The sequence below is a fragment of the Stigmatopora argus genome, chromosome 1, assembly GCF_051989625.1.
Source record: "Stigmatopora argus isolate UIUO_Sarg chromosome 1, RoL_Sarg_1.0, whole genome shotgun sequence".
NCBI classification, from domain to species: domain Eukaryota; kingdom Metazoa; phylum Chordata; class Actinopteri; order Syngnathiformes; family Syngnathidae; genus Stigmatopora; species Stigmatopora argus.
In genome coordinates, this window is record NC_135387.1 from 19,218,036 (window position 1) to 20,348,649 (window position 1,130,614).

The window sequence follows — 1,130,614 nt, forward strand, 5'->3', positions numbered from 1 at the left end:
AACGAGATATTATTTATTTCCTTTATCACAAAGTGTCACGTTTTTTAAAACAATTCTAAAATATGAAAAAGATAGAAATTCAAATGACCCAAGATGCACAACGTATATGTTATTTTTATTGCCAAATACGTTTTTCATCTTACTCCAATAATTATTATAATTTGCCCTTTAGTGCAGCATGGCTTCATATCATCAATTCAATTGTCACATGTTTCCACTTAGTTGAGTGAAAACTGCTTTTTCTTAGAAAGGAAACACAAAGTAGATATTATAAACAATAATATTTGGGAAATTGGCAAAAAAGGGGACTTTCAACAGAGAAGACACGAGACCAACAAAACATTAGCCAATAAGCCAAATACACATTATTTTTATTCTTACATTTAATTTTGATTTTAAAAAGAAATAAGAGCAATTTGAGAGAAAAAAACTCAAATGGATTACAGTATCATCATACTCAAAACTGTGTCTGCTCCTTTTCCTTCTTGATCCTCAAACCTTCCTAGTTCACAATATAAAAGGTGTGTTTTAATGCGAGAATCTCTAAATTTGCAGTTTTGTTGTCTTTTACCTGGCTCGAGTTGTTCAGAATGCTTTTTACACAATCTGCCAGTTGATATCCAAACAAATTTGCCCTAACATGGCGCGCTTACGGAGCTGGGCCGCAGCACGGTTGCTCTCAGAGAAGTCTCGACATCTCACCGGATACGCAAGGCCGCACGCCACCACTCTGCTGATGGACAAGTGTGTAAACAGGACGTCCATTTGGCCTGAGAGGCCTCATAAGCCCCATTTGATTCAATTTGGGAGTCCATTGGTCTTCATGTTCAAGATCTGCAGGCAAATGGGGCAACAAAGTGATGCCGGCTTAATGAACGCCGGCTTCGAATAAAAACCATTAAGTATATGGACACATACTTTAACTTAAAGACATTAGACTGACTTTGAGCTATAGCTCTATAAGAAAAAAAATCACAGATCTTTGATGTTAAAACAAAAATCCAATTTTTAATTTTGATCAAGTTTCCACCCTTTGCTTTAAAAAATAAATGACAATGGCATCATTCAAAACAAATATCCCCTTCATTTTTTTCTTCCAGATTTGCATATAGCATCTCACCATTTCAAGTTTTCTATGGTCTGTTGCACTATATTCCTCAGAAATAGAAGATGTAAAATATATTTTTGGGCCGGCAATTACCACAGCTCAGCTGATCCATATGTGTGTTGTCCAAGAGGAACTGGACACACCCTTAGGCTTTCTTGATGCTCTTTTCTCCGAGTAGAGACGCACAAAAAAGGCCTCGGCAAAATAATTGTGACTTGAAAGCACTTATGTCAGATCAATAGTGTGTAACAAGGATTAAACGCTGCTTTTGCAATTTATATCTAAATGTCTTTGCCAAACATTTGATGTGTTGCTGGAATTTTTTCTTAAAACTTTGTAGCCATGCTGTTAGTGTACAAAGCGAACATTGACAGGACCATGGTTTCAGCTTCCGGAGCCACGTTGAGCAAACTTGAATACATGAATAAAATGTATGCATTTCTCCTACGGTGAGTGCCCAACCTTCTTGCTGTTCCTTGTCACATGTCCTAGGCATGACCCTGCACAGGAAATCATTTCAACCTGCTTAGCGTCCCACAGCAGACACCCCCCTTGTTTTTGGAAAAAACAGCACGGCCAAAGTTAAAATTTTTATGTAAGTATCAGGATGTATTGTGGATATGCCAGGTCATTTCTATCAAAGATGAACTATTTTAATGCCATAACTTAGATATGGCGTTACAGTACAGCTGTTGTTTGTCTCCCCTACTTGTGAATACGACCCAAAGATGTTTGCAGTCCTCCACTTGTGGCAGGACCTCAAGGGCATTTCCTTTGTTTTTGACCAAAGTCCCAGGTTTGGATGTTCTGATTCTCATTTCAACCGTGTCGCACCCGGACACTCCTGAAACAGTTGAAGCAAACAAAATGGTGAAGGCTACTGGGGCCGAAAAATGCCTTGAAACTGTGCTAGAATTTTTCAAAATACTTGGTAACAAAAGGCAACCTCAGCAGTTCCGACCAGCACTGGAAGTGAATCTGATGTGCTTGGCTACGGTTGTGCAGCCCATACCTGGGTGTATTACCCCAGTATCCGAGAGTATCCCGAAAGGACTACATTAGCCTGAGGCATGGGTTCAAATACCTTCTCCAAGTTCACAAAACACATAGACAAGCTGGATGAAAATCAACCTAGTCTGAGACTATATAGCCTGGCCCCACCCTACGCATTTTACGTTCTTTGACTAGCATCCACCTTTTTGTCCCTAGTGTCCATCTTTCTGAGCATTTAGTCATTCTGACCACCCTCCAGCTGTGGATGTCCCTTCCCCTGATCTTTGCTTTAACTTGTTTTGTCTTTTTCAACTCTAGACTCAAAACACATCTGTTTCACTGATCATATCCACCTTGGTTCTCTGTTATGAGTGCTTTCCTTTTATCGATGTGTGCTTTTGCTCACTTTAATTTGTATCACAAGTAAATTCGGTTGTAAAGTGTCCTTGAGTGCCTTGAGAGGCACTTTGAAATAAAATGCATTTTTAAGGTATTTCCTGACAGATCCTTCTCTCCAGCACTCATGAATCGGATCTTAGAATGTAAGATAAGCGTGTAACATTGCAAAGCCATGGCAAGAATTTTTCATCCAGTTGATTTGACATGAATTTTTTTTTCCAACTAGTCTGTCAAAATATTATAAATATTCCCATCAAACATTTTCGCAGAGTGAGAAAGGTTGACAGACCGCAATAAGAATAAATCTTCTCAGAATCAGACTTTAAAAATAATACTGTAGGGTACAAGAGAGAGTGAAACGATATATTCTGCTATTGCTATATTGTCCCCTGAGTTCCTCTGCAATTCCCAGCCTGACCAACAATGAGCGCGACCTGCCAGACGAGCGGAGCTGTAATCTTGTATGAACAACATCTTTATACTTGATACAAGCTGACCCATCTCTGTCCAGCCACGATGGCCCGGGGCCTTTCCTCTCACGTATACAGGGTGGCGATTCAACCTGAGGTTTGCATTAGAATAGGAGAAGGACAGCTAATTGAATTACCCGCCATGAATGCACAGAGATGATCCCATACGCAGAGCCGGGGGATTCTCTTTAGAGGCCTCCCTCACAGCCTTTACGCCGTATCCAGAAGCCGCAGAGCCAGCTGAGGCCTGATTGACAGCTGCCGACCCCTGGGTCAGCAGGTCGGAGGGATGCATTCTGGAAAGCTTGAACCGGTTTGCTGGGGGAAGTCGGGCGAACGCTGTCCTCTCTGTCACCTCGCATGCTGGCGCTCTCACGGGTTTGAGGAACCTGTGTTGACGCAAAGAAGTCACGGACTTTAAAAGGCAAAATGCTGTCTTTCCTGTTCGTTTTCAACGTTTGAGCTTCAAACAAATTAGTCCGTTGTGTGTCGGTACACACAGACTAACAAGAAACATTTACAATTTGGGAAACGGTTATCTGAAGCTAATTCATCTTGTAGAAATAAGACTCCCAAATTCAGGGTCGCTAAAACTGTGCCCAAAGGCCTTGTTCGCTTTTCAAAACAATTATATGGGCCAACTCATTCCTTGGAATAACACAAATCGCTTAAATGTGCTTATACTACAATATAAAAAAAAAAAAACTATTGGTAGGAAATGAACTGTACAATTAAAAAAACCCTCTAATTATAAAATGTTAAAATACAAAAATAGATGCATTTAATGGGCAATTGTTTATCTAATTAAAACTTCATAAACCATGCAAACTTTTTATTATCTTTCTAAACCCTTAACAATAATTCTTCATTATAAACCAGTTTAATAAACCAAATTTTAAAAATTCACATTGATACAAAGAATAGTATGAATACTACAAGAGTCATGCAGAGTATCTATTAGCTGAATTACAGGATTTGTCTCATGCCATCTTTAGATTGAATTAACCACTTTTAAATGGTTTTGTGTTTAAGCACAAATACGCCTGCTTATAGAGAGATTTTTTTCTCAATTATTGGGACATCAACGGAGGGGCCCGTGCTCGCCCCGCCACGCCACAGTCAGATAAATTTCACGACCGGCGAGCAGCATTTGTGGGATCAGTGCGTCGAGGTGATGATAAATGACCTGCAATTGTTGTTATTTGGGCCCCGGTGGAGAACAACCTTAATTGGTAAATGTATCAGGACTTTGCAAACAGGAACATTAAAAAAAAAAAACGCACATCAGTCTCTTGCCTTGGAGACCAAGCTGCGGGTACATGCCGGAAAATAAAACAAACAATCCTAACGCAGGAAGAACAAGCAGCAGCAAGCGGTCTCACTTAAACATAAATGGTCTGTTTACTACGTCAAATTTAAGACTTGATGGCAGTATGTCAATATTGTCTTGAATATATATATATATATATATATATATATATATATATATATATATATATATATATATATATATATATATATATATATATATATATATATATATATATATATATATATATATACACAAAAACAGGTGTAGGTTTAAATGAACTTGCAAAAGTAAAAGTTACGGATGAATAGCATTTAATTTAGGCCCCTCAATAAGGAGCAATTTGTCAGTGCATGATATTCAGTATAATTGAAAATACCAACTACTATATTTATTCAGTGTCTTTTCATCAAATGTTGCTATTGTTATTCATGATTAATTTTGATTCCAAATTCCACACCCATTAGCCACACCTTTTACATTCATCAGAACGACAAATATTTGCCTATGCCAATTGAATATAACATTTTCAATCTGATACACATTTGAAACACAAGCCTGAAAAATGTAAGCATTTAATGAAATAATATCGATTTACATTCACTTATAGTACTACAGAGCCACATTGTCCAAGATTAGTTGTGATGTGTGTTTTGCAAAAAATAAACATCTTTCAATTGTTTCATGTAATTACTGTTTTAATGAGTAAGTGGGGATAGTATACTAGCAGCACCAATCTACATACAATAGTGAACCAAAAAATTCCAGTGTGTTGGGAAATATCTTAATATTAAAATGTCAAAGCCTTTTGTGATTTCTCACACTGACAGAATTGAGCATAATGTTTTATTACAGACAGACAGAATGTAGGTAGGCTGGTAGTTTCCCCAATATTGCACAGCGCAACATATACATTTGTTCCACTCCAACGTGATACAGCTGTACAAGCTAAACCCCATGGGAGGTGGATATCTGGGGTCATCCTCCCAGCGGATGCTCGGGATCATCCTGCTACTGGTGGGCGCCCGAGGGCGTGGGTATGCAGATCATGACCCCCACCTCGCCACCCAACAACCAGCCAGCCTTGGGTCACAATGCCCCCTTCACCCAGAGCGAGCGTGAATAAAACTATAAGTGGATATTTTCCCGTTCATATGCTCAATGGATAACAGTGGGTTATCTGTATTTTTAACATCAGTCACTTCCACACGCGCGAGGCCGGTCTCCAAACACTTTTACACATTTGAGTGCGAACGTCATGTCTCCACCGGGGAATAACAGAACAGCATAACGAATTAGACGGAGAGCAGTTCCACCGAGAAAGAACATGTGAGAATCGTGGCTGTTTATAAAGAGGGGAAAACGCAAACGACCTTGGGGCTAAAGTGGATGGATAGAAAATAAACTGTTTGGAATGACACTGCACATTGAGCGATAGAAAACAGCTGATGAAATGTGAATGTCATCGGTTGAGGTCTTGAGAAAAACTTTGATCGGACACATCAATCTGTAACCTTATTTTACTTTTTACAGTGGACAGTATTTTCCTAAAAGGCAGCATTGCGAAGGAGTGGGAGGACCGCCTCCAAGTTCTCAGGTTCACTCGCCAACGGCCTTTCATGACTGTAAATTTATACGTGCGGATATAAATATTTGTTTAACTGGCTGTGCCTTGGCATTGACTGGCATCCAGTACTTTCTTTGTCTAAAGGATGTTTAGGAATGAACGAGGACTCCACTTATCACCCAACATCAGCAAGGATAGGCTCCAGCTCATATCTCATAGTTTTCATGTTGTGCCAGCTGGTTGCAATATACTCGTAAACAAACCTTACGTGGCATTTGACTGAAGCAGATTGATTGCAGAACTAGGTTAAATGGCTTCAAAAGCTATTTTGGCTGAGTTGTCTACTGCTGCAGTTTGAAGTGTGTTGAAAAGAAGTTGTCAGATTTGGTGAATTTTTTTTCCAAAGAAGAGGATGGATGCAGGCTGCACATGACATTAGAGAGAGAGAAAAAAACTTTACTGTAACAATTTTTTTTATATATTTGCAGATTGCAATGAATTCACCGAATAGCGGCAGACTGTCTAAAAGACTAGAAGGACCCAAAGAGGCACCAGTTCAGAAGAATTGGAATTTTCTCCCAGTTTTTTTTGTAATAATCCGAGTTTGCAAGATTAAAGCTAACAGCAAAAGTTGTTTAGTGTTGTTGAATGTTGAAAGGTACTTGTCCATGCTGCTGTGTTGGGTGGAAGTGACCTGTGTGCTCTTGATTTGAAGACCTGACAGTGAACTCTTGAAGGCAGACTGCCCACACCCCCGCCCCCAAATAGACAGCCATAGCTTGGGGGACCAATCACCCCGACTGCCCTTGCGTCTCTCCCTTTCCTTTCCTCCTGTCTTTTCCCGTCTGCCTCCTCTGAGCATCTCATGCGATTCCCATCTCTAGGGCCTTCTTGTGGACCCAGTGCTTTCAAGCTCTCCCTGTGTCACCAGATTGATTAAAACAAACACCCGGCCTATTTGGATATCTAATCCAATTGCGCTCTTTTTCTTCTCGCCGGCCCTGGAGCACGCAGAGTATTAGGTGTCCGGAGAGACACTGCTACATCCCTAGGCCCCCAACCCCTGCACCCCCTTTCTTCCCACCCTTCCATCTTATATTTCAAACACCAAAGGCCATCATATATACTGGCCGCCTAAAAAAGACATTCAAAACAACACTCTCTTTCTCTCCAGCTCTTCTGTGTAAACATTTGAATACACATCTGGAGATCTTGTTCAGTGTCACCTCGGAGATGGACAGCAATTGGTCCCCAACTTTTTTCAACCTCAATCTCAACTTCCCTTCATTGTTTTAATAAAACCTTTATTCGTTACAGACAATGTTATTTAAAACAAACTCTGTAAAGACTAAACCATTTAAGAGTCTACAGATCACGCCAGATGCATAAATTGCTAACCGTTCAGCTACCATGCCACCCAAGAAAAAAATAAAAGTCAAACTATGAATTCAAAAAATAAAACTTTGACATTGTGATCTGATCTTGGATAGTTGTTTGTGTCAATAAACAAAAAAACTGATTCAAAACTAATTTAACCTGTTTTGTTAGATATCACAAACACATCATTAAGGTGTTGAGGGCTACAGAATCTGGTACTTCAACTTTTGTTTTCTGCTGCTTTTGATGCATTTAACAGGATTCCTTAAATATTCACAACATCAGCGGCCTTAACATTTTTAATTATCTCCATTTGAAAAATGTTCATCAAGTTGAAATGCAGTTATTTCCTACAATTTTAGAGCTATACAAGCAGTTTGTAGATACACATTTGGATCCACCTAATGTGTGGAGATCATTTAAGATGCTCTAAAATATTTTTCCCCCGTTTACATATAGGAGTGCGTGAGTCAGAGATGTCCACTAGGAGACACTGTCCTCTCAGAAAATAAAGTTTTATCCTACACTGACCAGCCAGGCCTGTTCCAGTCTATTAAAATGTCACTACAGTGCACAGCTTTTCAAAAAAAGACTCTTTTAGCTCTGATAGAGCAAATGATTATTTATGGTAATTAAAAATAAAAAAAAATAAATTTGAGAAAATATTATTTCAGGCTCACACATAGCTAGGCATAATTTTGAGTGTTTATTCATCCGACCATGAAAATATGGGACGTGGGATTAAACCACTCTTCCACTGGGACGCCCCAATCAAGGGATATTTCTAGATATAAAAGACGTTTTGAGGCCCATCCCACATAAAGCTTTATTTAAAATAAATAAATAAATAGACTGTATTGCCAAATTATTAAAAGAGGAGCTAACTTTAGCCTCAGTTGTTAGTGGAGTGCTTTGCACATGTTCAATAAGTATGCATTCATTTCAAATGTATTCTTAAATTCATTTTTATGTGTAATTCTATATGAATATGATTGTATGTGCAAATATGTCAACATAATTTCGAATCACAACACCTACTGAAAGGTCACTACTATAGCACAGCTGCACACCGTCACCCCTTAGGAAGTGAATCGGGTTTTGACCTGCAATGAGGAGAATAGATAAACAACAAGACATTGAGTTACAAGCTTGTTTTGGAATTAATCAAACTCCTTAGTCAATGTAGCAAGGTAGAATATTGCTACAGCTTTGAAAGAGTATATGGCTCTGATTTAGTAACCACAAATGTGATTTTGTAAATGATAACATGATATCACATGACAAGTCTGCTGCTTACTCAGTTTACTGCTAGTATTAAGATTTAATTACATCATTTGAATCAAATAATTTAAAAAAAAGACCAAATGGCCTGCTTTTGTGACCAAAACACAGCCAAGAATCGCAAGGCAGACAAAGAGAGAGCGAGAGAGAGGAGGAGATAATGAACAGAAAGAAACACACATGTACACAGGGTGAATAACCATCATATGATCTGTTGTTGCCATGGAAACTGATCCCAGCAGTCAGCCCTTGGAAAGTGAGTCACATGAGTGGATTGAAGGAGACAGGAAACACACTGCGCATACTTGCTGTGGGACCACGCAGTATGTATTTGTCTGTGTGCGAGTGCAAAAGCCAACTTGGTACGCTGTTCTTACCATTTCTTTAATGGAATTTGAACTCAAGTCACTCTGAAAACAGAAAAAAATGAAATTTAACAGGATTTTTTTGGAGAAAAAAATAACCAATTTGGGTGACTTCCAGTGCTCATACAAAATATATATTTAGGCCCAATTGGTAACTGGTAAACCAATTAATTGACAAGCTTTTTTTTGCTGTGGGTGGACCATTGTGTGTATTGGTCATTTTGATGATTCATGAACGTGAGAGACCAAATCCTTATCATAAAAACAGTATAAAACTGCGAATATGTGAGTAATTCATTGAAAGGTTGAGAATAGGAAAAATCACATCTATGTCAGGCCAACCTGTCCATTGATAAAAATCCACGCACCACAACCATGCTTGGATCCATCTATCCATCCATCCATGATCCACCCATCTATAGATAACTTAGTTAATAAAAATGATGAAATGCAATGAATAAAGTGATGACACAACGTTACTCGTGCAACACACAAATGCATCCTGGTGTTTCGACTTTCGTTCCACCTGCAACCCGTTTTTGGAGTTTAGCCCAGCTCTTGCTGACGCGAGCACGCTGGCGGATGAGTCAAACCTGCGTCATATGGTCGTGACGAGACATAGGAGGGAATTTTCCCCCTTCTTTTTGCTCCATCTTTTCGGAGGTTTGCGCTGCACGTGGAAAGCTAAGCTCTTGACTGCCAGTTAACGCGGCACAGCGCCTCCTTTTCAATGTTCTGGTAAATGGTCCACGCGCACTTTTCGCGTGTCGCGCGCGTGGCAAGGATGCTGCACACGGACGCCGCAGCGTATCATCCATGAAGAACCTCTGCGTCGTGTCCTAACGACCCTGAAACACACCCGAGGTACGTGTTTGATTCTTGAATCTTACCTGATATATTTGCGGGTTTATTTGTCGTCGTCATGTGGCGCACACGCAAATACACACTCCATCAGACATAGCACCCCCCTCAAACCGCCCCCCTCGCAAGCCCACCTGGGAATACGTCGTCTTGGATCATTTCAATGTCTCTCCATCGCTTGGGAGAGACAGTAGGCAACCTTTGAAGCGTTTTTGTGGCTCACAAATATGACCTTGACAATCCACTATAGAGGTCGTACTGGCAGCAGATAGCCATGTCTTATTTTACCATCACATTGATTTTTTTCTTTAATTAAACACTACTTTGTATCTTGACTTAAGAGTTAACTATACTTTTTGTAACCAAGTTCCTGACTCCATTTAATTTGATTAAATATGTTTTCTTCAATGAAATGAATTTGTTATGTCAGTTTTCATCCTCTTTAAATGTTTTTCTTGCTTGCGTTTAAAAATATTAATAGCTTGTAGACTAGTGGTTCGCTAGTCACCACACAGTTGAGAGTTTTAGAATTTTAATCTCAGCTCTGGCCTTTCTGTAAGGATTTGCTTGTTCTCCCTGTGCTTGTGTGAGTTTTCTGGAGGTACTCTGGCTTCCTTCCACATGCTAAAAAAAGCATGCTATAGTGTTAGACTAGTGTAGATTCATGCCAAAAGTTAGCTAGTATGGTTTTATCAAGCTACCCCAAAGAAGAAGGCTTACTGCACTCTCTGTTGCATTGACATTAATTAGTATGTATTAATGGATTGGTCCTTTTTTTAAAGCAATGAACCACTGCTCATCTCTCCTTTTTTTACTTCTGGTACCAATGGTGAGAAACCAAAGGGTGGCTGACTATATGTGTAACACACAGATGTATCCCAACAAAGACAGGATGGATTGTTATTTCCCCCGGTAGAGAATGCACTTTACACTGACAGCTTGACTAAACAAAAGGCTGATCAGAATCTAATCCTCCTTGCAAATATAAGCATCCAACAAAACTCAATGCTGGGTTTGTTAGCATCTGTCTTTGACATCGTTGTGTTTCACAGAATGAATTTATAGCCTATTCTTTCAAAACCTGCTCTTTTCTGTGGAGCCTTACCTACGTATTAAGCTGCTCCTATCAGCCAGAGGCCCATACTTGCAACTGCGTCGCTAACGTGGCATTTGGAAGGATCAGAATATTCAAGACGGATCAAAAGAGCGATATAGTTTTATTCATGTTCTACAAAAAAATAAAAGAGTAGATGAATTTGAGAATTGAGTTTTTACTGTGTCACTTTCCCTTTGCTTGAGTGTCATCATGACAGATAACAATCACCCCGGTCCCTGCCGCAGCACGTACCCTTCCCCCAACCAGATTTTAAGCCATCTCCACAGTAGATGTCCTGTCTGTGACCGATGGCGAGAGGAGAAACAGTCGACTGCTTGGACAGCATCTCCATTTTGCAAAAAGAGTCATTGCCTAGCAACCACACTGAAAGTCCATCAGATATGGACCATAAGGGAACCCTTCAACTTGTACTGAATTGCGTTTGTTTGACAGCGAGGACGCAACTGTCGCGTGGTTTTCGTTTTTCATTGCTAATGTTCTTGCTGCATGGCTGTTCACTATTTTCCAAATTTGTAACACAATTTTTTTCAGCATGTGAAGTCCATCCAGTCTGTCAACACAGCCTTGAAAACCTGACAGTGTTGTTCTCATATATTTGTTTTTAACTTATGTCAAGTACATCCTGTCTGTTATGCCAGTTTGGAAAAAATCTTAAAGTGAGAGCTGTTGTCACATGTAGTCTTCAAAATTTGTCACTAACAGTGAGAGTCTTCTTGTCAACAGTTTTAAAATAACTCTTTCTTTCATGCAGCTAGTTTGGTAGTTTAGATAATTATTCTCCAAGAGCAGTCGGTTTGTGAGCGTTTGTTCCCTCCAAACCGCATTATGCATTGTGACTTTGATATTTATTTGAGCCTTTTGCACAGTAGGCTCATTGTCTCACAATATTTTCATGTAATGTTTAGCAGCACAGTGATGGCAGCCATGCTGAGTGTTTCTGATGACTCAAATCCTTTCATGGGGTCTTTGAGGTGGTAGAGATGAGGATGCACTCGCTCAATAATGTCTTGCTTGGGTGGTAATTTCAGTCAGCATCATAGCATTCATTTTTTTATGTACTTGCCGTCATTCATTCATTCAGTTTTTTAGTTTGGTTTTCTGCGCTTTTCTTTACCACTTTATATTAATTGCACAGCAGTGAGAAGAGAAGAATGCATAGTTAAGTCACCGAAAAGACAATCACAGTGTCCCAATAAAATTGTCCTAATTGGGTTTGTGTGCCAAATTAGTAGAATTTCATTTTTTTTCTCACTTGTTACTACAAGTGAGAAAGTCTGAGTAAAAGCCAATATTTCCAGGAATTTGTTGACTGACATGGGGGCAGACATTTTGACAATGATGGTACAATTTTAGCCAATCAAATATGAGTATGACATTTACTTGTCCTCAAGTGTATTAGTAGGTATGTGCGTGGCTATATTTGAAGTTCAAATTTCTAATATTAAGAAACCGGTAGGTGGCATGATGTCTTTTTGGTGAGGTTCTTAACGTGGCCAAAAAACTTTGCCCCTCAGTCTAATTTCATTAAACTTTATTAGGTTACGTGACTAAGAAGGAACAGGTATTAGATTTCAGGGAGCCGAAATGACTGTGCCGCAAGTTGTAACTCGAACATTAAGACATGACATGAAATAAATTAGTTAATTTGTTAAACTCCAAAAGTATAACTGACATCACATTGATTATGCCCATTGATTTTCATTGTTTTGCATGATTTTCTCCATTAAGGCAAAAGAAATGTAGAATCTGCCTACTTAAATACTTTGAGCAGCTGTCTTTTACTTTGCATTTAAATCTACTTGATGTTTGTTGTTCTTAATTTTTGCTGGGCATGAACTAAATCTTACACTTAGTTTCATATGGTTTCAAACAACTGAGTAAGGCTACCGCACATTTTTGGAGCAGTCATCACATGAATAGACACGTCCTACTGCCCATGATTTTCACATGACTTAACTTTGGAATAATAACATCTACTAGGAACCGGCACTCGTAATAAATCGGATTAGTGAAATACTTCACTCACTGCTGCTGTTGTACTACTGTTTTGTTTTGCATAACAGAGGACCATGCACTGGAATAAAGTATGTGAAATATGATGCTTTTTTTTTGTGTGTGTGTGTTTTTTCTTTTATACAATGACTACTAAAAATTTCATGATGATGATTCTGCCCATGGATCAGTGGATCTAGTTTTCTGAGTCAGCTTTTTAAATCCAGTCTTGTGCGACTAGTTAAAGGTTGGATTTGTTTAATACGGATACTGTTTGTGTTATGATATTCTCTGCATTGGATGACAGTACCACGCATCGGACTTTGGAAAGGAAAATGATGATATACTTACAACACATGCAAATGATTTGGATTATTCAAAAAGGCTAAAAAAAAGATATTGACGTTAACTTGAATATTGGTTGGTTATATGTAAATATCGCCAATTTGCTTTGCACTCGCATAAGCACAAAAACTGAAACTTTTCCAGCAAATCGGTTCTACAGATTATCTGGGAATAATCAAATGTTCAAGTGCTGTGCAATTTATTGTGTGCAAAATGCAATGACATAGCACTAATGCTACAATGATTCATTTATTGAAACAAAATTATTGGCATAACAGTCTAATTCTCTGCCTATTTGTCTTTGCAGAGGCACAAGTGTCGTACATCGCCTTAATCTCCCAGTGAGACACCTCCCAGGCTACTATATTCGTCCTAACCACCTATCCACACCCCTCTTGGAGCGAGCTGCCACGTGTGTCCTCAGCCATGCCAAACAACACCCGAGTAACCCAGCTGGAGAACAGCAGTGAACCGGTCACTGAGTCCGTGGCCAACCTGCTGTCTCTGGAGCACCCCATGGACTATAAAAGCAGTCAGATGAGCATGGGGCTCAGTCCGGGTTCTACTGCACCAGGAAGAGCCCTTCTGCCCTCTCCGGACCCCGATGCTGAGGATGGCAGGCCGGCCTGGAATAATAAACTGGAGTACATTCTAGCGCAGGTTGGCTTCTCAGTGGGCTTGGGAAATGTCTGGAGGTTTCCATACCTGTGCCAGAAGAACGGTGGAGGTAGGTGAAGCCCTTCAATAAGCTATTGCGTAGTAGCAATTCTTCAAAAAGGAAAAAAAAACTATCAATGTATTGCCTGTCTACATATGTTGCACCACCGTTCAATGTTGTTTATGGATGAGTCAAAATGACTAGTTGAATGAAAATTTAATTATTAGGCAATTTTAAGACTTATTGTTCCATTTAATCATAGACATGTCCATTAAATTCACATTCCAATGGTAAATCAGCTGTTATGAGCTCCACCTTTTCCCCCTAAATTCCCAAATTTGCCTCGGAGTACTATAACATCTTTCTTGCCGTATTTTTAACAGGGAAAAAAAGTCAAATGCCATGTTTTTCTTACTCGCCTTATGTAGGTGCCTATCTGGTGCCCTACTTCATCCTTCTGATCCTTATCGGCATCCCATTATTCTTCCTGGAGCTTGCGGTGGGTCAGAGGATCCGACGCGGGAGCATTGGCGTATGGAACTACATGTACCCCCAACTGGGCGGCATTGGTGTTTCTAGTTTGATGGTAACTACATATATCAAAAAACGCACTACACATTTTTGTATTCCTGGACTTTTGGTGAGGCTGGAATGGATTTAAGTCATTTGCATTCATTGTAATAGGGAAAGCTGGTGGTCACAGTGGGAAAAAAAGATTTCATTGGGTACAAATATATGACCTTAAACAGCCTTATAGAAACAAAATACCACTAATCTCTCTCACCCAAAAACATTCACACATACAAACAAAAGACTGCAAACACAAAAATGTAATTTATCACAAACTATACCATGTACTCACAAAAACATATAAATAAACCCTGACGCGAAACCCCTGAAAAGGCTCATGCTTATCCCCTCCTACAGGCACACTCACATATAATAAAACTCCCACACACAAAATTATCACCCCAGCCCCCCCAAAAATCATGCACAAATAACACTTGTTCATGAATGCACGCCCACTCACACGCAAGCAAAAGTTCTCATATTTGCACTCCGCCCTCAAAAAAAGCTTCCATCAATGGAAAAATCTCAACCTAAAGATTTGATGAGGTTTTTTTAGATGCCATGGGAACATTTTTGAGAATGAGTTATCATTTTCCATTGTGCACAGTCTGATGAGACTCCATCCATCTTGGCTAACAGAAAGGAGGGCGACAAAGCTGAGCGGGTGCGGTGTGCGACGTGTGTCGTTGGCCAGTTATAAATAGCACCTCACCCAGGACTGCTGAGAGCAAACAGCTCAATAATTCATTGCCACTCACAACCAAACTGACGTAGGCTCAGCATTTCCACCCCATGGAGATTGAATAGAATGTTTGACATGACCACACATTTTGTTTAGATTTCTTGTTGTTATTGTTGATTTTGTTTTTTTTGCATTATACATTAATTTTCTTCCCACACCAAATACAGTATAATTTATCTTCATGTGTGTTTGTGGGATAAACAGTTGGAAGAATCATAATTTATAATTCAAGGTATTGTAGCTTCATTACCATCAAATCTGATACAACATATAAAAGACTACTATATACAGGCAAGGCGGCCTGGCGGGCAAGTGGTTAGCACGTCAGCCTCACAGTTCTGGAGTCGAGGGTTCGATCACAGGTGGATCCTCACCGTGTGGAGTTTGCATGTTCTCCCCGAGCTTGCATGGGTTTTCTGCGGGTACTCTGTTTTCCCTCCACATCGCAAAACATGCAGGGTAGGCTGGTCGAACACTCTAAATTGCCCCTCGGTATGAGTGTGAACGTGAATGGTTCTCCTTTGTCTTCTTGTGCCTTGTGATTGGCTGACCACTGATTCATGGCGTCCCCCGCCTGCTGCCTGTAGTTAACTGGGATAGGCTTCAGCACCCCCCACGACCATTGTAAGGATAGGCAATTCAGAAAATGATTGAATATACAGGCATAAATTCATGAACAAAATGTGTTGTCATATAAAAAATTATATAAATAAACAAAAACCGGAGTGACAAATTTGCCCCACCATGTATTTGCAAATGCACACTGAAGTGAGACCGATTTCTGACCACTCATACTTGGACTTTTTTTTAGTCATATTGATCCCTCATGTAATCATCTGTTCTCTGCAAATAGATAAGGTCAGGTCAGCAGATCACCTGATCTCATATTAGTTTTTTCACACTTGAAGCAAACTCTCTGCTGTCTTCTTGGTGGCAGGTTTGCGGTTTCGTGGGTCTCTACTACAACGTGATCATTGGATGGAGCATCTTCTATTTTTTCCAGTCCTTCCAGTACCCGCTTCCTTGGGCTGAATGCCCGGTCCACATCAACGGAACCCAAGCCAGTGAGTACACTAAACCCAATGGACTCATTTTCCAACATGAAAAGACACGTTATAGTACAATGAAACACTTGGTGGTAGAGCACTTTTAACGCATTCCCACCAGTGATGATGAAGGCCTTCCGTTTGAATTCTAACAGCAGAACAACGTGCCCTCTTAACTGGTCAAAGTCGAGGACACAAGCGCATGTACAGCACAGTAGTCAGAACTCTGTGAAGTTCCCACAGCCACATTTGTTTGGTTATTGCAGTCATGGAGCCAGAGTGCGAGAAGAGTTCAGCCACAACTTACTTTTGGTACCGTCAGACGCTGAACATCACTAGCAGTATCGACGACACAGGGGGCCTGAACTGGAAGATGACTCTCTGCCTGTTGGTGGCTTGGATCTTGGTGTGCTTGGCTGTCATCAAAGGCATCCAGTCATCTGGGAAGGTATTCAGCTACTACTTTACCCACGTTTACCATTCATTGTTGTTATTGCATTTTACAGAAAATCCTCCCGATTGATTAAGCAAGTTGTCGGCCCCACTCCTGATTCGTTAGAACAGTGGATATTAATGTCTTGCGGGCTTGTGCATCTATGGCAACACTGGGCAAAATGACTTCTGTGTCTCTTTCAGGTGATGTACTTCAGCTCGCTCTTCCCATACGTGGTACTCTTCTGCTTCTTGGTGAGAGGTTTGCTGCTGAAGGGAGCGGTGGATGGCATCGCACACATGTTCACCCCCAAGGTGAGAAACCAAACTGTAGGCCAGTAAATTATTGACAATGGTAATAGTACATGGACCAAGTCAGCGACTTTGAGCAAACCGACCTAATGAGTGAATGTGTATTCGTAACAGATATACAACTCTGTTTAAGTAAACAAATAAAATTGGGTGTTGTGAGTTCTTTTCACGCCCTGTAATTGAAACCAATGTTGGGTAAGTTCAGAATGGCTTGCTGACGACCATGTTTTCAAAACCCGCCAGATCGATAGACATGCTCGTTTCATTTCATATTAGGCATTCCAGTAACACATTTGTATAGAAAACATTTTAAAAAAATCAATTTTCTGTAATATACAACCATTAAGCAGCACTGTGATCTCTTCTGCCTCAGAGTTTTATGTTTGCGGCCAAAAACTGAAACGATGGTCCACTGAAGAATCAAAATTGTCCTTGCGTTAAATTGAGAGGGTGTATGATTGTTTGTCGATCAGTTTAATGTTTGTATGTTAGCCGTTATGTCTTGAGGTGCTGCAAATATGGATTGTGGTATTTTTTCCCCTCGTTTCAGCTTGAGAAAATGTTAGAGCCACAGGTGTGGCGAGAGGCGGCTACCCAGGTGTTCTTCGCACTGGGCCTCGGCTTCGGCGGTGTCATCGCCTTCTCCAGCTACAACAAGCGGGACAACAACTGTCATTTTGATGCCGCACTGGTCTCCATCATCAACTTCGTCACGTCCATCCTGGCCACGCTGGTGGTGTTTGCCGTCCTGGGCTTCAAGGCGAACATCATGAACGAGAAGTGTGTCGTGGAGTAAGTATGTCGTAGCTGGGGATTTTTTTTGTTTGCTTTTAATTTCTAGTCTTTGTTGCGCGTAGCGTATTTTTTCCTTTCTTTTAAATGTGTTTGCGTTATGCCTATTTGTTTATTTGTCACACACTTCTCGCTGTGTGCAGGAATGCAGAGAAGATTCTGGTGTATGTCAACACCAGCGTATTGAGCAAAGAACTCATTCCTCCTCACATCAATTTCTCGCACCTGTCTACGCAAGACTACATGGAAATGTATGGCGTCATTAAAACGGTGAAGGAGGACAACTTTGCCCAGCTGGACCTTGATCCTTGTATTCTGGAGGATGAACTCAACAAAGTGAGTGAGACATCAATACATCTATTTCCACAGCTCTTCTTCTCAGCCTAGCTTGATAGTTATATTAAATAAAGCTTACACAGTATTGGATGTTGGTCAAGCATGAGGCATATAAGAACAATAATTGTGCACTTTAATCAGTCCAGTAATTTAATAATTCCCAAAACTGAAAACAAACGTAGCAGCACTGCGTCCATGTTAGAAGTCACAGTGGCCCTAATTAGAAAATCTAACTAGACATGTTTTCTGACATAATCATTCAGGCCGTGCAGGGTACTGGTCTGGCCTTCATCGCCTTCACAGAAGCCATGACACACTTTCCGGCGAGCCCCCTCTGGTCCGTCATGTTTTTCTTCATGCTAATTAATTTAGGCCTGGGAAGCATGATCGGTACCATGACAGGCATCACCACCCCTATCCTTGATGCCTTCAAGATTCGCAAAGAGCTGCTGTGTGGTGAGCTTTAGCCGTTGGCTCTTTTCGGCAACTTGAAGTTGGTCAAAGTTCTGATTGTATGTTTGTGTTCCTCAGTGGTTTGCTGTATTATAGCCTTCCTGTTGGGTCTGCTGTTTGTGCAGCGCTCAGGGAACTACTTTGTCACCATGTTTGATGACTACTCTGCGGGTTTACCCCTCACGGTGGTAGTGATTCTGGAGAACATTTCTGTGGCCTGGATATATGGAACCAAAAGGTGAAAGTGATGGAAAATGGCTGAATGATCAGATTTTGGTTGTACACACGTATATGGATGTTCAAATAAGTATCATACCTGTCAACCTCTGCCGATAACTGCCCTTATAAATGATTATGATTCCCCTTACAAACCCCCAAAAAACCTTACAAACACCGTACGAGTCGTACGGTGTTTGTAAGGTTTTTTGGGGGTTTGTAAGGGGAATCATAATCATTTATAAGGGCAGTTATCGGCAGAGGTTGACAGGTATGAAGTATATCAAGGAACTTTGGTTAAAACCTTATCCAATGGATCGTATTTAAAGTATTTAATGCACCAGTATGCCCAAATTTGTAAAACACACGCACTTTTAGGAACACAGATGAAGTTTGGGCGTGGCTTTGAAAAATGAAGCATCTGAAATGGTCTCAGACAATGTCTACAACTTCCCTGTCCTCTTGCAGGTTTATGCAGGACCTGGAGGACATGCTAGGCTTCCGACCATACTCATTCTATTACTACATGTGGAGATACGTGTCACCGGCCATACTGGTGGTCCTGATCGTGGCCACTGTCATCGAGATGGCCATCAGTCCTGCGGGATACAATGCCTGGGTGGAGGCTGAGGTCAGTCCAGCATGCGTGTGCTTGAAATACACTAATACAGTAGTCCACAGAAGAGTGATGAGATGCACCAGTATTCAATGAATTGTAAATATTATTTTTTGCCCCAACCAAGTGGATCATTGGTGGTTAGGAACCAGTGCTGTCGTCGTAATTGCCAACCTCATCTGCTTACCAAGACATCTGTTTTCTTTCCATCTGTCCAGGGCTCCGAGCGTTTCCACAGCTACCCTCCTTGGGCTTCAGCCATGGCATATTCCCTTATTGTGGCCGCCATGTTGCCACTGCCCTTGGTTTTTATGGCCCGCCACTTTAACCTGTTGTCGGACGGCTCCAACAAGCTGTCTGTGTCCTATCGAAAAGGCATGATGAAGGACATGTCCAACTTGGAGGATCAGGACGAGCAGCGCTTTATTCTCGGCAAGAATCTCCGACAGGCGCCTTCCCCCGCACCATCTCAACGTGCCTACCTGGGGCCTGGCGGCACGCAGGAGATGACCGACACTAACTACGGTACCAGCACCAAGACAGGCTACCAGAATATCGGCTCGCCAGAGTCTGAGCTATAATGGGCCAACCTTGTCGTCTGGTTGAGGATGTAGTTCCGCTTTCTGCTTTTTTTTTTCATCGCACCTTTACCCATCTGGTGGATCGGGTCCAGGTACCGTATTTCTACTGCTCATTGGCTTATTTACTAAATACAAATTAGAGCTAAAGTTGCTTGCACCAATGAATGCCCATCCCTTCCCCTACACTTACACACACCCACTCTCTTTGTCACTGCCACGGTTACAAATAATGAGCAAGGCCTAAAACTTGCTGTGTTCCCCACCTGTCAAAGATGATCATCCCTTTTGGAATTTCTTTTGGGGCCCCCCAAAGTGCGTGCAAGAAGACACACATGCTCATGTGCTGTCCCTGATAGAGAAAGAGCACAATAGTTGTAATCGCTTATATTTCTTCTACATTTCAAAGTTTTTGTACAGAAGGACTTTCACTAAAATACACTACTAGAAAAGAAGAGTGGGCAATTACGGCAGAAGACAGAACATACTTTTGACCTTAACTGTTTTTAATCCAAACTTCTTTCACTTTCTCTTTATTTGTAGAGCGCTTACAAAAGAACAGTTGAGAAGAACCATTAGGATATAAACTTAGAAAATCAAGTATAAAAGTTAAGGCAATTAAAGATACATAACATATTCTTAATTAAAAAACCTCAAAACCAAAACAACTAGGAAACAAAAATAAGGGCTCATGCTTTATGCTGTGTTAAAAGCCAAGGAATAAGAAGGGGTTAAAACGTTGTACCCTAGTTTTGCACGTGGAGTCTAGGAAAGGCCTTCTTTGAGATTTGAATAAGAAAAATGAAATTTTGAGTGCGCCAGTGGAGGAAAATCAGAATAAAGGCTCACTTTTGCATATTCCAGTTAAGGGGCAAGTAGCAGCATTTCGAGGAGGGGGAGAACCTGACACAAAGACACACCTCGAGTGTAAAAACAATAATAAATAGTATTATACTTATAGTTAATGTTCTTTGTCTGTACCGAATAAAATCACACATTTGTATTAGATGTCAAATGATGCTACGCTAATCCCAACCACATCATCCATTATTTTTCTCAAAATCATTTAAAAAAAATCCAAATGACTTTTCAGAATAATAGGCACACCCGCATCGTAGTTCATGAGGTAAAAATGTAAATATTTTGACCCTCTCTCTTTTACTCATGAAGCGAATCAAAATGTGAGAAACAGCACAATTAATAAGCAAATAAGGCACAACAAACTATGATGACGATAATGAAGTTGATTATCTGGGTGGACTGGGCTCAAAGTCAAAGGTCAATTGTGACAGGTGTTTAATAAGCACACTATCCTTCGTGCAAACATATCATTGGTGCATCTGTAAGCCTTATTGGATACGTACTGTACGTATTTGACTTTTTTTCACAATGTGAAACCATTCCCTGATCAATAAATATAGAAACATATTCTCCTGGAGCAATGATAACGCACGCATTAGGTGAAATATTCCATATTATACACCCTCAGAGTCACTTTTTATTTTATTTTTTTAAACCACAGCATACATGTTTTCCATTTATTGAATGAAGCACAAGGTTTGTGGTTGATTGGGTCGATAAGGGAATTGGAGTGAGACTTTTGACTTTTGTTTGTGCGTGGCCCAGGGAACCTTCAGTGTGTAATAATAGAGCCATGTTGCCTTGGAGCGGGGGTGGGGGTGCCTTGACAACCTGCCTTAGATATCAAGTGCATCAAGGTGCGTAGTCACCTGCACATTACTTTGCTTGGCAATAGATAGATTCAGTTCAAACATTATTAACTTCTTGAAAATTATTTATAGTAATATCTTTGGTTTCTATAGCACTTTTTAAAGGGATCCAAAGGCAATGTCCAGAATAACAGAGACACCAAATTTGTAGGAACTCCCGATCCTCTCAGTCAGTCACAAACAACATTGTAGAAAACTGTCTGATCATCCACTGTTACCACTAGAACTTAATGTAAAACTTCTAAATCTTTGAAACCTCACCGCCACAATCGTAACCTTATATCTCCCAATTATCGAAACTTGCAGAACTGGCTCTCACATCTCTAAATTAAATGTTTCAAGTATTTTACAGTTTGACTTGCATTCAAGATTTTAGGAAAGATGAAATTAGGTCAAATTGTATTGTATCGGATTAAATTAAGGTTAATCCAGAAATCTTTGCCGAAACTAAAAGAAAAAAATCTTACATTTGGGAGCACTTTTAAGTGGCACTGTGTACGTACATAGCCTGTTTTTGTTACAATCCAGAACTGTAACCACAAGGTGTCTCTGTTGATCCACAAAGAGGCTTCTTTGGCCCCTCCCTTGTTCAAAAGCTATGGGCTGATCAAGTGTGCCGTTCCCTTGGCAACGATGATGCTCATTTGATGATGTTGGTGAATGAATATCAATGTTCTTAAAAAAACAAACAAACAACACGGACGTTTACAATAATATTCCACACCGAAGTAAAATCTATTTCAAAAGCAAAAGTTTTCAAATTTAAAATAAGACGCATGGAATTCCAAAGTCGAATACACCTGACACATGTCATGCTTTTACAAGCCAGTGCAGAGGAACAACATTTTAGGAATCTCTGACAAAAACGTGTCTTCTTCATGGCTAGAGATGAAGCACACTCAAACAAAAGCACATTTGCCTGAAGCACGAAGTAGGAGCAAGGTCTCACTACTTGAGTGATTAGCTCCTGCAGCTGGCAAGCTAAAAATATTCGACCAACCAGTCAGCCAGCCTGCCATGGTGAATTAGGTAAGAAAACATATAGATCTTGTCAGCTGTTCATCTTGGCCCAAGGCTAAAAGCACACTGAAGGTGTTAAATACGATCCTCTGTTTGCCTGACACAATATTCCACATATCATTCCTCCCTCCCTTTTTAATCGGCAATATAAAAAGTATCAAATTTTTCACATTTTAATTTGATTCTCGGATCAATTTCATGGCCCATGAAGGACAATCATGTTTGAAGCGTTAATCATGTTTGAAGCGTTACTGCAATCTGCTTCACATAATTCATCTCACACTGTTTTTTCCAAGTCATTCCAATGCAATGGCCATTCATTCATTCAACCTTCTGCCCGGCCTATCCTCACAGGGCTCAGAAATTATCTATGGATTTCATTTTTGTATGCTAATAGAAAACAAACAATGAATGTAGACAACACTTGTTTTCATTGTCGATGTTCCAATGTGACGCACAATTTTTTCTTTTATCTACGATGTTAGGATATGCTACCACAATTCTGCACAGTTTCCACTGTTGGCACAATTATACCGTATCGGCTAAAGTGCCAACCCCTGATTGATTGATTGATTGATTGATTGATTGAGGACTATCATAATACGTTCATCCATGCTGATGCGTACAGTTTCCAATCCAGGCTTGATTTGTCTTGTCTGTTGTGTTGTTTGTGATAAATATGTAATGCCTATCGAGCCATATCTATAGCTTCAATTGTGCTTTCGCTAAACTACACCCCCACAGACAAGGTGGTCCTTCATGGAGCGGTACTCATCGGATCCATTGAGGCTTTCCTACTGGTGCTGTTGAATTAGATGTCACATTTTATGAACTCATTGCAAGCTATTGATGGATAGACGGTAGACATCCAATTAATTTGAACAGGGAGCATTGACTGTGTGTAAAATGCTCCGTTTCAGAGACATTGACGGCACTGGACGCGCATTCCATTTTGACTGGGAGGGGCTAGCAGCGATCAAATGAGCCTAGGCAAAATGGAATGGATGTCTAGCGACATTGAGGGTGCCAAACGTGGCCGGATGATTCGCCTAAAGACGTTTTGCCAACGGACGTTTGACAGACGGACAGGTCGCCGAATGGACGTTCCACTTTAGGCCAATCATCCGAGCACCGGTGGCAAATGGGTTAATTCTGTTCAAGCTTTGGCTATAATTTCCCTTTTGCTTCCCTAAATTTTACATGAATAACCATTTTTTGTACGGACATTTTGCCAGGCAACAATAAGTCTGTACAGCAAACCCCTTCTCCATTCGCATTGACCATATTTTTATTTATTTATTTACTTATTTACTAACGCCTTACAATGTCGCAAGATACCCCCTAAACAGCTTTCTCTTATGTATGTTAGCGGGCAAGTAGCTAGCACTGGCTACGAGTAGCACTAACTGAAGCAAGATTTCAATTGAGGTCCTTAAAGGTCATGAAATGGCTGGTGGCAAAGTGGTTATTGGTATTTATACGGGTTGTGAAAGAAAATTTCCTTACACTTGCACTCTATTTTATTCCAACTCAAGTAGGAGCCTACTATTTCTAACCAATTTGGTGCAATTAATGGTGAAGGTCCTCTGAAAGTGGGGTGAAGGTCTTAGCGAAAGCAAATGTATCGACTGGGTGTTTCAGTCTTGATGTGAGCAAAGTATAGTTCTACTATTTATTTTATTTAAAATGTAAATCTTGATGTACATTCCGATGTATCTACAAAGCGTATTAGTGTATACTTGAGGTGTAAATAATAATTGTATATTTCCAACTATTTTTTTGGATGTACAGTAGTTCGTTTACTGTTGCTTCGCAGTCTGTCCGTGTGCGTGTGTGTGGGTGTGTGTGTGCGTGTGTGTGTGTGTGTGTGTGTGTGTGTGTGTGTGTGTGTGCGTGCGTTTAGGTGTGCAGTGCAGTGTCAAATCCGTGTAGGTTTTTTGTGGTGTTGATGTGGCCTGTGTTCATGGGATGTACACTCGTGGCTTGTAACTGATTAATGTCTTCGGGTTTCGCGCTGGCAAGAAACTTTGTCAGTGAAATAGAACGTTTAGATTTGCTCTCATTTTGTGGGGCAGTTCAAAATGTGCAACCCATGATAAATAGAATAAAAAATAATCGCTTTATTTTAGTGGTTATCTTTGGTGGCCTCTCTTTTAGGATTTTGATGTTTCAATGCACAACATAGACATAAGCTTCAAGACCTCTTCCGAGTATCAAATAATACACACTATTGTGGTTCCACACTCTGGTTGAATTTTCATTGATTTGTTTGTGTAGTAGTTTTTCAAATGTATTTATTGTTTCATGTTACTGTAATTTATTTTGTTTTCTAGAAATGTGTTCATTGATAGGGTTACTTTATTCCAATACCTTTTGTTTTATTTCATTATTTAAAAAGTGTATTCAAGCTGGTGTTTATTATTGATGAATTTATCAACGTACCATATCCATTTACTTTACTATGCCATTATTTATTATATTTTTGTTTATTTTAATAATGGGTCTCATTAATTTTATACAGTATGTGTTTATTTCCAATGTGGTCTTCTAATTTCAACCCCCAGTCCAAATGACACTTTTCCATATGTAAAAATGTTTTGAAATGTGTATGGAAGGAACTATTAAACCAAGTGTAAGAAACACGAGTTTCTGCTTCAGAAATGATATTTTATCTTAAAATATTTTTCATATATGTACTATAGTCGACAAGCCGCCTTGTGGTGTAGAGGTTAACTCGCCTGACTTCTGTGCGGGCAGGCACGGGCTCAATTCCCGCTGCTGGCGGTATGATAGAGAGTGTGGATGGTTGTTTGTAACTCCATGTGCCATACGATTGACTGGTGACCAGTCTAGGGTGTAGTCTGCTTTTCGCCCGAAGACAGCTGGGTTAGTCCATTAACCCCCGCATCCCTTTTGAGTATGGATGGTATAAAAGATGAATGAATGAATGAATAACTGACAAAGAAGACAAAGGGAGAAATAAACCTAACAACTATCAGGTGTCCTGGCTCATCCACCAATATGACAAACCACCAAAATGTGTCTGGTCACCATGGCAACGGCTCTGATGTCATTCACCAAGCAAGCAGGTGCTGCACAAGAAAAAAACACCCCTAAGCCGTAAATTTACAGTCAGATAATTTTATATAGTTTCTACAGACACTCTTTTTTTATAGACTAATAACACTCATCAAAATGACTAATTATATCAATCACTTGGAAATTGGAAAAGGCAGCTTGAACAGGATCCCATCGTTTGACAGTTGGGGGCTACTCAGTTCAATTAAAGTCTTGCAAGGCATAACAATCACACATTCATGTCGTCAATTAAATTCCCATCGTCACTATGTGTGGTGAAACAATCACATGTTTATGTGCTCTATAGTTCCTGAATATTATAATATCATTAGATATTAAAACATCTCAAGAGGAAAATTATTTTAATGATATATTAACTAAATCCAAGAACATGCTGGCTGGTGTTCAGCCTTCTCATTGAAGCTACTTCCTGTCATGAAAACTCCTGTGGTATTTGTTTCTCAAAAACAGCAAAAGTGTTTCTGGGTAATTTTGATGTTCCATACTGCAAATTGACTTTTAAATGGTCCATCTACCCTACAACATCACAAACGGAACAAAAGCAGTAATTGGCTTATGGTTTGTCGACAGCAGGGATATGGACAGCCTGTGTATTTGCACTAGGTCAGCACTGATAACATTCAAGTTTATTTATGTTTTATTAGCAGGTACACACCTTTTGTACTCGTTTCTTCTGAGCTGTCAATTTAATCTAATGTTCCATTGCTGTAGGCTTTCCTCAAATCAATAAAGTTCAACTCGTTCAATTGATATTAGACAACACGCAACTGCAGCTGAAGGTTCTGTATCCAAAGGTCAGGATGAGGTGCAGCTTCCTTCAAATCCACTTTTATAATTCATTTTTTAGATCAACTCTATTTGAACAAGGCATTTCACCCATGATAAAACTTATACAAACGGTTCAGACATTTTTTTTGGACAGAAAATAAGAAAAAAAGATAAGAATTGGAACTTCTTTTATGATACGTGCGCCAGGAGGTGGTGTCTTTTCGCATCATAGCATCATGGTGGATTGGACAGATTTGCGTGTCCAGCAAACATTAAAATTCCGAAAGTCTAAACAAAAAGGTTAAAAAATGTAAACAGCAAAGCCATCTACAGTGCAAATCATAATTGAGTACAACCTATTTGGAAAAGTAATATTTTTTTCAGATTTGTTATTTCCTCAAGAAGATTGAGAACATCCCAATGAATACAAAATAATAATAATAATCATAATAATCATAATAATCATAATAATCATAATAATCATAATAATCATAATAATCATAATAGTAATGATATAATAATCATCATCATCATAATCATAATCATCATAATCATCATAATCATCATAATCATCATAATCATAATCATCATAATCATCACAATCATAATAATTATAATAATCATAATATCATAATAATCATAATAATCATAATAGCCATAATCATCATAATCATCACAATCATCACAATCATAATAATTATAATAATCATAATATCTTAATAATTATAATAATCATAATAATCATAATTATCATAATAGCCATAATAACCATAATAACCATAATCATCATAATCATAATTATCATAATAATAATAATAATAATAATAATAATAATAATAATTATTATAATTGTCTATTTTGTTCTGTTGTACATGCTTTGTGTTTTTTGGGGAGTTTACAAAAAAATGAATGTAATTTTCTCAAAACCTGCCCAACTGAATCGTAAAAAGATGAGTGGATTTTGTTCACACGTAAAGTGCCATTTTCCAGGAAGACTTGCTGCGGGGGCTGAGAGACATCAGTCATATTCTCACACAGCTCTCACTCAGCTGCTGTCAGCCTTTGCAGACCGATGGTCCCGTGCCAGGCTTGTTCAGTCGAACGACGCGACAGATAGCCAAGACAAGACAGGACAGGACAGCTTGATACTCTTTAAACAGCCAACTCCCGAGCACACACAGCTGAAGGCAAACAACATGATCTGCCTGGTCACTGATTTTAGATGTTCAAGACTAAATTTAGAGACAATCATTGTTTGCAATGTTTGTCCCCCTTCTCTTTAATATACAAAAGAGTCAACTCAGTGCAAAATAAAGTCTAGAAATGCCATAGAGCATGACATACATCTTGAAAAATCACAGTGATGGAATTCACTTACTGCTAAAAGGTAACTGGTGCAATAAATATTTGTCCTAAAATAAATAAAGGTTAGAACAGTAATACAATAAAACACAGAGGGCACAGAAGGGACCAAAGTTAAATACGTGGAAATAAATTTGAGCCAGAAAGAAGGTAAATCCATTAGTGACAAACGATGACTAAAAGAAATACTAAACGAATGCGTGACTCATAAGTGTCAGTCTTGATAGAAGGATTACAGCAGCTACATTTACATGCTGTCAATATTTTGGTTAAGGTCAATATTCCACTGTGTTACAAATTTGAAATACTCTGTTTAAATGTGTGAGCACACAGGGTGACTGCTGTACTATACAAGTACATTTTTTCAAATGGCATATGAAATAAAGTAAAGGTTAGCAGCAGTTTCCTCCTTTCAGGAAAATTGGTTTGAGGCAAATGTATTTTTCACACTTATTGAGACCATTTTACTTTTTAAACTGACGACAACTGTCTAGACAAGTGTTTGTGACTTGTCTGTGGTTTCTTTCACTGAAGGCTGCAAATGAGTATACTTGGAAAAGTTTTCCCCACCTGTCAATATGGTGGAATTGCCTTTAGTTTGCAGCAAAGTGGTGACAGACAGAAGTAAAAAGACATAAAGCTGTAACGATCCTGAGGCTCCAGACCAAATGATTGAATGATCCTATTTCTATTTGTATTAAGATGTTGATTCAGGTAAAATGCCATTATTTTTTGCATTGGTGTAAGGTTATGGTTTCTAGTTAGCCTATTAGATTGTGAGAGTGTTGTTTCAGACCTCCTACTAAAACTGTCTGAATGAAGTTTGACAGCACAATGAATGCCATATTTTTGCTGTATCATTATTTACACAATGCACAAACACACGTGTAGTACTTCTGACCCCAAAGATGTTCTACCAAGCCTTAGTCCTACAATTCCATTCTCCATTCAACGCAAGCCACTTCCCTTGAGCCCAGCAGGCCCCTTTGTAACTTGATCTTGTTGTATTGATCTCACTAATCTGGTTGATGACCTGGAAATAGAACAGAGTTATCCCTCGCAGAGTATGACAGGCTTTATGTTTCCTTTCCCTGAGAAGCCCCTGGAGGTACAATTTTCCTACTTCTGTGGTGCGGTACATTAGTGTGCAGCGAGAGATCATCCGTTGTGTACAATTTCACTTGTTATTATTTATTCAGTAGAAACAATGCATCTTTTTTCATTTTCAAAAAGCCATGGTAGGAACATTTAGTAAAAGGCTCAAACAGTTAATAATTGAAATCCTCCCTATTGTTCTGTGCCGTTTGTTCCAAGTCAATTGCAATCAATGTTCCCTCTAAGCTGCGCGCGTGCGCAATTGCGCACTACTCTTGTCTTCTCTGCGCACAGCAAATCATATGGAGCGCACAAAATAAAATCCCAATTTTTTTTTAGCTGTGAGGCCGACGCGCGAACCACTCATCCGCCAGGCCACCCATTCATAGATATTAATCATAACATTTTATTATTACTAAATCATTTTGGTGTAGTAGACATGCACCTGCTTATGGCAGGTGTGATACTGGTGTGTGCCCATAGCGAACAATGATGATGTTGCTCACACCGGTACTCAGTGTGCTCAGGGAGGTTGTCTTTCTGCCCAGACAAACAAAAAAATTAGAGGGAACATTGATTGCAATCTCATCTGTGATCTAAACGAGGTCAAGATAATGGATGCATTGGATGGGAAAGGATTTTAATCAATGTCCCAAATCAATTTAAAGACTCCGTAAAGCAAAATCAAATACATAAAATATTGGAAAAATTTGGCAGACTACAGAGAACGGTGCTATTACAAAAGGGGAATCTTAATTGGGCCAAACTGTAACTTCTCGATTTTAATAATTTCAAATCTAGCAGGAGCAGACACTTATACATTCAAGAATTAATGCCTTAACACCTTTCAAGTCCAACTGTCAAGGTGCAGAGATCACAGTGGTCAAAGGATTGCGGAGGCCTTGTTAAATATTTAACAAGCTCGTGGTCTCCGTAGAACAGTTAAAGATTGTACAGTACATTATTCCTTCGTGAATAGGGTCGGCGCCTGACTGATTTCCCATCCACCTGTGGTGAAATTCGGGGGGTGGGGTGTCAGGGTTGCGCAGGCAGAATGTATGTTTGTGCATAGAGGTTGAGGGGGTTATATTATTAATGCATTAGCAATATAATGGCTCATAACTGCAAGCATGGACCCCAATCTACTGTAATGATAGGTCCAGAGACAGATGTAGACCTTTTGTAGTTCTTACCTTTTTCACAGCGAGGCCTGTTGCTTCCAAAGGGTAATCCATTACATATTAGTGCTAGCTTCTGCCAATGAAAATGCAACGTTCCTAAAAACTTTTTAGGGAACACAGTGAACACATTAAAGGCCCTTTAAAAAGAATAAAACTATATCAAATTTGTATGAAACATATGCGAAACCCAACGCCATGGTCCTGTGAAAAGATGAAAAGGTGCCCAAAAAGGGGGCTTTTGGTCGGACGGTCTTGTTCATACTCCGGCGGTGGCCCCCTTTGGCACGCCGTTTTCGGGTCGGGCTTCATGCAGACGCAGCCCCTCCGAAGAAATGGGAAACTAGTGAAGATAGCCAATGGCAGAGAAATTCTATGATGACTATTCCAAAATAAAATACAGGATGCTAAAAGAGGATGTTTAAATTTTTCAGATTTTCCGCTTGCTAACTTTTTTATCTAGAGAAAAAAAATCCCATTGAGGCCTTTCAAAACCAAACTGTCATATGTAGAAACATTCGCAAGAAGAGTTATCGCTGTGTTTGTATTATTGTATTATTTGTGTATAAGTTCTTAACCACCCTGAATCATTGTTTACCATTTTTTCTGTAGATAAAAAATGTTCCTGATATATAAGCCAACTGAAGGTCATTAATATTGATGAGCTGTTCACTTCTATTATCCATTTTAATTGATTCCTCTCAATGTGTCAGGAAGTGAACATCCAAATGGACGATGGACTATTTCAGGGACTTCAGAGGCTGGAGTTAAAAAGGAAAATGTCGGTTTATTCGACAGATGACTCGTAATGGCTGAACTCTCTCTCTCTTTCTCTCTCCCTCTGAGAGAATAAAGGCAATCTCAGCACTCGACTATAAGACTCGGCCATGAGCTCAGCAGAGGCTCTTAGGTAGTCAAGGCTCACTTGAAAGCTTTTGCATCTTTCCACATGTTTGTAAGTTGAAGAGCTTGTACGATTTTTCCCCCCTGGAGACTAATGTGATCAATGTTGAGTCAAGATCAACTTTTTTTCTGTTGATGCTGACATTCTTTGAGTACAGATATATAAAAAACTAGTAAATATAGTCTTCTAAGGATTCACCTGGTGACCAAGAAGTATCTTAAAGTCCATTACATGAGTGTGAACACAGTATATTTGTCGGATTCTAGAGTTTCCACATCCACACAGCCAGGAAGGTCCTGCATTTTGTTCCAACCAATACAGTACAGACTATTTAACCAATTATCAAATTGGTGAAAAGGTGTCCTCTATATTGGTTGGAACAAAAACTTGCATCCACTCAACCCTTAATGGAATTGGTTTGAAACAAACACCAGAACCAACGGTGGCTCTAATAAGGCTCAGAGAGCTGTATAAGTCCACTAAAAGGATGCAAATATTGACACATAAGGGTGAAGCTATACTATACTATCCTAGTGGGTGTTTATATAGTGTTACCTAAGAACTTCCAACAACAACACCTGGGCAAGTGCCTTCGCTTCAAAGATGGAGGAATTATCTCCTTGTTATCAATGTCCTGAACAAACTATCATTATAACACTAATAACAACTACAGCATATATGGTTAAATCATCTACCTTGGTTTCTTGTTGTGATTTTTTTCTCAAGGTACATTTGTAAACAGGGGTAAAAAACATTTTTATTCAACTTCTTATCGCAAAAATGTGATGACCTAGTGAAGCAACTTGTTTGCTTCATTCATATTTTTGATTTTTTTTTTCTATTCAAAGATGATTCCATTTCACCTCTGTTTTCCCCCCTCTCATATCATTAGAAATGTGCTTTTGGAAAAATTTTACATGCGTCAGACAAAATTCCACATCCAATTATCCAGATGTGCATACTTTCCTCATTCCATCGGGACCCAAAAAAGAAAAAAAATCCCTGAATGAAGAACTTGTCATCTCTTTTTCTTTTTGTCCTACTAAATTGGGATCAACAGACACAAAGACAAATCAACTTTTCCCATTGAAATGCCTGCAAATGCCATGAATCCCATTCAAGCCTCTCACAAAAGACTAACAAATTTGAATGTAACGTAATATAATACGTTATTTGTAAGTGACAATTTCCTACCTACATGTGTTGGTGCACCATTTGTGTTCAAATATCTGTTGCTATAATAAAGCCATGACACAGTTGCTTCCTCTTAGCTCATTATTGGAGTTTACCATTAAGACACACACAATGAGAAAAAAATGGATAGTGCTAAATGCCCATGCTGAATCCATCATGAAATTAAGTGACACACATACATGAAGCCAGTAGTGTCCATTAGCATTCCGCAAAGCATGCAATGCTTTTGTGGTAGTGGTGGGGGGAACATTCAGGTTCAACATTGAGCGAGGATTTTTTCTCGTGCGCCTCACAAATCGTTACATCTCCATTACCACTCACAAATACCATTGATTTCTTTCTTTTTCGACTTTGGCTCGAGTTGTTATTATTGGTCAGTGGGCTTTTTAGCGCACGGCGAGGCACTTTTGCACTTTGGATGCTTGTGGGCTTTTAAGAAGCATGTTGATATTGTCAGCCCCACTGGTATTAAACAAGTGATTGATTACAGTTTTAAGTGAAGCGGTAATTTTTGGAAGTTACCACTTGGTTGCACCTTTAATAACACTCAAACTGGTTGGTAGAATGTGATTTAAAATGGTCAATGATTTTGTCTGGAGGTGATCTACATCTGGCCGGCGACCACGTGTGTCGGTCGAAAGGTTCCCGGGCAACAAAAGGTCATTTTGCTTGTCTTTATCTACCTTGCCAGAAAATGTATCAGATGAATGTTAATATTATGTCTTCACATCCATAGTTTCAAACAGCATAATAAATCCTCTCCTCGTGAAGGCATGAATAGCCAAAATAGATTCCACAAAAAGTCAAGATGGCCCTTCTTCACATGCGGTGTCACACTGACAGAGAGAACGACACCGTGGCTCGGGCTGAGCCCCTCACCATGGAAACTGTGTTCCCTATCGTCATGACAACCGTCAACTGGGAAGAAGAGCACAAAGCCGTGAAAAGAGGGGCAAACAATGCAAGAGCGTAATCAAGGTTGACAGTTGGATCTCTCACATTTTCTTATTTTTCTGTTTGAGCTCATTTGATTTTATGAAGTACTTCAGTCATCTCTGTGCAAACATTCCAAGCAACATATGAAAACCACTCCTTTCTATAATAATTTCAATACAATCAAGGGGTTACGAGCGTGGTACTCTTAGATCTATTAAAAAAAAAGCTAACTAAGAATGATTTTGAGGTGGCCATTTGAAAATGTAAAAAATAACCTGAGTGATGGAAATAAAGTGTTGCATATGAACATTTTCTCTCTTCGTTAAATCCTTCTTGAAAATTGTGTTGTCTTCACGAGACAAATATACTATAGTAATGATTTATAATAACATATGATAGAGGTTATTTGAGTGCAGTTTTCATTTTATAAGAGACTATCAAACTAGTAGTTATTAAAGTATTAATTCTCAGTTGTACTGCTGGAGTCCCATGTTCTAAACTAATCTCCTCATCACTCTTTGTACTTTAATAAATTAACCAAGTCTCAGAGAGCTAATCATAGCACAGGATGGGACAGAGGTACGGAAAGTATTTGCAGCGCTTCACATTTTCCACATTTTGTGATGTCACAGCCATATTCCAAAAAGGAATTGTCCACAAAGACATTGGGAAAACATATTTAGATTTTTTTTCAGAAATGAGGAAATAACATAACAAAACCTGGAAAAAGAGAAACTCTGCTAATCCACAGTAAATACTGATTTGCTCTTTTCTTTCCATTTCCAAATATTAATATCAGCTCAGATAAATAAAGGCTTAAAGAATGTTGTCAGATGCATACTAAAAATTGATGCAGTGATGCTGGCCATTCAGTTTAAAAGATGACTTGGGTGCATGATTCAGACGTCAAATCAATCCATATTCTTCATCAGATTGGCAAACACTCCAGGCTTAGGTGGCAATCAAATAAACCTTGGTTGAAAGTAAAAAAAAGTGATTCAAATACAGAACGTGCCATCTTGCAGTACAAAATCTCCATTTAGCATATCTTTCTCCCTTCACTCTACATATGGTTAATGCCATTCATCTCCATTGTATGAATTTGACTGAAACACACACACAGTTGCATTAATTATACCGCCACATGTTGGGAAGAAAACAAATTACCCCTCTTTTAAACTCATTTAGTTACATTATCAAATTAATTGAGAGGAAATGTATAATTGGTGCTTAGTGGCTTTAGGTTTGAAATGAGACCAAGATTTTCCCATTTGTGTGTGTGTGTGTGTGTGTGAGCAGTAATTAGTGTTAACTGCCATTTCAAATCTCCATGGTGATGTCCTCCGTACACCTTTTATAACTTTACTGCACAATTCTACACGCACGCATACTCAAAACCACAACTAACAATCACAGATTCCGGTATTAAAACACAGGGAAAACATGATTGGACATGTAAGAGTTTTGAGATACAACTGTATTTACAGAACAAATTAAACTCCAAGGCACTACTTAAACAACATATTCAGTAGTCAAACAGTATGTGGACCAGCTGAAAAAACAACAACAATATACAGAACATTTCATTTATTAAGGAAAAAAAACGAACACTTTATTTTTAAATGCGACACTGCGCTTAAAGGGGACTATTCACTTCATATGTGCATAGAACACAAGACTATATTACACGCACACATATGCATACAACAACTGATGTGCTTCTTTGTTATTAGGAAAATAATACATTCTTCATTCATCGTACATTATAGAGCTACAAAACGAAAAAAAGCTATTTGAATAGGCCACAGTCCAACTGTGCTTATTATATAAACACTTTCTAGACATGGATTTGAATGAACTTGTAATAAACATAAGGCCACTATGGTTAACTGTGAGGAGGATTACTGTATACAATGTGTAATGTAATTGTCAATAGCAGATGGTTGCAACACAGGAAGTAAACCAATTTCGTTTCAGAACATCGTCCAGCTAGCTGCATTGCTCGGCTTGAGACATCACAGGAATGCGAGCCATATGGATGCTAAGGCTGGATTTACACAGCAAAACTAAGTGCATAATTCCGATTTAATACATATATACTTTTTTTGTCATAATTGAATTTATATACACATCTAATATAGTTTATTTAATGTTTTTTTAATGTAAGGTAATATATAATTTACATAGTTTCATGTCTTTACGCATATTCACATTTGATTTGATGGCTATGTTACAATTTGATATTTGTTATATATAACATTTTTGTTATTAACCTCTTAAAATAATTTCCACTTAATTATCCAAGTGATTCTTGAATTTCAAAATTGTTTCTAAAAAGCAAACATTCATCAAATAGTAATTTATTTTTGTATTTTCTGAAAAAATGTGCCACTTAAGAGTAAAAATGGGATTTTTCACTTGAAGCATGCAGTGTGAATCCAGCCTTTCTGTTGCTGTTTTGCACCACTTGAGTGCACATTTGGTCCCAACTCAACCATCATTGGTACTGTGAATGACGTAGGCAGATAACATTGCGCCAAATTGACAAAATGACAACAAAAGCATTCAATTCAATTCAATTTGGGTTGTCTCATGGTGAAATAATGATGAAAATCGGCTAACTTTACAAATGATGTGTAGAATACATTATTCATTAGTCCAAATTCCAAACATAAAAATAAAACAATAGTTTTATCATGGAAACGTAGTTCACAGTCACTGTTATTCTGTACAAAATCACAAGGTTTGAATTTTTACCAACATACCCACAGGCCGTTCACGGCGCAGTGAGCGGCTGTGCAATGTTGACTTCAGGACAGTATTGCATTTGATTTATTGTTTGTAGTTTGATTATCTGTTCTTAGAGACAGAGAGGAAGGTAAATCAACAATCAATCCCACAAAAACTGCATAGGTATAATGAAACTAAAAAACCTTTAAAGCAGAGGTAGCCGAAAACAAAAGTACCGGTAACACATCTATAAGACTAAATGCAAATGTTGCTACATTACTAAATAGTGACCGGCTATTACTGTATAGCATTCGATCATGCAATACGTGCTGTCCAACAGGTGTTATATACATGGTCAAAGATGAAACTCATATTCACCTTGGTATGTATGGAGAAGGGGAATCTGAAGAATTGAGTCTAGAATCCCTCAGAAAGTTGAAAATAAATAAAGACACGTTTGTACGTCCACCCTCTTATCTAAGCCAATCAGCATCAGGTCATTGTGGTCCCATCTGCTTTCGTGTAGTTTGCAGAGCCAGCCATCTTGTCTTTACAAGTTTCTGTTAGACACACAAAATAAATTATTTGAAAAAGAAAGCTAAAAATGCTATTCCATGGCAAAATAGCAATATCTGGACCTAAGGAGGATTTTACACATAACATTATCACATACTATAAGCATGAGAGAAATCAATCAATCATTTTTTTTAAATGTTACTTGAGTAAATGCATTTGTTCACTGGTACTCGATTAGACTTTTATTATGCTAACAACTTAACTTCCGTTTTTATGAGTCTTTCTTACATTTTATTTTCTTTTTTTCCCCCAAGTTGAAATATTGCAAAATTGGTTAAATGAGTTACAAAAAATAAATATATTTCATCATTTTAAAATAACTTGAAATGGTTTATTGCAAAAAATGTAATGGAAAGAGTTACACTTAAAAAGTACATTTAACATTAATATTACATTAAATAATTTTGTGGAATTTACTTTTAAGGAGAAGAAAATGGTCAGATGGCTAGTACAATAATGCCTTAGTAATTGTGTTTGTAGCACATTATCCTTAACACTAACTATGATGGGGATCACGGATGGCATGCTACGGCTCAGAATTGAATTACCCTCTCCTCCCTCTCTTGAAGATTGAGTTTTGAGATGTTGTGTTCTGCTCTCCATTGTAGAGCTTTTGTGGTGAGAGAATTATTTGACAAACGTCTGACATGGCTGCAATAAGAGCCTTCATTCTCGCGACAGTTGTGAAACCTGTGTGACAATTCACACATCTGCTGGATTTTAGGAAGGGTTTGCTCATAATAGGTCAGAAGGTTTTGAGAAAAAAAGCATCTACATGAGCTATATGAGTAGTCTCACTGGAGCCAACCTTTAGTAAGTGGCCCATTTGGATGTTATTGTTGTTTTTCCTTTGAGCTTTTATCAAGACAAAGTGCAGTTTTGCAGGAAAATGACTTGGGAGTTATTGAGTAGTTCGATTAGAGCTGGAAATATCTAGATTTTTTTGTAAATCCTGCAGACATGTGGAGCAGTGCACTTCTGGTTTAAAATTTCAGAACATGAATAATTAATTGTCTGTTTAGCTTGTGAACAATATTTAGGAATGAGTTAGTGGTTTGTGCACTCCAAATGTCCAGACCTTACACAGTTGTCCTTGCACCCCTTACTATTCTGGCAGTGGGTACGTGATTTCATTTTAACCAAACAAAAGGACACCATTTCACTAATCACAAGTGTAATTAGTAGTTGATTGCAGTCAGGTGCTGCTGTTTCAGCCAGCACCCACAGCTGCTCTTTAGGACTCCTGATTTAGACTAATCAAAATAGTGTGTGTGCCTTTAATGGAGCATATTTGCACCTCAATCATATGTGAACCATTAATGTTAATGTTTAAATCTCATTAAACTTATATCATGACAATAAAAGCATTTAATTCAATTCAATTCAGGTACGACAAGCCCTAAAGATCATATTGTATTGAAACCGCATGCAATGGTCTGGGCACTTCTAGTGTGCCTATATTTATAATTTGATGTGAAAAAGGAAGGTGATGATGAGTGAACCTCCCAGACGTTGCGCTGTGTGGAGCACTGAGTCACCATAGTGGACGCTGGCCTCTCCAGGGGTTAGAAGGAAACAGGTGGCCTCCTTCTTGGTGCGGTCTCTCCCCCGCGGACAGCGCAGGGACCATTTTTCACTGGGGGACAGCGGCTGGGTCAGGCTACAGCCTTCCTCCTCGGAAAGGGCCACATTGGCGTCGCCGTTCTGTTTGGAGTCTGACAGCAACACACACACAAAGCACATACACCGCCAGATAAATGCCAACGTTTTTAGCCACTGCCCCCGCAGGGCCTGACAAGTAGTGATTACTGCATGAGACTAGCCTTAGATCAAATTCCCTTTCCGCAACATATTCAGCACATCTCTATGAAGCATTTTGGTGTCATTTCTAATGTCTGTGCACCTGGCATGTAACATTAAGATCATACTATCTCATACCTGTCAACCTCTGCCGATAACTGCCCTTATAAATGATTATGATTCCCCTTACAAACCCCAAAAAAACCTTACAAACACCGTACGACTCGTACGGTGTTTGTAAGGTTTTTTTGGGGTTTGTAAGGGGAATCATAATCATTTATAAGGGCAGTTATCGGCAGAGGTTGACAGGTATGCTATCTTTAAGGATTGGAACCCCCATCTTTCACCATCCTTACATTGTATTTTAGGGTCTGTATAATATTTATAATGTATGATGTACAATAGTCGGTGTGCTTCAATTTTAAAGGGAAGATAACAACTTAATCAAGTCTACCTCAGAAGATATCATCTTTTTAATAAATCAAAATTCCAAAAGAATGAACGTTAGGCTGGTTGAACCCTTCGAATTATCTGTAGGTATGAACATCAATGTAGGTGGTTGTCTCTTTGTGACCTGCAACTGGTCGGCAGCCACAGCAGGGTTTACTCTACATCATGCCTATTGCCAACTAGCTCAGGCTGCAGCAACTCTGCGATCCCCGTGAGGATTAGCGGTACAGATAATGAATGTAGGATAATTTGCGAACTGCGCCTATACCATATTTACGTGAATTTTAAAAAGTCTGTGCACGTCTAACTGTAACATACTGATATCCTCTCCAATGTTTGGTTTACACCTAGTGTATGTACTTTATACTGTAAAACTTGGAAAGTGCACTCATATGCCAAGGAAAACGGCAGTCTGACCTGTTCGGTTGTCGTCGGCAGCCAGCGGACACATGTCGCTCTGAGTGCTTTCCCTGCACGAATTGCTGTCCGACTTGCCGAAGGAAGCTGAGTCGGTCTGAGCATCGGGATTGGGGTTGTGCTTTTTCTTTTTCTTGGGGAGCTTCTGCTTCGCCATGGCCAGCGAGTAGTACATCCCGAAGTTGTTAACGATAACCGGCACGGGCATGGCAATGGTTAGCACCCCTGCCAGGGCGCACAAGGCCCCCACCATCATGCCCAGCCACGTCTTCGGGTACATGTCTCCGTAACCTAGTGTGGTCATAGTGACGACGGCCCACCAGAAGCTGATGGGGATGTTCTTGAAGTGTGTGTGTTTGGCACCAGTAGGGTCTTGCGGACTGGCTCCGATCCGTTCGGCGTAGTAAATCATGGTTGCGAAGATAAGAACTCCCAGAGCCAAGAAGATAATGAGTAGCAGGAACTCATTGACGCTCGCCCTTAAGGTGTGGCCTAGGACGCGAAGACCCACAAAGTGTCGAGTGAGCTTGAAGATCCGCAGGATGCGGACGAAGCGGACCACTCGTAGGAAACCCAGGACGTCTTTGGCTGCCTTGGCCGACAGGCCGCTCAGGCCCACCTCCAAGTAGAAGGGCAGGATGGCCACAAAGTCGATGATGTTCAGCGAGTTCTTGATGAAAAGCAGCTTGTCTGGGCAGCATGCAATCCGTACCATGAACTCAAAAGTGAACCAAACCACACATATGCCCTCCACCAGGGTGAGAATGGGCTTAGTCACCATCTCCAAACGCACCTCTTCCTGTGTCACGTTGCCTACAACCACCAACTCCGTGCGGTTCTGGAGCTCATTGAATGCCTGGTGGGTCTCCAAGCAGAAGGTGGTGATGGAGACCAGGATGAAGAACAGGGATGCTAGGGCCACTCCCTGGTGAAAAAAAACATCAGATGACACTTAATCAACATTGTAACTAGTGTGTTCAACCAGCCTTCTTTTCTTGGAATGTGGGAGGAAACCGGAGTACCCTGAGAAAACGTATGCAGGGCATTGGTGAATGTGCCAAAGCCAGAGAGGAAGGTTGCAACTCATCGGGGATTGAACCATCAATCTCAGAACTGTGTAGCGGCCGTGCTAACCACTTTCACCGGATCAAATCATATTAGCAAAAAATATCTTTAAAAAATCTGTATCGTGAAATCTTTAATGTTCAATTGGGGATGCACATTTGACCAATACATCAACCATTATAGTGCCAGGTCCATCTTTACTGTATTTTTTGGACATGCTTGAAAATGAATGGCGTGTAACACATGCAAACAAAGACTAACGAAGAATTTGTCATACCGCCCTGTTTTCAATGGACAATTTTGCAGGCAGCCAGAAGATTGAATGGACGGACGCCTGTTTGTCTTTACGTCGTAGGCAGCCTGTCTTTATTGTTTACTAAAAGCCAGAACAAATTGCATCACCCTCACTAAATAAATATTCTTGCAGCTGGATAAATAAGTCTGGTGTGTATGTGCGTGTGTGTAGTCCCTGAATGTGTTTACATTGTTTAGCGACTCATCTCCCTTTTAGGATGAAACCCTACCACTGCTTTTGAGTCAAGCTCGGTAACGCGTGTGTGTGTGTGTTTGGAAATTTGTGTGCAGATTCGTGAATGTGTGTGTCTGTCTCATTGTGTCTTGGTGACACACTGTATATCCGTTTCCAACTTCACTCATGGGCAGCTCCTTAAGTGCATGGGTTCATAATATATACACACGAGGCACTATTTGCATATGAAGTCTGTTCTTTCCTGTACAAGTCCTCATATACATTAATGTGCACTAAAAGCCTTCATTGATTATTCCTATTCTGAATAATGTTTGGAGTCTTTATTAATGGAAAAAAAACTTTCCACAAACACCGTTGTGCCTGGCAGTGAGTAGAAGCTGAAGTAACTTTGTCACCGCCAAGCTCGTGCTTTTTGCTTTTGCTTTGTTGTTATGCGGCCTTTGACTGTACTGTCTAACTTATAACTATGCCTTTTCTCGCTACTGTCACAATGAAATTTCCCGAATACGGGATGAATAAAGTTATCCAATCCAATCTCCTTTCAGCTCAATGGATGAGAAGCAACCACAGAGTTATTTTAAGGGTGCAATTTCCCACTTTTTCTGAACAATACAGTCTAACAAAGTCAAATAATCTATCTTCTACTTATTCGTATCTAGATGACTGTTCAGAGGAGAAAGGCACAAATGTAGTAAATCAGTGTGCTGTCATACGCCCTCTTCAGTGCGATTGCCACAGCCATTCTAAAGCAAGTTGCTGACCATAATAAATAGGGTAAATCCTATTTACCTCACCTCACACTATACAGTCTCTGCGGTTTCATGCACACAGAAAATTAAGCACGAGCCAAAGTCTTTGATAGGAAATACAGACCTGAAGCAATTTATCAGGGACATTATGGACATGATTGGGTTAAAAGAAAATAACTATCCATAAGAGATTAAATATGAAAAACAAATTAAGTTATTTCTTTTTGTGGTGTGAGTTGTTTTTTTTTTATGTCCCCACATTTTGCAAGGCCTTGACAGTTCAACTGATATTGATGAGAAAAAGGACAGACCTAACTGAAACTGAATAAAAATATCATTGGCTTAAGTGATTAGTCAAAGTTTGTTTATCATCACGTCAGGATCAGCAATCAAGACGTCAAAATTCTTAATTCTTTCAATCACTAGTGTGTGTACACTATGTGAAAAAAAGAAGCGTATGATCACACTTGTGTGGAAACTTTAAACACATCATGAAGATTCATTAGTGTGACCACCGTGGCATGTTGTTGCCAACGAACAGACAGATACACACATAGAACTGAACAACCAGCTCTTTGTTTTGTTGGGACCGAGAATATGATGTGACCAAGGTCAATTCTATGGTACATGCTTCCATACAGTAGATACATAGCAGTGGCAGATGTACGGCCACCAACAAGAATAGCCAGCGCTAAATGTCTTTGTTATTTTAACATCATGCCATCCCCCTTCTTTGGTTTAAATGGAATACAAAGTCGTTGTTTTTCTTGGGGGATAAGTGGTCTAAAAGATAAATGCCTGAAATGTGTTCAGGTCCAGGTATGCTGACAAAGAAGGGGTGCACTAAAAGCTCGTTTCGCTCTGTGGCCATTAGCCTGCACATTAAATGCTATTTACACTCGGGTGTATCTACCGTAAAGGTGGTCCAAGAAACTCGGTCTATTCCCTGAACACTTAAAATGCTGTTGAAGGTCAGTTTATATCAGCACGTGACTACAATAAGGGAGAAATACAATGCATTTCCCTCCACATTTTAAAACAATTCTGACATGTCACACATTTCTGTGACTGCTTTGGAAATAACAAATTTGATGGCCTGACAATGAGTGCACATAAACAACCAATGGTTGACAGTCACGTTAAGCCACATTGAGACAAGCTATTGATTTGTCGCACTAAATATCACGTCTCATTAACAAACTAAAGACTGGTCACTGGCAAAACACAATAGACTGATCACCAGTCATTGTCAATGAAGATAAGATTTTACACACACTCTCCTACTGCCAGTTTCTGCATTATATTGACATTCTAAGACATTATTGGAAAGTTCATACAAACAAGCAGAGGCAATCTTAAATTCGCACCTCAGAACTGTGAGACAGATGTGCAAAGCGCTTATCCAGTGTGCCTTCTTGCTGAAAGGTGCATGGCTAAACAGCCTTGCCAGACTCCAATTTGCCCCAATTCTAACTACAGAAAAAAAAGCCTGAACATATGATGTTGCCCTCATCATGCTTCACTGTAGATAAAGTGTTCTTTTGGTGATGAACAGTGTGTCCTTTGTGCCAAAACATGTTTGGAAATGACGACTAATGAGTTCCAACTTAGTTTAAATTTTTTGCTAAACATACTAAATATCTACTTATGTACTGATTATTTAGGACTATGATCAAAATGAAACAAGGACAAGGTTATTTAGACCTATAACTGCAATAATATAGGTATGGAGTTATACTACAATGCTAGTAAATTTGCAATGATCGACAAAGTCCCCCTGAAGTATATGAACCCTACCACGGTATTATTATTATTTTTAAAATGCGAGTACTTACTTCATGCTACCCTTTTGTGTATATTCTTTGCTTATCACTGTTGTCTTTTATGAAAGGTATTGAAAAAAACAACAAAAATATATGCGCAGGAGGACAGCTTGCAAAGCTTTTTCTTTGCATTTTTCTCTATTTGTTTAACCATGTAATGAAAAGAGACTGACTGCAAAGCACAATATGAGCAGAGCATTTGATGCATTTGGCCCATCAGATGCTAGTATAAATGTACACTAGTACAATAAAAAACAAATCTAGGTGACAATAACACTCTGCAAACATCCTTTTTATTAGTTTTTGTTTTAATATCAGCTTTTTTTAAAGATATGAAACTACATTTGGTCCTTGCATGTTTAAAATATGAGATAGAGAAAATTCACATTTGATGAAAGAATGATGTACAGTGAATATTTTAAACACACGGTTTTGATCTAATGCAGAATGAATGTTGTTTAATAATTTTTGGGGAAAAAAACAACTTTTTAAAAAACTTGTAATTGTGGACATTTAATTTTCAAAATGTCCGACTCTGATCATTTGTGCTGTTATTGAGATGCAAAAGCCACATGTTGCACCTGTTCGCGCAACATGTGGGCATGGGCAAAAAAACCCCAATTTTTTTGTTCATCTTTTCGCACATTTGGGTGGTTGTACGTTGATCAAATGAATTGAAAAAAAAAGAGTTTCTTTTGGTTCATATTAATGCAGCTTAAGTCCATCTCAAAACTACCTGTTGTACGGCGAACTCACCCTGGCCGCTCTGGATGAATAGGGGTCGTCAAAAAGGGCCCAGATCTTGGGCTGCCAAACTTCGCAGCATCCCCTGGACCTTCCGGGGCACTCCTCGATGCCGAAACGCCGCGGCACGTCGCCGTCGTCGTCGGTGTTGTCGTCCGGCTCGGGGGGCTCGAAGGTCTCCAGCGCCTCCTCGGCGTCGCGGTGCTGGCGATAAGTCATCCAGCAGCAGGGCTCCACGTCCGTCTCGTCGATGCCCCAGAAGGCCAGCTCCTCCTCGAAGAGGGGCCCGCACACGTCGGCCGGGCAGTGGAGCTTGCCCGTGCGGTAGTAGTTGAGTACGTAGGCGAAGATGCCCGGGTGACGGTCGAAGAAGAGCTCCCCGCCGGCGCTGCTACTCGGCGGCGGCGGCGGCGGCGGGGAGTTGCACGACTCCTCGGAGGAGCCCACCTGCGGCTCCGGGTGGGCCAGCCAAGCCAGACGGGTGCCCGGCAAGGTGAGCAGCGTGCTCTTGTAGGTCTCGTGCCGGGTGCCACCCACGTTGATAATAATCTTATCCGAGTCCTCGCCTCTGGACATGTCCTCCTTGAGACACGATTTGGAGGGAGGCTTGTTGCCGGACTTGCGCCCTCGGTAGGACGAGACGCACACGGAGCTGATCATCGCCAAGTCGATGATGATGATGATGATGGTGGTGATGATGATGATGGTGATGGTGGTGGCGATGGTGATGCTGATGATGCTGATGACTGGCTGACTGCTTGCTTCCTTGTGTCAAAGCATCAAACGCGTCCTCATCGCAGCTCCGAAACCACTTGTTTGCCAGACGAGTGTGGATTGAGCTTTACTTTAGTCCTCCTCGCCGATGGGATCCTGCCGCCTATTCCGCATCCGGCAACTTTTCCCCGAGAGACATTCAACAGTTGGAGCAGATAAGCGCCGTGTGCCTGCTTTTTCTTTCTTTCTTTTTTTTCCAGCGGGGAAAGGCTGTTGTTGCGCTTCTTCCTCCCTCACCGACGCCAAGCCACACAGCTCCAGAACAAGGCTCAGCCTTAACCCTTTATAGGGCAAATGGCGATTTTTTTTGGCCTCATTTAAAAAAAGGACGTATACATTTTTATTATAATTTAAATCATATACTTTTTTTTAAATTATTGATTATAGATTAATCTATTTTGAAGATGTTTTCACGAATCTATTTATTAATGTGTAGAAATTAGAATGGTAAACAAACAATATTATTTTTTTATTCACAATATGGTTGAAAAAATGTTGAATGTAAAGTAAATGCATTTAAAATGATTGAAACTTAGAGAAATGTGCTTAAGTTAGGGGCCTCAATAAAACAAAATTTGGTCAGCACGTTGGCCCCACAGCTCTGGGGTCCTGGGTTCAAATCCAGGTCACGTCCACCTGTGTGGAGTTTGCATGCTCTCCCCGGGCCTGCGTGGGTTTCCTCCAGGTACTCCGGTTTCCTCCCACATTCCAAAAACATGCACGGTAGGCTGATTGGAGACTCTAAATTGCCCCTAGGTATGGGTGGGAGTGTGCATGGTTGTCCGTCTCCTTGTGCCCTGCGATCGGCTGGCCACAGATTCAGAAAATGAGATGAGTATTGCATTAATGAAGTCTGTATTTTCCAGAATTGCAATTCTTTCATAGTTTGGGCCTACAACTGCGAGAGAGAAAAACAATAACTCTCAATGTTACATGAACAGGTGCCCTTTTGTCTATTGTGCCTTATTTTACTATTACTACTTTAACGTATGATGTTTGTTCTTTGTTTCTTAGGAATTAAAAAACGTACCCGTATTTTTTCCCATTTCATTGTGCTTTATTTGTCCTAAAATTTCGGAAAACTTAGTTTGTTTTGTGCACTTCTAGGAAGCAGGTGAAATGTTAGTAGCCCACAAGATGGCAGCAGTACCTTCTATACACCCCCCTAGTCGTTCATGTCCACAAATGACTTTCCTGCACTACACTAAAAACAAAAATGAAAAAAAAAAAAACAAATTGAAGTTTTCCATTAACAAAATCAGCTGCACTTATATATTTAGCAACAGGTTTATAGCTGTGAGGCGTTTAAGGTGCACAATGAAAAAGTCTATGTGCAGTCTTATACTGCTACTTAGTGAAAAAAGAATGTGTTTCAGCGCAACTCATTTAAACAATTTTTTTATTCCGCCTAGGGTGGGACTTTAGGCCTCAAGGTCGAAGGCCACCATTTTTTAAAGGTATGGTTGGGCCAGATTATAAGATAAGAAAAAATACAAGTTTTGTGTAAATTCAAGTTGAAGGAAAATGAGGGGTATCTCTTTTTCTTATAGAGACAAAGAGAAATAAGGCAAAGCCTGTAACTGTTAAGAAAAACACACAAGTACAATCACATCTGGCTAAAGGTTTATTGCATTGAAATGTGAGAAAAAGCATAAATAATTTAAAGTTAACAAAGAGCCATGCAATGTAATTCAGTGCAAGTACTGGCTATGGAGCCATAAAAATATATATAAAATAAAAACACAAATCTTAAAAACAAAAATAGCAATACAATCAAATACTTTACTGTTAGATCTGCACCTGTCAGACATTTGCAGTATAAATTATTCAAACAACGTGGAATTGAATCCATTTGAATCTTAAAAGTTTGGCCACTATTATAATGTAATTTCACATGAGATCACACCAGGTGCAATGTTGTTTTTATGCTTCAAGGCCAATGGACCAGCAAAGGACGGTCTACGGCAAACCCCGGAAGTCATCAGGGATTGCGTGTAAACACTGATTTACTGTTTGCCCAATTTCAAGTTCTTTCCAATCCCATCCCAAACCAGCGGCCTCTTCAAGAATCGGAGCACGCCAGCAAGTCGTATTTGAGGTGACCCACGCGGTCCACCTGTCTGCGGGGGGTCATTCTCCAGTAGTAGCGGTCCCAGTAGAAGTAGATGTGACCTATGAACCAGACATGTTTCAACTTAAACAAAAGAGCCCAAAGTCTAGAACAACTTCATCATGAGTAAGAGTAAGTGGTCAGTAGGAATGTGCAACGTTGCCCAATTAATGGCATGCCACAGATGCCAATTATTTACCGTTAAACTGGAAGACGTCATCAGGCTCACTGGGAACACCGCCAAAGACAGTGTATGTGTATCGTGGGTACCCCCTGTCGACCATCTGGGCCTTCACATCGAACCTGTGTGATGACAAACAATATGAAATACACTTCCCCTTATTACATTTAAGTGACTGAATTTGAACACACCTCCAGTATTTTTCCCCACTGAAGAGCAGAACTTTGGATTTTCCCCTCTGAAGCGCACCCCCAACTTTCTTCACGCTGGCAGGTAGGCCGAGCTTCTCAATGTTGCGAGGGCCCAGAAGGTTCTGTCCAGTGTACACCCAGAATTGGCGGCCTAAAAAAAGACCGGCAAACGTTAAAGTATATTATATTTTGGATGAGTAGGTTGTGGACAAACAGTGCACACACAGAATACTTGTGGAGAGCAGTGAGTGCTAACAAATGTGCCATACAGACTGTATACTATACTTGTAATCCAAATTGACTTGTTGGCACCAAGTTTTACAATTATATTCTGCCATTATGTTTTGCACTGGGTCTTTTACTATGTGACACACTAGCTTTGCTTTTGCTCGTTATGTCACCAAGAAGCATCATCATCTTTTGACCTGGTTTGTGTGTCTTTTACAAGAAGCTCAATGAAGCGCACATACCAGAGAAAAAGTAGAGTTTCCCCGTGAAAAGATCTTCAAAGGCAGCGTCAACGACTGTCGGCAGTGCCGGCCAACGTTCAGAAACCTTCAATGGACCTTTGAGCTCGCTATCACTTTTGCTGCTGGATTTTATCCAGTAATATCTAAGGAGAAGAACACGTGCATATGAGCATATGTGACTCGTCATCTACGTAATGTGCCACAATGTTGTTTTCCTTACCCGTCACTGAAGAAATATAAATTGTTTTTAATGTTGGTAATGGTGTCAAATCTGTTCACTTGGCAAATGTCTTTGGCTGTTGGATCCACAGGATTTTGAGTAGTGGTAGTAGGTTCGGTTACAGGCATTGTGGTGGTAGTTGTGGTGTCAGGTCTGGGGGGTGTGGGATTTGGGCCTGTTCTGCGTCCTGACACAATAGAATGTATTTTTTATGAAAGCGATAATGAAACCTTTGGAATGTGAAAGGATATTGGATGGTGCTATCTTTTGTTTTACCGTAGAGATACTGAATGCCAGCCATGTCGTCTTTGTGCAGAGAGAAGTTCTCCACGTAGGTGTACATGGGGTACATGAGTGCCTGTCGAATATTGGAGTGGTCCAGACCGAGCGCGTGCCCAAATTCGTGAGCAGCCACCAGAAAGAGGCTGTAACCTGTCACAGTTCACAAATCAAAAGGTATTAGAACCCCAAAAAGTGAATTTTGAATGTACTATATCCAAATGGTTGTATGCCAGTGGTTCCTATCCTGCCACAAGAGTGAAATTGAAGCACTAAGTAGTACATATTTTGTGAGATTACTATTTCTTGAAAAAAGAAAAAGAAAAAAAACACCCATAAAGGAATTATAAAATTAAAAAGTGCTGCTTTCCCAATGAAAATATATGTGCTCTCCAGAGGTAGGCAGTTAATTGCAAGGCCTTGAGTTTAATTGTATTTTCAAGTGCACCCATTGGTCAAAACACCGTATGCTGAATCATATTGCATTTATGGAATAAGAAACATATAAATATTTCAATTTCCTTTATCTTGGGGTATCATTTTGACAAACAACCACTCTGCAATTAAAAGAAATTAACTGAGAGCGAAGATTTGTATTGTAAAAATCATACGCCTCCATTTTTTGGTCAAATCGTTAAAAAAAACCCTTTTCACCTTTTGATCAAAAGTATGCTTCATTTAATTTCTCACCTTGGTCGCGACAGAAGCCCCATTTGTTGTCGCTGTCGTAGCTGGCGGTGGTGGCGCACCACAGCTTGCCATCACCTCGGCCCTCACTCGTGCACGTGTCGTACTCCTGGCCAAGGAACGTGAACGGAAAGTGGCATGGCTCTCCCTCAGAATTTCCTCCAGAGACAGCAGTATCTGCTCATTTGGAGAAACACAAATGACAATGAAGTAAAATTAAAGAACTACAAAAAAAGAACAAATGGATTGGCATTATACACAAGAAAATCCTAATTTGACTTTTTCCAAACACGCACCTGTGGTGGGACAAAATCCATATTTCTTGTCCTGGTCGAAGTTTTCTGTGGTGGCACACCAGCGATAGCGGTCTTCACGGCCCTCTATAGTACAGCTGCTGTATTCTTTCCCCTGGAATACGAACGGAAAAACGCATGGTGCGGCGTCGGCGTTCCCTCCAAAAGTGTATAGAACTGTTGGTTTGGGAAAAAGGAAGGGGGTCATCTTGTATTCCGTTTACTATTGAATTATTTGATAACTTCATCTATCTAGCTATGTCAGACTCACGTTCACTGGGACAGAAGCCATATTTTTTGTCTTTGCTAAAATCTGCGGTGGTGGAGCACCACGGCAAATTGTCCGAGCGGCCAGCGGTGGTGCAGGTTGTGTAGGACTTGCCATCAAACCTGAAGGGGAAATGGCAAATGGCACCCTCGGCATTCCCATAGCGGGTCTTGACCACTTTTGGAAGAGAGTGCAAATTGTTACCAACCGAGTATTGTTACATTTTGTGGAAGGCAAGGCGCCAAGTACCTGCTCCTTTTCCGAGTGTCCAGTTTTCATCGTCATCAAAGTGGGCGTCCCCCTGGATCCCCTTGCCAGGAGGATACGCGTGTGCCAGAAGGCCATCTTTACCATCAAAGGGGTATGGGTCTCCGTGGTCTAGAAGATGCCATAACGTGCTGGTTAAGGTCTTCGGTATGCCAAAAATGTTCATCCATCAATTTGAATGTGTCTAACTGTGACCCGACAATGACTGGCTGTTTCACAGCTCTCATAATAGTGAAAATGCACATGATAAAACTTTAGCTAGCTCTAATTATATCAACAGATTTTTCTAATCCAATCATTATTTTTATCATTGATAATAATAAAGCCTACTTTGACACTTACCGCCTTTACCAAATGACACCATGATGTCCGCCGTCCCTTCAAAGAGGCGAGTGAACGTCAGAGGGGTGACGTCACTCCAAACCTTAAAAGCTCTGGCAAATGCATCATCGGTCACAGAGCTGTCCAAGTCTGGGGAGTAGTTTAAGATCCTTTGGAGGGAATGGTTCGATTTTTTAGTAAACAGGATTTCAACTAGCTTATGAATATTTTTCATCACGCGTAGAAACATGACATATTAAATCAGGAGACTGAGTTCCGTCAACTCACCTATAAGTAACGTCATTGTGGTCCCATTTAAGGTCTCCATCAAAGGTTTTGTAGTTGGAGACGTCAGGAAGGCCACAACGTGGCCGCTTCATAGCCTCCAGGGTTGCCGAGTCCAACTGACCTGTTTCTTCCAGACCCAAATGTTGTTGCATCTTCTTCAAGGCCTTGGAGGTGGACACGATGGACTGAAAACTACTGCGCTTTAGGGTCTCCATGTAGCCAAATTTGGTCAAGTAACTCTGAGGAAAGAATACAGCTGATGAGAGTACAGTAAAGTACAGAAGATATTGACACAGGTTAGACCTGGGTGGGTGATTTGTCCATTTTACTTTATTTGTCGATTTTTTCTTTTTATGTCTGTGCTTTGGGGTGAAAAAACAGTAGTATCCGATTACGACTTAGCACCTTTTCGAGCCCAGCCTTTTTAAAATAAATATAATATAAAATAAAATAATTGACTCTCTTACAGCTACTCAAACAAATTATGAGCAAAAGCATTTTCAGATGGTTTTCCGAATTAGTTCAGTAGTAGGCGAATGATGTGCTCAATATTTCCAAAGATTTAGTGCTGAAAACTTTGTGCTATTTTAATTCAATCTTGTTTTGTTTTGTGGAGCACTATCGTAAGTTTGATCAACATTCAAAGATCAACCTTGTTTAATGTTACACAAATGGAAATGCCTTTCAAGCAGCCACAATTGGCCAAAATCCCCAAAGAAAAACAGGCAAAGACAATATGCATTTTTGTACTGTATATATTTGCCTTTTCAGCAAGAAAAAAAATGCTAAAATTGCCCAGTCTAAGTGCCCCATGGGTAGTTTGCACTTCCACTTCCCAGCACAGCTTGTCTTTTTTACATTTATTTTTTTATTTTTCCCAAAACTCACTGATCAAAATAACATGCACCATCTGCTACTTACTTGTGCCAGCTCCATATCAGTCATGTTTTTGATGATGTCTCCTGGAAATGTGACCTGGACTGACTTGAGGGGAAGGCTCCATCCATCCCGCAAGGTGCCGAAGCCCCAGAGCAGACACACCAGCAAAGCACAGGATCTCATGGTGGAGACCGTCTCTGTCTGTGACGATGAAAATCAAGTTGAAATGTGCAATTATGTCTAGAGTCCTCTTTTTGCCTTCCCGCCGCTCTTGTGTCCTTGTTTAGATTTGTGGGGCTTTTTATGCAACTTGACGTCTTAGTCACATCACTTCATCACCGCCCTACCCAACCTCAACCCTCCCACTCCACACTTACCATGTGCTATCAGTTCAATTGCCTCTCAAGGGAATTTCCGAAATATTCTCATTTGACTTTGCAACAACAACAACATTTAAGTTTGGCATTTGTGTGGGTATTTTGAGTCCACAAATTATATAAGTAAATCCTCACAATTGAGTGCATTCATGTCACCCTATTAAAACACATTGTTTATTGAGACCTTTAATGAGATCTGGACATTTAGAACAGTTATGGTTAAAGTATGGCTGGCATACCATGAATGGGTTCTCTTGTTTTTTATACATTAATTAATAAGTTTGGTAATATTTTACTTTAGTGCTAATAATAAATATATAGTTTATATAATTGTTTTTGGATTAAATTATTAAAATTACACATATGAGATATAATATACTTTACTTCAATTTATCAAAAATAGAAATGCATTTCCTCCTTATCTAAAGTTGGATAAGGAACAGAAATAAGTTAGTATTTGAAAGAAACAAAAATCAAAGGAAAATTGTTTTCCCAACTAACCCATTTAGTTAGTTTGTTCTCATGAGGTAATGTTATGCGTTATTTCAGCCTAACACATGTCGCAATGTAATGTTACATCTCCTTCCTCTTTATTGTCATTCATTTGCAATGATGTGCTTCAACATTACTTTTTTCAACATGGCCCCTTTTCCCATTAAATAGTCTTTTTGTGATACTGCTCCAACATGAAAGCATTTTGCAACTGGAGATCGAAGGCTGAACATCTCACACTAAATGTAGACTGTACTATTCATTGAAATGTAGTAAATGGAGAACTTGAGATTTGTAAAGGAACTCCTGTAATATTGTGGAACTCTATGCAATCTTTTTTACTTGGAACATATCATGGTACATATCTACTGTTAGAAATGACCAACATTTCACTACCAACTTTCAATATGATCGGTTCACAAATGATGGAGGAGTAGAATTTAGTAGGATGTTAGTGTCCACAAGAAGAACAACATGAGGGGTGATTGTCAGTCCTTCACCCTGTAAGAAAGTGTTCCTCTACGAAGATGCAGTAATATATTTGTCCACAGAACAGACAAGTTATAGTGTTTATAGTTGAGCATATTGAGATTTCAATATCCAATGTTGTCTTCTCCATTTTAAAGTTAACGTCAGCTGAAACTTCACTAAGCTTCAAGTGACAAACAGCTTGAAATAAGCACACTTTGCACCTTGAATTGAATTGAATGCTTTTATTGTCATTATACAAGTACTATAATGAGATTTAAATCTTACTTGGGAAACGGCATCAGAGATTGAAGAGATGCAGGAAAAAAAATGTAAAAAGGTGCTTTAGAGTTCAATTGTGTAGGACTGGTTAAGTACTGTATATAATTCAATGTTCAATGTACTCAGAGTTCAATGGAGAATGCTCCAATGACTGAATTTTTATATACTAGCTCATTAATGAAGTTCATATTTTTTGTTATTCAGGTACTATTGGGCATAGTTCTCAATGAGATTTTATGAAACTGAACTATGGTAGTGCACTTGTTGCCTTACTTGGTAAAAAAAAAATGCAATGTTATAGAGAGAAGTGGTTAGATGGATGAGCTATCCTTACTCATAATTCAATTTCTTGACGCAGTTTATGATCCCCCATTATTGACACAAGGTGTGAGGCGTCATTTAGCAGCCTACATGCAACATCAGTCAGTAGCCTACTCACACCTCTGAAAAATGTCGTAATCTTACATTAGTACTTCTCCATTCTGATTGCGCATCCGAAAAACCGCTTTGATGATCTAATCCTTTGTTGTCATTCGACTTGAAGTGAAATACAGACCTTTCATTCCTGCGATGTTATTGATCTTTGTGTCTGAAAATATTAATAAACCATCATTCTCTCGTATCTAGAGTGGTCAATGGCCCATAGCAGAACACGGAAAGTTAGCAAGGAGTTTGTCACCAATCAATGTTAGGGCCAGTAGACACAAACATGTATTATATTTTTACATATCTCTGAGGATAATCAAGTATCTGACGTAAAATTAACATATACTTATTTTTGGAGTGTAGAAGGAAAGTGCAGGACCCGAGGAAAACCCACGCACGCACGCACTGTGACAAAATGCAAACTCCACACAGGAAGGCATAAATTTGGCTTCGGGCTGAACAATTTGTCTATTTAGGTTCATAGGAGGCACCGAGTGGCATCCACACAAGGCAAGGCTGCTTTAAAAACATCTGCCTCTAATTTGACGTGGCGTCAAAGCCCTAACGAATGCGGCTCCAAGTCAGCAAAGTCATCTGGATTTCGGCTTTTTAGCCCCCCAAAACAAGTCTGGGACAGAACCTTGAAAAAGACAATTTTTCTGTGGTATTCTTGCTAAAATTGGCTTCAGTCATAACACGCGTACACAAAGAGGAATAGGCGCCCACCAACGTCACGAGTGCTGGATAGTATCATGGCACCGAAATAAGTTCCTCAAAAAACATGAGGGCACAATCCATGCAATCAAGTTACACTCCAGAATACTGTTGATGATAAGGCCTTTTTTATTTGACAAAACTCTGAATTCTATTCTTTCTCCACTTTTCTTAAACCAATAGAAAATGGCAATCTTAAATAAAAACAGTTTGATCTCTTTTCTCCTTCAGGCATTTAATTGTTTTCATAAAGATTAATCTTTCAACAGTGCTTTAACTCCCCCAAAAAAACGGTACTCGGTCGTTTGGTCGCCGGTCTTTTGGTCGCCGGTCTTTTGGTCGTTGTGGTTATTGATAATTACCATTTAAATCATTGCTCAAATTCCCTAAGTACAAACTGCGAATTATTATTTAGTCATATTTAATGCCCTATTAATTATTAGGCTAAAGAAAAGCTCCAAATTTCCCGTACTTTTATTGTGTTTTGTTGGAGAACTTGTTAAGACCCTGACTGACGTCCCTTCCTAAGGGGACAACTCATGTACATACAAACTCTTATACACTCACACGTCCGCTCAATGAAACTGCTCAGGGCCATTGTTGGCTTTGATTGATGCGTAGACCGTGTTGTTTTACCTTGTTTTGTCGCCGGTCTTTTGGTCGCCGTTTTTTTGGTCACCGGTCTTTTGGTCGCCGTTGTTTGGGTCCGGGCGACCAAAAGACTGGCGACCAAAAGACCGGCGACCAAAAGACGGCGACCAAAAGACCGGCGACCAAAAGACGGCGACCAAAAGACGGCGACCAAAAGACCGGCGACCAAACGACCGCACACGAAAAAAACAGCAATGAATATCTTTCTTCATGTTTGAAAAAATATTTTGCACACCTTTTTATACAGTAATGACATTTTAAAAGTTCAACAATTTAACAGTATGAAATGAACCAAACCGCATGACAGGACTAGTCGAGTTTAGCAAGGTTTTTGTTGGTGTTGCTTCTTTCCCCACAGGAATTGAAGTCACTCATCACTTTATGAAGAAATGACTTTTTATGTGGTCAGAAAAATTGGCATCGCTGACTAGTACAAATTACCCTACTCTTCTATCAAACAACAACATAATGTAAAGCACTACAGAAAATAATCAACCCTGCTAAAGTTTATTGCCAAAGTTATTTGCCCTATTCTTTACACAAAAAACAACAAGTGCATTTGTCCGCACTGATTCTGACTTCATACTGGGATTATTTCCTATTAAGCACTGTAAAAGACCAAGGTCATTTCCTGTCTGCCAAGTGATGTGCTACTTCTTAAGCAAGCATCCTTCCTCAGCTGTGTGTTTTTTTCAAATACGTAATGTCAAATTTGTGGTGATTTACACTCATATACACACACACACACACACACACACACACACACACACACACACACCTACGCAAAGAATGACTGCGTTTGATGTTGAGCCAATATTAGCCCATTTGGTGCGTATTTCATTTGCTGACTTTGTGTTCTGGGAAATGTTTATTATCTTGTAGCTTTCCAGTATGTTGAGCCATTGCCTGGAAGTATGCTGATTTTTATGTTATTCGTTTTTGTATTACATTAAAAAAAATTCTGTATTGGATCATACCATATATTCAAAGAAAATTAATTTAATTATTTCCCACACAATTTAAAGGACTCATAATTACGTGTACATTAGCAAATATAAACACCTCTGTGAAAAAAGCCAAAATTTTGTGCACAGTAAGTCTGTCTTACAAATAGTTAACTTTATTCACTTCTGTTTAGTGTGTCGAACAAATTTTGGCTTTAAGAAAATGAACTTGAAAGTATATATTCAATTAAAAAGTCACTTTTACTGTTATTTAATCTGAAGGTCATACAACTGATCCCATCATTCGTATTATTGCAAATTTAGTGGTCAGTCCACAGCTTTTCCCGATACGAAGTAAAAAAATTTTTTTTCTTTGTTTACGCTGGTTAGGGTTTTGTGTGTAATTCCACTCACAAAAAATGGTATTCTTTGGTCAACCCTAAAGCAGCCATTAAATGAAAATATATTTGATATTATTTGTATGGCCGACATTGTGTCATGAGTCACAATTTCTCCTTTTTGACTAGAATAAATCAGTGCGCGAGACGGTTGTCATTGGGCACTGCAGAAACAAAATCGTGACTCATGTTCCTCTGTAGCAAAAAAAATGGTGATCAAAACTGAAATGTCCAATATTGCTTCGAATCATCAACAGGTATAAATCCAAGAATTACTTCATCACCTCCACATCGAATACATGGTCTTGGCTGTGGACAAATAATGTGCTTCACAAGGACAACCTGAAAAAATATATACAATATAAACCCATAAAGACTTTAGCAAGGACATCTTAGATATCGTTTATGTTAATTCAGCCATCTGTTTCCTAAAAATGTTTATAGTTGATTGCTCAAAAACATGCAAAGAATGAGAACTACGAAGAACTTGACTGGAGTCATATAAACTCATCTCATCTAATTTTCTGAACAGCTTTATCCTCACTAGGGTCACAGAAGCCTATCCCAGCTGACTTCGGGCCAGAGGCGGGGGACACCATGAATTGGTGGTTAGCCAATCGCAGGGCACGAGGAGACAAACAACCATTCACGCTCACACTCATACCTAGGAGCAATCCAGTGCCCAATCAGCCTACCATGCATGTCTTTGGAATGTGGGAGGAAACCAGAGTCCCCGGAGAAAACCCCGTAGGCCCGGGGAGAACATCCAAACTCCATACAGGTGGATCGACCTGGATTTGAACCCCTGTCCCCCACTGTGAGGCCGACGCACTAACCACTCATCCACCGGGCCGCCCTTAAACTCTTTATGTATAATAACTGCCCTCTTGATAAATGGTTATACTTCACTACTACTCCTATGGTTAATAATGAATTTAAAAAGGCCATATTGTGAACTGGGGATTGAATTATTATAAATGAATTCATCACAACAGGGTATTTTATTTTGAAAGATTGAAGTTTGACAAGCGTCTTGGGGCAGATTGTGGTCCAACTTTGAGTTACCGCTTTATTTCAAAAACATTTGGGAAACTCCTGATTTCACACACAAAAACCCCATCACCAGCAACATTACGCACACTACGACACAGACTACGACTGAAAAGTGAGCATATGGGTGTGCATGTGTGTGTGAGAGTGTGTGCAATTACCCAACGCATTGAGCCAAACCTTGAAGGCTTGAATTGAGTCCAGGAATCCAAGCATGTTGTGTGCATAGACGGCCACTGGCGTGACTTTACATTACACCTTGGACCGGTCGCAGCGAATTGCAGAGCATGTACTGTGGATAGACAACATGTTGCACTTGCCTGCCAATTTTCCTAGCTCATGTTGATAAACAATGGATGGTCATGGTTGATGTCAAGACATATAAAGACAAACAGCAATTCACACAGAAGAGCTAAAATGCTTATGCATTATGTATTATTTTTAAACCAATGATATTAAAAAAAAAGAAATACAATGCAGAAATGACACCAACTTGAATGTATCCTGGGAGACCCTGTGGCATAGTTAGAATGCAAACTTTGTTAAAGCTTCATTTAAACAGTACGTTACCACATGATTTCACTCTATTTCAAAATGTACACAGAACTATAAATAGAAGTGGGAAGCAGAGCGTGGTTTTGGCTGACAGCCACAGGGACCAAGCGCGTCTATAGAGGCGTGGGCCGTCGTTCACATCAAGTCCTGGCAGGCGCCTTGACTTAATAGTAGACCTGGCCTGTTGTTTTAGGGCCACACTTGGAAGCCCATTACTCCCAGTCGTGAGGGGGAGTCTTTCTGGGCGCGTCACCCCCACACATCCAAAAGTCAACCGCAAGCTGTGACAGAAAAACCAAGGGATCAGTCGTGGTAATTAATCATTTTACTGGGTTCGACACAGTGCAACACCTCATTCTCTCTTTTATTTTCCAAATTTCTGCCATGTAAAACCAAAAGAAAAAAAACCTGAACTTTTAGTTTTGGTGTCACTAGGTCAATTTCACATTTGTGGGTCTCTTAGATGTGTCCTTGGGACATTCATACGGCCCCAATACCATAATATATACCTGGTTAAGGTAGTCTTAAATGTGCATTTTTTAATCTTAGGTTTCATAAAGAGGAAAGAGTTCTTTAACTGGAAAGAAAATGAACTGAAATTCATTCTGATGTTGGACACATATATATTGTGTTCATTTACGCTTTGTTTTCATGCTGGTTTTTGACTGCAAAAAGTGTCTACTTGTACAAAATTCTTGCATGCCCATTGATTGAGCTGAGGAAGTGCTTTAATAGCAGTGACCTAGTATGAAGTGAGTCAATTCAGAAGGCTTTTTCAATGGCTTCATAAAATAGGGAATAAAGTACGGGAATTTCCCAGTGTTGATCAAGGACAAACAGCTGATAAAGTGGGGAAGTGAGTCAGTAACAGCACTTGTTGAGGCAGGCATTTACTGTTTGCCTCCCACTTGTGTGTGTTTGACCACTCTATTCTAAATATGTGGGCCTTACTAAGGGTATATAACCAAGATGAATGCAATGTTTCTCACCCCGGCATAAAAACACACACACGCGCTAGTACAGCATGTGTCATTTTCCTGCTTGAACCCTGGCATTAGCATTTTTGCGCTCATGCATCTGTTAATGACTCCTCTTGAGTGTCACCTCTTTGCAAAGAAAAGTGTTGTAAAATGGACTGAGCGTGTTTGCACTTGCTCAATATTTACTGGATATTTCAGAGCAGACATAAAAGGAACATGATCAAAAAGTGACTTTTAAATGTGCAGCTGACCTCTATTAATAGCAGCAGATACGTTTCGGATTTTCTCGTAAACATCTGATGCTCCTCCCAAACAACAAAAGAAGAAACTACCAGTAAACCATCGTGAAACAACTTTGAGCAAAACCTATTTTCTTCATAACCGATCCATAGCCATGGGGGTGAGAAAAATATGTTTTTGACTTTCTTAAGAATACGCTTATGTCCATAAGTAGGCAACCATTACTGCAGATTTGCTCTGCAACTAAATAATAATGAATTAAAAAACAATATACTTAAGGCTCTTTTGTAGTCCAACAATGTTTTTTTAACCACTCAGACATTGGTCAGAGAAGTTCAGGGAATTGTAAATTTCTTGTTTAAGAAAAGCCCAAAAATTCATTTTCAAAAGGACTTCAGGTAGGTGAAGAAGGAGCCACGTAATTAGTAGTTTTTTCATCTTCAGTGCTCTTTCCTTTCATTTTTCATCTTAACATGCCCATCCACGCCACCGACTACTTTGATGTACATAATGGAGTATTGTCTTGCATAAAAGTCAGTCTTTCCAATGCTTCTAAAACCTCACAGTCACACTAAGAGTTAACAACAAGTCTAAAGGTTCTGCCTTTTTACTGATTACTGCACTGACCACGTCCAAGTTAATGGCGTCTTAACTTATCAATAGTCACTGTCATGTCATCAGTCCAAAAATAGAATAGAATAAAATTCCTTTAGAAGTCACTGTAACAAACACGACAAAATTAGATTTCTTTGAGTCACTGCATAAAAAGAACATAAACATTAAAACGTCATCAATAAAAGTGAAACACACAAATTAAATGTTCATGCCAATGACATGTTTCTGATTAGTATATATTTGAAAATGAATGTTAACATCGAAGCACAACCTTGTATTATTTGGCATACTTGACCAGCAGATGGCACTGCCTAACCAAGCACTGCTAGACCAAGAGGTGCCATGCTGTCAGTCCAGACAATGGCTGGCACACAGTTTGGATTCTTGACCCTCTTTTATCATGCACGGTAACTAGATACATGCTTGTTTTACTCGGATCTGAGGTCAGATGGAGCCTAATGGAGCTGACTAGGAGACCTGGTGGACCCCGAACTGATTGCCCTCAGTAACATGTCAGGTATTGTTTGTGGTGGCCTGACGGGATATTTTGACCACTGCCATATGGTAAATGAAATTCATGGCCGACGAGGCGCTGATTTTATACCCACACTTACAAATTCATGAGCCAAAACAGATTGGTTTGAATATCTTGACATTCAAAATCAAGTCAACAGTATTTTGCCACGCATGATATTTAGTCATAAGGAGCATTGTTTCTCTGGCTGTCAAAACAAGCGGTCTGCAAATATGATTTTTTTAGTCCTCGTGGGTTTGTCATTCAGTTTGAAAAGAGTTGGTCTTTTTCTGACATGATATTTGAAGCAAAGTTTTTGAAACCTAAAGTTGCTATCATGAACTAGTTTGATGGCACCTGGATTGGCGTTGGGTCATCAGTGAATGTCAGGATCCGAACAGAGTGTAGACAAACGATCAACTAGTCCTCAGGAAATGCCAGGATACCGACTATAAAAGAATAATAATTGATGCTGTTTTAAATGTCCATAAATTACCAAACAAATGCATGTTATGATAATAGGCCAGAATTGTTTTGTTTACGTTTTTTAAATCTGTTCCAATGGTGAATATTATTATTATTATCATTATTTTTTTAATCTCACTTAATGTATGAAATTGTCAGTGTTAGCAAGGTGTTCATATTCTGCACAGGAAGTGATATGGCACACAGGCTTTCAGAACCAGTTGGCCTCTTTTTATTTTAATCATTGATTGCTTTTCCATGAAGTCACATGCAAAAACAACGCTAGTCACTCAATCCCGGATTATCTGCTTCAAAACCATTGTACAAATAGAGACGTTGGCCCACATTAAAAACAACATTTCCTATTGAAAGAAATATTGATACAAAATGTATTCTCCTTAATGTAAGTAGCTTTGCTATCTCACAATGACCTGCCTTAACCAAGAGGACATGATGGGTCCCAAGCACAGGGGACGATGATAGGGACAAGAAAATGAGAGGAAGCCACTGCGAGAATGAGGCGTAGGGGGCACAGCCCCCACCCAACCCCCCATCTCAGTCATCTGCCTGTATGAGGAGGAGGCACAGCCCCAAAGCCACGCCAAGGAAAAGTTGGATCCACCTACCAACCTATTATTATGGTTGCCAGGTTGCTCTTGGCAACCATTAACCTGATACCAGGAAGGGATTGTTAGGGGAGGGAAAGTATATGCCTTAAAACAGAGTTGCCTAGCCGAAAGCTCCACGTTTTGACCCACAGGAGGTCTCCGTCCTTCACCTGAGGTCCCCCAAAAGCATATGGTTTCTGTGGTGATAGAGAAATGTGGATGGGCAACAACGACAGGGACCAGACCAGATGCTGCCCAACAAACACACACACACACACACGCACATACACTGTTGCATTTATGATGCTTTAAAAACGAGCAGGCTGGCCAGGAACAAAACAAACCTATTACAGTTCTCCAAAGGCCTCCGAATGAAAATGGAAGTGACCTTATGTTCAGATATCTACAGTGAGAAGCGAAAAGTGCATGAGGAAGAGTAGACCCATGTGAGCCGGGCCCCGCCCGCCTAAACATTAAACCACATGAGGCAAAATGAGTGTGAGTTTGGGGCGTTCTGAGATTTGAACTTTTTTTGCTTGTGATACAAGCAAAAACAATCTCAAATGTATGCACCAGCGCAAATAAAATCAATCACCCAAGCCCGGGAGCCAAACAGTTTTGCTGCTTAGCCATCCATTAGAGATATTGTACATACATAGTGGAAGACATTATACTGCATTTCCTTTAGTGCGTGAGATTACTACAGAGACTCTGACATATTCATACGCCTGGTCAGCAAGTTTTGGTGTCTCCAACTGTTCATCCATTTAGGAAGCCCCTTTGTGTGAATTAAATGTCACACCAATCGCTTACCAAATACTACCACTTAAGCACCGAGGCAGTTCATATTCACACTTTCAATAAAAGACAATATCACCCTGTCAGATGGTTGGAGGTGATTGGACTTTAAATCCCCAAGGGGCTGCCTCGGTATAACATGAGGGTTAGAAGATGGTGGCCATTTGTAAGTGTTTGACCTCTTACATCAGCTTAAGTGTGCAATCATGGGCACCTCAAACAGGCACAGTTCTAGTTAAGGCCGGAGTGGCAGGCAAAGAAAAATCTCATCTTAACAAAAGTTGAGACCTGAATAATACAATAGAATGTCATTATAACATGTACAACAAAATTAAAGTGCCAAACCAGTCAGTGCAATGACCTTTGATTCATATAACTACCAAATACATTACCAATATACATCTACACATAAATGTAAAAAAAAAAATACAACAGCTGGTGTCATTGTGAATTTTACAACTAATTAGGAAAGTAATGCTGAATAACCTTTTCTGCACGTATGCCACAAACAGTCCCTCAAGGTATGCTAAAGCACATTGGGACAGGGCAGCTTCATTTTGGAATAAGCAGCTGTGGATTGGTGAAATTAAAAAGGAGTGGACATAACGAGGGGCAGTATGCAGGGAAAATGAACAACAGCTTCCAGTACAAACAAATTTGGTGAGGTTCCATCGTGCTGTGAGTCTGTGTGGCTAGAGCAGGTCCTGCAATACATAGTTGAATCTTTCATGGATTCAGCAGTTATTTTTAGAGCCAAGCTTAAGAATCACATACAATTTTAAGCTGTGACAGAGCTGGATATGTCAACAAGACAACAATCCAAATCACTGCTCAAAATCTGAAAAGGCATTTATGCAGAGAAAACAATACAAAATTCAGGAATAGCCCAGTCCCAGATCTGAATATTATTGAAAAACGGTGGTGTGTTTCAAAGCAGGAGATTGTTTCAAAATACCTTCAACCAAAATCCAGACACTCCTCGTATTGTATAGAAAGAGTTTAGAGGGATTTATTATTATTATTTTTTTAAAGATGATCACGCCCACCTTATCAGGCCAACTCAGCTCACCTGCTGGCACACCTGAGATGTTTAATCAGAAATCCATATAAGCCTCTTCAACACAGACACACCTAGTCAGATGGTCTTTGCTGCTACCAGTATCATCACCCAATCAATGTCAGGCCAATCCATGTGTCAAAACCTTTTCAGTCCACTGTACATTGTCCCCATTGAAAATAAGAATGGTGTTCATTTTGTGCTATTCTAGTTGTTTTCCTACTGAGTACATTTAAAAAAACAAAACACACAAAAACAAAAGCTAAACACAATTTACAGTTCATTAAGTTAGGTTAAATTGTGAATGAATTATGTTTATTGATTTCAGTTATTGGCCCAAGCAAAAAATAATAAATAACAGGGATTTTAATTCCAAATAACAGTAATGCACCGTCAAGTTGCCCCAATTAAATTAGCAAAAAGTTTGAATGAGTATAGTTCATTCAACAGAGTGTGGAGGTGACAAAAGGCCCCCCAATTGCGACGATGTGAACATTCTTGTATCCCCCACATGTACAACTTTGTGCAAAATATCATTACACTGCACAATTTTACAATGCAACACTGTTGTGCAATCAAGACCTGAAGATCGCCCGGCTCATAACTCAGCTCTCCTCGTCTGGTATTTACATTAATAATACATTCATATCAACACATCCGCACATCATCAGAGGCTGGATTTACACTGCAGGTATGAGAGTGTCTTAAGGACATACACATTTGATAAGTTCACGTGGCAATTTGAGGCAGCAAGAACGTAGAAGTTTAACAGAAATCAAAACTGGAAGCAGAAATGAAGGGATGCCATTTGTTAAATATGACCAGACCTCCAAATGAGTTGTTAACTCATTTTTTTATGGAGTATTTACAAAGTGCTGTTAAAGAAAGGAATGTTTTTTTGTACACAAGGACACATTCAAATAACTATTAAGGTTGGTTTTAATACTTACGGTTGTGTGAGGTTGAATACGCTCCCTACCCCTCTGTATGTGATCAAAGCACAACTAAAGCATATTACCCTTGCCAAGCCTTTATTGTCATCCTGTTTGTTCTTTAAAACTACAGTTCAATGAAAAGTATTTGTCCCTTACTTGAGCAAGGACAGGACTCTGAACTCACGCTGCGCTTTATTATAGCATACTGTCAAACCAATCGAGATCAGGATCAGATGAAGCAGTAGCTATGTAATGTCTGGTGTAATTATTACGTGCATCAGTAATTCCCATGTACATAAATACTGACAGAGTCGAACACAGATGTTCATTACTCAACATTTGATTGGCTAAACTACTACCAGCATTGACTAACTGTTTGCCCGGGCTAAAGGAGGCCACTTTCTGAAAATACTGGCTCTCATGACGTTTTTCTCCACTGTTGCAAATCTGAATAACGAAATTGTGTTTTGTTGTAATTGTAAATAGTTAGCCAGCTAACTGCGTAGGGGTGTGAAGCTTTCACCTCAGTAACCCACACCTCTCTGTGGATAAGTGTGGGTGTTGAAACATTAAGATCTTCCACGTGTTTGTGTTTTTTGCCTTGATGCATAGCTCAATTGCGCCAAATAAATTGTGCAGTGTTAATCCAGCCTTAAACAGAGGAAGAATCTTCACTGGTGGTTTTTTTCTTCATTTACATCACCTTTCAGATTTCACTCCAAAAATTGCAGCAAAAATTAAGTAAACAGCTTCAAGTTAAATGTCTGTTAAACTAGGGAATATCAAATTTGAGTCCACCTGCTGGATTTTAGGATGGTCTAAATATGATCAAAATTGTGCTCTATGATTTTCAATTTGTTGGCCAAACTGCTAAGAAAGCACCTGATAACTCCTGCCTAGATTAGGCTAATTGAAGTTTGAATGTGATTCTGTCAGACCAATAAAATCAATATACATTTTCCAATTGACACCAGTTCTTTTTTGTTTTTGTTGACTAACATTGTGCTTTTAATAGAGCAAAAGAGGGAATAATTAAATTATTTAATCTTGAAAAAAGTTATTTTTCATATAATGTCCAAACTTTATTTACTTTAAAGACGAGTCATTTCACTTTTTTTTTCTTGTAAAGAGACAAAGTTTGACTCCCATTGACATATAGGGGTACATGAAGATAATTGTTGAATTAGTCAAATTTAGGATGTGGTCTATAGAAAAAGGTCTCCCTGTATGTGGTCAGCAGACCTTAAAAGTTTGAGAACCACTGCCTAACTACTCTTCATCCTGACGCTAAATCACCATTGTAAAATAATTAAATTATTGCCAGTTTAAAGACCTTTTCAAAATATTTGTTAACGTCAGCACCAGAGTACTTCCAAGTGGCAGAAAGCTGTTGTCAGATATCAGTTTCACTGTCTAAAGAGCACATCTATGGCGTTTCATCAAGCAGCAGAAAAGTTACGTCATTACTGAGCCTTTTAATAATTAGGACCACTTTCTCAAAATTGTCCAATTCTTATTTTGAATGAGCCTAAATGTGAATCATGACTACACTTGCATTTCCCTTTTAAGCAGTTAACTTCACAAAACAACTTTATCAACCGCACTTTTCATATTTCAACAAGGATGTTAAAAAAAGGAGGCTAAAATCATCCATCAAGCCATTTACCTTGTTTTCTCAATTACACTGCTTTGGTCAAAAGACATGCAACGGCTTGTCAATGGAAAATCGCTTGCGCTTCTGCCACCTGGAGGTATCTATGACGTTACGGTCAAAAGGTTTAGTTCAGTTCGCTCCTCCTGAGTAATGCCCAATCCATTTGCTGTGTTTCGGAAGGACCGTGTCAGTCACTTCCCCCAAGCAGCTAAGAGGAATTGGCGCCCCTCATTGGACCACAATCAGAACCGTGGTTCTTGTGCTTTGAAGGTTAATTCCCAAATGGCTTAAGTCCTGGTGCTAAATGGAATTCTGCTCCATTAAGGGCGGGTGTTCTTTTAGCTGCAGGGGTTCACTCGGCTGCAGGGCGTCAGGCTTTTGGGTTTCCACCTGCGGAGACCCGGGGGGTGACTCCCTCCCCGGATCAGGATTGACACTGTGCCACTTCCTGTCACTGGGCTGAATCTCCAGAGCCGGCGTGTCCTTGCAGCAAAAATATTGCCGCCAGATCTTGTAGAATGCCGTGCGGAATTTCTTGATGCGGAAGGCGTAGACGATGGGGTTGACAGCAGAGTTGCCGTGGGTGAGCAGTATGGCGATGTAGAGGAGTACCATGGGTGTCTGGCACTCGGGGCAGAAAAGCGTCACACAGTTGATGATGTGTAAGGGTAGCCAGCTGACGGCGAAGAGAAATAGCACCAGCGCCAAGGATTTGGCCAGATTGAGTTCCTTGTCGTAGTACTTGTTGGGGTCGGTGTGGCTGCCGCTCAACTTTTTGCTATTGAGCTGCTTGTGGATCATGTAGAAGATCTCAGCGTAGATGAGCAGCATGAGTAGCAGGGGTGGCAGAACCCATCCAAAAAAGTTGAAGTAGACCATGTAGTCCATGCTGATCACATTCTCGAATTGGCAGGTAATGACCAGGTCTGAGCTAATGGATCCATTCTGCTGTAGACGCCCCAGGTTGTTCCAGCCAAGCATGGGGGTGAGGCCCACCACAAAAGCCACTGTCCAACAAACCACCACGGCTGCACCTGCTCGTCTGGTTGTCACCACACTCTTGTACCTACAAGGATCCACAGAAAAGCATATACTGTATATAAGTTCAGAGATGTAAGAAAACATGAAATATAATGTACACTATGTTGACCTGGGCAGCTTGATAGAGGAGTGCTTAGCATGTTCGCCTCATAGTTCTGAGATCAAGGGTTCATTCCCAGTGGGGTCCTGCCTGTGTGCTTGTGTGGATTTTCTCCAGGTACTTCGGTTTCCTCCCACATCCAAAAAATATGAATGGTAGCCTGGTTGAACACTCCAAATTGCCCCTCAGTATGAGTGTGAGTGTGAATGGTTGTCTGTCTCTATCTGGCAGCACTCTGCACACCCCTTGTGGGAGGAAATAAGCGGTATGGAAAATAAGTGAAGGAATGAGTACTTTTATCTCCCAATGGCCACCATCTTGGCGTCGGGGAAGGCTGTATTGCTACAGAATGCTAATGTCTGTGGCAAGGCAAACACGAGAGCAGCTTTCGTATTTGTTTCAATCTTTTCTGAATTTCTAACGGTAGCGCTCAATACAATGGGGCGAAGAATACTTTGGAGGTCAACTTGCGAAGGTCAGGGGTTAAACTCTTATGCACAAAAGTATGCCCTCTCCCGTCAAAATTGGCCACCACAAACTCCACCTTCATTTATGAACCATTGGCCCATGGCTATATCGTCCCATTCGTCAAATTTATTCATGTATTCAGTGGTGCTCAATAGCCATAGGGAATTGCAGCGGAATGATGTATGGCGAAGAATGACTAGCAAGTCATGGTTTCCTCTTTCCAGTGTATGGTCTTGGTTTCCAGTGTAAGTCAAAATCACTATAAAGAGTTTTATGAAAATGGGACAGGTGCTTAAATAGCAAGAATTCCCTACACCTGAAGTATAAATCTGGCCTTAGAAGCTGTAATTCTGACATTTGTGCACAACTTGCCTGAAGCGAAAGGAAATGCTGCAATTAGGCTTGGTTTTCATGCGTTGGATTAGTATTGATTCGGTATTCACTGTATGTGTTGGGACAGACACATCTCTAAGTGAAGGGAAGAGCAAGTTATTCACACGACTAGACTGTGTACTCTGGCATTTTTTTACAGTTTTGTTGTTCTTTGTAAAACAGTATTATATTAACGTATTTTTCAGCATTGTCGTTCTGAGTCTACTGGTTATGGTTTTGCTCATATATCTTTTGTTATTTCAGATTTCAGAGAGTCGTATTATAGAACCAACATATAGAACCAAAGAAATAAAATCAATTTTGCCATCTAATTAATTAGAATAAAAGTCACTCAGAGTTCAATGTTTGTTTCACATCAATATAAAAGAACACAGTGAATATAGCCCATTTAATGCCTGTTACAACATCACTATCAAGTGCCCTCACCTGGTGGGGATCTTCACTCTCAGGTATCGGTCAATGGCGATAGCGAGGAGTGCCAGGATGGAACTTTGCGTGAGTACCAGAACCGTGCAGGCGACCAGCAGGCAGCTGTAAAAGTGCGTCTGCAGCCCGATGCTGATGGTGATAGCCAGAGGGATGACCAGCGCTCCTACAGCGATGTCAGCCAGCGCCAGCGACACAATGAAACAAAAGGTGGTGTCCCGTAAAGATTTGTTGATCTTCACCGCCCACACAACCATCACATTGCCAACCACGGACGCCACGGCGATCGCCACCTCCATGCTGATATAGAGAGACCGCGAGGACAGCAGTGCTCCACTCATCCTTCGAGAGGATGATGTCGGGGGGGACGTCGAGCCCAAGAAAAGGGGAAAAAAAGCTCTCTTGAGTTTTACGCGTGCTGGTTTTTTGATCAGTACGTCCGGGGGCAAGTGCAGAGTTTTGTGCGTCCGCTTCTGCGCTGATGCGCCTTTCTTCCACTCAGCTGCATCTCCGGCAGGAGGAGGAAAGAAGAGGAGAATAGCATCCTTTTCTCCGTGCATGCGCGTGGGGGAGGAGGCGAAGGTGTTGGGTGGGGGTTGGAGGCACTCCACGACCAAACAAAAGAGGAGCTTCAAGCAATTGCCTGATGGTCCGCCAAAACGCAGGGCACCCGACTTCCTCCTCCCAGTCTACTCTCTGCAATTGCTTCAAAATAGTAACCTAGTAGTAACAAACAAAAGCTAATGATATCAGATTTTTTTTAACTTGATTTGTACATTCCAATATAAGTCAAATGTGGCAAACTGTCAGTTTGCCTTTATTTCACATACTTCTAAACTGGTCATTTTCCATACACATTCTGTAAAATATACGCATAATAATTGACTGTATCCGGTTATGTTCTTTTAAAAATGTATAACAATCCATTTGATATTATTAATTCAATACTATAGAGTATATTTGAATACTTTTTGTGAAAGGTGCTGTTGATGTTGAAAAATGCAAACTTGACATTTGACCACATCCTTTAAACTTTAAAGGATGTGGTCAAATGTCAAGTTTGCATTTTTCAACATCAACAGCACCTTTCACAAAAAGTATTCAAACAGTAGAAACAGTAGTGTTCCCTTTAAAGTTTAAAGGGAACACTACTGTTTCTATTATTTTGACTCAATTTGTCGCAAATAAAATTGATTGAAAAAAGCAACTAACTTTTTTCTCTGTGTTACAACACTTGGGTCATATCTTCTCATATGTGTAACAAAAAAATCATTGAATTCAATTTAAAAAATCATGGATTTGGAGGAACTAAATGATCTTAACCACCTAAGATTTATCAGCATGATCCGAGCCAAGTTACTTCCTTCCTGGGACTAGACTGTGCTGTGCAGACTTGTGCAGCAATTTTGAACCTTGCACTTTTATTACTGAAATTGATAAGAGCAAAAGAAAACAAATAACTTGTCATATACATTATATTTCATTTTCGTTTTGCGGTGTTTATAGAATAAAAATTGGAATGACGATGAACAAGTTAAAGTCTCTTTTTGAAGAATGGCTTAGATTCAGCCAAACTGGGCGTTTAAGTTAAACTCCCACCATTCAGCACTTCCAGTATATTAATATCTGGTCGAAAAAATGTATAAGAAAGATTGCCTGAGTGATGGCTTGTACCTCAGAATAACTTGGATCCCTGGTATCTCAAAAAAGCAAAGTTGTTGGAGCTTCTATTTCTTCAAATAAAATGTGATTCTTCTCAAAGTCCAGTGAATCATTAAAATGTCAAATTTTGATGTGCTGAGTTGTTTTTAATTGAATTCAGCATTCAGGACAAAAGTGCCCGCGACAGGACAAAAGACAATTAAACAGTATAGGCTCTTCTATCTCATGTCATGCAGGGAGCCTTTTTTTTCTTAATCAGGAAACAGCATTTCAATGAGGCACAGAACACACCCTGAACCTTGACCTGCCAGCTACACATGTTTTGTATCGATGTCTTGTGTTAACACATTGTGGTTCCAAGTTCAATTGCACCAGAGGGTGGCAGCTTCATCCGTGACAGGGTTGCCATTACCTCCGCAAGACAAGGCGTGACCGCTGAGCGTGGACAAAGAATTCCAGGGAGGCATTCACTTATGCATTATAAAGGAGTGACGTGCAAAAGGTGTGCGTTTAGCACACTGAAAACGGAAGCAAGCACCTTAGGCCAACTTCAGAAGAACACTGAACATGACATTACTAAAATCTAGATGTTGGGTCTATGTGTACGTTTTTGTCTTAAGACATAGAAATATACATATAAATTGCTTTTACAAACAAAAGAATGTTACTTAAAATTCTACTTTGTCCCAAAAGGAACATGCATGCAGTGTCATATGAATAAAGACAATAGTAGATGTAATTAGCTGGGATAGGCTCCAGCACCCCGGCCACCCTCGTGAGGATAAGTGGTTCAGAAAATGAATGAATGAACAATATAAATCAATTGACATGCTTGGGTGTGCAAGGACACATTACATCTACACGTGTAAAGTCAAATTTCGCTTTTTCATTATTTACACATGCTTAAAATGCATTCATTTCCTTTCTATAAAACCCACAGTGATCACAAAAACGCCTTATTTTCCGCACCATAAGGCACTTTTGTGTCTTTTAGATGCGGTTTATAGTGCAGACAGTACGGTAAGTAGTTTTGCGATCCTTGGTAGGACACCACTTAACAAGGTGCTACAGACCTTTGCTAGATGAGAAAAGGTCAGTAGATGGTCCTCATATGGTAATTAATTCACAACCTTGTCTCCATTTTCACACTTGGTGTTATGACAATGCAATTGACGATGAGACAGCATGCAGTAGGAAAAAGGCTCATCTGCGTGGCCACAGCACGAGGCATGGTGGTCACGCCAAAGTGCTCTAGTGAAGGAATCCGTTGACCATACGGTCCTCCCACCGGGACTGGGACACCACTCAGCTCATGGATGATGGTCGTAACATGTGAGACGTCACTTTTAGTTCATCTTTGGGCCACGCTGTACTAAACTGCTACTATGGTAGATTATATTCAGTGGCTAAATTTAAACATCCTGGAATAGCACAACCCTCCCCCACTCACTTCAGATGTTTACTGACACATTTTCAGCACAAGAGCCTAAATATAGAAAGAGAGAAATGGGCAGGTTTCCTGTTAGAACAAATGCGGCAGTCATTCTTGTAGATAGTGTGAAGCACATATGTGGGTAGCACTCACTGACTTAAAAAACAAAAAGAGTTGTTTTTTTAAATTGATGCGTTGACAAAAGAAACACAGAGAAACATTTAAGGGGATCAATATTTCTGCAAAGTCATCTCTTTCGGTGATGGTGTCAAATGTAGTGGGTGTAGCTGTGTGGTGGAGTCTGTGGCCTGAGTTTGTTTTTCATTCGAGAGTGGACAACACCAAAATCCACCGTGGGGAATCACCTTTTAAAAATACCCTAGAAAAGTTGCCAACATGTCTCATTGGTTTACTTCCTGTCTTCATTCCGCTTGTAACCTGAACTTTTTTTTTATTCCAGATGCTTAGGAGCTTTGGAGTCACATGTATGGTTTAGTTGAGGCCAACCAAGGAGACGGGAGCTTGCTTTTCCCAAGAGACTTTCCAGATAAAATTTGGTCTCTCAAGTACATTGATCAAAATCCACAAAGTACGATAAATAAAGTAGCATTAAGTTGTGCAAAGACCAGCAAGTGAATCTGACATCTGCTTGAGATGCTGTGCTTTAAATCTAACAATTTCTGTCATCCAAATAAGCCCTTTCATCTCCTCAACTGTTTACAGAATTCAGCAGTTATTTATTTATTTTTATTTCTCTGCCCTGTTTCAGTCCAGTATGAACGCATCATAAAGCAGCCATTTTAGCCTGAAACTCTGCCTAAATGCTTGCTGTCAAGTTGAATTTTGAAGCAAAATCCTTCACACCTTCACTAATGTGCATTGCAGTCACAGGCTATCATGACACATTAAGACATGGCGATGCCAGCATATAATCCAATGTTTTATTTTCAAGGTGTAGCCATAGAATGGCAGTAGTTAAGATGTTTTACCATGGCGGTAAGACAAGGGAATGCTGTATGAACTGGTAAATCCTCAGAATTTGTCAACATGCTCTTTAATAAAAAGCTTATCATCTTCTGCCGTAGTTGGAATTATCCTCCCTTTGCTGAACCGTTGACATTTTCTCTGGGCTCCCTGAGCTGCAAGGATAAACGTGCTGCGTGGCTGATTTTGTGTGTGTGCATGCCTGTGTGTGGGTCATGATCAGGCGAGATGATGTGGAGCAGCCAGCTGGCTACGCTGACCACAACTTGGTTTTACATTTGAATTGAACAATCTGTTCCAATTCTCAAGAATCCATGTCATTATAAGGATTTTTTGCTTTCAAACGACAACTTTTACTGTCATGAAGATGCTAAGTCAGGGGTTTCAAAGTCATTTTCTCTGTGGTTCATTCTGTAGTTTCGATTTCCCCCAGAGGGCGATAATCACCTCATATAATTTTCCCTTTCTTGCATGACTAAGGATTTTTTTATTGATTTATTGTGATTATACAGCTATTTTAAGACAGATGTCTCAAACTTGCGGCCCAGGGGCCAATTTCGGCCAACGTGACAATGTTTTGCGGCTCCCCTTTGAAATCCAATTGTAGTATTAATGTTGCCCTCACGTTTTTTTTTTTGCTAGTCACAAATAAAAAAAATAAAAAACCCACTTATCTTCACTCTTTGGCTGCCCTTGATCTCAACAGACATTCAATCCATTTTAACTGGGATTATTCACTCGGCTCCAGCACCTTCTAGTTTCAATAGATTAGACGTCCCGTTGCTGTCAATGAAATTTTTTATGTGAATTTACGTTTTTTACTAACTATCACAACATAGAGTATACATATTGACCTGGGCTGGCAGTGACCCAAGTCATTTTACGATAACAACCAAGAACTCTGACTGTGATCTAGACATAGACTTGGTCACTATGCTGCCTGGATAGTCTTTGTTCTTTCTATTTTTATTTATTTTTCAACAAGATCAACTGAAGACCAAGGCACACCACTTAAACCAATAGTTTTTGATCCACCAATCCATGTTGAACAAAAATATTGAATCAATTTGCTCCGCATGCCGACAAAAAATTCAAATGGTCCATAACACAAGACTTCTCCATTCAATGTGTGATGAGTGATGAGGCTATTCATCTCATCTTGTTTCTGTTTTCCGCTTGTCCCTGGTGATAAGAGCTCAATTCTTCTTCTCGACAGCAACCGCTCTTGTTTGAAATGGCTAAAGAGTTTGTCTAACGGGGAGGGGAAGTCTGTGTCAGATTTAATAAAAGCGGGTGCTGTCTGGCTCAGAGGTCCTCCGAGACTGCCAAATAAGTTTATAGATGGGCCTGTTTTTGAAAAGACTAAGCATCGTATTAGGATTAAAGTGACTCCAAACACAGGTGAAGAAGAGGCTGGTTATATTTGGTCATTTCAAGATGATCAGAAATGAGTTGAATAATCACAACATAGCTTTCGGACATTACCACGCAAACATTCACTTCATGAAATGCGGTGGTCCCCGTATGTGAGTGGTTTGTCAGAGAGATTCGAAAGGCTTTTCCTCAAATATACTACACCACTGGTGTCAAAGTGGCGGCCCGGGGGCCAAATCTGGCCCGCCGCATCATTTTGTGCGGCCCGAGAAAGTAAATCATGAGTGCCGACTTTCTGTTTTAGGATCAAATTCAAATGGTTATAGATGTACATTACATTTCCGGATTTTCCCTTTTTTAAAATCAATCATTGCAATATTTTCAATCCAATATTATTTCTTTTGTGTTTTAGTTCAAAGTGCATTTTTGTAAGATCTAAAAATAAATATATATATATTTTCCATTTTCCACTTTAATATTGAACATAATTAAAAAATATATTTTGTTTCCATTTGAAATTAAAAACATGATTAAAAGAAATTTTCCATTACTAAGAAAAAAAAGCTCAAATAAACATTGCTTTAGATCCATAAAAACTGACTATTTAGGGCTTTTGATCCAGTTATTTTAATCCATTTTTTAAAATTAAATATTAGATTTAAAATGGTCCGGCCCACATGAAATGGAGTTGACGTTAATGCGGCCCGCGAACCAACCCGAGTTTGACACCCCTGTACTACACAGTGCATTTTATGCCGTCTGGCATCTTCAGATAAAAGCTGCTTCAAAGAAAAATCCAAAAATGCAAAACTCAAGCAATGTTATTCATGCAATGCAGTACTTTGAGGAGCGCAATGACCTCTGAAGTAGAGAGACTAAAAAGCATCTGCACACAAGGCAGCTTCTTTATGTTTAGATTACATTAGCGATTCATTTGTTTTAAGGACAACAATATCCAAACTCTAGATAGTGAAGTTTGATTAACTCATTTATTTTAAGTCGCACTTTTTGCACGGTAAAGACAGTAATTAATGACATAGTCTGTGCATTTTAATAAAGTAATTTGGCTAACTCTAAGTGTCTTGATAATGTATTTCACCGTCAGAAATTTTGTATTAAAAATGTAATTATGAGAGTTGTTATTTATACTACTAAACAAGAGTAACCTACAGTATGACAATTTGCTGACGTTTTACTTTCCCAAACTGGTTGCTTCATAGGAAAAGGTCATTCAAACAATTTAGTTTACTACAGCACAAATTCCTCACCAAGTTAAGTTATTCCAGGTCTACAACTTTTGCTCCTATTCCTGAAAAGATCAACCAAAACCCATATGAGTAAAGACTAGGTCAATGGGGGAAAAAGCTCAAAGATGGGGCCACTTTCTGCCTTGAGACAGATAAAGAGAAATGGTAGGAGCAATAAAAGAGAAAAGTGAGAGATGGAGGAAGAGCAGGGAACGAGCGAGTAACGATAAAGGACAGAAAGCTGGACAGGAGAGAAATGGGGCGGGAGGGAGAGAGAAAACGAAAGGGCAGAGGATGTGCAATAAAGACAGCGCATTAAAAAGAAAGAGCACAACCAGAAAAAATTTGAAAGAACGAGACTGCATCAGGGATAAAGAAGCTTTCTCCTTTATTCATCATATTTCCAGCGCTTATAGTGATTAGTGGTATTGATGCTATGAATAGACTGAATAATTTTTTATTGCAGATGTGGAAGTATGTGAAAAGTGGGTCAAATGATGGAACAGATTCAAAGTGCTCCTTTCTGAGAGACTTTACTGTTGTTTGACTATGGATCAAAGTCTACTATTTACCATAAATCTAGACTATAAGTTTCACCCCAAAATTGTGGTAACTCTACAAGATATTTTGAACCCTCACATGCTGGGTTGTCACATTCAAAATGGCTTGTTACAAGAGCTGCATTGCACAAAACTTAGGATAACAAATTTTCTATAATACTCACACCCTACAATGCAGGTACATATCGACATGTTGTGAGGTTCTGACGTGTTTACTACGCAAATTGCTCCATCATGCCATTAGATGTTTACGACCAATTTATGAAAATGGGTGCTTAGGTTTTCACATGTCTTTAATAGTGGTAAAAACAACAAATGGAAAGTCTGTGAATTCTTTGTTGTTCATCTACCACATCCCACTTGGGAATCCATGTTTCTGTGGCAACAGACATTTATGTGGGAACTTAAATGTTTTTTTTTAATCCCCTGTGGCAAAAACATGACTATTAGTTATGTGAATAAATACTTCTACTTGCTGTGCTCAAATAATACAATACTTGGGAAGCAATAAGATCCACTGAGATTTTTTTTTTTACAAATTGATTGTTTTCTTTCATTTAGAATAGTAGTTGCCCGGTGGGTTCTGACTTTCCTGTGTGAGGTTTGCACGTTCGCCCTGGGTTTGTATTGCTTTCTCCGGGTATTCTGGTTTCCTCCCACATTCAAAAATATTCATGGATTGCTGATTGACCAGTTCAAATTGTCATTTTTTATTTTTTACTTTTCCCATGGCATTGACACAGACATGCTTCCTTATGGATGCTGGACCTTATTGGTGTCACCCCGAAGAAATGGGTCTGCAACACCCCCAAGCCACTCTTGCCACTAAATACCAATCATTGCCAATTCTGCTGAAAAACAGGACATGCTTAAAGCTGACATGGTACAAGAAACAGCTATTGGCATCTTCCAAAACTGTTAGAATATTTATGTGTAGGAATCAATTCCGTCAGACACAACAGAGCGGTTGTGCATGACTTGGTGATGATCTTGTGGCCAAAGTAATCAGCATTTCACATTGCGTTTCAGGTAGAAAAAGCCCCTTGTTTACTTTTGTCCAAAGTGTTTCAGTGTCACGAAGGTAAAGTATAGTCAGTGGATGGCAGAGCAATAGTATTGATGTAGTAACAAATGACGTGATGTGCAGCTAACAAAACATTGACTTAGATGTTTAATTTCACACTTAATGGGTGAGCAGACAGTACAAACACAAATATTTGGATAGAACCTATTAAAAAGTCAATTTTACAAATGCATTCTGATGTTCTATTTATAAGATAAATCCTGATTGGTTGAATTAGAATGACAATTTTAAAATATTGCGAAATCGGTGGTCCGCAAACACTACACTGGTATTCCATTTCATTTTCTCGAGCCACACTTTAAAGATTCTCATCCCGTTTCTATTTCATTCATTGAATCCCAGTTTAAAGTGTTCTTGTTGTAAACATTCATGAATAATCCAAGTAAGGTCAAGGTTCTCTATCAATTTGTTTTAAAAGAAGCCTCTGGAGCGTCGTAGCTATTAACCAAGGGCAGAATGTCACGATCTTGCTTCTATGCATACTAATGACGAACAGTAGATAACCTGTGAAAAGAAATCCAATGCGATAAGACACAGTGGCAGCAGGTTTTAACCCCCATTTTTGGAGTGATGAAATAATGTGGATATTTGAATACAGACTTTCAAATCAGAATTTACTACTAATGTCAGCTCCTTAATGGAAACATTTACTTGCAGTATATGCAAAGTAATCCACAGCTCTCAATTAGTTTCTCATAAAAAAATATAACCTGGAAAGTGTGTCGATGTAAGCCAGCCGGAAGAATGTGGAATGTCCTGGTGAAATGTTCATGAACGAGCAAATCAAGCATCCTGGGTGTTTTATGTCTATGCCAGTGTAAAGCAGACAGCAAGCAGCCTTCTTAAAACAACTTTATGAGGCACAGTTGGCAGATTCAGCACAGAACATTTGGAACTGGACCAGTAGGGGAAAGGAGGATTTACTGAGTTGTCCCAGATATTTTCTGTCTTTTTATTTCCGGCTGATTGTGCAGCTAAGCCAATTTTTGTGCTGGGGCATTCCCACTCACAAAGACAGGTTTTGAAGCTCGTGCCAGAAAAAAAAGGCCTTAACGATTAGGTGTGGGTTAACAGGATCAAACCTTTACTTGGTTTCGTTCAGACAATTAGCCACCGAGATTTTCTTTGTGCTGCTTATTGATTCATTTTTTCACAGTTTTGACAGCCCTACTAAACATGTGTAGGAGCTTTCATTTTCCAGAATTTTTGTCATTTTTTTAAACTTTATTCTAACTACCCTAATCAATCTGATTCAGCATGACAACTGCGACAGTAAAGTTCAGAGGCTGCATTTGCTCGTGCCTACACATTTGCTGTTGTGCGATTATCATTTTGGTGTGCCTCCTTCCTGCACTAAAGGATGTTGGTCAGTCAGATATCGATTTGAGCAACATTAGATGCAATCCAATAGCTACGTAATATCACGGCCACCATGTCATCAGCTGACTATTTTGAGAACGCTGCGAGCGCGCATTAATAATTCATATCACCATATGCATTCCAATGAGATGTTGGATTAAATGTATCCTTCCAGAAATAGCAACCGCACATCATTTTCCGTATTGAAATATTGAACTTCAAGGGGGAAAGGAGGATCCACTACAGCAGGGGTGTCAGACTCGAGTTGGTTCGCGGGCCGCCTTAACGTCAAGTTGATTTCACGTGGGCCGGACCATTTAAGATATATTTAGATTTTTTTTTAATAAATGGATTAAAAGAACTGGATTAAAAGCCCTGAATATTCAGTTTTTTATAATAGATCTAAAACAACGTTTATTTTAGCTTTTTTTCATATATTTTTAGATTTTACAAAATGATTTTTGAACTAAAAACAGAAAAAATGGATAAAAAAATTACAATTATTGATTTAAAAGGGGGAAAATCAAGAAGTGTAATATGCATCTATACTCTTCATTTTAATTTGATCCTAAAACAGAAAGTCGGCACGCATAATTTACTTTCCCGGGCCACACAAAATGATGCGGCGGGCCAGATTTGGCCCCCGGGCCGCCACTTTGACAGGTATGCACTTAAGTGTTAGAAGTAGTTCATTCTGAGTTATGTCTCTATAAAGTGCCAGTTGACCCGCGACTGTTCTGGAGTGAATTTTGCCTCTGGCCCAAAATCAACTCGGATTGAATTGATCATATCAGGATTTGGAGGTTTACTATTGAAGCTGTGAACTTTTTATTAGAAAAAAAGACCCAGTAGTCTGTTGTCAAAATTAAAAATGTGGCCCCGGAGCAAAAAAGCCTTTCCACCCCTCTGTTAACTTGAAATGACACACAGTCACAGTGGGTGTAATCTAGAAAAGGCCCCACAGCGAAAAAGCCGCGAATGATGTTGGTCCATTACGGCTGTTACGTTTCTCTGCAGTAGATGCACACGCATTCACTTTGTCGGTAAGGTGACCATCCCAGCTGTTTGTGACAAAGCTGAGGCTAGAAAACCTTTCTGTGGTGCATTGTATAAGTCAAAGAAAGGTCTTTTTGGGGGGTCTTGGGAAGTCTGTTCCCCAAAAGAATGAAATAATTAAATAATTGTGGCCAATATATTTAGTATTGTTTAAAATTCCTTGTCAAAATATATCTTTTTGCGATAACCTTTCACTTGGATACCATGTGAACAATTTGTATGTATATAGATTTTTGTCCCTAAAGAATGAGTTTTGTCCTCTCATAAAAATTGTGTTGTTTTAGGAAGGCAGGAGTACGACGTTCTTATAATCATGGTATTTTACAGTTCCATCAGCCTACTATGATTGTTTTGGGAATGTGGGAGGAAACCAGAGTACCCAGAGAAAACTAATAAGAACAACAATAAGAGGAAGAGCCGAAGAAAACTCTTCACGAGGACAGCAATCCGAAATAAATAACATGAAAACAGAATTAATATTTTCTGTCTCGTACTACACTATGACTGCAAATTGATCAGCGGCAAAGTTACGAGTGACCATTGAGGTAGCAGAAGAATGCAGTAGATCATTAAGACCATGGTGGAGAAATAATTAATCTGGAACAGAAAGCTGAGAATAGCAGCAAAGTAGATAAAGAAAAATGAAATATTCATTGTAAACTAGCTTCTCTTTTGTTCAGTGCTTCTCTTCCCGCACTCTGCCACTTGATCTTTGCTGCAGTTTTTCCTTCTTTTTTTTTCGGTGTTTCTAAAAAAAAAATTACATTAAGAGGACTTCCTCTTGATAGCCGGCAAACCATGTAATTCATTATTTATCAGATTTGTCCCGCAGACGTACTTACTCGGTTGGCCTCTGTGGTACAACAAAAGTGGTGATTTGATTCATATGTTTTTTTTCTCCTCACATACTTTTTACTAATGTCATCAATAACCTATATTTGCCATAGCTTCAGAGTCAAAACTGATAGAGAGGAAAGTAATCTCATTTCCTTGGAAAATATTTTCGAAAAACACAAAAATACGTCCCACGTTAAATTGTCAAGAGGCAATTGTTTGATGAGGCAGTGGTTTTAATTTCAAGTCTTGCTGGGGATGACTTATCTCAAAAGTTTCTTCAGGAGTTTTTTTTTAAGAATGAGCTGTCTGTACCTTTGCATACGAGGTCTATCAAAAGAGGACTCGCTAAAGTCTTCAGATATCATGCTCAAAATTGCGGGCCATTTTCTCCATTTGCCTTGAAACTGCCATTTTTGTCCACTTTGAGAAAACTTCTCATAGGAAATTGGTTCAAATGAGTCCCAATTGGAAGAAGGTAAATTAGACAGATGGACGACACTAAATTGCCAAATTTCTTCGGTTCTTTCTTTTATCAGAGCCATTTAATGTGGACGGAGAAAAGTGTCATGAATTGATCATTCCAATATATGTCCATTTCTCAGAGGATGTGCATACCAGTTCATCACAGAAAAAAATACCTGCGCAAAGAAGAGAACAAAGCACAAGATATATATGGATACTCTTTGATATATCATTGGGGGGCTGCCTGCCAGAAATCTGTATAAAGCACTCCTGACAAAAGACAGACTTAATAGTATATCAATGTCGGTTAAAATGACGTCCAGAGTAGTCAGGTGTATTGATTAGACGACCTCAATCAAAATGATGAGTGTTTATAATTAATTTTTTTGGCATATCAAATAAGAGGCTTGTTTGAAATTTGAGGTACTACTGAGCGACAGGGCGGCGCAACTCTTCCAATGTTGTCATATGTTCCGGAAAGCAGTTTAATACCTCTGACATCACGGCGTCCCGGTGACTACCGAAGCAAGCCGAGCCAAGCACAGCTGTGGCGAGCCAAATTGACCCCATGCAGTGGCGCGCAGATTTTTATTACACGTGGAAATCTGTGCCCATTGGCACAAGATAAATAACTCGCATGCAAAAAAGCACTGTTTAAATACAGCTCGGCTCAGGCATGGAAGACTGAACATTGTTCAATTTTAATTTAGACCCAGAATGCCTCAGTAGGGAGCAACTTGGCTCAGGTGTTGGTGCATTGGCCTCTGAATTAAAAGGTTGCACATTGGATCCGATTCTCCGCTTCAAAAGGAAAGTGAAGCCACCATCGCAACAAATGACATTGCCAAAAAGAGAATGTGACTTTAAAATTGAAAAACCACACTGATTGGACAAAACCTGTCGTATGACATTCGATCATCCAAACATTCTTTGTCTGTGTTCCAGATATTCCCTGTTTTGTAGGCTCTATCCCAATACACCTTAGTACAGTCTAAACAGAATAGAATGTCTCTCAATGTATCTACTAATCTCCCTTTTAGTGTATTTCATGAATAACTATTCATCTCTTTTCCCTAACAGTCATTTTTGTGTGCCAAAATTTTTAATTTAGAGACAACGTTTAACACCACCATCTTCAATAATCCATGACTTGACATTGTTAAATCAGACATCTTTTTTTTTTTTTAATGTTTTACTTTGTCAAAAATTCACAAATAAACACCTTTTACTACATCTTATTTTTCATCTTGTCACAATTATGCAAATTAGGATGAATTTACCTAAACAGAATCTGTCAAAGTTAAAGCATTAAGGCTTATAATAATGATTATAAACAATTCTCTTTCTGAGACATTTTGATAATTACACCTTTACTCACTTTTTGTTCCTGCAGTGTAGATCCGGCCAACAGTGAAAGCAATCAACTCTTTTTCCCATAGAGCAAAATTCAATGTTAGGCCTTGTATAAGATTCGCAGATGCTAAAAAGTAGTGGTGAGACAACAGCTGGCACATGGATAAATGTAAACAGCACCAATCACTTAATTCCCAGACGAAGAAGACGGGAAGTTACGTGCCACCTGTGAAAGCCAGAGTGCCGGCTGTTCATTTCAATGATTAATGCACTACATAGTTGCGACGAAAATTATACAGAATGACCTAGATGTCTGTGATTGCATCTCCATTTAAATCCCAAAAATATGAAACACTTGTTTTCTAAAATGAATACCATATCAAATAAATGTGATTTTTTTTCTCCAAATCATATGCATGTCACTGTGCATAATGGAAAATGTATTTACCCTAGACAACACATTAGGATTCTGCTCCACCTCATTGGGCATTCAGAGATGCACTCTTGCAGTCATTACAAGACAAACACTCCTCGGAAGAGTAGCAACAGGGACAACGTTTTTTTCCAATGATAAATAACCTTGGACTGATGAATAGCACGGCTTTCTGAAACTTTATTGTGATGATAACAATCAGCATTTCCTTTGTTGAAAGTTTTATTTCAGTTTTTGGAGGAAAAAGCTAATTCAAAACTGGTGAATGATGCTTCCACATGCATAGGTTTGTGGTCAAATCATGGGTCGCTTGCAAAATACATTATTACAATATAAAAGTGAACTATAGGGTTTCCGGGTGTGAATATGTACACAGGGATCACAAAGACAAAGCCCAGCTAGTTATCCTCACTATTGGAAATTGCTTTTTGTGTGCATTTAGTGCTCTAGGAAGCCTCGGCACTTAAGCCATTGAGCCGCAAAGCAGCAATTTGCTGTGCGGCTGAGCTTTTTCAGTTCATGAAATCAAATTAAGTTATTTGACTAGAAGCTTCAGTAATGATAATGATACATCAACAAATAATAATGGTGATTTTTAAGTGTTGGGCATTTTGGAATTTTGTTCTACATTCGAAATAACAAACAGGCCTATTCAGCCAAACACTTTCTCTTCTCCTAGTATCTCAGTGAAAAAATGGACATGAACTACTAACGAGCAATAGAAAATTCCATATCTGACCCTTTCTCTGCTTATGAATTTAAGAAGTGTCAGATAAGCAGCCTGGCTCGCTCCCTACATAAGTGCCAGTTTCTCTTCACACACTGAAAATGATCCCTCGAAGCCTATCAATTAGCATTACATGCTGACATGTTGTTGCGGCCTAGAAATGCGTCCGGAAAGGAGATGAAGCCTTTTTTCTTCATTGAAACAAATGGGAACCATGCCCTGAAAAGTTATCATACATCCATTTTTTTCAGTCATGTTCTGCTCTGTGTCAGATTTTCAATGGCCGCCCTAGGTTTTCATAACGAAATTTTACACTGCTGGCAATATGAATGTGATATTTAAAGAAATTGTTGTATATGTCTGGAGTGGCTGCTTAGCTCCCTGCTAAAGTTTAAAATAAAGAAACAAATCAATATTGTATTTGCTGATTACGGTATCTCAACATGATCTTGTAGCTGAGCCCTTCTCAATTTTTCATTTTTTTTACAGCTTGGCTCATTTACATGAACACCCATTTTTCCCCCTCAAATTGGCAACTACACTAAGAAGAATTGCGTTTCAAAACAATACAGAAGTACTGTTACGTCCCAAAAAAGGTAAGATTAACACATTCATTATTATTGAGAATCAGTGGGTCCCTCAAAAAACGCACGAAAAATCCTAGCAATTATTATTATCTTCTGGTAACATTTTCAACACAGCTGTCAATGTCTGGAGTGTTGAGCTTCAACAGATGATTTGAATTTTAATAAATGAGATTGCTTTAACTGTTAACAGAAAAAACTGAACTGTGGTTGGGTTTTTTTCCAGCAAAGTCCTGTTTAAACACAATGAAATATATATAATGTGCTGCTTTTTTTCTTCACGCTCTGGTCTTGTTGTGGTGAAATGCTCCTCGGGAAAGAATGAACATGCGGTGACATCTTTTGCCCCCACCAACTAACACTGCCGTGGGCAACCAGTCCTCCCTTGACCTTTGCATTTACCGTAGAATGACTCCATGCTTTCATGGACCTTTAGATATTGGATACTACTTTATCCTTCTTCTCTCCTATCGTAATTTCAACATGCGAAATAACTGTTATAAAGGTGTTACGTGATATCCCCTTATTAATTTGACAATTATTGTTAAATTTTAACAAAGAGTCAGAAGTGCCCACCTGGCACTGAAGCAAGACCACAGACAGCCTCAACGTTACTTTAAAGTTTAAACCATTAAACCAGCCGTGACTAAACTAGAGGTCGCAGGCCGACACCATCCCTTGCCCAGTTTTTAACAGCCCACAACAGATGATGAAAGCATCATTAAATATGGCCTGCGCAAGAAGCTTAAATTCAGCCTGCATTCCTCATCTTTAACACTAGATGAAACTATTCGCAAACTAGTCACTTAAACAGTGCCTCTCTTGTACCCTCAGCGTGACCGGACGTTTCGTCGAAAGACGTTTGGTCCCCGGACGTTTGGTCCCCGGACGTTTGGTCGACCGGACGTTTGGTCGACCGGACGTTTGGTCGAACGGACGTTTGGTCGAACGGACGTTTGGTAGAACGGACGTTTGGTAGAACGGACGCTTGGTAGAACGGGCATTTGGTAGAACGGGCGTTTGGTAGAATGGACGTTTGGTAGAACGGACGTTTGGTCGCCGGGTTCGCTCGCTGTCAAATCATGACCGAGAGTTTACTGTTGATATTTTGATATTAGATATTTAGATATTAAACTCTCTCTCTCTCATGATTATAATTTTGAGAGCTGATTTCAACAGTAACAACCCGGCGACCAAACGTCCGTTCTACCAAACGTCCGTTATACCAAACGTCCGGTCTACCAAACGTCCGGTCGACCAAACGTCCGGTCGACCAAACGTCCGGGGACCAAACGTCTTTCGACGAAATGTCCGAGTACCGTAGTTCAGGGGTCGAATCTGACAGCATATTGAACAATTGTAGAAAACTGTAGAATTTAATTATATTATTTTGCATGACTAAATTCTCTTTGTTCTCCAAAGTTTGTCTCAGTCGTGTAAATATAAGTGTATATATATTGGAATATCCTCAAATAGTTTGATTATTTTGTTACTTGTAGCTCTTAACTCATGTACAGTTGTAGACAGCAAATCAATTTCAATTTGGAAAGCTGGCATTGAGTCATCATCCCATTGATGTTGATAAATGTCCAATCCGTTTTGACAAATTGATATTGAAAATACATTTTAAAAACTCGTTAGTTGGACATCATATTTCAGGTGGAAAGATTTTAAGTTGGTCCTTGCGTGTTCTGAATTTTCTGAAAGCAGCCCTCAGGGAGAAAAGTTTAGACACTTGCATTATCCCATAAAACCATGAAACACTGCAGAATATCATACCTAATTCATCTAATAAATCCAGACTGCACACTGTACCTTTTTGTTTTAAAGCCAAAAAAGGCACAAAGAAAGATGAAATAGAGTGGGAAATGATAACAGAAGGGTTGAGGGAAGCAGAATCCTGGAGAAAAAAGCGCAAGACACGTCTTTCATGTCAGCCCAAATGGAGCTGCATGAAGAGGCATCAATCGCTTTCCACTGCACGGCGGGAATCCACATTTGAGTTAATGACATACGGTCTCAAAAAGTTGGTTAGTCAAAATGATAATGATTAAGAAAAATTATTCTGAGTCTGCCTGTATTTCCTCACCCATCACTCATTTAAAATGGCTTCAAGCTATCTCGTCATAAACAGAGATGAGATGTCAACAGGAAACAATTTATACTCATATATTGTTATGAGACTCAATCTCTCGACACTCCCTACCCTCCTCTATTTGCAAATGATGAGCGTGTTCTCATTCTATCTGTTGTCTAAGTGAGTAGCACAGCCTTTATATTCCTTATTTCATAATTCATGGCCTTATTTTTTGGCTTTATCAAGATTGGAATTCCATCAAAGTGAAGCTAGGTCTGCTGGGTTTAAATTGCATTTCCTTCTAAAATCTAGTTTACATTGATACTGTGCTCTTTTGGAAAAAGTAAGGATTATCTTTATTGGAGAAATATCATAGACACAATACACATACACACACACATTTTGAAAGAGGGGTGTGTAGACTTTTTATGTCCACTATGCACCAGAATTCCCCTAAATAACTGAAGGATTTATTGACTCTAGAGAGGACTTCAACCTGCAGAGGTTGAGTGAATGCATGTCCTCAAGTTGCCTGTAATAGCACCAAACCATATTTGGCCATCACACCCTCCTTACCCCACAAGTGCATGACACTAACTCACTTGGAAGTTGCTCACAGCAAATGAACCGTCTCGCCTAATTGAGCATCAGCACCTCAAACTAGAATCATCCGAACAGAGCAATATTTCAGAGAATGCGGAATTCGGTAAAGGAAGGCCAGTAGTGTTAGATAAGGACGTCTTCCCTCGCCTCTGCTCTAAATACTGCCTTTTCCTCCACTGTTCCATACATGCATAATGTACATCATTTGTCATGCACATGGAAATAGTGAAATACGTATATAGTGACCCTGTGGAACATGCTCACTAGGGCCTTTCTGATCAATTATGCATCACGCATTTTATTACAGTTTAGTGTACGAAGTGCCGCAGCCGCCGTCCACTCAGCTCACTCGTCAAAGGTTAAAGCATGACTGTAATCAATTCAAACTTAACGCCAATAATTTTGCGGTCCGTTTAAATTAGGTTTGGTCAGCAGAAAGCTGCGGAAGGGAAGAAGGGAATGACATTGCAACGACGGGAGACGTAATGAGAAATGTGTCTTCCACCAGCATGTTCTACCCAGCAATGGACCCTTTACCTCCCGAAGGACCTCTTCGGCTTCTTATACAAAGCTATAAATATCTGTGTGAGGAGTGTGTAAACACCTGCAAGACATTATGCCTGCTGAGAAATATAAATGCCCAAGCATGCCAATGCAATGCGTCGGATGAATGGCTTTAATACATATAATCTGCTCATCATTTTTCAAAGCTCGATGTACAGCGACACAGGAGGAAGATAATTCAAAGAAACTAATTGAAAGGAAATCCGGATAAAATGGCCTTAAAAAGAATACTCTTTTTTTTTTTTACTTTTTTTATTTCCGACTTGAATCCATTTTTAACTTCACTAATTGAATAGACAGACATCAGATTTGTCATTAATAACGAACAACCCAATCAAACTGTTAAACACTTCTAAAGTAGCACTTTTCTTACACCAACTTGTTCATGCGAGCATTGCATGTCAGATTCAAACTACATAAAAGAAATAAAAAATAAAAATTTGACTAATAATAGTCGCTGGACTTGTCATTGCTTTAAAGAAGAACGTTGGGTGAAATGGCCCAGAAGAAACGTGGTTGGGAACAGTGTTGACAAGAGCCATCTTCTTTGCTGTCACTGCGGCTGCTTGACGACACTTGGGCTTCTTTTACTCTGCATGCAAATGCAAGCCCAAGGAAGCTGACCCCTTCATGCTTCTATCCATACAAGCATCAACACACTAATCAGCATGTGCTCAGAGTTCTCACCATGGGCTGGATCAATAGTTCAGAATCATTATTATACAGTGCAGTGAATCCCTATGCTCCAAGATATACAGCAACACACCTGGATAAAAGAAAGTAATGGTGTCAGCAAAGTATGTACCACGCCTCTGCATATAGTCAGCTAAGATAGCCTCCAGCATACTTGTGAATATAAGCGATATGGATGTGAATAAAGAGTAATGTTTTTAAAGAATCCTAATTTTCTGTGTTGGGCATGCTTCTTTTCCAAAAATGTTTCCCTCTGAGAAAAGTCAACTGCATTCATTCATATTGTTTTTTTTTTCTTTTGCTAGGGGAGTGAAATGAAGCAGGACCAATTGAATAATAAAGTGCAGCTATTTACGTTTCATTACTCGGCCAACTACCCTCCTTCATCTCAATTTCTTTGCCCATATGCAGTGTGCGCGACAAGTCTATAGAGTGTTTGACTGTACTAGTTCTCAGCAAGGATGAGATATGAGCGGTAACAAGCTTCCACCAACCCCCCTTCTCCCCTCTCGCTCTCTCCCATCCTCCTCCTCTCATATGTGCAGTGTTGAGTCAAATAATTAGCTATAAAACAGACAGTGATGCATGGGCTTCAGGGGCTGGAGCAAAGGGCACTCGATCCAGTAAAAGAGACACTAGCAGGTGTAATCCTGATAAAGTGAGTATACTATAGTACTGTGGAAGTAGTAGCTATAAAGGGAATCCTGGGGAGCTGGACCACTGTAGAGTGCTGTCACCATAGTAACGCCCCCATTTGGTTGTAACCGCTCCCTAATCGAAATTACAGATATACTATGCCACCTTCACTCCCCGTTTTTTACAGATATTGAAAAAGACGCTGAGCACGAGAGGGATTCATCTGCACATTGGTCAAATAAAACGGCATCACAACGCATCTCCATGCTGTACATGTGTTAAGGCATTTGATATATTATGATGCATGTGCTTAAGCTTGCAAAGGAAAATAGTAGTAAATCAGCAAGAACAATCATCACTTTAACCCCTCGTAGGGCACTCATTTAACTAATTGAGAGGCATTGACAGCCAGACTTCCATTCCATTTTGAGAGAGGCAAACAGTGCATGATTGATACCAGACTTCCCAGTCAAAATGGGTTTGATATCATGCACCAATAATACTGAAACATGATCACAGCCACTCTGTTAAGTGAGTTAGCCTTCTTATAAGGTGAGTGACTAATTTTGGTAATTATAAAAGAGTATTTATAAGTAAAAAAAAAAAATATATATATATATATATATATATATATATATATATATATATATATATATATATACATATATACATATATACATATATACACACACACACACACGCACACACTGACACAATGAGAACATGCTCCAGGGTTTAGTTATATTTTTAATTATTTAAAATAGTCGCTTGCCCTCTTAGGAAAAGGCACGAAGAAAATGGACCCAAGATAATTAAATAATACAAAGAAAGCAGAGAGGCTGTCATTCTGTTGTTTAAAAATACTTCAAATACATTTTTTAAAACACCCAGATGACCTGCAACTGGCCTACATATATTTGCTTCTCGCATGTCGCCCTCGTGTGGACAAGCATATCACTGCATTTGAATGTGATGCTCTTTTCATTATATTAGTCAGTTTTCTTTTTGCAGTAATAAAGCGACTGTATGTTCTTTGGCCACAAAAGAGGCCACTACACTTCTCTGTGATGTTCTTTGATTGTTCAAAATGAAAGCGGTGCAAATCGAGGACAGACAATGACGAAAGCAAGACGCGACTGTGTCATTTAACGTTTAGTAAAGTGAGTGGAAACATTTGTCAGTTTACATGTGGTGTCGTAAGCATTAGTCATTTTAGTTGTTTATTCCACATACAAAGTGGAATATAAAAGTGTTAGATGCATTTAAATCGCCTCAAGGTTGGCAACAATATAGCTACGTAACCAATATGCGACGGAATTCCGGACTGGAGTGGGCGTGTCGTACGTAGTGTGTGGTTAAATTGAAAACAAGTTGCGCGGGCTGAAGCGTGGCGATCTATATACTGTGATGTTTTGGAGGAATCAAACTCGATTACCTTGCCCCCTACGGCTTTAGCAGAACATATTTTTCTGAAGGCTACAAAACGCCGCCGTGGCGCTCAAAGCGTTTTAGCAAAGCAAGTTTCAGACGAGGCAACAAACGACAGCTACTTGGTTCGGTTTTTTTAAGATGTCCAATGGCAAGATCATCCCCAAGACTCCACTGGCTGTGGACTTCTGGCATGTTCGTAGATGTCCAGAGAGCAGACTCTTTTTCCTGACGCATATGCACAGCGACCATACGGTCGGCCTGACTTCGACATGGGCGGATAGACCCATTTATTGCTCTCCTCTGACAGCATCTCTACTCAAAAAGAAATTGCAGGTAAGGAAACTTTCTTGTGGGGGCCCCGGTGGGGCGATTGGTTAGCGCGTCGGCCTCAAAGCTCTGGGGTCCTGGGTTCAAATCCAGCTCTCGTCCACCTGTGTGGAGTGTGCATGTTCTCCTCGGACCTGCGTGGGTTTCCTCTGAGTACTCCGGTTTCCTCCCACCTTCAAAAAAACACGCATCATATTGTAATTATTATTATTTTAAAACCTCTTTGTGTAGGTTAAAGAAAAATGGATCCATCCGTTGGAAGTGGGGGATTCATACGTCCTGCCCCTGGATGACATTGGCAAAGAAAACCTGACCGTCACCTTGTTTGACGCAAACCACTGTCCAGGCGCTGTCATGTTCCTTTTCCAAGGCTACTTTGGCACCGTACTTTACACTGGTGAGTGTATTGTGCTGATTTGGAAACCGATCTTTGTCACTGATCTGATTGTCATCTTCTGAAATGAAGTGATTAGACCAATCCCTTCATTTCAGAAGATCGGAATCAGTGAACTGCAGAAATATGGTGCAGAAATTGAAAGTGTGTGTGTGTGTGTGAGAGAGAGAATTACTACAGCCATATTTTAATATTGGTTCAGCTTCAGAACAGACTGGAATTGAAACATTCTCTAGTACATCTTTAATTACTGGCTGCTTTAAAATGCTAGGTGACTTCAGATATTCCCCGTCTCTGCTGTGTGAAATCTGCCTGGCAACCAAAGCGAATATCGATGTCCTGTACTTGGATAACACCAATTGTGACCCCAACCGCAGCATCCCACCAAGAGAGGACGCCACCAAACAAATCAAGGACATCATCCATGAACACCCAGACCATAATGTTGTCCTAGGTAACTCAGTCCATGGCATTTTTTAATGTAACTACACCCCCAAAGAACACCTTCTTCATTTAGATGTTGCTAATGTTGGTTAATGATGCAATATTATCTTGTGGTAATATTATAACTGCATGACCTTACAGGTCTCTACGGCCTTGGCAAAGAGTCTCTCCTGGTACAGCTGGCCATGGACTTTCAAACTTGGATCGAGGTAAGCGTGGACAGAATGGAGATCCTCAGATTGCTCGAGTTACCTGACGTGTTTACCACGGAACCAGGCGCCGGTCGTGTCCGCGTTGTCGAGCAAAGAGAAATTACCTTTGCAGCTCTTTGTCAGTGGAACAGCGAACAACCCACGTTAGCCATCTTTCCCACCAGCAGACCCATTAAAATCTTTCATCCCAAACTGCACGTGGTGCCCTATTCGGACCACTCGTCCTATCAGGGTCTTGTAGACTTTGTTTCTGGACTCAAGCCTTCCTCCTTGATGCCCATTGTTGGCAATGGCATTCCAGAAAGCCTATCGAAATTGATACCTTTCAAACTGCACCAAGTCCTTGTGCCTCAGTCAGTGCAACAGTACATGAGGCGGCAACCAGAAAACTGGCAAAAATCCCCAGCCAACCTACTGTGCCAAAATTCCAGACCACTCGTGCCCAGAGGAGTGATTTTTGACTCTCCAGGGAGCTCAACCAAGAACCACAAGATCTCTTTTAATCAAGATTCCTCATCTGAGGAGGAGAATATGGAAACGGACAGTGTTGATTGCGTTCTGGCCAATTCCAGAGAGATTCTCACCCCGAGGAAAAATTGCCAGCGAGACTCTTTGGACATAAGTAGGTTCAACTTTGCGTGCACCGTCCCGGAGGAAATGTTGACGGAGTACTCCGTGCCGTTTAGTCAACTGAGCCAGAGCAATTTTGCTCCGCTGGAGATCCTGAAGTTCAGCGGCGCATCCCTAATGCCGAGCCGGCTTACCAATAAGAAGGCAATGATAAGCTCATCCAACATGATTTCCGCTTGTTCAATGTCTGATGACATTGATTTCAGCGTGTCTGACAGCGACTCTCTAATCCTCTGCAGTTTGAACAGTGATTCCCCTGCTTTGTCGGATTCATTGCGGTTTTCCGAGGCTGAATTAAAACAGGTGGAAAATGACGTATTTAATGAGCTGGTTTTCCCAGAGGAAGAGTTAAAGCCGTACTGTCTCCTAAATGAGGATGCCCTTCGCCTAATTCGCCTTTGTCCTGTACGCAAGGGACACTTGCGATGAGTGTGTTACGATCATTTGGATTGAAATACCACCAAACAAAAATTTTAGAGCCATTGCATATAGACAAGTTTAAAATTGTTTGTACCTCAACTGAAATGGAAAATAATGCAATCGTCATTTATGTCACATGGCACTGACTAAACTAATCAATACTATTGGACTGAAAATTGTCTGCTCAACATCAAGATTTTTTTTTGTAAGGGGGCAGCATTATGTACACGACAGATAAAAAAATACTTTCTCAAATGGTGTTCTCAATATTTACAGATACTTTTTGAGGAGTTTGATATCATTAGGGAATTCTTTTACTCCCAACGAGACATTTGGCATGTTTTGAGCGGAATTTACGAACTTGTTTTTTGTGAATATCTCAACTTTATCCAGTTAGCACACACATTACCTTTTCATGCTTTTTGTCTCTCAATGACTTGAAAATGTGAAAAATCCACAGCCATTACTGAAATAACTTGTATATTGACAGCCCACAATGCTTGTACTGTGGCGTTTAAGTATCTTGGGCTCTTGTTCACGAGTGATGGGAAAAATGGAGCGGGAGTTCGACGGGTGCATCTGTGCGGCATCTGCAGTGATGCGGACACTGCATCGGTCCGTCGCGGTGAAAAAGAAGCTGAGCCAAAACGCGAAGCTCCTGTTTCCACAAACATGCATAGTGGGCTGATTGAACACTCTAAATTGCCCCTAGCTATGAATGGTTGTCAGTCACATCCTGCCCTGCGATTGGCTGGCCACCAACTTAGGGTGTCGCCCGCCTCGTGCCCAAAGTCAGCTGGGAGAGGCTACAGCACCCCCCGCGTCACTTGTGAGGGTAAGCGGTTCAGAAAATGAAATTAGCAAGTCAAGCAAAAAAGGGTTGAATTGTGCATTGTGGCTGTGCTGCCGTTGGGTAGCGGTATTGTGCAAGTAATGCAAAGCAACACGGTACTCAGCTTTTTACTGAAATTGAACACAAAATAACTTTAATATTCTGCCATGTGCTGGTTGAAAAAAATATACAGCCGGTACCATATTTTAGAAGTGTATTTTACATTTCAACAAAATGTCCATTAGGATACAATTTTACTTCAGAAAGAATCATGCTTTTGGTTTTTACATTAATTTGAGTTTAAAGTTCAAGAGAATTTTTAAAGAAATCATTTTATAGTGTAAGTAGTGGTTTTAATGATTGTTTTGAAAGGTTCCAGTTGGTACAGCTCATACCAACAACGTTATCATCAAAAGAGAACAGCTGTTCTAAAAATGTACATTTGCCACTCAAAGCAATAACAAACGGATAAGGAAGGCAGCGGAAGGAAATTATAGGTAATTGCACTAAAAGCTGATAAACACATCGTGCCCTTTTGTACTTTGCTTTGCAAAATATACGGCAGGTACCCAAATATTGAGCATTTTCGTCCTGAGCTATCTTCTGTGCAGCATTTATTTGGGTCAGCTAGACCCATAACATTACAGGAGGACTTTGAGTGCTATCAGCACCAGGGACAGCTCCCGGTGGACTCCCTGAACTATGAAGTGATTCATCTCTCGCTCACATTAGATGTTGAGCCTTGAGAATAAATCAGATGGCTGTGCAGGAAAGTCCGCAACCTTGTGCACTTCACTCAGTCGAGCAAGAGTTTAAACCGGAGGCGATACCAAAAAGCGGCAGATTGCTTTTTTAAGTCAAAGCTCTGAGAAAGTGCATCACTTCTCCTTTCATTTCCAACTGAGCTGGTGACAGGGTCGACAGCCGTGTGGGCGATGAGCACCAGCTGAGGGCTCGCTACGGCTGATAGTAGAGGTCTTGTCTTTTGGCGTCGACATTAGAAGAAAATCCACTTGCCGCACCTTGCCGTACCCACACGGCAGCGTTGGCTCTTATCGGGTGCTCAGCTGGGTTTGCTCGCCATTCACTATGTCTTGTGGAGAATAAATGATTGAATTGAAGAAGGGAACATTTTCAGATGAAGCCAGAGTACTTGAGCAATAAAAAAGTATCTGAACTTAGGTGGAACCTTTTGCCACAAAAGGGCAAAAATACATTTCTAAACCAATTCAGTCCGTTTAAGTACAGTACAGGTAATTTAGGCATTAAATCCGGTGTAAGAAGTATTTTATATAATTGCATTTTAATCGTATCGTTTGACCACACAGTTTCTGATATCCATTATTAAATCAATATATAAAGCATTGTGGTGATGTTTGAAGAATACACAAATGAAGTATCTGCCTGTTTTGATTAGCACTTGAAAATAAAAAGTGTTAACCATTTAGTATATGAACCAGGACAATGACTTTGAGTATAGTGTGAGGTCAAAATATGTTCTTTGCCCAAATGACTTGCCGATGTTTTCTCTGCCTCGTACAACTAGTGCACCCCACCTATAATGAAAGACATCATGGTCGTCTCACGGCAGTTATAACACAATTTCAGAAAGAGTAAGGAACAAGGTGTACTTTACCTTTGCACCAAATCAACACTGTTAATTATCAACCACCAGACATTGAATTCACACAGTAAAACTGGGGTGTAACTTTTGAATCTGCATACTTCAACTCTTAAATCAGAAACAAAGAATTGATGACCCGCCAATCGCAGGGCCCATTTAGACAAGCAACCGTTCACGCTTACACTCACACCTATACAGACAATTTTGAGTAGTCAATCAGCCTCCCATGCAAACTGAAATGCCTGGAGAAAACCCACGCAGGGTGGTGAACATGCAAGCTCTACACGGGAAGGTCCGAACCTGGGATTGAACACTCGATCTCAGAACAGTGAGGCGGGTGTGCTAACCAGTCAGTCATCGTGCCACCCAACATTAAAACAATGACAGCGGACAAAGAAAAAAAAGTAGACTTTTTTTTTTTTTTTCCTTTTTCCAATTTAGTGTATTAGCTGTGATTTCATGGAAACCGTGAATCTCTGGGTGACCTTAAAACTTTTAAGTGTTGTTGTGAAAAAAATGCAAATGTGCCATCGTAGTGTCTAAAAAAAGGTATGCAAAAAGATACCATTAATCATTCTTTCTTTGTTGCCGTAATGGATTGCAGCTCTTTTGGCTTAAACTCCAGCTGCCAGGAGATGACACACACTTGAGAGCTTCCCTTCAGGGGTGCCCACCTTCCCCTGCTCTGTCTCACTGTACTCTTCATGCTCCCCTTCACAGCCTATCTGACCACTTCTAATCATGTTTATTCCAGCCTCTGAGCGTAAGCAACCTCCTCCCTACGCTCTTCCTCACTTTCAATGTACTCCCCCACCAGTAGTCAATGGCGTTCTCTTACCCACTGGATTCCTTTGTATGCATCTTTTTTTTTTAAATCCCAATTTCTTATTTAGCGTACCCCCCAACATAGGTGTGACTATGAATACGTAATCTGAGGTACCAATCCGTCGGTTGCCTATAACCTGATTTTGTCCCGTGACCATTGTTGTACTTGCTCAAATTCCTCTTTGATTTCACTTTAAATTGTACATAGATGTGAATATAACTAGTTGTTTTTTTGTGCCTTGTGATCCAATGAGAACCAGTCCATTCTGAGTCTTCATTTTGATGGACGTTGAAGGCGATTTTCTTTAATACTGGCTGGCTAATCAGGGCGGTGTCTGCTTCTCGGTCAAAGTCAAAAGCCAAAAGAGGGCAGCACTGTAAATAATGGATAGTTTGATTCATGGTATTCCGAAGAGTCCCCATATAAATGATCCCACATACACTGAATCATGAGTCATGATATTCTCGTTATTGTAGGAAATCACCATTTACCTTGCCTATCCTCAACCGTACTGTTTTGTATAAGTGGAATGGCTAACACTTTACAAAAGTATCGCATTGCATTTTTGTTGATTAGCCTCAAGCAAGGTTGTTTATCTTCTCCCCTACATATTTATTAGTGGCAGGTAGAATCATGTAAAAATCACTAAAATATCTCTGACATTTTCAATTTTAATCTTGCTTTTGTCCCCTAATAGGAAAATGCTTTTATGGGGCACCGGGCCATTCCGGCTCACAGCTAACAACGATAAATACGACCGGTTTGGTACTCTGATTCTTCTCCATTATGACTCGACATCGTTGAATGCCACTAGACATGCCATTTTGCTCTTCCTCTTATTAGAATGTAAACATGAGCAGGTAAACAAAGCCACTGCACCTTTGTGTTTCTCCGCATTGAGTGCGGCACCCAGCAATTAAGAAGATTCATCATTATTATATTTCCAGAGCGGCCGCTTATCCTGGCCGACACGCAATCTCATATGTGCTCTAATGGGAAACCTCCCACCGCAGCCCACGGAGCTCTGCAAAACACTCGCGTTCTTTTAATCGCATTCTTTATCAGCAGCCTAACGATGATTCATAGCCACTGTAAGAGTGAGGCTGGGCTTTCTTGGCCCTGAGGTGAGAGCAGAAGCTGGGAATGACGTTAATTTGAAAAGTATGAACCTTACGAGAAGCCTATTTTGCACTAAGTGAGCCTATCATTGTCTTGAAGAGATGTGGTTTAGACCAGTGGAGGCAAGCCAGTACTTTGGGTGACACAATCCGAAATATGCGAAACAGAACTTTGCGATTAATGTGTCAATCATTTTGAGTAATACATTATTCACTTCTATTGACTGCGATAGACATCCCGTCCAATTTGACTGGTGCGCTGGCAGCCATTTTTAGGCTACATTTAATATTTTCATATTTGGCAAGTGGGCAGTCTGGTTTAGACACATAGTTGCGAATTTGTTTTAGCATTAATCTATTTGACAAAAGGGTACAATATGTCATTGTTTTAAATGCTTCTTTCAATTGCATATTCAACTTGACTGTAAAATTGTTTAGTCTCTGCCAAACTGCTTGTTTTTGTATAAAATAAAGACAAAGTGAAAATGATCACTATTCTTTTTTTCTTTAAAACTCCTAACTAAAGTAATTTGTCTCAAGGCACGACTGTATTTACGAACATGTTAAGGGACAGATCTTTAAAAAAAAAATCAATTTAATTTCACATCTCTTTGCGGTATTTATGTTATGGAATCCTTAGTTGCGGTTCTGTGCATTGATCCAATGGATTTATGCTGTCTTCTCTGTTTTCTTATCATGCTGAGCATTGATTGATTTGGCCAGTGAATCCTCCAAGGGAAATAAATCATAACATAAAATGAGTAGTCCAGATTGATTTCCCCATTCACTCCTTGAGGTGTCTTTTTTTCTCACAGCCTCTGCCATATGTTTATTCTATTTTATAGTGGATAAGTGTACTACTTGTAAGTGTAATACTTCAGTCTTCTTGACAGATTAAACTCCTGTGAAAACACCCTTGCGCTCTGTCAAAAAAGACACTCTCCCATGCCCGTCTCACATTCTCTTTGGACTCTGATGATCGTTTGTGTTCAATGACACACGTCTAAATCTGCGTTTCCACATGCTACATGCCATCCTAAAAGCTATCCCATAGCCATATAGTTTCTCATTTTCATAAATTGGATTGACTGGAGGTGCAAATTTATCAGTCCGTGTGAATATCAATATTTTTTCCTCACATTTTCCAGTGCTAAATCCATTGACACTATCTTGCCCTTCTATCAACTGACTATCAATTCACTCTTTATACAGTGTGTATATGGCCTGCGACCAATCATTAGTTGCCTGATACATCAGTGCCCTGACATTGATTGGCAACAAATCAGTTTATGTCTCAACATACTCTGCAATTGACTGGTGACCGCTCAGTTGTGGCTTCGTACGTATCTATCATCAGATTGGCTAGTAACTGGGGATAAGATTAATGAAAGAATACCCCAAAGTATCTGTCTAAAATGAAAATAGATTAAAATAATGACGATACATCTTGTTTTTCACCTTACCAGTTGCATCATTCATGTTGACCAATTTAATAAAATTGTCATGGCAAGTCATCTGTTTCAACAGGCTTCTAATAGTTGACAGTAATGCTGTGACTTTTTTTGTTTTGTAGTGTGCTTTTGCTACCACCAAGCGATTATATAGGATATATTGCTACATTAGCTCCTTCTCCTGGCTTCCAGTTGACCATCTGCCATAAGATAAATGAATTATTCCAAAAATAGTGCAGATTTTTTCTCTGTTTTGTGCTGCCAGTGCCCGTGGACCAGTTTGGGGTCCCTCTTCATCCTGATAGGATCGCTTTGTCACTTTTATATCTCCATGCCCCAGTGGTTGTATAACTTCATATGGGAACTAACTTCATTTCCCTCCCCTCGACTATAAAACATAGATGGAAGCTCAGGGAAATCCCTCCCGGTTAATTGGATGTTTTACTGCAGATTCAGCCCCTTCATAGCTCTTCAACCTTTCCAACATTCATCACTGACACACTTCTGGAATCCTTGACCATGTCCACTGCATGTACCATGTGTAATTGTTATAGATTATCTACAATTGGTCTTTTTTCCCCTCTTGCTCACAAAGCAATTTGTGGCTCAATAATGGCAACCTGGTATTTCAAGATATGTATTATATAACAATCACACATTGGTGTCATAAACCATAAAATAGTTTGTCTCAAAAATAACTCGTTTTTTGGAGTTTCTCCCAAAACTCTTGGTTGCAAAAAAAAAAACATGTTTAAAGTTACTGAACATGTGGCCTTACATTTACAAAATATGAATAATGAATGCCAGGATTACAATAATCTTTTATTTTACATATTTGCCTTATGAACTGGGATCCGTACGATACGGCTTGCTGTATTATTAGTTACTAGTTGCATCTCCTTCATTCATTTAATTGCATTGACGCACAAGTCAAGTGTGATTGTTTTTAGAGAAGTCACATGATTTCCACGCAATAGCACTGCATGTTACTGACAAGCAATCATTCAATCTCACATTCACACCTAAAGATTAGTGTGTGCTGAATCAAGGAATGTGGTGCTAAATCTAGTAACTGTGAAACTCCGTGCCATAAATGTGTGTATTTTTAATGGGACGATGGTATCAGTGTTTATGGAGGTGTTTCAAACAGTTGTAAGAATGATATATTTGGGTCACTCCACCGTTCAGATATTTGTCACTTAAAACTTTTAATGTGACACATTGCTATTTGTCAGCCAGTCTATGAGGTTAACCATTAGTTAGTTTATCGTTAGTGTGAAGTAGTTGATGTTGTGGTTTTAAAAGCACAAGATGTTATAGTTTTATTTTTAGTTTGAAAGTGAATTTTAGGTTGGATGAACAGCTTGAAGCCTCTTCTGAACCGTTATTTACCATCTGCTAAACTGCTGCTGGGTCTCAAGTAGGGTTGCCAACTCCTTGAAAAAATAAAAATAAAAATAAGGGCCCTCTCATTGATATCGTCACATTGGTGTATATATATATTTCTTCTGTGGTCCAGTGTTCAATCCCTGGTGGGTTCCTGAAGTTTGGATGTTGTTACTGTGCCTACATGGGTTTTCGCTGGTTTCTTCCCACTTCAAAATAAAAAAACATACATGCTAGGCTGATTGAACACTCCAAATTCTCCATATGTCTGAGTGTGTGCATGCATGGTTGTCAGTCTCCGTGTGCCCTGTAATTGACTGGCAACCAATTGTGGGTGTACCCTGCCTTCTGCCCGGGGTTGGCTGGGATAGGCTTCTGCACTCCCACAATTTTTTTCAGTATAATAGTCGGCTTTTATATATATATATATACACACATAAAAACATCTTATCTTAAGGCACCACTGTAGTTGGGAAATCCAGCTAAATAATAAACCAGTATTTACTTTAAATGTTTAATCACGAAAAGGAACCACACTAACAAAAAACTGTGGGTGGTAAAAATAAGTAAAACAAAAAATTGTACCTCTGGGGTCCCCGTGGTGGTGTACAACTGAGGTGTGGATCTGTTACTTCTTTAAAAAGTGTCAGCTGGTGGCTACGCGCTTCAGGACGAGCTCCAAAAGAACAAGGCTGTTAGCTGTTTCCCCTCAGAGATGTTGTCCCTCCACAGGCCTACAGATACCCATCAAGCACAAAGCTCCCGCTGCTTGAGTAATGAAGAACAGTGTAATGGTAAGTTGTTGCTCGAAGTCCTCTGGCTCGATGGGGGAAGGGGAAGCGGTGCCGTGTGAACAGATAGCAGGTGGGTTTCAGCTGGTGAGTGAGTGCTCATTATCTTGACGTTAGAAAGTGTCACATTAATCACATCGTCACATGTGCATCGACGTGAGTTCATAACGTCACATTGGGATGACAACAAGCCCTTTTAATTCTGACAATGGTGACATTTAAACCCACTTGCGGAAAAAAAGACTACAGTGGTAGCTCTACTTCCGAATGTCTTTACTTATGAAATATTCAGGTTACAGAAAGACCCAATTCTGTTTCAGGATACAAAGGAAGTTGAAGTTACGAAACAGTGCCTGAGTATTATTAACCATTGTATGTTCCCATAAAAATCTTTTTTTTAAATTCCAGTAGATTCTCTAGTGGACAAAAAGTGAGGCCCCCCAGCATACACAAGCTGGCCTTTGTTGGTAACAAAAGGGTAGAATGCAGGAGGTTGGCTTCTTGAAAACAAGATCTTCATCAAAATGTTTGAGGACCCCTGTTCCATATACTATGTACCCTGTAAACCGTCGACATGTGTGCTGACGATGAGTCCTCAAACATTGAATTGCAACGAGCACCTTGTTTATTTATTTTTTGCTATGTAACTAACTGAAGAAGAGTCCATCGTTTGTTTCTTTACATTCTGACGTGACCCACATAAGAAAGAGTGCTATGTACTGTAAAAGTAGAAGAGTCAAATATTTTTGGGGGGATGTTTTTGCCAGTTGTAGGGGGTAGCTGTGTGTACCAACAGACGCAAAGCTAGATCATTTATGATGAGTGGCTCTGGAATGCTCCTGGTGGATCTGACTAAGCACCCCCTTGCTGCATTCTTGCGTGGGAGGAACTCCGCCATTATGCCTCGGCGGTTGCACCCGCGGCGAGCATTACCTCTCGCCCGTCTGTGGGCGAGCGTTCATTTCCGGTCCTACTCGCATACTGGGGATAATTGTGATGATTTGCATTGATATAGCTGTGGGAGAAAAGTGGAATCAAAGTCCCTCTTGCACAAAATGGAAAGCAAACTGATCAGGAGAGCATCACAAGGGCAGCAGGCAACACATCCATGTAGTAAAACTACGGGAATTTTTGAAATCTGAGGTGTACTGGCAGTCTTTTCTTGCAGGAAATGAAATAAGTGGATGCACCACTGTCACACGATGATGATGTGCCCAAATGGGAAGCTAATGCTGAAGATGTATAATGTATTTCCTTTCATTCATTTCCGGTGCCTGTGATCTTTGCTGCTTCCTTCATGCTGGCGACCCAGGAATTTTCCTGCCGTGGATTTCAGCGTGTAGCTCGATGGAAGGCAGTCATTCTCAAAAAGTGCACACATTCTCTGTGGATTGATTATCTCTTTTTTGGTCAAACCATTCACATGGTGCTAAAAAAAAATTCTGAGAAATATATTTTCGCTATACTAAAGGTTAGTTTGCTTTTTTTAACAGTCCAATTGCGTATTATACCTCTGTGTTTTGTGTCAACAGTGTAAAAGGGTAAATGTAATGCAATACTCGAATCAAAAATTTCAGGAAAATGAGGGTATTGCAAATTAACAGAAGGATAAAATGAATAGAGATTAGTCGAGATAAGGGAGGGAGGCGGGTTGAATGCGTCGAGGAAGAAACGAGAGGCGACCATACAGCTGGAAAAAAGGATGGAAGTAAAGCAGGAAGCACGGAAACATGTGAGAAAAGGTGGGAAAAAGGCAAGAGTCATTAGAAGAAGAAAAAGGAATGGAGAGACAGAGGAGAAATTTGGAAAAGCTATATATAGTAAGTGATGGAGTGAGAGTGGGAAATTGGCGGGAAGAGAAAGCCAGTAGGAGAAATGGAAGAATGAGCAGGAGAAGGGAGAGAGTGCATCATAATCATTCTATAGCAATAGATAGGAATCAAGCGGGAGAGAGGTGATGTGTGAATGGATGGGGGAGATAGGTAGAATATGGGAAGGCAACAAAAGAGAGGGCGTGAGACATTGAAACATAAATAGAGGCAAAAAGTGGGAGAGTGGGTGAAGACAGCTTTACAGTTGTAAACAACGGGGTGTTCGCCTAATGTAGTGGTCCTGTGGTCAGGATGGACGGATGTCAATGGCCTTTTTTTCCTGCACACAATGAATAGATTTGTGTGCAAGAAAACTGTGCGTATGCAGATGAATGGAAAGCAAGCGTGGCAATTCATGGGTGAATGTCAAGCTTCACCTCAAGAGAATCTTCCATTCTGCACAGATTCGTTGTATAAGCTGGTGACACTTACGTCTGGGGATTGCAAAATGTCAGCCGCTGCGATCGTTGCAAAGTGATAGCCTGGCCTTTAAATAGAGCAAACTGCACATGTTGATGTCCGCTTACGTGCAGTGGCGGCCAACAGACGGCGCTTGAGTTCCGCACCACTGCAGTGCAGTCTCCTAAGTAAAATATATAGAAGCATTATGGGGCAAAGGATAGCGGATCTATTTTGAAAGGACAGCCCATACACCGCGGAGTTAGCATCTCTCCGTGAGTCTCAGGCTCATCAGTCGGGAACTATGCAACTGAAACTCAGTCTACTTTCTGAAAGTATTAGTTTTAATGAGTAGTTGACCGTAAGCCACTGGTTTAGTTGCAATTACAATTTTGAAACACATGAGGTGTGATTAAAAAAATGTCGAACCTTCGGAATTTCTTACAAATCTGCACAAATTGGTCTAATTTTGTAACTAAAAGGGACTGTAAACTCGAAGTAAAATTGAATAATTAGTGGATTGGGCGACTGTTCTTAACAACCCTGACAAATTTGAACGGATAAAAAAATGAGTACATGTGATAAGGCTTTAAAAAGGGAAAAGAAAGCTTTGGCCTGTTCATAATACGATGCTGTCAGCATATCCGTGTCGACCATCAGTCTTGTTAAATATTTTGATTTCCTCTGTCAACGCAATTGTGCAGTTTTAAACAATCCGAGCCTGAATACTATTACAAAGGAGAAGACAGCGTGTTTCTGAGTATTTCTCTCAGTCCGCAGCGTAATAATACAGTATTTTATCCTTTTAGAAATTGTCCATATGCATTAGTTCTATTATATCATCACACACGTATTTATCGGACAATATAGTAAATGTAGTCAGAGTTTTACCTCATCAAGTGGTTCATAATTTATTTTAATTTGATTGTGTTGTTCTACATGTTGATGAGTATTGATTGCACATCCCCGTGTATTGGAAAATAATGTATCAATTGATAGGTTAAGTGGGATGAAGTCATTGAATCCTTTGAATTAATACCTGCTCTGGCAGCAATAACGAAAACATGTTCTGCAGCTTCAAATGAGACAATCGACAAGATGCATTTTGGACTATTCCACTTTACATTGCTGTTGTATTTCATGTAGATTCCTCGCATGTCTACTTTAAGAACTCTTCTGAGGTTATGATTAGATTAGAACTTTATTTCATCCCATATTCAGGAAATTTCCTTGGTTGCAGTAGCAAGACAGACACAGAAGACATTGTAGACCTAGGTAAAAAAACTGGAGCCACACAGGAAGTCCAAAAATAAAGCTTTTCACATGTGTTGCAAAGCATGGAACAGCCATCTCAATACACAAATAAGGTAGTGAATGGGCAGGTTCCATCAATGTTAATGTATCAAGATATCCTCAGCATTTTCATTATTTTCTTGCATTTTTCTCTCTTTTTTGTCATCTTCTTCAAAAGTCGTGCCGTGATTTAAAGGCTCAATGAAAATAATACAATTTAGTGCATCTGAACCTAATATAGGCGTTACATGTCTGATGTGATGTGGCGAAGAGTTGCCAACTATGATGTTTGTTTACGGACTGTTTAAATGAAACATGAAACATTACCTAGACAGATAGGGGTGGTTTTAGGTGACATATTATATTTTGTATGAAGGTAAACAAAATAAAAGTGGGAACAGCACTACACTATGCTGTATTTTACTGGCAACTAACTTAACATAGAAAGCGACTTATTCATTTAAACAACAAAAGCTTTTTAAGCCTTTAAACCATCCTCAAAACCATAACTATAAAAAAAGTTAAAAGGAGTCAATAAAACAAGATGATAAAACCACAAAAGAGACTGAAAGTGGTGTTAAACGATAAGTGCACGTCTGAAAGTGATTGATTCAAGTTGGCTGGGGCAAAAGTGTGTCTGAAGTACCCCCCAAAGTGATGAAACCAATGATTGCCCGCCAAACATATAATTGATATAATTTTGGTTAAATATAGCGGCTGCAAGCATATCCTCTTTTTCATGGCAAAAATAGATTTTCATGTATACATATGATGATACTCTGAGATTATTTCTGTCTTTTTTATAGTATTATTTAAAAGAATTTGGACAATTTGGTGGAAAAACAAAGATTTAGATTGTCAGAGTATATAACTCACTCACTCACTCTTCGTTTCTAGTCATTAAATTGCCGGGCTTTTTTCTGCTGTTTTGCAATCACACTTTGAAGATAGGCAGACTATGAAATATGATGATTCCTGCATGCATGACAGTTCTGCATAAATTGTTCATTTTTGTGGTGTATATTGTGTGGTGGAGGGATGGCAACTATGATAGGGAAGAATCGCTAAGTTATGCTTGTTGTACGTGCGGAGCATTCCAATGTGAGTCATCACTTTAACCTTTTTAACTGTACATCCTACGCTTTAACTTTAAGTAACATTTGAGCACAATCATTTTTATGCAAGAAGTAACAGAAGTCAGAGAAAACAATTAAAGTCTCTGAAGGAAATCAAATAAAAAGCAAAGCTTTCAATCTAATAAATCATTTGTTTGAAGGTGAATGCCAATGCAAATTCAAAGAAAAAATCCAGTTGCCTTGGATTAACTTTGGTTGCTGTTGTATTGAACTCCACAACATCATTTTGTCTCCACCTCAGCATGCGTTTTTTTAGATTTATCTCAGATGACGATGACTCGTAACGAGGCCACAGTGAGTTGCCTCCAAATGATTTAAAAATCATTTAGATGCTCTACAGGCACTCAATAAACTGAAGTGTTTTATACGCATTGCTACGACAACTCTGCATCGTCTTTCCAAAAAAATCGGGGATGCACACATCCTCACAATATCTCCTGGGGCGCTCCCCAGTGTGGAAATTCCAGATCTTGACTGGTGGCTGTCCTTTTTTTTTTTATTAGAGAGAGCGCTTTCTGGTGGGAGTGAACTCAATTTACACATCTCACAAGCAGCAATTTGGCAGCTTGTTAATGCTTCCTACAGAAACGCAAACACACATGCACAAATCGGGCTTCCACCAAATTGTTAGTTGAAATTTACTGTCAAACATTCATTCAAAATCCCATTCACTCAACCTCCTAAAGGTCACGGGGGTGATGGACACTATCCCACGCAACTCTGAGTAGTAGGTGGGGGGCATTGGGAATTGGTAGCCAGCCAATCGCACTACTTTCAAATAAAAACCAATGAACTTTGTTGTGATTTTAAACAACCAAGCAATGTTGCTTCAAGAAGAACCACTATCTAAATGCTACCACATAATGAGAATCAATGTAAACTGGATAAAACCCCGTCCAATTGACTCACTATCTGCAAAATATTGCCCTTTTCATATGCGGACAACCTAACACGAAGGAGACGAGGAATATAAATCCCCAATGCACTTTTCAGCCCATTTTTGCTCATTTATTTTCTGTTCCAACCAAGTCAAAGCCCCGTAACGATCCGTACGAGTGGATCGATGGCTTGGATGCGCGTCCGCATTCATGTAGGGGAATGCACACAAGAAGGAGGCAGAGGAGAGGAGGGAGGGAGGGTGGAGTTCGTAGCTCGGCCCCCACCACCGGCGGGCGCACCTCACCTCCGCGGCAAAGCGCGCCTTTGCAGCCTGCCGAGCGAGCGGTCCTGATGTGAGCCCGCAGCAGCCGTCAACTTTCCAAGCTCTTTTCGTTCTCCTTCTCTTTCTCTTGCTATTTCTCGCTCTCACCTCGCGGCAGCACCGGATCACAGAGCTTGACTCCGGGCAGCCTGGGGTGGCTCTCCCGGCAGCATGGAGGGGGACGTGATGGATAAAGAGGAGTCCACAGCCACGACAGTGTGTGACTTGGACCCCAGCAGCGGGAGCATCCCGGCAACCAAAGTGGAGATCACTGTCTCATGCAGGTCAGTGAAAGCATGCCATCCATCAAGTTGACGTTCTGCAATTTGCTGTATTTCATAAAAGCCTACAGGGAAATTTGTTTTCATTTGATCATGTTTTGATGAGAATTTGACTGTAGATATAATCAGATTTTTTTTCTGCATTTGAGCATTTGTAAGATTGGATTGGAATGCGTTTCTCATTTTTTTCCTTAGTTTAAACATAATTACAATGTTGTTGTTTTTTACCTTGCTTATGTTTCTAATATTCATACATGGGGCTGTCAAAGTTCAATTTACAATATTTAATTTTCTTTCATATATGCTATGTTGAGTGACAACGTCAGATTGAAAGATAAAATCATTTTTGTTGACGATTTATGACATTTGGTTGGAATGTTTAGTCAATTTGATCGCAATAATGAATCATTATTGTTACATATGCACTCTCATCTGACATGTATTGGATATTTGTTCGATCTGTTTTCACAACACTGCATTTTAACAGATGCGTTGCGGTTCTTTACCAATTTTTTGGTGATCTTAAGCAATGTTTTGAAAAACAAATGTACATAAAATGTATGTAACATTTGAGCATCTCCAAGTTGATGACCATCTTTCATCAAATTTGTAAGTTTTGAATCTATGATTATTCCCATAAATGTTGATTTTCTCAGAAATATTATTGCCGTATTACATCTTTTTTGGGTCACATTTGGAAGATTAGATTGCAATATTATACATATGTCTGTGTTACATAAGGTGTTGGTCTGTTGATGGTATCGACCATATCGGAGTTTGGTTGCTTCACTCCAGGTCAGCTACCCTAGCCCTCCTCCCCATGGTGTCGTAAGTGGCTTACAGACCTGGGAACCATTTAATATCCAAGCTCAAGCGCTCAAATGGTCCATCGCTCATTTTGAATTCACACTCCGCAAGACCTCCCTTTGAAATACATACACGCTTGCATGCTGGCTGCGCAGGGTGGGGCAGGGCTGCCTGCGACTGCTACTCTCCATCCTCACATTGCTGGTTGTTTAAGATATTCTATTGCAGGATATTCACCGGGCTGTGATGACGTGCTCTTTAATTAATTCCTCAGAGACCCCTAATGGATGGGTTTCAGTTCACGTATTAAATAGACAGGCACGAGAGAAGACAAGAATAAGTGTCACATCTTTCACCGTCTTTATTGGCATCTTGTTGTTCATCCTCTGATTCCACCTGGTTGGAGCCCCTAATTTTGATTGAATTGCTTTGCTGGAAACCAACAGGAAGTGGGGTGTGTGTGTTGTGTTTTTGTGTCAGAGGGGGTGAGAGTGAGGTGGTGTGTGTGGGTGTACTTTCAGGTAAACTGGACAGCTCAGCAGCTCTAAATTATGAAGCATTTTCTCGACACGCTATCTAATGTGGGAAGAGTATATCGTCAAAGTTTTTAAAATGAGCATGAGGGGACTGGTTCAGTTCTTGGAAATGAGCCCTTTGACTGACCCACACAATATTAGGTAACAATGCCTTGATACCTTGTTGGGAAACAACTCAAGGGCCTATTTTGAACACTTTCTTCTATGGGGCTTAAGTGGCGCATTCATGAAAAGAGGTCACTTGGGACTTCTTAATTTCAAAATGCCTAAATATTTCTTATTTCCACTTAAATAAAGCATTCACTCACTTGACACCAACTCATGCAGGGGGAGGTCGTCATCGTATTTCACAGGTCAGAGGTCAAAGAAGCAACACGCAACACATAGAAAAATAAGACAAAAAGTCAATTGAGAACCAGGTGAGGAGGCCATATTTTGCTGACAAGCAACCCAAGCAAAGTGCTTCTCGGCTGGCCAGTTGTGTGGGGAATAAACTGGAGGGGCTGGAGGTCCCAGGGGAAAAAATCAACTGAAAAGCAGATGAGGAGGCTGACTTTGACTGCGTGCATCTTGAGCAAAGTGTTTTTGACTATACAAGGGACAGTGTCACAGGTTGGAGGTCACAGGGGGAAAAAAGTGAAAGGGAGGAACTGACTATGGGGCGAAAATATATAGATTTAAATACAGCATTATTTTTATGGTGTGCATAGTGCGGCTTGGTTAAGAACCAGGAATTGGCAACCGTGCTCCAGATGGCTTTTCTCAGTGCTCAGCACTCCCAATATTAGTGTGTGTGGAAGAAGAAAGTAGAGGACATAATAGGGCATGGTCTGACATCCCACTGTGACCAATTTCCAGACCTACAGTTTGCAGAAAAAAATATACCCCAAAAGTGACTGCAATACAAAATAGACTACTGAGATTACACACACAAACTCTCTCATTTAGTTAGTTGAATTCAGGAAAATATTTTTCTCAAAAAAAGATTGGCGTATCATATCCTGGGTCAAGTCAAATCTTGAATCATTCCAGCCGTGATATTTTCTTCATTCACACTATGTTTTCCTCAAGATAACAAAGATTAATACACCCCGCCCCCAAAAGATCCCCTTGTACCGAAAGCTTGCCATCCGGGTTTATGCCTAGAGGCGTCGTCGGTCTGAAGCTCCCTTGTTTGTCATTAATGTCTCTCCGAACAAAGACTTGCCTCTGGTCACACTTCTTCCAAGATAGAAAAATATTTTCTGCTGCCTTGAGCAAGCCAGGAGAAATGTACTCTGCGCAATGGCTCATTTCCACGGTGGTCAGACCTTTGGGGAGCAATGCTACACGTAAAAAAAATACACACAACAGTGGTGCCTTAATTTAAGAGTGACCAAACTCCTGGGATTTTGAGAGATGATCTTTTTTTTTATCGGGATACAGGCTTAGATGTAATGTTCTGGAGCATGTCAAGACCCCACAAAAACCACACACTTCCATGGATGCTACAGAGTGAGTGTCTCTAAGATAGATATAGTATGTGTTTAGAGGAAGTCTTTCAGGCATATTCAACTCTCTAAAAGTTGAATATTTCATCCACATAATAACAATAAATGGCAATATTATAAACAAAAGTGTCAATGTATATATGAGATATAAAGAAGTTGGTGGCTGTTGTGTGGCTGAGAGGCTTCACAATGCTGTGTAATTTATTTAGTCAGTCTGAAACTCCATGATTGCAGAGCACTTGGAATTGAATTGTAGCGTGCGGCCTGCAGGCCATTTTGCGTTATCTTCCAATATTGCGAAAAGAGAAACCCTTGGAAGATGGAAAAAAAAGTGAGAAGGGTGGCCGTCAGACAGGAGTCTTATCAAAGGATGTGCATATAGCCATAACGGCACATTTCTCCACGTCGATGGTTCTGATCGGTTTTTCTGTCAGGTCAGCTCATCATCCTTGGCTTGAGTGTCTGCTTCCTTGTACCTAAGGCTTGGCTGCAAACTGGTATTAACAAGACTCATCGCGCAGCTCATTCTATAATCTGGTCTCCAAAAGTGGAGGATCAGGTCACATGACTTGACTTTGACTTGGCATTTATGAGGCCCATCTTGAATTAGACCTAAACTACGTACTAGCAGTGTGTCATTTTGAGAACTCGCTGCCTTATTACTAGTCCATCGGCTCTATTTTCCCTTTTTTGTTTCATCGTTGTATCATTATATATTTGCATTTTGCGACATTTTTGTAATGGTGCACCATGACATTTTTCTAATATCCAATGCAGTTTGTGCCTTGGCTCACTAACACTGGAAACTTGGAAACACTGTACTTTTATAACCATTCAGTCACAGTGATTGATTGATTAGGGCAGCCTAGCATCCAATCAATACATTCCATAGCTGGAAGGTGAGGGGGTGGGGGGTAACTAACACAATCAATCTGCTCCCGCGGGAGTCATTACCTTGGACGTGACCGCGAACAGGAGGAGAACCTGTTTTTCTCACTGACACTTCTTGGTATTTGCGCTCTGTTCTGCAGACAACTACCTGAACTCAGCTATTTGGCATGTCTTGAAGACACATACATGAATAGTCATAACCATGAACAGCACACGCTGGTGTCGCTCTTTCGAATGCAAGGATGTCGAGTCCCAATTAGTGGCGTACACATGAAAAGCTGTTGCGCTGATGAACAGGATGTGAATTTGTTGACTGGGATTATTAGTGAGAATCGGTAATGTTGACTCCTTGATGTCACCCTACAACATGAACTCACTTGGCTGTTTACAGTGCTTTTTGCTTCATCTTGCAATGTTTGTAACAATGTGCAGTTGGAAAGTGTTGACAAGAATGACAGGAAAAAGCCAAGGGTGGAAGCAAGGCGATCTCTCTTGGCTCAGTGGGCTCAAGCTGCTTTTGTCACTATTTTCAGATCGCCCAAAGGCTGAAGAGAGTGTGTTTTTTGAACTCCCCACTGGTTTAGGAAATGTGAAATGACTGACAGGTTTACAAGTGTTACATCATTGGAAGGCTTTTCCCTCGGTGGCAGCTTGAACTTCTCAATCAGCGGATTTGTACACAACAAAATCTCCTCCGTTTACCACATACCAATCCATCAAAGTTAGACAATAGCCAACAGAGCAATTCTTTCTGACTTGCTGAGAACAGGAGAATTAAACACTCATTCGCAGTGGTTGGGTAATTATACTATTCCAACAACATATAAAATCAAGGGTTCAAACTACCATCCCATCAACCCGCAGCATAGCCAGGACTAGGCATATTGCCATGCAATTTATTTTACATTTAGGCCTTAAATAATACAATGAAGAATCCCCCGCAGTTGCCTTCCACTTTTCGGAAACAGTTGCACTCTCAAATTTTCCAGAAAACCATAATTTTACGTATTTTACTCCACCATGTTTCACCAATTTATGATCTATTGGCACTCCTACCTGCACCTCAGCTTGGCCAATTAAACATCTGTTATTTGAAATCTCAGAAAATCAGGAGTGCACCAGAAAGGTTTTGTCTTTAAACCTTTGTTTATTTATGCATATAACATGTATCATATAGCAGTAAAGTGTTTACCACTATGACACATTCAAATATTTTTTTCCACAATTCTTAGTTTATGTTGTCATAATAAATGTTTGCTGAAATTCCTTCCTCCGAACAATGAAAGAATAAAAAATTAGAGCACATTTGTACCAAAGGTTAAAATGACTGTTTTTTTTTCTTTCCCAATTTTGACTATGTCTTCTATTACCTTGACAACCAGGACCGGACGGAACAAGGTTGTTGCACTGAAATGGGGGTTATTCAATCTTTCTGATTTAATAAGTTTTTCACTTGTCATTTGTTTTTAATCCTCTTTTGCAACCCTGCAAAGCACTTGTACCCAAAATAAATAAACAAGTAAATAAATAAATAAAAGTGGCTAGCAAGCAATCTAACCAAGCAATCTTTCTGGTAGACTTGTAGCGACTCTGAGAATCCCTCCTGAGATGTTCCCGCCTCCACGTCTATACTGCAAATGAAGCCACATCTTGCTCATTCAACCATATCACCCCATAAAACAAGCAGCCGTGAAGATTCAATTGTATTCTCAGTCACAGTGGTGGCACTTCATCACCAAACCTTCAAGTTACTTTGGCAAGTACTGTACTGTAGTGTAGTCCAATGCTCCTCGTGCATCGTTTACACCAATTCACGCCTAAAAAGTGGGTAAAGTAATGGTATTAAAATTATATCTAAAAGTATTGAGATCCATTATAATGTCAAACACTAACAGTAGGGTGTGGGGGATTGATTGCATGTTACTTACAACACTTACATTTTGATATGACCAAAATGTACTGCATATACAAAACCTATACAAAAGTGGTATAAAAAAAACTTTGATATAATACTTTAAAAAAAATTGCAGAAGACTCTACGGCCGTATTCACACCAAGAAAGTCCAAAGGTCCCTTCCTTTGCTCATTACCAAAACTGAAACCCCCTATTTGGTAAGGTCTTGGAGCCGCTGTTTGGTCCACACCAGAGTTTGCTGGTTTTTATTCACACCAGCCAAAAGGAGCTTTTTAGCTTGGTCCGGAACAAACCAGGCAGGTGTGGAAATGCCTTATGTCTTCAAAATGGCCTAGTAACGCCTCAGGGTGCCCCCAGAAGAGCTGAACCAAGTAGCTAAGGAAGGGGAAGTCTGGACATCCCTGTTAAAGAGGCTGTGTTATATTCTGCTGCTGGGCTGGTTGTATTTTGCCTTATAACACCCAGGTGTGTTGCAGTGGGTGGGGTTCCCTGTGTCGCAACTGTTTACCATCTTGTCAGCAGGGTATTTAAAAGCAGGCAATCTAATAGAAGCATATTGAGATATTGCCTTGCTAGTGACCATTGCCAATTTAAAATCTTGTGGTCTTTGCTAGGTGCCTGTTTTCTTGTTTTTGCTTGGTTGTTGCTAAATTTGTATCGTTTCCTCTGCCTTTGGTAAATACAATTGTTTTATTTTTATTTAAATATTTGTACCCTTCTCTTTTGGTGTGGTTTTGATTGGAATACATTTTGTAACTTTGCCTTGGTTTGAGTCATCTGCTTCGGTGTCAAAACATACTTCTGGCTCTGCAGACTGTAAGCGCTTCCACAGCGCTTTGACCTCAGATAAGTGAATAATGAATAATAATGAATTAAGGAAAATGTAAATGCCGCACAAATCCCATGTGCTTGAACTGTTGCATAAATAATACAATACATATTGTACAATTACAAAGTAAACCTGAGACGATGTTCAGTATCATGCTTTTAAAACTATTTGTATCGCATCTGCAAGGTCCACATGGTTGCAGAGTAACCTGAGACTTGAGTCATACATATATCTTTTCCAAATCCTGCTCTTCTTTCTCATGGAGTAATGGCCTCCCATTTTCAAACACTTCGACTATGGCTGACTACTTCCAGTATGATCTGCTGCCTCATTGACTCGCTGAAGGACAAACGAGTCAAGAGAGTTGGAAAGTTCTTTCACGACATTAGAGACGAGGAGAGAGACAATAAAGGAGGTTTGCTTTTCCTTTACTTAGCTTTCTTCTGCACCCTGCAGCCTTTTTCCTTTTCAAGTGAACACAGTCAACGCATCTATACTCACTTAGTGCTCTCTCAGCGGTGCTTCTTCTTTAGCCAACATCGCCTAAAGCAGCTTGGGAGCAATCAAAGCAAATGGGAGGGATGGACTAACAGACGGATCGTCGAGCCTTGGCGCAGGTCAGCTGAGCCATTTGAAGTCCACATTATTTTATCGACGTTCTCTTTCGCCTCAAGTACTTTTTTTTTTATTCATCAAAAATGTGAATAATAAGTCAATAGGGGAGAACGGAATTTAAAAAGTGCCGTTATTAAAATTAAACCACTGAGGCATAGACCTAATGTTCTCTGACTCAGACTGATCCACAATAAAGCAATCTAATGAGTTTACATGAAGAAGAGTAGCACGATCGTAATTGTATTTTGAATTGAATTTTGAATTGAATTTTGAGTTTTAACGATATGAGGCGACACTCAGATTATTTTTGAAGTGTTAACGTGTGAGATAAAATTTGAGATAGAAGCACTATCAGAGGCGAGTAATCAATAAGAAGAAAAGTGAATGGGCGTCGTGAGTACGCATGGAGCTTGATAAAGAATATCATCTTAATGGTGGGGGATTCTTTGAAATGGAGAAGATGCAATGTGCCAAGGGGGAAGAGTGGGAGTCAAATGGATCCCGTCTTATTGTTTCACGTAATCCACTCAATGATAATGTTCTGTGTGTGGCTTGAACAACAGCTTGAGCTTTCAGTTCTTCAAATGCCAACAAAGTAGCTGGAAAGACACATCTCTACTGCACAGTGTATCCTGACCTGATTCTTTCAGTTATGCATTCAGCTTCCGTTTCATTTATCTTCTAAAACTTTTAACAATTAAAACAATTACAGGATACATATAGACAAAGAACCTAGCACACTTACAATCACACCTATGTTTTAACTTTTGTCCTTCTGATGGCATGACTTGTCACTCTACTGCCTTTTAAATGTGTTACGCTTTTCATGCGTTAACATTAGTGAGACAGACAGTCAAGCTACTTTTCCTTCACCAAGAAGATGAGTGTCATTGCTTCTTTATCAACTTCCACAAGTTGACAACAATGAACTGTAATAAAGCCATAACACGAAATTGGATACTACTTGTGTGCCATTACAAGACATCGCTTGTGATTTTAATCCGAATTTCACGAGAGCAGCAATGTCCTAGTGACGTTATTCGCAAACATAGCCTAATGTATTTAAATGACACGAATATGTACATACTCTATTAGTTCAAATCAAATCTTATCATTACTATTGAATATTTTGGCTTGCTGACAAACCTCAAACATAAATTCAATGAAAAACCTCTATAAATGAATAGTCGCCAGTTGTTGGTGATTATGCAAAATATTTATCAGTTATGCAGTGAAAATGGGTGGCGATGAAATATTAACTGGGCTAGTTCATCTGCATTGTGCACTTCTAAATTGTACATACGTGGGCGGCTACACTATTAGATTCGAGACTACTGTGCTTGAGGTAACAAAAAATTCTAAAGTTGACCTGGAGCTGTGAGTAATTATGAATAATGGGCTAATGTTGATGAACATAACTGCGAAATCAGAGCTAACTTCCTAACCTCTTTCCTGAAATCGCTTTGGAGGTGTTCAGGAGAATATAGTCACGGTAAAAAAAAGATGATTCATCTTATTATTAGATGGGATTTCTTAGAGTATTTTCACTTAAACAGATCCTCACTGAGCGACAAATGCTGAGGCAAAGAGCAGAACATCTGCTGATCTATTAGCCACAGGGACATCTGTTCTCTTGACCTTCACTGTGGTGGCACCAGGTGTCTCCTCCTTGCTCGTCTCCTCCCACATCTCTTATATTATTCATTTTTTTTAGCTTTGCAGGTCCCCAGTTGCAGTAACTGTCTTACAAGCATCTAAAAGATGGCATTCATTAAAAGAAAAAAGGGCTAATCCGCCAGTTTAGGAAAATGTTGTAAAAGTGACTTTTTAATTTAACATCGGTTTATATGATATACATTTATCAAATATATTCTTTTTTTTAACCGCTTATCCTCAACAAGCCTACCCTGCATGTTTTTGGGATGTGGGGAGGAAAGCGGAGTACCCAGAGAAAAAACACAAAAGCCCAGGTAGAAGCTGCAAACTCCTCACAGTGAGGACTGACCTGGGATCGAACCCTCGACCCCAGAACTGTGAGGCTGACGCTCTAAACACCCGCCGGAAAGTCTTGTTGGTTGACAAATTACCTTAGAAAAGGGGTAGGATTCAAATAAGTAGGGTTCTTCTGAATTTTGCTCCTTTTTGCACTGTCAGGTTAGAGTGTTTAAGTGTGGGATATTCATGTTTTTGTTTTTCAACTCAATATTCTAAATAAAGTATATTGGGGGAAAAGCTCTGTTGCTTCAAATGGTGTGGTAAAAGAAACCTTATGGCTAAAGATTGATGAAAGTGGAGGGCAATGGGTGTCAAGCTAAATACCCAGCTTTACCTTTTTTATCTCCTTTGTTAATGACACTGACAATACTATTCCAATGGAAATCAGATTGTCTCAAGTCTAATACCTCAAAAGCTGCTTCCTTTAAAACTGCACACGTTTCTGTGGCAGAGGAATTCAAAATGACAAGAATGCCAATATAGAGCCCTGTTGTTAGATTCCGTCCGGAAATCTCATCTCTATTCATTGAATTCTCGCCGGTCTTGAGAGGGGTGAGGATTGTGTTGTGCTTCAAGCAACGTATTTATTGGTATGCTCCACTTAAAAGCCCTCATAGAGAACTGGATATCAGACTATAGAGTGGATCTCTGAGAGTAAAAGACAAAGTCTCCTGATGAAACTGTATCATTTCATCCTTTTACTGTATCCCCACCTGACAATTATAGTGAAAAAACACTAATGACCTGATTTGCTTCCTCTTCTCTTGCAGAAATCTCTTAGACAAAGACACCTTCTCCAAATCTGACCCACGTAAGTTTATCTTTGTTTTACAATGCTAATTTCATTTTAGCTTTAGGTCTTTGACAAGATGCCTCACAGTCACAGATGAATCTTTCTCTGGTGTCAATTGAAATTCGGTATAAACCAGATCTGGTGTCATTTATAAATCAACCTCAATCTAAAAAAGACGGAGTCTGATCGTGATTACCTTGTATTTGAGTCTCCGGTCATACACACTCAAAGCCATTTGAAATTTAGCCAAAATATAATCTGGCTCACTTTGAAACACAGTTTGAACATGCAAAACACTGATTTAAATATTCTCTTAACTCATTTGGCACACGTAAAAGGCTGTGACAGCATTTCTTTGGATTCTTGTAATAAGATGAAGGCTGGTCTACATAAAAATAGAAGGGAGTTTTGAAGCTGTGGGGAACATCTAGCAATCAACCTACTTTGTATTCGACTGCGTTTCGTTTAACCTTCCTCTACTTTATTTGAAGTCTTAAAATTAAACAGGAGCAATCCCACCGTGAAGAAAATGCGTTTTGATTGCAAGCCTTTAGTTGTGGACACAGGTGGCCTTGACGCAAGTTCGCTCACTCGCTTCACACCACTTTGATGCATTACAACATCATATGATGCGCCACTTGATTGGATGTGGCAGGGTAATGAATAAAAAGTCTACAAGAGCGCCAAAAACGTGAGCTTGGCGGAAATGCGAGATTCATTTTCATGTTGCTGGTCGATAATGTGTCAAATGAAATAATGTTCAAATGGCATAACCCAACTTTTTTTCCTGCAAAAATCCTCTGGAATTGTCTTCCTCCTACTCAAAGGAAAAGCAAATGAAAATGAAATTACTCAAAAGAGGTTTTTCTCTGGACAGTTCAATAAGCAAATTGTTGTGTCGACCTCATCGTTCTGAGCGTCGGAATGTTTATATATTTTGGTTTCTTTATTCTCCACAGTGGTGGTGTTGTACACGCAGGGTGTGGAGTGCAAACAGTGGCGAGAGGTAAGACCCCAAATCAACCACACCCCCCTCAGCTCAGCCCACGAGTCCCCTCTAAATGACATATACGACTGCCAGCTCTGTGTTTGCATGTGTTGGCTGTACAATACTAATCACTTTGTAAACATTCCAGTGTGCCTCAGCATAATAATCTCTCCTCACCTCCCACCCGCATCTCCCTACACCCCCAGGCAATTGACCACCAGGTACCAATAAGCAGCTGTAGTTACATTGAAACAGCAACATCTCAAATTGAATGAAAGGCCGATTAACGATATAGGTCCTTGTTCATCCCTTGGGAAGCACGTTATGCTAGTGGTTAGCATATAACGATTAAGGTCCTTGTTCATCCTTTAGGAAGCACATTATACTAGTGGTTAGCATATGTGCCTCTGAGTCCTGATAAGACTTCTAGCCAATTTACTGCAGGCCCTTTTTGTGAACAAACTCTATTTGTATTTCAGTTCATCAGTTTGTGATGTTTGACAAGAATAAAATGAGCAGAGATTGTAGACTTATCAATTAGTCTAGGTGATCAAAAAATGAGAGGGATTCTTGTGTAAATTCGTTTTTTTTAATTGTATCTTTGACAAAAAGAAAATCTGTTAAATACATTCGGAAAAATATGTCCAACTTTCGGATGCTACAGACTTTTTTTTGATTGCTTTGACATTTGATGGATCTAAGTTTGACACTTTTTCTTCTTAAATTCCAGTTGTACCATAAATCCCTTCATTTGGAACAAATAAAAAAGTTTCATTAAGTCCTTCAGACATAAAAAAAAACCTAGAATCTAGAAAAATATAATACTATATTAAAATAAGATATTTTAATTGGAAGTCCAAAGTATTTTAACGAATAAAATAGGGAAAAAATCACTCATTGAAGTGATAATATTTCACATTATATACATACATCACAGGTGCTAATAATGTTGAGAGACTGCATTTGATTGTTTGAACTCTGTTACCTAGGCCAGCCAATCTCAGGTTCAAATAACAATCAAACATATATAGTAGTTTATATTTACTTATCTCTATATAAGTATGGAGAAAGCATACAAACTTCAAGGATCCTAGAATTGAAACTGAAATGTAGATGTTTTAACCACTTGTTTATGATGACATTTCTCCACCTGAAGCTCAGCACATTTGGGCCTGCTGTTGCAACTCAAGTCAGACTGTGAGCAATTGATAAAGCTAAGTGGGCCGTGAAATGTTTTTTTTTGTTTTTTGGGGGGCAGGCTTTATGGGTGTGTTTGGAGTCCCTTTGGCTTAAATCCAAGCCATAATCCAATTATTCCTCTGTACGGCACATTCTCCAATAGGCTGACATGCTTGTGGACATATTCTGAAGCGCTTCTAACTCCCTATTTTTGCAATGTCTTTTCACAGTACGTAATGAGTTGCTTTTACATTTGAAAGCAACCACTGCAACCCAATATCGTTGCAAAAGTGTATTTAACAACAAAAGCTCAATGAAGGGATATGGTGAGTTATAGAAAGCAATGCATGGTTTTCTTGGCTCGCTTTACTTATCATGTATCCAACCTTTCTAAGCCAATGCACAAAAGTAATTAAGTTCTTATCTGAAGTTATGTGCAGACTTACTTAGTATCAAATCTGCAACTGTGAATACAAATCTGATATACTAACAAATACTATGCTTTAATCCATTGAATACAAAAATTGATTGATGCACAAGTTCGTTGTACACACCACATCCAAAAGAGCAAGTAGTTTTTAATTGTTTTGGTTGTCAGTACACATCCCTGGCATAGTTACTTGAACAAAACATATTTCTAGCGTAATAGTGTTTAAAATAATACAATTTAGTGCAATCACTTGATATACAGTATTTAGCCTCCACCAGACAGCATCTCTTACTTGCCTGTTATGAAAAAAGCAGAGCACTTTTTGATTTATCTGAAGCCAAGCCTTCAGAAAAAAAGGGCAAATAAATTGTGTGCAGCAGAACGTGTTATTTCGTGTGCTCAATCTGCTGTGATTGTCTGTTTCCTCCTCATTGTTGATGAAGCAACAGTGGGCCATTGCTTGTCGTGAAACCACACATTTATGTCTTTCTCCTTGTCCTAAAGGATGGAGTAGAAGTTACATTAGCGTCAAACTTGGCAACATCCCAGGTGCTGTGGCAACAGCAGCATCTAATGTGTAGTTCACAACACTGAATCTTGTACTGAAGTATTCCAGCAACAGTGGTGTCAAGGCGCAATTAATTAAATTAGTGTTGTTGTAGCTTATGAAGTGTCTTCTTTTTGCCATTCTTTCTTTCTGTGGCGCAATTAGGAAATCATTGAGTGTCGCTACTCCAATCCCAGTTGATGAATTAACACTGGCAGGGGTCGGTGAAAATATTTATGTTGTGCTATTCAGTAAGCAAAATGCTAGATTCAAGTATACAGTCAACATTAAACTAAAGGCTTTGCAGAATTGTATACAAAACATAAATGCACTGCTTCCACTACTCTAAATACATAAAGCATACTTTTAATACTCCATGAAGGTGAAAATGTACTTTTGTATGCTACATCCAAAACTGTAGTTTAAATTGACTTTTCATGCAAGAATTTGAATAATGTATTTTTTAACCATTATGGAACTACAGTGAGAGAAATGTTTATCACTAAAATTATTTTTTATTTTTTTAAATATTTGAATGCAGAATGCCCCCACTTTAAAAGATGTGTTGTGTTCTATTGTATTGTGATATTTCAGTTCTGACTGTAATTTGCCATCTCTATCTATGTTATGATACAGTTTGGAAGAACGGAGGTCATCGACAACACGCTGAACCCGGACTTTGTCAGGAAATACATTCTGGACTACTTCTTTGAGGAGAAGCAGAACTTACGCTTTAATGTGTAAGTCCTCCACTATCATGAGCTCCTCTGAGAACCTCTTAGTTCAGTTTTTGTTTAAACATTAGCGGTCAACATTTTTGCCTGCCCGTTCTGCTTCTCATGATGTTAAATATACCCCTGTGTCCTCATTCACTCTCCCTCTAACCTGACTCGCATTTCCTCTTACTTTTGCTTCTCTCCTGAGGAATTATTCATTGGCACTCTGTCTCAATAGACAGCTATGCGGGTGATACATATTTCATATCAACTTTTATCCTTAATCTCTCCCGCTGTCAAAGCTAAGCAAGTCTTAAAGTTGCCGAGATCCCGTGTACAGGCTCTTTCTTTTGCACGCACCGCACAAGGACACAAAGCACACATGCACATTTTCATTCATTCATTCATCTTCCATACCGCCCATCCTCAGAAGGATTGTGGGGGTGCTGGAGCCTAACCCAGCTGCCTTCGGGCGAAAGGCAGGCTACACCATAGACCGGTCGCCAGTCAGTCGCAGGGCACACAGAGAGAGAAATGACCATTCACACTCCCAATCATATTGCCACTAGTGGGAATTGAGCCCGCGAGTGTCCGCACCAAAGTGAGGTGAATGAACCTCTACAGTGGTGGCACACATGCACATTTTGCAATTCATTTACTAACGTTTTTTTTTTTGGTGCAAACTATGAATGAAAGACTTCCAATCCATCTCGGCCCTCCCAGTCCAAATGGATTGGACATCTATCGCGGTCAGAACCTCAAAACCATTGGAACAGAAGGAAAGTTTTTGATCAGTGCTGTAAATGGTAATATAGAATTTACTGTGTGGTCAACGTAATGATAGTTCATATTTAGAACAACTCTGGTAGTAAATCTATCACAGTTAATGGCAGCCAATGGCTTAATTTCCTGTATGACCCTGAGATGGTCAAAGCCAGCCATCTCTGGGAGTAGAAGTCCCATTGAGAAGGTCAGCAGGGTGAACCTTCATTTTGAGGGCCTCGAGAATCAAACGAGAGCTGTCGGACGACGGGTTAAACATTCCTCCTGAAACTCAGAGATATGTTACAAAGAGTGCCTCCTTTGCCTCACCAGGTCCCTGTTAGATTGCTGGATCTCCTGGGAGATTTTTTTTCTCGTTTAAAGAATTCATTTGCATGATATCATGATGGAAGTGCGGCTTTAGACAGCAGGGAGTCTCTCCCTTTACAATTAGAGGGACTCATTTACATCTCTCTTTTGTCACAGGAAAAGAAGGAAAGGGACAAGACCTTCTGGAGTTTAATTACTTTTTCGTTGACTGGCAGAGACATTCGACTTAAGACTTTGTTTATTTTGTCTTTTTTTGTTGGATGATTCATCATTTAAACAGTTCCCTTTGGCATTATATTCATGTAAATTTTCAGGTCAAACATGACCTTTGTCTACTGCAATTAATTTTACATTTTAGTACTAGAGTCAAATGTTGAGAATCTCGAAACTATACTTACCATAAATGCTTGTTTTTATGCAACAGTAATAACAATGTTCAAAACAGAAAAGGAAACAATCTGCACAAGTTGCCATAGAACATGTACCAGTTTTTTTTTTTTTTTTTTTTTTTTTTTAACAGTAAATCGCAAAAGAATTGAAGAGCAAAGAAATAACTACACCAACTAACTAGAAGGAGCTCTTCTCATTAGGAGTTGCTTGAACAAACAGCTCTTGAACTAAGACATTTTTATAGCTGGAAAAACAAGTCAAATTGTTCTTGAAAATGTTGACTTGGTTGTTTTATTGCATTCTTAATGGGTGGGCCAGTAAAGTGCACACAAACTTTTTGGTATCACCTACAAAACATTTAAACAATGTGTTGAGTAGTGTGGTGGGTGCTTTTGCACTTTATCAGTTCAGTTGGTGCAAAATAGAGCACTTAACACACTGAAGTGCTTTCTTTGTGATTTCAGGTTTGATATTGATTCTAAAAGTCCCGATCTGGCCAAGCATGTAAGTAAAGTGCTTTATTGGTGGAGATGGCTTTTAATTGCACGTTGGAGACCCTCAATGTCATTCATCATGTCTCGTTTCGTACATGCTTGTCTCAAACCTTTTGGTTGTCTGCAAATCAAAGTAAATCCTGCCAAAGCATTTCCACACTGTCTCCTTCAAATTTGAACATTGAGATAAATCAATTTTTTCTTCTTCTAAACATCACCACAATGAAAGTGAAATGAAACAAAGAAATTGTATTTTCAATGTGGGATTAAATCCCAATCAAATTAACGGTGGATGAATCACAATTTTTTAGAAGTCCAAAAATATTGGGCCATGTGAACACTCATAAATGAAGCTGCTTTTTATAACCTAGATGTCAACAAACACAGTTGTTCATCCCTGCTGATGCTCTCCCAGGCCTACACTACAACTGTCTTTGCTTTCTGCTGCATTTTCCTTTCAGTTTTGTTTTCAACCGATAAAATGCACACTTTATTGAATGCAGTTTATTTGACTGACAAGCTATTGCTCATTATTCCACTTCTTTGCCTGAAAACAACTATTGGGCTTTGAAGTATTTGCCTGGATTTATATTGCCCTACATAGTTGAAAATTCATTTTGCTGGTGTTTTTTTCCCAGCAGTCACGTCAATAAATACAATATTTATGTACAAACTCTTTCAATTCCTTCACTTTTAATTTAATTTGGATGTGGCTCCACACAAATCAAAGGTGAGAGTCTGCAGTTTATGCTTGTTTCATTTCAAATCAGTGTGATGATATTTAGTCTTTTTTTGCAATATCCCAATGTCTATGGATCTGACTGTATTTCAGAAAATGACACATCGTATGTTAAACTACATAATTAATTCCATCACCAAGTTAACACTTTTGCCAATGGCCAAAACATACTAATCAAACTTATATTTGGAGCACACAGATGCACGCATACAGAACACATGCAAGTTCTACACGTTAATTTGAAAAGGGAAAAGAAGCTCTAAGCAGGTTTGCTGAAACATTTAACATCATTGGCTTTCCAATTTCCTCCTATAGGAAAAATATTCAACAATTCTCCACCACTTAGCCTCATTAGCCGAACAACATAAAGTCCAATTGATCTTCCTATCCACCGACCTACTATTTAACCTCCATACTAAACCAACCCACCTTATCACCCGCCACCCACATAATCACCACATCTAACATTCATTACCAGTGACGACAGTAGACGTCCATTCCGTTTGAGCTGTGAGGAGTGGCTGTCAAAATGGATTGGACGTCAATCACTGTGAATAAGACACCTGTTTCCCTTTGCCATTACCTTTCTCCCTAATACATATTTTGAGAGAATATAACTTGAGTTTTGCATATGACCAAACAGTCCAAGACTGGTGTTTAATTTTCTATTGGGTATTGATGTACATGTACATATATGCATACCTGTCAACCTCTGCCGATAACTGCCCTTATAAATGATTATGATTCCCCTTACAAACCCCCAAAAACCTTACAAACACCGTACGAGTCGTACGGTGTTTGTAAGGTTTTTGGGGGGTTTGTAAGGGGAATCATAATCATTTATAAGGGCAGTTATCGGCAGAGGTTGACAGGTATGTATATGTGCTAAGGAGACAGATGGCTACTAAAGCCTTTGCCTCCACAATTGTTCCGTATGCTGCTTGTCATTTCCTCACTTTTCCCATTGCACCCTGACACAAAGCTCCCAGCATTATGCCGACCCAATCTTTCCCAGTTCAACCTTTTTGCTCTCCGTTGTGCTTGATAATGATTTGAGTGGCTTGTCCCTTCTGTTCCATGATATGCTCTCTTGTGTCGCTGCTACTGCTGCCCGGTCTCTCTCTCTCTCTCTCTTTCTTTCTTTCTCTCTTCCTCATCCTGCTCTTCCTCCTTCTTCACTTGGGAAAAAGCCGACCGACTTTAACGTACGTGTCTGCCTCAGATGTCCTCTCAATTCTGACAGTGCAATGCCTTTAACGATGCTCAACTCCTCTCTTTGTTACCCCCGCCTGAACATGCTGCCCACCCTTTGACCCCACCCATCCGGCGGCCTCTCTCCATGGCACTTACTGTCCCCCTCATGGCAGGACTTCCTGGGACAAGTTCACTGCACATTGGGGGAGATCGTGGGATCTCCTGCGAGTCGTCTCGAGAAGTCGCTCACGTGAGTTTGCCGTTATCAAACCTTTTTCCACCAACTAGTAAGTTTCTTGACTGGATGGTGAATGCCTTTTAAACAAGTTGTTTCATTCCAACCAATGCCAAAGCTCCAATCTTTCAAAATGAAGTTCCTAAGTTGTTTTAAAACCCTTCCAGTACCAGACATCGGCCTGTCACCCATTAATCTAAATCCTCGATTTTTCCATCACAATAAACTGAACTGAAGGACTGAATAGCAAGATAAATGCTTCATGACAAACTTATGGTGGGTAAATTAGTTTTGTACAATTAGTCGTATTATACTATTTCTTAAAAAAGATTAATTATAACTAAAAATGAAGGGGCGGGGGACACTTGAATGACAATAACAGTCCGATCCATTGGAACATGGAGGAGCTGACAGTGAATGATCCCTGCCAGGCCCTCCCAATTCCAATGTATTGGACGTATTTTGCCGTCAATGGCACTAAAACGGGATCATTCACCGTCATCCCTCCCAGTTCATATGGATTGTGGGCCTATTACCATCAATGGCTGCCAATAAGCTAAAATGTACTGGCAGTCATAGCAGCCCACGGAGGAGAAAAAGATAACTGGGTCGGTGAATGAGAAGCTTTTCAGAAAACTGTTTAGTATAACAACAGTAGCTCAGATCCCATTTAAACGTGCGGTGCTCTTCCAGCTGGATGTCAACAGTCAGAACAAAGTCAAGGCAATGATCAATATGTCTGTGCAATGCTTATACACCATTTTGAAATATTAGACCATGTGCTCACCAACAGAGCGGCTAATTGAACATGACCGATGGCTGCCAAAAAGAAATGACTGTCATTATAAACCCAATGTAGCAAAATGAAACCACTGTGAGCCACATACTGCTATGCTGCTTGATCGTTACACCCCCCTCTGTTTAAAACCCAGTTTAGGGTTTCAATTGAGATTTAAAATTAGCTGCTTGCTATCAAATGATGGTTTCAAACTAAGGTTAGTTTTTCAAAGTAGGGTTTTAAGAAAACTGACTATTTATAGGTGCGATTGCCTTGACTTGTCAGCACTGATTCTCTTCATAAATCAGTTGTGATAATGTTTGCTGATCATGTGTCTCAGCTTGTAGAAAAAAAAATTGTTGGATGAATTGATGACAGACAGAGGTTTACACTCAGTTCATCTGTACGCAATTTCCGTTCTCCCTACAACAAAAAAACAGTTTACTGGTGCTATCTCTAGTCCTGATGTAAGTGCCCTCTGGGGCCGATAAGAGGATGACAGGCAACACATCTCAGTCTGTGAACACGTCACGGCATTCTGTTACTAGAATGATGCAACATTCGACTTGAAGATCATTTAGTTGCTGACCTGATAAATCAAGTTGGTCATAGGATAATCGGCCATTTGTAAAAAAAGCAATTTCAATATTTGTTCATTGACAATAGCTGAGCTTCATTTTTCCTTTTCATGTATTCTGCTGTTCTAAATCGGTCATCCAAGAAATGTAACTATGTGTTAGCCATGCTTTTTAAGGAGCCGTCCCCAAAGCACATTTCAGCAATGACCTGCTTTCATAGGTCTTCTTCCCCCATTTTACACACCACCTCTCATCTCATGTCACTTTTCTGGAGCATTGGATTTCAATCTACCATCTAAATCCACTCATCTCTCACCTGTGTTTTGGCTTTCTCTCTTGACCAACATGCAGATTTATCTACAAATGCCAGTGCTGTAACGTAAGTTAGTATTCATATTAGTACTTTTTATTGTATTCCAAAATGAGTTCAGTAATCAAAATAGCAGGTAACAGATCAAATGACTGTAAAAGGATAGAAAAGTAGTGGTATTCAATAATTTGGCATGCATGGTTTTTGCTCACGGTTGAGCAGCTTGAAGGCAAAATGAATGATTGCACCATTGAAAGCGACGCCCAATGGTTGGAATGTTGTGTGTTGCCTAAGGGAAGTTGTTGCATATGTTATGATCCATGATAATGGAGTTCATTATACAGATGGCATTAACCTTTTACTGCAAATTACATACGCACGTTGGAACATATTAGTGCCTCCAAGAATAACATGTAGTCACATGAAACCATTTCAATGGCTGTTTTGAGAGGTTATTACCATTCGGAGTTGGTTCAAAATTCATTTTATCACATTCTTCTCCCAGAACATTTAATGTAAATGCAATTTAGTCATAAAGGCAGGACACGCAATATGAAAAATCGCTGGATGGATTCAGTGTAACGCTTGTGTTGTACACACTGTCTGAAATGGTGTGGACCAATAGTTAAGCACTCCCACCGCCTCTGCACGAACCGACGCTAGATTTGACAGTCACTGATCATCAATCTACTTGTATTCATTGCACAAAATGAAGTGAAGATCGTGATCTACAATCTTTTTGAAGTACTGCAGAGAGGTCAAGGTAACCTTGCGTTGTGTGATATGAATCCCCTTATTCGGCAGGCTGACACTAAGGTGAGGATAAAAGCTGAAACTTACCTCTAAATAAAGAAATTGTGTGATATCAAAGAAAAAGAAGCATGCCTTTCAAAATGTGGGAAGTTGTGCGCTTGCTGTAGGGAATTGAAATTGTGTCATGCCATCCTCAGAAAACGGCTCATCAGTACTGCGAATCACACACAGCAGAGTGAAAAATTAATGTGAACTCCTGATGAAAACCTATCAAAAGAATCTTCATTAAATGTAGTCCAGTCTTCATTCACAAAAGTAGTAGTAGTTTTCTTAAACTAATACCGCACAGACAATGATGCTTTCATGTTTTTAATGACGATAATGTAAATATTTGGAGAATGTAAAGCAGAAAGCAAGTGAACCCTGTAAGACACAGTAACTGATTGAAGCTCTTTTATTAGCAACAACTTTACCCAGCATTTTCTTTCATTCCAGATGTGAGACAATCCCCAGAATGAACAGCTCTCCTGAGGTTATTCCGCCTTAAAACTCACGTACATAAGCATTCTGAGAATTTGCTCAACATTTTGTTGAGGCACAGTGACTGTTTCTATTTGGGTCATGTCTCCCATTCTTCACTGCAGTTGCAGTTTAGCACAAGGGCTGTGCTCAGCCATTTTCATAGTTCTTCAAAGATCTTCTATCAGATTTAGGTCTGGGCTCTGACTGGGTCGCTCATGGGCATTCACAGCGGGAAAAGAGATTAGTAGTGGTTTTATCCCCGTCTCATGTCTCTTGGCAATGTTGTGGTCTTCACTTGGGGTGGGATACTCCCTGAACGTTTATTGTGGCACCAAGCCCGGTTTGCTCCCCACTGTCCACATCTGCTGCTCTCGGATTTAACGCTATCACTCTTGGTCTTATTTGTTCATCACCTGAGCCTTTGCAATGAAAACGTTCTGTTAGGTGGCAACCAGTTATTATGTCCTAAATTGGAATCACAACCAATGCAGCACAATTATGTTCATTTAAAAGGAATTCATTTGCTTTGCTATGTTTGGATACGAATAGATGGCCTACTCAGCAACTGTGAAATTGAACAAAAAAGACTTTATTAGTATTTAGTATTTTCTGGCCGTTGCAACTTACTATAGTCCGAAAAATATGGCAATAATCCAGTAATAACCCACACTCTGGATTTCTAAACCAGTGTCATACGTGGCCAAGTTGTCCGAAAAACCCCATTCACTCGTCGTCTGAAGCACAATCCTGCCAAAACTAACATTTTGAGCTGACTCGAATAAGATTGCTGCTAGGATTCTCATTTGAGAAGGATTTTATAATATAATCAACTCTTTTGTTTATGTGGGTGAGAGATAAAATAATATGATGGTGGTTTCACACACAGTAAATCGAGATGGGTTGAGTTTTATGGGCTTTACAGATTAGGATTTGTTAGGACAGCCACATTTGTTTGTGCATCCATTTATAGTGTTTCTTACTACTGTATGCTCCTGCAGACTAAACTATGTGGGTAAACTAAAGCATAAGGTTGTTTTAAATTCACAATTTGCATTTCTTTTGTTTGACAGTACAATTTTCTGTCTCCATAATCTGCACTTCTCAAAACTTCCTATTTTATTGTTTTTGTTTAGGCATCGGATGCATATGTATTCTTAATTCAGATAATGTGTTTACAATGTCAATGAACCCAGTCTGATTCTGATCTCCCAATTTGCTGCTCATTGAAAAGAGAGTTAAGCTCAGTGTGACCAAACCATGCTCTTATCTCAATTTGACCTCGAGTCAAGAATAAAATAAGATGGACAAGGAATCGAATCCCTAAAACCTATTACTACATTCGATTATGATACATCTCAAGGCACCAATGCCTATAGTGTAGTGTTTTTCTGGGGCTTGTCTACACTTCTTCTTACAACCTTTGTAGGCACTATCCTATTACTCGATCGCTTTTCGCAGTTGAAAGTGTGATAAGTGCTTGATCTCACACTTGCTTGTTGTCCACACTGTAATCTGCTTCACCTAATCGAGGCAAGCAGCCAACAGAGAAAGGATAACCAAACCAGAATGTAAATCATATCAAACAGGTCATTTAGTGCCAACCCATAACAGGAAAGTTAAACCAGTCCACTGAAACAATATATATCATTTTAGTGCTTGAATGATTTGTTATGTTATGTGTATTATTTGAATTGAAGACCGCACCCTGCACCAGCTACTGTATTTAAAAAAATAAAACATCTCATGCCCTCTCACTCTCTGGCTGTTGAGCAGCCAGCCTCCCCCCTTCCTCTAGCTAGCGTGACACATTGCAGCATTGTTAAATATCAAGAGCATCCCTCATCTTAATGACCTCATGTGAGCAGCATCAACAATTGCTTCCTTCCCTCTTCATCTTTTGGACTTTTATTTTAACTCCGATCACATTTCGGATCAGGAATGTCACCATTGCCAAGCTCCCTGGCCTAACACGAGGCCATCCAAAGATGACAAAATTACCAAGTTACATGAGTGATTTCAGTTTCAATTTTTTCCTCAGGGGACAAAATTCAGCAATACTTTTCCGCGACAATGCTCATAAATACATAAGCGTCTGTATTGTGCATGAATAACTTCATTGAAAATCATCTCAAAAACTTCATATTAAGAGCAAAAACAAGATGAAAGCTGTGCATTTTGGGTCCTTTAATGTTTTTGCCATTGAACAGATGTCAACTTGCACTACATTTTTCGAATAAACGGCAGTATTTGGCAAACACGGCCATCAACAGTCGTACAATGCATCATCAAAATTCAGTGTGTGTTCGGAGGGGGGGAAACAAAGAACAATAGCACATTTTTTTGTAACTCACAGATGCACTATGAGCAGCCTCGGGTTTATTATGGCACTCCATGATATTACACCTCATAAAAAACATACAAACCCTGAAATATAGCATAATCAATGCTATTTGTTAGCTGTCATTTACAAATTAGAGCTATGTGGTTGTTATCAGTTCACAACGTGTAATTGTTTTGCTTTATATTTACTTTGATCGTTAATTCTATATCGAAGTAGCAAAAAACACAGTGTGAAGGCCTTTTTTGCAGGCACCAAACTTTTGTTTGTTGTGAAATTAGTCGAATCTCATATCATAACATAAAACCTGACAAAGTTCATATCTTGACAACCCTTTCATGAAATGTTGTCTGTCTCATTGTGCCCTGCGATTCGCTAGCCACCAATTTAAGGTCTCCCCCACCTGGTGCCCAAAGTTGGCTGGGATAGGTTCCAGCAACCCTGGTGACCCTTGTGAGGATAAGCTAGCGGTACGGAAAATGAATGAATGTTAATGGCAGGTAGTCCCGCATAAAGGCATGAAATGAGTGGACATTAAAAAACAATACTGTAGTACCACACTCAGAATACTGTAGTACAAAGCTCAGAGGGTTAGACTGCGTGTCATAAAATATGACTGAGCTCAAGTGCCGAACAAAGTGCTGCAGTTTCACAAGCGGTTGCCTGCACTACCTGCAACGGGTCGTACTTGTGAAGCATCTCAAGCGCAGGAAGCTCTACATTTCACATCATTTCATCACCAAAGGGTTTCAGGGGCGTTCCCATCACCCGCTGAAATTTCACTGAAGGCACAAAGAAGAGAAAAAGAAACGACTAGGTAAAACCAGTGTCTATATTTACTGTATGACATCCTCCTATTACAGAAGCTAGAGTCTGTGTTTTACTTCATTCGAATTAAAAGCATTTTAATATGCCTTAGGGTTGGAGATGTTACAAAGCGACTTCTAGGGTCAATCAAGTAGATTTTGGTGGGCCATTCCAAGGTTGTGATTCTGGGCATCGGAAAGGTTCCCGTGGTTGTAAGCGTGAAGATGTTACACAACATGCAAGTTTCTCTAGTCCACTAAAAGGAAAAGGATTGATAGATTCAAATATTCAGAGATTTCAAAAAAATTGGAATTCAAATGGGACTGGATAAAATGCGGTTCTTAAAGTCTTTTGCTATGTGTTTTATTACATGTCAGGTTTTAGCGTTTAGCAGTAGTTTTTCCACACGCAAATTACCCCGAGGAAAAATAATGGTACTTTGCTTGGTTTACTTGTAACGATGCAATTCGTAATTAGCAATTTTTCTAATCTTTTACTTTGTTAAAACAGGTAAGGCCTAAACAGGTCATAGGAAATTGACTTGGTCGTTTGCACTCCCGACCCACAGCCATTTCTATTCATAAAAAGTTACTCCCGCATCATGTCTCCCTTTAACACTCAACAACAAATCCTTTTGATGCCGACTCCTCTTCACAACCGTGGTGACAGCTCGGCCATTATGGCTTGGCCTCAGTAGTGAAATGTTTACTGGCTCTTTGGAGATTTTCATCAAAAGGTGACTCGTCTGGAAACATCAATAATTCAAGGGCGCTTAATTCACCTTGAAAAGGGTCCCTGTGGATCTCAAAGAAGCAACAAGAGAGTGCCTGCCCTCGACGCTTCATTTGTATTCTAGCTTCATTAGAGTCAGCCGTATGTGAGATTTGTAGTATTAGAGCTGCTTAGCCCCTCATTACAATGTCAAACACAGGATCCTAATCATGTCATATTTATGATTAGATGAATCCTGGTCATGTCACACAATGTCATTTTCAAAATGGATGGTGTTGGGGTGTGTAAAAAATAATCAAATGTTCTTCTACACAACAAATGCCTCAAGGTCACCATTTTTGATTATATCAGAGACAGCACTTCTTGATTTCTTCTTGTGTTAAAAATTAGATTTTTTTTTCTTGGACCCCTGCTGACCCGCATACCAAATGAAGATGAGCACTGTAGACTGTGGCCTTAATTGCACCATTTCTGAAAAACCCCACCAGGATAAGCTTGGAGAAACATCTAAATATGAGTTCCTTTTGGAGCAATTGATATCTTGATGTGTTTTTGGAGTAATGGGATTGCAAAGCCACCATGGCCGCTCTGGTGTTTTAATAAGTCTTCACGCTCTGAAGAGATTTTATTAGGCGTACAGGGATCATAAGGGTTCATGTGTTTTGCCAATTTTCCACTACATTGCGTCAAGATGAATTACGTCAATGTAGATGCAGCTGCTGCGCTGAAGCCAAATCATGCACTCATTAGAGCTGTCACACAATCTGGTCCATATCTTCTTGTTGCAAATTTACCTGACAAATGCGTGCATGGGAAGGAGTTACGCTGCTTTAGATCGCCTTTGTTTTCTTTACTTTACGGCCCCGGTATGCCATGACATATGGCCCGGAGAATCTAATCATGTGTGTTTTCTTTGTTTCTGCAGTGGAATACCCGGGAAGAAATGTGGGACCATTATCTTGTCTGCTGAGGAATTGGGTAACTGCAGAGTAAGTTTCAGCTTAGAACATTAACCCATTTGGCTTTTAAAGAGAATAATAAAAAGAAAAACTTTTTATTTATTTCACCATTTAAATTAAAATCTCTTATGGTGCTCTTACGCCCTATTTGGAAATGGTTTCTGTTATGAACTAGATTGGCTATATGATAATGATTGAAAATAAATCACATAAAGTGCTGCTTTGAAAAAAGACTTAATGTTCACAACTACTTTCCTTCCTTCGGTCTTTGCTATAAAATTGTCTATGGTGCCGCATGCATTTACTCTACATATGAATGTTTAATGATAAAAAGGCAAGCAAGAATCAAGTGATTGTGTATCCTCATGGATATACAAAGTCCAGCTGCAGTTTTTGTTTAAAAGAAATCCCATACAAACATCCAATTACATTTATTTTTATTTTTGCTTTACAACCTCTCAATCCATTTATTTACTTTTCATATTATTAACAAGTTGCAATTTCTTTTTTTTTACTTCTGCCGAACCTGTTCTGCTCACTTTTGCAGTTTTTTGCACCCCGCGCTTGCCACAAGTACACTATCTTTTTTTTGTCATCCCTGGACCAATATTTGTTACATGTTTTTGCAACACAGCTAATAAATTATTCTCGTGACTATTGATGCTTCTAAGTTAGAAGTTACCCATTAAAATGTTGCTTTCATCACAGCGTTCAGACTGTAGTAGCACATTAGTGCTTGTCTTCAAATTTGATTCTTTAAGTGATTATATTATGTATTAAATGTTGTTCCACCATCAGTGTTGAAAAGGTTTAACATTTCATATGTAGAGAGAAGTGAAAATATGTACAGTCACTGTCAATTTTTCAAACAATAGTAAGTTTGATCTTAGAACTCTTAACTTTGGATATTATATATATTTGATTTTGAGAGCCTTGGTTTGAACAAATGGTATTGAAACATATTCTTAATATGGGACATTCTGGCTCAACAGCATTGCATTTATGTTGTTTTAGGGTGTGTAAAAGGGATAAGTGGTGGATTTATCTTGAAATGTTCCTGAAGAGGCTGCGTGTGGTTTCCTGGAAACATTTAGAAAATGCTATCCTGATTATTTCAAGCCAGTGCCCAGGTGATTTAATCAAATAAATTATTTTTCAATCTCCCGGGGTTAGTTAATTTATCCACTTAGCCACATTTTCCAGAATCTCTACCAAAGGCAGCAACTAGATAGGTAATTCACTTGGCTCCTTGGTAATATTTCCTGTTTTAGTGCTCACTATTTAAGACATACTTCCTTCCTGGCACTCTGCTATGAGTTCTGGAGGAAGTAAATGCGAATTAAGTAGGATGGCGCACATCAGTTACAACACACAGTCAATGTTTGTTTTCCCTTTAGAGTGTTATAAAGTACAGAGGACATTCCATGTGAGGCCATAAGTCATTGTAAGTGTGATTCAAGTCTCCATCTTTGAATAAAACAATTGCTGGACATTGAAGACACGGTTAATATTTACAAAACTCAAAGTGTTCCCAATTGTTTGGGTTGACAAGACGACTCTCCTTTTAAACAGTTTCCGTATCAGCGGCCATCGGGAGTCATTTTAAAAAGCACACTATTTATTTGATTTACAATGGGATGCATATGTACAGTGCATATACAATTAAATATGACTAAGAAAAACTGCATGGAGGATATTAAGTTGAGTTGAATGTTGAAAGCTCTTCAAGAAGTAACTTCATAATATCAACACAAACAAAGGCTATTTAGAAGCAGAGTTGTAGGTTTATTGATACTTGCATTAAAAAGGCACTTTAACATTATATCTCCTGTAAACTATATTTGGCAATTTAACGTGAACGGGTGGAGACTAAACTGGACAATTACAGAATGTGAGACGTTTGTTTAATAAGACACAAAAGAAGAGTATGAAATTGTCAGAATGGCTTCATTTCTTGATCATGACACCAGAGAAAGGAAAACATTTATTTTGCCACCCTGAGTGTTTCAATCAGCCCTTGACTATTTTGAAATCCCTGCTATGATGATTGCAAACATAAATGTAAGGGTGGAAATAACAGTGATGTTGTGGAGAGGTTTTAATGAGTGGGATAATATCAGCATTCTCTCTCTCATTAGTAGGTAGGACGATTGGAGGTGTCAGCAAAGTTGCTCAATCGTCGCCGAACTGATGAAAGTGTCACCTAAGCACTCCATGAATGCCATCAGCATGTAAAACCATCAAATTTAATTAACACTAGATCACATGACGGCATCATCTGTCTCCTTTTCGCTCCTCTGGACTGCTATAATCATCCTGTGTTAACATTTTTTATTTAGCAATTTGATTTGTGTTCACTCTCAGCTTTCAGATTCATACTCACATTAAAACAGGTTTTCACTGATTGCTACTCAAATGGAAAAAAAAGTCTAATTTATAAGAAAAAACAAATATAAGTGGTAAGGGAGTCATCTATGTCATTTTGACAAGACACTCAGACATAAATTCTAGTCGTAGAAACAGATTTGTGCTCAAGACTGCAACCTCAGCTTTGAGATTTGTACTCACATTAAAACAATTTAAACAGAAACAACTTGGTTTGTACTCTCATTCAATAAATTCAAACTCTAATTTCTCATCCTGAAAAAAAAACTTTAAAATGTTTTTCCTAGGCTCAAATATTGACATTTAGATGTATCCTTTTGTTTTACTCGCCTGTATCAACTGCGGATGAGTCGTCAATCCATTCCAGCCCAGCAAAACTACTGCACTACAATTTTTGTTGCATGTTTTTAACAACATTAAATACATGTCTAATGAAAATGCATAAATCTGACACCATTCCAGAAGATAATGAAAGCAATGTAGAGAGATAAATGTGTTTTATGAAGCGCAATAAGCCAAAAGCCATTTCCACACTCACAGTGCCTCAGAGGGTGTGTTTATATACATATTATTATTATTTTTTTTTTAAACATTATATAGGCCACTCAAATTTCATTTATACAGAGTACTGTGTAATTGTGGTTCACTGTAACTAGACTTTTGGACTTCACATACGGTGTCATTGACCTGTTCACCACTCAGTCTCATTAGTGCACGATATCTAATAGCGTGACCAGCATCTGATAGGAAGAGCGTTTTAAGGTCATGTTCGTTGTCTTTATAATTGCTGCCTACATTGAAATTGTGCCCAAATGAGTGTAATTATGATAATGCCAGCCTTTCCAATGTATTATTATCTATACTCATACTTATCCTGTGCACTGTGTACTCCTCCACACAGAGAGGTTCTGATATATTCTCCTGCTACTTTGATCAACAATGTAATTCCCGTTTAATAGGCCTCAGCCTGTGTTTTAATGTATTAGCTTCTTGGTATAATAATAAGGATGGCAACAATAAAAAAGTAAAGTATCATAACTTGTTACTAATGGATAAATAATTAGTAATAAATTGCACAAACTCTGATTTATGGGTATTTTATTTAGAATATATTGAAAAAAAGTGTTGTTAGTGTTGAAACAGCAGTTGCAGTGCATTACCTGGATGATCATTTTTAGTGGATCCATGGAATTTTGCATTTTTTTCTTCAACTCATTAAGCTAACGGAATATTGCCTAAGGCGGCCTGGTGACGCGAGTGCTTAGCGCGTCGGCCTCACAGCTCTGGGGTCCTGGGTTCAAATTCAGGTCATGTTCATCTGCGTGGAGTTTGCATGTTCTTCCTGGGCCTGCGTGGGTTTCCTCCGGGTACTCCGGTTTCCTCCCACATTCCAAAGACATGCATGGTAGGCTGATTGGACACTAAATTGCCCCTAGGTATGGGTGTGAGAGTGCATGGTTGTCCGTCTCCTTGTGCCCTGCGATCGGCTGGCCACCGATTCACCGATTTCCCGCCTCTGGCCAGGAGACAGCTGGGATTGGTTCCAGCACCCCCTGCGAACCTAATGAGGATAAAGCAGTTCGGAAAATGAGATGAGATGAGATGAGATGAGACATTGCCTAAAGGAAAGCTACACTGCAACTGTTTCAAATTCTCACGTTTTTGCTTACACGTCAAAGCAAAAATCAATAATTGAAATGGGTGAATGCAGCTGTCAGTAATCTTGTAATTCAAGTCGCTCACTTCGCAAAGCGATGTTGCATATATCATGCACACAGATTATTAAATTGAGCATCACATCCTGATGCAGAGTCAATCAAAAAGATTGTTTTGGTCTGGTCATTTTGAATAAATTGGACAACTCTTGCCAGCCGTGGCAGCCGATGAGCTGTAGTAAAAATTTACTGTAATGAACTCCTTTTCTTTTTTTCTCTTGAAGGACTACACCAGCATGCAGTTCTGCGCCAACAAGCTGGACAAGAAAGACTTCTTTGGCAAGTCGGACCCCTTCATGGTCTTCTACAGGAGCAATGAGGATGGCACGTAAGTTTGTCTCCTGTTTTTGAGCCTAGATACCATAAAGATAAGTCCGAGTTGGGAACAGACTCGACGAAAGCGTACGGATTTTTCCTTACCAGATTCACCATCTGCCACAAGACCGAAGTGATGAAGAACACGCTGAACCCGGTGTGGCAGCCCTTCTCTATTCCCGTGCGGGCGCTCTGCAACGGAGACTACGACAGGTAGGTCCAAACAGACTGGCATTTTGTCACCGATTAATTTACGCCACAAAAAGCCCCAGTGGGCCGACAGGCCGAGTTATACAAATGTTTTTCCTCATCATCAAAGTCAAATGGGGTGGTAATCTGATTATTTCCACAATTTGAAGATGGAAAAATAAGAGAGTTGACGTGTGTGTTGGTTTACGTGCCTATGTGTGTGTAAGCCTGACGGTTTTAAGAAGTGGTCAGACCTTACCTTCTATCGCACGCTGGGTGTCACAACGTGGTTTTTTGCTCGGCCGCACTCTCTGCTCACCTGCGACTTAATTGGGTCAGACAGATGGAGGCGAGCCCTGACAACACCTTTGAGGATTTGGATGAGTTGAAGGCCCCACTTTCATCTACAACCTTGCCTTTTTTCCACTCTCTAAACCAGGGGTGTCAGACTCGGGTTGGTCCGCGAGCCGCATTAACGTCAACTCGATTTCATGTGGGCCGGACCATTTTAGATAAACTTATAGACTTTTTATAAATGGATTAAAAGAACTGGATATTCAGTTTTTTATAGATCTAAAACAATGTTTATTTTAGCTTTTTTTAATATATTTTTAGATTTTACAAAATGATTTTTGAACTAAAAACACAGAAAAAAATGATTAATAAATTACAATTATTGATTTAAAAGGGGGAAAATCAGGAAATTTAATATACATCTATACTCTTCATTTTAATTTGATCCTAAAACAGAAAGTCGGCACTCATGATTTACTTTCCCGGGCCACACAAAATTATGCGGCGGGCCAGATTTAGCCCCCGGGCCGCCACTTTGACACACGTGCGTTTTTTTTTAGGCAAAAATGCATTTTGGCTGTAATTTTTTAGGGAAACAAAATGTGTGTAATAATTCTATATTTTTTATCTTGTTGTATTACAAGAGTAAATTTGTAATTTTCGTAAATGATGTAATCTCAAAAGAAATTCATAGCTTTTTGTGCAGAGAAATCTTATTCATGGATGTGAGTAAAAAGCCAGATTTTTGTTTGTCGTATTATAAATATGAAAAAAATCTGAAGGAAATTTGAATATTATAGTTATATTTCTCAAGAGGAAAAAGTTGCATTTTTGGATTTTCTGATTTCAGTGTTTAAGCACAATTTATAAAAATGTTTTTTGAAATGAATTTTAGAATCTAATGCGGGTTAATGCACTCAATGTAAATATTACGCTGGCCAAACTAGAAAACATAGAAGAGGGTATTTTACCCATCCCCGATTTAGGCAGACTAACGTTGCCTATAACAATGTATTCCATAAACACACAGTATATCGAGGCCGGCCGGGCAAAGAACGTTACCCACTTGATGCTACCTTCTTTAGACCTGATGATTGACAGTAGCAGCAGATCACCCAATGTTTCCTGAAAGCAACTATAAGAGAATTTTGCTCATTCCCAACAAATGCCCCCTGGCTCACTCTATGGGTTTCCAGGCCCCCGGCCCAATTAATCTAGAAAGCTTGCCAAATATGCTTCCTCCCACGAGGTAGTCTTCTATATTAAGTTGTTTTCCCCAATCTTGCTCAGGTTGTGCTAATGTGTTTTGAGTTGCAAAGGGTCGGCAAATTTCTACAGTTACTGACAAATTTTGCTGGGAATTTGGAAAGTATTCCAGATTTTGTAATGATTTGTTCAATCAGAATGACAGGCATGAGTGGTCTTAAAAGTGATTTTAATAGTATAAACATAGTCATAGTTGTCATAAATCATCTTGGCGTTGCTCATTAAACGTATATGTCCACCAATTCTACCTGGAAGCCATCGCCGATGTTTGTTGCAGTCAAGTGTGTCGACAGGATAATGGGGAGAAACAATTTATCTCTCGATCAAGAATTCTCATTGGCTGCCATTGACAGCAAGTTAAAATGGAATGGTATGGACATCAATAACACTCAATGGCAGGCAATAAATTAAACTGAGTTTATGGTTTAATTCAAGCAACTAAAATTCTAGTACACTCGCCCTATATTATTTGTCGTTACACGGCATATTTCAGTGTATATTTATCATTACGTACAAATGTTGTGATGAAATGCACCTCTTAATCTATATTCATTTTAAAAACTTAATTTAAAAATGATTACCAGTAGCTTTATCCTAGAACAAGAGGTGTCAAAAATACTGTTATATATATCATTTCACAAAAACAATGAGCTTTCCAAAAGTATTGTCAGCATCAAAATGATGCCATTGAAAAGATAAGTATTTAAATTGCAGCAATACTTTTTGATCATCTTTGAAATCGAATGGGTCATATCAGTCACATAAGAGTCATGTGACTTGTGCTATTGCTTGCATTTTGCGACCTGAGTTAAACTCAAAATTGTATTTTTTATCGATTTAAAAACATCAAGGTAACACTTTGCTGTGTGTTTTGAGATCTGTTTCAAAAGTTTTTTTCTTTATCTTAGTTTCAATGAATGAAGTGTTTTTTTTATTTCTTTATGCCATGAATCACACCTAGGCAGGTTGTTTTGCTTCAGTTTTACACACGCTCGCCTTCAGAATAACAAATGTGTTCATCCTGTTGTTTGTCATTTACTTTACAGGACAATCAAAGTGGAACTCTACGACTGGGACAGAGATGGAAGGTCAGGAAAATATACGCGCACATTGATGCAATGGCATGAACTGTAATAAAAGCTGTTATTTGTTGTTGTCATTCTTTCCCAGCCACGACTTCATTGGCGAATTCACCAGTAGTTACAAAGAGTTATGTCGGGGTCAGAGCCAATTGAATGTCTATGAGGTGAGTGCAGAATTATACTTGGGGTCTGAACTTGGCAAACTTCTGTGTTTTTGGTAGGTGATGGCTATTTCCTGCAATGTGTGTTTAATTTGAGGGATTAAAAAACTGTACTATTATACTACTCAAATAGGATGTCAAAAAAATACTCTACTAAATGGTAGTATAAAAGTCACCGAGACACAAAATAAATAGAATAGTTTCCTGATTATAACTCAGTTCGTTCCTGTAATTTTAATGTTTTTGTACCACGTGTATGTAAAAGACTCAATATTAATAGTAGCTGAACAAACACATTTTGAAGTACTGGTCATTTTTAGGCCAAACACCATCTCTTTGTGAGACCCGACGGAAATAATGGTGCAATTGTATTGATTGGAAGGGGTTGCAGAAGAATTCATCCAGAAATCTGTGTCAATATGACCCGTAACAGGAAGGCTCGAGCACCATTCAACTTTACTTTTCATCCCCATAGATTTAGTTCCAAAAGAGTGCACCCAGCAAAATATGTGCCTGAGGAGATCAATTTCTACAATTTATGTGTGCTGAATCCAAAATTGGCTTTTTACTTTAAAATCAGAGCCTACTTTGTCCCAGGAGGCTGATGGTGTCGTTGCCACCACATTTAATGACCAAAGACTCTTTGGGTCATGCTTATTTCAGCTATCGGATTGGAAATGAGCATCCTGCTGCGACTGCCTATTTTGCCCTGACAGAGGTTAAGTGGACAAGTGAGATTTCTGCTGCAATGCTCTAATACAAATGAGCAAAAGAGCCATGCGACATCAGCTTGGTTAGGTTAGGTTGTCCTTGAGGTTACACTTGGAGTCCTAGCCATCCTTGCTCATGGAGGGTGATGTGACAGAAAACTTGAGCGGAACACATGGCAGTGAAACATGACAGCATACATGATGGAAATTGTGCCAGAAAATACGATTCCTTATGATGGAAAACCTGTTGGGAAAGCATAGCATGAAACCTAAAATAGAAAACGAAGGCAGCTGTCACGAGACCAAAGTTTTATGGAAAAACAGGAACAGGAAACCTCAGAAGAAGACATAATCGGAAAATTGACTAATAAACAAGATAGACAAGGAAAGGAAAAGGTAACTTAAAGCATAATGGGATCAATGGTTTGACAGAACCTACATGTGATTGTAGCCTGCCGAATGGCAATAAGTATACATACACAAGATTAAGTGATTATGTAGTGCACCGCTTGGATCGTGACTGTTTTGACGACCACAACTCGTGATTGTTATGCCCGACTCTTTTTGGAGAGTGATTTGTTTTGACAACAAAAAATATTCTTGTGCGTGATTGCTTTGTCAAAACTTAGAGAGTGACAGTTCTAAAAACAAGTGTCTGATTTTCCTAACCGCACAGTTTGAGTACATGCTTAATTGACCAGAGTGTGTGATTGTCTTTCCAGAAAACAATTGATTGTAAGAGGCATACATTCCTAGAATACAAAGTTGGCCTTTGTTTGGAATTCAAGAAATAGTTGCCTGCGATTCATCGCTTTATCTCAATGTTTGCCAGTGAGTCATTGTGTTAAGAAGCCTTGTGGGAGCAGCCAGTCTTTCATTTTACTTTGCGCCAAGAACAGACAAACTCTTTTGTCAAGGAACGATTTCTCAGTTGCCGCAGCACCTCGGTTTTTGTCTGGATGACACGCCATTTGCATTGTATACCTCACAGGAGATTCACAGGAGAAGCACACCCCTGAAACTCTCTGAATAATGGAGGTCTTGCTGTGCGGCATGATCTATGCTATCTAATCCTGACGCCGCTATTGAATTTGCTGTATGCTCCATTACCCCTGCTTCATGGAACATGGGGGGGGCGAAGATGTTTTCACTGTTTACTGCCCGAGGCGGTAAAAAAAGAATTGTTCAGACAATCATTATCCCACTTTTCCTCCCTGTCTGTGTGCAAGGTGGTGAATGCCAAAAAGAAGCTCAAGAAAAAGAGATACATCAACTCCGGCACGGTGTGTACCTTTCACAGCAACCTCAGATCTGTTTGGAATCGGCTTGTTCTCAATGTCACGCTTGACAATTCTGGCAGTTGGCGGGTTATTGTAATCATCCGTAATGATACACGTGTCCGGGGCCAAGTGTGTGCTGATGACCGCTTTACTAATTGATATATTCATCAGTGATTATAATGTGAAAAATTCTGGCCATGCATCACACTCATTTAACATGGATGAAGTGTTTAGTGCTAAGGTATGCATGTAGATGAGTAGGTTTGAATCCAATTAGTGAGCAAATATTAAATCTTCTGGGTTTTTTCCCCCCATCGTCAGGTGTCCTTGATGTCATTCAGTGTGGAGTCAGAGCACACGTTCCTGGATTACATTAAAGGAGGGTGAGTTCTCTCTTTTATCTGTGGCGGTCAGGCTGAGCAATTTGTTTTTATACATTAACTTCAGTAATTCCTCAGGATGAACTCTGATGAGGCCACGAAGTATAGAAAATGTCTGGGTGGGTGAATGAATTTCCTTATTTAATTAATTAATTGGGTAAGGATTATGAATTGAAAATTAAGAGGCACTGGTGAACATTAACAGTATTTGTTTCTCGACATGAAAGCACTGTACCTCAAATATCTCGTGTTTGCATCCTTGTTTGATGGGGGCTCGAGTCCGCTCTTGTTCACTGAATTTGTTGTTTCTTCTTGTTTTAGCCATGATGTTTTTAAGAGGAGACCAGTGGTTGAATTTGTTTCATAATTTGTCTGATAGTTCAAGTCAACTTCGCCTTTCACGTCGTCATGGTTTGTTGTTCTTAGATCAGAGGACTAGTCTTTAAAAAACGTTGTTCTAGCGGAGAGTTGATTAGAAATGTGTTTATCTCTAGCATCAGCAAATGGGGAGTACTAATATGGCGCATCTATCGACATTTTCTTACCATGCCCTGGGCGCTTTACATTAGCACCCATTCACCGACATAATGGTTTCATGGTTGTAATTTAGTCTTTTAAATTTAAATGACTCAAAATTAAATATTGCATCTCTCTTTGATCTGTGGAAGTGTGCGTGCCTTAAAAGTGTGTTTTTAGGACATCAGAAAAAGTGTATAACAGGCAGATTGGTGTGTGCCCATACTTTCCAGGCACAATTATTTGTCCACAAGATACAAAATGTCCTCTTTTAGCTCAGTGCAGCTCAGCTCCGGTCTGAATGACAATAATTAATGACCGGCAAACTTGAAATTAATGCCGGACAACCAGTTGCACATGGACATGTTTCTTGGTGCCCTGCTTTTGCTTGTCTTCCGCCTGGCTGTTCAAGGTGGAATGCCCCAGATCTGTCCTATTTTTCTCTTGTTCGCTATCTCTCTCGCTCGCTCATATATGCACACACACACACGTATACACTTACACGCAACATAAGACAACTATTTATTTTACTTTCATTCCAGCTACTGGCTCTTCCTGCTCCAATTTTTTCCATCACATTGGAGCTCCAAGTTGAGCATGTCACAAATTACAAATTGTCGGTACAATGTCTTTTGAAAGTGTCATAATTATTTATATTAAAATATTTGCATCTCGGAATTGTTAGATCTTAAACTGATTGTCTATCACTTTTGAGTTGCTTCCACCAGAAAAAAAGTAGAAAGTCTTAGAATTTGGCTTAACAAGATAACAATTTCAAATATCATAACATTTGAAGTGTCCAATCAGCCTACCATGCATGTTTTTGGGATGTGGGAAAAGCTGGGATACTTGGAGAAAACCTACGTATTCAAGGCGAGACCAAGCAAAATCCACATAAGAAGGGAATGAACCTTTCATCTCAGAACTGTGAGGCGGACGCACAAAGCACCAAAAACCTCCAAATCCAACTATAACTTTGCAATTGGATGATATTACCACAAAAAACACATTGAATTTTGTCCCCCCCAAAAAACACATAAAAATGTATACATTGGGATTGGCTCCAGAACCCCCAGCAACCCTAATGAGGATAAAGCGGTTCAGAAAATGAGATGAGATGAGATGAGATGAGATGAGATGAGGTTGATTGATGTGAGAATAAGAGACGGATTGGTGGATGTGTTCAAATTTTTTGTCACTCTAATCACTGAGTAGGGGAGTCAGGAGCAAATTTACTGCTAATCCTATGCACTGCCAGGCTGATTAGTGAAGGGATCAAGATGATGAAAAAAATGAGGAGTGAGGTGTTTCGTGATGGAACAAATCAAGTCGCATTACCACGGCAAGAAAAACAACAGACGTCGATGTTTGTTCCAAGTTGAATGACATTTCATTTAACCATCAGCATTTTGCCTAATTACATCTCATGTTCTTTGGAACACAAGCCAATTAGGGAACATGGGCCACCCTTTAATATCTGCCACTATCTCCAAGGCCTTCACACAATAGCCCAGGGGTAGGGAACCTATGGCTCGGGAGCCATACGTGGTTCTTTCCATGGGTGCGTATGGCTCTCCACTAACCTCTGAGGTAAAATATGGAAATCACTGGTGAGAGAGCTGAGTCCCGAACGCACTAATATGAGCGTCACTGTGGCGTTGACACTACCTCTACCACCACTTTAATCATAATTTAGTTTTTTATTATTCTTCTGCATGCATGATATCATTGATACTGATTTTTTTAGCAACAGCATAACAATGTTGTCAAAAGAATTCTGAGACTTTTTGTACTTTAAAAGTGGTGAAATGACAAAAAAAGTCACACAGTTCATGTATTTTTACTTTTCAATTCTGAGAATGGCTCTCAAGAAATAACATTAGAAAATATGAACTGTTTATGGCTCTCTCTGTCAAAAAGGTTCCCGACCCCTGCAATAGCCCATCATGAAATTAATCTTAACCCTGAGCGAGAAAAAAAGGATTTGCCTCAATGAGACCATCAAACATGTAACAGGTGTGAAAATGACACCTATGCCAACAGTTTCAAGAACAAATATCAAAGCCCTTTAAATGACTTGCGTGAATTGGAATACAGTAGGTCATAAATAGAGACAAATATGGCCTATTTATAAACAAAAACATTTACTATATGTTTTCATGTTTGTGGGGCAACATGCTCTGTAAACCTGGAGTGTCAAAGCTGTGGCTTTGGGGACCATTTTTGGCCCACCCCCCATTTCATAGCAGCCTGCAGAAGATAGTAATAAAAATGCATAGAAACCGTATCATTTGCCTGCAGCAGAATAAAGTGGTGCTGCGAGACTTCCTTGGAGGTTTTTCGAGACTTGACCTTTTTTTCCTTGACATGAGAAGATATTTGGTGTTAGGAGTGCCCTTCAACCCCCACCCACTAAAGACAGAACACATTTCATAGCATCAGTTGGTTCACATTGGTTTCCTTGAGGTGGAAGTGCAATATCATTTGGGCTTAGAATGCACCTTCTAGTTGCCAGTTTCCAGTGAGCACAAGGAAAAACAACAAAGAAGTACAATAAATTAGATTCAGTGGTTGTTCTTACCAGTGTTTTTCGTCTTTGGCTGCTTTGTGAACAGCTTGTGTTTTTATACAGCAAACCCGTTGTGAGGCAATTAAAAAAAAACATTTTAAACATGGATTTGTGGTGTTTTTTAGGGTGTCAAAAAAGACTTGGCACAACATGCACCAACATTTTTCTCTGCCATGTTAATTTGTTCCATTCTCGACTTACGTCGTTTCGTCGTTACAAACCCCCAAACTCCCCCACCCCCTTCCATAACAGTTGCAGGTGAATCAGGCTAAGGTGTTTTTTCAACAATTGCTAATTACGTCAGAAATATGTCAACTAAGAGTCCGACTCATAGGACAAAGACTATTTACACAGAAATTAAAGCTATTATCTTATTGACAAAGAAAAATTTACCCATGGAAGTGAATGTGCTCGTGTGTTTTCTCATAAGTACAGTATATATACAATCTAAGATCCTTGTTGGCATTTTAATCTTGACTTGGCATACAAACTCAATTAAAAGCTCTTGGCTTTCGTGCATCTTTCATCTGGGAAAGCACAGCAAGCTGCTCGTGACGATGTTTGTCTTTCTCAGCCAGATTAGTGCATGCAGGTGTAGCTGTTGTATCCCTTCACACCTGCAACACATTTTCAAGCCTGGGGGTCTTCCCGCTTCGGAGACTCACAGCATATTGTGTTTGTCTTTGCGGAAAACAGGAAGTCAACATAGTGTAGCATCCGTGTTCTATATAAGACACAAGCTGGTGCAAGGATAGCATTTCAAAGTGAAAGTATTGTAATTTAAATACAAGAATTTAGCAGAGTATGGCTTGGGTTCAAAACAAGGAACAAGCAGTGAAGGCCATGATTTAATTGCTAGGGGACATTTTGTCTTGAAAAATCTTCTTCACTTTTTTATTTTCTGCTGCATACTCAATTATTAGACTTGATAGCTCATCTTGCAGATCAATGGTAAGTAACAACATATAAATTAAGGATTTTACGTAGTATTTTCATTATTCATTCATTTCCCATCGCTCTTATCCTCATAGGCGTCACAGGGGGTGCTGAAGCCTATCCTAGCCAACAAAAGGCAACATGTGGGGGACACCCTGAATTGATGGCCAGCCAATCGCAGGGCACAAGGAGATTCACGCTCACACACATAACTAGGGGCAATTTAGATTGTTCAATCAGCCTACCATACATGTTTTGGGATGTAGGAGGGAAGAGTACTCCAGAGTTCCCGGAGAAAACCCACATAAGAAGTTCTGAACCTGGGATTGAACCCTCAATCTCAGAACTGTGAGACTAATGCGCTAACCACTGGTGCACAACAACTTTTTTTAATGACTAGATTAATGGTAACAATCATTTTGGTTTCTGGCTGGAAGATTTGCCTTCTGCCTTCTCACGCTCTGTACTGACCGGAACTTCGGAGACGGACAGGCAAGGTAAATCGAAGCCTGCCACCACTGAAATCTCTTTGACTAATTTTGCTGACAAAACCAATCAAGCATGCTCTAGAGCGCTCGCTTTGAACAGCCAGGTTCCACTCTTTCCTCTCTCTCCTGTGCATCTGCAATCTAATTTCAGCTGGCTATTCCACACATAATGCACAAGTTATTTTGACTCCCTGCTCTCGCTCCCAGTGTCGAAAAAAAAAATCTCATAAAGTTGCAAAATCCTGGATATTTTATCTGACACGCGGAGAACCAGTATCAATATCAGGAGACTGTTGGAACCTCTGGTAGACTCTGGATGTCTGAGTGACTGGTGCTGACGCCATCCTGGCCATAATTTGTCACTTTCCTTTCTCTGGCTTGTGCTAGCTGAGTACCGCCATAAAAAAATGAGATAGAAAGCCACACATAGCTGTCTGCAAGAAGAAGCAATTTGATACATGCGTTATGATCAGGTATTAGGAAATGATGACGCCACATTTATTTGTCTGCGGTGCACACCATCCGTCAAAGAAGATTCTCCACGACTTATATAGTTGATTGACGAGTTTGGGAGGCAGGATAAAAATAGTAATCCCAGTCTGGCCATTATTTGTTTGCAATAAGAGCCAAAAGCCAGACAATCCTGCAGCATCAGTCAACATCGTTCCGCATTGATTTTCTCATCGTGGAATCATTTGTGGGTTCAGCTCGCCAACTAAACCCCAACGCACCTCAGAAGGGAAATTAGGAAATCCGCTAGCGACAGCGTATGTGCTGTGTGTGTGTGCGCACACTGATCCCGGTAGGCCACGAGCCTTCAGCATTCTCATTTCTTCTACATGACTGACGTCTTCCTGTCCTCCACACAAAGTTCTTCCAGTTTAAGTCATGAGTACTGTAGAAACACACACTCCGTATAGAGATTGCATGGTACGGTAAAGCAGCTAGGATTCAGGCTGACTAACCAGACCTCAAAAAAGGTCAAAAAAGGTCACCAGGGTGCTAGAGCATATCCCAACCAGGAACAGGCTGTAGGTGGGGTACAAGCTGAATTGGGTGCCGGCCAATCGCAGGGCACAGGGAGACTAACAACCATGCACATACACATTCATCACTTTTTTTCAGCGTTCATCATTTGCATTACAGAACAATATATTCAATGGAAGCCTTTTCTTAATCATTTTATCTTTTAAATGTGTCCTTATCAGTCCAACATTCATCCATTTTTGCCTTTCAATTAATTCCCCAGCCTTTCAATCCACCTCTACCTCTTCGTTATTCATATGCAATTCCTATTCCGTTTTGTCCATCGAAAATGCATCTTGAAGCTATTCCGACGGGCCGCTTTTAAACCAGACTCCTCAATCACGGCTCTTTTTCTGAAGTGTGATTTTGTTGAATTGCGGAGAATAAAAGAAACGGAATGCCTGAATTCTAATTGGGCACGCCATAAAACAAAACAAAAAATCCACATTGTAGAGACAGATGTGCTAGTGAGGCCATGGTGCCAGAAGCCATGCTAATGATCTCAGTTGGCCTAGAAATGTCAAAAAGGTGTTACTGGTGGGGTACTTAGAAGCATATATGAATGGCTGGATATAAGCTCATTTAAGAGGGCAGCCATGCACAGACATCGTCTTTCTTTTTATTCCTTGGGGAGAGTGGAAGCTGAAGTGGTTTGTGCTTCCCTCACAACTCCCTGGAGGGTTGGTTCTCTGGCCAGATAGTTGAATGAAAGGAGAAGGGAAAAAAGGTCCACATCAGGTTATAAAATGCCATGGCCATGGAGAGCTGGCGTCTTTTGGCCCGTTGTCGGTTTTGGATGCGTCGATAGAAAGATGGCTGAGTATCAAAGTGTGGTTAATGAAAGACCAGATGGTAGTTTTTGTTACCTGATGGATGAAGTTGTCTTCCTCTCTGAGAAGAACAAAATCTCTTTGTGCTTGTGACTTTCAGAACACAGATTCACTTCACGGTGGCCATTGATTTCACCGCATCCAATGGTAAGTGTTTCTTTACTTAGATTTGGAATTGGAACTGTCATCAATGTTCCTTTGTGCTTTCATTTCCAGCCTTTTTAATTAAGCTCACGCTGTGACGAAAGCCGCGTATTGATACGGTAAATAAATAAAGCTCAGACTTTTGGATGAGATCATCAGGTTTTGATGCCTTTGAACAACGGGAAGTTGTTACAGGTAGAGAGAGTACATAGATTGTAGCGACAGTGAAAAATTGAGGTATTTTGTAATCGTCCTGGTGCAGCAGCTGTCATATTAGCAAAATGTAACAAGTAGAAACCTTGCCGCTAATCACATCATGCATACTCGGTTCCGCTGGGTATGATTCACGCCAATGCCGGCGTCTGTCTGATCCCGCTTTTGCTTTTGAGGGCTGGCATCGCATCATTGCCTATTCTCTGGGTTTGACAGGCAATCCGTCTCAGTCCACTTCACTCCACTACATGAACCCTTACCAGATGAACGCATACGCCATGGCTCTGAAGGCAGTGGGCGAGATAATCCAGGACTATGACAGTGATAAGATGTTCCCTGCTTTGGGATTTGGTGCTAAACTGCCCCCTGATGGGAGGGTCTCCCATGAGTTCCCGCTGGTGAGTCACCTCGAATGTTAAAAGTGTGACCGCCATTTCTTTTTTTTCAGCCCTGATGCTTCAACTTCCACTATGTCAATTTTCAAAAAGAAGTTGCCTTTCAATCCAATTCTTTCTTGGGTCAAAACGGTCAAAGTCATAAAACATTTATTAAGTCACAAGCCTGCCTTTGATGGGGTCCAACTTATTTGAACTGGAAGAGGTCAATGGTACTGAAACATAATGAGCCACGCCAGCCTGCGTACAGTACATACACATGAATTAAATTGTTTCTGAACCACTATTCAGTCTGTTCTTTCTTTTTCTCTCCCTCTACCCCTTTTATGAACGGCAGCATTCTCAAAGAAAACGACACAATATCAACCACTACAATTATAATATACCAAACTCCCAGTTGGCACATAAAAACTGTTTTAGCTGTCAAAGATGCTCATTTGCAATGTCTACCTGAACGGGACAGGAACAAAAAAAAATATTATTATTTTTTCCGTCACCAAATAAAACATTATCATTCATATCAGCCCTCCCAGTGCCAATTAAACCAAAAAAAGCTGTTAAGAAGAAAAAGTTGATGGACAAATCATATGTAATCATCCTTGACTTTAATCCTTTGATGCCTGCTAGGAAATGAGGTCTAGTGAGACTTTTCATAGCCTCGTCTCATCAGTACACATGCACGGGCAATGGGGGATATGCGTGCCTTCCACATAGGCTGCGCATAATTCCGAGTAAATGTATCATGTGTCTTTTCTAGTGTAAATGAGTTCTGCCAGGCTGACTGGTTTGTGAAATCAATTTGCCATCTCTCGGCTGGTTACTGATTGTAGATGCTAATGAGGGGCTGTCGACGTCTGCATAGCGCTGTTTTCATTCAAATCAACAAATTGGGATTCATGGCAGTGTATCATTAAAGCGCTTCTCTGCCACTTCCTCCAAGTACCTTTCAAAAATCAAAATCAACTTTCATTCCTGAAAGGCAACAGAGCTTTTATTGATTATTTGGTCCACCTACATCATGTTCTTGCATTTTTACTCATGGGAAATTTTCAACATGACAAATGTTTAGGTTCAGGCAGCACAGTGGCCTATCGTTTTGCATGTCTGCCTCGCACAACCATTTGTAGTGTTTGTTCATGTTAGGGTGTTTGTCTGGATTTTCTCTCCCTAACAATGGACTAAGTCATGACTAGCCAATGTTAAGATGTCTACAGGTTTCTAGCCAAAAACCTTCATTCTTTGCTTATTTTTTGGTTTTATATTTCACCAGAATGGCAACATAGAAAATCCCTACTGCAACGGCATGGAAGGGATTCTGGATGCGTACCATCAAAGCCTCAAGACGGTGCAGTTGTACGGACCCACCAACTTTGCTCCTGTTGTTAATCATGTGGCAAGGTACGGACACAGCGACCTGTCGTTCGTGATTTCCTTTAACTAATTAAATAGATGAAAATATAACATAAAACGATGACAACCCCCCCAAAATTAGACATCAGTCCCTTGACTCAAAAAAATGGACCATATTTAAAATAGGCTGTTCAGAATATATCAAACAAAACATGATTCTAATTGCGTTATTGTTCTGGTCCCTAAAGAGCAGCATTTTTTTTCATTAAGATCGACAAAAATCTGAGAATATTTCTTGCTGAGATTTGTCCAAAGTTAACGAGTTTGGAAAATAGTTATATGTCAATAGTGTGAACATTTTTACTTTGGGCCATTGTCTCTTTTGGTGCCATATGCTCCGATATCAATATTATTTTGAGGGGGCAGTATCTTTACTGTAGTCTATCTACTGTGATGACCTTCTGTTGTCGCAATGAAATGGTAGGATTAAATTGCCGGAAATGTACAATGTAAAATAATATGTTTATCCATGGAAAAAATGGTCCTAGTTGTCCTAATTTTTTTACAAAAATATATTTTTCTGGAGTTTTCAGCTGGTCCATTTGATGTGAAACTCATCCTGCTTGTTATTGTACATTGCATCCTGGTATTGAAATGACAACAATTCTCACCCAAATATGAACATTTCATAATTGCCGATGAATAACATCGTTGTCGTCATTGACAAAACTACAGTTATCTTCTTCCCTCATACAATTCTCCTTAAATAATGATATTATGGCCATAATAGTCCAATACATCATGAATTTCTTTTTCTCCAACATTTACATTATCATAATCACTTTATCATGTTATTATTGTCATTATTGGTATTGTTAACAGTGCCTAAATTCTCACATAGATTACTCGTCGTATTATCAATGTTTGGAAATTTGTGCAATACACTAATTCTTTTTCTCCCAAAATACAGATACCTTATAATCACTGTATCATGGAATGATAGGCCTTGTTGGCAAAATATCTTTTGTTTTTACATTGATGCAAATATGCCAATATAACATTCTCCCCTCCTAATACTCGCTGTGTCGTGATACAGTATTTGCACATGCTCTTTCTGAGTTTATAAATTATAGAGCAGTAAGTGGGTTTTATTACCCAGTCTGCTTCACCTCTGAATATTCGGGTCTGATTTTAACTTTTGGCCCACCCTTCATTGGATGGGGAGAGCAAAGATTAACATCATTTAAAATACTTAATCCATACTTTTACAAGCATGGTCAAATCACAGAGGGAAATTTTATCATTTTAAATCTACTGTTGCTAAAAAGCAAGCATTTTAAGCGTCAGTTTCCGCTCTGTGTTATTCAGCCGTTGTGGCTTTTCAGTTCCCCGACTGCCCCGAATGCCCACCGATGTCACTCAACATTGTTAGGTTTCGCTGCTGAGCGTGTGCGTCCATACAAAATCTCAGACTCACCCTAGGATATCTGCACCGTTTGCTTTGTCCCTCTACAAATGTTTTCAGAAATTGAGAAGGAGAAAGTAATACTGCAGCACTTGCATAAACAGTTGAGTCAATTATTCATAAGGCAGCTAACACAAGGCTATGAAAGTAGGCCACACTTACTGTGCCATGTCTCTGCTGGCTCCACTTAAAGTGTCCGGAAAGACCTCGGAGACACGCAGCGTGACAGCATACTTCACTTATATTTACATACCATGGTAAATTTGTATGGCACTGCTTCAATAATTAATGTTTTTAATACTCCTGTGACATTCATGCACGTGTACGAACATACTGGAAACCTGTTTGGTTGACTTTCTAAACTAAACGGCAATAGTAGCCACATCAAATTATGTGCGCTTGACAGTGATAGATGCCACACCCATTAGAATTGGCATGCTTGGTATTTAATTATCATGTTTCAGTGGCATTGGAGCATATAGAAGTCCAATCCATTTGCACTGGAGATAAACAATATGGAGAATTGTGACAATGCTGTGTTGCACTGGTGCCAAAGTACAACAATAGTATCTAAAATTTAGTCAACTATGACAAGCTCATGTTGACAACCATTAAACTAAACCACATCAAAATCAAACTGGTAATACCTGCATAATATTAAACTAATATAAGAACAACAACATTGAAAACCAAAATGTGTATAGTATCAATTAAAGAAAAACTGATTAAATTAATAAACAACTATTTATTAAGCTCATGTTGACAACATTAAACTAAACCAAATCAAAATCAAACTGGTATTACCTGCATAATATAAAACTAATATAAGAACATCAACATTGAAAACCAAAATGTGTATAGAATCAATTAAAGAAAAACTGATCAAATTAATAAACAACTATTTCACTTAAATGTTTAGTGTCTTTTGACCTAAAGTTGGCTAGATATTCTTTTAAATGTATTTTTATACCATTCTCTATTCATCTTTTAATTGTATTTTTCAAACGATATATTTAAAAAAAACAGCAAAAAGGAAAATTTAGTAAATTTACTGATTCTTATTTTTTATGAAGACAAAAAAAAGGAAATGTTCTCTTTATGCTGTTGTTCTTGATGAAAAACCGATTATCATCTAAATCAGGGGTCTCGAACTTGCGGCCCGCGGGCCAACTGCGGCCCTCGGTACGATAATTTGCGGCCCCCGTCTTAATATGAAAGATTAATGTTCGTGCGGCCCGCAAAATTGATATGAATGACACTTGTGTTCGGAGCAATGTTCCCTCTAAGCTGCGCGCGTGCGCAATTGCGCACTACTCTCGTCTTCTCTGCGCAGTAGCAATCATATGGCGCGCAGTAAAAAAAAAAAAATCGATTTTTTTTTTTTTTTTCAATTTTTTTTTTTTTTTTTTTTTTACCCCTTTCCCCATGATGGCGCCGTTTAAGTGGCAGCCAGTGGCAGTAGCTCTGTCCACTCATGTTTTTCGTGTTTTACAGCATGTTTTACATGAAAAATTAGAGGGAACATTGACATGCACCTGCTTGTGGCAGGTGTGATACTGGTGTGCCCATAGCGAGCAATGATGATGTCGTGACCGGATGATTCGCCTAAAGACGTTTCGCCGACGGACGTTTGACAGACGGACAGGTCGTACTAGTATTTGTTAGTTTAATGATTAAATACAAATACTAGTACGACCTGTCCGACTACTATTTGTATTTATCAGTGCTTTTCTTGTGGAAATCCTGATGCGGCCCAGTCTCACCCAGACTCGGCCTCTAGCGGCCCCCAGGTAAATTGAGTTCGAGACCCCTGATCTAAATGAATGAAATGTAATTATTGGCAAATGCCTCTTTTTTATTTTGGAAATTACATCTGTTAAACATTATATAACTTTATATAAAACGATTCCTCCTCAAATCCCTTACACCAAATAAGTAGTCTACTATCAAAATATTAATTTGTGTCATTTTGACTGTTGACCAGTACATACCGTCCAAGCACAGAGGTTATAGAAGATGGATGTTGAATTTCTAATGGTTTGGTGGCGGTGGTTCTCCTTCAGGTACGCAGCAGCAGTGCAGGACGGCTCGCAATATTTTGTGCTTCTCATCATCACGGACGGCGTCATCTCAGACATGTCTCAAACCAAGGAGGCCATCGTGAACGTAAGTGCAGCCGCTGGGCCGGTGTGACTTTTCGGGGCTTTTCCCTTCCCATCGCAGGAGATTGAAGACTTTTTGCTTTTCCGCTCCACTTGTTTCTTCTCACGCTTGTTCCCTTTCATCCAGAACACCAGCGAGCCCGAGGTGTCAATTGGACTTTTGCGGATTAAATGCAGTACCTTAAGGGAAGTTGTTTCAGTGCTCTAAACCAGACCATGTACAGTGTAGCGCAAGGGTGTCAAACTCGGGTTGGTTCGTGGGCCGCATTAACGTCAACGCCATTTCATGTGGGCCGGACCATTTTAGATCTAATATTTAGATTTTTTAATTTTTTAAATTGGATTAAAAGAACTGGATCAAAAGCCTTAAATAGTCTGTTTTTATTGATCTAAAACTATGTTTATTTGAGCTTTTTTTTCTTAGTCATGGAAAATGTCTTATTTTTTATTTCAAATGGAAACATCTTTTTTTTAAGTGGAAAACGGAAAATATTTGTATTTTTATTTTTAGATTTTACAAAATGCTTTTTGAACTCAAAACACAAAAGAAAAAAATGATTTAAAAAATTGCAATGATTGTTTTTAAAAAGGGGATAATCAGGAAATATAATGTACATCTATAATCATTTGAATTTGATCCTAAAACAGAAAGTTGGCACTCATGATTGACTTTCTCGGGCCGCACAAAATGAGGCGGCGGGCCAGATTTGGCCCCCGGGCCGGCTCTTTGACACCTGTGGTGTAGCGGATTATTGCAGGCGCAGTTGGCCAAATTGGTTTCATTTGAAAGTCACTGTAGTGTCCCAAAAGATGTCATTTTTTTATTTTCATTTAGCTGTTTTGGTTATTTCTGTACCAGCATTTTTATTCCAATTCTGGCTCCGAATTAGCACACACTGCTAACGTGTGTTACTGATACACACACTGTGAATGGTGTAACAGTAATTAGTGTTGCAGCTATAAAGACGAACATGTCTCTTGTTCAGAGATGCATGAACAGGCCCTGAAAAGCGTGACAGCAAGTTCAATTATTCAATTAGAAAAACCCAATTTCACAAGGGGAGCAAGAATGCGTGTTGACTGAAAATGAGTTCCAAAAAAAAAAACATGGAACGTCGTCAGCACATTTTTAGGAATGCTAATCTGAGCATATGGGGAAAATATCACAGATGCATTATGTAAAATGGACCTCTGCTTTTTTGCCTGTATGCAAATGACAACCATAGTGGGCAAATCGATAACATCCCGAGAAGGGTGGGCATCACGAACCATGCAGATGGCTTCCCGTCGACCCCCAGCAGACTGGGTTTAAAGGGAATTTGCGACTGTTAATCAAACCATTGGAACAGCCACACCTTCCTTTTAAGATCTTGTCTGCTGCTCTGCTCAACGCCGTGCTGCTTCAACCTGGAGCGCAAACTTTCACCTGCGACAAGTTTTCATGACCGAGTACTTCCTCTTGATTTTGGTGCGTTTGCGTCACAGAGCATATTTGATACTAATTGAAACATTGATTTAGAGCTAACTAATAGATTCAAGTGTCAATGAAGGCAGCCTCCGGGGTTTCTTCATACCTTTGATGTTTTTTCCAGATTTAGCATCGCAGATGATTTCGTGCTGACTCTCAGGGCGCGTTTGCTGGCAGAAATGAAGCTGAACCCGAGTAAACCTAACTTGCAAATTAGATGTAAAGCGGCCATGATGATAGTTTGGATAGCCATCTTTCACTTGATTCTGTGTGCAGAATTTTGAATTCTTTTAATGACACTGATGCTGATATCTGTACAACCATGTGGTACTTTTCAGCCTTCTGCTGCTTCTGCTTCAATATGTTTAGTACTAGTAGATGTTCTTTCCATCTGAAACAGAAGCGTTGGCAAGGACTAAACATTTGTTCATTTGCTGGCACTCCTCCCACTTCTAAAAGACTGTTATGTGCATTTTTGTCACTGCATGTACAGTGACTTATCTACCCAGAGACACTAGAATTAGTCTATTGAAAAGTTCAGTCTGGAGAACGGTCACTTGAATCTCTGTGGAGGTTTAAAAAAAATCAGAACCCATGCATAATTCCCAATCAAATTATCATTTTCACACCCTTTTTGCAGTAAATGGACAGCTTTAAGATGTAGGCTGTGGTATAAAAGCACACGGGTTTAATATTTTCTCTCAATGTCCCTTCTAAGGATGCAATTTAACCGTGGAAAAATTTCATAGAAGGGCCAACCAATGGCTGTGAATGTAGCTGCAAGACGGTGAGAATAAATCAGGCTGGAACAGATGCAGAAAAGATAATACCTTGGACTTTCTCCATCCATTGTTAACAAGCAAGAGCCACCAACCCCCCAACACCCTCCCCCTCCCCCTCCCACTACCTCACCCGTCTTAGCCCCCTCGGGAAGGAAGACTGACCTACTTTTATTACTTTAAGTGTATTCCCCCTACAAGCATATATCATTGAATTACAGGCCATTTGAAAGGGTGGAATTCCTGAAGACTGCACTGCAACACAGACAGAAAAAAAACATATCTTAATAAATCATTTATCTTGATGCTAAAAATGGTGGCTGTTTTACCACTGAACTATACATCTTGGGAGGATGGAAATACAAAACATAGACAAACAGTAGACTGGTTGACAGCCAATATATAGAGATATAGGAAGATATTTTTTGGACTAGTTGCCACGGCTACAACTTCTACCCAAACTATATTTAGAAGGTATGTAGAAACTCTTCCCCTAAAGTGAGCATATGCAATTATTTCTTCTTCTTTTTTAACTTTCTAATGTGTTGGCCCTTGTTTAAGAATTTTCTTCCCTCTTAAAATGTTAATGCTTTTGTTTCAATGTCAAAAGAAGTACTTGTTACACACCTTTTTAACTGTTGGTATATACACGTCTGCAGCTGAGAGATGTTTAATAAGATGAGAGTTCTCACCAGAGACGAGGACAAACAAGCATTTTGATTTAGATCTGTTCACTTCATGTGTGCAATATGTGTACATCCGTCTTGAAAAAGCACTTTTTTACCCGACAAATTTTTATTTTCATTTTTCTGATTGAGGGGCATGAGGGGCAACACTCATCTCATTGGCAATTTAATTGAATCGGAACATTTATTGCTCCAAATTATGACCAATAGGTAGCGCGCTCAGTTTTTTAATCAATAAACATTTTTAGAGTCGTGCAATATTTGTTTCATGCAGCATGATGTTGCCTCAAGATTGATGGATTTAAAAGGTGAAATTAAAACGTTTTTTTGGTATTTTTGGCCAACAGAAAGTTGGCCCAATATTTTGGTTTACTACTATAATTCAACACTACATGGTCTTATACAGTGCTTCTTTATTTGCTTAAGTGTCAAAACCTAAAAATATGTTGTATTCAATGTAGGAAACTATGTCAAATCTCATTATTTTGTTTTACATATACTTAAACAATAATCCAATGTGATGAAGTAACCTTTTTGGGTGCTAATTTTTTTGACTCCTTTGCCGTCGCTGTACGTTTTCTCTCTAGATCGAGGACATCCTTAACATATATGTATATAATTACAGACATATTAGTCCTGTATGATGTGACAATATAATATATATTTTGTGCTCAATGGAGGACTATTGGTTATCCACTATCATGGGTCTAAGCCCAGTTTTATTTGGACCTAAATGCGTCTCCTATATTTCGTTTTCAAAATCCACATAATGGAAATACTTAATGGTGGTTATAAAGCCACACTTTGGGGGTCCTTTTGCTCAATAACGTATTTTCTTTCAGGTCCAGGGACGCTTGAGACTAACTGTGCTGTTATGCGCTCTCAAATGAACCCATGAAACCTTTATGATCTCATCTATCATTGATGTTTTTCTCTTTTATTGTTTTTATCAGTTCCTTCCATGGGAATCCGTCAACAGTTGTATTTTTCTAAGGGCCTGATTCACTAAGATCTCAATAATCCAAGTGATATTTTGTGTTTTCTCTTGACTGTTTGCGCATGCTGTTGGAAACCGGTGTAAATGATGTGGCTAGCACTGTGGGGAAAAAAGAAGATGGATTTGATCTTTACGTTGCATTCAGTAGCTCGGCTGTTTAACACCGTGGAACAGCTCTCGTGGAGTGCACCAGCCAGAAGATGAAGATTGAAGTGATGTAATTGGAAGTGTCAGAGATAGAGGCAAATGTAACTGAGTTCCAGAAATCACGCATTCCAAGGATTTTAGAGAAGCCAGTTACTGCCTAGAAGCCACGGGGTGTGCGGGAATTCGATATTTCCAATCAATTGAACAAAGATTTCTCATACGTAGGTGCGATGCAGGACTTTTTTCTTGTGGCTGCCTTCAAACCAGCCTAAAGTGTAAAACATTTTAAAGCCACTGGATTAAAATAAACACCTTGTCACTCCCCACAGGCTGCCAAACTGCCCATGTCAATCATCATCGTCGGGGTCGGACAAGCTGAATTTGACGGTGAGTCAGCCAATCACCGATCATTGACACACCTAAATCCCCAACTCGTGACATCATCATCATCACAAATGGTGGAGAGGAAGTATACACACATCATGTAAATATTCACCAGCATGCAGCCTCACAGGAGACTTAATTATCCAATATGCCCAAATTGTGACCTCATTTATTACATGATTGATTTGACAGCTATCAGTGGCAGCAAACAAGTTCATTCCTGATGTTCCTTCAATACTGTGTTCTTTGTTTGCGTAGCCATGGTGGAGCTGGACGGTGACGACATCCGAATTTCCTCTCGTGGAAAATTGGCAGAGAGAGACATTGTACAGGTGAAAAATAATCGCATAAACTGTGTTGACGGTAATGTAGAAAAGTGAAGGATTGCTCTACTGACGGATCTTTTTGTCCCTCCGGCGATCCAGTTCGTCCCCTTCAGGGACTACATGGACCGCACGGGCAACCACGTGTTGAGCATGGCCCGGCTGGCCAAGGACGTCCTGGCTGAGATCCCCGACCAGCTCATATCTTACATGAAGAGAAGAGCCATCAAGCCCAATCCCGTCCCGCCGCCGTATTCGCCCGGCCGGCGCTCCCAAAGCGATGCCGTGTGAATCTTCTTTGTCCACTTTCTCGAGAGGAGAATGGCTCGGTGATGAAAATTCAAACCAAGGAGAGATGTGACTCCTTTCCGGAACAGCTTGAGATGATGAGACGCTCGTGATTGAGCTCACGTTGTTTGCTGTCCGAGTGGTGAGTGAAGTCACGGATTGCGAGAAAACGGGCCAGGGGAGAGAGTACGTAGATTATTAGAATGTGCCGTTGTATCATGTTGGTGATACCTTTTGCAAATGATGTGTTTAGAACATTTTAACGTATTTCGATTTTGTTGCATTTGTTCTCTTTGGGGTGAGCTTTTAGACTGTAGACCTCAAGTCTTCCCCCCCCCTCAAGTTTTCCATCCTCTATTTTATGGCTTGTCATATTATAATATTGATCACACTAAAATAGCAATTTCTATTTTGATAAGGACTGTAATATATATTATATATACATATATATTTAAGGAAAAAAGCATGTGAAGAAAAAATATACTGTATACTGGAATTTTTTGAATTGTTTTGCATATTTTTGCGTGCAAGTTGCTATGAGCTGTTGACAGACAGACTCTTAATATTGTTTCAATATTCAAATATTATTATGGATGATATGATATACAAATATTTTTATCAAGACAATGCACTACCCAAAAGCACAAAGGTTAGTTATAATGTTAAACATAAGCTAAATATTCTTCTTCGCTAAAAAGATTGCTTTGACCATTCTTTGCATTTTTGGGTTGCTCAAATACAAATTCCAATTCCCTGACCCTTTACTAAGCACAGTTTGACCAATCACAGCACAGAAAGGACAAACCAAAGGTTCAAATGGTCCATAATTTTTATTTGGCATTTTCTAAACAGACCTGTAAACCAGCATTGTAAAAGTAATTCCAATCCCATGGTGACAATTGATCTCAATCTACAAAAATAATGCTATGGTCTATTCTGACGTTTTTTAAATGACCTGGCGTCTCAACGGACACTGTTTCCCATACGTATATTGATTGTTATTCCACCACATAAAGCAGCCTACACATACGCTACAGCCCATGTTATGTTATTTCTCAAAAGGTGAACAGTACAGTGGTACCTCAGAAAGCGTGATAAGCAAACATAGCATGTGTCTAGACACTGCGTGACCTTCAGGTCATGCTATTTTGCAAAAGTTGAATCAAGGACAAAATCGCTTGGACAAAAACTCAGCTAAAGTGTGAAGGCAAATGCAGTGACCTCCACATCGGAGAGACTGAACATGAAAGAACAGCCTTCCCGGATGCGGAGCGCAGAGTGCAGAGCTAGCCGTCTATTTGCATCTCAAAAAGTAGAAAAATTATACCCCTTCTGAGGATGGGAATTTACAAAGGCAGGAGGACTGCTTGGTTTGAAAAAGGAATAAAAGGGGTCATCTGTGTGAAACTCCAATCCGGTTGATTCATTTTCTACTACCATAGACCACTATCCCGTGTCTAAAGGCCGTTGATTCAACCGGTCTGTCACAAAAGATGATGAAAGTATGGTCAATGTGCCAAAGACCCCGACCAGTCATATAGAGTAAATTGGAGGAACTTTACACTCAATATTTTGAAGTGAAGTAAAATCCCATTAATTGAAAGAGAAATATATTGAATAAGCAACAAGAGCAGAGTTGCTATTAGATAACTTTATTCATCCCGTATTCGGGAAATTTCATTGTCACAGTAGCAAGAGGGTAAGAATACAGACACAGGAAAATACATTTTACACATAAATAAAAAAGTAATAAGCACGTTCATAAACCTGGTGCCCTCAGTTAGCTGAGATTGGTTTCAGCACCCCTCGCAACCCTTGTGAGGATAAGCAGTATGGATAATGAATGAATGAATGGACTAACATAGACATCTACAATGTGTACGCCATATGAAACATACGCACAATTCAGCAGTAGGATGAAAAAGGCATTTTGGGATTTTGTTGTTGTATGGGGTTTAAGTGCAAAGACTTTGATGGAACTCCAGAGTAAAACAGCAAACACACAAAAGGCTTCCGAGGTACCGCTGTATTTCACAAATTTGCGTAAACAACATGATTCTATTAATCTATCTCAGTCACTTGACCCAAATGTGCCTAAATATATGAAAACATATCCAAATTCATTCAGCCAAGTGTTATTACGCCATCTGGAAAATGAGGCTGAGGATCAAACTGTTGCGCGATGAAGGCGTCACAAACATACATACTGGCGTGTCCATTTTTTTTCCATCTGCGCTTCGCTTATACAATGAGAATAAAGAAGAGCATGGCAAAGCCTTGCCTGTACAAAACCGCAGGTCAAACCCTGTTTACAATTCATCTTTGGCTATTGATAACGTATGTGTATTTCTCTTCTTGACATTTGGTCCTTTTTTTTTGAAGGCCACTTAATTCTGATGCTGCCACTTTTGTTCCATACGATACAAGTGACAAAATTCATCATTTCTTAGGATTCGCATGAAATAAGGCCACGGATCATGGAGACCGACATACCAAAATACCTCGACCAAAAGCCATTAACGCTGGTCAACTAAATGAAAACTCATGAATGAGAATGCCTACAGTTCATTCTTCCTACTATGTCATGGGTTCAAATAAGTTATTTTAAAGAATAAATTGCTTTCAGTAAGGAATATCTTGTGCTTGGATTAATAAATATGGACTTTTCTGAACGGGGGCATGAATCTGAATAAGTGATTAATCAAAGTGCTAACAATAGACAAACACTATGTTGAAATCAAAACCACGCCAACGCCATGATGTTTCCATGAAATAATTTAGTATTCTTATTGATTCTCCTGACAATTCTCATTGGGTAAGCAAAAGAAATAAAATGCTTCCAGCTTGTCGGGCTGCTATCCCAAAGCATAAGAAATATTGATAACCAGAGTCGTCAGGCAAGTAAACAAACAATTTGTAGGAGTTGTTTTCTGATTAATAGGTTTCAGCCATCTTGGAATCCAAATGATGGGATGAGATTGGACGAACCATTAAAATTTGACAAATTGCATTTTACTAAAGACTAAAGATTTCTCTCAGTCTTGATGTTCATGTTTCCATGATTTAAGCCTCATGGTTTCTTTTTTATTCACTCTATAATCAATAAAATTACATGTGATACTTGTTTGGGAAAACTGGCCTCCTCCTCTACTGTTGTAGCTTAAATGATCAAATCACATTTCATGACTTAATAATATTGAACTCATTCCAAATGGTTCAGGTGTTTTTTTTTTCAATAAAAACCTTGGGTAATGGGTAAAAAAAAATCCCTGATAGTTTTACATATAAAGAAATACTGGCATATGGTTTTTGTTCTGTACAAAAAGAAAATGTAACAGTTCAATATCTCTATTCATATTCATTTGTCCCCGTTCAACTATTAGCTCCAACATTCAACCATTGTTCCTGTTGCTATAGAGCAGTGGTTCTTAACTTGGGTTCGATGGAGCCTCTGCCACGGAGATCACAGGACACATCGACTCACCATGTATATACATGATAATATGCCTCGCTTGGCCATCACTGGCTGCAGATGATCATGTGACATTGCTTGGCCAATCAGTGCTGCAAGGAATTTAGCCCACTCAGTTGTGATCCAACGTGTCAATGTCATCGTAGAACGTAATTACTTTGTTCAGATTTTAACCCATACTATGTCAAGCAAAAAAAGCAAGTGATTGGACAAATATGTACAATATGGATTTTCATGTATTAACTATATATCGTGAATTTGAAAAAAAATCATACTTTATTTTACGCTAAAGTAGGGTTCGGTGAATGCGCATATGAAACTGGTGGGGTTCGGTAGCTCCAACAAGGCTAAGAACCACTGCTAATAAGCAATTTGGCACTTATGCAACTTCAAAACATTACATGATCGGGGGTGTACTTTCATATTTCTTATTTTGACATGGTGTGAAAATGTCGGTCCTTCAACTCACCGAGCTGTCGTCGTGTACATAAACTTGGCAAATTTTGATCTTGTGCATGTGTTAGCAAAGTGGACAAGTCAGCCCTTTATTTTAGCTGATGAGCACTATGGGCCATATTGCTTGACATGTTCTTTTAGAGATAGTGAGTTACCGGATGGAGCATGTAGCATCTTTCCTTTCTTCTCCAATGACGCAAAAAGCTGTGCTGCAGTAGTTCTCTGACATTTTACGCCAAGTACCAGCTAAAATATAATTAGTTGGAACAAAAGCACAAAACATGACATCATGATTCAATTCAATTGTGCATGCAAAATAGGTTTTAAAATTGTATCTAAATGTTGGAAAAGAAACAGCATTTCCACTTATAAGATGAATAGCGTCCACACTTGGAGAACCACTGCTTGTACGGTACGGCTTTCCCGCACCACACACTTCCCATTTTTATGCCGGCTGGGTGCCAAACCTCTCCAGGTCTCTGACTTGCATGCTGATTACATTTCCAAACCAGATGTTGGACATGATTGTCGTCACGCTGTGGTTTGTGAAATGCTTTGTAATGGATTGCCTTAACCTGAGATTAAAGACAAATGATGACCATTTTGCCCCGTGTCCTCACTACGGTCAAATGGAATATATAACGGGACAATACAGCCATCGGAAAACGATCAAACTCAGTTTTAAAAATGTGATGTCATTTATCGTGGAAAATATCTTATCGAGTAGTTACCGGGTTGGCCTCGCAGTTCTAGGGTCAAGGGTTCGATCCCATTTGGGGTCCTCGCTGTGTGGAGAGTGCAAGTTCTCCCGGGCTTGCGTGTCTTTTCTCGGGGTTATCTGCTTTCCTCTAACATTGCAAAAACATGCAGGGCAGACTGGTTGAACAAGCAATTGTTTTTATAATATCTTTCCACAAGAAGCACTTTTTGACCAAATCACAATTTTTATTTATAATAATAATAATCAGACATAGGCTTTGTCATCATCATTGATTCGTCAAAAGCCTAATTGTCATCATACCCAGCTGCGTATGACGAAATTGGTGAGGTGATTTGTTGCTCAGGGAACATTGAATCAGTTTTAGGAGTCTTTAGGGAACTTTGAAAGGGGGGGTGTTCATTCCAAAAACTTTCACCAAATGGCCTTTTATTTTGGAACTCATTTTACTAGGTCCCATTTCTATGGCTTATCATTTGACAAAGTATTACAAGGGAATTATCTGAAATGGGCCCCTTCAGGATCTTTGTCGGATGGGCAACATCATATTGCAAAGCGTTTGGCCTTATGTGAACAGAAAATAGCATCAAAGTTTGATGATAATAAGGAGGATTTACCACAGAAGGAAAGGGGTGGCGACAGCCCACATTTTTTTTTCATGACTATCCTGCCCATCCATCCACCCCCCCCCCCCCCCCCCCCACACACACACACACACACACACAATCAATTTTCAATGGTTTAACAACATATGGAGTTATTATTTCCAAAACAAATAGAACATTCTATTCCCATTCTGGGTATTCTGTAGGGGTATTTGTGTTGTGAACAACATTATAATGAGATTTCCATTGCATTGTAGCATCTTTTATTTATATCGCTATAAAGCTCCTTTGAGAGAGGATGAACATTCCTTTTTGCTTTGCATACAATGTTCTTTGTGCCCCCCAATGAAATGTACCATGAACAAATCAAGGCGTACGTACACTTGGGAAGCGGAGAACTGCTGTGGAAGGCATAAATGAGGAGCTTTAGCTTTCCTGTCTTTACATGGAGCCAAAACCTCCCCTGACCACCCACTTAAGGCCTGGATTTTGACAGGCAAACAGGAAGAAAAACAATAGCTAATAACATAGAATTAAATTCTACTTGAATCGAACATTTCAAATGTATACTGCAAGAAAAAAAAGACTTAGACATAGTCAATTATACATTACAGTAGAGTCATATTCCTGCCCTATATTTACAGTTGAGAGAAAAATGATGCTTACTCTTTGGATACACTTGGAACTTCTGCATAAATTGGATTGGATTGGATAACTTTATTCATGACCATGTATTTTGCGGGAGGAAAAGACTGTATTGCAAGGCTTTTTTGCCTTTAAAAAAAAAGACCCTTAATACTAAGGCTATTTTTCGTTTTTTTTTTAAGTAGACCGTGCTCAGTAAGGATTTTAAAAAATGACAATGTAAAGTAAGGCTTTTTTCTCCTAAAAGAAAACGTTTATGTATTGTATGTCATATATTTGTTAAAAAATTACAACGTATTGTATGTCTTTTTTTCTTTTAAAAAAATGACCATGTATAGTAAGGCTATTTTTGATTTTTAAAAAAAGAAAAAAAAGAAAGCCTGTTTTTCATAAAAAAGAAACAAAAACGACAATGTATAGTAAGGCTTTATTTTTGAAAAAGACCATTCTTATGAAGGCTTTTTTTCTTCATAAAAAAAGGCCACATATAGTAAGGTTTTTATTTGTTTAAAAATGTACTATGTTTAGGACGGCTTTGATTTGTCAAAAAAGACCATGTATATAATAAGGGTTATGTTTGTTTAAAAAAGACCATGTATAGTAAAGATTTTTTTGCTTCAAAAAAGACATTGTATAGTAAGGGTTTTTTTGTTTAAAAAAAAAAGACTGTCACGTTTGGTTGGAGTTTTGGGTGGATGTGTGCGTGTTTTTCATTGTGTGTGCTGTCCAGGTGATTGTGTGTGTTTCGCCTCATGTGCCCCTCGGGGCTACCTTTCCTTTATGTGGCCAGGTGTGTGTGATTGGTAATCAGCCCTAGTGTGTGTATTTAAACCCTGTGTTCAGGAATGTCTGGTTGTGGGATTTTTGCTTTGATTTGGTCATGCCGTCGCCCCCGTCAGTGTGCGTATGTGCTATCCCAGTTAGGTTTGTTTCTTTGTTGATTTTTACTAAGTCCTTAGTTTGTGCACGAGCACTTCATTTTATCGCTCCTTTCCTGCTATCTGTGTCCCACTCCGCTTCGCAACCGAAGACGTATCATGACAAAGACCGTAGGGTAAGGTTTATACTATTTGTTGAAAAATAACAAAGTATAGTAAATATTTTTTTCTTAAAAGACCATGTATAGTAAGGCTTTTATTTGTTAAAAACAACACATATGTAGTAAGACTTATACTATTTGTTGAAAAATAAAAAAGTGTAGTAAAGATTTTGTCTTAAAAGACAATGTATAGTAAGGCTTTTATTTGTGAAAAAAGACCACATAGTAAGACTTATATTTGTTAAAAAAAAGACCATGTATTGCAAGGCTTTTATTTGTCAAACAAGACCATGGCTTATATTTGTTTAAAAAAATAACAAGGTATACAGTATAGATTAAGGCTTTTATTTGAAAAAGAAAAAAAAATAACATGCATACTAAGACTTGTTTTAATAAAGAAAGAAAAAAACTGGATCATGTATAGACAGGCTTTTATTTGTTCGGAAAAAAGACAACGTATGTAAGTTTTGATTTGTTTAAAAGAATAACCAAGTACTATAGTAAGACTATTTATGTAAAAAAAAAATACCATGTATAGTAAAGCTTTTATTTGTTAAAAGGCTTGTAAAGGTTAGTAAGGCTTGTTTTTCTATAAAAATGAAAAAGAAAAAAAAGAAAATAAAGTTTACCATGTATAGTCAGGCTATTATTTGTTTGAAAAAAAGACAATGTATGTAAGCTTGAATTTGTTTAAAAGAATAAGTATAGTAAGGCTATTTTTGTATATAAAAAAAGACCATGTAAAGTAAAGCTTTTATTTGTCAAAAAAATGAACATGCATATAAGGCTTGTTTTATATATAAAAAAGAAAAAAGGCTATTTTTGTATTTTAAAAAAATACAATAAAAAAGACCATGTATTGCAAAGCTTTTTTGTATAGTAAGGCCTATATTTTTTTTTAAAAATAACAATGTATAGTAAAGATTTTTTTCTTTCAAAAAAAATCCATGTATATAGTAAGGCTTATGTTTGTTTAAAAAAACAATGTATAGTAAAGTTTTTTTCTTTTTAAAAAAGACCATGTATATATAGTAAGGCTTTTTTCTTTAAAAAATCGACATAGTATAGTAAGGCTAAGAAAGTCGGAGAATAAATCTGACTTCTGATTCTGCTCCTAGTTATTGCTGTGGTCCAGTGGCAAAAATATTGGTTCAGAACTTGAGGTGGGAGTCAGGAGTGAGTTCAATTCCACTCTTTGCAATTCTCAAATTGTTTATTGAGGTAATGAAAAGGATAAATATAACTTCCAATCACTTCATTTCAGAAGTCACTGTGGTCCAGTTGCAAAGACAAATGGTCAGAACTTCTGGTGGACTCAAGTTCAAATCAGGAGTGAGTTCAATTCCACTCTTTGCAATTCTCAAATTGTTTATTGAGGTAATGCAAAGGATAGATATAACTTCCAATCACATCATTTCAGAAGTCACTGTGGTCCAGTGGCAAAGACAATGGGTCAGAACTTCAGGTGGACTCAAGTTCAAATCAGGGATGAGTTCAATTCCTCTCTTTGCAAATCTCAAATTGTTTATTTAGGTAATGAAAAGGATAGATATAACTTCCAATCACATCATTTCAGAAGTCACTGTGGTCCAGTGGCAAAGACAATGGGTCAGAACTTCAGGTGGACTCAAGTTCAAATCAGGAATGAGTTCAATTCCTCTCTTTGCAAATCGCAAATTGTTTATTTAGGTAATGAAAATGATAAATATAACTTCCAATCACGTATAGGCGGGCCGCCTCGTGGTGTAGTGGGTAAGTCACCTGCTTGCGACGTGGGTGTCGAGGGTTCACATCCCGGAGTCGCCAGTCAACGAATGCATGGTGTCGGCAGTCGGCCGCAGGCCGACTGTCGAACACCACCAGGAACCCCCCCTCCCAACTGTCTTCCGGTCAGCCGAAGGCTGACCGGAAATATTGTTTTGCTGAAAAAAATGACTAAGTCTTTATTTGAATGAAAAAAGGATTACCCATTTACTGAACTACTAGTGTAGTGATTAGTCAAACGAGAGCGGGATTCGAACCCCATTTCCCACGTGGCAGCCAAATCCACTAACTTGAGGTCTGTCTGACCCATTGTCTTTGCCACTGGACCACAGTGACTTCTGAAATGAGGTGATTGGAAGTTATATTTATCATTTTCATCACCTCAATAAACAATTTGAGATTTGCAAAGAGTGGACTTGAACTCACTCCAGATTTGAACCTGTGTCCAACTGTAATTTCAACCCATTGTTCTTGCCACTGGACCACAGTGACTTCTGAAATGAGGTCATTGGAAGTTATATTTATCATTTTCATCACCTCAATAAACAATTTGAGATTTGCAAAGAGTGGACTTGAACTAACTCCAGATTTGAACTTGTGTCCAACTTCAATTTCAACCCATTGTTCTTGCCACTGGACCACAGTGACTTCTGAAATGAGGTGATTGGAAGTTATATTTATCATTTTCATCACCTCAATAAACAATTTGAGATTTGCAAAGAGTGGACTTGAACCCACTCCAGATTTGAACTTGTGTCCAACTGTAATTTCAACCCATTGTTCTTGCCACTGGACCACAGTGACTTCTGAAATGATGTGATGTGATTGGAAGTTATATTTATCCTTTTCATTACCTAAATAAACAATTTGAGGTTTGCAAAGAGAGGAATTGAACTCATTCCTGATTTGAACTTGAGTCGACCTGAAGTTCTGACCCATTGTCTTTGCCACTGGACCACAGTGACTTCTGAAATGAAGTGATTGGAAGTTATATTTATCCTTTTCATTACCTTAATAAACAATTTGAGAATTGCAAAGAGTGGAATCAAACTCACTTCTGATTTGAACTTGAGTCCACCTGAAATTCTGACCCATTGTCTTTGCCACTGCACCACAGTAAAGTTGGAAGTTGTATTTATCCTTTTCATTACCTCAATAAACAATTTGAGAATTGCAACGAGTGGAATTGAACTCACTCCTGATTGCCGCTTCATATTCTGACCCAATGATTTTGCCAGTGGACCACAGCAACAACTAGAAGGTGAAGAATCAGAAGTCAGATTTATTCTCCAACTCTCTTAGCCTTACTTGCTATGTCATTTTTTAAAGAAAAAAAGCCTTACTATACTATGTCGTTTTTTAAGAAAAAAAGCCTTACTATACTATGTCGTTTTTTAAGAAAAAAAGCCATACTATACTATGTCGTTTTTTAAAGGAAAAAAGCCATACTATACTATGTCGTTTTTTAGGGGGGAAAGCCATACTATACTATGTCGTTTTTTAAAGGAAAAAAGCCATACTATACTATGTCGTTTTTTAGGGGGGAAAGCCATACTATACTATGTCGTTTTTTAGGGGAAAAGCCTTCCTCTACTATGTCGTTTTTCAAGAAAAAAAGCCACGCTATACTATGTCGTTTTTTTAGGGGAAAAAAGCCATACTATACTATGTCGTTTTTTTAGGAAAAAAAGCCTTACTATACTATGTCGTTTTTTAAGAAAAAAAGCCTTACTATACATGGTCTTTTTTTAAACAAAAAAGCCTTATTATACATGGTCATTTTTTAAGAAAAAAGCCTTACTATACATGGTCTTTTTTGTAAATAAAAAGCCTTACTATACTATGTCGTTTTTAAAGACAAAAAAGCCTTACTATACTGTGTCGTTTTTAAAGAAAATAAGCCTTACTATACTATGTCGTCTTTAAAGAAAAAAGCTTATACTATGTTGTTTTTTAAGAAAAAAGCCTTACAATACTATGTCATTTTTTAAGAAAAAAAGCCTTACTATATTATGTCGTCTTTTAAGAAAAACGCTTTACTGTACATGGTCGTTTTTTTTAAATAAAAAAGCCTTACTATACATGGTCATTTTTTAATAAAAACCCTTAATATACATGGTCATATTTAAAGAAAAAAGCCTGACTATATATACATAGTATTTATTTTTTAAACAAATAAAAGCTTTACTTTACATAGACCACTTTTTTTTAAAGAAAAAGCCTTACGATGTCCAGCCATTCAAGTCATTTTGCATGCCAGCTTTACGTTTGTACCAAATCTCGGGGTATTCTTTGCTCAGTTATGAAGCACGTCTAATAAGATGAATAAATATTTGACATTATCGTCGACAAGGAAAAAGAGTGTCGCCAAACTTTCGTCAAAACATATATTGTATTTGTTTAAAAAAATGAACATGCATGGTAAGGCTGGTTTTAATAAAGAAAGAAAAAAGTTTGCCAGCCCTGTATAGTCGGGCTTTTATTTGTTTAAAAGAAAGAGACCATTTATAGTAAGTTTTTATTTGTACGTGCATATGGATCTTTTTTTAGCAAAACAGTCTGACTCGGTTGTGCGTGTCTCTGCCCCCCAGTTAATTTAGAGCTACACTGCCCCCCTTTGGACAAAATGGCAAATGTCGAACAGAAAAGTTAAGGTTTCCACATGCCCCACACTCGGAGTGAATTGGGCATCTCGCACTTTCAGTCGCACTGAAACATAATCCTTCCCTGCCAGTCCTCCCAGTTGAAATGAATTATGTTGTCAATGGCAGCCAGTGGGTTAAATACTTTGTGAAACTTCAAAAATAATCCTAATGATGTGCCATTATCCTCGTGGATGGTCTATTTGTAATTAATCTCACTTTTAACAATGTATTATTGTATGTTTTGATCTAAAAAAAAAACGATATCCAGTATATATTCAACATCATGTCCTTACGCCGACGTCACGCCCGACATCCTGCCACTGTCCAGAGTTCTGAAAGCCGAGGGCAAATGAGCCGCCCAATCAAACAGGTGTGCGTCTTGCTGGCGGGCGGGCGGGCGTCATGGACCTGCTTCCGGCCCAGGAAGCGGCGCGCATCTACCACACCAACTACGTGAGGAACTCCCGGGCCATCGGCGCCCTGTGGGCCGTGTTCACCACGTGCTTCGTCATCATCACGGTGGTGGTCTTCATCCAGCCCTTCTGGATCGGCGACAGCGTCAACACGCCGCAGGCGGGCTACTTCGGCCTCTTCCACTACTGCATCGGCAACGCGCTCACCTCGGAGCTCGTGTGCAAGGGCAGCCTGCTGGACTTCGGATCCATCCCGTCCCCGGCCTTCCGCACCGCCATGTTCTTCGTGGCCACCTCCATGCTGCTGGTGGTGGGCACCGTGGTCTGCTTCAGCCTCTTCTTCTTCTGCAACACAGGCAGCGTTTTCAAAATATGCGCCTGGATGCAATTGGCCTCAGGTAAAACAGCAATTTACTATGATTTTTTTTCTTTTTTCCTCCCTGGGTGGGTCTTCATGACTTACCTCCACGTTGCCCAGAGTGTATAGTAACTATACACTATACTAGTATAGTTCATCCTCGTAAGATAGAAAATTGCAATGTTTTTGAGTTAGGGATGACTAGCAATGAGTGATCATATCTAACTGCTATTGACGGCGATAGATGTCCAATCCATTTTTACTGGGAGTTACACAGTCAAATCGGATTTGCTGTTATTGGCATCTAGTGAGTTAAGGAAATAAGTGATTGATTCACCACATGACAGCTGTCATAAAAAGCATTTAAATAAAGTGTAGCCTCTGGGGTGAAGTTGGCTGACTCTGTCATCTTCAGTATTGGGAAACAAAGGCTGGGCATACTGGTTCATGTTACAGAAAGGCATTGTTTCTTTGGGCGTTTGGTTACTGTGCGCACACTGACACCTCTAGGGCCACAGAGGGGGGTCTATAGTTACATGTTAGTCACCTTTTACGGTGTCTTTTCAATGATACATTCACACCTTCTACAATATTGTGATGACACGACAGGAAGCCATGACCTGAAGCTACAAAAATGGATTTGAACCCCTCTAACAAGGGACTTGACGTTTAGTGGCATACTAAACAGTAGATATTGTAAACACTAAGACCCATTCTGAGGAAAAGACATTTTTTCTCATATGATAATCTTGGATGCAAATATTTGTGATGCTATCGGCAGCTGTTTTGATGGTGATGGGCTGCATGATCTACCCCGACGGCTGGGATGCCCCTGAGGTGAAGAGGATGTGTGGCCAGCGGACTGACAAGTACAGCCTGGGCAACTGCACAGTGCGCTGGGCCTACATCTTGGCCATCATTAGCATCCTGGACGCTCTCCTGCTGGCCTTTCTCTCCTTCACGTTGGGTAGCAGGCAGGACAAGCTGCTGCCAGAGGATTTTGAGCTGGATGGCGCAGGTAGGAAGAAGCACATCCAAAGCAAATTTAACCCAAACACCAGTTCTAAGGGAAAAAAGGCTTACTATACAAGGTCTTTTTAAGAGGAAAAATCCTTCCAATACATAAAGTACATATTAATTTACAGGATCATTTTTCTCCAACAAATAAAGGACTTACTCTACATAATCCCCCCCCCCCAAAAATGCCTTACTAAACATAGCCTTTTTTCTGCATAAATACATGGTCATTTATTCAACTATTTTTTTTATATGAAGACCGCCAGTCACCAGTTTTCTTGTTATACTACGAACTTAACCAGCTTACAATGGTATGCCATTTAGCTAACTTCTCCAACATCGTCAGTGTTGTTTTGATACTCAACACACAAGATGCAGACTCTTAAAAAATGCAGAAGAAATTACTGAGTAAACCTTAGGGGGGGAAACAAACTGTACAGATCTAACTATTTTTGTTTGTTTGTTTTTACTTCACAGAAAACCCCTGATGGAACAAAAACCTATTTTCTGCAGCAATGCAACAGTTTGCAAGATAGAAAACTTCACGATTTGGTGCTGGAGCATCATTTTTATTCTAGGCTGAGCGTTTCACTTTTACTAACACGCACACGCACACACACACACACAAACACTACGGTCCTTGTTGGCCACAAACATATCCATCATGACCAAGCAAACATCTTCAGTCTGCTTATTAAAACACAGCTACCTAGCTATGTCTCGTTACCTAAGATATAAGATTTGTCCAAAAAAACTGTACATAACTGTCATATATATTCATAGAAAGGCAAACTCTTTGGTACAGATATACAGTATACAATTTCTTTTCCATTTCGATGGGCTTCCTGTTGCACCCGGCTCCTCAATTGTCAGTTAATTCCCAACTGAAAAATTTCTAGGCATGCGTTTAGCACAAAACATATTTCTTTTACTATCAATGGCAGTGCAGTGACATATACTGACAGGAAGAACTTTCAGTTGTGTGCTGTGAAGTTTTGTTTTAAATAGAAACTATGTGCCTTGACTCAATTAAGGTGCAGGAATACCAAGTCTGGAAGAACGCCAGAATGCAATGACAATGAAAGAGCTTGTTTATTCTAGGCTATGTTGAATTATGAATTATGGCTTAAAAAAACACCAAATAAATCTTCGATGTGTGGAAAAATACTATATTTGCAAATCCTTTCAGAGTACACTTTAAGGTGAATGCAGTAAAAGCACAAGGTTAGTTGCGCTTATTCACATATTTGCACCGTTCTCAAATGAATGGAAGTTGAAAGGAATTCGCAAATTATTGCAGCCGTCATTATTATTAATCAACTAATACAGTGCGTAAAAACGGATTGGGCAGCTAGAGACGAGACCCCCGTGTCTAACCTCAATAAAATCTTTCTGGAGAAATGTTGCAAGAACGAAACCAGTCAGTGTACATGCCGTCCCCGTGTGCAATTTCCTAAGCCTTCTTTACAAATACAAAAAAAATGTCCGTCATACAGGTTTAATTGAAGTTAGAAGAACCAGTTAAAAAGAAATGGAAAAAAAAAAACGCACTGACGAGGCTGCGGGGACACGGCTACATAACCTTAGTTTGTCTGGGTTGGTTTTAGTGCAGGAGTAGACCAAACAAGGAAGAGTCACTTGTAGGTTGTCCAGGTCGGACACAGCAGTGGACGCCGACCGAGGAACATCCCATCCCACGCCGAGAGAAGAACCGACACGTATGGAAATCAAAGAACAACAACGGAAATAAATATTTATAATACGATATGCCCGAACTGGAAAGTGATCTGTTGCATTCTCCGGAGAGAGTGGAAAGGAGGAGGTCTACTAGCGGGCCAGCCAGGGGTGACGGAGGCAGTCCGCCGCTGTGGCCCTCTTGTCGGGAACCAGCTCCAGCATGGGGAGCAGAAAATCGGCAAAGCACTCGGCCTCTGGGCGGGGCCATTCGTACTTGTCCACCAGCACCTCCAGCAACCCCCATGGCTTTAGCTTGGTGATGTGCTTTAAGTCCCCTGCGGAAAGACAAATTCTTTTTCAATCCACTTCCTGTCTGAGAAGATTGTTTTCTTGTCAAGTGCTACCATTATTTAAAACAAGCAGAGGGGCCCGACTTCGCCAGTCCCACTTGCTTGGGCGACAAAGCCTCAGCACTTTCGATCCAAAATCGAGTGTTTTTATCGATTTTTAGCTCTGCAATACAGATGACTTGGAATAGGACATGCATGCAATGTTTGTCTCTGTATTGTTCAATAGAAAAGCAGAGAATTATTGGTCTGGATGGTTTACATGTACCAGAAAATTGACCCAAAGTTGTAAAAGGCTACCCTCAAACTTGCCGACCATCTTTGGTTTTTTGAAGGAGCTGAAACGGAAACCAACACTTGCTCTTTACCTGGACAAGAAACACCAATTGAAGTAGCAGAAGCCGGGCCCCTTTGCTTGTTAGATGTAGCAGCCGTAAAACGTGCAGAACTTAGTAGTAGGTTGTTTTTGAGAATGACTCGAGTGTCCAAAATCAAGGGTTTTTATCGATTCTTAGCTATGTGGGGCCATTGACCTGGAAAAAGATAGGCTTAAAATGTTTGCATGTTGCTGGTGATTTAAATACACAAAGTATTTTTCTATAAAAGTTTCGCATGTACCGAAAAAATGAGCCCAAAGTTGCACTTTTTGACCTTAAAATGCGACCCGCAGTTCGAAAATTTTTGGGGGGGAAAAAACGGGCCCAAATTCAAAAATCCAGCACGGTAATATCCTAGAGCCGCACATTTGCCATTTTTGGTTCGAAGCCGCATTCAAATCGGATGTACGGTGTTGGCTCCATTTTGTCCGATGTTAACGGACAAACACACTCAGAAATAGTAATATGTATAGATAGATACACAACTGCACTTAAACATTTAATAGACGAAATTACCTGCTTTCAAGTTTGAACTTCATACTTTATATTTCATATTTTATTTAGGGCTATTTATTTTTACCTTTCTTGGTGAAAAAATCCTTGGAATATTTTCCATTCATTATGAGTTTGCGTGGGACACTCCCCAGCAGTTCAATGATCAGCGCTATATGGTCTACACCACACAGATTTGGGAGGGAGAGAAAGACAAAGAAAAAACATGGACAAAACAGTCAGTGCCAGACAAGTAGCATACCTTTCTTTGTGAAGTATTCCTGTGAGTATTTTCCACTCAGAGCAAAGTGGCGAGGAACTCTACCGAGCAACTCGATCATGAGCGCAAGGTGGTCTGGAGACAAGGCCGGTCAGAAGCACAGCAATGAGAAAGAGATGGAGAAAAAAAAGGAGATGGCAAAACAGTCATGTGCATTGCTTGGCAATGGACGAGGATGACAGCTTGACATGGAAGATGACGATAACTTGGTAAGAACTTTCTGTTGTATGCTAACTGAAATTAAGCTCGCTGTCGGCCAGGCAGACAGGCAATACTGAATTCTTTTCTCTAATGCCGAATCACTTGTCATTTCAAAAACACTTATCTTGCATTAAGTGGTGTTGTTTGTCTAGGAATAAGCAGCACAGGCCCCTAAATGGAATTTCACTGCTTGACCAACATATTTTGCGTTGTGTGTGAATTAGGGTGTTTAGAGTCATTACTTATTTTCTGTATTAGAACTCACCATGGCCCTAATAGAACTATTTCGGTGAATCATTTTTTTAATAGTATTGGATATATTGAATATGAAACGCAATCTGTTTTTATGTCCTGAAGTGTTTGAAAAAAAATCCAAATGTCGTTTTGTTAGTAACCTTAGCTAAATATTTTTAAATATTATTTTAAAAGATAAATTGTTCAGCTGACAGCTATTCGAACTATAATTTAAATATTTTCTCATGGTATTATTTCGAATATCAGTATTGAGGTACTGTATGCAAGTATTGAATTGAAGTCAAAATGTTGTCGATGTATAGACGTACGTACAATTTTGGAAATTATGTAAGTCTCATGGGAAATGCCGCAGAGTACACAGAGGAAAACAAAGTGAGTGTATTCTAACACGCTTCAGCAAATCAAGTCACAACAGAGAACATGAAGCTGAATGAGCAATAACAATAACGATGATGAGAATGAGGACAAGAGGCACGCAGCAGTAGAAAGCAACAGTTGATGGCCCTGTCTCCGCCATTCAAGTGGAGACTCACAGGAATAGTGACAAACCATTTTCACTCAATATAACATTGTGTACTCATAACATGCGTGGAGTGAGTAGTATCATAGAGATCCTCAATTTAAAAGAAAAACTATCATTTAGGCTTATTTATTGTAAACTGAAAATCTGTCCAGATATTAGACAAAAAAGATAAATACAGGGACCAAAGAGAAATCTGAGGCATACCTTCATCCCTGGAATAATCTTCACCAGAATGGGGTTCAAACAAGTAGTCTCCTGTAGCGAGTTCAAAGGCCTGCGGCGACAATATCGTCAGCATCATTATCGAAAACACAAGAATTTGTGAAGCTCAATGCCTTTGAACTTTTAATTCCCTCTCTTTTAACCACAGTCAAGTAAGATAGCTTGTCAAGGTGCATCAGTTTCATATCTCTTATTTGATGGAATATCTGATGTCGTGGGTCTCTTACCATGCAGGCTGAGCTCCAAATATCTGCCGGGGTGCTGTAACCAGCACCGATGAGCACCTCTAAGGAGCGGTACTGCCGTGTCTGGATGTCTTCGGTAAAGTGTTTTTGCTGAGAGCAATGCAGGAAAAATAGGGAAAAAATTATTTTGGAACATACATTGTTTTATATTGTATTGATTTGTGGTGAGAAAATGTTTAACTCTGAAAAATGGCATAAAGGTGGAGAAGGTCTGCCCAATTTCTCACACATTAACACAAAGTTTAGAAGTGTTAGATAGCCTGAGCTAAATTAGCACCAAGCAGAGCCCACACAATTTGAGAATCTCTTGGGGTCACGGAAAAGCCAATTCAGGGAAAAGAAATAATAGTCGTATTTTTCATACTGTCTCGTGCTAATTTAAAAGCTCTTTCTCTTTTTCAAACCACCAATTATGAATGGAAAACGGAAGTCTATTTATTTCCTGTTTCTGTCAAAATGTCACAATTAAAAGGAAAAACAAATGGCCGGAGGATATCAGGCCTAAATTGTTTATAGTCAGCATAGTGTTCACCTTGCTGAATCGCGTGACTTACTGTGCGAAAACCACTTGAATTGATCAATCTGGCTCTATGCTTAAGTACTTTAGGCCATGGATCTTAGCCGTTTGTCAATTGCTTGCAATAGCCTTTGCAAGCCAAACATTTCTCCGTTGACAAATAAACCAGCTTGGTTAACCACCACTGCCTTAAAGATACAATATACAGTATAAATTAATCAATTCATTTTGACACTATTGTGCAAAACCCCCCAAAAAGATAATGAAAAATGTATTTTAAATAGGAATTTAGAGTTAGTTTCCCTACCCTACAAGGAAACTAAAGCTGTTCCTATTCTGGCATCTGGAGGATAGTGTGTGTTTGTTTCTGGAAGGCCTGATTGGTAACAAGGAAATCCCTCAGGTCCCGATAGGACGACTCACCACCCAGCAAGCATTTCCCAGATCTGCAATCTTGACCTTGATCTTGTCTGCATTGATTGGCTCAAGTGGGTTGACCAGCAGGGATCCCGCGGTTTGCTTGCCTACGTCAAACCCGAGACAAGTTAGCTCTAAAAAGATCTGGCTGAAAGAATGCCACAAAAAATTGAAAACATACCATTTTGCAGACTTTCGTCACTTTCATCTTCTCCCTGTTCTCGACAAATGTTCCCTTGGATTTCCTCCTGCAGGCCGACAGAAAAGTGCCTGGGCGACGCCTCGCTGCAGTGAGCTCCCTCGATGTCCTTGAGCTCGGCGCACTCCAAGCCATTGCTGATCGTGTGGTGCTTTTTCTCGAGAGAGTTGCCGTTATGTTGGTCTTCCTCCACCCACCGGGGGAGTCTCTCTTTCACCTCCACATGCCCGTTACAGCTCAGCTCGCACAATTCGTCTTCATTCACGGGGCTCTCTGACAACACAGGGAGAGAACAAACATTCAGCATTTCAATCCTGTGATTTTCAGCAAAAGGCTTCTAACCTTGTAGGTCTTGGTTGCGCATATTCTGTACAGACGTCTGCCTCAACGGTGCACAGGCACGGCCCTTGGGCGACGCCGGCTCCTCGTCGACATCCTCGTCTTCCTCCCTTGGCTCGGTGATCTTTTCCATCTCCTCTAGATCCATGATGCACTTTTCCAGCAATGCCGCTTGTCGCTTTTGCTTCTTTTTTAATTTCTTCTTCTTGTTTTTGGACATTTTGACACTCTGCTCAAATGAGGAAAAATAATCATATGGATCTGTGAATATAGCCATTAGGGTTGCACCGTTCCACATTTCTCCAGCTATCCTTGGCACTCACATTTATATACAGTATATTTAATAGTTTTTTGCACATAATTTGAAGTTGTACCTGTTTTGGAGCCGGTGCGGTGCTAACTGTGAAACAAACAATATGGTTAGTTGAAAAATAATTGTCAGTACATGTGTGTGGACATCCCAAGCACAATTCGTACTTGCTGAGCCTGAAGGAGGTGGCGCTCCCGCCCGCTGCCATTCTGTGGCTTCCGCTGCAAGTTTACGTACATAAGGCTCTTCAACACTCATGAGGATATTCTCAGGCTTGATGTCTGTGTGAATGATCTGACACTTTGTGTGCAAGTAGTCAAGGCCCTGGAGAACCTGAAAGAAAAGTTGGGTTGTGTCAATCCATCCAATTTGAACATTACTTGTTATAACTTAACTGCTTGTGATATTTTCCATGTTTGGTTAGGCCAAATAACATCATCATTTGATGGAAATTTGGACAATGTGAGACAAAAGAAAAAAAACAGGCGCAACTTGAACCTGAGACACTGAGTCACCAGGGTATTAAGGGTGTGTCAGTGTGTTTTGATTGTGCTCACCTGACGAATGATGCTCTTTACACAGGGTAGGGGCAAACCCTGGTAATTTGATTTGATAATCCACTTTAGTAAATGATGGCCCAAAACCTCAAACACCATGCAGACATCTGAATGGAAAAATGTTAAGATAATAACAGGGTCGGGTATCGTTTAATTACAGTTACTACTCAGTACTTTTTAAAATGGTTCCAGAGTTCCCTGTCAAACAAAAGCGGGAATTTGCAAGGGCAGAATAATCATGAATAGGAGCATTAGGAGATGATAAATAAATCAAAATAAAGAATATGTATAGAATTTGTTGAGCTGCCTGATCATAGCTCGTGAAAAGCACTATTGACGTCATGCAGGTATATACGGAACAAACGGGCAGAGTAAAAATAGAAACTGATACCAAAATGTCATTTTTAAATAATTCCATTTAATATATGCTACTCAAAATAATTTTAACATATTATAGTTTGCTAGAGCTGTGCTCACATAATTTGCCATTCATAATCCAATGAAAATCAGTTTTAAAAAGTGTGTGATTGTGATGATCTGTTGCGCGTGGCAAGACCAAACCAGTGAAGCCTCTAGTATCAATGTGGCTCGCTTTAAACAAGAATCATGCATGGGTGTGACCGTAACCTTTCGATGTTACACGGTTAGATGGGAGAAAAACTAACAAAGAACACAAAAGGATAGATGTGAAGTACTTCTAAAAGTATATTATGGTGGAAACTGAAGGTCATACGTGCGTCACAATATACTGGGAATATTGCCCAGCTCTAATCATAGCAGGGACATACAACTAGTTTCACTCATAAATATCTTGAGTTTGACGTTTTATTGTCCTCTGCCGGTTCAAAACAGCCTGCACTTGCGGGATCTAGGAGAAAAAAAAGCTAAGCAGCTAGTATTGAAAAATCTAATTGTCTACGGTAGGTACATTGAAGTTCATCTTTCAAATTGAGTAGTGTATAGATTGAATGGGTTTTATTCCGTATTTTGATCACGATGCATGTAACCAATAGAACGACATTCTGCCGGGACCTATGGCTTGTCGGAGTGAATTGTGAGTATAATGATTCTTATCAGTTTCAAGTTCTTTCAGTTACCACTGTGGCTCTTTCTTTAATTTGCTTTCAAACTACTGTAACAGTAAATATAGAACTAAGCCGATATAGACAAACACTGTTGGTACCTAATATCCTTATCATCTATCTGAAGTGACTTCTGGCTAAATCTAGTTATTTTAAGACCAAAACTCGTCATGCATCTAACATGATCCAGGATGGATCAGTAAGGTGATGAACAGCGATAAGGATACGAGTTCCATTGACACCAGAGATCTTAAAGTCGTCCAACATCTGGACCACCATCTCCCGTTTAGGGTCATCAGGATCAGAGTTTCTCACCTGAGCAGAAACAACTACAATCAGTACGACAGGGGCATAACGGTATTTTGCGTTTGAGAGTGAAATACTGACAGGGTGTGTTCATAATTGTCATCATGATTAAATCTTGCACTTACAGACTTGAGAAGTTTGATCTCGTCCACAGCTGTTTCTGTGTAATGCTCTGCACTCTTGACCACCTTCATTGCAATAAACCTTTTCATCCTATCAAGCAGATGACAAAAACTGTTTTCGGTTCCGGACTTCACTGCTAATCTCTTAGTGCAGAGAAAAAATATATAGCAAAGCTCCCTACTGAATGTCCCAGGCAAGCCAGACGGTCGAGAAGTGACCCCAGCCCAATTTTCGGATGACGTGATATTTTCCATTGTAAAGGTCGCCTACTTTCACGTGATGGTAGCCGCCTGAAGAGAAATTATAGTGTCGCATAGATCAATCTGATAGAACTATTATAAAACTCTTGAATCCTGGAATAGAAAGATTTGATTTTGACATCTAAATTGGGCTAACAAAAAAAGAGGACTAACCTTTGCAATAGTCGTTGGGATCCTCTTGCTCTTCATCATCAGAGCCCAGAATCTCTTCGGGTTCTTCAGGTTCCCGAGGTGAGGATTCGTGTTCAGCTTGCTGCCGACTTCGGGGATTTGCTGGCTGCCTGTTGAAAAGCCATACGCTGCCTTTGCAAAAGCTATGTAACTATGTAATGTAATGTTTTATTTACACTGTTAGGAGTATATTTTGGGTTACAACTGTACTGCAGTATACCGAGAGATTTTTTTTTACACTGCACATTGGGATAGAGACAAATTCAAAAGATTATAAATTCATCAAATTAAGGATTTTAAAACAATGAAAGACTGTACTAAAGATTAAATAGCCACTACAGCCCTGCTGTTTGATCAATCAAATCGTGTTATCTTAAGACAAAGACTACAGGCAAACCAACCATACAAATAGTAAGCTTATGTTCCACAATGAAAAGTTGAAGGATAACACGCACTAAACAAAATAAATATATATATACATACTCTCCTATTTCTAAATTGTAATGCTGTAATTTTAGTCAAATCTGTGTCTTACAACAGTTGAACTGAGTGTTCAAAACCCAAGAGAGTTTGACATTACTTCCACCTAAGATATTAAAGTCTCCACCTCTGCACGAGGTCCATACATGAGCTTAACTGTGCGGTAGCTAAAACTAACGTTAAATTCCTGGATTTTCCTGCATGGAAATTTTGGAGCCTAATTTCTAGCCACCTGCGTGTCGAGAACCTTGATCACAATTGCACTAAATTGGTGATTAAAAATCATGATTATTGATTGCAGTAATTGTGATTAATATTTTGGAAACTTGAGAAAGTGGCCATGTACGAAGGGGACCATACGTGTAGTACTACCAGATTTGAAAGGTTCCAGTCCAATTAGGCTGTTTTCAAAGACTTGGAGTGAGATGCTAAGATTTGCCCTATTTTGACTGAATCTTATTTTGGACGGGATTCTGTAATTTGGGCTTTGGACACAGGACTCTTTATCAAGTAACAACCTTGAGGTGTAATAGATCCTGTTTCTATGCACATGAAGCGCTGAAATTATCAAATATGTTTGATACTCGTTGCCAATGGCACTCAAATTATATCTGAGCATGTGAGGAGCGGATGGTGAAATCCCAAGCGCGGATGATGCTTGAGCGCCAATCGGGCTTCATAACATAAGCGTGCAAGACAGAACTTGAAGTGATATAAAAATAATCACATTCAGACTCTCCACCCAAAACAGCTAGCAGATGTAAAACAACATTTATTTAATTTCCTCATTGTTGCCTAGTGTAATAAATTCACCTTTTGGGCTATGAACAGAGAAAAATCAATAAAGAAAGCCAGTACTAATGTAGCACAAAGAGCAAGATGTGAAACATCTAAAAAGGGATAAAAACTCACTTTTTGCAGGGTTTTTTCGCTTTGCCCCTCTTTTTCCTTGCCTGAAGAGCCAAAACTGTGGGAATAAGAGGGACAATGTTTGTGTTATTGTGCCTGGGCTGATTTACATTACCGCATTAATGAACACAATAAGAAACAGGGAAAAAAATTCTACTAGCGTGGAGAGAAGTAACTGATATTTGCTTTTAATATTTGGTTGCAAATCTTTTGTTGTCAATTCCTGCCTAAAGCCCGTCAGAAAGCGAGAGCAGAAGATTCCCGAATACATCTCAGGTGATTCACTGCCAGAATTCTTTAGTCCAAGCGCTTTCTGGGAATATTTTTCCCTCAGTTGTTTCTCCAATAAGTCAAATGCATGCTCTATCAGATTCAGATCAGGTTATTGGTACGCCTGTTGCGTAACATTCCTCTTTTTATAGCCTTTCCCTAGATCGTAATGCAGAATAATATCTATTTCAGGTAATTTAAGAGCTGTTTTGAGGAAGATTGCTGAAGATTCAAAGAGAAACACAACACGCCAACTTAAATACATTTTCTATGATTGTAACCATCTTCCTATAGAGTTTTGATAAGCTCACCAATGTTTGTTTGCAAATACTAAGGCGTCCTCATTTTTAGAACTATAACATTATTTATATGTATATTGCACATGTTTTCTTAGTCCTGTGAAGCTAGTAAAATATTACTCTGTCTATTGGAAATTTGGTTGATAAGGCAAACATTCAATGATTTATAATTGAGATCACTGAAATTGTCAGATATGTCCAAATGTTGACTTAAAATGTATCCATCAACAGACTCTGAAAAGCAACCGCGCTCCATATCTTTATTACCATAACGTACAGTAATAGCACCAAGTAACCTGCAAGACACGGATATGACAAGATCTCAAGAGAAGTGCAAGTGATTAATAATAGAATAGCATTTTCATGTAAAGCAATAAAAATATAGGGGAAAGGCGTCGTAAATGTCACAGAAAGAGCGAGAAGCTTCTCTATAGCTGGCTAATCCTGACACGGCTATTGCTAGCTCGCCGCGGTTCACTACACGGACAACACACACGCATTCGATTCAACATTAACGCGCGTCCGAGTGCACCAAACGCGCTCGTGTACGGGGATGATAACCATTGACAATGGCGTCACGCTCGCTGGCCAATGTGTTTTCAAACAACGTCGGCCAAACGTTTACCTTTTCTCTCCATGTCGTAGGCGGGAGCCGTTGCCTGTTTAGCAAGCAGCCTGTTACCCACACCACCAGTGTTGAATGCTTTGCGCATGCGCACTGCGTGAGGGACCTCATCTGTTGACGTCAGTGGCTTAGGACGGTGCATTCGATAAAAACGACAAAAAATAAATAAATACAAACGAGCAAAAACAGATGCATACACACATATATAAAAATATAAATGTAATCACGTTTAGTAGACTTGTTTTATTATTAGTCTTTTTTTTTACTGTTGGGCAAATTTCAAAATCATTGTTCGAAATTTATTATTATTGTTAGTCAGTCAAGTTTACTAATTACAAGAAAGGAAATATAATAATAACATTTGGGAAGATATATTCAAAGTTGCGGCTAAGTGGTTAGCGTGTCGGCTTCACAGTGGGGGACCTGGGTTCAAATCCAGGTCGGTCCACCTGTGTGGAGTTTGGATGTTCTCCCCATGTCTGCGTGGGTTTTCTCCGGGTACTCCGGTTTCCTCCCACATTCCAAAGACATGCATGGTAGGCTGATTGGACACTCTAAATTGCCCCTAGGTATGAGTGTGAGCCTGAATGGTTGTTTGTCTCCTTGTGCTCTGCGATTGGCTGGCCACCAATTCAGGGTATCCCCCGCCTCTGGACCGAGGTCAGCTGGGATGGGCTCCAGCTCCCCCCGCGACCGAAGTGAGGATAAAGCGGTTCAGAAAATGAGATGAGATATTCAAAGTTTAACTGGATTCTGTTAATAGAACAGTAGTTTGTATGTAAATATAAATCCATTTTTGGTACGTACAGTATTTTCGTTCAGTTATCACTTTTACTAATTAAAACATCCGAAAGAGTCTTAAAATAGTCTTTATTTTGCTTTTCAAATGAGGCAAACGGATACTCTGTTGGATTGAAAATAGATGCTTGGAGTTCTCATTTATAAATATATACATCCTCCACTAAGTATAAATAGATCTGAAATAGCTCTTTTACACATTTAAGTAAATCCAATGCTGCATTGTGGCACTTAATAGAGCTGTAAAACACTTGCACAAAAGATGCCTAAACATTTTAAGGACAGTGACAGACATTGCATTTTAAATGTGGCGTTTTTCCATTTTATGTAAAGCCCATTGTTAAAGGTACTTTGAAATACTACTCACTTTAAAATGATAGCATACCAAAATTCTGACAAATATTCCATCAAAAAGTCAGAAAAGGGTTAATAATTTAAGTTGACCCAAATGATTCCCCAATGCAATAAGACAGAGTAACAATGAAATGGTAAAAGACAGCAAGAATTGAGTGGCAAATTCAAATTGTCTATGTTTAAAAAAACTACATACGAGTGCAGTCATTTTCATTTTTTGACAAGGTCACCATTTCTTACGACCTTTAACTCATTGGGCACCATTGACAGTGATAGATGTCCAACACAATTGAACTGAGGCTATTTTAACTAATGTTCACTCGGTGACAATCTTCCAATTTCAAACGAACTATGATTGGCCACGTTTGGTTGTCTATCATCGTCAATGGTACTGAAAAGAGGTAAATATATATAACACATTGTAAAATGATAGACGTGTCACACAACCGTGAATTTACAGAAATTGTCAACATTTAAGATAGGATGTTGGCTAAACAATGTCTAAACAACAGTTCTTAATGCTCCAAGATTCCCATGCTGAGCAGTAGATTTTTTTTTCTCCAAAACAATAAAATACTTGAGAAAAAAGTAGCACAGCTATAAAGTCCAAGTTTTTCAGCATCCATGTGTCATGTCACAGTGAAAAGTCAACATTTTGATTTTACCAAACAGGTAAAATGAACATCAAACATGTTTCACAAATGACAAACAACTCTATTTAGTGGTTTCGGTGTTTTCTTCCGGGAGTAAAAGCCTTCTGGAACGGCTGGTCGCTGCTCGCTGTGTTTCTTTGACGGTTACTGGCGAATGCAAAAGATGTAAAAATTGTCATATGGAGTAAGTGTACTGGCAGAGGCAAATCCTGTTACTCCATGTCGTCCTCATCAAAAATGGGTGGCTCGAAACTGCACAACTCCTCATAGGTCAACCCTGGAAGTCAAAAGAACATGAAGATGAATTCCACCGACTGTCATTTAAAGGGTTAAATCATAGGTTCCAATATCAGCACGCACGAACATCAAAGTATCCTAATCGGGAGGGGAAAAAACGCATCAGTTTAGTGCCGAATAAGAATAACGACATACGTTTCCACTCTTCGATTTCAAGCTCGCGGCTTTCAAAGCTCTGATCGTATGGCTCGGCCTCAGGCTCGTCATCGGGGTCGTGGTACTGAGCGAAGTACGGGTGGGCTAGCGCCTCAGCGGCAGTGATCCGTTTGTCTGTGTCCAGAACCAGCATTTTCTCCAAGAGGTCTACAGCTTCAGGGCAAAAAAAGACAATGTATGTTTTAGACAGCCTTGTATGATGGATGGATCCCCAAAGCATTGTTGCCACAATTAGGATACCGGAAGCATGCAACATGGCAATTTGGTGTAAGCAAAAAAAAAAACAATTCATGGTAAGAAAGACAATGGTCATATTATTATTTATATTTTAAAAATTAGATTAGAGTTGTTGCACCACACAAAATTACCTAGAGGATTGGCACCAATAAACACATCAGCAAAATTCCTCTTGGGCATGTGTGGCAAGGAGCTGATGTAGTTCCTGGCCTAAAAAGAATACAAACGGTTACATCAAAATATTTAATGTGCGGCAACATGTTGCTGACAACCAAGACGGGCACATGACTTCATGCTCCATGCATTTGCTCGTTAACTACTACATGTTAACTTCTATCGAGTCCTGGGCAAGACAAACAATTCAGAGATGCATTGGAGTGAATTGCCAAGTACTGTTTCCGTACTACATTTTTTCTTGAAAATTGAAATCCTTATTGACAATGATTGCTTCCACTAAAAGTTTGGTTGTGGACAAAGTGACAAGTTTGCAAAACAAGGGACTGCTGACAACTTGGCGACCTCTCCAGTGAATATTCAATGAAATGAAAATTTCACATTGTTTGTATATATGACCAGAAAGGAGGCCAATGGAAGATATCCTAAAGTCAATTTCCACGCACGAGGCTAAAAGATATACATTCACATATTGGAATCTTTGGAACATGCGTATGATTTTTTTTCCCGCTCATGTATAATGAATTACTATTTATTACTCCTCTATGACCACAATATTGTGAGCACATCAGATAAGAAATAAAACAACTTTTACAGGGGTGCCTTTCGGGTTGATGTTACTATACTGGAGAAATTAGATTAACAGTTTGATTCTCACGGCCCCCAGAGAAGCACCGCTCTCTGCGCTCACCTCGTGGCTGGGCATCCTGTTTATTAATGACGTCGGCGGTGTTCCAGTCAACCGCATTATCTGCTGAAGCTGGTTTATGTCTATGAAATTGGTGTCAAGGGGAGTATAGCGACAGGAGCAGAGTAGGTTAGGGGAGCCTCTTCTTAATGTAACTGTTGTTGCATTGAGAAGCAGACGCCACGCTTGTAAGCCAATAGATCAGAATAGCAGCAGGCAGAAGAATAAAGATTAAGTGAGCCAGCATCCATCACCAACATTGCACACTTTGGGTGTGTTGGGAATCTTTCAATCATTCTGCACATGGCATTTTTACATAAAGGGCTAGTATATAATACACTCGACACCAAAATTATAAAACCCAAGCCTCAATTACTATTTTTGCACTACAGTGACTTAAGTAATATCCAATTCAGTGCCCCATCAATGCATTGTATTTGTGGATAAACTCTGTATTTTTATCTATATAGGTGCATTTGAATATAAATGCGTCTCAATTAAATGTATGACTCTCTGCAGCTCTTCAGTTGGTTGCTCGGTACTTAATTTCATACAAAGGTATTGATTATCTCGTCAAAGGCACCTCATATGGCATGTTTACTTGTCCCAAAATAATTCACAAATGTGAAGGCGCTTACTATTTTAAGGTAAGTTGTTACATTTTTGCAGACATTTCCCTCTACCATCTATTTGATCACGCCGTTCAGCGAGCCGCATGCCCAAATAATAAATGATCCCACTGTTTTAATTTATAGTACCTTTCAACCAGCCCTGATGGTCAGTCGTTCCAGTTCAGTTGAAAATTACGTTGGTTTAATATGAAGCTACGGCAAATGTTTTACAAAGTTTTTACAAACAAATGTCTATGCATCTAATTTATGATGACATTACGATATATTGGCACTGTGAAAATCAATACTTTTCTATGAACTGACCATTCACAAAACAATGAGGACACTACAGAATATAATGACTCGCATTTGAAACACTCCAAAACACCTCATTACATAGCAACTAGCGAGCAATTCCCAACACAGCCTAACGTGGATGAAGCGAGGCAAACATGCGGTCAGTGAGGCAGCGCGCACGAGCAAGGTGTCGCCACGCAAAAGCCTCGGCGTGACGTCGGCAACTCACAGACTCTGAAGAAATTTTCATCAAGAGCTCAGGCCCCGGCGTTCCCACCAGCAGCATGATTAGCTTCAACTGATCAATATCTACCGGCACACGTTAAAGAAAGACGTCGACAAACGGGCCGACGGGACCTGCGCAGGAGGCGCCGGCCTCCTCGCCGTGCCATTACTTCGCTAACGTGTCAACAGAAGACAGGCAAGGTGTAGGAGAAATAAAAAAAGGAGAAATAAAAAGGCGATGCAGGTGAAGGTTGTGGCTGGGGACGAGAAGGAGAAGGATGACCATGAGGACAAGCAGGACTAGAACATTGGGGCATGCATAAAAGGAAAATATTTTTAAAAATGAAGGAAGAAGAGAATAAAATAAAGTACGACAGAGAAATAAGAGGTGTAGAAAGTGAAAGTGGTTGTGAGCACTGATTACTGACTAGCCAAAAGTTCTAAGTAATAGTGTTAACAAGGGATAAGATAGAAGATAAAAAAGCTGGCTTTAAAATACTAACAATAATTTAAGGATGAAGTTAGCAAATGAAGACAAAGATCGAGACGCTGAAAAAGGGAGGCAGGAACACACAACAAGGGTTATTTCTCAATAAGGGTTATTCCTCTTTCTTATGGACTCCAAAAATGTAATCAGTGTCAGATCAAGAACTGTTCTAAATCAAAGGTAGAATTTGGGGGATTAAGATCCTAAAACACAATTGGCATACTTGGATCTTTAAAAAAATAAAAAACAACAGTTAACAAGTTTGTATTTGCTGGACTTGGTATTTATACCACTCCCTGTTCTCTGAATGTTATTCTTTCAATTTCCCAGGGAATTAACAAGTTCAAACTTGCTATATTTTGGTATTGGGAAACAGCCAAGCAGAAAAAAGGGTAGCAGATTAAAAGGGAGAAGACAAGAGGTTGGTAGCTTTCGAGGGAATACAGAGGAGGATAAGGACTAAGATAAATCAAACAAGGGAAAGGAGAAACACAGGGAAAGAATGGAGGGAGGAGTGGAGTGGGAGAAAAAGGAGGGCAAGAAGGGGGAAAGTGCAAGGGGATAGGTAGGTTCATGAAGAGGAAGGAGGCAGAGTAGGAGGGAGGTGAGAAAGTATAGATAGATATGGTGGGGGCTCGCGGAGGATGTGCAACGGGATTAGAAATGGAAAAAGAAAGGGAGCAGAAGAGAAACACAAAAGTTTTAAAAAATGGAGGATGGAGGAGCACTTCTGTGGTGTTTTCAGAGCTTAGCCATTTGAATAAAAGCTGTGACTAAAGTAGGCCTTGAATCAAATGAGCATTGGTGTCCAAACAATGGAGCATGCACCATTTGTAGTTCTCAACTGGTGGACCACAACCGCTTTCATTCCAAACCGTTTCTGCATTTGAGAATGCTCACGCATTTACAATAAAGAAAGGTTAAGAGTGTAAACTTGACTGTGGTTTTTTTTTTGTAAATAAATAATTAACAAAAATTAATGTTGATGTGAATGGTTACCTACTGTATATTGACAAAATCATTTTTGTCCCACCATTTGAAACTACACATTGTAGACTAAGTGAGTTACACCAGTAGAACATTGACGTGGCGAGCGCGTAGTGTGAAGGGAAGTGAGAAAAATAGTTACTACATGTGCCAAACACGCATCAATTCGTCAGGCTGCTTCAAGTGTGCAGGGAAAAGCATTAAAGTACAAATAGAAGAAACCTAGGAGAAGATCCAACCCAAAAACGATCTTTTACCAAACTGACAACCGACACACTGGCAAAGCATCACTCTCTGAAGGAGAATTCTCATCCAAAGGATACGATCCGTTCCGGGGAACAAAGTTCTTCCTGTGAGAAGTTCGGCCATGATGCAGCCCACTGACCAAATATCCACTGCAACGCACACACATACACACAAGAAAGGTGTGTCAATATTTTATTACTGCATCCGGATGAAAATCACAGTGATGGATATTTTTTTTCAGTGTGATGTCATGTTTTACTCTTTGTACACTTTGAAGGAACGTGGCAACTTAAAACTGGTCACATAATGTATTAATTATGGCTGGTGTTGGTGTATCATCCACACTGCATTGTTAGGTTTATATTTTGTACTAAAAGCTTCAATGTTGCTCTACCTGTCATGTTGTAATGCATCCAGTTCAACATAATCTCTGGGGCACGGTACCAACGGGTGGCCACGTAGCCGGTCATCTCATCGTTGGTGTGCCGCGCCAAGCCAAAATCCAAAATCTGATGGCCAATTATAGGATTTGGCACAAATAGGCACAAAAAAATTGTTTGCCTTAGGCTGTCGTAGTAAAGTGACTCACCTTCAGCTCACAATCCTCATTTACTGCCAGGTTGCTGGGTTTCAGATCCTGACATTAGGAAAACGCATACATGGATTCTATTGTTAGTTGTATGTTTTTATGATCCTGTTGTATCTTGGTCACTGATCGCATGCCAGTGACTGATACAATAAATGAGTTAAAACTACGACAACAAGAGAACAGCTCAATTATCTTTGGCTCACTTGGCACACTAACTTCAGTGGAAAAGAGACAAACACAATACTACTTACTCTGTGAATGATGTCTGCTGAGTGGATGTACTGAGAAGAAATGTTGGAAGAGGGGTGCATTAATGTGCAGTATGGCTTTAGTTTACTGCTACCCATTTAACCATGCACAAAAATATTAAAGTCCCAAGATACTTTAACTCACCTTTAATCCTCTGAGGATCTGGTATATGAGGAACTGTACGTGGTCATCTGTCAGCTTTTGACATTTCACAATGTTGTTGAGGTCCGCGCCCATTAAGTGAGTTACAAGGTACCTGTCGATGAATGACAGATTTAATAAATGGATGGCTAAATCGTCCTAAATTGAATTGGCCAGTTTTTCCTCATGTTATGGAACAACACAGACACACAAAATAAGTCAAACCTACCAGTAATCATTAAATATCAAATAAATCATACTTAAATATGTGCATATGTAATATATATGTAAAATCTCATACAGGAATCTGTAAGTTTTGAAACACTGCTCAAATTACTATAAAACCACTGTAAACATGGGTAACTCTCCCTTAAACATGCCATGCATTGAATTAGTTCAATAGTAAGCTTTCCTAAATAAAATATTGGTTGTGTGGATCAACCCTGTCAGCTAAAAGTATCATTTAGCAAAAAGAGTAATTAAGTATTTGAGAAGTGATTTTTTTATAGGAATTGTTAGGTAAATATAATATTAACATAGTTCGTACATTAATAATATATATATATATAATAATTTATATTAATAGTGCAAATCTCAGCAAAGGTGAACCACATAACAAAACTACCACATAAATAGAAGCCTCCGCCTATAGAATGCCTCTCATAGCTGACACTGTAAAAAGCCTCACCACAGTATTCTGATTCTGAGAGCTATTTTAAATCTTTGATGGGTGGGTGGGGTACACAACTCCTGCCCTGTGTTTCATTTTCAATCTTTAGAGAAAACTCACAATGCTAAGATTGGCATTAGACTGAGGGGACTTTTTTCTTTAAGCCACATAAGACAGTAAAAACTACCACAGTTAAAAATAATTTCATGTTCCTGGGTGCAAGAACTAGGCACTATGACATACGGCAGTTGTGGAAGTGAAAGTTACATTTTCAGCCACTTGGGTGAAGAATGCAGCAAATGTGGTCCGACGGGTCATTTAAGTCACGTGGTTTCCTTTAAAAGCGTCTTCACATTTGGGTTGAATACTTCTAATATTTCCAGGAGAATAAAGAATATGTACCTTCCTCCAAGTCTGCTCATCTCAAGTCATAATTGCAGCGCTATATTAACAAAGGTCCTCGGGCGAAAGGCGCACTACACCCTAAGCTGGTCGCCAGTTAGTCGTAGTGCACACACAGAAACAGACAACCAACAATCACACTGCCAATCAGCGGCAATCGGTCCCAAGCTGCCCGTACCAAAGTCAGGCGAATGAACCGCTACACCATCAGTGACCCGTCTTAATTGTGTCACATTGGAATTCCTAACTCTGAACTCAAGTTGCACAGACACTGTTATTTAGATAAGTAGATATAGATTAAAAATAAATAAAGGAAAAAGAGAGAAAGAAGAGAAATAGACAAACACGTGATTTGTTTACAACTTGCTCTTGAACTTACACATCTGTGAACTCCTTTAGAGATGTGGCGGAGCTAAACACATCCAAGAGGCCAATCACCTGCAAAACAGATGCATCTAATCAACAACACGAGATAAACAATAACAAACTGCGCTAGGATCAAATTTGGATGGAGAATTTAAATAGTGAAAATAATATCCAAATACGTTAGCCTTGAAAATATATTGCCTCATTTTATTAGCACTAACAATGCATGCACTTTTACAGAAATAAATGAACTCACTTTGCAAAATCAGCAAATGTCCTGGCCTACAAAAGACACACGTAAAAGGCGAAAAACGGGAAGCAGCCGACTCACGTTTTCATGCTTCATGTGCTTCAGCAAGCGTAGCTCCCTGTACGTGCGCTTGGCGTGGATGATAGACTGAAAGGGTCTGGAAAGCTTCTTGACAGCCAGTTTCAAACCGCTCTTTACGTCGTAAGCGGAACTGTTGGAAAAACAATCATTCGCCTTTGAAAATATGACCAGTTCTGGTCAAATTCAGGAGGAGGATGTTTTGCATAAAATGGGACCAATTTGGAGTGGTCGAGTGGTTGGTGTTACTATAAACTTGCAAATTTTCTTACTGCCGTTGTATTATTTTGACACTAATGTGATGATTACAGCCACGATAATAAGAGTTTGGATTTACATGAATGGAAATATTGGACTGATGTCACATGTGGAAGCGGCTTTTTATATATATAAAAACCTGTTGGGGGAAAAAACTGAGAAACTATTAAGATAGACTGAAACCATATAAAAAGGTTTGTTCTGCCCCACTGATGAGTGTCACCAATTTTCCTGCGAAAGTGGTAGAGTAAATTGAACTTTTCTATATAAATCGGGCAAATGACTGTATTCAATATTAAAAATAATAAGGTCGAAGAGACCTGGCAACCACTTAAATGGGTCAAGTCAATTCACATTTTTTTAAATGACCCTAAATCACACAATGTCAGGCAATGAGATCGAGTGTCATATAAAGGGTTACCATGCATAATTTTCAATTTATTTCCTTCTGTTCTACACAATGCAGCCAATTTACTTGACTTTGAGTACATACGCACTTTGCTGACATGACGAGAGCATCGCGGCATCCATACGTCATCTACTGAATGTGATGCTAACCTACGCCATTAATAGGGGAACAAGGTTCAACCTTAAAAAGATCATCTGCAACATTGTGTCCTGTACATAATAAGCAAGGGCCGCGTGTCTTTTCTCATTTCAAGTAATTACTTTCCTATAAAAGTTTTTCAGACAAGTAATGGAAACGGCGATGACGCGCTAAACTTTAGCACCGATATCGTAGGCCTCGTTAAAATGAATGGGCGGAGGCTAAAGTTGGTTGAGACACAAAAAGTAAAAAAAAAAAAAGTTGTTTACCAAACGGATCCGTAGGCGCCAGAACCGACCGGGGATAAGTTCTGGTAGCGCTCCGGGACTTCCCATATGGCTTTGTTGACCTCCTGCAGGTAAAACGTGGGTCTTTCTTTCTGTGACATTGCTGCAGACCCCCGAAGACCACAGTTGACTCGCTCGCTCGTTCGTGTCTGGTCTGCAGGATCTAGCAGGACCTGACCTCAACTTCCTCAAAACTTACAACAAACAAAAAAGTGCAACAAAAACGCGGTCGCCTGTTCTTCCTCGTCGTGCAGCAACTGTAAAGTTGGGTTTGTCCTCTTGCGAAATGTTGCAAAATCCCCTTTGGATTGCACTCGCAGATTGTTAAAAGGTTCACGCGTTGTTTTCGACGCCTCGACTTGGCCCGCTTGCCACACGCCTGGCGCCAGTTCTCGCGAGAACAAGGAGTGTCCCAACGCGAGCGAAACTTGCGCTACGTTCAGGTTCAGGTAGAATGTGGGCGAGACAGCTGACAGGTTTTGTTTTTGTTTTTTAAATATTATTATTTTCGTTACTCAACATCAACATTACATTTTCAAGGAATGAAATGGTTAAAATGTATCAGTATGAATACGTCTGGGGATCGAAGTTTCTCAAGGTTAGAAATAGGAATGATGCCCCACAAGTGTCTAACAGTCCTCTATGTAACTACTATTCATCTGTGTTTATAAGCTAATTGGTACTAAAAATCATATTTAGTAGTCAACTTTACAAGAGGTACAGTAATACGTACTTTGCCTCAGGAAAACTACTATACCAAACTATACATCACTGTATGGTTCTATATGCTATATTTTAATTCATAGAACAACCGCCACAGTCTTGGGAGAATTTTATTGTACAAAACAGAATAAGTTTTAACAATCATACATTTCAACGTAGCCATCAAAGCCAAATTACAATTATTTGACATTGTCAAATAAAATAATAACATTACGTGACATAATACCAAGTTTTTTTAAGTCAATGAATAATAAAAAACAGGTTTTAAAAAATGAATGCAAAAAATTACATCATGCAAGTGTCTTCAATATGGAGATGAAAAATGTTTACTGATTTTCAATTTTTCTGTTTTAATATGTTAATGGTGTTCCAATTTATCAATTATAGAAGTTTTCCTGTGCTATGGTTTTGAGAACCACAAGGCCACATTTCAAGGCCACATTTTAGAAGGGATTGTTTACATGAAATTAATATAGTTTAAAAAAATAGCCTTGGATACAGCAGCGTACACCCTCCATGGCCATAAATAAAAGCTTTTACCACACGGATAGTCATTATTTTCCATCACGCATCATCAGAATCATCCTGCTCCATTGCCAGGTGACAAGAAGATGACTTGAGCGGCACTGAATCAAAGCCATCAGATGTTCTCTAAAAAAAAGGAAATGAAAGAAAGGCTTCATTCACTTCCACTGAATTCAGGGGGATTTATTTTTACTGACCTCATGCGAGTACGCTTTCATTTTGTTGAAGAAATTCTTGTGCGTGAGATGCAGCAAGTCATCCTCGGTATCCTCTCCTTCCATGATTGCACAGCTGTCTGCGGTGGGCAGCTCACACTCTTTGCTCCCTGAGCTCATCATCAGCTTGGAGTACTTGTACTCCAACCTGCAGGGTATGAGAAGCAGCACAAATAATTTGTCATTGTCATGTCCAACTGTTCAATATTTCAGCACTTTTTCTGCAAACACTTTCCAGATAAGTACTGGATCTTAAAGTTGTCTTAGAGCCTCCTTCACAAGTCAAAGTCAAGACCCACAAAATATCAATATTAAGTGCAGTAAATCGTCTCACTTGCGTGTCTTCTTCCAGAAGTAACAGATGAGAGTAACAAGTAGTACGGCAGCGACCGTTCCCGTGGAAACTCCAACCTTGAGCCAAAAATCCAGAGTCACGCAAGCGTTAACTTTTTGGCCTGGGAGGGCCTCTCCTCCGTAGCACTGCCTAGGCTGCCTCCAGACATACGTTGTTTTCTAAAAGACACGAAGATAAACTCTGTAATACTTTTGTTCATTTTTTTGACCTGAGTTCTAAAAAGGGCGGCCCGGTGGAGCGAGTGGTTAGCGCCTCGCCCTCACAGCTCTGGGGTCCTGGGTTCCTGGGTTCAAATCCAGAACCTGTGTGGAATTTGCATGTTCTCCCGGGCCTGCATGGGTTTCCTCCGATTTCTTCCCACATTCCAAAAACATCAACAGTGCCTTCCTCCTGTGTGCTTGCCTACCTGTATTCCTTGCTCACAAGCGCTGACAATCACTCTGTAATTGTGATGGGTGCACAGTGGACACGCATGCTGACTCTGCCACAGGAAATGGAAAGTGCAGCCGTCACAAGTCCCCTCTGAACAGTTACTGTGGAGGAGAAACCATAGCAAAGGTTGTTGAATCATGCATCTGCATGCCAAAGCAATAGAATCTGAAAATAAGAGTTAGCGTTTAGCCGAAGCCTTCGTCTTTTCCCGACTAAAACCTGATTTCCACTTCTAATCCAAATTTTCACCTTTCCTTTTCAGAAAAGCAAATGGCAAATATTTAAAACAAGCCTTTTTGTTTCCTTCTGGGATGGGCTTTATTTCTCATCTCTAATTGATTAAATGTTTCAATTGTAGAATACCACATACTATGAGTCAACATACAAATTCAACTGCCATGCCATTTTATTATTCAGTACCAAGACATTAAAAAAAATCACATCATTGATGATTCTCACCTTCATGGTTTGTTTCGAGCATTTTCTGTCATGTCAAATTTACAGTAATTGTAGTGCCTCAAAAAATCCTGAAACGTCACGGGCTTTGCAGATAAATATCATTTAGCAAAGAGATTAATATTTTAATTAGAAAAAAGATTAATATCCTGAGTAAAAATCTATCCATCATTTTAAAAACGCTGTTTTCCAATAAGTGAATTAGGTTCAAAGCACCGCTGCAATTTATGAAGGCCAATGCATTTCCTTTATAGTGTACTGTGCACCTTAACGGCGAATCGATAATGTGGTTTAATAGCTCAGTCTGATGTTAAAGCAAGCCATGTCTGAAGGAGTGAGAGTTTGGTGACAGCAATCAATACCTGGGCAGCGAGATGCGGTCTGTGGCACTCATTTCTGGATCACATCTCAGTCTGACGGTGGCTGAGCGGCCTCCTTTACAAGCCTGTGTTGTCTCAGTGGATCTATCAAATAAGGAAAAAATGTCCCGAGCATGACTATCGCAATACCAAAATAACTCACAACGGTCCCTGAGTGAAAATGTCCAACCCGGAAAACTGAGGAATTGACTTACTTGTAATAGAATATGACATCTGGTAGATCAGACGTGTAAGGAAAGAGCCACGGTGGGGAGGAGATGTTAGCCAGAACTGTATCAGTATTTACACCTACAATGGAGGATGCAGGTGCATTTTTTTCAAAATTTTAAGAACTCATTTTTATGGTTTTATAGTGTCATGCGTAATGTTTTCATAGGCATGGTTTATAGTGTTCCTTTTCAATCGAGCTCTGCCATGAATAGCGAATATCCGCATGTCACTTAAGACCAACTAAAAATATTTATAAATAACCCAAGCTGACACAGAATGGAGTTAATGAACTACTGGCTGCGTACCAATGAGGACATCGCCAATGACGAACGGCTGCGACGCCACCATGTTCTGACTCCTAATATCCGAGGGAACCACGAGGGACTGGCACACGTGTCCTCGGACCATTTGGCCGTGCTCCGTCACATTGTCCAAGCAGGTCGCCGTCGCTTGGCCCTGCGTAACCGAGAATGAAACCGCGGATGAAGCGGAACGGATACGTGGGCTTCCAAAAATCCGCTCAGGAGACTCAAGGAGTAGTGCTTCACCTCTTTGCCGCAAAGAGCCACACTGAAGTGATGGAAGTATCGCAGGCCTTTGCTGGTGAAGCGTGCGCCGCTTTGGAAAGTACTGACATTAGACAGCAGAGAGAAGTCGTAGTGCAGCAGCGTGCCCCTCGTTGTCTGCACTTTGGCCTTACAATCACTGAGACATTCTGTGTAGCCCTGGTAGGGACAACATAAGGACACTATAACAGACAGGTCACCCGTCCATGAAAGGTGAGCTTTCTATTCTGCCTCAACACTATTGAACCAGTGGTTGTATACGTGCCACACTTAGCTATAGAAAATAAATACATGAATGTTGCTAGATGACTCGGCTAAACAGTTGATCATTTTTATCATAAGTTGGGCCAGTTGTAATGTTTTCACGAACTGAGAAAAAGAAAACAGGAACCTGATTGTTGTTCATGTTCGGGCCACACGTTACACAAGCCGGTTCTCCCGTAGGCCACTCGGCCGCGACGATGGAGTTTGGCGGACATGGCTCGCACGTTGCCTTGGTTCCCTCGCCACCCTTTTCGCTGACCAAGAGGTGGCCCGGCGGGCAAGGTACGCAGGTGGAGTCGTCGCCAGGGCGAGACGTTACGGCACACTGTCGACAGTGAGAGGCCACACCTTCGAGCACATTGGAAATCCGGATGGAAAAGATCTTGGCCACATCAGCGCTGTACCTCCTCTCCTAACAAGAACACAAGTCAATGAAATGTTATTTTTTCGATGCCATGTGTTTTTGCTGTAACAATAACAAATACATTTTGGGGAGACATGGCCCCCTTAAGGCACATAATAATTAACTGGTTAACTTATGCAAACAAGTGCATAACATTGCCTTCAAATTTTCTGTGCGTGCCGTACTAATCTCTGTCTTTTAGATTAAAGGGAGAATCCAATCTTTTGGATGATGTCTTCCTAAATACATGAAAGATTAAAGACAAATCCTGAAAAAGTCCGCAGGCTGAGTGCAATGAAGTGCTGAAGGTCTGAGTTGTAGCAAGTAACTCTTTTACTTCTCATTCAGTAGGATTTCAGGAGGACCTGCCTAATAATGGGCCCAGATGACATCACATTGATCTCTTTTCTTCCCATCTTGAAGCCTTAATAAATATACGTAGTTATCTTTTTCTGACCGTTGTGGAATTATCTGTTCGTTGGAAAGTCCAGCTGAAGCTCACGGTAGCATTGTTGTGAATCAGGTACGAGTACGACTGTTTCCTGTTGGTCCCTTTCCATAGTTCCACCACTTTGTGGTTCCACCGATGGAAACCCTGATGCGAAAGACAAACGTTACACTGTAAAATGTCCATTGTTGTATTTCAACATCATTCCACGCGAGGCACCCTACCGCCATGAAAATAAAGGTGCAGTCTGCCGAACACGATGTCTCAAAGACGAAGCTGATGCGAGACAGTTCACCCTGCTGGCCCTCTTTTGCCAGAGACTTCAACAGCCTGTAAACATAATGCAGCAAGTGAACAAAAACCACAATTGACAAATAGCAAATGCGATGGCGTCCAGAGAAATAAATGACCTGTATCCTGGGACGGTTAATCTGAGTGTGAGGTAGTCAGTGTCTCGATCACCGGGGGTGGTATACACATACTCTCCAGCCACTTCCCAGGCTTCACACAGAAAACAAGTTGCGATATTGTCCAGCTCAAGGTTCTACATACATTTTTAGCCCTCATTAATTTATTATTGGACTGGTTCATGGTTAACTATTGCTTAAAACACTTATCATCTACATTAACTCACCAGTGTGGCGCACCGAGTCATCCAAATCTGCCCGTAGGACGGAAGTCTTCATGTTGCTCGGCATTGTGTTCCACCATTTGTACTCCAAACCAACCACTGCTTCTGTGCCTACAGGGCACTTTTGGCACACTGGTAACCAAATGTTGAGATCCCTTACAGCCCATGTACAATACTTTATAATCTTTATATAAAGTCTTGAATACCTGTTCCATTTGAGTAAAAATTGTCAGCGCAGGGTTGGCAGGTGCTTGAGGTGTTGCTCATATAAAATCCTGGATTGCATGGCGGACACGTTTGCTTTTCTCCTGACGCAGGCAACTTCACAGACCCCTTGGCGGTCTCGCTGCAGATTTTCGGCTCAATCCATTTGTACATCAGCTGGGTCTGAGGCACATGGCATAGATCTGTACAACTTGTCGGATAAATAAAAATATTGTATCGATATCCTGCCATCCATCCAGGTATCTAAAAAGCTTGCCCTTATCTGGGTAGCATTGGGTAGTGTTTGCTAACCTGCAGATCATGGGCAAAGGGTGTGGTACACTCTGGAAAACAAGTTCAAACGAACTATGACCCCACCCTAAACATCTCATCAGCCCAGAGACATGATGAGCACACGCAAAAAGTATGAATGCTCCCGGATAGTGAACTCTGGACCAACAAGAAACAGAATGTTTGGAATTAAAACAATTTATCTTTTAAGCCCTAAGATACAAAAAGTTGGGGCATCGTGGATTGATCCGTGTATATATCCCTAGAAAATAACTACCAGATTTTGTTCTGATCCGTTCACTAAAGTGTCCTTTGGAATTTACCTCCGGTCGTGTTAAATTGTCTGTCAAATGTAAGGCAAATGTATTTGTATAGCACAATTCAACACAAAGTAGTAATTCAAAGTCCTGTGCATGTTCAATTAAATAATAAGTTAATTAGTTTTTTTTTACAAAACTGACAGTATTTAGCAATGAACTACATATAGTGCATAAGGTCAGGGGTCAGACATATGACCATTCATGCCGACATACAATATTACCCATAGATAAACCAAACGATCACAAGAAGAACATGCCAACAAAACACAGACCGATGAGAGCTTTGACTTGTATCCAGTTCTTCCACAAGTCGATTTTTCTCTTCACGGCTGGTTGGACACTTTATATTGCCCCTATGTATGAGTGTGGTCATTTGTCCCCCGCTCCTGGCACAAAGTCAGCTGGGATAGGCTCCAGCACCCCCCGGGAGCATAGTGAGGATAAAGCAGTTCAGAAAATGAGAGATGAATGTACCTTTCCGTTTGCGTCACAAGGCGTGTGTGTGTAGAAGTAGTCGGAGTTTGTACATGGCGGTCTCACTTTGCAACTTCCTGATGAAACCTCTGATGGCAAGATGGCAAATGGAACAATAGCTCACATTAAATTAGCCCCAAAACCAAGATCAAGATTATTTCTCTGACCACAATGAGAAGCCTTGTCATTTGTAATTAATAAATGTTACCAGTTGTTTGTTCTTATTTATTTTTAGCATAGTTCATTACTTTGGATTTAGTAAGAGTGACAGTGCATGCATAGTTAGGCTGTTATTCCCTTAGCATTTGGGGTTGCAGTGGGTCCTTGGAAAAATTAAGGGCTCCTTAACCGTAAAAGTAAAAAAAAAAATAAAAATAAAAAAAAATTTAAAAAAAACCTGCTTTCAAGTAATTTTCCATTTTACGAGTATTTGTATACCTGCATACTTATCAGGTTCACACTGCTGGCAAACGGTAGCCCCTTTGTTCGAGTAGGTATCAGCAGGGCAGGGTGCACATCGGGCAGCTCCCGGCTTGGCGCTGTAAGTTCCAGGCTTGCAGTGGAAACACTCGGATGTGTAGGCCACACCTATATTTAGAGTGGTGTAGACACATGGTGGATGGGCAGGAAAAAAATGATTACAGAACTGTCATTATCAAGTGTGCCACAGAAAATGATGTTTTATTTACAGGTGCTATGAAATGCCACACTAAGTGACTTTAAAATCATATGGACACAAAATCCATTCCCCCAAAAAGTATTAGAAAAGGCTTAGTAATAATCAACTGACTGTACTGTCATTCTGTCATGATAGAAAGCTAGAAAAAATGGTCAATTCTGGCTGTGATATCAAAACCAGAATTGCTGAAAAAAGGAGTTTTGGGTGGAATGACGATGAAACGGTAAATTAGAAAAAAAAACTGCCAGATTTCAGTGACAAATTCGTTTTCTTCACGTAAAATTACATTAGCGAAGTCATCTTCTTATTTTGAACGTCATCATTTCATAGCACATTTTAAATGGATTTTAAATTATGGACCAGGACGCACCCGAGATTGCGATGTTTCGCAACAATACAGCATGGTCAACCTGGCCCTGCAATGAGTAGGCGGTGGTTCTCCAGAAAAGAACATTGTTTCCTTTGTTCAGCTGGACCTGCAGCAGTCAGTGTCAAATAATACACATGTATCAACATAGCCATGATAACAACATCTTAGCTGAGACATTGCCAAGTGAAGCACAATCTTCAGCAACATTTTAGTCACAAGCCAGGTCTTTAATCAGGCCAAGTGAGTATTCCTAGAATCAAGAGAATTTTTTTCACCTAAAATGTGTTCAAATAATCGGCATGCATTTATGTTGGGTTTTGTCGTTGTTATTCCTTGAGCATAAACGCTTGCCCACCCGTGCTCCTCAGTATTATAGAATGGGTGAAACTGCAAACCTCATGCTGGCTCCAGTCGTTCTCAGAGATCTTCATCCAACGGCTAGTGGAGTCAGTGGACTGACATTGGTCATTTTGGACCTGCAAAGGAAAGCAACTTGATTCAAGACTAGAGCACCTTTCACAATGCTTGTTTCAACCTTTTTAGATGAGTGCCTGTGTTTGGACAAAAGAACTAACTGGTTTAGTCCACTTACAAAGAACTCAAAGTAGATGCTGCTGTCGGAATAGAAATACTCAAAGGACACGCTTCCTGGTTTCTTCAACTCCACAGAATACGAGAGTGTGGCCGTGCACTCATCTGTGTTAGAGGCGATGTAATCGCCCATCGGTGCCCAAGTAGAGCTGGAAAAAGGAGTGGGGTTGGGACATCAGAATAACTAGAATCAGGTTGAAGCGAGATTGCAGACTGGTTTGAATAAGTCAGATGAAATAACTATTAAAATATCTGGATTTGGGTTCATTTGGGGATAGGCAAATAGTTTGAGCAATGGATTAATGATGTGCAACTGTTTAAAGTTGGAATATTTTGATTCAGTTGAAAATGTGGAAGCGGTAAAAATGTTAGATATCTCTTTTGAATACTATTTTTGTGAAGTGGTAGATTTTGTTTTTGTGTAATGTCTCATTCTCTCGTGTGTAATTTCTTTTTCGTCCAAAAATGTGGAATAATTGGGAAAAAAAATTGAGAACGCAATGTTTTAATTGGATTGAGAAATGAAGATATGGTTTTAATTTATTTAAAAAAACTTCAATTGAAATAAAAATAAGCTAATTGGGAAATTGAAACAAACACAAAAGTGGTTGTCACTTGCATTGTCCCACACAGAACTACTCATTGACATACAATAAATGTTTTATATTCATTGGATGGGTATTTTTGAGGGCAGAAAGATTCAACAGTAAGCGTGTAACTTCCTAAGATGCGGTACTAACTTTGAGCAGTCGGTGTGGACGTCCCATCCATTTGTGTTGACCCCAAATGTGGCAAAACCGGTCGGCAGTTGGTCCCACTCGTCAAAGGCCACACCAGAACCTAGTGAGTGAGTCCCAGCTGCGCACTTTTGGCACAACTGAGTTTGCATATCCAGGAACTCACCTTCATTGCAGGAGAAAGCTACCAATGGGGGGGCACAGCTGTATACGTGGATGTTTTCCTTTAAGCGTAACATTTAAGCCCGATACTCACTGCACTGGGTGCCTTTAACTGGATCTGGGAGGTCAGTGCAGGTTTGGGCCTTGTTGGGAATGGCCACCCTCCAGCGTGACCCTAGAACGTCACACTCGGTGTACTCAAAGTGATAATCTGACTGGACATAAAAGACAAACAAGTGGGGCCACAAAACAAAAAGCAACATTTAAACTTGTTAGAAATGATGTCATTGTTCTTGTTTTTATAAGCGAAATGGTGTGACGACGAAAATCACAAGTCGGGGAAAAAAGCGGGAGATTTTGTTTTAACATTATAGTATCACCCATCCAATTGTCACATGATTGGGAAAAAAACAGTACAATTGGGAAGTAAGAAACAGGTTTTGACTATAAGGATGAGGACAGCCTTCTTTCCAAATAAGAAACAATGCCAATATTTGCCCAGGAGCTCGTTTCAAATGTAGTTTTAATCTTACTAGTTGAGGGCGTAAACTGCTCCGGCCCCTTTGTCAACATTAGGCGGCACAGGAGCCGCTACATTTATCTCTATTATCTGTGGGGCCTTAAAGGTACTTATAAGGTGACTGACAAACAACATAGCACCTGCATGAATGTAATTTAGGACAGAACCAGACTGTTATCTTGTTGTTGGTAGACTGAGCTGAAGCTGGGCTAAGCCGTAGGGGATTAATAGTTAACAGAAACAGCGAACAAGTGGGCAGGACCTTGGCTTTTCCATTAGGCCACGCTTTGAGGGAGCAGATGGGCCTCCAGCCGTGGTTCACAATATGCATCCCATTGGACACATGCCAGGGGCTTTAAAGGTCACTTAAGCAAGTACCTACAGCAGTCAGAAAAAAAACGAAGTGCACGCACACACCTATGAGTGGTATACGTATTTGTATATAAGTAACCAATTGTACCAACTAATTTTACTGGGGAGTCAACATGCACCTGTACCCCAAAGGTTAAGTTGTTTTAGTCGGCTTTTCATTTTTATCACTTAATTTAATTTTACATAAAGCATTTTCCTTGTGCTCTGCGATTGGCTGGCTAGCAATTTCGGGTTTTCCCCTCACCTGCGGCCCATAGTAGGCTGAGCTATGCTACAGCAGCCCCTACGACTCTTGTGAGGATAAACGGAAAATGAATGAATGAAACATTTAATATTGTTCTGTCTAAAAATTTACTTTTCAATTTCCCCAAGTATGGGATGAATAAAGTTTAATCTACTAATCTAATACTTGTATGGAATTTGCTGCGTATGAACCATGGGGTCTGAAATGGAAAATTAAGCTCAATACAGGTTACGGATCACTTTATGATGCTTTGTTCTTAGGCCATGTTTTGGATTATTTAGCCATTTCTACATCACTCTAAGCTTGATCACATGTTCACAAACATTGAATGACCTAGTTCTCTAGTTCTTTTTATACATAACTTATTTTTTGATTGAGAGGTAATTTAATGCTAAAAAGCGGGGACCTCATTTCACAACTATTTAAGGACTTCCAATGAATCGGTTTAAATGGCAGAATCCTAAAAATGTAATGACTTACATTTTTTAAAATATGTCATCTATAATATGTGCAGTAGGTTTGAGAACATCTCGCTTCATGAATAAACGCATTGATAGAAAGAAACAAAGCTAAGAGGAGTGTTAAACATGAACTGGAACACCATGAGAAATGATGACTTGACAGTGTGGAACATATGTTCCTTTCTCACTCAGACTAGCACACGCACTTTCACAGTAAGAATTTCCAATTTTGGCATTGACAATTAATATTGACTTTTTAATTCACATGCACGTTTAGGAATTATGACTTTTTAAGAGCTCGAACAAAGCATTATAGGCCAGGTTTACATGCATATGAATATAGCCAACACACACAAAAAATTTACTACAGGAAGTTTTCATCATAATAAAACCTCTTACCTCCTTACATATGGGCAAATCTGCAGACGCGTTTGCAAAAAGCAAGCAAAGCAGAAGATGTCGGAGGTGCATGGCCGCCTGCTGTCTGGTTCCGAGTGATGGAGTCGCAGGTAGAGGGGGAGGTCTTGCCCGCCCTCAAGTGCGGCCTCGCTCTCAACAAACACATTTGATGAATCAGCCTTCACTGCATAGGTGGCAAACGTTGACTGTGTAGTTAAGGGGGGGGAGAATGGTGAAATTACACACTGATTCATCTCCCGAACTCTCACTTAGGTAAAAATGTGTGGCGGATACTATCTACTGTCAACTATAGACAATAAAACTACACAACAGTATGCTCCTTTGTATTTTGCATAGAGCTCACTTTGAGACTGTTTAATGTGGACTTAACCAATGGGTTCTCTTTAGGTAACATGTAGGAAAACAACAAATGTCACCTGGGTAGAAGAATAGTAATAATTTTACAGAAAAGACAACATTTTTGAGTACCTGTCTGGTATACGTAGAAAAAGAAACGTGACATTTATTATAAACAGCATATTACAAGGTGGTCAGTTCTTTAGTGAAAGGACAGGCAATTTCCATTTTTTTGTACTCTCATCAAACTCACGGTGAATAAACAGATTCATCAGAACTGAAACTCGCAAAATGTGCCTGGAACAATAGCTTTTCTTTCAAAGTGCTTTTTTTTTTTTCAACCCTGTGAACGTGGCCATGCCGTGAAATGCTGAAAGTCTCACGACTGATCTTTTTTCTTTTGGCGCAAGCGACGAATGAACTCCTCGTTGTCCAACTCGTTACAGCGAGACATATGAGGGCCATTGTGGACAATAAGGATTGTCATCTCTTCCACGTAGTTGAGGTTCTTCAGCAGCTGCGAGCAAAATCAACACGGGCTCAGAAAAAAGTAAATTTGACCGTTTACAATCTATTCGAACGCTCACTTTTGGGGTGATGACGAAGTACTGCGATGTACTCTCTTTGCAGGCAGTGTGGACCAGAATTTCGAAGGCTCTCCTCTCATTGATGGGATCCATTCCCTAGGTGGAATACCACAATATCCATGATATCTACAATCTAAGAAGTGATAAAATCATGTATGTACAAATCATTAGTATTCCTCTTCAGGTTTCATCCATGCTCTGAGTTACTTGCACAAAAATCAAACAACAACAGCATTTTGTTCAAAACTCCAGATATGGGGCTTCCTGAAATTTTACAGGAAGCCCCATATCTGGAGTTTTTCAGAGGTAGTGTTTACAAAAGTGTGTTTTCATGGAAAACCTGGACGTACCTGGGTGAACCCAAACTTTTGAACAACACTGAACGCGAACCAATGTGCGTCTTAAGTGTGTGTTCTATACCTGGTTGATCTCATCCACTACTCTGAACGGGCAGCGATTGAGCTCCTGCAGGGACATGAGATACAACATGGTGGACATGCTGCGCTCTCCTCCACTCTGATGGAATTGTGTCAGCTCGTGTAGCTGACTGCTCTCGTGGAACTTGACGCGGATGGTGATGCCATACTTGTCATATTCCTCCTGTGAATAACATACAGGCATGCTGAAAGAATTGGAATCAGAGGTGGAATCGTCAGTGTTTGTTACCTCATTCTCAATGTGCAAATCCACTTCACCTGCACACTGCATGGCGCTAAAGAAATCACTGAACTTGTTATTAATTTGTTCCACCAGTTGTTTCAGCGGGTTGAGCCAGTTTTCTTTAGCCTGCAAAACATACATGCAGTCTGTCCATTTTATCCTGCATACTTACCTGAGGCCCTCCAACTAGCCAAGCCTCTGCACAGGCCACCTTGTCCAGCTCTTTGGGAAAAGACATCTGGGATAGAAAGTGGTGTAAATTTCACCTGTAACTTCTTCTTTCTTAAAGCCGTTAAGGCTGTATTCTTCTCCATGAGCTCTTGTTCCAGCTTTTGGATCTCTTTCTCTCGCTTTTTGCACTCCTCAACAACCTCAAAAACAACAGCAATTAAGGTTACACACAAGTCATTGCATTTACATCTACTCGTCACAACTACAGTTTCTCTGACTTTGAGGCATCTGGACTTGTTGAAGGTTACCCATTTTTAAGATGTGAGTGTCCTGTGGGTTTACCTTTTTAGAGATTCCGGGAAAGCAGTCGGCTCTGGCCCGTTCTTCGTTTAACATAGCCTCTATCTCGTCCAGTGTGTCAGGGAGATTATAGAAAGTCTGCATTCACAAAAGCATGTACTGTATTGCAAATGCACTCACATACGAAGTCAAGTGCGATATTTGGAAAACGGCGTTTGTAATTTCAAGACCATTCATTCACATCTCATCTCATTTTCTGAACCGCTTTATCCTCATTAGGGTCGCGGGGGTGCCGGAGGCTATCCCAGCTGAATCAGCCTACTATGCATTTTTGGGAATATGGGAGGACACCAGAGTACCCGGAGAAAACCCACGCAGGCCCGGGAGAACATGCAAACTCCACACAGGTGGACCGACCTGGATTTGAACCCAAGACCCGAGAGCTGTGAGGCCGACATGCTAACCAGTCAAACGCTGGGCCTTGAACTTGTCAAGACCAGTTTTCTAATATTTCGAGTACCATTAAAGGTTGTCCCAATATTTTTTTTCCAATGAGGCGGAAATCAAACATGGAGCCTCCTCAAGTACCCGTACGAACCTCGGGTCGTCTGACTTCATGCATTAAGGTCTCGCTCTTAAGAAGTTCCTTGCATCTTTTTGTCAGCTGGGCCGTTTTCACTTCCAGCTGGCTGCATTTCTCCTGAAAACACACAGGGTTCAACAATTACACGGGCAACAGATAGCTGGATGGTGAAAAGATAATGGAGGGTCCAATACCCTTACATTAATGGCTTTGAATCTGCGTGTGTCTTCTCTACAAGCATTTTCCAGCTTGGTCTGCTTTGCCAACAGCCCCACAACCTCCAGTTCCTGGTACACTTTCTCCATGGACAGCGTGGCTTGCAGCTAAAAGATGTATGTGGACACATGAGGAAACGCTGAGATAAAACTGACATTCTGACAACAGCAGAAGTCGGGAATCGCTAAAAAAGTGCAGTGCTCTACAAATATGACTCAAGGAACCCTAATTACTCACTGTGCTGAAAAGGACTAAAGAAAAGTAATTCAAGAATTAAAAGGAAAAAAACTACAGCCAAAAAAAATACCCATTGCCAAACAAGGTGTTGACAGAATATTCCTAGCGTACAATGTATATATATGTCGGAGCGTTTCTGCAAGAGCATTCCAGTTCATTCAATCTTACCTTAATTTGTGCCAATACTTCATTAACCATGGATTTCTTCTGGGAATTGACAAGAATTAGTTTCTGTTTTGTCTGTGCCTCAACCTTTTTCAGATCAATTCCACTGTTCTCCAGCTCCCTCAGCCTAAAAAAGCAAGAAAGTAGTAGTTGTCATTCAAACGAGTAGCGTTTAATGCAGTCTCGAGAGTGCAAATGAATCCAAGTCGCAACCACAAAATAAAGCGGCTGTTAATGAACCAGTAGGCATTTTCTATTGTGGCTCAGTTAAGTCAAACTTATCGAATTCAATAGGGTACCCCTTGTGGTGACAGAGATCTAAGTCAGCTCAAACTCATAAGTGGACCCATTGGATTCAAACTTACCTGTTCTGTTTATTGCTGAGATTTTGTTCTAGTTGTCTCTTTTTGCCTTTTAATTCTGAGAGATTCTTCTTCTCTGACAACAGTTCATTGTCACGTCGATGCAGTACGGTCATTTCTTTTTGAATCGTGTTAACCTGCTCATCAATGTCTTGAAACTTTGTCTGGCAAACCTGTGTAAAGGGTGGTGAAGATTTTTTTTTTACCAAGGATGAAATATGTAACACAACATGTTCTATAAGGATAATTTAGTTATTCATTTATATTTAGAAATAAAAACCTTCCCAAAGTGATTGGCTTTAAACTGTAGCCGGGCACAAGGAAAGGGCTAACCATGCACACTCGGACTCCTACCGAGGGGCAATTTAGAGTTTTCAAACAGCCTACCGTGCATATTTTTTGGGATGTGGGAGGAATTTGGGGTTAAATCATCACTTTGGACTAAACCAAATCGGATGGAATCGTTCACTATTTTTTATAATTATTATAAAATTATTATAAAACTATTAATATGCCTGAATCGGGGTATGGACTGTGAATTTAGATATGAATCAAATGATTTTTGGAGTGAAATGTTAACACCCATATTTTGAATTCAAAAGGACACTTAAGTTGCTAATTTCAAATATATATAAACACTTGAAATTACGGTTTGTTTTCAAACAAGCAAGTACACAGAGCAAATATCTCTCACCTTCATCCGTTGCTCCAGTTGCTTTTTCAGCTCAGCGTCCACTATGGTGCTAAGGTATTTCGGTGGATACAATGTTGTGTTTTTGGTCGAGGTAAGATTGGAGTAGAATGACTTCTTCACTTCATATTTCTGGTCATTTGCATACAGGACCTTGATGTGAGGCTCCTTTATTATCTGCCAAGTATGACCAGAATTCAAACCTCTTTCCCTAGATACTATGATCTTCCAGGGCGTAAAATTTTCAAGTGGTATAAAATGAATACCTCTCTTATCATTGATTCAGTCTTCTCACCACCGATGGGGATCTCGTGCACTTTGAGCTGCATACACAGGTAACTCATAACCTCTTCGGGTGCATCAAAGGTCTCACGCAGATATGTAGAGAACCCAAAATGCCTGCATAGGTAAAAAGGGGGAGGAAAGAGAAAAAAAATGCAAATATAACAAAATACCTGGTTGCACCAAACACTTTTTGGAATTACTTATAGTAAAAACCTTTGACCTTGATATTTTTGGACCATATTTTCCCACCCAAGTGCATTAAAAAAAGACCCATTAACAGGAATTTATGTCCAATATATGTTCTATATCATGATGAAAAATGAGTTGACTAACCCCAAGGACTCAATAGGCCGAGATGGAGGAGTTCTTGACCACGACTCTGCTGGTGCAATAATAGCATTGACTCTCAATTTCATGTTGTCGCGCACCTGGAGTCAGAAACATTGACACAAAATACAACCCCAATCCCAATGAAACCTGATTAGTACTGTGTTTCCTTAAAAAGATGCACAGGTACAATATTAAAAGACGGCCTCACCTCCTCCATGAACTTTACCATGTCATCTTTCCTTTGGAAGACAAATGCCCTCAAGTCATTAAAGGAGATGTGGCTCTCCAGGTACTTGGCAAAGCAATTATCTTTCATGTTGATCTGAGGAAGCAAAATGAAAGCTTACGAATAACGCCGGAATTCCACATACAGTCGTCCCTCGAATTTACAATTTTAAATTCTTCAACTCAAATTCATCATCATAATACAGACGCTCCCCTACTTACGAACATTCGAGTTGCGAACAACGGTACATACGAACATGTCTGCGAATATGGCATATGTCGAAAAATGTTCGGAAAGAGATGCTGTAAGTTCGTAAGTTAGATTTTGTATTGCGCGCCTTTTTCCGACTAGTGCTTCTTTCCCCCGCTAATACCGACGCTTAGCGTTGTGAGAGGGAGAAGGCCCCGCAACGTGTCGAGGAGGAGGAAGAAACGCCTGTCCCCATGAAGAAATTCGAGACAAAACTCATCGCACTCTTCGAGCAGCAAGACCCAAATATTGAACGTTGCACAAAGGTTGCAAATCAATTGAATGATGCCATACAGTGCTACCTCATCATTTATGATGAAAAAAAGAAGAAAACTGTGCAAGCGTCGTTAGATCGCTTCCTTCGGCCAGTTTCTAGTAAATCCTCAAAGGAAGATACTCATCAACCCTCATCTTCTTCTCCTCGATCCTCAACTTCTTCCTACATTGAAGTTACGGAGGAGGAAGTAACTTTTGAAGCCTATTCCAGCGACGACAAAGACCCTCTCATGATATAAAATCCTCCTCTTCCTCCCCCTCCATCATCTCCTTAAGCATCGAGTACATCTTCCAAAAGCAAGTTAAACTTCATTTTATTTATCGTATTACGTACATGTACATACTGTGTGTTACTTATACAAGCCTTAAACATACTTATATAAACCTTCAATATACTTATATAGGCCTTAAACATAAATAATACAAAATATAGCACTGAAGTAACTTACGAACAAATTAACCTTACAAACAATCGCTCGGAACGTAACTCCTTTGTAAGTAGGGGAGCGTCTGTATTTAATATTTTTCAAAGTCTGATTGATCATCAAACAATTCACCAAACAATTGATTCCATTCTTATTGAGCAAGGATAGCACTCCCTGGGCAGACTCATTTCACTGGAGCAACTTTTTAAAAAAATTTACAACCTTACATCATCCTACAAACTTGCCAAAGGCTATTTGGAGAGGGCTGGCTTTTGTAAAAGAAGGTAGATTGTCACCATTTTGCGGACAAGGACAGGTTCTACATCTCCCATTATACATAACGTCTGCAGAGAGGACTTTCCCACCGGCAGAGGGCAGTGTTTTGGCGGGATTCGTGCATAACGCGCACCCAAACTTTGCTTCAATTTTTTGGGTACAAAATTTTGCGTGTTGTATTCGAATAAATATGGTAAAGAGGTTTAACCCACCACAAGCATCAGAGGCTCACAGATGTTTCCTGTGAAAACCTGTCTGTTCTGCCTCAACCACTGCACAGCCGCGTACGTGTCACTGTGGCCTCTACGCAGCTTCTCCTCTTTTAACTTCATCATATTATTCATGTCGCTGAGCTTTTTCTCCAACACTGTCAATCAGCACAAAAGAAAATGATTTGGCGCTCTCAACAGCACGTGTCCTTGACACTTACTTCGTAACTCGGCAGTCAGATTGTCCTTCTCTCGGCGCAGGTCGGCTTTCCTTTCTTCTAACTTGCCCCTCTCCTGATGAACGTGCCTCAACTCGGCGTTGACTTCAGTGACCCTCGGTGTTACATCTGGTTGGTTTTCAACTTTTGCAAGCTCTACTTTTAAGTTTTCAATGTCCTTTTTCACCTTTGTGATTTGCTTCTTCTGATCTTCCTCTTCTGTCTGCTTCATTTTGAATGCCTGTTTTATGTCTTCAATCTGTGGAAAGGATCAGTCTTTACTTTTATTCATACTATAAGGGATGATGTGCTTTCAAATGAAATTTCAAAATGAACTTACAAAGAACAACAACCCTGGAGGCTAAACTTAATCAACTATTTACAGACAATGCGCAGGTACTTTTGCAGAACTTTCTGATTAACAGTACCTCACTTCATACAGGATGCCATCACAGGAAAGTGACAACTTCTCTAATTAAGTGTATAGATGACTGAATCATTTCAATTTAATTACCTTCACGGGATGAACATAGCGGCAATGTTCATCCTGTGAAGGAAATTCATTGCTATGTCATACATAGCCCATCAGAAAACAAACATTGCATGAATGAAACAATAAAATGTTCACTAGCACATATATGTATGGGAATTTCATATGCATTATGTCTTTTTACTGTATTTTTTTGAAAAATGGTGGGGGAAATCACTTGTTATTTATAATCTATTAGACCAGAAATATCCTGGCCCGGCCCACTTGAAATCAAACTAGCCTGGTGTAGAGTTTGTATGAAACTGATGTTTGTACACAAAACACATTGTTCCATGTGTGGAATGCTGTGGGTTCAAAGGAGGCCTGTCATTTTTTTCACTCACCTCTTGATTACTTTTATCCAACTGATCTTGTTTTTGTTTATGTTTCAAAGAGGCTTCTCTGATAGCAGCACTCTGCAAATAAAGTTATTGTAAACAAAAAATGGGATGCGAAACCATTCAACGTTTTATAACATCATCTTATGTAGGGCTATCTTGAAGTCAGCATGCTCCTCAAGTTGTACAATGAAAGTGAAAATCAACAATTTCAGGGTATGAGCGTAGTTCAGTTACACCAGCACACAAGTGCAGAGAAAAAAAGCAAAGACGGTATCGAAACCGGTACACAGTAATCCCTCGATTATCGCGTCTTCAGTTGTTGCGAATTCACGACCTGGCGATTTTTTTCCAGCTATTAATTGTTTTTTTTTTATTATTTATTATTATTATCAAGTCCAGAAAAATTTGAAAATCCACGCTAAAACTCTTACGCGGAAGCCACTATTGCTACTAGGACTCAGCATTTAAGGGAGAAAAAAGTTATAATAGGGGTGATCCCACTTCATGATTTTTCGATTATCATGGTCTGGTCTACATTAACCGCGATATTCAAGGGATTACTGTATTTCTCTTTCAATCTGTTATGCTGACTATGTTCAACGTGAAAATAACAAGAGGAACAATATGAACGGCAGTGGTCAATTTGTGTTGAATGCTAAATGACTCACCTTTGCGTTGGTTTTTGCATCACTGGACTGAAGCTGCTTTGCAATTGATTGGAGCTTTGTCACCATGGGCGCTTGGGCCTGCTTGAGGGTGGCAAGTTGCTTTTTAACCTTATCTCGTTCATTCTGCACACCTTCAAGCTCCTTGCGGGTGGTTTCATACTCCTAAAAGAGGAGGGAACTTGAAGCTTCAATTATTTTCTAGAACATTCTCCTGTACCAGGTTGTTAAAATTCAAGAAGGGGCACAATTGGAATACATGGCTATAATACTGAACGGAGAATTACGTTAGTCTTCTTCAATGAAACAATGTATTCTTCATTTGGGCAATTCAAACTCAATAAAAAACAATAATAATTTCTGAAATATGCTTCTTACTCAAAATTATTTTGCATTATCTGCTTAAGACAAAAACTTATTTATATTCATGCTTGATTATGAAGTATTTCTGTTAAATTACCTTGAACTCCCAATTGGGTCCCCTAACTCCCTCAAAACATTTCCACGCTTAATTTCCAGTGAAAATTTGATGTAAACTTTTCACCCCCCGCAATATTACTTACCACCAAGGGCTTCTTTTTCTCAAGCAACTGAATCGTAATCACATGCTTCTGCCTTTCATAGTAACGCTTCTCGTCAATTTTCTCTGTCTCGTACAGCTGCTTTGTTTTCTCCAGGTAGGTAGTCTTCTCTTTTATGGCATTCTGAAAAAAAAGTAACGATGAAAAAAAAACTGTCTCTTCTAATAGAGAACACGAATACCCAAATTATTCAAATTTGGACTATGCAGGTTTCATGCGAAACAAAGTCAAAGTTCGGCTCTACGGATTTACCTCTATGAGTGTCTCCTTAATGCGGATGTTTTTGAGATCGCAGTGATACTCAAACATCTCTGGGGGACCCACAGATTTCTCAGTTGCCTCCAGCAATTCAATTTTGGACATTTTCGCAAATTGACCCACTTTTTCCTGACGAAGACAAAGCAAACACATGCAAGGAAAGTGAAACAAATCAATGCAAGTGTTTTTCAGGGTGATCGTTATTTTCGTTCAGAGACTCCATACAGAAACATACCTGAGGCAGGAATTGGCAAAGGTTGTTAACTTGAATATGCAAAGCCTTGACTTCCTCCTCCACTGTTTTCTGGTTACAAGTTGTTCCGTTTAGCCTCCACACTGACTGGTTGTTTGCCACATGGATCTCTCGGTTAATTATTAGATTTCCACTACGCTTATAACTTAAAAAAAAAAGTTTAAAATTAGGCAGACTTTGACCCATTCAAGAACAGTGGTCAGTCAATACAGTGGACAGCTATTAAAAAGTTAACACTTGAGATCATTAACCCTTCATAGTGCAAGTGACTATTTTTTGTAAAAAAAAAAAAGTTTTGTTTTGACGCAAGATGGAGAACTTTCACGCTCACACTCATACTTGGGGCCAATTTAGACTGTCCAATCAGCCTAGCATGCATGTTTTTGGGATGTGGGAGGAAACCGGAGTACCCGGAGAACAACCTACGTAAGCCCAGGGAGAACATGCAAACTCCACACAGGAAGGTCCGAACCTAGGGTTAAACCCTCGAGCTCAAAATTGTGAGGCTGAGACAAAAACAGGACACTTCAATGTTGTAGTTAATTCTATCTATTCTATTCTGCATAACTACTTACAGTTCAATTTCAACAAATCCTTTGTCGCATCCTCTTTTCACATAGCCCCCAACCTAAAGGACAAAAAAATAAAGGTTTTAGTTGATACACATTTTTACTCAAAATGAGTTTTACATAACACTGGCATGGCTTTCACAATGAATTGAAGCAAAGTGTCAGCATTTGTTCATTGTGAATAACACAAATAGCAGCCGTGACTTTTGACCTTATCGTTTCTATCCAAGAGGGTGATCTTGCCTGCCAGGCTCAGGCAGATGGCACAGACAATGCTGGACTTGCCGGTTCCGTTCGCTCCAATAACTATGTTTAAGTTGTGTCCGGGATGAACCGTGGTATAATCATAAGTCCTGTAGGTGCAAAAATATAAAGTTAAAGGATCACAGCATTTAATGGTTTTTAATTAAAGCAGTACAATAAACTTTTTTTCTTATTTTATTTTTGAAAATCCTGTCTACCTGTTTAAAGTTAAGATTAAGGTTGGTGGAGGCATGTTCTCCAAACCTCAACATCTTCTTAAAATTGTTGTGTAAAAGGTTTTTATTTCTAGTGTAATGTTTAGTTTAGTTTTTTTTGGGAACGATGAAACTTGATTCAAAATAAGTTCGTTATAAAATGTGCAAACTGTATTCTGAAGTGTGTGTTAATTACAAAGATTAAACACTGTGAACTCTCACGACATTATTATCAATGTCATCAACGTAAATCGCTATTACAGCACCAGGAAATGTTTTTGTTATTCCGTTTTGTCAATTTTACCATTGAAGCCATTCTGACTTGTTGTAGTATGAGGTTCAGAAGGAGAAACTTACAGGAAGTTTTTCATTGTGATCCGGAGCACGACACCCTCCACAATAACACCTTCAGTCCCGTGTTGACTCGGCTGGCTGCCCGTCAACACGCTGGCGGCTGAGCTTTGGGCACCATGACTTTTTCGAATTCTTTTGGTTGGAAGTGCCATTATGATTGCAGGGAAAGACTATCCGTCACCATGCTTTGGTCTGGGCGCGTTTCTTTATTCTTCGCTTGATTATAAGTGCTTGTCAGACGAGACTGGGGAGCGTTGCTGCCCTCTATTGAGTAGAGTGTGAACAAGATATTTCTGTTCTACGTGGAGAATCATCAGGAAAAAAGGAAAAAGTAATAGATACAACATACAACTTGTACTTTTTGCAACTTTTAGACTCGTTTGATGTAAAACAACGTTTATAGTATAGAATTTAAAAAAGACCTAAAAATAATAATTTTGGGGGGGCGATTTTGCAAACGTTATTGTGTTCGGCACAGTATTAATCGCTAATAACTTTATTGGATGATATGTTGCCGAGTGCAACAAGTTAGCAGAAAAAGCTCCTCATTTCCCTTGGAGGTGGAAATTAATTTTGGGCAAAAGAATGTTTAGAATCTAAACTTGTTCAGTAGGTTAATTTTCTAATGTAGGATAAATACCTTGCACCCTTCCACCGAGTGAGAGTTTGGCAGTCAAAATGACTGAAAGAAAAATATATATATCAGAAAAGATATCTATTATCCCATATTTATATTCTCTACACTATGATATCTAATATAAGAAAGAATATATTTTGGTGTGTGGAAAGATATATATTTTTATGCCAAGTACCCAAAAAACACACTATGTAACACATCCTGAACACAATGTATAGTAATTTAGTTCACTGATGGGTTGGCGTGCAAATGTTTCTCTTAGTATGACTGTAAATATTTTCTGAGTAACAAATAAAACCAAATAGTATATGCTGGTTGATCATTTATTGATGCTTAATGCATTGGGAGAGTAGACTAATATTCCGTGATTCTGCGGAAGGACCCTACGCCGGGAGAGGAGGCCGCCCAATCAGCGTGCTGCCGGTACTCGCCCTGCTCCACAAGGTACTGGTGGCCCCTGTAGTTGGGGAGGTCGTAGAACACCCAAGCACCATCGGTTACCACGCAGGAGTAAGCCTCGCGAAACTTGTAGGTGTCGTACACCGAGGGGCAATCCTCGGTGCATTCCACCATCTGGCCCCCAAAGTTTGGCCTCTCGTACAGCCTCAGCTTCCAGTTGCCGTAAACCTGAGAGCAGGAAATTTAGATATAGTAATTTCACCTACACCTTACATACATGCTAGCCCAGTAAAAATACAACAAAGTGAGAACAATTTCCAAGGGCAAAGATCATCCTTTAGTAGACCTACTGGATCCTTCAGACTAGCTATAAATTCCCATTGACAGAACCTTTCTCAAGCTTTAAAGAACACTAATCCCATTAGCGTTGAATACAATTCTCTTTCTTCAATGATGATGAATAGTTAGGGCTAAAATGTAATTTTAGGTGACAATAGGCATATCAGTGAAAACTCTTACGTTCTTGATGGTACGGCATGATTTGACACTGTCACTGAAGGCCATCCACTGCTGGTTGTCGGCGTACTCGCCCGGGTACAGGATGTACTGGAAGCCCTTGTAGTTGGGTCTTTCATAAATCCCCCAAACACCGCTCTCCACCTTGATGGAGCTGCAGCGGGTGAAGTATGAGTGCAGGTCCACGCAGTCACTGCTGCAGTTGTAGCAGCGTCCCTGGAATTTCTTCTCCTCGTAGAAGGTGATCTTTGACAAAGAAAGCAAAGTGAGGCTTTGAGTCAAGTGACTGGCACGAGCTATAAGAATTTCTCAATATTCTACCCATGCGCCAAAATAGTCCTCCTCATGAGGATACAAGAATATGGATACAGCAGCCGACTAGCAATATATCAACTATGAATGTTTAAATAGTATAGTGTTGGAATGAGTTTCATCTCACCTTCCCCATGTTGATGCTCGGCAAAGGTTGGTCCTTACTGAAGCCCGTCAAAGTATTTATCGATAAACAAAATGTGCAGAGTGAGGGGGAGCCTTTGATACCCAGATGAGGTGGATTTACATATCAGCAAAGTGAGTCAGCGCCATTTGATGGGCCTTTGTTCAACTGTGATGATGGGGTCCTATCAAATGTGTGCTGGAACAGTGGGGGCAGCAGCACCCCTTGATACAGGACGGGGAGGGTGGGAATCAAATCTTTTGTTTTCAGTGTACTAGTCACACGAGGACTGGCAGGCAATGGGGTTCAACAAAAATGAACTAGAAGCTACAAACTTGCCTCAAACACCGCTTGTGGATGCTGAGAAATGCTGCAGACGAGCCAAATCGGGCGTAACTGATAATACCAAACATAATACACAGTACTTGCTGTACATCCCATAAGGAGGATGTGAAAGCAATTTCATTGGACCACTTGCAATTATCTAGTTTACAGTCCATCTTGTTTCTTTTGTTACCCTTTTAGAAAAAGGTAACAGAAAATCTGAACTTCTATTATATACTTCCCTTCATCCATTTTTAACATTGCCTATACTGGTCAGGGCAACAGGGGTGCTAGAGACCATCGCAGATGAATGGTGAGAAAGGTGAACGACAGCACAAACTGATCACCCATTAGTCGCAAGGCATATATACAGAAGGGGCACGACCATTCACACTTGACTGCTTGTATGTCAAAGTATACATAAAAAGTCATAAATTAATGTCAATGTATTTACAAAAGCATGAACAGTTAGCCAGTCAATGTCAGAACACCTTCTGGTTGAACCTGACCAGTTTCAGACCTCAAACCTTTCAGAACTAAATTAAGTCCTAGGTCTCCTATGTCTCATAGAATGGTATAATAAGAACGGGAGTTCAGTGATAGGTAGTATTTCAGCTTGCTTTATTCAACAAATGAGAGATGAAGCTAACAGGAGTCCATGATGCGTCGGATGGAACTCAGTCTGAGGATGTTGCTGGCTCCCAACTCGCGGAGGTTGCGGTGCTCGCCAGGCTTCAGGTAGAGCATCCGTCCCCGGAAGTTGGGCTGTTCAAACATCAGCCAATGGCCTTCCATCACATTGCAGGACTGGCAGTCGGACATGCGCAGACGGTCCACGTTGTCGCAGTCGTCGGTCAGCTCGTGCATCTGGCCTCCAAAGTTCTCCTTCTCGTAGATTCTCACTCGGAACGGTCCTCTATGCTGTGAGTTGATAAACAGATCCAAACAAGCAATGAACGGGAATGCAAAAAGCGTAACTTTAAAGGCCCTCGGTGTTCCAAAGCAACAAAACCCAAGTATATTATTCAATTGGTAGATTTTTACACTACAAGGGTAGAAATAAAAGGTATCTCTACTTTTGACTTTTTACAATGTAAAAGAAGCAGTTTTTCTTTTGCGGAAATTATGGGATCCTGAAAAAATGATATAAATGAAATGAGAAGGACCTTCTACTTTAAATATTTGGGTTTCCACACCAGTAACTAAGAAAGATTGCTACAAACTTCTGTAGGTTAGGTTATCAAACATGCTATTGTTTATAACTGTGTAAAGATCGTATTTCACGCTCTACTTTTTCAATGTGAGTTAGCATAGGAATTAAATCAGTACTTCTACTTTTACCTGATGTGTTTATTAATACAGGCTTCTGCCAGCCAATCAATCAAATGACTAAATAACCAATCCAAACCTTTGACGAATTAACGAGTAACCGAGTAATCAGCGGCTCAACCAACAACCCAAGGGAGCAATCATGGATTGAGCCTTCAATTAACCCCCTCTGAAGGATTTCCAACCGGTGGTTACTTTCAAAAATTCTAGCTGATGGCTTCGTCGAGTCTTGCGGGCACCTACCAAAGGGATCATCCGAGAAGATCTGATGCAGTCACTCATATTGACACCCATCAGACGCTGGCTGTCCGGATACTCGCCCCTTCTGACCAGCACCTGGTGACCCTTAAAGTTGGGCTTCTCGTAGACCATGAAGAGGCCGCTCTCCACTCGGCAGGAGTTGCACCTGCTCAGGTAGGTGGTCAACTCGGAGCAGTCGCTGCTGGTCTCGTAGGAGCGACCCTGGAAGTTGCGGTCCTCGTAGAAGATGATCTGTCAAACAAGGAGATTTGTGAGCGGAAAGTCGTCCGTTGGAGCCATTGCCTGATGGTTTGTGCTTCACCGTTTCCCACTTACCCTTCCCATGGTCATGATATTTGTGTGATACCTGCAGATGTACAATTTGGCCTTCAAGCGTGCTCCCTTTTTATATATCTCACAGGCCTAATTCTAAAGCCCTGCAGTCATCACTTTATATTGTGTGCCAGCTTGTATCACTATAGGGTGACATTCTGTACTGTACTGTATGTCAGAATGTGGCTATTGTTCCAATCGGAGGTTTAATGCTGCAAAAATCAACTATGGAGATCAATGTGGTGGCCTGACACAAAAGGCCCCAAACCAGCTGGAAACTCCTCCATAGAGGTTACGTTGTACAGTTGGGAAGAGGTCATCTGAGGAGCGTGGAGCTTCTGTGATGAGCTTGCATTCCCTCTCCAAAATGCAGCCCGCATACAATAACAGCTACCGCGGTCGTCAAAAGAATGTGGGCCCACTGCAATTTCAACGAGTCATGAGGTTTCAAACAAAGGTGCTCAAGGGTGTCTGAAGCCGAGGGTCACTATAAAAGGGGCTCAGTTGTTGGCATGGTTGCAACAAGTACAGGCGTCATCATGGGAAAGGTAACAGCCGTCTCCTCTTCCTTGATCGCACCTTGATCTTAATCAACTGATCAAGGACTTGTTTCCCATCATTGTTTCTTCCTGCAGATCACATTGTTTGAGGAGAAGAACTTCCAGGGTCGCTCTTACGAGTGCACCAGCGACTGCTCCGATATCCACCTGCACCTGAGCCGATGCAGCTCCTGCCGGGTGGAGAATGGCTGCTTCGTTCTTTACGACCGCTCCAACTTCATCGGAAACCAGGTTTTCCTGAAGAGAGGCGAATACCCTGACCTGATGCGTGTCGGGAGCATGACGGGCGTCGGGGCGGTGGTGATGGACACCGTTCGCTCTTGCCGTCTGATCCCCATGGTAAGAGCACTTCCCCAGGGCTTGCGTTTTCGACACGGGTTGGACCAATTATCACAACTTTCCAATGCACAACAGCACAGGGGACAGTTCCGGGTGAAAATCTACGAGCTGGAGAATTTCGGGGGCCAGATGCAAGAGCTGCTTGAGGACTGCGAGTCCCTGCAGGACCGCCTGTACATGTCCGACTGCCAGTCCTGCAACGTGACGGAGGGCCACTGGCTGCTGTTTGAGCAACCCAACTTCCGTGGCCGCGTGATATACGTGAGACCTGGGGAGCACAGGAGCCTGCGGGAGAGCAGCCTGAGCAACGTTATGAAGATCAGCTCCATTAGACGTATCATGGATATGTGCTGATTACCATTCATGTTGAAATAAATTCAAAAATGAAAACCTCGAGCCTTATTTGGATGCGACTGTTCTTTCATTGTGTGGCTTAAAAAATCAATCGAGTTCAGACCCATATGGACAGTCATTATCAGATCTATTATCTTAGATCACCCAAAGTCCATATTGTTCACTGTTACAGATCTTAAATCCCCTATGTGTTTGGAGCAAGGTCTTCTGAGCGCAATGCAGCGATGTGTGTAAAGAAATTTAGGATTCTGTATTGTTACAAAAATAAGATTTGCCGATGAGGCTATACAATATATCGGGATTTATGATTTTAAGACAAGCTTCATATTTGTAAATGGACTTTAGGATGATTTAGAATGAATAATTCTCAAATACCAATTAGACATATCCTTGCTTTTATTTTTCGGTTCTGTTTTGTTCTCCGTGCAAAACACGGCGTCATCACTTTGCGTTGTGCGCTGTTGTTCTCGTGAAGCCGTGCCCTGAGTCGCCGTCACAATGGATTCTAAATGAACAAAAGCAAGCCTGAATAAAAAAAAAAAAAAAAAAAGATGTTGCGCTGACGCACAGAATTCAAAAACTGCCCAATGTGATAGACCATTGTAAAAAACTGCTGCTGCTTGGTGAGCAGTCCTCTGTTTTTTTCCCCACTAGATGAAATTATATTATCAATATAAAATACAGTTTTGTGCATACTTTATGCTGTGATGATAATAATAATAATAATAATAATAATAATAATAACAATAATAATAATAATACATAAACTTCCTAATAAAGTTAGAACTTTGCGGCCAATTCCGTTATTTTTTCCATTTAATTAGGAAAAGCCTAACACTACACAGATGTTAGTGTCTAGATAATTGTGATTAAAAAGTGAATATACACACTGAAGTGAAAACGTCCATTTTTTCCCATTTAAAAAGATGTTTACAAAAAAGTCAGAGATATTGATTTTTAACCTATTCCGGGACTACGCACATGTTGACAAAAACTTGGAAAAAGTGTGTTCTCATTGCACTTCTTGGAGAGCTTGCTTCCAGATATGTTTTTATCAGTGGTGTGCCGTCAGGGCCTTCAAGGCCTTCTCTGCTGGCCTAAGAAATATCTGAATCACAGACTGATTTTAATTATGTTTTGTCCATGAAATAATTCCAAATTGCCTGTTAGCTTCCTTTCATTGCTTTTCCCCCTGGTTGCACTGCTTCCAGATGTGTGTTTTCATATTGAAGCATTTAACCAATCACATTTCAGCCATTATTTGTTGCCAGGGTCAGAAATCTGCCTCAAGGCCTTCACAATCAGTTCTGCAGGCTCTGCTCCATTAAACAAGCATCAATAAGACTTGCTTTAACCAATCAGAATTTGATTTGGTGACACCAAGGCCTTCTCGGAGGCGTAGGGATACGTCATTGCCTTCTTGACGGCGTAGGGATACGTCATCGCTTTCAGCAACTATGATTGGCTAGTGATAGAGTGGACGAGCCAGAGCTACCAAACTGTATCTGGAGCGACCTGCACAAGCAAATATATTGTTGTGTTGATTTAAAGCCATTTTAAAGACAGACTTTTCAAGAAAAAAAACTGGACATCATTAAGAAAGGTCAGACAACTCCAAAGCAAGCAAGCCTGTCACAACCGGGAACGAACATTTCCAGCACTAAACCGAATAAAAACGTATGCCAGAAATATGACAGGACAGGCTCGACTTTCAGCGTTAGCTTCGATGGCGATAGAAAAGGAGGAAAGAAAGGAGGATGGATATTGTGCACAGTTAAAAAGGATTTTTGGTGAGTAAAATATGGCTATATTCCTAAAAAATATTTCAATTGTATGAGATTCTTATTGAGGATTTTTTATGTGTCGCAGCTGTAGCTGCAGTGGAGGTTTTATAGCCATAAAATAGTTTTTGAGGGTTGGATTGATTCCAATAGCTGAAGGCGTGACTAGAAAATTCACGGACAGCCACTGGTTTTTATACAACAGGTCAGTCTGAATATTGGATTGGATTGGATAACTTTATTCATCCCGTATTCGGGAAATTTCATTGTGACAGTAGCAAGAGGGTGAGAATGCAGATACAGGAAAGGCATAGTTACACATAGTCACAAGTTAAACAATACAGTCGCAAAGGCCGCAGAACAACAAAGTACAAAGTATATGGGATCATTAGGAATCACCAAATCAAATCATTATGACAGAAAAGCAGCAAAAACACAAAACGAGCAAGAGCGGACGGAGCTACCGCCACCGGCTGCCAATTGACCGGCGCCATCTTGGTTGCGGTAGCAAAAACGGATACAGACTCAAGAAAAAGACGTTGTAGAGTTGGATAAAGCTGGAACCACACACAGGAACTCTTCCACAAGATGGGGAACTTCTGCAGACTGTGACTGAGGTAGAGAATATGCAGTCACTCTTCCAAGCTTATCCGCACAGTTCCTCAGTAGTCTGGAGCTGAAGAATCAACAGTAGCAGAGTAGAACCCCTCGACTCCGTTTCCGGCCTGGTAAGCGCCGACAGCTCGTCCATCTTATCCCATGATGGAATGGTTGGTCTGAAGTGTCGCTTCTTCTCCCGGCACTTTTGTCCAGCTCCGAATTTCCAGCGGCATTGAGGTGTTGCTTCTTCTGCTGCGTATTGTAACAGCTAGTCCCATGTGTATGACAGCGTAGGCATGGCTGAATGGTTCCAAAAAAGAAGTAGCAGAAAGAAGCCAGGCTAACAGAACAAAGAAAGTTGTAAAAACATTAAAGTAAAAAGTATAAAGTACAAAGTAAAGTAAAAAGGAATGTATTAAGAAATATTAAAATGTAATTTAAAAAAAGATAGAAAGGCTGTATAACACGAAAAACAAAGCAGAGTGGACAGAGCTACTGCCACTGGCTGCCGTGTGACGGCGCCATCTTGGCAATTGTGCATCTTTTATTCAGCTTTTTTTCTTGAGCTTAGTAATTGAACTGAATCTTCCATGATGCTTATCCTCGTGAGAGTTACAGAAGTGATGGAACCTATCTAGCTAACTCCGGCAGTAGGTGGGGTACACCCTGAGTTGGTTGCCAGCCAATCACAAAGCACAATCAGACAAGCAATAATTCATTCACACATGATTTAGAGTGCTTAATTCAAGATGTATTTGTAAAATGGTATCTGGCTTCTGAGTTTTCCCTCTGGGGGTTAATAAAGTATTTTACTATTTACACAGACCTTATTATTTTTGTTTTATTGCTACAAAAAATATTATATGTAAATATCCATTTATCTGTGTATATTTCTGAAATTCCACAATCTAATTACTAGTCATTTTGCAAAGTCCCGACTATGGATCATGGATCCTAGTTTGAGAACCAGCTACTGAAGGTACTATATTTTTTTCCCTTGCAGATTGGAGAGGGAAAATGACTCTCACAACACCCCACATTACAAAATAAAATTTGGAATCTTTCAAAGACATCTGACAATTGAAAGAAAATCGTGATTCGATTTACGCCCTTATTTGCATCTGAACCTGCTCAACCTCAAATGTTTACTGTATACGAGCTCATGCAATTTATGTAGCAGGGTGTCTGTAAATCAGAGGTGGGTGCTAATTATATTATATTAGATTATATAATTTTATTCAACCCGTATTTGGGAAATTTCACAGTCACAGTAGCAAAAGGGTGAGAATACTGTGGATTGCCGACATCTTTTATTTTTTGTGGCTCTCCATTCCCATTTGGATTCAGGCAGATTGCGCATTTTGCAGAGGGTTTACAAGCGGCTCTAGCTAGCAGTTGTATCTTTTAGCCGAGCAATTAATAATTAAGTCTGAATCCGGTTCTCCAAAACAAATCTGAATTTGCTTTGAAGGGTGTTTCAGATTGTTTAGTGGAAATCAACATATGGTATATTTGAATGCAACGCCAGGCTCTTCTACTTGTACTATATAAATAGAATGTCATCTAGAGGAATACCGTATAAATCAAGCTAGTGTATATATCCACATTGAACATGCTTTAGCAAAGGAAAAGCAAAAAGCTCCACAAAACTCACCAAGTACAAAAATATGTATTGTTTGGGAGAAAGTGCTGACCAGCTTTGGCATTGTCAGAAGATACAATGACACAGGTCAACGACGGGTTATAAAGGGCTAGAAGCGCTGGCTAAAGTGTGACCGGGTCAGTGACACAATGGGCAAGGTAAGGATACTTGTGTTTGGTGGACATCTCTTCAGGTTATAACCCCAGTGAGGTCACATGATCCAGGCCAGATTACAGTCTGGATTTCCCTCATCTCTCCTTTCCCCCATCTGCCCCTAGATCATCTTTTACGAGGACAGAAATTTCCAGGGTCGCTCGTACGAGTGCAACACCGAATGTCCGGACCTGCACACGCACTTCAATCGCTGCAACTCTATCAGAGTGGAAAGCGGGGAATGGATGGTGTATGAGAAACCCAACTTTTCTGGTTACCAATACTTCCTAAAAAAAGGCGACTATGCCGACTACCAACGCTGGATGGGATTCAATGACTGCGTGAGATCCTGCCGCATGATTCCCAAGGTAAATCTCTGCGGCTTATACGTAAAACCATTGCAACATTTATTCAATATCCTGCTAGCGCTAAAAACCAGGCTACGTGTTAACGTGTCTATATATTGTGGAGAATTGAGTTTTGATCGTGTCGTAGACAAATGGCTGCCTTCTAGTCTAGGAACATACGAGTACAAGGGTTACAGTGATCATTCAGTTCTTTGATTGTCCCACAAATGAGAACAAACCACACCAGTCGAGTGGCTTCTACAATGGCTTCTTTATGAGTCTTAAATAACAGATAATGCCTTTTTCTCCACAGCTTCAAGGATCTCACAGACTGGTCATCTACGAGCGCCCTGACTTCAAAGGTCAAGCCATGGAGCTGACAGACGATTGCCCTTCATTGTACGATCGCTTCCATCGTCAAGAAATCCACTCTTGCCATGGTTTGGAAAGCCACTGGATCCTCTATGAGCATCCCCATTACAGGGGCCGCCAGTATCTGGTGCGTCCTGGGAAATACGCAAGCTTTCAGGAATGGGGGAGTCCCAATCCAAGGGTGGGTTCCATCAAACGAATTACCCTGTAGCAAATATGTCTGTGCATATTGTTGACATGAATGACTGGTAATAAACAACCATATATAAATACTACTTCATGAGTACTTTTGTGGTATTGTGGTAATTTCAAGTTTGAAAGTGCAGTCCTAACTGTTACCCGTTATGGATAGGTCACAGGTCCAAAGGTCATCAATAAAAAGCAACAATTATGAAATGAGTGCCTCTTGAGGCTAACAGTTTCACACAACATTCCAGCAACATTTTTAGACATCCACTTGAACCTGGGTACTAAAAAGAGCCTCACACGAGATTCACCTTTAATATTGTTAGCTGGATTTGGATGCACTTGCAACCAATGTGCATTAAATGGTGTTGTTAATCAGTGTGTCTAAAAATGAATTAAGCCATAAATACTAAAAACGACTGTACACGTTTTAAAATGATCTCTCTTCACCACTCCCCTCTAATGAACATTTTAAAAAATCGGATCAATACAGAAGGGATGTGCCAGGATTTTGTATTCAATACTTTTATTACATTTCACCCCATGTGCATGTCTCTGTTTGTACATGTCATATAAAAACACATCTGTACAACATTAACAAACTTAAACACAAGTGGGGGCGACCCATAAAAATAATTTGTCTTCCTTACAATTCCAGTAAATACGAATAACTAGCTTCAGAAAAAAATAAATTCCCGACACTTTTCCGACAATAAATTCATCAAATACCAGACAAAGAAGGGCGGGGATCAAACAGGATCTGACACAAATTGTGTCAACTTTATACACCATTTCTCTCATGTGCATGTATATCACAATTACGGTCAGTTTACACAAAAGAGAAGCCTGGAGAAAAGGTACTTTTCAGAAGCACCTTCACCCTGTCACAAGTAAACATATCATAGCACAAATGAGACCCTAACAGCGAATCCTGGAGAGGCTCTCAAGTGATGTCATCTGTATAGAAACATTCTTTCTGATCTGCTGGTGAAAGGAAAATTGTATCCACAACATTCCACAATAAATGGCTTGGTGTAGGTCATGCCCACTGGGAAAAGGACTAATCCTTGAGGTTACATCCCTCAGTCTCAGATGATGTCTTTAAGGCTTTTTTTGAAAATGTCTTCCTGTTCTCTTCACTAGACAAAATATAGCAGGGGGTCTCTGCTAGAAAAAGAGAACAGTCGAACACGATGGCTTCATGCTGCGTTCAGGAAAAATGCGAAACGACCTCGTTCGCACAGTTGCAACGAACTGCACTTGTCTCGAATTGAACATCTTTGGCAGCTTTGGGGACAAAGACCCATAAACCTTTAAGCGGGCGGAGCATAAACTCTTGAGCGTTTAAAAGATGGGCTAGCTAAGGTACAAAAAAAATGTAGAATGTTATTTTTAATTAGGATTGCTTGTAATTATTTGCTAATTGTTTGATAATCAATTTTGAATGTACCTTTAGGTTATTTTTATTAATAGTTGTGTCTCTTTTTAAAAATAGCTAACCTGAAAAATAATTTTAACATTACATTACATAATATTATTTCTATTTCATCTTTAATTCGTTCAGATATATGTTTAAAAAATCTTTTTTGTATTACAAATTTAAATGTGATAAAGAAATACAATAGTTCAGAATGAATATGTACATTACAATTAACCAATTGTAAGTGGACAAAAAGCTAAATGAATGCACCAAATCTTCCCGGTTTCTTATATAAATGCTTGGTGGTCCGATTAAAGAACAGAGTTGTCGTGTGAGGCCCTGAAGCCAACTTTTTCCACCCCTGATTTTGAGACTTTCTATTTTTACATCCAATCATCACAGGTGGAGGCCTCAGGGTTCCGTTCCCGGCACCCATGTGTTCGTTTGCCCAACTCCAGGGCTGAAATAAAACAGTCAAAATGTCACTCAGGGTCCATAATATTCCAGCTGTGTGTATACATATACGAAACCACAACAGTCAATGTCGGGTTGCCATGGTGACTATGCGAGCATCAAAATAAACAAACGCTTTATGCTCTCAGGTCATCTTTGACGCGTCAAGGACACCACAGACACACCATGTATCATCATGTTCAACCCTTTTTTTGGTCAAATTAATTGTCAGGTAAACAAGGACACCAATGGCGTCGAGAAGGTGCAGCGGCAAACATGATCGACTGGGGGACCTAAAAAACCCGCAGAGGGAATGATGCCAGCAAAAGAGCCCAACGGATGCCCTTGAGGAATGGGTGCGGGCTCCCCAAAACGATTACTGTCTCTCTACAAGAAAATGTGGCCATTGTCGCCATGACTGTTTTCGTCCTGGTGTCCAGCAGCAAGGCGTGGCCTAAAAAACTCCCACAAAAAGACCAGGTTTAAGAGTCAACTGTCATTAACAGATGATGTCAGCTCGCAGGAGAATAAATAAGTAAAAAAGAGAGCTCTTTCTCATGAATATCAATGAGAAGTAAGAGCTTAAGCGATCCAAGGAAAAAAATATTTTCCTCTTTTCTTCTTTGCAAACAGGTGTCTTTGTGTAAGCTCAATCCAAACGGAGAGTGCTCACGTCACGACGGATGACAGATACACCACCACCTCTTGCACGCGGCGCAAATAACAGGGAAGCCTTTTGATGCGCCAACGTACTATTCAGGGCTTCTGGGGACCAGGGGACAGAACCACAGGGGTTGACAGACCATCAACACTCAGTGCTGGGATGTGAATCTGGTTACTGCCATTTGTCGGGAACTGGATAAAACACAGACATTAACGGTCACACCAGTCCATTTGCAAATTGCAATCTAGTGCATGGTCCAATTCAGCTAAAAAGATGTCATTAAATGGTGTAACTTTAATGCAAGACAGCCGGCCGGCCAAGTAGGAATTTTTAACATTTAAAAATATATTTTCTTTTACACAACTTGTCACACCTGTGGTATAAACTATTAAGATAGGAAATTTGAGAAATAACCATTGCCAATAGGAAGTAATCCATGAAAGGGAGCGAAAACTGCAATGGCGAGTTAGTTACCTGGAAGGAAAGCTTAGCGGGAGAGCGAGGCGCAATGGGACTGAGCGTGCTCCAGAAGTGGATGGTTGAGGGAAGCGGGCTGGGAGTCAACAGGATGGGTGTCTGAAGGAGCACCAAATCAAGTGTGTCAGTGTCACGTGCGACGCTCCCGCACTCGCTCACAGGCGAGCTTTGTCCTACCAGCGCATGCGAGGTGATGACGGTGGGCGTCAGCGTGTTGGTGGCAGACCCGGGAGCTAGCAGACTGTTGACAGCAGCGTTGACCTGCCGGAGATGACGGGAAAGTGAGAGCTACAGTATGTGTTTGAGTAACATCACCGTCTAAATGGACGAGGGTGTTAACACCTTATCGAGGGACAGCCCCGGTGGAAGGGACGGTAGCTCCAAGCCTCGAGGCTTCTTCGGTTTGGGAGGAATGACATCTGAAGTGGAGTTTGGTGATGTCACCGCGGGTACTGACGAGTCTACAAAACACATGCATGCGGCATTTGTGAACCCCATGGTTTGGCATAATCTGTGAAGGTGTTGGTGGTGTTTTCTTTAAAATTTAATTTGGATGGTGTTGCTTTTTTTTGTGAGGAATTTACACTATTTATTTGTACTACTTCTGTCAAATTGGTATTAGATAGTGGTTAGAAGAAAACATTCTGAGAAAAAAATGCTTGTTTGATAATTTCGTACCTGTTTGTGTGTTCTTTTTTTCTTCCTCTTGTCTCCCCTGCCGGGGCTGGACACTCGGTGGGGGCGTGGCATCAACAACGGTGATTGACGTCTGTGGGTCACCCGTGCCGCAAATGAGTTGAGGAAGCTGACCAAGGTAAATAAGATGTGCAGATACTCAGCTCGGGACGTCATTTGTTGTCAGTCATAATCATTATTGTAAAAAGAAATATCCGTCTGCGTAAAAGTAATGAGTATTCATTATACAAGTGGTACTATTAGGATGAATTTACTGAAAATATTCAGCTTTCTCATGCTATTGTAATCATATGAGCAGAAACTATATTCACAATCTGGCAAACTCCATCTTATTGCAAAGTCGTGTATACAACACGGGCATCCTAAGTTTTCGCTTGCGATTTAAAGAACGGCTCGCATCTTCAAGGATTCTTATCATAAGGTACCGATGTAATTTTGTAGAGGATGCTCTCACCTCCTCCCCCTGTTTATCCTCTATCGTCACAATCTCCATGAGCGCCTCCTCTGACAGCTGGGTCTCCTCCTTGATGAAGATGGGCAACAGGGGCGGGCGGGCTAAGGGTGGGACAATAGAGGATGGAGTGGACGATACGGTGCCGCGTTGCTGCTGCTGCGAAGGAGCAGGGTTGATGATGACCAAGACGGGCTGAGGGGGAGTCGGTTGAGGAGCAAAGCCAGTGACGTTGGCCAATCCTCCCCCGTCCTCCTGCGGTGGTGTTTGGGGGCTGAGGGTCGAGTGCAGAGGCTGGACGGGACTCACAGAGCCCCCGACGGGTGTTAGTGGAAGGAGGGGGTTAAGCGAGGATGAGTCCCTGATGCTGGTGAGGTAAATGGGGCGATGGTCGCTTAGAGGTGGCGCAGGGGGATTCTGAGACACACACACACACGGGACATCCTGTCAGCACGTCTTTGAAGAGACACAAACCCTTCTTGAAGCATGCTTTTTTATGGTGAGGGGGCCTAACACTGACCTGTGACTGGCCGGGAGGGTTGCCAACTGTCTGGGGGCTAACCACGGGAGTCGGACACGGGGACGGATGAGCAACGATCACCTGGCGAGCTGGATCACTGACCACTGATGGAGAGGAAACCTGCAAGGAGGAGGAGAATTAGGAGCGCAGCGTTCAGGATTCCAGCGCTAATCTTTCGTACCTCTCTGGGTGCACGGTCTAGCTTGGGGACGGGTTCAAGCAGCAATTCCGCTTTGATGGGCCGAGGGTTTGGCGCGGCCTGAAGAGATTGGATGGTGAAGGTGGAGTAGAGGCCAGACTTCATGTAGTCGTTTCGAGAACTCTTCTGCGAGTTCCCGAGCGACGACTTCTGACAATGAATTAAAAAATCAATCCATCAAGTGAATCATATGCAATTGAGTTGGATCAATGTGTCTGCACTCACCTGTGCTATGTTATTGGACAGACAGTTTTTTGATTGGATGCTGGCATCTGGGTTGTCTCGCCTCTGGCCGTCTTCAGGGATTTGAGTCCCATCGGGCAGGGATGGGTCAGGCTGGCTCACAAACCTGTACACGAATTTCTGTCCACTCACCTTCTTGATGATGTTCTGGAAAAACACAGACTTATAAATGTAAGTAATTAACAAAGTATAAACAAAGCTTATTTCAGAGTCTATTTGCAACCCCAGGGAGAACACGCAAACTCCACACAGGATCTCAGAACTGTAAGGCCGATGCACTAACCACTTGAGCATCAGGCCACCTATTATGATGCAGTAAACCCTCGATTTTCACGTTTTCACTTATCGCGAATTCACTACTTCTGGATTTGTTTTCATTATTAATTATAAAAAATAAAAAATAAATTATTTTTTTCAAGTTCATAAAAATGTGAAAATCCACGCTGAAACTTGTAAGCGGAAACCACTCTTGCTACTAGGTCACAGCACTGAAAGAAAAAAATAGTTATAATAGGGGTGACCCTACTTCGCAATGTTTCGATTATCGTGACCATGTCTGGTCTACATTAACCGCGATATTCGAAGGAATACTGTATATCTTTTTTTTTGCATTAAACCGATAATTATTGTGTTATCTTAACTCAGTAACTGCCATAGAAAGAGATCATGTTTCACTGCGATTGACAGCGAAAGATATCCAAAACAATTTGACTGGGAGCGGGGAGCAAATTTGCTCCTTAAAATGAAAAAGTAACTCTTCAAAGAAAACGTTATTTGGACCCTTTTATGAGATTAATACCTTATCATAGTAATATCTGAGAGCGCGGCTTAGTTTGTCGTAGTTCATGTTGTGTTTGTTCTTGCGCAGCCCCCACAGTCGAGCCACTTCTTCGGCGTCTAGAAGCTTGAACTCGCCATCCTCGCCGGTCCACGAGATCAAGTGACGCTGGCGCTGGTCATCGAGCAGGTGGAGCAAGAACTGCCAGAGCGTGATGGATGGGTCCATGGCTGACAGGGCAAAAATCCAACACAGATTGCTAGATGAATCATTACCTCAAATAGTCTCTCAAAAGAATTATCATCATTATTTCGTCACATGCTGACACATGCAAATGAGCTTCACTGTCGTTGGCTTATGCAACAAAACCATCATCTTGGAAAGCATCACCATAGCGACCAGTAACTATGGAGACAAGAGTGGAGCTGCTCTGCTCCACGGCACTTCAGCAGCAGTGTGACATGGATGCCTACCACGCCCCTTATATTATGACTGCATCAATGCCATCAATTTACAATGTCCACACCAGGCATGCACACCATATGTAAGGCCCATGTTTATAAAGTTCTGCTGTACAAAGCTAAGCATTTAGTTCCCCCTTGTAGTCACACATCAATAATAATACGGCCACACATCAGGCCGTTATGTTTTTGTGCCAAAAGAAAATGCAGCGGACAGCATGAAGCCCAAAAAAATTATTTCAAAGACTTTACAGCCCAATCATCCTGACAACCCCTTTGAGTTTTTTTTAAATTTTTAGCAAAAAGATGCTGAATATTTGCAACAATCGTGGACTATGATGCTAAAAGTGCTTGCTGGTTTACTGTAATAAGTAAACCAGCGAGCATTGATAGCGTCATATAAAGTGACATACTAAAAAAATGGATGCACTTGAAGTCTTTTTTCCTCAGATAAAAATGTTAAATGTTGAATATTTCAATAAAGTTACTCTTTATTGGTCTCCAATACTATTTTCTTTAATTTTAACAAGGACACAATCTTTTGCAGAGGTGTACATAGAATTGAAACGAAAATGCTATTTTTTTGTGTTAAGGGCGCAAAAAGTTTAATTCTTCCTTGGGGGATTTCGCAACAGAAAATAATTGAGAAGCACTGAACTTCACTGACATGTGCTTTTCAGCACTGCTTTGTCAGCGTAAGAATATGACGCAGTATACAATTCAATGAAACATGACTTTATGATAGTCACAGGAATATGACAATACATTGTATACTATGTGATTGCTACAGGCACTGATAGTACTTGAAGCCTGAAATAGGGTTAATGTAGGGCCTGTCATGTTAGAGGAATATTACGCAACGGCATCAAAGTCTTGAAGCTCTGTGTTCTAGTGCCTTATCACACGAGTATACTAGGAGTATTGCACTGTTCTGTGGTCCCAAAGGTGAAAAATGGGTAGCAGCCATCGTCATGGCAACAACGAAGTAAAGATGAAAGTTCTTAGCTTCCTTGCGTTAGATGAATCCTGCACTCCCATAATGCCTTGCCGACATCACACTCAGGCACAAGGCGATAAAAGCACAGTGACGACACTTTTTACACACAAAAAGACGCACACACGCCTCCTCACCGTTGATGAGCGGATTGGAGTCCATGTCAAATCGCTCTGCTTGTTGTTGTTGTTCTTACGTGGCCACCAGTCGCCTCAAAGCTCATCCATGTTGTAACGTGTCGTTCCTCTTCTTCTGTTTGTTTGCGTGCGTGTATTTGTACGCGTGTCCGAGTTTGCGGCTGTCAGAGCGGCAGCGTGTCCGCGGACTTGCGGATGTTATGTAAGCGCTCCGAGGCACCGCTACTGGGCTCCGCAGCGTCCATGCTAACACCCAAACTCCAAAAAATCTCAAAGTTAACAAACAAAAAATCAACAGAAACACGAAAAACTACGACGAACTCACTCCCAAAACAAACAAAATTACGCGTGCAGGTATTTCCCGATCGAATGGACGTCCGTGTTCACTTAAGTAGGTTTGCGTGCGGACGTCGATCGAGTTGTTTTCTTCTGCGTGTTGCTATGCTATGCTAAACTAGCCACACATCCGAAAGTCTCCTTTCCCGACGGATCTTGATCTATATCTTTAAATCCAATTAAAGTGTTATTTAAGAGGGCGGCTCAGCAACGTTCGATTTCCTCGGAGTTTAGTCACGTGTTTGCCTATTGTACAAGCGCTTAGCCTTTTAGCATTAGCTATAATGACAGCTCTACCAGCAGAGAGTCCCCCGCCTCCCGCGTGTGCGTCAAACCACCGACGCCACTCGACTGCGGGGGCTGCGGCCTCTGAGCTCACCTCCGAGATCCGCCAAAACTCTTCCCCAAAGGCGTGGGAAAGTAGTATGTAAAAACGTCCTGGGCGCTTCCAGACTGAAAACTAATCTAACAAACGACGATTTGTTTTGGTTTTGTCCTTCTTCCGGTTTGGACTAAAGCCTCAGCTTCACTACTTTTTTACCTGCATCAAAGCCCGTGGATTCAAACGTTTGCGTTTCCACTTTTAGCTTTTCAGAGTAAAAGCCTTGTTGCAACAGAAAGCTTCCGCAGTATTATTTTTTGTAGCACTGCCGTGTTTTGTTCATTCATTCATTTTCAGAATGGCTTTATCCTCATTAGGGTCGCGGGGGGTGCTGGAGCCTATTCCAGCTGACTCCAGGCCAGAGGCGGGGGACACCCTGAATCGGTGCCCAGCCGATCACAGGGCACAGACAACCATTCGTGCTCACACTCGTACCTAGGGGGAATTTAGGGTGTTCAAAAGGCCTGCATGCATGTTTTTGGGATGTCGGGGGCAGAGTACCTGGAGAAAACCCACACAAGCCCCAGGAGAACATGCAAACTCCCCATAGGAAGGCCCAGACCTGGGATAGAACTCTTGATCTCAAAATTGTGGGGCGGACACGGTTTAAAAATCAGACAAAACAAAGCTTTTTTGATAACGAAACAAAAAACAATCTCGGCAGTTTCCTTCCTCTACTTACATAGAGTCCCTACAACAAAGGAAAAGTTAGCTAGCAGTTTTCTTTTGCATTTTATTTCACAGATGTTGTAACACAACTTACATCCAACAACATAGAACATATTCATGTCATTTCACAGGTTCTGTATTATGCACATCATTTGAGAAAAATGACATCATAATTTATTTAAACATAAGTACCACACAGAGTGTCGGTTACCTGCCAAGTTACAAAATTAAATGTAAGCAAGCAGCAGCATTACATTTATTCAAACCTATTGTTTCTCTGCTCCTTTTGGACACTGTGCTGATTCAGCTTTGTGTCATCACTTGAAATTCAGAGGAACACTTTCTTCATGTTGCACCCATCCATAAAGTCAGTTCAGATATGGACTTAGCAAGAATTGATGATAATTCATAATATCTGGTCTTAAGAATTAAAGAACCACAAAATAATCAAGGTCATCTTCTTGACCGCGTGATTCCTGGACTTGGTTGCTCCTCAGGAGGGAACAAAAAAGGGAAGCGTCTAGAAGACTTCTCTTCTGCTGCGTTCTGGCATGTCCACCAGGCCCTGAAGTTCTCGCAGACCCTGAAGGGCAATAAGACAGCCAAAGTCAACAGTGCTGTGCCCAGTTACATTACTGATCCCAATTAATCTAAGCCTTCAATTTTAATGCAGGAGACTAAACAAATGTGCAGCCCCAACTCTCAATACAGAGTCAGTTTTACTGTTGGATATCATCAGTAGCTGTGTATCTATTTTCATATAAAAAATGTAGAGGCAAATGTTTTAATAGCAAGACACATTAGAAAGAAATTAGGTATAGTGATATTAGCCATTCTCTGGAATAGATTTTCAAGAACAACAAAAACACGATGCTCCTTTGAAACTATAATGTTTTTTTTCATTGATTCAGCCAGGACCTTTGAACTTGGAGTGGGGTAAGAGAGCAGGCTTGAGAGTGAAACCATTTGCATACGCTTGTTCTTATGAAAGCTATTCATATTGCTTTTCTGTGTATTCATGATGATGGTGATGAAACTCACCTCCAGTACTAGGCGGATGTTTGCTTTAATTGTGGCACAGTCGTGAGTCAGCTGATCTGTGAAACTGAAACACACACAAGCAAAATTAGCATGGGGAGCATTTCACACTGGATTTCTTTTTTGGGGTCAGCTACACTACTGATTTCCTGAAAATTGAGTCTTCACTGACGTTGTGAGTTGACTGGTCTTTTTGTCGATGAAGCGAAGAGCTTCAGCGTGCTCCATCTCCACAAAGAAGCCAAAGCCCACCAACACGAAGATCTTGGATGAGTCCTCTCTGTGGAGATGAGGCCATTTAACATAGTGTTGTAAGATATTGATTTTCACTCTGCTCGTGTATGGATACAAAAGTGATAAAGTCACACAGCAGAGTACACTATAAGAAGAAATTGTGACATCAACACACATACACACACACAACATTTATGTGAAATACTTTTGAAAGAGTTAGTCGTTTTATACTTGCAGTAGTACCATTTCAGTACTGGTATCAAGGTACTTTATGCATGTACTGTACTAAAATCAGAATTTTGGAAACATGACACACTAATGGAGATGCAAAGCTGTACTAAAGGCAGAATTCTTATTACTATTAGTAAAGTATATGGGAGGAATGTACGTGCTTACACTTTAGCCTGAGCATAGAAGTTGCATCCCAGGTCAACGTCTGCCTTGAGGCACTGAGAGTCTGCGCCCTGTATGCGTGCAAACAAAGTCAAAAATATGTCACCCATGATGGCTGTGTGTATGTGCGTATGTACCTGCAGAGCCTGCAAGGTGTTCTTGAGCTGCAAGTAATGAGATATTTGTTCGTAGACAGCATCCCGTTGCTCCACTACTCTCCTGAAAAAACAGCACACAACAAGTGTTATATAGAGAGTGAGTCAAAATCCCTACTTCGCAGCCAAAAACCCTTGCCAACCATTCGCTGGCTTTAAGTGATGTGTATTCTTATTTTGGCAATGAACTGGTACACATAGTTGGAGCTCTATGGTGCATTCGACTTTGGGTCATGCCAAGGGGATGGAGTTAAATTAGGAAGTTTAAGAAAAAACTAATTTGTTGACAAATAAACTATAATTTAAGGATAAGCGGATGGATGGATATTATTCTATTGCATTTTGACAAAAGCTTATCAAAAACGAGATCAAGACAACAGACATCTCTTTCAAATTGTGAAAAAAACACGTAAGTAAATAAATGGTCTAATGTGCAGAATTTCAACAATGTATTTATGAAGGCGATAGGAAAAACGTTCTGTCAAATCTGCAATGTGCAGGGGGTGTGTACGTACCGATTACGACAGTACATACAAGACAAGTTCATGTGATGATATGGACAATCACAGCCTTCCGTGACTTACTGTAAATCTTTCTTGAGTACTTCGTCAATAAACTTTTCATACTGCAACACTTTCGAATCCACTGAATAAGAATTGGCGTCGGAGACAGCTGGAGGCGCCATGGTTACTTGTTTTCTCTAGTCTACTGAGCGCGCAAAAATATGACGTCACTGGCCAGCCCATTCGCTGAGTTATGACGTCTTTCTTGTGGGACCCTTCTTCGGCGGTCAAGAGGAAAACATAACGCGAGGAATTTCCTGTGTGAGTCCGTTCATGATACGTATTGATCTTTACTGTCAGCGTAACCTAAATGAATGCAAATATTAGTTTGAAGGTTTACATGTTTAAATTTGGTTCTAAATATCTAATTAACCCTTTAGCTGACCATTTCTCGTTTTTTGCTGATTTATCAGAAATATTTATGTAGTATATCTAAATCCTAATATGTATTGGATTTGACTACACTCGGATTTCCCGTGCCCCAATGGTCTGTAGTTGGCCCTAATCTTATTTTCGTCTGTATCAATGATTTTTAAACCCTTTGTGAAAAAAATAATAATAAAAAAAAAGGTAAACCCCATCGGTAGAACTGTCCAACCAGGTCGCTGTCATCCTTTAGCTCTTTGTTGTTGTTGTGTGTGAAAAATGATTTATTTTTCAAAAGTTGGTAAATTAGGTGCATGTTTGAGTGATATAAACATATAAATATAACAACACGTAGGAAAAGACACAAAAGACAAAGCATAACAACCCTTTCATTTTGTGTTCAATTTTGTTTTACAAGATTATGAATGCCCAATTAACCTTAAGTTTTCAGTTATCCTTTGAATAAACGTGGAAAGTTCCAGATTCAAATTATTTCTAAAATTCATGGATCTTATGTCCTAACAAGGGTTGCTATCAACATATTTCAAAACTTAGCATTTAGAGAAATGTTGGTGTCCATGGCATGGGTTAATTGTAAATTCAATGAATTCAGCATTAATGTTGAAAGATACATATTGGGACAAAAAAGCATTGTTTCTTCTGGGATCATCAATTCGCATTTACAACAGCATGGTTCCTTAGTAAAAAGTCGGTCACCCGCAGTCCAGACCTATTAAAAATGTGTGAACCATTATGAAGCATAAAGCGTGACTACCCAGACACCAGACTGATACTATAATATCAAACAAAACTTTTGAAAGATTCCAACTTTAAATCTTCCACAATTACAGTGGTACCTTGAGATACGAGCTTAATTCGTTCCGGGACTGAGCTCGTATGTCGATTTTCTCGTAACTCAAACGAAGGTTTCCCATTGAAATGAACTAAAAACAAATTAATTGTATATCTTAACATAACATAAACCAATTTAAATGAACTTGGATTACGATGCAGACACACTCAAAAATAAGTTTAATCTAACCTTACACTAAACTTCATTCTAATTTTGTTTTACATTTTTATACCTTTCTTCTCCCGGCCGGGTTGGCTCTGTTGGCCCCGCCTCCACCCTGAGTTTCAGATGCAACCTATTGATGGTAGTTTGCTTTTGTATTCCCTTCAAAATATTCCGAAAATTATGCACACAAATGTCCTCACAATAGGATAACGCACGAAAACTTGCCAACAAGTAGTATATATATATAACTCTCGTATTAACGATCGCCTCGCCATTCGCTATGACTAACGGGAAACAAAAACACTGAAAAAATGCAACGCTCTGCCCAGTGCTCGCAGAGACATTACAAGAGGGAGTTGCGACCAGAGATACATTACACAAGGGAGTTGCGGGGAGAGAGACAGTGTCCATGATGTTCTTATGAGCAGCCTTTCGCGTCCTCTGCCTGCTCGTAGATCAAAATTTGTCTCGTATCTCAAGGTAAATATTTGCCCGAAATGTTACTCGTATCTCAAATTTCTCGTATGTCGAGGTACCACTGTTCTGTCCTCCGAGACATATTACTTCATCTTGACAGACCCAGCGACCACTGAAGACTAGGGATTTCTTTCTTGATAATTCTTAAACGAAAGGCAAGATGTAAGAGAAAGATGCAAAACTAAAAGCTCATTACAGTTTGAATGTTGCCTGTTAGTCTGTTGCCGGGTGGAGTGATTTGGTGCGAGTTGGGGTCAATAGCAGCTCTTGTACGTGTTCACTAATGGGTGTTATGATGTTTTCAGTCGAGTCTGAGATGTCGTCAGGAGCAGATCATCCTCCGACATCATGTGGATCAAAGTCAGTACGGAAGTCTCCTCGATTCTCCCCTCAGGTAGCTCAAATGAACATTTCTTCAGTGCTCCATTTAAGAGTTTGAAAAATATGGGTGACATATTAACATGTCATACTCTGAGGTTCTTGAATAACACTCGTCTTTGTTAATATTTCACAAGTTATTTTTATTGTTAGCCCGTTGAACATACTGGAGATGTGTGTCCATGTGCTTGTGGGTGCAGGCGGGCGTGGGTCAAGGAACGCAGCAAAGGAATAAAGGTGGAGGCCTGCAGGAGGCAAAGAAGAAAGGGAAAATGCTAAGGAACCAAGAGGAACGGAATCAGGAGTTGCATGTCCAACTCCAGCAGCTGGTAAAAGAAACCATTTACATCACGGCAGAACCTCTTGTTTATTGTGTCGGGCCCCCATAATGTTATTTGATTTCAATGTGTGTGTGGGTGTGCTTACCTAGGACATGTCCAGCGGGCCGTCTGCCACTGGGACAGGTTTGGTCTATTCGGAGACATTCACTCTTCATCAGAACCTGTGGGATTCCAAGTTAGTATAATACTAAAATACTTTCATTTAAGTATAATTTGTGGAATCTCTCCCCATGCCAACATTTGTCTGCCTGTTTTTCACATGACTAAATATGCCCAAAATGTGAAGATTCGGACACATTTGAACACAATCTGGGAACATTTGCAGACCAAATAACAACATTTAGACACATATCAATCATTTGAAATTGACTACGCAATGTGACTAACTATTGGCCTCGGTGTTCAGACATGCAGAAAGTCCAGATAGATTGAGGTTCATCATTGAGGAACTAGAAAGACAAGAGCTGTTGTCCCGCTGCGTTCGAGTGCAGGTGAGAGAGCCGTTTGACCGATTCACCGCTTGACTTTATGCAGGAGCAGGAAAATCAAGTCTGTACCGTATTTATTCGAGTATAACGCACAAAATGGTGTACTAAAAAACTGAACCAAAGTTCGGGTCCGCATTATACACAAATCCTGGTGAAAAACTGCCCTCTGCTGGTGAAAAAGTCCCTTCGGCAGCCGTTGTAATGCGAGACGTAAAACCCGTCTTTGTCCGCCAAATGGGGCGCGAGACCCCGTTCTATTGGCCGGTGCTCACACTTAGAAAAAATAACTCAACAAGAATGAAATCAATTGTTTGGTGAATCTGATGATGATGAATCAGACTTTGAAAATTTTTAAATACTAATATGATGAATTAGACTTTAAGGATTTAAAATTGTTTGATTTATTTGAGGAACAGCACATACTAATGAATATATTTATATTCATGTTAATTAACATGTATATGTAAATAAAAATAGTATAATAATATAAAAATAGTATAATAATATAAAAAATAATTGTAAATTCCATTTGAGAATTGTTTTCATACTGGTAGTTTGTTTTACCAGGTTTCCGTACCATATTTTGTGAATAAATGTTTTGTCATGGTGACATGTGTTCATCATTTGCCAGTTACAAGTACCGGTGCAATCCTTGGTGTGAGCTGAGAAGAAGTGAAGAAAAAAAATTATACCAATTTTTAGTCACAAATTATGAGTGCGCGTTATACACGGGTGCACACTATACTCGTATAAATACGGTATATGTTTGTCTTTGGGTTTCAGCCTCGAGCTGCCACTGATGAAGAGCTGCTTCTCGTGCACACGTGAGTTCCCCAAAACATGAAATAACCATCTTCATTTCACATCTTACTTGTCCTTCCCTTAGGAAGAAATACATCAACTTGATAAAGTCCTCTCAACAAATGACCGAAGCAGAGCTGCATCAGCTTTCGGACAACTATGATTCAATTTTTATCCACCCAGTAAGAGCAGATTCATACATAAGCGTGTGCACATTAATTACTTTTTGTAATGTACATGTGTGTGTGTTTTACAGGAAACATTCCAGGTGTCAGTATTGGCGGTGGGTTCAGTGCTACAGCTGGTAGACCAGGTTTTGACGTCCGAACTGAGGAATGGCTTTGCTGTTGTCAGGTTTGTCAGGAAGCTGTGATTTATAAATATAATTCAATAATTAAAAACGTCCTGTTTGTTTGTTTGCGTCAGGCCTCCCGGTCATCATGCTCAGTCGAACAAGGCCAACGGGTTTTGTATTTTCAACAACGTGGCCGTTGCAGCCCGTTACGCTCAGAAAAAACACAATGTTAAAAGGTTTGTCTCCCATGTGAAAAGTCAGGATACAAAATGAGCACATTTTGGACATTAGAAGTCATCAAGTTAAGGTGTGTTCTTATTTGTGTCAGGGTTTTGATCGTGGATTGGGATGTTCACCATGGTCAAGGTGTTCAGTATATTTTCCAGGAAGATCCCAGGTGACTTCTCACACTTGCAGAAATGTAGCAAAAACAGTCCACTGCTGTTTGACTGTCTTTAAATGTGTATGCGTGCGTCAGTGTGTTGTACATGAGCGTGCACAGGTTTGAGCACGGTGCCTTCTGGCCTCACCTACCTGAATCTGACAGTTCTTTTGTGGGCTGCCCCCCTGCCGAAGGAAAAAACATCAACCTGGCATGGAGCACGGTCTGTCACTTCAAATATCCTCTAATGCAGCTTCCTAATCTTTATTGAGTCTAGACGAGAATTCCAAAAATCTCATATAGTCGCAATTTCGTAAAATCTAGGTACAGTATTTAATCATTCTGATTATAAATCACCAATGCGAATTGCACCTTTTCTCATTCATTTGACGAAATTGTGAAGCAGTGTAGCCATATCAATTTTTGCTCTTATGTACGTTGTCTTCTTTTCAGGCAGGAAAAAGCGACGCGGACTACGTGTGTGCTTTCCAGCAATTGCTGCTTCCCGTTGCCTATGAGGTAACCCTCATCCTGCCTCTGCAATATATCTTTGATTTCAACCGTTTAATTTAAAACATTTTCTGCGTTTGTGTGTGTTTGTTTCCTAAGTTTCAGCCAGAGCTTGTACTGGTTTCAGCCGGTTTTGATGCTGTAATGGGTGATCCCAAGGTACATCAGGGCTGATTAGTCCTTACTTGTGCAATGATGACATCACTACCTACTTTTACATTTATAGTTCCTCCTGTATTACTAATACAACTAGATACTTTTATCCTATAATATTGCATCCCTTAATAAACAAAACTAAGAAATACTTATTCATTTATAACAGTTGCCATTTTAAATTGCTATAGTTTATTTTGTATTATGTTATGTATCATCATTTCAGTAATTCTATTGTCATTACTACTATGTGTTTCATTTGTCCTAAAAAAGCATTTATGTTTATTTTAAGGGGGAGATGTGCGTGAGTCCCAAATGTTTCCAGACACTAACGCACATGCTGATGTCCTTGGCCGAAGGTCGACTCGTTCTGGCTCTCGAGGTAAAAAAAAACAACTAACATTCTAATTTATAAACCTACCAACAACGGCTGCTTTCCCCCCCAAATTACCTGGATTTATGAAGTTATAATTAAGGTCAAAATGATGACCTAACCCCCTATTGTATTGTCTTTTTTTGTTCAATCCAGGAAATTAATCCAAATATTATTTACCCCCATGGAGATGTTGTCTTGTCAAACAAATAATGTTAAAACATTTTAGGATATGGCCGTCTTTGTTTAAGGTGCCCGAATTCACTTTAACTGTACATATTGCACGTTTTTTTCGCACACGTTTAGGGGGGTTACAATCTACAGAAGACGGCAGAGGGTGCTGCTGCTAGTGTTCGAGCGCTTCTGGAGGGAGCCTCTGCCCCAATGGGTCCAGCCACTGCTCCTACCGACTGGTACTGGCCACACGTGCACAGCACTGATTATTTATGCGTTAAACTTTTGATAGCATACCTGTCAACCTCTGCCGATAACTGCCCTTATAAATGATTATTGATTCCCCTTACAAACCCCCAAAAAACCTTACAAACACCGTACCTTACGACTCGTACGGTGTTTGTAAGGTTTTTTGGGGGTTTGTAAGGGGAATCAATAATCATTTATAAGGGCAGTTATCGGCAGAGGTTGACAGGTATGTTAGTTTTTCGTGTCTGACATTTTCAGTTATAAAGGAGGTTTGCTATAATTAATCAGTCATTAGCTTAACCAAGGTGAACTTAACATTATTTGAACCGGGATTTTGGAAATGAAAAAAAAAACACAACTTGTTCATACTGCTTCAGTGCCTTGAAGTCCATCTCCGAGACCATCTCAGCTCTGTATCCATACTGGACCTCACTACAAGTACTGGGTAAACGCACACACGTTCATAAAGCTTTCAAATAGCCTCTCAGGTTTTTTTTTCTTAATTATTTTATATATGTAACTGAAATTGATGACCTGTACAAGCAATTATTTATAAAGGAAAATCTAGCAAATTATCAAGGGTGCCCAAGCTTTTATTATACCACCTAACATTCAGTAATGCATGTAATGTGAACTGTGGACCCCAGTTGAACACAAAGCTTGTATTCTATTTTATGAATGGTAAAATATGAATACATGTCAATTGTACGCTCTGCCATCTAGTAGAAGAATATCATCTTTGTTTTGCCTTACATGGTTCGACATTGGGAAAGATAGATGAACAAAGATCCATTGTTTGCAATAATACTTTTTGGCTCAATTAAGTGAAATTTCATCTTTTTCCATGGCACACTAGTGGGGAATCACTGTTGTAAACATTGGATCATTTTATTTGTAGCTAATGTGTTCTAATTTTTGCACATACATGGTATTGTATCATCTCTAGAGGGTGATATATTCGCTGGAGAATGTGTTCCCCGAGACGTAATCAATTTGGAGTGTCTGCCAAGTCCCAGTGTGACAACAACAGGCCTAGTGTACGATGAGAGGATGATGGAGCATCTCAACCTGTGGGATAGGTGTGTTTGTTTGTGTGCATGGATCCTGTGCTTGATTAGAGGGATGACACAGTCTGCCATACTTTGTATACAGGCACCATCCGGAACAGCCACAAAGAATCTTCAAGATCTTCTCCAGGCATCAACAGCTCGGACTGGTAGAACGTTGCCTCCAAATTCCGGCTCGTTGCGCCACGGAAGAGGAGCTCGCCATGTGTCACACGTATGTGACAGCTTGACAATGGACCGAGCGACAGTTATTGGCAGGGCTCAGAGATGAACGAGCATTCACAAAATGTCATCTTTAGTCTTCAGTGAAATAATAATGTTTTAAGGATGCGCACAGAAAATCACTCATTTGAGAAAATTGTGACCAAAATAACGCCAACACCAAGCAGCTGTGCTATTCACAGACTGAATTGTCAACCATTTCAACCTTTCTACTTTCACACTGTCCATCCCTAATGGTGGTGAAGAATTAAAATAAGACTTTGTTTTTAGCATGGAGCACATCCAGCTGATGAAGTCCACTGCTTCGATGAAGATCAGAGATCTACATTTATTGGGCCAAGAGTTCAACTCCATCTTCATCAACAATCAGAGTTATCAGTGCGCCCAACTGGCTGCTGGATGCTGCTTCAATGCTGTTGACCACATCCTGAGTGGACAGGTACCAATCACAGCACAGCTTTAAACACACCTTTATACTTTGTAGGGTCAAATTCTAGCTGTAAAAAAACAATGTCTTCATTAAAGCAACCCGCCCACCTAATGTGTAAAGGAGACAAGAAATCTGAAAAGGATTTAAAAAAAAAAATCTTGCCCAAATTTTATCAAATGGTGAACAAATCCATTGCCAAAGCCATTAGTTCCCTGCTGGAATTAAAGTTCAAAACGTCTGTTTTGAATACATACCTGCTGATTGATTAATTCACTGCGATTGATGGCGATAGACATCTAATCCATTTCATGGCTGGTATCGAACGATCATGTTTCAGTGCCCTTGAAAACGATAGACATCCAGTCAATTTGGACAACGTCGTTTCATTGCGGCGAAATCAATATTAAATTAATTCATCATGAAGGCCAAAAAACGAATTCTAGATGACATCGCAAGAGCGCTTTGTTATGATATGAAAGTAATTTCCTAAAATTACATGTCATTTAAACTTTCCCATACACTAATGCATCCTGGGTGTGTGTGCGCAGGTGAGAAGCGGAGTAGCTATCGTGCGCCCCCCTGGCCATCATGCCGAGAGAGACTCTGCTTGCGGTTTTTGTTTCTTTAACACGGCTGCCCTCGCAGCTCGCTATGCTCAAAAAAACTCCCAGCATGCACCTTTACGAATATTAATCCTGGACTGGGATGTTCACCACGGCAACGGCACACAGCACATGTTTGAAGATGACAACAGGTACCACGTCACGTGACCGCGGTGTGTGACTTGCACGGTCAGTAAGTGCATTGTTGTCCTGTTTGCAGCGTCCTTTATGTCTCCCTCCATCGCTATGACAATGGAACCTTCTTCCCGTCCTCGAACGACGCCGCACCGGACCGAGTGGGTGTGGGCCAAGGGGCAGGCTTTAATGTCAACGTGGCATGGAGCGGCGGGCGGATGGGTGACGCCGAATATCTCGCCGCCTTTCACCACGTCGTCATGCCCATTGCTACTGAGGTGACCGCACATGTAACCCCCTACACACACACACACACACGCACACTCCTCAATGCTCAAAGGCACAATGGTACTTTGACCTAAAGTACCTGTCAAAGTTTGTGATTTCTTTTCTTCTGTATGAATGAACTAAAACGTTCGTAACTGCTGGAACAATCCCACGGGCCGTATTTGCCATTTTGGCTGGGTAATTTCTGCCCGTGAGCCATAGGTTTGACACAACTGATCTTTGTCAATGGCAGCCAATAATTCAATTAAACATCATTTCTTTACTTCTTATTTCTGGAAAAAAAATGCATTGCCTCACAGTTCAATCCAAGTCTAGTGTTGGTGTCGGCGGGATTTGATGCTGCACGTGGAGACCCTCTGGGAGGATACCGTGTCACCCCTGAGGGCTATGCTCACCTCACGCACATGCTGATGTCATTGGCTTGTGGGCGGGTATTAGTCATACTGGAGGTGAGTGGTGATGCCAGGTTGGGCTGGATATTTGAAAGTAATGATGCTAGAGCAGAGGTGGCCAAGTCCGGTCCTCGAGAGCCCCTATCCAGTCTGTTCTCCATGTCTCCCTCCACCAACACACCTGAATCAGATAATAGGGATCGGTATGAAGTTTCTGGACAGCTTGCTGATGAGTTGATTATTTGATGTGTGGTAGATATAAGAGGGAGATATGGAAAACAGACTGGATAGGGGCTCTCGAGGACCGGACTTGGCCACTTCTGTGCTAGAGGAATACTAAAGACATTTGAGCAAAAACATGCCTTAAATTTGGTAAATAATAATCTTGGCGACATGTATTTTAGTTAATAAATTAATCATTCATCTTTAATTAGACAATCACTACCAGCGACCTGTCATGTCACGTCATAGGGTGGTTACAACTTAACGTCCATCTCGGACTCCATGGCCATGTGCACCAGCGTGTTGCTCGGCGACCCTCCTCCTTCCTTGGTGACGCCTCTCCCCCCACCTCAACACACCGCAGTGGCAGCCATCAACGAAGTGATGCGACACCACGCTCCCTTCTGGAAGTCGTTGAGAATATACGGTGAGTACGACAGTCCTACCTGGGTTGCCACAAGTTTGCTTTACGAAGAGCGATGACTGTTTCTAACTCTAGTCTAAAACTAGAAATGGGTTGGGCCATCCGTCTATTTTTAAAAGGAGCAAGACCAAAATTTGCCCAGTTCTCACTATCCCTTTGATCTTAGTCCCGGAATCCGTACGAGCAGCCATACCTTCCCCAAGTGCTCATCGGAGACGCAGTGGCAAAGGGAAAGGCAGAAGATCAAGACAGAGTGGAGCAGAAAAACAACCACAGGCTACTGTGGGACTGGAGGACACAGCAGTAATAACACAATCACTCAATTATGATTTTTCATGTTTATGCCAGGGGAGTCTATCAAAAAAAAGTGTTGATGTTGTTTTTGGTGTTTGAACTGACTAGGCGGATGCCGGTTTGGACAAGCTTACACAAGGATTGGCCGGCTTGAACATCGGTCAGAGCATGCACACACATCAAGTGGATGAAACTTGGACCAAACCGCATTGTGAAGGGCACAAGAGGGTGGAGTCAGAGGAAAAGACATCTGAGCAGAGCCAATTGAGGGCAGAGTCCAGTGAAGTGACATCTGAACAGAGCCAATTAGCAGAGAGCTCGCAGCCGGAGGTGAGCTGGAGCATTTAGCACTACGATGTCATCAAAATTTCAATTCTCTCGATGATAGCCACATTGTCATATGTATGCGTAGGTTGTTGTCGCCACACCAACAAACATTGACCTCGGAAACGAGCCACAGCCAGAGGGAGCTTGTGGTTGGGCCAAGCCTGAGGGAACTTTGAAACTCACCTGTGGACTTGAGATGGTTAGTCAGGACTCAAGACTGCTTTAGAATATCACAAAGAAAGGAATTTGTCATAAGAGTGTGTGTGTCCTCAGGCCGGCATGTTTGTGGTAGACCCTCTTTCCTGGTGTCCTCACCTGGACACCGTCAAGCCCCTGCCCACTTCTGGTATCGATGTCTTCATGCCCTGTGAAGACTGTGGCTCGGAGGCAGAGAACTGGATCTGCCTGAGCTGCTACAAGGTGAGATTGAGACGAATGGGTGGATGTATAGAAGGATAACTAGATATTATAGTTAATGCTATAGATCGATATGTGAGCTGGGAGGAGGTAGTAAAAAAGGGGGAGCCAAATATTACATTCAAATAAAATTTTAAAAAAATACACATAGTATGACGCAAATAAGATTTCCGTGTGCATAGCAGATGATGTCACACATGTCCCCCCCATCAGGTGGCGTGCGGCCGCTACGTCAACGAGCACATGTTAATGCACAGCATGACAACAGATCATCCTGTGGTGCTGAGCTTCTGCGACCTGTCTGTTTGGTGTTACGCGTGCGAAGCCTACGTGCACAACCAGGTGAAGTGAAAAATAGCTGATGCAATCCCCACATATCCTGCATATGTACAACATATTTTTATACATTCTTTTGAAGTGGTTGTCCGGTTCCATACAAAAAAAATGGATGATGTTGATTTTAACCCTTGCACATCATGTAATATAGTGGTGACCTCATTTGTGCGGGCAGGTCTTGTTTGAGGCAAAGAACGCTGCCCACAGTGCCAAGTTTGGAGAGGAGATCCCACCCTGGAGTTAGGAGGAGGAGGTAGATGGGAGAACTCACCACGAAGAATGCTAAGACTTTGGACATTTTCACATCGCTTCAGTGATCCTAGTAGGGACCAATGTTCCCTCTAATTTTTTGTTTGTCTGGGCAGAAAGACAACCTCCCTGAGCACACTGAGTACCGGTGTGAGCAACATCATCATTGCTCGCTATGGGCACACACCAGTATCACACCTGCCATAAGCAGGTGTATGTCTTCAACACATAAATGATTTAGTAATAATAAAATGTAATGATTAATATCTATGAATGGGCGGCCCCGCGGATGAGTGGTTCGCGCGTCGGCCTCACAGCTAAGAAAATAATAATAATAATAAATTGGGATTTTATTTTGTGCGTTCCATATGATTTGGTGTGCGCAGAGAAGACAAGAGTAGTGCGCAATTGCGCACGCGCGCAGCTTAGAGGGAACATTGGTGGGGACACATTTCAAAAGCTTATTCATGGTCTAAATTAAAGCTCACTTCCTCTATTAGAGCTCACCAGCCCAATGCTCCACAACCACGTTCTATGATGCATATATTCAACTTTAAAGAGACACTAAAATGTTAGTTTTTATGTAATTATCATAAGCTTGGATGCCTTTTTTCCAGGTTTGCACAACAATTTGAAATTTTGCTTTGCTTAGCACATTTTTAAGGACGCCGTGGAGGCCTGTTTGTTGTGCAATAATAGCTTTCCTGTACAAATATTAAAACATTTTTTTCATGTTTTGCACTCAAACATTCTTTAGAACAAAATATATGGATAATTCTCTCGTGTCATGAAATCAAGGGAAACGGTTGAAAAAAAGCCTGGGGCAGTTTGTCAATATGTGATTTAAAATGGATTAATTCAATTTTTAAACCTCGACAGTTAACATATTTTACATACACCTTCAAACTATTTTAGTTTTAGCTCATTAAGTGCCAGTGCAGCTATTTTAACAATCAAACATCGACCCTTAAGCACAAGTTTATCTTTAAACGTCAAGTAATTTGGACCTCTGTTTGAATAGAATCAATAAATTCACCAACTAGTATTGAATTAAATGAATGGAAAAGAAAAAAATACAGAAACGGTCGCGTGCTGCTGTAGTTCTTTGTCTCGCCTTTGGAGGTCGCCCCAACCTGCGAAAAGGCGCCTCCTTCCTACCGTCGACTAGCGTTCGAACGCGCGAAGCTGCTGCAGGTTTGTCCATCATTTTCCCCTTTTCCATCAATTGAAAAAAAAAATGAAAATATAGATTTCACCACTCGCCACTGGCGATTTTGAATTGAACGTAAAATGTCGCGCACCTGTTCAATCGAGCTCAAATGCATTGTCTGCGTTGAGCGCTTTGAAAATATCAGTCGTCGTTTTCATTTCATTCGGGGCAACAAGAAGGACTGTAGTGGTTAAGATGCCTGCGTCACTGTCCGAGGTTGGAGGTTCGAATCTGAGCTCATCAGAAGCGGTGGTCTTGGCATGTTCTCCTGTTTGAATTTGTGTGATTTTTTTTTTCGTGCGTTCAAAAAAAAATCACGACAGGCGATTTTTTTAATGGACGAATATCGTTGAAAATGATCATTTTGACTGCGTGTTGGTCCCCAGTCCATTAATTATATACAATATGTACCTTGGTTTTCGCCAGGAACCATTGAATGGTGACCAGTATTTTTTTTTTGCCCTGATAGTGACTGACCCCCTGTCCATTGTTTTATTCTATGAGATACTGTTGAGATGCCAGTCTTTAAATTTTGGGGTGATTACAATTTTGAGAATAATAATAATCATCTTTTTTGTTATGGAGATGAAGTAATCCCTGAACCAATTGGAAAATGTCTTGTCAAAGCCAATCATTTTAACATGTGCAAATGTTTTTAATATTTTCAAATGGTAAATAAAAAGAGTAGTATAACACAGACCAACCTAATATCTTTAAAATTGACAATGTCCTGTATTACTTTGAACTGTTGCTGACAGATTGCTATTGAGGACTTAAAATATTCCAAGCAGACAAAAAACAATTCTTCAAAAAGGGCAAATGAATGATCATAGAGTCAGTGTTTTTAATTCATTTTTTTCTCCATTACATCCTCAAAGGAAGCTCAGGTCACGTGACTTGTGCACTCAGCCATGGCGACGGCTACACCTGGTTTGGGCGACCTGTCCCGTCTGTACCAGACAGAGTTTGTGCGCAGTGCCCGTGCAGTGGGCGTGTTGTGGGCGGTGTGCACGCTGTGCTTCGCCATCATCCAGGTGGTCATCCTCGTGCAGCCGTCCTGGATCGGAACAGCAGAAATCACCCACCCGGGGACGGGGCCGGTGCCACCAAGCGGCACCCTAGGATTATTTGAGGTGATGTCTTATGTCTCCATACATGTCTCCTTGACTTTTCAAATACACCGTATGCATCCGTCAGGTGTGTCTGGAGTCCGACCTCCCCGTTCCAGTTTGTCGCGGCCGGCTCTCCAGTCTCTCCCCCCTGCCGTCCTTCCAGTCTGTGGCGGTCTTGGTAGGGGTGTCCCTGTGGGCGGTGTGGACGAGCGTGGTTTGTCTCTTACTCTTCAGGTTCTGCAGTGCCGCCACTGTCTACAAGATCTGCGCCTGGCTACAGCTCACTGCAGGTTTTCCCCTCCCGTCCGAATGGTTTTCATTGGCTCTGGCATTAAGAGGCCAATTTTCAGACAATTTAGGAGTTACTCGTGACCTTATTGACGTGTGCCGCATTTTTTTTAGGGTTCTGCTTGGCGTTAGCCTGTCTGCTGTTCCCTGACTCGTGGGAGAGTCCAGAAATGAGAGTCCTTTGTGGCGACTCGGTGAGTGACCTTCGACGATGAGTCACCAGTCGATGACCTGTGTTTGTCGTACACAGGTGGGCAGCTTCTCTTCAGGGAACTGCTCGGTTCACTGGGCCTTCATCCTGGCCATCTTGGGCGTTTTGGACGCCGCCATCCTGGCCACGCTGGCGTTTGTCTTGGCCAACAGACAAGATGCCCTCCTGCCGCCACTCGGGAAGGAAGGTGGGTGAGGGGCCAGGGATTCAGGCACGTGGCAGCGGGCCTCAAGGGATGACCTGAATTTCTCTGTGTTCTCGTGTTTCTAATTTGCAGTGACTAAAGGACTGCTGATGTCGGCGTAGACATAACGTGAGACAAACAATCAGCGTCACGATGACATCTTGGTGATATGATAATGGCACAACATATTTGCGGTATTTGAAAAGCGGAACTGTTGTCTTCTAATTTCTTGTGTTCAAGTACCTCAAATGACTTTTATAATTTGACGTTGACTGATTTACTCTCCAAAACTTTAATGGACAGCCATCTTGTTTTGTTTATCTATCATCATTACCTTTAGTCAAAACTGTGTACTTATGTGCTTGTCCGTGTGTCTCTCAACTCGATCCCATTAGAATCGAAAGATATCAATTTAGACGCACTTTGATATCCAAAATATTTATGTTTTCCAAGAAAATTCGTTGTTTTTAAGGAGGGTGTTTTACCCTGTATTATGTGTACCACACTAGCTTAGTTTTAGGAGAGGGTGATTGTTAAACAGCGTGAATACTGTTTCCCTTCAGGCAAATGAAATGTGCTAACTTGTAATCAATTGTTTTAATTGCTGAATGTTAGCAACCCAATTGTTAGTATTTGAGCCATTTTTGAGAAGCATCAAACTTTACGGCACTTATAGGACAAATTAGCAAAGACAAACAATGAACTCCTGAACCTTGCTTAAATAAGATGCCAAATGATCTTGTTCAATCCACAAAATTTTCAAAATAAAAAAGGAAGCAATGAAAAGACTGCTTCTTCATTTAAGGTTATGTGTCATTTCATATGTCACTTCTTTTTTTAAGTTTGGAGCTACAAGGTATAAAACAGGAACATGACTGGCAGTGTTCAAAATCTGAGCAAAAATATAGCCAAAGGCAAGTGTGTTCTCTGATGTGCTGCGTTTATTTAAGTCGGAACAAGGTTAATGCTTTGATTACAGATTGCCACGTAGGTACGCACAACAGTGGTCGCATGACAAGCTAGTGCACAAACACAGCAAGGGGGAACCACTCTTAATGATGTTCTTGGCGATGCCACATTGAACTTCACTCCCCCCCAAAAATCAACACATAAATCACGGAAATGTAAGCTTTGGGCAAGTGGTTACATTCATCGCCTGATACCCAGTTGATTTCAAAAACTGGAAGATGGCCCGGTTTTCTAATGTCTCCAAATAGATCATCCGGAGTGTGGCATGTGTAAGCCATTCTTCCTACACGATTTCATCGTCAAAAAAGGATAGGCCCACAACTAAGACATAATTGTGGCTAATCTGTGCAAAGGCCTAATTGTAGGATGTCTTTAGAGATTGTAGGCAATTGTGGTGTGGCGTTTTTAAGTGTAATTACACACCCCTGATCTCATAGGGTTGAAGCAAGGTGCGCATATTGATATTACAGTAAGTTAGCAATGACTCCATAAATAGGGACATCATGAATATACTCGTGATCATGACAATGAAGATGATACTTCCTTTACTTGCTTTCTTTTCTACTTTCTCAGTTGTTGTAGTTGACAATCTGGTCAAGGAGGACGTGGTTTAGGGCGGCTCTCCGACGTCGACCACTGTGTCGCTTAACGTTGGCATTTGCCACCATGTGAGGCTTCTGCCCTTCCTGTTCTTCATCACCCAGCCTCTTAACCCTAAGCAGCGGCTCATCGTCAGGTGACGCGTCATCCTCCAGGGAACGGCGACGTCTCCTGTGGGCGGTTCCCACAGGCTCCGATATCGACATATCTCGCCGTGATCGTCGAGTAGAAGGAGCATAGTCAGGGCCAACGAATGGCAGGATCCTAGCCAGCAGACGTCTGAGAATGTGAGAGACCGTGATGAGTGAGTTTCCTCAAATTTGACCTGCCAGCTTTCTACTTACCTCACATCTTCATCCTCATCGTCATCATTGCGGAATTGGCGAAGCTTCGTCCTTGCCGGCGCACCACTAACCACCTGTGGTTCCATTCTGTTAATAACACATCAGCCTTTTAGTGAACAGGCTCAAACTGGTTGGTAATGGCTTCAATGTCTTGAAGTATCAGACAGTAAAAATATATAGATGTGTAAACACCCTTTAAAAAATACCAACTAGTTTGTAAGGATTCTGGAGACTCTTTTGAAAGTTTAACTCACCTGCAAAGACAAATTAGTGTCCAAAGACTCTTTGGAATGTCTGATTCATCTGCAAAGGCTACTTAAACGTCACCTGTCTAGCAAGGCCTGAAGCAGCTGTGGTGTCACAGTAGTCCACCAGGCTGCTGGGCGCCTCCCCATATTCAGACTCGAGCCCTGGAAGTCATCCTCCTCCGTCTCAGCCAATCCTGTGGCTTCCATCTCGGTGAGGAGGCGGAACAAAGTCGCAATGTAGGCTGCATGAAAAATAGGAACTTAATTGGATTTGTCAACGTGAACATTATAGACCGTTTGATAATAGTATTTGTCTAGATTCTAGAACAAAAGTTGTGTTGTGTTTTGGCTTGGTCTCCTACATATGCCTAATTTATTTAATTTTTCAATTCCCTTCCCAAAAATCTAAAGTAATCACATCAGTGGAACAAATAGTACATGTAAATTATTGTACCAAGACTGCAAGGTTTGCATACTCAGGGTGCTGAGTGATTTTTTTGAATGGTGTCTTGAGCAAAATTTGGGCTTTTTTTGTCAGCTGGAACAGTGTGATGTGTTGTAACAGTGAAGTGGCCCATCTAACCCGTTCGCTGCTCCTCGTTCTCCTGCTCTTGTCTCTGACCCTTCTCCACCAATCGCTGAAGTGCTTGCTCCAAGGTACGCCCACTCCAGCCGTTTGATTGGTAGTAGCCCTGGTGTGACATCAGCCCGTTGCGGTCATCGTCGTAGGCCAACAGATTCTGACGTCTGGCTCCTCCACGAGCTGCAAGTGTCCACTAAAAGAGACAATTTCCCATGAGCCGACATTAAGGACTGATGATTTCATTAATACAAACAATTGGCTGCATGCCACACAATTTTACTGTGGTTCAGTATGGGCATCTCCAAGATCCAAATGAGTGTTTTCATTTGGATCTGTGTTGTTAACCGCTGATAAACTGGAATGCAGGTACAAAGTGAAGCCTTTAGTTGGGGAAAAAGAAATGCCATATAGCGCCCTCCGACTTCACCCCCTCCCCTTTTTGTTGACTTTCTTTGCTCCTAGTATTGTATTTAACCTTTGTGCTCTTTGTACCGCCAAAAACCGAGCACTGTTGCGCACTGACACTGGCTTCTCCTTATCTTTGTTACTACACACCCAAAAAATAATAATCAAACAGCAAATTTCAACAAAGTATGGCAAATTAGGCTAATCTGGAGCAACGTTAGTAGGACAAAATACACAAATTCCGCTTTTTGGTGGTTGCTGTTTTTGTTGTTGTTTATTTTTGAGAAAAGTGTATATATGACTATTTAAGTTGAAAGTCTAGAACACTTGTATTTGATTGGCTAAAACACTTGTGGCATTTAGAAATAGCTGCTCACATCAATGCTGGCTACTTCCTGGTTATATTGACCTTTTTCGATATTTTAGCTGGAAAAATGTATATTTTAAGTTCTTTCTGCTGGAATTTGCATGATCAAAACCATTTCTATTCCATTAATAAAAGCAAGGCATCCAACGTGATATAACATGCCCTATATTGCGATAGAGGATTATAATCCATATCGCACACCACTAGCCCGGTATTCAGAAATAAAAGACAAACCACTTACATACTCACGTTCACACAAATGAACAATTTTGATTAAGCTAACAAATATGTTTTTGAGATATGGAGGAAGCCTGAGTAACTGGAAATACACTACGTAACACTCAAATCCCAACCAATAAGGTTGGAACCAGGATTCGAACAATAAAAATGTAAGATAGGTATGCTAATCACTCTCAACTGTGCTGCAATTCATTTATTTCCTTTTTTCTTTAATTAGTGTGTTTTGTGTTCGCATTTCAACTTTAATCAGATTTGTCACCGTCATCTTTGTTCACACGCTCACAAGCCAGCAGGAGACAAGGGGTTGCTATGGGCTACTGCCTCTTGTCACTATGGTGACCAGGAGCTGAAATGTAATATTTTTCAGCACAGACACACACCGAGGCAAATACACAAACATGTAGATCCACACACACACACGCGTGTCCAAAAAATGGCATTAAAGGACAGAAGACAAACTGAAAGCAGCCATTTCAGAGTCACTCGACCTGCAAACAAACATGGCGATGCCTACCTGAACGGCATGGAACAGTGCGACACTGCACAGTAGGAGGCTGAGCGACGCCATTCTGACCACTGAAAACGCACACCCCACCAACAATGAGGAGATGGCTGAAAGGGGGAGGGGAGCGAGGTATGAGAGCAGAGAGTGGGATGAGAAAAATAGAGAAAGAGCCAGAAGACAGGAAAGAGATGAGCAAGAGAGTGGAGGGTGAATAATGAGAGAAAGAGCGGGATTGATGAGAGCGCAGGCAGAGAGGCGAGGAAAAAAATGGAGGGAGTGTAAACAGAGGGGAGAATTACAACAGAAAGGGAGAGGCGAGAGTGAGAGATGAGAGGGAGACTGGAAAATTCCATGAAAGAGAGATTACTCCCTTCAGATTTTAACCTACTCTGCAGACAATACCTTTTATCAGCAGATAAGAAGCTTATAAACCTTATCGCAGGACTCGGACCTTCTCTTGGGCTAAGAATCTTAATGCGGCAGTTGTGGAGCTTTCTTCCTGGACCAGAATCTTCTTTGCTGGTCACGAGTACCTTTTTTCGATACTTGAACATTCTCTGGTGACAAAAACCCTCTCTGGGGAAGAGAATATTATTCCCTTCTTTCTGGCCAAGTACAAGAAACCTCTCTTAGGATCCACAAGTAACTTCTCTCAAGGCTTGAACCTTCACTAGTGACTCAAATGTCTCTCAGGACTAGTACATTCTGTAAGACTCAAGCCTTGCACACTAGGCCTGAAGGTTCTCTCAGTACAAAAAACCTTCTCTTGGGATAAGAAAGTAGTAGTAGTACCTGCTCGTTCAATATATCTCAGGCCAATAACCTTCTATGGTCACAGATGCCATTGTCTTTAGGGTAAAACATTTTGGGGGACTCAATCCTTCTCCATTGACTAATACCTTCTCCCAGGATGATATTTTTCTGTGGGGTTTAGTGCATTCTCTCAAAATTTTAACCCGTGCAAGGGAAAATATTTTTCAAGATGAAACAAACTGTCTTGGGACTGCAACCATCCAGTGGGAGAAGTGCTTCCTCTGGGGAATAGAGCATTCCCAATGGGCGAAATCCTTCTCTCAGAAGTACAAGCTTGCTTTGGGAATACAATTGTCTCTCAGGACTCGGATATCCTGTGAGAACTGAAATCCTCTCTCAGGACTAAAACTCATAAGCATGTCAAACGTGTTGTTTGGCAACTCTATTGAGTCATCGTTTTGACTTGCCATGCCAGCACCATATGTTGAGCAGTTTGTACTATATGAGGATGTGGTCACAATCACGACACCCAACGGTTTTGTTTAGTTGTTTATTGAAACATTCCGGCAGGTGAACACAGCAGGGGGAGAGTCATAGCAACAAATCACACGTACATCATCATCATAATAGGCATAAACATAATCTTTGCATCACCATAGACATCTGCAGATGCACATCATATTCAGCACTGAATCGCAGCATATTTGATGTGGCGTTGTGGACGGATCGATGAAGATGCCCTATTTATGTGTTATTTGGGGATTAGAAACCATTTTGCACTCAAAGACAGATCCCATTGGTTAAGATCAGGAACTGCTCTTGAGATAAGAAAACAACAGGATACAAAGATGAGATACACAAAAGCCTTGTAAATTGCCTTAATAGCTTTTCATGGTACTAAAACTAAACCCTGCAGCAATTTCCTAAATACAAAGTATATGGAGTAAGAAATGATAACTACCATTAAAGTTACACTTTTGTTTCACGGATATTGTTGTAATGAATGGGGTGCATTACTTATTCTCTTTGTAGGTTGTGTCTCTCTGAGGTGCAGTTCATTTAAACCCTCGTTTTTATAGCAGATCTGTCAAATACCGTGGGTACAATGATGTATAATATATGAGCAAACCCACTCAATGCAGCATCTGTTTAACTATGGGGTGCATTCGGTTAGTGCAGGGGTGGTCAAACTATTCCACAAAGGGCCGCAGTGGGTGCGGGTTTTCATTCCAACCCATCAAGAGTACACCTTTTCACCAATCTGGTGTCCTACAAGTGCAATCAGTGGATTGCAGTCAGGTGCTTCTTGTTTTCTGCAGAAATCTCATTGGTCAGAGTGTCTGCGCTGGATCGGTTGGAACAAAAACCTGCACCCACAGCGGACCTCGAGGATCCGTTTGCCCACCGCTAGCATGGAAATTGTTAAAGCAAGATGTGAGGCTTGTGGACTGACGTGGTATTCTAAGGGTCCCCAAATAATAGAAATTCAAATAAACACGCAATTCAATCACACTCAGGAGTAGAGTCAGGGAGTTGAATTGAATTTCCAAACACACCCGATGCTTATGGTCATCTTGATAATTTGTCACATGTGGGGGAAAACCAGAAGAGGAACAAAGAAAAGTGTAATGCAGAGGGGGAACGGTAAAACACACACACGCACACACACGCACACCATCAGTTACTATACAATACTAACATTCACAAAGATGGCTGCTGATTGGCTGAAAGGGAAAAATGGATGCCAGGGGAAATCTCTGTCACAAGATAGAGTAATTGCTCCATTTTGGGAAGTTTAGCTAAGAAGTGAATCTACCCACTCAGGGTAACTTCCCAGGAATGGTTTTCATTTGCCTTTCTGTGAATCACTAAAAACTACGACAAGTAAGTCATTTTGTTTTCTGATTTTGTTGAAGACCCTTGTTTACAGGTTTGAAACCAGTTGCAGTTTGGTTAAGGTGTGTGACCACGGGATGCTCACTGTTGATCGACATGGAGAAACAAATAGATGTGATATATAGGATATTAAGCTATAGCTAGTATAAATATTTATGCATATACAACGACCCCCACTTTTTTTTCTTATAGGAAACTATTCTTCATTTTTCGTTGAAACACTTTTTGTGCTCTTCCATTTCACAATATTATTTTACACCATTTTTAGGCATGTTTGTGCCAAGGTACTATTTCCAAGTGAGGGGAGGATCTTGATTTAGTCAGGCCAGGACCCTGTCTTGTAGCATTTGTGCCCAAAACCAAACATTTTTAGGTGGGTGTCAATTGGATTGGATTGGATAACTTTATTCATCCCGTATTCGGGAAATTTCATTGTGACACAATTAATTGCAGAGTTCCTTGCGGGGCAACACTGTAATGTATATACAGTTGCGAGGGGCCCTGGTGACGATAGTGACCTGAATTTCTTCATAAAGTAGTCATGAAATTTATTTGACCTTCATCTACAGGTAAGTAACAATCCCAGTCTGGTTAAAGTACTACTGCTTAAACGCACCAAATTATGCAGTTGAGTTGGGGAATACGAGGCTCTGCATGAGCAAATACAAGTCAATCAGTTCAATCAATGAGATTTGAGATGTTGCTAAAGCTGCTCCATCCTTCCAAAACACATCAGCTGTTATTCTCAAGAAGCATTCCAAAACCTAACAACACCTTTTAAAAGTTTTAGTGAATTTTGTCTAAGAAAACTCTGTTTGTTTATCAATGAGACTTGCACTATATATTTGGTCTTTATATACCTTTACTATATTGTTTAATTTAGAATTTTTTTTGTCAAATTGACTAGAGTGAACATCAAAGCTTGATAATACCCGGTCGTAAACTTTTGAGGAGTGTTGCATTGTGGGTAGGCTGACACTCGCCTCGCTCTGACGCTTTCTGTGAAGGGAAAGGACAACAAAGTGTGGTCAATGTGAAAGGATGGCCACTCAATGATGAGCTACTGATTCCGCTATTATAATGGATATACAGCCCAATGCATGTAGTTAGCTGAGATTGAGGCTCCAGCACCCTTGCAGCCCTCGTTAGGATAAGTGGCATGGAAAATGAACGATGGAATAATACATTTATGTCTAAGTTTAATTTTTTCCGTTTTAATTCAATATTAACTTTATGAATTTTCCAAGATACCAGCCTTTACTTGACCAATTTTGGGGGGCAGGGTTGGGATACGCAAAAATTTGACCCCTGACAGCTACACGATAGCAGTAGCTTAAAAACATTCTGCCTATTTTACTACTACTACTACTATATTGGATCTTTTTTGAGTGTATCAGTGAGTCAAGTGGTGTAGCCAACTGGCATGACTGGTGTCAAATTGGTAAAATTATGGCGCCATTTCAAGAATACAGTTTGTAGTTTTATAACAATATTATGCAAAATAATGCATAACTCACCAACCACTTGTCTTCTCACATCTGATTGGAATAGGAGGTGGGCGCCCCCTGCTCTGGATCCTGCAAATAGCATCGTGGAACAGGAACACATCAATACCCCAGAAATCTTTAAGTCTTAATGCTTTGCTCAGTCTAGATCGGGGGGTGGGGGGGTGGGGGGGGGTTGCAAGTCCGGTCCGCGAGGGGCCTTATCCAGTCTATTTTCAATATCGCCTTCCTCTACCACACCTGAATCCAATGATCAACTCATCAGCAAGCTGTCCAGAAGCTTCATACTGATCCCGATTATTGGATTCAGGTGTGTTGGTGGAGGGAGACATGGAAAACAGACTGGATAGGGGCTCTCGAGGACCGGACTTGGCCACCCCTGGTCTAGATCTTCTTCACTACAGTAATTTGTAGTGATGCAAATGAGCATCTGGTAGTGATTGTGGCTATGAAGAAGGTTCTAGAAGATCTTCTGGACTCGATGTGGAATAGGAAGATGTAGAAAGTCAAAGCTTACTTGGTTATAACCCTGCTGGTTGTAATCAGGCTGGTAACCGCCCTGGTTGCTGGCATAAGGGTCCTGTTCATAGATGCCTTGCGCGTTGGCCTCGGTGGCTGCTTTCTCCTGAGCTGGAGGCGCTCTCATGAAGGGGGCGATGATGCCCGTCTCCTTGAAGACGAACCACAGGTTTCCCACCCACAGGACCAGGTTGATGAAGCCGAAAGCCTGCAGAGAAACGGGGGCGGCGGTCATCGACGCCCGTTAGCGGTCATCCGCCGTCCTTAACGCTTAATGCTCACCACTGAAGTGTTGAGTCCAGACATGACGGGGTCGTGCACTTCCCGGCAACGATTCTCCTCGACGTCGCAGGCCTCAATCAGAGTGATGACCTGGTCCGGGTCAGTGGCCATCTTGACGTCAGACAAACCCTTGGCCCACGCCGCCGAGCTTACGAGCCACATGAAGGCGAACACGGCGCTGACGCCAAGGTCCTGCACAAACACAGCGTTACTGAGTTACGTTCACTTTATCGGTGATGCTGTTTCCTTAAGCCTTGTTCAGACTCATTTTTAGACTGGATTTGTTTTAAGAGCAGGTATCTGATTTTATTTTGGACGGATTGAAACCACATGCGGGAGGTCGTTTCAAAACCGTTTTGGACAAGATGGTTCCTAGTCTGAACAGCTGGATGACGTCTTTGTTTCCAGGGCGACTTGTCTGATGCGTCAATAATGTGGCCCAGTGTGAACAGGCCCAGATCGCATCTGGACACTTGCCAAAAATAGTGTAAACCGTCAGGCATTAAAAATCAGATTTTAGGAGAAATCCCACATGCCTGCGATCTGAACGCAGCCTTGGAAATTTCTCCAAAATGTCCTCCAGAACCACCGCCGCAAATCGGTACCACGTATACACACGCTCACCACCAGTGGGCCCTTGTTGTTCTCCTTGTACTTCTCAAAGAAGAAGACGTAGATGGCGAGCGCCGCCGTGGTGTACAGGAAGGAGAAGACGCCGATGGTGACGAAGAACTCGGCCGAGGAGGAATAGTCGCCCACCAGGAAGAGACGCTCCGTGTTCCCACCCTTGCAGGTGGGAGCGTCAAAGTACACGTGATGCAATCTGTCACGCACACACACAATTCCAAATGAATCGGACTTCTGCCATTGACAGGGATAGACATCAAATTAATTTTAAGCAATCGTAATGGATCGGACTATAGATTGGTCCATCGCCGTCAATAGCAGCCGGTGACTTGATAACCAAATATAGTCACTTGCCCTATGAAGGGTTAATATATGAATATCTGCCAAGCTCTATGTGGGCTCCAGTTCCTGACCTGAAAGGATATTCGAACTCCACCTCGATGCTCAGGTCGCTGTCCGTGCGGTTCTTACACTCCACAGACATGCGCAGCATTCCCGAATAGCTTCCGCATGTGGAGAAGGCAAAGATAGCGAAGAACTGTGGAGTCAAGCATGAGTTAAGTGTGTGCTCAGACCAGACTCAGTCCACATGCGTATGTATGTATGTGTGAACTGACCCACTGTAGGATCTTGATGAAGCCGAGAGGAACCTTCATCACCCTGAACTGACCCTGGGCCACCAGCTGGGAGAGACATAAACACCAATAGACCATTTTAGTGGGGCCTTTATATAAAGGGCCCCAAGGCACAACACAACGCCATGATCGTTTTTGGCGAGAATGTGGATAGGTTTTTTTATTTTTACGTGAACAAAAGGACTTAGATATCAGATACTCGCAGTTGCCAAATCCCTTTTTAACGCACTGCACATGGAATTGCCCGCTAAGCCAAAATTCCTCCATTTGGAACACCCGATCGCAGGGATAGGGAACCTATGGCTTGGGAGCCATATGTGGCTCTTTTGATGAGTGGAGATGGATCTCGGCTAACCTGTGAGGTAAAATATGGAAACCGATGAGATGATGAGAGAGCCGAGTCCCGAACGCACCAATGGGAGCGTCACGTCGGCATTGTAGCGTTAACACTACGTCTAGCGCCGCTTTAATCAAAGATGTTTGAATTAGACCTTTCTGCATTTATACTCTCATTGACTAAAACACTGGGAAAATGTATTATGTATTAAGAATTATCTTTATGAAAAATTCAGAGAGTTTTTGTACTGAAATGACTAAAAAGGCACACATTTTCATGCATATGGCTCTCAAAAATAATCATTTGAAAAGATGAATTGTTCATGACTATCTCTGTCAAAAAGGTTCCAGGCACCTACCCAATCCCATCATCAGTGTGGTCCTCACCTTGTCTTTTTTATTAACAATTTAAAGCCGAAAACCACTAAATAATAGACACCAAATTCTAATTCTCGATAAATATCTACTATGTACTAATGTATTGAATAACTGTCCATGGTAGTGACCCCGACTGTTCCTGAGAGTGTCCAAGTATTTATTTGCTCAATATTCGTCTGCCCCTCAGCGCTCCCCCTAGCGGCCACTTTTCTCCTAGCGGTTTAACTCGAGGACACGACTGCGTTACATCGTCACGTGACACAAGCCAAACAGGAGCGGGGGGTGTGGGGGGTTTGCTTCATCTTCATCAGCAGCATCCTCCTCGTCTTTCTGCTCCCACTGCCATTTTATACACGTTTCCTCACGCATTCGTGTACGAAAGACACGATGATGCAATGGCATGTATTTTTTTTTAGCTTTGAGATCCGCTTGCAAAATGAAGCAAGCTCGTTTTGGTCCTGATGTTGGCCGAAACAGGCTTCTTCAAGAACTCGCCAAAATCCGCGAGCGAACGGACGTCGTGCACGAGTGACTAAAGGTCGCACAAAAATCATTGTGAAGGGTGGAGGGGATATGGAGAAAAATGTGTAAATATATAGAGAGTATTTTTTTTAAATATAATTACCTGATTGACGACGTCCATGATGCTGGAAGTGTAAGAGCGCGGGACCAGATGGACCAGCAGGGGGAGGATGCAGAAAAGAGGGGGATAAGGGGAGGGGGGAAAGGGAGGGTTCGTGTTGACGTGTTTCCTGTGTCCGCTTATTTTGATGATTTGATATGTAGTACTACATAAATTTTTGGTTTCCTGTGAATTGCTCCGGATGTCTTTGGCTATTTTTGACATTTATTAAGATGTAAAATGCATCTGATATACTCTGAAAGCTTGCAATCTCAAGTTGTTGTTTTTCTAATGGAATATTTAAAGATGTTCAATGTGAAAAGTGTTGGTCACTAGACAGTCCTTTTAGCTTTTTTTTGTTTCTAATTAATTTCTGTTGGATGATTGTTTTAGAAACCAATTCTATGTAAATTAATATATTGACATATATGTGGGCGGGAGCGGCCCGGAGCGCAAGTGGTTAGCACGTTGGCCTCACAGCTCTGGGGTCCTGGGTTCAAATCCAGCCCTCTTTGTTTAAAATATAGTAATCCCCGTTGTTCGCTGTCCCGAAAAATGCGAAAAGTGCAAAAACGCGAAAGATGAAAAACCGCAAAAACTGACTTTTACTGTAAAAAAATATATATCAGCAGTAATCCCCCATTGTTTGCTGTGTCCCGCAAAATGCGAAGAATACGCAGAAACCGTGAAAGATGAAAGATTACGAAAAATGGGGAAAAACGGTTCTACTGTAGAAAAATATATCGGCAGTAATCCCCCCGTTGTGAAGTGTCCTGCAAAATGCGAAACAACGCAAAAACTGCCAAAGATGAAAAATCACAAAAAATCGCGAAAAAATAGGGCTTTATGTGAAAAAAATAAATCCGCACCAAAATTCCATGTGTTGGCTTCAGTGTAACCAATTTTTGATTGAATGAATGAATTCATTATTAACCTCGTACTGTTTAGACTTTGCAATCCCATCTGCACTGACTACATGCGGACAGCAGAGGTCGTTAAATGTCTTTCTTTATATACTGTGTGTTAAGGTCTCTGCTACGATGTTAGCCTATGTCTTGATTTAATGTACATTTGCTTTCCTTTACGTATATGAGAAGCGCTTCTTTTTGAGAATTTAAATTTAAACACACAGTTGGTAATGTTCTTTTTGCACCATTTGTGAAGTGAAAAAAAACAAGTTGACAATTGTTCCACTCGTGCTTTTATTAGCAGGAATCACACCATTCCCTGATTGTTGCAAAAAATGGTCAGTCAAGGGTTAGGAAAAGTCTTTGTACAGAGTCAACACTGACTGCACTTTTGTAAACATGTTCCTTGCTCTTTTGCAGCCACGTTGTCCACAAAATAGAAGAAACCACTTGGTGAGTAATCAAATACGCTTTTGTTTTCGCTCTCTTTTATTTGAGGTACGGACGGTTGACTTGTTTTTGTGAATGGAATCGGGAAGGGAAGCCGTGAGTGAGCCCTTCGGTCGACGATCAGGAAGAACACGAGAAGACATGAGGACTGCTGAGAGTCAGCATTGATAGAAAAAAAAGAAAAAACAAAACTGACAACAGAAATCAAATCAAAAGCAAAAATCCACGTTTCAGTGGATTCCAAAAACGATATAAAATTCACACTCGCGTCACCTCATGTGATTGTCGGAGGGACAGCCTGCAATTTACAAGTAGTTTGTCCATCAAACAAAACACAGCTAGATAGAAAAAGTACAAAATTCTCTTTCGGTGACATGCGCTGTCAAAATGAAACCAAATGGCTCTACTTTGAACATTAGTCCATCTCCAGATTGTTAAGTCTGTTCAACTTCTTTCCCTCAGTCAAGTTTGAATTTGTTTTTTTTCCTGTTAAACACCAAATCTTTGTCATTTCTGTACAAGTTCCACTGATTAGTCAAGTAGCTTATCCATCAAACAGCACAGGTTGTTGAAGCAATGAGGGACGTGTGAAAAAGTAGAAAAGTTGTGTTTTGGTGCCATGTTTGTGAGTACGGAAATAAATCCTTAAACATGCAGTAGCACACCAGCAGGACGAGAAAAAAAACATTTTTGAAAGTATTCATTCCACAAAATGGCGGCTCATTTGAGGCTGGCTCAATGATGGTCGATGCGACATTAGTTATTGATAACACCAATACCCAGCTGATGAAATCCTTCCGTTTTTGCCAAGCTAGCTCAAAATAAATAAGAACAGTGTTGTGTTTGCTGGAAGACTTTAAAAATTTCAAACTATGAAAATAAGTCAATATACAGCTAGAATGCTAAGCCGCTGGTTGAGACAAAAAAAGGTTCTTTCTCCGCAGTTAAAGTTCGTAAACTTACGGCAGTCCATCCATTATCGCCACCTACTTGATAAGATGGAGCATGATGTGCAATTTCCAGCTACATTGTGCCCACCTTCCGTCCCAAACTGTATCCTTTTGTTCAAATTTATACATTTTGTCGGAAACTTGAGTTCAAACTTAATTGAGTATTCATTCCCGACGAGGCTTCACCGGCGGTGAATGTCCGTCCGTCAAAACGACGTCACGCAACTCATCTCATCGGCCAGTTCTTCCTCTTCTCGGCCCGCCCTGATGGGCTCCTCGTCGCTGTATAGTGCGGCAGTATCCACGGCGGCAGTGTCGAGAAACTCGTGGCTCGCCGAACCCAATAGGTCGCTAGCGGCCGATTCCATCTCGTCCACAGTCATGTGACATGCGTCCGCGATCTCCCGCTTGGCAAATGCCACAAATTTGGGGTCGCGTGCATAGAGGCCAAGACCCTCCGAGATGAGAACCTGCCGAGGAAAGAATTTGTTGTATGGCGTACACAATTTGAAATGATCAAAAAATCTACATATTGTGATTAGTTTCCCCTGATTAAGTTATATCACTTCTGATTGGTTAAAAATTTCATTCAATTAGTGGCGGATCAAAATATCTCAATCGCTATCTTCCGATTGGTATGGTTAATGAGACTTTTATCGATTAGTCATGTCCAAAGGGCTTTGGTCTCACCGCTTCCACAAGGCTGTCGGCGGAGCCTCGTTTCTCGCCAAAAGGCGCCCCGAGCTGAGAAGGAACTCTGAGCGTGGTGTATGCTCTGTAAGGAGGCGGGGCTGCGGAATAGAAGCCAGAGGTCATATGCTGATTGGCTGCCATAACAGCCTCGCTAAGCGTCAGAGGTCTCTGCACTCACCTGCTTGGCCGCCATACCAGGCGGGAGTCGGCGAGGCCCCCGTCACGCTGACACCTGAAAACGCGACAGCAAATGAATGACTTCCAGCCAGGTAACATTGACCCCGGGGGGTCCTAGCTCACCTCCTCCCGCTCCTGCTAGCTTGTCCTCCAGGCCTCCACCTCTTCCTCCCCCTTGTCTAACTTCTCCCCCTCGCCCCCACGCCGGACTGCCCTCCTCCTCAACCAGAATGAGAGGAGCGTATAGGAGACGACCGCGACGAGGACACGGATTGGCCCAGGACGTGGAAGAGGCGGCAGTGGAGCGACTCGACGGCGGGGGACAGTCGTAATTGGTGTACGTCTACAACAGGACAGACCTGTTCTTTTTTCGTCTGCATGCATGTGAGTGACTGAGTTTTCTCCAATCGTGCGTACCTGAGCGTGGCCGCGGCGTGGAGGGGAATTGGGGTGGTATGTTCCCGGCATAGGTAAATCATCACTGCTGCCCTGACGTCTCAGACACTGAATGTTAAAAGATGGCTTCCGACCTGAGAGCCAAATCCGAAGTCAGCCGACGTCAAAGATGCCAAACAGATGTTGCATTAGGTCATGGCTTACCTGTGGGCGTGGCCGGAAGGAGACGCCTCCGTGTAGTCCGCTTAGCCTCGCTGTAGTCGTTACCGTAGGGGCTGTAGGGGGCGTGGCCATCATAGTACGAAGGATCGTCAGGATAATATCTGAAAACACATGTACCCATGTACAGCATGCATGCATGTATGTGTGTGTGTGTGCACGGAGGCGTGCGTGTACCTCTCTGCGGAAGTGAGGCTGTCTGCATCATCCTCTCTTGTGTAATACCGTGACTCTCTGGACATGTCCATGTCTCCGTTCCTCCAATGTCTGTCCCTGTGTGTATGCATAACATAAAACTTAAAAATGATTCATCTCCTCACATCTGTATGTCAACTGCAATAGCTTCTGTGTTAGCAGATTAAGTTCAAGCTTAAAGAGCTATTTGTGGTTTTACAGCTGCAAGGAGTTTCCTACCGTCCATGTTTGTAATGCGACGGTCTTTTGGGGGCGTGCTCCACCAGGCCGTTCCTGACCGAAGGTCGGCGGTGATGATGATTGAGGGATGACCTCAGATTATCTTGTCGCAAGCCGTGGGAATCGTACTCCCTGCCGTTAGACATTTTGCCGAGTGAACCGACCCGATGGATTAGACCACCGTTCACCACGCCGCCGTCAACTCCCCCTGGACCGACGGGCACGATGGATCCTCGCCGGTCTTTGTGTGCGCTCACTGTGTCCATCTGCGGAGGTGGGGACAAAGTGAGTAAAGTCAAGTATTTGCGTTTATTAAAGAAGTTTCACCTCTTCCTCCTCCTTCATGGTCTCATCCTCCTCTTCCTCCTCCTCTTCCTCCTCTAGGTCTTCATTTAGTGCCAGACGCATCTCTGGACCGAGATCCTGCAGAGTCTTTAGACCCGCTTTACACAGCTGCAAGCACAAACAATATGTCAATATGACAACAGTCACGGCTGATGGTGCATTTGACCAACCTGTACAGCTGACGGGTTGGTGGCGTCGGTTTCCACACTCAGACCCCCTCTTTCTTTCCTCTTGCGGAATTTGCGGAAGTAATCTTGGATCAGGAAGGTGGCGTAGAATTTCCCAACTGTCACTTCTTCCTCTGGAAAAAGAAACACCAGAGAGACAGACACTGGTACAGGTCCACGGCACTGGCCCAACTGACTGGACTATTATACTGGATACATGATAGTGGTTAAGGCAATTGGTTTAATAATCAAGCATTTGTTTTTTTGGGTCTTACCCTTGTCTTTCTTTCTCTTTCTGTCCTTTAACTGCAAATAAGAAACTAGCACCAAATAGTACTTCTAAAAAGAATCTTATTTTTGTACCCTCATGTGGTGGGATGACTTCATCCAGGAGTTTTGGTTTCATTCTCTTCCAGATCTTTTTGATGATCCCCCTCAGCTCCTCGTTCTCCTGATCCGGGTTGCCTAGCAATAACAGAGATGGAAGATGCCAATGACTCGACTGGAATGTTTTGTTTGCTACGGCGGTACCTTCGGTCTTGATCTTCAGTGCCGTGCGGACCAGCGCAAAAAGGGTGGCGTTGAAAGTTACCATGCCGTCGGAGTTGAGAGGCATGTTCATCGCCACCAGACGCTAAGAAAGAGCACCGTCAACACAGAGGCAAGGCAGGTTAATGCATGTAGAAAGTGAGCTTCATCTTCAAAAATGATACTCTTCCAATGTATGTATGTATTTGCATATTTTGGCTGTAATTACTTTGCAGGCGACCCTGTGAGGACACAGTTTTCCAAAGCCAAGAGGAGGTTGTATCCTCCGAAGTAGAGCCACTACATCCAAATGTTTGATACGACCCCTGAAAGATGATACACAAATGGGCAACTCACAAACCTTGCACGCTAATGGCTGAATGTTATTTAAACTATGATACTATCAAAAATAGGATTCGTACTTGGCCTCTGCATCATATTCGGACCAAATCCTCTTGAACTCGTCCAGGTGATGCGGGCCCAAGATGGACCAATCACGCGTCAAGTAGTCAAAGTTGTCCATGATGACAGCCACAAACAAATTGATGATCTGTTGGTGCACCGAGACACACGTTACATGGACAGGTGCATCTGTATTAAGATCTAACAGTGATAGATTTGAAATGGATGGCTAGGGTTGAATGATGATGTTTCAATGCCAGCCATTGACGACGATAGAAATCAAATCCATTTTGACCGGGAGAGGTTGGCAGTGAATAATCTCTGTCACTCTCAGTCAAGTTGGTCTATCACCGTTAATGGTAGTCAATGAGGTAATTTATTAAATTACTTAAAAGCAGTTACATGAGTAGGAAGCATGTTGCTTTGTTTATAGGTAGTAGTAGTATGCCAATGTTACTGCAAATCTGGTTTTTATTTCACCAGCAAGTGTAGCCAATGAGTTAATAAAGTAGCAGTTTTCTGGTGCAGTATCAGTGTAAAGTAGATTATAGTGGTACAAAAAGATAGTGCCAACACACACCAGGAAGGCGCATAACATAAAGAAGCTGATAAAGTAAACGATGGCAAAGTTGCTTCCACAGGTGAACTCTTCTCCCGGCTCGCAGTCGGACTCGGGGTCGCAACGTTTCCCAGGAAGACTGGCTAGCATGATCTCCTGCCACGCCTCACCTGTCGCACACCTGCCTCACACATACATACAAGCAATCACTCACCGTCATGGCAGTGAAAGAAGTTACGACCCACCGGAAGAGGAGGAGGACAGCCTGAGGAAAAGTCTGGAAGTTGTTGTTTCTATTGATCTGTGTGTGATCCTGCATGGCTATCTTCCCAAAGGTCTAATGGTGACACAAATGTGCTGGTCACATGATACGTTTTATCTTCTCCACTACCTTCTTCTGTCCTCTGTGGACTCTCACCTGCATGCCGATGACGGCGTAGATGAAGAAGATCATGGCGATGAGCAGGGCGACGTACGGAAGAGCCTTCAAAGACACAAGACTAGTTATCAACCTGCACCTCCAGGTGTAATCATATAAATAGTTGTCGTAAACTCAGCAATGTTGAATTGTGTCATATCTGAGGGGGTGTTAAAATGCTTGAGTAAGTAGTAACAATTTTAATGTAAAAAAGTGGAGTATTCAAGTGTAACAACATTGTAATAACCTGGTGAAATGTGTAATAGAGTAGGAGCTACAGGTATATTTGCATATTGATCATCTGAAACTGAGTAGTGTGACAAGGGTTTAAAAAAGGTCTTTTGTTCTGCTTTAATAATATGGTAACAAACTTTGTAAAACCAAAGTAATCACTTTTTAATCAAAAGTTTAAGCAGCGTTAACATTTGCAATAACATAGTTGTGAATGTGTAATCCCAAAACAACCTGCAACGACTTGATGAAAGTCCACAACAGAGTCCGTATGCCCTCCCCTTTGCTCAGCAGCTTGACCAATCGCATTACTCGGAAGAGGCGGAAGAAGGTGATGGACACTCGTGAGCTGTCTTCTCCGCTCTGGCATTCCAGGGCACACACACACACACACATACAGTCTTGGAGAAAGCCGACTAACCGTACAAATAGGCACACGTAATGGCTCTTTGTCCACTTACGCTGAACTCCGTCACTACAATATCCACCACGCTCCCAACCACGATGAGAGCGTCGAAGGAATTCCAGGCGTCCACAAAGTAATGCTGCACCCGCAAACACATTTTCACGGGTGAGTGCTGTTACCGCCGGAACACTTTTGGCGAAGAGGAACACTCACCCTGAGTCTGAGTGCTAACAATTTAAGCAACATCTCCACAGTGAAGAGCCCGGTGAAGACCATATTGAGAATGTCCATGATGTAACTGAAGGTCTTGGATTGCTCATAGTGCTGCGTGCAGTAAATGCAATGGTTACCCGGATGTTCCCCACTTGCCTCAGCTCCACCAACCGGTGTTTACCTGGATAGCGAGCGTGACGGTGTTGAGCAGGATGAGCACAAACATGACATACTCGAAAGCCGTGGAGTTGATAATGGACCAGAACTTGTACTGGACCGGGTTTTTCGGGATGTAAAGCTTCAGCGGTTGAGCCTTCAGGGCATACTCGACGCATTGACGCTGGTGACGACAACATGCAACATCAGCGAAGTCATGTCGGCGTGTAAGGGAACGGATGGGGGAGTGGCATCACCTGATTCTTGTCCAGTTCGCAGTTCTTGTACTCTTGCTCGCCCTGCTCCCTGAAGGTGATGATGACGAAACCCACAAAGATATTCATCATGAAGAAGGCGATGATGATGATGTAGACGATAAAGAAGATGGAGATCTCCACACGGTAGTTGTAAATAGGACCCGTGTTTTCCCCGTTGGCGTCGATGGCCTTGTAGAGCAGCCTGAGGGGTGGGCGACAAATTCTTCAATGTGCAGTCAAAACACAACCTCACCCACCCACAAGTATTTACGCTGGCCAGCCTTCAAAGGTCGACACAGTGAAGAGAGCCATCATTCCACTAAGCACGTTGTCAAAATTGAAGTCACTGTTGTGCCAAATTCTTTCTCGAACCATCGGATGGTTGACGTCTCCATCTTTGTAAACAACGAATGTCCCCCTGCACATTGCAGCAAACGCAGGTAAAGACGATGTGATTGTGTTTTTGTTTTTTTTAAGTGGGAAATTTCCACATACTTGCACTGCTCAGGAGTATGTTTGGCTTCATCGGTACAACGATAGAATTTACCCTGAGGACACAACGAAACCATTTTTGACCACTTCCTCATATTATATACTACTAGACATACTGTACATACAATGATGAAAATCTACCACACCTACGGACATGGCAAAAAAACTCTCATTAATTGATTCGTAAAGAAATACAAAAATGATCAAATTCCCCCACCTTGAAAAGTTGTACGCCGATGCACGCAAACATGAACTGGAGCAATGTTGTGACAATCATGATGTTTCCAATGGTCCTGATAGCCACAAACACACACTGGACCACATGCTGTGAGGCACACAGACGAACACACTCATCAAATGTCCCACTGCGTACTCGAGTGGATGCCTGGCAGCCATTTTGAACCGCATGCCCGTTTGCTTACTTTGAGGCCTTTGGCTCTGTTGATGGCCCTCAGAGGTCTGAGCACACGGAGGACCCTCAGGATCTTTACCACCGAGATGGCACTTGAACTGCACACATGCAGGCACACTCGGGTCAAATGACTATTTTGCAGCCATTAGTTTTAGTGATTATAAGGCGAATTGATATTTGCAACTTGTTCTCGTTACACCTCAACTAAAGACAATGGGTACTGACTGCAGAAAGAAGGACACAAGTGAGACGCTGACAACAAGCAGATCTAGTAAGTTGAACCAGTTCCTGCAGAAGGAGCCCTGGTGCAGAAACGCTCCATGGACCGTCACCTGGCACAAAGACGAGAAGTGAGTCTGCAGGAGCGACCACGCCACAGGCATCCTCACTCCCTCTCCCTACCTTGAACAGGATTTCGACGGTGAAGATGGAGGTGAAGGCATAATCGGCATAGCCCAGAACCTAAACAGACATTATCACCGTGAGATGGGGGGCCAACTCGTTCATCGGAAGTGAGATAAAATGTCTCAGAACACTGGAAAAAATCACTTTCAAAATAATAAAACTTTCCAATTAGGAATCCAAGTAGGTAGGTTTTAATATGGTCTCAAACCAGGGTTAGGGTTTCAATTAAAGTAGGAACAAAAACCCAGTTCAAGGTTTTAGATATTTCTTTTAAAGTTATATATATATATATATATATATATATATATATATAATATTATATATATACATATATATAGTATATATATATATAATATTATATATATATACATATATATAGTGTATATATATAATATTATATATACATATATATGTATGTAGTATATATATATATATATATATATACATATATATATATATATATATATATATATATATATACATACATACACATAAATATGCATAAGGTTTAAAATTAGGTTTCAATATTGAGTTAGTGATTCAAATGATGGTTTGAAACGATGGTTAGATTTTCAAAGTAGGTTTGAAACCCAGGGTTAGGGATCAAATTGTGGTTTCAAACTAGGTTTAAAAAAAAAAAATTGGTAACAGGGTTCCATGCATTTTGTGGAACATTCATATTTTAAGTATTATGTTTATCAAAATAAATGAAATCAAAGGTATCTTTAAAAATGTTTTTATTTATTTATTTGAGATTCAATTTGGTGATTTGGGGGACCAGACAAGAGATACTGCCATCTACAAACTCATTTGTTGTTTTGAAAAAGATTTTTAATTTTTTTATTTTCGCTTAGTTTTTTTAAATTTGCTCTCAGGAGAAGTAAATTAACACAGAAATTACATGGATTGATGTTGTGTATGTGGACTATTTAAAATTTGTAGAGTGGGGTGCAAAATGTCTTTCAATACTACGCTGATCCATTTTCGTTTACAATGTTGGATTAATCAACAAAGTAAATATATTTTTGGACTGGCACGAAATTTGGTGGTAATTCTGGATTGCACAGGTGTGACCCAAACAAGTAGCAAGAGTACCTGGAGCTACGTAAATTCCTCAAGTAAACTTTTGCTGGCAAACAATTGTGTTCGGCTTGTGCGAAAGATCTACTTTGTGAAGTGGACTCCACTTAGAGTCCAAGATGCACACACGAAACTAACATCTGTCCAATTGCCGGGCTCGTTGCGTGAGGACATCTGCTGCTGTTTGCCATGTGCGGGCGCGTTAAGACTGCTGATATTTCCGTCAGCCGCTGACCCACTTCTGGAATAATCCGCTCAATCCGCTGGCGTGGAGGCCCCCCACGACTGCTGCTTTTGATCACTATCTTGCTTTTTTTAGTTGACGTTATGTGAGTTTTAAGTCGACATTTCCTTACATTGTTCCGGAATGAGTGCGCCCTGATGGGATCCTCTGCGGCCAATGAGCACGAGCTGAGGATGATGAAGACCAGGATGAGGTTGGTGAAGATGTGGTGGTGGATCAGAGTGTGGCACGCCACTCGGATGCTGGAGACACACACAAAACACACACACACACGTCACGGGACCTGTTTATGGAAGCCAGTAAAGGACACTTTGAGCTGCGAACTGTCCCAGTCAAAATGGATTGTCAACGAGTGTAAATATATTGGGGTCGTAGGTCAAATTGATCCAAATAAATTATTTGATTAGCTGTTTCAAAAAGCGTGCTAAAACATTATTAAATAGAGATTTTTTGTAGTTTAAGTTGAATACAGCAAAATGTACTTGATCAATAAACTGTCGGGGCTTGAGAAAATTTAATTCAGTCAATCTTTGGCGTGCCACAACAGGGTGTCCATGTCCCACTGGCAGTACTCATACCACACTTTGAGAACCATTGCTTGAAAGCAATTTAAACCAAAAAAGGATCTCACTTAAGAGCACAACCATTATTTGGTATCACGGGTGCATCAGACAATCGGTAATTATAAAGTCACAAAAATATATACTATATACTAGTCACATTTGATTGGCTAAAATAGTATCGGCATTGCCAAAAATGTCTATTCCCCCTAATGACAGCCGCTACCTGGAAAAAGTGTCTTTTATTTATATTTTGCTCCAAAATTAAACATCGGATCAACTCAATTCTGTGACTTTTCAATGTATGGAAACGCTTATTTCCACTGGGATTCACAGGACAAAAGTGTCGTCTTTGGCTTTAAGGTGAGGAGAAAGTCAAACTCACGGGTTTGTCTTGCTGAGGCAAAAAAACGCACTTCCCTCTGGGATGGGCAGAATTTTTTCCTTGGGTGGGGCAAGGTCAGCCATCTTCAGTTGCACGCCTGCGTCTGAAGGAAGGCCACAAATGATACGTCAGCGATGTCGTCGAGATGTCACGTCAAACCAATGACTTCTTAACTATTGCATGACATCATCTCACCAGCTTTGCCTTCTGGGTGCTCTCCTTCCTTGTACTCACTCACACATGGTAACACACACGCAAAGGGTCACATGCATATAGTCACACAAGGTAACACACTGGGGGTAACACACATGCTAACGCGCGCATTGTAACACCCACATGAACAAATATTAAGACAATATCTCACCATCTTCGCCTTCCGGGAGCTCTTCCTCTTCCTCGTATTCTGTGTCCTCGTCAATGTCCACCTGTGGGCATAAAGTTAAAAAAAGAAGGGATGTGGAAATAGAGTCAGCATCTTGATCATCACCTTCACTTCCTTGTCCTCCTCCGCGCCTTCGCCCTCCGCATCCTCCGGCTTCTTCCTGCGTGGTGGGCAAGACGAGCAGTACATTGTCAAACTACTTTCGCCTGGTGATTTTCCCATCGCCACTTACTCTGGTGCCTTGTCGTCTCCGTCGCCTCCAGCCAAATTGTCGACAGCAATGGCCAAGAAGACGTTGAGCAGGATGTCTGTGGCTCGTTAAGAAGGTGCAGGATTTTCATGGCTCTAATTGTTCTAATCGTCCCTCCACTAGCACAAACAAGTACAAAATTCCTGATTTTTCTTTCTTTGTCTTCAATTGTATTTCAAACCAGAACAATGGTTCTCAAATTGTGTTGTGAGTACGATCGGCAGCAGACAAGCAATGCAGTTGCTTGGGGCCCCGGCCAAAAAAGAGTCTTGACGAAAATATACAGTACTCCACGTAAACAGCAGAAATTAGCCATTTGAGATGACACATACTTGACGCGGTCATTGGACCCCATGAATTTTGGGAAAAGTGAATCTAAGTGTTGTATTTTTAACTGCGTAAGTTCTAGCGTTAATTTTTCTTTTGGGTATGGCTAATTACATTCTTGAGTCATTTATTGTGCATTGAAGTTTGCAAAAAACAACAACATTTTTTTGTGGTTTGTGTCATGGTGGCCCCAGGAATTTGTTGCTAGGAGCTGTAAGAGACCATAGCCTCTGACCATAGATGGTGATGATTGCTAACACCCACCACCCTCAGTCAAAATAATGGCTAGGGACATCAGTGCCAAAATAAAAATAAAAGATTTTTAAAAAGGCAAATAACTGTCTGTGACCTCCCACAGGGATCTTCTCTCGATCTCTTTGTGTAGTCACAAACAGCATAGGGGACATGGCAAAGGATACAATTTCCGCAAATGAAGAGAATGACAAAGTATATGCAGACAATCATCCCTGGAAAAACCGGGCCACCGTACGCCATGATTCCATCGTACATTACAACATTCCAGTCCTCGCCTGTCAGGATCTGGAATACGCAGACAGATGATCCTAAATCAGCTACACATAGCCAAACTGCTCAGCAGCTTCATAGAGAGTGTGACTACTTTTCAGAAGTTATTTTCGACAACTTTCCCAGAGGAAGGTCATTCTTATGCAGCACTTGACTTTAATACACAAAAAAATGATGCGATTGTAATTTTGCAAGTACCGGCGAGATGTCCGGCGAGGTTACCTGGAAGCAGGTGAGCAGCGCCTGGGGGAAAGCGTCGAAGGTGCTGCGCTTGGTCTGCGTCTCGTCAAAGTTGAACTTGCCGCCAAAGAGCTGCATGCCCAGGAGAGCGAAGATGATCAAGAAAAGGAAGAGAAGCAGCAATAGCGAGGCAATGGACTTCATGGAGTTGAGCAGAGACGCCACCAGGTTGGACAAAGCCGTCCAGTGGCTGCGTAAAAGAGATAGCGGTCAGCAGTGGTGTGGTGTACAAATGTTACATTACATCTGCACTCAAACAGATAACGTGCATCCTCGTAAAGGTTGGGGATCATAGCTTACTTTGGGCGAAAGGCAAACTATACTCTTGAGTGATCGCCAGTCAGTCGTAGGGCACACAGAGATAGACGAACATTCGCACTCACAACCATACCGCCACCTGCAGGAATCGAGCCCGCGCCTGCCCACACCAAAGTCAGGCGAATGAACCACTACACCATTAGGTAGTGCGCAAGTTTTTGGGAACAAAATCCAGCAGCAATTGCGGTCCTTTGTAATATAGTTTGCCAAACCCTGCTATACAGGCTGTTTTTAATATTTTTTGCAAAAGGCAGTTCTACTCAATATTGAAGTCATTTTTTTTAGTCGGAATTCCCAAATGTGGGTGGCTCGGCGGATGAGTGGTTAGCACGTCGACCTCACAGTGGGAGACCTGGGTTCAAATCCAGGTCGGTCCACCTGTGTGGAGTTTGCATGTTTTTCCGGGTACTCCGGTTTCCTCCCACATTCCAAAGACATGCATGGTAGGCTGATTGGACACTCTAAATTGCCCCTAGGTATGAGTGTGAATGGTAGCTTGTCTCCTTGTGCCCTGCGATTGGCTGGCCACCGCCTCAGGCCTGAAGTCAGCTGGGATAGGCTCCAGCAACCCCCGCAAATGAGGATAAAGCGGTTCAGAAAATGAGATGAGAATGAGAATTCCCAAATGTATGCACCTGGCTTCTCTTGATTAAATAATAACTCCAACCTTCCATCACTGCTAAAAACCTTTTTGCACCAATCAATAGTTACATCTTCTTACCGCGTGACCTTAAAGATTCGGAGCAGGCGAACGCAGCGTAGCACCGAGATTCCCAGGGGCGGCATGATTTCCAGCTCCACCAGAATGGTCTCCATGATGCCGCCGCACACCACGAAGCAGTCGAAGCGGTTGAAGAACGCCACAAAGTAATGCGCCAGGCCCAAGCTGTACATCTTCAGCAGCATCTCAACCGTGAACAGTGACAACAGCACCTTGTTTGCGATATCTGCACGGCATCGGCCACATGGCGGGTGCAATCGGTAAGACACTTTTGAACCCACATGGTCAGGCGTTCATCACCATCTCCATTGAGAGATGGATGGCATGACACGTATAAAATGGAGGGCGAGCGGCGGGCGGCGGCCGTACCCTGCACCTGCGTCAGCCAGTCAGGTTGGTTGTAGTGCTCGGACGCGCTGAGGGACGTGTTGAGGAAGACAAGCAACAGGACCAACCAATAGAATATCACCGATTTAACGGCAGTGCGACAGTTCCTGCGACAGACACGGTTCCAGCGCCGCAAAGTTCGACTGGATTTCCAGAGACGGCAATACAAGGACGTAAAGTCAGTTCCTGTGGGTTTTGCCACTCGTGAGTTCAACTCACCAGCAGCTGATCTTCATCATGCGAGCACTGAAGCAAAACAAAGAGACCTTCAATCACTTATGGTTTGACCATGGACATAGATGTAGATATTTGGTGTATGTGCGAACGCATGCCTTACCAGCAGACCTGGCAGCAGTTGGTGTGTTCTTCATCGATGTTCTCCGTGTTCTCAGATGCTGTTTCACTCGCGGGAAGACTTGCTAAGTGGGAGACATGACTCAAGTGAACGCATATACCAGTTATGAAATTGAAAGATGTTTATGGAATGACGGATCATCTAATAACAGGTTATCAGGTGTGTGTGATTGCGTGTCTTTTACCGTGCGTTTCATTCGAGTGACTGAACCACCCAAACTTCCCTCTCTTCTTATCTGACAGATCACCCAGAGATGGACCTACACACACACACACATGACCATTTCATTTACCTGCATGCACACATGTAAAAAGACGCACACTCACGGGGGTTTCCATCCTCATCCAGGTCATCCATGTCTTCAGCCTGAGTGATCCAGTCCATGTATCCGCACAGATCCTCCTCCATCTGTTGCTTCTCCCGGAGCTTTTGGAAGTCTCCACGAGCCTTTGCTTTCTCCCTCTCTTTGCTAAACTCTCTGCAATGTCAATACAATATCCAAATATATAAACTAGCCTTGACATAAGCATTTATCCTAAGTACAAAAAGAACACAATAATAATACTCACTTTGCTGTAACATAACAATGGAAAAAAAATCAGTGAAATAATGTTTATTCTTGTTAGAAATCTATTCTAAATATTGTCATAAAACAATGGAATAATATTACAGTTATGTAAAACTCCAAAGAGTAATATTTAATATAACAGCAATGTACGCATATAGGAGACTACAATACAAAGCTATTGAACAGAAGTGTAATAATGGAATATCAACTTTACCATAAGACAGCATAAGCATGGAAGCTCACTACCAGTAACAAAACAATAAGATCACAAGGACTCAAAAATAATATAACAATGATTTTGATTACTGACCCACTGAGGACACCAAGAACCAGATTGAGAACGAAGAAAGAGCCAAAGATGACCAGACTAACAAAATAGACCCACGGCAGCTCAAAGCCGATTGCATCGTTCATCTGCACACATGAAGACATCACATCAAGCGGTAGAATGATGCAAAGGGTCATGCAGGAGCTGAATATAAGTACTAGTTATGACAGTGTTTCACTTGGTGTGTAAAAGTTGTTGAGTGTGTAATGAAAATTCAGCCATGTGTGACAGGGATTTACCAGTATGTGAGGTCGTATCAGAGATCTGATTGAGTGCCTTAGGTGTGTGTATATGAGGGCGTATCAGTAGATGCGTTTCAGGACAGTATATCTAAGCCGTGTATGTGCGAGGTTATCTCGAGTCATGTCCATGTTGTCTGTTTCTCACCCAGTAGAGGACGTCGGTCCAGCCCTCCATGGTGATGCACTGGAATACCGTCAGCATAGCAAAGAAGAAGTTGTCAAAGTTGGTGATGCCTCCATTGGGTCCATCCCACCTCCCACGACACTCGGAGCCGTTCACCGAGCACTGGCGGCCGTGACCCGCAAAGGCACACGGCACTGGGTCATCCTCCACATAGGTGTCTGGAGTGATAAAAACATCCTTCTTTGGTGAATGGCTATTGCGACTAAAATGCTGATGTTTCATCACTTTTTAAAAGGAGGCTAATGTAAAAATAAATTAAATTAAATTAAACAAAGATCAATGAATCTATTAGCTTTAGGCAGTTAGGCAAATAACTTATTATTGATGGATTTCAAACACTGGCTGTGCTTTCGTAAACTGGCTCCGTTCTTAGTGTGCCGTAATCAGCACGTCAGTTTGTGAAAATAGAAAAATGTAATCTACATTGAATTTTCAATTTTAGTTCAGTTATTTTCTAATAAACCACTAACAGAGAAGGCTGAAGCATTTGTGTACATGGCTGTTCTGACAGTGTGTGGCTGCTGCGTACCACTTTCTGTGTAATAGCAAGTTCTGTGCATGCGTCCGATAAAGAGCTCCAAACCGATGATGGCGTAGATAATGATGACGAAGAGGACGAGCAGAGCAATGTGAAGCAGGGGAACCATGGCCTTCATGATGGAGTTGAGCACAATCTGTAGACCTGTCACACACATCCGTCAAAACATGCAAAATTATGTCACCACCACGGGCTGCGCACACTCACTGGGAACGCCTGAAACCAGTCGGAGAGGCCTCAAGACCCGGAAAGCTCGCAGGGCTTTGACGTCCAGACCTCCGGGTTTGCCCGGCACGTGGTGCGTGCTCGCTTGTTCGCCTGATTTGTGCGTCATGGTTTCCAGGACGACGCTAAACAACCTGTTGTAGAAACAGCGCCCTTTTCATTAGACAACAGCAACTACATGCGCAAGTCTTAAACACTGTGCGAAAAACAAAAAAAACTCCAAATACACACTTGCCACATTTGGACTCATTAATTTCAAGCAGAAAAGGAAATGATGCTTTCAACTCACTTAACCTGGACTGAACTGAAGTGGACCCTGAGGCTTGTATTTAACAAGCTGGAGACAAGTCCAACTCACCCTAAAAGCTTCTGACAGTTTCGCACATGAGCACGGTAGATAATAAGGTACTAATAGCGTAACCATAAATAAACTGTCATGTAACAATGCCATAAACACAGCGTAACACTAATGTAATAATAGTGCAACAATCATTCCAAATCATCAACAACGATACAAAAAATGCAAAATTTTACAACAACACTACTACAAAAATATAACCTAAGGATGGAACAATGGCATAAGATGCTAATATGCTAATATTCGAAATAATTCCAGAAAATAGCAATGAGACAACATAATCCAAAGGAACAGATAAATGTTGCAATGAAATGTTAAAAATGTCATGACATTTCAACAACAGAAATATTAGTATTTTCACAAAAATGTAACAATAGTAAGAACACACTCACAACTGCTGCATCCGCTCCATGACGTTGCCATGTAGAGCAATTTTGAATTTTGGACTGACCCAATCGGAAAGTCTTAATATAGTCCAATTGTTGAAATTCTAGCAGTTGTTATGCTAACATATAGATATATACAGTATCTCAAGATGTAGTTAGGACACAGGAAAGATAAAAGCAAAAGGATGACCATAATGCAGCTTAGTGATTCGTTGAGGAGTCATCACCGAATAGGGATGCAATTCAACTAAACAAATGGACTTTGGGCATTTGTCCCCCGGTCATCATGACAAGAGCCTTCATCACAACCCCAAGGACATGAAGTGAGGTCACCGGTGAGCAAACATCGTGAGCACCAGCAAGAGAGGTTCCGCCGGCTCGAGCGTTATGCACGCCCACAACCGCGGTTCTGAATCACACCAATTGTGGCAGCGCCGCAGGCATCCACTCGGGACGCCCGGCAAACGAGAACGTCAGCTCACGTTTGCTTTGACTCAAACTCTTTACCGCCGCGCCGCTGCACTTCCGCCGCTAACACTGTATCCGTTCACCCGGTCGCTAAGATGGGTATGTCGGACTATAAGAGTGATGAACAAATACAGATAATGCAACAACAAAATCATGACATGACATTCACGATAACAATCATGACACAGAATGCTTTCCCAGCCGCCTGGAAATTTGACTTCAATAGCCGTCTAAAGACTGAATGAGATGTTAGGGGAAAAATAGTCACATACCAAATCATGTAACAAGATCAGTAGCAAAACACGAAAAGATAAAATGACAACAGCACGAACCCAAACCACCTCAATGTGCTCGTGCACCCATTAACTAAAATAGCAAAATAATAAGGCAATTTTGTTAGTTTAGCTTACCCGACAATAACGATGACAAAGTCCAGAAGGTTCCAGCCGTTGCGAATGTATGAACTTGGGTGCATGACTAGACCGTAAGCCAGGATCTTCAGGAACGTTTCTATGGTGAAGATGATGAGGAAGACATACTCCACTTGTTCCTGGAAGAAACGTGTCCCGTCCAGATTTTGAGTCAAATTTTCACTCATTTTAGTCTTGATATCATCATTTATGTTCACATTTCCACACTTGTATCAAATGATCCATGCTATCCAGATCTGGGTGCAGTCTCGAAGACTATAGTCACACTGTAGGGAACAATTTTTGTTGTTGTCGCTAATTTGGATATTTTTGTGTAAACTTTTATGTATATTGAACACACAAATACGAGTCGCAGTGTGAAGGGAAGAGGTCCGTGCAGTTTTGGAGTATTTACAGAAGTAAATCTGTGTGTACCATATACAACTCACCAGGTCATGGTTGGTAGAGTTGGAGTCATCCTCAGGAAATGGTTTGGAAACACCCAGAGCAACACAGTTAGCAAAGATGGCTAACAGAATGAAAATGTCAAATGGTCTGAGTTACATTCAGGAAGTTTCAGTCGGTCCAAAATTTGTGCAATACATCAGGTCTCATGAAATAAGAAAAGGCATCTTTGGTTGAACCCTGGTAAAAGCAGAATATGACCTGGAATGACTGTAAAAGGATACTTCCACTCAACGATGGAGACTGCGGCGCGTCTAATGGGATTGTTAAGCTTCAGACAAAACAATGCCCGGGGCGCTCGCTGGACTTGATTTGTGCCCTGGACCTGGACAGGAAAAGACAGTCCACCATCTTAACACCATGTTTCTAAGGTTCTCACAAAGTTGTTCATATTCAGATGTAAGAAATGTAAGAATGAACCTACTATAATGCACTATTAGCTTTACAGGTTAACTTAATTATTGCATTTCATGTTATCTTTTGTCCAACGGTTCACACCTCACAATGTGCTATTTTCTGACTCAGAGATGAACGGCAAACTTTGTAAAGCTTTCTTTTTTAGAGTAGTGCATCTCTCAACGCCTCACTTGTTTTTTCGCGTGTTGACCTCTCCTACGTTGCGTCCCGGTGGAACTGGTGGTGGAGTGGAGAGTGTCCGTCCTGGTCATCCGCACTCCCTCGTCCTCACCTTCCAACTCCTCGTCCCAGTCCCCGCCGACTCTCTCCTCTCCCTCACCTCCTCCTCCGTCCTCCTCTCCGCCCTCCTCCTCCTCACCGCCGCCATCTTCACCATCCACAGCATTGGCGTAGCCGTTACGTGCCGTGCCTGGTAAAGGACAACAATCCAGGAATGAAAAAATAGATTTAAAAAAATGTGAATACAGTGTCATTAAATTCAAACGACCAAATTGGAAAATAACGGACAGCAAATTAAAAGTAGTTCATCTCTGAGCCTTTAATGGTCCCTCTGAACAAAAAGACAACAACCACAACAAACATTTCAAATAGAATTTGTCATTAAAAGACAAAAATATCCAATCCATATGAATTACTAGGTTCTTACATACATGGAGATAGTGTAACACTTGAATGGAATTCAGATGAATTACTAAAAGTTGATGAAAAATTCTGAAAATAAATAATATTTTAACCGGGTCACAATATATTGGAAAGTCATGGTCTCACACCTTTTGGAGCATTTAAAGGACGCCTCTTAGTGAGAAGGCAAAAAGTTCATCGAGAAGACTACCAATTTGACAAAAGTCCAGAAAAAAGTCATCAAGGCAAGCAGGGAGAGAAATTAAAGCAACTAAATTTCATTGTGGGCGGCCCGGTGGAGCGAGTGGTTAGCTCGCCGGCCTCACAGTGGGGGACCCGGGTTCAAATCCAGATTGATTCACCGGTGTGGATTTTCTCCGGTTACTCCAGTTTCCTCCCACATTCCAAAGACATGCATGGTAGGCGAATTGGACACTTTAAATTGCCGCTAGGTATAACAGTGAGTGTGAATGGTTGTTTGTCTCATTGTGCCCTGCAATTGGCTGGCCACCAATTCAGGGTGTCCCCCGCCTCTGGCCCCAAGTCAGCTGGGATAGGCTCCAGCACCCCCGCGACCATAGTGAGGATAAAGCGGTTCAGAAAATGAGATGAGATGAAAAATTTAATTGTTTGAACAAAGGTTGTGGATTGATGTACGGCATTGAAGGATAGTGACAGGATCGGAGGTGTTTCAATGTCTGGATTCATGAAAGACTAAGAAATTATCCACATTTGAGAGTCTGAAATAAAAGGATTTGGAATGTTTGCCTTTCTATTTACTACTATCAAGCCCCTTGATTGCAGGAACTCTTCCCACATTCCAAAAAAGGCGCGTTAGATTAAATTAAATGTACTCAGGGATGGAAGGTGAGTCTAAAGATGAGATTGGCTCTTTACTATGTACTGAAAGGGTTTAAATAGCTTCTCGCCCGAAGTCAGTTTGCATATGCTTCAGTTCGCCCGTCACTCGAATGAGGAAAACTTCAGAAAACAGATGGAAGAATCGTCATCATTATTGTGTTTATCATTTGAAAAGATGATGATGATGTGAGTAGAGAAGAAAAAAGTCACATGAACACACCATCGTAGTGAACAGCTGTGACCTAGATTTGTCTGTGCGTGTGTGTGTGTGCGCGATATGGGTCATGATGTGTGTGTCCGTGTGTGTGCGTTTTAGTTATTACCTGAGGACCATGAACACACATTGCAACAAGCGCATGCGCACACACACGCTATGAACATTTTAGTGAGATTATTTCCGCCTCATTCGACCTTCGCATTGTCGTTTTCCTAGATTTCCTGTTTCCCACAATTCTTTGCTGTTTACAGAGGTGGCACAAAGCTGATAAGTATTTTACACAAATACAAATAAACTAGCAAAAAAAAAAACTGATTACTATTGCCGACTTGAGGACCAGATTGTAGTCACACGACATATTACACAAATGGCGTGCCGATTGCTGCTAGCGTCACCACGTGTCACTGAAATGTAGAAGAGACCAAAATACTCGATCTTTTTGAGTCGAATAAAGCTAGTTGTGGAAGGAATTATGGGAATTTAAAAATACATTTAACTGCTTTACTTGAGTTGATGTAAAATCAGTACTTTCTCTAAAATAAACAAAAAATAAAGGTCCAATTAAAAATAGTTTGTCTCATTACTGGAAATACTGTTGAAAATTAGCTTATTTGAAATACTTTTTGTTCGTGTTTTGGAAACCAAAAGTGATATAGCTGGCCAGATTTAGCTTATCAACATTGCGTGCTCCTCGCTGACAGCCTGAGATTCTGACAACATCAAACATTTTTCTTGCCAAAGGATAGATGCTTCTCGTGAATGCTCTCTTCTTCACGTGAATCTTTTGACACGGACAATAAATGTAAGCTTCTTCATTTTGTACCATTTATACATTGTGTTGTCATCTGCAAAAGTTGTCTTTAAAAAAAACCGCACATTTCCAAAATGTAAGCAATGAAATGAGATGTTTGCCAAATAAAGGGAGTGAAGGTAAAAAGCTATGCAAAATATAAAAACTGAGGTAAGGTACAAATACCAAAAAAAGTCTACTTCATTCCTTATTTCTCAGCATTAAGTGCTAAATTGATGAATAATCATGGAAGTGATGGGTGAATAATGGCTAGTCACGGAAAGGAAGCAAACAAATGAGCCGGTAAAAAGTGAAGCAAGCCTGCAGGGGGCGCTGCTTATTCTGCTGTATTAACTTAACATGATTATTTTGTCCTCAGGCTGCTGAGGAGCTGAGGTTAGGACAGTGCAGGTCACATGACTGTTGCTCACGTTGTTTTGTTTTGTGTGTGTGTGTGTGTGTGTGTGTGTGTGTGTGTGTGTGTGTGTGTGTGTGTGTGTGTGAGTGAGTGCGTGTGTGTGTGTGTGTGTGGCTGGTAGAGCTGCACACTCGCGCACAAACTCACGCACAGCCCCTGCATTGCCCCACGAGAATCCGTCTAATTATGCCCGAATTATCCCGAGACAACTGAGATCATCCTGACAGCAGCGAGTGTGCATGCATGCATGCATGTACAAGACAAATCTGTGTGTGTGTGTGTGTGTGTGTGTGTGTGTGTGTGTGTGTGTGGGAGGGGGGTGCGTGTGTGTGTGTGTGCGTGGGGGGTGCATGCATGTGTGTGTGTGTGTGGACAAGCGTGACCTCAATGGCTGTTAGACTTTTGGAGGAAGTCCTTCAGCTGAGTCGAGGCCCACTTTAGCGGGACTGGGCTGTGTCGTTGGAACACCAACTGCGCGCGTGTGTGTGTGTAGTTGAGCATCGCTTGCACACTACTCTCATACGCCTTATTAACTTCCTGATTTTCACTCTTCTGTTTCTCTGCGTGTGTGTTTAAGAGTGTGTGTACGCGCACACGTGCGTTATGCGTTTGTGCCCTCCAGCCCGGTCCAGCTGGGAAGGTCATTGGGTTATTTAGTCAACGTCGTTGTGCTTTTCTTTTTCATCATGAAGGCATAATGGGTCTCCGCCATCCATTGTCTATTGAGCGAGAGCAGGGGTCGGGAACCTTTTTGACGAAGAGAGGCACAAACAATTCATATTTTCTAATGTTATTCCTTGGGAGCCATACTCCGAATTTAAAAGTCAAAATACATGTAAATGGGTGCCTTTTTTGTTTGTAATTTCACCCCTTTTAAAGTGGAAAAAACCTGAATACTTTTGACAACATTCTTATGCAGTTGCTAAACAATGAGTATGCATTCCAGCAGTCTAATGCAAAAAAAGAAGAAGATTAAAGCAGCTCTAGATGTAGTATCTCAGCCCTGTCACTAGCGGTTTCCGTATTTTAGCTCACAGGTTAGCGGAGAGCCAGATGCAACCATGAAAAGAGCCACATGTGGCTCCAAGCCACAGGTTCCCTACCCCTGAGCTAGAGCCTATCCCAGGAGTCCAGAGTACGAAATGGGGTACACCCTGGAATGGTCGCCAGCCCATTGCAGAAGGGACTTACACTGTGAGAAGTGTGTATATTCACTTTTACTCAGTGCAGCTCTGCTTACCTAGCACAGACCACACTCGTAGTATGAGCATTTCTTCGCCGGCGCAATCATTCTACTTGTCAATACTAAATATAGCGTCTTGGCACATGTCATGGCCAAAGACTATCAGGGTTTCTGTCAGTTGTGTCAAGAGCAAGGCACTGGAACAAAAGGTTGGAAGGATTAGCTTCAACGCCATGGCAACCGGCGATTTAGCGCTCATTTCCATGACAACGCTATCAGAATGTCGATGGACGCCATCTTAATTCCACAAGCAGGAAGTCTGATCCTCCGCCAGGATGAAAGGATTAAGGCACACTCACTAAGGTATGTGGAGGTCAATGTGATGATGTATTGATCATGGAAAGAAATGGAAAATACAGTAAACCAAGAGAGTAATATGGAGCAAATCAGTAAGTGGAAAACAAAGCGCTGACCCCATGAGGTAAGTTTTTGTCTGACGGTACCAGATGAAGTCTGATCTCAAAAGTGAAATGTAAACAAAATCACATATGGATGAGCATGCTAAAAATATTGCTAATATGAGTGGTAATCTGAATCAAAGTGCAAACATCGTTAAGTATATCGCTACTATTAACTGTGAAAGATATGTATATTGGTCAATGGTGGTAAATGAGTTTATGTCATTGCTAATATATAGGGGAAGTCATTTCAATTGCTCTTAACTCTGATGTTGTTCTTTTGGTCACAAACTAAAGCCTAGGGGCATCTGTTAGGAGTAGTAAATGTCTCCATCCACCTTGGCTGCTTCTTCACCATGATAGACAGAGTCAGCACCACAGCAGATGCTGCATTATTCTGCCTGTTGATCTCCCACCCCATTCCTCGCTCACTCACAAACAAAGCCCAAATTATCTGAATTTGTCCACTTGGTACAGGATCTCTCATCCTTTATCCGGAGAAAATCATAGCATTGGAAGATCGCAGTTTGATGACGTGAACAGAACTTGCAAAAGGAAGTGATTGTGCTCCCACAAAACCAGATCCCCTCAACACCTGTGCTGTGCCTATACATTCTGTTTATAAAGTTCAGGCTCAGAATGACTGTGGAAAAGCACTTAGTTAAGTCCAACACTCCCTAGAAAAAAAGCCCAATTTACCACAGTCTTACACCGATTGAAAAGTCTTAATGAGGTGGTCCTCAACACCATCCTTCCAGAGCATCCACCACATGTAGGAAAGATAACAGGCTCTAAGTTCACAAGAGTGGTTGGACGAACACCCATGGAAGCCCCAAAGCCTTGCAGAGTTTAAAGAGCCGGTCCAATGCTTCATGACATCCGGAAATAATCCTCAATTGAAAATCCATGTGGTTCTTATCCATACAAATAAAGAGTTTCCTAACCATACCTCCCAGAAAAGAGTCAACTTCAGAGTCCCCAGATTCTGCTTCCTTATCAGAAGATGGTAACTGACATAAAATAATGCTTTGATCATTTTAGGAGTAGCAAAGTCAACAAATTCTTTAGGGTTTTTTTGACTGCCTGGAGGGAGGTCTCCAGGTCTTGCTTACTTTGCACTTCTTTCTCGTGTTCCTGTTGTTTTTGAGGTGTACATTGACTAAAATTGCTACTTCTCCATTATTCATTGACATATTCAAATTAAAGTACATTTTAAACTTCTATGAACATTCATACTGAGAAATGTATTGGGTTTTTTTGTTTGTTTTGGGGGCTGATTGATTGGATTTATCAATTGCAGAGTTGAAATTGCTACTCCTCCGTTACGTATAGATAGATCAGAATCAAATTTGGAAACTATATTTTAGGGGTGTAGACGTGTTGATCCTTGGAGGCAGATTTTTTTTTTCCTGTCAGGGTCGCTTCTTTCAGTTTATATAGACTCTCTGCGTCCCTCCGTTCTTACCACCGAAGGGCAACATTTCCCCCCCGCTCCTTGGACTACGACCCACAGTAGCCAAATTTCCACTGGCGCCCTGAAGGTTAACACAGATGGCAGATGCTGTTTTCCTTGGACTGTGACCATTCTGGTATGAAATTCACAAGATGATCACTCATCATACTTTGGCAAAGTTTAATGCTTGATGCCCTAGCGCAGCCCTTTGCATTTATTCGGGTTTTGGCCAGGCCTAGCGCTGGCTGCATTTATAATGTGTGTTAGGGATCACATTAATGCTAATATGATTCATAACAGTACTAATGGTCAAGTTACTGTGTTATTGCTCAAATGTTGTATACATTTACTTTACTTGAATAGAGAATTGTTTGATAGATAGAGAGAGAGATAGGTAGATCCTTACTTTTATGGTTGTGCTGCATATCTTCTGGTAGTCCACTTCAGACGCTCACATAGGTCCCATCTTCATGTCTTCCCACGAAACAAAGAAAACTTTGCATTTTGTAGCATTCCACTTTGTCCATCGGCCCCAGCTGCTCGTGACTCACACTTTCATCTGATATGCTTCCTTCTGCGACGAAGCCGAGGGATGTGAAAAAGTGAACGATAGGCTGAGAGGAGAAAAATTCAGCTCGGCTTCACTAATCTGAATCTCTTCATCTCTCCTCCTCCTCTGCTCATCTCATCTCTCTCGCTCTCTCCCTCTCTCGCGCCCTCTCACTCTCCCTTGCTTCCTATGCCCTAAACCCCCCACCCCCTGCCCCAATTGGGGATTAAATAGGAAAAGGGCTCAGTGTGTTAAAGGGGAGGACAGCTGCAAATAAATTAAAGGCAAGGAGAAAAATACATATATGACTGAAAGAAATGTCCCAAAAATGCCGTACATTATACCAGACGTGTAAACAATCACGTAATGCATGTAAACATAATGACAACAGATATGTTAACATAACACAGCTGGCACAAACACAATTACACTTGACACGTAAACATAATCACACCTGACCTGAACACGATCAATGACGGGTAAACACAAGCACACCTGAAATATACTGCAAACAAAATCAACCCTGACACATGAATGTAGTCATAATCACATCTGACACGTCAACACACCTGTTGTGAATATAGCGTACGGCGGAATGAAAGATTTTGGGCACCCCTGATGACACTAAAGATTATTCATTATAAACCATTGGCTGTTTTCCTCAGCAATTTAGATGAGAGACACCAAGTGAATAAATTCAATAATATTTAGGTCGGAGGCTAAGATTGCCATTGTAGAACATTGCATTTTTTTCCTATGGATGAATGTCTTTATGGATTTTGAGCAGTAATTAGGGCCGTTGTGTTGTTGAAGACTGCAACAATGTCAGTGATTGTTCGCAAGATTCTGCTAAGACTCAATGGAATCGATGCAAGGTTCAAATTTACAACAATTCTAAGTATCTGCGAGTTGAGTTTGATTCTTTTTAACATCCTTTGCTTTGGGCTATCTATGATTTCTTTAAGTAGAACTGGGCTGATAGTCTTCTATTTCCTGAATGTTCTCCACAGTGCAAATCGACAGCTAAAATTTCTGGGCTAGCTTCCTCTAAACCGCAATGTTAAACAATCTTGGGTTTTACGTCATATCAAAGTTGTTTTGACGTTCCCGTAATGCCACTTTTCAGAGACCATACAAAGAGAAACATTCGTTCCGAAACTCAATTCTCAAATATTACTGTGTCTGTCTGCTTTCTGATATATTTCACTGAAATTGCTGATTCAAAAACCCATGGATTTATAGAGCAAAATCGTGGAAGTGATCAGGAGTGGCCAAGATTTTTCATACTGCTATAAATGTGACCGTGTCAGATGTGATTGTTGAGCAAGGATAAAAGGCCTATAGCTTTATTGCTCATAGCCTGACAACGTCCCAGCAGAGCCGAGAGGATTTAACGACACTTGATGTGAAATTGAGGATGAACCCACATTCACCTTCGCAACTCCCTTCATTACCCGAGTCCTCCACCACATATCTTTGTGTGCATTTGTATGATAGTGTTTATGTGCTTCGTGCAATCAGATAATCCCAGATTTACCTCTTTTCCTGCCTGTCAAGCAACTTCATTTTAAAGTTTGCAGTGATGCTACACTAAAATAGCATGTACACCTTTTCTGTTTCAGTGTTTGAGCTGTTTATAATGTATCTAAACAAAACAGCTTACATATTAGATATTCAATATGACAGGATGCATGAGTTCCAAGACATACTAGAATGAATAGAAAGAAACCGATGAAAAATAATTGGTTAAATAAGAAATGTAAAATGGTTGCTACCACTGTCATGCGTGATTTCTTTTTCTTTTTCCAGGTAACCCTGGAAATCCTGGAAAATTGTCCATGATTCTCCAGTTTTCCAGTTTAACACTATGAAAATACAACAAGTTTGGAGTGTTACTTGGGGCTGTAATCAGTGTGTATTTCTGTTTTTATTCATTTTAATTTCATTAGTGTTGTTAATGTGTTTTTTTAACATTGTAGTAATTTAGGAATATATTTCTAATTATTCAAATATTTTTACATATACAACAAGGATTAACGAATAAAATGTGTATTTGGTTGTAATTATTATTGTTTTTAATTATCAAAAAGTCACTTGCTCTATAAATGGTTAAAGGTTTTATTGTCAACTTTTGAATAGTTAGTTCAACTGTAGACAGCCGTTCCTGAAAGGGTTAACAAAATTATTCAAATGTTATTTTCTTTCTATTTCCCAGGCAGGATGTGGATTTCTACAAAGGAAAAACATGCTAGAAACTGAAAACCTTTGGTTTTTTTATTTTCCTAATTTCGTACACATTAATTTGGTGCACGATTGGTTTGACACAATCAACAGTGCTCTGCTGCCCCCTATAGGATAAAAGAGCAACAGTATCCTGCTTGCGCGTGAGTGCGTGTAAGGTGACAAAGATGCTGAATAGCAAAGATTCAAACCGGAACATTGATCTTAATATAATGAATGGCTTTTTCAAAAAGTCAACCATAGAGCGCACTAACAAATGACTCATGTCCGGTCAATGCAAGGAGTAAACAAAGGCCCACATGAATAAAATAAATGGGGCAAAATAAATCCATTTTGGGGGCGAGGGAAATATGCGGAAGCGTACAAGCGATTCACCGATGACAAAAGAAAGAAAAATGAAAAAGAAATCATTCGTACTGTGCAAACGAGGACTTCAGTCGTGAATTTTAGCGTGCCAGACCTTGCATTTCATGAATAAAGATATGAATAATTCGTGTGAGCCAACCTGAATAATTTCCCACTTACACGTTTCCATAAATCCAGTATACCAGTATATACCTACGTATTATATGTCTACTTTTACTTCCGCTTTCTCCCCTGCTGCCACGCCCCCTCTCAGCCCAGCAGTTACGCTTGCTGTGTTCGCGCACGCGCTTGCGAGAGAGAGGAGAGGGGGGAGGAGGGGGAGAGGGGGGCGGAGAGAGCGAGAGAGAGAGAGAGAGAGAGAGAGAGGGAACCCTTACGTACACACGAGTGCGTTTCCCCGTCTCGCAGCATTGCATACTTTGCATCCATCCATCCTTCCATCTTCCCTCACCTGCAGTGACTTCCGGCCACGCGCCTCGCCAACAAACTCCCCCATCCCATCCCCTTCGCACGCTCGCACGCACGCGCGCATGCACCTTGCAGCAGCCTTCAGCGACGCGTCGAGCGACCCCAAACCGGGGTAGGAACACGGCGACGCGGCCATACGGTGGACAAGCATGACGGTAAAACGCTTCACCGCGTGAGTGTGTGCGTGCGTGCCTGCGTGTCTGCGTCCGTGTGTGCGTGTGAGCGCACGAGAACGTTTTGACCCGAAAAAAAGACGATACGTGGTGCGGGTGTGGGGGTCGGTCGTGCTCGTGAGCGTGCGCGTGCGCGGGTTGCGGGTCAAAATGACGCTGTCAGCACATTGTCAGGCGGCCACGCGCAAAAGGGGGCGGTCTTACAATTGCAGATTGGATCCGTGCGCGTTTGTCTTCAGCAGAACCCCAAAAATACAACAACCCCCCCACATATGTTGTGCGCTTCTGTTGATTTGTGACGCAACGTGATGCTTTTACATTGTTGCCATTGTTGTGATTGTTGCTATAGAGGATGATGGGAATGCTCTTTTAACAGCTGACTTGACCCTATCAAATTCCTATTATGATTCAGGCGCAAAGGTGACGTCAGTGTATGTGGATGACGTCATATAATTCATGACTCAATAACTAACTCACCTGCCAATTGTCTAGTGGAAAAACCACCAGGGGTGGCCAAGTCCGGTCCTCGAGAGCCCCTATCTGGTCTGTTTTCCATATCTCCCTCCACCAACACACCTGAATCAAATAATTTGGATGAGTTGATCATTTGATTCAGGTGTGGTAGAGGAGTGAGATATGGAAAACAGACTAGATAGGGGCTCTCGAGGACCGGACGTGGCCACCCCTGCTCTAACCTAATAACTGTTGACAACCAGTGTTGATGAACTGACTAGTTGGGTAATAGAAATTCCTCAAATTTAAGGACATTTGCATGGCACAGTCCCCGGAGACTAGACTTAACTTAATTGGGATAGATATTTAGGTATAAAGGATATAAGAAGGGCGGGCGGCCCGGTGGTTGAGTTGTTACCGAGTCAGCCTCACAGTGGGGGACCTGGGTTCAAATCCAGGTTGATTCACCTGTGTGGAGTGTGAGTGTGAATGGTTGTTTGTCTCCTTGTGCCCTGCGATTGACTGGCCACGAATTCAGGGTGTCCCCCACTTCTGGCCCGAAGTCAGCAGGGATGGGCTCCAGCCAAGCAAAGCAATTCATAAAATGAGATGAGATGAGAAGTCTTTTGAAAGCAAAAGAAACGAAAGTAATGGCTGGAGTGAACATGCAGAACATGTGTTTTGTGTATTCAGACATTCCTTTCATCACACCTTAAACACACTGACGTGCGACCTTTGAGCGGTCCTATCAAAGTGCAACCACAGGTGGAGAGAAACACACGTGCACACCCCAACACACGCATACGCAAACAAAGAACAGGTAACACAAATCGGGAAGTGACGCTTCATCTGCTAGCGTTGTGTTTGTTTTAGTTGGATGTGTGGATGAGTGCTTAGAATGTTAACATGTCCATTAAGCCGAGAGTCCAACGTGTGTGTGTGTGTGTGTGTGTGTGTGTGTGTGTGTGTGTGTGTGTGTGTGTGTGTGCGTGTGGATGGACGTGTGTATGTAATGTTTGCCATGTATGAAATCCGAATATGAGTGTCTATGCTTCGACTCACTGTTTGTTTAGGTTATCCAATAAGTAAAGACCAAAACAATGTTTCAGAGTTCTAGTCTGTGTGTGTGTGTGTGTGTGTGTGTGTGTGTGTGTGTGCGCGCGTGTGAATGGACGTGTGTATGTAATGTTTGCCATGTATGAAATCCGAATATGAGTGTCTATGCTTCGACTCACTGTTTGTTTAGGTTATCCAATAAGTAAAGACCAAAACAATGTTTCAGAGTTCTAGTCAAAGTAGAAGCTCAAGTCAGAAGGGAGGTTCTAGTCTTGAGAGGAGGCATACATTGAGAAGATGTCGTTCCCGAATAAATGTTCTAAACTTGGGAAGAGTTCCTCATAACAGGCAAATGTTTTAATCACAAGTGAAGGCTTTCGTATCAAGGTAAGGTTTGTAATAGTGAGGGAGTGTTATGAATGCTCGAAACTCTAATCCTACGGAAGAAAAGGTGCTTGTCCTATGAGAAGGTTTTAGACACAAGGTGAAACCACCAATCCTTGGGTGAAATTTAAGTTTCGGAGGAAAGTTAAACTCAAAAGAGGTTCTAATCCACAGAGAAATGTCTACTTTCAAGAGAAGATTTTACTCCCCTGTGAGAAAATAAAAATGGAGTACATTTTCAGAAAAGTGGCTGTTTATGAAAGAAGAGTTTAGTCCCGTGAGAAAGAACTAGCAAACTGAGAATATTTAAACTCCAGAGAATGTTCCTTTCCTAAGGTTTTGCTCTAGAGAAAAGCTGCATGACTTAAGAGAAAGTACTGATTCCCAGATGTTCTAGCTGAGAGAGATATAGATTTTAATCAGATCATTTCACTATCAAGATGTTTTAGTCCCAATAGAAGTATCTATTTACCACAAAAATGTTCCTCCGTTGACATAACGATTTACAACCCCAATTCCAATGAAGTTGGGATATTGTTTTAAACAGGAATAATCACAGAATATAATGATTTCTTTCATTTGTATTAAATATATCGCCTCAACTTTATTGGAATTTCAAGACAGGATTCCAGTCCCAAACTAAGTTTCTAAAGAAGGTACTTATTTTGAGAGAAGATTCTCATCATGCGAGAAGATTCCATTTCCCAACACGGTTCTAGGGGAGATGGCACTTGTCTTCTGAGAAGAAAGTTTTTTTTCCCCAGAGAGAAGGTACCAGCCTTACAGTAGAAGAGCTTCTACCTTCAAGAGAGGGATGTTATTTTAAAAGGTGTTAATCAAAAGAGAAGATAACTCCCGGGAGAAGTTACCAGTTGTCACACAAGGTTCTAATTTTGAGTAAAGATTGGCATCAGGAGAATGTTCTATTTCTCAGAGAAGGTTCTCAGGGTTAAGTGAAGATAGGTTTCTCCTGAGAATGCACTGGTCTGAAGACAAATTTGCCTCTCAAAAATTCTTAGTCCCTAGAAAAGCATATGACTGATGAATACCTGTCAGCGGAAATGACTCCAATAAAAAAATGGACATTTATATAATATTTACTAACCTGTTTTCAGCTCGGCCGCAATGTCTAAAAACACGGTGAAGAAGCTGCACTGGCGCTCAAAGGTAGGCATCACAATACGCTAGCGGCCGTTTTAACGATGGCTAACCCGCAGGTAATGGCCGCCCGTCCTCTACGCAGGTGCAGGAGGGCTTCGTGCCGTTAGGTGGAAGCTCCGGCGAGCTGGGACTGGCCATCGGGGGCGGCGCCGACTATGGAGAATTCCCCTTTGTGACAGTGGCCCCCGGGGGCGGCGCCACCGTGGGGGACATCATCTTGGAGATAGGCGGCACGCCCGTGCTGGGCATGACGCTGGGAGACGTCCGAGGCGTCCTCAACTCCTGTCCTCATCCGATTAGGATCAAGACCGTCTCACCAGGTGATCCATTCAAATGACTTCATCTCGCGGCAGCTAACTCAAAGCGCTTGCATCTCCCATCATATATTTCCATTGAAAATAATGAAAATACTATAGCACTCAACAATATTGTACAGTGGTACCTTGAGATACAAGTCTAATGTACTGCGCTCGTTTCGATTTACTCGTATCTCAAATCAACGTTTCCCATACAAATGAACTAAATACAAATTAATTTGTTCCCACCCACTGAAAAAAAACACAAAAAAACAGGATATTACAATAGAAAAACATTTTTATTGGTTGTAATTCACCATCTACTAACAGAGTAACAAATAACTAGTGGTTATGATGTTTAATAATAAAATGAGGCATTATTTTATACAACGGGGAGTTCGTGAATGGGAGAGAGAGAGTCACTTGACGGATGTGCCCGTAACGTAACATAAACTTTAAATTTAACTTAAATGAACTTAGATTACGATACACACACTTAAAAAAGTTTTAATCTTACGTTAAACTAAATCTAAACCTTCTTGTGCAATAACCAAGGCAAAGAGGTCAATGTATTCCACCGCGGCTTTCGGCGAATTTCCTGCTTCTCCAAACGTATTAGCGAGCCAGCTCAGTCACGCGTACACTACTCATGTTTTCCGATTATTTCGTGCTTAATATCAATTGTCATCATACGCCTTTTCTTTGCACTACCCTTCATTGCACTGGCTTGCTTTGGATCCATTGTGTTTCCCTTTAATTCTGCACTGACTAATGCAACCAAAAAAAACGGAAAAAATGCAATGCTCCGCCCAGTGCTCGTAGAGATCTTTGCACGAGTTACATGCAGCGAGAAGGACAGTGCGCTGAAATCATCAGCAGCCTCTTGCGGCCTGGCCAACTGGCTGTCTCAAATGCTCGTATCTCAAAATTTGTCTCGTATCTCAAGGTAAATATTTGCTCGGAATTTTACTCGTATCTCAAATTCCTCGTATGGCGAGGTATTACTGTACTTCATAAAACCATGCCGTAATCATATCATTAAACCGATGTAAAGAATTATATAGCTTTTACCAGATTTTTGCTACCGTTTGGTGTTTATCTAGCTCATTATTGTGGCTATTGACTATGACATGACTGCGTTTGTGTGTGAGTCACAGGTGCATCTCTGTGTAAAGACCTCCGCTTATACCTCAGTAAGTGTTTCACACCGACTTCCATGGACAGCCAGCTGCAGCAGCTCATCCGAGAGAACCTTTATCTGCGTGCCGTGCCCTGTGAGCGCGCACACATGCGCAAATTACGGGATGCCCGCCTTGCTTCGTGGTGGTGACATCACATTTCCACTCGGCAGGTACAACCCGGCAGCCTCGCGATGGGGAAATCAGCGGTGTCGACTACAACTTTGTGTCCATCGAGGAGTTCTTCTCCCTGGAGGAGTCGGGGGCGCTGTTGGAAAGCGGAAAGTTCAAAGGTAAAATACCCAGTCTTTGGTGAGCTCGATAAGATTAAACTCTGAATTTTCAAACTGAATCACAAAGGTTTCGAGACGGTCACTATATACGTACTTTTGTCTTTGTGCTAATGTAAGCTATGTTTGTTTTTTGATAGTTCTTTCACGATAGCTATGCGAGTGCCCATCTTTTGCATTCATCTTTTTAGGTTAGAATGAAGCTGACAGACATTTAGCCTAATGATCACAGCTGTGTTCTTTTTGTAAGAGTTTTATTCAAAGATTAACAAGACCCATTCCTGCAAAATTACCATGACAACCAAACTCAGCCAAGAATAAACCAAGCATAAGTTTATTCAGATGATGACCCGACAAAGTATTTATGTCGACACAAAACTCCACTGCTAGCAATTCTATTAAATAATGAAGCCAGAGGGAACGTCATTGAAAACATGTATGAGAAAAATTCTAAAGACTTCAAATTCACTGACTAAATTACTGACTCTTTCATAGGCAACTATTATGGGACACCCCGCCCAGTTCACATAGGTCCAGACAGTCCACCAATAACGTACCAGGAGCATCGTAACCTACTGAGGAACTTCAGGACTAGAAGCAAATCACTCAGCAACCTGGAAAAAACTGTAGAAGAAGACAACAGTGAAGAGGACAGTGGCCTGTCTGGTATGTAGTCTACATGATGGTGGAAGTTACTCAGTCTTGTACGCGTTTCTATAATAATTCGTTTTTGCGACCTTCCGAGTCGCGGTTGAAAAAAGAGACACGAAATCCATCATCTGTCTTCCAGCAGGGTCAGCCGGAGCCCCGCCCACCACGCTTCCCATGAGCCATTCCTGGGGAGAATCTTTGGCGGGGACCGGCAGCGAGGCAATGGAGAACGGAGGAAGGGGAGCAGGACGAGGACGAGCTTCCACGGCGGACGCGTGGGAGATGGCGTTCGGGAACGGCGACCACAACTTTTACGTTGAGTGAGTCATATCGCCATCACAGTATGCACTGTGAAGATGGAAATATTCACCAGGACCATGTCTGCCAGTCACGTGACAAAGGCCAGACAGGATCTTCGTACTCACAACAAAGAGATCGCTTCCAGCCCAGGAGAACGTGAGTCTGTGACATAATGTATTTCAGATTTTATGGCAATTGTTCCACTTGTTATGTTGCCACTTTGCTTGTGATCTTCGCACTTTGCAATTTGCAATGGCGATCTTCAAAAAAAACATCACGCTCTCAGTTCCAGAGTTCACAGATCAACCAAATCAGCTGGAAGGCTTTTCGGTACACACTCGTCTCTCCAAAGGCCCGCGAGGCTTCGGTTTCAACATCGTGGGAGGAAGTCGAACGCGGGAGTTCCTGCAGGTGTACAGCGTCACGCCTGGCGGACCGCCCGCCCTCCACCAAGGTACGTCCATCACTCAGAGCACAGCGCCTAATACGTAGGCGCTGTCAATCATACTCATGTGACTGAGAGCTTTTACTTGTTCTAAAGACAGAGATTTAAATAGAGAGGATTATGTTTAATTCTCATGACCCCCTAATCCATACACATACACACACACACAAAATACACACTCACGCACATTTACCTACACTTCGCACTAGATATTTTTCTCTTTGGGACTAGCATTATACATACAACAAGATTCAGAAGTAAACTTCTTTTGACCTTCTCTGGCCCATCCACATTCCATAGCCGACATCCTGGTGTACATCAATGACCTGTGCGTGCTGGGCCGGTCGCACAAAGAAGTCGTGGAGATGCTTAAAACAGTTCCGATGGGTCAGAGCGTGGACGTGGTTCTGAGGCGAGGGTATCCGATGCTGTACAACCCGGATGGCTGTCCAAAACACACATTAGACACGGTATCTTTTTTGTCCTTTACTTTCTCCCTAATTATAGCACACTTCCCCTTTTTAACACTTACTTAAAGTTCAACTTGACTTGAAAAAACATGGGTGAGTTCAATGTTGCCACAATAACACTATTTGTTACATTCTATCAATGTATATATGTTGCTAACAGACTTATTAAGCCATGTTTGTCATTTGTTACAATGTTAACATGTAAATCTGAGTCGCTAAACTCCACCCATCAGCCACAGACTCCTCCAGCTAACCACCAGCGTGGACCACTAACCTACAGCCATGTGCAGGATGCCACCAGCGGCGGGTCAGGTCAGCAGACGCTAAACACTCTTGTTATCCATCATTTTCAACTCAGACTTTTTGGGCGTAGGGGGAACAGATGGTGGGTTTTTTTGCACAATGTCCTAACCAAAAAAAACTGTAATTAAAGTTCAGTCTTATCCCATAACTGAGTTTGATGCTCAGGTGGAAAGACATGAAAAGTTTTTTCTACCTGTTTTTCATCCTCTTTTTATTGTCATTACAGGGCCGTCCTATTCAGTAGAGCCATTAACCAATGGCGTAGTAGGCCCGCCAACTCCCACTTCCTCTGAAATCCCCATGGCCCACCCCCCACCTTCCTCCGAGAGGATGTCATCCAATCATAGCAACTCTGACGGGAGCACTCGGAGGTGAGCTAACGTGTTAGCATCATCACCTCAAGTCATCTGTCCCAAAGCATTCAGAAAAAAATCTTACAGCTCCAAAGCAAACAAGAATGTCCCACAAGTATTAAAAGTTCAATTCCTGATGCCATTGTCCTGTAAGGACACACAAATTGCCCCCAGATTCACTGTTTTTAGAACTCTGATTTAAGGGTAAAAATCACATTCTGGAAAGCGCTGTCAATCTGCTCCTTCTGCACAGGTCCTCTGTGATTGGATACAATAGTAGCACCCTCCCCACCCGCTCCTCGTGCTCCTCCCTCCTCCACCATCAGAGCTCCAAGTCCTCAGAGAGTGACCTGTCTACATCCACCTACCCCGTTGCGTCCTCATCCAAAGTGCGCGAGTCCTCGCCCCCCGGCGTCCCGGCGCAGCGTCCCCCGATGCCGCAGACCTGCCTACCCCCCACGCCGCCCCGGGAGATGGCGCCCTGCGGCTTCAACGGATGCCCAGCCAATCACCAAGTGCCCTCTCAAACCCCCCTAGGAAACGCGGGCTTGGCACTCCCTTTGGGTACAGGGTCCTTCCCCCCCGGCGAGCTGGTGCCGGTAGCCCTGGAGCGCTGCGAGGGCGGCGGTCTGGGTTTCAGCATAACAGCGGGAGGACCGGGGGGTCAGCTGGCCGTAGTAAGGCGGGTCTGGGACCGCAGACAGTGCCCCTCCCTACAGCCGGGGGACGCTGTGGTCAAGATCAACGGTGCTGACGTGCAGAACTTCAAATTCTCTCAGGTCAGAACACTTCAATGGGAAAATAATAGTCGGGTTGTCACTTTCGTACGGGGGGCATCACTAACGGCGGGTATGTTCTGAACCTACCTCAGGTCCAGAAGATTCTGCAGGATCACTCAAAACAGGGGAATGTGGTTCTGCTTGTGCACAGGCGAGGTACTTCGCTCATCAAACTTGCCGATAATTGGCACACTATTGAACTTTTTTGTCTTCCGCCCTCAGCTCCCGCCTGCGCACCTTTGGTCACGCCTAATTTATACAAGCCCCTCCCCTCTCCTCATGGTCTCACAAGCGGGGCGTCCAACCCTTCCGCTTCTACCGATTTGCCTTCCCCGTCCTCGCGTGCCTTGGTGGGAGGCGTTCCCCCACTCTGTCAGGCTGGTTTGGCGATGGAGGCCCCACCGGGGGGGCACCGTCCAGCAGCAGGTGACAGCCTGACTTTGGACTCTGGCCGATACATTAAAGTTTATTCAGCAGGATGTTTTTTATTCAACGAGTGTTTTTTATTTTTTTATTTTGTGTTTGTTTGTTTAGCAGGGACCCCTCAAAGCCAAACTCCCAATGGGCCCCCCACCACGGGCCTCATCCAAAGCACCAGCTTCCTAGACTCGGTTCCTGTCACCTTGACCTTGGAGCCGCGTGACCTGCAGGGTGTGGAGGAGAGCGCCGGGGGGCTAGTCAGGGGGGCCGTCGCCAAGGAAACCAGGGAGGGGAAGAAGGTAGAGGTGGAGCTGTCGAGGCGGCCCGGCGAAGGCTTCGGATTTGTCATCGCATCCCAAGAGATCAACCGTGGAGGTGGGTTGCTTTCAATGTTTTTTATCATCTAGAAAAGAAATACTAATCAATCTGTTAAACAACGTAAAACACAAGGAAAGATAAATTACGGAGGTGTCGTTATCAAGTTTGTTTTCATTATCATATTTTGTTACCTCACAAATAGATATACTGCTGGGAGATTGCACTCAACCCATCATTATTGCTAATTGCCCCCTCATCACATTCGTAACCTCGTTATTGTGCTGAATGTTGTGTCACCTTTTATTGCCATTTGATACCTTTCCTTTTTTCTTGAAACCCCGTTAACTTATGACCTCTATGCTGTTATCATGACTTGTGCTTTATGGTTGGAGTTTTATGTAGCTATCCCACTTCTTGTAACATTGTTTCTCCCCAAGTAACAGAAACAATGACCTTTTGTTCTGTGAGTTGTTTTTATGGGACTCAAAGGGCTGAGTGTGTGAGAGTCAGGTGCTTTGAACTGAGGTTGGCCCTAGTTTCGGGGGGCGTGTACTCCCTGCTTTATGCACACACACACACACACACACACACACACACACACACACACACACACACACGGACAATCTGTGTGTCAGTCCCACCCACCAGTGCAGGCTCAGCCCCCACGGCGAGTGGTTTCCCCTCATCTGAAACACTTGGCTGCTGTCTGGCACTCGACACGCACGCACACACACCTAAATAGGTTCTGGTTGAAGATGTTGGAGCGACTGCAATCTGTTCTCAAGAGGGTCAAGGACTCTAAATGTAAGTGATTGTGTGTTGGTGTGCATGAGTATTTTTCTACGTGCTGCTGGCGAGGTTTACAGAACCTGCTTAAAACTGACTAGAGATCATCGGATGGTATCACAGTGGATATGCGGTCTCATTTCTGAGGTTCGGTGTTTGAATTTGGGCTTCGGTCTTTGTGTGTGTGGCGTCTGCATGCTCTCCTTGGATTGAACCTAATCTGATTGTGAACGGCACGTCGCTGGCTGAGGAGGACTTCTATTTATGTGATGAAGAACATTGGCGTGTGATGCAATGTTTTGGGGCGGAGTCTTACTTTGCAATTATTGGCTGACCTTGATTGATGGGAATATTCCTTTTACTTGGAGGAAAAGTGTCACCCGTAGGCTACAGAGTGCAGAATTCTCTTCACCCTAATGTTGTTCACCCATTGTACAAATATGTAAATACATGTAAGATTATAGCCAAAGGCTAATTTCCATGTTTAGTCCTTTGTCTGCTTGTTACAGCAATTATTATTATTTTTTGCTCACAGTAATGCCCTAACACATGAACAATTTCTGGTCATTCAGTATGATATGAGGGCGGGCCGGTGGAGCGAGTGGTTAGCGCGTCAGCCTCACAGCTCTGGGGTCCTGGGTTTAAATCCAGGTCACGTCCACCTGTGTGGAGTTTGCATGTTCTCCACGGGCTTGCGTGGGTTTCCTACGAGTACTCTGGTTTCCTCCCACATTTCAAAAACATGCACGGTAGGCTGATTGGACACTAAATTGTTTTACATCCATTTGATGTATTTTTAAAAACAAACTGCATCACTACAATGTGATTGCTTGTAAATAATACGACACAAATGTGATTATTTCACTACTAACTACACTATTAACTATCATTGATGGCAGTAGATGTGCAATCCATTTGAACTGGGAAAAGTGGCAGTGAATGTCCTGATTGGATCTCAACTTTTCTCCACATCAGCACAGAATATCATTTTTTAACCCCACCTGAGACTTTGACATCTTTTTTTTACACTTGATCTGGCACATGTGTCTGTTTTGAAAGTCAAATGTGGCCCTTGAGCTGAAATGTTTGCCCACCCCTGCTTTAACAGTCGGTGAGTCATCGACAAACACACACACACACACACACACACACACACACACACACACACACACACACACACGCACGCACACACAAAAGTGAAATCACCCTAAACATGATTTACTTTTTAACGACCTTGCTCCATTTTCTTGCTTTGTTTGCGGTCTAAATCATCAAATTGTAGAATTGCGCCACGTACCACCGTGTCAGCGTGCTTTTGGGCAGCTGCGTGCCAACTACACAAGTGGGTCACAAGTACCGAGAGGTTCAAACATTCCAGAGTGCTGATAAAGATGAAGAATTCATCTTTTATTTACTGACGTTCTGCATTTTTTATCAGGAGCAAACATCCTCAGACGAACCCCGCTGACAGCCGCTAGCTAGGGTAACCAGAGAAACTGCTTTGTCCTAACTTTTGCAAAACGCACTTGCTGTCTCAGCTCTGGACAATTGGTGCAGGATTTTCAGATGTTTTTTGCCCTATTTTTAGATTTAGTGAGTTGTTCTATGCAGAGTGGTGCTGTCAGTCCAGATCGAGTCAGCTCTCTAGCTTTCGTGTTGCTCAACGGCGCGACATCAACGCTTTTTTACTTTGCTCCCTTGGCATCGGAGATGGCGATATAGGGCGTTCAATTTTTTTTTCTTTTTTGGGGGGGGCCTTGGTGAAACGTTTGAAGCTTATGTGAATAATTCAGTTTTCCTAATTGCTGCTTTGCCAAATATACATTAGGCGGCTAAGAGCTCAACACATTTTGGTATAAATTGGTCCAGAACAATGTAAGGGGAATTTACTATTATAACATTTAATTGTTTTGTTTTTATTTTTTTTAAAATAGCATCCCACATAAGCCTTCTTGGTCAGGATTTCACTATATATTACATTTATGGAAATTTTGAGGCTTTAAGAATTTACATTTAACTCCCAGGCTGCTAGTGACCATGTATAGTAAGGCTTTTTATTTTATTTTTTTGTTAAAAAAAATAGAACATGCACAGTAAGGCCATTGTTTTCAATGATGGGACATTTGGAAAAATTGAGGGCAGTCAGATCCTATCTGTCCACGCATCACCATTAACTCCTCCCACCATCCCCAGCTCCGTCCCAATCCATGATGTCCCATCGCTTTGTGACGGTGCGGCGTGGCAGTCCGGCGGCCCGCAGCGGCCTCATCCAGCCCGGAGACCAGTTGGAGGCCGTGGAGGGACGGCGGGTGGCGTCCCTGCACCACCGAGACCTGGCCCAGATCCTGCGAAGGGCGGGCAACACGCTTAAGCTGAGCGTGACGCCGCGAGCGCGTGAGTTGCGCGCAACCATTTTTCACAAGTCACAATTCCACCTTTCGATGTCAATGGCCAATGGAGACTTTTTGTTGTCCAACACAGCGTCAGAAGGAGCTGAGGTGGAAATCGACAAGCACTTCACCAAGGGATGCAGAGGGAGAGCTAAGGTATCACGTCCTTTCATCATAGAAAGAAATGGATGTATCAGAATGACACTTTCGGAGAGATTGAATTTTTGTATCAGAATTTTTTGGGTGCAATTTGACCTTCAGATTACACACAAATGGACTTAATTGCCCCACAATGGTTCCAGGGGAGGCAAATTCCATTCAAAATCCTTTTGTTCACCAAAAGCTGCTTCTGAGATTAAACAAAACGAGCTCTTGTAGCAGTCGACCCATTCGTTCACTAAGCGATGGTCTCAGTGTCAGTCACGTTGGTTGCACTGTTGTTTGTGCTCATCAGAATGAGTCCAGGTTCTACAGAGTGGATCTGGAGCGAGGCCCAACAGGTTTCGGTTTCTCCCTGAGAGGAGGCAGCGAGTACAATATGGGACTCTATGTGCTAGGACTGATGGATGGCGGACCAGCGCAGTGCAGCAACAAAATGCAGGTACATTCAGAAACACTCCTAATTAATCATTAGCATGCCAATCTGTAACTACGATGTTCTTTCACCAATTGGCTGCCATCGCTGCCATTCCTCTCAGTCAAGCGGCTTAGACGCCTATCGCGGTCAATCGACACCAACACTGCAGCGTCTCTCTCGTTGCTCTCCCTCAGGTTTCGGATCAGCTGGTGGAGATAAATGGGGACAGCACAGCGGGAATGACGCACAGTCAGGCCGTGGAGCAGATCCGAAGAGGAGGCCATCGGATCCACCTGGTCCTGAAGAAAGGAAACGGCTACGTCCCCGATTACGGTGACGATGACCACTCTACCGGCGTGTGCTCACTTACACTCTCGCTCACTCTTTCCTTTCCACTTGACACTCCCAGCTTCATTCTTAAAGGAGACGTTGCGCTGTTGTTGTTGCTTTTTAACTTCTAACCGTTTCTAAGCAATCGTTTCCACCCCCTTTTTTAAGAAAAAAGGTAGAATCCATTTTTTTTTCCTGCTTAAAGAAATCTATTATTTCACCTATCCGATTTAGTGTGCATACACAGTTCTCAACCAATCAGAAGGCTTCTCCTACTTATGCTACCTTCTCCTTCCTGCTCTTGTTCTCTTCTTCTTCCTCCTTTTCCTCAGTGGAGCTGTCCAGCCTGTCTCTGTGCATGACAAACTCCAAGCAGGGCGAGCCGTGCTTCTACGTCATCGGACGCACGGAAAACTCGCGGTCGGTAACCTTCAGGGTCTTCTCTTCCTCCTCCATCTGACTCATTCTTGGTCATTATGGCTCATTACATCAATATGTTGTTGTGGAGTCCAAACCCCATTCCTGTCAAATGACAAGTACACATTTAAATGGATTTTTTTTTTTACCTTCTAGTAACAGCAAATAGAAATGACATTGTAAAAATGTTTATCTATTCGTCCTTTTAGGATTTTTGCATTTCACAAGTTAAAAGCCAGTTTTGTCAACAGCAACATTCATTCACTAAGCCTTTATAGAAGAACTAACCAATTATGATTCTATGATTTTGTCATGAATTCATTAGTATTCATTCATTAGTAAAATCTTTATGAAAACAAAAATCAATCGAAATAGTTATTCAACTAATTCTTTTCCAATAGTTGGGACACTACACAAACTGAATACAAACAGAATCCGATTTTACATTTAATCATGCTTAGGCTATTGACAACAATAGACATCCAATTAACTGGGCGGGCTGGCTGTGAATGTTCATCTGCCATTGACGGGCGTCCATGTCCAGCCCATTTTTCTTCTCCCAGGTAAAATGGATTACACGTGTTGTGCTCTCAAATGTGTCCCCTATCAAGTATTAAAGTCGTACTCGCTCCCTATCGTAGAAGGATGGCAAAAAAACAAAGAATACACATATCTTTATTTATATATATTTTTTTAAATCAAATTATTGGATTGATCTTTGCCTTTTTTTTCCAGGCCCTGAGGTAGAATCCTCCTCGTCCTCCTCACTTACGGAGGAGCAGGAGGTGCCTGCGGTCATCGTGATGGCCGGCTCCCGCAGCCCCCAAAGTAGAAAAGGAGCAAAGGGAGCCAAACCGAGACAGACCCAAGGAAGACGAGGAGCAGTCGGGCCTCCTGGTTTGGACCTGGACCTCGTGGAGGAGGAAGCAAGGAGACGAAGGAAAGAGCGAGAAGAGGAGAAAGGTAAAAGGAGGAGGGAGCAAGAGAGCAGGATGAGAGAGGAGCAAATGGAGAGAGGGGAGGAGGAGGAGGATTCCCAGCAAGCGGCGTTCTCCTTCCTGATGCCGCGTGATGAGCGGCAGTCCGACAGCCAATCTGAAAACAGCCAGTCGGGCGCCAGCGTGGCTTCCGATTGGAGAAGACCCGGCGCAAGACAGGAAGAGGTGCGGGGCCTGCCCTGGCTAGAGCCCAGCCCGCAGAAACTGACGCAAGTTCTGATTGGCAGTCGCCTTAGTGAGCGGAGCCTATTGGGTGGCCTTGCACTCTGACTGGACATTGGTTGGCAGGTTACATTTATTTTGGTTCTTTCAAGGGCTCTTATTTTTAAAAAGACCGGCCTTTCCTGCATGTGATCAGACAACGCTTGCGGTTGAAGGGGGAGGTGCAAAAGAGGCGTGGCCGAAAAAAACAAGTATGCAAATGACTGAACTCTAAAGATGACACGTCCTGATATTAAAGCATGTCAATCATTTTTATTTTTTTAACCTGAAAGGACCTTAGTGAATTATTCAAATAAGGATTATAGGGTATTAGCGATGAATTGCTTGCTTGTAATGAAAAAGACCTTTAGAATTTCTGATGAGCCATATAAACTCACACAGCAGTGTGTGCGTGTGTGTAGATTGAATGCTTTTTTTGCGGGTCTGCGTGGACTTTGTGTGGCTGGGTGGATTGTGTGCGCATTTTTCTATGAGTGTTGAATTGTACGTATGTGATGTGATTGCATATTGTGGAATTTGCTAACTGAGAATGCGTGTGGATTTCGTACATCTTTGTCGGATTCATTTGGGGGAGAAATGTGGATTGTGTGTTTGCGTATTATGCTTTTTATGTGAGCGTGTAAGGTCTTTGGTAAATTACATGACGAGATATGGTTATAGAATAATAGAGTCTGATTGCTTGCTTGTAATGAAAACCTGCTTGTGATAAGCCATACACACACGCACACACAGAGTCCTCCTGGCTGTCAATCTTATCCTCGCTATGGCAACACAGCCTAATGAGCAAATTGTTACTATAGCAGTGTTTCCCAACCTTTATTGCGCCAAAGTAGATAGTTTATGCGAGAGTAATCTCACGGCACGCCACACTCAATGAACTGGTCACAAAAAGGACACGTAGTGAATGATGTTTTCATTCCAATTCTTCCAGAAATAGACTTTCTGAGGGTGTGGGTGCCGTGACTTATTTTGTTGCATGAATTAAAAATGCATACACTAAGAGCTTCTGCGATCCAGTGAAAAAGAACTTAATTGCTTTCACTATGTCATCCACATAGATACTATAGGTTTGTCAACCCTCTTGTATTGAGTATTTCTCACTCTTTACAGGCCATTTTCCAATTAAGTAAAAATTCTTACTTGTATTTTTTGCTTTCAAGTAGGTGCTCAATCAAATTCAGAAAGTATATTAAAATACAGAGCAATATAATAAAAGGTAAATAATAGCTACAACAAAATAAAAATCACAAAATAGATAGAGCAAATTTGTGATAACGGGTAGTATTTATGATTTTTTTTTTAAATCATTGAAGCTGCTTTGATCTGGAATGTCACTCATTTGCGGCAATTTAAATCGCCGGATCAAGCATTAAGCTAACGTTAATAGCTGCATTAAAAGCTACATTTTAAAGAGGTTATTGAAATATTTTGTGTTTTGCCCCCTTTATTGTGTTTATTTATATTAGTGAGGTTCATATTTCAGTTCAATAAATTATTTTTTTAATGAATGAAGAAAAGGTATAATTAAAATATTTATATTTTATACAAACCTTTATATTTATAATATTTGCAAAGTTATTCATGAAAAAATACCTTTCAAATACTTTGAAATGTATTTATTTTATTTCTGCTACTGATGCTGGCAACAACAAAAATAAAGTTACGTGCTTAGATAAACAAAGAAAGATTAGTTGTAGCTTATGATATTAAATTTAGGACAAATGTGTGAAATAAGATCATTTTTCCGCAAGCGGTAGTTGAGAATCACTGTTCTATAGCAACAAGCAAGCTCCGATCCGATGTCCCGCGGCTCTGCGTGCTAACTAAAGTGCCTCATTTATGTCAGCTTTCACCCAGCAAGAGGGCATCGAGGCTGTTGGCAAACTACCTGTCAGAAACCCTCTTGTACCCGAGGGGTCGGTTGTCCACTTCCTGTGTCTCTCTTTTATGCCAATTTATGGACTGTTTCAATAAATATTCAACATTAATATTAAACTATTTGGCTGGTTTTGATTTGCATGGTGATGTTGGCATTTGAAACTCAGACTAAGCGCTCATAGAGATCTCATTGGACTTTTTGTCAAAATGTCCTCGGGACATTCCGACAAATGTCATTTTTCAAATATATCCTATTTAAGCGCTTTAAATGTTTTACAATTGTCATGTTATCTTGGATTTTAGGAAGACATAACTGAAATTCTTGTTCTCGTAAGTTGTTCTGAGTATGCCTAACTCATCTGATCAGGTTGACATTGAAAACTTAAAAAATGTGAGTTTTAACAACTGAACAGAAGTTCAGATTATTTTGAATATTAAGTTCCAATTACTTAATTAAACTCCTGTTTACTAAAAGCAATGGACACCAAGAATAGATGACATTCATGTGAAATACGGTTGCACGGTTGGGTGGTGGAGTCTATTCCAACTATCGCAGAAATCATTTGAATAAAATTGTACACCTCAATTTTTTTTTTCAAAACACTTCATTGAAGTCCAGTTTAACTAAAAGGTTTGGGTTTTAGCCAATAACTTTTTTTATTTTTATTTTCCCAATTAAAAGTTGAACATTTAAATCACTATACAGTAGTACCTCGACATACGATCTTAATCCGTTCCGGGACTGAGATCGTATGTCGAGCTTTTCGTAACTCGAACGGACGTTTCCCTTTGAAATAAACTAAAAACAAATTAATTCATTCCAACCCTCTGAAAAAAACACCAAAAACAGGATATTGAATTGGAAAAAATGTTTTATTTCTTCTAATTCGCCATCTATTGACAAAGTAACACATAACTAGTGGTTTAATAGTAATAAAATCTGTTTAATAGAAGTAAAATTAGACGCATTTCGCAGAGGGTAGAGACAGCGACATACACAGAGCCGGGGGGTGTTCGGGGGGACTTTATCCACGGCAACAACGCACTCGTAAACGAACAAACAAATTTAAATTAACTTGGATTAATATATACAGAGACACTCAAACATACGTTTAATGTAACTTTACACAAAACTGAATTCTAATTTTGTTTTAATTTTTTTTACCTTCGTTCTGGGCGGGTTAGCTGTTTGCCACACCTCCACCCTCACGTTCGCTATCGATGGGCTGTTTGCTGTTGTATTCCCTTCAAAATATTCCGAAAATGATGCACACAAATGTCCTCACAATAGGATAACACACGACCACTTGCCAACGAGAAGTAGTCTTGAATGAGCAATCGCGGGAGCTAACAGGCTAAGGAAGGAATGACAGGAAATGCAACAGCTGAGCTTACCCACGTATTGATTGTGGGTAATGAAGTTTTATTCTGAGAAAGGGTGCCATTGGCTATCGGCGTTGTGTGCACGAGTATACTTCATTACCCAGAAAGCCCTCTTTTTGCCCGCGCATGCGCGTTGTCCGTTTTCTGGTCCATGTGTAGCGGAAACTCGTCTGAATAAATCGTTCAGTGCTCGTAGATATCTGTTATACACGAAACAGATGCAGCAAAAAAAGACTGTGCGCTACAATGATAAACAGCCTCTCATGTCATGGCCACCTGGCTTGGTCGCATCTTGAAAATTTTGATCGTATCTAGGGCGAATTATTCGATCGAAATTGTCATCGTACCTCGAGCATGTCGTAGGTAGAGCTGATCGTAGGTCGAGGTACCACTGTATTTTGCCCACTTATCCCCTTGGCCAAGGTCACATCATCCACCAATCACAGGCAGGAGGCGTGTTGCCGCAGCAGCGAAGGCTGGACCACGCTGTTCTTCATTGGGAGGTCCACGGAGAAGTCGGCAGGTGCCGCCTGGAGTCGTGGGTGGAGCTGGTGCCCGCCCCCCCTCTGAGGGATGGGCAGTTCCGAGTGGTGGGCGGGAAGCGGCGAGTGGAAGAAGTACGGATGAAGCAGTGCCTGAGGCGACCCATCGCTCCAGGAGTTAATTTAAGAAAGTCATCTGGCCAGACGCACTTGCTCCTCCTCCCTTACCTTCTGGGCGGGGCATCTTCGCTTGGACGGGTAAACCAGGAAGTTGTAGAGTAGGCTGATGGCGTGCAGGGAGGCATCTGGGACAACCTCCTCCAATGGAACGGCAGGATTCTCCTTGAAGGTAATCTTATTGTAATCCGGCAACTCCGCCATTTCCTGCCATTACAGCATGAAATGCTAAGGAAGCTTCTTGATGGGAGTGTTGGATATATTTATATTCGGTGCAAAAGTGTGCCAATCTGTGTGCCTCTGTTTTAATAGTGTTTTTCTGTGTTTTGAGAGCACGGGTGTGATTGAATAATGTTCGTGTCGGGATTGTACGTGTTTGTTTAAACTGTTTTATTATTTGTTTTTGTGCAACCGTTGTATGTGTCTGCAAAATGTTGTGTCCATTTGATGTTTGGATATGTAAGTGTTCTGCAGTTTGAAGTGTATTTGCATCAATGCTCACAGGCCAGGTGTCATGCGTGGGCGTGCCGAGCACCCGGAGGACACAGCACAGCTGTTCAATGTCGTTCTCGCCCGGAAACAGAGGAGACGAATTCAGTAGCTCCCCAAAAATGCAACCAACTGCCCTGCGAAGCACAAAAAAGTCTGCAAACTCACTCATTGGTCAATGTGGGGTGACAATCAAACATGTGAATTGAATTAATGCAGCCACTCATCTTGAGACAACTGGACAGCATCTTTTTGTTTTGACATTTGCAAGAGATCTCATCAAGTTCTCCCATATCACATATCCCAGTTAGAGACAAACGTCCATCCACACTCCGCTGGTGACATTATGATTGTGCTGGTGACATTATGATTGTGAGTGTGGATGGACGTTTGTCTCTAACTGGGATATGTGATATGGGAGAATAAAACATAAAAAATCAAATCCGTCCCTCTCATGAAGCAGGTGTAAATGCGACAATTCTTACCAGAGGTCGACCCCCTCGTCATATTTTCTGGCTCCATACAGCAATTCAGGAGCACGATACCACCTGGATACACACAAAATGATACGATTGGGTGGGTATAGGTTAAAAAAAGAGAAGAAAACATGGCAACTGAAGGCGCCAGAGCAGAGAGGCTCACCTAGTGGCCACCTGGTGGCTATAGAGGCGCTCTTCCCGCTGACTGAGCAGGCGAGCAAGACCGAAATCAGCGATTTTAAGGTGCCCTGATGAGCTGATGAGAAGGTTGGCAGGTTTCAGGTCCTAGAGGCAGACATGGAATGCTTTCTTGTGGGTCACGAATAGGACAACAAACCACGGAGAGACACTAGGTAGGACTGGACGATTAATCACACACGAGTTAATTATTAGTTTATTTTAATGTTTCAAATTACCCGGTCAAAGCTGAATCCTGTTCATTTTTCAGACAAACTCAGACAGTGCTTACCCTGTGCATAATGTTGTTGTGATGCAAGAAGGCTACGCCCTTCAGCAACATCAGCATGTAGCCTTTGACCTGTGCTGGGGTCAGAGGTCGCCAAGAGTTGCGGATGACCTCCGACAGGTCAGACAGCATGAAGTCAAATACCAGGACAAATCCGGTGCCGTGCGGGAAGACATCCTTCAGCCTCACCACCTGAAGATTTGACATTAGACAGGTCATTGTTTAGTGTCGTTGTTGTTGCTGTTGTTGTTGTTATTGCTTAGTATTTAAAGCACACAATTAACTGTGGCAGCCATGGATGGCACTATATTGAACCTGGGAGGATTTGGCCATTTGAAATTTGACAGTAACTCACGTGCTGATTGTCCTCAATTTCCTGGAGGGCCTTGATCTCCCGCAGGGCTTGATTGGGAATGGAGTCCTCCAGACGCCTGAGAGCCACCTTCTTCAGTGCCACGGTCTCACCCGTCTGGTTGACAGTAGTTTGTTATTTTAGCCCACAAAGTGATGGAAAGTGTTTTGTTGATGTCACCTCCACGTGTTTGGCCTTGAACACGATTCCGTGAGCTCCTTCTCCGATGCGACCCAGAATGCTGTACTGCTCCATGTTGCGATGTGACCGTTATTTTGTGGAGCAACTTTATCAGGATACAGGATGATGATGCCTATGAATAAAACAATGAATTACAATTCAAAATAAAATTAATCCCATGGCTGCTTGCTCTAAAAATATATATTTTCGGTATAATACAAATCTACAGATGTAATATTTTTAATAAAACAATGAGTTGTAATGTTGTGACCGCAGCAATTACGTTTTAAAACAGCGTCCCAGAGTAATATCCCCAAAACTCTTCATTCAACAGATGACATTTATAAAGTCCCATTTATAAATTGTAACTACAACATCGTGATTAAGAAGTAGAGAATGGGTCAACTATTTCTAACAGGGCTTAATAAAATACCTTTTGAGGACCTAAAAACTCCAGAGATTGCGTCTTGACGGAGTGTCGTCGCCTCGGTAACCAGGTAGCTCCCGTAACTCGCTCTTCTAACACAACATGGTCGCTTCTAACATCAAGCCAAGACATTACTTTCATCAAAGAATTGCATCTTATAACCAGTCGGGACGGATCTAAATATATGTAATTATGATGTCAAACAGACGGATTTAGCAACATATTTATGCTCCAGATGAAAATTTGTCTTCCTTGTTTTCATATCCGCAACGGGAATCTTGTTATGTCGCCACCTCGTGGACGGAAGAATGCTTCAATAAATTCCAGGGCCTAGATCCGTTATTATTTCGAGTTAGGAATTCTAATGTACAACTCCGAGAAACTAACGCCGAAATTACTCGACTTTCATAGAGACATAGTTATGTACATTTCGTTGTCTTGTTCATCTGCTGAAAAACAGGCATGTCATCAATTATGAAATTATTTTTGTAGGAGCCAATTGTTACCACATTGATTAGATTTGGAGAATAGTACTGTGGGAGTCATCAAATGATGACAAAATGAAAAGAAAATTAATTAAGGTAAGTGATGTACAGTAAGGAACTGTTTGTAAAATTCTTAAAATGTGTTAAATCATTTGTGTAACATTTACAATACTTTTGCACATCTATTTTTTTCTTTGACATAATTTGTCAGATTTCCAAAAGAATTTTCTTTAAAATACTCTGTTTCATTTTCAATCTATCTTAGTGAACTTGAGTTTGTTATGGGTTTTTTTATGAATTACCACGAAGAATGTCATTAGCGCACATATTCTATGAAATATTATTATGATTCATTGTAACTGTTCTTTGCTTTCCTCAAAGTCAGGCCATCCTGCTCCATTGGTTAGGCAAGAGGACAAGTTTGCCAGGTCTGCCTGGTGTGTTCACTCAAGTAAATCAGTTTCTCAACCATTAAACTAAAAATTTAAAAGGTCATTGTTAAAAATCATTCAAGGAGTTGGTTGATTTTGATTGAATAAATTCCAAACCCTTTGTCCAACTTAAAATGTGAGCATTCAGTGAGTAATAAAACATCTGAAATCTGATTACAATCTGTTGAAATGTCTGCTTTTTATTAGTATTATATTACATGTAGTTAAAGTACTATGCTTATAACGGAACAAAATGCTTCTACATTCACTCTTGTTTAGCTTATCATTGAGATTCAGCACATTTCCTCATACAAAAAATAAAATAACGAAAATACAAAAATAGAAAATGCAATGCGCTATAGACATACAAAATGTAAAAGATTAAAATAATCACACTGTAGTCAAACACTTAAAATTAACTGTTAGTTCTTTACGATGCCAAAAAAAAAATCCATGCTAGCGGTCTTTAGCAGAGCGCAGGTCTGTGGTGACCGGGTCGTGCTGGATGGTTTGGTGCAGCATGAGGGCCAGCAAACCTGCGCGGTTTGTCATGGCCGCCCGTAGGTTCCTCTCCTGCTCAAACAGCTCGTCCAGTTTGTACCACTATGGACACAAAGGTGCATCAACAGAGATGGGAAACATGACTCACCTTCACTAGCAAGATAGTCAGGAAAAACAAAATGTAAAATGTGTGTGAGCTATTACAGTATTTGTAGTTGTGTACTTCACAGAGGGTTGTCGACAAGAAAGCTAACTGCGATCTTCACGTACCACTCGCACTCTTTCCAGGTCCACCTCAGCGCGGCGGAGCTTTTCCCAGCAGTAGTGTTTGTTGCACTTCCTCTTGGAGACCCGGCAGAACTCGCCCGTGGGCTCAAAGACGTCTTTGACCAGAGGGCAGCCGCACACCTCGTCTGTCGCCACCTGGACGATACGCTCACGCAACGTCAAAAAGATGTCAATTGTCATCCTGAACATCATATTGGGCGAAGGAATTAGAAGCGAGTCACACCTTTGGATCCCTGGAATGTTCCGGACACAACACCTGAAGCCGTTTGCAGTAGGTTTTGCTCTGAGGGTTGTAGACGTCGCAAAACAGGCGCGTGGCTCTTTGTGAAACACATAACATGCAATATTTTATAAGTGTTGCACGGCAAATGATATACTAATATGAGAGCAAAAGTTACCCTTCGATTCGTGTGGGATACATGGATCCAAATGAAGTCTGACTCTCATACTGTTGGGACACAGGTGAACATGAATCCGAGCGCCAAATTGACAGAGGTGGCGTTTGACTCTGACCTTGGCGTAGCACCTCTCCATGTGTCTCAGTGCCACCTTGGGGTTGACGGGATGGCTGCAGGACACGCAGAAGATTTGAAGGTCCGTGTCGTCGCCGTCACCCTCGTTGGCCTGCGTGCGCACAAACACGCCGCGTGAAATATTTTATTTCATCATTTTGTAAAGGCAGCGGAGACAGCATTCGCCACCAAAACGGCAAGGCTAGACTTTGGTTTACCTCCTCATCATGCTGAATCTGGTGAAGTTTGGAGTTGGCGATGATGTCTTCCAGTTCGTGGAATCGCTTTTCCATCATAGTGAGGCGCAGCCTGGTAGCCTGCTGGTCCTTTCGGATTCGCTCCAGCTGCTTGCGCCCCATCTCCTCGGCGATGCAGGGGCTCTGCTGCCACTGCTGGATCCTCTGGGGGACAATCTCGTAGATACGGCTGAGGAAACCATGTTTCGTCATTATCAAAAAGTATTACGTATTATAGGTAGTAATATTGCATATAGGCATGGGTGTTATCAAGCGTGAACCCATTTTTTTGCCCGTACGGGTGGGATCTGGGTTTGGTAATCTTTCCCTCAAAATATGATTCGATTCATACATCGGTTCACAGTCTATGGTCCGATTCAGGGACGATTATTAAACCATTACGTACATGTTAATGTTGACATAATACATGTTATAAACTCAAATAAAATTCCTGCCTCGTGAACGCCACAAATTTGTCTATGCTACCTACCCATTAGAATATCTGCAGGATCAGTAAACCAATTTACAGACATTACTGATCATTCCTGATTCAAATTGTATCAATTGCATAATTCTGGATACCTCGTGAAAAAATATCAACAAACTATGGCATTTCATCAGGATTTCGATCTATGGTCACAACCATGCTTGCCAGTAGCGTGTGACATGAAGCACGACTCACTTGGCAGCGAGCTTCATGCCGCAGTCCTCAGAGCAGTACTTTGAGGCGGTCCTGGCTGCTTGGACGCAACCCGGTCCAAGACATTGGCGCAGAGTGCTGCCGAGCTCCTTGGCCTCAGTTTCTCCTCCATCGCCTCCTCCCCCAGCTCCTCCTCGCCTTTCGCTGTGCCGCATGCGCCCCCTGTGTCGCTGCTTCGTCTTGTGACGTCGCACCTCCTCTTTGGGGGTGGAGAGGGATTTCTATGGATGATGAATTCTTCAATTATACATGTGGTAGAAGAGATCGGGTCGGATATCCCACTTGTCATAACTCGACCACCAGGGGGCAGTTTGCGCTGTATCAGTATAGCAGAGTTTAGAATTGTGGCAATAAGAATATGGACATCTTTCCTGTGATGTCACAACACTTTGCAAGAAGAGGTAATTACTGTTTCCTCAACTCAAATGCTTCAGTCTGTTTTTCATTGTTTTTTACACAGTAGCTTTCCTTAGTGTTACTGTTAAAATGTCTGAGGACAACATGACACGTAACATAATTTTAAATTATTAAGTGGTGTGTGTACATATGTTTACTGAGCTGATAGCCGCAATTCCACCCCATTGGAAAATATCTTTGCATTTTGTATTCATTTTCAAACATATTTCATACAAGCTTGGTATAACTTCATAATTTTTAAAGGATTTAGGGCGTAGTATTAAAGATCATCGAATGTATTATGCTAATTTAATATAAAATATACTTCGACTAACTAAAAATCAAGTTACAAAACCACTTTTGGAAACAATGAATTTCGTTCACAGGAGTACCGCTATATTGTAAGAATAAACATAAACCATAGAGATATGAATAAATGGGTGTGCATGGTTGATAGTTTCCTTGTCCCCTGTAATTGGCTGGCAACCAATTTAGGGTGTACTCGGCCTACTGCCCGTTGTTGGCTAGAATAGCCTCCAGCCCCCCAGATTCCAGATATTCCAAATATACTCACTTTCTTCTCTGGCTTCTTCTCTCGTCTTTTCACATGTTTCACCTTCACGGCTTTCTTTCTCAGCGACTCGTCCTCCTCCTCTTCCTCCTGCTCGCTGTGCCAAATCTGCAACGGAAAGACGGGTCACAGGAAGCATCAATCGTGGCATCCTAACAAACTGGGACCACCCACTGACCAGGTCGCTGAATCCAGCAGCTTTGTACTGCTGGTAGAGTTCCAGCTCGCTTTCACTGAACACTTCTTCCTCCTCTTCCTCGTCCGTGAAATTCCCACCGTCGTTCCTGTGGGCCCGTCGTCCCTTCGCTCCGCGGCGAATCACTTCTTCGTCGTCTCTGTTGCGAAGCATCTTCTGCTCCACACCTCGAACATGCCACTTCTTATGCAACAAAGTCATCAGTTACCCAAGTGTGAAAACGTGGCCTCTACAGACAACGAATGCGATCGCTCACCCGTGCACGGAACTGACACTGCCTCAGCCGACACTTCTGACGGATCTTGTTGGGTCCTCCAAATTTCTTCATGTCTTTGCAAAAGTCGCAGGTGGAGCAGTCTTGCGTCCTCAAACAAGCCTCGCACTCGCCGCACATTCGAGCGGAACGTTTGATTTGCTGGGCAATGCAAATAAGCGAGACAGATGAGTAGTATTGTCAACGGTGCAATGTACTTTTTCAAATTTTTCCAGTCACCTGTGCGCTGCGCCTGCTGTCGCTCATGGCATGCGGAGGTGAGCTATCATCCTCCTCCAATTCCACTGACTTTGCCTTCTTCTGACGGTATTTAATCGCCAGAGACGGATCACCTTCTGAAATGGACAAGAGTGAACATGCTGTATGCGCTCATGTTGATGCTTTTTGATGCGAGTTAACAAATAAGCACGTGTCTGTTTGTGTGACATGATTCAACTAATTAGCTAGCATCGATCAATAGATGTCCAATCCATTTAGACCGCGAGATCAAATGGATTCGATGTATATCGCCATCAATGTCAGTGTACAGTGACTGTAAATATAGACAAAACCCAAAAAGAGCATTCACCTCGACAGGATGGACAGAACCAGACCCGGATGGCTTTGGCTGCTTTCTCTGACACACCCACACAGTTACCATGAAACCACTCGGCACAGCCATCGCAGCCTCTGATTGGATGAAAAAGCACATGGCTTACAGGTGTGAATAATTTTGAGAGCATAGATGGGGTGTGTTACATCATGAAGCAGTTGATATCAGGTCTCCTACAGATACAATAGACAGGCCCCCTTGGTTTTTCCATGGTCCCACCACCTCTGTCCACGTCCTTGCCCAAAGGAAGATGGGATGCCTCATCTGCCTACAAGACAAATTGAGAATTACGTAACTCTTCGGCATCAAATTGTGTTTGGAAAATAACCTAAGCACTGATCTTAAATCCTTTGACATGTCATTTTATGGACAATTAGTCTTGCAATGTTCGCTATCCAATTGTCTACAACTCATAATCTTATTTTTTTCTATTCGGCAAAGATTCTGCTGGTAGGTTTTTTTTTCTTTTGTCCCTCGCCTACTGCCCGTAGTTGGGTGAGATAGGCTCCAGCACCCCCGGCGATCCTTGCGAGGCTAAGCTAAGCTTATTTTTTCTTTGCAGTTCATGAGTACTTTTGGCATTCTGAGAAAATGGTAGACAGATGTGAAGAACAAACGAATGTTGGCGAATGTGCGAGACAGAATGAAGGGAAAAAAGGCGTCGGCGCTTAGCAGCCGCCATTGCTTTTTTGACGTGGTCATTTTTCTTTCTTCTACGAAGGGCCAAGACTCACCATCACTTGCCAAGAAAGCCAAAAGTCGCCTTTTTATGTTCCAAATACGTTAAATGGCTTCTCTTTGTCAGACTACATCCTCCCGTCCAGTTCTTCCCCATCACAACAACACAGGAGCATCTTCAATTTGTTTTCTTCTTCTTTTCCTTGGCTGCTCTGTCTGAGTGGCAGCGACATCTCCAGGTGGCAAAGAGAATCACAACCGACGCTTCTCTCTTCTCCGTCTGGGGAATATATTACATATAGAAATGTCATTTTTCTTTTCTTTCTTGCCGATCGATACGATTGCTTATTCCCCACGTAATTGTTATTTTTTTGTACTGACAAGCTCGCGTGTCAACAATGCCTTTCTTTTTTGATCATGTTATCTTAAACTTTCAGTGGTCAAAAGTCACTTAAGACCTTTCATATTATTATTTTAGGAAAAGTGTATACATATTCGGTCATTAAAATTCTAATCTACATTATTGTATTATCATACTTTTTGTCTGTAATGCATTTTTAAAATCATCATTCGTTACAGCGTTAAAAACCCAAAACGGTCATGAAGATTCATTCAAATTCAGCAATTTTATTATTCTGCGATATCATTTAAAAACTCTCAATACTAAAACACAAATTTTGCCCACTCCTTGTCTCCACTCAATTATCAACATGACAATGTTCAATTACACACACTGTCAATTTCTTTCTCTCTCTCTCTTTTACACTTCATATAAAAAGCAGTTGTTGTTGTGACGCACGTGTAAAGGGGGTGGGCATTCACAAGGATGCAAATATACGACCACCCTTTCAATTTGAAAAAGTGCCCCAGACTCAAAGACACAGTCAGGTCAAGCAGTAAACTGTGAGCAGAGGCTTCAGGTGGGTTTTTAGGCCAATATTCTAACAGCATTTCATGTGCTAACCTTCTAACAAATTGTCATTGTGGTTTATTTATCCGACATTTGGACTTGTAATTATGTATTATAGTTAGAATGTCATCTCAGTGTAAAATAATTATGTTGACCTTATTCAAAGGGGTTAAAACTGAGTTTAAACTTGATTACGTTTCTTAATGACTTAGCACATTTTGTTAAATTTTACTGATTAGGCCATTTTTATTTGGAAAGAATCTGAATTTTTCTCTCATAGGCCAGGATGCACACGATGAAATGTCAACAGTCCACACCTGGAAGCCAACCTACTGAATTCCCTGACCAAATAGTAGAGTGTATCTCCATGCAGCCAACATCTGGTGGAGCACACCTTCTCCAAATTGCAGATGACGTTAGCACAAGTATGCGTAAAAATAGCTAACGGTGCTAACCTTATTTACTGATATTGCCTGTGTCGTCACCTGTAGGGCAGGGTGGCACTCCAGAAACTCAAAAACGAGCAGACAACACCCATATCATCACTGAGGTTACCTCAGACGTGGAGAGCATGCCAGTAGTTTCTCCCCCTTCCCCAGCGTGCAACAATAAGAACCATCTCTATTCCAGCAAAAAAAAAAACACCTTCAAGGCAGATGCTGCCCTCATTAATGATGTGGCAGGAGACGGTACATATAATAAGAAAGGTTATGTGGCACGATTTCTGCTGGTGACATTATGATTGTGAGTGTGGATGGACGTTTGTCTCTCTGCCCTCCCTATGGCTGACTGGCGACCAGTCTAGGGTGTGGTCTGCCTTTGGGTATTCACTGAACCCTAATTTCTGGTTTGTCAGTGGTTTACATATGGCACCCGCACCATTGGTGTGCGAATTTGTAAGAGAATAGGTGCTAATGTAAAGCGCTTTGGGCATGCTAAAAATAATAATAATCGACACTTAAAATAATTGAACTTTGAATTGACTGGTCGACATATTCCAGGAGGTGTCATACAGACAGAAAGATCAACACACACACACACGCACCCATTGCCCTGATTAGCAGGACACTTTAAACATGAACCTTATCTCTATTGAACATAAGCACCCGAAAAAACACAGAGAAACACCCTGACCGAGGAATCATGTTTTTAAAGTCTCCTCTTTTCTAAATAACAAAAATTATGTATGCTGAAAAAGACTGTTGCCTTCAACAACCCTGCCTTTTCTTAAACGATTGATACATTGATACACATTTTTCATCTTTTGCTCAATGGATTAAAATATGCATAATATAATATACAAAATCTTCCATGTGTGTTTTTCTTTTAATTAGATGCAAATGAAGTAGAGAACATTAATTAAAAATGATATTTAAAAACGAATAATATAGGCTGCTTTGATTTGGATAGTCACCACTTTGTGATAATAGGGATTCAAGGCTTACGGATGTGTACGCGTCGATTGTCAGAGCCTGATATTTATCTTTTTTTGTATCAGGGCTGATAAAATAATTGTGGACTTTTTTTCTGTTAGTTTGAGTAAGCTTTTAAATGACTTATCCTTACAAGGGTCATGGGGGAGCTGGAGCCTATAGCAAACTGTGGGCAGTCAGTGGGCGACACCCTGTGTGATCTCAGAACTGAATCACTAGTGCTTATTTCATGTAAATAGGGGATTTTCAATTTGAGAACTGAATGGTTAAGGTTGTGTTTGTGCAACTAAACACAAGGTACAATTGTATTTAAAACTGCACTGCAATTGACATGTCCAGATGGGTCAGAAGGTTTGAATGTTTACCTCCACCAATGAATGAGTTAAGCAGAGTTTAAATGTCCATTTTCACAGGTTTTAGAACCACTGCACTTGGATGTGACATTTTTTTCATTTGCATTACCGAACACTCTTGTTCCCTCCACAGACTGTGGTACTCACTGCCTACTGGCGTGCCTATTCTGCGAGCTACAATCCATCTGCTGGACGGCGGAGAGATGCGTGACATGTGGAGGGCGCATGTCCAGTTGTTGCTGGTTCATAGAAAGTTGCTGCTGGTTCTGCTGCTGTTGCTGGGACGAGGCGTGCACCATCTCGCTGGATTGTGGTATATTGGAGGAGTGCTGCAGCTCTGCAGACTGCTTGGAGATTTGTCTGGAGTGTTGCGCAATATGTTTCCCTTCCTAGACAGGCCAATCAAAAGGACTGCCGGATGAGATGATTCAAAATTTACTTTCATTTCTCATTGGAAGACATCTCAATAGCAGCCAATGAGTTATATTATGTATTGTTGGTTGTATTTTTTCATTATCGGTTTGACAAATGATGAATATGTGTCTTGGCACTTTACTAGAGCAGTACATACTATGTACACTATTGCTCGTATAAAATAGGTTTGAAGTCATTAAACGCAACCCATATTTATATGTATGCCACACTGTAATATAAGGAAAATTGTCATTTCTGTGGTGAAAAATAAAGGAAAGCTGGCTCTTGGGATGTGTAATGTCTCCTGGCTGGCCTTGAGAAGCGGCTGGGGAGGGGGATGTCCGGGATTCCCTGCTAAAGCGGCTGTACCCACACCCTGACCTCGGATATGCGGGAGCAAATTTATGGATTAAGGATTTATAGTGCTCCTCATAGTCCAAAAATTACCATAAGTGATTAATTGGCACTAAGTCCATTGTTTGTCTGCTACATGTGCCCTTTTGGAATTCACCCTAGTATGATTGACAGCTCAAGACGGAGCCCTGCTTGATGAGGAAGCCTGTATGTTACGTGTTAGTTTAATATCCAAACAGGAAGTAATGGAAAATAGGTGAGCTGATCTTTGAGCCCAGATGACCACTCTTATTTGTTTTTCGTGTTTTACAGCTCTTCTTTTTTTAAATTACATTTTAATATTTCTTAATACATTCCTTTTTACTTTACTTTGTACTTTATACTTTTTACTTTAATGTTTTTACAACTTTCTTTGTTCTGTTAGCCTGGCTTCTTTCCGCTACTTCTTTTTTGGAACCATTCAGCCATGCCTTCGCTGTCGTACACATGGGTCTAGCTGTTACAATACGCAGCAGAAGGAGCAACACCTCAATGCCGCTGGAAATTCGGAGCTGGACATAAGTGCCGGGAGAAGAAGCGACGCTTCAGACCAACCATACCATCATGGGATACGATGGAAGAGCTGTCGGAGCTTACCAGGCCGGAAACGGAGTCGAGGGGTTTTACTCTGCTACTGTTGATTCTTCAGCTCCAGACTACTGAGGAACTGTGCGGATAAGCTTGGAAGAGTGACTCTGCATATTCTCTACCTCGGTCACAGTCTGCAGAAGTTCCCCATCTTGTGGAAGACTTCCTGTGTGTGGTTCCAGTTTTATCCAACTCTACAACGTATTTTTCTTGAGTCTGTATCCGTTTTTGCTACTGCAACCAAGATGGCGCTGCTCAATTGGCAGCCGGTGGCAGTAGCTCTTGCTCGTTTTGAGTTTGTGCTGCTTTTCTGTCTTAATGATTAATGATTTGATTTGGTGAATCTTAATGATCCCATATACTTTGCTTTGCACTTTGTGCTTTTGCTTTGTTGCCAAATGGCGATTTTATATATATATATGACTTGAGTATAAGCAATAGAGAAAATGAAAGGAAAAATAAAATACGTAGGCAGTGAAGCAGTTTTTTTTGCATCAAAAAGAAAGGCCTGACTTTTATTTTCTTAGTTCTGTATTTTCTGACTATATTTCTAGATAAAGTTTCTATATATATAGATATGATACAATGTTAAGATTGTAAAAAAACAAACATGGCTCCCTTTTTGATCCTGACATCAAACAAGTGTTGCTAAAGTTAGAAAATAATTTTCATTAAAAAAAAAAAAACAAGATGAAAAGTTCTGACCGCTCACGGGACAATGCTAAAGGAAATATTTGTTAGCAGCTTGCTAGCATTAGAACAAGTTAAAACATTTTTTTGTATAGCAGCTAACTGCTAGTAAACAAACTACTAAGTAAACAAGTGAAATGACTTTTGGTTCCGAAAACATTTGTTCCAACAACAGAATGCTGGTGGAAAATAAATCAACTGGAAACTACTGTTTCAGAAGCAATCTGAACGCTACTTGCAGTGACAGATGGTTGGTTTTGTGGTTAAATTTGTCTTAAGGCATTATCACACTTATCATTTTGCAACATGTAATTGACAAATCAATTAAATATGAACGTGGTGGAAGAAGAGCCGGCCGGTGGAGTGATTTCATGCTATTCTCCGTAAGAGGACACCTTTTCACCAATCTGGTGTCCTACAAGTGCAATCAATGTAATGCAGTCTGGTGCTTCTTGGATCCACAGCAACTTAAATGGTTAAACTGTCTATGCTGGGTGGGTTGGAACAAAAACCCGTGCCCATAGCGGCCCTCTAGGACCGGTTTGCCCAACCCTGTATCGAGACACTCGAAAAAGGGGCTTTCAAAATTGTGGCAGCTCATATCATATCTCAAAGCGATTCAAATTAACAAGTGAGAAAAGGCCTTTAGTTTGTCCATCAGACAACAGACACACAAGTACAGCATTCCCATTCAAACCCACCAGTTAAATCCACAATTACAAAATTATTTGACTATGTATAAAAAAAGTCCAATCATATATAACAAGTTTGTATAATAAGTAATAGTTAAAATTCAAGCGAACCAAAACAGCAAAGCAAATGTGGCTGGATAGCATCACCATGCTACTGCAGCTAGTTGGCCAGTGTTCGGAAAGTGTTCACAAGGTTTCACGTTTGTCATTAGCATAATTGAGCGGCTGGTAGTATTCTTCAGAGTGCTTAAGACCGTAGAGACAAAAAAAATTCCAAAACGCTTTTTCTACAATGTCATCAAGGAGGTTAGGTGGGTTTGTAGAAAAAAAATCTATTTTGAGATCAGGTTGTCACATAAAAATGTGGAAAAAGTGAAGGACTTACTTTTCAGATGCACCGTAGTAGGTGCAGTACAGTACATGTATAGCTAGGGCAATCACCAGGTTACCATGGTGACAGAGAGGATGGTGTGGTTACTACTGTGATACAGGAAATGTGGTGGATCAGAGGTCGTCGTCCATACTGCTGGTCCTGCTGCTGCAGCGCGACGCCCCGCATGACAACATAGGGTCCGCGCCGCCCGCGGGTGACATTAGGCCTCCATCCTCCATCAGAATGTCTCCAAAGTCATCCAGCGCCGCGAGACCCGTGTCGTTCATCAGGTCTGAAGAGAAGACTTCGGCACCACCATTAAGTTCGTTTAGCTCCGCCAAGCCGATCGTGTCCAACGATGGCGCGACAGTGGCTGCGGTCGGCGGGGAGAGGAAGGCCCGCGAGTAGGTTGTGGCACCATCCATACAAGAATAAGTAACGCCATGGAGGCTTGCCTGTAGCTCCAACTCCTGAAATTAAAAAAACTTGTGAGCACGTGTTTGGTTGACCAACTGCAGCGTGTACCAGTAGGCATCAATGACCTGTATGCGCATCATCAAAGTTCTGTTGGTGTGCTCCAGTCTCTTGTGTCTTTCTTCCATGTCACGAGCTCGTTGTTGTTCCTTCTGAAGTCTTCGGATGTAATCCACTGAAGCCTTCAGAATGCTTCCTTTGTTCCACCTGGCATCCCTATCATTGCAAAGCTTTGTTAGCACACGTGACACAACAAGCAACGATCAATGAGATCTGCAGGCAAAGGTGTTCACTCACGGGTCAGGCGACTTGGGAACAAGTGCACCTAGTTCTTTGATGCGGTCATTGATGTTGAAGCGACGTCGCCTCTCGACTGGAAAACAAAAAAAATGCTCTTTAACAACCTGCTAAACAAAATTTAGGACTTTGTTTAATCTAAAACTCACTTTGGTTGTGATTGTCTTTCTTCTGCCGCTCCTTCATCAGTGTTTTGGTCTCCACATCTGCTGCAAAATCATTATCGTTATTATTATCATTATGGTTATGTATATGTTGTGTTTTGGATTACATTGGATTGGATAACTTATTCATCTCGTATTCGGGAAATTTCGTTGTCACAGTAGCAAGAGGGTGAGAATGCAGATATAGGAAAGGCATTTTAGACATAAATAGAAAGGTAATAAGTAAGTTAATAAATAAAATAAATACATGAATAAATATATAAATAAATAAGCGTGTTGCTGAAATATAAATATATATAAATAAATAAATATATATATATATATATTGACCTACTTATTACCTATCTATTTATGTCTAAAATGCCTTTCCTATTCCTGCATCCTCACCCTCTTGCCACTGGAACAACGAAATTTCCCGAATACGGGATGAATAAAGTTATCCAATCCAATCCAATACAGTGGTACCTCGTCATACGACCGTTCGTCATACGGAATGCTCGTCTTACGGGGGAAATTTCGATCGAATAATTCGCCCGTGATGCGGTCAAAGTTTCGTGATGCGACCAAGCCAGGTTGCCATGGCATTTTTTTTGGCATATCTTTCGTGTATAACAATATTTACGAGCACCGGATGAGCTATTCAGACCAGGAAACGCACAACGCGCATGCGCGGTGAAAAGAGGGCTTTCTGGGTAATGAAGTATACTCGTGCTCGCAAAAGTATCCCCGGTAGCAACTCTATCATAGGCGCCGTTCGATGGGACGCGAACACAGATGCTACAAGCTAAAAGGAGCCGCTAGCCAGCGCCCTGAAGCTCACATGAGCAGCGGGGCGATCGCTGATAAAAGACTCTGCTCGTTGGCTGCTCATAAGAACATCGGGGGCACTGGCTCGCAACAGCATCCCCGGTAGCAACTCTATCATAGTCGCCGTTCGAGGGGATGCAAACACAGATGCTACAAGCTAAAAGGAGCCGCTAGCCAGCGCCCCTGTAGCTCTCATGAGCAGCGGGGTGATCGCTGATAAGACTGCTTGCTGCTCGTTGGCAAGTGGTCGTGCGTTCTCCGATTGTGAGGACATTTGTGTGCATCATTTTCGGAATATTTTGAAGGGAATAGTACGACAGCAAACAGCCCATCGATAGCGAACGTGAGGGTGGAGTGTTTGTTCTGTTTACGAGTGCGTTGTGTGGAGGAAAAAAAAAAACGAAGCCCCTCTCCCCTCGGCGAAATCCGGCCAATTTTAGTTAGATTAAACACTTTATTTCTATTAAACCACTCGTTATTTATTACTTTGTCAATATATGGCGAATTATAAGAAATAAAACATTTTTTTTCAATCCAATATCCTGTTTCTGGTGTTTTTTTCAGAGAGTTGGAACGAATTAAATTGTTTCCCATTCATTTCAATGGGAAACTTTACCTCGAGTTACGAGTAACTTGTCATACGAGCTCAGTCCCGGAACGGATTAAGCTCGTATCTCGAGGTACCACTGTATACACATACATACACATTTAAATTGCAGCTCGATGAAAAGGCGAAAATGTTAAAAAAAAACAACACTGATGATTTCGAATGAATGTCACACACAGTAGTACGGTATTTTAGTGTTTTTTTGTCCTAAACTTTAAACTGTTTTCCGCAACAAATGTCTTCTCAGAATTAAGTTAGGTCTAATCCCTCCCCCAAGGTTTTTACATTACTACTTTGATAATTTTGTTGAAAAAGATTTGTTGGACATAAGAGGTTGAGGTTCACTCAACAGGAAGTAAGAAGTGATGACCATTTCAAATTCTTGCCTGCGGATGCAGTTTTGCTGACTCATCAAAGCAAAGAACTGCTTGCTTCACTCTTTCAAACTATTTGGCAAATTTTTGATAGCTGAAGCATCAAGTGGCTCATTCTCTTCAGTAACGTATATAAGATGTTTTATCAATAATTGGCAAGATAATTACTTGAATAAATTATATACAGAATAACTGAATCAAATAAAAAAAACATTATCTTGCCGTTAAAAGAAACCGTCCTCGTTAATGTTAATTTTTCTAATGAAGCTATCCATTGATTTTCTAATCTCTCCTCCTAGAAAACTCATCTGTGCAATTTATATTTCAGATGACATAAAGAACATCCTATTTGTTGTTAACCATGGAAACAGCAAAGGAGAGCAACTCACTGTTTGGCTCCCGCTTGACTGTGAGCAGATCAGCAGGGCAGCTGTTTCTAACGGCGACAGAAGGCGTGGTTTGTCCACCGCTCTCTCCATAGACGTCCACCATGTTCCCCGCTGCCCCTGGCAGCTGGAGAGACCAATCAGAACACAGAGGCCACCACAGTAAGTGAGTGGATTTAAAAAAGTCAACAAGAGACACAAGCCCTCAGTGGCAATTGTCAAATAATTCCAGAACCTAATAGCAAAAACAGTAAAAATAATGCGCACCAACACTACATTTTATCTTTCACGTTTTTTGCGTTTTCGTGGATTTTGCGGTGCACAGCGAACAACGGTGGATTACTACGAAAATATTTTTCACACTAATACCCTGTTTCGCCTTTGACATGATAGTACTTGAAACTGGAACTTTGGTCAGCCTAGTTCCCAAGTCATTAGCAGAAGAACATGGTGCGGTACTGGTTATGTCACCCAGTGGCGGGCCGTCAGGGCCTTCAAAGCCTTCTCTGCTGGCCTAAGAAATATATATATATAATCGGACATAGGCCCTGTCGTCATTATCACAACACAAAAGCCTACTTGTCATCACACGCAGAAACTGCGTGTGACGAAATTGATGGTGCTTCTCCATAAGCTACGTTTAATCGGCAAAAGACCTAAATAAGTGTAAGTTACGGACTTGTAATATCTGAATCATATATTATATTTTGTCCATCAATACTTATTAAATAATTCCAAATTGTTTGTTAGCTTCCTTTCATTGCTTTTCCCCCTGGTTGCACTGCTTCCAGATGTGTGTTTTCATATTGAAGCATTTAACCAATCACATTTCAGCCATTATTTGTTGCCAGGGTCAGAAATCTGCTTCAAGGCCTTCACAATTAGTTCTGCAGGCTCTGCTGCATTAAACAAGCGTCAATAAGACTCCAGAATTTGTATTTTATCAATAAATGCTGTTTTCGGCTGGATTTTACCCCATTTTCGGGCAATGTTTGCCGGTACGCCATTGACGTTCATCGCTGTCTTTTCCCGGGAAAATCACCCCCTGGCCCGGTTGTAATGTCTGAAAAGCTCCAGTATTTGTATTTAATCATTAAATGCTGCTAGGAAGTGGATTTTACCCCATTTTTGTGCATTGATTTATTGATTATTTTTATGTGTCACAGCTGTAGCTGCAGTAGAGGTTTTATAGCCATAAAATAGTTTTTGAGGGTTGGATTGATTCGTTGAAGGCGGTACGAGAAAACGCACGGACCACCACTGATGTCACCTAACGCCACTGTTTTGCAACAGTTGGGTGGAATCACGGAACGACCCGGCTCTAAGGTTTTTTTTTAAACAAGTGACAATTGAACAGGCATTCCAGAAATGCAAATAAGTACACACAATTTTAAAAATAAGGTTTTCTGAAGGTCCCACTCAAGTCAAGGTTTAATTTCCCAAGGCTAACACCATTCTGACACCAAACACCCTCAGTAATTATCAAATAAAGCAGATGTCAGTTTTTCTGACATGTACCTTCCTTACTAATGCATCAAAGTTGTGTTAAAAGCAAAATAAGAATTTGTCTCCTTAGTGCAAAGTTCAAGAATAACATTACCTGGGCTTTAAGTCTCCTCTTGTCATGTTCCTGCAGGAAAACTAAAATTCTCATTGCGTAGCACCAACACACGCACTCAACATGCAACTGTGCACTGTCCGTACACGCATACACACATGCACACAAGTTTGACTGATTTGGTCTGTTTCTCTTCAGTGACCGTTTATAAAAATAAAAAAAATCCTTTCAAAAGAAAGCTCTAATACTTCCCTAAGCACCCTTATAAGCCCACACATCCAAACATGCCCAGGAAGAGGAAGGAGTAAAATCTGTGTAAGCAGCAAAAGAGAAGAAAGGAGGCAAGAAAACGCTACCTCATCGATTTTTTTTGCTTCGCTTTCGTAACCTCTCTCTTACTCTATCTCTCACCACACACACACACACACACACACACACACACACACACACACACACACACACACACACACACACATATATCCAGAATATAGGAAGCAGGGAGTTACCGTGGTGGAGAGGTGATGTCTCGATTCAATCAGCGTCAAAAAGTCATCACCCAGGCTTGACTCCAGGCTGATTATGTCATCAATAACAGACTCCTCCAACTGAAAGACCCAATCAGAGAACATTTCATCCTTTGTTGTTCAAAAAATGAGTGTGGACTGTTGATTTAGAAGACTTGATAAAGTTGGAAATAAAAAACACAGGCATCTATTTTAGATTTAGGAAAGGCTGCTAAATACTACCAATTTGAATAAAGAGCACAAATTAGAGGACATATAACATAAGCAACATTTTAAATTCAGTAGCTATAACTGAAATCCGAACATAATGAACGGTTAGAGATAGAATGTAATAGAAATCGTTAGCATTGGTAAAGCATTTCAAATAAGTATAAGTCTTTATGGTATTACATTAAGATATTGAGGTAATTGCCCGCAAATAATAGTCTTTTTTTCAGATGGTTGTCAACTGCACATATGTATAAGAACAATCTTAACATACACAGTGGGTGAATTGCTAATGGTGAATTGCAAAAATGTGTGTGTATAGTTTTGGAACATTTTGAATACCGTATTTTTGGGACAATAAGGCGCACATTAAATTCTTTACATTACTCCAAAATTAACAGAGCACCTCATAATCCAGTGCACCATATGTAAGAATTCTGGTTGTACTTGATGACCTCAAAGTAATTTTATTGAAGCATAACCCTAATGACACAGATTAACTTGGCATTACCTCCAATTTAGGGCTACCAAGAGCACGCTGGTTGCTGGGGGAGGAGACCGACGATGTTCCGGAGGCGTTACAACTGGCGGGCCTGACTGCAGTGGAGAGGTACCTTCTGACCTGTTGCTTCTGCGCCTGTTGGATGTGGTACCTTGTGGGGTTTTCCAGGTGGGTCTGCACCTGAGGGGGAACAGCAGGGGAGAGAAATACACAATAACACATAGGCACATCATACATAGGTGGGAGCAGACGCCTGTTTTTAACACATTTCAAGTCACTGTGGCAAAATTCAAGTAGGTCCAAATGACTAACCACTAAATATATAGCAAATCAAGTCAAGTAATTGCTTGTGTTAAGGAAATCATAAAATCAGTTCATATGAACTTGCCCACTTCCAATATTATAGCCACTTTGCATTCAGTATCTGTACTTCTTAGCTGTAGTAACACGCTCAGAAGAACATGGCTGTTTTTTTTAAATCTTTTATACTGGCCCTTCTTGTCTAACACTTTGCTTTGTCATTTAAACGGAACGAAACTCCGCTAATGTGTATCTTATTACTGGTGAGCTAAACTGGGAATGAACATATCTTACCTGTCTGTCATCATCCTAGAATCAAATTGCAATATTTTTAATGTTTAAGATTCTTTCAGATGGATATCCCAAGTCAATGTCAAGTCGAGTGTTTCAAAGTTAGATAGCCAAGTAAAAGACCAAATATTCATTCTACAACCCGTGGCTCATACCTTCAACACCTCTACTGGCACCTGAGCAGGGGGAACGCTTGAGAGCGCGCTGACACAGACAGGGGACGACGATGAGGCGGCGGGCAGACGCAGAAGCTGCTGTGCTTCCTTATGCTCCTCCTCCAGGGCCTGCTGCCGCATCAGATCCTGACGCATCAGAACCCTGTAGAACAAAGTCGAGTCAGTTTCAGACATCAGCGGTTCTCTACTGGGCCATGAGATAGGCTATATACTTTTACCTGGAGGGCATAGCGACTGCCACTGTGGAAGACAACGATGATGAAGAAGAGGAAGTGTTCACTGAAGCACTGAAAAGACATCACAAAACTCAAATGTCCCTATTTTTTTTCACTAGTATGTGCCAAGTGATTACAGAGAGTAGGTTTAGGCCATTAAACAGGATTTGACCGATGATGACGGATGACTACAGTCGGCAGTTTGAAGGTAATTTGGTACAGAGGGCTTTTTTTTTTAAATCAAATCTTTTAGTGTAAAATGACTTGTTTGTGTAAATATCCTATTATAGGAAAACACATGGAAGAGACACAGGTGCAGATCTTAAAAGGTATTACCTGCTGTGAATGGGTTGACTCTTGATCTGGTAGAAGGTGTCACAGTCTGATGACACCAGGTTGTCCACCTCGATGTCAGCCACGATGCCAGACTCCACCCTGAGTGCCCAAACACAGCCAGCTATTGAGAAGTCTAATGAGGTTACTGTAATTATACTTTCTGACTAATTATGTCACTACCCTCTATCAAAACCAAATGCCAAAATTCACATTTTTGATATCAAATCGAATCAGGTTTCAGTCCAGTTCTAGAACAAAGCAAATCTTTTTCCAGATTACAGCCAGAAAGATACCAGCATATACAGGCAGAATCTGTAAGTGCGTAGGTTTGCTAATTGATCTTGTGTGACTCATAGCAGACGAAAGCAAAGAGGATAAAGAGTTCTCTGACCTTCATCCCCTTAATCATCATCGTAATACATTGGATGGAAAAAACAAAGTACAAACACTTTATAACAGAATATGCCTGTAAACACAGGTGGAAAAACCTGACATACTTCAAAGAAAATGAGCTGCCATCCAAAACACACTCATTTGCACCACAATTAACTCATTCATTTTCTGAACTGCTCGTCCCCACAAGGGTTGTGGGGGGTGCTCAAAGTCTTCACCATCGTAGGAATGAAAGAATTAAAATTTAAACTTGTGCATCCCCAAGAGTGTACTGCTTTAGTTAGGGTTGGGGAAATTATTAATGTCAATTTGGTTTATTTTTTTGACTTCACCTCCTCCACCTAAATTCCGTTTCTTCTTGGGAGGAGAGTGAAGGGTGTTACCTGAGAGCCTCCATAAAGGATTTATAGTATATAAATATGTAACGGTGACATCAACCATTTAACTACATTCAATTCCAATAGCATCACACAATTTAATTTCTTTTTTTTCATCATACAAAAAACTCCATCCGCAACTGATTTCAACTTAACTCAATCATAAATCAATTCAGAGTAACTAAGAAAAAAAAAGTTTCGAGATTCACACTTTTTCTCCAACACTTCGGCACACCAAAACATAGTATACACACCGCTTTTGGGCCATCTGAACCCGTTAAACACGAAATATTAAGAATAAAATACATCAATCAATACAACTTCCGGGTGCGCTCAATCCAGAGAAACAAATACTATCGGTGACTCACTGTAGCACGTTAAGACTTTCCGCCGAATCCAGGATAACAAAAACAGTCTGCGGCTCGAGCCCAGCCCGACACTGGCCTCCGCTCATTTCCCGGTCAGGAGTGACAGATGACATTTCTCCAGCGGAACCGAAAATATGTACTATACCGAGCTTCCAGGACGATCGAGATGAACACGGACAAAATTGCTTGATTTCCCAGCAGCCACCGCACCCACACTGACACAGACACGCACACGCATCTGCAGCTGCAAGCGTACACACAGAGCGCTCCTTTCTCGTTGCTTCAACTTAACCGTTCAGAAAACACAAACTATTAAGTGGTAGTGCTTTAGATATCAAATTCTTTTTGTGATTAATAAAAAAATAGCTGACAAATGTGACTTATTTGCAAGTTAAATATTTTAAAATCTGAACGCGATACGCAACCTGGATTTCTAGTTAATGCAGTTCTATGCTAAAGAGGGTGGGCCTAAATGAAGGCTGATCGCCTTTCAACCAATGGCAACGCAGTTTTGAATTCTACCAGCCAATCAGTTTGTTCTCATCTGGTTAGATTCTTTGGACCGGCGGCCATCTTGTTTGTTTTTGTCTCGCAATGGGGAGACAGTGGGCGTTTCGGGGAAAATCCGAGGTGACGTCATATTTATTGGTTGACCTAGAATGGACAGTTGAACTGACCAAAAAACAAGAAAAAATAAACGGTTTACCTGACTAATCAGCAAACCGTGCAGAGTTCAGGGATATCTTTTTCACATGTTTTAATCGTTGTATTTATTTATTTATTTTAAAGACAAGACAGTAGTCATTCAAACCTCTGTTACTGCTTTATTTTGTCTTTAACACGTGATTTCATTCACAAGGCAAGGTGACACAAAATGTTTAAGGAAGGCAGTGGCCGGCCACTAAACCATCACTCTCATCTCATCAATTGTCAATAATCTCAACTGTTGTAATTGCCACCGCAACCAAGCAGCACTGAAATTTGGCACCCACCATAGCAAAAACACACCACAAAGTGTGGCTATCAGCGGTTTACACCGAAGAGAATGTTCAGAGGGCTGGCCGTAGCTTTGGCAACACAAGGCTCCCAAATATTCACGGATTACTACAAGATTTTTTTGAACCAGACTATACCACCAAATCCATTAACGAGACTTTAATCTGATTGAAGATGTTTTGGTCTCCATGGTTACAGCAGCCATTTATAGTCCACAATACTGTACGTGTGAACTGTAAAAATAGAAACACTCACCAGAGGCAAAAAGATCAACAACGATAACATTATTACAATAGAACACTGCATTTGGCACAAGTTCACTCAGAACTCACAGCGCCACCTTGTGACCACGTGTAAACATCAGCACCGCTCATCTCCCATCACTTGGAATGAGTCACATGACTGGAAGGATCCCAGCCTGACTTGTCCACTGGATCGCAAAAGGGAAAGAATTGTTACCATCCAACAATATAGACATAATCTAGCATTCAGCACCTTGTTGACTAAAGCACAACGACACCAAGTCAGAAGCTTCAGAGTACATAAAAAAAATAACTGTAAGGCCATTTCCTTCTAACATCACTGAGGGAAGAGCAGCACCACACCATGAAACCAACACACAAAAATTGTGTAGTGAAAGCCAGGGTGAAAACAAAACAAACGGAAAAAGCCGTTCTCGCATACGCAGTGACCTAATAAACAAACGATATCAAAGTTACAGGAAAAAAATGGCCTCGTTTAGCACAGAGCAGCTGCTTCCTTTGAGGAAGCTGCTCTGTTGCTAACCTAGGATTATCCCAATCCAACATGCTAAAAACATGCTGAAAGCAAAGTGTGAAAATGTGAAAAAAATACTTTTACACAAACACGTTGATCTTAAAAAAATAAAATAAAAACATGTAAATGAGAAGCGCCTAGATTTGCCAAAAGAACAAGTACCCAATGAACTTAGCTAGTCGTTATGATAGGTTTAGCCTGAAAAAAAAAACCAACTGTCGTGAAGGGTAAATTGGAAACAAGATAAAAAAAAAACACAATCATCTTAACCCATTGGCTGTCATTGACAACAACAGCTTGAATTGGGAAAGGGTTATCAGTTTCATATTTAAGATTTATAAAATGTCTATCGACATCAATTGAAGCCATTGAGTTAATTAACAAACAGTGTCCACGTTCCACAATAAGATTAGCCTACTTTAGCTAGTTTTCCCTAAGGAAACTAGTCAGTTGTTACGCTAGGCTTGGTGCAAAGGTCTTCTTCCCTCCTGCTGACACTCACGCGACTGCAGGTGAATAAATAATATTTACAAAAGTTGCATGTTTGGTATCAAGTAAACAATCACACCCACGGTCAAACGCGCACACACACATACTTAGCATACACACAATATCAAACAGCGAGTCATAATAATGACAAGAAGGGGAAGAAGAGGATGACTGTCAGAAGACCAGAAGAGGAAGAAAAGATCACTGTCTAAATGTCGAACGGTTTTGACTCGTTTCTTTTCTGCATCTCCTCCATCTTTTGTTAGTCTGTTGTTTTGTTCCCCTTTAAAAATGAAATCTCTAACACAAAATGGAATGAAATAACAAAGGCTAAAATCCAGAAATTAAAATGAAGTATGGCCACTAAGAGTCATAGTTGCTTCCAAGTGTGTCCCATCCGGCCAAACCCCGACCACATTGACATTGCACTTTTGTTTTGACAGCCTTTTTGCAGGCCAATATGGGGAATGATGTCATCAAAACAAGACGGCGCCATCAGGAGGATTGTGCTTTCGGACAGCATGTGCGTCACAGCTGTAGAGGCTCAAGGGTAATGTCCCAATTTAGTGTCCATGCAAGTTAAATAAATTCCAATGATCTGCCCACCCCCCGGCGTCACTCCTCATCCGGTCAAATCACGTGTTGTCGCCCTCTGCCCCGTCCAGCTCCTCACCCTCCTCTTCCTCCACGCTTTCCACGATTGGGAGGGGAAACCCAGGCTCCTCCCCCTTGCCAGCCCTGGACAAGACATCCATCCATCGGCGCTGGAGATCTTCGCCTTCTGCGCTGAAGTAAAGCGTCAGATGACTCTGGGAAATCTTAAAGGTGTGCCGACGCTCCAGGCGGTCACATGACTCCGGTAGTGAAACTTCGAAGCCAATCAGAGGAACGCTACGCTGCGCCTTCACGTCCTGAAAACACCCGGAATTCTGGGTAATTGTGTGCGAGGGAAAAAATGTGCCATTTCCTAAATGATCAAGTGTATTATGAAATTTAAGACGTGAAACCCAATGCGATTCGTGAATATCCTGTGTGTCCTCATGTTGTGTTCAGGGCCCACCTGAGGAGCACCGTAGATGTAGAGCACCAGGGGTTCATTTTCGGGGATGACAAACCAGGCCTTCTGCCATCCCCGACCGCCTCCTTTTTCCATGTGATGCAAGAAGCTGCACATGACACTGTTCTCAGCTGCCAGCGAGGCTTGTTTCTATGGTGACAACCAGAAGTAGGAGTAAACCACATACTGTAAATCACAAGAAAAGTCTCAAGTGTGAACTTGTTGCTGAACACGTTTTATCCCAAGTTACTTTGTAAAAATCAAGTCTGATCAAGCCCATACAACCACATCCCGAACCGTGACATCCTTCTCACCTCCAGGATGGAGCGCCTTCTTTGGTTGTTGGCAGTCAACATGGAGGGCGGAGGGGACACACCCACCAGCATGGCATAGCAGTCGATGCACACGCGGTTGGTGCGGTTGTTGTCGTATGAGAGGCGGGCACGGAACTCTGAGCATTTCCCACAAACCACCTGGAGGTGAGACACCAAAGCGTTGAAGGACTATGGAAGGGTATCTTGGCGACGGAGCGAGCGAGCTTTTATTGGACGCACGTGACCGCAGGCCTTGCAGTGGTGGCGTCTCCTGGTGAGGGCGTTGAATGCTTCCTGGCACTTCATGCAGAGCGTCACTTCCTTTTCGCGGATGGGGGTCGGTGCACGCTTGCCCAGCTCGGCACAGCTCTAACGGACAGGACGGAAAGAGGTTATTCATTAAGATTCATTTTCCCAATAAAAAAAAAATCCGGTCAATTGTGCTAAAAGTGGACAACAGCTTTGTGCGCTGCAAAAGCAGCAATTTATCCATCGGAAACATTTGAGCAGAGATAAATACGTGCAGCCAAACCAAAAAGTATTTGCAAAGATTGCATTGCATCCACACATTGTTTGTGGAGCTTGACTTTTACCACACTTTCTCACGTGCGCGTGAATTACCGGAGAGTGGGGGGGTGTGGACTCGTCATCTCGTAGCGAACAAGTCAGGTGACGGAATGTCTCCAAGGTGTGCTCGTGTCTCTGGATTGTGGCTTGAATAGCCTGCAAGATGCACACAAACTCATGTCATTTTACCAGTTGACATGGTCAGTAATGTTTGGTTTGATTTCCTATCTGTCAGTCTGCTTCATCTCTACCTGGATCCAGTCTTTCTTCTCGTCTTCTGTCCTGCACAGACATGGTCAGGAAAAGTTTGAAAAGGTTCCGTGGTTTAGTATGCTCTTCTTTAGCATTACCTGGCCTGCAGCTCAATTGACCGTTGTTTGCCTGACACCAGGAAAGTCCTTGGAACTGCTACACTGCTCGTCTCCTTCAACTGTACATAAAAAAAAACCACACTCACATGCAGCATTTGTAATCCTGATGTCCCGGTATCAGCGATTTCTACTAAGTACTGAACATTTGCTAACCTGATACTAGCCCAGGTAATAAACTCACCTCCATGCCATCCACATTGATTCGAGCACGAACCCCGTACTTCTGACCAATAAGACGCAGCTTGGGAACGCAATAAAGAAGCCTGTCGTTGAACTGGGGGAACATGGAGAAAATGTTACCATCAGTTTTCAAAATGATGGGTCGACGGCCTTTTTCTCAGAAAGCCATCATGACTGGAACCCTTGTTTTTAATTTAGGATTTTTAATAAGAAATGAGCCTGGTGGGAGGTGTTCACTGAGTTAATGCTCTTGAACTTTGCTAAACACATTGTGCCAATTTGAATATTGTAACAGCAGTCAATTGCTGGCAAAGTGTTAATGACATTATGATGAAATCTCCCACAGGCACAAAGCTAAGGTAATGAGAAATAATTGGCTTAGTCTGTCTGTTTGAGATTTTTAGGTCTCTTGAAGCTGGGATGCATTTTTGGAAAACATGACATGACATAAATTATTCAGGCTAGGGATACCCCAGTTTTAGAACTACAGGTCCACCAGTTCATGTCAACAGAGAAGACAGAGCAGCCCGTACCAGGATCAGGTATCGATCTTGCGTTGTGCCGTTCTTGTTGGATAATTTGAGTATGTGTCCTTCTTTGATGAGCTCATTTGTCGGGTTCACGATGTCTTCTTCGCCGCCCAGGAGCTCGTAGACCTTCAGCAGCTTCCGCATTCGCTCCTACAACGAACAAACACGCACACAAAAAACGTTTGCTCAAATTCCTCGGATATGATTTCAGAACCAGTTATAAAAGTCCTTACCATTTTCCTAATGGCAGCATTGGAATGTTCTGCTGCTGTTGCAATGAGCTCCAAAGACTCTGCAGAGACAAAGTTTGGTCACATGATATCAAATCGCACGTTAAAATGTCAATCCTTTCAATCTTTTAGAGCCTTTTCATGGCTGAAAGACAAATAGCAAGGTAACAAATTGTCAAGCCATTGTATACCAGATGCTAGCATTTTTCAGTAATGTAAATATTAGCAAGATGATCAAATGTCAAATGTGCTCTGACCGTCTACAATTACAGCGACACATTTAAACAGGTGATGTGCGTACTCTGAGCATCGTTGAAGTCGGGTGCATCCTCGGGGAGGCGGTGTAGATAATCTTTAAGCAGGAGCTCATATCGAGGAATCCTTTGGACCGGCTCCAACATGTGATGTTGCAGTGTCAGGTTAGCGCAGCGCTCATCCCTCTGACACACACATTCATGCAGTATTGACTAATTATAATTGGGATTTGCAAAAAGTGATTGGTTTCCTGAAATTATTGTACAGGACACAATAGCTGTGCAGCATGAAGGCCATTACTTAATGAAGTCCATCAAATTTTATAAATGAGGTGTACAATATGTGTATAAATGTTAATAGTGGTGATGGGCAAAGTTACCTGGATCTCATGTATGATGCACTTGAACACAGCTGATCTCTCCATCCACGTGTTTACAAGCTCCATGGCGTGGTCAAAATTCTTCACGTACTCGCCGTACATCTTCAGGAAGGGTGCCAGTTTCTGCAGGATGTCTCCGATACGAGGGTTTGAGTCCCTACAAATTTGATCAAAAGTATACTAATCGGTTTATTCAATTTATGAGGTTGCCTCTGCACTCGTCACCACAGCACACCGGTTTGTGTATACTACACAAAACTCTCAAGTAGACTGGGGTCGACTCACCACTCCTCCATGCGCTTCTGCAGAGCCGGGAGTAGAAACTGCTGGTGAAAGCAGTGGATGGAGCAGATGTTGGAGAAGATTCCGTGAATTACGTCACATGGGAAAGAAGAGCGGGATCGTGCTTCCTCCAAGAGCCGAGCAGAGAAAACCTGAAGGGAAAAGCAGTTCATCAACTCGTATCTACACCCTGAGTTAGGTGTGTTTCATAACAGTTTACCTGGTCCAGGAGATGAAGTTTGGACACATAAGAGATTTCAGTGTGAAGGAGCTCGTTTGCAATGTTGAACACCCTCTGCTGGACGGACAACTGAAAGGCACACGATGCGTGTAACAGGAAGCGGGACAGTAAATACAGTATACGGATGATCGACAGTTATCAGCCTCAACAAAAACGCTTAAAAGGGCAATTGTGGGCAAGCAGTTTGAGGAGTCTGTACTGTTACATGAAATTGAGTGTCAACAGTAATGACAACAAGCCTTAAGAGTTTGTTTCACCTATCTGTGGTTGCCATAGTAACCCACAGTCCAAATCAGAGTGATCACCAGGTAGCTTTCTGTCCTACCTCAGTCAAGTCTTGTCTGGGGGCTGGAAGTACCAAGGTGAGCTCAGTCTCCTCCTCCTCCTCCTCTAGGTCGCTGTCCACATCCTCCGAGAAGTCCCTTCTTCTGGCCACGCACCTGGCCTCGCCCTCCTCGCCCTCGCCGGCGTATGAAGAGGAGCTGGAGAGTCGGGGGAGGCCACAAGAGTAAACGCCACTACTGCCGTCGTCCACGCCCACAAAGCAGAGTTCCTCGCTGTGTGACGGCGAGCTGATGCTGTCAATGCCGCTGTCGCGATTGGCCAGCTTGCCATCAGTCTGCGACGAGGGGAGGGACAAACGCTCGGGTGGTAGATCTGATTGATCTGGTGGCAGATCCGGTGGCAGATCTGGTTGTTCGGGTAGATGATCTGGTTGCTCGGGCAGCAGATTGGACTGCTTGGACGGCAGAGCCGATTCCTCGGGCGGCAGAATCGATTGCTCAGGCGACAGCTCCGATTGCTCGGGCGGCAGATCTGATTGATTGGGCGGCAGACGTTCGCTCATCTCCACAGCCACCTTTGCTTCCAGCTGAACGTCGCCATGACTTTTGAGCTCGGGAGGACCCTCTTGCTCGGGGAGGGCGGAGACTGACGCTGGTGATGAAGGTTGAGATAAAGGGGTGTCAAGGAGGCGGGGACACATGGCGACCCCGGTGATGTCAGGAACCATAATGATCTGCTCGCTGCAAGACATCGAATCACATGATAAATGTCAAACAACGACCCTCTGACAATACTTGATAATATGCTGATAAACTTGTAACAATAAACTTGACAACAACTCAACCACACTAACAAACATGATAACAACAATACATAATGTATTACTATCAATAACCATGATAGTGTTAGTATCTACTATCTAACTCTCAATGTACGTACCACACTTTAAATAAAAAAGAAATATGACCGCATATTTATAAGTATAAGGTATCAATAGGTATGATAATGGAACAATGAACATACGGTATCATGAATGCTGGAACGTGAAACAGGAAACATGTCCACAATATTTGTATCTATATAAACAGGTTGATTAACAAATACGGTTGCAAATGTAGCAATGCAATGTCAGTAAATGTAATATCTAAGAGATAAAAAAAGCACGAGAATAATAAAACAAATTTGAAACTGACAAAATTAATAAACTATATAGTATAACAATGTAAAACAATATGCAACATGGCGGCTTGTCGGATGACATCACTGCTTTGAATCTTGTCAGAAAGCATGATGGTGACATCACCATAATAGTGATCATCACATGACCTTGACAGTGAGACCACTGCAATGGTGCCATCTCCATGATATTGACCATGATGGTAACTGTTGTGGTAAAATTCAATAGATTTTGACTTTACTGTGACATTGACATCCCAATCTTTGGCGATTCGCAATTCCTTTAACATTCATATTCCAGCAAACACTAATGACTCATGTTGTCATCCAGGAAACATTTTTTTCCAGGCATGTAAAGTAACCTGCTTATTTCAGCAAGACAATGCCAAGCCACATTTTGCACCAGTTATTAAAGCATAACAGTGTGACTGGTAGATTGCTTGCAAGCCTGTCTCCCATTGAAAACATGTGGCGCATTACACGGTGCAAAATGTGGAAAATGAAATAATAAATTTGTGTTTTTTTTAAGTATACTTTAGTATAAAATTTAAAATGTTATGGAAATTGTTGTATACTATTTTTAACGGGCAATTCTATTAGAGTAGTGTACTAGACCCCCAAGAAAAATTGGAACATTACTGAACATCACCATGACAATAGCCTCCTTTTAATGGTGGCCATAATGGTACCATCCCATGATAATAACTACAATGGTGAAATTCACTATCGTTTCATTGACCATGACTGAAACACTCTTATAATGGTAATAATTTAAATATCGAAGTAATCATGATGTAGACAAAAATGTGATGGTGACACCCCATGACGTGTTTCTCACCGCTCAAACTTCTCGATAAGTGACAGAACACAGGTGGGTGAGGCATGGTCCTCGGTGCGGGGGGGCTTGCAAGGTGGAGGAGGGGGCAGCGGCTTTTCTGGTGCACGGGGCCTGGCCCTTAACACGCCTGCCTGATGTTGCAAGTGGGATGGCTTGGGTGGGACTGCAGAGAGGGGGAGTCAAGGTCATTCATTGAGGTCATAAACGTGCAGTTATTGCTGTTGACAGCAGGTGGCTCTCACCTTGAGGCTTTGGTCCAGGCAAAGGGGGCCGGCTCTTACTGAGCTGCGGTGGTCCGGTGTCATTGACCTCCTCCTCCTCCTCCTCCTGAAGCAAAGGGGGACTCGAGGAGGAGGAGGAGGAGGTGGCCTGCTGAGGACCACAGGAGTTCTCGAGAGCGAGACTCTTTGCCACCAAGCTAGGACTCAAGGTGGACGGGGAACCTGGAAGAAATGAGTCAAAATGTAATTTCACTGCTTGTAATTGGTTAACAATGGGATAATTAGCTTCCTAGAAACATATCAAATCAATTCAGCATAGAGGACATTTTAGCTGAGCCAACTACAGGTTTAGCTGTTCCACATCAGGTGTGAGTTCTAGTAGATCATTGAGGTTCTGGTAAGTCACTACAAACTGTTCATAGTGGGAACTCTGAAGGTTCAAGAAAAGGGTCAAAACCTTTTCTGTAAATGACAGCTATCATACATCTTCTTGGGTACTGATTAATGCCACCATGCATACTACAGTGTTGTTATTAATAATTAATGACAAACGAATTTCTATGAAAGGACATTCATCATTGATCATGCTTTATGTAACCTTTTTATATAGTACAGGAAACGTGAATGCCAAGACATAACAAAACTTATAACATTTATTTTTTTCTACCATTATTTTCAGTTATAAAATAACAATGAAAGGTTAGCAAAGTATAGAATTGTGGCACATTTTTCCTGTCCTGGCAACCGCTGTCTGAATTTTTAACCTAAATTCTCAATTAAAAAAATACATTCCAAGATCTATTATTCCATAAATAAAATTCCAATAATGATCAGAAGGGTTCCCAAGGCCCACTACAAGTTTGTGAGCGTGATCATGATGCTTCTATGATATTATAGGTCCAGACGTTGTGCAGCAGCTTATTGAGGCGATGGTGAACCATGTCACCAGTTTCTGATTTCGGATGACATTGTTGCTACCATTGTAGAGGTCATTGACGGTTTTAACGTGACTGAGGCCGGCTCGAACGTGCACAAACAGGACCCTGCCAAAGAGGGGGTGTGTCTCCAATGCAAGATGAACATGTCCCATGTCTCGCCTCCACCATCTATCGAAGGATGAATAAAATCTTGCACGTACGCGCGCGCTCACGCACACACGCCAACCAACTGCAGTATGGCGACGGAATCGATCCGTGGCAGGCGCGTGCACGCGACGACCAACGGCACATCTGCTGGCATCAGACGCAGTGATGTGCACGCGCGCCACACTAGCCTACATTCACTGCGGCGAGATGTCGGTCAGCGCGTGCGCGTGCAGATGCCATTTTTTCACCCCCTGCGCCTGATGTGACAGTCGACATGCACGCTCGCGCCAATGCAGCGCAGTGTCCGTGTGTCTGTGTGTGTCTATGTGTGTGTATGCGTGTGTATGTGTGTGCGCGCGCGCTCACCTCTGCCAAGGCTGCTTCTGTCCATGTACATCGCACAACACAGCACTAGGCCGCTCATGAACAACGATGTTGACGATGGCAGACCGCGGCTCACCCGGTCCGCATACACGAAGTAGAAGAAGAAATTAAAAAAAGAAGAGGATAAAAAGATGAAAAATGAGGAAAAGGAGAAGACGGAGAACCCGGCTCCTCGATTGGGTCGCGCGCGCGCAAACCGCAGAGAGAGAGAGAGAGCGAGAGAGAGAGAGAGGGGGGGGGGGGGGGGGTGGAGTGTGACAGAGAGAGAGAGAGAGAGAGAGAGAGCGAGAGAGCGAGAGAGAGAGAGAGAGAGAGAGAGAGAGGGAGAGAGAGAGAGAGAGAGAGGAGAGAGAGAGAGAGAGAAACACTAGTGCTTCAATTTGAGATGTAGGTTAGAAGCGCTTGATTTAATCCATAGATTGACAAGAGGCGGGCGGTGCAATAGCAAGAAAGCCTGACAGACCTGTGGAGGGGGTGGGTGTGTCTGTTCCTGCTTCCCCTCTCCCCTTATTTTTGGTTTCCTTGACAACGAAATTAAATTCAACGGGTTTGCTGACAGCCGAATCATGTGACCTCAGCCATGCCAGAACATTAGGGAGAGTTCTGAGTGAAGCAAATGACCATAGATTGAGAATTGCAATGGATGCAAGAGAGGACTGAAGTTCGGAACTTCCAAACGCGACTGACTGTAACCTTGACAACAAGAGATCCAAAGAGGGTGGGAAGTAATGGTGCACATATTTTTGTGCGTGGTAAAATTTGTCTCTTACCTACCGCATGTATTTTCGTTGTGACAAATATTATTCGATTTAAGAGGGTTTAACCTAACAAAATCTTCTGCGGAACGTTGGAGTGGTCATCTAAGGGACCGAATACAAAAAGAGAAAATCTGAACCGAGGAATATGTAACAGAAAGACTCACATCAGACAGGCTCTTACTAGCTGCATGTGTCCAAACTGGGTCCTTGTCAAATCCACCAATAAACAAAGAGCTACAACCGCCAAGCCTAAAGACAGAAACTGAAGATGGAACGTAAGCGGTCTCATACATAGCAGTTTTTTTCCGGCAAGAATTCTTTTTTTCTAAAAATAACACACTATTTGATTTCCAAAGTGGGAACCCCCTCAGACACAAGTTGATTCACCTCTGGGACAAAATACTCGGCTTTCTATACTGAAGAGATTAGATAGCTACTTCAAGGCCGCAAAGCATCCTTTAAAGAAAAAGACATCCAAATTTTGAATAGAGAGGACTGCTGGTTTTATAGAGATACCCTCTCTATGAGAAACTAAAAAAGCCATCTCGGAGAAAAAAAATCAGAAAATGTGTGCGAGTAGCGCTCTTGCTATCCCTGAACAGGAAGTGTGACTCTAATGACCAAAACAAGTGAAAGACCGATTGGTATGCAGGGTGGTCTTTTGAGCAACAAAATCAGCAACAGTATGGTTGTCAATCATCAGGGAACAATCCCACTGAGGCATAACTGGAGGAAATCCAGAACGTAAAAGTACCTAAGGAAATCTTATCTATTAACAAATAAAAAACATCTTGAACAATTAAGAAGAGCCCAGTTCCCTTTATTCAAACTTTGCAGATTACCTTGACCGGGAGGAAATTGTGATAAAAATGTTCATATGGGTATAATTTTTATGTACTGTTAAGATTATCCACAAAAGATTCCTAAGGTGATTATGTCAACTACCAATGTATGAACCTATCTATTAAGAAGGTTGAGATGTTCTCCAGAAGATATTAGAGGTGATTGAAGCTCAGTTATTAACCTGACTGCGAGTAAGAATTTTGCAAAAGTTTTCACTTTCAAACTTGCCATTAGAATATAAACAGCGTTAATTTTTTTTTTTTTTACGATGTTCTATAGGTTTTATGGGTCTCCAAGATTTCTGTGGTGATCAAAGTACTTGGATTCCTCTACTAGACTGTGAACATCAACAAGTCCAGCTGTTCTTCAGAGTTTGTTCAGCAATGTGTCCTCAAAGAAATCCAATAGGTTCTTGATTGCCCACTAAAAGTACCAAAAGGGTCCGTCATATTCAGTAAACCTATGACTGTATAATCAAGCAAATGTTTATAAAGCGTATCAACATCTCTGTAGCGGTGATGAAAATAAACATATCCCAGATGTTCACTGTCACACACTTCAATAACACCCTCACACCAATACACACAGTAGCAAACATGCAGCAGGAAGTGATAAAGAGAAGAGAGTCATTAAATCAACACTGGCCCTTCCTGGCCCCCCAAGTTCATATTTGAAAAAACAAGCGCAGCGAAACATGGCCACAACATCTGACGAAAAACAAAAACACCCTGCCATCTTCGTCATCTGCTGGCTTGAACTTTGACCTCACATCCCAACCCACGGATACACAAGTACAAACGCACATCCAATAATTTAGTGTGTGTGTGTGTGTGTGTGTGTGTGTGTGTGTGTGTGTGTTTGTGTCTCTCTCTAGGTCACTGGGTCACTCACTCACTGCCATTTTTGTGTGTGAATATCTGCTTGTGCCCAGCAGCTGAATCTATTTTTAGCTCTCATGTGTGCCCCACTGCATGTTGGGAATTAGAGGAAGTTAAGATAAGTGGATTGGGGGACGGAGAGGGAAGAGTTGGGGGACTGTAGCATCACTGTGACATCAAAACCCCAGAAACTGACTCTAACTCAATGCATTATAAGGCAGATGTGCCAACAATTTCACCCCCAAAATCATCATTTTGTAATTAACAATTCTACACTTACTTTTGAAGTACTTTACTCTTTGGATTAACAAATTACCCGGTTCTTCAAAAAATCCAACCTGGACCTGAATCACATACCCGGGCGTGCGTTGGACGGTTATTCCAGTTACTCACCTGTCATACCAGCAGCGCTGTTGCTGAGGTGGTAAGAGAACCTCATGGTGCTGAAGTGACTTGAGAAAGACGAAGGAGGAAGAGGAGGAGGGGAGGGAGAGGGAGAGGAATGAGGGGGGAGGCCGACTAGGGCGCTACTAGTCCGGTTCATGGGTTCAAGGCTCAATGCTGGGTCGGGAGCGTCCTGCCGCTTCTCCCTCCCTCTTGGTCCTCTCGCTCACTTGCATCTTCTCCTGGCATCCACCTCTTCCACATGCTCGCCGCCACGCCACCAAAGTGCAGACTCAGCAGCGTTCTGTCGACTCAGCAAGGCTCTGCTTTCATTCTTTCATTGCTCACACACACTATGAATATACACTCACACACACAGACATACTCGCGTCCTGATGGACATGGGTGTCCCGGCGGGTCCAGTCCTAACCTTTTGTGTGAAAATGGGAGCTGAAGTGAAGTTGAACGTTGCAGCTCCGCCTCTGTCTGGACATCTGATCCTTGACGCGGCCTCCCCCCACCTCCCAGCTTCCAAAGTCTTCTGTGGTCTGGATTTCATTTTCCCTCCTTTCTCACTTCCTGAAACTTGAAGCATAGGAAAACTGAAGGGAAAATTCCTGGAGTTTTTTTTCTTCCTGGTCGCTATCCATCAGAAGCAGTCTGTACTGGAAGGTCACATTAGGGTTTGACGGTTGGATGGACCACCAGGGTTTAAGCATATGCTTTTCATTTTCCCTCTCAAATTATTGACAGTAATTATGAGTATGTCTATCCATCTATCTTTGCATCTGTCTGTCTGTCCGTCTGTTTGTTGGTAATCGTGGGGTGGGGGGAGGGGGTTAATCACTGATTTTCTTTCTTTTTGCTGCTTCTGTGCAACAATTCGGGGTCTCCGTGAGAGGATACGCGGTACAGAAAATGAATGAATGAATGAATGTTGCTTTTGTGCAAGATAGGATGACAGTCAAGGCCTTACTCAGAACAACATTGGCCACTAGGCAGCAGCATCGTTCCAGATAAAACACGTAAAACGTATGTTGTATGCAGTTTTTTCTTTCTTAATTTATATATAATTTTTGATTTTAAAAAATATATATATTTTAACCTTTGTGAGATCGGGGACTGACTTTTTTTTAAACACAGTTGTCCATTCAGTTGTCTATTCAAATATTGTGATTTGTGTTGACTATTATTAGGCTTGTATTCAACATTCAAATCCATTTGAAAAATATACATTAAAAAAAGAGTAATACAGTGAATAGTATTCAAAAAATTAAGAGGCGATAATGACGTGTCGTCATCATTCATTCATCCCCACGCGGTGGGGCAGTAAGAGTGCTGAGTTCAAGTGCAACTATGAAACGTGGGTGATGACAACACTACGTAACACTATATGTAAAATCTAATGCTACAAAATAAGGATTTGTCCCAGAACTTCTAATATTTTCGATATAATAATACAGTATAGTCATTATTTTGTCTCAATATTTTTTTACGTGAACGATGCATCTCGGGGTGCCGCTGTAAAATAAAACGTCAAATCTCTGTGAGAGCACATGAACGCCACATGGTGCTGGGGCGTGTGGGCTTGGTCCCTCAAGCCTCAGTCGGCGGGAGCAAAGCGGCTACTTTAGGAGGCTGCTAAAAGACGCCAGCAATCCGAATCGAGTTAACCGACCACCGGGACATGCCACGTGCCTTTTGAGGACGAATAACAGCCCACCGAGACGCTAAAATGACGGTGGATTTTGAAGAGTGTGTCAAAGATTCGCCCCGCTTTAGGTGAGTGATGCGTTTAAGTGTTAGTCCGCCAAGCCGAACATTTTAGAGTTCATCGATGTGAAATCGGGTTCATTATTTTAAAATATGTGAGAAATATCCTTAATTAAGGTTTAAATTATTTGGATAGTATCGGAATACTAATCTACCTCGATCACGTGCTGCTAACCATTTTAGGCCCTTTATTTTACCTCACTTCATTTTTTATTGTATGTAAATATTTTTATGACTACTTATTTATGTGCGCACTCTATGGTTTAGCTTTAAATCTATTTGTACTTTTATAATGACAATATAGGCATTCAATTCAGTTCAATTAAGGTGAATATTATATAGTCTATTTTCAGTAACAGAGTATGAAATCACAGTTTTATTTATGGATTTATTTCAAACCAATGCTAATGGGTGTATTACTGAAGTTTATGTACTTAACATGATATTCTTTGCTAACTTTTCAGGAACAAACATTAGTATTATAGTTACGTTGGATTGATTGACATTTTATGATATTGTAAAAAAAAAAAAGAAACCTTAAATAATAATTCAAAAGAAATGTTGCAGATAATTATTTTAAAAATAACAAAAATAACTTATTTTTCACCCCAAAACTGTTGTTAACTTATTGACGTTGTTAGACATGAAATCCATTTCAACTGGGAAGGCTTGCATTGAATGATCATGTTTTTGGTAGACATTCACTCCTACTTGATTCAAATGTCAGCTAATGAGATGAACTCAAAATACACATTTTCTGAAATTAAAATTTCAATATAGATATAAATGTATCTCCTAGTGGAATGTACATAACACTATGGGCAACCTGGGGATGAAGTGTTAATGTCACCGTGGGAAATTTAATTCCTTTGCAGTGGTCATTGTGGGAAAAAAAACATCCATCTTTGAAATGGGTGCTCATTTTTTTTGGTCTTTATCATGTCTGGTTTTTGGTGTGTAGTGGGTCTTTAAAATGTCACAGAAACATCTGATGAAAACAGGTTTTAACCAGAATTTTAAGTGTTCTCTGAGTGCTTATCTTTTCTTGATTTTTGACTTGATAATGTTAATTATTGAAAAATGCATATGGTTCTCTTACTTCTGTAGGAGGAATGCTCACTTCCAGATGGAGTGTTGTTAGTGTAAAATGTTGACTCTTTTTCTTCCATCAATGTGTGATGGAAGAAACTGTTACTGTTGTTTGGACGATGCCGTGTTTGTGTTTGCGCTTGAACAACAGCCATTTAACACCGTTTCACACTCACCCAATGGAAACTCTTTGAGGAATTGTAAAATGTATTAGTCAATGCGTCAGTCACAAGCTGAGTTTGTTGTCCTAGCTTCTTCATTTTTTGTTTTATTTGATAACAAATGTGAGATTGTAATCTGTTTTTGCCAATTCATTTATGAATCACATTTAAAATTAAAACATGTTATATTAACTAAATATCCAAAACTGTCCATTAGGGTGAATTCTTGTTTGTCTCTAAACTAGTAGTGCAGTTTTCCCTCGATTATCGCAAATTCACTTTTTTGCAAAAAAAAATTCTTTCCCCCTGCTATTAATTATTGTTTTTTTTTAGTTCACAAAAATGAGAAAATCCACGCTGAAACTCGCTAGCGGAAGCCACTCCTCTATCATCTGCTTGCTACTAGGACTCGGCACTGAAAAAAAAAAATATAAAAATGTGAAAATCCAAGCTGACATTCCTAAGTGGAAGCCACTCTTGCCACTAGGACTCAGCACTGGAAAAAAAGGTAGTCAGAATAGGGGTGACCCTCCTTTGTGATTTTTCGATTATCGTGGCCATGTCTGGTCTACATTAACCGCAATATTCGAGGGATTACTGTATGTGCTTCTTCATGGGCCACAGCTATCAAATATTTTTATAATTGTGTATTCTATACATTGTCCGATTTTACAATTCCTTTGTCTATCTTTGAGTACTTGCTCGGTTATTGCAAATATTATAACTTGTGTTGCTTGAATATGTTTATATTCGCTAACAGATACGTTACAGTGAGTTAGCCATCGTAGCGTGGAACGTTTTTTCTTTTAATCGAGATTCTAAAGTTATTTACCTGATCACAGTGACCTTAGCTCTGACGTTGGTGGGGACAAATTAATTTTTTTGTTTATCATGCCCATCTATATGCTCTAAAAGCAGTCATTTTTTCCATTGACTTTAGGGAAGTGCCTCAACAGTACATCTCCACATGAGAAATGACTAAGAAGCAGCTGTTTTGAAGAGTTTAAATCATTGGTAGGCAGAGGGAGAAAAGGGCAATAAAATCAGAACTAAGATGTTTTTGAGAAATAGTCATTTTATTTTAAGGTCATATCACCCAGCTGTGGTGTGAAGTCAGAGGCCGGAAAATGATTGGTCGTGGTGGTTGCGCTCATCTAAAGCCTCTTTTGTGGAAGGTCATATCGCAAGTCAGGCATCTGCTTTCCATTTGCTCCACTATCTGCCTCCACTGCTGCCCCCCTTCTCTCCCCCTCCTCCTCCATGTCTGTCCACGCCTGCACGAGGGAAGACCTCATGTGCAACATGTGTTCACAGCCCAGGCCAGAACGGGGACCAAGGCTGGGCCGGAAAATGCGTCAGCGTGGTGAAGCTTCAATAGAGGTCAACGTGAGGCGAAGACACTGACTCCCTTGCTCCAACAGCTCATCCTGAGTCACAGACTACAAACACGAAATCTGTACTTGATGTAGATTTACAATATATCTGCTTTTTATTGGATAATTTTGCATTCTGCAACAAAATGAATGACTAAGTTCACAAGCATCGTTGGACAAACTTTTATACTGAGGGGCTACAGAATTGACAGATGGACAATGCCGAATTTGTTGGTAAATTACGTTTGTAGGAAAGCTTAAATGTAAACTCGTTTGTTTTGATAATAAAGTAATTAGGCTGATTTCATTTTTAAAGGCTTAATGTATATTTGAAGACAAATGGCAACTTTAGATATTTTTTCACATCGCATAATACATTTATCTGTGCTTCATGGGAACGGACAATTATTTTAACGACACCTATTTGTGAATGGAAAATGAACAGTTTGTAAAGGTTAGGTAAGCTGTGGAAATCCATCTTTGGTGATGGTTGTTTGCTGTGTTGGGATGACAAGAGCCGTCATTGCTCTTCCATTTCCTCTTGAACTTACAACTCATGGAGGCTATGTGGGGGAAGATTCTGCTTCCTGGTGATGGTGACACCAGGACAGTAAATGTCAGGACCATGCAGAGATGGATCGATGAAAGCATGGATACATTTTATGGAAGTGGTCGAGGGTCATAGAGGAGGGTGATGTCATGGCCCGATTGTTGACCAAGTAGAGGAAGCACCTGGAGGAAACCTAGAAGGAAGTGAGGATTCATCCCCGAGTACACTTCATTTTCTGTTTTCCATCCATCAAATTCATTGCTTTATTCTTTTTCAGCACCACATCATAGTTCCAAATCTATCCTTGCTGACCTTAACTGCTGCTAGCATCATGAAATTAGATTTTATAACAATAATACAGGAAAACAAACTAGGAATTTACCTAGTTGATGATTGGCTCCTATTTGGTGAGTCGTATACTTGCACCGATATATTTAAATTTCTTCATGTGAAAAAGGTTTGAGTTTCAAAGGTCTGGTATCTCTAGACTAGACCTTGTTTAAAGGTACCAGTTATGTTAAAAGGATGAAACTTGTTTCAAATAGGGTCACTTACAAATGCGGCAAGGCTTGTACAACTGCAAACATTACATTTGCCAAGGGTATTTGTTCCTGGTCTGAGCTTTTATTTGAAGGATTTTATATTCCAGCTCTAACTTTGCCCTGATGCACGTTTGCACGCACAGGGTGAGATGTTCCTTGGCTGTAATCGAAGACGTTCCACCTCAGCAGCAGCTCCCAGACAGGAAAGTGCTGCTTGCATGCTTCACACGTCTGCTATGTCGCTCTGCTGCGAGCCAAGCTGCGTGCTTAGGCAGCAAAAAATGGCGGCATTACTCCCAGCATGCTGGGACCCTTTGAATGTGCGAGGGACGTTCACTCAGGGATTTCTGCTATTTCTCCGAAATGTCAGAATTTTGCAGGAAATAAAGACGCTCCATGTAAGAGGATGTCTTTTCAAAGGAACACTGTGTTTACATAAAAGGGATTGAAGAAGAACAGAGTCATCCTGCGCAGGAAGTTTCATTGCTCTTCCAAAACTATTTCAAGTGCACATATTTACAAAGGAGCTTATCATTTATTATGTCTAAATAGTTGTCTGTTTGGATTGCCTGACAACATTTAACATAACCAACCATAACGCTTAGCTGCTTCTGATACTAAAATAAAAAATGACATGGTGAAAAATTCTGTTATCCTGTTTGTTATTAAGAAACATGCTGTGCTATTTTTTTAATTAGTTAATTTACACCTGGTCACTTTTGAATTGTATGTCCCATTTTAAAAGCCTTCTGGGGTCATTGTTTTCTTTTAAAAAAATGTAGAAAGAGGGATTTTTCTAGGTCGGAGCCAAAATTCTTTTTGTAAACTTTGGATTCCAGACAGTGGGAAAACTGCCACATTGCACAAATCTGATGTTTTATTTGAATGTTCCCATGGAAGAATGTTCTTATTTACAAGACAAGAATCATATGATCTTATTAGCATTCACAACTGTTGGATTCTATCATGGGAGAAATGTATCCGCATGCTAATATTCTGAAATAATTGTTAGGAAAAGATGAAACTTTTCCAAAATGTCTAGCTTAAAAGTTGAATATTATGCAACAGTCAAGTCAATCACCTCCACATGAATTGGAATATACATGCACTTTACTTGATCAAGACAGAACTAAGTGAAAAATAAGAAAATCTAGGACCTGAAGACAGTTGCAAATAAGTGTTAAAAAGTGAAAATGTAAATTTTGATAGATAATTTGAGTGTTTGATTTTTTTTTATTGATGTTCTCATACTTTTTTTTAAATGTTTTTTTATATAATTACTCTCGCATAACATTTTTTGTTTGTTTGATTTTAAATCAAAACTTGCCCTACCACCGTGCTCTGTGATGTTTGCATGGATACGCACACGCACACATGTTTAAAATGTGCATTGTGTGTGGTTGGTCAACTCGGGAACCCATCAGGGACCTTTGCAACCCATATAGGCATGGTTGTGTGACAACAGGCCCAGGGGGCACCATCCGGGTCCATTATCGGGTTAATAGGAGTTAGGGGACAGTATGATGACACGGGATGGCGGAGGTTCATAGCTTTGGGTTATTTGACTACTATTAACAGCTGTCCCACATTCTGGTATGTCCTGACTTACACTATCACTATTGACTGAAATTCAGTTCCAATATAAAGCCTTTTTGGTATCGTGCGAGAAGGTAACACGTCATCTACTGTGCATACGATCTATTAGAGTATCCCTGCAATATCGCGCGCACCATTTGACTTCTAGGTAAAATAGGGCCAAATTCACAGCTCATCTCGGCTACTAGCTGGTATTGGCGCTATATAAATGTGACCTTCAGGACTCCCTTTGATAAAACAACAACATTTTCAGCAACTTGTCTTGCTCTTGTGTTTTAGGGCAAATATTGATGATGTAGAGACCGAGGTTGTGGAGATTGAGGCAAGACTGGACAAGGTAAGAGTGTTGTTGTTGGCCTTACCTGAATGAAATGAAGTTGAAGCTGCAGATTGTTGCACATAATGTTTATGACACGCATCTAATTCAAACCTCAAACATTGCTACCAGTACAGAACCATCTACATGTTGTGGGGAATTTTGAAAATGTTGATTTCCATCACTGGTTGTAGCGGATCATGGCAGTCATATTTGTTGGCTTGCCCTAAAACTAAGAGTGGGACTTTAAACTCATTAAAAAAGACATTAATAAATTAAAATAACAATACTGTTGAAATTTTGGAGTATATTTGATTCTTTCACCCAGTTAAAAAGGCACTTTTTAAGGACTCGTACTGTTACGTGATTAAAATGTGATGACTAATCATGATCAAATAACTATATATTTTTAATCCGGTCCCACGCCTACTTCAAAGTCATTTTGCAACGTTTAAATTAGTAGGTAGAAGGGCAAGAAGCCATACCTAAAAAAGGTAAAGGATGATTAAGAAGATATAGGAAGTTTAGATTTTTAGGAAGTCAGCCGTTTTGATTTTTGAGTCTGTTTTCTGATTCTATCTGAGCCATTTCTGCGGCTAACTGTGGATTTTTTTCTGTCTGCTTTTGACCAAATATCGCCAGTAATACTTCATCGGGGTTTGACTCTAAATTTCCCAAATCAAAATTTTCCATCACTGCTTTTTGCTGGAGCATGGCTAAAAAGTTCTACTCTCCACAAAACAGAAAACTGATCAATTGATTCCACAGCCCCAAAGCATGTTTGACTAAGCAGCATGAAATTTGGAAGGCACGTCCATCACGAGGATGCTCGCAAAAATGTTTCAAGAAGATATTAGGGCATGTTTTATAGTTCTAACTGGGACGTGTAGGGTTTTGTTTTCCAATTGTTACTACATTTTAAGTTTGTAGATTGAAATAGTATCAAGTCGTGTCCCCTGTTTGTCCATACAGTTGGTGAAGCTTTGTGGTGGCATGATAGACGCCGGGAAAGCCTACGTCAGCGCCAACAAACTTTTTATCAACGGAATTCGGGATCTGTCGCAGCAGTGCAAGAACGATGAAATGATCTCGGTGAGAAATGAATAAGCATCATATTTTCTTTTGTTTGATTCATGAATGAGCCTTCTGACTTCTTGTTAAACCATTTTGCCATTACTTTGCGTCTTTGCTTGTACACATGATGATACAATGGCAGAAAGCCCATATGAGAAATTTCTTTCTTAGACTATGTAAGATGAACAAAAAAACTAGTTTTGATTAATTCTTTCCCCAAAGAAAATAAGAATAATTACTTTTCATGAGCCAATTTACTCATTTTACTTCCTTTCTTTTTTTTCCCCCTATTGTCGACAGGAGTGTCTGGAAAAGTGCGGCGAAAGTCTTCAGGAAATCATCAATTACCACATAGTAAGTACAATTAAAAGTAATTTGACCTGTGAATTTTTATTAGATTAGAATTTTATTTCATCCCGTATTTGGGAGATTTCCTTGGTTGCAGTAGCAACACAGACACAGAAGACATTGTAGACCTAGGTAAAAAACTGGAGCCTCACACATGAAGTCCATAAGGTTCTTCTGCAGATTATTATTATTATTAATATTTAACAGTTATTGAAAATGAAGGCACAACCTCCAAGGGTTTTGAAGGAAATGTATTGTGCATTTTTCTTACAAATTTGGATAGTATCTCTGGCATATTCTACCAATAGATTGACTTCATTCTACGTACTGTTCATATTTCAACAACGAAGACAAGACGGCATCTAACAATACCTCACTGTTGAGTGGCTTCAAACAGGAAGTGGCCATTGTGTGTCACAGAATTTCAGCAGGTTGTAACAGAGAGAGATTGGAAGCGGGCATTCTCAGAAATTAAAATAACTAATGGTTTTAAATATTGCTGTTCTGTTCATTGGGTTTTGCAAATTAATTCTTGATTAACCTGTTTCATGTGGCAGAATTGGTTCAGTAAAATCAATTCAAACTGGAAATTACATTAAGTGATAAAGTGGGAGGTATTTTTCAAGATGTCCTGAGTCAGGATATCCAGCTCTGCTTTTTCTTCAGCACAGAGTCACAAGTGGTTGACTTTTAGCAGTTTGTGGCCGTTTCAGGATGCCATCTAGGCCACAGGATTATTTCCGCTGCCCAACGCTTGTTTTTTTCTGTGAGACAAATATACTATTATGATTGGGCTTGGGTCAACTAGAATTTAAAAATGTAATCTTGCTAGTTGGCTAAGACTTCCTAGAAAATGTTACATTGGAAGTTGACAGTTTGGGATGGCGGCTCACATTTCACCAAATGTCCGTCCGGCCTTCTCCCCAATGTCCGCCACTCCTCTACCCTACCCTTCCAGAAGGACCTATTTAGCCGGATTGTTACTGGAATTTCTGTGCGTGTGCTCCCAGTGTGAAATGGAAGCTTCTCAGATAGAAAATTTCCAAGAAAAGGCGCCATTATTGTGTCAAGAAAAATAAATGGCTAGTGGCCACGCACATTCCTTGTCCATTCATTCTTGCCAACTGACTTTTCATCTGAATGTGTCCTCCATTGCTCTCTTTTGGCATACAAGTACATTACATGAGATTTGATTTACAAGTAAGAGATGAGAAATAAGAATGTTCATTCAATTAAACCCTTGATGGAAAAAAATGATACATACAATTATTTAATTTATTTCATTCATTCATTTTTCCCTTCCGCTTATCCTCACTAAGGTTGCGGGGGTCCTGGAGCCTAGCCTGGCTAATTTTGGGACCCTTACTTGGTCGCCAGCCAATATTTTTGATTTTTGTTGATCATTACATTTAATGTCTTAGCCCTCATAAGAATAAACACAATGGAAAATTAATGAATTATTTCTAATATATTTGCTGGTTTTTCTTTTTGATTTTATTAGAATCCATTTGGTTCATCTTCAATGGCACCCAAATAGTTGATTAATAAATAAAAATACTAATACAGAATAGTTATACCCCCTCATTCCTCAGTGCTAACAAACCCAATAAATATTATTCTCAAAATAAAATCACATTCCCAATTCAGCTGTAGCTTAGCCATGGCCTAAATGAAGAAAAGACGCACAAATGTTCCAGTTTAAAGATAAAAAAAGACACTGTTTTTATGGGTTTTTATCTTTTGTGTCACAGATGCTTTTTGATCAAGCTCAGCGTTCAGTCAAACAACAGTTGCAGAACTTTGTCAAAGAGTGAGTCATCTTCATTCTTCGCAAGACAAATTATAGTGATGATAGTTATTGTATTTGTGTCAACACAGAACATATTCAACACTGTTTTGGTGTGTAGGCTGTTATGTGAAATACCACCACTGTTTCATTATAAAGGGGAGAAATTGAAGACAATCCAAGACTATAGATTGTCACTAATGACTATAGTTATGTTTTCTTTAAAATTTTAGAAGAAAAAATGGTAAAAACATATTGTCCAAGTTCTAATTTTTCAAACTAAAAAAAAGGCATTTTTGTATTTTGCTTTTTTTTGTTTAAAAAAAAGTGGAACCAAATAATTCCGTTTCAGATCTAGAATTAATCGGATAACAGTCTAGCGCTGTTGTTTTTAGCAGTGTAAATCATCAATTTCAAGAAGATAAGCTATACTTTGGACATCAATGCAATATTTGGCAACATTCCAAATTTATTTCATAGGCTTTTGATTGATTGTATTCAATATTATGTAAACATTGAACAAAATAGGTTTCATTACGTACAGAGAAATAAAAGAAATAGAAAGCAAGTTTTATGTTTTGGGAAAATTCACTAGTGAAATATTGTAGACATTTTAATGAGAAGTATGTTTTTGCAAAATACTATATTTTAAAGATTATAATAAGAGATATCTTGAAGGATTGTTTCGAAATGAATTGCTGTATCAATCAGATCAATTAATTGTTACACCACTAGTAGTAGTTAGATTTCACTCTTGACATGGGTGCACTGGGATCATACTTTAGAAGTTCAATTTGTATACAGTACAAATCATTATAAAGTCAATCTTCCACACTTCTTAAAGTCACACATAGTTCATTTGTTTAGGGACGTACGCAAGTTCAAGGAAACAAAGAAGCACTTTGAGCGTGTGCGAGAGGACATGGAGATTGCACAAGTAAGGAATGCACAGGCGCCCAGGAACAAAGCTCACGAGGTGGAGGAAGCCAATTGCGCTCTCAGCGTCTCGCGAAAGTGCTTCCGTCATCTGGCCTTGGACTACGTTCTGCAGGTAGCCAGCAAGTTAAGCATCAAGATACGCCCGGGCGTCTTGCTTTCGTTGTTGTTTGAAGCCATGTCACTAAAGGACTTCTTTTCATGAATGATGATAATGTACACTGTGCACGTCTTCTACCCACAGATCAACGTCCTCCAGGCCAAGAAGAAATTTGAGATTCTGGATACAGTGAGTCTTGTTTAAATTACTCTCAAAACTAACATTGTATGAATGTACAAATGTCTATTATGTATGTCTCCCTGTCTAGATGTTGGCCTTCATGCATGCGCAGTACTCCTTATTCCAGCAGGGCTACAAGCGCCTGGAAGAAATGGACCCCTACATGAAGAGCCTGGCAGCTGAAGTGAGCAAGTCGTCCTGAATGTCTTGCTCAAAATTGGGGCAATAAACTTGTTTCCCAGCATATTTTTCACATTTTGGTGAATAAGTGCTACCCAAATAGTGAAAGTACAGTCCGTTCGTTCCCCCTTTTTTTGCTTGCCTGCTTCTCGCCTCACACTGGACTTATCATGCCAAGAAAAACTGTTTGTGAGCACTTTGTGCAATAGACGAATTAAAGGCAACATTTGCTTTTGATAATTAGTAAATTTCCCTTCAGCTGGATCAGCTGGTGATTGACTCGGCCATGGAGAAGAGAGAGTTAGAGCACAAACATGCGACCATCCAGCAAAGGGTGAGTTGCTAAATGCAGCGTGCCGATTTTATTTTTAAAATGATGGCAGGCACTGGGTGTGCGATATAAACATGCTGTTTGACTCTTATTACTAATGCCTTCTAAAATTCATAATTGACACCATATTTAGTTGCGCTCCAATCCTCACTAGGAGGGAATACTTTTGACCAGTGCACATCACATTGCAGTTATTTCCTGTAATATTCCAATGTGAATGTTTTCTTATTTTCTCAAACGTGTCTCATGTTCTCTCCTCTCCCCCCTCTTCCTCTGCCGCTGCTCTCAGACGCTCATGCAGGTAAGTCCATTCGATATTCTTTTTGTAACCTAAGGAAAATTCCACACATGGAGGATGAATCTTGCTTCCAATTCCTGGTGATTGACAAATGTGTGGAGATCCTTGATGATCTCGATTGTGCATCACCCAAATTTTTGCTCACCTAGGATTTTGCCTACGAAGAATCCAAGACTGAGTTCAACTTGGAATCTCCCAATGGAGTGGTGATGGAAGGATACTTGTTTAAGAGGGCCAGCAATGCCTTTAAGACGTGGAACAGGTGGGACGAAAGATTCGGGAATCCCTCTTCTGGAGGGGGGGGGGTTAACTTCCTTTATGTTCTCTAGGCGCTGGTTCTCCATCCAAAACAGCCAGCTGGTGTATCAGAAGAAATTCAAGGCAAGCGCATTTTTCAATCTGGGGGGGAGATATGTCTGACAAATTGTTTTATCTGTTGCTAGGACTCTCTCACGGTGGTGGTGGATGATCTCCGTCTGTGTTCCGTCAAACCTTGCGAGGATATCGAGAGGAGGTTCTGCTTCGAAGTGGCCTCCCCGACCAAGTACGACTATTTATTCAGTGCGTTACAAATGACGGGTAGAATTAACAGCACAATGAGTGTTGCACTGGCTCTCTTTTCAAATGGATAATGTAGTCTTCAGATGGCTTCAAAAACTGCTGCTTGAATACTGAATAGAATGAAAAGGGATCATACTCCTCATGTCACACTTATTCTTGTTTTTTTTTCTCCCGTCAGGAGCTGCATGTTGCAGGCCGAATCAGAGAAGCTAAGACATGCTTGGATTCAGGCTGTCCAAGCCAGCATTGCCTCGGCCTACAGGGAGAGCCCTGACAGCGTCCGTAGCGAGGCAAGTCACATGCTTTATTATCCACTCATACTCTTTACATCCAGATTTCTTGATATCAAGACAGGTACTTGACATTTAATCACATATGTTGGTTGGATTGCCTAGTTTTCACTGTATGTCTTTGTATTTTGTACTTTGTCGAATTGTATAGCATCTAGACAGACCGGCGTCACCATCCACGAGCAGCCTCGATTCGGCCAATGAGTCGCGAGAAACTGGTGGCCGTGGCGAGAGCATCCTGCAGAGGATTCTTTCCCTTCCTGGCAACCAGCAGTGCTGCGACTGTGGCCAGATTGAGCCTCGTTGGGCCTCCATCAATTTGGGGATTCTGCTGTGCATCGAGTGTTCTGGCATACACAGGTCTTTTTAATGGAAAAATTCAGTTTTTTTTTTTTCAACATTAAAATAGGGTATCTTAATAATAATGCTGCTGCTTTTGACACAATACTCAAAAGAATATGGACATCTGTACATCATATCTGTGCACGCAACAACATTGCAACTCCGGTTGTCTTTTGGCTATGAAATGACACTTGAAAATGTTGGACCTTCAGCTAAGTTAGCTGCAAAGTCATAGCCATTAGAACATTTTAGTTTGTAATGTAGTAAGAATAAGTAAGATGTTTAAATTTCTATTTAATAGTTATGCAGGCAATTCAGAAGATTATGCCCCCTTTAGAGTTCTGGCCAACTGTTGAAAATTCATGTGGTGTCCCAAAGCAGACAGCACGGAATCACTCGTTGCCTGGTTACCAGGCACTGCCTGCATAGAACTTGAGAGGATTAGCATCACATTAACGTCTCCTCAAAGTGATCGACCAATGTCTGTTGTGCTACGCCCTGGTGTCTCACTGAATTCTCGCATTGTGTTTGGTTTCAGAAGTCTCGGCGTTCATTGCTCCAAAGTGCGCTCACTCACGCTGGACTCGTGGGAACCTGAGTTATTAAAGGTGAAGCACTCAACAGCTAAATTGACCGTGAAAAAAACGACCTGATAATTAAAAGAAACCAAATTGGGTTTAGAAAAAGTCCATAAAACCCAGTGTTAAATTGCTTGGCCCTTTGTGAAGCAAAATATTAGACCATAAATCGTTTCAATATTTTTTCTGGGATTATTGAGACTGGCAACGTGCAAAACCCAAAATGCACACGTAATTATTTTGAAGATTGGATATAAAATGAAAATGAAAATGAAAAACAACCTATTCTATTTTTTGTAAACGAGAACAGAACTTTTTTCAAAACTGAAAATGAGCCAGCGAGACATATAACTTGGCATTCAAAAGCAAAAACACATTAATGTACTGTACTGGAAAAACATAGTGGTCATCACTGGGATTTTTTTTCCTTGCAGCTAATGTGCGAGCTGGGCAACAACATTGTCAACCACATTTATGAGGGCTCTTATTACGAAGGACAAGGCGTCAGGAAAGCGACAGCATCCAGTTCCAGGTAGGTGAATACTTTCCGTATTGCGAATAAAGTCCCTGAGGTGGTCGGAAAAGACTGCAGTAACGTACATCAACCACTGCATCTGGCTCATCTGTTGAAATTGAACTGTAGAGCAAAGTGCCATCTCCTCCTAGTCAAAATGGATTGATTGGCTGTCTTCCCCTTAAAGGAGGCCTATGATTTAAGAATTGTACGGTCTTAGCATGTTCTATATCCTGGTCTGCTTTAAGAGCAAGCAATATGGAAAAAAACAATGTGACAAATGCTCAATGGCCCACAAATCTAGAATGGTCTTCTAGACAGGAAAAGGAGGCCTGGATTAAGGCTAAGTATGTGGAGAAGAAATTTGTAAAGAAGCTAACCGCGGCGGTGAGTCTCATCAATGGCGACAGGAAGTCAACGCGGCGCTGGAGCGTCCAGAAGTGTCGCAGGCACCATAGCGCCACTACGGTTCCAAAAACGAGGCGGAGGTACCGACAGGAGCCTCGCAGCACCCCCCCGTCCAGCCTCTCTTCAGGTTCCTTCCTGTACTCGTGCATCATACACACCGTGGATTGTTTGTTTTCTTTTAGCAAATATAAATACATGATAAGCATGCAAGATTGCAGTAATGATCCACGAGAGCATAGGGAATGAAAGACGAACACTTGATGAAAATATATGAAAAATGTATTTCAAAGGGAGAGTGATTGACCCTACCTAATAATCATTATTGTGTTTGGCCAATGATGTGGTCTCATTTTTTAATGTTTTTTTTATTTTTTTCGCAGCTTCAGTCAAGTCTCGACGAGAATCCTTGTTTTGTGCAGATGAGCTGGACTCCCTTTTCTCCTACTTCCACGCGGCATCTGGACCTCGAAGTAAGTCAGACAAAAATCCAGCATTAGGCATGCATAAAGATTTGTAAAGAAATAAAAAATCCTAATCTTAAAAATGTGTTTCTTTATAAGATTCAAGCTTGATTGTGCTTGTATTCCACTTGAAAATGGCCAATATTCACTATTTGTTACAAGCTATTAAAATGTAATATCTTATAATAATACTGTAGTGTTGCAATTATAAATGCACATGAAAAGTGTCCATGCTGTGGCATCTCTTGGTCCTCCAGGCCTCAGCAGTGACAGCGGTTTGGGCAGCACTGACGGAAGCACCGACTTTTTAGTCCTGGGGCCGGCAGTGGACAGCGTTACGGAGGAAAGTGAGTTCATGTCAGCGATCCGGACTCAAATCATTGCAATCAAACCGCAAGAAATTTACATGGTGACTTCACTTTTTGCAACTAGTGACTTGCTGCAGAAGAAAACACGTGACCCCAGGTGTTGTTATTAGGATACAACCTTATGAAGGGCTACAGATACAAAAGTAAAGACCCTCTATTTGCAGATAATAGTGTCCTTGCTGCAAATAGTGAAAATCCTGGTCTCTTAGGTGTTGTGACTTTCGGAAGTAAAAACTAGTTTTAAAATTGCAGACAAGATTTGTATAGCAAGTAAAACAACAAAAGCTTAGGCAGGCACTCTGATAACACTGGGGAGCACAATTATTGTGGTTTCAGATTTCATGTTTTTGCACAACAGGATTCCTGTTTTGTTAACGACAAACAGAATTAGACTGTTCTTAACAAATATGTACTTGTTATGAAAATGTTCAAATATTGCCATACAATGAAAAATTGATTTTTTTTAAAACTTCAGCGCTATCTTCATTTAATACACTTAGGTTTTACAAAGGATAGGGAAGAAATTAGTTGCATTTATGTAGTATCAATTTAGCAGGTAAGATGTGGAGGGAAAAAAAATGATTATTCAATTCTACACACAAAAGTTACAACCAGCTATGAGACCTAAATCAACAGATGATTTTTCCATATTGTTGCCCGATTGTACTAAAATACATCTTGTATCATGTAATGAATTGATGTACAATTGTAATGCCTTACCTTAAAGGGATCCTATGTCACGATGGTCGCTATTTTGCATGTCGCCTGTCTCGCTCCTTAGATTGCGAGGTGTCCGAGGACTCCAGTGGCGAGGCTGAGCCAGACACGTCAGACCCGGAGGACGGCAGACACCTCCACCCTGGCGCGCTTCTGTATAAAGCCGCCAAAGCTCGCAACCTGCCCTTCATGGCCGAAGCGCTCGCGCACGGTGCTGATGTCAATATGGTCAACAAGGATGACGAAGACAAAACTCCTCTTATACAGGCTGTGATTGGGGTGCGTACGCAATGTCATTTAAATCTCATTATACTTGTATAATGACAATAAAAGCATTCACTTCAATTCGTACCTCTCCCACATTACGTCGCCATGTACCGTTAGAGCTGAACCAAAATACGTTTACAATTTTTGGTAGTTTTTGCAGTTCACAAATGTAATGAGAATTTTGTATTCTAAAACCGGATTTGAGAAAAGTTGGGACGTTTGACAAATTGTGAGTAAAAAGCTAAATGCAATGATGTGGAAGTGCCACATTTCAATATTTCATTCAGAATATAGACTACGGGTCAAAAGTTTAAACTAAGACTATGCATCATTTTTGGGGAAATAAATGTTGCCTTTAAATTCCACGGTGTCAACAAACTTCAAAAAAGGAAGGCCATCTTCAGCACAGTGCTGGCTTCTGAACTGAGTGCTAATAACAACTTAGGTTGTCCTTTTCCTCTTTAGTCCATATGATGTGGCATCCCAGTTTTCCATTTAAAAAAAACTTGGAATAGTGATTCGGCTGACCACAGAACAGTTTTCCACTTTGGCACATTGTGTATTAAATGACCCCTGGCACAATGAAAGTAGGGGTCCCGTTTAGAAATGGTGTTGGAATAATGATTCAAACCTTTTAAATCATTATTAGTAATATTTAATTAAAAAAGGAAAAACATCTTTCAACAAACTCTGCTTACAACTTGCAAGGAGATGCAATGCGACGCCGTCTTAGTCCCCAGTGCATTCTGAATTGCAGTAACTGAATCATTGTATTTAATCGCGACACTCGAAAAACATGGTTATGTAATCAGTACAATAACACCCTCGCTGGTTAGAAAAACAACAGTGTGAGGAATGCTTTCAAGGTAAACAAAGCAGTATTATACTATAAGCAAAGCCGTATTTTCAAACAATAATGCGATTATCGCCATCTGCTGCTGGAGTCCCGTCAAAACAGTCCCGTTGTGTTCTGCCGAAAAGCGTGTGTGAAAACAATGTGTCCTCGAGCTGTGGGGCCTTGAGGAGACGATGTGGAGGAAAATGTCCATGGTTCCATGAATTGGTTTATAGCCTTATTACTTATTGAAAAATGCTTACAACACATATAGAATATTCCATAATAATTCTAACAAATGGTTTCATCTTTTATAATGTAGTTTCAGCTGGAAACAGCAAATGCCTTGGTGGATTATGTTCACTGGCTATTTAAGGACCTTAAGATCATAGGCATCTAGTATGGTTTATTGTCCTTGACCTATTACGCTCAAATATTGTTCCTGATACTCTGAATTTTTGGGTGAAGTTATGCGCTGTAGATGATGATGATAACTTCCAACTCTTTGCAATTTCTCACTGGGAAACGTGTCTGATATTGAACACTCTAAATTGCCCCTGGCTATAAGTGTATTGTATTAATATTGTTTCTATAATTATTCTAAATGTCTGTCTTTTTTTTTTTTTACCTCAGGGTTCCTTACTAGCCTGTGAGTTCCTGCTCCAAAACGCTGCTGATGTCAATCAACGAGATGTAAGAGGGCGGGGCCCCTTGCATCACGCCACTTACCTGGGCCACACTGGGTGAGTGAAATGTATGCTGTCATCTTGGGGTAGTTTCAAATCCGAAGGCCTTCTGTAGTCACCTTTGTCTTTTTACAGGCAGGTGTGTTTATTCCTCAAAAGGGGCGCCGCCCAAAACAGCGGCGATGAGGACGGTCTGGACCCGTTGAGCATTGCAGTTCAGCAAGCCAACGCTGATATTGTCACATTGTACGTTGTTTGCTTTTTATCTGTCTTAAACCCAACACGTGATCATTACTTAACGTGCCCTTACCTGAATGGGCTTTTATATTTTCTTGCTTAAAAAAATTGAATTTGCCTTTGTAAATTAGGCATGTCCCTTCTTAACAATATACTTGAGTTAATCGATGTTCAGGACATTAATTCCATCGGCCTTTTGTTGCTGCTCAGGTTGCGACTGGCCAGGATGAACGAGGAGATGCGTGCGTCGGAGGGAGGTTTCGCCCAAGCAGGTCAAGACAGTACAAGCGATACATTCACAACTTCATTTCCGTAGATATTGCACAGTGCCATGGCACTGAGGTTACACTTTAGGCTGTGGAAAATGCTCTGAACTCGCCTTTCCACTTTCCCAAACATTGACATCCAGAAGTTTTTTTCCCCTCCAACAATACTAGTTCCCAATTCTCTTTATACAAACAGCACTGTGCACAGTTGACCTTTTTCCTGCCTACTCATCAAGTGGAAAAATGAATCACTCAGTCAATTTTTCAATTCATCCTGGCTATTTTTTGACAATGTGGTTGTGGGCAATTCCCTCTCTCGTACAAGATTAACCAGCATTTTTATACCGCTGATTTTTCATCTAGACGTTTGGTCATACTAGTTCTTTTTTTTTTTAAATTGGATATCGAACAAGAAAACAATCACTTTAAAATATATATATATATATATATATATATATATATATATATATATATATATATATATATATATATATATATATATATATATATATATATATATATATATATATATATATATATATATATATATATATATATATATATATATATATATATATATATATATATATATATATATATATATATATATATATATATATATATATAAAACTTATTTTACTTCGGTGTGTGAGTTTGTAGGTGAATCTTTGCTATTGTAAAGCACTTTGGGCTTGGTAAAAACATGTAGAAAACTGCTATACAAGTACTCACCATTTCCTATTATAGTTATTCATCATTTACCGACGTCAATGGCAGTGACCGCCAAGCGATTTTAGAAATAAATACATTTGACTAACATCTTGGTACTCTTTCACTCTAATGCCTCTCCGAACATTCAAATGGGTCATTCAGGGAACAGAAGTCGTACGTATGTCAGAATGTGGCTCGACAATTTCACTTTTTACAGCAAATGTCTTTTGCTTTTGGGAAGTTAACTGTCTTCATTCAACTGCAGCTCCAGGAAACTCTGTCGACTGCAATACAATGAAAGGAAACTGTTCACTCTCCCTCAAAAGAAACACACACACACACACTCTCAGAGAGGTTCATTGTTTGTTTTTAATTGAGCCTGGGACCGTTGATGGGACACAAAAGATGTAGTGTGATTGGACTGAGACGTTGCCGTGACTACCATCCAGCGTTGAAAAAGGCTTCTCTAATTAGCATATCAAAAACACCCTTCCCTTTGCCCTGCCTTGTCCAATATTTGCGTCCTCAACTTTGGCTGTGGTTCTTCCTCAGGAGACGCCACATACCTGGACATCTTCCGAGAGTTCTCCCACATGGCGTCCCACAATCCCGAAAAGCTGAAGCGGCGAAGTGTGCACTTCAGGCACTCTTTCAGGTAGTCCCTCCAGGGGATCACCTTTCAACTTGGACAAAATCAGCCACCTTATTTTTCATTTTTTTCCCCCATTTCCCAATTTTATGCTTTATTTTGTCCCAGAGGATTTGCTGGTTTTATCCTCTGAGGGATTTTTCAATTTTGTGAGTGTTTACAAACACGGAGCACTTGTTTTCTCTCTTGCTTTGCTGCATCCTGAATTGTAAAACCAACCAAAAGTACATTTAGCGCATATTCTTCCACAGTATTTTGTCCATCATACTCTTATTGTTTGAAACAGCTCATTAACCTCAAAACAACTACAAAACCTACCCCCATGTGCCTTCAGAGTTAAAAAAAATAGCTGCCTATTAATGAAAAAGCGAATTCTAAAACAATTTTTTAATGTTATGTTATGAAAGTAGTCATTTTCATAGAAAAAATGTCACAAGGTATCCATTCACAATGGCACACCAGAAGCATCTGTACAAAGAATTCACATGATCAAGTTTTTAAAAATTTAGTGAATTTTTTTATGGCTGATTCCCAAAATAAAAAGGGCCCCTTTTAAATTCTACTTCATTTGCATGAAATCTCTCAATGTTATGCTGAAATACTTTTTCCTCAAGACAAGAGCATACATGTTCCCTATTAAGAATATATCTATCTATCCTTTATGTTTTAATATGCTAATAACTCTGAAGAACTACCACAAAATTCCCATTCAGTTTCCGATTTGGAAAATTCCCAATACGTATAGACCAGGGGTGGGCAAACTATTCCACAAAGGGCCGCAGTGGGTGCAGGTTTTCATTTCAACCCATTGAGAGGGCACCTTTTCACCAATCCGGTGTCCTACAAGTGCAATCAGTGCATTGCAGTCAGGTGCTTCTTGTTTTCTGCAGGAGTCTCATTGTTTAAACTGTCTGTGCTATATCGGTTGGAACAAAAATCTGTACCCACACCGGCCCTCGAGGACCGGTTTGCCCGTGCCTGGAATAGACTACATCACATCAAATTTTGGGGAGAAATGTGTTGTAGACAATGTCCCTTTTCAAATGAGATGCAATAAAATGTAAATTAGCAGAAAACTTGAGAGCACTTTTGTCCGTTTTTTTTTTCATTCAATAAAAGGAAAAGAATGATTAGAAATGCACACAAAACGAAAATGTGACCGAATGGCGCCACCCTTCGGTCATAACCCTCAATTTCCCCGGTGAAAGAGAATTGCGCATGCGCCGAAGTGCCAGCTCAATATGACGTAGCTAATGAGTGCACTCACTGACTGCGCTGCAAAACCTGAGAGGTAAACAAGCTTTTCCTTTCTCCATTTCATCTTTGGCGGAACCTCAGTAATTAATAAGTCAAATTAAAGAGCGCATGTAGTTGATGACTGTGAGTAACTTGTCGGTCGTTCCGAAACTTGTCATTAAAATGACGCTTGACACTGATCTCTTCTGTCTTTGGCACTAGCCGTTAGCTCGTCTAGTTATAATCAATGGAGGAGCGTAGCCGCACAAGACACACTTAACTCATCGCTTTTACAATCCAAAGCCAAATGAACAACGTCTAATGTGCTGCTATCTCCTCGACTGCATTCGTACAGAGGAGTCCTCCGTCGTTTCTGGCAGTTATTGTTGGAGTTTATGACCTTAATCGCCTCTCTTTGCAACGATAATCCATATCAGTAAAAAAACAGCAGGGAAAATGGGGCGGGCCATTTTCAGCAGCACTGAAAACATTGACGACCAATGCAAGGGCTTGGATTTGGACCTATGGCCTTCTCTGACCAATGAAAAGTCAGAGATGCGGACCTGTGCCATTTTTGGCCAATCGGAGGCCTTCACACAGGAAATGAATAAATAGATATGTCAAAATAGTCCAGCTGTCAAACGGCAATCAAAACCAGTATAATTGCTGGAAATCACAGTTATCTCATGTAATAGCATGTGTGAATCGAGTTTAATCGATTTAATAGTCATCACATCTTAACATCTTATAAATTCGTCCTGGTGGTCAAAATTGTGACATACTGTTCTCGCATTTACTAGATTAAAGTACATTTTAGTTTTAAATTTTGAGCAAATACAATGACATTTTTTAACCTAACTGACTGAGTGAAAAAATAGGGATATGTGACATGGAAACCTTTGCATTAGGTGACATTTCCAAGCATTTCACGATTCACGATGTGTTGTGTTTGATTCTATCACGGTTATAACAATATTTGGCTATATTTATCATGTTGAATGCACTATTAGTTATTTTTTTAAAAACAATTGGCCCATTTTAAGCAACCAAATATTATCAATTTTTTTGTAGGACTTGTTTTTTTCTACCATTTGTTTGCAGATGAAGACTCCCCCAGACAGGACAGGAATCAAGTTTGAGGTGGGCGTGCAACTGCAGGCCAGAGACCGCCACAAGAACTGGTACACATTTCTCACATTGATTGACAAGCTGATTCCAAACAATGCTCAATGCATTCATTTAAACACTAAATTTGTAATTTTCTGGTGGGTTTCGGTGGGCTGTCAGGTACTCGGCCACCATCGACAAAGTCGACTACGATAAAGAACGCGTTCTCATCCACTTCCGACGATGGAGCCACCGCCACGATGAGTGGTTCCACTGGAATTCGCCATACTTGCGGCCACTGGAGCGAATAAGCCTGAGGAGGAGGCGGGGACTCGATTCTACAAGCATGTCAACGGTATGACCTGCATACAAATGCCACTTCTGGAGAAATTGCATGGAATGCTTTGCTCTCTCTCCCTTCCTGTAGATCACTTCCTAATAATTTTGTGGCATTTTCCGGTCACTTCCTTGTTAACTCCTCTTGTTCATGTTTTCCATGGAAATGTATGTTTTTAAACTGGTCAGCAGCACATATAACCTGATCCATTTTTGCTTCTCTCTTTATCTCTCAGTCGTTTGTGCCTGGCAACAAAGTTCTGGCCTGTTGGACCGATTGTCGTTTCTACCCGGCAAAAGTACTGCGCGTCAACAATGACGGTGAGGCATATGAAACTGGTGGAGTTCGGTAGCTCCAACAAGGTTTAGAACCACAGCAGTAAATGATTTCAATCCCATTGATGTCGGTAGACATTGATTCATTCTGAACTGTTCAAAAGGATTGGATATCCCTCCATGTTTGACTCTTATAGAATCATCCAAATTATATATATATTTTTACATTTTAAATCTATTTAAAAGCTACACATTGCTCATTAATTTTTGTTGTTTTTTATGTTTAGATTCCTACACAGTACGTTTCTATGATGGCGTTGTTAGGACTGTGAAGCCCACCAAGGTCAAAGCTTTACAGAAAGTATGGAACGCTACAAATTGCTAGACCCCATCCAACCAAGAATGCCACTCTTTAACTCTGTGTGCGTATGTGCGTGTGCAGAAGTCGAAATGTGGGAAAAAAGCTGTGGGAGGTGCAGGTTTGGACGAAAGAGGGAGTGAAGAGGAGTGTGAGGAAGGAGAAAAAGAAGAGGAAGAGGAGAAAGAGGAGAAACCTGAAAGCAAAGGAGGGCCACATATGTCTTCGTCAGCATCATCATCATCAACATCATCATCATCATTGCCTCCACATGCAGTCGAGAAGAGTCTTTCTCTCTCACCGGATGGAAACAATGAGACTCAAAAGCAGCCAGTTGCAAGTGAGATGAGCCAGTCTGCTGTATCAAACCCCACACATGTTGAGAAAGGTAAGCACTCACCTGTAACCAACCATCTTCATTTACATATGTCAGCATGTGTGGTGGTCTATGTAGAGAATATGATGCAACCTATATTGTACACATTCTTTTTTGTTGTTGTTGAAAATGTCAAAGTAGGCAATGCATACCAGAAGGGAGGTGCTTTAAAAGATAAAATTGATTCCTTGCCCTTCAGTACAAACATGCATTGATGGAAATGATCTGTTGGCTACACTGTGACTGTGATGTCCATTATATGTGTGTTGCCCGGAGCAGATGTGCTGTTGGAGCGCCAAGCCCATTTGCCCACGACTCATAAATTCAGCAGAGAACCATGTAAGTTACCCAATATTTCCATTAGGAAGAGAGGGAGGTGTTCTTTCACTCAACCTAAACAACCAGTCTAACCTTCCAGCAATTGATAATCGTTGAACTCATTCACTATCTGCTGAGTACTCATTCAACACCATATTACTGGCCATTTTCCAGATTGTTGACAATTTTTAAGGCCTACAAAATATTCTCCTCTTTCATCAGTACAAAAAAAGTTTGATTCTTCTTTTTTTATTAAAACGGTGCATCTGTGCTATCTGCTGATGGTTGTGAGACGATACAAATATTCCTGGCTTGAAATTTAACAGTGAAAATGACGGCAATGTGATAAATAATTCAAGGGCAATGACAAACCTTAAGTGTCATCTATGCACAGATAAGTTAATGCTCAACTATCTCGGGCAACAATCATCAGAAAAATTGCCTAAGCAAATATAATTGAGAATATGTAGTGCGTAACTTTCAACTTTTGGCTCTCATGTATGTAAATTCATGTTTTCCACCTCTGACTTACATGAGCGCTTGTGCGTCAGTGTACAGGGTGATCAAGAACCAGCCTCCCCCCATCCTCTCCATTGAGCTGGACCACAATCCCTTCAAATGTTCATCTGCTGGCTGCACCAAATCCTTCCGGAAAGCCAGTCTGCTCCACTACCACATTAAGTACTACCACGCAGAGCAGCAGCAGCTGGAAGAACAAAGCAGTACAACATCGGTGGACCTGCCCCGGTCAGTTGCTACAAGAGATGGCCTAAACATTTGTTGGTCAAAATGGTTTATGTGGCTAAAAACCTTGTTTTTGTCCGGAACTTTTTTTTTAAAACCGAAAACTAACTTGCGATGGTGCAAAACGCCTGGTAGCATTTGTTTTTACTAGTAGAGGAGAGGCAACAGTGAAAGTGGACGCATTACATGCTCTCGCCAAAGTCTTGACTCCATATAGTACTGCCTAGCTGACGAGCTCCAGTGACATTCGTTATCTCTCGGGTATTTTATGTTATCTATGTTCTGTGTAATTATGCAAGGTAAAACACAGTGGTTCATAAGGAACCAAGCACCGATTTTCCCCCCGCCCCCAGAGCTTAACAACTACTCTACAGGCTGGCACACATCACCTTGAACTTAAGGGGTATAACAATTTAACAATTTAATGATTACATAATCATTGTTCATGTTTCATGACACTGTAAGCCAAGCCCTCTTAAAGTCACACACGAAACCGAATGGCTGACTCTGCTTAGCCCAACATTCAGGAATATTTTGTTTCATTGTGTAATATTGTGTTTTGTTTTGGGGCTTTCTTGTAGGAGAAAGCGTTCTTCTTCTGAAGAGGGCCAATTCCTGTACGACATGACTAGTGTCACATGTCACCGTGACGAAAAAGAGCACAGGATTATGGGAACAGGTCAGCTGTCGCCACTACCACTAACATGATTGTTTTCTTTGCATAATGTCAGGCTCTATCTTTTTAGAAATTTTATCAGTTTGCTTGGCACCCAGCACAAATACTTATTTGAAAATTTATTTTTTGCTGTAGTTTAGATGTGGATGAGCAACCATTACTTATCTCTTTATTTTGATGATGTTTAACTTGCGTTGCTGAACTTGACCTCCCATTAGTTGATAGGTATTTATCACATTTCAGAAGCCAGATTCCAAGCTGAGTGCATTTTCTCTTTTTCTTTTCTTCTTTAAGATGGAAAAATGCATATCTTAATGATGCCTATTCACTATGAAAAATTGAACTATTGTCTCTTTATGTAAATCCAGTCTTTGTCGTGTGTTTTTTTTTTGCCAGCAGAGATGAAGAGGGACAAAACTTTTCACCACAGGAAAGAGAGGAAAAACTTCCTGAGAGTCAAACTGAAGAAAAAGAAGAAAAAGAAAAAAAAGAAAAAGACGAGTCAATCAGGTAAAAAAAAACAAAGCGCAGCAGCAATAGAAGTATAAAAAGTTGACAGAATCATTGTTTTGGATATTTGTTTACAAATTAGTTACAAAAGAGCAAAGTAGACGTGACAAATTTAAAGGGCCACCAATAATTGAATAACTGCAATTGATTGCAAACAAAGTCTTTATTAATTAAGTAAATGCATTTGAAACCAATTTGCAGTTTGCATATTGACTATGTAAACAGACATATCTTTTTTTTATATAAAAAAATTCTAAACTCTTCCCATACCATTTCAATTAATTTTCACTTGATTAGTGTTTAACCCTTTAAAGGGCATGTGACTATTTTGGCAATTTTAATATGGCATTTACGACCAAAAATGTGATGCCAGGTGTCAATTCTATGATTTTTTTTAAAAATCTTTATTTTCAGATAGTTTTAATGAATAATTAAAATTATTCATTGCAAAAAATAAAATAAAAAATAACCTTTACTCTAGAAAAAAACCCAATCAAATAAAAGTGAATAAAATGCAAATACATTGCTAATTGCCCCTAATAATGTTCAAAAGTTGTATTTTTTTATTTTTTTTCCAATGGTATAGTAACTCATTGTCGTCTATTACCAGATCCCAAGTTTTAAAGTGGGATAAAGACAGACAGGGGCGCACTTACACGTCTGATTTTCTTATAAAGAGTTGAATGTGAATGACTATTCTTTCTCTCAGAGGTTTGCAGCAGCGACAATGAGGGCTTGACCTTGTCACCCATCATGTTCAAACTGAGCGAGGACCACCCCAGCACTCACACATGTAAAAACAAAAAAGAAAACACGCAATAACACTGAAGTCCCAGACTGCAATTCACTCACCTTTTGTCCTGCTTTTTCAAGTGGACGATGGCAGCGACTGGTCGACGCTGACGGCAGAGAGCGGGGAGGACGCACCCTTCTGGTCGTTCACCACAGGGACAGAGGATTACGAGGTGGTGAGGTGTGTGTGCGAGGTAGACGAGGAGAATGACTTCATGATCCAGGTGATTTGCACATATAGCCTCTTTTCCGCCCCCCTGAGTAAGAGTAATAGAGATGCTGTTTTTGTGCTTGTGTTGTCTGTGTACAGTGTGAGTCGTGTTTGTGTTGGCAGCACGGCACCTGTATGGGCTTGTATGAGGACAACGTCCCGCGCAACTACATCTGCTACCATTGCAGACATTGTAGAGGTATAATCAAGAAAAAAAGACATTGAAATTTCAGATTAACCTATTTCACTTGTGTTTTATAGTTTACAGCAAAATGCAAGATATTGGCCAAAAGTCTAAATTTTACTTAGGCCGAACTGATGTTGAAATGGCACTAAAGTTAAAGTTTTTTTTTTTAGTAATTCTTTTTCATAACCTTATGAAAGTTTGCGTCACACTTTGCATTTTAAGTACCCGGAATGCCAGGGTCATTTTTCTTAGTCCTTATCTTTGGCTTTTCTGTTTTTCATTACTATGCAGCTGTTCCCATTTGGATATTGTTATTTCAAATCTTTGGTGGAGTGGGTGTGTTAGTGGGAAGCTTGTGGGCGCTGGCAATGCATGTGGTAACTTTGAGACGTTGCGGAGAACGTGAAGTCTGGTTCTTTGACACGAAGCTATGCTATTTCAGAAGTAATAAAAATAAGAGCAAAAGAACAGAGCCTGCTAACTGAGGTCATCCTTTGCACGCCTTCTTTCTGCTCATTGGCTGTAGCTATCCTTTGCTTTAATCGTAATGTTGTGACTCGATGTGTTCAGGTTGGCGGCGGGCCCAGTGTTACCTGTCCGAGCCCGACTTGCTGACTTCCGGCCACATGTTCGGCCTGTCTTTTGTGAGGGAAAACTACTCGGACAGCAACGCCTCCACCATCATGCAAACCAGCGGCCTCCTGGCGCACACACACAGCCTCAATCAGGCTCTCAGCGGGCTGCAGCTGAAGATCAGCCTCTTGCGGTGAGTTGGAGTCCGCGCTCAGTCAGTCAGCGCTGGCTCAACATTTGAGCCACTCAAGTGAAATGACTTGTGAGGGCATACCAACATGATGATGATTTGACTTCAAATTTGGAGACTTGTGATTATCTTGTGATGACGCGACTTTGGATCTGTCGTCTGGCCACGCAGCGCTCCGTCACACCCCGACCTGCAGCTGTGGCGGTTGCCATGGAAGCTGGAGGAGGAGCAAAAGCCAATCGGAGAGGCCCCCATCAGTTATGTCAGCAGCGAGCACTGTTACCAGAAACCCGGTGCGTCATGGGAAAAGGCAAAGGACAAGCCCATGATCACTGTGAAGCAAGACTTAGGTGATGAGGGGGATAAGGTAAGAGAGTGAATCGCTTTTAAGGCAAACTTAAAAAGAGCCTACATCTGGGAACTGTGAGGCAGATGTACTAACTGCTATGCACTGTGCCATGTATCAAAGTCATGAATTTATTTATTCATGGGCCTTTGTATGTTTATTAGAAATATTTGTATTACCTCTTTATGGTACCCAAATTATAAATCATACTTCGCGATAACTGTTAAGGAATCCTATGGGCCTAATTCTCTTCACAATTGTGTTTGAATCCAGTTTATACAAGTACACCAAAAAAGCAAATGCCTTTTTCATCACATCAATGCTGTTGCCAGGGCAACGTGACAATGCCAGCAATGACCTATTTTTACTTGCAAGTGAGATGCAGCAAGCAGGATGCAATTATTATTTTTTTACAAGAAAATTTAAAAAAATGGTTTTAACCTCACAAATAATATTTATCCCAAATGTTCCATTATAAACAGTTAAAAAACTGTAAGCATACAACCCGTGTCATTCTGACTAGATCAGTTTATTCTGTTCTTTTTGCATTTTTTCCCTCCCCAATAGTCCATCAAAGCTGCCATTCGTTTCCTATACCAACAACAGAACTACAAACGGAGAGGAGCTAGTTTTCAAAATTTGTGTTGATAACTTTTCTAAACCCTCTAGGTACATTTTTTTTTCCTGCTTAGAAAAAGGCTAAATGATCCGAATAATTTTCACTTCACAATCAATTTAAATGAGAAATCTCTTTTTTAATAAAAATAACATATAAAAACCCTTGAGATATTTTTATGATATATAATTAATTGACATGTTGTTTTATGCACACACGCCAATTCTTCATGACTTGTAGGAAATAAAGCGGGAAGATACGATATGCCTCGAAGGCGAATGGCCAAGCCAGGCTAAAAAAGCAAAGCACTTGTGCACGAATGGCGACGAAGGGGACATGTGCGCTCGCCAGGCGACCCCGCCAACCTCAGTGACCGTCTGCCAACTCAATCTGCTGGAGCACGTCGAGGGTCTACACCAGCAGATCAGCACCAGGATGGACATCATTGAGAAAGACATTGATGGTGAGACGTGCGCACATTTTTCCTTACATGTACTATATGTATCAGGGGTCTCAAACCGATTCTGCAAAGGGCCGCAGTGGGTCCTGGTCTTTGTATCAACCAATCCAGTGTCGACTGTTTAACCAATGAGGGGTCTTCTAAAATAAGTAGCACCTGCCAGCAATCAACTGATTACACTTGCAAAAGGTGTTCGCTTGTTCGGTTTGAATGAAAATCTGCACCCCCTGCGGCCCTTTGAGGACCGGTTTGAGACTGCTGATATGTATGATGTTAACATGTTAAAAAAAAAATACTGCATATGCGCATTTGTAGTCTATGCTTTATAGATGTCTATGTATATATGACGTGCATATGTGCATATCCTCAGTTTTAGAGTCGTGGCTGGACCATTCGGGCGAACTAGAACCTCCAGAGCCGTTGTCACGGTTGCCGCAGCTCAAACAGCGAATCAGGCGCCTGCTGCATGACCTGTCCATCGTGAGACAGCTTTCTGCGAGACATTGGCACTCCAGCTAACAAAGAGGAACTCAACTTGCACACCAGTCTAAAGACCCACACACCTTATTGCTTGTTAGTGGTGGCCCCAGCCTTTAAATGCACTGCACAGAGACAGATGTATTCCTCATTCTGCAGCTTACTAACGTCATCGTATGCATGACGTCAATGCATACACGTTAGCATGACCGTTCAACTGGCGTTATAACATTACTTTGTAGATTATTGCTCTATTTAGGTTGTTTAGAAAACCAATAGGATTCTCATTTATTTTAGAAGCACAGCATGTTGCTTTTGTTTTAAATATAAAAGAAAACAATACTAATGTCTTCAGATAACTATGACTGGTGGATTTGTGCGTATTTACGTTTACACCACTCAGATCAAGGTTTTAACACAACCAGCTGGCTCTCATTTGCTGCAGTAATGACTAGCCCAGGTTTTTTTTCTTCCTCAGTATAATGACCAGTGGGCTGGATCTTTGGTCATCTTCTCTTCCACCTCACTTAGTACGGAGTGTGAAAAAGCAAGCGAGTGTCCAAAACAATGAAAGCATTCTTCTCACTCTTGGACACGTCACCAAATACAATCTGCCATGCGCTCAGCTAACCAACATCATGGAGCAATCTAATAAATTTTCTTCCTGAGAAGCCAAATGCTTTCATATCAGTTAAGTAAGCGCCTTAGGCGATTCATTTGGTGGATGCAGCTTTTCGATAACAAGCCATTGATACTTTTTAAGGACCATGTTGTTGGAGCGTGGCTCATGGCATGGCCAAACTGAAAAACATCCTACCCTCACGCAACTTAGCCGGACAATATTAGAAAAGGATTTAGAGTAGCTAGCTATGCTTGCCCTGACACTTTTAATATCAGTGATACAATTTCCACAGTCATTGTTTTACTCTGGAATTTTTCCTATTGGCCGAGCGAGACTGTGGTTGGGTTGGAGGGGTTATTATGACTTGACTAACATCACTGCTGGTAACAGTTGGAAAAAGTAATAAAGAATAGAGACTGAAATGAATTCAACCTTAAGGAATGTGCAGGCACTGTAAAGACACAACTATTTGTATACAGTACAAAAACTCACCTTTTGCTATTTGTGGGCATCGCAGGATTTGTATCGGTGTGGAGATGAAGATTTTACTCACTGATTGATGGTGTCGTCCTGCCAATTTAGAGCAAGCTAAATATTTTCTATTCTTGTATATGAAACTAAACTTTATGAAACTGTGGATTTATTTTGACGGTATTAAACTCCAATAATGGCACTTGTACGTGTAAGACCCTTTTGTTTTCGTACTGTGTTATCAGCACCGTATCACCAGTTAGTAGCATTCTTGTTACCATGAATACCTTTTAGTGTCCTAACCACAAAAAGCTAGATTTTGATAATTTTGTGTATCTTTTTGTAGTTAATGAGTCCTGGCCAAGTTTAAAATGTGAACCCCTCAAAGTAAAATGTTCACATTGATGTTGATGTAAGCCAACATTACTAGTGCCAGATTTGTGTTTTGTTTTGTAAAAATAAAAAAGCTCTATCATTGGGTTGACTAATGAGCATGGAATTAAGGACTAAAATTTAGCTAATTTCCAGATAAATTGAAAATAAATCCTACTTGACTAATGTGAGGTAAAAATTTACCTTTCGTTAAAATATATGTAAACGTTGTCTTCATTGATATATGAAATACATATAGGGGAAAAAATGAGCTGTAATTTTGAAAAGTTGTAACAGTCGAAACGTGATCATTAAAAAAAAGATTAAAATATTATTTCAGATGTTAATTTTAAAAAAAGGTTCATGGAGATTGATTAGTTCAAATATCTACGGGATTTTGTTTAAAAAAAATAAAAATTAAGAATTTAAATATATTTTGAATAGCTAATAATTTTAATGATCTATTTAATATTTCAACCAAAATAGATTGTAGGAGTTCAATCGAACTGTAAAAAAAAAGGTGACATTTTATTTAAATGATGAAAAACACAAATAATTGGACGATAATGATGGTATATATATTCCAAATTTTAAATATTGAATTTCAGGGAGCAGCTAGCTCTTGTTTACATGAACTAAGCCACGCCTCCGTTGTTCTGATTGGCCGGAGCTATTAAAAAAAAGGACCCCCCCAACAAGCTGAGTTCCTTTCCAAACGGATCTCTCATCTCTTCCCTTTCGACCTCCCTCGCTGCCAAATCTCGGTGTCTTCGACTGCACGCTCTTCGGTGAGTTGAATTTGTCAAAAGCGTCTGTCCCAACCTAGTTGCCCCATCTAACTAGCTCGCTAATTCAGGCTAACTAGCCGTAATGACATTGTGTGTGCGTACGTGCGCGCGTTCGCGCATGCATGTTTGAGAGCGAGCGAGAGAGTGCGTTGAAGCGGTTCCCATAGTGACGGTTCCTACGCAGCGACCGAATGATATCCAGGCTCGACTTGGTGTTCTGATAGTTCCCTCCAGCAGAAGAGCACAAAACACGTGCATCACACTTAGGAGGCTTCATTATAAAGTATAAGGCATATATATGACATGAGTTTACAGATCAGGGCTAGGGAACCTATGGCTCCGGAGCCATATGTGGCTCTTTGCATGGGTGCATATGGCTCTCCACTAACCTTTAAGGTAAAATATAGAAATCACTGGAGAGAGAGCTGAGTCCCGAACGCACTAATAAGAGCGTCACTGTGGTGTTGACACTACCTCTACCATCATTTTGTTTTTTATTACTCTTCTGCATGCATGATATCATTGATACTGATTTATTAGCACCAGCATGACAATGTTGTCAAAAAAATTCATCGACTTTTTGTACTTTAAAAGTGGTGACATGACAAAAATCACACATTCATATATTTTCACTTTTCAATTCTGAGAATGACTCTCAAGAAATAACGTTAGAAAATATGAATTGTTTATGGCTCTCTCTGTCAAAAAGGTTCCCGACCCCTGCTATAGATGCTAGCTAGGCTATGCGACGTCTATGGAAATCACTCCAACCCTCAGCCAATGTTCATCCATTCATTTTTCAAACGGTGTATCCTCACAATTGTCGCGGGCCTATCTCAGCTAACTATGGGCACCAGTCGGGGGACAGCCTCAATCGGCGGCCAGCCAATCCCAGGGCGAGTTCAACCAGCCAACCATCCATTTTTGGGGATATGTGAGGAAAACCGGAGTACCTGGAGAAAACCCACGCGAGCCCGACAAGAACATGCAAACTCCACACAGTGAGGACCCACCTGGTATCGAGCTCTCGACCATAGAACTATTCGTATCTTCCTTTGCAGAGTTTGCATGTTCTCCCTGTGCCTGTGTGGGTTTTCTCTGGGTACTCTGGTAAACTAGTGCAGTGATGTTCCCACATTGTGCGATATATCATTCGTATTCAGGGCAATAGCAAGACGATCACGCAATGGAAGAACTTCACGACGTACAATTGACTGAGATCAAACCCCTGTTGACGACGCAGGTAAGGGAACAAACCGCAATGGTTTAATTTCATTTTTCATGTTAAATCAATTCTAATTTCTCTTTCTCTTTCCCCAGAATGGCAGAAACCTGCAGGACTTCAACTGCCAGGTGAGTTGTCGTCAACACTGCAATTTGAGTTGCAAAGTCATGGAACAATTCTGTAAGTGTTCCTGTAAATTTCAAGCTCGACATTTTTTTTCATCATATTATATTTAGCCTTGCAACTTTAGTTCTTACTCGATTTTACAGTCCTCACATCCCCCACACATCGTTAAAGAAGCAATCAGGGAGTCTGCACAAATTTGACAAAGTGCAAAAGAAAAAATCCAGGCAAAGAAATTCGATTTTGTACAATTTTTTTTCTTTCTATGGTATAATAATTTCTTTCTGTGTTTGAGTTATTTGTTTACGTTCACCCGGAAATGCAAAATGGTTTCAGTGTTGAGCAATTTATGGCCTAGAATAAGCAAAACACTAAATATGGGTTATGCCCTCCTCACCAAACGCCATTGTGATTTCTCACCCCCTCGAATGATATTGAATAAGACGCTATGTTGACCTTTTGAGGGATTGTGAGATAAAGCACCACGTCCGCTCAAAAGTGAAAATAGAAGCTGACTGCTGTGTGGGTGGGAGTCGCATCCAAATATGACTTTATGTGCTTCCGGAAGAGAACACGTTCGATTTCGTCTCGTTACAGCCAATTTTTTTCATTCATTTTCTGTACGGCTTACCCTCTCAAGGGTGCTAGAGCCTATCCCGCCAACTATGAGCAGTAGGGGGGCACCAATCGTCAGCCAATTGCAAGTCACATGTGGACAGACAACCATTCACACAAACACTCATACCTCGGGGCAATTTTGTGTCCAAGCAATTGATTTGCTTAATATAGATGTTTTTTCAACCCGATGGTGCAGTGGCCTGATTTTAGTGCGGGCAGCGTAGGATTGATCCCCCCTCGGAGGCGATGTCATTATTAGTGGGAATGGTTGTCTATATAAGCTGCCCTACATATAAGCCGCACCCTTAAAATTTCCCTAAAATCGTTGAATTTTACAATTTCTTGCGTATAAGGCGCCCCTTGATTCACAATTTTCCCCTCCATATTCATGGTTTTAAAAGGGAGTACAAATGTGTTACTTTGAAGGGAAAATCTTGAGAAAAATCATCGCAAATGGTATTTCTGAGATACTGTATGAATCAAAAGCACATTATTAGGGTCAATATCATAAGAAATTAATTCATCAGGGTTGTTGTTTTTTTACAGCAAAACAGAAAATAACCAACAAATAGTAAATGTTACTTTGCCGACATCTACCGGTGAAAAAGAGTATAGCAAGTCTTGTGCGCATAGAAGCCGTACCCTTGATTCAGTCATCTTTTTTTCTGGGTTACAAATACGGCTTATAGCCAAGAAAATACAGTTATCCACAAAGGCTTAACAACCATTCACATCTATGTCAGAGATGCCAATTAACCTGCAATAATTTTGCAATAAATGCCTTGGTGATTGGCATTTGTATTGACTGTCCAGGAATATGACATAGAGACAACTCACTGTACACTGCATGTCACCATGAGAGGTGTCGCTAAGGGCAACCGACCCATCATCCTCACCTACCACGATGTTGGACTGAACCGTAAGAACACACACAGACAGACGCGCACTCACCAACACACATAAATGTGGATAAATGTTAACTTCAATTGTGTTTGTGTGCATGCGTGTGCGCGTGCGTGTATTTAGATAAGTCTTGCTTTAACAGCCTTTTCAACCACGAGGACATGCAGGAAGTGACTCAACACTTTTCGGTTTTGCACGTGGACGCTCCTGGACAACAGGAGAATGCGCCTTCGTACCCCGACGGGTAAAACGAGCACATCTACTCAAACATTTATATTGTCCAATAGCTAAATCCACTAACTAACTGATCCTAAGCACTTGGCCCTGGCACTTTAGTGTGTCTGGAAGTATTAAATAAGTACAAAAAATGTTTCTTTTAGATACCAGTACCCATCTATTGACGAGCTGGCTGTCATGCTGCCTTCTGTGCTTACGCAACTTCAGTAAGTCAATCCGCTCTGCACAAGCATGTACGGTGGACCCCCATGACACACACAAAAATCAATAAATAAACACTTCACTCTCATTGGCTATTGTTAGTATCTCGATCAGTTTCATAATGTAATAGGATGTCCTGACACTGACTTTTTGACTTCCGATCCAATCCGATTTTTGTTTTGCCGATACCGATGCCCATAATTTTAGATCACTAAAAATCAATGCAAAATATAACGTATTAATCAGTAAACGATAAATCACTTTAAATTAAAATGCGTCGTTCAAAAGTGGTTTGAAATGCAAGTCAAGGAAAAAACTGGTCTGGAAATTGTACTGTATTTTTTTCTTGCAGAGCTAATGTCAGTTTGGTACTACAAAAGTGTACTGAAAGTACGCTTGTGTAAATTCAGACTTTCCAAACCTTCCGGTTCCTTAGTGGGAGAACTTTTTTTCATCTTGGATGCTCATTTCATGTCACTTGCAAATGCATGTATTTGTGTACTCAGAATAAAAAGCGTGATTGGGATTGGGGTCGGTGCTGGAGCCTACGTCCTTACCAAGCTTGCTGTGAGTAAATCCAATGTTAATATTATACCCGATGCGGATCAAAGAATTTGGACAGACACTCGACGACACTAATTGTCATTCCAGTTGAATGAACCCAGTCTCGTGGAAGGTTTAGTTTTGATCAATATTGATCCCTGCGCCAGGGGCTGGATGGACTGGGCTGTATCCAAGGTCTGACACTCACACTGAAACACACACAACTGTAGTGTGTCCTGCTTTGATACTGCAGTAAACGGATATTTATTATTTATTTTTGTCTCTTGCAGCTGAGTGGCTGGACTAGCAACCTGGCGGACATCATTATGGCACACCACTTCAGCACTGTGAGCACACATGCATGCGCGCACACACACACACACACACACACACACACACACACAATTTAGCAGAGGCTTGTTTTGCCTCCTTAACATTTTGTGTCCGTGTGTGTGTGTGTAGGATGAGCTAACAGAGAACAAAGAGTTGATCCAGACTTACAGGCTACACATCTCCCAGGATATTCCGCTGGACAACTTGGCCTTGTTTTACTGCAGTTATGACAGGTGATTTGTCATGTGCGGGTGTGTTTTTCATTGTTTCCTCTCACCGCCTGTTTTAAAAACAAACATGCTAGATGACCAATAAAGACAAACATTAGGGAATTTGACATTTGCCAGATTGGACATCTAGCCTTGTCAGTGGCAGCAAATGAGCGAGCGCCTTATGAAGACTTAAACTAACAGTTTTACAGTTTTTTTGTACTTTTCATGATTTTGTTGGTATTTTTTCTGGGTTTTTTTCCCCTGGATTTTTTTCTACCTTTTTTGCAATGATTTTTGTGTTTTACGCAGAATTAGTTTTTTTTAGGTTTTCCAAATGTTTTCATATTTTGTTTTTTTTTACTTTAGGGCATTTCTGAGTTTTCTGTAAAGTTACCTCTTGTATAGATTTGGAGCATTTTTAGCTCACTTTTTGTTAATACTGGCTTTTTTCTTCCCTATTGGAAATATATTTTGGTTGATCCACAAATTTTTTAGCAAAAAAAAAAACTATTACCCAACTTTTGTTTGCCTTGATTGGCAGATTTTTTAAACGTCTACATTATTGGATTATTATTGTATATATTGCCAAATACCAGATACATAGGGCTTTTTTTTTTCGAGAAACCTGTGTTTTGGGTCCAATCAGCATTCAGCAAAATGAGAAAAGAGCCTGCACTGTGTGATTTTTTTTCTTCTCTTAATGTTTGGAAGTTTGACTGGTGAGAATCGGCTGGTTGGCCCACCGTAAAAAAATATGATTATAAGTGGGGTGCTTTGCTCTGCAAAGCATCCCAACAAATATAAGTGTGTCTATCTTTGTCTACGTCTCTGTATTTGTTTGCAGCCGAGCTGAGTTACAGATGGAGCGTCCTACGCTTGGTTTGAACGATGAAACGGTCAACACACTCAGGTACCGACTGTTTGATTTCTCTTTTTGTTGTTTTTTATGACTCCGATGTGTGTGTTTGTGTGCATGTGTCAGGTGTCCTGCCCTGCTGGTAGTCGGAGACACTTCACCTGCTGTCGATGCTGTGGTCAGTGCTTTTCCTGGTGCCATGATCTCCAATCGCGGTGTGTCGTTAATGTTGTTGTAAACTGTGTGTGGGTTTGTATCCACATACAGGTGGAGTGTAATTCCAGACTAAACCCCACAAAGACCACATTGCTCAAGGTAACTATTATTCAGTTTTTGTAGACATCTTTAATGGGGGGGACTAAAAGGGTCGAGGACCCGAGGACTCCACGTTCTCCAAGTGGTGTAATTTTCTCTTTCCTCTAGATGGCAGACTGTGGAGGACTTCCTCAAGTGGTGCAGGTAGCTGCTCATGCCATCCTTGTTTTTAAAAAATATATATTTTAATCTTTTAATCTGTGCTGTTTGTTTCCCTCAGCCTGGAAAACTGTCAGAGGCCTTCAAGTATTTTGTGCAGGGAATGGGCTACAGTGAGTAATGCCTCTTATTTGTCACTCCCTAGTGTTTGTATTTAATACTGATAAAGCATTCAGGCATCAAGATTTATTCAACCGCTTACCACTGTACATGTTTCAAAAATGATGCCAGACATTTCTGTTTTTGGCCATTCATTTTTGAAAATGCTATGAATTTAATGCTATTGTCACTTTTCATGTAGAAAAGAATCTCATAGCACCTTTAAGGGGTCCTTTTTACAGTGAGGTCCAATCGTGTGTTTCTTTTCATCCTTTTGCTGTGAACTGAAATAAGTTTATCATTCGTAGACGTCCAATCTATTTAAACTGAGAAGGTGGCAGCGGATGAACAAATCCACTTTAAATGGATTGGACGTCTAGAAATGTCAATGCCAGCCAATGAGTTTATGAAAAACAACCCCACAAGAACCCGCGCTCTGCGGGCAACTTTGCTTCTTGGCTGACGTTTGAATATATATTTGGTTTTCAGCTTTTTCACACAGCTAATTGAACATCTAAAGCTATCTTCTTCTTCCTCCCCTTGTTTCTCCCACCCTAGTGCCCACAGCTGGCATGACCCGCTTGGTCCGCTCCAGGACGCACTCGGCCTCGAGCATAGGCTCTGGCGACAGCGTCCGAACTCGCAGTTCAACCAACACGCTGCCAGAGGGCGCTGCGCCCACTGGCCCCTAACCTAACCCGCACGGGCTCTCCTCTTCTTCCATTCAGAGTGGACTCGTGACCTCTCATGGGGAAACATCGTCGCACTCTAGTCTCGTTGTTGTTCGCGTCCCCATCCCGTTAGTCGAGCAAGTTTTCGGGATGAGGCGAAAGCAGACGTCTTAATTCGCTTCTTCCCTTACAGCCTTGCGCTTGCGGTGGTGATGCTGTTTATGCCCTTCACGTGAGGTGTTTATTTGCATTCAAAGTGCTGGCTTTATCTAGGGTAGCATCCGTTTGGTGCCAACGTGTTTGTTCTGTTTCTTTCCCTGTGGTGAATGCCTTTTTTTGAATTGATGTTTATTCTTCTTGCAATTTGTCTTTTGGAGGCCACAAACATGCCCGATTACTCCCAGGCTGGTGACACATTGGATATTCAGGGCAGCGATTTTATTCACCAATGTGCAATCCTGAAGTAAGCAGTCTTGTTCAATCTGTTTCAAAATATTTATTAACACTAATGTAATTTGTCATTCTCGGACTATTGCTGTCAAGGGCAGCCGATGAGTAAACTGCGACAAAAAAAAATCAAAAAGTCAACTCAACAACACACAACATAGTAGTAGTACATTACATTTGTAAATGCAGCTGAATTCTGATAACATCTGACCAGCAATTCTCTGCTCTTTGCCTTTTCCGATGACCTTATTTGCGTTTCTGTTGTGTGGTGGCTTTTGCATGGGCAAAATTGTATATTACCCCATTTTGGACCCTTTTCTAATAGTTTGGGCAAGGCCAGGCATGCTCATAGTGGACTTTTGGCATGAAAATGCAACAGTGTTTACCATTTCGTGAGTAGTTTGGCCGTTGATGACCAAACCCTACCAAGTTAGTATATTATGTAAGTGATGGATTATTTTGGTATTGACTGGATAATGTAGTTTGCACACTCATTTTACAGAAAAAAAATATTACTCATGGAGAGGACTAAAGTGAAATTGGGTCATTTTCCATATTTAATGTTGGCATTATTGGTTTACCACTGTTATGCTTCCCAGTGTTTGGAGATTTAGTTAAATTGTGGTGTGTAAATGTGTCTTGTTACAACTTTCAAGATTTGTACTGAAGCATTTTGAGTGAAATGTTTTCAATAAAATAAAATAAATTCAATGTGAAGAGCAACTCATTTCGTTTCTGTCTGAAAAAGTAGGGAAACCAATCTAACAAAAGTAGATTTATTAGCAAAGAAAGCAAGTTTTGGCTTGAAGACAAGAGGTTAAAGTTGTGATTTATTCCATGAAGTCTATCCAAACCCAGGGCGACTAGGAAGCAGCAGGGGGAGCTGTCTTTTTGCATAGACGTGCCACCAAACCGGCCAGCTGCAGCAGCGAGTTGACACCCTCTACGATGCGCATGTGCGTGTAGCCTATTTCCTGCAAGCAAGAAAGGAAACCGACACGTTCATGTTTAGCTTTTTTTATCCTTAGCTATCTTCTGCTCAAGATCTCCTCAAAACAAGACTCGTGTGATGAATACTTGTGAGCAATCTCACCTTGACAAACTCTAATTTGAGATACTCGGCCATCTGGTAGCTCTTGCACACTCTGAAGATGTTCCCGATGATGTCCTCTGGCGAGTAACCCAGCCTCCACAGCTGCTCAACCACCTTGTATGCTTCATCCACCTTTCCATCCACGCAATGTCCCAGCATGCCTTTCACCAGCAGGGGATGCGGCTCGTCGCACACCTTGAATACGTTCTCGCTGTTGACGTAGCCGAAGCCCGAGTGGGTAGACTGCAGGTTGTTAAGAGCCTGGCAACGTGGCGACGGGAAAAACAGGCTTTTTTCCCTTTTCGCATCATTTGAAAGCGTCTGCGATGTTATCATTCCTCACCTGCCGCATGTCCCCCTGCGCGGTGAAGATGATGGCCTCGAGGCCGTCGTCGGACACGGACAGTCGCTCTCGCTCAACCACGTCTTGCAGCCGCGCGAGGATTTGCCCATCGGTCAATTTAGTGTAGCGGAGGACGGCGCAGCGCGACTGGATAGGCTCAATGATTTTGTCAGAGGCGTTACAGGCCAAAGCGAAGCGTGTCGTTTTAGAGTAGATCTCCATAATCCTCCTCAATGCCTGCTGAGCTCCATCCGTCATACTGGAAAAAGCCAGAATGTCAAAGTTACAAATGGAGCAAAATAAAATCCACTGATCTGGTTACCAAGTAAGAGTGGCCAACTAATTGGGCCGATCAATGATTTTTCATTTGTTAATTGGTCTGAATGTTTTTATTTACATACATTTAGTGGCTTATGTAGTTCTTCGAACCGTTCCTGAGCTCACAGTGGGTCAATGATAGTCAATGAGTAGATCATCTACCGAGCCAATTATCCTCACGAGAGTTGATTGTCGTATTGCCGTGTCATTAGCCTCACCTGTCAGCTTCATCCAGGATGATGATCTTGTGTCGTCCCTTTGGCAGTGTCACCTTCTGCTGGGCAAACATCTTGATCTTGTTCCTCACAACATCGATTCCCCTGCGCCCACCAAAAGCGTCCCGATGTTAATGTGAGCCCGAAAACTCAGGCAAAAAGATCTAACCTGTCGTTGGAGGCGTTCAGTTCCAACACAGCATCCTTCATGGATGCGCCAAGGAGCGCTCGGGCCAAGCATAGGATGCTGGTGGTCTTTCCAGTTCCGGGGGGACCTGAAAACAAACATCGAAGTAGTTAACCTTCGACGGTTGATAGGTCAGTATTAGTGTATAACATCTCCTTAAAAAAAGATAGCCATTACGCCTTTCCCTCCCTCCTAATTTCCTTCCAGTTTTTTTTTAAATGGCATCAGTTTGAAAAGACTAATACTGTATTTTTGCAGCATAATGTGTAAAACGACCATTGGAATTGCCAGAAGAGACTGAAATAATCATCTCTTCCACATTCATTTGTATACTGACCCGCTATGATGATGTTAGGGACGTTTCCTTCCCGGGCGAAGACATCCAGGCGTGTCACAGTGTCCTCGTTGCCAACGATCTCCTTCAGCTTAAGTGGCCTGTATTTCTCCACCCAGGGCAGCTCGTAGGAGCCGGAGCTCGTACTGGCTCCCTCTTCAGCCTCCGTGTTCGGCCTGCCTGCGTCTTTCTTTGCGTCTTTCTTTTCGCTCTGGGACGCCGTCATTTCCACGTCCATGATAGCCCGAACAAATTAGTTCCCGCTCCGGAAACGACTGAGATGCATTCTCTCATTGGCTGAAGTCGCAGCCACGAGTTACTATTGAAGTCTCGCGATGATCTAGTTTGATGCGCCCAAAGAAAAGAGGTGGCCGTTATCACTTGTCGGCCATTTTGCGTCGGGCCCGTCAACAACACTCAGTGTATTTCTACTACTACGAATATATATAATATTCGACGTAGTGTGCACTTTTAAATAGCACTATTGCTCATTTTTTAACCAGCTTTAGTTGGTCATTATAGCAGTAAATTTACTGCTTACTTTAAAATGAATTATAACATACTTTTAATTGAACCTCTAGCCTGCATTAGAGCCACGTTATTAGGGTGTGTTACAATCTACATGAATGTGGAGGAAAAATACACGCCACCATTGAATTCTTATACGGCCTGTCTTAAATCGTTAAATACTTTGTTCCATTAGGGCTGTCTGTAAGTGTTTTATTTACTCTTGTTTTTATGATGACATCTGTCGTTACTGGCTCTGTTTTGGAGGTCTCCTCCCACAGATCTCGCGATAATGAACACTCGCAGGCGCGCGCCGGCGCTGATCTCGCGGGACTTCAAATCAAAACAAATAACGTCACCGATCCGAACGAGGTCGTCGATGTGACGCACCCAAATAAGGGACTTTAATACATGTTAGGATGTCTTAGTGAACGTAGACAAACGTGCCGCCGCCCTTAAAGCTAACTCAACACTTGAATGTCCTTCAAAGCTCGCACATCACACGCCATACGCATAAAGCAATTGCGTCTGTGTACAAGCGAATGTGCAGCTCCAGCAGACTATTAGAGAAAAGTCTCCCAAAGCATTCGATTCTTTGGACAGGTCGGAGCGGCGAGGCAGGAAGTCGTCATCCTACCCCCTCCCCCGAAGCACTTCCTACTTCCGCAAACAAGTCCACGGAGCCCCCCAGTCGATGGCTCGACCAAAGTGTTGTTTCCGAGTGTCCGTTTTCTGCCTTGCTTTCTCGCCGTGAATGTCGCACTGAGGGTTGTCATGGCGGCCAACAGCCGCTGCTCCGCGGCGGAGCCACCTCCGGGCCTGGACAGCCAGCGGCGGGAGATCGAGTGTCTGCTTCGGGACTGCGAGCTCCGCACCGGGGACAGTTGGTGAGAAGGCTAACTAGCCGCCGCCGCCGTCGTGAAAGCCTCTCCACGGCAGCGAATTTAGTGCCTTTGAGGCTTCTTTCGAAGGGGCTTCTGCTAAACATAAATGGGGGCTCTTTTAAAAGGGTGGGCAGGTCCGCTTTAACTGTTCGGCTGTTTGCTAACGTTAGCATGTCCTCTTAATTTCCCCTGTCAGTCAAATGGACACTCGGATCTATTTTTTTATAGTGTATAGCGCCCAATTTCAAGACCGCTTTTAAGTACGCAACACAGTGAACCAACAATCAGCTATTTACGTGTTAGTGTAACTTTGTTCCTTTGCTGTAATTCACCAACTTACCTGGCTAATTGGGAAATGAAATGTCAACAACATTTCATTCTAGATGTTTAACCCATATAGAGGTCAAGTGACCCAACCCAGTAGGATTCAACATCTATTGCTGTCAATGACACTCAATGGGTTATACTTTGGCGGGCGGGGGGGAATTTGAGAAGAGGGTTTAGCATGTCCGTATCACAGTTTGGTGATCAAGGATTCAATCCCTGATGGGTTCTGTAGAGTTTGCATGTTCTCTTCTGGGCTGCGTGGGTTTTCTTCGGGTACTCCGGTTTCCTCCCACATCCCCAAAACATGAATGGTAGGCTGGTTGAACACTTTGCCCCTAGGTATGTGTGAATGAGACGGGACCTCACTTGTTCTGTTTATGTGTGTGTGTGTCAGGTTTATGGTGGCGCAACGGTGGTATGAACAGTGGAAGGAGTTTGTGGAAAGCGGAGACCAGAATTCGCTGTGTCCCGGAGAAATCGACAACACAGAGTTGTTTGATGGTCAGTGGAAACACCTTGATGACTGCTGGTCACCCACTTTGGGCAAACAAACAAAAAATGGAAAACTCTTGGATATGTTTGAAATTGAAATTTTTTTGTTGTTTTTCCCCCCTGAATATTCTTACCATATTGACAAGAGTTTATTGTAATAAAACATACATTCAAGTAAATTTATTGTTTTCTTGATATTCTGACTTTATAGTTATAAAATGGTGACTATTTAAAAAAGACACTGTACTCTCCATTGATATGTATTTTTTTTCATATGAATCATTTTATATTGGTAAAGATGAAACACTATTCAAGAGAAGGTACTTTCTCTCAGAATATGTCGACTTTTATTCTCAAAGCAACTTTCTTCAGTTAAAAATACAAGTACCTGTTCTGCATTTGTTGCCGTAACACACATTTTTGTTGTCAACTCATTCACTAACACTCACATTGACATGCTGCCAGCATTTCCCACTTCAAATGGATTAGGTCATTAATTCTCAGCCCTCCCAGTTCAATGGCAAAGACTAAGGACTTAGTAACCAAGCGAAGACTCGCACACCTTAGAAAATCTTTGATACAGCAGCAAGTGGTTTCCTGTGTGGCATCCCAGATTTTCCATCCCACCCAAGTGCTATATGCGTTTTTTCCTCCACATAGATTTGGACTCGTACCGCGTGAAAGAGCGTCTGGTGGAGAACGAGGACTTTGTTTTGCTGCCCGCCGAGGCATGGCACAAACTATGCTGCTGGTACGGGATGGTGGACCAACAACCGCCACTTGAACGCAAGGTCACTCACCGTCATTCATTTTCACGTTTTCTGACTTTTTGAGAAATCATGCGACTTGAGCCATGAGAGAAGGGATCATCGTTTTCATGTGCACTTCAGGTGGTGGATCTACCCAGCACGCTTAAAGTGGAAATTTACCCAGTGGAGATCTTCCTCTGTCTTCACATTGAGAACGTCATCACGGCGCAGTTCAGCCGCACCGATAGCATACGTGAGTGTTTTTTTGTGTTTAACTATATTTAGGAGCGTCCGCAAGATGAGAGAATCGGATGTCGATCGTAAGCGGAATCGGGTGGAAAACACTGGTTTTATTGAATGGCTGCCTTTCCTGATTTTCTTAACATTTCAAATTTTAAGAGAAATACAGCCAAAGTTAAAAAGGTCTGTGTTTTTTGTGTGCATTAATTCTGTTTAATATGCTAATGTAATTTACTGTACAACAATGCACTCAAGAACTTTTTTTTGTGTGTAGAGTCGATCCAGTCGGCCATGTGTCAGGCATTCTCGCTGCCGCCAACGTCCGAATGTCGGCTGTGGATGAAAAGTTCCGACAATAGCTGTGAACGTCTCAGGAACGTCCATATGAGTGTGCTAGACGCCTGCCTGAGCTCAGGGATGGTACGTACACGCATAAATAGTTGATTTGCTTGAATTCCTTTCGTAAAACTTACATTGCCCCTTCAAACAAACTGGTTGAGTCAAGTTTACTAGCCCAGACTTGTTGTCATCCCATGAAATATATAAGAAACCATTAGTCCCAATGGGTCATGTAGTTTTGATAGTGTACACATTGAGAGTGTGATTTCATTGTGCTCTGCATGATAGCAATAAATATCATCAAGATTATAATTTATTATTTAATCAAATACCTGAAGCGAAATAACTTGAATTCTATGGAAATAATAGATAGGTTCACGTATACGGTAATATTTGGGTATCATTCTCCGTTCCAACTTTACTGTCTTAATGTAACCTTTTCATGTAAAATCACCTTTTCTTTCAACATGTTATATTATTCTGTTGTTTTCGTCTGTAAGTCACAGATGTCAACTTTTACTGTAATTTGTGTTTGTGTTTCAGACAGTGATCATGGAGACAAGGAATGCTGATGGCACCTGGCCAAGCTCCAGACCTTTAATCCTGTAAGCAACATTGTTTTGCTTTCATTTTCCTTTTCGATGAGCAAAATAACTCATTGGCTGCAGTGGTAGCTTTGCTATTTATTGCGCTACTTAAGAACATTATTAGCTCATTCTCTCAAAGTGTGATTTTCAAATATCAATGTTTACTGACTTTTCAAGTGCCACAGAATATTGTGTCCCAAGGCTACACGAAAACAGAACGTAACGACAAGAAAGATTAGCTTCATCATAGAGAAAAGTCTTGTTTCCTTTCTTTTTCCCTCTTGACATCATAAACAGCATCGTAAGTGCTCTTTGGCGGTGAATGAGTAATGTCTACCCTACCTTAAGTATGACTACACTTTGAACAGGTCTGCTAATTCGACTGGATAGTTTGGATCCCTTTTCTTCAGGCTCTAACCACAAAGCCTGGTGTGTTTTTTAGGAGGAATTCAGTGGAGGAGCTGGACTCGTATCGAGGTCAGCCAGGCGTCTGCGGTCTCACAAACCTCGGCAATACCTGCTTCATGAACTCTGCCCTGCAGGTCTCTCGGATGCACACTTCCTCACGCACACACACTTGACTGACGCTCTTTGGTCCGCCCGCAGTGTCTGAGCAACACTCCTCCCTTGACCGAGTACTTCCTCCAAAGCGCCTATTTAGAGGAGCTCAACTTTGCCAACCCGCTCGGAATGAAAGGGGAAATCGCCGAGGCCTACGCCGACATCATCAAGCAGATGTGGTCGGGCCACCACTACTCGGTGGTGCCGCGCATCTTCAAGGTGCAGTGGCGTCAAGGTGGCCAGCAGTGCAAAAAAGAGATATATATATATATGAATCTTGTGTTTTTATTTATTTTTTGACGCGTGTGGACAGACGAAGGTGGGCCACTTTGCATCTCAGTTTCTGGGCTACCAACAGCACGACAGTCAGGAGCTGCTCTCCTTCTTGCTGGATGGGCTGCACGAGGACCTGAACCGGGTCAAGAATAAAGAATACATTGAGCTGCGCGACGCCGAAGGGCGACCAGACCAGGTCACACTCATTTTTTGTTGTTATGGAAGTAATCAATGCAAGAGAGGAATTTTTAAGGATGCACAGTCATTATCAGGCCAGTATTAGGGAATTATGCTGTCATCCTCCAAAAAGATAAAATATAAATAAATGATAAATAAATACAATATAAATAAAAATAAAAAAATGGATGGTATTTGTAACGCTGCACATTTTTCATCCTTGGTGTGTGTTGGCTGGAGCAGGAAGTGGCTGAGGAGGCGTGGCGAAACCACCGACGGCGAAACGACTCTGTGATTGTGGACACCTTTCACGGCCTCTTCAAGTCCACGCTCATCTGTCCGCAATGCCACAAGGTGTCTGTCACTTTTGACCCGTTCTGCTACCTAAGCATTCCACTCCCTGTCAGCAAGGAGCGCGTCATGGAAGTCTTTTTCATCTCGCTCGATCCGTTCGCCAAACCCATGCAGGTCAGTGCTCAACAGTGTTCTTATTGTTACCATATCTATTAGAGCTGACTGTGGAATCTTTAGTAGTAGTGCTGGGTGATGTGGAAAAGAATCGTATCACTCGGTGCCAGTTTTATCGTGAGAACAATATGCCTTGATTTGGGTTTTGTTTTAATTACAAGTAAAAAAAAAGTATACATGTGTGTGTGTGTGTGTGTGTGTGTGTGTGTGTGTGTGTATATATATATATATATATATGTATATATGTGTGTATGTGTAGTATGTATGTGTAGTATGTGTATGTATATGTGTATATATATATATACACACATACACGTACACACACACCACTTCATATTAAGTTGACATTAAATGTACTCCCCCTCGCAACACATTCAATGTGTATGTTAGTAGATATATGCTTATGATCACATTTATGCTTTTTCTTGAGGTTTTCTGAGCTTTTGGACACATGAAAAGTGTTGGCTCAGCCGTTAGTACAGCCGTTTCATTCTCGCCTTCCTACTTGAACTGAGAAACTGCTTATTTCTTGTGCGACAATGAAAAATAAATGCAATTGTGCATGCGACTTGTTTCTTTAGCCATCATTGTGATTTCAGATTTGAGTACATATTGTGGTTACGCTTTTCTTGTTCGTGTGTACAGCATCGCGTTGTGGTCCCCAAAGCGGGAAAAGTGTCCCACCTCTGCGCCGCCGTGTCAGAGTTGACCAATGTTCCCGACACGCAAGTGAGTAGTAGTTTTTCATAATATGAAAAGTTTTGGAAAAATAACTTTAGTTTTGGAAAAATAACTTTTGTTGTGCTGCGTGTAACAGATGGTGGTTGCTGACGTCTTCAATCACCGCTTCTATAAAATCTACTCATCGGACGAATCCCTCAGCTGCATCCTGGACCGAGACGACATCTTTGTGTACAAAGATCTTTGTCCGCCTCGTGTGTTAACTAGCTCGCTGCCGTCGACGACGATAAACGTCCGATCCGGAAAAGATCGAACGTCTACGGCCGTCAATGGTAGCTGTTGTGAGGTAAACCAGTAACGGGTGTAAATTGTTGTGTGTAGGTACGAGTGCAGTCCCCAGTGCGACCACCAGGTGCTGCTGGCAGTCTACCTAAGAGAGCGTTCCCACTATAGAGACTATGGCTCTGTTAACACCTCTCTGTTTGGACACCCGCTGCTGCTCAACGTACCACGTAGCAGCTGTAGCCAGGATGCGCTCTACCAACTCTTCTTGCAGAGACTAGCGTGAGGAACCATTTTGACATATGCATACACTAGGGCTGAGCTTTTCTAGATGGAAAAAAAAATCAGGAATTACCAGGAATTTTCCCCACGCCTGATTCTCATACGTTTGCAGGCGCTATGTACGTGTTCCCAACTCCTCCGAGGAACTAGAAGAGGACGATGCCGACGATGACGAAGAGGAGCTTTATAAAAGTCAGACCAACGGGATCAGTGACGGTAAACAGACGGCCGCGGCGTGGCTCTCTACAAGGTCGCTTTCGCGGAAACGTTTCCCCCTCCGCTTAGATGACGAGCAAGAGGATGCGGAGCGATCGGGATCGCCGCCGTCCGTCGACGGGCCGGACCCCGCTTTAGAAGGCCCCGGGCGGGCTCCCCCTCCGGAGGAGGGAGATGTTCACAACTCGTACATCGGCCCCACCAAGCCACCTTACTCCGGCGACGCCGGCCCGAGCGGCGGCCACAACCATGCCCGCGGGGAGGAAACCCATGGAGAAGTTGCCGACGAAGAAAACGAGAACGAGGATGGGGCTCCGCAAACCTCCGCCGCCGCCGAGGATGACGATAAGGAGGGAGAGGCACCTCCCTCCGACCCGGCGGCCGACGGACAAACGGACAAGACAAGGGCGTGTCGCCGGAAGAAAAAGCGGCTGTTCGACATCCGGGCGGTCAACTGTAACGGTACCGAGCGGGAGAACAATCCTGAAATGACCTTCAGCTGTGAGTGTGCAAACAGGAAACAGACTCGAGCGCTCGCATCTTCTTTATTTCACATGTTGTGTGTGAGCAGCACAACCATACGTGGCTTTGGACTGGGACGCTGACATCAAGAAGAGATTCTACAATGAAAACGAGGCCGAGGTCAGTCTGATAAATAGATTTAAAGTCACGACCATAATTCGTAACACTTATCGAGCACACATTCCTGTAATTTGCACACCTGAATAATGTTCTATTATTATTGCAAATACTGAAACTTGCTTTGATGTGCCCCGCAGAAGTACGTGAAGCACAGCAGCATGGACGTTCCGCAGCAGCAGACCACCGTGCAGCTACAGGAATGTATCCAGCTCTTTACGACTGTAGAAACACTGGAGAACGAGAATCCATGGTACACACACACGCACTAACACACACACACATGCCCATCTTACTCCGTGTCCGTGGACAGGTACTGTCCCGTGTGTAAAAAGCACCAGCTCGCTACCAAGAAACTGGACTTGTGGTCTCTACCGGAGGTCCTCATCATCCACCTTAAGAGGTTCTCCTATACCAAGTTCACCAGGGAGAAGCTGGACACCATTGTGGACTTTCCAATCAGGTAACCTTAAGACACACAATACTTGGCGGCCATTTTAGTGGATAGAAAGACAACAAGGTGTTGTTTCCTTTTGCAGGGATCTGGACTTCTCTGGTTGTCTTCTGAGGAAGAAGTTGTCCAACGGGGAGCCTCCGAGCCGCTACGACCTCATCGCCGTGTCCAACCACTACGGAGGACTCCGAGACGGACACTGTAAGCGCTTTTTGTTTAGTTTCCGCATTATAACTGGGCTTAGTGGCTTTTTTTGTGCTTGTGCAGACACCAGCTATGCACGGAACAAGGACAACGGGCAGTGGTACAACTTTGATGACAGCAAAGTCACTTATGCTACAGAGGAGCGGATCATGGTGAGGGAGACATCAGAAAGATATATTGGAAAATTGTTGTTTTTAATCATGAAATGGAGTCGAAGTTGCTGACTTAAAATAATTGTATATTTCATGATTATATCCATTGAAATTTTCCAAGTTTATAATTTAGAATTGTAGCAAGTTTGGGTGTTTATGAAGTCCTTTTTAGCTGTAATATTAAGAAAAAAGGAATAAATACATTTTTAGATTCCTTAAAGAATGCAGTCTTCCATTTTCAAGGCTTTATTTCATGACAGTTCAGCATTACATTCCCAATTAAAATAATTGTTTTTTTATGTTAACATGATTCAGGATTTTATATTCAAGATTGAAGTTGTAATATTGCAATATAAAATAAAATGTTCAGGATAAAGATGAACATGCTCAAACCAATTTGAAACACAAGACATGGAAAAGTGTTTTTTTGCATTCCAGACCAGCGCCGCTTATGTGCTTTTCTACCATCGACAAGACAAGATGAGGAAACCGTCAGTGCCCGCGCCCAATACGGCAGCCGCCGAAGGCACGCCGCCGCCGTGCACCGATGCCGCCTCCGCGTTGGCCGAGCTCACCATGGAGACGGACTGATGGCGGGCGGGCGGGCGGGCAGGGAAAATCTTTCCTTTGTTCCACCTACTTCGAAGGTTTTACTCAGTTTCCAGCCACACTTGCACAATATTTGATAGAATTCTTTTAAGATTTTACTTGGCTATGTAGTAATTCATCATTCACTTCACTGGACGATGAGTGTATGAATACAAAGACAAAGTATAATCTAAATGGAGTCGAAATGCAAAGCTTTTGTTCCTCCAATTATGTAAAAGGCACACATTGATCCAGAAGAGTCCTGACCAATTTGATGTTTTCTATCTTTCCATTCCCACATTTGTATATGTTGACTTGGGGCTTTTCTTTTTTTGTATATTTTACCCGTTGTGCTATTTATTAGCCGTCACGTGACCTGCTGAGGCTGTGGAGGCGCTTTGTTTGACAGCCATGACGCTGTACAGTATTTTTCTAACAGAGCATCTTTTTATGGGAACTGGTCGGGCTTTCTCGGGTCTTCCTGTATGTCAAATATGTGAAGATTTTATAAGACTTTTGAAATAAAAGGACACTTGTTACACCAGGAACCTTGTCTACTTGCAACGATTGACCACTGAGCCAAGCTAAGTGGTCAAATTCATCATCTTTTATTCATAAATTAAGGAGTTAAAAAAACGATGATCTAGAAGACCGGTGGCTTGAGGTCCTGGCTGAAGCTTCCTGCAAAGTTGAGCTCTCGGGCCATTAGCTCCTCTTCCACATTTTCCAGGAACCACTTATGCTCCACGATCTCCAACGCCTCCCACTCGCTCTGCCAGAAGAAATTTGGCACGTGAGTGCAAAAGAGGACAACGGGCAAAAAGAAGGGAGGAAAAAAAGTCACTTTGAAAGCCTTGTTGGGGTCAGGTGGCATGGCCATGGCGGCGCCAGTCATCTGGTCCTGCATGACGCGCGATTGGTCCGCGGCTGCAAAAGTTTGGAAGTGGCGAAACGTGGCAGGAGTGTGTCTCCGGCGTAGCACCAGACTAACCGTTGTCTTGTCCCAAGATGAGGCTGTACATGCTCCTGAGGCCAAACACGTTGAGGAAGTACCAAGAGGCGGAGCTTACCCTGTGCAAAGATTGCGTCAACGAGACAAACCTCGACCAAATGATGTATTTGTATCGACGGAACACAAACCAGGAAGCGTCCAGCGTGAGCAAATCAATGCCACGCTGCAACATGGGCTTGAACCGCAACGTCAAGGGGAATGGAACCTTGGCTGAATGGGGTGGGAAAAAAATTTGGTCGGTCGCTCGGTTGCTTTACACCGCAACTAAAATGTGCTGTGGCTGACTTATGACAAATCCGGAGAAAGCCCAGTTGATCCAGCCGCCAATTACGATCATAGGCAGCACATTGGTCAGGTTTCCTTTCATCATGTCCGTCAGCATGCTTGTGTCTGCAAAACATTCGTTTTTAAACAATTTGTTTTACTGTATTTTCTAAAATAATTTTAAAGGAAGTGGACATGAGCTTTCCGGTCTCACTTTTAGGGTTTTGAAGGAAGGACAAAAGGGTAAGGTACTTGCATACAAAAAAAGTGCAACGATTTAGCACAAACTAAAAAAAATTGACAAGAGAATTGACAACCGTGTTGACATGACAGACCTGTCATCGGGTTTTTGGGAACCACCTTCCTCTTGACCTTTTTGAAGAAGCCTGTTTCTGTGTCGTTGAAGTAATGCTTCCTCATGGCGAACGACTAAACACGAAGAAACACCGAGTGAGTGGTGACACGTAACTTGGACTGCCGCGTTAAATTAGCTACGTTGACATTCTGTCTGATGCACAATTTGGATCATTTGTTATTTCCGATTCTTCCGTGTAGCTGTTCACATGGGGAAAAACATGCAATGGGATGTGGCTGCAATGTGTAATATTTTAAGCTAATGCAAAAAGAGGAACAATAGTTTGAATTATATGAGCTAAGTTGTTAACTAATGTACTCTGATTAATTGACTATCAAAATGATTAATTTGTTTGTAATAAGTAAGATGTCTCTCACCTGCTTGGGGATGTATTTGCCGTTTTCTCGGAGGATGCGACTACGCAGAAGCACCTGACTAAAAAAACATACAAGACATAATACTCCAGTTATTTTTTTTTTAACTTAGTCATTGAAAACAATACACGTCCAGTTTATTTTGACTGAGGTGCTGGCAGGGAACGATCGCTAGCAACAGCACTGAAATTTCGAGCGCCACCACCTATCGGAAAGCTGCTCCAGGTCCACCTTCTTGTCGCTGTGCAACAGTTGAGTGACATAATGTCGGATGACGCCCACCAGAAAGGTGATGAAGACGATGGGCAGCACCACCCACAAACGGATGCTGGAGTCCAGCAGGAGCTCTGGTCCAGCCATCGCTCCCTCTGAAAGTCATCCATACAACATTACATCCTGTTAAGTGAAGACTTCAAAATAAAAGCAGATCAGGATTGCGACATGGTTGCTACACGAAAACATGATTAATCACTAGTTAACATCAGGCTTAAAGGAAGTGGAGTGAGGCCCGTCTAACAAGGACACAAATACAAAAGTATTAGTGCGCAATATTACAAGTGAAATTACCACGACATGGCCCCTTTAAAAGGAGGTCAAGTGAGCGGTGTTTTTTTTGTCTTGAAATCGTTGTTTTGAATACCTTTCCTCACTAAAATTGAAGTCGACAGAAGACGGAGTTGTGATATAAACTTATCCTATTTGGCCACGGTGAGTTGAAACTATACGCCTGTTTGTTGGAAACAATGCTTGTTGTTTGCAGTCTTTGAAAGTAGCACGAGACACGCTAGTTAGCACTAGCCATGTTAGTAGACACGTTCGCTAGTTTGGCTATGGTTTCAAGTGTCTTTTCCTCAACTTGATTTTCATTCCCACGAGCAGCGTTTTTGGATTTGCGTGTCGGAGAAAGAGAAATTATTAAATATAAACGAAACGACCACGAAAGATTGAAACTTACCACATGAATGAAGTTGGAAATGTTATCACGAAACTACAAGTCACAAATGGAAAACGAAGAAGAACATATGACAAACTACTTCCGGTTGGGGTGAGCAGGAATATATACGCGTATATAAATACACTATTTGACGATTGACATTAGAAAGCAAAGATAAACACGCTATACATATATATTGTATATGTTAAACTCTATGCTAATAGAGAGAACATGTAGTTCTATAAAGCCCGACATATTCAGTCTGTCTACACAGTTGTCGTGGCCGAGTGGTTAAGGCGATGGACTAGAAATCCATTGGGGTCTCCCCGCGCAGGTTCGAATCCTGCCGACAACGTCTCAACTTTTTTTTTAAATATTGAAATTTCATTAATGAAGCATGTCTTTTGAGCAGTAACAGAAAAAAATATTGATGCATTTTGGTACACAATTTGTTAAAAACATGTTTTATTTAGTTTGCAACTATTTTGTGATGAGGTGGAAGTAGGGGGAGCAAAGGGAGATAGATGTTGGTGTGTTTGGGGACGCTGAAATATTATTTTTCTGTCCCATTGCTTCTAGCATACGAATGTGACAACAGCAGATGGCGCTCATTTGCCTCCATTCTTAACCTTTAACACCAATTTGACCAACACACATAACAAGCAGTATGAATTCTAAAGAAAAATAATAAAAATATTGTCGGAATTAACTTACAGATTCCGCCCATTTTTAGGCATGCGCTAAGTTGATTACAGTTGCGGGAAGCCTCATCAAATGTCTGCCAAGAGATTTATAAAGGAACAATATGCCGACTAATTACATCCTAACATCCCGACAAAGTCTGCATGTTTCTGAACCAAGTCCTAACATATCCAAACCAAAATCCTTACAATGGTAACAGGCTCCGGGGGCAAAACACCCCCCATCTGTTCTGGGAAAGGGAAGTAAAGAGAAAACTGTGGATGAATACACAAATAACAAAAAAAAGACAAGACTTCAATGTGGGAGATGGCAGGTGCTGGCTTCGAATAAACGTCAGACAGAACCTGCAATCATGTTGTTTTTTAGAGGCCGTTGATCTTAAACAAAAATAATTCAAACAAGTGTGAATTTTCACGCTGTTTTGAAATGGCCAAAAACAGTCGTTTCAAAAAGCTGTCTACTGTAATGACCACTGCCCCTGAAAGGATTGACCATAATCGACTCAAAATCATTAAAACCCAAAACATCAATCAAAGTCATCATATATAGTTATCCCTTTTTGCAAAAAATAATGTTTTTTATTCAAATGTCTGAAATGTTTCGGTGACAAAATTGTCAAAAAAAATTCTTTGCTTGGTTTAGTTCAAATGTAACTGAACACCAGGGCGCCAACCAACAACTCTATCGCATCTAATTTCATGCCGTGAGTTCACACGACAAGATGGAGACAGCAATGATTGGAATGTGGAATTTGTCTTGCGCAGATTTCAACACATAAAGCAGATCTGCATGCACATACTTGTCACTGTGTGTGTGGGAGAGTGTGTGTGCCTCTAATCCCTGTAAAGTCTGCCAGCCACTGGCCCTAAAAAATCGGATGTTTTTTTTTTTTTCGCTATCCAAGTAATTCCCATGTGGCGTGTATTTCGCTGTCTCGCCTCACCTTGGGAGGGCGATAACTCCAAAAGTCAGCTTTCTGCCTTTTGTATTTCCTTTGGGACATGCATGCCCTCGAGCCTTGGGGCACTTGTGAAAATATGCAATGTTTGACCTTGGATGCTTAAAGTGCAGGAAGAAAAATGTATCTCACGGCTACTTTTATTCTTTATCCCACACCGGCGGAATGATATAAGCCAGAAACTTTTAAACGGACAGCAAAACTATTAACGGCCAATAAAAAGGCACTTAGCAGCTGCATTCATCACCATTTGTGCCACCGAGGTGAGTCTGGGATGGAAGAATCCATCTAAACTAGGAGTGAATGATCACGATCGGACATGAACCCGTTTGCTTTCCTGCTTGCCCCTCCCACTTCAGGTGAATTGAATGTCTATCGCAGGGGTGTCAAACCCAGCTTGGTTGGCGGGCCACAACTAGGGTTACCAGATCTCATTTGGGCCGGACCATTTTAGATATAATATTTAGATTTTTTTTTTTTTAATGGATTAAAAGAACTGGATTAAAAACCCTGAATATTCAGTTTTTTATAGATCTAAAACAATGTTTATTTTTGCTTTTTTAAAATATATTTTTAGATTTTACAAAATGATTTTTGAACTAAAATCACAGAAAAAATGATTAAAAAATTACAATTATTGATTTAAAAGGGGGAAAATCTGGAAATTTAATATACATCTATACTCTTCATTTTAATTTGATCCTAAAACAGAAAGTCGGCACTCATGATTTACTTTCCCGGGCCACACAAAATGATGCGGCGGGCCAGATTTGGCCCCCGGGCCGCCACTTTGACACGTGGTCTATTGTCTTCAATATTAGCCTATGAGTTAAAGGGAAGGAATTTTGTTTAATACAATGGAAATACAATTTCATTCATCCAATGGAAAAAAATGAATGAAAAGCTAACATTACTCGGAAATGGCCCTTGTCGGACATTTTAAAATGCCAGTACAATTTTAGCTAATCAAATGGGAGTGTCTTAGTTTGCCCCGCCTCCACGACACACAATGGATATCTTTGTGTGATTAATGGAGAAACATTTAGTTTTTCTCAGTGTCAGGCGGCCAAAGGAAAAGACAGAAAATTATTACACACAGGTACAGAAACTATGAAGTGTGTAGCTATTTTCTTAGTTGCTTGTTGTGTCTATGTGCTGTATGCGTGTGTTTTTTGTCAGACATCTAAGAAATGCGTGATTTGCATACCTGCTACAAATTAACAAATATGTTGTGCAATACTTAGTTTTTCCATGGTCATTTATGCAAGGTGCTCTCTCTTGCTATAACAATTATAAACTTAACCACCTAAAGAACTGTGTCATGTAGCCCACCACTATATCAATGTTAATCAAGTGTGATCTACATAACCCTAAATGTAATCAGTTTAAAATTATAATAATATTTGCTTTAAATCATGAATCATGATTGTATTTTTAATTTTTTTATCGACTAATAAAGTTATGCGTGTATCCATTAAAAAACAAATTGATCCAATAAAAATGAATAAAACCAAAAAAAACACTGGTCAGGGCTCCAATAAGACTCAAAATTTGTGATTTTCCAGATAATTAATTTGTCGCCTACCATTGACAAAACTCCTCTTGGAAATCAAGTCTAGTCACGTGATAAGCAGCCAATACGTGACATGAGTTCCCTTTAAGCGCTAAAGGAAAGCCTGGCTTTTCTTTGGGAAAGAGAGAATGCCAGAATACTGTAACTAGCAATAATGCATAAATCATCCCACTGATAGTTGGCTCCGCCCACATGCAACAAGCTTTCCACTCTTGTATTATTTCTCATTGACTCCGGCAGGACGTCTGACTGCAGCTCCTCGACACTTCTGCTTCCATGAGAGCTTCCAAAGTCGACGTCGCCCTCTGTTATCATCTCCATTTTTTTACCCCCCTCCGGAGGATCTGGAATTCACTCTCCCTTCCCCCCCCCCCTCCTCTGATGCTTTTCTTTCAGATTTTTCAAAGCTCTGCCCTGAAGGTTTCTCGGGCAAGAGGCGGGTAGTCTGAGCAGGGGACAAGAGGGAGGGAAGAGCACAGCTGCTGTGTGAGGAGCAAAGAAAAATATAGATAAAGAAGACGAGGAGGTGTGCAAGTGTGAAGGGCAAAGAGGCCGGCGAGGGCAAAAAAGAAAAAAAAGGAACAAACAAATTAAGAAGCGAACACCCTGCCTCCCTCAAATCTGACGTCCACCTGAACGTGAGCGGCGGGAATGCGGCGAGACGAGACGTCACATGCCCACCGAATGAGCCACGCTCTCGAGCGGCCGGAGTAGAGCACTTTCTTCATCATGCTCAATTCAGCTGGCTTCCCAGAGTCCAACAAACTGCGCCGGAAGAGCAACCTGGTCCCCGGGTAGAATGAGCAAAGGACACCTCTCGGATTGTCACAGCCCGTGACAAGCCTCCTCCTTTTTTTTGTTTTCTCCCTCATCCATCACCTTCCTCTGTCCTTGCCTTCGCTTCAGCTCCACTCTCTCCTGCTCACTATGTTGATACCAGCTGTGCTCCTATGGATTCTTAATGTCAGCAAGCTGTGCTCAGGACAAGACTACATGGACTACTACGCAGCTGGAGACACGGGAACCCAGGTGAGCGCTACAAACATGTGGCTCCACGTTACTTCTCGCTGTGAAATCACTTTGAAAATGGCAACTCGACATACAGGTCATTCTTTTCGAGTTTTGAGATCCGAGCCTTCGTCAAATTGCAATCCCTCCCCAATTGGTCAAGGGTCGACATGGCCGCCAGTGCGCTTTCCACGGCGGCGTCTATGGCTCAATATTAAACTAGGTTGCAGGGTCACGGTTGTAGACTCATTCACCGAGTCAGATATCCCAGACTCCATCTTTAAAAAAACAACATTCAAAGTCACTGATACTGTACTTTAGAACATAATGGTCAACCTAAAGTCGGAAAATACGAATGGCTGCACATCACATAATGGCTGTGGCGATTTCAGGATGGAGATCGATCCTCGTGATTAGCCATGTCCCATTTAATCCATCATACACAAATATATTGAATAGTTTGGCAGATTTCAAACACAAGCTGTTTATTACACTCCAGGTGGGGTCAACTTTAAAGCTAACTACAAATAACAAAGAAAACTCAACATATTGTGCACTATAGTATAAAATACATTTTAATTTTCAATTGCGTGCTAGCTCAATGCTAATATACAATGGTAGAGACTTGGACAAAAAAGCTACGTGTTAACAAAACGCAACAGGTTTTAATATAATTGTGATTTTTTGGGGGGGGGACCGGCTAGACATTACATGCACACATGCATATTTTGTATGGTATTATGAATAAAAAAGACTAAAAATACTTGTCTATGAGGGAACTCCTGAAACTACAACCCTTGCTATAACTCTAGGACTCATGTGCATCTTTAAAGCTCAAGAATATTTAGATAATTGACTCCAAGCAATATTCCAGACATAATTTATATCAACTACAGAAAAAGGACCGCGAAACAGCAAGAGATATTGGCACAGAATGCCTTACAAACATATATGATCAAAAGATCCCTTCACGAATGTAAATGGAAATTGTCTGGCCATAATATATGTCAACTCGTGGCAGATTGATGGAAAAAAAAAGATCAATTCTGAATCCTAAACATAACAGACCATGCAGTCAAACATGATGGAAGCTGTGTGATATTAGGATAAAATATTCAGCCAAAGGCTACAAAGGAAATAGTACAGCACTTGACAGTGAAAATGGATAGTGACCCTAGAGATACAGTAAAAGGCAAAGTAAGGCCTTGGAAGGCAACTAAAGGGAATATTCCTCTCTGGCCAAGTCAGTGGTCTGATTGGAAGCCAATAAGGCATGCCTTTCATTTAGTGAAGACAAAAACAAAGGCCGTCCGAATCACAAACAAGCAGCAAGTGGAAGACCTTGCAAAGCCAAGCTGGGAGAGTTATGTATATCGCCAAAGGGCTCCAGACATCAAGTCGTCATTGATTACATTCATTCCAAGAATGAAACGGCATGTTTATTTTTCAATTGAGCATTCAAAAACACGTAACTTTTTTTTAAACTCTTGAATGGCTTTTTAACATTTTTGGGATTCCTCTCAATCAAAGCGGAATGCCTAGAAGACTTTATATTGAAAATTGGACAATAATTGACCATTTCATCCTTTATTTCGAGGTAGACCCAAAGGATAACTTACTTTGGACCATCCATTTCAAACTCATCCATTTTCATGTGCGTGAAAAGTTTTTTTTTTTTTAACACCTAATGTTATATTGATTATCCAGATGACAAAAGACACCTTTCTTTGGATTTTCCTGCACAGTCTATTTTTATATTAAAACCCTTTGTAGGGCTAGAAATAATAGTACAAAAAACACAAGCTCATCAAGACCTGGTTGGACGAAATATGTAGTACTATATGTTTTGACGAAAGTTTGGCGACACTCTTTTTCCTTGTCGACGATAATGTCAAATATTTATTCATCTTATTAGACGTGCTTCATAACTGAGCAAAGAATACCCCGAGATTTGGTACAAACGTAAAGCTGGCATGCAAAATGACTTGAATGGCTGGACATCGTAAGGCTTTTTCTTTAAAAAAAAGTGGTCTATGTAAAGTAAAGCTTTTATTTGTTTAAAAAATAAATACTATGTATATATAGTCAGGCTTTTTTCTTTAAAAATGACCATGTATATTAAGGGTTTTTATTAAAAAATGACCATGTATAGTAAGGCTTTTTTATTTAAAAAAAAAACGACCATGTACAGTAAAGCGTTTTTCTTAAAAGACGACATAGTATAGTAAGGCTTTTTTTTTCTTAAAAAATGACATAGTATTGTAAGGCTTTTTTCTTAAAAAACAACATAGTATAGGCTTTTTTCTTTAAAGACGACATAGTATAGTAAGGCTTATTTTCTTTAAAAACGACACAGTATAGTAAGGCTTTTTTGTCTTTAAAAAGACATAGTATAGTAAGGCTTTTTATTTACAAAAAAGACCATGTATAGTAAGGCTTTTTTCTTAAAAAATGACCATGTATAGTAAGGCTTTTTTGTTTAAAAAAGACCATGTATTTTAAGGCTTTTTTTCTTAAAAAACGACATAGTATAGTAAGGCTTTTTTTCCTAAAAAAACGACATAGTATAGCGTGGCTTTTTTTCTTGAAAAACGACATAGTAGAGGAAGGCTTTTTCCCTAAAAAACGACATAGTATAGTATGGCTTTCCCCCCTAAAAAACGACATAGTATAGTATGGCTTTTTTCCTTTAAAAAACGACATAGTATAGTATGGCTTTTTTTCTTAAAAAACGACATAGTATAGTAAGGCTTTTTTTCTTAAAAAACGACATAGTATAGTATGGCTTTTCCCCCCTAAAAAACGACATAGTATAGCATGGCTTTTTGTCTTGAAAAACGACATAGTAGAGGAAGGCTTTTTCCCTAAAAAACGACATAGTATAGTATGGCTTTCCCCCCTAAAAAACGACATACTATAGTATGGCTTTTTTCCTTTAAAAAACGACATAGTATAGTAAGGCTTTTTTTCCTAAAAAACGACATAGTATAGCATGGCTTTTTTTCTTGAAAAACGACATAGTAGAGGAAGCCTTTTTTTTCTTAAAAAACGATATTGTATAGTAAGGCTTCTTTTCTTAAAAAACGACATAGTATAGTAAGGCTTTTTTTCTTTAAAAAATGACATAGCAAGTAAGGCTAAGAGAGTCGGAGAATAAATCTGACTTCTGATTCTTCGCCTACTAGTTGTTGCTGTGATCCACTGGCAAAATCATTGGGTCAGAACATGAGGCAGCAATCAGGAGTGAGTTCAATTCCACTCGTTGCAATTCTTAAATAGTTTATTGAGGTAATGAAAAGGATAAATACAACTTCCAACTTTACTGTGGTGCAGTGGCAAAGACAATGGGTCAGAATTTCAGGTGGACTCAAGTTCAAATCAGAAGTGAGTTTGATTCCACTCTTTGCAATTCTCAAATTGTTTATTGAGGTAATGAAAAGGATAAATATAACTTCCAATCACATCATTTCAGAAGTCACTGTGGTCCAGTGGCAAAGACAATGGGTCAGAACTTCAGGTGGACTCAAGTTCAAATCAGGAATGAATTCAATTCCTCTCTTTGCAATTCTCAAATTGTTTATTGAGGTAATGAAAAGGATAAATATAACTTCCAATCACATCATTTCAGAAGACACTGTGGTCCAGTGGCAAGAACAATGGGTTGAAATTGAATTTGGACACAAGTTCAAATCTGGAGTGAGTTCAAGTCCACTCTTTGCAAATCTCAAATTGTTTATTGAGGTGATGAAAATGATAAATATAACTTCCAATCACATTATTTCAGAAGTCACTGTGGTCCAGTGGCAAAGACAATGGGTCAGACCGACCTCAAGTTAGTGGATTTGACTGCCACGTGGGAAATGGGGTTCGAATCCCGCTCTCGTTTGACTAATCACTACACTAGTAGTTCAGTAAATGGGTAATCCTTTTTTCATTCAAATAAAGACTTAGTCATTTTTTTCAGCAAAACAATATTTCCGGTCAGCCGAAGGCTGACCGGAAGACAGTTGGGAGGGGGGGGGGGTTCCTGGTGGTGTTCGACAGTCAGCCTTCGGCTGACTGCCGACACCATACAGTTGTTGACTGGCGACACCGGGACGTGAACCCTCGACACCCATGTCGCAGGCAGGTGACTGACCCACTACACCACGAGGCGGCCCGCCTATACATGATTGGAAGTTATATTTATCCTTTTCATTACCTAAATAAACAATTTGAGAATTGCAAAGAGAGGAATTGAACTCACTCCTGATTTGAACTTGAGTCCACCTGAAGTTCTGATCCATTGTCTTTGCCACTGGACCACAGTGACTTCTGAAATGTTGTGATTGGAAGTTATATTTATCCTTTTCATTACCTCAATAAACAATTTGAGAATTGCAAAGAGTGGAATTGAACTCACTCCAGATTTGAACTTGTGTCCAACTTCAATTTCAACCCATTGTCTTTGCCACTGGAACACAGTGACTTCTGAAATGATGTGATTGGAAGTTATATCTATCCTTTTCATTACCTCAATAAACAATTTGAGAATTGCAAAGAGAGGAATTGAACTCATTCCTGATTTGAACTTGTGTCAAACTTCAATTTCAACCCATTGTCTTTGCCACTGGACCACAGTGACTTCTGAAATGTTGTGATTGGAAGTTATATCTATCCTTTGCATTACCTCAATAAACAATTTGAGAATTGCAAAGAGTGGAATTGAACTCACTCCTGATTTGAACTTGAGTCCACCAGAAGTTCTGACCCATTGTCTTTGCCACTGGACCACAGTGACTTCTGAAATGATGTGATTGGAAGTTATATCTATCCTTTGCATTACCTCAATAAACAATTTGAGAATTGCAAAGAGTGGAATTGAACTCACTCCTGATTTGAACTTGAGTCCACCAGAAGTTCTGACCATTTGTCTTTGCAACTGGACCACAGTGACTTCTGAAACGAAGTGATTGGAAGTTATATTTATCCTTTTCATTACCTCAATAAACAATTTGAGAATTGCAAAGAACGGAATTGAACTCATTCCTGATTTGAACTTGAGTCCACCTGAAGTTCTGACCCATTGTCTTTGCCACTGGACCACAGTGACTTCTGAAATGATGTGATTGGAAGTTATATTTATCCTTTTCATTACCTCAATAAACAATTTGAGAATTGCAAAGAGTGGAATTGAACTCACTCCAGATTTGAACTTGTGTCAAACTTCAATTTCAACCCATTGTCTTTGCCACTGGACCACAGTGACTTCTGAAATGTAGTGATTGGAAGTTATATCTATCCTTTTCAATACCTCAATAAACAATTTGAGAATTGCAAAGAGAGGAATTGAACTCATTCCTGATTTGAACTTGAGTCCACCTGAAGTTTTGACCCATTGTCTTTGCCACTGGACCACAGTGACTTTTGAAATGATGTGATTGGAAGTTATATCTATCCTTTTCATTACCTCAATAAACAATTTGAGAATTGCAAAGAGAGGAATTGAACTCATTCCTGATTTGAACTTGAGTCCACCTGAAGTTCTGACCCATTGTCTTTGCCACTGGACCACAGTGACTTCTGAAATGATGTGATTGGAAGTTATATCTATCCTTTTCATTACCTCAATAAACAATTTGAGAATTGCAAAGAGAGGAATTGAACTCATTCCTGATTTGAACTTGAGTCCACCTGAAGTTCTGACCCATTGTCTTTGCAACTGGACCACAGTGACTTCTGAAATGAAGTGATTGGAAGTTATATTTATCCTTTTCATTACCTCAATAAACAATTTGTGAATTGCAAAGAGTGGAATTGAACTCACTCCTGATTCCCACCTCAAGTTCTGAACCAATATTTTTGCCACTGGACCACAGCAATAACTAGGAGAAGAATCAGAAGTCAGATTTATTCTCCGACTTTCTTAGCCTTACTATACTATGTCGATTTTTTAAAGAAAAAAGCCTTACTATATATACATGTAGTGTAAATGTCCAAAAATTTGACGCCCACTCAGGTGGACACTGGGTCTCAATGACAAAATTAATAAATATAGTATTTACAAATATTCATCATATTTTTAAATGTATTTTTATGAATATATTTACACATTCAAATTTTAATTTAAAAAAACCCCAGAAACACTCAGGTTAAGGCACTCAATACTGCAATATAAAGTTGATGAAATCCTTTATATTTATTTATTTTATTGTATTTACAGTAACTCATTCCAAAGACAATGACCGACGTCTAATTCATTTAAAAGTGGAGGGTTGGCTATGAATGCTTCTCCATTTTGTCTGGTGGATGCAGTGATCGGTCAATGGCAGCCAATGATTTCAATGTGTGCCCCATAAAGGTTCAAAAAAAAAGATTACCGATACTTTATGTTTCAGATCGTGGCACTATCCATCCAAAATAAGAAGAGCTATGAAGGCGCTGGTGTAAAATGAAACAGCCATGACTATTATTCTCCCTTGTTCCCGGAAGGGGACACACCCCAGTGGTGACACCCCAGAATTGGTCATTGGTCCATCATGACCTCACTGTCCTGCGACAATGACCTCATGTCCCAGTTGTAGAGAACAAGAGATGAAGGCTTAAATATTATTATTTTTAACTTGTGAAGACAAAGTGCAGGCTTTCCCAGCAACTGTGTGATTGTTACAACTTCTAAACACCATGCGGGAGTATAATAAGAATGCGCCATTTATTTGTCTTCAACTTCCAGGCTCCAGTGTTGTCAGATGACCAGGTCAGTTTACAGAGCGTTGTGAGCGTGGATCAGCTGCTGCGGCTTCTCTACCCTGAATACAATTTGATTCAGCAGTGCCTGAGGAAGAAGTCATGGCACGCCTCTTCCTTCTCCTTTCCCACATCCTCAGCAAGCCCGGCAGTCCATTCAAACCCCGACGATGGCTGGGTGCAGCTGAGGGAGGAGCCGCTTTACAAAGTGGACGGCACACTCGCAGGTAAGCAAACGGGCGTCGTCTCCGAAGGCCCCGCACACCAGACTAACGCCGTCAAATGTACTCAGTCATCATTGAAGAGATCCAGCGCACCTCGTGTCAACCCCGAGAGGTGTGCATTGAGGTGACCAAAGAGTACCCACAATCCACCACTCCGTTCTACCGCCCGCGCTGCGTGGCGTTGCATCGCTGCGGCGGATGCTGCACTAACGAAGCCTTTTATTGCACCAACACCAGTCACGCGCTGGTCAACAAGACGGTAAATATTAGCATGGAAACATAAACATGGAAAAGATTGCAAAGCCTAAACACAGAGTAAAATACATACAATATTGTGCAATTAGAAATGAAATGGCATTTCACCAGTGGAAAGGTCACACATCGTGATAAGATAAAATACACAACACTGTAAATATATGAAAAATGAAACATAGCAACTGCAACTAATGACATGCTAGAGTTCTCTAAACATACATTGCATTGACATATTTACATATTGACATGTTTTACGGCCCACTTATGTTACAAGACATCGGTATGAACTGATTTACTGCCATTAAGGGTAAGAGAAAAATCAGCTGTTTTTACATTGAGCACACAATAACTTTATTGACACAAAAACTCAGGAAACAGATCAACAATCGATCTACTCTTTGGTGGTGCAAATTGTTATTTCTTCTGTGAAAAAAACAAAGTCGGGACAGTGGTTAACCAATTTTTTGGGGATGTTCAAATTCTACTGGAAAAAAAAAAAAAAAAGATGTTACTAGTTGAAATGTCACATTTTGAATCAAGTGGACTTCATTTTTATTATTCTTTTTTTTTTTTAAGTTTTTAATTTTAACATTTATTATTTTTTTCAATCTTCATTCTTATTTATTAATTTATTTTTATATTTATGTATTTATTTATTAACTATCTATTTATGTCTAAAATGTATTTTCCTGTTTCTGCATTCTCACCCTCTTGCTACTGTGACAATGAAATTTCCCGAATACGGGATGAATAAATCTAATCTAATCTAATTTAAGGAGTTTTGAAGTCTACAATAGGTTTACAGTTTTCACTTGATGAAATAAGTGAGGAATACTTAAAGTAGGTCACAAAAACTATTGGTCATAACTCAATATTTTAAGTAAACTGAACTTCATTTAAGTCATTTGAACTCAACATTTCAACCTATGGCCCGTGAGCCATATCCGGCTCATTTGAGAAACGCTTCCGGCTCTCTGCCGACATCTTAAGGGTGACACCAGCTGGCTAGGCTGACATTAACAGCTGCGTGTGACCGGGTGCTTGTGAAATGACAAATTGATCTTGGACACTGGAAACGTACGTCAAAACAACATGCCTCAGTTCAGCGTCCATCGGCGGATCGCACCCAGACGGGACACGGGGCTCGCCTTCCGAGACATCCAGCTGTTTGCCAGAAACCTTGTAGGCCTGGGCTCGGCCAGTGGCTAGCAAATTGGAGTATTTTCAAAAGCCTAGGGAAATTCAAAGCACCAAAATGACCTGCTACACACACACACGACAGAATGCGTGCGATCAGTCAAATTGGCGCTACTTCCAGGCTCACCACCCTTGGGAGGCTGAATGTCAGACAATGTCATGCACCCCTCTCCACTTGCGCAAATTTCTGCAACGTCACACCGTCTCTCTTTGCTAAAATGGATTCTTACCGAGTCAGAGCTGATTATAGAGCAGCTTCCAGATTTTTTTTTTCACCACGCCGTATCGTTCATTTCGTTTTCGTGACATCATGCGGAGTTGCGAAACAGCAGTGTATATCGAGAAACGATTAAATCTTTCCGCCAAAGCCCATATTTCGCCCTAGAATGATCTCACAGCACGCAAACATGAGAAAAATGCCGATTGATGAAGGGATTTTTTTTTTTAATCTGTAGTACATCAAGTCAAGTGAAATTGGAGGGTTTCCACTCACAGTGGACATCAATCATAAAGTGCTAAACTCTCTCACGCTCTTTTGTCCTCCCAGCTGATGGAGATATCGCCACACAGGATAGACCCCTCGGTTATCATGGTAACCTTCATCAATCACACGGCCTGCGAGTGCCGCCACAAGCGTCCGCTGCGCTCCATCATCAGACGAGCTGCCACGGATCACCTGTGAGTGACATTTAAGCAAGCCTATCCAAGTGCTCAGTCACTAATCCTTACAAATAATGCAGTATGTACAAATAATGCAATTTGTTTCAGTATCTTCTGCACCTTTAAAGTGCAAAATTCTGGTACTCTTAAAACCGAATGGGATTGAACTTCCAAACACGAAGGTGTCAAATCAGAGAGTATTACAAAGAGTAATTCTAAAGAAAATGCTATTCAAATTGTCAATTAAAAATTGAATGATAGCATATGGAAGTGCCAAATGTCAATATGTATTCGAAAGGAATAGAACATAGATGAGAGATCAATAGTTTTAACGAAGAAAATGTGTCAACAAATATCCAAACGTGGGTAGAAATGAGAGTCTGAAAAAGTCATTTGCTCACAAAACAAACTTATCAAAGCCCAGTTAGTGGTAAAAATGCCTTAGAGATTTTTGGACATTTGGATTTAAAATCAATACATTTTCCCTTAAAATAATACATTTTTCATTTTGAACCTTTGATCTAGCCTCTGTGCTCTATTCCAAATAAAACATGTATTAAAATTCAACACTTTTACATTGTTGCATTCAGTTTTTTTAATTCACAATTCCATAGTGTCCCAACTTTTGGAAAATCTGTTTTTTCATTAGTTTTTCTCAAAGGACCATGCTTACAGCTAACCCGTAGAAACAAGATGGCTTCCCCTGTTGTTCTATTTTGACACCCCTACTCCAGACCGTTGTTCTAAGTTTGTGCATGTTCGCGTCTAGGTGCCCCCCTCCCATGGTCCCGTGTGCTTCAACGTACTTGTGGGACCCGGTCAACTGCATGTGTCTTCCGACGGAAGCCATTAACTATTCTGCCAAAGACACAGGTGAGATTCTTTTTTGGTTTTCCCACGTACAAGTCAATTCCTGGAAAACCGCATGTATTTTTTTTCAATTGGTTTTAAAGCCCATTTTGTAATGTTATTTTGACTGGCGAAGAGCCAGGTGAACTCGCCTTCAGGTTACCCGTCAACATGATAGGATCCGTCCGTCGTTTGGGAAAATGAACGAATGGGGGGGGTGTGCAAGCAAGCAAACCATTGTCGCATAATGTGTCATTTGAAATGACATTCTCCGTGAAGTCGTTGTCTCGTGAGGAGAAATACTGCGCAGACTCGATTGCACTTGCATTCCATTTACTACTTAAACAAGGCCTGGATTTAGCAACTAACCGCTGGTGCTTTGCCAACTCCTTTTCTTTATCTTTGCGGCTTCCAGAGGCTTTGGACTCGGGGCTGCTGGCTCTCTGCGGCCCCAACAGGGTTCTGAAAGAGCCCAGCTGCGAGTGCGTCTGTCGAAACGGACTCACGGAGGCCAGCTGCGGTCCAGGGTGGAAACTGGACCACAACACGTGTAAGGGGTTATTTATGTTCACTTGACAGGCATACGGGCAGAGTGTGGTAGAGGGAGCAAAGTGGACCGACTGAAGTTTTGGTAGCTGAGCGAGCTCTATTCCTTCAGGTGAATGTCAATGTGAAGGTCGCGGCGAGGGCAAGTGGTGCCCCGTGGGTCAGCGCTGGGACGAGGATCTGTGCGGCTGCGTGTGCGCCACCCAGTGTCCCGGCAATCAACCCCTCAACCCAGACACCTGCCTGTGTCAGTGCAGGGAGAGTTCACAGTCGTGTCTGCGGCAAGGAAAGAGGTTCAACCCCAACACCTGCAGGTGAGCCGGAATAAGAGTTGCTCTTTTGTCCTTCCCTACTGCTTTATTTGGAGATGTTCATTCGCTTGTCGATTTTTCAGATACTGTTTGTACTGTACGCCAGTGTTTTATTTTGTCAAATGTACCCGTTCAAACTTGTCGGCCGTCCACAGACTTTCAATTGGGTGGATTGGCAGTGAAACTTGTCCGTCAATGGCACCAAAACGTTCTCTTTTGCACTCGATGAATTGGAAATCCATCGAATAAGATATTAGTACAGAGAAGCAAAGTCATCTGCGTTGGATCGGTGGTCTTATAAAATAGTAAGAACTGTAACGGCAGTGATACGGAGAAACATGAACTTCAGCTAGCATTAAAAATGGAATCCTCCAGATCCAGAAAAGCCAACGATTCCCCACCAATGACCCTTTTTCTTTTTGAAAGTATTGTTTGATACTGTTGGCGCCTAGACAGATTCTTAGTGAACGTATTGTCTTGGGCCAGCTTAAAAACCACTAGCTTGTGGCTTCCGATAACTCTGTCCAAACTAAAAACATACGTATACGCACTACGTGGAAAAAGTCTATGGTTTCTCATAACCAAATTCCCAATTGTTTTTATTAACCCATTCTCAACATTGACAACGGTATGAAACTTATTTTTTGACCCTGTGAAATTTGATCCAAACGTTTAAACGTGCAACATGTTCTCTTCACTTTCTCAGTACAAGGACTATGAAACCCTTGAGGAAGGGGAATAGTACACATTTTTTTTTATTGTGACAAGTTATTATAACAGCTATTTCAGATACATTATAAATATTAGCCGCCTCGTGGTGTAGAGGTTTACTCGCCTGACTTCGATGCGAGCAGGCGTGGGCTCAATTCCCGCTGGTGGCGTATGGTTGGGAGTGCGGATGGTTGTTTGTCTCTCTGTCTGACTGGCGACCAGTCTAGGGTGTAGTCTGCCTTTTGCCCGTAGACAGCTGGGTTATGCTCAAGCAACCCCCGCAACCCTTTCGAGGATGAGCGATATGGAAGATGAATGAATGAATAATAGATATTAGTGTATTCTAACGTTTTTTTTGCAGTTTTTGCGGTACACCGCGAAACGTAGATTAGGCTCAGACAAAGCTTGGATGGACGGTATAATTGATTTATTTTTGTTCTATTTTGTAGGCAAGTAGGCTACAAAGTCTGTTCTTTATTTCCAAGTACAAATGTTTCTTTTACCAGAGATTCGCATTGTGTACTTTGGCCCACTTTTTCTGTCAAAAAACACTTAATTTTGCAACACGCCTAAGGTGGGGCCATGAGAGCAATGTGAGTCAACTTCTTAGTTTTGAGATAGGTGTCATTTTTCTGGGATATTTTGACTTGCAAGTACCGACCTGAAATAGAAGTTCTGCGTTGGCTGTCAATGACGGCTCCAAACCAATCCATTTTGACTGGGAGGACTCGCAATAATTCGATAATTTCATAAATTGGCATATTAGAGTGCTGTTTTTTTTTAGTTAAAAGCTTCCTCTAAAAAGAGGCAGTCAGAAAATGGAAATGTAAATTGGCATCAAGCATTGCTTGCTGGAAATCTTCTACGCTGCTTTTTTTCCCCCCCGACGCTTCCTTTTATGGACACGAGAAGTCCCTAGCATCCGAGCACATTGTTAGCTGCGAGCGGGCGGTGCGGTTCCCACAGCTCGCACGCGAGAGGCCTCTGACCCGGGAGGCCTGAGCTGGCTGACAGTGAGCAGAGCTCAGCAGCCATCGGCCCGCCGGGCAGCCGCCGAGATGGATAGAGTGACAGGACCCCAAGAAAAACACACAAAGGGACGGGAGCTGAGCCATGAGCTTAAGTTCAGATGCCAAAGTCATTTGTCATGCTCAGGCAAGGCACCACAAAAAGGTAGATATAGGATTAAAACGCTATTAAAAATCCTGGGAAAGATTTTGACATGAGAATTAATAGAAATTTACTGGAAGAAAAATGCAATGTATTTCAAAAGAATGCTGTTGAAGACTTGAATATAGTTTCCTCACAAGGGGGCAGGGAATTTTTTTTTAAAAAACATCGGTGGTGAAAGAAGAGCAAAAAGTCAGAAATCAGTCCAAACATCCAAATGTTTTAAAGAATTTATCCAACAAGATGCACAGATGCCTATGTAAGAAGAAACAAAGACAATAGGCCCTTGCGCACAATACACCAATTTTTAAACATCAAAATCTTCAGGTTGCTGTTATTGCAATACAGTCCTTATTTAAAGTTATTACCATTTTAAAGATGCATCGAAATTATGCCAAATACTGGAAAAATTGCATCCGTTTCCTGTCTACCCTTCCTAAAATTACTATCTTCCCACAATATATGAATTTAAAAAATAATAGATATAATTTCTATTCAACATGTTTTTGTTGCCACTACTTATCCATATTGTCATTCGTAACAGTATCTATATTTAAACAATTTCATTTTAAACGTATACACTTTGGGAGATAATTTTATCTTAAACATACACTTTGATCATGTCTTTTGCTGGATTTCAAATCAGGTGAGGTCTGAAAACAAATGAGCACCCCCCAGAAAATTTAGGAATATTTTAGGCAAATGCTCCTCAGGAAGTTGCATCATTCACATCCTGTGCGGGGCATGGGAAGGGCAACATTTCACTCATTTATTTTTCTGTATATTTCAACTTTGACCTGAGGGGGGAATTTCAAACATGTATATATCAGCAAAAGCCAGTTAATTAAAAAAAAAATGTTACTAGTACTTGGATCCTACCCTGATTTGGTAGCCATCTAATCGCAGGGCACAACGAGACAAATAACTATTTTTAAAGACACACATACCCAAGGACAATTTAAGAATGTCCAACCAGTCTACAATGCATATTTTGGGGATGTGAGAAGAAACCTACTTGCACACTCCACACGGGAAAGGCCGAACCCGGGATCTCAGACGCACTAACCACTGGTCCACCGGGCCGGCCACTTTTCAACATATATCCCCACTGAATATTTTTCTCTTGACCTTTCTCCTTTCCTCAGTTGCTACAGGTTATCATGCAGGACCCCTCGCCGCCCGTGCCTATCTGGTTTTTACTACAGCCCCCCAGTGTGCCAGTGCATCCCCAACTACATGAAGCCCGAGTGGAATTAAGCAAACACAGAAGAGCAAAACTATGGGAAACTCGCGGCCCGATACTGCCAATGAGACCGAGAGGTGGAACGGAGCAACTAATGAACAGTTACTGGATTCCAACAAACCTATTAATGATTTCAGGCTCGAAAAATGCTTTGGCCCGTGGGCGGATGCAGTTTAAGAAGAGATAACAGATCGTCGTGACTCACCGGCTCTCATCCAATCGCAGGCGAGAAATGTCAGGAGGACCCGTCGGACCAATTGCTTCCGAGACAGCTTTGATGCCTGCTGGAGCACGCACGCTGACGTCTTCCTTGAAATGGAAAGTGGAAGGCGATAATGACAGAGTGGAGATGAAATAAGATGAGGACGAGTTTGCTGCAGGCCGTGAGGTGGAAGCGTTTGGCCTCGCAGGGATGTTGCGGCAACTTGCGTGTGAACGTGACACCGACATTCGATCTTTTTCAACCCAATGTTTGCATTCCAACCAGCAAACCATGGTGTCTTTTTTTTAAAAAAAATAGTCAATCACTTTCAAAGGCTAATACAGTTCTCGCTATATTGCTGTTTTACAGCATTTTCTCTTAATTTAAATGATCCCAAACAATGTACATATTTAATGTCTAAATATTTAAAAGGGTATTTTGTAGTTGTAAAACACCGTATTTAAGGCAACCATTCTCCCAGTCACTATTTGAATTCAGAACACTGCCAAACATCCCAAAAGATTAAATGCTAATATTCTAGGGCTCAAATTCAACTCTTAACCCTAGAATGGTAACCCTCTATTTCAGAAGCGTGAAAGATAACCCCTTTCACGCCCTGTATCTAACAGTTGTGTATGTATAGTACTGTACGTGTTTCATTGATGTACTTTGAGTCATAATTTGCCATACTGCAATTCCCCTGCGACACAAAAAATAATTTGGTACGTACTGCAAAATTTACCATTTTTTGTCTGTCTCCCATACAGATTGTAGACACCCGGTCACCCCAGGTTACCGTTCTAGGGTTATACGGACCTTAAAAAAAAACAACAACAAAACAGCGTAACGAGTCTGAAGTGTTTCATATTCTTTTCTGAAATACATGTTTCCCCTCTTTAATTAAATGATTTATTGACAAATGTCTGGACATTTTCTTTTCCTGACAATTAAACTTTCCATGCTAATATTTGCGTAATTTTACAACACAAACAGACCTGCAGAGACATGTGGTTCGAGTGAGCCCGAGGCTACGCTTGGCAGTGCAGACTCATTTAAATATTGTTATTAAATATCTTCCACTGTTATGAAAGAGAACAACAAAAAGGGTCGCATGAAGTTTACTTGGTCATTCCAGAATTGGCGAACATTCTACGCACTGCAGTATCAAAGGTTGTAGCATGTATGGCATTTATCTTTGTAGTATTAATTCGATCAAATTAAGATTTTAAATTGACAACAGCATTTTTTTCTACATGCAAGTTCTTACAGGCCATTTCTAAAAGTTAAAATTTAATCATAGTACAATACAGACTTGTTACTAAGAAGTGAAAGCTTATTTTTGCAAACATTTTGAAGCCAAAATGTCGTACTCAATTCTGGAATAACAACACTGGCCACATCACTCGGGACATCTAGTATGTAATAAGCAGGGACTCCGTAACTTGAAATAAGTTTTATTTTCTCCAAAAACAAATAGAAACTGCGCTCCAGCAAACCCTGACATAAGCAATTGATATTTTCCTAATATTTACAATATAAAAAATAAATAGAAGCTGTTGCAGCCTTCTGCAAACAGTTACAACTGCCATACTGCAATTCATTATTTGTGGAAGGAAGCCAAATGGTTATAGCAGACAGCCCTGTTTGAGGACCCTGACAAAGTCATTCTTAAATGACCTGCGCGTTGGACAAACCTGCCAAAAAGTAGTATATTAAAGTTAGTAAAACAAAAGACTGCAGCCACTTGAGGTTGAGTGCACGCTGACCTCTACTGGCAGCAACGAAATCAGAGTGCAAATTACAAACAAAGCATCGTTTTATGGCTTACTGACTTGGGGAGAAAAAGACTATCCTTGCGACAGTTCTGTCCGTGGTGTCAAAAGTCCGTTATTGAAACAGCTGGAAAATGTGGCTCCAGGACAGGCACTTCAGTACAAATTCTTCAGCAATTATCTAGCCTTTAACCCACTGTCTCTCTTCCAGGCTTTAACAAACATCACTTTTGTCACGTTTTTGCCGTGTATCATTGTGTGTATCCATCATGAAAAGGGAACTAAAGCTCATCCCATGTTTTTCAAGAACACGTACGTGCCCTGGCTCACCTTAATACGGTATTCTGAGTAATGTGTTTGCGGAAAAATATTAAGGAATTCATTTTCTGAAGTCAATGATGTCACAACTTTGCATCTTAGTGCGCATCCCGTCTATGTTGTGATAATCAGCCTAACTCAATTACATTTTGCCTTTGAGCAACAACACAGATCTGGATTCAAACCACCTTGTCTTCAGCCGAAAAATCTGGCAGTAAACAACATGCAATGGCCCACCCAACACGGGGGCTGCCTGAGAAGAAGGAAAACTGATGACAATTTACATTTGAGGTTTTATTCCACAAATGTATTCATCAGAATACGGTGAATAACTAGTAGGGCAACGTAACGTAATCATGAAACCCCCCCAAAAATGCCTTAGTTCCCCTTACAGTCCTGAAGAAATCCAAGGAATCATAATCCAACCGCAGTTCCATACAGGTCCACCAGTCAAATTATTTGTTCATCAACAAAGTCCTCCCAATTTGGATTCAAGAATTCCCTGCGACACAAAGAATACCCGTTAGAGTGATTTCGTTTAGCCGCAGCAACAGCGAGACAATTAGGACAGAGTGAGGCGGTGTCACACAAAGTTTTTGCTATCATTTACGTGAGAGTATGGATTATTTTCAAATCGGTTGAAATGTTCTTAACTCACCCTCGTCGTCAGAATCGAAGCCAAAAAGGTTAGAGCAGCGCTGCATTTGGAGGTGACTTTGCAGCTCATCCGCGCTGTTGAACGTCGTGAAGCAATTGGCACACCGTTGTCTCGGTGGAGCTGCGGCAGGGACCGGAGTCTCCTCGGGAGACGTGACGGGCGTGTGGAACGTTTTTCTTCTTTTGGGCATGGCGGTGAACCACTCGTTGAGGTAGGCCGTGGGAGGCGCACGCATGTGTTTCTTCCCATACTCGGCCAGCGTGTCAATGCACAACGCAAATTTGTCTGGCTCTTGTGCTGTGGTCCACTTCAGAGAGAGAGGGTGCTTGCCACTATCGGGTGTTTTCTTGACAAGTCCCTGCTCATCAGTACATTTGTCCACTCGTCTAGCCTTGACATGACCGCTGTTTGAAACGTCACTTTTCGATTCCCTCGCTACTTGAATGGCAGTGTTTTTATCCGGGTGCGATCTTTTCTTAGAGGCCTTTTTTGTGCCTTCTTTAATTGTCTGTACGGCATTGGCTTTCCTAACACAGACAATCTTTAACTTGGAATGGCGTCCAGGTGCTGTCTCCTCACCTTGAGAAGTGGATGTGACGGATTCAGGGCTATCACTTGTCACTTTTAAAGGCTCCTTAGTTGATTTTTCCTTTATTTTTGACTTGGTAGAACCGGGGGCATCATTGGTTCCGTTCGGAGGTGTATTATTTGACTTTTTCTTCAATTTCGACTGTGTAAAACTGGAGTTCTCACTTGCCACGTTGGAAAGTCCTGACTTTGACTTCCTCTTCAAATTGGACGTAGTTGAATCGGAGCCCACACTAGTCATGTTTGAAGGTTCTTTCTTTGACTGGCGCTTCAATTTCAACATTGTGAAACTGGGAGCATTGCTGGTCACGTTTGAAGGCTCTGCCTTTGACTCTCTCTTCAAATCGGACGTGGTTGAATCGGAGCCGTCACTGGTCATCTTTGAAGGCTCTGCCTTTGACTCTCTCTTCAAATCGGACCTGGTTGAATCTGAGCAGTCACTGGTCATCTTTGAAGGTTCTGTCTGGGCCTCACTCTTCAATGTCAATGCAGTGAAACTGGAAACATCACTAGCTGCATTTGAATGCTCTGTCATTGACGCTTCCTTTGATTTAGACATGATAGAACTGGAAGCATTACTAGTCTCGTTTAAAAGTTCTTCTGACGTTCTCAACAAATTGTTCGGGGAGGAACTGAAGCTATTGCTAGTCCCGTTTGAAGGTTCTTCAATAGACTTTCTCTTCATATCGGATCGACTGCAACTGGAGCCATCTCTAGTCACATGTGAAGATTTTTTTGATAACACTTTCTTCAACTTCAATAGGATGGCAGTGGAGTCCTCAATAGTCAGGTTTAAATGTCCTTTCTTTGATTCTTTTTTCAATTCAGGCATGATGGAACTGGCGCCTTCCATTGTCACGTTTAAAAGTTCTTCATTTGACTTTTTCTTCAATTGAGATGTGGTAGAACTGGAGCCTTCCAAAGTCCCATTTGAAGGTTCTTCCATTGACTCCTTATTCAATTCAGACATGGTGGAACTGAAGCCATCTGTAGTCACATTTGAGGGTCCTTCCTTTGACTCTTTACTCAATTCAGATGTGCTGTAACTGGAGCCTTCCATAGTCAGAATTGGGGGTTCTTCGTTTGACTCTTTTCCCAATTCAGACGCGGTGGAACTGGAGCCATCCACAGCCACGTTTGAAGGTTCTTTGCTTAACTTATTTTCAACATCAGGCCAGATGGTGATGCCAACTTTATTTTTACCATGAAACATCTTTTCTGATTCATCGATGTCAGTTAGCATCTTCTTCGTGTCCACTGCAGCGTGAGCAGAGAGACATTCAACAGGGCTCCCTTGGGACGAATGTGTTTTTTCTATCTTTTCCTTATCATCCCTGGACCTTTGTGCTACAGTAGACGTTGACTTTGCAGGCTCCTTTGAAGCGGCTGACAATCCAGGTATTCTACGAGGACTTTTTCTCAGTGCAACTCTCTTCTTTTTTGCTTCCCTTGCATCAAAAGAATCTCTTTCCGTGGAAGCTCTGTGCTTTTTCAAAGTATGAGCATGTAATCTATGTGCACGGGCGACTCTATCTCGAGATGCCATTCTCAGAGAGGAGTGCCTGTCTAAGGACATCTTTTGATCAACACAATTGCTCCTGTTTTCACTCACTGACTTTTGAGATTTTGACCTACGGTCTGGCATCTTGGATGTACGGCCAGCGTCGTTAGCATGCCTGTGTTTTACCCTGTTGCTAACTGTGGGACAGTCCGGTGGTTTGCCCTTTAGACATTGATTGATTTGAACCTCAGTCGTAACTTTGCCGTGCTTTTTCATTTTTGACTTTCTTGGATGACATCTTCTTTTAGAACCTATTTCAGTTCGGCTGCGGCTAACCCGCTTTTTCTTGGCGTTATCCATCAATTGGGCCCTACGCTTAAAGAAGGGTGGTTGCAGTTTGGTAGCCATCATATTAGTGTTTGACGTCTGACCTCTTCTCAACCTTAGATTCAAAGTACAATTGCTGGACTGTGAACTAGGTTCCTTGTTGGATACATTCTTTAAAACATTTGTATGTTTGGACTGATTTCTGACTTTTTGCTCTTCTTTCACCACAGATGTTTTTAAAGTTGGGGAAGAAGAGTCACAGACAATTTTCGCTGTCGAGTCCTGAGTTGCATGCCCCCTTAATTTCCGAGTGGACTCACTCAAAATCCCCTTTGCACTAGGGGTTGTGTTTTTTACCTGCATGCTAATAGGTCTATCGTCCCGCTTTGCATCCACAGTCTTTACTTCTTTAATGGGTTTGGGAGTATAGTGTTCCTTTTCATGAAGATTCAGCGCCCACAGACAAATAAATAGTTCGGAACAACCAGGTAAACAGCACACTGCCTGCAGTGGACTGTGTTTTCTGGCATGGCGTCTCATTTCATTTCCAGTTTTGAATCTGGCAGTACAACCCAGATGAAGGCAAGGATGTCGAGGACTGAGCCGATGTCTTTCTACGTGATGCTGGAAATGCTCAAAACTCCATAAGACTCTCATGCAAATACTGCATTTGTTGTGTGCTACTTTTAATGAGAGCTTCAGAGGTTTGATATCGCCGTAGTGATGTTCCAAAGCATGGTAGAGCAGCGCAACACGATTTTTAGAAAGGTCTGTCGACCATCTGCATCCATCTGCTGGACAATCCACTTTCTTCTGAGAAACTTTCTTTGTGTCATTAATTACATCCTCCTCAGGACATTCAATGCGTTTCCTCTTCTGAACCGATGATGCAAATGAGTCACTAGGTCTGGGAATCGCGTGATTCAATTTGCCGTCGCCAGCTTTGTCTTTATTGACACATGGAGTGTGTGTCTGCCCGTGTAAAGCTTTTGAGGTAGTCCCCTTTATTTGGCCAAATTGATTCTTTTTGCCAATATGTCCATTTACCTTTGCAGGACAAGATTTTCTGTCATTGCACTCTTTTTGCTTGTTTGTCTGTACCAACTGACTATGGGCCGATTTTTCATTTGATCGCAAAATTCTTGATTCTGATTGTAAGTGTGGCTCTGGGTGGCTAATCGAGTTATTGCAGACAGAGGCTATTCTCGGTCTCCTATTCATGTGATGGCCAGAGAGCCGGTTTGAGGCCTTAGCTTTGGCAGAGGTCTTGGGATGGGGGGAATCTTTGGTCTCAGATGCACTGTTTGGTTGCGCTTTGTTAGTGATCAACTCTTTGCTTCTTTTAAGCTTTTCAATATGATCAGACAGATGCATCATGGCCAGGAGGTCGTCTTTGAAAATGGTCCCACAAAACATACACTCGTCCTTTCGGAAATGGTACATAGCATGAATTACTACGCGCCTGCCCTTGAATTCTCTCTGACAAAAAGTACAACAGGACTCTAACTTGGATTCCTCTGTTTCTATCGAATCACTGTCCTCCTCATAGTCGTCATCTTCGATTGGACTTTCCTGGTGATTGCCTTCCTTATATTCTGCTTCTGGAATCGTATAACTAGAAACATTTTCATCATTGCTCTTATCTAGAAGAACTGATTCTTTAGTGGGAGCGTCTGCAGGTTGTTCGCGACTTTCCGTATCTTGAGGAATTTCAACAGGCGGGACATGTGTGAGCGTCTCTGTGACTAAATCCGAATTGTTATCAGTATGGGTAAACGGTTTGGATTGTGCAAAGCATGTAACACCTTGGGTGTTTTCAACATGTGTTGCAATTTTAGAATGCGAAGGAAGTTCTTTTGGGTTTTGCTGATGTACGTTCAAAGCGGCTGTACTTGGAAGAGACACGTGATATGGAGAATCAGGGTTTTGGCTTGAAAATGTGCTAGTAACTGATGAGGTGTCTTCAGTACTTTCTATTTGACTACATCCAGTTTGGGAAAACTCAATAGAAGCAGTAGCTGGCTGCTGTATGACCTCGTAAACTGCTGGGTTTTGTGACGTTGAAGAGAGTTCTAGAGACTTCACAGTGCTATGGATTTTGTCTGTGCTTAGAGAGGGAGCAGCTTCACCAAAAGTTTGAGTTTCTTCTCCTTTTACTGGTTCATCAGTAAGAACCCCTTCTACAATCTTTTCTAAGCATTCTTTTGCTGACAACTGTAAAATGGTATTTGGTGGTTCTGGATGTTTTGTTGCAACTGCATCCTGAGAGTTCAAAGCATCACTTGTCTCAGCATTGGCTTTCTCACAAAGCACCATTTGAAATTCTTTGGGAGGACTTGTATGTGCAGAAGAGCGGGTGATTGTTGATACAGACCCATGAGTATTTGCACCATTACCCTTTCCTTTGGGCCTGCGAGCATAACAGTGCAAAAGCTGCACAAGCATGGTTGCATCCCTTGCTCGGAGAATGACCTCTTTTCCATGGCACACCTTCACTTGGTTGAAAGATTCAGGAATTTTCAGTGTTGGTTTATAAAAGAGCAATGGAGGACACACTTTCTGTCTGTTGTATTCTTCATTAAATGTTCCATTCAGCTCATTGTCCGGTAGTGACAGCTCCAGAACTACTTGGGGAACAGAAGCCGGTTCTACCGTGTCCAGAGGAAATCCTTTCTCCTGTTTGATTCTCGAGTTTTCAGGACTCTTGGGCTGTGTGCTGAGCTTGATTTGACCACATTCTCTCTCTCTCTTCAAGGCAGACGGCTGATGAACCTTTTGATGTGTCAAACCACGTCCCCTAAACTTGGAATGTTGCGGACCACCTGAATCTTCTAGTAGCCATTTGGGTTTTTGAATTCTCCGTTTTGGGGGATCTTTTTCAGATAAACGGGTAACCCTTCTAAGTTGCCCAGACGCTATGTCATGTATCCTATCAACCTGCCAAAATGAACGTCTCAAAGGTTGACCTGAAGCTTCCTTTGTACATCGTGACCTGTGGTTGCCCCTTTTTTTCACATTATTGCTATCATTCAGACCCGTTTTGCCTTGGCCCAATTTCAGTCTTTCAGGTTTCTCCTCACTAATCATTTCTTTTTGTCTGCCATTATCATGATGAGGCTTTTTTACTGTTCTTTTGTCATTTTCTCCTGTTGATGTACTATGCACAAAAGAAAACCCTTTGGCACAGTAGTTTGCAATCCATGTTTCCCCCATGAGTTCTTCTAGAGCAGCATCAACTACTTTCTCACTCATCAGTTTCAAACAGTTTGTCCGCAAAGCAATGAGGTTCCAAAACTCTGGGTCGAAGTAAAGGTCCTTCTTCAAGACCTGCGAACAAAATGATTGTATTAGATCATTTTTAAATGTATTTTTTTTGCTGAAGTTAAAGTTGAAATAAATGTTCGGCAATTATATATTTTTTCTTTCTAAATGTATTTTTAAACTGGTTAGTATTGAACACTGGTCTCGGTTAAAAACAGAACTGTCCAGTAAATATATCCTCGGATATTTCTACACTTAAAATAAATGCCAGATGTCAAAAAAGTGAATAATAAACGAAGCGAGAAGGAAAATAAATGTTTTCACAAATCTTTTATACTCGAGATATTTCAGTATATATGGAGATGTTTTACCTGCAGTGTTTCAAATCGAATTTCATTTCTGATTCGGATGGGTTCCACATGATAGTCTTGGTCTGGAAGCATATATAGCAAATACACCATCTTGTAGGCTTCCACGGTACGTTCCAAAAAGAAGACGAGGAGTGCGCATGCCCGACACACTTCTAGATCATTGGGGAGCAGGCCAGCAATTGTTTTATAGATAAGCAACTTGGTCGTAGTGTCACTGGGGGGACAAGATTTCAAGGCATTTTCACAAAGTTCCACGCAAAACTGGATCCCGGCTTCACCCAGCTGGCAAGAGGAAGAAAAAAAAAAAACAGTTAAATGACGTATGCAAAAGTATCTCAACTTTGCTTTGGGATAGAAAGCCAGTACATTCTGAGCCGTATTATCCTCACCTCTTGTACTATGACCTTGATGAACGGGAAGATTGAATTAATATTTGTGGCAGACAACATTAGCTGGCGACTTTCCTCGAGAAAAGCTTGTTTGGAAGTATTCAGTCGATCGTGTAGTTTACTCCACACAAAAATGAGCTCACTGATTGGGAACAAAAGAGGGCAAGGTTAGGATATCATAAAAGAGGACATGAAAGTCATTTTCATTCAAATGACATTTACTGACCATAAATAGTACATTTCTCCTCTGCAGAGTTGTTGGGAGAGGAACATTTGGCAGAGGGCTAACAGCAATTCATTTGGTTCCTCATATTCTAAACTACAGATGATGTGCACTGCATCTTTACCGTTTAGGCAAGCAACCTGGAAAATAAAAAACAGACTGATCCAGGCACCGCTAAATTGCAGCTGAGAAGAAATAAAATTTGTTGCTTTATTCGTTGCACCCACCTCTTGAAGCAGCTGATGGCGTTCTGTCTTGTAAAGCCACGTGACGTAGACCTGGAGGAAGAACAAGTGTTTCCCTGCCGTCGGATGACGAATACAACACCTGGCCAGGGCTAAAGCCTCGCTGACCCGCTCACAAGATATAAGGTAGCGCACCCGTAGTGCCAAGAACACTGGCAGCTCAGAGCTGAGGAACCTGTCCACTGAGAAAAAGATTTCACAATTAAAATAAACACCATTCCCTGCTTTTATTACATTTGTTAATGACAAAGGCCAACAAACGGTTTTACAGAATGCATTTTGTATCTGCATAGGAACTCAATAAACGTGAAAGCAAACTGTAGCAAATTGTAACGACATCAAATATCGCCTACCTTCATTCCGAGGCAAACTAGATTCACTGAGTATTTCCTTCAAGGTTGTACTGACCCAAGCACCTCCTGCACGAACTAAAGGCTCAACTTGAAGTAAGTGAACATTCTGATACCTTGCAAGGGAAATAATATATTCCTAAAAAGACAGGCAAAGTATGTATTTAGTACACGAGACAATTATCTATTTTTTTGCTGTAGACTGCTATTACTATTTTTTGCTAAAACATCTTCACTGAATAGTTAAGAGTACTCACCTGAATTTTAACAGTGAAGTGTTTCAATGGTTCTTTGTGGAAGTCTTGCTCATCAAAGAAAAGCAATACTTCAAAAACACTCCTATACAAAGAAAAAACAAGAGGCACTTTAAGAGAATCTGGTATCAAGAATTTCTACATTTTGGCAGGAGCAGTGGATCTCAAATGGACCAACCCTGAAATGGGACAATTCTAATCCCAACCCAATCAAGTAATATGGTCTCTAATCTCAGCGAAAAAAGACAAATTAAACATGTGCCATGAATGAAATTAAGTGAGGCGTCAATCTGTAAATCTGACCCTAATTCCACTTTTCATTCACCCTAAATCTGAGGTCTTTTTTAAAAAAAAATGCACCAAAATAAGAATTTTAGAAAAAGAAATTGAAAGCGGAGCGGCCCGATGGAGCGAGTGGTTAGCGCGTCGGCCTCACAGCTCTAGGGTCCTGGGTTCAAATCCAGGTCGGTCCACCTGTGTGGAGTTTGAATGTTCTCCCCGGGCCTGGGTGGGTTTCCTCCGGGTACTCCGGTTACCTCCCAAATTCCAAAAACATGCATGGTAGGCTGATTGGACACTCTAAATTGCCCCTAGGTATGGATATGAGTGTGCATGGTTGTCCCTCTCCTTGTGCCTTGCGATCGGCTGGCCGTCGATTCGGGGTGTCCCCAGCCTCTGGTCCAGAGTCAGCTGGGATAGGCTCCAGCACCCCCCGCGACGCCAGAGAGGATAAAGCGGTTCAGAAAATGAGATGAGACAACAAACTGTGCAAACCCTTCAGTAGGAAACGCAGTCTTCATTTGAGCAGAGTAAATCACTTCAGTTTATATGTAAAGAAAGGCACCCGGTTTGCGGATCCCTGGACTTACAAGGCCAAACTACTAAGCGTGTGAAGCACATGATCGCAGCTTGGTGTGAAGGAGGATGAGCCCCGAGTGAAATAGCACAGGACTTTCTCAAGAATCCTGAGCCGAGGGAGTGGGGTCTTCCAGCGAGAAGTGTACTCTTCCACAAGCTGCATGGACATAAAGAGAAATATGGACAAGTGTTCAAGACCAAGAATGCCTTTTGATATCATATGGGCTGCTGCTGGGATTTCACTTAATATGCCCAAAAAGGACTTGGGACACTTATGAATAGATAGAAAAAGATGACCATACTTTTTTAATAGTTTGGCTGGGCCTGCGACATCTTTTTTTTCTAAACTCTAATGAACAGCTTTTTTTAGGCATTCGTTATCCAAAAAAACGGTTAATATAAACATTAACAGGTGCTTATTTGTCTGGTGTTCACCATGTTGTTGTTAGTTGTTTATTATAACCTTGAATGTACCCTGTTTAAAGCATAATTGTAATATTATGCTCCAGTAAGGTGATCAAGACACTCCATCATTCTTTAAAACCATAAAAATAATAATAAAGAAAAAAAATCATTCAAATTTCCATCGCCATTGGCGGCGATAGATGACATCTACTTGTTAGTGGAACTGTCAACCGTCAACGTTCAAATGAATTAGACATCAACTATTATAAAAAAGCACCGAACGAGTGCTTCAATCAATGAAGGTTGGTAAACGCTTAAGTCAGGTCCTAATTTCGTACATTTTTTAATGTGTATAATTCCTGTAATTGGAATACAAGCACTCCACTGATATGACGTTGTTACTGATGACAGTAACAAGTTTACATCATAACAGGATGATCATTTGGAAACAAGTATTGGAAATGAAACTAGCAGCTCGGGGTCACAGAAAATGAAATGGCAGATGACAAAACACTTCCAGTTGTTGAGCACAGTAAACGTTTATTTGACGATCGGACTAAGTTTACTGACCAATTCGTGCTAGCTTGTAAAGCCGTTACCTTAGCAGGCTATCATCACCAAAAACAGTCACTGCCAAAATAATACTGAACTTGAACGATCTTTTCACTTTATACTGTCGTGACTCCAATGTGTATTATGTGTATTATTACACATACTGTTCAATGATATTGACTTATTTCCTCAGTGGCGAAAATTCACAATGATTACGGCTCAGGCTAGCGCTCCATTTCTGGGGGAGGGGAGTAAGCTAACATAAATGCGAAAAGCTTCGACAACCAAATCTGTATGCGACGCGCGCTACGACTGCCTACCTTACAAAGGTCCGAACAGAAGCTTCTGCTGTCCGCTCGCAACTCGTCACTTGAACGGGAGTTTATCAACGACTGTAATTGTTTTTCGACATCTTCCAAGTCGGGTAAAGTGTCCTCCTCCGCCATACTAGCTGCTTAGGCTGGCTCGTAGCAGCCCGTCAAGCAAAAGCTACACAACACACATCGCCGAGCGCTGATTGGCTACTACGAGGAAAAGGAGAGCGTTTGATTGGTGACCCGACGTGCACCGGTGTGAGCTTGTCAGGGCGGATAACAAGTTTCACACGCCACGCCAAAAAAAAGAAAAAAACGGCGTTGTGTAAGCTTAAACAACATATCCATTGAATGTCCCCACAATGCGTAATGCCGGACAACACAGGCTGTTTGTACTCAGAATTTATAATTCATCGCCAGCCCTCACAGATAATAATAATATGTAGTTGACGTGTTTTGCTGTCGACGGCAGTGAATGATATGACCCTTTTTTATTATTCGTTGAATTATATAGGTTTAAATATTTTCAAAATGATTTTTTTTCCAAATGTTAATCCTTCCATGTACGAATGATAACCTGTTTTGTCTTAAACTTGTGATTCTAGTTGCTTATTTCAGCGCCCAAGACAATATTTTGTTGCCCCCATTTGATGTAAATGGATTCATTGAAAGATCCATAATGGGAAACATCGCTATGGCGAAGAAAGCAAAATCCTCAGACAAATCCATACCTGTCAACCTCTGCCGATAACTGCCCTTATAAATGATTATTGATTCCCCTTACAAACCCCAAAAAAACCTTACAAACACCGTACGACTCGTGTGTCTGGCTCGTCATTGACTGAATCTTTCTGCTGTGGTAGTTGCGACTCCCTGGTATAGCTTACCATCAGGGGGAGACATAACAAAGTTATTATTGAAATATTAATTAATTTAAAAAAAAGAATAATAATAAAAAATGCAAAATAAAAATACTATTCGTATTTAAATTGAAATAATTCAAAATAAAAGACAAACTGACATAAATTCAAATATAAGTATTGTGTATATTTTGCGTTAGGAATTTGATCATTTTATTGTTTTGTTTTATAAACCTAATGGGATCTCACAAAACTTAACTCTTTGGTTGCCAATGAAAATAATCGACGTCCAGGCAAAATGGATTGGACGTCTAACTCCAACAATGCCAACCAATCACTGCCTTATAATTTATAGGACCCTTTATTGGCTATTAATGATGTAATCTTTCCCATTCCTTGAATCTTATATTGCAATTAGCTGACAACCAATTGGTGTACCCTGCCTGCTTTTGGGTGGGAAAGGCTCCAGCACCCCACGAACCCTCTGAGGAGGAGCAGCTCGGAAAATAAATGAATGCATGGCTGGACATCATGTATTGCCACACACAAAATGGCGGCGATGTTGACACACGATTATTGCAAATGGGCGGTTACTGTATATATATTTCTATGGGCAGACCCTACGTAAGAACACGCGTCTTTGAGTAGGATATTTATCCCGAAGTGGGTCATACCTTTCTCGGGTTTCGCTTCTCGACTTAACTGGTGTGAATATTCTTCTGCATTTCAGGTAAAGTATTTTCTTTATATCGCTATCGTGATAAAAGCAACGTTTCCTTGCAAGGGAAACGCTGCTATTAGTTTCTAGAAATTAAGATGTGTAGAAATGCAGATTCAGGTCCAAACTGTGAGGGTGTGATTTTCTACATTGAAAAATAAGAAACAAATTACATACAATGTGAAAAGTAAAATAATCAAATCTCAAACAAGTACTCACAAATGTATGTATACATTATTTTTCATCGAAAAGTAAATGCACAATTTAGATTTTAAGTCATGTGAAATGACTTGATTCTGTTTTGTATTATGACTTTTCAAGGCACAAAATTAAACAAATCTTTGATACTTAATAAGCACTGTCCCACTTGCATTGCAGTCTAAATATTAAAATAGTAAAAAATGTCATATATTATAAATAGTGGCAAGTTATAGGATTGATATTACAAGAAAAAAAAAACAATCGCGAAAACCCACTTTACCTTTATGAATAAATTAAATGGTGTAATAAAGTAGCAGTTAATCCACTACTCCCTCAGCCTTTTACTTAAACACGCAACAAATAGTTATATTTTTCCCACTTTGGTTGGGAATAAAGAGCAATATACAAAACATCCAATATACATAACATAGAATGAATGAGTAATTTTGCTGCTTGTGTAATGTTTTGCCGTTTCAGAAGTCAGTCTTCGAAGTCATGGCCCGAATCTTCGTTTATGGGACTCTGAAGAGGGGGCAGCCCAATCACTTCCGCATGTTGGACAAGAGCATTGGAGAGGCACATTTGCTTGCCTCTGCCATCACAATGGAGAAATTCCCTCTAGTGATCGCTGGCGAGTACAACATTCCTTTTCTCCTTAACCTGCCAAGCCTGGGTCACAGGGTTCACGGTGAGCTCTACAGGGTGGATGAGCAAATGCTGAGTTTCCTGGATGACTTTGAAAATACACCCACGATGTATCAGCGAACTCCGTTGACACTTGCGGTCGAAGAGTGGCTGGGGCAAGGCAAAGACGAGGAGGAGATGTCAGCTGTAGGGGACGTCACTGAGGCTTTTGTGTACAGCACGACCACGTACAAGCCGGAATGGGTCTCGCTGCCTCACTACAAGAGCTATGATTCCTGTGGTCCTCACGGCCTTGAATACGTACGATACCGAGACACCTGACACGGATGACGTTTGTTCTGTCATCGGACAGGGTTGTTCTATTGCAACGACTTTGACTTTTGATTCGTTGGCTCTAAGGTGCATATTCGTCATTACAATTCTTTCAGCGGACCACCCTAAAAAAATGTAGCTAAAATGATCTGATCTCAATTTACATGCATGTTTTTAAATCCCCGCCTGGTTACTTGAAAACAAAATTGTTTATACTAGCAGGTAGGCCTAAAACTAACAATTATTAAACAAAGACGATTCATATGTTAGTTATGTGTGTGCAAATATCGATAAATAGTGAAGAAAATATATTTCCATACCTTTATTCAAAAACGGGAAATTTTAAGTTAAAGTAGTAAATGTGTTGAAACATTACTTGATTCTAACTTAATTACTGTTTTGTTCTGGGGGCCCATGATGTTGTTTTTTTAAACTTGGTTGTCCTGAACACAAAACACATCCTTGATTCTAAATTCCAAAAGATTGTCATCTTTATTTAGAATAGAAACTGTCAGGGATGTAGAGGGGAAAATATTTTGTTGTGTTGTTTGTTTGTATGGATGACACACAAAACTGTCAAAAGTGAAATATGAAAGAAACACCCTGTTCCTCTCACATTGTATCAAATTACTATACAAAAGGTCTCTGCAAAACTAGGGAAAATGATGTGTTCTGTTTGAAATTGGATACACAGCAGTGTATGTAAATTTTCATTAAATAAACCAAATTTGCATCTAAACTGCTTAAGAAACACTTTGTACATTTTTATCTTGAATATGCGCATGAAACGATTTCAGACAGGAGCAATGCACAGACGAATGTTAAATGATTCAGATGGTTTTGTGCTGGGAATGAGAATGCGTGAGCAAGAGTTGCAAAGGTGACCAAGAAAAAAGACCAAGACGAATACAAAGATGCTGTGCATAAAGTGAAGAACCTCAGATGTGTGTATGTGCATATTTGGCGTAAAGAACCTATTTGCTGAAAGTTGTGCAAAGTGGCATGATTTGGTGTGAATTCTTTGTGAAGTCTTTGTGGCTAAAATGCAATCGAGAGTCCAGAACTTCACCCTGTGTGGCTTTAATCAATATTGGTCTTTCCTGTTGTTTGACAGGGAGCGGCTAGCTGAGCACGTGGCACTGCGGATGACCTCCATCCATCTGGTAAAATACAGTGAGATAAAATTAGACTATTGTCCATGTGTGTAAAGAGGATGAAATTAAATAGACCTTCAAAGTACATAATGCATTTGAAGTTAATCACCAAATCTTATCTGGAAAGCCGAATAGCCACGTTGCTACAAATGTGTCTTGTATGCCTTGTCTTAGTTAGAAACTATTCACCGTTCAAACGTGTACTCGCTCTCTGATCTGAAGTAGTAGACGTGAGACTTGAAGTGAAGTTTGAAGACGTAGTCCTTGTGGATGTTCTCAGACTCAGACGGGATGGTGACGGCGTAGCCGAGCAAAGGAAGGCTGGCCAGGGGGTAGTCATCCTGTCGGGAGACCTCCATTACAACCAGTATTATTACATGCACAAAAGGGTTCAAGTCTCTTCATCTTTGTTACCCAAAACAATAATGTGTGTAAGTGCCATTTTAATTTCTCAAACCTGGTGTGACTTGTAGAAAAAGAGGCTGAAGTTGGTGAAGACCACCCAGAGTTTTTGCCAACCGTTACTGTTCTTGAACTTTCTCAGCAGGTTCCCCGAGAGCTGGTTCTGGAAAGAGAGGTGCAGATGTTGATGAATGGGAAGATATAAACAAGGACCAGAAAGAATGGATTGATTTTTGCTTAAGGGGTGTGTTTAGACAGATGGAGTCAGATTGGAAGCTGATACAGAAGCAAAGGAAATCGAAATTGTGCGTGGCAGTACATCACTGAACAGGTATATGTGACTTCAGACAGGCGAATTAAAAAATATATATAGTTGTTAAAGTTGAAATACAAAAGGTACTGAATGAGAATTACTAGTGGAGTTTAAATTCTGCTGTGGATAGAAAAAAAAGAAACAATTGGAATATATATGTGCCTCTATAGATTTAAAAAATGAGATAAGATTTTGCTAATCACATCGTGCTTCCAGAACCAGTGTGCGGCAGCCAATATAGCGTAGCAGGGGTGTCGTGGGAACCGGATGGGAAAAAGTCATGCACAGCTGCCAACCTCCGTCAACCCCATTTAAGAAGTACCCTTGTCCCATTTCAGGAGTTTTATGTTTCCATCAGGAGAGAATGCGATTTGCGCAAAATCGATTTTAAATGTAAAAAAAAAAAAAAAACGTAGGACAATTTAAATCAAACTGTTGTTATCATGCTCGGATGATTCCCAATGCACTCGTGTTACCGAATTCATCCGATTTACAGTGCAGTTGAATGAAATGCGTAAGATGACGGACGGTGTAGCGATGGTGTGAATTTCGAGGCATTTAAATTGGAGATTTGGCACTTTTTGCAAATGGTTGCTTCTAAAAAAAAATTGGTGACAAGTTTTTGGATTTCTGGAGTTTGTTTTGCTTGCCAAATTTCGGAGAAGTTGGCAGCTCTGGCCATGTACCTCAACAGCAATACTGAAGTCCACCATGGACACACTGGTGTTGCGATGCCAGCACACGTGAACTGTGGTATTACCACGCTGAGCTTGGCGCTCCAGAGACGAGCGCGAACCACACAACTCCTCCTCGGACTCGTGCTCGGCCCCGCCTTCCTCCAGCTGCCCTGGGGAACAACAGACAGTTCAAATATGACTTTTTTTTTGAGATACGACTAGCTTTGCTACAGTAGATATCTCATCTCATTTTCTGAACCGCTTCATCCTCATTAGGGTGGCGGGGGGTGCTGGAGCCTATCCCAGCTGACTCCGGGCCAGAGGCAGGGGACAACCTGAATCAGTGGCCAGCCAATCGCAGGGCACAAGGAGACGGACAACCATGCACAATCACACCCATACCTAGGGGCAATTTAGAGTGTCTACCATGCATGTCTTTGCAATGTGGGAGGAAACCGGAGTACCCGGAGGAAACCCACGCAGGCCCGGGGAGAACATGCAAACTCCACACAGGTGGACGTGAGATGGCTTTGAACCCAGGACCCCATAGCTGTGAGGCCGACGCGCTAAGCACTCGCGCCACCGGGCCGCCTACTGTAGATTTAAAACTCATGAATATACATGATACTTTCTAAGTACCCGTAAAACACACACAAGCCTGGGGAGAACATGAGAACTCCAAACAGTGAGGGCCAACCTGGAATCAAACCCCAGAATTGTGAGGCCGACACGCTTACCAGGCCTCACCGGGCTGCCAGTCTTCAAGCGTTTGATTAAAAAAGAAAAGAAAATGAAGGCTTAAAAAGTGAATGACAAAGCGTACTAACTGCTATCAGAAGGGCTGGTGGAGAGAAGATCCAAATGGGGGCCATTGCTCTGTTCAGCAAGGTCAATGGCCATCTTGATATCCTCCAACCACCTCTCCATCTCGGCTGCACAGCTGGCAACAAGGAGGGAGCCGTGAGAAAGTGAGGCTGTCTTTTTAAACACACGATATGTTTAAACAGTAGACTTGAAAGATGAGGTGTGTATTTAACAAGTCAAGTTCATGTTCAGGGGTTAGCAAATATTTTCCAAAAAGAAAACTGGCACACAAATCCTGAAAATAATCCATTGTACAAAAATGTGTTGAAAAGTATACCTGGCCGCCACCACCACTGACTGGCGTTGTCCAAACAAGGTGAAAGAATGAGGGACGCCCCACTCCTCTTCGCTTTCTGTGATCTGCACGTGGAGAGGACTACATTCGTAAATAAAATGTCCTTTAGATGAATAATGCTTTAAGCAGTGAAATACCGTCATGCCAAAGAGAGGTAGCTGGCCATGGACTTTGAATTGGTTAGATTGACTCATCCCCCGACTAGTGTACACCAAGGAATCGCTGAACTAGAGAGGGAGAAAAAAGGAATGTCAATATTTTATATGAAATGAATGTGGGTCAGCCGAAATAATGACTCATAACTAGGATGTGGGCCACCACAAAGGTGAGTTTGTTGACACCCCTGCATTAAAGCATATTTGAGGTCCTACCAGGAAGAACATTCTCTGCTGTAGGCCCTTCCCCGAGAGTTTACTCAGGCATCCAAGTCGGATGAACTCCTGCGAGCCCAACATGGAAATGTGTTATTTTATTATCAAGGACGTGTACTTCTTATGAAATCAAGTGTCTTTACCCTGCCAGGGATGGCCAGATTGTCAATCCCAGTCAGCTCTTTCTTGAGCTCGAGAAGCTTTTGAAAGTTCTCCATCTTCATCATGGTACCATGTAGCTGTACCACCATCTCTGTGATGTCCGCCAGGGCCGCTGCAGGGGCGACATGAAAAATGGGAGCGTGCAATTTCTGTGCAAATTGGATTTGAGAGATGGAGAGCTAACTGTGAACTGAAAGGCTGACAGCCAGTAAATGTAAGGCATGAAGTTAATATTATTTTAAATGTATTAAATAGTCATCATGTAAAATATCTCATTCCCTGAATGTTTTAATAATTGTGAATATTCAATGTTTAAGTGCATTTTAAAATGTAGAAAGAGAAGAGAGTCCAGAAAGAAGGGCAATATTTTTCCCACAAACAAATATTTTTTTTTGTCCATTTATGTCTTGAGTATTGACACATTTGTTTTGTAGAGACGAGTATATAGCAGCAGGATTGGGCACCTCTAGAGTCCCTGAAGTCATCGTGAGTGGGTGGATAGTGCTTGCAGAGCCTCTCCAGGATGAGTTTATAGTGCAGCAGGCGGTGGAGAGGACGCAAGAGGAAGATGTTGAAGGGGAGGTAGCACACTTTTTGCTGCTCCAGTTCTCCACACAGAGCCTCTGCCTTTCGACTGGACCTGATAGTCAAATGGAGGAGGGGTTTAACTTTAAATAGTGTTCATTTGCTATTCACAAATGGTAGGTTTAGGTCAATCTATTTTTTTCTTGCTTTGAAATGTCTTCAGATTGGACCTTATCAGTTAAAATGAAAAAAAAAAACGAGCGTCTAGTTTGCATGTGATATGGAAATGCGCTATTGAGGATCTAATGCACAGGTGTCAAAGTGGCGGCCAGCGGGCCAAATCTGGCCTGCCATATCATTTTGTGCAGCCCGAGAAAGTAAATCTTGAGTGCAGCCTTTCTGTTTTAGGATGAAATTAAATGAAGATTATACATGTACATTATATTTCCTGAATTTTTTAATTCATTTTTTTTCTTTTGTGCTTCTAGTTCAAAAAGCATTTTGTAAAATCAAAAAACAAATATATCAATATTTTCCGTTTTCCACTTAATATTGAACATAATAAAATGTTGTGTTTCCTTTTGAAATGAAAAACAAATGATTAAAAGACGTTTTCCCTTACCGAGAAAAAGAAAGCTCAAATAAACATTGTTTTAGATCTATAAAAAAACAGACTATTTAGGGCTTTTGATCCAGTTCTTTTATTCCGATTTAAATAATAATTTAAAAAAATCAACAAAAAAATGGACTATTTAGGGCTTTTGATTCAGTTCTTTAAATCCGATTTAAGAAAAAAAATCTAAAGATTAGATCTAAAATGGTCTGGCCCACATGAAATGGATTTGACAATAATGCGAACCAACCCGAGTTTGACATCCTTAATCTAATGGGTAATAACTGAAAAATAGACATTGTTTTCCATTCTTAATGAAACACTTAACAATAAGGTGGAAACTACGGAAAATAGCTCTGATGTTTGATGCACATTCACCTATAGAAAGTACTGAACAAATTCCATTCTGATCTGCGCGCAAATAACAGAATACATGAAAAACGATAATGTACACGCCACCAACAACAACATTGTTTGTGACTTGACAAGACTCCCGCAGCTAATTAAAAAATATATATTTCAGACAGCTGTATGTACAGTATACTTACCTACAAGCTCGTTCAAGCTCCACCAGGCACTCTGAATGTTTCTGTAAATGTGTTGTCAGCAGCTGTAGGTTTAAGAGTGGAGAATAAAAGTTCAAACTAGGGGGCTAGCTCCTCAGTACCTGAAAATATAGTTCAGTTACCCTCAGACTTTGAATGTTCCTTAAAAGAACATCGCCAATTCGTTGGTAGTCTCCCTTAATGTGTGCATTGGATCGACCCTCCCTGAAAATAGAGAAGAAGGCATTATGTTTCATCGGCATACATCGCATGAATTAAGAGCGCCTGTCAATTCTTCTGGTTTGTACCATCTTTAATGCTTGCTGCCTAAAATGTCCCAATCACACATTTTATAACCTAAGTTTTCAAGATTTCTGCTGATACCGAGGACGTTCCGGTACTTTGGCAATTTATTTAATCATTTCTTACTTTTGTTTTGTTGCTTTTGACGACATCCCTCTAGAAGATTTTTGTGGTCATTAATTTCTTTTGCCGTTAAATTCCGATCTTCTAAAAAGGTTGCATAGTTCTTTTTTTGTGTGGGTCTGGCAGAGCGATCGAACGATCTTTGCTAGCCCTCCCAGTGGCAGCCAATGAGTTAATACTTAAAAATAAAAATACATATATACATTTGAATAACCTGACCTCAGTTACCCGATTCCGATCTTCTAAACATAACATGATCCTGAATTTTGCTGAAGTAATTGGATCGTACACGTTCCTAATTTTCATCATGATAAAAAAAACTCTAATACCTTCACAATTAGTTTATATTATTGGGAGGTGGTTTACGCAGGTGAAGTTAAAAACCAAAAATAAAGGAAGGCTAGAGAAGATGAGAGTACAAATGTCCAAATTGCCAAATAGATTGTGATATCCTGGACTTTCAAAACCTCACACGGAGACACCGATACTGACCATTGTGCGAGTCTTTGCTCCACCTCCGCGAGGAACTCTTGGTGGAACTTGTGGACTGGATCATAGTTGGCTGATATCAGGTCGCTAACAGCAACAGGAAACGCTTCTTCATCTTTCTCTGTAATTCTCTTGAACGACTGGCATAAACACAAGCAAAAAAAGGAAAAATAAGGGTGAGACATTTTACTGGGTAGCAGTTTGAACACTAAGCAGTGCCAGCCAAAGCAAATAATGTTTTTTTTTAAATAAAGAACGCGGTACACGCCTTTTTCTTCACATCAAAGCAGCTGTAACCTATCCCAACTCACTTTGGGCACCAGGCGGGAGACACCCTGAGTCATCATTTTGGAAGGGAGTACCATTTTAAGTGACATTATCCTTTCCTGTATTATCATTTATTTCTCAATTTTTCACAATTCCTTATTATCCTCACCTGGGTAATGACCTGTAGTTCTTTGAGGTAGGTCCTCTCGGTGGTCAAGAGTTCCTTTGCGATGAAATAGGCCTTGTCTGTGGGAAACTTCTGGACACAATCAAAGATTCGGCATGGAATCATCTGACAAACTTTCATGTCATATTTAAAACAATCGATTCCATTTTTTTCCCGCTGTTTCGCACACTGACCTTTCTCCTGGCCTCATCTTCATCATCATTACGGACATATCCTGCATCCCCTAGCAGAGGGGTGGTGAGAGGTGACAACTGACTTGGGGGCACAAAGCCAACACCTGCGGAAACCTCTCCATTCAGAATGCCGTTAGCGTTGCCACCCAGGTGGTGACTTTTCAGTGGGAAGGCTTCGGAGGCAGGACTTCCTGGGGAAAGAAAAATAACGTTAAATGGAGAAGATGTGGGTGCACAGGTAAAGATAAAAGAAAGTAGATGGATGTGGCAGATGGAGGACATACACGTGGAGTTTGACAAATGTGACTCAAGAACAAGCACGACTACTGTCTAGAAACTCACTGACAATATATTCCTCCACACGGACGCAAGTAGGCAATGGAATCTTTGGTGAGAAAGGATTCAGTGAATGCGTTAGTAGTGAGAATTAATGTTAGTGGCAAGCCAGGCTACGAGAATAAAAGACATCAAGTGGTGCAAGCTACATTGCTGTGGGAGGATTGTAGTCTGAACTACATATGTATAAGTCACTACACTATGTATACAACTACTAACTATGACATTACGATGTAATACTTGCCCGGTTGTAAAGTTCCCAGAATCCACACGCTGGTGGCAAACCACTGAGTCCGTCACCACTTACCCCAATGTGCCCAAAAACAAGATCACAACACAAGTAAAACAGGGCAGGAGCCTATAAGCAAAGCACATGCACACAATGAACAACCAATACAAAATAAAAAAGGTGCCAGGGGGATGGTGGATGTCCTTTCAATATGTATGCCAAGTTGTGTAAGGGGACAGGCAGGGTCCGGAGACAGGAACAGATAATTCCCAACTCCTAGTGTCCAGAAACATGCAAGTTTTTTCCATTAGATTTGTTTTTTAATGAATGCTAGTGGAGAAAAATAGGTTACAGTGTTAAAGACAGAGATGAAGGGAGAGTATCCCTATCCAGCAGATTTGAATTTTGAGTTGGAAATAATAAAAAGATGACAGGTGTGAAGAAAAAAAAGTTACAAGACAGAAGAAAAGTGTGTCCCAGCATAATGCAAATGGTTAGGAATAGTATACATGTGCAGCAGTTCTATTTGGTGCAGCTTGACCTTCACACACCCAATGATTATTTCAAGTTCTAATTTTACAGTGCAGGAGAAAACAAATAAATATACAAAACATTCTACACCTTATCCCACTAACATATTTCTGCAAAGGCTAGCACTGCCACAGCACGAAAAGAGAAACTAACACTTGTACGAGCAAATTTGGCTCTGATTATCTTGAAAAAGTACAAAATCACAATCTATAATGTTAACATATAGTTGATGTTGTTATGTACAGCATATTAAAATGTGCTTGATGAGAGGAAAAGACAAGTCGACTCAACTCCAGGATGTACATGTCTGTGTCCTTACTTTAACAAGAAACCAAAAACACGATCACCTTTAAAACGGGCAGTAGTTTCAATTCTATGTCACTTACAATATGCATTAACTGTAACTTCACTTTAACCCATCTGTCACCATCCCAAATCTGGAGTTGAGGCAGCTTTTTATTGCCTCTGCATGTGCACAGTGAGGAAACAGGGCAAATGGTTCCAACATATTTGCAAAGGAGGAGTGCTGGGAAAAACAATTGACACATTATAAACTGTGACACTGTATATCTACACCATTAACCTTCTCAAACATTTTGGAACCACCTAAAGGCCCTTAACAGTGAGTGACAAGGTGAGCAACAACAGACCAGAATGACAGAAAAAAAGGTGCCACTCTGGTTAACATGCATTGTAGGAGGAAAAAAAAACACCCTGAAAAAACAGAAACCATGCTTGAAACAGTGACGTGAAGGAGCATGAAGTATTCACATTCCGTCAGAACAAGCCAAGCTGAAAAAGTAATTCAGTGAAATAAATTTAGCAAGCAATTTTCTAATACGTTCTTCACATTCGGCCTCATTTGGAAGCATGGCAAAGAAATGTAAAAACAAACAGCTGGTTGATACAGAATTCGGTAATGTGGCAACACCACGAGAGAAATCAAAGCAGGGTAGGTAACCCGACACCAAGAAAAGTGCACACAGATAGTGTTTGTGCATGTGTGTGTGTATGGTTGCATGCCAGAAACTGAGCCAAGCAGACAGAATGAAGTGGATGGGTAAATGTTTGATTACTGTCAGTGGAAAGGTGTGACAGGGTAAAGACTAGAAAAGGCTCGCCCTCCACCAATGTGTCCGAGCTACATTTATCAAAAATACGTATAGTAAATGATTATAAAGGCTATTCTAACTGCCACTTGTCTATGCAAATACATCAGTTAAGTGTCTCTAATTTGAAATACAAAATGGAATAAAAGTCCTTACTACAAAAGTGGGAAAGTGCTCAAAAAGATGCCAACTCCAAGTTGGTGAACACTTCTACTCCTGCTTCCACAGTGAGACCAATCCATTAAGAAATGAGGATTATTCAAAATAATTGCTCTCGATAACATGATCACAGGGAACACTGTCAGGACATATACAAATGCCCCAAAGTCAAATGTTCTCACGTTACTTCCGCTTTGACATTCAACTATAAACCTAAGATATTGCACAAGACGACAAATACAACATTACAATATATAAACAAACGACCTCACCTCTACGCCTAAACATGCCAAGAAGGTAACAAATAAGAAAGGGACTATAGATGTGACAAAGTCTTGAAGTTAGGTCAGCGACATAAGATATTTTGTAGAGCTCTGGCGTTCCCCGCAAAGCAATAAAAGGGGTTATGGCACATTGTTCAACAACAACCTTCCACGCAGGATCAGCCTAAAGCAAGATGACAGCAAATGTGTAAAGTCATCTTCCATGCCAACAACAACAAATTAGCCCTTAAGTGTTCCTAAACCATAAATCACTATTCCAAACCAACATTTTAATTCCATTATTATATCTTAATTCTATTTTGTGGCTATATAAGAGTTTTCAGCACCAACATATTGGGCCAACACTAAGCGGGAATGACATATTTGGACTGTGTACTAATCCCATATGTGCATCAACCACGCTTGACTTGTCTGGGATGTATAGATTCAAACAATTCAGACAGTACAGTGATAACAATAGATGGTGATAATCAACACTATTTGATTTCCTGCCCAACATGTAGATCTGTCCTCTGACAATAGTATGATTTAGTATCATTGGAAAGTTAAAACAAATTGAGTGAAACAAGTATGTCATCCCCTATAAGACAGCCAGAATTGAACTACACTCTACCAGAAATAGGCCAACTTTCCTGGCCTCAACTTGCACACATAAATCACATCTGTTCAAGCAACCCAGCTCTTATTTCACTCATTTCCATAGCACCATGGTCAAAACTATACTGGATGACGGACAAAATGACTATGAATTTGCATCAGTCTAAAGGGTAAGGAACAGTCTCAAAACCCATGGCATGAAATTCATGATGTGAAGGCAACTGCGAGCTCCCTCAACAAGAAAACAGTTTCCACACCGCACTGTAAAGCGCTGAAATCTTGTGGTGCCTGCAAGCTAACACTGCAGTCAGAAAAAAACAACTGTTTACTTTTGCCCAAATAACGTTACAGGGAGAGGGCTTTATTAAGGCGCTTTCATCCCCCACCATTGCATCCATTCATCAAATATTTGATTTCCCCACTGTATTTTTAACTGTGCAATATTTTAGAAACAAGCAAAAAGTTGCGAAACCCATGCCCAAGGGATGTCGGTGTTGACAGCCTTAACAGCTGAAAACACGGCCACCTATATCATCATTGAAATTGTAGCAACCTTGCTCCCCCGCTCTGTCATTACCATCCTCCAGCTGGAGGGTCCCCAGGGAGAATTTGCAGTGGGGAAGCGGAGAGGTATTCAAGCCGTTGGAATTGACGGAATTCATGGAGCTGACAGCGGCAGGGTTACCGAACAAAAGAGGTTGCCCGTACGTGCTGCTACCAGTATCAGACTCGGTGTCGCTAGTGTCGCTGCCGCTGCTGGTAGAGCCGTCTATCATTTGAACCGGTTGGTTTAGATTGCTACGATTGCTCTGGGCTGAAGGCCTACCGTGACGGCCATACAGCCGCTGCACTGTATTGGAACGCGCCTGACCCGGGACCAGGAGGTTGCCGGTGTGATTGCCGTTTGTTAGGATCATTCTTCGCTCCAGAGGCGCCGAACACGGAGTCTGCGCATGCAGCCTGGTGTGATGTGGGTTGGTATGATAGATCGGTGTGGAAGTGAGTTGGCTTAGAATAAATGGATCTGTATCAGAGCGATTGCGCATGTTGTTGTTGCACTGTTTGGCCAAATGTGTTGGAGTGCGGTTGGAGATGATGTTGACGGGGGAGTAGCTGCCATAGTGATTGGGTGGAGGGACAGTTGGGGCCTCGGCAGCGCCACCGGGACGCTTACTGAAAAAATGACCGGCGTCATCCCATCGAGGGTGACCGTTCATCAACTCGGTGTGACCGAGCGAGTTTGTGCGTTGATGGAAGCTGCTCATCACTGGGCTCGAGCATTGGCTCTGGGTGCCCATTCCAAATGGCCGCCCTAGTCGTGCCGCTCGTTTCTCACGACCCTGAAAGACCTCATCTAACAGCGTGCTGTGGAGCGGCATACGGCCATGACAAGAACCACTGTTATTATTTGACAAACTGTCATCATCGTTGATCTCGTGGCTACCATTAATTTTGCTGAACTGCGACTGGTCGCTGCCATTTCTGGTACCCAGCAAACCTTGCTGATGTACCTTTATGTCCTGCTGTTGCCTAAAACCCGAATGATTGGTGTGGTAGAAGCCATTAACCAGCCTGAACAAACTACCGTTTGGCTCGCCGTTGTGATCGTTACAATTTTTATGCTTATTGCCCTGGTGATCATTCCTGCCATTTGCCTGGTGGCCCCCTACGTTGCTTTTTGTGACATCACATTCGCTGTCTACGTCACTGCAGTCTATGTAAGGGATGGAAGAACTGCTGCCCTTGTTTGCCCTGCAGGATGGACCTGGATTGAGGAGATGCTGATCTGGTGGGGAGACCGTATCTTTGTGGTTCTGTCTGGCATCCGAGCCGGGAGCTGCGGGGATGTCATGCAAGCCATTGGTGGTACACATCACCCCTGGCCATTCCTGCGTACCAGTAGAGTCTACATGTCCGGCTGAATTTCTTCGATCTTCTAACGGCACAGCAGTTTCACTCTGCATTACATTGGAACAGAAGCTTCGTTAATGGCCTCTGACATTTAACCATCTCCGGTAAGAAGAATCCCTTACCTCCTTTGGTGATCTGAGGGAAGAGGACCGATGTGGCATGCTGCTACTGGAGAGTATTTTACTGTGCTTCCTGATAAAATCAAAAGCCATTATTGTCATTATACGCAGCTGCATATAATGAAATTGGTGGTGCTACTCCACAAAGTGCGTTTTGCCAGTAAAAACATAAATAAGTAATATAAAAATATAAAAAGTCACGTCCCGGCAAGGTAAATTCTAAAATATTGCACAAGTGTGGGAATGGGGTCAACACTTGGCAAAATTCAAATGAGGAGAACAGTCTCACCTTTCAAATGGAACCTTTTTAAGCTCAGAATCCTTTACATAATCAATGATCTGCTTCTGAGTCCGACCACTGCAAAGACACAAAACGAGGAAATGTGGAAAAAAAGGGAATATTTACACTTATGAATTAAATCTTCCCGTAAAAATGACAGAACCTTTGCAAGAAGTGAACGGGGCCCTAATAGTGTGGTGAAATGTGGGTTTCTAGGGGTTGCTACCTGAAGCGGAAAGAGGATCCTCGAGTGAAGAGGATGGGCTTGGGTTTGGCCTTGGGCTCCTCAAAGAGTCGGAAGAAGGCGTGGTACTCCACACAGATCTTCCAGAAGATCTTGCAGCAGTCCCTGCTAGCCATTGCAAACTCAAGGGTGTCGTGGTGACCACTTTGCTGGAAGATGTAGAAGAGCGTATGAGGAGAGACAGCCAACCGCAGCCCCACAATACAAACCATTTTGAAGGAGGACACCAGGAGAAAACTTACGGCTGGGTCAGCTCTCAGCTTTATAAGAAACCGCTTGCGTTTGAAGCTGAGTTTGCGAACCTTGGACCAATTGAAGGCATTTATTTTTGTGTACCCCTGTAAGGAAAACGTAATCATACTTCCATAAAGAAGAAACATATTCCATTACAGACGACTATGTAACACTTTAAAATCAAGTGTTAGCATGGTTTGGACATTTAAATTTAAGTTCATAAAAGGCTTGAAAGAACTTCACATTGGATTATGAAACACACAACAGCAACATTTTATAATCCTTTGTCACTGTTTGCATTCATCTTAGGCCCTCAAATAAATTGTTCAGCAGTTTCATCACTCACAATGGCATTTTTAATTCGATACATTAAAATTATATCCCGGGTTACGGCCCCAACCTTTTTATTTATGGAAAACTTTGCCATATTTTGTACTACAGTGAATTTTGCAAATGCTGTGTGGATCGTACCTGGAAAACTAGCACTCCAGTGTGGGCCACAGCCAAGCTGAGTTTAGTACCCTCGCGATCCTTTGCCGGGTGCTGACGAATGCCGTACATTTCAAGTCGTCGGGCAATTTCCAGCAACTGGTAGTCTGACTCTGCTGGGGTATGACCACTGAAGGGAAGAAGGCAACTACCATCAGTCAATAAACAATCCCATCCTTATCTAAATGTAAGATTGTTTAGGAACTTTGCTGTTTCCATTGACACATCCAAATGGGAAAAGATGTGTCAACATTTAGAAAGAGCGGCCTATATGAATCGGTGTGTGGATTACCCTTTTTTCAGAGTGAAGTGATGATAGGTGATTAAAAAAACTGCACATTAGAAATACAGGGTTAGATCACGTGGCCATGACAAGTTTTGTTTTCCTGCAAATCAAAAGATATCTTCCCATTTCCTGTATACGCTGCTGGATTAGCTATTTCCTTCCTGCAATGTTTGAGGGTTGGGGGAAGGGAAATGGGTAAGGAAGAGTCTGTTTTGGATTTCTTTGTTTTTTGCAGTCCTTTTTAACTTGGAAATGACGTGTACATCCAAACATTGGAAAAATGGGCATTTATGTTTATGCAGGTGCATAGGAGTTTGTGGATCACGACCTTCTCTGAGGCAGTAGGAATAAATCAATGTGTGCAGAGGCAAAGTAAACTGTTTGGGGGAGTGAGCATATTTGAGTGGCCAACTGCTTGAAAGAAGTCTTGGGTGGAAGACATTCATATTACTCATGTAAATGGAATAATAAACTACGGGCAGGAAGAGCTTCTGTAGCGGATGGAGGGGTAGAGTGAAGAATTGTTCCAATTTTTCAATGTAACAACAGTGGTACTAATACAGTAATCACAATATAATATATCATAGTGAGGAAAAAATGTTTTTGAAAAGTTAGAACGCTTCAACACTCAAACTCCTGTGTGCCAAAAGCGCTGAAGTTGTGTGGTTGTAATTACATTTAAATAGATGGGTGTGATTGCAAGATGGGTGTAGTGTGCGCGATAGAAATCTTGTGTGAGGCTTACTGTTGAAGTCTGTGTTTATGATTCTTGACACCCTTCTGGAACTCATTTCTACTCAGATAAGAACTGTTCACTGTTGTTTACGTTTAACAGGCACTCCTAACCTAAACCGGCTCTTCAACTCAAAATTTCTCTTTCTATGCATTTTAAACAACCTCCCCCGAGGACTAACATCTGGTGACAAACCTATACATAAGTAGGGTACTATAGTATTGCAACTTACACGTGCTTGCGGTGGCAGTCAGTGATCTTGTCCCGGATGGCGTCTTGATCTGGGAGGTACTTATTGTGCAGGAGATGCTGCCAACTCTGGGTCTCATCAAAGTCTCCAATCTCCGCTAAATTTGGGGGAAAACAGAGAGGATGTTTAGAAAAATTTTGATGATACCATTTTCTGTGAAGGAAGGTCAACCCCCTCCCAACACTACCAACCAGCGGGCATATGGGATTATGTAAAAACAAGTGTTAGAATTCCATCTTTGCACAGAGTGGAGATAAAAAAAAAAAAACATTACGTTTTCTTCACCATCTCAATACAATTATTTATTTTGACTTGGTTTTGAAAGTTATACTTCCTCCGCCTTGCTAGGTGAAACAGTGATCCAGCTGTTCCACCAGATGGAGCTGCCTCAACAATACGTATAAGTGAGACAGTTAAACAGCACTACTGATTTTTTTCCCCCCAATGATTGAAGAGAGAGACATACACTTATGATCGTTCTGCCCTGGCAGAGGTCTGCACTCAGCTGGTTTCTATTCAAGTTCTACTTTTATACATCTCTCCATGAGGAAACTGCTGCAAAGACACAGTACTGTTGGTTACCCTGGAAACCAGTACACATTCATCAGCCTTCTGCTTTGAATTCTGTTGTGGAGAACATGAATACAAATTCGCTCTTGTGGTTTTCGTTCTGCATTTGTAGCCTTTTTCCCCAGGCTTGGAAAAGACTTGGTCTTTGGTATTGTTTTCATCACTTCCACCACCAACCACTACATCATTTACTAGGAGTGATACTTTTTCCACTTACACTGGATGATGTGGGAGACCATTAGGGCAGCGCTCGAGTCGTTACAGATGAGATGACCGCAGGCTAGGTCGCGCTTGATTTGGAGGGCAAACAAATACCTGTAAGACCGGCATATCATCAGGATGAGAAATGGCAAATGGTCAAGAGTCCAAAAAGTTGGATTTCAGTATAAATACTCTGCTTTATGTGGAAATTGACAGATCCAGATTTCAAACATATGAATTAAATGAGTATATATCATTTTTATGATTGGTGTTAAGAGGTTGATAGTGTAAAAATATTAATCTTAGTAGAGGTTGGGAAACATTGACCTAACCAAAGCAAATGAGGACAATTGTGAGCGAGACAAAGTGGGAAAAAGATGGTGAGAACACTTCCTGTCTGTCGATGGAGTCTGTGCCCCACGGCGCAATAACAGTTAGAATGCTCACAGATTTGAAAGTGGACAGGCTTTGTGTGCAATCAGAAAATTTGGTTGTCCTTTAACTTGAAATGTGGAGCAGACATCATTCAGAAATTACACCAACAGATAAGTGGGGACGCTCACGTGTTTAGTGGTGTGTGTGTGTGCATATGTGGGTGTGTGTATAGAACCTACTGAGTCAGCTCCTCCATGATCTGCGTGTGGTCAGGAGGGAAGAACTTGACTACGAAGCGAAGAATGGTGTTCTTTGGCCCTTGAACAACAAAAGTATTGTACAAAAAGTAAATCTGAGGTAACTCTGAAATAATCCATTTCTATGATTTTGACATTTATAGAAGTGTATGATGGTTTGATTGAAAAAAAAAACATAAAATAGAATGTATTCTACCACAAGGAGCAAAGTATTAAATGAAGATGGATGAGATGTTACGGATAAGCCCAAGATTACTTTTAACAATTTTATAGGAGGTTTTGTACATTGTAAGGGGCTTTTTGCAAACATTACAGCACTTATAAAGCGACAAAGCAAGACATGAATGTAACATACGTCGGATCTGCTTCAGAGTTGGCTTCAGCAGGTCCAGCCATACCTGTGTGAAGGTGAGAGCGATGAAATGAAGTCACGGTTACAAAGCCACGGTTCAAAAATGGTGTCAAATGTCATGTATGTCTTACAGTCATCTTTCGGTGGTCCTGGTACTCCAGCCCAAAGTAATCTCCCTCCACCAGGTTGAGATGGACACAAATTAGGTCAAATAACACTTTGCCTGGGGAGCGTTGCTGGAAGAGAGATAAAATGAAGGAATTCAAATTATGTATAATGAATGTGTGTCTTAAAGGCACATGTAGAAAGTGCCAATTTTGGAAGAGGTTTCATCTTTATGGGGGTCTAATTAGACGGTTGATAGCCAGAATACGCCACAGATGTCGATGCTCGCCTAGCCCCCAACAACTTTCCCCTGAACACAAGCTGATGATCTTTGACCTGAATGACAAGTGTATGCTTCAAGTCTGGCTTTAATGAATAGCTAAGAGGGTGCACAGCTCTCCCCAAAAATATACCACAGGAAAAAGCTGCAAATTGCTCACCCAGTGGTCTCAGCTGTGCTCTGAAAACGAGGATGCCAAAACATACAAAGCTGTGGAAGCAACCCCTAAATTACCCAGGATATTTTTTTTCCTGTTATAATGTAGAGCAGCGATCTTAATCCACCAGTATGCGCACCAGTACCGTTTCATGGAAGTGCACTGCATTCAAAATTGTTTCGGGACATGTAGTTATTTTCTGGATTGTCAAAAATGACGAAATTCCAAGCTTTTGTTTCGAGCAGACTATCTTTATAAGGGGAAATTTTATACAAATTACAGAGTATGCCAGTGGTTTCACAACAGTAATGCATGTATAAGATAACAGCAAATAATAGGTGTCTATTTTTTTGCTTGACGTCACAACAGATGGAAAAGAAAAATGATTAAGAATACAAAAAAAAACAGAAGTATAACTCATTGACCTGTAGGAATGTTGTATATCTATTTTTCTGCACTTACTGCTCAGCATTTAAAAGATGATTTGCTGCAATCCCTCGCCGTTAAAACAGATCGGATATGTATGATTGTCAACAGTAGTGAACAGGTTAATAGGAAAATACATTTTTATGTGTGATTAAAATTAAAAACTATATAAAGAATATAGTACTGCTTGTGGGTGGCCTGGTGGCACGTCACCCTCACAGCTCTGGGTTCAAATCCAGGTCACATCCACCTGTGTGGAGTTTTCATGTTCTCCCGGGCCCACGTGGGTTTCCTCCGGGTACTCCGGTTTCCTCCCACATTCCAAAAACATGCATGGCAGGCTGATAGGACACTCTAAATTGCCCCAAGGTATGGGTGTGAGTGTGCATGGTTGTCCGTCTCCTTGTGCCCTGCGATTGGCTGGCCACCGATTCAGGGTGTCCCCCGCCTCTGGCCCGGAGACAGCTGGGATTGGCTCCAGCACCCCCCGGGACCCTAATGAGGATAAAGTGGTTCAGAAAATGATAATGAGTACTGCTTGTAGTTAAATGAAAAACATTTTTGTGCAGTCTCACCAACGGAGTTATTTCAAGGACTTTAGTTAGGCATGCTTCACAGAGATTATGTGTCACTTTAGAGTGTGGAAGTCAATAATGTTGGGGAATGAGGGGATTAAATATCAATAAAACGGGCTTCATAAACACATATCATGTCACCATAAACATTTGGACAAGCTAAAGACCTTCATTTTGTGAAAATTGATAAGAGTCAAACTAAGAATAACAAGGATTTCTCCAACCTTAATGTTACCACTAACAACAACACCTCTTAAAAACACGTTTAAATAAAATATTTATCTGTCTTGGTACCATCCATATCTAAATAATGTGCAAGCGAATTAGAATTTTAAAAAAGCAATATACCAAACATATACACATTAAAATATAACATTTAACTGTAAAAAATTGTGCAAAGCACTAATGATTTATCATTCTGAGTCAGACTGACACGCACTCACACTTTTCCGTATGTGTCTAATGTGCGAGTCCACTCCTTTTTTTGTAATAATTTTAAGCATGAATGTACACTTGTATTGAGCATTAGGCAGATTAACCAGGATTACCCAACGATTAACCAGTGGAAGACGGATTTCCCCCATTCTGGTCAGGTTTCATACAGGCCTTCCGTTTAATTTGGAGACTCATACCAGTACAGCTCGTCACATCTAGAATAAGTAGAGTGCTGAAATAATGGGAAAGGCCTCAGTAGCTTCCTTTCCATCATCATACAGCATTGGAATCTGCCAGCATGCCTGGAGTGGAAATAGTCATACAAATGTCTGGGACTAAAATATCCAGATTCCGCAGTCAAAATTCCTTGCAGGCTAATAAATATATCTCTTTGAACTTTATTTTCGACCTCATTTGCCCTGTTGTACAATAACGCACAAAGTGGAAAGAGAACTCCAAATCTGACTTCCTATTACTCCAAGTCACCCTTTTACGGCTTGCCATTTCTGTGCACTTTTCATTAAGTTACTCATGAGGGTCTTTCAGCAGGCAAATTATAGTCAAATGGGAAAACTTCATTTACACTTGAAATGTGTTTTTCAACACATACCTTGGATGTTTTCTGACAAATATCTAACTCAAATGTAATAATAAATCCATTCCCTACCAAGGACATACGTGTAAACAATGCTGTTTAATGTGTTCAAATTCTTTCTTTTTGTAAAATCTGTGTTCAGCCAATCAGCATTTTATTCAGTGACACTTGAAAAATCAATCAAAATCATCACAGTTAGGTCGTGTGGAGATTGCTTAACTTGGATGTAATTTGTTTTTACGTTTCTTTATTACTGTTACGCTTATAACATAAGTATTTAGAATAGAAGGAAAATGTGTGCATAGCCTAAGGCTTACAGTAATCAACTGTCCTAAAGAGCCCCAGGACACACCTGCCCCGTGTCATATAAAACTATTATATTTCTAATGATGAATTACTCTTTTTTTCACTCCCTAGAATTTCATGTCACTCTTCACCTCAGGGCCAAGTAAAACATTCTCAACATCTGGGCTCGGTACCTTTGTTTAAAAAATGATGCCAACCTGGAATATGTCCACTTTGACTATTGAAAAGACATGAAGGGAAAGATTTTGAATATATCGTGAAACGTTCCAGCAGCCATCATCTGGATTTGTTGCTTGTCAGTTAGCATTTTGCCTTTCAAAATGTAGTGAAAAGAGACAGGGAAGCACGCAGTAACCGACGAGTTGTAGAAATCCTACGCACAGATGGAAACCAGATGGGTGAGACTAATGATAAGAACCACTTGAGAAAGATGGGGGGAAAAATGTTCAAAAAAAAAAAAAAGAGAAAAAAAATCATCAAAACAACCAGCCAAAATGACTCTCTTTTGCACCCCTGCAGGAAATTCTAAAAAGAAACATTTCACTGGAGCCGATTGTCATGCACATGGCACAAGAAGGGGCGTTTTTTTCTTTAATTCAACACTAGTTATTTAGCTAGCCCAGACGGGCAAATCCTGGAAATGACAGGGCAAAACTCCGGTCTGGCTACATCTGTAACAGTCAAAAAAGTTAACACACTTTGTCGTGCTATTACTTCACTGACACAGGATATGCCAATATTTCAATGGTGTTAAAAATGTTCCAAAAATGCTTAGTCTGTTGTGTATAATAGAAAAAAAAACATTTGCCGAAGAACTGAGAAGAGCCCCCTACTTTGAATATCCACCAATCAAAGTCTTTCAAACAGATTATAGGTTAAAAAGCTTAAGCGTACTTGTAAGACGCCAAAGTCACTTCTTGTACACAACTAGATGGGGAAAAACGAACACTAGTTTCGGGATGTACCTCCTCATACACAGCAAGGCATTATAGGCAATTAAACTGGAAACAATGTCGATGTTATCAAGTGACTGACAGCAGCATGTTGGTGTGCAGCTGGTGAATGTGTGTGCACTCTGTCTCTCAACACAATTGAAGCAAACAAATTAAGTACATGCACAACCTTGCCCCATTCAAAACAGCAATTAGCTTCCTGCACAGAATGATAGCTGATATGTTTGTCAGCAGTCGGCCTCCCACAATAATGAGCCTCGTAAATTTTATGACTCTCATTGAAACACATACACATTATGTGGCACGAAGACCACTGGATGGTTCTGGGAATACAAAGTGTTGAGGAGATCCCAAAATGGAATGCATGTTAATTTCATTCATGGAACTAAAAAAAATACAACTGACACCCGTACTCGCAGTAACACCAACGGAAAATGTATAGTGTTTCACTGATCTACAATCCATGTTTTGGAACAGGGAAGGAAATTGGAGTAGCCCCAAAAAAGAAAAATTACACAGGCGCAGGGAAAATTATGCAAATTCCATCCAGCAAGTCCATAACCTGGGTTTGAACCCTTGCACTCAGAGCTATGATGCGGATGTGTAGCCCCAGTAAACACCGTGCCAACTCAACTACAAATAGCTGTAAAGAATATTATTTTTAGAATATTTTTTTATATATCAACGATTTTCCCTTTTCTTGTTTTGACTACAAAACGTTTTTTGCTAGATGTTTGTGCATCCGTTTACAATCTTCTATCAGACGTAAAGTAAACTTCCCCCCTTCATTGTGGATATAATTCACAGCATTTGCAAAGACAACAATTTATGCAGTCCATGCAGAGTGGACAGAGTGCAATGGCCACATGATGAGACACAACCATGGGGGACGGATGAATGTGTGTCAATGCCCTTGCTCTTTGGGTGAATTCACTCGGTTCTTCCACGACAGCAAGCAGAACAACACAAGGTCCTGCTGCTGGGCCCCTGAGTGGGAATCTCGTATTCAATGCTCTTGCAATGTCCGGCCTTTTAAAAGGAGACAGCTCACTATGTGGCCCTGTTTTTAAACTCAGCTTCCAAGTGGCTCTAAATGCAAAAAGCACTGGATAAATGGAAGCTGTCATAAGTCGTATTGCTATTCCGTGCACCACCAAAGGAAGTCTATGACCACAGGAATGAGGCAGGCAATGCCGACTGTTGCATAACATAGAAAGAAGCCTTTGTGTGTGATGTGCTGAATGCTACTTCCATGTGATCAATTTTATCGGAAAAGACAGCTATAGGCGATAACGGTAGTGCTATGTGCTGCATTTGCTCAATTGATTTACAGTGTGTTTCAACACAACCTGCAGTACTCAAAAGGAGTACACAGGTCCCTGAGGGTCTACGAGCTGAGCTTGGAGGGGGAAACAATTTTTTTTTAAATAAATTATGTTGTTTCATAAAGAAGAACATACCCACAGGCACGGACCGGCTTGCCGATAAACCAAACAAGATGGTGTAATCAAAGTTCATATTCTGTATGATTAACATTCATTTTCCATTCTGCTTATCCTTGCAAGGTTCGTGGGGGGGCTGGAGGCTATCCCAGCCAACTTTGAGCAGTATTTGGGGGACACCCTGAATTGGTTGCCAGACAATCGCAGGGCACAAGCAGACCAACAATCATTCACACTCACACTCATACTTGAGAAAAAAAATAGAGTTCAACAAGACTACCATTCATGTTTTGGGGATGTGGGAGGAACCTGGAGTACACCCTGTGAAAACCCATGCAGGCACAGGGTTAACATCTTCAATCCAGGGAGAGGTGAAGTGATGATGTCTATGATATACACCCTGCCTTAATCCGGCCCCCATAGACTATCATGGTTTGATCTCTCTCACAAATGCCCAAGTACGCTTGTACACACACAGATCAGAAAGTCACAATCCAATCATGCAACAAAAACCCCACACAGTAATCTCATTTCGCCAGAACACGCACACCGTTTAGTTCTTTAAAGCCGCTGGTGTCCAAGAATGAAATCAGTCATGAAGAGGATGCAATGGACAGTCTCATGCGGATTAAGGTCAAGTAAGATTGCTGGATGAGATGAAATTATTGACCAATTAGAGACATGGGTGAGCAAAGGATACTGTTCAATCAGGGATCAGGAATACTGGTTTTGTGTGCAGTTTTACGATACATCATCTGATCCATTTTGAATTGGGGGAAGGGTGTTTTACAAAGCAAAGGACTTCATCACCCCCCAGGGAATATGAAGATGTTGCAGATGTCTGCAAGGCTGTGTGTGGGTGCAAATTAGCAATGGGAATGTTCAATATAACTAATTATCTGGAATGCCTTGCATTGCAAAATCACTAAAAAGGATTTCAAATAATGTGGCTTCCATAATGAATGCTACATTCCCTCATGAGAGGGACCAAGTACAATTTACCCGATGGTTTAATTAAAAGCAGAAACAAGCTGCATTTTACGGTTGGATATCTTCCTGTCCAAAAGCTAGACTTTCCTGAATGGAAAACATAAAATTGTTCAAATCAGGGCCAGCCTCATCAATATGAGCTGCTTATCTGTGCATTCACAGGTTTTGGGGGAGCACTGCACAAACATGGCACAGAACATGATTAGGTAAGACAATGCCTCCTTTGTTTTCACAGAATCACTGATAAGAGGTGAAAGTTTCATTTGCTTCCTGTTGTTGAGAAACACTTGTTTTTACTGCCTGCTTTAATTGTACATATTCTTATATTAGTGGTATTTCATACATAGTTTTTCCTATATTTTCACCCAATATCAGTTCAACTTTTCAGTCCGTTGTATAGTTATACAATTTCATGACTCAGTGTCAACATAAGCAATTTTTTTGCCAGATTATGGCTTTTATTTTGAAAAATGTGTAGGTCAGTTTATTTGTATCTTGAGGCGCCATTGTACAATGTATTTTTTTAAATCAAATCTATTCAAATTCCCTATGAGTAGTCAACTCTTGCATCTTGCTTGCACTCCTAGAGTTTGGCGCTCTGAATAACCTAAGAATCCACGGCAACAATACTATGCGTTTCTAGACAATGTGGAGTGTAATGCAATGCACTCAAAGTGCATTTTCGACGGCATCCAAAGTCGCGTCCAATTCCATTTTAAAAAGATGCAGCCAATAAAAAATAAAACAAGAAGACATTGCTACAACCAAAAGACGCAAACAAGACATCAAAAATAAAAAACAAGTCAAGTCTGAACACTTATTACTAAAGAATGATCTAATTCACAGTACCATACAATTTACTCACTGATATCTGGAAGACTTCTTGTGTGTCATCTAACATCTGCACCCTGAGAGAGACTTTTCTTCCTGGTCCCTGTACAGGTGGACGCAGACCGGGCTCCAGGGTGGACACCCCAAAACTTTCAGGATTACCCAGCCTCTGTCCGGCCGTGGATTGTCTGTCAGCTGGTTCACCCATGGCAGGGCTTGTGGCTGCTTCGCTTATTCGGTTCCCTTCTGCTGGAAAAAAACAAAACAAGGGTTGTGATTCATCTCCAAATGGCTGGCAGATGGTGTCTATTTTTCCAAACTAAACTGGCTGCGACCTCGCCAGTCAGACATTTCACTATTTTTATATTCTGGTCTATAGAACGCGGGCACATTCCACTCAGGCATTTCCACAAACACCCAAGCTTTTCAATGAGTTCTTGCCCTGGATTACACTATATTGTATGGATGTTTAAAATATGTATTTGAAAATACACAATAGGAAAGTGGACCTCCTGAAAATTTAAAAAGTTCATTTATTATGTAAGAGCTGCTAGTTATTGTGTGTGGTACGGCAGCACTGTGGGAAACTGCTAAATGTTCAGCAAATACTTTTAAATGTGACTACGGGAATAAAAAAAATGTTGCTAAATTTGTTCATTGGTTGCATACAGACAAAGGTGGCAAGACATAAACAGAGATGGAAATATAATGGCATTTTCCCATAAACCAAGCAACCAGTCCAGACTTGTGTTAAAGCTTCACAACTAGGGCAGATGAAACACGGTCTGAGAATACACAAAGAAACAAGCCCGTGGACACACACACCGTGGCACACAAATCTTTCAACACCCCCACTTCTATCCAACACTAGATAACCCTCAGCCTCAGACAAATATCCTCTCAGATGTTCGGTGACATCACGTCTGAGGAATGTTATAGAAGATCATTCTGACAAAACACACATTTTACCCGAGAAATTAAAAGCTTCCAATTTTTATTTTTTCTTCAGATCTCCATTTGGTGTTGTTTAGCCAGCGCCAACACTACCAACTTTCATATAGTGCCCTGAAAAAAAAACAATATTTTCCTTGGTATGGGGGTGTGTATACATTTATGCATGTGTTGATTAAAAAGGTTATAGTTGTAGGTTCTTGTTTACATGTACAAATGTTTTCCAAGCATCTGAATGAAGATGCCCTTAGAAATGTTTATACTTGTTACTTTTGGAGATGTGTATCTGCTTATGCCTGGAGGTTTTCTGAAGAAGGCAAGCAGTCAGCTCACAGGAAATTAAATTCAAGACACAGAGAAAAAATGTTGGCGAAGCTGTCAATGAAACAAAAAACAGGGGAACACTAAAATAACTTGATTTCAAATGATAGGGGTAAAGATTGTTATTGTATGTATTTAAGTATGAAAATTGGGAATTGATTTATATTCATGGTACAGCATAATTTTCTGATCATATCAAAAGATGGTTGCGATGATGGTAATTTTAACCTAAAATATTATATGGGGGAAATCACTCCAATCCAAGGACCTCCATAACTTTTATTGCGACCTCAGCAACTACCAGTAGGTACTTTGACCCACTTTTCACGATAAAAGTGGTGCAAACATGTCTGTTTTCAAGCGTGGCTTCTCCAGAGTATAAATGTAATGTCATTCCTTGGCAAATGTCTAATAGTATTTGCTGTACGTATATTATTCTGTTGTATTACCATTAGACGTTCTTGTTTGTTTGTTTGTTTCAACAGCACTGTCTTGTGTCTTTATCTTCTTGGAATATCAACGACCTTCAACCATAACCAAACTTTAGAACATTGGATGGCACGTTTTGTTTTGAGATTCCTTTGCATTTTCCACAGATACCCTGTGGTGGATTTAGCAAATCAGCCTCAGAACAACAGAGCTAGCTGTATGTTTCACAGTAAGTGTTTTTTTTTTTTATTTGGACACGTTGCACAAGCATTTTCCTATGAATGCAAAATATCATCAGTAAAATGACTACAACTAAAATCTCTCATCAGAGTAGAATCTGCTGAAATGCATATTGACAAGCCACAATGCTTCAGCAAAATGTTCTTGGAACAATTCTTTTTTTTTCTTATAATAAATCATGAAAGCGCCTATAACATCTCATTCATCAATATAGAGTAGTTCTTAAAAAAATAAAGAAAACAAAAAATGTCTGTCAAAAGATGAAGAGTCGCTCCTGGTGGAATCATTGTTTATTATTGTTTATAGCCCCACCTGACCATGTGGCATTTTACCTAAACATTTACAAGCCAAACAGCACATTAGTTCTACTGACACGGCATCAGTTAGGATTTCTTCTGTAACGGCAAAAATAAACTTGACTCACAATTAACGATGGGACGCACTCCTTGTTCTTTTGCCCTATTTCTCGGCTCATTGGGTTGAGTGAAGAGCGGAAGCAGGGATGCAGTAAAGGGTGACAGGGGAATACAGAGAAAACTAGTCACATGTACACAAAGGAAGCCACTGTGGGAGCTTCTAATAGCGACGCTTTCACTCAGACGGACGCTCACACAGCCTTTGAACTGGTGTTTAGCAGAACATTTCCCAGAGGTTTGTGGGAGTCAAAGCCAAGCTGTGAGGTTCTACTTGGGAAACAACAAAAACAACACGTGGATGATAAAGTTGCATTTGACAAGATATAGTGCTAGTGCTTCAACTGGATGGCTGTCTTGGCAATCAAAACAACACACACTCTTTATGATGTAACCTGGGAAAGACCAAAAAACCCAAATGGCACATTTACAAAGAATTACAAAAGATATCCAGGAGCAACTTGGGAATTTGAAAAGGTGAGATGAAAAGACAGAGAGAAGGCATATTTCACCTACATTCATCCACTCAAGAAGATCATCCAGCAGCAAGAAGAAAAGGCTTCTGACTGTGTGCAATGAACAGGCAGTGTAAAAGGATGAAGCCATGAGGACAGAAGGTCCAATCAATGACAATCTAGCAAGCTCAGGGGTCATGGCCTCCCTGACCTCACCCGGTGAGGACGATGGGATCATTAATGTGAAAGGTATTGTTGTTAGTTTATGTAAAAGCGGCTTTCTAGTCCAAGTGGACACAAAATCTGTATGCAATACATGATACACCAGCATGATGTACAGAGTTTACCAAAGCAAAGCAATAATTTAATAAAATATCAATTTTAGCCTCCCCTGCTGGGACTGGCTCGTGTTAACAACGCCGTTATATCCCCTTTTCCTTAAAAAAGACTTCCATAGATGTTTGGGAATTACTACAAAGCCGCACTGTCGTAACACGTGCAGATTGTGGTTTGGCATTGCCTCGATGAAACGGGCAGGGGTATCCATGAAAAAGACGTTGCTTGAATGGATGAATTTCCCCCTAAATTGGTTCACCAGAGGTAAACCTCCCCCATCTTTGTTTGTGAATGACTGAACAATTCAGGTAGCTGCTTTTATACCCAATCATGGCACCCATATACAGTGGTACCTCGTCATACGACCGCTCGTCATACAAAATGCTCGTCTTACGGGGGAAATTTCGATCGAATAATCCGCCCGTTACGCGGTCAAAATTTTGTGATGCGACCAAGCCAGGTCTTTTTTGCATATCTTTCGTGTATAACAATATTTACGAGCACGGAACGATTAATTCAAACAAGTTCCTCCTCGGACCAGGAAACGCACAACGCGCATGCAAAAAGAAGGCTTTCTGGGTAATGAAGTATACTCCTGCACACAACACCCATAGGCAATGGCAACCTTTCTCAGAATAAAACTTCATTACCCACAATCAATACGTGGGAAGCTCAGCTATGTCATTTCCTGTTATTCTTTCTTAGGAAAGCTCCCGCGATCGTTCCTTAAAGACTATTTCTCGTTGGCAAGTGGTCGTGCGTTATCCTATTGTGAGGACATTTGTGTGCATCATTTTGGGAATATTTTGAAGGCAATACAACAGCAAACAGTCCATCGATAGCGAACGTGAGGGCGGAGGCGTGGCAAACCGCCAACCCGAAAAAAGAAGGTAACAAAAGATTACAACAAAATTAGAATTCAGTTTTGTGTAAAGTTACATTAAACGTATGTTTGAGTGTCTGTATATATTAATCCAAGTTAATTTAAATTTGTTTGTTCCGTTTACGAGTGCGTTGTCGTGGAAAAAAAACAAACCCTACCCCCCCATCCCCCCAAATGTCTCTGTCTCCTGTTGGCGAAATCTGCCCAATTTTAGTTAGATTAAACACATTTTATTACTATTAAACCACTAGTTATGTGTTACTTTGTTAATAGATGGCGAATTAGAAGAAATAAAAAAAAAATTCCAATACAATATCCTGTTTTTGGTGTTTTTTCAGAGGGCTGGAACGAATTAATTTGTTTTCCATTCATTTCAATGGAAACGTCTGCTCGAGTTACGAGAATCTCGTCATACGAGCTCAGTTCCGGAACGGATTAAGCTCGTATCTCGAGGTACCACTGTATTCCTAATCAGCCTGCATATTTGGCCGATGTTCCAAAGAGGTGTTTTTCTCTGTTGCAGCCATGAAATTCCAAGTTAATGTTTATTTGCTAAAAACAATAAAGTGTATCAGTTTAAACCCTAAAAATCTTGTCACTGGATTAATACACTATAGGTTGACTGATTTGCAAATTATTGTATTCTGCTTTTTATTTGTTCAACAATGCTCAAACCTTATTGTGGTTGTATTCAAAGGGGAGACCAATGAAAACGGCGGAATTAGAATAAGCCTATGCCACTCAACAACGGGTAGCAGGCAGGGTACAGCCTGGTCCCTAAATGAGTTGCCGGCCAATCGCCGGGCACATTGAGGCTGACAATCATGTGCGTAAACATTGATACCTCTGGACAATATCACTTTTCAATCAGCCTTCTATGCATATCTTTGGGATGTGGTAGAAAACCAGAGTATCCGCGAAAACCCACACAAGCCCGGGGAGAAGATGCAAACTTCACACAGTGAGGACCGACCTGGGATCGAACCCTCAAACCCAGAACTGTGAGGCCGACACGCTAACCACTCAGCCACCCCAGAATTACTCATGTTTATTAAAATGATTCAAATAACTGCTTGTTGGAATATCAAAGTGGCCCTTGCACCTTTCTATTTTGCTGTACGGGGCCCTCGAAGCAAAGTTTGGCCATCCCATCCTGCTCTATACTGCTTTTTGTTGGCAGAGTGAAAGGCCAAGATGTAGGTTAGCAGAGTAATCCTTTAGGCCCTAGTAAAGATGTCAGTAGGGTAAGGATTGCTGTGTGTTAGGCAACCCTGATGTTAATGTTTTGACAATGCAACAAGCTTCTTTAGAGGGCTTGCAGGAAACAAAACCAAATAAGTTCTCCAGCTGGCATCTTTCAGACAAAGCCATTGGAAAATAATGTCAAATATTAAAATCAACTCCATACATAAGCACACTTGCTGTAGTCCTGAGCTTTGTAGAGACTTGATGTAATTAAAAGGAGATTCCACTCCCAATAGCCGGCTCATAAAAAATAAAAATAAAACGCAAGGCTGCTTATTTGTTTAACCACAAGTTAATGTGCAAAACGAGTCAGCGTCGAGAGCCTACGTGGAACCTGCTTCGATAATCCGGATAGAATGATTTCCTCACCCGGGTGGTCCGTTGTCTGTATATCCGTCACCGAGCGGCAGCCGGCCGGTCGCTCGCTCGCTCGGTCGATCGGTCGCTCGGTCGATCGGTCGCGTAGCCCGCTAAGAAGCTTTTCGCTCTCAGGTGGGACGTGGGCTTCGGGTGGCAGCCATTCGGATAATGCAGGAAAACGTGTACGAAGCTTTCCGAGCTTTCTCCGGGAACAATAAGCAGCGCGCCGCCTCCAGTCCCGAAGCCACCCAGTGGGACCCCGGCCACGAACATGTAGCTCAGTCTCGCCATCTTCTGGTAGAAGAAGAAAAAAAAATCCCGTTTCCACCTGTTTTCTTGGTGTTCAAGGTTTTCATTTTTTTTGTCAAAACTGCAAACACCACAAAAACGGGGAAAGCGGTGAAAATAATATCACTTTCACTCCTGTTTTATAATATGAATATGGGGTAGTGTTGTGCATTCAAGGGGACTGAATCAAAATGTGTTTTCATCCAGAAAGGAAAGTGAATCCATACAATTATTTATTGCAGAAATTTTAGAAAATAAAAAGTCAGATAAAGAGTCACATAAAGAGTTAATCGAGTAAATTAATGATGACATAATAATCGTGTGTGCTTTACAAAATTGACCTAAAAATATCCATCCGCATCTCAACTCTCAAAAAAAATATTGGGATACGTATTATACTGTTTTTCGGCTGCTTAACAGGCAACCCCGTTGCCATAGTTACCACACACAGCGGGTTCGGGCGAGACTGTTCACGTGACTCAGCAAGATGGCGACCACATTGTGGAATAGACGCTAGTGTGTGTGTGAGTAATCTATTTCGTTTAATTACCTTACCGTTACATTGGGCCTGCCGGTGTACTGTTGCACATTTAGCGGCCGCATTCTCCCGGGCAACACAACACAAGAAATTAGATTTTTTTTAAAAATCGCAACTATCTGCGAATAATCTTGTCATTTAAACTAATATACCTGCTAGTGTTAGCTTATCGTACAACCTGAACTGCTGCTGTTGGATCATTTGTTGTTTACCCGACTGATTGAATTGCACTTATATGCACGCATATTTCAGCATATTTTTACTCGTTCTTTTTTTAAAAAACGTTCTCTTGCAGGATCTGAAGCGCCAGCGGCATTTGGATGCGATTTTCCTATTGTTTACCGCCCTCCTCATATAATTACAGAATCACGATGGCCCTAAATGTGTTTGGTAAGCAGCATTAAGTTTACCTTTACTGCGTGTCCCGAGTGCATAATTATTTCATTTCGTATATGTTCATCAAATCAAAACATCCACGCCTGACCCATGCATTTATTATTTAGTTGTTGTTGAAACCAATTGCTACGGACCAGTGTAGTGTAACTGTTAAATTAACATGACAATGGTACAATTATTAAATGGAGCTTATTGTATGCAAGATTCAAACTATATTTAAGCAAGCTTGTCTGCTGTGATTGAATCAAAAATACTTTGAACAGCACAGTAGACAATGTGGAGATTGAGTGGCCAAAGTAGACCTCTATTAATAGTGTCATAAGAATTGAAAATAATACCAAAACAGCAATTAAATCCAACACCCACAGGTTTTTGTTTCCTTTTAGAACCCACAGGCTTGCAACAAAGAAAATTTCCATCTTAGAGAAAGATTTCCCCCAATTAAACTTGTGTTCAACATTGGTTCTTTGCAACATGATGCCACCGAAAGTGCCTGAAAATGACACATTTGTACATAAGACATGAATTTGACGTGATCACAGAAACAGGAACGAGATTGATTTTTATAGCCAATGACAATAAATAAATGTGTTCTGTGAATAGGTGACTCACTAAATTGCGACAATTTATTTGTTAGTCACTTGGACCTGTAAAGTTAACCATGCCAAAATGACTATGCCAAAATATTAGTGGACATTTTCTTAATGGTGAGCCTTCTTGGAATTCAATCACTATTTCACAAATGACATACATAAACTGAAGACGATCAAAATGAGTCTGTGGACTATTTGAAGTTTGTCATCTACGTATTTTATTTATTTATTTTTTAATTGAACCGTTTCACAAATGAGCCTATTTGAAATTGGCGATAGTGTGACATCCCACTGTGCCTATTATGCAAATACTGACCCACTTTGTTTTTTCTACCCACCACTTTTGTACACACCAACATCCCTGCTTGCCAATGGCCAATTTGAATGTCGCGTTTACAAATCAGATTCTAAAAGCATTCTGACAATCTACAAATTCTGAATAAAAACTGAGTGCAAAGTTCTTTTGTTCAAAATAAAGCTTATTTGGAAAAATTGAAGATTAAACTGAGAAAACGTACAATTCTAAAAGAAAATATCTTGATTATAAATTTCATGATGTCAGCTAATCTCCTATGTACCAAGTATTTCCCCCCAAAGTGTCACTTATGAGTATGAGAGGAAACTTTACATTTTCTTCCCTCAGATCACGATGAATACAGGCCACCAGTATGGAAGTCCTATTGTAAGTATTTATTACCGTAATGTTGATTTTTTTCCCCCTATTCTGTTACTTAAAAATTGTAATGTCACGTAACTCCCTTAAAACATGGGATTTCTGCCACAGTGTACCAACTCCAGCAGGAGGCGCCCCACCCCCGTCGAGTGACCTGCACATGTGAGGTCAGGTTCCGATTAATTTATGTTGAGAAAAAGCGTTTTGAATATTATCCTTTTTGGGATTTATGTTTGCTGTGTGGTGCTTAAATTTTGGCCAAATCTCAAGGTTGCGCAGTTTATATTTTGGGGGTCGAAGCAATCACTAAATTGGGGACAGTTGAGTTTACCTTGCCTATTTGCTGATGGAAGTGACCACAGTGCTCACTTTTACCAATGAAGAGAAAATGCTTTGCAATAGATTATATTCCCTGACAAAAACTGCTTATACACACAAAGGCTTCACATAATTAGCGACAACCCAATGTCGTGTTCAACGTTTCTTCATAAACGTACTCGTATGTACAACCTATGACCCTTATGTAACGACTATAGCCAGTGTGTTGACGTCAACATTTTTTTGGTTTTTGAGAGCAACAGAACGCTTTGCTCATTTTCTGACTCATTCGATCCTTTGCGCCCCCACAAGTCCGCCAACTCACATGCTGGTGCAGAGAAACGTGTCTTTATCTCTTTATAATTTTACTTTTCCTGGGTGGGTGGAATTCATCTGCTAAACTTTTACTGTTTTTGAAAATGCCTGTTTCTCCTGCAGGTGGACAATCGACCCAAATACTATGGAAGAGAGTAAGGAGCTACATATTCCTAGATTTGTCTCCGGAGAATTATACCATTTACAACAGGGGTGTGCGTTGTGTTCAGGTACCATGGGATGATTTCCAGAGAGGAGGCCGATCAACTATTGAGTCAGGCTGAAGGCAGCTACCTCATTCGAGAGAGTCAGAGACAGCCGGGCACTTATACACTTGCACTGAGGTACATGCATTTCTAAAAGTGTTCCTGTCCATATGTCCAATGCACTATTGATGAATGTGACTCTTCATAACAGACTGAATGTGTTGAAGCCCAATTGGGGCACCAGTTGGTATTGGGTCGGCGTGGTCTATTCATAGCCGTATTCCACCTGCACACGTCCGCTTCCACAGTTCCCCGTGGTTATAATGACCTTCCATAAATACTTCCCGGTGAATGAAAGCTTTGATTTTGGGTTAATGATCTTAGTGTCTATCCAAGGCCTAGAAAAAGATTTGGCCCAGTTTGGCATCTTTGTGTGACAGTTTTAAAAAAAAAATCTTATTAATAGTTGGTGGCACGGTGGAGAGTGGATAGCACGTACGCCTCACAGCTTCAAGATCAAGGGTTCCGTTCTTCCTGTGTGGACTTTGCATGTTCTCCCCGTGCCTGTGTGGGTTTTCTCCGGGTATTCCGGTTTCTTCCCACGTCCCAAAATCGTGCGTGGTAGGTAGAATGATTGAACACTGCAAAATGTCCGTAGGTTGGACTGTGTCCTCATGCCCTAAAACGTTGCCATTTTTAAAAATAAATAGACCTATATCTAATAAGCAACCGTGACCGGACGATTTGCCGAAAGACGTTTCGCCGACGGATGTTTGGCCGACGGACAGTTCGCCGAATGGACGTTTCGCCGCATTAGCAACATTCCTTTCAGTGGAATGGGCATTAAAAAGCTGCTTTCAGAAGTAGGCATATTTTCTTTCTTAAAATGTTTTTCTCATCGCCGCCTCAAGGTTTGGTAGCCAGACGAGAAATTTTCGACTTTACCATGATGGAAAGCATTTTGTCGGAGAGAAGAGGTTCGAGTCCATCCATGATCTGGTTACAGATGGCCTAATCACGCTTTACATTGAAACCAAGGTGAATCCTCAGTTGGCACTATTTCTAAATGGTCGTTGTATAACTCAAAAGCTTTTTTAAAATTGCGACTATTTCAGGCTGCGGAGTACATCGCCAAAATGACAATTAACCCAATCTATGAGCACGTGGGCTACACTACATTGAACCAGGAGACCTCTCTGAAGAAACACTTGCCACACAGCACGGACGCCATCGATGGCCCAGCTCCCATCAAAGATGTTCGTAACACTGAGGAGAGGGTGAGGACTGTGAGAATCATGTGCACTTTGCTGACTGGCGCGTGTCACAAATGAATGGGGGTGCAACAAGACAATCATCTTGTTGACATTCTCTCCGGAGACCAAGACTTGGGGTCTGTAAGAATCACTGCACTCTTATTGGTTCATTCTCTTTGAATGTGACTCGTTCAATCCATCTCACCCTCCCTCTCTCACTTGCTCAGCGTGGAGGCGCATTAGTGCGCACTCAGTCGTGTGAAATGAAGCGTGTGGAGCAAGAGATGTAACAACAGTCCAGTCAGACGGATGGAGATGTTTTGCATGTATTTGTAGAGCCTTAAGCAGATTTTGTGATTTTTATTTATTATTATTTTTCGGCTTACCTGGATCAGGAGGCAAAGAAATTCGACAGCGACCCACAGGGACCCCAATACTGCTTTCATTTGGATTCTTCAACTTCTCTCTTTTGTTGATTTAGCAAAAGTGTTCTCTTGGCTTTAATACTGCGATACATAATGCCGAACGGTGAGGCTCATTTGGTCAAGAGAGGTAAAAAGACAGGGAGGCGAGCTGACAAACGGGCACGTCAAAGGGGTTCTGTGTTTGCTGCCGCTCTTGGTTTAAAAGGCAGCAGTGGCTCACTTCTTCACCTTCCAGTCGCCGGCACTGCCTTGGACCCCAATGTAAAGACACAGAGTCGAGCTGACAGAAGCCCGGTTTTGTCTAAACCCCCATCTCCTGCCTCCGCTTTCTGGAAGCCAATCAAATTTTTTGCCGTTTCACAGCTCACGTCGCTAGTGCGGCGAGCCACGCTGAGGGAGAGTGACATGGTGCCCAAATATGAGAAGGTTCACAACTTTAAGGTGAGACCCCTCCCTGTTGTCATGCTTGCGTGTGCGTTTTGAATGCTTATTCAGCTTTAGTCTCCATCATCAGGTTCATACATTCCGTGGCCCTCACTGGTGCGAATACTGCGCCAACTTCATGTGGGGACTCATCGCTCAAGGAGTCAAGTGTGCAGGTAACACATGAACACAACATGAATTAATTTGAACATTTAGGTTTCAAGCAATTTCCAAGTTATTCTGACATAATTATAGGATAAGACTTAGTATTCTTCAGTTGTTATGTGAAAATTTTAATTTCAAATTTTCCCTGAATACATTTAAATTATCATGTTGGCATACTATCTATCATATTTTCCTGTATTTCCATTTTGAACAAACATTATGGTTTGCCTTGTGTCGCTAGATGCAGCTAGTCGTCAAATTTGAGCCTATCATGACTTGAGTTGCGTGCCAATCCCTGAAAAGAATGACTTGCATTTTATTTGAGTCACGTCGTTTATAGAACTTAGATTCAAGTCTTAGACTCACATCTGTTTCACACACTTGAACAAAAATAAACTTTGTGTGTATCAGACTGCGGGTTGAACGTCCACAAGCAGTGCTCAAAAGTGGTGCCAAATGACTGCCAACCAGACCTGCGCCACGTCAAGAAGGTGTACAGCTGCGATCTTACCACACTGGTCAAAGCACACAACACCAAAAGACCTATGGTTGTCGACATGTGCATTCAAGAAATTGAAGCCAGAGGTGAGTGACGTGGAGAGCTTACTAAGGTGAAAACCCCCTTGTGATCGCGCTGCTGTTTTAACTGTGGGCTGCTACTGCTGCTGCTCTGTAGGTCTCCAGTCGGAGGGTTTATATCGAATATCCGGCTTCAGCGAGCTGGTTGAAGACGTCAAACTGACGTTTGATAGAGGTGAGAATCAATTTTAAAAATATCTGCAATCAGTACTTTCCCTTTCATCGTGTTGCATCCGCAGATGGTGATAGGGCAGATATCTCATCAAGCATATACGAGGACATCAACATCATCACTGGCGCACTCAAGCTCTATTTCAGAGAGCTGCCAATTCCCCTCATCACTTACGATGCCTACCCTCGATTCATAGAGTCTGCAAGTAGGCCCCCCGACATGTAACCTGACGACCTGTTTTAAGGTATTTTTTAAATGCTTTTTCATTTGCTCGCTGCAGAGATCTCTGACCCAGAAAAGCGTCTGGAATCCCTCCACGATGCCCTAAAGTTACTGCCGCCAGCTCACTGTGAGTCGCTGCGGTTCCTCATGGCTCACCTTAAGAGGTAACAATCTGCTACACTTCTGAACGTTGATTTCAGCTGCTTTTAGGAAATATCTTCTAACACAACTTAACCCAGCGATAGGTTTCCCCAAAAGATCACTGTCCGTTCAAAAGAATAAAATAAAAATTCTTACATGCCTTTGGTTTACTTCCCTTTATAAGCCCTTCTCTCGCTTTCCTAAGGGTGACCCAGTGCGAGAAGGAGAACCTCATGACCAGTGAAAACCTGGGAATCGTCTTTGGGCCCACATTGATGAGATCGCCTGACCTCGATGCCATGACAGCCCTCAATGACATTCGCTACCAAAGGCTGGTGGTGGAAATGCTCATTACCAATGAAGATGTGTTGTTCTGAGAGGCAGCTAAGGAGGGAGCCTATTTTTGTCAGTGGATTTGCCCAAAGCAAAGTGAAATTTGAGAAGAAAGATGATAAGAAATGCAAACACTGAGCCATATAATGTATTATCAATTTAGTTTATTGCTCGAGCTTTATCCCAATGAGCTTGAACCTTGCCATGGTGAGCCAAAATTAATAGAAATATTGCAGCAGGGCTTTTATGGTAACCACAATAACAACCACATACTCCCTCAGTTTCCAATTAATTGATTGTATTATGTTAAAAATGAGCATTACTAATTTCACAAGGCTATATTACGTCACCGTAACATGAAGGATTGTGTTCAGTGTTCAATAATAATAATAAAAAAGAAACACCAATAGTAGTGCCATTTGAAGAAGGAGCAAGTAATGTCCAGATGCGTTGTGTTTGTCTTGCTATATATCAGCTATCGCATATAATATGAGTGCTTCCACCCCATTTCTGTCGGGGTGAAGGGAAAATTAACAATTTTTACTTGAATCTTTTCATGAAGTGAATATTTAAGGTTGTGAAAAAAAATGAAATCAAAATACATTGCTGGACTGCCTAAAAATGTGGAGATGTAATATACTGTAATACCATTTTCTAACATTTTGTTTTGGTTTTGGTGTGATTTGAAAATTTGTATCTATATATAGATATATATGTTTACATATATATCTATATATATGTCTGTTTTTGATTACACCATTAAATAACCTCCACCATCTGCTGAAACCGAACCACTTATGAGCCTTTAGTGATCTGTGTCACTTCTTTTATGTCATAAATGTTGTTTTTTTATGTTGTCATGTTATAGATGTAAACTATTTTCTGTATAGTCTGCATGGGAAAATTAAATTATTCCAAATGTTGATAAAAATGACCTTTGTTCTTTTTACAGCACTCATTAATGAACATTGTATCTGTTCTTCACAAGACCAATAACATGTTTTGCAACAAGTGCCTCAATCTGTAAACTGGTGGATGGCGCATATTGAGTAGATTTTGTCAACTGTCATCTTAGGGTCAACCATTGCGTAGTTAAAAAAACCCTGAAGTTTTTAGTATTTGTTAAATAAAAATGATGTTCGTTTAGGCCAGTGATGTATAAAAATAAAATGCCCTTCCATCAGATGGTAAATTACAATAAATTTGTTTCTCTACCTTTGTGCATTCATACACGAGAACAGGTCTTGAATTCCTGGACCTAATCAGCTTTGTGTAAAATTAACAGGCCCAGATTTTCAACTGAGTAAACCAAATTAGAGAGTAAATTGTGATGAAATCATTAATTAAGTTGTTAAATTATGACATCTTGGTTTGGCATTCTACCATGAGATTTACCTGATGTAATCTGGATATTTTGGCTCAAAGTTGACCCTTATAATGTGCTCTCCAACTGTGTTTTCAGTATTAAATATTTATCATAGCTATAACATATTGAGTTTAAGGCTAGAGAAGACTTGTAAACTGAGTGATCTCCATTGAAATAATCTTAACTCGCAGAATTTATTAGGTATTTGCAAACTGTTTACAAGAAACCAGATTAGTGCCTCTTTCCTCGGGATGTTGGAAAGAGAAAAAAACAACACACTTTGCTAAAAATCTGCCCCGTGTGAGGCTCGAACTCACGACCTTCAGATTATGAGACTGACGCGCTGCCTACTGCGCCAACGAGGCAGGTGATCTGATGAGCTCCAATTGTGCTATTTATAGAAAGGTCATCAAACAATTTCTATACAACATGATTTGGGGAATGTATATATTACAATATTACTATTCAATAATGGACAACATTCAAATATACACTCTAAATACATGTAGTATTTTCACTTTGATTTAAAATGTTATAAGGAAAAGTTTTGTTTTGCCAGAAGTACGTTTTTGCTTGATGATATTAATACACACAAAGACCGCATTAAATGAAATAAAATACATAATACAACACCAAATAGCGATCAAATGCACAGAGATACTGTTATTCTATGTAAACTTTGCACATTTCCAGAAAAACAGGCCATACTGACAAACGTAAATCGGTGCGTTCAAATGCATCACGTAATTTGAAAGAGGTATTTCCACAGGTCGAATCCATAATGCCCTAGGGCAATTTAAATCGCAGTGCAATAATTTCCCCTGAAACCAAAAATATAATTTCAAACATTTTCCTCGACAAACGAAGTGTACAAACACTTTGGGGTCGGAAATAGCCTTCTCTTCGGCATTCTTAAGACAACGAAGGCAACGCCACACGTCACGTGACTCCAGAACCCCTTCCACCAAAACATTACCGAGCAAAAAGCACTCGTCAACAAGCCATCGTCGATCTAAACACAGCGACCACCTCACCCAAGTTCGGAGCCGACAAACTCTCAAACCTCAGCAACTTATCGCCTACCTGTCCAGCAGACAGGCCGACTCAATGCATTTCAGAGGACCGAAAACACCGAGGGCATCATGGACGTCCAAGATTTATTTAGTAGTTGCAGAAAGGGCGACATTAGTAGAGTCAGGTAACCATGATCTGTTTACATTTGTGCCTTTTGACGGTGCTCTTTAAAAAAAATGCATTGGAATATGTCTTACAGTTGCTGCTTTAGCGAAACGAGGATTGTTATATTTAGCAAGCATGAGTTTGTTGGAATTAGATGATCGGGCAGGTCATTTTACACATGCAACCTTGGGTTGGTCGATTATGCCAGCGAGATATTTGACGTCATTGCATGACTGCAAAACTAGGACACGTGTGATATTCTGATCAAATACCAAAGTCAAAATAAAGGCAAACACATCCACCGTGCAAACAGAGTGATCAAGAATTGTGCAAAAAAACAAACAAATGGCCCACTCAAGCCAGTCAAATGTCGACTTAACGCTCCTGATGGCGATGAACGTCCAAGCAAGCGTCCAGTCAAAATGGATTGGACGCCTCTCGTTGTAAATGGCAATAAAACGTCATCTTTCACCCTTCTCGTTCATTCAAATTAATTGGACGTGGTATATATGTAAAATGTTCCTAATGAGTAAAATGTGATAATATAATCAGGTTACTCCGGTTTCCTCCCACATTCTAAAGACATGGTAGGCTGATTGGACACTCTAAATTGCCCCTAGGTATGGGTGTGAGTGTTCATGGTTGTCCGTCTCCTTGTGCCCTGCAATTGGCTGGCCACCGATTCAGGGTGTCCCCCGCCTATGGCCTGGAGTCGGCTGGGATAGGCTCCAGCACCCCCCGCGACCCTAATGAGGATAAAGCGGTTCAGAAAAATGAATGAATGAAAAAAATATAATCAGGTTTGAGAGTTATGTAGTTTTTTGAATTATTGAATGAAGAAAAAATGTTAATTTCATTCAGATGAATAACATTGCTCTAGCAAAATTTGAAGCTTGGAGTGGCCGCTTATATTTTGTTCTTCCCCCACTCATATTTGGTCATTATGTTATTACGAGTCTATTTGTTTTTGTCTCCTAGATTCCTCGTTGAAGAGCGAGATGTGGACCTCAATGTGAGAGATAAATGGGATAGCAGCCCCTTGTAAGTACTCTCTGGCAGGAGTGGCGAACATGTGGCTGTTGAGCCGCATGCGGCTCCCGGCCAAAATGAATGCGGTTCTTTGCTTCTTATGATAATTTGTATATACTGTGGCTCTTTCCCTCGTTTGATGTTTTTCTTATTTTTATTCTCTCTTAAAACACTTCAAATTCATTAGGTCCCATTCAAAACAAATGATAAATTATATTTAAAAAATAATTTGGCAGATTGGATTTTTTATGCTGCTTCTGATGCAAGTTGTGACTCTTTGGCTCTCACAGTTTCAAATTTTGTCTCTTTGTGTCTAACTTGTTCGCCACCCCTGCTCTATGGTCAAAACTTTATGGTTCACTTAAGAGTGTCAATTATTGACCTTTCTTATTTGCTAGATATTATGCATGTCTCTGTGGCCACGAGGAGCTTGTCCAGTACCTGCTGGCAAGTGGTAAGGATAGGACTTTATTACTATTACCTGAAAAAGAAAACAAAACCTTGAAATTTCACATCACCTTGCCAGACATGGCATTTGAAGAATCGCATCTTCTTTTCACTTTACTACTTGCTGTGTAGGTGCCAAATGTGAGGCCAACACATTTGACGGCGAGCGGTGCCTGTACGGCTCACTGAACGACTCCATCCGACGCCTGCTGAAAGAGTACAAATGTGTCAGTGTTCGCGCCATGAAGAGGGACGATTTTAACTATTTCCTGCACGTGTAAGTGTAGGCACTTGATGGACAAAGCTTTGAAACCATTTATCTTGGTCTTTTTTTTTTTTTTTTTAATATCCCAAAAATCCAGGTATTTGAACAGGGGTGTTTAGACTTTTCTACCATCTGTTCTCTCCACAGGTTGCTGGAGCAAGGACTGTACAGTGACATCACCTTCCTCGTTCACGGGCAAATGTTCACGGCTCACCGATGTGTGCTCGGTGCACTCTCAGAGTATTTCACTGAAATGTTGGCAAGCAAATGGAAGAACAAAACCTTGATCCATCTCAAACATCCCCTGGTAGGTCCTCTTGGTGGACTCATTGCTGCGTCTTGCGCACTGTTGAGGTTATCCTTAAGTATTTCCAAATTCACAATAAAAGAGGCATCTGAAGTCACATCTTTGTTTAATTCTTGCAAGAAGAGAATACATCCATCCGCGCCTCCGGTCAGGATTATTCTAACAACTCGAGGTCTCTCTCGCTAATTTATTCATAAGATTTTAACGCCATGCCCCACAGAAGTCTAAACAACTTTAGAGTCTCATAACAATTCATCACAGTCATCAAAACAATTGTAGGTCTGTCGAATCTTCCCAAGAGCGCTTGTTGTGAAACCATCTTCCGACGCCGAAACAGTTCCACAGTTCCCAAGAGCGTTTGTTGTGAACCCTCTTCATGCCCAAGGCCATTCCCAGTCCTTTTGATGCGAACCACAGTCCTTACTTTTGCAAGAGATGCATTAAAATGCCCTTTGTATTAATGTCAATAACTCTTCGTTGCAAGTACATATAATATAATAATATTGATACACATCTATAATAATGATAAACCTAACATGTACTCTGGTATGATATAATCATAGAGGATGTGGTGGTAACATTCATATTTTACTTGATTTCAGATCAACCCTGCAGCCTTCGGAGCCATTCTGCAGTATTTATATACAGGTGAGTATATCTAACAGCTCCTAATCCTCCGGGGGATGATAACAATAAGTGATTCCATGCAGTGATCTAATCTTCGCAATCAATGCATTTGATTATCACTTTCATGAAAATAAAATTGTGGTCCGATGTTCCAGGACGTATGGATATTGATGTGAGCCTTGTGGATGACTGCAGAAGACTTGCAAAGCAGTGTAAAATGACAGAGCTTATTGAGGAACTGCAGATCAAGTGTAAACAGGTGTACGACTTCGGTAAGAACTTGTTTTAGGGCTAGACTGCACCTCACAATTTCATGGATTGAATCTTCTTTTATTACTGTTATTTTTTGCTACCCAAGTTTCCAACAAGCCAGGCATTTGTGTGAAGGTTCTCAGTCTGGATCCGCACAGCTGCCAACTCCAGGAGGACATGGCCCAGTTGGCAGACTGTGCCCTGCCCCCTCAGCTCAGAGTAAGAATTTCCTTTCATTGAGAATTGCTGCAGCTAGATGAAGAGAGCAATAAACAATTCATATTTTCTAATGTTATTCCTTGAAAGCCTTACTCCGAATTTAAAAGTCAAAATACATGTGAAGGGGTGTCTTTTTTATTATTTTTTGTAATTTCACCACTTTTAAAGTCGAAAAAAACAGATTTTTTTGACAACATTCTTATGCAGTTGATAATCAATGAGTATATATTCCAGAAGAGTCAAATGCCAAAAAAAGAAGATTAATGCAGCTCTAGACGTAGTATCTCAGCTCTTGTCACCGGCAGTTTCCATATTTTAGCTCACAGGTTAGTGGAGAGCCAGATGCACCCATCAAAAGAGCCACATGTGGCTCCTGAGCCATAGGTTCTCGACCCCTGATATAGAGTAAGGGTTTTAAGTGTTTGCCTGTATTTTACAGCCAATCGGGCCATTTGCTTCTGTTGATGTAACTTGTTTTATTGGTTCAGTTCATCAAGGTGCCATTTGGTTTTCTCTTTTTTCACCTTAGGTCGGATATGGAGTTCTTCCCTTCAACAGAGTGGACCACTTGCCCACCTATCCTGATGTCTGCTTTAGAGTGGATGGCTACGACTTCTTGTGTCACAAGGTTTAAAGCATTCTTCTCATTCCACACATTTTCACACTAACTGAGAGTGTTATTGCCTATGTGTCTTTCACCAGGCGTTTTTCTGTGGACGAAGTGATTACTTTAAGGCTTTAGTGGAGGACCACTTCAGTGAGGGAGAGCAGCTTCAGTCCCAGCCCAGCACACCGTTAATAACTTTGCATAACATCTCTCATCAGATTTTCATCCACATCATGTACTATATCTACAGTGATGACACACAGGTTTGGGAAATGTTGTTTTATTTAGTCCTGGTGGTGCTCTTAGAGTCCACACGAGATTAAAACGTCAACTTTAATCATGCTTCTTGAGTCTTGATAGTTATTGTGACAACCCACCGGTTCTTCCTCATGTTCAGCTGACACGGGAAAACGTGTTTGATGTCCTGTGTGTGGCCGACATGTACCTGCTGCCTGGCCTGAAACGACTCTGTGGGAAGACCCTTGCCAAGAGTATTTCTGAAGATAACGTTCTGTGCCTCTGGAAGACGGCCAAGCTTTTCCGGCTTTCGCGGCTGGAGGATCAATGCATAGAGTTTATGGCCAAAATAATTGAGCGGGTGGGTTATTTTGTGCGTCTATATTCAACCATTTCCACTGCTATTTTATTGCTTCTGGTTGAAGCACCTTTCCCTCATGGAAAACTTTCACCTCTTTTATTTTTGTGTGTTCATCGCAGTTGGTGCAAAATGAGGAATTTGCTGAGATGGTCAAAGAAGATGCCGCCTTGCTGGAAAAGCGCCACGAGACCGACTCCGTGCCCCTGATAGACGACATCCGTTTCCACATTGCCAGCAACGTTCAGACGTACAGCGCCATCGAGGAGGCCAATCAGAAACTGGATGCATTGGAAGAGCTGCTCTTTAGCATTGATATTGACTGTTGAAGACTTCTTGAGGTGCAATCTGAGTGGGAAATGACCTTTCTTTCCCTCATTTATGCTTATTTTATGTACCATATCTTGTTAACATGTATGGAACCTGTTTTTAGTTTGAAAGGTTACTGAGAATATTGCATATAATATTCGACATGCCATCTTATCATGTACAGCGGAGATAAGAAAAAAAAGGATACATACCCCTGCCTAAAAAAAAATCAATTTTTTTGACCATTATTGAGACCTATACGTTCTACAACTCAGTTCATAAGATCAATAAGGTAAATTAGCAATTCGTGGCTCCATGAGTTTTTGCATTGAAATTCATGTTAAATGGAAGTCAGCACCTTCGTTTCAAGTCCAGATGTTCTTGTAGGCTTTCCTTCTCATTTATTTTATATCTACTATTTCTGCTATTTAAAAAAATCCTTTGACATAGGCTCCAAATTCAGTTTAAGAAAGGGTTCAATCTTGGTTTCGTTTGGATCATAGCAATTTAGCACATAATTGAGAGCGTTAAGTGAGCTGTTTTTTTTCTATGTAAAGTAAAGAATTCTGTCCTCACTGACCAGTTTTCTTCCATGCTTTTCAACAGTTTTGAAAAACAAACAAACAAACAAACAAAAACATTTCTTGTTATTGCCACCCTTGTTTTTTACTTTCTCGTTCCACTTTGAGGCGTGATAGGTGTGCTGACTTAGACTAAACAGAAGTTTAAAAGTGATTGATTCATTCTAAAACCTTTTATTTTTTGTTTTGTACAGATCATAGGATACTTTACTTATGGAAAGTATATTTATCTTGGTCATAATGCTCATATCTAAAAAACAAACAAACTGGTATTTGAAACGGGATGTTCAGACTTTTTAGTAGAATATCTGCTGTAATCACATCTGATTTATTTTTGGTTAAAAGCTGACTTTAGTTCATTCTCCAAATAATTCAGCAACATCACTATTACTAACTTCCATTGCCCCCTTTTACTACTTAAATCTACCCATTTATGCATTTTTCAAATATTTTAATTGTCAGATTTTGTATTAGGTATGACTTAATACTATTCCTGCTGCATGTTATGAAATATCGTTGACAGTGTTTATTAGAGAAGACAATTGACAAAATTTTATGTAATAAGAAAATAAATAGTGTGTTCTTGATTGTGAGGAAATATTGCATACTACTATATCTCGTGAGTTCATAATTGCACCCCTAGATGGTACTGTTTTCTATCTTTTGGAAATGACCATTTTCAACCTACTGCTCCCGTCCACTTTCTCACACAAATTACTACATTTATCTTGCTCACCAAGTATTTAGTATGGCAATTTCCTTCCCATGTTCAAATAATACCATTATAGTTTATTACATTTTCCCATATAAAAACATTCTAGCTCTGTATTTGGAGTAGATTGAAGTTATCAGAGTGATGGGAATGGCCATGTTCTTTGTAGGATTTTTCTTTTTCTTTTAAATGTAGTTTTAACCAAATGACTGAGCATAGTTACCATTCTAACATGTAAATGCAGGGCCACTAAAAAGGTTAGTGAACAAAACCTTTGGCTTTAATCCACAGTCTCCTGAATGCTGACAAGGTCCTTGGTACTAGAATAAACAGCACCGTTATTAATTACCCCAACAAGCTTTTGTGCAAATGTTTTATTGTTGCCAAGCAACCAAGATGGCTGTAGTCATAGGTCAGAGGACATTGTCCTTGTCACATTTTATTTTAGATATCAAAGAAATGTTCTGTTCTACGATGGCTCGTTAACACGTACTCTCATTGTGTAACATTTGACTGTACACCTTGTTCACTTATCTCCATATAGTGTGATGATAGATTTAGAGTAGTATGTTCGTTTCACTTCCTATACTATAATCTTATCCGCATTCTTCATGATCCCAAACACTCCTTTGTTAAACAATGAATTACCTTTCTCCTTGCTAGAATTATTTACCGCCACGCACGTACATCACCAATACAAAGACACAATAGAAATAAAGACAAAGTCTTTTACGTTCAAGACACTTGTATATATTTCAACTACAATGTGATGCAACTGTTCCCCGATTGCCAAGATCTGACTCCGATTTCTCTTCCATGTCCACTAGTGTCCTGATTAATATTTAGAGGGGACAATTTCCATGTTTTTTTCCATGTCCACTAGTGTCCTGATTAATATTTAGAAGGGACAATTTCCATGTGTTTTTTGGAGGAAAAAAACAACTTGAAGAGGGCAGCGGGGTATGAAATCTCTTGGCTCTTGACTCATGCCTCTGCGTGACTCACAGTGGCTTCGCAGTGACATCTGTCTACTCGTATATGTGAGTCTGCAAGGAAACCATTTCATGTGAACTAGCTCATTTTTGCAATATATACTAATGTAGCTCAACTCTGTTTTTTTTCCTTCGACTGCCCATAATTTGAGACAAATGTCCCTTCAACGGTACAATGGTTTGCCCTTTAATGTAGCCCAAAAAATGGAATCATAGACACTTGGAAAATGCACCTCTTATTCTCAGAACTCTCCACACAAATACAATTGATAAACAAAACCACAACATACTATGCTGCATCCTTTTTACGTTACATCTGGATAAAGCATTTTCACAGGCACTCTTGTAGTATTTGTATTTAGGTCCAGTATACTGTTAGACGTTAAGTTTTAGCATCTGACTCCAACGCCTAAAACTATGTCTTATCTCGTCTAACAATGTAGCGTATTCAGCATCGGAGGTGACAGACCAGGGTTTAACGGGTTAATCCACAGATGATTTATTCTTGACAAATTGATCTACAGAGCTCTGGGTCTTTTTTGCAAACCGATGGACAAACCATTCATATTCCATTCGCCCTTTTGACCCGTAAAATGTAAATTTCCTTTCAACGTACAAAATTGTTTCTCCAACTCCCGTCTAGTTTTAGGTTGTCTTTTACTTTGAACCCCACTCAGAACCTGTGCTTCTACATCTCTGTACAGACTCATCAATTCATTCCATTCTCCGTCGGCATCCTTATCTTTCTCAGCATTCCTTCCAACACACCCATACACATTTTCACATTCTCTCTCAAGCTCTCCTTCCATTTTCACCAATTCAGTCGTCACAAATCACCGGATAAATTTAGAATTTTAGTATATTCAATTCTAGGAATTTGGAATTTTATTATAATCAATTTTAGGAATCAAACATCTGTGGACCCAGTCGTTTCCCTGCTGAAGACGTCTTTTAATACGACCGTTTAGGAATCCCAGATTCCCCTTTTTATTTTTTAATACGACTGTTTAGGAATCCCAGATTCCCTTATTTTAATAAGACCGTTTAGGAATCCCAGATACCCTTATTTTGATACGACCGTTTAGGAATCCCAGATTCCCTTATTTTAATATGACCGTTTAGGAATCCCAGATTCCCTTATTTTACTCGTCAGTAAAAACACTTAATCATACTTGTTATCGTGAAATCCCTGATTTAATATATAATCACGAAAATTTTCCCTGAACAAATACTCATATTATATAAATCAAATTTCTACTGTGACTTCTCTATAATTTAAAAAATCCAATAGCAGAATTTTGACAGTAAAGTAACAGGTAGTCTGCTTACCTTTTAGTTGATTTCAGGCGCCTGTTAGACAAGTCATCAGAGAAAGATGCCGGGTGTCCCAGACTCATAGTCTTCGATACATACATATAAGAATACTACTACATTAGAAAGGTAACTAAATTACTCATGAGCTACATTTTGGGCATTCAAAGTTGATAGGTTTATTATTAATACACTTTAATCAAAACAGGGAGACATCATTAACATACACTGGCTACAACTTGCAAGGAAAATCACTCCCAACTCGCCCTTATCCAGGATGATTCTAAAGAAACGGAATCTTCCTCTGTCAATTTAGTCGGCGCATAATCAAAACATTTGAGGTAATCTGATTCAAACAACTGCATAAGCTAACCGAATAACACCATTAAGGTCAAAAAACAACTGCTCATATTAGATCGGAACCAAAAACACCTGCGTAAGAATTTGCACAAGTAAGCATACAAGTTGACCCGAGCGGATCGGAAACCAAAACAACTGCGTAAGAATTTGCACGAATGAGCATAATAATTTCTTTATAAGGTAAACAGAGCGACCATATTTTTTAAACAATAATGTGAGTATTTTCGGAAGTTGATTCGATTATCGCCATCTGCCAGAATCCAAGTCAAAGCAATTTAAGAGTCCCTTGTAGATCTTCATTGCCAACTCAGATCAACAGTCTAGGCCTGGAACATGGTGTCCTGTTCAGTCAATAGTCCTGAAAACAATTAACTGGCCTCGAAAGCAGCTGTGGGGGGAAAGTGTCCTCGAGCTTACTCGGTCCCAACATAAAGCACAAATTAATTTATAGCTTCATTACCTATTAAATGCTTAATGAACATATAGTAACATCCCAGAATAAACCCAACAAAAGTACATAGGCATTGTGAATGGTGTTTATTTTTGAATGGACTTTAAATATCAAAAACTAATTTTCAAGGATGATCTGTGTTTTGGGTGCAAGGCCATATTAGTAGTTACTTCGAGACAGTATTTGTCCTAAGAGATAGAGGATGCAAACCAAAGTCACGCGCTGTTTGCATTTCCGCTGAAATCCTAGGTAGTTCGTCAGGGGATTAGTACTTGAGAGAGAGAGTGGTAAACCTGTACTTAGCCAGACACTGACCTGCAAAGCTACCTTAGCACGTATTTTCCATGTTCATCAATTAAGTTTCCTTATAAGGTAAAGGTGCACTGGTGAAATGTGCGAACGTCTTACTTTGGGGATAACTAAACAAGCAACGGAGGAAGTCCTTTACATTTCATTGGAGCCATTTATAAGACATGTGCCGGTGTTGTGTTGCGTTGTCCAGGGCAGCTGTTATGTAAGAAGTGGAACGCTATGGACCACACACATACCCCTTTGGAAGAAGGTTGCCGCCAAGACGATCTCTTTATAGGATTGTCTTGAAGACGCAAGAGCTGGAGAGACAGTTGCTGTCACAAGTATTGCTTGCGCTCAAAACAACTACAATTTTCAGAAAATGCCACCAAAGCCATTTAAAAAATAAATAAAATAAACACATCCAATACATCACCTTGTACCATCTTGAACTAAGCTTTAGTGCAGTGTGAATCTGCGCCAAGCTTTTTTCATTTCTGATGTTGTTTAATCACTTGCACACTTACAAAAGGATCATGACAATTTTTGGTGGTGTTCGTAGGTGAGTTCGCCAAAATGATTGGGTTGCATTGTTCAAAATCTGAACGATCAGCCATGTTCTGAAATGTTATTAGATCAGTTGTGGATCTTTGAATACATGTTCTTGAAAGTAACCTTTTTTTGGGTGGAAATCACTGCTGTAACTTGGACTCACCACGACTCTTACTGTATCTCCCACCAACTTGAGTTTGAGACCCCTGTTTTCGCCCCTTTTTTGCCATCTTGATACTCCAGCTTATGAAGCAGGAATTGTTTATCTTCCTGCTCAGCATGGAAGCAGCTCCTGGAAGTGTGTGTGATAGGCCGACGCTTACACTTAACATAGCCACAGTAATAAGGGATTAAGTCTCACATGCGCCCTCCAAGTATTAGCTGTCAGGACGCAGACAAGTCAGTGAGCAGTGGTCATATCAGCAGGCTCTCTGGTAAATAAACGCAAGCCATACACATGTAGGCAACATTGACATGTTTGTTACCTTGGGCTTCAGTTTAGCTGAAACTGTCCTGGAAAATATTCATCCAGAACATGTACAATGAGATAAACAACCATTTAAGCTTACACTCATACCTAAGGTTAATTTAGAATGTTCAACCAGCCTACCATCAATGTTTTTGAATTTCGGACAATACCGGAGTACCATCAGAAAACCCACGCAACTATGGGAGAACATGCAAACTTCACAAAGGAAGGCTGGAAGCCGCCGGGGATACAATTCTTCATCTCAGAACTGTCAGGCGGACATGCCAACCACATCTCTGTTTTGAAGAAATGTTGCAATGAGTGTCAGGAATTAACGTGAGTCTTGTTTTTAGAAAACATTTCCCCCCACATCTTTATTGGCCCATCTTTATTTTGTATGGTTTGAGATAAAGCTGGACCTGCGTTCTGCATGTGAGCAAGGATTACAATGTACCCACGTGACTGCTCTAACCTCAGACAGAATTTAACACTAGGCAGGACAAGCCTCTCCCATTGAAATGCGTATAAGAGGAAAGTTTGTAGCAATAAGTATGTACTCTACAAGGATGATGACACATTTTTCTCAAGATTGTGAATTTATTCTGAAAAAGAAATGTCACTATTGGGAAGCTTGACTTGAGGTTTTTTTTTTGCTCCCTCCATGTGACTTCAGCTACTTTACATTCAAGGTTTGTTTTTGTGACCAAATAGTGAGACTCCACACTTGCATATTTTTGCCGTCTCCCTGCCTTTAGGAATGAGAAAGCGTTTACAAAGCTTCTCTTTCTGACACGCTGACGCCATCTCTGAAGGAGATCAATGGATGTTTTCTTTTTAGGTCCATGTCGCCTCAATGTGAATTTGGACAAATGCAAGGCAAGTCGTACATACGCCATAAAAACAAGACATTAAAATTATTATTCATGCACTTTAAAATGTTGGTAAAAACATTTTGCTGAATCGTTTTCCACGTGGCCCACTCGCAGATCATCAAACCTATCTTTCCTGGAAGGTTAAACAGTAATAAAAGTGATCTTTACACAGAATTTGTGAGCATTTGATATTAACTCTGCACACCACGACCACCTCTGAATGAAAACAAATTATGAAACAAATTGATCTAGTTTTAAGGTACAACGTGTATAGATAAACATTTTAAATTTAAGCTCATAAAAATCTTTCATTTTGACCCTGCCATGACAAAAAAAAGAAAAAAAAGGGTAATCCACTAATACATCCCACTAGTCTTAAATCGATTCACACATCGATGACTCAACTTTTCTCACAATGTGAAAGCAGTACTGTAAGTATGGTAATATACATAACTATACAGTCTCTATATGGATATGAAATTGTGGGTCTGGAAACACCAAAAGGAATGAAATAAACATTGTTCTTTCTAATAAATAGTTTGAACTTAAGGCTACCATCCACAGAAACAGAAGATCAATCCATTTGAACTTGAAAGACTGACAATGAATGATCATGTTTTTTTCCCCGGAGGGCGGTAGAGGCCCAATCCATCAAAAGAGCTGCGCGCCATAGTTGACTGTCAGCCCTCCACATGAACTCTAAAAGGTTCTATGCCACATCTATTAAAAAAAGATGTCTATGCATAGAACTATACTTGAAGGGAGCTGAAGTCGTATCTTGCTTTTTATACATATCAAAATATACATACAAAATAATGCTTTTAAAGAAACGATATCTGATATTGCGGCCCGACGGACGAGTCGTTAGCATGTCGGCCTCAGTTCTGGGGGTCGAGGGTCCGATCCCTCACTGTGTGGAGTTTGCATGTTCTCCCCGGGCATGCACGGGTTTCTTCCGGGTATGAGTGTGAGCGTGAATGGTTGAGTTTCTTCTTGTGCCCTGTGATTGACTGGCCACCAATTGAGGGTGTCCTACTTTTGGTGCCCAAAGTCAGCGGGGATAGGCTCCGGCACCCCCTGCGTCCCTTGTGAGGATAAGCGATTCAGAAAACGAACGAATGTTGACACAAATACAATATATACATACACAACAACAATCTGACACATTTACAGTACATCTAACGGGAATTAAATGCTGATAGGAGAGCGTTTCCCCTTTACATTCCACTGTTTTATAGTGTGAGTTTTCCTCGGTTTTTTTAATGCACGGACACGAATGCCTTTAGAGAAAGATCCCGAGGAAAGTGTCGTTCAAGAGCAAAAAAAATGCGATAATGATGATGTTTTGGGAGCGCTCTGATAGTCAGGTGCGCTCGTGGAGACTGTCGCTTTAAGGGGTCGTTGCATGGAGAAGCTGGTGATTTTCCACTCAAACTGATATTAAGACAAACGTCTCCTCTGGTCGTCATGGTCATGCGGGAAAATTGCCTTAATTGTTTCAATCAGCGCTGAACGTGATAAAGGTGACGAGGAGCAAACGGCGCTGGCGACAGGTAAAGCCCTTCGTTTGCATCCTCGTGAAGGCAGAAAATGACATAGCGACGTTTTTTGGCCGAGACGGTGCGAGAATATACGACATTTCAGGTGACGAGCGAGTGGCGGCCGTGCTTCGTCTCATGCATGTGATTCTTTTCTTGGACGATAAGGTGCCCTGTTTTTTTTTAAAATCCTGCTTTGCCTAAAAAAAGAGTGGAAAAAGGAGATTTTTGCTGAATCCACTCAGTTTTCTATGTGATGCTGATAATGTACTTTTTGAAAAATGCTGTTTATTTCCCCTATTCATCTGTCAAACAAATAGTGTAATAACAGATTAGATCAATTGTCTAAAGCCCATTACTTAGATTGTGGTTAGTTGAAAAAGCCATCAATAACATTCTTGGCGTGATAAAATGTGTGTTTAATATTTGCAAACGGTCGTTTATAATTTTACAAGTGCTTTTATTGTTGTGTTCTGTTGCAATTAATATTTAGTCTCAAGCACAGTCATTTCTTCACACTTCAAATGTTGGCTGGTGCATTCCTCAGTACACCTTGTTTCAATGATGGACTGACATCGGTCATAAATCTGCATCCAAACACCAAATCACAATGTCATCACTTTGTAAATCATCTTCAATGAACATAATGACCTCTCCCCCCTCACAAAATAATTCACATATATGATGTTCTGACTGTTACATAACAGATGTATGGTCCCCAGAGATGGAGTGCATTCCTCAGTACACATTGTTTCAATGATGGACTGACATATGTTATAAATCTGCATCCAAACACCAAATCACAATGTTATCACTTTGTCAATCATCTTCAATGAACGTACAATGACCTCTCCCCCCTCACAAAATAATTCACATATATGATGTACTGACTGTTACATACCAGATGTATAGTCCCCAGAGACGGAGTGCATTCCTCAGTACACATTGTTTCAATGATGGACTGACATATGTTATAAATCTGCATCCAAACACTAAATTACTGTCATTTCACTTTGTCCATCATCTTCAATGAACGTACAATGACCTCTCCCCCCTCACAAAAGAATTCACATATATAATGTGCCATTATATGATGTTTTGACTGTTACATAACAGATGTATAGTCCCCAGAGACGGAGTTGTTGAAAAGTTAGACACAAAGAGCAACAATTTTAAAACTAAGAACCAGAGACACAGTTTACATCAGAAGCACCATCAAAAAAATCCAATCTGCCAAATATTTAAAAAATATATAATCTATTCTTTGTTTTTAATGGGCCACGAACATTGGTGTGTGTTTTAAGAGAGAATACAATTAAGCGAAACATGAAGCGAGGCAAAGAGCCACACTATATACAAAATATGATAAGAACCAAAGCACCAAATTCATTTTGGCCGGGAGCCGCGTGTTCGCCATCCCTGCCGTAGAGCATGACATGGGCCAAAATGCGATGGCTTATGTTGTCATGCAAAGCTTAGAGGGGCTGTGCGTGCATGCGTGTACAAGTAGGATAGCACTCATCATCCACTGCATCCTGCTCCCCCCATTTAACTGCCCAAATCCTCTCGAGGAACCTTTTGGTGTTTAATCGATTGTTACATTTCAGCCAAGGGGTATGCAATCGTGGACCATGGAGTGGTGTAACTGCTCCCATATTCCCTTTTTAGGCTATGTTATAGGCTGATGCTGGACTTGTTTACAGCACACAGATGATAAAGCAAGTGTCACGGCAGAATGGAGGACAGGGATTCAAAGTGGCCTGCATACCAGAACTGCTGCAACATGCTCATTAATAGTCTTACTTGGATGCCAAAGTGCTTTGAAGGGCCTTCTATGAAATCATGCCATTGGTGATTTCTGTGGCGTCTCGTTGTCAAATGGGAAAATTAGAGCACGAGGCGTGGATAGGACTCGGGCTCCATTAGGAGTAGTTTTTACAATGTGTCCAACAAGTTGACATATGGCGCAATAAACTTTTCCAAGATTAACAAGTCAGCTGCTTATATATCTGTACTTGGATCCTGGATCACATCACTATTGTCCATCAAAAGTAGTGTTGCAATGTTGTTTCTTTGACCATTGTAACACTGGAATACAACAATGTCTTGTTTAAAAAAAAACAGTTGCTTATTTAAGTTAGTGTTCATTTAGGATGGGCCTTATTTACCAATTCATTGTTTAGTCATAGTTGAATTGTGTGTGTGCAGCTAAATCCTTGTGACTAATGAGGTCAAAGGTTCTTGTCACCTCTAGACTGAAAGCCAAAATGGGATTGAAGTGGGAGAATGACATCATGTCAGGATCTGAGGTTAATGCAAAACTACAAACTCCAAAGTGGAGCTGATTTGCCCAGACTTTTAGATAGCCTTTTTCTTACTTTGGGACCATCTGACATTATTTTTTAATCAATATTGGCTTTGAGGCTATGGTATTTTCTGCAATACTTGTTTTTGTTTTAGGAAAGTGTCTTATGTCTCCAACATCAATGAAATGATAGGACGTTTGTCAGTGTGTGTGTGGAAAGGGGGCTCGGTAGGAAGTGGAAATTTACAGTCTCCCATGTTTGTACCTGAGTTGTCTGTCAAAGCACAGCTCTATCCAATCCTGGCTTTGGATTTAATTGTCTTTAGCTGAGGGGCGGTCTCTGCTGTGAGCTCTACTCGGAGTGACCCAAGAAGGCATAAGCGCACTCATTACAGAGGAATGGTGACAGCTGATAAGGGCAAACTCTTGAAATTTTTGCAGCCATGAAGGAAATGTAAGTTGTCTTCTTTGTTTTCAATTGATAATCTAACAGTTAAGGTTCATTGCAACGGTGTTCTTAATGTCATACATAACAACGGAACATTGAATTGAATACTCTCTTCAAATGTTTTTTTAATTGCTTTAGCAACCGAGAGGTAAAAAATACTTTCCTAAAATTGTAGAACTTTTGTTTAGGGATAAAATGTAAAGCTTTAACAAGTGACTGAAGTCGATCATGGGTTAAATGCCATAGAGAGTTTGAATGAACTCCTATCTAGCGGGCAAGAATAGTAGGCAGGTGCAGGAGCAAAAGAGGGGAAAGGGAGTGAGAGGATGAGAAATGACGTGGGTGTCATGCAGTTATGTAATGAAGTTGAAGAACGGAAAGCCACTCAGTTTGACTTGTCATGCATAACGAGGAGAGACATGCCAGAAAAGGATGAAACAGTGGTCACACTTAGGCAGGATTCTACTGAGGTGAGAAAACGTGCCCGAAATCACTGTTGCAAGTTTGGTAGATGGCGGTAAGATCAACTGTAGATGGGCTGTGATTGTTGTCCTGCTTTTATTTGATTTGGCGCAACCTTAGGCAGCAGTCATTCACCTTGGGTTTCACAATAGGGTTTGACCAATGAGCGAGCAATACAAACTCTGCTTCTGGTAATAAGGGATATATAGCTCATTGTTGCCAATGAATCGTGTCTTTCCTGGAAAGGTATGTCAGTATCCATTCAAGTGACCTTACTACTGTTTAAGCTGATGAGTAAGCAGCTAAGCATTATCTTTCTCTCTAAATTTGGACCTCTTGGTGTTGTGACCCAAGATAAATGTCAACATTGCCAGCTTTTAAGCCCATATCATATTCATTTTACTGACGTCAGTAAACACATTAGGTGGTGCTCATTCATTATCATTTAGCATTTTGATTGACAGCTTAAAAAAATAAATAGTTTATTTGATTAGTTTGTGAAGGTGGCTTGTCTTGATGAAAATCGTCCACCCAAACATTTCTCAAGTCTTGAATGACCTCCACGCATCAGCTGTTCAGATTAGCAAGATTAGCACCATGCCACTGAATATCATGTACCCAGTGATTACACAGCACTCTATAACGCAATCAGTAGACAGTATTAGCTCCCTAATGCCCGGTGTCTCATGCCCCTCACCTCTGCCTTCTGTTTCGCCTTGTTCTCTGTAGCATGGCCCAAAAGGAGAAGCTTCAATGCCTCAAGGACTTTCACAAGGACACGTTGAAACCCTCACCGGGCAAGAGCCCAGGCACTCGGCCCGAAGACGAGGCCGAAGGCAAGGCTCCGCAGAGGGAGAAGTGGGCCAGCAAGCTTGACTTTCTCCTGTCCGTGGCCGGAGGCTTTGTGGGCTTAGGAAACGTGTGGCGCTTCCCTTACCTTTGTTATAAAAACGGCGGAGGTAGGTCGGAACGTAGTGAAATGGGGAACGCCAAAAGATTTGAGATGCCTTTTGAACGGTTTGCTGTCTCCATCCCATAGGTGCATTCCTCATCCCTTACACCATCTTCCTGTTTGGGGGAGGCCTGCCTGTATTCTTCCTGGAAGTGGCGCTGGGCCAGTACACCTCTGAAGGGGGGATCACCTGCTGGGCCAAACTCTGCCCCATCTTCACGGGTCAGTCCAAATACTTTATGCATCACCACCCATCATTCGTTGAGGCAGGTCATTTGATACCAATCAGAAAGGTTTGGACTTGATCGGATGAACATCCTGTTAGTGTTTCCCAAACACTTTGGTGTGTTGTAAAAGATCATCTGGTGCAATGTGGAACATTTTCAAGGTTTTTAGTTTTTGTTTTTGTTTTGTTTCGTTTTTTAAGAACCATTATGACTGCTCCGCTTTCCAAGTGACACTATACATGGCAAGTTTCTCCAAACAGGAGCTGTTATTGATAAACCTTGCAGCGCCAAGACTGCTATCAAAACCACTGAGAAACACTTAAAGTGGGTTCAGTAAATCTTTACGATTGGGAATCGTCTAAGGAATTGAGCTTGTGTTAAAACTGAGCTCTAGTGAAGATCTCTGGATAGATTTTGATGGGCTTTCTGGACACTTGTTTTAGGAGTTCAGTGTTTTAATCAGTGAGGAAACATGCAGAAATTTTACTAGTTGGAGCAGTGTGATAGAGAATCAACTTCTCAAACTAATGTTGAACTCTTGCCAGGAGCAGAGAAATAAATCAGAAACTGCAAAACCTAAGCTATCAAATAGTGATTCCATCTGGATTGTTGAAAAAATACCTTCAAAACAGTTCATTAAAACAAAATATCTAATTTGAGTATTCAGAGTTTTTAGATAGATATTTTTTCTATCTGTGACTCAGTGTGAAAGCTTGCTACGCCATAATTCAATAATTTACAAAAACTCTATCTTGTAGTTTCAATTTCTATCATAGCTTTATTATTGTGATTATAGTTGACTGCGTCACACAAAAGTTGATAGTATTTGGTGCGAGGCCGGACCATATCGTGGTGTAATGTTTATGCCTTTATGAATCGACTGATCGGAAATTGTGACAAACCATAGGTAATATAATATTATATATATAGTATATATATATATATATATATATATATATATATATATATATATATATATATATATATATATATATATATATATATATATATATATATAAAAGCAGAATCATACTGTCATTTTAGTTCCCCCCTCCTTTTCTTATGCAGGAACACTACATTTTATTAGCGCTTCATGAATAATGTATCACATCTATCACATTCAGTGTTGAAGATGTATTAGGATAGAGTGCATAAAAAGCATCAGTGTTATGCATACAGCAAGACACAAATGAGGCATTTTGAAGTTGTGTGTGCATGTAATATATAGTATTGGATTGATGGGTTCTCAGTTGTCATGGAAACAGACTAGACAGAAAAAGGACAAGTTGCCTAGCAATGAGCACTGCGTGATGTGTTGACAACCCCCTTTTTCACATTGAGGATCTTTCGAAATGCTGCGTCATACTCTTTTAGTCAGGTTCTGTTTCGGCCCTTTGATGCAAAGCACGTAGACAGTGCTTCTCAACAGCCCTAAATGCCGCCCCTCCCTACTCTCAAAGTCATGTCCACGTGGAACAATGTTATAAATAAAGAGTTGTCACTCTTGTGACATCAGCACTTAAGCAGCTGGTCTCTCATCATCGGATATATCCCAGAAATTCTGCACGTCTCACTGAACTGATTAATCGCACAGCACACGCACTCAGTTTACAAAGACAAAGACATTTTCTGAAAAGGCATGAAATTCTTTGTTGCCGTTCATACCAAAGCCGTGCAAAAATAACTCAAAATCTTTGCTTGCTCGCATGCCCCTCGTTGACCTCATTTATATGAATGGATATCGGTAGTAATGAGTTGCTCAACAACAGTGCTTTGTTGACACAAGACTTCTTTTTCAGTATCTAGTTGTACTGTGGACCCTTAGAACAATGGCCCAGGGGTAAAACAATGAACGATTTGTCCTGAAAATAATTACATAATTGAAACGGAAAATAAAATCTATAATGTTAAATTTGAATTTTTACTAAACACCTGCTTGGAAAATGAATTCTTCCATCTTTTTTGAGGAACATTTGCATCCAGCAGTTTTAGAATGAGAAAGGGCGGAAACATTTCACTGTACAAAATAATTTCGAACAATAGGTACCTTCTTTCGGCCTAAAATCGATAAAAGACATTACACCATTAGAAACACCTTGAAAATTTGAATTAATACTACTGTCTTTATAAACACATTCATGGAAAACAGGTTCTTACATTTTTTTCGAGGAACATGCAGCAGTTTCAGAATGAGAAAGCTCGGAAATGATTCACTGTCCAAAATAAATTCAAACAAGTACCCTCTTTTGGCCTAAAATAGATAAAAGAATATTACACCATTAGAAACACCTTGAGTAGCTATTGTTAAAATGAGTGGAAACGCAGTTGAAAGATGCTTTTGTCTTTCATGAAAATTTCTGGGCCTGGTGCAGATAACCTTTTTTTTAGATAAATATAACTATTTCCACTTTTGCATTCGTCAATTTATACTTCATTCAACACAAGGCACATTAAACTAAATAAGGAAGAATCCCAATGGCCCAAATCAATACAAGTGTGTGAAAGGTGTTGAGCCGCATAGTGGTAAATCCACAGATAGTTATCACTTTGCAGCTGTTTGGGTTTTATGGTTGCTGCTGACAAAGTTAGCCACAGTAGAAGAATTTTGCAGCGTAAGAGCCAAATTTTCCCTCCGGAGGATTTTGAGGTTGACGACGGGGCTAAATCGGGAGTTCATTATCTGCATGTCAACGTGACTCGTATCGGTAATGTTAGAAGTCATATCACGTCGATTGTTATATTTGCTACACCTTCACGGCTTCCTTCTTGCTTCGTGGCATGGCTTAGCAATGTTTCCAAAACATACTTGGAGCTTTTGTTCCATGTGGTAGCATCAAACTGTTGCTTGGAGATCTGCCATCTTCACGGCCGGGTCAAGATCCCATGCATTACCTTCCGCTGTGGATAGGGGTACTGACGCCGTAGGGGCGGTATGATCAATGGTGGATTCGACATGTTTTTGAGGAAGATACTGAATGACGATAAAAAGTTTCAACGCGCTTTGAGGGATAAGGCGCCATTCAAGTACAAGCCATTTTCCAAAGGTGCATTGTTCGTTCTCCAGTATAAGCTTTGATCATATGGCTCAAATGAAGAATAAGACTAACCTTGACACGTTTCTTGCAAGGGAATCTTTTCGAGACAAACATCGCAATGGAAGGCATCTCACCACCACCACTGATTAAATCACCGAAGTCTTCATGCAAAGATAGGCAAAAGCAAACTGAACTGTAGTCAGCTGAAAAAAAATGTTTAAATGATATCTGAAATGAAATGACCAAAAAGTAAGCATATCGCCAGTTTTGGAAACGCTCTACAACTTGTATAAGACTCGTTAGACTCAGTCTTGATCTAATTACAACCATAATTTCCCGGTATTAAAGGACAAGGGCAATTCCAGTGTGGACTATTTGACCTAATATAGCCTTTCAATCATCGCTCGGATTGTCGTCACATTTTGAGCAGATTATCTTGACTGTCTATATTCATTACATAATACTATTGGTTTGCCAATGGGATATTCACATATACTATATTGACTCGTTCGTAATGCTCCACCGTTTCCTGTCTGCAGGTATTGGCTATGCATCAATTGTGATCGTCTCCCTGCTGAATATCTACTACATAGTAATCTTGGCCTGGGGACTGTACTACCTATTCCAGTGCTTTCAGCCTGAGCTCCCCTGGGCCAAATGCAATCAGCCCTGGAACACAGAGCACTGTGTGGAGGACACGGTTCGAAGGAACAAGTCCCTTTGGCTGACGGCCAACATTACCAACTTTACTTCTCCTGTGACGGAATTCTGGGAGTGAGTATATATATTTATATACACCCATTCTAACAAAGACATGAGCTGCCAATTCATTTATCAATGTGCATCCTGTGCAGACGCAATGTCCTCAGCATCTCCTCGGGGATTGAAGACATTGGGCCCCTCAAGTGGGACCTGGCCCTTTGCTTGTTGGCAGTGTGGGTTGTTTGCTTTTTCTGCATATGGAAGGGAGTCAAGTCTACAGGAAAAGTGAGTAAGGAGATGCTGTTAATATTATTTGTCCTTCAAGACCCCAGCTAATCTAGTGGACACATTTGTTTACCTCAGAAGCTTTACTTAACTGCTGCTCTTATCTTGTAGTGCATTAATGGCTCCATGTAAAACTTGCAGTAATAAATGCAGTATAAAGCATGACACGACTGCAAAAATAACACATTTTACCCTATCTAGGTCGTATACATAACAGCAACTTTCCCATTCGTGATGCTGATTATACTGCTGGTGCGTGGAGTGACCCTGCCAGGAGCATTAGAGGGCATCAAATTCTACCTTTACCCTGACCTGTCGCGTCTGCAGGACGCAGAGGTAATAATACAGGAAACGGTCGGAAAAAGTTTGCCTCCTATTTATTGCCATTTCAGTTCAATCTACTCATACCCAACTACGCCTTCTGACTGTACTTGAAGGTTTGGATCGACGCGGGTACCCAGATTTTCTTCTCCTACGCCATTTGCTTGGGCGCTATGACGTCACTGGGGAGCTACAACAAATACAAGTACAATTGCTACAGGTGAGCAGAGCCACCTGCGGGGGAGGGTGGAGATTGGGTCAGTCGTAGTGTCTTGTCCGAGATGGCCTCGTTTAAATTTTCTTTTTAAAAAAACTAAGAAAGAAAGGAAAAAAAAGAAAATGGGAACTTTGGTTCCGTGTGTGTTCATTAACAACCTCCATGACATATGTGTGACATAGGGACTGTTTGCTGCTGGGAGTCCTCAACAGCGGTACCAGCTTTGTGTCTGGCTTCGCAATATTTTCCGTCCTGGGCTTCATGGCACAAGAACAAGGGGTGGACATTGCCGATGTGGCAGAGTCAGGTACGAGGGTCCAAGGTGCTGGCAGCAGTGATGGTGGGCACTGCTGCCATTCAGAGATTGGAGAAGTATCCCCAAAAAAGTCAAGTGGCTAAAATGATCGGAATAATGCTTATCGTAGGGGTATCGGCAATTGCACACTCCTTAGTTATGGTGGCGGGGGTTTATAGTGTGGATCAGGTGCCAGAGGAATTGGTTGACATCTTTTTATCAAGTGCACCAACGCACCATCCCTTTGGTGTCCCACATCCGAGCTGCTCGTGCCCTCTTGTAGCTTTGGGACACGTCTTAGAAGATTGGGTGCTGGCGTGCTAGCGTTGGCCATGAGCTCCGCACTGCCATTGATGTACCTGTTCCTTCCCCTCCTCCTTCCAGTTCTGTTTGCTAGCTTGGAATCGCCAAAAGTGGATGACATCCGTTCTTCTTTGGATTTCTTGTGAATTCGAGTTTGGTCTTTGACTGAATTGTGCCTTCTCTCAGTGTGCTGGCTGCTGTTGGCAACTCTTGCTTGACTTCAAGACCAGTGACCTATTCCCAAATAAATAAATAAAAACCGATCACGATTGGTTGATGATTCCAAGACTAATGGTTGAGCAGTTTTAAATAGAGTATTTTTTCCCATTTTTCTGAAAGCACAGACGTTGTGATGTTTAAGAAAGATGACTGCAATTGATGTCTTTACTGACACAATACTACTTGGCAATAACTCATTTTTTTCAGCAGTTCACACGGTTCCAAAAATAGCTGCCAGGATGTTTGACAGTTCATGCTGTGTGCGTTGGCTGTTCAAAAAAATGAATACACAATCAATGAGATTAATACATTGTAGACTTGTTTATATACTTGTTTTCCCTGTTGAAAGCATGTTTGTCATACCCAAAGCTTTGCTAAACTGTATTTGTTTTTAGATATCTACAGTGTTCATATCTACAGTATCACCTGCTTTTACTGTACATTGCTTTGTCAGAATTTCCGTTTGGGCAAACAGTAAAGTTTTATCTTTGGTACAACATGGGTAGAATAACAGTAAATAATTTACTATGGTTATTGTTGCTCTCATCTAACATTTGAATGGAAGTGCAGTATTGCGCTCAGATGAGGAATTGACATGGAAGAACTGAATGATTGTTTATGGATGTGGTAGAATGATTAACGGAAAAAAATAGCGGTTTACAACTATGTTGGTATGATTTTAGGATTTTCTACTTGCTGTATGCCATATTTGTCCTGTTGTAAATAGAAGATCAGAAAAGCTAATGTTTACAGTTGGTTTTTTTTTGTTAATATTTTTGGATGTAATGATAAGATCGTAAGACTGCAATTTTTCCACAATACTTGCGCCTTGGAATTGTTTATGGTCGATATGAGCGACTAGTTGAACTATACTACAATAGTTTAAAACAAAGTTAATGTTTGAATGCTCTATAAACCGGGCTGTGTACGTATGCGCTTGCTTGCATTCTCACTTATTTAGTACCTCTATGACTGTCATGCAAGTAAACACCTAAAGGGCATCTGAAGTCATTTTGTCATGGCGAGTCCATGCACAATTCCTAGTTTTGACACATTTTTAAATCGGAGTTCTTTCCTGCAGCCTACAGGGATTCTCAGACCCTTTCCAGCCTCACTAGCGCAGCTTTTTTAGGACTTATTTTCCAACATGCTCATTTCGTCCAAGCTTAAACTAGACAAGAATTTTTAATGATGTCCTTTACCACCTCTCCTCCCCTTTCCCAATCTTTTTTTGCTTCCAGGTCCTGGCTTGGCCTTCATTGCCTACCCAAAAGCAGTCTCCATGATGCCACTACCAACTTTCTGGGCTATCCTCTTCTTTATCATGCTGCTGCTACTAGGTCTTGACAGCCAGGTATGCACTCAATGCATGATGTAGCTGATATACTGGTTTAATACACATTTTGTCCGCTGTAGGTTATAGCTGGGAGGTAAAATGCAACAAGGAAGTCTTGCGTATATCGGACATGAACTATGCCAGAAGCCAGTCCGTGTTACCGAGAGACCTCCCATTTCAAATAAAATCAAAAGTGATCCTTTTATTCTTTTTTTTTTAAATAACTAAACCTCCAGTTTGAGAGGGTGTATAGAAAACACCTGCTATGAAATTGGATTAGACGTTTATCCCTGTCATGGAAGTGAAACATGATCACTCAATGCTAGCCATCCCGTTTCAAATTGAGTTAATGTCTATCGCTGTCAATGGAGGTGATTGAGTTCAGATTTGAAGAAATGTATTTGCTTGAACCCTTTCAAGCCTAAAACAAAAAATAACTGACAGCAATTTAAAATCTACCCACTGAACCTTTTTTTTCTGTGTGTGTAGTTTGTTGAAGTGGAAGGACAGATCACGTCCTTAGTGGATCTATATCCGTCCCTCCTCAGAAAGGGTTACCGGCGGGAGATCTTCATTGCCATCATATGCTTCATAAGCTATCTCCTCGGACTTGCCATGGTAACCAAGGTAAGAGATCACTTTAAGCCAGTGATGATCCTGTTCAGAGAAGCAATTGAAGAGACTTGCCACAAGGTCGCTGGCTTTTCGCCAAGCCGACCGACCTTGGCGTTTCGACCAAATACGGCCTTGCCTATGTTTTTTTCTCGCTTTCCTTTCGTGTCCTCCAACGGAAGAATTGGTGATCTCGCATTGGTTTCAGTTAACGGCGCCACAATGAGCTTTCAGCACCTGTTGAACTGTGCTCCAGCTGGTCCGGCGCCAAACATTCTTGCGCTTTACATTCGACATCCCGGTCTCCCCTTTCTAATTCAAGTCGCCTTCCATCTCCGCAACTGTCTTTAATTACACACACTCGAATCAGCGGGGCGATTGATGCCACGATTCTTCTTCCCAGGGTGGCATGTACGTGTTTCAACTCTTTGACTACTATGCAGCCAGCGGTGTGTGCCTTTTGTGGGTTGCATTCTTTGAATGCATTGCTGTAGCCTGGGTTTATGGTAAGTGGAAGTGGCTTTGATTTGTTTTGTTTTTTTCCACATGCTGTTTATTAAAGTCAGGATCGTGAAGAGTTGCAGAAACACAAATGAACTCTGTAGTTAAAACAATTAAATGCCTTACGTTTCGGTTCACACCATTTGTGAAAGTGAGGGTGATGGGGCGTAGTTTTGTTTTTTACTAGACGTTTACTGGCGATCCAACAAGATTAGTAAGTTACAGCCAAATACTTTATAATGCTAGCAAACACATATTTATAATTCCATAGACACAAAACTAGTATGAAATGGGAAAACGTCCAGTTTGATGGCTAACGGCCATTGAATCCATAAAGTTATGTCTACAACATAGTAGTTAAAAAAGATACAGTATGACAGCAAATGTTTATGGTTTCAACCTAATTAAAATGACATAAAGAACAAAACAAAAAAAGACACTTTGGACCCTTATATAGACTGAGTACCTAATCGCAAACTAAATTCCCATGTTTGGATCGTTGTGCACATGACAGACACGGTGCATAAACACAGCGTTCTTCGGCTGTTAAAAAGAAATGACCTAGTGAACTGCTTCAGTCGGGCACATCCTTGGTGGCTGCCGAGTTCAATTTGTTCCAAGATAGGCTGCTATTTACACAGACAGATAAGAGCTTGTAAAGCCATAAACAATTTCCACACTAACCCTTGTTTTGAAGGCCAATTTCCCACTCACAGGAATGTTCCTTTTGATTAATGTTTGTTAGGAGTTGATAATTTCTATGATGGCGTCGAGGATATGATTGGCTACAGACCAAACCCATGGATGAAATGGAGCTGGTCCTTCATTACGCCGGTCCTTTGCATGGTGGGACACTCACCCTTTATGTTCAAAGAGCAAGGGTGGACCTGCGTATTGAACTAAAACCCATTTGCATTTGTCCTTCAGGGCTGTTTTGTTTTCTCCCTGGTCAAGTACAAGCCGTTGACCTACAACAAAGTGTATGAGTATCCCGAATGGGCCATCGGACTAGGCTGGTGCTTGGCCCTTACCTCCATGATCTGCATCCCAATGGTGATCGTCATCAAGATCTTGCAGTCTGAGGGGCCTCTCATTGAAGTAAGTGGAAACAAAGTAAGACGTTGAATTTGAGCTACAGACAGAATTTCTTTCCTTGAAAATTAAGGTTCGTCTTCAGAATATGCGACCTCCATGTGGACATTTGTTTAAAGCATGGGTCTCAAACCGATTCCGCCGAGGGCCGCAGTGGGTCCTGGTTTTTGTTCCAACCGATCCAGTGCCGACATTTTAACCAATCAGGTGTCTTCCAAAATAAGTCACACCTGACTTTAATTAACTGATTACATTTGCAAAAGGTATCCTCTTGTTGTGTTGGAATGAAAACTTGCACACACTGCGGCCCTTTGAGGACCGGTTTGACACCCCTGGTTTAAAGTATGAGTATGCAAATGGAACATTTCTTAGAACTCTGATAATGGAAAAATGTTTAGAGATTTTTCATGTAACATTGTTTTCATTCGTTTTCTGAACCGCTTATCCTCACAAGGGTGGGGTCGGTCCTGGAGCCGATCCCAGCTGATTTTGGGTACCCTGAATTGGTGAGCCAATTGCAGGGCAGGAGGAGATGGACAACCATTCACGCTCACACTCATAGCTAGTGGCAATTTGGAATGTTCAACCATGCATGTTTTTGGAATGTGGGGAGCAAAACCAGAGTACAGTAATCTCTCGAATATCGTGGTTAATGTAGAGCAGGCATGGCCCCGATAATCGAAAAATCGCAAAGTACGGTCACCCCTATTATAACTTTTTTTTCCTTCAGTGCTGAGTCCTAGTAGCAAGAGTGGCTTCCGCTTACGAGTTTCAGCGTGGATTTTCGCATTTTTATGAACTTAGAAGATAAATTAATGAATTTTATTAATACTCTTTTTATGTGCTAGTGTATTTCTCCAATGTTTTGTCTATAGTTGTTCAATATAAATTCAAACATCAAAGTGATACCTGAAATTCTGTGAGATTGAACAAAAATAAAATAAATCTACGGTGACTTACGCAACGCAAACACATCGTAAAGCGGTCGGTCGGGTTTGTAATCGCATGTCTAGCTGGCTCCAGAAAATCAATGACCTGGCCAATGATCTTCCGTGATCTCTTTCACGCAGCGGATCAAAGCGGTGGCGGCCCCGGCCAAGTCAGGTGTGAGCTCGCGGCCCAAAGAGCTGACGCCAAAGGACAGCGAACTGACTGAACCCCTGGACCCCAATGGGAACAACGGCTTGATCAAGTCCACCCACACCATTGTAGAAACTACCATGTGAGCACTCTCTGTGAGAGGAATAATAAGATTGATGTGCTTTCTGTCTTCTTATCGTATTGGCTAACGATGGCAGGTTTACGACGACCTGCGTATCGGGTGATTTGATAGCTATGGGAATTATGTATTGATGTGATTTTTCTCTCTTTATTTTTTACCATATCGATATTGTTAATGTATTAACTGTTGTTGTTGTAGTTGACATTGATCGTAGGCAGTACAATATTTTGACATAGAACATGTTCAAAGTTTACTACCTTTCTTCTCGTTGATTCCGGAGATTGGAGGAATTTTCCATCAGATTAAAAAGGAGCAATGAAATTCTCATTTCTCTTGTGAAAAAGGAAGGCGATGTGACTGCAGCTGCATTGTTACTGAGCTCATTTGTGACGTTCGACCGAATCGGAATGGCAATGTATCTTGTCTATAGGTAATGCTGAGCCCAAATCTATTAGGGGACTTAATACATATTTCATCATGCAGCATTTACACTGGAAGACCTTGCTTTTAATTGAAGGCCTTGGCCAAATCCAATGGTAAGCACATTCATGTTAAGAAAATGTCAATCAAAATTACGGCCGGAAAAAAGCGACATTTTAGTCTATTCGTACACTTGTGCGACTGCCAAGGTCAGTCACAGTGCATTTCTTTTTTTGGAAGCCTCTCTTTGCACTTTATTGCTGTTTAACCTTTTGTTGTAGTGTTTGGTTTTATCGTTGCGATGCGTTGCTGCTGTATAACATGCAACCCGTTTCAGCGAGTAATATCTTAATGTAGACTTTTGACATCAATGTTAAGAAATCCTAGTTCATAGAACATGTCGGGATCTTAATAAGATACATCTTGATTCAGAGGTAACACTGGGGAACAATAAAAAAAAGAAATTAGTTGAGGTCAAATTGTGTGCTGATTTAAACTCAAATTTACTTGCGGATTACACCAAAGTCCTTTTTCTCGAAAAAAAAAAGTCCACAGTTTACCATGTTACTACTTGCACAGTTAAAATTACAGTAACAATATTCTTTGTAAAAACAAGCGTATTTAATAAACATTTCTGTCATGCTTATTTCTTTAATATCTTGTCCTACTTCCAAATTTGAACATTTTACAAATCGTTAGTTCATTATTTTTGAGGTGCATCTGAGAAATAATCTTGACGTGCTGGAGACAAACTAAGATTCGTTTTGGATTAAGCACCCTAAAAATGTGTTGAAAACAGCTTTTTAGACCTAATTTAAAGGGAAAATGTACGTTCCCCGGTGTTATCTGCAACCTAATCATAAGACTATTTTTTCAACATCCTGGCTAATCCATTGTGCTCATTTTGAAATCAGATGTGCTTATTTTATTGGATTTTATTTTCTAATTTAAAGTAGAATTTAGCTAGTTGTATAAGAGAATTGCAATTGTTTGTAAATCACACATGCCTTTTGTAACAATTTTGTACATCTTACAAATATCATGAAAGAGGACTTATGTGACAACTCAGAAGTGTGTTTTAATTACCATGTGCAATATTAAATGTAGAAATGAAAATTTGTTAATGTTCTGTGTTCTGGATTATAATGCAATATACTATTCATAAAGGCAAGGACCCATAGTATAAAGTCGCAGCTTTGTCCACTAAAAATCTAAACGTACCAAAGTTTGTCTGTATTTCACATTTGTCTGTTTAGATTCACAATGTGTAATATTCACATAGAGTAAAAATAAACACTGATTATTGGGCAAGTTTGAATGTCTTTCTTTTTATACAACTGCTGGGATATGTGGATTTTTAGATTAATGGATATGCATATTGTGATTCTCACCTATTTTTCTGTAACACTTAGTTTTTACAAATCGGTTGGAAACTGGAACTCATGTAGTTCTTTTGATGGTCCACTTCACAAATAAGGAAAAGAAAATGTCAAAACCAAGTTAGCTATCCACATTTAAGTACATTCTTTAATTGGAATGTGAAGTGTTGTCATGCAAAAACAATTTTGTAAAAGAAAGAAATATTTTACAGGCAATGATTAACAATTGCCACTTTTAAAAAAGAGTTATATCAAAGGGCCTGTATATAAATGAATACTTTTTAAAAAGATTGTTAGATAACCCAACCAATCTATTCTTTAACCACATTACTATTTTAAATTGTGCGTGGTTAACAGATCAGATTAGATGGATGACTGATTATCTTGTATAAAGTGGTGCTAAAAAGATGTCATTGTTCATACTTCATGATGGACTTACTACCTAGTATAAGTCGCTGCCAAATAGCGGCCTGTTTAATGCTCCGCTCCTATTTTAAATATACAATATAATCTTTATGGGAACCCATATTCCCGTTATTGCCACTCATACACTCCTTCCTACTCTGTTGTGGCTCATTGACACTTTGCCAAATGACCTGCTATAAATCTAACATAATCCATCACGGAGAGAAGTATTCTTGTTGACAAAGAAGGCGTGGATCAGATCTGCCCACGTACACCTTGGCCGCAACTGAACTTTGATAAAGCATAGCACGATGTAAACACTCAATGTTTGATTAGGGCAGCGCCAGTCAGTGAAGCTTGATGAACTTACTTTCTAGTATTATTTCAGGTCAAAGCAGACATTTGTGCATGACCAGTGATTTTCCAAGCGGTCCGTCCAGTGGCTCCATTTAGTCGTACGTTAACTCATTCACTGCCACTGATGGGAATACACTTCAAATGGTTGGCATGGAAAGATCATGTTACAGTGTGGAGATTTCAATCCATTTTGACCATTCAATCATCTTCTGTACCACACATCCTCGTAAGTGTTGCGGGGGTTGCCGAAAGCCTATCCCAGCTGGCTACACCCTAAACTGGTTGCCAGTCAGGCGTACCATTTTGGCCAGTCAAAATAAATTGACCATCACACCAAATTGGATATCTACTGGTATTGGGTAGTGCTAACCACTGCCATAGAGAAATCTTTCCTTATGGAAGCAATCCATTTTGTCCAGACATGGCCTCTAAATCAAACTGTGAAGCCAGAAGCAAATAAATTATGGGTTTTATATTCTTTATTTAAAAAAAGAAATACAATTTGGCTAAATAAAAATAAAAACGACACTATTTAAATAAAATTCAACATTCAGTAGATTCTGCAACAATTCACTCAAATAACATGTACATGCTTGTATGAGAAATAAACATTTACTCTACACCTAAACAGAATCTGAGTGTTTGACTCATACAGTATATAAAGCTTTTAAAAATAGGCCTCTGTATACATTTGATAGTTTAATTGAGAAGAGTTGACGTCCCAACGATGCACGGATTTTTAAGGCCGTGCGGACAGTAGCCAAAAACAGGAGGTCAACGCTTCTTTTAAACTGGAGGGGTAGAATTGAAGGAGCACGATGATAACTCAATGGAGGTAAACAAGACATGACAGTGGGGGCTTCTGTGGGTTAATAAGTCACTTGCTGAGGTCGAATCAACAACACGGACAAGTGGTGGTCCATAGAAAAACAAAAAAAAACAACCAAAAAGGAATAATTCAGCCGACATAAAAACAGACTTTCATTTGAAACAATGGTGAGACATCCCATAGTGAAAACCAAAAAGAGAAAACGAGCATGTGACCGTGACGAGAACGTGAAGTGAAAAAAAACTGAAGCAGAGTGCGATGTTTGCAATGTACCCTCTAGAGGGCATTCAGAAGAATGGCAACATGTCTTTGCCAGCGTTCACGAGATCAACATATTCAATGTAACATTTCATGACGCTTGGCTGGTGGCAGTGAGAATTCTATTCAGGGTAGATCGGTCCTTCTCGATGGAAACGTGGGCAGTGAGCCAAGAAAAATCTTAAATATACCTTGAACCTTGAATGTGCTAAACACCCTGTGCATGTGTGAGAAAACAAATGACTTTGTGCTAGTGGTCAAATAGTCAATTCAAGAACTAGCTCTATGCAGTGTGTGGGCGTGAGTAATGTCTTTGACGTTATATAATGTTGTAATGTTCTGTTGGAGAGGAAGGGGGGGTAGGGTGAGCTCAAACGGCGTCATGTGAATGTGGTGATTAACGCCGGCGGTGCCGTAAGTGTCACCGTGCTGCGGTGGCTGTGAACGTCCAGCAGGTGCAATGTGATGCGTGTGCGAGGTGCCGGCCTGTCTGTGTTAGTGCTCACAGGGCAATGCTGTTGGTGCGCTGCTCTGAAAAGCAGAGCAGTGAGATGGAAGGGTCGTTGCGGTCGCCGGGCAGACCCTTGGTGTTGCCACTTTCCATTGGATTCCTGCTAATGACCAGATCCAGACTGGCTCCCGCTTCTGTAATTAGGGGCACAGTGAGACAGCAGTCCAAGTCTCTGGTCCTCACGCGGTTCACCTGAAAGAATCCGTCAAAACATAAATCAACATTAAAAAAAATTTTCAGCATCTGACAGAAAATAGGTTTTCTTTTTCCAGTTGACTTGTTGTATAGTTGCTCACAAATACAGTGGTGGCTTAAGTACAGTTTAAGTTGTTCTGTAACCAAGATCAAACATCAAAACACTAATAACTAAATACTTTTTTTTTTTTTAAAGATTGCTTTAGCAGAAAGAAAAGGCACCTGAAGTATACGATCATACGGTTTCAGGCCTGCTTGGTCAGCTGGGCCTTTAGGCCGGATCATGTTGACAAATACCCCTTTTTCCACAAGCCCATCGGATACACTGAATCCAAAGTCTCGGCTCTCAGGTTCCTTTCTGATAGTCACCTACATAAATAGAACACATACCATCATTTTTTTAAACATTTTCTCCTCTTGATTTTCTTGGGCATCTCACTAGATATTACCATTGATATAAATATATACGGATGTTAATGTATTCTGACTTTTTGACAATTACAAGAGAATTCAAACTTCAAATGCACTATCATACTGCCACTGCTACGGTGAAGAAAACGTCAATTGCATATATGAATTATATTTTCAAAAGCTAGGAATATCTACACATGGCTGTGTTGAGGCCAAGCGGAAGCTTTGACTTTACTGCCATGACGACTTTCAACTCAAATTATGAAAAACCCAAAAAGCACTAACTCACTAAGGTCAGTCTGTAAAGGACAAAAATTGCATGTACAAAATACCTACTCCATAAAAAAAGACAATCTAATAAAAGAAATTTGTAGTATGAGTGAAGCCAACCCATCTTTCATTTTACCGTGACCTATGCTACGTGTATTCAATTTTAAAAGCTACCTTGTGCAGGGCCAGGGTCGTAGAAGACAAACTATTTGAGCCCCTGCCACATCCACTCAACATGTTGTGCTTGCTCCTGTTCTTTGGTGCCACATTCGTTTCCTCTTGTTTAATGGGACTTATTTCCGACAGAAACATGGAGTCTTCATCCGTCTTTGTTTCCTCTAGGTACAGACTAAAAGCACTACCTGTCATAGATGCCTGTAAAAAAAATGCATACAAAAAAGAAACATGACAGGGTCGTATGTATTGAAAGAATTTGAATGTGTTTTGCTTTGTAAACATCACATAGAATGGCAACAGGTGTTCTCCCTGCCTTGCCTGCTTTAATAGCAGATTACACACTCAAGAGATTATCATAAAGCTTCATCTGGCTTGATCATATAGCCTGTCACTGGTGAGAAGGGCAGACCGGAGGGGGAGAAGGGGGTGGGGGTTCGTGGAAACGGGAGATGGGAAAGTAGGCTTACCTCCAGCTCCCTGAGGATCTCAGACTGGCCACAAGTCTCCAGGTCCTGAAGAGCCTGAGACCAGAAGCTATCCTGGTTCAGGGTGTCATGGCATTGAGGGGGGCTGATGAATCTACGACAACGCAGGAACCAAAGCATGAGAGCGGTCTTGCCGTCCTGAGGCCGGTGCTGCCTTCAAAAGCAGCCTGGGAAAAGTAGGCGGCTTGGATTTGCGAAGGAGCGTTCCTTTAAAAGTCTCAAGACCACAACTGGTGGAGGGGGGGGAAGTTATTTCAAATTTTCTCACATATCAAACATAGAGTCCTTCACAAAATATTTTGTTTTATGTAAATACAAATGTAAATGTCATCTACCCTTTACCAACCACCCCAAAATATAACAAAGAAAGCACACATGACAATTTAAAAAAAAAGGTAAAAGGAGACATATGGCTGACGTGTCCAGATGCATTTGGTGTGGACATGAAAAAGGTGACACACCAAAGAGCTTGTGGGCAATTAGTAAAGCAGATCAGAGAGAGAATACCTGAGAAAGAAGAAAAAAGGACAGTTTGGACAAGCAAACAAAACATGAAAGAATCAATTGACAAGCAAATGCTGCAATGGTGCTTTAACATCCATCTAGCTCTCCCACACGCACGCAGACACACACACACACAAACACACAAACACACGCACACATAACCACACGCACACACACACAAACACACAAACACACAAACACACAAACACACAAACACACGCACACATAACCACACTGCAGTTTGCCATTGTCAAAAGACACCCAACGAAAAAAGTGAAACCATAGAACTGCACAGAAATAGGTTTCAATGAAAGAATTAAAGCTTTCACTGATTAAAAAGGTCACAACACAAAGGAAACTGAAGTAGAAAGTCCATACTCAGGCATCTTTTCCCAGTCATCCTCTGTTAGTCGCTCATTGTAGAGTCCTGTATGATGCAGCAGTCCTGCAGAGCTGGACACCACTGGGCTCCTGTACTTCGTTCTCCTCCATTCATTGGGATTGAGTAACACATCTTTGTGGAGATAGGTTCCTGAGAAAGTAGCACATCTTAGAGAGAACAGGTCAAACGAACGCACTCGCCCGGACCTCACCTTGACTACTGAAGCCGGCGTCGCACCCCGAGCCGTCCCAGGAGCTCATTGCCGAGTCAATACTGGGTACGGTAGCGGAGTACACCTCTGAAAGTTTACCCATTCTCTGCGAGTCTATCAGTTCGTCCTCTAGGTCACTCAGAAAACCAATTTCTCTGTCCAGGACTCGCCTCCCATCATATTCTAAAAAGTAAGCAGATACAGAATGAAAACTTAATACAGCAACTTCCTATTTGAGATCTCTCTTTGGGCCAAAAAATGATCCATTTCATAATAATAAACGTCCAAAAATGTGGCACGTTTCATTCCTTGTGCTGTGAATTTAAACAAATTTGTAACTAGTAGATCATCATAGTGACGTGGGTCAATATAGATGACTTTGACAATGCCTTCAAATAAGTACATATACTGTAGAATGCTTTCTTGCCATGAGAACGAGGTGACGCCGACATGCGGTCTGTTTGTTTCTTGATTTTGAGAGTTACCGACTCCCCGGCCATCTGCAGATGGTGGATGGCCTCACTCAGCGTTTTTCCTTTCAGACTGATCCCATTGATAGCCAGAACGCGGTCCCCTACGTGAATGGCCCCGGTCCTGCAGAGTAGTGAGAAAAGAGGAGACGACGGACATACCAGACAGTGTTGTCAGCCAGGACAGCTCAGAAAACGGCGCGTTTGTCAGCGCTCCAATTGAGATGAAGACAAAAGGGCTTCTTGAGATTGAAAACCAAAGTGTGTCAGCCATTGTTTACACACTTATTCTACTGAAAACATCTATATAGTCATTAGCATCACTACTATGTCGAATGCAAATGTCATCCTGCGCTTTGATAACTAACTTGATCCCTTCTCTCGCTGCTTCTCCCACTGCCAACATCTTACCTCTCCGCCAGGCCTTTCTTGGTTAGACCCGAAATGACGATTGGGTCAAAAGGCTCCTCCGTGCCTGAAATCGTGATTCCCAGGGGTCCATTATATCTCTTGAGCTCCACAGTGTAGATGATAGAACCAGACATCTCCAGCTCATCTGGAGACAATTTTCATTCAGTTTAACTTAAGCATGAATTTGAAGATAATGGCAAACACAAATACATGTGCTACTAATGTGAACTGTATCTACTAAACGGCATGTGGTAGTGGTGGTTTGACAATGGAGCAGGCCATGCTTTATTATTTATAAAATAAATCTGATGCCTTATTTTTAATACTTGCCTTTAAAATAAATATATAAAATCACGTCAATTCATTGAAGTGTGTAAAATTGAAAATACGCTTTCACTTTCCAGAATGTGAATATTACGTACAATAATTTTATAACAAATGGTGTATCTCGATCACATATGTGCTGGTACTGTACTTGAAGGGACATCTGTACCAATGTTGTCCTCGTCTTTCTGTATTCGGAGCTTGACCATGTCCTCGGCCTGACTCAGGACATGCATGGCGTCTTCAATGCTGCAGTCCTCAAGACGCACACTGTCGATGGCCAAAAGCCTGTCTCCAGGCTCCAGAGTGCCCGTCCTACAAAAGGAAAAAGGGACCAAAGGTTTTATGTGGAAATGGGGAGTTACTCCTGACTCACAATGTGAATCCTATTCATTGAAGAGCGTGCTTTTCAAATAGGGGGTGGGTGGAGCAACACCTGGGAGTTAAAAAAACAAATTTTTAGCTGGATTAGAATAAACGGTCATTGCAGATTCACACTGAATTAGCGACAGCTTGTGTTTTGTAATTGAAAAACACTGCATTAGGATAATAGGGCGTGACCCCAACCCAAACCCTCAGCTCTAATTGACACTGAGACTTCTGAAGCATTCTTACAGTACTCTACTGAACCACATTTTTTATTGGCATTCTAATTATGATTGAATAGATTTTTTACACACTTAGTTTTTCAGGGGCGAATAACCACACAAAGTGGAATCAGGTTTCAACGTGGGTGGAATTCAGTGACATACCTGTGTGCTATGCTTCCTTTTCTGATGTCAGAGATGATAAGCGGCTTGCCAGGCTTCTTACTTGCTAATATGTTTGGGGGGAAAACATGGAGGGAAGGTGAATTATTATGCATTGTTTATTTTCGGTGTTTTGATTTAAAGAATTTTGATAATTACAGAAACAACACTAATGAACATGATATATGTACTATTGTACACTACGCCCACACACACAAACACAACAGCCACAAAAAATACCTAACTCAAACTCATCTAAATTCAATTTGAAATGTTTCTTAATTTTTATTTATAGGTATCAAAGGTATTAATACATTTGGTTTAGCCACACACACACAACAGCCACAAAAAATACCTAACTCAAACTCATCTAAATTATATTTGAAATGTTTCTTAATTTTTATTTATAGGTATCAAAGGTATTAATGCATTTGGTTTAGCATATGCACAATGACTATGGTGTTTGTAATGGCTTGTCCTCTTACATTTCGTGAATAAGACTGCAAAAAACTGCTAAATTAGGTAATGAGATGTGAAAATCGTGACAATATAATATACTATGAACAATAGTGTACCCTACTGGACAGTTTGATGCTAGCACTCACCACTAATTGTGATCCCCATCTCCATTCCTCTTCGCTTAGGCAACTTGACATGGAAGGTACCACTGCTAGGAACCACAGATTCTAAAGAGGACACACACATAGGTTAAAAGGAAGGGTTTATAGTCAATTCCCAGTATGTATAACAAGACTACATACACCTGTAAAAATACTCAACCCGGTGTTTGTGATTGTTGTTATTATTATAACAACAATTATACACGATAGCAAATTCAATGTTTTTTTTTTCTCCACTTTTATTGTTCTAGTTGGGATTTCTAAGCAAACCTTTGCATTGGAACAGACGTGCAGACTTATTAAAGAATGCGTGTAGCAATAGCATGTTTTACCTGCAACATCAAACTCAACCTCCACTGTGACTTTGTTGGCCAGAGCAGAGTCTCGAAGCAGCTGATGGGCCTCCTCCAAAGTGCCATCTTCAGTCGGAATGCCATTGATGGACAAGAGTCGATCTCCAACCTGTATCAAGCCACACCTGGCCCAAAAAAGAGCATCATAACAACATAGCAGCAGCTGCAAATAAAACACAAAATGCTAAGGTTAAATAGAAATGGAGACCTTGATCCCTGACCCTCATTCTTAAGTGTGTTTCTAATACCAATACAAATACATGTAAATATATAAACATACTTTTGACATTTTTTTTCTTTTAAGAATATTTTTTTCCAATGCAAACTGCTACAGGTATATTTATATTTCAGTGGAATGCATGCTGTGCCTATTTGGCGTTTATTCAATAAAATGTTGTCTAAAAAGAGGCAGATTTGTCATCATTTGTAGTCAATTTTGGGTAACCAGCAGTTGATTCATAAACTCCCTGAAGTAAGCTTATCTTCTGAAATTACATTACGCCTACAAAATGACGTCCTGACATCAAATATTAATTTACCAACACCTACAACGCAGTTGAAGCTTGCATAGAATTAAAGAGCTAACACCCAAGTGGGAGGTTGCCCTGCACAGCACAACTGTCGCAGCGCTGCTTGATTTCAATGGTGTTGCACAGGGAGGTGACCCTGGGCTAACACCATGATAACCTCGCATGACACAACATGCAGGGCTAGGCCTGAGATGCATATTAGAGTTGAAAAAGGACATTTCTGTTAAATTTTTAGTGGCTTGTAAAGTCGAAAATGACTTTTTCCCCCCACCACAATAAATAGGGGTGAGGGGAAATGACTCGTTCAAAAAGCCAGTAAATATAAAGCAGTCTACAAATACTTCAGTTTTTTTAAATGTTATTCTGAAAACCTTTTTTTTTTTTTATCATTTATTTTAACTGACTGGCTGCCATTTTCCCCCCACCACAATAAATAGGGGTGAGGGGAAATGATGACTTGTTTAAAAAGCCAGTAAATATAAAGCAGTGCACAAATTCTTTTAAATGTTATTCTGAAAACCTTAATTTTTAAAGGCTAGGATTTATTTTAACCGACTGGCTGCCATTGACGGCGCTCGACCGCCAATATATTCTGCCTGGATAACAGTTAGCGTAACCCAGTCAAAATGGATCACATCAATGACACAGGGACATGAGCATTCACAGTCAGTTCTCCCAATTCAATACAATTGGACGCATATCATTGTCAATGGCAGGCAATGTGTAAAGGCATCAATACTTTATTTTGATGAATAAGAATAACTACTAGGAAGAACAAATGTTTGTGTCTTCTCTTTAGGCCCCATTTGTATCATCGTGATGAATCTGTAATGTGGCTGCCTTCAAACCAAATACTCATGAAGCTAAAATTAGCCTCCCGATGTGTCACTGCCTGTGTCACTGAATGATTAGCACCCCTGCACCCCGAGTTCAAGGTGACGCCCTATATACGATTTGTGCACCATCTCGTGTCATGTTACCTCTCAGCTGGGCTGTCTGGTTCAATGAAGCGGATGATGGGAGGAGCAGAAAGAGTTTCTGTGGCAAAGACACCCCCCTGAAGCTGGATCCCAAAACCTGTTAGCGGATCCCCCCTCAGGATGACCTCGCTCACTTCCATGTGAAAAACCTGCCCTCCTGGGCCCACAGAACTAGAAGCCAGAGACACTGCATATGGGAAGGGACACAATGGGGACAGACGAGTGAAGACATGGCATAGTATAGAGTAAATGCAGGACGAGGGATTGGCGGTGAGAGAAACAGGAATACACTACAGCAGTCTATCAGACATACACACAAGGTGACAGAATCAAAATCGCTCGAAGACGTTTCAGGTCTAGCTATAGTCACATCTACGTTGTGTAGTTGCTTTTCAGTGAATAATGAGTTACCTCTCTTTAAAGTCATAGGAGCCCTTTCAAGACAGTACATGGATGCATATTGCAATATTCGGGGTCTAATTATATACACACACATTGGTTGAATGGTGGAAACCTCAGAGACAGAAAAAAAAATCAAGATAATTGTGCAAAGACAACGATGGTGGAGGTAGGTACTGTTTTGCAACATTTCAAGTGGAGTTTTTTTTTCACATTGAGAGAAAAGGGATTTTTGTCATACATGAGCTCTTGTGGTCCTTCTTTCTGTTCCTCCTCTTGCCAGTTGAGGTCCGAGGACTGGTGGGTGCAGTGAGCACCATCGGGCATGGCAGCATGCTGCTTCCCTGGCTGCTGAAGCCTGAGGTGGCTGTGGAGGAAGGGGAGAAGCCACCACTCACCAGAGCTGCAGACATGAAACATTGCACTCTACTTATCCACAGTGTTGGATCATGAAGAGGTTCACAACCTTCTTCCCATTGTCCAGTCTACTTTTTTTTGTAATTTACATTTTACAATACAGTGCTATTTTTCTGGATTAAAAATGTGTTGCAACAACTACACGTGTTTTTATGGGCCCGGAAAGATTAATAGCACTTCTATTTTTTCCACAGAAGAAATTCGATTAGCAATACGAGGGATTTTATTTACGATCGTGCTCATGGAACAAATCAAGGTTCCAACGCAATCCAAAATAATAATTCTTATTTTAATCATTATTTGATTTAGTGTGACGTCTGAACCGATTAGGTTGAACATTGGGTAGAATGAATGGCGACAGGTGGAAACACAGGGTAACTGTACCTTGTGCCATCTAGTGAACAAGTATATATGTAACTGCTTTGCCTGTCAGTACATATATATCCCGGGCATAAAGAAAGATACATGCCAGTCCGCTTTCATGGCACATGAATGATTGATAATCACCACATGCAACAAGTTCAGAACAAAACACTCTTCACAACTGCTATAAAAAGGATGCGGTTGCCGAGGTTGGAAATGGATCCAAGAAAAGTGTTGACGAAAAATCTCCTGCGATAGAGTCTTGCCAGGAGCAAAGCTGTCACAACTGATCACTTACTTTTGCAAAGGTCTTGCTGGTTGTGTGGGTGGCTTGGGCTGCTCCATGTCTTGCTGTGGCTGGCATGTGGGGGGAGGCAGAAGTTGCTGCTTTGGTCCCAGTGATGATGGCTGCTCTTCTGCACCTTTACTGCATTGGTAAAGAAGTACGTACTTGTGAGGAAGCAGTGTTGTGCACGTTTTAAACCCTACCCATAAAAATCACACATCCTTCCTTCCCTCGTCTAAAATTAGACCAGAACGCACAGCGCCTGGGGGATTATTCAAAACAGAGCTATTGATACTTAACAATTTTAGTCACGGTGCACCTAATCCCTTGGTTGGATGCGTTCTCCCGAGAGTGTTCGACAATAACTCATGGTAAACGAGAAACGGTAAAAATACACAGCCTTACTTTTACTGGCAAACTTCTGAATCACTGTCTCAAACTTGGTGATCACTTTGTGGAATATCATTTTCTAAAAAGCCCCAAGGTGAGAAAAAGCTTGTGAAAAAAGTTGTCCACTAAGCATGAAGCTGCTATCCTGCAGCAGGAAACCTTTATTGGGCACAGCTGGACACTTGGTGTCTAACGAAGTGCAATGTGTTACAGCACAATCATTAAAACCAAGGCCGGTGGGTCACATCCAATCCTTCCACATTATTTTATGTGATCTTTTGGACTTCTGCTAAAAAATAACAACGAAAATAATATACTACAATAATGATGTACCGAATTTCAGGGGAAATTACTTTGTAAAAGAGGTTTCATTCTACCATGCATGTTTTTGGAATGTGGAGGAAACCAGAGTACCCAGAGAAAATCCACACAGCCTCAGGGAGAACATGCAAACTCCACATAGGTGGCCCAACCTGGATTTGAACCCAGGACCCCAGAGCTGTGAGGCTGACATGCCAACCACTCAAGCCACTAGGCCACCCTCGAGGTTACTCATGAAACATAATTAGAAACCCATAAATCGCCACAATTGTACACACAATGTACCTAGCGGATTTTTTTACTGTTACAAGTGGACTGCAATGAAATTAATCTGCTCATGACAACTAGCGGAAGAGGACTCGCATAACTGTGAAGCATTCATATGATATCAGCTGACCTTGTGTGTGGTAAGCACCTCAATAATTAACTTCCTTGGGAGATTTATTAAGACTCGTCAATGCTCGGCAAAAGTGACAGTAATCCTTAGTGTTTGCTCAGTAGGGGTCTAATCTTCTACAATTTGCTCACATGCGAGGAGGATTTGCTGCAAACACAGATGACGAAACAAGCCCATGAGTTGTTAGCCCCATTGAGGGACCCGGCTGCGAGAAACCATAACGTAGAATTCCGCATTTCAAAGCGATGCTTCTCCTCTGATAGAGGCCCTTGAAGAAATATTCTTTTTATTCTGTCTTCAAATGATACTCCTAATCTCATAAAGGCCACATATCAATCTTAAAAACCCCACCGGGAGATTAAACGTGCTGCATTTTAAAGTCATACTTCTTGGGAGCAAATGAGCTGTCAAAATTGGGTTTTATTTTTGCTATACATAATTCACTCAAGATTTGATTTCGGAGGACATGCACACAACTGCCTCTGTGCTGCATTTAAATGAACTACGGGAGCTACTTTATCACTAGATGTGCTTTGTAAATCAGCAGATTCTGAAGTGGACAACGTTGCTAGGATATGAGTAGAAAACTCCTGAATTCCTGACAAATGGCATCCCTTCTCCTCCAAATACACAAGGTATATGGAGATTGTGTCCTGTATATAGTACGCATCCACGCAAATACCCATGCAGGCAAGCTATACACATGCCAGCTCATTCACAGTAGAAAGAAGAAAGAGCTGGGAGGCAACTTTACTCTTTACTTTGGCTCCATGGAAAAATAATGCTGAGAGCATTACATGATGTGAAGTGAAAACAATGTGCTTCTTTATCTCACAGCTCATTAGACCGATTTGTAAAATACAATGCTACCTCTCAGATTTTGTTACAATAAATTCTAAGAAAGTCAATCCAAATTTCTTTATGCGTGAATATGAGTTTCAGTGTGACCTTCTCAGTGTTACCTGTGTCTTGTGGCCGTACGGGCAACCTGCTCTGACTTGATGGTATAATTTCCAGTTTGACCACATCAGTGGCGTTGCCCAGAAGCTGCAAGGCCTCCATCAGAGAGCAATGTTCTGTGCTGGTTCCATCAATAGTCAGTAGGACGTCTCCTGCATGCAACGCTCCACATCTGACCAGGTGACACAGGGAATGATATATGAAAATATTTTTTCTGGGAATTTATGTCTAAATTAGTCATGCAGAACTGCTTCACCTCTCAGCAACGCTCGCCGCCTTTATCTTGTCAATAATGATGACTTGTTTGTTCCTATAACTGGATGTGGTCAGGCTGATGCCCAGACTGGATGAAGCCCCTTTCACTATTTCCACAAGGAGTGGACCCGAGGCTTGTTGTACTTCCTCTGCAAAACATAACACATGCTTGATTCATAACAATGAGTTGAGCGCATGAAGCCACAGCCAGAAGCACAAGGGAGAATCTGTGTATTTTCCTGCTGAAAGAAAATACCAACATATACTATGACTACAAATGACAATATCCAAAAATGTTTACTGTATACAAGATATTTCTAAATACTACATCATTTATATGTAGCCACCTGATGGTCTAGTGGTTCACTCAACTGACTTTGGAGCAGACATAAGTGGGATCGGTTCCCGCTTGATGGCGGTATGATTGTGAATTCAAATGGTTGTCTCTCTGTGTCAAACTCTCTCTGTTATCAAACTAGTACTAATTGTAAATGTAATCATGTAAGATGATACATTTCTCGTGCTAGCATACAATTTGGAGTTGGGTGCCTTATTTTCTTTTTTTTTTTAAATAGGACTTAGGGCAACACATCAACAATATATTATTCATTCATTCATTTCCCGATCTGCTCATCCTCACAAGGATCGTGGGGAAATTTATTATCTACTTTATATATTTTTACTAAACAACAAATTCTTAGGATGGTGGCCAGGTTGAGTGAGTGGTTAGTTCGTGGGCCTCACAGTGGTGGGGTCCTGGGTTCAAAACCAGGTCACGTCCATCTGTGTGGATTTTGCATGTTCTCCCCAGGCCTGCGTAGGTTTCCTCCGGGTACTCCGGTTTCCTCCCACATTCCAAAAACATCCATGGTTGGCTAATTGGAAACTCTAAATTGCCCCCAGGTATGGGTGTGAGTGTGCATGGTTGTCCGTCTCAGCTGGCCATCGATTCATGGTGTCCCCCGCCTGTGGCCCAGAGACAGCTGGGATTGGCTCCAGCACCCCTCGCAACCCTAATGAGATTAAAGCGGTTCAGAAAATGAGATGAGATGAGAGACAAATTCTTAGGTATCATTTATGACAGCATGTCACCATAGCATGACTGCAGCTCGAAGGCACATGTTTGTCAACTGTTCATCTTCATATTCATATAGGTCATGTTGGGAAAACGTGCTTGTTAACAAAGTAAGGGCTGGCCCACAGAGATTGTATACGGGGGAAGCACACAGCAATCCATCCACATTTTCCCTGTTGCTTTTGGGCCAGAGTGACTCCCCTGGTGGCAACTCCAGCGCCGAGGCTCAACCCCGTCCAATGCAACCAAATGGCTACATTATTTACCCTGAGAGCAACGCTGCCCTACCATGCCTCTGCATATTCCCCGTGTGTGTGTGCTCACCCATGACAGAGATGTCATACTCGATCAAGAACAAAGCTTCCTGGCTGCTCTGCATCAGCATGGTCAACGCGTCAGCATGCTTCTCTCTGTTCAGAGGCATCCCGTCTATGCTCAATACTCTGTCGCCAGCCTTCACCGTGCCCTCCCTTGAGAAAGACAAGAGAGGGAAAACATTAGCTTGAAGTTGCTCCTGTAAGTGTCCCGACACCAGTCACACTAAACCAATAAACGGTTCTGGACGAGCGTTCCCTCCCAGGTGAGATCAAGTTTGTTTTGTTGAAGCTTAGGCTCGTGAGGAAAAAGTGTAACGCTGTATTTGCCTGGGGATCAGCATTGGCCTTTCTGCTATACAGAAAACACAGGTCTTTTTTTCACAACGACAACTGCTCAAGAAGGTCAAAAGTCAGGGTTGTTTCATATCTGTAATTCCCAACTAGGGCATACAATAGTTGGCGCTAAAAGAGGGAGTGTCAAACTCATTTTTGTCACGGACCACATTTAAGCTATGTGGTCATTGTGACTGCAAAACCATATAAATGTATACAAATTTATTAAGACATTGGCCGCCATTGTTAGTGATGAACAGGGCTGCGCAAACCGGTACTCCACCATGGGTCCAGTTCTTTGTTCCAATAGATCCAGCAAAGACTGTTTAACTAGTAGGGTTTCAAAAGCACCTACGACACCGGATTGGTGAAAAGGTGGTAAAATATCTAAACGTACTCATTCATCAACATGTATGCAAACTGAATACTGTTAACATGTCCCTACCTGTCAGCGGGACCTCCTGGCCTGACGTGGGTCACCACCAGAGGACGGGACCTGCGCCAGTCCTCATGAAAGCCTCCTTGAGAAGACGAAGACAACAAAATATAAACAACCTGAAAGAAAAATAAAATAAAACGGGCCCATACCTCTCATGACAAATCCAAAACTGTTGCCTTCTTTGAGCAAACAGACCTCTGTGGTTTTGCTTATGACTCCTAATGGAGTCTGGACTGTTTACAAGGACACATGAAACTATATTAGATCGGGCATTTCAAAAACATAAAACGCAGATCAGGAATAAATAAATACATGTGAACAGTGATGTATAGACTTTTTATATGCACTATAAATTTGTACACATGCAAGCAGACTTCACGCACGTAATGGAGGCAGCTCGTATTCCACTTCTAGGACAACCCGCTCCCCGATGTTCTTCAGCAAGCTGATGATCTCATCATGTCGAAGCTTGGAGAGGTTGATTCCGTTCACTGACTTTATGTGGTCTCCTACATTCAGCTGGTCACTCCTAGTATGAGTTGGTTGCATGTTTATATGGATACAAGTATTTTATTTTGAATGAGATATCAGTCCGTCTTCACATTGCCTATTTTCCAGCAAAACGTACTTTTAGCAAAGAGACCTTTGACGGCAGAAGACTTGCAAGTCTTTGTACACGTTTTAAAATGGGAACCCCGAGAATGCCATGTACATGTCAACCCCATGCAACAGCTGCAGTCATCTTGAGACTCATTGGAGGACTAATTAATTGAATGATCCTGACTCCTTTTCCTTTTTCCACCTCTAGGCTGCTGCCAATGGACGCTACAGGCAATCGTACAGACATGCGAACAAGCAGTGCTGACCTGCCTGTCGTCCAGTCGCCTGTCATCATACAATGTCACTGCCAATCTCTCTCCTGTCTGCCCACATTATTCTTCACTCAGTAAATTAGCTCATGCGTCCGCCAAGCTTGTCACACATTGCTTAATCACCATTGAAACGTGACTGTTCCCACAAATTTCTATTTCATGTGGCCAGATACAGGAAAATGTGTGGAATCACAGTCAAGTTAATTTTAAGTGTGTGCTTACAAGGATTTGTTTAACAAGAAGGATGAGGATGAGGAGCCTTATTCATGTATATCTTTTTTCATGCTCTCACAGGCTTTATTAAAAGGATTTCTCAGGTCGGATGTACCTTTGGGCCTTTAGTTCAACATCTGCGACAGTATAGTAGTGTGTTGAAGGTTAATGCAAAGGCTAGTTGGGTAACTACAGCTAAATTGCATATATAAATTAAAAAATTACAATCTTCTTTATTTTTTTGCTAATCCTTACGAGGGTTGGGTAGGTGCTGGAGCCTATCCCGGGTTAAATATGGGTAGTAGGCGTGGTACACCCTGAATTGGTTACCAGCCAATCGCAGGGCACAAAGATAATAAACAACCAATCGTGCACACATTCACAACTAGTAACATTTAGAAGTGGTCATTGACCACTCATTGTTTTTTGGGGGGATTAAGGAGGAATTTATTTGTGCATCTCAGTGAGGATGGAGTGTTTGCGTGTCACAGCCTTAAAAACAAGTCTAAGTTTATATTGTCTTGGAAGGTTTTTTAGATATGAGCTGATGTTTTGTCCTAGGATATAAGTTAAAAAAATATGCGTGTGCTTCAGACCTTTGCTGTTAGAGAACAGTTGAAATATGAATATACACTGTTTTCCTGGCAGTGGAAAAACAGTATTTATGGTCATTTGATCTGAAATTTGTGCATTTTCAATTGATATGTACTCCTTTAAATATCATTCCAACATGAATTTTTATCTCGGGTACAATTATGCCATTATTCTATATTTGTTGAGCCAAAAGGTTTGCATACTCTGACAGTAATATAGACAAACATAATATCATACTTACAGTAAATTTTCTTCAATTACTTTGCATTTACATAACAAGTAATTTTGAAAATAAATTTGTCTTGGCATCAAGCTGACTTCACATACATAACAGCAAAGTCCTGCAGGTGAGCTGGTGGAACTTTGCAGCACAAGCATGTTTGTGCAAGGAGATCTAAGTGGTTCGGACAGCCTGACGTGGTTGCAGCTGCATCACAGATTGCATGCAAATCTCACCTGGCAGCCAGCCCACCTGGCCGGAGGTTTGACACTCTGGGCTTGCCGTCTTTATCGGAGCCTCCGGAGATGGTCAGGCCCAGGTTGCTGCCTTCCCTTTTCATCAGGTCCACTGTGGTCACTCCCCGGTACTCCTCTGTAAAAGAACCATGTGAATGGACTATTACCATTTGCTTGTTGCAATACAACCTGTCATCTAAAAGAAAACAATTTTCTGGGCTTTCTGAGTAAATTATTTAAATAAATATTTTGTAATCTTTCTCATTTGTGCTGTGGTTTGTCCCTTTGCAAATAATTTGTTACAGTACTTAGGTAGGCTTTGTTGTTTCCAATTATACTGTACTACACTAATTTACTGTGCACTCTTGTTATTTTTTTCCCCTACTTTAATGGCTGGCAACTTGCATCGGGAAAAAAAAACACATGAAAAGGTCTGACAATAAAAGAGAGGTCCAGAAGAAAATTGTAATTTGTGATTTACTGATTGATGAATACTTTATGTTGTCGACATACTCTATGAGGCTCTTTCATTGCCTTATTAAAGAAAATTGTTTGAAATTGTGAATAATTTGTGTAAAGAGTTTCAGAAGTGTCATGTTTTTGTAACGTTCACCTGAACAAAGCTTTGCTTCGTTAGCGGTTTCTTAATTTCTATGTCTCCACGCAGGCATTATGCAAGTTGGTAAAGGAGGGTACCAAAATGAAGAGTGGGTTTCTTTTGTGCCAGGTTATCAAAACCAAGTATTGTATTAAAGTACCAGTTAAAAAGAAAACCGGATAAATAAAAATTTAAAATCTAAAAAAAAATGTACATTTAGAAAATTATGTACCATGTAAAGTCTCCCCTCTGTGTCTCCATTTAGCTCTAATGTGATACAAATGACATTTATACTTTGCTTTTCAGAGGTGGAGAGGCCTTAAAGAGAATTAGGTTCCTGCACATGTTTCTGCTTGACAAATAAAATCACATTTGTTGATATTTAATTGATCTTGCATTAATTACGTATTATAATAATCCCCTATTACCAATAAGTAATGTTCCAAGCCTGCTTCAAGGCAGCGACAGAAAACAAAATATGATGCACGTTTGACTAAATTGTACCTGAAAGGCTGCGCCTCTGGGAGAAATGTGATTGGTCAGACGCCCCGGACTGCTTGTTTCCTTTTGCATATGGTCCCTCATCTGAGGAGACAGAAAGGAGGTATATTAAGATGCACTATATGGCTCGACGAGAGCGAATTTCTGCGGCAGATGGCCAAATGAACACACCATTATGGACCTCATAACAGATGCTCATGCTTTCACTACTCTGAAGTGCACCTTGGGTAATGTGGGGGCTAGGTGGTAAAAGGGGCTGGAGTCAAATAAATCAGTTTGTTGCTAAATCACTAGACAAGCCCCCGAAATGGTCAGAGGTCTTCAAAGTGGAGAATTTACGAAGGAAAAGCATTTGCTCGTGACAGGAATGTGTTTTCGGCAAGCGGGTTCTATTCAATTATTTCTGCCTGAGGATTGTTCGGATGCAACAGCATGTGGTTAATGGACTCTTTTCTACATGGGGGAAATCATCATTTGGTGTCATTTAAAACAGTTTCCACAATGAGTCTTCAATTTGCTCAGCAGGAGAAAGTGCTTCTTCCATCCATAGTGGGATACATTTTTGAAACACACTGTACGTTCGCAGTGGTCCTGTGAGCCGTCTTAAACCGAAAGCAGCTACATAAGCAGGTCAGCAGTCACGCCAACGAGGAAGCTGTTTTGACAGACTGTATTCACTGCAAATTACCTTTTTGGCTGCCTGCTAGAGTGACAGAGCACCAAGTCAAGAATGATGAAGATTGCTGAAGAAGAACATTTGCTAAATCCTCATTCACAAGGTCATCATCACCAAAATCATGATTTCTAGATCAACTACTGAAACCCAACAAGATAGCTGTATAAAAAGATAACAATGCTTTTAAACAAAAATTCATTTCGGATGCTGGTTTAAGAATTACCGTAGTTTTTGGACTACTATAAGCTGCTAATCTTTCTCCCCCAATACAAAAAAATGTGCGTTGTACAAGGGAAACATCTTATCATTAATGGGACGTTGTCATCTGTGCTGGTCTTTATTGAACTGGGAGGATTTCAAAGTGTGATTGGCCTGGAGACCTTCTTTCCGATTTGGCAACCCTGATTATATTCGAAACTGCTGCTTGTTGTGAAGTGAGATGAGTTAACTGGCAGTAAATACTCCTCAGTCAAATCTTTGTAAGCAAGATTGGAAGATAATTATGCATCCTTCTGACAGCTGTTGCTTTTTATTTATTTTTCTGTCTTATTTAGCTCTAAGAAAGGAAGCAGGAAAACAATAGAGAGGGGCAGACTCTGCAGTTGTGGATTTGTACACCTCGTTAAGAGGCTTATCGGCTACGCTCTGGAAGCTAGCTTTCCAGCACATTTTCAGCTTGTCATCTTCTGGTCTCCAATCAAAGAGTCGAGAGTCAAAACTGAATTCCCCACAACACCAGAGGACCATAAGGACCGATCCACTCCGTGGGCATGAAAATGACTGTCTTTTCTCAGTCTAAAACACATCAAGTGTCCACATGCATCCACTGTGGGGATGACTGAGAGTCATAGAGTCCCTGTCAAAATATTTGTGACCTCAAACCTCTGAACTGTATACAAAAAACCCTAAGAATACCCTGCATGAGTCCCACCCAACACAGTACACTTTATTACATGTGCTGAAAAGAAGACATATTTGCATAACATGCAATTTTACACACATCCTTGCACAATACCCAGCGTGGATGCCCAAAGGTACAAACGCAGATATACAAAGTGAGTGGCACCTCACAAACAAGTTGTTTTGGGCAAAAGCCTTAATACCACCCAGGTTCCTGGGGGCCTTGACAGTCCGGCAGCTGTCACTGCAGTCAAAAGGCAACATTGGCTGTGGGTTATGCAGATCCAACGTGCTGCACGTGATGGGTCACGACTGTAACGCTGTCGCTCTCTTAAAAGAAGCATTACTCGCCCTCAAGATGTTACACTGACGCTGATTAATAAACAGCCTCAACGGCAACTCGGCGAGAAGAGCTGTGTGTCATTGTTATTTGAATTGTGAATTCTGTTATGTATATAAATAAGATTAAGATGTATAGCTCTTAAATCTGAGCAATTCCTCCATCCCACGTGTTTTAGGATTTAGGTTAAATATGTGGCTTGTTGGAAGGGGTGTGACTGAAATGCTCGGGATGAAGTCATGATGCTATTTTCAGAAGTCAAACCTGATTCACTAATAGGCCCAGTTCGGTCTATATCTGTCCACATTACTCTTGGTGGGATGGCAAAAGGCGCCGGCTGGACGCGCTTGCTGACACTCACATTTCATGCAATATATTTAGTCTCATCATTCGTGTTTATCCGTGACATTACATTGCTCTAAGAGCGCGAAGCTCTGTCTTCTCAAATCCACTTCGACGGCACCTAAGATGACACCCATGACCTGGGGAAAAAAAAGATTGGCAGTCTTACCATTGCTGTTTTTGGAGTCTCTCCTCAGACCACACAGCATGGCTACAGCACCCTTGTGGAAGTCACCTTCTTGATAATTACTCCACCTGAGGATTAAGTTGGTGACTGGGATATTTCACCGACTCAGGACCTCCATCTTTGGTCCGTTGGCCCCCCTACCGCAGTGTTTTTATTTTTGTTGGAATCCTAGTTAGTACTCTTGTCCCCAAAGAACGTGTCTACCAATGTCCCGTTCTCCATGAAATCCAAAACTAGGAGATAAATGCCTCCTTTTCTTGCCATGCTATTGGAAAATGTTAGTCTTTTCCACTGGATTTATCATTCCCCTTCTCATGTGCCCACAGACTCACACATAACCCTCTCTCTCTCATACACACTCTCTCTCTCTCTCTCTTTGCCAGAGGGGTTGAGTGAGGGAGCACACTACTGTCACTGCTCCCTCCCCCTACACATACGCGCACACATACAGTCTTCATCCATTTCCCCACCAAATTCAACACCCTTCATCTGCATGTGTTTCATGTGCACACCCACCCACACAGTAGGACTTTTCGCATCACTATGGAAGATATCCGCGGATTCACAATTCCAGAGGGGCAATCGTGTGGCGTTTAAAGTGATGACAAAGACATTCGATTTGACATCCGAGCCATCTGAACAGAATTGTTGGCGCCAGCATCGCAGCACCTGTCGAACCATTTGTCAAGCGCACACTCCTTGACGCCTATCACTTCCTTAGCTGAGCCGTGTCTGACATGCTTGCGACTTTTACACACAGCCGCACTTTTAACGGGAATCCGCGTAAGGTCAAGAGGTAACAAAAAAACAGAAAAAAACAATTATCTACAGCAGCCCTAATCAGTCAACTGTTCCAATTGTTACAAAATACTTTGCTGAGGATAATTTCCCGTGAGGCTTTTATTTGTCTGCAATTGCATGTTAAAGTATTCCCCCGTTTTTCGCGGTCTTTGCGGTACACTGAGAAAACGCGAAAAATGGGGGAATACTGCGAAAATTATTTCCAGTACTCGCCGTTATTCGTGGTGTACACCCAAAACCGCAGGGTTAAAATGACAAAAGTAATAAAAGCTAGCACAACCCTACACCCAAGAAATTTCTGACATTCATTGTTATTGATGATAAAATAATGCAGAGGCAGGGAGGAAAAAGTCATTTTAACCCTTTCCACACTTTTTATGGCATATAAAATAAACAACTAACATAATATTGTTTTTAAATAGAATTGATTAATTCTATGACTAGGTTTTGGCTTGTCTTGGGTAAAATCCCATCTGTGCGAACAAAATAAACAGAATTACAATAGCTCATGGGAGAGAAAAAAATCATGTGGGCCCTTTTTTGTTTTGTGTTCTCAAAGCAGCTGAGGTCGCTGTATTTTTTTCTTTTTTGTAAATAAGCAGTAACTAACTATACAATGTAAAATTAGCACCAAATCCGTCCAAAACTCTGGATGTGATTGGAACAAAAAGGCCTTCATGTAGAAAAGGGCATGACACTCTTTTATTTTTAGTCTCCGCACTCACCCTGAGCATCCTTAAAATTGACCAGACTGCCCTCTTTTGGTAGACAGGTGCAAATACAATATTTAAAAACAACAAGGCAGCACGAAGGCACGTTTGGAAGAGCAGTTAAAACCGTCGTCCGTTATGGCAGATTTGGAGGTTATACTTGATTCGAAACACGTTTTGTGGTAACTGTAACAGGGTTGCTTGCACCAAACAGCACAATATCAGGTTGTTAAATACGTATGAATCAAAGTGCGTACAGTAATTAATCCATTTTCCGAGTAAATTGAACGGCTTGCACCAACCTTGGAAGGTCTGAGCGTATTATGGCAACACAAAAGCACCTCCAATTAAGATATATAGTTTGTACCTTTTGTCCTCCCTCTGACAATCCCTAGCCGGCATCTGAGAGAGAAAGAAAACATCCTTCTCTTTCCTCCAGTGGAATGGACGCTTCGCCCTTGATCAGGCTTTGAGAAGATAACGGAGACTTGCTTGGCTGTCAGGTGGCCCTTTCCGACTATTAAACCCGCCGCTATATTCATCGTCTTGAGCTGAGATAAAATGCCAACCAGGTTTATTTGCGGTCCTCGTCCTCCTTTGAAACACTCCAGATGTTCTCAAATGCATCCAAAATTGTGTAGCATGAACAATTCAAGGGTCCAAATGTTGGTTTTGTCAACACCACTCTTGACAAGACTGGTAATGTTTGTCGTGCACACCTATGACACTTTTGGGGTGACAGATGGCAAAGGGCTAGGCACCAAGGGACACAGCCTGGCAGACACACAGCAATGGAAACTTTCTCTACAGGGAACAACCCCCTAACAAAAACACAATCTGGACAAGGTTGTAAGATTTATAGCTTTCCCCCAAGAAAAATGCACATTTGGGTGGTAAAAATAACATGTTATACAGTATTATCCATTTAAAAAATAAATTAACTTGTCACATTCACAGTGCCAAAGGAGCATTTTTTTTACTCAACCCCCAAAAGAATCCATGAGCAAGATGATATTTAGAAGTATTTATTATGAACAGCCTTTTTATTCATTCTCTTCACTCCTGAGCCTGGCGTTGGGGTTGGTGATCTTGATGGCCAGCTGAGCTGCTCTCTCCACAATGACCTTCCTGTTTTTGGAGGAGACGTTGTGGGCGATCTCAGCGCAGTGAGTCCTTTAGGGGAAATTAAAGAACATGAGGTTACTACAGTGTTCAAGGATTTACACTATTAGATACTGCTAAATAAATAAATGTACCTAAAATTTGGGGTAAAGGCAAAAAACACCTACTTACTTTAAAAGAAAAAAAACCATCACACTTGCTTTTATTATTTCATTACAATCAGTTTTCTTTTACTGGATAGATACAACTATTCAGACTGGGGTTTGGGGTGATGAAGGCATGTAAACAAATTATTTTATAATACAATTTGATTTAATCAGACTTTTAATCTCATACTTTTTTGCCTTTCTTGTACAGTAAACCCGCACAATTCAACAAAGGGGATACAAATCTAGTCCAGGTGTCAATAGAAATTGACGGGCCCCCAAAAAATGACTTTCAACATCTTTTAATACCCAACTTCACTTCACCTCAGCATCAAGTTAAGAATCAACTCTGCATGGTTCTTGTTATAGGTGAGTTTAGTGTTGATGTAATAAAAAAAAGGAAACACCTTTATTTTGGAAATAGAAAAATATGTAAGTGAAACAATATGGACTTACTTGTTACTCATCATCAGAACCTCCAGCTCCTTGACATTGCGCACCAGGAACTTCTTGAAGCCATTGGGAAGAATATACTTTGTCTTCTTGTTGCTACCATACCCAATGTTGGGCATCAGCATCTGGCCCTTGAACCGCCTGCGAACCCTGTTGTCAATACCTCTGGGTTTGCGCCAGTTTTTCTGGAAAAGACAAATCAAATGGAGTGGGTGGACGCTCAACACTAGATGACAACATTCAATACATTTGGGTTGCGTGACAGGATCTCAACTTACCGCAATTTTGACATATCGGTCAGATTGATGGCGTATGAACTTCTTGGTCCTCTTCTTGACGATCTTAGGTTTAGTGAGGGGTCGCAGGACTACCATTGTGACTAGGGAAACATGAAACAAAACGCATTTTAATCGGAACTTGCAGCAACTTAGTACGAAACCCCAAAACAGGTTAAATACAATTGTCAATGAGTTCAAATAGAACCGCTTTTCATGCATATTGACTAGCCTGATAGCCAACTCACGTTGAACGTGTGTCGGTATGGAAAATGTCCACAATTACCAACACAGCAACTTAATGTAAAGTTACGATAATTCTGAAATCAAAACTACATAAGCACTTGCAGGACTTGAATTTTTTTATAAGAACAAGTCTCTAATATATTGACAACGCATGACGGGAAGGAAAGCGTTGCGGCCGGTTTTAGCTGTAGCACTCGTACCTCGCGCGACACATTAAGGATTATCTCTTTCCATCACGTTTAATTTAACATGATTCACGCACAGAAACCTCAGGCAATCAATCGAAAACACCAAATTGGTAAATTTTGGGCACAAATTATGTGGATTGTTACAGATCCTATAGACTCACCCGCCGATGTAAATCCAAAACGGACTTGAACAACACCGGAAAAAAAGGAAAAGGACTTCCGGGAGTTTCGCAAAGACTGATGGGAACTGTATTCCAAAACAGAAGGCGCATGTTAGTGTATATATTACTGCTTAAAATAAACCTCAAACTGAAATCATTCTAATTAAATATCTGAATATAATACTGCATCAGTGGATTAAGTATTAATATTATAAGCATGAGATTTTATACTTAAAAATATGTATGGACCCATCCCCAACTTTTTATGAGCTATACTCGGATGAAATGAATCTTCCAAAGTCTAATAACCAACATATAACATATTTGCAACCTCAGTTGCCTCACCTCGAACTTTCTCGACTGTTTGATGCACTTAGAAAAACCATATGTCACAAACACAAATAATATAATAACTTTAACTTGCTTAACCGTAAACAGGCCTATAAACTGGTTTTGAACAACTGTCATTAGGTCTACCTATATCATGCTGTTCATTTTGGGGTTTGAGTGAAAGAAAATGTCATTTTTCTATATATGTCCAGGACATAGTACAAATTTGACATTAAGACAGAACAAGAACTTCCAAAATAGCCTTAGTTTTAGTGCAGTCATTTTACTGAGTGTTTTTCTTCTTTTGAAGTGAATTTAGATGATTTTTGTCAGTAGTAGGCATCCGATCCAGTTCCATTTAAACTGGATAGGGTGGCAGCGAATAAACAAAGGAAGGATGGTAGCTAATGAGTTAATTCTTCACGCCCAGAGTTTGGATCCATCAGCAAACACATACTTTCACTTCAGATTATTGCCTAGTGTCTTTAAAAGAAAATGCGCACTTCCGGAACACCCCCTTTCCCCCCTTTTTTTTAGTAGAGGAAGGAATATAACGTTGAGAAATCAGATTTCGACGACCCGTAATGGACGGACCACTGAAATTTAAACTTTAGTATGACACTTCTTATGCACGATTTAGCTGAGCAAATTTTCTAACGTGTGGTAAAAGGTAAATGATTTGTTTATCACATGATATCTGCGATGCATCACATGAGAAAGTCATTTGTTTGCTGTTTCTTTCAGATCACATCCAATTCGCCCATATGGACTATCGTCGTATGAAAAAGTGAGTTTTACAAAAAACATATATTGTCAAGTGACAGATCGTTCCGTTATGATCTTGTTAATTTTCGTTTTCCGAACAAAACAGCGACGGGAGAGTCAATTATGGCGTGGCCAATCCAGGTTACGTACAGACCGCTGACACCCGATCTGGTAAGAATGAAAATATTTTTTTCACTGGGCCTTAACACGTTTCGTTTGCCTAGCTGGGAGTGTGCGTGTTTAAGAAAAGAAGTAATCGCACACTTCCGTGGAGCACATATCAGTGACGTCACCCAATCTCTACACCGTATTTTTTTGACGTCCTAACAGCGGGGTGCTTTAAGATTTAGAATAAAATATACTTTTTTTCCTTTTAGGGCTATACCCAACCACTCAGTATTATTTTGCGTTGATCACTAATACCTAAAATGGATTATAACAACACAGAGGGTCAAGGTAAGTCGCGAACACACACACGCACGCACGCACATCCATGCGTTTACATCGGAGGAGAAAGGAAGTTGTCTAAAGTCGAGTAAAGGACAGCTACACTAGCTACTACATTTTCTTTTTAGGTTAACTGTTTGGGTTTCAAATGAAACGTTGCTCCTGAGACCACTTTAACACATATTTTCCTGAACTGGTTTCTCTGGTTTCTTTCAGCAATGTTCGCCCCACCCGTTCCTGACACTGGGCCGAGCGCTCCACCAGCCAGCATGTTTGACAACGTGCCCGGCTATGAAGGCACTGTGGCCGGCGGAGGAGGTATACTGTATGGGGCCTAAGAACAATGAACTTATCTGACTGTATATATTAGCCAATAACTAAACTGGAAATTAAAAAAGGGACATGAAAGCATACGCAGTATATTGGTGTTATACAAAGATTCAAGCAAGTGTTAGTCTTTCAGGGTTAGTGGTCACAACAGTGGACAGCCCTTCAAAAGTTGACATCTAAGAGGTTTAACCAACATTTTTTTGGTAATTAAGAAAACAACTTTATTTTGGATCCTTCAGCCCTTCATTGGGCATTTGACTATATACGTACATAGTCCCCCATATATGTTTTTTCATTCATCGTCTGTATCGTTATCCACACTAGAGTCGTTTGGGGGCAGGTGTTGGGGGGGGGGGGGGGGGGTGCTGGAGCCTGTCCCAGCCAACCACGAGGGGCAGACAGGGGACACCCCGAATTGATTGCAGAGCCAATTGCAGGTCATACAACGAAATGGACAACCACTCACGCTCACAATCACACCACCACTGGGTGGCATTCAAACCCAGTCTACTCGCACCGAAGCCAGGTGTAAAAAAAACACTGGACACATACTATACATATGTACATTTTGGTTGTAGGTGGATTTCTACCCCCTCCAATGCCGATGAATCCAACTCCTCAGCCTGAAGCTGGACCTGAACTCCCGCAATGGAAGTAATGTGTCAACCTTTTCCAATCCAGTTAATACAAACCAAGTGTTTGTGCAGATGAGACAATTATGTCACACTCCGCTGCTTACAGTATTCCATCAATAAGTGAGTCTACAGCGCGGGAGGCATTTGCTCTTTGGGTCTCCAGCAAGTGTTGTTACAGTTCAGCACCAGTAAAAGATGGCGTGATCACCAACATGGAGGCTTTCAATACCTACAGGGTAAAAAGAAATGAGAAATTTGAGGAAAAAAAAAGTGAAAATACAACTGTGTAATTTGATCCTATTAACTTCTATTCAGTATCGCCTGGAAACATTCACTGAATCAAGACTGACTGAGTGGAGTCATGAGCCATATAATGGTAAGCTTCTCCTCTTGTATCTGTCCTACATTTGTGCAGTCAGGTTCTCATTTTATAGTTCCTTTTATTCATTTCTTCATTAAATCTGGCTATTTTTGTACAATTTAAGAGATGACTGTTGGCTTGTTGTTAAATAAACAGTACAGTATACTTCTAATTGTTGAAAATGTGCTAAATATTAACTTGATGGGTGGGTGATGGTAGAAAATTGTGTTGCTTATCTGTTTTGATTACCTGTAGAATTTTAGTCGGGATGAATAAGGTTGTCTCCTCAGTGCAATCCTATTTTCTTTGTTTCAGGTCAGCCAGTGGATGCATATGCCCAGACCCCTCCAGGGCCGTGGGATATTGCTGCAGGAGCCCCGAGTTATTTCACAGATAGCCAACAGATCGTCAAAGTTCCCTACACTTCATCTATGAAGGTTTATAATCACCGAAAGCCATTCTGAACATGTTGAGAGAAGATGGCATGTGGGCCATTTCCTAATGAGAATCATTTCATCAACAGAGCTGTCACGTCTGCATAGGAATGGGGCGGAGGCCCTGCAAAGACTGTGCTGGTGCAGGCAATGTAAGTCATAATCGCATGCTACGTTGGCAAACAGGACCTGTAGTAATGCTCATTGACACAGTTTTGGATTACTTCTGTTTCTGGTAGAAAGTTTGCTGGGTATGTAATGGGTCTGGCTACCGCCATGGAAATGAGCGATGCAATCATTGCTTTGGTAGAGGGAGGGAAAAGTAGGTACCATTTAATTTTGTTATAAAACACTTGTTCCCAAAAGATGTATTAGTGTATAGAGTACCATTCCAGCACAACTATTTTTCAGCTGCCCCGGCTGCCAAGGGCAAGGATCCAAGCAATGCCCCACATGTCATGGAAAACAACAGCTTTTGGTCTATATCAACCTCACTGTAAAATGGTGCTATTTCTTTGACCGTCTGAAAATCTGGCTGCGTTTATTAGGTGTTGTAGTAACAGTGACATTATGTATTTCAGGACCAACAACTCTGATGACTATGTTGTGGAACAGTCCAGTGGACTTAATCTGGATAACCTGAGCAAAGTAACTGGCAAGGAGCTTTTCAAGGACTCTCAGTACTTGGTAAGACTTACTGCATATGCCATTTTTTACGGCTATTGTATTGAGACATTTGACCATTAAAATAGCAAAAGCTGAAAAGTAGGCACATGTAAGACAAGCACAGTTCCCCAGTTTGCAATAAATTGCTGTATCATTTGGATTTTTAAGTCAGTCATTAATATATAGTAATTGTTTTATCCTTGGACAGACTTGTGATAATGAATTCATCAAGTGTCTGCTTTACGCCTGTTGTATTTTAAGAAGGCTAACACAAATCCATTTTCAAGTCCCTAATTATGATACATTTCCTATTGTATGACATTGTTCAGGCATACCCTTTAATGGGATTCCCAGACCCTAGTGTGGTAAATGCTGCACACAGTTTAATCAGTGAACATCAGGCCAGGTTCTCTAGGACATCTCGCATTCTTCAACAGGTAATTGGACCATTTGTACCTGGGATAAAAATGAATAAAACACAATTCAACATCTGTGATTAATGAATGTGATGTCCATTAATATGTTGGTGTTTTATTTTTTTTAATTTGATTGTGTTTTTAGCGGCAAACTATCGAGCTGATTCCTGTCACCAAGGTGACCTATTCATGGAAAGGGAAAATGCACATTTACTTTGTTTATGGAAATGAATTTCAAGTCAGTACAGACAACTACCCTGCCACCTGTTGCTGCTGCACAGTGATGTAGTTGTAGAAACAGATATAGGCTTTCCATATCATCCTTTCTGGCCAACCATGAATTAATTTTAAATTACATGTTTTTGTGTTTAATAGCATGTATGCCCATGCAAAATAAGGCCAAGGTATCTCACAGAACATTTTGGAAGTTAAAGAGAAACATTCCACTGGCCAATATACAATATCATGGGAAATGTGATACTGTAATCCTTTATTTCACCAGAATTTCCTGAACTTTGAACTTTGCTTCTATATTTTTCTAAATCACTGCAACACGTGTATGATGTTTTTTAATCAAACAAATTTTAAACTGTTTTGTATAACTGTTTACTGCTGCTTATGCTTTTTCACAAATACCCAGAAACTGTATTGAGAAAATTGAATAAATTGTATTTAGTAATGTTTTCGTTCTTCGTGTGATGTCGTCATAAGAAGTGGACAGTCGCAGTTGCTATGACGTAGAGAACGTGTTCGCCATAATGACAGTAAACTATCAACAAAAAAGCCACATTGTGTAAATTGAGATATAACTGTAAAATCCCGCCTATATTACCGGCGTGAGTCTGCAGCCATTGGACCCAACTTCCTATCAACTTTTTGAGTTTTGAAACGATTACACAACACTGAAGGACTAAACAGAACGAGGTAAAGTTAGCATTGTTAGCTAGCTAAATAAGCGGGTTTGACTATGATGCCGCTAGCTCGTGGCTAATGATAACATTGCATTCCATGTATAGACCGGTCGCCGTGGTTTTGGAATTGATTTAATATAATTTCGTACAATCTGGAGTACGAATGTCAACACAGCGTTAGATTCTAAAGCGTCCACGCTTATAATGTCATAGGTAGTACGAACCCGGTTAGCTTCTGTCCTTAGCCCCTGTGTAATGACTAAGAACGCAAGTTATGTCATGCGAATATAATAATAATATTTATGATGTTGCTATAATAAGAATGACTGCTCCTTGCTTGCAGTTTTGTCTTGTTTTGAATTACCGTACCGGTTTTGGCAGTTGTTGTCCCTGGAGACTTCTGCACCTGCAATCAGATTTTTTTTTCATTTGTTATTAAATATATCCCAAGTAGATAAACTTCGTTTTGATGAACCTCAAAGGAGTGCATACTAGGAGCTGCTATAACCCTGTTACACGCTGTGCTCTTTATAGGGAGAGTATAGTTTGAGTGGAATTGAATCGATTCAATCATGTACTGTTGTTCCTGATTAGAGTTATGGCGTCGGCATCTGCCAGTGTGGACTCCAAGGCAGAGCTGACTGCGTTATTGGAACAGTGGGAAAGGGAACAACAAGGCGATACACAAGAACTAGTAAACATCCTCACCAAGTAAGTGACTTTGACTCATCAGATTAGCTTTTTAATTGATGTTGATTTAGTGTGTAATTATGTTCTACCTTTCAGAATTTCTGAGCTTATCGAGAAGGAGACTGAGGAGTACCGCAAAGCTGATCCGGACCCTTTTGATGATCGACATCCTGGTATGATGAAACAACAAAAATATATGATAAAATAGAGCCATTAAAAATACAATATCATGGAAAAGATCATGTATTCCATTAAAAAGCCAAACTTTCATAGATTCAAGATTCATGGCCCATGATTTTAAAACTCTTAGTTCATTTTCACATTTTGCCATCAAAAACCCCACAAAACAGGATACTGTAAAAAAATAAGACCAGATTTTAGAGAACATTATTTTTTTTCTTCATCTGAGTCTCATGCAGAACTGCACCTGCACATATTTCCTCAGGTTTATTAAATTTCTTCAATTTGAATCAATTATCTCAATTTGGTTCAACATGGGGAAGACTGCAGACTTGACAATTGGCTAGAAGAACATCATTGATACGCTTCATTGGTTGGGCAAGCCACATAAGTTTAAATCCCAGGAGGCTGGTTGCTCACAGAGTATAGGGTTCAAGCATCAATGGGAAATCTAATGCAAATGTTTGCCTGCCTCTGTGCCCTATGACTTTACTGGTGCCCATTTTAGGGTGTACTCCCCCTTTCACCCAAACTCAGCTGGGATAGACTTCAGCACCCCGTGAGCCTGACCAGGATAAGCGATTTTGAAAATTAATGAATTATGAAACGAATACACTTTTGCATGGTATTCTTTTTTTTTTTTTTTTTTTTTTTTTACAAAAATAATGGGTCTGTAGAAGTTGCAACTACAGCCCATACATTTACTCGTGTTCTGGTCCCACTTTGCCCTTAGGGAGAGCTGATCCAGATTGTGTATTAGGACATTTGCTCAAGATCCTTTTCAAGAATGATGAATTCATGAACACAGTAAGGATGGTTTCAATTGAAATACAGTACTTGGATACAGGAATTGTTTAATTGAAGGTTCTCATAACATTTAATGTCCCATACAGTTGGTGAATAGTTATGTGATGGCAAGCAGAGAAATTAGCCTCAATGCAGAAGCTTGTCGCCTGCTTCAGAACATCATGCCTGGCCTGGAGACAGCAGTTGTCTTTCAGGAAAAGGTACATAATTGCTGCCTTTGGCTCCATCATGACATTTATTGCTGCATCATCTTTAAAATTACAAGCATGTTCATTATTCTATCATATTTTTTGTTGTTTTTTGGGTGTCTATGATGAACACACTGATGGAAGCAGTGTTATTGTTTTTACTTTTAACCAAGTCAGTCACCGCTGCTTGTTGAATGGCTTAAATTTGACGCATCCAGACAGAACTGTTTGTTAAACCAGAGTCGATATTCCTCCCCACTAATCAGCTGTTATACACAAGTGTTTTTTGTATGTTTGTAGAGTCAGAGTTCAATTTGCAAGCAAGTTGTACTTCCACACTCTTTGTCCTTATCCAGCATAACATAGTCAATGTTGAGTCACCAATCTGTAGTTCATCTCATGAAAAAAAAAAAAAAAAAAAAAGCCCTATAGCGGTAAGCCAAGACCAAATCCGAGAATGAATGTGTGCATAAATAACAATGATTTTGTTGTAATTTGCTTGATTGTGTCTCTTCAGGAGGGACTAGTTGAAAGGTTGTTCAAGTGGGCCCAGGAGGCAGAGCAGCCCCTCAGAATCTATGCCACAGGCTTGTTGGCAGGTGCAATGGAGAACCAGGACATTGCAGCCAACTACAGAGAAGAGAACTCTGTTTTGGTCAGTAGGGGGTGCTATTACCCCCTACCCACTCCCTCATATTGAATTTTACTATACAGTGGTACCTCGACATACGAGCATTTCGAGATACAAGTAAAATTTCGAGCAAATAATTATCTCTAGATACGAGAAAAATTTAGAGATACGAGAAAGCCAGGTGGCCAAGACATGAGAGGCTGTTGAATCATTGTAGCGCACTGTCTTTTTTGCCGCATCTCTTTTGTGTATAACAAATATCTACGAGCACTGGGCGGAGCGTCACATTTTTTTCCAGTGTTTTTTTTCCGTCACTCAGCGGGAATGCCGGAGTAGTATATATTACTTCTCGTTGGCTGCTCATAAGAATATCAGGGGCACTGGGTCTCCCCCGCAACTCCTCGTGTAATAGCTCTGGTCGCAACTCCCTCTTTGTAATGTCTCTGCGAGCACTGAGCGGAGTGTTGCATTTTTTCAGTGTTTTTTTTCCCCCCTTAGCCTGTTAGCTCCCGTTGACGGAGCGATCGCTAATTCAAGACTACTTCTCGTTGGCAAGTGGTCGTGCGTTATCCTATTGTGAGGACATTTGTGTGCATCATTTTCGGAATATTTTGAAGGGAATACAACAGCAAACAGCCCTTCGATAGTGAACGTGAGGGTGGAGGCGGGGCAAACAGCTAAACGGCCAGGAGAAGGTATAAAAATGTAAAACAAAATTAGAATTAAGTGTAGTGTAAGGTTAGATTAAACTTATTTTTGAGTGTGTCTTTATCTTAATCCAAGTTCACTTAAATTTGTTTATGTTATATTACGATTCACCGGTGCAAAAAGGCTCCCCTGCTCGAACCCCCCCAGCCTCCCTCTATGTCCCTCTCTAAACCCTCTGCGAAATCCGTCTAATTTTAGTTCTATTAAACACATTTTAGTAATATTAAACCACTAGTTATGTGTTACTTTGTTAATAGATGGCGATTAGAAGAAATAAAACCTTTTTTTCCAATCCAATATCCTGTTTTTGGTGTTTTTTCAGAGGGTTGGAACGAATTAATTTGTTTTTAGTTCATTTCAATGGGAAACGTTCGTCCGAGTTACGAGAATATCGACATACGAGCTCAGTCCCGGAACGAATTAAGCTTGTATCTCGAGGTACCACTGTACATTGTAATTTTAAGATTAAACCTAGATTCTCTTTTAGTAAAGTGTTTCTCACTCCTGCCAATATTCTTTTTATATTTTAATTTCTCTCTAAATTAATAGGTTCCACTGATGCTGCAACGCCTACGGGAGCTTCAAGATAAAGATGTTGAAAACAAAAGAGAAATTAAACGTCCCAGTCCAAGGAAAGCCCAGAGCGAACCGTTGCTGCCTTTGGATGAAGAGGCAGTTGATGGAGGTTTCGAGAAGCCCTTCTCCCTTGGCCAGAATGGGTCTGAAACACAAGGACCGGAATCAGAGGAGGATGGTGAAATTACCCTGTCCGCCTTGGAATCTCAAAATGAGCTTCCGTTTCACCTTAGTAACCCTCATAAGAACAACAACTGTGCCAACTCGGGGGTTAAAAGCATGATGAAGCCCATGTCTGCTTCGGGGTCACTTTTGCACCTTGGAACCTCTGATGGTAGTAGTTATCTAAAAAGAAAGGCAGAAAAAGAGTGTGGCAGGACTTCGAAACTCAAGTTGAATTTCTCCCTGCCTGAAGTAGAGAGGAGTATAAGTGAGCTTTCCAACGGCAGCTGGTCTGAGATGAGCCCATGGGTGATTGGGAACAACTACCGCTTGTCCCCATTGACCCCTGAAATCGAGCAGAGGCTCATTTTGCAATATCTTACTCCCTTGGGAGAATATCAGGAGGTGGGTTTGTTTATTTTAAATCATCCTATTTTCACATTTTTGCATTGGAAAAACAACCCATTTGAAGTATAGGTTACTAATATTATGGAGTTAAATAATATGTTCAATTGTTTTTTTTTCTTCCCCTTTTCTCCCCCTAGCTCTTGGCGGTGTTCATGCAAATGGGAGCCCGGGAGCTACTTATGCATTACACGGATTTAAAGCAGACCAATGATGTGCAGCTCACATTTGAGGCTCTCAAGGTGAAGTCGAAAAATCAGTGTCATCCACCTAAAAACACTACGACTTTCTTTTTATCTTTCTTTCACAGTATTTGGCTTCTCTGCTGCTTCACAAGAAGTTTGCTGCGGAATTTGTGGCACACGGAGGTGTTCAAAAATTACTGGAAATTCCAAGGCCCTCTATGGCTGCTACTGGAGTGTCTCTGTGCCTCTACTACCTTGCCTATAACCAGGATGCTATGGAACGGGTATGAAAGAATATAAACTGTTTTGATGCAAAGTCTTGCTCCTATTAAAATGTCAAAATCACATTGCCCTTGTGTAGAATTGTCAATTTAATAATATCAAAACAATATGTGCAGGATCCACGTTTTTCACTCTAAACGTAAATATTTCTTGAAAATATGTATTTTGCATATACCAGTAGGTTCTCATTGGTATTCATTGGTGTGACTGATTCTTCCAAGGTGTGCATGCTGCCTCACTCCGTCTTGTCAGATGTGGTTGGCTACACACTGTGGCTCCTGGAATGCTCTCATGCGTCTGGCTGCTGCCACGCAACCATGTTCTTCTCCATTTCCTTCTCTTTACGCGCTGTGCTGGAGCTCTTTGACAAACAAGACGGGCTGCGACGCCTCGTCAATCTGGTAGGACAAACCCACAGCTTGCCTCACGGGAACCTCACTTTAGCCATGCAAATGTTACCATCTGTATTGCCGACTGCAATTCAATGTTACCGACTTGAATACTGAATATTTGCAACTCTACATCCTACTCCATTTGTCTTTTTTTATTTATTTTTTAACATGAAGCTGCTGTTTCATTTGAAATCTTCCAGATTAGCACATTGGAGATCCTAATCCCTGATGACCAGGGGGCACTTCTGAGTGACGATGAGATTTTCTCCAGCAGACAGACAGCCAAGCACACTTGCATGGCGCTACGCAGGTACTTTGATGCTCACCTAGCCATTAAGGTTGAGCAGGTGAAGCAGTCACTGCAACGCACAGAGGGAGGTGCACCTATTCACTCACAGCCCCACTACAAGGTATTTGCTGAACGAAATTTATTTGGTCTTTTTGTGAATAATTTTGAAGCATTTGACTGCTTCATTTGACTTTTTGTCTCGGACACAGGCAGTCAGTTACAGCCGCGAGCAGGTTGTGGAAATGATGGAGTTCCTCATCGAGCGTGGCCCTCTTCGTTTATATTGGGAACCAGCTGAAGTCTTCCATAAACTCTCTTGTATCCAACTTCTCTTGCAACTCATTTCTATCGCTTGCGATTGGAGGACCTATTATGGCAGGTGTGGAGAATCTGCTATTCAGTATCTTCATGATCAAGATTGTTAGTGTTTTGCCAACTGTATGAACATTTTTTCGTTTGTTTGTTTTCTTACAGAAGTGATACTGTGCGTTATGCCCTTGACATCTTGAGTATTCTCACAGTAGTACCAAAGACTCAGATGTTGTTATCTGAGACCGTTGCTGTTGTCAGTGAGGGCGGGTCTACTATTTCTAGTGCTGGTATGTATGTACTCAGAGAGGAATTAAGTTACATGTCAAAAACTAAATTATTTCATTGTCCAGGTAGCAAAGTGGAGAGAATACTTTTTACTGCCTTTTACGTATGTTTGTGTTTGTGATTTTTTTCTTTTTTTTCTTGCAGGAATGAACATTGTGCTGTCAGTGGCAGAAGGGGAAGTGTTTGTGAACGATGCTGAGATCCAAAAGTCTGCCCTGCAGGTTGTCATCAACTGTGTTTGCGCTCCCGACAAACGGATGTCCAGCATTGGCAAGTTTATTGCGGGGACTCCGCGCCGTCGCCTCCCCCAGATGACCAAAGCGAGTGAGAATGTGCTCACAAAAATGTGGAATGTAGTGCAATCCAACAACGGCATTAAGGTGATTTTCTAGGAATATATAAAGTTGATTTACTTTTATCTTAAAGGATGAAGTTGATGCAAATCTAGTTGTTGTAACCCTTTTATAGGGGACTAATTGAAATACTATGTAAAAAAAATACTGTAGAGTGAACATTCTAAGGTTATTTTTGGTTTTATTCATTTTAATTACATTGATTTGTTTTTATTAATTTATAATTTCATTTATTCATAATAGGTACGAAAATACAAGAGCTTGAGTGGGTGTTTCCCAAATTGCAAATGCCAGTTTCGATTGGGGGCCCCAAAAAACAATACAGAACAAAACATAATTAACTCTAAAGGAATACATCCACCTGAAGCTATGCTTTTTGTAAACATCTTCCAGTCTGCTCCTTTTCAAAAATCTATGTACTATTCCTGTAGGTGCTGCTATCCCTACTGACAGTCAAGATGCCAATTACGGATGCAGATCAGATCCGAGCTCTTGCCTGCAAAGCTCTGGTCGGTCTGTCGCGGTCTACTTCTGTCAGACAGATCATCAGTAAGCTGCCATTGTTCAGCAGCGGACACATCCAGCAGCTCATGAAGGAGCCTGTGCTCCAGGACAAACGGAGCGAGCATGTCAAGTTTTGCAAGTTTGCGGCCGAGCTCATGGAAAGAATATCAGGGAAGCCCTTGCTGATAGGTACTGATGTATCTCTGGCTTGGCTGCAGAGAGCAAGTGTGGTCGCTCAATCGAGGATCACATTTCCAGAGAAAGAGCTGCTGCTACTTATTAGGAATCACCTAGTAGCCAAAGGCCTTCAGGACACGGCGACGGCCCTCACCAAAGAGGCAGATCTCCCGATGGCGTGTGTCTCTCATTCATCACTTTCCGCCTCTCCTTTCGTTGCCGTCACCCCCACTAGCGCCGCCATCACCACGCTACCTCGCACCCCACGACTGGCCAACGGTGTTGGGTCAAGACTCGGCAGCCATCCCTCTCATTTATCCATTCAATCCCCCGGCCATTTACAAGCGCGCCCCTCGACGTCGCAACCCACCGCACCCTCCACCACTGCTTTCTCCGTGGCGTCTGTGCCTCACTGCAGCAACGGCTCTCCTCTGATCGGCCGAATCGTTTTCTCTCGCGAGCGGCACACAACGTGCAGTGCGCTGAGCTGCAAGAAAACTCGGGTTCTGAGGCAAAAGTCAGACCACGGCGCTTTTAGTCAAACGCCAGCAATGAAGAAACAGTTTGACAGGCACATGCCCTCGCCACCTGCATTAGACAGTATCATCACAGAGTACCTGCGGGAACAGCACGCGCGCTGCAAAAACCCAGTCGCAACCTGCCCCCCTTTTTCTCTCTTCACCCCTCATCAGTGTCCTGAGCCCAAACAGAGACGGCAAGCACCTATCAACTTCACCTCCCGACACACAAGTAGGGTCATCTATCCAAAATACGGAGGAGTCGATGGGGGATGCTTTGACAGACACCTCATTTTCAGCAGGTTGGCGTGCAAACTTTTATTTTTTATTTTTTTTCTGGTGTTCTTTTCCCACACTTTTGTTTTGCTTTCTCCAGGTTCCGTCCAATCTCTGTATTTAGAGAAGCTGATGAAGACGAGAGTGGGTTCATGTGTTGTGCCTTCTCAGCTCGAGAGCGTTTCCTGATGCTTGGAACCTGCACGGGCAAACTGAAACTCTACAATGTGTTTACTGGCCAGGAGGAGGCCAGCTACAGCTGTCACAATTCAGCCATAACGCACCTTGAGCCTTCTCGAGTAAGCCACCGAACTTCTGACCTCCTGACCTTTTTAAAGCTGACATTCCAACTTCATTGGAATTGGGGTTGTACTTGATTTAGAGCTTCTCTAAATTTAAAATGTTTTTTTCTTCTAGGATGGCTCCCTGATTTTAACTTCAGCCTCTTGGAATTACCCAACGTCTGCACTTTGGGGGATGAAGTCTGTATTCATCATGAAGTAAGCCAATTCTTTGAAAAAAATCATTCCATTAAACGACCCTTGTCTTTCCATTTCAAAACACTGAGTTTAAAATTATGATCTTAGAGACATTTTAAATAAAAGTTTTCCCCCATTTTAAAAACTTTTTTTTTCCAATGGTGACGTGTTTTTTTGCTTCACATTGTGTCTGGGGGATTGCTATTATAAGTTGCAAGTCTTTTATTTGATTCTTACTTTAGCAATTTGGCTCAGACCATTTTCATCACAGTACTTAAAACAATAGCCGTTGAGCCAAAATTGTATTATATGACTATTGAACTGATTTAGAATAAGTAGAGTATTATATGTGCCATTGTTTTATCTTTATTTTGGGATGAATAAGATCACAGATTTTAGATTACAACTTTTGAATTGTCACTCTAAGTAATGTGCCCAACATTATTTAGATTGAAGGTTAAAAAGGTGCCACGTTTATTGGTATTTTCACAATCCTAATTTCAACATAAATTTCACCTTGGAGTACAGCAGGCATTTGATTCATTTATCTGATAGCGCCACCTAGGCAACACTATTCTGACTCCTCCTGAGTTCCTCTACAAGCTCTGACAAGCTTTGTATTGCTTTTTACTCAGACTGATGTTCTAATTTTCAATAAATATCTCCACATTTCTTGTGTGCAGACATTCTTTTATGGGTGACCATTATGTGGAGTTCAGCAAGCTGTCACAAGATCGTGTCATTGGGACTGAGGAGCAGCTTGCGCGTGTATGGATGCCAGCATTTAAAGCTATCTCCGTAGAATATTAAATGCAGAAAATATTCAGGCATTCACGGATGACAACCTGCTCACATCAAACTCTGCTCTTTTTTAGATTTATGACATCCAGACAGGGCAAGTGACACTGACTCTAAACAACCCAGACCTGGCTAATAACTACAAGAGGAACTGTGCTACCTTCAACCCCACAGATGACCTGGTATTGAACGATGGCGTTCTGTGGGACGTGCGCTCAGCTCAGGCCATCCACAAGTTTGACAAGTTCAACATGAACATCAGTGGTGTTTTCCATCCCAATGGCCTCGAGGTCATCATTAACACAGAAATTGTATCCTTGAGGACCCTGAGCCACTGTTTAACAATGAACATGTTATTGAAGCTATCTCATGGAGTATGACTGCTCTGCTTAATACTACATTAATATGATATGTTTCTGGGCAAACACGATGTACTATTCCTTAATGTGAGTTTGTAGTGGGATCTGCGAACCTTCCACCTGCTACATACAGTCCCCGCACTAGACCAGTGCAGGACAGTCTTCAACAACAATGGGACCGTCATTTATGGAGGTAAACAAGCACCCTATGTTGGGAAGTGTGGTTGGTCTCCATCTGCAGGGAACTGAACAGAGCTTTCAATGTTGTGCTTGTGCTCAGGTTTGGATATTCACCACAACTTTAGAAAGCGTTGTGGGTTTTTCATTAAAACTAGAAGTTGAATACCTCTATTTCAGCTATTTTGAATTGAATTGAATGCTATTATTGTCATTATACTTAAAGCTTCACCATGAAGTGCACAAATAATAAAAGGGAAAAAATGCTCAGCCTGAATTAAGCATTAAAATTTAGTTTAAGGTGTTTTGGAAGACTATATATAGTGTAGAAACTTTGCTTTCCTTCACCTTTAGGGCATGTTGGCTGGACCTTGGCAGTTTTCCTGAATTTGTCAACATGTTGCAAACCTGAAAAACTTTCATAAACATGCTTAAAGAAATTCATTGTTAAGCTTTTATTTATCAAAAATGTTGACTGACAGTTACCCCTTTGCCGCAAATGGATATTGTCTCCAAAATAGCTTCTTTTAGGAAGCGGCCATGAAAAAAAGCCATATTAATCAATCCTTAGCAAAGTCCCTTTTTAACCAGCTTACTCTAGTTTATTTGTGTCTCCAGCAATATTGCAGGCTGATGATGAAGACGACATGATGGAGGTCCAGATGAAAAGCCCATTTGGTTCATCTTTCCGGACTTTCAATGCCACAGACTACAAACCTATTGGTACGGAGTTTCAGTGTACTCATTCTTCCACCTTGTCCTATGCAATACTATTCAGTCATATTTACATTATGCAAGCTTAACTTCAATTGTTTTCTTTCTTCCCACAGCCACTATTGACGTCAAGAAGAATATTTTTGATCTGTGCACAGACTCTAAAGACTGCTACCTTGCTGTGATTGAGGTAAGTTAAGTAACGTTGCCACTTCAATATATTTGAAAGATGAAGCTTACTTTATATATACAAACAGTTAATTCTTTAATTTCATAGAATCAAGACTCCAATAACACGGACACAGTGTGCCGGCTTTATGAAGTTGGGCGACAAAGGTTGGCAGAGGAAGAGGAGGATGAGGAAGATCAGGTATGGGATGATATATAGTATATTTATTTCTATGTAACAGTGATTTTGCCAGGTATTTTACAGAAATGTCATCCGAAAATGTGCCGTACTCAGGTTTTTGACACAATTTAAGGAAGGAAATTGTAGTCAATCCTCGAATGCAGTAAATCAAACCCTTCAATGGCTGTTACGATTGGAGAAAGTCAGAGATGCTGACTTCTGCTTGTCCACATTCATATAAAATAAAAATTTTCTTTAATCAATTTCAATCACCTGTGTTATAATGTGTGTTCAAACAGCCTGGAACTTAATCATTATACTTAATATTTGCCGTCTTTTTGGCTCCAGGAGGATGACGATCAGGAAGAAGACGACGACGACGATGATGATGACTCTGATGACGATGTCGATACTGATCCTCTTATAGCAGAGCTTGAGAATGAGAATGGAGGCGATGAGGACGACGACGGGAATGATGAGTTCTCTCCTTCTGATGAGGAAGTCCGCCTTCTGGAGGAAGAGCTAGATGCAGCGGACGAAGATGATGACGACGATGACAATGACGATGACTCTGAAAATGACGATGCGGAACTGGATGTCATTGGTACGTCTTGCTCTAACCTTAAAGTCCAAACGATCACTCCCTGTGCACCCAAAAGTTTTTTTGAGAATATTTCAGAATGAAATTTGTGAATTGAGTTCGAGTGCAAATTTGAACTTAAATAACATTCTGGAATTTTTTTTCAAAAGAATCCCAATATTTAGTGTTGAAATTGATAAAACTCTGAAGGGGTATCGACCAACTTTATGCAGTTACTATTTCTGAAGTATGAAGTTTGATATCGTGAGAACACTAACTCAAACACTTGCTACCCTCATAAAGTCAGTGGGAGGGGTAAATTCATTTTGCAGGACAAAATTATTTTTACTGTGATAAACATTCAGTGTGAGGATGGCACAAAAACCTAGAAAAAAAACTGCTGACACTGCCTAGTTTTTGTCAGATTGACTCACAAACGCTGACAGATGCCTTAGTAACTGTTTCTTTTCCCATTTCACCCTGAAACAGACAGCTCCGACAACTCTGACCTTGAGGATGACATCATTCTGTCGCTGAATGAGTGAGGGCCGACTGGCCGAGGGGACTAACAGGGCAACAAGTCAGGACCTCTGCATGGCCGAGCTGTAAGCTGCGGACGAAGAGGCAAGAAGGAGCATCAGCAGATGTGGTGGGAGTTAACTTGGAGTTCTGCCAGCTTGAATGAGCTGGCGTCTGTGTACAAATGGACTGGGTGATTGGACCAAGGAGATAAATAAAAACATGATTGTGCTGGATATATAGTTCTATAAGAAGGCTTGATGTAGACGGGAACAGCTGGTGTGGCGTTTGGGTGCTTTGAAAAGGTTCTATAATTTATTCATTAACTTTTTAATAACTGTGTCTGTTCTATGTAAAGCCTTGCATAAGCAGCGAGTTTGTGACAGATAGGTCAACAGGAGCCTCTTTGTTGGGGTGGAGCTCTGTTATGCAATGCATCTGCAAGCATAGACCATCAACTGGAATATTCATATATTGACTTGCCCAACCTACACAGTAGAATGTGACTAAACTGCCAATGCCTCCTTTACGATCCCCAGTTTGCACACTCAAACCTGACATGACAACTGTTCTCCATCCTTCACCCAGGCAGCGTTTGCCTCTAAATGCTTACCAGACACTGTTTTTGGTAACAAATTGACCGGCACAACTATACCACACCAGTTGCAAAATGTGATCTAAACGTCTATTTTGATTTAATTTTTATTTCTCGCTCATTTCAAACAGTGTGTTTGTGTGTGAGGGTGCACTCTGGCTCAATTTTATAAAGCCGTCAAAAGAGTTTTTTTTCGAAATGATTAAGTCTCATATCTTCATTTTATCAGCTTTTTCCCCCACAATGGGGTTTGAGTTTCTCAAAGACATTTACTGTACAGCTTGTATGTACCTAAAGTATTTTTCGTATAAATAAATTTTCCCAATCCAATTTGTCTGCTTCTGTATTGGTGGGAATGTACATCTCTGGTTCTCTTGGCTTTTTACCCCATCTACATTACATTCCAGCAACAGAGTGCACTTTGAAAAGATGGCCTGTAAATGTCTACATGTGGGCTGACAAAGGTACTACACTAATGTACAAAATGTATGTACAGTGGGAAGTAAATGAGCATTTAACCATGCTCGAAATACAGTTACAGGGATCACCTTTCACATAGCAAAAGTAGAATTTTGATTCAATGCGAAGGGGTGAGATTTGTCCTTGTACTGACTGGGTTTATCAGTACAGATTATAATTGTGCACCCAACATGTCAAACAGTTTCTTCCTGGCCAATGTCTATAGGAACTATTGATTGTGTGATCTTGATTGAAGGAAACTTTGATTCTTGGTATATTAATAAGATTTACTTAATCTGCTCTCCCACTTGACTCTGTAAGGTTGTTAGTTGCAGTAAAATCGATTGGTACATGTAATATATTGCCCCTTGCCATAACCTTATAATATGGATGTGCTTATTAGCGGCATTTATTCCATCAAATTACCATTTTATGTATAGTCTTTACAATTTGTGCTTCTGATTTTGCACAAAATGACATTACTATGCTTTATTATCAGATCGTGGCCTTCCTACACTAAATAATAAGACATTAAAATAGTCATTTGAACCGAATTAGGAAAGAGAAAATAATTTATGTAATTTGCATGATTATGATCATTCGTAATGTGACATCTTTCTTTTTATTGTGAAGTGTATACTATTTAAAATGTCTTCACAACCTTGCTCAAATGTTTTTTGTAAAATTAAAAAGAAAGACAAGATCAATTTCCATCATTGATGATAAAGTGACTCATCTGCCTAATTTGGGTGTGGATTGCATGTGATCGATTCCCACTTAGTGGCAGTGTGGTTGTGGGTGCATTTGGCTCTCGTACCTATGACTGACTGCTGACCAATTTAGGTTGCTGTCTGCCTTTTGCCCACTGCTTTATGATAACTGCTGGCATAGGCCCCCATTTGAAACCCTAGTTGGAAACCCTAGCTGGGTTTTCAAACCATCTTTGAAACCCTAGCTTGACACTCTGTTAGGGTTGCTTGGTTTCGTTATGCTGCCCCCCCCCCGCCCCCCCCCCCCCCCATGTGTCCTGTCCGAGTGCTTGCCCATTGTGTTCACCTGTCGTTTCTCCGCCCCGGGTGTATCCCCTGCTTGCTCCCTCTTGTGTTACCCAGGTGTTCCTAATTTTCTCGTCAATCCGTGTCGGTCTATTTAAACCCCACATGATTGTTTTGTCATTGTTAGATCGTCTGCCTTGTTTCCATCAGTGGCGGTCCGTGCATTTTCTCGCAGCGCCTTCAACGAATCAATTCAACCCTCAAAAACTATTTTATGGCTATAAAACCTCTACTGCAGCTACAGCTGCGACACATCAAAATAATCAATACATCAATGCTCAAAAATGGGGTAAAATCCACTTCATAGCAGCATTTAGTGATTAAATACAAACACTGGAGCTTTTCAGATATCAGAACTGGTTTCCATATTCCAACTTCCTTGGTTCCCCGTGTTTCCCCAGTCAGGTTTGATCCTGTTATTTGACAACAAGTCTGTTATTTTGAATGATGCATTTGGGTCCACTTCCACACTTCCACGCACGACGTCACCAAAGGCGGAACAGAATGATCCGACAATGACAAAACAATCGTGGAGTTTCAATAGATGGACATGGGTTGACAAGACAATTAGGAACACCTGGGTAACACAAGAGCGAGCACGCAAAACCTCAAAAACCTGGTCCAAGTCCGTGACCGCGAACGGCAGTCAATGGGAGACCAGCGGAATGTAAGGAGATTGTCAAGAACAACACAAGTTTACCGTGACAATTTCAAAATAAAATACCGCACACAGGAAATACTGTCTTTCTATTTTGGGGGATTTTGCATCTTCGATCTTGTTTTTGTATGTTGGAACAGAAATATACATAATCAAAGTTTCGTAACTTGAACATTTCGTATGTAGAATCATTAGTGAGTTGAGGTTCTAATGTAATTGAAACAAGGTTCCAAGTGAGGGGCGGCTTGCTTGACTTAGTTATTCCAATTGGAGGACGGCTTGACGGCAGTCAGCGGATGGGGCGGGAAGAGGAACTGCAGTTTGTGGGGAAGAGAGAGAGAGAGAGCTGCAGCTAGAGACAGAAAGAGAAGGAAAAAGAGAGAGAGAGAGAGAGAGAGAGAGAGAGAGAGAGAGAGAGAGAGAGAGAGAGAGAGAGAGAGAGAGAGAGAGAGAGAGCGAGCATATTCTCATACGCTTGACACATCAGTGTTGACAAAACGAGTCACGTGACGCGCACGAAGATGGCGCATCTTACGCTACATTGCAGCCTCCTCTCGATTCCTCTTGCGCCAACTCGGACTCCCCCGTGTTGCGTGTTGCTACCTAGAGACGCCAGTTTCCTTCTCTTTCTCTTTTGAGCATTCGTTTTCCTTTTCTTTCTAAAACAAGCAGACGGCACGAGAGGATTTTCACATCTACCTGCGCTTGACTCCAAATGCGGCTGCAATAACACCTTCGTGGAGAGAGCGTGCGCGCGTGCGCGTTTTGGCCGCGGAGACTGCATCAGACTGAGGACAAGCCGGGAAATAAGCATAATACGATATTTCAAAAGAACGGCAGCAATCTTTTTCAGCAAGAAGCCCCCCGCCCCCCACCAGCCCCCCCACACACACCTCCCCCGCCACCATCACTGCGAACACCGACGTCAAGATTCCAGCGGAGACATGTAGTATGGACAATATTCCACCTCGTCTTCTTCATCACAGTTTTTAAGGCAGCGTCATCTCCTCTCATCGACACAATGTGGCACAAATAACCAAATATGTGGATCCCCACCGAAGAGGAGAAAATCGGAGTTGGTGAGTCAAATGCGTCTTTAATCCCCCATTTGTAACGTGGCCGCCTCTTTATTAGCATTGGGGGGGACGATGTACACCCACGGACACGCGGCTCATTTCGATTCCCACTTATTAAGCACATTACATCCAATGAAGAACAACATTCACTTATAATGGCTGCATTGAAGGGGGCTGGAGGAGGTGGGTGGGGGTGGAGTGCGTGGGATGGTGCAGCCTTCAGTTCAAGCCACCTCCTCGGAGATGCGATCTCAGTGTGCTCATGTGTTAATGCTTGGAATAACACGTACTCGGATGCTATGTTTTTGTGAAATTGTACCCATGTTTAATTTGGAAAAGATTCTGTTCAGCCAATCTAATGGGGGAACTAGGGAGGAGGTGAACAAGGGCGCGATTGGTTTTACAACCACTAGAGGGCACCCTGACCCCAACAGGTGTAAAATGGGATTTACCTGAGAACTTTAGTCAGCATGGGCAGCCCTTGACCCTGACACGTACATATACGGGTCGATATTCTTTTATCCTTACAAGGGTCACAGGGGGTGCTGGGGCCTATCCCAGCCAACTACGGACACGAGGCGGGGACACCCGGAATCAGTGGCCAGCTAATTCCTGGGTACAAGGAGACAGGCAATCGTTCACACTCACACTCATACCTAGGGGCAATTTGGAGTCAGAACGCTCTAAATTATGTTCAACCTGCCTACCATGCATGTTTTTGGGCTGTGGGAGGAAACCAGAGTACCTGGAGAAAACCCACGCAAGGCCAGGGAGAGAATGCAAGCTTCCCACAAGAAAGTCCAGACCTGGGATTGAACCTCTGACCTCCGAACTGCGGTGCGGACGCGCCAATCACTCGGTCTACCGAGCTGCCGGCTGAATATCCTGTTTGATCAATTGATTTTTATCACCACATGGACCCACCAACATATCTGTACCATGTTAAGGTATTATTGTAAAAGAAATCTGCAGTTATAAATCACAAACAAATATATCAGTTACTGTCATCACTTCTCATATCACATCAATAATCATGATTACAAGTGGGATAAATGTTGGCTCCCTCAAGTGGTAAAGGAAATAATCTGTACCTCAGCTCGGTTGTCTTTAACTTTGCGTTTTAACACTTTTGCAGGCAAACTTTAGTTTGTAAACATTTGTAGGCATTTGGAGAGGCTTCATTTGAAAAAGGGCTACCTGGCGCTGCCCGTGGTGCTGAAAAGTAAGACCATGTTATTTTCCTGATGACGACATATTCTTTGTTAGGCTGTGAGGGTACTTTCCATAAAGATACATATCTACTTAATGGGATGTTTCCAAGCTGCTTATGGTGTATGTTACAAGACAGCTCCCATAGTGGTACAGATAGTCCAAATTGCTCAATATTTTGACAATCAAAGCTTATGTTCTTTGCCTCTTTTATCTATTCTGATGCTCATTTACTCAGGTTTTTCTTTTATTTATCACCCCTATATCTTTTCAGATGCAGCTTAGGCTGACAGGTTGTCTTACTGTCGCACAAAGCTCATTTTGCTGCCCTCCTTGTGAAACTAATAGCACCATTTGCACATTTCCCTACCTATTTCCTGAATGATTTGATTGCTGCTGCCAGTAATAGCAAATAAAACAAAGCTGGTGCCTTTGAGCAGCCAATCAGCCGGTTCCTTCCTGCTGTCTTGCTTTAGTGGCGTATTCTTAAACGAAAAGTGATGGCGACAACCTTATAAAACGTAAATTTCTGTTGTAGATTAGCTGCTGAGTTGTCTTTTTTAATTGCCCAAAACAACTGCAGGAAGCTAAAAAGGTATGAAGAATAACCCCAGTCATTACAGCTGAATTTGTTTGCTTTCATATGGCACACGCTAATCAAAACATCAAGTAAATTCAATGTTAAACGGTTATGGTAAGGTTTTTGTTTCATAACCACGATTGTAACGGAAATGTCATTTTTATAATCCCATTTTATGGTTAAAATAAATCTAAATAATTTTTTGAGCCTCCCAAAATATAACTAAAATATTTTGTAATATTTGTTTTAGCCACAGAAATATGTTTAAGTAGAATTCAAAGAGAGAAAGAAAGAAAAAACAAAAGAAGTAGAAAGAGAAAGAAAGAAAGAACAAAAGATAGAAAAAAACAGAAAGAAAAGTCACATGACTTATTGATTTGGGTAATTATTTCTTTACTTCATGCAATGCGCTGCGATATAGAGTTTATTTGTAGCCCATTAATTTCATTTCCCAATAACGTTTGCAATAAAATACCCTCCCATATTAACTAAAATTTATGTGGTTGTTTTTAAATACACAATTTAGTTCTCTATGTTTTATTGTGTCTAACAGGCTTATTGTGAGTGGATTTTACTTCCATTATAGCCTGTATCTAAAAGAATTGAGTAGCTCTTAATGCAAAAAAAAAGTCTGTAAGGCACCTCATATCTCCAAAAACATCTTTAGTTGGGTCACTCACGCTAGTGCCCTAATAGGGGATTAAAATGTGGTAACAGCCCTTTTGCTGACAAACTCAAAAAAGATCCTTGAAATCTGCCTGCACGTGACCTTTCCATTGAACTTTTCAACCAAACAAGGCTATGAAACAGATGCGTACAGTTTGCGGCACTGTGCACGTGGCTCACGCACACGCCACTGTCACAGTGCATGAAATAATCAAGCCAGCTGTTGTAGGTCACCACTGTTGATACTGGACACTTCTTGGATTCCAAGTGATCATCACAGAATCAAACCGAATCCAGCATGTGGAGTCATTTGGCAAGGCCTTACATCGTGGAGGCAGGCCCGAATGATGAAAACCGCACTGATCTTAAAATGCTCGAGATGTGGTTGGGCTATTATAGATAATGTACAGTACATTTGTTGTGCCGAGTCATCAACCACGCTTTAATAAAGCAGACAACTAAAGTAGGATAAAAGGAACCAACAAGGACGGACATCTCGTCTAGTCAGTACTGCCATAAGCACTACAGCAGTAGGCTATAAGATATAAAAGTGCTTATTGTTGTAGCGGTAGATTTTTGACGATATCTCACCTTCTTTTGCATTCCTTCCCCGAGGGTCATGGTACAGCTGTCGGAATGTGGCTCACTGGTCCTCAAGCAACATTGTTCAGCCACATGTGTTTTATGAGCAGGAAAGCATTTGTCATGAGGACTGAGGCAGTAATGCAGGACAGCAAATGGAAATGTATTGTCAGATGAGCCCAAACTACACCAGTTAAGGTCCTGTGAGTTCAAATGTGCAGTAAATGTGACGTACGGAGATCATTTCAAACCCTCAATAAGGTTGTTGTTGGCTAATGCGGTGCAGTTGCGTGCTTTTGATACTGAACAAACGTTAAAACTATGACACATCAGGTGCAATATTCTCCTCAATTACCTGTAATCATCTCATAAAAAGCCCAATAACAATGCAACGCTGGGGTGCTTCCATCACTAATGGATTCGTAGGTCCAAAAACACACACACAGAACGTACGGAACCACAAAACTACGATTGAATTAAATTCCTTGCATTCAAACACGTTTTTAAATAAAGTTTGAACCAGACCTACTATAATTACTGTGAAGGTTGTTTCTTACCAAGCCTCTGGCGTAAATTTCAACGCTTATCATTTGAGAAACATTTTTTTACATTGTCATCTACCTTTCTTTTTATCCGCTCACGTATTATTAGAGGTGTAACTCATACAAAATTCTGCTTGACTAAATATTTTCTTTTTTTGTGCCTAACAGTAATTTGGAAGTGTCTGAAGAGCTGAATGTCAGCATCTGCTCAGAGCGCTTTGTTTCTTAATGCACAGTTTAGTTGCTGCTAAAAGAGAAAAGAGCAAAGAATTCACACTTTGAATCAATATCATGTATCAAAGAAGCGTCAGAATGGAGGTCAAATTACTACTGTTCATCTTTTTATAATTAAAGCCAGTCCAAACAAGTCAGTTTGATTCCCGCCAATGTTGTTTGTCCTAATGTTTGCTGTGATTGCTAGGAAACCAGTTCAGGCTGTACCCTGCCACCTGTCCATAGTTATTTGGGATAGGCTCCAGTATCCACCAGACAAATAACAAATTTTAACGTGTGAAAACCTAAACCTTGTATTTTGAGCAACTGAAGAGCATCGGCTCCCTTGTTTTTATCTTCTGTGCTGCGTGTCCCCATGAGGGTCGTGGGGTCACCAGAGCTTATCCCAGCCAACTACGGGCCGGGCCATAAGCAGGGTAGACCCTGAATTTGTTGCCTGCCAATCGCAGGGTACAAGGAGACAAACAACCAATCACGCACATACTCATCTTCTTTGCCGTGATAGTGATTAAAGAGAGTTAACAAATATTTGAACAGATGCAGTCACAGTTTCTTCATAAGAGGGAACCACCTGACTTTTTGCCGTGTTTTATGAAGATTAAAAAAACAAAATCCACCCAGGCTCTGTATTTGCAGTTTTTTGGGGGGTGGTTACACTCAGCATTTTTTACCCCCTGCAGAGTTGAAGCAGAGCTGAATTAAAAATGCTGCCATTCAAAGAAAAGAATAATGTCCCATTTTGACTAATGAAATTATGTTGCTTCACTGCATTCCACTATTTGTCGCTCTCTGCTGTTTAATCCTAATATTTTCTCCAGTACAAATGTGGCTTGATTACCTCCATTAAATGTAGATGTTCCATGTTTTGGCATCACTATATGCTTGTTTCAAGAGTGCACTGAATGTATAGTATTTAAAGAAAGAAGATATATGTGTATATAGCCCAGAAAATTCTCTTCAAATTGGGTAAAAGTATCTGGTTTAGTGGTTGAATGATGAAAAATGCTGCAAGATAGACCTTGAACCCAATGATTCAGTGATGCACACAAACTTGAGCGCACAAGTCAATAGATGCGCAGTCGCTCCGATATTCTGTTGCAGCGTTTAAGTGCCGTGGTTTTGCCATTATTCTCTACTCATAGCAGGTTTGGATGTGAACTTTAGGAGAGATGCTAATGCGCTCCATCATGAGACAGTGAAAGAGTGTTTGCACAGCTTCCAGGTTTTCTGAGGGAGGACTATGAAAACAGGAGTCTCTCATCTCACTCCCACATGACTATCTCATCTAATTCTCTGAAGTCAAACAGAGACCAGTAGCTTGAACATATAGAACTAAAGATTTTCTCCATGACGCTACATTTGAATTGACTTCAACTCTAAGGTGCCACATAGCATTGATGAGATTTATCATTTTACAAAACAATGCTCTCGTCCTCAAAGCAGTTACAGTGAGACCAACGCCGCAGTTTGTCGCTGCTCCGTTGCCATAGAAACCCTCGCAGAGGAACTGAGCGCTTGTTACTCTGAATCAAGCAGCGGAGCCGAGCCAGGGCCCCTCCTTTTTCTTCCTCCCCCTCACTGGGTCCCATGGCTAGTTCATTAGCATAATGATTCACAGCAAGCGGACATTTGAGGGCCACCGTTTGTGGGTTTTAACGTCGTCAAAGGAGCGCTGTCATTATGAGACAACTTTTGTCTTCCCTCAAGCCTGTCTACTGTACAAAACATGCCTCGTTTTGTCACTTTGCTTTGGCACTCATTCCCTAAAGAAAACAAAATGCCCTTAATTTTTGTTTTAGTCATGTGTGTGTTTGGCCAAAGACTGCATAATGCTGCACATTGTTATCAAGTGGCACGCAAGATGTATGCAAATGCCTAGTTATTGTATGAATTAAAAAAAAAAAACTAATTTAAAAGGAAAAAAGCCACCCTCCCTGAGTGGGCTCCAATGTGCAATCTTTAATTAAATGTCTATTACACATATTTAAGGCTGCTTAAAAATAAATTAGTCCTTAAAATGACAGCCTACTTCAGTGATGAGGCTTGGGGGCACAGTTGTTTATGCTTTATTAATCTTTTAAGAGTATTTTCTTTAAAGACACTGTTCAGTGGTGATATACTAACAGTGTGCAAATCTGACTTGAGAAAAAAAAAGTACGAAAACGGCTAGTTTTTAAATTCATCCTTGTTTTTGCCTCAGACTATTGAATATCACATTCCTCTTTTTATGCTAAAGATAACATCTTTGGGTGTACTTGTTGATCTTTTGGCATGTTTATTGTCAGAGGCTGAGTTGATAAGTTATAAATTGTAGATTTCACTTATCCTGGCGTTGGTCTTCAACGTATATCTCTGACAATGGATCACAGTCACTGTTTTTTGTTTTTTCTTATGGTTTATACTGTGTATTCAGTCAATCTTTAACGTTTTGGGCCTTTAACATCTTATAAAAAAGTGCACTAATCGTGTTAATGTCTTCTTAAGCTCCCCTTGTGTCATCGTCATTTTTGTTTCCTCTGATTTTGTTTTGCAGTTATCTGCAACTTCCGGTCACCAATATGCCAGGCCCTGGTCCTGGAGATTGGGGACACTGTGCAGATACTGGAGAAGAATGAAGGTAAAATGTTACTAGCATATATTTAATAAACTAAGTAATATTGCCCTAAAAAAAAATCAACATTGGTTTATTTCTTCAGATCATTTCACATTTTTTCACAAATTTCTGTAAACTTTTTTGTTTTGGGGGGTTTGTTTTTAACAAACTACTTAACTTCTCAGGCACACAAATGATATGATAGCTTGGCATTACATGCAGTAAATAAAAATGCCTGCAGCTCTTTTAAAGATGGCTTGGCCCACTTCATTTCACAAGCTAAACTTGATTAGAGTCATTTTAAATGATGGCAGGCAAGTTCTGCTTGGCGAATGAATATACTATATAATATGAGTTTGAATGTGATTGGTCAGTTCTGTACACAGTCTCCAAGTTGATAAACAACAACTTTTGACAACAACATTTTAACAGTACATATATAGAAATGGCAAAGGGGGACCACAGTACTTTTGTTACCTTCCTCAGGGATATAATTTTTATACATGCTCATTTATTTATAAAGCATGATTTACCTATCCCTTTCTTTATGCATTTTAATTTTCAGTATGAGTATGTTGTTGAGAATGACAGAAAACAACCTGCAGCAACATGGATAAAATATCTTTCTGTAAAAATACACAGTTACGTGACAAGAATTAGAGTTATGAGGTTGCCATGGCACTGGAAGTTAATAACACAGCAAATGCACAGCTATTTCTGTTTTTGACAATTTAATCGTTTCGATTTGATTCATCCTTGTCTTTTAGGTTGGTACAGAGGCTTTTCCACTAAGAAGCCTTCAATCAAGGTAACATTTCTATCCATAACAGATGTTGCCGTTAGTGCTCTAAAAAAATCATCATATGTATTTATTATTTGTAAGCCAGTTGAACCTAAACAAAAAGCCAAATGTTTTTTGGGTTATCATATCATGAGGGCTCGATTCCCGCTGGTGGAAGATGATGATAACACTGTATTAATTTCTAAATTCTTAGGTCTAAGCTTTTGAACATCTGCCCACTGTAGTGACGGTGGTCCCGAAAAAAAGATTCACCAAGGCAAAGATACATTGTTCTCATACACGGAACTCCATTCAGCCATCATATTCCCTTTAGGAGCTCCTTTATATGGCACATCTTTATTAAATCTGAGAAGCATAAAGAAGGCAGGAAGTAGACCAATAGAACACCATGACTGCGGACTAGGATCAATATACTGCAGTGCAGAAAAGACACAGTACACATGACAAAGTGTTTGATATTTCTCGATTAGGAATGGCAGGCTGTGCGGTAGTCTGGGAAAGCTAATAAAAAGTTGATTTCTAGAAAAGGCGTAGGTGCATTTCAGGCACAACCGCACTGCTTTGAACAGGTACCCTGGTCTGCGGTATTATGGGATGCAACTAGCTTGTTTAAAGCAAAGCACAAAAGCTGTCTGTTCCCTGTAAATGTAGGTGTTCGTACTTCTCCGTTCCCATCAGCTATTTACAGTTCTTACTAACACCCCTCCATTTTGTTGTGCGCTCTGCTGCCCACACTCGTTCGCCCCCGTACTCTCTGTGTGCTCACAGACTTCATTTCACTGGTGGTGGCTAATTGTTCACATCTGGCAGATTGGAAAGACAAGCTGTACAAGTGACATTTGGGCCCGCATCTTACCATTATTATCATCAGAAACTCTTTGCGCTATTCTTCTGCATTCTCCTGTTTCTTAAGGATTTCAAAATAAGGCTAACATTTTTCAATGTTTCTAAATAGTTCTACATGCTGTACTTCTTAACAGTTTTTTATGTCATAATTAACTGCTAGAGAGGAACACCCATTCAGCTCTAGCTTCCCCCTTTTGAAATTGGTAACTCCATTCAGTAATGCCAATTAATTCATAGTGATTAACGGATGTGAGGTTTTTGTAGTCTATTATGGCAAATGGTTTAGTGAGATATGCGGCTCTCTGTACAACTTCCCACACCCCACCGTTTTTTAAACAAACATAACGGTACCAAAACGTTATTGTGATTCATCATTCACATAATCCTGTTACAATGATTAATATTTCGGTACCTCTGTCTGTTTACAGGGTATTTTCCCAGTCAGCTATGTCCATTTGAAGAAGTCCACAGTGACAAACAGAGGGTGAGCTAAACGATTGCCTTTGATTAATCGCAAGTAAAGGGAAAATGTTCTATTACGCTTTTTTTCTAGCTGAAGAGTCAAGGTTTTATGTTAACACTAACCGCTTATAATTTCATCCGCTTTGACCAAGACTCCATTTGCCAAACACATCTTTGAGAGAATGGAAAATCTAGCATGTTTTTTTTTTTAGTAGGGAATATGTTAATCTCGAAACCTGCTCTTGGAAAAGTCACTGTCTTCTCTCTGTCGAGCTTCCGTTTTCCGATTTTTTTTACAAGTGAGTCAATACAGTGCTCGTATGACTAATGTTTGCTCATACATTGAAGCAAAAAACTTCTCAATGCTGACTCATATTTTCAAAAAGTCACCATGGACAGTTCTATATGAGAATAGTAGACAGTGGAACTCTTTGGCTTCCTAAACAATCAAGAAACTTATAAGGAAGTTACTGTTGTGTCACTACCCTCCAGCTTCCTTAACTCATATGGGGAAGACGTCTGTTAGGGCTCATACAATTAAAAAGAAACAACTTAGAAATCAACGTGATTCTACTTCATCACTCCGGGAGCAGCAATATAGCGAGCTCTTTTGCTTTCTTGTGGAGTTAATGATGTGACGCATTTATTGCATTTTCCCAAAGTGTTCCTCGCACTGGAAATCACTTGGATTCATGGACCGAGAGGCTTCCCTCTTGTCACAACAACCGCGATACACTGGCAAGCTACATCAATTTTGGTTTTGGTGCTGTGTGAGATAGAAGCAGAATTGCTGCGTCACAGTCAAAATGTCTCCTTAGTTGCTTAATTTTATATTGGAAAGTGGTAAAATGTGGTTTTCTGCAGTGCCATGAAAAAAGATAATAGGCTTAAAAACAATGGGATTTCACAAAAATCCACGTAGTTTATACAAGACGCAACTTCACTTCAAAGAGTAACCCATTGGAAAAACAATATCGAAAAGAGAGGACAGCAAGAGTAAAAGAAAATACATTGTGTAAATAAGAGCCCAGGGGGAAAGAGGAAGTGGAGTTACAAGGAGGAGATGCAAAGAAGGTAGAGGACTTCAAGTACGACTTAGGGTCAACAGTGGGTACTTGGATGATTTGCCGAAAGACGTTTCGCCGACGGACGTTTGACAGACGGCGACCTGTCCGTCTGTCAAACGTCCGTCGGCGAAACGTCTTTCGGCGAATCATCCGGTCACGCAACAATGCAGGTTGATGAGGAATGCGGAAAGAAAGTGAAGAACTGTGTGCAGACAGGTGTATCAGCTGGAGGAAAGTATTAGTTGTGTTATGTAATAGGAGAGGGGAAATGTCTATAGGACAATGGTGCGTTTTGGAGACAGTCAGAAATATCAGACTTGGATGATTTGGGGATGACCAGGCGCGAGATGGTGGAAAAAGAGGATTTGCTGTGGCGACCCCTCATGGGACAAGCTGAAAGTGTGATAGTAGTAGTAGTTTTGTCTACTTAAGAGAAGGTTTTTAGTGGAAATTCTTGGCGTAATTATTTTGCGCCGCACCACTGGTATGCCATATTAATATTTGAATTTGTGTACTTGGTTTGAATCACTGTTGCATTAGATTACAATTTGGATGTGCTCTCCGCGATTCTGTGAAAGAGGAAATACAGTCGATGAAAGTGTTTCTGAGAGTTTGATCACACTGGGTCCCAGTGGTTTTCCTTTTTGTGTTTCAGCTTAAATCACACCAATTCACCAGTCTGCCCATGTGTCCCTGTAGACCCTCATATTCATGCAAATGTTTCTGTCAGGCTGTGTGAGACGGTGGTGCCCCTGGAGGACCCCATTATAACAGAGACCACCTCGGCGCTGCAGGAGTGGGGTGTCTTGTGGAAGCAGCTCTACGTGGTGAGTAGCGCTCACATCATCACAAATACGACAGCAAATCCCTAAGCAATAAACACGAGACCGTCTGTAACATTTGCTCCATTCTTGATGCGATTTAGAAGCCAAACAGCTTTCGTTGTTTCATTTGCATCCTGCGGAGGAGTTTAACGTAATAAGCCTTTGCGATGTGGTTCTCCCCCACCCACCTAATTCAACCCAGACTCCTACAAAAAAGAATTTACAAAAGCTGAATGTATGGGACAACTCATTTAGATCAGTTATGACTGTCGCCCTACATTTTCCAAGCCCATCTATGTGGGAACAGAAATGGGTGCTGGACGCAGATAATGGCCCACAGACCTGTCAGGCACAATTTCATGCGCTGTCATTCAGCTCTTGATTGATTTTGGCCTGCTTCACTTAGCTCCTGTGTCATCTTCACTTGCTGGGCAAAAGTGATTACTGGAAACCTAAAACATTGTTAATCCAGCTCCAGGGCAGGCAGAATGGGATGAGGATGAGGCTATGGCCCTGAGTGGATATTCTACGTTGTGGGGCTCCCGCTTATTTTTGTATACTTGTTTTTATTTTTTTAAATGCTGCTTTTTTATTTTTACATAACTGCGCTCACTGAGAGCTGCTCATCCTCTGAGGAACCAAGCAGCCCGGGGCATTACTGCAATGATGTAACTCCCTCTGATTCTGGAATAATGCAAAACTGTTTAAAAGGTGATTTTTGCAGGCTGGTAAGGATATGGTTGTTAGTCAACCCCTGCGTGAGACAGACCATTTTGCCAAAAATAATAATAGGATGTATTGCGAACTAGATGTTGATAGCCTCTATCTCAATGTTGCCATTACATTAGTTCTTAGGAGCAATAGTCTAAAGATAACTTGGGAGAATGCACATAATTAGGACTGCAGAATAGATAGTCTGAAAAGGCCCATCAACTCCAAACGAAGCCTTTTCCCCTAAGCAGTCTTGGAGGCCAAGCACTTTTTATCCTCATTAAATTTACATGGGTATTGTCGTTCTGCTTAATCTTTGCATTTATGTAAACAAACCTAAGCAGGATTGTGACTGCCTCATGTCTTTAGGGAGAACAATGACTGCTTGTATTTATTGTGTTTTTCCTCGTCTGCAAGTAATGAACACCAGGAGATCAATGCACGAGAGAAATATTAGCGTTATAAGTGCCCGGTCTGGAAACTCAGGAAAATGCATTCATGTAGAAACTTTCTACCTTATTGAACCAGAAATGGTCTCAATGTTAAATGGTCCACAGTCGGCCACATCGGCTGTTAAAATAAAAAAGTAGGGGAAACTTACATGGCTGCCAAATTATTTAGATCCGTTGCAGTAGCAATTATGCATCGAGGGCAAGTGGAGCAGTGATTCACCAGATGCAGCAGATGGCTCTGTGGTGAAAAAGCATGTTACTTTTTTGACTTGAACTGTCTTTTCAATTGTTAATATCGACTATGAATAATGTTGTCAATGAAGTTGTCTTTAAGTTATTTTGTGGTTGTTTTCGAGGCCCTCTCATTTGTTTGAATCGACTTCGCTAAAAATGATTTTTTAATGTGTGCACTAACTTTAACCCAGTGCTTGTCTGATTGAAAGGCAACGTTGGTATGATAAGGCAACATGGTTCTCCATGAGGAAGCACTTATCTGGCAATCCAAAGTGGAAGGGAGGGATGTTCTACGCTTCAACAGTTTGATCCTGGTTGCACCACCATTTTAGCCACTAGTCTTACATCTTACTGCTTTAGGCACCAGCCTCATTCTAAATGTTCTTATCTGACTTTCACTGATAATGCCAAGTAGCCATCATCTTTATAGTAGTAGTGCAGAATTGATGTCTAGAAGTGATTCCCAACTGTAGCTTTTTGTTTGAATTCCCAGAAACACAAGGTGGATCTGTTCCATAAGCTGCGTCATGTGATGAACGAGCTCATTGATCTGCGTCGGCAGCTCATCCAGGGTCACCTCGCCCAAGACCAAACCCGTGAGATCAAGCGGCACATCACCGTACGCCTTGACTGGGGCAATGAGTGAGTTCATCCGCTGCACTATGAATGCGTCATTATTTTACGGTGCCATTTATCAATGTGGAATCAGACTCACAGTTTCGTGCTGGCACTGGGGTTCATTAATACAATTTTATCGTTCAACAACTCAAAATATAAAATACTTAGGATAGTATACATCATTATTAAGTTTATTATTGCAGTTATATTGTTAGACTTCAAAGCGACCACATGAATCGGGGTCACATTCCGATGAAGCATGAGTCATAATATATTTAGACTTATTTAGCATTTTCCTAACTGTCCTAACACATCTTGGAGTTGCGTTTGTAGTTCAGTGCATGTCAAGCAGATTCAAGTCAGTGTCTTTCTCCCTGGAGGAACTGTAAGGACATCTTCTCTCTGCTGCCATTTCTCAAATCTAACTGAGCAATAACAGACATCCGTAACCCATGTAAAGACAAGAGAGCAACATCTTGATTGAGGCGGAGCTTATTTTGCACTGATGACAATAACATTCGCCACATCTTAAAATAGAGACACTTTTAACCTCTTCATTTACCTTAATTTGCATAGGCTGTTGAGGTCAATGTTCTGCACAGCACACCTAACTTGAGATTTTAGGACTCGTCTGAGCCATTTTCATGGTTAACGTATGCTAGCAGCAATGTTCCCTCTAATTTTTCGTTGGTCTGGGCAGAAAGACAACCTCCCTGAGCGCACTGAGTACCAGTGTGAGCGACATCATCGGTACTCGGATGATTCGGCTAAAGACGTTTCGCCGACGGACGTTTGACAGACGGGCAGGTCGCCGAATGGACGTTCCGCTGAACGTTCATTCAGCCGAACGGAGGTTTCGCCGAAACGGGATTTGCGCGCTCGCCCCGCCCCCGTGTACAAGTTTTTCAACCTCGGTGATTCATTTCCCTTTGCCACTCATCACTCTCAATTTATTAGTCTACCATCAATGGCAGCCCGGGAATAAGCACTCTTGGGCGGGCATGGCAGCCCGGGAATAAGCACTCTTGGGCGGGCATGGCAGCCCGTGAATAAGCACTCTTGGGCGGGCAGATGTAGCAGAACCGAGCCGTAAAATGACAGCAATCGGGTCAAATCCATCTTAAAACAGCATTTAATGATTAAATACAAATACTGGTGCTCTTTGGACATTAGAACCGAGCCCAGGGAAGTGAATTCCTCGGTAAAATGTCGCGATGGAGGCAAAAAAACGTCTATATACGTCCATTCGCCAAACGGCTCAAAATGCTCTCAAATTCGGTCAAATCCAGCTGAAAACAGCGTTTAATGATTAAATACAAATACTAGTATTTGTATTTAATCATTAAATTAACAAATACTAGTATTTGTATTTAATCATTAAACTAACAAATACTAGTATTTGTATTTAATCATTAAACTAACAAATACTAGTATTTGTATTTAATCATTAAACACTGTTTGAACGAACGAATTCGGCGACCTGTCCGTCTGTCAAACGTCCGTCGGCGAAACGTCTTTAGGCGAATCATCCGGTCACGACATCATCATTGCTCGCTATGGGCACACCAGTATCACACCTGCCACAAGCAGGTGCATGTCAACGTTCCCTCTAATTTTTCATGTAAAACATGCTGTAAAACACGAAAAACATAAGAGTGGACAGAGCTACTGCCACTGGCTGCCGCTTAAAAGGCGCCATCATGGGGAAAGGGGTAAAAAAAAAAAATACTGCGCGCCATATGATTGCTGCTGCGCAGAGAAGACGAGAGTAGTGCGCAATTGCGCACGCGCGAAGCTTAGAGGGAACATTGGCTACCAGTACTTGGGGTTTTTATATCATGTTCAAGAAACAAGTTATCCTTAGAGATGGGGCTTTGCTCCAAAATGTGATTTGAGGAGCAACTTCACAGTGCTCCTTATTTTTATTTCATTTTGTCAACAGATACAGAATGTTTAAGTTCAAGTCCAATTTTGTGAGTAATGGCCGTTTTGCCTGTTTATGAGTCTCTCTCAATTTCTGGCTTAAGATGTAGTCGGCGGTGTTCGGCGCACATAATTTAATGGATTTTTCAAAGAGTGAGCCATGAATATTATATATATAGATTTATTTTAGGTTCTCATACCGGAATTGTGTGGAAAAATGTGAATCGGTGCATCCTTGGTTGCGTTATTTAACAAGCATGAGCCTACTGAGTATGCCCGTGACTACACAGAAAATATATCTTTGGGCTTTTATTCTGTCACGGATTTGTTCATTAAAATTAAATTAAAGGTACGTTAAAGTTTATTTATTTATTTTTTTACAACAGATCATTTTAATAACTGACAAATTTAACAAATGTAACAAGAAGGAACTTTCCTTTGAAATTTAACTTTTTGGGGGGTAGAATTGCTTTCATTATTTAGAATGAAGGGCTTTTGCCCCTATTCTGTTGGCTTTATCAGACTTCAGTGACAAAATGGTGGGTATGGGCTTGTAAAGGAATTCAATTCTATGCCTTGTGGAATTAAATGCAGAGTAAACTCTTATCAAAACTTACTCCACATACATTTGATGTGTATTATTCATCTAAATAAAAAAGAAGCTTCTATTTGTACTGTATTTATTTTGTTGAAGGATGATTTGATTTTTATCTGCAGCCAAACTACTAAAGCGTTCCCTAATCTCAATCATTTCTCTTTTGCCAGGCACCTTGGCATTGACCTTGTGCCCAGGAAAGAGTTTGAAATGGTGGACCCAGACCAGATCAGCATATCGGAGCTTTACAAACTGGTGTGTTGCCCAGAATTACTCTTGAACCATCGCATTCTAAACAAGAATAATTCCCCCACCCCCCTCCCCCCACCGCCCCATGAATTATTAAACGCAATAAATTAAATATGTGAATTAGTGGTCTCTAAATTATGAAATATGCTATATCCCTGCAGAATGCATATACTAAATCTGCAGCAGTGAAAGATTTCTGCGAACTTGGAGCTTTTATATATGTACATTACGACCGTTTTCTTTTATTAGCATATGCTGTATTTATTGTGGGATATATAAATGTACCAATTATCAAATCATTCATAGGAAGGTGACTCCCGAGAGCGGGCACATTCAGCTGAGGGAACAGATTCGTGTGACCTGTGCATTTTGCTTGTTCAACAACCATATTGAGTGTTTTCTTCCACATGCGAGCATGTTACGCCCCCAAGCCAGCAATGCAGATGTAATGTAAAGTGACAGGTGATGGGGAAATAGTCCATCCTTTGGCTATCATGTATTGATATACAGTATCAAATTAAACAAAACAAAAAATTACTATAACGTTATTTTGATTTATTTTTGCCAATGATTCACAAACTGGATGCCCAGTCCAGAAAGTTTGTAGCTCGACCTTGTGAAAAAAAATCTACTTGATGTGCAGAAATTGTTTTTGGCAGGTCTCAAGACCCTGGCACTTTTTCAGCTAGGGGAGGACACTAGCTCTTTGGTGCTGCTGTGAAGTGTGTGGGCGATACAGCATTAGGATGGCTTTGTCCTTTTCTTTCCCACACGTCGCTTCTTTTAGCGCTTGCAGCTCCATACGTAGGTGAAATGCAGTCCCGTTTGAAAATGAGTTAGAGCGTGTCTGAAGCTGCTGTGCGTTAAAGGGGATCAAATCTCTTATGGGGGGTGACAACAATGGCTTGATGGCTCTCTCTTGTGACCTTAGCTCTTTTTTTCTTTCAGCATGTATCCAGCAGACACTGTGGTCAGCAAAGCACAAACCAGGTACATTATCACATGCAAAATGTTATTTTGGTTTGTTGTTAGGGGGTGTCCAACCTACAGCTGGTGGGACATTGGTGAAACATTCTCCATGTTAGTGGCAGATTACTATCCTTTTCAATAACTGACATCAATCAATTGACCAAAAATGTTGTGGGCTGGTTGTTGTTGGCCAAAAATAAGGTTGAAATTTTCTTTGAATCAGATGTGATAACTCAGAAACAACTATGACTCAGACTCTTCAGAGTTCAGATTCACCAACCTCAATTTACAGAGTAAAATAACATTTATGAAATATAACTAAGGGTGTATTCACACTATCACAGTCCACAGTTCATCTTTCGCTTTGGTCCGAATAAAAGAGAATGTATCTTATTTTGCTTTTATATGACTCCTTTTCATATTGCAATTTTTGCAAGAGTCCCAGGATATGACAACAAACCCACATATGTGCAAACATTGTTCCATCATTGGACAAAATGTTCTGCGTGGGGGAACACAGTAAAATTATTGCTCCACGCTGAATCCTGATTCATGTTAGCCGAAGTACTGCTAGCCAAAAACATTTTCCCTAACCTCTGTGGCTATGAAATCCTGTTATGTGCAAAAATTTGTGTGATTGGATCGAACTACGGTGCGGTCACGTTCCTACAAACTGTGAACGAGACCGCCTCTATGGCGAGGTCTCAGAACAGCTGTTTGCTCTGCACCAGAGTTTGCTTGTTTGTATTCCCATCAGCCCAAAAGGTGCGCACAACAGACTTTTTGGGTATACTAGTCCTGTATTCCCAAACAGAGCATGTGTGAATACGCCCTATATTCAAATACATTTTACATGGATAGGGATTATTTGCGTTCTAGTAGTGTAAGATAGGTGTCATTACACATAACCAATGGCTCTGACTTCCGTGTGCGGTCGTTTGGTCGCCGGTCTTTTGGTCGCCGTCTTTTGGTCGCCGGACTTTTGGTCGCGGTCTTTTGGTCGCCCGGACCGCAACAACAGGCGACCAAAAGACCGGCGACAAAACAAGGTAAAACAACACGGTCTACGCATCAATAAAAGCCAACAATGGCCATGAGCAGTTTCACTGAGCCGATGTGTGAGTGTATAAGAGTTTGCATGTACATGCGTTGTCCCTTTAAGAAGCTACGTCAGTCAGGGTCTTAACAAGTTCTCCAACAAAAAAAAAAAAGTCCAGGAAATTTGGAGCTTTTCTTTAGCCTAATAATTACTAAGGCATTAAGTATGACTAAATAGTAATTCGCAGTTTGTATTTAGGGAATTTGAGCAACGATTTAAATGGTAATTATCAATAACTTTCCGGGCGATCAAAAGACCGACGCCCAAACGACCGAGTACCCTGACTTCCACCAAGGCCGAACATGTGAACTCAGCAACTTCAATTTAAAACAGCACCAAAATGACACTTTCATAAAATTACCCTCTTGCACGTGTTTGAAATCCGCCATTAAAATTGATGAATGATTTATATAGAAAATTTAGGAAATCTCCCAAAATGACCTTCTTGCAATATTCAAACACAAAAACCAGCAACTGCCTTGAAATTTCATGGGCTCCTTGTGTATTAATCAAATGGAGTGCTGACTACCGAGTTTGACTTTACTTGCAAATACTTGGTTGCTCGCTAGGCTGACAACGTGAAACCACGCCATGGTGACAGTTGCCGTGTCCCGGTGTCACACCACCTTTTCATCAATCTGAAGAGCTTCACTTACAACAGCATCAGTGAGGACGCGGACGTCTTATTCTCCCTGTATGATACTCGAGAGGCCAGACAGATCAGGTACATGTAAACATCTTGTACATTATCGGCTCAGACCTGCTTTGCAATTGACAAGGCCAACGATAAACGTGATTGCTTTGCAGTGAAAAGTTCATGGTGAAACTCAACAAAAATGGAGGACCAAAGAATCCGGAGAAGGTCGATCGTCTTTGTGCTCTCTTCACGGTGAGGGCCTCTCTAGTTCCCCTGTGAAATAAATCATGATTTGATTTAAGAGTTTGAGAACAGACAAAGAAGCTTTTCTTTCTTTTTTTAAAAATTCTGACTCTTCCATTTTCCCATCAGGACCTTAGCAGTAAAGACTTGAAGAGAGATCTGTACATTGTTGCACATGTCATGAGAACAGGTAAAGTACTGATAAATGTGTTTATGTATTAGTTTTAGTTCTCTCTCAGTGAAATGGTGACTTTTCGGGTTCCCTTTCAGGCCGTATGCTGCTAAACGATTCAAAGAAAGGACCACCACACGTGATGTACCGAAGACCGTACGGCTGCGCCGTTCTTGCTATGAGTGACGTTTTCCATACTATCACTGACCTCAAAGAGGAGAAGGACTTTGTGCTCAAAGTTTATACGTGAGTATTTGCAGTACAGTGTAAGAGTGGCCTTGGACTCCCTGCATTTGAATGCTGACGTGTTAGGAGTTCAATTATAGTAATGAAACCTCTGAAAGATCCTGAGACGTCTGAAAAATCACAAGATGTTTTTTAAGAAAGCTACCACTTATCTGATGAGCTAACACGGACAGGCTTTAGTTTAAAGTAAATACGTGATTAAAAATGCAAATAGTGACAATAGAAGGACTTATTTAGACTGTAATTTAATCCTGTTTAGCGTATATAATCATCCTATTTTTTCCACAGCTAATTTCATGACAGTTTTGATATTATAGTCTTCTACTGTTTAGAAGGAGCCTCATACAGAGGATCACAGAGCAAAGCTAGAGCGACAATCAAAATGAGAACAACAGTTGACCACTTTGTACACTGAGTCAACTGAGGTCACCGAGACACACCGTACCACAGACATGGTTACATTTTTGAGTAGTGGGGCCCTCTGCTTAGACCTTCCTTTTGAAAAGCAAGCAGTGATTCAATGCTGTGCTGCCTCCAAACTGTCGGCTCCTATAAGGCTCCAGCCTATGCGTTTCCCCGTGCCTTTCCCAGGGGCCTACAGGCCCTCAGTAATGAAAAAGACTGGTCGAGAGCGGGCTGTCAGTTTTGTTTAGTATGCTGAGCATTTGGGCTGACGTGCTACTTGATAGCAACTCCCCATGCTTCTACCTTTTCTCCAGGAGGAAATCAGCTTAGGGACACATGCTGTTCGTGCAATCCCCATGTGCACAATTCCTGCTCGCCCATCTGTTCCACTAATGGCTTTGCTACCAACTGCCCTACCTACCTGTTTTTCTCTCCAGATGTAACAACGAAAACGAGTGGTACCAGGTTCATGAAAACATCATCCGCAAATCCAACACCAAATACTCCGCTCCCAGCACCAACTATGGTAAACAGATTTTCTGTGAATCTTTGGAATATGCAGTGCTAACAGACAATGTTTTTATTGCGTGGTTAAACATTTTTGCCATCTGTTTCTGTTTTTCAAATATAAATTATTTTCTTTCTCTAAGCATGTTCTTCCTAGGCCTGCGTGGGGTTTTTCCGGGTACTCCGTTTCCTCCCACATTCCAAAAACATGCATGGTAGGCTGCTGATTGGACACTCTAAATTGCCTCTAGGTATGAGTGTAGGGGTGCCGTCTCCTCGTGCCCTGCTATCGGCTAGCCACCAATTCAGGGTATCCCCCGCCTCTGGCCCGAAGTCAGCTGGGATAGGCTCCAGCACCCCCAGCGACCCTAATGAGGAGAAATCGGTCCAGAAAATGAATGAATTTGAATTTCTTCTCTATGTAAAAATTGGTTAAACTAATGAAACTATGCCACTTTTTTACAAGCTAAATGTGAAGTAGAAGCACGGTACTACATTTGAGGACTTGTCTATACAGAGTATACTGATACTTGATGATGGCAGTATGTCTAGCAATTTTGATCAAATTTTGGTTGAACATTGGCATTATGTGTTGTTCACGCAGTAGATACAAAGCAAAGAAGAACGATAGAATAATCTAGAGTTTAGAATGGTGTCGTGTCGCTTCTATCGCCTCTATTTTTAGGCTTTAAGAAACATGATCTGGATCGTGTTAAGATTTCACCAATGCACAAATGACACAAAGCAATGAAAAACACCAGCATGTCTGTCTGAAATGTTGAATCCGAAGTAATTTTATTCTCAAACTGAAAAGCTGTGTCATAGCCACAGATTTACTTTTGTGCTTTGATGACGATACGGCAACTAACCGATAAGCTCATCAATTGTGCTTCCTAGTTAACTCGCCTCCTGCAGATTCACTCAAATCTGTGCCTGTCATTTCCCAGGCACTGCCAACATTTGCCTGATTGCAAGATATTTCTCACCCTCTGCATCGTCTCTTTTTGCTCTCATCTCTCCTGTCTATCCACCCGTCTGTCTATCATCTCCTCCCCCACACTCTGACTAATGCCCTTTAAATAACCCTCGGTCCTCCATTTGCTGCCCCCTACATCGCTTACCCTTCTGCTTCCTTTCTTCCATGTTCTTTTCACATCCCCCTTTGCTCTCAGGCCTCATCATTTCCCTGCAGCTGTTGAGGGGCGAGTTGGAGCAGATCAGACGGGAGAACCAGGCCGTGTTCAACCGAGCCCTGGCACTCACGCGCAAACTGGGTTTTCCAGATGTCATCATGCCAGGTAAGGAGCCAAAGAGCAGTGGACGTAATGAGCACAGAGTTACGCGGAGTGGGCCGGAGTCCAGAGGAGTAGGGCAACAGAAGGCCGAAGATCAGTTTACGCAGGATGTTGACGAGAGAGGAATGCCATGCGGAAAGGATGAGGTGGGAGCGAGATTGAAGCGCATAAACAAATAAAAAAGGAAACATGGAAATAGAAAAGCATGCACTCACACTACATTGTTACTACATCTTAAAGACACGTGGATGTGGCTCAATGCCAAGGACTCCAATTGTGAGAGCAATATGGCAAAGACTCCTTTATATATGTACTACTGTGTGCACAAAACAACAACAAAAGCCCAAGTTTGTGAATATACTCGGCGTGGTTAAGTTGAAAGCCAAGACCTTCCCCTTAAATGGCCTTTTTGTAGATTTCAAGAGAATGAACGGATCAGAATATTGAACAAATATTTGATATTTAATTAATATACAATATTTATGTAGTTTGTATGACTGTCAAGTTCTTTTTTTTTGCTTAAATTGGCATTTTATTGTCCTGGATTGGTATCTCAAGGGATATTATGAATCCTGCATGGTTCGCTTTAAGCTATGTTGAGGCACATACTTTTATGCTCATTGTGCCATTTTTCTCTCTGCTCTTACTCTTTTTCAGGTGACATTCGCAATGACTTGTACTTAACCCTGGAACGAGGCGAGTTTGAGCGGGGTGGCAAGAGCGTGCAGAAGAACATCGAAGTGACGCTTTATGTCCTCTACGCCGATGGGGACACTCTCAAAGTATGATACGTGTCAAATATGATTCACTCAGCATATTAGCATCCCACCAGTCATGATGAGTACATTAGTTCTCTGCCAGCATCTGCTCCATGCTTGCTGCATCCTTCTTTTTCAGGACTGCATCAGTTTGGGCAGTGGTGAGCCAAACATGACTGAATATCGCTCCTTCGTCCTCTACCACAACAACAGTCCTCGCTGGAGTGAGATGGTCAAGCTTCCCATCCCCATAGATCGCTTCCGGGGCTCTCACCTACGCTTTGAGTTCAGACACTGTTCCAGTGAGTCAGTCCTGATGGCCAGAGGCATTTGGCTTTCATTTCCTGGAACGCATTAGCACAGTCAGGGTGACTTATGCATCAGGTCACTGACATCTTTGTCATTTCAGCTAAAGACAAAGGGGAGAAAAAACTTTTCGGCTTTGCTTTCACTCCCCTAATGAGAGAGGATGGGACGACACTATCTGACGAGAGCCATGAGCTGTATGTCTACAAGGTGAGATCCTGCTCAACATACGCCAGCTACAAGACAAGAGTCATGAAAATTGTTCTCAAGACTAGCCGATTTTTCAATTAGTCAAGTTAGTGATTTCCCATCACCATTTGCTTCACAGGACCCATAAAATTAATATACGCAGACAACAAATTACTATATATATATATATACTTTTTTCTTTTTTTCTTTGGTCACGCCATTTTATAAATACACTGCAAAAAGTAACCATACCACCCACAAGACATTCGGTAGATTTGTTAAATTAGACATCATTTGAGAATCTGGTGCTGGTCTTAGCTAGAGAAAAATTGCCCAAAATCTTCAGATTCATTCCTTCTGCTAATGCTAATAGAACTATAGGACAATCCAAAAGCCAAGAAAAAAAAGAATTGGTGTTAGAAAAAAGAAAAAAATGTGGAAAGCGACCTTTTTCCAATCTGCTGACATTGCTAGAAGTTAATCCTAGCGCTTGTGTTACAGTTCAGATCTGCACAAGAATGGGCTAAGAATGGGCCTATTTAAACCTGGCTTGTGTCTGTATATGAATAATATATGCAGTGTTATGCTATCTGCCACCATGAGGATTGGGAAGCTTTCGTAAACTGACCCTTTCGAAGTGCTTGTACAGGCAAGCCGTTTCCCATTATTGCATCTGTCTGCTGCAGTGTGATGAAAACGCCACCTTCAGTAATCAGGGCCTGTACCTCAGCTTGCCGTGCTGCAAGGAGGACTTTAACAGCTGTCCCAATCTGCCGGCTAATTTGCCATTCCAGAGGAGCCCCAAAGAGACTTTCTGGGTTTCCACCATACTCTGCTCCACAAAACTCACACAGAATGGTAACAATGCATGTTCTTGAACAAAATAATTGACCGTGCGTTTTGTAGGTTTCACCTTATGATGTGTACTATGTTCAGTGGACCTGTTGGCACTTTTAAACTGGAAAACCCACCCGGACAGGGTGCTGGACATCCTTGGTCGATTGCGTCAGATCAGTGGAGAGGAGATTGTCAAGGTCAATACTGTCAAATATATTCATTACTTACTACACTAATAAGTACTTTGCCCTCTGTAATGCAGTAGAGTGTCTTAATTGCATTGGACACACATTTTCTAAGATATTAACCTTCAGCAGCCGTGCCATTTAATCTTATTCAGGCACTATTAAAACTCTGACTTCTCTAATTGTTCACCTCACGATTAAAATGCAAGAGAATTAGACGCAGACAATGGATTGGCCTCCGTTGCATTTATCACAGGGATAGTTTTTTTTGCTGCTAAAACAATATCTATATTGATATTAAAGTAGATGTTACTAAAGATGTTTTAGGTGAATAAAGTTAAAGCATGTTTATTGTATCCAGTCAAGCAGCTTATTAGCCACACAGATTTCTTTGTAAGTTCTACAAACATCATTGGCAAAGCCCCAATGAATTTAGATTCAAAGGCTCCCTAAAAAACTTCATTGGCTATCTTTGAAACAGAGGCATCACTTCAACAACAATTGAAATTGATGAATTATTCAGTAATTAATAATGGTTTGTTTCTGTTAGTATAAATAAAAAAGGATGACAAGTGACTTTGGGCTTTTGAACAGTAAGCAACTTTAATTTTTAAATCAAAAGTCAAATATAATGTAGTGGTAAATATTAAGTTCAGTATGTTAACAACAAATCTTAACGTGCATTTTACTCAATATATTCAGTAATTGACTTTGATCCTTTTCCTTTTCATACTAACAGTTCATTCGAGATGTCCTGGATACACTCTTTTGTCTTTTAGATGACAATACCGATAAATACGGTCCTCTGGTTTTCCAGTCTTTGGTAAGGCAACAGTTGTAATGTCATAATTATTTATTATAAGGGAAGGAACTGTGGATAAATCTGCCATTTATGTATGTTTGGGTTTCAGGTATTTATTATCAACTTGCTCAGGGATAGCCGCTTCTACCACTTTCGCCCAGTAATGGACTCGTACATCCAAAACCACTTTGCTGGAGCTTTGGCATACAAGTACTAAAACAGTTATTACTTCCTTTTGGATACACCATTTATGTAAGCAAAATCCACAAAATAATTTCAAACAATGTGCATGTAGGGAACTTATTCGATGCCTGAAGTGGTACATGGATCGCTCAGCCGAAGTCGTCCGGCAAGATCACATCCAGGAAGCTATGCGGGTAAAGCATTTTTTTAATTCACTACTGTACTTTATGTGGTTCACTTTTAGAAGGAAAGAGAACCCCCATCGCTGCAGTGGCGTAAATCGATTAGTATGGAATCAGGAAATGCTTGACGCCAAAGACTTGCTAAGGTGTAATGCGATGCTTCGGGAAGTCAGTTGGCCGCTGAGAAAACAGAAAATGTGGAACAGTCGATTGACTCATGCAGAGTGCAGTATTTCAATAGATTAGAGTTTGCTGTAAGACTGCTGTCAGGAATTACGGGCAAACTAATTTAAGCAATGTCTTTCTTCCCTTCGACCGAAGCGCAATTCCCAAACATAATAATCTCTAATGGCATTTGATTAGGAAAGTGCATAATCATTGTGTAAAATCACAGGAAAAATCTTTCTACCATCAACAAAATAACAGCACTAGCCATATAGTACCGCAGGTGACCAAAACTCTAAATGTTTAGAATATAGTATTGATGCATTGATTTGGTTCAATATCCTGATTGTTTACGTGAATTTAAGATGTTTCTGATAATTATAAATATAAATTACGAATCTGTAACTATCACTTATGCTCTCTCTTTTGCCGAGAAAACGCACCTTATGGAGAAGCACTACCAATTTCGTCATACGCAGTTTCTGGGTGTGATGACAAATAGGCTTTTGTTGTTGATGATGACGACAGGGCCTATGTCCGATTATTATTATTAAATATGTATACATAATTTTGCGCTATTCTATTCTATTGAAGGTCATTGTAGTGAATTAAAACCAAATCGTGGCAGATTTTGTAATATCAGAAAATAATATATCCTTGTCCAATATTATTATACATTAATATATTGTTATAAATGACGTAACTACCTGTCAAGTGTTGGAAATTAATAAGGGTCTCATTCACAAGCAGACTACCCTCTAAACTTTAAGTCTTTTTTTAAGAATCATTGCTAAATTGTTACTTGCTAGTCATATATCGATATTTACACATTTTCAGAAGATTTACATTTGCCATAGTTGTAGCAAAAATGAGAAAGTCCAAGCTTGGAAAAACTCTCTTCACATCCCAACTTAGGCACTGGAGTACCTGTTCAAGTTCATCGTCCAGTCTCGAATACTGTACGTACGGGCAACCTGCGGAATGGAGGAGGAGCAGTTCCGTGCCAGCATTCAGGAGCTCTTTCAATCCATTCGCTTTGTGCTGAGCCTGGACAGCCGCAGCTCAGAGAACCTCGTCTTCACTCAGGTCTGAACGGAGAATTTATTTGCTGTCTTCTTACATACACACATATTACCATCTTTTTCTAAGTTTGATTTATTTGCATCTTTTATATGTCCATTGTCAGAGTTGGAATTTACGTTTCATTGATTAATTTTCTTTCTTGTTTCATTTTTTTTATTTTCATGTTTTGTGTGCCATTTTGTGCATTGTCCTACTTTGCCCCTTTCTTGGCTTGATCTTGGAGGGGTGCGAGCCGCTGCATGTCTCTATGGTATTGCTCCAGGTCTGTCGTCAATCTCAGTAAGTCATTATACATTAAATGTTGGTCCCACAACTATCGGACATACTAAGCTGCCATTGATGTTTACATTTGGGACCTGTTCTCCCGTTTTAAAAATAAAAAGAGCGGAGTAGGTCTGAAGTGCCAGGTTGTGTTAGCAACTTTCATCTGTAATATTAATCACTGATCATTTCTCGAGCGATTTCCCAACCTGGGGCTCTTCTCTAAAACTTTGCAACATTATCCAGCATTGGATAACGCTCAGGTCCTTGTTTTTGTTCAACTCCCAGGCGGCGCTGTTGAACAGTTTCCCCGATATTTTTGATGAGCTGCTGCAGATGTTCACAGTTCAGGAAGTGGCAGAATATGTCCGTGGCACCCTTGGAAGTATGCCCAGCACCGTTGACATTGGCCAATCAATGGACGTTGTCAAATTGCAGTCGATTGCGCGGACTGTGGAAAGCCGGCTCTTCTTCTTCCCCGGTGAGAATTTCCGTGTGACAATGAAAAATGATAGCATCATAGCCAGTGTACATCTATGGATTTTTGTCTAATGGTGGCAGAGCACAAATAATGACAAATTCATCCATCCTCTTTCTCTGGTCTGTCCCTCAAGAGTCTCGAAGCATTTTGCTGCCAGTTGTTCTGCACCACATTCACTTGCACTTGCGCCAGCAGAGGGAGCTGCTCATCTGTTCCGGGATCCTTGGCAGCATCTTCTCCATCATTAAAAGCAGTTCTATGGTAGGCTCCCTTGGCACGTCAATAAAAAGGGCAATAGTTTCCAACGCAGATTGGGTCATTGCTCATCAGTTTTTAATTGTCCGGAATTGGAATACATCATTTTCAGATGGCTTTATGGTGATCTTTCTAACTTGCCTGCTCTCAGGAGTCGTCCGTTCAGGAGGAAGTGGAGATGATGGTGGAGAGTCTCTTGGATGTGTTGCTGCAGACCCTACTGTCAATCTTGAGCAAGTCTCACTCTGTGGAGACATCCAGGGGCCAGCGCTGCCCGCAGTGCACTGCAGAGATAACGGTAAACTCAATAAATCCTTCGTTTGTGTGGACAAATCCACGTATTTCTGCATTTCATTAACTTTACACACTTTTATCTATACATTTCCTTCTACTAGGGGGAATATGTGTCCTGCCTTCTCTCTCTGCTCCGACAGATGACAGAGATCCATTTTCACCATCTACTCAACAACTTCCATAGCAAAGAAGAGCTCAAAGTGGGAAAACTAGATGAAGAGTTGGATTATTTTTTCCCCTTGAAAGCTCATTCCTAAACTAGACTTGAAATGTTTTTGCCTGTAGGAGTTCCTGTTAAAGATCTTTTGTGTATTCCGGAATTTGATGAAACTAACCATCTTCCCTCGAGATTGGAGTGTCATGAGACTTCTAACCAGCCAGTGAGTTTGACATGCACTCGATGTCCTACTAAAGGTTAGGTAGTAGTACAGGTCGCCATTAGATCAGACTCTCTTCAAATTACCCTGTTGTGAAGGTTACCTAGCTGTTGTCTTTGCCAGCTATTTTTAGTTGCTACCTTTCTTTAGAGATGACAGTGACACGGTCGCTTTGTTTTTCTACAGCATCATTGTTGTGACAACCCAGCTTCTTTCTCCGGCGCTTCACAAGAACTTTTCTGAAGCGGATTTCGATTTCAAGGTCTGTTTGTGCATTGTGCAAACAATGTAGTATTTCCATGACTTGCCCAGTCTTTGGTGATCTTTTGTTTTTTCTTTGTTTTAGGTATGGAATTCCTTCTTCAGTCTCACCGTGCTGTACATCAATCAGCCCAGTCTCCAGCTGGAGTCAGTCGGACCCGCTAAGAAAAAGAAAGTTCTGGACAAGTAAGTGCCTGCCATGTCATTTGCATACAAATGTTGCAATTCCTTGCGACTATGGATGTATGAGATTTTATGATTTGGATGTTTCGTGTGTTGCTCTGTACACTTTCATTCCCTTGTCTTCTTGTAATTGACCTTTAGCTTATCTTTTATCTGCAGGTATGGAGATATGAGAGTACTGATGGCGTATGAACTCTTTAGCATGTGGCAAAAATTAGGTTTGACTCTTTCTTTGTATAACATGAAAAGATTGACACTTTGTGAATCTGAATTTCACAAGATACTTAACATGATCTAGTGTTGGCTTTATTTTATTTTTTCTATTTAGGTGACAACAAACCCCACTTCATCCCAGGAATGATGGGCCCCTTTCTGGGTGTCACCCTGGTCCCTCAGACTGAAGTTCGGAACATTATGATTCCAATTTTCCATGACATGATGGACTGGGAGCAAAGGAAAAATGGAAACTTCAAACAGGTCATCATGACATTTAGTTGCTTTCTTTGTGCTCTGGTAGCAAGGCCCACAAATCTTTGGCTGATTGTGCCTGTGTTGTGCGTAGGTGGAAGCAGAGTTGATGGATAAGCTGGATAGCATGGTGTCTGATGGCAAAGGCGATGATAATCACAGGGAGCTCTTCAGCCTTTTGTGAGTATCAAACCTGCTCTCTGACATTCTTCAGACATTCTTGCCTGCTTAAAACCACCATCAAACAAAAAACAGCAGATCACCATACAAACAGATTCATACATATTGTTTTTGTCTTTTTCACCATAGGACTCAATTGTTTGGCCCTTACCCTAGGTGAGTGACATCATTACCAAAGAATTATGAGATGTCCTTCCACTCATACTAAACACATAATGTGTGATAATTGCTTGTATCTAGTCTGCTGGAGAAGATAGAACAGGAGACATGGAGAGAGACAGGCATCTCCTTTGTCACATCAGTCACGAGGCTCGTGGAGCGACTGCTAGACTACAGGTAAAGTGAAGAAGAGAGGTGCTGTATGGGCAAAAGTATTATATTAATAATCGGACATAGGCTTTGTCATCATCATCATTGACTCAACAAAAGCCTAATTGTCATCATACCCAGAAACTGCGTATGCCAAAATTGGTATTGCACTCTTTTGGAAGTATACGAGGCATCTCTCCTTACGTGCCACAATTTGTGTAGCGTACATAAGAAATATACATTAAAGCATGAGTTTGTAAATATCTATATCAATATATATAAAATAACGGTTCATCGTGGAGCTCCCCGTGTGGGGATATGTTTTCAGGGTCTCTAAAAAGAGTTGGGTCAGAATTTTATTTGTATTTGGTATTTTTTCAAAAACTTTGTTCAGGGACTGCATGAAAGGCGATGAAGTTGACAATAAGAAAATGGGCGGCTCTGTCAACCTGATGGTGAGACATCTTTATCAGAATCGGTTCAGTCTGTTCCCATGTTGTAGCATTTCAAATGACTTTTTTTCTCCCCCACACAAAATCCCAGAACTTTTACAAATCGGAGGTCAACAAGGAGGACATGTACATTCGTTACATTCATAAGCTTTGTGACCTCCATCTCCAAGCGGAAGACTATACAGGTATCCAAAGTACCAGCTTCTTTATGACTCAAGTCTAGATTGGATTATTGTGAACAGGAAGTCATGATGAATTTGTGGGTAAATGATATAAATATGACTTTTTAATCAAGTACTACTATCTTAATACAAACAGGCTGACACCAAGTCATTGCATAGATACAAACACAATAAAAAATATTCAGACTGAACACCAGGATTTTTGTGCCTAAGTAGCCTATAGGGTAAAAACAACAATAACAGCCCTATGGCCAATGTTGCTGTGTAGTACCCCAAAAATAGTGCAGTTCCTAAGCTATTAGCTGCAGAGAGGACAGAGATTTACAGATATAATTTCATCTGTGAGGCTGAACTTTGTTCCTCTGGTCTTTTATACATCAGAAGACAGCTGCCACGCTTTAGGTGGCTTCTGACATCTGTTCACACAAAATATGGCCCAAACTGGCTGAAAGGTACCAGCATGCTCTGGTGGCCAATCTGTGAAAACTATCCAAGATGTGTCGCTCTTATGGAAGAGCAGAAATTAGAATTTCGCAACACTTTCTTCCTAAACTGCGAATCATTCCCCACAGAGGCTGCATTCACTCTACTGCTATACTGGGAGCTTCTCCATTGGGAAGACCGGCCCTTACGGGATTTTCTCCACTATCCGTGCCAGAGCGAGTGGCAGCGCAAGGAAAATCTGAGTCGTAAAATCCTTCACTACTTCAACAAGGGAAAGGTAAGGCAACACTGATCTTAATTGATCTAGCATCCAACCCGAAATTCCTTTCTGACATCAGAGGGAGCATAGATCATCAACTCCTGCTTCCTGACATGATTTGCTTTTGCATTTTAGAGTTGATTTTAGATTTTTTGATTTTTTTTATTAGCTTTTAAATCTTCCAATAATCTTCTCCCCCCGCCTTACATCTCCAGGGTGCTCCATTAACCTTGCACGAGGCCCTAGGCCAAGTGATCAAGGACAAGCTCAGTGGGGTTGAGGTTTTGGGAATTTTGTTTTAACTTGCCGTTTTTATTGTTTTTAACCTATTCTAGTGTTTATTAATTGATTTAGTTTTGAGTGATTTATCCTTTTGGCTTACTAGTTATGTGCAACACTTTGTTTCAGCTGCCTTTGTTTTTAAATGCTTTATAATTAATGTTGAGTTTAGAGCGTAGTTGATTTAAATCTACATACAGTAATTAACCAGTAATTATTTACTCTAATCTCTACTACAGTAATCTCAAACAAAGGGTACTTGTGACATTGTGTTCCATTTGCTGTGATAGAAAAATATATAATTATTATATTTATAAGGATATATAAATATATTATTCTTGTATGCCGTCCTGCAGTGCTGGGAATATGGTATCTCTCTATGTCGGGAGCTGGCTTTCCAGTATGAAACGTTATATGATTACCAGAGCCTCAGCTGGATAAGGGTAAGTCAAGTCACTGTCACTCCTGGTGGTATTCTCATTCCTAAGTAAGTGTTTCTCTGCTTAGCTATTTTCATCCCGTGTCATTGCATATCAGAAAATGGAGGCAGCGTACTACGACAACATTATCGAGCAGCAGCGGATTGAACCCGAGTTTTTCCGAATGGGCTTCTACGGCAGGAAGTTTCCGTTCTTCCTCAGGGTAAGACTTTCCGAGTTTAGTCTGGTCCCTTATGTGCTCAGGATGAGATGATGTCAATAAATCCAAAACTCACAGACAAAGAAAGTGTGTTGTTAAAAAATGCATTTGTGGCTCTTTCTACTTTGAGCTTAGCTGTTTAAGTAAAGTTGCTCCTCTTCCCCAAGCAGAGCCAATTCATCCCTCTGTCACTCTTGTGAATGCATTGCTCTCTCTTTCAAGAACAAAGAGTTTGTCTGTCGTGGCTATGACTACGAACGGCTGGAGGACTTCCAGCAAAGGATGCTGGGAGAGTTTCCGCAAGCCATCGCCATGCAGCATCCCAACCAACCTGATGACACCATCCTGCAGAGTGATGCTCAGTGTATCCCATTCACTGCCGCCCCTATTAATAGTCTCAACTTTTTTTTCAGTTAGAATTATTTTTTGGTTAGGGTTGCTTATATTTTAGCCTCTTCTACGGATGTTACATCGGATTATGATATTGTTTTACAGAAAATCCCAATGTATTTTTGAAGTCGTATTATTATTTTTGTATTTATCATTGAGCAAATGCACATTAGATGGAATGGTCCTAAATAGCAGATAATAGTACAGTTTAGAAGTGTATTTTTTGTGATAGTCTGCCTGTCAAGTTTGATCCTTGACAGTCATGTGGTAGACTTGCAGATCTATGCGGTGACTCCAGTGTCAGACATCTCAGATGTGCCTCAATTGGAGCGTGTGCCCGAAAGGATCAAGAGCTTCTACCGCATCAACAATGTCAGCCGCTTCCACTATGACAGGCCTTTCCACAAGGGCCCCAAGGACCGCGAAAATGAGTTCAGGGTATGGTAAACCAGTCGCTGCCTTAACTTTGATCTAGTACCACTTTAAACCCAGAATAGTGAGGCCTGGTACTGCAAAAGCAGTGACTCCTCTTGGTGGACACAAAAGAGAATTTCATACAGAAGCGCTTGAACGTGACGAGATAAAGTACAGTAGGCTTTGTGTTTGTGTTAAATACACAATGGTACGGTTTATGTTTTAATGTTTTGTGGAAGCATGGAGGGGCGGCCCGGCGGCTGAGTGGTTAGCGCGTCGGCCTCACATTGGGGGACCTGGGTTCAAATCCAAGTCGGTCCACCTGTGTGGAGTTTGCATGTTCTCCCCGGGCCTGCGTGGGTTTTCTCCGGGTACTCCGGCTTCCTCCCACATTCCAAAGACATGGTAGGCTGATTGGACACTCTAAATTGCCCCTAGATATGAGTGTGAGTGCGAATGGTTGTCTGACTCTATGTGTTCCATATTACTGATTGGCGACTAGTTAAGGTTGTAGTCCGCCTTACACCTTGGTTTAAACATTTTTAAGGACCCCACATGATACACTAGTGTCAAACTGCGTCTTAAATGTGACAGCAACTGCGTTTCACTTCATTTCATAATCGTGTCGAGCGACATGGCACTCTGTGGGATTGCTACCCATTTCCCCACTGTTACAGACTGACCCCAATCTAAATGCCTGATGTACTAGATGCGTGACAATTCTCTCTTGTCTGCCTGCTCCACAGAGCCTGTGGATTGAGAGAACCACCCTGATCCTCTCCCGCCCTCTCCCGGGCATCTCCCGTTGGGCTGAAGTGGAAAAGAGAGAAGTGGTGAGGAATGTCATTACTTATTGTGCACTTTTGCATATTTTACAGACGCTTTTGAGTCATCATTTCACTTCATTCATTTTCACTCCTCAACTTTGAACTGCAAAATTTATCGAATGAGTTCAAAAATATTTTTGGGGCAGAGATTTGTTTTTTTAAATTGGCCTGACCCGCAATCATTGTGAGGAAAATGAATGAATGAAATTGGGCTGATTGGAGATTGTCGTACGAAAGATAGTACTTTGTGAAAAATGTAGGTAATTTTTTTTTGTACTGTATTCACGTAACATCAGCCGAGCGACAGATTGTTGATTGTTGTTGTGTTTGATTGTTTGATTTTCAGCAGATAAAAATTGTAATTGTGTTGAAAAATATGTAACACTGTATCAGATCCGATCTTGTGAACGAATCTAATAATGTCCGATCTGCCAAAAATAGCCGTATCCGCCGCCAATACCGACACTGGTTATCGGATGGGACCTAAATTAAGACTTTCAATGGAAATAATACATTTTTAAACTTAGTTTCAGGTGAACTTTATTATGCTGCTAATCAACTACCATATTAAACGTATTAATAGTTCAGCCGTTATTTTTGTGCCCTTTTTTTGAAGATTGAATTTTTTTTACCAAACAGATTTATTGAGGTTTATTTTAAAAGTGAAGTGACAGTACTTTGTTCCAGCAGCAGTGTTTTAAAATGAAATATATGAGTGAATTAAAAGCCCCCCCCCCCAAAAAAAACCTCTTCCTTAAGGTGGAGGTGAGCCCTCTGGAGAATGCCATTTATGTGGTGGAGAACAAAACCCAGGAGCTGCGGACTCTGATCAGCCAGTACCAACACAGACAGCATCACGGCAACATCAACCCGCTTAGCATGTCGCTCAACGGAGTCATTGACGCTGCAGTGAACGGAGGCATCGCCAGATACCAAGAGGTAGAGACGGGCCAATGGCTGGTGCATTTAAATATAGTTTGATGGAGTTACCTTATCTTTTGACAACTCTCTGCAGGCATTTTTTGACAAGGATTACATTAGCAGTCACCCGGAGGATGCGGAGAGGATAACACACCTGAAAGACCTCATGCAGGAGCAGGTCAGACTGAGTTTCTGATAGACATTTCACAGCATGCAGATCTAGAGAAATAAAATATTGTTTGTTAGATGTTTCTTGCTTTGTGTAATCATGTGAGAAAAATCAAATATGAAAAGTGTTTGTCTATTAGATTTGAGTGTTTTAGGCTGGAATATTTATATTCTTTAAAAATAGTTAGTGAATTTGTAGCCGTATTTGATTTCTTGTCACAGGTGCATATTCTAGGAATGGGTCTTGCTGTTCATGAGAAGCTGGTCCACCCAGAGATGCGGCCACTACACAAAAAGCTGGTGGACCAATTCCACATGATGAGGACTGGTTTGCACCATGTGAGTTAAGATAGTCCTTTTTGTTCTCTCCCGAAGTTCGCTAGAAAGAGCATTTTCAAATACATTAAAAGAAACTAACACTGGTGTATGCAGGTTACACTTTTGCATGTGAGCAGTGTAAATATTCAGAGCAGTATATTTTTGGGACTCAGCAGGGTGTGCCTGGTGTGGAGCGATTTGGCCCTGCTGGCTGCTCAGGGGTCAACTCTGGCAGAGGCATCCTCTCTTCCCACAATCACATGAGTCCTGAGAGCCTGCGCCTCATGCACAGACACAGGTCAGTCACGCTAACTCAACTGCACAATAATCTGAGAACAAATCTCTCTAGGTTTAAGAACTACAGATTTAGGGGAGTTCTATGACCTCTTTGTAGGCTGGAACGTTTAAACCTTCATGGAGCACTGATTTCCCTTTTTTGGCTGTCATTGAAGGGAAGCTGCGAACAAGTGATTGACAATGATCAATTCTAACTCTCTCTGTTGAAACGGATGAATGAAAAAGACTATTTTGGGGGATGGGGGTTAATCATGTTTTAAGTGTTAATGGGGGCCATAACCAGTGTGTATTTCTGTTTCGGTTCATTTTAATTTTATATTTTAAAAAAATCACTAACATTTTCTCAAGTTAAAATTGTATTTATTGGGATTGGCTGGTGACCATTTCAGAGTATATACCTGCTCATAGTAGGCTGGGATTGGCTCCTGCACCCTTTGCCACCCTTGTGAGGTTAAGCGATATGGAAAATGAATGAATGAATGAATATATTATATAATTGAGACCTGGCATACACTTATGTGGATATCATATTTTGTGTTATCTACACCCCAATTGTATACAAAATGTTATGTTGATGTAGTGCACAGATGTGGATAGCAGGTTTTAATATAGTTAGTTTTTTTCTAAATTACCCATATGAGTCACCTGAAAGATTGGAAGACAAAGGGTATTTCAGAGTTCTTATAGTGGAAGCATTTCTGTCATAAAGGGTGTGTTGAAAGATACAACGCAATTCTCTTTAGAAGAGTATTCAAGTCCAAAAAGTATTCTTAGCAACGTGTCTCCCGCAGTCCTCTGAACCTGCAGAGTTCCATCCGTCACTCGTCGTCCTCGCTGTCGTCTCACACTTCCAGTGAGGCCGGAACAGGAAACCTCGCCATAGTGACTGACGGTCTGTTGGGGGAGCACCCTGAGGACTCCATTCACATGCAGGTAAGCCTTGAATATGAAAAATGGACTGTTAAGATGATTCATTTCTTCAATGTAATAATGTTCTAATACTCTCTCTTCATGTTCCTTCAAATTATCAACTGTATTTTTAATATGTTTAAAAGCCTCTTTTTTTGTTGTTGTATTTTTGTTTTGATTATTATTCGCTGAAAGAGTTCTCTCTCATCTCATGCCGTATTTTGTTTTGCAGCCGAGCCCCTCGTCCTCCAGCCTGAGCTCAATTCGTTCCAACTCTTCCCAAATTATAAACTCGGCTCCTTCCAGCGCCCGAGGTATGTAACGTGAATTTAATGATTGTGCTATCAGCTAGCCTTGCCTGATGTAATGATATGTGCTACAATTTTACTCAGGAGACATTTTGAAAATGAAATACAATTCCCCATTCCATATTTTTAATGCAGTGTAAGCAAGTTGTATACAGTGGTGCTTCAGGATAGGAATGACCCAACTAGAGAGGTCTTTGCGATATGAACTAATTCCGTCTGATTTGTCTTTTTTTCTTCTTCTTTAAGTCGTTTTGCTCAACTTGTGAGAAAACTTAGATAAATGGATGCTGTACACTGGCTGTGAATTGAACTTGTATCTTAAGGTGCCACTCTATCTTTGGGTTATCGCTCCGATCATTTGACCATTAAATGTTGAAGCCATGAGTCCTTTGAAAGGTGTGATTTACATTTTGTATTTACAACCTTTGTCATGATTTCTTACACTGCAGGCTCTCCATCCTTGCCTGATAAGGCCAAGCACAACAGGGAGGTGATGATCCTGCTGCCATCCCATCGTGACAGGGCCAACAATTCCCTGTATTACAACATGGCAGAAAATGGACAGGTAGGAAATAATGTGTCAAGAGCACACTACCTTACCTACTATAACTCTCACAATTCTATTTTTTTTTTCATTTTTGTTATTAGTACGTATTAGAATTATTTTTAAACGTTAAGTCCTTCCTCCGGCAAGTTCGATTTAAAGTCGTGTACAAAATAAATAAAAGTGAGGCTTCAATATGTAGGAAAATGATAAATAATTGCCAAATCTATGATAAAACATTCTTCAGAAGTAAACAATTCTAGTTTAAAATTATTTCACAATATGGTACAATGTAGAGAAGTTCATCAACACTGTTTGACACTTGCTTATCAAACATGTTAAGAAGCATGTTACATTTTCAATGTTAACCATTTCATACACATATATAAAAATGTTTATCACAGTAAAGGGTCTGAACACTGTCATGCATAACAAATGCTGGGTTTAAGTATGACACTTTTAAGTCATCACTTTTATTGCCGAAAAGAAAACTTGCCGTGCTGTTGTTAAGTTGGAGGTTTTATTTTATGGAGTACGTATAACACTGAAACTAAGGAAAATAAACAACAACTTTTCTATTCTGTTAAGAGTTTGAAGCTCATATAATATATTGCGTATAATTTTGAAATTTTAGAAATCACAACCACTGGCTTAAAGTCTGTCATTCTATACAGAATAACCACATGCAGCGCGCCTTAGCGCAACAAGTTAGCCCCTGCAAACCGTGCGCAGATCCTCACATGACTCTCCCAGAAAAAGGTGTGGCAAAAATCCAATGGAATATTTGATACAGGCTTTATTTGCAAGCACACTGACACCTTTGTATTCCTGGCAGCGTTTCCAAATATTCCCGGCAGCTGGAATCTGGATGGAGAGAACAGGGAACAAATGTCCTACATGTCAACTTCTACTGGAGGCGTAATTATGCCCCCCGTTCCTCCCCGATCCTTTCCACAAGGTACGCGTCCCATTTACGGCAAATTGTGTGCCATCATGTTTTGGGGGGATTTAGTACCTAAGTTAACGTGCAGTCCTTAATTGGGCCTGATGCTTGGCTTGTATTGCCCCCAAATAGAAAGCAGACACGTTTGCATTTTGAAGAAGTTTTATCATCTGTCATCTTTTTCTTTTTCTCCTAGGACATTTTCTGATGCATTGTGATGCATTCAACCCCCAGAACAGTGAACCGCCACCTGCTCTGCCCGTGCGTTCGCTTCGAAAGGTATTAGTTGACATCAACATGGTGCTTTAATTTGGGCGTGTCTCGAGAGAAAATGAAGCGTGCACGTACCTGTTGAAAAACAGAATATCTCCACTGATGATATTCTGGTAATTTGGGAGCTCAAACACGAGGTCATGTTTCATACGTAAGAAAACTGCTAGATGAAGTATCAACTGCTTTTCCGCGTTCCAGTGTTAGTATATAGTAATTTTACAATAGAGCAGAGTAAAAAAGCATCTATTTGAAGAGATGGCTTTTTTTTTTTACACATTTTTGACAATACATTTTGTCTGCAGTGTGTCTCATGTGTACGACATTTCCACTTCTCAAGGGTTCTTACAGGGTTCTGTCGGGTTTTCTCTTAAACTGCTTTTTATATCACTGAAAAAAAGTTCCATTGTATGGTTGGAAATTGTTCTTCATTGCCATAAGCTTGACAGGTGCCCATTTGTCATCATCCCTTGCACTTGATCGAAGAGTATTAAAAAACACAGCCAACACAGTTTTCATCAAAAGCAGAAAAAAACTCCCAATCTAAAAGTCCTAAAAAATAAATCAAACAAAATACCAAGACTTCTGAAGTCAGTGTTTGTCACAACATCATTTCAAAAGAGTTGGATTGTTTTCAAAACCCCCGCAACAGCCACTGTTTTGTCTGTCCGTCTGCTTGCAGTCTCCCCTCCACCCGATTCCAGGCTCCCCTACCAGCCCTCAGTCGGCTTTGGGCGGAAGTAACTCCACCTTGTCCGGCAGCGCCAGCAGCGGCGTTTCCTCTCTGAGTGAGAGCAACTTCAGTGGGCAGTACCCGGATCCCGGCCCCATCAGGAACGACGCCTTGGAGCCTCTCCCGAGCCACCTGTGGTCACCTCCTGACGAGTACCTGGCCTCTTCCTACCTGCACATCCACTACGGCACGCCGGAAATGGACTCGGTGGACCCGGTCCGCCCTTTCCACTACCGCGGCCCAGCCTCGCACCCTCACTCGCACCCTCACCCGCACCCGCACCCTCACGGCCACGCTCACCCCGGGCTGGACAGCCACCCGCATGGGCCGGCGCCTCACCATCACCCGCCCTCGCACGGGCCTCATCACATCCCCTATCGCAGGCCTCAGCCCCCGGCCATCCCGCCCAAACCCTACCTGAGAGAGGGCTGCATCCCCGAGGAGGATCTGCAGCCTCAGCCCATCCCGCTGCCCCGGCGGATTTTTCACTCGCCGCACGGCCACAGGGACGAGCAGGGCAAGCACGCCTGGGAGCAGTGCATCAGCGAAGAGCACGAGGAAGCGCAGTGATGACATAAGTCAAGTCAAACAACACTTACGAGGACAGCAAAAGATCTCGATTGTACACACTGGTACAACTTGTCTGTGAGCATGTTTCCCATTCACGAATAATACGACAAGCGTCTTGTGAAATCTAGCGACCGTGATCCCGCCCGCCCGCGCAGCACCGACTCCCGATGCAGCATCAGGTGGTTGTTGTTCACAGTCGAGTGACTTCTCTGCTTTCAACGCTTCATACACAGCATTTGGTTTTTTGATAAATTTGCTACATAATAATGTTTTCCAAGGCTTCAAAGGTCCATCAACACTGTTAAGTGCTCCTTAATAGTGACTCATATTTTCCGCGTTATCAAGGTTGGACCTCAATCTTTGGGACGGGTTATTCTCCATCCGTACCACGTGTACGGAAACCTACGTGAATGTATTCAGATGATCTTAACGTACAGCAAACCTGAGCTTTTGTTTTGTTCAAGTGCTTTTATTTGAGTCTTTGTCGAGGACCTAATAAGAACAGAGGACCGAAATGGCTTCGGGTTGACTGGCTCTCTGGAAGGAATCAACTCCCCAGACTGTCATGTTCTCTGTGCCAAGTTCTCTGTGGATGAAGGCTGGAAGGACTCTTCACTTAACACCTCTCTGGCTCCCTCGCTTTCTTTCTCCCCTCTCCTTTACTGTATTAGATCTCGTTAAGCAGTGAGGGCTAAACCTGCTCAATGACACTCTCAAGCCCACCAGAAAGTGTCAGAATCGCCTACTTGCCTTAAGTGCAGTCACATACAGTTTGACCTCTGATCTGGACTGTAAACTCTTCTTTGTTTTCACTCCTTCCAGGATAAAATAGACCCAAATATTGTTTCCACTACTCCCCCCAAGCCCCCTACTTGCTTATAGATTGTCTCGGTTGTAGGGAGGACATTTCCTATCCCACCTGAAGCTCTTCCTCTTCTGAAGGCATAGGACAAGGGATGTAAAGGTGTAAGAAGAGATGTGTTTCTTTAAAAAAATATTATTATTTTTAATCCCTCGATGTTTGATTTGGCAGGTGGAGGCTTCGTATCATTGTAGATCACGTTTTCAGCTGACTAGACATCTATTTTTGTATGTGAGATCATTAGTGGTGTGAGCTTATTCACAAAAGGGCCCTCGTACTGCACGTGTTTCTGTACTTTGTATGGAAATAAGCCTGAGGTTAACGATAGGCCTAAACACTATTTGAGTGTTAATTTCGGAAAAGTACACAATGAGTTGATACTCAAACTAGAGGAACAATTACAAGTTTCCTGTGTAAATTCTGTTAATGTACATACCGCTGTATTGTGAGCTATTTTTGAGAATTATTGCAGACTCCAGCCCCAAATTTTATTGTTGTTTTGTGTACATATATGTACCCCAGAGATCAATGTCATTGATAATTATCTATAATCAGTGTTTGAAAAAGGAAGAATTCATTAGACTATGGCTGTCTCCACCGTTCTTGACATTGAGTCTCATATAAATAATTTATACACTTTTCAATGTGCTTTCCTGTACATATGGTGTTAGCATGATCGGACCGTGTTTGGTTGTAAAAGTGGTTTTCCTACTCCCATAACTGCTGTGGTATGGAATTCATTAAACAATACCAAACAATAAAGACAATCTTTTATCAGCATCATTACCTGGCCCACCCTCCCCCTTTGTTTTGCACGGTTAACAGGAGTGACATGGCCTCAACAGTAGAGGGCAGTATTAGATAAAAGGTAGTTATTGTCCAAATAGTTTTGAGCAATCGCACACTGGTCCACACTCAGCGCACAAGAAAGCCTATCCCGCGCAATGAACGCACTGCAAGTGAATTATATGAATAAAAAAATATTAATATATATATATATATATATATATATATATATATATAAATATATATATATATATATATATATATATATATATATATATATATATATATATATATTCTGTATCATTTTGCTTTAACTGAGTGTGAGATCTCCAGCCAATCATTGGATGCGATACAATTACGCTACGCAGCCAATCACGACATTGACAGTACTTGCGCATGATGCTAAAGCTAACCTGCTAAAGTGAATGTGATACGTTGACTCCCCAAACTAGAGTAAAAAAAAGAACTGCATCTTTGAAGTTGTAATGGCTGTCAAAGTATGTGCAAATAGAAGAACACGCAGTGAAACTGGGAGAAATCTTTAGTTTTTTGCGTGAGGAACATCTGTTCTGCAAAACATGCAACAAAGGTAAAGTTGGGAGCGAGTTTTCTGATGGTAGAATATGGACTGAATGGAGACTGGACTACTTTAAGTGACACATTCAGCAGGTAAAATTTAAGTCTGATTTGTGCAAATTGTAGTGACATTTATTAAGATGTTTTATGAATGGATATTAATAATCAAATGTAATTATGACTAAATCATTTATGGGTAGTAGAAATACACCTGGTGACAGCAGTTGTGATACTGGTGTGTGGCGAGCACTTCTGATGTCGCTCACACTGGTCCTCAGTGTGCTCGGGGGGGTTGTCGGTATCCCCAGACATGAAAAATTAGAAGGGACATTGGTTTTGAGGTGCTGAAATGGTGGGTAATATGCATAAAATGGCTGTAATTCATATCCATTTAGATTAGATTAGGTTATTTTAAGAGAAGAATCATTTTAACTACAAGTGACTGTAATCCACACACATGACTCAAAGTTCTGCTCTTTGAGTTTGAATTTTCTGTTGTGCTTTAGAAAGGCAAGTTAAAGGATGCAAAACTTGTCAGGAAAAAAAGACTTTTAATACATAAAACAATGCTAATAAATAAAGATTAAACAAGTGCACAATCAAAATAAAATCCAACAGACTGAACATAACATAGAACAGTCAAGTACGTACAGTACAATAAAAACAAAATCGCCCCAGACATTTACAAATTTTCTTAAAAACTTCCAGAGGCAAACATAGACATTGTATAAAAGCATCATACAGGAGCGCATTTTGTCGTTTGAGTATAATTTACAAATTATGGAAGGATAAATACTTATGGCTGACCTCCAACGTGAGACACACGTGTGAAACTGGGTTTCAACATGTGTGTCTCAGATGAGCTTCAAGCCCTTGTACATGTTCTCAAAGATCAGTAGTAACAGTGAAGTGACAATAACGGCAGCCCACCAATTGACATAAAACTCACATTTGATTTATATCTGTAAATGATTTTGAAAAGCTTTCCTCCATTGGTCTCGTCGCTGTTGGTGCATCGCAGAATCAAAGTCAAGAGCACGTCTGCCGAGGGATATGGCTACATCAGGCGTTTGCGGGAAGAACACGGAGAGGAGCGTCTGTTCTTCGGCCGGCCGTCATCATCAGTAGGGAGCAAACTTCTGTCTCTCTGGCTTTTTGATGCAATTGGCCGAGGAGATTTTAGCGGTGTAGGCCGCAAGAGTGGTGTGGGAGGGGGCCGCCGTCACGGCCACGCCGGGGGCGGGGCTGGACAGAGTCAGAAAGGGGACGGACTTCATCCCCAGCAGGCCCGAAAGGGGCACGGCGCCGTACGGGGCACCCAGCATGTGAGCTGGGGTCAAAGCTCCCACCGTGGCCAGTGCTTGAGAGGGGGAAGCGGCCGGGGACGCCTGTTGGGTGAAGGCCATGTTGAGCTCGACGGGAGTCGCCATGGTGGAAGCCTGCGCTGTGGATTTGGCCGTTTCTAAGCTGCCAGACGTGGAGAAAGTGCAGGGGATGAAGATTAGCCAATTGAATTTGTATTTGCTGAAGGCCCGTGGAAAAAAATAGAGTTGTGAAAGGGTCTTCTTCAGAAATAAACTTGTAAAATGTCCATGGATTATGTCCGTTTATTCAGAATAAAGGGAAAAAATAAATGGGTTCTGACAAACAAAGTATACCGTCTCTTTCCTCTCCAAAAAAGATGAGATGCTTCATAAAAATAGGTCTTATATTTTGAATTCTAAGCAGGCATATGGGTGGGCGGGTTGTTGGTCCTGGCAAATTTTGCTCTCTGCGTTCATTTCAAGCTAAGGGAATTCTCTAATTTTTTTCCCCGTGCTTTATCAAAGTGAAAGAGAAGCGTGTGCGAGTGCCAGCATCACCCCATCAGTGTTCATTAGTTGGTCGGGAAATTGCGTTTATTATCCTGCCAGAAAAACACACACGAATTTCTTTCATCGTGTTTCTTTTTCCCAAAAAGGCGATCGGGATCTAGAAAGTCAGGTTTTATTAATAACACGTTTTTTTTTAAAAACTTTCTTTGCTAGAGAAAAGCCATTAGACGACGGTCATTCTCATTAGTTGACTGGCTGATTCGCGTGTGTGTGTGTGTGTGCGAGCCACATGGTAAATATTTCATTCCATCAAAACACTCCTACCTAATGTAAGCTGCAATGCTTTTGCTCTTTCCCTGGGGTTCAATTGCATGTCAGGCTAGGACACAGCTCATTATCACTTATGGCTACACCATGGCTTTTGACCCTTTTAAAGGGATAGCCCCCCCTGCACCCCCAGGCCCACCCTGTAATTCATTAGGCTACGCATTGACCCTTACCAGGAGGTAATGAGGTACTGGGCCAAGTTGATGCTGACTGGTGATCCTGTGATGGTGACATGGCGGTCACTTGTCCCATCCAGCTGGCTGCCAATCTTGATCTGGGCCCCTGACACCTGCCTAATCTCGTTGATCTTTGTGCCCTGACGGCCAATGATGGAGCCGATCAGCTAGCGGAAAAGAGAACGGAGGTAAGACAGAAGTGAGTACTAGAAAGAATGAATGAATAAAGCAAGCTATCTTTGTTTGGTCGATGGAATGACAGCAAAAGTGTGTTTTGGGACCGCTTGTGTTCATATGTTCAGTGATCACAGCATTATTACAAGCTACTCATTAGCCTGTCAATGGCCTTTCCTCTCCCTTTATTTGTTTAACTTCATCATGTGGCCAACTGACAACTCGAAGTTGCACTCATATTTAAATATTTTGCTGGCGAGTCAAAGAAAACGGATGGCCCATATGTTGTAGTACAACTCAAAGTGGGTCACTCGTATCTCAAGGCGGCACTGAATAGTTTTGGGGTCTACGATGGAGTACATTTATCACACAAAACACAAAATTAGAACATGTCCCAAATAAATATGTGACGCATCTTAGGTGGACCAAGGGGACCCACTACAATAAATCCAACATATCTTAGTAGAAAACTATAATCATAAATCATATGGCAGACATAAAGAAAAGCACTTTGAGTATTGCAATAACATTGTTTGAAGTGAGTTGCTCATCCAACCATCCATCTATCATGCATGTCAAAAGCATTTTTTTGCTCTCCTGGGGCCTGCCTTAATTGTCTCTGAGTGTGCACGGGCAAAAGAGAAGACAGAAGGCACATTTGCCTCTCATTAATCTGAGTGGCTAAAAGGTTATTGATTTCTCCGAGTGGCCGCGACTTCCCAAACAAATCTCTTCCAAAACGCACACCAGCGAGACGCATCTCCTCACTAATGGAAAACATGATGGAAAAACAACTCCAATATCTATCAGACATTGCCCTCAGCTGGGAAAGACAACTGGAGACTGGAATTGCGGAAGCTTCCAAAATACATGCGTGCGTGCGCTGCGATTCACCCAAAGCGGAGCCCGGCTTATTACCAACAATAGATATTCAACAGAGGGCGTGTATCAGCTCAAGTGCAGGGTGTCAGGCTCGCTGGCAGATATATAGCAGAATGGGGGGGGTTGGTGAGAAGGCGAGTGGGTAGACAGTGATGAAGCACTTGTAGTATGTGTGTGCGTGTCACGGCTTAGTGGCGGCTGACGCATCGGCCCAAATACACAAACGTACGCGCCGCCCATGCCGCTCTTGTTCCTGCGTTTGGCATTCCTTTCCTGGGAGGTAAGTAGCCTGTTGGGCAAAGGCTGATTTGTCACACAGCGGCCCGCTCTCTCTGTCTGGCTATTCTTAACTCGGGTGGCGGCGGCACTCGGAACAGCCTGCCTAAAAAGAGTAACTCTGGAGACAATGGCCGGCACGGAGCCTCAATCACAGATAACACCTCCACCCAACTGTGATTCCCACAATCTCCTCTGGCCTTTCACTGCAGCTGTCAGTGGATGCCAGCTGTCACCAAGTTTGTTGCATTTGACAGCAGCTTTCCTTCCAAAAGCCTGTAGGAAAAAGCTCAATATGCTTGCCGCTACATGCCACGTGCCATTCACTTCCTGCTGAGCTAGTCATCGGAGGGGATGCAGGAAAGGGGATGCAATGGGTAGTGCGCAGCCATTTCTCTTCGGGCAAACTCTTTGTGGAGCTTAAGTACGCTATCCTATTCGCCGTGTGTAAGCACTTTCTCAGTACATCACAGGGAGACTGCGCCTCTGTGTTCATTGCACCTATGGGGGCGGGTGGCTCGGGGGCTCGGGGGCTCAATCGTGCCTGTAAGTCCTCTTTTATGGAACAATGGCTGAAGCTTACAGCTGTCCCCGTCACATATAGAACTGGTATACCTCATTCAACTGATGCATTGTACCACTTACTCTGGGATTTCCCTACAGAAAAACAAGCCTTTTGAGCATTTTAGAAATGTGGCTCAAGGTCCGAAGGCGTGTACACGCGGCATAGTATGTAATCAGGATTCATCTATTTTACGCTTACTTTTCCTCTTGTTCTCTAAACACTTTAGACCAGGGGTGTCAGACTCGGGTTTGTTCGCAGGCCGCGTTAACGTCAACTCGATTTCATGTGGGCCGGACCATTTTAGATAAACTTAGATAGACTTTTTATAAATGGATTAAAAGAACTGGATTAAAATCACTGAATATTCAGTTTTTTATAAATCTAAAACAATGTTTATTTTAGCTTTTTTAAAATATATTTTTAGATTTTACAAGATGATTTTTGAACTAAAAACACAGAAAAATGGATTAAAATTTACAATTATTGATTTAAAAGGGGGAAAATCAGGAAATGTAATATACATCTATACTCTTCATTTTAATTTGATCCTAAAACAGAAAGTTGGCACTCCTGATTTACTTTCCCGGGCCACACAAAATGATGCAGCGGTCCAGATTCGGCCCCCGGGCCGCCACTTTGACACATGTGCTTTAGACACTGGGCAAAATTTGTTTTTATTTGCTGACAAAGTGGAAGGGTTGACAGTACAGACCTAAGGGAGAACTATAAGTGGCAATATTTCTAAAACAGCACAAGCATTAACTACTGCATGGACAAATTATGTTTTTTAAATTGTTTTTATTACATTCCTAGGGGAAGACATAATGAAAAAAAATATAAAGGATTTTAAGTAAAATGAATGATTTAATACTGCATCCATTGAGGGGGAAGACCAATAATTGTAACAAATACATTAAAACTCAAATTGAAAAAGCCATGAGTAGTCAAAATATTAATCATTCTAAAAAGATTAGAATTAAATGAATTAATGTGAAAATGGACTGGACGTCTATTGCTGGTCATTCGTGTTTTCGATATCATTTTCCTTTCTTTTACCAACGACCACAACACACATTCTGTGGTGGTGAATGAATTAAGATAATGATAACTTTTGAATAGATGTCTACTGTTGAGACCACTGAGCCTGAAAGGGTTAAATGTAAAATTTTCACTCTAATGGGGGCCCCTAAGGACGATTATGCAGGCAAGATTTCGATGCAGCGTCGCTGCTCGAGTAGAAAGAAATTAAATGTCATAAAGCGCAAATGTGTGTTAACAACGGACACATTTGAATAAAATGACAAAGTTAACAAGCACTGGAGAATAAAATGAGATTACATTTAAAAAAATAAATCATACATTTTAGAGATTTTTCAAGTATCTGATTTGTGATCTATAAACAATAACATTTAGACACAAAAGCAAATAATCCATAATTCTTCATTTTTAAACCTCCCCACTGACCTCCCAGTTTGCATCTGCTAAAAAGTAAACTCTTGCCCTTTGAAGCTACTTATTTGTGACCCAATTTTCAAAGCCTTATTTTCTCAGTGAGATGGTTTGAGCTTGCGGCAGAGGAAAATCAGTGAAGGAGGTGGCAACACAATGTCAGGATTGATCCTTTCATGGGATTAAGAGAAATGTAAAGAAACCAAGCAGGCTCCACCTTTAATCTTTTTGCAATATTCTGTTGCAAAAATCAGAGTTTCCTTCTCACGCTGCTATTTCAATAGGTTGGGATTACATTAGGAACTGCTTACATTATTACGTAATTACGTATTGTTATTTTATTTTATTTTTTTAATCATTACTATTATTTAGAATAAATGATGCTGAGTTGAATCAAAGGGTACTGATTTGTGCATTTATATTGGCTACCCATGGAGGGAAAGGATATTTATCTGCTTCCTTATTGGCTGTTTTGAGAGCAGACAGTTTCTAAGTAGGTCAGGGAACATGAGAGGATTTACACAGCACTCGCGGGAGCCAGTGGAAGGCACTGCAATGCAGCCCACACAATCAGGCAAAAGGACCCCTAGCAGTTGAAATCCCTTTAACCTTGGGTTAGGATGAGGTTCAAATAATGAGTATAATTAGCAAAGAAGCTCTCGTCATTTTCTTAAAGTCACACCAGTCAGTAGGGAGCAGTAGAGAGAGGGTTTAATCAGCGGGTAGGAAAAGAATAAGGTTTGCTTACATCATTGGGGATAAGCAGCTCCTGAGATGTCTGCGCATTGGCTTCCATCCCTGGCGAGAGAATGCACAAGCATCATTTCAACTATACCGGCACATGACACATTTAGTTGCATATTCTCAATTTGCACAGAAGTTAAACACATTTTAAAAAAGGATGAATTTTGGGACGGCGTCTATACAAGATGAAGTACATTTCATAGTTTCAGTACACGTTTTAACGCTGAATTTTGTTCTGGCCAGCCAATCGCAGGGCACAAGGAGACAAACAACCATTCATGCGCACACTCATACCTAGGGGCAATTTAGAGTGTCCAATCAGCCTACCATGCATGTCTTTGGAATGTGGGAGCAAACCGGAGGACCCGGAGAAAACCCACTCAGGCCCAGAGAGAACATGCAAACTCCACACAGGTGGACCAACTTGGATTTGAACCCAGGACCCCAGAGGTGTGAGGCCGACACGCTAACCACTCAGCCGCCGGGCCACCCATCCTGCCTGCCTAATTGTAATATTTTATTTCATCTAACTCTTTGTCTCATATGTATAGATTTCTTTATTAATATTTACCCAATTCATTGGAAGGAAATTATGAAAACAAAAGACAATTGTTAGGCATTTCTTTGGCCATACCGGGGATGATAGTGGACGCGGGCTGGGCCACTTGGTTGAGGCCTTGCTGCATTGACAGATGATGGAGTTTGGCCAACTGTGAATCAAGTACAAAGGCCAATGTAATGACGCACACTTAAGTGGTAGTTTCTATTCAGAGTATTGTATGCACTCACCTCTGAGTGTGGAATGCCATATTGGTTTTGCAAAGTGTAGGCCTGCAAGAGAGCATCCTGCATTAAATAGATTGCGGCAATAAAAGACAGCAGGCTCACAATGACTGCGCACTCTCTTACTGGAAGAGCTTCAGTTTTCAACACACCAACCACAACACATGCATTTGGTACCTGAGATTTGTAAACTTTTCATTATATGTCTGTGACAAAAATCACAAAAAATGTATTCATAATCTTCTTTTCTGCCGGGACGCCCGGCTTCAGATGTTTTAGTCCAGCTTCATTTAACATTCTTTCTCAAACTGGCCTATTTTTAAAGATTTCCATTGTGATGTTTAACATCTCTTGTTTGGTAGTGAAGATGTACAAATAGAAAGGTGCAAAAATAACTTGCATGAATTATTTTCTTGTTGTTTTCATTACATTGCCAGTAAAGGTGATCATGGTTGCAACACCCAAAAACTTCTGGGTTCAATCCTCTTTTCAACAATCCAGATCTAGCCTTCCATTTGTTACTCCAATTTGGAATAGACGACAAAGAAGTGTTGATTCCACAAAGAACAATCTTGATTCTGCATTCGCACTCAATCATCAGCAAATACGAATTATAAAGATGAGGTCATTTCTTTTCAAAAAGAATATTTCCTCATTCATGCAGTTTCATGCTTAAATCCAATGGGCCATTTTATCTTGCTGCACACACCTCTTCCACCAGAGGCAACAGAATCCATTAAAAGTATGCATGCACACCCTATTCTCTTTGCTAAATTTGGATTGTACTCTGTCATCCATGTCATGCATGTATGTGATATAAACTTGGATTATTGAAGTCTGTATTGTTTGACGCTATCCATCACCCCCCGCTCGGCACCTCCCCACTCTCCCGTGTAATTAGTGAGGCTGGTGTCCATGCAGCCTCGCATCAATATATTTCTGGTCAGAGCAGACGGCACTCAGCTTAACTCAATTCTGCCTGACGCCAGCAGTCTGCCCACTATCAAGGGTCCATCCATGCTCATAAAGTGGAGATAAGAGCTCGCCCTTAAAATGCATCATTCATGCGGCCTTCATACCCAAAAGTAGAAAATAAAAACAAGTATTACAGCAATAAACTTGCTCTCTATTGCCCGAGGAGGATCGTAGTAAGCTGCGACATTTGCAACTTTTTTTTTCAACAATTTAACTTTATGGAGAGAATCCATTATCCAATTATTGCTAAATAGTTTTACCTTTTCAATCAGTATTTTGGTTGAGAAGAAAACTCGACCTTCACTCCATGATTTTGGATTACAGTAAATTTTGAACTCTACTGGCATGTATCTATCTAACATAAATTAATAACATCATATTTTATTACACAGAGTACCTACTCAAATAATTCTTCACAGGACTCACGTCATACTATTCTTATTTTTTTCTATATTCCACATTTCCTGTTTCCTTTTTTTTGGTTCAGAACCAAATTATCGGCATCCACATAGAATCTATATTTGTTGCTGTCACAGAATATGAATATTTCTCTGCCGGCTCCATGAAAAGCAATGCCAGACAAAAAAAACAAAAAAAAGATTTGGCGTCCCATTTCAGGAGGGGTTATAGCTCTTATGACAGACTGGAACAATAGCTGCAGCTTCCATTCAGCTGTTGTTTTTAATGCCGCATGCCAGAGGATGGACTGTTTAAATTTGGACCAGCTACCCGAGCTTCTCCACAGGCCCCAACATTTGTAGAGGTGGGCTTATTTTGCAAAAGATTGTTTAATATTGATACAACAAGAATTATTCTTAGACTTCACAGGAATGACATTACATACCTGCTGCAGGTCAAGGCCACCTTGGGTGACAGAGTAGAGAGGGTGAGGTGAGAAATCTGATGCTTCAAACACCTTGAAATACATGAGGGAACCAAGAGGAGAATTAACATTTGTAATTTCCGGTACTCTTATTCTTATTGTCTATTGGGAAAAATAATTTGAAATAAATGTTTTTGGTTCAGTCTAAAAGTCACATTTTTGGAGGGCAATTTTTTGGTTTATCTGAAACCAAGAACAAACATTGTTAATTTAAAAACAGGAAAATGAAGAACAACAGGCAAAATAGGCATCTACTAACATGGCGTTTTTTGTTTTTTTAATTTTTTTTAGATAACTCTAGCTTAAAATAACAACATAACAGGCTGTTAGTGGACAGAGAAAAAAAATAAGTTGAACTTGAATATTAGTCACAGGCCCAGCCAAACTATTTAAGATTTGCGACTTATAGTCCGAGAAATACGGTAGTATTCTTTTTTGCATGGTTCTGGGACCTGCAGGTGTGACATTTTGTCACACCTAACAGGGTTATAAGCAATGGTTCATCCTCAGAGCCTTCCCTTCTCCTCATCATTCCCACGAACAAGTAATACAAACGTCAATTATCACTGGGCGGCCGTTATTAAAGCCATCTCTAGCTGACCTCTCGGGCTTAATTTGAAAGCCTATTATGAGGCATATCGCAAACATAACACCATTCCGTAAAGCCAAGAAGTGTGCCAGAACCTCTGACAGCTATTCTGAGTATTCGCACACCGCTGTAGCCCGCGGAGACGGCAGGTCTCCGGTCTCACTTGCTAATCTTGTGACTGACTCCATGAAAGAGTGGAAATGTGTGCCTTCCGTAAAAGCAGCATACACAAATGTACACAAATCCAGGAAGCCTGCCAGGCTGCAACCAGCTCTCGACTTGTGCGAGTGGCTCATCGAGTCAAAGTCTGGATTGTATTTATAATGAGGAAATGTGGGTGGCAAAAGTCCTCCAAATATAATAAAGAATTGAAAACCTTTTACGTGTCCAAAGCATTCAAATGCAAAAATGTTCTTTTGTAGCCAATTTATTTGAAGGTTTTCTAAAGAAAATGTCTACATGTCTTCCTTAATTCTTTAAAGTTAAGTTACAGAAAACCTCCTGACAACTACGCAGTGCTAAATTGCAAAACTGTCTTTCACTTTTTTTTTTTTCATTGCATTTTAGGCATTGCTAAAACTGTGCTAATTTGAACCTGTGCCCTTGATTGCATCGCTGGTTAATCGGCCTGATTGCAATTTCCTCTTTTTATTTCATTACACCGACAGACAGTTAGCAGCGAGCTACCGTCGCAGTCAGAAAATACAATCATCTCTCACACTTGCATAGTTTTTAGAGACTTGCTGGATGTTTTTAAATTGTATAGCAAGAGTAAATTTGAGCTTATGCACAGATCCACATACAAAAACATTCTATTCCAGGGCAGCATTGCTGTGACATCAGAAAGCACCTCTAATAGAAGAGAGGCAGAAGGAGGGATTTTGTGTTGATTTGGCAGATGTCATTAGGAAAATGGAGGCCACTTATATATACACTTTTGCTCGAACCTTCCACACTAGGTAGGGTTAATGTGAAAAGTAATTTAGTCTTCTATATTCCTTACAGCCCTCAGAATTCAGCAAAATTCCCAATAACAACAACAAATGAAGTAGCAAAGTGTTTTGTCTCACCTGGTTGCCTGCGATGAGGAGGGCGGCTGGCGAGGGGCTCGGCCGATAGGGGATGGTGGCACCCTTCGGGGGGGACTAAGGAGCCAAAAAAGAGGACTAAGTTGTGAGAAGCAAACCTTAAAGGTGACACTGCATGCCAAACACGGAGGCCCTGAAAGCCAATGTGGCATGCTGCGCTACATTAAAGCACAGTAACAATTAATGATGTTCTAAACTGCTAATGAGCTTTTCCCCATGTTCTTGTTTTTCTTTTGTTCAAATTGTTCGTTCCTTGAATAACAGCAGCTCTGCAGAGAATGATAGCTCAGAGCTTTGCTTCCCATCAGCCTCCACTCGGGCTCCTATGTGAACAAATCAAGCATCAATGGCCGACCAGAAAAGGAGTTTATACATTGTGCACGACACGGTTGGATGTAGATATCATCTCGTTAACGGCAGACTTGATTCCACTGTTTGAGGGGGAGGGGTCTTGAAAATGTAGAGCATCTTTACAGCAGGAGCAGTCACAGCAAATTCTTTGTATAACTTTGCATAATTTAAATCTTGGAGCCCAAAGCAAGAAGCCGCTAGTGCTGAATCCCAATGCAGCTTGCTTTGAAGAAAGACCCCGCAAACTGGATCAAACTAGCAATTAGTCAGTCAGGTCCAGCTGTAGCACTGAAACAAAAATGACTTGTGCACTTCCGAGAAGGAACAGGAGGGGAATTGTGCTCGGGGATGTTTTTTTTCTGATAGGCACACCGGTTAGCTCAAGAGAGTTGTTGAGCTGGTGTCTAAAGGTGGGCAGACTGGCTGTGGGCCACTTTCACACTGTCTTCTGCAATGTCACAATCCCCAAGCATGACAAAGGAACTTTTTGACTCTCATGTGACCCTCATTCCATTTCCAACACGCACTACAGTTTATAGTGGTGGGAAATATAGTGCACATTAAGCCATGTTTTAATGAAGGTACTTATTTTGACAAGTTGGAAGATCGTGTTAAGATTATGGAGAGATATTTTGAAGAAAATTGTAATCCCGCAATGTCAGAAGATTAGCTCCAACTATTTTGGGTAGAACACTATAATTTGATTAATCAACAGTTAAACCATTCTGGAATAAATCAACAATTATTTTGATGACTGTTTAAAGATCTTTCTGCAGCCCTCTAATATTTGCGTTTCATAATAATGGAAGATTTACAAACATCTGCTTTTACCTTTGAACATGTTCTGAAATGTTACAAACTAAACCAGTAAGTAAGGCAGTTGAATGTATGCACCTGCCCAAACTGTGCAACAATGCGTTTGAAATGATGCTATAATCCTACTCTGAGAAAGGCCAGCAGCAATTCGAACAGTGCCCCTAATGACCAAAGCAAATGCAAGTGTTCTTGCATGATTATTTCAATTTAATTGCCTTCAATACATCTCTTCATTCAGAACATACAAGGTTTTATTGCTGAACGATGACATGGTAAAAAAAATTCACTTCTGGCCTTTCAAAAATCTTTGCACGAGTGTTAAATTGCCGAGAGGTCCACCGTCTCAGTACCTTTAGTTATCTTGTCATTCCAATTTTTAGCTCTCCCGGTGAATCAGTAAATTCTTATTATTTTAAAGATCAGGCTGAAGAAGCAGCTTTTTGAATTGAGATTTTACCAAGTAATATTTTATCTCTCTATGTACCCATGTTAATTTTCACTTCAATTTCATCATTTCCCCCTTACTATTATGATTATACTTGTCGAGAAACTTGAAAGGGAAGAGTTAAGAGTCACTTCTCATGTTTGTTTTTTTATACAATAGCTTCAGTCATGTTATGAGTTTTATTAAATTTTATTTTTCATATATATATATATATTTTATATTATATTTCTACTTTCCTTCTTTCAGGAAGCCATGCGCACTGGCTAAAAAAATGACTTAAGTGTGATTCGTTGATTGATGCATCACCCTGTCAAATGACAGGAGGTGTGTTTCCTACCTCCAGGATGACTGCACAGATGAGTTTTACACACTGGATTACAGAGTCCTGATTCCCAGATATCGTCACTCCTCGCTCAGTGGAGTTGGGTAGCAAATCCCCTGCCACCTGTATTTGAGCTCCGGTGCTCTACAAATGATAGGGAAGGTTCCAAAGGAAGATTAGGCTGATAAGACAAGCTGTAGTAATTACACTACCGCAGCTTCCCTATGTGCATCGCTGCTAGCCTGATGACCTTCTATGTCGGAGATAAAAAAGAGCGACCATGTTGCGGTATATTTAGCGAAGTGAAGCGCAATGCTCTTAATGACTCCGCCACTGAGGCAAAGACTATAAATTTATCATGCAGCTGATGTCACCATGCGACTGTGAGTTATTTAAAAGGCACAAAAATTGTACTGCAGAGTACTGCAGAAAATATTTTGTAAGGCACCGCCAACATGGCAAACATCCTAGGCTGCAAGATGTGCTCGTTAAACCCGAAGGGTTTAAATGGGATCAAAAATAATGTCACATGCTAAACCGCTTGATTCCATCCTGTTTCAGTAAATAGGCCGTTTCGGTAATTCTATGTGCAAATTGTTTCCAAACTAATGGATGTAATCATCTGATCTCAACTATCCCAAGAGATGTTCATGCTCTGATTGTTCCATCACCATTTTATTTGCTTACCTTATCAACAGAGTTTTGATTTGACTCCTTTCAGCTGTGCTATTTTAAATTTCCCATGTCTGAACGTGCTAAGCCTTGAAACATTCACATTCCCCGAGGATGAACACTTGTTCAGTCAGTGTCATGGTCAGTTCAAAATATGGTGTTGAATACTGTTTTTATATATTTAAAACTAATGACCTTCCCATCAGTCTCAATTGTGCTTTAGGTGACTACATTTTATTACGATTATGTGGATAGCTGCCGAGCGACCACATGAAAACATTACATTTCATGCCAGTCATTTGCATTCTGATAGGATCAATGCCCAGGAAACATCTTTAAATCAATCTATCCATTTTATTTTATTAACAATTGTTCCCATTAGGGGCGACCCAGTGGCCTGGCGAGCGAGTGGTCAGGGCGTCGGCCTCTCAGTTCGAGGATTCGATCCCAAGTGGGTCCTCACTGTGTACATTGAAATGAGTCGGTTAAGCTTATTTTCATGAATGTCTATCAATTTTTCTTTTCATGATATCAAGAAATCTAAATTACTCAAATTTACTTGAAGCAATGGCAGATAATTTCACTTATTTGTTGCAAATTTAAACTGACAAAAAGGGAATTTCTTTAGTTTGAAGTAGGTGACTTTTTGAACTGTGAGACGAGTTACCTCTCTGATCTCCTTTATCTTTGCCCCTCCTTTCCCGATAAGAGAGCCACACTGGCTGGCAGGAATGACCAGTCGTAGGGTGACTGGTGGCTTGGTGCTGATGGTACCGTTGGCCACCAGCGCTGTCAGGTCCTGTTAAAGACACATAGGATGGGAAATGTCAGTATGATGAGAAGAAGAAGAAAAGAATGAGTAAAACAGACAGCACAGGTGGAACATAAAAGACAGCTGGGAATCTAAACCCGATGTTTAAGGACATGCAACCCACTAATGGTGGATACGGTTGGCTGATTGGAGACTCTAAATTGCTCCTAGGTACGAGTGTGAGCGTGAATGGTTGTTTGTCTCCTTGTGCCCTGCGATTGGCTCCAGCACCCCCCGTGACCCTAGTGAGGATAAAGCGGTTCAGAAAATGAGATGAGATGATCTTAAATTGGGCTTTGCTTGCCCAGTAACATGGATTTTTGTTAACAAAAACAACCCCAAAAAATACCGTGTAAGATTTGATTTCAGTCTGTCACACACAATACCTTTCTCTTCTACGTATTTTAGGTTACAGCCGTTTGCGGGTTTTGAAGGGCTTTCTTTGCCGCAAAGCCAGTAAACATCATGAGTGGGAGGAGACGGTGCAGTTAATTACTGAAAGGAGTATCTCATGAACCTTTGAAATGTAAATAGAGTTGGCTGTCTGACTTTCACTCATCAACATACAACCAATGCATGAGACAACGCAAAATGTTTGTGTGTGTGTGTGGTGGGGGTGGAGGCGGGGGCGTATTTGACAATCAAACCATCCTGAATGCGGTAACCTCGAAAGACCGTATCTGCGGAACGTAACTTCAAAATCACTTTCTAACCACCCAACATTAAAGTTGTGGTTCTTGCATCTATTTTTAGCCTCTCCAACGGGGCGCTGACGTTGCCTCTTTTAGGACTTATCTCTACAGTCACAAGGCTTTCTTGAATTGATCTAAAAATATCAGGCACATACCGAAACAACTTTGAACATTCTGACATTTTGCTTGCAAATCAGTGCTGGAAAGAATTTTGCTAACAGGCGCAAACTGCCCCATTTGAGAAGCCATTCTCAGGATAATAAGTAACACACACATACATGCACACACACAAGCACACTGTATTGCAAGTTTAATCCCTGAGGTGTATTGTGTTGCTGCCAGGATGAATAGCCCTGATGACAAAAGATTATAGTATATTGCTTTTATGCTTGCGGCACCATGACACCCGAGAACAAATAAACATGCATGATACTCAAGTGTGAGCCTGTTGTTATTAGAACAAATGCAGTTTGAAATTGTGCAAGCGCATGTTAAAAGCTGTCTCGTGTATTTTGTATTGCACGAAAGAGGAGGAGATGGCTGTTCATCAATGAAAGTGTGCTGATGAGTTCCAAACAAGTCGAACACTGCGACCAGCTGGAGACTCATATCCTTTGTTTTGTTTGTTTTTTTAATTCAACTCAAGTGTGGTAGCCCACAGGGGGTCGATCAATACGTTGCTATAGAAACTAAAGAGGCAAGTGAGAGAAAAGAGTGGACCACTGTCCCTGTTTACTCATCACTGTCTCAGTGTCACCATTTTAATTAGAGGTGGAGGCGCTCATCACCATGGAGACAATTGACCGTATATCATTCATTGGTAAATGAATAAGAACATCATTTAAATGGTAATTGATTAATCCAAGTTTAGGAAGAGCACTGTTAAGTTTATCATCTGATTTTGGACAAAATAAACAAGTCAGCCGATCACAGAGCACATATAACCAACTCTTCACACTGACTCGTAAGGGCAATTTAGAGACTTTAATAAACCTAAAGCATGTTCTTGCATTGTAGGAGGAAGCCAAATGGCTCAAAGGAAACCCACAAAATTAAAAAAAAAAACAGCAAACATCACAAAGGAAGGCTAGAAATGGGATTCAAATTTCAAATATCTGCTGATGACCTGCACGTCATGCAAACCAAGCTGAGTAATTCATTCTTAAAACAACTACAACACAGCATCAGTTATGTAGGGTATACGTGCAGAAATCTCCACACGTTCTTATGATGTAACTCTCAAAAGATGATGTAACTAAAGATCATAAACGTACCGACTTTGTCATGAACCAACAGAATAAGTGAATTAGATTATCTCATTGTTGTATACTATATGCACAAATCCTAAACCTATAGATTAATGCACAACTCATGAACAGATTAATATATATATATATATATATATATATATATATATATATATATATATATATATAGTACTGTACATATAGAGAGTACATACCTAAGGTATAAAATTAGTGCGTTGAAAGGACAAGCATTTTAAGTAGTAGAATAACTCATGTAAAAACTGCAGGCTTAATGCATTCAGCCGCTACCTCATCTAAGAATTTCACCCTAAACAAGTAGGTTTTACCAACAGTGTCTGCGAGCATATCACAATTGTAGGAAAAATAACATTTCCCTCTCTATCAATATGTGTTTAGAGACTAATCGATAATGATGAGAGCACATTAGTGATGCTGCTGAGACGAGGCTCAGGAAATGATTTTTGTATCATGTGGAGAAATAGATTAGAGTACTCTTTCTCTCCTCCTCCTCCCATCAGAGGAAAATTATTTTTTATTTATTCTGCCCAGGCCGGCACGGTGTGAGTGTGTTTAGCACATCCGCCTCACAGTTATTTGATCGAGCATTCAATCTCCAGTGGGTTCTGACCATGGGATTTCTCTAGGTACTCCAGTTTCCTCCCACATTTCAAAAACATGCATGGCAGGCCGTTTGAACACTCTAAATTGTCCCTACATACGAGTATGAGTGTGAATGGCCTTGTGCCTTGCGATTGGCTGGCAAGCAATTCAGGGTCTCCACGCCTATTGCCTATAGTTTAATGGGATTGGCTCCAGAACCGCTGCGTCTCTTGTGAGGACAAGCAGCACAGAAAATGAATGAAAGAATATTCTACCCCATGTTTTGGCAGCTTTGTAAGACTCCTTGTCATTTGATAGAAAAAAAAAATACATTACCTCTTCCAGTTTGTATGTGATCATTGTAAAGGCCCTGAAGACACTTTCTGTGGATCCAGTGATGGTGATGATCCTCTCTGGACATGTACCTTCTGAGATGTTCACCCGGGCACTGCTCTGTTGGGATAGAAGTCAAGAAATACATTGCTAGAAAATGATCAACGAAGCTCTGAATGGCTAATTTGGAATGCACCAAGGAAAGAAGCATTTTCATTGCACATTAATGTACATACACACATTTTTTCAGCAGCTTTGCTAATTTGGAATTAAGTCAAGCCTAGCATTTGATCAAGAAGGAACGAGAGACTGAAGGCTGAGAGGCAGCCAATCTGATTTATCTACTGCTCTGGAAATGGTTACGGTGTTATAAATCTTCTGCCTTCATTTGCTTCCATTCAGCGTCCTTCATTTCAAGGTTTCAGTCACATGAGCAGTGACAGGACAGGGATGTGTCCTCTGGGTCAATATCTCCAGTCATTCCAGTGAGTCATGCTCCCACAGTGACTGTGCGGCCCACTGGGGGCATGATACTCATACAGTTAGTAACACAAGCTGAAAGTGGCTTGCTGGATGATGGTATGTTTGGATGACCACCTTGGACGAGCGTTCAGTCCAGCAACCTACAGGACTCCATTGTCGCATAACCTCACACTATTTATCTATCTCATAAAGAACACAACATAAAATCTTTGCTACTAGAGAAGGAATCAAATGTACCTCTGCGGTGTCGGACTAATTATCCTGCAAGTCGAAAAAAACATGTTGGATAAGCTGCACCCTTGGGATTTATGAAAAGCGATTCAAGTAGAAAACGGCGGCTGCTAAACACGAAATGAATGAGATGGGGGATCTGGTGAGTGAGCAGCTTGATAAGAAACAATCAAAGAAGTTTGGATTGAAAACTACAGAAAAACCTGAGAAAAGCGCTCGTTGCACTCAGTTTTGTCAATGTCCGTCCATTTGCTAATTAACAGCCTATTTCCTGGCAAAAGAGGTTACAAATTGCTACCTTAAAATCCTGGGGAAGAATAGCCCGTTAAGACCCAGAGTGTTCTCTTGTTGTATCGTAGTTTATAATTTGCTCCCTCGCTCATGGGTGATTATTTTTATACGAAAACTAAAACAACTCATCTCCAGGATTGATTCTTGTTCCCACAGGGCAGAAGGAATAAACATTATCGTTTTATGTAGAATGTAGAGTGTGTGTTATCCCTAAATGTTTGTAAAGCACAATTTGGTACATCGAACTAAAACAAACAAATAATGATGAATACTTTCTACCCCATGGAGCAGTAATACATTCAGGTTGAATTTATCTCTAGCTTCCATTGACTGCGATACACGTCAGAGCCATTTTGTCTGGGACATGTGGCAGGAACCATGTCATATCGCTGCCAACACCTCCCAGTGTTGGACATCTATCGATCTCAATAGGTGTTTTCAATAAATTTACACATCAGATGTACACAACCCATGCGTGTATTCTATAAATTCATGTGGGATTGCAATAAATTAAGTTGATATTGTCGGGCACACACAAAATGAAATTATAACAAGTCATAAAAAGAAAGCTGAGAGCAAGAATAGAGTTAAATAATAACAATGGTGAAATGTGATTGGCAATTTTAGGTGTTGTATAACATACCTCCTCACGTATTCGTTTCACAGTCTCTCCTTTCTGGAATGAAAGCAAAATGAAGGGCAGCTTTAAAGAAGTGCAATACGGCCTATTGGAAAGAAAAAAAGATACAGACTTCACAGTGTTCTTAGCTTTAAGATGTGTCTAGATATTTGAAAATAATTATCATCAAGCCTATTTAGAATTCAGCAGGAAGTAGTATTGCGGTGTTCTGATGCAATACGGTGTCACACAAAAAGTAACATCAGACATTAATGTCAGAAAGGATACATGGCTAACTGTTCTATATGTACTGTATACCTCCTAAAATTGACCAAAAAAAACCCATCCATCAAGATCAAACTTGTGTGGGCCTCCTCTTTTCCTTTTATTCAGACATGTCCCCATCAACCCTTTTGTCTAACTACTGATGTTCTACTTACAAGAGCATTTTGAACACTATCATTTCCTAGATAACATGATTTTGACCTATTGTGGGTTTGCTGTCCTGTTTGTTATTGATGAGAGGAGATGAAGTAGGCCTTTTCTACTGCCGAGCTTCAGATCAAGTACCTCCTTCTACAAAGCTCATCTGTCCCCTTTTGCTTTGCTGCTGATCATAGATTTCATCACAATCAAATAGATATTCTGAGTTTTTTCCTTTTGTAGCAGTACTAAATTAAATGTGCACATATGGTGGTGTCCTAAGATAGAAGATTGAATAATTTAAATACTACATTAAAATTATCTTTCTCTATTGAACTTAATGCTATTTCCATACCTCTGCCACACCCCAAACAGCCCAAACACCACTCTATATTTCATGAAAAAAAGAAATCTAGTCACAAAATCAATAGGCACGCCTTATTGTCAAGTCATATATATATATATATATATATATATATATATATATATATATATATATATATATATATATATATATATATATATATATATATATATATATATATATATATATATATAAGTATATATAAATAAACATTACATTACGATTAACGCAATTTCTGTAGACTGAAAAAGTATCAGTTGGACAGCCTTTTTGTGCAAACGTCATGTTGTGGCATATTGCAGCATATGTTGAGGAAATATTCGTTTCAGTAATCTTTCGATTGGCATGAATCTTTTTTTGTCGCTCCACCTTCTATCGATGCCTCATGCAGGTTTTTCATTACAGGGCAGCTGGGCCCTACCGAACTGACACCACCAGGGGCCAACAGGAAAGCATCCCTGGTGTTCGATTTCATCAGAAGGCTTGCCATCAATACGATAATGTTTTTCTCTCTCTCGTTTGACGGATTGCTGTGTTGCATTAGAGATAATGGAGGCGGTTGCGGGGTAAGGTTTGAGGCAATTACATTTAGGCTGAGGAGATTCCAACCAGAGGGGCTTTCTGCTGACTTCAAATAAAAATAGGCAAGAGGGCGATGGTTTTAGAAAGACTTGGGAATCATAAAGGTAGCAATATGGGATAGAATTGAGAGCAAAAATGCAAATCAAAGGATCCCTCAAAAATGAAAAGTACCGCAGTGAAATAAAGCTCATGCGCAATGTTATATCCAAATCACAAGAAGAAAGCTTACCTTTCCTATGATGCTGCCAACCTCCTAAAATACAAATATAAACACAAACTCAGAACATCAAGCAAAGCAAATCCATCATTGCAGTGTGTCCCATTTGCAGGCACGTTACATTCAATGCAGATGAGCAATTTACTTGCATTGATGTGTATAAGTATGCTCTTTATGGAGTGTCTGCGTGCCTGGTTTCTTGTTCTAGGGCCCTCACTTTGCCTTTTTAAGAGCCTACTGTGCATAGCATCTATATTTCATTAACCTATGAATCTCTTATGATTGAGCCAGATGCACTCTGCCTGGCAACAAAGGACCATGCAAAGGAGAAACTAGACAATCAGAGTGTCCATCGACTGTACATTGCTGGGGATGCTCGACTGCTAAAATTTGTTTCCAATTTTATGGTTTCATAATGGCAGCGGAGTGATTTTATAATATAACGGTCACTGATCTGAAAAAATAAAACTCATTCTGTAATTTCTTTGACAAGTGAGGTCAATGCAAACCGTGTGGTCCGTGACGCAAAAGCTTTTACCTTTCCATGCATGAGCAGTCGTAATGTGAGGGTCACTCCCAAGCCCCCGTCTCCAAAGTCCTGCTCACAGTTCATAGTGAAATGGGAGTGGCACGCAGGGAGACGCATGAACAAGGCTCATCAGCTGGTCACACACTCAAACCGAGGCCGGCGCTCCTTGGCTGGCTCTCTGAGGTCCTTCAGTGCTTCCCTAAAAGAGAGAAGAAGAAAGAAGTTGAACTTCATCCTATCAGAGTATACTCATCATTCATGAGTTATCAATACACTTACAGTAAATAATGGTGAAATCATTATTGTTACTATTATGATGATGATGTAAAAACATTTTTGCAGTACAATTGCTTCCTTGAAGTGCCTGGGGTTGACCTTCCGTTCAGTCTGCCAGCAAGTTTGATCCCCAGGGCTTCTCTCAAAAGTAATGACCAAGCTCATTTAAGGGAAAGTGTGTATCTTTGTCTGAGTGTTTTGTTCTAAATGACTTTCAGAGAAAATAGCAAAATCATTTCTCCTTCTTCTTATCTTCTTTCATTAGTTTGCCTGATACTGAAACGTAACAGTCATAAAAACACCCCAGTGTGTACAGGATATTGACCAGGAGGCTTGGCGGTGTCAAAAACGTGTTCAAACTAATGGGCAAGACTTTCATATCATAAAACACTGTGTGATGGGCTCCACAATTTTGAAAGGGCACCACACATTTTAGTTATTGTTTTTTATTCACATTCACTCATGCCATGCCATTTTTCATGGAAGTATGTGATGAGGTCCATGAAGTTCTGCTTTTAAGGGCTTGTTTGTTGTTAGAGAAGATGCTGTGGAACAATCTCAGATGTCATTGCCCCCAGGTTAGGCAGTAATACTGGAAGTCACTCAATATATTTTTCAAATATGATTTCTTTTTCTGCCAACTACACAGCAGTACAGTTTAGAGCAGATTGGCAGAAGTCACTTTTATGTACAAGATCAAATCACAGCAAAAACAAAAAATATAAACAATGAGATAGTGGAGGTATAACAAAAAAAGATCTACATTTGTTTTTTATGACTGCGTTTCTTTTCATGAAACCACCCTTATTTTATATCCCTATAGTAGTTAATGTATGCTGTATATTTTCTCCAGTAATACAGTAAATGTTAACAAGAAGGTAATTGATGCCTGTCAGCTATTTTTGAAGCATTTAAATTCAGTGTTGCCCAGAACAAGTCCCTGATTCCTTTTTCTTTGTCTTTTATTTAATTTATGGCAGCCTGGCGGATGAGTGGGTAGCGCATCGGCCTCACAGAGGGGGAACTGGGTTCAAATCCAAGTCGGTCCACCTGTGTGGAGTTTGCATGTTCTCCCCGGCCTCAGCCTGTGTGGGTTTTCTTCGGGTACTCCGGTTTCCTCCCACATTCCAATGACGTGCATGGTAGGCTGATTGAACAGTCTAAATAACCTAATTGAGATGAGATTTAACTGTTAAAGCGCTGGTTTCTTTAATGACAATACATTCACTGTTATTCTTCATCAGAGTGATAAATAAAAACACATTAAAAAAAAGCTATTTACTGAGGCAATATGTGTGGAGGGTGCCACCTGACTCCTCAGCTTAGAGATCTCCAAATGGTAGGAACAGCCCTCAAGCTGAAAGTATTTATGTGAATGTGCACCATCAGTCATTTGTGTCTTATGAATTGAGGGTGCTCACTGTAAACAAGTGACCTTTAGCTGAGGTCAACAACGGAGCAAGGACCATATTAGTGGGCCTTGAATGTCTTATTAAAATAGCAGCTCTACGCCAGTGATGGAGCGTTGGGATTCGCTAGAACTTTTGTAGGTGCGATCGTATGAAAAAGGCTGACTTCGTAAGCGTTGGTTCGATTCCCGCTCGGTGGCCGTGTGATTGTGTGTGTGTGCGAATGGTTGTCTGTCTCTTAGTGCTCTATGGCTGACTGACGACCAGTCTAGGGTGTACATAGTCAGCATTTCGCCTGAAATCAGATGTTATAGCGCCCGGCATCCCGCGACCCTAAGGAGGATGCGCGGCACGGATTGCTGAGGTTCCCTTTAATAATAATCTTGAATGTTTTTCTAATAACAAAGGGCAAACAATGTCCATTGTTTCTTTATATTGTTCGTTCAGGGGTATATTAAAGGGCATTTAGTCCAGGGAAGGAAATTCAGAGAAGCCAAGCAGACCACTGAGGTTTTGTCTTTTGGGAATATAGTATGTCTGTACTGTGTTTCAAGGCAATCCATTCAATAGCACTAAAATGAGAGGCACTGGATTTTATTGGCAATTTAATGACACTTGGTAACAGGAAGCTCTCTTGTTGGACTAATCAAGGTCAATTGTTTGCTGAGAGTATTCTCAGCGAGGTGCTGTGCCATCGTGCGCACTCCTGCTCTGCTGACTTTGCTGGACATGCTCTTGTGGCGCTCTGATAAATCTGCATGAAGTCAAGAATGTGAGCAGATCATGTTTAATAAATGGATATTATTTTAGATGAGATCCAACTCCCGGGAGACGTGTTGTAGGCCGCTTTATTGCTTTGCTTACTGCATAAGGCCATTACTGCTTCACTGGTTTATTTATGCACTTGAAGCTTGCAAAGACACGCTCTGATGCCCGCACACATCCCTCTTAAGATGTCATAAAGCCTGACTGCCTGTATGTGTTTATTCCTCCGTGGGCCAGCGTGCCGTGCCAATCCATCAGTAAGCAGTAAGAGCAGCAAAGAGTCATTTTACCGGATTAAATTGCCACAAATCAATCGAGTTCCGACTCGGACTCATGACAGTCAAAAGTCCATCAGCGTGTAATTTGCATTTATTTCAAACTTAGGTCAAGAGGTCGAGGAGAATATTTGCTGGCTGTCAGCTGCGGATACGAGCCCGAGTCATTATAATTTTAACTTTGCTTCATGTGTGCAAAACACGTGTTATCACAAAGCACATTTGTGCAATAGGCGGGTTAATTTCATTACGCTTGGGCACCAAAAGGGCATGTCTAATTCACAAGTGATTTATTATATTAAAACTAACAGATGGAGTCATCAGTATGTACAGTTCTGTGGGTTGATAACAAGGCATGTGTTCTGTGTCCGGGCAAGGGCGGGGACCATCACAGCTCCTCATTTACAGAATCTAAAGCAGTAGGATTCCAGGATGAACAGAGTCTCTTTGTTTCCGATTAGGCCTGCTTGTACAGAAAAGAGAATTAGCAAAGCCAAGACTGTAGAGCCAAAGTCACGAGTCATCACCAATGTGTTCTGACATATTCCAGAGCTAAGGAGAGACTGGGCAGTTATGGGAAAAGAACAGCAGCAATCAAAACGAGTCAGTGACTGGCATCCTCCATTTGATGAACAATGTCATGGGAACTACTTTTACACAGTGGGACAACTAAGATTCTAATCATTAATATGTGTATGTATAAATTAGAAACCTTTGAAGCATTCAATTTTGGAATTTACAGAAAGATTTTTGAAGGTCTTGAATGTACAATATTAATACAAGGAACTTTGGTTATGATTTGGCTAATTTTTGGATGCTGAGGTGCACCAGATTATAAGCAGCACCACAAAAAATGTATCATTATTGTATTTTTTGTAATTGTGTTTGTTCATATATAAGATACAATGGATTATAAACTGCAGGTATCTACTTTGTATTAGGAGATATTTACGCCAGAAGACATGGAACTTATTGGCACTATAAACCGCAGAGTTCAAAGCAGGGTAAACAATTGGTTGTTCAAATTCCAAATATTTTGATCCTACTTTGCCAACAGTGTATAAATATCAAAAAGGTCAAATGTACTGAATGACCATTGAGACCAATTTGGCAGTCTTTCGTCTTAATTCTAAATGAGTGACTGTGGAGGACATCGGTCTCACAGTTCTGGGGTCGAGGATTCGATCCCAGGTGGGTCCTCACTGTGAGGAGTTTGCATGTTCTCCTTGGGCTTGCGTGGGTTTTCTCCGGCACTCCGGTTTCCTCACACATCCCAAAAACACACAGGGTAGGCTGGTTGAAGACTCTAAATATCCACTAGGTATGAGTGTGAGCATGAATGGTCTCCATGTGGCCTGCAATTGGGTGGCCACCGATTCAGGGTGTCCCCCACCTGATGCACATGCATAACTGGGATTAGCTACATAATTTATCTTATTGCCATAAATCATGAGGATATGAAAGATGAGGGGCCAGACTACAGGTTGCTTCTCTCTCATGAACCAGAGAGTTAATCTAAATCTTTCTCTGTAAACGTGGCGAATCGACTACATCAAAGTTGACCTGACTCAAAGCAGCCCATGCACATATTTCTGTAGCCAGAGGAGTAAAGCCCCTTGTGTCATTTTCCTTCTCAAGCATCCATGCCTGAAAGACAGATGAGATGAAAAGAAAATTTTACAACTAGTAGTCTTGAAGACGCCACAGCCCACACCTGTTCTGAAACAAATGCCGCAATCGTCAAACAGATGACCGACTGCTTTAGCTCATACCGAATGCACACTCCTAATGCGTATGGTGAAAGATGCACTCAGGGTCCCCCTCTGCATTTAGAACATAAAGGAGGTCGGCCCTATTGAGTGTTTACTTGGTAAATACACAGGGTTTCCCCAGGGTTTCAGCACATAGAGAGCAGTATGTGACAGGGTGTCAACGTGAGTACACGTGCAATGGCGAGGGCACGAGGTGGAAGACCCTACACGCGCAAACTCCCCACCCCTCCAACACACAAATATATACACGCAAACAAAGTCGTATACACGTTCAGCTGTTGAGATGAAAGACGCCAACTATTCACACACTGAGATGCATACAGGAAGCGGCTAGTTGAAATGACAAAAGCAGACAGTCTTTGATCCAATGTAGCTGTCCTTGTCGGCTTATTGCTACATGATCAGTCGTAAAAACACTACGGTTTGGTCATAGCTTTCAACAGAATATTGCCGTAATTATTGTGTTTTTATCTTCATCTTCTTCATCTGTTGTGTTTTTAGGGTAAAAAGAGAGTCTATGAGCAGTATTGCATCCTGTTTTATGCACCATTGTTCACTCATTTAGGATGGAAGGGAAACAATGGCCTTTTGGGTAATAAAATAACATCTCTCATGCCATGGGTCAATTATAATTTCAGGTAATTCCCGTTGTGTTTAGGACTGATAAATATTGCATGAATTCAACTGGGTATGACATTTTCTATATGTAATAAACTAACTACTGGCTTGGGACACGATATCCAAATTCAAATTTATACTAAATATGTTTGACCAGCCATCTCAGCAAGGATGGCTTATTGTCATGAGAACATTTTCTGGATTAAAATAAGCATTCTATTGTTGCAGCCTAAAACTATATTTGCATATGTGAAATGACACAATGAGAGCATCTTCTCCTGAGGCTTACACAGTGAGCAAAACACAAACAAGTACAAAAGGGGAATGAAAATGAGGATTCCATTAGTACTATATGCTCGTCTTCACTGGCGGACAGTTAGTTACTGTTGTCTTGCTCGAAATTTAAAATGAGATCCTCCAGGTGTAAACATGGACAGACACATGCAATGCACAAGGATACGCACACGTAAACAAATTTGAGTGACATTTGCTACTCCTGCCTATACCTTGGAGACTGTGCCGCTTTACCACATACGTATACATGGCTAACGGCATACTTATCTAAAATACAGGCAGGTCTGACTTCATGTAAACATTACTCAAATAAATTAGCAATATTTACTCTTGAACAATATTTGAAACTGTAAGATTTGCTTGTCATGCCATGATGACACATACATCACCATTCAAATGTTTAATAAAATGTATGCATAATGTCCATGTACAATTGTACAGTATAGAGTATAGACCCTATAAGCCGCTACCGTATACTCCAACACAAATTACAAATACATTTGCATACATCGTATTGATTAAGGCAAACATCATTATAAACCTTGTTGGTCAAATATCCCAAGGTTTAATGATGCTTAGTAATGCTGATCCACAATCTCTCCAACCAGCTGAGAGGCAAAAAGTGGTGCTGTGAAACAAGAGAAGCTTGAAATAAAAGAGCAGTGCTTCATCTCTCAGAGTGTCTGTCTCAGCTATGTCACATATAATGGGAGGGGTCAGTCCTTGGCACACAGGGGACTGTCCTCCCTATCAGACCTTGGCTTCGTTTAGAGTTGAAGCATAACCATGTCAAAGTGAACCGCTTGTCAGCCACAAGGCCCTTCAGAGACCCATGACTGCATGCTGTTCTCTCTTCCTGATGGTCTCGGAAACACTCTTTGTGTAAAACACCACTAGCTATAACACAAAATAGATACAAAATAACATTCCTGTTCAGATTTGAACTTATATCTGTTGTGTATCATCAAATTTACCTTGGAATTGCCAGGTTTGCACAACGATGTGGACAAGTGGGAGATGCAAAAAAGATCAAATACTACGTTGTTGCTGTACTCCAGTCGATTCAGGTATCTGATCTATAACATTCCTCACTGGAGGCACAGTGGCTTCTATTCTGAAATTGTAATGGTCCAAGAGGGACATTTTTGGAGGTATGCAATTTAAAATCACATTTCCACAAATGTTCACTATATCACTGACATGTGATAAGTGTGAGAATCAAGATTTTGCTTTATTTCACAATAATAAATGAAAAATACAATATAAAGCACATTTATCTACAGACTTTTATCTCACCCAAAGCGCTTTACACTATTCAATCATTCACACACACATTCATACGCAAATGGTGTTACCAACCCGCTGGTGACTAATCAGGGTTCTGTGCCTTGTCCAAAGGAACTTAGACAGTGGGTCGTTGAAGCCAGGAATAACCAGAGCAATATCCAGCCAGAACAACACGAGTTATACAGTCCACAATTCTCCCACTCAGGGGCATTCTGGAGGCCTATTGTCCATTTGTTTTTCTCGCGAATATTTACATCTACCCTATTCAGAACTACTGCCTAATTAGATAAAAAGGGTTGGATATATTTTGTTTTTTTATGTTCATTCATCACCATGGCAACAGACAAAATATATTGGCTAGTTCATAAATAGGGCTTACAAATGTATGTAATTTGGGGTTCTCATTGGAATGCCAGAAAAAGGACAATCTTTAAAAAAAAATGAAGGTAAGACAAATGCTAATTGCTGAGGAGATTGAGTAAAAAAAGATACCTGAACAGTCCCCCAATGGTAGGCTTAAGCACTGTCAAGTTAGATATGGCTCCACAAAATCCTCCCTTTCCTCGTCAGCTCTCTTATCTAGACAAGAAAAGATTTTCCACACTGCCATTCCTTTTTTAGAAGCTTCTTGACAGCCTAGAAGGTACAGGTTCTACAAATGAATGTACTATTTTCAAAGACTGTCTTATCTTTGTACATAGGCAGATCAATACTACCTGTCATCACACCAGTCTGTGTGTAATGTGGCCCAACCTCTATTTAGGGAGAATTTTCATGCTTATGAGTGAATGGATGCAATATGGGAAATGAACAGGCCCAATTATTGGGCATACACAAAAAAGCAGTCAATACATAGCCATTCAGTAGGTTTTTGGTGGCATGCATGTCCTTGAGAATCCACATGATACTGGTTGAAACTCGTACATGTCAAAGGTTCATTTGGTGACTTTCTACTGCCTTCTCATTAGTTAAGTCAGTTTCTCCCTACGCCTGTCCTGGCACAAATTTGCAGATAAGAAACCTTACGGGGTTATTCTGGGATGTCCGTCGTTATCTCGTGAGTGCTTCCAGACCCGCAGTGAGTGGCGTGGTCGGACGGAGCCTTATTTAAGCTCCATCTTGTTAGCATGAGGCACGAGTAAACATGTCATGCGTCATTCTAATCGCAGAAGCAATTTAATCTGCAAAATGAGTTGCTTATTATAGATGTCTTAAAAGTATGGACATCTGGCTTTGGATGAAAATCCTGTTTTGGCTAGGGTGATTTATGCAGTGTTTATCCCTCTTAGTTCAGAATTTGAATTTTCTGGTGACTGGGGTTTTCTCCTTGACTCATAATGTTTCATATTATTAGGAGGCTTCTATTAGGACCATAAATCTTTCTGAATGGTTGTTGGCATAGTGGAGAAACACTTTGGCAGGATATTAACTTGAGCTTTTATCCCATCGCTTTCACGGGATGAAGGTCACACTGTATCTGCAAAATGAGTTTCCTTTCCAGAGCTCGCTTTCATCCTTGCTTTTCTCCCATCCTCCACAGGCAGAACATGAGTCAGAGAATCTGACACCTCACAGGGCACAGGAGGAGAGAGGAGATGGGGAGGAGGTCGTGAAGAGAGAATGGAAGCAAATTGAGAACTACGGACAGAGTAACGGGATGCCTGGAAGGAGGGAATGAGGAGTGGATCAATATGTCACCGAAAGCGGTAACCTGAGACATTGGTCCTTCTTCCATCGGCTAGAAGACACTGAAGAAAAATGCCAATTAAAATCATCTACTCTCAAGCAGTGCCCAAAGCCCCTTTCTCGACCGCACCATAAATCACAGGTGAAGACACTCGTTCTAGAGAGCCACATCATTATCATGTTTATAGCATCACAAGTTGTTGTTGGTGTACAAACTTGACTTTGACAGTACCGTGCACTTTGGTATTACGTAAGCGCCAAAACAAACTGAGCACAAACCCAAAAATAGTGTGGTCCCAGTTAAATATTTCAGGCACTCGGCAGCTGAAGGGGGTGATAAAAAGCTTCTCTCCTCATTGGTCCTCCACACAAAGACCCACTAATGCAGATGGCCAGTTGAAAGAAAGCTGTGTAATCCCCACAAACGGCAAGCACTGTCACGAGGCTAGTCTTTTGCCATTCCGTTTTCATTTTATTCCCTTTTAGTACAGTCCAGACTCCATAAAAGCAGCACCTTCAGGGAAGGAAAACAAATCCCAACTCTCATGAGGAAAACAAGAGGGGACAAGGAGTGTCATGTGGGCCGCTGGGTTTGAAACAGCAGCTCTTAAAACAGTGTTATCTTTTCATTGAGAGCATGGCCAGTGGCGCTGTCAGCCACCGGGTCAGACTTAAGAACAGCGGCGAGGGTCACGATGCCTTTCAAATAAAGAGGCCCTTCATTTCTCTATAACAAGCACCATCACAAAATGATCTGCACTGTTCACGAGTGCCGCGAGATGACAAACCAGCGTTCATGTGACTGAATTCCATGCACGCCCTTATTTCACGCTGTAACGCAGAGATAAGGAGTGGTGCGCAAAGATCCGTTTTACTTGAAAAAGTGGGAGAGGGTGGGCAACCATCTCCTGAAAGTCAGATGTTGGTAGATAGTAACAAGCGCAGGTCAATTGCTCTGAAGCAGGTTAATTGCTACACATCATTTATCTAACCGATAATAGAGGAAATTAATTTGTATGGTAACAAAGCTCCTGTGACAAGAAGATCTATATTCAATTGTTCACTGATGCTTGATATCGATAAATGTTAGCAACCATTTAATAATGATTTGGACTTGAAGCATCGATACTATGAATAAAGCTGCAGTTTATGTTTTGTATTTAGCGGTGTTAACCGTTTTACTCTTTTGCACAGTTACGATTCTCATCAGAATAGAATGATATTGCACTCTCTCTCGCTCTCTCTGCGGAATTGTTTCATGGAAGAGTGCTCCAGTATTATGCTGCCCTTATGGATTTGAAGACAGTAAAAAACATTTAAAACATTAAAGTACAAACATGATGCCAGTTCAACACCAATTCCAATTTTAGGAAAATGTTGTAGAGTAGTTCTCTTATTTTATAATAGACTTGCAGACAAATGCAGGAAACTACAACTTCAGTTCATTTTTAGATTTCTGAACAAGAAATAAAAATATATGAATTTGTCTTACTAAACTGTTTCTGTAATTTCTCTCTAAACTCACTTCATTTATTTTGTAATGCTATTTTTCAAAATGTGTGTCTTGTAAAAATGCATATGCTAAATGCAAAATTTTGTTTTTAGTTAGGTAATATATAGTTTGTCATTTTTTTTAAAATTAGGATGGCTTCTCTGATTTGTCTTTCTAATATATTTACCTTATTTAAAAATGCTCTCATTGCTATTATTACTACTCTGTTTCTGTCAGTTATTCATTTAATATTTTATGTCAACTGTTTGTCTGTGAAGCACTTAAGGATATTTTTGGTGATTTGGTGGTTTGAAGTATTTACGGCATGCAGTTCTGTCCTTGCCTAATTGATTTTCTATATCTCGTCTCAATCTCTTGACTCAAAGCCTCCCTTACCAGACTGCTAACCTGAGTGAGCATGGTAGGTCTAAAATGTCACGATATTTGTTATTCCATTTATTTGATCTTCTCATATCACGGCAAGGACAGATTATAACATGCACTGCCCAGCTGGCTGTAGACAGCAAAGAAATGTGTTAGCAGGACTACCAATATTTTCTTTCTCTTCTGACTACACTTGCTTACACCAGTGAAAGGAGAGTTATAGAAAAAAGCAATAGCATGAAACACAGCTAGATGAGCCTTGCTGAAAAAAATATGGCAGCAATCTGGGTTTCATTTTGTAAATTGACAGAAAAATAATATAAACAATTGTGACTACATCACATTTGTTGACACTGTGACATGGCTTTTGGAACGAGCAATTTTGCCACATTAATGTCACCAAAGATTCGTGTTTTCTCTCTTTCAACATGTGTACATGGCAGGTACTTGGCAGGCTTAATAGAAAATAACTATTAAATTTGTGACTGATACAAATCTTTTGACAGATTAAATAACATTGAATCTTAACTAAAAAAATTCACAGCATCCGTGATGAACTCTCACGGCCCTGCTAAGAAATCATTGTTTTTGAAAGATTTTTAGCAGCTTCCGGAGCGAGAGCAGCACACGACAGGTCTGGCTTGTGTTATTTATGAAGCCTCTCAGTCCCAGCCCTCACTCTGCAGCACAGATGCAGGTGGGGTTTCATTATTGAAGATGCTCTTCCAGTTCTTATTAGATCTCCCACTCTCAGAGTACATTACGGAATTACATTTGGACGGAGAGGCAGCATTGCAAGAGGGTCTGTCTTTGTAGGCCTGGAGTGCATCCAAACGATGTGTGCAGCATCAGATGACATCTTTTTTTTTTAAATTATTCTCAATTCAAGCAGAAATATTTGTGTGTTTAAACTCATACAGCGTGCAAAATACCGTGTCTTGTTTGTATTAATCTCCATGTCTGCGTGTCAATATCCATGTTGGGGTATTTATTTACAAAATGTATTCCATCCACAATATTTGGGCCATAAATGCTGACAGTCCCACCATTAGAGGTGTGCTATTCTTCAGATGTGTCCTACTTCTTTCCACTTTTGTTTGAGTGCACATGCTGCAGGCTGGCGTTGCATTTGCAAGATTCATGAGTATCTCCAGGCTGTGAGCACTATGATTCTCTGTTTCAATCAACTAGTCCAATCTCAGGTGCTCATTGATTCTATTTCACAGAATCAAAGAGCAATACCGTGAGCAACCAAAAATAAAATTAACAATGATGTAACATATTATCCTTTCATTATTTCTGTACTGCTTATCCTCACAAGAATGGCGGAGCCGCTGAACCTATCCCAGATGACTGTGCGTATGCGCAGGAAACGGGACACACCCTAATATCGTTGCCAGCCACTCGTAGGCCACCTACACACATGCAAACATTCACACACACACACATCTATCCCAACAAGAAACTTCCATTAACTTATCATGTGTGTTTTTAGGATGTGAGAGGAAACCAGGATACACAGTGAAAACACGCCAAAATGCGCATTCTGGGCCTTGTGCTCTTTACTGGTCTTCAAAATCCTAGAACCAACCCCAACTGTGAATAACGATGTCATGCAAATACTCTAATTGATGTGACCTATATAGTGAAAATAATTAACTATAATAGTGTAAATTGTACATTTATCAAAACCAACGTTCCTAAAAAACTTCAACAGTATGGTAAAGCATAACAACATAGGAAATGCAAAGTATAGATGTGTATGCTTGCTGAATTAAGCGATTAGCTAACACTTTCGTTGTTGTGTAAAAATGATTACTCATTCATTTATTTTCCATGCCGCTTATCCTCACAAGGCTCACGGAGGTGCTGGAGCCTATCCCAGTTAAATACTTCCACCATGCAGCCTATTTTATATATATGTATATATATACACACACATTTCTAAAAATGTTTACATTTTTCCTTATCCCTAGAAAATCGCAATATTCCATAACTGTTAAGCTATTTTTAGACCTTGACTGCATGTCTGCATGGGCACCATGTTGGTCACCACTGCTGTGGGTATAGTATTTGCCATGAGGGGTGGGTGTCATTTGGGGGATTTTTCTGGCCATTTAACACGAACAACTGTCTTTCACCTTCTACCAGCAACTTTGATCTGTTATTGGTATAAGGGTACCATACATAGTATTTAAAAGAAAAATCGCTCCATGCCTTTCGCACCGCTACGAAACATACACAAATAACTGAAATCAGAAAAGCCTAGACCGCATTATCTGCTGCACTATTTACTTTTTTTTAAATTGCGTCCAAGCAACATAAAGTCTTGTTTTGGTGTGCAGCCATTTGTTTTATATGCAATTATATTAAGGAAAACAATGAAATTCTGTATATATGTTTAATACTACTAGCATTGGGTAGTTTTCAAATTCAAACCTAACGAGTTTTGGCATGTTTTTTGGATAAACACTTTATCATATACTCGAAAGAATCTAAAGATCAATTAAAAAACAGAGTGAATTAGTATTATTATGAGTAATTAATAACGCCTATTCATTCACTAATAAATAATACCCAATGGTTAAAAAAATAACGGTTAAACGAACAGTGTTAAAGGCAAGACATTGTCCTTTAGGTAAGAAAATATTTGAAATCACAAGAAACAAAACCCAAGAATTTCAACGACGCAGTGCAGCCCCTCTGCGAACTGCAACCACCGAAGTGCCATTTAAAGTGACTTTTGCCTTGCTTTGATGTCTTCTCCTCTTTCCTATCAAGCCAGCTTTCCAATCCAGATGCAACAGTAATGCAATTGGGCATCTTGGTGAATAATGGTGCTGTCACCCAAATCGCTGCCTCAGCACCAATCGGGCGCCTACACGCGCGGACTTGAGCAGAAAGATCTTTGTGTTCGCCACCGGCTGCCCCGCTCGCATTAACATAAAATTGTCCTCATACAAGACAACGATTGTCCCCGGGAGACTGTCGCGCATTCATTCTCGGACACTTCTCGTCTTCCCATTCCCAATCACAGCCGCACGTAAGAATTCAAGAAGGATGATTTCATCTCTAGCATAATGATTTCATCTGTGGTCCAGCTTCACAGCCCAATCGCCTTCTAAATCCATCACACGCCATCGTGCGGGGCTGTCAAGTTAGATCACGCAAAGCAAACGCGCCAAGCGTTCGTTTTTTAAACATTTTTTTTTTTTACCGGTTTTGATGAAATTGGTCGAAGGCCCCAATTAAAGTATCGCCATGGATCGGAGTTCTTCCAGGTTTGTATCCACATTAGAGTCCACGACCGCGGGCCAAGCTGCGAGGTTGACAGTCGAGGAGGAGCGTAGTGAGGCAGGAGGGGAGCAAGGCGACCACTCCGCTCTCAGTGATGGAGAGAGACTGAGGCAGGCAGGGAGGCGGTCCACGGCTGAGGGTGGGGGGCGCCCCCCTGTCCTGTCCCACTCTGTACACGCAGGCCCTGCACGCTGCTCTATGCAATCCCACCCCACCCCCCTCATACTGCATTCACATGCTGCTACCCTGACATTTACCATATTATAACCATCGCCTGAATGTATGTGATTTTTTTTCTAATACAAATAAATTCTCGGGATATTTTTGACATATTATTGCTCTTGTTTTTATATTGATTAAATACATTATAAGTAAAAAAAGATCACAACATGAAATAAAACAAATGGATTTTGAAAAGATAAAATCAGCAGAGCACGTGTTTCTCCCCTTGAAGTTTGGATGAGAAAAAAAAGTGAGTAACGCGCGGCATCTAGTGGAACTGTTTGAGCATTGCAACTACTTCGTCACTATATTGCAAAATCAGCCCATCTTAACGTCGTGGACCCTAGAATAATAACCAATCCGTACATTTAAAATCGAAGGTGGCCCTAACTGTGAGGATAAGGACGTTTTGGAATTGCCTCGACCCATGCCACTGATTGGTTGTTGTACGCTTTAGGACCAGTATGCTCTTGACCATCGCTAGAGGGCGATGTGTGCTTTTATAGCGGTTATGTAAACGCACATAAGCACCCAATTTGATAGCCATTAAGATTTTAATCTTTCAATGTGTTTGTACTTCGCATTAAACAACATCAAGCTAAAGAAGGTAACATGGTTTGGCTGTTGGCTAAGTTTATGATGTGATCAAAATATTACACTTTAGCACAACTAACCCACATTTTATTCCATTTGAAGGATAGATAGTGACTAAATAGAAGGAGATATCCCCTCTCATTTTAAATAATAGCAGATGTAAACAGGATTGCCACAATGTATCCTCTGCCCTAATTAGTGAAAGACCAATTAATTGATTTAAAATAATTGTCATAGGCACATAATTTGTCATGAAGAGATTATAATTTTCAGGCCAATCAAATCAAATTGAATAGCGGTGTTTGCCAAAAATAGGTCTGAATGCTCTCGAAGAGCACTGTGGTTAAAAATGTAAGCTTCATTGAAATCCACTGTAGTACAAGGAATAAAAATAATTTTGTACACCATCTGAAATAATCTGGGCTGCATGTGTTTGATGTTTCAACGATGAAATCAGATCAAATTGTAAAAGCTTTTGCTTGTCGTGAAATCTGACAAGCGTTCTCCAGCCCACACCGTTGTTTGGCAAACAACTTACACGCCATCCCTGCTTGTATGGATGCACCCGAGCTTCACAAATGTCTCTCGTTAGAAATGGTGAGGAAAAAATGAAAGACGACACCAGGCCAACAACCATTATCACTGAGCCATGGGATGTCTTTCTTCTATTCTGCAACTGTCACGCAAAAACGAACACGAGTTATTTTTTTCCCTAAATGCATTTACCTGCTATATCTCTTGACTTGGACCTGACCCATGGAGATAAAATACAAAGGTCAAGATTATTTTTCTTTTTTATAAACATATTTAAAGTAACAAACAGATGAAGAGTAAAATGTATAAATATATTTTTTTATGAAACAAAAACATTTAAATATATTCTTATATATTTGTTTTTTTAAATACATTCTTTTATATTTTATACATATTCATATAATGAAGACCATTTATATCTTATTTCACCGACAACCTCATTTGAACGATGGAACTGGTTATATTTGTCCAGAAAGGAAATGGAATACTAATAAGAGATTTAAAATTAAATGGCTTTGAGATGATGATGTTTGTTTTGTTTCATGAATGTTTTTGTTTGTATTGGCTATTTTGTGTGTGGATTTAACAGGGAAAGGAAAATCTCATCATTCATTCACTCATCACACAGACTACAAAACAAACTACCAATTCGTTCTGAATTTTTATTTGCATTGGAAAATTGTCATGAAGGAAAAAATGGAGTTGCCTTTTCTTTTCCTCTTTCCTAGTTTTGTTTGAAATGAAGAAATCAACCGTCAATATTTTATAACAGAAATAAACTACACTGTTTTTTATTTATTTTTTAAAATGTGTTGTATCAAAACCAAGGGATCAAAGAGATTACAATATTGCTGAGTAATCTACATCCATGGGACTCATAGGCTACGATCAAACAAGATACTGAAAGGAAATTACGACATAATAAAGAAATAGGATTACAACACACTTGTTTTGCAATGAATGACTCAGATATCGCAACACCCATTTTTCACCACAGCAACCTCTGCTGAGTGGGGCAGGTAACGATTCATTCCCTTTTCTCATCCAAATATCTTTGTCTTTTGCATTTTCAACCACCTTAGTACCTTAAATTTCTATTTAATACCAATACATACATATTAATTTGAGACAGAATTGAATATATGTCATATTCCTTAGGGATTAGCACTGGGTTCAATCTCATACCATATTTATGTTAATAAATTCAAAAGTGAGAAGTGACATAAACAAAATGTACTATACCTACCAATTGTATGTGTTCCTGGGGCATTTTTCCTTCAGCTTTGTCTTCAGTTTTTTTTTTATTGCATGTAGCTCAGCTCAGTCAGATTCAGATCATGTGATTTACTTCATCATTTACATTACATTTCTTCACCTTAAAATAATCTTTGTTGTGTCCACAAATAGGTTTAACCCATTATCCATCTACATGCTGATGCGCCATCCGGTGAGTTCCGGAGTATTTGGCCCAATATTAGCAGACAATATTTCCCCAAAGACTTCAGCAGTCATCCTACTGCTTTTGTCAGCCTTCACATCATCCATGAATACAAGAAAATCAGCTGAGCAGCCAATCTTCCCATTAATTTTGGTCTTTTTAAAAGACAAACCGAATTTGCTCAGTGGGAACAGGGCGTGCAGTTTCATGTCAGAATGTGGTGCTGGTTAAACATTTCACAAAGAAGACTATTTCCAGGGCAGATGAGATCATAGCAGATGTGAGACAAGTCACTGCTTGGGGCCAAATTCTCAAAGGGCCTAAATAATAATGTGTCACCCAAAGGTGCGGATACTTGCTGTGAGGGCGGTATTATGACGGTCTGTCGTCTTGTGTTGTGGTGGGAAAGTGCCTGCAGGCAGCAACTCAATCTGATAAGTATAGTGCAAGGTGGGGGAAAAGGCTGGCTTTCATTTCAGAGAGGCGCAAAACAAGCACAATAAAAATGAAGAGAAATGTTACGGTAAACATGGGTCAATATCGTGCACTGGTGGCCATCTCTCTTTTATGCTGGATTTCAACAGGGAGTCAGCTTGTGGCCTAGAGATGCTAATTTTGCTGAACATGCTCACAAAGCTTTGAATTAAGCTACAGAAAGTAGAGCCCATTTCCATGTTGGATCAAGTAAAAGTAGTTAATTGACTGTTTGCACATTGGCGCTGCATGGTTGAGCACAGTCAGAAGGCCTTGCCTTCAGCATCTGAGACCTTCCGGAAAGGAAAGTTTCAAATGCAAAAGATGGTGTTTCACCATTTCCTTTCATGAACTGAAATCTGTGAGGGGAAAAAATCTGCACATGCCTCAGCTTAATGACATATTGCCCTATCTAAGGGCAACATGAAAGGCTGTATCTGAGTGTCACGTATCAGCTTGGAAGCGTACCTTGCAAAAAAACGTCTGATCTTGAAAGAGCGAACAAGTCATAAGATCTGGCCTGGGGCACAATACAATGCTTGTGCGCTTCAACACATTTGTATGGCAACCCAAATGATTTAGAAATGTGTCACTGTCATCTCTGGTAAACATTTGATCTTGTAGATCAAGGACTTCCACAGCCACAAATAAACCTGGAAGATACATAATGTTTAATTATGGGACACCATTCATTAGATTACCATGTTAACAGGGAAATGCAAAAGAAACACTGACTGAGGATAGCACATTACATTTTGCCTTGTTGCCTGGTTGTCCATTTCTAATGAAAAGTAATTATGGAAGCATCATTAGTCATTCTTTTGATCATATGCACTCATTCAGAAGCATGCATGCACCGCATTGGATCCTAACTAGGATGGCAAATGAACAACTATGCAGATTAGGGCTAGTGATGCATTGAACCTGTCAATGTGAGACGGCCACGCTACAGAGAGCACATTGGAAGTATGACTTATAGCACAAATGGTTTCGCTTTTGTAATATTATTATTTAAAAAAACAAACAAACAAAAACAGTCCTCTTCAAAGTCCCCTTAACCTTGGTGATACATTATATATGTGGCAAAAATGCAAATCAAAAGAAAAAGGAAAACAGCTTCATGCAAGTTGGCGATGATTTTGCTTTGACCTAGGTTAATGTTATCCGCACATTTGAATATAAAGAGTGTTGCAATATGTAGACTGAAAAACATGAAGTTCCACTAATATTACTACAATTTACTTACTAGCTGAATTTCCCAAACTGTATATCTTTATTAAACTTGGCTCAATGTATCCAAGAAGCACACTGCAGAAGGAGGAGCACAATGTCCTTTTAATTGAAATAGAAAATTGGGCAAAAAAATGTTTCATTGTGATCACAGTCGTATTAATTGCATAATAATTGTACATTCGCACTGAAATCTGGACTTTCATGTTGTTTTAGATAAAATTGTAGTACTACTCAATGATGCTGAATGTAGGCCATTCAGCATTCACTTTAAACTAAAAGGGGACTTCCTGATACTAGGACGTTTCTTATTTCCTTCCCGATGGGGTTTTACGTTTTTCCTTGCCCTTTGTGTGTGCGTGTGGAGGGGGGGATTGTTAGATCAAGGTATTTCATTATTTTTGTGATCTGAGCGATTTGAGACATTATTGTGATTACGGGCTGTAGAGATAAATGTGACTTGACCTGACATGTTTACTCATTCTGTTGCTGTAGCCTATCCCAGCCAACTGCGGGCAGTAGGCGGGGGACACTGAATTGTATGGTAGCCAATCGCAAGGCACACTGAGACAAACAACCATTCACGCTAACATTCATACTTAGGGACAAATTAGAGAGTGCAAATAGCCTACCATGCATGTTTTGGGTATGTGGGAGGAAACCGGAGTAGTACCCAGAGAAAACCCACGCAGGAACATAGAGAACATTCAAACTTCACACAGGAAGGGGGGAACCCACCCGGGATTGAACTCTCAATCTTAGAACTGTGAGGCAGACCTGCTAACCAATCGACGACCGTGCCGAATGTGTTTATATGGAGTACAATATTATAGACTTCAATTTGACATTGCAAACATGTTTTGACGAGGAGGCCTGGATGAATGCATTTCCAGTAACTTCGATTGGAATAAAGATATGATATAAATGTTTTGGGCTACAATGATAGTTGCGCAATAAAACTCACATTGCAAGGCAACAATGTGATTGGCTTTTTTCCTACTACAGTATTTACTGTGCATGTACATTATGGAAGTTATATTGCCTTTTTCTTTCATTATTTCGCAACCTTTGGAACACAATGACAGAAGTCTCAGGGGTTTGTTTGTCTGCACATGCCTACACACATTCCTGGAATGTAGAGAATGCTGCACAAGTGACAAGAGTGGCCTTGTATTAGGAGCTCCCTGCCCACCCTTTAGATTAGACCCTTATCTTCCAAATGAGACAGTGTAGACGGATTTGGCTAACAGGACTTTGGCATGAAGGCCACACACTCTCTTCTCTGTGAACTACACTGTATCTCACTGTGTCCCTGAGCCAATGGAAAGGCGAGAAGACAGCCTTGGAGCAGCGAGTGGGTGGATGTGCTGAGCAACACAATAGAAATCTTTGAATGATAACATTTGACTTCCTATATTCTTCAGCCTGGCAGATTTTGTCATTATAATAACTGTGTTCAGATGTTTTGTTGGTTTTGGTACCATCAAATTTTAATCCTAACTTACCTTCTCACTCAGACTGTATAGTTCACCTGGATGCCTACGTGGCTGGGGTTGATGTAGATTTGACTCATTCTGTAGCAGTTCCCTCATGTGTGAATGGTGACTCGCTCTACAACAAGGCAGAAAGGGATCCGTTCTTGACCCGTGACTCATGGTCTTTTGATTAGTCAGCTTCTCTTTTTATCTCTTTCTTTTTTCAGGTCCACATCCACGTAGAGTGGGAGGAATGAATGTGTATCCAATTTGGTTTAAAACTGAAGCACATTCCTCAGACTGCTACTTCTTAGCTGGTTAATAAATCGCTCATTCAACTTAAGACTAAACTGAGTAAGGTGATGATTATCTATAGTGGACCTGAAATGTAATCGCTGCTTTCCAACTTTGGTTTGCTAAAGCCCGTTTGTGTGCATATATATAAAGTGCTGTGTTGACATACAGTACGTGAATAGAATAAGTGAATAGAATACAATAAAATACTAGAATAGACTTTAATATCATTATATCCTAAGAGACAACAAAATTGGAAAGGCCTCTTAATAAAGGAGAAAAATCTTAAATTTAAAAACAGAATAAAATTAATTTAAATATAACACCAGCAGCACATGATGAAGCAGGATAAAAAAGGCATAGGGATGGTTTAACACCACTGGGAATTTTTTCCCCATTTCAAGTTGTGCCAGTTATCCATTGAATATATAGTAAAAAAAAAGATTTACTTAAAAATTGTGTGCAATATAAATGCTCTAAATCTAAAGCAGAAGTAACATACTGTGTGTATTTCTACTCCCATATCATCAAAAATATCGCAATCGACAAATTTGGAGAGTGTTTCGACGCTTGTGGGTAGAACAAAAGCTAAATTTCTCATTCATTAGGTGAATTAGGTGTGCATACTGCAATAAATCAGTCAATAATCAAATTTCCCATAAAAGCATGTAAACAAACTGACTGAGTGTCAAAATAAAATGCTTTGTTTACATGCCACTTCAGAATTAAATCATTATATCGTATTGCAAACAGTAGTATAGCCCTTTTTCAAAACAATTCCGCTTTGTTGCCCACGTACCGGAGCTTTTGAGTGTTTTGCTTTCACTTTTGCTGCAATTCAGCCTGTGGACACAAATTTCTAAACCCGCCAATGATCTCTTAATGTATTTGGGAATCATTAAAGGTGTGCTGTTCCCGATAACAACACCATTACCCTAGTCACAGAGGCCATTAGATGCCTTTCTTCAGGCACCTACTTAACATGACGTATACATTAGAGCTCCATGTTTGCTCTGTAATAACTTGATCTGCCTCTGCTCAGTGATTCATATATGCTAATGACCAGTTGAGTGCAATTACCTTGAGGCTTCCAATATAGCTTTAATTCACAACATTTACACATTATCATATGAATTTCAAGACCCAGAAGGACTTACATCAGTTTACAGTTTTTTTTAATTGTCTTATATGAACAGAAGATGGCAGCGCACAATTTAGTAGCGGAAAAAAAGCAATAAACACCTGAGCTACATACTTTTCCTATACTATGGACAGTTAATAGCAGGCTTGCTTGACCTCGAGTGCACAGTGATGCCTTTGAGAAGATTGACTCCCAGTCTCCCTCAATCATACTATTTTTTAATATGCCTGTGCGAATAGGTAGGCTGACGCCAACCCACAAGTTAACCCTGCAAGAGCACCCGTGTGACTCACACCAAAATGGAAATTCCCTGCACAGCTGCACCAGCTACACAATAACTTATCAGCAATGATGGCCTTGCCACAGGAAAAAAGCTGAGCGCTCCCATTCAAATCTTATCCAAATATAGTCACAGGCCCTAGGCAACCCCACAAACAATATGAACGTGAATAAACCTAGTCAGCTAACAAATGTGTGTGATTGATGAAGAAATGGCAACATCATTGGCTGCCGAGAACACAAAGGGAGAGAAACCCATGGTGTGTCAAACCTTTGACCTCAGAAATGTGAGCCCAACAATTAAATAATAATAATTTATTGTCTATATTATTATATTATATGTATTTGTATCTCTCTAATGTGTACGTGACTTATGTGGATTTTTTATATAAAGAGGATGCAGACCTCAGTGTCTGAATAAACTTGCCCAGGTGATAGCGCCTCTTGGAATAACTTACTATTTGTGCTGAGCAACAGATGACCAGGGGCATGTGCGAACATGAGTGCCACGGCAAATCCGGCTTCCTGCCCTTATATCAACTCAACATAACAAGTGACTGAAAACAAACAAGTTAGTGCATAAAAAAAATCTTCCAGCAGTTAAATGATAGGCTTCTCTACCTTTTTTATCCCTCACTGTGCTTCAAGGTGGATTGAGAGCCGTACACCACCACAATCATATTTGAATCACAAAATATCTCAATCTAAACAAATGTTGCCACCAAGGTAAAATGGAGCAAACAAGTAGAAAAGGTTATTTTCATTTGTTATTAAGTAAAGCTGATTGGGATTGTCTAAAGTAATCCACTTTTACAAGGGATACATTTGCCCTATTGAGGGTCTCACTATTCTTCCAAACCCCTCCAGCGGTTCAACAGACCGCTCAGAATAACCTTTCTAATAAGTCACACGGAATCAAATTGTGCAAAGGCGTGAAAACATGTCTGCAGTAGTGCAATTATGGTCTAATCTAGCAGGTGTTTTGAGCTAAATGAGATCCAAGTTATACATTCATAAGAAAAAACAGCCTGCAGTCAACGGATATTAGGCAATGCTTATGTCTGTCTCATGCGATATATTTTTATCCGAAACAGACCAGTATACTGTAGGCTAGCCATAGGGACGATTGAGCTGGTGAATCAAATCTAAAGTAAATCCAGCGAAAGTGCGCTATACTTCTGCTCATGCAATGATTGAAGATGGGTGACTGAAGACAGTTGATAAACATAACTCAATCCGAACAACGATGTGGGAATATTATGTGACATGTAAACGTAATTTGCCATGCAGATTAAAAAAGAAAAAGTATGTCCAAGGCCACCACTGTACAGTGCTTGAGGGTGAATGTAAAATGCAATTATTTGCATATACTGTCCAGCAATGGTGGCCGTTAATTTTACAATGATACGGATGATTAAAAATCAATTCTCCATGGTCTAAATGCAGATGCCAGACACATTATGGCTCTCTACTTCAGACAGTCGCGTCGCCGGAGTGAACAATGAGTCAGAGGGATTCAGATGATTGGCAGGTTTGTGAACTACAATAGACAAGCTCTGTTCCTCCATCTTTAAATCCTAATCATGTTTGCCAAGGATTTGTATTACTATACCAAAGACTCTGCTGCTATGAATTCAGTTTGGTACAATACATGATGATGCCATCACATAAATGGCTTCCCATTTTCTCCACAGAAATAAGCAACATCTAATCATCTTAGCACGTAAGCGCATAATAGGAAACGACCATTCTCGCACTATTTGTCACCGTAATGACACCGACGGCTTCATTTGACAGTTTTTAACGTGATGATTTGCTTCTTCAATACCGACTGTCATTCTTGCAACTTCCTTTTCTAAGCATCATACCCAAAGGAGCTCTTGCCCTATTTAAACCCATTACAATATAGCATATTACAGGCAGTCATGCACGAGCCTGCTACAAGAAAAATCTCCTTCTTTGGTTGTTTTCCCTCTGACCTGAAAAAGAAAAAGGAGAAGTCATAAGAATGAAGAAAATTATCCACACGGAATGCTTTGCAATGCACGGTGGTGGAAAGCTATGATGTGAAGTATACCATAAATCAAAGAAACACTAATGAAGATCATACAGAACATGACGCAAAACATGAAGTAAATAGCCATAATATAAAATGTAAGTGTTTATTAAAGTTGCAGAGTCAGACTTGATGTCAAAACCAATTGGTTTTCCTATGTCGAGGGAATTTAGAAATCTGATTCCTGTTGTAATGTTTGATTGTGCAAACTCGGACTTTAGTTTCTCCCATAATTCGGACATACCACTACTAACCGTAAATGGTCCTTGACTGCATGGAATGTTCATGACAACAATAAAGTTGGAAGACACAATAGAAGATTTCTGATTATTTTTAACTGTTGTTACCTTGAAAGTATAGTGACTAGGCCCACATATAGTAAAAGTGGTGAAAAACAGCTCTGTGAGTGTCATTTCACTGAGAGATTACAATAAAAAATTAAAAATAGGCCTTTTCCTCCAGATTCAGATTTTCGTTGTAATTCAGACAAACCTAGTAAATGTAAACAAGTCAGAGAATGAGAGCAGGTATTTTGAATTAGCCTTTTGACTTGGCTGCATTTATATTCTTCAATGGGTCACTTTTCATGCCTTTTTATCGGCTGCATATTTTCTGTTTCTCTAGAGCCCGTTTGTTATATACCTGTGCCTAAAGTAAACTTCACCTCTTCATCAGTCAAACAAATAAACAACAGCAAAATCATCACTTGTTTAAGAGTCAAACTAAAATATCCATGGAAGGCAAACTGGTGAGGATCTTAAAAGTGATATTCTACCTTAAAGCTTAAAGTGATCCATTAAATGCAAACATAATGTTTGAAAAATGGACCCGTTCCTTCCACTTGCTTTTTTGTTTATTTGGTGTTTTATGTTTTTTTTTTCTTTTTGTTTATGTCTTTGGGAAATACCAATTTAAACAATTAAAGAGGTCTATCACCTAAATTTGACGTTGCATTTGAAGTCCAATAAAGATGAACGCTAGCGTCAATTAGAACATACGTTTTGGTGAAAAACATGCCTCTGAAGTTGTTCAAACTGCCATCTGGCATCATGTCAAGCCCTTATCCTCGAGCGTAAAAGGATTAATAGATTGATGGGAGAGTTTCTGGGACTTTTATTACAACACTTTAGAAGATGCAGCTTTGTCATGCATGACATCATGCCAATGCATCCGAATAAGCATCTCAGTTGAGGCAGTATCAAAGAATTAACTGAGGGTCTATTTTTATTGTTTTGCTCATTCCAAAAGATCGAAAACGCATTGTTCTTCCTGTGAAGTTCTCTGGTTTCCTCTCACATCCCCGCAAAACATGCAAGGTAGGCTGATTGAACACTCCAAGTTGTCTTGTTTGTCTCATTGAGTCCTGCCATTGGCTGGCGACCAATTCACTGTGTACCCTGTCTACGACTACGCATAGTTAGCTGGGACATCTCCAAAAAGTGTCGCTGAAAATGTCCAATCCATCCTAAACTCATCCAAAACATCTGATGCAAAATTAATTGCATTGATACTTTGGATAAATTAATCATAATAACATGATAAATCTCATCTCATCTCATCTCATTTTCTGAATCGCTTTATCCTCATTAGGGTTGCGGGGGGTGCTGGAGGCAATCCCAGCTGTCTCCAGGCCAGACGCGGGGGACACTGTATCAGTGTAGGACACAGTGAGATGGACAACCATTCACGCTCAGACTAGAGGCAATTTACAGTGTTCAACTAGCCTACCCTGCATGTTTTATGGGCATGTGGGAGGAGACCGGAGTACCCGTAGAAAACACCCACAAGCCCAGGGAGAACATGCAAACTCCACACGGTGAGGACCGACAAGGAATCGAACCCATGACCCCAGAACTGTGAGGCTGACGGTTTAACCACTTATCCCAGGATTTTAATAAGCAAAAAACAGCGGTACCTCGACATACGAGCACCCCGACATACGAGCATTTCGAGATACAAGTAAAATTTCGAGCAAATAATTATCTCTAGATACGAGAAACATTTCGACATACGAGAAAGCCAGGTGGCAAAGACATGAGAGGCTGTTTATGATTTTGGCGCACTGTCTTTTTTGCCGCATCTCTTTTGAGTATAACAGATATCTACAAGCACTGGGCGGAGCGTTGCATTTTTTTCAGTGTTTTTTCTCCGTCACTCAGCGCGAATGGCGGAACGATCGCTAATACGAGGAGTATATATTACTTCTCGTTGGCTGCTCATAAGAACATCAGGGGCTCTGGCTCTCTCCCCGCAACTCCCTCATGTAATGTCTCTGGTCGCAACTCCCTCTTTGTAATGATTCTGCGAGCACTGGGCGGAGTGTTGCATTTTTTCAGTGTTTTTTCCCCCTTGGCCTGTAGCTCCCGTTGGCGGAGCGATCGCTAATACAAGACTACTTCTTGTTGGCAAGTGGTCGTGCGTTATCGTGTGAGGACATTTGTGTGCATCATTTTCGGAATATTTTGAATAGAATACAAAAGCAAACAGCCCATCGATAGTGAAAGTAAGGGTGGAGGCGGGGCAAACAGCCAACCCTGCCGGGAGAACAAAGGAATAAAAATGTAAAACAAAATTAGAATTAAGTTTAGTGTAAGGTTAGATTAAATTTATTTTTGAGTGTCTGCATCGTAATCCAAGTTCATTTAAATTTGTTTATGTTATATTACGATTCACCGGTGCAAAAAGTCTCCCCTGCTCAAATTACATTACAGTACATTCTTGTTGATAAACTGTACTATTACAGGGTGCACTGTAATCTGTAGCTTCTGTTACAGCCATTCATGGAATTCATCAAACGGTATTTGATTTAACCAGATAACTATCATTGACATAAAAAACATTTACAAGAGCGACCTGCCCAAGCAAAAGCAGGCAATCCCTGCACATTTAAACATAAATTCTAAAGGGTCAGATGACGGGCAAGTTATCAGCTTGAGTTCACCAAAAGGGCTGCTTTATTCATTCATTTTCTGAACCGCTTTATCCTCACAAGGGTCGTGGGACCCTAGAGTTGTGAGGCCGACGCGCTGACCACTCGATCCGCCGGGCCGCAGCCTGCTTTAGTATTCTTTTCAATTATCCGAGCCCCTTTTTTTCAATCATAAGAAGAGCGTGGGAAGGCCCGGCGGATGAGTGGTTTACACGTCGGCCTCAGAGTGGGGGACTTGGGTTCAAATCCAGGTCGGTCCAGCTGTGTGGAGTTTGCATGTTCTCCCCGGGCCTGTGTGGGTTTTTTCTCCTGGTGCTCTGGTTTCATCCCACATTCCAAAGACATGCATGCAATGGTTGTTTGTCTCCTTGTGCCCTGCGATTGGCTGGCCACCGATTCAGCCCCCCCCCCCCCCCCCCCCCTTTGGCCTGAAGTCAGATGGGACAGGCTCCAGCACCCCCTGCGATCCTTGTGAGAATAAAACGGTTCATAAAATGAGACGAGAAGAAGAGAGTGCAGTTCTTTCCACTTGGTTACATGTTACCTCCATAGTGGGAGGAGTCAGTCGCTGCGCCCGGTTATACTCACTGGCCTCAACCTGCTTGGTCCCTTGAAGGAGGACGGACGGACGGACGGAGGGAGGGAAGCAGCCAGGGAGGGGTAACCAGCGACCTCATCACGATACAAAGCAGTGGACCGTCTATTCATCAATCAAACCGCACAGACATCCACTCCACCGCCACCCCAAACAGCATACTTGCTGTGGGTTGGGATGTCGACGTGGGGGGAGGAAGCGCACTTTTGATGGCTTTTCATTCGGAAGCCTCGACGGTGCTTCGTGGCTCGGGGAGGAGACATTACGGCGCGAGGGGGCTAACGTTAGCTCGCTAGCAAGGTCAGTATACATTCGGATTCTTCTGCTCTTTTCAATGATTCTGCGTGGACAAGAAAACCCGTTCGTGGTTGGATTTATTCCGGTAGTTTGTCACTATTAGGGCCTCTTTCGCCGATGGAAAGGGAAAGGATAGACTGACATTGGTCAGCGTCTTCTCCCCTGTTCTCCCCGCTAGCCTGCTAGTTAGCAACACTCGCGAGACACCGACTGCTCAGTTCGCTCTGTTCCACTTTACCGTCCTTTTTTTCTCGGCCGCATTTCATATGTTAGCAAGGGACATGTGTGTGAGTGATAAGACGGTACATTCGGCGTTGATTTGGTGCATTTTCGCGCAGATTTGGAGTCGGGTGCCCCGGTTCCGTCTCCTTGCTGGCACCCCCTAGAATAAAAACAGGTGCACATCTGCTATCGTCGGCCAACTGCGGGGAATTGCAAAGCGGTGGACGATGTTGCTATTTTTTTTCTTCAAACCACCAAACCCTATCGTTAACGTCGTTGGATCTTTCTAATTTAGAACGGACCCAAATTAAGTGGATGGTATTCGGATCAGGGGGCCAACGACGGGGGCCCACAAGCTAGTACGAACGAACACACTGTTTAGCCAGCTAGTCCAAGTAAAAGAAACAATAGAGCATTTGGAATTCCTGAAGGAAAATGTCAGTCTAATACAATAGCTAAAAATTAAATTCAATAGATTTTCGCCATCAGATACTGATTTCAATTCACTCAAACGTCGTTGGTTGTTACCGACAAATAGCCTCGTTGGATGTTAATAAATCCCCAAAAGGATTCGTTTTATAACATTGTGTCGCAATTTATAGAGGTTTACTAAATATCTGCACTTCTCTCCTAAACTACATTAGTACCAGTCGCTAGCTGAGGCATTAAGCTAGTTAACAAAATGGATCACAATCACAGCCAGTTTTCAGATTTAAGCTAAAAGGATTTGAGATTTGCCAGGCTTTTGTCAGGCCGCACTTAAACACCGCCATATTTAGAAAATACGGATTTGTTATCGCCGAACACTAGTAATTTATTAACACGCCGTTTTTTTCCCCCCTCCTTGCACCTCATGCTCCACGACTTTGTTGGACAGTGCAGAGGAGGACATGCAAGCTTGTCCTGTGGATGTTTGTTATTCAGATCAGGCTCTTTGGAGAGGCTGCTGCATGGGCTACGTCAATTCAATTGGCCCTGAGCGCCACTGTGCATCCGAGATCTAATTATTTGTGAAAGTTTTCAATTTTTAACTACCTTTCAACATACAGCGAGAATGCGGCTGTGGTGAGTGCATTTGCTTCATCCCCGCTCATGCTCCTCTAAGTGAAATCACCCACAAGCAAATCTGCCACTGTACTGTTTACCATACATTAAATTGGTCTGATGTTTAAAATGAGATTTTTATAAGCGTGTAACAGCGAGGGCTATATATTCATGTGAGCTTGAGCTTTCCCTCGGGGCTTTTTAGCACGTTTTCATGTGTTTCTAAAATAGGTTTGGACCTCTTATAAACAAATTCATTTTGATAACGACTTGCAATTTTATTTCTTTATGACCCCACGTTTGAAATGAGGATTGTGGGAAGGATGCATTTCTCACTAATGCAGGTTTTCTGACTCAAAAGTGTCAAAACGAAAGCAACCAACTGTAGAATTTGTCCTCTGCGAATGTGACACCTGAATATGAGCTAACTACGATTAAAACGAGTGTGTCAAAGTCTTGTGTTGTTAATTCCTAGACTTAGCACTAATGACATTTAGGAGTCTCAAATAATGAAAAATGCTGTGCTGTTAACACCACTTACTAGTACTGTTTCACAAAATGGTTCACTGGTGCCAACATTAAAATGTCACGTCCCTCGGGCCAATAAGCATGGTTTTCAATCTATTCTGTAAAGTTTTCATTGCTTATAGTTGCACTGCACTTTAAAATATAAGGTTAAAAAGTGCAAATTGGAATCTACAAATTGGGAAGTGCTGATTTGTGGTTTGTGTTGTTCTTGCTCACCATGGGTTAACGGTAAGGAATGTAGGCCACTTTGTGGAGAGCACTTTGATGCTCAGATTGTTTGCTGTGTGTGCTAATAGCCTGAGGTGAGGAATAAAACCATGCCCCTGGGTAAAAACTATTTTCTTGCTAATGTATTTTACATGGAATACCAAATTCAAACATGAACCCAACAATGTTTAATATGCAAAACATAACTTGACTATAATGTGCTGTTGCATTTTAAATTAAGGGCTCGGTTTTTATTAATTTTTGTTTTTGCGTATGGGATTTTACTTTTACACAACGGATGATTGAATGAATGAAAAAAACACTTTGCTGCCACATGAAATAATCATTGAATATTGCCACATGCACAACACTGCCGCACGTTAACAAGATTGCAGTATTATTTATGTTATTTCTAAATTTCTGAGAGATCTAATATTTTTTCAGTTTCACATGATTAAAATATGATAACCATATATAGAAAAAAATACTTGCACAAACTACTTATTAATTTACTGTGCAAAATTAAATGTTTTACTGTTACAATAACTGTTTTAACAAATGTACCCTGAGGATTTTCTTGTAAGTTGAGTGTGAGCTTCCATTCTTGCAAACTTTTAATGTTTTATTTCTTGATGCTTACCAACTGTTCGCTTTAAGTGAGCATGTGAGCATTTGGTGTTTAGGTTATACAATACATATTTTTACCGTATTGTCATAGGCTACGCTCAGACTGGAGGTCTTAAGCCACAAAACATTAATGGTCGTATCTGATTTTTTGGGGGCGGGGGGGGGGGGGGGTTACGGCTGTTCAGATTGCTATTTTTATTTTCTGGAGATGAATTGCCATACGCGTCACAACTGGTAAAAACTGACCCACATGCACCGAAGAAATAAAACAAAATACGTTGCAAGCAGGCTTTAGAGGCCGAGACACAAAAAAATGGTCAAACAAAATCAAAACCTTACAGAAACGTTCACCGACTACCTTATTTAGCTCATTAGCCGTCATTGAAGGATAGTTTTGAATCAATTTTGGAAAGAATGATGGTGAATTATCGCTAAAAGATGTCATCATGTTGTGTGGTTACTCGTATAAGAAATCAATGCAGCTCTTGTTCGCCCGGTCAAGGTCTAACAAGCCAGATGGGCAAATAACTATTAAATCTTTAACAACCTTCTATACGCACTAAAGCATTTAGTAAAATTTTAATTGACACATTTCTTTTTTTTCTAATTGAGCTTTGCCTTGTTATTTTAGATGCAGTCTGTAGAGTCTGCATTGCCACTGTAAATAAAGAATTTTTCAATGCATTTTTCACAATGTCTTGTTTTGTGCTTTCTTAAAGCTGCCTGGCATGGCTACCTAACCAGCTGCCAAAGACCCCTCTTGATGGATTCCAGAGGACAACAAAAGAAAAAACACAATCAGTGAGCACAGCCAATAACAAGGGAATCTGATTTAAAGCATATCATTTGACTGGCTTCAGTGCATGTGGCCTCTTAAGTCATTCATGGACATCTGCTAGGCAGCTCAAGGGCCCACTGCTATGCACTATAAAATGGGACACATGGGTGATAGTGAGGTTGGTAGGTCCAGGCTTTCAAGAAGGACTATCCCATTGGTAATAGGGTTTCTCGTAGCCATGACCCTGTGTGCAGCATCGGAACAGCAAGACGGGCAGTTGGGAAAGTTCACCATGGAACTGGAGGCTTCCATGCAGTCGTCCATGTTGTCTGTGCTCCAGTATGCTTCTGCAGCCTTGCCTACCCCTGAGTCTTCTGTGAACGATGAAGCCGCACAGACTGGCATCCCAGACTCCTCAGCCATTGTGGGCCAAGTGTTCCAACTAAGGATTCCACCCATACCTGACAATGCCAGCTGTAACATCCATGTAAGTGCACTCAGTAAAAATTCGGTATTATGCAGAGCACAAGTTATATAAGGATATAAACTGAATACCTTAGTAAAAACAATACATATCCCTTCAATGTTTAATAGTATGCATATTTTTTCATAAAAATGATCATTGAAGTGTTTCTGAATCTACTGAACAGTACCTTAACAAAGCTAAACTGCCCCCCTTTAAAGTAAAAAGTACAATAGAAAAAAGTAAAATCTAAACAGAGATTTAAATTGGGCTAAAGGTGCCCTTTTTATCCAAGTTTGATTAAGGATAGTGTCTACTGGAATGTTGGGTGCCAGGGAAGTGTCGGGCAATTTACAAATTCCAAACGCTTGCCAAAAAAAGGCAACAGCCACAATACTAATGCAAAATGGTCACAATGGAAGCAGACTTTCAACGATGGACAAAATTAGGTCAGTATTGCCTACAGGATAATGTTAGCGGCTAACAACATACAATGCTTTCTAATGGATGTTAATGTTGGTGCCAATGTTATGTATTCATCTTTACTTGGATGAGTTCTTCTGAAAAGCTCAAGTCAATGATGGCCACAAAGCAATATATACACGTTTATGTAGCGTTCCAAGTCTGCTTCCATGTGTTGTAGCTATTGCCGTTCTTTTGCAAAGCGTTTAGAATCTGCAGATTGCCTGACAATTGGCACCTTAAGAATATGTTGAGACTGGGATTTGTTCCTGACTACATAGCATGTAGTGATAACTTAAAGTAAAGTTAAATATTTCTCATAGTTCAATGGCAAGAAGCTTTTGCAACATAGATGAATAGAAACAAAAAGTCTTCCCCTTTTCCAATGACAGACAATGGTGTTTGATTTTTATTTAGGAAAATTGTAATTATCATAAATATCAGTTCAGTAAATGTGTTTATGTGTGTGTGTTTTTTAAGCTTACTGAAATGGGACAGCCCACATTACCGCAATGGCTTTATTGGGACAAAAAGAGCTGCATACTGAGAGGCTTGGCTCTGGAGCAAGATAAAGGTGTGTATCATATCTCTGTGTCTGGACGAGAGACACATGAGAAGTCTGGCAACCAAGAGTTTCCCAGTACGGTCTTCTCAATTGAAGTATACCCAGAGGAACGAGCAGACACTGAACCATCCTTGCTCGCTCTACAATCTGATGTCAGTGGCCTACAGCCTTTCACCTGTGGGCCCGAGGAGACAGTCACAGTTCTTACTGTTATTCTTGATGCTGACTTAACTAAGATGGTTGCTGAGCAGAGGGTCACTTTACTGACTGTTATGAGAATGTTCTCACTTGTCCCTGTTGAGCACATGAGGGTCGTGCCTGTTGTCAACAACCGCTTATTTGACATGTCCGCTTTCATGGCGGGACCTGGGAATGCCAAGAAAGTGGTGGAGAATGGAGTTCTGCTGTCATGGAAACTTGGATGCACCCTGGACCAGGGCAATATCCCCGACATCAGCATTGTCCAGTCCTCGGCTAAGGATGGAACCATGTCAGCCAAACTGACGTTTCCAGTGGTTGGTTGGCACATTGTCAACAAGAAGCCTCATGCAGTGAAACGTGTCAAACGACAGTTGTACAACACTCCAACTCCAGTACCCTCCATACTCCCTCCGACCAATTATCCAGAACCCCCTCTGCGTATTGTCCCTAGCCCGACCTCACCTTCAATCGCCCCTGCGACAGACATCTCTGCACCCCCTGTCCGGGGCCCTTTACCTCTTCCAGTGAAGCCCACTATGCGGGTCAGAGATCAGATAGCCCACACACCAGTTCTTGGACCCCCTCAACCCACCCGGGTATTGGGGTCGACGAGCACCATCCTCATCCAACCTACAATGACCAGACCTACATTTGTGGAAGCTACTGCTTTACCAACACTACCGAGCAGCACCAAAAAACCAAAACCTTCAGGCACAAGAAAGCCGAAGAAGCCCAAAACATCAACCCCCTCTCCTCGAGAACCCAAATCCACCACAGCAAAACCACCTAAACGCACCACGCCACTCTCCTTGGCTCCAGACCTCAATAATATGCCTGAAATCCGCAACCCAATTGACCAGGTGAATGCATGGGTAGGTACATACTTTGAGCTAAAGATTCCACCAGACACGTTCTTTGACAGAGAGGATGGCACAACTGACAAGTTACGTTTGACTTTGAAGCACCCCCCCAGAGAAGCAGTCACTGAAACATCGTGGATTCAGTTCAACAGCACCATTCAGCTTTTGTATGGACTTCCCGAGGAGCAACACAAGGGCAAACACGAGTACTTTATGTTGGCTACTGATAAAGGTGGGAAGAGTGTCATGGATGCATTTGAGGTCCAAGTCAACAACTGGTCAACAAACGATAAACCTTCAGTTGTTTTCGCTGCCCGTTTTCAAGGTGACCCTAAAACCCTTAGCGATGATGTCCATAAAAAGATTCTTTTGACTAAAAAGTTGGCTTATGCTTTTGGTGATCGCAATAGTAGCACAGTGACTCTACAAAGCATCACAAAGGGCTCCATTGTGGTAGAATGGACCAATAACAGTTTGCAGCAGGGTTCTTGTCCTAAGGAGCAGATCACGGTTCTCAGCAACAGGATTGCTAATCCGCAGGGCACACCTAAACAAGCTTTCATCAAAGCCATGGAGCCTGAATTTAAACCTATTAACATCTCTGTCCGTGGCGCCAATAAATGCAAAAGCTTCACCTTCATCCCACCGGGAGAGGTTGCACCAATCCCCAACATTTCGGTCGCCACACCTTCTCCTGGGACCGGTCGGAGAAGCAGTGACGACGTCTACCTGCACACCGTCATCCCCGCGGTCGTAGTTGCTGCCCTGCTCTTAATTGCCGGCATCATTGCCATGGTCTGCTACCGCAAGAAGCGCCGAGGGAAGATGACCATGGAAGAACAGGCCACATTCATCAAAAAAGGAGTCCCTATTATATTTGCAGATGAGCTGGATGATTCCAAGTCCCCGCCATCTTCCAGCATCCCCCTCATCCTTCAGGAGGAAAAGCCCCCGCTTCCACCGCCGGAGTACCCCAACATGGCTGGTCCCCATAGCACCCTGCTAAACCAGGACTTGTTGGAAGATTATTCGGTTTATCAAGATGACGATCCCAACGCGCCTCCTTACCAGCCACCGCCACCTTTTACCGTCCCTATTGAAGGCAAAGGCTCCCGTCCCAAGAACATGACCTCCTACAGGTCGCCACCCCCCTACGTGCCTCCCTAACGCTCACCGCAGCGTTCAGTTTGGAATTCAGGTGCACTGTCGGGATGCTGGTTGAGAAATACTGCAGACATAACTTGACACGGATTTCCATTAAATACAGGCAACCATACGTATATTTTGACCATCACAAACAAGATATTTCAGCGTTCAACTACTGAGACCGGCAAAATAGACGACAAACCCGTTGAACCATTACTCTTCTCTATCGCTCTCGTTTTACTCTTCAGATCCGTTTTGACTATCCAATGGTTTGTCTGTTTTGCTGAGAAAAAAGACAGTTTTATTTTCAATGACGTACTATTTCTATTGTATAGAAAATATTAGAGCAGGAGAGACTGAAGCCCACCGGGCCTTTAGGCAGATCTGAGGCTTTCTACTGACGTGTTACCCGTCTGTCCTCGGTTTGTTTTGCGATGATTTTCAAGGGGAATTTAACAACACAATGCAAACTAAAAGTGTAAACACATTAAATAATTCAATCAATAATTTCATTCATAATTTGGTTATTGACAGTATGTGCTTGTTAAATTGTGTATCACACGTCTCGGTCGGTCATAATTGACTGCTTACATCAAATTAGAAACAAATTGTATTTCTGATGACATTTCTAATTTAGTAACAAAGCAATTAGGATTTATTTTTATTTTTTTTTAACATTATTTCTGTGCCACTGAACTTGCCGTCTGAGATGTTTTGTGTTGTTGCTATGGTGATGATGGGTGTGGGAGGGAGGCTACCAGGTCAACAAAGAAGGTGGCCAGTGGAATGTGGCTTCACTGCAGGGTGACATTTGTCCACATGTAACACTCCATAAAACAAGTATGGCTCGCTTAGCAATTCCATTATACCTAAATACATAAATTTGTGGGGCTTTGGCCAACCCCCAACACCCCCATTTATTTAAAAAAAAAATCAATTGGAAATCAGTTAAATTTAAAGAAGTGCATAATTCTTTTTGAACATTGAAAAGAAATGAAAGTTCAGAAGAATATAAAATTCTAAGCAAAATGTGTTTGTGCCAACATTGGAGTGTTGCGTGTTTAGATGTCGACCCTCCACCGAGAAAATGATTCACAATTGAGTTTACAGCGTGAATCGTGATCAAATGGACTGAAGAGCTATTGAGTCACAGCTTGCATTATTTGCTCTGTTTGGTAGAGGGCGCTGCAGTGCTCTTCTCTGGCTCTTGGTGTCGCTCATGGGGATGTAAATAATTGTGTGCCAGTAAAATTAAAAAATTCATGTTTTACCAGTCCACCTATTTGGGAACAGAAAGGCCACAGTGGGAAATGATTTTATTTTTTAATTGTATGCTTAGATTTATGATCATGATAATGAACTTTATAGTGTTCAAAAAATGTTTACCTGCCCACCAGAAAGAAATAGTGTCATCTGAATATGATCGCAACAATTAAATGTGAATTATGTACATTTCATACCTGATAGCACCATTAGAAACATGTAAGCAAAAAAAAAGAATCTAATGTTTTTACTGAGTTTTTGATACAGTCTTAAACTTGTTTTATGAAGGTATATTAATAAAATGTAATACAATTTGTAAAGCCTCAAAATTGTCTACTGACTTTTTTTGTTCTATTCCTCTTTCCCATAAATATTCTGATGTCTACATGAGCTTTTTGAAACTGCCCCTTACTGTGGTTATTTTGCATCCAGAAATTGAGATGGCACATTACAAGTACATTTTTTTCATGTATTTACTTGTGGCAGCCAAAAGTACACATTTTTGTCTTGGATTTTATTTATTTATTTTTTGTTCCTGACAATTTTCTGCTCCATACTTCAGTTCAGTCGTTTGTTTTCAACATCCAGGCACACCCCCAAAATCCCACACATTAGGTGTTCTCTATAAGGAATAGAATAATGATTAGTTATGAATATATAAAGAAATGATTACCTAAGTTATCTTTTAGAGGTGTATGCATCAGAAAATGTTCTACCCACACTCTTTGGAATTCAGGTCTATTGCTACGGGACACATAGTTTGGGGAAAAAACAAACACAAGAATGAAGCTTTGACACTCCCATGTTTTCTGCAGATAACTCACCAACAATAATGACTATGATGTGCTTTTGAATCCACTTATGCTGTAACTCTAGTATAATTGCCTTACTTATTACCCCTTTGCCACGACCACCAGTCTACTACAATTATCAATGTCTTCTCTGTTGTTAGAGTAATTATGTGATCTTTTTTGCTCTCATTTGCTTGACTCTTATGTCTAGCTATTATACTGGCTAATTAGTAATTATGAGGTGGGCTGGGTTTCATATTGAACGGTCCGGTGGTGTCTAAAAGCTACACTAGACAAGCTGTGGGCTAATTCATTTAGAAGCAGCGTGAACACTGGGCGCAAGGAAAATGGATACAAATAGGGAAATTTATTCTAATTTTTATCTCTTGAGTAAATATGTACATGAACTACCTTTGGAGCCTATGAATTACATGTGAATGTATTATAATGCACAATGTGTACATTTTTTTCTTTTATACTTAGTTTGATGGATTTAGATTAAATGTAGTGACCTCAAAGATTTGTTAACTCATTGCTGACCATTGATTGTAATCAGTTTTTTTTTTGCTTCCTAAATTAACCCATAAACTGCCACTGACGGTGATAGACATCCAATCCTTATAACTAGCAGTGACCATTTGATCTAAATGGATTTGACATCATTGTTGTCAATAGCAATGAATGAGTTGAGTTGACATCATCATACATTACTCGGATGTGTGATTTATGCAATACTGACAGTAAACCCCCAAAGTTGTGTCACTTATTTTGAGAAGCCACATGATTGGTCTGCAGTGTCCATTAAAATTGATCAATCTTTAAATTCAGAATATTTGATAGAGCTGTTTTTATGATAACCAATTCAGGGTGTTTGATGCTACCTGCCCCAAGTTAGCTGGGATAGGCTCCAGTACCCGTGTAACCTTTGTGAAGATAGGTTTCACACAAAATGAATGACATTTTTTTTTATAGATATGTTGATCAAGTGGTCAATGCGGAGGCTGGTTGGTCCATACTATTTGGGACTATTTGTACTCTTGAGAAACACTCTAATTGCTGCTGAGTCGTTTTTAATCCACAAATGGAGTTGAAGCGATCGATATCTGTGGCTGATACAAGGTAATGAGGTTGTATCAAGGTATGGATTTAGGGCCATTTCGTGCCCCGCCACTCTCTCCATCACCCCTCGACCAACCGCACTCAATAATAGATTCTCACAAGTGAAACTTAATGTACTTGATTATAAATGCATGAACAGTGGCAGTGGCTAATGTGTTGAAGCTGACGTGCTGCTTTTGCACTGACAATCCCACTCGGGAGGAAACAAACCACAACCCTGAAACAAGTACTGTTGTATATGATCAACAATAAGTTGTTTCAGGAAAGGCACAAGACAGTTCCAGTCCATTTTGGAGAGCAGGCTTTTAATTGGCTCATCCTAATTAGGCCCGCAGCATCTTCCTGCACACAGGAAACAAATTGTTTCCCCAGCTCTGGTTTATTGACAAGTGTTTCGCTTAATTAAGAAAATGACTCATTTGGTGGAGTGCAAGAGGTGACGGGAATAGGATATACAAGTCTGTGGCGCAAACAACGGAGTTGCGTGTTGCTGGGTGCCACACCACCATTTGGAAATAAGTGTAATAGGGCTCGTTATAGATGCCCAAAGCTCAGGAAATGTGACTCACCGTTTCCCATTAGGCTGAGAGCACAATCGAATTTAAGCCTAATGATCAATGATAATTGGCAGATAAGTAGTTTTATATACCATAGTTGAAGGCCACGTGGAAAATACCTGGCTAAATATGAATAATACATACGTGGTTGTCAATGCACATGGCGCCGCCGAGCCCCCTAGTATGTGTATTCTTGAATTACTGAATGATTCATTACATGGCGGCACAGTCACCTAGTACATTGGTTCTCTAACATTTTAAAGCAAGTACTACTACATCAAGAAGAACTTGACGGTTTGAGTGCAAGCAATTGTGGTCGACCTTAAAATACAGTAGTGTAGCAGGCCTTGTGCCTGCGTGGGTTTTCTCCGGGTACTCCGGTTTCCTACTACTTCCCCAAAACATGCAGGATAGGCTGCTTGAACACTCCCAATAGGCCGTAGGTATGAGTGTGTGCGTACGTGGTTGTTAACAGTCCCTATGTACCCTGCGATTGACTGGCAACCAATTCACGGTGTACCCTGCCTACTGCCTGTTGTTGGCTGGGATAGGCTCCAGCACCACTCTGGCCCTTGTTGACCCGGCTTGGATAATGTATGAATGAATAAACCCTAGATACGAAGAGATCACAGCAATAGTGTGTCTGGTTATTAGTAGTATCTCTTCCCAAGTGTGCGGCAAAGGGGAAGATGTGCATGTGCACTAGGTGGCAGTAGCAGTACGCCATGCTCGTGTAAAAAAAAAAATCCAAACCTGCTATTATCATTTTTCAACTCTAAAACATCAACAGATTATTCAAACATAGGTTTATTTCAAATGAAGTACTATTGAATGTCATAAAGGCATCATTAATATTTGCTATTTAATCAACTATGAGATTAGTTCCATTTATTTCCCCATCTTGTAGCGAAGAAGTCAAAAGCAGTCTCCTCTCATAATTAGAGAATGTGGGGAAAACTGAGCTACCACATTAAGATTGAGAACGTGTGCTCTAATTGCATTTTGGCTCTTATCTCATAAACTGGAATCATTCCAAAGCCTTGATGGAAATCCTCCTCTTCACTCTGCAAAGAATCTGCTTTGCCAAGGCATGACAAAGAGGGTTCCCTCACTCTGGGAACGGGTTGGGTGAGGTGAGGGGGAAACATCAATTTTGCTGCCATTTTCTGGTGGAACGGTGCGCCAAGCCATGGCTTGTCGCATAGGCCTCACCGTCAAGCACTGTCATACTTACGTGACAGTCAGACAGTTCTGAGATCAGGGGTAAGTCTCCCACTACCCCCTGTGACTCGGAAAATATCGGTATGATTCGCCATGATCACAGTACAGCATCCATGTGTTTTATATTGAACTTATGATCGGAGGCACCACAAGTTTGTCAGAAGTCTGCGCCCCTGGTCATCATGTTAAGGCTAGATAACACTTGTCTCCAAACAAAGTGTGAAGACTGCTCAGAGTGTGGTTGCCATGCACCATTTTCAACCTCTTGTACAGGCTGTCTGTCATGTGTTGGTGAACACAACACAACTGGCCTTGTCGAACAGATGGGTCAGTGGGACTGGGCATCCGCGGCTAGGGGGGCCCCTTCTGCTTGCTATCGGGGGTTCATCATGGGACCCTGACGTAAACGTGCAGACTATGACTTGATTTTTTTAAAATTCTGTAACCATCTGCGTAACGGAAATTATTGGTCCTTTTCCCCCTAAAGGATCAAGATGCAATAAGTATCATGGTATTGTCGGTACACGGTCGATTGGTCGCCAGTCTTTTGGTCGCCGAACTTTTGGTCGCCGGTCTTTTGGTCGCCCGGATAATTACCATTTAAATCGTTGCTCAAATTCCCTAATTACAAACTGCGAATTACTATTTAGTCATACTTAATGCCCTATTAATTATTAGGCTAAAGAAAAGCTCCAAATTTCCCGGACTTTTATTGTTTTTTGTTGGAGAACTTGTTAAGACCCTGACAGACGTACCTTCCTAAGGGGACAACTCATGTACATACAAACTCTTATACACTCACACGTCAGCTCAGTGAAACTGCTCATGGCCATTGTTGGCTTTTATTGATGCATAGACCGTGTTGTTTTACCTTGTTTTGTCGCTGGTCTTTTGGTCGCCCGTTGTCGCGGTCGGGGCGACCAAAAGACCGCCGACCAAAAGACGGCGACCAAAAGACCGGCGACCAATCGACCGCACAAGGTATTGTCTGTCTGCTTGTGTTGCTCCACTGTTTTTGTTTCAATATGCTTTGAAAAAAAAGTGTGATAACTACTATCAATGCTAAATGGAAGCCCTTAATTGATGTTTTGAGTTACCAATCACTTAGCTGTACTATAGCTCAAATCGCTGAAAACACCAGTGTTTGGATGCTTATTTTTCAAGATACCCCTGTATATCTATACAAATTTCCATACAGTAGGAAATTCTCTTCTCCTACTCGCCACAGCTGCTTGGCTCATTACTCAATATTAGAAATACTGTGTCTTCCGGTGGGCACTACAGCATTCACAGAGGAGTGTACCAAAATAAATACACAGCCTATTTAACGAGCAGACTTGATCATGCAGGCAATGGGTGAAGTGGGATTTTTCTTGCAGTGTCATGTGGAAATGTAGTCCGGTCATCTTCAGCAGTTATTACAGTCCATTAACTCCATTGTGAAGATACATAATTGATGCAGCCTTTGGGTAGAGTTTAATCAAATGGAGAGCGCCTTTACACTTCACTGCTAGCTAAAAACGAGACACAAAATCCTGCGGATTGGTGTTTGAGCACAATTTCACAAAATTGAGTTGTAAAATGCCAAAAAGGCCTTGTTTCACTTCACTGTTGTATTGAATGAATTAGGCCAGAGAAAATGGATTGCAATAGAGAGATGACCTGTTCATTTCCATATGCATTTCCTCAGACGTTGGCTAATGGTGAAATCTGTGGGATTGAGGAGATTCATTGTTGCAGCAATGCTCCTTAAAATCAAGAGCTTATATTTCACAGGCACTGTGAAATTGTCAACCGCTGTTTAAGCCACAGTCGATATGCCTGGGTTTAAACACAGTTGACTTTTGCTTCTGCCTCAAACCTAAACCGTGATTTTATTCTGCAAAGTGTGCCACTTGAAATCTGCTCGGCTTGAGTGGAGCACAGCTGCTTGGCTCATTACTCAATATTAGAAATACTGTGTCTTCCGGTGGGCACTACAGCATTGTGAAAATGTGCTCAATATTAAATATTGCCTTTGAATGTGAAACACTTGATACACCAGAACTTGTACTACCACCCATTTTACATAGGAAAAATAAAAATGTATTAGAATATTGATTTTACAATGGCCTGTGCAAAGGTTATTACAATTGGAAAATTCGCAAACCATAATGTGCATGGAATAAAACATAACAAATGGCTAATAAATAATCCAGCGTACGACAGCATTATTATACCTGACAGAGGAACATTCTGGACAAGAAATCATTGGTATTTTTTATTATAATTATTTTGATAACTTACTTGCTAATGCATCTTTGTTTATAATAGAATTGTGGCTGGGTGTGGTTGGCATAAATAAATTTGATATTTCGGGGGCATCATCCTCCAGTGCTTTTCTCCCTTTCTCTCTCGGTGCCGTCTTTTCTCTTTGTTTTAATAAATCTGTTGATTATCCATTGATTACATTGTTTACCGTTTCCTCCCTACGCTGTTTGCTCTTTACACACGTGACCTTCGCGCCGCAGCTGTAGATGCCAGAACATGTCACACATCGTTCCTTCCATCCAAATGCTGTTTGTATGGCTGATATGGACTGTTTAGGCACAGATGGAACTCTCCATCCAATCCTTATGGCTAGTACTATAGCTGTTGTTTAGCACCATGTTTTGATAAGTGAATGAACTTTATTTGCAAATTGTGGTTGAACATAAGTAATTGGTTAATAACAGAAGTCGATCTCAAAACTTAGGTTTATTTCCCTTGTTGGCAATAACAGAAAACAATCTCTGCAAGTCCTCAGCAGGTTTTTTTTCCCACACACAGTTACTAATATTTCTCCATACAGATCTAATCCAAAGAAGTGATGTTTTCGGCACGTCATTGGGCAACACAGATTTTCAACTCCCTCCAAAGATTTTCAATGGTTATGATATCTAGAGAATGGCTAGGGCACTCCAGGACCTTGAAATGCTCCTTAGAAAGCCAGTCCTTCATTACCCAGGTAGTGTATTTGGGATCATTGTCATTTTGAAAGCACCAGTCACGTTTAACCTTGCTGATGCAAGGAGGTTCTTATTCAAAATCTGACAGTACATGGCCAGATTCATTCTTTAAATTTTTTTTTTTTTTTTTACACATCAGTCGTCCCGGTTCCTCTCAGATCCCATGTAGGTATCCTCGGCAGTGAATCAGGTAAGAATATATAGATGTCTTCATACATATCTGCATATTGTTTTTTTCCTCTCTCCTCTTCGTTCTCCTGTACATATTTATGATAAATTACTAAATATCCGATCATCTCCCGGATTGATTTACCCCATGTATAATCTAGTGCTTTTCTTTTCCCAACTCTGTCACTAATTTGAAACAGTTGTAGGCATTGATGCATGTAGCTTAATTATTACTTTGCAACCATTCATGAAATCATTAGTTTTTCACATTCGGTAGGCTCAATGTGACCTGATTGGTGTACTCAGCTATAAACAATATTTATTTTACTATATAAATAATTTTCAAATAATCCTCATGATGGGACTGAGGTGCAATGCTCATTAAGATAGTGACAGGCCCCAGTAAATTCCCCAGACGAAGATGGGTGAAGCTAAAGGAGGTGACTTGGCTAATTGTCGACTGTCACGATCCATATCTCTAACGACTGTCAAATGAGCAAATTTCAGATGGATTCTCTCAACACCCCCGACTTCTAACTCAGCCCCTCAGGAGCACAAAAGGGCGTGAGAGAGGGAGACAACAAGGCAAATAAATACCAGGAGACATTAATGTGATGAGAATGAGATGCCCGCTCTCTTCGTCTGATTAAAAATACAATAACAGACACACACACACACACACACACACACACACACACACACACACACACACACACACACACACACACACACACACACACACACACACACACACACATAAATAAAGTATTGATTTAAAACTACAGCGTGCTCACATCGTGAACCACTAGACAGAAAATACCAAGCATTTATGAGAATTGTAACCACAAACATGCTAAAGATGTGCCTATTGAGTCAATACTAATCTGTTTACATCTGTGGCAGATTTTCAGGGCCAGCAAAGGCTTTTACAATTTACATTTCTAATATTTGTTCCTTGAGATCAAATTGATTTTTTTTCCTAGCAGTCAGTTCTTTACTGTTTGTAGCGCTTCCCTTGACTGCACCTCTACCCTGGTAGTATTCTGGTGTTCAATTTTGGGACCCTTCAGATTTCTGCGTTTCTGCGTTGCCATGTCAATCCTATCTGCTTCAAGCGCATTCACAATCCTTATTGCCGGTGGGTTTAACACCAATTAGCGATCTGGCTTTTTCTTTAACCAGTGTATTCCTGTCTTCTAATGGTCTGATGCCCTGTTGGCCCTATTGACCCCAATATTTTCCAGGCTACCATGGAAGTCAAAGAACATGTTTTGTGAGGGTGTTGGAGATTTCTGTTTTCTCATTCGCAATAGCAATCTTAATAGCGTAGTGTGTGGTCTGCAAGAGGTCAATGATTGCCTCGTGAGAGCTGTGGTTACACACTGTGGTTTGCTTTAGTGTTCACAATTTAGCCTGGAAAAGAAAGTGAAAGTAAAAGCACAAGGATACAGTGGGGGAAAAAATCACAGGAGCATCTTTATCCACTCTGAGACGTATCAGGCTTCAGCTGGTCACCGATGGAAAGCAGATAAAGTTTCACTCTGGCTCGAGATGGGTAATTGGACAGTTATGGAGAGATAGGGGAACATGGGGCCCACGAGCCGTAAAACAGAGCTAGTCAAGAATCGGCATCAATAAATTGACTGTGAAGGAGCACATCAGGAGTTCTGACAAGGTAAGAGAGACCTTACTCAAAGCGGGGCCATACCAAAGTTTTCAAAACTTGTTTGGAGAAAAAAAATCCCCAGCTAGTTGTTCAGATGCTGTAATGTGTAGTTGATCTAATGCAAAACCCTTTGGATGAAATGCATATGTCTAAAAGCACAGTCATTAGAAATTTATTGAAAGTGTCTACCATTGTTGTCTCAGGTAGTTCTAGCAACTCCACTACCAAAACACAGCAATTACAAACAAATGGCTTTGTTAATACAAGCAAAAATGTTTAAATGTAAGTGTTAAAAAGTGTTTTTCCCAATGAGCACCTACTCAAATAACTCTTAAAACTCATTCACTGCTGTTGTTAAGGACTTAAAAATCTGTGTCAACTGGAAAATATAAATTGATAAATGAGCTGGTCAGTCACAAGGTTTAATTTGCAGATTACTGTCTAATATGTCTGTTTTTTCGTTCAGTACCCTGTTGTCGTGAAAACAAGAAAGGCAATTGTACAGTTTGACCACATGGCCTTCTCCCCTGAACTGCGTCACATAGACTGCTGATGTTGTATTAAATTTTGACAACTTCGTAAGTGTCAGGACAGTTTTTTGTCTATTCTGTGTACAAAATCGACTTTAAATGAGTTTTATGCGTAATCATCTTGCATGGGCAGTTCTGATAGTTTGGTCCATTTGCAGTAAGTATTGCTGCTGATGGAATATTTTTTACTTTTAGTCCAACATGATTAGCTTTGCATCTTTGTTGTTCCCCTGCAGCCATTTCCCCGGGAACCGGAACAGGAGCAATTGCGCTGTTATGTAGAGTCAAGTTTGGAGCAGGAATAAAAGATCCTGTATTGGTAGATTAAAGCCTTCCCAGAGAAGCTTCCTTCAGATATAGTCTGGATTTCAAAAATGGCGCCATTGCCTTTAACCACACTCAAAACTCTCCAAGATAGTGATCTTAGCTGCAAATCTAAATTGCCCACATCCCCCACTGACGAGTTGCAAAGACACTGACATAGGCAATTAATTTTGCGTGGGAGACACTTGTCCTAATTGGGCGTACAGTAACTTGGATTCTTCTTGGCTGCATATAAACCAAAATGACAGAGAAGTATAAAGACCATCTGGTCTCACAGGAGCGAGAAGATATGCTGCACAAATAGCAACAACAAAAACTGGCAGTGACACACTTGGCAACTCGTTGAAACATTGTTTATATTTGTACCTCCATCACAAAACTAATCACACGGGTCCAAGTGAAATAATTGCAATTTCTTCTTCTTCTTCTTTGTATATATACAGGATTTTATTTTATTTTCCTATTGGGAATATATCACACTAACAAAATACCTGAAAGAGATGTTACAACTTATCGACTGTAGTACAAAAACATCCAACCTTGTACAAGTGTTATGTCAGCATAGAAACTATATTTAAAGCTGTTACCACCTTGAAATGGGTTTATTTCGTTAGTAAAATTGAACAGTGTTGAATTCTACTAATTTGGGAAAGCGTTCTTTTGTATCTATACTACTAATTGCAAGTACTGTAGTTTTTCCCCCCGATTGTGTAGGTTGCTTTTCATGCCCATGCATTACAGAAAAGGCCTTGTCAGTCTAGTGGCATTATGTCACGTTGTGATGAGCGTAGTATCATTTCCTATTTAATTTAAGTGTTGCCCTCCTCATTTCAGAGCACTTGCTCCCTTTTCATGTCATCTCCAATCACTAATTGGCCTTTTGAAAAAGCCCCACCACCCTTAGTTACTGTTGCTATGTACGGCTTCTTCAAGCTTCTTCACCGTTTGCTACTTTGATTTTTTGTATTGTTTTCGTCCTCAGTAGCAGTGAGTTTTAGTTTTGTATCGCTTTCCTCCTTTGGACAGATTTTCTGTTTTTAAGATCCTTATTCTCGTCTTCCCTCTGAATGAGGATTTAGAATATAAAGACATTTTTTTGTTTGCCAAGAAAAACTCTGCATCTGAGTGCTGCTTTGGGCCCTGTCCTGACACAGTCTAGTGTGCAAAAGTCTACTTTCAACACAGAAAGACGCCACGTTCCTGCCTGCTTGCAAATTTGTGCTGACGTGACAACATTTCAGGTAGCAAAAAAATAAAACTTTTTGTTCTCCGATGAGAATTAGCTCTATGCATTTTCATTCTGGCACAAGAAAGCTACCTTTTACTCATTTTAAGGAGGAAGGGATTATAGCAGTCATGAAAAGCATTCTGCTAGTTTCAAGGGGAATATGACGAGATTAATCCCGTTGGTGAGCAAAACCCTTTTTGAGTGTCCCAAAGCTCAGGTGAAAATAACAAAGCCATTTATCAAGGCATACTTCCATTTTCCTTATGCTGGTACTTGTAAATATGTGCCAAAGTAGCAGGCAATCCAAGCCGGCAGCTATTGGACGCACTTTTTGATGTCACGGCATGGCCCCTCTCAAATAGAACATGTTAAATGGACTACTGTGGTGCCGCTCAGATTGCCCAGCAACGCTCCCTCGCCCTTACCACAAAAACAATGAATGTGGTTTGAAAAGGCCCTTAAGTCTAAAGTAAAAGCAGATGAAACATTATCTTATACAGCATGGAAACGGTTAACTAAAGGTAAAGTAGCTCATTCATATTAGATACAAATCTTTACACTTAAAAAAATGCTAAAAAGGGATTTAATTTTACATTTGTCTGTCATAATCACAACTCAAACTAAACCTTATTCGGAACTAAAAAAAACGTAGTTGGATAACATACTATCCTTCCTATACTTTGTATCTTAGGGCAGCACTGCATTAATGAAATGTACTTTGAAGCAGGAGATAAAGTGAGAGGAGTTTGGCTGCTAAAGGTTGAACTTCAGCAGGGACAAACCGATCTGACACGGCTGCTGGAACTTTGAAGGAGTCACAGCAGTGAGGGATGAACATGGGGGGGAGACAAAAAAGAGCAAAAGGGCGAGTGAGAGAGTATGAGAGCAGACTTTCCCGCCTCTTGCTGGGTCTCATCTCCTCTGCATGACAGCGCCGCTCGCTCGACTTTCTAACGTGCCCTGTTTAGCGGGGGACGAGACAGTGACATTTGCATCAGTTTACATAAACGCGGTGGTGATTAATAGAGCTTATTCATACATCAGTCTGAGCATGTTAGCAAGGATACACACACGGAAAGAACTGGGATGTGCTGTGACACTTTCATTGTATAAAAGATAACAAACTCATTTATTACATGTTCATAAATTGACAGACATCACAACATACTTGCACAGGCGCTGTGATTGCATGTCACACAGTTGCTAGGTACCACAAGGAAAGGCTACAAAAACAAACATGCTTTCACATACAAGAGGGGTCAATCCAGCAACAGATTAAAGCCATATTCTGTCATTTTAATGATTTCCTGTAGGAGAAAAAACAAAGCGCAGGAGATTGCCGAAGCTCATTATCGTTATCTTTTAATTCTTTATTTTTATTTTCATTTTTTTTTGCTTACATCAAATAGAACAGACAAACATTGGCACATGCAAAGTCAACACTTTGTGGTGCTTTTCAATACCATCCAAATGCCATTGAACACAGACTGCTTATCTATTGAAGTACTCCAAACATGAAAATACTCTCAAATATTTACAAAAAAATATACGTACAATGCCCATCACTCGTGTGGGATAGGCCTTTCTTTTTTTCTTTTTCTTTCGCTGATTTCTGTAAAACAAAATACTGTATGTGGCAGAGTTCGCTGTTCAAGGTAATTTAATGTACTTGGAGCAATAGAGGCACAGAAGAAAATCACTCGAAACAATACAGAAGAGAAATCAAATAATGGGAACCCCAAGAGAATATGGCTTTAATGATATTGTAAAATAAAGAATCTTGAAAGAAGATCCACCGTTCTTAATGCCCTCGTCCGCGCTGAGCCCTTTTTAGCGGTCAGCTTGCTCTTCGCTCGGGTCTGCCGGTTCAATACCAACACGCCATGCAGTAACATTAGCCCACAGCACTGCTAGTCTCTGTTAAGTCTGGATGGAGGTGGGATGCGGTCCGCCATCCTGTCGAGTACTGCAGGAAATGCTGGGATATCTGCATTCCTCTCTTGTTACTCTGGAGCTTCACCTTTTTTATCTTTTCAATCACAAAATGACAAACAAGCAGCATTCATCCTCCAGCACATCAGATCCTGAGGTTGTTGTAGTTCACGTATGTCTTCTTGGTTGCTTGACCTAAGGAAGAACAAGAGGAAAGTCAAAAATAACAAAAAGAACCCATTAGTTTTTATTCCTATTCAAGCCTTCTTCATTTGTGTAAACAAGTCAGTGAGTACAAAAATAAGAGTGTATCTATCTAAGTCACACTGCATTGGAGATATCCATATACAGACGCTCCCCTACTTACGAACGCAATTGGTTCCGAGCGATTGTTCATAAGTTGAATTTGTTTGTAAGTTGATTCAGTGCTATATTTTGTATTATAATTTATGTTTAAGGCCGATATAAGTATATTGAAGGTTTATATAAGTGCATTTGTATGTTTAAGGCTTGTATAAGTAACACGCATTGGTTTGTACTGAAAAAAAAAACATTTAATAAAATGGAGAGAATATGTACAGTACTGTAGAGAGTGAGAGAGAGATTTATGTATTAGAAACTGGCCAAAAGAAGCGACCTAATGACGATTGCACAGTTTTCTTTTTTTTTCATCATAAATGATGCGGTAGCACTGTATGGCATCATTCAATTGATTTGCAAACTTTGTGCAACGTTCAATATTTGGGTCCTGCTGCTCGATCTTTCTGTTTATAAATGGTACTGACGGTCGAACAATTCAATGCCCGTGAAACGCTCACCACTCTCACGCGCATCAAGCTTCGTTATTATTGCCACTCGTTTCAAATGAAATGGCTTGCCTCTTCCTTGCAACTCCCTCAATAGAAGCCTTTAGCTTTTTACCAACCATATTCAATATTTGATGCATGAGATATTTAATGATACAAATGAAAAAGGTTCTTTGCACACTGGACATACATTCACGCACTTTCGCATTGCAACGAAGAAGAAGGTAGATGCTGGGTAGGCTGAGCTCTCACAGCGCCAGGCGTCGGTAAGGACAGTTTTTTCCCCACATCCATCAGACATCTAAACTCGCGCTAACATACACACATTCCCTTCTGCGGCATATGAATAGATGTTTGGTTGGTGATCTGCCGCCTCCTAGCTGACTTGAAGGAAGGTAAGTGGCAGACAGTGTGCGGTAATCGAGAGGTAAGCGACCTGTATGTAATCGAGAGGTAAGCGACCTGTATTCACAACAGCGGAATGACAAATTACAAGTCCGTAACTTACACTTATTTAGGTCTTTTGCCGATTAAACGTAGCTTATGGAGAAGCACCATCAATTTCGTCACACGCAGTTTGACAAGTAGGCTTTTTTGTGTTGTGGTAATGACGACATGGCCTATGTCCGATTATTATTATTATTATTATTATTAGCGGCGGAAAGAAGTACTACTCCGAAAAAGGCGCGAAATATAAAATTGGACTTGCGAACATTTTTGGACTTAAATGCAATTTGCAGACATGTTCGTATGTACCGTTGTTCGTAAGTTGAATGTTCGTAAGTAGGGGAGCGTCTGTATATAGTAAGGCTTTTTTCTTTAAAAAACGACATAGTATAGTAAGGCTTTTTTCTTTAAGAAAACGACATAGTATAGTAAGGCTTTTTTCTTTAAAAAACGACATTGTATAGTAAGGCTTTTTTCTTTAAAGAAACGACATGGTATAGTAAGGCTTTTTTCTTTAAAAAACGACATAGTATAGTAAGGCTTTTTTCTTCAAAAAACGACATAGTATAGTAAGGCTTTTTTCTTCAAAAAACGACATAGTATAGTAAGGCTTTTTTTTCGTAAAAAACGACATAGTATAGTAAGGCTTTTTTTCGTAAAAAACGACATAGTATAGTAAGCCTTTTTTTCTTTAAAAAACGACATAGTATATTAAGGCTTTTCTTCTTTGAAAAAATGACATAGTATAGTAAGGCTTTTTTTCTTAAAAAACGACAGTATAGTAAGGCTTTTTTTCTTTAAAAAAACGACATAGTATAATAAGGCTTTTTTTCTTTAAAAAACAAAATAGTATAGTAATGTTTTTTTTTCTTAAAAAACGACATAGTATAGTAAGGCTTTTTTTTCTTAAAAAACGACATAGTATAGTAAGCCTTTTTTTCTTTAAAAAACGACATAGTATATTAAGGCTTTTTTTCTTTGAAAAAATGACATAGTATAGTAAGGCTTTTTTTCTTAAAAAACGACAGTATAGTAAGGCTTTTTTTCTTAAAAAATGACATAGTATAGTAAGGCTTTTTTTCTTTAAAAAACGACATAGTATAGTAAGACTTTTTTCCCCTAAAAAACGACATAGTATAAGGCATACGACATAAAGTAAGGCTTTTTTCTTAAAAATAACATGGTATAGTAAGTCTTTTTTGTTAAAAAATGACGGTAGTAAGTTTTTTTCTTCTTAAAAAAAATGACATAGTATAGTAAGGCTTTTTTTCTTTAAAAAATGACATAGTATAGTAAGGCTTTTTTCTTTTAAAAATGACATAGTATAGTAAGGCATTTTTCTTCAAAAAACGACCAATAGTAAGACTTTCTTCTTCAACAAATGACACAGTATACAGTAAAGCATTTTTTCTTCAAAAAAAGACATAGAATAGTAAGGTTTTTTTCTTTAAAAAACAACATAGTATAGTAAGGCTTTTTTCTTAAAAAAATGACATAGTATAGTAAGGCTTTCTTCTTCAAAAAACGATATAGTATAGTATGGCTTTCTTCTTCAAAAAACGACATAATATAGTATTGCTTTTTTCTTTAAAAAATAAAATAGTATAGTAAGGCTATTTTCATCCAAAAAACTCAGTCACTGTGGTCCAGTGGCAAAGACAATGGGTCAAAATTTAAGGTGGACACAAGTTCAAATCTGGAGTGAGTTCAATTCCACTCTTTGCAATTCTCAAATTGTTTATTGAGGTAATGAAGAGGATGAATATACCTTCCAATCACATCATTTCAGAAGTCACTGTGGTCTAGTGGCAAAGACAATAGGTTGAAATTTAAAGTGCACACAAGTTCAAATCTGGAGTGAGTTCAAATCCACTCTTTGCAATTCTCAAATTGTTTATTGAGGTAATGAAAAGGATAGATATAACTCCCAATCCTGAAGTCACTGTGGTCCAGTGGCAAAGACAATGGGTCAAAAGTTAAGCTGGACACCATTTCAAATCAGGAGTGAGTTCAATTCCACTCTTTGCAATTCTCAAATTGTTTATTGAGGTAATGAAGAGGATGAATATAACTTCCAATCACATCATTTCAGAAGTCACTGTGGTCTAGTGGCAAAGTCAATGTGTTGAAATTTAAGGTGGACTCAAGTTCCAATCAGGAGTGAGTTCAATTCCACTCTTTGCAATTCTCAAATTGTTTATTGAGGTAATGAAAAGGATGAATATAACTTCCAATCACATCATTTCAGAAGTCACTGTGGTCTATTGGCAAAGACAATGGGTTGAAATTTAAGGTGGACACAAGTTCAAGTCAGGAGTGAGTTCAGTTCCACTCTTTGCAATTCTCAAATTGTTTATTGAGGTAATGAAAAGGATGAATATAACTTCCAATCACACCATTTCAGAAGTCACTGTGGTCTAGTGGCAAAGTCAATGTGTTGAAATTTAAGGTGGACTCAAGTTCCAATCAGGAGTGAGTTCAATTCCACTCTTTGCAATTCTCAAATTGTTTATTGAGGTAATGAAAAGGATGAATATAACTTCCAATCACATCATTTCAGAAGTCACTGTGGTCTAGTGGCAAAGACAATGGGTTGAAATTTAAGGTGGACACAAGTTCAAGTCAGGAGTGAGTTCAATTCCACTCTTTGCAATTCTCAAATTGTTTATTGAGGTAATGAAAAGGATGAATATAACTTCCAATCACAACATTTCAGAAGTCACTGTGGTCCAGTGGTGAAGACAATGGGTCAGAACTTCAGGTGGACTCAAGTTCAAATCAGGAGTGAGTTCAATTCCACTCTTTGCAATTCTCAAATTGTTTATTTGGGTAATGAAAAGGATAAGTATAACTTCCAATCACATCATTTCAGAAGTCACTGTGGTCCAGTGGTGAAGACAATGGGTCAGAACTTCAGGTGGACTCAAGTTCAAATCAGGAGTGAGTTCAATTCCACTCTTTGCAATTCTCAAATTGTTTATTTGGGTAATGAAAAGGATAAGTATAACTTCCAATCACATCATTTCAGAAGTCACTGTGGTCCAGTGGTAAAGACAATGGGTCAGAACTTCAGGTGGACTCAAGTTCAATTCCACTCTTTGCAATTCTCAAATTGTTTATTTGGTTAATGAAAAGGATAAGTATAACTTCCAATCTTGTATAGGCGGGCCGCCTCGTGGTGTAGTGGGTAAGTCACCTGCCTGCGACGTGGGTGTCGAGGGTTCACGTCCCGGTGTCGAGGGTTCACGTCCCGGTGTCGCCAGTCAACGACTGTATGGTGTCGGCAGTCGGCCGAAGGCCGACTGTCGAACACCACCAGGGATCCCCCCTCCCAACTGTCTTCCGGTCAGCCGAAGGCTGACCGGAAATATTGTTTTGCTGAAAAAAATGACTAAGTCTTTATTTGAATGAAAAAAGGATTACCCATTTACTGAACTACTAGTGTAGTGATTAGTCAAATGAGAGCGGGATTCGAACCCCATTTCCCACGTGGCAGTTAAATCCACTAACTTGAGGTCTGTCTGACCCATTGTCTTTGCCACTGGACCACAGCGACTTCCGAAATGAGGTGTTTGGAAGTTATATTTATCATTTTCATCACCTCAATAAACAATTTGAGATTTGCAAAGAGTGGACTTGAACTCACTCCAGATTTGAACTTGTGTCCAACTTCAATTTCAACCCATTGTTCTTGCCACTGGACCACAGTGACTTCTGAAATGAGGTGATTGGAAGTTATATTTATCATTTTTATCACCTCAATAAACAATTTGAGATTTGCAAAGAGTGGACTTGAACTCACTCCAGATTTGAACTTGTGTCCAACTTCAATTTCAACCCATTGTTCTTGCCACTGGACCACAGTGACTTCTGAAATGAGGTGATTGGAAGTTATATTTATCATTTTCATCACCTCAATAAACAATTTGAGATTTGCAAAGAGTGGACTTGAACTCACTCCAGATTTGAACTTGTGTCCAACTTCAATTTCAACCCATTGTTCTTGCCACTGGACCACAGTGACTTCTGAAATGAGGTGATTGGAAGTTATATTTATCATTTTCATCACCTCAATAAACAATTTGAGATTTGCAAAGAGTGGACTTACCTCACTCCAGATTTGAACTTGTGTCCAACTTCAATTTCAACCCATTGTTCTTGCCACTGGACCACAGTGACTACTGAAATGAGGTGATTGGAAGTTATATTTATCATTTTCATCACCTCAATAAACAATTTGAGATTTGCAAAGAGTGGACTTAACTCACTCCAGATTTGAACTTGTGTCCAACTTCAATTTCAACCCATTGTTCTTGCCACTGGACCACAGTGACTACTGAAATGAGGTGATTGGAAGTTATATTTATCATTTTCATCACCTCAATAAACAATTTGAGATTTGCAAAGAGTGGACTTGAACTCACTCCAGATTTGAACTTGTGTCCAACTTCAATTTCAACCCATTGTTCTTGCCACTGGACCACAGTGACTTCTGAAATGAGGTGATTGGAAGTTATATTTATCATTTTCATCACCTCAATAAACAATTTGAGATTTGCAAAGAGTGGACTTGAACTCACTTCTGATTTGAACTTGAGTCCACCTGAAATTCTGACCCATTGTCTTTGCCACTGCACCACAGTAAAGTTGGAAGTTGTATTTATCCTTTTCATTACCTCAATAAACAATTTGAGAATTGCAACGAGTGGAATTGAATTCACTCCTGATTCCCGCCTCATGTTCTGACCCAATGATTTTGCCAGTGGACCACAGCAACAACTAGAAGGTGAAGAATCAGAAGTCAGATTTATTCTCCGACTCTCTTAGCCTTACTTGCTATGTCATTTTTTAAAGAAAAAAAGCCTTACTATACTATGTCGTTTTTTAAGAAAAGAAGCCTTACTATACAATATTGTTTTTTAAGAAAAAAAGGCTTCCTCTATTATGTCGTTTTTCAAGAAAAAAAGCCATGCTATACTATGTCGTTTTTTAAAGGAAAAAAAGCCATACTATACTATGTGGTTTTTTAGGGGGGAAAGCCATACTATACTATGTCGTTTTTTAGGGAAAAAGCCTTCCTCTACTATGTCGTTTTTCAAGAAAAAAAGCCATGCTATACTATGTCGTTTTTTAGGGGGGAAAAGCCATACTATACTATGTCGTTTTTTAAGAAAAAAAGCCTTACTATACTATGTCGTTTTTTAAGAAAAAAAGCCATACTATACTATGTCGTTTTTTAAAGGAAAAAAGCCATACTATACTATGTCGTTTTTTAGGGGGAAAAGCCATACTATACTATGTCATTTTTTAGGGAAAAAGCCTTCCTCTACTATGTCGTTTTTCAAGAAAAAAAGCCACGCTATACTATGACGTTTTTTTAGGGGAAAAAAGCCATACTATACTATGTCGTTTTTTTAGGAAAAAAAGCCTTACTATACTATGTCGTTTTTTAAGAAAAAAAGCCTTACTATACATGGTCTTTTTTAAACAAAAAAGCCTTAATATACATGGTCATTTTTTAAGAAAAAAGCCTTACTATACATGGTCTTTTTTTGTAAAAAAAAACCTTACTATACTATGTCGTTTTTAAAGACAAAAAAGCCTTACTATACTGTGTCGTTTTTAAAGAAAATAAGCCTTACTATACTATGTCGTCTTTAAAGAAAAAAGCCTATACTATGTTGTTTTTTAAGAAAAAAGCCTTACAATACTATGTCATTTTTTAAGAAAAAAAGCCTTACTATACTATGTCGTCTTTTAAGAAAAACGCTTTACTGTACATGGTCGTTTTTTTTAAAATAAAAAAGCCTTACTATACATGGTCATTTTTTAATAAAAACCCTTAATATACATGGTCATTTTTAAAGAAAAAAGCCTGACTATATATACATAGTATTTATTTTTTAAACAAATAAAAGCTTTACTTTACATAGACCACTTTTTTTAAAAGAAAAAGCCTTACGATGTCCAGCCATTCAAGTCATTTTGCATGCCAGCTTTACGTTTGTACCAAATCTCGGGGTATTCTTTGCTCAGTTATGAAGCACGTCTAATAAGATGAATAAATATTTGACATTATCGTCGACAAGGAAAAAGAGTGTCGCCAAACTTTCGTCAAAACATATATACCAATTGTACCGTATTTTCCGGACTATAAGTCTCCCATGCGACTTATGTTTTTTCTTCTTTCTGACCACCGACAGCCTATTATGTTTTCTTTATAGGCTAAAGTTATCTCAAAAACTTGTTAACCTGTTGTTCTTGGTTTTTGATCAAATAAAAAAATTGCCCTCCCAAAAATACGACTTACTATATAGCAGGGCAAAAAATATTGACCATTGGGATTGATTTCACGTTCACTTAAGGAAAAACTTTGAATCTCTAACTAAAATTCTAGAAAAGATGAATGATGCTTCTTACCAGATTTCCAAAAGCATGTTTCAGTTTTCGCAGCCTGCTTACCATTTCTATGCTAGGTCTGGATAATTTCCACGAAAGATCTAATTGATATTGTGATATATTCAGTTTATTCACCCCACTCTAACCCAAGAAAATAATAATACAAAAAAACCTGCAAAGAAAAAACAACCTTTACTAGATAATGTTCTGCTTTGGAATCAGACTGCATGCTTCATTCCTCCTCCCAGCTGTGAGCAATATCAAGCAAGGTGTTCTGAGTCGTGTATCAATTCCACTCCCAATACCCTCGGTGTAAAGTCTTACCTTCTATTTTCACATTAACGAGAAAAAAAAGAAGAAAAAAATCAAACAAACAGCCGGCAAGTGGGCACTGAACAAACGCTGGGGCAAGCAGTGTGCTCCCAGTGTAGATTGCCATGGAAACGCAGCAGAATGTAACCGAGTGCCCGCCTCGCCGCAGCGTGTGCTTGTGTGTGCTCCCGTGATGCCAAAGTGTGAGCGCTTTCAAACGTTCAAGGTCCACGGCTTGCATTTGAGGTCCCGCCGACTCGTCACGACTTTTGCGAGGTCGGTTGAGGAAGTTTAAAGGTTTTTGAAATATCGTGGGGGATTTCATTTTTCATGTAGCGACCGGACTGTTCTCGCCACGCAGTCGCTCAGGCAATCCAGGCTAACATTTGTCATTCTTTCCCAGCAGAAGAGAAGACCCAAGTATATTCAGCCTTAATTAAACACATTCCAATAGATTTTCATTCTACTGCTTTAATGTTACCATGGCAACTAACTCCACTGGGCTTTGCAATTAAAGTCAGACCGTTCCTTTACAGCATTTTGCAGTCTGGGCTTGCAAGTATGATGAATAAAACATCACGTGTACGACAGAGTTTTGCTAGTAACTATGCGCATCCTTTAGAAACACCAGCAAACCATTCTGAGAGCAAGTTTATGTCATTTGTGTCTTTCCTCCTTTTAATATTTATAATCGTATACATACTGGATGCATAGCAGCTATATGTTATTCTGATGCTTTCTCAGTAATTGATGAAATAAACCTGAAAAGTATCACTGATGTTTCTTTGGTTTTACATATCTTTTTTTTGCTGGCACAGCTTAGTTACTCTTTAATAAAGGAGGATTCATTCATTTGGCTTTGACTTCTTAGTTACATCAACAATAACGTGTGGAGGGGATCACTGTTTTTTTCATCCATCCATCTTATCCCTCCATCCCTCCATCCATCCATCAATACATCCCTCACTCCATCCACCCACCCACCTAGCCATCCATCCACCCATCCATCCATCCATCCATCCATCCATCCATCCATCGATCCATCCATGCATCTGAGAAAACAGACACCAACCCACCCACACATCCATCCATCCATCCATCCAGCCACCCATCCATCCATCCATTTTATATGGGATTTGGGCTGGGAAACTGCGCCATCGCGAGTTCCATGCACGGTTACTACCGACCTTCGTATCTCAAAAAACTGCTTGATTTCAATGAACCAGGTGAGGCTTGAGGCCTTGGAAATGAGTGGGTGGGAAAATTATATGGCAAAAATATGTGATTAACATTAAGGCCGGTTGCTTTTCAGACGAAAGCCTACTCTCAACCATCTGTAACAAGTCGGCACAATCCGATAAATAACTTGTGGAAGAGGATCACACACATACTTTCATTTCTCCAGTCATTACAGTATACGTTGAGGACATTGAGTGATGACCATTTCAAAAATGGGCAAATCTTGCTTTTTCAGTCAAGTTATTAGACCACATCAGTACCAGCACAAATCTGCAGAACTGCTCATCTTCATAATCCTATAAATCACTCCGACTCGTCTCCTCCAGGGCTGACGGGCCCTGAAAGCGAGGTATTTGGCGCTCTGATGCTTACAGGCATTGACGGACAGTCTCCGGGGACAGTGGAGCCACAGTTCAGGTTTCGGGGCAGTCATGCACATAAATTCGCCATTAATAAATGTCACTTCGACTGCGGCAAAAAAGGGCAAGAGGGAGGAGAGGGATACAGGATGGAGAGATGAGGCGAGAAGACATTCATAGAGGTGAAAGGTCCATAGAGCAGATGACATGATGTGCTTCTGGGATAGCATCCTGTAGACCAAATGACTTGTCGGTACCCGTGGGTACTTTTGATGTTCTTCGGTGACAGATGTTGAGATTTGGACCACCAGCACCCCTGTGGCGACTGCTTGAGCAAATCCCATCTCTTGATGTGTCATCTGACCGTGTTTATGCACAATTTATTGAGACAAAACACACATACGTGCATGTAAGTTTATTGGGATCCTGACAGATGAGTAGGACAAGTGTTGGGTGTTTGGAGACATTCCTTTGAATATCCATCATCCCTAGACATCATTCAAAGACAGCTTTTTGAGGGGCTGGTGCACCTGTGGGCGCCGTCAGTGCTGTGTGTGATTAGAAGCGTAGCAGGAGACGAGGCGTTTGGCCCATGTAATGTGTGATTTGCATGAGTTGTCAATCATCTACATCTTTCTGCAAAAAAAGGGAAGATGTGTTTCGCATGCCTCCAATGATGGACACGTTATACTATGTAGGCACAAGTTGGACACCTGCAGTGCCGTTGTATCCATTTTTCTTAAACGGCTTATCTTCGTTCCGGTTTTTATGGACTGTGATGGTTGGGAAAATCCTATAAATGCCGAGAGTCGAGTAGTAGTAGTAGTTTAAACACCTCATCACAATATTATAAAAAACAGGGTTTGACAGTGAACATTACATCCGCAGTAATCCCCCGTGTTTTGCTGTGCCCCGCAAAATATGAAAAAAGGCAAAAATCGCAAAAGGTGAAAAATCGCTTCAAAACACAAAAAAAATGGGTTTTACTGTGAAAAAAAAAAACGAAAAAAATTGCAATAAATGAAAAACCCCAATAACGGGGTTGTACTCTGAAAAATTATCCGTTGTATGCCCCGTTGTTCGCTGTGCCCCGCAAAATACCAAAAAATGCAAAAAAAAAAACAAAAAATGCAAAAAAAAAAAAAAAATGCAAAAAACATATGAACTTAATATATAGATATACTCACAATTTGTGGAATATGTGTTTGGTCTGTATTAAATATGAGCCACTAACAGTGTTAGAACCTGGAAAACAATGCCATCTGGTCTGGCACTATGGCTCACTACTCACTACTGGACACCTAACCATTATGCCAACAGGAACTATAATTAGTTGTCCCCTCTTGCCTTCGTCATGAACTTTCCACTTGCACCTCCAAAAACAATATTTTTGGAGAAATCTCCTAGAAATTGTCCAAAACTGTCTTTCAAGTCGGTATTAATAACTTAGCTACCACATACTTTTTGCACTCATCGCAACACCATGCCACCCCAAAAACTCAGTTCATTTCCAAAATGTTTCTAAAGCTGACATTGATTAATATGGTCAAGGCAAGTTGTCGCCACCATCCTTGGAATTCATTGTCTGTGCTCATGCTGACAACACCAACCAGACAAAAAGCGTTTAATGGTTTACAAAACCAAGTAACAGGAGTTACTTCATTGTCAGGTTCGCCATTACTTTCAAAATCCTGACAATCATCCTTCTAACCTATTAGATTGCTTCAATGATTCAGGCACTTTGGGTTTCCCAGAGTCAATACATATGTCTTCAAGCGACTGTCAACACTTTGAATAGGCTAGAAAAGTGTCTGAATTACAATGAGGAGACAGACACAAACATGAAATTGGCTACTGTAGTATCCCAACAGGGACAATTGACTGAAAAGCCTGGTTCACAATCTTTGTCTGATGTTTGCTCACCAAACTCATATAGTCAACAGTTGCCATAAGACATTTGGAACAATGTGGCTACAATCATGTTGAAACAGTAAAGGTCATCAAGGACCCATTCATCATAATAATTAACAATTCAATTCATTAAAGTGTCCTAATAGCATATCGGACTTCACATTCACCCACCGGCTAATATGCGAACGGAAATAATTATTCTGATAACGTTAAGTCTAAACGTGGTGGTCTGAGTAACACTTCCCTCTCTCTCCTCAGATGGATTATCCCCTTTCACTGCATTGATAGAACCCTTATTCTTCTTCAAATCTCTCCAACCTTCCTCTTCCTCCGGCAAGCTCGGGTTAAAGGTCTTGGAGATAACGGATGCCCTGCTCTATAGGCATTAAACATACTTTTTAGCCTGGCACACTACCAATTAAATTGGCCAAATGGGATTTCAAAGAGTGAGAAAGGAAGTCTAAGAAATACTGGGGAAGTAAAAGAAAGACCTATCACTTTACCCCTCTAGGGGAAACCATTTAAAAACCTCAAAGGCACAGATATATAAATGTAGATCCTGTGACATTTCCTGGAAGTTCAACAATATACACTTTCTCAATAAAAGGAAGATATACCTGTCAAGTTTATGGCAGCGTTTAGCTCATGAATGAATGCTTCCGCCACATACTTTTGTGACATTAAGGTTACTCACTCATAGGGTCAGCAGCAGGATTCTCACACAGCTCAGTCTTGGCTTCTCCGTTGGGTCTCTCGCTCGGTTTCTGGGACAAGCGTGACGACATGGTAGCAGCTGTGACCACCGCCTTGAAACTACGTTTCCTCTTCTGTACGTTGAGCTCAGGGTGGAAGATGATGATGTACACCTTGGGCATGTAGAGCATGCCCAGTGCTACTGAGGCACTGAGGTTCATTGAGATGGTCAGGGTAGTCGTCTGGATGTAGAGCTAGCAGGAAACAAAAACAGGTTAAAAAAAGGGTTGGAACAAGGACAACTGGTAGGAAAGTGGCAGACAACACTCTGAATTGGTTGCCAGCCAATCGCAGAGCGCAATAAAATGGTTAATAATGGGTAAAATTATATACACCATTTGGCAACTGGTAAGTAAAACATGATGCACAACAGTTGCAAGTCACTGTGGTCGACAACCACAGTAACATTAACATGCTCATTCATTCAAGAGCAGAATGTAATTTCAGTTGATTTGTCGTTTACAGGCACTGTGTATGTGAAAGGAGCAATTAATCACTGTTGGACACGATACCGCATATTTAACACAAAGGCGGTTCAAGGACACAAAAGTCAGCGTGGGGAGCCATGTGACTTCATATAAATGTTCTCCTTCCCACCCATGCGCCTGTTCCCACTGCTGACGAGATTGATAGACCCGAGTTGAGTCCTCAAGTTCCCCCTGGTGTCAGGCATCCCGTTCGGCCTGTGGAGCCTCCGCCATATCAATGTAAAGCGCCTGAGCTCCAACATTCTACGGCATGTGAATGCCACATCAGTGAATGACTTGCAAGGGTCTCTGCATTTTTTGACAGCGTGTTCCTTTGTCTTCCCGCATCGCCACACGCAGCCGCCTGTGAAAGGCTTTCAGCGCGATACGTGTTAAGATCATTCTGGAGACGGCCATTGATGTGAAGCGCGCACTTACACCCTTGCATGACGGGCCGCCTCACTTACATAACAGTTTTCCACATTTTCCACTTGCAATTGTGATCTTACGTAACCCACAAGGCACATTTGGTTCACGCTATATTATAGATGTTCTTAAAAGGATGGAGCCTTATGTTTCATTTGAGGGAATTAGGGAAAACAACTACATCTGGGCACGTTGTTGTTTCAGGAGCACATTACTAAGCGATAGTTTCCCAAGCTTTACTGAGCCAAGACACCCATTTTACAGAAGAAAACATTCCTCCCACATCATAAACACTTAAATGATGATGATCATGTTACAATTTATTTAGCTCAGTGTGAAATTCCCATCTCCTCTTATCTCATTGTCAATCTCCTTAGAGTTTCCAATCAGCCTACCATGCATGTTTTCCACATTTCACGATTTTCATTTTATAATTTTAATTAAGAATTTTAGATTATTAATAATATATTATGTATTAACATTTGCATTAAAAGTCCCCAAAATGGTGCAGTTTTACTTTTGTTCCATAGGCAATTAATAAAACATTTTTCCATGTTGCCATTAAAAAAAAAGAAAAAAATCTCATGATTTATTTATTGGCTGCCACTGATGGTGATAGACAGCCAATCCATTTGCTGTGTGGCAGGCGTCAACAAAAAACTAAATGCAAAGTCAATCAACAGTTTCCACTGCTTTTGATTCAAGTCAACAGACATTGTGTTGGTATCTGCACATTGGCTACCTGTGCCAGTAAAATACAAACAGATAAACTGTACACACGAGTCTGTTTGAGCTCCTAAGTTATAGCTCAGAAATTGTAATAATTCTTTGCAGAGGATAGGCCTGTGGTCATGTGATAAAGAATGTCTCCATGTGAGCCTTCACTGCTCAAATATCGGTTGCTTGGGCCGTGATAGCTCACAAAGTGCTATTTCTTAACCCATTAGTTGTGTTGCATTAGTTCACACACAGTAGCTCCCTATAAGGTAATGTTAGGGTCATGGCATCCTGTTTGGGATTTACTGTGTTGACCTATACTGCATTTAAAGGCTGGCTTGCACCGCCATTCCATCTGGTGCTGGTAAGTGGATGGCACTGTCAACACATTCTCTACCACAGGGGTTCTGCAGGGCGGAGAGACTGAATCACTGGGAAAGGGAAATGAAGCGTTGCCATTATTTGCATTACTTTTGTAAACAGAATGACTAATGGTAATTTCTTTAATGGCATACAAGCCCATTTAAAGTAAATTGCTGCCAATGCTTTTTTTCCTTCTGATCTCCACCAATATTTCAAACAGAAGATCATCATCCTCCGAACACGCACCCACCCATCTACACACCAACATACACATTCTCCAATCCTTCTCGCTTTTCTATGGGCAAAGGCAATCTAGCCTGCACGCCATGCATTAATAACTGCGCGAGTATCTCAATGATCTGTGTTCACGCTGCTCTCCAGAGCTGTAGCAATGCGTCATTTTTATACCAGTTTCTTTTGAGATATTAGGGCAACCAATAAAATCAGTGCATGCACACGGCGTAGGATAAAATCACCAGAGATTCCCCACCTTGTGTTTCTATGTTTAGTTGTAGCCAGTCTCCATAGCAACATAACACAGTTCTAAGTGCATCGCAATGCAACTGGAAGAAGCTTTTAATGAGATTGTGATAACTTTAACGCCACAACAATGACCCTTTTACAGCTGATTTATTGACCGTGCAGCAGTTTGCTGGCAAGCATTAGGTGCTGGCTCACATTCATCAGACCCAAGGAAAACACTAAAGAAGAAAGTGCAGCTACACAAGCTGTCATCCCCTTTCATACGGTAAAACCCGGCCAAGCAATTCTCTTAGTGTCCTTGTCTAATTATCGTGCTCGTGCCTTGGTTTGACTTAATTTCAACGCCCTCTCACCCACCCCTCAAATGTCACAAAACATCTATAATTAATGATTGTTACTTTAATATAAATAAATACATGAAGCCATTTTCATAGCTGCTTGCCAACTCTCTATTTATAGCCGCACTAATGATTTATTAACGCCCTCATCAGGAATCAAGCACCCGCTTTTGAACGTTACGTCCCGTTGACGAGCCCGATTGCAGCACCCAGCCACAACAAATGACAAGTCTCCTTTTTTTTTTTTCGACAAAAAGCTGTTGAGGGTAATTCTCATAATTATAGCCACCAGGGATATACTTAGTGCGAGGGCAATTTAGTAGGCTATGGATGAGTAGCAGCAGTGATGAGGGTTTGATTCAGAGAGTGACAATCAGGACGGTCTCTGCCCAGCTACACAACGTCTTCAATAATGGATGTGGGGGAATTTGCTTTTCTCTCAGTTACCTGTGAGTCTTTTGTTGTTGGGGCTGGCCTACTTTCTAGTCTGGCTCATGCCATGAATAACTGACTGGCTATGTGCTGCAAAGGCTGAATCCGCTCTGGATTTACTTTATGAGATCATCAATGAAGGTCTGAATTTTAGGAGTTTGCGGCTGAAGTCTCACACAATAGAACATTGTTGGCGTGCCGTGAGCGAGGGTCAGGTGTTCCACGGGCAATGATCTGCCAAGCAGTCATACATTGTAATATTACGGGGTTAAGATATACATATTAGGAGGTTAAAAATATGACATCAAATTATATTTTGTACAATTTCAAGATTTAAATTGTAATATTGTGAGATTAAAGTCATTTTTGTTGTTTTTTTCTAATGTAATTTGAACCGGAGGTTGTTTGGTTTCAGGGGCTTCAATTTTTGTTGAGGTAAAATCTGTGTGAGCACAAAACTGCTTTTTTTTGGTAATAATAGGGGATTGAAGTAATACTGGGAGGGAAAAAAACTTGTTATATATTACGATATAAGTCTTTTGGTTGTTTTTAATGTTATGTTAACCAGAAGTTGTTTGCTCTGTTAGGACATTTAAGTAATATTGGGAGAAAAAGTCACAAAACATCATAAGGTCAGTGTGAAGAATTAGAATTTGAAATACTTTTTTCTTTGGGTTTATTTGATTCCCGTTGATAAAACTTTGATGCGAACAACTTTTAATTGTTAATGTAGCCGACAGAGTTTTAAATTAGAAGATTTTCAGTGTAGTGTGCCTTGAGATTTTTTATTATGCAAAAAGTGTCCCACAGCTCAAAAAAGGTTGGGAAACATTGTGACAAGCGACACCTCTCTTCGCAGAATTGTGTTGAGATACAGCATTCGTTTCAAATCTCAGTGTTGAGGGATGGAGATCCGGTGGTGACCTATTAAACAAGGTCCCAGAACAACAGAAACCAGCGGGTGTGAGGCTTTGTCTACTTTGGGGTTGCTATTTGAAGGAAAAAAAACAATCCTGGATGAACATCAAGTTTACTGTGGATACAAATATTTAACACAAACAACACATTTCCATCCTTTCAAGGGTAGGGCTCATAAAATGACATTGTGGAATGTGAGAAAACATTGGATACTGCAGTTGTGAGCTGACAGTGGATGTTTTTGCTGGAGGTTTGGAAGTACACGATGACATTGTACAAAAAAACCTGATTGCGTCTGTCAGGGTCAAAGAGATTCACCTGTAGTGGTACTGTGTATTACGAGGGAACCAACATATGGGTATTTCAGAATACAAGCAAAACGCTGCAGCAGTTATCGTTAAGGAAACGACAAGCCATTGCCACCCCAGTTGCATAAATCAAGCACAACAAATCAAGATTAAAGCAGGGTCTCTTATTGTATTCATCATGAGTTCATTTCAGATGAGAAACAGCAACAATGGTCGACGATTTCCAGTATTTCGACGCAGCGTGATAGAAAAACAACGAATGGCAGTCAAGTCCAATCAAACAACTTCACTGGACAGCGTTATTATTTCCAAGGTTCATTCTGCCTTCCTCTGACTTGAATTGCTAATTCCGCGTGACATGACTGTCAGTGACTTGAGGGTGCAAACCTGCTTTTAAGCCAGATGAGTGTCTTGTCATGATTAGAGTGTTGCATGTTGTAACACTTACATGGTAGCGTTTTACTGTACAGAAGGGAGCTTCATGATTATCCGCTCAAATTTCACTTTGCTGCATTAAAGCTGAGTTTCCAATTTCACATCTGGGTTAAAAGCTGTAGGCTATTCTCACAGAACAATGGGAAGAATTCATTTAAGAGGAAAATGGCCCACATTAATTAATATTTTACTCCAGAACACACTTAAACGACATGAGGAGGACTTGGAAGAGGACAATGCAATATTTTTAACTGGAAATTTGCCTGACCGAAAAGTTTTTTATTTATTTGCTTTCATATCTTTGTGCCGGCATACCTTTTCCCCATACAAAATGTGGAAAAGTATATATTTAAATGTATGGCTTTAGGCTGTCCTTTACTTTCAAAGGTATGAGCGAGCACTTAGTTAAAAAGCAGCATTTTATTCTCATCATATTCAATTTCCTTGTCTAAAAGCCAAATGAAGAATGGTGTCATCATTCTCTTGAGTATTGTCCTCTTGGCGGATGTTAACCTATTTTCAAAATAAAAGGCAGACACTTTGGCTCCAATTTGCATGAAAGGTTTCAAAAACTTCATGAAAAATACGGAATATACTTATTAGTTAGAATGGGGCTACAGTAGTCCTGTTAAAATAAAAAGCACTTCAGTATGTTTGCAATTCCTAACAATACTTAGTAGCTATGAATGTCTGAGTGACATGGGACACATGAAGCATGTTCCATGTGGCCTAAGAGCTTTTCTAACATGTTTCCAAGAATGAAGCGTTTCATGACACGAGTCGCTTGCGCTCCCTTTTCTTTTGCGACCGACTCTAATGGGGGTTTCACTTGGAGGACTTTGTGCCGGGGGGTGAGAATGTATCATCGCGCTGCAGAGGAATGCGGCTGTGTTTTGTGGTCAAAGATGAAGAGAATTGTCGCACTGAGGACGCAGCATCTTACACCAAGCTACACGCTACTTTTCCAAACTCGGGTTGTAGGCCATTTGAACAATTTTGCACATTTCCCTAGATTTTACCAGGATAGTGGATTTGCGCTTCACCAAAGTTTCTGACATTTCGGCCTGGAGTTTTATTCTGGGCTAAAGTCATGAGTCAGCTGATTTGCAATGCTGGTGATTCTCAGCATCATTACCTGAATGTGCTGAGTAGCAGGTGCACAAAAGGGAGAGGGAGGGATGCACTATGATCATTTGTTGCTGTATTCACATGACTTCCCACAAAAATGGTTTAAATGAGCCAAATGAAAATGGATAGAAAAAAGGGAAGTAGTCGCAGGTGTGCCGAATATGGATATCTCGCTGTAAATGAAAGAGATGTGGAAAATACCACCACCGTACACAGCAGACTGACATGACACAATCTTGTGAATCTGTCTTATATATTCATTTTTCTTCTATCCCAGCCAATTATCGATTTTTTTTCATAACAGAGACTCTACAAAACCCCAAAAAATCGGCATTATGTTTTGTATCTACATCAACTCCAAGCAGTAATTGCTCTTTTTCCTTCTCGTAATGATTTTTTCAACAAAAGACCTTTCGCTCAAAACACAAATATTTGTCAATACTGAAAACGTGGGCATGAGTTGAAATATGAAAAAGCATCTCGTTATCAACAGTGATGCTCCTGCAATGACTGCTGCCTACAGGACATGCAAAAGCACTTCTCACTATCTGCGGCTGGGGAGCGAGCAGACACGCAGCCTCAGAGGCCATTAAACTAGGACTCTGTGGTGAGAACTGACAGGCAAAGGAGGAGTTAACTGCATAAGAGGAAAGGAAAACACATTAGTGCTTCGCTACTCTCTGTGAGTAAGATAATGAACTCCTAATCGCTGCTGAGGGTGTAATTCGTCTATGAAATCAGCGCCAAATTGCGATGAGAAAAATCAGTTTCTGATCCATCTCGAGCCATTGCTTAGCAGGATGGATATCGAGTGGCGCCTTTCTCCGAAAGGTTTGCAATAAGTAACGCTTTCCAGTCCGCATCGATATTCTGTCAAGGTAAAACTTCCCGTGCGCCGTTTTGCGCACAAATGTCGGCGAGCAACACGAACATCTCATGGGCCGCGTTGATGAATGCATCGGTATTCTCACGGCTGCCGGCAAGATAAGCAGTCACTCGTATAGAAGGTCAGTATGTCATATTCTCAATCAACTCTAGGAGCACCCGATGTCAAATGGTTTCTTTGGGTAGAGCCCAGCTGTCAAGAGATGGAATGTGTCGAATCAAACTTCTTTTTGCTCCCGCCTCCCAGTGGTTCACCACCTTCCTCCTTCCCTTCTTCCTCATCTTCCTCTTCCTACACCTGTTCATCCTCCTTCCCAGAACGCCGCATAATGGTATAAACGCAGCCCTCGGCATGAAAACCGAGATAATGGCATCTGGAGCAGCCGACACCCCCGTGCGCATCGCTCCTCGGGCAATTCGGGATTCTGGTTCCCAACAGCAAGCCCTCCTCCGCCTCAATGTGCTTATTTTTGTCTGTGTTTGGACAAGTGTGGGTTACCATGCGAAACGGCACGACACAGAAATCAAACGCAAATGAGCCTGCAAGTTATACAGTCGTGAAATGAGTGTGCGAGGTGCTGCGCGTGTGCTGTTTATCATATTGTCTCACAAAAAAATGCGTGCGTGTCTGTGGTTAGACAAGATAAAAAGAGGGCTGAAGGGCTGTCTGGGCATATATGCGTCGAAGGAGACAGCGAGACAAAGCTAAGGGCGGCGACACAGACGGAGGCAAGTCATTGACTCACCTTCTCAGCAGACTGGGCTGTGCCAAAGAAAATGGGGATGAACGCCAGCCAGACTATGCAGGTGGTGTACATGGTAAAGCCGATGGGCTTGGCTTCGTTGAAGTCCTCAGGAACGTCTCTTGTCTTGATGGCGTAGATGGTACAGGTTACCATTAGCAGGATGCTGTAGCCCAGGGAGCAGATTATCTGGAGGTCCGTTATGTCGCACTTGAGTACGCCACGGGCCAACATGGGGTTTATAGTTTTCTGCTCGTCATAGTCAATGATGGTGTTTGGAGGGTCCACTGCAAACCACACTAGCACCCCCAACAGCTGCACGCAGATCAGACTGGAAGTTATGGCGATTTGGGAGGTGGGACTGATGAAGCGCGGGGCCGTGACTGTTTGCTTGCCTTGCTCGAAGATCCGGTATATGCGGTTGGTTTTGGTGAGCAGTGCCGCATAGCTGATGCACATGCCCAGACCTAGGAAGATTCTACGGAAGGCGCACACACCGACGTCGGGCTTGGCGATCATGAGGAAGGTGATGATGTAGCACAGGAAGATGCCGGTCAGAAGCACGTAGCTCAACTCTCGGCCTGACGCCCGCACAATGGGCGTGTCGTTATAGCGTACGAAGGTGGCCATGACGAAAATGGTGGCGATGATGCCGAGCATAGCCAGGAAGACGGGGATGACGGCCCAGGGGGAATGCCACTCTAGTTTGGTGATGGGTATGGGCTGACAGGCAGTCCTGTTGGGGTTGGGCCTCATGTTGTACGCGCACAGTCTGCAAGAGGTTTCGTCATACTGGTACTGGTATCCGTCACAGAGTTCACAGTGCCAGCAGCATGGCATCCCTTTGACCCTCTTCTTTCTCTCCCCGGTCTTACAAGGTAGACTGCACACTGAGATGGGCACCTCCTGCTCCCCTTTGGGCCACTGAAGCTCCTCCAGCTGCAAGATCGAAGTGAAACAGAATAAGACATTTAGACACAAATGTATTGAGACCTAGTAACAACACCCACAGAAAGTAAAAATGTAAGAATGCAAACCCACACAAGAAGGGAGAGATAAAGCAAATGGCACAGAAAAGCCAGTGGTATGACCATAACCGCAACCCTGATTCATCATGACTTACATAATTTATTATCAGTACGGTGCAAAATAGCATCTGTTTATCCTGCATCCCAGCCAAGAGTCTTCTCTTATACTCAAAGGTAGAATTGATAACCATGGCAGCAAAGTACTTTTGCTCATTAGATTAAGATGAATGAAAAATGCCATAAACCTGCTCTAATAATGGAGCTAGCGAGGTGTGAAATATGCACCTAATGGACTTAGGGTTGCAAATGTCTGGTCTTTGCCGAGCTGTTTGTACTTATTAAACTAATTTTGTCAGTTTACAAAAATGGCATGGCACAGCGCTATCTTTAATTCTACCCCGGGAAGCCACAAGACTGTCCATTATCTAAACTCTTAAAAGTCTAAAACACCATGTAAAAGGCTTAGTTTGTTTGGTCAGGGAGATTTAAAAAATGTATGATGGTAAATTCCTTTTGATGACGCTTTCAGCAGCTAATTTGTTGTGAAATTATTCTTGTGCTAAGGTTTCCATGGCTGCAAAAGTGCTACAGGATTAACAGGAAACCAGAGCCCTAGCTAAGTATGGCACTGATTTTAACAGCAATACCTACCTATCTGGAGGGAAATCTCATGTTAAATTATGAAAATGACAGGGCTTATGACTGAATTTTTTTATCCTGACGGGTGACCAATGTTGTAAGAAACTCAGCTCAAGTTAAGGTTGCCAACCGTCCCTAGAAAAATGGAATCATCTCCTTTTCAGAAACAAAACCATGTGTACTGTTTTCTGTACTATCATGGATCTCTAAAATAAATAAAACCAAAAATTGGTAGGGGTGCTTTTTAAGAATATGCAGCCGCAGGTATTCCCCCTCCTCCGCATTTCATTGGTGGAGTTACTGTTCCCTGTTATAAAGATAATGGATGAAAAGATGGCCCCATGGATAACAAAAAAAAAAAAGTTGCATAGATGTTGTGGCTACATTTTTTTTTTCATTACAAGTTTGCTTTAGAGGTTATGTTTGTACATTCTGTCACTGTACAAAATGTTCCGCTTTGTATATTAAGCCTCATGAGTCCCATGATCAAGCCTGTATTATGGAAGTATTATTGTAGCAAAATTATCTGTTAATGTGACTTTAAAGGGCCGTAGAAAATAAACTATTTCAAACACAGCTCTGTCAACATGAATCAAAGTGAATCCTTTGAACTCTCTCCTAGTTTTTACTTGTCACCAATAGAGAGCAGAAATCCAGAGATATGATTGTTTTAATTTGACATAGTATTATTTCATTACCCGTGCATGTGTTGACATATAGACATTAAAGGACACTTATGTTCTCGGGACGAACGACTTCACTTATACATATTTTCATTTATTTATTGGCCTTCTATAGAATTGTAATAGAATAAGGTGTAATAAAAACTGTGCAAATAATAATAATAATTATATAAATAATTATACCTAGCAAGTCACCCAGGGCATGTTAAAAAGCTGAAAATATGCAGGAGAGATAATTGTTTTTTTATTGTATTTTTCTTTAATCAATTGCTTATTGTTTGCCACATGCTGATATCACTCAAATATGCATGTAATTAATTCAGATTTGGGTCAAATATAATCACAGTGACAAATAAAAAGAAGCAAATGGTGACAATTATCAATACAGCTGGCTCTACCAACAAAGTGTCCCTTTTTTTCCATGGAGTTGGACACCGTAGCTAAAGTCACTTCTCAAAGGGCAGCAATTTGACAGATAGTGAACTTTTAAAAAGAGACTAGAAAAGTGTCACCATAAGATAAACTTTACTGTCAAACTATGCCTCAAAGAGTGTTACACTTTATGAATTTAAAACAACTCCATATTTTTTTAATCTAAATTGCTGATTGCGAGCCTAATGTAACATGGAAATTAAAACACAAGGGCTTGGCTCACAAGAAGAATTTAACTGCTAGAGGAACATAATGAAACACAAAATGTTGACAAATAATGCAACCATATTCACAACAACACATTCTGTATCCACTCTAAGTAATGTCTTATTTTTATTGACTCATCCATGGATGTCTATAGCAATGAAAGAACAGCTTACTATGGCAGTAAATGACTTTTAATATGTCTTTTTAATCCGATGTGTATTAAACCCTGGTGGCCAAAGTGCTGAAACCAATAAGAAAACAATGTGGGCCTAGAACAGATTCACTTATTTTAAAAGGGACAGAATTACAATTGTGGTCAGGGAATGAAATCAACTTGTAAGTCAACGAACCCCTCTAAGCGGTAATGGTATCATGCAGTAGATCCATAAACCCAATAACTTGCTGGTGGCGGATCATTTTACATATCAACATGGAGGTACTCTAGCAAAATAATGCACTTTCATTCAAATATTGATCACACGGTATTAAAAAGCAAAGCGGAATGAATATACCCTACACGTATAGTATAACCCACCAGACAATACGACTCCTATAAAGACCACATTCTTCAAAAATTATGGCAACGGGCAATTAATTCTGACGTGAGGCAGCACTTTTGAAAATGCCTACAACTCACTACTTCACATCGATACCATACAGACGCTCCCCTACTTACGAACGAGTTAGGTTCCGAGCGATTGTTCATAAGTTGAATTTGTTCGTAAGTTGCTCAGTGCTATATTTTGTATTATAATTTATATTTAAGGCCTATATAAGTATATTGAAGGTTTATATAAGTGCATTTGTATGTTTAAGGCTTGTATAAGCAACACACATTGGTTTGTACTGAAAAAACATTTAATATAATGGAGAGAATACATACAGTACTGTATACATACATTAGAGAGAGAGAGATTTACTAGAAACTGGCCGAAAGAAGCTATCTAATGACGATTGCAGTTTTCTTTTTTTCATCATAAATGATGCGGTAACACTGTATGGCATCATTCAATTGATTTGCAAACTTTGTGCAACGTTCAATATTTGGGTCCTGCTGCTCGATCTTTATGTTGATAAATGGTACTGACGGTCGAACGATTCAAGTTGTATTCCCGTGCAACGCGCATCAAGCTTCGTTATTATTGCCACTCATTTCAAATGAAATGGCTTCCCTCTTCCTTGCATCTCCCTCAATAGAAGCCTTTCACTTTTCACCAACCATATACAAATGAAAAAGGTTCTTTGCGCACTGGAGATACGTTCACGCACTTCTGCATTGCAACGAAGTGGGCAGAAGAAGGTAGATGCTGGGTGAGCTGAGCTCTCACAGCGCCAGGCGTCGGTATTAGCGGCGGAAAGAAGTACTACTCGGAAAAAGGCGTGCAATACAAAATCGAACTGACGAACATTTTTCGACATAAACGCAATTTGCAGACATGTTCGTATGTACCGTTGTTCGTAAGTCGTATGTTCGTAAGTAGGGGAGCGTCTGTACACATAAAGACACATGCAATGCGTTGTGTGCACCTGAATGACAAATGCATCGGTTCTTTTGGTGTCTGGCTAGATTCTCATCTGCCATTTATCTGAGGGCACTGACGTGCCATTTGTTATTTGGACAATGAAGGGTGCTGGCTGGAAAACCTCCCGATTACACACTGTGTGTAAACCGTAATGAGCCCAACAGCTCTGTTGCCATGGACACCAAAAGCAAAAATGTTGACAGCATGGACTCTCATGGCTCTTCTACTTCTCGTTTGTGTTTTTTGCTGTAGTGCTTTGACAGATCATCTGAGTGCTTATGAGATGGAAAAGCCTCATATTGGTTTCTACATTTTTATCGCACTGAAATTTAATTGCGCTGCAACATCATTTGCTTTGTAATCGTTGCAAAACATCCACAAATATCCATCAACAGAAGTTATTCCACCTGTGCTCTCAAATGCATAGAGTTAAGTTTATTTCTGGTGACCCAGACAGCAATTATGGAAATTTGTGCTCATCTGTATGTAAATGCCGTCTTGTTTGTAATCTCCGTTACACGATGATACAACATTTCATTTCAGGTTGCTTCTCTTCATGTCAGTAATTTCATACCGTGTTTGCTCTGAGGGGAAAAAACACGTGAGGTTCTTTATGATCCGCATGAATCACTAAAGTCAATTCTTGTGTCAGTGAGCACCGACGAACATTTTGCACGGCAGCTGTCTCTGCACCACTGCACTCATATCTAACCGTAGAGGTCTTTTGGGGCAAAGGAAAGATATTTTAAGTTCCTGTAAAATTACCTTTTTTTCTCAGTTATCCACAGGATATGTGGAAAATAATCACATTACATGAACTCTCATACTAAGATATCTTATAAAATAATGACAGCTTCCAAGTTTTATTGGCCTTTTTTGTAGGGGTATATTCAATTGCAGCTTATATTTGATCATCTATTTTCACTATGAATGTAAAACACATAGTAAGTGCATATTTAGAAATCTAGGGGCAAAAAAGAAAAGCTTCGAAAACATGCATTAGTACCTCTGTCATCAAACACTAAACTAATAAAAGATTTGACACATGGATTAAAAAAATACTTTTTCTCCCACATTTTTCCATAGCATCCTCCAACCTACTACATAGAGCAGCAGATCCAATGTTTAAAAAAAAAAAAAAAAACACAAAACAAATAACATCTTAGTACTACACTACTTGGAAGCATCCTTTTAGATGTTGTTGTGAAGCATACAAATCTAAAGTGTTTAAACGATTCCAGATGTTTTGGAACCAATAGAAAGCGGATGACTATAGAGTTAATGTCGGTTGCTAATTTGCTTTGCATGCTTTCACCTTCAAAACAAGCCTGATAACTTCTTTTCTCCTCGGATCACAGTTGCACGGCAAGCGTTCTCATTCATCCATTTTTGTCTAAAACAAAATGTATGACCTTGCAAAATATCAGAACTTTTAACTGAAACATGATGGTATTTTCTCTTTAAGTTCAACTCAACCGTATTTCTATTTCAAAATATCTTGAATATTTTTCCCCAAGGTGTTATATTTTCAATAACACAATGTTGAACCTTTTGGCCATGATTCCAAGAGATTTGTTTGGTCTAAGTACAACACAGCACATCACCAAAAGAACACTCTTACAGTGAATCATTACGATGACAGTGTCATGTTCTGAAACTATTTTTCTTCTGCTTGAGCTGCTTAGAGGAGGTGGGGAGAATTACGAACACTTCCAAAGAGCAATCTGTTTGCACGGGAGCTAGAAAGCAATATAAACGGCACGAAAAGTCCTCGAGAATATCTGAAATGCATCTGCAGTTAACTAGAGGCACTTTAAGTTAGAGTGGCAGTTGTGTCCCGACTGGCATATTTTAGGAGTGGTAGTTCTCATGCTTTGGATTGAACACACACTAAAATAGTCACAAATGTCCACCAAAATGATGGGAGAAGAACATAGACTAATGCTGAATAAAAACCTACCTTTCTTCTAAAATGTGATTAAAAAGTCAATATGCTAACTTCTAAACCTTTTGAACTTTTACGTGTTACTAGAGTCTAAAAAGAAAATGGATTATAAAAACAAGGATGTTCTTTTTTACATATGGCACAATATATTTTATGTGATAGTTGGTTGGATCATCCAGTAAAAGAATTATATGAAAGAAAGAAATATACTATGCGGTATTGTTGTAGGACCTTGGCACTTCATCTTGACAAATAGAAGTAGCTTCCCATTTCCATCTTAAACCATATTAGCATCTTATTTCCATTTTTTTGGTGAAAGCCAAGTAGTATCCTCTTAAGTGATAAATACACAGACGTGTGTGTGTGTGTGTGTGTGTGTGTGTGTGTGTGTGTGTGTGTGTGTGTGTGTGTGTGTGTGTGTGTGTGCGTGCCTGTGTGTGTGTGGCATCTGCTGTTATCTGCTGCCAGTGAGAGGAATTTCCCTTTTGTCTTTGGAATGGAAAAAGCTGTGTAGTGCTGCACATCAACTACAGGGAAAGTAAATATAGCTCACATTATATTTAAGATGCAAATATATCCTGCAATATCACAAAAAAAGATACTTTTCTTTCTACAAGGACATAAGAGCCTCACTCAGGCATACAGTATCTCTAACAAGGAGAAGGAACTGAGTAAAAATCATTATAGTAGATGTACAGCGGTGTCTTGACCTAAGAGTTTAACACACCACTTCACAAATCATTTTTGTCTGTGAAAAGGTTGCCACTTCCGTAACTGCAACTTTAGGGTTGGCATCCTAGAGCTTTTTTTGAGAATGTTTTTTATAAACAGAGCCATTTTGGGTAATGCCCCCATGCGGGAAGGGGGACAACGACAATTTTCCATATATGATCAAAAGTCGGAACTTTTTTTGAAGAACGGTAGCTGAGGATTTCCTGAAAATCAAGACAGGTCTATCTAACTCAAATACCTGTCTTCTTTGGCCATATTCTGAGATTTGATCATCATGAATTTACTCAGATTTGAAGGACAAAAATCGAAAAAAATGCTTGTATGCCTTCGCCTAATCTTATTGTATGCATTTCAAATATTTTGGCAGAATAGCAATGTGAACTATTCCGCCTCGCTCACATTCCAGTACATTTGCAGGTGTTATGATGAGAGAGTCATACCCTGAGCTGGAGGTTCTCCACCCACTGCCCGACCGCCTTGTATTCCGGGACAGAAGAGTTGGCCATCTGGAACTGGAACAAGTCATAGCGTCCTGGAGCATCACCGTTCTTATTAAAGACAACCGTGGTGGCAGCACTGCCTGTAGAGAGAGAGTAAAGGTAGCCATTGGTGTGACACAGTGTCACATCGTTTGAAAAATAAAATAAAGAAAGAAAAGCATGAACTTATAACCTCTGGTCTCTTACAGTTTACTGGCCTACACAAAGAAAAAAATGCCTCATTTTCTTCTAGTTGGCATCTCTAAACACCATCATGACCTACATGCTGCATTTCACCCTAATCGGAGGCAAGAACGCTATCTCCCTACTGACCAGTACCGCAGTACCTCACCTGCTTCCTATTCATCATCAGGCCTGCACGTAGCCCACAGGAGGAATAGGTTTCCTTCTCTAGTGCATGCTCATATTACATTTGCAGGCTCTCAGTTGCTGTCTAATAGGGAACACCGAGCAATGTTTGAAGATAAGTGCGCGCTTCAGGTTAGAGGTGAGCCACGGCATTCACACAGCAGACAACAACAGGATATGGAAGCAGAATAAAGAGGTCAACCAAAGCGTCATATGGCCTCCATCTGCTCTCAGTGCATAACAGCCGGTTTCAAGCCGAATCCTGAAGATTGCACTAATTAACGTCACGAGGACAACGTATCCTTGTTTTTATGTTTTGCTTGGCCTTTTTTTTTTTTTTTACAGAGTACTGTACATGTTTGAACATGCCCTCACAGGATATTCTTGCTGCAAAAGTGAGCTTGGAACAGCGTTAGAATTAAAATGATTGTGCTTTATTTGAAACATAAGGCCTAAATTGTTGACGAGGCAGTTTTCAAATTTTGGACTGAGGCGAAATAATAAAAAAAAGGGCTACATGTGGACAGGTTCAGTCACCTTGGCACTGTGTTTAGTTGGCCATAAGCACAAATGGAGGTAGTATTTTTTAAGTAGGACAGTGGGAATCTGATGACACTTGGCTTGGGAATTAAGAACTTTAATAGCGCTGGCTATAAAAAGTGCAACTAAAAAACCATACGTATATGACCCAAAAGACTTTTGGGAGCATGTTGTCTTTTTTTTTAATCTACAACAGAGCTTATGACACTGACAGGCCACAGAACCTTTTCCACTGTTTTAAGCCAGAGGGGAATTTCATTCCCTCTTTACTTCTCGTTCCAAGGACATTTGTCATTGAACATTTTACAAAAGTTCGTGCCAAAAAGTCGCTCGTAAACACAGCACAAGACAAGAGTAGTGAGGAAAATTCTGTTTCTGGCAAAAGAACAAGTCGGAAATATTCGTAAAAGAGCAAGGACAAAAGAAAGGACTTTTGTAGGAGGGTTGGCTGTTAAGTTAAAGATTTTGGCCAATTTACTTATGAGGACTTTGCAAAAGCCACCCAAACTTGGTATTGACTAATTTACTTTGGGTATCACCGTAAACACACACACACACACACACACTTCCATTAAATTGCAATATTGTATGCCAAAATTGCTGTTTTAGTGATCAAATAAGGTTGAGAAAATCCGGAAATGCGTCTGCTAAGAAAAAAAAGGGGGAACTCGGTCGGTGTCAGTCACTTGCAAGTGTCTTCTGTTCCACCAAAATAAGACAGCGTGTAAAATGTGGGCATGATATGGACTATAGGGAGCTAATGTGTGACAGGAGTTACATTGGTTCTGAGCGTCCCAGCAGAACAGTTGAGCACGCACAAATGCACAAACACACACAGTCAGTCAGGAATATGACACGAGCGATCAGCAACTTGGCACGCTTGAGCTTTAGAGCAAATAATTAAGTGGCGTTTCTGTCAGTGCTGATAAAAAAGGTATTATAAATTCCTCCCAATTTCCTATTGACTGATATTCAAAATGCAAAATGCTCTTTCTCGACTCCTAAGCAAGAGTGCCGTCTAAGATGAAAGTTTTATGCATTTGAATGTGGCTGTGAACTAAGACTTAACAAAAGTGCACAGCTGCTCAGCTGTGCTGAGGAGTGTGGTTGGACCGGGGATCCACTGCTGTTTTTCTCGCATCATTATTCTTGCCTTTTTCCTCCCTGCCTCTCACTCCTCAGCTCTGTGACTTGGGCGCACTGGGAATATAAAGAAAAGGGGGTTTGCACGCCTTTACTCTAAAATATACATCAGTGGTGGAACGTACGCATGATAATGTACCAGGCAATGGGTTAAACGCGCTAAGGTACAACGAACCATCTTACTTCAGTTGTGGAAAATGTTGAGATTATAAAGAAAGAGCTAAAAGGTAGATGGATAGGAATGTGTCTTCACTCCTGTGAAATAAGCCTCTATCTTAGTCACTATGGGTTAAATGATTTTGGCTCAGCGCAAATCTATAAAATGTGCCCAGATGGTTAGTCAGATTGGCCAGCGGATTCTCAATCAAATTGACGTATCTTGATTTTGATAATGCCCATTGAATCTCTACCCCATCTCGCCTGCCTGAGCTATGCACCGTTGCCACAGCGACTGTGTTGGAGGCTTTGTAGTCTTTATCTTCTTGACAGAAGTTTGTCTTCTCACATTTGAAGAGAAATTAGCCCTGTTGAGTCTGGTCTCTCTGTTGCTTGAGTGATGATGAATGATGTTAATTTTGAAACACTCTCTATGTACCCTGCGGTTAATTGGAAACCAATTCACAGTGTTTTGAACAAATAAAAATCCCATCATTGTTTCCTAAAATTGATTTTTGAAACGTTTTCTTCACTATAAACAAAATATGTTCCTTCCATCACTCTTGGTTTTATTGTAATCCAATAAAATTGCGGTTTTTTGGTCACCTTGTATAACCATTAAAAAATACATGACAAGGGCTTGCAGCAATAGAGTTTGTGTTTTTCAACTTGTAAAACTGATAGAGCAAAGGCAACCAATTCATTTAATGTGGAATTTTTGCATCTCCCAAAAACTACCTCTATGGACAAAGAAAACAAAATCCATAATGCCCTATCTACCGCACACCGAATAATGCTATCATACACCATTCCTAACTAACAGTAACACAAAACCACCTTAAGTCAAGTTCAGTAGCTCATTTTATACATGCCGAAAAATGTACCCACTCACTGTCATTTTTTTAAAATTGAAGGAAAGATTAACAGCAGGAGTCTCTATCCACCATTCACATAAACGTCTGCACTCACTCTCAACCAACAGGCAAAAAGCCTTTTTTCATTCATTCATCTTTCGTAACGCTACTGTAACGCTTCATAAAAGAAAACAGCTGGGCTTTCATCATTTTACAAAATTCTTTCTCAAAGTTCCTCAAGCCATGAGTGATGCAATAAACTCTTTATTTTCCTTTCGACTCGACCTGTTAGGCGTCGCCAGAGCGTGTCATCCTTTTCCATGTCAGCCTGTCCTTTGCATCCTCTACACTAACATCAAATGCCCTCATGTTTTCCGTCACCTTTTCTTTGGTCTCTCCTGCCTTGCCTGTTTGCCCCTTTCCTAAGACCTATTTACTAATATACTCACCATCTGTCCATTGGATGTCTCCAATCATCAAAGTCTGCTCTGGTTTTGTCTATTTTGCCTCCAAAACATCTAATCTTGAATGTTTCTCTGGTGATTTCATTTGACATCATATCTAACCTGGTCACTCGTAAAAAGAAGCTCAAGATTTTCATTTAGCTAGCTCCAGATCGACTTCTTGTCTTCTTTTCAGCTGCACTGCCTGTAATCCGTACATCATGGCTGGCCTCAACACTGTCGCATGACAGTGACCTTCATTCTTGCAAAGACTTTTCTGTCACATAAAACACCTGTCACCTTCCTCCACCCGTGCCAGCCTATTTCAATCCTTTTCTTCATCCCCTTACCACAGTCACTTTTGCTTTGGAATTTTTACCCCAAATATTTGAAAACCTACTGCTGTCAGAACGATTTAACTTGCAATCAGATAACACAAACTCCCATTTCGACCCGTCTTACATATGAAACTGTTCAAAACATATCTCTACTTCATAAACGAAACACAAAACATGAAAGACCATATTTCTGAGGGGCATCTACAAATGATATTGTATCTGTTGTGGTAGTTATTGTGCCTTTTTTGCTATATGCACTTTGAAAGATAAAGCATCTTACATGAAATTGTTTTTCGGGAGAGGAAAAATATATGTACATGCTGTACTCACTAAGTAGGTAAAACATACTAGAAATGATTTTCAATTTAAATTCATAACTGTTTAGGCTCAATGGTGGTGCAGTGCTTCACGTAACAGAATGCCCTGCAGCTGGAGTGATATCAACTCACGCTCAATGCACCCATTCGCAATGTCACAGTGATTGACGGGCAACCAGCCTAAGGTCAGTTAGGAGAGATTAGAGCTCCTTGCATTACGATAAGCAGTATAGAAATGGTGGGTTATAATGTATTGGTAGAGCATTTATTATATTACGGTATTCTATCAGTATAATGAGGATTAACATGAGCAGTTAAATACATACTCGTCTGTATTTAGTGCATGTTGTGAACATTATTCTCCCTGCACACATACACATCAAATATATCATAGGGGAGAGTTATTTTAATACGAGGCAGAGTTGAACTGCTGTGTGCACCTCTAAAAAGTAGGGCAGTTTGGGCAAAATATTTCACATATTTCTTTTTAAAGAGCGCAGCCTGATCTAAACCATTTTCTAAGGACACTGTGTTCTTCAGAAAAGCTTCTAATGATCATCTGCTGAGACACCAGCACCTCTGTAAAGACACAAGTCTTGCTTGTTTCAAACTCATCTCCCATTTTTCCTCTTCCACTCACTGTTGCCCCTGCAGTGCAGATGTCATTAATAACCACTGACATTAATTGTTAAGTACATGGTTTTCTGTACATGCTTAAATAATGCAGAGTACCAGAAGTGAAAAACCCCATAAAACATCAAATAGTAATCCTTAAATATTACACAGAGCTAGAGCTATTGAAATAGTTTTCTGAAACTAACTTTCCTAACACCTGCCAACATTCTGACGTAGTAGTTTCTTTTTGTTTTAATCATTCGTGCGTTTATAGAAATGCCCCATTTATTGGTTGCTGAGGTGATATTTCATAATATAATGGTCTTAAGATAATTTTAAAGAGGTGCCAGGGCATTTCTATATCCATTCTTTCATGCCAACCAAGTGGTCATTTAAAATGGTTCACTTTTGGAGCAAATAATTTATTGCCGTCAATGACAGCCAACGAGTTAAACAATATTTGTTCTCATATTGGCACTCAGTATCGTCAAGTATGCAAATATAAATACTTTAACTCATTCTTGGTCTGATAGAAATAATTTTGAGTATCATATTGTTCATGCTTTTAAAAAAATCAAAGCCTCCTATCTGGGTATATATTGAATTTTAGCAACAATTGAAAAAAGTGAAGGACAGAAGGAGAAAGTTAATAACTGGTGATTATGATTGTTCAAAGGCCTATTCTGAACTACTAAAGCACTGTATTTTATAATGAGTATGGGTAACGTTCTTTCACAAAATCCCCCCTATGAAAATTATAACATGTCCCTGCCTCCTCTTTCTTTAAAGATGTAAAAACTATTATAATGCAAATGAAGTCCGCTCCTTTTCAGTGAATTCAATTTTCAGTGTTTACGGATTGGAGAGTTCCGTCTCCACGTGTAAAAGCTCTATATAGACCGCAACTGTAAGCTACATTCGCCACAATATGAAGAATAATTCTCTGAGGTAGATGCCTTAAAATTGAGTATAGTATAACCCCCTTATGGCAGATCAATGTAAACGACACAAAGATCGTTTGGTATGCTGACACCTCATGTTGCAACTTGTTAAGTGGAGAGGACCTCAATGTGATTAGCAATTAATGAGTCGTTACCAATTTTGAGCTGCTCAATGTCTTCCTGAGAAGTAATCAGGAACAAGTCAAGAAGAAAGTGGTGCGAAAGATATGTTCATGAATAATCATGAGCTGATCACCAAGTAGGCTATAGAATTATTGGTTCAGTAGGGTCTGGCTTTTTACATTAACACTTTCCCCTTAAGTACACTACAACATGAGCTAGACTTTTGTGTGGATGTGTTCATGAATTAATTCTTTGCGATTTACACATTGTAAAGGCTATTTACATCAAGGAATAATTGGGAGATTTTACTCCAATGAGTGCTGAGGTAGTGGGTCTTTGAGTAAAGCCCAAGCTCAGCAGAAAGATGCACAGTGTATGTCAATACTAAGAAACCTCTGCCTTTTAAACCCATGGTGAGAAATAGATACGATTTGCACAGGCATTTAAAAAAAAAAAAAGTCTGAGTCCCCAGCCACTTAAGCAGACTACACATCTAGTATTTCAATGGTGCACTAATAACAGGTAGAGAAGGTCGGTGTAAATATGACATGAATGTCATGATGTCCACCAGTGCCCAAAACCGCTAAAGCAAATGGTTTTCCATCATATCCAATTAAAATTAATTTAAAATCATTACTACACAATGAGGCTTTAAAGTTGATGTATAATGATGTTGAATCGTTAAAAGAAAGTCATGGTATGTTGGTAACGCCCCCAACCTTCCTTCTGCGTTAATGAAGTGCACCTTTACAAGGGCATAAAAACGTTATTTCAATTAATCAAAAAGTTTGATGAAGCCTTTCACCTTTCTGCTATTATCTAGGCTAGGTAGATGGGCGTTATTTTTGTTTCCCTAACATACAATTTCTAATTTGTCCTTGTTACACTGCGTCCATCAGACGCAGAGTTACTGGTAAACAAAGAAGTAAAAGCAAACCAGCATGGAAGTCAACAGAGATAGCTCGTGATCATCTATTTTCCATGGGAGTGTTGCATTTAGTATGCAGCACTGTAGCTTGGGGACACAGCACAGGGATCTTTGTATTTTTAATGGTCAAACAGTTGTGTCACATGAAATTATCGATGGTGTCTCCATCAATACCGTCTCACTCACCATTGAAGCTGGAATTCCGGATGTATTTCAGCAAAGTTTTTCCTTCAGCAGACTCCATTTGTGGACAGACACCAGGGAAGTTAGGACACAAATCCCTTTGCATGTTGTGCAGCGCATGAGCCATGGCATACACTGCATCAATAACGAATTGCACCTTCCCCTCCTGCTCATATTTGGAGTCAATCCCAATGCGTTCTTGGCCTGTCGGGAGAGGGACAGAGATATAGTAAATGCAACACAAACCATTAGATGTTACTTCAGCTCTCACCAGTCCTAATTCCTATTTCTTCCTCTAATTTAACATTTTCCGGGAGTTATAGTCTGCTTTGGGGAGAATTATACCTAAGAAGGACAATGTAGCAGAGTAAATAAATAAGGAGAAGCATTTCGCTCCCAGATGCAGAGATTCAAAAAAAGAAAAGTATCGGGCCGCGCTCTTTGACCAAGCCAGCAAATTCCTTTAATGTTCTGAATTACTCAGTAATTTGCTGCTAACAATGGCCCTCATTGTTCACATCCACAAGGTGATAAAAATCATCGTGAACTTTAGAGACACACTTCTCTGTACTGGCTTCATGTTCTTTTTACACCCTCCTCACAGTGCAGTGCCCTTTCACTATGGGTTGCTGTAAAGGTTTTGCCTCCTGCCTCTCATACACAGCATGAATATGTAATGTACAACCTGCTGTTGGATTCTTCATGTGGCCAAATGTGCTGTTTTTCACTCCTAGCATTGGAAGATGGACATATCCCAATGGGAAAGACCTCAACCCAAAGGGCCATTAAGGTGCAAGAAAATGGATACTTGAAGTGATGGAATGGGAATTTTTCTTTATGAATGGAAAGAGTTACAGAAAATAAACATATAGGGCCAGTAATGTTATAGAAGCTAGGAATAGCATAAAAGCCGTGTTTTGTTTAAAATAGCATTCTCCAGAGTGTGTGTTGAATGGATCTATGCATCTTTAAAGATCGGCAAAACATGCCCGAAACAGTATTCTTGAAGAGGACACCACCCATGAGACAGTTGAAATCAGAGGAGTTGTTCAAATTGTCAGTGAGCAACCTCCATGTGATCATTTGAAGGCTTACAGATGCTGACAGCTGCTGTCAAAAGTTCAGTGCACTAGTAGGCACCAAACATATGTGAATTCAACATTTTTTTAAGATGTTAAACTTGGACTCAACATGCAAATGCGCTGGCACCCTAGGAAAAAAAACAATAAAGTGGAGCAAAACCTTAACTTGGACTAAAGTGAATTTGAAACATGCCGTTTTTCTTACAAATGTTAAAATAGGAGCTAGTCTAATCTTACTCTCAGTGATTTAAATGAACTCAGTCACAGTCTCTGTCATGAGGGATAACGTACGTGTCCAAAATTTGACTGGTTCCAATCAACCCATGTCCAAAGGGTCCTTGTGCTTCCTGGTTTTTGTTCTAACCGATACGGCAACAGACAGTTTAACCCACCGGGTTTCCGCTGCAACAATCAGTACCTGATTGCCAACAATTAATTGCATCAGAGTGATGAAAAGGTCTCCTCTCTTTCAGTTGGAATGAAAACCTGCACCCACTGCGGCCCTTTGTGAAATAGTTTGGACACCTGTGCCCTCCACTATTCAAAAGCTCCAAAATGGCATTGCAGATAAGGCACTAATTTCTTGTTTCTGGCATTCCAAACGTGTAAATGTAAAGATGCCAAATTTGTCATTGCGTTTTGTCTCAGATATGCTAAATCACTTTCTGTTTTCAAATTAAATATGATACTATCCAGTCGCTCGTAAAATTAACTGCACTGCAATTTGACCTGTCGGCACATACGATATGGATCTCTTCCATGCTTGTTTTCATGAACTAGGAAATGTGTAGGCCTACAATTTTTCTCCAAGTGCAAACCAAAAAATAGTGCCACAAGTCATGATACTTGCATGATATAGTCGATGATTTCTGTGTGGAAAAAAATAGGAAAAGTAAAAGGCCTCAATCGCATGAGTACACGATGTTGTTTGCAGATGCTAACAGGACACGTTAAACATCAGGCTTGCTTAACAGGAGGAGGTCAAAAACAATCAATGTTGACATTTCAGTCCATTACTCAGAACTTAACATATTACAGCCAACAGGCATCAAAGAAACCGGCATAGGGTGACCTATATGCACAGTCTTTGAACGCACAAGCCTCTTGTTTTGGATTTGACATTAACAAATGAAACCCGACTGGAGATATGAAAAAAGAAACTGTCAAAACAGTTGCACTGCCGTCACAGTTATAAAAGGCATTCATAGCTGGATCGAGGGAAGAAGAAAAGTCGTTTACAATAATTTCACGGCAGGTTTGTGGTGTGCACAGCCCGGATGGGCATCTTTCATCTTTGTCACATGGTGAAATACGGCACAAAGAACATTGAAAAGAGAAACTAAATCCGTGAGCAAACACTCATTTGTGTCACACTAGCATAAGTGTCAACATGTGAGCAAGGCACATTAATACAGCGTCCCACAGTAACAGCATCCCCCCACAAAGACAATGAATGCAGCACCATGCCTGTCAAACTGTCGGCACCCTGTGTTTAAGTAATATGAGCATGCATCACAACACTAATATTAGTGCTACCACCAAGATGGTAATACAACAAATACCGGGGCATAATAAAGTAGTCACTCCGCATGCCGTCGTTTCCATTGTAATTTCAGAGCCAAATAAAATGGACTACGGCAGCAGAACTGAGCTGGAGAACATAATGTTAGCCACGGAAAAACTTCAAGACGGATGTTTAGGAAGCAGCTCCTCGGGCGTGAACCAAAATATTAATGAAACAGAGGACAGCGGCACCCAGGGAAATTCAACAGGAATATCTTCAATGAAACCCAAGGTACAAACAGCCTGCTGCCGGCTGGCCTGCATTCTGAATAGAGTACTGCTTCCAGCAGGCATATGTTGTCATTAAACCAGCTATGTTTATGTAGGCGTTCTATATCATTACTAACAAGCAACTTGAAATTCATTGATGCAAAATAAATGATGGTCGGCCTAATAATGAGGAAAACACCACCTCTGTCACTGACACAGCAAAACGAACGTTATTGGTCTGAAATAATCAGGACACGTCTCAAGTTGTGGTAAAACAATGCGGGTTTAAATGTATTCCTTTCCCTGTCTTCTGAAGCCACTCTTTGTTCGTAGCTTCTCATCATCAACTTTCCAGGAGAGTGACTTCAGAGGAAATTACTTTTCAACTACAAGACTTACAGAATTTCATGCTTCTCCTTCATTGCGATATGGCACAGAAGTCAATACTTTGTCGAGTGTGACCAAAATGCTAGCTGAATGGGAGCGTCAGTTAAAAAGTCAGGAAAATAGGACTCATTAAAATGAAATACCTAAAACAAGAATTGTAATGTGTATGAATTATTTTGTTGCACAGAAAATTATAGCCTGCCGATTTCACCAGGCAACTGACTACTACGCACAGGAAAGACACTTTCTCTCTCTCTGTCCTATCTCTGCCTGCCTCTCTGTCCGTCTTTCTGTTTCCGCATGCCTTCTCTCTCCTGTAAGTGGTTGCAGTAGTTGAATGTATATCATAAGACTGTCATAATCATAATTATGACAAATGCCATTACGAACCCTAATTCAAATTAAGAATTGATCACACTCTGCCAGCCTGCATAGAAGTCAGGTGCAAGAAGAACACCATTGAGTGTCTAAATTAGTTATACTTTTACTAAATAATAAAATTAAAACAAGAGTGGAAGAAATATGTTGTTTAAATCATTTAGGTACTCAATATCTACAATTAGGGGTTATACACATCCAATACATGTGGACTGGGAGGGATGCAGTATGTGATTAATTAACAGACCCATGTTCAAACCAACCGTACAACAAAAATGATATACTTTTCACAGTATACTATACGGTTGACTACACAGTCACACAAGAGCCAAATTCAGATGAATATGTATGCCAGAGGGCAGGACGTGAAATGATGAATACCCGCCTTTCCTTTGTGACACACACGACCAGAAAAGACACACTGCGCAATAACTTCTTAAATAAAGCAACTCAACAATTCAAAACATTGATATTGACCTGACAGATATCAATTATTCAAGGAACCAAATGATGATGCTTTGGCTAAGCAGCCTGCCACTGGCACAGGGGAATGGAAAGAAAATGGCAATAAGAGTTCAAGGATATTAGTCACAGGAGCAGTTGCATGACCAACACACATGATGCATTGTTATTATTCCAATAATAACTCCGTGTCAACCCCCTGGGCAAAAACACCCACTGTTGGACTTTTCTGCTGGAACAACAGGGGCCAAATGGAATATCAATGGTTTATCCGCTACTTTGAATGCAAAGCCATTCCAGACAAAACTAAAAAATACACATGATTTAATATAATGGAAACAAAGGCCGTTACCTGTGCATTTACGGCTGGTGTCTTCTTTCTTGGATGCACTGAGTAGCCTGCAATCAAAGTTTTCCTCCCAGAATTCAGCAAACCAAACGTTCCTACGATTGTTCTCCAGGGTGAGTGCGGTAAAGTATTCATCAAACCCTGGGAAAAGAGGAAAGAAGAGCAAACCGCAGTTCTAGCCAATTATGGTCCAATTCAAACCTGCTGGAAAACAAGAGTAACAGTGTGTTGGTGACACTGTGGTTCTGCCCGGCAGGTGTTGGAGGCTAACCACTAAGCGCTCACCACGTCAAACCTTGTCTATGGCAGTGTATTTTTCCTTTCAAGCCCTATGAAACTCTTATCACTTTATTCTTCCTGGAAATTACGCTAATTAAGAAAAATACAGGCTGCATATTAAATAGCACAGGAAGGATAAATGGCGCCACAGCTTATTGCCTCAGGCTGAAAAGTCCTGATGGTACTGAACTGGTTTCATCACTTTATAGACGAAGGCCGGTGGCGATGGTTGCAAAGCCTGTACTGCGTATTAAAGTCAAAGCAACTTTAAAATGCCTTTGTGTTGAGCATTTGCATGACAAGAACCCTGCTGCTACCAAGGGGGAGAAAAGTCTCCTTGTAGGATTTTGAAACTTTTTTTCCACTAATGTGACTTGCAATCCTACCCAGACGTAATTCACAATTAATAGCTTTTTTTTCCACTTATGCCAAAATACACTGATTTAACATATTAAGGACTAGGCTGGTCTTCGTATTATTTTGTCATACTATCTGAGTGGGTGAGGCCTACTGATGTAATTCTGATGACTCATGTAATTTTATTTAGGTTTTTTTTCCCGAAAAGCGGATTGACTGATGATGCTGAGTCGATTGATCTTAATCTTCTGGCAGTGGGCATTTGTCCTGGAGGCAAGGTTGACCCTGAACTGGATGGTGACCAATCACAGGGCCTAAAATGTAATGACAATGTATGTTTGTATAGACACAAATGTAATAGAGCAATATGAGAATAATCTTTTGGAAAAGGTAATGTTTTGGGTTTTGAATAATAAACAAAAGTCAGTTTCCTAAGTACCAAGTATAATTCCTCTAAGCTAAAATGTCAATAATTTAGAATGACAACACATGCCAAAAATACAAACTAAACTTTTCTTTAGTCTAGACATCAATTTTATATATACCTCTTATCATTACCCAGTTCTAAGATGAGCTGGAAGTTAGCAGTAAACTACATTTGTTCAATTTCTGCCCACTTTGTCTTAAATGTGTCACTTTGCATCAGTGTCATGGAATTACTTGGATCCATTTCATTGGTCAAATATAGACAAACGTCACTCGCAGTTACGTTAGACGGGTGTAAGACTTATGTGAAACAGGTCTCTCCGACAAACAAAAAAGGCTTATCTGAGTAATAAAAAAAAATCAGCAGGTTGCAAACATGCTTTTTAAAAGTGTTGTTAAAACTTGTGCTTTAGGTTGGACAAAAAATAGCCCCAAATTCAACTTAAGTAAAAGTAACAAAATAAATGTAGCTTGCTACTTCCTTTCCAATGTGACTAGAGGAAAAGAAAAATAGGAATCTGATTCATCTAAATCAGAGTTATAATTTTTAATAAAGCATTTTCACACTGCCCAGCATATGTGACAACATTAGTGCTGTGAACATAGCTGAAAAGTGAATAAGTACGGCTTTAAGCTAAATGTCAGTCAAATAAGTGACTCTGATGAGTTTGCCTATCAAATAAAACCCGCAGTGGAGAAAAACTAGGCAACGGGACCTTGATCTTCCTTCTGCTAACTAAATATACATGCATCAAGGTCACTGTTGCTCTCTGAGGAGTGTGGAACGTTATTGGGAGAAATTGCCAACTGAGGCAGAAATAGATGAGACCAGTTTGGAAAATAGTGTGCCGAGGAGTTAAATCAGCATACGTATTGTATTTTATCACATAGTCTGTGTTGAAATGCATGAAACATCGTGCAATCAATTCGGGCCATGTACAGTAATCACATGCTAATATTTGAGGTTGTGATGCATGGAAGAGATGAAGATGATGATCAGGATATGCATGTGGAGTCCTGCTTGACATTATCATGTCTCATGGGTAACAAGTACTTTCCATATAAAACGGACACTAACGGTAAACTTTACGGGATGTTACATCTCATTTCACTCTGATTTAAGGAAAAGGACGTTTTTTAAAAAAGAGACAATTTAAGAAATAGTCTGTAAAAATTCCAGTAACAGTAGAGAGACACATAATGGCATGACCAAATGCTGACTGGGGATTTTAATATACGTATAACTAGAATGACAATCTCAAGCACCAATGCAACACTGCAAAAACTGAACACACAAAGAAATAGAAGAACTCAAAATCAAGGATTCACTTTGGAGCCGATGGTTCTATCTGTGCTTGTGTCACAATCATTTAGATGTTGAATATGAGAAACACTTCAGTTTTTTTGCTTCTCATTGAAGAATTGTTACTCTGGCATTTGCTGGCACAAACTGCTAAAATCACGAGGGTCTTTTTTTCTCCTTTCCCCCCCAGAGCTGTATACTGTATACAACATTAATTGCCTGCACATCACTTTCCCATGGGTTAGCAGCTCAACATAAATTTGAAATGCAACCTGCTTCTAAATCCTAATACCAAATGACGATTTGTTGATGATTTGTTAATCAGATGTGCTTGTGTTCAGCAGCAAACATGACGAACGCTTCGTGTACAGCAAGCAGAAAACGTACTATTTTAAGTAGTGGGAGATAGTTTTGATTTACGAATGTAAACAATAGCTATGTGTCATTATCTGTGCATGTCAGTCGGAAATTGATGCAACATGGCGCGCCCTTTCATTAAGCCTATTCAGTTTGGTTTGTGTTAAAGAAAATCTATGAGAATTAATGTTTCAACGGTTAATATTGCTAGGCCTTTTTCATTTTGTAAAATGATCAAGAAAAAAAAGTGCGTGCCCACCTATATAGTGCTATATGTATAGTTTAACAATAACATTCCAAAAGTGTTGATTAATAATAAGCAAAAATAACCGTTTGGCAAGTTCAACCCAAGGAAGGTAATTCTGTTGCAGTTCTAATGAGGCTGAAGACATATAGCAGCATAAATACCTAATGAACTTGTGCCTTTTGTAGTAAAAGGGCAAACCAGCAAAGCTAATTTTAGGTGCACAATTTGGCAAGCAGTAGCTCACTATTTATTGCACTCTTAATTTTTACTGATATTGTGTACACAAAATAATTATGTCCAATTTATAAAGCCTTCAGGAACGCAAAAGGATGCCTCGTACCGCTCTAATTAAACCAACGATAGTGAACCAAGCTTTAATTTTAATAACATATCACCAAACTATTTGATGATACTGTTCCAAAGGATAATAATAAGACATAAATTAGGTTCATCTTTGTAAACTTATTTGGCCATTCCAAATCATTCCCTCAGCACAGCATATTCTTTTTCTTCATTAACATCTGTGATTAAAAAGATCAAAATGGAGGCAGCCAACGGGTGGCTCCCATCATAACAGCGGAGCTGAAAGAGCGACAATAATGATGGATGATACGGCGTGACGGTGTGCATATACCTTTAATAGAAGAGCGCTTGGGCAGTATAGTGATGGCTCCCACTGCTACATCCTCCAACTGGTGGATGGGACTGCTTTTGGCCCCCCAGCTGTCAGATCCAATCCAAAGAAAATGGCCCACATGATTGGCTCTCTTAGTGGCATTGAGGACTCCCCTGTAAGGTGATTTTGCGAAGAATTGAAAGCCAGCACAATGTGTGTGTGCGTAATTCATGCTCCATCCATGCATTGTCTCTGCTTCTCCTTGTTAAGGTCAGTGGTACGCTGGACCTTATCCCAGGTGACTTCTATCATAAGGAACAACAAACCTTGGGGCAAAGTCAGTCCAAAAAGACAATATAGACTCCTTGACCTGACCACACGCTCTGCCATTGGTTAAATCCATGTCACATGATTTATGGAAAGTCGCTGATGGTGTAATGCAGCGGTCTCTAGACTACTAATTAGATATGACTATATACTATATATCTTCTCAGGACTGCCTACAGTGGGTGCAGGATTTCATTCCAACCAAACAAGATGACACTGTTAGACCCAATCTGGTGTCTTATAAGTGTAATCAGTTGATTACAGTCAGGTGCTCCGTGTGTGGTTGGAACAAAAACCAGTTCTAGAGCGGACCTTGCACTTGCATCATGGTATTGATGCCCAATCAGAGATGGTGTGATAATGTGTGCGAATGGTTGTCTGTCTCCGTGGGTACCTTACAACTCATAACCATTTTAATGTGTACTCTGCATTTCACTTAAATCTGCTGGAATAGGTTCTAGCCCTCCATGATTTGGACAAGGATAAGCGCTGTTGAAAATAGATGGATGGATGATTTGTGGAGGCCTTCTTACAGCTCTGTTTTAGCAATGCTTCTAAAACCTTTTACACCAAGCAAGGCAAAATGTCTTCTTAAAAAGTTTCTTTATAATTATAAGCCACTGGGACATTATGTGCTGCCTGATGGTGTAGTGACTACACTGTAGTGGTTCACTTGCCTGACTTTGGTGTGGGCAGGTGGGGGTTCGATTCCTGCTGGTGGTGGTATGATTGTGAGTGCGAATGGTTGTTTGTCTCTCTGTGTGCCCTATGAATGACTGGTGACCAGTCTAGGGTGTAGTCTGCCATTTGCCTCAAGTCAGCAGGAATAGGCTGCATCAAACCCCCGCAACTCTTACAAGGACGCGTGGTACAGAAGATGAATAAATTAATGAAACATTATGCTCTTTAAAATGTACAGCTTTTTTGGTGTTCACGTAAAGTAACACATTCAGTCCCAGCATCCCACCGTAATTTAACCTTTGCCCCAAAATAACATTACACAAGTGTTGGTTTGACAACTAACAAACAGAAATGCTGCTCTCTGTTCAGTCATTTGTTGACACATTTCTCACCTGTTAAGACAATTCTGTGTTTTTCCCATTTTCAAATTTACAGGTAGTGTAGTAAATATTTGATACTGTGTTTTTTTTTCTTTTTTTTCGCAAAGGCATTTCCCTACGGGGAATTGTAATTGACACAATATCTGTGTTGCTCTCTTGTGATCTGTATTCCCTGTCTTCCAGTGTTTGCGCAGGCATGTTTGTGTAACAAGCTTGCTAGATGCATGGGAAATCTTTGCCTGTGGCTTGTCTTTAGGACCTGCCACTCAGAGATTAAAGAGCGTAACGCAGCAATACATCACCACACCTGAGAAAAACGGAGGGCGCCACCATATGCGGCACTGCTCACCGTATGTCTTCTTCATTGGCAAATACGATGACTGCCCTCGAGTGCTGGGTTTCAAGCAGCTGTTGAATGGCTTTGTCATAATCCTCCATCTTGGGGTAGTGTGGAATTTTCAAGGACTGGGCGACGCAGATTCCACCTAAAAGATGGAGAGAGTTTAAAAAACAATAAATTTAAATATAAATATTATATTTATATATTATATACTATATATATATATATATATATATATATATATATATATATATATATATATATATATATATATACAGTGGAGCGAGTGGTTAGTGAGTCAGCCTCACAGCTCTGGGGTCCTGGGTTCAAATCCAGGTCGGTCCACCTGTGTGGAGTTTGCATGTTCTCCCTGGCCCTGCGTGGGTTTCCTTCGGGTACTCCGGTTTCCTCCCAAAAACATGCATGGTAGGCTTATTGCTAAATTGCCCCTAGGTATGGGTGTGAGTGTGCATGATTGTCCGTATCGGCTGGCCACCGATTCAGGATGTACCCCGCCTCCGGCCCGGGGACAGCTGGGATTGGCTCCAGCACCCCCCGTGACCCTAATGAGGATAAAGCGGTTCAGAAAAGGAGATGAGATGAGAACATGTTGCTATATTTACTGTCATAGTATTGTACTTCATCTGACAAGAGGCATTTTGCTGTCATTCTTCCCTCGTTCGTACCACTAAATCACAAGTCGCAGCAGAATGTTATGCACGCATGCCGATGGCACTGCAAAGTACAAATGCAACCTTGTAAAAAACATATTGGTAAAGTAATTAATATTGATCATGCATAATTGTTCATACAGTTCTCAACTGTGCAGTTGTATCTGATAAATTGTTTTTTCCTCTCATTTTTTAAATCAGATTTTGACTACGACCGACAAAGCAGAGAGACAGGCAATAAATCACGCACTAAAACTGACTCCGTGCCAGGATATTTTTGCAGGCAAAAGAGGGATTAACAATATACCTGTGACAACAAATCCACTAATCCTCGACCAACAGGGACATAAAGTTACAGATTTTATATTATGGATTTGCCTTTTATTGAAAGACATTATCTGATGTTGGGCCCTCATCTAATCGCATCGTACAAGCAGCAATCACAAGGAGAATATTAATACTGATGATAAATCATTTTTCGACAGGTCACCGCTAATGAGTTTACACGCGAGCAAGGGTATAGGCCACGTACAGCATGTGCTTTGCTAGCAGACAGCCACACTTCTGGAAACACATTTTAAACAGCAACCATTTGTTATGGCTTAAAACGGGTCGGGACCCTTTTTGACAGAAAGAGCCGTAAACAATTCATATTTTCAAATATTATTACCTGAGAGCCATACTCAGAATTTAAAATGCATGAAAAATGTATGCCTTTTTTTACTCATTTCACCCCTTTCAAAGTAGAAAAAGTCTGAATTCTTTTGACAACATCGTTACGCTGTTGGTAATCATTGTATGCATAAAGAGTCGTCTAATTGAAAAAATATTATTAAAGCGGCGATAGATGTAAGGTCAATGCCACAGTGATGCTCCCATTGGTGCGTTCAGAACTCCATATATTAAATGACAGGTTAGTTGGGAGCCATAGGCACCCACCAAAAGAGCCACATAAGGCTCCGAGCCATAAATTCCCTACCCCTGGCTCAAAAGAACAGTAATGTGTTGATTTTCAGAAATCTAAAGAAATAATGCAATCACCTGTGGCATAGTAACACCAAAATTCTTTTTGGTCATCAGCGTGCATTCTGAATCAACAGCGAGCTTTACCCAAACCAATTAAAATTTCTCCCACTCAAGCAACTTAATAGCCTAGCCAACATCTCCGTTTGCATTTCTCTGAGTAGACAGATAAATGAAAGTAAACTCCTAATTGCCAGTCTCCTCAGGCTCATTACTTTGATACAAACAGTTTTTGCTGCCAGATCAACCAGTCGTGATGGCTTTTTTTTTGCAGAAGAACAAAACGACAGTTTCTGAACTCTTTCCCAACTGTCTTTTCACAGAATAAGTCGGAATATTGTTTTCTTTTCCTTGAGGAACTAATTCTTTAAGTGCTTGGAGACCTGTAGGATGATTGCCGTCATCCTCTCTTAGCGGACTAAACCTAAACATAGGGATATCACCAATGTGTTAGGCGTTTGCTTAAGCACTCGGAGCATCCTGTTAAACGGAAGAAAAAAAACTTGGTGTCGTTTGCACCGTAAAGTCTGGATTGTAGTGCTCACAGGAATGACACAAAAGCTCAGCCATTCCAAAGTGATTACAGCCCGAGAGCTCATATTATGACACGATACGCACGCTACATCTGATACTGGCCCATTTGTCGCATATTTTTGTAAAGGCCAATCTGTCTGCAGGTAGTTATCATATCCATCCAATCTACAGGCTAAGAAAACTCATATTATCCTGAGAGGTGCTCAGGTCCCATGAAAAAGCATTAAGTCCATAATGACAAAACTCTAGCCTGCAGTGAAGCATAATGGTGCTATAACAGCCGTTGGTCAATAATGCAGAATGAGAGCGAGAGCGACAAGAGGAAGGACTGAAGAAGTTTAGAAGCAGAACTCATCTTTTGAGTGGACTGTTGTGCACCAGCTGTTGCAAGAAGGTCTCTAAATTATTGAATGGCTGAGGAACACCTCTTCCCTTTTCCGTTCGTCAGTCAAGTAGTAAAGGAGACAGGCTTGGTGAAAATTCAAGTGCCGTATCTGTACTTTCAGAGTACTAGGGTGTGTGTCGGACCGCCTCTGCCTGTCACTGCATGGCAAAAGGGGCAAGAGTGTTTTGGGCATTGACAGGCAGGTGGCAAAGAGAGCTGTCTGTCTTAGCTGAGCAATGTGATGTAAAAAATGGCAACCTTCGAAGCCTGATACAGTTGTCCTTTTGTGTCTACAATGTGATACTAGTTGCAGTCAAACAGAATGGTGAAGTCAAAATGGATTATGTTAGTAAATTTGGGGCAGTAATAATTCTAGATGAAACATTTTAGGTTCTAACCAAACTTGTAGCTAGAGAGGTGAATTGGATGCAAAAGTAACCTGTAGTTGTAAAAAAATATGGAGCTTCTCAAACTTACTCTTGAGGGAGAGGCTGAACATCCAATCTGAAAACTATTCAGAGGAATCCTACCATGGGAGAGGATTGGAACATAGATCGACCAGTAAATCGAGAGCTTTGCCTTTCGGCTCAGCCCATTATTCACTGGGACAGACTGATACGGAGGCTTCATCTCTGCACCATTCTGCCTGTTGACACACTTTGGGCAATATTGGCTTTAACTATGTATGTATGTATGTATGTATGTATGTATGTATGTATGTATGTATGTATGTATGTATATATATATATATATATATATATATATATATATATATGTATGTATGTATATATATACATACATATATATATATGTATGTATGTATATATATACATATATATGGTTGGTATGTGGGAACTATGATATGATGCTATAAAGTGCAATGATGGTTAAAAACAGCATCCAAGTCAATTAATTCTCCACAAAAGAGTTTATGATCCATATTTTAAGATTCCATATTTAAGATTTTTGTTGAAGTTTCCGGGTTACCTCCTGAAGATGTCTCAGATGCACAGAAGAAGAAAAAAAGACTAGCATTCTAAATTTGGGCTCCTGAACTTTAGGATGCGAAGTCCACATGAATAAATGATGCTAATTCTGTAGAAATGCTTGAAAGAGTCACATCTAAATCTTGAAATCTATCTTTACACTGTTGCATTCGGTTAAAACACACTTAGTATGCATTTAGTGCCTTGCTCCGCCTTACATGCTGTCATCAAGATTCTGGCCTGTTTTTCATCACTCCTCCCCCAACGCTCCTGTTAGAGGAGATGGGGATGTGTGGCAATGAGCTGAGCGAGGCTGTCGCTGTAAGAAGTCTTCATGGATTAGCTGAGACAAGATTTTAGGAAGACCTCTTGCCCAAACGTGTTGCAGGTTCTGTGAAGAACATATTCCCGAGAGGATTTCACCTGCAGCGCTTCATTTCATTGGATAACTCATCATCCTGCTTTATCTAACATTATGCAGCATCGTAGCATGATGATAAATCTTTCCCATTTAGCATCCATTGCAACTTGTTCACCCTTGGGTAGGAGGGCGGGGGTTATCCTTTTGATATTTTTTTCTCTGAAATGTTCCTTGTCAGTAACCACGTTCTTGAGGATGTAGTAGATTCTTGTGAACTATGGGTGTGTGACAGCCTTTGAGACCCTTTTGTGATTAAGGGCTAAATAAACTTGACGTGAGTACTTGACTATAGTTCACTCGAAGCCGTACCATGGGGAATGAACTGAACTGGGTTCGTAAGAGTAATTTATATTGCACCTTTGCATTCTTTACTGAGTATTAAATGACAGGATTTCTGCAGTGATTACATTATTTTTATTATAAATCATTATTATCAATCCTCCCATAAAATTCTGACTTTAGTTCAATGATCATGATGCCTAAATGTGTGGAAGTTCTCAGTTTGTCTATCATTGGGGCCATTGGTTATGCACTAAACTAAACTGTCAGTTATTCATCCTCATCCTCTTTGCCCTTGGATATGACAATGTTTACTAAAGCCAAAGAGTGAACCTCATCATTTTGCTTCTTAAAATAAAAATCTCTGAAAATTGAAGGCTCTCAATGATTTTGACCAACCACTTGCCTCTTCTACTCCATGAGAAGCCAAATCTTTGTGGGAGTTTGAGCAATGAAATTATATTTATCACCTTGACAGTGGAAAAAAACGGCAAGTTCTTTTCTTCCACTCGTTCATCCTTAATAGGGACTATATCAAATAGCTGACATGCAGATGACATCCATGTTATTCTCATTTCTCTTCATTTCCTGTGAGCGGTTCCTCTGCCAATGTGAGATTTGGCTTCTCCACAAGGTCATGCAAAAAATATCCTGCTCTATTTTATACTGTTTTCAGACACATCTGGCTTTCTCCCCAGATCACTGCAACTGCTAACGAACATCCAACCCTCTCTTCAAATAGGCCTTTGTGTTGGCAATGTGCGATATTCAATTCCACTGCAATATGCTTTGGGATGTTTTTTTGAAATGTAGTCCAGGCAGAAGGAAAGGAAAAAAAAACAAGATCTATCTCTGGAAGATTGACCTGCAAGGTGGACAATGGTCCACAGTGCCTAAACCGTGAGGAGCGTGGAAAAAAAGGAGGATTGGTTAAAAACCGAGGGGATCAATACACGCTGCCCATCATTCTAAACCATAACGCATTAGCCTGCAAGATGCTTCTCCTTGAAATGGTGAAACAAGAAACCTACTAATGCCTTTGACATTTACAAACAGTGAGGCCACTGAAAACGTCTCAAGGTCTCGTATATATCAACGTGCTCAGATGCAAGAATAAAACACTGTCTGGAAATTGCTTGTGGTTAGGGCAAAATACATGAAGTCACTTTCTATAAGGAGCTAGGATTGTATTGCAATTTCAGATATTATCATCTTTATGACAAGTGGAAATATTTTTGTTTGAACTACATTGCTAAATGAATGAAAAGAAAATAGAAACTGTCTCTTTCTTCATTACACAGTCTGAAGATAAGATCATATGGTTAATCGATTCTTTGGTATTTTTATCAAACAGAACCTTGACTTTGATGGCAATCATTTTTGGTACAGTGACATTTCACACTATAAAAGTACCAAAACCTCACACACACACATACACACACACAGGAAGGGCTCTTTCATGGACAAAATAATTAGTGAAAAGTAACATTGATTGGTTGTTGTCTTGAGCTGTTAGTAGTGCAGCAGCCATTCATTGAAAATAGTAATGCCTCTTTGGCCACAAAGGAAGGATTGCAAGGTTAAAGTCAGATTTGAAGATTATCATACTACTACCAAAACCATTCCAACCAGACGGAAAGGATTCTCATCAGACAGTCACAATATTGATACTCTAAATATTGTTATGTAGTGAATGTAGCATGGATGTTAACAATAAGATTCATGACAATATTTTGTAGCGCTGTTACTTCTCATCTACAACCTTGGTGGTAAATATTCACATTTAGTTGGGTGTTTATTTCTGTTTTGATAGATTTGACTGAGTTTTGTGAGTGTTAATTATTCCTGAGAAGAGCTCCTGCATAATGAATGTGTTTATTAAAAAGAAGATGCCTGGGGTGCTCTAAAGGGTTTCTTTAACGCAAATAATTCCCATTTGTATTTGATTATTTTATATGCTAAAATGGCTGCTGCTTAGCAGAAAAAGAATGAGTCTCACTGTTATTCAGCTCTCTCTCTATGGCTGGTAAAGTCACAATAATATTAGTTTGTTTACTGCTCAGTGCAATGTATTTAAACAAATCCACAAGGAATGTGTCTGGGAAAGAAAGCTGGGAGAAGCTTGCTTGTCAGGATCTAGGGGAAGTGAAACTTTTGGAATATGTTTTAATGGGGAGATATTCTCCACATAGAGTTTCTCTCACTTTGCGCAGCTGTCTCTTGCTCTAGGTCTGTCGATGTAGATTACACAGCCACAAACAGCATCTTCAAGTTTTAATGAGTGATCACACTAAATGTGAATGCACACATCTGAAATATTTATGCATGCAGTACTTCTGATCACTGCCTACAGGGTTTCATTACGCTTTTTTCCCCATGTTTGAGGTTTGTGCACATTAGTGTGCTGCAGAAGATGGTAATCCCTCTCTGTGGGTTTATCAAATGGATTGGGATGCTCAGAGGTAGTGGTGAGGAACAACACTTTGCAAACGTATGTTGTTGTGCGTGTAAAGCAGGTCTTTTAATGATAAACGATTGTCGATTATTTAAACTAACCATCCAAACTCCACACAAGAGTCCAGATTTGTACCTCAGATCTGAAAAACAGAGGCAGAGCTTATTGCTAAGCTAAATCGACAGATTCCCAATCACTCCTACGATCTGCCCACATCCCCCCAAAAATGCATGGTAGGCTGGTGAAGAGTGAATGCCCCCTTTACTGGTTGAACACTCTAAATTGCTCGTAGGGATGAGTCTGAGCGTGAACGGTTCTCCGTCTCCTGTGCCCTGCAATTGTCTGGCAACCAATTCAGGATGTGCCTAGTTTACTGCCCATAGTTGGCTGAGATAGAGTCCAGCACCCCCTTATAGTCCAAAAATGACTGCAATTTAAAGCACTGACATCTACAAAATATGGTGCCTCTCACTCTGTAACATCCCAATTGCTGTACGGATCTGTTTTGATGGATTCTAAAATATTACAGAAATAGGACAGTCTTTGTTTTGAATTTATTTCAATTGTGTCTTCAAGAATGGAGACTTTTGCCAAAAGGGTAAGCCTTCTTCTCTGAAATGATGAACAATCTCGTGGCCTGCTCCCTCATACAAGCAACCAAAGTGGTTTGGACAGGCAGAGCACCAAGAGCACTGACTATTATTACCCATCTAAGAGCCAAGCGTGCTCAGTAGCTGGGCTACACAAAAGGGAAAAATGGTGAAGATGAGCAAAAGAGAAAGGAGGCACTGTAACAAAACCCTAGCCAAATGTTCTTCTCCCGCTTGTCGAAATGAAAGAAATCCGACATTTTCACACGATTCCTCGTGTTTTGCTGCGGAAAAAAAGCGACACCGGTTACAATAAAAAATAATTTAAAAAGCAATGCTCATTATTGTGATGTGATATTTTCTTTACAAGTCTCTTCTCTGTCTAAATCTGCAGTAACACTACAACTCACTGGGGAGCTGAGCATCAATAATTCATCTTCCCAAAAACAAGTAATGTTAAGAAGTGAAATGGGCATTTAAAAGAACATTTTTAGCTGAGTGGAAAAGGCACACGAGTATTTAAAATCACACACATGGGTTGAAGAACGTAAACAAAAGCAACAAATAAACATGTTTGTTTTGAGGACTGTTGACCTAAGACTAACCTCCTTCTTTGGAGAGTTGTGTGAATGCCTCGACTCCTTTCTCTCCGTAGCTGCCCTCTGAGGCGATGGTGGAGACATAACTCCAACCCATTGCTCGGATGATATCCACCATGGCCTGAGCCTGGAAGGAGTCTGGAGGAACCACTCTTGAGAAAAAGTCGTATCGTCTGTCATCACTCAATTCCGGAGCTGTTGATGCATAGCTGATCTGTGGGATCTTAAAAGGGAGAAAGGGTCATTTCAACTTTGAGCTTGACATGATGATAAACGTGGACCAGTGTATTGAACTTTTATTTGGCACGTCTTGAATCTCACCTTGTTGCCTGGCAACTGCACCCAGGGTGATAAAAGTGGGTGGAGCTATTTTGGGCAACATTCTCCCGGATCACAATAGTGGTGTCATTCCCTACAGCCTCATAATCATGCTGTTAATTAAAGAACTTCAGATATTTTCTTATTTGATGCTCACATGGTAGTCGAGTCTACTTTGATTGACCAATGAGGTGATGGATATTTTGGGAGGTTATTGTTACGCAACAGTGGCTGATACTTGTCATTTATGTAAATTATTCCCTTGATTAAATTGACAATTGTTTGATGTGGATTGTTGCATTTTAAAGAGATCTAATGTAAGTATGAAATCACATTGATTAACACCTGTGCATATGGAAGCATGCCATTTTGTATATATTGTGTCTATTTCAATGTCTAACATATTTGCAATCATAAAAAAAACAAAAAATAACAAACATCATATCTGGATAGTATCTATCAAGTGCTTGATAAATATGGTGTATAGGAAAAAATGGCTTAATATGGGAGTCTACAAGAAGATTGGGTTTGATCTGCAAAAATATCCCCTTGCCAAGGGTTACAATACGTCACTTTGACATCTCATCTCTCAAAGTAAAAAGAATCACCTCTTGGCGATCAATGAAGTTTAATAAATAAATACAAATTCAAACGACAAAAAAAGACGAGGTTGTTGCTCATGTTAGACACCTCAAGCATAGGTCATGTGCTTGTATATCACTTTAACATCAATTAACTGTATATATTGCTGCTGGCGCTAGCATGCCAAGCGGCTCCCTTGACAAAGTGGCTTGCGAATCAAATGTTGCATTTATATTTACTACATCAATATTTGACCATATGAGCTTGTCTGGGATTCTCATGTTGTAAGTACATATAGGCTTTGTTACTGAGGTACATATGGCCCTTGTCAAAGGCTTCTCACACCACTAAAGAATAATTGACGGGACTTGTCTTTGCTGCTTGCCTTGAAGAAAAGCAGCACAGACTCAAATGCACAATTGAAAGGCTGTATGTCTCAGGAGATTGTTCTTCAATCAACACTAGATAAAGAATCACTTTGAAAAGTCAAAAGGACTCATGTAATGGATATGCTGATTTTCTGAACTATGGATTCTCCCATTATTATGCATTGAAAGATATTCTTCCTAACTTGCCAACAAAAGGCTTCTGACAGAGACATTAAAATCTTTCAATGTGACTCTATGTCTTATTAAACTGAAAATGATGTATTCCACCAGAGACAGAAGCCCATTACATGACCTAAGAGCAGGATATACAGACATGCTTCTCTGTTCAGCCAATCGCAGGTCAGGTCAACTAAATTATGTGTGAAGTGGAAATACTCTAGATATGTCTTCTACATTCATAACTACGGCTAAATCAATATTTGAAAAAAAGTGACTGCCATTTTTGGGGTGCGCTATGTAACATGATTAAAACCTTTTTTGTTGTTGCATATATTACATTGTACTGAACTATTCTTAGGGAAAGTAAAGTGTAAAAATAGCCTATTAAAATCATTATTTTGCTTATTTTTCTGTTACCTGAATCAGAAGGTGTTCTCAACTAGGGTATATAGATTTAGGTTTCCAAAAGTATGGTCTAAAACTGGGTTTAGTGTTTCAAACTAAGGTTTCAATGTAGAGTTAGGGTTCCGAAGTAGGGTTTAAAACCTATGTTTTAAACTCAGGTTAGAGATTTAAACTAGGGTTTCAATGTAGAGTTAGTGTTGCAAATTTGCATTCAAAACCAATGTTAGGGTTCTGAAAGTCGAATTAAAACCAGTGTTTTTTTTAGTCAGATGCCAATCAAATAGAGCCACTGGGTTCTTCTTTTGTTTCAGCATCTTTCTAATGCTGACACATCCCTATTCTTGACGTGTTTAATTTGCAAATATATATTTTCCTAGCTCTCTACGACGCCATCATGGAGCTTACACACCATAGTGAAAGGCGCTTAAACCCCTGCTAGCTCGTGGGATAAACCATACTGCTCTTAGATGGCGGATGGGGTACTGCTTTGTCAGCAGTGCTACTCTTGAATGACATGCTGCCTTTTTATAAATTATGGCATCCAGCAAAGATGCATTTTTCAGTTCATGTAGTTATCTGAATCTTTTAGAGCTAAAAATGACATTTACCCAGCTACACACAGTTGCAAACAAAGATGCTCAGGTTCTCCCTGTCTCCTCAAAAATCAGGTCAAATGCAGTTCAGTACATCTCCTCTACAATTGAATTCTACATAGTCATCTGTGTAGAATTCACATTGCATGCACAGTTTTAAAGGGATTTTCCTCATATATATATGCATATTCAGCTAGAAATTTCTTAATTCATTTTAGCACTTCAATGGTGGACAATATAAGGCATGATCTGACAGTGCCAGTACCCGGGGAAAACCCACCAAGGCCCGGGAGAACATGGAAACTCAACACAGGTCAGAATCCACCCAAAGATTTAAATCTCCATCTCAGAACAGTGAGGCTTACGTGCTAGTAACCCCTATTTCACCAGGCCGATATTATTTTATTTATGTATTTACATGCAATCGTGTCTAGGGGGAGGCCTAGCATTTTTGTAAAAGGATGTGTTAACCATAGCTGTCTTCCTTGACAGCACCTTTTTAATCACTCTCATTTATCACAATCAACCAACTGCTGATAATGTCAACTCAGCACTGTACATGCAAATCGACCAAATCATCCCATTGTGCAAAAGGCTGAATCAATCAAATTGTGAAAAATAAGCAATAATTCCATGTAGAATATCTTTAAACATTCTGGGAACACCGTGTTCATTTTCAGATAGATCTAAAATACCAACATTCTGACTAGTTCTGTTTTCCACCTGTATTTCCTTCCCAATGATAACACTTTCCCACTGTCTTATCATCTAAAAAGTCAAATATTACAATCAAAGTTAGATCTTCCTCCTCGCACCGTGAATCATCACATGAATCAAAATACAGCCAAGCGTAGGAGGAAGGACTGATGTCGGCATTTCCCCCCAGAGATGGCAGCTGGCCACATTTCTGATTAGACTCAATCAGGAATTCACGTTTGATTAGTATCAAAGACACCTTTGAACACTAAGTTGGCCAAGACTCACGCAGAAAAAAAGCATTTTCTGACTCTGCTTGTGCATGTTGAATCTTGACAGCATTTCTCTACTGAACTAGAACATTTCAAGAACCTCAATTGCTAATCAAGCCGAGTGGTCAGCCCGTTGGCCTCACAGTTCTGAGATCGAGGATTAAATCCCAGGTTCGGATCTTCCTGTCCGGGGTTTGCAAGTTCTCCCCAGGCTGGCGTGGGTTTTCTCCAGATCCACATCCCAAAAACATGCATGGTAGGCTGGTTGAACACTCTGGCTGGGATAGGCTCCAGCACCCTCTGCGCCCCTTGTGAGGATAAGCGGTACTGAAAATGAATGAATACAACAACAGCTGTTTCACAATGTGTGTACTAATGTGGTCCCCCTGTTGTGAATCATAGAAAATAATTTTTCAACAGGTGAGACAAGGCAGAGGCAGACGGTCGGTTTGCTGGGTCCTCAATAATAATAATCGGACATAGGCCCTGTCGTCATCATCAACAACAAAAGCTTACTTGTCATCACACCCAGAAACTGTGCATGACGAAACTGGTAAAAGACAAAAGACATTAAATAATACAATAAAAAAAGAAAAACGGGTCTGTCTTGAGAAAATATATTTAGGGGAAAAAACACCAGATGCCATGTTTTCATATTTCCAGAAGTTGGAATTGAATTCTCCTCGATATTTTGTCATACGCTGACATTGGCCGAATTTTTTCAATCAAGGCTGTCAGAAAAAGACTTTCATCCATCTCTCTTACGTCAAATTGCAGTGATGGCTAAATATGATGGTGGACGCACAAACAGTGATTTATGGAAACTGGCCGTGGCATGTCTAGAATCAAAATGCCCATCTAGCGGAAGACATGCGGATGCACAAAAATCGATTCCTCTTCAACGGAGTGCCGTAACTCATCATAGGGTCTAATCAAAGCACTGTATGAAAGTCATCAATTTGTGTTAAGGTGATCAAATGCAGCCGGACACAGGAGAAACACATAAATGAGGACACAGCCACCGGCTAATGGGATCACTACAACTTGCAGACTGTGAATTATAGCTATGACCCACAACGCAAAGGGGGTCAAGCGCACAAACCTGACAAATTGAGAAGCAGACGATCGCAAACTAAAGATTACTCAATGTCTTTCAAGCCTCAGTCTTTCCAAAAGGTCACATGCATATGGGCTTTGTTCATGGCTTGGACTGATTCAAAAAGGGAGCATTGTAGCAACCAGGGTGATTTGCATTTAAAAAGAGTCATCCTGCCTAAATGAGACACATCTATTGGATGCAATTTTACCAATGCTATGGAGGAGTCACAAGGTGTTTGAGTTTTCTGGAATCTAAGACAGGCACAACTGGGCTTAGCGTAAATATTTGTCTCACTGGGATCACTTGTTTCTGAGAATGCACCGTGGGTATATTTATTCGCCTCATTCCTTATTCCCTCAGAATTGACGAATGGCTCAGCACAAACATTCATGTTATCAGAGCCTTCTTTCAAATTACTGCTTTGACCTCTGGCTAATAAAAGTGGTGAGTCTTGGTTGTTAGAGGACTGATATGTGCAAATTAAAAGTCAGGTAAACTGAAAGGCGGTGTGATTGCAATCAAACACCTTTGCATGTGTCTGACAGTTGATGTAATACACTACTACTACTAATCCTTTTGTGTCAAACACAATTGAAATTTAATTTCTTGGATGATTTTCCTCGTTATAATGATTGTCCTATAGGGTTATTAGCTAGAAAGGTATCAACAAAACACCCATTAAAATGAATTGATGGCGATTTCAGTGGCTCAGAGTGAGAATAATATTTTGCAAAGAATAGGGGGCACAGCAGATAAATATGATAAAAAGCTGTAAAGTTAGAGTGGCAATTCATCTAGATGGGGAAATTGTTGCATTTACCATGTTATTACCTTCTAAATCACAAATGTGCACTGTATTGCACAGTTTGAATTTTGGAACCAAAAGAATTATCTTTAGTGTTTCTTTTTTGATGATTATAAGTTCCCGGATTCTCACTCACATATGTCTTAGGGGATTTTGCATTTTCTGCGTCACCTTGCTGCTCATAAAGAATGGAATGGAAAAAAATATTCGAAAGCCCCTTTATGAAGATTTGTTAACAACTGATTTTTAAAAAAAATGTAATCGAGTCACTCATCATTCAAGGCACACCGGTTTCTATTTCTTGGTCATTATTTTGTTCTGGCTCTCCATATAATACTGTGAAGTAATATATTTAAAGAACGTGTTGAGCTAAAAATATATGTACACGTAGTAGAAAGTGTTTTTCAGCGGGACATTTGCATTTTGAAATTGACTGCGAGTAGGATACAGGAACTGTTTCACGGTGACACTGTCTTTCGAAAGTGTTCATCTCCAATGACTGGCAACAAGGTGAAAGGGTGACCGTGGTGCCTGCAGACAGCCCACATACAAAGCCACTCCACCTTCCATGACCCAATCATGGGTAACAAAATGGACGCTACAACAGAAGAATTAACAATTCTCCCTTTCAGCATCAGAATTACCCACAGCTGATGTCTGGCACCTGTCATTTGGTGTATAGATCAAAGTTTGGCTCGCTGAGGGTAATCGCCGGCCTTGCTCTTCAATGTATCTGCCCTGACAGGATCGATGGAAAGAAAACACAAAGGTCTCTTATAGGGGACACAGTTTTATTGATTTACTAGCACCAAGTGCTGCAGCTGCCCTGAATGAAAATTTGTTAGTAAAGGCTAAAGTGGGTATGGGGGAAAATGATGTCGGTAAGGTAGGAGTCACATTTTGTAATATGCGTGGTGACATTAAATGACAATTTCAAACTAAACTTTCACAGAGAAGTGACGAGGTGAGGTTGTCCAAAGGTTAGGGATTTCACTGACTATGAATGCTGAGTGCAGTTAATTAGTCTGCCTATTTCAACATACGGCTCCCCGCGAGCACAACAAGCCATTGTAAAGAAAGGTGAGACAAAAGGAATGCTTGTGCTTTAACTTCCCTACACGTTTAATAAGAAGGTGGTGTGTACGCAGAGAACACAAAATGCATCTGGCTGCCTCTTTTTTCACTCAGATGCTTCTCGCAGAAAAACAACAATGTTATTTAAAGAGAAATAGGGAACATATGGGACAGCATGAGTTCCTCTTTGGGGGGGTGGCGGGTAGGGGGAGCAGCAAACATCTACCCTTCTCGTCTGAGAGCCGGAACGAGTGGAGATATGACAAGACAGGCTGTCTCCACAGAAAAGAGAATGCCATGACAACACAGACACAAAAAAATAAAGGGCACTTTTCAAAGTGTTCTTTCAACACTGAGAAGACAACACCATGTCAAGAATTACCCTCCTCTTCAGCATGGGTCTGCTCTACACCAGAAGGATGGGGGGGCAGTTCCAAAAGAACCGTTGGGCCGGGGGAACTGAGACGTTTCCCATGAGCGCCTCAAGCTGGAGCAGCTCCATGTTATAGCCAGCAGTGAAAGACTCTTTTTGCCTTTATTTGCTGCATTATTAGTCACTGAGTGAATCTTGACACCAGCCGGCTTCTTTTCCAAGATTCTTTTCACGGTATTGCAAAAAGACCGTGGGTTCTGACAGAACCCCATGCTGCCTGCACACAGATTGTCCTCTTGACACTAGCACAATGACACATACACACTGTAAGTAGGATCATAATGATGTTGCCAAGAAGCCATCTTGTCAAAGTGTTTTATAAGCGTTCACATCCTGCCTATAATGGAATGAGTTCAATCTTTGTGTCAGAAGATGTATGTATTGTGGTAGTGTTTTGTAAAGCAGTACAAGCCAATATAATATGATAAAAGGCATCATAAAATGATAAATAAACCTTTGAGGGAAGTGAGCAGCATTTTAGCTCCACACTGCTCAAATCAAAACTGTGTAGATGAGGGGGTTTGCATTCAGTCAGCAGTTATTTGTCAGATGGTCAGAGGTAATGACTGTGTCCATACATGCAACCTCAGGCTGGGCTTTGGTAATCTCTTTGCACCAGAGAACGGCATTGCCAACACATTGGCGGAGGGCGGGTGGGGGGTGGAAGCTGTTCTCTCCTCTATCGCCGTCACTCTCGCCCCCTCTTTTTCTGCCCATCTGTCTCTCACTCAAATTTACCTTTTGCGACATTTCATCCCTGTAACATTGAAACCTACGAATTTCTGATTCACCACGTGCCTTCCTTACTCCCTCCTTCAGCGAATGTTTACATGGCACTCTTTCTAACTATATACAAATTTGAAGTTTGGTTGTGCAAATTAAAATAGACAGAAATGTTATTCTTACCATGTTCATTCATCTTCCATATCGCGCGTCCTCGCCAGGTTTGCAGGGGTTGCTGGAGCCTATGCCAGCGAAAGCCGGACTACACCCCAGACTAGTCGCGTACACAGACAGCAATTCCCATGCACAATCGTACCACCACCGAGCGGGACGGATACCATACTTGCCCACGTCGAAATCAGGTGATTGAATCCCTAAACCAGGGATGGGCAAACTATAGCACAAAGGGCCGCAGTGGGTGCAGGTTTTCATTCCAACCTATAAAGAGGACACCTTTTCACCAATCTGGTGTCCTATAAGTGCAATCAGTGGATTGCAGTCAGGTGCTTCTTGTTTTCTGCAGAAATCTCATTGGTCAAAGTGTCTGTGCTGGATCGGTTGGAAAAAAATCTGCACCCACAGAAGCCCTCGAGGACCGGTTTGCCCACCCCTACCCTAAACAATCAGGTATTCTTACCATGTAAAAACTACAAATGTTTATCAGGGAATAAGTGTATACGCATCAAGAGTTAAGCGTAGTCATGCTCTGTACTTCACAACCATCACGATTACAGCAGTTTGTGCTGTTTACATAAATGAATGACTTGTTTTACTATTCAGTGTTAATGCCGACTTGTAATCACACAAGATTCCCATTTATCATTTAATAAGTAAATAAAATTTGACTCTATTTACATCTCATTATACAGTATACGTATACATCAACATCTACTTTAAAATTATCCAAATCCAGTACTCCTATTTTTTACTGCCTTGATTTTGTTACTTTTACTGCGTATTTGTCAGTATTATTAGAATATTTCTCATACTGTTATTTTTTTCCTTGTCTGTTGGGGGTTAGTTCAGGGAAAGGCAGTGATAAATTTATTGTTTTTTTTAACAGAATTGTATAACTCGTATTGTCTTTTGTGGGGTCTTTTGATTTTCTTTTAACATTTTAACATCAAATGTTTGTCTGTGAACCCCCTTGGATCTTTTGATGAGTTAGCTTGTGGAGTATGTGCAGATATTATTTTTAAAATCTTATTGCATTCACAAAATTGTGGCATCTGTACAGGCGGTTGCATCTTACCTTATAAGATAATTAACAAATGGTGCATTAAAACAAGGAGTATAAGCAATTTGATTTGCGTAAAATACAGTCAATAAGTGATTCAGCATGTGTAAGTGTCATGTTCCTTCCTCTCTCCATTACTCCATTACCAGTGTTATGCAGACACACCCGCACAGATGATCAGCGTGCACGTCCTGCCCAGCATGGCGTTCAGGCTGTCGGTTTCACCCCAAATCGAGACAATCTGCCCTCGGTGGTTTACTCACGTAGCAGCCAAATTCTCCTGCCTAGTGTCATTGGTCTTTTTATTCTTCCTGCTGTATCATCCTCCCTATCTGGCATGTGAATCTAATCGCGTTGATTGCATTTGAGAGGGAGAAAAACAGAGCCACAAGGACCTTTTTTTGAATGTTATCAAAGTACCTGGGAATTGGTATACAGTAAACTGTTTCACATCCAATAGCCGGGGAAGTACAGTATAATGGGTAAAGTTATTTATATAAGCAACATATGTGAATGTGTGTTGTATATATTTAGAGTCAGTCACCACCAGTTGCCACAAGAATGCCAATGTGTTTCTTTTCATTGTCTCCACTTTCTATTCAGCTATCATCAGGTATTTGCTTTGTGTATGTAGGTTGCTTAGTGCTGTGGAAGAGGGTGCACAATGTAGTCACATACTGGTATTGGAAAGTAAACACTGAATGTCATTTTAAGATAGTACAACACACGTAGAAATGTGACTACAAAGCCAAATTCAGATGATATTTACCAAGTGAGGCAGTTGGAGATTATTGATCATTGTTTTACACAGCTTCGAATTCAATTCCTGGCAAACACCATGTGATAGAAATCACCAAGGAGGCAGTGATGAGTGCCTTGCCTTGTATTTGTGGAAAGGCTTTATCACAGAGGCTGGGTCACATTCAGAAAAACATGCTGTGACAAAACCTCCCAGATCGACACCATAGACCAAAAGGGCCCTTTACACTTAAAACCGCAGTCTTCTTTTAAATGAGGCTTCAATGGAATGATGTGAGATTTAATTTTCAAGGCAATGCTTTTAGAGACCTTAATGACCTGAAATACCAATTTAAACGAGGAAAAACCTCAAGACAAATCAACAGTCAAATAGATAGTTTTTTTCTTTAATTACTCACAAACTAACAGTCAGGGTGAAATTTACTTTTTTTTGTTTTTATGAATCGCAACCTAAACAAACAATTTCAGTTATATTTTATTTTTTTAAATTTCTTTTTTCGTTAGAATCCAACACTTGAAAAACGTGGACTACCATTTTTTAATCATTACTTCTTCAGAGCAAGCCAAAGCGTGGTGCTGTACCACTGCTGTGGAGACAGATTGTAATCATTGGTTAAGTCTCTTTACACTTACTACTCTGCTGAATTACTGCAGATGGAAAAAGATGTTACTCGTGAACTTGGATTGAATTTTAAATAAGTAATTCCAAATTAAAGCGCAATAGTTCATCTTTGATTCAAGAAGAAATAAAAAACAAAACAAAAAACATTTTGCCTGAGTTTTACTTTTACCTTCAGTTTTACACATTCACCGTTTGTGTGAGGTGCCAGTTATTTTTTTTATAACCCGGAATCGTAAAGCAATTCCTTTTTAATGTGGCCTGTACTCAAGTTTTCTTTTTTGTTACGTGACAAAAAGTTAGGCCTGCATAATCCCCTATTATCTACTGTCTGCCTACTTGTCTTTTTCTCCTGTCAGTTCCCTTACATTTCGTCTCTCCTACTCATTTTGTGCATCTCCCTTGGGCGCTCTGGTGGTGAGCTTCTGCAAGGTTGCCCTGCCAGTGTGTATTTTAGGACAGCCCTTCTTCCATGAAGCAAGGTATGACTCACAAATCCGATATTTGACCAGGAGAACACGGAGTAGAGTAGAACTGAAGCGTGGGCGAAAAGTGTGGATAGCTCACAAAGAGCGCATGACTGACCTCGATCTTTCCATCTGGTAAACAGACTGTTATTGCAACTCAATTGGTATTTCAAAGAACAAATTGGGGTTTTTTTCAGCAACAAATAGCCCAGAGAGCTTAACTGGAGGACAGTTTGTACCAAGAAAAGACAAGTAGTGTGAGGGTGCCTCGTCGTTCCTACAAATGGGAGTGTGAAAATTCAAGTTTTAGGTGGGCATGATAGCCAAGCTTTTATTTTGTCACTCATGAGACTGATTATGCAGCAACGAGGCAATTTTGTCTGGTGCTTTCTGAAGTTTCTTTTATCACATGCACAAAGCGAGTCCCTGCAGAGAACAACGTAGCTCTGTAAAAGAGCCTTGAACATCCTGACTAAGCTGTGCACTCACACCAGGTATGACAGGAGCTCAACCTATTGTAGGAAGAAAACATAGCCTACAGCTTTATGACTAAGTGTTACCAAATGTTTTCCTTTAGATCCACAAGATCTCACATTACAAATGGCTCTATTGATTTTTCCACACTGCAAAGTGCACTTGACTTCCCTCCGTTTTTAGCAGTCTGCAAGAGGACTGTATTTTCATTTGCAGAAAAATATAATTTATAAAAGAGCTATATGGAATTCCGTATGCTGATGGTCAGAGAAATAGCACTTATATTAGGGAAACAGCATTGAATGAAAACGTGTGATGTTACTTCCCTTGCTTGTAGGTGTGCATATTTTTGCCAAATCTTTACCTATATTGTTTGCCCCATTGGACTGTCCAGTTGTATTCTGATAATGATATATTACTCACTAAAGAGTGAACATGAATTCTTGTTCACAACCCCCCCCCCCCCCCCCACCTGAACCATAGAGGTTCTGGCACATTCATTATTGGATGTGCACCTGCAACATTCTGACCTGCATCCCAATGATTCCCTCTCCTCTATCGCCAATCTCTCTCCTTGCAGGTCTCCACTCAGACTCGACAGAGCCTCGTGGCCAGGCCCATTTCTCCCCTAATGGTGCAGAGAACACAGGCGCATCTCCTCAATCCTATTTTTGCTCCTGACAATGGCTTTCCATGTAATTGGAGACATATCACTGGGTGTAGATCTAAGGATACTGTTTTTTTTAATTAATATTATCATTGGTTATTAGTGATATACTTTTCATGTTATATGAGTTCATTTAACGAGGAACTATACCCAGTCTTTTGAAACAATACATCGTATGTGCTAGCACTAGTAATGGGATTTTAAAAGGATATTTGATAAAGGAAGGTTAGCACAATGTTGGGAAAAACTATTACCACCTGTGATGACAAAGCGCCAGTAGTGGGCTCTTTCCAACTACAGTCCTCAATAACTGTAAATTGTTGGTACCATGTCCCTCACTATTGAAACCTGATTGAAGACAGAATTAATGTACATTGTGTTTTCTTGTTGTCAAATTTGTCTGACAATACCACACTGCAAGGCTTTTAGATGTGTTTTTCCGTCAATAGGAAATAAAGGGAGCAAGGAAAGCTTGCATACATTTCCTAAGGACAAAAAGGTTGAGAAAATAGTGGGTGGATGTGCTTGCAGTCCAGCATTTCAAAGACCCGCAAAGTTGTAGCCCGGATGATTGCGATGCTTTATCATCGCCTTGAGTTTATGAAAGTGCAGACTGGTGTTACAAACGAGGGCTCAAGCCAAATGTTGTATATGTTTAGAATATTTCATATCAAACAAGTAGCTTACCATTGACAGCGTCAGAAATGAAGTGCAGCAGGCACTCTAAATCTGCATTGCCATCGGTTAACATCACACCACTGACACACCATCGAACGTGACTGACTAAAGGTTCCTCCTGCCTATTGACTTTACATTTTCAGTTTGATTTTCACTTCTGTCTTGGTAAGTCTTCATTATTTTTCTTTCACATTGACTCGAACTGGAAAAGCTTAACCTTTGAGACCATCTCTACAAATAGCCGTAAAAGCCGTCAGGATTTTTTTTTAAATATTATACTCAACTAGAACTTTCTCATAGATGAGTTACTAACATTGAAATAAAGAATGTATCATTTTAGACAGCACTAGCCCTTGCACGCGCTATTTCAGGTACTGCGTGTGACTCATGAGGATTTCAAAGTTCTACTGGCAAACAGGTAAGAATCACTAAAGGAAATTTATTGCCAATTATTTGTAGCTAATGAGTTGATGCTGAAATTAACGGTGTGCAGTGCCAATAAACTTCTGGCTCCACATCTAGAAGCAAAGAGCGTTCTTAAATAAATTATGGCTTCTGATATACTCTCAATTTTTTAAGTACATCTGCAATCAATTAGTACAGCTACACATTCTTATAAGATTACCTCTATGACGATGTCACTCAATGGTAAGTATTAGCAGCTCAAGAAAAACATCTCAGCATCTGGATCTACGTATTTCAATTCTGATGTGTTTGTATATAAAAAATAGCTCTTGCATACCATCTCACATCTGTTGCTAATGGAATGGAATGAGGAAGGATAGCCTCTTACTATTCCTGTGAGAATTTAGAAAGTATTTTTCATCATGCAAAAGTGGTTTGGAAAAGCCTTCAGCCGATGCCTCAAGCGACTGATAGGAGAGATCCACTGGAATTCTGGAAACATTGTCTAAATGTTAGTCAATGTTAATTATTCAGTCTTTTTTTTAATATAATGGAGTGATTTCATATAGGCAAATTAATCGTTGTTTATAACATGTTATGGTGAGTTGGGAATATGTGGGTTGCGCAGAATCGTTTTTGCCACTTGTGAGTGGGAGGCTTTCTAACACAGTTACTTGTAATGTGTTTTGAACTGTGATCAGCTAACTTTCGAATGTAAAATGCTCTTGATAGACAGTCTGTCTATTTTATTGTTAAGTAAATACAATTAAACCGAGACTTATTCAAAATTGGGATAATTACATACATTATTTGACATTCATTAGCTTGTTGAGCAGACACTAAAACATTTACCCATAAAAATCAAAGCTATATATTAAATCTGCCAACTAGCTGTCAGATTATAAAGCCACTAGAATCATTTTTAACAAGCTTTGAATTGGATTTGTCTAAAAAAAAATACAGCATGTCTTTTGATCGGTTTTAGTTTTTTTTTTCGTGGAGTTCTTTATGCATTGAGTCAAGTCAACTACAAACACTGCATTCATTGATTATGTGTCTTGCAAGGCATTATCCCTTTCTCTTATCCTATTCAGGGTTACACAGAAACTGAGGTCTATCTCATACTGACCACTTGTCAATATATACTGTGTACATGTTTTATCCGTGGGAGACGAAGCATGGATTGTCCAGGGTGAACACCATACAATCAAAACCTTCTTGCTACACCTCTGTGCATGGGAAATTGTACACAATGAATAAGCTTGTAAAGATGAGAAGAGCTGAAAAGAATACTTGTCAGTTGTCACGCCCAAAGCTGATACCGTCAATGAAGAAAACAATTTGTCAATCATTCCACTTGCTTCAGGTGTCAGATACAGATGATGTTTGGGGAAAACAAATAGTAATAATCTTTTAGACAATGTGACAACTAAACACTGAACTGTTAAAATTAAGTTTGTGTGACAAGAAGCAGGTAAAATTAGCATCCACTACAATTATATATTTTATATGTAAGGCTATATGATATAAGGCAGTGCTTCTCAATGATTTTCTGTTGTCCACCGCTCAAAAGAAGAATTAAATGTTTCTTATTTCTTCCGACTGCAACTCTGAGAACCTGAGCATCGAGGAGAAAATGTTTTGCTCAATGTAACAGAAAATCTAGCGGAATCTTGTGTGTTGTGGAGATTACTTGTGTAGCATTGTTGTGTGTTTGGCTCAGTTTTTAGGTATACATGTTTTTTAAATCTTTGACAGAAAAAGGAGGGTGGTTTTTTTTCGTTTCTTTGTTTTTAAATCTTACACAAGTGTTCCAGCAATCAATCATTGGCTAGCAATTATGCCTATATAATTACTATTAAGTCATTGTCGTGGCTGAGCAATTAAGGTGATAGACTAGAAATCCATTAGTGGTCTCACTGGCACTTTTGTAATCCTCCTGACAATGTAGATTTTGCCCTCCTTTCCATGGCGGACTGTGATACACTTCCACACCGTGACAATCCTCGTGAGGATAAGTGGTACAGATGATGAATGAATAGCTCTAAAATGTAGTCTTACCTGCAAATAAACCATTGTGCAATAAATCTATGTGAGCGCTGGCTGAATTGTACCTACACTAGATGTTAGAGCCGGTAGACATTGCCAGAGCCATTGTTTGATGAATTGCTCAGTCAAGCAGACTTGTATGGAGCTTTAATAGTGGAAAAAGGGTACAATATTCCTGCTGCTACATTGAGTTTAGACATTAAGAAAAGATAATATAGTATTATGTTAGTGTGAATGATGACACCTGGTGCAAAGTTTTAAAAAATTGAAACCCCGTTAAGTAAAGCTCATTAGAGTCTCAGTGTGCTTCTCCTGAAACCCTATGGCTCACTCTGATGAGTGATCCTGTATCCCTTCATGACCCAACCACCTGTGGGCTCTTCGCTCTGCTGTCGTGCATCATTGAGGCACCTGACCTCTCAGTTTCCTCGGCAACACATCGGCTCCTCCGTGGAAACAGAACAAAGGGATATTGTCTTCTTGCCTGACAGGAGAAGCTCCTGTCGAAGGCCATACTGAATAAGAAGACTTGGACTCTATGTAAAGCTTTTCTGTGTAAATGCAATCTTATGCTACCAAAGATCATGATTCATCAGAGGGTCTTGGCTAATGCGATGATGAGATTAATGTGCAATGTGTTTTCCCAGCACAATTATTTTTCATCTCTTCCTCTCAGAAGGACAGGCAGAGAGGTACAACATATGTCAACAGAGACAATTAACAAGATGAAACCAGAAGGGGCCAGGTTAGCATTGCACAAGACCACGATAAGGGATCAAATGTGTAAATGTTGGTCATGGCAGATAATTTATGATTGAAATTGGATGTTCAAAAGCAGGCCAAAATGATCCTGGACAAGTATCCATGGTGAATTAGACTGTGCAATTAGCCTTCTCGAGAAAAGGTTTAATTTAATGGCATAGTGTTCCTCTATAGCAGTACACGTGGCTTTCGAGCTGCGTGCGGCTCCTGGCCGAAATGAATCCGGCTGTTTGCCACAGCGACCTCCAGGGTAGTTGAGGTGACTCTGGCTAAATTGCATTTGATGTGTGTTGAGGGTGGACACTTACCTTGAAATGAAAATTTGCCAGTACATGAACATGCAAAGCGCTATGTAACTTTTTTCTGTTATATAGTTTATGGAGAGAAGAAACTTTAAAATTCCACCAAATGTGATTTCAGATTAAATTTAACAAAATCCCTTTATTGAGAACTCAGCTATTCCTAAACTCAAAAGCTCTTTAAACTGATTTTATCTCTCATCAGATTATAGCACACAATGACAGTCTGAAGTTAGTCTAGGGCTCATTTAGATGCACGTTTTTGGAATGTGGGAGGAAACCGGAGTGCCCAGAGGAAACCCATGCAGGCCCGGGGAGATCATGCAAACTCCACACAGGTGGGACGTGACCTGGATTTCTCCAGGACCCCAGAGCTGTGAGACCGACGCGCTAACCACTCGCGCCACCGGGCCGCCCATCCGCTATTATACCAGGATCTTTCCATTTTCCTTTTTTAGAAGCACTTGTGTTTGCCTTTTATTGAATACTGGCTTTTGATCTTTCATATTGTTGAAGAAGCTGGTCTTGCCCCGCAGGAATAAATGAATAAGCGCATGTCTTATCCATTGTTCTAACAGTGAGTCTGCGATCGATTTTGTGGACTTGTTGAGAATGTTGTGCCCGGGCACGTACCCCAAACATCCGCAGCTTGATTAGGCCGTGACTCTTCAAAACCGTGTAGTCTGGCTCAAGCATCAGTGTCTCGTCCCTGTGATTATCACTTCAAGACATCTGTTGCTGCCAGCTCCTCGGGTGTTTTGACCAATCAGTTCCTTCTATGCCTATTGTGTTAACAACCTGTTCTCCCGATTTTAATTCAGTCCTAGTTCGTGCATTGTTTGACGTAGTGAGTTTAGTTGATTACACTGGATTTCGGTTTGAACTTTTGTATTTTTGATCAGACCGTGCATCCTCGCAAGGGTTGCAGGAGTTGCTAAAGCCTATCCCAGCAGACTACACCCCAGACTGGTCACCAGTCAGCAATACCGTACACAGAGAGACAGATGACCATTCACACTCCCAATCATAGCGCCACCAGCAGGAATCTAGTCCGCAGCGAAATCAGGCGAGCGTTTCCGTACAGCATCAGGTGGCTTATTTTTTTCTTAATTTTATTTTTGCGTGGGTTTATGTAAATAACCAATTTATGCCCACATCTCTGCCTACCTACCTGGCCCCTTGCACTTGGTTCCACCCTTCCTTATTCGCCTGCGACGGTTATGAAAATAAAAGCACTAAAAAATAAATCTGCATATAGAGACAGAGCATATGCATCCAAATAAAAATGAATGATATGCAGCAGATCTTTATCTAAAATTATAAAACCATGTGAATCTTAACTAGTGAGAGCATATAGTATGAATAAAATGTCGATGTAGCTGATCCTAATCTCAAGTCAGTGCTGATGCTGACTATTCTTATTCTTCAGCAGCAATAATGAAACCATAAAATAAAAAAGATATGAAATGCAGCTTTTAGCTGTCCCCATCCACTTGAGCTGTGATGTCCATTTATTTATTTATTTCTGTAGCTAACATTGGCACACTTTGTCAATTTTAGCCACAGTACAGCTTGGTTCACCAAATAAAAAGGTGTTGTGTCCAACTGTGCACAATAACCGGGAAATTGCTAGTGCAATCTATGTGTGACATTCCAACCTCTTGGAAATACACACAACCACCAATGTGTTTTGACACATAATATGACATTGCATCTGCACTTTTTCGGGCTCTCCCGGGATATCTTCAAACGTGAGCATCCATCGCATCATACCTTACCTCAACCCTCATCCTGCATGGTCTTGAATGTAGCTTCAATCACATTCTACTGGGTTAACGTTCTAAATTGAACTTTTGGTCTCCAATGGGAAAGAAGGGTTTATCCCAGCTTTACCCGTTTATCCAGCTATTGTTTTCACTTACCTGGAACCAAAGAAAAATTGTACAATTTAAAGTGAACCTTGTTATCACTCGACAGAGTGTCAGTCGCCATCATATGACTATATTTAAAGTTACAATGCACAGTGAAAATTAACCAAAAAAAGGCTAGATAAGGAATTTAATGTGTCACATGTCAAAAATAATGAATGTAGCATTACAGTTTGGAAGCGACTGGCAATGGACAGGTGAAGAAAATGAAATGTGACACCTTGCGATAGGAGTTTAATTTGTTTTGTGACATCGTCCCATTGAAGTGAAGATAAAATGCCATTTAACGTGTTCTAACCTGTTGTCTTTGTAGTATGAAAAAAAGCATATGGGTTAGTATTTTCACTCTTCATCTGAATTCTGATTTTTCAAATATTTCTAATTGTTTTTAAACATTTGATTGGAACATCAAAGTGGGACCCGATGCTTGATGGACACACCCTTCTTCACACCGCAATCTACACACCGTCAATTTATGAATACATAGTGATTCAAATTGCTGTTTATTACAAAATGAGATGAAAAAAGTCTAGCAAATTAAGGCTCGAAAACCTCCAAAATCAAATGACACAAAACATCACTGTGAAATGCCTCTTTTAATCTGTGGGGATTTGCTGGAAATATGACATTTGAAGGGCTGTTTAACCTTCTGGGTACGACTGCATGACAGTTCTTTGATGAACCTTTTGAGACATTATATGCTTATTGATCCTTTTAGCCACAGTCTGAGCAACACGCGAGTGCGCCAAAGCATCTTAGGCAGTTAAAAATCACTACAATTTGTCATCAATGCCCCCTGCCCTGTATTCAATTGTACTTTAACCAACACAATGTGGACGGGAAAAGCTTTCCTATTTTGAACGCTGTCGATGGTGATTGGGGTCTTTTCCTAAATCAGGATTTGCCTCCGTAAACATCGATCTGTCATCTAATTTCACATATGCTGATGCTCTGGCTGATGCATTCTCAAAACAATAGACAACATCACACCAAAAGCATTTCATCATTACATCAGCACACAGCCAATCATGAGCGTGAGAAAGAGAGCAAGCAATAGGCACACCCGCCAAACCACGTCTCCAGAGAGATGTGAAGCAAATGAAATTAAGGCCAATGAAACGCCACAGTCGTTCATGAATGTTTACATACAAAATCAAAACATACTTTGGAATAACTGCCCAAGGTCCATTCTAATTTATTCTCCAATAAAAGGTCCACACTGTGCTCGCAAATAAAATTCTCCCATATTAGAATTTGCTGATAGAAAACATTCTGATGTACCCTCAGGCCACACTGGAATAGCCAACACCAAAAGATAGTTTACAAAGCATAGTAAACCAAACCCAAACAATGGCGTATTGTATTAGAATGATTTACATTGTTTAAGGTTGTTTATTTGTGTGGTAACACATTTTGACTCTTGCTGTCCATATATTTTAACATATTTTTTGTCAAGTTCGGCCTACTGTATAATATGCTTAAACATTCATCAACCATAATAGTTGCTGTCATGCTATTAACCATTGCCTGATTCTTCAAATTGTATTAAGTAACCACTGTGATAAAAATACATTTTGCTTAATTTTTTATGGAATGAAACTAGTCAACACAGCGACCAGGGAGATTTTATAGGAGACATGATGGAATACAATATAGTCTGTTCTCTCCGTTCACACGCAACTTTTTCTAGCAGGCGGTGAGACTGTTTCTATTTCTCGCTACCCTTAACTGACATGCCCATCTACATTTAATGCTTTCACAGGAGCATTCAGTCTTACTAAAGCTGAGTTGCTGTAGCGGAGAGACAGCCATGTGACCAGAGAACTTCATGTCACTTTTAAATAACCTACTGCACTTTCATGCACATTTGTTTTGTTGTAACATGATGCTTGTATAGTAATGCCTCGAATATCGCGGCTTTTGCGGCTTCACTACACCACTGATTTTTTTCTGGGGGAAATGTTTGTTTTAATTACATTTTTTTGTAAGTTCATAAAAACATGAAAATCCACGCTGAAACCCACAAGCGGAATCCACTCCCCTGTCCTCCGCTTGCGACTACGACTCAGCACTAAAGTAAAAAGTTAAATAGTGGTGACTCAACTTCGCGTTTTTTCGTTTATCGCGGCCATGTCTGGTCTACATTAACCGCGATAATCAAGGGATTACTGTAACTTTATTCAACATTAGGGCTTTCCATAGTCGATTTTTTTTTATCCCCATCAGCCTATCTTACCCATAGTAAGAGCCATTCTTCGCACACCAACTTACACAACATCATTTATAACATGCTAATCGAATATGGATCTTTTTGTTACTGCATTGTATACACGCAGTATAACTACTGTATATTTATAAATATAAATTATTCATTCATTCAGGTTCCGTGCGACTTGTCATCACTGGTGCGCTGGAGACGTTGAAAACAGAACAGTATAATGCCTTGAATTTAAGCATTAAATCATGGTCTATATACTGTTTAATACTTCTAATTCTGATTAATGCCATTCATTTAACTAATAGGGTATGATGATTTCATTGTATTGATGTATGAATGGGACCAGATATCCAATTCAATACATATGGCTGGGCATTGTTGAGTTTGACTAATTGATTCCATTACTCATTGATTTCCCCTTTATTATTTTTTTGCACCATATAACATACACATCAATAGCATGGGACCATCGAGTACTAGAACTGGAACGATGCAAATACTGTAATGTCTAAATATCTATACACAGTGAGGCAAATCCACCATGATTTGCCAAAAAAAACTTTAAAAATCAAACAATGTGATTTGTTTTTCCACATTCTGTCTATCATGGTTGAGGTTTACCCATGTTGACAATTAAAGGCCTCTCTCTAATCTTTTCAAGTAGGAGAACTTGCACAATTGGTGGTTGACTAAATACTTATTTGCCCCACTGTAGCAGTAAAATATGGATGTGTTTGCATGCTAAGAGGCTTTTTTGCCAAAGATACTATAATGTGCCTGGATAGAGCCTCAAAGAGTTGCCGCTTGTGCAGCCCTGTCTTACTTCTGCCCTCTTAAAATGCACCATCTTTCATGCATTGCGAGGGAATTCTCCCTGACAGGTAGATCCAAGGGATTAGTCTTAAGTGCAGTATAATTTCCATGGTGCTGTGTGATTTCAAGTGCTGGCCGGAGGAGAGGAGTGAGCAAGAGATAAAAGAGAGAACAAAGCCAAGAACAGAACCCAGATCTAAGAGCAGCCCTGATGCATCCCTGTTTTCTAAAAAGCACACTTTCACAGGCGGCACTAAAAGACTTCATTTAACAAATGCATTTAGTCCATTTAGTGGGTTTTCAAGAGCTGTTAGTTTTGTGAAATGATAGCCCTGAATCTTTGAAAAGTGATCAAATTCAAAACGTCCTTTATTTTTCATCATCCGGTACATTTCCAGATTCTTTTGGTCAAGCATGCCGGAATTCCTTGACATAGTTGCTCTCTGTTCTTAGTGATTCGCACATCCCGGATTAGGGGGACTACAATGAGCTCTGCGATAATGCTGTTCAACCCACAGTGAATCATTTCAGGCTAAAGCAATGGGGGCCATTTTTTGAGTGAAAGACCTCCTCAGTCCTTTATCCTTATAAGAGGATCGGTGTAATGGGGTTTCCTCTCCTCTTCTGCTAAACTACTGGAAACTTGCTACACAATCTAACAGTGCCCTTTTGGTCATATTTTTCATTCATTGCAACAATATGTTTTATAGAAACACCGTCATGACCTCAGTGGGACACAAGCTAAGCTTTTAAGTAGCTCCCTTTGCCCCTCCCTCGAGTGCGATGGAAAGAAAAATGGGAGTAATAACACAGACTGGTTCCTAGCAAAGCCCCCCGCCCCCAATATCCATGTGTTAGTGGCAACTCATTAAATTTTGCGCCTTGGTGCTTAGCTGGGAGTTGGAACATAACTAAAGAATAATGTTTGTAAGAAACATTGAGGAACATCTATCCGCATAGCGAACCAATATTGAATAATAAAGGAAAGAATCCCAAGACCTTAATTTAAGCCGTTTGCGCTTTTTCTACAAGTAGCCGTTTGCTGACCTCATGACCTCATGTCAGTGGCAATGACAATGTGTCTGGCATGCGCTGGATATTTTATTTATTTGATTAATATTGCATCAGTTACTCACAAAGCAACATGTGTGTACGTGTGTAGCCGTGATGGTGTAGCTTTGCATGAGTGAACATGAGCAGGCTCCCAGGCTTTTTCTCCTTGTGGTTTAATTACAGCCGTCTGAATCCAATTTTTCCTCCAACTATTTAAAACATTCTCCTGGCTTGTACTACTGAAAAGGTTTGGCAGTCACACACTCATTTTGTAAACATCCCCAATTCGGGGCAAAAATAATGACTTTTCTGAAATCTTACACTCATTTCTTCTCCTTCCATGCGTCGATGTGAAATCTATGCCGGTTACCGAATGAAAAGATGAGCTATCTCTCTCCCCCTCGGCTCAGCCTCACAGCACCTCTTGCTTGTCTGTCCACCCTGATATCTCAAGGTCCGTGCATTTGCTTGAATCTCAGGTCCGATGCATCAGTGGGAATGTGCTGCGCATCGCTTCGGATAGAGTGAGACACATTCTCTTCTTGACATGGATTGATTCTAGCCTTGTTCACTTCAGTTTAGTCTAATTGAACTCCGACCTGCAAACCGGTACCACTCAAGTCAAGGCAATTTGACAGAGCAGGTGGGATTGACCTACCCTTAAGTAAGTATTGATTGTTTGCATCCTTGTTTGTATAGATGAATGCTTAAAGAGCTCAAGAAAGAGTAAAGGGGCTCAATTCTTTCTCTCGGAGAGAGATTGCAAGGACAAGGCGATAAGGGGCTCGATAAAAAGGGTGTAATTCTGCGTTTATGGAATGCTACAGTGAGCCTGTTGGCTGTGTTACAAACAGTGGCGGCAGTTTATTTTTGTAGCCATGCCCACACTACATTCTGTCCCATCTGCTTTTTGCCACAGCCTGTGAATGAGTTTCACCTTGTCAGCTGTGGTCTGGGCCATAAGCCTCCATCTGATTCAATGGCATGAACGAAAAAGGCAGGGCTCTTCCAAAGATCACAAATGAACTTGCAGATGCATAGCCAAAATACACCGCATTGCAAGAATATGCGGGCAATTTTTCCCTAGTTTAATTAGTTTCTGTTAATGGTTATTTTATTTTATACCGTTTGATTGTGCCATAAAGCTTTAAAAGTAGAGTGCTCCTGCAAAGCTCAACTCCCAAGCATGGGCTGCCTGTGCCTTGGTTTGGAGGTTAACATGGGACTTTTGTAGCATCTCTCACCACCATAACCATTCCAGCAAATTTTTGAACATGTACGAGGCAAAAGGATTGTAATTAGAAAAATTCTGAGCATAGTCTTCAATAATCATTGGAATGATGCGTGATAGATTAACTTTCCTTATCAGTTCAGTAGTTAACATTTAATGTACGTGTACTGAAATTCGCTATGGCGGTGTTGTAAAAGACTAAAAAAAAACAGATGGCCATACATATTGATAATTCAGTCACGTGTAGTCACAATCAGTGTCGGCAAAAAAGTCACAATTACAGTCTATCATGAGACCAGGCAGGAGCAATGGTCAAAGTTAGATTTTCGTATTAGGGATCACGTTAAACTGACACTTTTATTTTTAACTTTGCATGCCCACTTTCCAGCAAACAAATAAAAAAATGTAGGGAGCCGTCATTGGCGGAAACTTTCAAACTTTCAAGTTCACTCTCCACCGTGCCAATAACAACTATGGCTTTGCCTCGACATGCTGAGGAAGCACCTCCTGAGGAACTCTTGGATGGGTAATTACGGTAGTTAAAAGAGGACAGGGCATTGCACAGCATGGAAATATATCTGCAAGTGTCAGTCCCGACCACTAATGCTGAGCCTACTCCTCATTACTCTTTTAAAAACTGTAGGAGCACATTTCGGGGTAGAACTGCAGCAAAGCAGTCTTGACTTTTTCTTTGATTATGTTCTATTCAAATACAATGGATCCTCTACATATGTCTGACATGATTTGTTAATATTTCAGATATAATCCTTAGCCAAGCTAACTGATGGTGCAGCGGCTCTTCCGTCTGACTTTGGGGGAGGCAGTCTGGGTTCGATTCCCACTCGATGGTGGTGTGATTATGAGCGTGAGTGGTCGTCTGTCTCTCTGTGTACCCCGCGACTGACTGGCGACCAGTCTAGGGTGTAGTCCTTATGAGGATGCACGGTAAGTAAGATGAATAAATGAATTCTTTGCCTGACTATTGTCTTTATTTGGCATCAGAAATTTGAGTTATAATTTACAGCTAGGTACAAATTTGATTGTTCTGTGCATTATATTGCAAGGAATCATTCTTCATTTCAATTAAGCACTGTGGTTTAGAAAAAAATATTAAATACACAAATTAGAAATTAACTACCCGTAACGGCTTAGAGTGTGATGAACAGCGGCCTGCACCGTATTTTTATTTTACGTTTGTATAAGTATTGCATCGTATTATAAAAGACTATCCAAGTAAATGCCAGTCAGTGTAAAATCCCATAAAATCACTATAGTATACTTGAGAGGGAAGAGCCTTAAATATAGCCAGCAGATAAATAGACACACCATAATACTTGACAGGTAAATGTTTTGTAAGATAATTATATGAATTAATTCCCTAAACAGTCAAACAGTGATTTACACTGACTGTTTGTCTCCCGTGTGACTTGATGGGTTGTCTTGACGAGATGCACTTTAAAGAAATGCCTCAAATTAGATGAGGGGGTGCCTTTGACTGTCCATAATTCACTGCTTGTGTGCCTCTCTGTGAATAGATGGTAATTAGCAAGTGATAAAAAGAGAAAATACATCAGTCAAAACCACTGGTGTGGATCATTTAAAAATCCATGAGCTGCTATGTTGTCTTTCCATTCTTTTAAGCATAATAAAAAAGCTCTGCGGGTATTTGAATTTACAGAGTTTTAGGACCCCTTGTAATTTGAATTATTTATAAATGCATTACACATGGGTGAAAAAACGAAAATGTGCAAAGACTGAGAACAAAGTGGCACTTAGTTTTACAGATATGAGATTCTTAAGCAAGCACGTGTATGGCCACTTTTAAGTAGCACAGTAGCATCTGAACCGACTAATTGAGTTGACTAATCAACATGTCAAGTATGCCATTCACAATAACAACTTTCGCTCTAGGTCAAATCATCGCTTCTCACATGTTTAGATGTCAGACACAGATGCCTGTGATCAAAAGGTAGTTAATTCAAGTCACAAACTAGTAGTTAGCCTCAGGCGTAAATATTTGAGAGATAATGAGACAAGTAGCAAGGTTTTCACAAAATGTGAACATCAATCCTCAAATATAAGACACGTAAATATGTCCACGTTGCCATTCCACAATCACAGTCCAGTGAGTAAGTGGTTGGCACGTTGGTCTCACAGTTCTGGGTTCGTGGGCTCGATGCCAGGTCGGTCCTGGAGCTTGCATGTTTTGCCCGGGCTTGCGTGGGTTTTCTCTAGGTAAACTGATTTCCTTCCACATTCCAAAAACATGCATGGGAGGCTGCTAAAAAACACTCTAAATTGCCCTTAGGTATGAGTGTCATGGTCAATGGTTGCCATCTCCAGGCCAGGAATAAATTGGAGCTGCTTATGTTGGAGCATAGATGTGTCGAGGTTTCCAGGTGGAAAAAGCAAAAGGGACAATTCAGGGTGTCCCCCGCCTGGTGCCCCTAGTAAGCTGGGTTAGGTTCCAGCAACCCTCGCTTCCCTAGTGAGAATAAGCGGTTCGGAAAATGAGTGACTGAATGACAAGAATCAATTATGGCTTGAAGTTAGGTTTTGACAAACACAACACTTGCTGCCTTGAATGAAAAGCTAACACAATGTCCTCAGAGTTTATGTATTGAATACTTAAAATTCCAACCATGACTTTCACGGTAGAATTAACATTAGCTTTTTCCTCTTGCTAATACAACTCCTACATGCAATAATTCAACCAACTGTTTGTAATGGCAGATATTTGAAACCTTTTTCGTCAATGTAAACACACATCTTTTATATTCTTTTTCGTATTTTCATTGGATGTCTTTCCTTCTGTCCTTTGTATAGATCAGGCTATGAGGTTTCAGTCTCCTTCATCAATCACAGTGATGATTCTGTGAGAAAGGCGAGATAAAAAGCCAACTGGAGCCTGTCAGGGCCATGTGAGCAGAGGACGCCAATGCCTCATTTAGACAGCAGGTCTGAAGTGGCTGCTTCCCCAGACAGGAAGACAAGAAAGAGTTCACCTGCATTAAATAAAAAAAGTTTCACCTGTATAGTCTCAAAAAGAGATGCAAGAGGACAGCAAACATCACTCTGATCTTCCCTAGATGGATCCTAGTGAAATTAAGACTGACACATGACAAAGTCACCTAGTCCTTGCCACTAGAGTGCTTTCAGAGCACATTCTTCAAGAGTATCTGATGTCAAGTGGTTTGTACATATATAAAATTAAAGTTTCCATGATTGATTTTTTTCACCCTCCTTTCCTGTGGTTGGTTGTGCTCATTTTGAACACAGCGTGGGAGCTGGTGAAATAAAAACATCTTCACAGAAAATCGGCTTCACCATAGCAACACTATTGATCAACGTTCTTGGGTCTTCCGCAAAATCTATCACTTATGTCAATTCTACCAGGATTTAAGAGTTCAGCAGTGACTCATGTCCTGAATATACATCCATGATGTTTAGAGAAAAGCCATGAAATCTGCAATCATCATTTTGTGTCTTTTATGATTCATTTATCATAGCGAGAGTCTGTGACCTCATCATATTCATTGCGACAAAGGCTGCAAGTAGGCAAAGAGGGCAGCTCAGGGAGTCGTCGTCATCATCTGTATGCTCCAAATGTTAAAGCAGGGAATTTGCATTAAAAGTTAATTCAAAGTTTATTAGCATTTGACGACAATAGTAAATCCCAAAATGACTCCTACCCTGCATACATCGGCGTGTTTATTTGTGCTACTCATCCTCAGACTGTCAGGAAAAATTGGTTTGTTCAGTGCTAAGGTTGACGTGCACTTTATATAAAGGAAGTATGAGAAGACCTACAGGAGAGATTACATGAATTTGGCCAGGGGGGTCTGCGCAGTGAAATGGATGGACAGTTGCGAGTGACCTCGCTAACCACTCTCATCCCAGCAGTGTTTCGGCCAGTGGGATGATTTGAGACACATTAATTCTTATCATGCATTAATTGGCTATAATAATTGGCTTATGCAATCATTAGGCTGGCCAGATGCACGGTGTTTACGTATTCATGAACATATCCCGCTGATGCCAACCTCCCATTATGCGTAAGGTGTGTATTTGTCTGCTTAAACTTCATGCGCTCGCTTATGTGCCTGTCTTTGGCGGCACCGTAAAAGTGTGTTTTTCTCCTGGCAAAATTGTTACTTGCACATCCTTACTATGCTGGCATCTTAAAATCTACTTGTAAAATAAATGTTCAAAGAGTTAAAAACAGTGAATTCTACTTTTTACTTTTGATCCATGTTTACATACACTACTTCAAATAAGCATATTAATAAAGGAAGCCTACGAGCACTCCTTTTCATCACGTGCTCTTCAAAGCTTTGGCTGAATTTCATTTGAAATCTGACTGTTTTGCACTTGAGAACACTCCAAGACACAAAACATGACATGACACGAGCATGAACAAATCCTATGAGAGCAAAGAGAAAGTAATAAGTAATACGGAATAAATTAAAACCATGTATGTCTCTTCCCTTTCAAGCCATGTGTTAATGTTTCATGGACGCATCAAAGTACAACTCGAGGGTTTTATGAACTTTTTAAAAATGTATTTCCTTTGAGTGGCTGGATGCTAACCAAGGCAGGTTGGCTGTTGTAGTGGGAATCCTTTGCCTAATTGTCAGGCCAATGGAGCCACAAAACCCCGAGTATGAATGACTGTTGTTAACTTGACCGTTCAAAAAGACTAAAAGCATATTAAGCACTATGATGTCAATTTTCAGCTAAACAGCTATTTGCAGTCAGGCCGTCATCCTGTTTCTAATTGAACAGAATGAGTAAGCAACAACCACAAATTATCAGCGGTAACTGCCACTCTGTCGATGGGAGCAGTGGAACGTGTGCATTTGCAAAGGCATCCGTGTGATATTTCAGGCCATTAGATATTTTGTTATATGGAGATGTGTTTTAAATAATTAATCCGCTGTACCGAAGCCCTGCTGCGGTTCTCATTCCACTGCAGCAGTGCACTCCCAGCCAACAGGCATAAGAGATATGCTCACACAAACAAACGCTAAGTCTCTTTGAAATCACTGGTGCAAATTTGGTTCATTGACTTGCAAAGATAAAGTCAGTGAGGGTGCCAACATTTGAAACGAAAAATGAAACATTTGCACCTCTACTCACAAGTGGATAAAAGGAAGACAGATAGATAACCTGTAAATCAAGGCAGTGTGGTTCAAAATGTTTCATTTAAACATCAGCAGCCTTTCAGTGCAAGAGTCTCTTGTAATCATGAGCAATTACATGAAGTAGTGATGCATCAAACAGAAAGGCACAATGACTTAGCAACCCCTAAATGTATTTCAGATATGAATTTTGCAAATCGACTGACTGAAAGTGAAGTACATGAAGAGCTCAGGCTGATAGCTGCTTGCAGCTATCCCTGCAGCAGTTCTATTGTTGATTTCCTACAAAGGGAAAAGCCAAAGCACCACTAATAATCACTCATGTTTGATGGATTCAACATGATTGAACCCAAAATGTTGCAATGTTGTTGGTAAAAAATGTCAAAAATATTACCTCAAAATACCAACATCTCACACTGCAGATAAATAAGATGGCAGACTTTAGAGCCCTCATAAAAATGTAACATAAAGCAACCAATTCTAGTTTCTGCAAGACCGTGACTCTACATTTTACCTTTTTTACCACACTTCTGAAACTGCCTGATAGTGTAGGGGTTCACTCGCCTGATTCCGTTGCGGGCAGGCGCGTGCTCGATTCCCATTGGTGGTGGTATGATTGTGAGTGTGAATGGTCGTCGGTCACTATGTATACCCTACAGCTGACAGGCAACCGGTCTAGGGCGTAGTTGCCTGAAATCAGCTGGGAAAGCCGCGGTACGGAAGATGAATGAATGAATGATACATACCACACTTCCAAAATAAAGTGGGAAAAAAATAACTCCCCACCTTAATCTTATAAAGTCCTGTACTAGTGCCATTACCAAAATTATGCTACAGTTGATTGTCCACAAAATAGCTTTTCATTTTTGTCACTGGTGTATATCAATATGCTCCTTTAAGGAAACACAACTCTAAATGTGTTTCCTGTTGATTGAGCTATTAAAATGGCGCCTTGAGATATAAGTGAATCAATATTTCGAGATGCAAACAATCTTTTGAGTGATTTTTTTTCTTTGCTTAGCCTTGCAAGCAAGCCTTTGTACCGTATGATGACAATGATCGCAAATGAACTTAACTCATGTCAAAATAAGCCGTAGTGGGCGCTTGAAAAATGCATTGTATTTTAGTGCACATTGTTTGCAATAGTCTCTGATGTGTGTTTAGTCTCACATCTTAATTCGGCTAAAAAGTAACAAACTGGGTGAAACCTATAAACATTGCACTCTTTGTGGGACTTTTCAAAGTCGTCCACTAGTCCGTTTGCATATGGGCGTGATCGATTGAAAATATGACATGGTTAATCGCTGAGATCGATCAATTTTTTTTTTCTTCGATATTCCATCTCGATCTTTAAATTGCGCAGCCCTGCTCACATTTTAATACCATCTGAAGAACGATTGATATCGACAGTAGTTTTGTGGGTCATGTACATACAATACTGCCCCACGGTGGCCACGCAACTCACACCAGAAGGATGGCAATAACTGGATGCATAAATTTTGTATTGGGTACTGAGTGTTTTAACATGTTATTACTTTATTTTTTAACAAAGTGCAAAAATACAGTACTATGTTTCTTATTAAAAATGTAAAGTGTGACAAAAATGGTTTTGGGAGAGGCGCGAACTGATATACTGTAGTTGCAATTACAACATAACTGTTTGGAGATACAAGTGTATTTACAGAATGAAATAATCTTGTATCATGAGATAGTTGATGTAGAATCTTGGAGCGAATGTTGCAAATTTACTGCTAACTTGAGTAGAAGTGATTAATAATGATGGCCCATGATGTGAAAATAATCGCATTAAAAACTTAATTTTATGTGTAGAATAAAAAAAGCATATGTTTACGAAAGTACTTCTTCATACCAGAGTTGTTTTGAGTATCAGCCCATGTTGCTTCTACATTTAGGCTACTTGTTAATTAAGAATATAGCCGTAATCATTCATGATATTAAAATTTAGTTATCTAATATCTATCTAATCCTGCAGTTTCTGGTTAGGTCTTTTTGTGCCAAGTTTACACTGTACGCTTATTACAAACTTAAAATCCGAAGTTCATATAGGGTTGATTTTATGAATTAATTTGGTTATTTTTTTGCGAAAGATTAAAATAGTAATTAATTTGTAGGTGTTTTTGTTTATATGTAATATAAACTGATATTTACCAATAATTCAAAACTTGTTTTGACCTCTCTGTCTTTTGTTCTTATTGTCTCTTTATAAAACTATAGGAGGAAAAAAAAAAATCTCCTATATTGATAGAGAATATAATCTCCATAGAATTATTTGAAAAATTTCTAAGTACTTTCTATTTTCTACAATCAAATTGTGTTCCAATAAATAACCATTTTGATCATTATAAAATATGTTGTAAACCTGATGACAAATTTAATGTCTGAGCATTTCTCAAGAATTTTACACTCTCAAAGCGAGTTTGAACATAAATACTTTTACTGCACATGTTGCTGGTTTTGCTCATTAGCACCTCAACATCTTTATGCATAAATCTGTTAAATATCTGTCATATTATCAACTACATATCATGTGTTCTGCTCTGGCACCCTGTTCCGTTTCTCAGTGTAGGAAATAACATCCATCCATTTTGCCTAAACATAAAGCTGAAATTAACTCAGCAGGGATTATTCAATCCTAAAGAAGACAAGCGGAACCGAAAATGAATGGAAAGAGGAATGGAAAGCTTTGTTATTCCTTATGATTAAGTGGCTACCATTCAGCCTCCTTAAAGGTTTACCTTGTAGTTGGCGTGTTTTATTCTTTTTTCTTACAGTCCCTCACTACCTACGCAGTAGAGGAAAAATACCTCCTAATCTAAAAATATGTATTTTTAATGCAATATTTTACTAGTTTTATAGATGGTAAGTCTCTAGTTAGGTATACTAGTGGACTTTCTCTGTAAAAACAACCACAAAAAATATCAGTGTTCCCTGTATAAGGTCCATGATAATCTTCCAAGATAACGGACATATACCCAGTAACCTACCTACAACAATAGCAAGATGTGAAAATACTCCATTAGGTGTGAAACTCACCAATTTATTAAAAAATATCTTCATATAGACAGTTTCTTTCTTTTTCAGTTTTCTATTTTTGTTTGCAGCATTTGAACACTATGCACGCGCTGTGATTTCTATGAAAATGTGAAGGAGTGGAACACCACCTAAGATAACTTATTTTTGAAAACTTTCTCTTTTCTTCTTCCCGCTGCAGAAGTGTGAATCTTAATTAGAGAATGTTGGCATCTGCAGAAAGTCATTATCTAGCAGGGAGTAGATTTTGGAGCTGTTCCCAACTACAGCATTGTTCGGCATTGGTGGAGGTCAGTGCTCTGCTGAGCGTCATTATTCTATAATAAGCATCTACTGTATGTCTCTTCTCTATCGCCACTATAGATATTCCCTTCAGGATTCTGCCCTGCTCAGGAGGAGTCCGCCTGTCAGGGGCCATTTATCAGAACCTTGAGTGGGACTGCCTCCATCAGAAGCTGTTCTTTCAGCACCACACTGAACAAGCAACACTCATAATATGTAAACCTCGGGTGTTTAAACTTTATCATCAATGGCCCAAAAACATATGCTATGTGTAGCATACTGCGATGAAAGTCGACTTGACTTGTTGGTTCAGAAACATAATGCAACCTGCATGTAAACAAATAGCGGCAAACTGTGACCAGCATGCGGTCAAACGCCTGAAACTAACTGACTGTGCCCTGTTATGTTGACAAACTTGACAGCGGTCATTGCTGTCTCAGACTCTGACATGACCACCATCATTTAATTAATTGGATGTGTGAAGTCACAAAAATTGTGACAAAGTTCGAGCACATCACAGACACTGACAGATACTGGTTCCATAGGTCAATAGATGCCACGCTGGGTTTTTTAATTTGTGACTTTAGAATGAGAACATGTTCTTTTTCCTATCCTATTCATCTTAAATACATAGATCATGAATTGCTATATTCAGCTTGCCATAGCTGATCAGTTAGAATAGCCGTTCGGACCTTAATATGCGGGCAATATTATTTTGAAAGCTTTAACACCCGGTTTTCTTCACTACATTTCTTGAACACCACAAGGAACCTCGCCTTATTCTTACTAGAATTTTCTATTATGCTGCAGAGCAGTTAACTCATCAAACCTATCAGACATTTTGATTACTTCCATTAATTATTGTTAAGTGTCTCTGGGTCCCTTAAAAGGCACAATATAAATCTCAATTACTTTAATGGCCCAATTAAAGAGAGCACAAACAATACTAAAATATTTTTGCAACTATCAATTATTTTCAGACATTTAATTAACAATTATTCAACAATTGACAAACAATAATGCTCTTCCAAGAGATTGCACAAGGTACAATTAGTTACCCATGAATATCGGCTATTTAATTTTTACATTTTGCCTCCAGTGTTCAGTCTTTGTCACCACACTCAGGTGAACTGGAGCCTGTTGACCAAACCAATAAACATATGATCCTAAAATTCAATCACTGAAACAATTGATTCAGGAAAGGTTTTTCTGGTTGAATAGTCTGAGTATTTGACACATTTTATAGTATCCTAATTGTATTTAATTTACTTACTTTCACCTTGTGTTCCTTGATCCAAACAGGTATTATATGTATGTGGTTGTTTTTTTTAAATGTTTTTGTTTTGTTCTGATTTGTTTGTTTGTTTGTTTTATTGGGGGGGGGGGGGGGGGGCGGTGCCTTGGTGGCCCTTCCAGTCTGGGCCACCAGGTAGTATAGAAACGCCCCTGATTCGAAACTAGCGTGTACTCTAATGTACCCCCATTTATTTCTTCCTTATGTAAAATGTGTACCCTGGCTCAGTAAAGATGCCGAAAGGTTGTTTTGAGGCAAAAGCAACGGTCTACTTGCCTGGAAGAGGCGTAAGATGTTGGCAACCATGATGGATACCGAACTCGCCGAGGCTCCGATGACTCCCACCACTTTTTCAGGTTTGACGAAGACCGGCGGCTCTCCGTTGGTGCACCTCACATCCGAGGTGTCCTTCGTGATCAGAGCCTGGACGAAAGTTAGAGACTGTTCCAGCGCGTAGGTATCCCTCGAACAAGTGTCCAACAGCCGTGCGCCGAGCGTGATGTTGGGCAAGAGTTGCTCGTCCTGGTTGATTTGGTCCAGAGCGTACATCATGGCTTCGAGCCGCTGAATGCCGTTCTCCCTCTTCAGATCCCCGCAAGGCGCCCCGTCCAGCCCTCTGGCGTGGACGGGGAAAAGTCCACCGAGGGTCAAGTGGCCCTCGGTGCGGATCGAATGCGGTGCGTAGATCTCCTGAGCCAGCGCAGTCCGCATGAGGCAAAGCAACCTCCACAACAAGCCCAGCTCGGCCAACAGGAGGTAACGAGCCATGCTTAAGTTCAATGAAATGAAATCAAAATGTACTCCAAAAAATAAACAAATAAAAAATTAACACTAAATCGAGATATTAGAATGGAGCGATGGCGAAGTTTCTCAAGGCGAAGGCATCGTCGCTCGTCACCGCGGAGGAGATTCAACAAGCTGGGCTAGACTGCAAGCGAGACGCGGTCCGTGAAGGAGGCTCGCTTCGCCCATCGCCTCCTCGCTGCCAGCTTGTTGAATGGCGAAGCCTCTTCTCTGGGAAAATCAATTCAAAACGGGACTCCGACCACCTTCAATTGCGCTTAAATCTTCCCCTATCTTTATCCAAATGTGGTCAATACGTGAAGCTGAGCTCCGGCAGAAGTCGGTGACATTCTTGTTGTGGAGCAACTCCGCGGAGGTGCATCATTTCCTTCCTCCTGGCCCAGACAGCAGAGGGAGGAGGAGGAGGAGGAGGAGGAAGATGAGGGTGTGAAGAAGAAGAAGAAGAAAAAGAATGAAAAAAGACGTGTGTGAGCCCGATTCGTCGGGAAAAGAAAAATGCAGCTAATTAAAGCTTTCTTCTGTCGCTGCAACCCGTCGCGAATGACTCACAGCCAGGAAGGCAAGCAGGCACAGTTTACAGCCCCCCCGTCGTCCTTTTTTCTCCCACGTTGGACGTCACCGGGGGTGCCTGCGAGAATCTCATAAGGCGAGTATAGCCTGTCACTTCATTATTTGTTGTTGTTTTTTTAAGAAGTAAGCAAACAAGACGATGAGGTGAATAATTGCTTCTCGGATATCCAGCTCATCTCGGTGTGGAATGTCTCTCCACTTGTCCGCCCTCTTTGATTGGCAGCAAGAGCACGAAGGCACGGAAAGTCCATTTGATGGTGACACGCAGCTCAGACCTCCTCACACAGTTTTGTATTCATTACAGTGTATACCTTTAAAAGGGGGAGGGTGGGGGGCGTTTGGAGTGGGTCCAGACTGGTCTCCCAGGCAACGCATTTTTCACAAAACAGCCCTGATTCATCCTCCAATCACACACACACACAAACACATGAACGAATTAAGCACACCTTCAGGAACAAGATGCACTCACCAAACATCATGCCTTCACACACACACAAAAACTGCACAGATGGTGCTTTTACAAACCTGACCGATTTCCCAGCAATTTCATGTGCGGGTATTAGTCAGAGAGTTTCTTGGCAGATATATTGCATTCTAAAAAGTAATAGTATTATTCAAAGTAGTCAGCACATCCAATACCTTTATTGGTAGGGTTTACTGAAGCAGCATTTCACCTTATTTACAAAGCCAAAAAAAACTAATGTATGCATTCCAACGAAAATGTAACCACATGTTAGAGTGCTTATTATAATTTACTCATAAAAGTAGGTAAATGAGAAATTAGCTGAGATATTATGAACATATTATGTTATAAATGCCAGGTGTATGCAGGTTTACCTTCTTTCATCCAAGGAATTGTTATTCCTCTCATTATACAGTATGTCTCTGGATGGGATAGATGAACAAAGATATGCAGTAGGTTCAAATATGTTACTTGAAAATGGATCGTTTATACCACAGCTTGAAGAAAGCCAGTCGTATCAAGCTCTAAAGCCATCTTACTGATCATAATTGCTTAATATCTTCTTAAATAGGCTTCCATGAAGTTGTTTCAGTGTCTTTTTTGTGGCTGTCTGAAAATTGAGTTACTTTATTTGTAAAAATAAATAAATACAACTGCTGCCAACTCTTCTGTATCGAACAAGTCATGCAAAACAGGGCAAACATAATGTTGCTTTGAACTACTTTCAAATACAGACGCGTCTTTCTGTGCTTGCCAGCTATATACACTCTTTTCCTGCGACTGTTCAGATTTTTTTAAAGAATCAATCTGCCTATTCTGAGGATGAATTGAGTAATTATCAGTTTGCTTGTCAATCGCCAATGTATTCAGGTTCAGAATACTTTCAATGACAAGCATTGACTCAGTACCACTGAAGCGGACATGCTAGCCACTCTTCCACTGTCACAAAATATTGTCCCGTGGGCCTCAATTGGCCCCTAGACTGCAAGTTTGTGCTATATGAATGGAATAAAAACATTTAAGGGGAAAAAAATCATAATCAGTGCATGAAAGGATTAAAACGCCATCTGGATGTGATAGTTCATCCTGTTAGTGTACATGGAATGGTGGTGATCCCGGTGCAGCCACACGGAAACAACAATTTGTGTGTGACAAAACGTGAAGATCCGGACAGCGCAATCCAACCGTAAGAGGTGAAGAAGGAGGTGCATAGGCTCCAACTCTGGGCAGTTAGGCCAACAAGTGACAGACGTGGATCAGAAGGGCACAGGCTTACCAAAACTAAGTCCCGGGGCGAGAGCAAAGGGTCTTGAGCCAAAGATCATAGAGAAGACTGTACTAACAATGCAAGAAACAACTGAAGGTGGACCCAGACGAATTGATCGGATGATGAAGTCAGGCGTTCGTTGGCTTTTTATTATTACTATTTATTTTTTCACCGAGTGCCTTTCCTGTGATTTTTCAGTAACACTCAAGCTTTAAAGACACATGGGAACAACAAAAATATCCACACATTCATAATAATTATGAAACCTTTTCTATTTTTCTGTGAAAAATAGAACTAAAAAGTGACCCTTAGTGCTGCAGTTGTAGAACAAATGCACAGAAAACCTTTTATAAGATAAGTAAACTTTCTTAATCAGTTTGGTTGTCAAAAGGAAAAAAAGATGACATTGGAACATTTAAAAAAAAAAAAAAGATGACACTATTTTAAAAAAAGTTGGTCCCATTCTTTTCCGTTCAATTAAAAGATTAGGAAAGGCAATGTTTCACTAATTGAAACACACACATGTCCTATTGACATTACAAGCTTGGATGGTCACATTTCTAATTAATTAAATTGAATAGAGACTAATTCAATCTTAATCCCGTCATGCAGTGTATTTATCTCCATTAGCTTTCTGAATATCTTACAACAGGCAAATCATGTAAGTATGCTAACGCAGAGTATGCTAATTTGGGTTTTGGGTGCTCACTGAGCCTGGTTTCATGACATACACAGGAAGAAAGTGTGGGAAGAAGAGTCGTGAGAGGCGAAGGAGGCAGATGGCCTCCTCTTATGCGAGCACACTGAGACAGGCAGGCCAGCGGAAAGCAGCAAGCTTCTCCACGAGTGACAGCCAGAGAACCCCGAGTCGCCATGCACAGGACTAATTTCACTGCTCGGACTCTCCTCTATAAGAGCCTGACTTGCACTTCCACTGTCAAAGAAAAGGTTACTTTTGAAAAATGGGTGCCTCACCATGATTTAATTCACTGACTAACCTCGGGAAGAGGGCCCTTCCCCCAGGGGAGACTCTGTGATTTAGAGCAAGATTACACCTTGGATTGGATCTTCTCTTTCTATTTTTTTTCACTCTTACCAAGACACGGTGTTGTGAGTGCACACCACATGCACCCACTCAAACAAATTCTATTTCAGTTTCATCGTGTAATGAATTACCAAGGAAACAGGCAGAAGGAGAGACGATGCATTCCTCAAATCTAATATAGACAGTAAAAGAAAACGGAAAAAAAGATAGTTTCCATATGCCACAGGTGTTCAACACCTCAATACTTCCACCACTAGATAGAATAGGACCAAGGCTTTTGTTTCAAACATTCAATAATATGTCTGCTCAATACAGCCTTCTTCCAGTCAATTGCAAAGCTGCTAGAAAGAGAACAACCAGCAAGGAAACAATAAAAAGTCAACCTTCAGGACTAGAAGCAAGCAATACGCTTTCCTTTTAGGCTGATGTCGCCACAATGGGTCTGTCTGTCAAATTAATTAACCTGGAAACCGGTTTAATTCCCAGACTCAAATGAAAAGGGCCATGGAATCCACAAGAACAAAATAACTCCAGAGAAGAAGGTAATTGCATGTCGAGTTGATTTGTTTGAAAGCATACAAACCGCCACCCTGTTTGGAGTCACACGTCTAATGTGTGGTGTGAGGTGAGGTGTTAATGTTAGATCAATGCAGGGGCAATGGTACATTAGCAACATGAAGGTCAGCTAGTTGCAGAACCCCTGCGTTTCATTGCCCACCATCTGGGCTGAAACAATAAAATAAATTAGGCTATATTTTTATTCATCTCCGTCAGCAAGTTTGGTGGCTATGTAAGGGGGGGAAAAAAAGAAAGGTACAAAAAAAAGTAATTTCACAGCCCATGCATTGCTTACCTCCCGAGTTGCTCATTCTTAAGACAAAGCAGGTCCATAGGAGACATAGCAATGGACTTTCCATTCTGTTAATTATGATCCTAATCCATCTGTCATACCTGCTCCACTCTAATTATGTCTCTGTAATATCCATTAAATCGCTGAAATACAGAAAAGACATACAAAGAGACGCAATAATGTGCATGTGACCAGTGGCATACAAACTAAAGACATTGCAGACATTTAAATTCACAAGTGCTTTGCCCCACTCTCACTCTACAGGGTTCTGCTATTTACCAGAAGCAGAAGGAAGATCTATTTCTGCTGAGTGTTTATTGCCCATATACCCCATTCTGAACCAGAAGGCACTAAGTTACCCAAAAACCAATCTCATCCCTTTCAGTCTGAAGCAGAATGTTAATTTTGTTTGTTCAATTTACAAGGTGGTAATGATGTGTTTTAATTTAGCACCGGTGTCTACTGACCAGTCCTAAAAGGCCAATGCGGTTCCTGGCTTTTGTTGAATATGATCCAGCACAGGCAGTTTAACCCAAGGTTGCCCAATTCCAGTCCTCGAGGGCTCTTGTCCAGTTTGTTTTTCATGTCTCCCTCCACCAACACACCTGAATCAAACAATCAGCATTGTTAAAGCTTCTGGACAGCCTGTTGATGAGTTGATCTTTTGATTCAGGTGTCATTGAGGAGGAAAATATGGAAAAGAGACTGTATCGGGGCCCTCAATGTGCACCCCTGGATTAAGCAATGACGTTTTTGCTAAACAAGCAACCATTGACTGCAATCAACTGGTTACACTTGTAAGATACCGGATTGGTGAAAAAGTCTTATCTTGATTGGTCGGAATTAAATCCTGCACCCACTATGTTCATTTGTGGACTCGTTTGGAGACCGCCGACCTGACATTAGCATCTTAAATCTGGACCATCAATAAATGTAGCCTACCCAATTTGTCACTTTATGGGATTCTTTTCACACGGCCGATAGAGTGAAGAAGGTCAGATATATTGACGATTCTCTGCTCGCCGATTGTGAATTCAGTATGTTGGTAAAAAGATTTTGAGCTACTGGTGTTGCGTGACAAGATTCTGAGATTAAATGGCCATGTGGTCTTTAAAATCCAGTTAGTAAGAACAGAAAAACCTGGAATCTTTCCCCACTGATGTGACACCACCCTCACTGGTAATAATTAGCTGTAATACATGTAGCAGAATGGGACAAAAGGGTGCTGACCTCCCACCCACACAGTCGGGAAATCTTGCAGAAGGCCTATTAGCGGGTGACGAAGACTTCAATTTGATGGCCAAACTCACGCTCCATTGAGCTAATGCAGTAAATGGACACAGCTGTTTTTGTTAGCCACAAAGTCTTAGCGGTCACAATTTTGATAGTCAAACGTCTCTCACCCTTATGGTTGTTAATTTGTCGGCCCTCTGAGGAAAGTCTTAACACTAAATTGTGTTGGCCTAGGTCTTATCTATGGTCTTTGTGAATGACTCATAACAATGCCACTTGATGCATGCTTGTGTTTGTATTTGTGTTTGGATGAGTGGAGATGGTCTCTAACAAGGTGTTATCAGGAAATCCAGTGAACATGTTTCGGTGTCCAGCAGCGTAATCATCACTTGGCTTGCACAAGCCGTGTTTGCAACAAACTAAAAAATGGCCACATTTTGGAAATCTTTTAGTCAACTGAATTCGCCTGGAAGTAACCATGCTTGGGTTTGGTCAATGAAAATGAAGTCAACTTTTCCAAATATGTGTATTACCACAATTATTTCATATTTTTTACAAGCTTGCTTTGATATTTGTTTCTCCCTTAAAATCACTACTTTTAAACTCTGCTTCATGTTTACCTGACACAGATGAGTGGTTAGAACAGGGGTAGGGAACCTATGGCTCGGGAGCCATATGTGGCTCTTTCCATGGGTGCATATGGCTCTCCACTAACCTGTGAGGTAAAATATGGAAATCACTGGTGAGAGAGCTGAGTCCCAAACGCACTAATATGAGCGTCACTGTGGCGTTGACACTACCTCTACCACCACTTTAATCATAATTGTGTTTTTTATTACTCTTCTGCATGCATATCATTGATACTGATTTATTAGCAACAGCATAACAATGTTGTCAAAAGAATTCTGAGACTTTTTGTACTTTAAAAGTGGTGAAATGACAAAAAAAAAAATCACACTTTTCATGTATTTTTACTTTTCAATTCTGAGAATGGCTCTCAAGAAATAACATTAGAAAATATGAATTGTTTATGGCTCTCTCTGTCAAAAAGGTTCCCGACCCCTGGGTTAGAACGTCAGCCTCACAGTTCTTACCTATGTCCCTGTGGTTGTGTGTTAGTTGGGAACAAAACTGCATGAATAGGCAATGCTAATGCTAAATCAACTCTGTTTAAACATGTTAAAACATTCAGGTAGGGCGGCAGAAAAAAAGACCTCTGTACACTGGCTGGGGAAGCCGCATAGACTGACACTAAATCTGTGCCTATCCTTCAATGAAAATATCAATGTGAAAAGCTTGTTCCACTATGTGACTCGAGTGGAGTAGAGGCAGTAGCATGGCCAGTAAGACTAATAACCCTGAAAATGCAGACCCTTCAAACTTATTTGGGTCAGCACTCCATAGAAGCAGTTGAGTTAGGAAGTAGGAAACAGCAATGAAACTGCACCATCCACCAGACACAAACTGTTGTCTGCAAGTGCTGGAAAAGTTGTATTTATCTTTCTGCATTTATTTATTTATTTTTAGCTAAGCTGCATTATTACTCTTTTGTGCTCTATATAGGTTGACTTATTATAGTAGTACACAAAAGGGACCACAACATCTGAAAGTACACTTAAACCAACTCAAGTGAAACTTTCCAAGAGTCAGATTGGGATGAATGTCCAGAATGAGTGTATCAATTCTCAAGAAATATTGCAGCCAAAAAGATAAAACTCCTCAAAAGTGATGTATACTGTGGTCTGAGCCACCCAAAATGGTATTATTTTCAGAGTTTTGGCTAGCATAAAAACAGGCTATTTTTCAACTGCGGAATGGTCACCTATTGGAGCAACTTACTGTGCCAACACACCCACTGTTCGTTGGACCAATAATTTTCATATTGCTGGACATACAGGACATTAGCTCTTTGCACACATTGTTGAAATATTTCATATGTTGGCCAAAATTCTGATTTGGCTGGAATATTTTCATTCATTCAATTGGGTTTTTCTGGTTTACAATATGGCATCAGTAATTCTTGTCTTTCACAACTGACAACCGCAGCTCATTTCAACATTATAGTGAGAGCAGCAGTTGAGTGCAAGACTTTCGTTTTTCTTTAACCCAAGATAGTAAGTTGACCAGCACTCAAAAGGTTATACTACTATGCACACTGCCATACATATTCTAATAGTTGCCATTGCAAACATCTGAATTAATAACGTACTCAGCTCTGTGCTTTGCTGGCGCTCAATCCATCATGGGAATAAATCTCTCAGTCTCATTAGGAGGAAATTAACAAATCACCACACATAGCTATCACACGAGGCGGAACAATAAATCACATCATCATGAATAGAGACCCCCTTTGGTTCCTTCTCCAACTCCACAGCAACTTCTTTGGCTTGAGGCTGTATAAAATTATAAGAGACCCAAGTGAAAGCGTGCCCTGTTTTGACCATCCAAGCCTGAGGACACTGCAGTGTGACAGTAATCCCATGGGTTTATCTGTCCGGGGAGCTCAATGCTTCACGGTCTCCGACGATCCGTTCTGTCTATCTGTTTCCCTCTGGACTCCTAATGGCCCAGTGGTCTCACAGGAGCCCTGTAGAGACCACGGGTCAGTGGAACTGCCTGTTCTCTAGGGCACATCCAACACAGGCACACTGGGTGCCTTTTTGGGCCAGCGCAGCTGATCCTTTGAATGCAGAATGAGGGACAAGGTGGGAAAATGAATCAATTCATACCCAACTCCATCCTGGCCTTCAATTGTTATGGCCTGTTTGAAATACAATGAAGAATTGATCGCGGACGTCATGGTAAGGTCAGTGATCTTATTTCCAAGTGACATCTCGTGTACTAGAAGTGTGGCTCGGTGTAGCCGGAGTTGTGCTATGTTTAAACCAATTGGAAGGAGCAACCACTGTATATTGTAGTAACGCTGAGTGGAAGTGAGTGTTGTCAACACAAAGCACAGCAAAATGCAGTCGAATGAGATGTCTTGTGCTTTCTCAGGGATTGAATAAAGCTCAGCTCATTTGCCACATATCACATCTTGGCAACACGTCCTCTTATTTCAAATGCAGAGCCAGGAATGGGCATTTTATATCCTTCCCACACCTTTCAGCTCGCATTAAGATTCCCTATGTCAAGATGACATTTCCTTTCCTTTTTCAATTTTTTTTTGCTCTTCTGTTGTTGATCAAATCTGAAACTTTAAGGTAATAGGAGAAAGACATTGTCATGAAAGGTGTTTACATCCTTAAAGTTTTCCCAAAGACTCAAAATTAGAAAACAAGAAAGTAAAACTGTATTGAAAGTTGTAAAAACTATATTTCCCAGAAAAGTGTTGTTCCAGCAATTACATGCTAAACTTGTTTTTGGATTGTGTTCTACTAAAAAAAATTCAGGTAAGAAAATTAAAATCAGTTCTATAAACATCAAAATGCACTTAATACATTTGAAATTTGGGACCTTCCTTTGGCACTACCACTAAGGACCTCTCCTGGACCATATTTTGCCGTCCAAGTGAACACAGCCTCTAGCTATATACACACACTCCGTTCCATGAATTATTGTCCCCGAATGAAGTTGTTGGCATAACCTGAGTTGAACTTGATTTGCATGAAAATTGATGAATAGCTAATGTGCACGAATAACTTAGGAGTCTGTACATACCTGTGATTGTGACTTGAAATACTTTAAAACCGATTTTTTATATATTATATATTTATATATATATATATATATATTTATATATATATATATATATATATATATATATATATATATATATATATATATATTTATATATATAATATATAATATATAATATATATAATATATATATAATATATTATATACATATATATACACATACATACACCTTCAATTTCAGTTAATTATATTATAAGTATTCTCAACCATCTCCTCTGCAAAATATGCAGTACATATCAACAACTACAGAGTATAATGTGTTTAATATACAGCAACATTGGCCAACATTCAATGGAACACTGCGCAGGCAGGACTGATATTATAATATCCAATAATAAGAGAGCCTGGAGCTGTATAAGCTCATTTATTTTTATGTATTGTTGGCTTCACCTTAAAGTTGAACTTAATTTGCATGAAAGTCTGCGATTAGACTGCAGGTCTGTAACCTCTGGGAAAATTAATCAATTCAAACCTATCCAGCGGCTAACACATAAGTGAGTGAATTTACCAATAATAGCAAAAAAAGAATGAAGATAACCACAGTTTATAGCCAGGAGAACAGATCAAATGAGCCAGACTCTTTTACTTCTGGAGTTGGTGGCCAAAGCAGTAAAGCATCAACCATAAGACAGCCTCGCAAGGTCATCAGTGACTGAATAATGGAACAATCCATTCTTTCGTTTTCCTCTCAGGTGCTAGCAAAAGCAACTTAAACTGTACAAATAATACAGTGTTAGGAAAGTCATTGTCAAATTTCAATTTTATTAATGGACATATGTCAATAGGGAAGGTGGGAGTACATTTTATCATATTGTATCAACTCAACCTCTGCATATATGATTTAGATGCACTATGTGACAATCCTTTACATTACAATATTAAATATTTTGCCATCACAAAGGGATAGTTCACTTTTTCAGATTTGTTAAAATGTCACTTTTCCCTGACAGCAGTGCAAGAGTAAAAAGATCAATGTAAAAATAAACATATCTTTGATCTCATCTTCCCTCATTCATTTGAAAATGAATGAATGAATGAAAGAGCGCTTCATTTGTTCATACATAAACTGCACTGACACAGGTTTATTTACACAAACACATGCAGATCATTAGAAAGTAAAAATCCATAATTTACTTGTACTGGACTATTAAAGTTCAAAGATGTGGAACAAAGTAGTGGTTTATAGTCCAAAAGTACATGAAGCTGCCTTAAATAGAACTTATGGACCTTAATTTGAACATGATGCTTTTTCATTGGCCACTCAGAGGATGATGCAGTATTTTTTTCCTCTTAGAGAGGTCTGAAGTAGTATCTGCTCTAACGTTCAGTTGAAAGCTGTCAGGAGAAGCAGGGGCTATCACAGTCAAACATTATGACTCATGTAAGTCTTGACAGGCTCTTTACAGAATTTTAATTAGATTAATTCCTAATGCCTGCACATATATTACACCCTCTACGACCACCCAAGTAATAGTATTGATTGACACTCTGCCGGTGTTTTCGTATAATTCCAAAACTGATGTTGATATTGAATGTTAATTTCAAGCATTGTTTCTTAATCAAAATGGAGCTCAGCTCTCAGTGCAGCATGGATAGATTTTTCTGCTCCACTTACAAGAATCAATATTTTTCCAGAATGTCTGAGATGTGGGAATAAGCAAGCTGACGCTCCATACATAATCGCATCAAAATGACTGTTGCAGGAAAAATGATATTAGTGCCACTTTTCTTCACGGGGTCCCTATACAATAACTAGCACCCTATCAAACAGCAGTTATAAATCATGGCGCCACTCTGAAGCACAGACAGGAATGAAAGGCATGTGTTCCTTTTAAGTGAGGGCTTACAGTCGAACCTCAGGCACTCCAGTCCATAAATCACAGCATCAATTATTAACCCAAATCTGTTTTAATGTGCCAAAAGAACCCCCCCACTGGAAGCAAGCTAATGCAACTAGCAGGAAACGAGAAGAGATAAAATGACCCGGACGCCCTTTATGTTGCGTAGCTGCTGAAGAGTGGAGGAAAGCATCAAAGATGATGCCATGCAGGGAACCACTCATGGTCATCATTAGCCATATTAGTGGTTGAATAATAGACATTTCCATTCATTTTAAACTGGAAATGTGTTTCCAGACTGGATGGAGCTTTGTGGGTTGTGATGCCTGCCGTGTCACAGCAGAGACACCCAAATAACAGCACAGCCACAATATCCCATGTTTACTTTTGGACCGATAAATAAACTTTTAAGAATTGTGTCAGCGTTCACTCTGTGTTATTTGAAAGCACAACCAACAAACCTAGAGAAAACAACAATGAAATCGCCATGTAGCTGTGCTGTTGTGATTACATCATGATCACAGACTTGAGACCAAGTAAACAGAAAGTCATTCCCCTTAGCATCAGTCATCCCTATGCAGCCTGTGATTTATTGACTTGTGTGGAAGGATTCATGTACAGGGTTTGAGGAAAAATACTAAACTTCCAGTTGGTAAGGGGAATCCAAGCAAAATAATATCTTTTACCCCAGGGATTATAAAATCCTGACACATGAAAAGGCACACATCCAAGCAGATGGATTACATCTATATTGTACATCAAATTGGAAAATATCCTTCAGCTTCAGGAGAACGGCATGACTCAACATGGGAATTATTCCTTTGCCTCTGCTCACACCGAATCAACGCATATTCACTAATTGCTTTGCATTTCTATGGGATGAACCTCGCCCAGAGCGAAGGATACTACAGCAGCGTGTCATTTTACTAAGTCCAATGTTATCAGGGATCCTTGATGAGCTCAAATCCTTGTCATAATATCTGCGTGTCAAATAAACTCGTTAGAAATATCATTCCTCTGTTTAGCCCCTCAGATTGGCACTGGGTGTAGAAGGTGGCTATGTAAGGCCACAAACAGTGGCAATGATAAATATCTGCTGTCACTTCTTACACGACTCACTTGTCGCGGCACACAAAAGGAGGCCTGAGCTCTGCATCCACACAATCTTGCAGATTCTTTATCAGGTTAAAGAAAAACAGAAGCACTCCAAAATAGTTTCTATTACAGGGAAGTGGGCCGAAGCAGGACGTAGTGCTCCATCGAATAGTGAATAATGAGTATAAAGAGCACACACAAGCAACACAATCACTCTCACAATCAATGTCTTATTCATGTGCTTTTCAGTATGCCTTGCCTGCTTACTCTGGTCCTTGCCTTCAAATGAGGCAGTGTCAAATACCCACCAGTTGAGAAATGCGAGCCAGATAAATGTTGAATGTTGGTAAATGTGGCGAAAACCGCAGCAAAGTGACTGGTAACTAGTTAGTGGCTGTAAAAGGATCGTATACAGAATATCTGAATTATATGAATATGAAGTTAGGGTACAAAAAAAAGGGACAAAAATGGAAAAGATCTTAAGCAAAAATAAAATTTCAAAAAGCTAATGAATAAATTTAAAAAAAAAAGACAAAGGCAGCGTGGCATCATCTGATCTTAATTGTGTGTTTTGGGGATTTTAAATGGATGGATTGTACTACAAGTACAAGTACTTGAAGAAAAGTCAATTGCGAAAGTGAACTACAGTAACGTAAATACGCAGTATAATGTGAACCACTTTGAGGACTGCCACCGTATCATTTTAGTCAAATCTAAGCACCAAAACCTCTTTAGATTTTAGTGGTGATGTGTTGTCATGGTTACATTAATTAGAGGAACGTAAAATGAGCAGGTGTCGCACAATCATTCGTTCTGTTTTGCTTACGTGATATGCAAGTCAATTAGCAAAGGTAGTTGCAAATGTTAAAACACAGCTTGTGCTTTATCTTAATCTAGATTGGATTGGAATTGCCTTTTTTCTCCACAAACAGTTAGTATCGGATAATGAGGTATTTTATATGCAGTACTTTTCACCTCTTCATGTCCAGTTTCCCCCCTGGCCCAAACACATCCAAATTTACAGAATTAATAGCTGTGAATTACCAATAGGTAGAAGTGTGATTTATTTCTTCGATCTGTGATAACTCAGTGTTAAAATATCAGTCTGGCTAAGATATTTGCCTGCTCGTAAGTCAATGATTATGAATTTGAAGGTAAAAAAATGACACTGCATTAATTGGAGTTATTTCATTTGTATTTTTTCTAAAGCAGTGACAATAGAATACTTCACTATTGTTACTGAAGTATTATTCTATTCAAGCATAACAATCTTTCTTTATACCTTACGAGCACATTCTATGACTAATACTTGAAACTTTGGATAAGAAGTGGTGGAGAAATACCAAGTGTTGACAGACAATGCCGCAATAATCACCTACTTATAAATATCTTGTTGACCTTCTGGAAATAAGAGACTCTTGTTATATAATTTATGTTAAACTTTGCAAAAGTCTATAGAGCGGAAATTCCTCAAATTAAAGGCAAAATTGCAAAAACTGATTTTTATTTATTCCAACATTCCATTTAATCAATTCATGAAATATTCAGTAGCAACTTGGCTTCATCAGTCTCATGTGCGCAATTATCTTCTCTCTTTTCCAGTTTAAACAGAGGTTGACAATCCATTGCAACAATTACAGTCCTGAAAAGATTTCCAAGCAAACCAGTGAGGAAAGTAGAACCATTCCAAACACAAACCTGCACTTATGTTGCACTGCTACAGACAGTTAGACCGACCACCTGAGTTCTTTAAAAGCGGACGTAAGCAAGCTCTCCCGTATACAATAATTCATTTTGTTTATTTAAAACTCACCAAGTGGCAAAGAAAGAAGCTGCTATCTCGGCAGTCTCAAAGGCCCAGTTAATTTTAGAAAAATAATCTTCTGCAATATACTGGGGGATTAAGACGTTAAAAGTCCCAGCATAGGGGGAGGATAAAGCTGTGTAGTCACTCATAGCGTGAAGCATCAAGTGCATTTGAGGAATACTAATCAGAGTGCCAATCAGTAAAAACAAACAGCAGTTGTTCGATGATATTTCATCGTCATTTACCACTAACCCTCTTTCTGCAAGCCCCAAATGATCATTGTGCTCCTGAGTATTAAATCCTCAGATGTATTAGTATTATCACCGGAGGCTCTCTTCCATTACCTGCAGAAGCGGAATGCTATCACGAAGAAGGCGAAGCGCCGCAAACGGCTTAATCAATGTCATTTGCATGTGTGGCATAAAACTAATCCTAATCAGAGGGCGGTCCTCCACCTGAGGCCCTTTCTTGTCCTTTCCAAGCAATTCCGCTTTGACTAAATGATCCCATGACAATACCCACCTTGCCAATGAGAACAAAAACAAGCCATCTTTTTCTGTGCAAAGGCAGGGAATTCTTCTGGGTGTTTGGACTCAGCATGAAAGTGGGATGTGATTCAAAGAATAAAGGCCCGGACAGTCTGAATACTGGAGAGTTTGCAGTTTGCATTGCTGCTCAAGGCATGGAAGGCAACCAAAGCATGAATTCTAGGTTCAAAACAATGTGCTGATTTGGAGGGATTCTGTTGTTAGTGTGCATAAGCACAAATGACTTTGCCTGGCTATCCACTCTTACTTCCTGGGCCAAAGCCTTAGTTGTCATACCTTGGGGAAACAGTTGGGTTTCCCCTACGTATATATCGCTAGACAGCAGGGGAAAAAATTTAACTAATGGGAGAAGAAACAAAAACAACACAGTAGCTAAAGGAAAATTGCGGTTAGGGATTTAGAGTGGAAAAGATCTTGGTCGTAAAAGAGCCCTTAAAGCCCTCATAATGCAGGCCAATTGTCATGCCACATTTTCGTAATAGATAAGCATATCTATATACATATATATAAACTGTGACATTTATTTTCGCAGAGTGGCAATCTCAGCAAAGGAGGCATCATAGGTGGAAAAGCCTGATAAGGCGAGAGCCAGGGTTGGATCGACTAAAAACACCGTGTGAAATTAAAATGACGGAAATCAGCAAGAAAAAGCTTTCTCCTACCCGTTCCTTTTCAAACATCCCTGATGCAACCATCAAGAAACAGGATGAGATTTGAACAGTGGCGACCCGCCTGCATTACACTGCTGTTCTTCTTCATGCAGCTTTCTTTATGCTAATTTCTTCCCCTGGCTGTTTTTGGCAGCATTTTCTGGCTAGGGTTTATAAGAATCTCACCCTCTTTATAGAGTATCAAATGCATTATCAGCTGTGTCGTGGCGCTTTCACCATATTCTGTGACAGCCACGTGTGCTGAGGCACTTTTTTTTTTCACTGGGGGTGTGTGCGTGCCCAAGTACATGTCTGTGTGTCCAATGCGAAGAGAAAGCTGCAGTAATGAAAACATGTCTGATCCCATTTAAACCGGTGTCTCATTTCTGAAGTTGGAGCGAAGTGATTGGTCATTGGCTTTATCGGCAGACCTAGACTTCACCAAGGCAACGCATTACCAGGAAATCCATAGCAACAATACATTTGCTTGCATCTAACTCTTTGGCTGCTTTATTACAGTGTGCTTTAACCAGCCTGACAGTTGTTGTGATGTAACGCGACTTGAAATTCTCTGAAGGTCTTGGCACAGCGGCAAATATGAGACAGTTTAACGTCAGCAGTTATTATGAATCTACCTGCGTAGGGCGACGGCAGAAGAAAGTAGTGTTATTCAGCTCAGAAATGACAGCATTGACCAGAGCCTGGCTAAATCAGATTGATGATCCATCCATCCTGCCTCGGGGCCACAGTAATGTAAGGGTCTCGGATCCACCAGGGCTGCGGAGACAGATGGGACCTTGTCTGCTATGACCTTGCTGAGCTAATATTTCTCCCAGGCCTTGTCCGTTACTTCATCATTAAAGGTGCTGTGGCCATTAACATTGAGGGAATACTTCAAAGACAGTTTAATCGGACAGGACACGTTCCAGGCAAAGACTAATCACAGGCAGTGCAGCAACAAGAAGGGATCATTCTTCATAATCCTTACACATGGTTAATCATTGGTCACTTTAATAAATAAGTAATTGATTAAGTAATTATTGAATTCCTTTGGACAGTCATTCATAATGCATCATAAGAATAACTCAGCAGTTCTTTGTGTGCATGTGCGTGTGCGTGTGCGTGTGCGTGTGCGCGTGCGTGTGCGCGTGCGTGTGCGCGTGCGTGTGCGCGTGCGTGTGCGCGTGCGTGTGCGCGTGCGTCATGTACGTACATTATACATATGTTACCATTCCACCGAAATCAGATACCTGGGGCAAAACTGAAGCATAATATTTTCAGCTGTCACCATTGTTCTATTGACAAACTTTCTAAAACTGTAGAAACATTTGAAACGTGACAAGACTGGACTTGAGATTTTTTTATGCTCAAATTTGGAGAAGGTCAAGATTTGAGAAAATTGAGTTATATTTGCATTTCACAAGACCATAGCGACTGTGTTCTGTCGGTCTGTCTTTCACTCTATCCATACTGTTCTTTTCTTTGTACGTATATTGTGGATGGGGAATAAAATTAAGACTTAAAAAAACTGAATCATTACTAGAAGATCCTCCAAGGAGCACTATAAATGTGATATAGTACTTGCAAAGACATCAAATTACGGAAAGGTCATAGTTCTTGGAAACTATCCAGTCAGATTGCGCTGATGTCATCCACATACTGCACCTAGACCTTATATGGCACATTTGCATAGTGTCTGGGGATTGGTATGATTTATTCAACGATTCATGTTTCAGTATTTATTTGCATTCACATGCTCTCAAGGGAAACATTCTTTCTTTTTCAGGTTCTAAAAATGAGAAATTCATGCTATTAAAAAACTGTTTTTTTGCAGACATGCTGACCAAGAGTACAATTCAAAACTGACATCAGCACTGTCTATTAAAAACAGGTGCACTCTTATGGTCATGATTATGAAAGAGCTGCTGCAAAAAGAGGATGTCCGTTTTGGAATGCAGTCAAATTGAGGATGGGTGACAGAACAGAACACTTGTCTTGGCTACATGTGATATGTCTAATTTCTTCTTTGGGGAATCATTACTGCATTAGCCCTTACCCTCATGATTCCGTTAAGAAGATTAATTTCCTTACTACTTGAGCACTACCACGCATTTTCTGTGGAACATCAAAGGGGATCTGGTAGTCTCATCGAGTCAGTTTAAATGCTTTTGAGATCGTGGTGCCCATTTCAGTTTAAGTGTATGATCAATAAAATATTATTGATATTTTGCATCCAATTCATCATCACGTCCATTGAGCATGTTTGCAATGGCAGTTTGTTCTATAACAGTGCCTTTATTGAGGAGTCATCCTTTTGCTGCTTTGTAAGATTTTATGGCCAAGAATAAATCTAGTGAGACTATGAATGGGTGGTGATGCCTGAGTGAGGCCTGGAAATATGGTCTAGGAAGCAATCCAGAGGCTTACTGTTACTCATCCCCAGTAGGTAAAAGAGCGATAAGGATGTAATCAAAATAGTAAGGCGAAGGCCAACTTTAACCAGACTGCGTTAAAAAGATGGGCTCAAACTTTCAAACTATTTCTCTTGACACTGAAGAAACAAAATAGGAACATTCGGAAAGCCCAAATTCTTGTTAGGCCTGTGCAGGCGAGAATTTTAAGTTGAAATGTGGTTTCATTTTAAACCCTGTAGAGCTATTTTTCCCTATAATAAACTCTTTAAAGCCAGCCCAAAGCACACAGTGGACATAATGCACAGTGGGTGGCAACAGTTGTGTAATTATTCAAAACAAAATTCAAACCCATGAGCCCCCAGCTACTCCCCAAGCAGACTCACTCCCAGATGTTTGCTGACTTTACGATTTGTTCTCCAATACAGTATGTGGAATAAGTAAAGCCTCCCTGTAGTCTTGCAGCCAGATTAGATTGGAAAAAAGGTTGCACCTGAAGTAATTCGAGTGAGAATCAGCAGGTCTGCTTTCACTATCATCACATAGTCTTTACCCACTATGCAGAATGGAAACTTGAATTGTCCTACCTAGTTGTTGCAGAAATGTAGACCAAACCTTAAATTTTCAAAAATACTTTTTGCATTCTTTTCCTTTTTCCAGATTCAATACTTGATTTAGCTCCATAAAAATGTACCACTGGTCAGAACAATGATCAACGAGTAGTGACGCACATAGAGAGAGGTAAACATTATGTGATTCATTAAGATAGGTCATTAGTCTATTATGAAGAACAGTTGCAATTGTTTTTTACACTATAATTAAGGTGACTGCCTGATTAAACACAAATCACACTCAGTTAAAAATACGTTCACTCTTTGCAGACTAGTTCTGGTCAGTAGCCATCACATTCTCAAATGCGTAACAGACTGGATACGTCACTAGTTATTAGTCCAAGACGGAGCATACACTGACAAGATGGAGCACTATTGTACTAATAAATGATACTATGTATTGTATGATATATAATGCATGACCACTGTGAAACCGAATAAAATGTTTCTCTGTTTCTTTGAAGGAGGTGCACATGTACTATATGGAAGATTTTTAATACACTTTGGGCATTTGGTTGAATTCTAATTAGAATACAATGATTTATGACATTATTGCTCATCACGTCAATGGCTTAGTCTATGAAATCCTGGCTACAGTTTGACAAAGATTGCATCGGCTTATGGAGCTTAGGCACTAAACACATTTCTTCATTCATATATCAGCATCAAGTCAGGAAGTCCAGGACTAATAAATTGTTGGGATTTTAGGAGATGAGAGTGGTGTGTGGATTATAATTGTTTTCAGACAGTAATAGAGAGTTAAACAGTATCCCTTTCTTCTTGAATTCAATGATTTTATTGTCATTATATCATTATAATGAGATTTAAAGCTTTCACCTATATTTTTTATTATTATTATTCTTATATCATCAAAAATGAGATTTTTTTTCTCTTTATCAACATGAAAACTTTTTCGCAACATTATACTGCTCGACGGCTTACAGTAAACTACATTTGTTCCAAGATTTCCAGTTACATGTCAATGCAATGACCCCGTAAACTCAAAGGAAACATTAACATTTCATGAAGTGCAATTTCTTGGAACCTCTAAAAAGTTTTACCCAAAGAACATGCACTTCACATAAGAGTCACAACCGCCAGTAGTCAGGCTGAATGTAATATAAGACGTTTTAGTGGTTTCTTGTAAAATGTCTGCCAAATACAAAGTACTACATCACCTCTGTTGAGCTACTTTGAAGCATTCAACCCATTTGGCATTTTCATTGGAGCACATTTACAATCATTAACAGACTAAGAATACATCTGATCATTAGGATGATTAGGATAGTATTTTTCACCCACTCACTTAAGTGCAATCATGCTAAGTTTTTTAGTATGTCAACTAAAATTGCGGTGCAGAACTATAAAAAGGTCAATGGAATCATTACAAAGTTTAGATGAAGAACAATTAGGTGACAGTCTAATAACAGTTTCCGGGCATTAAATTAATGGCAACTGGGCTGTTTTGTTACTCTAATTTAAACACGTTTCACCTCTCATTTAAGCAAGCTTCATCAGTCCATCCAAATGGCAAGTCTGTTTTTTGGCATGGGACCCGGAAAAACTCACGTAAGCCCGGGGAGAACATGAAAACTCCACACCGTGAAGACCGACCTAGGATCAAACCCTCGACCCCAGAAATGTGAGGCCGACGCGCTAACCGCTCGTCCACCAGGCGGCCTACAACTGTTACTTGCATTCCAAAAAACTGATGCCATTTGTGTTTTAGTGATACAGATCCAGCCTAGAGCATAAATAGCTGAATTCCCACACCCAAATAGAGGCTTAGCACTGTCCTAAATAAGCCTTTGTATGAACTGATGAAGCCTGCTCAGATGAGAGAGAGGCGAAACAGAAGCCTCCGGGTGCAATTGAATCAATGTTTAGGAAAATATAAATTAGAATATACAGACGCCGATTCAGGGTGTCCTCCGCCTCTGGCCCAAAGTCAGCTGAGATAAGCTCCAGCGCCCCCCGTGACCCAAGTGAGGATAAAGCAGTTCAAAAAATGAATGAATGAATGAATGTACACAGCAGTGGCGGGCCGTCAGGGCCTTCAAGGCCTTCTCTGCTGGCCTAAGAAATATCTGAATCATATATTATATTTTGTTCATCAATACTTATTAAATAATTCCAAATTGTCTGTTAGCTTCCTTTCATTGCTTTTCCTCCTGGTTGCACTGCTTCCAGATGTGTGTTTTCATATTGAAGCATTTAACCAATCACATTTCAGCCATTATTTGTTGCCAGGGTCAGAAATCTGCCTCAAGGCCTTCACAATCAGTTCTGCAGGCTCTGCTGCATTAAACAAGCGTCGATAAGACTGTTGCTTTAACCAATCAGAATTTGATTTGGTGACACCATGCCTTCTCGCAGGCGTAGAGATACGTCATTGCCTTCTCGCAGTCGTAGGGATACGTCATCGCTTTCACCAACTATGATTGGCTAGTGATAGAGTAGGCAGGCAAAAGCCAGTGTGAGCAAACTCAACCCACAACGGCCGACGGAGGAAAACAAATGGATTTGGTTGCAGATTTGCTGGCAAAGCCATTTTCAAGACGGATTTTTCAAGAAAAAAAGCTGGACATCATTAAGAAAGGTCAGACACCTCCAAAGCAAGCAAGCCTGTCGCAACCGGGAACGAACATTTTCAGCACTAAATCGAATAAAAACGTATGCCAGAAATACGACAGGACAGGCTGGACTTTCAGCATTAGCTTCGATGGCGATAGAAAAGAAAAGAAGGAGGAAAGAAAGGAGGATGGATATTGTGTACAGTTAAAAAGGATTTTTGGTGAGTAAAATATGGCTATATTCCTAATTAATATTTCAATTGTATGAGGTTATTATTGATGATTTGATGTGTCGCAGCTGTAGCTGCAGTAGAGGTTTTATAGCCATAAAATTGTTTTTGAGGGTTGGATTGATTCGTTGAAGACGCTACGAGAAAATGCACGGACCGCCACTGGTACACGGGCATCTTAAAAGGTGGCAGTCTTTTTTGTTTCTACTTATTTTAAGGAGGTAAAAAGAAAAGTAAATAAAAAAAAAAAAAGCTAAAAAGAAATGTAAGGAGGAAAATTTAGAACTACATTTTTATTTATAGACTGGAAGGGTCTCTTTGCAAATTAACGCCATATAGTAGATAGAGTACAATTCAATTCCTACTCACTTATATGTGATAAAGCCTGGACAAACTTGGGAATGGTTCCAGAAGACTGCTTCTCAATCTTGCAAGCTTCATCACTCAATAGCTCCATGATTAAAGTCACTCCGTTTTATTGATGGGAAGGATGGGAGAAACAACCCGGCACTTTTTTCTCCCCAGACTCGGCTTCCTCATCTGTAAAAGTGTTGGGAAAAAGCCTCCCCTGACCATGTCCAGACAATTTGGAAAGATCGGGCCCCTCTTCTTTCACTTGGCCACTCTGGCCATGCTCGGTTACCTCATCTCATCAGTTGGGAAAGTGTTTGTGCTTTTGGCTTCAGAGAAATCAGCCACAAGCTAAATTGAGTTACCTGTTGTGAGATGGTTTCATTTCCCTCAGATGGCCCGGGAGATTCTTGATAGAGGCGCTAACTACTCGTCACCCTTCTTGTCCTCTCGTGTTCAGCTGAGCGGCGAGCAGTGACAGCGCTAGAGCACAGACGGCGCAGGATTCTTTACACCGACTTCACTCTTGGGAAACATTCCAATACACCATGGTCATTTTTTCACCTTAATACACTACGTGTCACACGAGGACTAATTAGGTGTTCAAACTGCTCGCCAAAGGCCGCAGCGGTTGCAGGTTTTCATTCCAACTGATGAAGAAGTTGCATTTTCACTAATCGGGTGTCTTAAGAGTGTAATCAGTTGATTGCTGCCAGGTGATGCTTGTTTCAGCAGAAACCTGATTGGTTAAAATGTCCTTGCTGGATCAGTCGGTACAAAAACATGCACCATCTGCGGTCCTTTGTGAAATAGTTTGGACACCCCTGCAATCCTCTATAAATATTTTACTTTGAGAATCCAATTCTAATTTATTGTTGTGAAATTCTCTTTTATTAAAAGCTGAAAAGCATCAGTTGAAAGGATGCATTGCTGCACCCGCTGAGAAACATTCATTAGCCTCTTGAACCAAGTCAAAAGCTATTAAAAAGTCTCCATTTATGGGCCAAATTATGTTAGAAATTCCATTCACAGCAAACTAAAGCATTTTAAGAGCTACATGTTTGAAAAGAAGTGAAAGACACAAAAGGTATAAAAGCATAAGCTTGTAAAGTTTCTCCTTTTTGTTACATCAGGCCCTGATGTGTTTACCCATTTTGAGACACAAAATGCTGCAGAATATTTGTGTCGGCAGTAGTCTCTTGATATTTTATCCTTGCTGTGCCTGTCTTATGGTAACATTGCAAATAAAGCTTCGTATGGTGCCTATTAAGAGGATGCCCATAGTTCAAATCCTCCACAAATCCCATTGCATTTGTAAGGATAATCTCGCTGATTTTTTATTTGGATTCATCCCTTCGACCAAGTCAGCATGGCCCCGATTACCTACTGGTTCGAGGGGTGATCCTGATTGATTGATTATGTGAGGCATGCATAAACTGTGCACCAATTCAGGATGTACGCCGTTCTATGCCATTATGGAGGAGAACTCTGCTGGATGCGGTTGATGGAGGATGATCCTCAGCAGTAACCAAATGAGACAGTCTCGTGGCTAGACTCTAGCCTTTGTTGTATTTCCTGGTTGCATCATGTAAAATGAAATACATTTTATTTTACATGAAATAAAATGTAATAAGAACATAAACTTATGAAGCAAAATCTGAACCACAAATATTTTTTTATTGTATCAAGCTAACATTGCAAAGCACCTATAGGCAAATTTTGAGGTTTTGATTTAATATAAAGAGGTGGATGTTCAAATAAGTAAAAACCCTACAGGAAAAACTTGAATACATGAATTAATTTTGCAAGTCATGTTGCAAGTCGATGCCCCCCATGAACTCTTTGAGAATGAATAACAGTGCAAGACTCAACATTCACTAATATAAAACCCAAGGACACAAGCTCACCTAATCAATATGACATACACACATACGATTTTCCAATAATAAGATAATGAATCTTTTTATGGCTGTGATTTATCTAAATATCACTATATTTGGTACATTAATCCGTACTGATTTTGACATAATGGATTTTTAAGACATGTCAATTTACTTTAAGTGATATTGGGGGAATTGGACTCGAGATGAATAGGCCGCATCAAGTGGTGCTGTAAAAAAATGATAAGGGAAGATTGGAGTTGAGAGAATAAATGGAATGATGGTGATTAGAGGACAGGAGGGGAAAAGAGCAGGAGGCAGGTTTGGTTGATGTGAAAAGAGGAAGAGGCCAAGTGAAGATATGAGAGAAATGGATGGTGGGGTGGGGAAAAGGGAATGGAATGGACATGAAAGGATGGCAGAAAATGGAGCATCAGACAGTCTGCCACCCCACAGTCACATCCCACAATTTACTATGTTCTGCCTCATAATGTTTTATAGTACAATCACTGATAGCACAGTAGTCAGTAGTGATCTAATTTCACAACTCATATCCTTCAGTAATGTGAACACAAAGGGAGAGGCAGAACCATTAGCAGCGTCCAGTACTCATCTGCCGCTACTCATGCATAATTGGCTTCCATGGAAGGAGGCAAAAATGGGTAAACAGCAAGCGATCATATGAACCCGACAAAGTCCTAATAGAAATCGGTTAACAATCACAGCAGATGATAAAGGCCAAGGAGACGCGTGCCTCACAATGAAGACAGGGGTTTTCAAGTCAAATCAAGCCATGTCCTGCATTTCCAATTCAAAAGTGACTTCCACGTGTCAGCTTTTAACGCATGCAGTCAGTGATATCAAGCCAATCTGTCAATAAAATATGAATAAGTAACCTACCCCGCCTTAAAAAAAAGGGCAAGGAAAACGCACTGAGACAACACATTCACCAATTCATCTTGTAAACATAAAATTTGATGAGGGCACCAAGATAAAATTAATGCACTGTATTGTAACAGCCCTCCAATAAAGCCACCTTCATGAGGATTTTAATGTTCGCTTTTATTTGAAAGGGGTGTTGATTTATTTTATTCATATCCAAGTGGATAGTTCTACTCTCCTGCAAGCGATACCTTTAGAACCATTAACTAAATCATGCGACAACAGAGTAAATAAAATTTTGACAGTAAACTATTGCCTCTAAATTCTCACTTACTAAACTACATATTGGTTTGTATAACTATTTGACCAAACACCAGGAGGGGGGTGTTTTATTCCTATTTACCCAGTCTTGTGGGAAATGAAAGTAGAATTGATTCTTGGACCACTAGATGGCATGCATGACTCTTCACACTCTTATCAGATGTGATGAGAGGAGAAGACAACGTTTCGCATCACCTTATGCAACAGAAAAAAACTCGTTTAATGTTCCTGTTTGGCTCCACGTACCACACAAAAGTCTAGATGTAGTCTTATATTTATTTATTTTTTTACCTGTCAACCCCTTCTCAACAGAGAGCTCATCAAAAGAGTAAATTTATCCAGGGAGAGAAAAGCTAGAAATAAAACTCAATCTTCTGAATCTCTATCAAGACACTGACTCATTCATATTTGAAAGCCTGGCCGTCATCGCTGCTATTGAAACGCATAATAAAATGTGAATAGGATGCGCGTGTTCAGGTTGAAAGATTCACAAGTGGTTGATAAAAAAGACAAGAGAAAATGTCTTCAGTCAGAAGATTTGGTTGTAGGAATTGTAGAAGATACAAATCCTGAGCCAAAAACAAACCAAGAAAACAACATTTAATATTTGCATTACAACTTGATTGTTCATATTTCTCCTTTTGAGTTTCAATTGAAATTACAAAAATGATGGATTCCGTCAAGATTGTTTTATTCGGTTTTTTTATTCTTCAGTGTAAGTGCAGGATAAATAACGATTCTCATAGAGAACAGATAGAAAAGGAAAATATCCCCGCATCCGAGCCTATAAAGCTTTATATTATTGACTGTGAGCTTCACTGCTTCTCAAGGGCAAGATAAGAGCATGCATTTCCCTCAGCCTCTCTGTGTTCCTGTTCTTTCTTCCTTTCTTCTCGTCACTCTCCCTCTCTTTCTCTCTATCTTAACTGCAGCAGATGGTGAAGAGAAAATCACTTTCTGCTGGGGGGCTGAAGACGTCGAGGTCAGGGTTTAAGCTTTGAGGTCCACTTAGATCCTAGCTGATTTGACGCGACTATACACACAGGGTCAATCGGTCGTTCTAATCAAATAAAAGGAAAAGAAAGCGTGGGGTGCACAATGTGGTTGCAATATCCCGTAATACTGTAAAAGAACACATAGTTACAGAATGATGGAATTGAATGGATTAATAATTATTATGGCCTAAAACTTGTAAAAAGGTACAGTTTACTACTCAGATTGGGTCCCCTAGCTATTGCTCCATCTGTATTTGAATAACATGATTTCATTAAAATCATTCCATTTGAAATGGACTGACGGCTATCGTGACCTACAGGGTGGATGGAATTCAATAGAGGAAATATCGATGGGCATTTCCCTGCATAGCAAACAATTGCAGCAGAAAAATAAATAAAGAACAAAATCTTCATTGGCAACACTGCAGAAAACAAACACTAAAAATGTCCAGCTTATGCAAATGAAGACTTCCATGTGATGTGACTATATTTCCAGAAGTGAATTCGTGAAACCTAACAAATGAAGCAAATCTTTTTTCTTTTTTTCCCTTTTTTTTAAATGCGCTTTGCTGTTTTATTCTGTGGGACATTGTTTAATTCGTAGGCGAACTGAAATCTTACTAAATATGCCATTTTAGTCATGAAATAAACATTACACCTACAAGGGATAGTGTGTTGGGAATCGTTTTCAGACATATTTCCGATGAGCATGTGGGCGTACGCATTCCTTGCATGTTCCAGCCAAGCTGTTGACTTGCCTTGGGACAAGATTGTAGGAAATGCCGCTGTGCATACATGAGCGCATTTTCATTTGAACACAAATAAATCCAAATGTGCTTCCTTTGCCTTAATCCCATACCCCAAAAATAAAGACAATGAGCAACACTGATACAGTGTTTGAGAGCATCACGAAAAATAACACCTCAATATCCACCCTCCCACACGGTCCACATCTGCTGAGCCCCATTCAGCGAGCCTGTGTCCACGGTGATCAGGTTAGTTGTGTGAGTGGGAGTCTGTCAACGCTTGCAGCATTCCCACTAATGCGACTAGAGGGTGATGGCACAGAGAGAGCGGTGGAGGGTATACACCAATGAGGAGGTGGCTGCTAGAAGGCAAAGCTAATTTACTGTGACAGGAATCAGAGGTATCAGGACCACCGTGACCAAGCAGCACGGGCAGCATATCGAGCCAAACCCGCAGGTCTGGCAGGGCGGTAGGGGATGATTGGGGCTGAGGGGAAAGAGAAAGATGCACTCTATAAGACATTCACAGATAATTGTGCGCGTGTCTGTCTGCGGAAAGCAACCGCTATCGATTCTACGCGGCAAAAATAGAATGGACAGTAAGTTAAGAACACAGATTTTCTATACAGCAAACTACAGATGTGATATTGCGTTGCAAAATGAGTGGGGGAGAAACCAATCTATACTTCTATAACCAAGAGGCCAACGGAAGACTGTCCAAAAAGTCAAACGGTCATGGCCACAACCTGGAAAATTCATGAGACTTTTTTCACGGTTCAACAAAGTCTGTTAGTAAGCAAAATACTAAAACTTTAATGAGGCAGAATATTAATAGAACATAGTGAGAAAGATGATATTTGTGAGCCGCAGAGAGCAGGCCGCAGCGGAATCATTACTCAATGACGAGAGAAGGAGACACAAGGCTGGTTTCTAAATGAGACATGGTGGTGGAAGAGGGAAAAGAGGAGGAGGAGGGGATTGTGGGAGATTAAGCGAGCACTGTCGTATTTATTATACGCCACAAAGCAGTGCAGAATGTTTGGTAAGCAGCAGTTTCATTTGGGACTCCGAGAGAACCAGTAGGAGGACCTTAAACTAAAAGCTGAGGACACAAGCGGGAGCAATGAAATTGTTCCCCGACTGCCTCGGGATTGAGGCTCTGAGAAGCAGATAAAAATTAGACACCAACAATTGTTGGCTTTCATAGAAGGGATGCTAATTCATCAAAGAAAAAAGCTGCACTGAGTTGGACTTTCATGTCAATTGGCATTTTATTGGGGATTCATGTTTCAGGGGATCTTTTCTCCTCTTTTATGATGGATTAAGTGAACGCACATTTTTCACTTTTAAAGAAGCGTCAACTTTTTCGAAATTTTCCTCATTTCACATGACTAGTGGCAAGTCATCTGACGTCAACTGAGAGAAATCTCCTTTAAGGTAAACTATTTGTCTATTATTTATTTACTATCTATCTAATATTTCATTTAGTTACGTATTTGAGAGCAAACATTACAATGTGATTCTTATCCTCCATCCAGGGAAAGCTGCTAGAACTTGAAACATGATCTCCAGGCTCAATCTCATTGCGGTCCCAGTGCTCCTCTCTCTCCTTCACCCCAGCCATGAGACATGCCCGTCTATGTGCCTCTGCACAGCTGACACAGTAAGCTGCAGCTCTAGCGGTCTCACCAAGATACCCAAGTCACTGCCCTCTTTTTCCATCACCCTTGATGTCAGTCACAACCAAATGTCCTGGCTGGGTCCGGCTAGCTTTAGTAAGATGTCCAGACTACAAAACCTCTGGATATCCCATAACCAGATCAGCGACTTGGCTAACGGGGCATTTCAGAATGCCTCAAGCCTTCGATATCTCGACCTGTCATCCAACAAGCTCCAGAGGGTGGAGCAGCACTATTTTGAGGGACTGTGGAGGCTGGAAGAACTCCTCCTCTTTAACAATAAAATCACACAGGTAGAAGCCAGCGCATTGGTGGGTCTGAGCAGCATGAAGAAGGCTTACTTCAGCCTCAACCTGATCACACATTTCCCATTCTTCTCCATCCAAGACCGCAGCCACCCTTTTCTGAGCATGCTGGATCTGTCATCCAACCGTATGACCAATCTGCTGTGGCAGGATGTGAAGGCATTGCCGGGATTAGTGCAGCGGGGGCTCTACCTTCATAACAACTCTTTTATTTGCGACTGCTCCATGTACAGCATGTTTTGGCATTGGGCTCTGAGAGAATATGACACGCTCAAGGACTACACAGACGAACACACTTGCAACATCAACGGGGACCCTCGAGCATCCATCCGGTTCTTGCGACACTCTCGGTTTTTCAACAACTGCACGGTGGATAGAGTCATCTCGTTGCCAGTGACCGTGCGCCTTTCCAGGGTCTTGGTTTGGGAGGGACAAAGTGTGCAACTGGACTGTCAAACATCCCTGAGTAGCACCAACCTTTCATTTATGTGGCTTTCCCCCAGCCAAGGATACATCACTCAGTCTAAAATTGATAGCCCTCTAATGAGCTTGTTTGCTAATGGTACCTTGGAGATCCAAGCAGCCAAGGTCAATGACTCAGGCCTGTATGTGTGTACGGCGGTGGATATTAAAGAGGCGCTGAATGCAACCAGAGAAATAAATGTGACGGTGCTCTTGCCCGAAGCAGAGTCATTCAATACGGGTTACACAACACTGCTGGGCTGCGTGGTGACTATGGTCCTCATCCTCATATACCTTTACCTCACCCCATGCCGATGCAGCTGTTGTAAGCAGCCCGCCCCTCCGGTCATGCCTATCGCCGCGTATGAACCAGAGAACTCAATTTTCTTGCCCTGTGCACAAGACGGGCAAAAGAGCAACTATAACAAGCATGTAGCATTCATGCAGCCGATGTTGAATGAGCAACGACCTGAATGGACACACGAAAGTTGATAGAAATAACACAAGTTTGGATTCCTCTTGTCAAACATTGACACTTTCTTGGATGTTAATTGCTGTCAAAAGAACAAAAGTACCTCCTTCTAGTATCTTCTGTGCAAGCTGCTCGCATTTGCTGTGGGTCTACCAGTGCACTGAGCACAGTAGAGTCAACCTCACCTCCTATAATCGCCTCATAACTGTTAAGTGCAGTACAATTGGTCAAGAGTAGTTCTATATTGCACTTCCAGGGCTTTTTACACAGCAAAAAGTCTTGTTGGTATCCTTGTAATGGGTTGCAGGAAGCCAAGCAGCCTGTTAATAACTGCTCCTCGATTAAGATAGGGCACTACACAAGATGTAAAATAAAGAGTTTCTTTCTTTTCTTTCTATTACCCAACCCAATGATGAATGCATGAGAGTAGGATAGAAGGCCACCGTTAAAAAAATAAATAAATAAAAAAAAAACAATAATCCCATACACAGGATAGGATTAAAAAAAACACAAAAAGTAGGTTTAGGAATAAATAAAAGAAACATATAGCATTTGAGACACATTGTCTGAATTGATTGAGGAAAAAAAATGCCAATTGGGCTGTGTCAAATTATTTCTATAATGAACACTCTGAACATTAAGAAATGAGGACCACAAAGTGAACAAAACAGTGAAAGAAACAACAACAAAATCATTTATTCCAAGATTGTTATTTGTAGTCTCTAGTTTGATGTTGAAGCAACCACTACATCGAGGTTTAATAAGATTAGAAATAATCCCTTGTGTGATTTCAAACAGAAATCATTGCTAGTGGAAAAGCTTGTGAAAGAGGGCCTGCAATTATCTGTAACCCCTTACCCTGAACTAACCTTCTTTCATGTCTAACGAGAGTAATATTATTGTATAACCGAATAAAAATTCACTAACCAAAAAAAGGATGCGGCTTCAAAATTCTAACAAGCCGTCATGCACGAAGCTTTCCCCTTGTTACGAGTTTAATGGATGATGAAATCTAAATGAAAGAGCACACACTGAACTAATCTACACGACTTGCTCCTTTTTTCAGCGTATCGACAGTAATAAGATGTTGATAAAAAAAATGTTTTTGCATGTGTGATGAAATAAAACATCATTTTGTTACTTTAGGTTGTCAGACATTTTTGGATGCAAGAAAATTATTCACTTCTGTTTTTGCCTGCTGTAGTGACAAAAAACATCTTTTTTTTTTTCCATCTGTCCATGATTTCCCTCAGCGGCTGTGAAAAGTCACTATGCTAAACAATGGTATTTGCTATGCACCAACGAGTAACAGTATTTACAAACTACAGCTGCTAAAATACAATGCACGTGAATTCAAGCATGTGCGTAAAATTTGAGTATTCCATAACTCTAGACTAATCCAATAATGGAAATCGGTGCCCCGATATTAATGTCTGATTAAAAATTGACTCTCGGTAAATGCAGTCGTGCCTTGATTAATGGGTTGATTTTATTTTATAACCACGCATGAAATGAGAAATACTCTTATGTCATATCTTCTTCCCCTTTAGAAATGCATCAAATAATCTCTTCCAAGGAACCAAAATTCAAAAATCAAAAATATTCCATCAACAGCATTTTATTTTATAAAAACATACAGTAAAAGCATAATTTCCTAGATTGAAAGTTAGAATAATTAATTAAAGAGTCTGTGCATCTTGATAATAGTTTTTGTTTTGTTTTATATTTAACTTAAACTAGGATTGGTGATAAACAGCTTCCAACAAGCAGCTTGTTTTGAGGCATTCTTCACTTGGTGCTACCAAATACCCGGGCTCTTACCTCAAAACCTAAGACATTAAATAATAAACATAACAAAGCAGCAAAAAACCAACAACTTTTAACCCATGTCATTCATAAATTGAAAATAACACAAGTTGTGCTTTTTGTATTTAATATGCAAAAACGTGTATTGGGGCCACAGTGGAATTTAAAAAAGCAACAGTTAACAGTGAGAATATACAACTTTTTTTTAATTATAGTCATCTGTTTCATATGTGTGAAGTTGCACTTGTTTAATTCCTGTTCTGATGTGTTTGTGACATGATTGATCATCGATTTTTTTTGTTGTCATTTTGAAAAACAAAGTATTTTCCTTTGTTTAAACATAATTAAGTAGAAAAAGCAATACTACTAATTTTCTAGTGTCATTAATGCTCCTTCACGATATGAGAAAGCATGTTCCAAAACATTGCATTTTACTGAAAATAAACTTCTCTTTCCCCTTATTGCATGCAGTGGTTTTTATATGCTTCAAAACAGAAGCAATCCACAAATACATAGATGTCATATATTTCATTGTGACGTGTTCCCGGCAAGTTTGCTGGCATGATTGAAAACAGTCAGCGGCATCCTAATCACATTATGTAACATGCCACAAAGAGCGTTGGATGGCGTTCTAAAAAACATTGGATGGTGTGATGAGTTAGCCTGTGGTTGGAGAAGATTAACATTGGGATAAAAGCAGGTGCTATGTTTCATTGTCCCTCCCCAAATCCCTCTAATCTGCCTCTGCTTTGTGACATGGCACACGCAGCTGTCTCTGGATTTATTGTTTCTGATTAACGGAATCGAAAGGATATGATGTAAGTCATTCTCTCTATTGGACTGAGTGGAAAAGGGGACAGGTGATTAACCTCCACGCTGGCCGCAAAAGACTTTCTGGGATGAGTTGAAACAACATAGTGGTTGTGACAAAAACTACTTTACTAAAAGTCCTAATGTAAAATATGGCCCAAAAAAAGGTAAAATGTAAATTCTAGATAATTCTAACCAACTTTGGTGAAAAAAAATGGAAACTGCTACTATTATCATTGTAGTATAAGTAGTTGTTATCACGTCTGTTATTTTGTTTGTCTTCATCCTTGTTTGAAGCTGTTGAAAAATATTATTATTTTTGATACGAATTGTTGATACCGACCCCCCCCCAACCCTGCCAAAAAATAAAAAATAAAATACACAAAGGAAACTAAGTAATTTCAAATTTTGAGCACGTTTACTTTTAATTGTGTAAACATTCCTTCTTCTAAGTACCAAGAGGAAGCACAAACTTTTTAACTACATTATTTATTCCTCATTCATTTCTGGAGTCTATCCCAGAACAGGTTGCCAGCCAACAGCAGGGCACAAGAAAACGGAAAAAATAATTCACGCTAAAACTCATGCATAGAAGGCAATTTACACTGTTCAACCAACCTACCATGCATGTTTTGGGATGCGGATGGAAACCAGATTACCTGGAAAAAACCCACGCAAACTCGGAGAGAACGTAACTTCATTATGCCATTGAATGATCATGACCGGACGTTTCGTCGTAAGACGTTTGGTCCCCGGACGTTTGGTAGAACGGACGTTTGGTAGAACGGACGTTTGGTAGAACGGACATTTGGTAGAACGGACGTTTGGTAGAACGGACGTTTGGTAGAACGGATGTTTGGTAGAATGGACGTTTGGTAGAACAGACGTTTGGTAGAACAGACGTTTGGTAGAACGGACGTTTGGTCGCCGGGTTCGCTCGCTGTCCAATTATGACAGAGAGTTTACTGTTGATTAGATATTTAGATATTAAAGTCACTCTCTCTCATAATTATAATTTTGAGAACTGGTTTCAACAGTAACAACGTCCGTTCTACCAAACGTCCGTTCTACCAAACGTCCGTTCTACCAAACGTCCGTTCTACCAAACGTCCGTTCTACCAAACGTCCGGTCGACCAAACGTCCGGTCGACTAAACATCCGGGGACCAAACGTCCGGGGACCAAACGTCTTTCGACGAAACGTCCGGTCATGATCATTCACTGGCGAGTACCGTGAATGATCATATTTCAGTCCCAGTGACGGCGACGGACTTCCAATACATTTGGAGTGAGAAAATAAAATTGAGTGGGCATCTATGGCTGTCCGAGAGATAAAGATCCCTTTGGCTTTTCCTCGCCTTTGCATGGTGGATTGGGCACAAAAGGGTATTACGTCAGGTGCCAATCCTGACACAATCCACAAGTCTTAAGCGATAAGCCGGTCCCAATGGTAGCGGGACGCTCAGACCACTGAGCTAAACACCCTGTGCCCGCCTCATTATATCAATCGCATCCAATTAGTTCATGGGTCTTTTTATTTCCCATTTGAAAAGGGATGAGTCAAATTTATACATACAATATACTACATAGTAAATGTTCTCCCAAGCATGTAAAATCCTACCAACACCTGAATGGCTCATAAAATGTGAAGTTCAACAAGTTTCAGTCATATCAGATCTTTATTGTAAGGAAATGAAGGAGCCTTTACCTCATTTAAACTATTAAGATCCGAGATTGGAGCAGTTCACATCCTGGTCTCATGGGTGAAATTGTGTATGGTAATAGATTTTATAATTAAACTTCGAACGAATATGAGCCAACTTGAGAGGTGTGAGAATTTTTGGGGCATTAACTCCTCATTAGAATTTCTAATAGGCATAACTGTGTAATCCGGGGTGGTTCCTTTAAATGATTTGGAACAGATAACAAACGATCCAGATGTACAAGAACAACATATTAGTTGTGAAAGATGCCCTCTACACACAACTGAGTTGACCAAACATCAGTTAAAAATGCAATTCCCTTCCGAAGTAATTGTTCTCTCTTATTTATGGTGCCTCTAAAGGGGAAGAAATAATTTTATTCAAGAATATAATTAAAGGTGAAAGGGAAGTTTTACTCCAAACAAGTTCAGTTGCCTGAGCATGAGGAGGGCTGACTTGACTATCAACTGGGGCAATTACTGAACTGTCAAAACTGTCACCACGCCAGAAGAGGAGTCGCCCATCTGTGGCAGATATTTGCTCATTTCCCAGACACTAGACACCCATGTAAACAAAACAAAACAAAAAAATAGATTTACTCATGCTTTAATGCTATTCTAATTTACTTAGAGTATTTTTTTTAGAAAAAGACCCCCCCAAAAAAATCCAGAAAGGCACTCAGTAGAATTTGACTATGCAAAAGAAAGTTTACTATTACCACCACTCCTTTGGCTTGAACCTTTTTCTAAAAAAAGTGAAAAACGAAAATGTATATATTGCCTTTTCATCATTTGAACAAATAGATTTTATTTTTTTTATTTACATTTAAAAATTTAGATTAAAAATAGATAAAACGAGTTTATATTCTCTATATCTATAATCTTCATTTGAATTTTAGCATGAAACATGAAGTCCACACACAAGATTTACTACTTTGGCGCGCCAGAACTGCACATTGACACCTGCGATCAACAGTATGTACCGTTGCAATAACTTTTAAGGCAAGCAAAATGTCTTATCTCATCTCATTTTCTGAACCGCTTTATCCTCACGGGGGTACATGAAAATGCAGCAACAGCATGTAGAAAGCCAATAAAGGAGTACTTACTTACAGGGAAACACTCTTTCTCCACTGTAAAATGATTCAGATAACTGCAATTCTTTGTGAACTCTCATTCCTCTGCACGAATCTATTATACTGCCTCAAGTGGTTGCACACACCGGAAAAGGCCGCAATTAACTATACTTATGATTCTTTAATGGAGATCTTGACACTTTAGCTGCATTAGAGTATCTGGTGAGGCATATATTTGACAGACGGTCAGTTTGTTAAACTTCTTACACCCACACTGCCAATTCTGGCATCTAAATGAGTGTTGTCCTGGCTCTGTCCCAGTTTTGTTATAAGCTCATAGGGAATATTTGGCCAAACGACTTGTTCGCTATTCACTTACACTAATTAATGAGCATAGGAAAATGTATTCCTAGACCTATGTCCTCTTTGCATCTCTTCATTATATTTCAGCAAGGCCCAATTTAACCAGCTCTAGTGCGGTGCACAAAGTTGACTACCCCCCTGTGATCCGTGATCTGATGTAAGTAAATTTGAATTTGCAAAAAGGAAAAGGCTGGTAAGAGTGTAAGACAACACACGTGAAACTCTCCCCTTCAAGCAGAATAATGTTACATCATTCAGGCAAAGCAAAAATAAAATATTTATCATTCAAAAGAACGGGAAGGAAGACTATCTCCACTAACAGCTTAGCAATGCAGAAGAACTTGTGCTGAAGAGGTTTGGCTCTCTGAATCGTTTTTTCTTTTTTAAATTTTTTTTATCACATGACATTTCAAGCCGTTAATGAGGACACAAAAATGCCCAAGTGTCGCTGTGGCCGGTTAAGTGTCTCGTTCTGACTTTTTTTTTTACAGAGCTCATTAGTTTCCGACAAACAAGTTACTCAAAGGGTCACAACATCCATGAAGGAATTGCAACTGTGTTAGCAGGAAGGAAAGAAAAAGGGGCAAGATGTATTTTACAAGAAAAACTTTGCTAAAAGCCTCTGGGGGTGCAGCAAATGCTGATACAGTCGAAACAACAACCCAATTCCAATAAAGTTGGGATCTTGCGCCAAACATAAATAAAAACTGAATGCAATGGTTTTCACGTTCAACTTATATTTGCAGAGACACCATAGTTAATGTTCAACCTGATTAACCTTAGGGGCTACCTTCTTTAGTTTTGCTAAAAGCTGCTAGGGGGCTGCATTTAATGTTAGCAAGTTGTACAGGTTCCTAACAGGAAGTGAAATATATTGAAATAATTTAGGGATAGTTATGACATACTACTCACACTTTTTCTTCATTCTTGTTTAATACGCCCCTCAAAGGCGAACAAGAGACTAAGTTGCCAGTTGATTTACAGAGTGCTGTTTATCTTTCCAAAAATAATATTTTTGCAGAAATGGGCTGGAGAAGTTTTTGAAAAAATACTTTTTGGTGAAATAGCTCACCCTGGAGTATATTAAAAGCAATCGAGTTTAAGCAGAAATGATGACCATAGTCATAAGCGCAAGATATCGTTCAAACTGCTCTCCATTCAGTTATGACAATAAAAGGTGCGGGGGGAAAATTCAATTCATCTAGAAGTTTTTTTCTTTCTTTTTAATATCTAGCTTTCCACAATGATGGATTGCTCCATTTTCAAATCCTTTAAAATACCACATTGCAGCTATAGACGAGTTCAAAAAGTGTGTATAACTATACGAACAATAAAACAGCAGTACTTTAGTAGGTCATTTTTAATGGCTTTCTAAACACCATTTTCACTCAAGCTTATCACACGATATGTGAAATGTTTTATTTAATAGAATTTAGGACAGCCAAATGCATCAAATAAAACAAACAAGTGAATTATTATTTTTAATAAAAAAATATCCTTTCCTCCTGTTCACAAACCGTTTCAAAAGCAGAATAAACAGAAATTACAGGGTAAATTCCAATAAGCTGAAAGGCCAATAGCATTTTTGGCAAATATAAATATAGTGGTTTGAAATGGGTGTCAAACGGCATACAAGGAAAGAGTGCATACAGTTTACGCGACAGTAGAACACTCGGCACCGCCTGTATCAATTTTTATTCATGTAGAAAACCAGGGTCCTTATTTACCAATTCAAATCAACAGGTTTTTATGACAAGGAAGTATATACATTCAGCCAGTTTTAAGTCTCTGATGTACGACATTTGCGTTGCCCCTTCCGACAACTTGATTGTCTACTCGGGGGCGTAATTATGAGAGTATGTGTAGTCCGTGTAGTAATTTTGTGTCCCACCCCTGCCCGCTGGGTAGCCCCATGAGCACGGACCACCACCGGGCCCGTCCCTTCGTTCATGCCCTCTCCCCGGTCGTGGCCAAGGTCCGCCTGGAGGAACTCCTCTCCCCCGGAATACACCGGGACCCATAGGACCCTGTGTAGGCCCGTGAGTCATCTGCGAAGGCATGTTGCCGCCAACGTGACCGTAGCCCACGCCGCACATTGACGGTGGAGGGAATTTAGGTCTGACTCCTGAGCCCCCTCTGGCTGCGGCTGTGGGAACACACACAGGAGCTACAGGTTTGTCAGTGCAATTTACTGGAGTCCTGCCACTCTGGCAATCTGGCTTGCTGCCACTAAGTATTTCCCCACTCTTGGGCACAGCAGGGTCCACTGGGCCAGGCGTAACCGCAACCTGGTTGCTTGCAGTCTTGAAAGTGCTGGTCCCTGACGGCCCCCACGCTCCATCTCCGTGTCCGCTGAGCGTGCCGTCGGCGTGTTGTGCTGAGGTACAACTGGCATTTAAGGGAAAGCCTGCCACGTAACTTTGCTGGACCGTGTCACTGTTGTCTCCGTAGGGGAGAGAAGAGTTGAGCGGAGGAGTCCCCGGAGCTCCCGGTCCCGTGTGGTCCGAGCCATACGTGTGACCGAGCACCATGAGGTGCGGTGGAGGAGGAGGTTTGACCTCTAAAGGGAGGGGCGGTAATTTGGCCAGGGGACCTGCTGCGGTGCTGACCGTAAGAGTTGTGGCGTTGGAGACTGCGATCGGGGGCCGGTGCTCCTGATCTTGGTTACTGCTGCAGGGTGAGGAGGGATACGCTGGGGAGGCTGCGTAGCTAGACGAGGCGGCATAGGACGCCCACGAGGCGGCGGGACAAAGGAAACTTTGGTGGGGATTCACAGGAAAACCTCCTGGAGACGCATTTCCTAGATCTGAGGAGCCAATGCCTAACTTGTTTGTTGCCTTGAACTGAGAGATGGCTGTTTTGAGAGCGTTGTCGTCGGCGTGCGGCGACCTTCCATCGGGGGTGGACTCCTGGTCGGGTAGCGGGGGACGGAACTCTTCCGTGTTTGGAAGGGGAGGTTGTTGTGGAACTTCTTTGTCAGCCTCCGGGTTCTGCCCTCTGCCATCCACAATAGTCGGCTCCCCGTCATCGGAGTCTAATGACATATCCTCTGCTCCCTCACACTCATCATTCACTACTGAGAAGATGGAGGGAAGCCAAAATGGATAGGAAGGGGTTAAAGACACCAAAACTGTGATATCATAAAGCCCGTGTATACATAGTGATGGGAACTAAATATAAGGGAATATTAAAATCGGGTTGGGGGGGGACACGGTGCAATACCCACCGGTAGATGGCGGTGTGGGAAGCTCATTTTGACTGATAGAGCCAATCAGGCTGTGAAAAGCACTCATAAAATCATCAATGCCTGCTATCATGATTCCATTTCTGGAAAACTGCGGGAACATCTCAAAGGGCCTCTCTGTAAAACAAAATGAATTTGTCAAAAACATTTTTCAAGTAAAACGGATTTATCCCTTATGTCATGTACAGTCAAAGTACATTGTTCGCAGTTAAAAACGATGATCATACCTGTGACGAAAATGAGATGCCGCTGTTGTGTGTGTTGAGCTTGAAGCTTGATTAGACATTCCAGATCGGGAGCCTGACGTGACTGGGCGTCGCAGTCATGGTAGGGAAGAAAATCTACAAGGTGTTTCTTTTGATAGGCCGTCAAAAGGTTCAGCAGCCCCATTGCATTGGTGTTCAAGCTGTGACAAATCACCACAAGTCGCAACGTGCTCATTTAATGCATGCTTTCAGGCAGCTTAAAATATTTCTTTAAGAAGAGTTTGGAAGAGCTGAAAACTGACCGGCCCATTTCTTTAAGCTTCTTCTGGGATTTGCAGTGCACTTTCCACTGCCAGGGCTGTTCAGGGGTACTCTGCTCCTCCAAAAACTTGAGCAATGCTTGCAAGCGATCTGTAGGAGAAGCGGGTAGGGGTTTTTAGCCAAAAGAACATCAGCGAACTGAACCTACTATTTAAAAGAAATTACATAAGTAAAATAAACGAACCCTGTGTAATGAGGTCAGGATTAAGGATAAACTCATCCGACACAATGAAGCCTCCGCACACAAACAGTTCATTGTAGGTGTGGTTCTTCACATCGTCCAGAGTGTCGACACCAGCAAAACTCACTGATGGCAACTTCTTCAAATACACCAGCGCTGGGATCTGCAAGTGAGAGGTGAAAGGCATTCAGTGTGAAAACAAGTAAGCTCCATGATAAGTGTAACTAATAAACACGTCAGAGCTATTAAGAGGTCATTAATGCTGTAACAAAACATGAAAGGCAAGTGCGGCTAAAAGGTGAACAAATGTAACATTACCTTATGCACATGTCCAGCAATGTGCTCATTCTGAATGATGATGAGTAGTTTGTCAAGGCTGCTGTTGTTTTCTAGAAACAACTGAGGGCTGCACTCGCTGTTGCCGAGACTTTTCAAGTATTCCTTAAGAAGAAACAAGAGAAATGTGGATTCTACATTCAATTGTACACTCAAACTCTAAAAACTAGTCTGTGCAAAGCACATTGACACCCTTGAACTTTATGGTAATTGATTTGAATGATGTCTGCACATCTGCATTGATGACTTACTGGACATGAACAGACTGAATCTTTAAACCATGTGAGCACTTGGGCTTTCACAAGGCAGTAGATTACAAGAAAACTCTTAAGCATGGATCACTTGTCCTTCAAGTGATTAAAACCAGAAAGGGATTTTTGTCATGGTTGTACCTTTATCTCCTTGCAGACAGTGCTCTCCTCCCCTTCGTCCTCAGAATAGATGTAGAACTTCACTGTATTCTTTGTGACATCCTTAAAGATTTCCACCAAGCTGCTGAAAACTTCTGGTTTTAGCTGTCCAATCAGGTTGCCTGGCAGGAGTCCAGTTCCGGTGCTGGCACTGGCAACAACACCGGAGGAAGGAATGGAGGCCGCTTTTTGGGATTTCTCTGATGACTCTGGGGGGATTTGGGACGGAGAATAGGCCTCTTCACCAATCTCCCCTGAAATTTTAGATGATTTGGCCTGGGCTTCCGTCGTCTCTCCCACAGTCCCTTGTTTGCTAAACTGGGATGTGTCCGTTTTCGTTGGCGGGGGCTGCACGTCAGAAGTGGAGGTTTGCACGGGCAATGGCAATGCTGAGTCAGATATTGTCTCTGTGGGCTCTGGGGAAGAGCTTACAGGGGGAACAGGTGGAACAGGTGGAACTGGGGTTAATTTTGTTAACTGCTCACAAAGTGTTTCAACGTGCTCGTGTACAGGGACTGAGGTGATGTACTGCCCTACAAAGTTTGAGAAGCAGGTTCTTTTCTGCCAGGAATAGTGCAGTGGTAGCCACGGAGGTAGCTGCAAGTTGTCCGTGATGCTGTTATTCTGCATAATACTTTTAATGTCAGAAGAGAGGCTGTGGATTTCTTGGTTGAGTATGGTGTCCAAGCTGAGCAAGGGCCTGGCACGGACTACCTCTTCTAATGGTAACGTTGGTGATGCAGCCTCCTTTTTTATATCAATTGCCGTGGGCTCCATTTTTACATCACTAACTGTTGCAGGCATCTTCGGCTCAAGGCTTTCCATCGGCTCGGGCTCGGGCTTGATTTTTTCTGCACACAACCAGAGGGGAAACTTAACATCGGTATAATCAGACACGTATATCTAGTTTTACAAAAAGAAGAAAAAAAACTGTACCTTCATTTGTGGGTATGGCACACGTGCTAGAAGACGTCTGAGCTTGGTCTAATGGGGTGCCATCACTAAAAGGACATCCAGGACTACAGTCCATATCCTCCTAATTGGAGTAAACATCATTAGTTTACACAGGATGTGCATCACTGCTTAGAGTATGATAATATCTGAATCAGCAGTTGACGTCTCACCTCTGTGTAGTTTGTTTGTGATGCAGGTTCATTTTTCTTGCGAAGGTCTGCAGCTGGAATGACAGGTTCAACTCTTTCAGGACGGGTTGACTGCTCCCCATGGTCTGATTTCACAGATATTGATCCCTGAGCAACAGCTTTGTTGAGAGTGGATAGCAGAATCTTGAGGAGACGCTGTGTCTCGTGAACTGCTGTGGTATTGGTGTTGCCACAACCTCTCAGGTCGGTGTCATAGATCCCCATGCTTTCCATTACTGCGGTCAGATTTTCCCTCTGTACACCACCTTCTCGCACCCCTTGCTCTGATACACCTGTAAAAAGGAAAAAAATATGTTGAGATCATATTTACAGAAAGATACCGGTTTAAAAAAATCCAGAAAAAAAAGAAAAACATGGCATATTATTGTAAAATGAATTTAAATGAATGAAGAACCATTTTTACAATTCATTTTTTAATGTTAATATCTGACAATATTGAGTTGGGTCAGGAAATATAGTTTGTCAGATAGGGCAGCTTTAGGAAAAATGCCACACAGATTAAAACACAATTAAATCAATGCTGGGGACTGCAATAAAGTCGAGCAAATAAAACATGTTCCCTATTTAAGGGCTTAAGTATTATTGGTTCTCCTTGATCAATACGTGGAAAATGGAGTGCTTCATCTACACCACCAGTGTTTAACAGGTTCACACACACAGAGCCATAAGCCAATGACTGGCTGCTACCAAGCAATGTGCTGGTCACTTGGATGAAAAACATCCAAGTATAATGGGAATAATGTATAAAAAAAGACAAAAATAAGTATTTTTCCCCTTGTGTTTTTTTAAAAACCCTTTCCATCAAAATAAACAGTTCCCTGACCTCTGCTGGGTTCACCGTTGCTTAACAAATCTGTGCGTTGATGTTTGTTCTTGTCTTCTCGTTCATCGCCTTCAAATTTCCTCTTAAGGTTGTTGGACTCCAGGGCCGCATCCGCTTTGTCCTTCTTGGGATCCTTCACTAGTGCTTTCTTGTGGAGTTGGATTAATTTAAGTAACTGTTTCATCTTGTCTTTATCATATTCACCCTGTGGCAGCGGCACCTTCGGAGGTTGCGGCTGTGGCTGCGTGTCAGTGTGAGACTCGTGCTGCAACTGGGCACCATTGGAATGGGCCACATCTGCCCCTTGTCTGTCGGTGTCAGAGGCCGCTTTCCCCTGCGTAAGTCGTTCTGATGGTGGCCTGTCTGTCAGTCTCTCCGAGCGGTCAGAGCCACCCCAGTCAGAAACAGGACTGTAATCTACTTGGACTGGGGCTGGGACAGCTGCGGGTGTGGGATTGCTTATGCGTTCAATTATGTCCTTCGCCTTGCTCAGAGGTAAAGTAAAGTTGGAGGTGTTGTGGAAGTAAGAGCGCAGCAAGGCTTCCATGTTCCCTTTGGCTCTGGGTAAAGGAACCGTGAATGGCCTGTCGTCCACGTGACATTTGTAGTCGGGAAAGATGAATTGCCGCACTCTTCCTGAGTCCACGCGACTCAAATAGTCTGTGGCTTGTCGCTCCACGCTGGAACTCGGATCCTTTCCAGGGTTTGGGCGCAATGTGAAAAAGGCATAATGCAAGGCAGGGATGAATCGTTCCAAAGATTGGAAATGAGACTCCGGCTCTGTTGTAAAGGGCTCTGGATCGGCTAGCCGGGAAGCTACAACAGAAGATAACAAAACTATTTAGGCAGAAAATCAGGCTAATTTGTATTTAGGTTTGCACTACAGTTTCATCCAGGATTTTGCCTGATAAAATGTGAGATTGCCTTGGCAGATCTTACTACATTTCTGAACACGATCATCAATCAGGATGTTACTTTCCATTCATTTGCTAAACTTGGCCTTATATCACGGTAATGTAAAAATATAGATAGATGAAAGTGGGAAAACTCACAATACTTGAATACCGCCCTTGACTCGTGAAAGAGGAATATTGCTTGCAGGCTCTTTTCAATGCGCCCCCGGCGTTCTGCAAACAAACGGAAACTTTTAAAGAGCAAACCCCCTGGTGGAAGCAACAATCAAGAGGCAAACTGACACAAAATATGATTATGGGATAACATTTAAAGAAAGGTTTGCGGTCACCTTTGGACTCCACCATTTGTGCAGAGGAGAGGAGAAATAGAAAACCCCGGTCAAACAGAGCCTTCACCAGCACCTATTCGAGGAAATAGACAACAGTTAGAGAGAGAGGATCCACTTCAAACCGGCTCGTTGTGGTGTATGGAATTGTCAACAGATAAAAACTCTGCTAATAAAAATGTAGACTGAAAAAAGGCAGACTCCATTGTAATTCTGATTCTGAAATTATTCTCTTTAAAGAACTTTGGTCAGTTGTTTACATGTCATTCTTGTATGCATGCCCCTCCATTTAATCAGAACAGCAGTTAAACAGACGAGTGACATTTTTCTATCATGGATAGTAGTTGCCATTGATTTTACTTCCATTAGTCTACATATTGGCGACAAGTGCTGAAAAACAAGACCTTTCAAGGATTGCAAAAATATTAAAATAGAAAATGAAGCTTAAAAATTAATCAATTGTAAAATCCTCAATTTATTCCATCATCTTTGTTGGTAAACGGAGATTGTAGAGATGTAACTTCATGTGATTGGCAGCAAAACAGGCACTTACAGGTGTACAACTGACTCACCATTCTGTCTTTCTCCAGTTTGTTTATCAGTGCTAGCAGACTTCCACTGGTCGGTTTTCCTTTTCCTTCTACAACCTCAAAGAGGCTGCATGACAGCCCATACTTCATAACTGCAACACATTAAAGGTGCATACAGTAAGAGTAATCTCTATGTCACACGTCTCATCGGCCAGCCTTTCTTACCTTCCCGTGATGCGCTGTAGGTGTCCCAAGAGAAGAGCACAGCAGGAATCTTCCTCTTCACCTGATCAAGCTGCATACCTTGATTCATCTCAAGCTTCTCGGGACTGTCAGATGGAACAACATAAATTTATGTTTACCGAGAGAAGTGGTAGTTGCATAAACTGTGATGGTAATAGTGTTAGCCAAGCTTTGTGGTCAAAATGAACCCCCTTCCCATGGATGTTTAACATGAATGTGTATCTGACACAACACTGACTTCTTTCACCACCGATACAAGTAACATAAAAAGCCCATGTTCCAAACACAGAAATCCCAAAAAGGCAACACAGAGACCACATTGGATAGTAGGAGGGTGCATTGTGGAAGGTTTCATCATTCATTCATTCAGAGAAATTTAAATGAAAAAAATTAAATTCTACTGTATGTGCTTTATACTCACAGTTTGAAAGGAAGGTAGGCCCGCGACGATGATCGTAAACGGATTGGAAATAACTCCTGGCCCTTTGTGACCAGTGGACCACTCCAGATGGAATAGCAGCGCCGCCCTGCAATCACATCAAAAGCAGGTCATTAGTAAATAAAAGATGTCTGGTTTTGAAGAATTCTATTTGTCATCCCAAAAATATATGTACAGACCACAGGAGTCTAATAACTAGTGTGGCTTGATTGTATTGTTTTACAGAAAACCGCTGTCAACCTATCATGCAGTCTCTTTAAACTTTGTCATTTGACTGAAAGGACAATCAGCGTAATCTACAATTAATCGAAGCTATTATATTTAACACAAGGGTCAGGACGCATTCATGTTTAACATTGGCCGCAGCCGCTAAATTCAAGATACAGTACATTGCCAAAGGTAAATGCTTAACTAACCAGAAGATCAGAAATCAGGTGTGCCTGAACATAACTGACATTGATAACATTCATTAAACATTTACCTCGATTTCCTTCGGGAGCAGCAACGCCAAGTCTGTTAAACAGAGAAACATAAAATACTTTTAGAAACAGACAAGGTAAGACCTTGCACGTGGAAGGTGGCTGTGTTACCTGTGTGTAGTTAATGAGGTCGCTCCAGGATCCTTCCCTTTGTACTGGAAGGAAACCACAGCATAGGGGTACACATGCCTCGGCCTTGTTTTTATTTCATCAAATGCAAACTCAAAAAAATATTGCTGAAATACAAAAGAGTCATGTAAGAAAAGAAATCTGAGTCACTGAAGAATTTTGTTGATCAAACGTACCTGTGTGAGCTCAAATGCTCTGTATGACAGCAAAGATGTAACCCGATTAGCATTTTTGGACAAATGACAGTCAAACTTTGTTGCCGGTTCCTTAGCGTTGTTTGGCATATTCTCATGAATGTGCTTCACTCTTCCCTGAAAAGGACACGATAGTTACGTTCAGTGGCCGGGAAATGCTGTGATGTAAGATGAAATATTGTTGGAAATTGGGGGTTCCTTTGATGTCTACAAGAACCACAAATGTTATACGTGAATCCTTCAGCACTTACCCTCATTACTTTAAAAATGACCATGTCTCCAACTGAACCAACTTCAAATGGATTCATTTGCAACAGGTCAGAGAATTTAGAGAGATACACTCCTACAACAACAAAAAGGAATTGGAGTGAGAAATAATTTCAGAGTCAAATATGATCATTCGCCAAAACTATTTCAAAAGCTGCCAAGTAACTCACCCATTGATGGATTTCCTACTGTTGGTATCTTCGAATGTCCCACAGACAAGCCCTTCTCGCAGATCCACTGAAGCTAAAACATTCAAGTGCATGTTGTTACAATACCAAAATACCTACTTATTTTCATAAAATGCCTGCATTAGCGAAGCTTCGTGAGCATAAAACAGCCGTCCAACGACAAGCAGCGGCCGCACTGCCTGCTAGCCACGGTGCGTCGTGGCTCGCAGCTGGCTGTTTGTCTCACGTAGACAAGACATAGACATTTGGTTTACTGTACAGAATACAGTAGTAGGCTCTGTATAATATATTGTTTAATCCATTTGGAGAAAGCATATTTAGCTGCTTGTTTGCTCCAAAATGCACAGAAGTACTTAATGGTACACACCAATTGTACTTTTGTGTCAATACACTCAGGTCTGAAGCTTATGCCGTGTAGAAAAGGATCTGTAGCAAAAAAAAATAAATCACCTTTGCTTTGTCTGGGTATAAGAAGCAATGCGACTCCGCCAGTTCTTGTTCCGTCCGCCCTTCTTGCTTCATCTCTCGCCGCTTCTCTATGAACTGTAATAGTAATAAAGTCAGAACATCGAAATTTCACAAATAACACTGACCCAAAATCTGTGCAGGTGAAAACGCATGTTTGTGCCAGATACAGTGTTTCAGTAGAACCTGTGTGGACCAACCTCCTTCTCCAGCAGCTCATTGTGAAGAAGCCTGGCTTTGCAGTAGGTGAAAGTTCCTCTAGATGACGCATCCAGGTAGAAAGAGGAGATGAGCTTCACAAGGTCATCAAACTCACGGCTACCGAGTGGCAGAAGCTGGTATAAACCTTTGTAAAGAAGCGAGAGGCAAAAAGATAAGCACAGAGCTACTTTGGTAGATAGAGTATGTTTCTAAACAAATATTTTCAGGGTAGGGGAGGGGGTCTTTATAGTAGCGGTAATGTTAAAGGCAGTAAAAAGTGAAACATCAGCCTTCTATCTTGGTGATTTTATGAGTAAACTCAAATCAAATTATATAACACTTCACAAACAACGTCTCCTGAATGTACCACACCAGTATCACACCTTTTGTCAAATCCACCCAAAGAGGTGGTCCCCACTTTGTTATAACATTACTGTCTTGTATAGCCCTAGACAGGCAGCAATAAGTTCGTTTGTTTGTTTTTCTATATAAAAGGATACCGTATGATCATTGAGTTAACTGTAGTAGAAAGGGTGATACCACACAGGAGGCTTTGTGACTAAAGTTTCTTATTTTACACTCTGATATCCTGTTGGAGAAGTGGAGCAATGTAAGGTTTCTATTTTGGCAATGTAGTGTATGTGAAGTGGACAGGTTTCAATTCTTGTGAAGTGGGACCGGGACGCCTATTTATGACGACACACAAGTTGCTTACTGGAGATTAATTCTTGCCAATCACTAGGGTCAATGTCGGCCACCTGCCGTTTAACCTGTCATCTCAACAAGTCCAATAGAAGAACAACAACAAAAACAAAGTGGCTTGATGTGAAGGAAAGCCCTTTTCAACAAAAAGACAATTTGAGGCACCTTTACAGCAACGCTGCTAGCCTTTGCTACTTGGCTACGTGAGACATACAGGCCGCCACTGTAAGGTTACATCGCGCCGTAGCTATTGTGAGCTTCTCTCCAAAGGCACTTTTAATCCCCAGCGCCAGTCAACCAGCATTTTGTCGAGTACCGCGGGCAGGCAGGCGACTGACTGGCTGGGAAGTTAGCAGGCTAGCAAGATGCAGCGGCAGCACACACACGAAAGACAGGACACGCTCTGTGGAAAAATAGCAGCGATATGGCACCACCTTTCCGTTCTTTCTTTTTCCTCGGGATTTGAAAAGATTTCCGGGGCCGTTCCTCGCCCCGTCTCTGGCCCGGCGTGGGTGAGCCGCTCCAGCTCCGGGCGTCCGCTTGCACACCGCCGTGCTGCTCAGGGGCGTCTTGCTCGGGCATGACACTGTCTCCACAGCTAGGCTGATCGCCATTTTGGTTGGCTACGGCCGAGGTGGCGGCCGAAGTCTTCGGAGGTTCGCCGCCTTCATTGTGTAGGCTGCCCGTATCGGAGAAATCTGACTCCCTTTTCCCCATTGTGACGGGGTTAAGGGCCATTTTAGGGCACCGTACACGAGTAGGGGCGATGCAACGTGAGCCTCGAACGAGTACGAGCCGCTTCTCTTACACACATACACTGCTCCTCAGCCTGCCTCCGCCATTGTGAAAATGACGTAGACATTCTTCTCCACTGCATTACGCCAGCGTCACTGTGTTTACATACCAGCAAATCTGCGCCACCTAACGTCAGAAAGAAGTAGTGCGGAATACAATGACACTTGAGAGACTTTGGGGCCGGGATCCCCCCCAACATCTCCACGGGGGCTTTCTCCTGTGGCATGTCCGCAGGTTGTTATAATATATCACGGTTTTAAACCTTTTTATAGGCAAGTGAATATTCTCAGGAATTAAATAAATGAACCCATTAAGGATCGGAGTTCTTTTCCGTAGATTTTATATTTTGGATCGTAGAGCCACAAGATTAACATTTGGTATCCAAGTGTGGCCAGGGGCGGACTGGAAGACTTTTTAGGGCCAGGGGCCAGACATTTAATGAGGCCACCCCTGCATTGCTCCCACAGATGCAGACACACCAACATGCACACCATTATGTTCCTGGCTAATTGAAAGTAAATTTGCACTCCAATATAATCACATTTGCCTCACAGTTCTAAGATCGATGGTTCAATCCCCGGTAGAAATTTGCATGTTTTATATGGGCTTGCGTGGGTTTTTTTTTCTGGGTACTCCAGTTTCCTGCATGCACTCTCAATTGCCCTCAGTTATGAGTGTGAGCGTGAATGGTTGTAGATAAATAAATAAAAATACCAAAGAATATTTGCCTTTAAAAGGCTAAAAAATGAGGATTTAAATCTATTTTAATGTATACACGAGCTATTGACGATCAGAAAATGTGTAAATTTATTAGTCGATTCATTTTGGACACTTGTTGGCAGACACAGCATCCCTCCGAATGAAAGCGTAAGTTCGGTAAATGTAAAATAAAAATAAAAATAAAAAAGGTAAATGCAGAAAAACTGAGTTTTGACATCCCTGCCTTTCACGGTCTGGTCTGATTACTTCTGTTGAGGAATAGTGCCATCTCCTGGCAAAATACATGCAAAACATTTTAAAGAACGCAGAACACTGCGTTTACAACGACTCGTTCTATTATCCAAAACATTGTTTTCTCTTCACAAATGTCATAACGCACAGATACTAAATACTGTATGTTCCGCAGGATCAATTTTGACCCAATTCGGGAATAAACACAGGTCTAAATAAAATTTGGAAATACAGTTCTGTAGTATGTTTAAACGGAACCTGTATTTTTTTTTTGCATTTTCAGCCACTATACTACACTGTGTCATGTCGTCATCCGTTTTAGATGGAAAAAAAGATACAAAGGCCATTTTGCTAAATTATGAGTAGAACGTGGCACTGCTTTAGGAATAAAAGTAAGAAATCAACAATATGATTTAATGAGCATATGACCACATGTAGCCTACTCCCCATAAACGACTTTTTAAAATAAAATAAAAGGCTCACATAAAGCAACGCATTTTGGGTTGATAAAGGAAATAGATTACAATCAATTTTATTTCATATAAATGTATAATTTATCTGGATTAACGCTACCGTTGACCATCCCCAAATTGACCAAGTGCAAGTGGCCGCATCAGAGAGCAAATACGTCTGGCGTCACCAACGAGGTCACGTGACGTACCTTTATGTAGACGCGAATCATTAGTCCGGCGTCAATGTTTACTCCAAAATGATTTGGTAATGTAACTGTCAGCAATTGTCTTTCGCTACACTCCATGTACATATACTATACGTACTATACATGCCCCTACTTTTTTCAATGCACACACAGAGTAAATTGTAGAAAAATGGAAACGGAAGAAACTGATCAAGTGGTGAGTTTATTTTGATTTGATTTTTTCATAGAGTGATATCATATTTATAGCGTTGTAAATATAATCGTATCATTTTATGTAATAGCTTCATTAGGTATATATATATATATATATATATATATATATATATATATATATATATATAAATATATATATATATATATATATATATATATATATATATATATATATATATATATATATATATATATATATATATGTATATATATATATATATATATATATATATATATATATATATACATACACAGTTGTGGTCAAAAGTTTACATACACTTGTGAAGAATATAATGTCATGGCTCTCTTGAGTTTCCAGTTATTTCTACAACTCTGATTTTTCTCTGATAGAGTGATTGGAACAGATACTTCTTTCTCACAAAAAAACATTCATGAAGTTTGGTTCTTTTATGACTTTATTATGGGTTAATAGAAAAAGTGATCACATCTGCTGGGTAAAAAATATGCATACAGCAACACAAATTAGCAATTTTGGTGACTCAGAAAGTTGTGTCAGTGAAATGAGCTTCATAGCATGGCCTCCTAACTTCTTGTGAGTGATTTATGAGTGACTACAGCTGGTGAATTCTCTGAGGCCATTTAAATAGGGCTCATTGGATGCAAACGCCCACAAACGCTACAATGGGAAAGTCAAAGGAGCTCACCATGGATTTGAAAAAGCGAATCCTTGACTTGAACAGGTCAGGAAAGTCACCATTTCAAAGCAGCTGTAGGCCCCAAGAGCAACAGTGCAAACAACTGTCTGTGAGTATAAAGTGCATGGCACTGTTTTGTCACTGCCTCGATCAGGAAGACAAAGCAAGCTATCACCTGCTGCTGAGAGAAAATTGGTCAGGAGGGTGAAGATTCAACCAAGAATCACCAAAAAGCAGATCTGCCAAGAATTAGAAGCTGCTGGAACACAGGTGTCAGTGTCCACAGTCAAGTGTGTTTTGGATCTCCATGGACTGAGAGGCTGCCGTGCAAGAAGGAAGCCCTTGCTCCAAAACCGGCACCTTAAGTCTCGACTGAAGTTTGCTGCTGATCACTTGGACAAAGATAAGACCTTCTGGAGGAAAGTTCTGTGGTCAGACAAAACAAAAATCGAGCTTTTTGGCCACAATGCCCAGCATTATGTTTGGAGGAGAAAAGGTGAGGCCTTTAACCCTAAGTACACCATGCCTACCGTCAAGCACAGTGGTGGTAGTTTTATGCTGTGGGGCTGTTTTGCTGCCAATGGAACTGGTGCTTTACAGAGAGTAAATGGGATAATGAAGAAGGAGGATTACCTTCAAATTCTTCAAGATAACCTAAAGTCATCAGCCCGAAGATTGGGTCTTGTGTGCAGATGGGTGTTCCAACAGGACAATGACCCCAAACACACATCAAAAGTGGTAATGGAATGGCTCAATCAGGCTAGAAATAAGGTTTTCGAATGGCCTTCCCAAAGTCATGACTTAAACCCAATTGAGAACTTGTGGACAATGCTGAAGAAACAAGTCCATGTCAGAAGGCCATCAAATTTAACTGAACTTCACCAATTCTGTCAAGAGGAGTGGTCAAAGATTCAACCAGAAGCTTGCCAGAAGCTTGTGGATGGCTACCAAAAGCGCCTAATTGAAGTGAAAATGGCCAAGGGACATGTTACCAAATATTAGCGCTGCTGTGTGTATGTTTTTGACCCAGCAGATTTGATCACTTTTTTTCTGTTCACCCATAATAAAGTCATAAAAGAACCAAACTTCATGAATGTTTTTTGGGACAAAGAATTATCTGTTCCAATCACTCTATCAGAGAAAAAACAGAGTTGTAGAAATAACTGGAAACTCAAGAGAGCCATGACATTATGTTCTTCACAAGTGTATGTAAACTTTTGACCACTACTGTATCTATATATGACTATACCTAACTAATGACTCACATGAGACATTCATTGAAATCACTGCAATGTGAATGAATCTTTAACCATGTCAATGAGCAGTTCCCAACATCTCACAACAAAATTATGGAGCGACGATGGAGGAAAGTTCAACAACAGCGACTCCATTTACCATTGTGAGTTTTCAGTAAAATCTGCAGTGTTCTGTCATATCTCCAGCAACCCTAGCATAGACTGTCAATCATTTTGCAGGCCAATTGGCTTTTTGCAAAGTGGCAGCTCCATGGCTGTGAAACAAGCAGTGGAGTCTTACAAACAGAACAAAGAGAGGGGCCGAGTTGTGCGTAGCCCATCACCAGAGCCTCAGTTCCCCCCATCTGTAAGACATATCTTCATACTGTACTCCTATTCACCAATGTTCACACATCTGTGACAAATCATTCAGGGACATGAAATGCAGCAATATTAATGAGTCACATTACAACCCTTGCTTTTACAGATGCAAAGTGAGAATCGAAAGCAAAGGGTGAGTGCATATTTTGAAAGTAAATTCAACTCGCAGAGTACTGGATATTTGAAAAATTGAAACACCTTGTAATTTGTGGTCGCTTTCTACAGATGAATTACATATTCTTGAAGCAGTGCATAGAAAGCCGTCCAGTCATTCCAATCCCAGAGGATTGGTTGAGCTCCATGGATGGTAAAATTCCTTTTCAATTAAAAGACAACCCAAAGAAAACCAAACTGCTCCATGAGCTACTCACAGAAGTCAGCGAGAACTTCCATGATGTTATCATCAAATACACAGGTATGGACAGTCTCATCTATTTCAAACTACATTGGAGGGACAGGTTGGAATTTTGCACTGGAGTTCTAAATTTGGAGGTAGCAGGCGGGTGTTGGTCGTAATGCTGGTGGGGGTTCAAAGATGGGTTTGATGAATCCCAGGTTTTGTACGTTTTATTTATTTTTTTCTTTGGTATTTAACCGGTAGTGGAGTTTGGGGTAAAAGGGGACCATAAATATTTTTAAAAGTGTTGCTGTAAAAGTTCAGTAAAACTGATTTGATCGAATTAAGACTTTATAAAACAATTTAATCCCACTTTATAAAGGTGCGTCGTGGTCCCTCCTACAGTCCACCCAGGTAGAAAGAACTTTAGGGACAGGGTGATTCTAAAAAATAAATGCCCACTTTACTGCCTCTCTGAGCTACATATAGCATCATGTTCCCTGCAGGTGCAAAGAAAAAATCAGGCTGGGAGAAGAGAAAGGCGAGGCATGAGAGGGAGAGAAGTTTAACAGTAGGCAGCCACACACACCCACTCACTGGCGTCGCCAGTTGCAGCTATTTGCCTCCGTTGCAATCTGCTGTCATTTATCGACTTGTTTGCACTGTCCTTTGCTCCTGGAGACAGTGTTCACAGTGTGAATTCCCGTGAACACTAAATCTTTATTATGCCTCACAGTCTTGTCTAAAATATCTTAGAAATATGGAGGGATGGAAGCAGCTAACACACTGTAGCTTTACCTGTAGTAAGGTGGAGTAAATGAAAAGAGCATCAGGTAAATTAGATCCATAACACTTTATTAGATCATTGTTTCAGAATCACTGCATTAAGCGTCTACTGCACAAACATGGGTGCTTATTTTGAATCCACATGTAAAACAAACGACAAAACATGAGCAGTCTATACTAAATGAGAAATAATTTTAATAATTATTTAGTATAACCATAGGAAGGAAACTATAATGATTGTGTTATTTGGACTTGGGTAGTCATGATTAAGCCTGTTGTGTTTCGATATCAAATACTGTGGACTGAAAGGTAAAATAAAAAATAAAATAAATAAATAAATATATATATATATATATGTGTGTGTATATATATTTAAATATATATATGTGTATATATATATGTATGTATGTATATGTATATGGATATATGTATATATATATATATATATATATATATATAATATATAATTATTATTTTTATTTTTTTATTTTAAATAACAACTTTTTGTTAATGCTTGCCAACATTGACTGAGCAATGGCATACAATGTTTTATTTAAAAAAAACATTCGCACGAGATACCAACTAACAAAAATGCCATTCACAGAGAAATCTGCCAGTGGAAGATTATTTATGAAATTGTTCTCCTTGTCATTACAAACTGGAGGCATAATTAGCCCTACTTTTTGCATGCTTGTGTTTATCTCTGTACATGTTACATAAACAGTTGTTCCACACATTAATCAACTGTATTTTTGGTTACATAACACATATTCATTCAAGTGGACACATTCCTGAAGGATCCAGAATATGAAGAACCCCGTCCACTAAGGAAGACATCTCTTCCACTCGAGTGAGCCACATCTAAATTTGTTATCATTGTATATGAAGTCGATTAATCAATTGAGTTTTTCCAGCCCTTCCGTAAATGATGATCTTTTTGTAGCATTCTTGAACATTCCAAAAGACGACGCGAGAGCTTTGTCACCAGTCGGAAACTGATGAAGGCATATTTGCACATTGTACATCCTGTAATGCAAACAATATTGGAAATTGGCCACACAACCTTTTCATCAATGGCCTTAATAGATCTTAGAGGCTATCGGTAAGTAAGCACACTAAGTGGAAAGAACATAAAGTCAAGAACCCTAACCCTGTCATTGTCATCACTAAGGAAAGTCATGCACTATTACTGTTTGTTTGCTGTTTAGGGCTTTGGGACCTGTCGATAGCAAAGAACTTTACAAAGAGTTGGCTGTGGAATGTGAGACAGCGGAAGAACAAATCATGAATAACTGGTTCCCGAAAGTCATCAATTTATTAACAAGTCCAAAAACACTGGGCTCAGTAAAAGAAGAAGTACTCGATGCCTTCTTTGACTGCGCGTGCACCCTCATCTCCAATCAGGTGAAGTCCTGTCACAGTACATTATCCAACTTGTTTTCCAAGTACATCTATGGATTCATTATTTAGATCATTCAAAATAATTAAAAACAACTACTTGTATTTTATACCATCTGTATTGCTTTTGTCTTTTTAAATTCCAAGCTGAAAGCCCTGCTTCAGAGAAGTGTGGAGGCATTTGTCTACCCCTTTCACCCAAATAACTACCACTTCTTACCCATTTTTCATATGGCCTTGACATTTAGTGATGAAAAAATGGGAACATACCCCACATTACAGGAACTTGAGGATGATATTTTTGAAATTCTTAATATCATAGAAAATACACTGCAGGTGAGCTCACATGAAATATCTTGTTGCGCCAATTCCATTTTTTCTACCCATACTCCAGAATGATATTTAATAACCTTATTGCCGATTCACAGAATGTGCTAACAGTCCAGTCATGGCTGGCAGAATCAACATCTCCATTTGTTGATGCTAAGGCCCCCGATCACACGGTTGCTTGGGCTCATTTCACAGTCTCGACAACAGTTCGTAAGAATCTTGAGGGACCTGACCGATACTTTCAAAATTATGGTGATAGTAACATTAACTCTGATCATTTAAACATCCACTTGAATGTCTTAGAGCATTCTTTTTAATACACAAATATTTCATAGTTGACAACTATGACTGGTTAGTCAATGGAGCTGCCCAGACTCGAGTTGAGACCTTTGTGGAAGGAACTCACTCATTTGCTGAATATATTAAAGTAAGTATGCATAAATTCGGAAGTGTTCTTGACTACCTACTCCAGGTGACTATCAGTGTTTCATCTGGCGATGCTTTCCAGCTAGTGGAGGAGTTTCGTGACTTGTCAAGAAAACTTGGCAACCTCCCAACAAAAGTCCACTTTCCAATGATTCAATTATATTGTGAGGATCTGAACAAGGGACTTTCTAAAAAAGCAAAAACGTGTGCTGAATTTCTTATCAACAACATGAAAGCTAAACACACTCAGCAAAATCTACAGTGAGTGTTTTAATTTCAAAATGTCCTTTAATGTTGAAGAGGGCTCCATTAATCACTTGAATTGTTTGTCTGTTTCTGTTGAAAGGATCATCTTGGACTTTGAAACTATCCGAGAAACTGCATTGAATGTACCAGAGACTACAGATGAAATGGCAACAATGATTGAATACATTGAAGTAACTAAGAAAACGGGTATCGCACTTCTTCATGAACGGATAAAGGTATTGTTTTCGCACATAATCTCAAAAGCACTGCGGTTCATTCATTGTTCTTCTAAAACTTACTATTGTTGCATGTATGACTCAATAGAAAGCCTATAGTAGACTGAGCTACCTTCTAGATGTCCACATATTTGAACCTGAAGACCTCGATCTGAATTCAACTGTCTTCATGTGGCCATTAAAAATCTTAGAGGTTTTTGAACTCAGTGATGAGGTAAAGCTCCTGTCTGATTCAATGCTCCTTTTGAGTATGATGCGGAATTATAGGTAGGATGTGTTGTTTTTGTTTTAGGTTTTCCAGGAAGCAAAGATGAAAGGAGAGAAGGAAATGGTCGCTAAAAGAGAAAGGGTCACGGTTCATCTAGTTAAATTGCAACGAAGGGTAGATGAGTTCCCTCACTGCTCGGAACTTGATATGATGCAGCAGGTATAGTGAGTCATTTGATCTCCCAGAGGACCTTTTGGTATAGCTACTTAATCTTCTCACATCATGTGAAGCATAAATAAGAAAACTGATATCCAAATAATATGATTGATCACTTATCCAATGGAGGCAAAGGGAAACAACATATTTTAAAAGGAAAATTAAAAAAAGATATTGATTAATGTATTGAGATATTGCAGCAAGATACCGAATCATATGGTAAAGTATGGCTAAAATAGACAGCACCCAAAAATAGAAAATTGAGTTTAGAAAGACTTCTTGTGAACACATTGTATGATAAAATATTTTCTTCTATCTCTTCTTGGAAAATAAACCATTTCTTGAATTTTTCCTCTGGACAGTACATGGCAGATATCAAAATGGTGCAGACCCTTCTACAGGAGGCTGAGGAGTCTATTGAAGACATCCACAAAGATGAAACTTTTCATGAATGGGACCATTCATGTTACCCAGAAGTTGAGATCATCAGACAGAATATTGAGCCATACCAAAAGTTGTTTTCATTTATACTGCGGTGGCAACGCACCGAGAGCAGGTCTGATTTCTATCATATTTAATTGTGATTTAATGGGAAAGTTCCCATCGATGCCTTCTAATAGTTTTTCTTTGAACAGCTGGATGGATGGTTCTTTTCTGGAACTTGATGGTGAAGGAATGGAAGTAAAAGTGGATGAGTTCTTTAGAGAAATCTTCAAGACGCTCAAGTATTTTCAGCAGAGGAAGAGTAAGAGTGAACAGGCTACCAAGAAGATATCTAGTGGAACAACTCGACGACGGCGTGGTGAAGAAGAAGCCAAAGTGGAGAGTCCTACAATTGTCTTGTGCGCCACTGTGTTAGAACAAGTCAAAGAGTTCAAGGTATAGCATCTAGCCTTAACTTTGCACGCGCTGCCAAACTCCATGGTCCTTTTGTTAACTTTCAGTCATTGTGTTTTTTTTTTTTTTTTTTTTTTTTTTTTTTTTAAGGAACATACTCCTTTATTGACTGTCCTGTGTAATCCTGGCATCAGAGATCGCCACTGGCAGCAAATGTCAGGGATTGTTGGGTACGACCTTGCTCCTGACGCTGGTACAACACTTCGCAAAATTCTCAAACAAAACTTAGATCCTTATCTGGAGGAATTTGAATCAATCAGTGCGGCTGCTAGTAAAGTCAGTATTCATCCAGTTTGATTTTCCTAACTAAAAACAATGAAGCCAACAAAAATAAGTCCTCTTGTTTTCATGTTGCAGGAGTTCTCCATGGAAAAAGCCATGAAAAACATGGTTACTGTTTGGGATGGTATTGCCCTCAATCATCAACCATACAGAGACACTGGTGTGTCCATCCTGACTGCCTTGGATGATATTCAGGCAATGCTAGATGATCAGATTGTGAAAACGCAGACAATGAGGAACTCACCGTTTATAAAGCCCCTTGAAAACGAGATCAGGGTTAGTTTCAGGATGGCATCAGCACAATTGACAAGATGAATACTCATTAATTTGGTTCATGTGATTATTACAAATGGCTTTTACCAAACATGTTGATCTCTATTTGGTGATAGGTTTGGGAGGAGCGTCTTCTTCGTATCCAGGAAACCATTGATGAGTGGCTCAATGTGCAGGCTCAGTGGCTGTACTTGGAGCCCATATTCTGTTCTGCTGACATCATGCAACAAATCCCCGAAGAAGGTCGACTCTTCCAAATTGTTGACAAAAACTGGAAAGAAGTTATGAGGCATTGTGTTAAGGACTCCAAGGTAGACGCCTATATTTACAGACGTTGTACCCTGCCAATGTTGTCCTGTAATGTTACAACGATTTGTTTCCTTTTAAAAAAAAATTCTACCAGATTCTCGAGGCAACCTCAATGCCCGGCCTTTTAGAAAAACTGATAGAGTCCAACGCTCACCTGGATGTCATCATGAAGGGACTAAATGACTATCTGGAGAAGAAGCGTCTTTTTTTCCCAAGGTTAATAAAAACACAATGTTTTTCTATCAATTGTGTAGCTTTTCAAACCCCAAAGTCGATCGTTGATAATTATTGCATTGCTTCTTGTCATCCAGGTTCTTCTTTTTGTCTAATGATGAAATGCTGGAAATTCTTTCTGAGACCAAGGATCCACTGCGTGTACAGCCCCATTTAAGGAAGTGCTTTGAGGGTATTGCCAAGCTGGACTTCTTACCAAATCTTGATATCCAGGTTGGCATAAACACTTGCAATATGGCATTTGCACATTTGCTTGATGCACTTTGTTCAAATGCTTACATTTTTTAATTTAATTTTTATAATTATTCTTTTTAACCAGGCTATGTATAGTAGTGAAGGGGAGCGTGTTGCCCTAATTGGACTGATCTCTACAGCTGAGGCTCAAGGAGCAGTGGAAAAGTGGCTGGTCCAAGTGGAGGACTTGATGATTCGCAGTGTCAGAGATGTAATAGATCGCTCCAGAGTGGTGAGATAACCCAATTGAAATAGATCACCTGTCATGTTTTTTTTTCCCGAGAGAAGAATATGTGAGGATGTCTTTGTTTGTTTGAATGGTCATCTCCCAAATCGCGTGTTTCATTGTTTATCTCGTGTAGTTATTGCTGATAGAATATTAAGCATATTGGTACTTATCATGGTAATTCTGGCAGGCCTATGGCGAAACACTACGAAACCAGTGGGTGAAAGAGTGGCCTGGGCAGGTCGTGATATGTACCTCCCAAATGTTCTGGACTTTGGAGGTGCATGAAGCCATCAGGGGAGGGCTCCAGGTGAGCTTTAGCTTCATCATATTTATTTATTTAAAAAAGAATGATAAATATATATCACTTAAAATATATTTTGTTAAAGAGTATGAAAGTAATTTACCTCAAAAGTGCCATGAGACACCCTTTTTCTGTTGTGTAATGGGGTGAAAAAAGGAACAAAGTAGGCGTAGGTCCAAGTGCAAAGGAACAGCAACTTGAAGAATGGTTGCAGGCGAAACAAAAGAAAACCCTGGGACACAAAAACAACACTGTGGATTAAAAAAAACAGTATTATAACATACAACATTAAAAACAAAGGAATAAAGCAAGACATGCCAGCAATCATGACTCAAAAAAGACTGAAAGAAAACAGAAAGTTAAAACATGATAAAGCAAGGAACACCTGGACAAGATAAGAGTGGCCAAAAGAAGCTCATTTGGTCCAACAAAAGGTGTGACGAGCAAAAGTGCAAAACAACATCGTATTAGTAAAAGACAAGAACTAGAAACACGGGGAAACAAGACGCATACACTTTAAGCAACAACCCAACGTGGCCGGATGATTCGCTGAAAGACGTTTCGCCGACGGACGTTTGACAGAGGGACAGGTCGCCGAATGGACGTTCCACCGAACGGTCAATCGGCCGAACGGCCGAACGGAGCTACCGCCGAGCGGAGGTTTCGCCGGCGCGCTCGCCCCGCCCCCGGATCGTGTGTGTACAAGTTTTGCAACCTCGGCCCGCGGGCCATATAAGGCCCGTTAGGATTTTTAATCCGGCCCGCCGAGTATGTTAATAATCGGCGACCTGTCCCTCTGTCAAACGTCCGTTGGCGAAACGTCTTTCAGCGAATCATCCGAGCACCACAACCCAAAGATAACCCAAACCATAAACCATTACAATTTCACCTTTTGGGATACTTAAGGATAATTGATTAAAAAAAATACATCAACTGAAAATGACATATTTGCTGGCTTCCTTAGGGTGTGAAAAACTACTATCAGGCACTTCAGTGTCAACTGGCTGATATAGTGGGACTGGTGCGAGGCAAGCTACCCAAGCAAACACGGATTACTCTGGGAGCACTTGTGACAATTGATGTCCATGCCAGAGATGTGGTTATGGAGCTCATTGAACATGGTACATCATGACACGATGGATCACATTTAAAATGCTTTTGCACTTTTAATATCCAGCTGTACTGATAAAAAATACTCTTGCAATTTATATACAGGTGTAGAAAATGAAAATGATTTTCGATGGCTGTCGCAGCTTCGTTACTACTGGAACAATGACAATGTTCGAGTCCGTATTATAAATTGTGATGTCAAGTATGCCTATGAATATCTGGGCAACTCTTTTCGTCTGGTCATCACCCCACTCACTGACAGATGCTACAGAACTCTGGTAAACTTAAGAAAGTGATATAACATGGTTTTATCTCGCCCTTTTGAAAGAGATGTTTATTTTAGTATGAAATACCTTTGATACCTTGACAGATTGGAGCATTTTACCTGCATTTGGGTGGGGCTCCTGAGGGCCCAGCTGGAACTGGAAAGACAGAAACTACCAAAGATCTTGCTAAAGCATTAGCCGTGCAATGTGTGGTCTTCAACTGTTCTGATGGACTGGATTATCTTGCGATGGGCAAGGTAATAACTGACAAAAAGACACACCCGATTGTGATTTCTGCTTTTAACTTAGTTGTTTGTGTTGTGATGTACGCTCAGTTTTTCAAAGGGTTGGCTTCATCCGGAGCCTGGGCTTGCTTTGACGAATTCAACCGAATTGAACTAGAGGTCTTGTCCGTTGTGGCCCAGCAAGTCCTCTGCATCCAGCGGGCTATTGAAATGGATCTGGAGTATTTTGACTTTGAGGGAACCATGCTGAAACTCAACCCCAACTGTTTTGTGTCCATCACAATGAATCCGGGTTACGCGGGGCGCTCTGAACTCCCCGACAACCTCAAGGTCCTCTCTCTCATTTCTCCCAAATTTGTGTGTCTAAATTGTATGAAGGGGAGATTATTTTTTTTTTCAGTTTAATCAAAACATATTTTGTTCTTGATCTAGTGGCTTCTTCATGTGTTCCTCAGGTGTTGTTTCGAACAGTGACCATGATGGTCCCCAATTATGCACTCATAGCTGAGATTTCGCTCTACTCATATGGATTCCTGAATGCCAAGCCTCTCTCAGTCAAAATTGCAATGACTTACAGGCTCTGCTCAGAGCAGCTTTCCTCCCAGTTCCATTACGATTATGGCATGAGGGCTGTCAAAGCTGTTCTTGTGGCTGCAGGAAACCTCAAGCTCAAGTATCCCGATGAAAATGAGGACATACTGGTACTAATGCATCCCCTGGTTTTGCTCCAAACCTGTTTACTCTTTGTAAATGTTGATTTTTCTGTGTTAACATTCAGCTTCTTAGGTCTATAAAAGATGTAAATGAGCCCAAATTCCTCTCGCATGATATTCCATTGTTCAACGGAATCACCAGTGATTTGTTCCCTGGCATCACCCTTCCCGAGGCTGACTACGAGGTCAAATGTCCCATTAATACACTATCCATACCATGCTATCTGTTTTTGTTATTTGCGAGAAACTTTGCAGATTCTTACGAGCCTGTACATGCACTTATTTCTTGGATGTGCCACTCTTAAAAATGTAATCTTGTCTTTTGAAGTTGTTTTTGGAAGCTGCTCTTGAGTGCTGTGAAAAACACAATGTGCAGTCAACACAAATCTTCCTAGATAAGATGATCCAGACATATGAAATGATGATAGTCCGGCATGGGTATGTGACATTAAACACTTGAGCTCTCTTAATTTTCTATGTCATGTTTCATGTTTTAGGTAGAAAATGCAGTATTCCCCACAACTTGTTCAACACAGCGTTGCAGTAAGACACTACATTTTTCATCCGTAGGTTCATGTTGGTAGGAGAGTCATTTTCGGGGAAGACCAAAGTACTGCACGTTCTCGCAGACACGCTAATTCTGATGAATGAAAAAGGCTATGGAGAGGAAGAAAAGGTCATATTCAGGACATTGAATCCAAAGGCGATCACCATGGGACAGCTCTTTGGACAGTTTGATCTTGTTTCTCATGAGGTGGGGCATTGGATTCATGTTCTAAACGCACACATTCCCTTTCAAGCTCCGATCATGTGTTCATTTGTTTTTTTTTTGTCTTTCTTTTTTTTTAGTGGACAGATGGTATCGTGGCCAACACGTTTCGCGAGTACGCATCGGCTGAGACACCAGACCGTAAATGGGTAGTGTTTGATGGTCCAATAGACACATTGTGGATTGAAAGTATGAACACTGTACTGGATGACAACAAAAAGGTTTATGATACAACAAAAAAGATTTTGTTTACATTTATTGTCCCTCATGTTGACGATCTTTGTTTTTATTTTTTTTACGTTACAGTTATGTTTGATGAGTGGAGAAATTATCCAGATGTCCAATCAGATGAGTCTAATTTTTGAAGCAATGGATCTGTCACAGGCCTCTGTAAGTTTAGAGTTAGTAAATCATTTCTGAACCTGTTTCATGTTACTACAACTTAAACTTTCCTGAGGGAACTACCGTATTTTGCCGTTTAATATACCCGGGTATATTAAATGATTTTTGCTTTTTTGAGCCTCCCGTTTGTGCGCCATTTAATATACCCCTGCCATTTAATATACGCGGGTATATTAAATGATTTTTGCTTTTTTGAGCCTCCCGTTTGTGCGCCATTTATTATACCCCTGCCGTTTAATATACGCGGGTATATTAAATGTTTTTTGCTTTTTTGAGCCTCCCGTTTGTGCGCCATTTATTATACCCCTGCCGTTTAATATACCTGGGTATATTAGACGGCAACTCAGCTTTTTTGGCAAGATTTGTATGGTGTTCATGGGGGCATAATTATAGATACTTAAGTTCATTAAAATTCCAAGTCAGGCTTTATTCAGCAGTAAGTAGTTTTAACCTGAGCAGTAAGTAGTTTTAGTCTGCAAAACGTTGATGCACCCCAAAACGGCATAAAGAGTGCGTAGTGGATCGTACCTTCCCGTTTGTGCACCCTTTGATATATACCCCTGCTGTTTAATATACCGGGTATATTAAATGTGGGGGTATATTGAACAGCAAAATACAGTAGCACTCAATTCCAAGTCTGATGTAACAAATCCAAATTCTAATCAAGCATCTCTCAATGTCAGCCTGCCACAGTCAGTCGATGTGGTATGATCTACATGGAGCCTTCTCAGTTAGGTTGGGAACCTTTAGTTATCTCCTGGATGAACACACTTCCTGAAGTTCTGAAGAGTCCTGAGCATCACAATCTGCTGCAAGAACTCTTTCAATGGCTGCTGCCACCTTCCTTAAGGATAGTACGTAAACAATGCAGAGTAAGTATGACCATTCCAGAGTCATAACCTGTTGTTGATATTGTTATCACTGAATTAATTGTAGTTCATTCGAAGAATTTTGCACTAATTTAGAGCAAACATGAATCTTGTCATGGCACTATATTTTTCTGTTTACAGGAAGTTGTGCCTACAACCAACTGGAATGCAGCTATATCCTTATGTAGACTATTTGAAATACTGTTATTGGAACCACTAGTGGAAGAGACAAATGATAAAACTATTCGAACATGGATCATGGTAAACATAATTAAACAGCATATTTCCTCAAAATATAGTTCATGTGCCATTTGTGCACTCACTGTCTTTGTCTTTCATATGATTACAGGCAGCTTTTTCCTTTTCCCTGGTGTGGTCTGTAGGTGGTAGCTGTGATTCTAAAAGCAGGGATCTGTTTAGTGAGTTTATCAGGGATGTAGTGGCTGGAAGGATAGCAGACAGTCCAGTTCCTTTTATTGTGAGCAAATGGGAGTGCCCGGTAGATGAGAAAGGGCTGGTGTATGACTATTTCTATGAGGTACAACTGAATGACATTATATGAAACCCTTTGAATTGTTAGTTTCCAATCATTGCATTTCAGTTTAATCCAATATCTTGTTCAGTTTAAAGGTAAAGGCAAGTGGATTCATTGGAATGATGCTATCAAAAATGTAAGCCTGGGTGACAAAACCACCAAAGTGCAGGACATCATTGTTCCAACAATCGACTCTGTTCGCTACACTTTCCTGATGGACATTTGCATCACCTATGGGATGTGAGTATGTTAGTATGGCAAATCACATATAATTGGAGAAGACAGAAGAGGATACAGAAGATAGGCTTACACTACATGGGGAAGACGCATATACTGGGGACCCCCTAAATGCGTGAATTGAAAGGTTAACTGTTTCAGTATCTCTTTCTCTGATCAGACCTCTCCTGTTGGCCGGCCCTACTGGCACTGGAAAGTCAGTGTATGTAATGGAGAAGTTGATGCATGGTCTGGACAAAGACCTCTTTTTACCCCTCTCAATCAATTTTTCAGCCCGCACCACTGCAAACCAAACACAGGTCAGGTGGAAACACTGTTGAATATTAATGTTCTTGACTCTTTGAAGGTCCTCATTCTTCACTTTGCTCTCCAGAATATCATCATGGCAAAATTAGATAAGAGACGCAAAGGTGTATTTGGTCCTCCAATGGGAAAGAAATACCTCATATTCATAGATGATGTGAATATGCCAGCAATGGAACAGTTTGGAGCTCAACCTCCTGTGGAGCTTCTTCGACAGTTTATGGATCACAAAAAGTGGTATTTAAAATTAATAAGTTAACAATCATAGAAGATGGGCAATTCATTGAAGAGGATGAAATTTATGTGGCTAATTTCTGGCAGGTATGACCTGAAGGATACTTCTGGTATCAAATTAGTTGACATCCAGATCATTACAGCCATGGGTCCTCCTGGCGGGGGGAGGAATGCTGTGACGTCACGTTTTCTGCGCCACTTCAATATTTTTAGCATCAATTCTTTCAGTGACGAGACAATGGTTCGCATTTTCTCAATCATGGTGGCCTTCTATCTCAAGAACAATGAATTTCCACCAGAATATTTTACTATTGGCACGCAAATTGTGACAGCAACAATGGAAGTGAGTATTACACTTATATTATTACTAACAAATCCCTGTCGTTTCAGTACTTGATCTTTCCTAATGTCTTCCCTCAGGTCTACAAGCAAGCTATGGATACCTTGCTCCCGACACCAGCCAAATCTCACTACACTTTTAACCTGCGGGATTTCTCACGTGTTATACAAGGTTGTCTGCTTGTGAAAAGCAAATCTCTGGAGAACAAACGCACCATGATTCGCCTGTTTGTCCACGAGGTTTTCCGTGTCTTTTACGACCGTTTGGTCGATGACAAGGATCGAGCATGGTTCTATCAACTGATGACCAAAATTCTCAAAGATCACTTCAATGAAGCGTTCAACCAGGTGTTTGATCACCTGAAACAAGGCAGTAAAGTATGTTGATTTGTGTTTTTGCTGTTCTGATTGTGGATTATTTAGATGTCAGATGTTAGAGTTAGGATTGTTTAGTCTTGCTTGAATATGCTGCCTAAAAAAAGAAAAAAGAAAATGTTAATGTTTCTAAAGATGAAACTGTAGACCAAATAGAATTGTTTCATTTTCTATTCTTATGTCAGTTGGTCGAGCAAGACATGCAGACTTTACTGTTTGGGGACTACATGAACCCTGACCTCGAGCCTGATGAACGCTTGTACGCTGAGGTGCCTACTGTAGAAAGCTTTGCGGAGGTGGTGGAGGCATGTCTTGTTGAATACAACCAGATGAACAAGAGTCGTATGCATCTTGTCATCTTCCGGTAAACAACAATTATAATTCTTCAAAATGATAAAGTATACCCAACAATATAAACATGAATTAAAAACTTACTTTATATATTTGATAAATGCACAGCTAAATGGTGTCAACTCAGCAATCACAATTGAAATTTGATTTTTTGTAGCTATGTCTTGGAGCACCTTTCCCGCATAAGCCGTGTGTTGAAGCAGCCAGGAGGAAATGCCTTGTTAGTCGGAGTGGGCGGCAGTGGGCGGCAGTCTATCACTCGTTTGGCCACATTTATCGCCCAAATGAGCCTTTTCCAGCCCGAGATCTCGAAGAGCTATGGCATGGTTGAGTGGAGAGAAGACCTTAAGGTCAGGTCATTTGCATAAAACATCGTTTTATGAACATTTGATTTCAGTGTGTGATGTAACCCTTTTTAAAAACATTTTACAGAAGCTGCTCAAGAATGCAGGGGTGAAGGGTCAAAGAATTGTGTTTTTGCTGACTGATTCTCAGATTAAGGATGAGGCTTTTCTTGAAGATGTAAATAGTGTCCTGAACACTGGAGAGGTGCCCAATATGTTTCCAATGGATGAGAAACAGGATATCATTGAGGTACAGTGTTGATGTTATATTAAGTAGTGCATCTTAAATGTACTTTATTTATCAAACTTTATCAAATCTATTTAATTACCTTATTTTATATACTATCTAATTTTCTCATCAAGAAAAACATTTAAAGCAGCCTCTATTGGCCGATCAATTTTCTCCTTTTGACTTGTAAAGATAGATAAAAAAATCCGGACCCATTTGTGTCAACTCACAGAAGAATAGGTTATTACTTTTATACATTGGGACAGATAACTTTGGATGAATAGAAATTGGATGATAATCATAATATGTGAACTGTATTGTATTTAGTTGAAAGTCTTTTTTCACATAATGATATTATTTAAATTTGATAAATCTGTAGCATCTCATCCACATCTTCGTATGCCTTTTTTGCCTGTTAAAGGATGTATTTGGAGTTAATTTGCATTTACGCTTACAAATAATCTGATTCTCTTCCCACTTCCAGACAGTACGTCCCATTGCCCAAGCAAAAAATAAGAGCGTTGAGTTGAGCTCTTTAACTCTGTTTAACTACTTTGTGGCTCGGTGCAAGCAGAATCTGCACATTGTTGTGGCCTTTAGTCCTATTGGTGACGCCTTCCGCAATCGCCTGCGCCAGTTTCCATCTCTCATTAACTGTTGTACCATTAACTGGTTTCAGGTACTATTGTTGTTGTTTTATTTATTGATTGATTTTAATACTGCATAAACAAACATGAGCTGCAAAAGCTTGTAACCATGTAGGCATATGAAAAAGAGCCAATATTAGTAAATCTATATTTTTCTTCGTTGCAAATGTGAAGGGTTTCATAAAGCTGTTAAACTTTTATTTTCTTGAATCCCTGTGATGATAACAGCCTTGGCCAGAGGAGGCTCTTGAGCGGGTAGCAAACTCTTTCCTTCAGCCCCTGGAGATGAAAGACAATGAGAGGAAGGAGGTTATACCTATCTGTAAAACATTTCACACTTCTGCAAGTCAGCTTTCAGTGAGGTATGTCTTTGTCATTACAGTTGAAAGTAAAAGTATTTGGCCTCAGTTTAAAGTTTTGTTTTCTATGCAGATTCCTAATGGAGCTAGGACGCCATAACTATGTTACACCCACATCTTATCTGGAGCTCATGGCAGCTTTCAGTCAACTCCTCACAATGAAAAGGGATGCAGTCATGAAGGCAAAGAGGAGATACACCAACGGTCTGGAAAAATTGGCCTTTGCTGAATCGCAGGTACTATTTCGGGAATGATATGTTTTGCTTAGATTTTTTTTTCCATTCTTAAAACTATCTATTGATTCCAAACTACATTTTTCCTTTCAAAATTTATCGTTGAACGTAAATTTAGTCTGTAAATTGATTGAATTGGGAAGTTGCAATTCAGAGCGACTTGCTTGAACATAAACACTACTTTATTTTCAAAAGATGGAAAACATTTTATTTTTATTTTAACTTCATTTTTACATTTCAATGGCAAAATGCCAGTGTAAGGCTCAATTTATGAACCAATTATTAAAACGTCTATTTTCTCTGACATTTCCCTTTTTAACATTATGCCAGGTTGGTGAGATGAAACTCGAGCTTGTTGATTTGCAGCCCAAACTGGAACTGGCACAGATAGAAAATGAAAAAATGATGAAGGTAATGAAATGGAGCGGCATCAAATGAATGTAAGAGCTATGAACCAGAATATTCAGATTCTACTGTGATGACCTGTAGGTGATTGCAGTGGAGTCTGTGGAGGTAGAAGCTACAAGCAAACTTGTGGGTATTGAAGAAGAGGCCACAGCGATTCAAGCAGCTGAGGCACAAGCTCTCAAAGATGAGTGTGATAGTGAACTGGCTGAGGCCATCCCTGCCCTGGAGGAGGCAACTTCAGCTTTGAACACCTTAAAGGTCACAGTCTACAAACAGGCAACTTTTGCCTTGCATATGATGCATTTTTTGACATTCAGAAGCTTTCTTGATTTCAGCCTGCTGACATCACTGTGGTAAAGTCCATGAAAAATCCCCCTGGTGGAGTTAAGCTAGTGATGTCCGCCGTGTGTGTAATGAAAGGATTGGCTCCAGATAAGGTGGCAGATCCGGCTGGATCTGGAAAAAAGGTTGGTCCTTGTAAAAAGATAAACAATTAAATAAAAAGTACTTTTTGGAATGTGAAACTAACCTGTAAAAACTAAGACATAAACTGCACTGGGCTATGAGCGGTAGGTACAGTTCAAAAGGGGATGAGGGGGTTTACTGTATGATAAAAAGTCATAAATATATATATATATATATACATATTTGCAAAGTTGCATTTGCATGCAAGTATTGCATTTGTTTTACCATTACCTTATTTTCCCAATTTCCTAGGTTTTGGACTATTGGGGTCCAAGCAAGAAGCTTCTCGGTGACATGAACTTTTTGAGGGAACTTAAAGAATATGACAAGGACAATATTCCTGTGAGTGTTTTTGAATCATTGCTTTCAATGCAGAAAAATGTAGTAGTATTCAGTTTGTCACTTTTCGGTTGTTGAAGCTTAGCTTTGGAACACCGTGTCTCTTGAGCAGTGAGGAATCACAGACCGGTCTTCATGAAAGAGATTGACAACTCACTTGTTTAGAACTGTATTTGCCTTTTGATTCCACTCAACATTCATTCATTCATCTTCCATACCGCCCATCCTCGAAAGGGTTGCGGGGTTGCTGGAGTATAACCCAGCTCTCTTCGGGCGAAAGGCAGACTACACCCTAAACTGGTCGCCAGTCAGTTGCAGGTCACACAGAGAGACAAACGACCATCCGCGCTCCCAATCATACCGCCACCAGCGGGAATTAAGCCCGCGCCTGCCCGCGCCTGCCTGGACTGAAGTGAGGCGAGTGAACCTCTACACCACGAGGCGGCTCCACTCAACAGTCATTCATTTATTTTCTGAACCACTTATCCTCAAGAGGATCACAGCGGGTGATGGAGCCTATCCCAGCTGACTTTGGGCACGAGGCGGGACACACCCTTAATTGGTGGCCGGCCGATTGCAGGGCACGAGGAGACGGACAACCATTCACACTCACATTCATACCTAGGGGCAATTTAGAGTGTTCAACCAGTGTTGTGGGGCAGTTCGATGTGTCTATGCAGACAGTCCCCAAAGTGAGGGCCTTGGACCGGTGCTTTCAACACAAGATTACTTCCATCTGTCAAATTTGCTCTTCAACAGCATGGCACGAATGGATTTTTTTTCTCGACGCACGTTTTAATTTGACATTGGCGAAGTGGTGAAGAGCATGAACTCTGAATGTGCTATGCAAATGATGGCTAGATGGATGGATCAATTTATGCTTCTCTGTCCTACAGGAAGCGTCAATGCAACAAATCCGTTCTACCTACATGACTAATCCTGATTTTGTTCCTGCTAAAGTGGCAAAAGCTTCCTCAGCGGCTGAGGGCTTATGCAAGTGGATCAAAGCAATGGAGTCCTATGATAGGGTTGTGAAGGTTCGTTCTCCCACTTTTTCCATTTCTTTTCCCAATAGAAGAAAGGCATTTGCATTATTTCATTGCTTAAGTGGAAATGTAACTGCTTGATAAATATAATACAGTATCATATAACATCAGTGTTAATAGATAAATATGAATGCATCGAAATGTTATGCACCGAAAATCCCCCAATAACTAAAGCACTGTATTTTTTGTTGTTGTTGTTTTTTTTTGAGAAAAAAATCATTGGGAGGTTTACTCAAGACCCGTTTTTTAGTCACCTGTCTGACCAACACATGCGCTACGAGTAATTTCATTCATCTGTGGCTGATAATTTGCTTGGGAAGATTTTGTGTGCTTTTCCCCAAATGCATTAGTGAGCGTGTAGAATTGGATTGGATAACTTCCAATTTCATTGTGACAGTAGCAAGAAAAGGCATAGTTATAAGTTAGACAGTACAGTCGCAAAGGCCGCAGAACAACAAAGCACAGCACAAAGTACAAAGCAAATCAAAGTAAATGGGATCATTAAGAATCACCAAATCAAACCATTAAGACCGAAAAGCAGCAAAAACACAAGACGAGCAAGAGTGGACGGAGCTACCGCCACCGGCTGCCACTTGAACGGCGCCATTTTGGTTGCGGTAGCAAAAACAGATACAGACTCAAAAGACGTAAAGTTGGACAAAAACTGGAACCACACACAGGAAGTCTTCCACAAGATGGGGAACTTCTGCAGACTGTGTTTATGCCACATGATCTTTACATATTTCTGAAAACAATTTCATGTTTGAAAACGCAAAGTTGTTAGGGTTGATGTGTATATGATGTGCATTGTATATTTTAGAAACATAGAGACAATATAATCAAGTGGGGGAGAGTGATCTGGGGGTTAGCACATACGCCTCACAGCTCGGAGATCAAGGGTTCAATGACTACCTGTGTGGTGTTTGCATGTTTTCCCCATGCCTGCTTGGCCTTATAACCCCATTGCCTCCATGCTTACTCACCTGTTTGCTTTTAGATTGTGGCTCCCAAAAAAGCCAAACAGGCAGAGGCTCAGGCGACCCTGGCTGCAGCCATGGCCACGCTATCAGAGAAGAGAGCCCAACTAAAAGAGGTCATGGACCGTTTGGCTGATTTGCAAAGAATATCTGAGGAGAAAACAGAAGAAAAGGCCAAACTAGAGGCCCAGAGAGATTTATGTCAGCAGAAGTTGGAGAGAGCTGAGAAACTCATTGGTGGGCTGGGTGGAGAAAAAACAAGGTGATTAAATGGCAAAACTTTTTACTTTAATTGCGCCAAACACACCATGATAAAGTCGATCGCATGATAGATATGGATAATTTTTTTTCCTTAGATGGTCGAAGGCTGCTGATGATCTGCAGAACACATATGACAACCTGACTGGAGATGTCCTTATTTCTGCTGGTGTCATGGCCTACCTAGGTGCTTTCACTGCCAGCTTCAGACAGGACTGCACTTCTCATTGGATCAAATTGTGTCAAGTAAATGTTTGAAGGCCTTAATTGATACTTTTTTTCCTTTTGTACAAAGAATATGCACGAACATATGTTCTCTTTAATATTATTTTATCCACAGTTCTCAACTCTCATGCACTGAACTTGTTTTTTTTACGTGTTGTCACGTTCTACTCCGTACATTTCTACTGCCAGCCCCCCCTGAACCCTCTCTCGCTCACTCTTTCTCTTTCTGATTTTGTTGTTGTTGTTAATTTCAGTATTATAAATTTAAACTCTTATTTTATGCCTGTGTCTTTTAGATAAATGGGTGGGCTTGTCTCATTCTAGACAATTTTCATAAGTTGAGAATCCTGTTTTATCTTTCTAGTCAAAGAACATTCCATCATCAGATGATTTCTCTCTCAGTAAGACCTTGGGAGATCCGATTAAGATAAGGGCTTGGAACATTGCTGGCCTTCCTACTGACTCATTCTCCATTGACAATGGTGTCATTACCAGTAATTCACGTCGATGGTGAGAAACTTTCAACAAACTAGAGTAACAATATTGCTCTGCACTCCCATCAGTCAATCGCAAAGTCAGTCAAGAGGAATCACACAAATGTCCTCACTGTTACACTGTGATGATGTGTATCACTTTGAAATCATTCTGTCCTTGGATTGTCCTCACTTATATTGCACTTTCAGGCCCCTCATGATTGACCCTCAGGGTCAGGCTAACAAATGGGTGAAGAATTCAGAGAAAGACAACAAGTTGAATATTATCAAATTAACCGATGATGATTACATGAGAACATTAGAAAATTGTATACAGTTTGGAAGCCCCTTGCTGCTTGAAAATGTAGGAGAAGAGTTGGACCCCTCATTGGAGCCTCTACTTTTGAAACAAACCTTCAAACAAGGTGCTAGGAATGGGGCAAGTTTGCAAAAGAAGCCTTTTCCTTTAGAAACCCAATGTTAAAATCACAATTGTGCAAATGCTTTTTCATCTAGGTGGTGTGGAATGTATAAAATTGGGGGAGAGTGTGGTTGAGTACTCGAAGGAATTCCGCTTTTACATCACCACAAAATTGAGGAATCCTCATTATTTACCAGAGCTGGCCACCAAAGTGTCTTTGCTCAATTTCATGATCACCCCAGAGGGCTTGGAGGACCAACTGTTGGGAATTGTAGTTGCCAAAGAAAGGTATTACCACTTTACATAAAATTGTTTTGATCTTTCAGTCTTCATTATAGGTCCATTTGACTTCCGGTTTGTAGGCCAGAGCTGGAAGAGGAAAGAAATGCACTCATCTTACAGTCCGCTGCGAATAACAGGCAACTAAAGGAAACTGAGGACAAGATCCTTGAGACACTATCTTCTTCAGAGGGAAATATTCTGGAAGATGAGAGTGCCATTCAGGTCTTGGACTCAGCAAAGATCATGTCCAATGAGATTACAAAGAAACAAAAGGCATGTACTACGTTCACCATGAGCAATCTGGATTGCTGATAAACCTGTTTTTTTCTTCTTTGACTGACTGCGCATTAATGAATTCTACAGATTGCGGAGGAGACTGAGATTATGATAGCTGAATCTAGGGAGTGTTACAGATCTATTGCCAAACACTCCTCTGTCCTATTCTTTACAATTGCTGACCTAACCAACATTGACCCAATGTATCAGTACTCTCTCAGCTGGTTTGTCAACCTCTACATAAACTCGATTCAAGACAGGTGAGTGAAGTCACTTCAAGTTGCAGGCAAACATTTGACTACAAGATAAAAGCAATTAACATTGAACTTACTATAAGTGTCTCTCGTTTTTAATTAGTAAAAAGTCTAAGATCTTGGAAAAGAGGGTCATGTACCTGGTTGATCACTTCACCTATAATTTGTTCTGCAATGTCTGCCGCTCCCTTTTTGAGAAGGATAAACTTCTCTTCTCTTTCATCCTCTGCTGCAATCTGCTACTGTGAGTCTCCAAACTAACTTGGGATAGGAACTGTTTCTCTCGTTGACCCACCTGGCGCAACTAAAGCATTTACGTACACTCATTTCCATCAGGGCTCAAAAGGAGATTGAGTACACTGACTTGATGTTCTTGATGACGGGAGGTGTGGGCCTTCAAAATACTCTTGCAAATCCTGACCCTAGCTGGCTGCAGGAAAAGAGCTGGGATGAGATTTGCAGAGCCAATGAGCTTCCTGGCTTGAAAGGACTAAAGTGAGAAATGATTCACTGTTTTTGTGTTAAAATTGCTTCCCAGGTCTTTTGGTTGTAAAATAAGAACATCACTTGTCATTCCTGATGTGATTCTACACCTGTTGTGCTTATCCCACAGAGATTCTTTCATTCAGGGTCCAAAACTTTTCAAGCCTATTTTTGACAGCAAAGAACCTAGCACAGTTCCTTTGCCATCCCCTTGGGATGAAAATCTCAATGAATTGCAGAAGATGATCATTGTCCGCTGTCTGAGGCCTGACAAGATTGTGCCAGCTGTGAATGGTTATGTAATAGCTAAGCTTGGCAAAAGTTTTGTCCAGCCTCCTCCTTTTGACTTAAGCAAGAGCTACCTGGACTCTAATGCCACCATCCCACTAGTGTTTGTGCTTTCTCCTGGTGCTGACCCCATGGCTAGTAGGTTCTCCAGGTCAATTCTCAAATTCCATGTAGCATTGGCGCACAGATTCACGGACCCTTCATCCTTTGCAGGTTTACTGAAGTTTGCAGGTGACAAGGACATGGGCGGTAACAATTTCCAATCCATTTCTCTGGGACAGGGCCAAGGACCTATTGCTTACAAAATGATTTGCACAGCCATGCAGGATGGGACATGGGTGTGTTTGCAGAATTGTCATCTGGCCGTGTCCTGGATGTCCACCCTGGAAAAGATTTGTGAGGATTTTAGTCCAGCAACATGCCACCAGGAATTCCGACTTTGGCTCACAAGCTACCCTTCGCCCAAGGTAAATTGATACACGACGTCTTCCAGAATGTGTGGGAACTTGGTTTTGTCATTTGCACCCCACCCTTTCTCTGAAACCAGTTTCCAGTGGCCCTTCTGCAGAACGGAGTGAAAATGACAAACGAGCCCCCGACAGGACTTCGATTAAACATACTGCAGTCATACATGTCAGATCCTGTTTGTGACCAAAACTTCTTTAATAATTGTGCAAATAAGGAACTAGTGAGTGAGGAGACATCATTGGCATGATTTGATTTGTACGCGCATGCTCATTTTTTAAGCGAATTCAACTGTATTCAGGTCTGGGAAAAGCTGCTGTATGGCCTGTGCTTCTTCCATGCACTTGTTCAGGAGAGAAGAAAGTTTGGGCCACTGGGCTGGAATATTCCTTATGGTTTCAATGAGACTGACCTTCACATAAGTATCAGACAGCTCCAGGTAATATCTTTTAGGACAAAAAACTGCTATATCATATTCATATACACTCTCCCACGAAGAGCAGAAGAAATGATGGAGGAGTGGATGGATGGGCATTCATGAAAAGCTGTATTTTTATTTATTCCTGCAGTTGTTTATCAATCAATACGAAGAGGTGCCCTTCGAGGCCATAACTTATCTGACTGGAGAGTGCAACTACGGTGGCCGTGTAACTGACAATTGGGATCGCCGCCTCCTCAACACCATGTTGGCTGACTTCTACAATACGGATGTTGTGGAAAAACCTTCTTTTCCTTTTTCACCCAGTGGTGACTATGTTACCCCACCTAAATTGTCATATGACGAATACCTTCAATTTATCAGAGTAAGAATTATATCATTAATGTTGTAACAACTTAAACTTTCAACGTAATAGTAACAATACCTCACTGCTTGCCAGGAGCTTCCATTCGCTCAGCACCCGGAAATATTTGGCATGCACGAAAATGTGGACATTTCTAAGGACCTGCAGCAGACCAAAGTGTTATTTGATTCACTGCTTCTCACCCAGGGAGGAGGCTCCAAGGGAGGCGGTAGCTCTGGGGGAGACAATGCGCTGTATGACATAGCAAATGACATCCTCAGTAAGGTGAGATGGAAAATACGTACTCTAGAAAATAGATTGGATATTGATTGCCATATAACTATATTGAATGATTTTTCTCTTAACTAAATTTATGTGGTTATTTCATCTCATCAGTTTCCAAATAATTTTGACCTTGAAGTCTCTCTCAATAAGTACCCAGTGCTCTACCAAGAGAGTATGAACACTGTACTTGTCCAAGAAATGGAGCGTTACAACCAGTATGGATAAACACACTTTGCAATAAATTTCAAGTATTGCACAAATAAACCACTTTATCTTACCTATTTTCCTTTCTCAGTCTTTGTACTGCCATTCGTGTGAGTCTTCAGAACTTGCTAAAGGCCCTTAAAGGCCTCGTGGTTATGGATGCTGAGCTGGAGGGAATTGCAAATAGTTTGGCTGTTGGCAAGGTTCCAGAGCAATGGGCCAAACGCTCCTACCCCAGTCTAAAGCCCCTGGGTAGTTACGTTAACGATTTTCTCGCAAGGCTTAACTTTTTGCAGGTCAGTTTCTCTTGTTTTGACATGATGATGTTCATACAATAAGGTTCTTATTTGATTTATTGATTTCACTAGACATGGTTCGATGTCGGTAAGCCCAGTGTGTTCTGGCTGTCGGGATTCTTCTTCACCCAGGCCTTTCTAACAGGGGCTACACAGAATTATGCTAGGAAATACAATATTCCCATTGACCTGCTAGGCTTCGACTTTGAGGTTAATGCACACCTTTTATTTTATCTTTAATACAATCAGCCTATTACATAGCTTTAGACTTTCTTGACCATAAAATTAATCTTACCAGCCAATTTATGTGATGTGATTTGATTCCACAGGTGTTACCTATTGATCAATCAGACGTACCTCCAGAAGATGGTGTCTTCACTTATGGTTTGTTTCTCGATGGAGCTCGTTGGGACAAGCAAAGGTAGTGTTGTATAGACAAAAGTCTTTTTTTCAATAATTATGTACACTGGAAGAAGGTGGGAGAAATTTGAATTGAGTTAGCCTTTTATTCTGATTAATGTTCAAATTCAGTACCATCTGGAAAAACATGTGTCAAATAACAAAGACGGTCTCTGTTATATTTCTTTGTTTGCCAATACTTTTTAAAAATAAAAAAAAACATATTGCAAATCTTTTTTTCTTAAATCCTACAGTGCAAAAACCCAACCTGAAAGAGAAAAACAGGAATCAGTTCAGCATTCTACATTCAAAATTTAACTTAAGATATTGTCAGAACTATCTCTACAAAAATTGTGTTCCTAGCGTTATTAATATCATAAATCCAAGATTACCACTCTACAGCCCTAAAAAACATATAAATCACTGTGTTGTTTCCATTCTCAGTGGAGTTTTAGTGGAGCAGCACCCCAAAGTCCTTTTCGACACAGTGCCCATTATCTGGATAAAACCTAGTACGTATGCATTTTTTATGGGTTTGTACAATGGCATTCCAACCATATTTTCATGACTTAATAAATGTTTACTATTACTGCTTCATTGATATTATCATTTTTTTTCCCTACCCCGTAGCAAAAAACATTCCAGATGAACACGACGGTCGCTATGTTTCTCCTCTTTACAAGACGAGCGAAAGGAGGGGGACTCTTTCTACAACAGGACACTCCACCAATTTTGTTGTTCCAATGTTGTTGCCAACGAACAAGCGTCCTCAGCACTGGATCAAGCGTGGTGTGGCGCTACTGTGTCAGCTAGATGACTGAAAGTGTTACAGGCCAATATGGATGATGTATTTCAATCGTATGAAAAAGCCACATGCTACACATGATTGGGCTAATTTTGTGTATGGCGGTGGTGTGCAATGTATCTAGAACATGGGCCCTCTGTGGTGAATAATGCCAACACTCAACCAACAGAGATACTGAATTTATAGATCACATTATCCATGCCTTTTTGTCCTTCCTATAAGATACTAGTTGTCACACAATGTGTTAAAAGAAGCCAGCCAGGAATTCTGTTTAGGTGATCTAGCCCCAAAATGTCTATTTTCTCTTAAAAGTCGTCCTTGAAATGCAATTTTTATTCATGTCTGACATTGCCATCCCTCAATATAACAGGATTTGTTTAATGTATTTAGCTCATCCAAGGATTACACTAAAGGACTTTTGTGCAACTAATATGAGGACCAATAATTATGATATTAATGTCAACCCAAGTGGAGGTGTGAAACTAGTTCATTGTAAAATCTGATTTGTAAACAGTTATTTTTTAGAGTATGTACTATATTTTAACATGACCTAACACTAAGGATTCTTAAGACCCTGGGCAGATTATAGTATTTAGACTGTAAATGTCGTAGGACAAAGAAATTTACATTTTATTGTTTTTACTGTATGCTTTATAAAATGCAATACTGTTTATCACTGCAGTCTTAAACATTTTCATATTTTTTTGTTGCCATGTTTTGGTTGCTTATTATGATAATAATTTGTCATTAAATGAAATAAATCAGTGCTGATGGAAAGTTGACATTGTTTCAAATGCCTGGGTTAGGATTTGGGAACTGTTTGGGAACTGACATCTGTCATAGAAATTCAATACGTATATGTTCATCACAGGTATCATCTTATGATTATACTAGGTCATAAAAAGCATTCAAATAGTCTTACCTAATTTATAGCATATATTTTTTCGTTCCCCTTTTTAGAACATTTATTCACCCTATATGACTGTGACTACAAACATCTTAGAGAAAATGATAGTCCCTTAATTTCTTTCACTTAGTTAAAATTGTACATACTGTTTTCACCTCAATAGTGCCTCAAAACCCATTGCAATCTGCATTCAGGGTCTCTGATCTGTCTATAATAGAAGAGCTATAAATAACTGCAGTGTGTGGTTGCTAGGGTGTCCAACTACACTGCTGTTTTAAGCCCCAGAAGAAGCACCACCATTTGACAGAAGGTAAACAGCACAAAATCTAGACAATAATGCTGTCATTATTGCGATTGGCTATGGAAGATGAAGGTTTTCTGTTTAATGTAATTGTCATACTAACATCAATTGCAAAATATACACAAATCTTAGAGGAGACTAAGACTACTGTCTAAGTCTTACTTATGTTGAACCTATGAAATTGTGCATGCCCGTATTTGACCCACTTTTCATTATTGATTGTTTTGGGAGTTTTTTGTGGAGTAATATGTACTAAGTAGGCTAGATAACCATAAAGAGTAACTAAATCGACTGCACCAATATCATATTTTGCTTCAGTAAAGAATCATTACCCGTGTGGCTGCAAGTTTGCAGCGGGACATGCATACCTGCCGGTTGTCCTTTCGCATGACAACCATGCTTCTTCCTGGACAGATGACCACTGATGCAAAAGATGATATGATTCAACCTGTGTCTGACTCAGATGAAGATGAGGCAACCCAGAATATCATAGAGCAAAGTTTAATTGAATACAGAAAGCACACGGGACTGAATCCCAGGTGACATTTGGCGCACTATTAATTGTTCACTATTTCCAAGCTATTTTACTCAGATCACTTTTTTTCTGCAGTTATTTCAATGTCACCGAAGAAGCTGATGACATTTTTAAAGCTATTGTAGAAGGTAAGATGATGCTTGTCACCCTTACACTTGCCACACTTTCCTGCACAAGCTGGTTCTCCTTTACAGCGCACTAACCTCTGTTCCGGCATAATGGAGGCACAGCATCCTGCTAGCAAATAGGAGGCCAATGGGGTGTTGTGAGATAGCTAACGGCAAAGCAACTCTAGCACCAAAAAAAGGAAGTCTTTTTACGTTTTGGAGGATGTTTGATTTTGTTTGATGTTTCGCAACTTGCACTGTATCGTCTGTTAGAAGAAAGAGTTCAATCAAAGGTTTTCATAACCTGCATATTTCATATGTAGAAGCATTCGTAAGTAGAGACACTCGTATATCAAGCCAGAGGAGGATGGTTTTAATGCCGTTTGTTCCTACATACAAATGTTTTGAATGTCTTTGTTCAGGTGATGAGGGTGCACTTGAGCGACTGACTGCTCAACCACAGAATCTGTCCAGAATTAATGAGCGTGGATGGATTCCATTGCATGCAGCTGCAGTGCAAGAGAGCAAACACATACTTGAAATTATTTTTTCAGGTATACTTATGCTATATAGTCAACTATGACTTATGTTTGACTGCAAAATCTGTTGCTCTGATGACAACTGTTGTTTGGGTTGCAGCTTCACCTTTTGGGGCTGCCCAGTCTCGTACAGTCAAAGGGGAGACACCATTGTTTTTAGCTGTAGTTTATGGCCGCAGACAGAATTCCATATTCCTTTTACAGAATGGCTGTAACCCTAATATCCAGGATGACGAGCAAGATTCCCCATTAATGGCTGGTACGTATTCCCTGTGTTGATTTCTATCAAAAAAAGGAAGAAAGAAAATCTTTATATTCAGAATTTCTCTTTTGCTGATTGTTTTGAAGCTATTCTTAATGACCAGTATGACCTGGCAACATTATTGATCCGCCATGGTGCTGAAGTGGATCAGCTAGGCCAACTAAACAGGACGGCACTCCATGAGGCTGCCTTCCTTGGACTGGAGAACTTTGTCTATCTGCTCCTCGAGTCTGGTGCCAACCCAAATTCATGTGACATCAAAAAGAAAACACCACTTGCTCTGGCAGCACAAAATGGACATCTAAATGTGGCGGAGAACTTGTTAGAGAAAGGTACTGTACAAGATAAGTAGAAGACCTGAAATTTAAGAGATTTCAAATGTATTTATTAACACTTTTGTCAGTGTTTATGAAATGGTGTTAATTTTTAAATACAGCATGAATTCTCTTATATTTTGTAAATGTATAATGTAAATGAATGTTTGATTTGCAGGAGCAAATGTTCAGTGTGAATCAGAGTCTGGCACTATCTTATTTGATGCAGCAGCATCAGGAAATCCTGATATAATATCCTTATTGTTAGAACACGGCGCCGATCCAAACTTACCTTTGCCCAGTGGCCATCTGCCAATTCACCGGGCAGCGTATCATGGCCACATACTGTAAGCAATGTTCACAATGAAACAATCTACTGTAGAATCCACTGCTTTGCTCTAACCTCACTTCTTCTTTGATAGAGCCCTGCAGCACCTCATCCCTACGACTAAACTGCGTGCAATAAAGGAAAGTGGGATGAGTCCTCTTCACTCCGCAGCAGCTGGAGGGCATGCACATTGCTTGGAGTTGCTGCTCAAAGCTGACTTTGACCCAAACCAAATGCTACACCCGAGGATGCGCCGCAACTACGACGATGAACGCAAGTCTGCCCTTTTTTTCGCAGTGTCCAACAATGATCTTCACTGCACTCGCCTGCTGCTTAAGGCCGAGGCAATGGTGAACCAGGACCCTATCAGTTGTTTACAAGTGGCGATGAGGCAGGGCAACTATGAGCTTATTAACATTTTACTGAAGTTCGGGGCGAATGTCAACTACTACTCTCGAGTCAACACTACGCACTTCCCCTCAGCCTTGCAATATGCATTCAAAGACGAAGTCATGCTGAGAATGATTCTGAACCATGGCTACGATGTCAAACGTTGCTTTGACTGTCCATACGGTGACAGTTTCCATGACATGGCTTCTTGGACAAACTCAGTCATCAAAGATATGGTGGTAAGATCAATAATTAGTCATTTAAAAGTCAAAACAACACATTCTGGATGCTTCAATGCTTGTAGCTTGATATAGTTTTTCTTTCAACCATCTAGTTCTGTGACGTGATAACTGTATCCTGGCTTAAGCACTTATCTGCTCACGTGGTCCGGATCATGCTCGACTACACCAATCATGTCTACCTCTGTGCTAAGTTGAGAGAAGCCTTACAGGATCAAAAGCAATGGCCGGAGATCTGCCACATTCAAAGTTTGCCCTTCCTTCTTGACTCCTACATCATTTTATGCATTGTTTACTTCAGTTGACCATCCTAATTTGATTTTCTTGCAGGAAATGTTCGGAGCTTAAAACACCTGTGCCGGCTTCAGATTCGAGAACACCTTAATGGACTGCGTTTGAGAGCATCTGTTTTCATTGGCTATCTCCCTCTCCCCCCCAGACTGAAAGAGTACCTGGGTTACAAAGAGTTTGATGTGTACACTAGGGGCAGCATAGATACAGTTTATTCAGTAATATCATAAGTGCTTCGGTAAGATTACTACTTATTTATTTTCATTATTGTAATTTGCATGACATTATCCTTCCCAGTGTGATTCAATATGTATTTGAAGAACCTGTTCCCTCAATATTTCTCTAGCAAACGTTCTCAATCATCTTTATACCAGGTACATCAAACAATACTGGCTTAATTTTTTAACAAAAAAAGTTGTAGGAGCCACTGTAACATTATGCAAAGCTTCAATAGTTTTAATTTATTTTAACCTATTTTCGCTCCACTTAGACATTCTTAACCAGCACTCAGAGTTTATGGCAGACGGCGGCTCAGTCCAACACTTGATATCATGATACCAGAAGAACGTTTTGAGGCTAGTCGTGAGTGTTTTAACAAATTTAAACAGGATGGATAAATAACGATGAGATCCGTTAGCTTTGGGTTGCACAAATAGCCAAAATGAGGATTTTTCAGGGGATGCTATTTGTGCAAGCATTAAGGTCATGTTAAAGTGTACTTATTTTCTTCATTGTAAATGACGTGATTATTATTATTTTTTAGTTCAATACCACTTCTGGGAAAACCAAGGTCAATATCGGGTCAACGCCATTTCTGTGAAAATCAGAGGTCAACATCAGCTCAATGCCATGTCTGTGGAAAATTTGAATTCAACCAAAATTAAAAGGTCTTTGAGGTCAAAGACATAAATCATCCAATACTCATTTTTTTTAAGTGAAAGCAAATAGGTAGTATTTATCTTGTGTGAATGTATATGGAGGATGCACGCAGTGCGTTGTTGATTTGGTGAATAAATATTATTTTTCATTGATCAAATTCCTGTGTCACATGATCCTAAGTAAATAACCTGTACTAAGACATAAATACATGCGGCATCTTGTCAGATGTGAGAAATGTGTTGCATGTGATTGGATTTTTATCTTAAATTTTGTAAAATTTAAGCTGGACGAAAACCATGATAACTTTTACTATTCCTAATAACAGTGACTTTATGAATCTTATGATAAATAAGTTTGTAACCTCTTTGCATACTATTTGGAATTAACTCGTCCTGAATGTACGGCCAGAACATTATTTTTATAATAGCTTGGGACATTTTCAATCATCTAGCTGACAGAGTAGAGCCACACCACGCTTGATCCAGTGCTGAGGACGCTTGGTCGTTGGCAACAACATTGGAACAACAAAATTGGTGGAGTGTCCTGTTGTAGAAAGAGTCCCCCTCCTTTCGCTCGTCTTGTAAAGAGGAGAAACATAACGACCGTCGTGTTCATCTGGAATGTTTTTTGCTACGGGGTAGAGAAAAAAAGGAAAATACATTTGGATATAATACTGTAAGTGAAGCAAAATTACCAAACAGTTACAACTCAGTAAAGATTCTGGTGTCATAAAATGTGCGCTTGCAATAACAGTGTATTCAAGATATGTATCAAAATTTATACTTACTGGGTTTTATCCAGATAATGGGCACTATGTCAAATAGAATTTTGGGATGCTGCTCCACTAATATTCCACTGTGAACAGAAGCAATACCACTTACTATTTGTTGTTTTTATGGACTTTAAAAGGTCACAGTGGACTTCAAATTATAATTATTACTGGAAATGATTCTTCTGTAGACCACATTACCTTTGCTTGTCCCATCGTGCTCCGTCAAGAAACAAACCATGAATGAACACACCATCTTCTGGAGCCATGTCTGACTGATTAATAGGTAAAACCTGTGGGATAAAATCACACACTCTCATATCAAACCAACTTAAGCTGTTATTGTTTTGGTCAGTAAAACAAATTGCTGTAAAAGTTGTGTATTAACCTCAAAGTCAAAGCCCAGCAGGTCAATGGGAATATTGTATTTCCTAGCATGATTCTGTGTAGCTCCTGTTAGGAAGGCTTGGGTGAAGAAAAATCCCGACAGCCAGAACACGCTGGGCTTACCGACATTGAACCACACCTAGTGAAATCGAGAAATCAAATGGGAACTTAACTGTATGAATGTCCTAATGTCAAAACAATAATGACTGACCTGCAAAAACTTAAGCCTTGCGAGAAAATCGTTAATGTAACTGCCAAGGGTCTTGAGGCTGGGATATGAGCGTTTGGCCCATTGCTCTGGAACCTTGCCAACAGCCAAACTATTTGCAATTCCCTCCAGCTCAGCATCCATAACCACGAGGCCTTTAAGGGCCTTTAGCAAGTTCTGAAGACTCACACGAATGGCAGTACTAAGACTGAGAAAGGAAAATAGGTAAGATAAAGAGGTTTATTTGTGCAATACTTAAAGTGAAATTCTATACAAAGTGTGTTTGCGCATACTGGTTGTAACGCTCCATTTCTTGTACAAGGACAGTGTTCATACTCTCGTTGTAAACCACTGGATACTTAATGAGAGCTGCGTCAAGGTCAAAATTATTTGGAAGCTGATGAAATAAAAGAGTCTCTTTAGTTATGACGAAAGAGCTTAAAGCACTAAAACGGTTAATTTTGGCATCATACCTTAGTAAGGATGTCATTTGCTAAGTCATACAACACACTGTCACCCCCAGAACTATCTCCTCCCTTAGATCCTCCTCCTTGGGTGAGAAGCATTGAATCAAATAACACTTTGGTCTGGTGCAGGTCCTTTGAAATACCCACATTTTCATGCATCCCAAATATTTCTGGATGCTGGCTGAGTGGAAGGTCCTGGCAAGCAGTGGTGAGGTAATGTTACACAGTTGAGTGGAATTTCTTTAAAAAACTAGTTGTTTCTTCATTAAAGATGTCATGCTTACTTTGATAAATTGAAGGTATTCATCATATGACAATTTAGGAGGGGCAACATAGTCACCACTGGGTGAAAAAGGATAAGAAGGTTTATCCACAACATCCGTATTGTAGAAGTCAGCCAACATGGTGTTGAGGAGGCGGCGATCCCAATTGTCAGTTACACGGCCCCCGTAGTTGCACTCTCCAGTCAGATAAGTTATGGCCTCGAAGGGCACCTCTTTGTATTGATTGATAAACAACTGCAGAAATAAATAAAAATGCAGCTTTTCATGAATGCCCATCCATCCACTCCTCCATCATTTCTTCTGCTCTTTGTGGGTGAGTGTATATGCATATGATATAGCAGTTTTTTGTCCTAAAAATATTACCTGGAGCTGTCTGATACTTATGTGAAGGTCAGTCTCATTGAAACCATAAGGAATATTCCAGCCTAGTGGCCCAAACTTTCTTCTCTCCTGAACAAGTGCGTGGAAGAAGCACAGGCCATAAAGCAGCTTTTCCCAGACCTGAATACAGTTGAATTCGCTTAAAAAATGAGCATGTGCATACAAATCAAATCATGCTAATGATGTCTCCTCACTCACTAGTTCCTTATTTGCGCAATTATTAAAGAAGGTTTGGTCACAAACAGGATCTGACATGTATGACTGCAGTATGTTTAATCGAAGTCCTGTCGGGGGCTCATTTGTCATTTTCACTCCGTTCTGCAGAAGGGTCACTGGAAACTGGTTTCAGAGAAAGGGTGGGTGCAAATGAGACAAAACCAAGTTCGCAAACATTCTGGAAGACATCGTGTATCAATTTACCTTGGGCGAAGGGTAGCTTGTGAGCCAAAGTCGGAAGTCCTGGTGGCACGTTGCTGGACTAAATTCCTCACAAATCTTTTCCAGGGTGGACATCCAGGACACGGCCAGATGACAATTCTGCAAACACACCCATGTCCCATCCTCCATGGCTCTGCAAATCATTTTGTAAGCAATAGGTCCTTGGCCCTGTCCCAGAGAAATGGACTGGAAATTGTTACCGCCCATGTCCTTGTCACCTGCAAACTTCATTAAACCTGCAAAGGATAAAGGGTCCGTGAATCTGTGCGCCAATGCTACATGGAATTCGAGATTTGACCTGGAGAACCTACTAGCCATGGGGTCAGCTCCAGGAGAAAGCACAAACACTAGTGGGATGGTGGCATTCGAGTCCAAGTAGCTCTTGCTTAGGTCAAAAGGAGGAGGCTGGACAAAATTTTTGCCAAGTTTAGCTATTACATAACTATTCACAGCTGGCACAATCTTGTCAGGCCTCAGACAGCGTACAATGATCATCTTCTGCAATTCATTGAGTTTTTCATCCCAAGGCGACGGCAAAGGAACTGTGCTAGGTTCTTTGCTCTCAAAAATAGGCTTGAAAAGTTCTGGACCTTGAAGGAAAGCATCTCTGTGGGGTAAGCAAAATAGGGGTCAAATCACATCAGGAATGACATTCTTATTTTACAACCAAAAGACTTGGGAAGGAATTTAAAAACAAAACAGTGCCTCATTTCTCACTTTAGTCCGTTTAAGACAGGAAGCTCATTGGCTCTACAAATCTCATCCCAGCTCTTTTCCTGCAGCCAGCTAGGGTCAGGATTTGCAATTGTATTTTGAAGGCCAACACCTCCCGTCATCAAGAACATCAAGTCAGTGTACTCAATCTTCTTTTGAGCCCTGATGGAAAGGAGTGTAGGTAATTGCTTTAGTTGCACCAGGTAGGTCGCGAGAGAAACAGTTCCTATCCCAATTTAGTTTGGAGACTCACAGTAGCAGATTGCAGCAGAGGATGAAGGAGAAGAGAAGTTTATCCTTCTCAAAAAGGGAACGGCAGACGTTGCAGAACAAATTATAGGTGAAGTGATCAACCAGGTACATGACCCTCTTTTCCAAGATTTTAGACTTTTTACTAATTATAAACAAGAGACACATAGTAAGTTCAATGTTAATTGCTTTTATCTTGTGCTCAAATGTTTGCCTACAACTTTTGCAACTTTAATTGACTTCAAAAGAGATGCATCACTCACCTGTCTTGAATCGAGTTTATGTAGAGGTTGACAAACCAGCTGAGAGAGTACTGATACATTGGATCAATGTTGTTTAGGTCAGCAATTGTAAAGAATAGGACAGAGGAGTGTTTGGCAATAGATCTGTAACACTCCCTAGACTCGGCTATCATAATCTCAGTCTCCTCCGCAATCTGTAGAATGCATTAATACAATGCAGCCAAAGAAAAAAACCCAGGTTTATCAGTAATCTAGATTGCTCATAGTGAACATAGTACGTGCCTTTTGTTTCTTTGTAATCTCATTAGACATGATCTTTGCAGAGTCCAAGACCTGAATGGCACTCTCATCTTCCAGAATATTTCCCTCTGAAGAAGAAAGCGTCTCAAGGATCTTGTCCTCAGTTTCCTTTAGTTGCCTGTTATTCGCAGCCGACTGTAAGATGAGTGCATTTCTTTCCTCTTCCAGCTCTGGCCTACAAACCAGAAGTCAGATAAAGCTTTAATGAAGTCTGAAAGATCTATACAATTGTATGTACAGTGTACAGTAGTAATACCTTTCTTTGGCAACTACAATTCCCAACAGTTGGTCCTCCAAGCCCTCTGGGGTGATCATGAAATTGAGCAAAGACACTTTGGTGGCCAGCTCTGGTAAATAATGAGGATTCCTTAGTTTTGTGGTGATGTAAAAGCGGAATTCCATCGAGTACTCAATCACACTCTCCCCCAATTTAATACATTCTACACCACCTAGATGAAAAAGCATTTGCACATTTATGATTTTCATATTAGGTTTGTAAATGTAAATGCCTTTCTTGCAAACATCTCCCCTGCTAGCACCTTGTTTGAAGGTTTGTTTCAATAGTATAGGCTCCAGTGAGGGGTCCAACTCTTCTCCTACATTTTCAAGTAGCAGAGGGATTCCAAACTGCACACAGTTTTCCACTGTTCTCATGTAATCATCATCGGAAAGTTTTATAATGTTCAACTTGTTGTCTTTCTCTGAATTCTTTACCCATTTGTTAGCCTGACCCTGGGGGTCAATCATCAGGGGCCTATAAGAACAGAGATACATATGGTCGATCTTGGGACAGATTACTTTAAAAATGTGATACACATCACCAATATGCGAGGGAAAGGATATTTGTGCTACTCTTTCAGGCTGGCTTTGCAATTGACTGATGGTAGACATGCTTAGCAAAGCAACAATAGTTGATAGAAAGCTTCTCACCAGCGACGTGATTTAAAGGTAATGACTCCATTGTCAATAGAGAATGAGTCGGTAGGAAGGCCGTCTATGTTCCATGCTCTAATCTTAATAGGATCTCCCAGGGTCTTGCTGAGAGAGAAGTCATCTGACGATGCAATGCTTTTTGACTGCAGAGATAAAATAATGTTAAATGTGTCATATGTACACATTTCTTATGTTACAGATAAAAGACAAATTATTTTGTTCGATGAAGGATTTACCTGACACAATTTGATCCAACGACTAGTGCAGTCCTGTCTAAAGCTGGAAGTGAAAGCACCCAAGTAGGCCATAACACCAGCAGAAATAAGAACATCTCCCATCAGGTTGTCATATGTGTTTTGCAGATCATCAGCAGCCTTCGACCATCTGCGAATAAAAAAAAAAAATATTGGCATATTGCAATGAGGCAAATCTTCTCAAGCAAAATCCAGTATTCAATCATTTGTCACCTAGTTTTCTCCCCACCCAGGCCACCAATGAGTTTCTCAGCTCTCTCTAACTTCTCTTGACACAAATCCCTTTGGGTTTCGAGTTTGACTTTCTCCTCAGTTTTTTCCACAGATATTCTCTTTAGGTTAGACAAACGGTCCTCAACCTCTTTTAGTTGGGCTCTCTTCCCTGATAACTCTGCCATTGCCGATGCCAAGGTCGCCTGAGCCTCGATTTGTTTTGCCTTTTTGGGTGCCACAATCTAAGAGTATCAATGTTAGTTTACATGGGAGAGAAGTGCACTTAATTCTTTTGAGAGCAAAAAAAGAAAAGCCACACCTTCATCACCCGGTCATAAGACTCCATTGCTTTGATCCACTTGCATAGACCCTCTGCTGCTGAGGAGGCCTTTGCCACTTTACCAGGGTTGAAATCAGGATTGGTCATGTAGGTAGAACGGATTTTATTCATTGAGTCCTCCTGTAATAAATAGAGGTAAAGGATGAAGTGAAGTTAGCTTTTTAATTTTTTGAGAAAAGATCAATTATTAAAACTTACTGGAATATTATCCTTATCATATTCTTTAAGATCCTTTAAAAAGTTCATGTCTCCAAGTAGCTTCTTGCTTGGACCCCAGTAGTCCAATACCTATGGAGTTAATAATAAAGGCCATGATAAAACCAAAGCTTTTGAAGGGTTTTTGTTTGGTTGGTTGTTTTGTTAAGACACCTTTTTTCCAGAGCCGCCAGGATCTACCACCTTGTCGGGAGGTATTCCCTTCATTACACATATAGCTGACATCACCAGCTTAACTCCTGCTGGAGGGTTTTTCATGGACTTAACAACAGTGATGTCAGCAGGCTGAAATCACAATGATAACTAAAGGTCAAAGAGGTCATATGCAAGGCAAAAGTTAGTCGTCTGGAGAATTCTCACCTTTAAGGTGTTTAAAGCTGCAATTGCCTCCTCCAGAGCTGGTATGGCCTCAGCCAATTCACTATCACACTCATCCTTAAGGGCTTGCGCTTCAGCAGCTTGAACAGCTGTAGCCTCCTCTTCAACACGGACTAATTTACTTTTAGCTTCTACCTCCACAGACTCCACTGCGATCACCTACAGGTCATTGGAGTAAAATTCACATGCATTGTTGAATTCTTATGAGATACAATTGATACAACTTAATTTCTTTACCGCCATCATTTTATCATTTTCCATCTGTGCCTCTTCCAATTTGGGCTGTAATTTGACCAATTCCAGTTTCATCTCACCAACCTCCATAGGCACAAGGGTAAAAAAGTGTTTGAAACCATTGCATATTGCAATTGAGAAGAAAATAGTCCATCAAATTGCGGATCATGTAGCTACCTGAGATTCAGCAAAGGCAAGTTTTTCCAAACCATTTGTGTATCTTTTCTTTGCCTTCATCACGGCATCTCTTTTCATAGTGAGGAGGTTACTGAAAGCTGCCATGAGCTCCAGATAGGATGTGGGTGTTACATAAGTACGCCGACCTAGCTCAGAGAGGAATCTGCACAAAAAAAAGGTTCAAGCCAGATGCCTCCATACTGTAAGTACTATTACTTGAGAGATTTGCTCTTGTTTAAAATTCTCTGTTGCACTATATGGGATGTCTGGTAAACATTTTTTTGTTGTATTGGAAAGTATAATGACATTAAAGCTTCGTCTTGTATCCTCATCGTTAAGTCATACCTTTCTGAAAGCTGACAAGCAGAGGTGTGAAATGTTTTGCAAACGAGTATGAGCTCCTTCCTCTCCTCTTCTTTCATCTCCAGTGGCATTAAAAATGAGTTGGCTACCCGCTCAAGAGCATCCTCTGGCCAAGGCTGGTGACGGTGTACGTGCAAAATGTGAGTCAGTGACTATTTTCAACACTCCAACTGACCATGGATATAGTATAGTACCTGGAACCAGTTAATGGTACAGCAGTTGATCAAAGATGGGAACTGCCGCAGGCGATTACGGAAAGCTTCGCCAATGGGACTAAAAGCCACAACAATATGCAGGTTCTCCTTGCAGCGTGACGAAAAATAGCCAAACAAAGACAATGGGCTCAACTCTAGACCTTTAGTCTTTGCTTGGGCGATCGGAGAGACTGTCTGGAAATGGGACAAGAACGAGATTACTAAGCACAATACAAACGTGCTTGTGTAGATGGTGACTATTATACATTTACTGAGATATCACTCAATGAATCAGGCTATTCAAGATGGAGAAAAACCGACTTGAGTGGCAATGTTGAAAGTCATTCACTCATGTCATGTTCCTACCTCAATGATATCCTGTTTCTCATCTGTAGCAAACAGATTCGGGACTTCGCCAGTGTTTAGGACACTGTTTATATCTTCTAGAAAAGTCTCATCCTTGATCTGAGCATCAGTCAGCAAAAAAACGATTTTTTCACCCTTCACTCCTGCATCCTTGAGAAGCCTCTGTAACATGAGTACAACTCAGAAGCAAACCTCTGCTTGTGGTGGAAGCATACATTGAGATTACAAACACATCACTGACCTTAAGGTCATCTCTCCACTCAGCCATGTTGTAGTTCTTTGAGATCTCAGGCTGAAACAGATTCATCTTGGCAATGAACGTGGCCAAACGTGTGATAGACTGCCGCCCACTGCCGCCCACTCCGACTAACAGGGCATTTCCTCCTGGCTGCTTTAACACACGGCTTATGCGGGAAAGGTGCTCCAAGACATAGCTGCATAAAATCAAATTTCAAATGTGATTGCTGAAATGACACCATTTGGCTGTGCATTTATCAAATGTATAAAGTAAGTTTTTAATTCATGTTTATATTGTTGGGTATGCTTTATTTTTAAGAAGAATTTCAATGTTGTTTACCGGAAGATGACAAGATCCATACGATTCTTGTTCATCTGGTTGTATTCAACAAGACATGCCTCCACCACTTCAGCAAAGCTTTCTACGGTAGGCACCTCAGCATACAAGCGATCATCTGCCTCGAGTTCAGGGTTCATGTAGTCCCCAAACATTAGATTCTGCATGTCTTGCTCGACCAACTGACATAAGAATAGAAGATAAAACACCTCTATTCAGTATGTGTTCAGTTTCAACTTTAGAAACATTAACAATTTCTTTTCTTTTTCTCTTTTCAAGCAGCATGACTGTGGCGAGACTAAACAATGCCAACTCTAACTTCTGACATCTAAATAATTCACAATCACAACAGAAAAAACACAAATCAGCATACTTTACTGCCTTGTTTCAGGTGATCAAACACCTGGTTGAACGTTTCATTGAAGTGATCTTTAAGAATTTTGGTCATCATCTGATAGAACCATGCTCGATCTTTGTCATCCACCAAACGGTCATAAAAGACCCGGAAAACCTCGTGTACAAACAAGCGAATCATCGTGCCTTTGTTCTCCAAAGATTTGCTTTTCACAAGCAGACACCCTTGTATAACACGTGAGAAATCCCGCAGGTTAAAAGTGTAGTGAGATTTGGCTGGTGTCGGGAGCAAGGTATCCATAGCTTGCTTGTAGACCTGAGGGAAGACATTAGGAAAGATCAAGTACTGAAACTACAGGGATTTGTTAGGAATCATGTACGTGTAGTACTCACTTCCATTGTTGCTGTCACAATTTGCGTGCCAATAGAAAAATATTCTGGTGGAAATTCATTGTTCTTGAGATAGAAGGCCACCATGATAGAGAAGATGCGAACCATTGTCTCGTCGTTGAAAGAATTGATGCTAAAAATATTGAAATGCCGCAGAAAACGTGATGTCACAGCATTCCTCCCCCCGCCAGGAGGACCCATGGCTGTAATGATCTGGATGTCAACTAATTTGATGCCGGAAGTATCCTTCAGGTCATACCTACCAGAAATTTGCCACATAAATTTCATTCTCTTCAATGAATTGCCCGTCTTCTTTGGTTGTTAACTTAGTAATGTTAAATACCACTCTTTGTGATCCATAAACTGTCGAAGAAGCTCCACGGGAGGTTGAGCTCCAAACTGTTCCAGTGCTGGCATATTCACATCATCTATGAATATGAGGTATTTTTTTCCGATGGGTGGACCAAATATACCTTTGCGTCTCTTATCTAACTTTCCCATGATGATATTCTGGTGAACACAAAGTGATGAATGAGCACTTGCAAAGATGCAAGAACATTCATAGTTATCAGTAATTCCACCTGACCTGGGTTTGGTTGGCAGTGGTGCGGGCTGAGAAATTGACTAAGAGTGGTAAAAGGAGTTCCTTGTCCAGGCCGTTCATCAACTTCTGCTTCACATACACTGACTTTCCCGTCCCAGTCGGGCCCGCCAACAGCAAAGGCCTAAGCACAAAGGGAGAGTTTTAAAAACTAAAAATTCCTCTTTTTATAATGCCAGAGACTAAACTAGAACGCTTACACTCCATAGCTAATACAAATGTCCATTAGGTAGGTGTACCGAACAGAGTCAATGGTAGGAACAATGATGTCCTGCACCATGGTGTCTTTGTCTCCTAGGCTGACACTTTTGATGGCATCATTCCAGTGAATCCACTTGCCTTTTCCTTCAAACTGAACAACATAATAAATTCAACTGCAATAGAATGCTTATAAATTAGCGATTTCAAAGACATGGGTTTATGACTGATGTAATTGAGTGGCACCTTGTAGAAATAGTCATACACCAGGCCTTTTTCATCAACTGGGCACTCCCATTTGCCCACAACATCTGGAATTGGATGATCGGGTATTTTTCCAGACACTATATCCCTGATGGACTCACTAAACTTCTCTCTGCTCTTTGAATCACAGCTCCCACCCACAGACCACATCAGGGAAAAGAAGAAAGCTGCCTGTAGTAATTATTTAATTAAACAGAAGGTGAGATACACACACAACACCTAATGCAACAGTTAAAAGTATACCATTTAGGGCAATGGTGTGAAAGTGTAAGGTTGGTAATAATAATAATGATGTTAGATGAATATTCATACCATGATCCAGGTGCGAATGGTTTTATCACTCTTCTCTGTCTTCAGCGGTTCAATAATCAACATTTCAAATAGTCTACACAAGGACACAGATGTATTCCAGTTGGTTGTGGGGACAACTTCCTGTTAAGAAACAAAATAGTGTGAAAACATTCATTTTTGTACCTGCCGGGTGTAATACACATTTGAGCTTTTGGTGTTTCCTCCTAAAATTACTACAGGGTCTGGTAGTACTCACTTTGCATTGCTTACGCACTATCCTGAAGGAAGGGGGCAACAGCCAGTTAAAGAGTTCTTGCAGAAGATTTCTATGCTCAGGACTCTTCAGAACATCAGGAAGTGTGTTCATCCAAGAGATCACTAAAGGCTCCCAGCCCATTTGAGAAGGTTCCATGTAAATCATACCACATCGACTGACTGTGGCAGGCTGCCATTGAGAAATGTTTGTTTAGAACCTAATGTATTTACACTTTACTTGGCATTGATTGTTAAATCCCATTGGATGCTTTTAGTCTATATACTTACAGATGCCTGTGACAGATCCATCGCTTCAAAAATTAGACTCATCTGATTCGACATCTGGATAATTTCTCCGCTCATGAGACACAACTGTAGTGGAAGTATTAAAAAAAAAAGGGAAGTAATGAGTGAAATTAGATACAACCCAAAAATATTGATGTTTATTATAAACCTTTTTGTTGTCATCGAGCACTGTGTTCATACTTTCAATCCACAATGTATCTATTGGGCCATCAAAGACCACCCATTTACGGTCTGGCGTTTCAGCCGAAGCGTAGTCACGAAATGTGTTGGCCACAATCCCATCCGTCCACTATTAAGAAAAAAGGTAGGCACACAATGAGAGCACAAGGAAGTGGATGTGGATTAACCACATATCTGAGATGCAGACCAACCTCATGAGAAACAAAATCAAACTGCCCAAAGAGCTGTCCCATGGTAATAGACTTTGGGTTTAATGTCTTGAAGATGACCTTTTCTTCCTCTCCATACCCATTCTCATTCATCAGATTCAGCGTGTCAGCAAGAACATGCAACACTTTCGTTTTTCCTGCAAATGACTCTCCCACTAACATGAACCTGAAGCAGAAAGGTTCTATATTGTGATGTTGTTTTAATCCACGTTTGGCGAAATACAATACTTTTCAAAACAAAAAATACATACCCTCAACTCTTACAAAAATAAAATAAAAAGCATACCCGTGGCGAACAATCATCATCTCGTATGTCTGGATAATCTTCTCCATGAAGATCTTTGTTGACTGTAAATTGTGCTTTTGACAGCATTTGGCAGCAACTTCCAGAAACAACTGCAGGAGATACAATCATGTTTATGACAAAAAATGCATATGCTAGAAATTAATTAATCAATGGGCACAAACAGAATATGCTATTGGCACATTTCACCTCATAGTCAGCCTCGGGAAGGGAAATACCAGGGAATAAATCACTGGTGATTCCATTAAACAGCGGAATATCATGTGAAAGAAATTTAGGCTCGTTAACATCTTTTATAGACCTTAAAAGCTAGGCATAGACACACACAAAAAACAGCAATGACTACACAGACCAGAGCAGTTTGGATGAAAACCAGTTGGACAGAGCTCAGCAAAAATACCAGTATATCCTCGTTTTCATCGGGATACTTGAGTTTGAGGTTTCCTGCAGCCACAAGGACAGCTTTGACAGCCCTCATACCATAATCGTAATGGAACTGGGAGGAAAGCTGTTCTGAACAGAGCCTGTAAGTCATTGCAATCTTGACTGACAGAGGCTTGGCTTTCAGGAATCCACATGAATAGAGAGAAATCTCGGCTATCAGTGCATAATTTGGAACCATCATGGTCACTGTTCGAAACAACACCTGAGGAATACAGAAAGAAGCCACTACATTAATGCACACTTCAAATACATCATTGGGAGATAAATGAGTAAGAAGACCTTGAGGTTGTCAGGGAGTTCAGAGCGCCCGGCATAACCGGGATTCATTGTGATAGATATAAAACAGTTGGGGTTGAGTTTTAGCATGGTTCCCTCAAAGTCAAAATACTCCAGTTTCATTTCAGTTGCCCGTTGGATGCAGAGGACCTGCTGGGCTACAACGGACAACACCTCGAGTTCAATACGGTTGAATTCGTCAAAGCAAGCCCAAGCTCCGGATGAAGCCAAACCTTTGAAAAACTAAGAGGGTATGTCACAACACAAACAAGTAAGTTAAAAGCAGAAATCACAATCAGGTGTGTCTTTTTGTCAGTTATTACTTTGCCCATCGCAAGATAATCCAGTCCATCAGAACAGTTGAAAACCACGCATTGTACAGCTAAAGCTTTGGCGAGATCCTTGGTGGTTTCTGTCTTTCCAGTCCCAGCTGGGCCCTCTGGGGCCCCGCCCAAATTTAGGAAGAATGCGCCAATCTGCAAACACATGGGGGTCTGAAATTAAAACAAGTGTTCGAATGTAAAATGAAGATGTGAACACTTTGTTATTAATACCAGAGTTCTGTAGCATCTGTCCGTCAGTGGTGTAATGACCAACCGAGGAGAGTTGCCCAAATACTCATAGGCATACTTGACATCACAGTTCATGATGTGAACTCGAACATCACCGTTGACCCAGTAATAGCGAAGTTGAGCTAGCCATCGGAAATCACTTTCATTTGCTACACCTTAAAAAAAGAAAAAGAGGAAAGTTGTAGGTGGTTGCACCTTAATAGTATCGTGAACGAGGCGCTCTATTCCATGAGGTACCATGCTCAATAAGCTCCAAAACCACATCCCTGGCATGGACCTCAATTGTCACCAGCGCACCCAAAGTGATCCGTGTTTGTTTGGGTAGTTTCCCCCGTACCAACCCTACAATGTCATTCAGCTGTTTTTGGAGTTGATGGAAACAGTCTTTAACACTCTGTAGTAAAAGACATTATGACACATTTATGTTCATAATTTGTTACGCTGAATAGCATTTTTATTTCACATAAAGAAATCATTAAATTTTCATAATTATTTTCTGAATTTTAATCATACTATAGTACTTACTGTAGCCCCTCCTCTGATGGCTTCATGTACTTCCGAGGTCCAGAACATCTGTGAGGAACATATAACCACCTGACCTGGCCATTCCATTACCCACTGGTTCCGTGGAGTTTCAGCATAAGCCTGTTGACACAATCATTTTCACTGGATCTAACTTGGATATATTTCATTCACTTCTTTGGATTCCATTTTAGTAGGAATGTTTATCTCTGAGCGGAGGTTTATTTTTCATTAGTCTCACCGTTCTCGAGCGATCCACTACGTCACGGACGCTACGAATCATCAAATCTTCCACTTTTATCAACCACTTTTCCACAGCTCCCTTAGCTTCAGCGGTGGAGATGAGTTGAATCAGGGCAATACGCTCCCCTTCACTGCTGTATATGGCCTGTGGGGGAAAAAATCTGCCAGTCAGTCTCTCAAGCAATTCCACTTCTGCCATGTACACAGTATAAATGGCTACCTGAATGTCGAGGTTTGGTAGGAAATCTAATTTAGCAATACCATCAAAGCACTTCCTCAGATGGGGCTGAACGCGCAGGGGATCTTTGGTCTCTGAAAGAATTTCCAGCATTTCATCATTGGACAAAAAGAAAAACCTGAAATGACAAGCAACAATACATTAATTAGCAATAACATTTAGGATTCATTAAAACATGAGCAATTGAGAGAAATAATAGTTTTGTTCACCTTGGAAAAAAGAGTCGCTTTTTCTCCAAATAGTCATTTAGTCCTTTCATGATGGTGTCCAGGTGGCAATTAGATTCTTGCAGTTTTTCTAGTAGACCGGGCATTGAGGTTACCTCTAGAAGCTGGCACAAGTAAAGAGATTATAAAAATGCTGTGTTTGAAATTCACTCCGCTGTGGTCACAAAAGATGTCGAGTTTTACCCTTGAGTCCTTCACACAATGCCTCATAACTTCTTTCCAGTTTTTATCAACCTTTTGGAAGAGTTGTCCTTCTTCAGGGATCTGCTGCATGATGTCGGCAGAACAGAATATGGGCTCAAGATACAGCCACTGACCCTGCACTTTCAGCCACTCATCAATGGTCTCTTGGATACGAATGAGATTTTCCTCCCAAATCTAGCACACAGAACAGCTTTGTGAAAGCCACACACACTAGTCTCGATTGTACTTCTCACTATCATATGGATTAAGTAACCTTTATCTCTTTTTCAAGGGGCTTGATGTACGGTGAGCTTCTCATTGTCTGAGTTTTTACAATCTGGTCATCTAGCAAGGCCTGGATTTCATCCAAAGCAGTAAGTATGGACACACCAGTGTCTCTGTATGGCTGATGGTTGAGAGAAACACCATCCCAAACATTGACCATATTTTTTAGTGCTTTCTCCATAGAGAACTCCTGTAAGGTGAAAATAAAAAAGACATTTGTTTTTCCTCCATAATAAAAAACTACCATAATACTTGCTTTACTAGCAGCAGCACTGATTGATTCAAATTCTTCCAGGTAAGGCGTTAGGTCTTGCTTGAGGACTTTGCGTAGCGTTGTGCCAGCATCGGGCGTGAGGTCATACCCAACAATCTGTGACATTTGTTCCCAGTGGCGACCTCTGATGCCCGGATTGCACAGTACAGAGACTAAAGGGATGTACTCCTAGACAATAATAATAATATTAGTGTGAAAGAAAAGGCCTATGAATTCAAACAAACACATTTTAAATAATATATTTTTGCATACCTTGAACTCTTTGACCTGTTCGAGTACAGCAGAGCACAATTTTGTAGGGCCCTCATCCTTGTTTAAATCATTTTCTTTGCGTCTTCGTCTGGACATTCCAGTTATCTTTTGAGTATCTTGTCTGCCCTTGCTCTTTTTTTGCTGGAAGTATTTCAACATTTTGAAAATCTCCCTGAAGAATTCATCTACTTTAGCCTCCATTCCCTCGCCATCCAGATCCACAAAAGAACCATCCATCCAGCTATTCACAGGGAAGATAAAAGATATGGTTAAACAGTATTACAATACGTAACATACTAGCAAACGTATATTGTACCTGCTCTGTGCGCGTTGCCATTTTAGTAGCAGGCCAAACAAATTCTGGTGTCGTTCAACACTTTCTCTCATAACCTCCACTTCTGGGAAATACGTTAATTCCCATTGATGAAACACCTCGTCTTTATGGATATCACTGATTGTTTCCTCAGCCAGCTGTAGAAGGTTCTGAACTGTTCTGACCTCTGTTAAATACTATATAAAATAATGAAAGACTTTGAATGTTGTGTAATTGATAAATTGTCAAATTCCAAAAATGGTCTGATCATTCCCAATAGTAATTGTTTTTAAATTGGCAATTCTTTTTTCTCTAATTCTACTGTCGCAGGTGGACTCAACAATACAGTAATAACGGTAGCACAAAAGAGTATCTGTACCTGCTGCATCATACCAAGTTCAGAGCAGTGTGGGAACTCTTCAACCCTTCGTTCCAACTTTGCCAGATGAACTGTGACCCTTTCTCTCTTAGCAAGCATCTCCTGCTCCCCTTTTCTCTTGGCCGCCTGCAAAACCTGAGCAGTACATGCAGCCGTGATCTCATTTGAAAAGAACAGAACCTCCATGACACATGTGATGGATTAGCCAATAGCATTACCCCATGGCTAACTTCAAAGACTTCTTGGATTTTCAATGGCCATGTTAAGACAGTTGAATTGAGGTCTAGATCTTCAGGTTCAAATGTGTGGACATCAAGAAGGTAGTTGAGTCGGTGGTGAGCTTTCTGTGAACTCGAAAAAGAAACAACATTGGAAGATCTAATTTGAGAAATAAAGATACCTTGGTGATTGAAAAAGTCTTTGGTGAATTGCACCTTTATCTTTTCATGAAGAACTGCAATAGTCTGTGTTTTAGTTATTGCAATATTTTCAATCATTTTGGCCATGTCCCCCGTAGTTTCTGGCACATGCAAAGCTTTTTCTTGAATGCTTTCAAAATCTGAACAGATCCTTTCAAAAGAAACAAAGCAATTCCTTGCAGTGAAAAGTTGCTCATCGGAATTAGAAGGGACTTTTCGACTTAAAATTAGAGACTCACTTTAGATTTTGCTCAGTGTGCTTAGCTTTCATGTTCCTTATAAGTATTTCAGCATAATCTTTGGCCTTTTTAGCCAATCCGTGGTTCAGTTGCTCACAATTCAACTTGACCATCGGAAAGAGAACTTTGGACTCGAGTTTGTCCAGCTCTTTTGCTGAGTCACTAAAGTACTCCACTTGCTGAAAAAAAAGTGAATTCACACGCCAACAGTCACTACAAAAAGTTACTTTGGAAGTCGTGCATTCTTACTTTAATATATTCATCAAATGAGTGGGTTTCCTCCATAAAGGTCTCAACTTGAGTCTGGGCAGTTCCATTGACTAACCAGTGATAGTTGTCCACTACAAAATAAAATATGATACAAAATATGTGCGTGTCAGAAGAAACACGGTCCAACACATTTGGATGTATGATTAAATTATTTGAGATAACTTTGCCCTCACCATAAGTTTGAAAGTATCGAGCAGGTCCTTCTAGATTCTTGCGCACAGTTGCTCTTACAGTGGCATGAGCCCAAGAAAGCGTGTCTTCAGGGGTCTTAGCATCCACAAAAGCAGATGTGGATTCTGACAGCCATGAGTGAACGGTCTGCACTTTCTGTGGATCACATTGAAGATACCAAATGCATCTCTAAATACATTTACAATATGGAAACTGGGATAGGGAGTGGGCATGGCAAAAAAAGGAGAAGCTATCTCACATGATCTCACCTGTAGCATATTTGTTATAACAGTAAGAATTTGAAAAATGTCTTCCTCAAGTTCCAGTAAAGTAGGATATATTCCCATTTTGTCCTCATTATATGTAAGGGCCATATGAAAGATAGGTAAGAAGTGGTGGTTGTCTGGTTGAAATGGGTAGACAAATGCCTCTACACTCCTCTGATTTAGGGCTTTTAGCTGGGAATTTGGGAAAAAACACAAATGGAATAGAAAATTGTCATCAAAGCCTAACAACCGTTTGGATTGACAAAATCACTGATAGTAACTGTAAAAACAAAAAATGTGTTGAATTAGCTACAATGGCAAGACTCCACCTGATTGGAGATGAGTGTGCATGCAGATTTGTAGAAGCCATCCAGTACATCTTCTCTGACTGAGCCCAATGTTTTTGGACTTGTTAATAAATTGATGACTTTAGGGAACCAGGTATTCATGATTTGTTCTTCTGCCGTCTGACATTCTTCAACCAATTGTTTGTGCAATTCTTTAATATCAACGTGTCCTAAAGCCCTAAAGAAAATGCACAACTTTGATTATTTCTGACAGCAGCGAGGGTACAGGCTTATTTGACAATCTTTCCATTTAGCCCGTTTTCTTACCTATATCTTGTGAGATCAACCAAGACCATTGAAGAGAAGGTTATGTGTCCAATTTCTAAAAGAGTTTGCATTGAAGGGTGTAGAATGTGCAACTTTGCCTCCATCACGTTGCGATTTGTGACAAAGGTCTCACCACGCATTTGGGAAAATTCATGAATACTACAAAAGATGATTATTTTCCAGAACGGCCAGATAAACTCAGTTGGTAACTTATATTCATAAAAGACAAATCATATGTCGTGCTAAAATACTCACTCAGGTGGAAAAGATTTCTGAGTTTGCAGAGGGGGTTCTTCATATTCTGGATTTTTTAGGAACATGTTCACTAAAAAAATGAAATGTTATTGAAGGTCAAACATCCAGCAGGGAGGTCAACATTTAAGTGCTGGTGTACAGCTCTCATACACACAAATTCACGCACATTCACACACATGCAAACGGGAATAAATGTCCAAACTTTACCAGTATGTTTGATAATAACATCATGGAAGTTGTCGGTAATTTCTGTGAGTAGATCATGCAGCAGTTTGGCTTTCTCTTGGCTGTCTTTAAGATGAGGAGATATTTGACCTTCTATGGACTCCATCCACTCCTTAGGGATTGGAGTGACTGGGCGGCTTTCAACACACTGCTTCAAGAATATGTAATTCAGCTGGAAAAAAAAAGTCTTCATTGGAAAAAAAGATTTTCCCAAAAAAATGCTCAAAATGTTTGATCAAACTTACTCTTTGCTTCCGATCCTCACTTTGCATCTATAAGCAGAATGTTAAAAATGCTATTTTATTCATTTTTATTCCGAATTTGTCAAAGTTGTGCGAAACTTGGCAACAAAGAGATTTCACTCACAGAAAGAGGGACATTGGGCTCTGGTGATGAGTTGTGAACGACTTTAGCTCTCTCTTTCTTCTGATTGTAGGCTTCCACTGCTTGGGACACAGCCATGGAGCTGCCATTTTGCAGGAAGCCAATTGGCCTACGAAATGTTTTCAAATCAATGACTAAATACTTGTACTTTTACTGGTGGACCATGTTTATGCTGCTAAAACTATTTTTTTCAGGTACCGGCACTTCACTCCAGCACTTATTTGGCAACATTTTTTGTTTAATCTCTTAATTTGAAAACATACCAACACTATAATTTTAGTATTTCTTGCAATATCATAATATTTTTTTATCTACAAAATTTCGAGGAAAGTTAAAACGTTAAAAATGATAAGTGATTGCTTGATTATAATTAAAATTTGAATGAACGGAAAACAAAACATACTACTGTACATTGGTAAATGGAGTCGCTGTTGTTGAACTTTTCTCCAGCGTTGTTCCAAAAGTTCATCATGGTTTGTGTGTTTCTGCTTGCTCGACATTTCTGTCAACAATTGAATATTAGGATTTTGCATTATAATTATTAATAGAACATAGATGCCCAAACATGATGTGAAAAGAAAATGTTTGTTAAACACCGACTTACCTTTGAAAATATCGTGTCTTTTTATCCTCACAATAATTTTTTATTTTTTGCCTCCTACCTTAACAAACAGAATGTTGTATTTGCTGAATCCCCATCGAAATTTGCGGCATGTTTTTTGGCGTCGTTTCCATAGACACAGCACCACTAAATACTCAGGAAAAAAGGGCGGGGCTTGTCGTCCTTTCCCAGCGTCTTCACCACTTAGTGCACCAAACACTTTTGTGAAAAATAATGTTATTTTTTTTAGATTGTCATTCCTTTGACGAAACGCGACCACAAAAATTAAGAATTGCACAATTTGTTCTCTTACACATTGCTAACAGTAGAGGTCCCTAAATATGTTGCGTTTAAATTTTAGGGCGGTGAAAAGCACAACTGCTTAGGTATAAAATATACAAAAATGTAAATGAAAAGCTGATTATTTGAAATATATGTCTATAGGTTTATAGCGAATAGTGTTGTTAGATATTCTTCTTCTAATCAAGAAGTTGAGTACTATGATACATTTTGAGAACATTTTTTCTGTACTTTATTACTGTTTAAAAAAAAAAGGTTTATTAGTAGGGTATCTGTACTTATCCGCTCCTACAAATGGGCAAGTTTACTGTTTCAACCTCCATGGTAGTGTAACAACAATTTGGAAAAAAAGCTGAGGAAAAAAAAATAAACGCTTGAGATTTTTTAATTAAACAGGTGGAATCTTGATTGACATCATGAGTTTTAGAGTCATAAAGTTTTATAAGAGTCCAAAGAAGGATATGCAACAGCATCTAGATGGGGGGCAATTTGATGTTTGTGAACCACCCTGTGATGTATGGTGAGGTTCGTAAAATTCTTAGTTATTTTGAAATATTAATTTGTATTTATAATTATTTTTATTTCGGTAAAGCTGTTAAATTACTGCTTTTCATGGGTCTTTTTTGAAAGTATTTAAGTGAGTATACTTTAGCGACATGAGGTTGAGATGTATTTAGATTGAGCTTTGATGTTGCACTACATTAAATTCACACTAGAGGCAGCAGAGCTATTTCCAGGCCTCTAAACACGGATAAACAAATCGGGAAGCGAAGAAGAAGGAGCGTCCGTCTCTGCAAGCGTGTAGCAAAATTGCTAATGCGGGGACGAAGCGACTTGTTTGTAGGTATTGGCAGTATATAAATCCTAGTTTTGTTTTGCAACTAATTTATTGTTGGCCTAAACCATGCATGGGCATCCCTTCAGGTTGTGTCCTTTTGGAATGGTGGGAATGTTATAGCCTGGCGTCATGGTTGTGTTTTTTCATCAGAGGCCTGACGCATCTGAATTTAATGTTCGTGTTTCGTAAACGACCATCTTCTAATTGCAATCATGATTACGCTGTCATTCTCGTTCAAATCTCAATCTAAGAACAGAATGGATTTCAGAGTGTAAGATCAGACGTTTTATAGTCCCTGTTTCCTAGGATAACATCATGAGCTATGCAGAGAAACCAGACGACATAACAAGGGACGAATGGATGGAGAAACTCAACAATGTCCACATACAGAGAGCTGATATGAACAGACTTATTATGAACTACTTGGTGACAGGTACGGTTCTCCAAACGAACACAGATGATTCGAGAGGGATGTAAACAATAAAAATAGAAGAAACGATGCATGACATTTAGTTTTTGTTCAACAGAGGGATTCAAAGAGGCAGCAGAGAAGTTCAGAATGGAGTCTGGAATCGAGCCAAGCGTGGACTTGGAATCCCTGGATGAAAGAATCAAGATCAGAGAAATGATTCTGAAGGGACAGATCCAGGATGCTATTGCACTGATCAACAGTCTGCACCCGGAATTGCTGGATACAAATCGCTACCTTTACTTTCACTTGCAGGTAATTTCATTCATTCGATGATTCGTATCATCAAGACTTCCAAGGGGGTCGAGATCACAATGGGCAGCAAGCAGGATATGGATTGGATAGGATAACTTTATTCATCCCGTATTCGGGAAATTTCATTGCCCGCGATCTCGATGACAAACAACTGTTTCCATGCACGTTAAGACAATTTGGAGTGTCCATCTTACTGTGTTGGGCTGCAATGCATTCTGTTACACTTGTTGTAATGAAATCAAAATAGCCAATCCAACCCAATGCTAACTGCATGAAAGCCAACAAGCCTTGAATTGAGCCCCCTAATATCAAAATCATGAAGCTATGTGTGGACAGCTCATTTTGTCAATGGTGCAGTCCGGTATGCAGGGTTAACCGGTCAAATATAATTTTATGTTAAGTCTTGATCTCAAACTGTTAGGCGTTAGGCTCGATCTTATGAACATATCACAATTAAATTTGATTCGAAGAGCCAGAGGAAGACCGAAATTGATAAAATAACTTCAAGAACCGTACTATTTAAAACAAAATACTCTTATAATCCCTGTATAATATTCACCAAAAAGCACAAATACCCTGCATCTTGTCTGTTTTACATCAAATCCATCATGGTGAAATGTTCCTGCCAGCGCACCACTGTAGAAATCTTTGATCTGTGACTTTGACTTGTTCATTTAAATGGGGAAAAATCCCAAATCAAACTAATCTCATTCTCTGTTGGCAAGTGTTAACGTTCTTTTAAATTGTATTTGCAGCAGCAGCATCTTATTGAGCTCATTCGCTTGAGGGAGACCGAAGCAGCCCTTGAATTCGCCCAGTCTCAGTTAGCGGAGCAGGGCGAAGAGAGCCGAGAATGTCTGACTGAGATGGAGAGGACGCTGGCCCTGCTTGCGTTCGATAACCCTGAGGAGTCACCTTTCGGAGATCTCCTCAATATGATGCAGAGGCAAAAGGTAGCATTTAAAAGCACAGCCCCATCTTTTTTTGGTGGCTATTCAATGGCATTTCTGTCTGTTTTTCAGGTGTGGAGCGAAGTAAATCAGTCTGTGCTGGACTATGAAAACCGGGAGTCAACACCCAAGTTGGCCAAACTTCTGAAACTACTGCTGTGGGCTCAAAATGAACTGGACCAAAAGAAAGTGAAGTATCCCAAAATGACAGACCTGAGCAAGGGGACCATCGAGGAGCCAAAATAATGAAAGAATTCAAAAAAATGGACGTTTCCAGTATCTATTTATACTCCAGCAAAATGATGTTAGGTCATTTTTTCTGCCCAAACCTTTTATTATATTGAACTGGATTGATACCATTTTAAATGACCTCTCACTCAATTGGAACATGTTTGATGTTATCATTTTAATTCACAGGATATCTTTTTCATATTTACTTGTCCACAAGTTTTTTTTTTCTGTCTATCGGCAGGGAAAGTTGGGATTTGAAGATGAATAAAGCCTAAATTAGGCCGTCTCTGTGTGACCATTAAATTATGCTTCCAGTTAAAAATGTTTGTTGTGTTTGCATGTCCTAACTAAAAACTTCCATGTCAGCCACCAGATGACACAAGACACTGCAGGACACTGGATTTTTTTGGGGGGGGGGGGGGGGGGGGGGGGGATACTCGCTTAACTTGTCCTTGGCACAGTTTGCAAGGTTGCAGTTACAAGCACATGCAACTAAATACACAGAAATGTCGTGTACGTGGTTAGAATAAGATGTTCATTTGCTGTGCTTCTATTCACTGCATTCATTTTATTTTACAATAAATACTAATTTTACAATTTTACCAGAGCATTGAGTCTTTGATAACCTTGGATGTTATAGCTGTCATGAGTTGGGATGGCTGGCAGCAGTCAAAAAGCATTAGGATTGATAAAAAATTGGAAACATTCTCATTTATTGTAACCCCCCAATTCTAAAAGCTTTTCCTTTATTAAAGCGGAAAACTAATTTTCTACAACTATTTTTTTCAACAAACCTTTTATGAAAAATGTTTAAAATGCCATTATTAATCCTGCTGTATATATTGTATACATATATACTATATATTTATGTAATTGTATTTATCCACTATGTGCATTACCAAAAATGGTCACTAGAGGGGCTCATACGAAACGTTCATCAATTTGTAACCGTAGAATCACTTCCTCGTTGAGCGCCCTCTTCCGATCACACAGCGACGTGCATGGTTGGAAAAAAGAAATGACACGTGGATTTCTATCCAGTGGCGTCAAGAAAAACAGTCTTCGCTCAGTTTCCGCCTTCCGTTCGCAAATTCCAGTCTCAGGTTTATCGCGGTGAGATGTGTTTCCAAACGTCGAAAGTACACCGCGTCTTCCTGCTTAGTCCACCGGGAAGAAATTGATAAAGTGTCGAGGCTGCCGCCAACATCACACCGCGTTGAATGGCAGTGATTCAAAAACATGGCAAGAACTATGGTCCAGATTTCCTCTGTCACAAGGAGAACCATCCGGCCGACAAGATCGGAGTCTCTGGGTGTCCCAAGAAGTGGACAGAACACAACAACAACTGGTCAAGGTAAATAGTTGACACATTTTTGTACCGAGTATTGATTCTGATGACCTACCTACCCTTAAGCTAGCCCAACTTGCAGTCACATAAGTACCGTGATCGTGTACCTACGTTGCATTGATGAAAACATTAGATATGTTATTATATATTATATGGACTTAAGAGCTTGCGCCAACTTAAACCTTACTCATTGTCAGGTCACTCGTTGGCTGCCATTGACGGCGCTAGACGCCCAATCCGTTTTGACTGGGTGGGGCAAATGCCAATTCCTCCATTTGCTCCTCCCAGTCCAAATGGATTGGACGCCTACCGTCGTCATTGGCACGGAAAAATGAACATTCACAGTCTGTCTCTTTGGTTCAAATGAATTGAATGTCTGTCTATTTCCGCCATTGAGTTAAATACCTTGGAGGAAAAAAAAACATTAACTTTAAAGTGTTACTGTGGGAAACTGGTGTGTATTTCAGTTTTTATTCATTTAATTAAATTAACTTTGTTTTATTCACATTTGATTAATTTATTTGAGGTTTATAATAGTAATAAGTACAATAGTTCTTATTATTGCCCATACATAGTCTTTTCCTCTATCGGGGGTTAAGGGTCTCAAGTGGCAACTTCTGGATGGCTGTCTACTGTAGTGACCACTGTCCCTGATTTGTTTTTTTCCGTATAATATACATTATATTTTGTGCCAAATTCAAAGTGGGGTATTTCTCCTGTGCAGGTCGGAAGCAAGAGTATGGACAGTGGTGCTCCTGCTTGGTACGTGCCTCCTCTACTGTGCCCGCGTTGCCATGCCCATCTGTGCAGTCAGTATGGCGGAGAAGTTCAACTGGAGCAAAAGGGAGACAGGCATGGTCCTAGGCAGCTTCTTCTGGGGTTACTGCTTCACACAAGTGTTTGGAGGATACGTCAGTGACAGGTGGGTGTCAGAGTTTTTTTTTTTTTAGATCTGCCAGTTGATCACCATCAAGATATTGCATACCTCTTGAAAATAGTCCATTTTTTTCATCGAAAAAAAAAATGGATATGACGAGGCCTGACAGGATCAGTCCTAGAACTAGAAGTTTGTGACATAAATCTGTTGCAATCTTTCATGTGTGCTCACAGGGTGGGTGGAGAAAAAGTCCTCCTTCTCTCTGCTGCTGCCTGGGGCTCAATGACTGCCTTCACTCCCATCTTGGCTCATTTTTGCTCCCGGCCCATCTTTTCCATGACACTGTCACGCTTTCTTATGGGCCTATTACAAGGTAAACTAGCTTGACTGCATTATATGACAGCAGACAGAATGTTGGCACAGACACTTAGTTTGTTGTCAACTCATGCAAACAGAGTAGTAGTTTGTTTATTCAGTTTAATCCGCAAACATAACCATTCAGACGAGTCAACATAAAAGACAGTAAATAAATGAATAGATAAACTGATGACATTATATGACAAAAACACAAACCTAAAAACAATTGGGGACCAAGTAGGGATGACGGATGTGTGGAGCCAGCAGTTATGTGGATGCCTTTTTATGACTGATATTATGAAGGCTGGAAAGCTACAGCTGCTCTTGACTTTTATAGTTTTGCTGCTGAGAATTCAATAGAAATAATCGGGCTTGAAAACAAATCAACACCGAAAACATATGGAAAGACTTTAAAAAAATCAAAAGGGACAAAGTGGACCGAGGGAACATATTTAAGCAACATTTGCAAAAGGCTCAGGCATCGAAATGATAATTGCATGTTTTCATACCACTGTAAGACCGCCATTGCTCATAATTAGAAGCTTGGAAGGTACAAATTGTTGTCTCAACAGCTTTTTTGGTTATTTGTGGAATATTGATTCCAGGTGTTCATTACCCTTCTTTGGCAAGTCTGTGCTCTCAAAAGGTGGTGGAGAGTGAGCGAGGCTTCCTCATGAGCACGGTGAGCAGTGGATCCTATCTAGGGTGAGTCATGTCTGACGTAAGCAAACGTGATGTGCAGAGGGGGCTGTTGCAACATCTGCGTCGGTGACCTTTTCCAGCACCCTCATGATCGGTGGGGCTGGCTCCCTCATGCTGGAACTCTACGGCTGGGAGAGCGTCTTCTATGTGTCGGGTATACTGGCATTAATTTGGGCCTACTGCATGTGGAAATACTTACTAAGAGGAGAAGGCAAGTGAGGCTTCTAGTGTATTTGTTGCTTTGGATGTCCTTGAGGTCAGTGTCCTCTCGTATGCAAGCGTGTCTCTTTCATCCATACACACAGGGCCTATTATCACTTTGGAATCCCTGGGAAGTGGTGGGCCACAGTCCAGACTGACCAAAAGGCATTGGTTACGGCTTTTGAAACAACCTGCAGTCTGGTGAGAAAATAAGTTGAATGAAAACAAAACAAAGCAACATAGTTGACCATATACACATCAATATAGAGTTGCCATTAATTTAGTCTCTCGTTTGCTTCATTTGCTGACCAGTGCTGTGATCATTACGCACCTTTGCGCTGCGAGCACCTTCTTCACATTGTTGTCATGGCTGCCAACCTTTTTTAAAGACATGTTCCCTGATGCCAAGGTAACCAGATCCACTTGTCAAGGAGGGGAAAATATTTAAGACACAAAACACAAAACCCAAGGCTATACCATTGATGTGGTTACACAATGCCTTTTCCGTACTTGTCGGTCATTTGATGGTGCAGTATTTTAGTTAACATTGCTACACTTCCCACCTCAGCGTGGATAACAAACAATATAATGATAGCATAGTACAGAAATGCTATTGCTAGAGTGCAAGTTGATGTGCAAGTAAATGAATGGAAAATATACAAATATATATTGAATGCATACATTTTTGGTAGATTGCATTCATATGTTATGAGGACGTTTAAGTTGTTAAATGTGACAAATGTCCAAATTGATTTTTGTGATTAAGATGAATAATATAACTCCTAATAGGGCTGGGTGTTCAACGTCATTCCTTGGTTCGTGGCAATTCCTTCGTCAGTCTTTAGTGGCTACCTGTCTGACTACCTCATCAGTCAAGGTATAAAAGTCTATTTTCCTGAGTTTACCAAACATTTACTGGTCCTTTTTCAAATGTCATGGTTCAATTCAAGTGGTTGTCCAATTGTCATCCCAACAGGCTTTGATGTAGCGTCAGTGAGGAAGTTAATGCAGGTACTAACATCATGGACCTTGAAACATTTGTCCAATCTGTAAACTTATGCTGTCTTTTTCTGTGCGCTCGCTCTAGTTTGTCTCCATGGGGGTTTCCAGTGTGTTCACCCTGCTTCTGTGTGGAAAAACCACATTTTCCTGGGCTGTAGCATATGTGTCAGCAACAATGGGCCTCACAACCTTTTGTCACAGGTATCCACCCCATGTTGTGCACTTTTTTGCATTTCAACAAGGCTGCAAAACTGTACATGTCATTTCATAGACACTAAACCACTATCTTGGAAGGTGCTTTCTTTTGAGTTAGATACATATAGTTTAAAAAATGCCAAACTCTCATGTCACCTGTTAAAACTGTTTAGTGAAGAAGACTCGGATTTTCATTCTCTGTGTCTATCCAGCTGAAGAGGACAGTTAAAAAAAAGATTTGCAAGGGGATTGTAAAATTCCACTCTATCTTTCTTGCACGTCAGCTTTAGTTTTCACAGTTTACTTACTGTTGGTAACTTGTTGCTACTTGCACTTAATTCTAAATACCATAGAATTATCCTTCGTAAAAACATAATTGCGCTGATGTGACAGAGAAAAGTCAAATTCAGTTTGGGATTCAAACCCATAAATTACTTTGAAACAGCTGTCCGACCTAAATCTGCCTCCCGAAAAATTGTTCCCCAGTGTATTTTTTTAATGACCTTTTTTTTAGTTAGTCCAATTTAGTGAGCAATCTGTTTTTCTCTTTCACGACATATTGTTGCTTGTATTTTACTTGAATGAACTAATGCCATTATCACTTCACAGTGGTGTATCTGTAAATGTTCAAGATCTTGCCCCATCTTGTGCCGGGGCCTTATTTGGTAAGTTGAAACTAATAATGTATAAAACTTGTAAAAATCTTAAAGACATCGTTCACTTTTACATGTGTGTGTTATTTTGACAGGTGTTATGAACACATGTGGCGCATTCTCAGGTGAGTTTCTCTTTATATGAGACAACAGCAACCATGGAAACCATTACTTAAAACCCGAATCTATCTCTAAGAATGTATTTTTTTCACATATAACACTCCCAAAAGAAAATCGACTCAAATACATAATTAATCAGACTTTGAGCTCGCATACCCGTTGTCAGAGGCTACCGTGTGTCATATTTATTACATTAAGAAGGAATCACGTCGTCCGTGACAGATGAATAATGGAGGACATAAAATGACAGGCAGTTGTCAGTCCTTTGAAGGACCATTTTATCGAGGAATAAACTGACATTTTCTCTGCAGAAGCAGCCGCTTTCACAGAACTTTCCGCACCTTAGCCTAATCTTTCCACGGACTTTGTGCGCAGGTGTCCTTTTGGTGTATTTCTCAGGGTATCTCATCGAGTCCACGGGTTCGTGGGCTTCAATGTTTGGACTCATCACCGCTGTCAATTTGCTGGGCTTGACTATCTTTTTGGCTTTTGCCGAAGCCCGTCGTGTCGACATCGACCCCAGCAAGATACGTCATCACAACATCCACATCTAAATGATCTGCACCAGCCTGGTGGAGAGATGCTAAAGCCTCCATTTGGGAGGTCTGTCTCTCATTGTCTCTTTCTCTTCATTTCTCGCTTGTTCATATACACAAAATCTCTGATCATCTTATTTGGGACTCTCTACCTACTCTTTCTCACTAAGAAAAAAAACTGGTTAGCGTGTTCATCTCACCCTCATGTGATGGCCTTCCTGTGTTTAGTTTGCATGTTCTCGCCGAGCGTGTGTGGGTTTTTCCTGGGTACTCTGGCGTCATCCCATATCCCAAAAACATGCATAGTAGACTGATTGATTGCTTCAAATTGTCCGTAAGTGTGCGTGTGTGCGTGAACAGTTTGTCTATAAGTACCCTGCAATTGGCAAGCAACCAGTTCAGTTCATCCAGCACCCCTGCAATCGTTGTGGGGATAAACGCTTCAGATTATGATTGAATGGAAAAAAGCCTTCATTTTGGAGTACAATTTGTTTATATTATTAACATGGTTTGTGATAGGTCTGAATTTGGCTAAAAAGGAAATAGTATATCATTTTGTAAATCTGATTTTATTTAATTTGTCTGAATGAATGAGACCAAATCTAGATGGGCCTGGTTGAGGTCTGCCTGATGAACGCAGTATTTAAGGTCCACAACAAGAATGGTTCTGCAACGAATCTAATCTTTGTGTGTCATTCCAGTCGCAAAATATTTTGAGAGTTTATTTGTTCTGCTTGTGCCTTGTGTTTGTTTTCAAATAGTAATTGTCCTATAATGCTTAGAGGCAGGCTCTCCCTATGGTTACACGCTCTGTTGTGGTGCGCTGAAGGGGCCTTGTACTAAGTAACGAGTGTGTCCTTCTCATTTGCAGCAAAATGACCAAAGTTACTGAAAATGTACTTAACAAAAGTTTCTTATTTCTGTAAATAATGTTGAGTAGACAATGTCCCTGACTGCTCTTGAAAAAGCTTGCTTATTATTTTGAATACCATACTTATATATTTCTATGGCTAAAGACGTTTTGAGTATATTTTTTGAGAGAGTAGTTAATCTATTACTGTAAGTTGACAAGGCGGGGGTGGAGGGAGCAATTTGAAAAGCCCTGAACTCTTGTCAATCTTGCTTTGGCGGAAACAGGTATCAAGACAACAAAGTCGATTTCTGTTTTTTGTTTGTCGGTTTGTGTTGTTTTTGGGAGGACTGGAGTGGGTGAGGCACTTGTGTTTTTCCACTCAGTCTCCATCTAACAGCCTCTTTTTCCTTTGGTGAGCATGTTGCACACTGACTTGATGAATGTTGCATACCTTAAAAGAAAGTGGGAGACCTTCAGTTTGTATAACAACAGAGACCTTTTTGTGTTCTATTGTAGCACATTAATTACAAGAAAATGACTGCCCTGGCTTTTTCTCTTGCACTTACAAGCTTTCAGATGTCAGGTGCATGTACAAATGTACACTTCTGCTTTTATGCTTCTGTGCCTGCTGGGAGCTCACAGTTTGTGTCGCTGCATATTATTTTAACCTTCACATACAAAGTCATAGTTTCTTTGTATGAAGTGTGTAATGGGCATTTTGTAAATGCATGCCACATTCCTTGTCACTTCTTGTTCCAAAAAGACGGTCAATTCTTGTATCAAAGTGAAAAAGTTTTTCACTTGTGTTAGTTCTCTGTTTTGGTTCCGCAAAACAAATGCAATGGAGCTTAATTACAGTAATACATCGCGACGTATTATATCACTGGCTCATAATGCGTAGGCGATGTTTCTTAATGACTCAAAACAAATGCCTTTACTGTATTGTTTGTCTTTCCAGTTTTTCCACATTCTATCTTGCAAACTGTAGCAGTTCTACAAAAAGTGGTACAGTAGAGTTCTAAGAGCTTTCTTTAGTTTTGATAAACAAATGAAACAGTGTCACTGCGAAAAGGCAGTAACTGCTGTATATTTTTAAATTGCTCTTATTTAAAAGCATGCCTTGGAATAAAAAAAATTCTAACGACACATGATTTTGCTGCAATTATTGTCATTTATATGTAGTTTATTTAAAATTCCACTAGAAGGCAGTAAAACGTTGATTAAGCCAAGGGTTTAGGCCTAACTTTTTAAACTACTATTGACCTAACTTCAAAATGAATATCTGTATCAATTCACAGACAAATTGTACGTTGTGTCTGGTTCCACTCGCCGGGTCGACATCACTGCAAGATTTAACTGCACGGCACCATATGGCAGGAGGCTGGTCGCCATACTGGCGAGCTGATGTTGCGAATGGCGGGACGCTTGTCAAACCAGCCCACTTCTCTTGGGACCCAACAACTAGTTTGTCATGGCAAAAGGTGGCGATGGAGGGTCACTAAAAGTTGCGAGAAGTTCTGACTAGTTGGGTCGTGTGTAAAGAACCGGATCAAACAGCTTTGCCCGTAATAAGGCAGCAGGCCACTTACTGGCACAACCTTCCTGATAGAAATGACTCCATAAAAGCACATAGTATAACCATGATGAGCAGCCCACTATTTAATTAGCAGAGGAAACGCCGTGCAGAGGAATGAGACGGTAAACCCCCAACTTGTCGGCCAGTCAATGCAAGCCACTGACAGACCCCATCAGAGTCAGAGATACATGTAAATGAAATAGTCCCATTAATTAGTAATTAACATCAAGTTAATGACATTTCACTGTGTTGCCATCTCGGCTCCTGTCCTTTCTCCTGGTGGAGGGTTTGTCTCTTCCTGAGTAGAATGCTAATTAGTGCAAAACTAACTGTTTCACAGGCCCACCTCATAATATAGAGGCCATGTTAAAGAGTGGTCATTGTGTGGGGAGGATTAATCACTTTGTAGTAATAGATCGGGAGGCATTATAAGTCTTCATCTCCTTAGAGGACTGTGATATTAGGGGCCATTGATGGGCTTTATGTGCTAATTGCATTGTGCCTTTCAGCCCACTGTTGAGAGTACCCCTCGTGACTTACTACTACTTTTAACCATTCTGACACGACAAAATTCACTACTTTAAAATCTTCTTTTCATTATTAAAGAAAGCCGCTAAATGTCAAAAAGTGAGGAGTACAAAAGTATTTTGTCTGGTTATTACACCTCGGGTATGAAGGAAGTCAATGTATGGCTTGTAGTCTCAATTTGTCATTAGTTCTCCCACAAAAGGCTCAATCAGCATACTTAAAGGGGTATAAAATGTTGAGAAGGAATTTAATGAAATGTTTTTTATAAGCCGTGCCTCAAATTTTGAGACACTTATGTTTTTAAAGAAACAAACCTGACAAGGATGAGCGTTGTTGAAAATACGTAAATGAATAATATTTGACTAGTCTGTTGACAAGGTAAAGATATACATGCATAGATGCGATGTATCGTATTCATCTTTAAGTCTTCTGTTGGCTCCTTTTTCCTGTCCAACTAAAGTCTGATCCATAGTTGACCCGTTCAAACAATTCCCATGCCTGAGCTGACTGACGATTAGCACACTAGAGCCCACAAACACAAAACTAAATATGTTGATTTCTGTCAATTAAACCCCATCAGCTGTTTGCCTCCTGCCACACATATGGCTTGTGTTAAATCTACTGAACAAGTGTAGTTGGCCTTGAGAGGGGGCATCTTTTTAATAGAACCCTTAGGGATGAGACCCACACCTGCGCAATAATACCATTAAACCACACGAATAACCCACTGGCCAGATGAGAACAACATTGAAGTAGCTGCATGTTTCTTTGTGTGTGTGTGAGTGTGTGTGTGTGTATCCCTTTCATACTCATATATTTGTTAGTTTCCATTTTTATTTGTTATGTTTCTTTATAATGTGCCAGAGATGCTTAAACGCACCTTTATTTTTTTATGTTTTATTTCCTAGGAGACAGTACAATGAGGTAGAGGTTAGTAAATTGTGTTTCTGTGGCTCTGGAAATTTTACAAACAAAATAGAACCCAATGTTAAAAGCAAGCACTAAGAAGCTACTACAGGCTGAAAGCTGTGATCCAAAGCATGCGCCTGCCCTCGTCTGGCTAGCTTCTAACCTACAGGCAACAATAAGTTTGCAATTAATTAACCAGCCCTCATACAAAAATATTTTTAAAAAATCAGGCTCTGAAAAAAATGCAACTTTTCCGTGAGCGTGTAAACCTTTGATATCCATTGTCTGTATCCACCCTAGGATGGTTGGCTGACTAGTCCAAATTATATGCCAAGAACCTAAACCTGAGATAAATTCTGGCTCATCTGTAATACTAATGAGGTGATTTTTACCTAATATATTATAGGTCCAGTATCTTAAACCTTAATGTTTTAGAATAAATGGTAATAAAAGAAATAAAACATACATTCCTTTGCCTTTGTCGAGTGCCAGATGGAGGAGTCACAACTGTGTAAATATAGACAAATCTCTTCTTTTCCTACACAACAAATTAATTGCCTATAATCTCAGCAAACATACCAATGGCACATATATTATATCCTGGATTAGAATTGTTTAAATATAGAAGAAAACAAACATTATGTCAGTTGGCCTGGAAAATATATATGTGGAACTGCGCACATGTTCCCCAATTTATTTCATGAGAAACGACAATAGAGGTTAAAATGGCAATCACATTATGTGAGTGCATAAAAAGTACATGGATAAAGCCTTGGAAAAATATTTGTTCTGTTAGCATACAACTAGAACCACAACATTCTGTTTGTGAATGCACGCGAGGAGGTTCAATACCCCCCACGCCCGCTGGTCAACCCCCCCTCCGCTCATCTGTTCCAGCTTCACATCGCTCACACCACCAGATCTCCCCCCTTTTTTTCCTGGGCACTCTTTACAAAAGTTTGGCTGTCAATCAGCAGTGGCCTCAGGCAACAGGCACTGATGAAAAGACCCCTGAGACAAGGAGACCCAAATTAGATTTCAATAAGGATGTTGAATATTCATATCAGGAAACATCTAAAGGTAAATGCTTTTTGATCTCGGCGCACAAATATCACTTGTGTGCATTACGGGGTCCTGGTGCTCTGGTTCTGCACAGTTTCACACAACCTCCCCCAGCCTGGTCCGGCCCCAGCGCCTGGCCTTGGCCCGCTCCTCGGGGGCCTTTGGTGGAATAATGATGACGGCCCTACAAAAAGGGCTATAATGAATGTTTATACTGAAGGGACCCAATAGAAAGGGCATCCACACTAAGTATTCAGTAATTAGTATTTAGCAGAAGCTGATTGCAAGGCACACACACACGCAGGGCATCATTTTTTGTGTGAACTTTAGACACGGGAACCCCTTGACAGCAACGAGTAGAACACAGGCCCATTTCACTTGTCAACATCTTTGCTTCAGAAATCTGGCTGGTCTCATGCCATCCTTCCACTAAATATTAACACTTGCAATCTGTGCTCATTTTTCCAAATTAGGTACTTTCTATCCGCTTGTCCTCATTCAGATAAGCTGGATCGTTGTGGACTGGTTGCTAGCAATTTTGGAGGCCGCGTATGGACAGATGACCATTCACTCTCTCCTTTACTCTTATTAGAAGTCCCATGCAAGCAGGGAGTGAGCCTTTCTCATGGGTACATTGAGTGATTTAGTGCTCACCCAGAGCTCATAGAAAGAGATGGTTTTGTAACCCAAGTCATTGACAAGACTCAAAAACATCTTGGCAAAAGTGCTGCGAGAACACTGGCCTCGTGCAACCATATCTATCCATTTTTTCCCAACTTTTTGTTTTGGGAAACACATGGAGGCTCCCCAATATTCCTTGAAAGTAAAGTCTTGTGGGGCGAGTGGTTAGCGCGTCGGCCTCACAGCTTTGGGGTCCTTGGTTCAAATCCAGGTCACGTCCATCTGTGTGGGTTTTCTCCGGCTACTCCAGTTTCCTCCCACATTCCAAAGACATGCATGGTAGGCTGATTGGACACTCTAAATTGCCCCTAGGTATGGGTGTGAATGTATGGTTATCCTTCGTCTCCTGCGATCGGCTGGCTACCGATTCAGGGTGTCCCCCGCATCTGGCCCGGAGTCACCAGGGATAGGCTCCAGCACCCTCCGCGACCCTAATGAGGATAAAGGGGTTCAGAAAATGAGATGAGATGAGTTAAAGTCTTGTCTCACCATACTTATATCTCCATGGAATTTTTTACATTGCAGAAAAAAGGCCATCATCCGTCTGGATAGCCCCAAGAAATTTCCATCACTTCTATTGTAGCAGAGATGGAAATGTGTATGGATAGTGAAGCAAGGGAGTGATTGGTGTGGTGGGGGTTTGTTGGGCTGGCTTGCCCTGAGGCTCTTTTCTCCTCAGAGAATCCTTGGCGCTGAGGGACTGGCCATGAAGCGAGTGGTGAAATGAGACCAAAGCACGGGGCGGCGTCTCTTCATACATGCGAGAAGGGGCCACGCGGCTAATAGTCCACGTCAAACCCCATCATTGTCGGCACGTCAAGAGTGGCCGTGATGGTGCGTGTCTCACGGCTATGATGCAGGGAGACAAGTCGTTTCGCAACCTCCTTCTCTAGTAAAGTTTACCCGGAAAGAAAATCTTACATCATTACTTTTATCTTTTCTCATACTCTTGTGTCTCTGTGTTCTTCCACCTCTCCCCCACCCCTTCCTTACAACATGATGGTCAGTCCATTGCCAGGCAATCTGGTCTGCGATGTTGTTCACACCTCTAGTGAGCCAAAAAAAAAATCTTTGAAAAGATATGATGACTTGCCCAAGTGGTTTCACTGTTCTCTTGGTCTCACAGGCAAGAATGACCAAACAAAGTACATATAGTATAAAATTATATATATATATATGTATAAATACCCCCCCCCCCACACACCCAATATCCCCCCCCACACACACACACATACACACACATGATGGTGTGTTAACCTCAGGCCCTGTGAGGTGGTGCTGTGATGCCGAGTGTCATCCAACTCCAGCCAGAGCCCTGCAGCCAGGGTAACCAGCTGTGAAACTGACAGGTTTGTCTCCTGCACTCACCTACACTTTCTTCCCCCGCACGTGCACAAACACACACACACACATACTGCATACGGCACGCTATTGTGGCCTGAGGTTTGAGCGCACATGTACCCTAGCCAAAAAAATAAAAAGAGACACACACACCCACATATCCACAGACCATTGTTGAAGCTGCAGGCAGTCCCTCTTATGCCAGCATACAAACATGTAGTGCAAAAGGAATAGGCACATAGAGCTGCGATAAAGACTGGCCACTCATAAAAGTATGTCGTTGTGTATGTAACTTAATGAAAATGATAAAAGAAAAAACATAGTATTCTCTAACACCATAAAAACACTTTTTATTCCTGCTATGAACGTTTTTTTTTTACTTTATAATGTCTGTTTATAATATTCTCGTTTCAATTTCTTATTTATGTTTTACACTGTAAAGTTCAATAAGTAAACTTTGCTTGAATAACTGTTTTTTTATTTTTGTTACTAACTAATCTGATGGGACTCTGGCTATGGGAGTGTGTGTATGTGTGTATGTGTGTGTTCATCATGTACATGTGTGAGATTTTTGTATCATGTAGGTCAGGTAAGACTAATAACATTGCCAAAGGCGTTTGAACTTGCATTCCATCCTGGAAATGCAACCCTGAGGAGATGCTGCCTTGGATGGTCCCCTCCCCCTAAACCCACCACACCTTTCAAACCCACGCAGCCCAACACACAGTCGTGAAGGTTGCCATGAGTATCCAGGTGTCTGGCGGCGCTATGGCGCCCTTTACATGTCACAACGACGGAAATCAGTGTCCCGACCAGAAGGTGTGTAGGCACCACATTTGTGGAAATGAATGTGAGTGTTAGTACATCTGTGCATGTCCGAGTGTGTGTGCCTATTCCTAGAGGGTGGGGGAAGGGGGAAAAAGTGTGAAAACGACCAAGCAAGTTAAAAGCAAATGAAGAAAGCCACATTGGCACCTGTTCTCTGAACATTGAAGAGGGTGAATCTGAAATTCCTCGTGCGCTTTCTATCATCGCAACACATCTCCGAACATCCCACATCAGCAACATGCACCCAATCACCTCCATCATCCCTCCCGACTAAACTTGTTCTCTCCCAAGCACACATGCGCACTTTTTTGGGTTCAGTCATGTGGCCAGATGTCCAAGTTGACACAGCGCTTAAGGCGTTTGACTGGATGAAACAGTGCATTGGCTGCGGGTAAAGAGGGATTAAAACAGGGCCTGCGGCACTTGTGTTATATTGAAAACATCCTGGGTTGCTTTGTATGGAGATTTGCATACATTGGAGTCTGTGCAGTGTCGGCCCATCTGCTGAGGTGCACTGTCTCCCAAACAACAAAGTGCATTTCAATATTTTACATCTCTATCTGATGGGACAGAGGTACATCAAAATGTGTGGTGACGGTGGGGGGAATGATATGCGAGAAGACGGATGGGTGGGTGAAAGAAAAAGGGGGAGATTGGCACAACTTTGAATTCAAAAGGCTCCCAAAAGTGCCTTAAATTCAACATCAGTAAATAACTGCTTCTCTCCGCCATTGTGGGATACGATGAAAGTCTACGTTTATTTATCCAATCTCAATTCTTTTGGAAGACCTAACTACAGAGCCGTCGTGATCGACTTGCGGAAATTGAAGATCCATAGATTTATTCCAGCGGTATGGAATTAGATACAACGTGCATGGTCAAACCTCCGCAGACTGGTTGAGTGTTAACTTATCACCCTTGTGGCCCAAACCCCCTTTATTGTATTAACGCCATAATTCTGGATTACTGTGACATTTAACGGCACTGGGAAATTAGATCATTAGTGTAATATATCTGTGTACTCAATTCCGTTTGGGAGGTCAGAAACATAAAAATGAAAAAAAAAAATTCAGAGTGGATCCATCCGGAAGAGCAGCTCACACGTGAGTGTTTGTGCGAGTTGAGACTTTTTGTTTATTATTAATGTAATGAAAAACCACTGAATCTCCTATGCGTGTTTGTGTATCCCCTCTCATGGTTTAAGTAACCCTGCATTTTATTTTCCTGCAGCTCCTTTCCCGTGTGTCTTTTAAAGCGAGCAAACCAGACATGAAATGGAAAAACATGCTCAGGGCAGCTGATGGTGGATGGAACAGTAAGGTGATTTAACGACGGGACGGTTTGTGTGTAGGCTGGACAGGCTGGTGCAGCCTCCGTCCTCACATGCGGAACACACACAGACACACACACACACACTCACACCAAATATCTGAAAAAACAGCCAAGATGGACGTGAGGAACATGTTGCCTGCACGGGGGAGGATTTTGGAAAGAAGAATGTGGTCAATCTGTTTGTTTCACTGCCACATCCAAGACGAGTGATAATAATTTCATTTGCGTTGATTATTTTCACTCTTCTACTCCAGCGTCAGATACTCAACACTGTATCAGAGCACATATCATACGACGGGTTTCAGTATTTAGTGAAAAATGTTTAAACATTGTCTCCTATTTACACAATTTACTGTGTCCAGTAGTCTCCAACCTCTGTCATTACCTACTCTATAGTCTTTATCAATGTGTTGTCATGACAACCAATGTAATTCATGTTTAAAGCTAATGGCGTTTTGTTTTTACTTGAACGTGTAATACGTATCTATATTTGATCTGAAAACTGAATGGGAAGTACAGCCCCAAATGAACACATAACATATTTACACATATTCATTGTATGCAGTGTCTACAGTGTTGAACCAATTTACACAGAATTAATTTTAAACATTGTTTTATTTACCTCTTTCCTCTGAGATAAATCAACACTTTTAAGAGAGTACATTTTTCTAACTCACTAAGTAAAGGTAAATCAGTGCTCCAGGAGTAGAAACCAACTCCTCTTGAAAACATTTATTTTGCCTTTGTCAGTGTTAGTTGGACTACAGTTAGAATTGTTTCTGCAAAAATATTCTTCAATATCATAATGCATTGCGTGTTTGGTTTATATAAGCAAAGTGGCTAGCGAAAGCTTATACTAAAGGACTGAATTGAGATCAGAATGACAAATCGAGACAAGAAATCCCAATCCCCCATTTAGTTTTTTTTTTGTCGCCAACGAATTTCACCTATTTTTGGAGCACAGGGCGAACCCACAACCTCCATCCGGCAAAACCTGAACAGGTGCAGAATCAAACCATTTTTTTTGCTGTTAGGCAAACTACTGGCCCACTGGATGCAGATGCCCTTAAACCATATTTAATCGGGATTACAGAGAACAAGCAAGCATTATTTAATAGACATAACAGAGGACACTAACAGCAGTCTGGGAAAAAGGGACACACACACAGAACACATACTTTGACGCATGGACACAAAGTACAAACACAAACCCAGAACAATCAATTTAATGGCTCGCATTAGTTAACTGCCAAATGGTGGGCTTTTTATGGCAGGATCAGCAAGCCCTTGAAAAGATAAATACGGTGCACAGATCCCAGTAATTACCGCAATCCCCTTATAGCACACAGACACTAGCCTGGCTCACGAGCTTCTCTGGCGGACTGTGGAGTTGTACATTATGTCATTTTGGATACTTTCTGACATCAGGAAATGAATGGCATCACAGGTCCATTTTCTCTAAACTTTGGACACACCCTTAGATTAGCATAACATATTGACATTCCTACATTGGAAAACAGACCGATGTAGGGTATCTTGGGTAACACACTGAGTTGTGACGTCCACAATTATTTATGCCCTCATGAAACACAATTTAAAAGATTGAAAAGCAGTCCATTGTTTTTATTTTTTTTATGTATTTACTTTTTAGTCAGTGCACATTGAATGGAAAACTGTGGCAATCATACATGAATCACCCAAAAATCATCTTTAGTAAGAACAAAATACATATGTATTAGCGATTCCAAATAAGGTGCTGCTGCAGACTATAAGAGATCATCTGAAGTTCTTGGAAAAATTGCCACTTGTCAACGATCTTTGTTCATATGTATTCCTGTATATATTATATATTATATAGATTCTGGTAATGCAAGATGACAGGCAGAACAAATAAATGTTCTTTAATGATATGGCCGAGGGCCAAATATCATTATTTCAGTCTCCATACTTTTAGTAGTAAGTCAAACGTTTGAATAATGATAAATACTTTCATGAGATAAAGTGCTGTAAGTTGTCGAGCCAATTCAATCAATTATCATCCCCTTATGACAAAGCTTTAAAAGTGCATAGAGCAGCAAATTTTTACAATATAAATAGTTTGAATAATGATAAATAGTTTCATGAGATAAAGTGCTCTTAAGTTGTCGAGCCAATTCAATCAATTATCATCACCTTATGACAAAGCTTTCAAAGTGCATGGAGCAGCTAATTTGTACAATATAATCACAAGAACCGTAACCAAAGTTCTTCCTATCTTCGCATAAAGTTATGAGTGACAGACTGAACAAGGTGTAAGCAAAGGGTTTGTCATTAATGAAATAATTAATTATTAAGAATTTGAGTTTATGGAGAAGGAAGACAAGACGTACTGAGCTCTGAAGCATGAGCGTCAAACTTTCCTTTGGGTTAAAGTGTATTATCATCATTTCTTCTATATCCACAAAACAGCGACTCAATTCATAATAAGGCAACTTTCCAATTGGAGACAGACAGTGCGTGTGGAATGGAACAAAGGAAAGACATCTTGAACTGGATGAAAAAGGAGACGGATGGAGCCATCATCATTTGGTCCTTGTCTTTTTGAGAGCGGCTGAAGTAAGGGAGGAGTCATTTGAGTCATGGCTACCGAATGAGAAATGTCAACAGATTGAGTCAGAGCAGAGCCGGGAGAATGTATCAACACGCTGGCTGAAGGCTCATGTAGCATTTTGGGACTGGGCTACTGGCAAAATGATCGGACACTGTGCCTGTGCGTGCGTGTGTGTGTGTGGGGGGGGGGGGAGGGGGCATGTGTGTGTGTGTACATGTTGCATGGGGGCGGATGTGGGATTGGCTTAGTCTGCTGTCTATAATGAATGGTTAATGTTAGTCGGGGAAAAAATGAATACGGTCACCATCTGCTCAATCTAAGTCTGCGTTCTGTGCATGTGTGAGCGTGTCCAAATTCACACACACACACACACACAAACACACACACACGACCACAAGCACAATGCGTTCTTAAAGAGGGATTTGGGAATATGGACTGAAAGAAGACAGGAGGGAGAAGAAAAGAGGAGCAACAGAAGAAGGATAAGCAATAAAAAGCCGGCATCAAACAGAGAAAATAGACAATGTCAACTTAATTAAAAGAAAAAAAAGATTGCCTGCAAACATGTAAAGAGTGCTGCAGAAGAGATGCAAACACAGGTGAGCACAAATGGGGCACAAGTGGTCCACCTGTGCGGAGTTTGCATGTTTTCCCCATGCCTGTGTGGGTTTCCTCCGGGTACTCTGGTTTCCTACCACATTCCGAAAACATGCATGGTATGTCAATTGTATGAGTGTGAGCGTGAACGGTTGTCTGTCTCCGTGTGCCCTGCGATTGTCTGGCCACCGATTCAGGGTGTCTGTCCCCCACCTCGCGCCCGAAAATCAGCTGGGATAGGCTCCAGCATCCCCCGCAACCCTTGTGAGGATAGAGCTGTTCAGAAAATAAATGAATGAATGAACCCAAACATCAAACCAAATGCATGCTAGGTATTCCCTCATTTTTTGTGGTTTTTCACTTTTTGCGTACACCGCTAAAAACGGAAAAAAATGTGAAGACCACGAAAGATGAAGCACCAAAAAATGAGGTTTTACTGTGAAAAAATATATCCACAGTAATCCTCCATTGCTCACTGTGCCCAACAAAATGCGAAAAATGCAAAAACCGCGAAAGATTGAAAAAAAACGCAAAAACGCAAAAAAATGTTACTGTGAAATCAATTTGCCCCACAAAATGCGAAAAACACAAAAAAACGAGAGGAAGAGCAGCACACAGACAAAACAAAAAGAAAACACCTCAGAGTTTTAAAATTATTATTATTAGTGTGAGAGTCAGAGGAGCTCAATTCTTGGGAAACCAATCAAGAAAATTTGGAAAATTCACTTTCAAGAGTCTTAAGAATAAAAGCTATAATGCGGTACTACAGTCTCTATGCTAACATATTTAAAGCTTTTTTGGAGTTACAAGTGTTGAGGACGCTGGAAGAGTATCATCCCAGCTGCGCTAACACATAAACACACTCTCTCGCCCACACACACTATCAGAGAACAAATGCATTTCTGTTCATTTACATTTTTTTATGTCTTCAAATTATGACTGGGGCGAACAGGAGCACTGATAAAACATTTGTGATACTTCTCAGAACAGCGCTTGATAAGTAAATACAGCCTACATCCATAATCCTCATGTCACTATGCTCTGCGTGCACACACGCACACACACACACACACACACACACGCACACTTGCACTGCCAGGTTGTGATTAAATTCTCTGTGGCCTATGATCTGCCTTTAAATCTTTGCAATTTTCATTTTATGCAGCTTTAATATGGATCATAGTCGCTCTCAGAGTGCCCCATCTCCTAATCTGGTGCAATCTGAGTTGAGCTTGACTGCGCCAACATCTGATGCTAAGACAAGCAGTCACAGCCAACCAGCCTCCATAAAACCCACAAGGCTCCGAAACAGACAAATTTATTTTCATTTCATTCATTTTCCTAAAGTATCTACCGAATTAACAGTAACAGACATCACTGTGCGTGTTCCTAAAAAAATGTATGACCAGTGCACGGCAATTGTATTAATTCTATATGTCCGGGTGACAATATCCTGACATGACCTTAATGAGGCTGTGGGAAATGCTTGGTGGCACCATGTTTGATTTGGTCTGTTGAAATTGATGTGATTAGAAAAACATGACCACAAGGATTATTTTCTCATGATATACACTCGTCAATACAAAAGCACACGACAGAGAGCAAGAGATGACCCTGTTTTTCAGAGCAGCGGGTCATAAGAGGATTAAGCAATTAAGGACACACAGTTAAAAATGTATAATCATAATTGTAGTGCTTACACCCAGGATTTATCATTTTATTGTAAGCGTTAATATTTATGCAGCAAACGGAGAAAGTTGACGTCTTATTTCCCTCAAGTGAAATTCAAGTGTCATGCCAACACAGAAGCCATTGTACAGCTGGCGAGTTGGATCGGAACCAGCAGGCCTCCTGCAGACTCTTCTGTAAATAATACCGCCGCTGATGCGGGGAAAACCCACAAACTGAGCAAAGATCATGCTTGGCTTAGCCCCCACGCCCCCTGCCGCCTTGCCGTATCATGCCCTAATATACATACACACACACACAAAGTACAAGTTACTGTAGATATGTCCATCTGCGAGAGGTGATTATGTTTGCTAGGAACATTAACGAGGAACAGAGAGTGAGAATGGGAGGAGAATGAACACCAGAGGGGAAAAGGGGTCACCCCACCACCTCCGCCTGCTTAATCCCCACATAGGGACAGACGGATAGACCAGTTCCATATCGCAAACCCTGCACATATTTGGACATATTTAGTGCTTCTGCTCTGCTGGGACGCGTTGTTTCACCATATGCTCCCCTGGGTGAGAAGTGTTAAAAGAATAGAATATTCAAATAGTCTATATGTTCTCATTTCTAACCATCCATATTGCAGCATCTAAGGTCAGCTGTGATATTATCCACCCAGAAATACACCATTCAACATTCCACGATGCTATTTTGCAGTTAAAATATTGTTATTGTTGTCTTGACTATTTTTGTTCTTATTTTACTGGTTTTGTTTCATTGTTTTCAGCATTGAAATCAAAAATTGTATCAAGCCTCACATTAATATAATGCAGTACATACAGTTGATATAAAAAGTAACCACAGTCCTTTGGAACTCCCAGGATTTCTTGATATGTACATAAACATAGCTGGCCAATTTCATGTTCAATTCATCAGTTTCTTCACTATATACGTACTGCTTATCCTAACGAGGATTGCCAGGGCGATAGAGCATATCCCAGTGAACAAGGGAAAGGATGCAGGCTAAGTCTTAACAGGTTGCCAGCCAATTTCAGGGACAAAGATACAAATAACCGTTCACATTCACACCTATAATTTTAAGTGTTCACGCAACCTACACTGCATGTTTTTGGGATGTGGGAGGAAATTGGACTACTTGGGAGAAAAACACATGCACAGTGAGAAGATGCAAACTACGTACAAAGGAGTTCCACAGCCTTGGATCAAATCCTCAATTTCTGAATTGTGAGGAAAAATATAATATAATCGCTAACGTGTTTGCAAAAGTATGGACATCTTGTTAAACCAGGGTTATGCTTTCTGCACAATTAATCAATGAAATTAAAATTTCAGGACTACCAAAGTGGTACACTACGTATGGTATGGTTTCTTAGCCCAAACGTTTGATGCTGACACAGAGTCCCTTGGACATATTACTGGCTGTCAAACCCTAAATTGGGACATACTTTATCTTATGTTATGGGAAAGTGTACTGATGACAATTTCATAGACAAAATATACGATTTGTAGTTGCGGGTGGGCAGTCACAAAAATGTTTTTTTTTCTTCCTGGTGGGAGCCTAACTGAAAATAATTGAAAAGCAGTGGGTTAAAGTGCGACACTTTAAGCAGTGGCAGGTACATGTTAACATTTTGATTGTCAACACATTAATGCCGTTGGTTCATTGTTAAAGATCACTTTTATAAAAACACATATTTGGTTTTACTTTTGCTCTCAAGAAGTAACATTTTCTTTTTTTTCCAGCCTCAAGTCACATTCTAATGGTGAGAAAAGTCCTTAAATATAGTTCTGTGGACTCTTTCTCACAATAATTTTAATGGAGGTGAGTAAACTTTTTAAAACCACTGTATAGAGCACTTGCCTCCCTGGTTAAATGAGAGCATTTATCAAGCTAGTGATGCCTGTCAGACTAATAGGCAGACTACAGCATTTGTGGCATGCCGGCAAAGTACATTTTAACGCAAACAAAGACAGATATCCTATACTCTGGGTGCAGGTGAACAAGTGCAAGTTTACCTCAGCAAACATGATGAAATCCCACAATAACTCCCTCCTCCCTTCATCAAATCCTCTTAAAGCAGACTATATTACATATCTGCCAAACAAAGACAAGTCAATCAGAGCAATCAAGTCAGTCAGGCCAACCAAACCAGCCACGCCAGCTTGTCTCATCCCATTGTTGTGATTAAAATGAAAATGGAGCAGGGGACATTAGCAGAAATCCCATGTTCACCTTATAAGGAAGATCAAAAGTCATCGTGTGGGAGCGGCTACGTGTGTGTGATTGCGTGTGTTCGGGATAATTCTCCCACTTGCATCACAAAAACAAGGTTCTGGTTGTTTGCAAAATTATTTGAAAGATTGATGGATTGATGAGAATAGTCATATTTTGCATTTTTCTTCTGGGAAAGTAATACTGTACATTTATTTGTAACTGTTGGTTGTGTGTTGAAAAAACAACAACGTTATCAATCAAAGCACAGAGACAGACACCTTTGGTAAATAACAAAATGATAATAATATAATAATACGAAATAAAAATGTATTTAATTGTGATGGTTACATTTTTATTTTAGTCCTATCCAATATTTTAGAATACAACAGGCTTTTCCAAGTTTAACTTAATTTCACTAGTCCAGCATTGATATATATTGATTTTTTAGTTCAGTTTAAACATGAGACGGATGATGTACTGTGTTTGTATAAGTAGAAAATACATGTGTTTTTAGAAATAAACATCTTTGCCAAGTACAGAAAGGCAAATAGGGAAGAAACGTGTGACAATTAGTACAAATTAAAGTCTTATTTGAGAGTGAATGTAGGATGTGGGCTAGCGTGGTTATTTTAGAGCATCTAATTGTCTTGGTATTGCATAAAGCAGATGTAATTTCACAGTTTGATCGAGTATTGGCTTAAGGAAGATGTTAAATGAACTGTCATCCATTTTTCTGGGTCATAAATGTGACTTTGATTGGCAGCTGGCAGAGATTTCATGGCATTTGAGAATGGAGAGAACCGTTTGTTTTTCTAAGTCACACATTTGGCAATTATTTTAACAAGTAGATTCCATTTTTCTTGTAGTGTGTTCACTTTACAGTGCAAGACACTTTTACTTTTGTTTTAAAAGAAATTTTAAAAAAAATAACAGTGCTCTATTATCACTTTCTTTTATGCTCATACCGAGAATTGGTATTAAAATTCCAGGGAGTGAGGATGCGTACGTTTGTGTCTGTTTGAAGAAGACTCCTGAGTGGTTTCCTAGTAAAAAGCATGCTTCAGATTATTGTTGCTTCAATTCACTTCCTGAGATAATCCCTAAATCAACAGAGGGAACGGCAGGTGACCAGAACCGACAGAGATACAGTATGGGGCTCTATTAAAAGACAATCAAGAATACACGCATAAACTTATGGTCATAATTAATACCAATATGACTCTGTCTTCAACCTCCAAACACACTAACTCGAGCTTCACTTAGTGCTATAATGTCATCCTTCTGGCCAAGATAACACACTGTCATTCATTCACTCAAAGTCATCTCCTCCAAACTCGTAAACAATGAATATATCGAGCTGAAGGTACTGTTCAACTGTACCTTAAATGTACATCATTTCCACCGATCTGCCTTGTGACAAGTGACCTGGGGGACATTCATGAGAAATTTCTAGGAGGCCAGCAGAAATCCTTGAAGACAGACAAACAAATGAATGATAAGAGTAACCTTTAATTCATGATAGGATCAAGATCAATAGTGTGATGAGATGGCACAAAAGCAAAACAACAACATAGCAGGTGCGACCTCGGACACAAACAGGGGGTGTTTTTCTCTTGTGGTTGATGTTGCACTTAAAACAATTGGAGAACAATAACTATCTGCACGGATCATATTCTGTGTTATTATCCTCTTGTTTGCATTCGACAAACAGGGAATAACAAGGTAGTGGAACAGGAGCTTATCTAGAGCTCATCTATTAACCACTGCGGCATTAGCATTCAGCCACACTCATATGTGAAGGTGACAAAAAAAGTCCTTAAATATATTTTTTTAATGTTGTTATGTACCGGCCGTTTGCTCTAACATTCACTCTTTGCAGGGCAGCATCTGTGGCTGCATCTTTCAATCAGAAAATTGTTCTTATATTTCAGTGTTTTCAAGACAGATCCGGATAAAGGGGAAAACAATTTCCATATTAGAATGAAAATGTTAAAATATTTCAGCAGAATTATCCCTTCTGCAAAACAGCGTAAAAGCTCTCTTATTCGCGCTAATCCTTTAAAGTCTGTTATCACCTGATAGGATGTCATACTATGTGACCACTATCAACAAGACGAGGCAAAAATAATGTAAGCGGGTCCCTGTTGTCCAGATTAGAGTGAGCATGTTTCTATCCCAATTTAGCTCTCCCCCTAAATTGTTTCTTTCTATTTCAGCATCTCCTCTGGCTTTGTTTGGGAATTGCGTGGCAAGCAAATAAGTCATGTCAATTTTCATGTAGCAGAAGCTACAGGGTGTTCTCAATGTGGGAAACAGAATTGGTTGTCCCCTATTTTTTTAAATGCTTTATGTAGTAGGTTGCCCCAGTTTGGGTACTTCCCAGTTGGCCTTTACATGTTCTACAGAAATTATAATTTGTCCATTTGTTTATACGTCCAGATTTGCAAGTAATTGTTCTAGCTTTTCCTGTGAGTCAGACATGGAACTAGTACAGCACTGCATTGACATCTGACGTTTGTGCATTGATATTCACGGGACCGAAATGGAAAACAACATTTTTTGAGACCAAGCCGCTTGAGCGTCACAAGGCAAAACAAGAGGATGAAGAATAAAGGAGCCTCATATTATAGCATGACGTTCTAGTGGTTTACGTGAGGTAATTGGTCCTAGACAGAGGAAAATCCCAGCGACTGAGCCGGTGGGCACTCAAAGCCCCTCAGGTCCGGGACTCCTCTGCTTTCTACATATTGAACCGCAGAGTCGGTGGGCTAAGAAGATTACCACAATGGGATGAAGAGGCCGTAAGCCTTCTTCTTGGTGCAGTGGATTCCTGGCTCACAGTGAAAGTTGCAACAATTCTCTCAAGCCCTTAAACTGCTTGACCTTAAAAGCTCTGATGGTGAACTCTACACAAAAAGTGACAAGGAAAAAGAAACAAACAAATATTGCACAGCCCAGGCGGGGGGCTTGATCGAGAGCAGCCAAAACAAAACTGTCGTCTTTCCAGCGCGACTCTCCTCGGGATTCTTTAGTGCGCTCGTCTTCGTCTGAATGACAGGAAGAGTTATTTGGGCTGTAATGAAGCTGCTTAATGAAATCAGTGCCCTTGAAAGTTCTTCATCAATTTTAGCTCGCAAGCTCGCTTTGCCCGCACGCCGCCATTCCAGTCCTGTCAGCTAATCCGTGTGCACGGCACAATATTAATTAAACACTGCATTTCCTCAAGTATTTAAGTGAAGCGCTCTCATTGATAATGAGAAGGTTTAAAGGAGTCACATCCCACCAAAATTACTTTTTAAACTGGCCTTATTAAGCAGAAAATGAGGCCCAAATCAGCCAACAAGCTCCTCATTAAAAGCCACTGATCCTTGGCCGCGCGCATGTTCCGATGCTTTTAATTAGACTAGTCGGCTACAGGAACTGCTATTAATCTTGTCTTTTCATTCAGATGTGGGGAAGGAGTTGGGTAGGGGTGGGGGAATAGGGGCTGCCATGTTGACTGTAGTGCCGCTGCTCAACCCAGTGGAACCCCGTTCGGATAAGAATTTAAACAGTCAAGTGACATACTTTCACTTCATCAAATCATTTAAATAAAGGCCACCTAACTTGCATATACATAAGTTCACGTATTTCTCATTCTGGTTATTCAAGTGCATCATTAGAGAAGCACAAAAACATAATGGGGATGAACATCCCGTTCATGGGTGTGAGTCAGTGCGTGTGTGTGTGTGTGCGTGTATTCAGAAGTGTCTCTGGCTGTCTCACTGTCTCCACATGGAGGATTATTGATGGCCAATTACATTGCTTTTGTCATTAATTAATGAGGATAACGAGCTCCCCATGCAACCCACAAAATCAGGGTGCTCCTCAGCTGGTACTGAACAGCAGGATGGGAGCTAGTCCTACTATGTGTGTGCGTATCGGGGGTGGGGGGCTCTTAAAGAATGAGACACAGAGCTGTCTATGAGAGACATCGCTGAGGAGAATTGAAATTTGACCTCGGGGCTTTACATGTTGGCGTGTCCAGCTAGTTGAGGTGTGCGCGGCTGTGTATGTGTGTGTTGGTTCACCACCAGTTCAGTATCTGTGAGGCCATTACATAGATAAGGCATCACTACATTAACGGATGCCCCCATTTGTCAGATCATATTCTCTTTTAAAACTACAAGCTAAATGGGCAGAGTGATGTGCCTGGCAAGAAAAGACGTGTGTGTGTGTGTGTGCCTGTGTGGAGGGGGTGGCTAGTAATTGGGACAAAATTCTGAGATGCGTCTAAGAGAGCGTTCAACAAAGTGGTGACAAGGTCTTTCGGTGAAGACATGCTATGACAGCTCAAGTAGAGCATTGAAATTGTCTAGAGTCCTTAAAGTCCTTAACAGCCTGTTCAAATGTTTTCGGCACTTTTGGGCCTTCATTTTTTTTCCTCTTGCAGCAAAGCCGAAGGTCTTACGCTTAAAATGTTTGCTTTCTTTTTTAAACCATTCATCAGTTCCATCGGAAGAAAAATTAATTTCGGTGATTGTTTGATGATTGATTGATTGATTCGGAATTGTTTTGTCTTAGCTACATATACATTCATTTATTAATCTTCTGTATAGCTTATCTAGAGAATGCTTGCGGGAGTGCTGGAGCCTATCCCAGGTGCTGACTTCAATTTTTGATTTTTCCTCTCGCATTTATTTTTATTGTAGGTCTCACAAAATACTGATATTTTAATAGAGGTAAGCAGACTTCTGATGGGTTCTCTTGATATTTGAAATCACACTTGGCAAAGCAAGATAAGCCACTAGTGCAGTGTTGTACTCATTTTCTTCCTACCGAGCCTAATTTAGTCTTTTCTGCACTGTCTTGGTCTACCATGCATGGTGTTAGGTGCCTTGTGGCGGTAGGCAAAACGCTTTGTCCAGCTGCCATGTATAAAGGGTCTGCAGTCATATGAACACACACTGAAAGACAAAGCACACAGCCACATGCAACCCCCCCATGCACTTAAATTAACGAATGAACGGGCCCAACCTGTTTCACTGCACTCGCAGCAATGTCGCCCTGAATCACATGGCTCCTCGGAACCGACTGACTCACCCGCTCATTCCCTTCGACAAGGCGGGTCTGGGAGGGTTGCGAAAGGATGACGTCACAGAAGGAAGGTTGCAGGGTCCATCTTTAAGTTATGGGTAATTGTCATCTTCGATTGCTTCTATTGTTGGCCTTACCTAGATGTGAGATTCTCCCACCCAACCTTCACAAAACCCAATAATTAAGCCACCGGTATTCTGGCTGATTTGAATAAAAACAAACAAATGTTTCAAACCCCCTTTGGTTGTCCACCGTAACTATAATAAGAGCTGAAGCATGCTTATTTTCCTCGGAGGCCTGCAGTTGTTGTTAGTAGAGTATGTGTGTGCGCGGAGTGTGTGAATGGAGTGCTACAATGTGCATCAGACATATAGGCTTGCACATGAAGAGAACTTAATTAGAGAAAACAGCGCTGTCAGAAGCATTAGGCAGAGGTACACACTTAAGGGCATATGGTTTTAGTACTATAGCATCGGGTTGTAGAAAAGCACACAAACATACCTCAAAAGCTTGGAGCCATGCTAATGAAATCACTCTTTTTCCATCCCGCTGAGAGGAAACACAAATGTTTACAGACATCACACACTCTGTTCGTATACTCCTGCACCACGCTGGGATGTCGGCAGAAAGCGAATGCACTGATGGACTAGACTGCACTAAGTGTACTATTAATTTGAAGGATTATTTGCACTATCACCTATTCTGCCAGTATAGAACTAGGAGTTACATACAGTGTAAGAAATGATGGGTTTGAGAAAATTCAAAAGAGTTTGCTGTGAATTGAAATTCCTCCATTTGGTCAAAATTTGGATGAATTTGGGGATTTTTTTCAGTTTTATCATTTGAATTTATTGGCAAATCATTTAGAAGGGGATTCTAATAATTTTGCCACCATGTTTATTTGTCTGCATTTTAGCAACCAGGTGCAAAACATTTTTTGAATGAGCCACACATGAACAAAATAATGTAGGCTGCACATCAAATCAAATTCACATGCAGATATTGGTAAATAAACTTGAAATTAAAGTTTGTGACTGCAATTGTTTGCTACCAAGCAAATACAACATGTAAAAATGTATTTTGAAAAAAATCTTGCCATTATTATCAAACCGATTCAAATGTTTGAAATTACCTACATGTAAGTTCCTAAAATTGATTTTTTAATTCACATATGTCCCTTTATCATAATAAAAAAATACATTTTTCAAATTATTTTAAGCAACTATCTATATAATATGACAATAAGTCAGCGTAGAACGTTGTGAAGTGCATGCTCGGGCATCTTGGGCAATGTTTGTCACATCACATTCCTGACAAGACACATGTCATCAGTAGGGGCAACTTAAAATGCCATGGGGGGCGTGTTGTTGTGACATGCTGCTAAATTGCAGAAATAGAGACGGACTGTCTCGTGTAATAATCACAATAGTGCAACGAATGAAATGATTATTGCATGGAAAACAGTCACAAAGACAGATTGACCTGCTCATTGACTACCATCAATATATTTCATGTATAGCCAATGATCAATTTAAAAATATATATATCAATGCAAAACTACCACTTCCAAGTTGCATTAGGTGCTACTTGAGACCAAACACAGAGGAAGGTGTTTGAAGGGGTCCTTTTTGACAAATACCCCCCCTCATGCATGGGAGCCCCGGCCTTACACCACCGTTGTCCCCATTAAGTGGGGCAAGCAGACAGGAGCTGAAATCGTGTTAATATGCTGTCCGGAGTGTAAGAGCTCGCCATCGGAGACTGCATCAGACAAATACCCAGAGACAGGTCCTGGGTGGCCCCAGGCACCTCTTATGTTCTCCCCCCTCCGTGCCACCCACCCTCGGAGTGCCAAAGTGGCCCCACCAGCCGCACCAAGCTCGTTTGGACCGATCTCTTCATGTCACAGGGTTTGTCATGCAAGAAATCAAAGTTGCCAAGTCATTATGGAGGGTCACTCAAACAGTGAGTCGCATGGAAATTATTTACATGGCAATTGTGGAAGAATTGTTACCTTTTTTTCCTCCACATTACAAAGAACTTTTGACACTTTAATGCGGACATTTCAAGATGACATTTGTTAGAGGAGAAAAAAAGAGCTGAAAGGATGACTAAAAATAAATTAAAGCGAGTCCGAGCATAACGATATGATTTTAATAATAAAGACATGTAAACAGTTTATGAATTTTATGTAGCGACAGAACCAAACACGCTTTTCATTGCAGGCCATGAATAGAAGCCTGATTATTATCGTCTGACTTTTCCCCCCACAGTTGTACAATACAATCATGTGACATGTGCAATATTTTGAAAACATTAAGCGGTTGTTCCATTATTCCGGGGAAAAATGATCAGACATCAAAGCATCAGCAAATGAATGGATATCATTTTCTTCTTTTAAAAACATTTAACCATAAGAGTCCAAGTTCAATGGGATTATTCTTTGCTGGGTTTTTGTAGTTGTTGTTGTTGTTGTTATTCATTTGTGCATAGATTACAAATGGGAGAGGAAAGGGTCAAATTGATAATTCATTTTTTTTCATAATACGGCCGGCCTTACGGGTTCTATTATAGGAGCGAGTAAGAGTGAGGCCTAAACAGTTTATTCGTTAAATCAGGACCAGGCATGGTAGTATCACTTGTTCAGAATTATGCACAAATTTCGCACGAAATGATTTGCAAAATAACTCCAGAGAGCGCGACGCCTTTGCAATTGTAAAAGTCCGGCAAAGAGCGACCGACGCGCGTGCACGCAGAAAATCAAATCAGGGCTTGTCGTTACAATGTTTGAAGAGCGTGGACGGTGTCCCCGTGGAAAAGTTGGAGCACTTCTCGGCGCAGCCGGCCAGAGCCGAGCCCGAGAAAGGGTAGACGGCGGCGGCCTGGCCGAAGGGCGCCAGGGCGGAGGGGATGGGCGACGAGAGGCTCTGTCCCTGGTTGAGATAGGCCACCAGGCGTCGCATCTCTTCCAGAGCCTGAGCCTGCATGAGGATGTAGTTCTTGGCCAGGAGCAGAGTGGCTATTTTGGAGAGTTTTCTCACCGACGGGCTGTGCGCGTAAGGGATGACCGCTCTCAGGCCGTCCAGCGCGTCGTTCAGGTCGTGCATCCTCCTCCTCTCTCGGGCGTTGATACTGAGCCGCAGAGAGCGCTGCTCTTTGGACTTCTTGGCCAGGGGACCCCCGGCCTTGTCGTCCCCGAAAGGAGCGCTTCTTTTCCGCGACTCCAGCGAGTCGAAGCCGTCTTCGTCGTCGCTGGTGTGCTCTCCGCCGCTCTCGTTTGACTTGGCGGTCTGCCCCGCGAGGAAGTCGGCGGCTGGCGTCAGCGGGAAGCGGCCGGGGGTTCCGGGACCGTGGTGGCCGCCGGCACCGAAGCCGAAGGCGGACTGGCCGTAGCGCTGCGTCAGGTCGAGGAGCGCGTCGTTGCTGATGGACTTGAGCAGGTTTTCGTCGCTGGCGTTCATCTTCTCTCACCACCACCAAAAAAAGAACCCCGGAAGAGCCAAGCTTCTTTTTGCTTCTGCAATCAAGTCGCCCGTTTGTCCGTCCGTCCCTCTTTGCCCCTCTTCTGGCCTCTCTGGTGGTGGGTGACTCTTCAAGAAAGAGGCTGTGAGGAGGAGTGTGAAGCGTCTACATGTGCGCGCCGCTCCTCGCTGCGCGTAACTCGCCACCGCCACCACTACCACCACTACCACCACCAGCAGCACCAGCAGCACCAGCAGCGTCCACCGCCGCCACCACCACCTCCACCGCAACCCACAACAACGACAACTTGGGCTCAAACTTGTCCTTCCAAGTGTGTTCGGCTGAGGATGGCGTGCAGTCAGTCAGTCAGTCGCCTTCTCTCTCGCCTTGAGCAAATTGTGGCTCGCGTCCTGCCCTGCGCGCGCCTTACTTAGTTTGTAGGCGCGCCAGGCCCGCCGGGATTACTCGCTCGTCCAATCAGGGCCACTTTGTCATTAGTCTTTCCCCTCGCTGCGTGGTCATTGGAACGGATCCAGCTCCACTGTCCACTTTGTGACACGTGCAGTGGTGGTTAGTGACCAAAAGTACACTTCAGTACATATAAGTAGATTCATCAGACAGCTGCCCCATAGTCATTAAGTATTTTCTGACAGATTTTTCCTTCTACTGAAAAAGTATTCTTTATGTTTGTGCAATTGTGTTTTTTGTAGGCAGTCTGGCAGCCAAGTGGTTAGTGGCCTGACAGTTCTGGGGTGGAGGGGTCAATCCCAAGTGGGTCCTCACTGTGTGGAGTTTGCATGTTCTCCCCGAGCTGGTGTGGGGTTTCTCCGGGTATTCTGCTTTCCTCTCACATCCTCAAAACATGTAGGCTGGTTGACCACTCTGAATTGCCACTAGTTATGAGTGTGTATTGTTGCCCGTCTCCTTGTGCCCTGCGATTGGCTGTCACCAATTCGGGGTGTCCCCCACCAGATGCCCGAAGTCAACTGGGAAAGTCTCCCCCACGACCCTTGTGAGGATAAGCGGTTGAAAATCCTGTATTTTACACTGTTATTTAAACAAAAGAGTCAAAGTATAACACATTTTCAATATCAGCACACAAATGGTCTATAAAAATGCCACACCTTCAGACACATTGATTAAACAATTGCAACAGCTTGAGTGCAAATGTTGAATTTCAACTAATTATTGAATAAAATGGGTAAAGCTGCCTATAGACCTAGTACTAACTCTGACACAAAAGTACTTGAATTGCATTTCAAACACCTTTAAACATTGATATAACTGTTACAACATACCGTTCAATGAACATATGCAGCAACATGACACCACTATCTAATTGAAAGGTTTAGCGATATCTGATGAGTTGTGGGAATATTATATCTCTCGTTTCGGTTCTAAATTGGGGAAAATGCCTAGTGGTAGGCGGACATGGACCCCTCTATCTTCTCTATTCGCTCCTACTGACTGTCTGGTAAAAACGGAACACTACTACAGTTGGATTTCTGACAGACAGAATCAACAACTGTCTGTTGTGAAGATTTAGGTGAGCAAGCTAAAGTATACAAAAAACGGAAGCTGGGTTTTGGTAGGACACTACAACTGCAGATCTGGGGATTGTTGTGTCTGAAATAGAAATGTCATCATCAATTGATGAATCAACTTAGCAGTTATGAAATAAATCAACAAGTATTTAAACAACTGGTTAAATGTTTTGAGACTATTATAACAGATCCATGACATTTCAGTCAATCAATTTTCTATCATTTCTGTGGCTCTCTGTGAAGTCCGGCAGTTTTTTTTTGTTCTAATGAAATGGGAAAATTGTGGGTATCTGCATTAACTTAGGAGAACAGATTCTATTTCTGTCATCTTATGAAACAACATTCCAACTAAAAATATTTGTTTTGTTTTTTTGTTTAGGGTTGAGGGAGGTGAGACAATAGTCATTTTCCCTATTGTGACATTTATCACCATTTGCAGCTGTACAGTATTTTGGATGACTTCTAATTTGCATTTTCAACCTGATACTGCCTCAGAACTTTATGTGAAACTATAGTTTGTAGTTAGTAGCCCCTCTCATTTCAGAGTCCAGTTTCAAAGCAAAATTACTGCACGGTCGTCTGCAGCTCTGCTTGTGACAAGCATATTCTTCACCTGAGAGAAAAAATGCTACTAAAATGGTAGACTGAAGATTAAAAGACATTGTAGAAAATGAAGCGTAGAATTGGAATAGATTTTTTTAAAATAATATATTTTTTTAAAAAACTGAATAGAATAGAATATTTTTCAATAGTTATGGAAATTAGTGCCATACGTCAGAAATAGTTTTTGTTGAATTGGAGTTGGTGAAATGTTGAAATCCAATATGCTTTTACGTTACACTGCCAATGGGGTTGATTGAGACAAAGAAAATAATCTAACTTCACTTGAGTGTAAGTGCATGTTATGCATGCATAAGCAATCTTTATGTTTTTACGCCATCTAGTGGTAATATATTAGCCCGTACTGTAAAACAGCTGAAACAGTACATCAAGCCAAAAATAATAAATACAGATCTTCAACAATTATGTCGTCAGTTCCCAAAACATTTATTGAATTTGTTTAAAGAAAAGGTTTGGAGTTTGCATGTTCTCCCCAGGCCTGCGTGGGTTTCCTTCGGGTACTCCGGTTTCCTCCCACATTCCAAAAACATGCATGGTAGGCTGATTGGACACTAACTTGCCCCTAGGTATTAACTATTTGTTCATTTTTATTTATTTTTAGTGTTTTTTATTCAAAATAACAGAAGTATTTTTTTATTTTAAAAAATATTCTATTTTCTTCTTTAAAAAAGGAGGGGGAAATAATTTCTGTTTATGATCTACTACATTTGACATTTAGCATGAAACATGAAGTTGACACACATGGTTCATTTTCATGGGCTTCCCAAAGTGATGTCGGGGGCCAAATCTGGTCTCCAGGTCATCAGTTTCACAACTCTGCCTTGCAGCCTAAACCACAAAGTGCTATTGGCATGATTGGTAATACAGGAGCAGGAGGTGAGTTTTGTTAGTCATTCTTTCCATTACTACATCATTTTGGATACGTCCTTCATTGTGACACTGCAAAACTTGAACTCTTTTATCTAATGTTCATAATGGCAACTGCAAAGTACTTAAATAATGCAGGTAAGAATTGTCATCGGCGATTTTATTTTTCTCCTGACTGGACAGAGCACTTAAAACCTCTTCTAAATTGTCAGCATACCAATTAAAAATACAAGATGGTTTGAAAGCACATTCAATGCGACTCAGTGTCACCATAGCAACTGCAACCTCAGCTGCTACATTAGGTTTGCCTAGCGTCCACCATTTGAGCACATTACATTGCTGAATATCTTCAATGCAGTGCTCCTCAAAGTCCACCGAGTGGCAGAAGAACATTTTTTATTGCTCGGAAATTGGCATCATTATCACAGGAACATTTCATCCACATACAGTTGCTGTGCAGCGTCCTGCATTGTCGACCTTGAACCAGATCTTTTTTTTATTGCTTTGTTTATTTTCTTTGGTCGACAGATGAAGTAATAAGACACGGAGACAAATCTCAGAAGAGAGCTTCTTGGGCATTTCAAATCTGATTTTTTGCTCAAAATTTCTCATCACGTAGTTGTAACTTAAGCACAAATGTAACGTCATAAAGTAACCTCTGCCTACACTAAAGGTGTTATCTAAGGATCTCATCACGTCATTTGCAATTGACCAATCGATCGCCCAGGTACTATTTGCAGATCGCCTGAGAGTAAGATCTGATCCAGTCTGTTAGTTTAGTTTTTCTTTTAGGCCTGAACAAAGTCTCGTTTGCACTGCCATGTGCCCACCAAAATATTGTCATTTTTTTGAACATGCATATCTGACTCACTTAACAATCATTAGGCTCTCATCAGGATCGTAAGTGTGGTGTCGACAGCCTCACCTAACATAAACGACCTGTCACAGCTGCTTGTTGATGTTGAACAGATAAAGAGACTTGCCGCAACTATGTTTCAATTCGGTGTCCTTGGTTGGTAATGAAATTCAGTGCCGTCCCTATCTATACCTGTTTAGCTTTAGCTAACAAACAATGCAAATGCAATGCTTATTGGCTGGAAATATCATTATTGTTATAACACTTCCAGCAACATATTATTCTACCCAATAATAGCCAATAACTGTCAGTAGCATACATTCATACAAGGTACATTATTTGTCGTCTGATGTTCTCCCACTTAGATCACTGCGGTATTTATATTGTTTAGGCTATCTTATGTACCCTAAATTTTGCATAAATTTCCCCCCCACAATTGTGACGCGAACACACCCATGCATGCAAATCAAAGTCTCACTCAGAGTAAAGATGGAGCAGGTCTCTTTGATCTCGCGCTGCCAACTCTGATTAAGGTTTGGATTTACAGTCAAGTCCTACAGGGACTTGGCAGTCATGTCTCTCCCCTATTCTGCACTGGAATCTAGTCTCCCTCTCGGCCAATCAAAATCTCTGATTGATGGTGTTCTGCTCTAATCATGGCGAGTCTTTCAAAAGACTGAAACAAACTTTGTATCTGACATTGGAAAAACAACCCAAAGCCTGTTTAATTCCACTTGTGTCTGAATTATTTTCATAATTTATTTTTTTACTGCAGGTTGGCTTTGCTATGCATTTAAAGGATCCTTTTGGCAGTCACTGCAATGGTGTGCACAGTGTTGGTGTTCGGTGGGAGGCTTGCTTACGACGCCTATGCAAAACCGAGCATCAAAGAAAGTGTTTTCCTGGCACACGTTGCACATTGTACTTTTGCACATTGCACCCACGTTTGATCATGAGCCAAGTAAAAAGGAGTCAACAAATGGCCCAGTGTACTGTACTTTCTCTTCCTTTTTTACCCCACAAATCTCCTTCCTTCATGTCTTCTTATCTCGCTTTCCACGTCCTCTTTATACTGCAGTGCAATGCAGATTCTTTTTTTCTTTTTTGCAAGGCGGAGGTATTCACGAGAAAGGCGGGGTCCCATGAATAATTGTTGAAGATATTTTTACCGTGACCCACTTTGGAGTGCCTTTCTCCCCCTTAAAGGTGCCACAGCCTGTTTTAAATCATAACGGGATGTCACTGATTGCCTAATTGCTGCAATATTATGTTATGTAGTTCACCTCATGATTATGTCTACTCTGTAAACCCAATATTGATATACACTCATTTTTATTCCCATTTGGAAACACTGTAGAAAATAATTAGAAGTCACAGAATCTTAAAGAACACAATTAGTAACAGTGCAGATGAGATGAGAATTTTCTAGGACAGCACATAATGTGCACTGGAACATTCTGCCTGGAAGAAATATCCCCTCGCTGACAACATTGATGCTGACAACACAGCGTGTGGGGCTTGTTCAGCGTACCACTGCCAAAAATGCAAGGATGATCGTACTTTTAGAGAATAAAAAAAGTTGCATGTAGCTATGACATCACAATAGAAAGCTTAATAATAAATACGACAAATATACAAAATATTTTTAGAAGAGGTAAAACAAAGAAACAACATTTAAAAAAAAAACAGCTCAGGCCTTGGACATCATTGGTATTGAACATTAATTATGATGGTTTCAGAAGAATATGACATTCAAGCACTCCAAATGTATTTTGTACTCTGAATGAGATTGTAAAGTACGCATAAAGTTCATTTTAAAACACGAGAGGAAAAAGTTGAACTAGCCACAAGCTAAGCTGCTAGTAAAACATTGTTTACCCTCAAGGCGTACTGTAGTTCTACTCCCTTGCTTTTATTATTGGTAGCGGTGTACCAAATGCTTCATTTAAAATTAAGTAAAATAAATAGAAAACTTTGCGTTCGACCTGGCAAAATAAGATCGACCAGAAGCACAGCATAAACCAGCTAAAATAAAACATTTCCTGCTTAACAAAAAACGCTCTTTCAATAACATTTATTATACTTCTCCAAAGAATATCACCTAAGCTCGATTTTCATGGATGGTCAAAGTTATAAATATGCATTTAATCCTTGCTGCTGCACCTGTTTGGGAATTTGGCAGAATTCAGCACAAATGTGGGCATTCCGATGTAGCCAGGGTGTGTTGACGCTATACTTTTGACAATTCAATATCAAGCCCTAACCGTAACCCTGTGCACATATTCTAAGAGCCAAGCGATCAATGGTGGTTTTCACTTCACTGCCCCTGTTATCGTTTTTATTCCCCTTCAGCTCTGACATATTCTGAGCCTTTGTGTGGCTGCCTCTCTCTGCTTGTACTAGGCACCACCACAGACATACTTCACTCCAAGGTTTCACCACGTGAAAAGTCAGCCAGATTTTTTCCTTGCAAACTTTCCCTTTTTTTTATGAAGGAAGTCCATATTTAATGAAGTGGTTCTCTTGTTAAAATGGTTTTAAGTGCTCCTGTGCAGAGCACAGCCCTAGGCCTGAGGGGAGGGGCTTTTATTTATTCATTGGGTGGTTCACTGCCTCTTCCCCACTTTGGCTCTGTGAAAAAGGAAGAGGATTAGAGCGATGAATCCCCCACCCCATCCACGAGTTTCTTCCCTCTCCCTAGCTAGCCGTGCTGCGTCCCTCGGGGGTCACTGCTGCGTCAGTCCACATTAACATCCATCAGAGCGTGATGCTCGAGATGGCAACGGGCTTCAGTCCCACTGAGCCCCAACATACAGTACGTGCACGAAACCTGAAAGCTAGGGCCAACTCACGCAGACCCACACAACCAAATACGTCAAAGGCATCGGATGGAAATTTCAGTACTTATGAGTCATATTCTTGAAGAATGTCTTCTCTGTCGCCCTGGGCAGCACTGAAATTCACCTTCATTCTATAGGGTGCCTTTTATTCTGGACCAGTTTTCCCCAAAAAGAGCCTTCAATATTTGTCTTGCACTGCTACAGCTGCCCCCTCCTTGATCAGTCCTCTTTTTATAAACGGGTTTGAACAAGCATCTCAAGTGTGTCGCCAAGAAGGCAGAGAGAAAAGCTGAAAGTTTCTGCAAGATTGCCTTGTGCTGGTTCCTCTCCTCTTTGTGTGAAGTTTGGGCTGTCTGCTCCCTCGCTATCACTCCCCACTCACAGAAAGGGAATGGGAATCGAGCGAGATGAGAGAGATGTGTCATTAACCAAGAAGGTTTCAACAACAAAGGGCAGACTCCATGAAATCTCAACCATTCCCACACCACGCACACACATACACACACGCCCACTGGTGTCAGAAGCATCGTTCTCAGGCACTGAAAATCTGTGTGATGAAAAATAGAATAAAATGAAATAAACACGTTCATTTGTCAAAAGCCAAAATCCTCTGTCAAATCTTTGAGAATTTTAAAAGATATTAATGCTTGCATCTAAAATTACGACCGTACTCGTTAAAATGTGCGTGAGGTGGAAAAGGCTGTCAGTGGAAAAATCCTCAGGGTTCCACTTTAGCCACGCAGAGATGCATATTGTTAATTCACCACAATGACCCAGATTCCTAAACATGAAAAGAACGAGAAACGGAAGACAAAAACACAATCCGTCTCAGTTTTATGTCTACCAGACATTATTTCTTGCTTTGGAAGATTTGCTTGGATTGATTCACAGTATATCACATCTGTAATTCCTCCTTTCTTAGCCATTTCATAGATTTCTCTCTTTCTTTCTCATCTTGCCCTTACACATCAAACCGAAATGATCAAATGTAAATGAGTTTTCCCAGTCAATTCAGTTCTCACAAACTTATAATTGGTTTTTAGTAATTAACATAAAGGCTAGTCTCATCCTCATACTTTAGCCTCCTACTAGTCTTTTCTCTCATGTTGAAAGAGGTTTGAAACAAGAAGAGAAGGCAAGGATTAAGATGGCAGAATGGAGACTGGATCAAGTTCTAACTAAAAAAAGCACAGTCAAGACTATGGAGCTTTCTGCAATTATCATCTCTTCAGCTGAAACCAAATTAAATCAACTGGTAATGCTCGCTAACACTATAAGAATCATGGCAATTAATGACATGATGGACACTATGGAAGTGTTAACAAGGTCGTGGTGACATCTGGACAATTCAATTGAACATTTGGTCAATTTTGAGCCATGCTTGCCCAATCATTGCTTTTCTGTCAAGCTGAGAAAGTTCTGCGGACTCCGTAAAATCTCTCCCTTGAGGCTCTTGGACCTTTGATTCGTTCCAATTATTTTCTCTCTCTCAGATAATACAGAAATAGAATTAATCATTTCCACCAATTGATTTTCAAGGCTTTCCCATAAAAGGCTGGCTGTTTAGCAATTGGGTGACAATTTCACACTGGCAAAATAAATGGCAGAAAAATCTGATCAATACAGTTTTGGCAAAAGTTAAAGCAAAAGTAAAAGGATCTGTTTGTCCGTCCATCCACCCACGGAGGACGGAGGACGACATGATGTGTTTTCTGCATGACATAAGATCACATGTTCAAGGAGTAAAAAAAAGAAGTAGGGAGTCTAAGTAAAGACAAAAGATTGTCACGGGGATGCTGAGCAACATTCAGAACTGTCATCAGGATTAGCACAAATATGTAGTGAGTACATTTTGGACAATTTTGTAAGAGGGGGTTGTTACACTTTACAAAAACAAACTTTTTCGGAAAGGAATCGCAGGGAAATGTTCAGAATTGGCATCTGGACTCTTGGCATAGTCTAAATGTGCCCTAAAAATGCTCTTTTGAATGGAGTCACTTTTTGACATTTTTGTAAGGGGTTATTTGCCATTTTCCACCAGATGCGATGTGAGTGAGTTATTAATGACGTCACACCACTGCCCTCTTTCTTTCTCTCAAGATTTCCGTATTTGTCCTGCCACCTCCTTACCCATGCGTGGGGTACCACCCAGGCGTGACCAATCTACCTACTATGCACTCCCGAGGGGCTTTACAATGCCAAGACCTTTGTTTTCGAAATGAAAAACTCATGATGATGTCAAGTCTAAACATCTTTTTTGGGGGGGAATGAAACACTTCAAAAGGCATCACTTGGTCTCATGAATTTCAAGCATGTAAGCTGCACAGTACTGCTCTCCCAAATACAATTAGTGCTTTTTCCCATTAAGTTTTTCACTGTTTGTTGTTGTTGTCATTATTGCAGTGCTTGCCGGAATAGCTTTTCTACTTGTTTCTTGTCAAACAAGAAAAGCTCCAGAAACCAAGTCGAATTAATTATCTTCTGATTTGTAAATGGGCTTAATTAAAGAAATAAATAAATTAAGAAGATTGAAATTTTTACAGGCTTCAAAGGGAGACAGTGAGGCCTAATCAGGAGGTTTATTCAACCCTGCTGCTAATGAGACAAATTTGGCCTAACAAGGGAGCAATGCTCTAATTTGTTTATGTTAATGATACGAAACAGTGCTTGTCCTTTTGGTCTATCTGGGAAAGGATCAGTCGCACACACGTGCACATGTTTCTTTTACCTCCAGTGTTTCATCATCAGCTTTGTTGAGGTGCTACAGAATCTCAGTCAATGTTTTCCGGGGGCTGAATACCCAATTGGCATGACTGGAATGATAGGTCAATGTAAACGATACAATTGTAAATGAAAACCGGTAGGGTTTGGAAGATTAATGGTTTTGTAGACTTTGATATTACTGATATTTGGCTCAGCACACCTCAGTCGACCTTGCAGCAAGTAATTGCTTCCAGTGAGGACGTAATTTGATGTACCAAAGTAGAGAAACCAATCCTAGTGCTCAATTGTATTTGAATGTGGTGAAAAAGTTTGATTATTAATGTGTGATGCATGCTGTGTGGATTGTTGTGTCAGAGTGTGGAGGAGTACTGAGGCGCTCCATGGTGACTGCAGAGAACTCGTACGTGCCAGACGTGCCAGATGGTATCCTGTTGACCGAGTACATAATGATCCAATTTTTTAAAAATATGAAAGAAGAAGATGAAGTCATTCATCAGGAGGCATTTCATCGATGTCGCTGTGATGTCATCTGTGCTGTGCTCAACCAGACTCAAGTCTTGATCAATCCACTTCAGGCTTTCATAGAAAATGTTTCTTTTTCTTGTAATAGCTAGTTTAATGCTAACACTTTCTTTCAAACTGGGAAAAACATCTTTACTACCGAGAGGCCAAACAGAGACCTTGAATTATTATCCCCATTAAGTGTTCATGATTCAAAGACACACTTGCTTAATAAGCTGACCATCCAGCTCAGCTATAATTGTGCCTGTTAATTGCTTTCAAAGGCTCTGATTACAAGGTCAGCTCTAAGTGTTGCTTAAAATCTGCTTTCTTTCTTTCTGATTACCAGTGAAAAAACATGCCGTCAGTTCCCTCTGAAGGCACAAGCTCGTGTTTTCACTCGGAACAAACCACAAGTACATAAAAACTATCACACAAAAATTTGAGAAGATATCAACATACTACAGTTCTGTATGTCAAGTACTTGTTTTTATGCCATGCCGTTCTATTTTCCTTTAATAATTTTAACAACTGACAAAATAGGAGCATTTAAAATCATTTAGTAAAATCAATTAGATCAATTAAAAAGACCAGTCTAAGTGTAGTCTGTCTTCCCTTCGAAGTCTGCTGGGATAGGCTCCAGCACCCCACGACTCTAATACGAGTTAACAGTGTTGAAAACGAATGAATGAAATTGAAAAGACCCAAAATCATGATTAAAAGTCCAAAGTGTTTCCTTGTCCAAGCTTTTTTTCCTGCTACTCTTAACGAGTGGTAATTCTTTTATGTGCAGCAGTAAATGGTTTGAGAATAATTTGTAGAGCATAGAACAGGAGGTAGTCCATTATTTCAAGCAACTGGTGTAGTCGACAGTTTCAAACATGACATAAATAAAAGATTCACATGGTTGATTAAAGTGAACACTCTACTGTTTCAATTTTCTAGAAGTCCTGTGCTCTCTTAGGATCCATTAGCAGATGCTTCAGTGTTCTAGTTGCAATGAATCATGGGATATCGCAGTAACACAATCAGGACCACAATTTAAAAACACTCCCTAACCACCTCTAATGATGGACACATTTTGTATGTCCTACACAAGGGTCAAAAGATGGAAATTAGCCCTCGGCTACAATCTTACATATTTACATTTATATGTTCATTAAGATGAATATAAATATGTTGATTAATATGTGCTCTCCCTCATTAGATAAATCCAACTCAAACTCCAATCAAACATTTTGCTGGTTTATATATGCAATCATTGGTGATTTTAATATCAATATCTTTTGCTAACTACCACAGCACATAAGCTGAAAACGACTTATAAGTTGGCCGTGAAAGAGTTAAATATTCAGTTTGATTTCAGTACATGTTATTCCTTTGGTGTGTGAGTTGTATGTTTGACTCTTTGCTCCTCTCCCTCCGCAGCTCGCACGGAGGCGACAAAGTCCTCTCCTTGCTAATTCTGCCCCCACACACTACCACCATGTCCCCCTCCTTTCACACACACCCACACACGCACGCACAGAGGCTAATGCACAAGACAGCAACGCGTGTTCAAAGGCGATAACTACTTAGGCCTCTCATTTGAATTAGCATGGAGCATAAGCTTTGACACATATTAACGGAGAAAACACACACACACACACACACACACAGAGCAAGCATGTGTTCAAGACCAAACAAAGAAACACCAAAAAAACATGAACACACACTCTTGGTGTAAAAACCCAAACACACACACACAAACACGCACACGCACACACAGACACGCACGTTCTCTCATCCTGCGGCTCTTGTGGCGACATGCGGACAATGATTAGCGGATTACTCCGCCGAGGCTACTCTCCTTTGCATTCAAGCTTTGCGTCGTCAGCATCGGCTTTTGTTTCCCGCGTGGCGTAGGGCTGCGCACAACCTTCCCACATCAAAGTGGGAGAACAGGAATAGTAGCCAGCATAGAGTTGCGAGGGAGGGATGACGCTGGTTGGCTTCACAGAAGAGGAAGCGCAGCATTATTTCTGCTCTACTTAAACATAGCTCTCCTCATCCTCATCTGGTTCTCTGCATGTTTCACACCTGGCTGGTTAAATGTGCCACACTGGCCTGAAGATGATTGCTGAAGGGTGAACAGTAACGAGGTTGCACACACACATGCAACGACGTGACCTCTGCAATGTAGGTTTCGCGTTGTTCTAGTGCAGAGCATAGGAAAACACACGTTCTTCACAAAGTGCTTCCTTTAAACGCTCATGTTTTAAGACCCATTGTTCAGGGGCTCAATGACCATTATAATTTATCCAAAGGCCCTTAAAAAGAAATTGGAATGTCTCAACCCATAGAGTATAATTATCATTAGATAGTTATAATGTTGCAGTCTTTCTTAACATTTAAACATTTATTTCTGTTTAATAACAATAAAATCATTCAACTCAATTTAAATTATATGCACTATCATCCTGTTAGGAATTATTTCTTTTCCAACTTCAATGGTCATTTTGTATCTTGTTGTTTGCGTCGTTTCTTTGCCCAGAGTTTGTTCTCGTTTTGAAATCTTGAATAAAATGAATGAAATTTTAAGGTGAGTAGTGTTGTAAGCATAATTTAGTAACTTAGCGTAACTACAATGTTTCGAGTGCGCGTCACACATAACAAGACAAATTACACATAAATCACACACGTTACTGTACACACGTTTCTTGCTAAAGTTATTAACACGATTAAATTGGTAACATTAACATTCAAGTATTCACACTCACAACCACGCCGCCACCGAGTGGGAATAGATCCCACGTCGAACTGAAGTCAGGCAAAAGAACCACTGCACCATTGGGGAGGGTCTGAATTGTAAACAGTGATTGCCAAAGTCAGTAGGGATAGATCCCATCTCACTTGACATCCACATAAAGAAAGGCACAAAATATAATGGATGGATGGACGCTGCAAAAGTAGTTATACAAGTACTGAGAGCCTCTCTCCAATGATGACAAAGTGCATGCAATCTTCACGTCTGCGTGTCACAAAAAACCCAGTTTTGTGTTTATCTGACTTTCTTATCGCTTTAATGCTATGTCATCTCGCCGTGCTTGGACCAGTGCTCCTCTGATATATACGAGAGTATATATAGCTTGCTTGTCATGCTGACAGCGGTATGTCAAACAGAGCACTTTTGGGACAATTTGGAGCCGTGTGATTGCTGCCGCCAGCATCAGTAATCGCATTTTTCAGGTGGATGATTGTGTGTATTTGCGGCACCTTCGACGTTTCAAACATTTGAGGTCACGCGGCAGCACCTGGTTCTGGAAGTGAGCTCAGGTGAAGAATATTTATCAAAAACACAGCTAACGGTGTCAATTGTGAGGCTGATAATAAAGTGGAAATGTGAGTTGGGGAAAAGATGGATAAAAGCGCAGAGGAAGAACAGAAAATGTGACTATCCTCATCAGGTTGACTGATCGCGTTGTGCGCATGTTTCTCTTGACACAACACGCCCCTAATTAAGATCTGCTGCATGTGTGGTGTGGGTGTCTACTTTCAGGGTAACATTTCCCAAAACGAACACTCGCACAACCCTGTGGCTGCACATCATTTGACTGAGACTCTTTTGTCCGTCCTCTAATTATATTGGTGCTAAATGTGTGAGACAAGAGAGCTCAAACAGCGAAGCCAAGAGATGATCAGACGATGGTGAGAAGGCGAGCAAGCCGCCCTCTGCGGGAGCAACTATCAACTCGCTCCTCCAACAAAATGTTTTAATGACCTCGGGAGAACAGCGCATTCTGAACAAACCAAGACAACAAACATGGGGTTACAATAACCATGTGGTGCACATTACCACAACATTGCAGACACAATTTAATCCAATGTGAGATGCTTTATCAAAATTATTGATTTGAGTCAAATCTCAAGGCACTCTAGATAGAAAATGGCTTACTTAAAGCAAAATATAGCCTTGAGTTGGAGACCAAAAATGTTAATATTTTGCTGTTTGAATTACAACAGTTGGATGGCAAGGGTTATTGTACTGATTTTTTTTTCTATTACCTCAGGTCCCTGGTGGTGAAAAATTGATATTGTTTCTGTTCTATTAGTACTTCATTACTTGTTTATGCCATGAAAATATGTGCATCCGTTTAAGTTGGCTAGGATAGAGTTCATCCGTCCCTTATAACCCTTGTCGGGAAAATAAATGAATGAATACTCTCTGAGAGCGAAGAAAAGAAAGAAGCAAATCACCATAGAAACAAGAAAATAAGCAAAGAAACAAGCCCACAAATGATGCCAATATCATATGGCCAAATCCCGAAAACAAGACTTGAACAAGACTGAAATGTCGTTCAAAATAACTCGCAATGTTGCAACTGTGCTGCATAACCACCGGTTAGAATGAAGATCAAGTGAAGGCACACAAGTAGAATATATGGAATGCCTTGTGTGTCAATCAAACAATAAAAACAAATCCCTAACATTTTTTCATAATATACTTTCAAAATTGGCAAAGATTGAAACTTTTCACTTCCTCACCAGTCTGATTTCTCTTAACCGTGTTTTGAAATCCAGTGACAGAGCAGTCATTTACTGCACTAGTAGACGTGCTGCGTGCCTCCTCAGGCTGCACCAACACCAACAGCAAGCACAGGAGTAATATCACTAGCTCCCAACCTCCCTGACAACTTTTATTACCCCCTTGCTCTCATGAATAAACATCCCTTACATTCATTCAACGCTGGCATGAAATGGCCACACAGCCCCTGGCAGCCGCACACCCTGTAATGCCGCAATCATTATTCTACTGCAGTGGTCCCACACCAGCATATTTCACCAATCATTTGTCTCTCACTCCCCTGGCTTTTGTGCGGAAGGCTTTGAGAAAGTGTGGCATTCGTGGGGCCTTGCAGCACAGTAAGTGTCGTCGAGGCGGACACACGGGTAAGAGTGGGGCGGGAGAGAGGCCTGGCGAGCGATGGTTCCTACAATTTCTGTCGGAGGGCAACGGAGGAGCCTTTCATCCTGTTATTGCCTCCTTCTCACGGCCAACTTGTCTTTTCTTTCCTGATTAATGAAAGACGCACACATGCCACAACACGGGTGGAGCATTCAGAAACAGCAAGGGAGAAGTCTTTGGCAGGAATTTGAAATACAAGCAAGACAATAATGTTCTCTGGGAGCACTCAAAAAGAAACTTGAGGGCCCTGCATAGGATGCCAAAGGATTGGAGAAATGGACTGTCTTCAAAGTTTCTATTAAATATAGATTATGAAAATAATTTCTATGGGTGTTAGCTGAGACTAAAATGAGGCCTGGTTACTTAGTTAGATACTTATTATGATTGCATTGTTTTGCATTTTTTATGACGGGAATTCTCTTTTGCCCCTACGCAGAAAACATGCATTCGTGGAAATTAACATTAAAATCGTTATGAATGTGTGGGTTATGTTTACCAGTAAGGGGAAAAAAACCAAGACCCTTGACATAAATACATGGCCCAACTGCGCATCTTTCAAAATGAAGCATTTGACCAAGCCCACTGTACCAGACATTGGCCACCTGGTTATGAAAATAAACAGTTTAAAATTCTGTCACTTTAAAATTGCTGCATGGGAACATGAATGCTTCATGACAACTGCCCGTGGAAGCGAATGATTTCCACCACAGTTGACAAGTCTCAATCTATGTATTATCTTAAAAAATAAAATAAAGAATGAGCAGGCGCCGCTTGCATTTACCAGATCTCTCGGGATATCGAGCCACCATATTTGCTTTCCAGACCATAGACTGACGTAGAAAACGTGGCGCCCAAATATGGGTTTCAAAACCACCATCAGACTTTGACAGACAGGTCTTCCAGGAGAAAAAAATATATAAAAAAATAAAAATATCATCTGCTTTCTCACATACACAATACATTATTAAACTTCCTTTTACGGACTTTGCTCTCTTTTTGGACTCTGCCATTTACATCACCTAACGGGGTGAGTTTGTCATTGGCGTGGCTGTCCTTTACAAGGATGCTGAGCTCTTCATAAAAGTCTTCCTCCAATTTATCACTGCTGGTGGGAGTGCGGGTGAAGTCAAGAAGTCGCTTGAGGGGCAATGTTTCGATCGCCAGTCCCTCACCGTGGACACTCTCTTTTTCTCTGCCCTTATCTTTGCAGAAGGTGAAACGGCCTTTAAGCTCAGCCACTGATTCTTCTTCTCGAGCTAGTTGTCTTGCAGTGAGACCCGTTCTTCTCTCAGGCCTCAAATAGGCTGTTGGGTGTTTATGGATGCATGTGTGAAGAATGGGTGTGGCACACCGCCATAGAAAATGCGTCGCCATGGTGATAGATGAGGGGGTTATCACCATGACGATGGATTGAAGGGGGTGTCGGCCGCTCAAGGTCGGCGACCAAGGACACGGCGAGAGTGATTGCAGCCACCGAGACAGGAAATCGAAGAGAAGCACTCCGATAAGTGCGGGTGTGTGTAAGTGTGGTTGACTTTAGGTGGGTTGTGAGAGCTGGTGGGTGGTGGGTATTGAGGAAAAAGGTGCAATTTCACAAGCCAAATTACTTCTGGGATGGAGGAGAGAAAAACATCACAGCAATAACGCAACCGGGAAGGGGGGCTGAGTCGCATGAGGGAGGTCCCCAAACAAAAGGAGCAGCTCAATTAACCAAGTGATCAAACATGCCCGCTCACATATGCAAACAGAGTAGCAACCTATTACCTCCACGTCACACTTCCTCCCAGACTAAAAATGAATTGGAATCCGTTGTTGCCTTTTGCTGACTGCGACCGGCGCTATTGATTAGTTTGTGCAACATGTTCTACAGCAGCTCTCCTCTTTGTTCCTCCTCCGCTTAGCTTTCTGATGCTCAGACCACCTTGTCAGCATTATGAAACAGTCACACAGCCAAAAGTGGCTAACAATAACTGACTCAATGACATGAAAATTGTTGCTCTCTCTCAACAACAGTTTCCACCATGGGCTCTCTATCTCACTAAGACTGACCCACATTTGTGCTTGAGTGTTTCAGCCGTCGGAAAAAATGGAATCATTAAGTCCGCAGTGCTGCCATTCCTATTGCCTCATTGCACCTAATTAAGGCCCCCTTTTGTTCCCTGTCAATTAACATTGTAATTAAAACTAGTCACGCTCATGCAGATTTACCTCGCAACAGACTCGAAAGCAGTGATGTGCAGGAATTCATCTAATAGTTGCGCGCAGACACAAAGGATAAGTGAAATACAAAAACAGACGGATAGACACAACACTCTACCTCACACAATGCAAGTCAGTGTAATAGATTGTTTACGTAGGGTGAAGTGACAACAGACTTCCTTAGCATGTGCGCGTGTGAACAGTAACAGAAGTAAAGCATTCTTGTCCACGCAATCTAGTCCTGTAATCATCACCTAATCCAATTCTCGGTTGAGCTAAGAAGACAACTAAAACCTAACAGTATCACACCTACAACCACAGGCACAATGTACATATTTAATTTAATGTTCAATGAATTGACAACAAATGAGCAGTACCCTACCCCGCGCCCACCTCCTGTCCCAATGTACATTTCACCCAAAAATATACGACTATCCTCTTGTTTCCATGGTAACTGGTTAGAGAGCTGTGGCTATATGAAGCGGTAGGGTGAGAGGCACACCAGTTTATTGCCACGCAGCCCCACCGCCAAAATAATTAATATGGCGTTTCCTTCACAACTCTAACTTTTGTTTTAGAAATAGTTAGAAATCATCACAGCAGCTGATACACTCGGGCATCTGGTATTTTTTTAATGTGATCCCAACCCCCATGCCCCTCAGAAATGCAACCCCCCACCTCCTTCCTGCTCTTGTGAGTTGACGTAGGCCAAATCATACTGTGGGCACAATAAAGAATTTGGGCAGCGCACGCCATATGACCTTAATTCCCCTTTGCCTGCTCTTGCCATGTGCCAAGCCATTAGGATCAGGCATGCCCCCAGCATTGCAGGCATATTTCTGCCTTGTGAGACGCCATATTTGTTTGTTGGTTTCACGTGGTGATGCACGAACAGATGGATTAACAGATAAGTTTTATTGCACATGCATATGTCAGAGGGTGTGCGTGTGCCATCTCATTTCTTTTTTTTAAGAAAGGGGGGCCCCTTCGGCACGTGTCGCACATTCAGACGACCTCATTCATCTCCCACAACCTCAAAATCCCACTGCCCCCTACCCACCACCGGCGAGAAAGGGGCCTCAACCCCCACAGTCGCCGCTGGCAGCCTCAGCTGGTGGCTATGGGGGGAGGGGTGGAGACAGGTGCAGGGAAGACCATTTTGTCAAATATTGTATTAAGTGGTTATACTTTTTTTGGTACTTGTGTGATTATGTGTCAAACGCACAAAGAAAAAAAAGGGGTCGGAAAAAAATGTCTTTTGTCTTCTCCCCCCCACCCAGGTGAGGCCTGCACATGTTTATGTCAAGCAGCAGACATACAGCTTATTTCATAATTTCATGTTGTTGTTGACGACCTTCAACCTTAACCAAACTTTGACCCTGGCAGAAGGCAAACTGATTTACCAAACAAAAACGGAGCCTGAGGGCAGCATCAAACTTTGACCTCCGACCCCCGTGTCGTGCTCATGCTCCATCTGAGACAAAACATAAACTGTCCTATCGACACGCGTGCGTCCATTTAGACAATGAAGCTGCACTCATCCGTCAAAGGAGCAATACTATCAAAATAACATGCATATACATAAGCTTCTATTATTATTATAATTCAGTTAGATGCTTAACCGACGCGTGGTTTTTGTTATGCATTTTATTTAAGAGTCACGGACGTCTGGATGGGGGACCAGGGTAGATGAGCGGTTGGCACGTCTGCCTCATATTTATAAGGTTTGGGGTTTGAATCTTGGTTCTCGTATGAGCTTCCATTGTATTTTTTTTCCAGCGTGAAACTAAGTGAATACTCCTTTGGTGGTCGCTGTATTCAGCTTTTTTTCTGACTACTGTTTAATATTTGCAGGTTACATTTTTTAACATTTATTTCAATTTTTAATTTTACTTTTTTTTTAATATAACATTTTTACATTGTCATACGAAAATGCAATCGGGAGTCGATTGCAATGAAAATTAACTGAAGATGGTGACCTTCTTGCAAAAGTCAATTATCCATGTTGAAAATGTATACTAATTCAGGATATTGTGGGCTGAAAATTGCTATTTTGAAACCAATGCTGTAGTAGTAATAGCACATTTCTATGGCTATAATCTTGGCAAAGGTTTGTTTAAATTGGAGCTAGAGGTAATGTAATACATTTGAACTATTTTACTCTCTTTACCTATTGCAACCACATCATTGATCACTTTTCTCCAGAGGCCAATGACCATAAATAAAGTGTCATGGAAGAAGTACTGAGAAGATTTTATAGGAAGTGACAGTTCAGGACACTTAGCTTCAGGGTTTGGGTTTGTGATGACATTAGAGTGGAAAGAACGCGTGGCAATGGGAGACACCATCATTAACCTCTGGCACAAGTATAAATCAACAGCACTTTGCGCAAATCAGACCAATTCCCTCCAATGTGCCTTCAAGGTCCCATACCACGACTCACACATTATAAATCATACATGCTGAGGCGGGATGAAGACAATCGTTGTGCTTGTGTTTTACTCTAAGCCTTGTATGCTATATGCATTCAATTTGGCAGCCTTCACCTTTGTAACTGAAACAGCTTTCCATTGCGCTTCCCTATTGAAGACCCGATTTGATGTTATAAAGAAGAGGGAAGACAAAAAGAGGAGGAAAAAGGGGTACATTTTGATCAAGTAGGCCAAGAAATTGCTATTCTTGGTAACAACAAAAAAGTATTCTTTTTCCACTTCAAATGAACTAATCATTTTATTCTTTCATCCAAAGAAAAACATGTTACTCTCATGAGTCTAAATAATAAAACTGAAATACTAAACAATTTTGAAACAAAATTACAAGATCAATGTATTGCATTAATGTAGTAAAATAATTATACTTACTCTTAACTACAGTCTATGAAATGTGTGGATGTAAATAGAATGAGTGAAATAATATTCAATATAAGATAAAATTTCATATCCTCACTGTTCTCAAAATTTCATTTGAAAATATTGGAGACAAATGTCATTTTCAGCATTTTTTACCACATATTTTGCATAAGAGGATAATATATTCCCACCTTCTTGATTTTTATTCTCTAAATCTTGGCATTAAGGTGTTACTCTTTCCGAGCGCTATCCAGTCAAATTTTTAGGGTTGTATGTGTGATGGCCCTGAGGACAATTTTTTATTTTTTGTTCATTTTCAAATTCCCAAACACATGGTTGCATATTCACAAAAATCAAAGTGGCTAGCAAGAAACTCCGCATGCTAATATGAGAGGCTGTGTTCCAAAACCACGTACATACGTGTTACCTGGTTGGCATGTTTTTTTTTATCTGTGAAGTGAGTTTACATTCAAACAATGCTCGTAGTTTTTACTCTGAAAACTTCCTTTTGACAAGTACTCGATTTCTTCTATTTTTGACAAGAATTTGTTTCAAAGAACTAAACAAGGCATGCAGGAATGAAGCTGAAAGGCTGTCTGTATGAAAAGATGGCATGGGTTATGCAATTTCTGACGATTTGGCTGCTCTCCTTTGGGAAGGACTTGATGTCAATATGAAAGAATGCAACATTTATTTGTCTCTAAGAACAAAGCAGAGAGACACGCACCAAAATCCCAAAATAACAAAAGCTACAAATAGAACACTCAGAATGCTCCATTTTTCTCCTTCCTAAGATTTTCACTCTAGTGAGATTTGACCTAACATAACTTGATGTAGTCTGAATACACTGAGCTGATATTGAATCACGCATTGTGTGTGTGCCTGGACGTGTGTCCTCACAAGGAAGCATGGGGGAGAGAGAGGGTGGCACAGCTGCTGTCTCTCTGTAGCCATTTACAGAAAAGAGTACACAGTGCACGTCACGGGGAAAGGTAACAAATATGGCACTGCGTTGCAGCCATCTGTCACTGGAGCTTCAGGCATCCGCGTGGACAAAAGAGAGGGAGGTTGCCGCGACGGCAACATGGCCCCCGCTTGCCATTGTCCATGCTGGTGGGTAAATAGAAGACCCCCCGTCATGCGAGCCCGCCACGCACTGAATCAATGCAGCGGGCTAACAGCAGCATTGTTCACGATGGCTTGGAAAGCAAAGAATTTAGCAAGAGTTTCTCGACCAGAGCTCCGAGGCACAGAAACAAAACCAAAAAATACAAATAAAAAAAATCCTCCAGAAAGTCATACTCTGTTCCAACATTTGTTCTGTGTCATTTTATTAATCTCGTGAACAGACTTTCAGATAGACACCTTGGAGGTCACACACAAATATATATATACTTTCATCCAGACCAGATAAGGTTCTGAGCTTAGAGGACAGGGTCGATTTTCCATTATGACATTTTATAATAAAGATATACTGCCACAGCAATCAATGCATCACTTGAGGCATTCTTCAAGCAAAGCCGAGCCCTCTCTTTGGACCTGAAGTCTCCTGCCCATCCTTCAGAATAATCATCCAGCCAAACACTGAAGCTCCCACATCATTTCCACCATCTCACACAGAAGGAAGAGGGATAAAAATGATCCGTCAAAAATTGATTCAGATGGATTGCTGAAAAAAAGTGGATGGATAAATTTTTGAACCAAGATGAACTTCTTATTGATACTGTTTGTGAGTGAGTTCTTGTTTTAAAATTAATGTAAAGCTTTACTCTTTTAAAAACGGAAAAGCATATACATATTGTAGTGGAGATAGTATTTAGTAGTTAAAAAAAATGGTCATCCTCTATCAAAATATTGTCTTGAGTTGAAGTACAAATTTGCCAATTAGCTTCGAGCTTTCGCATTCTTGGTGTTGATGGCCAATCAGAAACGGTGATGGCAAACAATTTTGTCTGCAATTCACCGGCTGCTAAAAACTGCACACGAGAGTAAGCGACCATTCTGGATGAACAAGTGGAAGCTTTATCCACACAGAAATCTCATATGTCCATCATATATTTTCCTAGAGGGTCAGAAGAGAGAAAAAGAGGCGTGAGCCTGAATTGGAACATTACTGCTTGTATTCAGAAAACATCTACTGTGAGTGATACAGATTTTTGATGAGGTTGTTTTGCGGTAAATTACCACAATGCCAGAGTCAAGAGCGCCGGGATATTTTATACCCACATAAGCATGAACCGCTTAAAAACCTATACATTACATGACTTGTCTAGGAAGAGCTTTTACAAATTCACAATTTTATCATGCAAAAGGTCAAAATAATTCCCCTTGGTCAAGTTCACAATTGTTATTTACTCGACAGCATTTAATGAGGACATGATGATACTCTGAAATAAAGTTTGTTGACAGTGTAATCCTTAACAAATATACTTCCATTTACATCAAGTCATATTTTACTTTGAAAGAGTGGAGATGTCAGTCGTGGAAACATGCAGCACACATATACTGTAGCGTGATGACAATTATGTAGTTTACAGGAAAGGTAAATATTCATTCTAACGAGTCAAAGTTTCCACCCAAGAAGGACAAAATGCTTGTTTGAACATTTTGATGAGGTGTGAGGTTCTGTATGAGGCTCTGTGTGTGCCGCAGCACAAACACTAACATCACATTATCTCTTAATGCAATTAAGAAAGGAGCATTACTTACGTAGGAGATCCAGCATTTAGGGCTTGGACAAAACAAACATTTTTTTTATCATTGCAAATAGATAAAATGGCCCAGCCTTTTTAAAGGGTAGTCTTCCTGTGTCCACGTATTTTCTCTCGAGGCCTCCCATACACTAGGGTGGTTGTTCATGTTGGGAACTCAAACTTCTAAATTAGACAGATTGGTTAGGGGCTTCAATGGACACGAGGGGCCCACAGTTGCTTTATATAGTTGGGGGGGGTAAAATGGTAGACTCTCGGGAAAGCAGTTTCAATCAGCATGAGAGCCTGGCCTTCTTTTCCTTTGTCTTACTCCTTAATGGACAATGCATGTACCATCATGCAAATGACTTGTAACAAGGTCTCCTGCATTTAGAGATGCCGTATATGTGCGCCCGTGCACCTGTGTGATGAAGTACTAGATCGCTGCCACTATCCCTCAAACATTTCTGCCCTTCTGTCTTTAATATTTTATCAATTTAATTTAATAAAACATGCGGCAGATAAGATGTTGTGTGGCAGATAAGATGTTGTGCTTACCTACTGTTCTTTAGAAATAAACAAAATGTGCGCATCCACTAGGTTTTGATACAACACGGTGGGTGCGGAGCTGAAGTCATTTGAAGTCATCTATATCTTTTACATTTTATTTTCCTGTTTTTGTCCACTGAGCATTTCAAAACAATATTATATGTTAAAAGTACAACAGTGCTTTTTTAGATGAGTCAACTTTGTACCTTCACAATTCAAATCAATTAATGATTAACTTCCATTCTGCTTTTCTTGACAAAGATCGCAATGTTTATTTATCCTAACCTTGTGTGTCATTTTATCAGGTTTGCATTCCCTTAATAACATCATTGCCTCTCATTCAATAATAAATGAGACATAAATTGACGCTGTAATTGTTTAAAGTCATATGCATTTGTGGGATTAGCATCGCAACTGAGTATCTGTTCTCCTAATGAATGCCTGGTACAAATGTTATATTATTCAAACTAGAAGCAGTTTTGCAGCCAATACTAGATAGATACATTCGAAAGACGCATTGATACAGGAAAGGGAAAAAAAACATCCAAACACAGTGAAAAGGCCTGTCAATAACAGTGGCCATAGGATGGATGCACATTCTGGGCAAAATCATTTAGGATGCCATCTAGGACACCATAAGTAAAGAATAATTAGCAAGTATATTCAATTTAGCCATGTTGCATGTGTGAAAATACTATGTCGGTGCTTTGTACATTCAACGATTTTTTTATTTGTTTGTTATTAATAGATCGATCTACAGACAATAAATAGTAGGCCTGTAATTCTATATTCAGGCGTGTAGCAAAAGTGTACCAGTGTGTAAGTCATTTTGATCAGTGACTTTAGCGGAGAGCAAACCTGGAAACTTTGGTCTTAATCTGCTGGGATGAGCAATGGGATTATCTCACCTTGGGACTGTTTCCCAGGCTCTGAGAAAAGTCCATTAGCATTACTAATCTTTAAGTTAAAAGAGGTGGACAGACCGCAAGCATGCATATTTGCCTTTGTGCGCGTGTGCGCACACGCGCACAAAGGCAACATCAAGTGTCTCTTATTAGTATGCTTGTGCCATGAGGTAACACTGACAGTGGGGCCTCTGAGAGCTGTAGCACCATGAATTCTTTAGCATGGGTTTGCATGCCACGCCGCTTCCTCGCGCCCGAGAAAAGGAGTCCAATCAACCAAAGATCAAAAACGTAAATCCACGCGCAAACAGCCGCACTTTCAAATCACATGCAAAAAAAACAAAAATGTCATTTTGCACAAACAACTAACTGTACCTGCAAACCATTCCTGAACTCCCGCCAGCTTGGATGTGAAAGTATGATTTGGCATTATCTCATCAGTCCACTCATTGCATTTCTTTGTGAATCATAGATGAGCAGCCAAACATACCCATGCACACACACACACACACACACACACTACAATCTGAGGGAATTTTCTATCTCCTTCCCTCTCCTTCTGCCTGTGGAGAACACTGGCGGGAATCAGAGAGAGGAGCACGGTTGCTTGGCAACAGGTTGTGGTTGCCATGGTGAATTTAAGTGGAACAGCTGGTCCAATCAGCATAAAGTGAGGGTGGGCGGGGGGCGAGCAACTGAGGCTCATGCCAACACAGACATACAGACAGGAAGCAGAAGCTGCTGAGGCATGCAGGACAAGAGGAAGAGGATAAAATGGGATAATTGGCAAAATAAAAGGGAATGGTGAAGGAGTGAGAGAAAAGTGCTAGGTGGGAATAAGTTGTTGAGGAATGGCAGAAAAGCCAGCATACCAAACTTCATCATACTGTATACTGTAGGATATAACACTTTGTTTATTTTGGCATATAATTGATCATTGTCCTTTTTACACCAAGCACCACATCAAAAAAAAATTATCTCTCAGAGTACTTCTATAATGATCAACATCAGGATACAGTGTTGTGGGATGTTATATTATAGTATGTTAAATATCATTGTAAACCACAGCAACATCATACACAATCACAGTGTTTTAACTTGAAAATATTTTTTAAAAAGTCATGTGTAATTTAAAACTAAACTTAAAAGTCCCACTATCACATATTTTTACACACTAAATAATTGATAGACTCGGCCAAAAAGTATTCAAAAATAAACTGTCAAGACTTTGACAAATGCATATCTATTGAAATTCATTCATTCATTGCACAAAAATGCCAAAGTAAAGATGTACATCAGCGTTTTAAAAAAATGACATAACGGATGGACAGGAGCTGGCAGAAGGAATCTGATTTTATGGTAAAAGATTATGTAGACGAGTATTTGCTGTGTTCATCATGGAATAATACATAATGTACTTTACTGTGCCGTAGTGTTGAGCAGTTGTCCAATATCATCAGCTGTTAACTCCCCCGACTGGCAACCAAAATCCTGACCATTTTTGCGGCATTCTGTGAAGTTTAGCATGCTGTTTGTTTCTGGAAGAGAGCTGTCACCCCAATTCCACAGAAGGCCATGAGAGTCCTGGATTTTGTTCTGACCAATGCAATGCAGTTAACCTAATAAATTGTCTTCTGAAACAAGCAGCACCTACCTGCAATCAACGGACTACATTTGTAGGAGATCAGAGGTTATTCATTGGTTGGAAGGAAAACTTGCACCCACTTGGCCCTTTAGATTTGCTCAAGAGTTAGCGTCACACTAACATGCATGTCAACTCTCTAATGGTATTTTCAGCAATGTTATTGTTTGCTATTAAACTGGCTCCCGTTTCTTCTGCTGATATTGCATGAATTTTGATATTTTAAGTTTTTTCTTCATACTTAATATAAAGAAACGCAATGCACCCAAGCCACAAATGTTGACAGCACAAAGTAGTGAAGGATCACAGTATATATATATATATATATATATATATATATATATATATATATATATATATATATATATATATATATATGTATATATATATATATATATATATATATATATATATATATATATATATATATATATATATATATATATATATATATATATATATATATAACGGCTGGCTGGTGGATAGGCTGCCAGGTCACTGCTTTAGGTTGACTAAATATTGTGGGAAATTTGAATAATCTAAAGCTGCTTCTTTAGAAGAGGAGCCCTGACATGATTGAGTCATAACACAGCATCACTTTCTTTTCAAACCTTAAATATGACAAGAGGCTACTAGTAATGAACCACCAGAAGAAATGGGAGAAAAGCAAAATAGCACAGCCTTTGCAGGAGAAGGACTTTATTACTTCAATTTTGAAACAAAATCTTCTTAGTAATTTGTTGTTGCATTGAGAGTGGAAATTCTACAGCACTCTAACACACACACACACAGAACGGTGTTTTCTGGAAGAGGACATACTCGCCAAGTGTCTCGCATGAGCAAGCACACAGGGGAGCGAGATGAACACAGGCTGCCACTGCTGTCACCAATCAATGGCAGCCACTTATCCCTCAACGGAGAACAAAATTGTTTTGCCGTTGCACTCTCGCACTTTGTTCATTTTTGCTTAGAGAACGTGAATTAAACAGTGGAGCAACTCCATCATCTCATCTTTCTGTTTTTCTATTCCGTCTCAACAAAGGGAGCTCTCCGATTTTCAAAGTGCTTTCGCAAAAATGATAACATTGACATTAATACCAGCAAATGAATACATGATGGATACGGCAGAGCATTTGGAGCTGCCTGCGAACACAAGCTCATCCATCGCTGCAAAATGTCCGCTTACACAAAGCTCCCTCACTATCACACCTTCCCCCTGTCACTCACACTGAGCATGATGGGAGGCAATGGTTACCACGGCGACCGAAAGGCACCTTTCCTTGACGACGGTTCATAATGTGGAGATGAAGGACAGTAACCTTCACACCTCAGGTTTTACCGATTTGCTTCCCATAGCTTCATTACCAAGTAAGTAAACAAACCTCCCGGCAGACACGACTCCCATGAAACCAAGTGCTAATCTTACCTTAAACTTTGTGGTTTGTGTGTGTTTGTTTGTACTGAAACACTCTTGTCACTGAGAAATGAACTAAGTTCTTCACACTTTCAGCGTGAATTAAAATTTCACACAGACGCTGAAAAAGACACTCACTGGCTGCTAGAAATATGCAACTGCACGCTCTCGATTTCCCTCTCAAGGCTCCAAAACACATCCTCAAAGGAGCTGTCTATCTGCTTAACACATTTGACACTGCGCATACACACACAGCCGAGGCCGAGGCAGCACAAAAGCTTGCGTCGAGACCAGAGCACACAGATCAATGCGTGAAACAATTTGAGCGAGCCCATGAGGAGCATGAACAAGCAGCAGCGGCGCGTCAGATAACGCACGGGCAGCACGGGTGGGAAATTTGGGGTCTCGGCAAGTGAGAAGGAGACAGAGCGCGCGGAAAATTGAGTGCGCTTGCTAGCGTTTCCCCTTTGGCGAAGGCATTAACAAGCCGATAATGGACCCTCTTAAAAAGCCAACTAGGATCTCCTCCAAAACTAACTGATGTAGAGTGGCCAAGGCCCCCATGGGCAGTGGCCAAGTCCCCCCTGGTCCCTCCCCAGTACAGGCGCACACAGCCTCGGTGGCAGGCGCCACAGACACATTGTGTTTGTCTAGTGAACCACAAGCGATAGCAGTTTATAACACAATAAAACACCATGAGGAGGCATTAATTGGATATAATAGGCAGGGACTAATGTAGATGATTTAACACCTTCTCTCCAAGACCACTAAATAAAAGTGGGAGGAAAGGAGCAGAACGATAAAGAAGTATTAGAGGTGGACTCACACCAGATATTTCTGACCCTTACTTTGAATCTAATTAGCCTTGCAATGTCCATTTTCTCTCCCTTTGCCTAAGCACAATGTCCTGCTCTATTTCATTGAAAAAGCGGTGTACCCCCTGTGTCATTGAATATAGGGGAAAAAATGGATCGCTTAATGCAGAAAAAACACGTCAGTTCAAAGTCCAAAATTATTTCCACATTTGTATGGTGTTGCAATTAAACCTGACAATCAGTGTTGACTGGCCATATGGCTCTAATTTATCCCCTTAAGATTTGAAGAAAAAAATCTGGTAACATCTACTAAAACTGAATCTTTTTTTACTTTTGGAACACGATTCAATAGCACAAGTAAGGACAGCCAGAAATTCATTTTTCTTACTTCTACCCAAGGGACTGGTTTTGGTGAAATTTTAGCATATCTAGTAAAATAAAAATGTTCTGAGTCAGGACTTGGTTCCGTTTTTGACGATATATGGCACATATGATTTAGATATACATCATATTACTGGAGTTTATATTCAATTCATTTTTGATGAGATCATTTCATTATTGGCACTGAATGCAGGCTCCCTGTCACCATGGATTTAATAGAAACATTCTCAGTTCACATCATTGGGGTGACCTACTTGTGTGGTAGATTGAAATTAATTTACAAATATTAAATAACATATTCCTCACGGGACAGTTACCGAGCATTCACCAACCGGTGACAATATTTCATATGTTGAATCTAATTGGAATCAAATAATTTATCTTGAATGCCTTAATACGCTACGAGTGGTAAATGTGTTGTTTCAAAGCCGCTAAATTAGAATGTTGTCCTTTGCATGACAATGTCAGCAGTTTTGTATCCATGTGTACTGGAATCAGTCCATCACAGGTGATGCTGATAAGATATGACACGCTAACCGCGTGCTTTTATCACATCAACTTTCCGGCGTCCGTGTTTCATTGGAAATTAGAGGTGATGGAAAGCACCAATTAGACTTTTCTCCCGCCAATTCTCTTGGCCCTTCGACACATTTGGACTCCGTGCGGCCTCTCTTTTGCCGCCTTCTTTGCTACCCATGGTGCTTAAAAGGAGCGGGTGCTCGCACGGGTACACATAATTGGCACTTTACTGTCATATCAAATTGATATCAGTGCAGGGTTTGAGCTTGGGAAGAACAATGAGAGTCAGACAAAAGTGTGGCTTGGTGCTCTTACAGCCACCCTGATAACAGTGGCCAGGCCAGTCAATAAAACCAATCTTCTTATGGGGGACTAAACAGCTCCCCCAGACACTCCACAATGGCTACTGGACATCACGTTGTGCAAATATAGAAAATTGCAGCAACGTAGAGGGAAAACAATGGTTGACAAGTGACCTCAGTGAAGCAACTCATCCTCCTTATTATTGTTGTCGTTTTTAATCAAGGCTTTTGGGAGTCTAAGGTCAAAAGTATATAGCAAAGAAACCTATAAAACTACACGGTACCTCTCGTGGAATAATCCTTGGATTACATGGAGAAAAAATTTACAAAAAATTGTTTAGGTACTACCGTCAAAAATATTGGATCAACACTCGTAACTGCACTTAAACCCGTGTTAACTTTCTTTTTTGTTTACTCTAAATGTATCTTGAGATGCAAGTGATTTAAATGGCAAACATTTTCCAATGCAAGATGCACGCTTGCCCAATTTACTGTCTTCAGCAATGAGGAAAAATTTGAGATACATTTTAATGACTGTACAATAAAACTTGGTTTCCCTGCAGTGAAGAACTACATCATTTGGGAGCAGTAAGGCACTGCTCAGTTCACATAAACACAAGAAAAGAAGAGAAGTAAACATTTTAGTAGAATTGTGTTTTATGTGTGTATTTCCATATTTGCAGTGTCAGTTCTTTATGTATATATAAACTTATATATGTTTGAATGCAATTTTCTTGTGATAACAAACGTTTATTATTTTTTTATTAGTTTTGTGGGAGCCGGAACCCATTATTTTTCTTGTGGGAAAGGATGAGACTGTTTAAATATATCTGATTTGTGCATCGCAACAGAAATCTACATTACATGTTTAATTAAAACTTGTTTTTAATATTTTAGTTGAGTAATTTATTACATCAATTTAATGTCTGATATATTTTGTTTGGAATTCTCCTACATTTAAATGCAGTGTGACTGTTCCAATGATGAATAATTTTTACATAGCCCTGCTCTCAATACTAAAAAAAAACATTTACTAAGTAAAACTTGCCTCTATTTTGATGAATACTTCATTTTAATTTGGGCAATTTCTTTCACAATGTAAATTTAGAACTGCTGATCTGTTTGAAAACTAGTTCATAATTGAATTCCTTATCACCACTCATCTATTTAGTTATTTCCATGATCAAATCTGATGATTTTCTAAATTATATGTGTCTTATAAATTAATGGAGTACAAATATTTGACCAGTCTGGAGTGCCTGGAACACAAGTGTAAAGTCAAATAAAATATAAATAATCATAATCATCATTAATGAGATATGAAATGAATTATTACAGATATTTTATCTTTATTTCACAGCACAATGAAGAAATATCAATTGTCTAATGGTGTTATAAGTCAAGTCAGGTCTTATCAAGATAGGCACCACATGTATATGTATTACAATTTTTGTTTTTTTGTTTTTTTTAAATTGACATGGATATTCCATGAGTGCCTTGCTCACCCCAGAGTCTAATTCAGCTGTATGCAAAACCTGTCTGATGCTCCAACGCCCAAACTTCTCGACACAGGCCTTCCCAATCTGCACAAATAAAAAGGCGAAATTGGGGTGGGGGATGGAAGAGGTCACGTGGGTGGTGCAATATGGATTTTGTATATTAATCACTCACAATGTTGCATTAAAAAAGCTAAATATAATGCACAAAATTGTATATATCAAATAATGAATGGAAATTTGCAACAATAGGCAGAAACGGTAGCATTTTTTTTCAAATCAGACCATGATTCTGAAATATGATGTGTTTATTTGTATTTCTAAATGTCAGCCTGACAACATATTTCTTGGTATTCTTTATCTGCCTTCCCTTATGACGTTTGGGAGAAGTGCAGGTTAATTGCCAGGTTAACTGATGGCATAGTGGAGTAGCAAGGGGAGAATGAGTCGAAAGCCTACTTTGGCCACACCGTGGAGAAAGGTTGCACACAAGTTGACAATTTGTGTGTGAGAGTGTGTGTGTGTGTGTGTGTGTGTGTGTGTGTGTGTGTGTGTGTGTGTGTGTGTGAGTGTGTGTGTGTGTGTGTGTGTGTGAGTGTGTGTGTGTGTGTGTGAGTGTGTGTGTGTGTGTGTGTGTGTGTGAGTGTGTGTGTGTGTGTGAGTGTGTGTGTGTGTGTGTGAGTGCATGCTCATGCGTGTGTGAGAGGGGGTGCGTTTGTCTCATGTTTATATATTTATATCAAGAAGGTAGTTCATCATATTTGTGTGCTTTGGTCTTTCTGCTACAAGAATAAGATATATAAACACTTGTACCCCCATGAGTTATGTGTTAAATATATGGAATCATATCTTTCATTAGATCTCAGACCATTAGCTCTTTAAATAACAGTTTATCTGTGCTATATTGTTTGGATAAATAGTTTGGGTTGCAACATGATTTAGTTAGGGCAAGGTATTGCAGTTTTGTTTACATGCACCTTCCTGTACTCAGAAAAATATACTCGGCGTTAGGCTTTGTGTTTGATCGTGGTTTACAGATAAAGACACGTTTAGATTCAGACGTGAATACGGTCGCTATACATAGGCATGAAGGATACTCGGAATCTTGGAATACAACAGGGACAGACGCATTCTGCCTAATGAGTTGCCAGCAGATCAATGTGGAGAGCTCACGTATATCGGACAGCGTGAAGGACCTCCATATTAGCATTAATGCTTACCAATGGTCAAGTACCTCAGCAATATTGTGAGCAAGTGTACGTGTGTACGTGTGTCTGTGTGTCCACTTGGATGCACCCTTACTTGCATCTTAAAAAAAGAATCTGAATGTCAAAATAATTAAGGCAAGGTATTCACGGTGGCCATTCCTTTTAAATATATTCAACCTTTTCTTCATAACAGGCTAGTATAGACTTATTGAATAGGAATGTGTAAGATCTTGACATAATTCTGCCCCATTTTTGCGTCACTTATGCCCCTTACCTGTGAGCATGTGGTCCACGTTCATATTTGCAGTGCAGGCTCACAGAAAACATGGTCCTGTAAGCAGAAAAACACAACATTGCATCCAAAACAAAGAAAATGTTGCCTCCGCGCCACAGGTCTGCAAACCACATATGATCTCAAAGGTCTGGTTGCAAGCTATCCTATGTAAGCCCAGTGCTTTTTGCAATATACGTGCATTTCGCCTTGGACGGGCCCCCTGTATTGAAATCAGCGGCCCGCAGCCTGATCGTGGAGGACAGCTTACTAGGCCCCTTGAATTGTTCCCAAGGAACAATAGCTTCCTTTGTCAACGTGTTTCTCTTTCTCTGCTGGCACAATGCTAAAGGGTCCTTCTGGCTCTTTGCACTTAGGAAATGTTTACACCTCGTTGTGTGCCTCTCAAAACAAGTATCGTTGCCAGTATCAACGTGTGGGAGTTTTAGAAGAAAAGCGTCCCTGTGATTTGTTTCTTTTCTTGCCTGTCTTATTTTTAAATCTTCATATTGTGCAAAAAAATAGCCTGCATTTAAGTGGTTGTTGTTGGGATTTTTTTTCTTTTTTTCTCTTTTTAATAGAAACTATTTGTACTGGCTGGAAGTAAATGTGCAATCCAATGATGGATATAGGTCAAATTTCTAAAAAGGAAAAACAGGCAAAAGCTGTGAAATTAGGTTTAGCCTCTCAGGGCGCACAGGTGCCAGCAAGGTGTGTTGGGGTCTTCGTAAAGGGCTCTGTAGCAAGTAGCGTACATTGACAAGCGCATCTGCATAACGAGCTGCGGGGTCGCAGCTCCTCCTGACCTCTCCCTCCTCCCGATGAATGGGACCATAAGCAGATGCCCAGCTGTGCCTACTCGGGCCTTCAACTGCATTTTGGAAATCGGTATGATGTTCCTGGGAAACGAGGGGGAAAGTCCACACTCCAAATAGAGTTTGTGCTCAGGATATAATCATCATCATCATTTACAATACATTATTTTATGGTGATAATAATGTATTGTACTGCCCATTTTTTCCTTACATATTATTGGGATTTAAACTATATTAATAGTAATAACATACAATATAATGATAAGAATAATTTCATAGACAGTACAAAACATTATTATTACATATAATATATTGTGCTCTATATTATAATAATTATTATTATCGTTGTCCTAACAATGTTAATATTTTTATTACAATATTGATAAGCAAATCCCTTTTGTTATTTAAAGTGTATATTATATATATATATATATATATATATATATATATATATATATATATATTCTTACATTTACCATATATGTTCTTTCAAACATAAATAATTATAATATCAATACTGTTTACTACCATCGAACTACTTCAATTATTAAATAGTGATGATAATAATAGTTAGTCAGATAAAGAATAAATAAAAAAACGATGATAAATCAGTAATATAAACGAATAATCTAGAGGTCGAGTTTTAAAATGTGTTTTCATGGGGTTTTATATGTAGGATTTTTTTTCGTTGTATTTAAATGCATCGCTGGTTGTAAAATGGTTTGCTTTACTTCAGCTCGCGTTTGGACGTCACAACGCGCCCAATTTGCGTGCATTTCCGAAAGGGATTGCAGAAATATTCTTGCTCTTTACGTTTCCGTTCAGTCCGTTTTTGGGATGTCACATTTTTTCTCTCGAGTTGCATATATATTGGTCCCCTCGCACGGTGGACTATTTTGCCATTCAGCACACTTGACGAGTCCAGGGGCCACAGCTCGCACAACTGGGGCCGACTCCCCTCTCTCTTTTGTTGGGTCCATTGTGGGGTTCTGCGTATTGCGAATGGGGGATGTAACGAGGGGGCTGCGACCCCCCGATGGGGGTGCATTTGCTGTCCAAAGACCGTTAGACAGCGGCTGAATAAATGGGGGCCTGCATGTCATTGTAATGCACGGGGACAACTCCCCCTTCATTGAGGAGCGGAGGAAGAGGAGGCCGCTGGAACTCCTGAAGGGAAAGAAAAGCTGCACTTCAGCTCAGCCGCTCTCACAACTTGCTTTACGTGCACGGCCAGCTCGCAAATGGAAATTGTTTGCCTTCAAAGTGGGCGAGCTGCTGTTGCATGTTGGGAAGAAATGCTTTAAAAAATAATTTTAATAAAAAATAATAACGGAAGGCGCCTTGGATGAAGATGGAGCTGATAGGAGAATAAGAGCACGGGCAAAAGGATTTTTTTTCCTTCTTTTTTTGGATGAAAGCTTCTTTGGACACGGAATTCTCTTTTGGAATGTTGTATCATACTGAGCTTCTTTGAGGCTTGCCAATAGAAAATCAACAGGCCTTGCGCCAAATGGAATTGCAGGTATAGATCGTTTTGAGCTATAAATGGGGCTGTGTCATTTAAAAATGGTGAATAATGACATGCGTCCCAGAAAGCCTATATTTGCCATTGTAAAGACTCGAGAATGGAGTGTAAATAGCAATTCATGCAAGCACCGCTGCTGCACTTCTTTGTTCGCACGCCATGGGAGGGAGGTAGACACAATCTGCAAGACAGCAGGGAGAAGTAAAAAAAAAACATGTGAAAATCGAATTCTATCTTCTTCCGGGGCACAATCTACATTCCCGAGATATTTGTAATGGCAGAGGGCTAAAATACCACACGCAGCATTAAACGCCTCTAAGAGTTCAATCCAAAAAGGTGTGTGACAATTGTGCAAAAAGTCCTTTTTTCTAAATTATTATTACTTAAAAGTTCACAATGACTGTGCACGCCATTGCAAAAAACTACTAGATATAAAAGTACTTCATGGGGGGAAATTCTGTTGATGTATTCCAAATTTGATTCATATTTTTGGGGTTGACGTTCAAGGCAGTCGAACGTCAGTAAAGCTATATGTCGACGCTTTACGACGTGCGCGTCTGATCACATCTTCCAGCTTTTGTCACAAGGCACAGAACGTGCATACACTCGCTCGCGCGCACCGACTCGAGCCTTAGAGGGGATCCACGCCATGCACTGCGGCTACTCGGACCCCGGGCTCGGGATGTTGGACCATCGGCAGCCAGCCGTGGCCGACTCTCTGCAGAATGTCACGGCGATTTCAAGGACATTCTCGGGGCTGATCAGGATTTGCTTTTAATGGAGGGGAGGTGAGGGGAAAGATGGAAGGGGAGGGGGGGAGGCTGGGCCGGCCGGGCTGCATGACGTCACTTTTTGCCCATGTAATCCTTTTGCGCCGAAACCCAATCAGCATGAGACTCGCAGTTGTCTAGGACGGGAAGCGCGGCGCAATCTAATCCGGGGGACAGTGGATCACGGAGCCCGACCGAGAAGAGAAGGAAAACCGCATGGTGTTGGGATGGAGCCTGCAGACGGGGTTCCGGAGGAACCGTTCGAGCTTTGGCCAGAAGAAGACGCGAGCGTGAGGTTTAGGATGAAAAAAAGTAAGAGGCTGTAAGAGAAGGCGGCATCTTGTACAGAGGACACTAAACGGAACTGAATGGAACCTACAATACTCTTCGTTCGCAGCAGGACGGATCATGACTTCGAACAGAAAAACCAAAAAAAATAACATCGTGTTGTGCCACCAGCTCTCCATTTTGACTAATTTTTCATTTTCGTGTTTGGTTGATGTGCCTCGAAACTGTCTTGATCTGGAGAGTCGTTTTGCGTAAAAGGGTGCAAATGAGAAAGGAAGCTTTGTGCGTTTTTTTTAGATGCGATGTTTGCCTAGTGTGGTGTAATAGGGCTTTGGCGCCGATTGGTGGCGCAGTTCCTCCGTACATAAGTTAGCGTTGCATCCAAAGTGGCGCATTATCTATATGCCAGTGCGGGATGGAAATCGGCTTTGGAATTGCTTGCGTGTACACGTTCGTGTGAGCGCGCCAGATTGGAATGCCAAATCGGCTTTAAAATGGGTGCACGTGCGCGTGCGCGTGTGCAGCTCAAAAAGTCTGCATCTCATTTTGGCGGGCATGCATGCATGCGGACGCCTCGCGTCCGAGCTCGATTCGAGGCTTACGACCAGCCCTTTTTCCTGCAGGGCTGTTTTATTTTTCTCTCCAAAGAATGGGTTGTCACTCTGCGTGTTCACAGCGGACCTTGATTTAATGTCCAAACAATTAAGGCACGCGGTGAATGCCAAGAGAGGAATCGACACGGCTTCGAGCGGGACCACGTCGTCGTATGTCGCACGAGTCGCAGATTTGCCCACTTTGACCCCTTTCAACTTGACGGGGCGGAGTGTGGGGGAGGGTGGTGGTGGGGGGCAGTGTTTTTTTCCTTATATGCGCGGGCGATCGCAAATAAGATCACTGCGTCGTCACTGATTGAGTTTGTGTTTAAAGTCATTCGCAAGATTGTTAAGCGCAACAAAGGAAAGAAGCTATTCGGGCGATCGGGGTCGTTTTTGCTTAATGAACTGGTGTTCTTAACTTGTTAACAGCTATTGACGGCTATAGACGTCCAATCCTTGTTAACTAGGAAGATGGGCAGAAAGTGCATGCTCGCTGCAAGCCCTACCAGTTCAAATCGATTATTAGGGACTGACTTGATTTAAATTCACGCCAGCACGAAAAGAACGTCTGTCATCGTCATTGGCACGGAAGGATATACTTGGCGTACCCTCGTGCAATTGCCGTAAAAAATAGATGTTTCTCACTTTTAGCGATGATTTTTCCAATAATAAGTTTTAGACTAGATGATCTGAGTCTGGTTCCAGAAGTCAGGCCTCCTTCCCCCCACGAGCTTGAAGGGATGGATTCTTTAGTGACGACTGCAGTGTTTTCAGTGAACCTGACGTGTTTAGTCGTCATCTAGCGGCTTCTCCCTGACAGTGCACACAGGAATGAAGTCAAACGTGACGTTTTGTACGGGTTAAAAAGATGGGACTCGGGTAAAGTTATATCATTTGCTCATGTTTGAAACTAATTCACTGCTTTGCTCTTTCGAAATAGCAAGTGGTTGTCTGTCCTTTAGGCTTTTAATCGTTAATGTTAACACTCGTGCATAAAAAGCTATGCCTTTTTTGTACTATTCGTGGTAGCGAGAATATACTCAAAGGTGATTCAAATGCAACTTTGTTTGTTTGCAACTTGTCAAATGAAAAAAATAAAGCTGAACCGAATCTTCTGTGTCATTTTGTATTTGTATTTGTGTTGCTAAGGTAGTGAGGGATTACATTTAGATTTGAAACAGTGTTTTATAGAATTTGCACGACGGGGAAAACATTTTGAAAAAAAAATGTTTGCGGTATTTGTAATATCTAATTTTGAAATTCTCAAAAATCCAGAATCAGTGGTAATTCTTGTTTTAATATTGTGCAATGCAGGGAAAAACATGTAATTTTGGCGGCGATAAGCTCAACACAGGCCGTACATTGGTGTTTCAGCACCATGGATAGTTCCAGGCATGGCTCACTCTTGACAACTAGCAGTATACATGTATAGCAAAAAATGAACTCTAAAACAAAGGGGTCATTTTTGGAGCTCTTAACTAAATTTATTTTTAAACAAACTGGATAAAAATACCTACTGGATACAAATCTTACGCATGTAGAGTCCACATCATGAAAGATGCGTTTAAAGACATTGCATTTTTATACATTTTTCAAAAATGCATTTGCGGTAGTAACCCAACGTGACAAGCAAGAGACTGGAAGCTGCTTCACACAACACAAGATCAAGAGCAAATCATTTCTGAATGGACAGTTTATTAAGGCTTGATTTCTTCTACCAAGAAAAAAAATCTGAACAATATTTCCACTACTACTGTGGTCTAGAAGAGAATTTTCATATTTAAACGCCATTAATCTTTGTAATACATCTGTTCATGGCTATTCCGACTCCTCTGCCATTGCCAATAACACGCAATCCTGCACTATAAGAACACAAGTATCTAATAACCTTAGTGATGGTGCCGAGTGCCCCCTTGCCATTAATGAAAGGGGGGGGGTTAACCCTCTCCCTTCCCACCACTAGAGGACAGAAACAGTGGGGGCAAAGACGTGAAGGGCTTTCATTATAAAGCTCGCTCAAATCGATGTGATGACGGGGAGAGCGCGGGATGCGGTAAAAGAGGTCAGTTCCTGTGGAAAACAGACTTGACAGGCGGATAAAAATATAACGCACCGTCACAATTTGTCACCCGAGAATAAAGTGACAAAAGATTTTGTTCATCTAAAACCAAACGTCGGCTGAGACGGTGCGAATACGTATGCACGTTAAGATGGACGACTGTTTCTCTGTTTTAAGGCGCGAACCGATTACGAGCAGTTGATGTAGTCACAAAAATGAGCATTAGTCAAAAGCCACACATAACAAAAGTGTCTGTAATTCAATTGAGGTTTGATGGTTGACAGCTTGGAGCGAGTGACCGCTCCGCTTCGTCAGCACACACACACACACGACTGAATGGTACACTCCACGTTGACATGCACGGGCACACACAAATTTGGTGACTTTGCATTCAGGTTATGTGTCATCAGAATAAATAAGATGCATCTTGTGTGTAAATAAATCATCCAACAACACACAAACCGCTTTGCATTCTTTTTTCTTCTTCTTGTTCAATAGTAAATCAGTTACAGTTATTATTCGGTTATACATTTTTAGGCTTTCTCCATGAATATATACTGTAGGCTCCTAAGTTAAAGCTTAGCATTACGATCGAGAGACTTAGCAAACGCAACTTCAGGGGACAAAATAAAAAATAAAAAAAAGGATTAAGACAAAATGGTGACAGAGTGAGCCCTACTGCCAATTTTGTGGCGCAAAACACAAAGCAATGACAACACTACATTATTTTTCATTGATTTAAAAAAAAAAGCGGGGGGATGCCACATCTCTCTCACACTGTTTGGAGCAAGAAGAGCCCCCTCTGAGACGAACATTGAAGGAAAGCAAAGTGGGGGAGATGAAGGATGTGAAGAGTTTACAGTAAGTTGATGGGTTTTTTTGTGTCATCGTTTGATTGGAGGACAATGGTCCTGGTTGGTGGAGGACTTTTTAGTTCTTTCCCAGATTCCTCCTGTTAAATGTCTCAAGTCTCGTGTGATGTCACACCATCCCTGATTTCTCCAGTAGTGTCACTGTGTAAGCAGTTCATCAATAGCGGGGAGGGCGGAACCCTAGGCTCCAGAAAGCAAGATCCCGAAATTAAAGTTGTCAGTAGTATGCCAAAGAAAAAAAAAAAGAATTTTGTCAATCTGAAAGAAAAAGTCAATCAGGGTACTTTAAGTATCGCACGTTTCCAAGTAGTAGTACATTGCCTGTAGAATGCTCCAACGCTGTTGGCAGTTAGAACTCATTAACTTGGCAATGCTGCCCCTACGTGGACAAAGTGGGGGAGGACATGACCATTGCTCGATTGTACTGAAAGATAAAGTGGCAGGTTATTTTCACCCCTGTTGCAGTTGAGGAGAGGCGGTGCAAGACAAAGTAAAATGAATTTAAAGGAAAAATTAAGGTGGAAGGAGGTAATTCATAGTACACTGAATCAACTTAATCCCTGCACAATAGGTGTCGGGTGGGGGCTAAGGAGAAAATGGGGGAAGGGGCAGACAAATTCTTTGATGGCAGAGAATTCCCAGAATTGTTTGCATTTCATATTCTTCTGTCTCTTAAATCAATCGTGTCCTAGTGTAACTTCAAGCCAAAGCTAAACGTCCTCTATTGTTTATTCCTGTTTTGGCGATCCTGTTTGGGGAGGAATGACAAACAACCATAACAAAAATAAAAGTTTCGTTAGTTTTGTGTGTGTTTGAGTGTGTGTATGTGAAATTCAAATGCCAATGACAATAAGAATATTTTCTCACCTGATCCAGACGGGAGCGGCTTTGTATCTGTGGAGGTTCAAAAGTCTATGGGGTAAAAAAGGAGAAACCAACTGACATCTTATTTTAATCAAGCAGTTGTATTCAAAACAATAGCAGTACAAGAAGAATAACCCATTGAATCACTATTGGTATAAGTGATATATTACGAATCATGGCAAATTACCCAAGGTCTATGGTGATATGCATGCTTCTAAATCAAACAAATTGAATGGGATGGGAAGTTCAATTAGGAAGGTGATAATTTTGCATTCAGATATAGCTCCCAGAAATGTACAACTAATTACTGTGTGAAACGCTTTTTATTGTATAAAATTAGAGTAGCGATGGAGGGTGATGCACTCTCCCTAATTAAGTTATTAACTACACAAGACAAGAACTACTACTCCATCACTTAAACAGCAAAGAAAAGAAAATGGTCACCACTAATGTGGTTCTCGGACAAGGTACCTGCCATTCAAACAAGGACCATCACTGGCTTTAACAATGAAGTCGGCACACGTCCACGCACTATTAATTACAACTAGTAATACCTTGAGATCCAAGCTGAATTCTTATGAACCCGGCTTATAACTCAAATCACTAGTACCTCAACCTTATTATTGAAATGAATGAAAATGTCATTAATCTATTCGAGCCTCTACCACTACAGTCAAAAAAGAAATGGAATGCATGTGTAATGAGGCAAATCCGCACACATTAGTAAGAATCAGAATTAAATCGAATTCAACCGTTTTGTTATTGTTAAATTGATTTTCTCCTGTTGGTGTTTACAATTTCCAACTCGGAGCTCTATTTAAAAGGCAAAAAAAAGTATGTACCCACATGGAGTCCGGAGAAAACATCTGTCGAGAACAGCTTGAAAAGATTGAGCTTTCTTTGTACCCTGCCAATTCAAGGCGTGTAGTAAAGTGTGCTTTTCTCTGACCACTGTCAGTTCAATAGAGGGGTATTAATACTTTTGCCCTAAGGCACAAATCTTCTGGGAGAATGTATTTGTTCAGTAAATTACAGATGCGCTTTTATAAAATTATTTTCCTGGATGGTCAAAAGTATTCGTATTAAATCCACAGCGGTTACAGAAATGTACATCCCTTCTGTGAAAGACGCTCTGTTATGCTCCAGGGTCTTTTTGGCTGTACGTGGGTGTCTATAAGGCTTTCTTGAATCTGTGCAGGGTACAGTAACATTTAAAGACTACAGAGGAGGGGTGCTTAATATACCGACAGCCAAGGTACTATTGATACGTTGCATAAAAGCAAGTAATTTGATCCAGTCTATTGTTTACCTTTTGTACAGGCCAACAACGTCTCGCGATGTACGCATGTGTAACACTCACATCTCAGGACGTGGAATACTTTTATTTTTCTTAATTCATTCATTTTCCAACACTGCGTGTCATTGTCAGGGTTACATGGTCCTGGGGCCTATCCTTGCTGATTTTGGGCAAGCGGCAGACTACATTCTAGACTGGTCGCCAGTCAGTCATGGGGCTATTATTTTATTTATTTGATGACGCCTATCTGTCTCTTTAAACGAGTACATTAAGCTCTGTGGCGATAACAATTTCTTGTGTGTGGAGCCAACAGCTGGGCCTAACATAAATGATCTGACAGCAGCTCGTTAAGTGATACATTGATCTTGGACACTTTAAAAGCCATGCCACAATTACAAACTTTAATTCCGCGCCCCATGTTGATGATGGGACGGGAGCTGTCTCAGCTGCCACCCTTCCCACCTGAGCTAATTTGAGTATATTAAGAGCAGCAACACACTTGTCTCTCTCTTGCGCCGATGTGGTAATGTGCATACATGCATACACAAACGCAAAGCTATACAAATAAAGTTGAATTGTACATATGTGCTTTTGCAACATACAACAACATAAGTTGGAAGAATAAATAAATATAAGGGTAGGACTTTTTGACGTGATCATTCTTTGGTAGCTCACGCGCTGAAAAGGTGTAAGCACCATGGCTATAGAGGTATTCCAGGGAAAAACTGACAGGCCAGTGGCAGAATGCTTGGCCTCGGCCGCAGGTAGCTCATGCAACAGGGTAATGAGCTGTAACACAGCTACAAACATCCAGGAATGGCAAAGATGACATTTTTAAACTATGTTGAAGTGGCCTCCTGTGAGCCCTGATCCAAATCCCAGTGAAAACTTGTGGAAGAAGCTGAACCATGGGGTCTTGACTGTGTGCCCTGTAAACCTGAGACAACTGGAGCTCTTTGTTCATAAAAACTGGGCCAAAATACCTGGAGCAGAAGTCTTATTTGAAGTTCTAAAAATCGTTTCCGGGCTCTGGACTGCTGCTAAATCACAATTTTAACATTTTATTGGGCATTTAATAGTTTGACATAGTGGAATTAAATTGTACTCAGCAATTGAAAAATGTATAGCTGTTTAAGTTGCTCCAGTTTATGGTGGTAATGCAGAAATTAGTTAATGAGTCATTTAGTGTCTGACTGAATAAGGTTGGGGACTACTGTGCACACAAAATTTAGAGGGGTAAAAAGTGAGTAAGGATGCCCTGTGTTTAAATACACTTAGTTCTTTTTTTAAATTCAAAAGAAATGTTTTGTTTTCATTAATTATAATTCATAATATATTTTCCGAACATAATTTTGTTAGATTGATGGGACCACTGTGGGGTGTCGACCTACCTTTGAGCATGTACTTAGCTAACTATAGTAAGTCAAAGCACCCCCATATACTGATTTTTAGGCTATACAGTAACCCGTTGGTATTATTTTTTAACAACTGTACATGCAAAAAGGGTTGAATTCTGCAACAAGTGAACCCACCTTGCGCACCTCTTCCTCTTCCTCCTGCCTTTTCTCATAGTGAGAAAAGTCATCAAAGATGGACGTGGTGTGTTTGTAAATGGCGATAATCTTGAGCACCTGCTTGGCCTTCTCCAGGGGTACCTCTTGGGTGTCACGGGAGTTGGTCACTGGCTTGTTGTCGTTGTTCTCCAGGCGGATGTGACGCAGCTGGCTATTAGGCACGTCCTTAACAAACAACCAGTCTACATCAAACTTGCCCTTCCACTTGTCCTGCGCCCAAACTCCGGCGCTGGTGCCATAGTCCACAGGCGAACGCATCTCGGCCACGCCGCAAAAATGACCACTGCCGTTGACGCTGAAAAGCAGGTACACCGGACCTTTGCCGTTCATGGCCCGGAAGGCCGAGTCCAGTCGCTTATTGCCGTGCTCTGTGCTGCACCAGATGGAGTACTTTATGGAGCGATGGATATCATCCTCAGAGTAGCTCTTAATGATGAAAACGCGCCCGTTCTTCAGGTTCCATTCAAAGTCCTTAGGGTTATAACTGTGGGAGGCACGAAGCTTCTCCAGCACTGGGTGGGACTCGCCACCAGGTCCTTGGCTGGCACAGGTTTGGGGGCCGCAGTTGCCGCTACCAAGCATACTCATCATCCCGCTGCCGTCGTGACCGGGACCCTGCCCGTAGGCTTGGTTGCGGTTGCGCGGGGCCACCCAACGGGTTTGGGATTGCGGGGGCTGGTTGTGATTTTGGTAGGGCTGGGGGGGTTGCGGGTGGTGCTGGTGATGAGGCGGTTGGTGCTGTAAGGCCATGGGTTGCATCTGAGGCTGCACCATAGACTGAGGCAGAGGAGGCTGCATGGCGCCTTGATGGGACATGGCGTGCTGCAGGCCGAGAGGCTGCGGCGGCGGCTGGTGCTGCGGCTGCAGCGTGGCCGTGGCCACTTTGCTAACCGGTCCCTTTTCCCAAGTGCCAATGTTCATGTTGTGTTTGATGGGCGGTGGGGGCAGACCTCCCCCCGGGTTGGCCATCCCAGGCTTCACCTTTGCTTTCAGCTGTTGCGGCTTGGCGGGCTTGCTGGCAATAGCTGCCCAAGAGGTGGGTTTGGGTGGCGGCATCCCAATAGGCGTGGCGCCATTCCCCGTGGCCGCTCCGCCAATCATTGAGCCGACAGCTTTCACGGCGGAAGCCTGGCCGGTGACATCCCCCCCGATCTTCAAACCAACCATGCCCTGCTCCAGGCTGTTCATACCAGGGGCTTTGTTCAGCGTGTCGCTGTGAAAGCCCGTCTGACCATCAGGGACCAGAGTGCCTCCGAGGGAGCTGGGGGGGTAGCTGTAGCTGCCACCGTAGGCTGAGCTTTGAGTCTGCTGACCCTGGGAGCCGCTTGTCCCCCAAGCAGAGAAGGCGGGGTTTTCGGGGAAAAAATTAAACCTGTGGGGATAAATACTGCTTCCCAGGCCACCTGGCTGGCCGAACACTGTTTCTGGCATGAAATGATGGTCTCCATTGCTCAAGGGTCCGTAGGGGGTGAGGTATGGAATGGGAGGGTCACCGCCCGTGGACCAAGGTGCCTCACTGAGGGGGTATGGAAAGCCGATGGAGGGAGCGTAGTAACTAGACAAGTAGGGGTCGGTTATGGACTGGTAGCTGTTGTTCTTGAGGTACGAGATGAGCAAAGAAAGACTTTAGTATAAAAATTTTAGATTTGTTTTACTGAGAAAGAAATAGCATTTACCTGAGTTGATTGACCAGTTAGGTATGGATCAAAGTCATTGTCATGAACCGTCTCCTTTTGATGCAGTGAACCATTTTGCACTGGAACAAAACAAATTACTTTGTGGTTACATTAGATTCTCAACAGACTAATTTGAATCCCAGTCAGTGAGAGAATAAGCACATGGTTATGTACTGCATTAATGTTAGTAGTAACAGTCCCAATAATTTACCCAGAAAGTCGTGTGTTATAAGTTTTTGTTTCATGAATTCTGAGCTTTGCATTACTAGTGTCAAATCAAGACAGACATGGAAGAAAAGGAAGTGTCGGAGCTTTCTACTCCAGATCAATAAAGAAGCAAAACAAAGATTATGACAGTGTAAGGCCTAAATATAAGCTTGTTTACAAGGGGGAACTTTTTTTCATGTTATTTTAGGTCTGAAAGCTGTTTCCAAATCATTTTTGATTGCAGAATACAAAACAGGTCTCCATTTTTATTTAGCATGTCATGTTGATTCTATACAATTCTATACCACAACAAATAGAAGTCGACAACAAAACAGAAAACACCAATAAATAATGTGACGCTAATGCGGAGGTCTTTTAGTTTTGCGTGCACATTTTTCAATTAAATGTATTTCATTAGGTGTGCGTGTATTTTTCCAAATCTCATTTGCAATGGTGCACATATGTCATGGCTCAGTTTGGCTTGATCAGTATTTATTCGAAAAGTAAACTCCCTTGTCGAACAATCTATAGTGCTGAACTCATTTTTGTAGATCTCTGTCTATTTTTTATACAAAAGACTAATTTTAAGAAACAAAGTACCTCACCTTTAGATGCTTGTCCCTTTGATCGCTGGATTCACATACAAAAGAGAAGGGAAGGGGTGAAGAAAAGTAGAAAAATTATCTTAGTAAGTAGTATAGTATGAGATTGTGTCTTTTAACTGTAAACCAGTTATTCCCAAATCCCAACCACCGTGCTGTGCCCCATTAATGTGCCGTGATGGAATCATCAGGTCTACCAAAGGAAATCATCCAATTCTATTCCAGCGACTTTTAGTGAAAGCCAGAACTAAATGCTCTTCCCTAAGACGGCAGAGAGAAAATGAATCACTTGCAATGCCCTAACATGTGTATTATTAAAATAAAAGAAATTGCTTTAATGGCTGAAATGAAGTGAAGTCTGACAAGAGAAAAACGTGCAGTTGAATGTTTAAATGCATGAGATAACTTATGACTTGTGAAATAAAATGTTACCAGTGAAACTTCTGTCATGTCCAAGGAAAATGTTTGTCTGTTTGAATAAAATGGACTTAAAAACATGAAAACTACAAGACATATTGGCATGATTAAGTATTGGTACTTGGCATCATGCCTGCTTCATAATAGTGATACTGATTTGATGCCCAGTAGCCAAAGCGGGACTTACTGTTGTTAGTGATGGATGCGCGACTCGTGTGACAACCGTTCGTTTCTTCGAAAGCATTACTTTTAGCCGACTCATATTGGTATGGGAACGAGCAACTTTGGCTATTTCTGTAATCTGCACACGTAAAAGCGTTCGTTCACGAACTGCTCGGCTAGCTTAGAACCATTCAAAATGGCTTTCGCAGCTTGCTACAAGCAAATTAGTGCACCACGCAATTTGAGTTGCCAAAACAAACTCGAAAATATGTGTGTTGGTCTCATCACTTATGTGCGACATCATTGCCGAAACGCTACGATTAGGCGATGTTTTACTATTAGCTTTTGCGAAGTCGCTTGCGTGTGTGTGTGTATGTGTGTGTGCGTGCGTTGGTGGCATCCAGCGGGGTTTCGGGAAATTTTCTTCCGCGGCACGTAAACGCGAAGGCATCATTTGCTTTTGGTGTACAGAGACGACATTTTCCTGGAATTCAAGTTGACTGAATGTATTCAAGTTGCTCGCGATGTCCGGCGACCACCGCACTCGCCATAGCCCGCAGGACGCTAAAGTTAGCAGGCGGCTAGCTCGCGAGCTGTGTACAGCCGAGGCTATTTCGCGTGTCCTACCTGAGGGTCAATGCTTGTGGCAGACATAATTCATCAAGCAAGTCCCTATATTTTCACAGAGCCTCGGTGTCCGGCCCGTTGACTGGATTTCAAGCTCCGTGGTGCGAACAAGCAAGTTGCCAGGCGCCGAGCTATAGTTCACAGCTCCGGTTAGCAGTGTGACTTAGCGCGGTGCTAGTAGCTCAGCTGTGCTGTTCCTTTTCCGCCGTGCGTCTTTCCACAACTTGCGCGTCTCTCCCAACAAACACCACAAAATAGAAGTCTTTCTGGGAGTTGTCAAGTTACGACAGTGAGTCACAGTATGGATCTTGTGGAAAGGGAATGCCTTTCCTGTTGGCTTTTTACTTTCACGGTTTGATCCCAGGGAGAGTGAGCCCTCTTGTGTTAGGTTAAAGCCCAGCCTGGTGCACTTCCCCAATGGCTGCTCCATCCGGGCTTTACGCCGCTGCTGCAATACCCCTTGTTTTTGCAAGGGGGCGTAAGTGTTCTCATTTATAGTTGTGATGCACGCGCATTTCTTGGCCTAGTTCTCCAATTCCCAACCTTTATCGATCCAAGGCAATACTGTACTACATTTACATCAATCTTTTATAGGGATTGGACGCCTAGCGCTGTCAATGCCAAAATAATTTGTCAATGGCAGGCAATGAGTTAAATACTAAGTATATAAAAAAAATCAACCTCACAGAGTTATTGGGGGCTGTAGTATTTTTGTTTTTATTCATTGGGTTCCTGGGTTCAAATCCAGGTCGGTCCACCTGTGTGGAGTTTGCATGTTCTCCTTGAGCCTGCGTGGGTTTCCTCCAGGTACTCCAGTTTCCTTCCACATTCCAAAAACATGCATGGTAGGCTGATTGGATGCTCTAAATTGCCCCTAGGTATGGGTGGGAGTGTGCATGGTTGTCTGTCTCCTTGTGCCTACCCTTAGTATCGTCAGTAATTATTTCTAAATAATAATCATTACACCTAAATGTTTAAATACAGAACTAAATATTTAATTTTAAAATCTAAATCTTCCACATATGCGGACATCACATTTTTGTCCATGTGGACACCATACCTTTATGATGTGGGTGCGTGCTTAATGGAGAAACAAGCTCTTAATTGTTCACGGCAGGAAATAAAGTCTTCTTTTGCTTCATTTTTTCCCCTTTAATTTTTATTGACTCTGGAGAACACTTGGGCCAAATTTAGCTGATCTTAATGGATGCTTCTCCCGCCCAAAATGCAGGTTCTCCAGAAATAAATTACCAACAGTAGCCACTTTCCTTATTACGGGTTAATTAACCTCACGACCAGAGGTAGCAAAAGTACTCTCACAGTCTTGAGCAAAAGTGTAGAGGTAGATACTTGTATAAAACAAGTGTTGTCAGTCTCTATGTTTATGAGCTTTTTCTTCTTATCCACGTTTCCCCTCGGGGGGATTAAAATGTGAAAATTCCTTATTTTAAATGTTTGGCATGATTTGTAATTAAGGGGGGGGGGGGGGACATTGTGGTATGTTTTGACAGCCAATCAGTGAGTGACCAATGAGAACACATTCCAGCATTGGGTGTTGTTTTTTTTGTTCCAGAATGTGGGTTCCCATAGCCCACCATGCAGGCCCCCACAGAACATCGTATTTGAACTGGTGTGTGCCACTTGCTTTCAGTGTGTGCTCCACTATGGACCGCAGAAGGGGTGCGGGGCACAGCACAAACAATAACAGGAATATCCTCACACTCTACAATGACAGATGACAGAAGTACTATGCTGTACATTCTTGAGGAGCCTCAGATGCGCAGAGAAGGCGAGAGGCTTCGAACATTTCAGAGCTGGCCGAGGGATGCTCCTGTTGCATGCGGAGATCTGGCCAAGGCAGGATTCTTCTTTCTAGGTCCCGGAGATAAAGTCCAGTGTTTCTGCTGTGGTGGTGTTCTAAGATGCTGGGTACAAGGAGACAGCCCGGCCGCTGAACACAAGCGTCACTTCCCCACATGCAGCTTCATATTGGGCCGAGCCGTGGGAAACATCCCACTGCTGAACGGCTCCCCGGACTCGGTGGATGGCCAACTGTTGAGCCAGCTTCAGAGATTGACGATGGATGACCAGGGGACGGCAGGGCAAGCGGTGTACCCGGAGATGGAGGGGGAGGATTCCCGACTCAATACCTTCCACAATTGGCCTACAGATGCTTCAGTCCAGCCGGATGTTCTTGCCAGGGCTGGATTTTTCTACACAGGTGATCCTTGTCCTTTATGTTGCCCTACTATATTATATACACAAAGCAACATTTGCATATCCACATTACTGCTTAAATATTGAGCTATGACCCAGTCGGTACGAGACTGACCTCTCATTGTGAGAGGTCATAATTGTTCTGCTGAGTCATGATGTTGTGAAGAGAACATCCTGGACTAAACGGGGCTGCTAAAGCAGTTGGGACGTTCGGTGGCACTTTTATGTAGATGATAGTGTAAAATGATCCACATCCAGTGTCATTGACAAATAAGCATTCAAACCCACATTCACATGTATGGTCTCTTTAACGACTATAGTAACTCTTGGAAAGTGAAAGGTCATCTATTTTTTGTGTTGAATTGCTTTTCGATCCGATTGTATTTAATTAACAAAGTCTTTTGCAACGGGTCTCTACTGATAGGTCACAGCGACAATGTCAAATGCTACTACTGCGATGGGGGGCTGAGGAACTGGGAGCCAGGAGATGACCCCTGGCAGGAACATGCAAAATGGTTCCCACGGTAATAACACATCATCATCTTAATAACTCATCTACATAGCGCTTAAAATGTATTTTATGCCGTCACAGCAAGTACAATAATGCGTACATGTCATTTTTCAGGTGTGAATTTGTCATTCAGTCAAGAGGACAGGAATATGTTAACAACATCCAGGATGCTCATTTCCATCTGGGCGAGACTGTGGTGAGGCCCTTTTTCTGTCCCTATTCGGAATTCTGGACCCATTGTCATTATTAAACAGTAAGTGATTTACTGAGTTCTTAACCTATTTTAATTCACCAGGGTGGCTCACAGGCATCCACGGGCAGAGAAATTGGCTCCACAAATGGTATGAAATCGTTTCAGGAAAAACAAGGGGATGTGTTTGTTCTTTTGCTTACATGCCAACAGTAATCTGTATATGTGGACAAAGCAAAACAAAAACATGCTGCCTTTTTGTTCACATGGAAGGAGAGAGCTCGGGCTGCACCATAACATCTAACTAGTCAAGAGTAAATAATGGCTGCAGGCAGTTGATTGAATGATTTGGATCACAGCCTGGTGCCACTTTTCTTTGGATTGTACAACAGCATGAAAGACAGAGTGAATTGTGTGCAGATTGTTGAGGGTAAAAAAAAACCGTCAACTACAGCACACAAAATGACCTGAGATGTTTACAGTAAATCGGTAGATGCATGTGGATGACCTGACAACAAAAATATTCAAATCTATATCAGAGCTAGCATTGAAATGTGTGAAAAAGAAAAAATATATATATATACTACTACTATATGACCGACACTAACATGCATATGACTGTAATAACACTGACCTATGGGAGGCAGCGTGTTCTGATGGAAAAAGTAATAGAAGAAGACATCAAAGAAGCCACAAAGACTTATGTTTTCTGGTAATGACATTGCAGTTTCAAACTTTCCTCAACATAGTCAGTTCCCCCTCTGCATCCATGGCTTTCTGATTGTCTTTCACATTATAACAACGGAGTCTCTACTACATCTGAGCTCGGTGTTGACTGAAAACGGTGGCCGTGAAACGTGAAAACGGTATTGAACAGGTTTCATTTTTACAATTGCCAATCCTGAACAGATTTTTCAAAAGATTGTGAGAACACAATTTACTCTAACAAACCCCTCGATAATATTTTAGAGAAAAGTGAGAATCAAACATGTTTACCGTTGTACGCAAGGAAGGAAAAACTGTCAAATGTGAGCCGATTGTTGGTATGTGTCTAACCAGTTTCAGCCATTTTGTGTCACAACACCTTACAATGTCAAAGTCAGTTATCAGTTAGAATTTGTACCTGTCTGGTCACTGTCATCCCCAGAAGTGGTCGGCGGTTTGGCAGCGTCGTCTGTCATGCTCTCCCCAGTGGTGCAGACGGTACTTCAGATGGGATTTGAAGCCAGCCTAGTAGAGAGTCTGGTCCAGACCAAATACCTTTTGACAGGCCAACATTACTCGCACGTGTCTAACCTGGTCAGTGATGTGCTACGGGCCGAAGAGGAGGACGAGCAAAGAAGGCCACAGAGCAGAGGTACAATTTTGGGACCGCAGGAACATTCCTTGCACTATTCCTCTTGAATGTGATCGAACATGACTAGAAAAGCATGGTGTTGGTTTGACCAACACAATAAAGGATTGCTTATACTGTTGCCAAGGAGACTTAGTCCCACAGTGCGTATGTTCACTGTAGAAGTGAATGTGAATAGTTTTCCCTCTGTGTCAATTGTTTGATTGGAACACAATTCAATTGCAACATTGAGAGGTCAATGTTGGACCTGAATAGTCTCTTTAAGACATCACGTAAAGATGAGACTCCAGCTTCTGTTTTGTTATTATTATTCATTATCATGTTTGGACCAAGACATTCTTGTAGTGTGTGGCACCCCAGATTCGTGTGCGGTCGTTTGGTCGCCGGTCTTTTGGTCGCCGTCTTTTGGTCGCCCTCTTTTGGTCGCCGGACTTTTGGTCGCGGTCTTTTGGTCGCCCTGACCCAAACAATGGGCGACCAAAAGACCGGCGACAAAACAAGGTAAAACAACACGGTCTATGCATCAATAAAAGCCAACAATGGCCCTGAGCAGTTTCACTGAGTGGACGTGTGAGTGTATAAGAGTTTATATGTACATGAGTTGTCCCCTTAGGAAGGGATGTCAGTCAGGGTCTTAACAAGTTCTCCAACAAAACACAATAAAAGTACGGGAAATTTGGAGCTTTTCTTTAGCCTAATAATTAATAGGGCATTAAGTATGACTAAATAATAATTCGCAGTTTGTATTTAGGGAATTTGAGCAACGATTTAAATGGTAATTATCAATAACCTTCCGGGCGACCAAAAGACCGGCGACCAAACGACCGAGTACCCCCCAGATTATCCCAATCCTGTATTGAGAAGCATGATTAGAGATCTGGCACAATCTGGGGTTATTCTCATATAGTCTATGCCCAGATAATTGTGTAGTGATTCAAGGAGCATAAACAAAACGAACCCCCACAGAAATGGGGAAAACAAACAGCCTCTAAACTGGAATGCCAAAACCTTAGAACTCTTTTTGGCCAAAATCCTAACCGCCTGTCCAATATGCTGTTAGGAAGCAATGAGCCCAAAATGTTTTTCTGACTTTATAACATCAGAGCCTGACGGGAGGCAACACCCTAGTGTCGGGGACGTGAGGACGCTGACACCACTGGGAGAGAAAGGTCCAATGCGTCTTTTCCCTAACTTTTGGGCAATACTGGATTTGTCTTCTTACATGCTCTATCTTGTTTGAACAGATAGAGATCCTAGTCCCGAAGAGCTTTTGCGGCAGCTGCAAGAGGAGAGGACGTGCAAGGTTTGCATGGACAAGCTGGTATCTATTGTGTTCATCCCCTGTGGTCATCTGGTGGTGTGTGGTGATTGCGCCGCTAGCCTGCGTCATTGCCCCATATGCCGGGCCGTCATCAGAGGCAGCGTTCGTGCTTTCATGTCCTGAGAAAGTGCCGTGATGCAATCAACAGCCTGCGTGTCAAATAGCGCTTCACTCTCATGTTACTGGTTTAGTTAGCAGTTACTAAATATCATCTACAATAAACATTTCAAGCTCCGTAGAAAAGGTGTGCTGAGTTTAATGTGGTTTTGCAAAGATTTTTAAATAATGACAGGAGACAACTTGCAAGAACAAATTTGTTAATCATCCAACTTATTTACATGACCACAAAGGCTAGTTGTTAAAAAAGAATACAGATTAAATTTGGGCAATATTGAGCACCAAATGGAAAGAACAAACCAAAAAACAAAACAAAACAAAAATGCCAACAAAGATGGAACATCTTTTCAATGGAAATTTAGGACACAAATACTGTAGTTTTAAGAAGCTATATTGCACCGAGAGGAAGTAGTACGTTTCATCTCATCTCATCTCATTTTCTGAACCGCTTTATCCTCATTAGGGTTGTGGGGGGTGCTGGAGCCTATCCCAGCTGACTTCGGGCCAGATGCAGGGGACACCCTGAATGGGTAGCCAGCCGATCGCAGGGCACAAGGAGACACGTTTCTGTAATATTTATTTCTAATACTGATTGACAAAAAAAAGATTTACACACTAGATTTGAGCAGTGATTCCCAACCACGGTGCAGTGGCCTGTCATGGGAAACTTGTAAATTGGTTGGAAGTAGTATATATTTCGTCTTTACATGAAAATAAAACGTTTTAAAACAACTTGTCTATGTGGCCGTTTGTACATCACTTGAAGTGATGGCTCCCTGCTGATATACTATCGAACAGGCAGATTTCACAAAGTTAATTTGTGAGTAAATTGAGACAAGATTATTAACATTTAACTGTTCATACATGTTTATTCCAATGTTAAACATGTCTTTGCTAAAAAAACAAATAAAAAAATAAAAAGGTTGGGAAAACATTGGACAAGAATGTTCATTCACATATGTACAGACATTATTTGCAATTCATTGTCGGGCCAGTAAGTAAGCATTGGGATGAGACGGTTCGGAGACCCCTGGGAATGAGAATATTTTCCCAAATCTGACAATCAGCTGCCAAGAGTAGAAAACAATTGTCTCTGAGCAGATAAAAATACATACGGTTAACATCCTTGTTCCTAAATCTGCAATGCAGAGGTCAAGAGAGACCAAATCTCAAATGATAAACAGTGCGCTGAAAGCATTTGGGCATAAAATAAATGTCAGTTTAAAATAACATAACCTTTGCGATTGCATCTGACTTTAAAATGAATTTTAACGCCCCTACCCTCCAATAAAACACAAAAACAATACTCATGACCGCATATTTTAAAAATACCTAAACATTTCTGCTCTTGCACATAGTCACAGAAAACACCAGAGGGCAGTAAGGCAACAATGGATTTGTCTCCCACGACAGCATATTAATTCATCATGGGCAAAGAAAAGTGCGTTTCAAGAATGAAATGTCTTTGTCAAAACTACTACAAGCTGACGAATGGTCTGATTCCATTGTTATTTTCATACAAACAAAATGAAGTATACACGTTAGATATAAATATCAGAAGTCTTTAACATTAAGAACGTAACGACCAACTGAGCATGGCAAGGACACCATGGCTCAATAACAACTATATGATTTTCCCTCTTAATTATTTCTATCTCTAACATTTGTTGAAGTTTCGTTAACAATAGGCCGTCTATCTAGGAATTTAATTGAAATATTCCAGCATTTTATCCCCTGTAAACACAAAACTCAGTAACAGCCACTTAGCTGGGCTAGAGGATAACTTCAGAAATACAACTTTTAAAATTGGCATATATAAATTAGAAAGCATATTTTAAATAATCTACATCAAATTAAATTCATTTCTCTGCCAGCATTCAGGTATTTACATGTTCTAATTTGATGCTTGTCCCTGTGATTGGGTTCCTTCTGTCTGTTTATGTGTAAAACAAAGTAAACAGGGACTGCACAATGGTTTGTTGATTCCACTGTCGTTCAGCACCACAAACATAATCTGACAAAACTAAAACAGCAATGTCATGCAAAAGGAACACAGCCCTCAGACCCAGTGCCATGCACTGGAAAATCTCAAGCTGGTAGATGAAATGCTCACCTATACAGTTGTATTGATGGGATGTCCACAGCACACCAGCCCATGATGTAATATAATAAAAACATGAATCGAGTTGTTTCACTGGAGACTGACAAAAAGTGAGATGATAAAAGGTTGTTGTTTTTCCATGCAGTCGATCAGTCGGTTTCATGTTTGAAGTACTTAAAACAGCAATGTGAAAGAAGTTAATTCTGGCACATCCCAAAATCTTGGAACTACAGTTATAGGTCAAACTGCAGCAAACAATGTCAGTGACGCTTCCCAGCAGGATGGTCTTCTATTTACGTAGACCTGGTGAGAATACATGGAAACACGTTGAAATGGAGGAGTCTATAGTAGTCTACATGCTATCAAGCTTTACTAGCAAAGTGCATATGGCTTTTTAAGAAAACAAAAGTAATGTAACGATTGGCTGCTCAGGTATTCCATGACTAGGTCATAATTGCTCATGTTCAGTCAATTGCTTCAAAACTAGTCATTGTGGGTAGTGAGGCAAGGCATATTGCAAAAGCAAATACATTTTATAAGTGTGTGTGTTTTTTAAACTGTATTGTGTACGTTCTTTTCATTTTTATTTTTTTATTTTAAGTGTTATATGACTGCATATAGTGTCTGATGAATAATTGTTACACTGTAAGCCAAATTCCTGAGTCTGTGTGAGGAACTATTTATAATTTTCTCTCAAAAGTGAACCAGACAATATTTTTCTCAGATTGATGAGTATTTTGGGGAAGATGGAATGTGTAACCCTGAGGTGCGGATGGGACCTTGATGTTAAAGTGACTTATGTATGCAACCACTAATAGCAAGGAGAACAATCACATGCGCCTGCTCATTGTTCCTTTTCGAAATCCTTGACACACGCATATACACACATGGATGGCTGACAGCACATCTGTACTTACAAGGAGACTGGCATTAGGAGGAGATGAGATGTTTTCTCATTGACATGGTAGAGTGGGAATGGCTCAAATCCACCAATAAAATCAACTGAAAAAAAAATCAAAATAATGACTGATGGAATGATTTAAAAACACAAATAAAAGGAGAGCTAATATCAATGATAAATCATGAAATGACATGAAAACAGCAAAAACATACAGAAAAATAGGAGAAGATTCGGCGCATAATTCAGTGGCGCTTTGAAATATGAGTGACTTGGCTTGTGACATTTTTGACATGCAACCATACAAGCATGGGGTCCTTCAACAAATTAATCTTGTCTGGAGTGAGATATTTTTAGTGTCACAAATCCTCTTTCCCATACTAAAAAAGATTGAAAACACATCACATTTTCTTCAGTTAGTGGATTTGCTTTGAGTCAGAATGAGCACGGAAAGAGTTGCAAAATATCCAGCTGTCAAAACAACCAACATTTTTATCGCTAACGCACAGAGGTGACCTTCGGCCACATGGCAAAAGCTCAACCCATTCCGTTTATTTCCTCGCTTCAAAGGTCAGGCTAGAGGTGAGGCGCTGATTCGCCAGCCACGGCTTTGTCAGAAGGGAGCAAAAAAAATTGCAGCTGATTGTCCAGTTGAGATGAGAGACATCTCAGAGATTAAAGAACCGCCTCTGTGATGTTCAGGGGAAACAAAGGCGGAAGCAGGATAGAGCAGAGTGCGGAAGTTTTCATGCTGTGGTTTGACTGACAGGAGAGCAGAGATATTAGACTGAAGGGGCACATGTAAAAGAGTTTTGAGACTAGAATTGCAAACACCACATGGAAAAGAACAATGGATACTGACGATAGTGATTCATGAAAGCGCAATTCAAACAGTTGTCCAAGATAAAATGGACAGATGCATCCTGCAAACCCAACCAATGGGGGAAAACAGACATGACCATCACGGAAACTACAGTCAGGCCAGATCAGGTCCATCCTGATAAGAAGAGCTTGTGGTGGTCTGCTGAATACTGATAGGTTTCCAGGATGAGGGCCAGAAGCCAAAGGGAGCTACAAGAAGGGCCTGGCCCTTTCCTGTGTGACTGTTTAATCAGTCCATCACACACTCACATTTGGCTTGTTTCTGTAACCATCATGCCCTCTTTGATGCAGCTCTAGTGCTTTGCTAAAATTGTCATGAAAATGCAGTGACATAATAGAAATATAGTATTACTTCGAACTTTGAACGGCTCTAAGATTACTTCACAATTTGAAATATTTTGAAATAATTTTGAAAATTTTGCATTGTTTCATCATGGGCAATATGATACATAGTTGTTTTAAATGCATATGACCGATGTTACCCGAGTGTGCAATGAGGCAGTGCCTATCCACCGAGATGGAAATGTCAATACCGATCTGTATTGTGAACTCAATGTACGTTCCTGCAACATGTGAATCTACCACCCAAATTGTGGCTGAGGTCTCAAGCAACCATTTTAGAATTACTATGACTTGCTGTATTCTCTAATATGTACTCAATACAAATAAGATATGCCAATATATTATTTCTAAATGAATATATAGAGTAATCCATCACAAAGGGTCAGTACAACATGTACTGGATACCTGCTAATCAGAGGGCACAAATCGACAAAAAATTCACACCAAAAAATAGTCCATAGCCTCCAGTTGACAAGATCGGCATGGCTATTGAATGTAAGGAAAGAACACCTAAGCATAGCCAGAACCCCCAAACTCACATCTATAAGGCATTGGTGCTAATCACTGGGCCACTGTGCTATTCTGAAAGCATTAGAGTAAAATGCCCGTTGGCACCTTAATCACCTGGGGACACCGGGCCACATGCCAATCCTTTTAGTTTCATAGTTGTGCTTTGGAGGATTTTTTGGAGTCGTGACTCAGCACATAGGGCAGCAAATATAATTAGCAGACAAGCTAAGGTGAGCTTATCTTGGTGCTCGGCGGTGCCACTCCGTGACCTACTTTACAAAGAAGATTTTCCCCATCACTTGCGCTGACGGTGTGTCTGCCTGTCGCTGATAAGTGTGTAAAGATTCACGTGCAACACAAACATGATCTCAGCCACATGCTGAGATTAACACACACACACACACACACAGAGACACACACACACAGACACACACACACATATACATAAATCATTGCTCTGTGATTGGCTGGCCACCAATTCGGGGTTTCCCCCACCTTGCGCTCATAGTTGGCTGGGATAGGCTCCTGCACCCCCGTTTGTGAGGATAAGCGGTATGGAAAATGTATGTATTCATGTATATTTATTCATTCATTTTCCATTCCGCTTATTCTCACAAGGGTTGAGGGAGGTGCTGCAGGCTATCCCAACTAACTATGGGCAGTAGGTGGGGGACAACCTGAATTAGTGGCCAGGCAATCGCAGGGCACAAGGAGAAGAACAACCAAGAAAACAAAAAACAAAAACAAAAAGAAAGCAAGAACCAAATACTGATTTTCCTACAAAGGTTAAGCCATTTACAAGCAGTCCAGGCTAAACAAAAGCCCAAATGGTCATAAACATATAACAACTGCAGCATTTACAATCATCTTGAGTCCAGTAAACTGATAATATACTGCGCATTTGTTCTTGTAAAATTATACAGAGTTATTGTAAAACGTTTATAGGTTCAGCATTATTTCTAAACACTAGGTACTAGTGACCTTGACTATTGAGTAGTAAAAATGATCCAATTTTCACTTTCATACGAACCACAAGGCAATCAATCAAACAGTCATTTAACAAGTGACCAAATTATTGTATGTGAATTTATTGATAAGATGCCAATTCTGAATTTTAGAGTTCCAAATCCAAGTTAACTCTCCTATTAAGACAATACTGTGCGTTAGGCAATGTTGCAAAGAGAACATCCACGTAGTTAAAAACATGAAAGTCCTCAGAGAAGGAGGACGTTAAAAGAAGGGGAAGGGGGAGAATTGCTGAGCAGAAAGAGTGTTCACTGCAGAGAAGCGCTTTAATCTGCACATCAAATGAGAATGGAAAATGAGAGCACCTTTTTTGGTCCAAGCGCACGATAGCACCAGGACAAGGGGTGTGTGTGTGTGTGTGTGTGTGTGTGTGTGTGTGTGTGTGCGCGCGCGCACACGCACAGACATTGCTGATTACAATATAAAAAGGGTTTGCAGTTCGAAGTGATGCAGCTGCAATTTATTGCATTTCAGTCTAGATCACAGACCAACTATATGTTAATTATATTCAGAGTGCAGTCTCAATTAAGCAACTGTAGATAAAAACATGTCACATTGTTGGTGCTGTATTTCTAGAGTACAGCGGGATCCATAAACCTTGCAAATCCAATGCGTAATTACGGAATATAAAAACAGAGCAGAACCAAAGGAAGGATGACCATTACTTTTTTTAGCAGAGGCCTTGTCGTGTAAACATGCTTCGAGAGCATCTTTAGGTTTTGGTCAGACTGAAATGACACAGTCAGCCAAGGTTGATTAGGGAGTCCATAGTGCTTAATTGGTACCGTCAAATGATGGGGGGATCAGTTGTGGAAAATGTGAACAGCTCACAGCCAACAGATCTCTGGTATGTCACTATACAAATAAACATTTGAGTTGCTCTCCATTTGTCTTTCACGAACATACACGACCGCACCAAATTACAAGAGACCCATTCTTAACGTGCAATTAGCTTGTGTTGTGTATTTCGAATCACATCAGACTTTTTGGGTGTCTGAAAAAGTCATTATTACGGCGAGCAGCCATCAATCTTCTAAAACCTCTGAAAAGCCTTTAAACGTTTAGAATGCAGTACTCCAACAATGAGCCCTTCCTACCTAAAAAACTTCATACAATTCCACCTAATCCTTGCAGAATCATTCAGCTGCTAAAAGTAGGTCATAAAGACTGGTTAAAAGGAACAATGCATACTTTCGTGCATAAGGAATTAGCTATTAGTCCTGACTTACTGCTAATCAGATATTTATGACTTTCGCTGACCCTTTGATCAAATTCTTCCTGTTCTGATTGGCTCTCTCCAAAGATGGCCTTTGACCCGCTGTCTCACAGCAGCTGGGTCATTCATTACAAGTGTCCTTCTCCTCTTTCTTCCTGTGCTTCCATTGAGGAGCCCATATACTGTTTTTCCCCACCTCCTTTTCCACCATTTCCTTCCACGTGGAGTATAAAGGTCAACTCGTGATGTTCCATCATTGTGTGAAGGTGGTGTACACATTTAGGTGATGAAGTTCCTTCCTTTAACACTAAGGATTTACCTCAAACCAAAGCGTGGTATTATTTGAGATGGGGCATGTGCAATTTTGGGTGGATATGTAATTCTAACATATTAAAAAACACCACTATCAGTGAAATTTGGACTTAAAGGTACATGATAAAAATCAGAATTCTACACAAGCAAGAAGGAAAAATGGGAATAAAATATGGACAAATGGATTGAACATGAGGCTAGGTTTTGGAAGAGAATGGACAAATGAAAGTGAAAAGTGTTAAGTGGGTAAGAGGTTTGTCTACTTACAGCTGTCCTCCTCGTCTGTGATGACGCTGACAACGTAACAGGCATACACAAAGCCCACAAGCTGTGAACACATAAGCGGAAGAACCTGGTTAGACAACAGTAGAACATGCAACAACTTTGGGATTTAGACAAGAAAAAAAATCTAAATGTATTACACTTTATAATGCAAGGTTTTGAACATATTATAACCTCTAACACTCAATCTCCATCTTATATCCGAGATGTCGATGTGGTCATAGATGACTAATTAAGGTAAAACTCACGATAATGGAAGTCAAACCTCTCATTAATACACTAAACTTTTCTAGTATGCTTTCCTCGACATTTTTTGCCTTCTAGCAGAATTTTGTGCCAACACTGATTGCTCTTTTGTTTTGCTCTTTTGAAATGTTTAGTTGACTACCAACCCACTTCCATATAATTAAAGACAGACATCTGTAAAGCTTCACTTGCGGCACAGTTCTCTTCACTTTGTGATTGACACTGTTGTGTTAGTTCCAAACATACCTTTTGGATTTTTGGCCAAAAGATCAAAGGTCTACTTTTACAAGCGTGGTTTAATCGTTTGTCCATAATTAGAAATGGTATTTGTGGTATAAACAAAGCACTGCTAATGAAAACAAACAAACAAAAAGCTTTTAAGGTTTACAAGTGCTTCCAATGTGTATAAACAGTTGGAGGTTACAAACTTAAAACTGGGAAAACTAAACAAAGAAACAAGGACAGGAAAACGCACACCGACGGGGGGCAACATAACACCACACGAAACAAAAAATACTCCCAAGCTCGACAGACCCAGGTTTTAAATACACAGACAGGGGTTGATGACAATAACCTACACTTAGGACACACACTGAGCCAGAAAAGACACACCAGGTGACACTCATGAACAATCACGCGGACCGGACACACAAGGAAAAAAACACCCAACCACCAAACCTCAACAAAACATGACAGACACAGTCTTGATATTACAGATGGGGGTGAAAAGAAATTTCAGTTTGTTTGCGCAGAGAACAAGTGAGAGAGAGAGAGTGAGATAGCGAAAGAGAAAAGGACGAGCTGCTGAGATGGGTTGAAAAAAAGGCTACTAAGTGTATACACATAGGGCTAATGAGGGTCACGGTATATGCCAGCTCAGAATGGCTTATTGCATTTTCACACAGCACATTCAATCATCAAAATGTGTCTATGAGGAATGAATAATTTCATCGGTTAGAAAAGCATTTTTAGTGTTAAGCTATACAAAATTCTTAATAATTATTTGATCAATTAGGGGTTAAAACCATCATTCTGACTTTCTTCAGAAAACAAAGACATTCATAAAATGCTACGCTTCTGTTGCATTATGACTCTGCTGTAAAACTAGAATCCATTTCTTATTCGCAGTCATTTTCTTTCCCACCATGCAGTCAAAACTGCGCTGTCAATGGCAGCGAATGAGTTAACATGGAACATTAAAATGCCTCAAAACTAACAGGAAGCAAAATTACAGAGTGAATTTTGAATGTTCTTATTGAAAAAAACTTGTCATTCATCTAATTTGAATAAATCCAAGTGATGAATGACATTAAAACGGAAGTATAAAGCGTCATTTTGAGATGAACCATGACTTGTCGGATGGTGCCGATTGGTGGATTTTGGGGGTGAGTGTTTGAGGGGAAATGCTATTTCATGAAGTTGAATGGTGTGATGTAACCCAAAAAGACAGGCAAAACCAGTCTTAACAAATAGTAGATGGCAAGGCTCATGGGGGCCATTAAACTAGCCCGACTTTCACACAAATTTGGAAGTGCCTCTGCAGCCCGAGAGAAATGAAGACAACAGGGGGAGGGGGAGTGAAGCAGGCTAGCAGAGAGTTCCTTCCTTCCTTTTACTCATAGGCAGGCTTTGACAAACGTGAAGGTCAAATGGTTTGACATCCGGGAGGGAGAATGAGAAAGGAAGAAAGGTTTTGCTGATACACTGTGTTGGGTGAGGCAAGGGGAAAAAGAATAAACAAACGATTGAGGCAGACATGACATTTGTATTTAGTGTGATCAGCTGTCAGTTCTGCCACTGAGTAGATATTGATTTTAATGTGGTTTGCCTAAATTTCCCAAGGTCACATTTGTGTGCATGTTACATGTTTAAAGGAGTAATATTCAACCTCTTCAATCCACTGCCTTTCATTTCCAGAACCTTCCAAATTGTAGGTTAACAGCTGATTCCGACTGTCAGCAAATTGTCTTCTTGGAACGAGTCATTTCATTTTAAGATTTTTATTGTTATTTTTTAATTTTTACCTTGAGTCACATTGTGCGCTTTCTACAATAGACTCAGTATCTCACAATGCCATTCAGGAAAGAAATACATGAATCAGAGGCCAGAATCCTGAGATACAAACAAACTTCTACTTAGTTTTATAAGAATATTATTGAAATGCCTTGTAAAATCCCTACCTCACTTTAGCTCTTAAACATGTAGTGTTGTTAAAATGGTTCAACTATCGTCTATCATTACCTAATTATGACTGGAAACTGCAAACGGATACTTACAGCAGCTAGTATCTGTGTCCCACTGTGCATGACCTCAATGTATTGGTATTCCATGAGACAGCCCATGACAGTGATATAAGAGTGGCTTTCAGTAGTGTGGACCCCTTCACGTTGTGGCATTTCTCTTCTCACACATCCAGGCCCGTGTTCGCTCCACCATGAATGATGAGCGGAGATGTTAAATGTCAGCAGGTCACTGTCCTGGGGAAAAATAGGGGGAAAAATAACAAGAGCGCTATTATTTATTCACAGCTGTAATGAGATGTGTTTTCATTTTTTTTACCCTGCTACACAATGTTGCCTGTGTTCATTTCATCTGATTTATATTGTCATTGCAAAGTAAGATTGAGGTTACAACTACTTAAAACTAAGTTTCTTTCCCACAGCAGTGAACACAAAATGTCAGAGTGCATTACTACCACACATCTACAAGATACACTAGCAAAACATTTGAGAGGTGAGGAACTGTGCTCATCCAGAAGTTTTGCTGCAGTTGAAATGCTACCATCTTAAGAGGCTATTTGTTGAGGAAGGAAACAGTTGACCTTCCTGGCATTGTATTGGAATAGGTAATTGTAATGCATTCAACACTAGAGTAACACATGGGGGACTGCCAAATTAATTGTTTGGAGATCCGTTATAGACCCTAAACAAAAAAAAAGGTACGGTTTTCCTAGACAATACAAAAGACGAAATGCATTAAGAAGTTAGAATCAAAAGTTACATTAAAAACTTTATTATTTAAAAGGAAAACATAACCCTCCGTGCACAATTAATATCATCAATACCAATACAATTGAACCTATATATGTGTATTATACACAAAGAATGACAGCTGTCTGGTTAATATGACGCCCCCACAGTTCAAGTATCAAGGATTTAAATTCGGGCTCCTGCATTCCTGTGTGGGGTTTGCACACTCTCCCTATCCATTCATGAACACACACACATACAAACACACATTCCAAAAAGCAAAAAAAATGGTAGTTGGACCGAGAACTCCAAAATCACTAGTGTGTGTGATAGGTAATGTTTGTGTTTTTGGCTGCCCTGCCATTAGCATTGTCTTCAGGGTGTATATACCCCCTTCTGCCCATAGCTAGCAAGTATAGGGCCTACACCTTGAGAACTTTGTGGGAATAAGTGGTAGAGATGTGTGGATAAATGTATTACGCATGAACATTCAATAGAGTTAGGCACATGGGTGTCAAATTAATAAAAGGTTAGTTTCACGGTTCAAAGATTCAAAGTCAGCCGTCTAAAAACGATGCTCCTAATGCCCTAATGATGTCTAATCAGCAGCTTTATAATCCCACAAGTGGAGACACTCACACCAGTCAATACAGCAATTCAAGACCCCATTTGACCTACCGTGACAAGACATGCATTATAAAAAGCTGTCTAGAAGCATCTTATCATTGACACTGATACATCATGCACAATACAGTACATGTTCTTATTTCATCCATCCCAAAACAAAATAATGTATAATCGTCAAGTCAGGGTGCATTAATGTTGCCACGCAATATGATAGCATACCAACTACGGACAATATAGGGTTGAGTGTTTTTTTTCAAGGGCATTGTTTACTATTCTGGCCTTGGACAAACTGGTCTACCCAATTTTTTAGATTGTTATTTATTTTTCAAAATAATTGCTATTTTTCTTCAATATAATCATACTTTTTTGCTTCAGTAAAAAATATTTTCAAATGTTTCCCATTACGTTGACAAATCATAAGAAACATTAATTTAATTAGTTTAGTTCAATATATTTGAGCTGTAATTTTGGATTCTTTGGGAGTCAGCTGGCATTTCTTTTACATCTGTTCATTTAAGAATAAATCTGATGACTCATCTCAAAGGGTTTAAACCTATTAATTCTCATGCTTGGGGTGAAAATACTCACTTAAGACCTTTGTGTTATAATCACAACGAGCGAACTAGGAAATACATTCTCTTGTGTGGTTTGACCTCAGATTCAATGGTAACATAATTACTTCTAAAAATGGGAAGAGGATTGTGTTGGTTAAAGGCTTGTTTAGAGAAGCTGGGGCCTGTCTGTCAGTCTGTCTTGCACCATGGGGGATGAGATAAGAGATCAATAGGAGGTGACGGATAATGTGCCATATGACCTCCCCCCCGCTTGAAAGGGTCTTGCTTGATTATTAAAACATGCACATACAAACTCTCAAACCATCCTGTCAAGGTTGTGCAAGGCAGGTCTTGCAGAATGAGCCGACTCTGTCTAATGATAAAATGTGTCAAGGTTTTCAAAGAATGGTGTGTTTCAAGTGTGTGCATGTGTATCCAGGCTCCATTAGCCAACTCTCCCCCTGGCCGCCATATGCAAGGCTGGGAGCCCAAGCTGGCTCCATCTGTTGGGTTAATGCCCAGTCTCAGCCCCGAGCAGCTGGCCCCTACAAGCTTCATTATACAGTGCATACAAACACACACTCATGGGGGGCGCTGATAGTGGAGTGAAGTGATAGACAAGGCGCACTCGATGGTGCTGAAGTCTGTCACACAAAAGCCGAGAGACTAGAGTTTGAGTACGTTTGAGTTTTGCGTTGGTGTGAGATTGGATGTGTAAATTCATTAGAGTCAATGATTGGCAGCCAATTGGGCAAAAGAACAATACTCGGGGCAATAGGTGGAGGTTGCTTAAGAAGTGAAGAATTTAATTGGGGTGTTTTAAATATTTAAGAACATCAGTGGAAAATATGCAGGGAGGCGGCTGTTCATGGTGCCATGAAATGTGAGTGACTCGAGTCACAGGTTTACCAAGATAAAAGCTGTTATTCAGATGACTTTTTCCGCAGATATGACCATTAGATAATTATAGAAAAAAATGCATGTTGATACGGTGAGGTCAAATAACAGTCTTAGAGCGCATGTCCTATGTATGATTATCTATCTACATTTATGACCTTTAAATGAAAAAAACTAAGGGACAAATCATTTAAAACCCAATGAAACTTGCTGATCTTCACTGAAAGGAACCACAAAAAAACACCAGGTTTATATTTTATTTCAGATAAGCAGCAATCAATCAAAGGCTTCATGACTTTGTTCACAAGCTTGTCACCATATATAATGCATGTCGGACTTGGTTGTAAGAGTCACCTGTTGCTATTAACTCGCATTTTCAGAAAGACTCCTTTTTGTCTTGTGCACATACCTATCCAAGTTAAAAGTCTCACCTTAGAAAGGCCGCCAACATCCAGATAAAAGCAAATAATGAAGACGTTCCACGCCACCCAGACTGCCGCCCAAACCGTGTACTGAAAGAAAAATCATCAGTGTGCATAGAATAAACAGCTTTAGTCTCTATGGTTATACAAAACATGAAACAAAGTAGTTACTCAATAATATTTAAATATATAAACATGAGCCTTGCCAGCCATTCTTCCCAGTTTAAATGACTGAATGAGTAGTTTAAATGAATTGCATATCAATTTTTGTCAATGGCAGAGAATGAATTAAGGAAGTACAGTATGTATGCAGAACCCAATATCAATTCATGATTTCTATTCAGTTATATCAAAATGTTATCTATTTCTGGTGTAGAACACAGACACTTAGAGCATATCTAAGTGCCTGACTCCTTTATTCACCTGCTGACAGTCGGGAGTGGTGCACTGTTCAGTAACATTAAGAGAGATTTATAACATTGTGAACGTTTTGACTCATGCAGAATGAAATGCAGGCAGACAAGCATGACTTCAGTGAAACCATACTGCATATGTTGAAACATCTTACCTCACAAAGGGACTAAAGATCGAAATTAGCCCTCGGCTACAATCTTACATATTTACATACATATGTTCATTAACATGAATATAAATATGTTCATTAATATGTGCTGTCCCTTATCAAATAAATCAAACTCAAACTCAAACAATTCTATCTATGTTACCTCCTCTTTTTCTTAACAAAACACATTACTTTGTCAAAATTGCTGGGGGGAAAAACTAATCATCGCTCGCAAGGCTGCCAGAGCGTCAATTTGTAATGATGGTTTCAAACAAAGTAATCCAAAGTTTATTTGAGTAAACACCTTTTGCTTTAAATGACTCAGAAGAACAACTATCGTTAAATACAAATTGAATAAAAGTACAAAAAAACAGTCTAGGGTGTAGTCTGCCTTTCGCCCAAAGACAGCTGGGTTAGGCTCCAGCAACCCCCTCAACCCTTTCAGGATGGGCGGTATGGAAGATCAATGAATGAATGAATAAAAGTACAAAAGAAAGCAAGGCAAACATGATGGAGAGAAACAGCAGTCATTGACTAATAATTACAGAAATGATTGTTATTTGTCTAGTTGACCTTAACTGTCCACTGTTTTGACAAGCCCCCCGACTCCCTTTTTAATTACATATAATTATTACTGTTACAAAGATTTAAGGGTGTTTGACAATAGAGGACAACATTTGACGGACAAAAAACTGTTGGCGCTCAACTAATACAAGGTGACAAGAAGTTATAATTATGAAGGACAAGGACTATGAGACAGTCTACACCAGTGGTGCTCACAATTTCTTTGCTCAAGATCTACTTTTCAAGAAGTCAACCTCACGCGATTTACCTTTTTTAACATGTCACCGACAGCTCACGACTCATCACCATGCTGGATCGAGGCATTGTGCCACACGTTTGAAGTGTCCAAGATCGATGTATCACTTGACGAGCAGCTGGCACAGCTCGTTTATGTTAGGTGAGGCTGTTGGCTTCACACATATGAAGTAAGCCCAGCCTGATGTGTTCATTAAATGAGTCATGTATGCGTGTTCAAAATGGGTCACACGTTTGCAATGTGAGTATTGCGCATGCACACATCGCGATGTCGCTGTAAAACGAGACATCGTTCACGCGTAAAGCACATTGGCTCAAATCCTACTGTCAGGATATCTACCAAAAGTATGTTGGCAAATGACTGGTAGATCGCGATCAATGTATTGAGCACCCCTGTTCTAGACATGTGTAAATGGAAAGAAAATAGTTGGTTTGGCAGGAGAAATGACTAAGACTATATTGTCATAGGAGGCAATTAGTTCAATTGTTCGCACTCACCACCACAATGTAGCGCGGACGGTACTGAATGGTCCCAAAGAGGCCAAGTATGACAATAATGATGTGGAAGAAGTTGGCTAGGATTGGGGCCCACTGGTAACTCAGAAAGTCAAAGACCTGCCGTTCTAGAGCCAAGACCTGCAGAGCAAAAAGGAAAAGGGACAAACTTTATAATCAAAAACCTAATCATTTTTTCAGGTTTCTGGGAATATTTATTGGTTTGGAAGTCACATAATTCACAGCCAAAGAACACACTCAATGACTGAAAACCTTATTTTCATCTCACAGCAATTGGCTGTCAATTCAATAATGAGCCAAGCTTTTGGAGCAGTTTAATACTTCTTCAGGGAGCACCCTGGACTGGACATTTTATAAAATAAACAATGACAGATGTATTGATTCAACTAATACAGAGCCAAAGAAAATCTCACAATTTCCTCTTTCTGCCAACAGCCTTTTGAAGAAAGAGAGCACTTTATAGGAGAAGAGGATCTGCTAAAAACCTTCAAAAATTGTTTTCACATTGACAAATGATTTGCATGTATGCTGAAGATACACACATTTCAATAGAGCCACTTTTACATTGCAAATATGAATCCCTTACTTTTGTTCTATCTCTGTGGGGGTAAAAAAGGCGATATTAAATTTTCAAGGCAGCTGAATAGTTCTTTTCAACTAAACTGGCATTTGCTGATAAACCCAAGTAAAGAACACAAATCATTTAATTAAGATTTCATATTTGTGTGCGCGCATGTGAGAGCCTCGAGGAACTTGTGCTTCGCTTTGTATTAGCATGTCACTTTAAGATACAGACTTGAATATGGATGAGGGGAAAGACGGAAGGTGCAATTACATTACGACATGTCAAGAGTACTCCACCTCATACAATGTGTACACAGATGAGCAAGTTCTTTTTAATGAAAAAGAAAATACTGTTACTAGAGCTGGGTGATATGTACCCAAAGTAATATCCTGACAAATAAAGGCTGAATATAAATATGTGACATATAAATCCTTCACCTTTCATCAAATAATCCTGAGTTGCTCAAATGGTCAAATTAAAAAAATAAATACTGCTTTGACAACACATTGAACTATATCAATTTATACGATGTAGTCTACCTCTATATCAAATTTAAAAATATAGCAATGTATTTATTTATATTGCTATATTGCATAGGCCTACACACGTATTGCCAGACTGCGATATCAGTCCTTCATGTAGAAACTGTAGAGTCACGGTGGAAATGACCATGGATGAAGTGACGTCCAATAAAACTAAGAACCATGTAAAACAAAAAGAGGCATTACAAGATGAAAAAAATGACAAAGTTGCATTTTTGCTGTAGGACATAGTGCAGGTCCATCCATACACTAGTCAGATGAATTTAAAAAGTAAAATATCAAATTTTGCTAAATCCATTATCAGCTTTTAGCCTGTGTGCAGGATTGCAGGTAATGCAAAATAATTTGCGCAGGCATGACATGATAAAGATGTACAGCCGTGAGAGAGGTGCGCGTGTGCCAAATCTCCCCTCTGAGTGCAGTCGTAAAGCTCTCAGATCACCCATAATTCAATAGTCCATCGAAATGACAGCAATCCATCTGAGGGCGAGAAAGATCCCACACATGCACCCACACTATCATTAACTCATATGGCTAAATTACCCAACATCTCTCAGGAAGCACTGGAGAGTATAAATGTGTGTGTGTCTTCCATTGGCCCCAATGACAATTTAATATATATCAATAGATAGAGAGCCCATAGTAGTGCTTGTTCACACACAAAGCCGATAAAAGGATTAAGAAGCTGAGAGTCATCATAAGGCACTTTACCTCACCCCAGTGTGATATATGTTCTTTAGGTCAAGGCCATAAGAGTTGATATCTCAGTGTGATTTAGGTGCTTTAATAGCAAAATGTCACAGCGTTATAAATAACAATCCAAACCACAAATACAAAGTATATTTAATCACCAAACTGTTACACAAGGACTTTTATTACAATTTATATCAAGTGGGTTACACTGTGTAGACAGTATTTACAGTATCTTGAAGCGCTTAAGGTCTATTATCCTTCAGTATTCTGTCACATACACGTTTGCCCTAAATGTGAGCAAGGAGGAAATAAACAACCAGGTCAAAAAGGTTTGTATGAGGCCATTTTGAACACACGTCAATATTATCGGTCATATTATTTATTGCAATATTTACATAATAAAGGTCTTGTAGGGTTAACACATCAATAACTGCATATCACTACAATTTTTTTATTGGTGTCCAGTCACTGTAATCCCCTTCATTCATTAAAATTTTGTACTTGTAACGTGGCACCACTTTTATTTTGCCTAGAGCCAAAGTGAGCCTGTGAAGATTAAAAAAAACATAACTGGTGACTGGCCAAATGAATCTAAAACAATCTGTTTATTCTATATAGCATATTCTGAATAGCAAGCAGCGTGTGGCCCGACTGACAGACAGCAATTTCAATTGTCCTAGCATAAATTCTCATTAAGACCTTGCACTCAACAACAGCAAATATCTCACAGCATTTCCACCTGAGTGAGTCAATTGGTGTTTTAATCCACCTCTAAGGAAAAGCTATTACATGGAATATATTATAGTTTATGCTTGTTTGAGACACAACATAATTAGAGAGGAATAATAGGTGACAACTGCTCATTCCACATAATATGCGATTCATTTTTGCAAGAAAGCTCAAGAATGTTTTTTTCAGCCCTTCAACAGAGTAAGAGCTGTCAAGGTATCTAGTCATCCAGGTTGTCAGTGCACACAAAGCAATTCCTGTGATGCCCTCCTATAACAAATGACACTGCTGCAACCACTGAAATGGAAAGAGAGAAATGGGCTCGCAAACAGTTCTAGTTTTATCTCCATTATAAGGTAATATTGCGGTGTCACTGATGTGGAACGCACAGGCACATTTATTCATCCTTGCGCATGGCCAGACACACACAGGATTTCCCTAACACAGGTTATCTCATCATAATTAATGACTTGGTCACTTGACTCCTTTAAAAGTGTAATTGGTCATAGGAGGGCATGTTGGGTGGGACAGTCATAAAGAGATGATATTTCCTTGGAATCACTCAAAGCCTGATGCGTAAGAGGGTTTTCTTGCTTAAAATATTTCCAAGCTGGAAAGAAGCCCGAGGATTAAGAAGGTATTATTCGAACCATCTTTGACTGCATGTGCACACTGATCAAAGTATGTTTGCAAATTGTAAACCCGCCCTTTACAAACGGGTAGCAATCGTTGGGCGAAGATTGAGCAATGAAAAAGGTGTGCTCAGCAAGCGCCTGGCAATCTCATCGTCTCCCTGTGGTCTCTCTGCAGTCTTTCGGTGAACGTCAAGCAGATTGAGGCGATATTGCTGCAGTGATGAAAAAGTGACAAGATCACTTTTTCTTTGTCTCAGCGCCTTCGGCGAATCAGTGTAAACTGAGATCTGCCCTAAGCCTTATGTGTTTGTTTTACATTCACTAAGGAAAACTAATTCATGTTTATTGATCAGCAATATTTATTAAAGAGAGACCAGACTGAAATACGACACGAAAGGAGAAGAGAACCAACCAAAAATGTCTACACAGTTGAGTATATGTATCTGCTGATGAATTTCACTGTAAGCAATAATTCTAACATATTCAAACCTGTGATCCCAGCTGGGAGAGAAAATAGAGAAGAAAGCGAGGGGGGCTAGGGTGGTACAGAGCAAGTTGAATTTTAACCAAGGTTATACAGTACATGTTGGGGCTCGAGCATGATCTCTCATTCTATAATCATGCAGTGTCTCACACACAGGTTGCATTAGACTCTCCAGTAAAATGATGACACATCAAGGGATTGAGAGTGGCTCATGAAACTCAACTAAAGAAGATTTATTATTCAGTCACCTTGCCATGAGGCACCCACACAACAGGCTGTTTAAACAACATTGTTTGGTGGTCCTAGTGTACTGTTAGGACCTTTCTTTGTCTTTTCTTAAGTGAATGTTTAGGGTGTAAATTATTACAATCCACAATGCCTGCATCAAGTCCCCTCATAACTAATCACAACTAATAAATACAAGTGGACATACTCAGAGAAACAGCGAGACGTGTCGAAATGGATAGGGTTTTCCACACAAAAAATAATATATACATTAAATTATTCAGGTGTTGAGGCCACACATTGCCGAGCTATAATTGATGACAACCTACAGAGACATAAACAGATGGGAAAATAAAGTATTTCTAAAAGAGCCCATAAGGGAGATAAAAAGCTTTTTGTAGGATTTAATCAACCTTGTCTCTTGAAAAAAAACATTTCAAAAATTGTTCTTGGTATTTAAACGGGCACAGGTTCTTTACAATACTCTTTTACATGCAAATATACTAAATCCAATGCTATAATAATTTAAAAGGGATTGTCTGCCACCATGGATTTTCTGGCCACAAAACATTTTACACCTGCATGGGTAATTTCAATAGGCATGCTGTCTAGTATATGCCAACAGCTGAAGTGAATGTAATTGGAAGAAAATATTAATCATACCATTCAGAGCACAATGGCTCATTGTTCTGAGAAGCTTTGAGTGCTAATGGTGAGTGAACCAATTATTCTATCTATTCTAGTGGCCTACTTACTAAATCCCCTTGACCGTGCCAAACAAATGTGTTTCATGATTATTAGGCAAAAAGAATTCAGCATTAAAGAACACACATTCTTGAACCCTTCTTGCTGTTGACAGTACTTGGAAATAAAAGACACAAAGTTTAAAAGTTTGACCTTCATAGTGTCATGAAGTCTACGAATCTTATTGGTAAACCAGAGAGCTTGGATTGCAGTTTCACATCATTATTAATGTAATCTATTAAAACAATATAAATGTACGGATATCAGTAAGTGAACGATTGACAGGGCTATTCATCAGTGTAGCTCCAGCGCACTTGCATGAAAGCAGGGCAAATGAAGGGACAAAATGTTGACAGACATCCAAAAAATCATGATGAATATTCAACAACATTTATAAGCCTTTGTTTTAGCAAAGAATTAGCAGTATAAGCACGATGCGGCATAGTGAGGGTAAACACAGCCTAAATCGCTTGTAATGTGTGGGAGATGACAATATGCCAAATGATAACACCCAGGCCTTCAGAGAGAACACTTGTCAGGATCTGCTTCACTCACTCAAGGAAAAAAAAACTTTCTTGGAATCACTGAACTCGCTCAAAGACTTTCACTACAAAGTTACTGAGTTCGATTGCTGCTGTACATCAGTCAAAAATTGTGGAAATATGGAGTCTGACTGTTATTAACAGTTTCTTTGGCTTCCTTGGAAACATCGACACCTGCCTGACAAATTGAAATATCATGCTTTGAAGTCTTTTTCATTTTTCTGAAGCTTGAGAGGTGCCTAAAGAAGCATTGTCTCTTCCAACACTTTCAGATGACGAAACCACCTCATTTACCAGGCTTGTCCTCAATTTTCAGTGTCATACACACTCAAAGCCACAGAGACTTCAGTAGAATGGGTGCTTGCCATTGCAAAATGGACAAAAATATTGTATAGTACAGTTTATATAAATTCAATAATTTTACCCTACTGCTTAATCTCACAGGGTCACGGGTTGACCAATCTGACTTCAGCCACGGTGTTGGCTACACTTTCAAATGGTTATCACTCAATACCCTTGCACAGAGACACCATTCATACTGAAATTAACACCTACAGCCAAATGACCATTTCCCTGACCAAAATGCTGTTAGTTGCCCACTGATATTTAAATTGAAATTAGTGTAGATCAAGTCCTTCTTTAATATGGAAAATGCTTCCATGTTAGGTCATTTTAAGGTCAACAGTAAAGATGACATGGCTCCTGTGAGTACAAACAGATCATTTAGCAACCCAAGCTTCCTCTCGGCAATGGCCGCTCACTGGGGTTGATTGGGGTTCTGACAACCATCCAGGCCTGCTGCCTGCAAGAGTTAGTCTTTTGAAAGAGGACAGAACGAGGACAATTCGATCAATACTGCCTCATTATTAGCTACCTTCCGTCAACAGAGAGTGGAATCTGTGCGCACAGTCCTCTGTTGAATAAAAGTGCAGCACAATTCAATTAGGGCGATGGGTAAGACGGCAAAAGAGGTTTGATCAAAGCTCTCAGGACAGATAATTAGCATAAGAGGTGCTTCACAGAAGCTATTTTTACATCTGAGCGACCAAATATGTTGTGTTGTTAATGTGACTTTACCCCGCCATGGTCTGGGAATAACATGGTTCATTGTCAATGCATAGTTTTCCGTAGAAGAAAAGCGGGGCCCCATTCTGGCATGTATATTCATGAGAGCACACACATTCATCCTGGTTAACTATTGAAAGGTCATTCAAGGTTTACCACAAGTAAACTCATCAGAAATCTACAAGCGTGCACATGAGTGTATGTGTAGACAGGAAGTGACAGGTCATCCAGAAATAGTGCCTTTGGGAAAATAAAGTGGTTTCCTAGAGACTTAAGGGGCTTTTTAGGAAGCTTGCAGACAGCTTTATAAACCTCTTAACAAATGGTCCTTCCCACTAATGAGGTCTGATGTCTGAGAGGAGGGGTGTAACGAAGGGTGTCTGCCTAAAAGTGGGCTTCTATTTTGTGTGAGTTAGTGATAGTGTGCTAAGTTTTTACACCACCACAAGCAGACTATTCAATGGGTGTACTACTAACAAAATTAAATATTGAACAAAGTTGTGAGAGTTGCCCAAGATCATAAGCTACATCACAAAGAAACGCTTTATAAGAAATCAAATGCCACAGTAGATGAAAGCATGAACTTGCCCCCAAATCATTTCAGAAGTGAAAAAAGAGGTTCAACGTGCCTACAAATGCTGACTTGATCGGTCAAGTCTGAGATGTTGCTCAACACCAACAACCATCCTAAAACCTCAAACGATGTAGTTCTCCTGTACCCACTTGTTCAAGTATTAAGAAATCCGCCATATGCTGGTTTCTGTACAAGCAAGAACAAGACACAATATATCCAGTAAGGTTCTGCTAGTAGAGAAACCACCTTATGCTGAATTTATTGGCAGGACTCTGTATCCAATCCACCACCATCCATTGAGTTGTGGTTTTGGTCAATCTCTTATCTTCACACTCTGCATCCATAGATTGCTGATGTAGGGTTCATTTGATTTTCTGATGAGTGTGTTTCATGATATACTGGGCATTCAAAGTGTCTTCAGATAACTTCAGTTGTAAAATTGTCGCTCTACAACCAAAACAATGTTTAACAACATCAAACCAAATAAGCTAAACCTGAATCATAAAGGAATAATTAAAGGTTAAGTCCACGAACAAAAATCGCATGCAGTTTGTAGTTAATAATTTTAACTATTTAATGAAGTTTGATTTCCATCTTGAAGATAGAAACATGATGAAATATTTCTATTGCCACTTTAAATGTAAAAATGACTATCATTATATATGTAGGGGAATGGTGCTATTTTCATTCCATCAAAAACAACAAATACTCATCACTTACCAATTGTAAAGTGCAAATAAATATAAGCGTGCACCGGCCGCTACAGCAGCCCATCCTGTCCGCAGTGACGAACTCTGATCCCGGGGAGAAGCACTTGGAAAACCCGCTTCAGGAACCTTAGCAAATTGACCAGATCAGTCTCGGTAAAGGAAGTGGACTATCATGCCCCTTCGTCTCTTTCGGCTGAACTGTTGTTTGGGTGACTGCTCAGTCCTTTCTCAGCTGAGTTGTCTGCCCAAAAAACGGCGACGGCGAGCGGGTAGGTGGAGGAGGAGGAGCCGGTGTTGTTGGAGCGCTCAACTTGGGGGCTGGAATCGTATTTGGGGGCGTCCCAATGGCTATGACAAGAGCAGGTGTCTTGTGATTTAAATGGACTCCTTTGAGGCAAGTGTGTATTTGTATATTTTGTTTGGCTATTTGTTTGATTAAACAAAGAATCCGTGACGAGTAGCGGCGAGTGCATTCGGAAATACGAACTGCTTCGTGTCTCGAGTCGGTTGAGGGATTCGCAAGTAGGGGATGGAAACGTGGCGCTATCTTGTGGCAGCAACACCATCTTGCATTTTTTAGTGAACTGCAATGTAAAACACAGATGAATAATATGATTACCATAAATAAGTTGACACATGAATCAGATTTTTCAACACAAATAAAAGATGGATTGATTTTTTATACGTTACTATTTTGTATATATTTGTTAATGATATGATACTGTCACTTGTGATGTGATATACAGTACAGTAGTAATATCATGCAACCATTTTAACTATATAGCATTTATGTAAAATCATATCATTTGACCAAGCTGTCCACTGCCCGAAAAGGTTGAGAACTGATTTTAAAAAAAATGTAACCAAAGAAAAAAAGTCTTCTTTGCAAATGTTTCTTTTTTTTCCCTTTCTTTTTTTAGAGCTCCCTTTTCCTTATGGGATGTTTCAGCTCTATACAGTATATAATGGAAACAATCTTGAAACCAACTCACAATCATCCCATCCCTCCTCATGCACTCTATGCATCGTCGAAGGTTCAACCTCGTTCCTCAGCTTGATAAATGTTTTACATCTCTACAGCCTAAGCAAAGGAACACTTCACGTTGCATTTCATCACACACTCCTATGTTGAACTGCTGTATGATGCATACAACCCTCACTGCCCTTTCTACCCACATCGATATGGGTCTAAGAGTGGGTCTCACTGTGTCAGTGACTAGGCGTATTGATGAATAAATGTTTCACTTCTGTTGCTGTCAATATACAGACATTCAAGACATTTAATATGAAAAGTCCAAGGCCTTAGATATTGCTTTAAGAAAGCGGGTTGGTGTCCACCATGAGGCCTATTTCTTGACCACAAGAACAATTCCAAGCCCATGTTCCTTCTCTCAGTTTTTTTGTCTCAGTCTGTTCAGCCCCACTCCAGTAGTAATTGTTGTTCTTCTTGTGCAAATCTTTCTCCTTCCATCATTCATGAAACAGTCGTCTTGAAACTTGAAACTCACTGTATAGCATGGGCCAGTTTTTTATTGATCCTTGGAGTCTGATTTTTTTTTCTGTCAGGGATGATGAATCATTTGCAGTCCTATAATTGGGAGTAAGCAAGTAGATGGCAACATTCTGCCTGTATGGCACACTAGTGCTTGGTTTCCTACCATGCCATGCCTTCTCCTCTACTCTTCTATCTGTACTTGAACAACTGCATCTTTTTCAACTGTGAACCAAGCAAACGACTGCATTCGTTACTACTCACTACTTGACTACTGCATATGTTATGAGAGCATGTTTTGTGAATGTGTGCCGTGTGTGAGAGGATACTGCAGCCAGAAAGGAAGGTTATAGTAAGGTCACTGGTCGAATTGTTTTCAAACAATAATGGAAGCTGTATTTGGGTTCCCATTTTTATGCCGGTCTGGCCACCCCCTCCTCACAATGTGCGTAGTAGTATGAAAATGGCTGTTTCTACAGCTCTTCTACCAAGTCTGTCTAAATCCCCTGGGGGGCTGCCGTTCCCAACTAAGACGCTAATGTGAAGCGACAGGAGAGCCAGTGGCGTTCTGCTGTGAGGGGACCCGTATTGTGAAAGAGACCCAGTAGTGTGGCTCTGAGCGGACAACAATAGAAAAAGAGACCTCAAAAGGATGAGGATTTTCCTTCCTTCAAGGGATCTAATGCACTCACTTTTATTTGGCATTAGGTCTTAGAACCACTGAAGTGTCTCAGCTCTCACATTAAGGCGTTCACCTAAAACCAGGCACATTTTGCCTAAAGAAATAGGGAAATTTTATTTTGCACTTATTAACAAGGTTAGTGTTTGAGGCAACCAGAGACCCAAAACAAATTAGGCAATGCGCAGAGAAAAACAAAGTTTATAAATTAAGGCCTTGTTCTATTTGAAATACACTACCATGAAAATGTTACGTTTTCTTCCACCGGCCACAATGCTTCTTTCCATCATCCCTCTCATCTCCAAATTGGAGAAGCTATATTTAAAACAGAAGTACCAATGGTAGGAAACCAAGCACTAGTGTGCTTCATTTGTCTCACAATACAAAAACATTTTTTACTAAATGATTCTTGCCAAAAATCTGCTCCAACATTGCAAAGTGAGTGGGGGACTGAGCGAATGATGTACAAGTTAGTGCTTGAATGAATAGAGAAATAGCGTTTCATCTTGCGAAACCTAGATCAATACTGGTTAAAATCAAGGTTTAGTTGCGAATTTGAAATATAGAGGCAGCACATTTTTGGAATCCATCTCCATCCTGATATACTTGTGTTCGCCACAATAATGTCTACACGGATAAGTGTGCAAGGCCCGCTCCTCTTCAGTATTTTCAGAGTTTAGAATGACATCATGCTTTTCGGCAGTTCATTCAGCAGGAGTTGTAATGTCCACACTGGCCGCGTGGAGGTTCTCCTCTGAGTGAGCGCGACATTAAGTGAATGGATTCCTCCGGTGCTGTCAAGACAAACCTAAAACGGAGCCAATATAGGTTATGAGTGGAATTCTGTCAAAATAAAAGTTAGGAGTGGAAAATATATTTTTACTGTTACCTCACCAAAAGTAGATGTTTTGGGGGGTTGTTCTTTTGTGGAGGACAGACCGCAAGGCAGTATATGTATATAGGATTAATATTGTTTTGTTTTTATTAACACTTTTAGATCAGTGTTTACTAACGTTTTTCGAGCCTCCTTGCATAATATCGCTCATCTCATCTCATTTTCTGACTCCAACTTGCATAATTTACGTTAAAAAAATACTAACAGTAAACTCATCTCTCATCTCATCTCATTTTTTGAACCGCTTTATCCTCATTAGGGTCGTGGGGGTTGCTGGAGCCTATCACAGCTGACTCCGGGCCAGAGGCGGGGGACACCCCGAATCGGTGGCCAGCCAATTGCAGGGCACAAGGAGACGGACAATCATGCACACTCACACCCATACCTTATGGCAATTTAGAGTGTCCAATCAGCCTACCATGCATGTTTTTGCAATGTGGGAGGAAACCAGAGTACCCGGAGGAAACCCACACAGGCCCGGGGAGAACAATCAAACTCCACACAGATGGACGTGACCTGTATTTGAACCCAGGTCCCCCACTGTCAGGCCGATGCACTAACCACTCATCCGTCGGGGCGCCCCCAACTTGCATAAAATAACGATAAACTACTTAAAAAAAAGAAGTCAAATAGTTTTGGATTTACCGGTTGATTTGGTACTTTCTTTCAGTGGAGAACATTTAAAAATTCTGTTTTTGAGAACGTCATTGAAATTGTAAGTGTAAAATATTAAGAATCAAATACACAAACTATTGTTCAATTAATTTATGAATAAATCTGTTGGTTTTTATATATGTAAAAGATGGATAGATGTATAGTTTTGGTACTTATGCCTTTCCCATCGCAAAAAAATACATTCATCGAGCAGGTAAGCTCATGTAGACACTTTTTATTAACTTTAGTGAGTAAAATAAAGTGAACAAAATGTACAATGATCATTGAAACTAACAACTAAGGGCATTATCACATAAAACGTATGAGGAGTGAGTAATTGCACAGTGAACTTACTCCGTGTACTATTCCAGCCGATCCCACAAGTTTTATTTTGAAAGATGCGTCCGGAAGCAAAAGGCTACTCTTACAGCTGGTATTTTCATGGTGCTGCCAGGCTGATTTTATGGAGGCTGAGCAGGGAGGAAGGAGGCGAGCCCCCCAGCTTCCGCGTCAGCATCCCTTCAAATAGCTGCTGTCACTTGTCTGCAGCGCGCACAGAGTCAGACATTTTTTTGAAGCTCCCATTCAAAAAACCACAAGATTCCCATCAGACCTTTTAATATTAAGGTGGCAGCTCTACTGTTGCGTGATGACGACACTCACGGTGAGCGCGGAGAGACAGTAAAGGAGCTTGGAGCCTGGCCAGGAAGGATAGCGATGTTCAAGGCGCCTCGTCCCGGGAGAAGTCATCCCAGAGACACCGAAATGCTCCACTAAAATCACCGGTTGGTCGAGTGAGTGAGTGAGTGAGTACCCTTCACCGTGTTAGCCGCGTGCATTGCTTTTAAACGTGCCCCCTTGTATCACCCACCCGATCCATTTGGCGTGATCGATCAATCAATAGCTACTTGGTTAAAGTGCAGCACGGGCGCTTGGTCAGCCATGTGTGAAAGTTGCCTGACCAATTTTGAAAATGGTGCACCCTCCCCAGGCGCCCTCCACTTTTCGTCTTCACCCCTCCCCTCTTGTGCACACACCCCCGGCGCATTGCACGCATGGCGGCTTTACATCATGCAGAGCCGTGCGGCGCTAGATGTGGGGCGAAAACTTTTGATCAAAGTCATCGTTTCGCTGAATATTATACTGAGAGCTAGTGTCAACATGAGCCTAATTAATAAAGCCTTTGTCAGGGGTCTTCCTATCATACATTCTCATCGTTAATCCGCTCATGGCCCACAGGGCGTGGGTTGCCTTACATGGTGAGAATAGATGAGCACCATCCGTACTCTTTCTTCACTGCAGTTGCTTATATTGAGGCTAAAGTCAGGGAGCACAGTTAAATGGTCTTCTAAATGAATGACTTTTTTCTTTACAAAAACAAACTTTTAATGGGTGTGCATGATAAAAAATATTTCCAGCATAATTTTTTTTGGATGAGTTTGGATCAAAATCATTATAAATGAGGGTTGCAAGGGGCGGTCTGGCAAACGAGTCGGCCTCACAGTTCTAGAGTTGTGGGTTCGATCTCAGATTGGTCCCCACTGTGTGGAATTTGTATGTTCTTCCTGGGCTTGTGTGGGTTTTCTCCGGGTACTCCGATTTCTTCCTGCATCTCAAAAAAACATGCAGGGTAGACTGTTTGAACACTCTAGGTATGACTGTGGGCGTGAATGGTTGTACGTCTCTTTGTGTCCTTCGATTTGCTGGCCAGCAATTGAGGGTGTCCCCTGCCTGGTGCTCGTAGATAACTGGGACATGCTCCAGCACTCCCCGTGACTCATGTGAGGAGAAGCAGTTGAGAAAATGAATGAAGCTCTTCACGATGCCTCATTTACCCACCGCTAACAGTATAGTGCAGGGGCCTGCGCTGCAGCCATAAAAAATAGGCTTTTGTTCCCATTTCACCTCATTACATTCTTTGTGTTGACCGAAGCACAAAGGTTGTCCCGGGGTCCACACCTAGCTCTTTACCGTTGTCAGGAATGACATCTTCACATTTGTTAGAATATAAAGCTTTTTTCCCTGGATAGAATCCTTGCCAATAATGTTCACAGCGTGCAGCACATTTTGCACAATTCTGGCTCGTGTTCTTGTATGTTCTACAAAATGTCAACAATTATTGTCCTCAATATTCTCCCTGCGTGTTAAACTGGGCAAGGGCAGAGTTAACTTTCTGTCCAGGGTTAGGGAACAGTCAGATGCTCCCAACAGAGACGAGTAAAATCCCTGCCACTGTTGCAACAGAAGCGACAAGGACAAGCGTGCCTCTCCTTTCCCTTCCATGTTGCCTTGCTGTCTTCATCTCATACATACAGTATTTCAATGACTGTGAGGTTTTCTTTGTCCATCACATACTGTCATTTTAATATCCCGCCTATGCTGTATTCAATGTTTCTTTCCTATCAATTCCATAAAAATAATAAAACAAATAAATACATTTAAAAATATATCCTTAACAAGTGGAAGTTTTATCCACACATAAATCTGCTGTCTGCTATTAATAAAAAAAAAATAGTATTCTTCTTAGTAGTTGGTAGGAGAGGTAAACGCCCCTGTCCCATACCCACGGCCAATTTAGTTTTTATGCCAAGAAGAACTTTTGGGTTTCCTTGTTTCTTCAAACAGGCCAATACAATGGAAGGTGGACTCCACATCCCACGAGTTGGGGATCCCCCTGCTGTGCTGAAGTAACTTGATTAAAAAAAACTGTCATTTAATAAATCTGTAAATAATTAACACATAAAAAGTGCATATTCGCCAGTTTAAATGTACAAGAAATATCTGTCGATTTTTGTGGTCATTCACAATGTTCCATGTCAATCTATCTATGTCTGGGGAATTTGTTTTATGAAGTAATAAAGAAAGTAAATATTAAGAACTGTCTATGATCTAGACCTACATCCCTGTATATTTGAAAGTAATGTTCCTACTCCTTCCAGCAAAGCATCGCCGTTTTTAGTATTCATTAGAAAATGATGCAAGTTAAGCACTTCTCAAATACTTATATTTCTAGTTATCATTTATTCTGTCAAAATGTCTGATGACAGGCTGACTTTTCAACAAAATTAAGAACAACTATTAAAAAAACATGGTTTCTCTGCAGGCTACTTTTTATTTCTGGGTGTTCATTGGTAAAAAAATAAACAGCTGCATGGGCATATCCATATAATTGTGCTGTACATTAGTCAGACAGTGGCGTCCGAGCCAGGACTTTTAGTGCAGTGCCTGAGGCCGACAGCCAACTTTTAATGCTATAGATGTGAAGACCAATAGAATCATGTTTGCATGAAAAGCACTCAATTATTAATGTTGTGCAGAGGCAATCCAGGGGCCAACTTTACCTACTGAATATTCTTTACCGGTTTTATGATCTTAGACAGTATTGAAAGATCTAATTCTGGTAGCATTCGTTAGCTTTAAACATTGAAAGACTTATTCTGTGAGTTATGCTCATAACTAACGTCATTGTAATCCTGTTTTCCCAATACTAACATAACTCTAATCCTGTTTTCCCAATAACATGACCAATAATCCCAGGAATTTGGTTTAGGATCATGGTCAGAACTGTAGTGAACATTGACACATACATACACTAAATACTATGAAATGAAAGAAAGTTTTTAAAAATGTGTGGACTTGTTTTCAGTAAATATGACTTCAGGGGTTATTTTCTGGGTTACAAAATGTTGCTCAATGTTCAGGCTACCAGAGAAGGCTTGTTGGCCAAACTATGATTAAATCAATCAAAAATACAATGCAGTATACAATCCTTCAATCAATCCAGGTCATGCTGATTGAATTGTGTCAATATGTAGAAAAGTAAATAGTTGATAAACCCTGCAGTCCTTCATGGCCTGCTGGCAAATGTTTTTGTATCCGACACCATTTGAGCCTTGAGAATCGGTCAATTTTCATTAATTACTATTATTGTAGGCAACTGGTGCAGCTCTTCTCAGAATGATATTATCATTTGCATCCTGTCTAAACAGTGAACAGCAATGACATCCATTGTCTATCCACATCAGGCTTTCCTGTTGAAATATGGCCTGCATGCATTTTAGTTGACATGACAACCTCTAATGTTATGCTTAGCTTTCTGTCACCTTGTGAATACCAAATTCTCTATTGATGGCTTATCTGTTACCAGCCCTTGGCTGCCAAAGTGTGACGCCATGCTTCTGCCACATAAAATCCAAACTGTGGAACTGCTGGTGGCAAATTGGAAGGGACCATTTCACTGTAAACTAGGGGCTGGCAAGGGGTCCTTGCTGCTTGTATGTCTTTATGTTGCAATTTATATTTCTTGTTGTGTGTGAGGTAGATCTTTAGACTCATCCTTTTTTTATTAAATGAGTGATCATGACTTCATGTTTTTCACACGGGGAGAACACTCAGTATTATTACAGAGTCATAATTTGTGAGTTTAAGAACACAAACATGGATGGGATTTAAATATTTGTTTATATAGGGCAACAATGCCTCCTGGCTTCTGTTCAGGAGAGAAGCTTAAATGCACTGTTGTTTTTTTGTTTGTTAAGCTTTTTCATAGCTGGTGAGAAAAAAAAACCTTCTGCACAATCAACCACACTCACTACATTATCATGCCTAATTTGCCAATGTCTGAGAGAGGGTTGCTATATAAATACAGTATATTGCATGACCCGTTCCTGTCTCTATGTGTCACTTTATTAATATTTCTTTAGACCGCCTGGATGGAAGTCTAGAGTTCTTGCTTACTTAGTTTTTGTTTATGTTCTTTTTCTTCTTGGTGTAATTGTGCATTAGATGAGATTAGAACTTTATTTCATCCCGTATTTGGGAAATTTCTTGGTTGCAGTAGCAAGACAGACACAAGACACACAAGACATTGTAGACCTAGGTAAAAAACTGGAGCCACACACAGAAAGTCCACAATGTGGATTCTTGTGATCATTGAGGCATAGATGAGTCAATGTTATTTCAAGTGATTGAATGTGAGGACTTAAAAATATAAAATCTCCTGTTTTATTTGGTCCACTCTGGATGCTTGTGCTAACAATGCTATGATATTCCTCTAGACAGGTGACACTCCCCATCCAATGATCAACAAGTGAGGTCTTTATTTTTCAGGTTGCGTAACTCTGAATTTAGTACCAAATAGCCAAATAATTTAGTCTGCTGTTTCAGCTGCATTTATTTTTCATACATGTCCCACCACTTATTTTCCTGACATTTGTTAGATGCGTGTTAGTCTTCTGGATACAGTATGTTTCAGTAGCAGTCAGGCAAGCCCACCTTTGAGAATAGTGATGCTAATCGATTCCTCTGACGGTAACAGAGGTGTATGGGATGAAGAGGAGGACAGTGGGGTGGTCACACTAACTGCTGTGTTCATTTATTCATTAACTGGCAGTTTTTTCTCTCCAAGAGGACTGTGCTACCAATCCACTCATGGCGTGATGAAGTGCATTCACTTCCGTCAAGACCGTGAGGAAGCAAGAGTACATGGATGCCGGAAGTCGAAGGAAGACCACGGTTAGGTGCAGTCGACAGTTCCCTTCAGAGGGGGAAGTCCTGTATTGATTGGTTTAGTAAGAGAATCTGCTGGCTTTTAGATGGGCTGCTTGATGAGAGTGCCTCGCTGAAAGTGGGATCCCATCAAATGAACTCCACCCCAGAGGGTGCCTTCGTCTTTAAGGACTAGTAAGTACACAGCGTATCAAAACATCCGCTTGAGGAAGGTTTATACTGTTTCACTTCTACTTCCCATGAGGACTTTCCACACACGCTATTGGTTCTCTGTATGGTATGAAGACGTTTTTCAAGCAGCCAGAATAAAGGTTCAAGTTAAAATAAAGATACAATTATGTATCCTAAAAGGTATGTATAAAAGAGGGTCGAATAGTGGATGACTGGTTAGCAAAATGAAACGAAGACATTGTTTCATTTTTTTTTTAATCGAACAGTCTTCTCATTTCCAAATATAGAAATAAACACTCGTAGGAATACGTGATTCTAGAGATTGTCCAAAGCCCAGCCATCCAAGTTTTTTCATTTTTATTTCTATCCCTTTTTTAAACAGTTTCAAGCTCTTTCACTAATGGATTAGTGGAACAATTCTTGGATTTGTGAAACAAGCGTCACATCTGATGTGTTAAATTACATATCTTATGCATCACGTGCGATCTTCGAACCCCCTCAGTCTGATCTTTTTGTTTGTTTAGCTTTCAGCACGCAGCACAGCAAGCAACGTCAGACAAAATGAAACTCTAGATCCTCTCGTGAGTTTAGACTCTTGACACAGTGTAGATAATGTGGTCCGTTTTTTCATCCTGCCCGCTACCATAACTGTCAATCACAGTAGTAAGCCAAATGCCTGCTTCTGAACAGCAGTAAGCTATTTTAGGAAGAAGCAGATTGTGTTCTATCAGAAAGTAAAGTGACACAACGGGGTGGAGATTTCTTGGTGCCCCAAAACCTTGAAAAAAAATACCTTGCTTCTCATCCCCATGGCATTCTAACAGATTACACGTCATAGGGAAACAAGCATAATAAAATCTCTCCAAGACTTTATACTTAAAGCATTTTTGCATGGCATAGTCTATTAACTCAAGCATAATTGAAATCTGCAGAAAGAAATACGCAGTGGTGTCATCAAAAAATATCTTGGGTTATTTTTATCTGGTTTTGATATTATTTTCTTTTGTATTTTGCAATTCACAAAAGACCTTAGATCCCAGGTAGATGGGTTGTGTTGCCTTTTTTTTTTTTTACACACACTTGTTCAGAGGAGCACCTCCTGTATTTGTCACTGCATTAAGTCATTTGATCAATAGCAAGTGGGGCTCTGTCAGCATGGAAGCTGTCACGAAATCTTTACTAATACAATTGCAGAATTCTGCGCTAAACTAAATAGCATGCTCCTACACTGTAAAGTAATAACACCCTTAAACAAACTTAAATGTCATTTCTGATGACGATAGTCAGCAAGTCTACCCATAAAATATTGCTCAACTGCAAAATTTTATTGTGCCTCCTGTCTGCTGTTTTCACATGAAATATTTTAACAAATTAATATTTTGAATATTTAAACGAGAATTTGTTTTTTTAATTAATAATCCAGTTCATAGTCCAATACGACTTATATATATATATATATATATATATATATATATATATATATATATATATATATATATATATATATATACACACACACACACATCTATCTATATATATATATATATATATATATATATATATATATATATATATATATATATATATATATATATATATTTCCTGTTCGTTGTGCATTCTTTGGCTGGTGCGACTTATAGTCCAAAAAATACAGTAACTGGAAATCTTATTCAATGTAATTCCTGATCATAGTACATAAAGATACATATATAGATTCTAAATTGTGAATGTATTTCATATATCACACACGTACCTTTTGTTAATCGACTACCTATGAAAGACCATACAAAATGTATTATGTACCTGACTGAAGTTATACAATTTTCCCCAGCAGTTTGTTTAAAGGCTTCAGTAGAAGTAGAGGCATTCACCTGATTTAACAAATCATGTTACCCGGATAAAGACTCTGAGTAGTTATCATTTGTAATCTGGTGATGGCCTGACAACGTAAATAAATCATTGCACATTTTTCTAAAAGTTATGGCATTGAGTTTGACGGCAACATTTATTATCGTGAGTGCCAATTTCTTAACTGTGACAGAGTTGTGTGCTATGAGTGGTATAATATATGAGGAAGTGCAGCTCTGTTCAAACTTTGCCTGAGTTGAATTGAAAGTACAGACACACACATACAATCACCTGTTTAAATGTAAGGGTTATTTTAATAGTTAAAAAAGTGACTAACAACTCATTTTAAAGCTTATTCTTAATTCCAACATGAATATGACTTATTCATCATTCTATACAAATTCCTTTTTAAAAAAAGATCTATTTTTAGGGGCAAAGTGGATTATTTTTCTAATTCCCCTCTCATGGAAATATATTTTTGTCATTTTTGTCACATAGCCTGGCATAAGAACAGAGTGGTGTAGACTTTTCAAAAACTGTAGGTGGCCTTGGTCACGACACACACAAAAAAAGACGGTATGACTCACCCAACAAGGAACGCATATACTGTTTTGAAGTGAAACCTGCAGATGCAGTGCTCATTCTTCTGTCTCTATGTATCTGCATGTGTGTTGCAGTAGGAGAGAACCAGAGCTTCAGCTCAAACCTGCATGCAGGTTAACATTTGAGAATTCAGCCGAGGTAATTCTTTTTCCGTAAGCTGCCATTGTTGAGGCTGTCCGGCCTTTTAAGGCTGTATCAAATCGATGGTCTCCCCCACCGGGACTAGGCGGAGCAGGTGAGCGTCATAGTGTCTGCTTAGCTATGATAAGGGTCCCCCTTTCACACGGAATAGTGCATTTTAGACTACTGTAAAAATGGTAGCCTGGCAGTATACTACAGTAGTCCCCGTTTTTCGCGGTGTACCACAGAAACCACGAAAACGCAAAAACGCAAACCGCGAAAAACGGGTTTAATACTGTTGGCTGTGTCCCACTTTGTTGAGGTTCGTGCCATCCAGAGATGTACAGACCTAAACGCATGGATTTGTTTTATAGCGAATCACAGACTCGAAAGCAAGCTTTCAAGTAAAGGGAGGGACCATCCAAAACCATAAGATTTGTGTTGTACGAGTATGACAACCTAAAGAACCTACTCATCAGTATTGTTTTCATTTCTCAAAATCCACGTTCCCAAAAAATGAATTTGAAGATTACCTCTGTGTGCCACTTTGTTTGTTAATGAATGTATGAATAGATTGGAATACTATGTATGTGTTGATGAGCGAGAGAGACTGAGAGCAAGAGTCATAAACCCTATGGGTGATGGAAAAGAGCGTTCTGGAAAAATGGTTGCACTATGGTGTCGACATATGTAACTGCGACAATTGGCTCACTGCAATTTTCCTAGGGGAAATATGTGCAGCAGCCTACGCTGATAGAAGCATCACCAAGCATGTTAGTCGTGGATACGTAGATTTTGGCTCATTTTGAGATCTGTAAAAAGGGTTCTAAAAAGTGTAAAATAGGCACAAATCAAAACAATCCCCCGAAGGTGTGAACAAGGTAAATTATATGATTAAGGCAGTTGTCATATGAAGCGGAAAAATCCATTCCACCATATGCTTCCTATAATTTGAAGTTTTTTTTGTCATGTCATCAGATTGATGTTAATGGTGAACTGCTCCTACTAGTTTTGGAGAAAGACAGATGTGGAATTAGAATTCATCTTGGAAGCTTCATCTGCAAATGTCAAATGAACAGTTTGAAGCAAATTGATTGGGAATCGTACCCATGCAGCCTGTGAAAAATATTTCCGTTGTTTGCTGTGCAGTGCAAAATCCGCGAAAACCCAAAAAGCATGAAAGATAAAAAAAATTACCATTCTGGGTTAATTTATCAACCCATTCATCAGTATCCTAAAAGGGATAATTTTTTGAGTTAGTCTTTTCTTTTCCATCACAGTGGACTGAGCAGTAGAGGATGCACAGCTGGCTCAGAGAGATGATAAGGGAGACAGATTCTTCCTATTTCCCCCTCTACTGTTTGATCCTCACCTCCCACTTGATATCGCTTTGACTGCATGTTTATGACAGCTCCATGTCTCCCCTTGCCTGCCTCCTTTTCTACTGCACACTGTGGAATTACACCGCTTCTTCTTCTGTGATGTTCTGTTGCATTGGAAAAACATGGAACACGTGCAGGACACACCCTGCTCTCTCTTAAAGAGGTAAAGTGAGTGTGCCAGCATTCACAATGAATAATTGAGTCATATGGCTGTGTGCAGAAATAGCAATCTTCCACACAAGTGTGAAAACATAACTTGTCAACCGAGACCCAGAACGGCGCAATCACAATGGCCTTCGTGTCTGCCTCACTTTACATTCTGGTGTGTTTGAAACACAATCAGTTTGTCATGATCTCATCTATGAGTTTTGAGGATTGTTCAATTGCTTTACAAATTTAAGTTTCTAGTGTATTACATGGGTGAAATGTGCAAAATTGGCCAGGCATTTCGTTTTCTGATTGATTAGCAAAAATATGCTGCTCTAGCTGCAATTGGACTGAGGTCTACTTTATAACTGCAATGACCCTACTTTAAAGTTAAATTACTGCACTGAGTCACAACCCATAGTCCAGCACAGTTTTACCCCATTTTGCTGTTGCCCAGAAACTAAACTGCAGTAAAATATACTCGTGTTAGATGGTTAGCATGTAGACTAGCTGCTGCAGTTAACAATGATGTTATGGATCTGTGTGAGTTTTGTTAATTCCTTTTTGAATACTATTCCATCATTTAATTAGTGTGTAAAATCCATGATAGTTGGCTTTAATATCCATACTCTTTTTTTGTAATTATACATTATTGGAGAAAATCTAATAATGCGTTTTATAGTGCAGAAAATACGGTAATCATTGTGGTTGGACCACCTAATATTTACTCCTTTGAATCAGTCAATTAAAGTTCCATCACTACAACACCTTGGAGCTCCTGGATGTAAAGTCTAAAAACCTATTATACTGCAAAGTCATAAGTTCCATATTTTCCACAAGTGTTCCACCATTTTTGATGTATACTTTGACACCTACAATGAGGAATGGCACCTATTCTGATTTTGTCAATGGCTGCTGACAACCAACCAGTGAAACTAAAATTATTAGTAGCACTGAAACAATCTGTCTGTTTCAGTTGTCATCACTATGCCGTCTGCTGACGTGTGTGAACATCTCTTGCCTCTGAGTGTCTCTCTGAAGATGAATTCGTATTTGTGACACAACCAAGCCACGTGAGCGAAAGATCACAGAAAACTGACACGTACAGTCAAATTCCCCGAGCTGCTCCACGTTAACAGATCAGCAGAATGCCTGAGAGCCACCACCCTTGCTGACATTGACATTCAATGCAGACCTTTACTGAAGCTAAACTCTTCTTGAAACAAAAGAACTTGCAGTCGTTTCTAGTTAGCAAACTACTTCCTGATTAGTAGAGATGAAATGAATGGCGCCAACTAGATGGATTGTGACATTTGATCATGTTTTATCCATAGTCATAAACAAATAAAAAAGTACTTACCACTTGTTAAATTTCATAATGAGTCACTTAGTAGTCTTTTGAACTTCCGAGAATGATAACGTCATGCGTAAAAGATATATTTCGAGCACGGGTGTCAAACTCATTTTCGTTCATGGGCCACACCTAATGCAATATGATCTCAAGTGGGCCAGACCAATATAATTTTGCCTAATAAGTTATGAATAACAATTCCCTTTTCCCATCATTTTCTGTATAAATAAATACACATACTGCAATACAGGCAATATTCACTTCAATAAATATTCACGTTTACTGAGGACTTTCTTGTTGCAGATCTTTTTTTTAAACCCATAACAAAACACATTTGACAAAAATGAATGCTTTCATACTGTGAAATTTAGCTTCTGTGTTGTGTGCAATTGGGTTCGTGTGATGGCTATTTGCATTCACATCGTGGCTATTTGCATTCGTGCCGTGGATAAATTGCACTGTTTTTTGTTTCTTTTGTAAAGCATGGATTATGCAGTTTGCCTGAGACTCCTCAGATCACTGCAACATAGACAAAGGTAGGGCGTTATTAAAGTGACATGTAGCTCAACATTCCCTTTTGCAGAAACATTTCATAAAGCACATATTCGTTTGTAATTACTCATGAAATTGCTTTGCAGACAATATTAAATGATGTTTACAAGTGTTGCTTCTGCAGGAACACACTCACTTTATGTCCGACACATACGTGAGTAAATCAACCCTACGGCGCTAGATTTATGCCACGATTCCATGTGCATAATTCGAGATACAGCATCCGTAAAACATGTTTGAAGCACACAAGGATGTGATTCAAAACATGTTTTTTGTTATGAATTCATGATTATATTCTGTCTATGACTTTTGTTCTGTGCTTGCTTCTCTCTTCTCGCTCGAGTCCAACCAAGTTTTTCCCCTTTGTGTAATACGCCGTTCGCTCGCACTTCCCACCCTTTTCGTGTTACAAGTCTACTGTTATTCTCAACAAATAATGAATATGGATTCAGTTTGTGCCAGGCTTTAAACGGGCTCAAACTGGGCGTTTTCAATTGGGAGGTTTTGGAAGCTCTATTGTCACCTGCAGTTTCAGATGTATTGTGAATTCTGTGAATGAATTGTTGCAGTGTATGCAGAAAGCAGATGTAACTGTGCTGTTTGCGGCAAAAGTGGCTAAATAGCGCATGACCTGTTACTATGTGGCAGCAGCAGCAGTAGGGGACACTGGGTGGGAGGAGTTGGATTGGATGTGATGCAGTCACATCCAGCTGTTGGGTCGAAATGATGAGTACTATGCTACGGGAGGGAGACGGTGGCAGATTAATCGGCAATCCTACTCATTCAGCCCACACACAGTAACCGTCCCCACTCCCCTCACACCAAGCACTCAGTGTACTCCAGCCTAGGATGTTGAAGGTTGCTGCCATAATAGGTAACAAACCTGGCTTTAGATTGAAATATGGGCAGTGTCGAGGCTGCCAGTAAGGGGGTGGAGGTTTGGAAACGATTTGATGGCTAAATTGTCCTGACAATGTGAAAACAAATCCATGGTAAAAGATTGTGGCAGAGCATGAAATCGAGCAGAAATTGTCTTTGCTAGAATTCAAAGTGTGTTTGTTGGTGTGTGTGTGTGCATGTGTGAGTTCCTTTTGGACCATTTGCATGCAGCAGCCCATGTGACTTGGATTTAGCAATAGTTCAGGATAAACGAAGTGATTCCAACCTTTTGGCGTGCGTGCACTGTTTTTAGCTCCGTTTTAAGAGGTTTCCTAGGAAATGAACATTAATCTGCAAGTCAGGCTGCAGTTGTTAGGTTTTTAAAACACGTAACAGGGAGAGGTTTCTGTGGATCATTTGAAATCCTATTTTAATGTTTCACTAATTTGTAGCTAACAGATTGGGTTGTTGCCTCTACCCTGCGTCTGGCACCCTTTTTCTTTTGTGTCACTCTTTTCTCTCCCCCTTTTTTCTCATGTCTTCTGTTTTCGCAGTGTGACTTTTTCTCTCCCCCTCGTTTCTCTTCTTTTTGGAGCTACTTGAGGGATAGCGAGGGTTTCTCCAAATTGGCACACAGATGAATAATGCATCTAAAGCAAAGGCGGAGGGCCGGGGTTTGATGTATCTGTCAGATTTTCCCTCTGTATTACAGTTAATGTTAGGAGTTTGCCTGACATTTGAGATGCCAAAAACAGATGTTTGTTGCTTTTTAATCTTCATGTTGTTGTTGATTTAGTCCAGGGGTGGGCAAACTATTCCAATCCATAAAGAGGACACTTTTTCACCAATTTGGTGTCCTACAAGTGCAATCAGAGGATTGCAGTCGGGTGCTTCTTGTTTTCTGCAGAAATCTCATTGGTTAAAGTGCCTTTGCTGGATCGGTTGCAACAAAAAGCTGCACCCATAGCGGCCCTCGAGGACCGGTTTGCCTCCACCACTGCTTTAGTCTGTAACGTTTTTGATACTATGACCAGGCAAGGCAACAATGTTTAAAAAATTGATCGGCAACTATTTTTACCATTAATGAAACCATTGTTTAACTTGAAATTGACCAAATCATCTGATTTCAGCTTGGGTCGATTTTTTTTAAATATTTTTTTTATTTTTTTTTAATTCACCCAAAAATTCGTTTTCTGATTTCCCCCCCCCCCCTTTTTTACAGGAAACATTAATGAATGAAAAATACATGTGTATCCCCTCATACATCTTTACATCCCCACTCTCTTATGCATGCACACAGATACACACGCCCTTTTGTATTCTTCACTATACACCCAAACACTGGTGTTAAAAAAATAAACTGCATTCGTGAGCATAAGCTCGCAGTTGCACCATCATTAGAGTAATGAGAAGAAAGTTAATGTTAAAAAAGTAGCATAAACAGCGCGGGAAGGAGAGAAAGAGAGCTTCCCATTCCCATAAGAATAAATCTTAAATCCTGAGAGTTGCCACTGACTCATTCTGCTTAATTAAGCCGAGTTAAGTGAGAGGAAAATGGGGTCTTGGCTCATCTAAGTCGCTAAGAGCTGTACTATACTGTATCTGAAGATCAGAAAATTCCTCAACGGAGCTGTCCCCTTTGCAATCAAAGAAAGAAAGCAAGAACAAATTGTATCCAGTCCCTTTCTTCAATTTGTTCAGGCATGGGCAATACTTCCTTTTAATCCCCAAATTGACAGTACATATACTACTCCTCCCCTTAGGTTGCAAATTGACACCAAAACCAGTGTACATCCCCCACACTGCTCCTCATAAGGATAGGTTTCCTCATCATTATCATGCAGCTTCATTTGTAATTGATGTTATTAGTACACTCCACATTTTCCTCTAGTGAAATTATGCGTGCAGGCACACCAAATCTAAAAGAAATCTGTCAGGCAACCTTTTGGGATTTTCTTTGCGGTTTGCAATGTAGGATGAGGCAAACGAGTGAAATGTCAAAATTCAGTGTGGCTCTAAAAATAGAACAACACAAGAGGCTGCCTTTGGAGGATGTTGCCGGCACATGATTGGGTTTTGAGACAGATAAGACAAACAATTGTTTATACCCAACAGCAACCAGTGGCATTGCCAAATGTCCTCTTCTGAGAGTTACAATCTGTGGATTTTACTAATGTTCATGTCAAATTTATTACAAACCCCCTTGTGATTAGATTGGATTTTTTTAAAAACTTTTCATTCTTCCTATATGCGCCAGAGGAAAAAAAGCTCTTTAAATGAGCAGGAATTGAATTGGGATTGCTTAAATGCAGTCTTATGTAACATGCCTTTTCTTGCTACTGTCACAATAAAATTTTCCGAATACGGGATGAATAAAGTTATCCAATCCAATACAGTATAGCCTAATAATTTATCCATATACATACTCATGGCATAAGAGTTTCAAGTTAGCATAATTTAAATTCGAATACCGTCATATGACAATATACTGTGTACATATTGTATGTGTGTGTGTGTGTGTGTGTGTGTGTGTGTGTGTGTGTGTGTGTGTGTGTGTGTGTGTGTGTGCAATACCAGACTGTAGCAAAATACATACTCTTACTGCTATAATGTCAGTCAGTAGGACCATTTAACAAATGTGGTTCTTTGCCCAGTGAAAGACTATATTTTTAATACTATTACCACTTGTGATCCAGTAAAACAGAGCATTTGTTTGCTACTATTTTCAGCACAAGACGAAAAAAACGCATTCATTTGCATTTGCTGTTCAAGAGTGTTTACAGCAGCAAGGCAGTGGAAATGGGATTGTAATAAAATATTGAAACCTCAGTATCCACTACAATGAAGGATATGCCATTCACATAGGGATGCATTTGTGAAATTTTTTGTTGTGTTTTTTTTTTTTTGTGAAAGTGTGAGAATCAGCTCTGAATATTGAAGCCATACATCTTTTAGTGGTTCCTCTTGGATTTGGTGAAAATAAACTTAATTGGAATGTGCAACGTTATGTTCTAAATGAAACCATGATTAGTACATAAAGATAGAAATGCCACAGGGTTGAGTGGCAATGCCCCTCTCGCACCCAACATTAGCAGATCGCTTCTCTCTTTGTTTGCCTACTAGATGCAAAAATGAGCAGCCTCCAAACCGTGAACGAGAATTCCAATAACTCCATTCTTTGTGATTTTTGTTACTATAGAATTGTCACTGTCAAAGTGAAAACCACTTATTTCTTGAAATTGTCAATTTCATATATTTCCCCCAAAAAATCATTTAAAAGATGAGGGTCTTTCTCAATGTCATCTGTTAATTTACACATATATTATTAATCTGTGAAAAACAGTCTGAGACCAAATCAAATTGTATCAAATAAGAATAAGAAGTGAAAATAGTCTCAAGTTTAAGTAAGCTTTTTTTTAAAATGGGTAGGCCACTTTTGGAAAACTCTGTGTCTTCAATTAACCACCATATGTTTTTGGAATGTGAGAGGAAATTATAGTTGCTGGAGAAAATCCACGCAGGCATAAAGAGAACATAAAAAATCCTCACGCCAGTACCTCTGAATTGTCAGGAATATTTTAAAACCAATCGTCCATGGAACAGCTCTCTGGGTCCATACAATTAGGAAAATTGCACGGACATTGGCTTTGGTAATCCCGGGGTGGAAAGAGGCTTTGTTTGGGAGCAGTCTTTATGTCATCGTTTAAAGCATCCAAGTTTGCTTAGCGCTTGATTATTTCTGTGAAGCCTGTAGTATTGCATTTTTATGTATGAAAAGTGTGCAATAGACTGCTTTTATCGGATTTAGAATTACCAGATGCTTTACGGTAAAATGCTGTATGTCACCCTCAATAAATCACTATGAAAATAATGGCATTTTATTAATGGAGCATGGTTATATTTGAAAAGGCAGATTTATTGATACAAATTGTGCAATGGATAGATTGAATTTAATTGAAAAATGTTGCACTAATGCAAACACTTGTTCTTGCATAATTTTAGGGGTGCTGAATCAAAATGTAGAGATTTCAATTTGTGGTGCAATGCAAATTTATTGCAATGAGATTTTTTTTTAACACGTTTTCAGGCTGCGAGGAAATACGGCACATCTTACACATTAGAAAACTATTTTTAAGCATCCATCTTGGACTAAAAAGAGGATCAGAGTCTTACAGAGGCCGGCTGTACCTGAGCGATAAGCATAATGTCTAGTTCAATAATTTCGAGATTTTCAACCTGAAATGTAACACTTAATGCAAGTGTGGATGTGTTGCAAAACATAGGAAACTCTCTGCTCGGTACCCTTTGCATTCTCATGTTTGCCGTTCTCGCACTTCTGTTCCTTGCATTCACCCATCATTATGCCTCTTTTGCTCTCAATTTAACCTCATTACCATCGTCACCATCAGTCTTCATCAGCACTGTTGGCAGCATTATTATTCTCTACGCCATCGTCATTGTGCTCAGGAATATGAGTGCAGCCGTCATTTCGCTCATCTGATGTTGTGAAATAAAGACAGATGCTGGAAAAAGAATTGTGCCACCTTAGATGGCACTGTGCTGCAGGGGCGTCATGCAGATATGGCTTCTCCTCCTCCGTGCTGGTCTCACCACACGCTGTTGACTGGGCTGTCGGACAAGTTCGGCGATCCTGCTTCGTGCTCGCTGGCGTTCCGCTCCTCACGTCTTGTGTATTTTTCGTCTGAATTTTTCAAAGGGCGCTGACAAAGTGCAGGCGGAGACGGACCGCTGGTGACCTCCTTCTCATTGCCGCATCCTTTTTTTCTTTTAAATCCCTCCCATCCCCTCCCTGCCCTCGCTGAAGGCGTCTCTACTCTTTCCTTCGCTGTCTTCATCCAGTTAACGTCACCCTCGCAATCTGTCATCAACCCCAACCCTACTGTGTGTTTTAAGTAAGCCTCCTCCCTGTTTTCAGGTGTTCACCTTCGACCTGGCCTTCTTACACCCTTCATCCTCTTCATTTGTTTCGCCCTCTCGTCACCTCCTTTGCCGCCCTTTCACAAATTGTCTGATCTCGCTGTGCCTGCTCGCTTGCCTGTCTGATCTATAAAGAGCGGTCTGAGGCCCCAGCACTGCTAATTCATTCTCCGTGCATCACCACACATTTCTGCCGGGTCAGGCAGACACACTGAAAGAGAGGCGAGGAGATCCAGAAGAAGAAGAAGAAGGGGAGAAAAAGCTAGAAAATAGGACATACGGAGTGGAGAGAGTGGAGAGGGGAGGTGTAGTTTTATCTCCAGGAAACAGAAAGAAAGAATCTTTCAGATATTTTTACACATTTTCTTTTTGTAGTTCCTTGTTTTCCTTTCCATACTCCACATCACATCAAGTCTTTTGTCTGTGTGCATAAAGGACTGTACAATGGATCCAAAAATGCAAGAGAATCCATGGAATATTGATCTTGACCTCATTCCTGTTGTACATTTTAGGCTCTGTTTACAGCCCATATGAAGAACCATATGCACATTATGGCTCTACATTTTTCTCTTGCTTGGGTAAATGCAAGCACTCAAGTTCTAACAAAGTGATGGAGTACGTATTCAATGGAAGACCAAGGTGCGTCACCAAATACTGTAAATCAATAAAACTACAATAGTGGTGGGTTTACTACAGTACATTTGAGTACTACATAGTTTTAGGTCATGCATGCTTACAGCAATTAGGTTTCAAGTGAGGGCTGGAGCCTATCCCAGCCAATTTTGGGCAATTGGCGGAATACCGTGAACTGGTTGCCAGCCAATTGCAGGGCACAAGGAGACAAAGAACAGTTTGGTCCCACACTAAAACCTAAAAAGCCTACCATGCATGATTTGGGGATCCGGGAACAGACCAAAGTACCTGGAGAAAATTTACACAGGCAAACTCCACACCATTATATTCATTTGAATAATACTCCATATTTTTAAACAAATCTTCGAATTTTTCTGTGTCTAGGCTTAATAACAGATTACAGATTTTGCCAGAATCTTTCGAGATTGGCGATAGAATCGTGAGCGTGCGTTTTTTTTTCTTGTTTGGAAAATATTACAGCTTAAAAATTAATCATCAAAGAAAGAGAAAAATTTGGCATCTCTGAGTTCCACCTAAGCAGGAGCTATTTTGCTGACAGTGGGAGAGAAAGAAAAACAAAATCATTGACCATTTTAAATGTTGAACGCTAAGTCGTTACAGTAACTATCATGACATGACTGTAACCGTGTCTTTAATCGTATTAAAAATGATCAGTTTTGTAATATCATTTGTATTCCAATAAGACTAGTACAATAAAATAAATGTAAAAAACTAAGTTGGCAACGTAAAGCTATTTTTCTTTTAAAGCTGTAAGTAGTGGAGGTGGTCCTTACTCTGGTGAGACACTAAACTCTGGGGAGCTCAGTTAGTTTTGCTGCAAAACTAACATGAAAAATCTCTGACGACTCAAACGAACGCTACAACACCATTTGATCTTTTTTTAACAACAGTGTATTAAAAAAGGTGTTGGTTAAACCTTTTTTTTCCTTCAGCGGGCGCATCCTGGGTGCCTTGTTAGGCGTTCTATTTCTCAGTGAGAGTCAAAAATAGCAACCGAAATGTCAGAAAGAGACGGTGACAGAAAGCCAGAGGCACGCCAAGCACATAAAGCATTTCTCGGTCTCTGCTGCATTTTGTCTTATCTCTCATTTCTTTAAACCACTGCATCTTTCTACCTCCCCCTATCTCTGCAGGTTTTCCTGAGTCGAGAGTTTGCGTGGCGGAGTTTGAGGCGAGAGCTGAGTTGAGTGGGTGTCAGAAAGCACGTGTGTCATGGCCGACAGCGAAGGGACGAACCTGGAGGACCCTCCCTACAAAAACCTGCTGCTCCTGGGGGCTATCGCGGCAGCGTCGGCCTTCGTGGTCACGATTCTGATCGTTCTCGTGTGCGTGGGCTGCCAAAGGTGAGAGCACAATCACACCATGATAAACTCCACCCATTTTCGCACATGCTTTCCATAACGCTATTAACTCATTGACCTCTATTAACGGAGCCATAGATATCCAAAAGGTTTTAACTGCGAGAGCTAGCATTAAAAAGCATCCCAGCCGGAAGAAATGCTGAGGATTAAGAGAACCCACTTTTGGAAATCAATACAGATAAATGGAATGTATAAATGTATTTATTCAAGTCATTAATGCGGGTCAGAGTTGTCTATCTGCTGTGCTTGGCTAGCAGAAAAGACTAGTAAAAGCTATACAGTGTATGGGGTCATAGAGAAAACATGCCTCAATACAGCAAGCCTCACGCTAAGTGAGATGAGGGGGCGGGGTTCAATATTCACACCTGTACCACAGCGCCTTGTTGTTTTCCTGCTTCATCTCATTGTTGCATATGTTCCATAGCTACTGTTTCCAGTAGCGACAGTCAACGATTCAAATGGCTTTATTGCCTTCTTTTACAACAAGTTGATATGCAAAAAAAGTTGGGGTGGGCACAAAAGTACAATCATACTGTGAGAAGACGTACTATATCGCTTCAGTCACTGATGACAGGGCTCTTATATATCGGGCAGTGTGACGCTGATCTTTTCTTCTGTATCTGTCAACGGTGCATGTATGTAAACTCTGTCCAGTGTCTCCCTTTCACCATCCTTATTTTGATCTTTATCAGAAAAAGCAAGAGCAAGCACCCTTCAGCCGGCGAAAAGGGGACATCAGTAAATATGGTTAGACATACTTTCACTTCTCCTTTTTGTGTGTTTTTCCCCTCAAATGCTTGTATAAAAATACTTTTGAATAAATGCCGCCATTTGTTTTTGACAGCAAGGTACCCTTCGACATCCAAAACTAAACTCCATGAGCAAATCGGACACCAGGCTGCATGAGATCAATCGCTTTCCCTGCAATGGAAACTGTAAGTGATTTACAATAATTGTGACAATTCATGGTGCAGGAAACGTTGCGAGGCAGACAGACAAGTGCATGGCAAGCTCTTTTTACGATTCATCACCTTAGCGCTGTTCCGCTTTCTCCTCCACCCCCTCCCTTGTGCAGCTGTTAGTAAGAGCCGCCCAGCCAGCATGGACCTCCTTCTCCTCCACAGTCGGCGCTCCCAGTCAGACCTGAGGCCCTCCCAGGGGCGCCAACTACCACAGATTCCCACCAGCCCTCAAGGATCCAGTCAAGGAGGAGAAGGGGACATGGGAGGAGATGGAGGAGGAGGGGAGGCCAGAGACCACACTTACACCGAGGTGGCCCTGCGAAATAATCCCACTCCGACACGCGCTTTGGACGATGGCCTGTATGAAAGTGTCAGTGTCCGGGATGGGAACGCGGGCTCCAAAGCGACTGCTGCGCCACCGCCGGCATCAGCTATCACTCCAGCTGCAGCAGCCAGAGTCAGCCAAAGCTCACCTGCTAAACCCAACGGGGCTCGCAATGGCAATACCAATGTACGTAAACACTAATACAGGCGGTGTTGATGGCCTGTAGACATTTCTTATCAATTAAAGCAGAAGTGAGTAACCCTTGGAAGTATTCCCTCTATTTGGTGATGCACATTTATCCATCTTTCCGCAAAGAGGGGATAGGGCAGGGGTAGGGAACCTATGGCTCGGGAGCCATGTGTGGGTCTTTCCATGGGTGCATATGGCTCTCCACTAAGCTGTGAGATAAAATATGGAAATCACTGGTGAGACAGCTGAGTCCCGAACGCACCAATAGGAGCGTCACGTCGACACTGTGGCTTTGACACTACCTTTAGCACCACTTTAATCATAATTTTGTTTTTCATTACTCTTCTGCATGCATAATCTCATTGATACTGATTGATAAGCAACAGCATGACAATGTTGTCAAAATAATTCTGAGACTTTTTGTACTTTAAAAGTGGTGAAATGACAAAAAAAATCACACATTTTCATGTAGTTTTACTTTTCAATTCTGAGAATGGCTCTCAAGGAATAGCATTAGAAAATATGAATTGTTTATGGCCTGGGATATGGTGTTAAAGTCATTTTTCAACTGGCCTGGCTATTTCACAATTTATCATTAATGATGAACAGGTCTTTTTTTATTCAAATTGTTGTATTTGTATTTTCTTTGCAGAGTGGCAGAGGGAATGGCACCATTAACGGAACAACAGCAGGGAAAAATAATGCGGTTAACATGTCCCCACTGTCTTCATGCAACCCCCTGGCTGCCCCAGAACCTACTGCAGCTGACTATGCTTCAGTTCGCAAGTTCAGAAAGGTAAAAGGCTCATGGGTACTTGTGTTTGTTTAATCTCATGATTGATTTGTTGATTGTAATTTGGACGGTTTGATTGCTGAGCCCTGCATGTATTTAAAATACTTTTTGTGTAAAGTCTTCAATAGTTCTCCAACGTATTATGGGGAAATTTGTAGTCATTTAAATCCAATTTCATCTCAAATGAGCAATTTTTGCAATAATAAATGGGGTATTGATTTTACGTAGTTAACAGTGAACCCTCCAAAAAATCGTTTTGATTTCTTTCCAAATATTTGAATTCGAAAACTGACCGCAATGATGTGGTAGTCTCAAAATTCATGATTGATTGACCTGCATGAGACCCAAGTTTATTTATGTTTGATGTTGTTTTGCTTAAGCTTTGTCCAAAATTCTCTTCCTGAAGGTTGACAAGACAAACAGGAAGGAAAATAACGGAGCTGACAGCCAGTCAGACCAATCGAGCGTGAGCGATTCACCCTCAACTGCTCCTCCGCAACTCCATCGCAGTCAGGAGTTTCCTCGCAAAACCCTGGAGCCCTTTCACCTGCACTCATTCCCAAAGGTAACTACGAATAAACAATAAAGTTGGGGTTGTTCACAGTCAGGGTTAAGTAGTTCAATTAACCACTAGAGGACACTGTTTACAAAGAAAATATAATACTGACTACAGTTCGTTCTTTAACTTGAGCACTAACCCTTTGGGCATTTTTATTGGTTTGCTAAAGTTCAAGCCCCCCAAGGTGTGAGGATAAAAGGTAACATTATAGAGCAGATCTGACTATAGGCCTTACTGCACAAATTTCATCAAATATGGCCCTTTAGTTGTAGAAAACACTGGCTATCCATCCTTTTAAAATTATACTTTTGTAGTAGCATTTAACAGCAGATGGAGTCCTATTCATCTATAAAATCCCAAGAGTTTTTGATAATGTCTGTAGTAGCTAAGTGCATGTTATGGCACAATTTGGATTTTCATCCATTCTTTTACATGTCTAATCATCCGCGTTTAGAATTCTTTTGTAGTGGCAAAAAAATATTCTCTTGACAACAAACCAGCTTGTACCTGCATTAAATAGTTTCCTCATAAATGGGGCCAGTGGTGCTATAACTACTAGCTATGGGTGCGCTTGGAGAGTTGAATGCACATTGAGTTCCCGCAGATACCCATGGGAATGTCAGTGTCTTTTCATAATGGAACACTGGGACTTAAGATACTACATCTGATTTTAGGGGCAGCACCAGGCAAATTCTCTATTTGAAGGGAGTTATGTCACAGCATCGCACCAGGTGCTGTCTCAATTCATTAAATACAGAAGGGTATTTCACTCATGCACTCTTCTCACATACTCCTTGTCAGCTATTTTGCTATGATATGGAAGTGTACCCTTGACCAAACTTTTCTCAGTTCTTGTGGCCTACCCTATCCAGAATGATTTGCTTGCTGCTTCGGTTGAAAATAATGTGCGACCCCTACATTAAAACACAGCTTTTGAACACACAAACACTGAGTGGCAACATCATGCTGCAATTAAATGAAAAAATATTATTATTATTTTTTAACGAGGAAATATGAAGCTCATTTGTCAAAAACAAAAATCCAAAAATGCGTTGTTTAGTTATTAAAGCCAACAGGCTACAAATGGAGAGGAACGAAAAAGTGACTTGGATTCTTACAAATGAATATTCTATGTGTATACTTAAATAAAATCTTAAACCCAAATACTTCTTAACAGATTAAGTGCAAATGTATTTTTCTAAAATGTCGGATACAACTGAGCTACCTCTATCCAGATTCCAAATTCTGCTAAAGAGATACGACATATTAACTGGTACTACTGCTAGCATTTGCATAGTTCTGTGGTTGTGATTGCCTGCATGTGTTAGTATGCAGATGTTGGTCCTCTGCCACTTTGCTTTGAGCTGCACCATATTACTAGCTTGAAAAGAGTGGAAAGCTACATTATGTAAGAACTTGGCCGGGTCCCCAACTGCCGCTGTGTGTGTTGAGGGGTGGAGGGTGAGATGTGTGCATGCGTGCAGACGTGTGAATGTGTTTGTGTACTCCCATGGAGTCTATCAGCAAGTCAGTCTAAAAATGGCAACCAGCCGGGTTGAACCAGGTAGCCAGCTGCCGATAAATAAGGCTCACTACTTGAAGCTATTTTAATCTGGCTCTGATTTCATAGTACTTCACAATGGAGGAGTGAGTACATATACTTTCAATAATGTTCACGTCACACACTTGTAATAGATTTTTATTTGCTTCAATTAGCTGACGTTGTAAAACATTCATACAGTTAGAACTACAATACAGAAAGGTGTGTACAAAGTCAGAATAAAAGAGCAGTTTGTGTTTGGTTAAAATAAAATAATCATATTTCTTTTATTTTGTAATAGTTGCCCCCTTTTGCGCTCTCTGTGTGCTAATGTCAGTGATACATTTTTCAAGAATTGAATTGCATAAAACTTTTGAACATGTTGCTCTACCAACATGCACCAACAACTTGATTCTATAGCCACATTCTAGCAAATCATACTACCAAAGAGACCTAAAATTATTTTAAGGGGTTAGTTAGAAAAACAGACTCTCAACATGATAAAACAAGAAAATTACAAGGAAAACGCCTAATGCTTTTATACAATAGAACAGGTGTTATGTTACAATTATTTAGATAGGCCTCGTTCTGTATAATTGATTGGATTGGATTGGATAACTTTATTCATCCCGTATTCGGGAAATTTCGTTGTTCCAGTGGCAAGAGGGTGAGGATGCAGGAATAGGAAAGGCATTTTAGACATAAATAGATAGGTAATAGATAGGTAATAAGTAGGTCAAGAAATAAATACATGAATAAATGTAGTATTAAATGTAGACAGAGTATAAAAATAGTCACATGCATGTTTTCTTTGTCCACTTTACCAAATATTAAAATGCCTTACTGTGGTTTAACTGATTTTAGTTAAGCTTTTCTAACATAAACTAGGCTTTATAATACTGCCCTCAGGTGGTCAAGGTATGCAAAGAAACCACACAGTTACTGCAATGAACTAAACACGATGTAAAATGTAGTTTTTATTTAAATATATTCATGTTTGAATCAATGACTGATCATTCAGCGTCAGCTCGCACTGTAAAATCATGTTGGACCTCTATTGTTGTCAGTAAATTGGATATGTAATCTCAAACCATAAATTATAATACAATATGGAGTGTTGTTTGTTTTATGAAATAAAACAATCATTTTTATTTTGTATTTTTGTGGGTATACTGAAACTAATTAATAGAAAGATTATTTGAGAGCCAGTTATTTCGAGTAGGAAGTGCAATCAAGGAATTAATTAAAACTTTATGTCACGGAACAATTGTAATTAGAAAGATCTTGTCAATAATATATATAAAAAAACATCCTAGACGGAATTAAAATGAAGTGAACAAAAAGCTAAATCAGAAGTGAATATCACGACTTTAGTATGGTATTTGGTATTGCAAGATAAAAGACACTTTTACTTTTTACGTTGACCCGAATTTATTTCCAAATCATAACTACAGTTACTTGCCTTTGATTGATGCCCACTAGGAGCCCGTGTTCATGGGCAACGGCGAGCAGTACATCTGGAAGCCACCAGAGGACGATGATATCATCACTTTGCACCCACCTCCTCTTCGCATTGAGAATGGACAGGGGCACCCATCGCCCCCAACCGCAAAAGAGGTAGTTTATCCTCCTTGGTATTTTGCTGGGGGAAGGGGTATTCCCGCAGAGGACTGGTAGGAAAGACACGCAGACAGACAGAGCCATCTGATTTGTGGCTGCGATGTTTATAGATGGGGGCGCCCCTTCGATTGGGCATGCCGTCATAACACCGTTGGCCTGTGACCCGCCTGTCATACTTTGCTCGCAGTCAGAGGTTAGGTTACATGCATCCCGCAGACCCAACCCCCCTGCTTGAACCCTGGCCGCAGTTCCCAAGGCACGCCCCTTCAGCGTAAGCATAATCATCACTTGCTGCCAAACACCTAATCTCTGCTTCTCCTCTATAGAGATTTTTTTCCCTCCATGTTTTTATTTATTTATTTATTATATTCCGAGCTTGAGTTTTTCCAAGTCAGGATGTGCCCTGGCCGGGGACTAGGTGGCCAATGGGCATATTCATATTCTTCATATTTATGTATGGAGGAGATGTCTGGTGTTGAGAGCAGGAAGTCTGCATTGCCCAATCATGTCTCAATGTCACATATCCCACCACATCTGCTTCCACAAACAGCAGCTCCTCCCCCATTAATCCAGTCTCAATCCGCCCGTTCTTTTTCTCTGCGCTCGTGCGGCACACTAAGAGCCACGAGCCGTTAGGAACACGTCATACATGGTGGTCCTGTGGTAGTTCTAACCTGATGGACAACTCTCTGTTATAGTCTAGTTGAAAAAATGCCAGTAGCCTGGGGTGTTATTCTCTCTTTAAAACTTGTAAATCAAGTATTAGAGGAGTTGAGCTATGGGTAAAGCTTTTACAACGCACATACAGCAACTCCACTCGACCCCTTGCCTACAGAGCCGCTGGCCTTGACTGCACGTGGTGCTGTATCAATTTCATTGTCTGTTTTCATTTCTTTCTCTGAGTTTTTCACTTGTATGCTACCAAATTTGTAGTCTGTAGATGCCTGTATAAATTGGATCTTTTGGAGGAGAGAAAAAACAGAAAGAACACAGGCAGAGGGGAAGGCAATAGACAACATACAATGTGCAGGCTTCCTCAACAGCTGCGTCCCAGTTCTGAAATCCCCACCGTCTTGTGACTTCCTTCCTCTGTTGTGCGATGTTGCAAACTTGGTGTGCACAAACAGCACATGTGTGTGCTCAGGCGTGTGCGCTGCACCGTTTGTGTAAACACACATGCCTTGGTCTTTGTGTATCCAAAAAGGTGACAAAAGAGATTTGTAGTGGTAGCTTGCAGGACCAGTTTCAGATAGAGGCAGGGAGAGGTAATAGCATTCAAACTCAAATTCAGCGGACTCTCAAGATACACATTTATTTGTTCTCTTGTCTTGTTTGTAAGTTGAAGAAATTGTAATATTTTTGATCAAGTGTATCCAGCAGAAATTATTTTTGAATTTAAAAAATAACAGAACATTTTTTTCTGCTTTTCAATAGTGGAGGAAAACCCAGAGCCACTCTCGCATTCAATACAATGAGATGTGAGATGTGTGTTTAAGAAAAGACTTCAAACGCATCCCAACTTACATGGTCTGCATGTGGCTCCAGAACTTTTGGTTGCCTGATTGACCGATTGGTCACTCAAAATTGTCCCTAAGGTTGTTAGTCTCCTTGTGCCCTGCGATTGGCTGGCAAACGAGATGCCCCCACCAAAAGTGCTTGTTGTTGGTCGGGATAGGTTCCATGACCTCCGTGAGGAGAGGTGGCTCAGAAATTTAATAAATGAATATTGAATAATATGATACTCCAATTTAATATTTGAATACCAATTATGTGTTCGATGCATTTAGGACTTCCCTTCACATATTTAACTACCAGAATACATTAGGCACGCACTTGCAAACACGGGAAATGTCCGGAATGCACGCACCCCACATCTAAAATCGCAATGCCTGGTACATATAAAGCAAATAAAATGGGAGCAAAGTCCATTGACGAACACCACTGAGCAGTTTTTTTTCTATCAGCGGGGTTGGACGGCGCCCAGATCTTTCACACCAAAGCTCGCTGTTCTGCTGCAAAAGCACTTGTGAAACTTTAACAGGTCTGTCTATCCACTGCTAGACTGATGCTGATTCTCCGTCTAAACCTCGCTAGTGCGATAACACAGTTTACTTTGTCTTATCCGACCCTGTCAAAATAGGTCAGGTTAAAGCACAGAGCAAACACAGTGCCACTCTCACATCCACACTATCAGGCTAACAACACTTTCTGTACACCTTCAATTAGCACTCTTGAAGTTTTTTGGTCATTGTACCTCATTGTCTGGCATTCATTTGGTCACAGTTATTTGTTTTGGTATTGGTTCTTTATAAATGACAACTAGACCTGGGAACATGAACAGAAACCAATGTGCATAATTGACACAAACCAAAAATATCTATAATTACCTGTATTTACTTTCAATTTAATTGTGTATAAATATACCAATCATACATATAAATATGAATTTGTGAGTTGATGTTGCTCAAACAATCCAATCTTTGGGATGAACCAGAGGGCCTGTAGTGCGTGTCATTTAGAGAAGGATACTTACCGAGACATTCGCCCTTAGCTGAGTGCAATTAACTCTCATTTTTGTGTTGTCAGATTGCTGAGACCTACTCCATTGTGTGCAAAACCCAGAAGAAAAAGAATCAAATGGATAGCAATGGAGCAAAGACCCTTCCACGCTCATTTGGTGGCGATAGAGCAAAGGGCCTCGGCCGAGGGGTCCAGGTGCAGGCGCGCTCCCAGGAGGAGCCCTGCTACGAGGCCACAGGAGATAGGGCCTGGCTCACGTGTAAGCCGTCCGAGTCCGACCCGGCGTACGCCACCATTGACAGTCACCGTAAACGCGAGCAAGTCGTCTGTAGTAATACCGCAGTGGCTACTACTGCTACACTTAAGAGGAAGAAGCAACAGGCGCCATCAGCTGCACCTCAGGGCTCAGCGTCCAACCCCCTGCCTGTTCGAGGCCTGCCCGGGGGAGATAACTTCTATGAGACCATCAGCGATGTAAAAGGAGGCAATAGCTCCAGCACCACCACCATCTTCACATTCAATGATGGAATGGAGATGTATGTCACTGGCCTGTAGCTTGCAAACGTGCGGGAGGATGACGACAGGGACTGTCCTGTTAACTTGCCATGAGGTTTCTGTACATACTAAACATACTACTACTTGGACTACTCAAACAAAGTGACGATCAAAATTGTGTTGAAATCAGGTACAAACAGGGTTTTAATCCAGGTTCAGACTTTCCTTCATTGGTCTGTAGTTCAGAACCAGCCTCAACCCTAAAAGGACCAAAATATTTCCTCAAAAAGAAAAAAAACCTGGAATACTCATCTAACATATTGTATCTGTGACTTCAATCACATCTATGGGCATCGTTTTCCATAATATCTTTATTTTTGTAATGCCAATCTTTAATTTTGTGTGATGTAACTCACAATTTGAGCACATTGTATATAAAAAAGGCAAATGCATGCTTTTTGCAAGCCACAGAGTGCAGTAGCAATGATGCTGGCTATAATAGGAGAAAGAGGCCACAGTGCAAGCTGCCATGCTTAAACGCACACGCACGCGTGCACGCACACACACCTAAACCTGGGGGCACTTATGTAACATAAGCAGATGGATGTCACAGAGATTTTTGGAGCTCAATGCAACCTAAGCAAACAGTAACAGGTTCCCGGTGCACACTGACCTGTTGCCTGGCAGGGAGAGTTGTGGCGATTTGTACAAACAAAGGCCAGGCATTTGTCGGTCTGCTCAAACTCAAATTTAAGTGAAGGCTGCTCTATTTGACCAAACACCATCAATAGCTTTTATCAGAAACAGTCTTCCCTGGCCAAGCCCTTTGATCGTTAAAAAGTTGTGACGGTTATATACTGTAGGTTACAGATCTGTAAAAACACACACAGCAACATTCTTCTGATTCATAATTGAAATGAGTTCAATTTAATTGAATTATTTTATTGTCATTATACAAGTATAATGAGACATGGCAGATATCTGCATTGTTCATTCAACATTCAACAAAATGCCATTACATGATTTGAATTTTTCATCACAGATCTGCAATTCAGTCACAAATGTCCACTATCTGAATTGCAGTGAGTTCCAGATAAATTGTAGATATACAGATTTGGTGTATCAACGATACAATTTCTGACTAGTAATTACAGCTTGCAGACATGCAATGACACTTTTTTCTGATAGCAAAAAAAGAGTAATTAGTAAAGAGAACTACTTAAAAAGGAGCTATGACTAGCCAAACAGACAGTTCTGAATAGTCAAGCTAGCTTTTAAATGTTAGATTTATTTGCCATGGACCTTCTGGCTTTGCTTATGCATTGAGTTTGGTTGACTAATCATCCCCAGGCCAGTTCACAATTGAGACCCAGACTTGGTCAATATCAATCTGTAGCCAGAGGCATGATAACACACACATCTCTCACTATTTTTCTTTCCATCACACCCCATGCGCCCACACATCCATGCATGCTTGGCAGAGTTTTACAGGGTAAAGTGATCAGGTCCAGGGTTGCCAGTTTGTTGAGCAAGAATAAAAATATGGTTGACTTATTTCACAAGGCAAGACCGTTCCCCTATCAGTATAAAAGAATGATTTGTACTTTATCATAGGGAAAGGACCTTTTTTTTCTTTTAAATGTGATTCTATGGGCGTTGTTCTTTTGCACTCAACAGCTGGAGGAAAGGCTGTCCTTATATGTTTCGTATTAATATGCTGTAAATGTTCTGATTTGCTCTCTGCGCTCGGTCATTCTCCAGGCGATCATTTGGTGGTCGGAATAGCAACAGCAAGCTTTTACTCCCAAAAAAAAACAACCATGGAGTGTCTTTTGGACGGTTTCCCCTCGGCCTCTCCTCAGCCTGTTCTCCGGCCCCCACATCCTTCACTGTAAACAATGTCTTTTTCATGTAGCTTTGGGGGACATTAAAAATATAAACAAAACAGAATGGAGGATGGAACAAAAACTTAAAAAGCTCAATAATGTGACTACATGAGGCAAGCAAAATGAGCAAAATACTAGCAGTCTCACTGTGAGAAAACCATGCACACGCTTAAAGGTTCAGACTCAGTAGCATACGTTTGAAATGAGTGTCAAAGCAAATGCACAAATGTATTTTATTGCACAGTTTTTTTCTCTCTCTTATTTTGGACAATGAATAGCTCACGCCACTGCCATGAATCGAGTCTGTGTTGGTGCGATTTATCCTGCTTGATCCAAAAAGTGCATGCATTGATATATCGATATGAAACCATTATTGTGGTACGTACTTGATTAATCTCTTGTTTGTTAGTGTTTCGTTGTACCTTTTTGCCGCGTAATGCACAGAAGCATTTTTTCTCCCACAAAGCCAGGATCAGGAAGAGGGGAAGGAACAAGAAAAGATTGAAGCCACTGGGATTTTAGGCCACAGTGTTTATATTTTAAAATGGGGGAGGGAGATGAAGCCTGAGCATGAAGCTGGATGTGGATCAGTGCAAATGGACACGGACCTGACGGACACGCCTCCTCCTGCGCACAGGAACACGTACACACAAGCGGGGAGGCACACACTGCAACATTGAGCCATGTGCTTTTTCAGTTAAGGGGAGGAAGCACTTTTTGCCCCTGGTTGTACTCCCCATCCCAGCTGTTTTTTCTCCCCGATATAGGACACAGAGCTCGCTTTGCTCAGCTTCACCTCACTCACTCACTGGCTGTGCTAGGGAGGGATTTTTTATGTCCACTTCTGAGAGACTCCCAGAGTGTCAATGTCAAGCTCTGCCCATTCGATTGCAACAATTCAGCATTGGCTGGCCCCAACAAATGTCTGAGATGAAAAATGACAAACAGCTGAGAAGCCTCTCACACAATACTGGCTTTTCCCTCACATTGGGCCCCATTTTCCATATCTTGGATCAAAGCACTGATGCAATCTATTTTGTTGAATAATATTGTATTCAGATTAAGAAAGATGTTTGCTGCACAAATATATTATGGATATGTAAATGTGTAAAATACTCTGCTGCTGTTCAGATGTTGTCACAATGTAAAGTATGCAGTATGTATATTTGTTGGGGGGGTTTGGGGTATGGGACAACTGGTTATCACCGACACATTGTCATTTGTGGATGCAAATTGTTTTCTGCTGTTCATGCACATACAGATGATATTTGTTAATTGTCTTCGGATATAGTTATGGGCCAATACTGATGTTGGAGCTGTAGCCAATGTTGTATGTTCTAAAAGCACAGGGTTGTTTAGTTGGAAAATTATACTTCTGTGTGTGGGTGTATGCATATATACACTCACATGCAAAAAAATACACGGAAATAGATAGTGTGGCAGTGCAGATATGCAAAAGATTGTAATGTTTTATATTATGCTTCATAAAATATTAAAGTGAATTTTTACTTTTCTAATAAAGTGGCACATTATAATATTTGTGGGTTCTGAGCAATATCTCATTTGTACCAACAAGGGTAAAGCAGCAATGATCCTGCTAATTAAAACAACACGCTATTAAAGAAAGAACTTAGAGCAAGATGTGGTTGCCTTAATTTATTCTTTGTAGGATCAAAAAGTATTAAAGCAAGCTCACAAGTAGATTCATTAAATATGTAGTAATGCTTTTTTCTAATCCATTTAAACCTTTATTGACCAATGCATTATCTTCTGACTCTTTAATGGACTTTTTCACTCCATGCTATTTCACTACTGAGAGCAGTGTCCAAACAATTCCACAAAGGGCCGAAAATCTCATCTCATCCCATCACATTTTCTGAACCGCTTTATAGTCATTAGGGTCGTGGGGGGTGCTGGAGCCTATCCCAGCGGAATTGTGGGGCTCTAAAATCACCCACTGCACGTCACTACGATTTTAGAGAAGCCCTGGTGAGCTGTTTGGTTTGATCCAACGATCCATTATAAGCTATACTAATATGAAACCTAAGCAATAAAGTTAAGTTCGCAGGTTGTCTCTTTTTATTTTTTCCTCACTCGCCCTTAGACAGTAAATGTGTCGACATCGACAGACACCGGCCGGTTAACTGTAGGACACGCCCAACTCCCCCTTCTAAACCAATGGAATTACAAAAACAAATGACTGACGCAGTGATTTTGACCAATCGACACCCGACTTGCTTTGGGCGCGTGCCAGAGTGTGATGTTTATGTACGAGCGGGACCAATGGGGATCAAGCACAGGGGGCGTGGCATTCTTTTGGAGGAAAGAGGCAAAACAATCTTTTCTATTCTCCGGACCGGGCGGCTTGGATATCCCGGCCGGGTAGCCTAGCGTCGGCCATAGGCTACACGTTCATCTAGACTTAGAAGTAAAAATAGTAACTATCTTGTGGCGACAATCTCGATAAATGTATCTCACTAGAGAATTTTGCACTAAGATCTATAGAAAACGGGGTTTCTTTTAGTCTCCACTTGCTCGGTCTTAAAATGGATTTGAGATCTATTTTGGACAAGCCGCTGCTGGGAACGCGGCTAGCCGGTGCGGACTTCGGCTGCGGGGCGACCCGCTCCGTGCTCCGCGACAGCCGGCAGGAGAAAAGCGGCGGCGGCGGCGGCTTGCGGGCGGGGGCGACCACCGCCGGGACCGTCCTCTTCCAATGTGTGCTCGACGGTCGGCCGGCGGCGACCATGGAGAACGCCCCTTCTAAAGGGAACGGGCGAATCTTGCACGAAGGGGGGAAAGTAAGTGTCGTAATGTCGATATTTAAACCGCTGTCCACCGAGTGGCGTTTTTCTTCAGTTTAAAAAAAAATTATGTAGGCCCGTCGCGGTGCTTATTCGAGTGACAAGTTTGACGCCTTAAACGCAATGCATTTCCACCGTCTGACTTTGGCGTATACGGCGTGTTCGTGAATTAAACATGCCTTAATCAAGTTTTTACTCCGGATTTGCGATTAACTTTGAGCTCGTGTGTTTGCAAAGTTCACCGGAAAGGGGTACCAAAGTGATGCCCCTCCTCTCCATACTTGAGGGCGGAGCTTTGCAAAAGGACTAAAAAACATCAGTTGGCCTCTTGCACAAATGCAAACCACTCGAATGCTCGGCCTGAGTTCCTCATGGTAACCGATCAAAGTTTTCAATCCTCACCACTGATATTGCTTTGTATTTCATCACCCTGTGTGTAAACTGTTCAAATCATCTTACATCATCCGTTGGTCATGACTACCTTTTCTAAAATGAAAAACTAAACTGAATTAAAAAGGACTGAGGTCAAGTGTTCACTATTCAGTATACACTCAAGTACTGGGTAAAGCCTGCATGAATATCAAATTCTTTTCAAATTGGAACTATTTACTCATTTATACATTAAGACTAATTCATCCACCTGCAATGATCTTATTAATTTAAGTGTCAATGATTGTTTTTCTTAAGCACCCTGTAATTGGTTGACATCCTCCTTCCAAGTGCACCACGCCTCTTGCTCAAAGTCAACTGGGATCTGTTCCAGATCACTTGTTTACAATCATGAAACGGCATAAAAGGCTCACGCAGAAATGACATAGAACACTAGTCCGGGGTATTGTTAAGAACATTTCAATTTAATTCTTTTTTTTTTTTATTGATTTTGAGTCATTACAGTGTTATTTAATTCAGTTTTGACGCAAATGTAGATCTGTGATATATGCCACGTTACTTTTTTTAAGGACTTTATCATCTGGCAGTAAAAACAAAGCACACAATTTCATACCAAGCAAAGTATTTTTAATTCTGCTGAGATTCTCACAATGACAAACCATTTTCTATACTACTTGCAGTTCTTTAAGTCCTCCCACAATTTGTGAGGTATTCCAAATGCAGAAGTAAAACTATTAAATTTTTGATAATAATATAATCAGTTTTCATCACAACTATACCACATAGTATCAGCATCACGTATTGGTACTTCATAATGACAAGTAATCAAATACTAGTACTTTTATCTGTGCACATTCTAAAATAAGTGGTATCGGTGTTTCTATAATACACCAAGGGAGGGGTATTCTGTGCATATTTAATATTATGGTGAATCTGAGGGATTTTATTTTTTGACCTTAATGTGGCCTGTGCCAAAAAATTGATTTGACACCCCTGCCCAATCCCGAACATTCTGACTTCTTCAGTTTAAAGTATATCTAATTGGATTGAGACAAGAGTTAGCGTAGTGAAACCCAGCATACCTCGCGCTCATGGCTTCAAAGTGAAATATTAGCCTGATTTTAATCTCTGAATTTCCTAGACTGGCCTTGGCGAACACAGAGACACTGGTTGCACTGCAAGCCTGAAGAGGAACAGTCCCACCCACTGCCCGGGCACAAATGGGCAAACACCAGGCAGCTTCATACATTTGGACATCAGGAATCAAGAGAGACAGGTGGAAGTCCCCATCAGCTTCATGCCAGCACAAGGACAGAATGTATCCCAGACAGAACGACAGCCGCTTCCTTCCTCTCATATCCCTGTCCCCAGAAACAGGTAGATACCTATCACATCTTTGAAAAACATTGGCAGGCCATTGGCAATAAGAGCTTTTTGTCTTTCATGTACAGTGTGTACACACCATATAAACAAGTGTCGAATTAACAAAATAATTTTTGGTCAAACCATTTCATTTACCAAAACAAGGTAATAAACCATTGGTTGCTGAAATATAAAGACCGGGCCAACAATGGTTGCGGTCACGCTTAGCAAATAGCAAACAGGCGTTGCATCGTTCTTGTTTTTGGTGGTTAATTTGTTCAAAAATATTTAAATAAACATGCACGCTAATGTTTGCTCACTTGTACTTTTGTTTCCAGCGTAATTTACCCAATGCTCAGCTCCCATGCTCCCAGAGTTTTGCACAAAATAAGCAATAAACAAGCCGTGTGTGCTGATAAGTGATTATGTAACAGTGAAGCGTACTGGGAGAGGCTACAAGCTGAGCCGAAGCTCTCCTTCTTTTTGCCCTATCGTTACTGGCTTGGTTTCTCTTTAAAACAGTTTTTATACATTAACTGAAAAAATCTTGTGGCTGTCTTCAAAAAGCGAAGGTTCTGTTCTGTGTGATGGCAAGGCATTTAATATGGCTCAGTGGTTTTACATGCATTTGTAAATTATGACAGCCTTGATAGAGGGTGCGGTGTACGGCGTTGTTCCTCTCCTCCATCCCAAAAACGTCATGTGCTTCTTCTCTTGTGAGCGTGGCAAGTCTTGACATGTTTTTTTAGCCTGCTAACCTCCGTGCATATTCATGCCCCGGCTTTCTGATTCTCATTAGATTTAAAGCATTTGGTGAGAGTTTTGTATTTGTTTCACAGTTGTGGGTAGACAAACGCGACACAGCCGCTCAATGTGGTTGCATAACAGTGAGGTTGCTTTGGTTGCTCCATTTACCTGGAGCATGAACCCTAGTTTGCTTACTGTCTTTTGTACCGGGAGAGAAGCAGTCACCATATAAATACCTTTTCTTACCTCTGTGTTACCTTCCTTCGACTAGTTAAATTTTAGTGTTGAAATAATTTTCTTTTAAGTTTAATTAAGTTTCAATTATTATGTTTATTACAGTGGCACAGCTGTTGCCTGTTGCTGTTTTGGCAGTGAATTCAACTCACTTTACAAAGAGCAGTAATTTCACAGATTATGAACAATTCTTAAAACAAGACTTCAAACTGTTTATTGCTTCTGCCAGTTGAAGTTTGCTGTCAGACAAAAAAAACCTATAAACATTATTTAGATTACGAGTTGTGTGTTAAAAAACATGAATTTGCCGTACCCAAACTTACAGGTAACATTACATTTGATGGGTCAATGAATACCATTGATATTCACGGTGTTGTATACTTTAATAGAACAGCTATTTGAACATAAAACAAATGTTGACAGATATTTGAAGAATAGTCACAAGCATTTATTCTTTATTCTCTACCAAAACAACTAGAGTAATTTCATTTCAGTTTAGTAAATCACTGAAAGTCTTTATTTATTTTCTTCATCAAAGTATTATACTGAATTTCAGTGGACATGGCTTTTTCATTCAATTCAATGGGCAAAATCGGAACTCGTACTTCACTATGTAGTTTTTCAAATACAGTACCAATACTGCGCGCATGCATGTATGCGTCTGAGTGTGTATTTGGGTGTGAGTCATTTCAGATGAGCTGTTTGGGTCATGTCAACAAAACATGCATTTACTATATTTGTATGCGCAAGTGATTCAGTCATTGTGTTCTAGGATTAGAGTTGTTTAAAGACACTTAACATGAAAGCTGCAGCTAACCTTTTACAATGGCTGCTCTTATATCTGTTTAGCTGTTTTCCTAGCATTCAATTATATGTCTTTGCAAAGTTCACTCCATGTCCTGTCAGCTTGCAAATGCTGCAAAGTAGGCCACTGTTTCTCGGACATGCCAAGGCAATGATCCTGAGAGCAAGTAGGAGGAGGAACCAGTGTAGTCATTCATTAATCGAGCTTTACATCCACCACAATAGAATATAATATTTGTTCATGCATTACCTAGGAAACTGTGTCCGCTCTCAATGTTGCTCTTTATACCATTTAAATCTGTTGCAAGTTGATGAAAGGGACCATTCTTTATGCATTTTTCTTTGTTAATGTTAAATTGAATTTGTTTTCTATTCCTTTTCATTAAGTGTGTCTATTCAAGTCGAATATCAAGGCCCTTGTCACTGTAATATTAAGAATTGTTATCTACCACAGAATATCTACAATATCCAAATTATGTCACAAGATTATCCCAGCGGAGACGCTGCCCACTTGCCACATTACCAATGGCAAATTGAAATGGCTTGCGGTGAGGAAAATAATTTTTCATGTAATCACGCCTTGTCAACCACCTCCACTCCCCCACCCGCATACTTTAAGGCAGGGGTCCCCAAACTTTTTCTTGTGAGGGCCACATAACTTTTCCCTTCTCTGATGGGGGGCCGGTGTCAGTTTGTAACAGAAAAAGCCATGGAACATTAACTTTCTGTTGTGCCATGCACAATCTTCTCCCTTTGCTCTGAAGTTTATGCACGACACCACAACCGTCATTACAGAATCCCACGTCAACATTTTGCAGCACAGTGCTTGGTGGTGAATTTGGCAGTGGACTCGTAGCGGGGCGGTGAGACCCCTTTTTTCAAACTCCCGGTTCATGCGTCCCATTATTAGACCGCGAGTTTCGGCCACCATGCTAGGAGCCCCGTCAGTCGTGATGCTAGCTAGCTTTGACCAGTCCAGGTCCAACTTCTCCATGGTTTGGCACACTTTGTCAAAAATATCCTCTCCCGTTGTAGTCCCTTTGAGACTTTGGAGGGCTGCCAGATCCTCGCAAATCTCAAAGTTTGCGCTAACTCCACGAATAAAAATGAGCAGTTGCGCTGTGTCTTGCACGTCCGTGCTTTCATCCAGTGCTAATGAAAAAAAGTCAAATTATTTCGTCTTCTGCTGCAGCTGGGCATATACATTACTCCCGATTTCTTCAACGCGTCTGGTCATTGTACTCACCGACAGACTTACGGCATTAAATGCATCTTTCTTCTCGGGACACACCTCCTCCGCGACAGTATCCATACATTTCTTAACAAACTCTCCGTCAGTGAAAGGCTTACCGCTGCTTGCTATCAATTTAGCAACCCAAAAGCTGGCCCGAACGGATGCCTGGTTCTGCTGAGATAGTAGTCCACTTTTTCGCTTTGAGAGTTTGTCTGCTCGTATTTGGCCTTGCAATCTATCGTACTTGTCTTTGTGACGGGATTCATAGTGTCGGCAAAGATTGTATTCTTTGAATACCGCCACCGTCTCTTGACAAATGAGACAAACAGCCTTTTCTTTGCATTGAACAAAAAAATAATCGTTTGTCCACTCCAGGTTAAATATCCTGCATTCTGAATCAATTTTTCTCTCACCTAACTTTTTCGCCATTATTCCATTCTCAAACAGGTTGCAGTTTTAATATGCTTGAATAGTCCGCGATGGTCCCAGGGCTCCGCCCTCACCTGCGATCGTCCAGATGTCTCGGTAACACTGCTCGTGCATGCAACGGTGGACGTGCCCGCATGCATCAAAGGGAAACACTCTCCCCGCGCGTGTCACCAAAGAAGCAATGCGAAGCCCCGCTTCACTGGGATGATTTGTGGGCTCAGCAGGGGTGCAATGAACCAAACACAAGATTAAAATGTCCCAGTCTTCAAGGCCAAATAGGAAAAAAAATCCGATAGCGTCTCTGGTATTGTTCAGAGGGCCGGTCCAAATGTGCCGGCGGGCCGTATCCGGCCCGCGGGCCGTAGTTTGGTGACCCCTGCTTTAAGGGCTGTCTGCATAAACACATCGTATTGCTTAAACTTTTAAAGATAGGAAAATTCTAAACGGGAAAAGCGAAAACAACTACAAAAACTACCATTCGTGATGAATGAGTGGATGACATAAGGAAACAGTCTTTCAGGTTGATCTTGCTCAGCAAACTCCTCGTGTGCGCATAAGTGCGAAAGGGAAACGTCCATATTTGCAATTTGTAATTGTGGAATTCTCTGTAAGTTTGCATTGAATTTGAACAGAAATGCATCCCGGCAAATGACTTTCACTCCCACCTGTCTTGTCACTCGTGTTTCTCTGCCTCTTCCCTATTCTGTCTCCAATTAGAGTTTCAGTCACTCACCATAAGGCACAGCCTGTCAATGTCAAACTTATGTGTGTGGGCTCCAGCTCTGCGATAAAGAAACAAAGCACAGTTTTCTATGAAGAAAAGAGTAATCAGGCAAAATGAAGTTTGGGCTGGGCAGTTTGTTTTGTATTTAAAGGCTTCTCTGTCTTATCTGTCTTTGCTCAGGTACACTGTCACCACAGCACTGTGCATAGAAGCATAGAAATGGCTGACTTTGCATAAACACAAGTATAGGGCAAGCAGTAATGACAGTGAGGCGTGAGTGACAGATCTAAGCGGGGATCACCGTGAGGGTTTTGAGCCAGGCTGGCTGGAGCTTGACACGGCTCAACCCCCTTCGTCCTCCTCTTTTGACCACCCCATATCCACCATTCTTTCTCTAAAGGAGATATTACAGCCTGTTGCTCTAGGTCAGAGTCAGAGGAACCTCTACCCACCCCCACACTTATCTTGGATGCCGAGCCCACACCCATCGACACGTGCTTCAGCAGACCAGCCTTTCACATAGAATATGTGCTACATGAAAATGTCATATATTTTCTTTGTAACTATTCACACACTGTAATTCTAAATAAGACTTCTACAAATGGGTGTTCTGTCTCTTGTCCAGACGGGAAGGGGCTAAAGCCTCCATTCACACAGGCAGGGTCAAAAGGTCATTCTTAATGAGTGGAGGGGATGGTCAAATGGGGACACAAATAGGTATCTGGCATGTCCAGCTGGTTAGCCTTAGAATTAGTGTCATGTGCTACAGTGACAATTCAAAACTGCTAAAGATGGTATCCATTGATTATGACTGTCTTTCCATGTTTTTCAAGCAATGACAACCTTTGATTGAGCTGACATTTGGATAGGGAAAATCTCATGCAACTATCATTTGATTTTGACAAGCATGGATGGAATGGCTACCATTTTTAAAACTATGCTGCATTTTTAAATGGTCAGTTTAAAATTGTCTGACTGAAAAAGCCGTTGCAATCATTTGTAGTGCATTTCAATGTACCTTTTTTTCTGAGCACTTTTTCAGTTATTGATTCATGTGAAAATTCCCTGTCTGCAATATTTATGAGTGCCACCCATAACTCTATGGCAAATTCACAGTTGTGTTATAACTTATGTTAAAATTCTACTCCATATATAATATAATAATAACACAAACATTTCCAAATTCATTTTAGCTCTGATTGACCTCTTACAACCCACAAGTGTCCCTTGGGATCCCGGTCGGTAGTCACACTTTTAGAGTCATTCGTGCAGGCCTCCTACTTATGCTAATGCAATAGCGTAACGTGGGGATGAGCCGTTTATCATCTGCTGCTTCACTTTGTGGAGGAGAAATCAATTTGATACGTGAGAAGAAGAGTAGGAGGGGGAAGGAATGTTTTCTGCAAACTGTGGATTCTAACAAAATATGCATCGATTACACATCACACTTAAACTCGTCTCAGAGTTGGAGTTTTTGGGCCAAGGGCAGAGGGGAAAAAAAAGACCCTGAAGGAAGGAAACCATCTTACCCACACTTATGTGATACTCCTTTTGCCACAGCAGCATCGCTCCATATACTAGTGTATTCCCTGCCTTTCTTTCTCCTCTTTTTTACTCCATATTTTCTTTGCTAGTATTACTCTTCTCAAAGAATCATTTTGATCTATTTCTTTTACATAAAGGTACAGTTCACAATATTTCCAAAGGGGTATTTGTAGGTGTAAAGATGACATCAAAGATCGTAATTTAACCTAGTCATGCAAAAGATCTCTTTCTTGGCTGTGGTTTCAAAACCTTTTCTTTGTGCTCTGCCTTTTGTCTGTTCCATATGTCCTTTGCCCTATTTCTCTTAGACTTGAGCGTCCTTCTGCTTTGTTTGCAGGCCAAGCTTGTTAAATCCCTCTCAAATCCAATGTAGATGGAGCTTTCTGAACAATGCAAGTCTCATTCAGACAACAGTGCATCCTACTCAAAAGGAAATCAATATATTTCATCATCATCTCAATAATTATCCATTTAGACAGAGATACTCAACATGAGTTTGTTGGTCAAGCTGCTGTGTGGTTTTGTCCTTTTGCCCAACAAAGCCTAAATGGAACATGTATGTATATTCATTTTTACATGGCTGCGTTTCGGCCTTAAAATTGCCGCAGTAAACGGACATTGGCAGAGTAAAGTCACTATTGCTTTGTCTTACATGTTTATTTTTTATTTTTTGGAGCATGCTTGCAACTCAAAACACTTAAGTTTTTAATCATTTGAAATTGGTATGCTTGTATTTTGCTGGGATTTAATAAGGCTGTCAAAATGTCTGGTGTGCCGGCTAATTACCAGTAGGTTGCCTGAAAATGAGATTAGTCACTCAGCAGCAACACAGGTCATTTTCACTTTCTGTCTACACATTTGTTTTTTGACACAATCAGTCCGTCATTCTGCAAACGAGTCATCATTCAACAGCAGCTTGCTAAGAACACTCCTTTCCTCAACCCACAGGGTATTCCATCCAAGAATTGGCTCTGTAATGCTGACTCATGTTTGACTCTGATGTACAGTATTTACATGACTGTCATGCCCCACACACAAGTACCACTTTGCACATGTGCATGATATACACGGTAGGTCCTGTGATGTGTGTGCTCTACATTTGTATATATGACTCATCTGTCTGGAATGACCTACATTTTAGGGGAGGGGTTTGTGTCCTTTAAATCCCCCTTGTTTGCATTTAAGCCAGTAGTGTGGGCTCTGCGGTCTCCTTCCTTTTACTGCATATCCATTTTTAGAGCTTTATATACTGTACGTTAATGATCAATGCTCCTAGTCACCTTTTTTCTTGCGATATACGTACACCACAAATTTACCGTGTAGTAAGACACAACAGAATACTTTTACGTTCATGTAAACACACTTTACATTATGCATCCTTAGGAACAAGTTAGTGATGTTTCACTTTGACTGCTAGATATCTCAGGAAAATTAGATGGTCATGAATTGTTTGGAGGTGTTTGTAAAACACGCTACACATTAGGAAATGCAAACTTGTGCTGTTGTGATTGAACATCTGATTAAAATATATCTAGTAACTTCAAAAGTCATCCTGTCGTCAAAGTGCTGAACTCGAACTTTCAAGGGAATGTGTAAAAATTAAGCAAGGAAGTAGTGAATGTGCTAGAGACCGAGTGCTGCAGACGCCCAAATACGTAAGCCTCGAGCCAGTTGTAGCTCTTCTAAGGACTTTTCACAATGTGGTAATTGTCCCTCTCTTGGAACCACTTCCACCCACTCTTGGTTTTCATCCAGAGATGCAAATATTCAAAATGTTATTGTGTTTTGTGTACAGTAGATAGGCGCCACCACAACATATTATGATTCAGGAGGTTTGTATTTTGCAGCCCTGGTCTTCTCCACAATTGTTAATAAAGCAGTAAAGTGTGAAATTTTGTAGATTTCTGAATTTTCCATTCATTTTCTGGTCCCTTTTCAATAGTTTAATACTAAGTAGTTACAGATAATTGATTATCTCATAATTGACTAATTTGTCATAATTGACTCTAATTTTGATAGATCTGCACAGAAAGTTAAGCGATAAAAGAAATCCTCAGGGTAAAACATGTCTGTAGTGATTTATGGCTTGTTTTCACATTTTTTATAATCAGATTTTACCCCACTCACATATTTGTTGAAAATGCGCGGACAAGATGATGTCAGCAGCAGAATGCAAGTCCAATTCTCTCATGTGAATGATTCCCTCCACTTTGTCTTTTACTTTTACGTACATTTTTAAAGTGAAAATAGCTTTTCCTAATTCTTTTCAATACGCGGAGGGAAGATGAGCCGCTAAGGCGTGCGTGCAAATTCACATGCGCCTATATATGCAAGTTTAGTAAGCTTATGGATGAATGGAGGTCTCCCTCATGGCTTTAAAAAAAGAGGTTTTTTTAAGTTAATGGCTGTTTGCACGAATTAAGGGCCTTATTTCGCGAGAACCTTGTAATGTGGGCGGTTGGCGATCAGCCAACTGCACATTAGTGTATTGTTTTAACATGGTTTAACATTGTTGTTTTAACAACATTCACACAGCTGCACTATTGACTGAGGCTAGAGTTGTGATTGAGGTAAGCCAGAAAATATTTATGTAGTAGTCGTAGCTCACAACTCAACACAGCCGACTGTAGCTGTAACTATTAGTAACTATTTTCTCTTGCGTGTAATTTTGTTGATACTTATCCAGATTCTCTTTTTTTATGTTATGTATGTATGTATGTTATGACACATTTTTCTCAGCCCAGTCAGTTGAATACCTCTATTATATAAACATTTCAGTGTGAACAACAATGCAGAGCAATACATTTGGACATGGGAATCATATTTTTTATATTGGAAAGGATCTGCATGAAATGATACAGAAAAACTGAGAGGGAAAATTAAAATGTATGAAATTAAATCATGATATGGCCTGGCATTCTTTCCATCCAGTCCACCCACCCACCAGACAAACGTGCTACCGCTGTGTATAAAATATTATATAAAATATTTCTATTCAAACACCAAAATGTAAAAGTTCATGAACTGCATATGGTCAAATGTTATCTTGCCGAACTTGTGATTCACTCTGCTAAGTAAAAGTCTGCTTTTTTTCCTCTCTTTCCAGCTTTTCTTTTCGAGCTTCGCTCACATTCTCTTCACAAAAAAGGATCCAAATTCTTTGTCTGTCTGGTTGGCATTCATCAGATTTGGCTTGAGTGGTTTTGGAGGTCTGGTTTGCATTCACATAGATCAGGAAAGGCCTGCTCTCTCTTGGGAATTGCAACAGGGCAAACCTCAACCACAAGCAGGAGAGCAAGTGGGAAGAATGAGGAGTAACAAAACTCTTGAAGATTATGAAGCACTGTGTTTGGGGCTCTGTGCCATTTTTAGCTCTTAAAAATGGCAGCAACTTTGTTTTATGATTCACTTTGGTTCCGATCTGTCTATTCTGGCTTGTGAAATTCATAACAAAGTTGTGAAATATCTTCCCTTGCGTGCACCTACTTAGAGTGCTAATTTAACAGCATGATTCCACATTTCAGATCTATCTGCTTACCCATGAATATAGGGGGATTCATAAGAATGTGAAGGGGAAAGTCAAGCTAGAGTTTTTTTGTTTAGTTTTTTTTACATGATGATTATGGAGCATTTTTATGGCTGGTCCTGTGCACAAGATGCATTTAATCATTCAGTCATCTTCAACTTATCCTGGTCAGGGTCACGTGGTGTCTGAGTTTTCACCAGCTAACTTTGGGGGAAAGGTGGACTACACCCTCAACTGGTCGCCAGTCAATCATAGGGCACACACTGAGACAGACAACCCTTCGCATCGACAATCATGGCCAACACTGAGCCGAAAACAATCCCACACTTCTTGCACCAAAGTCAGGGGAGACAAACCACTGCCCAGTTAGGTGGCTTACAAGATAGATAATTAAAAATAAATTCCCCATGACAACCTCAGCCTTGCTTTGGTTTGTCTCTAGTATATTATTTAAAAGGCTTACTTAACGACTTGAACATGACTCCTAAGTTCAATTCTGCCTTTTTAACCCCAGATATGCAAGATTCGGATTTGAGTGATGAACAGTGCCAGTCTTACCTAAAGTTGTCACACAAAAAACACGCTGAAATTCCAGAAACCTTTCTGAGCCAGCATCTTCTCACAGAAGTCCTGAGCATGTCTTACAACTTGGTGTATGTATTAGTCATGTAGATCATCACAAACAGTTCAGATAGTGCACACACCAAATAGGAAATCATGCCTTTTCCACGACTAACCTTCTATTATTGTACTTGAACAAAGCCGCCCGTTGTTTGTGCAATGCCCCAAGGCGCAGATTGGGTTTGAGAGAGCAAAAAAGCGGCCTTTTTATCCTTGGACTGAATAGTCATTACCCTCGACAGCCTGCATTAAAAAGACCCTGGCTGCAACAGGCGCTCCCTCTCCAGGGGGCTTGCAGACAAGGGACTTGCATAAGGGCCAACCTGTGTTTGGACTACACAACAATGAAGGTTTCATAAATTTGCAAATGAATGGCACGTGTATGTCTCTACAATATCACCTGATTTTCCGCTAGGGGCAATACGAGGAAATGGGATTATTAGAAAGCTTGACAGGTCAGAGGACCAGTACTGAACTGGGAGGTGAACAGAGTTGAATGGAGGGAAGGGATGCTCTTCATCCCTGCTTGTCATGACCACGTGTCCATTTAAAGAGCATGAAAGGGAGAGGTATACAGAGGACGCAAAAGATTACGTAATACAGTGGCGCTGAAGCAGTAAGATGGGAACGGAGAGAAGTGTGCTATTAATAGAGGTTGTGTATGTGGTGGGGGCAGGGCAGCTGTCAGCCATCAACACTCCCTGGTTCAGTTGTCACTACATTACCTCATTTTAACCCCTGAACTTCATGGTACCAGCTCGTGCTTTGTGTTTGTCCTTAGTCATGTTTTTCTTTCTTTTTTAAACTCCTATCTGAGTTACTTCAGCTGAGGTTACACACTGACTTGCTGAATTAATATCCTTACATTTAAACAGCCAAATTGGGGCCTTTGCAAGACTTAAGAAGGCTGAATAAAGAGGAAAAGGGGAACACAACACAAGCAAACAGAGCTTTTGTGGTTTTGTAGCCCAAGATTCCCCCAGTCTTCCTCCACACTGTACTTTGTTACTCTTAATTGTGCTCGAATGACGTTGATGACATACATATTATTCTGAGGGAAACATTAATGACTGGAAACATTATAGCTCTATTTTTGTTGTGCTTAAAAGTGTTTGTGTACAGCAACATGAAAATGATCCCTCAGTACATGGTGACTGATAAACTGTAGTATGCATGCCAGACTAACAGTTGGCAGTGTACCTGTAATAAAAAAGACCTCACAATATTAACTTACCTACATTAGTTAGAAGGATGAACATAGAGTTAATGATAGATGTTTTTGCTGTAGATCTATGAGAGGAATGTTAAAATAATGAGGGCTGCACACCAATTGTATCACAGTTGGCCTAAATATAAAATTAAGTGGGTTTAAACAATGAGCCATAAATCCGGCATATCCCAGGGATTTCTACAAGGCTGGTAACATGAGTAGAGAAGTGATGTTAAATATAGAGCAAAGGGCATGTCTTCTCCCCAACAACAGCTAAGTCTTTCTGTATTGCCTGACAGAAGTGACAGGGATACTAAACACCGACACAGAGACTTCAGAGAACCATTTACAGTGCCTTTTTTGAGAGATCCAGTGAGTTCATCAAAGCAACAGAGGCTTACTAAAACCTAGCTATTAGTGCTTAATTCCGATACCATTTAAAAAAAAAGAAAATTTAACACATTCACTAAACAAAAATCCATTTAAAATCAGATATAGCAAGGGCATATATAGAGGCAGATTGAACAGTGAAATGACAAAGATTGTAAAGTCACCATTAGCAACCAATGTTTGAAACGACAAACACACACGCGGCATCACAATTAAGCGGGGCCTCTCTCATGAAACATGGCTTGTAAAATTGACAGCTTTACCACAGCACTTTAAACCACACAGTAGTTTTATTTGCAGGAAATGTACGGTAGTATAGTGAATTTAATGTAGTCATTTCATCATGTGTAATACATACCATAAATTCAGCTTCCCTGTATAAACACCCTGAGCTCTAAATTTAACTGCAGATGTCCAGTGCACACAAAGTGCAACTTTGTTGACTGCCTACTTTTGGATGCTAAATAAAAATGTACCCTGGTCCAAAATAAAGCTTCCTCATCCTCTCATAATAAGAAACAGGCAGATTTAGAGCGAGATCGCTGTCCAGAAATCTTCTGATTCCATCACGTTTTAATTTCGAGAGTCAATAATTCAGTTTGACAGCCAATTGGAAAGTGGTGCTCACAATGTTCGAGCCGATTTCCTAACCCTATCCAATTCTGTTTCTGTCTCTGTCTAAATATATATTTATAAAAATGATTCAAGTTGGTTCATTGGCTGCAAAGCTCTTCTATGATGGTATTATACTGAAGAGGGGGAAACTGAGGGGAAATTGAGGGTGTTTTGGGTAAACGTGTGTGCGACATTGGTTCCATTCCAACCCTCAAAAACTATTTTAAGGCTATAAAACCTCTACTGCAGCTACAGCTGCGACACATAAAAAATCATCAATAATAACCTCATACATTGAAATATTATTTAGGAATATAGCCATATTTTACTCACCAAAAATCATTTTTAACTGTACACAATATCCATCCTCCTTTCTTTCCTCTTTTTCTATCGCCATCGAAGCTAATGCTGACAGTCGATGTCCAGCTTTTTTTCTTGAAAAGTCTTGAAAATGGCTTTGCCAGCAAATCTGCAACCAAATCCATTTGTTTTCCTCCGTCGGCCATTGTGGGTTGAGTTTGCTCACTCTGGCTTTGGCCCGCCTACTCTATCACTAGCCAATCATAGTTGGTGAAAGCGATGACGTATCCCTACGACTGCGAGAAGGCAATGACGTATCCCTACGCCTGCGAGAAGGCCTGCTGTCACCAAATCGAATTCTGATTGGTTAAAGCAACAGTCTTATCGATGCTTGTTTAATGCAGCAGAGGCTGCAGAACTGATTGTGAAGGCCTTGATGCAGATTTCTGACCTTGGCAACAAATAATGGCTGAAATGTGATTGGTTAAATGCTTCAATATGAAAACACACATCTGGAAGCATTGCAACCAGGGGGAAAAGCAATAAAAGGAAGCTAACAGACAATTTGGAATTATTTAATAAGTATTGATGGACAAAATATAATATATGATTCAGATATTTCTTAGGCCAGCAGAGAAGGCCTTGAAGGCCCTGACGGCCCGCCACTGGTGTGTGAGGTATTTAGAGATGTTTGAAAGACCCTGAAATGATTTAAGTGTGCATGTGTTTTCGCTACTCTCCTTCACTGAAATACAGTATGTTCACCGAGTCACTAGTATTAGTACACAACTTTTCCTTGCCAGCTGCAGTTCAAACGAGACTTTGAGAAGCAACTCAAGGTCTTGATATACATTTTGAAGGATAGAAAGTGCAGGCTGTTACACTCCAGACTCAACATGTTCTCCATGTTGTAAACAAGAATTCGGAAAATACCAAAAAAACAGGCATATAAATCAAAAGCGTGTCCTCCTTTGACCCTGTTTGGTAGTGAGAACAAGGCCAACCACTGAAACGGGACACGACTAATCTTGTTATCTCTTTATCTCATGTCCAGACGTGTTTTTTCTGCCTCTGTAGTGAGTGAATGTGTACATGTGGCACGGGGACCACTCTCTACTCTTTTGGGTATTATTCATTCATACGCAACGCATATGTAATGCATTTTCATCAACAGATGCCATGACACTTTAAGAAACTTTAAGAGACAGAGACAAGTCCCACCAGAAGTGCGCTGCAATGTGCACGTATGCTCGCTTGATTTACAGCGCGTGCTTGTGTGTGAGGAGTGCGTCCTGAAGTTTTTGTGTGTTTGCACAGACTCGTAGTGAATCTGGGCCAGGACTTTGGGCTTGGCTGACAGAATGCCTCAAACCAGTTTACTCTGGTTGTGAAGAGCAGCGCGGTCCGTGGGCGGGACGTGCATCTCTTAAAGCTGCAGAACATGTGGAGATTCTGGTGTGTTGTGTGCTTGTGTCTTGTGGCAGTCTTCGTTCAAACTTAAGGTTATTTAAGCAGCATACATGCGGTGTACGTAGTATTGATGCCATTCAGCCCTAATTGAATAATAATTGTCTCTCTCTCTACACAAGATTTCACATACCAGTGCATGTGTTTTTATGAAAACTTTGCACTGCATTAAATATTTCTCTTATCTACATTTTCTTTTGAGGACAACAGGAAATGGGTTGAAAAGTCCACGATGGAGTTTTGTGTGTGTGTGTTTGTGAATAAGTACAAAATCTCTGTAGTGGAGTACTTGCATGAGCATGCGTAAAATTGAGATTCCGTTCAAAGTTTGTAGTTATGTTTTCCCAATAGGCAGTCAAAATGAAAGTGATGGGTTGACTGTTCATCATATAACTAAGTGAGCCTTTGTTTTGGGGACCAGTTGGTATTTCTCTTGTCATTTCGTATCGCTTTTCTGTTCATGAGCTGTTTGTTTCAAACTCTTTTTTGGTCCGTGGAAGTGCTTCTCAAATAGTGGAAGCTTGTGACTCGAGAAGCATACTTTTGCCGGACTAGGGATAAAGTGCCATTGCACATTCAATCGGTGGATAGCAGTGGCGGGCTCCCTGTCAGAATTCTCTCTGGGATTTTTTCAGAGGTGTATAGAAAAATACTATTTTTGGTTGGGGTGGGGGGCGAAACGTTTGATTCTTCCTTAGGGGTCGCAACAGAAAATAATTGGGATGCGCTGGTCTATGGTATTGGAGTCAGCCTCCCTAAGTGTAATAAACCGTCCTATCAAGAACGTCTGAACCTGGTTGCCCTTCATGTATGTGTTGCGCAGGAAGCACTCAGGTCATGCTGATAAGGAAGTGATGGCCGCTGCCGTCCTGACATCGCTGTCCACGTCCCCGCTGGTGCTCTGCCCGTCCTCCACACCAACAGGTAACACCACATTCTCCTCTTCCTCAGCAAAATGACGTACTCGTAGCTGAAACTCTCTAACCGAACGCTGAGTAATTCACCGTGCTTTGTCGTGACCTTACCACTATTGGTCCCTTTTGCTGGGCTTGCCATTGCCATGACAACCCTGTCAGACGGTCAAAGTCCTGGCAGCTTTTTTCTACCTTTCTTCTCCCTTCTTTTTTTTTTAAAAGTTTTTGACCTCGACTTAACTGAGGATCTTTGCTCTAATTAGTCAACATGGAGGATGACACATGCGTTGGAAACCTGATTAACGATATAATTGTAGTTAAAAACGTTTTTTTTAGATTTCATCTCTGAGAATTGTATTTTAATAAGAAAATCAGCACCCTGCTCTCTAATACTATCTTTATAGAGAATGTATTTTGTATGCCTCATTTTTTGCTTTAATTCTTTTAATTCTTCTGGTGAGCAAGCCTTGGTCACCTAATATTAGTTATCGTTCGTGGAGGATGTATATTATATGCGTTAGGTTATCTTCAACAATATCTATAAAAGTTTAAGATACAGTATTTGACCTGATCTGCAATGTTGATTTCATATATTCTTTAGCTGCAGTTCCAGAGCCAGCGATTCGGGCTTGGAAGGAGGCACTGTCAGCCAGTTACAGCAGCTCCACCAGCGGCAACTGGAGCTGGGACGCCAGCGACCAATCGGTGCCCTCCACGCCATCCCCACCTCTGTCCAACGACACCAACAAGTGTTTCCTGCTCTCATCCCAGGGAGATGATGTCACTGAGGACATCGCAGAGATCACGCATTTCATGTTTGAGGACCCCATACCTCGGAAACGGAAGGTCAGAATAAGTTTCGTTGTCAATTGTATTGGGTTTTTCAATTCCAACCACAAGGATGAATTACATTAAGCGAAATAAAAAAATGCCTCCTTCTGACTTTTTCAACCGGTAAAACAAATAAAAGCTTCATGCATAATAGCTGTTTTGATTTTAGCAGTGGGCTGTGTTTGAAAATGAGCAAGAGAACGGACACATGTGGAGCGCAAGTTCTAAATGATGCATATAGAAGAAGATAGTCAGGATGCAGAGGCGTGTAAGGATTTATGCATAAAGTAATAGCATGTGGCCAAATGAAATTCAATATTTCCTCTGGCAACGCAGTGTCGGAGGAGTGTTCATATCCTGAGCAATCTGTGGGAGTAGACTATTCCATCGCATTGGAGCATAGCAGCAGTAAAGAGGGGCGTTATGGTCAAACATATGAATACATGCTTCAATTGAAATGCTTTATTAAGGCATGCGGGCTAGAAAGAAATTATTTAGACATTGACTCTAGAATTATATCTCTTTTATTCATTTCTTGACAAAAAGTTAAGACGATTGTGAAGCATGCATGTCGCTAATTGTACCGCAACTGCGTTAATGCAAGTAAAATCTCCCAGGTGATTTGCGTTTGTTGGATTTAGGAGCTTTGCCGCTGACTTTTTCTGAGTAAGGTTTCAATGTGCTGTTAGAAGCACTCAAGCACCAGTAACAGATTAGAGCCGTGCAGGAGTTAACTCGACACACAAACTGGCCTCGCCCCCTTCCTTATTCTCTCGTCTCCACCGCCTCATTCTCCAAAGGCTGTTGAAAAGTACCGAGAGGACACGCCCTTCGTCTTCCTTTAGCACCAGCGCAGGTCCTTGCCTGCTAACGGGACAGTTGCCAGCCCTTCATACCCAAAAGAGGAAATGACCAGATATTAAACGGCCAACCGTTCTCATTTTCCAACGTCGCTAATGCAACCCTGAGTTTTACGAGGCACTGCATCCAAATGTGATTAGGTACCAGCCACTTGTGTACTTTATCGACAAAAAGTTTTAGGACACGCCACTAACTCAATGCATTAATCAAGGAAAGAGTCTGTGAAAGACAAAGGATGTCCAAAGTTTCTCATGCATACATCGCATAGGTTTAAGCGAACACCCATTTAATACTGGGCCAATTATAGCCTAAATTCAATTTACAAATATTTTTATCCATATTGTAATCAACGATAGTTACCATATTTTCCGGACTATAAGTGCCAAAACATCAGTTTTTATTGTCCTAAAAAATATGTATCATCATTTCAAACAAATTATTATAAATGAGATATTTACCCAGTAACTTAAAAAATAGCATGGGTAACTGAAACATACTTGTGGTTGGTTTTAAACATCAATGAACTTTTATCCAGTTATATGATTATTAAATGAGAAGAAAGTTAGAACACTCATCTCATCTCATTTTCTGAACCGCTTTATCCATACTAGGGTCGCGGGGGGTGCTGGAGACTATCCCAGCTGAGGGGACACCCTGAATTGGTGGCCAGCCAATTGCAGGGCACAAGGAGACAAACTCATACCTAGGGGCAATTCATAATGTCCAATCAGCCTACCATGCATGTCTTAGGAATGCAGGAGGAAATGTGAGTACTCGGAGATAAAACCCACGTAGGCCCGGGGAGAACATGGAAACACCACACAGATGGAGCGACCTGGATTTGAACCCAAGTCCCCCACTGTGAAACCGACATGCTAACCACTCATCCGCCGGGCCGGCTTAGAACACTCAGTTCTAATAAAATTGAATAACTGCGGTCCTGATACAAGTGCATTTGTCTATAACCATGCACATACAGCACTGACACCTGCACTTTAAAATAACGAACAAACTCACACGATGGATTGGCAGGACATTGTATTTCTTCTTTTTTCAAGGATATGAGAGGGTAATAGATTCCATTTGATCTTTCAATGTGTAAAGTCTGCTTCAAAATCTGGCTGTTCTAATAGGTATCTAATGGGAACAGTGGGGGTCCTCTGTAGGGGAGCTTGCAACATGCCCGAATGCCCTCTCTGCTGAGGCTGGCAGTAAGAGGCGCCCAGAGGAATCTGGCAGCGTCATGGATCATATCCTTTCATTGGAATCTCATCTGCAACCTGCTAAAGAGCCAACCCGAAGATTTCTGATGACGTAAATGAACAGTGTTAAAAGGAACCGTGTCATTTTCATGTTGTGCTTAAGTAGTGTCCCAAATCAAAATCATTGTCCAAGTATGTTGAAAGCACAAGGAATGTTTTTAGTTTAAGCTACTCTAATACAAGCCAATATAACAAATAGTATAGCATATTGAGGAAATAGCACAAAGTAATAACAGCATGAGCAACATTAGGATGCCATTTTTCCAGCAATACTGAAGAATGCCGGCTGTGAAATGATGCAAAGTTGTCAGGCAAATCCCATTAAACCCATCAGCAGTGTGTTATTTAAAATACAGCAACAGCAACTACAATTGCTTAAATAAGTCACGCACAATTCCAAAGCTAGACAAAAGAATATGGTTATACTGTCAGAAACTCTGCAAAATTGGGCAAAAAAGACAAAGTGCTTCTATTTAACTATAAATCAACTGTTTAAGGGATGAATGGCAAGTGGTAGGAAGCGTTTGGATTTTACACTGGTTTTGGTGTGTTCATAAGCTTCTGGCTACTCTTTGTTGTCCAGAACTCCATGAAGGTGATGTTCAAGTGCTTGTGGAAGAACTGCGAAAAGGTCCTCAGCACCTCCTCAGGAATCCAGCGACACATTCGCACCGTCCACCTGGGGTGAGTTGGTCATCCTTAAGAAATTAATGTGTACTAATTTAAGGGATAACATTTTTTTAAAAGTTTTGAAACAGCATCAAACCAAAATGTATGATAATCATTGAGGGGAGGATGAAATGACCTTTTTTTCCACGCGAGAACTACTTTTCATGTAGCCCAAGTTCCTAAGAACTTCCAATTCAGCATCACCATGCAAACCCACACACATCTTTTCTAGCATACAGTAACTAAACTCAGGATCTTTCTTGTTGTCAGAAAAAGCTCAGTTTCCTTTTTTTCCCTACATCCTTCATGCTCGACTTCGCCATTTTCCAGTATCTCGCGATTGGCCCGGTCGGCCGTCCCGATCTAAAACCTACCCCAACACATACCTTCCAGCCCCCAAGGATTGTAGATTGTAGATCCCCCCCCCAAAAAAAAAACTTGATTGAAAAATATAAATTTTAAAGTTGATTTAAAAAGAAAAAGGGAAGCCTAGAATGAAACAAAATTTCTTCATCAAGCAAGCCTCCTCCAACCATGTGCCATGCGACTCCTATAATGGTTATCTGACTGGAAAGAGCAAAATTATGGCTAGATCTGTTCAACTTTGCTGAAGAGTGCGAAGGGAAGGACGAAACATAGGGAGTACCATTATTTCCTAGAAACACTTTTGGAAGTCCTTTTACGTGGCTTTATTTTTGAGTTAGCACACCACAGACATTCATTGTGGTCATCACCACTTCTTTTACAAACACTGCAATTTTCCTAAACTCGTTTTGATCCTTGTATCCTGTTCACGGTTCTCTTCTGGACTCACTCTTTGCGGTGTAGTTCTTATATTAACATATATTAAAAAAATGCATTGAAATTGTACATTATTTCTTCTCCATGAACACGTAATTTACTACACATGCCGCATAATGATCACTTCACAGATTCAGGTTACTAGTGTGAAAGGCAGTGATTTAGATATTTTTATATATTTATTCTCCAGAGGTTTCATTGTGAGTGCGAATGCTTGTACGATGAAATATGACTTGTGATTGGCTGGCAACCAGTTCATGGTGGAACCTGCCTACTGTCCATAAATAGCTGGGATGGGCTCCAGCACCACGTGACCCTCGTAAGAAAAAGCAGTACGAAAAATGAAATGACAATATTCCTGATGTCGTGACTAATAATTATCCTGCTTGCCTCATGACCTTTGTTTAACACTGTCTTCTACTGCCACCTTCTGATGAAAATCATAATAACGCTGGTTGATGCGTGACCAGCAAAAATGATGACCATTGATACCATCTTACAAATTCTGTCTAAAGACAATAACAAATTTGGCTGATGTTTGATTCAACACTAGTTATAAATATTGTGAGCATCTTAAAAATGACAGGGCCATTTGTTACCGTGATACATGCGGGACACAATCCTAAAATACAAACACAATATTGTCAAACAAATATATTTCTTGACAGTGTAAACGAAAACTGACCTACCTGTGACGTCCTACCATGGGTCGTTCTCAAAATTCAGCTAGGATAAGATGTGACTGATAGATAAGGGATCTAGAAGGGAAAAATGATTTCAAGTTAAAGCTTTACTGTATTGCTCTAAAATGAGAATCCCTAAAATGTTTTAGAGTATTGAGTTTTCCCGTGCCTTCCTTTCAGGCGTAACAGTGACTCGGACTACAGTGATGGAGAGGAAGACTTCTATTACTCTGAGATCGAGGTTAACATGGACAGCCTGACAGAGGGCTTGTCCAGCCTCACGCCCACCTCGCCCACTACGGCCGGCCCCCCGCCCATCTTCCCGCCGCCGCCGCTCACCGACGTCCCTCACTCGGAGCACATCAACATGAATGGGACGCAGAGCCACGCTCCGACACTTCTCAGCCAGTCGGCTCCCTCCACACTCTGCCACATTCGCACTGACCATGCCTACCAGGTAGATCCGTGGACACGCATGTTTGCACCCGTGCATGCTCAAACCCACAAAACAAAGTTATCACATTTGCGGATGGATTTGTACCGAGCCGAGGCGGTTTTAGAGATCAGCGTGGGATAAAAAGGTCTTAGGTCAGCTTCAGCTTAGCAGCGTGGGAGGCCCCAGCAGGTTGATTGAGTGAAGAAGGTTTCCATAAATATACATTAAGTTCATGCAAGGAATGAAGTTAGATTTTTTTTTAAATTATAATACTTATCATATTCCCTCAACAATACGGTTAAACTATCGCTGCTTATGTTTTGTGTTCCATTCCAAACCTAATGACACAGATGAGAGGGATTCAAAGTGAAAGTGGTGTACAAACAGTGGTGCCCTACTGAGCTGGGTTGGTGCCTTGCACTAAAGCACCGTGGCAGTAGCCAGCAAGCAAACCCTCCAAAATTTAGATTTCATTTTTCTAGGAAATTATAAGTTCTGTGTATAGGCAAAAGTGAGCTTTGGAAGCGTAGTGTTCTTACGTCCTTGAAACTTTCATCATCACCCTTTGACTTGAATTTCTTTGCAGAAACTTTAGAGTCTCCACGTTTCCTCCATCTGCTCGCTGTCCTTCATTTTTCTCCCTTTCATCAAAGCTGAACTAATTAATTATGCCCTTGGAGGCTACAATAAAAGGCGTCAGACATATTTAAAACACTTTTGGTCAGTCTATTTGACTCAGTTGCCCTGACAACATCAAATGGACTTACTAGTAGATGTATGGCGTCAGCCTTTACATAGAAGGTGCAAAAAGTATCTTTTGAAATTCAAGATGAATGCCAAACTGAACAAGAAAGTAAGAAATCAAGTCTTGTGCTTGGAGGGAATTAAATCTTTGTTTAGTCATTGCAAACTCTTTATATCCAAAGTCATGGTAAATGAAAGTCAGCACATAACTGCCAGTATTCAATGTGCTTCTGATGTTCCTGTCACCCTTTTTAGGACAAATGTTGTTTTTGCAACTAGACCATATCAATCCCAAACAAAATACACCATCAAACCTTTTAAAGTAACAATTGTTTTCTTTCCCGGAGGGGCTTCCATCTTGACTTTTTGAGGGGTTGCTTCAATGTTTCATGAGAAATCTCAGTGAATAAGATTGCATGTCATGTCATTGAAGATTTGTTCCCAATATTATGATGACTTTCTTTTCCTAGTCGAAGTATATATTGAGCTTTCCCGCTCAAAGTTCCTATTCTTTCATGTCCATGCTGCTTTTTTATGCTCTATCAGCCAGTTATTACGTTATGTGTCTGTAACAATCCCAGTGAATTGGGAGCTGCCATGCTATTGCATTTGTGTACAGAGGTGGTATCAATGTGTCATAGCAGTCCCATGCTGTTATTTGAAAATAACTACTAGTACTAGTAGAAGCAACATAGAAATCATAGACACAGGAATTACACAGTAGCCTCTTTCACTGGTAGGAATGAATGGACAATAAATTCGGCAAAACTTGGCCCTCCTACCTTAGTATTTTTTATATTATCATGATATTTTCACTGTCTCAAGTTAGCATTGGCTATCGCACACAGATTACACGTTGGCTATTTAGAAAGAAGCATAAGGATTTTCTTCTAAATGAAGTTTCCCTGCCTTGCTTGAGTCTCATATTGGAATATTTATGATGTATAGTCTGAATGTCTGACTATATTTAATCAAGTGTTGTCTTGCATGGACAGGGCCCTGCTGTGACTCATGTGCGCACAGTGTGCATCGGGGAAAAGCGACAACCGGCTTCCAACACAAATGGCACTGTTAACAAGAACCACGCTTTAATAACGCCGACACCTAAATCAACGCCGGGAAACAGGTACACAGCATTGTGCTGTTTCATTGTGAGTAGACCCAAAATTAGGACACATGACTATTGTTCCCGAAGAAGAAAACAATATTCACCGTGCAAGCGGAATATTGATTGAATTTGACCATGGATCACATACATAATAAAAGCAGGGTACAGTTAAGCACTTATATTTGTTTTCCCCCAGGAAACCCCGCGGAGAGGCCAAGAAATGCCGAAAGGTGTACGGCATGGAGAAAAAAGAGATGTGGTGCACGGCCTGTCGCTGGAAGAAGGCCTGTCAGAGATTCACCGATTAAGAGCCCCCCTTCCCCTCTCTTAGACTCCCCCGTCCCCCTCGCCAACAAGACGCTGCATCAGGCTTTGTGCTCTCAGTGCTATCTCCTGCAAAGAAGCAGGAGGTTTGACTTGCTCTCTAATCTTTCCAAACAGAAAAACAAAAACAAAAAAAATCAGAATCTACTTTCTGACGGTTTTGAAACTTTTTTTCTTAGGACTGAGACTTTTTCCACTTGTTCACATTTGATATTGGGGTGGGGACAGAAACTACACTAATTGGGAACGTTCACGAATATTTGTAACTTTCATTTTTTTTCCACTCATGGCATAAGACCATAAATATTTTGGTATAGTCAATTGGTGAAAAAAAGCAGAATTGTGTAAGCTATTATGGCACAGCTCGATGGACTGGTTCAAAAGACCTCCGTAGACACCGCGTTTTTCCCCCACAGCCGTATTGGACAAGGACATGACGTGCATCCTCCGTCTGTCTGTTCAGTCTTTCGTTATCGCCAGCTAGATATTAATCCTCACATGTTGTAATGATGCACAAACCCATCACGCCACATGGTACAAAAAATAAGTTTTCCCTAACTGACTTTGCAAAAATTCGCTCATGAGATCTACACATTATATGGAATATATTTCCGCCCTCTCCTTTAACCAGGAGAATATGCACCTTTAAGAAATGAGTCGACTTTTACAAGTATCACTGTAAGCTTGAGAGAGTGGAAATGTGTTTCTTATACAGAGTTTATTTTTGACACGGATGTGCTAAAGCAACTAGCAGTGTACTGTGTAATCAGCAGGATTACCATTTACTCAATATTGTCTTTATTGCTTTCATTATTCTCATTGTTGTTAAGGTGAGTTCGAGAAGAATAGCTGTTTCTCATTGTTTTCTTACCCTTATTAGACAGTTGATGGCCAGACATCCTGAAAAAATATAGTTGTCTATATTCTTTGTCAAACACCATTATTGCCCTTTCGAGCCCCCTTCTGCTTTACAGCCACCTGACTGAAGTACGGTGGATAATAAAAGTCCACACACCTGTACAAATGCCAAAGATTATCATGGTCTGAACAATTAGATCATATCGACTGCCTTAAAGGTCCAAAGACTTTTGAAAGAATTTATCATGGTCTCATCACATAAAAACTTGGCATTTGAACAGGGGGTGTAGACTTTTAACACTGATCGAAAGCCCCAAATGACTTCTTGGTGGTAGTGCAGGCCTCTTTAGCCGACTTAACTACACAGGAACAATTCTTGTCGTATGTTGTTTGAACAGTCAGAAACAAAGCAGTTCTGATGCAGTGTTGCATAGCTTTTAGATGTTTGTTTAATATGCCTGAAATAGTCCTGATCTTTCTTTGGAACGTAGTTGATTAGTTAGTCAAGTGATTTACATTATTTAATCAAGATTATATTTTAATTGTCTCTTGGATATTGAAGAGAAACGGGAGAACTAAGGAGAATAAGAGAAAAAAGGCAGCGATAATCAGGATCTCTATTCAAGCACCAGGGGTCATTGCCATTGGCTTACAGACGCTGAATGTCTCTCGTGGTGATTTTAGTTATGAAAGTAGAGTAAACCATTGGTTGTCATTGTAATTTGGTGGCTTCTTTCCCTAAAGAAAATGTCCATATTCAAGGACCCCAAAAGCGCTTGATGTAACCCCTCTCGAGCAAGTCTTTTACTTGTAGTTTGACTTAAGTAATTGTATTTTCTTTTTTAAGAGATTGGTGTTTTGACAGATCAACTCTATTTTCACACTTTTTTTCCAGATTAGACCTGTTGCGTCGTCAGCACCACCCTCTATCATAACGGAAACACATGACAACCACACGTAAAGAACCTTTTTATCAAAGCAGGTACTTTTTTTTACCTCTGCCCTTGTTTCCATAGAACCCCCAGCCCCTTCCATTTTGATTCTTGCCCTTAGTCGTGAAACACAACAGAAGTGTGTGCATAATATCTTATCTGTTCTCTCTCTCTCTCTCTCTCTCTCTCTCTCTCTCTCTCTCTCTCTCTCTCTCTCTCTCTCTCTCTCTCTCTCGCTCGCTCGCTCTCTTTTTCTCTCTCTCTCTCTCTATATATATATATATATATATATACATATATATATATATATATATATATATATATATATATATATATATATATATATATATATATATATATACATATATATATATATATATATATATATATATATATATATATATATATATATATATATATATATATATATATATATATATATATATATATATATATATATATATATGAACAGCATATTTCCCCACATGTGTTTGTTTTCTTTTGGGGAACAAATACTCCAGTAAAGTGATAAGCTAACTCTCTATCTCGTCCTGTGATTGCCTGGCCTCATAATGGACAGAAACTTCACAAAGTGCCAATAATAACATAAGAATAAGGAAAGCTATACTGACCTGATCAAATTGCACTACATTGCACTGCGCAAAGACACATTTTCCCCCCTTACATGAACATTCTCTATATATGCGGTTTTAGGATGATTGTTGTCCCCCAAATAGTGTTTGTGGGCCTTTGAGTTAACAATGTCAGGGATTATGGTTGAATAGCCTCCTATCATCATCTTCATCGTCCTCACCAGCAGACGCGATCTCGCTTCTCCTCGTCTTTTGTACTCAGCAAAGTGGTGCTGGCTGTGTTAGTGTGGTGGTCCAGCATGCGAGTAGCTACGTGCTTCGCTGTCGCCTTTCTTGACAATCCGCCGACCTTCATCTCCACCGTAAATGCGCTTCCTGCACTCTTCAACGTTTCCACCTGTGCGTTGTGTGTATGCTCATACCACTTGTTGATAGTAGAGCAAACCTGGAGGTGTCTTTCCAGGCTCCAAAACAAGCACTTTGAAATCCCCTCCACCAACATGCACGTAGACCAGGGGTGTTCAAACACTTCCCTCACGAGGCGCCTGAACTATCCCTTTTTTGCAGTATATGCTGCAACAGCAAAAAAAAAAATAAGCCGTATGATTTTGGACACCCCTGATTTTAAGCGTGATTGCACTTGCCACTCACTTCCATGTATCCAGTTGAGCTGAGCGTGTGTTTTTTGTGTCACCACATGCGCTTTTGAATTAAGAGAGCAGCAACGGCAGAGATGACTTTTCTAAGCACTTTTCAATCTCCGTCACCAGCATGTGAGCAGACGCTTGAATGCTTCACTTAATTCCACCTCTCGTGTTGCACTAATTTGGCCAGTGACGATCAAGTCTATCGCTGTGTCACCTTGACCGCATTAAACGGAGGTTGTTTGTTGCTAGTAGTGACTCATTTACCTACACAAAACCAGATATGAGAGCGCCATTGGGTGGGCAAAATGGCACGTGTACGTACGTTGGCGTTAGCGCGCACAAGGCAGATAGAGTTGCAGCTTCAGGACTTTTTTTTCTCTTGTACATATGCAGCATTCAGCGAACCATGATGCTTTTTTTTCATATTTTGTTGTTGTTTCGCTCATTTATGAAAAGGAACTTTGTTTTTCTAACAGCACAGATGCTACAAATATTTTTTTCTACATTGATTTGAGAAGCTGTTCTGAGCATACATAGCCTAGATTCTATTGTAGCGTTGAGGACAAGGGGGAAAAGAAAACCGGTTGAATGTAAAACTTACAAAAATAAAAGTTGTTTTCGTTGTTGTATCTGCCGACTTGTTTGTCCTGCCGCTAAGAAAAGAGTTTGGCATCCAAATCTTTCAACGCCACTCCGGCGTCTTAAGCCACAATGCTTCATTATGGAAAAAAAAACCAAGATATAAAAAAGGCAGCAACCATGCAGTATTGCTCTACAGACAGCACCCACTAGCAGTGGAACAAGTACTAACTTGATCTTCTGCTAACTTGCTCTGCTTCTTCTGTTTTTGTGGTGTAAAGTTGTTTGTAAGGCGGGATAACCGAGCGGGAGTCGTCTTCCTGCCTTGCGCATTCCAACAACAGATGGATGCTTTTGTGGTCTTCCACTTGAAAGCCATTTGAGCATTTATTCCAACTCATGCCCCTCACGATTAGCTCGGCATAATAATGACAATGAAAATCCCCAATAAAATTATATGCTACAGAAAATAAATGAATGTGTGAAAAACATAAAGATATTAAAATGAACACTCCTTGGCCCACCTTTTAGCTTTTGGCCCATAGAAAAGGTAGAAAAACAAACCTTTAGGAAATGTTAGCATTTTTCATTTCACAGATTAAAAATAGTTTGATTGAAGTGATATCGTCATTTTTTCCTTGTAGTGAGTGTGTAGTTTTAGAGTGTAACTTTTAAAGTGAAACTTTTCCATTAAAACGATCATCAAAAATTGGAATATTTTTCAATTATTGGAGTAATTTAAAAAAGAACTAACGTTTGCAGTACATGAAGCTTAAAACGGATATCATGAATACTGAATAAATGCTTCAATGGCTTTCTGTGACCATTTTTACTGTTGTTTTTTTCTGACTTCTTTTCCTCCAGCTTTACTGTGGTCCCTCCTGCCCCGAAAGCCTTTTAGCCAGCACATTAAGCTAATGGAACCCTTCAAATGTGCATCGATGACGCCTCCTACATATATTTTCCAAATCTGTTAAAATCATGCTGCATTTTTTTTGTTTTTTGAATGTCATTTTTTGTGAGCATCAGCAGCAAAGCTTTCCAAATCCAATTTATGCATAGCCATGGCAGCTCCACTCGCTTTTTCCTTCAGTTTCTCACCGACCATCGTTTCTTTTCCAGCCTTACTCGGGGCTGCGAGATTTTTACTTTGTTTTTGGGTTTCTCATTGATTGATTGTATGTTCGCGTTTTGAGGTTGTTTCCCATGTGTAAAATTGGCTTCAAAAAGGGTTCATTGTGTGTTCACCTCTCAGTAATGCCTTATCGTGTGTTGGTGTCGCGTAACCGTAAAATGGAAACAAGCTTGTCACAATGGAAAGCTTTTGGAGCATTTACTCAACTCCTTAATGTCACTTAATGACTTTGTCCTCACTAGTAAGACAACAACAACAACATGTACCATTTTTCCTTTGTCCCATCAGTAAGGACACATTTCTTATAATGAATATCAGCATTGATATACATACCAAGTAAGGCTAAAAGTGGCATCATGAGGCTTAGTACCTGTGAGGACAAAAGAGCTTTCTTAATAGAATGGCCTGAAGCTGGGAATGGGAGATAAACGCTCCAGTGGCTTTCCATGTGGCTTTGGGTGTGCCATACCACGCGTGAAGCATTAGAAGGGGCTGTACCATTGTTGCCGTTTCATCAGCAACAGCACCGCGCTCGCGCAGGAAACACTTTGTGAGGCGTATTAGCGTGAATGTCAGGCCCATCTTGTGGGCTCAAAGCAATGATGGCTGAGCATGTAAGATGCTGATCATCTGATTTGTGTGATGTAATGTGACCGAGAGAAAATAAAAAATAAAAAAATGAAACAAAGTTTCTGTCGAATTCGTTACTCCTGTACTGGGTAATGTCAATGTTTATTTATTCAAAAATATATATTTACCATATGGGAAGATATCTGAGCACCATTCCAGCTTTGAGATTCACTAGACTCGAACTAAAGTACTCCCATCAAAATTGGATGTAGTGTTTATGAATAAAAGCACTGTGAAAATTACGAATTTGAATTCACCTATCTTTTAAAATATTAATAATATGTGAGATATCTAAGCACTGTTCTATCTTTAAGATATACTAGACGACCCCATGAATCCCACTAAAGTACTCTCATAAATATGTGATGTTATATTCGTCAATAATTTGGCAGCTAGACCTCATGAACAATGACAATGGCGTCCAGTTGGTGAAAGATCATGATTTGCATTGTTTTAAATGTTTAAAAGGAATGATGGAATTGACTCACAAAAACGTAAAGAAAAGTACAGTAACAATAAGATGGTAATTTTTAGATAAAAGCCTTACTAGATATATGTTTTGACGAAAGTTTGGCGACACTCTTTTTCCTTGTCGACGATAATGTCAAATATTTATTCATCTTATTAGACGTGCTTCATAACTGAGCAAAGAATACCCCGAGATTTGGTACAAACGTAAAGCTGGCATGCAAAATGACTTGAATGGCTGGACATCGTAAGGCTTTTTCTTTAAAAAAAAAGTGGTCTATGTAAAGTAAAGCTTTTATTTGTTTAAAAAATAAATACTATGTATATATAGTCAGGCTTTTTTCTTTAAAAATGACCATGTATATTAAGGGTTTTTATTAAAAAATGACCATGTATAGTAAGCCTTTTTTATTTAAAAAAAACGACCATGTACAGTAAAGCGTTTTTCTTAAAAGACGACATAGTATAGTAAGGCTTTTTTTCTTAAAAAATGACATAGTATTGTAAGGCTTTTTTCTTAAAAAACAACATAGTATAGGCTTTTTTCTTTAAAGACGACATAGTATAGTAAGGCTTATTTTCTTTAAAAACGACACAGTATAGTAAGGCTTTTTTGTCTTTAAAAACGACATAGTATAGTAAGGCTTTTTATTTACAAAAAAGACCATGTATAGTAAGGCTTTTTTCTTAAAAAATGACCATGTATAGTAAAGCTTTTTTTCTTAAAAAACGACATAGTATAGTATGGCTTTTTTCCCCTAAAAAAACGACATAGCATAGCGTGGCTTTTTTTCTTGAAAAACGACATAGTATAGTATGGCTTTTTTTCTTAAAAAACGACATAGTATAGTAAGGCTTTTTTTCTTAAAAAACGACATAGTATAGTATGGCTTTCCCCCCCTAAAAAACGACATAGTATAGCATGGCTTTTTTTCTTGAAAAACGACATAGTAGAGGAAGGCTTTTTCCCTAAAAAACGACATAGTATAGTATGGCTTTCCCCCCTAAAAAACGACATAGTATAGTATGGCTTTTTTCCTTTAAAAAACGACATAGTATAGTAAGGCTTTTTTTCCTAAAAAACGACATAGTATAGCATGGCTTTTTTCTTGAAAAACGACAAAGTAGAGGAAGCCTTTTTTTCTTAAAAAACGATATTGTATAGTAAGGCTTCTTTTCTTAAAAAACGACATAGTATAGTAAGGCTTTTTTTCTTTAAAAAATGACATAGCAAGTAAGGCTAAGAGAGTTGGAGAATAAATCTGACTTCTGATTCTTCACCTTCTAGTTGTTGCTGTGGTCTACTGGCAAAATCATTAGGTCAGAACATGAGGCGGGAATCAGGAGTGAGTTCAATTCCACTCATTGCAATTCTCAAATTGTTTATTGAGGTAATGAAAAGGATAAATACAACTTCCAACGTTACTGTGGTGCAGTGGCAAAGACAATGAGTCAGAATTTCAGGTGGACTCAAGTTCAAATCAGAAGTGAGTTTGATTCCACTCTTTGCAATTCTCAAATTGTTTATTGAGGTAATGAAAAGGATAAATATAACTTCCAATCACATCATTTCAGAAGTCACTGTGGTCCAGTGGCAAGAACAATGGGGTGAAATTGAAGTTGGACACAAGTTCAAATCTGGAGTGAGTTCAAGTCCACTCTTTGCAAATCTCAAATTGTTTATTGAGGTGATGAAAATGATAAATATAACTTCCAATCATATCATTTCAGAAGTCACTGTGGTCCAGTGGCAAGAACAATGGGTTGAAATTGAAGTTGGACACAAGTTCAAATCTGGAGTGAGTTCAAGTCCACTCTTTGCAAATCTCAAATTGTTTATTGAGGTGATGAAAATGATAAATATAACTTCCAATCATGTCACTTCTGAAGTCACTGTGGTCCAGTGGCAAAGACAAAGGGTCAGACCGACCTCAAGTTAGTGGATTTGACTGCCACGTGGGAAATGGGGTTCGAATCCTGCTCTCGTTTGACTAATCACTACACTAGTAGTTCAGTAAATGGGTAATCCTTTTTTCATTCAAATAAAGACTAAGTCATTTTTTTCAGCAAAACAATATTTCCGGTCAGCCTTCGGCTGACCGGAAGACAGTTGGGAGGGGGGGGGTTCCTGGTGGTGTTCGACAGTCAGCCTTCGGCTGACTGCCGACACCATACAGTTGTTGACTGGCGACACCGGGACGTGAACCCTCGACACCCATGTCGCAGGCAGGTGACTGACCCACTACACCACGAGGCGGCCCGCCTATACATGATTGGAAGTTATATTTATCCTTTTCATTACCTAAATAAACAATTTGAGAATTGCAAAGAGAGGAATTGAACTCACTCCTGATTTGAACTTGAGTCCACCTGAAGTTCTGACCCATTGTGTTTGCCACTGGACCACAGTGACTTCTGAAATGATGTGATTGGAAGTTATATTTATCCTTTTCATTACCTCAATAAACAATTTGAGAATTGCAAAGAGTGGACTTGAACTCACTCCAGATTTGAACTTGTGTCAAACTTCAATTTCAACCCATTGTCTTTGCCACTGGACCACAGTGACTTCTGAAATAGTGAGATTGGAAGTTATATCTATTCTTTTCATTACCTCAATAAACAATTTGAGAATTGCAAAGAGAGGAATTGAACTCATTCCTGATTTGAACTTGAGTCCACCTGAAGTTCTGACCCATTGTCTTTGCCACTGGACCACAGTGACTTCTGAAATGCTGTGATTGGAAGTTATATCTATCTTTTTCATTACCTCAATAAACAATTTGAGAATTGCAAAGAGAGGAATTGAACTCATTCCTGATTTGAACTTGTGTCCAACTTCAATTTCAACCCATTGTCTTTGCCACTGGACCACAGTGACTTCTGAAATGATGTGATTGGAAGTTATATCTATCCTTTTCATTACCTCAATAAACAATTTGAGAATTGCAAAGAGAGGAATTGAACTCATTTCTGAATTGAACTTGAGTCCACCTGAAGTTCTGACCCATTGTCTTTGCCACTGGACCACAGTGACTTCTGAAATGATGTGATTGGAAGTTATATCTATCCTTTTCATTACCTCAATAAACAATTTGAGAATTGCAAAGAGAGGAATTGAACTCACTCCTGATTTGAACTTGAGTCCACCTGAAGTTCTGACCCATTGTCTTTGCCACTGGACCACAGTGACTTCTGAAATGATGTGATTGGAAGTTATATTTATCCTTTTCATTACCTCAATAAACAATTTGAGAATTGCAAAGAGTGGAATTGAACTCACTCCAGATTTGAACTTGTGTCAAACTTCAATTTCAACCCATTGTCTTTGCCACTGGACCACAGTGACTTCTGAAATAGTGAGATTGGAAGTTATATCTATTCTTTTCATTACCTCAATAAACAATTTGAGAATTGCAAAGAGAGGAATTGAACTCATTCCTGATTTGAACTTGAGTCCACCTGAAGTTCTGACCCATTGTCTTTGCCACTGGACCACAGTGACTTCTGAAATGATGTGATTGGAAGTTATATCTATCCTTTTCATTACCTCAATAAACAATTTGAGAATTGCAAAGAGTGGAATTGAACTCACTCCAGATTTGAACTTGTGTCCAACTTCAATTTCAACCCATTGTCTTTGCCACTGGACCACAGTGACTTCTGAAATGATGTGATTGGAAGTTATATCTATCCTTTTCATTACCTCAATAAACAATTTGAGAATTGCAAAGAGAGGATTTGAACTCATTTCTGATTTGAACTTGAGTCCACCTGAAGTTCTGACCCATTGTCTTTGCCACTGGACCACAGTGACTTCTGAAATGATGTGATTGGAAGTTATATCTATCCTTTTCATTACCGCAATAAACAATTTGAGAATTGCAAAGAGAGGAATTGAACTCATTCCTGATTTGAACTTGAGTCCACCTGAAGTTCTGACCCATTGTCTTTGCCACTGGACCACAGTGACTTCTGAAATGATGTGATTGGAAGTTATATCTATCCTTTTCATCACCTCAATAAACAATTTGAGAATTGCAAAGAGTGGAATTGAATTCACTCCAGATTTGAACTTGTGTCCAACTTCAATTTCAACCCATCGTCTTTGCCACTGGACCACAGTGACTTCTGAAATGATTTGATTGGAAGTTATATCTATCCTTTTCATTACCTCAATAAACAATTTGAGAATTGCAAAGAGAGGAATTGAACTCATTCCTGATTTGAACTTGAGTCCACCTGAAGTTCTGACCCATTGTCTTTGCCACTGGACCACAGTGACTTCTGAAATGAAGTGATTGGAAGTTATATTTATCCTTTTCATCACCTCAATAAACAATTTGAGAATTGCAAAGAGTGGAATTGAACTCACTCCAGATTTGAACTTGTGTCCAACTTCAATTTCAACCCATCGTCTTTGCCACTGGACCACAGTGACTTCTGAAATGATTTGATTGGAAGTTATATCTATCCTTTTCATTACCTCAATAAACAATTTGAGAATTGCAAAGAGAGGAATTGAACTCATTCCTGATTTGAACTTGAGTCCACCTGAAGTTCTGACCCATTGTCTTTGCCACTGGACCACAGTGACTTCTGAAATGAAGTGATTGGAAGTTATATTTATCCTTTTCATTACCTCAATAAACAATTTGTGAATTGCAAAGAGTGGAATTGAACTCACTCCTGATTCCCACCTCAAGCTCTGAACCAATATTTTTGCCAGTGGACCACAGCAATAACTAGGAGAAGAACCAGAAGTCAGATTTTCTTAGCCTTACTATACTATGTCGATTTTTTAAAGAAAAAAGCCTTACTATATGTATTCCCTACTTTTTCTTTTTTTTACTAAAACAAGCCTTATTATACATAATCTTTTTTAACGAAAAATAGACTTACACTATACATGGTCATTTTTTAAAAATGAAAATCATGCCTTACTATACATAGTAAAGCGTTACTGTACTTTATTTTACAAAAAAAATGAAAGACAGTAACACAAGGTCTTTTTTTCACAAAAAAATCCTTACTATACTTTATCATTTTTGAACAAGTAAAAGCCTTACTATATATACATGGGCTCCTTATTTAGAGAAAATGAGCATTAATATACATGGGCTTTTATTTTAAAATAACCTCCCTATACATGTTTTTTAAAGAAAAAAATGCCTTATTACACATGGTAATTTCTTGAACAAATAAAATCATTTTGTAATTATCTTTTTTGTTTATTTGTTTGTTTTTATAAGATGGTCATTTTTAAACAAATAAAAGCCTTATTAGATATGATCTACTTTAAATAAGCCTTACTATACGTGGTCATTTAAAAAAAAGAAAAATAAGCCTTACTCTACATGGTCTTTTTTTTACTATACATAGTAAAGCATTATTATACGTTTTTTTTTTTTACAAAAAGTGAAAGACATAACACATGGTCTTTTTTTAAACTAAAAAATCCTAATTATACTTGACTATATTTTTTTTAACAAACAAAAGCCTTACTAGATATGATACCCCCCCTTTTTTTTTTTTACAAAAAACAAGTCTTATTATACATAATCTTATTTTTCCTTTTTCTTTTCTTTATTACAAAAAATAGACTCACTATACATGGTATTTTTTCTTTTAAAAATAAATAAATAAGCCTTACTATACATAGTAAAGCGTCACAAAACTTTTTTTTTTTTTTTTACAAAATAATGATCTTTTTTTAACAAAAAAAATCCTTACTATACGTTATCATTTTTGGAACAAATAAATGCCTTACTATACATGGTCTCCTAATTAATGAGAAAATGAGCATTAATAAAAAAAATAACCTATATATGTTTTTTAGAAGAATAAAGCCTTATTACATGTGGTGATTTCTTGAACAAATAAAATCCTGATTGTAATGATCTTTTTTGCTTGTTTGTTTTTATAAGATGGTCATTTTTAAACAAATAAAAGCCTTCCTATATATAATCTCCTTTTTTTTTTTTTTTTTACAAAAAAACAAGCATACATAAAAATAGACTTACTATACATGGTCATTTTTTTCATTAAAAAAAGAAAAATACGCCTTACGCCATAGTAAAGCATTACTATAGTTATTTTTTTTATTTTTTTTACAAAAAATGAAAGCCATAACGCATGGTCTTTTTTCACTAAAAATCCTACTAAACTTTAGCATTTTTTGAACAAATAAAAGCCTTATTATAATGGTCTCGTTATTTATGAGAAAACGAGCATTAATATACATGGACTTTAAAAAAAAAAACTCCCTACATGTTTATTTATTTATTTGTTTTTTTGAAGAAGAAAAAAAGCCTTTTTACACATGGTAATTTCTTGAACAAATAAAATCCTTATTGTAATGGTCTTTTCTGTTTGTTTGTTTTTATAAGATGGTAATTTTTAAACAAAAAAAGCAAGATATGATCTACGTTTTTTACGAAAAACGGCCATATGAAATAATAAAATGTAAATTTAAAATTAATCGTTTTTCACAACAATCTCCAGTAAATTCACACATAAATATTCATTATTCCAATGCCTTACACAACTTTTTTATTTACAGACGTTGCATAATTAAAACAAACTTGGTGTATGATGTCATTATAATCACTGTTTCTAGCTTTTTTAATTAATTGCGATAGCAAAAAGCAAAAAGTATTTATGAAATAAGTTGGATCATCCTGCAAAGAGTTTATCCTCTTTTCGGGACCAGCAAGACTATGAAAAATTTCAAAGGGAAGATGATAAACGTGTTTCTACTGCGCTCTTGTGGACGGCAGTCTTATGGTGGTGGTGGTGCATGTGTTGGAGGGGTGGGGGGTCAATGGCTATGTGGATAGAAGCACACGTGAATACTTGATACAGCAGCAATTTCAAAATTTATTGGGACTGATTAGGTTTTGCAAATCATAGTAAGCTAATTCTTGCACCAAACATGACATTAGCTTGCACTGCCAACATCAAAACTGGAGGCTCAAGGTTGACTGTAAAAACGCTGAGTGATCAGGACAAGCAACCAAAAGTTTTCTAAATAAAACAATAATGAAATTAAACATTTAAAAAAAAAAGACAGGACCAATATTTTTTTGATTTAACACCTTTTGTTAAAAACACAGGTTTTGTATCATCAATATAAAGTTTTGTTTCATATTGAACAATATTCCCAGTGAAAATAAGCAGAGTTCAAGCTTCAAGTGCGGCTTTGTACAAATCAAAGACCCTCTTAAAGTTGAGAAAATAAATAATCGAATAGTCATATAAATTCATATATGTGAAGGTATACACACACACACATACACACACACACACACACACACACACACACACACACACACCACTCTTAGAAGAACAAACTCTTGACATAAAAAGCGGCAATTTTGAAATATAGTATACTATAGTTCCACCCATATTTATGGCTTCATGATTTGCACGTGTGAATGAAGCAAAATTGAGGATTTGTCAATGTAAAAAAAAATTACCCACAATCCTCTGCACAAGAGCAAACAATTCGTTTTGCATCGTGTAGAGTGAGACAGTTATGTGCCGATGTTGAAGACGTCGCTTTGGTATGACCAAATGAAAATGGGCATGCAGGTAGGCCACCACTGCACGCAAAAAAACGGGCACGGACGGTCGGTCATCAACACACAACAGGGAGAATTTGATTTGTCTCGGAAATGTTTCATCCCATCCCGCTTGCCCCACACGCTCGCAGGTCAAAAGGTCATCGAGGCACATATTTGAGGAGGTCGATGGCAGATGTTTTCCTGAAGCCAGTATAAGAAAGAAGACGAGGTTAAGGTTATGAGACAAGTGCAGGGGTCTCTCTCACACATACACGGTGGCTACGGGACATTTACGACTTCCACGCCCTTCATGAACATTCATTGAAATCACCCCCCGCCCCGCCCCCCCACCACCAACCTTACCCAATTGAGTCACGGCCATCTGATAAGAGCGCCAAAGTAACTCACAATAAATAACAAAGTACAGCCAGACAGGGAAAAAAGTGTAGTGGGAAGTGCAATCCATCCAAGGCAGACTCTTGATCCCAAGCAGGCTGGTGGCACGCTGCCCCTCTTCCTTGATTGCGTGTCATAGGAGGAGATGCAGTTTTGACGAAGCTCGTCACGCAGCCCTTCAGAGTTACAACATCAACAGCATGTGCACATTGTCAAAGCGTGAAAAAAGGAGAAAAACGGAAAGCACATCAAATATATCCAAAAAGCACCTGCACCCCACAGACTATGGAACAAAAGCACTTAAGTATACAAGGTACGAGATTGTTTTTGGTTCATAATTCATCAATTAGTGTATACATTAGTGATGCAAAAGCGTGTGCAGAATATATGTCGCAATCAATATCAAACAGACGGTTAACAGTGTTCTCCCACCGGTAGAAAAAAAATGCAAATACGACAGAAAAAGCGTCAACTGGCACGATAAAAAGGTTGAGAAACGCCCCATGGCTTGCTGTCCACAACAAGGCAAAGTATAAAAGCTTTTTTTTGTCTTTTCTCAAATTGTATTCATTGTAAAAGATCCCCAAATTAACACACAACAAAGCTTAGCATCCAGCGCTTAATAATAATAATAATGAATAATAGTAACATCAACAACGTTAATCATAGTTGCGTTAATCATAATAAGACTCCAGTTGCAAGTAACGCTATCAAAAAACACTGAAACAATCATAGGAAAGCAATAGCGACTTTGCGAGCATCTCGACGCAGGTCCCACTCAAATCACACGTACACTATCGAGAAAGAAACGGGAAGGAATTCAAAGAGTTCATAGACGCACATCCAATAAATAACCGACATTATCACTACTCTCAGAATTTCCAGCACTAGATGTTCAGCCTCATCTTTTCACCTGCTAAGCGCAGCCCCTCCCCCCCAAAAAAGATTGCGCGTGGGGCTAAAGAAAAGTCTGCATATTCAAAATTGTGACTGAGTTGTGGGGACGGATAAAATTGATTCGAATAAGCCAAGGCAGCCGTTCATCAACGTGTGACGAGTCCATGCTATTTGTCCAGCGTCCTTTTTAAACCCCTTTTACGATTCCGACGATTATGTACATACATGTGTGAAATCTCCACCAAATCGTAGGAACCGTGAGCCAAAATGAAGAAAAAAAGAGAGCCCCCCCGACATCACTTTGGAGCGCAAAGGCTATATCCGACGACAATCTACACAAAGGATTCCAATGTGCCGATAACAGTCAAGAGGACGTCGATCCTTAAAGGTAGGTGCGGTCACCGAGTTGTGTAAATCAGTCGACAACTGATTACAAATGTAAACCGTGCGGTTCGGGGGGCTTGGAAAGGAGTCAGTGTTATTAAAGTGCAAGTCTGTGGCAGTAGGACTTGGTCCACTGTTGGACCGCCCCCTCACCCCGTGCGGAGCGTTGCGATAGCTTGAGATGCTCCCGGAGAGAGCCTCGGAAGAGGCAAAAGTACGACATGGAGGGGGACCGCCTCCCCGCACAGACAATGATCCCTGGTTACCATGGTGATTGTGATGGCAATTACATAAAGTCGTAGGCTGGGGTTTGGCCACGTTTTTGACCCGAATCTCAAAGAGAACGTAGGACCAAAACACTGCATCATAAGTCAAAGGAGGTAAGCGGAAAAAATACTTATGATCACTCGTTCTCAACCGTGCAGGAGTCGTGTTAATCGTCGTTGCCGGTTACCATTCGAAAAGGAAGGCTAGCCTGGCGGCGTGGGGGTCCACATATTCTGGAAAGATCCCCAAAATGATCTTCGGGGATCGTTTGTCTACAAGAATTGGTGCCGGTGCGGGTTTAGGAGATCCAGGCAAAGTCCCTCTCGCTCCCGTTCTGCGGTTCGCCCTCTTGCGCCGAGGAGTCGCTCTCCTCCTTCTCGTTGTCCAGCGCCCGGCGAGAGTCCGCCGCCAGGCCGGAGTCCTTCCACTTGGCCGCGTCCTCCTCCCCTTCTGCGATCATCTCGCCATCCCCTTCCGCCATGATTTCCTCCTCACCATCGCCGTCGCACTCAGCCTGATCGTCGTGGAAACGGTCGCCCGGGTACAACTCCTCTTCCGGAGAGATGTCTCCCCCCGCTTCGCCATTGTGATCCAGCAGCGCCGCCATGCCCCGACCGGAGCAGTCGACGCACACTCCGTGGCGCCGGGACCCGTGTTTGATTCCGACGCTGGCCGCCGACATGAACACGCGGCTGCAGACTTTGCACACGTACTTCTTGTCTTTACTGTGAACCTGCCAGGTGGAAACATAATAACAAATTCAACTTAATAAGAACCTTGGATACATTAACAGTGATTGCGATTGACTTGCAATCTGCTCTTGTCCCCCAGTCTAACTGTTGTGGATTTGAGAAAGAAAAATGCATTGTTCATGGCTTTAAACCAACGATCCTCAACCCAATGTTAATATCTCACAAAGAGAGGCCCAAAGGACGTAAATCTATTAGATTTCGTGGACAGTGTCTTTCAGAATGATAGTGTCCGTCTGCATGGCCAAATACTTTATGTCAAATTTAAAATATTTCCAGTACATCCAAGGCTGTGTCTGTATTCTCACGCTCTTGCTACTGTCACAGTGAAATTTTCCAAATACGGGATGAATAAAGTTATCTCATCTAATCTAAAAGACTACTTTCTTCCAACAGTGATTATGTGTCCGCACCCATTGTATTCCACGCTATGCTTAGACAGCACAGCAGGGGTCCAGGTCTTGAAGAAGCAGAGCAGACCCACACATTGCATGTTCGACTGCTGGCTTCATGCTCTTTTTAACAAATATGTTCACAACACATGTACCATTTCCCCAATTTTTTTTCAGGAAAAAAATGGTGCTTGTGCCCCCATGAAAGTGCACTCCCATCCTAACATACACCCATTATTTTTCAAAATCCATTTGGAGGCGACGGCGCCATTACGCGCGGCTAATATTTCTTGGAGCCCGATCCGCGATGACACAATTCCACTCACCAGCGTGTGCCTCTTCATGTGTTCTCTCCTGGTGAACTTCTTGCCACAGATTTCACATGGGTAGGGCCTCTCGCCAGTGTGCGAGCGCATGTGCCTCTTTAGGATGCACTGGTGCATGGCAGAGAAACTGCAGTAGGGGCACTTGAACTTTTTACGGATCACTGTGAAGTCATTCACTGTGGGGACAAAGGGAGAAGAGCGGGGTTGGGGGGTGTAATGAGGGAGCAGAAAGGTAAAGAGAAAAACATTAGAACTGAACGAATCTCTTAAATAAACGTCTACATCACTCGTCAGTTATTACATTTAATTAGTAGTGGTCGACAAAAAAAATGTACCATCAATCCCCATGGCCACCCCTGATCCCAGTCAAGCTACAGTTGCCCTGGCAACAGCTCTTTCGCCACACTAAAGCGTCAAAAGAAAAGAGATCGTATAAACACTGGCACTACATTCAGTCTGCTCTAGGTCCTCGCGACAGACAACACAGACATAAACAGCGGCTGGCGGTGGGGAAATAAAAATCACACGCTAAGGGAGGCTCAAGGAAAAGGGGAAAAAACACTCATATTTACATTAGTTTCACATCTAAGGTTAGGTAAAGGTACAGTGAGGCAGTCTAGGATTGCGTCTTCAGCTGAGTCTGACATGGTCGTCGAGGTGAAGAGGTGTGTGTGTGTGTGTGTGTGTGTGTGTGTGTGTGTGTGTGTGTGTGTGTGTGTGTGTTTGTTTGTGTATGTGTGCATGTGTGGGTGCTTTGATACTTGTGTGAATGACCATGAAAGCTCAGGACTGGAGTGGATTGAACAAAAAAGCAGCTTGGAATGACACATTTAAACAGCATAAAATGATTACCTCCATTGTGACAACGTTTTCTGCTGAGAGAATAAAGCAAGCAAAAGCGGTTGGTGGGCAGGAAAGAAAAACACAAAAACATGCAAGAAAATAAAGAACCAAGGCCACCGGACTGACATGTTTGTTTTGTTGTGTGGCTGCGGATATGCATGACACCTCGACAAAGGAGTAACGCAGCAACGGCAAAACACCGCAGATAAAGTTCCACATTTTATTCAGCTTTCATTGCAGCGTTCAAACTTTATTTGAATTTCAGCTATTTAGAAAACGTACATGTTACCACAGCACCTTTTAAAGCAGGAAACAAACCGAACAGCATGAAACTGCACTGTATATGCAAATAACCCAAAGCAACTATGAAGAGCTTCCTGATGAGATCCTGCTCCATCTGTTGCAGATGCCGTCCGTCTAGGACAGCTTTTGCTACCTGAGAAATGGGATTTAGGTTCTGAAAGGATTTGGCATGAGGTGGGCTGGTATCAAAAAGGCTATCAGGTCCCGTTCTGCATTGATTGGGCCCATGGTAACGTGATTACTCAGACAGAATTAAAGGAACACACAGGTGCTTGTCCTCCCTTTTTGTCCACCTTCATTGTTGGTGTGCCGCATAAGTTTGAGCTCATTAAAGCCCGCTCCAAAGTGGGCGATGTGTAAAAGTGAGAAGAAGTAAGGAAAGTGGAGAGGCCCTTGGCAATAAGCACCCCCTTCACTGACTACGCTTGTGCATTTCGGGGACAGAGATTCTTCATGCTTTATTTGCTTAGCCACAACTACATTTTAAATTCTAGAGTGAATTGAAAAACCCAATTTGAAAATTATATGCACTGGTCTAGCTCAGCAGTGTCTCGCTGAATTTGACTTCAGACCAGGACACATCATTTATGTTGTGGAAGCTCATGTGATAGAACTTGGCAGGATTCACAGATCACTTTGTAATTACCCCTAAGCAAATGATTTACATTATTTATTTAGTTTTTTTAAACTAAAAATATATTATATATTATTATAGAAAATATAGTTGCTCAACCTGAACATTGGACAATAGTTCCATCGAGTTTAACCATGTGGTTTTGCGTCCAGCAGGTCCAACATTTTTTTAATAGCTGCAGAGTTCATGTTCACAGTAAACTCAGAGGAGAAAATGTTTCTCTTTGGCAGAAATGAGTACGGATTTAATAAAACCAGTACCCTTATATTTCTCCAGTTCCATTCATTCAGTCCAAACTGAGCCTGCCTTTATCTCCTGGACCAGTGAGGTACTAAACTCATGGGGTCCAAAGGGGACGTGCCCCTCTGTCCACCCGGCCTCTTGACAAGTAGGGGTCAAGGGTTAAGGAGGGCTGTTGCCACAAAGGACCAATTATGGTTAATTTCTCTGCACTGTCAGTGGTTCAGATTTCCAGATGCGTGGTAGAAAGAAAACAACACCACCCAACCCCCAGCTGATTGCCGCTTGCCCATTGTTTCAGCTCGCTTTGTCCTCAGCTCACAGCTTTCCCATCTGCGCACTGTGACATGGACAAGCTCAGGTTAGTATGGTGACGGAAGATAAGCTGATGCTAGTCTTGCATCTGACGGCGAGGGCAGCAGACATGAGCAGTCTTTGTATAATGGTAGCGGTATAATTAAAGTAGCTTTTAGATTTAAAAAAATACTGATGCGAGAAGAGCAAATGGTGCAATACAACCAATGTCCTGCAAGCGGTGGTGTTGGGTAGGGCTTTGAGTCAAAGAGACCCCATGGCAGACCTGTTCGGGTTGCGCTTTCTCCTTAATTGAGAGGCAGATAGGACGACAAGTTAATGGCTGGCGCCGCAACGAATAGCGCGGACTAAAACCAGCTTTGCATAGACAAATTTCAATTCATATTAACCTATGCTCCATTCATAAGTTTATTTGGTAAAAAAAATATAAATATAAATCGCTTCAAGGACCCTTTGTGCCACGATTGGCATGGCTGCACCTGCATTGTGAATAACTGCTGGCTTGGAATATACGGGTGCACCCTGTAGACCTTCTCAGTTCTCTACGTCCAACATGCTACGGTTACTAATTTCAACTTTCATCTCTTCAGAAAGCCTCCATAAAGGGACTTGTTCACCATCACGAGATATGCTAGCAACTCCTGACACAGACGCCACCTGGCAGCATATTTTAATATGAGTGGCTAGATTTTTCTGGGTGCTAAATGACTTTGCACACGCCGGGCAGACGTGGCCCTTCTCTTTGGAGTGTACTGAGGACAAGTGCCTTTGCAGGTCTGTGCGGTCCCTGAAATGTTTCAAACAGTACACACACTGCATGAGCTTTTTCTTGAAATGGATGGTCTTCTCGTGGCGGTCTGCATTGGACTTAAGGGTGAAGCTCGCTGGACATTGGGAACAGAGGTAGCGTGCCGGGGTGGCCTCGGTCATCGAGGGGCGATACAGCGACTGGGGAAAGTGGAAAAACTGAGACTGGCCGGCCTGGTTGAATGGATTCGCCACGCTTGGCCAGTCAAGGGACATAGCCATGAGAGACAAGGTGTGGCGGTACTCGTGCTCTCTGAGATACTCCAGACTGCTGAACAGCCGCTTGCACAGGGAGCAAGCAAACCCCTGCGAGTTCCAGGCTCCGCTCTCTGGCAGGACCCCTGATTTAGCCTCTTTGGTCATTGCCGCCAGCCCCTCAATCTCCCTGGAAGCCTCAAACACTGACGCAGGCACAGTCCGAGAACCGGCACAACTCGCTTTGGCCATCTGATCTCTCTCAATAGGAGACTGGTCACCTTCCAAAGCTGCACAACAGAGACATTCGTCAGAATTTCAAGCTTTAGGTACAACGCAGGCTCTCGTGATTTGCCTCCTCAAGGCCTTGGTGTTTTACCTGTGTTGAATTCCTTCAGCGTGTCTTTGTCTTGAGCACCATCACCCTGGAAGCGCAAAACGTTACGTTATTCCACAGAAACGTAAAGAGAGGTTGCCGTCCATGAGAGAGGCAGGCAGGTGAGAGAAGCTGTGATTATAATACAAGACATGAATGTAGGAAATGTCTCGTGGGAGGCTTTAAGAGAGTGAATGTACAGTCACAGCACAAATGGCACACCCGCTGCCCCTGGTGACACTTCTCTTTCTAGACTGCATACATCCTCTCTCCTCTCATTTATGCCTTCACCTAAGCCGGTTGCCAACCCCCCCACCTCACAACCTCACCACCCCCCACCCCCTATATACCCTTCCCCCTATCCTTAGGCAACAGGAACAAGAAGGAAACAACATACACTGGGTACAGGGTACACAGATGGCTTTTTTTGTATTTCGATGCTTGTTGAGAGGCAAGTCCTTCTGAAATCAAATGTTCCTCATGAAGGCTTACTTACCCCCCCCCACACACACACACACACACACAGGCTGGCTGGCACAAGAACCGCACTCGGCCACACAGCCGCGTTCACACACGCCCACACAGACATGCACTGAAAAGAACAAACAATTTCCTGAATTGTGAGATCAAATCTCTCATTGTCTTCTAGTATCGATTCCACCTCGGCCACTATTGCCATTGTGAAGCACACACTCACTGCCATTGTGTCCATATGTGTCATCTCTAGAGTCACAACTGTAAGCTACATTATCACTCGCGCTTATCCGCAACTCTTTGGGCCACGCTATATTAACTCTTTCACTGCCATTGATGACGATATCCATCTTGTGAATAGATTTTTTTCTCACGAGCAGACGTCTAATCCATTTAAACTGGGAGGACTGGCAGAAAATGAAGGAACAAATGTTCATCAGCCGCCAATTTCTCCCAGTCCAAATGGATTGGACGTCGACTGCTCTCAATGGCAGCCTATGGGTTACAACCTGGGTGTAAAAAATAAAATGAAAAACAAATGAGACATGAGCAAAGGATAGAGACGGTGGAAAGAAAACAAAAAGCAAAAACAGTATTTTTGAAGCAGGAAATGTGCAGGATGACAGCCTGATGGGACTGAGTGGTTGATGTGCTGGGTGTCAAAGATCAGCCCAACTTTGTTCCTTAACTAAGATTCATGCCCACCCTCCATCACATAACTGGTCACTTTTATGGACTCTCATAACCACTCAGCCCTCCCAGGGAGTTAGCAAAATAGGCTGAGGCAACCTCCCGGATGCTCCCGTCCACTCCCTGGGATCAAAGTTTTACCCGAGTGGGGGAGAACTATCCAAAGAAGAGCCTCCGCCTTTTGAGTTGAGCCAGGCTCCTTGTGCTTACCTCTGGCAAGGTGGAGGGCGGCAGTCCCTCGGGGGTCTCGTCCACGTCCATCTCCGAGTGCAGCATGGGGGACACCGCCCGCAAACCGGGGGCCTCCAGGGACCGAGGCTCGGTGGGGTGCGGCAGAGCGAAGGGGCGATATGATGCTGTTGTTGATGATGATGATGATGATGATGATGATGATGATGATGGTGGTGGTAACAGAGGTGGTGTAGGTAGAAGATGAGGAGGAAGAAGAGTAGGAGGAGGAGAGGAATCAGACCCCTGTTTGTTAAGAATTGTGGCCCCTGTGGCCCCTGGTCGGAGCGTGCTGCAGTGGTTGTTGGAGCTGAGCCCTGAGGAGCACAGGAAACGAGTCTCACCCACCCACTCACGTACAACTGTACACTCGGCTAGCAGCTGGCCACCACAACGTAACGGGAGAGAGTGGGCAGGATGGGGGCGCGGGGTGCTGCTGGCGGAGGGGCACAGTGGCAAACACGATGGAGAGGGGGAGGAAGAAAAACTCTCAAGTTTTACTTTCCACCAGGCGAGGGGAAAGGGCTTCTCTTCTCTCTTTTCCATTTGCTCCTCTGCTCTCTTTCTCCTTCCACCCACATGCATGCACCCGGGATGCTGTGTGTAGGGGGGTGTTTTTTGTGAGTAAATGAGTAAAATGCATATAAGGAGAGGATCCTCTGTAGCATGGAGGGAGATAGTTTTTGGAGAGTTGCCATCTTACAGCGCAATTGAAGACTTTCTGTTCAAGAAGGGCAAAAGGATATCGGCCAGGGATTTTGTTTACCAGCAACAAGTTTTGACACAAAGCCTTACAAAAAAAACACAATCTATTCCCACAATCATATTTTGTGTTCACAGTTTGCTGTGCATTCATAATAATTAACACATTGCAGTACTGTGGCTTTTCGTACGTGCCACTGTGGCCAGTAGAGTTATGCGGTGTGTGAACCATCTTCTACATAATGGACAAAACCCCACAACGCTGAGGCTTGACCGTGGACGGATTCCTGGAATGTTGAACTACCGCGCCTGGCACTCCCACTTACTGAGAACACACACGAATGATCAACTCCCACTCTCTTCCCCACCTCTGGTGACTTTGGGAGGGGCAAAATAGTGAGGGAGGAGGTCAAGGGGATAGAGAGAGTAAAAGATGAGCATTTTGGAACTACTCTTTCAGAAACAGCTAGGTATAACTAAGTAGTCATGAAAAAAGACAACTTGAATTCATTTTGAATGTCACTCTTGTATTGATTGGGTCTCATAAGAATGGTCCACATTGTTTTTTTGTACTTCCCTTAGCATGTAAACAGGCAACAGCAGAATTGTAGAATCCAGACTAAATCACCAGCTAAACTGTTTTTCCCTATTGGAATGAATTGCCATGAATATTTTTTATTGAAATGCACCGCAATGAGTGTTGGCCACTAATATCCGTATGATCCTTGTAGTTAATTGGATGTTGTGCAAACAACGGCAGTGCAGACAGGTGCACTGGGGACGGGTCGACAAAATCCATTGTCTGGCATCGATTCTCTGGCTCCAAAAGGGGAAACGGGGTCGAATCCCATTGAACTTAAATAGATTCAAAATGCTGACTGACGTGTGCATGGTATTTTTGATGTAGTACAGGATTAGATGCAAGTTGCATGCAACCCCCCCTTGAGATCACAAATTGATGCAATTGAATTTCAGGTCTTGACAACAGGGTGAGAGCGTGTCAGCTCAATGGATTGAGCAACATGGAATTAAAAAACTCCTTTTGGAAGCGTGACTGACTGTATAAATACCAAACCCAACACTCTATTAAATGCCCAGTCTCAATGTACAGTATTTGTGGCATCTTTTCACAAATCAATCCCATGCAGAGACAAAACTGGAAATGTTATTTATCCAAGTTAAAAGACTATCACGCACACATTAAAATGTTAATTGCTGAGGTCATGTAAACACCAAAAAACGAGAGAGCCAACTGAGTCAAAGTGTGAAGTCTTTGTGTCAATCTTTGTGGAAACAAGAGATGTTCCGCTAATTAAAAACACAGGCTCACTCCACAATGTGAAGTGCCTTCGTTATTATGTTCCTGGGAGCGATCCGCCTTCAGATAAGTTCTATCCCACTGGTCTCTGTCCTGGCTGCCATGTTGTTGCCGTAAATAACCCCACCCCTCTTGGTTTAGTATACGGAAACTCTATTAGGGAGTGCATAGACAAATGAGATACGGAGGATAAAGTCAAGGCCTTCTGTTGATGCTCAGACGTCTCCCTTGGATTGGACTAGGTCACCTTTCTTTACCTACTTCCTACCACGATCAATACTTTCTCAGGATCCCAAAGAGATGCACTTTGATTGTCCACCTCACTTTAGAATAGAGGGAGCAGACAGACAAGAGAGAGTAAAAGTAAGGCGGACGTAAAAGATGCAGTCAGTAGGAAACGCTATAAGAGTTAGCGTTGAGTGATAAGTAGGGGTAAAGGGTAGAAGGGTAAAGTAGGTAGATGTAAGGGAGTCTGGCACGAAAGGATGTGAAGCAAGGTGAAGGAAGGGGATAATGAAGCAGGGGAAAATGAACAGCAGTAGGATGGATGACTAATGCATCCATTAGTCAAAGGCACAGTCTTTGCTTATCATAATTCACCATGAACACACATGTTAAGGGTAGCTTGTCAGCCAATCACTACTACTTTTTCTAAAATCTTCACCAATCCGCAAAAGGTAAAATGAGGCATTTGGACTCTTCCTGATATTTCAACAAGAAAAAGACAATCCACATAGATGTCTTTCTGATGGTTATTCTTTTCATGTGCAGAAAATGTTCATCAAATCTCCTATTCATACCATCAAGGTCTATAGAGGCAAGTGCATCTCTTGTTTTCGCCAGAGCTTGCCAGCCGATAACAGCGTTTTATTCCTTCTAAAGCCAACAGCAACATCTCAATTGCACACACACTTGCATATGGTACATGACATAGATGAGCGAGCGCCTGAATTTCATTCTATTTGGTCCCTGTCTGTCATTTTGTAAGTGAGTGGGCCATGACCGGGCCTGGAGTTATTTCCCTTTGTTATCCTGTCGCGCACAAAGACAGACGCAACTGAGGAAAAAAGATCCAAACAACCAATAAAAGCAAAGAAACAAAAACACGAGATGAGTATCATTACCCCCTCCCCACACACACACATACAATGCGCCAACTCAAGCATGCACAACTAAAAAATAAACTGTGTGTAACATGGGCGTTTCCTTGTCACGTATAGAAATTTTCGATGAGCTCCTAGACCTACTAACATTCATATATGTATATTAAAAATAATGTATTCAGACAAAAAGTTCAATCCAGTTATCAGCTTCAGCTCTTTCTTTTTAAATAATTATGTTGAGATATTTCCTTGACATAATATAACATTATAGTTATTTTGATGATACACACTGAAAAACAGCATAAGCAACATGCTCAAAATTTTACAAATAACTAGGCTCCATGTACGCACACAAACACACACAGGCACTTACACCCCTTCAAACTGTAGCAGGTGCATGTTTTGTGAAGCATTAAGACACATCAAAGATACCTTTGTTTCATTGCTCTGTGACTGTGAATATTTTCTTTAAGAAATCTCTATATTTCAAATATTAATGAGAACGTTTTTTCCACAAAACGCAGACAACCTGCCTGAACCGTTTTATCATGGTACAAATTTCTGACCTTTCCTGTTTTTTTTTTATTAAACTAGTTAGCCTTGATTTTCGATCTCTCACTCTATTTCATAAAATCTTGTTATGCATGTGATCAGAATTAAAAAAAAAAATCTTTCTGTACTTATTTCCTAGGGTTAGGGGGTTATTATTTGTATTTGTATTTGATCAGCAGTAACAGAAAAAGATAGCTTCTACTCCTGAAAGGACCAAATATCACTATGAGTTCGCGACCTAGGAGTCCATAAGTGAGAAATGCTGTAAATAGCAGGTAAATCATGCAAGAATTTTTGAGTCAAAATGTCCTCCAGTTCTGAAATAAGCTATCAATTCTTTACCCGAATTATTCAACTATTCCTTCGTTGTCATCCTATATTACTACATTGACCAAATTTCTTGTTTGAATCCAAAATACTGTTCTTGTACATTGACCTTTGGTTTTTTAAAACCTTCTTGGTTTATTTTCGTGTTCAAAAATACTATCGGATTCATTTAGTAAAGGCAGAAATTCACACGTACATTTCCCTCGTGTGTGTGTGTGTGTGTGTGTGTGCAGATAAGGACTTACAAGACAAGGAGTGTCCTCCTTTGGGTAGGTACTCAAAGAGCAAAGGGTTATCATCTGCCATCATCTCAGCCCGCAGTGACAGCAAGCTGTTCTTACTCATCAGCGCCGCCTTCAGGTTTGCAACCGAGGACATCATCCCAGCGCCACCTCTGCCTCCTATGCCGCCTCCTGCTCTCGCTTCCTCTGATTCGTTGGGTCCCAGGAAGCCCGGCTCTGCCGCGAGAGCTTCTTCCTGTTTGAGGAAGAAGTCCAGGCGCTCGCCACGACTGTCGGAGCTGTTGGGTTCGGCCACATCAGCGTCTGCGGAGACAGAAGACCAGAGACGCTTTGAGCTCTTGCCACCGCTGTAAAGGGTTCATCCAACACGAGCGCAACAAAGGGTTCATCCAACACGAGCCAACAAAGCGCCAGTCAAGAGAGCGGCGACCGACAACGCCGCACACATTGTTGCCTTAACTTAAGAATATTCTAAAGATTACAGGCTTTTGTGTAGACTGGAGAATCTACCACTCTGGATTTATTCCTGGCTTACTGAGAGGATAAAAAGAATGGTGTGCGTATAAAAAGAATCCATTTGAAAAAGCTGTCATCATTTAGGGTTTTTACCTGACAGCTTGACAGAGAACACGAGACACACGATATAAAAACAATTCTTTTTGACTTCTCATCAGTCGTCCTTTATAAGCAGATCGACTTTACATTTCATTCAACTCTGGAGCCTCATCAGGAACAAGGTTTAAGGCTAAGATTAGAAAGTTAGGAACGTAGAATGTGTAGAGTAGCTGTTAGCAGTCCATACATTGTTAGAGGCTACAGGTGATGAGAGTGGACATCCTCCCTCAAGCATTTGCGCACGGACACACAATGTCACTCGCTATCAGTTTTATTGCATCGTAATTGACATGTTTTCGATACTAGAAATATGAAAAATAAACTGGCGTTGAGTGTTATGTCAGGAAATGACATGCCTCAACCACAACGTGATTTATCATAATAAATGGAGGATTTTCTGCATTGATCTTATTGTATGGCTCAACAGAGGCACTGAATTCAGATATAACAAGCAAAGAAGATGGGATGGAAAGATAAATAGATTTTTTTCAAAACATGTAAACACAAATCAAGGTAATTGTCCCCTTTAACCACAAGAATAGACTGTCATGTATGTTTCCTCGGCAGCCTAATCTTGAGCAAGGAAAGTCAAGGTGACAGAGGCTGGATTTGCCTCCATGTGTGGAATACTGATGGCTCTTCCGCCTATTCAAACAGCACACTAGGTCAATGTTGACCACGCATTCACATACACTTGGAATTTTTCATGCTTCATAAATGGCCAGAGTGCAATAGTTGGATGGATACACGTCCAGTTGGTTCCAGAGGAGGAACAGATACAGATGTTTGTGAAAGACAAAATCAGCACTGGGACAATAGAAATATGTAAGGCAACACTTAAAATCTTTATTATTGTACTTATGTAGTTGTATGGAACAGTCCCAATGTCAACAAAATATCAAACTCCTTTCCAAATGAAGTGGACAGTTTAATGAAGAAAAATACAGTATGAGCTTAATGTGTTTCAATGCCCGTGCCATTTTTAAAAAATCGAAACTTCCATTCCACCCACCTTCCCAAAAGAACAAAATGTCTGTAGTAAATAAGGAAAAATGATATTTATGATCTTCAACGGTTGTTAGAAAATAAAATTGAAAGCGAATAGTGGATATATTACGATTGGCAGGCAACCAATTCAAAGTGTATTACTGCCCACTGCCTGTTGCTGGCTGGCATAGGCTCCAGCACCTTCTCACTCCCCTTATGACGATTAAACGGCCTGGAAAATGAATGAATAACTGAAACAGGTTTTGCCATAGTTGCTTCTGTTAAATGGACATTGTGATGCTACTTCCGGTGTGTACATCTTGGCTAGCCGTATTATAATATAGATTTATGCTTTTACTGTCTAAGGCAGGGGTCGGGAACCTTTTTGACGAAGAGAGCCATAAACAATTCACATTTTTAATGTTATTCCTTGAGAGCCATACTCCGAATTTAAAAGTCAAAATACATGTAAATGGGTGTCTTTTATTTTAGTAATTTCACCACTTTTAAAGTGGAAAAAAGAATACTTTTGACAACATTCTTATTCAGTTGCTAATCAATGAGTATGCATTCCAGAAGTCTAATGCAAAAAAAGAAGACTAAAGCAGCACTGGGCGTAGTATCTCAGTTCTGTCACCAGCAGGTTCTATATTTTAGCTCACAGGTTAGCGAAGAGCCAGATAGATGTACCCATCGAAAGAGCCACATGTGGCTCCCGAGCCATAGGTTCCCTACCCCTGGTCTAAGGGGAGGTAGCGTATATTTATTGTTCTTCGTAGAAGAACTATCTACGTGTTGCTCCACCAATTGTGTTCAAATGTCAAGTGGTGAAAGGACTTTTCATTAGTCTGTCTAATGATGCTTCTCATTACGCAAAGTTACCTAATTGTTTAAGAAATTCAAAGTTTTCATGGTGTTCAAAGGGTGTCACTAAACTTCATGGAGTAGAAAAAAACAATATAAGGCCTTTTTCGAGGAAAACATTGTATTTTAGGACTGTCATAATCTGAATTCCAATTACCAAATTGCGTATGTGCTGTTTACACTTTTCAGCTTTTATATTTATGTGAAACTCAAGATTAAAGCAACAACAAAATAAATAAATAAATCCAACAAATCATAGTGTTTAAAAAAAAACTAAAGTTGTCTAGCGCACATCTCATTTTGCTGTTGTATTATTAAATTCATACCATAACCATCTTAATAAAGAAGGATTATTTTATGCAGCTCTTTTTCTAGCATAGCTAATTTTTGACTGGTGCCAAGTAATCCACAGTTAAGAAAAATGGAGCGAGATAAAGAAATAATGCTTGAATAGAGGTTTGAAAAGTAAGAGTAAATAAAGAGAAAAAACACTGAGGGAGCGTAGGAGGGGTGTTGATCTGTGAAGGAAGGAGACAAGACACATAAAATGCGCGAGCACACGAACACAAAACACACAGAGTTAATTAAGAAAAAGGTGTAGGGGTTGGTGTAGGAGTTGGTGGAGGGGGGCATCAGAGCCAGGAGGGGCTCTCCCACTATAACCTGCTTTTTCAGGATTTACCCACATTACTGAGACTAAGCGCAAGATATTAGAAATTAGTATTCAGTTGACCACAAACAGGCTTCCACACAAAATAATCGGAATACGCTACATAATCCTCCTTCACTTATGTAAGCATAATTGGGTCAGCATAGATTGTGTGTTTCTTAAATCTCATCCTGTTCCAACAGATGAAATCATTTACCACGGCAGGAACAGTCCACACCAAATCCCAGGCACGCAGTTTATGGATTTCATCGTAGGGACGCCGGGCTCAGGATTTGGACACACACATATTGTGGTGTTGTTTGGGGACTATGGGTTTATCTGGAGTTTTAGGGACATAAGAGTTACATCTTGGCTTGTGAATATATAGTATGCAGATTGTTATTATCACTATATTAGATGTTAGGATCCACACATTTAAAATAAGTCACGCACTTCCCAAAAAAAAGAAGCATTTTTTCCTCATCTTTACCTCATTTTTTGATCTTGGCAGTAATACTAAGGTGTCTATTCTGCATGGAAGGGTATTTTCCTTTTCCTTCTGAAAATGAAGCCGAATAATTCAGATTCTGCCTTCTGAAGAGATCCTTCTTTTAATTTTGTTGCCATGGCACCCAAGCACCCTTGGTTTTCACATTTTTGCTAAATAAACCCCACTTTAAAAAAGGAACAAGCAAATATGTGGCTTATTTTGTCCCTGCACGTGAGCATGGACAGCACGGGACACTTAAACAACGCATTAAGAAGATTGGCCTTAAAATAAAAACACACAAAAAAACTGTACATTAGTACCTCGACATACGAGCACCCCGACATACGAGCATTTCGAGATACGAGTACAATTTTGAGCAAATAATTATCTCTAGATACGAGAAAGCCAGGTGGCCAAGACATGAGAGACTGTTTATCATTGTAGCGCACTGTCTTTTTCTGCCACATCTCTTTCGTGTATAACAGATATCTACGAGCACTGGGCGGAGCGTTGCATTTTTTCAGTGTTTTTTTCCGTCACTCAGCGCGAATGGCGGAGCGATCGCTACGAGGAGAATATATTACGTCTCGTTGGCTGCTCATAAGAACATCAGGGGCACTGGCTCGCAACTCCCTCTTTGTAATGTCTCTGGTCGCAACTCCCTCTTTGTAATGTCTCTGCGAGCACTGGGCGGAGCGTTGCATTTTTTCTGAGTTTTTCCCCCCTTAGCCTGTTAGCTCCTGTTGGCGAAGCGATCACTAATTCAAGACTACTTCTCGTTGGCAAGTGGTCGTGCGTTATCCTATTGTGAGGACATTTGTGTGCATCATTTTCGTAATATTTTGAAGGGAATACAAACTCAAACAACCCTCGATATTGACTGAAAGTCAGTGTGGAGGCGGGGCAAACAGAGCCAACCCGGCCGGGAGAAATGTATAAAAATGTAAAACAAAATTAGAATTAAGTTTAGTATAATGTTAGATTAAACTTATTTTTGAGTGTCTGCATCGTAATCCAAGTTCATTTAAATTTGTTTATGTTATATTACGATTTAATGGCAATAAAATTGATGGTGTGATTGCAACAAGTGAAGTACATTGGCACGTGTGTGAGCATGTGTCTAAATTGAAAAGTTGGGACTTGTGTCTCAACAATGTAAAACAATGACTTAAGTGGTATGAGCAACACATCTGGCTCATTTTGAAACCTGGTGCAATGTTTCTGTGAAGCTAAATAAAGGCCAAAAGTAGTGTAATCTGAACAAACAAAAAAAAGTTGAAAAATTAGCCAAGCTTCGCATGAGCTACGTCTTGACGAAACCAAAAATGTAGTATTTGAAACTGAAAATATCAACTCTAACTGAAACAAAGTGTTATGATTAAAAAGAATCAAGAACAAAGCTTCAACTATCAGTGACAACATTCTTCTTTTCAATCTATTCTTTTTTCGCAGAGAACAACACTTATGGGCTTTGGTTTAATGTTTTTAGACAAACTGATAAAATGAGTTATTAAAGAATGCAGCTCAAAATGACTTTGGGACCTGGTGTATAGGTGCTTTAGTAAGTTGGCAACACCATGCCCAGCTCTATGCTCAGCAACATGTCCCCACAACACAGAACGTAACAAAACTCTTCCCATGACCCGAATGCATGATTAGTGTGTTTGTCCTCGAATGGAAAAAGAAGGGAGGCTGAGGTGGAAGGTGCTTCCTCATGATGCTGATGTTTGAGAGGGTTAAAAAAAAGCAATTTTAGATGAGAGAAAAGGGAGTGAGGCACTAAAACACCTCAAGAATTCAGAGGCAATTTAAAAAACAGTGTGGGAGAGGGGAATGAAAAAATGCTGGGTTAAAAAGGAGGGCGGATGTAAAGCAAAAGAAGCTGTTATTCTATTTCCCTCCGATGTCCTCCTCAGTCTCCTTCTGTTGTTTTTAGGGACTAGCCAGGCCACAACCGACACAAGAGACAAGGAAGGCTGGTAGTGGTGCTGTGTTTGTCCGTGAGAGTGTAGGGAGGGCAAGCATAAATCAAGCAGGCCCTGAAGGCCATATATAAGCGAAGGGAGGGAAAGAGGGGTGAGGGCGGAAGAAGACAAGAGAAAAAGAAAGATGATGGTACAAGTGGACACGGTAGTGCTGCTGCTGGAGGAGGTTGGAAGGGGGTGAGTTGCGGTGTGGGTGGAAGGGACGCTATGAGGAACATCAGCAACTGCACGAGTAAAGGGGTGAGAGGTGGACAAAGGGGTGATGGAGTGTGGGTGTGTGGGTGAATGCAAGGGAGCCAGGATGGCTAAGGGGGAGCTGCTGTGGGTGGGAGGGCTTGCAGGGGCAAGGTCTATTTATAAAGTGAATCATTTTAGTTGAGTTGTTTAGCCTTTATCTGCTGCTACTTTGACACCCCTGAAGAAAACTTTCAGCTGAACATCTCCAAACGCTGAATAAACATGTTTTTTCTTCAGGGGTTTACAACACATGCATGCTGTCAAATTAGGACTGCACTTTAGTGTAAAACAGTCGCGCAAATGAGACAACGTGTTGCTCTACTATATGGGGTGTTTTAAAGCGAGCACTTAGGACTGGTTTGGCAGCCCCCTAGTGCTCTCGTGTCAACTCTGCAAGCGTTTCACTCCATTGAGGGCCAAAGCCTGTCTCGTCAGAAGCGGAAGACTTGCTTTGTCAGTAACTCCGTGCGTACTTTTATGCGACTCAAGTAACAAACCCATGCATGGCGTACAATGTGGCAAAATTTGGAGGCGCTAACGCTCATGCACAGGCTCTGTCAAGAGACAGAAATGACACAAACACATCTTTTTGTGAGGTGTGAACAGTCATCCAAGAATTCTTGTGATATCCTCGTCAAAGAGTATAGTTATTAATGTGTTATGGAAAGTTTAAGTATTGATTTGAAATGGCCGTGACATCCATCTTGAAATATTTTCCACATAGACAGATTTTATTGTTATTCGTTAGATATTCACATTACATTTTAGGAACAGTTTATACCATGTTGACAATCAACTTCATAAGCAATAGAAACCAAAACATTTAAGACCAAGTTAAATAACTAATGACCAATGATGAAATTAAGATTTTCTCACTTTTAGTGAATACAAGAACCATTTTAGAATTTGGACGAGCACTGCAAAGGACTCACCGTTATTAAACTTGTTATGTAAGGACTTCATTTTTTCCAGCCATGCTTCAGGAAAATTACATTTCTTTTGCAAAAGTAAGCCTTTTGTAGTACAGTATACAAAAAGTCGTAGAGAGGATACTTCAGCAGATTGAACATATCTGTTAGAATGTACTAGTTTATTTTCTGTGTTTGTATAGGATAAGAAAACTTAATCAATATATTGTTATGTTGTGGCTGTAAATTTCACAGATGATAAATACTTAAGCCTCATTAGAGTTCTGTACAATGCTTGCAAACACTTTTCTTTTGAAAGTTCCTCTTTTAAAATAGTAAAAAAAAAATGCAGGACGTTTATGCAAATAGTAAAAAAAAAAAAAGCAGGACGTTTATTTGCTAAGATGACATTGATTCTAATAGAGTCAAAATAGTCATGGCCATAATTTCTTTTAAAGTTATAGTTTTGCTGGCTGTTGCCTCAATAAAAAAAATACTGAAAAGATGGAGCTTTTAAGGAGATGTTGTGAAAATAAGAGCAACAAGTGCATCAATTTGCAGTTGCACTGAAATGTGTGAATAGTCTACAGGTGAGCAAGTGAATAAGGGGAGAATTGGTGGTGGGAGGGGGCACGTGGTGGAGGATTGCAGGGTTTGAGGTAATCTCGGGAGTTAATGCAGTTTAGAGGGAATGCGAGGGAGGGAGTTAAAGCGAGAGAGAGGAGGAATGATGCCAGAGAATTTTAAAACAACAGGACATGGACAATGCAGACCGCTAACAAGGCTTAAATATTCGCAATATTCAACATGTGAACAACAAAGAAGTTTCATCTCGATCAACAATTCCGTCCTAAAAAGATCCCACATAAACAAACACCTCAGATTAAAATGCCATTTGACATAAGCTTTTGAACATGTTCAATAGGATTATGCATGTTAACTTAAAATTGCCAAAACCACCAAATCCGGATAACACCGTTTTGCGCATTATAGATTCACATGCTATATCTATGTGCTTTACATCAAGTGGTGTAGCCAAACTTTTGCGCATACCAGCGAATATAAAGACTGGCAGCACGTAGAGGGAGAAATAAATGGAGATGTATTAGCAACCAAGGACGCGGGGGAGGCTGGATGTGTATGGAGGGGCAATGTAAAAACCGTTAGATATACAAGAGCGGAGAGGAGAGCGCAAATCAAGTGAGCATGTGCGATCAAGAGATGGCTCGTGAAAGGTGGGGTGAAGCCGAGCGAGTTGGCGGCAGGGAGGGAAGTGAAGTGGCCGCAGAGCGGGGGAGAGGTGTGCATGGGGAAAGAATGCTGGGTGGGGAAGGAAGGCAAACACGCATGGCTTTGTGCTAAAAGCAGAGAGCGCTTGCGTATTATAGCTCCCCGCACATGCACGAGGGAGGAAGTCATGAACAGGCATGAGCCCAAAAGTCCCAGCCAGTGGGTCCAGGGGTCAAATTAGCAGGGTGAGGCAGGAGAATTTGATCCTGAGTGGATAATGGAAAGTGTAGGGGGAAACAATACACTATATGGGTGGGGATTCTATTTGGGTTTATTCATCGAGACACTCAGAACACACATTTTAAGCAGAATTTGTATAACAATCACTACATCAATCTTTACCAATCCTTATTGAGCCTAGTCAAATGACGGATTTCAAGGGATCGTCGCTTAACTGATGGACGCATCTCTCCAGATCGATGTATGGATTCTTTGCACAACAATATGATATTTGCCAATATTAAAATACAATCTGCCACATTTCTACTCAATAAAGGAATTCTATTGATGTACTGATCAAGATTGATGGATCGCTACACTCAATTTTACCAACTCTGAAATATGGCCTTGTTCCGTTGAACTCAAAGCTCTTATTGTGAATGCACAGTTTATTTGTGCCTTCTGCCATCTACGGCATCTTTTAAAATGATCTTTAATTGTTCTGATTGTCATTAGACACCAGTATCCTAACAAGAACTAGATTATTATATTATTTGTAGCTAAATGGGGAGTCATTTCACAGGGAAAAAAATGAGAGGGTGAAATTGGATAATTTCCCAACAGGGTTTGTTAATCACTGCTCATGTATACAAGGAAGTTCTCCTTTTGTCAAGACATGAGCAACAGGGTTGCAGTTGCAGCTCTTGCTGGTTTTAACTTCCATCTAAAAAAAATGACAAAAAACTATAAAGCTTGAAAAACTGGTACTTGGTTGTGAACTGAATAGGGTTCAATGACACCATAGACTTTAAAATATTTGTGTTATTTTTTAGAAAACATAAAAAAACGAACCATTTGTTGAAATATTTACAAACATTTTTTAAATAATTTTGCAAAGAATGACTTTGGCAACGATTTCAAGCAGGTGAGGAAATATAACATTTTTGCTTTCGAGACAAATCCATCTTGGGCATCTTGAAAAGTGAGCTCACTTGTGTATATTTTTTTGTTTCAATGACCCCTTTGGTCATGCTAGTATCTTGTGTGCTATCCCCGACGGTCTGACAAAGGCATAGATATGAAAAGATGATAGGGCATTCCAAAACATAAACAAGAAGTTCCTTCGCAAATTGCGCATGTCGGTGAGTTTGCCACGTCCACGCAGGCAGGAAGAACACGCCACGAAGCGGTGGCTTTAACACGTGATCAGGGAAGCAACAGTACGTCCCTGCCCTCAGCTCATCTCTCACATCTCTTAGCATTAAGACTGTTCCTCTCTGTGCTTGTATCCTTGGCAACCTGCCTCCAACAAGGAGAGAGCTCTGGCCTCAACATGGGAGGTGTTCAGTGCCACGGAGAGGAAAAGCAAGGCCAAGGGAGATAGAGGGAGATGGAAAACTGGCAGACAGTCTGGGTAGCGAGGGAGAGTGATGGAGCAAGTTGCAGTGTTTACGGTGCACTTTGCTGTAGATCAAAATGAGCGAGGAGAGCTGAGGGTGAAACAGGAAGGAAGTGAGATAAACAGAGATGAAGGGAGGGGGCGCAGACCTGTACAAGTTCCAGCCTTAGCTTTAGTAGACCTATGTGACTCTTGAGCTAATCGAGTGTACGGCATGACTTCAAATGTCACTTACCCTCACACGGAAGTATCTTTTTTTTCGTTTTTTTACAGCTCTAACTGCAACATTGCAAGAATTGTGCTGCACTTCAAGTTTAATGAAGTATCATCATTTAGGAAAACATTTGAACAAAGCCAAGATTTGCAGGCCCACACCCATCCAGTTTAACTTGGAGATGATAGAACGAATGTGGCGAGGAAACCAAAGAGAATGTGTTCATCTCCCATTCCGCCACTGCTGAAAAGCCGCGGTATTGAGATTAATTACTCATGATCAAATCAGCAAAGGATTTGCAAGTTAAAGAGCAGTCCACCGTCTGCTTCAACTTGCACACAGCCAGAACCAGTAGATAGCACAAAGCTGTAAAGAATGTACCCCCATATTAATGATTAAGCATATTTATTGATTTCTTTTGGTGTTCAATGAAACCTCAGCACATCTACTCCAAACTACTTACCAACCCAATCCAGGCCCTACTAATACCAGCACAGCCAAGAGTTTCAAGGGAACAAGCCGGCCAACTCAAAAATAAAAACCACAACAAGAAAAATGGAATAATGAAGTATTGTATTAATGCTGGAGCCATTTCTAGTTCATCATTTAATCCTTTAAATTGTCCCCAGAAACGATCACCATGACAGCAATGGTATACCGGCGTCATGCTGCTAACTTGCTACTTCCTAGTACTACCGGTCCAGACAAACTGCGCCTATGATCTACTGAATCCCCATTTACAAAACCTTTTTGGGGTTTGCAGCTTTTCACTTTGACAGCAGTGCTTGGTCAGTATCCCCAGTGAAGGGGGCTCACCGTAGCGCTTATTCGAGGCTACAAATGTGTTATATTTCATATTTCCCCAGAGAGGAACATAGTGCTCAGGGAGGGCTCAAAATGGAATAAGGGGTTAGGATGCATGCATAGTACATACACAGACATACACACAAGTGCAGAAACACACACGCCAAGAGTCAGCAGCACCCTGAGGAGAGCTACTGCTATCTCTTCTCAAAACTGCTCTTCTCTCTGCCTCTTGGATGCTCTCATTAAGAAGCCATTAAAGAGAAGGTCAGCGTGAGACCACATGACCCCTTCCTAACCCCGGGAACACACCCCTGGGAGGACTTAGAGATACACAACGTTGTATAGGATGTGCAAAATAGTATGGAAAGAGTGACAGGAGGAAGGAAAAACATTACCAAAGGCATAAAATATATATATATTCAAATTTATAATGTAGGGCTCAGCAAATACAAGATATGTTGTATGTACATTAAAAAGTGCTGTTTGTACCTAATGAGAATATACAGAAGTGACAATTTAATTTAAAATATTATAATGGCTGTGCTAAACAATTGTGATTATTACATGACCTATAAAAGATGTTTATGTTCACAGGGATTTTTTTCATATAGTGAAAATAGGGGGAAAACAATGGATTTTTATACTGTTTTTTTAGAGCAGGTGTGGCAACACAGACAACAGGAAACACATTTTACAAAACAGAATAAAAGGAGAACCGTGTGTATTTTGTCCTTTTATTGTTGCTGGAGGTTAATCAATGTTGCCACTTTGGTTCAGTTTCACATTATGGACCAAAAACACATTTCAATAAAGTTGCTGTGCATCCTTCCTCTCAGAGTTATAGTTACCGCAGTGGCTCAAAACTTGATGAAACTCTAATAATATATGAATGAGATAAATCTGACTCACATAAGAGTACTTGAAGTCTAAGATGGAAAAAGTGGAGCTTAAATTAATTAGGGACACAGGCAGAATAAATGAAAAGAAAGCAATATGAGTGCAGTTAATTGAAATAAATAGATACATTTACTTCAACTTTAGAAAAGGGGATAATTTGGGAAATTGGGACTGAAGAGGGTAAAACGGCTTGGCTGCTTCCTTAATCGGTCATTGGAATGCAGAGCGGGCGTATCCCGGTGTGTGTATGTTTTTTTTACGTAGTGTGTGTGTTTGTGCCAGACAGGAATCCCTAGCCCCCACAGACTCCGGCTCCACTTATCAAGGCCTAAACAGAGGGTTAAGAGAAGGAGAAGGGTCCGGGTGTCTCGCGCTATCAAAGCCCCCGTCACATACTCTCTCCTCAACTGCACGACAGAAGCACACACGCACACACGCACACACACACCAAACCTTGAAGCTATATGTCTGGTGCTCCAGAGGAACCAGGCCAAGGCCCAACAGTCTCACCACGTAAAGAAAAAAAAAAGAACATCCAGTACAGCATCTATGTACATACCACAGAAAATCATGACTCCAACTTTAATTTTCATCTCAGAATTCCAATAAAAATCTAAGAAATGTCTCAGAAAATGAGAAATATACCCACCAGTCCTTTTACTATCTACTCCGAACATTACTTTTACAGCCGGGATCTTGAATGGATTAATGATAATTTAAAAAAAAAAAAAAAAAGGAAGAAGAAAACTGGGTTCTCTTGTTGTTGGAGGTGCAAGTTAAAAAGTTAAAAAGCCTCCAAGGAAATGATTTCGACATCATGTTTTCTCCTCCGTTTGCATGTGTTCAAGTACATACAGCGCTTTGACAAGCAGCAAATTCTCCTGGGGTGAGATAACAGTTTGCATCTGTGAATTTAGTGTACTAGGGAACTGTTGCAACTGCAAATGTTGTTGCTGAGTAGTAATGGTTTTGAGCTTGAAACATTCAGTCACGAATTACAAAGAGGGTTTGTTCATCATGAAAATTTGGGACTAAGCTACAAGAGCAAATTGACTCTTGATTAAAATTGGAAGTAGCAAAAAACACTTGTACTAACATCGCTGAAACAGCAAAGAATCAACCATCAGTAAAGAGAATGACTCGTGACGGGTAAAAAATTTTGGAAAACGTGTATCAGTTTTTCTATCCAGCCCTATTAATTGTGTGTTTTGACAATGTGACATTGACTGGAAGTTCAGTCATTTCAAGGATTTCAGCAATAAATAAAGAGTGCTTTGCACAATGTACAAGATGGGATGGCGACGGGCTGGTCCAAACAGACGAAGGTTGGCGAGATAGTTGTGAAGGACAGATAGCTCGCTGTCTCCAACTCTTCCATCCAACACGCCCACCCACCCACGACTACACACTTATGTCTCCGCAGCCTAAACTATAATTGTCCCCTGTGGTGATTTCAGCCTCTCCCTCCAAGTGCCTCCTTGCTGTGGGCCAACTCTGATGTATGATTAGCACGTTTGTCGTTATAAGGGGGATGGGGTTTCGACAAAGAGATGAAATGAGGGATGAAGTAGAAGGAAGTGTGGAAGGGTGTGACCCTGGAAATGGGGGAAGGAGGGAAGAGAACAGTGTGGAGTGTGGCGAGGAAAGTCCTCCAGTGGGAACACACACGCAGTTATATATGTGCCTGTATATATATATAGTATGTAATGTGTGTTTATAAGAATATAATGTAACTACATACATACAGCCGTTCACATAAATCAATTTGATTGAAGCTTCGGGTCCATGTGCATACAGTACATGAGCTCAATGCCTCAATGACTGTGACACACCCACTGGCTGTAAACCTCTACATCCTGTGCAGGTTGTCCGTTTAGTCCAAACATCACACAACCCCCCGCCTACGCCTCCCCTTCCCCACATGGTTTCTCTTCCCAACTGGTGTGGCGGGGGTGGAGGCCACAGTGGAAGCGGGCACAGTGAAGAGAACAAAGCTACCTTGCTCAAATAAACACAGCCAAGGAGGACCTCCGGTGTTGGTCGAAAATGACAGAGGGCAAAAATTCAGACATCAGCGAACCCTAATGCCCCTTCATACAATAGCAGCTTCTGTTTTTTTTTTTTTTCAGATTGGACTTCCTCGCTTGTGCTCAATAAGCTCCTAATGACCGTCAGCACAGTCAGACAAGCCATAGCCCTGCGGGGCTGCCAGGCTCATGGATACAGGTTGCATTATCAGAGATCAGATCAGTGCACACACACACATCACCTGAAGAAAAGCCACACCATCAAGCTCACGTGGTTTTTACAGTGAAAATCAACATGTAGATTTTTGTATTTCATTAGTGTATCACCGTTCCTCTATTTATTTGGAAATGTAACACAGACGCATTAATGGTTAAAACCTCCTGGTTTCCTTTGAGACTACCACACAAAAACAACAAAGACCGAAACCAAACACGTCAATCTTGTTTCATTTAAATTTCTTTCTTTTCTTGTTTTTTTTCATACTGTGCGGTTTTTCACAATTCACAGGAAGCTTCTTATGATTAACCATAAAACACAGACGATCACTGTATATATATATATATATATATATATATATATATATATATATATATATATATATATATATATATACACACAGACATACAGTGGTACCTCTACTTACGAAATTAATTCTTTCCAGAATTGGTTTAGTACATTTTTACGTAGAAATTCTGCAATTCGTTCCAAAGGTCCTTAATATATTACTACGAACTAAAGCCTTTCACAAATTTGTATGAAAGATGCGAGAAACACGTAAAAAAAGTTACTGGTTCATGACACCATGAGGATCCTCAATAATTTGGGTTTACAATGAAATTGTCAAGAAAAAATGTGTCCAGGTACCAAATATAGGTTTCTTCGTGTTTGTGTGAATCTGTTATAAAGTGCAATCTAATCTAGTCTGACCTAGGTGATGCAAACTACTATAGTGATTACATTAAGTGATTTCCAATAATGTTAAAGCAGAAGTAACTGTGGGTGAGGGTTCTGCCGTGAATTGTGTAGCCACAGAAACCTCCTGACCCGCCCACCCATGCACGCTGTGCCAATAGGACATCCTGCCATATGCACTCTGGCTCATTCTTAGACCTGACTGATGAATGCCAAAAGAAGTGGGGGGGTGGTGCATTTATAGAACATGAGCAGTGGTGTCTGTATATACTGCATGCATTTTCTAGAGGGGGAGCGCTTATATTATGTGGTGGGCGACGGCCAACTTGAGCACATGCACGTGCCCATCCCAGGTGCAGGCAGGGTGGGCTGTCTAATCTTAAACACCCCCGCACCCTCATTTCCTAGCATGGAGAAGGTGGAGAATGAGAAATCGGTTGAGGGGGCTGCCAGACATTCAATTCAAGATTTTTATTTTTCCTGTCAAAGGTAGCTTGATTTAAAGCATTGAATTAAAAATAGAGCACATTTAGAGAACGCAAAGCTGCGAGAGAACAAGACAGACAGCAAGAGTGTGAAAAATGGTGTGAATGTTTGCAAGTAGGAAAAGGGGCTTTTTAGTTGGTGGACTGCCTATCATGTCCAGCAGGATGTGAGGTCATACGAATAGGATGGCTGGTGGGCGGTGAGAAAAAGGCTGTGGTTGCCACAGCAATAATATAACTTTTTTATTTATTTATTTATTTATTTTTTTACTAAATCAAAATGAGGCTTTCGATAAAAAAGAATACTGGGGGAAGAACAGCCTGGTGCAGAGGAGGTGGGGCAGACAGGCCACAAGAGTCAATAGGATGGGAGGAAAAAGGCTGAAATGATCATGCGTGTAGTCTGAGGACAAAGGCAAATAGAAGGTGGGGGGGAGTGAGGGGAAACGCTGAGGTGTGGAACACAATGCGAGACATCAGATAAAGGAGGCACTGTTGAAAAAGTGAGAAAGACGAAGCAGAGGCCAGAAAAAAGAAGACCGAAAGAAAGGAGGGTTGAGTGGGGGGGCTTCAATGTGATGGAGTACCGTAATTACTCGAATATAACGCGCACTCGAAAATAACACGCAGGTATAACTTTGGGCCAAAAAAATCTGGAAAAACGCAGTACTCGAATATAGTGCGCACCTAAAATTTCCCGCTGACGAAAATCAGAAATCTTACCTTTTTTTCTTCGTTTCACGATTGTTTTGTTCAAACAAATTTATTCATTAGAATCCTTCAAATGAAAAGTTCCTCTCTCTCTTTGTCTGTCCTCTCATACATCTCTTCGTTGAGAATCCTATCAACGTCCACGCTTCCTTCATCCACTTCCTCTTCCTCCCACAACACATCATCCGATTGGCTTTACGAGATGACGTAAAATCCGTGCGTCAAAGTGAGTTTGACAATGCTTTTTTCGATCGAAAATTTGTAATTTATTTTAGTTATTGATTATAACACTGAACTGAGAGAGGGTGAACTGAGACGGGTACGAGGCTAGAGGGGGGCAGTGGTGGTCTCGGCTTCACGAGATGACGTAAAATCCGTGCGTCGGCTCTACGAGATGACGTAAAATCCGTGCGTCAAAGTGAGTTTGACAATGCTTTTTTCGATCGAAAATTTGTAATTTATTTTATTCTATTCAATTTCAATTCAATTTATTTGGCAAGAAAAAGCACCAGGCTAAGGGCCATGTAACAAGACACAAAAAAAAAAAAAAAAAAAAAAAAAAAAATATTAGTTTTTGATTATAACACGCACCCCCAACTATTGGAATTAATTATTTTGCAAAAACCTGCGTGTTATATTCGAGTAATTACGGTAGTCATCCAACACAAGCGTCTGGAGCAGCAAGCCGTGAAGAAAAGGGTGCAAATTAACTCCACACAATAAGAAATATTAAATCTATTTTGGCTTTTAATGAAGGAGGAGTGAATTAGGGAGGAAATATGAGAGTCGATTATCAAAACCAAAAGTAAGGAGAAGCGAATGAAAAAGTGGAAAGGGATAGGGGGGGTGTTGAAAGCTGTTCATGGTGTTTTAAATATTAAACCTATTTCAAGTTTAATGAAGTGCAAATACAATTGGGAGAGACTTAACTTGAATACAGAGAGAAAAGGGGCGAAAGGGGGATCTGATTCATTATTTTAAGTGTTCACCTTTAGACTGCAGAGGCTTGGGGAGACGGGGTGCAAGGAGAGAGAGAGAGAAAGAGAGAGGGAAGGGGAGAGCGAAAGTTGATGTGGCAGTTCAAACATGAGGTGTGCAGAGGGGGATGCCTGTCTATAGAACTCAGGTAAGAGTTCTTAAGGCCTCACAGCTCAAGAGGGTGAGAGTCTCAGCACCAAAAACAACAAAAAATGTAGTACAAGCCCAACCAACAGGAATAAGAAAGCTTTGACTAGCAAACATTTTTTTCTTGTCCTTGTGGGCATGTTTGAGCGAGAGTTGCCAAAGAGAGGAGAGTCAACTAAAGATGTTAGATTTAGAAGAAGAAAAAACATTTTTTGAAGTAATCCATGTACAACAGCTAGAGGGAAATGGCAAGAACAACCCACATGTCTGAACTCTGTCAGTGAGTGTTTCATGCTGGTCTTTTACCAAGTTGCCAAAATTCCCGCAAGCTCTCCTGAAAGGTCATTGAAACATTTCAATAAAAGTAATAAATAAATAAGATGATTATTGTGTAGCGCTGGTCATGCTACTGTCAACAATAAAGTAGGTATGTCCTTGGTGCTACAACAAAATAAAAACATCAAGTAAACAGCTACATTTATAATTTGCTGAAATATTCTAAAATTGTTATATATTAAAAAAAAACACGTGATACATAATGAGTTGGGCGAAACAATAACTTGAAATAAAAAGATAGGATTAGACATTATAATAGACAACTTACGCCCACCACAGAGTAAATACATTCCCACAGAGTATATCTACAGGATACCTATTTAATATTGATTTAAAGTGCTGTAAAATAATTTGGATTTAAAGTAGTTACAAATACATCATATCCTTTCTTGCATTACCCTTGGACTGAATATTTGTATTGGCATTATCTAGACATGACATTTGTATTTACTATTAAAAAAACACACAAAGTAGTAAAATCCCTGGGATAAGTGTAATTGATTCATTCCCTAATTGGCGTTTGAGCGTATGTACTTGGTACATTATATCTCAAAAGTCTCAGAGCCATCGTTTTTTTTCCACTCTGAAACCCTGCAATGAGGCAAAAATTTACACATTGTAGTTTATAGCGGAAAATAATCTAAATGGGTGTCTGTATATTTCCTTAAATCAAATTCCAGAGTGACATTTTTGAAGTGTGAGATGCAAAATGAGAGGATGGGGTAATATTTAGCATCAGTGGCACACCTTTTTTATATATATATATTTTTATAAGATGACAGTCTTTGATCTTGGGGATGCGTTTTATCCCAGGTGAGGCAAAAACAGTTGGTAGTAGGCTAAAAATAATTCCAGATAATTGTTAAAAGGTTTGCGACATCAGCTGGCAGGACTGGAGACTATTTTAAACTTGTCTTTTGAAATTGTCAGCACAAATAAAATAGAAGAAGAAACAAAATACACACAGATAATCAGATTAGCGGATCCAGTCTATAAAAAATAGTTCAGAGTTTTAGGGGTTTTTTTTGCAAGTGAACTGTTCAAATATTTGTGTCTGCACAAAAGGTGAACATCAGACAAGCGCATATCACATGCAACAGACAGGAAGTCGAGCGTGAGGTGGCCCAAATAATAACATCAAGTGAACACAGCAGATGTTCGCAAGGGAAGAGGAGCTAAAGAAATCAAATCCTCATTCGTGCTACTGTTCATGTCAGCATGGACACGCCAACCTATGAAATGAACGGCGACACGCGCATCTTAAATACGACCATACATTATCTGTATGTGAGAGAATAATCCATTCAAATCCTTTGTCAGGAAATCCTTGTATTGTCATGCTGTTACCATTTGTAAAACATCAATAATGATCATGAAAAGTAAAGTACTGTAGATGTGGCTGAACTAACAGATTATGTACTGATAGATCAACTATATGTCCTCCTTGCATATATATGTGTTGTATGTAGTAGCTTTAAATAGAGCCGTAGTCGACTTTCTAATTCCCTAGACATCCGTTGGGCCCTACATCTGATTCAAATCTCAAACTGCAGGTGACAAAATCCTTTACTTACAGAGACTTAAGACTTAAGTGGACATAAGCCTGAACAGATCCAGTGTATTTTTGACCGACACTTGGAATAAACTGACGCTATTTTTGTTCTGATTTTTCTTAGGTGGGGCGAAAGAATTTACATAGTAAAGGAGAAGAATGCTCAATCAACCAAAACATCACGCCACCCTAGTAAAGGGTCTACTGTATTTGCCGCTGAGTCAATAATAACCTCACGAAACCCGTTCAGGAATAATCCCCTTCCACCCTCCATAAACAAACAGAAACCACCGTTTTGGAACAATACTCAATACACACTGGTAATCGTATCCAAAATGTCATATAAAAACACTCTTTAGAGCAAAGTTTATTTTTAGGTCAACCGAAGGGAGGTCTCAAAATGTTCCTTACTTTGTTTTTGGTTTTCTTGGGGAAATCATTAACGGAAATTGCTACTTATTATTATTCGTTATTCGTGCACGGTTTATAACGCAATTTGGTGTGCATCATTCCTCTGAAACTGATGTTTTTTTTTGTCTCAGTTCTGAGGTCAGGTCAGGTGTAGAATAAAGTGCCAGGTTATAATTGTTACCCCTTCATTATTTGTGCATGGAGCAGAATGACATTTGGTCGAGACAATATAGTAAGGCAATATATGCAATATACTAGGAAAGTAAATGAATTGATCCTCAAAATCAGCTTTTTTATTTTTTGTCTCTTAGCTGTATTACATTAATTAAGTTCGAAATTCTAAATTTTTATTCCTCTGTGATTCGAGGGATGGGTCTCAAAAAAATTTGAAAGGCTACAACAGTTTTCATGACTTACACTTAATGATGCAGTTATTTCGAAGTGATCTCAAGATTGTAGGGAATGAATTTGTCAACGCTTCGACTTTGCCATGCCCCCACGACAGTTAATGCGTTATGCCGATTCTCACGTGACCAATCATGTGCTTTTGCAATTTGAACAAACAACATGGATGGAGCAAAATCAATAGGTCATGAGGAGGACAGCTTGTAGAGACAAATGAGCTGCCGTAGCATGTGTAATGTGTGGAAGCATTCTACGAAAATGAGAGTAGATTATGCAAATAATCACTTTTATTTACAATCTTTTGCCTTTCAAGAGAATGGAAAGTAGTTAATAATTGTTTCAAACTGGAATTGGATGACTAGGTGAAATGCATCTACTAGATTAATTCTTTAAACATCTTCAATTCATCTTGGCGAGTAAAATAGCGGCCACCTTCTGGCTACTTGAATAACCTCTTTGGGCAAAGTTACTTTCAGCAACAGGCAAAAGCACTGATGCTTGGTTCTTTGCTGCCATGTTCATTTTTATTGTCGTTTAATGTGCTGTAATGAAATAATGTCGGCTTTGCCTGGAGCACAATAGTTATTCCGATTTTGTTTTAACTACAACACAAATAAGATTTCAAACAAACAAAATTATCAAAATGCACTATTAAGAAGGACGTAATCGGCTTTGCGCTACGCAGACACTCTAGTCTTTGTCATGGTGACCTGTGTCGGAAAGTCAAGAGGAGGGTGCTTGGGGTGTAGAAATATAATATAGGGTTTAAGTGTTAAAATATCTCTGTCAGCAACAAAAGCCCCCCACCCCATTCGTATAAAGGGTACGGTGTTCTCTGTCAGAGCCCGCGACTGGTGATCAGATAGCAACGTGAACCCCCACCACCCTAATCCGGTCATCTGAAGGGGCCCACCGATACACATTGCACCTGGGCCGTGTTCACATTTGTTCCGCCACTAAAGCAAAAATAATAACCTCTGACTATTACGAAAAGACTGAAGTAATTAAGATCAATCCCCAAAAAACTAAATGATTCTTAAATGACAAGCTGTACTTGTAAACAAAAAGGAAGATTACTTGGGACACTGATTGCTAGAAGACTAATTTTTGCCCCTAGTTGCACGTTTTTCTCTGACATTACCCCAAACATGTAGCACTTTCTTCAACACGTCCAGCTTTTTCCTTACGCTTGCCCTTTCCAGAGGTCCTTCCCTAAATCCCGCAGAGAGGGGGAGGAGCTTAGGATAGTGAGGACGCACTAGTAATCCGTGCGGTGACCCAGGTCAATTCAATTATCCTGTTTTCTTTAGCTGTGCGACGTGTGTGCCCATTTCACAGCCAACTCCCTTAATGCGCCCAGGATTAGCTTCTCTTACTTTTAATGATCTAACTATCGACGCCTTGGGCCCACGGCGCACTTAAACCCCTCCAATACACACTCACACATTCACACGGGCAGGTACGCCTTTGTGAAGAATTAGTTTTTGTGCAAAGACAATAATTAACTAGAAAGAAGCAAGAGAGGTGCGCTCGAATAAAGTTTATTTTAATGTGAAATTTGATTTGCTTCTCGGTGTGGGTGAGTGAATGCAAGTGTGTTATATAAACAAAAGCAAAAAGTGGATTGTATCATCCATCTGCATTTAACCCTGATTCACCTCACACCTCCAAGATTTGAGATAATCATCTTAGTCCTAACACGTTAGTGTGGAAGCAAGCTAATCTGAACCGTGGAGGAGGAAAAGAGGTCATTGTTGGCTAGTAATCGTCAGTCCAAAGCAAGGTCAAAAATTTACATGCTGTACGGAATGATGTTGTTGGAAAAGCTAACTCCTTGGAGGGATTGAATTTGAGAGCAAACTCAAATCAAATTATAAAATTCTGACTGAAACTAACAGGTTACCCAATTTGCAAAGCAATTTTTTTTAATTTTTTTTTACTGTATTCCTGTTAACAAATTAAAATAATATTCAGCTTTTAACTTCCAAACCTGTAATTCATATTTGCGATAAAAAACGGACCAGGCTTTCGTGGACTTTGTGCCTACTTATTTAAATCACCACACCCTCAGGGGTTAGAATGGTGGGTTGTGAGTTTAGTCTTAAACAGAAATACTGTAAAACACACAGTAGCAGAAGGAGAGTTATGTGCAGTATCCTATTTTAGCAGGTGTTTTTGTCACCAAATGCCAACATCCTAGCTCATGTTAACGGAAAATCAAAAGCAAGAAAGGGTTAGTCAGTCAAGTGAATTCATACCTGGGATGTCCTGTCCATTGTAGTTCCAGCCGGCTACAGCGAGCATGGATGGTAGCGGAGATCCAGGCCTACTGTCCCTCTCTCTCTCTCTTTCTCGCTCTCTGTCCCAATTCCTCTCAGCCTGTTGGGTTATATGTCTGACCGTGTCTTTGTTCTTCCTGTTCTTCCTCCGCCCCGATCCTGATAGTGGCTGCCAAGATCCATCCCCACCTGCACTTGTGACCCCTGCCATCTGATCCCTTTGGCTCTGGGCTGCACCCCTAGGGGTGTCCCGGGGATGCGAAGAGGAGGCAGGGGACACCTGTTCCTCTTTGACATTGACGGGCCTGTAGTCGTGCGGCCAAGCAGGCTGGGAGTCGTGACATGTTTCCTCCTGACTCTCGTGACTTTTGGGGGGCTCTTGGTCCTCCTTGCTATACGTGCTACCTCCCTCGTGGCAGCTGGCGATGGCCGAGTCTCCGGAGGAGTTGGCGGGGCTAGTGCGACGCGCCAGCCAGGGGGAGGTACTTCGACCAGACATGATGGAGGCCAGGGCTTCGGAGGCCATACCTACTATCCCACCTCCTCCTAAGCCGGCGACCACCCCTGTTCCCGTTAGGCCAACTCCTCCAGCACTTCCAATGCCAGCTCCTATGCCAGCCGAGACAACGGCTCCCATTTCAAAGTCAGCCAGTTCGTCAGCCATCTCAGAGCGGATGCTGATGTCCAGGGCGGCCTTGATGAAGCTGTGGCACGCTTGGACAATGTCTGTCATCTGCAGGTAGCTGGCCGCCGACATGACTTCAATGACGTTCTTGCTTGTTAGGGCGAGGTGGGCTGAGTACATGAAGTCGAGGATGGCTTTGAAGCCCGTCGCAGTGACAATGTCCAGGTGAGTTACTGTGGTCTGATGGTGAGGCTCTGAACCTTTTTTAACCTGTGGCATTGGAAGAAGTAGGGTTCACATTGTGCAACAACAGAAATAGCTCTCAGGTCAAAAGGTCAAGTCTGGAACATTCACCTGGCAGTAAAGTGTTTTGAAGTAGCGGGAGGAGCCCAGGAGGATGTTCTTGTGGGCCTTGAAGATCTTTCCATCCACGATGACACAGGCATCACAGAGGATGCCATGTTGCCTCTGCTCATTGAGCTCTCGCAGGAGCTGACGGTAGTGAGAGGAAATCTCCATGTCCTCCTTCCTGTTGTTCATCTGGGTAGCTGAACAAAAGCCTCGCTTGCACAATTCTAAAAAGCCAAAAAAAAAAAAAATGTATTTGAATACAAATCAATCAAGCCGATTTCAATCTTTACATGGTCACAACTCTTACTACAAACAACCAGCGTAGCTTAAAGCTACATTAAATTTTTTGTGTCCTCAGCTATTTAATATGACAATAACTCATTTAATACAAAACCACTAGTAAAAAAAGTCCCAATTTAGACCCAAAAATATTTATTAGGTGAACTATTAAGGCAAGTGTTCAATATTCATTGACCACACTTGACAGTGTTTCTATGCTTCACTTTTTATAGCCACAGGAACATGTGAATTTATGAATATAATAATCTTTTATTTTAAAATATAATATGCACACTTTAAATGGTATTGGCACTGTCGAATATACATAAAGTATGAAAGAGTCTGGAAAGGATACCCCTTTATTGTATTTTAATAATGTCTTTTGAGAGGCTCCACTTCTTACAATGACAGACTTATTTTTAAATCAAATAACTATGATGTACTGCCAACATTGGTAAATGATCTGCGCTGTAGTAATTCAAATTTTCTTTTTGATGAACTGACAGCTCTTATATCAAATGTTAACGAAGTGAAAGACGGTTGCTTCCACGAAGGCCTGAAGCCCCACCATTATTTTTAGGGACGCTGTATTCCGTGAATGGCTTCACGTGAAATGAAGTCAAGTGAAAACTGTAATTTATCTGCTTCGCACAGTAATTAACAGTTGTGTCAGAAAAAGCACTGGTGTAAAATGAGTATCAAACAAATCACGCGGAATGTTGAAAAAAAATAAGGGAACAGTAAACATTTTTTTTCTTCTGATGTTGTTTCAATTCTAATGTAAGGAAGAATAAAGTGTATTTACCAAAAAAAAGGCACACAAGTTTAGGTACTTTCAATAATCAATGTGGTATAAAGACAATGACATCAATAGAAGCCACATCTCAACCGCTGTAGTTTGATGTCTAAAAACAGCTCAGCAATAAATACACCAAAATCTTTGTGTTTAAAAACTGCCTGACAGGTTGACTTGAGTGCGTGTGTGTCATCGAGAAAATGTGTGTGCGTGTATTTGAGCTCATGAGATGTGACAGTTACATTGCAACATTTTCACTAATGAGTTAAGAAGGATGAAAAGTATTTTTAAATAAATAAAAAACACACAATACAATGGCCAGCCGCCAGCATGGAATTTAGCATTAAATCAATAGAGACGGCAAGACAAAACTGGCTTGAACTTTCACCCCGGCGCTTCTCGAACCGTTCAGTCTGGGTGATGGATGCTGAACACTCGAAAGACTAGCCCGTTCACGACAATCAAGTGACACGAGCATGCATAAATAAAAACATACTGTTATGAATTATTTTTTATAAAAGTAACTTAAAGGTTTGAGCTATATATGAATTCGCTCACCCTGAACAAAGTGCCTGCCTGGGATGTGTAGCATTCTTCACAGTAATGTGTGAACACAGTATGTGGCACTGTTTTTTGTAGTACAAAAAAATTGGGCTGTGTTCTGGCAGTTGTAAAAGCTGTTCAAAGAGAAACAAAACATTGGAAAACTTTTTCCTGACCTGTCCAAATATCCTGTTCTTATAGTTCAAAGAGAAGTGTCATATCTTGAGAATCCCTGTCCCAAAACATGTCTAACTTAAAACCCAATAATATTTGATTTCAAACCAGCCATGGTCCTCTGTAACTGAAACCCACCCACTAATATTCAAATTAACGCCCACTTTGGGCGGAGATAATGAAGGCTTTTAAAAAATGGAGTCAGAGTTTTTTCCCTTGCTAATAAAGAGAATTGACCATGGAATCTTCAATAATGTCTTGCCTACATTTTGTCACTTGTCTCACCAAATGTTTCAGAACAAAAATAAGAACATCTTACAATACCGATTAGAATGTGCGGATTCTATTCAGAATGGCTCATCTATTATCCATTTTTTTTCTGCGCACAAAAGGCACTTCAAGCACAAACACAAAGAGATGCAGGTGATAAAAAACAGAAAAAGGAAGGAGGAAATTGACAAAGGCAGGTGTGCACGCCGTCGCGTACAAGGAGATGGAGGGAAAACAAGGCAGAGCAAGTCCAAACATGAACACGCAAGGAAGGCAGTGCTTTATCCGGAGCGTTAGCAGCTGCCTTTCCCGCTCTTGTCTCGACGAGGACTAAATCGGCAGGACGCCGAGTGTTACCAAACGCAGCGGTGATTTGTTTTGGGAACGCCACGGCTGTCAGGTCTCGTGGGCCGCTCGGAGAGATGACAGCTCGCCTCGGCCAAGGTGACAGCAACGTTTGCTCCGGGGCCGGCACACTTCAGGTCATGTTTAGCAAAGCTCTGCTCAACCTGATGGCTTGTAGGATCACATAAATCCCAAATGTCTCCCACGTCCACTCGGACAAACGAGTCTCCCGTGAGAAAAGACTGGATCCGCAAATGAAGGAGAACAAAAGGGCTTGATCAATTTTCAATTAATTCTTGACTTTTTCTTGAGATGGGTGTTTATTTGGACCAGCAAATACTGAGAAATACATGAAAGTGTTTTGTAAGGAAAACAGTCTTATTTTTTTCCTCTAGCTGACGCATTGCTGAAAAAAAAATCTATTCCGGTTCTAACCTTGAGATATTCTTTCCTTTCTATGTTGGGTTAATGGAAATATGGCAATCACCTTTGCAGACAGATTGAGTTGCTTTAAAGACACAGCATCTCTTTCTCTTGCCGCTCAGGGCCACTTGCATTCAACTTTGTAAAGCCAGCCTATTTCTATAAGATGAAAAACACCTCTATAGCCGCACAACACAAGAAGGGCCCTTCATTCACCATAAACTCTGTTCATAAACTTTTTTCTTTACCGCAACAAATACAGGGTCAATCTCCAAGGCACTTCTTAAAGGAAACTGAAAAGTCACTTTAAGGACCAAAAAGTCAAACTTACATCTATTGTTCACCATGCACTTCATATGCTGAGATGAATGTTGGCAAATTGCCGTCATACTGAGAAAATACCTCAATTAGATTGAAGACATTTTTTTAAGAATAATTGACATCATTTTCCAAGCTTTTATTTCGTATGAAGTGGCTCGAGTTCACTGCCACCATAACCTGTATATTAAGGTTGGGCTTGCAATTCAAAGGGGGAAAAATCTCAGGGTGACAGCTCGTAAACCCCATTAATTTTATTTTTAGGCATCACTTTTCCATGTACGAGATTAAGAATTTGAAATATTAAAAAAAAATTCAAATGTTATTGTTTTTATTTTTTACTTTAAAAGGGATAGAAAAGATTCTGATGCAGAAATCTAAACTAAATGTAAACTTTTATCAATATTCAATATAACATTAAAAGTTGTATTGACTCAAGGAAACAAAGGCAAAGGGAGGAAAAAACATGATTAGTGGGTAAGAGCTGAAGTGAAGCATGCGAGGGAGGATAATGCATGCTTAATCACATATTGCTAAAAAAAATACTCCTTGCACATAGTTAATCAGCAAGGAGGAACTTTTTAAAAGTGCATTTTGACCTCTAAACTCTGCCTGCTTAATTGGCTGCTTTCATATCACTATGTTCTATTTCCTCCAGTCACTTTTTCAGAACGTGCATCTCCGACTCTCTCTAGAGATTTTCCACATTTTTTCCCCTTCGAGATTTGCTTGATAGCCAAAAATATTTGCAGCCCTCCATGAATTTTCTTAAGACAGGGGTTTGACGTGGTCTCGTTTCAGTGACGCTGCCACCAGAGCTCCTTGACTCTGTCATCCTTCTGACTCCAAATCAGAAGTGACTGTCATGGTTCTGCCTTGCCCTACCAATACACACATGAGCAGGACTCTCTTTGCTCTAAAGTCACACATACACATTGCTCCTGTCCTCCAACACACAAACACATACGAAACCTAAAACGCACACGCTTTCTTGAGCCTTCGTGGCGTCACGGCCGCTTTGCGGCGGTCTCATCACAGCAAAGTCACTTTAGGCCCTGGCCAGACGACTAAAGTGATGAGACATGTGATGGAGTGAGAGGACGTGGCTTCTTCTTCTTTGTGTGTCTCTCTTTTCAATCTGTCGCTCCAAGCTTGTCCTCTGCTTCCTTGACCCAAGACCAATACAAGCGACCTTCTGGACCTAACACGGAGCCAAACTTAGTTTACGTGCGGTTTCCCTCCAATGAGTTCGGCTTTAAGAAAAAGTGGGGGTGAAAACATAAGTCACACTCACAAACAAAGCCATCCCCACCCGACGTGACCTCCATAGCGAGATTTTACGTATATGGCATCCTGTGCGCTTGTTATTATAAGAGATGAGGCTCAAATGAGAGTATGGTTTGCTCAAATAATCAGTCAACCCGCAATTGTTTTGGCAATGTAGCCTCCCTGAATCTACTGTACAAGACAGAAGTGTAAGTCTTTGTGTTTGTTTGTTTTTTAAGGGAAGTGGAGCTGGAGGTAAGGAGTCCGAAGGAAAAGTAGATGAGATGAGTTGAAAGAAGAAATAGACAGCGACAGAAAGGAAGAGGGAGACGAGTCAGCAGCCAATATTTTAAACAGCTTTGCTTCCACTCAACTGGGCATCAAGGCCATTATCCCGAGGTTAATCCCCAATCCGACGGAGTTGGCAGCCTTTTGGGACAAGCCAGTGTGCCCATCAACAAGGCAGGAAACGAAAATAACACACGCACACACAGCCGGTGACAGAGCACTATACCTGCTACATAAAATAATCATCAAGAACTTATTCTTAGCTTCTTCATTTTCTTCTTTTCATGCTGCACTCATTTTATCTCCTCTGGTCTCATCCTTGCGGCGGTTCTTAACATCTCACTATTTGACATCTTCTTACTATCGTGTCCCCGCGCTTCCTCTAACACATACACCCTCAATCTTTGCACCTACCCGTCCCCATCAGCCTGCAGCGTGCTGTATTTCTCCCCTGAACTTCTCCGTCCACCCGCTGGCCGCCCTCCAAGATACCAAGGTGGAGCAGAGTAGGATAGTCGTGTCAAAGAGGATACAGGAGGCTTAGAAAGACTTAATGCTTCTTCTGCCTTCATCCACCTTCTTTCCCTTCCATCCCACCTTGTACCTGTTAACTAAAGCCCACACCCGTTTACATGTACTGTATGCTGAGGTCACCCAACAGGCAAGTTCACAACTACCATGTCTGTGAGAGAATCAGCCTCTGATCGTGTGCGTATCTTATGACATCGCTACACTCGGCACCATCTCATCTTGACACCTTCAGCCTTGTAAGGTGTTAAGCCCCAGGGATATCTTTGAAACACAGTCACAGTAAGGATAGGTTAGGATCATCCCAAAGTGACAGGATGCATTTCGGTTTGCCTTCTGAAGTCCTCAGGTGGCCCCACAACACAAGTCAGTGATACTGGTTGCCTGTATGTGTCATTTCGGGGCTGTCATCTCCTCTGAGTCCATTCCGTTCCCGTGGTAACAACCTAACGGAGAACCTGGAGTGTAACCTGATTTTCTATTCAAAGCTGTGAATTGATAATAAACAAAGGAAAACACATCTCTTTACCAGCGTTCGAGAAGCAAAATGAAATGACAAGAATTAGTGACATCGTTCAGGCCTAGTCTTGAAGGCTAAAAGAGGGGCTAAAAAGAACCAAGAAAGGTTGGACGTAGAGTGCGAGAGGATGTAAAAGTTGACGGAGGGAGGACAGAAAACTTGGAAGGGGCACAAACCGATAACAAGACAGCAAGTCTTTATTCGACTTGGTACTGTTAGCTTAGCCAGGCTTGGCCACCTACTGTAAACAGAGGAGGGCCAATGCTTAGGTTCTGTAATCTCCCACTCATTTTGTTCCAAGCAAACTCAAAGTTAGAGTGGACATCAGCAAAAATCTGTCATTGAATCTCAGAGCTTTATCTAAAAGCCTGCTACACTCATGTTGCATAGTAGCAAAGTCACCAAAATATTACAAACATATTTTAGTATGAAATCGCAGAAAAAGTGTTTACAATCTGAAATGTGCCAAAATAGCATTGCATGACAAGTTGATGCTGACTGAATCATCACAACCCATGAGCTCATTGCTGTTTATTAAGCTTTATTCTTTTGAATGACTGGATGACAGTGAGTCATTGGTGGCAAGCTATCTGGTGCCGAGGCGGGTGTCCAGTATTTGTGCAAGTGTGTGCGTGTGTGTGTGTGTGTGTGGGTAACTTGGTTGGACAGCCACTTGGTGAGAAAACAAACAGAGGCATACTTCTTAAATACAAGCAGTGACTTCTGATCACAATGAGTTCAGAAAAGAAAAGAGGCATAAAAGATTGACAACTTAAATCTAAAAAAAAGCCCCTAAAACTGCAAATTTGGCATCTCCCATAATTTATAAACTATCAGACGTTACTCTTTTCTCTCTTTTTTTTCTTTGAGGGGGGAAAAAAAGCTGATTTTTTTGTTAAACATTGACATTTCTCTTGAGCCCATTTTGCCCAGCACGTGATGACTGTCATTTGGGTTCAAAATCTCTATTGCTCAGCAGGAGAGTCTATTGTAACAAGACTCTTGCGTTCCCGTGGGCATCCTCGCATGCTCAAAGTTATTTTCCAAGGCGCCCTCGAACAGGATTATCAAACTCCTTAGCTAGTGTTAGCATTCCATTATGATATACATTCCCATTTGTTTTCAAGAGAAGACGATTGGGGCCATGACAGAACAATCTTTTAAGGCAAAGCATCGATAAGTAGGAAAACCTTTTAAAAAAATAGATCTCCAAAATCTTGCCACAAAATGGCTCCCAGCTGCTAATAATAAACATATAAACATACAATGTATTCTATGTTAGTCCCTATATATTACCCATCACTACAATCAAGAAGTACTACAGTAGGGGAACAAGACATTCACTCGCTTACTTTGTCTATTATACAAGTGATTTACAGGCAAAAATGTGTTCATAAAAGCACACTTGTATGGAATGGCCTGAAGCTGCCATGTCACTCATCAAGCTGATCAAAACGCCACAACAAGGAATCTTGGAGCGCTTTGGCAAATCTGTCCTTCAAGAGCGGGGAGAAAAAAAAAAAGAAGGTGGTGAGATAAAGAATGGGGAATCAATGGGAGAGGAGAGGGGCATCTAAATATAGAAAGACTCACTTTTTTGGAGTTGGAGAAGAAACAGTGAAGGAAAAGAAAGATGAAAAGAAACAAAGATGACAAGAAGGAAGAATGTTGGAAAACAAAAGCGGTGTGTTGGGGGTAAGACAAGACAAGTAGTTTGAGATAACTGAAGAATAAATAAATGGACGTGACTCAATTTTACAGTGTAGCACAACAAATGTCCATCAATAAACAGATCAATAGTTTTTTATTAATATTATAGATATAAAATAAATGTATTTTTGTGCATAAAAGTTCAGGAAGTCAAATAAATTGCTTTCTAACGACAGCCAAAGGTTGTTGTGAAGACGGAGTCTTTGGAGTTGAAAAGAAAAAACAAAACATACTCAATTCTGTTTTGTTTGTGCCTGAACGCTTCCTACTACATTGTGATGAAACCAAAAAGCCTCATGGACATCCACACGTTTGTCTACGCCTCCTTTTCTGTCTTTGTTAGTCCCGTGTGCACTGACATTAAACTGTCACCTGTTGACTAGCACTAAAAACGGCTTTGGTTTTCATTCTCATGAATGCTAATAATGAATCTCTGACCCCCTCACAGCAATGGAAAGTGATTTCACATACACAACTGACATGGCTGCACATAAGAAAAGAAAAAGTAATAACAATTTGGACCCATGTGGTCAATCGCCAAGGACCTTGGAGACCTCATTTTAAGAAGTCACACACTCCCACATTGCCAGGAAGTGACAGTATCAGGTGTCCGTCCAAATGCCGACCAACCGCGCCAGCGCACACACCAAAACAATTGGGAGGTGGGCGGGGTGAGAAAGCGATTAAAAAGAAGAGGGCAAGGACGAGAGCTAGTCTGAGACAAAGGCAAAGGGAGTGACAATGAGAGAAAGATGGTGGGGGGGAAATAGATAGGACAAAATTAAATGAAAAGAGACTCACTAAGTAAATTCAAGCAATGAGGGCGAAACAATGAGTTTTCGTTTTATATTTGGTGGTCATTTACGACCAAAGCTCTGGTGGGAGAGTTGCCTCTCAGCACTGAAAAGGGGATGTGGACCTTTTTCACTTCCCTTCATGTTTGACTTTACCACTGCAGTTTGACGGCAGGAACAGAGTTTTAAAAAAAACTCCAGAAACAAAGACTGATCTCCATTTTACTCATTTTTAAATTGTTAACGATGCCTATTGACAGATAAGAGTTCACACTCATCGTATACTACGATTTTAAATATGTTAGGTCTGTGAATCCATCACTCAAATTAAGATACGATTCAAAAATAAATTCAAAGTCTATTATAGGATATGTATATTTCGCCATCCATTTTCCCTAGGTCTTGTCTTCATTGCGAGGACCATTTTAACATCAGTCTTCTTTTTTTTATTACTAAAAGTATATTTAAAATGTAGTGGTTTCTTCACAAAAGGCACAATGGAAAACTTCACATAACTTAGTGTTTGCAAGGTTATGATTGTATAACTTAGTATTTGTTTTAGGTAGTCAAGCATACTGTAAATGCTGAAAAAAATTGAATTTCATCTCCACTGATGTTAAACGTACCTTGACCTTTTAGATTTAGATTATCACTAAAGACAGCAGATACCGGTCCTGGAATGTGCTCACCTGGTATCAGCTGTTGGACTAACAAGATGTATAAATATGATCTTGGGTCAGCAGGAGGGATACAAATGAGAAAGGGAATAGGAAGAGGGTGAAAATGAGAAAGGGAGGAGAGGAAGGGTAAAAATGAGAAATGGAGTAGGGGAGGCCACAGGAGGCACCTGGCCCACTTACAGTAGGGTGGTGATAGAGGAGGAGGAGGAGGAGGAGGAGGAAGAGGAGGAGAGGTGGTAGATGAAGGAGTGGGAGGGATATTGGAGTAGGATGAGTGGGATGGAGTAGAGGGCACGGAAAGGACGTAGGCTGGTGTGAGGTGAAACAACCCGAAGGTGAGCGGAGAACTATTCCTGGAGGCCACGGCAGCCCTGATTCAAGCAACAGTCTATGGTCATGAGACTAGTCGAGCAATATGAAAATGTGACAGGCGGTGAATGCTGAAGAACTCTCAGTTGTCTAAACGTGTTTGTAAAATCGACTGTATGTAACAAGGCGTAACAGAAAAAGTCCTTAGTGTGACAAAACCCATAGTATTCTCACACTCGCTGCCTACAACTCTGATAAATGCTTAAATACGTGTATATGGGGTAGATTTGTCTATTATATTTTAGTACCAAGTTTTCTCTATTTAATTCGCTCGATTTGGCAAAATGGGGTTTCAGCTTTAAAAATAATACTGCAGTCTTAATGGGCTTCATTCGACTCTTTATAGCAACTGAAGAGCGTTAAAGTTTCCAGGGCTCCATAATTTTGAAGTGGGCTGCCATAGACACACTTAATGTAAATGTAGTCAAAGATCTGAGCGTTAGAAGGAAAAAAACTCAGGGTGAAGGGGGCAAGAGTAGGAGAGCTGCAGCGAGGTCTTAGTGCAGGTGGGGGCTAGTGGAGAAGAGGTGGCCTTGTGGTGTTTTGAATTGAGGTGGTGCGTGGGCGTGTGACGAAACGCTAACACCTCACCCAAAGTATGAATAAGCGACCACAACAAGCCAGCGAAGGTTCAATCTCTTCTCCTAGCGTACTGGAGCCGCCTGCCTATGGCACTAATATCCCGTAATTCCACCCACAGTCCTTGCTCTACCTCACATCAATGAATATTTCATGTCCTGATGGCACTTTTAAAACAAAAAAACTAATTAGCAAATCCGAGTTGATCTGGCATTAGTCATATTAGACCAATTAAAAGCCAGTCCTACTGTACATGTTAATGGCAGCCAAGTGGAATAATTCTATGTCGAGGTGGGAAGGGAACCGTTAATACAGGTCCTGTAAGCGGTACTTTAGCACTCCAGTTCACAACTGGATTGCAGAACTCCACACAGCCGGATAATGTTAAACATTGCAAACAAAGATCATCATCCATGAATTAGTGTCAGAATCAAGTCCCCGGGGTTAGAAATATATCCATTAAATATCCATTAATCCATCCATCTATCCAATCATTCATTTTCTATATTTTATGTGTGTACTAGATCAGCAGTAAGGGTGTGACAAAATCTCGATCTAAAGCGATACTACAATATCCGGCCTCCACCGATTGATATATTGTGCGTCAAACATGCGTTCAAACCATTGACATGAGTGCTCATGTCACTTGTGTTGTCAGAAGGCTGTTGTCTTCATTTTCTTGTGTAGTATACAGCAAACAAAACTTGGGAATTCTATCACCATGTGCTTTGAACCACACGCTTTGATTAGAATAGCCACAAAGTAATTTTCTATCTGAAATATTAAAAACAACAACATAAAAACTTCTTTAGGAGCTCTCTATTTAATCAGGCCCTCTCGTTTTTTCTCCATCATTCACTACCTCACTCTCTCTTACCTGTGCTTTGATATGGAAATCTGGCACCAGCCAGAGCCTGAGGCTAGTAGACCATTGAAGACGTATTTGATCAAAACTGCTCAATTTCTCATCAAATCCTCCTGCTTGATTTAAAAAGAGAGTGTTTTTTTTATAACCGAACAAGGACATACTATTTTTTGGTTTGAGTGTTTGTTTGTTCACAAAGTGACTTATTAATGTATGTCTCTCCTGACTGGCCTGCCTGCTCGGTGATTGTATTGAGATTGCCCACCCAGCACATCCAATGTGGAGGGCTATTCAAGGACAACCAATGAGAAGTTGAATACAAATCAAAATAAACATAAACTGATGCCGACCCCCCAAAAATATCTCGTGTCAGCACTGTCAAATTCAATGTTCACCAAGTTATTTTTTCCACAATGAAAGCTAAAATGAAAGGTGAACAACTAATACATGAATAATAAATAACCTGTCGTTTTAGTCCTTGCAACAGCTACATTTATGTAAGGTATCTTAAAATTTATTTAACAACAAATCATTTTGCAACAAAGAAAATAATTGTTTTATCTTATTTGAAATGGGGAAATAATCTAATTTAGAACAATGATTATCTAATTGTGAACTTAATGGCCAAGAAATAAGACAAAAAGATCTCACGAACATGTGCAGGTATTATGTATTTGAACCTGCAAAAAGCTGTGTGCCTTGCACAAGTGTGTGAGTTCAGTGGGGGGTTTTCATTAAGAAAATGCCTCAAACTCACCTGTCTTTAATTTTGGGTGGGGAAGGAGCATGTTAGCCAGGTAGACATTGGGATAACAGCTGTTCCACACAAAACACACATCCCCCACCGGCTCTCCGCTAGGATTAGGAGCACCTGTATTCACAATGTGCTATGGAGGCAGTTAATCTAAAAAGCTTTAGGAGTCGTTGGGGGTGGGCGGGGGTCTGGTCTGCAGCACGGAATTGGCCGAGGATGAGTGTGAATCGAGTGAAAACGGTAATATTCCAAATGTGACACCTACAAGAGAGCTCTGTAAAAGACAACTCCTAGGGGATCTTTTATCATCTTTATACGTGAGTGCAAACAGTTCATTTGCTGGCGTGTTCGCCAGACAGGTGTGCCCATTAACAAGTTATCAGCACCGGGAAAGTGGGAGTCAGATAAAGCAATGCATGGAACATGCCTTTATGGAGGATTTGACCTCTTTTCTCCATTTCTCTACAGTCATTAAAAGATGTGCAGAACGACTGTGTCTACGTAAACACGTACAGTGAAGGGAGTAGTACACTACGTCCCTGGGGGTTGGAGCCCACTAAGCAGCTAACACACGTTTCAGCCTACAACCTGCACGGGGGCACTGAGCACTTCCCACACACCAGCAGGCTCGCACATGTACCAACAGAGAGGGGGCAGCCTCACAAAACTCCAAACTGGCATATACTATAACATAAAGCCCTTCATTTTCTCACGGCGCACTCTCTCGCTAAATTGTGAGCTTGTGATGGAAATAACTTTTTTTACAAAGGTGGGATGCACATTTAAGGATCAGCAAGACGATGCTGTTTTCCAGCGGGTAGCATCTCACCAGGAGGAAACGACAGTGAGCGTCACCCAGTGTTCAGTGCTAGCATTTACGATTGTTTTGTGCGTATTTATTGAGAGACTGTTCACTGAAACACCATGGCGCCAAAGAAACATTCAAGCGACGGTCATTAGAAGAAGGTGGGAAACGATAAAATTCAGGAACTTGAAATGTACAGCAATCGTACAAAAGTAGCACATTCCAAATGATAGGCAATAGTCACCCGTACATTCTAATTTCTTCGACATCCTACATGTCAAGAGTCTTCAAAAAGGTAAAAGCCATTCATCCTTTCATTCATCGTCCGCACCGCTAATCCTGACACGGGTCGTCGGAATCTATCCCAGCTAACTGTGGAGAGGAGGCGAGGTACATACTGGGCTGGTTGGCAGCCAATAGTAGGGACCACATAAAGTAGACAAACTATCGATCACACTCACATTCATTCCTCGCATGCATGTATTTTGGGGGCTGTGGGAGGAAACCGAAGTGCCCTGAGAAAACCTACGCACGGAGAGAGAACTCCGAACTCGGCAACAAGGAAGGCAACACGCCCGGATAGACCCCTTCATCTTAAATCTGTCAGGCGTAGTTCTTAACAGTCATCGTTCCAGGTAAAGCTATGAGAATTTAAAATTGTATTTTTTTTCTTAAGCATCTGTATGTAAAACTAGTTCTTTTGTATTGAGAATACTTTCTGATGTCCGTAATTGAATTGAATTTGATCTTCAGTGCCAAAATATTTTAATTCCCATAATTTTTGGACAATGCAGCCGCCCCAAAATTTCATAAGAAAACTGTATTGTTAGATAAACCGCAATTAAATAGAAGTCAATGGTGTCCACAAAATTACATTAAAATATCCATGTAATGTAGTACTTGGTTGCACTGAGGGCTCCCTACAAATGAATTGGTCACATTATAAAGACAATATAAAAGTAATTCGAAACCTTGATCTTGCTTTAGCACATCTTTGAAAGGTTTTAAAATCAGAGTTCAAAGTCTCAGAGCAAGCCAAAATACAATATAACACGACAAAAAAATGTGGCCTCACTCTTCTCTCTTATTACACAGAAAAATTATACCACCAAGGAGGTTCACCATACAAAGTAATAAATGAACATTTTCAAATAACAACACTAATTATAATATCCAAACATGTATCATCATACAGGTGCAAGACAGTCCAAAGATGTTAGTAAATTCATTGCGTAATTTAGTTTTATTTTCAGATCGGTGGTCTTACTTCCCCCCCTACTTATCCCAGTTGCGTCCAACCAATGTTGAATTTCTGACAGCATTTGACCAATAAAAAATCAAGCCAAAGACATGTTCAAGTTTTATCGCAAAATGTCATCTTTGTGAAGAACGCTCAATCATGATGTAGAACCCGAGTGAAAAGCCTTTTGCAATCTGACAAGCAGCATGCAGCTCATATTTTTTCCGTCCTTCTGTCAATATTTCCCCGCATCCCTCCTCCACTCACCGTTTCTTGGTCATTGTATGGAGCATTGATGTACCCACAGGCACTTATCTTGTCAGTTTAACGCATACCCGAGGGGTAACACGGGGCATTTGGGGCACAAAGTACAAAGCAATGAGTAGAAAACAGGTTTACTAAGAACCTTTGACCACTGAGGGAAAAACAGATATGATAAATAATCCCACAATAATTGAATCATTGAATGAAATAATTTGGAGGACATCTCGTATCAAGATGGAATTTTTACCCTGGCATGAGGGCAAACAAAACGAGCGCACAAATCCAGCCATGCCTTAAGACAATTTGGGAAATCACAAGATAGTCTTTTAATCCAAAAATCCAGTTAGTCACTGTCAAACTGCACTACGTAGGCCCTTTCTACACATCAAAAATGCCTATGTTGTCAAATGATCAAAGGACAGACATATTGCTCCGAAATGATTTCAAATTGAAAAAAGTTTCAAAACTAATGGCCAAATAACCCTTCATTAGGATTGCGTTATTTACATACCATCAGAAAACCTTATGGGCGCATTGGGAAATTAGTTTCAGTATATGAATGAATGAGTTTTTTTTTTTTTTTTAATAAGGCAAGCGGCCTGGCGGATGAGTGGTTACTATGTCGGCCTCACAGTTCTGGGATCCTGCGTTCAAACCCAGGTCCATCCTCCTGTGTGGAGTTGGCATATTCTCCCCAGAGTTTTCCTGGGTACTCTGGCTTCCTCCCACATTCCAAAAACATGCATGGTAGGCTGATTAAACACTCTAAATTGCACCTAAGTATGAGTGTGAGCATGACTGGTTGTCTGTCTCCTCCTGTCCTGCGATTGGCTGGCCACCAATTCAGGGTGCCCGAAGTCAGCTGGGATAGGCTCCAGCACCCCCCGAAATGGTGTTCAATACGTGGTACAGAAAATGAATGAATACAAATAAGGCATCTTAATTGATCTATCTAGGATAGCGACCTACAATGACAGGCAAGATAGTTCAACAATCTTCCACTAGATGGCAGAAAGTATAATAGCCAACTCTACTTCCACCTGTTGCCATTCATAAAATATAAAAACTGTCGAAACATGCTGAGATTTTACAATGTCCAAGTCCACGTGTAAATAAATTGAGAACATTTGAGATAATAATCACAAATGCATGTGGTCAAGTGGTGTTTTATTTTATTTTATTTATTTATTTTAATTAAACCAACATTTCCTGGAAACCAACTTTAGTCTGTCTTTCACATCCCTGCAAGAATCAAATCATGCAGAAGCCGAGTCCTATCGAAAGTTTCTACGTGAAAAGTAAACTGAGAAAGGCAGACAGACGATTGGACGTATGCGCTACGTCCAATTCTGAGTGAGTGTCAGTTTCCACGAAGCGGCAGACACCCGGACAGGTACGTACTCCGAGTCTCGGACGCCGCTCAGCCTTCGCACGAGAGCCCCAACCATCGTCACGACCATTCATTCCTATTTCTATCACCCCTAAATAAACACACGGGCAGGTATGCATACACGTGACCGTGGACGTGCTGTTTGAGTTGAAACTGGACACGCCAGGGAAACTCATTTAAAAAAAGGGGCGCAGACAGGCAAGCATGCATGACTGAATCTTCGAAAGCCGAATCAACAAAAAGAGGCTTCCACTTCTACTTACGAAAGCAAGTGAGACATACCTGTTACCCCATGGGCTCCGGGCGAGCTGCGCGGCAGTGTCGCTTCCGTCCGAGGAGTCCAATGTGGTGTGACAGCCCCGAGACACGACACGGAAGAAGGACCGGAGGGGGGATGATGACGAGGATCTACGGGGGAGCCGGTGGTGGTGGGGGGGAGAGGGTGTCCACTCGGAAGGGAAGGCTCTGTCCTCTCTCTCTCCTCTGCCAAGTGCAATTCCCCGTGTTTTCTCCCACTCCACGGCCCCGTTTTCGTTCGCTCCCTCCCCCTTCCCCTCCCTTTTCCGCGTCTGGCTATCAGGAGCCTCCCCCTCTCTTGCCCTCCTCTCCTCGCTTTCTCTTCCCTTTCCCTCCCCCTCGCCCGCTTGTCTCTCTTTCTCTCTCTCTCTCTCCCCCGCACGTCGACTTGATCTAGGCGGCCACGAAACTGAAAGCAAAACGATCATCAGAATCATTGTCATAATCATGTAGGCCAGGGCTAGGTAACCTATGGCTCGGGAGCCACATTTGGCTCTTTTGATGGGTGCATGTGGCTCTGAGCTAAAATATGGAAACCGGTGGTGAGAGAAAAGAGTCCCGAACGCACCAATAGGAACGTCACATCGGCACTATGGCATTGATTTTTTTTATCATTAGTCTTCTGCATTCATTCTCTCATTGATACTCATTGAACTCATTGACATTCATTGATTAGCAACAGCTTAACAATGTTGTCAAAATAATTAAGAGACTTTTTGTACTTTGAAAATTGTAAAGTGACTAAAAAAATGCATATTTTCATGTGTTTTGACTTTTAAATTGTGATTATGGCTCTCAAGGAATAATATTTGTAAATAGGAATTGTTTATGGCCCTCTCTTTCAAAAAGGTTCCCGACCCCTGATGTAGGCTATAGAATACGTATATTGGTAAATGAGACAATACAGCAGTTTTACACCCATAAGGCTTTATGATAAGTGAACATTTGTTTTAAGAGTAAAAAAAATGCCAATAAAGACCTGGCTCAAGTAGAATTACGTGTATAATTTTTATTATTATAATTAACCATTTCACGGAGGTCGAAAGGCGGAGCTAGCACCTAGGCAAGCCATGCAGTTGCTTGGGGCCCCGGCCAGTAAGGGGCCCCCGAGGGCTGCCAAATTAGATTTAACAAGAATTGAGATGAGATGGGAGAAGAATTGGCCTAATGAAATGGCATGACAATACTTGTAATTTGTGAATCTTAAGTCTGTAAGTTCATTTTTTAACGTTATTTATTCAATGTTGTTTATATTTAAATGTATCATATGTATTACCTGCCAACTTTATTCATTCATTCATTTTCTGAACCGCTTTATCCTTACTAGGGTCACGGGGGTGCTGGACCCTATCCCAGCTGACTTCGGGCCAGAGGCAGGGGACATCCTGAATCGGTGGCCAGCTAATCGCAGAGCACGAGGAGACGGACAACCATTCACGCTCACACTCATACCTAGGGGCAGTTTTGAGTGTCCAATCAGCCTACGATGCATGTTTTTGGAATGTGAGAGGAAACCGAAGTACCCGGAGAAAACCCACGCAGGCCCGGGGAGATCATGCAAACTCCACACAGGTGGGCCAACCTGGATTGTAACCCGGGACCCCAGAGCTCTGAGGCCGACGCGCTAACCACTCAGTCGCTGGGCTGCCTCAACTTGATTCAACTTTATTTATTATTTTTTTATTTGTTTATACTTTACTTGGGTGTTATTGAAAAAAAATGATGTACAATTTATTCAAACTGAAATGACTGGTTGCACAAAAATCAATGACACATCACCATCCATAAATGCCACCAAAAGTACAAACAATTTAATAATCAAGTGAGTTAAAGCAAGTTTAGTTAAACATAAATGTCATTACGCTTATGTGTAAATGGCAACATCTGATAATTAATACAAAATGGCATCACACTTTTAATAAGCAACAATGAATTTTAAAGTGATGATCAACAGTTTTTATTCGATTTCAAATATTATTTCTATTTGTGTAGAGATTTATAGAGGGTAGGAAAGGGTTGGTTTGAAAGCCCTAAATCTACCATGATATGTACTATAAAGTAATCCTCTTATTGCAAAAGTGACATGCGTTTTTGTGTTATGATGTAAGTACGCATTGGATGTCATGCGTGGCATCTGTTGCCATGGGGGTCCTCTAGTGGCCAGGGTCTCAGGTATATCCACCCCATCTCGTGGTCACAACAGGAAAAACACAACTGGACTTTTAAGAAAAGTTTGCCTGGAAAACACCGCCTCGAATCAAGTAACGAATCACTTGGCAACAGTTTTGAGCAATTCCACTTGTTGAGTTGACATGAGACATAACGAGGCAAACTTTACCAATAGTGGCAATTACAATGTGTTTATAAATGTATTATTTGCTATGCAGAGCTGGTTAAATTGTGCAGCTCTGTTCATTGTTGTTGCCGATACACTGGAACGTGTGTGTAGGTGAGTCAGTAATGAGGAAGTGCAGTCTCTGCTTTCTTAGGAATTAAGCACATGATCAGGAATTACTGCATGTTTAAGGAAGTTGACAAGGTTAATGGAGAAGAGAGTGTGCGTTCAGATTGTGTAGAGAGAGTGATGTGTCGAGTGTGGTCCGGCAGGGCTCAGAGCTTGGCCTCCATCAGACTGTTGGCCGCCGAGGGCCCGGATAACGCTGTGATAACAGCGTGTCAGGCCATGTGGATTAAGAATGCAGGTCTGTAATGCCAGAGCACGGTTCTCTCCTCTTCCTCGGCATGAGAAGGGTCTCCTAACACAATCCCTGCATGAAACAAGCTGCTTTGAGTAAAGCCGCCGCGCTCTCTCACGCCAACATTGCACTCAAATATGCCTGACACGACAAGCATGACCTCAGTTGCTCTCCGTGACCTCGCCTATTGCCACCTCCCATCATTTGGGCCACTTACGGGTCTGTTCGGACCCACAGACACTTATCATGGCAATCAACTCAGAAGGTCAATTTATGTGTTAGCCACATTATTGTTTTTTTGTTTTGTTTTGTTGGCAAAACGCTCTTCTTCCTTGACAATCAGGCCATATTGTATTGTTAAATATAAAATATATACTGTATTCCCCGTTTTGCACGTTTTTTTGTGTTTTCAAATTTTTTACGGTATACACCGCAAAAATGGACGAAACGTGAAAAACTGCGAAAAATGCTGTATACTGTGTGCTTAATTTGCATGTTCATAATAAGAGGTTCACGGCGTATGTCAATGACACAAGTTGAAAACTTTTCTGATTTCCAATAGGCATGTGAACTGTTTATAAACTGCATTCAAGACTTTTTACACTGTAAGTAAAACACGGAGCTGACACCTATCACCCACCTTCCCTGCTGAGAAACATGACAAAGTAATTGGTCAAAAAAAAAATCATAGCACAAAACTCTACAACAGGCATAAAAATAACAGGAGCCGTCATCCACAAGCCTTTGCTATCAATTTAGTGTGGAAAAAGCTGTGTGCCGCTTGTGGCATCTCAGCCTTGCCTGTATTGAAAGCAGAGCCTGCGGCTGAAAAAACACTATCTCTTCCAGGTGCACGCAGGGGTTTGGGGAAAGGTTTCATAAAGGAATATTTGGCACAAGGCGGTAGACGACATAATGTGTGAAGGCACAGCTTAGTGACACTAAAATCAGTGACGGGAAAACCAAGAGTCATCCTTAGGAGGGAAAGAGACGCTTGAGATTCGGAGGCCATTTTTGATCGTTAATCAGTGAGCAAGGGAAGGAAGCAGATAGTGTTAAAAATGCGGAGCTGAAAAGGACTTAGTTCTAGGGTGGCCTCGAGGGTGAATGGAGGTGATTGGATTTAGCGGATGTTTGTAATCATATGAAGGATAGGGGGAAATGTACTATAGTTGCGCCTGCTGCCCACACATTTTGCTCTGGTGTGACAGTGACACGCAGCGCTGTCCTCGTTTAACCCGCTGGACTCTGTGGCCTCCGGTGGAAAGATGCATCTGGTAGTTGCTGGCCAGGTTTGATGAAAACGATCTAAAAAGCTAACCCTTTCACTTAATTTATATTTTCACGATCTCCATCAAATTGCACGTTCTTCCTCTAAGGCCCACGATCTCCTGCTCTAACACGTCTACCCTCTTGATCCCCTTCTCTACTTTCTTGCACATCCCAATCTTATTTACTTCACTGGAAATGTGAGGTGTAAACTAAGAGAGAAAGAGAGAGAGAGAGGCATGGAGCACACCACGACCTTCTCTTCCCCGAAGCAAGAACGTCTCCATGTTGTGGAGGTCACCGTCTCAGTGTAGCCCAACGCTCCGAACACAACTCCACTTGTTTTAATGATGCTCTAAGCGCAGAGAGAATTGAGGGAGAGAAAGAGAGTAGGATGAAGTAGGAGGCGGAGGATGGGGGTGTTGGAGGAAGATGGGTAGCTTGGCTATATTTTTTCTACGACTGCGTTCACCCCCACCCCCTCTGTTGGCTTTCCTCCCCCTCTTGTATGCAGAAAGTGCACCTTTCTTTCCACATCTATCTTGAAAGGTTCCTCTAAACTGTCTAACCTCTCAGCAATATTATATATTGTGGCTCGCCTCAGCCCACACTCAAACCTGGGTTGCTACGCTACAATAATATGACCTCTCATCTCCTCTCCTTCGCTACATTTCCTCTCTCCTTTCTGAAGGCAGCCACGCAGGGAAAGGGGTTAACGGCGCACTCCCACCCCTCACCATCAAGCCTCCCCTGTCCCTTCAATGACCTTTCTGGGCCCGGTGCCGCTGGTTCATTTGACCCAACTGACCACACGAGGTCATGAACCCATTCCACACCAAGGGAAAGTACCATTTGATCTTTCAATCTCATTATACTTGTATAATGACAATAAAAGCATTCAATTCAATTCAAATTTACCTACCTACCTACCTACCTACCTACCCACTTACAAAACCGCACATTTTAACTAAACCCACCCATCCAAACACCTACATACCTTAATCTAAATCTCTATTACATCATACATTTTCAATGCTTTCCTCCTCCCTTTTTCCCTCCACTCTCTACTCCATCTTATTGCTCGCTTATCTCTGCTGGCCCCGTCTCTCGGGGGTCGTTCGTTTTTGTCATAATCACCTTGGAGTTTGGGGACTGGTGCCCGTGGCAGAGCTGAGCGGAGGAAAGTGCAGAAAAGGAGGACGGGCAGGGTGTTTGGAGACATCGAGCGAATGAGGTGGGTCTGGAGCAGTGTTCCCTCTAAGCTGCGCGCGTGCGCAATTGCGCACTACTCTCGTCTTCTCTGCGCAGCAGCAATCATATGGCGCGCAGTAAAAAAAAAAAATCGGATTTTTTTTTATTTTATTTTTTTTATTTTTTTTTATTTTATTTTTTTTATACCCCTTTCCCCATGATGGCGCCGTTTAAGCGGCAGCCAGTGGCAGTAGCTCTGTCCACTTATGTTTTTCGTGTTTTACAGCATGTTTTACATGAAAAATTAGAGGGAACATTGACATGCACCTGCTTGTGGCAGGTGTGATACTGGTGTGCCCATAGCGAGCAATGATGATGTCGTGACCGGATGATTCGCCTAAAGACATTTCGCCGACGGACGTTTGACAGACGGACAGGTCGCCGAATGGACGTTCCGCCGAACGTTCATTCGGCGACCTGCCCGTCTGTCAAACGTCCGTCGGCGAAACGTCTTTAGGCGAATCATCCGAGTACCGATGATGTCGCTCACACTGGTACTCGGTGCGCTCAGGGAGGTTGACTTTCTGCTCAGACCAACGAAAAATTAGAGGGAACATTGGTCTGGAGGTTTCGATGACTTGTCAGGCTCAAGCCTGACTTACAGTGAGTGGACCGTCTTACTATACTACGCCAAGCAGAGCAGGACAGAGACGGTAGATACATGAAATGCTCTCCATTTTTTTCCACGCCGCCTTCTTCCGCATGCTCTGACTACATTTGTAGGAGCGTGGGGCTGCAATGTCACACCCTGTAGGTGTTTAAGCTGCTTACTCTAAAAGCAACAAGAAAGCAAGATGAGGCAATTGCAGGCCTGGGGAGGGGGCGGGTGCAGTATTCCAATAAAAAGAATGCAATAGTTAGCGGAAGATGGGGAAGGGGTGCACAATTGGATAAAGATTACAATGTGTAGTACGTTTCGTGGGGTATTTCTATACAGAGAAGATACGCCCAAATAAAGAGAATACTACACCCCATCACAAATTTAAGCGCACACACACCCAGAGTTCCATTTTGATCTCCATTTGGGCGACTCAGTCTTTGTGAATATGATACAGTATCAATAGATTGAATTTAGCCATCCCCCAAAACATAAGTACATATACTTCTTTTATCCATTTTTTTTGGTCGTGATTGAGCTGCTTTCCCATTGCTATCTCCCAACACCTTGTTGACCTCGGGGTTAAGGTGGTTAGTATTAAAGATCGTCGAACAAATTATGCAAATTCAATGTAAAATATGCTTCTACCTATAAAAGAAAATCCAAGTTACGCAGCCACTTCCAGAAAAAAATAATTTGGTAGATAGAGGTACCTCTGTACAACAGAGTAGATGCTTCTGACGCCGCATACGTGTTCACAAAGCCTCGCTGGCATGGTAGATGAGCCGCTTGGACAAGAAAATAAGGACTTGTGGACAGACATGGACCTGGTTTACTGACAGACGGTTGGCGCTAGAGCAGGGTGTGGTTTGAGCGCAGTCAGCAGACACGCCTACAGCTTCTGAGACCTGACAGACCAGCCTTATTTTCCCCATTTATTTTCCCTATATCCTTTTCAAGGTTTTTTTTAGTTCAAATTTGACTTTTTTTGTTTAAAAAAACCCACTTTTCTTTTGCCCAATCAAATAATTTATTAACAATGACTTCCACTAGAGAGTAAAATGTCAGTTAGCAAGTAAGATGACTAAAGCTCGTAACCGAGGGAGCGTTGGGTGCGGGGGAGGAAACAAGTGGCATAAAATCGTGACCATCTAATCTCACACATGCATGTGTGCAAGCACACACCTAAGTGTTTGCGGGTATATACACACAAAAAAGATCAAAGGTCACGATGTTTTGACAAAGCCGAGAGCACACGTTTTGCATCAGTGTGCTCATTTTTTTTTCTCTGTGAGGCACTCTTAATGTTTTGACTTCATTTGTGTTCTCGAATCAGCTTTTTAGTTTGTGCATGTGGGAGCACTGGTTATTCCCCCTCACCTCCACCTGCTCTTCTCAGCAGTTCCTCTGATTTTTTTTCCTCCTACACGACTTCTCTCCTCCCTTCAGCCAAGTGTTTTGTGTGTGTTTATGTACTTGTCAACATTGTGGATGAAAATGTCAACATAAAACACCAAGCGTTCCAGTGGATTTTTTCTTTAAAATGACAATTTAACACCAATGGCTTTGGGTGAAATAAGTACTACAAAAAAACAACATCAAAAAGATGTGTATGATATGCATACACGTCATGAAAAGACTGACAAATGTGTGAAATGAAATCTGTGGGTGAGATTAGAGTTTTGTAATATATATAATACATCTGTGAGAAACAAGATTCCTTTCCAAGAATGCATGTGTAAGCTAGACAGTGAGACAAATGGTGGAGCTTACAGTAAATGGAGACATTTGTGAGCAGCAGACCGACAAACAGACACAAACACAGCCATCAAAGAGGTTGGAGCATTACAGCACACTGGGGAGCACGAAGAGGCGAGAGGATGGGATTGAAGGTGAATAGAAACCCAGATCAATACGCCAGCCGGCGTTGCTTCATGCCAGCTCTGGAACGGACAAAACCCGGACAGGAGGCGAAAAGAAACCGAGTCGGGGGCTCAGAGAGAGGTGCCTCAGCAAGCAGAGGGACGGAGGGACGGAGCGAGAAGACCCGTTGACTTCTTTGTTGGGATGAGTTTGATGACTGTGGGGCAATGGATGTTAAAGGGAAGCTCGCCTTGGAGGTTTATTGATTCCGCCAACAACAAATGGGGGATGGGAGACAGGGTTATGAACAGGGACCGGGTCACAAGGTTTGGGGGAGGTAAGGGCAGGAGGGTCAATTGACCAATGAATGAAAGTTTAGGCTGATACTTGCAATTCACCTGTGAGTTTGCTAACACAGCTGCTCTTGTGTTCAACCAGCTGACATTACATTTGTCTTAGTGCAAAGTTTACTATTTACACATTTGGAGTGAAAAGGCACCTTATTGACCTACCCCGTTGTAATCAACTTGTAGACTTGGACACAGTTGTGGAGCATCGCTTAAAAAGTTTTTGTTATCACACCTGTGGAGATGTGAACAATGAATAAATATTAGTCTGAATAATTAGAAATTAATGTCATCAACATATACATACCATGATAATTATCTGAAATTGAAGCTTTTAAGTGCCTCAGGGTGACATTGTACATTCTGCACGTTGAATTTCAGCCCAAGATTTGTTCTCCCTGGGCTAGAAAAAAATAAATCCATTTCCATGTTGCCCTTGACCAAGATAACTTTTAATGACTAAATCATTAAAAAAAATTCAAACTTGTTTCTCTCCTGTATAGTGGGCATATCCAATGAATACACCAAATCCACGCCCTACTGATTATCAACGGTCACTCACATAGCACCTCACGCACTGTGAAAACAATATTATCTTAAGCGACATAAAATCATGTCAGGACTAAACAGTCAATGTGGAGTGTGATCAAAATACAGTATGAACACACAAACCATAGTGTATATATTTATACAATATTTATACAATAATGTTACTGCCGACCGGTTGCCCAACTAAATCACAGTAGATGTCCAAACATGTATAACAGATTTAGAAACAAATCCATAATTTCACTTTAAGTGTACTCTGAGGTGAGTAAACCCAGTGTGCAAAGTAAAGAAGTAAGACAGTTATTGTGTCAGCGTCTGGATATGAGTTGTAGTTTAATGTAGCTTTTTGAAAGTGTTATCATTTTACATGTTTGTGTTTGACGCTTTGTACTGTTCAAAAGACAACATGGGTGTCACTATGCCTGCATGAGCTTTTTATATATTTACCACCACCCACGGCAACACAGTGGAAAACAAAAACAACAAAAAACATGCACCAAAAAGATTCGTTGCCATAAATTTATACGTGTTAACGGCATTTTCCCCCCCACACACAGAGCAACAGATCACACACATGGAGAAATGACACAGCATGACAATATCCTAACTATCCACACATTATGAGATGAAATTCATGAAACGTCATTTTAAATATTTCATTTGAAATCACCCACTGAGCCTCCAGTAACGACTGACAGAATGCTGGTCAGAGTGTCATTGAAAACATCAGAGAATTTCCTCAGGGTAATGCTAAAGTTACTGAATATACAGAACTTATTTATAGGAGTGAAAAAAGGCTCAATATTGGACAGTATTTTTTCTTGGGTGGGTTGTTGGTTTTACGAGGACATCCTGCATATTTGGCACTTCCGTCTCATTATTCGGTTTCATTTTTACAATAATTGATTGATTCTGGCAGGGACACCCGAGGTACTTAATGGTGATAGTGACCCACACAAGATGGCTGAGCTAAAACTACTATGTTTTGTTACTTGGTGTCTTCTCTCTCTCGTTCTCCTCTCATGTGTGTACACTCACACACACTCACACACACTCACACACACTCACACACACACTCACACAGACTCACACACACTCACTCACACACACACACACACACACACACACACACACACACACACTCCCTTTCTTCAGCCTCTTCACAGTCCAGATGGCCTCACTGCCCCCACACTGGCTTACTCCCCCACATCCACTCACTCCCTTCTCCTGTCTCCCTACGGGAAGACAGCTCCCTCCACCTCCTTTTGCCACAACCAATAATGTTTTCACCTGCACGCTTGACACTTGATTAGGTACCTCTGCACTGTCTTGCTACGAAGGGTGGAGGACAATTTGGCAATGCATCAGAACGTTCAAATTTAGAATTACTGCAGCATTTGTAAAAGCAGAATTGGTCATTTTTGTATTTACACCTGATTTAATTTCCACCCCATTCTTTAATAAACAGGACAATTTATACTATACTAAAAAACAGAAAGTTGAGTCTTTCCATTTGAGTTGTTGAAACTCCAAAGATTTGGACAATTTCGACTTAGGTTAAACAATATTCAAAATTGTTGTTGATAATTTGATAACCTTTCTCAAAGTGTGGTGCTAATATTGGTGGAAAACGGACTCACTCCAGAGGTGTAAAAATCATCATTGGCCACTACGTTGTATTTTAATTTGTAATACCATGCATTTGCTATTCATCCGTAGGAACTGCTATTTTTTCGGTACAATTCTTTAGATCTCCAACACGTTTAAAAATAATAATAATACTGACAGTGTTGTTTTTTTTAATATTTGAGAACAATGTTAGTGTTCACACAACGAAAACTATGCAATGTTAGCGTGGTTTATAAGGGCACTTAAAAATAAAATATTTTTAAAGGATCCCATGGTCTTTCTAGAGAACTTTACTTCCTCAGAAAACTATTTTCTTTTTAATATATCCCTGAACCTGGAAGTTACTTTAAAATATTAAAAATGGAAAAAAAAATACTTCTAATGGAGAATGCTGCAAGGTTTGCTCACCTCCATTCCTGCGTGACTCGGCTGTTGCTAAGCACAGATGAAGATCTACACAGGGCCTGTCCTTGATGAGAATGCCGTATCAGAACGTACTTCAGCACGGTGGCATACCAGCGTTCTTGCACACATACACACACACACACAAACACGCACAGGCATTGAAACTTGTCTTCATAATTAGCTGGCCTGTTGTGCAAAGAAATGGTTGTCAAGGCATACACAGGATCAGATGGAGGCTGAGGTGTGAGGGATGTAATTCAGAATAACCTCACTCACTACTGACAAACTGTTGTCTTTTTGTCCAGTCCTTTCACACAATCACAACACATTGATATATACGTATATTCATTACAGTCTGTCAGATCATTTTGGTAGCGAGTATTGAGTATTGAGAAGCATTTGAATAGCTTCGAAGCGTGAATTTTGTTTAGGTATGCGAGTGAAAAAAACTTCAGGAGTTTGTGGGGAGTGTTTACTAACGCCTATGAGTGTGTTGGTGGGAGTGCGCGTGTTTGTGAGACGACATAGGGGTTGAAGGCCAGGGGAGAGAAGGGTGTGGTCAACGGTTGTGGTGCTGACAGGAAGTAGCGGGGTAGGGGAAAGGGGAAGTGAACCACCCCCATACTGTTCTTCCCCTCCTTGCGGATGGAACAACGTGACCTCAGTTCATAGCTCCCGCCACACCTTTTTAACCCCATAACACACTGACACACACTCATATACACGTGCAGCAAGTGCCTAGAGTGGGTAAAACCTCACTCATGTTCAGTAAAGCCCTGTGTTAGAGCTTATTTATCTTATCTTATCTTTTAGCCTTAATCCGTAATAGCTGTATAAGCAGTTATCACTTATACACGGTGAAGATTAAAAAGTGTGATTCACGACTAATGAAAAAGTATTTAAATGTAGATATTTTTTTTTAAATGTTATTGTTGAATCCCATGCAGGATTCAAAATTGGCACACTCAATGTTTTGGTTTTATATTTTTTTTATTTAATTTGTTACACATTTTAGTCAGGTTTAACACCTTTTTGATGCTGGTGGTACTCATTACAATTCAATCTTATATTAAGGTATTTGTCTGTTCAAATGTAAAAATGAATAAATAAACAAAGTAATGCTGTGGAGAATTTAATTTACCCCCCAATAATTACGAAATTAAATGAAACAAATTAACACAACTAAAATAGGAGCTCAGAGTCAACAACTGTCCACATTCATTGGCTCGTGAGTGTATTACTCCATCTACTGGTTGTTATTATTGGTGGATATCATGCTATTCTAGACCAAGTCTGAGTAGTAAGTATATATACTACTAGATATGGTTTATATTTAGTAACTGCAAAATTATGTGTGCTTGTGTGTTTTTCAAATTTAGACAGAGAAATCCATCAATGTCAAAAGCTGGATGTCATCTTTGTACTACAATCAGCTTGTCACAATTCTTCATTAGGCCTAACAACTCTAAACAATGATTTCACTTTGCAGCAAATGTAACGGATGTACAACAATGAATTGCAAATACCAGTGAAATTAGAATATGGCAGATGAAATGAAGGAAGACATAAGAGAATACAATGATTCACAGATCTTTGAATACACAAGAAGGACACTATGTATTATCATCTACCTAAGTCCAATTGTTGTAGTATATGACAATTAAGAGGAAAAGTGGGTGAAATAGCTAGATTTTCATACTTACTTTTAATGTGCCTCGTTACATCGCTGAGCCCAAGTCACAGCAAACTTTAAACCACGGAACACACTCTGGGTAATGACTGCCAACATTAATTAGCCTTCACCACGGTTACATTTCTACCCATCAAGCCCACAACAAGACAGATAAAAATAACAGTCCCTACAGTATTAGCCTTTTTTGTATTAATTTAGTAAGTATTCGTTAATTTTGGATTCGATGCCTGCGGCACGTTCCAAAATAGTTTGAACGGGAGCAACAAAGGAACGCTCCTAAAACACTTGAAACTTGAAACATGGAACAGGTTCATTGGAAACAGGTGGCAATTAAGTATCAAGCAAGAGCGTGAAAGATCTCCACTCAAAGGAAAATTGAATAAACACCGTGGTAAACACATTTCCCTGCCAAACATTGTTGGGAACAATTTTCAGGCTTCAAATTCCTCATTGTGGTGTAATTAATTGATTTGAAAATTATCCAATTATTCTTCCCTGTTTACACAACATCCCAGCTTCACTGGTTTTAAATTTTGCAAAACATACCAGGTTATTTTAGAACTCTCTGGTTCTCAGGTATAGAATGCTTGCTTTGTAATGTCTATGGATCTAAAGCACTCCAATCGAGCTATTTACTAGAGTCCTTTCTAACCATGAACTACCACAGCGTACTGGAGTTTTTCTCCCAATAAACTCAACCCTTCAAGAGCCCTAGCACAAATGCTTTTAGCATTCTCTATCAGGTCTTTTCAAATCGTGAAAAGATCAGACTGAACAATCGCAACTCGTCTAGATGTTTGGGGTCCTCCGGCGTCCTTGTCCATGTTGCCGTAGAGGTGAGTTGCTATTTCATGGGCTGACAAACCTGAGACTGAGTCAGCAATCAAACCATTCTCGGGTCAGTCAGTCCAAGAAAGAATCTCTCATCATGGTGTGGACAACTCGTCAATGACCCAGTTGAATATATTCCTGCAAACTGAGGCTTTACGCGGATATACTGTTTTGTTTTTCCACAGCTCAAAAGTTAAGGAAAATGTCATTCTGCCACACAAGAGGAAAAACAAAGTCATTATCGTGTTAAGATTTTGGGGGGGGAAATATTTTTTTAACATTCCACTTTATAATGTGATTAAATGTCACTTGAAAATGTGATTAGGTTGACTTCTGTCTTTAGTTAAGTGAAGGAAAGCAATTCAGGGTAATGGCAGAACACTTTCTCGGTATGTGCGTCAAGTTAGTAATATTTTAGAGCGGTACCCTTTTGCAGTTAGTAACTTTGATTTATAGGCAAAAAAGATATCTGCCAACCTGCACCCAAATGAACTGCTTAATTTTGTTTTACCCGAGAAAAAAATCAAACTTTAGGGTTACTCTTAGGTTGTTTGTTTCTGTCATTTTTAATAACATTTGATGTAATTTTATCAGATTTGCAAGACAATTAATGTTATGTTTTCAGCTATTTTAGATGACAATTCAAAGTGAACAAGATTCTTTTTTTGTATATGCCATGCGTTACAGATTACAGCTGCAAATATTTCCCTACGTTGCTGTATTTTAATATCAATCAATATATTGCCAAGTACTTTTGGAGGTATATGAATTTTGAGAACCACTGGATTAGACCACAATTGGAACTCAATCCATATCACAATACTCTAGGCCCAGCAGACTGTACTTAAACTATTCAAACACACAGTTCACTCACTCTTTAGCCGTTTGGAAGCACATCTGCGTGAAGGTCGTGGACGTGATCAGCAGACCTGGAAAGCAGCGGGACAAATCTGAGAAGAAAATGAAGTCAAAGATGTGAACAAATTGGAGATGAATATAACCCTGATATATCTTGGTGTGGATTCATCGTAACCTGCACGCCTCGACTATAAACGGGGATGTACTTCATACGAATATGCGCACATTTGAAGTGCCTTCCTGTTGGTTTCATTGCTGGTGCTAAATTTTCCACTGACACTATCATTCAACGGACCGATGTCAAGGAAATAGTCTCGTCTTGAAATTTCAATGCAGTTGTGTTGAGCAATGTTTCCTCATTTGCATTGAGAGAGTCTTGACAGAAAATGCTTTAGAAAATGCACAGCACATTTTGATCATGTTCGCCTTCACATCTTCTGACAGCTGCAGAAGAACAAGAAAACAAGTCGGCTGATATTCTTAGCTCTCCTCTCGTCTTTTGACTGTCCTTCACTCACAGAATCCTCCTCCTCTTCTTGTAGGTCAATATGTGTCTGACAGGCTGCGGGTTTGTAATTGGGCATCAGGCTCATCAGGCGTGCGTCAATCATACTTTACTCCGGCCGACATCTTGACAGCTGTCAGTGGTCATTATGGAAAGTGATGGAAGATACCAAGGTTACTTTCCACGAGAAGGGGACAACCACAATATCCTTCCTGTTACATTGTCTTTTTTGTTAATGTTTGTGAATATGAAGAAAGCAAAAATAGCTTAGGTGAGTTGGGGTTTCACATTGATTGTCGTTGCTACTTCCAAGTTGTTCGTGGGGTCAAAGTGTGAGTAATGAAATACAGTAAAACTAATTAGATGCATAACATTCGAGGAAATAGGGAATTAAGACATTCCGGCACCCTTTCTGTCCTGAATACCTGAACATTTTGAATATCAAGTAAAAGTTTTTTTTTATTTTGGCAATTTAACATTCATTCATTCATTTTTCACACCACTTAACCTTGACAAGTTCGCTCGCAGCCCTTTGGAGACTATCCTGGCAGACTACACCCTAAACTGGTCGCCAGTCATAGGCCACACACAGAGACAGACAACAAGAACCCTGTGGGATCCAACTTTCTTGCGTGGAGGTTGCATGTTCTCACCGTGCCTGCATGTTTTTTTTTTTTATTTTTTTTTTACAGGTACTCCGGTTACCCAAAACATGCATGCATATATAATATATTATACTATATTAATTATATAATATATATATAATACTATATTAATTTTATATATATATATATATATATATATATATATATATATATATATATATATATTTATATGTTTATATAGATATATATATATAGAGAGAGATTTACGTAAGTTACTTTCGGTCATGTTAGGGTGTCATTTGAAAAATAGCTTCTTGTAAGGATGTTCATTAGTTTAGAAAGGTTGTTTTGTCACCCTGAGGTGTCACAAAGGACAAAGACAATTAAAACAATTGCACTTTTATTTAAAATTTAAAAAACATGCAGAAGTTGTAAACGAAACAGTGCAAAGGTATGAATTAAAACAAGATGTTCTAACTCTTGCATTGAGCAGTGACAAAACCTTTACAGTGACCTGACTGCACCTATTAATGCAACCATGCCTTGTAAAATGTTCTACACAATAAATAAAAATGTAGCATAAAAAGTCGCATCTTTGACAATTGTTTTTTTTTTTTTTTTTTACAGAATAACCTATGGTCTACTATGCAAGAGCAATGTTTTCCTGCAACAGCTTCAAAGAACTGATGTTTTAAATACTGATTGTATTATACTGAGGTTTTTATGGCTTGGAATTCAAACCAAATATGCCAATAAGACCAAAAACACAACAGAGAGAAATGTGTTGAGTGTTATGATGTCACTTTCAAAAATCTTTCTTAATTAGTGATGACCGATAATCGGTCGGGCTGATATTTGGACATTTGACAAATATCGGTATCATCTTTTTTTTTTAAATTTGACTTGCCGATATGAAGAAAATAGCTGCTCTTCTCCTCTCTTTCGGCTCTAACATAAACGAGCACTTGCTCGTTACTGCTATGGTCGATCACTAATCTAAAATTTATGGTCTGCCTGCTTGCGGGCTAACTAGACAGTCTTGAGTCATATGTAGGACTATATGTATAGATGTTTTTGTGAAATTCAGAGGTATAAAAAAACAAAAAAACATCCTCGACACCCGAGAGGAAAGGTTTGAACCAGAACAAAAAAAATGAAACAAAACACCTACACATTTTCCGATGGAACAAAGAGTCGTTTTGAAAGTGCACGTGAAAGTTTAGTTTGTCAACTGATTTAACTGCTCGTGAGTAAGAGATAATAATAAGATAATACCTTACTACGTTTCCTGCACGCCATGTACAAATTCGCATTCAGTGTGTCGTCCACAGTATGAGGCATTTAAGGCGTCATTTGTTGTCATTGCAAATGTTTCCACACAAGCCTATCAAGACTTAAGGACATTTAAAACAAGCTATACAAAAATATCTTTAGATTTCAACATCATGATGAATAATATAATTTAAACACTACAACAAGTGACTGTACAGCATAATTATTTTTGTTGGGGGCTCCGCAAGAGAGCAATCAAGTTGCCCTTTGCAAGCCACCACGTGATAATCGAGGGCACGGCCAGTGATCGATAAAAAAATCAGTAACTGGGCTCATCCATCTCATCATCACTCCAGTCAGGTGGAGCATCGGTTCCAAAATATCTATCCCCAAAATTTCCTGAAATGTAAAAAAGATTAAATTGACCTGTGAACTTTTGTGATTCTCATGTGCACACAGTAATTTAATGGAGGATAAACGAATATTAATATTGTTTTTGAACGGTTGGTTTATTCAAAATACTTTAACATAAGAGATTGGCTGGTTAAAGAAAAAGGAATGGGAAAATTTACAATATTATGGCATATTGGTGACAATTTGTGGGTCCTTTATTAAACATTGAAAATTGTAATTAGGAAATGCCTAGTAAAAGGTTGATTTCTCTAATTACCCCAACACTTTCAAACTCAGATTATACACAAGATGAATTGAATGTGAATGCTCATCTCTCAGTGCAAAATATAAACTGCGATGTAACGTTGAAAGACCGTTTTTATGCTGCTAGTGAGATGCTCACCGATGCCAGGTATGATGTGGAACAGATCGTTGACTTTCTTGTCCACTGCCGTGGTGATGATCTTCACTTGAGGGAAGGCGTAGGCTACCGAGTGCACGCCCATTTCAGCCATCAGGAGGGACACCAGAAGAATCTTGTCCTCTTGTACATCGTGATCCTGAAACAGAAGCATCCGATAAGCCGAGGCCTACCCTTCCTTACTGTTGTCATACAATAGGGAGCCGTTTCGCACCAGTAGCACTCGAACAGCCATCATGGCCGCAGCGCCGGTGGAGACAGTGCAGTCCATCAGAATGACGTGATCTTCACTGATGTCTTTAGGAAGACGTAGGTAATGAAGCTGCGTAAGAAACAATGTGAATTGATGCAGCAATATTTTAAACTGCTTATATGGCTCTAAACAGCATCGTATGACTTTAAACCTGAACCTCTGGTTCTCCTGTGTCCTGATTGGTCTGGATGAGAATTTTTCCAATGCGGACATCTTTGCAAACAGCCCTTAGAGCCGGCTCCATGGTCTCCCCTGCCCGTAAAATGGACACGCCAGTGATCTACATAGGAAAATGGTATAGAGAAATGTTCTTGAAGGTCCAAAACATGAAACAAAAGTAAAAAGGAACCCAAAACATTACCCTCTTTCCGTGGAAAGTCCTTCCCTCATAGTCCTCTCCCTGGGGTGTCTGGACTACGTGACGCTGTGTAAATATATACATTAATTAAATAACCTCAAGCAACTCTAAACCAGTCACCAATCAACATCTAGGCAAACTTTTAGCTAAACACCAGCGGTACACATTTGTGGATGGCAGGTCCTTGTGTAATTATTATATTTTTGTGCAAATTACCAAAATTTTACTGGTAAAAAGCTAAAGTTAACAAGAGCAAGGTTTGGGCAGAAAACTCATTGTACAAAAGCTGAGATAAATAAAAAGTTAATAACAAGGTTCCATTGTATATATGCCATTTCTATTTTAGAGACTGACAAAAATTTAACAATAGTCCATTTAATACCATTCCAGTTCAAGAAAACATGTTATCGCAAACCGTTTATCCAATAACCACATGCTTTGCTCATCTCAGCGCGAAGTATGTATTGATTAAAAGTGAGTGGAGTGACTGTGTGGCTTGGTCTAAAGCACCTGTGATGGCAGGAAGGAGAGTGCTCGCTCAATCAAAAGACGCATCAACCTTTTGGAGTAAAAGATGAACTCATCCCGGCTGGTTTCTTTGTTCCTAAATGAGGTGACATGGAAAAGATTTCATACACGCTATCATGGTGGGAAGCTGTCATCTTTCTGTTGTTACCTGATGATGGTGTGCATGCCTTTAACCTGGGGTGTACTCTCGAGTACGCTGAGCGTCTGGGGGAGTGGTTGGGCTTGGTGTGCGGACGCCAGCGCTGCCCTGTCACCACAGCAACAAATAGCGGTTCACGTTTAGAGGAGCAGAAAAGAAAGGGCACTTTACACTCAATGTGACTATAGCACACAATGAGCACATTCATAAATGCACACATTAAGCCCCAAAAACCACACTCAACCTTGTCAGTAGTATCATGAAAGAGGCACACACAAAAATCAGAGTAGAGCAAAATTTCAGTTGTGAAATAAATTTAGGATCGATTTGCAAAAGCAGAGCAACAACAAAGAAAAAAGCACACAGTGTCTTTGTTAGCCTCAATTGGTAAAAAAGTTACAACAGAAAAGAGACCATAATAATAGAACTACTGTATTTTCCACACTATAAGGAGAAACATAAGGACAATTTTTCTCAAAAGACGACAGTGTTATAATCAGATGCCCCTAATATATGGATATTTTTCAATCATGGTATGACATTCACTTTTGCGCAGCTTTATCTAGTGGATGCATAATGAAACCTAACCACTACTTTTATTAAGTATACCGCACCTTGTAATGCAATGCACCCTAAAGTGTATGTGTGTATCTGTGTGTATGTAAATGCATATGCATATGCATATGTATATGTATATGTAGTTTATGTATATGTATATGTAGTTATATATATATATATATATATATATATATATATATATATATATATATATATATATATAAATAATGCGGAAAATACAGTAATCATAAATTTCTCCCAATGTGTGTGTTTCACAAGTTGGATCCTTTTTACTTTGACATGATTTGGTCTCAGTCAATTGTAATAGTTCTCCAAGATGATAAATGTTCGGATATAAAGACTTGTTAGCCTAAGGGCTTTTACCCCTTGGCTACAAACTACGCACACAGTTGCAAGTAGTGATGCAGTTGTGGTGACTATCATGACAGCCACAGTGCCAACAATGTCACTGAGATTAGATTAGCTAGATGCAAAGAAAAGAAATCATAGCAAATCTGCTCACATATCCCAGCGAAGTTTCCTCTATGGGGAATTTTCCACGACACACAACGTCGACAACAGGGGAGAGGAGGGGGGTACACATAAAAAATGGAGAACAGATAAGGGGAAGAGAAATGAAAGGGCACAACATCAAGGTGGATTAACGGAAGACATGCCAATTTCACAGTGACGAGAGAGCTATACATGTGCTCCATGACTATTCCTGTGGATGTTGTCACTTGGTCTATTTTAATTTATGCAGCTGTGCATCTTTTATAGCTTAGTGTTAAACAAGAGAGTAAGACTCAAAGTCAAGATTGATGGAAATACGTAGGTATTGTTTCCACTTCTCTGATGCTATAGTTTACAGTGCTACTTCTGTGTGCTGTGGCTTGTTTACCTAAAGGAAAAAACAGCACTTCCTAACAAGGGCACTGGAAACTCAGCTGCTGATTTGTGTAATTGTAGCAAGACCCCTCCCCCTTTTTTTCTTTATTTTTGTCACTTTTTGTCTTGATGCAACTAAGAGGATGCGTCTGTCAGATGTTGCATTTGCTGTGTATTTTTAGACAGGTAGCAAGAATGTGTGTGTTGTCATTTCTCTAAAAGAGGGAAAACCAACATCCTCACTTTAAATGCTGGCTGCGTCACATTCACCGCACCCTGTGTATGCAACCTGGCCACGGCTTTGGTCATAAAGATTTCAAATAGGCTCGCAGTTGTGACGCTTGGTGCTGCCACATTGCAGCCAGCAGATGGGTGAGGACAGAAGTTGGCTGCTTCCCTCTCTTTCTCCCCGGCTAGCGGTAAGAAGATGCAGGAGCAGTTTGAAAAGAAGGCGGATGTTGAGAAGAGGATGGATGACAGAAAGGATAAAGGCCACTCTACCTGACGCTGAGCTCGCGCTGAGCCGTGGAAGATGGTGGGATGGCAGTGTTGTGAGAAAAGAGTGGGAGAGCAATTTATCATGAGGGTGCATGTGTAGTGCTGGGGAATAGCCTCCCTAAAAGGAGAGATTCTGGTGCACGTCAGTTTTGGAAATTGAAAACCATCAATCAACAATATTACTAAAAAATGCTAAAATTAAATTTGACAGATCTCAAAGTAAAACCTCTCACAAACATATTTTTAAGTATGTATCATTGTTAATCATCTATGATATTTGTATATGAGAGGTAATTGGTAATATTTCTGGTAACACTTTCAGAATAGATCCAGACTGATAATTCCCGACTGCGCCCAACTTTAGTGCAGCACATTTTCTCACAGCTAGAGGGAGTGGTTACAGTACATGAGGAAAGTACTCTCAAATACACCACGTGGACTAGAGTAACAAGGCGGGAGGCCCTTTTTAGAGCATTAAATCACCCAAAAGCATTAGGATATTGGTTGCTTAAAATATGTTATGGGATTTTCATCACAGGAACTTGAAATTTTATCCTTGCAACTTTGTAAAAATCAAAGTCATTTTCTATACAGTATTGCACAAAAAAGCACGGTCTGACGAGGTTTGCTCTTGTAAGTCTGGTGTGAAAGAACTGCACAGGCCCTTGGAAAAACTCTAGTAAACAACACCGGCAGAGGCCGTAGCCTTGACGTACACTTATATTGAATTGGTATCTTCCATGATTTAGGTCGGAATTATAAACTGTCTCACCTCCTCCAGCTGACTGTGGACATGTTGCACTATCAAATCAATGGCCACCATGTTCCCGCCACCTGACAGGATCAGAACAAAAAAGCTTGATTATTCTGGTACTATGAAAATAACTTCTAAGCCAGGGGTGGGCAAACTGGTCCACGAGGGCCGCTGTTGGTGCACGTTTTTGTTCCAACCGATCCAGCACAGACACTTTGACCAATGATATTTCTGTAGAAAACAAGAACTACCTGACTGCAATCCACTGACTGCACTTGTAGGACAGTTTGGTGAAAAGGTGTCCTCTTTATGGGTTGAAATGAAAACCCGCACCCACTGCGGCCCTTTGTGGAATAGTTTGGCCACCCCTGTTCTAGGCAAATTCTTGCCAAATGTCATGCAATTGCCGGCCGGGTGCATTGACGGTGAACGTACCACGAGGGACAACAATATCAGCCAGGCGCATGGTGGGTTCAATGTACTGCTCAAAGGCTGGCTTGACAAACTTGTTGTATTGTTTGATGACACCCTCTATGTCGCGGCCTCGCTCAGTTATATCCCTTCTTAGGCGTCTCACAAGCCGGATGTCCGAGTCTGTATCCACAAAAATCTTCATGTCCAGCAACTTCAAAAGACAATGAAAGGTTTTTGAGGAATAATGTACAGTATTAGTACGTCTGTGGTTATGGTAAATGACAACAATCAGACAATAAGTGAAAAGGCCCACACACAGGAAAAAAACATGTTTAAGAGCATGCATTGAAGTCTGTGCAGGTTGTTACAAAAGAACCTTGGCCTTACATGCAAGAGCTCCTTATCTGTGAAGGCCATGATCCCCTCAAAGATGATAACACTGGCTCCATAGACGGTTTTCTGTGGGTGATAAATAACATGACAAAGTTGTGAGCACATTTAAGAATACTAACAATATACAATTGATTTGTCTTTAAATAAACCATCATCTCAAAAAAAATCAGAAAGTACATCATGGAAAGTAGGTGTTACAGGCCTATCAGTAAAAATGGAAAATCTGGGATAGGGCGAGACCATTCCAAAAACATTTTTAAACAAAGTGCACACTCATCCTTACCCATTCTTTCTGTCTTCCATGAGTTGTGAAGTCATACACGGGAATTTTGACACTCTTGCCCTGCTTTAGCTTTCGCAGTGTGTGTGTCAGCAAATCAAAGTCGAAGGCATCAGGGTGGTCAAAGTTATAGTCGTTCCTGGCAGCCCTGGCCTGCTGTTCTGAAGAGAGGACCTGCGGGTAAACCAGCAGAACCAAATTTCATTAATAATACACGTACAGCATTATTGCAATGCCTGCTCGCCTGGAAAAACTTGTCAAGAATGGCTTCAGGTGTCCTCATTCAGCCTCATTTATGATATTTGTCATTGTAAGGTTGAACTGAGAGATCGAGACCTAAAATTAGTTTTTGTTGCCTCGTGGCCGGAAATGACCTCCAACTGCTATGTATAAAACTGTGGTAAACAAATGGGTCGAGGGTCTCAAAAGAAAGTGTTTCTGCTTAATGCAAATTCATAGTTGGACCGCTAACTGGGAAACCGCATCGAAGGAAAACTTGCTCGAAGATTCCGGTCCAAGAGCAGAAGAAGTGGGTAGAACTAAATTTAGGAGACATCATGTGCAATGGTGACCTGTGCACCAGGTGGTCTGCCACTAAAACCACACTGTTGGCTGGCATTTGGATATTGAGGATTTCAGGGCAAGCCCTTTGTTAAGTAACAAAATGAGTTGAGAACATTATTTTACACTTCGCATTTGACTCGACTCGAATAAGCATGTGAATTTAACCTTAAACACATTCCAGAAATGTTTTCGATGTAGAGCCTCCGGGCCACAGCAGTGAGAAAAGTGGCACCTGTGCAGGCCGCCAGCGCCAACAATTACGGTGACAGTTACATAATTACAGGGCTGGTGGGTACATAGTGGTGCAGAAACGATGGCCCTCCTCAACACACTTTGCTCTTCTTAGACATTTCCATATTCTAATATGAAAAGTTTCTCATAATTTCTTGTCACTCCTACAACTAAAACAAAATACTCTGTTTATCTGTCCCCTTCATCAACATTAAAGCGTTGTTTTAGGCCTCGGGGTACTAACCTGTCAGACTGGACAGAGATTAAATAAATGGAACAGGTTAGTTCATATGAAAATGCAATCAATCTTCATTCCACTCAACGGCATGTTTTAATGATGTGAGCTATTGCGTACCTTGTAAAATGAGTCCATTGACAGAAGGACAACCCAAGGAACGTCGAGGGCTTCAATTATTTTTCTAGCAACGGTTGTCTTTCCTGAGGCACTGCCACCACACAGCCCTGTGAAACAATGTGGACATAACAGTGGATGGCGTTATGATATTACATAGTACTAGCATGCAATGTTCATGTCCTGTTACATCTTATTTTTATGTAGCACTTTGTTAATTAAAGCTGTATTGTTTTTTTATTATTATTTTTCTTTAAATTTAAAGCAAGGAACACGGTGCATTCATCAGCTCATCTACACTTTAAAAATAGACTCAGCCTTAAGGTAGTGCTAGCAATGCGTAATCTTTATTTTCTGTTAGTTTTAGTGTAAACTTCAAACCGGGAGTGTCAACAAAAAAACTTGCAGCAACACACGGTTCTGTTTACCATTCCACAAACTACACACTGCATATTCAGAGTATAGAATAGTACAACTGGTAAAGGGTATCGTCTGTCGTAGTTTTTAAATCGTCTTTATGAGTACGAGAAGAGACACAGAGTATTCGGTATCGGCATTTGTAGGAGTTAACTATCTGGAGAATAACAAACAGCAAGAGGGCATGGCTTGCATCTGGCAGAGCAGTGTCAATTGCATGTTTTTGTAATGACACAAACAAGTCCATTGTCTAAAGGAGGGAAGCAAGTTGTTTGTCTATGGTAATAAAAAATAATTACAAACACTAAGGTCTATGAGAGATAGGGCTGGATAAACAGAAATTCCAAAACAGTTATTTCTCAACACGTTTGAATTGTCCTACCAATGACAAAAGCCTCTTTGGACTGTGTGCCATGCTCGTTGTACCAGGGGGGACGCCCAGCGGTGTAAATGGTGCGCTTGGAGGTACGGAGGAGAGGCGGTTCAGACTTGCACTGACTGGTAGTCCTTTTGCGGGGCGAAAGGCCTGTGCTCACTGAAGGCAGTAGGCGGTCCAGTGATCCCTCACCAGCTCCGCTTGGAAGACAACAGAGGATTTTGTAATCTTGCTTTAGTGAGAAGGAATAATCCAGACACTTAACGCTTTACCTCTCTCGGTCTTTTTTTAGTACAGAGTAGAATCTTACTAGTCTAATCAATCACAGTAGACCCATCGTTGTCCAAGCTGATCGGGACAACATGGCTAAAATGACATTAAGTTTGACTCTGTTGTGTGTCCAAAAAGGTTGCTATATATATTGATTAGATGGCAGTTTGGCTCTTTTTGACACTTTATCACAGTGGAAGAAATTAAATAACCGAAAAAGTTGGTGTAGCGTATACAAGTCTGGAAACGGTGGTATACAAAACAAAGACTCCCAAGACAACCAGCTCATCATTGTGTAACTGGTAGCCATGTTAACAGTAAACAAAACTCAATGTGTGGTGAACTCCTGCAGATTGAGGGTTAATGTTTAGTTCTTACTTGCAGAAAAGATTTGTCCAATCTACTGTAGTTTAAGTGGACAAGTGCCAAAGTACACAAACCGGCCTGAATCCATGACAACAGTTCAGCTGTTTGTGCTAATTGGTATTGTGCATGCTACATTCTGAATAAGGATAAAACATCTCAAACCTCAGTGTGTCAGCTCAAAGAGATGGAATTCATTTTTCAAGAATCAAATCTACAACAACACAAGGCCAGTGTAAAAGAAAAAGTTTTTAAAAAATTGTTTAAAAACATTAAAAAAAAAAAAAACAGAAAATAAAGTTAACTTTTAGCCATTGACATGGTTTTATAACTTGCCCATGTTGAGGGGCCTAAACTTACTGCAATATGAGAGCTATCCAAACTTCTCCCAGTGAAGACTGTAAACAGCTAGTTGCCATTGCTTCACAGTATAGATACTTTCATGTGAAAGTTCCTGTTTTCTCTCTAAAGTGTGTACTCCTAACTTTATATTGTCGCCAGGTGGAGTGTCAATCATTTAGAGGTGAAGCATACAAACATTTATCTTATCGGAGAAGGGTCACTTCAGCAAGGATTGAGTCGGTTAGCGTGCATGCACGCAGAAACAACAGCAACTATTCAATTGTACCGAAAAAGCACAATCTTAACCAAGGTCAACATCAGTCACAGTAAGACCCCTCTTAAAAAGTTTCTTTTTAAGGTGACTGTCTGCTGCATGGAGTTACTTACACGCAGTCAAAAGAGACTACAACAACACAGTGTTTTGTAGTACTCGCGTCTTGTAATAACTAGTGCAGATATGCTCAATACTGGTGTGAAAAAGTAGCAAGTCAGCTCACAAGCTACAAGCAAACAAAGCTTGTGAACAAAGACCCAAAAGAAAGTATTGAATACACTAAAGAATTACAGAGGGCTGTACACTAGTACTGATGTACTCCTTGGTGGCCATCGATGGCATGAGATGCCCATCAGTTGCTGCCAACCCTCCCTTTTCAGTAATATTGAAAGATGAGGACTCACAGCCAGTCCTCCAAGTTTAAATGAATTGGACGTATATCAATTTCAACGAGTTCAGGAGAACTGACAAGAATATATGACACAAACGTCCATCTATTTTTCTATCCTACTGATCCGAGCTTATCCAGGGTGACGAGGGACAAAAGGATGAGTACACTTCCGACTGGTCACCAGCCAATCATGCACAGAGAGCAAAACAATCACTACAACGGTGAGATAAACACGGGCATATCACAAATTGATCAAATAAAGTGCACTTACCGGCCATCAGATGTCAGTGTCCAGCAACCAGATATTCTGGCTCCTGGGTAATTTGGTAAACAGCTCATATGTCGATTTCCACCCAAGATATTCCACCAATTTTATTTGATTGAACTGCAGACGGACACACTCACTCGTATATGTGTATATACACTGTGGTGCGTTTATGGTGCGGCGCATCGAAAAAAGAGAAAGGGTAAGCGAAACAAGGAGGGGGTCTGGTGATCAGCCTGAATAAGAAACGAAACTTTCCGACATGCTTTCTGTTTCCTTTCATTCGGCAGAGCAAAAGCGCCCGGAGGAAGGAGGCAGTGGTGGCGCGCTCGGTGTCAAACTACAGCACCGCCGCCCCCTCGCCTAGTCTTCTTCCTACTCCTCCTCCTCCTTCTCCTCCTCCCCACGAACAGCGAATGCAAGAGGACGAACCGCCTTGACGACTAACTTCATTAGGTGATATTAATAGCGGCAGCTTCGCCAAAGACTCTACCGGCTTACGTCAATACGCGCGCGACATCTGCGCCTGACAGTGCGCGTGCACAGTGCAGCTGGGGCTGAAATAAGTAGCTGGAGGATCGCGACCGGGGCCAAGAAAGACCAAATGGAACAAACGACTTGTTATTCCAAGCGAGTGTCTGAATACACTAAAGATTTGAGGGAAAATAGAGGGGCGGCTGGAAGGAATGAGTTTTGTTTTTCTCTGCAGGGACTCATGTGACTTGAGTGCCTCAGTTCCTCTCTCACACGCACACTAGGATGAAACCAGGGTTGCCAGATCAGACAGTATCAAGCTCAAAGACAAGATCAAACAAACTCATTTAATTAAAAAAAAAAACACCTAAATGACATTAATATTTCATTAACGAAGTGGTTTCTACTGGGAGTAATAGACGTCCAATCCACCATGACTGGGAGCCCTGTTGGGCGAGATCCCGCCCTATCTGGCAACACTGGATGAAACCAAACACTATCTTTTCACAAGTGACTCTCGCAATACCACCCCCCCCCCCCCCCCCACACACACACACGCACAAACGCACGCACACACACAAACACCCGCACTCTTCATAAACAGCATGATGAAATCCAACACTCCAACCCTTCTCATCAGCTGACACCCCTCCCGGCCAACCAACCACAGCAAAATACACACACAAATCAATATATTCACAGCTAGGTTTAGGAATTTACACCATTCATCGATGAGGATGTTACTTAAATAACCGATGCACAGGAATGAGACGGCAGATATTTGACAAGAACGGTTTTGTTGCTAAAATGTCAAATACACAAAGTAGCTGTTCACGTTGCTCCTTTTAGCTCATTCGCTTCCACTGACATTGATAGATTGCCAATCCATTTCAATTTGGAGGTCTGACAGTGAGCAGCTCACACAAAAAAATTGGCATAGTGCAAAAAAGTAAATAACAAATAACAGAAGAGTAGCAATTAAGTCGGTGATAACTTGAGGCCTGCCTCTGGATGGATTAAAATGTGGGAACCTCCTTCTGAGGTCTACAAATTTCAAATTGGAATTGTTTCCTTCATTTTTTTTATTTTTTTTATACAAATTTACAACATTACAAAATTTTATTTTAGAAAGCAGACACACCTAAAATACAGAAAATACAGTAACCCATTGCATGGATGAAAATTAATTACTTCACAAAAGGTACAGGCAATCCACATATGGGCAGAATTACATTCATTTTCCCCAGCAAATGGAACAGGGTCCATTGTAAATAGAAGTGAGCAGTAAAAAAAAAAGATAATCTCTTAGAAAAATGTTTGTTTGGAGGGAATGCAATTTTTATGGCTATTACAGCTTTTATAGTCTCAGTCTGATTACAGTGCATTTTTTTTTCTTCCTCAGTGGACACATCACTGCAGTAACACCATCTTGTGGCCCCATTAAGTACCAATCCAAATCGAAATAGTGGAGCTCTAAAACTGGGTCAACGTGACACTTTCACATCCACACCTTTAGTTATATAAACAACACTTGAACAAGTTGACTTAAACGCCATTAATCTTAGAAAAATTCAGCCCAAACCCAAATGTATATGCCACTACATCCTGCTACCGATCGGTTTCCATGAGACATTCTTCATGGACATTCCCACTTTAAACTGGCTATATTAATGCTACTTACTTTAATAGTTACATTATGTAAATCGCCTACCCTGTTTCGTGGACGTCATCGATGAACATGTCCGTACCAAATGCAGGCACCCCGTGTATACATGCGTGTCAACTTTACGATTACATGTATCAGTATATGAAATGTAAAAGTGTCATATAATAGCCACTGTATGTAGTATTTATGGGGGTAAAAAGTGATGCTAGGATCATACGCTACCGTGTCAGTCCATATTTCCAGGTTAGGTGGCAATTTATAAAATGTGTCGTCAAATAAAAATCAACCCGCCTCTCGTCAGTAGTTCTAGGCTGGTAAGAGAATTGTCTTATTTTTTTGTGTGTGTTATACCCGTTAGAAGTTTTGTCGTCCTGCTCCATCTTGACGAGCCTTTCTTCCATGCTAACAACACAAGATTTCGACTGACAATCAGATGATGTGAGTAGAATTTGCTCTAAGGCATTGTGGGACTTGTAGGCAATGGGCGAGCCGGTAAACCACTACAAGAGTGACTTCAGTGGCCCCATTGAACTTCATGTCCCACAATGCAACTCTGCACCTTCGTCAGAACCTTGGTCTCCGAGCCATGCATGGACAGTACTATGCGGTTCATGATCAACCTGAGCTTCCACCAACGGACAGCCACGTGGGAATCGAACTGAATGATAAAGACCTTTGATGACAAACAAAACAGTATTTTTCATTCTATACCGACAGCATTAGTATACCATTTTTCTATCAGCGCGTGCATGTGTATATATGTGTGTATATATATATATATATATATATATATATATATATATATATATATATATATATATATATATATATATATATATATATATATATATATATATATATATATATATATATATATATATATATATATAACATATTCTATACACAATGCTTAAAAATATATGTACACACGCAAACATAAACATTTGTGGATTAGGGGTTTAAATAATCAATTTCAAGATAAAATTAGATTAGATTAGATTTGATAAAATTGTGTATATCTATTCTTTGGACAAAAATACCATATTTGTTGTTACGTCTGCCACAATTCGAGGGATTCTTGGATTGTTTGAATACAATGTTATGTACACAATTAACATTCAGTCAGGCAATCTGACAATTTTGTTGCGCAAACATTTCTGAAATATGAACAAAAACCAGTCTTTAAAATAAATGTCATATCTAAAAGACAATATTGGTCGATTTCTATTTGATTGTGCTTATAAAATAAAATCCTTAAACAGATTAATTAACTGTTACCTAACCTACTCTAGATACATGAACATACTACATACAGTGATGGACTATACATACTTAAAGATACTGTAAATATGGCAACTTGAGCATGTATGTAACCTTTGTGAGGATTAGCATTACAGAAGATGTATGGGGAAAAAAACTCAAGGCATTATGCATGTGCTTGCCCCGAAAAATATCCTGAGAAAAAAGAACAGCAAATATACTTTTTTTTTCAACAAACCTTTATTAATTAGTTGAGGGCTAATGAACAGTTCATACAATACATTTGGGGAAAAACTGTTTAACAGTTTAAACTCAAAGGAGTGAAAAGTCTCCCCTGTAAAGATACAACACAGCTTTATTTTAGTTATCCTTACTACATCACCATTGTGAGCTACAACATCATCTCTTAAAACTGCCATCCATTATGATAGTACTTTCCACTGGGGCAGATACCTCATTTTCAATTAGTAGGTAGCGTACAAAGTCCAACACTGTTGTCCCCAAAAAAATAGTGTACAATTTGGAGACAGCCTGACTGGATTTCTGTGAACTAGCCTCAGTTTAGGAAACAAAGGGAAGACACTTGGAGCCTGCTGTTTCTTCGATTACAAAAGTCACACCACACACAGTCCAGATCACTAGAAATCTCAAACAACACTCCTATTTCAAGCCTATTTTATGGGAAGTGCACTAAATACAGAAACAAACACATATACATATGCCTTATTTTCCCCATATTGAGTAAGTAAGAATAAATGACAATCCTTATGTATTTGACGTTGTGTATTTAAAAAAAAAAGCTAATTTGAGTAATCAAAAATGACAAAATAACAGTGAATACAGACAAATTAGCCTACGACTTTTGTGGTAAAAAGCACTTTTAACGCAGCCAAACAATAAGTCAGTAATTGAGAATTGTGAGAAGACAACAATGTCAAAATATTAGCAAGCACACAAAATCAGATAAACATGATATATTGCTTGACTCGCTAAACAGGTTGCAAATAGCACACACTGCAGGGAAGATATGTGTTTTCCATACCATAGGAAGACAGATAGTATTGGGTTTGATAAAATTAAAAACAACCAGGTAAAAGCAGTGCTTAATTATTATATCGGAACACCAAAGCTTGCCCAGAAAATGGGACATACTGTAACTAACAGGAGTAACAAGCAGCTGATTTTGTGCCGTGCTATGAACCTCACCAAAAAGCGCCACAGATTCCTATACCCGAGTCATTACAAAGGTCCTATATGTTCCACACGCACACACACACACACACACACATTCTAAACTAATTATAGGGAAATTAATCAGTGCTTATCTTATAAATCTTCATCAATTACACCTGGATATGAGGAAGTGGTCCATCTCATTGAGTGAGAGACAGACATGCATAATTATCTCCACCAGTTGATTAAAAAAAGGGAGAAACATCTGCGCTTTACAAAAAGTTATTGTATGTCAATATATATTGTAACTATACTATTCATCAAAGAGTTGATATCATGATTTTATTTAAATGAAAACACTCAACAAAATGTATAGATGCAACTTCTGGAGTGGAGACAGAGAACGCGAGGACCTGCTGAGATGGAACACAAGAGTTTAGGTTGGGTAACAAGTGAACTAAAGTGCTATCTAGATTTCTAGATAGGCATCATATATTTTTGTCAATATTTCTGTTGTTTACTTTATTATTACAGTAGATACAACAAAGTAGCCACTCTATTACTCTATGATTGCACAATTTTAGATCTGCTAATTTGATAACATTGGATTATTTTGTTTTTGTAAATCTCAATTTTAAAAAAAACTAACAACTATAGTTTGAGGAGGTGATGGTAGTTATGGCTTTGAGTGGTGAGTTAAAACTATATAGTCATGCTAGATTATGGATGTTAGCACAGATGTGCCCATTATTCGTAAATAGAATCTAATTCTGCCCCGAGAATAAAATATTATTTTTCCTGTCTGACAGCTACAAGGTTATACCTTAGAGTGCAAAATCACACGGGAACAAGGGTTAAAGTGCAATGCAATATCTTTGAACATCCGGGTTTAAATTCATATATATTAAATGCGAATCATGATTTGTAATGATAAATGATCACTCTCCTAGACTGCTACAAAATATAGTATTTTTATTCTATCTTTTCTTTTTGTTTTAAGATCAAATAAAAGCCAAAATATGGCTTCTTCTTAAAAAAAGGTTTTACCTTACTTGATTGTGCTGCAACAGTGCAACGATCTTCACAAGAATTCGTCCTTCAGTCAAATAAATTGACTTTTCTGACATTATCTCAAGTTTAATTTTTTAAAATTAATTAAAATATGCTTGATGAGATAAGTTGACACTGACACTGCAGAAAAACCAATACCTATTAAATAGTTTAGTACTACTGTCTGTTGTGTAAATCCTGGTTTTCCAATGCAATTATAGTTTTCAAAGCAGATACAGGTTTCAAGTGGTACACTGACAAAATTCATCAAAATAAGGTTGATTTTAAATGTGACTTGCTTGCTTCATCAAAAAACAAGCGAAAAAAGGATATGACAAACACTAAAATGATTAAACACAAAACATTCTGAACACGATCAGTGATGGTTTAGTTAGATTTTTAAATGGGATGGTATCATTAGTTTGAGTACATATTGTATCTATATTGTATAGAGAGATATGTGCTTATGTACAGATTAAACAGAAAGAAATGTGAGAGCACTCGCATCATGACGTTACCATGCTAAGAGAGGTGTTTCGAATGAGGTTTTTTGAGTGAATGACCCTCCACTGATAGGAAACAACAACCTTTCTGCGGAGAGAATGATATCACTTCGGACGTCAACTTTAAGGAAGTCTTTGATTTCATTCGCTTTACAACGCCTGTTCAGTAAAGGAACCGAAATGGACTGCCCTTTACTAGAATGGAAACAGTACTGTAACGTGGCTACCTTTTCGAACAGCAGCCACCTTTTCTGTTTTCTCAGTGCTTATTTATTTATTTTTGTGAAAGTTAAGACAGAGTTGCAGCAGGTTTCCTCTGTGCAAAGCAAAGCTACTCGGACAATGATGATAGCCTCTTGGGTTTGCTTTGTTGCGCAGAACAGCCGTTGGGCTGCTGGCTTATCTCTGGATTAGTAATGTCTGTAAAGTCAGGGCTTTGCGAGCGGGACTGTGTCGAGTCAGAAAGCAGGGTCGAATCCACCATTGAGTTTTGATTGATGGTAGCTGCTTCAGTTTGTGTTTGGAAAGGTGTCTGGGGACGCTCTTTGGGTTTACGACCCCTCTTTTTACCTGTGGTGGCACCATTCCTCACTTCTTCTTGAATGCTATCATCATCAAGTCCTCTAGTCTTGCTGCTGGAAATCCCTTCACCGGCTGATGCACGGAACCAATTCTGAAGCAGGAAAAACATTGTGGTTGGGGATCAAAAAGAAGTTCTGATTGGTATAGTCTTTATTAGATACCGAAAAGTGAGGCTGAATAACTATAGCCTCATGAGAAGCTATAGTTATTCAGCAAAGACAATAAATGAGAGGGACTCTAGTCTTCTAACCAGACAGTACAACTCAATTGTCTATTTTTTGTTTATGGCAAAAAAAGTAATTAAGACTCAATCTGATTATGGTCTTGTATGAATGGAATTGATTACACAAGTCTTTCCTTTTTGGAATTGAAATTCTACATTTTATAGGACGTTAGCAATTCATTTTATTTTGTACTTTTGGGTTTGTGCAAACCTGACATTCCACTAGCAGAACAGAGGCTAAAACATGAAGCTAGAGCTCCAAGTTGTATTACTTTTGGATTCTTGGAAGACGGTTGCGAAAAGGTGCACAAACTCCATTAATCAGGAAAGTGGCCTTTTACCCACCTGGGAGTGTGTCTTGCTTATGTGATACTTAACACCACTCTCTGAATTGAACTCCTTCTGGCAGATCAGACACGTATACTTTGCCAGTTCTCCACCTCCCTAAGACAAATGCACGTAAGAATAAGATCATCATTTGGTGAACCTAAAGAGTTCCCTAAAACTGTTCTGTAATAGTCCTTTGGCGAACTTCTTGTATAACATTCTTTATCACTACAGTGGTACCTCTACTTATGAATGCCTCTAAATACGAAATTTTCAGGTTACGAAACACTGATATGCACATGACCATTCCGATATACGAAAACAAGATCCAAGTTACGAAATCCCCCAAAACATAAATACATTTATACTGTATATGTTATTTTTGGGGGGGAATTTTCCTGTGTGCTGCTTGACAGTCCTATTGGAGTCCAAACAAGTTCTGGAACTAATTAATTTCATAAGTAGAGGTACTACTGTACCTTTTAATGTACAAGCAGCACGCATATTGAATGGGGTGAAATATACAATATTGTCCACATTCTCAGGATATCTTATGCTTCGGCTGTGTGTTAATACCTGACTACAGTTGGCAAAGTGTGCTTTTAGTCCAGACACACTGGAATAGACGGCGTCACAATTCTAAATGAAACAAAAACATACAAAACATTCAATAACATAACAAGAGTAGCAACTATTAATTTCACAGATGTAGTGCTCAAACTTGTTTTAATGTCATCATATGAAAAGACAGTAGCTTGCATAATGGGATTTGTGAAACCCAGAGACTTTGTTACTTCATTGGTGCAGCAGATGAAGCCGTTTTCTTTGACTTGAGTCTTCCAGGTCTCTAGAAGCTCCTTGCTGAAGTTGGGAAGGCCTGGGCGAGTGTAGTTCAACTACACAAAAGAGAGTGGCAATTAACTGCATTCACGCCAGTGTAGTATACGGTGATGCCTTGAGATACAAATATGTTCTTCGACCACACTCGTATGTCATATCATCATTCCCCTTGACCTATTCCACTCCGTTCTATGACGTACCCTCTTACTGTCAGGTACCAGGTCATCCTTAATGCGACGCTTGGTTCCCCAGTCTTTGGCAAGCTCATCCTCTGCTATCTCTTGCAGATGGAACACTGCCACTTGAGCTGACCGCCGCCTCACTCTACCACTAGGTGTTCGTTCAAAATCCTCCTGAACGATTTCCTTCTTCTGCGCTGCCTTTTCCTCTACCCTGTTCTTCTCTTGGCTGTCCTTGTGTTTAACCGTATCCTTCTCTTGGGCCACCCTTGCATTCACATGCCACTCGGGCTGACTTTGCTCTCTCTTCCCGCTTAAAATTTTTTCGCATGTGATCTGCAGGAACATCAGGACATAATAAATCTTTTGACAGTCAGCGATTATGAAAAAGAAAATTCATAGTATGTCATGTCTGATCTTACCCTGTCTTTGCCAGTGTTGTTGTTGGTATCAGTTCTATTGTTTTTGTTGATGTTGGGGGCTGTCATGGTCGAGTTTATAGTTGGGGAGTGCTCAGTGCGTACATGGTAGTCCCTGCCAGCTTTAGAGCGATATGTTTTTCCGCAATGCTGGCACAAAAATGTTGCTTTTTCAAGATCGGAGAACTCACGTCCACAGCGCTTCTGGTGGTACTGGTAGCCCATCAGACTGGAGAAGTGAGCTGAACAGCCCTGCACATTGATAGGTGAATGTAAAGGATGCATGAGAAATATTTCAACGTATTCTTAATTGTTCTTATAAAAACATGCTGTTTGTTTCCCCATCAATAGGCAAGACTATTCAGTTTAGAAGGAAAGATACATTTAGGAAGTGAGATGTGAAGGCCAAAAGAGAACTTGTATAATGAGGAAAATGTGATATGAAATCTGGGAATGGGAGATACATCAACCTAAACACTGAAATGAATGAGTGGGACAACAAAAATTCAATGACATACCTCACTGGGACATCTGATTCTACCCATCTGTTTGAGTATTCGGCGTAGTCTTTCTCTCTCTTCATGTTCGTCATCCACTTGGCCTTCATTCCAAGATGACTGAGAAGGAACACACAGACATAACATATTAGAATATTGTCTAAAATAACATCAAATGTATTTTCAATTCATGTGTTCACAGTGTGAGGATTAAATGGCATGTGTGTGACGGGTTGTCAGTGTTTGGGTAGTGACTTATAGGTCTAAAATTATAGTATATATAGTAGATTTCTTCCAAATCTAAGTGTGGTAATACCATAAATAAAAACCCTTCTCCGATTTCCTAATTTAGTTTTTTTAAACATTAGAAAGTACACCAAATTGGTCTTCATCTATGTATTTCCTAGCTCTCTCTCACTTTTTGAGCTGCTTATCCTAACGAGGGTCGCAACACTGCCTCCACCTAACCAAGCCAACAACAAGCACAACACCATGAAATGGTTGCCAGCCAATAAGTTTTGTAACTTGAGGTTCCACGGTGAATAAAAAGTTCTTTGATATTGTATTTCATGTATTATTAGCAAGTGTGCTCACACGAAAACACTCATGCCACATGCCATCGTTGCAGCAAGTCCATTAATTAATCATTCATGATACTTTTTGACACTGATTTGAATTATTCAGCAAATCCCAGAGCTCTAATGTACAGGTGCTCTCATGATGTCTTAAAGAAGATCTCCCAGCTGTCAGACTTTAGACAGACAGCTACAGAAATAGTAAGAGCTTAAGGGACTAATGAAAGCTAAGATTCAAAACAAGAGGACAGTGACGAGTTGAGAAAGAAAAGCACAAATACTGGTATTCTGCAGTATATTTTAATGGGCAGTAAATGTCCGGTGAATGAATGTGTTGGACTCAGGACACCAAACTGTGAGAAAGCTGACACTATTGTCAGTGGTGGATTTCTATACATAGTCTGCTTTCGTAATTGGTTGTGGTTTCAAGTAACTACTAGTAATTTTCCAATTCTATGGACTCCTAATGTCAAGAAAATCTCTATAGTCGAAATGGATCCAGAGCGGTCCTATGGTGAATTAAGTGATTATTGGCGTGGTTTAGTGTGTACCTTAGAGTTGTGTTCTGCCATGTTGTGGTAGTTAAGTCCTGCCTTGGACCTGAACTGTTTCTGGCACTGCTGGCACTTCAATGCTTCTTGAAGCTACATGGGATTGGAGCTCAAATTCATTACTATATCATTATTTCGAATAAAAGCATACGAGCCAATCAATAAAGCAACATTTGATCTGTAACCCATCCTGATACTGTTTATACTTTCCACAAATGTTATCATGGGTTGCTCCAGTGAATCACTAAATTTGTTTGCATGGCGTTTACATTTGATGCTTATCATTTTAGTATTTTTGAAAATTGAAAATCCTGTTTTCTGACCTTGTGGCAGATCTCCATGTGCTTCTTGAGGCCATGTATTGTTTTTCTGGTGACGATGGAACAAGTGGGGCACACCACTTCGCCTCGCTCTGAAATTGCTTTCTGCCACTGAATGTCTGGAACTGTAGCTAAAAAACGAATGGTACTTTCAGAGTGAGCAACTCAAACGTTTGTATAGCATGCCTCTCTTGAATTTGTCTTGCTGCTGTTGACTTTGGTTGACATCTATTCCTCATCTACTACGGTTTCTTTTACCTGAGTAAGTTTCCTGAGTATATATATTTAGCTATGATATAACATGCTGGTTTTGTGTGCCAATTGGTATCTTTGAGTATCTTCATCAACAGTACCTTTTGACTGAAGCATGATTAGGTACCAATAGTTCTATGCTGCCTCCCACTGGTTACAAACAGCTTCACTATTTTCTTATCAAGAAACCACTTAATTTTTTTACATATGCAGAAATCTGTCAAGATAAAAGCCTAGCTATACAAATAGAAATAACATGCTTAATATTTTAGCTGGGAATTGTTAATCAAGTTTTCACCTGAACTAGTTGTTGCTGTGTGTTTAGTGGAGGACTGATTTGATGTTGTTCGTCTGTGTGGGTCGTCGCTAAATCCACTAGCCTCTGGTCTCTTTACGCGGCTTGCCTTCAGCTTCTCCTCCACTTTAGTCATACCTGCAGCAGACATGCACACAATTGTGAATGTCACTGTATCTCCAGAGATGAGAGAGAGATGTAAGAGAGATTAGATATATTTGTCAATACCTTTCAGGCCGAACGTTCCAGTGATTGAAGGCTGCTCCCCAGTGAACTTCTTAGGTGTTTTCTGCTTCCGTCCTTGTCCAAGAAATAACATAAAGGCATAAAAAATTGGTCAAAAACAACAGAAGCATTTTTTTGAAAATAAAAATGCTGTAATCTCACTATGTTTCATCCGTTCTGGATCTTCATCAGGGTAAGATGGCGGTAGGCTTCCACATTCACTTTCACTCCCCCCTGCATCAGAGGATGTGCTTTGGGAGTGGGACTGCTCAATTTGAAGCTGGGATGACTGAATCTGGTGACTCTGCAATAATGGCTGGATGTGCTGTTTCCTCTCACTCCTCTGATGAGCCAGCTCTCCATTGTGAGAAGGGGTGGACACTTCTAGGGTCTTTTTCACTTTGAAGAAGACTGGAGATGGAGGGCTATTTTCCAGGGGTCTAAGGTCACAAACCAAGGAAAGAAAGCCAGCAAAATGTCATAAGTAATATGACAATCAATGAAAATAAAACAAATCGGACCTTTAAGATACTGCTTACCTTTTTACAGTGCTTGACTTGACAGGGTTCTTCTGAAGCTTAAGCTGCTCATCCTTTGACTCCAAATTTACCCTATCTGGGTGGTTCCAAAGCATATGCTTTTGCAGACGTACCATTGTTGCAAACACTGCGTCACAATAGAGACAGCCATGACTCTGCTTCTCAGGTCCTATGGTCTGGGGGAAAAATGACATCAAGACATGAAACTTGAAGAAACCACATTCAAAAGTGTTTCATTAATTAATTATATTAATAAATACGGGAAGTTAACATTACGATGGCCATAATTGTGTAGGTGGAGAGTAGGATACAGGCTTACCGCCTGGCAGCGTTGATAGTGGTACTTTACGCCATAGATGCTGGGAAACTCCAACCAGCAGCCTGAACATGGACATTTGACCTTGGAGCGACGCTTAAATTCTTCCTTCCACTGTACTATCAAATGGGCCTAATCGAGATGAGGAAAATAAATAAATACATCAATAATACACAAAACTGCTGTTGCTACATTGCATTCAGTTCAAATTCATGTAAAACAGCCTACTCTGAGTAAAAAAAATGAAGCCCACTTGAAACACCCATTTAGTTCAAAGAGATGAACTCACAGGGATGCTTCTCAGTTCCTGCTCTTCTTCTGCTTTAGGGCGACCTTTCCGCTTTCCTTCTGCTGCCTCACCACAAACAGATGCTGGCAAAATAAAGAAGAAAACAACATCAAACTGCTGACTCAATCAGGAAACTTATTCATTCCTTTATAACAAGCTTGTCCTCATCAGGGTCGCTGGAGCCTATCCCAGATGGTTTCAGATTAAAGACGGACTACACCAGGGACTGGTTGCCAGGGCACACACGGAAAGAGAGAACTATTCTATACTATACTTATAACCAATGACTTTGACGATAACAATGGAAAATGACTAAACCGTGATTGTGGCGGCTTCATGTTGACATCAAAGTTGATCGAAAGCTAAAATAATATTTCTCTAAGTGCCTAACGTTGCCTACCGGTAGCTGCTCCTAGCAGCACCTGACTGCAATCCATTCATTACACTTGTAAGACACATGATTAGGAAAAGGTGTCTTGTTTCGATGAAGTGAAATCCTATACCCGTTGTGGCCCTTTGTGGATGATTTTGGAGACCACTCTTCTAGAGAAACTCTCTAGCATGTGAACGAGGAAATTGCTCCGAATCCTGTATGGATGAAGACAATTTCTTAATATTTCCAAAGCCACTAAAATATTCTGTCGCCAGCTCTACTGTTTGTAACGAAAATTCAATGCATTTTTTTCAGCCACTGAATAGTTAGGCGAAATTTTGTTTTTCTGTTTCCCATAAACACTTGGCTTTAATACTGTGACCCCAAAATATTTTTCTCTTTACTTTACCCAGTCAGGGAGACCTTCTTAATGCCCCCTTTCTTAACAATTCAAACACTCTTATTTGCCTATCAATCGAATCTTGCTGCGTAAAAGTGGACAAACATGGGTGAGCTTTATAGTGCGGAATTATGGTAGGACCCACCACCCTACAAAAAAATGGCGTCACTGGGGTTGGGCAATAGGCCTTGAGGTTACATACGATTGACATTCTGATTATGAATACAACTTTGGTCCTGTTTTACCGTCTTGTGTGCGGCTGTGGCAAAGAAGTCGTAGAACACCAATGAAGAGGAATTGCGCTGAAGTTTAAATGGCAAATTGTTTGTATTAGTCAGACAACATTTCGTCAAGCCATTTACAACCTACAACCGCGAGTAAATCCTCAACCTGCAGAAAACACAGCTCTTTGTCCGCCTTTGAGCTGTGGTTTGAGTTTGAGAGAGCAGTGTAACATAAAGCTGTCTGCTGAGACCAAAAGATCAACCGTAAATCGTAAGCACTGGTGTGAACCTTTCACACAGTAGCACACAGAAAAATTAATGCTTCAGCTTTATCCTTCACTCAATCCCTGAGACTGCTGCTTTCATCACTGCTTATGCAATGTCTGCCACATTTCTGTATTCATTTAAAAAAAATCATTTTTACTCACATGACCATCATGCAATGGTATGTAATAAGAATTTGACTCTTTTAACTGTTACAATTATATCACTGCTACATCAGTCTTGTACTCTCAGGTAACTAGCAGTACACACTTTTTATATAGGGTAATGGGAAACAGAGCGAAAGGATGCAAAGGCTAAATTGAAATCCTTTCACTTTTATTTCTTAAAGTGATGCTCGGAATAAGGCAAAACATAAATGTAAAACAAAATACTGAAATTCTATAGTTTCCTATATTAAGTACCACCATCTAGTGTTAAAGCTGAGAAATACACTAGAATGTAGGCTGTTTTGCCGCAGGCCAATAAAAAATGGGCAGTGGGCCGCTCGGTGCCCAAGGGCCGTGGTTTGGGCACCACTGCATTTGCATCGACTGTTTAAAAGCTGAAATAAAATTCAGAAATATCAAATGTGTAAAAATGTTCAAAGAAGATTTCTTCCAAAGTATAACAACGTTTTAGGTGAAACGAATTAAAGCCTTGGAAAGGGAAAATAATGTCAAGCATTTCATGTCATGTTATACACACATTGGCAAGCAGTGACAGCATGGACACATGCAGCCTCATTTTTGGTGGCATCTAAACTGATTCCAAGCACTCAGCGTACCTATCAGGATTATGAAAATGGAAAGGGGATTTTGCATGAAATAAACTAATTGATTTTCTGCCGAGAAAAAGCTTACACAAGCATCAAGATTCCCAGTTCTCTAAATCAATGATGTATAGCATTCTCCCAGCTCAGTAATTTCCCTGTATTTCATGACCGTTCTGATTACGGATAAGGTCCACTCATTTCTGTTTAATGTTTAACCACAAGAGCAGAAGTTGTGTGTAGCATTTTAGTAGTTCAAGCATATACCGAAATAGAACTAGAAAAAGGCAAGGATAACTAACATTAATGCTTAGTAGCGAAGTCAAAAATTCTGCATTTAAATGCTGAATGCTGTATACAAGCACATAATTAGAACAATATGAAAAAGAAAGGAACACCTATAAATGCCTCTTGTGCAGGGAAAAAATGTGTAAAAAAGAAACTGGCAGCAGATTTGAAATCAGCGACCACAAATTGTATAGAATCAGTTAAAAAAAATCCATTAAAAAAACATGCTAGAGAAAATTAGAAAAATAATATGTTGGCCAGTGTTAGCATTGTGTTTATGATTATGAAGGGACAGTTTCAACATCCTTTTCTATTTGCTATCTAAGTCACAGATGGAGAGTTCTTTTTCTGAGCAGGAAATTGAAGATACATTCAAATCCCTAACTCAGAAAAACAGGTCTTGTAAAATAAGGTCCTAATTAACACATTTAGCTGCAGGGCTGATTCAGTATGCTCTTGTTGCTATGGGAATAAGATCAACATGTCATATTTATAACTTCCCAAAAACTCTTGACAAAAATGCAATTATAATTAAACGTGCGTCCATTCAATGAACAGAGAAGTAAACAAAGAAGTGACCTTGGTATGGATGGAATATACAACAGTAAACAAAAACATGTCAGCCAGTTTGCTGTTGTGAGTCTGAGGCGCACACTCAGCCATTGTCCTAGGTGAAAGAAAGCAGGCCTGTTTAGGTCCAAACCACAGCTCCTAGACACAAGTCGAAGGGATAAAACAGCTGTTAATTTAGTGTGCGGGGATGACTTGCACCCAGCTGTCTGCAGATCTCTGCAAATGTTCAGCCACACTTGGTAAGAAAGAGGGATGAGAGTTAACTCATTTATCCCATTCATCCATTAATTACATGAAGAATTATGATAAAAGGGGAAAACATTGTTTTTGTTTGTGAAAGTGAAATAGGCATGTTTCAACTGTCAAGGAAATTAGAACCCCAATGCCATGAATTTAGAAATAAAGCAGTAATTTTCCAAGTAAGAGAAGGAGGACCCAGGGGTCCTGGCAGCTGTCTAATACTCTCATATAAGCCTTGAGCTCCCCTAGACTGCAACTGCTCCTCACACACTTCCAAACCACATGCATGCATGCACACACGCACACATTAACAGAGTGGAGATTTGTTTTTTTCTCTGCAAGCAACTCACACAAGAGCCATTGTCTCGATCTGCCTAGTTGGATTGGAACTGTACTGCCTTTTAGAAGACACATACAAATGGCATCAACACAGCTGTGTGGCTGGAAGAGCCTGTATCACAACTTTACATCCTAGTTTACGTTTTATGAAAGAATATATAGCTGGAAATGACAGCGCACAAACAAAGCTTTGTTTAAAGAGGACTAAAGAAACACCGTGAAGAGAATCTCAGCTCAACTAACGCTCAAAAATCATGTTTTACACAACTTGAAGCTTGACTAGATACACTAGGACTAGGTAAACCCTCCAGGGCTGAACATCTAAAATTCCAGACAGAAACTAACTTATCTGTTTTTTTGACCATGGTACTATCATTTATTCATTTTTTGTTCTGCTCATCCTAACCCAGCTAACAATGGGCAGTAGGTGGGGTACACCCTGAATTGGTTAACAGGCAATAGCAGGGCACAATGAGACGAAAAACCATTTGCGCTGTTACTATCAGCAATACTCATTTCCATGAAAATACAAAAGATGCACAGTCTGGCTGTTTGCTACAATTGTTGTCGTTTGCATATGTTCTTTTATTTCTTCGAAGCACATCACCGTTTGCGCAAATGGTTAAGGCCTGTTGATTGACATTATCTTTTGTGAAGGAAATAGCAATTCACGGGCGCACCTGTGGATCAGATTACACCACACGCAAAATATATTATATGCTTCAAATACAGTGAAAAAGCTCAAAGAGCTCTTCTTTTCTGGAAATTCATAATGCCTCAATGGTCCCCTGAGAACAGCACTGATTCTAAAGAGTCTTCGACATCAGCTGCATACTTCACCACCCTGAAAGCTGCATCTATTGCCAGATGCTCATTTGAGCCAGAGCCAACATTGAATTCACTAGTCATAAGCGCTCGATCCACTGTTCAAATTCAGGATGTGGTCATTAAAGTCCTAGCTACAGATCAGTGAACGACAAAAATGGACAAATGTAAGTGGCTCATATTCTCAGTTGCATTATACTGTGCAGTTGTATTTCCCTATCAAGTGAAATGTTTCTTGATGGCAACATTTCAGCCTCAAATAAAATGATGAATTAATATCTAGTAATCATTATTAAAATAAAAAACAATTCTAATTGTATCACAATTATTTCCTAAGGGAACACCAACATAATACCGTTCCACGGTATGCGGTGAGATCTGGACAACACAGAGGGTGACTGAGAAACGGATGCCGTTACAAATACGCAGGGTCAGCAGATGGCACATGAATGATGTCCTGCAGTCAGTGAAGTTGGCTGGGGTTTGAGTGCACGCACACACACATGGTAGCGTATTTATAACATAAATAAATAAAATAAAAGCAGCAGCCGGAGCAGCAGCAGCACCTAAGTGCACGAGTAACCACCTCCAAAAGAGTCCACAGCATGCAATAATCTTGGACAAATCCTTGTTGAGACAATATGGCAAAAGATGACGGGTTATAAACTATTTTTTCGAGACAATACAGATGAAGGCGTTATCTGTTTTTTTCCCCCCACTCCTCCTAATTGTCCCTTTATAATAGTGGGCTGAGACTAAAATGCTATTATTGACTCAGAAAAACAAGCTATATGTACATGATATTTTGGGGTATGTGTATATGAATAAACTTCCCTCGAAAAATTATGTTTCAAAACTGCAGGCATTTTTATAATTAATAAAAATGTTTGAAGTTTAGTCTTGAAAACACCCAAAGACAGAACTATTTAGTACTGGATTGGTGTTTTGGGCAACCACTCCTTTATTGCGTGTAACCAACATCAACCAAACAGCTTCAGTGTGGTTTGGTGGTTTCATGTAGCGGGGTTGCCATCCACAGAGAAGGAGAGGAAAAGAAATCATCCAGGGCGATTAGTGCATTATGCTGTGTTGGCCAAATCCGAGTGCACCACGGTCAGCTACAATTCCGACAACAGCTGCTACACTTGGTAATTTAGATGGATGTTGTAACACTCGCGCAAAGTATGTCAAGACTCTGAACGCACTCACTGTCACCGTGACGCTACAAATCACAAAGCAAAATGGGATGAATGAAAACATCTGCTTTCCAACAAGAAAGCAACTAAGCTCGATAACCATGAAAATCCATAAGGATAAATATTTTAAAGGGAGAGAAACAAGTAACAGCTATTAGTATATAAAACAAAACCGTAAAGTTGTACATCTTGATTTCATGAGTCAAATAAATAACTCAGTTAGCTCTGGTAATATAATATTCTATTTTTCACAGGATAAATAATACAGTTTATCTGGAATAATTTTAATACGGTGACACTACTTTTATTGCTGCACCACTTGTGGTCACGTGTATCAGTTAATCAAAGGGTTATAAGTGCCACAATATAAATACTTGCTTTGGAAGTGTTTTATGTTTTGGTTTTGCATTAGCCTAGTAGGCCTCCTATGTGTGATGTTTTTATTTTTCTTCTTTCAATTTGAAATGGCAATAACCTGCTTGAAGTAAGCATTCAAACCTTTTCACTACCATCTGATTGTTGTGAAGTGTGATGACACTATTGGGTATATGTAACTAAAATTTGCTCACTACTCAAGGCAAGCTATCACCTTTGTTTGGACCTAAACTATATGCATTTACATGTCAGATATTGCCATAAAATGACCTCTATTTTGACAACGCTCACTGCCCAAAAAACACCTATCTGCTACTAGGTTTGTCTGTATTAAACATTTGAAAGCATTCGACGTTGTACATTTACAAACAATGAAAGAAGTCTGAGGAATGAATGTATGATGTATTTGCCTGCTCTTTTAGATAATAAAAATATGTAAAGCTGCCAAAAAAACACGTTCTCGACGACAGCGTATTACCTAAAAAAATTAAGTACTCTCGTCAGCGCAGTGGTATTAATGCTGCACATATACAGACAAGTGTGTAATTGTGTGTGTAGTTTTAAAAGACTGTTTTGCAGCAGCCAAAACAACTAGGTCAATAGAACAGCCCTAGATTTTCCAAATCACTCTAGCAACAAAGTTAAGACTATGTTACTGGTTACTGAGTCGATACCCAATTCTGTAATCCTGGTATATTTAGTTTATATTCATCCAGATGACTTGCAACATACTAATTGAGAGGCAGTATAAACTCTATTTTTCTATTGTATGGCTCTGATTTAACAAAAAAATAAGTCAATGTGTACTAAGTACTCAGTAGTCTATGTTTGCAGCCAGTTGAGATATATATAAAACTAATTTAAACATGTGCCCAAACATGTTAAAAAGTCCTAGTTGTCACCTATCAGTGTAAATGTTGTTTTATTGGGCAGTTCCAAAATGTTAATTGTTTTTTTGGAAGTGAGAAATACTGTGTTACTAATTGCTTTTAGCCACAGTTAATGTAAATCCTGCAAACAGTCAACAGTCAACTATCATAAAAAATGGTTAAACAAACTGTGTTGTTAACTCGTAAGGGGTCAGGGTACACTTTGAATGATCATTAGTCAGTCCTTGAGCTGAAATATTAAGGGAGACAACCCTTCAAACCAACACTGGCAATTCAAATTTATTAATAAACCTAACATTGTCATTAAAATACCCTGAAAATTGGAAGACAAAAAAGGAGAAACCATTGAGCAGAAAATGAACATGCCATTTTTACAAAAAAAACTGCAAAGCCACACATTTTTACTTAGAAGTTTCTTACTATGAACCAAAAATGTGTTTGAGTGATGATCAATTTTTTTGTCAAGTCTGATATGATCTATATTATGTTGTATGAAAAAGTGACTTTTGAAAAAAAATCCATCTTAAAGAATTACATAGGATCCCAATGAACAAAGCTTCCACTATTCAAACAATCTGTGACAATTCTTTGAATTTAACAAAGCGAGGCGGCTTGTCACTTACTGTGTTTGATGTTGTTTTCAGAGCAAGGTGCAGTTCTGACAGGCTCTTGGGGATGTCCATGCTTGGAGGTCCGGCCCTTTGGCAGCCCTGATGTTGACAGCTTTCCAATCTTGGTGCCACTGGGGTTTTCCATGCCTACATTGGTAAAATAGAATCATTATCACAGCTCCTGGGAGCATCCAAAGCACTGTTCTTGTTGATAAAAATGTTAAAAATGTACTGTAAAGATCGGTAGTGGTATTTGATGTCATGTCATCCTGTGCATTCATGTAGCTAGACTGAAGATTATCTGAGTTGAGTCACACACATCATCTGTAGTGATGATGAAGCTATGATCTTACATGCTTGGTTTCGAAATCAATACTCTTATGCTTCAACTCCCATTAGAAAAAAGGTAAGTGAAAGAAAGGGACAGGGGTGAACGATTCACAACTATCTGTGACCCAACGGTCAAAACCAAAGCAACTTTTTTTGCCTCAAAAAGCCCAAGCTGCATTATTACTAGCTTTGCACCGGTACGATTATTTTTTTGTTTTTGTTTATAATACCAATTACACTTCCCTGCCATGTCATATCGGCAAACGCTGACACACTCACTACCCATAGCGCGTTTTGTTTTTGTTTTTTAAACAGATTGGCCACACGCGTATACCAAATGATGATGTCCAACTATGTGGATGTTGGATCTTTGTGGGGTTAATTCATTCATTCTTCTGTGCTCAGGGCGGCCCGGTGGTTTAGCGGTTAGCGCATCGGTCTCACATTGGGCAACTGTGTTCAAATCCAGGTTGGTCCACCTGTGTGGAGTTTGCATGTTCTTCCGGGGCCTGTGTGGGTTTTCTCCGGGTACTCCGGTTTCCTTCCACATTCCAAAAACATGGGTAGTTGGCTGATTGGACACTCTAAATTGCCCCAAGGTAGGAGTGTGGGTGTAAATGGACCCCAGAGGTGTGGCAGAAATGTATTCCCCGAAGAAAAAAAAAATTACATCAGGTGAGTGCAAAACAGAAAACCAGGGCAGGCGCAACAGTCCTACTTGAATCCAGTCACACAATCTGCTGACAAAGTGGAAACAACTAGTAATTTAAGCATTCGATGGCACGCTGCCATGTTGGTGTGACTCGTGAGAGAGATGAAAAAGTAGCACTTTTCTCTCCAAGAGCTGTGGTTAGCCACACCTACCTGAAAGTGTTCAGATCAGGGCCGCCTGGACACAGGTCAGCCCTCGTGCGTGGTCGTCCACGAGGAGGGCGTCCAAAGAAAGGCACCGTGTTGGGTGTTTATCCGACAATGTTTGTTACATTGTAATCCCACCTGCTGTGTGTCAAGGGCCGGTCACGGCGCTGCTGCTATGGGGAACACCGCCGGCCTGCCCCCCCCCCCCTTCACGCCTGCAAACGTCAATGAGGGTAAAGGGTGGGCGGAAAAAGCAAAAAAAAGGACAAATTGCGTGCAGGATTAAAAAATAAAACTAAAAAACAATCCAGGAGACTTTAACCCGGTCGTGCCTCCTTCCTTTGCTGCATTAATATGTATGTATAAAGCACGAGGCACCGCTCCAAGCTTGCCGTCAAACAGTCCAAAAATAGCCCGAAAAGATTTGTAAATCCTCGACTCCTTGAGGAAAATTTTGGGAATACCGGCTGGTTTAAACGAGCAGTGAAGCAAAATGGCGACTTTATAAACGAAGGAGGAGAGCAGAAAAAATCCTTGTGCTGGCTGGATCTTGAGGGAGCCACCAAAATGTTAGACGTGCGATCATTTCCACGGCTTCAAAACACTTTGGGAGAGCAAAAGAGAGCCGACGCGAGTGAAAATAATGACATCCGCCGACGGTTTTGGCCACTCCTCGGCTCCTTACCTCGGGATTATTTTCGTTTTTAATACGGATATGATGTCTCCGCGGCCATGTACACTATCCCACCAATGTGTGCTGTGTCTGAGCTAAGCACGCCGCCTTTGACAGCGGAAACGAGAGTCAACTTGACATGATTGTCATCGGAGTTGCTATTCCCATCCTTATTTCCGACCCCGAGGATGATAATGGCGCTTTCAGCTGGCTAAAGTTGCTGCTTGCTGTGCCACCGGCTCTTCCGACGGAACCGCGTTCGAGCCTGACGTACGACCGGGGCTTCACAATCCTTGCCAACTATATGATGCCATGAACAAAAAGAAAAAAAAAGAAAAAAAACATGCTCGCCCTTAGCATGTAATACAGCGAATCACCTTCTCCCATCTAATTATGGCCATTTTAATCATTATAGTCAGAGTTTAGATGCTCCTTTTAATGTGGCAGAGTCGTTTAGCCAATCACAGCCTTCCTTATAAACCCTGAAATCAAACTAAGCCTCAGCAACACAGCAGATGAATAATACAATAACCGTAAACGACATTTTATTTCGTGTTATCGTGGGTGTACAACAAATAGGTTTATCTCTTCAAGTGATTGTTTTTGGTTTTAAAAAAAACTACACACATTCCTGATCATATGATGGGTCATGTAGGCCACAATATGAACATTTGAGATAGTGGAGAGCTATTGAAGAGTTGACACTTGACCTTTAACCCTTTATAGGCAAGTGACTATTGTTGGTAATAAAAACAAACTATTAGCTATGATTATACAGGGAGGACAGGCTGTGAATGTTCATATTTCAATGTCACGTCCAATCCAATTTGTTTAGGATGGTGGGAGACGATCATTCGCACTCAACCTTTGCCAGTAAATATGGATTGAATGTCTACCCCAGTCAATGGCAGCCAATAAGTTCAATAAGTGCTCTATAAAGGGTTACGGCAGGTATTTTGGCCAATTACTTTAGCTGTTTTCTGACATTTCCCATTTTAACCCCACTAATAATAACTTTTCAGATATAAGGCATCATGTCATATGACTATTCATTTATTTTCTGAACCACTTCTATTCTAGGGTCGCGGGGGGGCTGGAGCCTATCTCAGCTGACTCCGGGCCAGAGGCGGGGAACACCCGGAATCGGTGGCCAGCCGATCGGAGGGCACAAGGAGTCGGACAACCATGCACACTCAGATCCATACCTAGGGGCAATTTAGACTGGTTTTTGGAATGTGGGAGGAAACCAGAGTACCCGTCGGAAACCCACGTAGGCCCGGTGAGAACATGCAAACTCCACACAGGTGGACCGACCTGGATTTGAATCCAGGACACCATAGCTGTGTGGCCGACGCGCTAACCACTCAGCTGCCGGGCTGCCTTCATATAAACTAAGCACAATAAAAGTACCCCAAACTAAGTTCATTCTTAATTTTAGTCTCAACCCGTAGTTGGGCACCAATGTAACTCACTGGATGCCATTGACAACACTAGATGTCCAATCTATTTTGACTGGGAGAGAGTGGTATGTTTAAACACTGTGAAATAGTAATGATTACACAACAACTCCAGAGCTTCACAGCTTACTTCTGGCAGCGATTGTCCACTGCTAGTCCTTCTGTGTTAAAAGTGATTAGACGTCTAGCGCAGTCAATGGCAGCGTATGTGTGAATGGGCATTATTTTTTCCACTATGACGTCAACGCTGTGTACAATGCAACCAGTAGAGGGCAGGAGACACTAAATCTTGCGAGAAGGGCTGGAAGGTATTTTTGAATTCATCATCGCCTAAAGCTGTAACAGCATTTACAAGGCTGCTAGATGAAAGTTCATTGAGTGTGAAAAATTATTATCATCCATATTAAGGCCGTTTGTAAACATTTTGTTGTGTTTTCCCCTTTCTACATCGTTCAGAAAAGCAGGGTTAGTTTGTATTGATTAGTCTTCCAGTAAGGGGCAGTGCTGTCTTGTAAAATAAGCCAATGCACTCCTGAAAACTATTTTTTTTTGTTAAATCTATTTAGAACTTTTGTTATTACAGTTTACATATGATTCAGTTATCATAATATTGGAAAAAATTACACATTTTGGCGCATTACACGCCAACATTGACTGCATAGTCTTTTAACTTTATGCTATTGTCATTTACATCACTGTCAATAATTTACATCAGATTAATTTCGTTTTACAAATATCAATGTATAATATATGTATGTGTATATATATATATATATATATATATATATATATATATATATATATATATATATATATATATATATATATATGGTCTCTTGAATTGAATCATATTGATTTGTGCTTGTATAGTGTATTTCATGACCTAGTGACTTTTGTTACATGGCAATCGAATATAGTGTGGGTGAAAAACACCAACCACTTAGGCACAAAGCAATTTTCTCCAAACGCTGGTCGAACTCTGATTTGTTGATTAGGAGGGGATATTTTCAAATTGTCAGGCCATTGTATATATTCCCAGCCCTCATCTGGTTGAGTGGGACATGAGTCTGTGCAGAGCAAAGAAAAACTTCAAAAATACTTAAGCTTTAGTAGTTCGTTATATATTAAAAAAAGTCATCTTCAAATGTCCTTTACATCATTTCATTACTTAGGTATACACACTGCTCATTAGGTACTTCAAAAATACTGCAGTACGTGATCTCCCTTTTAACAGTCAGTCTTTTGCAGTACGGTTCATCTGGCTTTGAACGGCCAGATGGAGGCAAGTTTTCTGTTGTGTTTTTTGTTGGAACTTTGTCTCTTGATGTATGCAAATGTGGCATCCTCATCATCTTAAACGAAAA

The 1,130,614-nt window shown here is 40.6% G+C and overlaps 64 protein-coding genes, 6 long non-coding RNA genes and 2 other non-coding genes across 132 annotated transcripts; 34 read left to right on the plus strand and 38 right to left on the minus strand.

Moving 5' to 3' along the window:
• Window positions 1-9,430: 9,430 nt before the first annotated feature.
• Window positions 9,431-23,252, plus strand: slc6a17 (solute carrier family 6 member 17). The gene is made up of 12 exons (XM_077607106.1): window positions 9,431-9,733; window positions 13,492-13,911; window positions 14,271-14,428; window positions 16,092-16,218; window positions 16,467-16,648; window positions 16,837-16,947; window positions 17,495-17,736; window positions 17,880-18,072; window positions 18,336-18,528; window positions 18,604-18,763; window positions 19,210-19,372; window positions 19,576-23,252. Exons 2-12 carry the CDS (start codon window positions 13,611-13,613, stop codon window positions 19,936-19,938), a joined length of 2,193 nt encoding a protein of 730 aa, XP_077463232.1. The 5' UTR covers window positions 9,431-9,733; window positions 13,492-13,610; the 3' UTR covers window positions 19,939-23,252.
• Window positions 23,253-34,770: 11,518 nt separating this feature from the next.
• Window positions 34,771-45,066, minus strand: kcnc4 (potassium voltage-gated channel, Shaw-related subfamily, member 4). The gene is made up of 4 exons (XM_077587926.1): window positions 44,078-45,066; window positions 39,195-40,119; window positions 38,066-38,242; window positions 34,771-36,511 (listed from the first exon to the last, which is right to left on the minus strand). The coding sequence occupies exons 1-4, from the start codon at window positions 44,723-44,725 to the stop codon at window positions 36,444-36,446; spliced, it is 1,818 nt and encodes a 605-aa protein (XP_077444052.1). The 5' UTR covers window positions 44,726-45,066; the 3' UTR covers window positions 34,771-36,443.
• Window positions 45,067-46,486: 1,420 nt separating this feature from the next.
• On the minus strand, window positions 46,487-62,866 carry mmp9 (matrix metallopeptidase 9). Of its 3 annotated transcripts, none has more exons than XM_077607124.1 (15): window positions 62,826-62,856; window positions 57,276-57,931; window positions 51,336-51,494; window positions 50,415-50,653; window positions 50,148-50,296; window positions 49,788-49,916; window positions 49,542-49,715; window positions 49,274-49,447; window positions 48,981-49,154; window positions 48,288-48,443; window positions 48,012-48,198; window positions 47,792-47,934; window positions 47,322-47,472; window positions 47,149-47,252; window positions 46,487-47,011 (listed from the first exon to the last, which is right to left on the minus strand). In XM_077607124.1, the coding sequence occupies exons 2-15, from the start codon at window positions 57,309-57,311 to the stop codon at window positions 46,902-46,904; spliced, it is 2,085 nt and encodes a 694-aa protein (XP_077463250.1). In that variant the 5' UTR covers window positions 57,312-57,931; window positions 62,826-62,856; the 3' UTR covers window positions 46,487-46,901. The 3 variants fall into 3 exon arrangements, with proteins under 3 accessions (XP_077463250.1, XP_077463259.1, XP_077463270.1); XM_077607133.1 differs by lacking the exon at window positions 62,826-62,856 and adding an exon at window positions 60,357-60,450; XM_077607144.1 differs by lacking the exon at window positions 57,276-57,931 and having other exon boundaries at window positions 62,826-62,866.
• Window positions 59,816-72,102, plus strand: LOC144078798 (uncharacterized). 2 transcript variants are annotated; one of them, XR_013301326.1, is made up of 3 exons: window positions 59,816-60,002; window positions 66,430-66,611; window positions 71,499-72,102. It is a non-coding gene; the product is annotated as an uncharacterized LOC144078798 (long non-coding RNA). The 2 variants fall into 2 exon arrangements; XR_013301323.1 differs by lacking the exon at window positions 71,499-72,102 and adding an exon at window positions 67,968-68,329.
• adora1b (adenosine A1 receptor b) lies at window positions 62,855-68,491 on the minus strand. Its single transcript, XM_077607155.1, has 2 exons — window positions 67,945-68,491; window positions 62,855-66,582 (listed from the first exon to the last, which is right to left on the minus strand). The coding sequence occupies exons 1-2, from the start codon at window positions 68,283-68,285 to the stop codon at window positions 65,817-65,819; spliced, it is 1,107 nt and encodes a 368-aa protein (XP_077463281.1). The 5' UTR covers window positions 68,286-68,491; the 3' UTR covers window positions 62,855-65,816.
• Window positions 72,103-88,854: 16,752 nt separating the features above from the next.
• dclre1b (DNA cross-link repair 1B) lies at window positions 88,855-94,570 on the plus strand. Its single transcript, XM_077613215.1, has 4 exons — window positions 88,855-89,435; window positions 89,661-89,826; window positions 90,095-90,277; window positions 90,409-94,570. Exons 1-4 carry the CDS (start codon window positions 89,241-89,243, stop codon window positions 91,536-91,538), a joined length of 1,674 nt encoding a protein of 557 aa, XP_077469341.1. The 5' UTR covers window positions 88,855-89,240; the 3' UTR covers window positions 91,539-94,570.
• Window positions 94,571-105,400: 10,830 nt separating this feature from the next.
• cpne5a (copine Va) lies at window positions 105,401-159,981 on the plus strand. Of its 2 annotated transcripts, XM_077607241.1 has the most exons (21): window positions 105,401-105,741; window positions 115,587-115,627; window positions 116,569-116,615; window positions 119,390-119,493; window positions 121,416-121,455; window positions 123,375-123,389; window positions 123,552-123,628; window positions 131,357-131,420; window positions 135,715-135,818; window positions 135,914-136,018; window positions 138,601-138,642; window positions 138,725-138,800; window positions 140,737-140,790; window positions 141,109-141,170; window positions 147,633-147,679; window positions 148,106-148,287; window positions 149,555-149,682; window positions 153,163-153,265; window positions 157,668-157,725; window positions 157,981-158,054; window positions 158,148-159,981. In XM_077607241.1, the coding sequence occupies exons 1-21, from the start codon at window positions 105,629-105,631 to the stop codon at window positions 158,334-158,336; spliced, it is 1,725 nt and encodes a 574-aa protein (XP_077463367.1). In that variant the 5' UTR covers window positions 105,401-105,628; the 3' UTR covers window positions 158,337-159,981. The 2 variants fall into 2 exon arrangements, with proteins under 2 accessions (XP_077463367.1, XP_077463376.1); XM_077607250.1 differs by lacking the exon at window positions 123,375-123,389.
• A 5,128-nt stretch (window positions 159,982-165,109) lies between these two features.
• On the plus strand, window positions 165,110-172,624 carry lhfpl5b (LHFPL tetraspan subfamily member 5b). The gene is made up of 4 exons (XM_077607271.1): window positions 165,110-165,283; window positions 170,006-170,488; window positions 171,230-171,466; window positions 171,943-172,624. Exons 2-4 carry the CDS (start codon window positions 170,080-170,082, stop codon window positions 171,951-171,953), a joined length of 657 nt encoding a protein of 218 aa, XP_077463397.1. The 5' UTR covers window positions 165,110-165,283; window positions 170,006-170,079; the 3' UTR covers window positions 171,954-172,624.
• On the minus strand, window positions 172,539-183,073 carry srpk1a (SRSF protein kinase 1a). The gene is made up of 16 exons (XM_077607259.1): window positions 182,949-183,073; window positions 181,758-181,812; window positions 180,348-180,475; window positions 180,116-180,224; window positions 179,937-180,024; window positions 179,733-179,820; window positions 178,424-178,530; window positions 178,034-178,199; window positions 177,931-177,956; window positions 177,560-177,785; window positions 177,200-177,490; window positions 177,025-177,125; window positions 176,067-176,174; window positions 175,822-175,891; window positions 174,447-174,539; window positions 172,539-173,477 (listed from the first exon to the last, which is right to left on the minus strand). Exons 1-16 carry the CDS (start codon window positions 183,034-183,036, stop codon window positions 173,293-173,295), a joined length of 1,929 nt encoding a protein of 642 aa, XP_077463385.1. The 5' UTR covers window positions 183,037-183,073; the 3' UTR covers window positions 172,539-173,292.
• Window positions 183,074-183,801: 728 nt separating this feature from the next.
• Window positions 183,802-193,401, minus strand: mapk14a (mitogen-activated protein kinase 14a). 2 transcript variants are annotated; one of them, XM_077607282.1, is made up of 12 exons: window positions 192,978-193,401; window positions 191,907-192,036; window positions 191,589-191,647; window positions 190,141-190,252; window positions 189,999-190,028; window positions 189,748-189,795; window positions 189,553-189,667; window positions 189,236-189,307; window positions 186,309-186,388; window positions 185,575-185,653; window positions 185,186-185,359; window positions 183,802-185,030 (listed from the first exon to the last, which is right to left on the minus strand). In XM_077607282.1, exons 1-12 carry the CDS (start codon window positions 193,094-193,096, stop codon window positions 184,966-184,968), a joined length of 1,083 nt encoding a protein of 360 aa, XP_077463408.1. In that variant the 5' UTR covers window positions 193,097-193,401; the 3' UTR covers window positions 183,802-184,965. The 2 variants fall into 2 exon arrangements, with proteins under 2 accessions (XP_077463408.1, XP_077463416.1); XM_077607290.1 differs by lacking the exon at window positions 186,309-186,388 and adding an exon at window positions 187,443-187,522.
• Window positions 193,402-193,810: 409 nt separating this feature from the next.
• Window positions 193,811-204,587, minus strand: elapor1 (endosome-lysosome associated apoptosis and autophagy regulator 1). 4 transcript variants are annotated; one of them, XM_077607333.1, is made up of 22 exons: window positions 204,428-204,587; window positions 202,526-202,646; window positions 202,273-202,453; window positions 201,534-201,681; window positions 201,337-201,417; window positions 200,942-201,047; window positions 200,331-200,480; window positions 199,893-199,981; window positions 198,810-198,990; window positions 198,607-198,735; window positions 198,383-198,473; window positions 198,197-198,302; window positions 197,982-198,119; window positions 197,249-197,533; window positions 196,840-197,016; window positions 196,597-196,747; window positions 196,276-196,369; window positions 196,064-196,165; window positions 195,220-195,346; window positions 194,793-194,869; window positions 194,441-194,606; window positions 193,811-194,369 (listed from the first exon to the last, which is right to left on the minus strand). In XM_077607333.1, the coding sequence occupies exons 1-22, from the start codon at window positions 204,497-204,499 to the stop codon at window positions 194,283-194,285; spliced, it is 2,859 nt and encodes a 952-aa protein (XP_077463459.1). In that variant the 5' UTR covers window positions 204,500-204,587; the 3' UTR covers window positions 193,811-194,282. The 4 variants fall into 4 exon arrangements, with proteins under 4 accessions (XP_077463459.1, XP_077463450.1, XP_077463477.1 ...); XM_077607324.1 differs by having other exon boundaries at window positions 194,793-194,971; XM_077607351.1 differs by having other exon boundaries at window positions 194,793-194,971; window positions 202,526-202,642; window positions 204,428-204,515.
• On the plus strand, window positions 196,683-197,803 carry LOC144078904 (uncharacterized). The gene is made up of 2 exons (XR_013301351.1): window positions 196,683-197,070; window positions 197,302-197,803. It is a non-coding gene; the product is annotated as an uncharacterized LOC144078904 (long non-coding RNA).
• A 332-nt stretch (window positions 204,588-204,919) lies between the features above and the next one.
• smc5 (structural maintenance of chromosomes 5) lies at window positions 204,920-215,495 on the minus strand. Of its 2 annotated transcripts, XM_077607302.1 has the most exons (24): window positions 215,262-215,494; window positions 214,658-214,799; window positions 214,453-214,505; window positions 213,860-214,022; window positions 213,619-213,753; window positions 213,349-213,489; window positions 212,789-212,950; window positions 212,124-212,195; window positions 211,254-211,509; window positions 211,036-211,190; window positions 209,580-209,693; window positions 209,375-209,469; window positions 209,023-209,155; window positions 208,760-208,933; window positions 208,069-208,238; window positions 207,707-207,830; window positions 207,286-207,408; window positions 207,101-207,202; window positions 206,545-206,640; window positions 206,298-206,402; window positions 206,038-206,157; window positions 205,792-205,971; window positions 205,372-205,467; window positions 204,920-205,301 (listed from the first exon to the last, which is right to left on the minus strand). In XM_077607302.1, the coding sequence occupies exons 1-24, from the start codon at window positions 215,408-215,410 to the stop codon at window positions 205,164-205,166; spliced, it is 3,198 nt and encodes a 1,065-aa protein (XP_077463428.1). In that variant the 5' UTR covers window positions 215,411-215,494; the 3' UTR covers window positions 204,920-205,163. The 2 variants fall into 2 exon arrangements, with proteins under 2 accessions (XP_077463428.1, XP_077463437.1); XM_077607311.1 differs by lacking the exon at window positions 212,124-212,195 and having other exon boundaries at window positions 215,262-215,495.
• A 707-nt stretch (window positions 215,496-216,202) lies between these two features.
• On the minus strand, window positions 216,203-217,410 carry LOC144078924 (gamma-crystallin M2-like). The gene is made up of 3 exons (XM_077607391.1): window positions 217,250-217,410; window positions 216,814-217,056; window positions 216,203-216,522 (listed from the first exon to the last, which is right to left on the minus strand). The coding sequence occupies exons 1-3, from the start codon at window positions 217,256-217,258 to the stop codon at window positions 216,250-216,252; spliced, it is 525 nt and encodes a 174-aa protein (XP_077463517.1). The 5' UTR covers window positions 217,259-217,410; the 3' UTR covers window positions 216,203-216,249.
• Window positions 217,411-218,174: 764 nt separating this feature from the next.
• LOC144078916 (gamma-crystallin M3-like) lies at window positions 218,175-219,641 on the minus strand. Its single transcript, XM_077607379.1, has 3 exons — window positions 219,476-219,641; window positions 219,143-219,391; window positions 218,175-218,491 (listed from the first exon to the last, which is right to left on the minus strand). Exons 1-3 carry the CDS (start codon window positions 219,488-219,490, stop codon window positions 218,216-218,218), a joined length of 540 nt encoding a protein of 179 aa, XP_077463505.1. The 5' UTR covers window positions 219,491-219,641; the 3' UTR covers window positions 218,175-218,215.
• A 244-nt stretch (window positions 219,642-219,885) lies between these two features.
• LOC144078909 (gamma-crystallin M3-like) lies at window positions 219,886-220,773 on the plus strand. Its single transcript, XM_077607370.1, has 3 exons — window positions 219,886-220,020; window positions 220,108-220,371; window positions 220,447-220,773. The coding sequence occupies exons 1-3, from the start codon at window positions 219,985-219,987 to the stop codon at window positions 220,723-220,725; spliced, it is 579 nt and encodes a 192-aa protein (XP_077463496.1). The 5' UTR covers window positions 219,886-219,984; the 3' UTR covers window positions 220,726-220,773.
• A 3,966-nt stretch (window positions 220,774-224,739) lies between these two features.
• LOC144078933 (gamma-crystallin M2-like) lies at window positions 224,740-225,895 on the plus strand. Its single transcript, XM_077607403.1, has 3 exons — window positions 224,740-224,906; window positions 225,027-225,269; window positions 225,562-225,895. The coding sequence occupies exons 1-3, from the start codon at window positions 224,898-224,900 to the stop codon at window positions 225,829-225,831; spliced, it is 522 nt and encodes a 173-aa protein (XP_077463529.1). The 5' UTR covers window positions 224,740-224,897; the 3' UTR covers window positions 225,832-225,895.
• A 420-nt stretch (window positions 225,896-226,315) lies between these two features.
• Window positions 226,316-234,192, minus strand: elk1 (ETS transcription factor ELK1). 2 transcript variants are annotated; one of them, XM_077607426.1, is made up of 11 exons: window positions 233,300-234,192; window positions 231,729-231,937; window positions 230,912-231,076; window positions 230,669-230,833; window positions 230,488-230,607; window positions 229,971-230,384; window positions 229,499-229,625; window positions 229,163-229,281; window positions 228,998-229,081; window positions 228,818-228,919; window positions 226,316-228,534 (listed from the first exon to the last, which is right to left on the minus strand). In XM_077607426.1, exons 1-11 carry the CDS (start codon window positions 233,322-233,324, stop codon window positions 228,436-228,438), a joined length of 1,629 nt encoding a protein of 542 aa, XP_077463552.1. In that variant the 5' UTR covers window positions 233,325-234,192; the 3' UTR covers window positions 226,316-228,435. The 2 variants fall into 2 exon arrangements, with proteins under 2 accessions (XP_077463552.1, XP_077463544.1); XM_077607418.1 differs by having other exon boundaries at window positions 230,669-230,836.
• Window positions 234,193-234,730: 538 nt separating this feature from the next.
• On the minus strand, window positions 234,731-237,264 carry uxt (ubiquitously-expressed, prefoldin-like chaperone). Of its 2 annotated transcripts, XM_077607479.1 has the most exons (6): window positions 237,091-237,259; window positions 236,489-236,570; window positions 236,355-236,422; window positions 235,897-236,004; window positions 235,728-235,791; window positions 234,731-235,269 (listed from the first exon to the last, which is right to left on the minus strand). In XM_077607479.1, the coding sequence occupies exons 1-6, from the start codon at window positions 237,189-237,191 to the stop codon at window positions 235,207-235,209; spliced, it is 486 nt and encodes a 161-aa protein (XP_077463605.1). In that variant the 5' UTR covers window positions 237,192-237,259; the 3' UTR covers window positions 234,731-235,206. The 2 variants fall into 2 exon arrangements, with proteins under 2 accessions (XP_077463605.1, XP_077463599.1); XM_077607473.1 differs by having other exon boundaries at window positions 236,355-236,570; window positions 237,091-237,264.
• Window positions 237,265-237,282: 18 nt separating this feature from the next.
• Window positions 237,283-249,211, plus strand: hdac6 (histone deacetylase 6). The gene is made up of 29 exons (XM_077607490.1): window positions 237,283-237,330; window positions 239,236-239,324; window positions 239,509-239,637; window positions 239,739-239,824; window positions 240,056-240,140; window positions 240,921-240,961; window positions 241,024-241,120; window positions 241,195-241,292; window positions 241,365-241,469; window positions 241,562-241,630; window positions 241,712-241,838; window positions 242,069-242,134; window positions 242,225-242,284; window positions 242,571-242,660; window positions 242,958-243,064; window positions 243,452-243,519; window positions 244,021-244,153; window positions 244,227-244,355; window positions 244,634-244,802; window positions 245,342-245,547; window positions 245,616-245,808; window positions 246,118-246,267; window positions 246,682-246,859; window positions 247,023-247,159; window positions 247,259-247,480; window positions 247,563-247,676; window positions 247,751-247,897; window positions 248,108-248,236; window positions 248,406-249,211. The coding sequence occupies exons 2-29, from the start codon at window positions 239,247-239,249 to the stop codon at window positions 248,472-248,474; spliced, it is 3,282 nt and encodes a 1,093-aa protein (XP_077463616.1). The 5' UTR covers window positions 237,283-237,330; window positions 239,236-239,246; the 3' UTR covers window positions 248,475-249,211.
• A 375-nt stretch (window positions 249,212-249,586) lies between these two features.
• On the plus strand, window positions 249,587-252,270 carry lhfpl4b (LHFPL tetraspan subfamily member 4b). Its single transcript, XM_077607460.1, has 6 exons — window positions 249,587-249,673; window positions 250,568-250,822; window positions 250,887-251,091; window positions 251,204-251,283; window positions 251,340-251,487; window positions 251,578-252,270. Exons 2-6 carry the CDS (start codon window positions 250,601-250,603, stop codon window positions 251,604-251,606), a joined length of 684 nt encoding a protein of 227 aa, XP_077463586.1. The 5' UTR covers window positions 249,587-249,673; window positions 250,568-250,600; the 3' UTR covers window positions 251,607-252,270.
• A 135-nt stretch (window positions 252,271-252,405) lies between these two features.
• Window positions 252,406-256,061, minus strand: pcsk1nl (proprotein convertase subtilisin/kexin type 1 inhibitor, like). The gene is made up of 5 exons (XM_077615751.1): window positions 255,755-256,061; window positions 254,229-254,421; window positions 253,725-253,887; window positions 253,398-253,484; window positions 252,406-253,332 (listed from the first exon to the last, which is right to left on the minus strand). The coding sequence occupies exons 1-5, from the start codon at window positions 255,806-255,808 to the stop codon at window positions 253,023-253,025; spliced, it is 807 nt and encodes a 268-aa protein (XP_077471877.1). The 5' UTR covers window positions 255,809-256,061; the 3' UTR covers window positions 252,406-253,022.
• A 973-nt stretch (window positions 256,062-257,034) lies between these two features.
• Window positions 257,035-263,394, minus strand: LOC144078991 (synaptophysin-like). Its single transcript, XM_077607500.1, has 8 exons — window positions 263,302-263,394; window positions 261,945-262,010; window positions 261,741-261,865; window positions 261,325-261,523; window positions 260,701-260,892; window positions 260,417-260,626; window positions 259,912-259,971; window positions 257,035-259,393 (listed from the first exon to the last, which is right to left on the minus strand). Exons 1-7 carry the CDS (start codon window positions 263,317-263,319, stop codon window positions 259,927-259,929), a joined length of 855 nt encoding a protein of 284 aa, XP_077463626.1. The 5' UTR covers window positions 263,320-263,394; the 3' UTR covers window positions 257,035-259,393; window positions 259,912-259,926.
• A 1,087-nt stretch (window positions 263,395-264,481) lies between these two features.
• LOC144078998 (voltage-dependent L-type calcium channel subunit alpha-1D-like) lies at window positions 264,482-289,612 on the minus strand. 2 transcript variants are annotated; one of them, XM_077607524.1, is made up of 50 exons: window positions 289,267-289,610; window positions 283,030-283,268; window positions 282,667-282,767; window positions 282,427-282,532; window positions 281,978-282,117; window positions 280,338-280,489; window positions 280,122-280,274; window positions 279,554-279,750; window positions 279,149-279,252; window positions 278,597-278,748; window positions 278,455-278,529; window positions 278,253-278,334; window positions 278,135-278,161; window positions 277,898-278,058; window positions 277,529-277,754; window positions 276,472-276,679; window positions 276,144-276,264; window positions 275,380-275,455; window positions 275,253-275,307; window positions 275,130-275,190; window positions 274,766-274,868; window positions 273,933-274,062; window positions 272,494-272,553; window positions 272,317-272,423; window positions 272,102-272,189; window positions 271,897-272,004; window positions 271,683-271,735; window positions 271,459-271,605; window positions 271,188-271,389; window positions 270,956-271,114; window positions 270,775-270,885; window positions 270,617-270,700; window positions 270,390-270,518; window positions 269,925-269,990; window positions 269,752-269,843; window positions 269,528-269,687; window positions 268,968-269,095; window positions 268,775-268,871; window positions 268,549-268,651; window positions 268,381-268,482; window positions 268,021-268,151; window positions 267,833-267,958; window positions 267,506-267,771; window positions 267,269-267,364; window positions 267,077-267,195; window positions 266,894-267,006; window positions 266,600-266,819; window positions 266,478-266,531; window positions 266,297-266,397; window positions 264,482-266,076 (listed from the first exon to the last, which is right to left on the minus strand). In XM_077607524.1, the coding sequence occupies exons 1-50, from the start codon at window positions 289,283-289,285 to the stop codon at window positions 265,813-265,815; spliced, it is 6,174 nt and encodes a 2,057-aa protein (XP_077463650.1). In that variant the 5' UTR covers window positions 289,286-289,610; the 3' UTR covers window positions 264,482-265,812. The 2 variants fall into 2 exon arrangements, with proteins under 2 accessions (XP_077463650.1, XP_077463641.1); XM_077607515.1 differs by having other exon boundaries at window positions 268,381-268,651; window positions 289,267-289,612.
• A 2,752-nt stretch (window positions 289,613-292,364) lies between these two features.
• On the plus strand, window positions 292,365-309,230 carry LOC144079007 (membrane-associated guanylate kinase, WW and PDZ domain-containing protein 3-like). 7 transcript variants are annotated; one of them, XM_077607572.1, is made up of 22 exons: window positions 292,365-292,640; window positions 295,667-295,718; window positions 295,795-296,032; window positions 297,166-297,282; window positions 297,360-297,479; window positions 297,972-298,142; window positions 298,267-298,447; window positions 298,516-298,583; window positions 298,714-298,881; window positions 299,173-299,342; window positions 299,576-299,654; window positions 299,872-300,016; window positions 300,252-300,772; window positions 300,865-300,933; window positions 301,000-301,203; window positions 301,312-301,572; window positions 304,495-304,695; window positions 304,783-304,847; window positions 305,146-305,292; window positions 305,463-305,601; window positions 305,931-306,018; window positions 306,751-306,900. In XM_077607572.1, exons 2-22 carry the CDS (start codon window positions 295,677-295,679, stop codon window positions 306,755-306,757), a joined length of 3,201 nt encoding a protein of 1,066 aa, XP_077463698.1. In that variant the 5' UTR covers window positions 292,365-292,640; window positions 295,667-295,676; the 3' UTR covers window positions 306,758-306,900. The 7 variants fall into 7 exon arrangements, 5 of the variants coding, with proteins under 5 accessions (XP_077463698.1, XP_077463680.1, XP_077463672.1 ...); XR_013301382.1 differs by lacking the exon at window positions 305,931-306,018 and adding an exon at window positions 307,970-309,230 and having other exon boundaries at window positions 292,366-292,640; window positions 306,751-307,618; XR_013301393.1 differs by having other exon boundaries at window positions 305,463-306,018; window positions 306,751-306,820.
• A 1,497-nt stretch (window positions 309,231-310,727) lies between these two features.
• On the minus strand, window positions 310,728-313,804 carry cdk20 (cyclin dependent kinase 20). Its single transcript, XM_077596687.1, has 9 exons — window positions 313,555-313,804; window positions 313,122-313,254; window positions 312,945-313,058; window positions 312,593-312,781; window positions 312,287-312,408; window positions 312,130-312,192; window positions 311,658-311,781; window positions 311,207-311,362; window positions 310,728-311,131 (listed from the first exon to the last, which is right to left on the minus strand). Exons 2-9 carry the CDS (start codon window positions 313,194-313,196, stop codon window positions 310,937-310,939), a joined length of 1,038 nt encoding a protein of 345 aa, XP_077452813.1. The 5' UTR covers window positions 313,197-313,254; window positions 313,555-313,804; the 3' UTR covers window positions 310,728-310,936.
• Window positions 313,805-314,638: 834 nt separating this feature from the next.
• cxxc1a (CXXC finger protein 1a) lies at window positions 314,639-319,652 on the minus strand. 2 transcript variants are annotated; one of them, XM_077614742.1, is made up of 14 exons: window positions 319,465-319,652; window positions 318,877-318,998; window positions 318,707-318,807; window positions 318,358-318,473; window positions 318,121-318,279; window positions 317,847-318,044; window positions 317,672-317,776; window positions 316,684-316,922; window positions 315,984-316,191; window positions 315,767-315,877; window positions 315,652-315,701; window positions 315,477-315,573; window positions 315,236-315,388; window positions 314,639-315,067 (listed from the first exon to the last, which is right to left on the minus strand). In XM_077614742.1, the coding sequence occupies exons 1-14, from the start codon at window positions 319,465-319,467 to the stop codon at window positions 314,921-314,923; spliced, it is 1,809 nt and encodes a 602-aa protein (XP_077470868.1). In that variant the 5' UTR covers window positions 319,468-319,652; the 3' UTR covers window positions 314,639-314,920. The 2 variants fall into 2 exon arrangements, with proteins under 2 accessions (XP_077470868.1, XP_077470858.1); XM_077614732.1 differs by having other exon boundaries at window positions 317,847-318,047; window positions 319,465-319,651.
• A 623-nt stretch (window positions 319,653-320,275) lies between these two features.
• LOC144064122 (uncharacterized) lies at window positions 320,276-321,443 on the plus strand. Its single transcript, XR_013299837.1, has 3 exons — window positions 320,276-320,328; window positions 320,599-320,743; window positions 320,810-321,443. It is a non-coding gene; the product is annotated as an uncharacterized LOC144064122 (long non-coding RNA).
• A 3,370-nt stretch (window positions 321,444-324,813) lies between these two features.
• tfe3a (transcription factor binding to IGHM enhancer 3a) lies at window positions 324,814-334,051 on the minus strand. Of its 2 annotated transcripts, XM_077607589.1 has the most exons (11): window positions 333,611-334,051; window positions 332,473-332,571; window positions 332,140-332,208; window positions 331,901-332,063; window positions 331,164-331,334; window positions 330,428-330,526; window positions 328,367-328,490; window positions 326,175-326,231; window positions 326,026-326,101; window positions 325,797-325,944; window positions 324,814-325,724 (listed from the first exon to the last, which is right to left on the minus strand). In XM_077607589.1, exons 1-11 carry the CDS (start codon window positions 333,721-333,723, stop codon window positions 325,386-325,388), a joined length of 1,458 nt encoding a protein of 485 aa, XP_077463715.1. In that variant the 5' UTR covers window positions 333,724-334,051; the 3' UTR covers window positions 324,814-325,385. The 2 variants fall into 2 exon arrangements, with proteins under 2 accessions (XP_077463715.1, XP_077463709.1); XM_077607583.1 differs by having other exon boundaries at window positions 326,175-326,234; window positions 331,901-332,208.
• Window positions 334,052-334,418: 367 nt separating this feature from the next.
• Window positions 334,419-344,454, minus strand: fgd1 (FYVE, RhoGEF and PH domain containing 1). The gene is made up of 18 exons (XM_077608859.1): window positions 344,250-344,454; window positions 342,820-343,020; window positions 342,578-342,740; window positions 340,604-341,303; window positions 340,258-340,347; window positions 340,041-340,189; window positions 339,756-339,912; window positions 339,423-339,561; window positions 339,125-339,183; window positions 338,895-339,041; window positions 338,363-338,455; window positions 338,161-338,240; window positions 338,062-338,092; window positions 337,865-337,966; window positions 337,484-337,612; window positions 337,244-337,402; window positions 336,933-337,079; window positions 334,419-336,783 (listed from the first exon to the last, which is right to left on the minus strand). Exons 1-18 carry the CDS (start codon window positions 344,305-344,307, stop codon window positions 336,508-336,510), a joined length of 2,880 nt encoding a protein of 959 aa, XP_077464985.1. The 5' UTR covers window positions 344,308-344,454; the 3' UTR covers window positions 334,419-336,507.
• A 4,252-nt stretch (window positions 344,455-348,706) lies between these two features.
• On the plus strand, window positions 348,707-368,734 carry LOC144079060 (arf-GAP with coiled-coil, ANK repeat and PH domain-containing protein 3-like). 2 transcript variants are annotated; one of them, XM_077607599.1, is made up of 25 exons: window positions 348,707-348,912; window positions 354,494-354,551; window positions 355,503-355,622; window positions 355,905-355,958; window positions 357,704-357,762; window positions 358,606-358,789; window positions 358,919-358,963; window positions 359,043-359,138; window positions 359,394-359,468; window positions 359,755-359,766; window positions 359,913-360,025; window positions 360,093-360,144; window positions 360,207-360,307; window positions 360,503-360,614; window positions 360,766-360,974; window positions 361,495-361,564; window positions 361,969-362,066; window positions 362,366-362,583; window positions 362,837-362,926; window positions 363,175-363,264; window positions 364,067-364,281; window positions 365,738-365,847; window positions 365,926-366,036; window positions 366,238-366,299; window positions 367,557-368,734. In XM_077607599.1, the coding sequence occupies exons 1-25, from the start codon at window positions 348,866-348,868 to the stop codon at window positions 367,661-367,663; spliced, it is 2,508 nt and encodes an 835-aa protein (XP_077463725.1). In that variant the 5' UTR covers window positions 348,707-348,865; the 3' UTR covers window positions 367,664-368,734. The 2 variants fall into 2 exon arrangements, with proteins under 2 accessions (XP_077463725.1, XP_077463733.1); XM_077607607.1 differs by lacking the exon at window positions 359,755-359,766.
• A 128-nt stretch (window positions 368,735-368,862) lies between these two features.
• On the plus strand, window positions 368,863-378,737 carry LOC144079073 (PHD finger protein 20-like). Of its 3 annotated transcripts, none has more exons than XM_077607633.1 (17): window positions 368,863-368,944; window positions 369,991-370,070; window positions 370,177-370,351; window positions 370,569-370,653; window positions 370,896-370,969; window positions 371,051-371,354; window positions 371,622-371,681; window positions 372,212-372,407; window positions 372,986-373,083; window positions 373,477-373,590; window positions 374,300-374,383; window positions 374,464-374,606; window positions 374,693-374,792; window positions 375,351-375,546; window positions 375,715-375,910; window positions 376,746-376,968; window positions 377,336-378,737. In XM_077607633.1, exons 2-17 carry the CDS (start codon window positions 369,991-369,993, stop codon window positions 377,482-377,484), a joined length of 2,277 nt encoding a protein of 758 aa, XP_077463759.1. In that variant the 5' UTR covers window positions 368,863-368,944; the 3' UTR covers window positions 377,485-378,737. The 3 variants fall into 3 exon arrangements, with proteins under 3 accessions (XP_077463759.1, XP_077463745.1, XP_077463753.1); XM_077607619.1 differs by lacking the exon at window positions 368,863-368,944 and adding an exon at window positions 368,973-369,033; XM_077607627.1 differs by lacking the exon at window positions 368,863-368,944 and adding an exon at window positions 368,974-369,033 and having other exon boundaries at window positions 373,480-373,590.
• Window positions 378,738-379,594: 857 nt separating this feature from the next.
• On the plus strand, window positions 379,595-386,584 carry LOC144079141 (protein NDRG3-like). The gene is made up of 16 exons (XM_077607712.1): window positions 379,595-379,695; window positions 380,859-380,938; window positions 381,016-381,048; window positions 382,475-382,580; window positions 382,688-382,808; window positions 382,945-383,007; window positions 383,509-383,569; window positions 383,654-383,740; window positions 383,836-383,892; window positions 384,008-384,111; window positions 384,935-385,000; window positions 385,073-385,124; window positions 385,214-385,261; window positions 385,370-385,405; window positions 385,482-385,533; window positions 386,078-386,584. The coding sequence occupies exons 2-16, from the start codon at window positions 380,882-380,884 to the stop codon at window positions 386,209-386,211; spliced, it is 1,077 nt and encodes a 358-aa protein (XP_077463838.1). The 5' UTR covers window positions 379,595-379,695; window positions 380,859-380,881; the 3' UTR covers window positions 386,212-386,584.
• Window positions 386,585-387,397: 813 nt separating this feature from the next.
• rfc2 (replication factor C (activator 1) 2) lies at window positions 387,398-389,460 on the minus strand. Its single transcript, XM_077607724.1, has 6 exons — window positions 389,131-389,460; window positions 388,776-388,881; window positions 388,610-388,711; window positions 388,074-388,332; window positions 387,731-387,991; window positions 387,398-387,611 (listed from the first exon to the last, which is right to left on the minus strand). The coding sequence occupies exons 1-6, from the start codon at window positions 389,363-389,365 to the stop codon at window positions 387,501-387,503; spliced, it is 1,074 nt and encodes a 357-aa protein (XP_077463850.1). The 5' UTR covers window positions 389,366-389,460; the 3' UTR covers window positions 387,398-387,500.
• A 544-nt stretch (window positions 389,461-390,004) lies between these two features.
• Window positions 390,005-398,780, plus strand: usp11 (ubiquitin specific peptidase 11). Of its 2 annotated transcripts, none has more exons than XM_077607671.1 (21): window positions 390,005-390,521; window positions 391,240-391,346; window positions 391,998-392,128; window positions 392,228-392,339; window positions 392,601-392,746; window positions 393,209-393,270; window positions 393,695-393,794; window positions 393,859-394,032; window positions 394,127-394,285; window positions 394,510-394,734; window positions 395,380-395,463; window positions 395,552-395,646; window positions 395,797-395,979; window positions 396,092-396,195; window positions 396,265-396,657; window positions 396,767-396,837; window positions 396,975-397,087; window positions 397,148-397,297; window positions 397,374-397,489; window positions 397,556-397,644; window positions 398,083-398,780. In XM_077607671.1, the coding sequence occupies exons 1-21, from the start codon at window positions 390,409-390,411 to the stop codon at window positions 398,233-398,235; spliced, it is 2,880 nt and encodes a 959-aa protein (XP_077463797.1). In that variant the 5' UTR covers window positions 390,005-390,408; the 3' UTR covers window positions 398,236-398,780. The 2 variants fall into 2 exon arrangements, with proteins under 2 accessions (XP_077463797.1, XP_077463789.1); XM_077607663.1 differs by having other exon boundaries at window positions 390,007-390,521; window positions 396,265-396,696.
• Window positions 398,781-398,817: 37 nt separating this feature from the next.
• On the minus strand, window positions 398,818-401,362 carry LOC144079157 (ER membrane protein complex subunit 3). The gene is made up of 9 exons (XM_077607737.1): window positions 401,193-401,362; window positions 400,443-400,605; window positions 400,241-400,298; window positions 399,844-399,937; window positions 399,530-399,634; window positions 399,373-399,454; window positions 399,224-399,303; window positions 399,077-399,159; window positions 398,818-399,004 (listed from the first exon to the last, which is right to left on the minus strand). The coding sequence occupies exons 2-9, from the start codon at window positions 400,595-400,597 to the stop codon at window positions 398,876-398,878; spliced, it is 786 nt and encodes a 261-aa protein (XP_077463863.1). The 5' UTR covers window positions 400,598-400,605; window positions 401,193-401,362; the 3' UTR covers window positions 398,818-398,875.
• Window positions 400,671-420,420, plus strand: vegfc (vascular endothelial growth factor c). Of its 4 annotated transcripts, XM_077607702.1 has the most exons (10): window positions 400,671-400,945; window positions 404,645-405,433; window positions 412,125-412,148; window positions 412,224-412,365; window positions 412,431-412,621; window positions 414,362-414,492; window positions 415,244-415,347; window positions 415,739-415,873; window positions 415,982-416,183; window positions 419,207-420,420. In XM_077607702.1, the coding sequence occupies exons 2-10, from the start codon at window positions 405,332-405,334 to the stop codon at window positions 419,316-419,318; spliced, it is 1,143 nt and encodes a 380-aa protein (XP_077463828.1). In that variant the 5' UTR covers window positions 400,671-400,945; window positions 404,645-405,331; the 3' UTR covers window positions 419,319-420,420. The 4 variants fall into 4 exon arrangements, with proteins under 4 accessions (XP_077463828.1, XP_077463822.1, XP_077463809.1 ...); XM_077607696.1 differs by having other exon boundaries at window positions 400,674-400,945; window positions 411,790-412,365; XM_077607683.1 differs by having other exon boundaries at window positions 400,675-400,945; window positions 412,125-412,365.
• Window positions 401,445-401,526, plus strand: trnas-aga (transfer RNA serine (anticodon AGA)). The gene has a single exon. It is a non-coding gene; the product is annotated as a tRNA-Ser (tRNA).
• A 524-nt stretch (window positions 420,421-420,944) lies between the features above and the next one.
• Window positions 420,945-432,067, minus strand: LOC144079099 (uncharacterized). The gene is made up of 10 exons (XM_077607652.1): window positions 431,899-432,067; window positions 430,633-430,778; window positions 429,767-429,848; window positions 429,513-429,648; window positions 429,142-429,341; window positions 428,918-429,054; window positions 428,692-428,833; window positions 428,303-428,584; window positions 422,255-427,997; window positions 420,945-422,098 (listed from the first exon to the last, which is right to left on the minus strand). The coding sequence occupies exons 1-10, from the start codon at window positions 432,022-432,024 to the stop codon at window positions 422,088-422,090; spliced, it is 7,005 nt and encodes a 2,334-aa protein (XP_077463778.1). The 5' UTR covers window positions 432,025-432,067; the 3' UTR covers window positions 420,945-422,087.
• A 1,265-nt stretch (window positions 432,068-433,332) lies between these two features.
• Window positions 433,333-435,367, plus strand: LOC144079185 (gamma-glutamylaminecyclotransferase-like). The gene is made up of 2 exons (XM_077607791.1): window positions 433,333-433,482; window positions 434,149-435,367. Exon 2 carries the CDS (start codon window positions 434,167-434,169, stop codon window positions 434,635-434,637), a length of 471 nt encoding a protein of 156 aa, XP_077463917.1. The 5' UTR covers window positions 433,333-433,482; window positions 434,149-434,166; the 3' UTR covers window positions 434,638-435,367.
• On the minus strand, window positions 435,102-464,643 carry LOC144079162 (FERM, ARHGEF and pleckstrin domain-containing protein 1-like). Of its 4 annotated transcripts, XM_077607758.1 has the most exons (28): window positions 464,375-464,635; window positions 458,767-458,981; window positions 451,769-451,873; window positions 451,641-451,683; window positions 451,268-451,346; window positions 450,670-450,767; window positions 449,865-449,979; window positions 448,596-448,743; window positions 448,133-448,228; window positions 447,873-448,039; window positions 447,656-447,724; window positions 447,370-447,439; window positions 447,102-447,294; window positions 442,092-442,282; window positions 441,901-441,990; window positions 441,468-441,604; window positions 440,693-440,774; window positions 440,553-440,614; window positions 439,331-439,506; window positions 438,848-438,978; window positions 438,705-438,773; window positions 438,471-438,560; window positions 438,316-438,398; window positions 438,002-438,114; window positions 437,184-437,344; window positions 436,240-436,347; window positions 435,972-436,123; window positions 435,102-435,788 (listed from the first exon to the last, which is right to left on the minus strand). In XM_077607758.1, exons 2-28 carry the CDS (start codon window positions 458,938-458,940, stop codon window positions 435,713-435,715), a joined length of 3,078 nt encoding a protein of 1,025 aa, XP_077463884.1. In that variant the 5' UTR covers window positions 458,941-458,981; window positions 464,375-464,635; the 3' UTR covers window positions 435,102-435,712. The 4 variants fall into 4 exon arrangements, 2 of the variants coding, with proteins under 2 accessions (XP_077463884.1, XP_077463875.1); XM_077607749.1 differs by having other exon boundaries at window positions 438,316-438,560; window positions 464,375-464,636; XR_013301448.1 differs by lacking the exon at window positions 435,102-435,788 and having other exon boundaries at window positions 435,977-436,123; window positions 437,258-437,344; window positions 438,316-438,560; window positions 464,375-464,640.
• A 414-nt stretch (window positions 464,644-465,057) lies between these two features.
• On the plus strand, window positions 465,058-472,588 carry LOC144079177 (N-chimaerin-like). Its single transcript, XM_077607778.1, has 15 exons — window positions 465,058-465,177; window positions 465,487-465,581; window positions 466,824-466,862; window positions 466,965-467,020; window positions 467,610-467,641; window positions 467,717-467,830; window positions 468,604-468,730; window positions 468,808-468,969; window positions 469,734-469,811; window positions 469,885-469,969; window positions 470,370-470,543; window positions 470,635-470,712; window positions 470,777-470,914; window positions 470,990-471,095; window positions 471,278-472,588. Exons 2-15 carry the CDS (start codon window positions 465,512-465,514, stop codon window positions 471,447-471,449), a joined length of 1,431 nt encoding a protein of 476 aa, XP_077463904.1. The 5' UTR covers window positions 465,058-465,177; window positions 465,487-465,511; the 3' UTR covers window positions 471,450-472,588.
• A 475-nt stretch (window positions 472,589-473,063) lies between these two features.
• trnam-cau (transfer RNA methionine (anticodon CAU)) lies at window positions 473,064-473,136 on the minus strand. Its single transcript has one exon. It is a non-coding gene; the product is annotated as a tRNA-Met (tRNA).
• A 576-nt stretch (window positions 473,137-473,712) lies between these two features.
• Window positions 473,713-479,786, plus strand: abtb1 (ankyrin repeat and BTB (POZ) domain containing 1). The gene is made up of 12 exons (XM_077611724.1): window positions 473,713-473,969; window positions 474,929-474,991; window positions 475,378-475,433; window positions 475,559-475,703; window positions 475,839-475,998; window positions 476,601-476,646; window positions 476,781-476,897; window positions 476,984-477,096; window positions 477,626-477,724; window positions 477,799-477,966; window positions 478,101-478,301; window positions 478,421-479,786. Exons 1-12 carry the CDS (start codon window positions 473,914-473,916, stop codon window positions 478,625-478,627), a joined length of 1,431 nt encoding a protein of 476 aa, XP_077467850.1. The 5' UTR covers window positions 473,713-473,913; the 3' UTR covers window positions 478,628-479,786.
• Window positions 479,787-486,583: 6,797 nt separating this feature from the next.
• LOC144079198 (sodium- and chloride-dependent taurine transporter-like) lies at window positions 486,584-503,001 on the plus strand. Of its 2 annotated transcripts, none has more exons than XM_077607821.1 (14): window positions 486,584-486,751; window positions 490,681-490,910; window positions 490,991-491,125; window positions 494,705-494,939; window positions 495,020-495,152; window positions 495,354-495,488; window positions 495,590-495,693; window positions 495,873-495,997; window positions 497,749-497,861; window positions 498,333-498,470; window positions 498,859-498,961; window positions 499,702-499,802; window positions 499,884-500,054; window positions 501,119-503,001. In XM_077607821.1, exons 2-14 carry the CDS (start codon window positions 490,682-490,684, stop codon window positions 501,272-501,274), a joined length of 1,878 nt encoding a protein of 625 aa, XP_077463947.1. In that variant the 5' UTR covers window positions 486,584-486,751; window position 490,681; the 3' UTR covers window positions 501,275-503,001. The 2 variants fall into 2 exon arrangements, with proteins under 2 accessions (XP_077463947.1, XP_077463940.1); XM_077607814.1 differs by lacking the exon at window positions 486,584-486,751 and adding an exon at window positions 489,372-489,495.
• Window positions 503,002-504,292: 1,291 nt separating this feature from the next.
• LOC144079211 (glutamate receptor-interacting protein 2-like) lies at window positions 504,293-526,491 on the minus strand. Its single transcript, XM_077607850.1, has 24 exons — window positions 526,011-526,491; window positions 521,691-521,771; window positions 520,589-520,724; window positions 518,837-518,982; window positions 518,603-518,686; window positions 518,460-518,535; window positions 517,689-517,834; window positions 516,291-516,438; window positions 516,037-516,206; window positions 513,979-514,107; window positions 513,142-513,303; window positions 512,502-512,688; window positions 510,971-511,116; window positions 510,624-510,704; window positions 510,022-510,085; window positions 509,439-509,584; window positions 508,946-509,090; window positions 508,492-508,658; window positions 508,065-508,247; window positions 507,850-508,003; window positions 506,950-507,061; window positions 506,480-506,680; window positions 505,847-505,993; window positions 504,293-505,621 (listed from the first exon to the last, which is right to left on the minus strand). The coding sequence occupies exons 1-24, from the start codon at window positions 526,183-526,185 to the stop codon at window positions 505,421-505,423; spliced, it is 3,387 nt and encodes a 1,128-aa protein (XP_077463976.1). The 5' UTR covers window positions 526,186-526,491; the 3' UTR covers window positions 504,293-505,420.
• A 161-nt stretch (window positions 526,492-526,652) lies between these two features.
• Window positions 526,653-528,366, minus strand: rpl32 (ribosomal protein L32). The gene is made up of 4 exons (XM_077607837.1): window positions 528,235-528,366; window positions 527,643-527,743; window positions 527,368-527,549; window positions 526,653-526,816 (listed from the first exon to the last, which is right to left on the minus strand). Exons 2-4 carry the CDS (start codon window positions 527,736-527,738, stop codon window positions 526,687-526,689), a joined length of 408 nt encoding a protein of 135 aa, XP_077463963.1. The 5' UTR covers window positions 527,739-527,743; window positions 528,235-528,366; the 3' UTR covers window positions 526,653-526,686.
• Window positions 528,367-529,062: 696 nt separating this feature from the next.
• ssuh2rs1 (ssu-2 homolog, related sequence 1) lies at window positions 529,063-533,297 on the plus strand. Of its 3 annotated transcripts, XM_077607917.1 has the most exons (15): window positions 529,063-529,234; window positions 529,309-529,351; window positions 529,436-529,500; window positions 529,707-529,785; window positions 529,993-530,094; window positions 530,685-530,760; window positions 530,848-530,977; window positions 531,057-531,117; window positions 531,418-531,539; window positions 531,626-531,688; window positions 531,776-531,858; window positions 531,948-532,040; window positions 532,118-532,223; window positions 532,532-532,639; window positions 532,764-533,297. In XM_077607917.1, the coding sequence occupies exons 4-15, from the start codon at window positions 529,758-529,760 to the stop codon at window positions 532,905-532,907; spliced, it is 1,116 nt and encodes a 371-aa protein (XP_077464043.1). In that variant the 5' UTR covers window positions 529,063-529,234; window positions 529,309-529,351; window positions 529,436-529,500; window positions 529,707-529,757; the 3' UTR covers window positions 532,908-533,297. The 3 variants fall into 3 exon arrangements, with proteins under 3 accessions (XP_077464043.1, XP_077464029.1, XP_077464038.1); XM_077607903.1 differs by lacking the exon at window positions 529,707-529,785; XM_077607912.1 differs by lacking the exons at window positions 529,063-529,234; window positions 529,309-529,351; window positions 529,436-529,500 and having other exon boundaries at window positions 529,516-529,785.
• A 49-nt stretch (window positions 533,298-533,346) lies between these two features.
• Window positions 533,347-546,349, plus strand: dcaf1 (ddb1 and cul4 associated factor 1). The gene is made up of 25 exons (XM_077607891.1): window positions 533,347-533,542; window positions 534,124-534,240; window positions 534,316-534,392; window positions 535,133-535,206; window positions 535,293-535,406; window positions 535,912-536,049; window positions 537,283-537,876; window positions 538,017-538,118; window positions 538,187-538,345; window positions 538,565-538,744; window positions 538,936-539,145; window positions 539,234-539,403; window positions 539,499-539,623; window positions 539,766-540,001; window positions 540,406-541,475; window positions 541,550-541,748; window positions 541,867-541,949; window positions 542,612-542,696; window positions 542,804-543,037; window positions 543,185-543,278; window positions 543,881-543,985; window positions 544,093-544,166; window positions 544,254-544,346; window positions 544,674-544,929; window positions 545,395-546,349. Exons 2-25 carry the CDS (start codon window positions 534,128-534,130, stop codon window positions 545,448-545,450), a joined length of 4,641 nt encoding a protein of 1,546 aa, XP_077464017.1. The 5' UTR covers window positions 533,347-533,542; window positions 534,124-534,127; the 3' UTR covers window positions 545,451-546,349.
• A 2,266-nt stretch (window positions 546,350-548,615) lies between these two features.
• LOC144079219 (dedicator of cytokinesis protein 3-like) lies at window positions 548,616-589,300 on the plus strand. Of its 3 annotated transcripts, none has more exons than XM_077607877.1 (54): window positions 548,616-549,270; window positions 555,614-555,697; window positions 556,441-556,481; window positions 557,750-557,805; window positions 559,581-559,677; window positions 561,565-561,713; window positions 564,378-564,462; window positions 565,405-565,446; window positions 567,094-567,248; window positions 567,332-567,413; window positions 567,534-567,594; window positions 567,675-567,822; window positions 568,665-568,753; window positions 569,907-570,032; window positions 570,687-570,811; window positions 570,927-571,089; window positions 571,197-571,303; window positions 571,969-572,140; window positions 572,219-572,316; window positions 573,044-573,127; window positions 573,216-573,316; window positions 573,402-573,483; window positions 574,552-574,722; window positions 575,269-575,461; window positions 575,595-575,722; window positions 575,868-576,014; window positions 576,112-576,210; window positions 576,296-576,390; window positions 576,574-576,649; window positions 576,734-576,834; window positions 576,991-577,049; window positions 577,160-577,308; window positions 577,394-577,479; window positions 577,609-577,635; window positions 577,720-577,815; window positions 578,183-578,243; window positions 578,332-578,425; window positions 578,995-579,143; window positions 579,761-579,847; window positions 579,942-580,046; window positions 580,266-580,407; window positions 580,705-580,871; window positions 581,594-581,680; window positions 582,434-582,613; window positions 582,690-582,773; window positions 582,986-583,102; window positions 583,258-583,379; window positions 584,170-584,311; window positions 584,520-584,601; window positions 585,045-585,160; window positions 585,814-585,898; window positions 585,975-586,097; window positions 586,279-586,361; window positions 587,035-589,300. In XM_077607877.1, the coding sequence occupies exons 1-54, from the start codon at window positions 549,234-549,236 to the stop codon at window positions 587,653-587,655; spliced, it is 6,258 nt and encodes a 2,085-aa protein (XP_077464003.1). In that variant the 5' UTR covers window positions 548,616-549,233; the 3' UTR covers window positions 587,656-589,300. The 3 variants fall into 3 exon arrangements, with proteins under 3 accessions (XP_077464003.1, XP_077463988.1, XP_077463995.1); XM_077607862.1 differs by having other exon boundaries at window positions 548,617-549,270; window positions 583,237-583,379; XM_077607869.1 differs by having other exon boundaries at window positions 548,617-549,270; window positions 583,255-583,379.
• A 1,103-nt stretch (window positions 589,301-590,403) lies between these two features.
• On the minus strand, window positions 590,404-624,321 carry pcbp4 (poly(rC) binding protein 4). The gene is made up of 14 exons (XM_077607927.1): window positions 624,129-624,321; window positions 610,663-610,852; window positions 610,137-610,160; window positions 608,563-608,595; window positions 606,918-607,034; window positions 603,878-604,009; window positions 602,554-602,682; window positions 600,587-600,661; window positions 598,889-598,960; window positions 597,076-597,117; window positions 596,921-596,996; window positions 596,291-596,340; window positions 592,194-592,363; window positions 590,404-591,346 (listed from the first exon to the last, which is right to left on the minus strand). The coding sequence occupies exons 2-14, from the start codon at window positions 610,768-610,770 to the stop codon at window positions 591,001-591,003; spliced, it is 1,374 nt and encodes a 457-aa protein (XP_077464053.1). The 5' UTR covers window positions 610,771-610,852; window positions 624,129-624,321; the 3' UTR covers window positions 590,404-591,000.
• A 13,205-nt stretch (window positions 624,322-637,526) lies between these two features.
• Window positions 637,527-646,461, plus strand: LOC144079277 (dystroglycan 1-like). The gene is made up of 3 exons (XM_077607948.1): window positions 637,527-637,769; window positions 641,114-641,659; window positions 642,578-646,461. The coding sequence occupies exons 2-3, from the start codon at window positions 641,315-641,317 to the stop codon at window positions 644,888-644,890; spliced, it is 2,658 nt and encodes an 885-aa protein (XP_077464074.1). The 5' UTR covers window positions 637,527-637,769; window positions 641,114-641,314; the 3' UTR covers window positions 644,891-646,461.
• Window positions 646,462-657,823: 11,362 nt separating this feature from the next.
• Window positions 657,824-745,444, minus strand: grm7 (glutamate metabotropic receptor 7). The gene is made up of 10 exons (XM_077607980.1): window positions 744,081-745,444; window positions 710,836-711,052; window positions 702,896-703,031; window positions 701,177-701,331; window positions 697,577-697,714; window positions 693,146-693,346; window positions 686,154-686,293; window positions 678,528-679,463; window positions 670,823-671,075; window positions 657,824-658,850 (listed from the first exon to the last, which is right to left on the minus strand). The coding sequence occupies exons 1-10, from the start codon at window positions 744,570-744,572 to the stop codon at window positions 658,801-658,803; spliced, it is 2,718 nt and encodes a 905-aa protein (XP_077464106.1). The 5' UTR covers window positions 744,573-745,444; the 3' UTR covers window positions 657,824-658,800.
• LOC144084988 (uncharacterized) lies at window positions 663,552-664,083 on the minus strand. Its single transcript, XR_013303977.1, has 3 exons — window positions 664,022-664,083; window positions 663,711-663,934; window positions 663,552-663,622 (listed from the first exon to the last, which is right to left on the minus strand). It is a non-coding gene; the product is annotated as an uncharacterized LOC144084988 (long non-coding RNA).
• A 5,272-nt stretch (window positions 745,445-750,716) lies between the features above and the next one.
• On the minus strand, window positions 750,717-766,522 carry LOC144079309 (uncharacterized). Of its 2 annotated transcripts, none has more exons than XR_013301499.1 (3): window positions 766,414-766,522; window positions 765,868-766,332; window positions 750,717-750,751 (listed from the first exon to the last, which is right to left on the minus strand). It is a non-coding gene; the product is annotated as an uncharacterized LOC144079309 (long non-coding RNA). The 2 variants fall into 2 exon arrangements; XR_013301498.1 differs by lacking the exon at window positions 750,717-750,751 and adding an exon at window positions 758,156-758,310.
• Window positions 766,523-771,643: 5,121 nt separating this feature from the next.
• On the plus strand, window positions 771,644-775,858 carry LOC144086693 (amphoterin-induced protein 3-like). Its single transcript, XM_077616731.1, has 2 exons — window positions 771,644-772,110; window positions 772,212-775,858. Exon 2 carries the CDS (start codon window positions 772,235-772,237, stop codon window positions 773,609-773,611), a length of 1,377 nt encoding a protein of 458 aa, XP_077472857.1. The 5' UTR covers window positions 771,644-772,110; window positions 772,212-772,234; the 3' UTR covers window positions 773,612-775,858.
• Window positions 775,859-780,741: 4,883 nt separating this feature from the next.
• On the minus strand, window positions 780,742-791,965 carry tasorb (transcription activation suppressor b). Of its 2 annotated transcripts, none has more exons than XM_077608010.1 (23): window positions 791,543-791,965; window positions 790,406-790,551; window positions 790,191-790,283; window positions 789,723-789,795; window positions 789,537-789,628; window positions 789,268-789,402; window positions 789,074-789,198; window positions 788,965-788,996; window positions 788,466-788,571; window positions 788,027-788,130; window positions 787,844-787,953; window positions 787,275-787,347; window positions 787,084-787,158; window positions 786,032-786,847; window positions 785,170-785,480; window positions 784,982-785,081; window positions 784,028-784,896; window positions 783,618-783,740; window positions 783,303-783,462; window positions 783,100-783,208; window positions 782,819-782,997; window positions 782,574-782,708; window positions 780,742-782,420 (listed from the first exon to the last, which is right to left on the minus strand). In XM_077608010.1, exons 1-23 carry the CDS (start codon window positions 791,844-791,846, stop codon window positions 781,180-781,182), a joined length of 5,511 nt encoding a protein of 1,836 aa, XP_077464136.1. In that variant the 5' UTR covers window positions 791,847-791,965; the 3' UTR covers window positions 780,742-781,179. The 2 variants fall into 2 exon arrangements, with proteins under 2 accessions (XP_077464136.1, XP_077464128.1); XM_077608002.1 differs by having other exon boundaries at window positions 780,742-782,423.
• A 1,593-nt stretch (window positions 791,966-793,558) lies between these two features.
• Window positions 793,559-821,670, plus strand: LOC144079333 (dynein axonemal heavy chain 12-like). Its single transcript, XM_077608023.1, has 74 exons — window positions 793,559-793,708; window positions 795,707-795,780; window positions 795,857-795,983; window positions 796,104-796,130; window positions 796,223-796,412; window positions 797,901-797,970; window positions 798,064-798,222; window positions 798,329-798,524; window positions 798,666-798,854; window positions 798,947-799,100; window positions 799,184-799,275; window positions 799,357-799,535; window positions 799,621-799,756; window positions 799,845-799,970; window positions 800,049-800,183; window positions 800,543-800,736; window positions 800,816-801,059; window positions 801,168-801,353; window positions 801,435-801,635; window positions 801,749-801,943; window positions 802,036-802,157; window positions 802,253-802,388; window positions 802,495-802,641; window positions 802,826-802,945; window positions 803,904-804,060; window positions 804,155-804,327; window positions 804,420-804,572; window positions 804,651-804,890; window positions 805,016-805,261; window positions 805,339-805,458; window positions 805,602-805,711; window positions 805,844-806,027; window positions 806,123-806,263; window positions 806,349-806,432; window positions 807,128-807,316; window positions 807,455-807,574; window positions 807,663-807,851; window positions 807,937-808,088; window positions 808,246-808,384; window positions 808,459-808,625; window positions 808,710-808,965; window positions 809,043-809,339; window positions 809,522-809,700; window positions 809,845-810,037; window positions 810,120-810,281; window positions 810,745-810,939; window positions 811,136-811,269; window positions 811,340-811,502; window positions 811,830-811,910; window positions 811,989-812,165; window positions 812,243-812,374; window positions 812,625-812,718; window positions 813,612-813,748; window positions 814,755-814,996; window positions 815,091-815,238; window positions 815,582-815,727; window positions 815,901-816,115; window positions 816,207-816,399; window positions 816,474-816,666; window positions 816,757-816,929; window positions 817,027-817,167; window positions 817,260-817,418; window positions 817,537-817,832; window positions 817,908-818,161; window positions 818,242-818,382; window positions 818,461-818,598; window positions 818,729-818,962; window positions 819,038-819,226; window positions 819,338-819,441; window positions 819,522-819,726; window positions 819,799-819,936; window positions 820,056-820,147; window positions 820,570-820,637; window positions 820,756-821,670. The coding sequence occupies exons 1-74, from the start codon at window positions 793,610-793,612 to the stop codon at window positions 820,944-820,946; spliced, it is 11,922 nt and encodes a 3,973-aa protein (XP_077464149.1). The 5' UTR covers window positions 793,559-793,609; the 3' UTR covers window positions 820,947-821,670.
• Window positions 821,671-822,552: 882 nt separating this feature from the next.
• asb14b (ankyrin repeat and SOCS box containing 14b) lies at window positions 822,553-825,813 on the plus strand. Its single transcript, XM_077608035.1, has 9 exons — window positions 822,553-822,677; window positions 822,749-822,801; window positions 823,203-823,334; window positions 823,420-823,582; window positions 823,615-823,913; window positions 824,074-824,242; window positions 824,318-824,852; window positions 824,948-825,101; window positions 825,183-825,813. Exons 1-9 carry the CDS (start codon window positions 822,553-822,555, stop codon window positions 825,371-825,373), a joined length of 1,821 nt encoding a protein of 606 aa, XP_077464161.1. The 3' UTR covers window positions 825,374-825,813.
• Window positions 825,814-826,146: 333 nt separating this feature from the next.
• On the minus strand, window positions 826,147-845,184 carry LOC144077969 (dynein axonemal heavy chain 12-like). Its single transcript, XM_077606108.1, has 71 exons — window positions 845,089-845,184; window positions 844,705-844,894; window positions 844,498-844,567; window positions 844,243-844,401; window positions 843,958-844,153; window positions 843,632-843,820; window positions 843,365-843,518; window positions 843,171-843,262; window positions 842,922-843,100; window positions 842,698-842,833; window positions 842,482-842,607; window positions 842,264-842,398; window positions 841,888-842,081; window positions 841,572-841,812; window positions 841,302-841,487; window positions 841,035-841,235; window positions 840,761-840,955; window positions 840,560-840,681; window positions 840,333-840,468; window positions 840,111-840,257; window positions 839,873-839,992; window positions 839,585-839,741; window positions 839,330-839,502; window positions 839,099-839,251; window positions 838,779-839,018; window positions 838,456-838,701; window positions 838,245-838,364; window positions 838,038-838,147; window positions 837,734-837,917; window positions 837,511-837,651; window positions 837,345-837,428; window positions 837,058-837,246; window positions 836,823-836,942; window positions 836,493-836,681; window positions 836,249-836,400; window positions 836,034-836,172; window positions 835,791-835,957; window positions 835,451-835,706; window positions 835,077-835,373; window positions 834,707-834,885; window positions 834,371-834,563; window positions 834,130-834,291; window positions 833,764-833,958; window positions 833,552-833,685; window positions 833,207-833,369; window positions 833,033-833,113; window positions 832,778-832,954; window positions 832,571-832,702; window positions 832,400-832,489; window positions 832,181-832,321; window positions 831,862-832,103; window positions 831,631-831,778; window positions 831,392-831,537; window positions 831,001-831,215; window positions 830,718-830,910; window positions 830,444-830,636; window positions 830,183-830,355; window positions 829,924-830,064; window positions 829,674-829,832; window positions 829,268-829,563; window positions 828,939-829,192; window positions 828,717-828,857; window positions 828,501-828,638; window positions 828,138-828,371; window positions 827,860-828,048; window positions 827,680-827,783; window positions 827,390-827,594; window positions 827,180-827,317; window positions 826,993-827,084; window positions 826,810-826,877; window positions 826,147-826,652 (listed from the first exon to the last, which is right to left on the minus strand). The coding sequence occupies exons 1-71, from the start codon at window positions 845,182-845,184 to the stop codon at window positions 826,462-826,464; spliced, it is 11,688 nt and encodes a 3,895-aa protein (XP_077462234.1). The 3' UTR covers window positions 826,147-826,461.
• Window positions 845,185-846,712: 1,528 nt separating this feature from the next.
• On the plus strand, window positions 846,713-849,053 carry LOC144079350 (glucose-induced degradation protein 8-B homolog). Of its 5 annotated transcripts, none has more exons than XM_077608066.1 (5): window positions 846,713-846,851; window positions 847,152-847,278; window positions 847,373-847,569; window positions 848,325-848,522; window positions 848,592-849,053. In XM_077608066.1, exons 2-5 carry the CDS (start codon window positions 847,161-847,163, stop codon window positions 848,763-848,765), a joined length of 687 nt encoding a protein of 228 aa, XP_077464192.1. In that variant the 5' UTR covers window positions 846,713-846,851; window positions 847,152-847,160; the 3' UTR covers window positions 848,766-849,053. The 5 variants fall into 5 exon arrangements, with proteins under 5 accessions (XP_077464192.1, XP_077464199.1, XP_077464181.1 ...); XM_077608073.1 differs by having other exon boundaries at window positions 846,725-846,847; window positions 847,138-847,278; XM_077608055.1 differs by having other exon boundaries at window positions 846,726-846,847.
• A 661-nt stretch (window positions 849,054-849,714) lies between these two features.
• LOC144079369 (voltage-gated purine nucleotide uniporter SLC17A9-like) lies at window positions 849,715-865,621 on the plus strand. Of its 2 annotated transcripts, none has more exons than XM_077608105.1 (13): window positions 849,715-850,104; window positions 850,823-851,020; window positions 851,209-851,348; window positions 851,938-852,037; window positions 852,115-852,245; window positions 852,340-852,436; window positions 852,548-852,644; window positions 853,025-853,112; window positions 853,212-853,246; window positions 853,323-853,438; window positions 854,042-854,097; window positions 854,181-854,210; window positions 863,750-865,621. In XM_077608105.1, the coding sequence occupies exons 1-13, from the start codon at window positions 849,971-849,973 to the stop codon at window positions 863,770-863,772; spliced, it is 1,245 nt and encodes a 414-aa protein (XP_077464231.1). In that variant the 5' UTR covers window positions 849,715-849,970; the 3' UTR covers window positions 863,773-865,621. The 2 variants fall into 2 exon arrangements, with proteins under 2 accessions (XP_077464231.1, XP_077464222.1); XM_077608096.1 differs by lacking the exon at window positions 863,750-865,621 and adding an exon at window positions 854,581-856,740 and having other exon boundaries at window positions 849,716-850,104.
• A 12,535-nt stretch (window positions 865,622-878,156) lies between these two features.
• bhlhe23 (basic helix-loop-helix family, member e23) lies at window positions 878,157-879,900 on the minus strand. The gene has a single exon (XM_077616288.1). The coding sequence runs from the start codon at window positions 879,483-879,485 to the stop codon at window positions 878,790-878,792; it is 696 nt and encodes a 231-aa protein (XP_077472414.1). The 5' UTR covers window positions 879,486-879,900; the 3' UTR covers window positions 878,157-878,789.
• Window positions 879,901-917,293: 37,393 nt separating this feature from the next.
• Window positions 917,294-926,401, minus strand: ythdf1 (YTH N6-methyladenosine RNA binding protein F1). Its single transcript, XM_077608179.1, has 6 exons — window positions 925,976-926,401; window positions 924,773-924,797; window positions 923,961-924,040; window positions 922,243-923,880; window positions 919,417-919,461; window positions 917,294-919,297 (listed from the first exon to the last, which is right to left on the minus strand). Exons 1-6 carry the CDS (start codon window positions 926,000-926,002, stop codon window positions 919,271-919,273), a joined length of 1,842 nt encoding a protein of 613 aa, XP_077464305.1. The 5' UTR covers window positions 926,003-926,401; the 3' UTR covers window positions 917,294-919,270.
• A 690-nt stretch (window positions 926,402-927,091) lies between these two features.
• Window positions 927,092-931,811, plus strand: birc7 (baculoviral IAP repeat containing 7). The gene is made up of 7 exons (XM_077608191.1): window positions 927,092-928,196; window positions 928,617-928,716; window positions 928,818-928,899; window positions 928,999-929,044; window positions 930,041-930,250; window positions 931,351-931,416; window positions 931,492-931,811. The coding sequence occupies exons 1-7, from the start codon at window positions 927,704-927,706 to the stop codon at window positions 931,689-931,691; spliced, it is 1,197 nt and encodes a 398-aa protein (XP_077464317.1). The 5' UTR covers window positions 927,092-927,703; the 3' UTR covers window positions 931,692-931,811.
• A 57-nt stretch (window positions 931,812-931,868) lies between these two features.
• On the minus strand, window positions 931,869-954,784 carry LOC144079430 (sodium/potassium-transporting ATPase subunit beta-1-interacting protein 4-like). Of its 2 annotated transcripts, XM_077608207.1 has the most exons (7): window positions 954,385-954,782; window positions 946,849-946,986; window positions 944,979-945,059; window positions 941,777-941,977; window positions 939,240-939,300; window positions 934,704-934,788; window positions 931,869-934,089 (listed from the first exon to the last, which is right to left on the minus strand). In XM_077608207.1, the coding sequence occupies exons 1-7, from the start codon at window positions 954,436-954,438 to the stop codon at window positions 934,080-934,082; spliced, it is 630 nt and encodes a 209-aa protein (XP_077464333.1). In that variant the 5' UTR covers window positions 954,439-954,782; the 3' UTR covers window positions 931,869-934,079. The 2 variants fall into 2 exon arrangements, with proteins under 2 accessions (XP_077464333.1, XP_077464341.1); XM_077608215.1 differs by lacking the exon at window positions 934,704-934,788 and having other exon boundaries at window positions 954,385-954,784.
• Window positions 954,785-958,543: 3,759 nt separating this feature from the next.
• Window positions 958,544-990,034, plus strand: LOC144079462 (uncharacterized). Of its 5 annotated transcripts, XM_077608268.1 has the most exons (11): window positions 958,544-958,879; window positions 963,502-963,608; window positions 963,689-963,776; window positions 977,381-977,590; window positions 978,301-978,355; window positions 978,453-978,543; window positions 978,684-979,081; window positions 979,737-979,880; window positions 980,284-980,442; window positions 983,459-983,593; window positions 986,183-990,034. In XM_077608268.1, exons 4-11 carry the CDS (start codon window positions 977,460-977,462, stop codon window positions 986,669-986,671), a joined length of 1,602 nt encoding a protein of 533 aa, XP_077464394.1. In that variant the 5' UTR covers window positions 958,544-958,879; window positions 963,502-963,608; window positions 963,689-963,776; window positions 977,381-977,459; the 3' UTR covers window positions 986,672-990,034. The 5 variants fall into 5 exon arrangements, with proteins under 5 accessions (XP_077464394.1, XP_077464372.1, XP_077464381.1 ...); XM_077608246.1 differs by lacking the exons at window positions 963,502-963,608; window positions 963,689-963,776 and having other exon boundaries at window positions 958,544-958,900; XM_077608255.1 differs by lacking the exons at window positions 963,502-963,608; window positions 963,689-963,776 and having other exon boundaries at window positions 958,544-958,896.
• Window positions 990,035-990,844: 810 nt separating this feature from the next.
• On the plus strand, window positions 990,845-1,016,472 carry slc2a4rg (SLC2A4 regulator). Its single transcript, XM_077608289.1, has 8 exons — window positions 990,845-991,298; window positions 992,833-993,068; window positions 1,007,723-1,007,823; window positions 1,008,415-1,008,659; window positions 1,011,351-1,011,451; window positions 1,013,101-1,013,377; window positions 1,015,096-1,015,226; window positions 1,015,405-1,016,472. Exons 1-8 carry the CDS (start codon window positions 991,044-991,046, stop codon window positions 1,015,514-1,015,516), a joined length of 1,458 nt encoding a protein of 485 aa, XP_077464415.1. The 5' UTR covers window positions 990,845-991,043; the 3' UTR covers window positions 1,015,517-1,016,472.
• An 11,761-nt stretch (window positions 1,016,473-1,028,233) lies between these two features.
• zbtb46 (zinc finger and BTB domain containing 46) lies at window positions 1,028,234-1,080,168 on the minus strand. 5 transcript variants are annotated; one of them, XM_077608292.1, is made up of 7 exons: window positions 1,079,903-1,080,168; window positions 1,064,424-1,064,644; window positions 1,063,424-1,064,339; window positions 1,041,703-1,042,002; window positions 1,037,438-1,037,772; window positions 1,036,067-1,036,112; window positions 1,033,400-1,035,977 (listed from the first exon to the last, which is right to left on the minus strand). In XM_077608292.1, exons 2-7 carry the CDS (start codon window positions 1,064,607-1,064,609, stop codon window positions 1,035,220-1,035,222), a joined length of 2,541 nt encoding a protein of 846 aa, XP_077464418.1. In that variant the 5' UTR covers window positions 1,064,610-1,064,644; window positions 1,079,903-1,080,168; the 3' UTR covers window positions 1,033,400-1,035,219. The 5 variants fall into 5 exon arrangements, with proteins under 5 accessions (XP_077464420.1, XP_077464418.1, XP_077464417.1 ...); XM_077608291.1 differs by lacking the exon at window positions 1,079,903-1,080,168 and adding an exon at window positions 1,069,537-1,069,715; XM_077608293.1 differs by lacking the exon at window positions 1,079,903-1,080,168 and adding an exon at window positions 1,066,054-1,066,306 and having other exon boundaries at window positions 1,037,438-1,037,583.
• A 1,538-nt stretch (window positions 1,080,169-1,081,706) lies between these two features.
• Window positions 1,081,707-1,094,066, minus strand: LOC144085554 (uncharacterized). Of its 3 annotated transcripts, XR_013304181.1 has the most exons (5): window positions 1,093,923-1,094,066; window positions 1,090,528-1,090,642; window positions 1,088,249-1,088,344; window positions 1,088,107-1,088,176; window positions 1,081,707-1,082,685 (listed from the first exon to the last, which is right to left on the minus strand). It is a non-coding gene; the product is annotated as an uncharacterized LOC144085554 (long non-coding RNA). The 3 variants fall into 3 exon arrangements; XR_013304179.1 differs by lacking the exon at window positions 1,093,923-1,094,066 and having other exon boundaries at window positions 1,090,528-1,093,041; XR_013304184.1 differs by lacking the exons at window positions 1,088,249-1,088,344; window positions 1,093,923-1,094,066 and having other exon boundaries at window positions 1,090,528-1,093,041.
• A 1,333-nt stretch (window positions 1,094,067-1,095,399) lies between these two features.
• Window positions 1,095,400-1,108,622, minus strand: LOC144079615 (uridine-cytidine kinase-like 1). 6 transcript variants are annotated; one of them, XM_077608303.1, is made up of 15 exons: window positions 1,108,502-1,108,622; window positions 1,104,112-1,104,305; window positions 1,103,316-1,103,422; window positions 1,102,169-1,102,339; window positions 1,101,880-1,101,951; window positions 1,101,514-1,101,703; window positions 1,101,097-1,101,158; window positions 1,099,462-1,099,481; window positions 1,098,390-1,098,488; window positions 1,098,224-1,098,317; window positions 1,097,717-1,097,779; window positions 1,097,513-1,097,635; window positions 1,097,317-1,097,424; window positions 1,097,085-1,097,241; window positions 1,095,400-1,096,687 (listed from the first exon to the last, which is right to left on the minus strand). In XM_077608303.1, exons 1-15 carry the CDS (start codon window positions 1,108,549-1,108,551, stop codon window positions 1,096,608-1,096,610), a joined length of 1,590 nt encoding a protein of 529 aa, XP_077464429.1. In that variant the 5' UTR covers window positions 1,108,552-1,108,622; the 3' UTR covers window positions 1,095,400-1,096,607. The 6 variants fall into 6 exon arrangements, with proteins under 6 accessions (XP_077464429.1, XP_077464428.1, XP_077464423.1 ...); XM_077608302.1 differs by having other exon boundaries at window positions 1,097,507-1,097,635; XM_077608297.1 differs by lacking the exon at window positions 1,108,502-1,108,622 and adding an exon at window positions 1,106,017-1,106,902 and having other exon boundaries at window positions 1,097,507-1,097,635.
• A 1,006-nt stretch (window positions 1,108,623-1,109,628) lies between these two features.
• Window positions 1,109,629-1,128,189, minus strand: znf512b (zinc finger protein 512B). Of its 3 annotated transcripts, none has more exons than XM_077608306.1 (18): window positions 1,127,127-1,128,189; window positions 1,125,945-1,126,079; window positions 1,118,566-1,118,648; window positions 1,118,280-1,118,408; window positions 1,117,961-1,118,136; window positions 1,117,583-1,117,861; window positions 1,117,425-1,117,501; window positions 1,117,200-1,117,334; window positions 1,116,653-1,116,780; window positions 1,116,330-1,116,422; window positions 1,115,225-1,115,323; window positions 1,114,898-1,114,958; window positions 1,114,710-1,114,828; window positions 1,114,309-1,114,623; window positions 1,114,063-1,114,164; window positions 1,113,845-1,113,907; window positions 1,113,287-1,113,385; window positions 1,109,629-1,112,809 (listed from the first exon to the last, which is right to left on the minus strand). In XM_077608306.1, exons 2-18 carry the CDS (start codon window positions 1,126,075-1,126,077, stop codon window positions 1,112,468-1,112,470), a joined length of 2,433 nt encoding a protein of 810 aa, XP_077464432.1. In that variant the 5' UTR covers window positions 1,126,078-1,126,079; window positions 1,127,127-1,128,189; the 3' UTR covers window positions 1,109,629-1,112,467. The 3 variants fall into 3 exon arrangements, with proteins under 3 accessions (XP_077464432.1, XP_077464430.1, XP_077464431.1); XM_077608304.1 differs by having other exon boundaries at window positions 1,114,710-1,114,958; window positions 1,127,127-1,127,724; window positions 1,127,806-1,128,187; XM_077608305.1 differs by having other exon boundaries at window positions 1,114,710-1,114,958; window positions 1,117,425-1,117,496; window positions 1,117,584-1,117,861; window positions 1,127,127-1,128,186.
• Between the last annotated feature and the right edge of the window lie 2,425 nt (window positions 1,128,190-1,130,614).

Bases quoted from the DNA above. Each gene is read 5' to 3' on its own strand.
- slc6a17 (XM_077607106.1), top strand. From the start codon at position 13,611: ATGCCAAACAACACCCGAGTAACCCAGCTGGAGAACAGCAGTGAACCG. The intron at 16,948-17,494 runs GTGAGAAACCAA...CCCTCGTTTCAG, and splicing joins CACACATGTTCACCCCCAAG to CTTGAGAAAATGTTAGAGCC. The intron at 18,529-18,603 runs GTGAGCTTTAGC...TGTGTTCCTCAG, and splicing joins TCGCAAAGAGCTGCTGTGTG to TGGTTTGCTGTATTATAGCC.
- kcnc4 (XM_077587926.1), bottom strand. From the start codon at position 44,725: ATGATCAGCTCCGTGTGCGTCTCGTCCTACCGAGGGCGCAAGTCCGGC. The intron at 40,120-44,077 runs GTGAGTTCGCCG...TTTTTTCACCAG, and splicing joins ATTCATCCAGAGCGGCCAGG to GGAGTGGCCCTAGCATCCCT. The intron at 38,243-39,194 runs GTCAGACTGCCG...TGTTGCTGTCAG, and splicing joins TGCCGACGACAACCGAACAG to ACTCCAAACAGAACGGCGAC.
- mmp9 (XM_077607124.1), bottom strand. From the start codon at position 57,311: ATGCTTGGATTCCTGGACTCAATTCAAGCCTTCAAG. The intron at 49,716-49,787 runs GTACTTGGCGCC...CTCTTCCAAAAG, and splicing joins GACACTCGGAAAAGGAGCAG to TGGTCAAGACCCGCTATGGG. The intron at 47,473-47,791 runs GTATGTGCGCTT...GTCTTTTTTTAG, and splicing joins GAAACTCTACTTTTTCTCTG to GCCGCCAATTCTGGGTGTAC.
- adora1b (XM_077607155.1), bottom strand. From the start codon at position 68,285: ATGAGTGGAGCACTGCTGTCCTCGCGGTCTCTCTATATCAGCATGGAG. The intron at 66,583-67,944 runs GTGAGGGCACTT...GGATCCTTGTAG, and splicing joins AGAGTGAAGATCCCCACCAG to GTACAAGAGTGTGGTGACAA.
- dclre1b (XM_077613215.1), top strand. From the start codon at position 89,241: ATGTCCAATGGCAAGATCATCCCCAAGACTCCACTGGCTGTGGACTTC. The intron at 89,436-89,660 runs GTAAGGAAACTT...CTCTTTGTGTAG, and splicing joins TACTCAAAAAGAAATTGCAG to GTTAAAGAAAAATGGATCCA. The intron at 89,827-90,094 runs GTGAGTGTATTG...TTAAAATGCTAG, and splicing joins TGGCACCGTACTTTACACTG to GTGACTTCAGATATTCCCCG.
- cpne5a (XM_077607241.1), top strand. From the start codon at position 105,629: ATGGAGGGGGACGTGATGGATAAAGAGGAGTCCACAGCCACGACAGTG. The intron at 135,819-135,913 runs GTAAGTTTGTCT...TTTCCTTACCAG, and splicing joins AGGAGCAATGAGGATGGCAC to ATTCACCATCTGCCACAAGA. The intron at 149,683-153,162 runs GTACGGACACAG...GTTCTCCTTCAG, and splicing joins GTTGTTAATCATGTGGCAAG to GTACGCAGCAGCAGTGCAGG.
- lhfpl5b (XM_077607271.1), top strand. From the start codon at position 170,080: ATGGACCTGCTTCCGGCCCAGGAAGCGGCGCGCATCTACCACACCAAC. The intron at 170,489-171,229 runs GTAAAACAGCAA...TGCTATCGGCAG, and splicing joins CTGGATGCAATTGGCCTCAG to CTGTTTTGATGGTGATGGGC.
- srpk1a (XM_077607259.1), bottom strand. From the start codon at position 183,036: ATGCGCAAAGCATTCAACACTGGTGGTGTGGGTAACAGGCTGCTTGCT. The intron at 178,200-178,423 runs GTGAGCACAATC...CTTTTCTTTCAG, and splicing joins TAAAGAGCATCATTCGTCAG to GTTCTCCAGGGCCTTGACTA. The intron at 173,478-174,446 runs GTAAAAATAAAT...GTCTTTCCGCAG, and splicing joins GGATTTTTTCACCAAGAAAG to GGGACTTAAAGCACATCACC.
- mapk14a (XM_077607282.1), bottom strand. From the start codon at position 193,096: ATGTCACAGAAAGAAAGACCCACGTTTTACCTGCAGGAGGTCAACAAA. The intron at 192,037-192,977 runs GTAAACAACTTT...TTTTTCCAACAG, and splicing joins GGCGCCTACGGATCCGTTTG to TTCCGCTTACGACGTAAAGA. The intron at 185,360-185,574 runs GTAATTTTGTGT...TTTGCCCTGAAG, and splicing joins TATTGGTGCCAATCCTCTAG to CTGTAGACCTCTTGGAGAAA.
- elapor1 (XM_077607324.1), bottom strand. From the start codon at position 204,499: ATGCACCTCCGACATCTTCTGCTTTGCTTGCTTTTTGCAAACGCGTCT. The intron at 202,647-204,427 runs GTAAGAGGTTTT...TTTTATGTCCAG, and splicing joins ATTTGCCCATATGTAAGGAG to TCAGATTATCACTTTGAGTA. The intron at 201,682-202,272 runs GTTAGTACCGCA...TCCTTTTTCCAG, and splicing joins GTCCACACCGACTGCTCAAA to CTCTACTTGGGCACCGATGG.
- smc5 (XM_077607302.1), bottom strand. From the start codon at position 215,410: ATGGCACTTCCAACCAAAAGAATTCGAAAAAGTCATGGTGCCCAAAGC. The intron at 211,191-211,253 runs GTAAGTGTCAAG...GCTGATTGACAG, and splicing joins TCTGACTGCCGAGTTACGAA to TGTTGGAGAAAAAGCTCAGC. The intron at 207,831-208,068 runs GTAAGTTTGAAT...TTGCTTTTTTAG, and splicing joins CTCAGCAATAAACAGAACAG to GCTGAGGGAGCTGGAGAACA.
- LOC144078924 (XM_077607391.1), bottom strand. The intron at 216,523-216,813 runs GTAAGAGTTTTC...TCCTGCTCTCAG, and splicing joins CATGCCGTACCATCAAGAAC to GTTTACGGCAACTGGAAGCT.
- LOC144078916 (XM_077607379.1), bottom strand. The intron at 218,492-219,142 runs GTAGGTGCCCGC...ATCAACTCACAG, and splicing joins CTTCTCGGATGATCCCTTTG to CATAGAGGACCGTTCCGAGT.
- LOC144078909 (XM_077607370.1), top strand. From the start codon at position 219,985: ATGGTTGCAACAAGTACAGGCGTCATCATGGGAAAG. The intron at 220,021-220,107 runs GTAACAGCCGTC...TTCTTCCTGCAG, and splicing joins CAGGCGTCATCATGGGAAAG to ATCACATTGTTTGAGGAGAA. The intron at 220,372-220,446 runs GTAAGAGCACTT...AATGCACAACAG, and splicing joins CTTGCCGTCTGATCCCCATG to CACAGGGGACAGTTCCGGGT.
- LOC144078933 (XM_077607403.1), top strand. The intron at 225,270-225,561 runs GTAAATCTCTGC...TTTTCTCCACAG, and splicing joins CCTGCCGCATGATTCCCAAG to CTTCAAGGATCTCACAGACT.
- elk1 (XM_077607418.1), bottom strand. From the start codon at position 233,324: ATGGACTCCAATCCGCTCATCAACG. The intron at 230,608-230,668 runs GTACGAAAGATT...TCCTCCTTGCAG, and splicing joins TAGACCGTGCACCCAGAGAG to GTTTCCTCTCCATCAGTGGT. The intron at 228,535-228,817 runs GTAACTAACTCG...TGTTTTATCCAG, and splicing joins CCGCTAAGCTTTCCTTCCAG to TTCCCGACAAATGGCAGTAA.
- uxt (XM_077607473.1), bottom strand. From the start codon at position 237,191: ATGGCGCCTCCAGCTGTCTCCGACGCCAATTCTTATTCAGTGGATTCG. The intron at 235,792-235,896 runs GTCAGTGAAGAC...TGTGTGTTTCAG, and splicing joins AAGACCAGTCAACTCACAAC to TTTCACAGATCAGCTGACTC. The intron at 235,270-235,727 runs GTGAGTTTCATC...ATTGCCCTTCAG, and splicing joins ACATCCGCCTAGTACTGGAG to GGTCTGCGAGAACTTCAGGG.
- hdac6 (XM_077607490.1), top strand. From the start codon at position 239,247: ATGTCGTCAGGAGCAGATCATCCTCCGACATCATGTGGATCAAAGTCA. The intron at 242,661-242,957 runs GTAAAAAAAAAC...GCACACGTTTAG, and splicing joins GACTCGTTCTGGCTCTCGAG to GGGGGTTACAATCTACAGAA. The intron at 246,268-246,681 runs GTGAGTGGTGAT...GTCACGTCATAG, and splicing joins GGGTATTAGTCATACTGGAG to GGTGGTTACAACTTAACGTC.
- lhfpl4b (XM_077607460.1), top strand. From the start codon at position 250,601: ATGGCGACGGCTACACCTGGTTTGGGCGACCTGTCCCGTCTGTACCAG. The intron at 251,092-251,203 runs GTTTTCCCCTCC...CATTTTTTTTAG, and splicing joins CTGGCTACAGCTCACTGCAG to GGTTCTGCTTGGCGTTAGCC. The intron at 251,488-251,577 runs GTGGGTGAGGGG...TCTAATTTGCAG, and splicing joins GCCGCCACTCGGGAAGGAAG to TGACTAAAGGACTGCTGATG.
- pcsk1nl (XM_077615751.1), bottom strand. From the start codon at position 255,808: ATGGCGTCGCTCAGCCTCCTACTGTGCAGTGTCGCACTGTTCCATGCC. The intron at 253,888-254,228 runs GTTAGATGGGCC...TTTTTCATGCAG, and splicing joins GAACGAGGAGCAGCGAACGG to CCTACATTGCGACTTTGTTC. The intron at 253,333-253,397 runs GTAAGTAGAAAG...TCACATTCTCAG, and splicing joins GATGAGGATGAAGATGTGAG to ACGTCTGCTGGCTAGGATCC.
- LOC144078991 (XM_077607500.1), bottom strand. The intron at 260,627-260,700 runs GTGAGCATTAAG...GTTTCTCTGCAG, and splicing joins CTGGACTCAACACTTCAGTG to GCTTTCGGCTTCATCAACCT. The intron at 259,972-260,416 runs GTAAGCTTTGAC...TGCTATTTGCAG, and splicing joins ACCAGCAGGGTTATAACCAA to GATCCAGAGCAGGGGGCGCC.
- LOC144078998 (XM_077607515.1), bottom strand. The intron at 282,533-282,666 runs GTATCCTTTTAC...AATGTAACTCAG, and splicing joins GTCTCCATCGTTGAGTGGAA to ACCATTTGACATTTTCATTC. The intron at 270,886-270,955 runs GTAAACACCGGT...TACTGCACGCAG, and splicing joins CCGTCACGCTCGCTATCCAG to CACTATGAGCAATCCAAGAC.
- LOC144079007 (XM_077607535.1), top strand. From the start codon at position 295,677: ATGTCTAAAAACACGGTGAAGAAGCTGCACTGGCGCTCAAAG. The intron at 297,480-297,971 runs GTAAAATACCCA...ACTCTTTCATAG, and splicing joins GGAAAGCGGAAAGTTCAAAG to GCAACTATTATGGGACACCC. The intron at 301,204-301,311 runs GTGACAGCCTGA...TTGTTTGTTTAG, and splicing joins GGGGCACCGTCCAGCAGCAG to CAGGGACCCCTCAAAGCCAA.
- cdk20 (XM_077596687.1), bottom strand. From the start codon at position 313,196: ATGGAGCAGTACAGCATTCTGGGTCGCATCGGAGAAGGAGCTCACGGA. The intron at 312,782-312,944 runs GTGAGTTACTGT...TCAAATCTTCAG, and splicing joins AAATTGAGGACAATCAGCAC to GTGGTGAGGCTGAAGGATGT. The intron at 311,363-311,657 runs GTGAGCATTGAT...CTGTAATGGCAG, and splicing joins CCACGCATGACACCTGGCCT to GAAATGGCGGAGTTGCCGGA.
- cxxc1a (XM_077614732.1), bottom strand. The intron at 315,702-315,766 runs GTCAGAGTCAAA...GTGTCCCAACAG, and splicing joins TGGAGAGGTGCTACGCCAAG to TATGAGAGTCAGACTTCATT. The intron at 315,068-315,235 runs GTACGTGAAGAT...TTGTGTCCATAG, and splicing joins ACCTGGAAAGAGTGCGAGTG to TGGTACAAACTGGACGAGCT.
- tfe3a (XM_077607589.1), bottom strand. From the start codon at position 333,723: ATGTCATCTGTCACTCCTGACCGGGAAATGAGCGGAGGCCAGTGTCGG. The intron at 332,572-333,610 runs GTGAGTCACCGA...TTGGGCACTCAG, and splicing joins GAAAGTCTTAACGTGCTACA to GGTGGAGTCTGGCATCGTGG. The intron at 325,945-326,025 runs GTGAGTGAACAC...TTGCAATGATAG, and splicing joins GTTCCCAAGTCGCCTGACCC to GGATGCCAGGTGGAACAAAG.
- fgd1 (XM_077608859.1), bottom strand. From the start codon at position 344,307: ATGAGCGGCCTAGTGCTGTGTTGTGCGATGTACATGGACAGAAGCAGC. The intron at 342,741-342,819 runs GTGAGAGCCACC...CCCTCTCTGCAG, and splicing joins GCCTGGACCAAAGCCTCAAG to TCCCACCCAAGCCATCCCAC. The intron at 340,190-340,257 runs GTAAACTGTTAT...TTTTCCCTTCAG, and splicing joins AACTTCATCTCCTGGACCAG to GTTTTCTCTGCTCGGCTCTT.
- LOC144079060 (XM_077607599.1), top strand. From the start codon at position 348,866: ATGACGGTGGATTTTGAAGAGTGTGTCAAAGATTCGCCCCGCTTTAG. The intron at 355,959-357,703 runs GTAAGTACAATT...TTTGTGTCACAG, and splicing joins AAATCATCAATTACCACATA to ATGCTTTTTGATCAAGCTCA. The intron at 359,139-359,393 runs GTGAGCAAGTCG...ATTTCCCTTCAG, and splicing joins TGAAGAGCCTGGCAGCTGAA to CTGGATCAGCTGGTGATTGA.
- LOC144079073 (XM_077607619.1), top strand. The intron at 370,071-370,176 runs GTACACATTTCT...GTGGGCTGTCAG, and splicing joins AGAGACCGCCACAAGAACTG to GTACTCGGCCACCATCGACA. The intron at 371,682-372,211 runs GTAAGTTACCCA...CTTGTGCGTCAG, and splicing joins TAAATTCAGCAGAGAACCAT to TGTACAGGGTGATCAAGAAC.
- LOC144079141 (XM_077607712.1), top strand. From the start codon at position 380,882: ATGGAAGAACTTCACGACGTACAATTGACTGAGATCAAACCCCTGTTG. The intron at 383,741-383,835 runs GTCTGACACTCA...TGTCTCTTGCAG, and splicing joins TGGACTGGGCTGTATCCAAG to CTGAGTGGCTGGACTAGCAA. The intron at 385,262-385,369 runs GTAACTATTATT...TCTTTCCTCTAG, and splicing joins CAAAGACCACATTGCTCAAG to ATGGCAGACTGTGGAGGACT.
- rfc2 (XM_077607724.1), bottom strand. From the start codon at position 389,365: ATGGACGTGGAAATGACGGCGTCCCAGAGCGAAAAGAAAGACGCAAAG. The intron at 387,992-388,073 runs GTGAGGAATGAT...CCACGTTGCCAG, and splicing joins CGCAGGGGGACATGCGGCAG to GCTCTTAACAACCTGCAGTC. The intron at 387,612-387,730 runs GTGAGATTGCTC...TCTTGCTTGCAG, and splicing joins TCAAATTAGAGTTTGTCAAG to GAAATAGGCTACACGCACAT.
- usp11 (XM_077607663.1), top strand. From the start codon at position 390,409: ATGGCGGCCAACAGCCGCTGCTCCGCGGCGGAGCCACCTCCGGGCCTG. The intron at 394,735-395,379 runs GTCAGTGCTCAA...TCGTGTGTACAG, and splicing joins CGTTCGCCAAACCCATGCAG to CATCGCGTTGTGGTCCCCAA. The intron at 396,838-396,974 runs GTCAGTCTGATA...TGTGCCCCGCAG, and splicing joins ACAATGAAAACGAGGCCGAG to AAGTACGTGAAGCACAGCAG.
- LOC144079157 (XM_077607737.1), bottom strand. From the start codon at position 400,597: ATGGCTGGACCAGAGCTCCTGCTGGACTCCAGCATCCGTTTGTGGGTG. The intron at 399,635-399,843 runs GTCTGTCATGTC...AATGTTTTGCAG, and splicing joins TCCCAAAAACCCGATGACAG to ACACAAGCATGCTGACGGAC. The intron at 399,005-399,076 runs GTGACTTTTTTT...TTCTTCTGGCAG, and splicing joins ACCCCAACAAGGCTTTCAAA to AGCGAGTGGGAGGCGTTGGA.
- vegfc (XM_077607683.1), top strand. From the start codon at position 405,332: ATGTTGATACCAGCTGTGCTCCTATGGATTCTTAATGTCAGCAAGCTG. The intron at 405,434-412,124 runs GTGAGCGCTACA...TTCAACTTCCAG, and splicing joins CTGGAGACACGGGAACCCAG to GCTCCAGTGTTGTCAGATGA. The intron at 415,348-415,738 runs GTGAGATTCTTT...TGCGGCTTCCAG, and splicing joins CTATTCTGCCAAAGACACAG to AGGCTTTGGACTCGGGGCTG.
- LOC144079099 (XM_077607652.1), bottom strand. From the start codon at position 432,024: ATGGCGGAGGAGGACACTTTACCCGACTTGGAAGATGTCGAAAAACAA. The intron at 430,779-431,898 runs GTAGGCAGTCGT...ATGTCCATGCAG, and splicing joins TCTGTTCGGACCTTTGTAAG to CTTGTGGAAGAGTACACTTC. The intron at 429,649-429,766 runs GTGAGTACTCTT...CTGTCTTTTTAG, and splicing joins ACTTCACTGTTAAAATTCAG to GAATATATTATTTCCCTTGC.
- LOC144079185 (XM_077607791.1), top strand. From the start codon at position 434,167: ATGGCCCGAATCTTCGTTTATGGGACTCTGAAGAGGGGGCAGCCCAAT.
- LOC144079162 (XM_077607749.1), bottom strand. From the start codon at position 458,940: ATGGGTGAACCAGCTGACAGACAATCCACGGCCGGACAGAGGCTGGGT. The intron at 451,684-451,768 runs GTAAGACATACA...ACCTTCACACAG, and splicing joins AGGACCACCGAAAGATGACT to GTATGGCTGGACCTGCTGAA. The intron at 448,744-449,864 runs GTAAGTTGCAAT...TCTTCCCTTCAG, and splicing joins GACTGCCACCGCAAGCACGT to TGGTCATACCCCAGCAGAGT.
- LOC144079177 (XM_077607778.1), top strand. From the start codon at position 465,512: ATGCGATTTTCCTATTGTTTACCGCCCTCCTCATATAATTACAGAATC. The intron at 468,731-468,807 runs GTGAATCCTCAG...CGACTATTTCAG, and splicing joins CGCTTTACATTGAAACCAAG to GCTGCGGAGTACATCGCCAA. The intron at 470,544-470,634 runs GTGAGTGACGTG...GCTGCTCTGTAG, and splicing joins TCAAGAAATTGAAGCCAGAG to GTCTCCAGTCGGAGGGTTTA.
- abtb1 (XM_077611724.1), top strand. From the start codon at position 473,914: ATGGACGTCCAAGATTTATTTAGTAGTTGCAGAAAGGGCGACATTAGT. The intron at 475,704-475,838 runs GTAAGTGTAGGC...TTCTCTCCACAG, and splicing joins TTTAACTATTTCCTGCACGT to GTTGCTGGAGCAAGGACTGT. The intron at 478,302-478,420 runs GTGGGTTATTTT...TGTTCATCGCAG, and splicing joins TGGCCAAAATAATTGAGCGG to TTGGTGCAAAATGAGGAATT.
- LOC144079198 (XM_077607814.1), top strand. The intron at 495,489-495,589 runs GTAATAATACAG...CTGTACTTGAAG, and splicing joins CGCGTCTGCAGGACGCAGAG to GTTTGGATCGACGCGGGTAC. The intron at 495,694-495,872 runs GTGAGCAGAGCC...TGTGTGACATAG, and splicing joins TACAAGTACAATTGCTACAG to GGACTGTTTGCTGCTGGGAG.
- LOC144079211 (XM_077607850.1), bottom strand. From the start codon at position 526,185: ATGAATATAGCGGCGGGTTTAATAGTCGGAAAGGGCCACCTGACAGCC. The intron at 510,086-510,623 runs GTGAGTGCTAGC...CAAACATATTAG, and splicing joins GATGGGGATCACAATTAGTG to CAAGTAAGAAGCCTGGCAAG. The intron at 509,585-510,021 runs GTATGTCACTGA...TTCCTTTTGTAG, and splicing joins AAAGGAAGCATAGCACACAG to GACGGGCACTCTGGAGCCTG.
- rpl32 (XM_077607837.1), bottom strand. From the start codon at position 527,738: ATGGTAGTCCTGCGACCCCTCACTAAACCTAAGATCGTCAAGAAGAGG. The intron at 527,550-527,642 runs GTAAGTTGAGAT...TGTCTTTTCCAG, and splicing joins ACCGATATGTCAAAATTGCG to AAAAACTGGCGCAAACCCAG. The intron at 526,817-527,367 runs GTAAGTCCATAT...TTTCCCCTAAAG, and splicing joins GTTCTGATGATGAGTAACAA to GACTCACTGCGCTGAGATCG.
- ssuh2rs1 (XM_077607903.1), top strand. From the start codon at position 529,329: ATGGACTATCGTCGTATGAAAAA. The intron at 529,352-529,435 runs GTGAGTTTTACA...CGAACAAAACAG, and splicing joins GACTATCGTCGTATGAAAAA to CGACGGGAGAGTCAATTATG. The intron at 532,041-532,117 runs GTGCTATTTCTT...TATGTATTTCAG, and splicing joins ATCAACCTCACTGTAAAATG to GACCAACAACTCTGATGACT.
- dcaf1 (XM_077607891.1), top strand. From the start codon at position 534,128: ATGGCGTCGGCATCTGCCAGTGTGGACTCCAAGGCAGAGCTGACTGCG. The intron at 540,002-540,405 runs GTGATTTTCTAG...CTATTCCTGTAG, and splicing joins AATCCAACAACGGCATTAAG to GTGCTGCTATCCCTACTGAC. The intron at 543,279-543,880 runs GTAAACAAGCAC...TTGTGTCTCCAG, and splicing joins TGGGACCGTCATTTATGGAG to CAATATTGCAGGCTGATGAT.
- LOC144079219 (XM_077607862.1), top strand. From the start codon at position 549,234: ATGTGGATCCCCACCGAAGAGGAGAAAATCGGAGTTG. The intron at 577,050-577,159 runs GTTTGACTCTTT...TTTTCTATTTAG, and splicing joins TAGCATGTGGCAAAAATTAG to GTGACAACAAACCCCACTTC. The intron at 585,899-585,974 runs GTGTGGCAAAAA...TATTCCTGGCAG, and splicing joins CATGACTCTCCCAGAAAAAG to CGTTTCCAAATATTCCCGGC.
- pcbp4 (XM_077607927.1), bottom strand. From the start codon at position 610,770: ATGCGTCTCCCTGCGTGCCACTCCCATTTCACTATGAACTGTGAGCAG. The intron at 610,161-610,662 runs GTAAAAGCTTTT...TTTGTATTTTAG, and splicing joins GACTGCTCATGCATGGAAAG to GAGGTTGGCAGCATCATAGG. The intron at 602,683-603,877 runs GTAACTCGTCTC...TATCATTTGTAG, and splicing joins AGATAAAGGAGATCAGAGAG to AGCACCGGAGCTCAAATACA.
- LOC144079277 (XM_077607948.1), top strand. From the start codon at position 641,315: ATGCACTATAAAATGGGACACATGGGTGATAGTGAGGTTGGTAGGTCC. The intron at 641,660-642,577 runs GTAAGTGCACTC...GTGTTTTTTAAG, and splicing joins ATGCCAGCTGTAACATCCAT to CTTACTGAAATGGGACAGCC.
- grm7 (XM_077607980.1), bottom strand. From the start codon at position 744,572: ATGGCTCGTTACCTCCTGTTGGCCGAGCTGGGCTTGTTGTGGAGGTTG. The intron at 701,332-702,895 runs GTGAGCAGTGCC...ATCACCTTACAG, and splicing joins GCCAATGAAGAAGACATACG to GGGAGTCCTCAATGCCACTA. The intron at 686,294-693,145 runs GTGAGTGAGACG...CTCTCTCTACAG, and splicing joins CCGGAATTCCAGCTTCAATG to GCAGTGCTGCCACCACGGTT.
- LOC144086693 (XM_077616731.1), top strand. From the start codon at position 772,235: ATGATCTCCAGGCTCAATCTCATTGCGGTCCCAGTGCTCCTCTCTCTC.
- tasorb (XM_077608002.1), bottom strand. From the start codon at position 791,846: ATGGCCCTTAACCCCGTCACAATGGGGAAAAGGGAGTCAGATTTCTCC. The intron at 783,463-783,617 runs GTAATGTTACAT...TCTCACTTGCAG, and splicing joins TTGCTGGACATGTGCATAAG to ATCCCAGCGCTGGTGTATTT. The intron at 783,209-783,302 runs GTTCGTTTATTT...CTTCTCCTACAG, and splicing joins TCCTGACCTCATTACACAGG to ATCGCTTGCAAGCATTGCTC.
- LOC144079333 (XM_077608023.1), top strand. From the start codon at position 793,610: ATGTACATATACTATACGTACTATACATGCCCCTACTTTTTTCAATGC. The intron at 795,781-795,856 runs GTGAGTTTTCAG...ATCATTTTGCAG, and splicing joins CAGCGACTCCATTTACCATT to GCCAATTGGCTTTTTGCAAA. The intron at 818,963-819,037 runs GTAAGAATTATA...ACTGCTTGCCAG, and splicing joins AATACCTTCAATTTATCAGA to GAGCTTCCATTCGCTCAGCA.
- asb14b (XM_077608035.1), top strand. From the start codon at position 822,553: ATGACCACTGATGCAAAAGATGATATGATTCAACCTGTGTCTGACTCA. The intron at 824,243-824,317 runs GTAAGCAATGTT...CTTCTTTGATAG, and splicing joins GCGTATCATGGCCACATACT to AGCCCTGCAGCACCTCATCC. The intron at 825,102-825,182 runs GTTTGCCCTTCC...ATTTTCTTGCAG, and splicing joins GGAGATCTGCCACATTCAAA to GAAATGTTCGGAGCTTAAAA.
- LOC144077969 (XM_077606108.1), bottom strand. From the start codon at position 845,184: ATGGCTGTGTCCCAAGCAGTGGAAGCCTACAATCAGAAGAAAGAGAGA. The intron at 844,895-845,088 runs GTGAGTGAAATC...TTTTTTTTCCAG, and splicing joins AGCCCAATGTCCCTCTTTCT to CTGAATTACATATTCTTGAA. The intron at 830,911-831,000 runs GTGCTAGCAGGG...TTTTTCATCTAG, and splicing joins GAAACAAACCTTCAAACAAG to GTGGTGTAGAATGTATTAAA.
- LOC144079350 (XM_077608047.1), top strand. From the start codon at position 846,975: ATGGTTGTGTTTTTTCATCAGAGGCCTGACGCATCTGAATTTAAT. The intron at 847,020-847,151 runs GTTCGTGTTTCG...CCTGTTTCCTAG, and splicing joins CTGACGCATCTGAATTTAAT to GATAACATCATGAGCTATGC. The intron at 847,570-848,324 runs GTAATTTCATTC...TTGTATTTGCAG, and splicing joins ACCTTTACTTTCACTTGCAG to CAGCAGCATCTTATTGAGCT.
- LOC144079369 (XM_077608096.1), top strand. From the start codon at position 849,971: ATGGCAGTGATTCAAAAACATGGCAAGAACTATGGTCCAGATTTCCTC. The intron at 851,021-851,208 runs GTGGGTGTCAGA...GTGTGCTCACAG, and splicing joins GGAGGATACGTCAGTGACAG to GGTGGGTGGAGAAAAAGTCC. The intron at 853,113-853,211 runs GTATAAAAGTCT...TCATCCCAACAG, and splicing joins TGACTACCTCATCAGTCAAG to GCTTTGATGTAGCGTCAGTG.
- bhlhe23 (XM_077616288.1), bottom strand. From the start codon at position 879,485: ATGAACGCCAGCGACGAAAACCTGCTCAAGTCCATCAGCAACGACGCG.
- ythdf1 (XM_077608179.1), bottom strand. From the start codon at position 926,002: ATGTCTGCCACAAGCATTGACCCTCAG. The intron at 924,041-924,772 runs GTGAGGTACTTT...GTTTTGTTCCAG, and splicing joins AAAGGGACAAGCATCTAAAG to TGCAAAATGGTTCACTGCAT. The intron at 923,881-923,960 runs GTAAATGCTATT...TCGTACCTCAAG, and splicing joins TAACTGGTCAATCAACTCAG to AACAACAGCTACCAGTCCAT.
- birc7 (XM_077608191.1), top strand. From the start codon at position 927,704: ATGACAGATGACAGAAGTACTATGCTGTACATTCTTGAGGAGCCTCAG. The intron at 928,900-928,998 runs GTGAGGCCCTTT...TTAATTCACCAG, and splicing joins TCCATCTGGGCGAGACTGTG to GGTGGCTCACAGGCATCCAC. The intron at 931,417-931,491 runs GTCCAATGCGTC...TTGTTTGAACAG, and splicing joins GACACCACTGGGAGAGAAAG to ATAGAGATCCTAGTCCCGAA.
- LOC144079430 (XM_077608207.1), bottom strand. From the start codon at position 954,438: ATGGGCTGCTGTAGCGGCCGGTGCACGCTTATATTTATTTGCACTTTA. The intron at 945,060-946,848 runs GTGAGTGCGAAC...TTTTTCTTTCAG, and splicing joins GTCCGCGCTACATTGTGGTG to TACACGGTTTGGGCGGCAGT. The intron at 939,301-941,776 runs GTAAGTATCCGT...ATGTGTTCACAG, and splicing joins GGACACAGATACTAGCTGCT to CTTGTGGGCTTTGTGTATGC.
- LOC144079462 (XM_077608246.1), top strand. From the start codon at position 977,460: ATGGCCGACAGCGAAGGGACGAACCTGGAGGACCCTCCCTACAAAAAC. The intron at 978,356-978,452 runs GTTAGACATACT...TGTTTTTGACAG, and splicing joins AGGGGACATCAGTAAATATG to CAAGGTACCCTTCGACATCC. The intron at 979,082-979,736 runs GTACGTAAACAC...TTTTCTTTGCAG, and splicing joins CTCGCAATGGCAATACCAAT to AGTGGCAGAGGGAATGGCAC.
- slc2a4rg (XM_077608289.1), top strand. From the start codon at position 991,044: ATGGATTTGAGATCTATTTTGGACAAGCCGCTGCTGGGAACGCGGCTA. The intron at 991,299-992,832 runs GTAAGTGTCGTA...TGAATTTCCTAG, and splicing joins TCTTGCACGAAGGGGGGAAA to ACTGGCCTTGGCGAACACAG. The intron at 1,011,452-1,013,100 runs GTGAGTTGGTCA...CCTTCCTTTCAG, and splicing joins ATTCGCACCGTCCACCTGGG to GCGTAACAGTGACTCGGACT.
- zbtb46 (XM_077608290.1), bottom strand. From the start codon at position 1,066,087: ATGCTACACATCCCAGGCAGGCACTTTGTTCAGG. The intron at 1,064,645-1,066,053 runs GTGAGCGAATTC...TTGGCTTTTTAG, and splicing joins AGGCAGGCACTTTGTTCAGG to AATTGTGCAAGCGAGGCTTT. The intron at 1,035,978-1,036,066 runs GTAAAACACCAA...TCTGTTGTGCAG, and splicing joins GCTGAAGGAATTCAACACAG to CTTTGGAAGGTGACCAGTCT.
- LOC144079615 (XM_077608297.1), bottom strand. From the start codon at position 1,106,084: ATGAGCTGTTTACCAAATTACCCAGGAGCCAGAATATCTGGTTGCTGG. The intron at 1,102,340-1,103,315 runs GTACGCAATAGC...GTTTACCCGCAG, and splicing joins CAATGGACTCATTTTACAAG to GTCCTCTCTTCAGAACAGCA. The intron at 1,101,159-1,101,513 runs GTACGTTCACCG...TGATCCTGTCAG, and splicing joins TGATATTGTTGTCCCTCGTG to GTGGCGGGAACATGGTGGCC.
- znf512b (XM_077608304.1), bottom strand. From the start codon at position 1,126,077: ATGGAAAACCCCAGTGGCACCAAGATTGGAAAGCTGTCAACATCAGGG. The intron at 1,118,649-1,125,944 runs GTAAGTGACAAG...TTATTTTGCCAG, and splicing joins TGAAAACAACATCAAACACA to CATCTGTTTGTGGTGAGGCA. The intron at 1,113,908-1,114,062 runs GTAACAAAGTCT...TGTTTCATTTAG, and splicing joins TCATCTGCTGCACCAATGAA to AATTGTGACGCCGTCTATTC.